The following is a 1153433-nucleotide window of genomic DNA, read 5'->3' on the forward strand; positions in this document are numbered from 1 at the left end:
GCGTAGCCCTCTGAGGCAGTGTATTCCCTATATCTATGGTCACATGTACTAACGTTAAGCAAGTTATTTACAAAATTTAATCAAGTGTTGGAAATATAGTTGGCCTAGTCTTATTCCAAAAGTGATTAGAAGGACCGGATTACTAAACTTTTAAAGAATAAAAGGTAATAGTTTATCGGAAGCCTGATTAGCCGAGATCTTGTATAAATGTGGAAGCTCTAAACGAATACAGGTTTGTTTGTATTGTATTCGGTGCGTCTTGGTACAGTCGGGTTCGAATACACGTGCACTGGAGTGTGACACCTGACCTAACCCAACTTGCACTTGTGAAGCGACGCCGCTACTGTTAGGGATGGGAATTATTGTTTACGACTATGCTATCGATAACATCGTGACCATTTGTTTTACTGGGTCATTAAATTATTTTTATTTCTTGTTTATAGGCTATTAAATAATGCAATAGGTACTTATACTATTGCAAAATAATAAAGTGTTCATATTTATAAGATTATTATATTAGATATGAAGTAGTTTAAGGTATTCTTACTATAAAGCTGGCAATTTAGTTGATCGCAGAGTAAAGACAGACGAACTTAAAGTTGTTATGCTGTGAGGCTGTTTTATTAAAATTTCATCACATATCGAAATCAGGGAGAAAACTGGTGGGTTCACGTCACCGATGGATGACCTGGGTTTTCGATACTAATATTTCAATTGATTTATAATGTATTTATTGATTAATATGTAGAAAAATAAATGTCAAAATATGTAGGTTTATTGTAGAAACACTTTTTCTTTAATTATTCAATTGCTTCGAGTTTCCACTTCTTTCGGAAGTCCTAATGAGTCTCAAAGTGTTTTTTTCATTTCAATTGGTATTAAATCGGTAATCAACATGAATGATAGAACTCCTCAACTTCTTCTCAGATCATTCATTAAACGTAAATTTCTGCATATGATTTCTGTTACAAAACAAATGGTATTCAGTTTACTTTGAACCTTGAAAGTGATCTTAACACACGGTATACATCACTAAATTGTTTTCTTTTCTAAGTGAGTGGGGTTGACGCGACCGGCCGAAACTCTTACAAAAAATGTGCCTTACAATGCTGACAACGGAAAAATTCCATGGCCCTTACGAACAGATTTTATGTTATTGAATTTCTCGCCCTTTTGAGAACCTCCTAATGGTCCACAACTCACAAGCATGCTTGCGTAGGCTCTACTATAAATAACTAATTGACAGTTAAAATTACTGGTGCCACTAAGTTTTTATGGCATGCAAAAAGTGGCATGCTGCAGCCATTATTGCTTTGGGGTACACAAATAAATTTCCTTAATTATTTTTGAAATTAATGAGAATTTTATGGGGTCTTTTACAGTAATATTCCAAAATACTTTACAAAATATTAAGGTTACTGACTTTAAAAAAGAGGTTCTCTAGAAAACCTACCCATCCCAACCCACCCATCTACACGTATTTTAATATCTAACTACCTATATTTATAACTATTTTACTGCAAACATATCTTGAATGTGATAGGTATACCTATCTTGAGGGCTACACCATTTAAATTCTGTAAAGACCTCCCAAGTATCTTCGTATACAGACAATATTACAGCTCAGATGATAACAGTAAATCATTATAAAAATGATAATTTCAGCCTGAGGATGTCCTAAAATGATAATGATGATGATGCCTGCTGGATATAGGGCCTTTCCCAAGAAGCGCCAACACACCCGGTCCTCAGCATTCCTCAACCATACACTCCCTGTCGCTCTCTTTATGTCTTCGGTCCATTGTGCTGGAGGGCGCCCCACACTACGCTTATTTGTTCGTGGCCCGCAGTCTAGAACTTTCCTTATCCAACGGCTATCGCACCTACGACAAGCATGGCTTGCCCATTGTCATTTCAACTTGCTAATAGTTTGGGTATGTCAGTGACTTCTTCTGTCTGGTTCTGTTGCGGATCTCTAATTCTATCCTTCAGGGCTACTCCCAACATAGCCCTATCCATAGCTCGTTGAGTAAATAGTAAATAATCGCGTGATTATGTTTTATGAGTCAAGTCGTGTACGAGTCTGCCGACATGTCGCCAAGTGATTAAGCGTTCCGGTACGATGCCGCATAAAACCCGATTTCAAAATTCAAAATCAAAATTCAAAATTCATTTATTTCAAGTAGGCGTAATATAAGCACTTTTGAAACGTCAAGTCTGTCTGTTTGTATTAACTCTACCACTGGTTCAGAACGCAGATTCTACCGTGAAGAAGCCGGCAGTAAACTCAGCCGTTTCTCATTCCTAACATCAACAATTTACATTTTAACATTCATTTTTCTATCTTGTGAGAGCTGAAAGCGGAGCCGGATGCTTCCAAGCAACCTTTTCATTAAAAAATTCATCAATTGTATAGTAACCTCGCTGTAATAAATGTGTTTTAACAAATTCTTTAAACTTGTGCATTGGCAGGTCCAAAATCACTTTAGGAATCATATTATAAAAGCGTATACTCAATCCCACAAATGATCCCTGTACCTTACGCAGACGATTTAATATGTGAGGTGATGGAGTGTTCACCTCTGTTGGGAGTCTGTCTGTTGGGAGTGTGGTACCGGGATTTATATATACTCTTCTATAATACTCTTCGAACCTTTTGACCACAGTTTATTCAACAAGCGCGTGTTCGCTCGACTTCCGGATGGTAGGGAATGGCTACCCAGTACGCGGCCTAACGTAGCTACCGCGTAATGCTTAATCAGCCCCTACAAATATAACTGGCATTAAAGGTATATCACATGTTTACTCGCCATAGAAATGATCAACATTCTCAGTCATGAGGGACCGACCAAAGAGAGAGAGAGAGATAACTGCCATAACCCTAACAGGTTCGTCCGCTACCATCTTTGACTGTATCATCATTACCTAGTTATACCAGGTGAGAATGCAGTCTACGGTTAACTTATAGTTGAATAAAAAAAGTGGACAACAATTAAATAATTTTGAAATTAAAGCCACTCGGGCTTCTCTGGACTCTGTAAGTACATAATAGGTCGTGCATAAGTCGTGGGTTCGATTCCCACAACTGGAAAATGTTTGTGTGATGAGCATTAAGTGTTTTTCAGTGTCTGGGTGTTTATATGTATTTTCTAAGTATTTATGTATATATAATTCATAAAAATATTCATCAGTCATCTTAGTACCCATAACACAAGCTACGCTTACTTTGGGGCTAGATGGCGATGTGTGTATTGTCGTAGTATATTTATTTATTTATTTATAATAAACCCAAGTGTTGGGAGTGTGTAGGTACCAACATAAGAAGCGAACGATGAATAAAATCTTTATTTTGTGAAATGCGATCACGTATTGCAAGCGGATCTCTTTGATTATAGCCGTACGTGGCTTGGCTCGGGCTTTTTAAGCGAAAAGCGAGCGAAATGAATTGTAAGCGAACATAAACCGGGGCTTTGGTGAAAAACGCGACGCGGCGTCGAATATCCAAGTACCTAAGCTTTAATGCAATAAAAGCTGTTACTTTACTGTTCAAGGGTACCTTGTAGTTACATAATATGACTGGATATGCAATCTCGATAAGGAATACATTGGTGAAAATCGAAACGATAACCTCATCGACTTTATATTGAAGACGATCGGTATGGTGCAACAAAGCAGATTTATTGTATTTATGTAAAGTTTTTGATCCTATTTATATTATGTCTGTTATTCGACTCTCAGGCCTTAATACCAGCGGGTACCTTACTTACTATTTCAAGTACGTAGCTACGCTGTATTTGTTGTCTTAACCCTGTTACAAATAATCATACAATATATATTATGGCACAATGATAATTAAAAACGGAATGACCCATGTTCTAAGCTGGTTTATCTTTTCTTCTTTTCTATTTATATGTATTTACCTAACCTATATAATATATGATAGTAGTATCGTCGTATGGCAGTTTAATGAGCACGTTGTAAATGCCGTCTGTATTTTATTGTGTAGGTATTTGGCGACGACAAATGAAACATGTGCCCCGACTGTGTAATAAATGTACGAATTTAATTTTACGGCAATTTAAAACTAGGTCATTTTTGCACCTTTAAATAAACGATGTTATCTACAGCGTTAATGAACCTTTTGCGTAAGGCCAAAACTGTACTGAGCGGAATTACTGCGCGGGTACATTAAGACAGCTGAACGAATAGCGTATGGCATATAGTTAAAAATTCATTATTACCATGATAATTATCACCCATTACTGGCCCACTACAGAGCGAGAAGGTCAGTGTGAAGGAAAGTCTCAGAATTAGAAGGATTTAGGCCGCAGCGCGGATTGGTAGAGTTCACACGCCTTTTAGAACATTATTGAGCACATTAAGCTGATTCCGGTTTTCCCACGATGTTTTATTCCAACGACAGAGCTTTTTGCCTTTTTATATAAATAATAGCTTAAATAAAGTGCACGTAACTCCAAAAGATAAAAATGCAATTCGGGGAGTTCATCGTACATTTAGTGTTACTGAAACTCTCTCTCTGTCTCTCTCTCACTCTCCGTCTTGCTGGAGATTTAATGAGACATGCCAATTGTACGACGATACGTTAAAAATAAATTGATACTCCTCCTTCAGGAGCTTTACAGTTAGAATGTCCCGCTTAATGTGTTTCAAACTTTATTTACTATCTGGTAGACGCAACATTGTATATGCTTTGTTATAGTTCGTAGAAGCGTCAGAGGTCGAGACTGAAATTTAAAATGGGTGGTGCCCATCGATATATATATCCAGGTACGACCTTATAACGGATGAGTTTGACACAAATACCATCGACAAAATGTCTTTAGTAGGTTGTGACGTTAGGTTGTGCTAGGCTTTTCAGCATAGTACGTGTAACCTGCGACCACATCTTAAAGAAGACCATAAAGGAATATCCGAAAATGTAGAAGAAAAACACTTCAATTCATAGTCAAGATAAAAGCTCCTCTAGGAGTTGATGCAGTCATTCACACAATAAAACCTATATTCAGTCAGACAATTCAACCTTTATTCATTTAAAAAACAAAGGAAACCCCAATTTGGCACTTAGGGAACGAATGCTGTCTTACGAAATTTCGATCACCAAGTTATCAAACGATTTCTTAGGCCTGAAATATGAATATGTCAGAGAACGGTTGAGAATAAAGTGACACGAAAAGATAATTTTCTGTATGTATGAAACAATTCAGTTAAGGGATTCTTTAGCGATGGTCCATGAAACACAGGCTAGTTCAACATTCGACCTCTACAAATAATATATTGTATATATATGTTGTAAATGTTGAATGTTAGATTTTGGGAGACTGTTCACCTCTCATCTATGATTTCTAGTGTAACTTCATTTGAACACAGCTTAAATAGGTACTTTGGTGACATATATAATAAGACACCTTCATTTGTTTCCGGCCGATCCTTCTTAATAAATATCAATGGCGCGGTAAGTTTTTTTAAAGACAAACCAACGTGCTGCACGGAAACAAATGTTCGCCATTCATTGTCTCCAATTCTTTGTAAGCTTATTACATTCTCGGCGTGTATTCTACGCTATTATTTGTTTTAAATGTTTATTTTTGTCAACTTAGCTCGCATAGCACGGTATGTATCTGTGTAGCATGTGGACCGTGTAATGGGTACCCTAAAGTGAAGGACACACCAAGGCGTCTAACTTTCTTCCGTGGACGCTCTGCCATCTTTTAACTTTTACTAGCAGTGGAGCTTTGTGCTGTGATAGAGCTCGTCCACGGTTGTAATACCACGATGCTTAAATCTGCTTCTTAGCAGTATTATTGCAATACTGTGTTCCGGTATGAAAAGCGGAGCTGTCGGTGTAAATACAGGTACATGATCAGTGGCGTGCACAGAGGGTAAGCACAGGGAAAATCTCCAGTATGAGTTATAAATACTTAATGGTAGGCTTTTTATAACTCTTACAATGCCTATCCTTGAGTTTTTTGTATCATCTGCATACCCTGTGCATACCCTCTATGCACGCCACTGCATATGATGCTTAACATATAGGTGTTAGGCCTCAGGTTAATGGATACAGGTCGGCACGTTGCAGGACATGTTCCTTGCATGCCCTGCAAAGAAGAATTTTCCACTTAGATTTAGGTGGGCCACCTGCTTAGCCCGTTAATTATTACAAACAGCAACGCAGAACATCTCTAGTGGCAATCTAGCCTTAAGCTTAACACATCTAGAGCAACAGCCTCGTACAGCTCTAGTGGAAATGCGCCCTAAGAGCTGTGTGCACAAACACATCTGCATTAATACACATTAAGAAGCGGTGCACGTTTTATTATTTAAACGTTGAGCGGTATAATGGGTTTCATGTAATATGAATGCTCTATGGTGATTGTCATATTGTGCACGGGGCGTTTTTTTAAAATAAGTTACACATGAATACGCGGTGATAGCTAGGTTAGGACTTAGGCTAGACGTTTGGTCTTAACTTTTCGAAGTTATTTGCGTTTTAAGCAATTAAATGCGTTATAAGCACTTACTTTAAAGGCGAAGGAGAGCATGGTCTACAAATCCGCACTTGGCCGGTACGTAGACTAGGCTACGCCTAAACTCTTCTCATTCTGAGAGGAGACCTGGGCCGATAATTGGGGATGATAATGATGATGATGAGTGTGTTTTGCATTTTGTTTTAAATAACTAAAAAATTGCCAAGGAGGTTTAACATCAGACAGACGGCTAGTCGGTCTAAAACAACAAGTCTCAATTTAACTTTTAAGCAACCACGTTTTTCTGAATTCACATTAGTTGTGCTAAAAGTGCTAGAAGAAGAAGATATCAAAGCTTTAGGACGTCAATAGGATGTCGATGACCAACTAATAAAGTCGCATCGTACGAAATGTCCAAGGTGCAAGTCAACCGATAGCGTTTATTTTACGTGACACCATCAATACCGAGATTTACTATGTTAATGCGTAGCATGACGTAGGTACGTTTTCCAAGAGGTTTAAGTACAATGCACTTTTATAGTAGGTAGAACCTTCGTAGTTCAACAAATGCGGCAGACTAACCGCAAAAGTGAAGTAATTACGTAGTATTATATTTCAATACGTACCCTCAGAGGAGGAGTTTAAAAAAAAAATATTTTTTCGGAAGCGGGGAAAAAAGTTAAGTTACTCACAGGGTTTTATCGTAAAAACGCAACATTTTTTGCAAGAGGCGTTATATTATATGCTACAAACATATATAAGGCCTCGTAAAGAGCATAGACCCACCATGCTCTCGTCACATGTTACAACCAGATCCGATGTGCTCTGGGAGGCAGTACTTAATTTATTTTCCCATTAATTCTTCAACGTAGACTGTACGTTAATATATACAAGGCTAAAGCCATTTAAATATCTATATCTATAATAAAACTGTAACAGGAAGATTTCTGTTCATTTAATATATTTTGAAAAATTTGACTGGGGGATGCTTTCTAATCGATACTGTATCCAAAACAGACTTTTAATTAATTTTTGTCTGTCTGTCTGTCTGTATGTCTGTCTGTCTGTATGTCTGTCTGTCTGTCTGTCTGTATGTATGTATGTCTGTCTGTCTGTCTGTCTGTCTGTCCGGGCATCACGTAAAAACTACTCAACGGATTTAAATAAAATTTGGTATAGTGGTAGCTGATATTCCGGGTCAACATATAGGATACTTTTTATCCCGAAAAACAAAATGTTTCCTCCGGGATATGGGATGAAATTTTTTATCAATTTTACTTCATATCTCCGTTAAATTTCCACCGATTTTAATCATTCTTTTTTTATTTGATAGTGTGTAATACCAAGCATTTATTGTCTAATTTTAATGAAGATCTGATGAATATTGTCGGAGATCAAGGACATAATTCTTCACAGATAACTGCAAGTCGCATAGCTCGTAGTCTTCTTTTTATCCCGGAAATTATAATTGACATAATATAATATAATTGACGTGGTTTACAACTTATTCGCGGACGAAGTAGCGCGGGTCCGCTAGTTTGATGATAAAACTTAAAAATAAGAAAGTAGGTACGGTACATATTTGAAATATGTATTATGTAGTTCATTCTAAATTTACCGACTACAACGTTTTCCTGGGCATTTAGCTTGTCTGGAAAGTTTGAAACTTGGGCAAAAGTTCGAAAGTAATATATTTTCGTCTCTTTAAAAAAATTACAGACATTTTAAAGCTGTAAGTTAATATAACAGAAAAACTCCAACTTAACCTTAACTTATTACTGGACACCTCATGTTCTTGTGGAATGGTGTCAAAACTGATGACTGATTTTTTCTCCACTGCACGCAAACTGCAATGCCTGCAGATAAAGATGGTAACGAGATGGTAACGATGGAACGCTAAATCGCTTAGCGGCACGGCTTTGGCTGTAGGGTGTATGTTTGTTATTATTAGTAGGACAATTTGGGAATTTATAATTTCCGAATTTTCCCTGTCCTGTAGTTTGATTTGGTGGGAGGCTACGGCTGGGACGAGTCACCACCCTACCGTACAATTTGCTTATCAGAAGTTGTAGGTACGTGGATAAAGTCGCGAAGAATTGCTATCGTTATTTATATGAGTTGGGAGACAGAGCTTTGTAAAGTGTGACCGCAACTTGTAATGCCGGTCACGCACTTTCCTAAATGCGTCTCGAAGCATTGTCTCGAAGTCTTTAGTCCCGAGGGACTGCTTTTTTAGTTCTTTTATTTTATGTTCATTTTGAGTTTATTTACATGACGACCTCTTGAGCGCAGTGGCTTGCTCTTCATAATATATGCGTACAAGCTAGCCAAAAAAACAGTTTGCCTTCTTGGTCGAGTTACTTGTACTATAAGCGGCCAAATCAAGGTATTCTTTTATCCTGAGTTCATTTTCATGTGTCTCATGCGCCAGTAGAGCTTTCCATTGAAAATTGATTTTCACAAATAAAAATATTATTTCAAAAAATTTCATTCCATAACTTCAAAATTTATATCACAAACCATTAAGATACATTTCGTCGGCCAGTAACTTTATAATAAAAACACTGACATGCGAACTATTTGCTAGGGTCGTCAACAAGATTTTTTTTAGAACTGAAGAAGATTAAGCCAAAAACAAGGAGAAGTCATTAAGTTCATCATACATTAAGTGCGATGAATCAATGAGGGGGAAATTGAACCTACCTATAATACATTAACGATCCACTGCAGGGAAAGTGTCTACTCTCAGAATGAGGAACATTTACGCCGTAGTCCACCACGCTGGCCAAGTGATAGACTTCACACGCCTTTAAGAATATTATGGAAAACTTTAAAAACTCTAAAGTATGCAGATTTCCTCACGATAGTTTCCTACATCATTAAGCAAGTTATATTTTAATCACTTTACCTAAATTAGATACGCATATAACTCCGAAAAGTAAGAGAAAGAAAGAAAGAAAAAAAAAGAAAGAAAAATCGTCTCTATTTTCACACATTTGTGTAAAATGTTACATTTGTGTCATAAATTGTTAATGAATAAAAATAAAAGAAATGTGTGACAAAGGAGCTGGCTCAGTATACCCGCATACTAAAACGCGCAGCACTGGTTTTCAGCCAGCATCTTCGTCGTCACTGAATCCTCGCGACTAAACAATAACAAAATAATCATAAAAAAGGACAATAACACAGAATATAACATATAAACAAACAAAAGATATTTTTACATTAACACAAGCTTATTTACCCCTGAAGGACATCGTGAAATACAAAATCATCAAAGACGTAAATAATAAACAAAATCAAAAATTATGAAGTGCGTGCCCGGGGCTCTACCTCGGTCCTCCTCAAAGAAAAGCTGAAAACATACCCACTAGGCTATCATCACTATAGGTAGTTAGAGATAAATAATTTATACCTATTATGAAAAGCAAAACAAGCTAGTAAATGAAGATTAACGTTGTATAACTATGTTTTTCCCTTAAGATAAATAGCTTTTAAGTTACGAGTATAAATTAACACCCACCAGGATGTGTTGAGAATAAATAAATAAACATTTGTTTTGTTAGAGATGTTGTACATTAATTTTTTATTTATTATTAATATTAACATACACTACGTTATTACTGTTGCAAGTAAAATAACTGTCTTATATGAATACATGTTTACTTAACATCAACATCTAGAGAGAGAGAGATAAATTTAAAGATTTTAAAATAATGACAGTGACATGTACGTTCATAAAAACATTTCTAAATTTAAGAAAAAATGTGACTGCAATAATTTAATCATTAGAAGTAAGAATAAACTTACAGTGCAATATACTAGGTTACATAAAATTCATAATTCCCTTCTCATTAGGCCTTAGTCTACAAGCTAACCATGATTGCGGATTGACTAGTAGACTTCACACACCGTTGAGAACATTTCGGAGAATCCCCAGGCATGCAGGTTTCCTCACGAAGTTTCTAAGATTTTAAAAAACTAACTGCTTATGCTTACTGCTTTCTGAGTCTTCGGCCGTGGGTTCGAGTCCCACAACTGGAAAATGTCTGTGTGATGAACATGATTGTTTTTCAGTGTCTGGGTGTTTATCTGTATATTATAAATATTTATGTGTATCAGATTCATAGAAATATTCATCAGCATCTTGGTACCCATAACACAAGCTACGCTTACTTTGGGGCTTGATGGCGATGTGTGTATTTTCGCAGTATATTTATTTATATAAGTAAATTTATTTATTATTTGAAGGCCCACCTACTAAATGAACAAAAATAACGATGTCTCCTATTTACAAACTGAGGCACATCACATCTCACTCTACGTCTATGTAATATCCACTTCATGACGTAGACATGCCTAGCGATATTGGGATTTTATTACAATGGTACCATACTACCCTCATATTTTTGTATACTTTTAACGGATAGCTGCATATAAATTAATTATTTTGGCATATTGAATTAAGTCTTTTCTTTTGTGTAGCACGCTCTGACTTGCAATGTCAGCAAACCTTATCATGTAATAGCTTTAAGTTTTCATGTAAGTGAATACTGAAACCTTTTTTTAAAGCTGGTTTAACAAATTTAATGAAATGTTAGTGGGTCTATCTCCAGAGCTTTCTTTATGTTTTAAGAAAATTATGGTAACGTATCGTACATACTATATTCGTACGGTACGGTACGTTACGCTTGCTTAAGATTGAAAACTAGCGGTTAATCAACCCAGTCGACATTCAAACAGAAAACCGCTCATTAACCAGTTCATAGATTTCATTACTTGAATAAATAATGTTTACGGTAATATTAACTTAAATAAAAAATATATACTTAAAATAAATATCCGGTGATATTATTTATTTTACATTTTTCTCAAAATTACGGCAGGAGCACGAAAATTGAACAGCACTACGGACGCAGTTCGAATATCTATCATCGTTAAATCTGGAGCTTTGTTCAAACTTTAAACCAAATTCGCATTCCAAACAAAGAACACTAAATCGGGAGCTTATTAATAATGTGTGTCAGTATTTTACCTTCCTCGTTTTAGGACGAGGTCACAGTTCTTCCGGATTACGTCATTTAAAAGTGAGATGATTACATTAAGTGTTGGGTATATTTAGTTGTATTTGAAGCGAGCTGTTTAAAATGATTGATCTTCTGCGCGAACGTAAAATTAAGACATTAATAATTATATGTTATTATCCCGAGTTATAGAATGACCACGTGAGCACAAGCTTTAATACATAGATAATATATACAGCAGAATAAATGAATTACTAACTAACTGTTGCCCGCGACTTCGTCCCCGTAACATTATTGCAATTTTCTTAAGGATCTCAATTTTTTTTGAAAATATCTTACCTAACCTGTCCCTTTGACAATATATCACAAAGTAATACTTTGTGATATATTGCGGAGCCTAGTCGGTACAAACAAAAAAAACAAAAAAAATCCTCTTTAATATATTAGTTAGTTATAGAAGTATAGAAATCACGACGCGCGGCTTACCTATTACGTTTTTGCTAAAACATTGAAATCGTGTTAATCGTACTGTTTTTTGGGTGCGTTTACAGAACATTAAATTTTTGCAGCTGAAATAAATTAACTTCATAATTTTTATTGTCATACATATTAATATTCTCATGTAAAAAATTGTTTGCACAACAACACTCTATTCGAAATTTAGAATAGTTTAGTTTGTAAATGTTATAAAATATAAATAACAATAATTAGCAACGAGTATGTAGGTACTACTTTATATATCGACCTTATTTCCACTTTAGGTTTTTAAAAGGTACTTTTTAGGCTTGACGTTTCGCTTAAATAATATTGGCACGATTGTTGTTCTTGTGATACGAATTGAGGTGAGTGCAGTCTTTTGGCATTATTATTTGTATTATTTGAATTTTGATGTCGTCTAATTTCTATTGACTCAGTTCAAATTATTTGTATGCTTCTAAAAAATAATGTGCAGTATAGTTTCTTACTTGCGTACATACACAAACGACTGCATACATACATTGCCTATACACGAGTTTTTGTTTTTTTTACCAAAAGAGGGTAAGAAGACCTCAGCGATGCGAATGCCGAGACCTATGAGGAATAAAATTTAGGGTTTAACAACTTATTGTATAGACGCTAAACTTTGTTTGTACAATCAATATTTTTATATAAAAAGTGTTATTACTTCTCTTCTCTAAAGATAAAAAAACCGGAAGAATAATGGGATTGTAGGGAGAGAGATAACAAGATATATTCAGATTTTTCCTAATTATACGTTGGCACGTTAGAATATTTAAGTTTTAACAAGGATTTTTTATTGTATGACAGTATACATGGTTAATGTATTTACAGAGTATATTTGCAAGACGGATACACGCCGAAAACGACCATGACATTAACGTTTTGTATACATACACACAATATTATATTATACTATGTCAAATATATCGGAGGATTTCTTATATTTAACCAAAAAAAAAAATATAAAACTTTATAATTGTTTTGTTTGCAATTCATGTATTTATATAAATGTGTCATTTATATATTATACAAAGATAGGTAATTTATTCGATGGGTAGACCAAAAAGGTCTTGGTCTGTAGTATGTAAGTATCTTACGTGCCAGTATAATTTAATGTTTTGTGACAAGTTCATTTGAAGTTTTATCCATCTGCCGAACAGGCCTTAGTACAAGTTATTTTCCAGACAGTTACAGCTCTTCTAGATTTAAGGGGTATTTTAACCACTGTGACAACGTGGCGCAACGGTATGCGCTGTGGATTTGAGTGGGAGTTCCCTCGTTCGAGCCGCCAGTAAGGGCCATTCTGGAAATCGTTGACTAGAAACCGATTAGGGGTATGAGTGTAATATAACTGCTTTTACGGTCAAGGCCTAGAATAAAAAATCTGGAAGAGCTATACTGCATCATTACTTACCAATTCAGATGAGGCAGATCGTATCATCGAACAAAAACTACCTCCTGGATGCTCACGACACACTATAAAATAAAAATAAATATATACTACCACAATACACACATCGCCATCTAGTCCCATAGTAAGCGTAGCTTGTGTTATGCGTACTAAGACGACTGATGAATATTTTTATGAATAATATGTAACATAAATTCTTATAATATACAGATAAACCCCCAGACACTGATAAACGTTCGTGTTAATCACACAAACATTTTCCAGTTGTGGGAATCGAACCCACGGCCTTAGACTCAGAAAACAGGCTCGCTGCCAACTTCGCCAATCGGCCGTCAAACTATACTACTTTTCACTATGCTTAGCGAATAATAATAATTTCAGTTAAAATAAAGGAGCAGAAGACAAAAAGTAAACGGTTAGCCATTCAAGACATCCTTATTTCAAGGACAGCCACCAACGAATCGGCAGCCAAATGCTAATTCATGCGCTAAGGTGAATACCTTATGCGAACTTTAAAAAAAAATCTACCGCATTGTATAACTACTTATAGATAGTGAGCATAATAATTTTCAAGTAGTATCTTGTAATAATTATTACCGTACTTGAAAATATGACAAATACGCTTAAGTACGTTGACCGGGCTATTAACATACCTACTTGATATTATGTGTCCTTTGCGACTTGTTATTCCGACTTTTTTTTTATTGATGACAGGTTTGTGCTAGAGTACGATCATATCTGATGGTAACTGTATTTATTTTTGGATTCTGCAAATCTATTATGCAGAATAGTTGCCGCAGCGACAGCATATAGTGGGGCTATTGCTCTGCTAGATGGTGGATCGTAGAGTTCGAAGAAATATGGTATCTTAATCAGCACCTTTAAGTTATGCCTTTATCAATTAGGCCTCCACTCAAGGTTAAACTTAGACTAATCGAGACTCTACGGAGCTCAGTAATGGTAACCAGGAAATGAGAGAAAAATAAGAAAGAAGAAGAGAAGATAATGCTTAAATTGCTATACTCCGCTAAAAGAAGGAGAATCAGAAAAGGTAAGGCGACGTTTGGCGAATTTTTTACTTATCAACTATTCATTGTAAAGTCAAATATTTCCTGAAGAGGCCCCGGTGTTAGAGCAAAACGTACGTAGGGAGTACATTGCTGCAGGTCTGTTTGTGTCGAGTATAAAGACTAAAAAAAATACTTTTTATAAATTACACAGGACTTCTTTCATAACAGGTATATCCGGAATTGGGCGAAGTAACGCCAGCAGCTATTCAATAGATAATGCATTAACAAAGAATCTTTTAGTGTATAGCCTTGTTCTATTTGGCATGCAGGTTTGTCATCAGTTTATTCGTTAGTTGATAGGGCGTATTTGGGTGTCTTTTAAGGGTTTGGTCTTCTATGTTGGGTGTGTCAGAGCACAGCCTCAACTGTTCGAGGATAAGTAGGTCTGACAGCTTTCTTTCGAAAGCTGTTTGAAATATTGGGCCCATCTATGTATCTTTCCTATATGAACTCCTTAGAATAATGGTGACAGGTCTGGGGGTAGTTACTGCGTTTGATGCACGCAGTAATCTCACTCTTAATCTAGGCCTGACTGTCCCACAAATGCTCAAATAATAACTCACTGTGCAGCCAAACTCAAACTGTAGTGACTTGACACGCCCAGCAATTGTACCCGCAAAGCTGATCATGGCTCACATTAATAATCTGTTGGAATTGAAAATAGTATCATGGTAAAACCAAAACCAAGGATCGCACCAATATCATTTCAGCGGTCAGGGTGGCGAAAATTGGAACTAACGGAATATTTTTAGGATCTATGGCAGACTAAAGGTACCTACTCAAATCTTATATACGTAGCTCAGAGATCGTATCGAAGCTTGTAAAAATGATTAGTATCGATATGTCGTATCGTATCGTATCGTATGTATATATAAAAGTCTGTGAATGAAATTGTGTTTACTACATGTCCATTAATTCCACCTGACTTCACTCAAACAAAGAAAGCAAATTAAAATTGGTTTTGTTGGCAGCCGACGTACGCGCATCCGCCAAAATCTGAGTCCTTGACCTTCTTCACCCGAGTTTATCTATAAGTAGGTACATACTGTTATAAAATTTTAACCGTTTGTCTGTTCGTAGATAACAAAAAATTCACTAACTGCAATTTTGTCGAAACAGCAAGCGTTATTCCGGTGAAATTCACGACATGGGCACAAGGTAAAGTTCAAACTAAAATTACTCTCAAAAAAAGGTCTAAATAGCGTTCAATCTAAAAAATGCAAAAAAGTTTCTAGCCTGAAGCCTAAAAGCATTATTTTTAAATGTCTGATAACTCTGAGAAAAGAGCGTTCAAACATTTCAACTTTATTATAGAGGAGGATATAAAATACATTATCTATTAGATTATCTATATATTAAAACATAGAGCAAATACTTTGTACCTACACCTTTTCACGAAAATTGCGCGGACGGAAGAGTATGAAATTTCTATTTCTTTCAGTTTTTAATAATATTTGTTTAATTTTTTCTTGAATTGGAAAACTAACAGTTGAAAATACAAAATAGTTTATAAATTGTTTAACTTAAAGCTAATAACAGGCTTACTCCTACGTCATACACACGTTCACATAGAAAATATAAGAGATTATTTACTCAGACCCTTAATGAATTTTAAGATCATTTTGCCATTTATAAAAATATTGCGGGGACATACAAAATTTTGAATCTGCTTGATGTTCCACAGATATCCTTATTTAGAATATACGTCTACTAAGCATACTCATCGAAATTTGACAGTCAACTACCATTACCTCTCCATTTCCTCGATATTGTCAGGAAAAAACAAGATCGCTACTTATTGTTATCTTTGACTTATTCTAGAATAACATAGCCTATTGTAGAGTCAAGTACCTAACAACTCTACAATAGACAATCAGATGTGATTATTGCAGTGGGGGTTTTAAATCGAGAGTTTCATAAACATGACGTCATAGAGTAGGATGGCGGTAAGTGTACTAAAAATTAAAATACTTCATATAAATTTTTTTCAGCGAGATAGCTTCAATGTATTTCTGTATAATGTTATTCTTGATATAAAATTATATCTGACTGATATAAACTTGATTAAAATTGCTAAGTAGTTGGAGCAGCTGCTTTAATCAGGAGTCCGCGCATCGTACGTAAACAAGGTCAACAAAAATGCTTATTTTAACTTTCGAAAGTTTTATATAAATACATTTATATATATGAAAATACCTATATTATATTAAATGGCTTAAGTTACTGGATTCGAACCCGCACTTCTTTGAGAGCCTAATAGAATGAGCGCCATTTAGTGACAATAAATTGTGGTTGAAGTGCCTTGAACAATTCGATAGCTAACTTTTTATCCGTTTCCCAAGTCGGTAAACACGCGGGCAAAAGCTAGTCTCGCACAAAAATAAGAGTAGCCGTGAACTCTGTGAAACGAGAGTGCGAGTACGTAGCTTGCACGGTAGTCGAGACAGTGCAAGTAACGTTGTCGCAAGCAGTCGGCCTTCATTGCTCACAAGGCCTCTTTGTCTTCCGCACATCACAGTATGTTTTTTAGGGCAACCATCTATCAAAGTCACTGTTAATGGGATAATCTATACTTAATTTTTTCTACTTTCCATTCCTTTTTAGTGTAAAGTATGTTTTAAAGAAAAAGAAATATGTTAATATAAAACAAATAAAATAAAAAGTCTTTATGAATTTATACTTTTATTATTTTTTTATATTTACAAAATTATTTTTACAGTAAAAAGTAACGGAAAGATTATTTAAATAATAAGTGTAGTTTACACTTTACACGGCATTTTTACATACCTTTTCAACGCCATTTCTTCCTTTAAATTAATATAACTAAATCTAGTGGTAAGCTTCTTCGCCTATATTTCACAAGGTCGTGAGTTCGATTCCTGGACTAGAAATTCTAAAAATCTAAATACTAGCTCGAAGTTCCAAAATTGGCGTTGTTCACCATTCATGTCTCAGAGATCATGTAAAGCTTGTCGGCCTCGGTTAATACCTATACCTATAAAATGATAATAAACGTCATAGTTTCTTTAATGCTGCGGCGAGAGTCTCTCTCTCTCTCTCTCTCGGATTATGAAAAATAAATCGTGCCACTGTCAAAAATATTGAGAGGAAAATGTAAATCGCTGTCTCGTATTAAAGATGAGACCTTTGCCTGTTGTGTCCCCTTTGTTTGATTATAAAATTATGCACAATTGTCATTAGGCAGAGTCGAAATTTTCACACAATATGTATTCCTGCAGTCACAAAAAAAAAAATCATTTAAATTTTTGGAGAATTCTCATACGAGTTTATTTGATGATTCTTGCTTGATCTGCAATATTAATAATGTATGTATTAAGCAGCGCACCTTGGTCCATATATATCTTATTGTGCATATCAATCACTCACTACTGAATACCAAATATTCTTAATTTCCAGCGGGTTGCTAGTTCCCATAATACGGAAGCACATGTTAAAACATTTTCAAAAAAAACAATTGTTAAGTATCCTGAAAACAGCAAAGACATGGCAACCTTAGGTACTTTAACACAAAGATGTCTATGGTTTTCAATTTAGGAAGAGTGGAGAGGTACATTTGGAGATATGTTAAACAGTTGTCTGGTTCATAAACGTGATTACTGCTTGCGGCTCGTGTATAAAGCAAACAACTGTTATGTTATAAATGCTCCATAAACGTAGGTAGGTATCCACTTTTACAGATAAAGCGCACTGGAGCATTGCTTGAGAATTCTCTCTTATAAGCTCTCCTATCAGATATAAGGCTAAGGATGATGCAAACGATTATAGAAAATGTATGTTGGTTTCTATCGTGACTATTTCCCAGTATTCAGATTTACGCCATCGTCATTTTGACCGAAGGACGTCCACTGTAGAACCACTTTCTAGCTCTCTTGTAATACGTCCATGTAACGATTGTATCATCTTTTAATAAAGTGAGCCTAGTGCTTAACGATACATCACTTTTACATTTCCATATGACGGCCGATTGGCGCAGTTTGCAGCGAACCTCCTTTCTGTGGGTTCGATTCCCACTACTGGAAAATGTTAGTGTGATGAATATGAATGTTTTTCAGTGCCTGGGTGTTCATCATCATATATTATTCTCAGTATTTATGTATATTCTTAACACTTATTTTGGGGCTAGATTGCGATGGGTAGGTATTGTCCACTTATTATATTCCAGCACGTTGGGACGTAGTTCATTGCTATTTTAAAAGCTTACTTGCTGAGTCGATTGGGATCGAATGACTGTAACAATGATCGATCTTATTTCTGATTGGCCAAAATTCAATAGAATTTGAATTTTAAGATAATTTCGCCATTTATAAAAATATTGCGGAGACTTATACAAAATTTGGAATCTGCTTGATGTTCCACGTATATCCTTATTTAGAATATACGTCTGTATATAATACAATGTTTTAGAGTTCCAAAGAAGAAAAGGTTAGTAGTCCATTATTTAGCTGTTCGTTTGTTCGTTTGTTTGTCTGTCAGCGGACTGTAGGTATCTCATGAAGCGTTAAAGATAGCGATTTCAAATTGTCTCACAGTGTTTTTCTATTGCTGTTGTACCAAGGAACAATGATAAATCGGTTAAGGCACAACAAATCTTGTACGATGGTACGGGCTATGAAACCCTTGAAGTCTAGTCTGACTAGCATTTACCGGTTTTTTGTTAACATTTTTAACGGTGCTTGAGGATCAACAGCTGTGGAGTATGAAGCGACGGGAAAAATAACTCTCATTGAGTTATTAATAATGTTACTTACTATTTAGTGTGTGAAAAAGGACCACATTTTCCAAATGTTGTATTATTAATGCCTTAATTACGGAGAAGAAACTGATTTCCAAAAAAAATAATTAAATAATACTAATAAATGCAAACGGGAGTTTGTTTGTTTGTCCTTTCCTCATGCCCTAGCTTAGCAGCCAACTGACTTGATTTTTTCCATAGAGACTAGATAACATAGGCTATTTTTTATTCCAGTAAAATAAACGGTACCCGCTGGATATGTAAAAAAACCGTAAAACCCGGACGAAGAACGCGGGTAACAGCTAATAAGAATATAAATTTTAAGCCTTAGTATTCTTATTTGAGAATGTACTCAACGTAATACTAACATATTACATCACAAAAATTAATGGTCATTAACGCAAAACTGTGTAAATATTCAAAGTAGGACGAGGCAAATGTTAGTTAAACGTTATACATTCATCCATATTTATATTGTGCACACTCGAGCCAATTAACGATGAAAAAGTCCTCTGTGTCTACTTATAAGACTTTAGTGACTTCTTGGAATCTCGAGGCACCAATTAATTTCGGCGGCGGGACGTTGGAACAGCGAGTCTTTGTTCCCGGCGAAAATTTGGCACGTCTTGGCTATTTTCGTTCATCAGATAATAAACAATCTCGTATTCCACATATAAGGTATTTTTAAGTTTAGTTAGGTATACACTATACACACATTATTTAACAAACCACAATGGTTACATGACATCTTTTAAATTAAGTTTATTTACTCAATTACCTAGTCTCTCAGGTTTTTAGGTATGTTATTACTGAGATCTAAGTTTTAGGGCCTGTTTCACAATCGCCAAATAAAATTTAGCTGGTGAATAAATTCGACATCTTGACAGATTTAAAATACTAAAACCATTGATTTAATATGTTACTATCATACTATCAAAACGTCAATTTATCAGTCAGTTAAAGCTTATCGGGATATTGTGAAATAGGCTCTATGTGTATACAATTGAATGAATGAATGAATAAACTTTTATTGTACACCAAAGAAAAAAAGTAGTTACAGAGATATAAATACATATCAAGAGAGTAAAATTATTAACCAGCTACTTCAAAATATGTCAATACCAAAGAACGCGATCAAAATCGTCGGCCAAAAGCAAGGTGCTAAGCCAAGCAGCTATATTAAACCTATTCCCCTAATCGTTTTCCATGCGGCATCCTAATGGAACACTTAATTGCTTGGCGTTTGGGTGGTAACTAGCCACGCGAAGCATCCCAAATTCCCGCCGAGGATTAAACCTGGATCTCTCACTAACAAACTCAGCTCATACCACTGCGCTACGGAGGTCGTCAAAATGTCCCTTCTGGATGGCAAGGCTTATACTTTGGGCTAAGTAAGCGCCAACTCTCGGGTCACCACACGATGTTGTGACACAATTTGTAAAAAATATCTCGTGTCTGATGACCATGGTTGTAATATGTTGAAGCGTTTTACACAATAAATATAGGTCGCTGTTTTAAAATGGTTTACACAATACTCGGATATGTATACCTACCATACCACTATAAAAGGGAGCTGCGAAAGTGTGCGTGGTTGCTTATTTGTTTGTTTGTAACCTTTGTTCGTATGAAACGCTGCGCTGATCTTGATAAAAATTGGCACAGAGATAGCTGGAGCACTGGGGAACACGAATAAACTTATGATTCTATTATTTGCGAGTTGGAGTTCGATACCGAAGCCCGCCAACCTTCTTGGAGTCTTCTTGGAGTGTGGTGGTAAATATATCTAAAGAGGAAGGACAATTGTGCCCAATCCATGATCCAAATTATTACATTCGCATTGTTTCTAAAACGCAGGCACGACGTACCGTGAAGAATTTCAAAGAAGTGTCAAATTGGAAACATTTTTAGCCCTGCGTAAGTTATAGCAATTTTCGCATTTTAAACCTCCACGCAACGACGTATCAAAGAGTGCCGCGAGGGGGAACCAGTTTACGGCCTGCTTTCATTTAAAAATAATAGCCTAGGGAAGGCTGTTGTGGATATAATATTCTCTTACAATTCTCCAGAACACAAATCGGTTTAATTATATGCAAAACAGTTTGCGCATCTAAATACGCAGCGTCGCAAAATCACTTTTGCATAATCGCTTGAAACTTATTAAATCTTACGTTAACGAATCTCAAATGTGTGTAGATTTTTTAATTTTGAGTTTAATTAGACGCAACCGGGGCACGGTCGTTTAAAATTGTTTGTTTTATTAAAATAAACCTTGAAACGCTGATACTAATGTTAATACTGAAGATTCACGATAATGGGTGCTATTCTCAGATTTATTTGTAACCTTTGATTAGTATCATATTCTGATGACGAGAGTATTGGTTATTTCTTTATTTACGACTTGTCAATTTCCTAAACTTAACTTCTACGACTACAATTAGTTATGCTTAATCTATTATTATAACTATTATTACTTCGCGGATAATTATTATGTATCAGGAACCCTCTCCGGTGAAGGCCTCCTAAAGGCTTGACATCTCATCATCATCATCTATTCTGAGCTATTTATTTGGATCCATTGTGGTTCCAAGTTACATGCGTTTTTAAGTAATTAAATTATGACCTGCTTCAACGATGAAGGAAACATTGTGAGAAAACCTGCATGCCTGAGAGTACTACATTACGTTCTCATAGCTGTGTGGAGTCCACCAATCCGCCCTGAGTCAGCGTGGTGGATTACGGCCTTAACCCCTTCTCATGTGCCCTTTAGTGGGCCGGTAATGGCGATTGAGAACCCGCGATTTTCTTAATATCATCTTCCCATCGAGTGCACGGTCTGCCTCTGTAGCGCTTGTCTTGGTGGGCCTCTGCATGTGGTTACTGTTTTTTCCACCAGTGATCTGTGAGGCGCATCATTTTTGTTTACATTAGTAGTAGAGTATTGGTTATTAGACTGTTATTATTTTAACTTCTTCAAATTTAAATCTACCTAATATATACTTTTTTAAGTAAATCTGAAGTATTCAACAGGTTCAATGCAACATTATTAAGTAGTTACAGTTTAACAAGAGAGTACCTAGTTTACATCTTCAAAAGCTATTCTCGTCAGTTGATTTTCAACTTAAAAATATGATAATTTAGAAGCAGTCCTACCGTGCCTCGGAGAGCACGCTTAGCCATTGGTTAGCCACCGTTATTATCATAACATTATATAAATTATAATCGTTTAGATTCGCCAACCCGCATTGGAGCAGCAAGTCGGGTACTAAACTACTCTCTGCTATGTGACAGGATGCCTGTGCGAAGCATTTCTTCTCCGCACAGGCATCCAGACATTACTTACGGAGACGGATAGATGTGGTGACTCTCTGATAAAACTTAATATTGATTGGACGAATTTGCATATACCTACCCTACCCTACAGGTTTAACGACCCCATTAAATGTCGTCTCGAACTCGTCTCCCCGAAGTCCACGGTCGCCAGAAATATTATAAATATTTGTGCCTACACATCACTAAACTCATAAATGATTCGTCGAACAAAATGACGCGGTACATTCTATGATAAAATTTTAGGTGATGCCGGTTTTTATGAGCCAGAACATCTACTGTGTCATCTGGCAAAACATAACAAATTATAATAGTGTTGCCATCATAAAACTATACTGGGTGCATTTAGTAAAGGAGTTCATAGAATTAAAAACATACAGAACCCTTATCAGCCATTATTGCATGTAGTGTATATTTATAAAAAGAAATATGAAAATAAATAAATCAACTTTATTTGAAAAAAAAAAACCTCTATCTATTTGGGAAAAAAAACAAATATAAAAAGTTAAAGTATCCTATATTTTTGTTATTGAAAAGGACAAAGGTTAGTCAAGACAGTAAACCTTTATATTTTATGTTATTTAGTCTAAGCTTTCCTCGTACTGCACCAAATAAACGGAACACCCTGCATTTAGAGGACATAGGCAACGGCGTGTTCTACTATGATCATTGTAATTCTATTCCAATTATTTTATCCATAGACATTTGAAACTTTTTTTTTATTGTTTATTTGGACTAAGCACAAGTCTCCTTCCAGTGACACCCTTGTCACTGGAAGGAGACTTGTGCTCTGTTGTAGGTCGGTAATGGGTTGATATGACGATGATATTATGAAGTTCGGGATAAAGCCCAGAACCTGGTGGTTAAAGCCTGATTCTTCACACCACTTAGGTCATCACAGTGTTAACTATTTAAATATCTAACATAATTCACAACTAGGTATTAATGTTACGTTGACATGCTGACATATTATATTAAATTTTCTCACATAAAACAATTTATTTTTTTATCCTATTTTTTTTTTAAATCATAATATTATTTTTAATACAGTGTTAATGATCGCTAAAAATTTTGCTCCACACATATTTTCTTATAAATAGTTAATACATAAGCACAGAATTAAGAACATACAGAAACCGTGTACACGACTAATAATGAAGCATCAGAAACCACTGGACTTTAGTAGTGTTTCTCGAACGGACGGTTAGTCACTTCATTCTATTCTTCTTTTCATTGTAGTTGACATTAAATATTTGAATATGGGTAAAAGTTTTTTAGCTAGCAACATTCCGCGGCTGTGAAGTCAGACGTGCGCGGGGCGTTTTCACTGTTTTTGGACCCAATCACATCATGCAATGATGGCTTAGGATTTTATATTTAGGAATTTATATTTCATCGTCTACCTTAACCTGCATCACTTATTTCCACCAGCTCTTGGACAAGGTCGTGGTTTGACGCGTATCAGTTATTTATTAATTACAAAGTTTAATAACTAGCAGCATATAAATTGCGATAATATTCTTTACTTATCGAAGTATCTCTACGCACTAAGACGTAAGCAACTTTTAAATGAACGTAACATGACATATTAAAGACGTCATTCAATACGTTTAATGTAACCTTTAAGTATTAGTTACGCAAGTTAATTGGTTACGGTAATGCATATAATTTTGTGGCACAGTTACACTAGTATATCTTAGAATGCTTTTCTTATGTAACTCGTAGCGTGGCGTGACTGTCGCCATTTTGTATGCCACAAATATTTGACCACAATTTTATAGATTGCGTCATTGTGTTACAAGATATCAAAAGCCAAAAGTTTGTTAAGTGAGCCTACGTTATTTAATTTGTTTGTTAAAGAGCGCTTGAGTACCTACTTAAAGAGACAGATAAACTTTTCGCGACATATCAAAGAGGTTAGCTTACTACTTACCTGATAATTATGTGTGATTTTTTTTAATTTACTTAATTTATAAACAAGCTGACATAATAACATCGAAAGGAAAGAAATTATTCTCTGCTAAAAAAAAATAATTAATGCATTTATTAATTGTTCATTGTTATGTTTCGAGCGCGCGCGCGCGCGCTTGTGTGTGTGTGTGTGTGTGTGTGTGTGTGTGTGTGTGTATGTGTATGTATGGGTATGTGTGTATGTGTATGTGTATGTATGTGATTGAGTGTGTATGTGCGTGATTGTGTGTGTGTGTGTGTATATACACACAGTAAACGTATAAGAGAAAAAATGTTGGAAGTCACTGACAACATTATGAGTGACTAAACATTATTTAAACTTTCTAAGGCATAGTGACAAAATAACTTGGTAGCACTATCGATAAATGAGATGACGAAGTTATGCTTCGCCGCATCTGAGGATAAATTATACAAAATATAAAGTAATTATTTAGTTAATGTATGATGCAGTCATTAGCGAAATTGAGACATATTTTGAAATATTACTAAGTAAGGCCGTTCAAGGCTATCAATAAATTTTTATCAACACCTTAAAAAACGTGTGTCTTTTTCATTGTGTGCATGTAGGTATGCGATATAATCTGTAACACAAGTATTCTAGATTTGAAAAACTGTTTCATAATTACATCCACAGTATAAACTTTAATAACGTTACAGTTTCAAGTCAATCAAATGCGTACAATGTCGTACGGAAGCTGAGATTATGTTAAATTGATAATAATAAATTATACTTACTTTATAATAAATTAATTAATAATTAATCGCAATAAAGATAACTTTTTTAAAAACATCATACGTCATGTCCGGTACTGAGCGAAAGTTGTATCTGGTCTGGTATATTGAATAGGTCTATTGATAGGTGTTTTATTATTTATTTAATGATTTCATTAGATATACCAACAATACACTGTATTATTGAATTTAGTCCGTTTATAAATAACTAAATTAATTTAAAAGCAAAAGTAGTAAGAATAATGAAAGAAAAATTTATATTAAACAAAAAATAAATATTGATAAAAATTAAAAAAATATACAACCATACATACATGCTAATAATATGAAAATAAACTAAACAGATATGCTATAAACAACTTTTCTAAGTTATGTGCGTTTTAAGTAATTAAATATCACTTGCTCCATCGTGAGGAAACCTGCATGCCTGTGAGTTATTCATAATATTCTCAAAGGTGTGTGACTTCCACCAATCCGCATTTGGCCAGCGTGGTGTACTACGACCTAAAACCTTGTGACTGAGGAAGGAGAGATGATGACATTATGTAGTTCGTTATAAAACCCAGGACCTGGTGGTTAAAGACGGATTCATGACACCACTGAGGTCATCACAGTGTTTATTAATCTTTAATGTGTTCTCTCTCTGACATACGAGTAAAAACATTCAAGTAGCGATTTCATCTAGGTACGTTAATACTTATTGAACCGCCTCGTTGGTCTAGTAGCTACCCTTCAATACTTACTAGTTCAATCTTAGGTGAGGTCAGAAAAAATATATAGGTACTTGGAATAATTTCATTTAGAAAAGGGGACACTTAAATAATTACAAACACGACATCATCATCACCTCAGCAGATTAACGTCCACCGCTGGACATAGGTCTTTAGTAGAGTTCAAAGCTCCACAGTCAAGGGCCACTTGTTTTCAGGACAAAAGACGCACGATTCAGTTAAGCAGGTCCAATTTCGAGAAATAGAAGAACCGCCAAATCCAGCTTAGATGTGCAGGGCTCGGGAAACGTTATGATATATCTTCGTCCTTTATTCCTCTTTGTCTAAAGTCTATAAACAGTGCGTGATGGCAGTGATGAGTTATGGCTCTGATCTCTGAAACGTTGACTCTTACTATGGCCCTCATAAGAAGACATAACTAGAGATAAAACAAGACAAATATAAGGCAAAATGTACGTAAAAGGGGATTTATTCATTTATTCTTCCAGTTATTTGGAATTAAAATTTATGAAACGCGTTACTTCAATTTTAGTGCGTTCAAAGGTTGCCGCTACGGTAATAATAGTCAGTAGGTCTTCGTAGTTCTAAGTTTTTATGTTACGTATGTACTTTCTTTGGTGCACTTTGGTGCCTACCAAAGCGATAACAGTAGGGAAAGGATAGCACTGCTAAAAATTTGCCCTTTGATGAGATTTCGGATTAGAGTGATTATGATAATGTGCGTTAAAGGGATGCCCCTGCTCACGGCTTCTCGCTGTTCATTGACAAAATGGCGACGGAGTAACTATATAGTAAAGTTTCAGAACTCACCGAAATCGTGACTCACTCAATCGTTCGTTATTTCCGCTATATAGCTGCATTGCTTCCATCGGGCGGTCGGGACACAATTGCCATGGGTCCTGCATACTTCGCACAATTCGATGATCTGCGTGAATCGCTGCACTGTACAGAATGCACATTATTCCGTTGCCATTATGCACATTATCCATAATTTCATGCATATAGATGAACACATGCTTTTCATGTCATCATTCTTCATTCATTCTTTTCTAAATAATATTGGGTAGAATTGGAGGCATCGATATTATTAAGTCGTATTTTAAAAGGAAAAAGTGTTTTTAATATTTATCACGACTCGCAACTTGCTCTCCGAGACACAGAGGTGATAATAACGCAGGATCTCGTAATCCGTACGTATGCCACTATCCTATGAGGCTTAAAACTACAGGAATTTTCCTTCAATAATAATACGCCATACATAAAGTAAAAGATATAGGTGCTTGATCATTCATGAAAGTGAAAAAATAAGTCAATAAGAAAATAAGATAATCAACAAAAAGAGACAATCAACTATACCACACACATAATATGACATATGTTCTCCGGATTCCGGAACAGCAATACGTCCTCGTGTGGAACCTTCCAGGAAGCTAGCTGCTTCCGAGCGGAAGACGCTGACGGAACCGCGTCACTTCCGGTTCGCTACTCGCCCGCCATTGCTGTGCCTTATCACTAGTCGTGTGCGGTCAACTTTGGCTTATTTCAACGATTCAATTTTGTATTTCGTTAATACTCGGCAAGTTCCTAAATATAAGTTTTAAACATGAGCTTATTATGACGGCATTTATAGATATTTATAATTTAAAAAAGTACATCGACTCTTGTGCGTAATCTACGGAAATCAATAAATTAATTCTTAAAGAATAAAAGAATATGATATATTAAGGGTTACAATTATAGTCTACTACATAAAGCCAATTTTTTTTATCAATATTATTTAATAGGAATGGTATTAAATCTGTTGGCAAAACTAAACTAAATTGACAAGAATAGCACTATTTTTACACGCTTACACGTCGTTACCCCTGGAAAAGGATAGCTCTAATATAAGCCTTGTTAATTTAGTTTAGATAAGTGTTGTTCTATTCTTTGAAAAGGACTGCACTATTTTTCGACATGTCAATTTAATTTTCTTTAGACATTTGAATTGGTATCATTATCTGTATAAGAATATAAATACTTCGCCCTGAATCTTGTATCCTGCCCGCCATCCAGCTCTATATTCTTATGAGATGCTGGAGGCCTGTGCTCAATATTGGGATATTAATTGGGCTAATGATAAATGCATTAACAAACTACGACAATACACACATAGTCTTCTAGTCCTAAGTAAGCATAGATTGTGTTATGGGTATACTAAGACGACTGATAGAACCCACGGCCTCGGATTTAGAAAGCAAAGTCGCTGCCCACTGTGCCAATTAGCCGTCATTAAGATGCTTCTATTGCTAATCCTACCAATGCATAAACTTAAACAATATTTAAAAACACATATTACAGCGAGGTTACTACACAGTTGATGAATTTCTTAATAGCAAGGTTGCTTGAAAGCATCCGGCTTCGCTTTCATCTCTCACATGATAGAAAAATGAATGTTAAAATGTAAATTGTTGATGTTAGGAATGAGAAACGGCTGAGTTTCCTGCCGGCTTCTTCACGGTAGAATCTGCGTTCTGAACCAGTGGTAGAGTTAATACAAACAGACAGACTTGGCGTTTCAAATGTGATTGTTGTAATTTAATTCATAAGATAAAATGAGGTTGGTGATTATAACTCTTACAGCGAACCCGCAATTAAAACATCATCAAACATTTCACAATTCGTATCCGCAAATTAACACAAGTCAGTCCGCCAGACTAGCTGTATCTGTTTCGGAATACATAATTACATATAATAATAACCAATGGGAAGTTATGGAGACGGAAGGCCGAGTCACTTCCTATCGCTCTCGATTTCGATTATTTGTGCCCTCGGAAGAGAAGGCGATGTAAGAAAACTAATAATTGATTTAAAGCCAATGATAGGGACTGTATTGCAGTCATGTACCGGAATAGAATTTTTTATCATCGATTTATTTCATTGTAAAACATAATATAACTCTATGCCTAATATAAATTTATTTTGCGTTTAATTATAACATTTGACGCTATCTGTGTTGAACCCTTGCATTGTTTTAGTTGTGTTTATACTAATCACTTGAATTGATTAATTGTAAATTCTTAAGACAGCCCAGGAATCGAACCCAGGCCCTCGTTATCCATAATCAAATAATCTACCGCCTTAACGAAGCGGGTCTTTCTTGGTTATTAATCACAATGTTCTCACACAGAATGTCAAGTTATTGTTGAACTTAGCGATGTTAAGTGCCGCAAGTGAGTTTGGCTACTAACTTGCGGTTATTAGGCTTCCACTCAAAGTTGCGCTTTAAATAAGCATAATTAATTAAGCGCGATCTTCCTACTAAGTTTATTTAAATGTTCAACATACATTGCTGTTATAAATAAATATATATGTTTTACGCATAACGCGACGGGTAACGTACGACGATATTTGCGGTAGTGATACTTTTATGACTTAGTTGTGAATATCTTGGAAAACAAGGATTAGCAATCATATAGTTAGGAAAAGACTTTTATTTGCAGGTCACCGACCGTGCCATGATTGAAATTTTAGTATTCCTCAATAGCCTAGCCTTTAGTAGTATAATAGTCAATGGCTGGACTAAAGGCCTGTCCCATCGGGAGGGTTTGCCCATAATGATTTATAATCATTTTATATAATGACAGTAGGCAGCAGTAGATGGCAATAGGTAGTAGTAGCACAGGGAACGTTGCTGTCCTTTCTCCGTTTTATAGTATTTCTTATAAGAATTAAAGACGCTGGAGTTTCCTGTCTATTTTATATTTAATAAACTGAGCGAGTTAAATAATTGTGAAAGGTTTCGACCTCAGCGAATATCCACCGGAAAAACCAATTGGCGTTATGTAGGTAGGTTTTTTTTTAGCATTAAGTTACTTATGTGTGTTGAAAAAATCAACCATTTCCTTGGCTACCAACAAACCAGACTGGCCTGCTTTAATGTAAAAGCAAAGGTTGCTTTATGTAAAATCTTATTAGCTAGAACTCACGTAGTCGTCCAACTGTATGGTTGTACAATTGTGGTAGAAGGTGGTTGCGTGGGTTGTATACGAGTTGCAGAACGAGTGGGACCGGTCCCCAGGTGCCGGATCGTCCAGGTCCGCAATTGTAACGTTTACATTTTATTTTAATTACAATATGTAAAATTTTAAACCAATTCAATACTTTACAACACTTGATGACGCAGCTGGAGTGCAAATATCCTCATTGAACGGGATGGGCTAAAGTAATCGAATGAAGCGACTCGTTTCCATTTTGTGATTGTATCTAGGTACTTTATTAAAAATGTTACCCATCGTAATATGTACAATGCCACTCCACCCATACCCACTCATACCCATCGTAATAAGTAATTCATTTAAAGGAAATTGTAGGTATACAAATTTACAATAAACTAGATGATATCTTGAAGATGTCTCTGAAAAAGTACTTAGTTTGGGTTAAACTTAAGCTTATAGAAAAGTCCTATTATAGTGGTGGCCAGTATAACATTACGGATTGTGCGGATTAGACACGACGGCATAGCGTCTTGTCGTTTCCCGTGACGGCATACAAGTGGGTTTTGCTTCCAAAGTGCGCCATTAGATGTTTGTTTCATAAAAAACTTTAAATGCCTTTATAAAGTAATATTATTAATTTTGCTTTGTACAAGTAGGCACTTTGAAGTCAAGCCAAGGGGCACGTGTTTATGTATGATTATACGATACTAACGATTAACGAAAATGGGAACCGAGCAGAAAAAGCTAGTTTTTTACGCATAGCCTGATTGATAAACAAAAAAGTGACGTGATTTAATTGGGTACAAGTATGTCGAGACCTGAATTTATCTTATCAGAACTTACTTAATCAATTGCTTTTATATGATACAGAGGTGATTGACACAGTTCTTATTCTTAATGTAATTAGTTTTCTTTGTTGCTAATATCGTAATAAGAAGTAACATTATGTGTATGAAACTATTGCATGGCAACATTTTTTAACAAACGCACAGTGTAATCAAAATTAAATTACTCGAAGTCATAATTTTTTAAATTATGTGGGCATTTGTAAATCTATCAAAAGACTCTTCCCTTTAAACTTAGGCTATTTAAATCCTTTGGTATCAAGGCGTATTTTTTATTATGTTAGTACACAGATTTCGCCCTGGTTTCTCAGCTGGTATGGGGATTTTATTTTTATTTTGAAGTTCTTGAATAGAATAGAATAGAAAAACATTATTGCAACACAACACAATAGGAAAAATACAAGGAAAAATAACAGTAATAGTACTTAGTGCTAGGGTGCAAAGGCGGCCTTATCATTAAATGTGATCTATTAAAGGCAATCGATTACGAAGCCGATAAAAAAGTCTTATCTTTCATAGTTATATAAGTGATACGAGTATTTGCTCCAAGTGTAACTAAAACATTTTAAAATATAAAATTACCTACCTAGTCTTGGGAAGCTGAAATTTGTATGTAGCAACTAAAGCGTTTAAATTATATCACGGTTTTGTTTCTGCATATTTGCTTAGAAAGCAATATAATTGATTTTCATCCAGTGGCGTGCATAGAGGGTATGGACAGGGTATGCAGATGATATAAAATGAAGAAAGTCTCCCGTACGAGTTATGAATACTTAAGGGTAGGCTTTTTATAACTCTTACAATGCCTATCCTTAAGTTTTTTATAACTCCTACCGGAGATTTTCTTCATTTTATATCATCTGCATACCCTGTGCATACCCTCTATGCACGCCACTGTTTTCATCATCATCATCATACATGTATCTTGATGGTCTGTTATTCAATTCTGTTCCTTTTATAATATTAAGGATTATTTAAACGATAAAAAAGCTTTGGTGTGAATTGCTCTAGCTTCATAGCTTAATATAAATTTACTGGAAGATGGTGATAACAAAAAAATAAATTTACCCGGCTAAGTTTGTTGTGGGCTCTTCTTAGACCAGGGCGCGTTTGGAACCCTCGTAGCTTTAGATTTAAGTTGGCGAACGAAGTTATCACCATCCCGTTACAATTATGTAAACAAATATGTATGAACGCTTCATAAGTGCCTGTGATAGGCCTACATGAATAAAGAAATTTTGAAATCAATTCAGTCTGTTTGCACTTTTCAATGATTATGTTGCTAACAAATCTATATATATTTTATAGTTATATGTCATAATAGTTATTAATACTATGAATAATATTTACAAACTATATTACTGTCTATATAACTAGTGAAGGATCATTATTTGTCTCTATCAGCCGAACATCGCTGAAGCGGATAATTTTAAGTGTGTAATTTTAATTATCTATGTATTTCATATAAATTGAGGATGTTATTTGATATCTATTTATATAGGTATTTATTTTATTTGTATTTATATGTAATATATTTATATATATATTATATATATATATATATTTTATTTATATATTTGTATAATTTTAAATATTATTTATTGCACCACCTACCTCTTTTCTATGTTTTTTCCTTTTACGCCATTGGTTGCCTGGAAGAAATCGCTATGTAGCGATAAGGCCACCAAATTGTACTCTCTTGATATGTATTTATATCTTTGTAACTACTTTTTTTTCTTTGGTGTACAATAAAAGTGTATTCATTCATTCATTCATTCATACTGTCTACTAGCTGTTGCCCGACTTCTTCGCCCGCGTTTTTACGTTTTTTAACAAATACCATGGGTACAGTTTGTTTGACTGGTATCAAAGTGGCCTATGTTACCATCCGTCACTTTGTGTAAAAAATCGATGGGTTTTTTAGTTAGGGCATGAAGGAAAGCTGAAAGGACAAACACACAAACAAACTTTAATATTCACAACATTAGTAAGAAGTCAGTAACGGTTGGATTCCCAATCTTTCCCAATGCTTCATATCCGATGACCGTGAGGCATGATGAACAGTCTCTAAACTTAACTAAAATATCTTTTCCTAATGAAACATTGTGAAGTTGAATATTTATAAAGTAGAAAAACGAATTTTTATTCGACTTATAATTTGCCCAATCTCTAGGAAACGACTGACCAGTGTCAACCAATCTCTAAACTGAACTAAAATTACTTTTCCTCATGAAACATTGTTAAGATGGTTATCTGTATAGTAGAAATACGTACTCAAGTCTCACCTGGTTGGGAGTTATGATGCAGTCAGGTGGAAAGGCAGTAAACTAAGCTAAACCCATAAAGTCCACTAAGTAATCGGTTTCTATACAACACCGAACCAAAACGCTGAATCGCTTGACGGTATGTCTTTGTCGGTAGGTTGGTAACTAGCCACGGACCCACTAGACTACCCCAGGGAAAATTGATGAAATAAGAAATTAGCAAAATTACCACGCCTGAAATCGAAACCGGGTCCTCCACTTAAAGGACCGCAGCCCACACCGCATCCAGAAGGTCCAATTTAGTCTAGAGATGTGTGTACGACAAAATTACAAATATTTATTTATTAAAGATAACTAAGCAGATAGGTACATAGGTAAGTACATTTAAGAACGAAAACTGAGAGTTGACGTTATCAGTTTAACTATTTCAATATGAGTATTGTAGTTGATGTTAGTTCACATTAAATCGTAATATGCCGTAAGTCATAGAGTATTAAAGTTTATCATAGTGTTATCGGACAATGCATTGCACCAAATAATTATCATTTCTGAGTAAAACGTGATATGACAGAGAATCGAAACGTGTAAACGTTTATTTAAAACAAGAGTTGCTAACCGGAGATTTTTTGTCCTATTATAAGTATGTAATTAATTAGTTTTAATATGACTGTAATTTTTTGTATCATTCCTAAAATGATATTATATATTATACATAGTATTTTTTGCTTTGTAGTTGACATATCCTAGTCTCACAGAAGCATTATATTTTAATAAATGTAGGTACACGTAGATATATATACATACCCAGTTTTTTGTTTTGACTTATCACAGCTTAAATAAATATAATATTTGTTCTACCATAAAGAGACTGTTGTATAAATTTAGTGTCTTTGAATCTATTTTAGTGTCGTTTGAACACTTAAAACCACACCCGCGACATTGAAATAACAAAGCGTATGACTGTTTGGTGTTTAGATATAAATTACTAACCAAACGTAGGCGTTGTAAGCACAGATAGGTTTTATGTCTACGTTGTTTGCATATACTAGGAAACGTAATCTTCATATAAGGAGTTTGAGATTTTGAAGACCTCTGACTTTCTTCATTGTCTCAATGGAGTAGCAGCCGTTGTATAAATAGGTGATCTTTGGTGGAATTCCAGGCTGGGTTCAATTTCGGAAATAAATTTTTTTTTTACCTCTTTTGCCTTCATCTGGTCAGGTGGCCATAGCTAGTTCCCATTTCAAATTCAAATTCAAATTCAAAATTTCTTTATTCATGTAGGCCTATCACAGGCACTTATGAAGCGTTCATACATATAATATGTTTACATAATTGTAAGGTGATGGTGATAACTTTGTAACGCCAATATAAACCTAAAGCTACGAGGGTTTCAAACGCGCCCTGGTCTAAGAAGAGCCCACAACAAACCTAGCCGTGCATTTTGTTATCACCATCTCACAGTAAATATATTCACACCCAAGCTTTTTTGTCGTTAAAGGAATCCTTAACGTTGTAATAGGATTTTTCTGTTAGCTTACGTTTTATATAAACTTTGAACTTATTGAGAGATTTATTACATTTTACATTTATTACATTATTCTGGCAAAGGCGTTAAAAAACGTGCATATAAAACTGATAACTCATGGTGTTCATCTAATACTTATCTATTGCTTACCTACATACCTACATATTCAGATGCCAGTAGTGCCGCGGAAATTAAGTACCTAAGGCTTTTGCTTCAGCAAAACAACTCTCTATAATTCGATTCAGCATCAATTAAAATCACACAACTTGAGATTTTCAGACCATGATTAAAATCAGCAAGTCACCTAAATGCGATTCTGAATTGGAGAAGTTTGTCAATGGAAATTTTAAAACAGCAATCGAAAAAAGCCATGCTAAATGCAGGCGTAAATCGCTAATCGCAGAACGCTGATGTTAACAGTATAGAGTGTTTTAGTTCTAAGAGCTAGCCAACCCAGGGTAGATTCCAGAACGTTTTTTCCCTGCAAAATAATGAAAACACAATGTAGCTCTCGAAAATTATGAACGGATTTTATACGCTACACTTAGCTAGGCTACCCTAACGAATAAATAGAGTTTTTTATATTGCAGATTTTAAAACGCAACGCAATTCATTGCATCGCAGTGTGCGTCGCGGCGTTGTAATGGCATAATACAATTTATTCGCCAAGCACGTACGTCCACTTGTCAAACGCACGTTAGTTTCGTATGTCGTTGGAACGTGTCTCGGCGTTGCGTAGCTGACGTAACTCTCATATAAGGAAATGGGGACAAAGTCAAGGTCTGTGAAATTTCACTTGCCATTGGTGGACAAGAATGTGGGAAAACCTTTGTTACGTTTTTATAAAAGCTATCGATTTGGTGCTCAATGAGCTTTTCTAAGTTATCATGCTCAGTCTTTCATTATCTCTCATAAGAGCGAAATTTAGACCTTAAACCCACATCTCCGCTCAATATTCCGTTATATTATTTGTGTGATTGTAGTGTTTATTTTAATTTAATTTGACATTTAATTAAGGTTTTTTTTTTGAACAATGCAAAATTAAAAAAAAACTCTCTCAATTTGAAATTAATAGAATGTGATTAAATTAGTAGAATGTGATGCACTCTAAACCTCTGAAGTAAGGTTTTTATGTACTATCAATTTACCAAGCAGATAGCGCACGTAAGTGGAAACTAATCGACTTTAAACAATGCAGCACTTCGCAGCAAGGAATACGTTCTGTACCCTACTGCCCTGAGTCCAACAATGAGTCCAGAGGCGTATTAGCTATTAACTCACTTGCGGCTGTAATTACACAGGCAACCATGCCCTTCAGACCGGCACAGCATTGCAACAATGCTGTCAAAAAAAGCTCTCCTGCTACTAAATAATTCTGTTTTCATCAAGATATTGTTTTACTTGGCTACTGTATTATACTGGTTGTTACACCCGAACTATTTCATGCCACCGGACAGTACATTTATAGAATGATAGCTCACTTACAACAATACACCCATCGAGATTGTCGAAGCTAAGAAAATGGGCTATAAACATCAGTAACATGGCATAACGATGTTGCCATCGCGTTAATAAAATACTACCGGCCACTAAATCATGAGTAAAACAAAAAGTTATAGTTGATGTTACGTAAAAAGGCCGCTGATATCTGTTGTCCAACTTGTGCTTATTTTGACTAACCAAGTAGTGGAAAGGCTGAGGCATCTTATATTGTGTGGCGCGATTAATATACCGCCGTACACAATTAAAACAAATACGCGTATCGGAGTTTATTCAGCGGCAGCATATGATATTTGAGTGTTACTGCCACTCCCTATACGTATTGCGCAATACTGATTATAATATTAGTTAGTTTATACTGCATGTTATAAAAATCAAACTTAGGCACTTAGATAAGGATGGGCATAAATCCTATTATTTCAATTGTGACCATGAAGGTCCATTTTTATAGTAGTAATATGATGGCCTTAATTTTGGCAACCTTACAAAATATTCAATACACAACTGACTAGGTAAGTATTTATTTAATACTCTACCACGGACTTTAAAAATAAAGGTTCCTTATTCACATTCCTGTACTATAATGAAGAAAATAAAGATAAACATCGGCAAAAAAGCAAGCTATGGCTAACAAACACGAACTTAGGTAAAATTGAAAATTGTTTACGAGCTTTAAAATTTGGTATGCATGCCGCTTAAGCAATGGAAAATGACATGTACTTACCTATCTCTCAAATAGTTCCCGTGGTAGGATTAACAATTGTTAACGAGCGAAGCTTTAGACCCAATTCTGAAGTCCACGTAGGCGAATTCGCGGGCAGAAGCTAGTAGATATATAAACATATACCATTAGAAAGGAGAATTGTTCGACGTTTTTGTAGGAAAATGAATCAACACAAATAAAATCGCCAGCAAATGCCAGTATTAGATATAAACAATGATTGCTATTGCTAAAACACACGAATTTACATTCACGGTTACTGCAACTAACAGTCCGCCGAGCCATCTGTAGCAGTGGGAGTTCTGGTATAATCTCTCTCTCCGTATCAAGCATAGAAATTATAATAGCAGAAATTTATGTTAGTGATGGTGACTCATTCAGACGGTATGATTAAAGTTAACAAATGCGTAATGAGAGCGTCAGCGTACTTTTTACGAGATACGTTTTATATGGCGATACATGACCGGTAACGTCTAAATAAGGCAAAGAATGTACATGAAAAAAAAAGACCGCGACAAGATTTTTTCTCTACATATCCCTTGGTTCGGTATAAATTCAATTATCTGAATTGCAATGTTGCGCTGAGCTTTGAAAATAGTCTTAAATTACGGCGACATGTCTTCATTCTAGACTTATGAAATTCAATTCGCTACTGACCAAGGAAGAAAGATAACGTATTAGACCTAATAATAAACTTGGCTAAAACTCATATAAATAAGTAGGTTAACAACTTACTTTAGCAGGTAAGTAGGTAAAGGATTGTACAAGTAGGTATGTATAATCATCGTCATTATCGTTAACCTAAAACACGCCCAATACAGGACATGGATCTCTCTGGATCCTGTCAGGAAGGACTCTACAAACAAAACAGCAAATTTAACATACTTTTGAGAACGTTTTGGATTCCGCTGGCATGCAGGTTTCCTCACGATGATGTTTTAAAATCTTCACTGTTAATTGAAGTGATATTTTATTTGTATAAATTTAAAATGCATAAAACTCAGAAAACAAGAGGTGCCCGGTAGTATATCACCGTTTGACAGGTATGTAAAGTATATAGGCTTTAAAGCATTACGGACATCCACCCCTAAGGACATCTCCTTAGGGGTGGATGTCCGTAAGTCATAAATGTGAGGCTTGGCAGAATGTATTAAAGTGCTATGTTTTCTGAATAGTTTTGAAGTTATGAAGTAGGTACTCGAAGGTTCATGAAGCGCTTAAAACTTTAAATTTAGGAGATAAAATCATAATTTCTGTGAGAAGATTTCCATTAACGATTTTAAAGAGAGGAAATCAATTCAACTCCTGACAACTAAAACATAACTACATTGTTTTTTACATTTTTTGTCCGAACTTCATTTAATTATTCATCGTATGCAATCGCGTTATCTGATTTTATTAGTTAATTCAGTGTTTACCTATTTTTCTGGGTAATTTAAATTTAATTCATGGTAATTAAATTATGTATTTGTAAAATAAAACTTCTGTTTAGGTGCATAAATCGTATTAATTTCAAGGTCACCTGGCTTATATTTCTATAAGTATTCTAAACTTGACATATCTTTACAAAGTGACACAATAACTAAAAATATATTTAGAATTAAGGAAAATAATTTTTAGTTTTTAATCAATGATATTTTACATCGGAATTTAAGTCTTTTTTACTATTTTTAATAATTAAATGTTATATATTTTGACGACCTCCTCGGACACAGTTGTGAGTGCTGCGGGATGTCCCAGGTTCTGATATACCATTGAATAAGCCGTTACAATAGATTGATATTTTAAATTGCTTTTGTTTTTAAAGACTTAGTTATTTCAGCAATAACAAATGTTATCATCATCAACCCACTGTCATCACCATCATTTACTACCCATTACCGGCTCACGACAAGACACGGGTCTTTTCTCGGAATGAAAAGAGTTTAAGCCGTAGTACACCGCACTGGCCAAGTTCCCAAGATTGCAGGTTTCCTCACGATGTTCTCCTACGCCTTTAAACCAAGAAATATTTATATTATAACGCTAATATAAATATTAGTACAATTTTAGTATCGTTTGCGAAATATACGACGTTTTTCCCTAATAGAAGAGACCTCTAAAAGCCACACCTCTATATTTATACCGGTTTACACGTAGACGATGTATTGCTCTGAGAATGGACGTTATTAGTACTAACAATAAATTTTAATTATCACTCTTGAGTTCTCTGTTCTTAATACAGTACTTTACTTTGAGTTATTACCGGTTCAGTAAGGGTCTAATTACTGGGACACTTACCTCATGTAGCAGCATGTTTAATATTAACATGTTAAACCACATTACTTTGAATTATCCACCGATTCGCATTGAGCCAGCGTAGCGGCCTACAGCCTAAACACTTCTCATTGTGGGAGAAGACCCGTGCCCTGTAGTAGACAGAGTCCGCCCGCGTGTGTTCAAGAGTACGTTAAGCTTTCGTATCGGTCCCAGTTTTTATCAATACCTAAAGACTCTCTAAGTTGTATGGGTACGTAAAATATTCCCATGTTAGCCCACTTCTTAAATTGGATCGTCATATTGCATCAGGTAAGATCGCAATATTGTCAAATTAAGGAATTGATTTTGTCACGTAACTCCTATAAACCTTTACTACAGTACCATTCGATCATAACATAATCGCAGTCCCTTTTTTCCAAAACAGCATATGTAATATATAAGTTAGGCCTAGGGCTAGAATACAATGTATCTGGAACTTAATCAGCAACCTATGTTGCTGACAGTAAAAACAATATCGCAGCACAACTACTGCATTTGTTGCAAATGCAACTTAGCCTGTAATTGTTAAAGGTGTGTGTTGTTAAAGGTGTATACATAGTGTGGGTATCTACTTTAGTTACTAGAGACCAGTTTGCATAAACGAGATCGCTAGATCGCCCTTGCCGCAATAAATCATTCCTGCTTTGCATAGTATAATTTTAGGTCTTGATAATATTGTTTATGTAAGTCGACAAGTTAATAAATGTAGCGAAGCAAACGTGTTTGTAATTTTTTTTTAAACCATTCCGATAGTAGTCGAGAAGTATAGTTAAAGAAGGTCAATCGATCTAAAAATACTATTAACGAAAACGTAAAAAAATAGATGATTGTCGTACAAGTGCAAAAAGTAGAGTTTCACACACGCACGGGTTTCACTTCAATTGCAAGGGAACAAAACAGTGATTAACCAAACGATTTTTTTTATACTTAAAAAAATCGTTTGGTTAATCATATGAAGTGCGTTTTTATGGAAAATAATACTGACATCCATTTTGCTCATAAACTTTTATGCACAAGAACATAAAAAGCTCTTTTGTTCAGCTTAGACCTAGCATAAACAAGAATACTTAATGATATGATTTCCCTGAGCCTTCTGCACCCAACTCATTATGCAACAGCCTAGTAAAACGTCTTTGATTTGGTTCGACGCTTTTCATTGGGGCCGTAGGCCGAAAGACAACTGGTAGAACAATTTCAAGTCAACAAGCCACGTGGCGGTTATATTCTAAAGTACTATTTTATTATTTAAACTCTTTATTTGCACACAACTGTACAGTTAGGAAAACAAAGGACGAATAGAGAGAAACACAAAGACTAGAGTAGAATACCAAAGGCGGCCTTATCGCTTAGAAGCGATCTCTACCAGGCAACCTTAGGATTAGGACGACAAGAGCGAGAACAAATAGGTGGTGTTATATTATTATAAACCTACATTCAAATAACTACATACGAATACATAAACAAAAAACATAAATATAAAAATAATCTTAAGTAGGTATTAACAGTAGTAGGTTATAATAGTCTTAAGTAAGTATTAAAATGGCATTACTGATCTATTAAAACCCCACAGCTTGGCTATTACTCGTATTAAGATATCAGATCTTCATGATGTACCAATGTCGATTGACGAGCTTTTACAACTACTATATAAGTGATTATAGCCCGTATCGTAACAGCGTGGTAGGTCTTTCTAAAACCATATCTCCTCTGATAGAGGAGGCCTGAACACAGCAGTGGGGCGTTAATATGCTCATGATGATGATTACGATGATAATAACTAGGACCGACGCGACGGCTTAACTTGCTCTTCGTATGGTGGAAAACGCCAATTCAGACAGGTAGTTACAATTTAAACTGCTGAAATACCCAACGGCTCGAGAATCGAACTGTTGATTCACAGTTGAGCCTGCTAACCACTAAACCAACAGGACATTTTATTCACTACGTACCAAGAAAGAAATGGCAATAAACTATTTTATTTTTAATTTTTCAAAGGAGTGCCGCGTTATTGAAATGAGTATACGATCCAACGAAGCTCTGCAAGTTTTCAAGTCCATAAATTTAAAACTTTATGCTCCTAGGTATAGGAGATAAGTGCGTACAAATGTTTCTTAATATTATTCTTATAAATGAAGAAACTTCGGCGATGAAGCAAATAATAAAACGTAGATATGGTACATGTTTGAACTCACGCTGGTTTTTATTGCAGCTTTGCTGGAGCATATTAATAAAAATCAGAACTACGTTATAAATAAAGTTAACAGTATTAACTTTTGCTATAATTATGCACATTATGCACATTTAATACTTTTTCTTTAAACAAAGAACACATAATATGTTTAAACAATGTTTTAAAAACAGATTTTGATTAATTTCCAAATGACAAGATTGCTTGGAATCACCCTAATAACCCTTTTTGAACATTCTTTGAAAAGCACCAAGTTGCTAGTTTCTCAACTCTCTATTCCAAAAAGCCAAAAATGTAACTACTAGCATCGATTTTATTATTTGCGCCTGTTAACCTGCTCGCTACTGGTAACCGCCTTTTAAGCACTTACCAATAATCTTTGAACTTCACAGCTGACTCAGAAACACCGACTTTTCTGTTAATTTAAAAATGCAAATCATGTACAAACCTATTTATATTCTCCAATACGATTTAATTAAAGCAATTTGTACTGTGTACGTCATAATATTACAACAGCATAATTTATTTTACATAGGTATAGGTAGGTATCTTTATTATCCACTTTGAAATTAATCCTCAATATATTTTTTTTACGGTATTGACATTTTCTCTTGTACTCAGTCATCATTAATGATTCAATATTCTTTGGTTCCGTAGTTTAAATAATGCAGCTAACCCAGCATGCAGTGGCATGCATGCATGGTATGCACAGGGTATGCAGATAATACACAGTGAAGAAAATCTATAGTACTAGTTAAAAATACTTAAGGGTAGGCTTTTTCTAACTCTTACAAAGCCTATCCTTAAGTTTTTTATCACTCGTACTGGAAATTTTCTTCATTTTATATCATCTGCATACTCTGTGCATACCCTCTATGCACGCCACTGAGCTAACCCTACTCGCTTTACCATAAAAGTAGAAGTACATTGAAAAACACGGAGATGATAATAATGATAATTATACCCGGTTTAGTTGGTTGTGTACTTCTTAGACTAAGGTGCATTTGGATTTTTATTTGGTGGGAGACTATGGTACTGGCTAGTGTGGCCAGGGGTCGAGTCCAGGAATTACCATATATGAGACCACGGCACTTATCATTGCGCCAGGGAGGTCGGCCAGTCAGTCAAAGTTTCGCTGTCGTTCGTACGCATTGTCCATACAGAAGACAATTTAAGGGTAGACGTGTCCCATTTCCCCAGATGTCGTAGAACTCTGGGACTCAACACTTGGGGATCTTTTTCCCCCGCCCCCAAGCCCCATGATAAATGGCTACAGTCTATCCAAACCTAATATCATCATCATACTGCTCAATTACAGTAGGTATTCATAGTAAGGTCATTTGTCTTGATTTACTTTCATTGCAGAACCCCGGTAATATAGAGTGGGTTCGCACGTAATCGATTTACTTTTTTGTCGAGGTTTTACTTTTTTACAACACAACACGGCGAAGCAGACTTGCGGGCGTTACGGGCAAGAAAACCAGTTTTAAAGAGAATCGCAAAGTTTTGCCGCCCCGAGCATAGATACACATACAAGATAATATTTATCTACCTACGTTTTTATATATTAAGCAATGAATTTGCGTGCTTAGAATGTTAAAAACGTGAGCAATTCAACTCATCGCCAATTATGTGTGACCCAAAAGTAGAATTAACAGAAAATCGAAATAGGAATTCTTAAATTCGTTCTTTTTAAATTTGGGGCAGCTACAGAGTAGATATAAAAGTTGGTTACATTACTTGTTGGTTACATTTAAGATGTGGCTTGCAGAAATTTTCTATTATTTAGTAAATACTGATTTTTTTACCGAAACCGAAAAAAGCTGTTGCCAACAATATCTTTATATATCGCGAATAAATAGGCAGGAATGCCTATTTATTCGCGATGTATTAAGATTTTGTACGTGATTGTGTAAAGATTTTGTATAAACCTACCTTTTACTTTTGCTTGCTACGTTTAGTTTGTTAGTACAATAAAAAAGCTTGTTACTAAGATTACTTTACTTACCCATTTAAGATTTTCCTAGATACAGCAACTTCTAAGAAACTTATTATGTAGGTTTTTTCAAGACTAATTCATGGATGAGAAAACGTGACTAGTATGTTATTATGTAACGAATATAGTATGTAATTGTATATGCAGTGTTGGACTGTGTGTTAGTAGGAGAACCATATTTTTGGTATCAAAAAAATGTTTTGAATGTTTACTAACCAAAATTAGTTATTTGTTAATAAGAGAGAAGATTTGCTTCTTTGTATGTTTGTGTTTAACGGATAAACTTAACCGAATTAAAAAAATATTTTACTTATAGAAGTGACAGTGTTCAGAAAGTAACAAGGATTTAAGTGTGTGACGAGAGTTTACGTCTATGAGTACCTAAGACGCCCGCCAGACAATATATATTATATGCTTTTATATAACATTTGGTTAAAATCCATAGCTGACGCGGATTAGAACACGTGGAACAGTTACTGATCTTTAGTAGGTACGAGTACAGTAATTTTTCTAAAAGCGTAAACAGCGTGCTGTATCTCTGTGCCTAAGACTTTTTTCTCAGTGCCAAAAAAATTTAAACTTTTTGAAAATGAGCATTCAAGAAAAAAACACTAGGTATAGTGTAGTTCTACAAGTTTTTCAACTTCGAGTTTTGTCCTGTTTTGTACATATAAAGCATCGCTACCCACTACATATATGTTGTACATATTAGTTATGCATTGCGATGTTGCATGACCGATTTATAGCTTAGTTCATAGGTGATTGATGCACTTGCATATTGCACAAGTCAATGGCTATGTCTATGAATACTTATGTAACATAGGTATACCTGACTGCCACATAATATATACGAATGCATAATTTATATATTTATAAATAAAGGTATATTCAATGATGATTAACGACAATAATAATAAATAAATATATGTGTCAGTAACACATCGCCATCTAGCCCAAAGTAAGCGTAGCTTGTGTTATGGGGACTAAGATTGTTGATGAATATTTTTATGAATAACATTCATAAATATTTATGATATAAAGAGAAACACCCAGACACTGAAAAATATTCATGTTCAACACACAAACATTCTCCAGTTGTGCGAATAGAACCATAGCCTTAGACTCACAAAGCAGGGCCGCTGCCCACTGCGCCAATCGGCCTTCGTACCTATACATATCAGATTTGAAAAATCTGTTTTGCATTTGATAGCCCTGTTTTTAAAGCAAGGCTTTATTCCTAAGCGGGTAAAACTTAGCTTATTATAAATACTTGGATCCTAGAAAATACTATGTCTCTTCACAATTAAGCCTGGCAAGGATGTAACTCTTCAGGATTTAAACTACGTACAGGTACGTTTTTAATAGGTACATCATCCGCAGCCTATGGAAGTCCCACTGCTTGACACAGGCCTAGTCTCCAATAGGAAAGACGATTTGACTAGAACCCACCACGCTGCCCTAATGCGGGTTGGAGGGCTTTAACGACTACTACCACAACTCAGTGATTATAACCAGAGCCGACCGCTTTACGTGCTCTCTGAGGCAAGGGGGCTGGCGGGGACACCACCAACTTCCTGGCTCCGAGCTGTTACCGAAAATTCTTTTAAAAGAAAATACACAATTATAATTTGGCCCGAGCCAGGATTCGAACCCAGGACCGCGTGATCCGTAGTTGAATATTCTAACCACTAGACCAACGAAGCAGTTACATACTTAAGATACTTTACATGTTCAAGCTAAAAAATGAGGAAGCGACGTTATCTGCCATTTGTGGCGTCAAGGATTTTACTTGTCATTTGACCACTAACTTTCCGGTCACGGATTTATTCCACTAGTAATTTGGAACTAGATATGTATTTTTATAGCCTTCTTTTAAATTTTAAAAACTATATTGGAATGTAGCGCCCTGCTACAGGCGCTACAATGGTTAGCTTTGAACTTAAATAAAGTCTCAGAGACATTAAATAATGTTACTCTAAAGCCTCTAAAGTATTATTTCGGTTTTTATATACACATTGTATATGTTATATAGAATTAAACATAATATATCTTGTAACAATGGCAACTCGATTCATATGACGCATAAAATGCACTCAACTACACCTATTTATAAAATGCGAGAAATAAGTAAATGATGTCTCGAACAGCCAATGATTTGTGGTGACATTATCCTTTATATACGAGGAAAAGTTGCATGAAGCGCAAAAACAAGACGCAATAAATTTAGTACACATTTTTAAAATCATTTATATTAACAGAAATTAAAAATAATTTTCAATGGTTCTAGTTTTGATAAAAAGTTTTAATTCCGTTAGTTATGTAATTAAGATATTATATAATATTTCTCACACATTAATTATTTTATATTGAAACACGATAATAATAATATAAACGTGGCAGAAGCGGTGACAGCCCAGTGTGTAGGACTTCGACTTAACTATTGAAGGGGCGAGTTCGAATCCCGGCACACACTTCTAACTTTTCTAAGTTATGTGCGTTTTTAGAAATTAAAATATCACTTGCTTCAACGATGCATGTGAGGGAGGAAACCTGCATGCCTGAGAAGTGAGATTTCTCCATAATGTTCTCAAAGGTGTGTGAAGTCCACCAATCCGCACTGGGCCAGCGTGGTGGACTACGGCCTTAACCCCTTCTCATCGTGGGAGAAGATCCGTGCCCTGTAGTGGCCGGTTGATATGACGATGATGATGATGAAACGTGACAGAAAGTAACTTCTTATGACACTAATTTAAGTCGAATTTGATTAGTGTAGGATAGTGACATCAGACGGCGCCACTAGCTTATTATCATTTGTCGTTTGCTATAAGTATAACTAAGTCCTTGAGTATGAGAATATTTGATGGTAAGTACGAAACGAGTATTTCCGCGGAAGTTTCAAAGTCGTCCCTGTGTCAAAGAAAATAAATCAAAGAAACTAACCGAGAGCCTCCGATGGTAAGGTCACGAGCGAAGAGACGAGGAATTTATTGTGAAGAAAGCATTGCAACTTCCCTTGCTTCATTGTTCTATTGACTCTATAATGGAGAATGTTCTGAAGAGTTGTTTGCGTTGATACCTCCTTCCCTGTTCTCTGACCGCACCTCACGCCGTAGAAATAAATTCCACCCTCATCATCTGGATGCCTGGTATTCTTCTACTGTTCGAAATACCAGATCATTTCTACCGGGAACTTGCAAATTATGGAACAATCTCCCATCTGATGTGTTTCCACAAAAATACAATCTAGGGTTATTCAAGGGGCGGATAAACAAATTCCTTAAAACCGGCAACGCATCGGTGGTTCCTCTGGTGCTGTAGATGTTTATGGGTGGCGGTGATCACTTATCATAAAGTGACCCACTTGCACGTTTGCCCGCTATTAATATAAAAAAAAAATTAAAAAAAAAACTTTTATTACAGGAGGAACTGCCCTTGGCAACTTAGGAGTCTCACTCACCGCAGCAATATTTTAATTAGCACACTTACATTAAAAAGTCTCATCGAAGACCAAATTCAACTTTATCCTCATCTGCACTCAAGTTTTGTTGCAGTCGTAAAAATTCACTCTTATCTGATTGTCATAATGCGAAAAAAAAAGTATAATGTCAAAGTCAAAGTCAAATATTTCTTTATTCAAATAGGCACATAGATGGCACTTTTGATGCGTTCATTAAAGACGAATGTGTAATTTTAATTAAACATTGAATTAAGTACGATACAAAAACCGAAATAAATTCTGCCAATAAAAATACGATGTCCGTCAGCACTCAGCAATATATATGGTAATTGACTATTATTTTATTTGAATGCGTATATATTCTTATTGCGTATATTCCTACTTTGTTTACTAACACTGAATGCCAATGAAACCTTTTATGTATTTTTTGTTTCAATCCAGTCGGCCATTGATGGAATAAACAACTCTACCGGTTGTGTGTCACCTGTTTCACTTTTAAGATAACCAGTTCCATAACGCATTCTTCACAAATATACCACAAAAGTAATGTTTATTCATACCTACGCACACACATTCACGCACACGTAATGCTTACAATGTAGCTCTTGGAAAAAAAATATATTCAACTGTTGCTGTTTTTAGGTGTTATCCTTTTTAGGTTCTATATTCAACAACGAGCTTCGGCATGTTCTTCTGTCTGTCTGTCCGTCCCCGGCTTATCATATAGGTTATCCGTCATAAAGGTAGGTACTAGATAGTTGTAATTTGGCGTCAGTAGGTGTGTGTACACCTTAATCATGCTGGCAGGTATATAGACGTACAATAAAATCGGTATTTTTTTGTGTCTATCCCATGGTAGGTAAAGGATGTGGTTTAGGGTTAGGTTTTTTTTTTTAAGTTTGTATTTTTTTTAATAATTATATATATATAAATAACTAACTAACTACTACTTTACAAGTTAACGAGTAATAGTCGATCAAGTTGATCGACTATTAATCGTTAACTTACTATGTCGTTGGAGTAGGGTCTTTAAATAGAAATCTTTAAATAATATAATTAATACAAAAGATTAGATACCTAGAGATAATAAGATAAGATACCTAGTTGCAGTGGGAATATGTTCAGAATTCTTTCAGTGAAACATGTTTAGTGAATACATGATGACTGAATATAATATAATGTTTATGGAAAAAACTAAAAAATATTGAGCAGAAAATCTATAGGTACCAGCTACTCGAAATGTAAAGTAAACATCTCAATTTAAATCCAACAAAACCACTGAAACGTAAGGAATGATCTTAAAAACTTGCGCTTGCGCAATTGTTAGATAAAAGAAGCTATTATTGTATAACGAAAAAATATCGGTCAATTCAAGTCGAGCTCACGGATTCGTTCCGAGGTTCCGTTGCCAAAGATTTCAATTAAAATGGTTCGTGCATACAACAATATTTGAACATTCATTCATTTTCAGTTTTGTTTACGTATCCTATTCTACTTCCTGTTTTTTAACTCTATCGCGCTGTAATAGCTGAAAATATAAATATGATTAACGAATCAAATTGGGTGGAATGAACGTCTTTACTGTTGGAATAGAGAAATTGCTTAGTTTCTTCTTGGCTTTTGTTGTTTGCATATTCTTTATTGCGTATTTCTACAACACATCAATACCGAGTAGCTGGCAATGGAATGTTATGCTTGGAAAATCTCTTCGTAATCAAATCAAAAATGAGGAGATCCAGAGGTAACAGGGTCAAGTATTGGCATGCATCAATGAGGGTTAGCCGGCTAATGACAATGATGATAGCTTAAGTCTAGTTACAAAAACCGAGACCGATAACTATAAGTGCTCTCTGATGTACGGGGGACAGAAAATGCAAACCTGGACCACGTTGTTCTTTGTCAAACATTCTTACCATTAGACCAATGAAAACACTTAAATGTTAATATATCTACCACGTTTGAACCCACAGCACGGTAACGAATCATCCGGAACCGTATAACCTGTTTTTTTTTTGTTCTTAATCATGCTTACACACTTTTCGAGTCATCAAAGAGCAGTAGTTTGATAGTTATTCGCGAACAACTTTACTTCCTGCTTCATATCAGGAACTACTTTGTGACGTCACAGACCACAATCTTAAAGAATTACCTACACCGAGGCGGTGACGGCCGCGGCCATTTTTAGCACTAAGAAGATTATTATGGAGAACTTTACACGTGCTGGCCAGACGCGATATATCTTTAAATTCCTCTCACTTTTGACTTCTGTCTTCTTCTTCATTGAAGCATTTTTCTACTCAAGGTCTTTTCCGGAGGTCTTTATTTAATCTTGGGATAATCACATATCATCTTTATTATCATTTAACCGATTACCGGGCTACTACATGGCCTGGGTCTTCTCTTAGAATGAGATGGGTTTGGGACGCAGTCCACTACTGCGGATTGGTAGACTTCACACGCCTTTGAAAACATTATGGCGAACTCTCAGGTATGCAGGTTTCGTCACATTTTTTTTCACCGTTCAAGCAAGTGATATTTTAATTGCTTAAGTAAAAAAAAGTTCGAAAAGTTTGAGGTGTGTGTCGGGGATCGAACTCCGGTCCCCCAGAAAGAGAAGCCGAAGCCTAAACCACTGAGCTATTATCACTTAAAAATACCAAGCCAGTAAATCAAAGGACAATTGTTTAGACTATTAATTGATAAAAAAGGATTTTTTTAATCATACCACGCAAGCTATTAACGCAACGTGCAACCGAATCGCGATGGCGAAAATCGTACGATAATTGTTGTCCAATAGGTAAATCGTATCAGCGATCATAAAACCATAGCAAACAAGTGACAGTTTACCCTTCTGCGACTTGGAGCTATCTCCTTTGTACCCGCGCGGACTTCAACGTCCACTGCCGCTACTGTCTGATGAACGCTTTATTTCAATTAAGTCGTTCACATTCTTTATAACGTGGTGAAGGTTTAAGATAATCCATCTTAAATACGAATTTGTGCACACATGGTATGTATGGCAGACTGAACTGATACCTTTTTCTTTCCTGCTTAGGAAAATTGGGAAAACAATTATTTATTTAATTGCACGTACAGATGGCAGTAGATCCAATCTTCTCATACCGGTAGTACGATTCATGGCTCTTTTATAAAATGGTTTTTAAATTTGACGTCACAAAATGTATTCGGGTTACGATTAATGTTATAGTTTTATGAAGAATCAGCCTCCTCTCAATAAGGACGTAACCAAGAAGAAAAGCGAAAACTCCCGGAAATTGTTGTGCAATTGCGAAGAAACAGCTTCGTAACAAACGGAAAAAATGATATTCCAATTCCAATTTGTAAATTCAAAAACAGAATTCACAAATTGGATCCGAAAACCGAAGCTACCTACTTGTGTTTCGGGCTTGTTATTCATAACATCTGACACCCTACACCTTGTTTTAAGAAATACAATGTATTAAATGCGTTGAATCCTTTGTTCCGAGTGCCATTTGAAAGTTAATTAAGCTTTTATAACTCAGCCTTTCTTTGTTACAGTTATTTATAAGCACCAAGAAGGGACATGCTTACTCATTATGATAAGCTTGAACTGTGTAATATCGGATGGACACCTGAGACAAAGAATAAACTTGATAATTTTAAAAGAATTATATGGATGCTAATATTGTTGGACATAAAGCTCGAAACTGTTGTGTGATGAACATGAATTATTTTCAGTGGCTGGGTCTTTATATGTACATTATAAGTATTTATGTATATTATTCTACCAATCCGCACTGAGCCAGCGTGGCCTTAACCCGTTCGCATTGTGGGAGGAGATCCATGCCCTACAGTGGGCCGGAAATGATGATGTATATTATTCATAAAAATATTCATCAATCGTCTTATTACCCATCACACGAGCTAACGCTTACTTTGGGGCTAGATGGCGATGTGTGTATTGTCCTAGTATATTGATTTATTTCAAAGAATTAATAAAATATAGAGGGCTAGCTGTTGTCGCGTTCTCCATCTACGTTTATTTTGGCTTTGTACAAATCCCGTGGGAAACGTTTGTTTTTCGAGGCTGAAAAGTAAGTGTTAATCTCCGTACTTTCAGCTGATGCCAAAAATCAAATTGATTGGTAGTTTTTTTAGGGCGTGAAGGAAAGACAAACAAACAAACACACTTTTTAAATTATTTTAGCAAGGAATTAGTACGGATTTATCTTGCTCCATTTGGTCTACAGTGTGCGGTAGCCTGTACGACGATCTACTCCTAGTTTGTTGACTATAGATTACTCGGCTCAGTCCCAACCTTGAAAGTTAAATTGCAACGTAGCTGATAAACGGGCCGACTCGAGTTCCAGTGCTGAGTTTATGTTAATTTATTTCATTATTCGATTAACATATCTATGGCAAAGAACTAATTGGCAATTGAGGCACGGTTTACACAAAGGTGGTGAGTGCTTGTATGAGGCGTGGGTACAAGTTCTTTTTAAAATTTCAATGTGCTATGGAATTACCACTGTGTCGCCATTTTTTCTATTATCACAATTATAATATACACAATTATGAAAAAAATCTATACTTATATTATATATCTATCATAAAACTGTAATTGGAAGATTTCTGTATGCTTATGGGTATGCTTTATAATCGATACTGAGTCCAAAACAAATTTTTATTTAATTTTACTAGCTCCGTTAAATTTGAACCGATTTTGTCTAATTTTAATGAAGATCTGATAAATATTGTCGGAGATAAAGGTCATAACTCTTTACAAATAACAGCAAGTCGCAAGGCATATGGCAAAACGATGAATGCATGCATACCGTCCTACTAATAATATAAATGTGAAAGTTTGTGAGGATGGATATATGTATGTATGTATGAACTAATATAATGACAACTTACTGACTCAGTATACCGCGTAATATAATGATAGGCAAATAGCTGGCCACGATGATTGTCATGTTAGCATCAGATCTATTCTAGCTTCTTGATTGACTTATACGCGGACAAAGTCGCGAGGGTCCGCTCGTAAATGTATAAACCTCTTTGGAGCGAATGTTGTCTTTATCACTAGGTACTAGGTACGGTCTTTACCGCTATATTGGTATTTACAAACGTGGTCAGAAGAATCAAATCTCTAGAAACTCTTCTAGAAACTGCTCTGCCCAGCTTCCAGATAAATATAAAAATAAATTATTTATTCATTCAAACTCAATAAATAAATATAAATATTTTTTATTTTATTTATTGTTATAACTATGTACCTACTTCACGTATCTCTGTTGTGTTTGAATTATGAAATTGAGTACTACTTATCCTGTAATAAATCTGCCTGACAAAAGTTCCCGGTAAATTAAAAAATACACACACAAATCCATTATTTCCTTCACAGAAGCTTAACGGCTAGAACGGTTACAGAAGTAAACTGATTTTGGCGAAATTTTGCATTAAGATAGCTTGCATCCTAGAAGATACATAGGATACATCTTATTACGGGATCATATGGTTCCCGCGGGATTTGTATGTGTTCGTACGAAAAAAAAAAAAATTATATAATTAGATTTTTTGGGATATTTTCAATAAGAGTTAAAGTTGGATGCGACGAACCAGTGAGACTAGCATGCGCACCACGAGATATTTATCTCTACCCATAACTCGTATTTTTTCTAAAGAGACGGACGAGATAATGGGTAGGCATAACTCTCTCGTAACGCGCATCCTAACCCTACAGGAAGCGATTTTTCTGCCAAGAAATGCTTAAACCGTTAATAAACGTCGTGGCTCAGCTTCGACGCAGTCCGTCCTTCCTCCATAGGAACGTAATCTGATGATTATTCTATTATATATTGCTCTAGATCCTAAACTAAGTTATAGATGGATTAATCTCTTTATTACCTACATCTAAATGTAAACAAAATAATTATAAGATGTTTGTATTACATTTATGAGTCGAATTGATAACCTCATATGAAGTTAAAATATTAGTAAATAGTACCTATATACATGTTTTCGTATTTTCATGTACGTAAAAACTGCCTCGTTGATCTAGTGGTTTCACGAGGTATTGGGTTCGAATCCTGGGTAAGGTTAAGTGAGGTATTGGGTTTTTTGTTACAGATTTTTCAGTACCAGCCACCAGAAAAAAAATGGCGTCGTCAAACCGTTAAGCCGTCGGTTTCTGTGATAATTGTCTTTAAAGATTACGAGCCCGCATTGGAGCAAATTGAAATACAAAATTCAAAATTCATTTATTTCAAGTAGGCCTACTTTATAAGCACTTTTGAAACGTAAAGTATGTTTCTTTGTAGTGACTCTACAACCGGTTCGGAAAGCAGATTCTATCGAGAAGAGCCGGCAAGAAACTCAGTAATCAGTCTAAGGGAAATGTTCGCAATAATGGTAAGTGATTATATTTTTCTTACCTTTAAGTAGGTAGGTATGCTTGCAAAGAATTTGCCATTCGCATTATATACCTTTTGTGTTAACACGTGCTTGCTTTATTTATTCTTTACGCAATGAGGAAACTGTTATTTTAAAAATTATTTATTTACTTATATCGAAGTTCTTACTAATATAGCAATTGAACGTTAATTATATATCGTATTGAATATTTAAAGATCCATTTAATTCTATAAAAAACACTTCAATATGCATGACAAAGGTAAGATATAAGTCATCGTCATCATCAATGCAACCGATTGACTTCCACTGGTGGACATAGGTCTTTTGTAGGGAGTTTCACAATTCACTGTCCTGGGCCTGGTTTCTTGTGGCTCCCAGCGACTTGCTTGATGCTGGTTAACGACAAGGCTGCTTGGAAGAAGGCTCCGCTCTCATGTCTCACAAGATGGAAAAATTACTAAATATATATTTTTCCATTGTAAACTGTAAAATTCGCTGATTAAAATAGCAATCTGCTGATTTTATTGCCGGCTCTTCTCGGTGGAATCTGCCTTCCGAACCGGTGGTAGAGTCACTACAAACAAACATACTTGACGTTTCAAAAGTGCTTATACAGTAGGCCTATTTGAAATAAATAAATTTTGAATTTGAATTTGGCTTTTAACGTCCCGTAGCTTCGCGACTCGCTGAGCAATGTCGGTAACTGCTCTCCTACTGAACTCCTCGTTTCTGATTAGATGACGTACGCTGAATGACTCAAAGACTCACTTCTTATGAGGCCCATAGTAAACTCTGTTAATATAATCAAATTAAAATATAAAAAGATATATATATTTTAGTAATTTAAAAAACACTTATATTGCGCGGACGGCACCTAGATAAGATTGATTTTTGTCTATCGAATTAAGTTCTAGGCTAAATATTTATGCATTGAGAAGCCTGAATAGATTTTTATAAAATTCCGACCGTTGGTAGAGTCACTTCAAACTGACCGACTTGTCATTTGAAAGTGCTTATAAAGTAGTGTCTATTGAATATAAGTAAATTAAGATTTCGTTTTTTTATAATATAATCTGATCGCTGAAAAACAACATATGACAGTTTTCGGGATGCGAGATATTTTTTATGTAAAATTTAATTCCGATCGGTTGCGCAGACTTGCAATGCTTGTGAAGTAGTGTCTATTGAAAATAAATTAATTATGATTTTGTTTTATTCTTATCTAATCTGAACGCAGAATTCAATCTCTCTGATGTATATATGTAGGTATGTAATGTCGCAAGCGCCTAATTCAGGTGAGAGGCGCTTGCTCAAGTCGCTTGCCAACAAGGAAGTGATGGTATAAGGCAAGCAGCGAGTGACCTTGGTTAGACTTGCGTACCGCTACCTCACTTGGTGACGCTCCGAATAGTTGCTTGCTCATCTGGCCTGCTTAGTAACATAGCGTGATAAGTTTTTTCTTAAGCTTTTATTTAATGTGTATCAAGTATGACTACCTTTTTCTCGTTGAAGCATGTCTAATTTCTCAAAGTTAGGTGCGTTTTTAATTTCGGCAATTTAAATATCACTTGCTTTAACGGTGAAGGAAAACATCGTGACAAAACCCACCTTTAAATGCAGGCGCAAACGCGTGTGATGTCTACCAATTCATGGTTGGACAACGTTCTAACCTTTCTCATTCTTCATCCTGCATATTAAATAATAAAATTATCGACTTCCAAGCTACATCAAAGGAAATAACCAACAACGCAACTAAAACTAAGCAAGCATATATAAATACAACACCCAAGACCAAAATTATTTGTATCATTATGTAGTAATATCGCTTTGTGAGTAAAAAGGCATTAACATTCAACAATCCAAAAGACAAATGCCAAGTAAATACCATAATAGTCATTCAAGATATCTAAGTACCGTATAATTACTAAACTTTAGTGATACTGATAGGGAGTGGGTGATCAAGGCTGGGGATACCTATTTCTTTTGTCATCACTTTTCATATATTTGGTCATATAATTACCAGTAGTAATAAGTTTTTTGTGACAGAGCTTATTCTACCGTCAAGCTTATTTCTGCCGCTAACAACATTGTTGCAATGTTGTGCACCGATCTGAAGGGCATGGATGTCTGTGGAACTGAAGGTGATTAGTGGAGCTTATTAAAATCCAGCCCTCTAAGGCTCCGCATAGGAGCAGCACGAGGGTGAATAAAAATAAGTCTGTACAATGTATTTACTTTATTCATGAAACCAGCTCAAAATAACAAAATATTGTGCATAAAAATCATTAAGTATATGAATAAATTTACGGAATCGTAGAATAAAGTAACATAATAAAGATGATCTCAAAATCTATGTAAATCATAGTAAACAGTGGAAGATATTTCGCATTTTTTGCAATGCCTCGTACTATAAAATTAATGTAAAACGGCCATTACACATTTGAAATTTAAAACTCGCAGTTGCGACGCCCTGCTGAATAATATCAACTGTCATTTGTAAATGTCACTTTTCATTTTCAATGTTCGATCTTATCATAAAAATTCTGAGGGACTTATATTAGAGCACAGTGTAAAACATAAAAACGTACGTTATTATTTTATCAACTATACAAATTATGAGTTATAGTTTTAAGTAAATAGATTGTAATCTTAATTCTAGTATCTCCTTTATAATAACTGATTGTTTAAAGTGCTATTATTTTATATCATAATATTTGTAACACTTTTAAACGCAGCGTTGGTAGACCTCCAAATCGAGATACATCAAGCGAGTCACAAGGAGCCGCTGGACGCAAGCGGCTTTATACCGTGGAAACTTCCTATAAAAGAGTTATGGAGAAGGCTCAGAGTCACTCAGCGTGCGATGGAAAGAACTATTTTAGGAATACGTGATCAAATCAGAAATGAGGAGATCCGTAGAAGAACTAGAGTCGCTAAGCTGAGGTGACAACGGGCGGGGCACATAGCTTGGAGAACCAATGGACGTTGGGGTCCCAAGGTATTGGAATGACGACCCCGCACCGGTAATCCCAGCGTTGGTCGACCCCCAACGAGGTGGAAAGACGACATCAAACGATTTAAGGTAGCAGCTTTAAAATAGCGGCCCAGGATCGTGAAATTTGAAACGTCCTACAAAAGACTTATGTCCAGCAGTGAACGTCAATCGATTTAAGTGATGATGATCTATCTTCTTTTTTTTTTTTTTACGAGATACCCGAATTGTAAATAATTGGGTTATGTGGGATTTCTACCCACTAAAACCCCCTCGGTTGCCGGCCTCAGCACATGAAGGGAGGCTCCGGGATTTCCTAAGAACGCACCGGTGCCTCCCGTGTACGACGCCTTTTGGGCACGTCCCGGGAAGAACACTTCCACACTTTCCCAAATTTTTTTTTTTTTTTTTTCCTCTGCAAGAGTGGACGGTCAATTCCCCCACTCAGACCGCTTCTGACCACAAATTCCCTTCGCCTGGGACAATTAAGTGCGCGGATCTAGCTAGTTGCTATCGTGACCTCGGCGCTTTCTTTTCCGGGCAGGATTAGCTCTCTCTAGATCCCGCTCTGCAGCCTCCTTTTAAGATGATGATCTACCTATTAATGTCCCACTGCTGGGCTAAAGCTTCCTCTTTCTTACTCACTTAATTTCTTTGCAGTTTAAATAGGTTTTATATCAAAATATTTAATAACGTGCGTACTCGGCTCTAGTTGTTCTAAACTGAATGCAAGTAAATGTAAACAAGCTGATAAGTCAGATGAGTAGATAGCCATTTATAACTTAGCCCATGTGAAGAAAAACACGATTCCCTTGATTCGAAAATTGCATACAATTTAGTCTAAACGAGGCACAATAGTGGCGACTGGCGAGTGTCGCTTTAGGCTATCTTTGTAATACTTGAAATGATCGCAGCCTACTTTGTTGCATGTAGTTTAGTGAAATTAAAACTTTTTAAATATAAGTATAAATGCGAAAGTGTTTATTTGTTTGTTGCCTATGTTTAAATTTGAAAAAAAAGCTTGTTGTTACTATTGCACCGATCGTGATGAAATTTGGCTCAAAGATAGGTCGCATCCTGTAAAGATATATAGCATATATATACATATAACATTGCGACTCGGTAAAAGCTAGGAACAACCTTCTTGTCGACGGCCGATTGGCGCAGTTTGCAGCGATCCTGCTTTCTGAGTCCAAGGCCGTGGGTTCGATTCCCACAACTGGAAAATGTTCGTATGATGAGCATGAATGTTTTTCAGTGTCTGGGGGTATTATTCATAAAAATATTCATCAGTCACCTTAGTATCCATAACACAAGCTATGCTTACTTTGGGGCTCGGTGGCGATGTGTGTATTGTGGTAGTATATTTATTTATTTATTGAAAAATAAATTAAAACAAATGAATACGGTTAAGATACGAAAATAAAGACACCGATAATATAGCAAAAATCAAATTAAAGTGACAATTAAATCGAAAATAAAGAACTACTCTTTATCGTTTTGCTTGCGAGACCGGAGTTCGTCGTAGGCACGGTACATACGTATACTAAGTACAGTGTAATAACGGAGACCGCTAGTTTAGGCTATCTCCTTAATGTCTGAAATGATCAAAGCCCGTCCTGTTGTACTTGTAAGGAATGCGTATCGATGGACCTCATCTAGTTTATTTAATGGCATCGGATAAAAGAAAAAGCCACAGAAGCACCGCTGGTGTTTCATTTCACTTAAGGTTTATTCTTATGCCGATTTTTGCTAATGACAAACAAGGCAATGCTTAAGAAAGTAACGCCTAATCATAAAAGATTCCTAAGAATAAATTTACTTGTCACCAATCAGTTTTCACTAGGCGATTCATATAACCTAACTTGTATATGGTCCTTGCCACAAGATGTGGTATTTTGTGTTTGTATTATCATATTTATCATTTTTAGTATTGATTTAAGGTTATTAAAAAAAAATAAGAATATACCTATAAGTCAGTTTAAAATAAAAATAAAAAAAAATATTTATTTTTATTTATTTTATCTTATTACCCATAACATAAAATACGCATACTTTGGGGCTCGATAGCGCTGTGTGTATTGTTGTAGTATATTTATTTATTTATTAAAAAAAAAAAAAGATGGCGCTTATCATTGTTAGTCATCATCTAAGAGTTCGTGAAACTTATTTCTACAAATCACCTAAATCACGAGGCATCCGATTAAGGCGATTCTAGGTTTAGTGAAAATGGGCATAAATGTTTCTCGATATTCCAGATCTGTTCGGTCTTTGTTCACAGATCTATTGACAAAGTCATAATTCAAAATTCAAAATTCAAAATTCATTTATTTCAAGTAGGCCTAATACAAGCACTTTTGAAACGTCAAGTCTGTCCGTGTGTAGTGACTCTACCACCGGTTCGGAAGGCAGATTCTACCGAGAAGAAGCCGGCAAGAAACTCAGCAGTTGCTCTTTTCCAACATCAAAAATTTACATTTTATATTTTAACATTCATTTTTCTATCTTGTGAGAGATGAAAGCGGAGCCGGATGCTTGCAAGCAACCTTGTCATTAAGAAACTCATCAATTGTATAATAACCTCGCTGTAATAAATGTGTTTTAACACATTCTTTAAACTTATGGATTGGTAGGTCCAAAATTACCTTAGGAATCATATTATAAGATTATCTTAACAATCCTTTACCAGCTTGAAAATCCCACAGCGAGAAGTGTTTAGTCCGTGTTGCACCACGCTGGCCCAGTACGGATTGGTGGGCTTCACACGCCTTTGAGCCTCACGATGTTTTCCTTCACCGTTAAAGCAAGTGATATTTTAATTGATCAAAACGCACTGAACTTTGAAAGGTAGACGTGCGTGCTGGGATTCAAACTATGCCCGAAAGTGAAGCTGAAGTCTTAACACCTAGGCTATCTATCAACGCTGTCGCTCGATTAGAAGTACTGCTTTAATTTAACTGCCTTACCCCAAACGAGATAGCCCGCTACCATATTAACTGCATAATCGCTTACCGCCAAGTGAGATTGCAGTAAATTATTAGTGTAGGGAACTTGTAGAGACATACAAAGAAAAAAAGAAATATTTGACTAATTCGCAATACTTTCGTTGGGAACTTAAATAATATCCTTATCCGTATACTCACTCATATCATACGTGCACCGACTGCCCAATGATTTCACTTATTTCTTTATAGCAATGATAAGTATTAAGTAAAATGCCCTTTACTTCAGAAAATATTTAACTCATTTCGTACACCGCCAGCCATTTCCGTCTTATATTTGCATTTCCTATCTGAGTTGATTCCTTAAATAAATTTCAAAGCGAGCCTTATCAAGTTATCGCCGTCAAGTCGACACATTAAGCACTATTTACCTTGTGAATTGATAATGCATGCGGGCTCTGGTAATCGATATTGCACTTAGCCAGAGAGCCCACAGAAAAAGATCCACAAGTGCTTGTCAAACGTGCGTACGCAGTAATCGACTTGGAGACAAACTTTTTGAGTGGTCTACTAGTAAACAAATTATCTAATCGTAACCATATTAATATTTTGAAAATATACTAGATTGCGCCTTCGACCGCGCTTGTTTTTTTTATTCCACTAAATCTTTTAGTTAGTTTACTTCTATTTTTACTTATTGGTTAAATGATATTACAAACACATTTATTATGTCAGCTGTCCCTAAGAAACTTTACGTTAGTTTTCTTGTGATATAAAGTCCGTCTCTAGGAACAAATTTATAAAGAGTGCAGCGGCAAAAATCTGATAAACCAAGAAATAATTAAACAGATACACAGCCATAAAGGTTAGATAGATAGATTAGATTTAGATAGATTTTTAAATTTAAAATATTTAATTTTTAATTTTATATTTAGATAGATTTTAAAATAAAAACTAATAACAAAATAAGGTACTTAGGTAAAGTAATTCAATATTAAACTTATGTCAATTTCCTAACCTTATTGTACTTGTGTTGGTATGATAATATTATCATTAATATAAATATAAGTCAAAACAATTACGTTAATATCTACTAATCATAATATTAATAGCACAACATTGAATAAATGTATGTCGTTATCATGATAAAACTAAGCTTAGGTATATACATAAATAATTACACGGACTCTTAGGCTACGAACAACCGTGTTTATTCTCTTGTGTATATAACGCCGAATTTGATAAACTACAAAGTTTTATTATTTGATTTTATTTCATTCATACCACGTACGGCCATAACTCAAAAAATCATCCATATTCATAGTGGAAAAATCCTATAAGTTCAGTACGGAGCATCATAATAATATTCTTGTCATAACCTATTCATTCAGAGGCCTATTTATTAACACACGTGGTTGAACTTACAGGCACGGGTTTTGTATATCATAACAGTCGCACGGAGCCTACACTGACGCTAATCCTTGCAACAGACCTAATTAGCATATTATGTCTTTAGCAGTTGATGCCTGCATATATAGGAAAGACGCATATTTTTTAGATGTGTAAAAATGCTGACATACTTGAGATATCGCGACCATACAAATTCTCATAGATTTCTGTATAGAAATGTAGTAGTAGAGTCTATTATCGACTTAGCAAAAGGGTCTCGCCTTCACCAGGCATGATTGAGATGTAGGGGTTCTTTGGGATTTAGATGCGATTTCGATCAACGTAAAAGCTTTCGTATCATTCAGGTTCAGACATGATCGGTTTATTGATTTTAGGTACTTCATATGAGCAGACAAATAAACAGAGGTAAATTTCTACTATTTCATTTTTATTGTATTAACTAGCAGATACTTAAAGATAACAAACAAAAAAAGGTGAAACTATTTAAAACAAATCTAAATTCATAGGGCCTTCTTATATAAGCATTTTCGAAACATCAACTCTGTTCGTTTGTAGTGATACTACCACCAGTTCAAACACAGCAGTTCCAACATAATTTAAATGTTGCCATAATAAAGGAGCCTGTATGTCGCGGCTCTGTATTTTGGCGACTTAACTATGGTGGCCATGGAGTCCCTGATATGTAATTTTAACGGTTACTGATTTTGTGACGCTGACATGTTTTCTTACTTGTACTGTTGTAAAGTCGTCGTCAAAGCTGATGACGCTTAAAACTTTGGCTTCAATAGCGCTTTATCTCATCATGCAAGTTGGGTACTACATACATAATCATGCATCATTCAGTCATGTTTTGTGACTACTTAATGCAATAAAATCATTGTCAGTGATCCAAGCATGACAACCGATGAAGAAATATCATTCAACAATCATAAGAACAACAATATATATTTTCAATACTTTAACGACGAATACTTTAATGGGTACCTTCACTTCCAACCAAGGTGAACTCTTGGACGACCTAACAAAAACGACGTACATTATGAATTTACGTTACTTGTGAATCAAAATTAAATTGCTATTCAAGTCGATTGCAATGACATTTCGGCCTCCTATCGCTGACCCAAGATGACTAAGCGTTAACAAGAAAACTCGTTTAAATCTTGCAGGCGAGAAAAAGACGATGATACATGTGATTAAACGGGAGTAAAAGAGACAGAATATTGTAGCACATCCCTCCTTTTTTAAGTGGGAAGTGAGGGCGAAGCGATCGTGTTGAAAGTAAAAGTGAACGCTTTTCTGTCTTGTAATATCGTTAGACGTTATTCTGTACCCTACAAACCTTGATTTCCTTAATCGGATTAGAGTATATTGTCGTAATAATTTATGGAAACCGGATTCTTGATTTGAAATATTTTGTAAGATAATAATTTATGTAAGCTATTTAATATAGAGTTTAAATTTAGGTAGATACCTGTATACGGTTATAGTCACCTCGCGAATTATCCGGTTAGCCGACATTTTCATACCATTTATTCCAAATTCTATATTTTTATATATTCAGATTATAATTAAAGTTATCAATAATTTTAACAAGTTTCCTTTGTACACGCATGACTAAATATAATGTTGAGGCCCAATAACATTTCGAAGTTTTATAATTAGACGATACCAAAATTAATTATTATCTAACAAATGTAATAATAGGTAGGTAGTTATGAGTAATTTTATTAATGGTATTATTAAGATAACACTGTCTAATTGAACGATTGAGATACTAATAAATTATTATTTACTTATCATTAATGAAATTAATTAGTTTGGGCACAGATTTTAAAGGAGCCTTCATATCCTACTTCTTGAAACTGAATCTCTTAAAATATATCTCGAATCGAATCGAAATTGAATCTCTTCGAGTAAACCTCATACATCTTGGTAAAAGGATCCTATCTATAAAGAGAAAGGGGTTGTTGAGCATATATCCATCAGTGGGAGGATAACATTAATTCCATGACGCCATGTGAATTTTGACAGTCGAATAACGAAACAATTTTAATAATAGCTCTACTTGAGAATTGAACCCAGGACTTCGTTATCCGTAATCGCTAACCAGTAGACCATTGATGCAGTGAGGTAAGGTTAGGTTCCCCAAGTTCTATTCCGCTGGTAGTCAAACCCCCTATCTCACGTTAACCTAACGTGAGGGTTCCGTACTAGAATGGAACGGCTCATGTTTTTGTACAAAAGTTGTTTTCAAGGTTCTTAGAAGCACCCGGGTGTGCCCAAGCAAACAACGTTAACTCATATCAACAATCGTGAGTTTGTCATTTGGGCTTTCAACTCGTCGGTTGACTTCTTATCTCTAGATACCCTCGACCTCTTCCCCTCGGCATAGCGTTTAGTTGCATTTTGAATCTTGACACAAGGAAATAAGGAATGCGCAAGCGGGTAGTTCGACGATATACCCGTGTGCAATGTATGCTATCCTATGAATGATACAAGGAAGCTTATAACTTGGATATGATAAAATGTGAAAAAATATCGTTGTGTCTAATAAAGTTAAAAAACTATTGACGTCTCGATCATTTTCAAGACTACAAAATACCGAGTAAGTTTTCAAACTTTTGGAACAACTTTGACATATATTACGTAGCTCATCGGAAGCTCTGAAAAGGAGAATGAAGAATGTTTCAAAATCCCAGATGTTAAAACATTCTTCATCAGTGTTATGCTCCTATTCGACGACTAAGATGATATACAGCCTATAGTCTTCTTGGATAAATGGGTTATCCAATAGTTTTTCAAATCGGACCATTAGTTCCTGAGATCATCGCGTTCGAGTAACATATATATTAGTACAAGATAATATTACATTTTAAAAAACGTGATAGCCTAGTGGTTAGGGCTTCGGCCTTGTTTTCGGGGGACAAAGTTTAATTCATGGCACCTCAAATTTACCGTAGTTACGTTTGTTCTTTGCAATTACATACACTTACTTTAACGGTAAAAGAAAACCTCGTGACGAAACCTTAATGCCTGATACACTTACAGGCACACGACAAAGGTAACCTCTACCAAAGGGGAGATAGTTTTCGAGCCCACCACGCTGCTACAATGCGGGTCAGAGGGTTTAATCGATAATTTATAATCACATGTTAGTGATAATCAGAATTCAAACAGAAAATTTTCCTTTTTTTTCCTAGCAAAACATAGCCCGATTCAGCAATAGAGCCCGACCTCGTGATTTATAGTTAAACATACTAACTACTAGCTGTAAGCTACCAACAAAGCTGTAAGAAAAATAATATTAAAATAACACTTTAATTTCCAGAATGATTATCGGAAATAACAAGTTGTTGTTATCGAGTATTTATAAGAGTTTATTATGAGTTCCACACTCACTTCTATCTTATTAATTTTTATGAGCAAAAATTTACAGTTAATTTGCATAAAATATTAATTAGTATGCAATAATTTCCGCGTAGTATGATACTAAGAAATGGGAGTGCGTGCTTTATTTCCACTCCGCATCACTTAGTGTTGATTCTTTGCCTGAGCATGCTTCCGTATACCTACTTATGTGAATTTTTAAATAAAGCAATTTCATCATTTTACTATCCTCGGTCTCTTTATGTATCACTAGTATGTTCAAGGACTACTGTAGGAATATCGTACGGAAGGCAACATTTGTTTTGTTGACTACTAAAAATTTTTGTATTCTGAAGACACATTAGTGAAGAAATGGTTCTAGCTGAAGATTCCACGAATTACGAAATAGTAGTAAGAAAGATAAGCTGTAATATGAGCTAACTAATAAAATACTTCGGCGAATTAGTTTTGGAGTTTTTATTGCATAATAAAATCTTTATCTTATTCAATCTTAAGAACCCATAAACGATCTTCAAATCTTAACGCTATGTGAGCACGTACTAATAATTAAATTATTTAATGTAATTGCGCAATTCATTGTAAATTAAAGTAAGGAAATCTTATCAAAATCTAGCCATTTATCCTTGATTGCGTATTGTAAATGGTGCTTAGGCATTCAGTGGGTGTGGCAACCAGAAGTGGCAATTTATAGCGACAACCGTCTCACTGCGCCTTCATATTTTATAATGGCTTGTGTACAACCCCAATACTGGTTTATTTACATTTTATATCAGGAAATCTAGCAACAAAGTGACCACCTATATAATATTATAGTTACTGGCGTAGTTTAAAACGGGTTGTGGTAATTGGTTTTTAAGGAGCTTGTTATATCACAACTGAACTTAAAAGTTTATTTCATGTAGCGTACAAGTTCTTACTTAGTTAAGCGGTACAAGTTCTTACTTAGTTAAGCGGTACAAGTTCTTACTTAGTTAAGCGGTACAAGTTCTTACTTAGTTAAGCGGTACAAGTTCTTACTTAGTTAAGCGGTACAAGTTCTTACTTAGTTAAGCGGTACAAGTTCTTACTTAGTTAAGCGGTACAAGTTCTTACTTAGTTAAGCGGTACAAGTTCTTACTTAGTTAAGCGGTGATTATTGATATATTCGTTGGATAGCCTATTTATCGAGGAAGGATATATATCATAACGCTAAGACCAATAGTAGCAATGAGGATATTTCAAAAATCGAGGTTTTTTGTTTCCTTTAGAGTGCGCTCCGTAAACGGTTAAAGTTTAATAATATAAAATCATGTATGACAAAGTTGATCCCCATTAAAAGTTAAAAAAAAAGTCCTCAACAGCATATGCCTATCTTTAAGGGTTGACGCGAGTGAAGTCGCGAGGGACCGCTACTCAGTGGCGTGCACTTCATACATGCGCAAAAGCATACCCTAATTTTTTTGTATAACTCATAAAGGGGAAGGATTTTTCAATTTTATGCCATCTTCCTTCTTTATGCATACCCTGGTCAGAAACCCTGTGCACGCAACTGCCGCTAGTATAGTAGTATATAAAATAATAGCGTTCTTAAGAGCTTGATAATAAAGATGTCTACTTCTTACTGACTTCAACTCTTCAACGGAATTCATAACTTCTATATTGGCACATTACGCAGTGTAATATTTTAATAACTTTGGAACTTTTGTTTTAAACTGATGATTAATTTTAGATATACTCATATAAAACTGTTATTTGAAATAATGATAGTACAAACACAACGCGCACATTTTTTATGCGATTTTTGACTGTTATTTTATGAGGGGAAAATACAGCGTCACAAAATGTATATCGCTATTTTATTGGTTTTGAATTAAATTTTGTAAGGTATTAGCAAAAAGGGTTGTAGCATTTTACCATACGAGTTCTGTCACAAAAACCTCTACTAATAATTTACTTATACCTAGAAAACTATACATAATACTAATTCCAATTCTACATTAACTGAAACAACTAAAAAATATACTGCCTTTATCGCTAGCGCAGCAGAATTATTTACCACATCCGCGGTTTCGTAATCTATATCATAAATCGTCGAAGCTGCACGACGGAGTTATCGCGTGTCTACTCAAACGAAGGCCTTCAAAATCCTTTGTTGATAGATACCTACTTTATAATGTAGGAGTTCATGCTGTACGATATGAATAGACGAGAATAGAAGGGGATAGCCAAAGTAGCAAAACTTTTCCGTTTGGCGAAAGACTGAAAATTATGTAACGAGATGACGGTCAACATTGGGGAGGCAGCAGAAAAACCTGCCTGAATAGTGCCTGCCTCTAGTCTCCTTGATGACCCATAGATATAACCAAACAGATGGCACACCTGATGGTAAGTGGATAACCATCGTAGTACAAAGTGCCGCCCTGTGACCATCAACCTTAGGCGTTAATCTGCATGTACTGGAATTACATCGGCAACTTTCAGACTGGAAAGCAGCAATGCTATTTAGCGGCATAAATAAGCATGGCGATAGTACTTCCCTGGTTGAGCCTTAAAAAGCTATTACTAGTTTCTAGTTCTCAAAGCTGTGTGGAGTCCACCAATCCGCACTCGGCTAGCGTGGTGGGCCGATAATGGGTTGATATGTTGACTTTGACCTCCCTGGCGCTGCGGTAAGCGATAAGTTTGAAGTCCCAGCTTCGATTCCTGGGTGTAGGGAGATTTGGGAATTCATTATTTCAGAATTTTCTCTAGTGTGGTCTAGTTACCACCCTTCCCACAAAGATGTCGCATAGGAACCGATTAGGGATATTATTTAAGATACCTTCTGTACTCCCTAACAGTTTAGCCCGCTACCGTGTTTTAATATATTATTTAAACTTAGGTAAAGGTAGATCTAATATTACTAACATGATACCGAAGGTAATATTAGACTCCCTTTACCTAAGTTTAAACAATATATTAAAACACATTTAATAAATCGTGGTTACTACACGATTGATAAATACCTAAACGACAAGGCTGCTTGAAAGCAGGCCACTCCGCTCTCATCTCTCACAAAACAGAAAAATTCTAAAGATTGTTAAACTTTAAAATGATGTTGGAAAAGAGCAATCTGCTGAGTTTCTTGCCAGCTCTTCTCAGTGGAATCTGCCTTCCGAACCGGTGATAGAGTCACTACAAACAGACTTAACGTTTCATAAGTGCTTATTAATTAGGCCTACTTGAAATAAATGAATTTTGAATTTTGAATTTTACCAGGTCATCACTAACGAGGTGCGATTGCAGTCGAGGGCTAACTTGTAGAAGAAAAAAATTCCTACAAAATTTATATCAAAAAGCTAATAACAGAGTGTGAATCGAATCGAATCGAAATACTTGAACGTCAGAATAAAATGGATCTTATGACGATATAGTTAAAGCTTAAATTTGCTTAGAGTTCTTTAGACAGTTCGTAAAACTACTACTAAAAATCAGACGTCCTGTACGTCTTGCGAATCTAGAGCGAGTAACATTAGTTCCATTTTACTTTGAGGATTAGAGTTTGATATGCGAAAACAAGTCCTCGATTGCGAGCGAGCACATCTTGTACTAAGGTTACTGTTTACGCTAGAGAATCAGCTCGCGAATGCTGCAGAGCGAGATTATTTTCGCTCAGGGGGACGAGCTAAATGTAGTTCAAGTGTTCTCGGAAAGCTGTCGGTGGCCCCGGGCCTTTTGTTTTTGAACGTGACTTGCGGCTTAGATGCACACAAATTAACTAAATTTGGCCGAGCTCGAGCTAAGTATACATTTACTTCGCAGTGGTGACACATTATCGATGATAGTCTTGTACTGCGTAGCAAATAGTATATTTAGTAGTAGTAGAGCTTTTCCGGTCCGGGATATTAGGGGCTACCAGTGGCATGCATAGAGGGTATGCACAGGGTATGCAGATGATATAAAATGAAGAAAATCTCCAGCAGTGGTTATAAATACCTAAGGGTAGGGTTTTTTATAACTCTTGCAACGCCTATCCTTAAGTTTTTTATAACTCGTACTGGAGATTTTCTGCATATTGTATTATCTGCATACCCTGCGCATACCCTCTATGCACGCCACTGGATACTACCGCCATATTAAAACTGCAAAGCAACATTCTTGCAATTCTGTGTTCTGGTCTGAATGTCGTGTTGGTCGTCGGTGTAATTACAGGCACACCTACGCCTAAAATTGATGGACAAAGTGCGTGTTCTTGGCATGCTCTGCTTATGTCCGTTTTCACTAACGAAAAACAAGGATATGCCTAAATAAGTTACGCCTAATCTAAGGAGATTCCTAGGCATACATCAATCGTTCGCTAATAGTTATCACCTGACGAAAAAAACCTACAAAAGTTATAAGAACTGTTTATTCTAGTTCCCCTCTCACCTTTTTACGAATCGTGAGGATGTGACGCGTACGAAGCGCCTTGCATCTTCATTTCTGATTCGCACCGCAAGGATCTAGAATGCTCTTCCAGGTACCTTCAAATGAAATGTGATTAGGAATCTTCTAGGCAAGCGCGCTCAACCTCAGACAGCATCATCACTTACCATTAGGTGTGATTGCAGTCAAGCGCTCGTCTACAAACAAAAAAAATTGGTTGTTACAGACAACCAATTTTATCTTAGTCGGCTTACTGACGATAGTTGAACGTGACAACGTCGTAAGAAAATACTGATGGAATGGTTGCATTTTGCAGATGTCGAAAATGTGTCTCTTTGTCGCTCGTTTCGCGCTCTAGCTTGCACTTCAAGCCTTGAATGGAACGCCTCAGAGCGAGGTAACGCCGCATACGTCATGTTTTTTCGTGCGTGCAGCCGGTTCCATCGAATTATAAGACGTTGTCACGTCAAAAATAACGGCAATCCCTAAATAATTAGGTATTCGATTTAGGCGATACCGAGGTTAAGTGAAAACGGGCTTTAGTGTTGCCCTGTTCGTAGGTTCTGGTTTTCTATTTACCATTCTGCGGACTATCTGATTGGTTTGTCACTTATTACTATTTAAAAATAAAGTTTATGAATAATTAAGTGCACTTATTCATCATCATTATCAACCAGTGACCAGCCAACTAGAGGTCTACTCTCAAATGAGAAGGGTTAAACTGTAGTCAGCTGACCAAGTGCGCATTGTTAGAAGAAGAAGAAGAAGAAAAAGTCTTTATTGCACATACAATTATAAAACCAGGTTAAAAAAAAAACGATAATATACATATGCACAAAGGCGGCCTTATTGCTTGAAGCGATCTCCTCCAGACAACCTTTGGTTGATAACCTTTGATAGACTTCACATGCCCCTGAGAAGTGCAGTTGTAATAAACCTCGAAACTTGGTCGCTTATTTATAGGCTTCATAAGAAAGGCCAGTGTTAATCAGCGGCTGATGAAGATAGCTACGATTAGAGTACCCCTACGTGCTCTAAACACAAATGAGAAAATCCCTTGAAGAACCAGAATTACCGGTCCGGATTGGTGACTATAATATACTAGTATGTTATACCGTGCTAAAACATAGCGTACCTACAGTGGTGCAGTACTACTGACAACATCTACAGACCTCAAGGGCCGTCATGGTGTTGTGTTTTTAAAAAAAAACAATGTCATGCTTAACGGATACTCACTTAACGAACTATCCTTCCGAGAGCATTTCTGGGTAATGCTGGAACTGCTAAGCGAGTTACAAATCGTATAGTGGCAGAGGTTTGGCACATAGCTCGGTGAACGTTGGAGTCCTAAGGTGCTGAAGTAGTGTCCCTGCACCAGAAGGCGAAGTGTTGTTAGGCCCCGGATAAGGCGAACAGATGATATACGAGTAGCAGGGAGTCGATGGATATAAGATGCACAGAAAGTGTGGGAATCTCTATGTCACGCAAGGACACCCATGAGTTGAGATGATGATTCAACAGCGTGGAAATTTTCATGCAAAAAAGAAGCCAAAAAGCCCAATGACTTGTCCTAATCCAAAGGTTGCCTGGCAGAGATCGCTACTAAGCGATAAGGCCGCCTTTTGTATTCTACTTCTGTCTTTGTATTTCTATTGTTTTTCTTTTCCTAACTTAATTGTGGTTTACAAATAAAGAGTTAAATAAATAATAAATAAATGAAACAAAACATGAATTTAATAAACCACGGAACCACTTCCTACAACAAATTTACTTTAAAATATTATTTCGAAAAGATCTGGCTCTTTATCAGTAATTAGGTACTTAATTTATAAGGTTAGTTACGCGGCATACCGCGTACATGCAAAAGTAAAATCGCAACAACATTAAGAGCTTGGTTTACTTTTTGTACACGCACATATTTTGTTGCATACTTATAAGTTTGGATAACAGGTTGGACCCTAAACAGTTGACAAAATCCTGGAAGACCCCTACAGGGTAAATGAGGTGACAAACACAAAGACATTTATCAAAGTGTAGATGGGTAGACGGCGTCATGAAGTGGCGATTTGAACCAGAACCTAAAACCAGGTAATTGCCGGATAGGCACTTCGCGCACTGGTTATGTCGAAAGTATACATATTTCTGTACAAGGTATAACATTAGCATTGTTTTAAGGAAACTATGCCTCTTTGCTTAAAAATGGCGTTAAACGTGGCCCTACAAAGGGATGTACTATAGACAAAAGTGTTTCCCCGCAAACATCTTTTCTTCTCTATTTTTTATGCCGTACTTCACTTCTTTCGCTATTAGATAAAAATATTGTGAATACTTGTACTTTATATTTTACTTTATTTCATTCGGATTTTGTCACTTGAACGTGCACAAGCTAGATTTTCGCGTCCCGAGAACATTAAAATCGATGTATTGCGTGCTGTCGCCATTTAAATGTTTAAAAGTATAGAGAGTCCTGCCCTGCCCATCTGGGAATCAACATGGGTAAATAAATTCTCATCATCAGTTAATATGGGGCTAGATGGCGATGTGTGTATTGTCCTAGAAAAAAAATTAGAGCCACGCCAAAGATAAATAAAGTTTAATAAAAGGTCTACATCTCCTATCTCTATGAAAAATATCGACCGTCTGATGCTCCGTTGAGAAATTAGTAAGTATAATGCAGTTGCCAAGCTATGGAATATAACAGAATAAGAAAATACATTTGACTTAGTTAGTATACATCAAAATACCCACTAGACAAGAAATCGATTTTTACAACTTAAGAAATAATCTAACAAGCAAATTACAGGGTATTCGAGTTAAAGTAACAAAAAAAAACAGACAGTTTGCGCTAGAAAATCAGCCCGTAGAGGTTGTAGAGCAGAATTATTTCGCTCAGAGGGACGAGCTAAATGTAGTTCAAGTGTTCTCGGAAAGCTGTCGGTGGCCGCGGGCTTTTGGTTTTGAACGTGACTGGCGTTGTAGATGCACGCAAATTAACTTAATTTGGCCGAGCTCGGGCGAGGTGCGGTTTGTCTACACAGCGGTCAGCGGTGCCATTTGTTTTGGATTCTCGTGTTTTAGTAATAATGTTTCGTGTAGTTTGAGGCTTTGGGCCAGACATTTTATTTATACAACACAATGTAGTGAAGCTGTCATCGATAAAAGTGTTTAACGAACTTTACTCGACATTCATCGCATGATCACTAACGTGTTCCAAATATAAATTCTTTTAAATTCGAAACTATTGTTTCGATTTTCAAAATTCTTGCTGTGCTCTGTTGCTTGATAATCCTTAAATCTTTACGTTTTACCTAAATAACGCGCATACCATGCCGCTTGTTCTGAATCGATGTTCTTATTTAATCCATACTAACATTGTGAGGAGGAAATATTATTCAGTTTCTTACCCAATAGGCTCCGAGATTACTGGACCATTTTTTTATAATAGAACGCTTAATTATAACAAACTATCATAGGCTAAATTTTTTTTTTTATTTGGGAATCTTAAGAAAACTGTGATAATGACTATTGGTTGTACATGGAAGTTATGCACTTTATACTTAACAAATTAGAAGAATTGTTCGGGAAAACTTACGGTTCCAGCAGAATTTGTAAAAAACGGTAATTAACGCGGACGAAGCTACTATTCAATATCCACGCTTCACAAACCGTTATAATTATCGTATAATAATCACATTGTTGCCTCGTTGATCCGTTTTAAAAGCCCCTTTCGTGTTAAATAAGGCCGGTGAGGGGGGAAAACTAGATTGGCACACCGCCATACGTCCCGTCCCATGCGGGTAGTTCACATCGCCCGCGCTTCCCCACGTTTGTGTATGTCAAGCGAACGGTTGGCGGTCTTGATTAGCATATTGATTTAGCTTTGATAAGTCGTTTTTCTGGCTCGTTAGTCTAGTGGTTAGCAATCGACTACGGATCATGAGTAGCGATGCTCGAGTCGGATTGAGCACTTCTAGTCATTGGGCTTACCGTATAAGAACTTCACGGACACCTGTTAAGGTGCGGACGTGTTAGTGATGATGAGTAGGCCCAACCTGACGTTTGAGGGACGGGGGGTCAACGGCAATTTAACAGGATTTTAAACTAAGATTTTAAAACTACCTCAACGGGTGCATACCACGATAATATTCTTGGATTTGTCGATATTTATTTTATCGCATTATTATTTTTTAGTATAGGCATCTAAATGAATTAATGAATATACCTTTATTGCACATCAAAAAAATTACATAAAAAAAGAAAAGTATAACATAACAACTTATAGGTACCCATAGCGATTTCTTCCAGGCAACCAATGGCGAAGAGAAAAAATACAGATTTTTTTTTTTTAACTTAAAAACAATACAAAAATTTAATATGAAACACAATAAATCTTAGTTAACAAGACACTAGAAATGGCCTTTAGTATTTTAAGTATAGAAAATACTTGACGCCGAACGAAGGCTCCAAGCGGCCGAACGACGAAAAGTTCAGAGTGGAAATACTAGTATACTAAGCGCTGGGACTTGTGCAAGTTGTTACCGTGATGAGCGTCACTAGGGGCTTATGCCCGTTTTCATTAACCACGATCAAGGCAATGCCTAAGTAAGGAACGCCTAATCAAATAATATTCCTGGGCATACATTTACCTTCCACCAAATGATTTTCAGTAGGCAACTCTGGTATTTTGTGTTTGTATTATCATATTTTTCAACTTAGAGTTACCTGCTAACCCCGGATTTTGCGATCTTTTATTGAACATGATTACTATTAGAGAACAAACGAGTGTCCGCTGAACATCTTAACAATTATTCATTGTAAAGTCAACATCTCCTGAGGATGGTCCGGTTTCGGAGCGAAACGTGCGTAGAGGGTACATTGCCGAATATCTGTTTGGTGTGGAGTTTAAGGATTGAAGAAATTATTAATTACACCATACAAATTCTCCTGCTTTTCGCGGTGTATAGAAACTTAAGCTTAATTTTCATAACTAGCTAGTGTCCAATTACAAATTCCAAGAGCAGCGATGAAAAAATAAATAGTTCTCTATTTCATAGATGGAAAATGGAAATTTTAAGACCAACGACGTAAAAGAAAATAATTGTATTTTTGTCACCATCATGGCCCTTGAAACGTCCCACTGTTAGACACTAGCTTCCTCTCCCATAGGAGGTAAGGTTTGGAGGATATATTCACCACGATAATCAATTGGGTTCGGTAGACTATAACGAGTACTATTATCACTTATTATAGATAATAACTGGGACTAACGGCTTAACGTGCTCTCCAAAGCAAAATTTCCTTACTTTCCCAGGAACTCATGATCCGTAATTTAACTTACTGACTGCTACCTTTGACAGAGGACAAAAATTTGTGCATACACGTCTTTGTAATAATAACTAGGATTGAGAATGGGTAATTAAAGGATGGTGTGACAAAATTCATCATCAGACATAGCGTGTAGAGGGCGCAAAAAGCAATAAAAGATCGTTAACCGAATTTATCATATGTTAGTGCTCTTGAACTATAATATAGTGTAGGGGCTGCCCACCCCTTAATAACGCAATCTGTGTGAAGGGCAAAACATGCGGGTCCTCGTGAGCTTTAACAAATTTTTATTCATATTCACATAACGCAACGCTTTATAAACCTTATGTTTTATGACATAGGGTCGAAATTAAATGCATATGGGTAGCCCGAAATTTTTGCAATCAGTTATTAACGTGGAAATCAAAACAGGGAAGATTGATGCCATGGGAACATGACGTGGGATCCTGATAGCTTTATAATTATTATTAGTTATTTATTATCGCTATCAGAAAAACGCACATTCTACGGTACGGCTTGATTGCGGTAGAGGTCTTTCTTTTGTAGAAATTGCGGACGAACCAGCTAACAGATCTTCCAAGATCATATCAACACCTATTTGGTACTACATTGTTGCGACATCACCTTTTTACTAACCGATTTAAGCCTGAAATCATAAACACTATCATATTGACGGCCGATTGGCGCAGTTTGCAGCGACCCTGCTTTCTGAGTCCAAGGTCGTGGGTTCGATTCCCACTACTGGAAAATGTTAGTGTTATGAGCATGAATGTTTTTCAGTGTCTGGGTGTTTATATGTATATTCTAAGTATTTATGTATATTATTCATTAAAATATTCATCAGTCATCTTAATACCCATAACACAAGCTACGCTTACTTTGGGGCTAGCTGGCGATGTGTATTTTGTCGTAGTATATTTATGCATAGTATATTTATTTATTTATATTATAGTGGTAGTGCAGCGGTGATAGTGCATTGGGTAGGAACTCGACTTTTAATTTCGGGGGGCCGAGTTCGAATCCCAGCACGCACCCCTAATTTTTCTTAGTTATGTGCGTTTTAAGTAATTAAAATATCACTTGCTTCAACGATGAAGGAACACATCGTGAGGAAACCCGCATGCCTGAGAGTTCTTCATAATGTTCTCAAAGGTATGTGGAGTCCGCCGTCAGTGACAGAGCTCGTGAGCAGAGGTAGTCCCACCCTGCTTATATCTATCGCCTAGATATTAGCATGGTGGTACTGTCATCTTCAGACCGGAACACAGCCTTGCTATGGTCTGGTCTGAAGAGCGTGGTTGCCGGTGTAATTTCAGGCACATAAGGCTTGTTACAGTGTCTCAACTTAATGCATACATGTCCGCAATATATATGACGTGTTTCTTGCATGCCTTGCGAAGCGTTGCTCTGTTTATAAGCAATTTTAGCTAGTTTTCGACTTCATACATATATATTTACATAATTGTAAGGGGATGGTTGGTTTGCTAACTTAAACCTAAAGCTACGAGGGTTCCGAACGCGCCCTGGTCTAAGAAGTGCCCACAACAAACTTAGCCGGGTAAATTTTTTGTTATCACCATCTCACAGTAAATTGATATTAAGCTATGAAGCTAGAGCAATTCACACCCAAGCTTTTTTGTCGTTTAAGTAATTAAATATTATAATAGGATTTTTCTGTAAGCATACGTTTTATATAAACTTTCAACTTATTGAGTTATCAGTTGGGCCATCTGCTTGGTAATACTGTAAAAAAACTAGTGTTTATATAAATTTCAGGTTGATGCATATCGAATTCTCGATCCCTTATGCAGTTTTATAAGTTAGGACAAGTTTAACAATAAACTAAAGTTTAAAAACCGCCAACCCGCATCGAAAGCCCGCAAACCTGCATTGGGGCAGCGTTTTAGGGTTATACTCTACTAACCTTCTATCCTATTCGAGAGCAGGCCAAGGTATTGATGATGATGATGATGATGATGATCATGATGATGATGAGGCCATTAACTGTCGCTATAAGAAAAAATTGCATTCACCAGGAGGGCATGATTGGGCTAGAGGTCTTTCTTTTATAAAAATTTCGGAAGCATCACAACACATATTCCGAGATCGCATCAACAATCAAGCGAGTTACCTAATTTCGAAAGCAGCTCTTAGTTTTTATCCAATTTATGCCTGAAACGTATCCACAGACTTAGATTAAAATCAACAACAGAATGATGCAAATCGATAGACCGACCTCCTTTGCATATATTTTCATAATTTTTGAAACGCTTTACAACGTAGGTAGGTACTTAGATACATTTATATTATAAACTATGAGTATACTGTATATTATATTTATAAGTACCTCAATCTCGTCGTCTTAATAGTGTCTTATTAAAAAACTGTATTATAACATATATGATTATATGTAAATATGTGTGTTACCTATAAAGAAATTATAAGGTAAACAAAGAATTGCACAATTCTTATTCAATTCTAATTCCGTAGTGGATACAGTGCAAGTATGAAAATAAAGTAAATATGTAAGTAGGTAAACGTATACGGAAGGGAAACCGCTTAACGTTAATACATTCATGTCAAACTGTCATGGTCTTCCGCCATAAGTGATTTATTGTATTTTACTAAGATCAAGCGTGGCTTCGTTAATTTACTCCGATCCTCAAAGAACACGAGCTCCGATAAAAAGAAAAACAGCCACACACACATATAAGTGAGAGTTTTAGAGTTTAGAATGTTTGCGATGTTCCTATGCGGGTTGGTGGGCTTCAACGATTATTATCACATAAATAAATAAATAAATAAATAAATATACTACGACAATACACACATTGCTATCTAGCCCCAAAGTAAGCGTAGCTTGTGTTATGGGTACTAAGGTGACTAATGAATATTTTTTTTGTATAATATACATAAATACTTATAATATACATACAAACACCCAGACACTGAAAAACATTCATGCTCATCACACAAACATTTTCCAGTAGTGGGAATCGAATCACGGCCTTGGACTCAGAAAGCAGGGTCGCTGCCCGCTGCGCCAATCGGCCGTCATCACATGTTAATTAAAATAACATTTTTGTAGTAGTAGACATTTTGCTCGTCCGGGGAACTAATATCGTTATGCTTATGTCTGATGCGAAGCAGCACTGCTGTGTTCTGGTCTGGAGGACGTTGTTGCCGGTATAATTACAAGCTAATGAGGCTTAACACCTACGCTTCGGGTTGGTGGACACAGCGTAGCACTTTGCACCACGTGTACCTTGCCCCTGCGAAGTTTTGCTCTGTTTAAAATAAAAACCCGGTCTCAGAGTTTTATTTGAATAGGTTACGAGTGTTTTTATCAAACCATTAGCGTAAGTTTTTTAGCCAAGATGTTCTTCTTCACCCAACGCTTCGTATTCCTTGGATCTTGCCCTGTGTGATGAGTTTTTACGAGTAGGTCATATTTTCGGTTTCTCATTATTACCGTTACCTGAATGTAGACGTGCCCAGCCGAATACTATAGTCCACGTTTACTCCACAAATGTCAGTTAAAATGAAACAAATAAAATATGAATATTATAACACCCTAAGCCATATATTTATAAACACGTAACTCAATTAGTCGTGTATTGAAGAGGGGTGAGATTCATTACATTCACTAACGGACGAGCTCTCACCCTCACTGGGGTAAAGGTTAACGTATTCACTTATCAACTGTTAACATAGGGTTGATTACAGAAAACGGTTACCAGTCAATAAAAAAACTTTTTACCTACTAGGATAAAGCCTAAAAATTACGAGATCTTAACGTTTGACGCTTGATTTTAACGTTAAAACATAACGCGATCTAACGAGCTAACCTCAGTGCCAACTGTTAAAAAAAGGTCTGTAACACAACAGGTTACCAGTCAATAAAAAACCAACTTCCTTATTTTTATATTATATTCTTAAACTTAAAACTTACGTGACTTACCCCTGATTTTACTCTTAAAACCAAACGCAATCAAACATGTTTTATTTTTTTTTTTTATAAAAAAAAAAAAAAAAAAGTTAAATGTTAAAGTTGGTCTCCAAAGTTAAATGTAAAAATCTACCCTTAATATCCTCGCTTTTTACAGAGTGAAGCTTTGCAGTATACTAGATTTTCTGACAATTGTAAAGAAGTCTCAGTGAAACATTTACAAAGAAGTTCGGTTTCGTTATTTTGCAATAGCCTTTTGCATTTGCATACTTAACGTCCGTTAATGGAAATATTGTCAATTTTATTGTTTGCGAGCTGTGTTTGGTTAAACCACTACATCGATCTTGATTTTTGGCACACAAATATATCTTGCATTATTACTACAAAATACCTACATGCGGTATTTGTTTAAAATTTTGCTAACGATATCTAACGAATTTATTATGCTTATTAATTGTCGTTAAATAGACGTAACGATGAGCGTAAAGCATCCTTTAATTGCATTTATTTTCAAAGCCAGTACATAGCTAAAACTATTTTGTTTGTAGAAGTATTTTATAGTCCCCTCCATATTTAGCTTACTTTAAAATACGTTGTGATAATATAATATCTAATTCTAACCAAGAATCATTAGTGTTAAACTTGTGTTTAATCTAAATTAAATAATTCGGTCTACTTTTTTTTATAATCAGTATTATTTTTTATAAGCAGTCATGAATTCATAATGAAAGATGATGTTACTAATAGGATCCGGTTCGAAATATCAACCGGTGTGTAGGTACGTATTCTTTGTAAACCTCTCAATATGTAAATCTGATAATATTGCCGGGACCTTGATCTTTCACACCTTCCCTCAGTGTTTGCTGTTCACCCCTTTTGAATTGTACTGTATAAAGCATATTGACGTTCAAAATAGCTCATCGCGACGTGTTTTGAGTGCTGTTGAAACTTTTTATTTAAATTTGCGTAGTATAGGGGACACGCGCGTGCACGCGACCCGCATGTGGTACCATAGCTGGGTTGATTTTTTTAAAGAACAATAATTGGCGAACGACGGGTATTGGATACACTTTATGGTGCTGGAAGGGACAACGGCTATAAAAGCTTTATATGGCTGCGGTTTCGAAGTCGGAGAGCGCGGTTAGGCTTCACAAAACGACAGCGAATAACACTTTTCTCACCAGCGGGAATACTTCTAGTTTTTTCGAAGCATTCTTTACCTAATAAAATTTATAATAGAGCCTTCGAGTTCTCTCATAATTTCAAAATGCTTTGTATTTTTAAACGACTACTTTTTGTACTCTATTTTATTTTAAACAACGATGCATCAGGAAGTATCTAAATTTCTACGTCGCCTCAGTTATACCATTATTGTAAAGTTAATATTATGAATGAATTTTATATGACATGAAAATTTTATATAGAAAGGGTTGTCAAAAACCTAATAATACTAACTAAATGATTGTTAAATTTGTTGGTTGTTTTGTATTTTTGCATGTATAGGTACATATTGTCTTTAACTAACTGCATTCATAATTTATGAATTACGTGTAATGTGTAGTGAGATGAGTATACGTAAACTGCCTTTTGTGCTCAAGAGTGAGTCACCGAGTTGGTTTCGAGATAAAACCTAAACTAGCAAATAGTTTGTCATTAGACACATTGTCTTATTTTTTATTAACAAATATGACCGTATAACACGAACATGATAAACGTATGTATTTTATCGTTCGTCGACCCTGCAGTCGAGGCCGACTATTAAACTGACGATCGATTTCGTAAAGCACATATAAACTAGGGTTGTGACTATATACTTACACAGCTATATCATCTATGAAAAGTATTAATTTATCTTCAAATACCAATTAATTTACACCAAAACTGGTAGTATTTCTGTATGTTCCATTAAAATTTCAAAGTTACCATTTGTATCATTAATCCGAAATAGTATCAATGCTTACTTTTTATTGGTAAATTATAAAGTCAGAGTCAGAGTAAAATCAATTAAATGCATCTAGTCGTAAAGGTCGAGTTATTTTATACATATTTAGCTTTAGTTAGTTTATCTGTACGTACCGTCGTACTGACAGTATAACAGATAGACCAAACTTAAATAAATGATGCGGTGTTTATAAAATCTGTCAAATTCATTTCTGGTATAGACTATATAACAATTTAATATCAGCTCGTACTTATTTTACCCGTCAACAACTATCATATCTATTACTCCTATAAAATCCAAATTAAAAAGCAATATTTTACTCGCATCCACACACGCGATCGCACCCGCATCGCTGTTAGAGTTACAACCCTACCAAAAAGACGAGACTTTAGCCGAATATGTATGTATGAGATGAAGTGGGTAGGTATGTAAATTTTGCTTTATATTCATAAGCTCTTTAACACACCGATACCTTGATTCGCTGTTATTGTTGTATCCGAGAACTGATAAATATTAATCCGTCTCATAAACACGCCGTCCTTTACTGATACGGGGGAGGACTTCTTAACAGGCGAGTGGAATATTTGAAAACTATAAACGCAGATTTAATGCAAGAGCTAAGCACCTCAAAATAAGAACAGCTTAGGAAGAACACTGCAAGAGAAGCTAGGACCTTTTTTCCACTGAAAATAATAACATAACATCACCATGTTTTTTGTACTGTCAGTCCGAACCAGACTAAGAGTCCAATCCAGTTGCAGCGCAAAGTGTGACCGAGATATGTAATCTCACGAAGCTCATTTCTATTGCTTATGCATTAGAAGAGGTTCGGATTGGAACGGGCGTGGCTTCAACATCAACGGCGATTATCATTCAAATTCGGTTTTGATGATGTAGTGGCATGGCAGAGACTCTGTCAGACCTTTAGACTTTATGCTTTGACAGAGTTTTTTACCAGATGTACAGATGTTATGTAAATGGATACAGCAAGACGGAGATTATGTCTATACTCATCAGTGGCGTGCATAGAGGGTATGCACAGAGTATGTAGATGATATAAAATGAAGAAAATCTCCAGTACGAATTATAAAAAACTTAAGGATAGGCATTGTAAGAGTATTTATAACTTCTACTGGAGATTTCCTTAATTTTATATCACCTGCATACCCTATGCATACCCTCTATGAACGCCACTGATACTCACATACTGCTGCATTCAAAATTGACGATTAGCAACTATATCAGTATACTTAGTAAATACGAACTAGTTAGTTCAATTACGGGTTATAGGTGAACTACTTAATCTATCTGGGTTGAGAAGCGTTCGGAAAACATCGTGGCATCTTTTAATCCAAAATCCCTGAGTGCCATCATTGGCAAGACGCACTTTTGCTTTTGAGACTCGATTTCCAGCTGAAAATCAGTGTTATGTATTTATATGTTTTTCTAACAAGGTATATATTTAGCTGTACTCCCGTTCGGAGTGGCATAACAAACAAACATGCTTCTCTATTAGATGCCGATGTACTGTTTGTAACATGTAATACGACAAAAAGCACTCACTATATATGATAATAATAGTAAAACATCGCAAACCTTTCAACTTAAACCCTCTCATTAAAATTTTATAGGATACATAAATCGCTGAGCCAAGATCTTTAACCTGATGTTTCCCTAATATTCTCGAAGAGGGTATTTTTTAGCAGCAATTGTTATGCTCTCATACTTAATCGCATAACTGTATACAAGTGAAATCGCATCCCGATTCCAAATTTCACATTTTCCAATTCAAAATGGGCACGTGCTAAATATATCAGTTTACTTTCTCTCACCTACCAATTTGCAAAATTTACATTCACTGCCAATTATTACTTCCTTTGGTGTAGGCGTGGAATGGACGTAACAAAATTTGTCCATTTGTGGATGCATTTTTGAAATTCGAATGTTGTTATCGGTCTTAAATCTACTCGGATATAATAAATAAAATTTGGTAAAAGTACGTTTTTCTGTACATTTATTAAATATTATGATCGCCGATTTATGGCTGGCCCGCTGTAATCATATTATAAATAAATGAATATAAATATACAACAGCAAACACATAGCCATTTAACCCCAAAGTTAGCGTAGCTTGTGTTAGGGGTACTAAGATGACTGATGAATATTTTTATTAATACTTATAATATACAGATAAACCACACACAAACATTTTTCTAGTTGTGTGAATCGAACCCACAGCCTTGGACAGGGTCGCTGCCTACTGCGCCAATCGGCCGTCAATATTATATGTCATCAATAGCTATGTTTTTTACATTAACCAACTTAAAATACTACTTTAGTTCGTTTCTCTACAATTAACAATAATAACAAAAGGTACTAGGCGTCCATAAGATTTAGGGAACTCCGATTGAAAAGGAATAAGTTACTGTTAATTCTGCCATTATATTTATAAACACGTCTAGGTATAGTCCTTCCTTTGAAGTTAAAAATAATAAGCTGAGCTGGCAATAATTCAATCTCGCGTAGTTGCGTTTTCATCAAAGCCATTATAATCTTCTATCTATTTATACATATAATAAAATCGTATACTCGCTGTGTCTGTACATAAAATATTTCTTGTTAAAAATAACTGGTGACGTTAAAAATAAGTAGGTACTAGAATGCTTTACAAATTCTATATATTCTAAATGCAATTTTGAAATTATGGTCTGTTTGTCTGTGTAATTGTTTGTCTGCATGGCAGCTGGTTTGTGCGCGTTTCACGGAAAAACTACAGAAAGGAATTTGCAGTGCAATTTGGTAAATGTATAGCTGACATTCTGGATTAAAATAAAATATAGGTAAGTTTAATCCCGAAAAACTGCAATATCACTAACACGTTAGCCCGTTATCATTTTAGATTGCATCATCTAGATATCATGTTAGATTACAGTCAAGGGGTAACTTCTGGTGGAATAAAAAACAAGAAACTTTTCATAAATCTCTTACTATATACGTACGTGCTTATCAGTCTAGACGTTACTTTGATATCTTGTCATAATGCTGTGGATACTCTTCCAAAATTAAATAATAATTAATCAATAATTAGGTATAAGACATTTAGGTAAACGTCAATTTTATAATCCTTAACATTGTATTGTATTGTATCTTAAGAGCAATGATAAGACAAAAATTCTAAAAATTGGTCCAGTCACGGGAATGATTTATTGTTTACAAACAAAAACCACATCTAAATCATAATTGACACCTATAATTACATACCTATTTTTCCATACCTACCAGCTACGTTACGAATTGTTCACAATACAGACGTAATTTTTTCGCCAGCAAAGATCAAGGTTGCAGATAAAACTTTTTGCCGCCGTTCGTGACCAGTCTTCGGGATCACAAAAAAAAGTGCGTGCAAAATTTTAAATAGGCACCAGAATGATATCGCCACAGAACAGCCAATATTTTGTATATCGGAATTGACCGCCGGAAATAATTTTTAATGTCCTAAATCCAGTTTTATTAATTAACATTCATAGACTAAGATCAGCGAGCAAACTAATTCGGAGAAAAACCTGTTCCAGATGGTATGTACAAATTCGTGCGCTTTCGTTTTCAACTCGCGTCTTAATATACCAAACTTGCTGCAAGCCTACCAGTGTTAAGTTTGTACCTACCTATTTACTTACATCATTTTCTCTAGGTGAAACTGAACTCTATCTTAGCTATCATCTTTGACAGATCTTCTTTTCCGTGCAACAGATGTCAGCCATTTTTGATTTTATTTCGCTCTCGGCTCGACATAGCTTTAAAAATGCATAACGTGGTGACGTCCGAAAAGTATATTCCGATTTCGAATTAAGAGCTTTAAGAGCCTTCTTAACTTACGGTAAAATATATCGTTAAATGTAGGTTTTAAAACCTTAATGAACACATAGCAACAATAAGAATAAGAAAATGTTTTCGAAAATCCGTCTTCTACTAAACGGATTATTAAATTCTAGTTGTCGATACCATAGTACAAAATTGATAGAACTAAATTTGATAAGTTAAAGATATTCATGGGTATAAGACTTCCTAGCTTATACTTGCACCTCATCATACACAACCTCTAAAAGTTTCAAGATTCTTAAGCTTATTATTGTTTCTGAAGCATAAATATTCTGTTTCGATGCATAAGATACGAAAAGAATTATTGAACGTACAAAGCCAAGGTTACTAGAGGCGGATATGCCGAACTTAAATATTCATTTGTTGCCAACGCACGAATAAAAGCTAACATCGTTCGACTATGTAATATGTTGTCTAGTCTTATTGCAATCGAGGGACGGCTTTGCTCATCGTATAAAAAACTTGACAGCTCGTTTAAGTGAAACTAATTTTAGCATATTGGTACGCCTTTGCGGAGAACAATTTCAGATAGATATTTGAAATTCTAAATTCACAACTCTATATGTCGAATTTGGGTGGTTTGCATACCGATGATTAAAGGAGAAATACTGATAAGTAGGTATATCCTAATTCCGCCCTACTGCTTGCAAACAATAAATGTCATTTATAATCGTTTAGAATTAATATAGTACTAAAAATAATTCATAAAATTTCTTGCTTCTAATAGAACTTATCTATGAGATAATCATTTACAGAAAAGTAAGACTTCATCAATCAAAATTTGTTGAACTTTATTTTAAATATAAAAAATATTCTATAAATTAATTAAAATTTCCCTTTTTCTAATTAATTTAAGTCTCTATAAATTAATTAAGGTATATGGTTATATTATATTACTGGTTCGTTCACAAAAAACTTTTTGAAAAAGGAACAGTTCTACTTCCAGGGTTATGTTCATTTCGTTAGTTGTTCTATCAGTGCCTTCAACTACAGTTGCAAGACGGTTAAAAAAAAATAGTACTAATAATAAGTTTGTCATTTTTTTATAACAAATTGAAAGAGTGTGTATTGGTCATGATTGTGATCAGAAAATGAACAGTCAAACTATATTATCCCAATTTTGCTAGATAATAGAGTTTTGTTAATGTTAAGGTCTTAGTTTGTTTTTTATTGTACACTTTATGTTCGTACATAATATAGTTAATACCTATAGGTATTACGTATTTTTGTAATAATCGCGGGCATTATATATGAAACCGTGATGAATGGGGACATGGAATCAATCACGTAGACCGTGCTTAGGGAGAGCATTATCTACTCTAAGTTTATTGTGGAATGGTTGTAATAGACGGACCTTATCCTTCAGTAAATCAGTAAGTTGTACTGAAAAGTAATTATCACTACACTATCGCGAGGAATGGTCACTAACCGTTTTAATTAGGCTATTTAATAAGGTGCTGTTAGCTGGGTTTAAGGCTTATGGGATAAGATAGCAGACGCCCGCCATTAAAATATCGCATACGGACATACCTAGCATAATAATGATGTGTAATATTTAACCAACCGTTACATAATTAAAAAGCAAACCTATTCTCGTACCTATTCGTACGTTGAATGTTTTTATCCTATTGAATAATGCAGTTCTGTTGCAATTTGAGTAATAAATAACTATTGCGTTGATGATGCGGGCACGCCAGTTTGTACAGTCGAATTGCCTATTATATACATACCATTTTTGAAAAAAATGTGTTGTTAGTATATTATATCAAAGTAACATTTTAGGAATTTCTGTTAGCTTCAGGTTTACTCTTATTATAATTATCTGAAGGCCTATTTTGTGTCTCCGAGAAGTAGTTACTTTTGCTACATTTTGCGTTTTGACGACACATTGGCGCAGTGGGCAGCGACCCTGCTTGCTGAGTCCAAGGCCGTGGATTCGATTCCTACAACTGGAAAAATTGATTTTCAGTGTCTGGATGTGTATCTGTATATAATAAGTATTTATATATATCATTCATAAAAATATTTAGCAGTCATCTTAGTACCCATAACAAAAGCTACGCTTACTTTGGGGCTAGATGGTGATGTGTGTATTGTCGTAGTATATTTATTTATTTGTTTATTTTTGGTTATAATATTAGGTTACTGAATGCAAAATAAATATTTGAAAGTTGTTTAATGGAACATTTTCTTTAGTTTGCAATTTATATTACGCACCCCAAAACAGACCTGCTGACTACAGTCACGACTAACCATAGTAAAGATGACCACCAAGTAAGGATTTAGGAATTTAGGATAGTATTGTACAGAAGGTCAAACGAAGACTGCTTATCCAAAATCTGCAAATAGCAGATAGAAGAAGAATAGAAGAATAGAAGTGATTTCGTTTCCTTCTGTCTTTAGAATGAATGATTAAATGCATATGAATTTATAAACGTGCTTATATATATTACATAGAAAACTAACTACAACTATTGCATAGAAAACTATTTAAATAAGTGTTTATTAGTCTGTCTATTTGTTTTGGCTAATCTCCGAAACGGCTAGATCGTTTTGACATTCACAGACAGGTAGAGAGATCTACAGCGGACAACATAGACTAGTATTTGGTTTCGGAAATTTACCCCTCATTGGATCGAGAAGTAGGAAGATTGTACGAAGGTATAAAAATACCTCTTAAAGATATTTTTTTAAACATCAAGGGTGTAGAGAAGAGTTGTAAAGTTTACTTAGAGTAAATTTTAAGATAGGTAACCATACTAAAATTTATACGGTTGTTAATAAAATTATTTATTGTAGATGAGCTCACATATATAGATACCTGACTAGTTTCGAACCCATTTTCCTTAGAAACTTATTGAAATTTTTATTCAAATAAAGGGCCAAACGCTTATAAGTATATAAACGTGGATAAGTATTTTTTGTTACTTTGTTACGTTATTTTTGGTTAGAAAATTCGAGAAACTTTTATAAGTAAGTGCCTGCTTACCTAAATCTACATAAAACTCGTAACGCATCGTCGGGCACAGTTATGGTAGCGTTTTTAAAATATTTCCTTAGCTTAAATCAAGTCGACAGGGGAGATGACTATCTATTCTGTGGTCACTCGAATGTAAGCACGTCTTACACAAAAACTTGAATAAAAATCGTAATTTAATACCATTTCTATGGGGAGCAGTGCTTTGTTGGAAACTTTGAACTCTATCAGTTCAAATCATTATCAGCCTAATTAACTTCCAAGTGCTGGGCACCGGCAAGGCATGTATACAGAGCACGGATATATAGCTTAGACCCACCACGCTGCTCCAATGTGGGGCTTAGTTCAACTCATAGTAATTAAAGATTATAATAAAGGGTTTAGTTGTAACTTAAAATAAACCGAACTGATAGCGACCAAAGCCATTTGAGACTTTAAAATAGCAAACCACTAGGCCACATGTGCACATAATCCCGATTCCTACTAATATTATAAATGTGAATGTAAGTTTGTTTGAAACGCTTTCACGGAAAAACTACTAAACCAATCATCACGAAACTTTGTACACATATTTAACAAGGTATTAGAAGTAATATTAGGACACTTTTTATCCCGAAATTAAGCTCAGTTCTCTCGGGAGAGGAGACGAAATTGTTTGACGATTTTACACCAGGCTTAGATATCCTAAACCACATTTATGAGGCACATGGCTTTCGAAAAACAAAAACAAAAGCGGACGAAGTCGCGGGCAACAGCTAGTATTTTATAATTTTATACAGGTTCCTACTGAACTTAAACTATATACTTTATAGTAATTAAAAATTTCACGTTATTGAAAATTTATGGATCATTATATACTTTGTATCTGTTATATTTTTAAGTAGGTATTTATAAGGGTCAAAAGTTCAAAACACTAAATTACCGCGAAAAAAGTATTTTTATTAGAGTACAGAACCTTCTCCACTTGAGTTCGAATCAAATTTAACCGGTTTTGTACTATTAGTGATTCAATACTTCCATTAAGAAACACAAATCGGATAACATAATAAAACTATAAAAACGTGCATGTTGAATTTTTAAACATGGGAATTCCCGCAAATTAAACTACTTTGTTATGTCAATGTGCTTGAACATAATATATAGCGTATTCGTGTAGTGTTATATGTTCCCATTAGTTGTGAGCTGCAATTTCCCGAGCCTTCATTAGGTATGTCATATTTTATCAATTTGTGAAATAACCTTGACATATTGACATGCTAATTATGTTGTGAAAACACTGAAACTCTTTGGACAACTGACTGTTTTTCGTCGTAAATTGATAAAAGTCTGGTTAGGATCACCTCAAAGGTCTGTACTATATAGCTGTTCTTTTTTTAATTCCGATGATTAACTACTTCATCCAAACTAAAACTTTACCTCTTTTTGCTATTAGTGTAAAGTGTTGATAAAGGAGCTTAAACGCAGGAGATCATTACGACTTCCAATAGTATAAAATATAGTTCAACCGCTCAAATAGTTTGCAGTACATTATTATAAACGCATTATCAGCCCCACCACAGGGTTCCTCTCATAATGAGGGTCTAGATCGTTTTTCACCGAGCTGGCCCAGTGCCCAAGACTTCACGCCTTTGAGAAAATTCTAGAAAACTCACGATGTTTCCTCACGAAGTTTTACTTCTCCAAACAATATAAATACAGCAATATTTAACGTTTGAGAAACTAATTTATTTCAATTCTTTGACAATGAAACAACGTAAAATCTAAATACTAAGTTATTGTCATCTGATTAATCCAAAACCCTTTGTGTGTTCATTATATGAGTTTCGCTGTCAGATTTCTGTAGTAATAATTGATAAACCAAGCAGATAACCCACCTGATGGTAAGTTGGAGCCATCGCCTTTAAACAGAGCTAAACTTCGCAGGGCACGCAAAGACAACGTGTCGCCCTATGGCCATTAACTTGAGGCATACTTAGGTGACAAGTCTCGTATGCCTGTAATTACAGCGGCAACTACGACCATCAATCCGGAATCCAGCAATACTGTTTAGTGGCGGAAATAAGCAAGGCTTTTACTTCCCAGGGCAAGATTTGTCACAAAAAGCTCTACTACTATTAATAAGTTCAATGTTGGGCACTAATACTATATACCTACTAGGAGTTCGTCGAAGTAGCCGACACTGTCTTTCGGCTTAACAAAGCGAGCAAACTATTCGAGCGGACGAACTTTAAGTGTGTAAGTAAGGCAATGGCGTGCACCGTGGTACGGCTGCCATTATCTAACAGTGAAAGTGTATGTGTGTGTGTGCGGGTGATGTAATGGCGGCCAAGCGGCGCGCGCGCCGGGTCTTACCACTCTCACTGATGCTGATTTTCAAGCGAACTAGGAAGTTTACGAAGTAATAGTTATAGTCGAAGATACCGAATAACAAGCTTTCCTCATCAGTTTCTATTATAATATACATAAAATAAATAAACAAATAAATACACTACCACAATATAGACATCGCATCTAGACCCAAAGTAAGCGTAGCTTGTTTCATGGGTACTAATAAGACTGATAAATATTTTTATTATGAATAATATACATAAATACTTATAATACTTTGCGGAATTCCATGATATACCTTTTGTGAAAATTAAGCTTAATTTGCTATACTCTGCGAACATCAGGAGTAATTTATAATTTCTTCAATCTTTATGCTCCACACCAAACAGATCTTCGGCAATGTTTCTCTCTACGCACGTTTCGCTCCAACACCGAAGCATCCTCATAAGATGTTGACTTTACAATGAATAAATGTTAAGAATAATTAATTGTGAAGTTTTCCAGATTCTCCGGCTTTTCACGGAATAGGTATAGCAAATTAAGCTTAATTGTCGTAACACTTATAATATACAGATAAATATTTTGACATGACAATGGTGATAGGTGGTAATTAGCCACAGCCAAAGCCTTCCATCAAACCAGGCCAGAGTTAATCAGAAATTAAAAATAACTAAATTGACCCTACCGGGGACAGAACCCAGGACCTCCCAGTTAAAACCACAGCGCTCACCGCTGCGCTAGGGAGGTCGTCAAATTTTGGCTATGTGTACGAATGTCAGCTCTAAATGTACTCTATTTTTTTTTTATCGTTTAGGCAGTTTCTCGTTTGTCTAGCTCTTTGTGAGGCTTACCGTACACGCGTTGAACTCTTTGTGCTCGGTCTAATTTTCCGATTTTCTTGTTACCCATTCCAATGTCATGGGTTTATACAACATGTCTTCTAACATCAAGCCATGCATGATGAGTTATTCATATCACAGTTTTTTTTGAACAGTAACAATTTTTTTAAAACGACTTAATGGTACTCCGCATTTTTACAGAAGATTGATTTTTTATAGTAATAATTGACAGACTAAGCAGGCCTATAAACTGAGGAACACCTTAAAGGATATGCGAGGGTTTTTTTTTTATAAATAATTAAAAAAAAGGCAGGTACTCTTAAATTTACGTTAAAGATACCTTTCTCATTTTTTTTCTATCGAGGAGTTTTAAAGCGTACCTTATCGGAATCGCTTCGTCGGAAATATGATCAATATGACATATAGTCTTCTTAAACTGTGAAAAACTACATAGATTAATTATTTATTAACACTTTAAGTTCTGGCAACTTCTTTTAGTAGCTTTCAGCAGCTTAACGTGCTTCACGGAGTACGATGATGGACAATGCCAAGTTCATTTAACAATTATTAGACTTACCCGAGAATTGAACCTAGGACCTGGTGATAAGTATCTACTCGTTATACCACACTCGTAACTTCCATGTTTCCAGTTCCGTGTAATAAAAAAACTGGTACATATAAAGCAATAAATAAAAGCAGAATGTGTATTGTATTTACAACAACATTAAATAACTATCGATCTACTCCAGCTTCGCATGGGAAAATTTAAAAAAAAAAACTTGCCACGAAAAAGTCTCTTCATTCTTCTGGTTAATAATGAATGGCGTAAGACACTCACAAATAATGTAGTTTGCTTTTGTTGAAAGAATTTCCAAATCGATGCAGAAAATACAGAGATTAACCCTCTACAGCCTTAGAAACTTTACCTCTTTATAACATTAAGTATAGATAAATAATAAATAAACAGAGTATTACTGAATAATTGGTACCTATCTACTTGTTTCGCAAGCAGTTATTGGAGCTAATGAACGCCGCTGTAATCGTTCTAATTTACATTAATATATTACGAGCGTGAATAATTATTATTGAGAGTAATGGTTTGTGATTTAAATAAAACTAGTTTTTTAGTAATTGCCCGCGTCTTTGTAAGCGAAGAAGTCATGATGCCTATGTAATTCTTATCATAATCTATATAAAAGAAAGTTGTGTTAGTTTCACCCTTTATAGCTGAAGAACGGCTAGACCAATTTTTATGATATTTGATTTTTTAGATTCCTCTTAGACCGGAATAACATTTAAAAAAAATGATCCGCGGTACGAAGTTCGCCGGGATAGCTAGTATATTATAAAAAGATATATCAATATCTTGTTCTGTGAATACTAAAACAAATCTATCACACGGGTACCGTACATTTTTGCGAGGGAAAAAGTAGCATCTTATGTGCTATTCCTGACTAATAATCGCTAAATTTCATGCAGTAGCCTCAGAACAAGATTTGGTCGCTCGCAATCGAGGAGTCGTTTACGAGTATGGAAATACTTGTAAATCGAAGTAAAGTGGATCTTATTTGCATCCTTATTATTATTTGAAGAATTATAAGCAAATTTGAGCTTCAGTGCAATCAATAAAGCTCATATTTGTTTACAATTCTTCAGGTCCGACGTTTGGCAGAACGTTTGCAAAACAAGATGGGCCGGTAATGAGTTGATACTAATGATGATGATTCGCAAATACAAGAACACTCATTTAATAAGAGCACGAAATGAATTTAGATTATGTTGTCAAAATATTAATTACTTGCTATAAGAATGTCTTTTCAATCGTACTTGATTGAAATGACAGACAATACTTACTTATAGTATAATTATAAATAAGGTCGACTGTCAGGCTCCGATATTTGATTGTTGTACTATAGGTCAATTGCCTCGTGTATGTCTAGTGGTAAGGAAATAGCATATTCAATTACGTATCACGAGATCCTGGTTCGAACTGTCACTTCTCGTGTATGATCATAAATTTTTTGGGGTTTTCTATTCAGAAATTCACAGTAATATATCAATTTGGAAAATTATCCCAGTCCCAAGGTTCTAAATTTCTATATATTTTTTGCTCCATCATTTTGCTGATCCAGTTTCTAACAAGAAGAAAATCAGAAAACCCAAGCTAATTTTGTATAAAATAGGTGATACGAAGTTCACCTGATAATTATTTAGTCAAGAATAAAACGACCTAAAAAATTATAAAAACAAACCGGTGCAAAGTGCAAGTCGGATTCTCGCATATAGGGTTCCGTAGCATCCCTACTAAATTTATTACTGCGAAAGTGTGTTTGCTTGTTTGTTTGTTTGTCCTTGTTTTACGCACTAACTAAGAAATCAATCGACTTGGTTTTTGGCGTAGAGTAACATTGCATTTATATCCCAGGAAAACAAACAGTTCTGACGGAATTTGTAAAAAAAACTTTATAAACGCGGACGAAGAATGTAGTCAACGTCTAGTTTTCTATAAAAAAAGGAAATATATCACGGGAACCCTCAAGAATTTTCTTGCTGATTTTTAAATATGTATTTACTTTGTTTTTTTTTAGTATTTGTGCAGACGCAACAGAAATTTAATAAATGTGAAAATTTCAACTGTCTAACTATCACGGTTCATGAGATAGAGCCTGGTGTCAGACGAATAGACGGACTGACAGACGGACAGCGGAGTCTTAGTAACAGGGTCCCGGGAACCCTAATAAATAGTTTGTTTGTACCTGAACCGAAGCCAACCCGGTTTGGTTGGTGCGATCCCAAATAATTTCGTCTGCGTGACATTACATCTTGATTTATCTGAGATGGGTTAGGGATGCAGTGACTCGGCGAACTGCTGTGCAGCGATTCGAACCGTCATGCCTCACCGAATAAAGCTATTTTGACTTTTTGCTCAAAGGCCCAGTACATGATTGCTATAAATACCTCGCTGTTTTAGAAGTGAGCATCGGAAGCAATAAAAGCTTATAGTGGTAAGGAAGCCGAGCTAGATTATAGAGCCCACCTTCTCTAACTCACCTCTAGCTTTTCGGAGTTATGTGCGTTTCAAGCAATTACACTTGTTTCACAAAGAAACTGACAGGGGATACTTTTCAGCCAGGGAGAACAAAGATAGAGAGATTTCCGAGAGATTAAAAAAAATACAGCAAATAAATTACAAAGACAACTGCTCTACACTTAGTTTAAGTATTTAGTATTAAATACTTGGTTGAAGAGTTTGTTTGTTTGTTTCATTGAACGCCCTTATCTCAGGAACTACTGGGACGAATAGAAAAAAATCTTCTTGTGTTAGTTAGTCCATATATCGAAGAAGGCCATCACTCGACGACCAATAGGAGCGTAGCATTAATTAAAAATGTTGAAAAAATGGCACAAAATATTCCTTCCGAGTGCTCATACATACGATGCTTAAACGGCTAGAGTGACGCCAAAATACTATATGACAAAATTACCCTTATAAACAAAAAGTCTACAACAACACGACAACGTAACTTGTATGTCTTTTAAGGTTGGCTTATAAGCTGACGAAGTCGCAAGCACTGCTAGTAGTAGAATAAAAATTTTGTTAAAATAAATACATGGAAATGTTCAACTGGAAAATTTCGCAGTTTTGTAACTGGCCTTATTAAATCGAAAACATTGCTTTTCGTCCGGGCAACGAATGGAATTTATTTAGATTATAATTTTCAACGCTTCAAATACCTGAACAACGCGTCACATTTTCAATACTGGAAAGTAGAGTACGCACACATAAACCACATGTGCAAACTGTGATCATAGAGAGTGCAAAGTGTACTGTATACATTTCCAATCAAATAAGCACAATTGAAACTATTGTGGTGCTGGTGCTAGCTATTCATAATTAAGAAATAATTTGGCTTTATTTGTTCGTGGTTCAGTTAGGTCTAGTTTCGTATCCATTCAGGGTCCTCAACTATAAGTATGTTCGCGTGGAGCAGCGCTGATCAGTTCTGAAAAAGGCTAAACTGAACAGGCTAACCTTATTTTTTTATTATTTTTTTATTAGTGTTTTTACCTACACTTAGAGGAATTATCAATTTTTATAAATTTAAAATGCATAAAAATTTTCGGAACCGGCAGGATCTGAACCTGCGACTCTCGGGCAATCGCGGCCTGAGCGCTTTCACCAATTAAGCTACGACTCTCCTACCGTCGCTGCCGAAAATACTAAATATGCATTTTAAATTTATAAAGACTAACCTTAGTCAATTGTACTCTGCTGTACGCATGAAAATCTTCAAAATTGTCACCTCCAATCGGAACTTAGCATTCATCAGGGGCCAAGGGTTGCCCGTAAGTACCAAGTTACCGACTTATATTTCTCTTAGCTATATTTTCACTTCTAGTATTGTATTTCTTCTTATCTATTATATATCTAAATTTTCACATCCGCAGAGCTATTATATTTTTTTGATATAAAGGAGGTTTGTTAGGATAACTCCTTCGACCCCTGGGACGATGACCACTGGTTGTGACACATGTTGCTGCCTGCCACATGAGGTTGAGGGACCGTTTCTCCCGGAATAAGCCTTTTGGCCGTTGCACAAGGGAGGCACCGGTTTGTTCCTAGAACATCCCGGGGCTCACAATTTGTGCCGAGGGTAACCACCGAGGGGATTTCAGTGGATAAGAATCCCACATAACCCAAGCTTTTCCCCCAGAAAACTGGATATCTTACCAGAAGATTCCCCCCCGTAACAAAAAAAAAGGTTTTTTTTTTTGAATATATAGACAAGTGCTTGTAAATCACATAGTATGGGAGCCCTCTATACTTATTTTATTCTGTTTCTTTAGTATTTGTTGATGAAGCGGCAGTAATCATCATCTGTGAAAATTTCAAAGGTCTAAATAAAATGGTTCATGAGATAATGATAATAATGATAAATCTTTATTTGGAACAGTTACAATGGCACTTAAAACACTAGCAAGGGTGGCACTGCAATAGTAAAAACTGTGCTGCGTGTACCACCGCCCACCTCCGAGTTATAGTACAGTAATTATACAAATGTTCCACACACACACACACACACACTAGATTTAGTGTGAGTGTGTGTGTGAGTGTGTGTGTGTGTGTGTGTGTGTGTTTATATTATAGATACAGGATGGCTGAGGATGTCATATATTTGATAGAATGAACTCTTCCGTTTCATCATAGTTCATTTGCAGTAGCCATGTTGTAATTTTCGTTTTAGCTAGGTATTTACTCAAAGGATAGATATTTAACTTTTAGATACAGCCTGGTGACTGAAAAGACAGTAAGACAGACGGACGGACAGTGGAGTCTTAGTGATAGGGTTCGGAAACCTAAAAAGGCTTACTGCTAGTTTATCACTCATTCCAAATTACACAACAAAGGATGGTAATTATTCGACAAACGATTATATGCATTAGCTAATCTATTTTTAATGGAAAGATTGATGTCGTCTTACATCACAATAGGCAACCCCGGGACCGGTTATTATATTTTAGCACACTCATCCGATCCAACCTTTCGGTGCATTGTTATTCAATTCGGCAAACTTTCGCTTTACAATAACACTATAAGTACGAATTTACATCCACGTCTTTACAAGAGTAACCCAAATACATGTTCGCGTTAAGAATATAAAAGGAACAAAATTTGGAACATCGATACGGTTAAGTATAAATTCAAATTCCTTTATTCCAAGCAGGCCTAATAAAAGCACTTTTGGAGTATGTGTGTTTATAGTAACTCTACCACGAGTTCTCAGCAATTACTCTTGTCAACATAATTTTACAATTTAACAATATTTTTTATTGTTTTCGTTTAAATATTACAACAATCACGCAGTGCTGAACGCTATGGTTTTTCTAGGTAGGTCCCTGGCTCGATCTCCGGCAGGGACAGTTAAGGAATTTACAATTTCTGAATTTCTCTGGTCTCGCCTGATGGGATGCTTTGGCCATGGCTGGTACCTGGTGGCCTACCGTAAAGACGTGCCACCAAGCGATTCAATGTTCCAGTACGAAGTCGCGTAGAATCTAAGGGAGAATGGGTTTAATAAAATTACCATACCTCTAACAGGTTAGTCCGCTACCATCTCTTACCATCACGTGAGAGTTCAGTCAAGGGTTAACTTGTAGTGAAATAAAAGAAACAATTATTATTGTTTTAATATTAACTAGGACCAAAACCTTTTTTCTGTTGTCATATTAATCCGTGACCCTACATAAACTTAAATGTTAACACGTGTGAAGGTTGTGACTGCGTATTTTTTTAAGAAAACTTTGTCGACTTATTTTCTAAATATTTTTGGCATCAGAAAAAAGTTATGTAACAAAAAAATTATATTTTTATGATTACTGTGATACGTCTTAGTACCTATCCCTTTTCGAACTATAGCCTCTTTTATTATTTTCAACCGTACTACTTACTAGTTCGTAGGTTCTTATTACATCGCAGATTCGATCAACTTAAGTACCAGCTTTCTGATTACACTGCTGAAAGTCTTTAGGTAAACAATTGAAGCGTGTCAATGAATAAATCAATAAAGCGGGAAACATGAAATTCATCTTCATCAAATTGCGTATCTCAGTGGCGAACCGTAATTTCGCGCCTCGTAATAAGTTATACAATGTAACAGCAGGAAGTAAACAAATGTTTTATTTGGTTGTAGCAAAAAATCGCCCACTGCGTAAAACCATTGTTATATATTCCTCGAGCATAACCGACCATTCACTTTGCGTAGACACCGATATGAGAATTAAAATTTACCGAATACTATATTCCATTTTCTAAAATACTTATGCCCTAAAAGGTACCTTTATAATAATTTTCGCACGTACATGTATTTAATTATACTCTTTATTTGTACACAACTCAGAAAAACGAGAAAAAAAGAACAAACACATGAAGAATGAAGCAGGATACAAAAGGCCGCCTTAGTAGCGATCTCTGCCATGCAAACTTAGAATTAGGAAAACTAAAAAGAAAAACGAATAGGTGGGGTACAATATTTAGTACATACATAAAATCTACATACTAATACATAAACCAGACTGCACAAATACAACAATATATTGACAAACATAAAAAATTAATACATTTTAAATTGTATAAAAATTAAATACTTAATTATATTAATTTTTAAAGTATTACTTTCTTACTTACGTAGAAGTAAGATCATAATTGATTGGGGTGGGGACTTATAAAGAGGTGAAAGAGAGGGCTATGAATACAGAAGGTTGAAAACACCGACAAGAGCCTAGCTCTTAAGTTAAAGGAAGAAGTAAGACCGTATATGTTAATTTATTTAAAGTTCTATACACGTCATTTACTCGTATATCTAAACGATGAGACATAGCCTTGATGGTTCGAAGTGGTGATTCCTGAGTCGGACCAAGAATTGGGTGGTACGAGGATTTACTTTTCCGTCAAGAAATTGTCAGTACCATCATCAAGTAAAGCAACGTCTAAGTCACACCGTCCATTCAATCTCGACCTGTAGCAGTAGTAGTCGAAGCAACGATTTAAAGGCAAACTATAGTGACATCTTTCGCTTATATCCCCTGGCCCCAAAGCGATATTTAAGACCAAACCGCAAACCAGCCTTGCCCATCCTTGGGACCTCACAACATACGAAGATAACTTACTCCCGACGGGTGATAAATTCCCTGTTGGTACCAATCCATAGCCAGGAAGACATGGGCCCCCAGAGCTTCTGAAATCGAATATAATCTGCCTCGTCGCATCTCAACCACTCGCTACTCATAATACAGAATCATATTATGTTGCATTTACTATAAAATATGAAAAAAGCTATATGTGTTTGTTTATTATCTTCCCTCACCTCTGTCTTTTGCCTCATTAATTGCTTTACTCTCATTAAAAAAAGTTTTTTTTTGGCAATGTTTTATGTGCAACAGCGAATCAATTCGCTGTACGCTTTGAATTGAAATTCTGCAATATTTGAAAATGGAACATGTCCTACATCAATCTTTATTTTGTATCTGGAGTTCCGAATCATTTTTTTTCTACTGATTACAGAGTTTATCACACAGGCAGTAACACAGTTTTTTGAAGTTAGAGGTCATCCGATAACCGGGTCATATTTTTATCGCTAGATTGGAAAAATAATCAATTTATATTCAACCTAATAACATAATATTACAAAGAGTTTAAGCTACAATGTAATAATGTACGTATACTCAGCAGTTTCTCTTTTTCAGCATTTCATAACAAGCAAGTTTGTATCATACCTGTAAACCGTCATCTTCCTCACACTGCACACCACACGCCTTATGTCTAGTAAGCGAATGGAATTGTAGCTGTAAAGTCGAAATGTAGCTTGACGGCCTTTAACGTTTATTACTACTTATTATAACTGAAAATAGTTCTAATGGTAAGCATGTTCAACTGCAGAGAAAGATTAATTTATAATGTGTCAATGACTATATAAACACTAAATCGGAGTCAGGGAATGAACTACTTTCCATGTCATCTGTACTAGAGATGCATCGATGCATTCTACAGTCTTGATGCCTTTTTCCCTTCTTTAGTTTGTGCGTAGGGCCACGTATAACAATTTTCAGTACCAGGCTAATTTAGGAAATACGCAGTTTGACGTTCGGCGGACGAGGTCGAAGCCGTCGAAGCCCCCGTGCCCTGGTCTCGATTGGGTTAGGCACACAGTCAATTCTGTAATTGAGGGCTGTTACTGAGATGTTCTTATTAAGTTTCATGGCCCGCCCCGGATATCGAATCCAGGTCCTCATAATCTGTTGCACATGCTAACCAACGGGATACATATAATACACGTGGCCTGATACAGTATCGCACAACGTGGAAGCGCCGATATAGCGCCATGGAAATGTCCAAAATAAAGTTATGCAATAAGTATGTCATATTAAATCGTTGACGTAATTCTTGTTTTGGTGGGTCGTGGTAAGTGTGTCGACCATTACGGTCAACCGATGGCCCACTAGCGGTGACATAACTTCTCTTCCGCCGTTCGCTGAGTGAAAGGCGCTAAAGGTAATACGCGGACGTTTCCACGTGAGACTTCACCTGGGGGCTTCACATACTCGTATTACAGATCGAGATGTCAATATCAATGTCGTACTTTGTTGTATTTGGGCGAGTATATCACGTAACGCGAAATAAGGTTAACTGCTACTGGTTTTTACGAAAAATGACACAATCTTAATGTTAATGCGCTTTTTCGTTGTGATTCTGGCGACTACTTTTTTTTTTGTTCGCGGAATACTTTACAAAGTGACGATACGTACCAAAGGAAGTGAGCTAATCTGTAGGGCTTACTTGCGACGAGATAATTATGTCTATCATTTTTTCGTCCTCATTTGTCTTTTAGTAGTGTGGCATCTTCTGATACTAAACGATTTAATTTATATTAATTATGTCTATTTGCTAACCATTGTCTGTTTTGAAATATGTGCACTTATTTATTCCGCCGGTTCATCGGTTATGTGGTACCACCCAGATTAACTAGTTAGTATTTTTATTATATTACCTAAAGTATGCAAAGAATTATTAGGAAGATACCTAACTCGTTTCAAATATTCCACTGCCTCTAACTATTAAGTTTAATTACAATAATTAAACAAGAGATTTGTTACTCTAGGATAAGTATATATGATGTTTTTTACGAATTATGGAAGAATAATATAATTAGTTTTATTTCATATTATTTTATTTTATTTGATATGTTTTCACGCGGCAACGTACTGGAACGCTATAAGTTTTTGCAGCTACTATTGTTGTTTTATAGAAATCAAAATTAAAATCGAACATAAAAAATATAAAATCGAATATAAATTATTTATCATTAATGAATATTCAGAAGTCAGGCTCTGCACTTTGGAAACGCATAGTTATTCAGTCAAAAATAAAATAGTTCAATTGCCTTCAACAAATAAAACTTTATTATATGCCTTTGGCAACTAGTTTTAGAAGAATTGCTGATTTAAAAAAATCGTGTAAGTAGATTAGTAGGTATACTTGAAAGGTCTCATAAATAAACTTCGATTCAAGAATGTGTACCTAAATTTAGAATTGTTTCTTTTGACTCGAACGGTGGGGTTCGTTTTTTAATTTGTGTGGAAAATAGGTAGTAGAAATTTTGTGCGTTTTAGATCAATGCTATTGTTACAAAAAATTTAAAAATGTACTTATGTCTGTTCCATATTTTTACTCTACAAAAGTCGGCAGTCGGACTGACTAAATCGCTTTAACAATTTGGGAGGGAATCATAAAATTATTAGTTTCCATATTCTATTTTACGAAAGCTCTGCCGAATGATTCTACAATTAACATGTTTTTGGATTGGGGTCGTTTTTTATACGAACCAGGTCACTATTCATATCTGGTGAATCTGTCTGACCTTTAGCAAATCTCTGAAAGGTTATTCTTTGTGGAATAATAATTGAATCTGTTTCGTTACCCTTGGTGTTGAAGTGGGTACAAGAACTGACAAAGTAAATACCTGTCTACAAGGTCACATAGAAACACCTTTAAAAAGTATGATGAATACAGTTTTCATTCAAAAGTAACCAAAAAAAAAACGCCTTGTTAAATGACTAGACATCCCATAGGTAATGCTTTTTATATGTTTATGTGTTTTTTTGCATTCTCATCTGGCGGTAAGGGAAAATGCAGTCTAAGATGTTAGCGAGCTAGCCTGTTAGCCGGTAGTTATTAATCAGTTTTAACGCACTATTGTACCGGAACGCTTCGCAATACGTCTTTGTTGATAGCGTGATAACTGTCCACGATCGAAGCACAACAGCGCAAAAAAACATAAATTATAAATTTGCTAATTTTGTCCTACCCGGGTACGGGTTGAGACCTGCCGCATATAGACCAAAGCGCTAAAAGCTGCGAAGAGACTACCCTCAAACACGACGTACGAACTCTAGCTCCCCAGGTATGCCGAAGTGTTAACCACCAGGCCATCGCAGCCTCGCATCGCCGAATCCTAAAACACTCATTGTTATCTGCGTTGGAAACATTTAATATAGAATAATTATTTAACAACGATAAGCATATTTATTACTATAAATTAATGATATCTATTAGACTGATACTAAATTTATTGTGTGGCGTGGCAAATTATTAAAATAAACTGGACTATAACTAAAGGCTAGATTTCAAAATATATCAAGTAACAATAATTTAAACAATGATATTTTCTTGTGTTTGCTAAGAACTTAAGTATCAACGATGGACAGCTTTTCAATCATTCCAATCGTGTTTTGTTTATTTAGGTAGGAAATTTCTACGAGTGTCGAAACAAGTTTTAATATAATTGCTATGCTTATAACTTAAGCAAAATGATTACTCAATCAAACTTTATTTCGTCACTCCTAAAAAACATAAGCGAAAAGCTATCCATCTTTAGTAATTATATATATATAGGAAATACAATTTTCGAGACAATATCATAACACAAAACAAAAAGTACGTTATTTATTATTAATACTTCCCAACATCCATATCATCGTCACGCCGAACGCAAAACGATTTAGGATGATAGACCTTGTTACCTCATTTATTACCTACACAAACAACAACTCAGACTTACAACGTTAGATTTGCCATAATAATGGATCATAGAGTAATGTTTAAATGGAAATAAAAGTTCGAAATGTGCTAAACGGCAGTTTTATTTGGCCAAACACCCCTCTTAATAATGTAGCATATACATAGTCCATTGAGTACCCGTATGCGTAGGTAATATACTAATAAGCTCTACCGTGTGGTGACGGCAGATCAAAATACGTTCGTCACCACCACCATCGTCACCCGAGGGATAAGGAGGGACTTTATCCCTCTGGTGACTAAGGAAAAATGGTGAGAACAGGCGGCCGCGGCTGCGGCCTCTGTAGATGGTATATATTAATCTACCATCTACTGGTATCAAAAACTCAGCGCCCAGTGCTGTGTTTATGAGAAAACCCCTCTTTGGAGAGAGGCCTGTAGTCCACCAGTGAACTATTAAAGTTTATTGATAAACTATGCCGTTTAGTACAAGCTGAACTGGGCTGGATATGCTGTAAATAAATTAAGCCACTCATTGTTTTGCTGGCGTTACTACAACAACGAGTCTGCGACCACTTTTACTAACTAGTATCTAATAGTACGTGGCTTGTTACGGTGAATTACGTATACCGTGGCCTGCTTTAAAACGCACTGATATTCTGAGACGAATGATTTATAAAGAGGCAGGCCTGGCTGGTAAAACTTCCTTCCTTGATAGCTAGTCTTTACGGTTTTCAATCTTCTAGATCAAATGTAGTTATACAGAGTATTTTGTGGATGCTCATCCAGTGAAGTACTGCCGCCATTTTGATTTCTTTCATAGCATTGCTGTGTTCTGGTTTTAATTTTGTTATAACTAAAAATAAGTTTACCTAACATGCTACAGTTTATCTAATACGTTACGAACACTATTCATATTACCATAAAATATAAAGTTATAATTTTTATTAGTGTTTTTACCTACACTTGGAAGTAAAAACACTATAATAAGACTGATGTAAAAGGCATATACTAATTTTGGCATCGATGGTAGGAGTGCTAGTAGCTTAAATGGAAAAATCGCTCAGGCCACGATTGCCAAAGAGTCGCAGGTTCAAATCCTGTAATTTTTATATGCATTTTAAATTTATAAAATTTATTAATTGCCAGCGTAATTAATCAGGCACATAAAGCTTCAACCTACGCCTCAGATTGATGGATACAGGGCGTTAACTTAAAGTGTTCCTTTCATGCCTAGCGAAATGTTAATCTGTTTATTGGTAGTTCTCCAATGGTCATCAGCTTTATCTCTTAGTTATTTCTATAAAACAAGCAGCACCCTCGTTCTGTTGCCCTTTTCCCACGTTTTGAAGAGTCGGAACAACACAGCAGCTTCAGACTTGAAATCAAACTTCTTGTTCTGATTTCAAATATTTTATTCATCGACCTCCAGCGTTTTAAGTATTAACTTAGGTCGATGAATTTAGACCGTCTAAAATGTGCGAAATTCGCGTGCGCGCCGCTCTCTCGCGTGCGGGTGTCGTGCAGTCCAGTGAGGAGCACACGCTTATGTGAAAATTTAGTTAAAACATTTAGAAACTCGGAAAATTTTCGGAAAAAGTCCAAAAATTTTCCAATGAAATTAATTATTTTTCTTTTTGCAGGGTGGCGCAGAAGGCCAGAAATAACACCCCGACAGTGGACTCGTAGAAAGTCTCGACCAGGAGCGGCGGTAAGTGTGTTTAGCAGTCAAATTGTTGAATGAAATCACTCAAAGTATGGCAGTTTTGTAGGGCCTATGAAGCCTCGGTTCAAGATTTATGTCTTTTTAGACCGTCTAAAATGTGCGAAATTCGCGTGCGCGCCGCTCTCGCGCGTGCGGGTGTCGTGCAGTCCAGTGAGGAGCACACGCTTATGTGAAAATTTAGTTAAAAAATTTAGAAACTCGGAAAAATTTCGGAAAAAGTCCAAAAATTTTCCAATGAAATTAATTATTTTTCTTTTTATTCATCTATTTATTCATCGACCTCCAGCGTTTTAAGTTACTACTTAAAACGCTGGAGGTCGATGAATAAAATAGCTTTCTGTGTAATTTCTCGTCCGGGAAAATACTACCGCCATGCTTATTTCTGCTACTAAGCAGCATTTCTGTGTTGCGGTCTGAAGGGCGTAATTACCGGTGTAATAACAGACACATGACGCTTAACGCCTACGCCTCAGGTTGAGGGACACAGGGCGGAAGTTTGAAGGATACATTTCTTAAATGCAGTTTATGCGTGTCATGTGCCTGAAAAGATCCTTACGGTGCCTCGATGATCTAGGGTAAAAAGGTGAGTGGAGAACTAGATCACACAGTTCCTAAGAATACTCTCCGTAATAAATCTTATAGAATTCCGAAAGGCAGGCAACTTTGCAACGATGCTTTAAACTCTGAAGTTTTCTATCTATGGCATGCGTAAAATCCAATATGAAAATACGCGTGCAGAATATGATCCTCAAGTGCCATAGTTTTTGTCAATCAATTATCAACATTTAATCTTTACGAAGAGCATTTTGCATTCGCTAATAAAAATGTTAATAAACGATATGTACCTAGTTGAACTCGGTATTTCTAGGTAATCTGTTTATCTTTCCTAGGTCGCCAGATTAGTAGCCAGGGATCAACAAGAAGTAAGCTCATTACGATAAAGAATTAGTATCCTAAACACAAACAACAATACACTAACATAAATAACTATAAATCTTTAATAGTCTTTTGATAATGCCTCCACTGATGGAAATGTGGATCCATTTTGTACTAATATTTATAAAAAGGTTTTATTTCGTTGCTAAAGTTTCGTTTGCACAAGACTAAAACACGAATTCGAGATATAAAGATGTGAATTAGATAAACTATATCAATATCGACAAGTAAAGAAATAATTTGACAGGGCTATATCGCGTGATTTATACTAGGTAGGATTTCAACCTTAGTCCAAATATTAGTATCAATTTATCTACATAGTTTTGAAATCGAGTGTTGCGTTTAATTTAATTACTAGAGTTATAGAGCTATTTAAATAAATTCCATTTCAGTTTTCAGTCTAATTATTATTTGATACATACGCTGTGAACGTTTATTTTTGTTCTTGTTATTTACGATTGTAATAAGACTTAAAGTTAGTCTTTATATCTTAAAATTGCAAATAATAGGTTAATTATATAAATATAATTTAGTTTCATAAGGTTCCGGTTTTAACAGACATCCACCTCAGGCTGGTGGACATCATACTTCTACATTTATTTTGTCTATTAATTAATACTTTAAAAAACCTTTTTTTTTAATTATCATTTATCAAGGTACAGTTGTAGTTTCAAGGTCACAGATATGTCAGCCCCATCATTTCCAAAGTTACATTATTATAGCAATATTATAACAATAATAATTATATTTGCAAGTAACAGTATAACTCGATGCTACTGCTTATGCAGTACTATCTCATCAACAGACTGAGCCTACTGCTATTGGTTGACAAGAGAAACGCAAAAGCAACTAGTGATCTTAGTTTGTGGCAGTCCGAATCTCGCAGGATACTCAGGTATAAAAATTAACTTAGAGAAAGGAACTGAAGGACTGATATATGCAGGATTTAACCCACTTAAACCTTTGGATATCTCCATCGCATGTCAGTTTTTACTTCGAGATATACAAGAATTAGGCAAGAAAAAATGTTAAATGACTTATTTTTAAAACAGGAAAGGTACTCAGTTTATAGCCTCAAGCACCTGGTTAATAAGGGGTACATAATTCTCTTTCTAGGGTCCATTTGCTTAGAAGGTAGCAACAACCTAATGAGTTATATTTATAGTAAGACGTTGGTCAGAACAATTTTGCACTTCCGTATTCGTAACGAATAGACTCTGAGTTGTAATTTGCCTCGTTATTTTTTTTTTTTATAATGAACTCACAGCAACGTTACTCAACATTTTGGAACGTAATGCGGTCATTGTATTTTTTTTCTTTGCCTCTTTTAGCGCACGTATCAAGCAATATGCCAGGGCTATTACTTACTGCACGTTTACTTATTTACTAACTGTGACCCGTGTCTTCACCCATATAACGTGGAATAAAGTAGAGAACTCTTTTATAAATTCTTATATTGTTCTTCTTGAAAAGGAAAGTTTCGTCGAAATAGATTTATGTTACTCTTCGCAAACTTTTATACACCGGCATGTGAAGTTGAATTCAAGATCGGTTAGTTATTCCAAAGATTATCACAAAAAAACAGACTAAAATTTCAGGAACATGTGTTTGCTTACGACCATGCACGATGGCGTTGAAATAGTCATATTATAAATAATATCATATTAAAAGTAAGTTTTCTTTTTATAAAAACATTGTGTGCTTGCAAATTTTTTGTGTAAGGTGCTTTATAACAATTACATGCGATTGTATTAATGAACTGTCAACGGTCTATTTACATGATACTATTCATACCTGAGGCAAAGTATCATATGTAGATTTTGAGTGATTATCAAACCCCTTTTCTAATCATATGTCTATTTGAATCCGGAGCTTTCTCGTGATATCAGTTTTTTTTTTTTAACTGATATCACGAGATTTTTTAACTGATTTCTTTTATTTAACCCGTCATAGAAGAAGAATATTAAAATAAACAAAACGATGTAGGTAGAGCGATAGCGAAAATATTGTAAACGGTATATTTGAACTCTCAAGCCGAAACTCCTAGCCATGTTATTTCAACCCAAACTCTTTTGGTAGGTATAAAAAAAACAATAATCTTGCGATTATAGTATATATACTATAATCGCAAGATTATTGTTTTTTTATGTACATAAGCAATTTATGCTCGTGACAATAAAGGAGCTGATGATTAAGTGCCGGAAGAACTCCTCATACATTAACTAAGGGAAAAGCAATCTATATATAAGTATAAAAGAAAGTTGTGTTAGTTTCACCATTTATAACTCAAGAACGGATGGACCAATTTTTATATTTGATTTTTTAGATTATTCTTAGTCCGGAATAGGATAAAAAGTATTAAAATATTGTATTCGTAAAAAAAATTGTTTTGCGGTACGAAGTTCGCCGGGACGGCTAGTTTTTTATAAAAGGTCAGTTGACATTTGACTATTATAACTTTGATATAATTGCAAACCTTCCCATTAAAAAACGTAGAAAAATTTGACTTGGCAACCACTTAAATATGTTATACAAAATATTGATTTGTTGCTTTTTGGTTGTTTTACAAAGTCGGTTATTTTTCTTAAATCTTTTCTTATTACTGCAAGTTATCGCAATGTTTCGTGCTGGAAAGTGATAATGCAGTCAAAGGTGGTAGTGGGCTAACCTGTTAGGAGTAAATCAGTTAAATTAAACCCATACCCCTAATCCGTTTCTAAGCCACATCGTACCGGAACGTGAAATCGCTTAGCTAATTAGTCACGACCAGATAAAAGACTTGTTTTCAATCGGTTGGTGTTTATCTTCAAAGCCGAAGATAGACGTCTTTAATAAAAATTAAGAGTAATTAAGAATCCCATTATTACTATTTCCTAACAGCATAGCGGATTTACGTCAATGGCAATAAAGATGTTATGAGAGCATACAATGTTCGACGAACGACAGATCTAAAGTGTGTTGTTCCCGAAATAAAGGATCAATCATTCTCAATTGCCATTTGTTAAAATAGGCTATTCATAATATTGATTGAGCACAAGACGAAGACATCTTGGTACATTGTTCCCAAATTGGTTGCATCAATCGTTACGAATAAACTATTCGTATGTAGGTTATTGAATTTATTTAACTGTAGATATTGAAACTTTCCATCTTTATAAAAAGGATTTTTAGAGATAGGAAGATTTACTCTTAGTAATTCTGGTTCTTACAAATCAATTTCATTGTTCATAGGGTTACTCAGTGTTTTGATACCCTCTGACATTTGAAAGGTAGTCTCAGTGAATAACTAATCCAATGTTATTCCACGTTTATTTGTGAGGCCCTTGAGTTTTTCAAATACGTAGCTGCAATAAAGGAAATAATAAGTATCTACAAAAAAAATTAAAAACTTGACTTCCGATCTCTATACAAATTTTGACATTATATAATGGCGTCATGTTGTATTATTTTTTTTAGTTACAACCAGTGTCACTCGGCATGATTTAAGGATTCTAACGATTCAGAACTGTTCATCAACATCTAGAGATTATAGTGGAAACAGAAAGAAGTTTTGTTTTGTGTGAATAAACATTTTTTTTCATTTTCACGAACATACGTACTTATCATACCACCCCATTTTTGGCCCACTAAAGCCTACAGGGCACCACTTTGGCTAAGTACAGTTTAGTGGACTTCACACGCCTTATGGAGAAAACCACCAATTCTCAGGCATTCCAGGTTTCCTTACGATGTGTTTCCTTCACCGTTGAATCAAGTGATTTTTTAATTACTTACAACGAGTTCTTGGTTCTTGCTGGGATTCGAACTCGGTCCCCCGATATCGGAAGCCTGGGCTGTTAAAATAAAATCGGGCTAAGTCGATGAAATGTTCGATAGTATTCTCGTCTGGTCTTTAAATTCTTAGCAACAAAAGATTAGATATGTAAGTTTGCTTTCTTTCTAGTCGTAGCTCGTCAATGTTCCTTTGAGATGTACCTATCAATGCAATTTGTTCTATTGTAACACTGGATCACTTTTAATGCCGTTAAGAAATTGGAAAGTGATTCTATCTGGTGATTGTATCTACATCAGATACAATCTACTAGATTGTAGTCTCCTTGGAGCTAGTTATGAGTTATTCCACTAGGTGACACCACTCTACCAGTCCACTTTACAGCATATTTTTGCCCACTTTTCCTAGGATTAGACATTCATGTCTGCATAATTTAGGCTCTTATTCTTTTGGCTCTTTATTCTGGGTTCACGATGTTTATTCTATGACGTCCGCTAATTAAATCGAAATAGAAAGAGCGTCTAACCGGAAGTTATGATTGTCTAGTGGGAGGCTTCGGCCGTGGCTAGTTACCACACTACCGACAAAGACGTGCCGTTAAGCGATTTAGCGTTCCGGTACGATGTGGCGTAGAAACCGATGATATTTTTTATTATTGACTCACACGCACTCCCTATTTATTCATCATTAACCATCATTTGGGATTGCAGTCAAAGTCAAAGACTAACTTTTAGTGGAATTACAAAATTTTGTTGGTTATATCTTTATTAGATCCTAGAATCTACTGAATTGTAGATGAAACGACCGTCCTTCGACTAAGCGTTATGAGTTATCGGGTGGTTCTGCTTTATGGCACATACCTTCTTTGCCCAGTCTTTAGTATCGCATTTTTTGAGTATTTTGGCTCTTAAATCTGTGTTCACAATGTCTAGCGCATTCCGCGAGTTAAAACGAAACGGAACAAGCGTCTAGAACCAATTTATTCGGCATTCATGAAACAACACATAAACAGATCAAGAGCAGTAGAATCTTCCCAATCACGATTCATAAAAGTGACCACAGATACTCAAGGGCACGACGATGGCAACGTAATAACGTGGCACTGGCGGATGGCGCCAAGCTGAGCCAGGGGTCAATTGACGGCTAATTGTGAACTCTCGTAAGCGGCTCACTACTGTGTCACAGACCTATAGTATTTTTAGTTGCCTATTTATAACTGCTTTGTGCTTAATCGTGAGTTGTAACCAAGTTGATATAAACCACGAAACATTGACAAACTATTATCTCGCCAATCTTAACATCATACCTAGTGAGATAGATTGGAATAAACGTTTACAAACTTATAAAAGTGTAAAATACTTTTTTATAGTGATTTAATTCAACATTTGGATTTTTCATTGATGGCCGATTGGCACAGTGGGCAGCGACCCTGCTTTCTGAGTCCAAGGTACGGGTTCAATTTCCACACCTATAAAATTAGGTTTTCAGTGTCTGGGTGTTTATATGTATGTTATAAGTATTTATGTATATTGTTCATCAGTACAAACACAAGCTAACGCTTACTTTGGGGTTAGATTTCGATGTGTGTATTGTCGAAGTATATTTATATATTATTATTTATTTCCTGTAAGAGACTAGATTTATCGTATTATGGCCTGCAGTTCTACAGCAACTTCCGTAATTTGCTATCGTCTATCAATGTCAATACTATATTAATGTGTGTAGATATATGGAGCTAACTTCAAATGAGACTAAACACTCCTTGACAATATTTCACCGGTCCTCCGACAAACGCGACCAGCTAATGCAAATTTAGCGTGCTAGCCCCTGATTTCCTAAGAGCTACTCGTACTTCGATTACTTTGGTTCTTTGGTGAATTACCTCATTCTGAACTTTGTTCCCCAAAGAAAGTTCGAGCATATCTTTCCTTGTTGCCTATTTTGGTTACTCTGTTGTAATTACGGAATTGCTTATTTCTGTTCTTTTCCTTATTAATTACTCCTGCTGACAAACACTGAGTGACTCTGAACTGTTAGCTGAGATAATGCTTAATTATCGAATGTATCGAAGTCTTTATTTATGAAGTACTAGTTTTTGCACAGGTTCTTCGTCCACGTCCAAGTCCCGTGAAAACTATTTGTTTTCCCGGAATAAAAAGTACCCTACGTTACTCTCCGTCAACTAACATAATATAACATATATATTTAATATAATATATATATTAAAAATTATGTAGGTGCCAGGGTGTGAATCAAGAACAAACTAAACACTTTCGCATTTATAATATTAGTTAGGATTGTGCTACAAGTAAGTAGGTACATAAATAATAATACTGGTCGTATTAGCGCACGTGCTTAACGTTTTAATTAACTTTTAACCCTAATCGTGATCTCACAAGCGCGATTGCGTTAATGCTATAATTAATTAAGTCTTACTCTTGACCACTGCTTCGCCTGGTTGGATATACAGAAAGGTATTTTATGCCAATTCTAATGGCAATAGATGTGTTAGGAAAAGGCCTACAAGGTTTATGGAAAGGGGATACGAAGCCGGTGGGGAGTGAACTATTTTAGAGCTACATATTAGCTAAATATGCGGCTAAATTCGTAATTCCAACTACATCTAGACGGTATAGAGACGGTATTGTTTTATTTGAGATAATTTTCACATTACGGCTGTTGTAGGCCCCAATTTACTTTCTTCAAACTATTTCAACAATATTTATCCTTAAGTATTGTAAAATTTTTCACAAATAAGTTTTTTACGTGGTGACAACCATTTATACACTAATTGTATTATATATAAATAATTGTACACTTTACAGGATAGTTACTCTATTATAAATTATTCAGATTATAGTAAGGAGCATAACAAGTATCTAGTAAGTATCAAACATTTTATGTCTAACGTAGTTACTAGTTAGGAACTTGCAGTTTTATTACTTCTTGTCGTGTCATTATGAAACTATGTGCTGAAAGGTAACAATGCATTAATATAGAACAGTTTAATTTAATTTAACAAGTTAGATTGACAATAACGGGTCAAGGCACTCCGGCCAGTAGGTGAATGCTGCAATTAAACCGGCGAAGTGTAACTCACATCCATGGGTTCCTAAGAGGGCATGTTCAATACTCCACCCACCTTATTAAAAGTATTTTAATATTTCCCAATATAGTAATTTTTGTGATATGTCTAAAAAAAGTTTTACAAACGAATATTGCACCTTGACTTATAAAAATAAACTTTGTTATTATTTTTGAAGACAAAACACCTTTCTACAAAATGCTATCAATGTAGTCTCAATAGTTCCCATATAGATTAACTTGACTAAACGATAACGTGATCCATTTTTAGCATTTAGCTACGGAACCCAAAATCTTTATTAAATGACCTGGAGGCAGCTTAAATAATCAGAAAGTATCACTGTTTGATTGGAATGTTAATTTGGAATAAGAAAAACAAGATCGTTTTTAAGAGATAATAAAACGTAAACTTGTTTCAATTAGACATTAAATTACTCTACCTCTCAATATGAGCTGCTATTTTTGTCGCTGAAGCAAATATAAATATTTAAAATACTACTTTAAAATGTTATTATTACCAAAGACTATTAAAAACGTTACTAAATACTTGTGATTCAGCATAAGCTCACAAGACTATAAAAAATACCAACATAGGTACGTATATTATGTAACTTAGATTTTTATGTAAGTATGAAACAAAATTGAATTTTCTCTAATTTGGATATAAAATAATAATAATAATTGGTCTGATTTTATTAATTGTGGTTCATACAAAATACCAGCTTTTTCAATTTTGTTTTATCAAGCTATAACTTTTTGTATTCAAAATGTTACGTAAAGCATGCATCTAACTTTTCTATAACTATTTAGTAGATAAAGTTGACGTAAGAATGCAACAAATAAAAAAAAAATACCAAAAAAATCGACTTTATTCAACAACTAAAAAGCAAGAAATGAATATTTTCTACTACATTTTAAGTCGGTGCCAAGCAAAATGTAAAAAAAGTACGTATTTTCAAAAAAAAAAAATTCCCGCGCTTTTTAATGGGAAGTTTTGCAATTATCTAAGATACATTGTCTAATGGCTTTTTCCGAGACCGGGTTGTTAATGGTTGAGGAGCTCTCCCAGCACTTCACCATCAGCTTTTTTTTATTGTGTACGAGCACAATTTGCTTAGCATCTATATACCATAATCGAAACGCAACTCTTGTAATACTAATTATTGTATTGATCCAGTGGCCATGCATGGCCTTTATGATCAGTTCCACTTGACTATATGGTGCTTTTCGAACGATATGCACGAGTTCCTTCCCTCGATTCCTCCAGAATCCCTTCAGTAAATCTTCAAGAAATGAAAATGGGATCTCTCAAGTATAACGCCTCACCTTTGAAGTATAACAGACAGACAGAGAGACAAAAAAAGAATCATCAAAATCGATTTATAGTAACGAATACTATACAAAAATTAAAAAAAAAATCATACAGTCGAATTGCGTACCTACACCTTTTTTAAGTCGGTTAAAAATGAAATGAAATTCAAGTCTACAAAATGAATAGTGCATAATATCATTTATATAAATTTAAAATTAAACTGTAAAAAAAATGCTTCACTACGACATTATCTTTTAACCCAAATGTTGTTTGCAAAACAAAATAATATAAAACTATAATAAAAATATTCTAATCGGCCAGGCTGCCAGTTATTAAAGCCCATGAGGCCGCCTTATCGCTGGACACAGTGGGGTCAAGTGATAAGACGCTATCGACGGGACCTCGCTTCATTTTAGTTTGCAATAATATCCTCTTTGGAATATTATAAAGTTAAGCGTATACCACGAAAAGTCTTCTTTGAAATAAGCCACATTCTCATTATAAGAACTCACTCTATTGTCAACATAAGAAAATAGTAAACAAGATAAAAAATTAACAAAAATTGGGCAGGTACAATAGGCGCCTCATCGCTAATAAGCGATCTCTACCAGACAACCTAACATAGGGCAAAAGACGGTTTGAGTTTGCCGTTTGAAAATTATCTTGGTTTTAAAGCTGAATAAAGTCATATTTTAAATGCACATCTGAATAAGGAGTATATGTCAAAGAGTCAGTTAAACATTACAAAATGAGCACGGAAACAGCTGGCTGATGAAGCTTTTACATAGCAACAGAAGCGGACCTGTCCCATATCATACACGGCCTTTACCACAGCCGATTCCAGTGAATCAAAACTTCACGTCTTTATTAGAGCCCACGAACCAAGAGAGTACCTTTGGGACTTGAAATTACAAATAGGTACTCAAATAGTTTTTTTCATTCTTATACCTAATTAATCTAAAACAGGAATAAGAATATAAAAAAATAATAATCAATCCAGCCTAAAATTAGACCAATAAGAACATTACAAGGTTTAACATTAATTCATTTGAAAGAAGGCTACAAAACCAATTAATAGCTTCCAATATTTGTGTTGAATGGTAAAACTATTATGCTCTAGTACCTACTCGTATATTATAACAGCTCAGTGTACGACCTGGTTGAATGTGCGCTAACCTTAAGTGGTATAACATTGCATTTCACTCTCACTTTCAAATAGATTATTTTAGTTCACCGTTTCGTAACTTCATACTTTGGAAACCGCTCTCGATCTTTCATTATTATGTAGCTGTGCATAGCTGTATGCTTGTAGCTAACAAAATATGCCTTAACCCTCCTTTGAGTTTCCATCTTTAACGCGGGTTAGTGCATAGAGCAGAGTCTTTTTTTCATATAGATCCAACCGGAGCTGTAGAGTTAGGATAGACATAGAGATTAGAGATAGAGATCCAGGTCGTTTACATATAATTTAAACTCAAGAGACCATTTTCTTTGTCTTTGGTCTTCCATGCTTTCGTATTTTTCCTCTGGGCTGCTATTGAAACGTTTTTCTGGGATAGCGGATGTTCTGCGTAAAGCTCGGACTCCATGCGCCGTATTTGGTCAAGAATAGAGAAATCTTTAGCAAGCATCTAGAGATCTGAGTTGAAATTGTCGAACCCAAAATATACTACAGTCATTACCCAAGCAAGCACTTGTAAATAAAGACTTGCAGTTTATGGTCTAGTTGTTTCCTAGTTTCGCAACCATATAAATGGGACGCTTAGAATGACGGTCTGTTTTTAATTTTAGCAATTTAACTATCAATAGCTTTAACGGTGAAGGAAAACAACGAGAGAAAACCTGCAAGCATTAGTCCATGTTGTTCTCAACGGCGTGTAAAGTGTACCAATCCGCACTTGACCGCACTGAACTCTTCTCATTCTGAGAGAAGATCAGAAGATCCGTGCCTTGTAGTGGGCCGGTAATAGGATGATGATTACTGAATTGTTCATTTGTTTTAATAACGGGTGAAAACTCCGGCAAAAGTAACATCCGTATTGAGGGTTATATGAAATTTTAACTAGTTAAACTAAGGACATATTTGGAGTCTCTGAGATCTTCTAAGTGTACGTCTTGTTACGCAGATAATAGATATTGCAAAGAAAGGTGATCTAACAGTCTCTGAAACACAATCAGAATCTAGCGGCACCTGGAGCGTAAATTTTGGTAAAAGCAAAAATCTCATGTTCTCCCTAACTAAAGTTAAGCTTAAGTCGCTTATCGGTTCTTTAACTTAATATTCAATTTCATCAATAATTCAAGCAAGAGATCACGTCGAGCCGACGGAATACTCCATTGTTTTGCAACAGAAGGTCGAACCATGTTTTGCCATATCTCTTTGGCTCCTACTACACTAGTACATATAAGAATATCGTTTAACAGACACATCTAATATTACTCCTGTATGGAGCTTTGTTTCGAATTGTTTATAAAAACACAGAAAATATCAATCAATATACATCCGCGTTAAGCTGTCAGTTATTATAATAAGTAATGAAAACGCTATCAACAGCAACCTACTTTTGGGTGATAAGCGTAATTAATGAATGGTGTCGCCGATAAGCTCTCTATTTATCCCTCATAATACTCCTTTATCTCTTCCAAAGCAAAAACAGAGATAACTAAAAGAGTCAATAACATATTTTCTTAGGAATAAAGGTATTCCTTATGGATGTATTTATGTAAATGTAGAAAAGTTGAAAAAAAATTGAGTTTATCAATGCTTTCAATTGAATTTAATTCAAAAAGTTTTTCGGTTTTTATTTTTATTAATCTCACTAGATTTAATTTAAGTGTATGGTTCTCGCTCCAGAGACGGGCGATAATAACTGCGACTCAGTCTTGCACTATAGCAGTATTATCGAATTTGGGTTTCATGATACACATTACCTTATGTTTGCCTTATTTTGTTAATTGAAATAAACTTATTAAACTTATTAAACTTATTCCGTGTAAGTTATCAGCTGCTCGGGTTGTACTGTAAACAAAAGAAAGTGGATTAAATATTTCATTTACTTGCTAATTTTAAACTTAACAAAAGTTAAGGTTATAAACCTACAGCAGAACTACAACACTATTACAAAAAGACAGTTCCGTTTATGTAATATACTTATATTAAAACTTAGCCTTTAAGGCGGCAGATCAGAATAGGTACACATGACACCTTTCCTCTAGTGTCGTACAAGACAATTAACTTCTATTACAAAATATTTTTTACGTTGTAATAATTATATATACTACGACAATACACTCACCGCCACCAAAATAAGCGTAGCTTGTGCTATGGGTACTAAGATGACTGATAAATATTTTTATGAATGACTTACATAAATATACAAATACTGAAAAATATTCATGTCCATCACACAAACATGTTCCAGTTTTGGGAATCGAACCCACGGCCATGGAATCAGATAGCCGGGACGCTGCCCACTGTGCCAGTGGGCCGTCTGGAAATAAGTAGGATTAACAAAAAACGATTATTAAAATAAATACATCAATGTTAAAGTACCTTCCTTGTACAACTGTAACTGACATAGGTACCTATTTGGAACAAAAAAATAAAATACAGCTAAGATTATAATTTAGCATCGACTAATAATTCCTTAGATAATTGCTAAAGTTCCATCGACGATCCAGAGGTTGAATAGAATGCTCGGGCCTCCTACCGATTATGCAATCGCCCGCTGGCTGACTATTTCGCCGAAAAAAAAAACATAAATACATTTTGGCCGGTCTTATTGTTTCCAGCGTGCGATTTATGTGACTGTCTGAATAGTCTTATGGTACAAGAGCTGGTTAATGCCAAACAAATATCTAGAAATATATCTAAATAACCATAACATGCAAAAGTTCTATATAGGATTATTTTAGTATCCTAATTTATGATGTACGACGGAATGTTACTAAACAAGTGCAATACCTCTAAGCAACCAAGGTATTTATAGGTGGTAATTTAAACACAAAAGAGTTAGTTAGAGTTAGTAGTAGTAGTAGTTTAAGTAGGCACGTCACGTAGGTTTGAAACGTCAAGTATGTATGTTTGTAGTGACTCTACCACCGGTTCGGAAAGCAGATTCTGCCGAGAAGAGCCGGCAAGAAACTCAGTAGTTACTCTTTTCTCTACAACCAGCTTGCTTGCTTCCAATCTACCTTGACATTAAGGAATTCATGAAATGTATAGTAACCTCGCTGTATTAGATGTGTTTTTACACATTTTTTAAATGTATGTATTGGTAGGTCAAGAATTACCTTAGGAATCATGTTGTGAAAGCGTATACTCATCCCCACAAAGGAGTTCTGCACTTTTCGCAGACGATATGCAGATATTACTAATTTATGTCCGTTTCTGGTAAGTCGATTGTTAATATCAGCTTTTTGTTTATAATGAGTAATATTTTGTCTCACAAAGACTATATTATTATATAAAAAAAAATGTACCTACTTACACAAGATACCAGATCTAATTTGGATGACTACAAATGGTGCTTCGCTTGCTCGATCGAAATTTAAAAAAAATATTAACTTGTCTCAAAAGCATTCAACCGTCAGTTACCTGCTCTTGGTACAGAAACTTAACTCTACAAACATAACTTGGAAGACGTTTTATTTCGGACCCCATTCTGCGGGCACACTTTTTTGAGGGACCCTTTTGTTTCTAAATTATGTAACTTCGAATTTCGTGCGAGTTGACAAAAAATAAATTTTGGTGATGATTGATAGTTTGTTTTGTTTTACGAGGACTGTTTGTTTAAAGTTTAAATGTCTTTTGGGGGCTGGAACTAAGTTAGTTACAATGTTACTAAAACTTCCGCTGATATTTTTTTTGTTTTATAGAGGTCGCAAAGCTTTGAGAATCTTTTCGCGAAACAAGGATTTTAACGATAAGTTCGTGAAAAAAAGATTGATACTAAAATCTTCGAAAAATGCGTAATGCCAGTAATGGGTGCGAAACATGTTTGTTAAGCTAAGCCAAGAAAGCTCAGAGACATTCAGCGAACAATGGCAAAAGCTTAGTGTTTTTGTTGTTCAAAGAATGTCTACATAATCCAATAAGAAATAAGGCATACTGCAACAGCTCTAAAAGGTGAGCTCAAAAATGAGTGGGGCATATAACTCGGATGACCGATGGACATTGGGTAGCCTGGTATTGGGACCACACCGGAAAACGAAACCTTGTTAAAAATCCCTCTTGTTTTGCTTTATCTACAAAAATTTTAACAATATTTATTTATAAATGAAAATTACAAGGCACACGAGTAGAATGGTAGTTTTAATTATAAAGATTCGTTTTCATTGTCGAAATGTTCTCGCGGGTCCATTAACTTTGCATAAGGTTTTATGGTCCGTTTACGAGCCAGACCCCCTGGCTGGGGGTAGCAAATAGTTCGTGACCTGCACTCTGTGGTGTGTTCATAATTATAGGTGTGTCATATAACGAGAAAAGTTTTCTTTAACGTAATTTTATTATTGTACAAACAATATCCTGATTTATTTTTTGGGTTCGTTACCAAAAGGGTACAAATGGATTGCACAAATGGTTAGAAAATAACCGTATGGTGCGAATTAATTCCTCTGTCACGACTTTATATTTGAGTAACCACTATTGACTATCCTCATCCAATTTGGAAACAATACATATAATGCTTTTCAAACTTCAATGCAAATGAAAAAAAGTAGGAACTACCTAGGTATATTTTTATAACTTTGCAAAAAAAAAACTTCAGAATAAGTAGATTTCATAGCGGTTTATTTAGGAAAGGGGATTTTTATAACCTCAATAAGTAGGGTTTCTTTTTTATTTCTGCATGGTATTGTAAAAAATAACTAGTAACTACTAAATAAAAAGTGACAATAGGTAATATGGGAAATATTCCAAATTGTTAAAAAGCCGGCATCGCATCGGTGGCTCCTCTGGTGCTGCAGATGTTTATGGGCGGTGGTGATCACTTACCATCAGGTGACCCACTTGCTCGTTTGCCCGCTATTAATATAAAAAAAAAAAAAAAAAAATTGTGGCGATAATAACCTGTTTTTTTTAGTAATCATATAATATGACTATCGATATCCCTGTCCTTATGACGTCAGGAAAGCGTCTGAAATGTACGTCAATGCTATTTTATACATTAACTTTGAAGCAGATGATAGCAAACCGAAAAGTTGAACAAGAGGAAATCAGAGTGAAATTGGCATAATATAAATATATTAATAACTCATACTTAGTTGATGTAACTTGTCCTCCCAGAAGATGTTTAATCAAAACTCCTTATTCCAGATGGAGAATATATTGTGAAATACTATTAACCTCGAAGTCCAAAAATCGATTCCTGATTCAGATTCATTTCATCGTTTTAGCAGCGTGCAGGGCTTCTCGCCTTTGAAAGAGAACGCATGTGCCCAATAGTGGGTCATTAAAAGGCTGAGGAAGATTATCGATTTTGCATTTGCTTAATTCCACAATGAGACTGAAAAATAAAACGGGTTATGCCGCTTTCGTACCATCGTCCGTTTGTGCATAGGTACCAACCGGTTGTAAAGGCACTTCGTTCATTATTCAAATTAGTGCGTGCTGTTATAATTCGATGCCTTGCCCCGCTATTAGACCTTCGGCGTACCTTCGATACTGTATAGTCGCCCGGCGGGTCATGCTGTAGGCAGTTTGTATAATTCTGCCTATGTTATTGCATTCCAGTAATGTTATTAGCCAAAATAGATATATTTAAAAGTTAAAAAAACACGGAAAGAGTGTCGTTGCCAGTTTAACAGCTATAAATCTGTGGACTCGTAACAGAAGGATCGGTTTGAATGTGGATTTCAAGGATTGTTCATCATTTAAATTAGTTTTTGATGTAAGAATTCGATGCCCTGCCTTGTTAGACCTTTAGCGTACTTCGATATTGTACAGTAAATCGCCTGAGTCATTCTCTAGGCAGTTTTATAATCCTGTCAATGTAACTGCATTCTAGCGATTTTATATGCAGGTAATACCATAAGTTATTTAAATATTGGATAGGAGAAGGTGTTACATTGCGGAATTCCATGATAAAGTATGGATATTAATCTTGTTGTTTGTTCCATGATTTAGTATGAAAACTTGTTATATTCCGCTTTTCGAGGAATTTTTTTATTACATTTCATTAAATAATTTTATTTATTAACAAATTAATTAACTTAAAAAAAAAATATATATTATTTACCGTATTCTGAACGGTGTAATTTAAAATTTTGTCAATGTTTATATTCCACAACAAACAGACCAGATTTTGACTATATACAGTGTCAATTAAAGTCAACGCAAAATATTGTATTTTGTTAAAAGTTCGGCATTCGGCTTTGTCATTTGTCTTGGCAATTGTAGTGAAGGCTTGTTTATTCGCAATAGCTTTTGAAGATTATAAGTTCTACATTCTTTTAGTAGGTGGTGTAATTATTTCACTCTTAAATTTGTTATACAAATTAATTATACTATTACGAAATTTCAAGTCGATTAGACTTGAAATTTCGTTTACAACTCAAAATCCTATGAAACTTCAATAATGGTGACCATGACCAAAACCATGACCTAATTCTGCGAGAACAGACTGGGGGCATTTTGACGGCCGAGTGAGTGAGTCCAGACCGTGGCGTGGGTTCGATTCCCACAGCTGTAAAATGTTTGTGTGATGAACATAAATGTTTTTCAGTATCTGGTTGTTAATCTGTATATTACAAGTATTTATGTATATTATTCATAAAAATATTCAGCTGTCATCTTAGTACCCATAAAACATGCTACGCTTACCTTGGGACTAGATGGCAATGTGTGTATTGTTGTAGTATATCTATATCTATATCTATCTAACCTAATTCCTTGACAACTTCCAGCAGATGTCTTGTATCTGGACTCAACGATCTGGTCTGATATATATGTAAACAGTGTTATTCGCTACGGCGTATGGAAGTATGCGCGGCTTTAGTGTTACCTTAAAATATTATGCCATAAGTCAAGCGAGCAATTAATGTATATTTTTTAATTTTAATGAAATTTATCGGGCTATGGTTTGGGAACGTGGCGTGGAAACGGTTTGATTTCTTGGAGTAAAATATGTTACTCTCAATCTTTTTAACTAAATGTACGCCAAAAATTAGGTTGATTGGTTGCCTAGTTAGTGCGTAAAGGAAGGGCTAACAAACACACTTGTTGCATTTATAATCTTAGTGAGGATAATGTTTTACCTGCCAAATCTTCTACATAAAAAAAAACCAAAGTTGTAAAAAAGAAAAAAGAAGCCGAGCGAATGTTTGTCTTCTGTTTTTAAGTGTGCAATTCATACAATTTGACATTAACACTTCGTCGTAAATGTTTTCTCTTTTGTCATATTAAGTACAAGCTGCAATCTGAAAATTTTGGATTATAAATTTAAAATTTTAGTTCTCTAAAAGCAGTAATATTTAGACGTTAGGGTCTTAAGGTGCTGGAATGGCGACCCCGCCCCGCACGTAAACGCAGCGTAGGTCGCTCCCCAACGAGTTGGACAGATGACATCAGGCGAGTAGCTGCCAAATCTTCTACATAAAAAAAAACTAAAAGTTGTAAAAAAGAAAAAAGACGCCGAGCGAATGTTTGTCTTCTGTTTTTAAGTGTGCAATTCATACAATTTGACATTAACACTTTGTCGTAAATGTTTCCTCTTTTGTCATATTAAGTACATCACTGTTGTAATTTAATACCCAATAAATTGAATTTGAGGATCATGCTAGTTGCATCGCACAACACTTGAATAGTGTTTCAGAGTAGGTGTATAAACTTGAGTTAATGTCATGAAAAAAGTTGACTGTGGTTTATGTACTCTTAGACTAATTATGATTAGGAACTATAGTTTTGTTCAATGTGTTTTAGCAAATTAAATTTTGTAGTGCTATCCTTATCCTACTCTTCCCTGGACAGCATTACAAAATTAAAGCTGCAATCTGAAAATTATGGATTATAAATTTAAAATTTTAGATCTCTAAAAGCAGTAATATTTAGACGTTGGGGTCTTAAGGTGCTGGAATGGCGACCCCGCCCCGCACGTAAACGCAGCGAAGGTCGCTCCCCAACGAGTTGGACAGATGACATCAGGCGAGTAGCTGGGAGCCGCTGGAGGCAAGCGGCCCAGGACCGTTTGTTGTGGAACTCCCTACAAAAGACCTATGTGGACCTACCAGTGGACTTCAATTGTTTGGGTGATGATGATAAAAAGTAGTAATATATGAAATCAATATTTACTGAGTAAAATTTTGATTGAGAATATCAATAAATTTTATCATAAAATCAGTAGGAAGCCCCATTTATTAGGTCAACCCGTCACCGGCCCACTACAGTGCATGGTATCCTCCCATAATAAGAAGGCCGTGGTCCATCACGCTGGCCCAGTTCAGATTGGTGGACTTCACACGCCTTTGAGAACATCATGGAGAATTCTCAAGTGATATGTAAATCACTTAAAACGCACATAACTTAGAAAAGTAAGAGGTGCATACTGGGATGTATTAGGTACTTCCTTTTTTTTAAAAAAAGGAATTACTTTTACCGTTTAAAAAAAAGTTTAAAAACGTGCCTTTTTAAATCTGTTCTATAACGTGCAAATCTGTTCTAAAAAACATTGATTGTTTCACGTGGGTTCAAAACTTAATCTGTAAATTATCGCGGAAACCAAATTTAAAATGAAGTTACCTCTATCAAACGCACGTCTATTGCGAAACTAAATAAATAGCTTCTCCTCCACATGGCGCCTGATAAAAATCTACTTCCCGATCAAATAGTTGTGACGAAGTACGAGTAAATTACGTCACAACTATATTGTAGGGCGTAGAAGGTGGTATTATAATAAATGGCATGTGTAGGTACATTTGGCGTCGCGACGTCGTTTGTGATGAAACCGGTCCGTGGTTTCCTCGTACAATTAAGCCTCTACAGATGTGCCAACAAGTTGCCGACACGTAATTAGACCCGAAACCCTTTAAGTAAGTAATAATGGACACTATACGTAAAAGCCACCGTGCGTTTGATACATTTTATAACATAAATAAGTTTACATACGTCAGTGCCTTGTATTGTTTAAAGCAAATTTTTAATGCCTTTGATTTATGCCCTTTGGCTAACAGACCTTTAACTTTAAGATTAAGTTAAATAAATAGATAATCGTAGGTGGTATTTATAATAAATGGAATGGAAGGGGAACGTTAAGCGAGGTGTGGTCGTTTGTAAAGAAACCGGTCTCTAGTTTCCTGGTACAATCATGTCTCTACAGATGAGCCGACTACAGTTCCGTCCCAACCTGGTTAAGTTAGTAAAATAAAATGTAGTAAAATAATCTAATAGGGATCATTCAAAAACTCTACTTTTACTAATGATATAATCACAAAGTTACAAAATCGACCCAAGGATTGGATAACGATTATTGCTAAAGGATGGCAGTATTAGAAGCGCGTTTATAAGTAGAATTCGGCTAACCAACCACCAACCGTGCGATAAAGTTGGCTAATTTCGCTAATTTGGAATAAGAAGTTTGCATATATGTAGGTAGATGATAATACACGTTATTGGAACTATTAGCCGATAGACTGCCTCTCCGCCTCACCGTCTCAACGAACTAATGGACGTGGGATATGCATATTATGAGTATAGACAGCTGCTTCAAGTGGAAAATTCTGTATAATTAGTACCCGGTAAAGTAAAATGTATGCAGTTTATCTCTTACGGTAACAAGATTTTTATTCTAAAAGGTAGGTGGGTATATTTTTTTATAGAACGAGTAATTAAGCCTTAACGGGTCACATATTTTCCTTTTTGCTGCTTGATATTTGTGGGGCTGGTTTTTATTATAAATAAATGACCCAAGTCAAGTCCCAATTATTCACGTAGCCAATAAAAACAATTAAGAGTCCCAAGAACATATCGGATTGTTTAGTGGGATAAATGCTTATGCATTTTTTTTTGGTTAAAAAATTCAAGTAGTGCTAACAAAGTGAAACAGGAAAATTTAACAGACAAAAAAAAGAAAACAAATGAAAAACAATAAAATATCACTTGCTTTAACAGTGAAGGGAAATCATCGTGAAGAAACCTTAAATAACATTATTAATCTGAAAGTAGTTTCTCCTTCGATCACTCAGTAACAATGGATTGTCATGATTTTTTGCAAAGTGACGTTTTATTTGCCGGAGAGTATATATTTGTATTGAATAATGGCAGAAAGAAACTTAAAAGAAAAGCAGCAAGTGTGTTCCTCAGCTCGAAGCGTAAAAATAGCTATTTGGTTAAAATCAATTATTCGAGCCATTCGAAAACACCAAACCGTAAAGCTAAGTTCGATTAGAGGTTTTAATTTTACCAACGCCATTAATTTTAGATTCTATTTTTTTTCATTTTTCGCTATGATCTTTAAAAAATGTTTTGGAATATGGTAAAGAAGTATTTTTAAATTGTATTCTATGACCCCATTTTAAAATTCGGTTCTCCCGTTTTTTTTTTTAACACCCGACGCAAAAACCAAGATGGCCACCGCCACAAAATGGTGGATTGTATATTTTTTCACAACTCTAACATTTTGACTATCCAATGAAAGGGCTAGAACAGTAGAATACTATACAACATTGTGAAAAATTTCAAATGCAACATGGTTTTCACCACATGGTAAATTACATTTTTTTTCGCAGCTCCCTAAATATAGGTAACAAATTAAAGGGTATTAAGTGGCATGGGTTTTTAATTTTGTATGATCTTTTTTTTTAACAAGAACAAACTCTATCCGGAACCATCCCAATTTAAAATCTACACTGAAGTTCTCTTCTCGTAGTCGCACTCATATAGTTCATTCGTTTTTATCATTTTGGTACAGGAACCCTGAAAATAAAGAAAACTAAGCTAAGCTTCGCTCGCCCAATTATTGCACAAAATTAATTTTAGTGAAAAATAATTATTACTTATTGAAATAACGTTTATCATGAGAACTACAGTCTTACTACAAATTACCATGTGATTATGCGCGATCAAGTTTCGAGTTTACGTGAATGTGGACATATCTAAGTGAGTGTTGGTAACAACGCAAAAAAAAATAGATACATACGAATATAACTCCCTGCCTTGTCGATCTAGTTGTTAATAGGTATGTTAGATTATGGAACAGGGCCTCTGTGAGATTCCCGGATCGGGAACGTCAATATATCCTAGGGGCTTAGCTGGTAAGTGTTGTTGTACTGGAGTCCCTAGGGGCTTTTATGAATGGATAAGGAACATCGCGCATGGCGTATCTGAATAAAATCTTTTCATTCTTTTATTGTTATCTCGCTCTCATATATAATGGCGTCCCTGTCTTTTTTTTTTTTTTTTATATTTATAGACGAGCGCTTGACTGCAATCACACCTGATGGTAAGCGATGATGCAGCCTAAGGTGGAGCGCGCTTGCCTAGAAGATGCCTATTCACTCTTTGTCTTTCACCAGACTCTGTGAAGCGCGGACGAAAGATTATAGATTGTAAAAACAATCCCTTCAAAACTTGATTTGATTGCCTCGCGAGGTGTGAAAAGTATAGCATTCCACTCGGGGATAAAACTGCATTCGTTTCGGGCGCCCATAAAACCCTTGCTACACTCAGGATTCTAGATGCAATACACAAGCTACGCTCGGAAGCCTAACTACTCTAAAATCCCTCGCTTTCGCATTACCATCTTGTTGAACAATCTACTATTACAGTAAAAACGCAATATCCGTCTTCGACTCGGGAGTTGAACCCAGGACTCTGTGATCCATAGCCGAAAATCCTACAACTAGGCTAATGAGGTAATAATTATAATTAACTAATTATTTAAGGTCCTCATTATTAAGGTGAAATGGTGAAATTGGTGCTCACCAACTATCATTTACCAAGGAATAATATTTTTTTTTCCGTTGCTACTCTTGAACGGATGCTAATTCAATAAAGAACGTTATCGGAGTTACAATTAATACACTTCCGTCCCAGGATATGTTTCCAGAAATTTATATACGTTATTATTTTATTTAATAGCCGATAGTACAAAATAGGTTAATGAGTAGGAACATTGAGTAGGGTTGACAACTTCATGTTAATTATAAACCTTAAAATGCGTTTTATTAAAAAATATTCGTAATTATCTTTTTATCTCCTTGCAATTACACATTTTTTTTTAAATTCTTTTTAGCTTTTATATTTTTCAAAATGTTTTCCAGAAAGACTTCCCTAATTAATGTACACCACACGTATGTAAAAATTACGATATTAGTAAATTTTGTATCCGAATCAGCATGGAGGATATAAGCTCTTAAAACCTCTTTCCTACGAAGGAAGAGGTCAATGCCCTAGGATATGGAGGAGGTCTGATAATTATTAGGATGACTACTGACGATATGAACAGTTACGTTATTTTTTTCCAACAAAGTTGGCAACCCTAATTATTATGAGTTGAACTCTTAATCAGTTGTTTACAAAGGAAAACCACGAAGCTTGAACAAAAAAACTACTATAACAAAGTCGTAAGTACCTAATATTAGTTTTATTTTGTTGAATAAATTGCGTTTTAGAGCTAACATATCAAATGTTTGGGTGCGCAATTACCTGCAATTTAAAACGATCTGGAAAATACTAAAAAAATCGCTTTGCCTGCTCAAAATAAAAGTAAAAACTATTTATTACAATTCTCTAAGACAATCTTCAATAGTAATTATAACAAGCTTCTTAAACGGAAGTAATGCGTTAAATAGGTATTTGTATAACAAAGTCACTTCCTTGAGGTTTCTGATAATTTTGACAGTGATGAATGGTTATTTAATTTAAGCGCTATCAAACACTACATTTGACGTTGAAAGCTTACATACCTATTCTATATCATATAAGTATAAAAAGTATATGGTGTTTTAACGTATGTTTAGGTATGTTTATGTAATAGCTGCGCGAAATCATGTTGCAATACTTATACGATAGAATTCGTTAAATTTAAGAAGGGAATGGAGGATTTTATTTTTTATTCTTTTTGTTGCTCAACCAATGGGTCCCCAACAGGCGGGCTAAACGCTTAAGCATTTTCTACCAGCCAACCTTCGGACATGCGAAAAAAAACTTTTGTGGGGTGACTCCAAAAATTAATATTATATAACGAATGCTTATAAATATAGATAAATTATAAATTTTCATTTAAATTGCCGAGCACCTTATAACAGGAGTGCAACAACAATAAATAAATACATAAAACAGTGGACTGGGGAAATATGTGAATAGTCCTTATGTCGCTAGGATTATTATTATTTTTTTAATATATAATAATAATTTTGGGATACATGTTTTGTTTTTTAAACGACGTCTAGAATTAGCTCTCCTGATTGGCTCCGTTATCAAGCAAAACTGCTTCTCAATTTTATCTACATGTCAATCTATGGACGTCCTTTGCTGGACATATGTCTATTCGTAGGGAGTTCCAAATACCACGGTCTTGTGCTTCTTGGATTAAGCGACTCCCTGCGACTCATTCCATCTATCCACCGCGTTGAGGATGTAGGGACCAACGCTAAGTTTATCGGTGCGAGAACGCCATTGTCGCCATAGCACGCTAAGATTCCAACTCATCGGCCGCACACATGGTAGATAAGAATAAAATTTCGTTAATACACGGGAGGCATATGAGAAAATTTTACTACCCATGCATGAGAAAAGAACTGTTTGACATCAATCACAATTGAACTTATAATCCAAGAACCTCTCGATTATAATATTAGAAATCTAATAGAGATCCATTTCAATATCGATTAGATACCATATTGATCTATTATATCCATTGATAAGACGGAAGCAATATTGTGTGAGAAATTTTACAATATAATTGCCGGTAGTCTTAAAAAGTTAAAAAAAGGCGCTTGCTATTGGTCTTAGAATTTAATTTTTTCCTGTGAAAAGTTGAAAATGTCATAAATATGCAGATAGACCGACCGAGGACAGGATATCAACAAATTCTTAGATATCACATTGATAATAATAATTACATAAAATAAAATGTATTATTATGGATGTAGTCATTTACTGACTAACCGAACTACCGTAGGTCCTAACAAAAAAACAAAGTCCACTTGCAATCAATAATGACTTTGTGCAATATTTCTTAAAGGACGTGAGGTCATTTTAAAGATAAAGATAACGTAGGCACGACCACCCGGTTGGCAAAAAAATACCAAAAAAAGGCTATCGGCATATAGCGTGTCACAAATAAACTGTTTTAAGACGCAATTCAATTATTACTATACATTACGAGTGTTGATTTAGTTAAACTATGACGAAACGATTACGACTGTGTCGATGCGTGTTTGTTAATTGTGATCGCACACGTAATCTTGTGTGGTTTTTAATTTACTCCAACTCACGCTTTTGGATTCATTATCTGTAATCCAAGGTAATATGCGAATACAGCAAATGCATTAATAGCTCAACGGAAAGACTGTGGCTACAATAGACCGCGGTTTTAGACTGGGAGCCCGCTCTCCGCTCGGAATGTATTATGTATAACGTGGTGTGAGTCGTTGGTGATAGGCGAAAATCGAGCAATTAGACATTGCAACGCAACTACATTACATAATATTGTGTATTAATGCCATTAAATTGGTAACAGTTTGTAGGTACCGCCGTGTAGTGACGGCAGATCAGATTACAGGTGTCACCACCCCACCTCTTTCCGCAGGTATCGTACGAGGCAACTATAGGAATATAAGGAAGAACGGGCTGCAACGTTCTTTTCTACTACTACCGCTGTACTGCGATTATCAAACCTTCCAGTTGGGAGAGGCCATAGTCCAGTATTGGACTATTATAGGCCAAATGTTGGCCATCCCTAAGTAAAAGAATTTTAGTAAAAGATATTTTCTTTCAGTGTCAATGCAAATAGTCGATATTCAAGGAAATTATTGTTTTTGCAGGGTTTCTATGGTAGCTGATAGGTACGAGACACTAGGTAGAGTGTGGCATTACCAAATCGATTTCAATATGATACATTTTTTAACCTGTCTTGGAGGAAATTTCGGTATAAATTATTAATAACAATAATAATATGTACGAATGTTAATTATTCATAAAGTAATTTATTAATAACAATAGTAATTAAAAACCATTATAATTAGTATACCAAAATAATTAGTAATGTGTACAAAAATGTAATCCCAAAGTTTTATTAAACAACTAAGACTAATAACCGTGCCCACTTAAAATTTTCGTTAGAGGTAGGTAATTCTGACAATTTTTTTATCTGGATAATTTTACTGAATAGCGTAAAGCGGATATACATTTGTAATCATATACATTTTCGCTTTGAAGAACACCATAGATTAAATATTAATTATTAACAAGTATCAACGTTAAGTTTTTTGCACTTCCTTGTGGAGTTGGCACTGGCGGAAGTTTTTGTTGAAAAAAAAAACTGTACATAACCATATAAAAATAAGCTCTCATGAAATAACTTTAAATAATAATTGAATTAACTACTTGAAAGTAATTTTACTAGTTCTTTTTTTAAATATTCTTCCTTATTTGTTTTTCAACCATTCCTCAGAAAAATATTATTAATTGGTATTTCAAGAAGGCAAATAAATGTGTAATACAGCAAAAACAGCAGTAGTTACTAACCGCAATATTTATAAACAAACCTCAAGGTAAAGATATGCTACGTAAGGAAAATAAATCACCCTTCAGACGGCAATTGCTTCTGCAATAAAATTTGTTTTAAAAACTCTCTTACTTACACTCGTACTAGGTACATGATATGTTTAAAGCATTTCCGTTGTTTGATCGGTTCGGTCGATCTTGCCGGCTCTTCTCGGTGAATCTGCTTTCCGAACCGGTGGTAGAGTCACACAAACATACATACTTGACGTTTCAAAAGTGCTTATAAAGTAGGCCTACTTGAAATAAATGAATTTGAATTTGAATTTGAATTTGATTAAAAATTATAAATAAAAAAAAAAATATACTACGACACATCGCAATATAGCCCCAATTTAAGCGTAGCTTGTTATGGGTACTAAGATGACTGATGAATATTTTTTTATAAATAATATACATAAATACATAGAATATACATATAAACACCCAGACACTGAAAATCATTCATGCTCATCACACAATTTACAGTTGTGGGAATCGAACCCATGGCCTTGGACTCAGAAAGCAGGGTCGACGCAAATTGCGCCAATCGGCCGTCAAATTCATTATGATGAAGTTAAGAAGCATCAGACTCGTCAACATAGCTCAAAGAGTCGTGATTCTACTAATTGGCGTTGTACATAGCTCGAAGAACCGATTGACTTTCGGGTCTCATGGCGATTTTGCACCGGTAAACGCAGCGTTGGTAGACCTCGTCGAAATGGACGGATGTCATAAAGCGAGACGCACTGAACCGCTGGGCCCAAACTGCACAAGACTGTGGTATTTGGAACTCCCTACAAAAGACCTATGTCCAGCTGTGGAAGTCTATCGTTTGACATAATGGTGATGATACGATTAATAAAGAAAAGCTCAAGCTTTAGATATAAATACAAGGCTACTTTGAGGCTGGCGAACATCATCCTTTTTTATAAATCACAAATATTTGATTTAGATAAATAATTAAGTAAGATAAGGCAATATAACTTAAATTTCATTCTTCATACTTAAATAAAAAGACAACCGGAACTCACTGTAATGACTAGAAATAACATTTAGACGTGTATATTTGTGCATGTGAGTAATTCTTTTAATATTATCGATGACCATAATCCGCGACCATATTTGACCACAAACTGATTTTGTGGTTTCCACTGGGTATTTTTTTTAAGCACTTTAAAAGTCTCATGAAAATATTTGGAACAAAAGAGTTGAGTATGTATACCTACTGTAATAACCTAACGATTTCTTACACCGTTTCCCACTAATTTTTAAATGTTTGAATTAAATGGTCATTGTAATATAAATAAAAATAAATCACTTAATAAATATACTACGACAACAATACACGCATCGCCATCTAGCCCCAAAGTAAGCGTAGCTTGTGCTTTGGTGTACTAAGATGACTGATAAATATTTTTATAAATAATATGACATAGATACTTATACAGACAAACACCCAAACGTTTAGCTGATCATTTTGTATTTACTTTTACTGAATAATTAAAGTCAGCTAGTGAAAATAATTATTCAATTTAATTTAATTTTCATAATTTAATTATTCGCCTACATAATTGAACAAATTTTAACTATGATTTTTATGAGGGCGAACTGACTAATGACGTCATAACTTTACGCCAAATAGGAGTAAAGTTTTAATATTATGGTCTACCATAAAATCTATTATTACATATGCGAAAGTGTATCTGTTTGTTTGTCCTTACTTGGCGCCCTTATTTAGCAACCGATCGACTTGATTTTGGCATAGAGTAAGTTAAAAGGACGTAGATTAACATAGCCTTAACTATTAGATCGGAAACAATCGGATCTTACGGGATTCGTGAAACACCGTGATAAAAACGGATGAAAATCCCGGGCAACAGCTAGTTGGTAATCTTTGTAAATTTACGCTAAAGATAAACATACTCACTTAAAATCCTTTATAATTAAACCATTACAAAAGTTCTAGATCCAAAAAGCGCAAAAGGTTATCCTACTCGGCTTGCTCTGCTTTGCTCTGCCCTCAAATAAATATCAGCTTTTTAGTGTTATCGATAAACAATAAGTGAACAGCGATACACGTTCGTTACAGATCTTTGTGAAAAGTTGTTTTGTCTCGTGGCCTTTCTGTTCTGTTACGATACATTCACGTGCCTCGCTAGAACCCGGCAGTCATTTCGAGGTGATCGGTGTGCCCTTTTTAAATGTGAATACACCATAAAGGGAAGGACCGATGCGGAATTAAAAATGCTTCTGAGCGTCTGCCCTTTAACAAGTTATTTATGGTACTTGTACAATTTTCCTGGGCACTTGAAACCAGTGGTGCGTGTAGCGAAACTGGTAAGGTATTCATTATCAAAACGATTACTGAGCAACTTAATTGTGACTTATTATAATTTATAAACCACGCTTTTTTAATGGCCGTTACCATTTGCGACGCGAAAAAGAAGATTCCATGGGCATTTCGTAGACTGCAATATGATGATGATATCTTAAGTATGGTTTGTGATGGTACATCTGTTTACGCTTAGGAAAGACGCAGTTCAGATACTAGATTATAGAACTTATAGTCTATCACTAGAATATATTTTTTGCAATTTACTATGTCACCTCTGGCTGTGACTTTGCGTAGAGTATCTGTTTATTGATGGTCGTCAGACCTAAAAATATGGCTATACTTCTCACAGTGTGTAGTAGAATAGAAAAGCCCTACTATTAGGCCGGTTAGTTTAGAGATTAGTCTATAATATTTTTACCTGCGCTAATCGGCCGTCAAAATAATGATTAATCCGTTATCTTTGGGAGTCCGCCATAATTGATTTAGAATGCTGACACTTAACTAACTGATCTTGTCATCCATCCACAGCGTGTATACAAAATTAGAGCTCAATTGGCTAGGGATGATGGTAGAAGCTGAGCAAAAATACATAAAGTCAGACAGATTGCTAAGCAGAACGAAGATAGATATTATAGCAAGCAAGAGATGCGACGCGGGAGGTGGGGAGCCAAATAAATAATGTGATTCTATTTAAATTAAAAAGAGAGTAAAATCGCGGGGCACAAGAAAAAAATGCATAAAGCGAGAGGTGAATTAATTATTCCGTTCCTACAATTTTGCTTCCTGAGGTTGGTTTGTTTCTAGGTATTTCCTCGTATTAGAAATAATGCCAGCATCTCAGCTGATCTAAGTACTAGTTTGAAGAAACAAGTTAGTCTAAGTTGTTATTGCACACGTTTTAGTCCACCGTATCCGGGCTATAAGGAAAACGGACAGGTATGGTAAGATAAATGAATAGAATTTTAAAATTACATTTACCTTTAGAGACGTATTGAAACGCGTATTAAACGTGTATCGTATTTTTTATTCCATCGTATGATTTACCGTACGACGGAAAATAGTTATTAGTCTACGCAACAAACATAAATACTCAGTTATCCATAAAGGTAAGGATTGTTGAACACTTTTAAATTCATAATAAAAATAGGCTATATATATGTATATGCATATATATATATATAAATGCTGCTAATAAAAGTATTTTTTTGCTTAAAATAAGTTTTAACTAGATTCTGTGATGGCTCCGTTATCAGACTCTTATCAAGTTATCATCCTATATCAGGCAACTCAGTTACAAGTCCATAGGTACTAATCGAAAGTAATCAAATAAGCCAAACTGTTGACTAGGTTAGATTGACTGTTATCTTATATATATTAGATTCACAAGTTAGCCCGACAGATGGCGCTGGATATATAAATATATATATATTTAATGAAGGGACGCCTATCATTGCCAGACGGGTGATCTGTCCTCTGTAAGGACCATTCCACCTTATTTTCCATGTTTCGGACACAGGTTTACTGGTGTGGCAGCACTCCCCCCTGGCCCACCTTTTGGTAAGTGGACAGACGTTTGTTCTCAACAGAGAAAACATACATGTCTGTAAATATACAGGCGTTGGTTTTCAACGCCTGTATGTTTACAGACAAACAGTGGCGTGCACAGGGTTTTTGACCAGGGTATGCAAAAAGAAGGAAGATGCCATAAAATAAAACAATCCTTCGCATTTATGAGTTATACAAAAATTTTAGGGAAGGCAGAGCTTTTGTGCATGTATGAAGTGCACGCCACTGCAGACAACATCATGTGCCTATAAATACACTGGTAACCACGTCCTTCAGACCGGAACACAGCAATGCTGCTTGGCGGCGGAAATAAGCATTGCTATAGTAGGTACTTCCACGTACTTTACCACATTTTTTTTCACAATACCAGTATATGCATCAGCCTTGTTGGTTGTTTACATATCGTACCAATAAGTATTGGATATAGAGTATGACTGTCAACAAATTTTCAATAGCAGCTCGCAGGAAAATGATGTAATCCACCCCAGTGGCACGGAGTAAAAAACCCTTTTCAGCGCAATCCTACTGTGGTCTGTGACATCACCTTAAGACGATGCATTAGTCCCGGTTATTATCGCAACCATGTGATAACAAGCGGTAAAGCCCGTCAAGCTGCATTAGAGCAGCGTGGTGGGTGAAAATCAAATTTCCTCTCTCTTTTCGAGAGAGAAACGTGTCCAACAGTATGATCGTGATAGGTTCGTGATCGTGATGATAGGATACCGAGTAGACTTTCGAATGGTAAAATAAGTTTCATACGCAATTATTACCATGTTTTATAACAGCTGATAAGTATACGGCTTCACGACACTGTAAATGCAAGCTTCAAATTCATTGCATAAGTATTTGGAGCAGCAAAAATCGTTTATCGCTAACGAATAAAGGTGTTACTACACTGTGTAGTAATTTTGGTAAACACCTTTTAATTGTAGATTATGAATCTAGTTTTGTAACATTGCAAATTAACAAGTAATGTACCAAAGGCGTTTCATACGACGATTTTCATCACACTTGCGAGTAAAGTAAGATGGCTTTTCATACAGGATAAACTTTTAAATGCGCTCTCAGAAAATAACTGACCATTTTTTGCTGTTTTTCCACTGTATTAAAGTCTCCTAGGCCGCTTTCTAGATTATCGTCGAAACTTATTATTCCCAGCGTTTCATTTATTCAATCAGTTCAAAGAACTAAAATTTAATTTTTATTATTAAAAAAATTGTTGTTGCGTTATATCAAACGAATAAAATAAAATAACTTAAAGAAATTGACAACCCTAACTAATTGTAATGACTCGAAATCGGATTTAAACGCGATGTGTGTGCGTTATAACGCGTGTGTTTTTTTTAGTATTAATATGTGGGTACATATCCTTCATAGTTTTTGCTAGTGCCATAGTAATCTTTTACCCTTTTTGATCTTAAAAGTAACCACATCTGATAATAAGGTTGTCATTTTGCTTTTATTATAACAACTGCGTGAAAATCTAAAATAAATAAATATTCTACGACAATACACACATCACCATCTAGCCCCACAGTAAGCGCAGCTTGTGTTATGGGTACTAACTAAGATGACTGATGAATAGTTTTAAGAATAATATACATAAATATTTATAATATACGAATAAACACCTAGACACTGAAAAACATTGATGTTCATCCCTCAAACATTTGCCAGCTGTGGGAATCGAACCACGGCCTTGGACTCAGAAAGCAGGGTCGCAGCCCACTGCGCCAGTCGGCCGTCAAAAGTAATAAAACCGGCAAAGTGCGAGTCGGACTCGCGCAGGAAGGGTTTCGTACCATGTCTGCTCTATGGGTACCCCCTCAAATATTTATTTTATCCTGTTTTTTAGTATTTGTTGTTATAGCCGCAACAGCAATACATCGTCTGTGAAAATTTCAACTGTCTAACTATCACGGTTCATGAGATACAGCCCGGTGACAAATGGACAGCTATATAGCCTATTATGTTTACCTACTGTTATAAGCCATCGGCTTACAACTAGCCCTGTATAAATAAATATGATGTAGAAACGTGTACGTATGGCAACATTATCATAGTACAAAGCGTTCGCGATAAGAAACGTCCGCGCCCGCATTTACACCGAACATGGCTGGCTAATAACTTTAATAGCTGTAGATGTTGCCAAATACGCTGAGTACCTAATAGCTGTTTTGTTTATACGGAATGTAGAAACTAATGTGGCCCGGTTAACTGTCTTTAGTATCGGTAGTTTTGAAATGTATTGAAATTTATAAGGAGTTGTCAGCCGGTTGCCGTAATTAGCTGTTTATAATATTTTTGAACTGAAAACTTCTTTTAGCGCTGGACGCATTATTTAGATTTTATCTCTGGGCTCGCGACACCGGTACGAGACGCAGCTATTTGAATTTTTGAATAGAGAATTTGATTTTACCCTTCCAATCAACGCAATATTAGTACAACGAGATATAAAAGTACAATTGATGAGGTATTTAAATAACAAGATATTTAAATAACTTTGAATCAAAATTGTTTATTTGCTTTTTTAGTTGCCATGAACCTAGAGTTTCTATTAGACTGTTACCATTTTAATGATAATAATGATGATACAAGTTGTCGAAATTTTGACGATGATACATAAAAGAATATTTAGTATATTTTAAAGTTTCTAATAACTAATAAAATACAATTCGTAAATAAATTGCTATTCTTAACCCAATAACCCATATAAAAAATGTCTAATAGGTATGCCAAAATAAGTTTTCACTGCTGTCGGCACTCCCGGAGTACAACCCGTATTTTTTTAATTTCTCAAGAGACCCTGCGTTGTTAGACCTTTCCATTAGGTGGAGGATGAAGTCAAACAAGCCGCAGGTAGCCGTCAAAAGCCTAGCCCTGTAACAGTCCACTGGCGCGGGCGGACTAAATTCCTCTCCCAATTGGAGGACTTCCTCATAATCACCCCGCTGGGCAGGGGGGTTGATGATCGAGTAGATGTTAAGTAGTAGACGCAGAGAGAAGGCTGCTTACCGATCTCCATTAAATTCCACACAAAGCAAAGCCATAACGTGTGTCTATCTATATGTCGATATTCGTCATTAGTGGCTTGCACTTCATACAAGTAAAAAACACTGCTATTTTGATAATATGTTCTTAAATATAACCCACCATCATGCATTGGAACCGCGTGTTGTGGGACGTTAATAAGCTGAGGGTGAAAGTAAATATTATGAATATATGTTTGGGGACAAGAAACGTGCATCACATGAATTTACAAATGACTCTCAGTGTTGAATCAGCCGATACGAGTTTTCAACGAGTAAAGTGAATGTACCGATGAAATTTTTACACATCCTTAATGAACTGAAAGATTTAACGGTCTGAAAGAATGTCACATTATGTTCGGGGCATTAACCTCGGCTAACTGTCTTTTAAGAAGCCGTTACTGAGGTTTAGGTGCGATGCTTTTTGGTAAATCTAAACAAATAAAAATCATTTTTAAACTCTCTTACCTTTCTTTTTTTAAACTCTCTTACCTTTCTTCTTTTTAATGACTCTTTCTTCTCAACTTTGAAGTTCAAACACTGATTTCATTTAATTTCAGAGAGAACAACTCTTCAAATGAGAAATTGCGTATTTACCGTGTTCCGCAGTCGTGTTTTTCATTTATTTTCAATAACGTAGGTAGGTGAGTACCGACTTGTTTTGCAGTTGGTTTTTAGATGCGACTACAAAGTAAAGAGTTGCATAACATAATGTAGGCATGTTATCTCTTAAATTGGATATAAAATTTTACTGCACATTAACGTAGGTCGTATACATGAATAAACGTGAATTGCAATGTCACCTTTGTTGTCCTTCCTTACATTTTATATCTAGTGTGACTTCACACTCCCTGACCATAACAATATATTAATACAGGGCTAATTTGAAAACTTCTAGGATACTTTACTAACCGTTAAATTAAAAAAAAATCTGGCGCTTTGGCTGTGTACTAAATGTTTCTATACAATATCCGAGTATCTGACTTCGAATTAAAAATAATATTATTTTGACATTATTCTTATAATATTGATATAATTCTCTGTATACTTTAATTATTAACTTTTCAATGCTTGCTCAACAGGATTTTGCAGACATGTGTATTGATTGTTCTTGTTGTTCACTTTACATTTAATAGAAGAATATGGAGGAATGTTATATTATAATAAGATCCTATGTAAGCTCATATTCAGCAAATAAAATTTCATTTAATTTCATTTTATTTAAACTGATGCCTACAATCACGACAGATGAAAATCGATGGATTGCCATGGAAATGTGAAGGAAGACCCCTATTCAAGAAGGCATTGTTCAATTCAAACTATAAACTTTGAAAGCCCTATGGATTTCAAATTGAAATAATGATACAAAAAACACAGCAGCACTTATTCCTTATGTATTTCTTTTCCACATAATTGTACAACGTACAAACTCTTTCGCAGTGTTACAAACATAGAAATCTAGCCCCAAAGTAAGCGTAGCTTGTGTTATGGATACTATGATAAATGGCTGATTAATATTTTTTTATGAATTTAATACAAATAAATACATATAATATACAGATAAACACCCAGACATTGAAAAACATTCATGTACAAACATTTCCCAGTTGTGAGAATCGAACCTACGGCCTTGTACTCAGAAAGCAGGATCGCTGCCCACTGTGCCAACCGGCTGTCAACTAAACTATGGAACTTTTTAAAACAGAGCTCGTGCCGACAAGTATACCGCCATGCTTATTTCTGCCATAGCATTGTTTTGTTCCGGTCCACAGAGCATGGTTGCCGGTGCAATTACAGACAGACTAACACCTACGCCACAGGATTTTTTTTTTACTTTAATAGACTAGAGCTTGACCACAATCTCACCGGATGGAAAGTGTAGATGTGGCCTAAGATGAGACGCGCTTGCCTAGAAGATGCCTATTCACTCTTGTTTTAAAGACACCCAAGCATGTAAGAATTAGGAAACACAGAACTCGGAAGGGCGTTCCAAACCCCAGCCATAAGAAAAGAAGATGCAAATCGCTGCGTGCGAGTTTTTGGGATATTAACAACATAGGGGTGAAAACCCGCCCAGTGTTAATGAAAAAAGGGTGGTACTTTGTAGGACGGGCTCCTGGCATTCCCAACGCTGTGTTGCTCTGTAAGGGTGTATAGGCGATAGTTTTTCACTTTCAGACAGTTCACCTACTATGTCCTTTGATTGTTACTATTTGAAAATAGCTCGCTGTTTCCCGCGGTCTTCGTCCGCGTTTTTTACGGTGGCTTACAAATCCCGTCGGAATCGTTTCTTTTCCTGGGATAAAAAGTATGTTAACTCTCCGTCCTTTCAACTAAATCTATGCAGAAATCAAATTGATTACTTAGTTAGGGTATACAGGAAGGACACACAAACAAAAATACATCTTATATATATAAATATATTTTTATTGTTTTGTTATTTCTTGTTTTCGCTTTTAATTTGTGCAATAAAGACTTTATCTGTCTATCTATCAAAAGACCATTTTTAGTAATATTTGGGTAAATTATAAAATTACTTAAACTATATTATATTCATCCTTGTATATTTTATCCTGGGGAAAGGGCCTGGTGGCTTGAGACACAGGTTTCGCCTAGTACAAGCATAAGTCCCCACATAATAACTGTGTAACAAAATAGCCCGGAAGCAACATTATATTGTACTTATACTTATAAGTAATGTGGAGAAATAAATAAATCATTCATTCATTCAAATCATTTAAACATTCATTCATTCAATTGTCACGTTAATTTATCGACCCAGATAATTATGATGTATATCTAACATTAAAGCCGCATGGAATTAAGACTACAATTCTTAAACTCTCTCTCTCTCATACGAGAGAGAAGAGCTGAGCTTAACGAGACATTAATAAACTGTGATGATGACGCTGATGGTTATTGCCATGGCAATAGTGTGTCGGGTTGCACTCTCTGGCTCCATTTTATACGGACGTGATATTATCACGTAGCCTTGCATTGTTAATACTTAAAACAGTCAAGATTGTGGTAGGACGCAGGATCGTAAAACGTATAGACCGTTTCATCACAGCATACAGATATAAAGTATTTTATGGACTCTCGAGTTATTTAGCGAAATAGAAATATGGCAACCTAGAATGGTTTCATGCTCTGTGAATCTAGAGTTATTTAATACGCAAAAAGATTTCGTGTCGGATACGAGCTTTGAGTTTTGTTACCCTTGAAGTTACCTATAACCTATAGAAAAAAAAACAATATGTTGTATCGAGTATCACCTTTTTCTAGCTTTTTTTTTGAAATGGAATGATTAGGGACTGCAATTTTTACTCTTCTAAAAATTGTATACCTACGTAGATTATTGTTATATACTTTGGTGCATTACGTACTTTTTTGTATGATATTAAAACAAAGAAACCTTTCTAAATAGAGAAAGGGAGAGAATAATAAGGATCGCCTCTTTATTCTTTTACCAAAACAGTTTTACAATACAAAGGTACCTATGAAATATAAATTATCTTTGTCTTTCTAGCGCTTGTACGTGATAGGTATAATAAAAGGCTTTGTAGAAAAAATCTATCTTTTTTATTATCCACGAACCAATAGGTACAAACTATCAATAAATCCTCCAATTATGACTTCTCTTCGTCTTTTTTTTATGTTTACAGTTTACTGTGAAATAAAATATTGTAAAGAAACTACCTCAGTTACTACTATCTCGTAAGTTATAAGTAATTAAATATCACTTGCTTCAACGCTGAGGAAAAACATCGTGAGGGAACCTGTATGACTAAGAGTTTTCCTTAATGTTCTCAAAGGCGTGTGGAGTCCACCAATCTGCACTGGGCAAGCTTGTTGGACCACGGCTTTAACCCCCTTCTCATTGTGGCAGGAGACCCGTGCCTTGAAGTGGGCCGGTAATGATTGATTAGATGATGATGATGATGATGATGATCTCTTAAGTACATAACTTAGTCATCATCATCATCATCACTTCAACCGATTGAAGTCCACAGCTGGACCTATGTCCAAAAGACCTATGTCTTTTGTAGAGAGTTCCAAAATCCACGCACATGGGCCGCTTGTTTCCAGCGGCTCACAGCGACTCGTTTGCTGTCGTCTGTCCACCTCGTTGGAGGCCGACCAACACTGCGTTTACCTGTGCGGGGTTGCCATTCCAACACTTTGGAACCATACTGCCATCGGTTCCCCGAGCTATGTGCCCCGACGATTTCCACTTAAGCTTTGCAACTCGCTGAGCTATGTCGGTAACTCTGGTTCTTCTACGTATCTCCTCATTTCTGATTTGATCACGTAGAGATACTTCCAACATTGCTCTTTCCACCGCCCGCTGAGCGCTTCTGAGCCTTCTTATGAGGCTCATAGTAAGCGAACCACCACGTTTCGGATCCGTAAGTCATCACTGTTCGACGGCAACACGCACTGTTCGAAGACTTTGGTCTTCAGGCACTGAGGTGGGTTATGAAGACTTTGGTCTTCATAACTAAGTAAGTTTTGCCGAAATATTTCACTGTGTCTGAATCATCAACCTGTATGCAATAGGCTTTACTAAAAATCCATACGATAATAATTAGCTTTCCTCATACAGCATCTTCCCGCAAATTTCATAAGTTTATCGGTGTATAGGGTTAGGAGTACCTACTATCCTTGTGTCCACTTCAGAAGTTGTTTCCGATAGCAGCCATTAGCTCTGCGATAGATACGGACGTACTCGTGTATTGATCTTTTTTTTCAGAAAATTTACGTGAACTTTAATTACGTAATTAGAATTACTTAATGTGGTAAGAAATTTAAAAACGTTGTGTTTAAAGGTTGCCGGCAGATAGGTACTTAATTAAAAATTGTGTAACCGAACTTTCTAGTTTTGCAATATTAAAATCGGTACTTACTTACTATTACGTTGGTCTATTGGTAGTTTTATTGGACTACGAACGACGAGGTATGAATAACAACTTTTCCAGAAATCGTTACCAAGGGTTGAGCTTTCCTGTCAAGTTCACACTGAGAACTTCTCAAGACTCGGTGTAAAGAAGTTGGCGACTGGCTTGGTCCACCCCTGTATCTTGTAGTCCACCAAGCAGCATGTTGCATGCATGCATGCTGTGGTCTGGTCTAAAGGGCGTGGATGCTCGTGTATTTAAAGGTACTTGAGGCTTAGCACCTACGCCTCGGGTTGATGGACAGGGCGGCACTTTTAAGATTACAGACACAGGTTTTAGGACGTGTTTATTGGCGATGGTAAAAGACCTGACAGTCGTTGTTTTATAGAAAATTCAATCCAACATTGAATCGAGGTCTGGGTGCATAAACAACCCTATACAAAGGCACACACCGATTTTTCAGTTTTCCAATATCTGGACTCCCCTTCTTACCAATTTTTCCCTACGAACACTAAAACTAAATTTGTCTAAATCGGTCTAGCAACTATCTAGTGACATGTAATTTCTATTTATATAGATTGTAGCATGTGTTTTGTACTCCATTCATATTAGGTATTATATATAGATTAGATGGGTTTTACTTGCTTCTTATAAATCTAGAAATAAAGGGTTTTTAGGATTACGGAACAAAAACTTTGTGGTTTGAAGTCATTGATTTTGATTGTTCATTTTATTAAAACTCGATAGTTTATATTCGACTTTTTCTTTGCATTCTTTACTTTATATCTCTGGACTTTTCAATGAAACCGAAGCTTCTTTACATTTGAATGGTAGGTACCTACTTTCGGCTATCTTCTGCTAATAATAAAGCGTCCATACCTACCTACCTACATTTTTTTGCGTCACTGTGAGACGCACATCTCAAACACTTCGTGCTTATCGTTTGGGTAAAGGTCGAGGATTCATAAAGAACACATATCTAATTAAATATTACTTATGCATAGAATAAAAATATATTTTTACACTTGAGTAAGTACCTACCAATTGATTCCGCCAATAAACCGTGCAATTTTTTGTATTAATTATATAATTTCCTGATTGTATTCGGAAGTTAAAGTCATAATATATGTATCTATGTACTCCGTCAGGAATAGGTATAAAATATGTCGCTACACAAATTGAAAGGCATATTAATTGACTCGCAGTAACCGAAGTCAATGTTTTGGCTTTCGACTCAAATAGCTTGAATTATTCAAGGTCTTGTACTGTCTCGATACACAGTTAATCAGAATATAGACAAGACCTAAATTACGGTTAGATTTATTCAAATTAACAACGTTATATAGATTTCCTATTGCTATATTGCCACTTGGCAATGGTATGGAACTTATCTTGGAAGGTTATTCGTTTAACATGCAATTTTGTAAACTTAAAAACTTACACACATTCATTCGACATCGGTTCAAGATGAAATTATGTAACTGGTGGAAGGCCGCATGGTCAAAACGATAGGGTTGTGGTTTTCTTTATAATGAAATCGCCAATCAACATCATGATAACACGATGGGGCGAAGACATTTGACGAGGTACTTTTCTTAAGTTCACTTTTGATCATTTAGTTTACTTTTGGGTCCACGTGCAAGTTAAAACTATACCAATCGTTACCAACCCTTTACCAGACCACTACAGAGCACGAGTCTGCTGAAAGCCAACTATTCAACTGCACATTGGTACACTTCTTACGCCTTTGAAAACATCACGGAGAGCTCTTAGACATGGAGGCTTGCTTCACGAGGTTTTCCTTCACCGTTCAAGCATCGTTTAAATTATTTTTATCCTCATCATATCAACCCATTACCGGGAACCGGCATCCCACAATGAGAAGGGGTTAAGGCCGTAGTCCACCACGCTGGCCCAGTGCGGATTGGTGGAATCCACACACCTTTGAGAACATTATGGAGAACTCTCAGGCATGGTTTCCTTACGATGTTTTCCTTCACCTTTGAAGCAAGTGATATTTTAATTCCTTAAAACGCGCATAACTTTGAAAAGTTAGAGGATTTGACTCTGGGATTCAAACTCGCCCCCCCTGAAAGTGAAGTTGAGCTCCTACCCACTAGGCTATCAGCGCTTCAATTTTTTTTATAATTTATACTGGGTCCCCCTTAAAGGAGAGGCTATCACTAGCACCGCCCCTATCTACCAAGAGAAATGCGTCGTACCAGTCGCAGCTAAGACTGTCCACCGGGAGCCATGCCCCCATTGGACTGTCCTCGCTCCGACGATACATAATTACGACTAGTAGTTTTTCGAACAGTCGCGAGCATATTTTTTTGAGAAGGTGATCCCTCAATCCCTATCTAGTTATTCGATTACACTGGTAGAAATCTAAATGTCCCCATCTTGATGAGCCGTTCTGCCTATAACCCGGAAAAACGTCAGCATCTTGACTAAATTGTTATGAGACCAACCAACCGCAAGTCAGTGATAGACTTAATTTTTTTTTCGAATGTTTTAAACCAACTTGTTAAAAAGTGCCAACGGCTTAAATATGAAATTGTAAAACTATCAATCAACTACGAAGTATTAAGGTAAAAGTAAGGCCGTGGGTTCGATTCCCACAACTGGAGAGTGTTTGTGTGATGAACATGAATGTTTTTCAGTGTCTGGGTGTTTATCTGTATATTATAAGTATTTATGTGTATTATATTCATAAAAAAAAATATTCATCAGCTGTCTCAGTACCCATAACACAAGCTACGCTTACTTTGGGGCTAGATGGCGATGTGTGTATTGTCGTAGTATATTTATTTATTTATTTATTATTATTGTCCAGATTGAATGTAAAATACGACCTGTAGAAAGGTATCTATCTCTTTTAAATCGTTAAAAATTTTGACCGTGCCTTGCATATACATAATAACATGCAAACTTGTAAGAAAACATCCCGATTTTTTTTAAAAACTCAAAGACTTGCCCTGGCAGGATACATTGCGGCGCATGCGCAAACACAACTTGGTCCTACCGCCATCTAAGTTAGAAACCCACAGCACCGGCCCCATGTGACAAAAATTTACAACAAAATCCCGGAACATATAAAAGAAAAAGAAAGTATAAACTTATTTACAAAATCCTTGAAACAATACTTGCTGGAGAAAGCATATTATATAATAAACGACTTCCTAAATGAGAATATATAATATTGACAATTATAAGTCCGCCTCTCAATCTGGTTACATCGCCCTCACAGGGTTCCATTTCAACTGTAAACATTACATTGACATTCTTTTTTTGAAAATTAATAATTATGTAATCAATATGACATTGTAATTGAATAAATAAATAAATAAATCTATGTACCTAATCCCTTTTCCGATTCCCTAAAAAAACGAGTAAAATACGTTGAGCTCCTTTTGCAGATGTAGGACGGGTGTGAAACTCAGTTATGGCAAAATGAAACTCACCATTTTCGTTGTACAGCAGGGACTCGCAGAGAAGATTAGGTAGGTACCTAATAACAAACCCGCAACATAGGAAATCTAATTTTGAAAGTCTTCAATCAAAGATTTCACTTGCTCAGTAACTTACATATTATATATTACCTAAATACACGTAGTTAGTTATAAATAAATAAATAAATAAATCAAAGCCCCAGCCCCAAAGTAAGCGTAGCTTGTGTTATGGGTACTAAGTTGACTGATGAATATTTTTATGAATAATATACATAAATACTACTCTTCACACATTTATTTGATTATCTCTAAAATATAATTTTTATTAATACATTCTTGGGAGGTCACTTCTGTGGGATGCAACTTGTGTTGATACCCTAGCTGCATCACACATCCAGGCCACTTCGTCAATGGTAGGTGCGGCTGCTTCCAGTGCCGAGCAGGCCAAGAGGCGTAAATATGAAAACCTGGATAGCAGCTTCATTTTTGTGCCTTTTGGAGTAGAGACTATGGGACCGTGGGGTCCGGAGGCAAGAGCCCTTTTCAAAGAATTATCGAAAAGGGTTATCGAGTCTACCGGTGATCCTAGAGCGGGCAGTTACCTTGGCCAACGAATTAGTTTGGCCATCCAGAGGGGCAATGCTGCCAGCATCTTAGGAACTGTGCCTCGCTGCGGTGGTTTCGAGGACGTTTTAGATTTTATTTAGTTTTTAAATAGTTTATTTTAGGTTATAGTTATGTATTAATAAAAATTATATTTTAGAGATAATCACATAAATACTTAGAATATACATATAAACACCCAGGCACTGAAAAACATTCATGCTCATCACACACACATTTTTTTTGTTGTGGGAATCGAACCCACGGCCTTGGACTCAGAAAGCAATAGTTAGTAGTACAGTTATAGTTAGTAAGTACAGCTAGGTTTCCTTTTTTTATCAGTAATTAGTATTTCGCATACAATGCGTTGTAATATTACCAAGCGCCATAAGTTTAGGAGTAAGCACTACGTGATCGACATTTGACACTAAATACACAGACGAGACCGATGCGTAAACTTGGTATTGAACAAATGGTTCCGTAGAATAAAAACGATGCTGTTCGAAAAAGAATCACTACTAGGCAAGACGAAGCTTTTAGAATACGGAAGGTATTCTATTTGAGAAAAAGAAACACAAAAAAAATCAATACTATTGAAGAAATCTTTGTAAATACTCCAAATACATCACCAAATACTGAGCTACGCTAACTGAAATCTTCGTATTCCTCACTAATTTTCGTATGTTATTGCTACGAGTAGATGGGTTAAACAAAAGTTAGAAAAGTTTTTTTTACTTCACTTGAAGTTAGCACTAGATCGCAAGCTCAACTGATGGTCAGTTATAAATTATAGTGCAGTCTAAGATGGCGCCGGGCTAATCCTATGCGGCTAAATAAAAGTAAAAAGATGAGGAGGATGATCTTCCGTCAAGCTATAAATGCCAACACCGATTTATCATGCTCTGACCTGGTCTTTGAAATTAAGTTTGTGCTTTTATATTTCAACAGGGATCTCTAAACGTGCTGCAGTGTATATTTCGACTCACATTTCGAAATATTTCCCATGAGAGGACATTGGAGACGCCGCAAAATTAGCTTAATTATGAGAAATACTATATTTTTCATTACGTAAATCTACTTTGACAAAGGAATCGAACTATTTTCTCGGAAAGAAGTATCGACGTCAGCTGCTAAGAAGGAAGTAATAAGACACGTCGGTAAGGCTAAAATCGAATACCTAGTCAGCCAATCCGCACTTGTCCAGCGTGGTAGACTACGGCGTAAACCCTTCTCGATCTGAGAAGAGCCTGTAGTGGGCCGACAAGGGGTTGATGATGATTCTCGACCTTTTGATTTTCAGAGTTATCCTGCATGTGCATCCGTATATTGCTGCGTTATTTTCGAAGTAACATAGGCAGAAGAAGAAGATACATAGAAGTATGTCAGCGCAATCAGACGCAAGCAAACTAACCGTTTCCCGCGAACTCTTGCGCGTTTGTTTCGGTTTTTTTCAACAAGCAGTAACCGTCTATTTTCCCGGACTAAAAAATATCCTATGACCCTGTCCAGGAAGCAATCCATCACTTACAACTCAAATGCTATCGAAATCTGTCCTCTGTTCGAATTCAAATGTAAGTAGGTATAGATTTGCAGTGCTTGGGATTTCTATTGGGATTATAAGATTGAAAGTATATATATATATCAAAAATGCGAAGTATTGATGGATGTTTATTAATCTAGATATTTAATTTGTCTGAAATAATTAGCATAGAGATAGATTATAGTCTGGAAAAATTATAAGCACCTCTACCTACCTTATATAATATCTAACTCGTTTTGTTTCTATTTAAGGTACGAAGATACGTAGAAAACAAGCAAGATGGTCTACTTACGAGATAGAGTTCCTTTTGCAGATGCAGGACATTTCTGAAGCTCAGTTTTAGCAAAGGTTTAAAATGTCACCATTTTCACTAGCACGATATAATTAATATACTTGCTAATTTAAAAGCTCACAAAAATCACTAATGTACATTAAAGATGACTTGTAAATTATTACAATTTAACAGTTTTTACTGTTGTGTATATATTTATGATATATGTTAATGTTAAAGTATATGTAAGTTTATTATTTTTTTTAATATTTATTACTATATGTAAGTTCTTCATTATTATATGTAAGTTTATTATTTTTTAAATATTTATTACATTATCTATTATTTTATATGTGTAATCTAGTTGAAGCGGTGATAGCCCAGTGGGTACGAATTCGACTTCGAAAAAGGGCGAAGCCACGGTCAGTTACGTACTTACAAACTTATAACATCCCCTCTTTTACATCGGCGAGTTAAGTAGCGAAGCTGAGGCGGGAGACAAGACTCCAGTTCCCGTAAGCTTGGTGCAACATAGGGCATAACACTAAAACCGTCAAACGGGTTTGCAACGAATGAATGCCATAATAAAAAGTTGCTCGAGGGACGCTGCGAGCACTCTTTGCGACCATAGTGATAGCAGGAGCGTATACCGGTTAAAAAAAACGCTGTTTATCTGTGGTTTTCATAAGTTACAAAACAGTCGGCTTTACTCCCGCAGGATTTAGTAGGTGTACTCCAAAATACGACCAGAGTCCTTTCTCCGGTAACTTTTTGGATTTTTCAAGTTTCTGTTTTGGGCCTTTGTTTTGTACGTTAGTTGGTTCGAAATGGCTATGCCGAAGTTCTATCTATGGCTCAAATCTAAGAGATGATCAGACCGATGGATGGCCGGAAAAATTAAGTTTTATTTCAACAAGGTCTTGACCAGATATCCAGAAAATAGAGGATATAAAATCTTAAGAATAGGCCTTATACTTTTGTTTAGGTAAAGACACGACGCTATATATCCGCATATCATAAAGCTTAGTACCTAAATACAAGTAATAGAACCAGTAATTTTGCGGAATAATCATTGAAAATATAGATTGAGGTAATGTAGTCTTAGTCTAGAGTCATACACTAACACTGCTGCCTATAGTTTTCCTTTTATAACTAGAATTGAAGAAGATTTTTTTTCATTTTGTGTCAACTGCGTGCCACGTGCACGCCTATAAACGCTTTGATTATGATTACGACTTACCTTAGAGCGAGCGCGGGCGTTGGATACCTCGATTGGTCGAACCAGCTCTAAAATTACAAGTTTTTGCGTTTGTTCACCGTTCAGGCCGTGTATTTTTTAGCACTTCCTCACCAAAATGTATAAAATACTCCGATATAGGTAGGATAATTAGCCGGTATAACTTGTATACTAAATTATTATAGTTTAATTGTACTTATCTAAGTACTTAATTCAATATGTAATTAGGTAGGGACCTATTAAAAAATATTATCCATACTAATATTATAAACGTGGAAATGTGTTTGTATGTTGGTTGGTTACCTATGCACCGATCAGCTTATGGATAGAACGCATTCTAAAGGCGGACATAGAATACTTTTTATCCTGAAAAAATTAAGATTTTCTACTTTAGCTCATAATGAGCTTTTTTTTGTAGTATAGGTGTGTTACACACGTTTGGCTCAAGCGCTGAATCAATTTTAACGTAATTTAGTTCAGAGATAGATTGGATCCTGGGGACAAATAAAAACATAATATGTTTATATTCAAGAGAATTAATATTTATTGTATTCGTAAACGCAGCCAGGGGACAACTACCTAGTTATTAGTGGGAACAAAAGATGATCCTATATTTATTTATTTATTTATTTATTTATTTATTTATTTATAAACTTTATTTGTAAAAAAAAAAAACAATAGACACAACAAAAATAAACTTAAAAAGTAGGATACAAAGGGCGGCCTTATCGCTTAGTAGCGATCTCTTCCAGGCAACCTCCAAAATATTTATGCTAGTTAGGTACCTATTTAGTTAGTGGTCCTACCTTTTTCTCGCCCTCTTTGCATGAGATAAGACGAGAAGAGTAAACATAATATTTATATTATGTAATTTGTATAGCCCTACTAAACTTTACTAAATCTTCAAGGCAGACTGTTGTAGGTACTCTAAGGTTGTTAGCTAGATATTACCAAAACGTCTAAATGGCGCCATGCAAACGTACTACCACTACTATAATTTATATATTAAATCTACCTAGCAGCTAGGCACATTTCATTTACCTATTCTGATAAAATTTAAAAAAAGTAGAAAAAAAAATGGGAATCGTTATGTGAAAAATATAACCTACTTATAAAAATCTCCTTTTAGTAGAATGAATGCACAATTTTATAAAAGTAAAATAAGTATTAACAGTCAAGAGGAAACCGTGATGAAGGGTTTTTATCATTTTTATTGTGGCGGGCAGTCAACAACAAAACGGACCGCCGAATATCGCCGACATCACCCGAGCGAACCCGATCGGAAAACGAATCTCGCTTCAAACGTGATCGTGCTGTTTGATTTGAAAACAAAATCCACCCGCCCGCTGCCGGTTCACGAGTCTGGCGAACCGAATTGCAGGCTCACGCTCAGTGCGCGAGCAAGCGTGATACGGAATGAACGTGTGGTGCGTTTTGCGCGGACGTTGACACTTCGATATTTTTTTTTAACTTGCGACTTATGCAGCCAGAATTGTAAACGTTTTGGAGTATAAAGTTGGACAAATAAAATAGTTTTTATTGTCTAAAGTTTACTTCGATGCAGTTCGCGCAGAGTTTTGACCAGTATTTGTGAATTTCCGTATAGACGCGAAAAAAGTGAAGAAGACATTTCGAAACAAAGGACTGTTTTGTACATTTTCGCAACGCTTGCGAAATTGTGTTCAAAAATATAAAACTGGCTCAATCGTGGAGGGAATAATAAAAAAACATTGCCCTAGCCAACTAGTTCGGACTCAATCTGTGGTCACCGACTATAAAAACAAAAACGCATCAATTCACTAACATTTTTCACAAAGTATTTGTACAAAGGTTTCCTAAAAATTCTCGTTGAAAATACCGTGAACTACTCTCCACTTGCTAAATTACAGTGAGTTTAACCTCAAAATTCGTGCCTAAAGTGGATCTGTTTAATTGCACTTTTCAAAACTTAAAACAAGCACTGCAAAACCTGGATCGTAATAATTAGTGTCGAGTTGGTTTTACATAATGTCTACTGCCATAATGCATCAGTCTGCGCTGTATGACTTTGGTGATCTGTTCTTGAAGGTAAGCAAAGTTTATTTAACTAACTAACTTTATAACCTACTAGGTATCAGGGACGTAAAAAAGTTAAGATTCTGGGAGTCTCTAGTTGCCGAAGTTTTAAAAAATAGCATAACATTCTGCTCTTTTACATTCTCATTTCTGATTTCAAGAATAACAAAAATAAATTTTAAAAAATGCATTTAGATTTAAAAACTAAAAATTTTTACGCTTTTATTCGTTTCTAACCTAAATGAAATTAACAACACCATCGATACTGGCTATGAAAACCTAATTGAAGTCGTAAACATTTTGTTATCATTTATTATGTGTAGACTGAAGATACTAACATCGAATGAAATTATCTTACCTAGGTAGGTAGGTACATATATTATATCTATTTTGTTTTTTAAGGTTTTAACGTAGAACTAATATGTGAATCTACAGGCACATCTACCTAGGTACTTATAAAATAGTTTGATAAGCAAACGCACTGTAAATTTTCGCGATTTGGCCGCAAACATAATAATCAGAAAATTATATTTAGGTCTTGGTAGATAATTACCTACTTCAATTTTATAAAGAATTACTTACCCAAAAGAACCAGACTAGTAAATAAATTAATAGTTCAAAAAAACTGAAAAACCACGCTTGGTGTAAAAAGCAAACTAATTTATATCTGTTAGTTTAGTTTATTTACAAAAGAATTTAAAATTTACAACATTCCTGCCTTATTGACTTTAGATGAATATTATATACCTACCTATACATATTAACAAAAATCTTATTTTGCAAATGAAAATTGGAATAATCTTATAAAATTAGTGTTTTGTCATCGGTCCTCTAAATACGTTTGAAGAGGGTAAAAATAAAGTACCTACCTATAACGGAGTTTGTTACAAACATTCAGGTAAAGCGAAAATAAAGCGTGTAAAATTCTACTAAATTGAAAATGAGGCAGGCTGGTAGGTAGGTAGACAGGTTTTCGATAACTTCCTAAAACGCTTTATGATTAGGTATATTACACAGAATAAAGTGTAAGAAGGGAGCTCTTAACGCACAAAACAAGTAAATTTGGTATTTGCCTACCAGTTTACTTCGATCCATGTTATTTTAATTAAAAAAATATTATAAATTGAAGGTAAGTAGGTAGGTACTTACTTACCTACAAAACATTCATCAGCTTTTATGCTCGTTAAATAGCTACACAACAAGCCGGTTTCACTTTTCAAGTTGGTAGGTAGGAAGGAAACCAATAACATTGTTATCTAGTATACAAATAACATAACCTAAAAAGTAACACCACGTGTCGGTCACATTTTGTCCTTATACTATCATTACCAACTTTGTACCTAACAAGGTTGGTAAGAAGGAACAACGCTTTCAGCCCAACAAAGAAAGTACATATTGTAAAACTACCTGCCTGCTATAATACCTAGTACCTAACATATTTTACCTCGTAGTCTTAGACCATGCCATTGAAATGCATAAAAGGTACCTTCCTACCCATGCATAAGATCGAAGTTTTACGTATTCAACGAGTCCTAGATTAAAATAAGAGAAAAAACTCAAACGTGCTTCAACCAAATAGCCATAGTGTAGAGCCAATTTGTTTAAAAAACAAGATTGGCAGAAATTAAAGTACTCTACTGACTTTATGTGGGTTTGTATCACTTAAAAGCAGTGGGTATTTTTTAAATGTTTTTGACGCTATGTTTCAGAATTATATTCCTTATTTAAGGGAATGTATAGGTAGGTATGTGACATATGAAGCTGTCGTATACGAGAGGGTAGTAAGCCCACAAAGCAACTATAATTCCTTATTTGTAAAATACGGAAAATCTATTTCAGGCTGTTTTGCTACATGACTGGTTAAGAAGCGCGGTAGTTAGATAAAGAATCCGATCCGACCGAACTCGTTACAAGCCAATTTCCTAGGTATTAAAAGTAAAAGTCGAACGTTGACACATTTAGGAAATAGTGAGGGAGACAGCCGTGTCTTGTATAACTACACCGGTAGGTAGGTGCCTACCTACCTACTGATGAAGGTAGGTACTACCTTACTGTAATGTTTTCGGTCTTTCACCATTTTTAGTTTTAAGAAGGCTGGAATTTTAATCATACCTAAATATGTCTTAACCTAATTGAGTTGATTATTAATTACCTAATTAGTAATAAACTACGAATTAAGAGTGTGCTGTTAAGCTGATCATTTGGAATTTTACTAGGATTGTTAGGCATTTTTATTTAAGATAATTTATTTGAAGAACAATTTATTTGAAAAGTTGTGCCTAGGTAGGTACCTAGTTAAATTAAAATAACAATAAATAATGTTTTGTTTTTAATTTTGTAAGCCTGGCTTAAAAAAAACTATAAAGATCTATTTTAAGATAGGTACTTACCACGTTAAACTACAACGAGATTAAGGTTTAAGTAAATTTAAGGGTGAATTTAGATAATGTTTACCATAGTAAACATAACATTTTATAAATCCGTAGATACCTACCTGACTAGGCACCTCTATTAATTTTGTCCTTAACCTATATTAATCTTCCAATTTTTTTTTGTAACCTATATAACTCGCGTTCTTATTGCTTGACAAATCCTTTTCAAATCTCAGCAGGGGTACCTAAGAGCAGACGCGGTTAAGTGGTGTGACTGGTGTGGCTCCCATTATAACTCACGTTTTACCTAGAAATGACCCCTCACTCTTTGTAATTAAGATGATTATCGCTTGACAAGCACGTTTTGGACCCTATTTGTAATGGCGAAGCAAAACCGGTTCTATTAGCTAATTCACATGGTTATAAATCGTTTGCTCTTTCATACGCTACCTGCTCACGGTTTTTGTGGTTTCTTTATATTGCATATAAGCCACTTGTTGCTCAGGGCTGTCCTGTTTTGTATTTTGTGAAGCACATAACGCAAGGGGTAGAGAGGCTTATGTATAAAATATAAGCTCACGTTTTGAATATTCATAAACAAGTTTTTTAACACCGGGTTCTTTGACTGCTAGTTAGTACCTACCTACCTATGCTAATTTCGTTGTACACGTAGGATAAGTTGATGGTTCAAGATTAACTAAGTATTACATAGTTAATAATTTACTGTTGTTGATTATTGATTCGTTAAGCATATTAAGGCCGAGACATTTAGCCGATACCTACCTACCGAGGCATTAGGGAAAACTTAAAAGATCATTCTACCTTGGTCCTCGTTTATTCCGTGAAAATGCAACATTTGCAGCATTTTCATCATAATTTCCGTTAAAAAATGATTAAAATTCTGCAAATAGAAACCTAGCGACTTGTGCATTATTATTTTAACAACAAAGTACCTAGGTATGTCACAACGGATATTTTGAATAGTAAAAATACGTTGCTTTATTTTTCACGTCATTGTTTTAATTTTTGCCAAGTCATTTACTGCGTTCTTACGACGATTTACTTGAGAGTTACAGCGGCCTTCAAATCTCAGTGGGAATTTCGAAAGGTGCATCGTATTTCTTTTATTTTTGTTTTGAATAGCACAAAAAATATCCTTTAAACCGTTGGGCTCCATAAATACACCTACAACCTTCTACCTGCTGCCTATTTACAAATACAACCGCTCACTATAACCATTTTTTTTCGTTTTGGCACATGATAAAAAAAGCTTTTGTTCCACAATTCCCCTTTGTTCGATCAACCATTGTTGGCAACTTCCAAAATTTTGAGGGGAACGATTGGAAAGTCGTTGGCAAGTGGGATGTTTTCAGTTTTTATGGAGATTTCCTCTTTGTTTGATTTATTTCTTTACTCTAACAAAGAGTGCCCTTCAAAAGATAAGGTTAAGTAAATCTGGCATGTAAATAGAATATGTTATTAGGTTTGACAGGAAATGATAATATTTGCGTACGTTCTAATAGTTGTAAGTTACGTATTAAATAGCTATTAAACTAAGGACATTCAGCCAATCATTTCTACCTAAAATATAATAAGAAATGCGGAAAATAAAAAATTGCAACAATAGGCGGTCTTTAAAAATATAGCTACTAGTGCCAATTTCGGAAAATTTCCTACCAAACTATTACAACTAGAGAATGTAAGGATAGTAAGGCCTCACGTTTTCTCTTTATGAAAAGTGTGCTGACCCAATAATGTTACTTTATATCACCAAAATAAAACAAAATGGAAACAAATGGCAGAATCGCCATCGCAGTTCTTAAATTCAATTGTTTAGAATTAAAACCTATTTATGTATCAACGAGTCTAAAAACAATGTCAGTTTCGTATAATAGAATTAGTCTTATTTCTTTTGTTGTTAGTTGGTCAGTAAGGCATGTAATCATGAGGGGCGTCGAAGCGTACGATTGCGCTATGCTAGCACGCGAAACGCGTTGTAGGTACTCAGTCCTCAGTAGACTGTGTTTCATACTTTATTATCTTAGTTAAAGAATCATTCTAATGAGTCTGGCAATGATTTTTAACCCCCGACGCGAAAAGGACAGGGTGTTATAAGTTTGACGAGTGCGTTTGTGTTTGTCTGTCTGTCGAAACAGATTTTAATTATGTTTTTTTGTATGAAAGGTGAATTGATTGGAAGTGTTCTTAGCTTCGATGGAAATCGGTCCAAGATGACCGCTGCGCGACTACAAAATGGCTGATAACATATTCCTATAATAATATAAATTCCTTTAATAGATGAGGGTAGAATACACTATGGCAAATTTCAGATTCAAGATGACCGCCTCTCGGCTTTTTACAACTCTCTGAATATGGGTTACTTCACTATTCAAGCAATAGTAAAATAGTTTATTTTAGGGTTTATTATAAATATACACGATATTATTGGTCGGGGATTTTTAAATTATAATTTTGTAATATTGTTTCACTTTCCAATGCATACCTTACATAAATTCTTGTCTGGATGTTTTCAGTGGCACTAATAATATTTAATTTCCTTGTGCAAAATTGAGCAAGCAGCGATTTCCGAAAGAATCTATCGGTTATCGATTACGAGTAAGTAATACAAATCGATATAGGTTTGTTTATCAGTGTAAAATGAACCAACTTTCTTAAGGAGCAGATGTGAATACCACACCCAAAGTACTGCAATATTTTTTTTTGAACGTTTTGTCTGTCATTAAATTCAAAAGTAATATAATATGAGGAAGACAGGCTTTATCAACATGCCGTGAGACATATTAATATTTTAAAAATAATATTACTTACGTGTGGTTTAATGGAGCAGGTGTTGGTCCAAGTCTCGTAATTTTCTTGTATTTTTTTACATGCCCTTCGCATTAATACAAAACGACAAAAGTAAAACAAATCCATGATCACACAAGCAATGAAAGGAAGTCAAAGGCTTATCAATGTTGCCGAGATAAATACATATTTTTGCGTTGTTTAATTGTTGATAAGAACTTTAGTGTTGCATTCAGTTAGTCATTTACTGCTGCGTTCCGAGTGCTTATTAATAATGTCATTCTTTGAAATAATAAGGAAATGGAAGTAGGTAGGTTTGGTACCTATAGTATAAATGTTTGTGGGCATAAATATAAACCAACAATTTTATTGGCGAGTTAATTGCATAGGCGGTGTTGGTTGTGGTGGTCACGCGACGCGATTAGCTCTCCACGTGTCCTGATAAGGTTTTGGATTGCAACCGCTTCTGTGTTATAGCGAAAAATTTGCAACAAATACCACAGTTAAATACAAATGTTACACATTGCTTATGAACCATTTTTGTCATCTGTGGGTAGAATTAACTAACTGAATGCAAAAAAAAAATGGCTATATTCATGCACTGAGCAAGATGCATTGGCAAGTTTTGTGGGAAATGCTTGAAGTGGGAAGAGCTTTAGAACGTAACTAGTCATTTCGATTTGAATTGTCAATATCACCAATTCTATTAAATGGGTTGTTGAGGTAACTAACGTACGCATTCGAGTGTGCTTATGCGTTACTTGACAACATTTGTGTTAATGCAAATGCAAGCTTTCCACACTTTTCGCAATCACATCTTGAAAGGTTTCTCAAATGGCCGGTTCTGGCCTCAGTCTGCGTTTCCCAACATCTAGGCGTTGCAGAAACCTTCGAGTGCAGCGCAAACAATGTGCCGATCGTGGGAGCTGAGGTGGCAGCTAGCGTTGGTTATATACAATAACTACTCGTTTATTTCCTCGTATGCTGTGTTAGCGAAATGAGACTCTGCGTGGGACTAAGGCGCCATTTTGCCAAGCATTTTGTATCTTACTACAATTACAGCAGTCAGCAGAGCTTTGTTTTTATTAGAAATGTATTGTGATTGACCCTTTTTATTCCGACTCTAGGTAAAGTTACGGCTATTCACTTGGAACCTTTTAATGTGTGCGATAACTTATGTTTCTTTTAAAACAAACATAAGTGAACACATCTCATTTTATCTATTTAAGTACACTTACCATTTCGAATTGTAAAAATCAGATCTTTTAAGACCATTCGAAACATATAATCTCTATAGCCACTAAAGAGTTCCAGATGTATTTCCAATTACACCGGAAGGAAAAAGCCTCATGAAAACACTTCTACACCACAAATCTTAATTGAAGGTTTTTATATTACTATATCGTTAGTTGCTTAGGTTATCATTATCACACAATATTGAGACTACTTAACTAACCTCTTTCAAGTTACGAAATCAAGTTGCTGCCCAGTATAGTGGAAATACGTTAACTGATTGGAAACGGTCGACGTTGTTTTATTACTTCATCAATGCAGAGTTACATGAAATATATTTTAAAATATTAGTGATCAGTTTATGTACATTCGTTGTGAATTTGTATGTAAGGCAACATATTCACTCCAAGGAGTTAGCGTAGAATTGAACCAATGATTCGCAGCATCTGTTATCCAAACGGGCAACACTTAGAAAACTCCCATGAAACCTTTTCAAAGCCGAAGCCAAATAGAAATGGCTGTAGCCCTACATGCAATCAAGGAATTGCGGAACCTTAGGATATTTAAGCTTCTAGATTAGTTTCAAATTGTCCTGATTCCGAACACTTGGAGATGTCAACCCTACTCTAAGTTGACTCATTGGTAGCGCTTGTGAGCAAGAACTTACAACGGCAATATTCTATTTTTAAGTGCAGTCCCTTTCTCCAGCGAGCGAGCGCGGATGTGAGTCAACCCTTTATTCCCTCCGAACCTAATGGCCTCGCTGTGAGGACATGATCCGACCTATACCTACTGTATGGCCAACACGAGTCAAGGCGTCTGGCTTTCCTAACGCTTCGAATATTGTTTAGTTTTAAATATCTGGCTCGCCTTGACTGCGTTACCCAATGCGAGGATGGCATTATTATTCGACTCATAGTTCACTTAATTAGTGACCTAAGTTCCAAATTTAGGCATTGTTAACTCCCACAACAAATGTGAGGTAGCTTTGTGCTGCCTAATATTATAAGCTGGTGGTTATTTATTATATTAAATGTGTTTTTCAACTTAATTGTGTACTATAGTAGTTCTAAGATCCTCCCAGGATTTAGAATCACACAGGACAATCCCGAACTTTTTTAAGCATATTGAAATAATGGCATGTAAGGATAGTTAATACTTTATGAACGTTTCAAACACACCCTGTCTACTTCCAGCTTATTATCATGAGAAATGACTGCGTGGGTAGTCCACAACCGCTTCGCAGACAATACAAGCCAGACGAAAAGTTTATTCCTACACTGTAGTTAGTTATGCCAATGTAAGCCTATTCTATAAGATAAGTAGGCTGTTATTATATACCTTTTTCGGTGTACAAAATTAGCTAAGGGCAGTGAACAATGCTTTTCCGGCATACAGTTCTCAATACCAATATCCTTTAATTAACATTTTGAACTCTCGCTGAATTCAATGTAATTTGTACGTAAATACTGTTGACCTTAAATTGTTTCTGCAGGTTATAGGCCTTGATTCTTAGCTTGAACTCATTCGCTTTAGGCACGCATATTTATTTACCTTATTTGAAATCGTATTTAACAACTTGAATTTAACTAAGCTTATAGTTGCAATATACATTGTCTTTTAAGTTTGAACTATTAAACTTGGGTAGGTACCTACGTAAATATTAGTAAAAAGTCTTTTAAATATCTGACAATCGCTGCAACGTTCAAATATTAACGTACTTACCTTCCTAGCTATTATTTACTTTGATATAAAAAATAATATTCGTATCTTGATAAATTTTAAAGTTTAATCGCACAATTGGCAGTTGTTTGTTTACCTTTTATTATTTAACCTTCTAATCGAACAAACCTTATCAGTTTCATAAAATACAAAACATTGCTATTTCGTAACAGCCTTTACTCTTACAATAAGTTGGCAATCTAAATGGAAATTTTAACTTGGCTAAGAGTACATTTAATGTTGATATACTACTATACCACTATGTACCACTTTTTGTAGTTTTCCTAGTAAACTTGCGAAATCTTATTTAATTGTAGCTATGCATTCTTAAGTAGGCACGTTATAAACCTAATTATTTACTTGTCATTCGTCAAACACATGATAACAAAACACATAATGCCTTGGTGGTCAGTGGTTTGTGTGTATATAGATCGCGAGGTCTTGGATTCGATTCCCGAGTCGGCCGAAATATAAAGATACATAATATTGTTTTTGGCCGAATATTGGCCGTTATAGATAGGTATATTAGAATTTTCTGTTTACGCCTCAATACTAGGCCGGCACAGATAACTGTGGCGTGCACTTCATACAAGCACAAAAGCACTGCATACCCTAAAGTTTTTGTATAACTCATAAAGGGGCAGGATTTTATGCCATTTTCCTTTATGCATACCCTGGTCAAAAACCCTGTGCACGCGAATGACAGATTAGGAACTTGCTAATAACTGTGCGAAAGCGCGTTAACCCGTCATCCCCTGGTATTATCCCTAACATGTGATAAGAATCGTTTAAACCCGCCTTCCCACTCCCGTTGAGCAGCACGGTGGGTATTCCCCTTAAAAGTTCTCTTCTCCGAGAGATAAGCTGTGCCCAGATGTGGTACTGCGGTTGGCTGTTTTGGTGACGATGGTATTAGGTATATCAAAACCACTATCTGTATTATTCATTAGATGTTCAGTATTATGGCTTGTTGATTCGCGACGCGTCGCTAATTGTTTCAACAGAACAAATGCTAGGGTTCATTGCCGAGTAAAACGGTCGTAGGTAGGTAGGTAGACATGTTGCGTACAATCACCAGCGACTTCATAAATCTTCCCAAGTCTGAGAAACTTAAAAACCTATTTCAATATATCAAAATTATTAACTTTTTCAATAGTTTTGACATTTCAAGCTTGATTTCTCCATTCTTACAATTGAAGACTATCATGGACAAACATTTTTAACGTTTATTTGAGATAGGTTCTTATCTATGTTATCATTTCAATGACCATTATGAGCTTAAGAAGAGGTAGGTATATCGAAATTACAGATAAACAATTCAGTTTTATTTATATATATATAGTTTTATTTATATATATAGGTAATTAGATTATTTACTGTTGAGTAATAGCACACATCATACAAAACTATATTGAAACGAGATCGACTTTAGCAAGTAACCGCGATCTAGATTCTTCTTCTAAAAGTTTTATTTTTTGTAAAAATATTTATTTATGTTACGCTATTAACTAATAAATATAAGAATATTCATTTAATATATTTATGTTAATACAATTCATAAATAGTACGTAAATTAACTAACGACAACATTTATTTGTTTTACGCGGTCTCATTATGGGCATCGTTTGAGTAACGAAACACTAAAAGTATGTAACCAACTAGTCAGTACCTAAGTACCTATAGATAATGCATATCGGAGGTCCTACATAATGTAGACTGTGGAGTGTACTGCATAAACAAAGAGTACTATTGTATCTAATCGGCTCCCGTTACGTCGGGTAGCATTATCAGTGTACCTAACAATACACTACCTGTTTTCTATAAATAGGTCTGTCCCTAATTAAAAACTTGTAAAGTATTCATAGGAAAAGTTTAAGTAGATTAACGATCTCACAAGTTTGAGTTTTCTTAACCACTAACGTACTCTTTGATAGTTATTTCTGAGAAACTCTCAATTTAAGGTGCAAGTCATTTGTTACGAAAACCATCGCTTTAAAATAATGCATAAGTTTTAGATACAGTTCAGAATGTTTATGTTACAGTAACAATCACTCGTATATAAAGAATATAATACTGTAATGTCCTGAGAAAACTATTAAAGGCTTTAATTTCAGCACCGATGTCAGAAATTTGAAGGTCTTCCAATATCTGGAAAATCATTCTGTAAGAATGCAATTCGGAACTATTTCATTGTTGATAATTAATTGATTACCTCTACTAGACACACATTACCTGGTTGGCTGGTATTAAGGCGTTGATTTCATCAAAAATTTATCGCTCTACGGTACAAAAGTTACGAGATCTACAGTGAATGATCCAAAAAGTTGAGGTGTGTGCCGGGGAACGAAGTCGGTCACCCCAAAAGGGTAGCCGAAGTCCACTAAGCTATTCCCGATTCAAAAGTATCGATATTAGGATTGAAAACCGAAACATTTGGTATTAGTATTACATAAACTGTGGGTAAACTCGGACGTAACACTTAACCTGCGCGCAGCATCGATGTCGGAGGTTTTGACTGCAATTTTGGCACACATTCGCTGCTCGGTTGCGTCACAGTGAATTGAGCTCAGTCCGAGACCGAGTCGTGTAACACTTTTACCATAACCGCGAGCGCTGTGGCCGCCTCTCTACCTGTTGCCGCTAAGCTACCGACACACCTACCGAGATCTAGAAAACTACGACATTACACAACTCAACAGAAGCGCGGCGATGCGTAGAGTTAAACACTTATGTTAAATTAAAAATGCTCACTTTAATTTAGCTCCTTTTTCCCCTACAACTGATTATTATTTTTAAAGATTTCCCCTAGATATCGTAGATGGATGAATACGTGCACATCGTGAAGCCTAAAAACATTGCCTAAATATTTTGTATTGAAAAAGAGTTATATACCATTTTTTGTCATTTGCCTTTCTAATGCTTGTCTCGAAATCCTGTGCACGCCACTTTAATTTTGATGTTACAGTTAGCATTTCATGTTTTACGGCACAGACTAAATGTTTGAAATTACTTAGGGGTTATAGTTATCCAAATATACATAATTTGGGCTCGTGTTAATCTTTTTCTTGTAATGTCTCCGGTGATCTCCGGTATTTGCAATAACGAGTAATTTTATATTTAATTGGTTGTGTGTATTAACCTAACAACAATTTTGGGCCCTAAATGTTTCTAAATCGCAGATACGTGAGTGATTTATAAAAATATGTCTACCCCGCAATTACTAAACTACTCATTAGGAAATACATTTTCCGCGAGCAATTCAAATACGCAATAGATATAGCGCAGGTGTGTACCAAGCTTTCGTTTTACATAATTGCCCGTAAAGAACATTTCGGCCCACAGTTCTTATGCAATACCAAAACATCATTTGATATTCAAGTTGGCTGCCAAAGAGGGTCACTATTTCGTGACTGGTCTAGTTAATATGTTTATTAACTAGTGTATGTTATTGCGATAAAATCTCGCCCTTTATCGGTTATGACGATCGCTCGTCTTGACGCAACTTCGTTAAAGAATATTCTCTTTTATATTAATGATATAAAATTAATAAGGTCGTCTTGTTTTTTTTTGTTATATATATCTATATTGTTTCTATTGTATCAACCAATTAAAAATCTAGTTTGGTAGTAACTCAGTATATTAAAAATTAAATCAAATGTCTCCTACGTTTTTAAAAAATATAACTTGGAGTCAGAAAATAACTCTGTCGTAAAAGCTCTATGAACATGCCGGCTTTTCGCCGAATATTACCATTTGAAGACCCATACCGGACAGCTATTATGGTCCGGACCTACAGTCTTGTTGGATAGTGATGAGCGATGATCGATTTACTTACGGGTTGGAACGTGTCTGTAGCAGACTTATTGGCACGTCTGTAGAAATCTTAAGCATGCAAAAGTGCAAGTAAATTAAAGCAAGTTACGACACACACCGAGAGGTTGGTTAGTAGGACGGGGGCGGGATGTATTACAATTGCAGCGCGTTGCACGGCGACGCGTTCGCAAGCTGTCGACTAGAGCGACATTCTCTCAGCTCAAACGGTCTTAACTTTCTTTTCTTGTTTCGTAATGACACGGCCGAACGGAGCTGGAGCATCGGGTCCAGCGCCGGCGCCATTTCATAATCGCTTATTGATTTTTCATAGCGTTCCATATCTGTAATTTTTAGACTGAAACGTAGACAGGAAAATAACTTTAAAAACATTGTATAGGTTCCACTGAGTGGAATTGGGAGGATTGGGATTCTCAAAACGAAACGTTTAGGGCGCTTACGCAAAGCGCCGAAGCCAAAGCCTGTACCTAACTATACTTACGAGTACCTTATGCCTATAAAACAACAACAGCGATCCACTTTCCTGTTTTGCTAGCCTGGCTTTGTTTTAAACATGCATGTACACTAAGGTGTCAAGATTAACGGACACAGCAACAGGCTAGTAGAAGAAAGCTTTTGCCCATCAGCCAGGGCAGGATACATTTCTCTCCCCAGGGAAAGGACATAATTTTATCTTCTCACACTCTGAGAGTTGATAAAATCAACTCCCCGAGCATTGACGCACAGGTGAAAGTAATATACTTGAATAATATATGTGTAATAATAAACGGGGCTTAACCCTATTGCCGGGCTGTGTCCAGGTGGATATAATAATTTTATCCCTTGTCAGGGGATATAATCGGGGGATATAATTTTTGTCTCTTGCCTAAGCTAGCCGTGCTGTGGTGTAATAATGGCTCTTACTCTTCTATGCATGATTTGTTTGACGCAAGATAAAAGCGGCGCGATGTCACATATTGCGCGATTCGCGCGATTGCAGCCTACATGAGTGTTGCAACTTGAAGCCATTACATCGATTATAATCCGCGCGTGCTGTGATATCTTATGCGCTCGTGCTGCAGGAAGCGAACTTTCGAACTCCTCCGTTTGTTACTTCGTACTTTGTTACCATACAACGCAGTCTTCCGGAGTGAACTCGCTGCCCTGTTACGTCACAGTTCCGCAAATCTTGCGAGAGAGTTTTATTCGTGTGGTGGTATAATACTCTACGACTATATTCTGGTCAGTTTCTAACCGCAAAACAGTTTTTTTTTAATATGAACACTTTGCTTACTATTTACAACATAACTTTGGACCCTTTTTTTGTTAGCAGGTGGGTCAGTTATTATTATCTATGAACATTTGTAGCGTCGGAGTAGCCATTTTGAAGAACCGTCCTAAGCCACGAATCCCGTAATAGCGAGATTTAGGTACTTAGTTTTTGTTACCACTCACCAAAGCCCGATCCCTTTCTAAAATAATGTGCTGTAGTTATTAATTTCTGAAAAGCTTAATATCTTCCCGTAGTTTTATAATGATCATCAAGTATTTTCCCCTCGCAGCAAAAAAAAAAATTATACGCTCTCTACAAAAGTTTAATAGTACCATGCAACTAATTGCACTTTTATAATTTATCTAGTCTCTATCTCTACCTGCTTCGAGCAGGAAAAAATACTATTGTGTGCATATCAGCAATTCCATTGTTAGAACAAATTCTACTAACTACCTGTCTCTTTCAATAGGTGAACAGAGCCTTTAATAATAATCTTAACACTTGCATTACCAACGGGGATTTGTTTTATTACATGCTAGCGTTGGACCTAGTGGTTAGTCACGAGGCATTCTTTGGACGAGCTATATTTACCTCGAAAGAGGTTTAGTAACTAAGCTCTGTTAATAACTCACTACTGGTTGGTTGTCCCTATAAAAATTACATCCTAAATTTTCCCTCATTTGAAGCACCACATGAGTGAGCACCAAATATCGCTAATGTTTCTACGTTGCATATTACCGGTATGCACTTACTGGTAATATGTGAAGTCTCGTAGCAAAGCGCAATACACAAGAAATGCAGACTTTTTTTAGGTAGATTCTTTGGTCTACTCTCATGTACAATCGCAACACGTGGCATCCATAGTGTCTGCTGTAAAATCCCTTCCAATGAAGAGTGTACAGACAAACAAACTTACTAGCTGGTGATATTACAGGCAAGTGCCAATCTATTGATTTAACATAAAAATTACTTCCAATTTACACTTTATGAATTCCAAAATTGGCCCGAGTAGGTTATCAAATCTAAGACCTCCGACATAAAGCAACAACGCGTTGCGCCAGGATGGCGGCAAACTTGTTACCTACTGCGATACGTTCTACATGTGTCGAGGTATTTATGTGAATAACAATTTAATACGAACAAGTTACTCATTAAGTTACCCCCTTGTATAATGTGTGTTTATGTTAATGGGGAGTTACCCCAATTTCGAGGTACACTGCGCAATTGGGCACCTGTAACTTGTAAGAACGACCTCGCCATCGTTGTCGGATGTGTCATGCGACCCGGCACATTGTATTATAACTAGAGTATATAATTATTATTTATTTATGGATCCGGGTTCCACTGGCTTTATTCATTTGTCGTCGTCGCTTAGTCTCAACTGATAGACGCAAACTGTCGGACATAGTCGCAGTAAATGTTTTAAAGCAGTATAGAAACTAAGAACGTTCAAAACAGCACAGTGACACAAGTGCACGCACTGACGAGACCCCAAAGCTTGTAGCCCTGAATAAAAATCAGTTAAATTACATCAGTACCTTTTATAGGTAGTTCTTCTACCAAACAACTCATTTCTGTTTTGAATAAGAAGATCTAGAAGTAGTTCTCGCCCAAGTGACTGAGTCATAGTTAGAGAGCATAAACTATGATAGTTAGTTATACTAATTGAATAAATACACTGAACAGCTCAATGAGAAATAACTACATAAATATAAAACAATAGAGAAATTTAATTTAATTGTGGCCATAACACTACAAAGCGATCAATTCCAAGTAGTACCTTAGCAAGGCGAAAAAATATCATACTATAAATGCTATAAATGCTTTTAAGTTAGTGGATTCATATTCATATCTATATCCATAATCTATACATATTATGTATAATAATACGATTGAATACGTACCATACGAATATATATTATTTCTAAGTATTATTTATTTATTAGATTAAGTCTTAACCAATACTATGACAAAATTATTATGTAAAAAGACTGATCATTTTCCCCAAGCATCAAAAGGGATTAGTTGCTTTCGCCGCTTATCAGGTCGCCATGTTTATTGTTTAATATGTTTATTTATCTTAATGGCTTTGTAATTATACATTATATTTATTTTTAAGCAATTATAAGTACAACAAAAGGTATAGAAAGCACATTGGCGTCGTAGCAACATTCTATGTATTAACCAAATTGACAAAAAATAGAAGTTTTGTTTACTTAGTGAGACTGATTTCTTCATACTTCATCATTACCAACATTATAAACCGATTAACGACTACAGGGTCTCCTCTCAAAGTGAGAAGAGTTTAGCCCATAGTCCACCACACATTAGGGAGAACTCTCAGTTATACAAGCTACCTCACTTATGTTTTCCTTCACCATTCAAGCAAGCTTCATTAATTCGAAAAGTTGAACTGGATGCAGGGGATCTAACTCAGTGCCTGCATTGGGAGGCAGGTTTCTTACACATTAGGCTCTAACCGCTTTTTTCTAATGCAGATAACAGTGCAAAAAAAAAACTACTTGTTGTGCAGCGTACAAGATATTTTACTGTCGGGCACGCATAATAATGGATACGTATACGATACGAGCAATAAACAGGGCAGTTAAAATAGTAGGCGAGTTTGTCATTGTTTAGTTAACTGAAGATTAATTGGGCGCAGTTGCATTTACGTGTATCACGTTGTTTATTACAATGGCCACTTAAAAGTACACGACACTTATCGGTCGCAACAATCCTCATTGTCAATCTACGTCACGTGCTATAAACTAATTGCCATGTAATATTTTGCAACCGATTATCAAACCTTCAGCGCCTTTGCTAGTATTGTCAGATCCGTTTCTTAATAAACGACTTGATTATACGAAAAGTGAAACAATGCTTTAATCTCTTAATTGCATTAAGACACATGAGGAAAACTGAAATGCGTCATATTCTAAATAAAAAAAAAAAATTGGTTGCCTGTAAAGTCGGTATACGGGCGAAAGTTTTACGTGACAACGACTTTGAGTGGTAAAATAATTTTAATGTGAATATTCATTCGTATAGTAGGAAGAAGGATGAAATAATAGTAACAATTTAAAACATTTATTTATACAAAGAATTATATTTAAAACATTAATTTATACAAAGAATCTCGCACTGAATTTCATATTAACAAAATTTTATTTTTACCTTTACACATACATACGTATTTATATACAAATATACATACAATAACTTGCAATACATTTGCGTACAATGAAACAGCGTTTACTATAAAGGGACGCGTGCCTTTCACTTTTTATGTCTGTCTCTCTCGCTCTTAGGCGGGCTAACCATGCCCGAGTGGAAGGGACGCGTGCCTCTCACTCGCTCTCATTGTGAGCGCATAACGTGAGCGGAGCGTAACGCAGTTTCTTGAAGTGTCACCCGGCAAACCAATTTATAAGACGTTGTCACGTCAAAAAAAAAAAAATTTAATGTTAGTTTACATGTTTGTAAATGTGAATGTTGATAAGTTTTCATGAAGTAAAATGACTGACGAAAATTCAAAACCATTCCAGGTTTTTGGTGTAATTTGTAAATTGTGACCGGAGATAACAACGATAATGGTAATAATAATAATAGGAACACCTCTAATTGATTATTCTAATGGCACTAGACAAGATTTGTAATTCTAACCCAAATTTTTTTTTTATGAATGTAGTTACAATTAATTGTCTGGTGTGTCTTAAATATAAATATGAATAAATAAATACCTTTTTCTTCGATGACCGGTCTTTTTAAATGTACGCACCAATACTTCGATGGAATAGTAGGCTGGTACCGACTAAAATGTTGGTACGATTTAGCGAGGGCTGAAAAAGGTAATTCCAACAAAAGACGAATGTTGTGCACATGGTAGCTTTTGCAGCGATTTCTATTTCTTATTTTCGTATATGTATTTTTAGTACGTATGGTTATAATTGAATACGCATAAGCATGAAAAGTAGGTACCTATAATAAAACAATCATAATATTAAGGTTTGTACTTTTCTAGGTCTTTTATGAATCACCTGCTTTACGTTTTACCTACCGACTTACATCAATCAATGCTCTAAAACAAAGATCAATGAAAACTGTTTTTCAGTAGTTTTTTTTTTCACCACAGCCAAAACTTTAAACGTCTTGAAATGGTGAGTTAGGTAGATAATGTTACATAGTGCAACATATAATTTGTAATCGAGCGTTTTGCAATTTTCGTGGTGATTAAAAAGTGGTTTTAACGCGAACAAACAATCAAGCCATGGTGAAATGAGTTAAAAGAATTGAATGTTAATAGAATAATAAACGAGGCTCCAAAAAGGGTGTAATGAGTATCTATAAGATGTATGAATAACTAAGATTTTATGTTTAACGAATAGACATTGAATATTTTTATCTGTTGTTTTGATCGTAGATCACGTAGCTTATCTGAGTGATAGTCTCTCCGTTTATAGATAGTGTGTCAATAATGAAAGGAAAGTGGCACGACGGCGCCGGCCGGTAGGTCAGTGTCGAGTTGCATAACTGCCGTCACACAACACAACGTGCCAATTTCGGCACACGCTTTATCTGCACGTCCACTTCCTATTTAGTAGTACACACTTGATTATCAACAGCACCTAGTTCATACTTACCATGTACTTCAGCTGCGGTAACCACACTTTAGTGAACTTCAATCGGGCCAAACGTTTAATTTTATGATTAGACTCTTATTTAACTCGTTTGACAGACTGCCCTGAAATATGCTGTAACCCACAGACAATTTTTGTAAAGGCTTTTTTCTCTCAATCAAATGGTCTTGATTCCTTTCGTAAAATTATATCTGTGTTTCAAATATATACTTGCGGAATAGACGTTTTCGGGACAATCCTAATGAAATCGTAGTCATAGCTCGAGCTATTGCTTCGTATGAATCAAGACTCGAGTGCTTGTGGAAATATCCACTATTATATGACGAACGTCACGGAACGTATATTCTGATGACTTTAGAATTTTTCTTAAGAATAATAAAGTCTATGGAAGTTGTTCAGCAGGTGTATTTTGTACCTCTGTAGATATCAAATGACATTGCAAGCTATGGTAATTCTCTATCAAGCAACTGTCAAATCCTTCCTATGCATTATTTAACCTCAGTTGCCAAACGAGACGACGCCACAAAACAACGGCCACTGAGGTAACTTTCTGGGCCCCTGGCATTGTTAAACTTTTTTTTTTACCTCAAATTTGTTTTGATGGATCAACGCGCAAAACAGATAGCCGCAGTAAAGTTTTGCAATGCAATTGCGTAGCGCTGATTTGGGTATCCGTGTGCTCAAACCTTATTGTCTTGATATACGATGTTTTAGTAACGCCATTGTTATTGCTCAAACTCTGAGGTCGGTTCTCTCTCAACAATAGAAGTAAAGAGAATCTGTGTAGGAAGACGGCTCGCTGCGTGGGTCTGTAGTCAAAGCCGTTGAACTTCGCAAGGTCTGATACATACTTCCTGAAACGTAGCGAGTTTACCTTCCTAGATACATAATTAGGGTTTAACCAAACAAATCAATGCAATTCGGCTTTCCGGTGACTTCTGACATAAATTAGAGAAATAAGGATCATGTCTTTTAATTTTTGGCTCAGACTGCTCCGTGGCTTCAAAACTGCCATCTTGTAGGCTCCGAGTGGGTATCATGATTGACTACGGATCTCGTGAACTCGTGATCCTAGTCTCGATTCCGGATTGAGGCTAAAAGCTATTCGCTATCCGGGTCTCGAAAATTCTCAGTACCAACCTGAAACTAGAAATTTGGTGTTCTGAGAGTACGTTAAGTGGCCGCGCCTGGCTATTTTCTATTTAATTAACTTGTGATTAAACGTTTATAGGCTGAGGATATATGCAACCATTTTTTCCTCCTTCCCTGTTAAGTACGTCTAGGTTAGAAGGCCATTAAAAGTTTTATTATCCTAGTTTGCACATTTTGCTTCCTAGGTTACTAAAGTGTTTTATTACTCGCAGTTACTATATTTCCTAACCAAATACGGATTCTCTCTGTCATCAGAGGCGTTGAACTTAGCAAGGTCTTATGCGCACTTCCTTCTCAGCAAAACCGCGGCATCGCTTCCCTATGCTTTGTTGCGTAGATACGAGTCGAGTAACTAAGACTTTTTTTTATCTAAATGACTTTGGTTGTATCTTATAGTTTTTAAATGGCTTAATTCAAATAGATTAAAAACCTAATGGCTGCTTACCTCGGTGGAGTGTATTTGCAATTTCGTTGTGAAATCTTGCGAATTGTTCCTTGTAACGGATTAAATATCTGTTTAGAAATTACACGTGATAAGTGCACAATGCTCAGCAATGTTAGAGTTCAGATATATCATCTTTTCTCACAAAGGATTTCTAGATTAGAACCTCCGTGCTGCATGTTCTCATAATATTATTATTAAATAATTAATTAAATGCAAAAGAGTGTTTGTTACCTCACACGCAGCAATGAAACAAATGATCGATGATACGTTTCGCTTAAAGTGAGAGAGTGGCGTTGCATTGGCTATTTTTTTTTGCAAAACTATGTTATTGTTTGTTCTTTTGTTTTTGCTTCACGCGTCAACGTAACAAGGCAGCGTGATTTTTCTTGCGTTCGTATTTATTTCGTAGACGATACCATAGTAACGCATACAGTTGTATCCATTGCTAGTTAACTCTTCATTTTCGCTGATAGGATGGAGTGATGTAATGTAGCCGATGCCTTAGTAACGCATGTTTCCTATCGCTAACTACAAAGCCGAACAGAGCAACTATGTCTTGTGGTTCGCATGTTTGATTACGGATGATGGGGCCCACCGTTCGAATGAATTACTAGGTAGGTTTTTAACTTATCGCCAGCCAGGAAATTATTATTATTATTACCTCCTTGTTTCGGAAAGCACGTTAAGTTTTCGGTCTCGGTTATTATCGGATAGGGCTTGATATGCTAAGGATGACGATGAGTGTAACATCATTAGTTGCAAAAAAATACCACAAAATTTGTTGCGACCCTATGTTGCATTGGTCACAGAGCATCCGAACGCGTACAGTGTCGGTTCCACCAATCAGATTATTGAAAGATGACGTGATCACGTCACATTTGTGTACGTAGATGCAGTACTTGATGGACGTAATGCAGACATAATGTTACATTAATTATTTTGTTGAATGGCCGAGTAACTATCAATCAATGTTGTACTAATCATGATTGGTGTTCCATTCTAATCTCTGGATTTTTAATGTTTGAATGCTTTATTTTTATTTTACAATATCACATATTATTATGATAGAATAGTTAGTTTTTTTTACGCAATATCACCTACTATATATTAGAACAGAATCAGCATTAAACGTGAATTGAAAGATAAATGTGTCTGTGTGTGTATTATTTAAAAATACTTACTGGCTAATATTAGAAGGTGGGAAGGATAATATAGTTTATAATTTTTTTTTAATTATCAGTTTTAATAAAAAATAACTTTAAAAAGGGAGTTTCTTAAGTAGGGTAAAGAGAAAATTTAAATCTACCTTCATTTCAAAATAATAAAATATTCTTTTTGGTAAAGAAATAGAAGCAGTTATGAAACTTTTAACGACGGTTTTACATTTAATTTCCACAAAACAAGTTACGTAAAAAACATAGTAAATTAATTCTGAAATCGCGGTCCAGTGCATCGTGCATCGATGCGCACGAGTGGTCCCGACCTACGCATTCAAGGACCCGTAAAATGCATGGAACATGCGTGAATTATTGGAATCTATGCCTTGCCATAATAATTAATTATTGCGGGTAATTAAAAATCTACTTAAAAGCCCATGATCGTTAAATTGTCATGCTTTCTTAAGACGGCAGCGGCAGCAATAGTTATATATATATATATATATATTATCAAGAAATAAATACATTTATCGACATCTTTTTTTATATGAATATAATGACATACGATGCTTTTTAGAGACCAGAAAGTATCAAACCATTTATCATACTGAACTTGTATAACAGCTAGCAACCCCTATTTGGAAAGGCCTTTTATTTATTAAGCAAATTACTAGCAACCCATCAAGAACCTTGATTTAGTATTGAAGTATTTATTTTCCTTCCAGACGTTGTGAAAATTCTATATATGCTCGGCGATTGGTGCTGCTTTATGATTCTTTTTGGAAATTCTTATGCATATTTTTATTATTATCTCACACGGTACGGTTACGTGCTTATATTTTTATTTACGTTCAAGCAATCGAAATGAACACAAGTGTCATGACGAAGCAGTTTATATATTGTAAGTAAACGCTGAGGCAATCGAGGCATTTCGTAATAACGTTATACGAGTTACGTATAGGTAATGTGTACCCTTCGCAATGAGGTGAGGAGCCATCACCGTGACAAGTGGGGTGGTCTATGGCTTGTGAAAAGCCATGCTTGGTTGCCTAACCACGGTGGCCGTGGAAAAATTTAACGGACTTGATGATAATAATTCGTTGAAGAAAGGGAAAAGTTATGGTAATTAATATAACTATATCGAGACAATTAATTTATTTAACGTCCGCCTTAATTCAAATTTACATTACATTTTTATAATTCATTAATTAATTGAACATATTCGAAGAAAGAAATAGTTGTGTGCAAACTAAATAAAAGTGTCATCTTTAAAATCTCACAGTAGTATAGGAAAAGTTAATAATACCTATACAAAATCAAATAGAACAATTAGCTGTTCAGACTTAAGCTAGTGAAAGTGTTTGTTTATTCGTCTTATACATCGTCTTGGACGAGAAGCGCCAAGTTAGTTAGTTAAGCGATTATTAAAATACTAAAATTGTTGCCGAAAAATTAATCAAAGGGAAAGAATCGCCCGATTTTGTTTACATTTGTAGACGTCAAAATATATTTCAAGACCTCCAATCATCAATAAAATATAAATCAATTGCTCTACGTAAGAGAAATAATCCGGGTTAAGAAAAATAAATTTTATCAGTCACTAATTAGTTGCCTAAATAAAATATTTCAGCTATAATGAAGGCCGTGTTTTAAACATAAAAAATAATTGTCTCCTGACGCACGTTGATAACTTATCCAAAACTAGTACAGTCAGTTCAGAAGTTATCGCGGGACCTAACCGACCCCGCTTGATAGTTTCCTCGCCAACGTTATGTAGCAGTTTGTTCAACCTATGTTTCGTCATGCCCTTATTTACAACTGGCAGATGCCCTCGACTCTGTCAATGTAATAGGAGATTGTAAAACACTCCTAACACTTCGCGGTTCAATGGATAGGTACCATAAGTGGTACAATAAATACTCGTGGTCGTTATTAACTAATAAACTAACTTTGAATACGTAATTTGAGCCGACAAAGTTCATCCTAAGTTACGCTCGTGTCTGTTGTTGTGCTTCGAACCCAGTAAGCAACATTTTTCACGATATTATCCTTAACCCACAGTAAGTAAGACCAGTCGAACTGTAAAACACCTGCATTGAAATCTTAGGGCTACTGATGTCTTGCGCACAACACCATGAAATTTTGTTTAAAATACAAACAGTTTTTTGTATGGGATAGACAAATTTGTAGAATTGCACTTTAGTGTTGACTATGTATTATTTAATTTTGATGTAAATCTGACAATACTTTTTATGGGTACGTAGTAGTAAAAAATAAAGAAACGCATGAGACAGAGAGACATTAACTCTAGTTTTTTTTTCAATTCGCGATTAGACGAACAGATAACTTATTTTCATAATTAACACACGCCTTGTCTTAGCTTTTTATTTTGACGACGAATGTTAAAAATAAGCGCTCAAAACGCATCCGTCCTCCATTTTTCTACGAACTGCGTCGATGCGTTTACGCAGGACGTTAAGGTACGTATTGAACAATACCTATGTGTACGTGTTCAACAATACCTATGTTTTATTTTACTGCTAATTTAAAAGTATTTTTGTATATTCTAAATTATTCCGTGCCGTATTTAAACTGAACATAATATAACGAATTCATTACTCGCACGCAAAGCCTTCAACAATATATAGCCCATTGTATCGCCGAAATCGGCTATTGTTATTTTGCGCACACTTCATAAAATATGTAACGATTGTTTGTTTGTCTGTAAAAATAAATTCTTCAAAAAACTTGTCTGTGATTTTAAAATAACTGTATAATATCAAGCTAAGGTGATTGTTAGAATAACAAACACCAATCACGTTACATTTCTATCTGTATTTTTTTAAAACGGCTGAACCTGTTTTTAAGAAGGTTTAGCACAAACTCATATATATAAGCTATTGAGTTATCAAAAGTTATTCAAGATTTGGAAGATAAATAAAAGTCCTGTGTTTGTTCCTTATTTTGAGATATAAAAAGCTGTAGTTTCAACAGTTTTACATAAGTCCTTAATCTCTTTTAAATTTTGATGAGAGTTTACTTCTACCTGTTTGCCGGCGGAGTCGCAGGCAACAGCTAGTTTACTTTATTTGTACACATAACAATAGCGATGCATCAGTAGCACTGCAGTTGTACTCTTTGACCCATTTATTATGCTCTGTTGCATAGTAGTCACCCGAGAAAAGTGAAACTGTTTTAACCACAGACGCAAAAAAGGGGGTCTTGTTGCACGCTTTGTATGCATGTTATCGTAGCGCTTAATTAATTAATTAAAAAATATATAAATTCCCAAATTGAGTCAATAGAACTCGAGTACTACCATAAGAAGGCAACGTCTTCATCGCTCCGTCAGAGAGGGAGGACGTCAAACTGGTCGTAATCTTTCAGCGCGCCTTTTATCTTTCTTGCCGGCTTTTGTATCTCTATTTTCAGGGAGATACTGCTGGCACATGTAAATATGTTTGCAGATATCTCGTCTATATCTTATGAAGTTAAAATACCTTTTGTTTTATAACGCATCAATGAGTAAAAAAGTTTCTATTGTATCCTCGTTCTATCATTTGTTCTAAACCCAGTTATCCGCAAATCACCATTTCATTTAATTAAAAAGAAAACCTTACTGGTAGTTACTGAAACCGCTATAATATAAATAGTTGAAGTCAAATAAGTCTATTAAATCTACACTTTGAATAAAAATACAAAAACATTTATTTCGAGCCTCGCAATATTCACAACTCCACTAATCTAGCAAAAACCGGATAACGTTAAAGTACTGTGGTGATTGCAATTCGTGTTGTTGCAATCGTATTATCTACAGTAAATTTTTTCTTACTTGTCGTATTATGTGAACATCCTTTTTTAATTTTTTTGTGTAAAATATTAAAATAATATTTGAAAAGGACGTTCCCAAATAAAATCTCTTCTGGTTTTCTTTTTAAAACATACTTTACACTAGGTACGTTTACTTAGAAGACATGTAATAAAATGAAGATAAGGTACTTATATAGGTGTGTTGCTAAATTAAATTATCAAATTTGTAAACATATTCCGCCCGTAATCGTTATCGTTCATAATATTGCTTAGATTAACCTTATTCTATTAATTTATTAGTTATTTACTTACATTAAAGATCAATGCTATTCGTTTAAAATGGGCGTGCATAAAACATAATTACGTGCATAATGCATGTTTTGTAATTTATGCGACAACGACGCCGTTTTGATGAAACAGCCATGAATAATTTGATTTAAGCTCAAAGTTTATACCTCGCACCTATTTAGCAACCTCATGCCGTATGATTTAGTATCTACAACTTACGGAGAGCACAACAAACTATTCATTTCTTATTTTAAATATTTTTACAGTACACCGTGGTGTCCTATGTAAAAATCCTTGAGTTTTATTGACAGAAATGAACTATTGTACCAACTGCTAACTATTAAGTTTTTGTCACTAAGCTAAAAAAAATATTTTGTGAGTATTTTCCCATCTTAATTTGTTTATATACGTTTCAGGCTCTTATTAAGCTTAATATATTTTCTTAAATATATTTATTAATTGTTGCCTTGTAAAATTGTTTGTAGGGTATTCGATCCTTTTTACATTTTACTAAGTGTATTAAAATGTAGTGTATTTAAAGAGACCCGTCAACGCCAACTCGAAGCTTTTCAATTTGTGGTGAAAAAAAAAACGAGATAAAGTAGTAGCGGATGTTACACATCTGTTCCTTTGGAGACATAATAACGAGCAATTAGCGAAGGAAGATGGCGGAGTGTATACCAGCGGGAAGGCGGGTTCGCACAATGTGTTTCTCACTTGTGTATCTGCACATTCTATGGTCACTTCCGCAGATATTTTTACACTTTTAGGTAACTTTCAGCTTCATAATGTTGAAACATTCAAAATTAATAAAACCATCTCATTTATGATATTATCCGTTATTCCGTTATTCAATCGCTTTAGAATACAAATATTATGTACATTTAATTATAATATAAATATATACGTATATTTCTTTAACTCCTGTTACTGTTTATTAATCATTTACGTTATGATAGTCAAAAATATCGATCTCGATTAAGTACCTCTATGGCATTGGTGCTAAATCGTTAACATATCAATTAAAAATATTTTAATGTCAAGGTGAACGAAATATTAAAACAATAAAAGACTAATTGTAATCTATAGTACACACTAGTCGATTGAAATAAACAGTTATCAATGACGATCAACTCTAATATTAGTTAGTGATATGATTAAGGACGAGACCATTAAAAACAAATTGTACACGGATTAAAAAGCTGATAACAATGACCGTCTTAGGAAAATAAGACAACCTAAACTAGTGCATAAAAATTAGGTAAATTCCTTACCCTCCCGAGACATACTCAGACCGATTAGCACACCGGACTGTTTCCAAAATCAATGGTCTGTCGTTCATGTCAAGGTGCTCCCTGTGACTTGACTCATGAGTCATGACGCTTGGGAGTACGTTTTTACGAGTAAAACGTTTAGAGGCAAAGCCCTGCGTGCAGCCAATAACAAGACGCGCCCCTGTGAGCAAGTGTTATGATTGGTAGCAAGACTTGCTTGACGCAAACTCGATCGTCGCTTTGTACGCAATTGGACGCCTTTACTTTATCTGTGCTCGTCCATGCACATTTTGCTTATTACTTTGGACTGGTTTCTACGGTTTCAACCCATTTCTGACAAGATCATGTCATGCCATCGCGAGCTGAGGTACAGAGTTTATTTGTAACAAGTACCGATCGACGAAAAACAGCAATGATTTATTGCACTTTAGTTCATTTTAATCGCATACATAGTTATATAGCATAAGACTAAGTTACATCGTGGCTCAATATATGTACTCCTCAGCGTAATGCTGTTGCGAAAAACACAGGAGCTGATTACTTTGATCGTATGTAACAGAACTATTAGGCGTGAGGTAATGACAAAAATAATGATAATTAAAGCTGTTCATAAAATGCGTGGAGTATTTGCTGATGGGACCATTCGCCTCCTGAAGGTCACCCGTTCGCTCGCTCGCCTACGCGACTAGCTTGACGACCGCACAAAGACAACTACGTCATTATTAACATTTTCCATTGCTGATTCTTCAACTTGACGCACAAAAAGTTTATAACATTTATAAATAACCACTCAACTATAAAATGTATTTCAAGCTGTAATGGCTGTCCTTATTAACTAACTATTTTTGTTAGTAACTATTGCTAAACTGTGAAGCATATAATATATTATGTGGTCACATTAAAACGTTGCAACAGGAACTCTAGTTTATTTGATTTACATAACTTCACGAATAGGTCAAGCTTTGCAAGGCGTTTCGTGATACTATCCAAAAGTCATCCGTTCGACTTGACACTTGACCCTGCAGATGATATTGAAATTTATTAAATTATGACAGAATTCATTCGTTATTCGTGTATCCTTAATCAAGTTTGTAAATCTTGTCTTTCGAAATGATGATACATGATGAATATCGTTAAAGATCTCGTGATCTCGCATCGTTCAAATCAGGGTCATCCCAATCCCTGCAGGCTCCCGGTATACACCACAGTTTAAGATTTATTTTGTAGATACTTACTTACAATGTTAGTAGATATGGATTATTTATTACATACAGAATAATAGTCCTTATTATCAGAAAAACTCCTACAAATCCTTGCTTAACTGTTCTTTTATTAGTTTGTGATTTTTTATCGCGCTTCATACACCTCCCTCCGTTTTATATACGGAACATGAGAAATAAAAAGAAAATAAACGTCATGAATCATAATGGAATAATTATACTTAACTATAAATATGTTTCCTAGATCCCGGTTTACTGTCGCGTATTGAATAAAGGCTACAATATCTAGAAGTAGTTGCATGGATACCTAAGCATTAAAATTCACGCCTATTACCAGGTAGGTACAAACAATCAGCAGTTTAATACCCTGATGTTTTTTACTTGCTCATTAACTACCTTTATCTGCTCACGAAGTCTGGGCTTCCTTGTTATGTGACTTAAATAATGTATTCTGTGTATATTACACATCCTGGTGCTTACTACCATTGACAGTTTTATTTCATCGGTTTCCTTCGTCTGCTGTATCAAGATTTATACCACTTTCTTTGTCGTCGAGATAACTATGACTTTTACTTTTGTTAGGGGTCAGGTGCTTCGAACGTAACACGTTTTACGATCTAAATGTTTCGTTGCTACAAATATTATCGGTATCTTTTTATATTTCTCTACAATGGGGTCTGCAATAATAGTTCATATTTATTACGTTTATGAACACTAATTTCTCTACATTACGAATATTTGCTTGCAACTAAAATATATTTCCGAGTTGACATTATATTCAAAATATCCGGTTGAACCTAAATTTGTTCCGAATTCGATTTGCATTCGTAACGTTGATGCGTTTATAAGGACAATCTAAATAAATCATCAATTGTGTTTCTTCCTTCGTCAAGAGGGACTATTCTTGGTTTATAGTGCTATATGGTGCCTATAAATGAATATTAATATTTCCATTTATAACTTGTTCTCAGTTTGCTTTATTTGTGCATGACAACTATTTAGGTTAGGTTTATACAATATTTTCCTGTTAATATCCACAAACGTGTGGGCGTGTCAGCTGCGTGGTCAATGTTGATAATCCAGTATTTCAGCAGTTGCGAAACCGTTGCACAACGCAACTCCGCGTGTTTGTTGATGCAACTGCTGCAACTCAACTCCCCGCTACGAGACAACCTTCGATTTCTCTCGTTATGACATTCTAGCATTTGCTCGTCAAAACCAATTTCAAATACGAACCAATGTTTAAATACGCATTTTACTCGCGTTTGTCACTTCGATGTAAACTTGCCAAGGATGTGTTAAACTCGAGTAACATTCAATTTCGCAAGAATCCAATTTTTACGTGGCAATCGTTATATTATCGCCACACTGTGCAAGTTTTGATTTTATCAGTTTTAAAAGGTACAAAATAAAGAAAATTAAGAGGATAGAAACCCCTGTTGGTTTCGCACAAAGCAAAAAAAAGACATGAAATTAAAATAAACATATACGAGCTAAAAAAAAACGGGTAGACAAGTGCTTTTGAGCATGTGCGAAGGGCACGCCACTACTGCCCATGGAATCAGGGTTGCAAGCGGGACAACAAACTTTTCTATTAACTATCAGTAATTCGTCGATAGCAGTTAGATCGCTATTCTAATTGCATTTGAATCAACGTCGATCGAAACGAGTGGCAATTTGTCGTAATACAGAATACAGTATTTATAATACAACCTACGCTAAGACGTCTGCATAATATCAGAGTTATTAAGCGTTGTAAATGAGAGTGTTCACTATATTTAGTCTCAATAGATTTTTTCTTAATTTATAGATTTTTCTTATCACGCAGGCAAAGATTATGATGCATTTTGACACCGTCTTACGAAACGAAACAACAATGAGCAGTTATAAAGTGTATGAATGTTCCGTGATCACAGTCCGAAACCAAGGCTCTTATGTAAACAATGCGCCAGTGCGGGGACACTGGACAGTCCTGTTGTAGCGAATGTAAATTACCCTCGTTCGTGAGTAGAAACGCCTTCATTTCGGTGATTATGTGAACTGTTCCATAGAGTGCGTCGGCGGTATCACAATAACTTGTGGAACTAAGCATTGTTTCGAGGAGTAACTACCTACCTACTACGTAACTCATGTGGGCTCAAACTGCAGCGGAGAAAGTGGCACAGCCGCAGGCAAGGCCGTCTTGTCGCTCTTCGACCTTCGCCGTCCATTTCCGGGATCCATTCATCTCAAACATCTCAAAATAACCGTGATTATAAATAAATCTCGCCGCAATTAAGGTGAGTTCGATTCTGCCCGAGCGTCTTAAGTAGGTCGTCGGCAATCGACAAGCCTTTTCCTATTAATCAAGTTGTGTAAACTGTTTAACTACTAAATTAGTATCGGCTAGATAATTTGGTCGATGTTTCCGATTTTTCGGTATCTTTTGCCAATCTCTAATTGGTTTCTTTTGAAATTTTGGTACTCTACCCAATTGTATTACGACTTTGATTATTTATTATTTACTTTAAGGTCTCTACTTTGACGCTTCGGCCTAAAACCGACTAGTTCATTAATAATTATTTCCGATATCTTTAATACAAAAGGTTTACAAAGGTTTTTACGTTTTGAGGTTGCATATTTAAAAACTGCCTACCAGAAGGGAAATAAAACCGCACAGCTTTCAAAACTTGAAAGTGTGCGGTTTGCTTTTTTTAAATTTTTACCTATAGTTAATTCATAAAATAATGCAAATTAAATGCTGAGTTACAAGCAGCGGGAAACGAAATTTGTTGTTGTATTTTAACGTTTTCGTATCACGAATGCTAATGAAAAATTTTCTTCAATTTGCTTGAATTAGAGGATGATCAGAATACTATATACTGTGAACTGCTGTTTGAGATATTTTTTTCGCCTTTATCTAATGTTATAATTTTAAAGATTTATATTAGTTTGTTAATGTTAACAGGAGTAATAAACGCAGTTACGATTTCGTAGGTGAGTTCCGTAACCTAGGGTTTTCTAATTCGCTCGGCGGGGCGAGTCGCGTGACTTACCCAGTACCTAGCTATGGTGTATTGCGACATCATGCGCAGGAGTCGTCGCGTGTATCACGCCGCGGCAATCGTACCGCAGATCCGCAGTAATGTCTCTATAACATACCAATTATGTACTACTTTACCTATCCGACCTCGTTTTCTTGTTGCTAAATGTCTGCTACTCACTAATATAGCCACGGTAAACGGTACAGTATACTCATAGAATCTACTTTTACACTAATGATTTTTTAATAGCTTAAGCGGACCGTCGATCCTAAACAGCTCGCCTAATAATAGTAAACAGAAAAAACTAACTAACAGTAAACTCTGCCGAGTAGCGATACATTTTAAACTTAGAGTAAAATGCATTTAATTTATATGGTTTAAAAGTTTAAACCAAAATAAATAAAGTTTAAGCTCAATATACTACTAGGTTAAGGGAACGCAACCCAGCCAAAGGCAGAACTGGGATCACAAAAGTCCCTACTCACCGTTAAAGTCACACCGGGAACAAGGAATGCTCCTTCCGAGTTCCGACACTCTGAACTGAACATGTGTAAAGTAAAATTCAATATATAGAATGTAAGAATTAACAGGAAAAACTTTCCGATGTACCTTTGTTTTGATACTGAAAATGTTTCTACGATCATGAGCTTATAAATCTTATGTTAAGGGTACAGTATACGAACGTCGAGACTTACCTACCTTGGTCCATACTAAAAGCGCAGTACCTACCTACAGAAGCCTCAAGAGAGGCGAAACGGATCGCTGTAATTTATCTAATCGGAAGTTAAAATATAACTAATTTAAAATTGACGCCCATATATATATTATGATTATATGACAACAAATGCTATGTAAAGAATCAGAAGGCAAAGCGGCCAAACCGGTTATTAATAAAATCGATGTATTTGAATGACCCTCTCTACATAATAATATAACGTCAAGGCCATAAAACAGATCTGTTTGGAAATGTTAATTTGGAAGTTTTCCTACATGCCACTTACGTATTCATTTTGCATATTTCTTTAATTACTGAGGTAGGTATATTCTTACAATTTTATTTCAAATCAAGAAAGAATTCTAAATTAATATTTAATTAAACAATTAAATAAACGTTAGCGAGAATTTGTAAGGATTATTCATAGAAGTAAAATCATTTTATTTTAATAAACCGCTCATGTTTACGCGGGAAACTTGAAATTAATTAGATTCATATTTTATTCAAATGGTATTGCAACTAGGGCTGACAACCGATCCGTGATTCCGGGATTCACCAGGTTATCTGCTATACCTTTTTATTTACAAAAGACCCACCCTAACTTTGAATAAAAAAATAATTCCGGTAAGTAGGTGGTTATAATTTTTACTAAATTTATAAAACTGGTTTTCCATATTTAGCCATATTTGATTAATCGGTCTTATAGTAGATGATAGACAGCCCTTATCGGAATAAACTCCTTAATCGTCGTTTTTTAATTCTACTGATAGTATCCAGAATTGGATAGGTAGCAGACCACAGCAGGTTTGTTGACATGCTTGACTGTTAAGAGCCACCAGAGGTGCTGCAGTAATGTCTGATTTAATTTTTACTTGGTTACTAGTAAAGTGTACGGAATTTTACTTGACAATTGCCCAACCTTTCCAGGTGATTTTATGCATAAACTACTCTTTTAACTCGTATGTAGTGCAGAATATGATAAAATTAATATCATAAAGACTGGTTTAGGTGAATAGATTTTCTATGTTGCTTGAGGATAACTGAGATAACGCAGCACTGTTAGAGCATTCAAGCAATAATGGCCACTGGAATAACTTCATTGAGTTGCTCCATTATTTTCAATTTACAATGTCATATTGATTACTGTTTACTGATGTTTAACTAGTATGGTTATTAATACGACGACATGGTCGAAATGTTTAATGAATCGTTATATGGACGACCTCCGGCGCAACGATATTTTAAGAAGGCGTCCCGAGTTCGATGACCGGTTGCATCATTATAAGAAACGTTGTTTTATAAATTGCAAAATCTTTCGGAGTTTCTTGATATTATTAGTAGAAGAACTACGCAAGTATCTCTAAATTTGCATAATTAGGTAGGTACTTTATTAATATTCTTAGGCAGAAAAAATATACTTGTTTATCATTACACTTTGAACTCATGTTTATTTATAAAAAAACTCTTGTATAAACCGACAAACTAAAATTAAAAGTAAAAAGTAAAAATGTTTCATTTTATTTAGAAGAAAAAAACCAGTAAAACATTTAAGCGAAAAAAAGAAGTTATGTTGCATTCCTTTATCGTATTTATCTTCCGTATAAATCAAATTTGTTAATTTTGCATTTGCTTTAAGTTATCCAAAAGATTACAATAAAAAAAGATTTCGCCGTCATTAAACCAGAACTTGTTATAATATGACAGTGTATTTTGCATTCATTAGAATATAAACTACTATAAAAATACCATTGTTGACATCTCGCAGATTACAACCAGTTGTTAATTAACAAAGTAATTTTTTTTTCTTGCAGTTTCTAGAGCCAATATAACAACGCATAGATTTCTAATACACAAAGGTATTTAGTATGAACATCTTTGCATCAGATATCGCCTGAGATTCTCTTGGTTTGGTCTGTATGCGGCAACAGCTACTCTTGCAACAAATTAATCTGACAAGACCCACCCTTAATAAAACGCATTTTTAATATTACTTCTTTATTATATTAGGTTTAAGGACATTTATATTTAAGAAACAGTTGCACTTAATGTGAAATTAAAACCAACATAAAGAAGTGTTAATATGTTATCTAGTTAGTGTGATACAAAACTAGCAGCTTGAATTAATAACAGGTTTTAGTAGTGAAATAAAATAAATGGGGCACGTTTATAAAAAATTTAAACAATGCTTTTCTAGCTAATTTTAAAATGATTTAAAAATGCAATAAAGGATTTTAAAACGATGCACCTTGCTTATGAATGTATAGGTACAGAAAAAATAATGTTTTGACTTAGCAAGGTTTTTTTTTTTTTTTATTAATTTAGTTTTCTTACATTATCTTATTTTATATGCTTATAATTAACAGTTTCGTAAGATACAATTTTTGAAAAAGAAAAGTACAGCCCTGCTTCTGCGATTTGATACATCGGCCAGGCTGTTCTTCCTATACACATAGATAAACTAAAACTATAAAATTTACACACATAATAATTATTACTAAAAATTTTTAATCTACTAAGTATTGTTGAATTTCTTGAGGTCACTCAGGATGGAGTTTACCATGTCGGTGTACGATTGCAAGGCAGATCTTTTTCGCATCAGAGAGCGCAGCTCATAGGGGGACACCCCAAGGTGCCCGCAAAGGAACTCATGATCCAGGCGGAGTTTTCCGAAGCGGGGACATTCCCGAAATAGATGGTCAAGGGTTTGGCTGGTGGAGTTGTCACAAGGGCACTTATCGTCAGTGGTGATGTGGAAGCAGCAAGGTTTACTAGCCGCGTTATAATAATATCGGAGGTATTCAGAAATTTTATCGATAAAACCTAACTTTTGTATATGAATGATGCAGGATTTGTATATAAATCAAATGAACAAATGCAAAACTACAAAGTCTCGCCACGATAACTCGCCACGATTAAGCTTCCTAATGCGGCTGCAACAACATTATGTAACCGTATAAACAACCTCCGCCTCCGGCTCAGTTGTTAAATTTATATAGATAGTTGTCAATACAAAATCCGAGCCATATCATTCTTTTCTGCGAGTTATTTAAGAATACAACGTTGTATAGTGGCAGTGTAAACAGTGGCGAGAGGCGATATGGCTGAATTAACGTCCCCAATACAATTGAAGTGTTTCATTAGCACAAGTGGCCCCGATTGCTTCGTTGATCGTTCACGACAATCGCGAAACTCCGTTGACAATCACTAATATACTGTAGACATGCTGTATATACCGCATACGTATACGTGTGTCTTTCACATTATTGATATTGAATAAGACAAGCTCCTATATACCTGTTATTAATACAACAAATGTCAATACGTCGTTACATAGAGCGCCACTACTCTTTGTATCCATAATTTACCATTTTTGGCTAAAAGAATTTTAATCTGTTTCAATCTTATAGTGTTCTATTATTAATATGGTCTATAGAGTAAAACTCTTAAAACTCTTAAAAATTTTCTAACACGAGCGCATGCAAAAATAAAATTCATAAGATTCGTTAACATCAGGTTATTTGGTTGATATTAATGTCAAAGAATTGATTGATAACGTTCAGGAAGTGGTGGTTATACATATATGCAGTTAGTCAACATGAAGCCAACAATTACAAACTATACCCTTATGCTACTAAGCCTGTTTATCTTTTACCACTACTTTGTTGTGTAGGAAGGAAAGCAAGGAAAAAAAAACCTTATTTTGTTCGTGCTATACATGGAACAAACACTTATAAATTATTTATATTAAACCAGTTTTTAATGGCGTTGTGCTCTGTATTTATCTCGATCATGCAATGCCTTTAATTGCTAGCTATTTTCTTACTCGTATTTGTTATTGTGATAATATGAAGAATGTATTCAGTAGGTAGATACCTATCTACCTATGGTAGCTGTATAAATGACTTTTGAATAGCTTTACAGGCGATTCGGTCTGGTCAAGTACCGGGAAATAAATTGTGCGTTTAGTCAATAAAAATAAATAAAGTTTTAAATAAATTGTATAAAAGTAATATAATGTATGTAGGAACTTCATCGTCATCCACTTCAGCCCATTGTTGTCCTTCCTGGGCATATGCCTCCTCCCCTATAGGATAGAGAGATCCAGAGCTTAAACTCTCCACGTTGTTGCTTAGATGGGGTTTGATGGGCTTAAAAGTTGGAATTACTGTTCACTTTGTTTTGTAAATATTAAATTATTTAATTTATGTACGACATCATAAGACCTGCACTCCTTAATTCGGTAGCGCTTAAATTATCCGGTTATTTTTAGTAATATAAATTTAATATATCAATATCTTCCATCATAAATACTGCACTGAATCATTAGTAAAAATTTAATAACTTTTCAGTTACTAAGTATAAAATTACTTAATACCTATTTCATTCCTGTATGACGTCATAAGTTCTAAGCAACTCAGTAACCGGTAGCGATCGAATTACAAAGATTACATAACCAGAGTATTGCTTAACCTGCACTAGTTGATAAATGGCCACTACACGATAATCGTTCCGACTAGAAATGTCGCAAATTGCTAGGTTCACGATAATAACCGAATTGTGTCGCAATGAATCAGTTTGAAGCGTTCCTTGGTTCGGAGGAGTATAAAATTTAACAATTAAACACTTACGTTGTTAACTTAAGTTGGGTAACTTTGCGTTTCAATGTAATTTTTAATCAGTCAACGGTAAAATCAGTTTAAAAAGCGAAGATGGTTCTAAAAATTGTTTTATTGAAGTAATTTCTTTAGCCCTTTAATGGTCTTCTCCGAAGCACACTGTCATAGAATAGTGGAATTTTAACAATTACCATTACAGTACGGGTGGAAGGAGCCAACTTCCTAATTCCGTACTTGGTACTAGCAATTGCATGCAACACCTCCTAATATTTTGGTTCTAACTCGAGTATTTAACTTATGAACGATCTCGGTATTCGGAGTCGAACATGCTAGCTATGCTAGCTAGATAGTCAAAAGTTTGTCACGGCGAAATAACATTTGTTTGTTTGTTCGTTTGTTTTAATATTTTATTGCACAGTTAAAAAGTAATATGTACATAGGCGAAACTTTATGCCTTGAGGCATTTTCTACCAGTCTAACTTTTAATAATGTGGACAGGGTTTCAATAATTGTGCGTTGATAACCCTTGATTTCGACGTGGCAAATAAATTATGGTCATCTCTGAGTTTTCCAGCTAGCTGAGTAGGGTTTTACTTTCTTGTAGGAAGTGCTGTCGCTTTCGATGCAGACCGGTCGGCCGGCCATCGGGAGCCTACGCTATGCCGGTTATTAATTTTATTGAGGCAGCTAGAAACAAATAGTAACGTGCACGCAGCTCTGTCGTAGATTCTGGTATCAGTTACTAGAATAAGATTGATCGCTTGCTTAGCAAGAAATGGATAATATTGTATTTTTGTTTTTTAAATATATTAATTTAATGGTTTTAGTTAGTATACGGTATGTTCGTAAATGTACACATTTTTTACCCACGTCATACTTTTTCTACGTTCCCATAACCGACCTACAACACACGAATCTCCTCTCAGAATGAGAAGTTTTTTTGCTGTAATCCACCACGCTGGCCAAGTGCGGATTGGTGGCCTTGAGTATGTTATGGAAAAGTCTCAGCCATGCAGGTTCCAACACAATGTTTTCCTTCGTCGCCAAATTATATATATATGATATTTTTATTGCTTAAATTATAAACATCTGTTATTGGTACAGGATTGTTCGCTCGTTGAACTAAAATTTTATCATAAATGTTGTAAAAATTTTTCTCTTCTGTTTTTAAATGTTAATCAATTGGGTATTATATCTATACTGACTCAAGGAACATAAATAATTTATGTTATTTTGCAACTTGCGGTGTTGGTTAAAAACAATAGTTTTGTAGTGAAACATATATATACCTATGTATGATATCCCTACTTATATTTTATTTACTTAATTTTTATTTCTTTGTTCCAGGTAAGCAACGATTTTATGGATTCAGGAGTAATGATCAAAAAACAGTTATCATGTTGGCGAAAATATGATGGTTGCCACACTAAGTAATGATCAAAAAACAGTTATCATGTTGGCGAAAATATGATGGTTGCCACACTAATTTTATTGAGAACAGCACATAAAAAATATTTTTGTATTTACAGTCCATTTACATATAAACAGTTTATTCGACATTAAAGATATAAATAACAACAAAAGGTAGAACCAAACAGCTATCTTCTATTTATTTGCATCAGTGCTACACTAAGGAAAGTAGGTATGACGCGTCGTTAGGTTCTTTACTTTATAAATGTAAATAAAACAAGACAAAGAAAGAGAAGCAAATACGTTAAGTAGGAACATGCGCCATTTATAACATACACTTCTTTTAATTCTATATCTAATCTTTAGTTGTGTAAAAACACACGCAAAAACAATAACATTAAAGAAGAGTAATAAAAATGTATAAAATTATGAAGAAAAATTATTTTAGCTACGCGACGCTGCAAACGGGCAAGGTTATATGTAGAATATGTTAATAAAAATTTTAAATTATAAAGAAATAGCAATTAAAAGCAATAACATAACCAGGTGCAAAATATTTAATCAAGGTTACCGAAGAATGTTCAATTTAGCTTAATCAAATATTATTGGATTTTGCTACGTAGGTACGAAGCCTGTGTGATATTAATGGGAACTAAAGGTTAATGTTCGCATTATTAAAAAAAGAGGAACACAAAAAAAATTGACAAATAAAGTGGAGGAAAATAAAATAAGTGTCTTGCGTGTAAATCTAATCGTATTTTTTGTTAAATCACTCCAAAACAAGTTTTGAAAGTAATAGACAATAAGCTGGGTTGTTACTCAGAATTGGTAGTTACGTTAAATGTGGTGTAGGTAAAGGTTATGTTAATCATTATTTTAAAACTTTTGACAACTTTCTAAGTCACGATTACGATATCACATTAACTGACCCAGAATACAATAAAGCTAAGCGTGTATTAGTCATAAGACGGTTTTCTTTGTATATTATATCTGAGTGAGTCACCAGACAATTTGCGGGGAAAGTGTAGCTCAGTAGTGACGCAACAATGAAAATTGTATGGACAAAGGAATTGCAACAAGATACCATACTGACATGAGTCCAGTTCGGGTCACTAATGACATGAGCGTCGGTAATGACGAGCAATCATAATTTAAGCAAAGAACTTGAGGTTTAAAATATTAAACCTAATGATTTCTTTGTCGTCTTAATTCTCCTAGTAAGATTGGAGAGGCAAAAGGAAAAGAATTAGGAAATATGATTTAAAAAAAACCAACAACAATAAACTTTTTTGAAAGTGATTATATTATCAACATGAATACAGTGGCGATAGGCGGGGTGCATGCCTAAGAGGAATTATTTTAGTTGGGGTTTAGGACCCTAGGTACTTACTGGTAACGAAGTATTAGCAGCAAGGTGTTCGCAGGAAGACGCTAGTTACAAGTGGTAGAAAAATATTTTTTTACAAGAATCTGCATCCTGAACTCGTGACAGAGTAACTATAAACATACAGTACGAAGTTTTAAAGTAAAGTAGGTCTAATACTTGAAATAAACGAAATTTGAATTTAAAATAAATTTTGCAGCATTATTGGTAGAACTTATTCTTACTTCTCTGCCGACCGTTACACAGATCGTGAGTAACATTGTTTACTTGTTTGGTTCTGCAAATCAACATCGGACGGCGTGGTGTTGTTGCATCTATAAATAAGGAGGTGCTAAAAGCGGCCCGGCCGGGGGACGTGCTTCCTCCGCTTTGAGCGGCCGAGGGGTAAACACGCTCGACTTGTACGTGGTCCTTTGTTGACAATCGGTTTACGGCCGCTCTACCTCGTAGCGGGCTTTATGGCATGCGCAATAAACTGCCTGACGCCTGCCTCTGCGTCTGCGCTTGCGCTTATCCGCTCGTATTCTGTCAACGCGAACGATCATAACAATTTGCTTATAGTTTTTTTATAGTAGAAGATAATCAAATCAATCATCGTCAAATAAGGACTGAAAATTATCCAAATCCTTTTGACTTTTAAAGTTAGAGATTTAGTTAAAGGTGTTCAAAATGTTCCTAAACACCAAGTTCGGTGTGAGCTATAGGAGAGACAGGCGGTATGTATCCCAGTATTGGGATGCTTATAAGTTCTTAGCTGTATTAATGGCAATATACATTATGTGTAGGACTTAAAATATCTGGCCTACGAATCTTACTAATTGTTTCATTACTCAGGCGATGTTTACGCTTGGATGAAGAACTACAAAACCCATTATACGTACACAGGCTGTCATAGCAATAACAATATATCATGCATGCTGCTATCAGTGTAAATGTCAACGAACCTTATATGTGCATTAGAATGGAGGGTAGTCATTAATGCAATTATATTAATACACAAAGTCGTTAAATGACAACCATTTAACAATTCTCGAAACATCGTTCTACGTGATTTCCTGTACGCTCAGCATTTTGCCTGGGACTTTTAAATACAATATGTTTCCATTGTTTAGTGTAATAACGAGAAACAATCGGCTGATAGATATTCAAATAGAGGTGAGCGATGGAATTTTTACCATAGGTGGTTGGTCTCGCATGGCAATCGCGGAGTTAGCCCATCTGCATGCGCCACGCTTGTCGCGCGTCCGGTCTTACTCATCTAACAGACGTTCAGTGCGCACAGTCCGCTGTATGATTCCTTTGTGCCCGATGGCTGCGGACTGCGATACGTTGTTGATAGGGCTTCCAAGTGTTGCGAAATGATACGAAGCTCATGAATTATATCTGGAATCATTATATTCTTCTCCTGGATATTTAGTTATTGAACGCTTTTATTTATATCATCGTTATAAGGCTCGTCGTATTTCTGGACACAGATCTCCTCTCTTAAGGCTTTAGTATACTTACACATACTAACATGTGGTTTAGAGTGATTATGGCAGCCTTTTGCCTAAAGAGATTTCTCTTTAAATATTTTCCTTAAACGAAACCATTCTGGGGTAAATCGTAACAAAGAATACCAAAATAAAAATGGTTTAATTGAACACGCATACGTCGTATTACTTGTCACTGTCGGGTAAAGTATTGAGAATTTTAGTAAAACGTTACTACCTTGTAAGGCTCGTGGTAAGCCCGAAATCCTGGATTTGATTCCCGGTTGCTCTGAATCCTTCTACTACTAGTAGTTCGCCATATAAGAAGGTAATAAAAAAAATCAGCAGTGAATAGATCGAGAGAGAATGATATATAATCATCAGATTATAGCTCAAAGTATATAAAAAGCTTTTAAGAATATTACAGCATGTATGTGCCACTTTCAGCCCTATTAACGGTTGAGTCTAATTCCGATGACTCCCCACCCGAAGCAATTAACAAATGTTCGTTCCAATTATGAATCTATCGGATTTCTAGTCTCTGCGGGAGTGTAATGTTCCGTACAATGGTCATGTACGGGTATATATTTATATAAGCATATGCCCGCGACTTCGCCTATCAAATCCTTGTTTCTTACTTACATATATTGTAAAGGTGTAAATAGTTTTTATCACCCCAAGAGAATGTGCTTTCATTGAATGACTACTGAAGGAAAGCTATGATAAAGTCTTAAGGTTTAGTTTTATAGACCGTACTATAACTTTGCTCAGCCTAAGTTTGTGTTAAAAGGAGAAAGATTTATGTCAGACACATGACTTTGTCCTGGTTTTACTGTTTCTTAAATCAAATTACACTATATAGATCTGAGCATAACAATAAACGTCTAATTTACGGTTTATGATTTATTCATACACATCTCATCAACCTTGATATGATTAGTGTTATTTTACTGCATTCATTGTTTTATTGACTTTTTGCCCACAAGATTAGGTAGGTAAATTATAAAATAAATTGTACTACGCGAAAAATAGAGATGAAAATGAATTTGTTCGTTAATGAAAAAATCAATCCTCGGATGTTCATAAGACTCGAACTGTCATTAATATTCTAGACTAAAAAAAGCATATTATGATGGCTACAGTTTTCTAGAGATATTTTTCAAATTGAAATTAAATCGATTAGTTGGCGGCACTTGATATTTAAACTATCGGTCTCCCTGCGACTGCGACTGCCTTTAAATAATAAGATATTAATTTTCCATTTCAAACTTTCATCCGCTTTTTTACGCTCGCCCACTCGTGCTAGGGTAGTTTTGCAACGCGTTCTATCTAATTTTATTTTGTTGCTATTTAGTTGTCTTGCAAGTGCGATGTCAAATAATGAATTTGAATATTAAATGCCGTTTATTTTTATTAATGAGACTGACTTTTCTAGAGATTAGCATTTAAGCAAACAGATAACAAACTCCTCAGGTTTATTATTATCTAGATAACGGAGTACACAAAGATCTTTGTGTTTCATGTGTGATCCATTCAGGTAGATATTTTTGGGCTATTCACTTGACAGTAAAAAAAAACCGACGTAAATCAGTATAGTTTTATGTTGTTTATGTGGGCAGGTCTGCTTAAATACCGTACTTCTAATGCTGAGTTAGTTTATTTCAATCCGAACGCGGTGACTATAAGTGCACGAAGTAAAAAGTCAGGAGGCATCCTTGTGTTTTACTCGCCGAATTACTTTTTTTTAACGTGTCTACAAGTTGACTAATCTTTATTCAATATGCCATTATTTGAATATAGATACCAGTACGTAGTTGCAGTGTAATAGCTTCGTAACCGTTGGTTACAATAGGAATACAATGCGCATGAGTTGGCCGTGTCGGTCGCAGCTCGCGACAACCTCCCTTTTATGCAAATCAAAATAAACATTGTCTGAGACAAAGGGGCGACAGTTTGAAAGGTTAATGATGATATGGCCAACATAGGCAGAGAGCTGGTCCCTAATTTCCTACAGCTGAGAACTTTTATAAGTAATGAGAAAAAGCATTGCCGTATCCGGCCTTCTTGCATTTAAAGTGTATCTATAATGTATCTATCCTTTGTACCTACGCTTGCATTCTTGTTTTAAAGCATAGACCAAGGTATATCTTCAAATTTTATAAGAAATGGTACTACTTATAACTTTGCGTTATTATTCAGAGCCTTAACAACTATTCGTATCCATCTTATTAGATATAACTGTTAAAGTGACAGAAGTATCTTAATTGGTGTTTAATACCTCATAACGTTTTTACTGATTAACGGTTCAGCTTGACATTACAGTCAATTAACAATCATTGCCACCAGCTCCCGGACTATCATTGGTAGGACGGTTGAGATGTCGCGAGGGGGCCAGTGCATCTCGGTTAGTTATATTCGCGCAATCATCCAATAAACGTGATGGAAGCAATCGACAAGACCCTCTCCTTCGGTCCTTAGAGAAATGGACCAATTTTGATAGCCATCAGTGCCTGTCAGATTCGTGAACTATATATAGCAATATCATTAATTTCCTGTACTTTTACGGTACTGGAGTTGCAAACCCAGCATTGTTAGACCCACTCCGTGTACTGAAGACATCAAGCGAATCGCAGGGAGTCGCTTGTTGAGACGAGTGGAGAAGTCTTAAAAAGGCAAAGATCTGTGTGCAACAAAAATGTGACAGGGTTAAGATAGCCTAGTGGGTTAGGGCTCGGCTTTCCTTTCGTGGAAACAGTTCGCGCCCCGGCACGCACACCTTACTTTTCGGAGTTACATGCGTTTTAAATTTAAATTTTTAATATCATGTGTGTATAATGTATAAATAATATATATAGTAGATAGTAATTGTATAATATAAAATTCATAATTCATTTCTTTTAAATAGACTCCTGAAACGTCTAGTATGTCTGTGTGTAGTGTCTACCACCGAAACGATGAGCAGATTCTACCGGGAAGAAACTCAGCAGTTGCTCTTTTTCATCGTCGACAATTTACATTTTGCATTTTAACATTAATTTTTCTATCTCGTGAGAGATGAAAGCAGAGCCGGATGCTTCCATGCAACCTTGACATTAAGAAATTTAACAATTGTATATAGTAACCTCGTTGTAAGAAATGTTTTGTAACAAAAAATCTTTGAACTTATGCATTGGTAAGTCCAAAATTACAAAAGGGTACCTGATAAAAATGCAATCGTACCAGATCATGGATTTTATTTACATGCGTTCTTTGATAAATACTATTAACGAATATTTTTACTTATGTTTTCTTAGCCAACAATATAGATAACTGAGTTTTTGGCGCCGTCACGGTCGAAACCAGTTTTTGAATAGTTATTAGTTGCATCATCAAAGAAGATAGCGATGTACGATGTATGTAATAGTCTAACCACAAATCACATTTGACCGTTAATCTAAATATTATCTTATGTATCTTAATGAAAATATCTCCATTTGATGCCGCGACGATGACCAAGTGTTTTATGTCGTTAAAAGTTCATTTAAATATAGAACGCATTTGATTAGAGCCAATTAACGTTCAATTAAGCTACGACTCTCTTGTTTGACTCTGTCGTTGGATCAATTGTCGCGAGAGTCTTCGTAATGGCCCCGGTCCAATGCTCCCCGTATTATGTTACAGGAAATAATGAATAAAAGACGTTAGACATAATAAAATACACTTTAAAGTCGACTTAGGAGAAATTTCTCTGCAAGCCTAAAGTAGGCGCCGATCTTTCTTTTTTCTTTTCTAGGATAACAACGTAGTCGGAAAAGGGGTGCCAGGGTGCCAAGTTGCTGGAACGGCATTTATAACAAATTCGGAACTCCTTACAAAAGACGTTGGCATGTGGATGATGATGAGTCTCTCGTAGATTGTTTTATCAATGTTGATAGTTCTAACAGATTATTGCGTTTGAGCGTTATTGAGGTTAAATTATTTTGGACCGGTAGGCACGCAGATGCTATTTGTCAGTCTTTGTTAAGGCATCCTTATTTGAATTGTTAATGTTTGAGAACTGAACACCAGAAACCTCATTTCGCATTCTTTATTCAGCGGAGGCGTTGCCCCCTTAGGTTATCTGAAGGAAATATATTTAGCAGAAACCTCGTACGTATTCCATCTGACAACATCGTGGAGGTGTAAATTTTAGTGATTGCGAGCGTAAATATACTCGCTGTCATGGGAGTGTTTTCAGAGTTCGATAACCCGTCGAAAATAGTTTTCAATTTTTCTAACCTTGGAAATTATAACGACTTCATAGACGCAAATGATTGTTTAGAAGACTTTCTTCCTTTTTGTTGTTATTTATTTTAGTGAGTATTTTTAGGTTAAGAAATATTCCTATGTCCTTCTGTACAGTATATTTTGAAATTTTGTTTACTTCATTGAAACATTACGCATAAAACATTCTTGTAAACAACACAAGAACCAAATAAGTTAACATATGAGATTACGTCGTGCTTAGCTGAGTCGTGTGACGCATATTAACAATATAAACTTTATGCAAGTTTCGATTGCACCAGTCTGCCGCGCCGTTGCAACATTGTGATCTAATCTCCCATCCAGTACAAAAGCTTATATAACTCAGGCGCTAAAAGAATACTTTAAAACCAGTAACGAAAACCAGCTCTTAGTAAATATCCGGCCACAGCTTGAGTCGTTGGCCTCCGCTCCTCTCGCTTATTACAAATCTTTGAATGAGCCACTAGTATGTGCTTTTAATATTATGTCCATAATACATTTTATGCAGGAAGTAGATACTTACATGCAATTGACACCTAGTAAATCAAGTAACTCGGATGGCAATTTTTTTCTTAGATAACCAAGTTGCTGGTTTTTATCTCGTAAGAGACGACGCGCTCATTAATCTACTTTCGGTGGCCTTACTGAAGTTTAGCTATTACAATAAAAGGTCACTAATGCGAGTAAATATATAGATGTCAGAAAAAAACCTAAGTTTTAGATTATACCTATAACGCGTTTGGATCAAGTCCCCAGATGATTTACAAAAGAAAGGCGTCATTTTAGAAACGTTATACTCGAGCTCAAGGCGTTTAAAGTACCTAGTGTTTTGAGTTTCCGTTCAAGTGCTGAAGATTGAAATAGAATTTTGTGTTATAACATTATTTAGAATATAAAATATTCTTAGGAGGAATATTCAGACGATTACGGCGAACACATATTAACTATATTGTAAAGAAAAGAACAGTTCGAATCAGATGTTAAAATAATGCAACGCGTGATAAAACTTTTGTCTTCGATCTTTGTGCAACGTTTCGTTTAAACTAAACGAACTAAACAAACACGTTGGCCGTTCAGCGCGTTGACAGTTGACACAATCGCGCGCTAATAAACCGAGCACACACCGAAACAGACGATCTGTGCTTCTCCGAAAGCACCATACAGTATGTGCAAGAGACTGTTGAAATATTTACCCAAACGTGAATATTGCTTTGTGATTTTCACGACACATGTGAATCATTCCTGCCGAAACCACGTTGTGTATCTTTATCTGTAATTAACCTTTCGCTATTTAAAAGTTGTCATTTTTTAAAATGCGTGCCAAAGCTTCTTGCCTATAAAAAAATGTTATATTATCTTTGCCATTGTATGAATAGGTTTTGCCGGTTATGCGATGCCAAAAGTTCTCATCTAAATATAACTGTATTGATATATGTATTATATAGCTGATATGTAACTTACACAATGTTGTGCAAAAGCGTTTGCCGGAATATTTAAAGAATAACTTCTAAAATTCTGTTCCGCAGGCCGAGGCAAGTGAGAACCCGGCCTTGTCTGTATTGTGTAGTTGTAATAATTTTCGTCCAAAATAAATAAATAAATATGCAACGATAATACACACAAAGCCATCTAGCCCTAAACTAAACGTAGCTTATTTAATAGGCACAAAGATAACTGAAGAAAAAAAACTTTAGTAACACCATTTGCAACTACAGATTTATATTTTGGATCCTAAGATTCGTCACTGCGTACGTTATTATCAATTACGACAAGTACGACAAATCGCCACCAGTAAACAACTTCTTGAAAAGTTACACAATACGGTTACTAAAGATACTCAATAAATCTTAGGCTTCTTACGCCTTCATTAGCGGTTTTATATTGCTGCAGTTTTTGTAGTGTGCTTGAGTTTATGCGTGCGACGTGCTATAGGTTCGTCATGACTAGTGTAAACCGACGTTCCAGTTAATTTGTGCATGTTATTATATCAAAGTGCAGTGTAATTACGTGGCCGCGTAAGTCTGATTGCCCTTAGTTTCGAACGCAATGACCGCGGCCGCTCGAAATCGACAGTGATTACAAATTTCCCTGGAGTTCGGTTGCGGCGCAATGTCGGATGGAAAGCGCTTAACCAATGTTTCGCTCTGATAACTCTCTAATTACAACGTAGCAGCTATTTTCCATCGTCACTTAGTAGCCGCAGATTTAACCCCTGATCTTTTTCACTGCTTTATTTCATCCGTGACTAAATAGCTTAGGTTGGCTAGTCTCATAATCTTGCTATACTTTCGCCTTTGAATATCCCCAACATTTAAACTGGGAATTAACATTACGCTCGCCAAATCAAATAAAATTTAGAATCGCAATACCTCATGCGTAATTTTTTTTTATTTATTTAATTCAACACGCATCTAGTCGCTTGAGATCTGTTACATTTACAGTATATACCTATGCCTTAAGAATAATAATTAACTTAGCTACAGAAACGTTAGACTGGGTACGTAAATCAGAATGCACGTTTAACCAAAATTCTAGTCCCCTTTTTATATTGCGCAAAACTGGAAAAGTCAAAGAAAAACATAAGCCACACGGTCTCGTATCCTACCTACAGAACAATAGCCATTTACACTCGGCTAAAAGCATTTGCGGGTAATTGTTTGCCTACCTTTGCTTGGCTTCTAACCGCAGAACTTAACTCTTGCGTTTGTTCATATTAAAGAGAGGTACGAAAAATAGAAGTACTTGGAAGTCTTACTTCCAAGTCTGACCATAGTTTGATATGATACCTGTCGGGCTGATATAAACCGTTGCGTACTGTTAGCACTTTTTTTAATTTTACTACAAGTTAGCCCCAGATTAAGGGCGCGCAATTTTGAGCAAGAGTTCTGTGATTGATCGCAAGTAGACCGTAGGTTGGATTCCGCGGCGTGATGGAATCAAGAGTAGGCATTTTCTAGGCAAGAGAGTTTCCTCCGCATCATGCCGTATCAATAGGTTTGATTTAGTCAATGAAGAAAGGATTAGGATAAAAGAAAATAGTGGTCTAGTTGATGATTGTGGTACTACACCATGAGGGGAATAAGCCTAACAAATATTAATCAGTAGATATATTCTAAACCTAAAACACAAATGTTACGTGTTTACGATCTTCGGTCGAGGTATAAGGCGTATAGAATATACAATGATATGTCATTCACATCGATTGAGGTCGCCGCATACGAGATGTGATCTATCATACATAATGTATAGTGACCATGTTCCGCGTCGCGTTCTATGCCGACCTTCGCGTTATTCTATACTCATCAACGATCATGTACATGTTTCGTAGCAAAAATATTTCACGCTGATCGTGGCGACCTGAGGGCCACGCGAAGCTCGATAACAGGAGTAATACATAGTGACATGTGAAAATTTCGCCAGAGAATAACAGAAAAACTTGCAAGTACGCAAATATAAATACTTAATCCGTTTCCCGTAGAAGTTTTATACGGCACGTGATGCAATTGTCATAAACAAAAGTTTATTTATTCATTTTCTAATTCACTCTGAAAGTCAGAATTAGTATGTTGAATTATTAACGTTGTTATACTTGAATAAGGCACGCGATTGATCTGGAAGGGTTTCGTATTTCTATGATAAAAAAACGGACTCTAAAACCAACCAAGACGCGTTTAACTGCGATTTTGTTAAAATTTTGAATGGCCTTTACGCTGTATATTTTAAAACTTCTATGTATTTGCGTAACAATACATAATATAGCCACGTACAATACGTTGTCAAGTAACTAATAGATCATGAATCGATCACTACAAGAGTACTGTTACTTAACACGACAGGTCGACCATTGCCCCTCCAGCCACAAAGCTGGCTCGGCGACAAATACTTTTCACTAGCTGTAGCCCGCAACATCGTCTTAGTTTGTTTCGGATTTACAAAAATCTCTCAACCGTTTGTTCTCCTGGGCCAAAATCGTATACCATGTCTGTCTCCTCGGTATAGCAAACGCGCATTAGTAACAAAGCCTATTTTTATAATGTCGAATCCCTTTACTGGAATAAAAGGCCGATATATATACACCCGGATAAAAGGTAGAATTATTTGGGTGCAAATTTTATCAAGATTAGTGGTATAGTTATTATTTAGTACTATAAGCTCCTGCTCGCATCTTCGTGGAATTGTTTAATTACTCCTGTGGGAATTGTTAATGATTCGGTATGTAATGGCTGTCTCCATTCCAAAAATCGGTTCAGACTTAAGTTGCTGTGGCGTGAAGGACTAACGAACATCCAAACTTTCACATTATTATTAGTAAGAGCCTAGTGCGCTGAATTGCCGCGGCGCGGAAAGCCTGCGGTGAACAATAGTGTACAATCACCGCGATTGTGCAGGCCGAGCGCGGTGTCAACTACCTCTTGCGTGAACACCACTATTGTTATGGTGATGTCTTGCATTCGGCGCGGACGCCTCGAGAAACAAAAGATCCCCAAAGCATTAGAATTTTTAAACGCCGCGCCGCGAGAATTTGAAAACCTTCTACTGACGCAAAAGCGGTGATAGGCCTATAGTTCTCAGCAGCGTAGTGGACTACGTTCCTAGCCGGGCGCTAAAGTGGGCCGGTAATGGGTTGCTAATGATGATACTTACCCATACGGTACAAACGGTCAATAAATAGTACACGAAAGCCGGTCGTGCGATCTGGTTGTAACCATTAAAATTCGATCCACCCCGGGGCGCTAACAGTGCCAGTTTAGGTTCATTTAATTGGAAATATTAACGTTAAACGTAGAAACCATTATTACCAAGGGTTGCCCAAGCAGGTAGACGAGAAACCGAATCAATGTGTAGGGACCTTTTTTTGCTTCTATAGCAGGTAACCGATCGTTCAAGGGAGTTTTTTTTTTATTACCATAGTGGGGTGGGTATTATCTTATAATAAAATAAATGGTCAAGTGCGTAACGAGGTAAAAAGGAACGAGGAAGAGTGCCCTTTGAATGCCGAAACTATTTCTTTGGCCAGCTTTAGGATCCGGTATACTCCATAACTTTTTTTGATACTAAATATTCAATTGAAATCTAATTTCCCCTCCTTTCTATTTCAGAACCAAACTCGCCCAGTGCAGACGATGAACGCCACGCTGAGCAGCGCGCTCGGTCCTGTCGGCGCAACAAACGTTTCTGCTAGCGTGGGGTGGGACCAGCATCCCGTCCTCGCGCGAGCAGCGTCCGTGCCATCACAACGAGCCCTCGCCGGCCTTCTAACGAGCCTGGGCCATCGACGCCTCGAACGCACCACCAGTGACCCCGCACCTCCACCGCCTGCCACGAGCCGGTACAAGACCGAACTCTGCCGACCATTCGAAGAAGCCGGTGTTTGCAAGTACGGCGATAAATGTCAGTTCGCTCACGGCGTGCGCGAGCTCCGAAACCTCCAGCGTCACCCTAAATACAAGACAGAGCTCTGCCGCACGTTCCACTCTGTGGGATTCTGCCCGTACGGTCCACGCTGCCACTTCGTTCACAACGCCGAAGAAGCGAGACGCCGCGAGCCACCATCGCCGGGTGGATCTCTTGCATCTCTATCCTCGGGTGGCTCTCTCACATCCTACATGAGCGACGGCTCCCGCTCCCCGAGATCACCGCACTCGCCGCTGACCCCGCAATCCCCCATGGCGCCGCACTCTCCGCCAGCGATGTCACCGCCCGCACACGCCACTTCCTTCGCGTTCCGCCGTACGCACTCGCCCGAACTAGAGGAGGAGCGGCTGCCCGTCTTCAACCGCCTCTCTTCCGCGTTCGGCGACCTCGTGATCGCCTAAGCGCGAGTGGTTGCCTAGTCCTAAGCCAACAACCCGAGCGTAGCGTTTAAGAATCGTCCGTCACCTTAGTGCCTACTCGACGTCTTCCAGACTGCGCCAGAGCGACGTCCCGCTCGACGCGCCTCGCGCCCTCACCCGCTCAACGAATGATCTCCAGTTTACCGATGCTCTTACGCCCTGTAATATTGTAAAGTTTAACAAGTACACTGGCGTCTCGAAAGTTTGCGGTGTGAATATAATAGATATATACATCATTTTAGTTATCGGCACGCACTTGTAAATGGCACCTTATATTATTAGATATTTATTGTGTAGCTCGCGGAAGTCTTCCCGATGCGATCCTCCGCCGAGCGGTGGTCTCTGTAAAGTTAGCATATAGTAACATTTTATTTATTTCGTACTGCCTATCCGCGCTCGGTACCGTACCGCGAGAAGGCGCTCGTGATCTATTTTTAAGGATATAAGATAATAATTTATTATTTATTTCGAGTCTCTTTAACTTTAATAATTATTTTGTAGCTAGCAGTTGCGATGCCACACCGCATACGGACGAGGCACGCGTCGACGGGACGTGGCTCGTTTACATAGACCTCAAGCTCGACTGATCCTCTCATGACGATACCTCGTAGCAAAAGCGTAGGCGTTCTACTAAACGGTGGAGTCAGCCGGCGCCGATGGAGCTTAGGGGGCAGACGGGCTTATAACCACGATTTTATAATTTTAATATCCAATTGCAAGTATTTGTATTACAAAAATCTTTGTTCTACCTTCATCGTTGCGCTATCCCGACAATCTGGAGCCGACATCACCTAGTAGCTAGTATCAACAATCCGAAGCTCATTTGAGAAGCATCGGAAAGATCCTGCGGCGCGCCGCCCCCAGCGGCACGTCTGCAAGGATTTTTCCTTTTTGCGTCGAGCGAGCGCGGCGAGCGTAAACCTGTTTTGAAGTTTTGGTGATTGTTTTTTTCGTCCTCGCGACCGCACTCGGGTCTCTCTCGCTCCAGCGCTTGACGAGATCGCGCTCGAACGCACGCAAAAAATGACAGGTATCCGAGAATAAGCCCGTCGATCTCCCGAGACTCCGTACACCGATATACCTGTATTGTATAAAGATATAGTGACGACAATAGTATATGAAGCATGTCGACAGGGGCTCGTTGCGGAGCGGCCCTTTCCCCTCGCGCTTCCACGCCGCACCCGCGCGAGCCCCTCCAAATAAGTGCCTTTTACATTATAACAAAATAAATCGATTATAATAATATTTAATTTTTAGTTGATCAAGATAGATTGATTTTTATTTATTGTCTATACTTGAATATAATATTCAAATGGGCACAGTTTAAAACTACTGTATGTAATTTGACAGAACATCGATATATTGATTTTTTTTTATTTATTGTCTCTTTTTGAATATCCTATTCAAATCGGCACAGTTATTACTTTTTGTACTTTGACAGAGCTAAGTGATTTGTTTCGACGTAGAATAGTTTTTGAATTTAAAGTGTGATATTTTATAATATTTATATAACAAAGTTTAATGTTTTAATTAAGGGACCAATTAAGTGATTAGGAGAAATTCTGATAGAACCAGCCAGATACGCTTTGAGTCTTACCGGGAAGTAACCCTCCTGATCCTCGCGCCTCGAGTGAAGTATTTTTTTACATGTCAGATCGAAGACTTTGTACAATTAATAAAAACATATTTTAAACCATTAAGGGTTTTTCTTTGTTATCTTATAAGCAGACAGAACCAAGATGGTGGTATTATTTTGTTTTCTTGAAGTATTTTCTATTTAGTTTCAGTTTTTCTCCATCTCAAAGAAAGTTGCATGGTGACCGCAGAATGATAATAATTTTGTACCTAATGTTAAGATTTAGTTTTAAGCGTTTTTTTCATAAAGCTCGCGAATATTATTTATTATCAGTTCATTACGAATTATAAACCATTAAAACGGATTTATTTAATTTCTTTTGTATTTAAAACAAACATTTAAGTACTACGATTACTTGTAACTTAATGTTAGTAATATATCATGAGTCATTTAATATAACAAGCATTAGTTTAGATACTCTAGTACCTACGTCAGTTGTAATTAAGTATTTAATTTTTTTTTTTATTTAATTCCATTTGTAAGTTAATCTTCCAAAAAATTGACTTTACTATATTCCCTTACGGACAAAAAATTAAGGCTAAAGCTTGTTTATGACATTTTCTTGTAAGTTTTCCTTATTTCCATCTGCATTTTTATTGAATTATAGCCAAAATATGTTAAAATTTTCTTTTTATTTTTGTTTTTCTACCCGTTATCCGCATTCCTTCAAATTGCATCCGTACCTATCCTTGAACCTTTTATTTTTAAATTAAGTTGCTTTAATTTTTTTTTTAAACTAGGGTAGATACCTAATACCTTTCTCACTGGAGAGTGGAACATGTTAGCGGGCTTAGACATATAACTCGTACATAAAAAAGTGCTAATCTATCATTAAGCAACAAAACTGACTTACAGGGTATACAAAACAAGTCTGAATTTATATGTGGGTCACCTGATGTTAAGTGATCACCGCCACCCTTAAACATCTGCAGCACAAGAGGATCCACAGATGCGTTGCCGGCTTTTAAGGAATTTGTTTATCTGCCCCTTGAATAACCTTAGATTGTATTTTTGAGGAAACATCAGATGGGAGATTTTCCCACAATTTTCAATTATGTGCGCTTTTAAGCGTGACGCCTGTATCTCGTTGCAACTTTTTCTTAAATTATAGTTCCCTAAGAGTAACACCCAAGGGCCGATTTGACGACCGATTGGCGCAGTTTGCAGCGACCCTGCTTTCTGAGCCCAAGCCCGTGGGTTCGATTCCCACTACTGGAAAATGTTTGTGTGATGAGTATTAATGTTTTTCAGTGTCTGGGTGTTTATATGTATTTTCTTAGTATTTATGTATATAATTCATTAAAAATATTCATTAGGCATCTTAGTATCCATGACACAAGCTACGCTTACTTTGGGGCTAGATGGCGATGTGTGTATTGTCGTAGTATATTTATTTATTAAGGGACATTATGACTCGATAGGAAAAAAAAAAAATTGGGAACTCATCCACAAAAGACGTATGAAGTCAACAAGATCACACTGGGCCAGCATGGTGGACTACATCCTAAACCCATCTCATTCTGAGAAGAGACCCGTGTGACATGTAATAGGCCGGTTATAAGAATTATGTAGGTAGGTACAAGTAACTCACCCGTAGATTTTTAACTCGTCACTTACGCAAGAAACGAGCGGCTACGTTGGCGGCTAGGATGCAGCATTTTAAGTATTGGGATGGTTACTTTGTTAATCTTCTGTACCTAATGCGGCCACTAAAGGGATACTAAGCCAATGAGATATAATAGCCACGATAGAGATTTTGCCAAAGATAGCCATTCAGACTGGTTTGGAATGACGCAGACTGGTTGTTCAAGTGATTAGCTTTATTCTTAATTTTTTTATAGTGATATTTGAAGATTTTAAGCAATTAAAAAATATCACTTGCTTCAACGGGGAAGGAAAGCATGGAGAGGGAACCTGCATGCCTGAGAGTTGTCCGAGGTGTGTGAAGTCCGCCAAGCTGGGCCAGCGTGGTGGACTACGGCCAGTGACCAGTTGCGTGCATTGAGGGTATGCACAGGGTGTGCACTAAGCGAGCCAGTAAATTAAAAAATAAATAAATATACTACGACAATACACACGTCGCCACCTAGCCCCAAAGTAAGCATAGCTTGTGTTATGGGTACTAAGATGACTGTTGAATATTTTTATGAATAATATACATATAAACACCCAGACACTGAAAAACATTCATGCTTATCACACAAACATTTTCCAGTTGTGGGAATCGAACCCACGGCCTTGGACTCAGAAAGCAGGTTCGCTGCAAACTGCGCCAATCGGCTGTCGAAAAGTAGGTACTAGTTATAAAAAAAAACTTAAGGATCGGCATTGTAAAAATTATAAAATGCCTACCATACCATTAGCTTAATAAGTCGTACTAACGATTTTCTTCATTTTATATTATCTGCATACCCTGTGCATAGCTTCTATGCACGCCACAGGCCTTAACCACTTCTCATTGTGGGAGGAGACCCGTGCCCTGTAGTTGGCCGGTAATGGCAGTATGTATTGACGGAGCAGATGGCCTACCTATGGAAATTTATTTGAAAATCTTCACTTCGCTGAGCATGCAAGGAATACGTTATACATGTGCCGCAATGTATCCATCAATCTAAGGCGAAGGTGCTAAGCCCCACGTGCTGTAATCTCATTAGCAAACACGCCTTTCAGACTAGAGCACAGCATTGTTGCTTGGGGGCCGAAGAAAGAGCATTGTGGCGGTGTAACTCTCCTTGACGAGCTGTCACAAAAAGAGATACACAGAAATAACATACATGACCCTCATTCAGCAATTTTTACATGCAGTGCGAAAAACAGCGAAATTCACGTCTCACTTCACACCCGCAGAATACTAAACATACCTAATACCTAAGAGTTGAGCAGTGGAGTACACAAAAGCACTGCCTACCGTATTTTTAAGTGAAGGATTTACCATTTTATCCCACTTTCTTTTTAACGTACGCTAGTCTTAAACCTTGTGCACGCCTCTAAACTTAAAGTAATTGTTGTAGTGACTTGATTTTGTCTAAGAATACAGAATCTCATATTTTCTAACCGGAATCTGTTTACCACCGGTGGTAGAAGTTAGAAACAAACAGACAGAATTTAGTTTTCAGAAGCTTGCAATAGCCTACTTGGAATACCTACATGAAATTTGAATTAAACTAGGCTATTGAGTTTGTACAACAGTCTAGATACATAATGATCATACATATACCGACTTTCCTAAATGAAAAACATTAATATCATATTGCGCAAGCCCGATACAAAACGTTTGTAACAAACCGCTTACTAATACATTTTATTAGGCATCAAATTTCAATTCCTGGAGTTGTGTCGGCCACTCTAGTAACCCGACACTGAGATAAGGCGGCCTTGACAGAACCTAAACATTTTAAAAGAAAACCACTCAAAGATTTCTTGCGCGAATTACAGCTTTATCTCTATATAAATAAAGTTTTAATTACTATGTTACAATTTCAACTATATCAGGGCAATTTAATGCAAAGCTAGGGTTGCGCTCTAATTTAGTATTAGGTACCTACTAATAATTTGAAGGAGCGGTGATAGCACAGTGGGTAGGAGGACGACTTCACTTTCAGCACGCACCTTTTCTAAGTTATGTGCGTTTTAAGTAATTAAAATAACACTTGCTTCAACGGTGAAGGAAAACCTTGTGAGGAAACCTGTCGCGCCTTACAGTTCTCCATAATTTACTAAAAGCTGTGTGGCGTCCACCAATCCGCACTTGGCCAGCGTGGTGGACTACAGCCTTAACCCGTTCTGATTGTGCGAGGAGACCCGTGCCCTGTACTGGGCCGGCAATGGGTTGATATGGCGACTAATAATTTATTTTTTTAAGTCGGTAATACCCTAGTCGGCTAGACCAGCGGTAGATTGGCTTAACTTTCGGGGTCCGAGTTCGAAACCCAGCACGTTTGTTATGTGCGTTTTAAGTAATTAAAATATCACTTGCAAAATATTGTAAGGAAACCCGCATGCCTGAGTGTTCTCCAGAACTTCTCAAAGGCGTGTCGAGTCCACCAATCCGAATTGGGTCACCGTGGTGTAGTACGGCTTAAACTATTTACATTGTTGGAGGAGACCCGCGGCCTGTAGTGGACCGGTAATGGGTGGATGTGATGATGGTGAATTTATTTGAAATTAAGAATAATTGAGAGACGGGGCCATACATAAAAAGCTATGATGCTAGAGTGGCGACTCTGCTTTAGAAACCGGTAGACATACGATAGCGTCTGATCCCTGCAAAAGACATATGACAGGTGACGTCTCTTGGTTGAGATGATGATGATGACGATGTATATTTTTGGCACCGTGGCACATCGCTACAGTGTATGACAACCCTAAATGTATAGCGGATGTTATAATCTCGAATCTGGAACTCATATTAATGAACAGTTTTAATTAAATGTTAAAAACTATATGGTATGGTACCAGATCTACTTTAGCTAGATTCAACTGAGTATAACTTTATTATCTTTATTGTTTTTTGGTATTATATATCATTAAATAGTAGGTAGTTTATTTTTATGTTTATAGACAATCTTAATAGTTTGTTCGTTTTCGGTACCCGAAAAAAAGAAGTAGGTAAGCTACGTAGATAGAGACTTCTGCTGATGCAGAACCATTCTGTTTTAGCAAAATGTTGCTTTTTTTCATTAGCGCGGCAGAGTTACCACACCTGCTACTCCCTTTTCTGAGATTTCAACTTATTCGATTGCGTGTAATTAAATTACAATGTGTATGGAATCGATAAAGCGCCATCTATTTACAATACTGGGAAACAGTATTGTCACTAGATGGTGATATTCGTAAATCTAATATAAAATAACTAATTTATACGCGATCGATTAGGTAGACGTAGGCAGACAATTTCACATTAGGTACTCAGGACTAGCTCTATTGCATCTATGCATTTACGGAGTGTAGGTACTCCAATGGGCCAAATATTACTAAACTAATTTTAGCGTCTCCTTACCAAGGTTGGCAATTATTAAAGCTATTTCGTCTTTGGAGAAATGCTTTAAAAATCCGTAAGTATAAATTACTTACTTATTTTATCCACATATTTTCTCATGTGATTTTCTTGTGCGGCCTTTCTCCTGTCACTAATCTAATGGTGAAGAAAAAATCTCTAATATCGCATTAACTACACCCATTCTGTGTGCGTAAATCCTCACTCATATCTGTCACATATCAAGCACAAGAAAGCAAATACGAGGCGCAGTGTTAGTTCAGTGATAATAATAATTGCTGCTGGGTCTGATAACAGCTAACAGTCATTATCTAATATTTGTAAAGCTAACAAAGATTAGATAACTCGCATAAGATCCATCGTGGAGTTACTGAACTAGTATGTGAATTTGATAGATAGGGAACTGGGCACCTACTTAGAGTGCTTTTAACGGCCTCGTTGGTCTATTGGTGAACATGTTCGTCTGCAGATGACGAGCTTCTGGATTCGATCCACGAGTCGGTCCAATGAACCTATTGTAGTACCTATTGGGTTTTTCCTACACAGAAATTTTCCTTAGTACCAGCACGTAGTTTGGTAATTGGGCTATGAGAGTAAGGGAATAGTCTGTGCACCTGTGTTTGCGCAAACAAATGTGCAAATATCTGCCATGTATTTGAAAAATTTCTCTGGAGAATGACCGAAATCGTTCTAGGAAACTTTTGAACAATTACTGCAGCTTTTCACTAATAGGAGAAGGGCAAACAGAGCTTATCGTGACGATTCAACAATATTGTCTCATGTGATCTAGGCGATTGGTTGTATCGAAAAATTTTGACTCGACCTAGGAATCGAAGCCAGGTGAGCATGATCCATAGTCCAACACAAGCAATTATCATTCTCAATCATTGAATCCATTAAATCAAGCGGAATTAAGACAAGGAGGAATATTAGCAAAAATGTAAAAAAGTCGCCTTTTTCATTAACACGGCAGAGTTACTGACTAGAGGCCTAATGAGAGATTTTCTACATATTAGATCTCGTAAGTTAACTACGATTTGTTGGGAATTAAAAGAGCGCCATCTGTTTACAATACTGGGAAAAAATGTTGTCACTAGTTTGCTATGATAGGCACACGTAGGTAGAAAATCATAAGTTTATTCTTTAAATTAAGAGGAATGAAGACAAGGTGCTTCAAGCTTCTAAGGAATATTAGAAGTCTGTAACTAACTCGTGCGATGCCCCTAGAATAAATAAAATAAATAAATAAATATACTACGACAATACACACATCACTATCTAACCCCAAAGTAAGCGTAGCTTGTGTTATGAGTACTAAGATGGCTGACGAATATTTTATGAATGGAATACATAAATACTTAAAATATACATATAAACACCAGACACTGAAAGACATTCATGTTCATCACACAAACATTTTCCAGTTGTGGGAATCGAACCCACGGACTCAGAAAGCAGGGTCGCTGCCCACTGCGCCAATCGGCCATCAATAAACTGAATATCGAGCGAAAGAATATTTTTCGAGAGACCTAACTGTTGTACATCTCCAACCTACAAGCTTGATCAGGTTCTTGGAAGTGAACAAATGAAGCAATCTAGGGGGAAGACTAAAAGAAGGGTCGAATACAAAAGGTCCAAAGGGGATGTATTGCATCCGCTTATGCGGGCCTTATACATGATTTGCCATCAATGGATATGTTCTAGATTTTCGGTAACACCTGATAGATATAACAGATATTATTAACTGTTTGTTGGTGTTGTGAAATAAGGGCTTGCCGGGAATGAATCCCGGGACCTACAACACAAAATACCGCACCTTGTGGCAATAACCATTGACAAGTTAGGTTATATGAGTTGCCTAGTGAAATCGATTGGTGAAAGATAAATGTATGGCTAGGGATCTTCTATGTTTAGGAAAATTGACATATAAGACTGAGGATTATATATTATTATTGTTTGTTTATATATGAAGTATAGTGATATTATCAAATCAACCCATAGCCGGCCCACATTACAGGGCACGGATCTCCTCCCACAATGAGGAGGGGTTAAAGCCGTAGTCCACCGTTGAGAACATTATCGAGAACTCTCAGGCATGCAGGTTTTCTCACGATCTTTACCTTCACCGTTGAAGCAAATGAATTTTAATAACTTAAAACGCACATAACCTTAAAAAGTTATAGGTGCGTGCTGAGATTCGAACGCGGTCCCCCGAAAGTGAAGTCGAGCTCCTACCCACTGGGCTATCACGGCTTCCATAGTGATATACAAAGGCGACATTAAGTAGGTACCTTCCTCAAGCATATAATAGTTGACATAGTATAAAATTCATAAGCAGAAGTATATGTATTGAGCGTATCGCTTCGGCGAGTGACCCGCTACCGGGTGACGGCGATATAATTTTTACTGCCAACGCGTGTACTGTTGTGAACGAAAATCATAGGTAGCATTAAAAAAACAAACATCTGAAAGAATTACAAGAGATTTTTTACTAACCTTAGCAGTTTATTAACAAAAGTCTCATGAACTTTAAATTGATTCGATTAAAAGTTCAAAATTATTATGGTTAAAAAAATAAAATTTCATTTGCTTTTACGGTGAAGGAAAACATTTTGCGGAAACCCGCATGCATGAGTTTTCCCTAATGTGGGCCAACGTGGATTACGGCCTTAATCCTTCTCATAGGACGTCCTGTAGTGTAGTAGAGGTCCGTCGGTAAGGGATTGATAATGATAAATGATGATGTTAGGAGAAAATGGTAGAGATAATTATCTCATAAAATAAGACGAGAAAATGGGTAAAATTGAACCAAGGGACAATTGTTCGTCAGGCTCAGTCAAGGCTTTCATGTTATTGAGCCGGTCAGTTTCAATTATCAAGTACTTAGTTGTTGTTTTATAGGTGAGTGTACTCGACCAATACGCTTGGCAGCAATCGAGACAAAGGCTCGTAAAGATACGCAGCGAATCGTAGGCTTTACGTAACAAAAACACTTACTGGAAACGCACACGATCGTAATTTGCCAAACATCGCGTAGTTTTGTGTTTACAGCAAGAGTGAATTCTTGCTTCAATTGTTATATTTTTATAATGTTGTTTCTTTAACACAGTTCCGTAGTCAATTTAAGACTTGCATGTACTTTAACATTACAAACTATAATGTTCGGGAACTATTATTAATCCACTAGCACAGGTTTTTCAGTCAAGATGTTCTTCTCCTTTTGACACCCTTTTTGAATTATATCTTGCTCTAAACGATCTGTTATTAGTGATCACCAAGAATAAAACCACCAGTACAGAAAATATTTAAAGAATATTTTATAAGATATTATTTCAAAAAATACCAATAGTCGGTCTGAATATTATTGAGTTTATCCATTGCTAAAATTTTCATCCGTAAAAGTGTATTGTAGCTGGATGAAGAAGTACAAAAGCGTGCGCCTACAGACTAATAATGCACATTAGCAAAGATCACAAATTGAGGCTTTTATTTCGCGACGCTATTATTAATTTATATAGAATCAGTGGAAGGTTGTTGCCTGTGAAGGAAGCCCAAGGATTAATTTCAATACTATGCAGATTTTTATAATAAATATCCAATTTTACGCGTAGCATATGTCACCCGCTGTATAATCCTCTACTTGTCTGAAAGCTCGCAAAAACGGCTCCCAAGGAATGATGAAATTTTCTCCTTTGTTATTTCATCGTGACAAAATTTTGCATCGAGGTATCTTGTGTATTTTTGTTAGTAGGAAAAAATTAACTCGGAGCTAGATGCTTCCAAGCAACCTTTTCATTAAGAAATTCATCAGTTGTATACTAACCTAGCTATAATAAATGTGTTTAAACATATTGTTTAAAGCGGCTCGTTGTAATATACAACTGTATGTCATGCTAGTGTCACCTCAATCGCAATGTATCGAGGGAAGCCCTATTACGGAAACTTTACTCTATTCTAACTCTTTAATAACTTACATTAGTTATCCACCTACCTTTTGAATACGCAATACTTAGTTTTTTAATTTTTTAAATAAGTTAGTAGTAAGTAGTAGTAGAGTAGAGTAAGTAAAGTAATATTAGAAATCTTAAGAAAAAGTAATTTACGCAAACTTCTCGTTCCAGCCTTACTTCGGTGTAGCCTCAAAGTCCCTCGCCCAAATTACCTCTTGCGATGTAGGTTAGCGTTGATTTTTAGGGGGTCTACCCCTCTAGTGTCCAAGCTCGTGGCTTTCCGTCAAGCGTAAGTTCATATATATAACAACCGGCAAACGCGAGTTAGGCTTTAACACTAAAGGTTCCGTACCAAGGTACGGAAGGAAACATAATATGAATAGTAGTGATTTGGTTAATTAATTATTTGAACAATTGAATCTTTTGTTTGTGATTTCTTAAAAGACTGTGTTTTAAGCTTAAGATATTTCCTTCCAATATGGAGTGTTTCAAAGTATTAGGATTACAAACTTCACAGATACGAGGTAAATGGAGGTGGTTTTTTTTTGCAGGAGGACGATATGTGAAATGCCTTCTGGTGACGGCAGATCAGTGTCACCACCCCTTTTTTTTCCGCGGGTGTCGTACGAGACGACTAAGTCTACTGCGTTCACCAACCCGCCTGCCCAGCTTAGTGATTATGGGCAAATCCTCCAGTTGGGAGAGGACTTTAGTCCAGCTGTGGACTGTAATAGGTTGTTTATAATGATATGTGGTTTAAAAAATGAGACAAGTTCTAGAATGTGTAAATGGACTCCATACGAGGGTGTAGGTCCATTTGTTAATTTTTTTATTTTTATTTAGAATACTTTATTGTACACCAAAACGTAAAACAGAGTGTAAAAAGACTGACATAACAAATATTAGACACGTACAATAGGTGGTTACGTCCATTAATTAGGTAATAATTTCTACAATGAACCCGAGTTACCGACATAGCTCAACGAGTCGCTTAGCTCAAGTGGCAATAGGCGGCAGGCACATATTTCGGAGGAGGGATGGACGTTCCCAAGGTGCTGGAATGGCAGCCCCGCACTGTTAAACGCAGCGTTGGTCGACCCCCAACTAGGTGGACGGACGACATTAGGCGCCTCGCAATAGCCGCTGAATTCAAGCGGCACTAAACCTTGGAATTTCTGGACCTATGTCCAGCAGTAGACGTTTATCGGTTGATATGGTGATGATGATGAATATCTATAACCTTTACTTTACTTATTTACTTGCATAAAAACTTGTAACACACGAGGAAAGTCAGCCCGTGGGTTATGTTTTACCATTTTAGTAACGGAACCCTAAAAAGAGCATTTATATTGGTACGTATCAGCCGTAACGCTTGTTACCAACGCTGACACTAACAACATAAGCGAGAAGTGGAACTGATTTTATTTACGTAAAGCCCGTATATAACGGTTGCATAAAATAATTGAATAATGATTTCCTGAAGTAAGCAGGAAACTATATTGTGCACAGTCTAGATCGAAATGTTAAAAGATGTTAATCTTTCCTAGCTTTACATTCTGTAATTTAGATAAGATGTACCTATTACTTAGGCTTATTTAAATAAAGTAGCCTGCCACCCCGCTTTGCAGTACCGTAGTGGGTGGAAGCTCTATATCGGTAAGAGATTTAGCGGTCCGTTACGATGTCCCTAAGAAAGCGATTAAGGGTAGGTACGTGTTTAATATAATATCTGCAATACCTCTATCAGGCTATTCCACTACATTATCAACCTAGTCTTAAAAACTGCATCGTCGATTACCACTAGAAGGGCACGAAAGAGTTACCAAACCATTATCTCGTGAATCCCTATGGGAAAACCAAGAGTAACGGGTAGAAATATTTATCTCGTGGTTCGCATGCTAGCCTAGGTTAGATTGCAGTCAAAGGTTAACTTGAAGCATCGTAAAATAAAATATTTCTCTTATAAGAAAAGTAACATAAATTCCATTTCGGAAGGCTAAGTAGTCTTAAAGACTACTGACTACTGCTATACGGAAGTATGGACGGACAGACGAATAAATGTAGGTAATTTTTCTTGACAAAACTCCTAAGAACGAGCCAAGTGCTTTAAAGACAAAGCAACGCTACTTTGTTGGATAGTTCGTGTATGGTGGAACTGTGAAATTTTCCGGCATATACTGGTAGTCTATCTCCAGAAAAATCAGTTCATTCAGTTATAAAAATCAATACATAAAATTTTCACAACCATACCGACTTTTCTGAGATTTTACCCATCATCATAACTAGGTAATGCTGTTTACAAACCTATTATGTCTCTTTTCTAATAGTAAAGAAAGAGTTTTAGAGTATATACCTACCCACCACCCTGCTTTAATGCGAAGTATGCCTGTGAAAAACTAAATATGTCATTTGTTCGTCCTACTGTTAGCCACTGAGTTTATCTATCTCCAAAGATAATCACGAGGTCATAACATTTGCATTTCATAGCTCAACTCTTGTGGAAGATATATCACGCGACGACCATAAGAGTCAGGCAACGGGCAATGAGCGGCAAAGAAGTGGGCCGTGGAAGGTAATTTTGTATAGAACTTATCAAAAGTTCTACGTGGAAGAAGTCCCGGAGGACCGTTAGGTGCGTACTAAACTCTAATTTTAATATTATATTACCTGCCTACTTATTTTAATCAGGCCTACTATTATTAGAGTACCTAGTTAGGAACGTAAACAAGTTTATCCTTGTTTATGTATATACTTAAATCGCTAGTAGTTTATTTAGAACGCATGTTATACCTAATCTCAGTGTTTGAGTTTACACAATATCTACCCACTCATTTATGATATGGAAATTAATAATATCGTAAAGAACTGTAATTTGTAGTGGCTGATATTTTTCATGGATATAATCTGGAAAGGGTATAATTGATAAAATAAGATGTAGGATGAAACGAATCAAACACATGATGTTGGAATGCGCCACGCAAGGAATAGATGGGATCCATCATCAAAAGCCATATTTTTTTAATCCCTCGGCTACCTCTAGGTTACTGGAACGTGCTTGGATGACTTAGGTAGCAAGCCCAGTGGGAAAAGTATGAAGAACAAAAAAACGAAATACAATATCGAGCAGCCTAGTGAAGAAGAATAAGCCCTAAGATGTATACGTATACAGTACCTAAAGTATATCATCGTCATATAAATAACATGTATATCATAACAATTGGCGTCCATTTTTTAGAGAGTTCTACATTCCTGCACGGTCACGCCTATTTCCAGCGGCTTGCGCGACTCGTTTCATGTCGTCTGTCCACCTCGTTGGGAGCCAACCAACGCTGCATCAGGACCGGTACTCCAGCCCCTTGTGATTCTAACGTCCATTAGTTCTCCGAGCTATGAACCCCGACCACTGCCACTGAACCAACTACAGCGTAAAGTCCCTGAGATGTATTTGAACTTTGCCTTGGCTAGGTCGTAAGGAAGATGTGTACTGCCTAGTTATATGCCTAGATATTTTTCATTATGAAGCTCGTTAGATTTGCATAAGATAGAATTCAAAAAATCTCTAAAATGCAAGCGATATTATATATTTTATATATTGACTGAGCCATAGCTAATAAAGGTGATTCTTATAAATACCTTGGCAGCATATAGGGGATAAAAACCTCCTACGTATGATCGTGGATACTTTAACCGATGTTGCCAATATTAGAAGTAGAAAAATAAATCCATCGATATAATATATTTTTAAAAGGTAAAGTGAGGTTTCGTTATGAATACCTGGCTAAGTTTGTCGTGGGCTCTTCTTAGACCAGGGCGCGTTTGGAACCCTCCTAGCTGTAGTTTTAAGTTAACGAATGCAGTTACCACCATCACCTAACATTAGTGTTAATATGTTAAATGTATGAACGCTTCATAAGTGCCTTTGTGTGATAAGGTCTACATGAATAAAAAATTTATGAATTTGAATAAGGGCTAAAGGAATTCGGTTCTAACGAGATATTAAAGTCACAGGCATTAGCTTGGTTTAAACGTTATAACTTTTATTGAATACAGGTCCCAAATCAATTTCGATTGCAGACCACGCGTGCCATAAAATCGTATAGTTTCCAAGATCAACGATGGTATATCGAGTTATCTGGAATAAAAAATACAAAACCAAATAAAAGTTAATGGATCCAGTTCAGTTCTTGTCCGATGAACACCGGCAAGTAGGTATTCAGTGTTGCCAATTTAGCGAGCATGTCATTAAAATAAGTAAATTTTAACTGCAGCATTTTATATTAATGTAGGTTATGTAGGTACTTATACAATTACTAAATCTATGTTTTGACAAAAGCTTTTATAGTTTTTAGAGCTTTTAGTGGCTCAAAAGAAAATCAGCCAAATATATTCTTATGTTAGCTTATCGAACGATTGAAAAATCGGACCTTAGTGGTAATATATTGCGGACATCGAATTTTTATCAAGTCCGGGTACTCGTTATATCCTAAATCGTGCACTTACTTACGTAAACAGCCATTTTCTTAAGAGTAGATGATCATTAGGTAGTAAATATTTAATTTCAACTATATTTTTATTCTAGTCTTATTCTACCTACTTATGATTATGTTTTTAAATTTTTCTATTTTGTTACTTTGCGTGGTGTGTATTGATATGTTGGTATTTAGTTCACATACCTACATATTATTTTCATAAAAGACGAGCAAATCAGCTAATTACGATAATTGGAAATTATATATGGGCCGATGGGAGTCCAGGTCTCGATTGTAAGTATGAACTTTGATCAATTTGAACTTTTCAGTCTTCTGTCCGTCTGTCAGAGCCTAAAACTTTTCAGGGACCTACTTAACTTAATATTTACCAGGCAGAAAAAATAAATAATAAACATTATTGCTATTCTCAAAAGTTACCTACCTTAATACCGATGTCAATAATATGTCCGAACAATCATATTATTAACATAATTTTCGTTTAAATTAGTTTAATATCACAGAAAAGTGTTTGGGGCCAATCTCTTGTGTTGTGTAGATGTGAAACTTTCGCACCCTAAGATCCCGTTGACCCATCTAATGGCGTACGTCCCAACTCACGGCGGTCTATTAAATATTTTATGAGTCTGTTTTTTTTCTTAACTGGTAGTACTAATAAAAATTATAAATAAATAAATTTACAAAATGTTTGTGAAGTACATTGCGGCAGTTGATATGTCGAAAATAATTCCTTACACCAATTTCTTGTTGGCCTGTAGGGTGTTCAGTTTTATCCTAGTGGCAACATTTGCGACTTTAGAGGGCTTAATCACGTACTGACTCAACTTCTTGGATAGGTATTGCTCTTTCTTATGCACAAGAAATACTTGAAAGTTGACTGACCTTATATTTTTATTTTTATAGTCATCGAAATGTAAAACGAATATACTCAGTTTAATAAAAAATTAACGGAATTTAATTGTTTCACTAACCTTGGAGGATCGAAGCTATGTAGCGAAAGTTTACTTTGGTTTGAAAATTTCAAAAAAAAAATGAATGGTTCACAATTATTGCGATCAGTGTGGATCACAACTTCTGAAAAACAACTTTTTAATTCAAAATATATAAGGCAATTATTCATAAGACGATGCGTGATTTTTCAGCGTAATTCGAAAATGAATCACTTCGAATTACTATTCGAAAAAGCAAAGGTTATTTGAGGTTAATCGCGAAATACCTATTATTGCTTTTAAACGACCTTCACTTGTTTCAAGAACAGTCATGATTCTAAAACTGAGTTTACTCAACGTATGATATGAATAAATTCTTATGGTAGGCGCCTACTGTAGTACCTACTCACTCCAGTATGATCACTGTATCGGTGATTTAGCATCTTTTGCTCAACAAGGTATTCATACTTGAATTGCAAAGATAACTACAATTTTCATCGCAGTTTTTAAACTCCTTATCATTTTCAAATTTATAATAATATTAGCTGTTTACCGCGGTTTCACCTGCGGCAACTGTAATCTAACGGAAACCGTCGTAACACCAGTTATATTCGTAAATCGTTGTAAATCCCAAACTGACTTAAACGCACCATTCTACTCTATTCTCACTGACGCTTGGTAGGCTAAGAATACCGTTTAAAATTGTTGTTAATTTTAGCTACTAATCGAGCAATCTACTTGTTCAGGTTTACGGCCTAATCTAACTACATTGGTAAGTATTTCTTGAAAATACATTAAGAAGATTTAGTGTTTATTTGCACTAAATAAAAATAATTCGTGGCCGAAGATTGCTAATGTAACCCTATTACTAAGCCCCGAATTCGAGGTCCGAATATTTGGAAGTCTTTGGAAGTTGTATATATAGTAAAGCGCGATGCAGGATTTTTGTGGCTCCATCTAGTTCGGTAATGTTCAGGATTCTTCACGTTTTTTTTCATGTAAAGGAAGTTATATATAGTTGCCTATATTAAAAACGCATATAACTCCGAAATGTCAGTAGTTGTAAATGCTGGGAAAACGAACACGATCCCCCCCCGTAAGGCAAGCTGAGGAATAAACTACTCTTTAAGCTTTTATTGCAGTTTAATATCTACCTATTCTTTTTTGCGATTTGTTATAACTTATAACTGATCGGTAATTAGGTAATTAAGTACATGCAATATCAATGTAATATGTAGGTACTAAGATAGGTACCTAGAACGATTTTAAAATTGGCTCAACCTTGTCAGCGCTAAGCTTTAAAGTACCTACTTGTAACATTATAGTTTCGACGTGCGTAAATGAATTCACTTTATTAGCGAGTCTGGTCGGTTATCAAGTTTAACCCATATAAAACGATATCGGATTGCGCTGCAGTCTGCTGAAAATGAAATGTAAACTTGCTCGTAATAAAATGTTTGTTTTATATGTAGAAATGTATTTCATTTAAGGTATTTATTGTTTAATTGACTATGCGGTGGGACCACAGAATTAAGAACAGATACAGAAACCGTTTACACAACTAATACTGAAGCATTAAAAATCACTCCACTTTAATACTCGAACATGCGGTTATAGTCACTACATTCCATTTAGCAGTTGACAGTAATTATTTTACCTTTAATGTCCTACTATTGAGTTTCACTTATTTATAATACAATTTTTATAAGCAGCTAGGTAGGTACGATCACTACGAAAACGCAATGCTTGGTACATTTTACAGTAAGTACCTTATCATCATCATCCTTAATCATTCGCAGACCATACATATATCTGCATATCGTCTGCGAAAGGTGCTAAAGTCCTTTGCAGGGTCAAGCATACGCTTTGTGAGATTGTTTTAGGGCACGTTGCGGGTTGGTGGGCTTTAACGATTGTGAGTAGGTAACATTCAGTACCTATGTAAAGATAAACAAATAGAATATCTTGAAGTGGGTAAATACTTATGTATTGAATTTATGTCGCTATCTTAATATCGCACTTAAAACTACTAAAACATCGTCTTTTTGGGTTATCAATCCGCGTGTCTTTGAACCTTCCTATAAATTATTTGATAACAAACTTCTATAACACATACATATTTTGATTTTTACAGATACTTATACCGACTTCATTTTCAGGTCAGAGATGGTGGATACGACGCTACCGCAAGGCGGTTCGGCGAGATTGGTTAACACACTGCAATGTAATATAATGAACTGAAATGAAATGAAATTATCTTTATTTGCAAAATGTGGAACAAATAGTAGTTCATTCGTTTCTATTAATATTCTCACATTAAGCCATATGGATATAATAGAATTCAAATATTTTGTAGTAATAATTATTATTTGTTTAACTACATACGACAGAATACAGAACTCTACCAAGTTCTGTATTCTGTCGTATTTCATGCAGATGAAGAAAACTCTTAACCCTAAACTAAAATCAGAAATTAGTGTTTGTACGGTTAACTTTTCTGTCTCTTTATAGTTCGTAACAAGCAAACGCCGTAGTAACTGCGCCTTATCTTGGTCGGTTATGGGTTATGAGTTTTTGGCCCCTCGATATTAGTGATTATTTTGGTTAGGTATAATTTGGTAAGCGGTGATAGCCTAGTGGTTAGGGGATCGGATTCCTTTCCGTGGGGACTTTTATAGCCGCATATCAAACTCTGCAAAGTTATGTGCGTTTTTAATTTGTTAGTTTGTAGTTTTTGAAGCCTGATATTTATTTATGTTTTCGCTTTTGAATATTTATTCTTATTTAATTGGAATTATTTTAAGTATTATCTGCTTTTTTTTTTTATTTAAGGGTAATTTTAATTTGATTTAAGTCTCGCATAATTTATTGTCATATGGATATTTGGCCCGAAATAAAAGCATTTATTATCATTAATATTATTCATTCAAAGAATTAAAATATCACTTACTTTAACAATAAAGTAAAACAGCGTAAGTTAACCTACACGCCGGAGGGTTCTTCACAATTTTCTCAAAGGCCTGTGAAGCGTTCAGCACTTGAGAAGGGCTCCGCTCAGAATGAGAAGGGTTTCGGCTCTAGTCTACCGCGCTGACCCGTAACCTTGATTGGGCCGGTAATGGGTTAATATATATATGGGGCCGGTATAATTTGGAACTTAGTTACCTACAATTTGGAAGCACAAAATTATTTTTCTGATTTTTTATTTAAGAACCTACCTAAGTCGTACTTCATATTTTGGCTGCAAATTAACACATTAGCAAATGGACGGATGTACAAATAATGAGCGTGTCATACGAATTGACAAACACACAGACAGATACATCAACCTGACGAATTTGGAATGGTTCCTTGCTGACGTCAACGACGCGATCGTTGTCTGATTCCAGTTTAGCTCATTCGCCCAGTTTTAACGGATCTTAATAATCTACCACGTTGGCTAATGACCTGACGAAGTGGGGGTCTCCACGCGTCCCTCCGATGTCCAGTGTAGGCGCAGTGTATTAATCTGGGTGGATGACCTATCCCTGTTTGGGAGTAGCGGGCGGGGGTGAACGGCGAACGTTTGCTGCATTCGTTTTCGGCGATGGTAAGTCGGGAGCGAGAGAGTGTTTCTGCCCAGCTTTCTTGTTTCTGGTGCCCTCGGAGGACTTTGGATTATGGACGAGGCGGATTCTTACCCCACAGTATGTACTTGGTGTCCCGGATTGTGCTGGTGTGCTGTTGTACCGGCTATCTTCTAGCTGTCAAAACTGGGTTTGCCCCGAAATGGGTTTCCTCAGCGGACATGTGCTGGTGGAGCCATGATTGTATCCAAAAGCGTTCCTGTGGCTTTGTCGGCAGTAGATGAGTAGGGCAGTCAGTAACCTCTGCGCCTTGCCCGTGGATTGCAGGAAAAACTAGCGACATCTATTCGAAATACTCTAAACTACATTACGTTTGATCGAACAAAACACCGAAATATGTCCAAAGTCTTACTTGAAATATTTTCTATAAATACATAGGATATTACATAGGATACATATTAAATAGGATATAAGCCCCAGCCGCATATATTTAATATGGTTTTATACGCGTGTTCATTTGTTTTGTCTACTATGAACATTTTAGGAAGTTGGAAGGTACCTACTGTTAAGAATTCTGGTTATGGCGTAAGGAATTCCGCAACATATAAACTCCTGGGCATTTGCATATTTTGCAGTCTTTTAAACTAACTTTGTGTTTCTTATTCATCATCATAATTATAAGCCTTTAAACGTCGCACTGTTGGGCGTAGGCTTCCTCTTTTTAAGGCTTAAGAGTAAGTATAGACTTACCACGTGGCTTCAATGAGGCTTTTAATTATAACATACTAGGTATACCTACCAGAACAGACAGATTAACGTGCTCTTCGAGGCACGTGTTGAACTCTGCCACGTTTCTAGCTATAAGTTCGAATTCATGACCTCGTGATCCGTAGTTGAGCTGAACTACTAAACCAACGAGACAGTTTGTAATTTTTTTATTGATTGGATGTTGTTCTGTGCTACTTAATAATCCATAAAATAGGAAATGCTTTTTATATAAAACACAACAAATAAAAATATTCGGTCGGTTTCGGTCACGGCAATAACGTAGCCAGGCACCAGCCATGCCCCTATATTTAGGACTATAAATTTGCAAATATATAGTCGGTAATGACATGCACAAATTACTTCCTTGTGCACTTTGACCCGAAACTCCCAAAGCGTGAGGCAAACGTAATAGCTATTGTCTAGACTCTAGCCGAGGGTGCAAAGGTTTAACACATTATTATTTAATAAGGACCTAAATATATCAAAATAATGTTGGTTCGTATATTCTATTTTGGACTCTCTACGTAAGTATTTTTTACCTATAGCGTTCTCTCTAGAACAATGAGTTTTAGATCCGTAAGTTGCTAAAGACAATGTTTGATATACCAACATAATATTTCGAACGTTATTTTTATTTACTCCTAGCTAAACCTATCCTTATATCTTCTCATGATATTACAAGCATAAAAAGGATTGATAGGATATATTAAACAAAAGCTATATAAATATAGTTATATACCTTTATTTCATATAAATACAGTTATATAGCTTCTTTTTAATATATTACATTTGTATCCTAAAAATGTAATATATTCCATAATATCTTTTGGTGGTGTTAAAATTTCTAACCTAACTAATAAGGAATATACATACTCCGCAAAAACATACTAGTACTGTCGGCTAGAAAAGCATTTGAGAATCTTTTATTCACCTATCACAGGCATTTTTGAAGCAATCATTCATATATTAACCATTACTGTGAGTTGATGGTGACTACATTCGTTAACTTACGAGTAAAATTAAAGCATGGAGCGTTCCAGACGCGCAATGGTCTAAGAAGAGCCCACTTTATTTGGTTCTCACTATCTCACAGTCAAGTAATATTTAGCTTTGAAGTTATAGCAATTAATACCCAAGCTTATTATAAAAATACTTTTGTATAAGCTTTATTTTTAGATAAAGGCTTATTTAGAGATATCTCAAAGATTTCATACGGTAATTTGTTATAAAAGTATTGATTATACACCGTTATTATTTTAACTTCTTTGAATTTATCTGTTAAAAAGTTGGTAACTATAACAGATAATTTTCGCATGATAGTTACTCGTATGATATTTATCAGGGTTGGTAATCACTTACGAATTTTCTGGTCCTATCAGTCAATACCTTTTCATATCATATAATGAACTTCATTTGAAAGTGACGTCACTAACGTACCATCAGGTGAGATAGTTTAATCGCATTATCAATAAAAAACAATTGACTAGCATAATAGCTTATCTCTGTATTATGGAAATGTATGGAAAAAATAATGTGCCTAGTACGTTTATTATGGATGTTGTTTAGTTGAGTCCTCATACTCAAAGCCCATCATCCGCAGCATATTAACTTCCGAGTACTGAGTCTACTGCTCACAAGCCTACTCTCTCATAGGAGAGACGGTTTTAGAGCATAGACCCACCGTTGCGCGACGGCTTAACATACTCTCCAAGGCACGAGGGTTAACACCGCCAATTTCCTAATCTGTAATCCAATGATCTTCTTCTTCTTCTTCTGGTAGGTCTTCTCCTTCCACTATTGGCGGTTGGCCATCACCTCAATGTATAATTATTGGTCTTTCGCTAAACGGAAAATTTGTTCTACGTTGGCTATCCCATTCCATTCACGGATGTTTCTAAGCCACCGCTTTCTTCTTCTACCGACGACGCTTCTCTTTCCTCTTTCTTAGGTGAAGGTACCGGTCATGTCTGAGAACATGCATCAGATAACTGACTTTTCTGCATTTGATGGTCAAAATACATTCTCTTGTTTTTGGACCCAACTTATTCGCAGCACTCTTCGGTAACACCACATTTCAAAGCCATTTCAAGTTTTTTTGCGAGTCTTGTTTTTTATTGCCCAAGTCTCACCAGAAATATCGGCCAGATTTAATAATGGAGCATTCTTACGCAGCTGTGTGTAACCCAATGATGATAAAATATTAATTATCTATGCTATCTATCTATATAATAATTAGTTAATAAATGTCCATTAAGTCGAAAAAAATCGGTAGAAGTAAATGGCACAGGACTGGTGGAGTGCGGAAATCCCTTCAAAGTAGTAATGTCCAACAGTGTATATCATGAATGCATTTAATCGTTCATGATTAATATCATGAACAATTACATGCATTTAATTGTATTAATAAACATATGTCTGTACTAAGTTCTACGTACAACAAGTTTTTAAAAATGTTTAGTTTATATGCTGTAAAGTTTTAAAAAGGTGTTGTAACCTGCTAAACTGTACGTAATATATTATTTATTTGTTTAACCTAGGCTACATCACGGGCACTCTAACATTATAAAGTAAATCACTTTTTTTTAGAGGGATCAAACGTCTGTCTACGACACGAGACCTTGTTAAGACAGACAGGCAGGTTGGGTAATAAGCCAAAGTTTAATGTACCACTTTTGGATCGCAAATAACTCATCTTCCGCTTTTTACTGGCCATTTAATATACCACGACACAATTTATATTTAAATGAGAATCTTCAATTCTTAAACCGTGAACCGACATATACACATGCGATAAACATGAAACATACTATAACATATAGATATATATGTCAAGATACCACATAACGCTCTGCATGTTTGTATGATGCGTTCACAATAGTAGAAATGCGTCTATCTATTCGAATCACTAGTCAGCGTTGTGGTCAGGTTAGACTTTTTGACATTGCACCTAAAATTAGACCTTAGCCGTTTTTGCCTTTGCAAATAACATAATTACGATCATCCGCAATGAAAGACCCGGTATAACAAGATCATCAAAGTTTTGAACATAATTAAACAAAGGACATACTTATGAGGCGTGCGCCGGCGTTTTAACTTGCTATCCGGCTGGTCCTTTATATATTGTCTTAGTTTATGAATCTATATATACATATGTGGTAATATGGTATGATACATAAATTAAATGTACTAAGTAGGTATTTAACTATAAAAATTTATATATTGATCATTGCAGCTGCGATCTGACAATGAGTAATAACTAACTAGTAAATTCTAATCAAACATCCAATTGCAATTATAATAAACCCGACTACTGCGAACAGTTTATGTATGTACAAAACAGTTTAGGCAACTGCATTGAGTTTGGTATCAACTCATCATATCGACCTACTACAGGACACGGCTCACTTCCAACAATGAGAAAGGTTTACGGCGTAGGCTACCGTGCTGGCCCAGTGCGGATTGGTGGACTTCACACGCATTTGAGAAAATTATGGAGAACTCTCAGGCATGAAGGTTACCTCACGATATTTTCCTTCCCCGTTGAAGCACAGTAAATGTATGAAAACTGCAAACAAACGTTCGAAACGGCACACTCACACAGATGCACACACCGACGAAGCCCCAAATCTAGTTCCCCGACTTAAATCTTGCAATAATGTGTGGTTGAAGGAAGTTATAATTTAATGACTTAAAACGCGCATAACTTATAAAGTAATTAATTTTTTTTTAGTTTTTCTTTTCTTTGTTGTTCTTTTTAAACCCCACGCCAAAACGCCGGGGTCTTATTAGTTTGACGTGTCTTTGTGTGTCTATCTGTGGCACCGTATTTCCCGAACGGATGGACCAATTTTGAATTTGTTTTATTTCGTTTTAATTAGTCAGCAGTGTTCTTAGCTATGTTTATAAAAATCGGCCCAAGATGGCTGTCGCTACAAAATGGTGGCTTATAAATTTTTTCACAACTCAATATTTGTATCAAACGAAAGGGCTTGACTAGTAGAGTAACTTTAAATTTATATATTATGTAATTTTGAAGCTACTTGAAGTGTAAATAGTCATTTGGCAACATATGTAGGTATCATTTATGGAAGAAATACCGTCTATCACGAGAAATTAGAAGTTGCAGCAGTCATATTTGCATGTATACTTGGTATTACATTGAACATCCGCTATAAATCATTGTAGATAACATAAATTTTATTTATGTAATGTTTCTAGAAATAAAGATATTCTGATCCTATTAATTCGGTTTTTAGTTTATCGACTTTAAAATTATATTTGCTTTTGCCATTGCTATTATTTGTTAGGTTTATGAGTAATAATGAGGTTAATGACATTTTTGGTTATACCTACTTAATTTGTCTGGTTCAACATCGCTTTTGATTCCTCCGATTTAACTTAAATGAGAGAGTACGTATGTGCCCAGCGGTGGGCAAGCATTAATCTATTTAAAAGTGAAAAGTACACTTAATACAAAAGCTCGAAAACTATCTGACGTGAAACGCTTAAGAGTACCTATTTTATTTAATTAGGTTATTTTTATAGGTTAGAAATGTCAGTTAAAAAAGGGTTACATTTCTTACTTTCTTTCATACAGGAGTTAAATTTTTGCTATTGTGTTGCGGAACCCAAATGCTAGTTCTGACTTGGCGAACTTGATCAGATTTTACGGTATATTAGTGCATTATCTATGATTTACTTCCACAATTCAGGTATGGTGATATTTTGTTCGTTTACAACGTTTGCATACTCATTACCTTTTCTGGTTGTACCTACCACATTTCAATTCATTTAAAATTCCATTATGTCGATCCCGACTTCCCGTCTACTTATCAAGATACCTTATACCATTTGTGTAATCAAAAAAGGATAGTAAGTAGGTAGTGTTTAAACAAGTGTTAGTTTATTTGGTTTACCGCCGAATAATAATAAAACACTTTGAAAATTTTCACTCTTATGCTCTACGTACATTGTATGTAGTTTATTATTTATATTATAAAGTTTGTATGTTTAATTATTGCATACAAAAATCGCATGCGAAAAATTTGTACACCTGTACGGGAGCTATCGTGATACGCTCTACCGTAGCAATAGGAAGATCTTCCTCCGAGTGCGTGTTGGTGCTCGGGCACTCGGGCACCTAGGTCCAATCATTCATCTCGGGAAGTTCTATATATCGTAATTACTTCTAAAATAACGCAAGCGCGATGCAAGATCTTTATGGCGCCATCTAGTTAGATAATTTACAGACCGTTACACTCGTAATTATAACTTCCACATCCTTAACAGTTTAGCTGACTACCATCTTAGATCGCATCATCACTCATTTTAGAAGACAAGGGCTGTCTTTTAGAAGCATAAAAAACTTAAAATAAATCTAAAGTCTAAGCTTCACGTTTGCCATAAGCCACGCTTTCCTCCTCCCATCTGTCAAGATAAACGAATGAATGAACAAAAATATGAATACACATACACACATAAAAAACACAGGATTTTTTTTAAATAACGAGTACACACAATTTGGCGGCTCTGCCCCTACATCGCGATCTCTTCCAGGCAACCAATGGCGTAAAACACAGCTCAAGAAGAGAGCTATCTGGTGCATATACCTAAATATTTATAAATGAATATTTGGTACACAAAGCTCTTTCACAAGCAACAGGCAAGGATTATAAATAAGTTGTACGCTGTGTAAATCAACATCGCAATTTAGTCCCCATGTCACAGTACTCGGAAATATTTGTAGCCGTTCCTGATTTACGTATAAAGCACTAATTGGCTTGCTCGAAATACTCTCTGCGTCTTATTTGCATCTCTACGGTTGTTTTGATGTACTGCTACATTCTAAAAGTGTTTTATCTTTGAATAAGTATAGTATTTTTAGAATTTGTTATTTAATCTAGCATGGGCCCAAAGAAAATGTACTTTAGGTCGTTTTACATTTTACGTATCTATCATCATATCATGATGTCAACCAATGGATGTCCACTCTTGGCCATAGGTCTTATGTAGGGAGCTCCAAATACTAGGCTTATGCCGCTTTGGTCCAGCGTTTTCCTGCGATTCGCTTGATGACATACGTCTACCTCGCCAGGGGTCTACGAACATTGCGTTTTCCAATGCGGGGTCGCCATTGCAGCACCAACGTCCATCGGCTCTTTGAGCTATGTGCCCCGCCCATAGCGACTTTAGCTTAATACCCCTTACCCCGCCGGCTCACTTCTCCTTCCCATTAAAGTTTTACCCAATAATGACCACGCTGGGCGGGTTGGTCATTGCAGAGCTAGACTGTTCGAACAGGATGAATCAATGATTAATGCTTCAAATTGCATTAATGTAAGTCTTAACTCATCTTAGTTATTATCGTCTAAGTAGGCAATTAATTTTATTAAGCGTTAGTGCATTTTAGGCATCATAATTTTTATGAATTCCTCATACAGATAAGATCACAAGAATCTATAATGAAGAATTTCATGAATTTTTTTAACGCTAAGTAAACTTACCTTATCTCCATGCCGCATTGTTCCCAAGTTATTTCATTTCCTAAGCAATAATGTACGCAAGCTCTTGCACGGAAAAACGCGTCGCGTTCACTATAGGTGGCTTTTATTGTCGTTATTCTATTGTATTGTTGTGTGTGCGTTCGATAAACTTTGTTTAGAGCTAAATGAGCGATACCGTGGTCGTTGACCCAGCCTGAAATAGCGTTGCGTTGAGATTGTGCGTTGATAGCCCCGCAAATTGAGATTGCCTTGGATAAATGTGCATTATTAGTGATAATTACCCCGGGAATTGGTATATATTAATTACATTGTAGGTACATACCTTGGTAAGTACTAGACAGGTACGGACGTGTAGGAATATGGTACTTTGAAATCACTGATCTCTGTTGGTTTGTTTAAAAATGCTCCGGCGCTGGTGGAAATCAACCTTCTGACAAAAAACGAACGAAAGCGATTTAGCGCTCTAGTAGGATGCCGTGTAGAAAACGATTAGGGGTTTGGTTAAATATCAAGAACATCCATAATAAACCATCTTAGACTGCATCAGCACTTACCGCCTGATGAGATTCTATGTAAAGGCTATCGTGTCATGGAAAAAATCTAAAGTTTCTCTTAAAGTTTTAGGTAAGTTTGCTATACAGCGGTTCTTGAGATAGGAATGAGTTTGAGAGGCAGAAAAGAGATATCTGCGTTAACTATTTCAAACACGTATGCCCAGCGGTCATAAGTCCGGCGACAGGATTGGCCTTCCCACTGCCATTTCAGCTTGGAAAATCTTCCGGCTAAATCTGTAACTTTGGTTTTCTACAGATTTTCTCATCTTATTTTGTCCGTAAGAGAGCCAACCCAACATAGCCCGTTCCATAGTACGCTTTGTGCGAATAAGAGCAACTGTTGGTTTCTACGATCCCGCTTCATACGTCATAAGATGGAGGACACTGTCGAAGAAGTCTTTAGTCTAGAGGGTTTGAAGACCTGACCCAGTTTTGAGAATGCAGCACCACCTAGCTGAATTTATCTGTCAAACTACGCGCTCCTTATCTAGAAGTTCCTACTTAGTTAAATAATCCGTCTAAGGTTTTTAACTTTAAATTGTATTCTTAAACATATTCGATACTGAAATTTTCCAAAGTGATGGGCATTCATGTGATCATTGAACATTATTTTACGAGGCAAACCTGTAAGAAAATAAGTAGCCTTTGATAAACATATCTTGCTTCAGAATAATGCTGTCTGAAATAAGTTAAATCAAAAACTGAGTACGAGCCTAACAGAGGTTAATTTCATTGAATGCCCGGTTCATTTGATAACCGTGCATCCGTGCAAACGTGATCTTTGCAGATCCCAAGTATGTGTCGGGTACACTATCACAGTAGTATAAGAATATTGTGGGTCTTCTTGGTAATAATAATAATAATCTAACCTCGATTAACTTACTTAGTGGCTATTCTTTAAGTCATGTAAGGTTTTGTCATTTTGTGGTTAGAAGTTAATTACAACAAAACTCAGTGGGTTGAGATAACATTAACAATTTACGTAATAGGCAATCATAATTACAACTAGTATTAATATAATACTGTGCAGTGCCGATAAGTAGAGTCATCTTAAGTTGTAATTAGTTAATCTAATATAAAGTATACCTATTTATTTAAATGTCATGATGATAGGAAACTGCTTTCACTAATGATACAATAACAAATGATTACGATAGTAAAATATGGAAATATATATATATAAATATATATATATACAATATAAAAGTAGATAACTCTTTTCTATGTTTGAGTAATAGTTATGATGAGACTAATCGAAGACTATTGATTTACCCGATACCTAAAGATCCAGTCATTGATCATCTTCCTTGGTTTAGCAGTCAACATGAGTGGTCCGTTACTACGAATTATTATATATATTATAGACTTTTATACTGATTCTGTCTACACATAGAAATCATCATAAGAACGTAAGGGGTCAACCAACCCAGTCAACGCTCAGTACTCAACCCCTTATTAATCGATTGATTAATTTTATTTCTTAAGATACTGTTCTTAGACATTAACCGATTAGAGCAAACTTTTTAACGAATGAAACCGCTAATAATGAAATTTAATTCGGAATTTTATTGGATCATTAAATAATTATTATAATTACTAATTATTTAATTTACCTATGGATAATTTTATGAAAATGTATTACTTCACATTTGTCATTGCTTTAATCGCTTAATCTTGATTATGAATACGAGTACTTTTTATCATTACTCGTCAAATAATTACATCCTCCGTGATAAGAAAATAAGATGTTAGTGAGAAATTCAAGGAAACATGAAATTAAAATTTTAAAGTCTAGCCTCTCGGTAACAATGAGTATAACCACCACACTTTTTATAAAGTAGCAACGTTGTCTCTTGCTGCATGTCATGTCTTTTTTTTCCATACATTTACGTGTCTTGACTACCTTCTTTGCGTACTCCAGAAACATGTTAAAGAATTTATTGTTAGTCAGCGACTTTAGATTTTGTTTCATACCTACCTACCAACCTAATCTATTTGAAACATTTTCATCAAATTTCAATACAACAGTCGATACTTCACTTTATCTGCAGTTGCAGAGATAGTCTCGAATACGGAATACCTATCTAGAATGAATAGGCACACCATTGAAAACAATGGCCGATTAACTTTGAGTTTAAAGCTATTGACACATCATTATCAAACACTGTCTTAGTTTTATCAGTAGTAATGAGATCCTTACTGCTCATTACAGTTGAAAGATATCTGAGTTATCATTTATTTAAAATCGTGATAAGATATTTTTATCGTGTGACTGTTCAGTTCCTGTGTTCCTCCCGTTTAAAAACAACCAGTAATTGAGTAGTAATTCTAAAATAGAAATTTGAGCTATTTAATTTAATATGAAGCGGTGATAGCCGAGAGGATTGGATTATTAAAATTAAGGTTAATTTGCTATACTTAGTCCGCGAAAAGCAGGAGAATCTGTTAATCTGAATCTATAATTTCTTCAATCCTTATACTCCACACCAAACAGATCTTCCGCAATGTACCCTCTACGCACGTTTCGCTCCGAAACCTGAGCATCCTCAGGAGATGTTGACTTTACAATGAATTATTGTTAAGAGTAACAATTATTCATTGTAAAGTCAAGGAAAGTAAAAGATGTCGACTATAGCAAATTAAGCTTAATTTTCATAATATATCATACATTTCCGCAAAGTAACGCCTGCTTCTATTCAAAATTTGAGTGGGTAGGAGCTCGACTTTCTGTGGGCCGAGTTCGAATTCCAGCTCTGCTTTTGCCAGCAGCTTCGCAGCTTCATGTAGATTTTGTCGTAATTTCGGGATTTCCCTTTCTAAAAGATATTTATCCATCGTTCGGAAACGTTATATTTTTTCCTAATAAAAGGTAGCTACATACCGAAATACTGATGTCCTTTTCTGCACACCTAAAAACGTGGCTGATTGCAGGATATCATGATGATCGTCCTGTTCTTTTTCATGTTAATTTAATATTATTTCGTACTAAATAAATAAATAAATGTTCGTTCCCAAGTAACTATTATTAGTAAGCAATATTCAGTCATTAAATTGAAGGAGAGTAGTGACAAAAAATCAGAGCATTCATTTCTGTATTTATAAATTTGGAAGCAGCTGATATGATTGTTTTCTGCTGCATGAAACGACAGCAAGTGATTGAATTGATACCACCGCCGCACAGCGCTGCTGACACTGGATACAGGGTGCCTCTTATGTACCAAACTCTAACTTTTTTAATTATGTGCGTTTTAAGTAATTAAAATATCACTTGCTTCATCGGTGACGAAAAACTTCATGAGGAAATCTGCATGCCTGAGAGTTCTCGATAATATTCTTGTGTATGGAGTCCACCAATCCGCAACGCCCCAGTGTGGTGGACTACGGCCTTAACCCTATCTAATGGTATAAGGAGACCCTGGCCCTGTAGTGGGCCGGTATGGGTTGATATGATGATGAATAAGGGTTAAAGTAGTTTTATTAAATTACTTTTGTCCTCTATTAAATGGTTTTATCATACATTTCATTTCGTATATATTTGTTTTGAATAAGAACTGACTAAGGTTTTTGCAAAAACAAAAAAACTCGTATCTTTTAACATTAGCATTGATATACTTAGACAAAATTTGTATATTTTTGTTAATTCACCAATTTATAAATCAATGACAAGCTATGCTAACAACGCAATTTTGTTCAAAATACTAATCGCCTGTTATGTTAAGCCAGTTATAAAATAGCCTTGTCTCATAATTTCCTGGGGTTTTATAACTCATATATATATATATTTAAAAGCATACTCTTTACAATGATGTAAGCGAATCGTGTATAGCCGTAGGCCAACCTTAGGTATGAACTATTAAGTACGATTAAGTACTGGTAGATTTTTATGGTGGAAACCGATCGCTTATAAGCAGAACAACACTTTGTAGGTATTTTCCGCCCCAAGTTCATCAATCTGAGGTGTAGATGATACAATCGCTTGATGCGCAACGCTACCGGGTGGCCCTGGTTCGTACGCAACGTCGATCTCCATAGAGATCTCAAACTCCCCACTATTGCTCAATATTTAAAAAAACTCTCGAAAATTTACTTTGAGAATTCTATCCGACATCCCAACGCTCTCATAGTTGCGGCTTCTTTTTACTCACCCAGCCTTAGCGCCATTCTCAACAAGAGGAGGCCTAAACATATCCTTCACGACCTTGACGATCAGATTACTTCTGACAATGCTCCCTATCAGAACACACAATCAACCTCTGCACAGCGTCATCGCCGGCGAAGACGAGGTCCCCGACTTCTAACGTCATCCGGACGTGGGGACGCACCACGTTCTCGGAAGCGTGCGGTCTAATCACCGTCCGTAACCCTTTCACTCCAATCGTCGCCTGAGCCGAGGTTCGGCCTCACATGCGGCGCCCTCAGGCCGACGATCCCTTCGCTTCTTCGAGCCGTAGTGTTCAAACTCTTCCTGGCAGAGCCCCATTCCGAGGCACACCAACAAGCCCCGTTACGCTGTTAAAATGATTGGGGGAATGATGGGTTAATCAGCTACACACAATCCGAAAAAAAAACAGTAGATGTTAAACCTCATGTGTCTGTAATGACATTGGCAACCACCCTCTTCAGAAAGGGTCACAGCAACGCTACTTACGACAGCAATGATGTTTTAGCATTAGAAATAAGCATGGAGGAAATAATTCCCCGGACGAGCCCCGTCACGAAAAGCTCGACTGGTACCAATGTATGTATATAGAAGATAGATATGTATGTAAAAATACCTGTTTGTTGTAAATATTATTGTTTGTATCTATTAAAATTAGTAAAGTAGACGAGATTTGATATCGCATTTTTATCGTAAGACTATTACAGTTTATTTCACTTTTACTGTTATCGTCGGAAGGCCTCACAAATTGCTTGATACGCTCTCTGATATAAAACACAATGACAAAACGAAAGTATCCACTTGCATAATATTTAAGTGGGTATATATCTACGTATAACAAAATCGTAAAGATGTTGTCTACACGTTACTTATTTTTAGATAGGTAGTAGTTACAAGTTAAACTCCTTCCTCATTACAGAACAAAACCGAATGTTCAATCAATTTTAATCAATTTTTAAATCCCCGACAGTGGCAATTTCAAATTTATTTGAATTTCCTCTGGTTTTACTGCACCAGAAATTCAAATTCAAACAGCGTAAAGATCAGCAGAAAGAAACCGATAAAATGTGCCGCTAAGCGATTAAGCGTACTGGTACGATGCCGGGTAGAAAGCGATCAACGGTATGGATTTAATATACCTGCCTATAAGCCATCATCATTCATCAATTACCACCAAGTTAGATTCCAGTCAAGGGATAATTGTAGTTGAATAAAAATATAGTTTCATATACGTAGTGCCAAGACAAAACCGCAGCAACCACTTTCCATAAGCCAGTCGTGATTTTTACTAAAACCATTTTACTTCCAACTTACATATCTTATATCATATGCATTACATTGTATAATAATTATGAATTGAACAATGCACATGTAACAAAGTGCATAAACAAATGCACATTCATTTATTGATTGTGATATTGTTGTAACATCGCGTTATTTTTTCATTGAATATATTATTTCATGATTGTGTATTGTGTAATCGTTTTAACGTAATGCACAGGTAACGTGCGGTTAAGTAATGGAAGACTGTCAAGAGACTGTTAGCAGTTGTGTTTAATACTCATACAACTACCTAATAGGCATTTGGTACTTATTGCCTGCATCATCATCTCCGTTAATGCTAGCAACTCGCTTCTCTCTCAAAACTGAGAGTCAAAGGCTGATCCACTCTGACGTAGTAACGTTACAGTAAGTTGTTACATTAAGTAACAAATATCCAACTTTCGCATTTATAATATTAGTAAAGATCGTAAAGAAAATACCTACCTATGTTTTGCGGTCTGCCGCTTTAATTAAATGCAATCACGACATCGGAAAACCACTCCGGCCATTCTTCGGAGAATGTCGCTAAAATTTAAATTCACCATACGGTGCAAGTTTGTGTTTGTTCGTCATTCGCCGCTCCGTGCTGTGCATGACCGATAGCTAGGGCAGTGACCTCCTTATCACAGACCTATACATAGAACATAGGTGTAAGGACCTACGTAATCTGTATTTTTCAGTGGGTTTAATTACCCTACGATTCCTACGTGACCGCGCAAAATTAGACCTATATACCCAGGACCTACGTGCCGGTAAAATCAACTCTTTGTTTACTTTTTTCACGCCTACTAAAAGTATGCGTCATTAATCGCGAAAAAGACGTAGTTTTTTAACCTCGTTGGAACATGGTAACAGAGGCTACCGTGATTCACTTATAAGTAGGTACCTACCTACTAATCTGTAAATAGCTAAAATATTTAGTAGACGACCGACTGGCGCAGTAAGCAGTGATCCTGCTTTCTGAATCAAAGGCCGTGGGTTCGATTCCCACAACTGGAAAATGTTTGTGTGCTAAACATCAATATTTTTCAGTGTATGGGTGTTATCCACCACGCCAAAAAAAAAAGTGTCTGGGTGTTCATGTAATGTAGTTTATCATTCATAATAATTTATCAGTTATCTTCGTACCTTATAACACAAGCTACACTTGCTTTGGGACCAGATGGCGATGTGTGTTGTAGTATTTATTTATTTATTTGAATAGGTAGGTACCTACTACAACCAATTATTGGAATATTGGAATTTTCAAGTAGTGTAATATAGTATAGGCAAATTAGTACCGAAGCGGTGATAGCCCAGTGGTTAAGACTGGCTTTTTTACTTTAGTTATATAATTAAGATTTCACTTATCACCTATTCAATATCAACCGCGAACGAAAAAGTCAGGAGAAAACCTGCGTGCTCGGTGCTTGAGAGTTTTCCAAAGGCGTGTAAAGTCAAAAAATCCGTACAAGGCCAGCGTACGGCCTTAAACTTTCTCACTGTTTAAGGACACCCGAATCCAGTAATGTGATGAAACTAGTACCGATTCAAACTGTGTGATTAAGGCACCAATAAATTGATGATCTGGTTGCCTAGTTAAATTTCTACCTAAGTTTACTTAATCACTCGCGTTAATGACGGCCGACGGGCGCAGTGGCAAGCGGGTGCATAATAAATTGTTAAGTCACAACTTTATATTAAACAATTAAAAATTACACTGTACAGATTCTCTTTTCGCCATCATCTCACCACCGTGTAATTCTCACGTAATGTACGAATCAAAAGTGCATGCAAAAGTATAGGACTACTTGAATAAAGATATTTTTGACTTTGACTTTGACTTTTGTGCCTCCAAAATGGCGCCCTGTGTCCATCAATTTGGGGTGTAGGATTTAAGCCCCATGTGCTTGTAATTACACCGGCTATCATGTCTTGCAGACCGGAACAGAGCACTGCAAAAATGTTGTATAGCATTAGTCTTAAGAATGGCGATAGTACTTCCCCGGAGGAGCTTTCATATGACACAGTAGGCTCTAAGTACTACTACTACCTACCTACTTTACTACTATTACACATATTTTCTATCATTTATTAATTTTCTTTTTTTTTTTTTTAATTATTAACATAGCTTAAAAATTTTATTATTACATTATTATTATTACAACTAGTTTTAATTCAAATGTCTGTAATCTACCGTCTACGTTTTACTTCAAACTGTTTGATCAAGTGTGAGCTTTATCAATAGAGTTCGCTGTTTGGATTATAAATGGCCCTTTGTCGATCAACCCTGGCAACCCTACCGGATGTGGGCGGCTTAAAATATCATCGCTATGTCACTGAACACTTACATTAAGGGCGTCATTTCCATGGTAAAATAAAAAGGTAGGTACCTACTTAGCTCAAAATTATGATGAGACAGGTAAGTACTTACCAATAAATATAAGGTATACCTACATTTTTTATTTTGTCTCGATTTTCTTTTAAATTTTTTTTTTAATAAAATACCTAAATCAGCATGACCTGAATTATTAATATTTTCAGGATTAATAATAGTTAAGACTAGAAGGTATTTTTGTAGATTAGGTACCAGATAGAGTTATTATTACCCTCATACTCTTAGTTCATACTAGTCAACTAACTAGTCGAGATCTTTAAGCATATCAAGAATACCGTTTAAATAAGATTATTAGAGACATCTATCGGCGAGGCTAGGATTTACAAGTGAATATTAATGTGGAATTGTCATAATAATATGTTGCGAAGCATTAAATAATATAAATAAGTAAATTAAATATTTAATTTGCTGATCTTATCAAGAAAATAGAGGTATTAGAAAAGAATTTGAGTTGTTGTTCAAGGTTAAGTGAAAAATTGACATTGACAAAAGACAAAGCCCGCTCAGAAGCAGCTGATTTTGCGTTACGTTACACGACAAGTATTTTGTTATGGCGCTTAATATGTTTTATAATTCTTGTTCTGATATTTAGAATCCTAATATTTTCAATTTAATGATATAATAATTGAACAAAATAATAGTTCAGCAAAGAGTCTTCTTCTTTTTTTGTGCGCTCAGCGCATTGTTTTGATACCAATGACGTTCCGTACCCTGTAATCAGTACCTATGTCAGTGTGACATAAGATAATAAACATTATAAGTCAAAAATACTCTGCAGTTGACGACATGTAGCGGATTTGAATAATTTAATTTTATCAATTGAAGGTCACAATTCTACATTTGTATTTTAATCAGTTGGCTTGCCCCTTGTCGGCCCTCACTCCACCTATAATCGCCAGTGCTCTTGTACTGAGCTATTTAAAAAAAATCGACGATGGCGTCGGCGATGCTTAAACTTTTCAAAACAGAAGTAAGTTGTTTTTCTTATTGAATAAATATTAATTTATTTTTAAACTTATAGTCTGTTACTAAAAGCTCTTATTAAAAAAACCGCATGGACGTGTAGCTCAGTATTATTTCTCACTCCTCCAAATTCATTTAAAATTAATTCAGTCATCATTTATGTATTTTTACATAATAAAGAATTACGACTGAATTAGGACTTATCTACATTGGGGCCGACAGCATGTGAAATAAAACTATTAACCTCTTCTACTACAAATTTAGATTTTCTGGCAGTAGTTTAGTTGAATAGTCACTTTTCAAAATAGCTAGGTACAGTTATACCGAACTTTGTTCTAGTTCATAATATTTTATGTCTAAACGACGAGGCGATTCGTTAAAATATTTTTATGTCCATATCCATAATATCTATGTACCATTTAAATTTAATAAGGATCTCATTAATTGTTGGATATTGCACAAAATCAGCATATATACACTATGGTAGTGTATCAGGCTCTGCTTGACTATGGCTCAGTCTAATATGAATTCCTGTTCCTGTGGGGACTTTAGGTTAATAAGCACAGAGTGCTTAAAGAAGGTTTACTACAATTGTTAATAATAACAATCCAAAATCACTTTTGATATTACTTTTTACATAAAATATGTTTTTGTGGCTTATAAATATGAGATTGGTTCATGAGGGCTTTTTGGACCAATATTTTTGTAGTATGAAGTATTTTTGTTTGACAAACATTTCAGTTGGGAAATCTATTTGGTAGAGCTTCGGTTTGCTTTCTATCTATCTTGTAATGCGGCCCGCTTCAGCGGATGCACTTCAACCCTCCGGGATCTTTTGTGCTCTTCGGTTTGCTTTACAAATACCACTATTTCTGATATAAACCCTTTGTTATAATAAAATAGCTTTCTCATGTTGAAAAAATAAATCGGTTTGGTTGGTTCAGTGGTTTCTAGTATATTTTTTATCGCAAAATGTGTTTGAAGTCATTGATTAGTTTCATATATACCAAGTACTTACTGATCATTAATAATAAGTTTTAAACCTCACTGAGCTCAAAATTATTGACAATAACATTAAAAACTACTTGTTTTTTCCTAAACACTGTACTACTGAGAATGTAAGACAAACATATACATCACTCAGGTAATTTGGTATTTAAACCGACTACATTATTCATAACAAAGTAGAATATTTTCAGTGTATTGTGCGCAGTAGAATATATGAGGCAGTGGTTTCATCATGACTATCAATAATTCAGAAGAGGATTTTGCGCAACACTCTTTGTTTAAATGGGACAGCAGCAAATAAATTATTTTAAGTTCTCTATAGAATTTCACTTTTAAGAATAATGATCAAGTTTTATGATTGTTAATGCAATAACTTTTATGTTGATCATTGGTGCTGTGAATTAGAAATCTTTATTTCTCTGTGCTGAAATTCTTCTTTTATTTGGGGTAGCATGTGTGCAAGGCTTGAGGTCCCTATCCCAGTGTCTTAGACTGTAGCTGATCTATTGTGACTGTAAAAATATATAATTTTGAACACAATAGTAGGTAGATGAAGAAGGTTTCTCGCCGTTGTAGTATTCTTAGAGTTGTAGCAATCACTACAGAGTCCATGAGGATTTTACTCTAAATAAAATAAAATAAAAATAGCCTTTATTCACTGACTAAATAAATTTTTGCTCATACACTACAGATTTACTAAATCAATTTAATTATGTGATACTTATTTCTAAAAAATTCATAAAACTTTGCGCAACAACAACTGCTAACACCAGCGCGCTTAGTCAGGCTTAGTCCTTGGACATAGGCCTCCTCTAGAGTTCTACAGTGTTCTTTGTCTCTGGCTATTCTGCGCCATCCCTTTGGCAGCTCATCTTCCTATCTTTTTTGTGGCTGTTCTTTTTTCCTCTTCCTCCTTCGTCTCTAGGGTACCGAGATATAATATCTTTAGTCCTTTCAAAGATCTAACCACATGGCCAGTCCAACTCCATTTTAGCCTATTAATCTTCTGCTTATTTCCATTCTATGTTGGCATACTTTGAGCTTCTGTTGGAGAGCTTTAGTCAATCCCCAGGTTTGACACCCATAAGCAAGGATTGGAAGAATGCACATGTTATATACCTTTTATTTGGTTGGCATTGGAATATCTTTGTTTTTTAGTATTTCTTTAAGTGACCAGTAACAAGCCCAGCTGTTGTTCACTCGCCTTTGCAAATCCATGTCCATCTGCATATTTGGTGAGATTATTTGTCCTAAATAGAACTATTTGTCGTCTATTTGTCATAACCTTCGTTTTGAAAGTGTTGATGGTGTGATCTGCTAACTAGCTTTCTGATGCTAGTTAGTTTAGCATTTCTTGGAGAGTGAGGATTTTACCCTACTACTGGAGAAATAAATTTTAGAAGAGACATTGCTTTAGTACCCCTTGAAATTTCCTAATAATTAAATAAATAGCAAGTAATTTTTATTGACTTCACAGAGTAAAACTTTAGTAGGACTATTATTTCAATATTATAATAGGTACAACATTGGAAATTACTTCTGATATTGATAATTAATGCTATATTATTTAAAATTTAACTGAAATAATATATAAATCTATATACTCCACGCTTAACAGTTCTTCCGCTATGTGCTCTCTATGAATGTTTGATTATATAATGATTAAAGAAATGTTAAAATTACGAATTACAGGTTATGTGTATAGCAAATGAAGCTAATTTTATATCATTTAATTTATTTAAAACCTCGTAAATAGTTAACCGGTACATATTTAATCAATGTATATCATATCATTTTTCAGTCTCATTTAGTACTCCATAGACGTTACAGCAGTGCAGCACCAACAACAAAACTATTTATTGATGGACAATTTCTTGAATCAAAAACAAATAACTGGATTGATCTAACTAATCCTGCTACAAATGAAGTTATTGGAAGGTAATATTCTTTTTTTAATGTTACTTAAATGTACCTATGCAGGTATTTTACTGACTAATTATCTAGTGGTTGGCATATGTATTTGAAAGTGACTAGAGTATGCAGTATGTAGCAGTTATATTATAAATTTGTGTTTTCCTAGTATCTAACTATCTACATTTGTTCTTACCTCATCTTATCTCTTATTTGATAGTAAACTATTTATACAATCCTGTTACTTGCCTCCTAATCATCTTATAAAACATGTGAATGTTTTATGTTAATAGTTGTTTCTTAGTTAATTCAATTCTATTTTTTTACAGTCTTAAATATTCTTTGCACAATCTGTGTACCTTGTGGGAGCGTAAAGTCAATTGTTAGCCTGCACTTGTACTAAGCATACCTTACCTTACTTAAAATCAATAAATTGTTTATAGTTCCATAATATGTTAAGTTTCAGTAATGAAATGCTACAAGTACCTATCACTTTCTGTGTTGAATAATTTGTTACAATGCAATTCAAATAAAAGTTGCAACCATTGATAAGGTCGAGTAAATTTAAATCACTAAATTGAATTGTTTCAATTTTAAAATTCAAATGATGTGTGTCAAGCTTGATAAAGATTGTTTTGTCATTGGTTGCGTTTTATTAAATTTGTTACTAAAACAAAAATTGTTATAGTATTTTAGGTGAAAGATACAAAGTAACAAATGATATAACATTAGTCTTGATAAAGATAGGATTATTTTGTTTCTTTATGAGTGGTTTCTAATCTTTGATGTTTAAACAATAACAAACCGAAGGTGATAAAACCACATTTGCTTGTTGTGTAATATTCTTATACTATGCGTTTTCCTTTCTTTCATAATTTAAATAAGTTCATTAATAAGAATAAAGCGTCAATAAAAAATAGATTTGCAGAAGATAGACGGCCGATGTAGTGTTAACTCTTTTGTACAACATAGGGCGAAAATTATACGAATATAACCCGCGTCAATAAAAAAAGATTTACAGAAGATAGACGGCCGATGTAGTGTTAACTTTTTCGTACAATATAGGGCGAAAATTGTACGAATGAGATATCATGATACTGTGATGACATTAAAATATTTTTGCAGAGTACCAGAAACAACTCAAGCCGAATTAAATACAGCACTAGAAGCAGCGAAAAAGGCGTATAAATCATGGAGCCAGAGCACTATTATGACCCGCCAACAGCTAATGTTCAAGTAAAGTCGATTTTAATTTGAAATTTTTGTCTTGTATTTTTTAAAAACAGCCATTTCTTTTATTATTTAATGAAAATTACTTAGTTATATATCTTGTCAACTAGGTGTTGCTTGCGATATCGCATTTGTTTTTTTTTGGTTTTAAAATCCCGCATGTACCGTTTATTTGCTCGCACTGAAAAGTATTGAAGACTGAATATCATCTGCCAGTGTACTGCATGAGTTAAGGATCAATCTTCTTTAATCTGGATTAATTTATATTGTTTCTCATTTAAGATTTGCTCGCCTGTTGCGCGAAAATCAAAGCAAGTTAGCTGCAAAAATAACAGAAGAACAGGGAAAAACAATAGCTGATGCTGAAGGCGATGTACTCAGAGGCATTCGTAAGTTTTACTTTATTATAATATTATTACATTTAATCACGCCGCATGCGCTACATCGGTTTAAAAGTTATAGTTACGATTAAGAATAATACCAGGTCCTTTGGAAGGATCTCTTATGAAACATGACAGTTTTTTTAAAGGCAAAGCTCAGATCTCTTTTCTCATAGAAGAGCATAGAGCATAACCAACCAGTCTTGTTGGCTCGTCGGCAAGTCAGGGTTTAGTTTAGGATTTATGTAATATTGTTTTAGCACTGGTGTCTTTAGTTCATTCACTTTATGATTTAATTGTAAGTCTTCAATTTATCAAGATAAAAGGACTTTATTTTTACTTTGCGATTATTAACTTAATTTTTGTCCTCAGTTGATTTTTATCAGTAATTGGTTTTTATCCCTAGTGGACATAATCCGTTTAGTAAATAATATTTACACCACTTATAATGTGAACACATTACACAGTCATACGCTACAGGTTCTTTGTCACAGGTCCAGGTCCTTTGAAGTCATCTCTTATAATACATGAGAGATTTTTTTTAAGGGTGCAGGAGGTTAACGTAATTTTTATCAGTAGTTGGTTTTTATCCCTAGTTGCCATCATCCTTTTAGTAAATAGTATTTACTCCACTTATAATGTGAACACAGTCACATTCTGAATTCGAAATTATGAAGCCAGTTTTTATCCTTAGTTGATTTTTCCTTAGATGGATTGTATCCTTAGTAAACATAATCTTTTTAAAAAATAAAATTTACTATTTTTTTTTTAGAATCGGTGGAACATTGTTGTAGTATAACCTCTCTACAGCTAGGAGACTGCATCCAGAATATCGCAAGAGATATGGACACGCACAGCTATAAAGTCCCACTTGGAGTGGTCGGAGGTACGTCTCGACTTTATTAACATTAACTGTAACTAGAAAATTCCTGTCCATTTAATACTTTTTTAAAATTTTATTTGGCAAACTTAAATATTAATAGAAACTGATTTCATTTCAGTTTTACTCATTTGTCTGTCTGTCTGTTCGAGCATAACGCGGAAACTTCAGAACGAAGAAAAATAATAGGGTCTCTTTAGGATTGGGGATGATATATTTGTTGATTTTATCACCTTGTGATATATTAACCGATTTTAATACATATTTTTTCATTAGAACAATTATACCAGCAGTTTTACTCCATAAAAGTAAAGATCTGACGAATGCCATTTGAGATAGAGGGCAGAACTCCTCAGCAAAGAGCAGAAACCCACCCACTTAAGTGTTAATATTTCCTAACTGAAAACGAATTTAGAATTTCGAATAGCACAATGTTACCATTTTAGGGGTAGCAGCATTCAACTTCCCAGTAATGATTCCTCTCTGGATGTTCCCCCCGGCTCTTGTGACTGGCAACACCTGCCTCATCAAACCCTCGGAGCAGGACCCCGGTGCTACCGTCATGATGATGGAACTGTTGCAAGAAGCTGGCGCACCCCCCGGAGTTGTCAATGTGAGTATTCTTTTTGGTCTATATATATATTTGCCGTGTGGTGACGGCTGATCAGGATACACTACAGGATACAGTTGTCACTACCCCTTCTCTTCCAACGGGTGTCGTAAAAAAATAGCATGTAACCGCTACTGTAGAAGTCGCCAAAACATAGAATTGCCTTGAAATGTTTGTATATTAGGGCATGACACCACCAACAGTAGCATGCCGCATAATTTTAATTCGATATGTGTTTTATTTTAACTTTTCAAGGTTGTCCACGGAACACACGATACGGTCAACTTCTTCTGCGACAGCCCTGACATCAAAGCAGTTTCTTTTGTCGGTGGTGACGCGGCCGGAAAACATATCTATACAAGGGCTTCGGCTGCAGGTAAACTTTTGCCTTTTACAAGATTTCAGAAGATGGCTTTTCGTTCAATTTTTCTAAAATTTTAAATGCAAAGATTAATTCTAATTTCTTCATAACAATTTTACATTGTTATGAAGAAATTAGAAGAAATATGCTTTAAAGTGACCTGCTAATCGTTTCTGCGTGGACAGATTTTTTTATTCCACTACAAGTTACGGTTAGCGGTTAGCTTGGGCAGAAGATAATTATCTCCACGGGGAAAGGACAAAAATTTACCTTGTCCCACAGCTTTATTTCTCAGAGCACTGGCGCACAAGTGGAAATAATATCCATATAATATACGTGTATTAATAAACGGGGGTAAACCTCTCCTATTCCATGTTCCAGTGATTTAGCAGGTGGGTACGTTGTCAGGGGATTTAATCGGGGATATAATTTTAGCTCCCGGCCGTGCTAGCCCTGCTGTTGGTAAGGTGTGATGCAGTCTAAGATAGTAGCGGGCTAACCTGTAAGGGAGTATGGTAGTCATACCCCTAATAGGTTTCTACGCGACATCGCACCGGAACACTAAATCGCTTAGCGGCACGTCTTTGTGGCTAGAGTGGTAACTAGCTACGGCCAAAGCCAGACCAGAGAAAATTCAGAAATGATAAATTTGCCCCTTCAAATTGCCCCTGCCGTCAACCGAACCCGGGATCTCCTACTTACATTCATAGCACTCACCGTTGCGCCAGGGAGGTCGTATTATTCTAGTTTGAATCATTAATTGGTTGGTGCTAAAGCTGTCGTGATAAAAATATGTATGAAAAGTACCTAATTTGACTAATAATAATTCATTAATTTTATTTACTGATTTATCTAGGGTTAATATATTAGTTTGAATAAATAATTTATGTACTACGACAACGCACACATCGTTATCTAGCCCCAAAGTAAGCGTAGCTTGTGTTATGGGTACTGAGATGACTGATGAATATTTTTATGAATGATATGCATAAATACTCATAATGGTGTTTATGTGTATATATAAACACCAAGACACTGAAAAACATTAATGCTCATCACACAAACATTTTCCAGTTGTGGGAATCGAACCCACGGCCTCGGACTCAGAAAGCAGGGTCGCTGCAAACTGCGCCATACGGCCGTCCAAAAGTTTCTTGACTGACTCTAACTAGTATACTTCAATTATTAATGTTCCCATAGGCAAACGAGTACAGAGCAACATGGGCGCTAAAAACCACGGCGTAATCATGCCCGATGCAAACAAAGAACACACTCTCAACCAGTTGGCCGGTGCAGCGTTCGGAGCTGCCGGACAAAGGTGTATGGCTCTTAGTACAGCTGTTTTTGTTGGTAAGCATTCTATGTATTGTGTACAACGGATTATTATTACAAGTTTAAAATGCATATATAAATTATCGGAACCGACAGGATTTGAACCTGCGACTCTTGGGCAATCGCGGCCTGAGCGCTTTCACCAATTAAGCTACGGCTCTCCTACCATCGATGCCGAAATTAGTACATGCCTTTCACATCAGTCTTATAGCGACTGTAAATTTATATAATTGATAATTCCTCCAAGTTTAGGTAAAAACACTAATAAAAATTATAAAAATATTATTACAAGTGAAATGAGTGCAAAGAATTATAAGTGTAGGGTTTGAGTGTGAGTTACTTGACTTCTTAAACCGCGGCGTAATAATGCCCAATACTAACAAAGAACACACTCTTACCAGACCAGTGAGTCGGTGCAACATTCGAAGAGGTCGGACAAAGGTGCAAAAGGTGTATGTAGCAAGTACTGCTGTTTTTTTTGAATATTCAAAATATTCTTTGCAACGCTTTCTTCAGGCGAGTGGAATGAGTGCAAGGTATTATAAGTGCAGGGTTTATGAGTGTGAGGAACTTGACTACCTCAACCGCGGCGTAATAATGCCCAATACTAACAAGCCGGTGCAACATTCGAAGCAGTCGGACAAAGGTGCAAAAGGTGCACTAGGTGGTGTAGCAAGTACTGCTGTATTTGTTGATGAATATTCAATATATTGTTTCTTCAGACAAGTGGAATGAGTGCAAGGAATTACAAGTGCACTGTTTATGAGGGTAATCACGTCAACCCATCACGGACCCATTTCAGAGAACGGGTATCCTCCCACAATGAGAAGGGGTTAAGTGCGAATTGGTCGACTCCACACACCTTTGAGAACATTATGTAGAACTCTAAGGCATGCAGGTTTCCTCGCGATGTTTTACTTCACCGTTGAAGCAAGTGATATTTTAATTAATTAAAACGCACACAACTTATAAAAGTTAAAGGTGCTTGCTGGGATTCGAACTCGGCCGCCCGAGAGCGAAGTCGAGCTTGTTCCCATCCCCGCTTCAAAATGCCTGAATAAAGTGGCTCTTCTAACGAAGGTCGGCGATCATTCTGGCAACCTGAAGTTCGGACACAGCCGCTCTGAAAGTGACCAGGTGTAGCTTTCCTGTATTATCAGTTGTAGAAGATAATATGTTGTACCACGAAGGATATGACCTAGATATCCTGTGAGATAGGCCCTTATTAGCATTACTGTATTTTTGGGCGAGTATTCGATATATGTGCGAGGGAATGTCTGAGCAAGAAATATGTATGGAAGGAACTCGGGTGAACAAAACAGCTAATAATGCCAGATGTGAACAAACCCCCACTCGTAATCATTACCGGTACCAGAATTTGGAGCGGCTGGGCAAAAATGCATGAATGACCCGTAGTACTGTTATATTATAAGTAACGAATGCGTGGTAAAATGAGTGCACAGGATTATAGTCAAAAGATTGATGGGAAACCAGCAACTATATGAGTGAAGGAAACATATTTACGTTTCCTTCAGTTATATAGTATAGTATAGTTAAGTTGTTACGAAGGAATAATAAATTGGAGCATTGTGGGTATTATATTAACACATTTATATGAGTGTGAGACATTATAAGTGAATGACAGGTTTAGTTAATATGTACGAGTATCTTTATGATACCTTAAGGCTAATTCGGAGAAATAAGTATAGCCTTAAAGTAATATATATAAAATTAGCCTTAAGGTATCATAAAGATATATGTTGACTTAACCTAAAAAGGAGGTGTTTTTTAATTTGTTTTTTTAGGCGAAGCAAAAGAATGGATACCGGACTTAGTAGACCGTGCGCAAGCGCTCAAAGTAAACGCCGGCCACGTACCCGGAACTGATGTTGGACCAGTCATATCTGTTAAGGCTAAGGAGAGGATTCTGAGGCTAGTTGAATCAGGTTAGTTCTCTTACATTTCCTTCATCACTATTTTAATATCATGTCTTTTATAATGTTTAATGTTATCTTTCATTCGTGTTATAGTTGTAAATAATATATTATTATTAATATACAATTATAATAATGTAATAATTTATTATTATAATAATTTTATATATTTGGAATAGTATACATTGAGTACATAAAATAAACCGTGATAACTGCATTAGTAAAAACTGTGTTGCTATTATCAGGCCGTTTTGTTAGTTACAATATTTAATTATGGCAATAAGTTCCAGCAGTTAGTTTCTGAATACAAGCTTAAAAACTTTTCTTGCGAATATGTGTGTATGTGTGAGTGAGTTTGTGTGTAGTAAAAGTTATTTCGTATCTTAAAATTACAGTTCCTCTGTTCCACAGTAAATTAGGTTTCGGAGCCAGTTACTTATTATCGTTTTGCACTATCATATCCATAAATGATGTAGTTCCATATATTTAGTGTACGGGGTTCCTTAATCAAAGGGAAAAACGAAACCCTATTACTAAGACTCCGCTGTCCGTCCGTCTGTCGGTCACCAGACTGTATCTCATTAACCGTGGTAGTTACAGTTGAAACTTTCACAGATGGTGTACAATAGATGGTTTCCGTTGCCGCTACAACAATTAGTACTAAAAAATAGCACAATTAATAAATAAGGCTCCCAGATAACAGACAAACAAAAGATATATTTATCTGCCTTATAATGAAGAGAAGAAAAAATATCTTTTTTCTTCTCTTCATTTTTCTCCTTTCTTCCTTCTCGTATGTGATATAATCAAATACTTCCTTCATCTTATGTTTCCAACGTCTTCGACTACATTTTCGATCTTTTCTGTTCGCGTCATGAAAGTGGGACATTGGTGATGCTTATGAACATTCGGTTAATATACTGCGTCACATAGGACATAGTCTATGTTCTTTTTCACAGCCTCGAGTATATTTAATTGTGAATTAAATTTTCATGTCAGCGTAAATAGTCTTTCTCCAATAGCGACGTTGATACAATTTGCAGCGACGCTGCAAATTGTATCAACGTCGCTCCAAGACCGTGGGTTCGATTCCCACAGCTGGAAAATGTTTATGTGGTGAGCATGAATGTTTTTCAGCAACTGGGTGTTTATCTTTATATTCTAAGTATTTATGTATATTATACATAACAACATTCATAATTTGGGGTTAGATGGCGATGTGTGTATTGTCGTAGTATATCTATTTATTATAGCTATGCTCAAAATGCGATTACGCAATCATTATCCTTACGTTTAATTTTTAATGATTACCAGCCAACTTATATCCTTAATTTTATTAACAGGTATCAAAGAAGGCGCCAAAATCGTTCTAGACGGACGAAATGTTAAGGTACAAGGTTTCGAAAAGGGTAACTTCGTCGGACCTACTATCCTGACAGATGTCAAACCAAATATGGAGTGCTACAAGGAAGAAATCTTCGGCCCGGTCCTAGTTTGCCTATTCGTTGACACATTAGATGAAGCCATACAATTAATTAACTCGAACCCTTACGGTAACGGCACGGCTGTGTTTACAACAAATGGCGCTACCGCAAGGAAATTCGCTTCAGAAATCGATGTGGGTCAAGTTGGAGTTAATGTTCCTATCCCTGTCCCGTTATCTATGTTCTCCTTCACGGGCACCCGAGGCAGCTTTTTGGGCACAAATCATTTCTGTGGTAAACAGGGAATAGATTTCTATACAGAATTGAAGACTGTTGTATCTTTTTGGCGACAGAGCGACGTATCTCATACCAAAGCTGCTGTATCTATGCCCACGCAACAGTAAATAAATAACAATCTGATTAATCTCTGATAAAATCCATAATATAATTTTATGTGACTATTTATTGTTTCCAGTGCCATTTATTAAATGTAAGAAAAAGTGTAAAAGAGCATTTATATTTTTATAGAAATGTTTAGTACTCATAATTTATAATAATTGTCTTCCCAATATTGTGATTGTAAAAAACTTGTATTTATTTTGTTATCAAATCTGTTATACAATAAATAACTATTTAACTATTACAAAAAATGTGTGTTTGTATATATTCTGCATTCAAATCCTCACAATTTATCAAACGAATAACAAAAATTAAAATCAGTCTCAACTGAATTTATCCATTTTGAGTTTCCAAGTTGCGCCTGCGCATGTGAGTAGTTTCTGAACGAGGTGCAGACGTCAAATCATGACGCATTGTTGTGACATTGACAGATATGAGAACAGAAGCATGGATTTATTTACAAACAATAATGTGTAATATTCATAACAATAATACAATTTCGGGCATCCATATAGTTGAATTTGAGATTTAAATACACATAGGAAAGAAATGGCAATTTTGTGAAAACATTTATAAATGTTTTGGATGTCCAAATGTTTGAATGAAATGCATGATATCATAAACAAAAGCAATACGTGTTTCCTGTGAAGCTTTGTACTTGGTCGGCTGTAAGAATGGAGCACGCACGTTTTTTTATGTGCAGTGCCACAAAGTATGTGGTTTTCGTGTTATTTTTGTCTTATTGTTTCTGTTTGACACCGCAGTGCAGGAATGAAAAGGGCGAAGCTGTTGACTGGTAAGTCTCTTGTACCTGTAATTTCTTTCTGAGAAACAATGACATCTTAGTGCTTAGTTACAAACTAAATAATAATACCTCATACCTTATTTCTTTAAATATACACAGATCAAAAGTTTATTTGCAAAAATTCAGTTTTCATTATAATAAACTCTTAGAATTGATTATATTGAAAACTTTATAAGATGTTGAATTACTAAGAAATTGCTTGGGTCTATTTAATACACAAAATATTTCATAACATGTTTATTAGTTATTGAGTCATTAATGATTCATTAATATGAACAAAGGAAACCTATAATAAATTTGAGTAATAAGAACTGTTGTGGTTTTCCTTTATTATATTATACAGTGTTATCTGTTTATTAATTTATCATCAACATACATTTTAAAAACTCCTTTATTATTTTACTCGGTTTTATTATTTATTCCACTACAAGTTATCTATTGACTGCAATCTTACTTGGTGATAAGTGACAAGGCAGTCGGAGCTGGTATACCCCTGGAGGGGAATACCCCCTGTATACCCCTAATTGGTTTCTATCAGAACTCTAAATGCAGTGTGGCAAACCTTTGTTAGTAGGGTAATGGTCTAGAGGAGGGATGGGTGGGTCTCAGCTCCATATTTTTATCTCCTCCTTAAGAGAAGCCTTCTGCTCAACATTGGTAAATTAATAAGGTGGGGCTAATACTGTTGTACACAAATCTATAAAATAAATAAATATTTTTTTAATTATTAAAAATTTATTTCTCACAAATAAAAAATAACACTATTTTTAGAACTGTCACATTGGTTAATTTTGGGCTATTTGTAAAACTATTTTGTACTGCCACCCAACTATTATTTATTTACCTACCTATGAAGTGCCCAAATATATTTTTTCCAATTGTGAAGTTCAAAATAAACTTTGCTGGGTACTTATGATAATCTACAAAGCTTTGCCTACCTATTGCAATATCCTTCCTTCAATGAGAGATGGAGGCCTAATTGTACGCTAGGTACTCATGATGGAAATGCATTTGTCACAACAAATATTGAATTAAATTTATTTCTATGCTTTTTAAAATATGTAGTTAAGAACAGCCTTAAGCTCTAAAAGGCGAAGTATGGTAATGATAATTAAGTAACTTAAATTTTTATAAATGTATTTTATTTTTAGCAATTGTACAGTTTTGACTATTGATAAATTGTATAAGCAATAAAATAAATAAATATAGAAAATTGGAATATCTGAAATTTTTTTTTAGGTTTTATGTATATAAACTACCACGAGAGAGAAACCATTTAAATCCTCTAGTAAGAAAAGGAGTAGCATATATGCATCTCACTCCATCCAAGCTGAGAGGGGGTTGGATTATGTCTGATCTGGCTATAAGTGATCCACAGTCAATGGTTGGAAGAACATTAGCACCCTTATATCAGGTTTGTTTAATAAGCTTGTGATTATCGTTACTTTTAATATGTTAAAAACTCAAACCTCTTGTGTAATTCCCTTCGTCATTTCAACCAATTGACGTCTACTGCTGGACATAGGTTTGTTGGGAGTTCCACAATCCACAGTCCTGGGCCGCTAGTCCCCAGCGGCTCCCAGCGACTCGCCTGATGTCATCTGTCCACCTCGTTGCGGTCCGACGTACGCTGCGTTTACCGATGCGGGGTCGCATTCCAGTAGTGTTGCCCAAATGCAAGAACAAGACGAGACTTAGCCAGTCTTGGTCTTGGTCTTGCGGTAATACACCTGGTCTTGGTCTTGGTTTTGGTCTTGCGCTCCCAGTCTTGGTCTTGGTCTTGGTCTTGCAGCAAGAGTCTTGCAAGTCTTGCAATTACCTATTAGTCTATTACTATTTATTAAAGTTTACTTTAAATCTTAGAAAAACGTATTAGAATTGGAACATTGTGAGCTTGAATTAACATAGCCATAGTAAAGATCAAGCAGATTAATAAATAACTGAAGATTTGATAAGAAATTCGAAAAATCAACTGACCTATATGTCGTTTTCCATGGAAGTAACTGTTTCTTAATAAACATTTATGATTTATAAGCTTACATTTGCTAAAACATGTAAAAAAACATGTATACGTTTTTAGAAAACAACGAGAATTAGTAAAAACAATTATTAAGTTAGAATCGAAGCACAGCTCAATTGGAAATGACTGGAATTAAAATAATTCCTTCATTTATAGTACGTTTCCTTGCTTTTTACCGCGCCGCCTCGCCACGTGCCGGCTCTATGAAAAGGATGCCGCCGCAAATCGAACGATGCCGCGTGCGGCGTACAAACACACACTAAATATTACCTACTTGTACAGACGCGACCCGTGAATAAAATATATGTAAAGAATTAGTGCCAATCACTATTCTTTACATATAAGTGAATGTTTTGGCGTGCATCTATACTAATATTATAAAGCTGAAGAGTTCGTTTGTATGTTTGATGACAGTAGTTTTAAAATAAATAAATAAATCCTGAACGTCACTATACCTCCAAAGTTACTATTCCTCGTGGACGAAGTCGCGGGCACAGCTAGTAAATACTTACTCTCATCATCTCTCTCAGAGATATTCGAACACTTTTTTGCTATTTTTTCTTGTAAAAACTTAAGAAATATAATGACTAAATGTACAATAATAGTACCTAAGTAATTAGTTTAAAACCATATAAGTAATCAATATTATAATTACTTACTAGACTGGGTGTTCATATGTACGAATATATTCTAAGTATTCATGTATATAATTCATAAAAAATATTCATCAGGCATCTCAGTACCCATAACACAAGCTACGCTTACTTTGGGGATAGATGGCGATGTGTGTATTGCTGTAGTTTATTTATATATTCATAATAACATTCATCAGTCATCTTAGTACCCATAACACAAGCTACCTACGCTTACTTTGGGGCTAGATGGCGATGTGTGTATTGTCGTAGTATATTTATTTATTAATTTAGTATTTACGCTTAAAATTGGTCAAAGGATCCAAACTTAATAGGCAGGTCGATCATACCAACTTTTTGCAATTGAGACGTACATTTTTCACGTCAAATATGGCACGGAAAATAATTATTCTAAAATAAATAAATAAATATACAACGACAATACACACATCGCCATCTAGCCCCAAAGTAAGCGTAGCTTGTGTTATAGATACTAAGATGACTGATGAATATTTTTATGAATCTATATATATAAAGGAGAAAGTGTGTTGTGTTGTGTGTGTGTATTATGAAATCTACTACCTATCCTCACCATTTTATCCTAATCATAATACTACTTGCGTGATCAGTATAATGTATTCATTTTCATTCTTAGCACTCTGAAACTTATTTATTCTTTGGAACACCTGTAGGTACTCTTAAAATTCGAAATTATTTTGCATGAATAGTGTCAAATGTTATGATTTCGGCGCGGCGGCAACGATTGTTTTAGATTTCAAAAGAAGCCGCCGGCGCGTGTATCATAACCATGTACTTCCGAAAAGCGGCAAATTTCTTTGAGAAGTAAGTACAAAACCTTTGATGCCGCATTATCAAAGTGCCGATGGTTAAAACATAACTATGCATGCACTCAGTTTGATTTTAATAAATATTTTTTTATTCGCTATGTTTATGGTATTAGTCGTAATGCGCATAGGTCCAGTTTTTCATATTCTTTGATATAGTTTTTTGCGTCTCATAGAATTCCTAAGCGTACCTACCTACCTATACACCGAACTGTTACACCTAACTACTCCGTGAAATAGCGCTAAGTCCTAGCTGCAAGACGCAAGAGTCTTGCAGGCTATGTCTTGTTCTTGCTCAAGTCTTGCACGGTCAGTCTTGGTCTTGGTCTTGCTAAAAATACGCGGTCTTGTTCTTGGTCTTGGTCTTGCAAAAACGCAAGAACAAGACCAAGACTGCAAGACCAAGACTGAATTTGGGCAACACTACATTCCAGCATCATAAGACCCCAACGTCCATCGGTTCTCCGAGAGAAGCTGAGTTATGTACTCGTCGTTGATGTTGAAGCCAAGCCCGTTCCAATCCAGAAGATTAAAAATGTCTTCCAACGCTGCGGTAAACAGCTTCAGGGAGATAACATCTCTCTGTCGCACTCCTCGATGCAGTTGGATCGGTCTCGTAGTCTGTACGGACTGACATAGTGGCGTTTCTGTACAAACACTTTAAAACTTTAATGTACCGGAAGTCAATTCGGCATCTCCGCAGTGACCTTAACACAGCCCAGGTTTCCACCTAATCAAAGGCTTTCTCATAGTCCATAGACGCTAAGCAAAGTGGGCGGTTTTACTCTTCGGTCTTATGTTTAACCTGCCGCAGCGTATCTATGTGGTCAATGGTACTAAAGCCCTTTCGGAAACCGGCTTGTTCGGGAGGCAGCAAGTTGTCGTACGTAATTCCCTTAGGGGATTGATTTTCCAAAACCTTTCCTAGTGTTCACCATAAAGAAGGAAATTTTGTGCAAATATTCTCTATTAATGGTCTATCAGTGGAACAGTGAACTGTCCTAGTATCTTCAATAAAGTCACTCATTATGCTGTATTTTTTATACTCTTACATTTGGAAGGTTCCTTCAGTTGGAGTGTGACATAACACTTATCCGACGTTATGTTATATTTATTACTAGAGCCCAAGACGTTTTATTTATCTTTTAATACATACATTCGTTTGTACGTAAGTTTTTGTTTTGTTTTCAGGATAAAAATACGATTTCTCTTGTATACAACGACCAGCCTCCAGCAACTGAACATCAGCCAGATCTGTTGCATTCTGTGGCTGCAATGTACTCAAAAAGTAAAAAAGGTAGTTATCGTTGCAGTCAACATTGTTATTTACCTATATCAAAAGCTTATAAGTATATTATTGCCGATACAAACGCAGAAACTATCATTAATAGTTCAAACAGCCTTTGCAGTCCATTGCTGGACTATAAAGGCCTCTCTCCAGTGGCGTGCACTTAATAATGCGCACACGCACAGCCTACCCTAAAATTGATATTTTAAGCAATTTTCCTGCTGTATGCTCCTTGGGGCAGGAGTAGGGGGATGGTGGCGATTGTTTTCTGATCAGTCATACATTTCATCATAAAGTTGCTCTACTAAATAATGTTTATAACTTAATTTCAGGTCAAAAGAGGACATGGGAGAAGAAGTACAAAAAGTTCAAGCTTGGCGATAGTTACTACGACGACTATGATCTAGCAGAGATGTGCAAAATGCACTCCAAGTTCATGAAGACTAAAGTTGAAAGCGGACACACAAAGGGCGTTATATTGGGGGACAAGTTTACTTCTTTGTGGCTTGTGCATTCCGTGCCTAGGTTTCCTCCAGTGCCTAATAGTAAGTTTGGTTAATAAAAATATACCTTAACTAGTAACGTTTTTCTCAAACCGTTGTCTAACAGTTTTTAAAGATGGTTTCAAATTAAACTAGGTATATTTATTTAAGTTAAACCGGTTTCGCCATGTCGATTTGGAATGCTCGAAGCGGTTTGGTATGAGAAAGAAAGCTACTGGCTAGCTTTCTTTCTCATACCAAACTAACAACTAGCACTAACCCCGACCGCTCCCCACTAAGCTGCTAACTGATAGAATTGAACACGTCCGGACAATCAACCCAGTCATCACTCACAAGGGTACTGCGTATTAACGGTGATTTCGTTCCCTGATACCGTTTTAAAATTTTAACTGACATCTATTTTGTTTATTTATACAACAATAAGAAAACAGTCAGAGAGGAAATTAGGACATACAGTATTAAGTATAAAGGGCGAGTAGCGGCACATGTCGACGACCTGGCAGATCAAACGGGAGAAGACGGCAGTCTTCTTTTCTCTAGACTGAAAATAAAAAGCATTCCACTTAAACTCGGACTTCAATTTTAACACAACAAATTTTAGTTAAGAGTTGTTTGCGATTAGAACGAAAAGAAAAAAATAGTAATTTTCCTATTATTTTCAGTACACGGCTTAAACGTAAGCTCATACAGCTATCCAACAACTGGCATGAAATACGGCCAAACATTCCTGTGCGTATCAGTTCAAACGTCTACATTGAATCAGATTGCAACTCAGTTGAAATACAACCAGCCTTTAATCGCTTACTATAATATACCCCAGGAGTTCGACAGTGAATTACCGAATTTAGTGGATGTTGTGAAGAATAAAACAATAGATGTATCACCTTGGTTAGTATTACTGCTTTCCTTAATAGGACATTTCCACCATATTTTCCAAATTCTTATAACCTGGGTATCTTTAAAAAAAAGAGTGAATAGGCATCTTCTAGGCAATCGCGTCCCATCTTAGGCCACATCTTCACTTTCCATCAGGTGAGATTGTGGTCATTACTTCCGAACATCATAGTACAGTTTTTCAAGGTCATTATGCTTATTATTTCGGTGCAGTTATTAGTGGTAGAAACTATAACGATATAAAAAGCAAAAGAAAAAGCAACATTAGTAAGTCAAAAGGAGATTAATAATTTAATAATAAATTCGGTTTTATTTTGTTACACTCGAAATAACAATCGAAATATTTATTCATTGTATTGGTTCAACATGGTGATCCCAATATCCTGAGAGAATATAAAAAAAATTCTAAGCCTTTTGAGGTTGCAGTAGAAGTTTATTTCGTGGCTTAACTTGCGTGAAGCATTTTAATCAATCAATCAATCATTTATTAATCGCTTAATTAACTGTCTTCGATTTTTTATATTTATATATTTTAGTATATATTTTATATATATTTTGTATATTTCAGGTACCACATTGAAAGTTTTGAAACCTTGGTCGGTCGGAAATTTCTCTCATTTGCCAAGAGCGCTATGTTCAACGATGATTTGTACAGTGGATTGGTAGCTGAGGTTTTACAATCAGATTTACTCGTTGAATCCTGGACCAATGGGCCCGGAACTTTGGATTCGGAATGTACCAGAAACTTTAAGTAAGTGTATTTTTTTTTTCAATTCAAAGATACATTAATTGTTTAGGCACCAAATGCCATTTCTTTTGTTTGCCTATTTCTATCAGTAAGATGTAAAACAGGTCACAGGTTAGAGTGAAATTACGAGGTAGATTTTCCATCAAAGACCAACATTTATATCACAATATAATTATTCTTTTGTAGCAACTTCTCTACCCAAGATTAGCCTATTCAACAAACTTTGATTATGTATGTGATTAGATGTTAATATAATTTTTGCTTGGCATTGTTCTTAAAGTTGATGTTTGTTAAAATTTCAAGTGACGCAAGTTATACCTATGCTTAATCGCTACAAACACAACACGTCACACATGGCTAAAATCATAGTAGGTAACATTGATAGGCTCAAATTCCCGACGGCCAAGACTCTGTTTTCAATGCAGTTGCGTTATACAGATTTCTTTGTTATAGTTCGTAACATACATCGGTGGGAAGGCTAAAATTCCCGATGCCCAAGTAATCGTTTATGTCATCCTTGTTGATTGAACAACTGCAACTACTGACACTAGTAAATAGGACAAACCATTTGTGAAAATGCACTAAAACTAAATGCAATACGGGTTTGTACCCATGAACAGCTACAAACACAGTATCTATTTTTATTTCAAATTCCCTATGGCCAAGATTTAGTTTAAATGCCAGTTTCGTGACGTAAGTTGTGCGCTAAATGCTTATTGCTTTTTCAGAGTACGTAACATAGATAGGCTCAAATTCCCGATGGCCAAGATGTCGTTTACTTCGCATCACGACCACTCCAAGTGGACGGTCGCCGTAGCACACAAGATGCATAACAGTCAAGACACGAAGGTCGCTAACTACTGGGTCTGTGTCGGAGATATTAATAGAGCGGTGAGTTATACACTAAATACCCTAGACGCAAAGTGAAAACGCTGCTCGTGGAATTTTTGGTGGTAGTTGACTTTTTTAGTTTTTTATTTTAACGAATTACGTAAAAAACAGTAATTTTATAAAACGAAATATTTGTTTTTTTTTTTTAATAAATAAATATAAATAAATATACGACAATACACACATCGCCATCTAGCCCCAAAGTAAGCTTAGCTTGTGTTATGGGTACTAAGATAACTATGAATATTTTTTAAAATATTTTTATAATATAGATATAAACACCCAGACACTGAAAAACCTTCATTTTCATCACACAAACATTTTCCAGTTGTGGGAATCGAACCCACGGCTTTAGACCCAGAAAGCAGGGCCGCTGCCCACTGCACCAATCGGAAGTCAAATTTGTAGTCTGAAACTACTGAAGCAATTTTAATGAATCTTTCAACATTAGGCAGCTGTTTTGTCCAGAAGTGATATATTTTACTAATACGTAATAATATTTCCGCCTGAATTATACAATTTGTAAAAGAAAACGCGCTAACCTGTGGCTTTATCTGCGTGCGCTAATAAAATGATTTGCCATACGTAAATAATTTATACTCCAAAATATTGGTCTGCGTTACCTAATCCATAAGATATTGGTATCTTATGATTAAGTCACAATAACGCAATTACGGTCGAAATTAAAAAAAAACTTGAAATGTGATTTTTAATTGTTGTTTTAGGCATAGAAAAGTTATTCCTAAAAAAAATTAACATCAAGTACATGTTAAGTATGTCCCTTTAATTTGTTTTATTTGATCGCATAATGTCGGAGATAATTCAAAATGTATGTTACGGTACAGTACAGGACGTCTCTGAATGAGAAATTAGCTTGACTAATATAACATTACTTTCTATCCCTTAGCTAGCAGGTAGTTTAAAATAAAATAATGACAGCCCAACAGTAAATAAAATATATACTTTTTTCCAGTTACCTCAAGAATCCCGCGGTGGAGGGACAGTATGTACGTCGGGTCCGATACTGTGGGGCAATTTTGCGCACCTCATAGAATCTGTTCAGCCATGTCACTAATATTGTACTTAGAGACAAATTATAACGAACAACTGTGATATTTAAACATATTATTATGAAAAAATAAGTATCAATATCTTCATTAACAAACTGTGCCACCTACAATACCGTAAGCGCATTGCACAACATTCGAATTCAGAACGTTTGAAACTAAAACGCGACCTAAAATGCTTAGTGTCTTTTTATCTAAATATTACTTCGTTTATAGTTAGATTTCCTGACGCTACAAAAGATTTTTGCAACGAAATAATTGTTGTAACGGGTATGATAACTATAGTAAACTCGAACTTACTTCCTAAAAGCGGCATCTAAACGGAACGCTAAATCGCTTGGCTGCACGTCTTTGCTGGTACTCATCAAATGCTCAAATATTTTTATTATAAAGATGCGCCAAGATAACGTTTGGCATGTGTAGAACAACCTAGGTAATCCAGCTCAGCATTCTGCTATAAATCCTATCCAACATGATATGATGAATTTATAAAAGTTTTTTTTCTTTTAATATTGTGCGTCACCGTACCTTTAAGTATCGCCAAAAATATCATATATTGATTGTAAATAAATAATGTATACAGTAAAAGCCACTTAGTAAGATGTAATGTAAATAGTTAAGTCAAAAAACAACTTCAATGAATTTAATATTGTAATCGATTTTTAGTGTGTAAATGTTGAAGTTATTTAAAAAGTAAAAATATTAAGTAGATAGTGTTGTTATTACTATCCTGTTTGCTTAGCGAATATCTTAAGAAAATGCAAACAACCAATAACAGAGTGACAAAGCATCCAAGTATAAAAAAGGGGGTGTGTGTATTATGACATCTTTTTAATTTCATTATTACAATTAATTGATATTACATTCGTAATCCCTATGCCTACTAATATACAATTAATGTCAATGTAAGTTTGTTTGTTACGCTTTCACGCAAAAACTACTTAACCGATCCTCATGAAACTTTGTACTCGTATTCTTGGAAGTGTCAGAAGTAATATAGGATACTTTTTATCTCGACATTAAGCTCGGTTCCTTTGGGAGAGGGGATGAGTGTTTGACGATTTTGCACCATAACTCCGACAAATTATAACCGATTTAACTAATTATTTTGTACTATAAAGGTTATAATATGTGTTTAATTATTTTGCCCAAACTGTGGTTGGAGATAGAGGACAGAACTCTTCAGCGGACAGCCGCAAACCCCTCATTTAAGGCTTAGCTATACTGAATATTTTTTTTTTAGGTTTACAACTAAATATAATGCCACATCAAAAAATAAATTCAAACGCAGACGAAGTCGCGGGCAACAGCTAGTAATTAATAATTGCTAGATTTAATAAAATAATTTACATTATCAACACCATCACATCAACCCATTACCGACCCACTACAGAGCACGGGTCTCCACCAAGCTAGCCCAATTTCGCGAAAAATGTCTGCTTAAAATTATTAACATTCACTGATAACTTCACTTTAGTGTATATATGAAGTGCACGCCACTGATTCCAAGTAGGCTTTTTCTAGCCAAGTGCCAATCAGTCCATAATACAAATAATAATATTAGGTATCAAGGTATATTTTAAACTACGTCTTACGTCACAAGTACCTAATAAAACTTCATAACACATAAATTTTACCCAACATAAGTTTTTGTATTATACTTATCGCGCTCTAGTCGAGTTGAATTTTATTCCTATTTGTTGCTAAAAACATAAAGATTTTACTCATGATAAGTGTTAAAAGGAATATTTTGTTTCTGTATTTAAATAAATTTCTTCTAAGTTTGTCTATGAATATTCAAGGATGGGGTTATATCAATTTACACTGTAGAAACAATGATAATTCGCCCGTAGATTGGTGATTGTAATCAGTGACATACCTATCTTATAATTTCTCTTTAAAGTTTTCATTTGTAATTTTTATTTACGAGCCATAGAAATTAACTAAATTCATAGATCCAAAAGAAGTGTTGCCCTTTTTACACTGTTTACCCGAGAAAAGGATATCACTCATTTTGTACGTGTAAATTTACCTTAGGTTAGAGGTTTGTGGGCAACAGAATTGTCCAATGCTTAATTTACTTTTGGTTTAGTTCATTTCTGGACTCTGAATCGGGATAGAACGTAATTCATTGCACACGAAAGTTCGTCACGTAAATTTTAGCACCTCTCAAGGTAAAGACTATGGCTATGGTTTCGAGTGTCATAACATTAATTAATATCCATACAGAGAGTACCTACCGATGGACGTTGGGCTCCCAAAGTGCAAGGATTGACTCCTTGGGTAAACACCTTTGTCGTCTGGTGATCTGAAAGTCATGTATCCAGCAGTGGACGTTCATCGATTGATATAGGTAATCATAATGTAGGGCACCGGAGATAAACTATATTTTAAAAAAAGAAGCTTCACTGGCCCTTCGTATTAGCAGGCTAAAATTTAGCGGAGCCGTAGGCAAGGCTTTTATTTATGTTTTATTGTTGAGTAATAAACACGTGTATTAATAAAGAATTAATTTTAGGTGGTATATTTACAAACCACCAAGTGACGTGATACCGTTCTTCGAACTGGGGCATAATTTTTCTTTCATAACTCCTGACTCTCTTGGAAGATGGGAGGTATCCGAGAAATATATCACTTCCAACTCGATGCTGCAGCACACACTTGCACCTATATTCAGGGTAAGAGTTTGACTTCTGGCAAAATATGTACCTACAAAATTATTGTATTTGACGGCCGAGTGGCGCAGTGGGCAGCGACCCTGCTTTCTGAGTCCAAGGCCGTGGGTTCGATTCCCACAACTGGAGAGTGTTTGTGTGATGAACATGAATGTTTTTCAGTGTCTGGGTGTTTATCTGTATATTATAAGTATTTATGTGTATTATATTCATAAAAAAATATTCATCAGCTGTCTCAGTACCCATAACACAAGCTACGCTTACTTTGGGGCTAGATGGCGATGTGTGTATCGTCGTAGTATATTTATTTATTTATTTCTTTCTTTATTTATTGTACTCGTAACTATTTCTATCTGTCAGAAAAAAGTTGTCTGCTAGGGATATAAGCTAGGAAAGTTCTGCAAAAGTAAGGACTTTAGACATCACAGAAAACTTGCCTTATGTTTAGGTTTCATTGATTTTCAGACAACATGAAAAAAAAATATATTAAATAAATAAAATAAAGAAAATCTAAATAATAAACATGCATTAAAGTTAGTTGGGTACCCATGCGCGGGTAAAGAACTCCTCCATCTTGCTAAGCTAAACACTAACGGTCAAATATGGAGTAGACTTTCATGAAGTGTAGAAACAAAGTTATGCATAAATATTTGAAGTTACAAAGATCGGTCCATTTTCAATTACAGCCAACTTATGCAGATTATTTAGCAGTAGCAATATATGACAAGCGAAAAGGTGATCGAAATTTCGCGGGTTCAGTAACTCGTGGTGTTCTAATGGCCGACGAATTGGGCGGGGTTTGGATTTATCACACTGTACCTGGTTTAGTCAATCTGAAGAGTAAGTAACTTGATACTTAATATTTTAAGGTATGTTTTAGTAGGTAGGTAGTAGAGCTTTTACGACAGTTTATCCTGGGAAGTAGGCATTTACCTACCATCGCCATGCTTATTTCTGCCTCAAAGCAGCATTTTTGCAAAACTGTGTTTCAGTAGACAGGACTTCAACTTCACTAAGTTATGTGCGTTTTAGCCAATTAAAATATCACTAGCTTCAACGGTGAAGGAAAACATCGCGAGAGAACCAGGATGCCTTGGAGTTCTCCATAAAGTTCTCAAAAGGAGTGTGGAGTCCACCAATGGGCCAGCGTGGTGGACTATGGGCTGAACCCCTTCTCATTGTGGGAGGACATAGGTGCGTGCTGTAGTGGGCCTGTAATGACTAATGGGTTGATATGATGATGATGAGCCCAAACCTACGCCCCAGGTTCGATGTAACTATTAGATTGTAGATTTTAGTTTTTCATGTTTATTAGTTTCATAATTTTTGATTTTGTTTATGATTTTGTATTTCATGATGTCCTTCAGGGTTTAATAAGCTTGTGTTAATGTAAAAAATATCATTTGTTTATATATTCTATGTTATTATCCTTTTTTATGATTATTTTGTTATTGTTTAATCGCGAGGATTCAGTGACGACGAAGCTGGAAACCAGAATGAGGCTGGCTGAAAACCAGTGCTGCGCTTTTAGTATGCAGCTATCTATACTGAGCCAGCTCCTTTGTCACACACTTTTTTTTTCTTTAACAAATTTATGACACAAATGTAACATTTTACAACATAAAGACTATTTTTCTTTCTTTCTTTCATATTAAATAAAAAAAAAATGTATTGCAAAATGTACTAAGTACCTGTTTCTAGATTTGCTTGCTCGAACTGTATTGATGCAATCCAGTCTAGTTGTTTGTATAACAAAATAAGAGTTCACAAGGGACAAGGTATAAAGCGCAACGTCTAAGAGGAACTTACTCGGAATTCCTTTAAATGAATAAAATAATTAGCTGAGATGATATTGATAAATTATAGCTACTGATGAACGGAAATTAAAAAATGAGATTGTGCGGAATGATTACAATAATTTTAATTGATGAACGATAAAAATCTTAACGGTTGAGATGTCTTATTTGCTTCATAAATGTAATAAAAGTATTTCATTTAGGTAGTTAAGCTAAATATTAATCTAGTTTATCCTGTCATAATAATAGAAGATCGTCCTTCTTTTCCCGAAAAAGAAGCTTCCAACGGGCACATTCTTATGTGCTTATCTTTGGATATAGACGCTGTAAATGCAGTTTTACATAGCCTAAGGAATATCTACCCCAAGCCGACTTATCTAAGAATTCCTGAAAAGGTACAGCCTTTGTTGCCTGAATGGAATTTATTCAAAATGCCTATTATTGGGTGAGTCATTATTTTATACGTCAAATTATTACCACTTTTATTGATACGCAACTATTTAAGACGGATTTATTTGTCCTGGCACGGTAGTTGAACATTAAAACCACTGTTCTAGTGGTTTTAATGTTCAACTACCGTGCGTATTGAAAAAATTCTTTATCATTTAGAGCAAAACCGAAAACCAAAAATTTCGTGACACGGGGCAGTTCCTTGCACGTAGAGTTCCTTGCGCGGCGCCCGGGCGACAAGGAATCCCTCTACCAAAAGTTCGCCATCTCTAAGAACATCGTTCTAGATGTGTACGGTCAGAGTAAAAGTAAATACCTTACGTCTATATGCGGAAAGAAATACAGGTACTTATTAATTTTCTCTTTACTTATATTATTAATGCGAAAGTGTGTTTGTTTGTTTGTCCTTAAAGTCCTAATAAAGCAACCAATTAACTTGACTTAGGGCATAAGGTTAGTAGAAAGGACAGAGAGTAAAAAACGCAACTTTTTATCCCAGGAAAACAAACAATTTTCATGGGATTTCTAAAACAGTGTCAGGTATATAGTATTATTTGGATACGGATTTATTCTAGGTATATCTAAAACTACCCTTATAAATCAAAAAAAAAAATCCCGTTGTAAACCCATTCTTTGGGTTTTTTAAGTGTTTTCCATTGTAAGTATTTTATATAAAAATAGGTACTGCTTTTTCAGGAATACCCTGTAAAATCAACATAAAATCAATCTGAATCATCAATCAGAATAATTATGATTAAGAGCAATTTATAAGTTACTTTTATTGTTCGGATGTAGTAATAAACCTGACCATTACTAATAAACATGTAAGGGTAGTTAATTTCTAGTCATTACCCACATTTCTATTTCTACTTTCTAGCGTCCGCAATATCGATAACATATCCCTCAAACTTCCTGAAAAAGTTATTTACCTAATGAACAGGACAGACCGAATGTGGTTTGCAGTGAGCACTGCTGCACACTGGCAAAATCTGGGTTCTGGACCAAAGCAGTATTGGGCATGTATTAGCAACTTGGATAAAGAGGATAACAGCGGTGCGGGTGGCGATTTAGTGTGCGTTGAAAACTATAGGATTTGGCATACATTTGATAATTTTAAAGTTGAGGAACCAAATTGTATACAATAAAGAAAATATTTCTATGATATGTATTTTCGTTGCAAGAGGAAACACTAATGATTAACGATAGTGATAGCCCACTAGGTAAGACTTCAGTCTCCGTTTCGGGTGGACTGAGTTCGATAGCCGGAAGGCATATCTATTTTTTTAATAGTGTTTTTTGTAATAAAATATTACTAGATTTAATGGTATAAGAAAACATCGGGAGGAAACTTTCATTTCAGGGATTTCTCCACAATGTTAAAAAAGGCGTGGGATGTCTACCAACCCGCAGTATATAAGCATGGTGGTAACCTAACTCCTTCTCACTCTGATAGGAGATCCCGTGTTGGTATTGGTTGATAATGATGATATGATCGTAGGCGATAGACGTTGAGCTGAGGACACAAGGTTCTGGGATGGCGACCCAGCATCGGAAAACGTGATTATGGTTGACCCACGGCTTTGTGGACAGATCAAACGAGTCGCAAGGAGCTGTACTGTACAGTATACACAGATGGTCAAGCAGTGGACGTTCATGACGATGATATTTATAGACCATTTCTTCATTTGTAGGCAATTTAAAAGAGAGATACTCATGGTAGGTAACATGAAATAAAAGAATCGAGTAATATAAGAAATGTTTTATGAACACAAACATTATTTACACAAGTGTTTATAAGGTTGATCATTAACTGTTAATATTAATGCCACCAACCGTTAAAAACGCACAAATTTATCTACGATAAGGTAATGAAAACTTTTTACATGGCTGCTATACGTCACTGGACTTGCATGCGAAGACTAAGATGCGATGAAAACATGAGACAACAGCGAATAATGTAGATAACTTGTCCCTAATTAATAATATGGAATAGTTACTGTATCTACTGATAAAAATAACCTATTTCTATTTTTGGCATATCAATATTACTATAGGCTTATTCTTGACAGACCACTCTTAACCGGTTACTTATATGAATAATCAGTATAATCAGACAGTAGTTTTCACTTTATAGTACACACGATTAACCGTTTATATAAATAATCAGTATAAACAGACAGTAGTTTTCACTTTATACTTAGTACACACGATAAGAATATTTTCGATTTAGGTACACTTGCCTTTCTCCAAGAAGAAAAAGTGTTAGACCTAGGTTTCCAATAGGTGGTAATAACCTACTTGCAGCCATATTTTATGGATCTTTCATCCTTTTTTTGTTACCAATATTAATCCTAACTCTTTGCGATGTCTCATGTCTTCATCTTTAGAAACATTTAGTTACCTCTTAATAAACCAACGTAGATAATTGAAACTGTGTGATTCGAGAACAATAAATCGATAGCTAAGCAAGAGTTGCTGGAATGAAATCGTTATATGATCATCCCGTCACAATCGCAAAGTCGAACCGTACTGACTCTAAAATACTTAATTGTGATGTAAACAAATCAGTACACATAATTTGGCACATACATCTACTATCCCGTGCCTTCGATAAGGGATCAGCAGGTCGCGATACCTTAGTTTACTTTAATAATACATAAACATTTATAATATAGCAATAAAAAAATGAAAATTGTGCATAAATTAGTTATTCGTAAGTATCTTCTTTCTTTGGATAAACATGCATAAATTACCAGTGTGGCAGTTACAATTGCTAATAAAGCATTATGTCCACTATTGGATAAAAAATTCGGTTATAAAAAAACGTGAAATGTTAATACTTTAATAATTAAGTTTCTGTAACGTATGAGAGGGTCAAACAAATCTTTATTGACTTAAAGTTATCGTATTTACATCTTAATATACTTTTAAATATCCAATAATTGACTTGTGTTGCGTAAGTTGAAAAGTGATTCAAATGTTTCCACGTTTTAGGGTGATTAAGATTAATTTTCCAACCTTAACAGAATCTAGCAATAGAAAGAGTAATCGTAAATCAATGGGCCCTCAAAGATGGCATCCTCGTAAACCAAGAGTCTTGCTTAATCTTCAAGTAGTAGGAGTCTCTCGGTGAAGGTGATGTAAGGGCTTCCTCCAAGACCTTCAAAGCGCTTGTTGGTAACACTTTTGCACTGTACTCCGCTGCTTCTCCGGGCATTGTTACTGCGCAAGTGGCTGTCGACGATGAGCTTACGTCCGAACTTGGGGTTTCTGGTCGACTGTAATAAGAATACGAGGTTATAATACGAGATCAAGTATAAGAAATAACGTATATGTCACTCTTGCAGCTTGCGTTTAAAATTTACACCTAAAATCTAGGCAACCATGATTGGATCAAGTTTTTAATAAGGAAAGCTAATGCAGTAAGATATAGAGTAACATGCTTTCTTTTGATATAACATAATATGGTCGATTCCACTACGAGGTTCGAATAAAAAAAAGGAATGATTGGTTTGAAAATTACGAATCTTGCTTATGAAAAAGCGAATTTAATTTTTTTTTTGCTAAAACAGAATTTCAGGCTTGTCCTGCTCTGCATACCGTCTCGTCTCGTCTCGTTACTGTACTCTACTTTTTTAGCAAAATATCAAAAAGTAGATTTTTTTACTAGAAACTTTTACCGAATAAGCAATAAGCGAATAGGATCCACCCATACTAATATTGTGAATGCGAAATTGTGTCTTGTTTGTTTATTTGCTGCCTACATTCAGATCAACTACAGCATCGATTTGGCACATATATTATGGCTTGTAGGTGTAGGATTATTTTATCGGGAAAAACTTTAGTACATCGTTTCCGGGGGATTTAAAAAATAACCTATGTTACCTATGCACAGGTCTAAACTTTAACCGATCTCTTGAATGAAATCTCACATACATGGTTATATAAACATGTAAAAGATGATGCTGTCTGAGATGGTAACGGGCTAACTTGTTAGTAGGATAGCAGTTACCTATCCTAATCTGTTTCGCTTGGTGTCTTTGGCGGTGTATAAAATTTGCTAAACGGATGACTTTAGTGCATACCAATCACTCATTTCTGTAATTTTTTTTGGGATGAGTCGTTTCTGCGAAGCTACGTCCATATTTAACTAGGTACAGGAATGTAAGATACCTGGACGGCTGGCTAGGCGGTGTCAGCTGCACGGGTGGGGCGTATATCTCTGCTGCAGACAGGTCTGGCGCATGTAGGAGAATCACGTTCAGTCGTTTTGCACGCAAAGACGCCCGTAGAGCCCGCGCCGCTCCCCACGTACCCCACCTGACCGCAGCCGCGCCTGCATTGCCCTCGCTCTCCGCATCTGGCCTGGTCAGGCTGTCGCATGCGGTATCTGACGTGAGTCCTGGAAACGAAAGTAGATTTTTAAGTAGATAACTTAGTTGTAGCAGAGCTTTATGCAACCGAACTCTTCCATTACGGCTAGCATGGAGGCATAGGAGATATTTTTCTCCCTGGGGAGACAGAGAGAGAGAGAGAACCTCTTACATATCACCAGGAAAGACTAGCAGTTGTTTTTGTAGTGGAATATGAAAAAAAAACTTTTGTACTTAGTAGTTACTTAGGTCTGGATGGTTTTGGTAGAGGTCGTCATTTGACGTAGTTAGACGAAAACAATCTTATCCACAATGTGGCATAACGTTGGAATAGATAGGTGTGCAGTGTTTTGTCACACTGCAACTGATAGCACTCCTAGGAAAATAAACAGTTTGCTTTTTGTAAATGAATTAAAAAGGTTTGGTTTTTGATTTTAGCAGGCCTGTATGGAGGTCTTAATTGGACGTAGTTAAACGAAAATAATCCAGCCCACAAAGTGGCACAGCTTCGGATTAGTAATGCAGAGTTTTGTAACACTGACAGCACCTTTCAAATGTTAGAGCATGAAAAATACTGCATGCCGTATATTAAATTACCAGTAAACCTGTAACTGTCTCAAAATTGCCCCAATTAGGTACCTTTTTGGATTATTTTTGTTTAACTACGACGAAATGATGGCTTGGACAATAGTATCAATGTTACCAATGTAAAAAAGTCGTCCAGCGTAGGGATGATCGGAGGCTGCTGCGGCGAGCATCGGTGAGAAAGATCGAGCGACTCGCAGAGCTCCAAGCACGTTGCTTCTCAAAGCACTTTCCCAACAGGCAGCACCGCCGCGTCCGCTGCTTCCCGCGGTGTTGATGACTGCCCATACACCTGCGTCATCATTATCATCATCATCCGCCACAGTCGCTGGCCACAGGCCTTCTATCTCATAGGAGGGAAGATTTTAAAGCAGAGACATCAAGCATAAAAAGAATAATACTTAACAAATCTATTGTTTATTAATTTAGATAAATATACATACCTAATGATATATATATATTTTCTTTTCTATCATTTATAGCTTATCGTAATTTATATTATTATTTTATGTTTATGCATATTTGAATGTAGGCTTATAATAATTTTACACCACCTATTTGTTCTCGCTCTTGTTGTTCTAATCCTTAGGTTTCCTGGCAGAGATCGCTTCTAAGCGATAAGGCCGCCTTGTGTATTCTACTCGTCATCTGTTTTTCTCTCTATTTGTCCTTTATATTTCTAACTGTATAGTGGTGTACAAATAAGGAGTTTAAATAAATTAAATAAATCAAGGCCCAATTCGGAATCGAATTCAGAAGTTCACGATATCCGTAGTTTATTTCGCTAACCTACACCAAGGCAGAGTAGGGTAGGGTAGATAGGTACACCAACGTATTATTTGCAAATTAATAAAAAAAAGGTAAATATGACAAGAAGATTATTATAAAATATAATATAGGTATATCGATAAACAAATATATTGTCAAAGAAAACTGTGTTTTCTAACTTAAAAAAAAAACTTCTAAGTATTATATGAAAAGTGCCATCTATGAACGAGGGTCAGAATTCACTCGTAGACATAAGTTACCATAGCTGTTCTAAGTTCCTTTGTGTCTGTAACTCATGTAGGGCTCAATAGATGGCACTAGGTACTACAAAGTACAGGTTACATGACTATTCGGGGCGAACCATATTTATTACTTGCTCATATTTTCATAAATTTTACCACAGTTCGCTTCCGTTGCTATAATTTACATCTTGAAATACAAATTGAATTATTTATAGCATAATTTTAACTATAGTACATTAATTTTAAAAGTTGATTACGAGCACTGCTGGTGTAGTGGTATCATGCAAGATTCCCATTCTTGCGACCCGGGTTCGATTCCCGGGCAGTGCACTCCCTTTTTGCTCTCAAATTATTATTTATTTTTTATGATTTTTGTTAAGTGTACCAGATTAACCTCTCTATATAGAGATAGTTGCTTTTAGATTTGAGAGATTTGATATATATATATATGGCAAATTGAAACAGGTATTTTGTCTGCCTTTTGCGGCAATTACATCTTTTTTTTTAATTTAATAAAAGAAACTAAGCCGATATTTTCGTTACCGAGTTCAGAAACACCGGAGTTTGGCTTGGGGATACCTGATACCAAAATATTAACAATAAAAATATAAAAAAAAAATGAGTTATGACAACGGGTATGCATGGATGTATTTAGTTTTCTAAACATAATGTAGAAGGAGTATTTGAGGGTACTCAAGTCCTCCATTATTATAACAGATCATTAAAGTACATCTACATGAAATAAAATACAATATCCTATTTATGAGTACGGAAGGCTACCCTAGTACCGGCACATGCGGGCAATGTTATATGTTGGAATTAAAGAAAGGTCAGCGGTATATCACCGATGAGATGGCCAGACCAAGTCAAGGCCGCAATCGAGGCTCCGAATAATGCGCAAGAAAGGCAGCCGAAGAGTGGCGATGGATTGTTCAGATAGCCACAACACCCAGATGACTAGTACGACCAGTCAGGCAGTGTCAACGACAAAGAAGAAGAAGCTTAAATACGCTATAAAAATATATAACCACGCATCGCGTCGTACAAAAAAAATCCATCTGGAAGCCTGGTATTCTTTTGCTACGATAGGAGATATAATTTCTACAGCGCAAATTGTAGGACAATCTCCCATCTATCCCCATCCCATTTTCCCCTCAAAACTACGATTGGAGGTTAATCTAGGGATTCCTCTTGGATAAAAGACTTCCTTTAATTCGGCAACACATTGGTTGCTCCTCGGTGCTCCAGATTTGCATAGGCCGTTTGCTCACTATTTGTGTATTTATAAAAAGATTTATGTACGAGTATATTACCATGTTCTCCAGCCGGTAAATGCTGGGTTGTCGCCCGCGCCGCTTCTTCTAACAAATCTTCTCTTGCAACATCCAGTTCTAAGGTTGCCAGCCTTGGAGAAGGCTGGTCTTCAGGAGTGGCCGCAACGTGAGCTTGCAGCCAGGATTCTGCCAAACGAGCGCCCAACCCTCCTGAACGGCAACCGGCTATGACACGCCATCCTTTGCCGCTAAGATAAGTAGCTATCTGAGAATGAAAATAATAAGAGCATTTAAATGGTATCTAATATACAACATTGATATTGATATACATAGTTCAAATATAAATTACTAGTTGCTTTCTGCGGCTTCGTTCGCGTGGAAATTTTTAAGTGAATGACTAATTTGTTCTCTCAGTATGCAAAAAAAAATCATATATAGATGGACAACTAACTTTTTTATTGGTTAAACAAAAGTCTTTTTAAAATCAAGAAATGAAGTAATGCCCCAGAGTTTATTGTATATTTTGGTACGTACGCACCAACCTACATTGCGAAATAATGAAGTGAAATTGTTTCAAATGAAATGGCACGTCTAATAACGTACGTAAATTAAATACGAACTATTACTTAGTATATCCTTAATGACATGCAAAAATTAAAATGACATGCAATTTGTGACGGTTTTCTTAGTAACATTGGTTACTGCCAATTGACTAGCATGTTGCCAGTTATGACTTGCAGCTCTGAAACATAGTCGCTTAATATGGACCTGATAAAGGGGCTCAGAGTCAGCGGACGATGAAGAAAGGAGTATGTCACGTAATTCAAAAAGGGTTACCGACATAGTTCGACTGGTTATGGGTGGGGCACATAGTTCAGACAATTGATGGGGCTGAGACTACAATAGGTCTCAAGTTGCCTGGAATGCCGACCCAGTAGGATTTTGGAACTCTTTACGAACGAGTTTTGTCAACCAGGAGACGTTAATCAGTTGATTTGATTTTATGATGATGATGATAATGATTGGCTACGGGCAAGTGTTTGATAATACTAAGCAATAGAAAGAGCTCCAAATGGTTTCAAAACTCGTAGGGCTCCGAAGAAAATTGATGTGAGTACAATCCTTAATTAATACAATAATAAAGATTGAGTCAAAGACGCACTTACCTGCAAACCGAGTGCGGAGTCCACTGAAGTAACGAGTACAGTCTTTGCACTATCAACAGGCGACACTTCAGCCACTCGCACCTTCCGAAGCAAGTATAACAATAGTGCGCCAACGATGGAGCACAACGCTGCCAACTGCAGCCCCAGGGATAACCACGTGAGAGGATCCATTGTCTTAAAGCGAGCGCATTATTTGACCTGTTATCTGAAACAATAAAAAAAAAGATAAGTATTAACGTATTAACCTACGTTTGCTGCATAGCTTAATCTACCTTGTTTTGTGACAACGATATCACGTGTTACAGTGATTTTATAAAGTGGGTAAATAACTTTTGATAACTATAAATTCTTATTGGCCAGATATTTTAATCAAATTGATTAGGATTTTTACAAATACCCTAATAATTATTATTAAAATTATATTTGATTCACTACCGATGTTCATGACATTGGGTATTTTGATTTTGATATAAATACGACTCAATTATCGATACACTTCCGTCCTGTATGGACTCGAACGACGGAAAAATACCTCCTGTTGTCTTTCTTAGTCGTTATCACTTGACTTAGAATCTGTGACGTTTTCTATAATATCGTGTGACTCCGTTTATAATTTTGGATTTCAATATATATATTTATATAAAAAGAGTATCATATATACAAGTATTAATGTCTTCTTTGATTTCCTATATTTGTCGGTCTTAATTTTAAATAACGATGTTTATACAAGCTCTTTTTTTCCTTATTAATAATGTTAATAAATCTTTGCGGGCGATGCGTAAATCTACCTTAATATGATTTAGCATTTCATTATATCCAGTAAGTATCGTCGAGCAATTACGTCGCTTTCAACGATCAAATAACGAATGAATGAACCGTGTCGTGAGTTGTATTGATAATGCTTTGCCGCCTACTTCATGCCATTTTGTTAGAACGGATTTGAATTCTATAACTATTGTTAAGTTTGTTTGTCAATAGGTCTGTCCGTCGTCGGAGTCGCTTAGTAAACATGGCGCACAATGGCCGGCATAATAATTCATAACCCTCGAGAATTGTTGTAGACAATGTCGTTCTCATGCTCCATGCAAATGTATTCGCACTTAGCCTCTGAGTCGCTTTTGTTTAGAGTAATTTAGGAGCTCTTATCATATCATTTACATTTTTATAAAACTTTAGACTCGTTATTTTGTTAGCTTGTTACGTTTTAGAGTATTTTGTTTAATATTATGTAGTGGCACAACTACTTATTAGGATGTTTTTGTAATGTGCTTCTTCACTTTCAATTTATATTTGCTGAGAAGGTGTGAAAAACTGTATAGGCGCAGAAAATTTTGCATGGTTTTATCACCACGGTCTACCTGCCTTCAGAATACCTTACAAAAGCATCTACACGTTCCTAAATGTTGAATCTACCACGGACAGGCCGACATTTTTCATTAATCCTTCTTAGAAAGATTCAGCTATAGATTGGATTTTCACATTCGAAAGTGAATACATCAGTCCAATTAAATCTCAAAAAGAATCCGATTTTTGATTCTTCACTGGTTATTAAGAATTCAGCCCTTATGAATACTCCATCTTTTTCTGCTGGTAATATTGTGAAAGAAATGGACGGATTATGGACCTGTCTTAGCTTTGGTCTAATATTTTTTTGTAAATGTTTATTTATATACCTATTACCAAATAAAGCAAAAATAGTCTCAATTATAACCTTGCTGATTTTAAAATATTGTTATTATTGCGTTTTTAAGAAAACGATGTATATTTCGAAAGTAAAACGCTTTTCGATAATTATCTTTTTTTGTAACAAACGAAGATGAAAGCAACTGCCTCATGCCAGCTTCCAATTTACCGCTTACGGTTGTTTTCTACTATAATTGCGGTTGTTTGTCTATGAAAGTCCTTTTCAATGTGAAAGAAATCGAGAGTTTACTCCGGCTGTTAGTTTGGTTACGCTCCGTTACCTACTTTATTGCCGACAGCGTATCTAAATCAAAGGTTGCTTTCAATACAGTTAAATCACGAATGCCGATAAAATCGAAGTTAAAGAATTTATGCTCACTTTTATGACCTCCAATGTCGATGCTTGTAAGATTTGTAGTACGTTTTTAATTGGCTAGTATACACACAGGGGTCTCAATAACTTTCAAGGTCTACTGAGGTTTATATATTATTCCTTCTTGGATCTGTAACTTTATATGATCCCAAAACATAGTATTCCTGAAAATATATGTGAAAGAACAGCGTACATAAATCTTCGCGGAAATCTGTCCTGTGTAAGAACTGGAAATAAGGCTCAACGAAAATACCCTAATTACCTTCTATTAATTTTTACTTACATCACAAACCTGCAAGAAACTACATATTTCTATAATAGGGCCGTGATTAAGATGTAAGTATAGCATAAATGAGAGTAGAAGAAACAAGAAAAACTTGCAATTTTAATGAATGGCTAGCGGCGAGTTAAGTAAGAGTGTTAGTAACATTTCAAAAGCCTAGCCCTTTTGCTTTCATGACTTGTTAATGAGCGTGAGCTGAGAAATGTAGTTTTTATTTCAACAGCGAGAATGCGTAATTATGACTGATGCCCATTTTTGGCGAGTTGCTTTAGCAGAAAATGATAATTAATATTCGCTGATACTTTGCGGTTTGGTTTTGAATATAACTGGTATTTTATAATCTATGTCGCCGTCTAGTTCAGACAGATGTCGGTTTTAGCTTCTCGAGAAATGTACTGCTTCTTGGAACTCATTCGTAATGTTTCTTAAAGATTGGTTAATCCGCGCCTCCTGGAGTGCATTCGTGGCTTTGAGTTATTTTTCCACTCTAAACTGTCTTCTCCTTTCTTCTATGCAATTTCTATGTTGTTTCTGTAGCTTTAAGGAAAGTTTGTTTATCACATATTTGAGACAATGTTTTTAGTTTGAGGTGCACGATTTAACTATGTCATAAAATTAGTCTTTCTTAAGTTACAATATATTTAATAGAGTTAGTTTTAAACGACAGGATTGATTTAAACGTAATTCTGCACATATATAAACTACTTTCTGGATCACACATGAGACTTTGTTTCGTGAAAATATTGAGGACACATTACGGATTAATCTTCTTTATTTACATCTGGCATAACTTCCAGAATACCGAATGCCCCTGTGACTGTGGCAACCAATCTAGTTAGCAGCTTTGCATAATCTGAAAAAGGCTCCCTGCTAATTTTATATAATGTTATGTTTCTCTTTGCGAAGATTAACTCGCATTAGAGCGTAACTGCAAAATAAGATCTAGTGAATTTAAATATCGCCGTCCATTAAGATGAAGGAAATAAAAACATAACGATGTGCTTTCTCTGCAACACTGAATAAAAACAAAACGTAATATCGTTAGCTAGCGTGCAAGCTGTTAAGAATATTTTTTTTCATACATTATATCCTAATCCGACGGATATAAGAGATTTCATACAGTGAAGACACTAGAGTACGCTTTAAGAGGTTTACAATATTTCTTGTGACAAAGTTTTACAATATACTCAGGTACATATAAGAGATCGCTGTGTAGCGATAAGGCCAAGTTACCAAGTTGTACCTTTTTGCTCTAACGTGTTTATATGTATTTACTTAACTACTTTTTTTGTGTATAAATAAAAGTGTTCATTCATTCATACATTCTCTCTTTGATGAACAATACAGATTGATCCTTGAATAAAAGAGCAATTTACTTTATTATTTTTAAATTTATTTATTTATTTGTTTGTTTAAAATGAGCAATTTGCCGTTAACAGTTTGTACCCGAAATTATAGAAAGCTGTAGCCCGCAGTAAATTTTAAACGATCAACGCAATTTATGAGGGCGTGAAGCAAATATTGAAAATGTAATAGATTAATTAATAAATTGCAGCAATTTCTAAATAATAATTGTTTGTCTAAACAGGAGCATTTAATTAAAGGGTTAAATCAAATCCTCAAATCTAAGGAAACTTTTTGGAAATTCTATTTTTAGAAATAAAACTATTTTCTAATTGATTTCACGATGTTTTATGTCTGAAATTCACGAAACGCATATTTTAAAGGTAATCTGAACATTAAGTATTTAATAATACTTAATTAACAAATAATAAATTTAGACATTTATTACACTGCACCATCAATAACACCGGCCGGCGTGGCAAAAGCAAAGGAAGACAAGAAACTAATGATCATGATCGTTTCGAAGATCGTCCGATAAAAACGTGAGAACGGTTTTATTGTTTATTGTTTGCTTGTCATCGTGACGAGGAAGTTCATGGTCAAAGTTTTCCGAATCTTATACGATGTTATTATTAAGATTTATATTAAAATATTTTCTAGGAACCTTTTTACTGTTGACGTTTTGTTTTTCGGCGACAGACTTGCTTTTTCGTAAAGAATATAAATCGGGGGCCAGTTATCCTGGAAAAAGTACAATCACGGGAACTTAAACAGCCATACCAATGAATGAATGAATGAATAAACTTTTATTGTACACCAAAGAAAAAAAGCATTTATAGAGATATAAATACATATCAAGAGAGTACAATTTGGTGGCCTTATCGCTACATAGCGATTTCTTCCAGGCAACCGATGGCGTAAAAGGAAAAAACATAGAAAAGAGGTAGCAATAAATAAGATTTAAAATTATACAAATATATAAATAATATATATATATATATATATATATAAATGTATATATACATAAATATATAATGTATATATATATAAATATATTACATATAAATACAAATAAAATATATAACATAAATACCAACCTAATCAGTAATCAGTTTCGACGAGGCGATACACTTGAAGAAGGTTGTCCTCGCGTGCACAGGGTTTTTGACCAGGGAATGCATATAGAAGAAAGAAATGGACAAATTCTTCTCCTTCTTTTTCTTTATGAGACATACGAAAATTTTAGGGTAGGCTTGCTTTTGTGCTTGTATGAAGTGCACGCCACTGGATATTCTGGTATGATGGTTAAGGAGGCTGCCGAGCGCGATCGAGAGAGAGCCGATCCTTCTCAGAGACGACCGAGCCCATAGCTAGGCAAATGAGCTCGGGGGAATATTTTCTCCCGCGACGAGCTCTCCATGCGCTGTACGAGGGAGATCCCGGAGCCTCCCAATTATGTGCCGAAGATGGCCACCGAAGGGGTTTTAGTGGGTAAAAATCCCACATAACCCGAGGTCGGGTATCTTTGAAGATTCCACCCCCGAACACAAAAAAAAAGGATGGGTAAAGGTGAATCTTAAAGTACAACTAAATTTACCAAATAACAACTCAAATATCTAGTAAATGTTTAGATGCTCGTGGGCAGTTTTTAGTAGTTAGTTATAGACTAAATCCTAGCGTAAGTAGGTACATATATTAAAAAATAGCGATGCATATACTGCACTGGCCTTGATACAACGGAAGAAAACAGTTAGAACTGATGCAATTAATGTCCATCCATCCGATATTATGATAGGTAAAGTGCGATACTAATAATGCACGTGATTTACGGTGCTTTGTGAAACTATAGTTAATCGTCCTATATTCACTGATAATATAACACACATACATATATATATATATGTATATACAGAAGTATAAGTATATGTGTGTACTCTCCGAAAGGTCAATGATCTATTTGAATACCGATAAATTATTATTAGTTATAGAATATTTACACATACTCATACGAAAGTCAAAGTAAGTACTGAGGTTAGGACGATAAATAATAGATTTACTATCACTGGTTTGGATGTCGTTGGAATTAAAAAAAAAAAAACAACTACAAGTCAGGCCTTGACTGCAATCTTACCTGCTGGTAAGGTAACGATAAAGCAATCTAAGATGGCAACGGGCTAACCTCTGCCATTATAACCCTAATCGGTTTCTACGCGAAATCGGATTCGCTTAGTGGCATGTCTTTGTCAGTAAAGTGGTAACTAGAGCAGACAAGAGGAATTTCAGAAGTTATAAATTCCCAAATTGCGTCTGCCAGGGTTCGAAATCGAGACCTACCATTTAATACAATAGCGCCAGGGTAGTCAAAGGATGGTTATGTTATAACATTTCATGCCTCAGAACTAGTTAACTTGAGTTATTTGAGTAGGTAAGTACATATACTACTTGTCCACGTTATGTGCATATATCTATACATTCCATAATATTACGAAGATGCCGAAAAAATATATTTGACAAAAGAACCATGCATTCCTTGCTATATCGTGTAAGAGCTAGAACTAAGAAAATCATTTATTGATTAGCTTAGGAATTACCGTTTGAACTTCACCTAAATACGAATACTTACAGTGCAGCTAATTGTTTTTTTCTAAAGACTAGCAAAATGGCGTAAAAGGCATGTTGCCTTCTACGGCTTACTTACAAAAGAGGTTAAAGCCTTGTTGGTACCAGTGTTACCGCTGTACTAATGATCGGTAAATTGTTCATGCAAAAAGCTACCAACACAGGGAGTAGACTAAGAGCTGGTAAGTGAGTTAAGCTTAGTGTTTTTTAGTATGACTCTATCGTCCTAGCAGATGGTACACTCAATATTAAGTGTGATCATTACCTAAAACACGGTAACATTTCACAGGGCTCACAAGGAAAACATCCCACACTGTGCTGACCTGTGTACATCAACCTGAGGCTTAACCTGTGCTACTGCTACCAACTTGTCTACCCAGCGTTGTGATTATGGCCAACACACAGTGGTTCAAGGCTTTATAATAAAGAATTGCCAGGAAAAAGGTTTTTTAATTCTCTTATTTAATGTGTCAAACAGTCAGTTAGATTTTACACTAAGATTTTCGTGTTTAATCAAAATTTCTTAAGTATTGTTGAACCACGATAATATTTTGGATTTGTCGAAGTTGTCAGTGTAGTGTGTCGAACAGTTCGTGAAATACCGACGAAAAGAACACGAATGCGGGTAGTCAGATTCTGCCCGTGAAATCCAACATTACATCTCGTACCTACGCAGTCCCGTCGTTACCACGATCCGTGCCACTGGGACAAATCCAAAATATTATCGTGGTATGTACCCGTTGAACGAGTATCGTTCAACAGGTGAAGAAATGTAGTCAGTTAGATATTTCGCAGGTATGAGACCTGTGTAATTACACCGACAATCACACCCTCATGACTTGAGCACAGTTGCTGGCGGCACAAAAAGCTCTAGCTCTACTAAGTATTAGTGTATAAAAGTGCCTGCATATTTATAACGACCACATCCGTTGAAACAAATTTAAATCAATTTTAAATAAATATTATGTTTTAGCATGTTGGGTATTCCGAGGATAAGTTACATTTTTCATCGTTTGCTTCCGAATTCTTTAGTTAGCCATCCCACAGCAAAAAGTATTAAATCATAACAAACAAATCGCTTCGAAAGCCGCTTGATGAACATAAAGATAATAGGATATTTATTTCTATAATAAGCGAATCGTTATTTTCGTAAAAAAAAAAATTAAAAAGAAGATTCGAATTTCCACACGGACTTTTTATTCAACATTCACAATTTGGAAAAAAACGAAGTAGAATACATATATACTTAAGTTAAAAAAAATAACTTTATTTATTTTTGTTCTGATAGCGTTAATCTTGTGAACGCCAGCTCTCCTTCTATATGCCTCGAAATGCATGCAATAAGATATTCTCATACTCATATCCAGTCACGATTCACGTATCAATTTAGCTGAATGGTATAGGGCCATATTTCACAATTCTAATAACTCGAGTATGTAGTTAACCTAGCTGTTTAAACTCTTTGGTATCTTGATTACAAGGATTTAATTTAAACCGGTTTGCTGACACTCACTGTAACGTCAACTCAATTTTTAATCCGAGAATCACGAACTCGTGTGTGACAATGCGTTTGAATAAATTTATGGGAATTGTATGAACTTTTTTTGTTTATTAGCGCCTTATAAAGTACAAGCGATTCCGCGCGACTTCATCCATAAGGTGTGGCGTATTTCTTTTAGAACTTTTAAAGACAAGCAATTCCTCATAAACAATGCACGCAACGGAAGCTCTCAAGGATTTTGTAATTTTTTTTATGACTATTAGTAGCGTGATGTAATAACCTATAGTATTCGGTCTTCCTCGATAAACGGAATATCCTATTAAAAATACTATTTAAATTCGAGTCAGTAGTTACTTACATTAGCGTAACCAAACAAACTTTCAGCTTTATAATATTAGTGAGTATAGAAATTTCCTGTAACAAAGATGTGAAAAAACAAAAGACCCTCAGGGTTCGCACCCTATTTTTGCAATTTTGTTATAGTTACGCTGTGACTTCGATATACAAACTCACATCTGCAACTGCATTAGACTTAAAACTAGACTTAAAACTCGCAATAACAACTATTCTTATGATTTTTATAAATCCAGGAACTAAAAATCGTGAACTCTATATAAAACTTAGGATATAACTATATATAACTTAGGATTTTTTTAAAAAGTCTACTACATTTCTATTATTAGAATGAAATAACAGTACTTACGTCCATCTGGACGTCTGTCCACCACCCAGTAAAATGTAGCACTAAGCTGCATCGAATCGCTAGGCAAACCGAGCTTTCCGAAGATGCTGTTAAAATTAGCAGGACTTGACGCATCTAGTGTTTGCTCTTATATTGTTCCTATTTCAAACATAATTCTTGTTTTGTTTTATGTTTCCCTGGCAAATTCAGTGAGTGAGAATAATTGTTTGTTAATCTTAACAATTATTCATTGTAAAGTCAAAATCTCCTGAGGATGCTCCGGTTACGCGAAAAGCAGTAGAATCTGTATGGTGTAATTTATAATTTCTTCAAGCTTTATACTTCACTTCAAATAGATCTTCGGCAAGTACGGGGGTACTACTGACGAGGGTAAAGATTCTACTACTTTTCGCGAATTTATCAAATCAAGCTTAATTGATAGAATTCCGCATAGTAACGCCTGTTTCTGTCAAATATTTGATAATGATAAAGTAATTCTGCAGAAAACTGAGAAAATGTATGGGATATTATTTCACGTAGTTACCAACTGTCATAAAACGTTATTTTCATCAAGTCTCTCGTAGGGTCCACGAATGGTCTTTGTACTACGTATGCCCAACGGATCCCTGTCTAGCATGAATGGCGTTTAACTACTGCAATAGTCCTAACTCTTGCCCTTTGCCACTTTGGCTTTGTAATTTCCTCAGTTATATGAATTATAGCATTAAGACCTCCTTTTTAGCGATAAAGCTGCCAAATTGCAAATGCTGTGTTATGATTCGCTTTTCTGTAAATTTGTTATGTTCTATAAAATTGTATTCATTCATTAATTACTCTGGTTTTCATCAGATTTCCTCCTTATATTATATTATTCTCCGAACATAATTCAACATTGGCTGCTGTCTCCCAAATGTGAATTTAAGGCTTAGTTCCTATGATCATAAAACCTTCATTAGAAGGTAAATATGAATGGAGTGTTGAACAATGCCTACAATTATTACTATTGAATAAACAACACCAATAACAATTGGTGTTGTTTCTTGTTCATTGTGCTACTGTGTGATGTATTGTTTGGTAAATATCTAAGTGCGTACGTCATTATTATTTATTACAATAGTTTATTTACAGCTAACTGCATCTTAGCGTTTGCAATTTTCCATTAAAATTAGAATATCGAAGTTTTGTTAGTAAATGGCAAGTTTTTCTATTTATCTATCTTTCATACGGTCATTGTATAATTATAGGCATATTATATTATGTAAATGTATGTAATGATGTGAAATTACTCATACGTGAATTGATCTCTGTCCAAAGTCGTAACCGGTCTCCTCTTACATAATTGTTTATCACTACGATTTTCAAATGTACGACTGATTGGCCCGCGACTCCGCTTTCTGAATCCAAGGATTTGGGTTCGATTCCCACGTCCTGAAAATGTTGTGTGATGAACATGAATATTTTTTTAGTGTCTGTCTGTGTAGGTGTTTATCTGTATATCAGTCACCTTAGTACACATAACACAAGCTACGCTTTCTTTGGGGCTAGATGGCGTATGTATTATCGTAGTAATTTATTTATTTATACTGCATATAATAAGTATCTGTATGAATTTAATTAATTCCGAAGGCAGTTCAACAAGAGATAGATATGGCAAGGAGAAATCACGTGTTAGATCGAACTTGATATTACAAGCCGTGGTGGTGCGTTGCGAACCATTTCGCCGAACCGTTGCTTAACTCAGTGTCCGTATACCGATATTGGATGTATGGTCTAAAATAATTTTAGTTATATTATATTATAATTTTAAATAATGACGAGCAGCTTTTTGCACATATGTACGCAGGAGGAATTAATATTACGAAGTCGAAGTCAAATCGAAGCAGTAGTCGAAATAAAATTTGAAACAATATTTTTTTTAATTTTTCGGATCTAACGTGCTGTAACGGAAACCAGCGTTAGGAAACCTGCATGCTTGAGAGTCTTCTGCAATGTTCCCAAAGGCGTCTGAAGGTCTAGTAATCCGAACTTGGCCTATAAAGGTGGGCCTTCTTTTGGTTACTAAGGCTGTTTACTACTATGGCTGGCTATTTTGGTTTTAAAAAATCCCCTGGGAACCTATTGTTATCCAGGATGCAAACGTTTTCTATTCAAAATTGAACAAGATAAGCAGTCAATTGGGTTTATCCATACATTGGTATTCATAGTTTAGCGCTCGGAATTATGATAAGTATTTTTAAAGCTAGATACATATAAAATATTAAAGATGATTGAGGGTAGTTCTAAAAAATTATGATTGCGTTGATACATCGTTTTGAGTACAATTTACACAGGACAGGAATTGTTAAAAACACGCCCAATATTTAGCTCTACCTAGACATCGAAGCCAGGACCTCCTGATCCCTAGTCGATCATGCCGCTATTCTCTATTAAATTAAGCCCCAACCAGAAATCGCTACTTCATACTTGACAGATATAGATATGCGTGAAGCGTGTTTCAGTGCCTATGCGTTGAACTGATGCGTACGGGTGCGTATTAAAATGTCTAACATTCAACTTCTGCAACATCTATCGCTTACTTGATGTATTTAATAGCCACTTAATTATTTTTAATCACAGTTTTCATATTTTCACATTTCCGGTTATGTAATAAATAAAAGTTAGACTAGCATACTAAGAGTTCTGTATGTTAGAAGGAAACCTATAAAATAATGCAAAAACCAAAATTTTTTGGAATATTTTTTCCTAATTTCTTAAAAAATCAGCGCATTTTTTTAGAAATAGGAATATCTGGCATGTAAGAGACATCTTTGTAATTTTCCTTTTATATCTAAGAAGAAACACTTTTTCAGAATTTTCTCTCTGCATTCTTTCAATAGTACGGTTTTAGTCGTAATTTTTATACATAAGTACAATAAGTAAATATACTACGACAACACACACATCGCCATCTAGCCCCAATGTAAGCGTAGCTTGTGTTATGGGAACTTCAATGGCTGATGAATATTTTCATGAATAATATACACATATTATTATACATAATACTTATAATATACAGATAAACACCCAGACACTGAAAAACATTCATGTTCATCACACAAACTTTTTTCAGTTGTGGGAATCAATCCCACGGCCTTGGACTCAGAAAGCAGAAAGAAACTGTTCTCTTTAGACAAAAAAGAAGAAGACAAAAAACAAAAATAAAGATAACTGCATTATTGCTTCATAAGCAAAATGTGGATACTTACTCGTATATAAATAATAAAATGTAACCTTTATTTTGTAGCCGAGATTTTGTAATTAATGAAACGAATGTGTGCGAATAGAAGAGACTTAGTGTTTATAAGCCGTTACATTTATTCAATTGGTTTATATTTATGTAACTAATAATTATGTTATAATTAGAAAGGAAAACCAGAATTTTATTATATTATTAATTAAGATTTATCAATGTTTATTTTTAAAACTCAAGCCTAGGCCAATATTTCTATGTTTTTAAGGGAGTAAAGAACCAGATAAGAAGAACTGCAGATGTGGTGGTAAAGTCTAATTAGTATGTTTAAATTAAATGGTTACATTTTATTTGGAGTACTTCTCAAGGTTTGTAAGGGTAGGTGGGCGCTATGGTCTAATGCACTTATGAAAGGTAGGATCAATTTGGGAATTTATAATTTGTAAATTTCCTCTGGTCTAGTCCTGGGTGAGGTTAGCCTTCTCACATCGAATGCCTTATCAAGGAGAGATTGCAGGCTGGGAATTTAAGAAAAAAAATCAGCAGTCGTGATTTTTTTTTTAAATTCGTACTTGTTTGACATTATGTATTTATTCACAGTCAATAATCTTACCCATGGCGATGTATTGCGCGGAGGGTATTTATCACAATCTTCATTGTCTGTACGTTTGCACGTCCGCGTCGCGACTATAACGAGTGAAAGGCGCGAAAGTTGTATCGGCGGAACGGAATGGACATTAGAAATATACAAGTACATTCGATTGTCTATTGTCATTGACATACCTACTTATTGAATTTTTATTTTACAAATTTCCTTTTGCCATGTTACTGTAGTATTTTTTAACTATAGTTTTATAAAAATCGATTATTATCGGTATAACTTGTTACATTTTTTTAAAAATTAAAGCATCCTTTTACGCAATAAAGTTATAAAAAAAAAGTAAAAATAGATAATATTATAAACTCCAACATTTTGATTTATGTGTATATAGTAAACGCTAAATACATTATTTTACTTGTTATGTATATTATTAATAATTTATTATATAACTACATCGATTGTTATTTGCGACACATTGGCTATTTCAATAGTTGAGCCATTGTGTGTAAGAAGTGTTATCAATATAATTATCTGCCAGTTATTAGACTTCAGTTTTTAAGTAATCATTCGTTTTGATAACTTTTGATGCCGAGTACCTGTTTCAAAAGAGGTTTCAACTTAATCTGCTTTTATTTATTCTGTATCGTTCCTTTTTTCCCAGCATTAAGACATGATTAAGTATTCCACGGAGCATTTAATTATTCTGAGGATGAGCGTATTAATTAAATGGTTACTTGGCAATATAGACATGTCCATTTGGTACTAAAGAAATCCTTTTTGTCGTTATAAGTGGGACGTCTCGGGTTCGACCCCTGCCAGTGGCAATTTGGGAATTAATCATTTTTGAATTTTTCAAAAAATAAAGAAGTGCTGTTTCGGAACCGACGAGGGATGGGAGTTTAATAAATTTGCTTTACCTCTAACAGATTAGTTACGTCCGCTCACATCTAAGACAAGGTGATATTGCTATTAAGGGCTAATTTTAAGTATAACAAAAAATTGCTGTTTTACAGATTTGCAACAGATTATAAGTACCAAAGAGTTATAACCGTTGGGAGCGGAACGCCGCGCCGTGTCGAATATGTAGTAGTTAAGCGAAGAGCAGATCAACGACCTTGGAAGGTAATTGTCCTCCGTATGGGCGTAGTTTAAAGAATGGGAGGAAATGAGGTCGGCTATTGAATAGCGGCCACGCGTCTTGCTACACTCTTGTGTACCAAAGAAACGTGATCTTCTCTACCCACATTTTTTTCTTTGATTTATCATATTTGAGAAAGGATTAAAAGGTGTGTAAAATGCATGACAGTGCTTTCAAATAAGGGTTCTATCATCATCATTGTAAACCCATTACCAGTCTACTACAGGGCCCGGCCTCCACTCAGAATGAAAAGGGTTTAGGCCGTAGTCCACTAAGCTAGTAGACTTGCCTTAAAGAGCATTATGAAGAACTCTCAGGAGTTTAGGTTTCCTCACGATGTTTTCTTCTCCTTAGCGGTGGAGAAAACGTGATATTGAATTGCATATATTAAAAAGTATCCCGAGACAAAAGCCTAACCACTTGGCTATCATTGCATACCTAATCTATATAAGTACCTACTAAAATTATAAACTCAGTTAATAGTTAGCGTGCACCATTGTTTAAATTGCCGCACGAACCTCAGTATTCTAGACCCATCTCCAGCTATAGTTGTGTCAAATTTCAGCAAGATCGCATGGATTGTTGACCCAACAGAAGTTGGTTGCTTAGTTGTTACCAACAAAGGTGACAAACAAACAAATAGACACACTTGTGCTTTTATAATATTGGTTTTTATGTTTATTTATTCGTTCATTTGTTACCTCAGGCTCAAGCGCTTCATCGATCTTGACTCTATTAATCACATGAATAGTTAACTTTTATTCTGGAGTGCAGGATTCGTACGGGTTTTATAAATTATAGTCATGTAGAGTAAGATTTTGTTTTATGTTCCTATATCCAAAAGTAACGGCTATTCTGTCCCCTTAAAACTCAGCCGAGTAGGAGCCTTTGGCTAACTTATTTTGGAATTTACAAAGGAAAAAAATATAGGATTTCCCATTGCAGTAACAATAGTTTTCATAGAAGAGTTGAGTGTATCCTTCAAAGACGATTTCACGCATTGCCGGTAACCTTTTCGGCATCATAATGATTGGCAATTTATTATAATTGTATTTCTCTCTATTCCTAATTCGCTGCAAGCTACTTAAAACAATACTTGCCTTAGATCAGTATGTTGATTTGGTTCTGAAATTTCGATCGTAATAACAGTTTCCCTGACGGATTTCGAACTTGGTGGAACAGATTTGTTTTTTTTCTCCAGAGAGATTTGACCGCTACGCGGGAGATATTATAGTGTTCAAATGTGTGCGCAAACACGGGTCCACTCTCTATTCTCTTACTCTCAAAGTTCGACGGGACTGCTGCTCCGACACGACTGGAAAGAGGTCAGGCGCAGGACCGAATAGCTTAATGTACTCTCCGAGAGAAGGGGGTGAATCGACATCAATTTCCAAACTTAGGACTGGTAAAATTAATGTCTTCATAGAAAATCCCTGTAATATCACTGGCCCGACCAGGGTTTCGTTTTTTCGTTCTTTATAAAGATTTATTTATTTTTTCTTTATTGGTTACCTACGCGGTTATTTTAGTGCATATTATACAACTCTAGTAATATAGTAATCTAACGACCATCTCGGCGTACTGGTGAGCGCTGTGGTCTTATAACTGAGGACCCGGGTTCGATTCTCTGGATGCGAAATAATTTTTAATTTCTTTCAATTTTCCCTGGACTCTCTTTTCTTGGACTACATTATAACTTGCCAGGTGAGATAGCAGTCAAGGGCTAAGATTGTGGCATTAAAAAAAAAAGAGTGTTTATGAAGTAGAAATCGTCTACACATAATGGGCAATCATAGGCACGCTTTCTGAGCTTAGTGGCTCCTCGATGGGCACGGAGTCAAATACCATGTAATCGCCCATCGAACCGGCGCTATGACCGTAACGACATAGGCGACGGGTTAGGGTCACCATAAAACATGCATGTGGTTTTGTTTAATTAAAATGCTTTTCATTTTTAAATTAAACTAAACATAGTATACAAAGCGGAAATAGTCTAGTGGTTAGCTCAGTACTTCACTAGGGGGAGGTGGTGGGGACCGGGATATTTCGGAGTAATCCGCGTTTTAAGAAAAAACATCGTAAGAAAACCAGCATGGCTGAGATTTCTCCAAAAGGTTACCCAAAGTCGTGTGAATTCCACCGGTCAGCTCTTGGCGAGCGTGATGGAATACAATCTTTTCATTCTGTGAGGAGACATGGTATAGTGAGTTTATAAAGAAGTCCTTCTTATTCACATTCTCTATTTATCCCTACTATTATCATAAATGCGACAGTTTGTTTGTCCTTCTTTTACGGCCTAACTAAGTAACCAATCTACTTGACTTTTGGTATAGACTTAGTTGAAAGGATTGAGAGTAATATAGGCTACTTTTATCTGAGTAAAATAAGCGGGTTACCAAAAATGTATAAAAAAGGCCTCATAAACGCGGACGAAAGCAACAGCTAGTACTCAGATAAAGTTATGATGTTAGAAAAACAAGAGATTGATCTTTGGGCATGCCTATGCTGGATATTATTATTTCTATCATTTATTATTTTTCTTTTTTTTTTTTAATTATTAACAATGCTTAAGAATAAATTAAAAAAACACTATTAAAAATTTATAAAAAAAAAACTTCCACCCTCCGCTTGCGGGGCTTTTGAATGCCCAAGCAACTTTATTATTACTATTAAGGTAGTCAGATATAATATAACGTTTAAATTAAATGTGTAAAGAAAATAAAAAATTATGTGATTCCGGCCAGGATCGAACTGGCGGCCTTCTGCGTGTAAAGCAGATGTGATAACCACTACACCACGGAACCCGTTGTCCAACTTGTGAAAATTTTGAAATGACCATTGGAATCATAATAAATGTGATAGCCATTTTAAACACGTAAATAAACGGAGAGTGACAGGGGGTAGATGCATTAGGAAGGCTAAAGACTTGGAGCGGTAGCGCTGTATGGACATATAATTATGTTTAGTTTTAGTACCTAAACTCAACACTTCGTTTATATTACTGGAAAGATTTTTTCTAATATAAATAAAATCAGGCGAATACCTATATTTACTTGAACAGTAGAGCCCCAAAATTACTTTTGTAAGCTAAAATATTAGTCTTTATCAAACAATTAATAATTATAGAAATACTCCATTCGCCTGATTTTTACTAGAAAGCGGTAAAACTTGTGACTTATCGGCAGACTCTGGTATCGAATCATAAATATAGTCACCAAAAATAGACAGCACGTCTGTCTATTTTTGGTGATTACGTGACACGTTGCCTATTTGAAATTTCCATTTGTTTTCAATAACTTATTGAAAACTTGAAAGTTATATGTAGCGTAAAAATAGTAACGCTATAAATAGGTAAGATTTTTCCCAGAATGAATTATGGAAAAGTTAATCTACCAGCAAATTAAACGGATCGATTTAAAGTGTGAAACATATTGTACTGAAAATGAAAGGAGAAAATAGACGGGCTTAATTGGCCGTGCAAGTATGAATAGGTAATTCTAATTAAAAATAATAACCATTGAGTTTCTTGTCCGCCTGATCAGTTGAATCTGCAGTCCGAATCAGTAGTCACAAAAAACAAATATTTAATATAATAATATTAACTTAATATTTTTTTTTTTTATAGACGAGCGCTTGGCTGCAATTACACCTGATGGTTAGCGATGATGCAGCCTAAGATGGAGCGCGCTTGCCTAGAAGATGCCTATTCACTCATGATTTGAAGGTACTCATATTGGAGACACTGGGGAAAATGGAAGCTGGAAGGGCATTCCAGATCCTAGCGGTGCTGATCAGAAAAGTCGATGCGAATCGCTTATAATGATTTTTCAAAAAGATTGTAAAGTAGGTCTAATTGAAATAAATAAGCATACTTGCAAATAGTTATCATATAGTTATCATATATCATATAGTTACCTAGTTATCATATTGAAATAAAGTTACTCTTATTGAAAATCTATTTTAATGTAAAAAATTTAACGAAGGAAAGTGGTAGGTATCATGTTTTACCTACATCCAAATAATTTTCCACAGACCAACCTCTCTGGTCCAGGATAGGTCACAAGTTCGACTCCCGACTGTAGTAATTTGGTAATTCAAATTTTTTAAATTTGCTTTGGTCTGCTCTTGTTTTCTCATTAGCTTGCGTTACGATGCCGCGTGAAAACATAATTTATAATATAATATAAAGCATAACTCAATGCAGCTAAAAAGAAAACATACGTACAAGCGGGTAGTTCCACAAATATTACCCATGATATGACAATATTCACGATTAAACTTATAACTTAAGAAAAAATTTGTAGCAGAACTTTTTTCTGGGATCGAAAATCCTTGATAATTGAAACCATAATTCGAAAAAGTAAACGTTCACAGGCTTCTTCTCTTTTATAAATTTGGATAGAAGCAGGCGTTACTTTGCGGAAATCCATGATATATTATGAAAACTAAGCTTAATTTGCTATACTCCGCGAAAAGAAGGAGTAATTTATAATTTCTTCAATCCTTATAATCCACACCAAACAAAACTTCTGCAATGTACCCTCTACGCGCGTTTCGCACCGAAACTGGAGCATCCTAAATAATTTTTGAGAATATGAATAATTGTTAAGTCAAAGTCTACAAGTTAGGTCTCAATTGGTTTTTCGGTAAATTCTATATGAAAATTGAAAGTGCATGAGATTTCATGAAATCGATTGTAATACATTATGAAAAAGCCTTTCTAAGCTTGTATTAAGTATGCTTAACAACGTTTACACAGCTATAATGTCTTACGAAAGCAGCTTTTATAACACATTTTAACTTTTAAAACGATCGTCTTTTACGTCCCCAAAATATATTCCGTCCGAAACAAAGTCCTGCAAGAAACATTAAGGAAACATTCCAGCTTTATTATAAGTTATTTGTGGTACGCCTTGTGACATTTCGGAGTTCCTTTTTCCTTAGAAGCATTTTGTCTAATAATTTTACGATGACAAATCTTATTGCCGCATGAAAAGTAAACGTTTTTTCAATGTTTTAAACTTATAACGAAACTGATTAATTCATTGTTATCGAAAAAAATTACGGGTTTATGCAGAGTACTTTTTTGTTTCCTAAGAATATACTTCAAGGATAATGGTTAAATGACGTCAAGCAAAGATCGTAAAATTTTATGATTAAAACCACCATGGGACGTTTTAAAAACGTTAGGTATTATCAAAGTGTTAGGTATCCTAATCCTAAGTATTAAATATTATACGCGAAAGTGTGTTTGTTTGTTTTTCCTTCCTTTACGCCCTAAGTATGCAACCAATCAACATGATTTAACATAGAGTTGGTTGAAAGGACGGAGAGTAACATAGGCTAGTAAATCCAAAAACGAACGGTTATTTTGGAATTTAAAAAAACAACCCTAGTAAAGACCATAGTTGATGACTAAGGTTAAAACTCTTCGTGTGATCTCCTATATCCTCTCTACAAATATTCTAAGAATATTAGTAATAGGTCAAGGTTAAAAGTATCTCATTCGATCTGTTTATCAATATTTATGAAAAAAAGATACAAATAAACGTGGCGTAAATTTTTTCAGTGTTTTGCCACACTTTAATTGAGAGCACATATCAAGTTATAATATTAGCTTTTAAAAATAAAGATATAATTAATATAACTGTAATTTTTTTGAGAAAAGACTTCTTGCTTCAGAATTCATTGCAGCATATTCTAAACAACGAGATAATTTCACAGCGTCTATTTTCTTTTTCTCACTTTCCCGGGAGATCCTCGTTTCCATACCGTTAACAATTAACTATAGGCGTTTTTAGTTCCTTTGTTATAGATACTAAGTTACTCTATATTCCCTGCAGCTTAGCAGATCTAAATACTGCAGTCAAGGGTTGCTATATTTCGTTTTACTTTCGGAGCGGAAATCTTAGGGACGAACACCATTTCAATTCATATTTTCCTCATATTGGATAAGCTACTAGATTTTTAAAACGAGCGATTGGCATCTGACCTCGTCATCAATAACGTCGTGTACAAGCTTAGAATAATTTACTTACAGACAATATTAAGATTGCGCTATTCGTGCATTTCACCGTACAGACGTAATAGGCTGATCGCTCTGTTTATTTTTATCCTAAACTGTTGTCGTATTTTTAAAAAATCTGAAAGGTTTTAGTAAAGAAGCTTTAAAAACCTCATAATCAGACAACTTCAGTTTTATACTCTTTGCAAGTGTTGTTCGAAAGTGACAGATTAGGTCATACAGGCTACGAATAACCAATTCATCAATATTAACAACACTGAATCAACTTCCAAGTAAAATTAGGTTTTTCTTTTGAATCATCACCTACTCATCATAACTGCCTACTGCATAATATTTTTAATATCCTCCCTGAAATATCTCTATTTAGGTCAAGGTTATCGAAAACCTAAGCCCTTACTTACTAACTTATGTATTATATTCCAATTGTTATACACCGTATTACAATTTAATTATGAATGTTTAAAAATGCCAAAATTTACGTTATTCATTTCAATATTTTTTTTGCCAGAATCAGGGCTATGAAACGTAAGCAAAGTACTTAGATTATTGCGAAACTAAACAATTTCACTATTCAGATTCCTTTTTATTAAGACTTAAAGTTTTGCAGTCCGCAAGTCAAGAGCCGCGTTCAAGTATTTGGTGCCCTTAAATGCGATATTTTTAAACCTGTTTCTCGCACCCCGCTCTAAGACCACCTGAATCTTAAAAGATGTTAACAATTTATAGAATAATGTGTAAGTTTTAATAACCAGGATGAAAATTAAATTAATAAAACAAAGTCAGATTGGAGATTTACTTTCTATTGCCAGGAAATGTGAATTATGCAAATGCGAATAGACAAGACCCAACATTCGATATAACCAAAAATGTGAATGATAGCCCTTTATAATAGCCCAATATTTTTGGGTAGGTAGGTATAAGTTTTAAATAAAGCAGCTGTGTTTTCTTACTATTGATTTTATCATTCCAAAAAGATAATAATAGCTCATGATACTAAATGGAATTCGTGATCATTTAGTAAAGAGCCGCTCCTAAACATTCCAGCGGCTCTGGCATACATTACACTGAATGAATGTGTTCGCGCGTAAGAAACCGTTTGTTGCTATATTTGGCTAAACATTTTCCGTCGAATACAGGGAATGTAAATTATACTAGTTACCTTTTATTAGAATACGTACTTATGAATTATTGTTATTATTATAGTAAGGTTTAAAATATACTTATATTTTGTATTTCTTAATGATGTTAAATTGTTTCAGGTGCGATAAGGCTGTTTTCTGTTCTGTTCCTTTAATAAATGAAAATAAGTGTAGCTTGCGAGTTTGTACGCTTTAAATATTTGATGCTATCTTTAATAAAAGTATTTAAAAAAAATCTATGTGGTTGACTGTTGCTTCGAACGATTACAAATAATAATTAAATATAAGGTGATTAAAATATCCCAGAAGAGGAGATATTTGTTGGTTAGTACCAACCAGTAGTAGTTATAATATTTTACTAAGGTCAAAAGCCAACAAATAATTAAATAATAATAATAATAATTAAATAATAATTATTTGTATTTAAATGTAATAATCATTAATTTTTGCCACACCCACTCGTTTTCCTCGCATGTGTCAAGGTTGGCTGGTAGAAAATGCTGTAGCCTTTTGTAAACCATTTTTTTTGGGGTGCCATAAAGAGTGTGAATAAATAAATAGCTGTTATTTCGAAATCACAGACAGACAGTTTATTTTAGCGGTTTTATTAATAGATAAGAAAATGAAAGTTTAAGCAATCATAATAATTGAACTAAATTATAGTTTAAGAAATCAAAATAGCGACATGTCATCGCAAAAAATTATACGTCAGTGCGCTGAACTAAAAAATTGCTTTTGAAGTAAGTAGAGTACTTACCTACTTATATGTAAATTAAATACGATGGAAACAGTAAATGCTTCTTGCGGTTCAAGTTTCTCAAAATATTGCCGCAACACACGTAATCAATTATTACGAAACTGTTTAAATAATGCTATGTTGAAATACTAAAAGAATATGATTTGCATACTTGAATCAAGTTCATGATTGGAAATTGACACAGCTTAAAGATTAGCCGTTTGTAATTTATTATTATTACAATGTTTATATAATTTGTACCTACCAAACCTACCTGTGTGTTTTCAAATTCCAAATGGCTAATGATAATAACAATTTTATCTATTTAGCACATCTTCTAAACCTTGGAATAGGAATTAAGATGTTTTACTCGCTGATGATATTTTTAAATAAAGTAGTTATGTAACTGGATGATTAAACTGGCCTGGTGCCTGTTTGTCTGTATTCATATCTGGCAAGTATAACTTGACCTGCGGTTCCCGGTTACGACATGTAGAGCAGACGACAATGCAATATTATTATAACACGTAGCTGATCTGATTACAAAGATCTGAAATGCTTGATTTTATAGATATGTATTTATTTAAATGTAACTGTTATATTCTTTCAGTTTATTTTTGTGACTGTACAAAAGTTGTATTAATAGCGTGGTGGGTTTACACTCCAAAACCCTCTCGAGAGTGGTGGCCAGCTGCGGGACGTTAATAGGCTGGTGATAAATAAATAAAATATATAAAAAATATCGATGTTAACTGTACTTATCAAGCTGCATTCCAAAGGCTTGCTAGGTGTTTTGTAAACAGCCTCCGTTACGTGTTCGTGTGACGCTTAGTAATGGTTAGAAAGTTTTATTTTTGTCACTGTGAAAGCGCCTGCCGTGACGTTGCCGTAACGTCTGAGATTGATGAAGGAAAGGATTTACTGCTATATAGGCATGTTACTATTGATTACTACTTTCTATACACTATTACTATTGATTCCTTACTACTTGTTTAAAGTTTCTAACGGATCACAGTTCAAGGCCTAAATTGCTTAAATTCTGGTTCACAGGTTAATGCCAAAAGGGCTTAAATTTTTGTAATCTTAGGTCTAGGAATAGTACCCAGAACATTTATTATCAAACCCAAAAGGGTTTGATAAAGTAAGTAAGTAAATACTTATATTTGACTAATAAGAACACGCGAATGAGGTTGCGGGCTATGTAAGATGCACGCATACATCTATGGGTGTCCCGCTAGAAACACTGTAAAGTTTGGAGAAAACTAAGTTAAATAAAATAAAATATGTTTCTCTTATAAAATATGGCTACATCCTACAAAATAATATTTTTGGACTTATTAGACGAAACAAAGCACTTTGAAAAAGCTCATCAGAGATTAAAGGAGGGAAATCTTATGACATCTCACCAAAACGTAATTTTTAGATGATTTAAAATTTATATATTTATATGTTTTAAACCATATAAATATATATATATTATAATTGACGGATAAAGTGTATGGCCTACCTGATGTTAAGTGAAAAACCATCGTCTATAAATAGAGAAAAACATTGCAGGGCATGGAAGGGAAGCGTCCTGCAACGCGTCGCCTTGAGGCAAAATTGCTAAGTCTCATGTGCCTGTAATTATACCGGCTCCCTTAAGACCGGAACACAGCATTGCAACAATTCTGCTTAGTGGCAGAAATAAGCATGGTAGTTGTACTTACCCGGACAAGCTCTGACACGAAAAACTCTACTCTACTATATGGTTACCCAACAGATATACCTCTTCCTTTTGCAAGTCGGTAAAAAACACAACCGCTCATTAGTTGATAAATAAAAGTTATTTTCTAAGCGCGTGAAATAGTGTGTGTCGTAAACGTGTAACATCTCTTGCCATTAACTTCTTTTATACAAATCATCAGAGATCGCGGACTATGTAGGTTAGATAAACGATTCTGGACGTTGATTTAGTGGATATGAATGGCGAAATATATTTAGTTCTTGTGTAAAAACGTTTAGTCAAGGCACAATTCTGCGATTTGTGTAACGTCAGAACAATTTTAGACGCTTCAGAGGGATTTCATAAAAAGCACAAGTTTACTTCTAATTCTAAATTGCATAATAAATTATTCGTCTACTAGATGCTTACTACTACCTGTACCCTTTTTTTCACTACAAGTTAGACCTCAACTGCAGTTGTATTTATGTGTTAGGGGTGTGGCAGTGATAGGAAACATTACCCTAATCGGTTTCTTTGAGGCATCGAACTGGCACGCTAAAACGCTTGGTGGAGCATCTTTGAAGTGTGGTGACTTAATTCTCACAATTTATCGAAATAATTACCGGATAGACGCGTGACGGTACAATGTGCCTTCCGAGGCACGGATTGACCGCCTCATTTCCTATCTCTGGGTTAAATAATAGCAATAATTTTACAGAAAAATCCAAATTCTCAAATGCACCTACAAGCAAATATACCAACTGCAATAACAGTATGGGAGTTGGATATATCCTAGTTGTTTAGCAGCTTAACTAGATATAGCTAGTATAGTCTATAATCTCCTTTACATATCTAAAAAGTCTTCGTATAAATTCTTAAACAAATTAAGACTTCTTTTAATTACCACTACAGGTGATAAGTTGATTCCATTTTTGCTTTAAGCAATTCAGCGCGGAAATGCAACTTGCATTCTTGATTCCAATTTGCATTCTACATGGACTTGATTAGTATAATGAATTCTTACTTATTTGCAAATTGCCTTAGCTGAACAGACATTTATCTTTTGATTAAAATATAAACAATGAGATTCTATATTTTTTTAACAAATGGATAACAAAGGACTGTTTATTACTATTTGAATCTAAAAAGGTAAGGAATAAATCGGTTAATATACTTATAAGTTGCAAAACAAGAGAAGCCAATAAATTATGAATTTTTACTATACATAAAGGCTCTAGTCTGTATGCAGTGTCTATATGTTTAAAAGTGCCAACCGCATACCACGCTCAATTTATTATAACAAAGTTTTCCGTAGTAACAACCGTTTTAAAAATAACCGATATAAAAAATTTAGGCTTAGTCAGTCGTTTAGGTTCAATTCGAACATAAAAATTTAGGAACGCTACATAAAACCACTCTTTATTAAGTTACTATCATGAGTACAGGAACTTAAAAAAAGGAAGTCCGCACGTTCTTTTCCTCCCATTGCACTGCGAGTTAAAGCAGAAGCAGTGAATCAACCCAGTCCGCGGTCAACTGACGGTCAATGAACCCAGTCAACTGATTTAGTTTTAATACTATTGCCAAAATTATAAGCGATTTTTTTATTAAGAAAACCCCTATTATGTATTGTCATCCCTAATTTACTTTAGCATGGAAACGTTATTCGTTTTGAAGCCTTCATACTAACACTCGGATACCATACCAACACTTTCGTATATTAGAGATCCGAGACGTGTCAAATGTAAAAATGGTTAAGGTATCAAATAAAAGCAGTGATGTATTCTATCCGGAAGCTAAAATATTCCCGGATTCAGATCACAATTGACCATCCCAGTACTACCTAATGCGGTTATTAACGCCACATTTTCTCGACTTGAAGTCGGACTCAGTGCAAATGTACCTACTCTAAGGAAGAAAGCTTAGCCATAACCAACCAATAATAGCATATAAGTTGTTTTGGTAATCGCATGTAGGTCCCAGCTGCAATTATCTAAGCGAGCGTGCGTGGGTCGGCGGCAACATAAAAGTAATAACGGTTCTGTATTATTAAGCAAACCCACCGTTACCTTTTACGAGGCCTATTGACCAAATAGAAAACAAAGCGTAAACGAGAATAACATTAGTTAATAAACCGTTGATAAATAAATGCCAAACCAAAAATAAAATTCAACTTAATCATCTAACAACACACATAATGAGTTATAACATAAAGACGAAATATACCGGCTTGGTTATAAGCCACCTCCTTTAAGCAGAAACTGTTCTCAAGATAATCTTTTAGGAATAGCTCATAATGGTCCCCTGCTTGGCACAAGATCTTTCTCATCAGAAAGTTTTATCAATAATACCACGCTGGGCAGAAGTGTTGTCATCGCAGAAGATGGTAGTAGTAACATAGAGGACGCTTTTGCCCCATCTTCAATGTAATCCCTTAATCGCTTCGTACGACACCCGCGGGAACAGGAGGGGTTGTTTTCTGATCTGCCATCATCACACGCATATCAGGCATATCATCCATGCCTGATGCCGTGTGATGATGGCAGATCAGAAAGAGAGAGAGAGTATCTCTGAGATCGTTTAGTATCTCGTATCTCTAAGTTGAGGAGAATAAACTGTAATCTTCACAAAATGTAACCTAAAAAAGTTTATTTTCTCTCTCACTTTATCACTTTATTTTGCTCTTTAAATAACTTTGTTTAGACTGTTTTATCAAAGTTGTTATCTATCAATATACGTCGGTCGTTCTATCTCTTGACCAAGTTTTCCTTCAAGAAGTTTATTCGTTCCAAAACCATCAAGCACAAACATGTCGCTCTCTTAAAAAAGTTATTTTGGCTGTATTTATCAACTATCAATCTATCTCTATTGACTACTTTAAATATATATTTATATACATTTATATTGCATAACTCGGGTTAAATCAATGGTCGCAATTATTTAGAAAGACTACTACTTACACTAGCAGTAGCAGAATACTCAGGTTTAGTAAGACTGAATTGCAATTTTGCGATTTGCAATGATTGAAAGTAATCAAAAATAACGCAATAGAACTCGGTTAAGAGCTATGTTAGCGACTATTTAAATGTGAAGAGCGTGTCTGTATTTTAGAAAATTCGAGAAGAAAATAAGAACTGATGATCCTGACCTTATGAATAAAATCGAACAATGCTAAGACGAAAGTTATTGGATTGAGAATTTAATAGGTCTCTTCTCTACTTAAAATTAAGGCTGCATTAATAATAACGTTTTATGGAATCTTTTCAAACTTTTAAGTTCTTTGGAAATTAATTATATCAATTCAATATTTAGCATGTTTGTCTTCGGGACTCTCGTTCTGCTTAAGGTTCGTAATGTTTACAATTTGTTTAACGAGCTACATGTAGCATTAAACCATATATACTAAGAATAAAAGCTCAGGTAGTTTTGTTTGTTTGTTTGTTTAAAACAATTTTATATCTGGCACTTCCAGATGGATTTGATTTATTTTTACCCTCTAATTAGTGAGAAATAGTTAACTATGTTGGATTAGTAGACTGCATGCAGGTTTCCTCATGATGTTTCTTTCACCGTTAAAGCAAGTGATATTTAATTCCCCGAAAGAAAAGCCGAGGTATGAATGACTTGGCTATAAGTTGATATAAAAATAACTTATAAAAAGTTGTACGCGGAGTCACAGGGAATCACTAATGTTTAAATGAAGAAGGCGAATGTAAATGACAGTCATTATCGTGTATCTGATTTCGATTTGCAAATATTTCGTGAGTCTAATCACCGAGGAGTTATTACTGTACAAAACAATGGTAGCATAATAACAACGGCATGAAATAGGCCCGTGGGACGATCTACGTGCAATTATAATTATGCGGAGTCAAGGTTACGACGACGTGAGCATTTAATGATTTATGATTAGTTTGCTAAGTACAAACTCATGGCATCGTAAATGTCCACATACTAACTTATGTTTATTATTTCTTTTTCCTTTACTCTTTTAAAACTTATGATTTGTCTGTTTTTCGTATTACAGTGCGCAGCATGAATAAATACTGAACCGGGTAAAACAAAATCTTCAAAGCAATAGGCCAGATTTAAATAGATGTGTGTAAAAAAAGATAGAGATTCTAGGAGTCATCTCAGAATCTCTGTCTTTTTATCGTGTACAACCCAACACAAGAATATGAACTAATTTGGGAAATAGAGAGTAGAGATAATTTCGATCGGTAGTACTATTGTAGTTGAGTATCCATAATAAATTTAGGAGTCTACCTATCAGAGTTAATTATCCTAATATTTACATTTATGGTAGCATCATCGATTACAAAACCGGTAAGGGTAACCTTAGATAGTCAATTAAACTGGTTCAAACTAAATTAATTATTGAGGTCGGATATCAATCGTTCGATGTCGAAACAGCAGCAGTAGACCTGATGATTCAGGATTAGTTTAATTGACAAATTGGATAACCGTCACATCTAATTATAGTGTGTATATACTGGGCGCAGTGCTAAGATGGTCGACGTACATTAAACTAAATTAAAACTTTATTTACACCTACAACTTAATACTGTGGAACGAGTATGACTATTGACTAACAAATTAAATAAGATTAACTAAGTAGTTAGTAGAGTTACCAACATAGTTCCGCGAGTCGCAAAGCTGCTCAGAAAACTGATGGACGTTGGGGTTTTAGGGTGCTGGAATGGCGACCCAAAAGAGATGGACAGACGACATCAAGCGAGACGCTGGGAGCCTCTGGAGGCAAGCGGCCCAGGACCGTGGATTGTGACTCGCTACAAAAGATCTATGTCCAGCAGTGGACCTTAATTGGTTGAATTGATGACGATGATGATGAACTTACAATAACTTATTCGCTGTTGCCCGCGACTTGGTCCGAGCTTAAATAAGGTTTTTAAAAATCAAGCAGGAACCCTTCATTTTCTCAAGATAAAATATATCCTAAGGATATATCGTCTTTAGTATGCTAACTATTTATTTGCGGAATTTCACCAAGATAAGCGATCATGCCCTGTTAAAGTAGCGAATAACTTATACCACCTTCAACGGTTGAGATAAACATAAGTAACAAACAAACAAACATACACACTTTTTCTTTAGTAATATTAGTATGGATTACAAAACAGTAATCCTGAACATTCCACGAAATTGCGAAAAAAATCGCGCTGTAGAGTAGCAATATTTTTTGTTTTTGCATTATGCATACATTTGTTAGAATTAACTGACATAGGTACATACATACAATAATAAATAAATATACTACGAGAATATACTCATCGCCATCTAGACCCAAAGTAAGCGTAGCTTGAGTTACGGATACTAAGATAACTGATGAATATTTTTACGAATACTATAAATGAATACTTAGAGTATACACATAAACAGCCAGATACTGAAAAACATTCAAGCTCATCACACAAACATTTTCCAGTTGTGGGAATCGAACCCACGGCCTTGGACTCAGAAAGCAGGGTCGGTGCAAACTGCGCCAATCGGCTGTCATAATAAGTCAGCCCGGGAGTGTAAAAAAATACGCAATCCACTTAGGCATTCATAAGCCAGACCACCCATGATTAAAACGTTAGCGCTATTTATTGCCTCTTTGTATTGCAAGGCTCGCCCTTTGATTAAATAAGGGGCAGCTCTTAGATCATCATTATTAGGTCTGATACATACAAAGATAAGTTTATTTTTAATATAGTAGTTTCAAAATTACAGTACAACAAGGTACAGTTGCACCACACTATAAAGCGCATCAGTATATCAAATCAATTATGTTAAAAACTTTTTGTAAAGTTACTGTTCGTCTAATCGATGATGAAGATAAGAAGGTTAGAAACCAGTGTTGCTCCTTTATATGTGCAACTATATTGAGTCAGTTTCACGTAGTGGCGTGCATAGGGTATGCAAATGATATAAAATGAAGAAAATCTCCATTAAGGGTTATAAAAAACTTAAGGATAGGTATTGTAAGAGTTAAAGAAAGCCTACCCTTGGGTATTTGTAACTCGTACTGGCGATTTTCTTAATTTTATATCATCTGCATACCCTCTATGCAAGCCACTGGTTTCAGAACAACACTTTTTTTTTAAATTTAATACTTACTACTACTAATAAACAAATCTTTTATTTTACAAAAATGTGCTAAAATAAAGATGATTTTCCTTCCAAAATAATTCACTGTAGTCAATAGTGTAAATGGACACCTATTTTAAGTCTATTTTTCCTTACTTGGCTGAAAATATTTTATATTCATGGGTGTCACTCGTTAAAACGCGTGTTCAATATTAAAGTGTTTTCCAAAACGCTTATGGTTTAACATACTGCAAAAAAAGACTACAAAATTTAATGTTCATAAAAAGAAATACATACTGTTAAATGTTTTTTTTTTGGAAATTATGTTTCTTTTGACTCTACATTTGTCTCTCGCAAAATTGCTTTTCCAACAAAAATAGTTGCGATGTTTCCCATTTGTTAAATAATCCGCAGATCTGTAAATACGTAGGTAGTTAAAACCGTTACAATGTAAGTTAGCAAATAAGTACGTCTAACACACTTTCTCGTGACTTGGCACGCGAGATATCTTTCATTCTGCGGGTAGGAAATTATAGTGTACTGCGTGGGTGAAGTATGGCTTGGTCTTCCTGTGTCGTGCCATTCACCTAACGTTAATATCTTATGAAAATTAAGCTTCATTTGCTATACTCTGCAAACAGCAGGAGAATCTGTATCAGTTTGGTGTAATTTATAATTTCTTCAATCCGTATACTCCACACCAAACAGATCCTCGGCAATGTTCCCTTTGCGCACGTTTCGCTTCGAAACCGGAGCATCCTCAGGAGATCTTGAGTTTGTAATAAATAACTGTTAATTGAGGACTTGGTTATTTTTAATGAAGTTCGCAAGAATATTGTTTATCGTCCTTGGCGCAGTGGTGAGCCCTGTGGCGTGCAAGTGGGCGGGTTCGGGTTCCGGGTTCGAGGAGCATTTTAGGCGTTCATGCTTTAAGCTTTCCGAATTTTCTTAGGACTAGTCTGCTTATGTCGTGGATGCGTACCCTCTCGGCAATGTTCTCTACGAATCCGTGAGTGAAAGAGTTCGTCTAAAACCCTCTTCGTTTTCATTCTGAAAGGAAACCCGTGCCTTCTAGTGCGCCGGTTATGCTATTCACTGGTATCTCATGGTATACGGACAAGTATGTATAAATAACATATAATCACACATATTTTATAAAAAAAACAAAACGATTTAATTTTATTTATATTCGCGTGCTGTTCTAACATAATGTAGTTTGTAACACGTATATGAAGTAAAATGCACTCGAATAATATTTTGTTTTTTAGACTACGAGTTTATGAAACATACAAAACAGGTTTGTATCAAAGTTATTGCCTTGCCAGGTTTGCAAGAAACATTAAAATTTAAGTAAGTACCTGCCTAACATTAAAATTTTACCTAACAAGTCATATAAGTTATCTTGGGTACTCAAAGAGTCGGTGCAAGTTAACATTTAATAAAAAAAATAATAATAAAATAGTTTTAATCGAAGGCATTTAAAACCCATTCACAGCTTGTTATTTAAGGACACAAATATAAAAATATTGAATTTAAATTATTAAATTAACATAATATAATCGTTTTTCTACTTATATTGGAGGTCTGATATTAGTAGCAAAGTACAAAGTAATTTTAGTTATAAATATAGTTAGGCGCAGGCGGATAAATAAATAAATAAATATACTACGACAATACACACATCGCCATCTAGCCCCAAAGTAAGCGTAGCTTGTGTTATGGGTACTAAGATGACTGATGAATATTTTTATGAATTATATATACATAAATACTTAGAAAATACATATAAACACCCAGACACTGAAAAACACTTAATGCTCATCACACAAACATTTTCCAGTTGTGGGAATCGAACCCACGGCCTTGGACTCAGAAAGCAGGGTCGCTGCCAACTGCGCCAGTCGATGTTACATTTTTGTCATATTTAGATACTAAATGTCGTCCTTTTAAATTTTCAAAACACTGTAAATAATGACTTACGAAAATAATTCTAAGAATAATGTATAACGTGCATGGCGTCACTAGCTCTTGTACTATAACTACTTAGTTGTGATAAATGGGCATGACAGTATATCAAATACATGTCAACTTAGCAGCAGGTAATCGAGTTATAGTATATAAACTGACAATATAAGCGATAATTTTCAAAATCTCATGTATCCGCTAGGTTATAAGGCTTACAATCGCTTGTATGATTCGTATGAGGAGTTGCAAGGTAATTGAAGTGTAGTCAGTCAGTAAGTGGGTCAGCGTCAATCGGCGGACGTACAATGTTTACTAACAAATTGTTTTTCTTGTTCCATTGTACCAATTGTAGGAAACGTTTTTTTCGCGTTGTGAAATTTTTAAGTCCTCTGTGTTTTTTTTTAGTCAAGGTGGGGAAGTTTGACCACTTTATTTGTCTGCGTGTTAGTATGTTTCTATTATCTCTATAAGCGCTCGAATGGATGGCAGAAAACCAGTCAAAATTAAAAACGTCTGAAACTATTTTAAAAGTTTTAAAGGCTTGGTTGTTCTATAGGTTTTATATAATTAACAATCACGCATTTATTTGACATTTCATGTATTTTACAGATATAGACGTAACATATCTACGTAAAAATCAAACTACCTTGCCGAGTTAACTAAGAACACATAGAATACATTTTGTCTTCTTCTTCTTCTTTAGGGTAATGGCTTTTTGATACCTTTTGTCATAAGAAAACTGAAATATTTTTAAAAATGAATTAAGGGAATTTGTGCCTAGATATTGTTTATGGTCCGGAGACTTACATAAGCTACTTTTTATACCGGAACAAAGAATGCTATAGAATATATCTAAAAAGTAATTATTTTATTATATTAAATAGTTCATACCAAAATGGCTCATCGGTTTTTGATGAAAGGCGGTTCCTGATACAAATTTCAATGTTTACTGCGAAAATTTCTAATAACTTCGTAGTTTATTACATGGAACTAGGGCCAGACAAAGCCGTGGGTTATACAAGGCGACTAAGGGAATATAACGGAGAACAGACAGCAGTCTTCTGTGCTACTAATACATTCTACTGTCTTAACAACTATTCATTTTTTAAAGTCATGCATAAGTATGCATGACTTTAAAATGAATTAAATTATTTATTTAAACTTTTAAATAATGTGTTAAAACACATTTATTACAGCGTGGTTATTATACAATTGATGAATTTCTTAATAACAAGGTTGCTTGGAAGCATCCAGCTCCGCTTTCATCTGTCACAAGATAGAAAAAATATTTTTAAAATGTAAAATGTAAATTGTTGATATTGGAAAAGAGCAACTGCTGAGTTTCTTGCCGGCTACTTCTCGGTAGAATCTGCCTTCCGAACCGGTGGTAGAGTCACTACACACAGACAGACTTGACTTTTCAAAAGTGCTTATATTATGCCTACTTGAAATAAATGAATTTTTAATTTTTGAATTGAAGTCAACATCTCCAGAGGATGCTTCGGATTCGGAGCGAGAAGTGCGTAAAGGGTACATTGCCGAAGATCTGTTTGGTGTGGAGTATAGCCAATTAAGCTTAATTTTCATAATATATTATGGATTTCCGCAAAGTAGACTTCCCAGCCGTGGACTGATATAGCCGCGGGTACCTATATCTTACACAATATAAATAAATTAAAACAAACAATTTTACTTAATCGTGGGTATTTATTATTGTTTTGACGTACCGTAACGTGGGTGCAATGTAAACATGTTTATGTATGATTTACTATTCACAAGGAGGCCGATTGCATACCACTGAATCAAGAAGGTCACTATTTATCAATTCACGAGACGGGAAATTGCCGGCGATTTGTCTGCGATACAAAACTCAATTACGTATAACAATGCGAATGAAAATAAACTATATCCCGTTAAAATAAAGTCCAGTTTGGAACGTCTCATATCAACAAAAGAGCTATAAGCAGTTATTTTAGACGAGTCAGAGTTAAAGTTCTCTGAAGAGTTTAGCAGTTACTTTGAATATTATATTTAGGGGACGAAAAAAAGGTACCTGTTTCTATTGGTTTATTTAAGTATTTGGTCTAACGCCCTTATGTTAAAATTATTAACCGTTATTATCGTCATAATTCTCAGCCTATTGAAGTCGCACTGCTGGGTATAGGCCTCCTCTTTCTTAAGAGGTAGAGTTTAAGAACGTAGACCCACAACGCTGCTCTTATGCAGATTGATGGATCATATTAATCAATAATCCCTATCCCTACTAATATTATAGATGTCAATGTAAGTTTGTTTCTTACGCTTTCACGCAAAAACTTCTTAACCGATCCTCATGAAACTTTGTACACATATTCTTGGAAGTGTTAGAATTAATATAGGATACTTTTTATCCCGACATTAAGCTCGGTTCCTTTGGGAGAGGGGATCAGTGTTTGACGATTTTACACCATAATTCCGACAAATTATAACCGTAACTGATATATAATTTTTTTTTGTACTATAGATGAATAATATGTGTTTAATTTTACTCAAACTGTGGATGGAGATAGAGGACAGAACTCCTCAGCGGACAGCAGCAAACCCCTCATTTAAGGCTTAGCGATACTGAATATTTTTTTTTTTTTAAATCTACAACTAAATTTAATGCCACATCAAAAAAACAAAATCAAACGCCGATGAAGTCGCGGGCAACAGCTAGTATAATATAAATTGTTGGTAACTATTATGTATAAATAATACGATATTGCATAGTAACACGTTTATTGAGCTAGGTAGCAAAACTTGACAGTCTATACATGTGTTAATTAAACTACCCACTTGGTTTTACTTTTGTTAAGAAAAGGTAAACAAATGATGTAGATACTTATATATGACAGTAACATATATATTGCTCATATAAATTGGTGGATCATTTATTGCGATAAGCCCGTAACATTTTATAATTATATTTGAGGTATTATAAGATACTTATACAAAACTCTTATAATTCAAGTCGTTTCTGTACAGGTTTAATAACTGGTTAAGCTTTCGAGCCGATTAATGGTTCGTACTTCTGAGAAAGAAAATCTCTCTATACAGGTCTTAAATTAAAATAACTCATACATACCAAACGCACTAGTACCGAGGTACTTAAAACATTATTAGGCAGAAACGTGAGCAGTAGGTATAACACCTATGAAAAGTATTTTCTTTTACACTTTGTACCTTCCTACTTAGTGTAAATAATCCTTAAGATACATTCTGTAGTGGAATAGATGTATTAAAAAAAGGAAAGAAAAACATTAAATTATATGTAATCATCATCATCATCATTAATTACTGTTAAAACACACACAAACAGCGAGTTTATTATACAATTGATGAATTTATTAATGACAAGGTTGCTTGGAAGCATCCAGCTCGTAGCATGGTGGACTACGGCCTTAAACACTTCTCATTGTGGGAGGAGACCCATGCCCTATAGTGGACCGGTGAGGGGTTAATAACAATTAAAAAAAAAAAAAAAAAAAATCATTTATTTCAGGTACACCTAATATGAGCACTTTTGAAAGGTCAAGTCTGTCTGTGTGTAGTGACTCTACCACCGGTTCGGAAGGCAGATTCTACCGAGAAGAAGCCGGCAAGAGACTCAGCAGTTGCTCTTTTCCAATATCAACAATTTACATTTAACATTTTAAAATTCATTTTTCTATCTTGTGAGAGATGAGAGCGAGGCTGGCTGCTTCCATTAAGGATAAATAGTTTTTGTTTGCATTTAGGTATAATTTTTATACTTTTAGAACATATTTTCGATATTAGTAAGTAATGAATAGACTGTTGTTTTACACAAAAAAAAAAATTACTACTTTACTCGCGACGCGACGCGACGTGGTGCTATAAAGTCAAAAAGTCAAATATTTCTTTATTCAAATAGGGACATAGATGGCACTTTTGATGCGTCATTATATACAAAATGTGGACATAGCAGTGAGTAGTGATGGCGATAACTACAATCGTAAACTTAAAACTAAAGCTACGAGGGTTCCAATCGCGCCCTGGTCTAAGAAGAAGCCCACAACAAACTTAGCAGGGTGTTCTTTTTGTTATCACCATCTCACATGAAAGTTATATGTAAAGGGTTCTATAGCTGCGCTATTTCTCGACCTCTTGTTACATGCATACATTTAAAATATATTCAAAATAATTCATCTTTAGAAATTCTCCTAAGATGTACGCACTTTACAGATTACAAAAATTTTACAGTTTGATGTTGGAACAAAGCGATTATGCTCCTAAATTAACATATCTGTTCACCCGATCTATACATATACCTACTGTGATCGGCGTATGTGATCTAATATTACGTGTTGGTTAATTATGTTAATTGTAACACATTGCGCAGTTTACACTTCTTCGTTTCGTAATGGCTTCGTAATAGCTTCACTTGTGATTTATGGACCGTGGCCGTAATCCGCCCAATTTTGCGAGCGTGAAATTCGTTCAAATTGAATCGAAGTATCAATAAACTAACGTTGTTGACTGAAAGAGACTTGATCTTTTCACTGGGGTTAGTGTTATAGAATGAAACTCGATCTTTACACTAGGGTAAGTTATAGGATGAAACTTGATCTTTACACTGGGGTAAGTTATAAGGTGATCAAAGTGTAACTGAAATAAGCGTAACAAAGTTTAAATGCGCCGACTTCAGAGATTCAAATTTGGTATTTGTACTACTTTATGTTTTAAAAACACGCTAGGCCTTTAGTCACGGTTATAATCAGTAATACATGATAATAATCGTCACGTAAGAACCTACCCGCATTTGAACGTTCATCAAACGTGGGTAGATATAACCTCCTTCACAGGTACCTGTATAGATGAATGCATGTATCGATGCCCAGGTGAGTATGTAATAAGATGAATGCATGTACCGTATACCTACTCGATTAGCCTATGCCCAGGTGAGTATATAGTAAGATGATGTTGGAAGTCGACGTCCGAACTGAAATAGAGATTTACACCTTAGCGGTAGGTATGAGAAACGTTACGTGTGAGTTTATTGAACTTCAACCAGTTTTAGATGCCAGCGCTTGAGGCGTTTGCTCTTCTTTTGTATAATAGTGAATGAGGAACAAAGTTATGAAGTGTGATAATCAAAAGCCTAGTAAAAGACAAAAGACTTGTAAAAGTGAACAGGCAACATTTCGCCGATGCTGTTCAACAGTTCCTATTAGGTGCCATGTGGTTAGGGCAGACCATAATACATTTCCCCCGTAGGTGTCGTACAAGCGTCCTCATTGCAACTACCATAAGCCCGTCTACTGCTCATAAATCAGTCTACACAGTGTGGTGATTATCGGCAAATTCTCCCTTTGTAAGAAGCCTTCAGTTAAATAGTGGACTGTTTATAGGCTATGGATGTGGGAATGAACGGGGGTGTATCCTTTACACAGATAAAATCTAGCTATTAACAATATTATATTTTATATGGATGAAACTTGTTAGGGATACGTTCTCGATGATTCTTTTCGTGTGGTGATAATTTTAGTCCAAGGCTTCGGTATAGTACTTGGCAAAGCCAACCCAAAAGTGATTGCAGTACTTACTCCTCGTTATTTGACGCCCTCAAGGCAAGGTGTGTCCAACAATTGGCGTTCAACCTGCGTCTGCGTGTGGCAAATCGCAAGAATCTTGGTCTAACGTACCTTCTTGTGATTGCTGGTACGCTGGACGCCACTAAAGACGCATGAAGCTTCGCACCATACAGTGTAAGAAGCCTTTTTATAAATAAGATAGAAATAACATAAGAAAACCTTGCTTGTGTTTTAGAAGCTAACACTTTAGACTAAATGTTCTAACCGATATTGGGACGTATGGATGAGATGTTTTTCAATCAAAAGTATTTTAACAAGAATGTAATGCAATTATAGTATCCGTGTTACGTAACTTTCAATTTAACAAATTGTCACTGCATCCGCTGTTTCCCTTTTTCAATAATTATTATTATTTTTTATACAATTTAATTTTTATATAAACTAGAGATAAGTAATATTATTTGATGTCGTATCCTAATTTAAGGTTTTTGTCGCTATATTCTCTCCGTGCCTTGTTTCCACAAGGATTATTATTGGACTACAGAAGCCGTATACTATATACGGCTTTATCAATTTATTTCTATCATTATTTCGTTTAATTTTTCGCTAAAAGCATGTACTCACTAAGTTTTGTTGGTTGAGTTTTTTAAGGCTTTGTCATAACGTTCTATGTGGTATATAGGCTTTATGGCGTCCTCATAATCAAACGTGGCGGATATAACAGATATAATCAAGATATAAGAAATGAGACTTATGTTTCGATTTTCAAACTCAAGTAAAGCTATGTAGGTGATGAAAATATATTTTGATTTGCACAATTGTGAACATTTCGTATTTATAGACTGACGTAGGTTTTTTGTCACGAACATTTTCTAGAAATATTTAAAGATATAAGCTGAAGTCATAAATTCCAATCTTCGGCTCCGTTTCACGTCCACAACCAATTAAGATATCACGGTCAGCACTCAGCTATCAACTATGACCTAACTTTAAATTAACTTTTTATATGTTCCGAAGAAAAGGAAGTCCGAATAAAAAAAAGAAGAGCAATGAGGAAAATCTAGCTACATAATAGATAGTAGGAATTAGCATAGAGTTTTTTTAACACTACAATTACTATCGGTTGTAATCGATTACCTCTCTATTATTCAATACCTATAGGTACTTGCTTTTAGCGGTTTCGCAATCGATAACTGAATTGGGAAAGCATCGCGTACCTTTTAGCATGCGCTTACGATTATTATGTTGTAACATTAGCATACGCATACGAATACTCATACTTATCTATAACATATAAATTTATAATTAAAAAACCCCTGACTTTCAAAATACCTTTATTATTTTACTAGTCCATCCTTCCATTTGATACCAATATTAAAAAATTGTGAAAAATAATATGAAATTCGCCATTTTGAGGTAGCGGCCATTTTGGATTTGAAATTTGTTGCAGTATATAGTATTCTACTAGACAAGTTCTTTTTTTCGATACCCATATATATAACTCCCTCGAGTTGTGAAATAAATAAGTACTCCACCATATTGTGGCAGTGACCATCTAGGACCGTTTTTCATAAAACGTAGCTATAAACACTCCCTACTAATTCAGATTTGTAACAAAAAACAAAATAAATATCCATTCGGGAAATACGATGCCACAGACAGACACACACATCATACTAACCACACACAGAAACGTGAACTTAAGACACCAGTCGTTCTTGCGTTGGGGTTAAAAAAAATTAGCTGTTTGTACCCGCCAAAAACTTGTCAACGGATTGACTTCAACTTTTTTGATAGATTTTCGTTTCAACTGTTTATTAAGTCAGAGCCAAGTCAAAGGAGCCTTAAAGTCGTCACGGCTTTACGTGCTTTAATACATATAGACGTAACAAACATCCATGTTCTCAGTTAGGTGTGAGAGTATATATAAATATAATATCTTCCGACCTTTTTCTGGCGTATTTTAAACTTTACACTTTTATCGCATTATAAATTATGCGATATACAACTTTCACAGTTATTTTATGCGTTTGTATAGAGACATCTTGTTGAAATAGTTGCTAAAACGGGCAGCACGTGGCTTAAAAAGCGTATGTACACTTACGTCAGGGTGTAAATCAAGAATCCACAGTAAAACAATGAATGTCATTTTTTGTGAACCTGACATCACCTTTATGTCATTGTACATTCATTTAATTCAATTCAATTTAAACAGTGAATAAATATGGAAGGAAGGTTATTAGTCGATTTAATGTTAAAACTTGAAATAACTTTAAAAGAACGTAAAATCGCTGATCTCTGAATAAACATTTTTAGATTAAAGAGTCTTCCAATATAGTCTATTATTTTACAACGAATACTGTCGGGCCCTGACCGTCATGTCTGCATAGATACAGCTTTAACGAGATCGTAATATTTGAATTCGGAATAACTCAATATAGAAACTAAGTTCTTTGTGATATCATAATAATACAGTCGCACATAGATAAAAACACTATAGGTATGATATTAAATCTCAAGGCATTCTTATTATTCTAACGCATGTTTTTTTCACAAGTTTGAACACCTATACTACGCTCTTTTTAAAAAATATTTTGTAATATGTATGCTTATCTTGGTATCTACCTACGTAAGCCAGAGGTAAAATACAACTGGTCAAGTGCGAGTCGACCTCGCGCCCTGAGCGTTTTGTGCTTTGGAAGAAAACTTAAGTTTCTAAAGGATTCTTAAGCAGGAAAATATTAAGGGTTTTTTAATTTGCAAAAATAGAGTGTTAATATTTTTGAACCTTTTTATTATGAAATTAAAAACTACGCAGTTAAAATACGATAAATGTATTTAAAAAAAAAGTGCGACCTAAGCTTTGTCTTTTGCAATAAAACTATTTACAAATGTTTTTTTTTACCATATTTACAATAAAGTTTGATAAGCATTAAATCAGATCAAGTAATAAAGTACCTAGTTATTGAAAAAAAGAGTTGTAAAATTAGGACACACAAACGGGTTAAGTCACACCCTAACCTGCTGGCCACGAGACAGTCCAATGGTTGGAATAAATGGGTGAAAATATACCAATAATACCACGGGTAGCGACGATGGGTGGAGTGGCGCGTTAACAGGCTACAATTAGGAACATTCATTCCCAGAGCGCGGACTTTTGAAAGACGGGATTTGTCATGCGGCCAGAACTTAACGGTTCCTTTTTAAATTTTGGTACGGAGCTCTAAAAACATACCAATACTCATGATTATCGAAGCGCAAAGGACGGTCAAGGTGAAGGCCGAGATGACGCCAGCTCCAGGAGTGTCTCATGGCTTAGCTAATTCTAATTATACAAAGCATCCTTACTTATATTCTAAATGATGATGTGAGTTTTTGTTTGTACAGTTTACTCTTACTGTCAACTAAAAATAATCACAAGATTGTTTAAAGAAAGGTACGAAAATATGACTTTAAATAATATAACTTTTTCATTAACCTTTTCAAAGCTAGCAGTTAAGTTTGGATATACAGAACAATCTTCGATTACATTGACTGTTGGAAAAAGTTAAAATTCGCTAAGAGCAGCTAAATGAAGTTTAAATAACTTGAAACTATTAATAATCTATGTAGTTCTTCACAGCGAAACCAAGATAAGGATTTCTGACTAATTGTATGCCCACTTTATCAGATAAAAAAAACGATAGAAATGTTAAAGTTACCTCTAACGAAAATTTGAAGTAACTACGTCCTTGTTTATGTAATTTATTTCTCTAAGTGTAAGTAAAAAACTTTTAGTAAATTAAAAAAAAAATTCTGATCCAATCAACGACTTTAAGAATATATAAAAATTTGGAAATAAACCCATTTGTAAATTGCAACGTTACATTCAGAAATCGAAATTCTGTCTGGTTCCATTGCGTGGAGTGTACGATTAACTTAGGAATTATAAATTCAAGTAAGAGCACTACATACTAGCACAAGTAATTAAACGTTTATGCTTTATTAATTTAATTTTTGTATGTAACCTTATCAATTTCCTTTAGTTAATTAAAATAAAGGTTACTAGAAGGTTTATTATTATTAATATTAAAATGTAGGAGTCTGCAGTTTCTTATCTATTTAGTTAATATAAACCGTGATTTTCTTATCGTTGAACATCGACTCTTCTTTGATCTATCTACAACGGACGAATAAAAGTAACTGTGAGCAATATTCAAGTATTTAAAATAATTTAACTCCAGCCATAAAAACATTTTATCGTCATTTCCACGAAACATGGAGTCTTAGTATGGAAACCATAGACTAATCTGTACAATATTGTGCTTATTTTTCCAGGTTTTTCTTTGAATAAATAAGGAACAATAAATAAATATTTGTTATAAATATTGTGTAATTGATGATGATAATGATGATCAAATTAAGTACCTTTACGATTTTTCTGCTTTGTGAGGCAACCGCAATTGATGGTACGGTATCAATTAAAACCGACGCCGCCTCGCGCTGCTGACTCTGCGATGTAGGGTGCTTCTTATTAACCCTTATTTATATTTTTTAATATATAGTCAGTGGACAGATAAAGAAGAACGGGCAGCGGCGTCTTCTTTGCTACTATACAAACATCTTTTGCAATCACCCAAACGTCTACGTCTTGGGAAAGGTCTTTATATATATTATAGTTATTTATTTTATTTATATATTTGTAATTTTTTTAAATCTTATTGAGTGCACCACCTACCTCTTTTCCATGTTTTTTTCTTTTTACGCCTTTGGTTGCCTGGAAGAAATCGCTATGTAGCGATAAGGCCACCAAATTGTACCTACTCTCTTGCTCTGTATTTATATCTCTGTAACTCCTTTTTTCGTGGTGTATTCATTCATTCATACGTTTTGTCATGTCATGGCTATTGTTTTATTGGACAGATTTGGTCACTGTTTTAAGGCGGACAAAAAGTTCTTTGGATTCATTGTTACGTAATATATTGTATCATGAAAAAATAATAAAGTATGTATAGAGAACACGACTTATCCGTAAGTACTCATAAGCACGTTCCACACGTACCTATTCACAACTTGTGCTTTCTAAGGCCCATGAACCTCAGCCTTGTTTGGTTATGATTTTCTCTAACCACAAGGTCAGCGTTGAACTATATTACATACGAACTGTTGACGGCATTTTTATTTTTTTACTTTTTTTCTACAAATCCCGTGGAAACCATTTGTTTCCCTGGGATAAAAAGTAGCCAATGTTACTCTCCGTCCTTTTAACTAAATCCATGTCAAAAATTATGTTGATAGGTTGCTTAGTTAGGACGTAGAGAAAGGACAAACAAACATTTTCGCATTTATAATATTAAGTAAGGTTATAAGCTAATCTCATAACTGTAATGTTAGGCAAAAAGCTGGGCACTGATGTATTCTCAGATACGAGAGAGGGTTTTAGAGCATAAATCAACCACACCTCTCAAATGTAGGTTGGTGGGCTTCAACTAATATTATCATAAGTTAGTGATAGTATCTGGGACCGATGCCGGTTGCTTAACGTGCTCTCCGAGGTACGGGGGTTGCCCCCGCAAATGTCCTAACTCCGGACGTTTTTAAGAGAAACTGGTGCCTTTTTAATGTGCCAATAATGGGTTGATGATGATGAAGATGAATGATTGGATACAATTTTACTGTACACCACATAAACATATAGAAAAATTGTAAATAAAAATTAGAAAAAAGGATCCAATTTGGTGGCCTTATCGCTACATAGCGATCTCTTTCAGGCAACCAAAGGCGTTAAACACAACACAAGCTGAGGGGTAGGTGGTGCATATAATTAAGCATACATATTTGCATATACCTATACATATATAAATACTATAAATATATATAATAAACTTACAATATCATATATACATACTAGGGTGGCGCAAAAAAAACGACTATTTTTTTTTTTGAGTCTCGGATGAAAAAATGTTAGTTTTTGATGTTTTAAGAGCCCTCTCCAAAGGACAGCTCAAAAAAAAATTCTTAAGAGGTCACTCCAAATTTTTTTAAATTTTGAAAATCGTCGAAAATCGATTTTTTTTTTTTTTTTAATTTTTTTTCTCGTTTCGGTATAATTTTATAGACCAAAAAAAAATAAGTTTCTGAAAGTTTCAGTTAAAAATTTTAATTTTGAAAGGTCGCTCATAATACTGACTGATAATTAATATATATGATAATTAATATATATGCTTATACAATTAATATCAATAATACATAAATATATACAATATTGTCAAACCCCAATCGAAACAGAAGGGAATAGGCATGTTAATGTTCCGAAGATTCAGACAAAAAATGATCTTTGACAAGTTTTTTAAAAATGGAAATTGACTGTGCCTCTCGGATTTCAAGAGGCAAGGCATTCCAAAGCTTAACAGTCTGAATAGTGAAAGATCGCTAGAAGAACAATAAACTCTGTGAACGCGACCTGAGCTACCAACAAATTCAAATTTTGAATGAGGATGATATTCAATCTGAGAGTTATTTCAATCATGGATTGTGAATATGTTTATTATACAGTCGTAGGAATTGACAAACAAAATGATAGTTCACATTAAGTAACTATTATTTCAATAGACGCCAGCTCAAAATTTTGCAACCGAGAATATGTAGGTATTTACCTAACAAAATTTAATTTTACATGTACATCAACCTTGTAACAACAGTGATTCGTAGTCCCATAACAAGTGGCTTACAAAAACTTGCTATCTACTTACCTATATGTTTTAATCTGAAACAATAAAAATAATTATGTTATTTATTTGTACACGGGTTCGTTTTATCAAGAAAAAAATAAATACTAGGTGAAATATATTTATAAACAAAAATAATCTATGTACCAAAATAAAACTAAATAAAATTAGTTAGCCACTACCAAGATGCTGGCAGCATTGCCCCTTTGAAGGGTACAACAATTTTTTTGACCTCGTTAACCCTTATGGATAATTCTTTAAAAAGAGCTCAAGGCCCATACGGTCCCAAAGTATGTACTCAACTTCGCATTTGAATCGAAACAACAAAAACTGAAAGTATTTTTACAATAAATAAAAAATATACCAGTTCCGCGCGTATTCTTGTTGTAAAAGGATAAAAAATATACACATTAACAATTGAGAATTTTTTAATTATTGGATATTTTTTGTTATGAAAACGTTCCGGTATGCATTACGATTATAATTAAAATCTTAAATGGAATTTCCACATTGTGTTGCAGTCTCAATTAATTTATTTACATATTCTTTAAATAAGACATTTTGTCTTTAATTATTATGGTGAGCCATAGCCACATTCAATCGTTTATTCTTATATCTACAGTAATGCAAAGAGATTGCTCTTTGCATTACTGTAGGTTTTCCTACTGTACTTTATACTGAGCGTATCGTTTTAGTGCTGTAATCTAAGTTGTAACTTAGACATTAGAATGCACATATATTGCACATATGTGATCGTATTTAAAGTTAGAACATACGCAGTTTTAGTTCTATCATCATCATCATCATTTCAACCTATTGACGTTTTTAGGGCGTTCCAATAGCGACGTTGATGTCGTCTGTCCACCTCAAAAAATATAAACCACTCTCGACTCGTCTTAAAAATAGCACCATACCGCCTTAACGAAATTAAAATTTATACCAAGTGGTATTTATTACACATATTAAATATAGCATCGCGATAATGTAAGGATTCTTATACTATACATCCAAATCTCTTCAGGCTCAGTGGATTATGAAACTCACATTTACAAACATGAAGCCTTCAAATATTACAGTTTTCCGTCCTGCAACAGAGTTGGCACCTCTCAAGAGCAGCTTAAACCCAGCTAAAGCCACTATTTTTTTATTTATTTTTTTCATAGAAATTAATAAATAAAACCTACTATACCTATCTAACTAAAACCGAGAACAGAACGTGATTGAAAAAAAATATATAAGTAGAGGCTTTATCAATAGAATAAATTGGTTGAGTGTTTCTTACAAAAAGTAGAAACGTTGCAATTCTCATTTCAATAATATCACGTTCGCATGCGGTTTGCTACCGTTCAATAGATTGCTCTGGCTTTACAACTTTCAGCTCTAATTCTAGTCTGCCAATAGTTTTATTATTCACGCAACAACTAACTATGGAGAATGGTGCTTCAACACTGCTGAGTATCTGAGTATTACAAAATGTGTTCCAAACAACATACTAGACTATAATTAAATCTATGATGTTCTTCACAGCACATAAAAGTTATTTTTGACTCTGTTCAGAATAACATGGTTACATTTTTATATTTATGATGATAAATTTTAACCCCGAACACAAATTTGCAGTTAAGTTTTCTGGTGATAGTTACTTATTAAGAATAAATAAATAAATTTTTTGACGAATAGAACCGACTTTTTTAAGCAACTAAAAAAAATGAAATAAATGTTTTTAACAACATTTTTTAGTCGGTTACTAAGTACAGATATACTTTGTATACGGTGTCTTTTTTTATAGTATCTAACAACCTAGTAATTTTCAACGTTTTAATTGGCACCTACATAAAAATGCCGTAGAAAATATGAATTTTTTGCTTTTTAGTTGTTTAACAAAGTTGGTGTTTTTGTCAAATTGTTTATCACCAAATTAAAATGGGACCACCTCTGAGGTATAACATACGAAACGAAAAATGAATCATCAAAATCAGTTTAGAATTGGTGGTGTAATCGTAAACAAATATACAAAACAACCATTGTCATTAATCCCAACATAGGATTGCTGATCATTTTCGTTATGTAAACCAACAATGTAGGGGTCCCATTGTCGTCGGCAGCCAGGTTGCTGCCGAGCCCTCAAAAAAAGGCGCGTGTGTATTACGGCACTCCATTACCTCAGGCCAGCAATTTGTTGAGTTACGACCTACACTTTAAGTTCGCCGCCTTTTAGCCTAGATAGATGGCTTAAATAACACTATAATAATATGAAGAAGTGTTATTCCCCGCAGTATTCATCCCGGTAATGAGACTTATCCTTAAGACCGGTACTCCCCCTTGGCCGAGTCTATCCGGCGAAGACCCCCTTCTGCTAAATAATTGAAGTAAATTGAAAAGGGAGCGAGTAGGTATCTAAGCTATGAATAAATTCTTTACACATGCAGTTCCGCTGGGCAGGGATCGCTGGATTAGCATTTGAACCACACATTTCAGTCACGTACTACCGGTTGCCATCACGGTGTTCTTGTATAGATAATGTAAATTACATTTATTCGTTTTAGTAGCTATAAACATAATTTATCCTTGATATGGTTTTGATGTTATGTTTCGTTTCAATAGACCAAATTATTTGTGCTATTTAACATTATCTTTTGGTGACGAGCGGTGATAGATACAAGTACTCTGTGACCGAAACCTAAGCATTGCTCTTCGAACACGCATAGCGCGGTGCTATGTTCTCTCTGTACTCCTATATGGCGTAGAAGCTTGGACTCTAACAGAGATCCTGTCCAGGAAACTCGAAGCGATCGAGATGTGGGTGTACAGACGTATGTTAAGAATATCTTGGACAGATCGTGTACGGAATAGCACTGTATTGCAGAGAATGGGTAAGGTTCCAGAGGTACACTTTACAATTAAAAGAAGAAAGTTACAATATTTTGGTCATGTGATGCGGAACACCATCAAATATGAACTTCTTCGTAAAGTAGCAGGCAGAAGAAGGCTTGGCCGGGGAAGAATATCATAGCTCAAAAACCTACGACAATGGTTTGGAAAGAACACCAAATCAGTATCATATATATATTTCATCAGTCATCTTAGTACCCATAACACAAGCTATGCTTACTTTGGGGCTAGATGGCGATGTGTGTATTGTCGTAGTATATTTATTTATATTTTTTATTTTATTTATTTAGAGCAGCGGTGTCCAACGCAGAGGTAGCCCTAATGCAAACCTTCCTAAGAAGACGGTACCCTAAGAAGAAGAAGAAGAAATATCGCTCTGAAACATCGTGAGGAAACCTGAATGCCTTAGAGTACTTCACAGTGTTCTAAACTACTGCAATTGGACCCTTATATAAGACCAATCCGTTTTTGTCTCTGTTGTAAAAATTATAAGTAAATTTTATTTCAGGTTTATAATTTTGGTAAAATATAACTGGATTTTATAATAATACTAGCGGACCCCAGCGCCATCTGTCGACCCAAACGCATACCAAGAATTCATTCAAATCGGTTCAGCCGTTTAGGATGAGTTCAGTGACATACACACGCACAAAAGAAATATATATATAAAGATTGTTAGTATTGAGAATATCTGGTTGTTATGAATTTATATACGTATTTTCAATTATTATTGGTGTAAGCAAGCTTCTTTATTACACGAACCTGTGTCAAGTAATGTTGGCCTTATTCCCCATTAAATAAAATATTACAAATAGATAACTGCGTTTTTAATATTGATATTATAAGTTTGGTTTAAATTTAAATTGATGATATAAACTAAATATACACTTTACGATTAGATATATTATATATTATTTTACGCAATATAGGTCACAATATAAATGCAAATACTGAACAGATTTTCTCGACTCACGAATGATGTTTCGGGTAATAAATAATCAATTTTCAAGCCACGTTTTCCAAGTAGATTTCCTTGCGTATTTCCGGCGTGTAGCAATAAAGATAAGAATAAAGAAGTCGAAAATGCATAACGAAACTCATATTTTATACTGTTATTAGTAAGTGTCGAATGGGCAAAATGGTAAATTGAATAATACCTGCATGAATAAGTTTCTTAAGATTCCGAGATATATGATTAAAATCTATAATTGTAAAAGGCTCTGCCCTGACTGATTGTGACCAAACACTGAACGTAGAAATATGAAACTTTGAAAGTTTGTTTAGAAGTTAGTCATGACTCAAGTAAAATTTCCATAGAACTTAGTATGTGGTTTTTTGGTTAAAGAATAAGAAACTTCTGCGGAAAACATTACAAGTCTTGAACATAGTATGTAGGGGTAGTATTTTCAAAAACCTGTTAAACACGCGTGATATTGGGAAGAAAATTTGATATGAAAGCCGTTCTTTTTTAAAGATATTTTTTCATATTTATTATATCCACGAAAACTGTTATTTTGTCATTTATTTGCTGACCACAGCAATATTTTTTAAACACACTGTTAATGAGAAATTCTACGGAGATGAAATTGCTGGCATATTGCATAAAAATATGTAGCAACTTCTATGACGATGCTAAACGTATCTTCGTATTTACAATTATAGGTTAAAATAATTACTTCTAAATCGCTGTTCTTTGTTTAGTAATAAGATATTTACTAGTCTCATACCATAAAGTTGCTATTTTAATATTAAAGGATATCCTGCCATTGTTTGTGTTAACAGTTTATTTTTACATTTTGATGCAATGGCTTTTGCTATAAAAGAAGTGCTTATGGCAAGTCACCAACTAATCTTTACCTACATCTTTACGCTTAACGTTCTCATCTTTCATGTTGTCCAAGTCTTAGGCGAAAACCCGTTTACCTAACTCTTTTATAGCATCAAGTGACCTAACCTACAAGCTAGTGTATTTATCATTATTTATCTCTACGGATATCGGCTTGGTCTGTCAATTATTAGTACTATAAATGGTCTAAGACCCTGTCTCGCATGAGAGACGAGGCCTCTGTCCAGCAGTGGGATGTTAATAGGCTAATAATAATACTATGTCTTTGCCATGAAGCGTACTCTGAAAAAAAAACTTAATTTCATCATCATATCAACCCATTCCTCCGACAATGAGCAGAGTGTAGGCCATTGACCACCACGCTGGCTCAGTGCGGATTGGTGGTCTCTACACGCTTTTGAGAATATTATGGAGAGCTACCAGGTATGCAGTTTTACTAAAGATGTTTTCACTTTTGAAGCAAGTTATATTTTAATTGATTAAAACGCACATAACTTTGAAAGTTATGCCTAGGTGTTTGCTGGGATTCGAACTCGGCCCCCTGAAAATGAAGCTTCCTAACCACTAGGCTATCAACCGCTCCAATGACTGTTTTCTAAAGCTAAATTATTTAGAGGTGCCTAAAGGGAACAAGGTAAGAGAAAATCGAAATAAATGATTGCATTCAAATGCATGGCTATGTTAAAGAGACCAACTATCATTAAACATAGTTCATAATATGTGAAATTGGCGACTGCATCATCCGCGAGAAACTACTCGTATGAAGATGATCATACGCGATAATGAGATATCAAGGTCAGTTAATCTCTAAACCGTAGCTACTAGTTTACGAGCGGTTAATTACAAGAGTGGTTGGGTGTTTGAGAAAGTCTGTTTGTTTGTTTGTTCTTCCTTTACGCCCTTACTAAGCAATCAATCAAGTTTAGTTTTTGGCATGGAATTAGTTGAAGGGACAGAGGGTAACACTTTTTATCCCAGGCAAAAAAATAGTTCTCACGGGACTGGTAGAAATCCATAATAAACGCAGACTGCTAGTTTTCTCGGTTTATAAAAAAATATCGTAATACTTTTTTACTTCAGCATAATATTTTTTTTTTAATATATTAGGCTGTGTAAAAGTAACTAAGTTATTTTTGATAACCCTGCGTGGTTTCCTAGTCCTTCTGCGGGATAAAAAGTATGCACGTATATCTACAAGGATTTTAGGTTTGTCAAATTTTGGAAAGATTGGTTCAATCTTTGAGCCAAACATTAAATAAGTATCCAAGTCATACTGTCCATGTACATGTACATGTCAATATTGTACAGTGTGAGACTGGGTCTGTTTGTTTATTTAGTTGGCTCAACGACTACACAGATCCGGAAAAATTTCATAGAGGTAGCTTGCATTACTGGATATTAGATACTTATACCACGGGAAAACATATGGATCAAGTAATTTTAACAGAAAAATGTTGCATATTTACGCGGTAGTAAACAAATAAACTTATTAGTATGGATATATTTATTGTTACATTATACGTGAAAAACTTTCGACGGCGACTATTTTCAAGAAATATGCCTGAAAATATTCAGCCTCATAGCATATTATCACCATTAATATAAACTGGATGCGAATACAATAAGCACATAAAGTATTATAAACAGATCTCCGCGGATAATCCACATCGACGTTATTGGCGGATAAAAATGAGCGGTAAATCATTTTTGCACGGTCCCAGCGAGAGCGATCGTGTAGAAAGAAAATAAAACAAGCAACATTCAATTCGACGCCGATAACCGTCCGTACGTTCACCCTTAGGTATTACGTGATTCGTATAGACGTGGGTATAGCTAGCGGCGTTTTGGAAGCCAGCGCCGGCCCGAGCCCTTTATCAGGGTACAGTGAGATTGTTTTTGAAACCCTTTTGTAATTGCTTTCACAGCACCTATTAAATTGAAAATCAGTTTATGTTTCTTCTTTATTGATAATGTTACAATAAAACTTATAACTACACTAATTACTGTAAAGGTCATCTACAAGTGGAATCATGTTAAGAGAGCTGGTTGCATTTTCACAGCCAACAGGCAGGCTGATTCTGTACGCAAAAAAATTGTCAGTCCTTCTGTCACCAGAAGAATTTTTTTGCACTTATGTTTAAGTTGGCAACGTTGCCCACGTTCTTCATCTTCGTTTATCACGGTTTTTTCTGGGACAAAGATAGCTTATGTTACGTCAAAAATGTAGTTTATTGGTTGCTTACATAGGGCGAACAAAAAAGACAAACTAATACACTTTCGCATTTAATAATATTAGCACAGATTAAAAAAAACCTACGGAAACCGTGTACACGACTAATATTGAAGCATGAAAAACCACTCCAGTTTAGAGTTTTTGTCGAACAGCAGCAGCAGCTGACATTGACATTTAGCAGTTGGCATCAATTATTTTACCTCGAATGTTCTAAACTTCTACATAAAATGGGGAAAATAAAAAAGTATTTGTAAGCTAGTAATATTTCGGCGGATTTGAAGTCAGACGCACGAGTGTGTTTTCACTGTTTTTGAGCAATAGACTTTATGCAATACTGGCTGAATGAGGATTCTGTATGTATTCTTCTATTCAATATATTTTATTTTATTCAACTCACAAAGGTTGCTTTGTGGTGCATTTGCTACTCTGGTAAAGTTTAGTGTGTAGGTAGGCATCAGTATCTACGCTAGTGCATAAAGAAATTCCTGTAAACTAGTCGTAAGTTGGAAATAAATAAATAAATAAATAAATAAAATAAATTCTATAAAAGTTATTCTATTCTAGCTGGCGCTTATTTAGCCCAACGGCTAAGTCTAGCAATTCAAAGGGGTAATAGCGCCAGCATTTTGGGTACCCTGCCCATAAGTGAACAGTTTGACAGCTTATATTTATTGTAAACATTAACTTTAGTTTGTAAATATTATTTCCCTAGAAAAATATTTTTTTCGTTGGTTTATTAAAAAAAAAATAGCCATTTTAAATGGTAAACCAGTTAGCTATTCAAAGTGGCAACAGGGAAATTTGTTGCCCATAAGTGAACAGTAAGACTGCTTATTTTTATTGCAATAACTGCTTATTTTTGTTATTAGTGCCTACATAGTAGGTTACTTTTATTTGTACTTATTTTTATGTAATTATTATTGTACTATATATATATATATTTTTTTTTATATTAATAGCGGGCAAACGAGCAAATGGTTAAGGGATCACCGCAAACCCATAAAATTCAAAAAATTCCAAATTCGAAATTCATATATTTCAGTAGGCCTAGTATAAGCACTTTTGAAACGTCAAGTCAGTCTGTTTGTAGTGACTACCACCGGTTCGGAAGATTCCACTGAGAAGAGCCGACAAGAAACTCAGCAGATTCCTCTTTTCCAACATCATTTTAAAGTTTAACAATCTTTAAAATTTTTCTGTTTTGTGAGAGTTGAGAGCGGAGCAGCCTGATTCCAAGCAGCCTTGTCGTTAAAACAAAAAGAAACATCTAAAGATCTGCAACACCAGAGGAGCCACCGATGCGTTGCCTGCTTTTAAGGAAAAGTAATATCTATATATATAAAAATGTTATGTTGGTTTGTGTACGCTTCAAAAACTCAAAAAATTCTGCACCGATCGAGCTGAAATTTTAGCATGATATATAATACGCATCAAGGATTTTTTTTATCTATTTTTCAATCATTCAATCACAATGTGCCACAGCGAAGCGTGGCAGGGTACAGCTAGTAATATATAATTTTTCAACTTGTATACGCGCATCTAAAGAGTAGCTTGATACCCTTAGCGATACCCTATCCTCTAGTGAACTGTTTTAATTTTTTCAGATAGAATAGTTCGTACCTTAGAATATGTTATACGAAACACACAAAAGGTATGTAGAGTAGGCAGAGTGGCGTGCATAGAGGGTATGCACAGGGTATGCAGATGATTTAAAATGAAGAAAATCTCCAGTACCTACGAGTTATAAATACTTAAGGGTACGCTTTTTATAACACATACAATGCCTATCCTTAAGTTTTTTATAACTCGTACTGGAGATTTTCTTCATTTAATATCATCTGCATGCCCCGTGCATACCCTCTCTGCACGCAACGGAGTAGGCACTAGGCACAATAAAAATCAACGATTTATTTATGTATAGAAATGCGATTTTTCCAATTCGGGATTTCAAGTAGTAGCATTATTATTTCATTGCTATTTATGACCCCCCCCCCCCTCCAATTTTGCTTATGGGCTAATCCGAAACTGTTTAAGGTTCACCTTAATTTTTTTTCTCAGAATTGGCATTATGATGCCGGTTGGTTTTTTTTTTCGGGTTGTGTGTAGCTGATAATGATGCCTCTTGGTACCTGTCGCCTTGGGCGACCGCTCCTCTCGCTCTACACCACGTGTTAACATAACAAAGTTTATTACAATATCTTAGATATAAAAAATATGCTTTTACATTATAATAGCTTTTGTTTGATGACCCCGATCGTGACCATTAATAAGATATTAATTCAGTACATACAGAACCATTATAATAAATATTCACGCTTGACCAAACTCTCTGTTGTATTAATAATTATATAAGTTGCAAAAGCTATTATAAAAATTGGCTAACAAAATAGGGAAACGGAAAGATGATCATTGCGCAATCAACAAGTAATATACTCAACATATAAGTTCTTACGAAATTTTGCGCTTCTTTTATAAACATTCACTTTTGCGGTCTAAATGCAGATGCATATAGATTTACATTAAGATGGTGGTAAGTCTGAATATTCTAAAATATATTTTCACTTCTGATGCTTTTAAATTTTTTTTTTTTCTTTGTTCCTTACTTTTTTCCTTCGACATTAGGATCGAAGACTGTTCTAGGTCGGTACTCAAATATGCTACGTGGATAGCATTCTGTTTTTTTTTTTTAATTTTTTGTTTATACGAGCTCGGATTAAGAACACTTACATCCGTTTTCATATTCAATCTATCTGTAATCTGTTGATAGGTTGCTAAGCAAAGTTATTATTTGTTAAAAATGGTATGGAATTTTTTTGACAACAACAACTTTGCTAAGATATAAATCTATAGATTACGGATAGAATAAATATATAAAATGGCCATTAAACTAAATTTAATGCTCTTATGTATAAATTATTCTAGGTAAACTAGACTTGATTTAGAGTAACAATAAAATTGTTATTTCAGAGGATTTCTTTAGTATCAGTTATATTTTCATTGTAAAATGCAAGTGAAGCTAATAGTACACGATAGGTTAAATATTTTTTACATTATTTAAGCAAACCATTATCATTATCTAATGTTACATGGAACGACGAGGTTAAGTTAATGCCGGGTTACAATGAATATGTCTTGCTGGTAACATATTTATCTACTTATAAAATACACCATGAATGAATGAATATGAATATACACCAAAGATCAACATAGCGATTTCTTCCAGGCAATGGCTTAAAAGGAAAAAACATAGAAAAGAGGTAGGTGGTGCAATAAATAATATTTAAAATTATACAAATATATAAATAAAATATATATATTATATTTATATATATCTATATAATTATAACTATAATATATATATATATATTATATATATATATACATACATATATGAAATACATAAATAATTAAAATTACACACTTAAAATGATCCGCTTCAGCGATGTTCGGCTGATAGAGACAAGTAATGATCCTTCACTAGTTTTAGCCATGCTTGGTTTGATAGTTTATACAGACAATACTGTTTATTTTGATCAGGTATCACATACATTCACCGTTTACCATATCATCATGATGACTAAAGAATATTTATTTTCCTGATCTTACGTAGTGATAAACTAAATAAACCAAATTTGTAATGTGTGGGCTTTTCCTTATTCAATTATAAATCTAGACAAGGCCCTGAACATTCTTAGATTTACGTATAACGAAACAAAGTTCAAAACTAATAAAAAATCTCTAATCCGGAATTTCTCAGACAATATTATCTTCCTTATAAATAATTGTGAAAGTTGTGTTAGTTTTAAATATTGTTTTCTTAAAAAAATATTTGGTATATTTTAAGTAGACCTTTGCTCTTCTGAAACGTCAGGTATGTTTGTAGTGACTCTACCACAAACTTTCGGATATCACCGAAAAGAACCGAATTCTACCGAAAAGAAGCGTACTACAATATACTTTTTGTTTCTATGTACCTACACTATCTTTTTGTTCTTGACGACCTCCTCCTGGCGTAGCGCTGAGCGCTGTATATTTATGTCAGAGGTACGAGGTTCGATCCCGGACAGGGAAATAATTTCCAAATTTTCACTCGTCTGGTGGGAGACTTCTGCCGAGGTTAGTTACCACCGACAAAGACGTACCGCTAAGCGATTTAGCGTTCCGTTACTATGTCGCGTTGAAACCACAAATGGGTTTGGGTTTAATATAACGGACATAGCCCTAACAGGTTAGATCGTTACCATCTTAGACTTCATCGTCACTTCAACAGTATCCGGTGAAATTGCAGTCAAGGGCAGTTTTTAGTACATCAGGCACCAATAACAAATCCGCACTATATTTAACCGTCGCCCCAGAAGCCGGTAATCTCAGTTCACTTGGCTGTACAAGGATGACATCATGGCGGTCTAGTTAGCTCATCTCAGCTAATGAACTCTAACGGTATTGATACCGACATACTTCGTCGTACTTATATACATTGAACATTCTCCTTTGCAATAACTTACATCCTGAGTAAGTATAATAACTTTTGAATTACACACAGGTCCTACAACCTTTGTTTTTTGCCATTAATAATAATATCTTACGCAGTTTCCCTGACCGATTTCGACTGTAGCGAACTTCTACTACGCAGGCGATAGTATAATGAATAAGTGTGTGCGCAAACGGTTCTCGCTCTCACATAATCCTATAGGACGCCAGCTCCAACACGATCGGATTATATAGCTCACCGAGGCATGGGTGACAATTCGAGCATCTCGGGACCCAAAAGTCCATAAGTCCTCGGAGCCCTGGAAATCCAAACGCTTAACTATTCGTTGTGGTATGTTGGTGACTCTGGTTCTTATTCAGACCTCTTAATTTCTTACTTGATAAGAAAGAGAAGTAAATAATTCTTATTTAAGAAACCGGAGTTAAGAAATTGGCATTTGTCACGATCTTAAGACGTTGGTCCCAAATTTTCTCTAACATCAAGCCTGCCAATCCGCATTTGAATAGCGTGGTGGGTTGTAAACCCTATCCTGAAAGAGGAATGCTGTTCCCAACAGTGAAATAGTGACAGGCTGAGGCAAATGATGGTGATTACACGAATGGTTATCAAGCTCTTTTATTACAAGTACTGTATCCAAAGATTCTGGAAATTTTCATTCCGAATAGAAATTATTATCAAGATATGTGATACTCCTTTCGTGATAGCTTACGACTTACGCTCGATCGCGGCAGTCGTTCCGCATAACTTAATTGGAAACCGTTCTCCACGCGTCTAGAAAACTAAACAAAGTTGTTTTACTACATTCGAATTGCTGTATGTTTTAAATACTAGGACTCCTTTAATAATCTAACTTGTATACCCAAGTTACTACAAATAAATAGTAAAAACGTATCCTACTTGATATAATTATTACTGTCCTCGGTTTTGGAATAGCTGCATTATTTGACCAACAGCATTTAACAAAAACACATGTCTGAGTTTGCATAAAATACCAGGAATCTCCGACATTTAAAGAATTATAAATCGAAAGAGGGCATTTAAAATGAGATTGCAAATTATTTCAGTGCACATATGATTCAATCCATGTTAACGTCTCTTTGATAGTGTTATATATTTGTCTTGTTTTGGTCCTGAGGAGTTAAGGCAAAATATTCCACTGACCATTGCCTAATCGGCTAGCTCATGTTTCTATAAAGCATACCTGGCTATACAACGCGTTTAAGTAGCCAGAATTTCTCGAACCATACATAATATGTCATAACTTATATTGTTGTAAGTTTAGGGTATATTTTGTTAAGTTTTATTGTAAGGTGACAAAATAAGGAGACATTTAGAGTTCTGATCAGTGTAAAAAACAAAGCACGTGGCAAAGGCAATCAAAATTCTGTCTTTTTTATTTATACTGTGGTAATATTTTTAGTAAAATAACATAATAGGAGATTCGTATACAATGTAGATTAATAAAATGATTACGAGATTATTTCAACAAAAACTGTAATACATATAAAGCCACGCATACTATGTATAACTGAAACTATCACGCAAGCCGCTGTAATACTTCGACTACTTGTATTAATTCTCATACATAATCTGTTACATTTACAAAAAAGTATTCACTTTTTATTACGATAAATTGATTAAAAATAAATTGTGTAATATCGCTCGAAATAATATATTTTTAATCAAAATTTTCAGATGGTAGATTGAATTTCCGTATCCTTTAGTTTATATTTTAGCTATTCTTTCTATATCACTAGTTAATTTAGAGATTTCTTGCAGCAATGTGTTATTACTAATTTATTGACTGAATAACTTTAAATTTGTGTGTAATGAAGTATTTGTTCTTCATCTTCTTCGTCAATGGAACATCCAATGTTTTGGTTTAGATTGATTATTCATTTCGGGCGTTAACCGGTCTATGATAAAGTTTGCATTGAGATAGCTTGCATCCTGGAATCCTAGAAGCTATAGCTATAACAGATATATCTGTTAGTTAATCGTTAGTTTATTAAGTTAAATCCGAAAAGAGGTCATACAACGGAACCACAGGCACAGCTAAAAACATCTATACTAATGTTTCAAAGAGAGATGTTTAGATTTTTGCATATGAAAAAGATACATTTGCAACGATAAATTAGCTATACCATTTTTATTTCAATCTGAAATATTGTAATTTCTAAAGCAAGCGAACCAAAATTTACAAGAAAATAAGAAAGTTAAGATTTTTAATCGTCGTTTCAAATAATCCTTCAAGACGACCTTATGTATCTATTACATGTTATTTGGTTAAGCATAAGCACATAGTCAAGCATATATGAATTTAAAATAAAGTATGGCACGTTGTTAAGGGATTGATGTTTACGTCTATGAGTAAGGCGGCTCATATGCTCCAATATAAAATTTTGTTATATTAAGGCATACGATTCATGCATGCATGCATACTTATTAACATGCTGTCACTAGTTGATTAGTGATCTATAGTTACCTGGCGTTATTTTAAAGATATTATTATAGCATTATAGCATTGCGGAAGTAAAGTTATGCAAAGAGTGTTATTTTAACACGTGTGTTTTTAGTGCGACAGTTCAATGGTCCAACTGTTCTCGATTTCACATCGTAGTTTGAAAATATAACAACAGATTCTAATTCTAATTCTACTTCAAGTTAGCGCTTGACTACAATCTCATCACATCGAACCGAAACACTAAATCGCTTAACGGCACTACTTTGTCGGCAGGCTGGTTCTACAAGCCATATTAAATATATAACAATACATACCAGTATATTTTCATTTTATTTTTTTTATTTTTACGAAAAAATATATTTATTAATAAATATATATTTTTACATATAAAAAATAATGTATATTTATTTATTATACCCTACTTGTATCTTCGTACCTATAATATATAAACATTTAAACCATAAAAGGAAGTCTTCTAGTTCTTTATTAAACAAAATAAGAAGTCATTCATGCTCTTCACGATACAGGCTACATAATGTGGCGACCACTAGCAATTGTTTGTTGTAATCTTTTTGAAAATAAAGTAATTTTATTTTATTTATTTTTATTTCATAATTAAATATCAGTTTAGATCCCTAAATAACAAATAGAAATATTTCATTTGGCTACAACTTCATCAGCCAAATTGTATCACTTCTGTGCCCCCAGCGAAGAAATATTAAATACTTCCATAAATTCAAATTCAAATTCATTTATTTCAAGTAGGCCTACTTTATAAGCACTTTTGAAACGTCGAGTATGTATGTTTATAGTGACTCTACCACCGGATCGGAAAGCAGATTCTACCGAGTTAGGCATAGTAAGTGGGATAGATAAAGAACTTGCCCGATATCTTATAAGATCCACCACTTTGCTTCGACGCTATTCTGTGGCCTTGGTAGACCGATGCCCTTAACGGCTTTCCGTCATACGTTGGAAAGGTATAATTAGTTCTTGGGTCACCATTGCTAAACCAGCCTAATCGACAGAATCGTCGACGTCGATTTCCTAAACCTCACCTTTTATGTTTCGGCATAATGTATTTGTACAGATAAAACATATCTAGGATTACAAGCAACCTTATCATTTTCATTGCGTAACCTAGTTAGTTGGTTACCATTAGAACTACATTGCATTGCATTGTTGTTTGTTACTTTGTTATACTCTATTTGTCGCCGGCTCGTAACGTAACATCCATCCATTTTGATAATACATAATATTTGCGAAGTCCATTGTGAGATGTTCCTTATCAATTTATTGGGCAATTGGGCAATCCTATTCCTTCCCATAACTATATGTACCTATACTATTTTTATTTTAAATTATTAGTAAATAAGTTTTAACGACCAATTTCAGTTTTCATATATATTTTATAAACCAAGGTAATCAAAAAACAATAATCTATTAGCTGGATGATACAATTCACCAGTTAAGTACTTCATTATCACATATATATCGGCAGTCCCCAAACACGCCATGCTTTTATTCATTCGCACTTTAAGAATAAGAAGTTAAACTTTTCAAATAATCTAATTCTCAAAATTATAATCATTCCCTTGTTATAAGCCTCATTCAAGGCTCAAAAGAAAGGATGTCATTAAATAAATGATCATAAGTTGCAGTTACATTTATTTAGATTTAACTCATTTTTTAACAAGAAATTCTTCGTACTCTCCCTGTGTTAGAAATTTGATTTTCCACCTTATGCCACAGGACAGGTTATGCCGTAGGTCAAGCATTCGAAAACAGAGTTATAATATTCGTTCAAATCCACCAACGCGCATTGACCTTTAATCCTTTTCTTATTAGAGAAGATCCATGTTCCCTGTCATTCATCATCATGACTGGCCCACTACAGGGTACTATTAGGTCGTAGTCCACAACTGTGGCCAAGTGAGATTCGAACTCAGTCACCCCAAAACGGAGACCAAGGATCACTTGGCTATCAACCTTTCTCTAACCCAGCTGTAACGCATTGTAAATTATGATTATTGTGCCATACAGCTGGGCTAAGAAATATGAATTACATAGGGTTCGCAGATATATGTGTGATTACCATATTTCTACTAATCCTAAGATGGCATGTGACCTACTATTTTACTTAGTATATATGACGCTTCATCTAAATGAATCGATGTTTATATCTATTACATTTAGTAGAACAACTGCCTGTCTTAAAATTTTATTACACTCAATAGCAATACCAGTTTAAACGAAAACCGCTGATATAATTTGCAATTAGCGTTATTTTATTAAATTGACAATAAAAACGAATCGAAAGCCGTTTGTAGTAATCACTATCGATATATAATTGTATCTACTAATTACTGTTGCCGTTGGTTATAAATGGTAAAAAAATGCTTAAAAATAGAACGTCTTTTGAGAGAGAGAGGAACCTATGTCTAGCTGTGGCACACTAATGCTAATGTTGATCCTCGATCAATAACATACTAGATATCAGTCGTTAAAATAAGGCTATTTTCGTTGCTTTGCTACCTTATCCTATAAGTCGTGCTTAACGTTTGAAAACACAAGAAAAGTAACAGAATATCCTGATTTAGATAACAAACATTTTATTTATTTGTGAAAATTATTAAAATAAAAACAAAATAAGCAGAGTGATTTCATCTAAATAAATATTTGTATTAAACCGGTTCCAAGTTGTATTTACGGGAGTTGTCTGTACAGCTGTTTTGGAAGATTCCTAGCTAATAATGCTAAAGCTATAAGAACTTCTAAAATACACCTACCTAAATATGTGTAATGTGCCAATCATATTGTATTTCATAACTGATATTACATAAAAAAAGCAAAAGTCATTTGCGATCGCAACTAATAGTTTACTATCCTATTAAAAAACATTATTCAGAGTATGTGCTCCGGTTATGTCTTTGTACTTTTTGCGTAATATTTCAATTTCTTTGGAGATGCTATACATAGCTTCAATAAATATTAATTTATATCTCGTTTGCATGTTCAAAGCACATCTAGGCCGATCGTGGCGCGAAATCTCTACTGTAAACAGATTTAATACCCATGCAAATCCGAGAACGGAATGTGAGTGAAATTGCGCCTACATTTTGTTTGCGAAGAGAAATGAGGAATGTTTGCATTAGTTTAATCTTAAAATAGTCGGACTATTTCATAAAATTCGTTTTTTTATCATTGGATTTGATTATCACATGCCACTAGTAGTAACTGAGTGAGGTTTTTGGGACAGAGTACGTCCGGGGGAGTCTTACTACCGTCATATTTACGTTTTTAAGGATTTAAAGGATTTTAAAGGATTTACTGGCACATAAGGACGTTACAGGACGTGTCTCTTGCAAGGCCTCTGTACCGATCTTTAGGGCGTAGTTGCCGATGTATTTAAAGGATTTACGGGCACATGAGGACATTTCAGGACGTTGCATGCCCTACGAAGTGTTGCTCTGTTTAAAGGCAATGGTTTGCCACTTACCATCAGGTTCATCTTTTCGTTAATTATTACTATAAAAAAGCGTTTTAGGGCTTTAGCATTTCATATAAAAATACAGTTTGAGGACGAGCATTATTTCTTACTTAGGGTACTGATTAATAAATACACCGAACTCGGACTGAACTTAATGCCGATTAGCCAATATTATATCCTTCGTATGATTTATAATTATAAGTATAGAAAATTGCTTGTTCACTTGTGCCGAAAAATAGTGGAAAATCAATTCGTTTGCTTCAGTCCTCATTTATTTCAACATACAGATCCAAACGTCGATAGAATCTGAGACTTTCTTCGATCATCATAGTAAGATAGCAGAAACCTTTCTAACAAGAAAGGTTATTGAAATGGCAACAGATTATAAAATGGAACACGCTATCCTCCCTATTACATAACTTTTGATGCAATCATTTCGATAGCAATTGTTGTTAATAGCTAACTTTAAAGTATTGTTATAAAAATTGCTGTAGACAATAACGTGATAGTATCATCTAATAGAAACCGTTGTGATTATTTTTACAAGATTGCATCAAAGGCCCGTGGTTTTGACTGCGATAACATTTTTTTTTCAATGAAGTAATATTATTAGTAGCTTGTAAGACCCCGAAGAAAATTATTTCAGCAATAGATATTAAATAAATATATAAATATACTACGACAAAACACACATCGCCATCTAGCCCTAAAGTAAGCGTAGCTGTTATGGGTACTAAAAAGACTGATGAATATTTTTATGAAAAATATACATACATACTTCCAATATACAGATAAACACCCAGGCAATTCATGTTCATCACACAAACATTTCCAGTTGTGGGAATCGAACCCACGGCCATGGACTCAGAAAACAGGGTTTCTGCCCACTGCGCCAGTTGGCCAGTCAATCCTAAGTCCAACTCCAGGTTGCTACATGTGTGCCGAATTTCATCGAGATCGATTCAATGGCTGAGCCGAGCATAGGAGACAAACAAACAGACTTTAGCATTTTTCATATCTATTGTGGATATTATAACAATAAAATAGAACGATAAATCTGAATAGTTAAAACAAACTTTAATGTAACACGGTTATTTTAAGCCACAAATGTTTTCAGAAACTATCGCATTTTAAAAGACCGTTAATACCTAGCAAAACTGCGGATCGGCTTTCAGTTGTGAAAATATACGTTGAATGGAGTGAAAATAAAACGAAAAGTGGTCCAGTATTGCGAATTTGCGGATAGTTTGTCAAAGTCTAGTGACGGCAACTGGGAAAAAAGTGGGCTGCATTTATTAACGTTGCAATGAAATATCAGTGATTCTATTATAAAATTGCTATTAGTTATTTAATAAATTTCATGGTTTCGCTACCAACGTTGCGTTTACCGGTGTGAGGTCGCCATTCTAGCACCCCCCAGGTAACCCAAAATCCATCGGTTCTCCAAACTTTGTGCCCAGCCATTTTATTATTACACGTTTATTATATGGATGTTATTTCCACTTGTGCGGCAATTCCCGGAGAGATTGATAAAACTGTGGGAGAAGAAACATTTTTATCACCGGGGAGAAAAATGTTTCCAGCCCATGCTAGCCGTGTAGTTAGAAGAGCAGTGAGTAAGGTAAAACTATAAAATGATAAAAAAGCTTACCTTAAAAATTGCTCTTACTAGATAGTTACTTATTTTAAAAATGACATTGTAATGCGATTATACAAAAATTACACCCAGCTAAGTGTTGGCTTCTCAGACCAGGGAGCCGTTTACAAACCTCAAATGTGTATAATATGTAAATTACCAATTTTACAAATTTAAAAATAAAAATATTAAATTTATAAAATTGATAATTCCTCCAAGTGTAGGTAAAAATACTAATAACAATTATAAAAATTATGACCCTACAAATAATGAAAACATTAATGTTCCATATCTGTAAACTTAATATGCACCCATGATAGGATTATTTGAATAAAGATATTGATTTTGCCACTATAGCAATTACGTTATTTCAATACATGTTGCATGTATATAAATTATTTTATTTTTGAGGAATGAAATAAAATATATTTTTTGTAATTTTGCATGACTTCTTAGTTATTAATATGAGCGCTGTGATAATATAAAGGAGGTCCCGGGATCGATCCACGGCAGGGGAATTTAGGAAATTTCTAATTTCTAATTTTTCTTTGTCAAGTCTGGTCGGGAGGCTTCGGCCTTTGTTAGTTACCACCCTACTGCCGCGCCGAACATCTTAACTGCGTAATCATTTACCACCAGCAGTGCTAGCACAGACAGGAGACAAAAAATATATCCCCCAATTATATCCCCCGAGGGGATATAAATAAAGTGTCTACCTGCTAAAGCACGGAAACATGGAACAGGAGAAATTTATCCCCGTTTATAATTACACACATATTATTTGGATATTATTTCCACTTGTGCGCCCTGCTTATGCCCTTATGCTCTGAGATTTGATAAAGCTATGGGAATAGATACATTTTTATCCTATCCCAGGGGAGATAATTGTCTCCTACCCATGCTAGCTATGGTGATATTGCATTTAAGGGCACTTGTAGCGTATTAATAAGTTTATTAAATCGTGAACATTTAAAAGCATTGCCAATTAACCAGGTTAAAATTTACATAAAGATGCATATGAATTTTCGTAAAAGGTTGAAGCCAGATGTGGAAATGCATCTGCCTCCGAGTGATTGACTAACACTGTAAATTATTCATATGCTAATTAGCACCTGTTGTAAGACGTGATAATATTTTTTGGTTAAGAAAGAACAGAGGAATGCGTAGTTTGCTATATGAGTTGTAGTTTAACATATGCAGTATATGTGACAATATTATATGTTTAGCTGCAACGGTAAAGGAAAACATCACGAAGAAACCGGCGTGCCGGCAGTGGCGTGCATAGAGGGTATGCACAGGGTATGCAGATTGTAAAAAATGATAAAAATCTCGAGTACGAGTAATAAATAACTTAAGGATAGGCATTGTAAGAATTATAAGTAGCCTACCCTTAAGTTTTTAAAACTCGTACTGGATTAATATTACTCATTTTATATCATCTGCATACCCTGTGCATACCCTGTATGCACGCCACTGCATGCCTGAGAGTTCTCTATAATGTTCTCAAAGGCGTGTTAAGTCTCAACATTCCGCGCTTGGCCAGCGTGCTGGACTACAGTCTTTTCGATTTCAGAGACCCGTGTCCTGTATTGGGCCGGTAATATGATGAAATTAAAAAAGCAAAGACATTTTCTGTAATTATGATGTTATGCGCTTGTGCATGAAAACTTCTGCTTCTAAGAAACATACCAATTTTGCTGTTTTGTATAAAATTTAAGTAGCGGTCACGATAGGGTTATTTCCTAAACCATTCTGGTAATATATAACTACCAAAGTGAACACTTTTCACTTCCGTCTAGCAACTTAGTGTTTTTGCACCTTTATAAACCTTTATATATTTTTGCGCCGCTATGCAACGGCATCCTGTCTGATCAGGCAGAGCTTGGACTCACCACTACACGCTACTCCAATTCTGATTAGTAAACTTTGGTCATTTAGCTGTTTAACACTCCAAGTTAAAATTCGAACATCGAAGTTGTCCAATCACCCATCCAGTAACTGACTTGGCTCAACGTTGATTAGCCAACGCAATGGAATTAATTGCGTAATCGCATCTTAGCCTTTATGTGCCTTTTACAATAGTTTCTTTATTGGTTCATTTGAAACATATTTTTAGGTAGGATATAAAAATTCGTATTCCTGAACTATGAAGTATCAAGAACTCCGAGAAGTTAAACCTAAGTATCATCTAATAATTGATATCCATTATAAACCATAAATCTTGGAACAATATTATATCAAATTACTTTAATTTGGTATAATGGTAGGTAATTCATAACCAATTACTTTATAATAATATGGAAACCAGTATGTTTCTAATATCTAATGATCCATTAATAATCAGTTTAAAATTAGTGCTTACTTAATCAATAATCCCGGTGTCCAAATTCGTATCCAATTCAACGATTCACTGAAATGTTATAACACTGGCCACTTTTTGATAAAGCAATGCAGTTTAAAATTATTATTTTTCAACTGTCCGAAGTTGGCACTACCGCGAGATATAAACGCGCCACGAAGGCGTCCTAACAACGAAAAGTCTGCTTTCGAACTGCCGGTGACGGCAACTTCTTAAGTCGACGGAGCAATGTACATCGACTACCTTGCCAGGAATGCCGCGTTACAACCTCAGCAGTATTTTTCTACATGGAAACAGGTTTCGATTACAGGGCAGAAAAAAACAAAATCACCGCCTATCAATTTTGCCATCTCGATGCTTCGGGATTTTTAGCGCCTTGATTTTCGTGAACAGACCTCTAGGCTTTTTTTTGACCATTCAAATGTAGCATTTTCGATACAATAAATTCTACAAAAGAATAATTTTAGCGAGACTCTTAATTTTTTTAAACACCACAACCTTTTGTTGGAAATATTTTTAGTTAGCCATGTTAATTAATATGATAAATTTTTGCTTGCGCCAGGGGTAAGCCAGATTATTAATACAATTTGTTATTCAACGTTCGGGATATGACTCTATGACCTTTTGGATTTTAGCTTATCTATTGAGCAACTGAGTTACTTGTGCAATTTAGTGGGGCAACATGACCTAGCATCATTGTTAAACTTATTAACTCCATAAAAAGTAATTTTTTAATGAGACGGCTTGCGCTATTAATTCATGATTTCGATAGAATTATACTGTATTCATAAAAGAATAAACTGCAAGAGCCAAGGTAAAAGTTTTAAATAAAGCGTATTTACTGATTGTATTAGCAGAATATACTGTGTTTTTATTTAAGTACTAACTGTTGCCCGCCACTTCGTCTGCGTTTAATTTTGTTTTTTTGATGTGGCATTCAATTTAGTTGTAGTTCTAAAAAAAAAAAAGTATTCAGTATCGCTAAGCCTTAAATGAGGTGTTGGTGCTGCTATCCGCTGAGGAGTTCTGTTCTCTATCTCCAACCACATTCATCAGATCTACACAAAGTTTGGGCAAAATTAAACCCTATAATACAAAAAAAAATATTTAAATCGGTTATACACTTTAATCCCCTCTCCCAAAGGAACCGAGCTTAATGTAGGGATAAAAAGTATTCTATTTTACTTCTAGCACTTCCAAGAATATGTGTACAAAGTTTCATGCGGATCGGTTAAGCAGTTTTTGCGTGAAACAAACAAACAAACTTACATTGACATTTATAATATTAGTAGGGAAGTTTATCAATTTACACTTCAGTGAATTCAGTAGGATAGAGTTAAAAAAAGCAAGTTAATATTTATTTTATTTTAATTAATGTACAGCTTTTAGCTTTATAAATCCCTACTAATATTAAAGCACACCTATACTTATTTGTTCCGTTATTTTGACACGCAACATCTGAGCTAAAGAATAACATGTGTCGTTCGTTTTTGGTACCAAGAAAACAGAGGATTCCAATGGGATTTAAACTTAAATCAGATGAATGTCTGTCATTTCTTGCGCGAAATGAGAGCCTTGGCCAATAAGAGGGACGTGCCGTGGTGGTTTTTAGTTTGGGTATACCCCTTTAGAGGGTGGAGTCCCACATAACTTCCGTCCTGGCCAAGGGTCGGAGGTAGCAATAAAGCTTTTCCACCACGCCAAAAAAAAAGGTACATTTTCTCTAAGCTTTTAAAACTGCATACAACATGAAAACATCACAAGAAATAAATGAGATTACTCAAGTAGAAATTCTCAAAGAGTATCTAATGAAAGAATGTAACATAAATTCCAATTCTTCTTTCTTTTACAAACAGGAAAAGAGTGTTTTCTTGTTAGTCTTGGAGACACGATTGGCAAGTTCACAGTATCGCTAACGGCGACTCGCAGGTAAGGTCTACTTAGATGGTAAAAAGCAAAACCTGTACGTACGTGTCATTCATGTGTATGATCATCGATAATTAATGTTGTCATCAATACGATAAATATTATGTTACCATTTAAAGTTATAAGGTCAATATAAAATATATAAAGCAATCAAACAATAAAATAAAATAATATATATTATTTAACACACACTAATAATGATCATTGAGGGAATATGAAATTATTCCACAAAACAATATTACAGCTTTACTTTGGACAAAAAACGGTAGGTATCACTTATCGCTGTCTTATAAGCAGCTAAATACTTACTGATATTATAAATGCGAAAGTACTTTGTACGTTTGTCCTTACTTTATGCCCTAACTAAGCAACGAAAATATTCGACGATTCGTAAAAAAACTCGCGAAACACGCGGGCATCAACTAGTCTTCAATAATGTGTAAGTAACATATCTGAAATAGCGTCATAATACATTTAAAAGGGCAATATAGAGTGCCTAACTAGTTCAATGTATTATCGTGTACATGGTTTTTTTAGGCTACACATTCTGTGAAACATTTTCAGCTACGTTTCGAAAAATTTTGAATGCTGCTTTTTGTCTAAAGACAAGTATATCTTGGCTTCTTTGATCTGTTTAACCTTAATTTAGTTTATGAGTTATTCAAACTATCTTATTTCCGTCTCTACGTTTAAGTACAAGCTTAATTAGTTGTGTCCAAAAATAGTACAACGGACGATCTATTTTCTCACAAAACAGTCAAGAAAAAAAGTAAACAAACAAAAAGTAAGAAGTGTTTGAAAAGTATACAAACTTGTCGCAGAAAGGCTGGTCGCACATCAGCTCTCACTATCACTCATTGCTTGAGCAATAGTCGTTACATACATAGAAAACATTTTAAGTACATTTACACTAAGTTTATGAAGGCGACGGCTTTTTGAAGCAATCACCTTCAGACAACCTTAGAAACTGCTGCCACAGAAACGACATAATAAATTGATTACACGCACGTCTGTATAGTTGCGAGGAATAACCAACCCACATAGGAGCAGCGTGGTTAAGATCAATATTTCTCTCTAATAACAATAGGAGCTAATAATATGTTTCTGGCAGTAGGACTCTAGATTGCTAAGTAGTCGTGTATGAGAGCAATTATAATTGGATTTTCGTAGCCCGGGGAGTCAAATTCGGCATCTGTAATGGCAATATGGATAAATTTCATATATTAAATTAATAGCTTTATTAATATCCAAAGAGCATTTACATTGGAAAGAGGTATTTTGCGGGTTCCCCGGTTTGTCTTCCTTATATAAATATATATGAACAGGGTGTAAAGCCGATACGAAAGCTTGTAGGTACAGTATATAGTTAAGACTTGTTCAGTCTACAGTTACCAATGTGCGGCCGGTCAATGTTGATGTAGTATGTCGTGAGGAAGTGAAACATTGGTGTCAATGACCTTTGTGCATGACTATGGGTGGATGACCACAATATCCACTCAACATGTTGAGACCTTAAGTAGCATGAAATAGTTAAAGCTAATCGCATATTATGAGACAAGCGACGCATTTTCAGCTCTGATAAAGAATGCAAAGCAAGAGAGCTAGTATCCCGCCAAGACGAGCTTACTGGAGGAGCACTCTGGCGCACTTGTTGACCTTGGTGTCTTTCACTGTTGCTGTGGTTTTAAATGGGAGGTCCGGGGTTCGATCCCGTTTCGAAGCGTCGTTTTTGCATACTAAACTCTTTTTAAAGTCCCAAATCCCATACTTCTGATTTTTGTTTTACAAACGATCTGTCAAAAGCCCGATCTAAAGAATTGTAGGCAAATCTTTGCTTTAACAAAATGCAAAAAAGATCCATTTTATTCCGATGTTAAAGTATGAAAATTGGGAGCGAGCAATTCTAGCCTCCCACAAGACCAGTAGTCTCAGTACAAGACTACTGGTCTGGTGGGAGGCTTCGGCTGTGGCTAGTTACCATCCTACCAACAAAGGTGTGAAGTTACGTGGAAACCGATCAGGGGTGTGGTTCTAATATAACTGTCATACCCCTAACAAGTTAGCCCTTTACCATCTTAGACTGCATCATCACTGACCTAGCAGGTGAGATTACAGTCAAGGTCTAACTAATAGTGTAATAAGAACAAAACTGCCTTCCATTTCTGCTGAAGCGTTTCGTAGTATTATAGAACCATCAAAGCTTTGACCATAATGATGATGCAGACGCTGATATTATTACGATATTATGATATGATGTCCTTGGCAAACTTATCAAACACACTAAGTATCAATAATTTTCTCCTATTATAGTATTAAGGACTACGTTAACGATAAAAATGCTTGGGTGTAAATTATTGCTCTAACCAGGATGCTTCTTTAATAGTTTTTAAATGACATTGTGAGATAGTAATAACGAAAAAAAAATAACAACCGGCTAAATTTGTTGTGGGCTTCTTCTTAGACCAGCGCGTTTGGAACCCTCGTAGCTTTAGTTTAAAGTTGACGAATTTATTTATCGCCATCAACTCACTCCTATTTCATATTTTACATGTAATGTACGCATCAAAAGTGCCATCTATGTGCCTATTTGAATAACGAAATATTTGACTTTTACTTTGACTTTGACTATGTATTTTCATAGTTACAGATTTATTGTAGGTTTCATGACCTATTGTTCGTAGACCTTCTTCTTGGCAGTTCAAATATCCACGGTCTTGTGCCGCTTGCATCCAGCGGCTCTCTGCGACCGTTTGATGTCATCTATCGACGGGGTATACAAACTTTGTGTTCACCGGTCCAACGTTACCATTCCAGTACTTGGAGCCCCAAGTTCCATTAGTTTAAGGGATTATTTTAGATCGTCAATAACCTATAACAGTCCACTGCTTGACTAAAGGCCGCTCCCTAGGGGAGGGTTTGTCCACTTGTCCACAATCACCACACTGTGCAGAAAGGTCGGTGATCGCAGAAGATGGTAGTACTAGTACAGAGGACGCTGATGCTCGCTCTTAGTCATATACCCTAAGTCACCTCGTACGACACCCGCTGGAAGAGGAGAGTTTATGACAACTTTTTCCGATCTGCTGTCACCACACGTCACATGTAGTAAACCACTAATGTTCCTAAAGAGATTATGCACATATTTGGAACATAAAAAGTAAAAGTGGTAATATTGCAGAATTTCTAATGACTTATTTAATATGATTGATGGATTTTTCATAATATTTTAGCGCTCAGCTATAATCACGTGTGATGGATGATATGAACGGCCGTTGCGTTCGGCGTTTGACAGTTTAATAGCCCCAGACATTCCATATGTTGCACGTATTAGCGTGCTTACAGACTGAAGTCAACTTGCCGACGATATCCATCGTGCGTGAATGGTAGCCGTCGTGATACCATCATGACTTCTGCCTTACAGTGAATTAATAGGTAGCTATTTCAGTATTATATTGACGGCCGACTCGCGCAGTGGTCAGCGATCCTGCTTTCTGAGTCGAAGGCCGTGGGTTCGATTCCCACAGATGGAAAACGTTTCTGTGATGAACATGAATGTTTTTCAGTGTCTGGGTGTTTATTTGTATTTTTTAAGTATTTATGTATAAAAATATTCATCTTAGTACCCATAACACAAGCTGAGCTTAGTTTAGGACTAGAAGGCGATGTGTGTATTTTCATAGTATTTTATATTTATTTATTAATCGACTGTGCTTCGGTTATAGCAAAAAAAAACCGGATAAGTTTGCTGGGCGCTTGTTGCTTGCTATTTTAAGATAGCTAATGTAGCTATCACCGTAACCTCGCAATAATGGAAACGTATATACAACGACCCCAAGGAATCGCAACTACTAAAAATAGGCAAATTGATAGTGTAGCCTTGACGAAATTTGTGATTAAAGATGTCTATTATTAATATTCAAACTTATAATTTAAATTATTTATGGCAAAAATGCGTATCTAAGCAACGTGCTTTGCCATTTTCATAGCTTGACGATCTTGCGGCAAATAAAAGCTAAAGTTTACAGTAATCTATGCATATTCAAGAGATGAAAAAAGTTTAATATGACCAACTCATTCATCAAAACCATAGATTGTAAAACCATAAATAATAACCCATCCTCCACCATCCACGAAACACATTTTGTAATACAAATTTTGACAAGATTTTTGTACAAGCAGCCTCAAAATGTCACAAATGGTGCGTGTCACGGATTGGTCGGCTTTAACGACTATTGTCGAGACTTAGTGATAAAATCCGAGATCGACGGTTTAAAACTTGCTCTTAAATTAACTCCGGGCTGGGCTGGTACTGAGGATTCTTTTACTGAAAAAAACACAATAACTAACAATTTTTGCCCCGATTCGGGACGAACCCAGCACCTCGTGATCCGTAGTTTAACATGCTAATCACCAGAGCAAAGAGGCAGTCATTAAGGTAAGGCTGGCAATAAAGGTAAATAAAGAAAAAAAGAATCACTGTGTAAATAATGATATGAAACAATATCGAAGCACTGAGTCACTTTTCAATTATTATTGAGTATTTCCCAAATATTCTTAGTTTCACAACAGTCTGGTGAGCACAATTAGCAAAGTTAGTTAAAATAACAATCAAAAAAGTAATTACAAAATGAAAACTGTTAAATCTTCAGGACGACATTGAGGTTGACTTTAGAACACGCAGAATAAAGTTGATCGCTATTTTTTATTTAGTTTCTCACTGGCTAGTAATAACCAAGTACTGTTTGTCTATATATATAATACATGCAGGGTCAATTGTAATCACTGTCAGAATTGGTTTAATGATTGGTTGGCTACTGTGAGAATACGGAAATATAAACAGGTATTTGAATGTCTAAATCATAATAATATAGGTACAACTATACTTAACAGAGTGTGAGGTTCCGAGTTCGATCCCGGCAGGGGCAGTGTGGGAATTTATAATTTCCTTTGGTCTTGTATGATGGATTGATTCGGCCGTGGCTAGTTACCACTCTACCCACAAAGACTTGCCGCTATGCGAATTATCGTTCCGGTATGATGTCGCTTAGAAACCGTTTAAGGATTTTATATACGAAACCGTATAAATACCATACCCCTAACAGGTTAACCCTTTACCATCTAAGACTGCATCATCTCTTATCAGCAGATTAAATTAATAAATATATTACAGTCACTTGAAGTGGAAAAAAGAAACGCTAAATACAATGATCGATTTAAATATGTCTTTTTCCAATTTGAAAACAAATATTTTCATATAAAAACAATCTATTAGCGACTGAAAACCCAGATAATCGTTACATCTAAACAAGCTGATGTCTGTGGCATCTTCCTTCGTTCCGGTAGAAAGCAGACCAATCTATGAAACTAAGACAATTTCATGACCTACATTAGCATAAATCCCGGCTTACTACAATAGCAGTATTATTATAATACTAGCGGACCCCCGCGACTTCGTATGCTTATGAGTCAATCGAGAAGCTAGAATATATCTGATGCTAACATCATAATCATCTTGGCTAGCTATTATTTTTCGTGGCATTTTATTTGATACATACATACATACATCCATCCTCACAAACTTTCGCATTTATAATATTAGTAGGATGGTACGATGCATTCGATCGTTGTCCCACATGCCTTGCGAATAACATCTTTATCTCCGAAAATATTTATCAGATCCTTATCTAAAAATAAGACCATACATGCTTCATAGAATACACTTTTAAGTAAACAAAGAATTATTAAAATCGATTTAAATTTAACGGAGCTATGAAGTAAAATTTATAAAAAATTTCATTCCATTTCCCGGAGGAAACTTATTGTTTATCAGGATAAAAAGTATCCTATGTGTTGACCTGGAATATCAACTAACACGTCACCAAATTTTATTTAAATCCGTTAAGTAGTTTTCACGTGATGCCCGGACAGACAGACAGACAAAGACAAAAATAATTTTTAAGTTATAAGTAGGTAGGTACTGCTGTTAATTCCGTTTATTAAATATTAAAAAACTCACTGACTATTTAATTCAAAGGAGCTGCCCTAACAAATAACTTTAGTGAGCCAATCTAAGTGGATCAAGCTAAATTCTATTTTAAATCCATATGGATATCCTTTATGTAATGAACAGATAAATAAATAAACTTATACTGCTCAAAATTAATGAAAGCAAAATACAGAAACATAAAGTAAATATTTATTCAAATAAATACAAACTTAACTATTCTGGAGGTCTAAAATTATAAACATATTTGATATTGGATATATTATCACGAAATTACTTCTCCAAATACGTGGAAATCCTGTTTGTAACTAACAAGACCCGTGCGTTGGCCCGAAAGCCTTGGCATAGTAAACATTACCTACACAAGGGTAAATAACAAAATATTATTATAATATAGTTAATTATCATTTCCTTATTCATTACAATTTTCTTATTTTTTAAGTATATTATTTAACTCAGCTTACCCGTTTCAATACATATGTATTACCAGTGGCGTGCATAGAGGGTATAAACAGGGTATGCAGAACGAGTTATAAATACTCAAAGGTAGGTTTTTTATAACTCTTACAATGCCTATCCTAAGTTTTTTATTAATCGTACTGGAGATTTTCTTTATTTTAAATCGTCTGCATACCCTGTGCGTGCAAGTATTATGTTCCTAGGCTTATGTACCCTATAGGTAATACAAAAGTATTCAAACAATTTGTATATTTTGTACTTAATGCTTTCCGAATGGAAAAAGTATCCAATAACCATCTCCACGACGGAAGCTTTAAATGTTCCAAATTTCATAAGTGCCAGTAGGTACATATGTACAATGTACATACAAGTATCCAAAACAAACATTCACACTTTTTCAGGTTTCTATTTAGCTTAGGGACCAAGACGCTATTCCGCTACCATCTTAGACTGCATTAATACTTACCACCAGGTCAGATTGAAGTCAAGGTAATTTTGGAAAGATTTTTTTTTAATTCAAATTACCCCTTGACTAAAATCTGACCTAGTGGTAAGTGATGATGCAGTCTAAAATGGTAGCGCACTAACCTGTTAGGAATAAGGCAGTTATATTAAACCTCTACACGGTTTTTAAGCGACATCGTACCGGCTTAGTTTGACTTTGACATGAATTAAAAGCATAAACATATTAGAACCGCTTAAGGTTCTTACAAAAGTCGAGCTTTATTTAAGCGTATATATTGTACCATGAATTCCATTACGTGTACCTAAAAATTTCATTTAGGTAAAGCGTAGAATTGTGGTGAGGTTGGAAACTTTGATAGCTTTGCCGGCGGAATATTAAGACAAAACGTCCTATAAATATCATTGATATGTAACCCATATTGGAGTAGCGTTATTCCAATACAGCTACCGTTATATCGAACGCAAATAGTTTGGGTAGCAGCTGCGTGATAATGCGGCAAACGAAGCTCAACCACGACAATACGCCCATGTTATGAGTTGAAGCGAGTTAAGTAATGTTTTTTTAAAGTCCTGAAGTGGCGACCTTGCTGCGGTAAGCGCAGCTTTGTTAGATCCCCGGACAGACTTCAAGCGGGTCGCAGGTAGTTGATGGATACAGGCGGCATAAAATCGTAGGGTGGGGAAAGACCTATGTCTAGCAGTTCTTACCATACAGCTGAAATTAAAAATGCTAAAAAAAATATTCGTCGTCCAGGATAATTATAGGCGACAATTCGTTAACACAGTCGAAACTACATAGTCTCCAGCACCAACGCAATGTCGCCTGTTTATCGGTTTTTTAACCTGATATACTTCGGTGAGTGTGCTCAGGAACTTCACAATCTTGTTCCTCCTTCCCCGTTCTACCACAGAAAAGGGAGACACCGTGAGCGGTGGCATCCTTATGTGGTTGATATTCCATCAACACGCACGAAACGTTTTTTATCCACGTTTCTGATACGTGCCGCTAAGATGTGGAACGCCCTCCCGGCAACTGTGTTTCCTGCCACGTATAATTTGAGTACCTTCAAGGCTACAGTGAATAGGCTTTTTCTAGGCAAGCGTGCGCCAACCTAGACCTCATCATTGCTTTCTAACGGGCATGATTGTCGTCAAACGCTGGCCTATCGTTAATAAAAAAAAAAAAATTAAAAATGCGTTTTTAACAAAGAAAAAGTATTTTTTTTTTAACGATTCGACCTATAATCTCTAATCTTTGGACCACCGAAATACCAACAATCTTTCTGGGACAAAACAAAGGGTTTCTATATAAAATTGCTGTCCAACTAGGTAGTTGGCATAACATACCTACATGACTGGGTAACAATTCAGAATTATGTAATTGATAAATTTTATTCAATGGATAACTTCTGGTTATTTATTTAGACTACGAATTGAAGTCGTAACTAAGTAGTAATTAAGTGTGAAATTTCGGACAGTGACTGTCAAGGTTGACTGCCAAAACTTGCAAATCCACGAGACGCTCAAGTTCTCAGCTAGTTTCTGATTTGCAGTGTTTACGTGAATAACAGCTCCACAAGGTGTATTAATCGTCTCAGTCGAATGCTAAAACAATTATTATCTGAGGCAAAAAATGCAAAAAGCCTCGTGGTTCAGATAGAGAATTATTTTTTTATAGTAATAACTGATGGATAATGCAAGCCGGTCGGCGTACACAGAGAAAAACAACGCAGGGAACCCAAGGAAAACGTCCTACAAAGTGCCGCCTTATGTCCATCAACCTGAGCCGTAGGTGTTAAGCCTCAAGTGTATAATTACATCGGCACCCACGATCCTCAGACCGAAACACAGCATTGACTGTCACAAAAAGCTCTACTTCCACGGAGAATAGCTCTACTACCTCTACCTACTAGAGTTTCCTCTTTGAATGACAAGGCGCAAGGATAAATAATAAATAAATACATAAATAAATAAATATACTACGACATTGCACACATCGCCATCTAGCCCCAAAGTAAGCAAATTCAAATTCAAATTCAAATTCATTTATTTCAAGTAGGCCTACTTTATAAGCACTTTTGAAACGTCAAGCATACCTTGTGTTATGGGTACTAAGATGACTGTTGAATATTTTTACGAATAATATACATAAATACTTATAATATACAGATAAACACCCAGACACTGAAAAACATTCATGTTCATCACACAAACATTTTTCAGTTGTGGGAATCGAACCCACGGCCTTGGACTCAGAAAGCAGGGTCGCTGCCCACTGCGCCACTCGGCCATCAAAAGAAAAGAAGGATGAATTGAAGAATTGGTTTGATTTACTTGTTCACTCCAAAATAGGATCTCGCGCTGTAACGTAAATAACTTTTACTTTTAAGCGTAAAATCATTAATTGATATACGAGTAAGTTTATGAATTTCATACGAATTCTGATTGGTTTAACCAATCAGAACACGTAGCCGCAAATCTTGCTCAAAATGCATTTCAGTGTACATGTAATGTTTAAGTGCGGTTGTTAATGAAGCTAGTGTATCTAATTTGGAAGCCTCATACGAAGGCGAGGTTGAGCAACTGCACTAAACAGTTTTATTGCCCTATCATACTAGCGTACGCAGAACGCGAGCGGTTATTAATTTTTAATTTAAACACTCGAACGAATGTAAACATGAAAACTATGCAGCCGTATTTGCTAGTTGAATATTTAATGGTGAAATACCTTTCATGTTATCAGAACCTCTGCTATTTAATAAATGAATTCTCCAAAAGAGTTTGATAGAAAAAAGTTGTAGTTTTTATTCCCGTTAATTTGATTATTATATATAGTAGTATTTTTGTATGAGTTCTTGTTCGATCCATGTATTATTCAGTATTAGGAATATGACATTTTAAATAATTCTGCATAGCTGGATCGAACTTACATACATATATCTCTAATTGGATGTTGGCTATAAATTATCTGGGCTTCAACATCAGCAACAAAGGTGGTTGCAATATAGAAGTCCGTCGTCGTATAGAAATAGGAAAGAGTGCTTTTTCTCGGCTCTTTAAATTATGGAAAGATTGAAACATCTCACGACGTACTTAGTACACCTAGTACGCACACTCATCTTCTCCATCTTTCTTTATGGAGCAAGGTCACTGACCTAAAGAAGATCAATGTTTTTGAGATGTGGTGCTTGAGACGAAAGCTGAACATCTGGATAAAGTACAGGAGCAACGTCTCAATGTTAAAAGCTGGGCTAGCAAACTCGTGTACTTTATACTAAGGAAAGACTCGAGCAGTATGAAAAAACTGATGCTCACAGGGAAGATCGTAGAAAAGAAATCTCGTGGACGTAACACGAGACGTTGGACGGACCAGGCGAGGTAGCGCTCAACTATCTCATCTGCATGCGGTGAAAATTAGGAAGATATGGAGACACATTGTGAAGCGGACAAAATCAGTAAGGAGCCACGATCCTCAATTATGGGGAAGCAACTCAGGAAGAAGTGAGTTATAATGATTAGGCTTAATGTGCTCTAGAGGAAAAAGTAAATCCTAAATTTAAACTTCCATAGCTGTACACCCATCAAGTTACATATTTGAATTATCGTCATCATCATCATATCAACCAGTCCACTACGGGGCACTCCCACAATGACAACCACGCTGACCTAGTGCGAATTGGACTCCACACGCCTTTAAGAACATTATGGACAACTCACAGGCATGCAAGTTTCCTCACGATGTTTCCCATCACTGTTGAAGCAAGTTACATTTTAATTGCTTAAAACGCATAAAACTTCGAAAAGTTGTAGGTGTGCGTGCAGGAATTTAACTCGGCCTCCTGAAAGTGATGTGAGTGAGTCCTTACCATAAGGCTATCACCGATTCCCTTCCCATGTTTGGATAAACGTTGCGTATCCTTGTCCTGAATAAAATACGATAGATTTATGTGTAGCAGTTGTCAAAAGTTTCGTATAAGCTCGTTTCTGTGATAGAAAAGAGACGAACATGCATTCGTAATGTTACAAAGCACCTAATCACTATAATGTGTGGGTAACGTTTACAAAGATCTGATTAAAGTCTTTCAAAAGTAATCATTCCAAATCTTCGAACTCTAGTTCGTTATTCACAGTCAGCTACTAAGGAAACATAGGAATGCAGTAACCCCTAAAGGCACTGATTGCCTTGTTACAGAAACGGTGAGCACGCCCACTCCTATTAGTGTCATTGTAAAGGTCGAAATAACATTCGAAAGTTGGTTCCTCTAGTGTATGTAGAAACGAACAATCCACTCGTTTACCAATAAAGGAATTAATCTGTCTGTCCATATTTAAAAGTTTATTTTTATCGCTGCAAATATCTTATTAAGCTCCTATGAGTATTTGAACAAGAGCAAAACCGAAACCCTCGTCTGCCTTCATTGTTATAGCCTTGAAAAACTGATGTTTTTGATATAATGAACATTAAATTATATGAAAGTGATAGATAGATACATGGAAAGCGAACTTTTTTTAATCTAGTAAATATCAGCTTTTCTGTTGAATATAGAATTTCTTGATGAATGGATATTTAAAAATCGCACGCGGTTAAAATAGGTTGCCAACTTTTTTCTTCTTCGTTTTTCTTCAAATACCTTCACTTCAGGCTGAAATCTTATTTATTACTTTAATATATAAATACTTTATGTTACTTCTGGATAAAATGGCTTTCAAATGTTAAAAGACTTATTTAAGTCGGTATATAGTAGTCTTATTTAAGTCGGTAGTAGTCTTTCTCATAGTTTATCGCAATATAAATCAATACACCCTTCCCTCTTTAAAATATTTATACGTAAAAGCTACGCGTATTAAGTGGTAGGCAAACACTATAAATTCCATAAATGTGTATGTATATCTAAGCAAGAATTCGATTTTGACACGGAGAGTAACATAGGCCACTTTAGATTCTGGAAAAAAAATAAAATCCCACGGGTGGTTTACAGAAACATTCGTGTTTTGAAACAAAATATCCGTCCTTCTTTCACGCCCTAACAAAGCAACCAAACAACCTATTCGCTACGGGTAACACGGCGGGGTGCAGCTAGTAATCTATTACCGTAGGCGCTTTCGAGCGCAAGTGTATTAAGATCATTAATGCCTCAAAAGCAATAAGTTCATATTCGTGCGTAACTAATACCAGGTTTGGAATGTAGGGCAAAGATTTTTATCTACAAATTTAAAATCAATTCATTGTAATAATAACACAAAGTAATTAGATTAGGTAGCGTTGGTTCTGAGGGTAGTTTATCCTATGTGATAACAAAAATGTCGATAATCGTCTCATTTGCGTCAAGCTAGTCAAGCAACATTGAGATTACCGAATTAGCGGTATAAGCGGTATGCAATTATAATGTTGGAATCATCATTTATCATGGTTGCAGTCAAAAAAAATAAGAGAACTTTCCTTCGTAGTTTAAAGAACATGTTAATCCGCCAATCCCGCTCATTATGCCTAAATATCGTTGCCCAAGAGTTGGTATGGTGTCAGCTTCATTATGGTAGTCATCATGATCATATTCGTCATCACTTCTTCTTATTTTTGCCTGACGGAGCTCGTCCGGTGAAGTACCGCTTATTGCTGCCGCAAAGCAGCATTATAATGGTTAATGTTATCGTATTATATGTATAACCAAATTGTGGAAACTTCATTGGTTTATGTGATACAAAAATACGGCATTACTTTTATGTGTAATAATACTGTTTGTTTCCTTTGAAAAGCTAATAAATAAATAAATTATTTCAAAGCTATGTTCTGATCTGAATAGCATGGTGGCCGGTGTTATTACATACACATATGGCTTAACACATACGCAACTAGTTATTGGACACAGGGCAGCGCGTTTTGGCACTGCACGTCCTTTCACAAAAAAGTGTGTACATTTCTACGTCAGCTTGTACTTCTATCATTGGCCTAATTAATATCCCATTATAGGCAAGGCTGTATCATCTAAGTATAACTAGAACACAGAAAGATGTGCAGCTACGAATATGACTCGCAATTTTTACAATCCAATGTAGACTAAAATATAATTATTAGTATCTTTAGGATACACATAATTACCTGTGTATGTCACTGAACCGATTGTGATTAAATCTTTTGCATGTTTTTGCTTAACTATCCTGGGATAGGTCGCGCTGCGATCAGAATCCGGGATTTATTTTTTCAGAGTAGGACAGAATCTTAAGGGCCCGCTATTATAATATCCATACTTATTTATTTATTTTATTATTTACTCCTACAGCGAGCAAGGCAATCGTTCATCCTTATCAGGTTGCGAAAGTCAGACGACAGTTGCGGGAAATCTCTTGGCTTGACAAATAAATTTGAAATAATTAACTCCTGGCAACAAATTCTAAAAATCTAGCAAGTCGATGAAATTTAATATTACAACTGAAAATTCATTATTAGCTTTTGAAACAAATTATATTTTTTCTAATTAACGATAAGTATGAGCGAAAAATTTGGTAGGCATTAATTATAAAATATAAGTACACTATAAAGATTGCTCAGAAATTTCTAGGTATGCGGAAATACAAGGTACTTAAATTACAAATTATCTTACTATGCTTAGCATTATCCGCAAAATTGTCGTCGCGGTTTTCAATGCAAATTGCAAGAATTTTAAAATGAATAATAAATGTTTAATAGCACACTACTGTAATACATTTTCTTTTATGTTTAGTTTTTTTTATGTCGTAATATGTATATGTATTTAAATTAGATTTGAAGTTATGTCTTATTATAAAATTGATGAATTACTTAATGACGAGGTTGTTTGGAAGAATCCGGCTCCGCTTTCATCTCTCACAATACAGAAAATTCATTATTTTAAAATGTATAATGTAAATTGTTGATATTGGAAAAGAGCAACACTTGAATTTCTTGCCGGCTTCTTCACGGTAGAATCTGGTCATCAGGTAGGTCATCTGCTTGGTCCGTAAATTATATACTTAAAAAAAAAAAGATATATATTTGATAGAGAACGAAGTCGCGGGGAACCGCTGGTGCATCTAAAATTCGAACTCTACCCGTAAAAAAACCATTGTTCTGTAAGTTTATTCACTTCGGGTTAGCTGCGAAGAAAAGCCTGCTGTACATAATACTCACTTACGGTATAGAAAGAATAATAGCCTGTATTAATATAATAGAGTTCCATTTTTCTTCTCCTTTGTAATTTATTTGAAATCTGCTCAAGCATCATGATCAAATAAGGCGCGCTAGTCGATTAATCCAACGGTATTGTGAACTGTGGATTTAGTACAAGATTTGCTCGCTAGCAATCGAGGAATCGTTTTCGAGTATAAAACCCTGTATCATCGATGTAAATTGGATCTAATGTATTTCGTTTTAGAGTCGCAAATTCTGTAATTCTGTTTTTTGCTTTAATAACGTTCTGTCGAAAGCTCGGTCTAAATAATTATAGGCAAATTTAAGCTTTAACACGATGCAAATAAGATAAATTTTATCGCAATGTTCTCGTATTTCCATACTCGTAAAGGACTCCTCGATCTTGCGATCGAGGAGGATGCGAGGAAATCTTGTACTAAGACTGGTGGAGTGTGTTTGGATAAGGCACAAGTCTATAATAGATAGTGGTCCGCCATTCAAGGCACGAGGAAGTTCTGACCCAGTCTGTTGAAGATCTTGGAAATGCACTTTGCTTATTGCGCTTTTATACTTCTTTAAGTTTTATTTTAATGATCGATTCTATTATTTCATATTATATTTACAAAAGGCATGTAAAGTAGTAAGTATAGTTTTTACTAACGTAAGCAGTTATCTTTTAGGAGATGATATATTATAAAATCTATGGAGTCAACATTTATATTGAAGCTTATAGTTAACCAAAAATTTAACAAACAAATACTGACATCCAGTATAGTTTGGTACAAAATTAGTAACAGTAAATAAAAGAGCATAAAGTAAGCTACCGGGAACCCTAAGTAAGACTAGAACATAAGTTTAGTTTAGGAATTATGTGTTCAATTCGATAAGTCAATGAGTGGATTCATAAATAGTCTTGGATGAAGAGATGCTTGCAACGGAGATTTTTGTAGTGGTATAGCTAGTCAAAAATATTTATATATGCTTATTTATGTGTTCTCTTTTGTTTTTTCTCTAATCTCGATGCACCCAAAGACACGGGATATCCTAGTTTTGGGGGTCCAGGGTGTTTTTAGAATAAACATTGTACTTTATATCAAATAAAGTATTTTTTTTTATAGGCATGGTTATTTAATACAGGCACTAATACGTACCGATTATAACACTAAATTTACAAGTCTTTTACTGTTTTCCTTTTCATAACACACACCGATAGGGATGTCTACTTTCAGATATGCAAATTTAGTTTTGTGTACAACAGAAATGATACCACTGTAAGCTTCAATATCAATTGACAGCTCTAAAAGTACCTACTGCCTTTTTCTCAAACACATTACGGTTATGGTCATAGTTTTAGACCTGTCATCTACTTTATTGTATTATGTATATCAGAGAAGCACATTAGGTCAGTACGAAGTTTGGCCTTCCTTGCGGGAGACCGAGCTCGATCCCTGCACCTCAACTTTTCTGAGTAATGAGTGTGTATAAAAAACAATGTAATGTGTGATTTAAGCAATTAAATATAACCTCTTTTGCTAGCGGTGAAGATTTATTTTTCTCAATTGACTTCTGTAGATCGCTACAGCATTCAAATTCGAATTCAAAAAATTCTTTATTCAAATAGGCCTACAACAGGCATTATAAATCTTTCATGCAAACATGTTTACATTCTTCCAAAGGTCTAGGAGCCCAAGACGTGCTTAGCCGGATAAAATTAATCATTCAGAGATGCCATGTTATAGTTGGACGGTAATGGGTTCTAAAATTCGTTTAACAAATTATGTGTACAGTCTAGCAATTATGAATTCAAGTAAAACCGGGGTTTATTAGTAGAGTTAGTTCACAAATGATCTGATTAAACAAAATGAATACAGCAAAGATCAGAAGTTTAAATTAAAGTACTCCAAAGTACCTATTGCAAAGCTTCAGTAGTAAACACTGAAGAAAGGATGGTAAAAGTTTAACACATGTCAATTAAGTTAAATATTTGTACAACTAACATGTACATGTACATGTACATGTACGTGTACATTTTGAAAGATGACAACCCATTCAAATTATAGAAGACTCTCCTGAGGTAGATTTACATCGTCACAAATCAAAAGCCTTAGGTACCTACGTCCATAACTAGAGGCGTAATCATAAACAGAAAACGTTGGACAAAAGATGGGCGTAGCGTTAAAGACGTTCATTTGAGTATAATATTTGTGTATAAACTAAATTACACCACGGCTTAAAATTTGGTTGAGCTAGGCGAAAAATTCTTTTAGATCAACTACATTCTGATTTCTGCTCTAAAAGTAGAGCATATAGTATTTTTGATATACTATATGTTCTACTTTCTACTACCTACTTATTTTCAATCTCTTTCTAGGATGCACAAAAGGTATCCTGTGGAGAAAATTCTGATTTAAGTATCATTTAAATATAGGTATAGTTAGGAGGTATCTAGAAAATTATATTATATGTACGGTACATTGTTTGTTCGCCCGGAAGAACCTCCTAGAAGGCATTATTAGAGCGCACTGCTTCTATGTTGTTGCGAGAAAAATAATGATTTCGTAAGAAAAATGCAATAGTGATTAGGTATCTATATATAACCTTAATAATGTTTATAATTATTATTGACCTACTCATCAGACCTTATTAATTTTGCACAGATTAAAATAATCGTTTCTTAAGATGGAATATACTTACAAAGATTTATATAGAAAGCAAAGGTTTTTGATTAGATTGCTCTAACTTAAATAAACTTATGTTCACCGTCGTTGTATTACAACAGCGCGCTCTATCGAAAACGGCCGGCATTACATCGTGCATCGCAAGTTGCAATACATCCATGCTCTAAGAAACTTTTATAAATGTGCATAACTGATGATTTCTTGATAAAAGTAATCTTATTCTATTCATTTATAATAAATATAATCGTTTGATGTATGAAACAGTTTTATTTTGTAGTAAGCTGTAAGTTCTTGAAGTGTTTATGTATTAGTATGGGTATATTGATTCTCGCGTTCGCCGCTAGATGGACTGCGGCGCACCCGTGAAGTGAGATTCAATATGGCGGCACCATTCGCCTCTGGAACAGGGCGGGGAGCACAGTCGCCGAATTGCCACTACGACATCTACGCGTATTTTTGTCGAAACATTCGTCTGCGTGAATAGAACGCGGGTGATATTGCGAAATAATCGTGTGTTTCTGTGTTCGTTTATGCTGTTTGTGTTATAATATGTGTGGAATGGTGATTTAGTGGTGTGTAACGTGCAAGGACTTTAGGGTAACAATGTCTAGCAGTTGACATGTTTATCTGTGTCGTGTGTGAAGATTTTCCCTTCGCGTGAGGAGGTGCGGTGCGTTAGTGTGCGCGGTAGTGGCTAGTGTGAGTGCCGCGGCCGTGGTTACGCGAGGATCCAATGATGGATTGCATTTCCTGGGATGTATAGGTAAAAATCACTAGCTGTAGTTCCAACGAGAGTTATCATAACTGTCCACAAAGCCATGCACGCAATAAGAATGGTTTCGGTATCGGTCCACTGGTGCTTTGTTAAAAATGTAGCTAGACTTTTATAATGTAGCGCATGAATTTTTGTGTAAATGTTTGATGCATCCTTGAATCGATTGAGATAATGGAACTTAGATTGCGAAATACTCGCTCTTTAACTTTTTTAGTTTCCTCTTAGAGTTAAGCAGGTCGTTGAGACCTTGAAGCTTGTCTGTTCGCTTTACTATTTGTTTTCCTCCACAAAGATCTCTTCAGTGTTTATCATATTTTGTAAGTCCATCTTTTCAGGTTCGTTTATTGTTTATTAAATGTTTCAGATTCCTATTGGAATTACCAATTATAACGATAATTACTTGTCAATTAGCTAAATAATTGAAAATAAACCAAAAAACGCAGTGAGCTTTTTATTAAAAGTGATTCAAACGCTTGCACAAAGTCTTGTACAAATGAATCTTAATTCATTACATTCATGCAGAGTCGCGCCAGAATATGGTTCCCCTCGCTCTGTTCACTGCCTCTGGTTATCAGCTTACAAAATGACTAAAGCTGTCCTACTCCGACAAACAGCTAATCTGTATCTATCCGTCTCTTTTCGGCGCATATTGCGCGTTTTTCTTCTTTTACCGCGTCATATGCCAGTGTTAAACCATGAGCACAGTTTCGAGTGTTTGAAAAGTAAAGTCGATTCAATACCCTTTCATCGTCGCATGTAGAGACATAACCCCGATGCAGCAATTTGATCTTAATTGATTGGAAGTTCTTTGTTTAAGGGTTCGGTAGGTAATACTAATAAGGGGTATGTTAAGGGCACTGCGCATCTATACAGCGCAGTTAGACATTCAGTACCCGCCCGCGTCGCACGTGGATTCCTTGTGGACAACCCACCGTGACTCTATTGTGTTGACAAGTGCGACAAATGACTGTATTATATTATTATTAGAAGTGATAATAAACGGAGATCGTAAGATCCCACTTGCTCCATTTAATTATCAAATCAGCATTAGCATCGCTGGACAATAACAACTAGTGAACTTTTGGAGAAAAATCTTATACCTAGGTAGGTACAGCTCCAGCTTAAAATTGCTCCTTCGGATAGTTGTTATAAAGGTAAAGCTACTGAAATGAATGAAATGGCGATGATTTGGAAAATGTATTCGTGGTTTAGATTTAACAGGACTTTAAAATAGGTTTATTGTACAAAGCACATGCTGAATAAATCTATTTTTAAGTTTCATAAATTTAAAATGCATCTAGAATTATAAAATAAGGTACCTTCATCGTTTATGTTCTATTCATTGCCAGCAAACAAAAAAAATTAAAATAATGCGTCTCTTAACTGTATCATTATTTAATAAAGCTTCAAATTTTATTTATATCCTTCGCTAGACACTTGACTAGAAACGATTTGAACGTCTTCTGAATGATTTAATATCTAACTATAAAATCATGACAACGATTCTGAACATTCCAAGATAACACAATCATCAATCATTTCATTCTTAACTCAATTTGGAGTAACCAAGTAACTAGGTCAGTGTTTAATGTGTGTAAATATTAAGAACTTCGTTAATTAAGATTAACTTACGTTTTTTTATTGACATATAATCACACCTTGACTGTATCCTTCGTATTCATTATTTCAAAGGGAAAAACTACAAGAACTATCTGTGATGTTCATTTAGTACATTCTTTGGTTTGTGGTCTAAGGCAAGATAAGTATGCTTAGTTATATTTGTTAATTACACTTGATAATACAATCCATAATAATATTGTAAATGCGAAAGTATTTTAATTTGTTTATTTGTTATCTGTGTCCAGCTGAACCATTGCAATGATTTGGATGAAATTTGGCATTTTATCCTGGAAATTGACATTAGAGAGTTTCTATCCCAGAAAAGCTACGTAGTAACGTTCCCGAATAATTTAAAATAAAGCATTTGGTATATGAATGGCTTTACAGCTATACAAATTTGTTCCCATTTCTAAATACATATGTTTCAAAAGCGAAAGATTAGAGTTGGTAGAGCAAATGTTTGTTATTGCAGTGTATTCATTTTGTCCGGCTGTAATATCTTAAATGATTATAGCGACGTTTTGTTCCTTTTTTTATCCATAATTAACTATGATTCCGACAATTATGTTAACTTTAACAATGCACTCTGCTAGTATAATAGAAATAAATTAAATTAGGAATTCGTTAATGTAAGCTGCTAAGTTCACCGCACAAATGTCGGATAAGTTTATCTCAGTTTGCAGCCGAGCTTTGGAATCCTAAAGCAATTCACACAGAGGCAAACAACGAACAGGAGATGAGTGTTTGATTTCCAAACAAATACTTGACCCTTCTCGGACGCCACAAACCAAGGATTGGCTTGCGAACTCACAAAATTGACATCCTCTATCGTGCACCGGACGTATAGAAACAAATATAGGGTCATAAAAGAAAAGCATTTCGGTACAAAAGTAGAGATTTTTTTTGTCTGCCAGCCAAGAACTGTTAACTGAAATTGTTTCCAGTAAAGTTTGGTATCTAATTTATCATTCAGTTCGTTTTTCGTTCGTCGTTTAAAATATATAAGGGTGTCGTTTCAATATTTCCAAAGGCTATTTTTATTGTTTGAACTATAAACTGATTGACTGCTTTGTTTATAAATATGTCAATTTAGGGTCAAACATTGCTTTGAGAACTAATGCAAAGATGCTATGTAAAAACTTTGAAGATCATGGTCTTTAAATGTATTATAAACAGATAATATTTTATTTTTTAACTTTGTAAAGATGAAGCAGAAAATACGAATCTTCTCCTCATTTTTAGTCTGCTAGCGTCCTTAAAGACCAATTGAATTAAAGCAGTATGTATCTATTATATTCCCTTACCATTTTAAAGTTTATCTATTTAATTTGCTACCTGTGTCTTCATAATAGGATTTGCTAAGTAAACGATTTTATCGACAATCTTCGATTGCTTTCGACGTTCCGTTCGAAGTTACAAATAAGATTATAATCTCGTGCCCGATATCATTTTTAATACCGTTCTCTAGCCCGAATTCAATCGGGTAAGCTACTAACTTGTTATTGATAGAAAAATATTTTTTTTTTAAGTGTTAGTGTCTATTTAAACATAAACCAATTATTCTGGTACACTAATTTGGAAACTTGTCTGAAATTTATTTACTATAAAACAAAGGCTCCCAGTAATATTAATATGTTATTAGTGTTTATTAATGAATCACAATGCAAAATAATAAACGCACGTTAAATTAATAAAAATACACGATGTATTCAAAGGGACTAAAGATAAGATCTATGAACCACATTAGTAAAGTATTATGAAATTCGCTTTACTTATAAACCTAAATAATATTAACTATCACAAAATAGATAAGATATTTCAAGAGGATGTTTCGGCATACTTATAATTAGGTATGACTACTAAAACTATATTAATTACTTATGAGAATAAACTGTACAGTTGAACTGTTGCGTTTAAGTTAATGAAGTTTGCTCAGTTGTAACTACAAGTTGGTAAATAGTAAATTAATACAGTTGTAGCTGTAGTAAGTTTTGTTCCTAGACCAAGAGAAGTGAGACTTCATCATGGAACTCTGACATGCAATGCTTAACTAGTAGGAGTAAATTATTTAGACATCTCAAGATGTAAACGTTAAAATAATAGTGCTCAATTAAATTAGTTTGTTTTGTCGACTGTGGCAATCTAAAACTTAAAACCTGCACTTAAGATCTTTCAAACAATAAACTTGTTTTCTTTGTCGGGTGTCATATTATACAAGCTTGAATATTATAGAAAAACTAAGGAATTTGAACAATTAACGATTTGTTCAATTGTTGTTATGTATTGTTATAAGTAAAGATTTTTCGATTATACCTAGGTGTTTCATTTACGAATATCGCAAAGTATCTTTTTTCCAATTATTTTAAAGCAAAAAAGAAAACAATATTGCGACATAACTTACTGACTGAATTAATAGATCCCTCTGACATATTCTGACATATTTTTCTCCGGTTCTGCAGTATGTCTAAAATTTAATCTATTATTGGTCCATTGCTTTCAACAATCAAACTTTTTTACTACGTTGAACTGACCTTCTCAATATTGTTATCAAGTTGCCGGCTGTGCTAATTATTACCTATGTATTTTAAATATGACTAGTTTCTGCTTGCAACTGCTTTCTTTTTATTTTTTGCTTCGCTAGTTTTTTTTAATTTGCAACTGATTGACCTGTTTCAAATGATTTATTTGTTAAAATTAAAGTGTTTGTGCTATTGTCTTATTCTATTTAGTTTTCATTTGTGATATTTCTCTTGATCACAAAAAATTAAAACGAGACCATTAATATACCATTAACAACAAAAGTTATTTTTTATGATGTTGATAAAAAAATATAAATCAAAAACTTCAATCAAGCGACCAGGTTAACCACCCAGTTGTTTAACTATTTATTTTATAAATTAGTTGTATTTATGAAGTAAATAGTTAAACAACTGTTACTATGATGTATGTTATCACTTTCTTACGAATAAATGAGCAATTTTTATACAGTCTATAAGTTTATTGGGTCCGATCTATCAGTCTTAAGTAGGATTTCCAAGAAAATTTATGACCTGCCTGTAGCAAAGACGCTAGTCACTTGCCTTAAAGTTAATATGTGTTGTTCTTCATTTAGGAAACAACCCATAAGAATTTACTCACTTAGCTTTATTTTGATGTTGATTTTTTTATTATGATTTATTAATTAAATCGTAAAACAAATTAAATATTATGAAAGTCTTACTATTTAAGTCTTAAGTATTTAGTCTTTTAGATTATAATTATGTGAGATAAGAATTATAATAAAATTAAGAAGAATAGTGCTACAAAAAATTAATATAATAAGTGGGAGTGTACAAGTGACAGAAATACAAGTGACTTTCATTGAATCCCGATACAAAGTAAAGGACTAGTTAATGTTAGAAATAACATTACCTTTCGATTTAGATCGAAATATAAATAAAAGTATTAAAATGGAAGAAAAGTATTCGTACTGAAACAAAATTAGCCAACATGAAAATCGGTAAGGATTAAGATAAAATATATCACACTAAGTTACAACTGATTCACATACATATCCATGGGTATATTAAATAGGAAGAAGAAATTTTTTCTTATAGGGTTTTTCATAAAAGCTTAAATGCAGACTTACCTATCAGTGCTGATCATCAAGGCACAATCCTTAACTCACCGGCATTTACTTGACCGAGCTCATCTTAGTAAGCATTAACGTAATTTCATCTCCATGGTACCATATTTTACTAAAATAAAATAGGTTCTTTGAGTTTTATTTCAACCGGATGCAATTACGAAATATGATTTCAACGTCAGAAATGTTGGGATGTGTGAATTACAAGATTAGTCTTTTGCTCTGTGTCACGGATATTTTTAATAAGCGTTTCAAGTAAATATGTAAATGTACAACAAAACTGGTAATAGCAAATTATACTGACAAAGCTGAATTTGAATAGCCATATCTTTAATTTTCTAAATTAACTAATACAACTACATACCGTGGCTCTTGATGTACATTATTAAAGTAAATCAGAGTATAGGGGCGCTCTCATTTAGACTTATTCCGAATGAAAGGTCGAATTACTCGTATGTCTCAATAACGTTCCGGTACACGTTATTTCGTAAATCCGTTCGAAAAGTGTTTTTGTTTACTCGAACGATAACAACTGCGTGTTTGGTCTATCTTGGCGCGACCTAACTTGTTAATGTTTTGTTATAAAGTTTAATGCCGTTTCCCCGAGCGTACTTGGAAATAAATGCGCAACGAAAAAGGAAGGCAAAGACGAGCTGTTATAGACCACGCTGGTTCGTGCTTCACAAATCGTTGCGATTGAAGATAAGTAAATTTCCTCGTCGTAAATGGGTTCTGTGTCAAATTGAATTACTCTATGACGCTAATTTTCTTTCAAATATGAATGAACAAAAACGAGTGAAAGCCATGTTATAATCTTAAACGTTTGGTAGTTTATATATGACACAAGCTGTGGCCCGCGACTTCGTCTGCGTTTGGTTTTGTTTTTACATATTTTTACTCGCAATAATTTAAACATAAAACATCCGATTGGAATGTATTATAATGTATTTCACTGCTGTATTTAAAATAAAGACCCTTGGTGATAAAACCATTCATTTGAATAAGAATGAATACTGCGATACTTATGTAACCCACTTTTGTTAATACCGGCGATCTAATAAAATTTCGAAAGCTGCTAATAGTTAGATATAATATTAACTCGCAGATTTTAAGTAGGGAATAATGAGTACTTTAATCATGTAGTAAATAATTTTTATGTATTATCAAATGTTGTCTCAGCCTACGCCAAGAAACAAGTTCTTTTTTAATCTTTCCTCTTAATAATATTAGTATAGATTTAATATTGATAAAAATGCATTGGTTGTTGAAAAAAACAATTTGAGTCGTAGTAAATACAATTCTTTAATGAAACCTTAATGATTTAAGGTACATACATGATAATTAACCTACTGATAATTAACGATGTGTATATTATTTCAATCACATAAAAAGTGAAAGTTTGGGAAGCTTTTAAATGTTAATTGTTTAGATAACGCATTAAACGGACTTCCGCTTCGTGATGTAGATATATTTGAAAAGTACGTATTCAGATTAGTAGTATAGTAAAATCAGTCAATTCCAATTTTCTAAATATGTATGTGTAAGGTGCAGAAACCGCAAAAAATTGCTAATATTATAACTGCTTTTGTGCTTTGATCACGCAGCAAAATATCAACTGATTCATGTGTTTTTTTGCATAGAGCCAGTTTGCTTAGGATATTTTAGGTCTTAGACCAAAACACAGCATCATTTATACCGGAAAAACAACTAATATTTACTTGTCACGTTCATGAGCTGCGGGCAGAAATTTGCTCATTGTAAAAATATTCTGTAAAGTAAAAATTTTTCTTATTGGTACTATTTTTCAAGCGGCTAGTTCAGTTTGTTTTAAAATTTGGCAAAGCGAAATTTAATGCTATTGCCCCAAGCATACCTACTCGGAAATAAATGCGCAACGAAAATGGAATGTAAGACAAAGTGCTGGAACAAACTGTTCTACAAATTGTTGCGATTTCGAATAAAAGTTTAGTTTAGTTGTAAACAGGTTTTGTCAGTTTCAAAGTGAAATTTTATGAAGACTTGTGGAGATGCTACTTCAATGATAAAAGAACTGTAGCAACGTTACATAGAAATACAAGAAGACATCTGAGCCAATCCACACTCGCTTTTGAAATTTCAATTTTCAGTCTCATACTATAAATGTAACTGTTTCTTTGATTTGTTTTGCATATATGCATGTTCAATGTCTGAAGCTACTTATTTGAAACTTATCAACATTGATGTTGGAGATATGGTTATTTTTCGCGTAGTTTTATCCCACAAACATCCGGGAAGTGCTTAGTTTAAAATTTCTTTGTTATCTATGAACAGCTTGACTTTCTTGATCTCGATTGAATTGCAAACTTTTCTTCATTTTTTTTATTCCACTACAAATTAGCCCTTGACTTCTATCTCACCTGCTAATAAGTGAGGATGTAGTTTAAGAGGGTAACAGGCTAACCTGTTAGTAGTACGGCAGATATATTAAACTCATACCTAAACGGTTTCCACGTGCCATCGTACTAGATCGCTAATTCTTAGCCGTATTTATCGGTAGGTTGGTATCTAGCCACGGCCGACGCCTCTCAACAGACAGAAATTTGCAGTCAACAGCCTTGTTATTTTTAATATTACTGAAGAGGTTATATTATGTGTTCAAACCATAGCTTGTTTTACTTGAGTATGTGACACACTGACGTAATGGATCAGCGGGCGACGATGCCGCCGTGTTGTTGACGTTGTATTGTGATGTCGCTATTATACTTTACGTATATATTCGTTTGACTATTAAAGTAATCTTAGAAAATATATAAAAGCTCTTAAAAATATAATGATAAAATAAATTAAATTATCTAATTATGTTTAAATTTTATGTATTTCAAACGAACCTAAAAGATAGCTACATATAACTATGTAGATACACTTCTTAATGAGATTTTTAATGTCACACACGCGTAGTAAAATTAAGGCTATTTTGTTGCTAAATGAGAACATAACTACTTTAGTAGGTTTTTACAGCTTTGCCTTCGCCTATTAAAGCAAAAGGTAGTACCTACATCAGTGTATGAACTACAGTGATAAAACAGTAAAAACATATTTTCATTTTATTTTGTTGATTGTTTAGGTACTTCTCCACGTCTCCTATCTTTATTTTTATTAATTTCTCATGACAAATAAAAATTCAATTGACCTAGTATGGGGGGGTTGCTAGTTCAAGGTGGCTATATAGATTTACAACCCTCATTTCGGCTTCCTGGCATCCGGAAGGATACTCCCATCATCTCAACCGGTGGACGTCCATTGTTGGATATTGGTATTTTGTAAGAACTTCCACTCTTAAAAGATGCATCGACTGCCTGCCTGTGACTCGATGGCGTCGGGCCATCTTGTGGGTGGTTCCACACGAGCTCACTGAAAGAAACCTAATAAACCGGGTACTCATTTGTGGTTCTTTATTACGACGTAATGAAATCGACCCATTTTTGAAGAACCACCAACGTTGCGTTTTGCAGAGCGATGTGGCCATTCCAGTAGATGTCTAAGGATCAGATTAAAATATACCAACGATTTTGAGATTACCCTCTTTAGAAGCTCCTCTATCAATACATTAAATGTTTATAACAGTCCAGTGCTGGACTGGACTGTTATAGACTTTTGCCTCGACCAATGGGAAGGTTTATAATCACCATGTATGTAGTAACTGTAAACTTCCAAAGTCGCCTTTACTTTTACGACACCCTGTGTTCTGATCAAAAGGCACCGAATCTACAGATAGTAATATAGGTACTTGATACTTAGGTATAAACGCCTCCAGGGGGATCTAGATAGAAATAAATTCCAAAAGAAAAAGGAATGCAAAGACAAAGCTAGGTTATAGATTGCATTGCATCCAGTGGCGTGCACAGGGCTTTTGACCAGGGTATGCATAAAGACGGAAGGTTCCATAAAATGGTAAAATCCTTTGCATACAAACATTTTAGGGTATGCAGTGCTTTTGTGCATGTATGAAGTGCACGCCACTGATTGCATCGTACTTTACAAATTGTGGTGATTGTAGATAAATCATTCGTATTCGTAAATGGGTTTCCCTGTTATGAATTGAATTACTTTTATTCATCTTATATAAGAAATCTTGTATTCTGAGTAAGTTTACTTAGAAGTTTACCTTTTATATAAAAAAACAACTGTAAATACAACATTTCATAAATAATGATAATAATATACTAACATACTTATTCCAGATTTACATGTAACAAAAAATATGTACTCCCAAATTAATTAATCATTCACAATACTTAATTATATTTATACAAAATATTTAGGTAGTTTAGGTGAACTCCCTCCATTGTCTTCTGACACTTTAAGTTTAGATTGTCAAAGAGACAAAGAATACCAAACAGTGATCCATGAGAACACACCCTTACAAAAATAGAGGCGTGCTTTACGTAAGGTAGGAATGAAATGTTGCCTTATTTTCTCTTGTTATTTAAAGCCAAAGCCTCAGCCTGAGTTAAATGACAAGAACATGAGGTCGATTTCCAATTCCCCCATTTTTGGCCATACACTTCCACCACCCTGCAGTGGTGGAAGTGTATGGCCGCATCTAGTTACCACCTTACCATTACCACTTGACAAGTATACGTTTCTATACGATGATACTTTTCCCTCATCGGCATCAATATGTTACCCAGACATACTAAGGTACGAAGAACTGCAGTTCCTTTCAGTAGATACGTATTATTATTATAAGATTATAAACTTCAAAAGATTTTACCATCATGACAGCTACTTCCCAACGGAATATTTATTATATATATGAGAAGTTAGAATTTAAGACTTTGAAGTTAGCCAAATAAGGCGCATTTTACTTCCTGATTGTCTTTCGAAATTCGAGAACACAACAAAGATCGCGATCGGCCGGCAATTTGTGTACTTTAAAAAAGCCACTAACATACACGAGATGAGATTAATTAAAAAAAAAGATTAACGGAGAGTCGATATAAATGGAGAATTACATAGTTTTTCTACTTTGATACTGATGCCCTACGGGATCTTGCTACGGGGCAATATAATATAATATTTATGTTTCAAAAACGAGCTGTCCGATCTGAAAAATTTAAAGAAATAGGTATACTTATTTATTACAATTTAATATTTGTAAAACAAAACATTAATTGTTGTAAAAAATTGGATATATACAATCATATTAGAAACGGAAATAAATTAGTTATATTGATATAAGCATATCGTCTCAGAAAAGTGCAAAAATCCTTTGTGGGGGTATATGCTTATATAACTGACTTAGTATATACGTTTTGTCTATCTGTAAGGATATAAATAAATAAATTAATTAAATACGGTATTATAAGATTTACCTTTACATAATTTTAAAGAATGTGTATAAGAACACATTTAATTCCTCGATGTTACTATACTATTGATTATTTTCTTATTTGTTATTGCCAAGCACCGCTCCGCTTTTATCTCAAACAAGAGAAACAAATGATTGTTAAATTGTTATATGGTGTTGGAAAAGCCAGCTTCTCCTCGATAGAATCTGCCTTCCGAACCGGTGGTAGAGACACTACAAACATACTCACTTGACGTTTTAAAAGTTCTGATATTAAGCATATTGAAATAAATAAATTTTTTATTTAGAATTTTGATTAAGTGTTTTCTATAATAGTTTGCTATTTTTATTCCAATATCAAAACTAGCCGGAGTAAATGCGCCAGTCTTTGGTTGTGTGGCATAGAACCGCAAATGGAACTTTATTCACGGGCGAATTTCCCTATAGGCCGAGCAGGCCCGAGCCAAAGGCGCTTAAATTTCGGGAGCGGCAGAACTTAATGAGAATTTATAGGTCAACATTTAAAAGCCCAAAAACGTGTCAATAGCACCTCGCAATAAAACCTTCCGGGATAACTATTGTTAAAACTTAGGATCATCGAAATGGATTAAAGTTCGAGCAGATCATTTTCATTTTTCTTTACAACTACTGACTGATTATATTACATTAGTCGTATTCGTTTTGGTACGCGATAGAGAAGAAGAATAACAGTTCCTGGGATCAGTCATATTACCACTGCCTCGCGCCCGCAGGACTTCTAACAGCGCATTTGATTTGTTAATCATAAATCATCGTAAATATATTTAATTTTTCGCCCTTCACAGAAAGTATGTGGGTCTTATATAGGCCCAGCACCGATGCTGGCTTTGTTTTTTTGGATTTATATTCTTTACTACAGTAAATTAGAAAAATATGCCTACGACAAAGGCGAAACTAAATGTCCATTTTCTTTTATCGTAAATAAAGTGAATAGAGTTATAATAGTGCACAGATAGAAATGACGTCCTAATATTTGTAAAATGTCTAAGATCTATTTAAATGAAATACAAATTTTGAAATATTTTAGGTACATAAAACAAAAGTAATAAACTATAAATATTAACACATAAATACATAACCGTACGCGCAAATATTAATAAGCTGGTGGAGGCTTTAAGCCAATGGCATGATTGGGCTTGCAATGAGAAAGCTACAATAAAAATAGAAAAATAAGAAAGTTTTCATCTCTACTTTAAGAACAATATATCAGTTCCATCTAAAACGCCAGTTTAAATAACTGCAAATAGGTTTGTTCCAATAGGACGTGTTTCAATAGGAGCGCAAACAATAAATTGTCGACGAGTCGCAATTGCCTGGGGTGAGCGAGCTCATTGAAACATCCAATGATAGTTGAGGTAAGTTATTTGAATATTAATGCATTTCATCGTATTTTATTTGATCGACTAGCTAACTACGGTCTATTAGGGCATCATAATTTTATGAAAAAACAAGCACTTTATTATTTTGATACGACTACATTGTCTAAGTTACATACGATTTTCTCGTTCGCAATCGAGGTCTCGTTTTCAAGCAATAAACTCTGTATCGGCAAAGTAAAATTTACCTATTTCACTTGTTTTAGAATCGCAAATCCTGTACTTCCGATTTTTGTTTACAAACGTATGTCAAACGACAAACTAAAGAACAAAAGAACACGAGCTAAAGAATTGTAGGCAAATTTGAGCTCTAAGATAATATTAATAAGCCAATAAAGAATATACTATAATAGGTATAGTAATAACCATTTTACTTCGATGTTCAATTGCTTGTGTGTTTTTTAATCAACTGCTTGTTTTTAAAGTCACCTTAATTTAAAAAATATAAAAGCATGTAGGGGATAGTTCTATTACCTACTCTCTTTTATATTTTTTAATACAAGTATAGTAGCAACAATAGTCAATACTTTAAAGACATAAATTAAAACTATTATACGTCACACAGCTATTGCTCTCGCGTAATTGTCATGGCATTTGTGCTATTTCATACTGGTTAAAGTAACTAAACTCAGTATAGTAACTAGCTAAAGTCGGACTGACACGCGGTTAGCAGATGTTAAGCATTCAAATAACTTGGAAAAAAGGAATAATAAGTATAATTTTAACATTGTTGGCTTTCATCTTTTACAATTATAATCCTTGAATACTCTAGGGACATTAAAGTTTATCTTATAAAACTGAAATTTGAAATATTGCTTTAGGAATGATAAATCTAATGTGATAAGATATAGCTGATTCTATTTATATATTCTGATTATGCTTTGTAGTATAACCTACTACTAATGTTTTTTTTTTACTCCGGAAATGATGGCGATATAGGAGCCACCTGACGTTCAAAAAAAAACTCTACAAATGCAATAGGGCTAAATTTATACTTGGTTTTTATAGATATGTAAATTTACAAAAGAGAGTTTAAGTATATTAAAAACACAAAAATTTGTATTTATATGTACTTTTTATATTTTTATTGTTCATAAATACCAGTTAGGAAAATAAAAGAAGATTAGAAGCACAAAAAAGTAGGCGTAACACAAAGTAGTAGAAATACAAAAGGCGGCCTTATCGGTTAGGAGTGATCTTAGCTGCCAGGCAACCATAGGATTAGGACAACAGGGTTCTCAGTAGTAACCAAAGTAGGAAAAAAGGTTCATAATAGTTAAAAAATATCGTTGAAGTCTTTTCTTCCGATATGTGGTAGTAGGCCTAAAAATATCAGAAAATCATTAAAAGGAGTTGTCGTGTTTTACCCGAAACATTCGCATAATAACTAACTTAAAATGTTTTAGGGGAGCCGACTGCAAGTTGAATTTAGCTTCACTTAAAGTTACGAATTTCTGCTTGGACAAATTCCAACTTTTAATACTACAGTCGCTGAATTTAAACTTTGCCAGACGTAGTTCGAAGGTGTAATTTTTGTTCCTACGACTGCTAATCGACAAATACCTACTATTTCGAAGAGTATCCTTCGATTTAACGAACTTCCAAATTTATTTTTATTAACTTTTCATTACTAAGACATTGTTATCAATATTGTATTTGTTGGTTTGATTCTTGACATGGAAGTGTTTTTTTGCGTAGTTATTATTATAATGTATAAGTAGGACTAAGTATTGCTCTTGGTTTCACTCGCGTTAACTAAGGGTAATGTAATGTAACTAGTATTTATTTACTGTAACTCATTTTAAATAAAGTATTTATGGTATTGCTAAAGTATATATTAGTATATTTATTTTTTATCTTTATCAATAGTATTGTTGTATTTGTGTAGTCTGGTTTATTTATTAAACAGTTTACCCACCTTTTCGTTTTTATTTTTAGTTTGCATAATCCTAAGTTTGCCTGGCAGAGATCGCTACTTAGCGATAAGGCTGCCTTTTCTATCCTACTACACACTTAAAGTGATTAATCATTTTTTTTCTAAACTTGATGTGGTGTAAAAAAGGAGTATAAATAAATAAAAATTAAATTGCGTTACTATAATATGTGCCAGATATTTTATTAAATCGATTATTGTGTAGTGCGATCAAATACGATAACGTCTGTGTGATCATCTAAGTGAGCCTTGATATAATAGCCGCACCCTATTTGCCTACTAGAATATGTCTGTTTGCTGTCTAAAAGAGTATTGAGTTTCCTGCCGATTCTTCTCAGTAGAATCAGGATGGTCGAATGTTACAGTAATTTCGGACAGTTGGTATATATAAACTCATATATTTAAATGATAAGCATTTTAACGAATGTGCTAATAGTTCTAATTTACTTAATGTATAGTTTAAGTACTTAAAAATTATATTTCACTCACAGCCAATGTGTGTCGACATTGTGTCGGTGGGTATCTATACTAATATATAAATCTATAGAGTTTTTTACGGTTGTTCCGTTAAAACTATTAAACTATACATCCGATTGAATTGAAATTTTGCATCCATGTAGAGGATACATTGACTTAATGGATAGGCTAACTTTTTTATAAGTGTTAAATCTCCGAAGTGTATAGCGGGGGCGTTAATGATGAGAAAAAATCATAAAAAACTAAATTTTGAATTTTAACTCTTTTAGACATGAAATTTGGACAGAATTTTTTGGGCTATGTACGAGCAAACAAGAATGTATTGAATGAAGTTTAAATCACAAAATCGGTTACGGAGGTGCTAATAAAAAAAAAAATATACTGTAATTCCCACAGACTTAAAATTTAATAAAAGTTTCATGTTTGTTAAATTATGGTCACTTACTATCAGATTTCGAAAAATTTTAGCCCTAAAGGAGATAGATTGTGGGGGCGTTAAAATTATTTATATAATTTTAATTGTTGATAACATCCTAAAGGTTTTTTTATAGTAATAAATGATGGACCAAGTTGTGGTAACCTAATGGTTAGTGAAAAACCATAATTTGTTACATAAACAGAGGAACACTTTGAATGCCATGCAAGGAACACATCCTATGAAATAACACCCTTCGGACTGGAACGCAGCTTAGCAGCTTAAATAGGCATGGGGGTAGTAGGGACTTCCCTGGACAAGCTAGGCCACAAAATGCTGGTTGCCTCTGGAAGTAGGAGGGACATCTTTAGTGCTAAAACACATATCTATATATATAAAAATGTTATGTTGGTTTGTGTATGCTTCAAAAACTCTTGATATTTTAGCTTTTAAAAAAATTCAAAATTCAAAATTCAAAATTCATTTATTTTAAGTAGGCCTAATATAAGCACTTTTGAAACGTCAAGTATGCATGTTTGTGTGACTCTACCACCGGTTCGGAAAGCAGATTCTACCGAGAAGAGCCGGCAAGAAACTCAGTAGTTGCTCTTTTCCAACATCAACATTTACAATCATTTTGCTATCTTGCGGGAGATGAGAGCGAGGCTGGCTGCTTCCATTCTACCTTGTCATTGAGGAATTCATCAAATGTATAGTAACCTCGCTGTACTAGATGCGTTTTTACACATTTTTTAAATGTATGCATTGGTAGGTCAAGAATTTCCTTAGGAATCATGTTGTAAAAGCGTATACTCAACCCCACAAAGGAGTTCTGCACCTTTCGCAGACGATATGCAGATATCACTAATTTATGACCGTTTCTGGTAAGTCGATTGTTAATTTCAGCTTTTGATTTATAAAGAGTAATATTTTGCCTCACAAAGACTATATTATTATAAATGTATTGCGAAGCTACTGTAAGAATACCTATTTCTTTAAATTTTTCACGAAGCGATTCGCGTGATCCAAGTTTATATATTGATCGTACGGCTCTTTTCTGTAGTATAAATATACTTTCAATATCTGCAGCTTTTCCCCACAGCAAGATCCCATAGGACATAATACTGTGAAAGTATGCGAAATAAACAAGCCTAGCTGTTTCAACATCGGTAAGCTGTCTAATTTTCCTGATTGCATATGCAGCTGAGCTGAGTTTACTCGCTAGGCTTTCTATATGGGTACCCCACTGTAGTTTACAATCTAAGGTCACTCCTAGAAAAACAGTGGAGTTTTCTATTTTTAAAACTGAAATTTTAGCATGATATATAATACGCATCAAGGAATGTTTTTATCTGTTTTTCTCAACCATTCAATCACAATGTGCCACAGCGAAGCGTGGCAGGGTAAACTAGTTTTGATATAAAAACGTGCATTTCCGATGCCACATATTTATCTTTCTACATATTTATGTATGCTGGTCCATTTAGTCAGCGCTATACGGCTAAATAAACTCGTGAACCTTTTTTTATTCTGGCTTCATTCACAAATATGATTATTTCAGGCTGAAATAACAACATCAACATCATTTCGACTCATTACCGGCCCACTACAGGGCACGGGCCGTAGACCACCACACTGGCACAGTGCTGACTGGTGGACTCCAGTCTCCACATACCTTTGAGAACATTATGTAGAACTCTCTCAGGCATACAGGTTTCCTCACGATGTTTTCCTTCACCGTCAAAGCAAGTGATATTTTTAATTACTTAAAGCACACACACACATATATTAGAAGTTGTAATCACATATTTTTAATTAAATTATATATACCTACATAGCCTTTGTTTAAAATATAATCCTAACGGCGAGAGCATGAAATCGGTTCATTAGTTTCCAAGATTATTGTTTACAAACAAATAAGGGAATCTTTCCTCTTTGTAACATTATTCGTACAGATATTGAAAATAAATACAGGATATCTAGTTACTAATCCAATCAGTTTATATAATGCTAGTAGCAAAAATCATATTTAAGAACTTTCATACTTGTTTTAACTTTGCCTATAATTCGCAGTTTCTGAATAATTTGCAAGAAATGAACACTACGACGATAGCAAATAATATAACGAACTCCCAGTGAAAAATACAATGCAAATATGCACTGCGGATGTGGAATATAAACTCTCTAATAATTTATAACTCTCTAATAGATATAACTATTATTTGTTTGAGCCTCTAGTTATGTGTTTAGTTTAGTGATTTGAAGCGTTATGTTCAAATACGTGGTGTGCTGTAAATCTACACAATGCACTTGTGCATAATTGGATTTCGTTTTTCAATTAGTATTTCGCAAAATTAAGACTTTGGTTTTGTTCAATGTGATGTAAATTTACATTTATATTTACCATTACCTATTGGCTATTATATTGTTATTATATATTTTGTTATAAGCTTGAAGAACCGATGGATGTTGGGGTTTGCTAGGTGCTGCAGTGGAGTACACAGGAAAACGCATTGCTTGTAGACCCACCACGATGTAGAAAAACGACATAAAACGGGTTGCAAGGAGCCTCTGGAGGCTATTGCTTTAAACAAATTTTTATTTGTAAAAGTCTAGGCACACATTATTTTATAATACCTTTAGGTACAAATATTAGAAAAGTTTATGTATAATAAATGAAACACGAATGTATTCACGGACAACCGCTAGTCTTAAATATAGCAGATGTATACGAGTTAGTAGCCGAATTGTCATGTAGTGGCTATAAGTTTTGTGAACTAAAACATTTTTAACAAATACAATACAGAGCAATGCGTTCGCTAAACGCAACGGAACGTTTGCAGTTATTTTTGGCCGGAACAAGTTCCGCGCATATTACACTACATATATAATATATTTTTTAATTATTGAACATGTTGTGTTTTGGTTCTCTTTGTTTTATGTTTTTGTCCGTAATTTTTAGCGCTAAAATAATCTTAGGCGATTATTAATTAAACGTAAATGACGTTCACGGTTTCTGCTAATATTGCGACTCCCGCCTCCACACCTCTTGTACAAAGAGGTGTAGTTTAGCTTTTACCCGCGACTTCGTCCGTGTCTGTTAAGGATTTTAAAGAATCTCGGAGCAGTTAAATAAATGGGGCTTAAATCGTTGTTACAAAAAAATAACTTTTTTTAACCATCCAGATACTATACGTACTCTGTGCATTTTGGGATACAAAGTATCCTGCTTACAAAGTATTCTACCCGCCGCTTTGTAGTAAGTTTCCGTTTAGTTTGTCTTTTCAACTGCCTGTCTGAACGGGCTAACCGTGGGAACGGCTGATGGAAATTTTACAGGTAGCTGGAGATATTACATAAGAAGTTACATAGGGTCTTTTATTTCAGAATTCACCCCTTAAAATGGGGGTTGGCAAATGTTACGAGAGTGCATTAAGTTTTGATGGTTGGTTAGGATAGTTAGGGATATAGAAAATAAATTATGCCAACAAGGGGCCACGAAAGACTTTCACTAATAACCTTTACTGGAGTGACATATGGACTCAAATATTGTATAAAGTCTTACCTATGTTTTTTTAAGTAACCACGTTATCATATAAGCATTTTTTGACACATATAAAATATGGAATAAAAATATGTTTATACCAGCTTTTACCCACGGCTTCGTTCTCGAGGTAATTTGAAAAACTGCCAAGGGAATAGGACAATGAATACAGAACAGTGCATTATTTCAGGACGCTTGTAAGCGCGAGCGCTAACGCAAGCGTGAGCGTAAGCGTCTTCCCTTATCTTCCCATAGGAACTTTGCTTTTTTTTCGGGATAAAAATGCCTATGTCACCCTCCAGTCCGAATTCACATCCATCCGTTGATCCGTTGCTACGTTATTGATGGACAAACAAACACACTTTCGCATTTATAATATCAGTAAGTATAGATGATATTGATGTTCAGTAGTTTTTAAACCGATGTTGCTTGGGTCGTGTCTAATCGGTTTCTACGCGGCATCGTAGTAAAGCCCTAATATGCAGTATGCACCAAGGTGACTTCGGTTTTTTGCGTCCGCTTTGCTTCAGAAGTTTCGTTGTTTACGCAGATTCGGTTCAATGAGCATCGATTTAACAACAGTATAATTTCAATAGTAGGTCTTGCGTATAACTTTTCGCTATAAACCAGAAAACTACTTACAGTTTTTTTCTTCTTACCACTGCACTAAGAGAATTATGAATCCTTACTAATATTATTAATTCAAATAATAATAATAATTGTAATAATATTTATTTATTTACCGAATTGTGGGTACGTAACAAGTAAACATTTCATTAAACAGACCCTCCACAATCGACTGTCACAGACAGTGTGAAAATGATTTACAAATAAAAAATAAAATATGAATCAGAAATAAGTAATAATGTAATTTAAATTAACTAGGCAAATAATGCAGTTACAAAAGTTAACAAAGTAGCTATATTACTGTCACTAAGGTATTCTTTTACACTATAATAGTTTTTTTTGGTGAGAGTTTACAAAATTGCCCGCTTGAGTTTTACTAGTGGTAGATTTTTGTGACAGTACGGAAGTGTATTATACAAATTAATAGCCATACAATATTAATTGTTTGAGAAGACAGCCAATCGTTTTGCAAAACTGTGTCCGTATGTTTGTTGGTTACCTATGTTCTTCTCAAACGTTGAAGTGACGGGCAACAGCTAGCTTATAGTATAATAACGTTAAGTACCGCTGCACTGTCCAAGTGCGGTGGGCAAGCCAATTATAGAGAACTCTCAAGCAGGTTTCCTCACAATTTCTTACTTTACTGTTTAAGCAAGTGAAATAACTTACAAAAGATACAGGTGCGTGTCGGCATTCGAACTCGGACCCCCGAAAGTGAAGCCGAAGTCCTAACCACTAAGCTATCACCGCTAAGGTAAAAGTTATTTGAAACTCGCAAATTAAGTTTCAAAAGAACATGTAAAATTCAGTGCTACCCGCGGCAATTAATAAAAAGTTAATTTGAAAACTTGATAGTACACTCTCGACACGTTTTGTTCATCGAGACGCGTTTCAAGGTAAAATATGCTAGATTGCTTTAATTTATGAGGTATCGTTAAGAAAGTTAAGTCCTCCGTCAAACTTGCAGTTTGGTGACTCAAGTCAGTGGGAAGGTAGAGTAGGTACTAGCGCAACCTTTAACGATGTATGTTTGTATGTCTGTTACTACTAAAAACCGCAAAGACTGAACCTATTTGGTTAAAATATGGTTACATATTTTATCCGGGTTCCCGCAAAATAACGTATACAGTTTATTACTCTTTTATCATTATTTATTTATTACTCTCCCATTTAAAGTTTTAACAATTTGTTAGAAAAACATCAATTTAATGCTTCAGTTTTAATTTATTTATATATAAAAGAGCTTTGTTTAACAATGAAAACAGATTTTACAAGTTGCAAAAAAAAAATATCACAATATTTGCTTTGCAAATAAAATAGATCGTATACAATACCTTACACCAACATTGCTTCGTTAAGTAGATATAAAAGCCCACAATGCATCCGATCGAACTTATATGTTCCGCCATTTAAGTTATTAAAGATGGGAATATAATATCAATTTGATTCAGTATTTGGCTAATAAATCGATAATTATCGTTATAGTAATATAAAATAAGAGCGCAATGCAATGAACGCTATAATTTTACCAACAAAGAGGAAGTCTGCGTTGAACAAATGAATATAAATAACTCCGTTATATTAAGATCTAATTGGAGATAACAGACTAATAGACGAATATTTTCAGCTTCTGACAATCTCCAGTAAATAGGGTCGCCATTACTAAAACAATGAATCTTACATTCAATGTTTTAGTTATGCGGTAACTAAACAAAATTGGGTTTTTACCAAGATTAATTATTTTAATTTTGAACTATTTCATCCGACTATTATAGTAAAGCATCATGACACAAAAAAACCAATGAAATAAATAGAGAGATATTAGATAATATATTTATATATTATATGTATATCTCTAAGCATAAATTATTATTTAATTCTCTATCATTTATTAATTTTCTTTTTTTTTTTTTTTAATTATTAACAATGCTTAAGAATAAATTAAAAAACACTATTTAATAATTATTATTTGTGGCAAGAATCATGACATGTAAGGTTATATGAGTTGCCTAAGTCAGCTCAAGGTAAGACTTCCGACTTCACTGTCGGAGTGGGGTCGGAGTTCGAATCCCAACACGTATGTCTAACTTTTCTAAGCTACGAGTGCGATGTGCGTTTTTATTACTAATATATCACTTGATTCAACGGAGAAGGAAAACATCGTAAGGAAACTTTTCTAAGCAACGAGTGTGTGCGTTTTTATTACTAATATACAGGGTGTCCCAAAACTTGACGATAAAATGGTACCAGCCGAGAGGGCAACTCATACCGGTTCTGGGAAAAATAAGGAAAAAAATCCATGTCACATAGTTAAGTAGTAATAGACATTTATCAAAAAAATTAAAAAGCGACAACCTTGATCGCATTTTTAAGTACCGTGGTTACAAATTTCACAATAAGGCAGTGATTTTTTTAGTGACGGCATCTAGAATAACCGTGCTATAAATCGAAACTACAAATAAAAGTAAAAACACTGTTTATTGAGTAGTAGAATAAAAATGAACTACTCGTGCAGGTCTTGAAATATTTGTAGCAGTCTATGGAAGGTTTAAACGGTGAGCAAAATACTAAAAATGACAGTAATACACATAATTATTTTGTACGTGTGAAACCTAATTTCTGCTAAACGGCTGGACCGATTTTGATGGAGTTTTGTGTGTATATTTCAATGGGAATTCCGTAGGTGCATAGCGAGCAATGGCGTGCACTGGGTTTCTTACCAAGGTACGCATACAGCAGTAAAATTGCATAAAATGGCAGAAATCGTCCTCCTATACGTGCATCTATGAAGTGCACGCCACTGATGGCGAGAAATCTGCGTGGTCCCGTAGTATAAATATATGATTATTGATTATATTGATCTTGCCTTTCGGGTTTAGTTAAAGAAAAATATAATTTAAAAGCAAGTGTATACACCTAATATAACATAAATATGCCTTAAAAGAGGTTTCCGCGAAATATTTTCGTCAATTTACCTTAAATTGCTCGCCGTTGTGGTAATAGCAAAACCATGTTTCATTCCCTTGAGTTTACTCATGACAGTTGATTTAATCATTCTCAAATAACGTGAAAAGGTTCAATCCCACTTAAGGCCAAAAACGAGTTGCGTTCCTTTTTACTGAAATCTATGGAGTTACCTTATTGCAGTTTCAAGACACAGAGCAGGAATTGCGCTGGAGAAAAGCGTCCCTAAAGCGCGCTATTAAATTTTATGGAAGGAGTTCAAACTCGTACGTTAACGTTGGTATTTTAACAAAATTTTGAAGTGAACTAACCTCAGTTTGATAGCAATTGTCTTTCGCAGTACTTTCCTTTTCGGTATTTTACAAATTCGCAGTTATTTTACATATAAAATGGATCTACCATTGGAAAAAGATCAAGTCTTATGCCCGAAATCAATATTCATTGTAATCCTATTCATTATTTTATAGTGATAGAACTAGGTACTAAACTAAATCTGCCATCAGATTATAGATTGTTTATCAACTTCAGGCGTTTATATAAGCTTCAGATTCAGATAATATTCAGATTATTTATTGACGTTATACTTTTAACTTTAAACTTTCATAACGGAGTGAGTGATTGGGAGCTGCACGCTTTTGAGGTTTTAACCATTTCTATCCTATATCCCGTATATATAACTTTATGTATACTCTCTCAGTTTTTTCTGTAAGGACTTAGACAATTCTTAAGTTAGCGCAACCGAATTCGCGGGCAGAAAGATCTTTAATGCTGGTCCAAATTATATCGGTTTACTAATGAAAGGTGGTCTTATTGTGACAAGTTATTATATAGCTAGTGAATGTAACAGCGGTGGTAGCTCAGTGGTGAGTACCACGGCATTGATTTCGGGGGGCCGAGTTCGAATGCAATGCCCAGCATGAAATTAAATTATCACTTGCTTCAACGGTGAAGGAAAATATAGTGAAGAAACCTACGTGCCTGAGAGTTCATATCCATAATATTTTCAAAGGCGTGTAGAATCACCAATCCGCATCGGACCAGCGTGGTGGACTACGCCCTGAACCATTGTTCTGGGCCGGTAATGGGTTGCTATGATGATGAAGATATAGGAAGTCTGATATAGTAACTAAGTTTTCTGATCGTAAAGGTTTTAGAGAACACGGAATAGTTTGCAAAGCAAATCGCCAAATTGTTGCACGGCAAAATTGGAAAACCAACAAACCCTCATACTTTTTTGCAAAAGTTACACTTGAACTCGAGTATACAGTAGAATAGATACGGTTGTTTGCGTCGAACTGTAAACTGCATAGTCGAAATTACAAACTTCCTAAAAACTTGAGTCAGCATTTTTCGTAGCCTCGTAAAAGTAAAATAGATTTTCCTACGGTTCCCGCTACCGTTTAGGTACTTTCTATTTTATTTTTCTCTATTAGAGCTCCATCAGTGCAATCTACCTCGTGTACAAAACAACAAGATTACTAGTTAGGGCATTTTTGCCGACTTTTAAAGTCTACGCTCTCATCCTAGCACTAACAGCTGAGTTATAAATAAGTTTGAGATCGTCCACACTTGGCAAACTCCCTGGCGTAGAAGTAAGCGCTGTGATTTTATTAGTGGGAGGTCCTTCGCTAGACCCTAGGAGGGGAAATTTGGAAATCTCTCATTGGAAAGAGGATTTGGAGCATGAACTAAGTACGCTAGTCCAATGCAGTTTTACTGATTAACTCATGCTAGCGATTATAACCGAGACCGACGCGACGGCTAAACGTGCTCGGCACGGGCAAGGCACGGGGTAAACACCGCAAATTTACTAACTAACGCCTAGTACTGAGATTTTTTGCTCAGAAAAAGCAAATAAAATTATTTAGACGCAACTCGTTAATCGCATCAAAAACTTGGCTAGCCGCAGTCGAACATGCTAATATTAGTAAAAGTACAGAAAATAACGTTTTATACAAAGTGGCTATAAAGTAAAGTGTGTCCACGAGTTAGTCCGACAACGGACTCGAAGCGACAAATGTGTTAGCGATTTGTTCAATTCATCAACTGTAGGTTACGATTCATTCCGTGACGGGGTGTGAAACTTCGAGAGAGTGTTAGACACATTCAAAGGTAGTTCTAATGCATTATCCACGTATGCCAATTTAGAACAGCAATTCTTTATTCAAATTTATGAAACTCTTGTTCATCCGTTTTGGCTGTAGGCGAGTCAGTGTCAAGTCAGTCAGGACAGGCTTTTTATAGATTAGTAAATTATTTATTTGGACAACTGAGACTCAGAGTAAACGTAGTAAAAAAAATCATATCGGAAAACAAATGTTAATATTAATTTAGGCGATGGCAATAAACCCTAGGTATAGCTAGTAATAGATAATATCAGCTGATAAAACAGAATAGTTGGTATTATAAAGTGCTTTCAGATTGACTCGACGCACGTATAAGGTACCTACATCTAAAGTGGCGATAAATTTCCACAGTTAATGTTAGCAGAGAGTTGGACCGACGAATGGTCCCGATGTGACAAAAGAGCTCTCGAGAGATTTTGTTGGTGGTTAAACTACCTTAGTTTAGTAGAGTTTGGAGACAATTACGCTGTGGTTTGTTCCAATGTGACAAACTGTTCATTTTATGATTGTGAACGTGTGGGTTACTGTTTTTATCATTTTGTGTATAACTATGTGTTTTTCAGTGTTTGAAAATAGTTCAAGTTTACGACAGCAGTAAAAAAATGAAAACATTAATTTCTGCATTTAGATAATTAGAAAGCAGCTGATCAAATTATATACCTATTCGATTTCTCTTTCGACTGCATGATACGGAATTTAAACCGCCGCCGCCACCGCGTCATTAAATCTCGATAAAGGATGCTTTTTAACAATGTAGGGTGTTAGAAATGTGTTTATAATATGTCCAATGTACATTGAGTCACTGTTGTAAGACGAAACACTGTCTCCTTGCGTCTCGTATTTTTTATTTTGAAAAGTTCATCATAAAAAAATGCGAGAAAATATTACCAACCTATTTTGTCTAAATAAGGAATCCTATTCTATAACTTGAATGTTTATATAACAATTACACTACTAAAATTTTAAGCCGCTATGCATAAAATATTTTGAGACTACTCCAACTCTATAGAGGCCAAGGCGTGCGTATACACGTCTAATAGTGATTTCAACAGAAGAAACCGCGCCCCTTAAATGTCCTTAATAACCCCGTTGAACAGCCAATAACCGATAGCGCTCCTTATCAAGAAGGACTATGGTTACATCACGCAGATACATAACAGGTATAGCGTCAACTTCGGATCACTGACAAAAACAGAGCCACCAATCTCTAACGCCCACGTCTCCTGTACGTGAGTCTCATCCACGACTTTGGGACTTACTGCTTTTATCCAACCAACCGAATTCCTCAGATGATGTCGATAAGTTACGGCTTAAAAACAAATATAAAATAATACTGCTTTAAGCGTTGATATTAAGAAAACCAAGTTCTGAGAATTTCTTAATATACCTACACCCAATTCAAAATATGTAATAGCAATAGCTCGATGCGGAAATCAAATGCACGACCTCCTGATCCGTAGTCTATGAATATTAGCGAAAAACTGCTCAGTTTACTTACCGATAGAAAGTTGTCTTTAATGCTAAAGTTGATAACATTTCCTCATACACGGTCTCATGTTCACGATTTATGCTATAAACCATTCAGTGTTATTCAAAAGAGAAAGTGAAACCGGTAAAAGAAGTGAAGTGACAAACGAGCTGTGAGGCGCGTCAATTATACGACTAGACGTTATTGACTACGCACTTTAATATTAGTTATGTCTAAGACGAATTAGAAACATATAGACAGACAGAAAAATATATAGATAGACAGATATTCATAGAATACTGTATTGCAATGAAACACAGAGAACAATTCAAGAACACAAAAATAATAAATAGCGTTTGGGTACAAAAGCGACCGTGATCAAATACAGAGACTTTATTCTCAAGAGTCTGTATACTAAAGAGAAAATCGGTAATAGGGCCGTAATTTATCTATGTTAGATACCCGTACTTTGGTCGTAAAGAAGTTCTGATTGTCCTTTTTCTACGGGTTTCCTTCTTATAGAGCACTTAATGCAAAATGCAGGATTTTACCTGCCTGTTGAAGTTATATCATGATCGGTTTAGCTGTATATGTGGTACCGTGCGCGGGTTGAACCAAGCAGATATGTTTTAATTAACAAAAAAGTGGCGAGTTGTAGGGACGTGGAGCGGGAACATATCCCTTCGATGGGACAGTCTCGACGGTATGTGTTAACGTGATATGTGGTGCATAGTGTCGGAGATTTACGGCTTGGAGTACGTACTATAGCGATTAAATTGTTATAGTATAGTTTTAACTGTTGTAATAAATCTTAATCTACTCGGACTAAGATGACGGGCATTAGGTAGTATTAATTTAGACGTCCTCTATAAGCGTAGGTAAGCACTCATAAAAATTTAGAAATAACAAATTTGTCGTTAAAAAAAAATACGGGGCAGTCTTGGAAACTGCCGATAGAAATGAACACTAACTAACATGTGAAGAATGATCAAGGATTAAATTCTAAATGGGTCATTAACAATTCTTTATAAACTAAAAGGAATGCAAATAAAAAAAGAAAACTAGAGGACATTGAATACGACTCTTTTTTTTCACCCAAAAAGTGTTTGAACGCGCCTAAAGAAGTATTTACTCCAATAAAACAAACTTGTTAATCGACCTCTTCAAGTGCCTAAACCTAAACAGAATCAAGTGGCACGTGTATAAAGTGGAGCTCAAATTACCCGTTTAATGGTGGGCAAGAGTAAGGCAAACGTTTCCGAAGTGACAAACGATCTATAGTGAGAGGTTTCCTCGCTAACTTGAACGTCTTGAATAGTAAAAGTTGAGACTTTGTAATCTGTTAAAGCTCGTTGTCGATCGCCAAATTCACGATTGGATCAATTTATCCAATTAGCGTCGAGATAAATTAAATAGAATTACCAATTGCTACGAAACGGGAATTATGATCAATTAACCATCGAAAGTCAGAAATCAAAACTTTCTTAAGGATTATGGAAGACTCTTTTGAGACGAAAAAAGTTATTGTATCGTGATACTCTATGTTTCGATTTACAATGTTTAATAGTTTGTAAATATAAGTAAGCGGCAAGGTGAGAATAAAATTAAAAATATATGTTTGAAGGAAGCAGTTGAAGGGAGTCCATAAACACTAAATTAAACCCTTTATGTTGAAGCGGTGATAGCTTCTGCATAAGGGGTTTATTTAAGTGTTCAATCGAATCCCAGCGCGGACCTCTAACTTTTATAAGTTATGTGCTTTTAAGTATTTCAAATATCACTTGTTTCAACGGTGAGGGAAAATATCGTGAGAAAAAATGCATGCCTGAGAGTTCTACATAATGTTCTCAAAGGTGTAATGGGTCCACCAATCTGCACTGGGCCAGCGTGGTGGATAACGGCCTTAATCACTCCTCAGTGTGGGAGGTGACCCGTGCCCTGTAGTGGGCCGGTAATGGGTTGATATGATGATACTAATTATATAGCTTTAACAAGTGAATACATTATGATCTCATATTTCTATATCGTTAAATAATGCGCTTGCTGTGGCGCAAAGGTTTATTTTATGCGTTCATTGATTTATGGCAATATAAATTCTATTAACGACGATTATATTTAAAAGGAATTTCGCACTGATTCGTTAATAATATTCGATTTTATTAGTTTTATTAATCAAATATAAAGAAATAGTAGTATTTGTACTCGGTCGAATTATAGGAATAAGGTATGAGAATCCAGGAAAAAGAATTCATAGAACCTCAGTCAAAAATTAGCCTGAGTAAGTTGCGAAGATAAAGTTGAAGATGGCAATGCGGGGCCCATGTCTAGGGAGGATGTTTAACGTCGGGGTTCCAAGGTTCACAAGTGACGCTCTTGCCGGCCGATTCTGTATCTCAGTTGACACCAAAATTAGTTAGCCACTGTGGAAATTTTCCACTATGTAACATGTCAAATCCTAATTTTGCATTCTGAAACTAAAACTTCCAACTGATTTCTTACGTAATGTGTAATATTGGATTGGACGTTATTCAATACAAATTTTCAGTAGGTAGCTAGAGCTAGCTAAATTTGGATCAACTTTGATACAGAATATCCCTGTTGCATAGGAAAATGCAAGGATGGTAAACCGAGAAGAACCGTCGCTAGAGAGATACATAACATCAAGCTAGTAACAGGCACTCTGTAAACATTGCATTCGCAAGCTAATGATGACGAAGACCGCAGTCACTTTCCAAAAAGTTAATGTAGACCTACCACAGGCACTTATGAAGCGTTCATACTTATAATATGTTTACATAATTGTACAGGGATGGTGATAACTTCGTTCGCCAACTTAAACCTAAAGCTGCGAGGGTTCCAAACGCGCCCTGGTCTAAGAAGAGCCCACAACAAACTTAGTCGGGTAATATTATTGTTATCACCATCTCACAGTAAATGTATATTAAGCTTTGAAGTTAGAGCAATTCATACCCAAGCTTTTTTATCGTTTGAGTAATCCTTAACGTTATAAAATGTTTGCGCGGATATAAATATATCTACTGTTTAAAACTCCAATACTGCAGAGACAGGTTGACAACGGCCGACTGTTTACATCTAGATATTTAATATTTGGATTGACTAAATCATGCAACTAATCCAAACCAGAAGCGGTGATAGCGCATTAGGTAGAAGCTCGACTTCACTTTCGGGGGTCCGGGTTCGAATCCCAACACTCACGTCGTTTACGTTATAAGTAATTAAAATATCACTTGCTTCAACGGTGAATGAAAAAATCGTGAAGAAACCTGTAACCATAATAACTTTCCAATGAGGCCTTTATTATTCTTCAACGGTAGCATCATCCTACCAACAATGACATGCCGCCAATCGATTTAGCGTTCCGGTACGATGCCGCTTAGAAACCGATTAGGGATATGGCTTATAAACTGCACACTGCAGATGAGCTCGATACAATCTTAGGCTTTATCATCACTTACCATCCGGTGAAATTGCAGTCAAGGACTAAATTGTAGGGAATAAAAAAAAATTTGGTATATTAAATGTCTTAAATGTCTTAGTTATTCAAATTGAGTACCTGAATCTGTAATGTATAACTGTAACTGCTAATCTCTTAACTTGCTACGTTATGACAATTAAGTTTTAACACAGTCGCAAATAGACTTGCTTTCTAACAAGTTAATTGCAAAGTATCAGGTGCAAGTTATAGCATAATATCTAGCATCACAGGCTACCTATTACTTAGTAACTGTCAGCTCGGATAGTGGTTACATATTATGTAAATTATTGTGATACAATATTCAAAGCATACAAATTAAGTCATTATATACCTGAGTACCATACATAAGAAAATAAAAGCATCTTCACACAAAAGGAGGATACCAAATTTATACTAGATCCTACAATTAGTAAGCAGTAGGGTAAAGTTTTTTTTTGGCGTGGTGGAAAATCTATGAAATGGGTAACTCCGTCCACGTGGCCAGGACGGAGATTTGGTTGCACTTTCAATGTACTTATAACATTTAAAAGCTAAGCTACTAGGTATGCCTTAAAAAGTTTTATTGTTAAGAATGCATTAAAACCCTTTTTGAAAGCAATAATTGACGGGCCAAGCACATTGCAGATCGTAAGTAAAACTCCAACGCCCATATACAGAACAACACTTCGCAGGGCATGAAAGGAACATAAGGTATTGATAAGGTAAATGTACCTGTAATTACATCGGCAACCAGGCCCTTTAGACCCGAGCATAGCAAAGCTGGTTGGCGGCACAATAAGCATGGTTTTTCCCCGGAGAAGCTCTACTGCTGCTGTAAGCCAACATTAGTCACTTATTCTCTTTTTCACTAACGACGAACAAGGCAATGCCTAAATAAGTAACTCTTAATCTGAGGAGATTTCTAGGCCAACCGTTAACCAATAGTTATCACCTAAGAATTGACGAAACGTTTTTTTGTCTGCAGACATATCTTAAATCATTCGATTTAGGCGAGGCCTAGGTTTAGTGAAAACGGGCATAATACCTAATGATATTATAAGTACTAGAAAAATAAAATCTCACTTTCCATAGGTGTATTTGCAGCCAAATTTCAAACATTAAAAGGCAAAGTTACCTAATTTGTGAAGGCTATCTTGTTTTATTAATAAAACGTGTTTTGAAGTGCAGATAATGTAGTTTCAAAGTAATATTTCAAGTGCCAGCTCATTGGTATGCCTAAACTTACCCCTGGCGCGGTATTAGTGCTCTGCCATCTGACGTCTATGATCCGCTTACGAACTAATAACTCTTTGGGTTATAATGTTCTTTTCATCTTAATTAACGATAAATTATTGTACTGCCTGATTTATTATTAACTACTACTACTGTATTTATAAACTACCAGCCGATGTCCGCGAATTATTCTCTGTTTGTTTTTGTTTTTAAATCATCCCGTAGGTAAAGTTCTACTTTTCTACGTTCTAGTATAACTAACTGCATGGCGTTTATCCCACACCTATCACAAGGCGGTAGTAATTCTTCCCCGGACGAACTCTGTCACAAAAAGTTGTACTACTGCTACAAACTCACAACAGTCTTTGGGCTGAACACAAATTATTAACTGCTTTTTTTGGGCATTCTGTTCTCTGCTTTGACCTAGGCTTTGCTAGTTATCACCCTATTGACAAAGGCGTTTAGCTTTCCGGTACGACGACGCCGCGTGGCGTTCGATTATGGTATGGATTTAATATAATTGCCATACTTAATATATCTTAGAATGCATCGTCACTTAAAATCCCAAGATTCTGCTTAAAGCTAGAACCTGCTTCAGTCCAGAAAGCGAAACTTATTTATGACTTGTAAATAATGGAATAGTTATTCGCGAAAGATAATAAAACCGCGAAACGGGCAGCAGTATCCTTTGTGCTACTACTATAATACTGCGATCACGAAACCCTGTTGCCCATCGTGATGATTATGGGCAAACCCTTCCGTAGTGAGAGGCCTTTAGTCCAGCATTGGACTGTTATAGGCTATTCAGAACCAACTTGAGCCTATAAAGTGAAACCCTAGTAATCGAGTGGTTATAGTTGTTTCATTGTTTCTATTACCTCATTCGAAAATACCTACGTTCGAAGTTGAGGAAGTCTAAAGAAGAGATGGACAAATTTTGGTGATATAGGGGAAGGGAGGGCAAGATGGAAGTAGTGCTCCATAAAAAAACACGTGAAGAGTGGCGGACGCCAACCCAGACTTGAGGTTGAGGGCAAAATGGAATTTGTCAAGGTTTTACTTTTAGAGTCGTAACACAGTTTTCACCATTAATTAAGCGTTGTTATTTACAAGTTCGTTTCATTCAATAAACTATCTCTCAAGACTGATTAAAACAATTAATTGCGCTACGTACTTTTTTTTTCTATTACCAACCAAAGTTCGATCTTCCATATTGCCCGCCCTTCCCCTACTTGTAAAAGGAGTAGATAATGATAATGAGTTGACAGGTGATAGAATTTAATGGCAGTAAAATATATTTTGAGCTGACACCACATAGTGTGGGATAGGGACAAAAATAGAAGAAAATATACCTACTTACGTTCTTGTATGTACAAGTTATAAGCGCGTCATTCAACGGTCGTCTCACAAAAGCGGGAACGTAACTCAAGGCGCTGCATTAAAACATACCTCCTGAGTTTTGGTAAACATACTTTTAACCTTAACGTCTTATGAATGTACTCGCTTGCATTGCGACAAGGTCGCGTGTGGAGGATTACATCATCTCTGAAAAGCTGTCGGAATTCTTCATAAGCCCCTGTCAACGTAACACTTTAAAAGGAGTGTGAGAACGTTGTGATATACTCGCATTTATAACAGCTTTACGTTACGTAATGCTTGCGTAAAAGTTCTTTTGTTCTTACAATCAAGATAAAATAGATAATTATGCACAGATGGATGTCCTAATTATGTTTTTAATATGAAATTATCAACAGCTCTGTACATAAAAATATATCAGTGAATGGGAATCAACTTAGGGATTAATTTCGAAAGTAAAAGAGATATCAAAAAATATACTTGCAAATACTAGTAGAAGAAAGAAAAATGATTCTAAGTGCAGATTACAAAAAAAATTATTCAATAATCAAATTAACGTTTGATGTGTTTTTCGAATGTAAGTTGCGTTCTATTTTATTTTCAACAAATAGCACAGAAAATATACATATTCATTTCCTATTTATTTGCGTATTTAAGTAATGTTTTACTTTAATACGCATTACAAACAAGAAAAGTTCGTACTGATTAATCAGAACTAACTTTGGATATTATTTAAACACACAGGAGACCACTAAATTCGTATAAAACTAATGAAATAAAAACGTTAAACTTTATAACTAGGTCACAACGAAAGTTTGGATCAGAATCTTTTCAAGACAAATAGCGCCCCTAACTGTCGAGATTAAGAGTTACTGCGTCATCGATTTAGTCGAAGCTAGCAGAAATTTGTTGGAGAACATAACTTTGATACCGCCCAAGATTACAAAGTATAAGGATGGGATGTTATCAAATTCAATTTCACGATAAGGCAGCGATGTTCGAGTAGTGTTAGAAAACATTTGAATTATGTTCAGAAACCTATAGAACCTGTAGAAATACATACGTGAAAAATTATCAATTAAAAAATGTATGGCAAAAAATAACCGACGATACAACTAAAAAGCAGGTAATAAATGATATTCTACAATTTTTTTTGTCGGTGCGAAGTAAAATATAGATCTTTATTATTCGCATTCCTTTTTATTAAGCAGCAAGGAAATTACTAGTAATTTTCTACATTTTACATGGCACCGACTTAAAAATATTCTCAAGTGTCTAAAAAAGTAGTTTATTTTTTGTCAAAAAATTTTTTTGTGTAGTTCCGGTCCATACCCGACAAAATTCTGGGCTACCACACATAAATAAAAACTAAAAAAAAAACAGAATTTAGAACCTACTTTCTTACCCTCTTTTTAAGTCGTTTAAAAATAGAGCACAAGGTAGACGTAGATAAGATACGTCTAACTTACTAGAACACATGATGTACCAAACAATACACGAATTCTCAGGGTGATTGATTGATTGAACAAATTGGGGGTTAACAATTCAAGGCACACGACAGTGTGTCAGCCAAGGTTCAGCCAAGAATAAGGAACTGGTGACGCAGCTACTGCGTGTTATATTACATGAACCATTTAGAGGAACCCTTGCCTTCTTTATATAACTCAAAATATTTTTATTTTTTTATTTTTATTGGATCATTAAACTGGCAACAATCAATGACGTTCATGAGAATAACATAAATAAAAGAGAAAGACAGGAGATTGAAACCTTTTAGAAATGACCACAGCATGCTTAATTAAGATAAATCTTATCTATGTCATAGTCTAGTTTATAAACCAAAAGCTAATCAAATAACAAAGCATAATTTAAAACTTAATACCTGCAAAACTTTACAAAGAATAGTGATGATATAAAATTGAAAACGGAAAATATTTAACATAAACACATGAAATTTCGTTTTTTATTTGTATTACATCGTACATTTGTAAAACGGACCTACCAACTTGACAAAAGACCTACCAACTTATAAACCGATTCGTCGGTAATTTAATTGGATTGTTCTGTCAATGCATCAGTGCTACCGTTTCTGGATAGAATACTTTTGTATAGAACCTAAAGATTTTTTATATACCTAATAATTGATTTTAAGTTATACGGGTACAAAATTGTAACAAACAGTTTTCGATCAATGTTTTAAATACAAAATGTTGGCTCTGAAATAATCACTAGATATACTTTCACAATACTATACTGATTACTAGTATCGATGGGCTTATTTCAATAATACGTTTAACCAGTCAACAAAGTATTTATTTATTTATTTATTTATTTATTTATTTATTTAAGGGACAATCAACAGGTTACAACAACAACTCTTAAAAACTAAACAAAAAATGAAATAACATATAAATGTAATATTGTAGACCCACTTAAAGACTGCCACAACTTGCAAATAAAAACTATATTGTTAGTTAGAAGGAGAAAAAACGATTAAGAGAGACATAAGCTAGCTAAACTAACACAAAAAAGAGTAAAGGAAAAAAATAATAATAATAATAACTAAGTTTAAACAGTACCACCGTATTGCGATAGGAAGTGATCCTTTAGTTTTTTTTTAAATATAGGAAGACTATCCCCTATTATGTCTATGTCAAGCACTTTATTAATGCTGTTATACAAAGTTAACAACCTATTAATAGGCGCTGAGACCCCCAGATTTGTTTTCGAGACGGCAGCTTTAAAAGGCATATAATTTTTTACACGACTGAACGGCCTTGGGATTCTGACAGAAACTTTGTAAAGTAGATCAGACGCATCTAGGGCATTATTAAAAAGTCTATATAAAAAACAAAGGTCCAATAGTTTTCTACGATCAGATAGAGTTAATAACTTATAGTGCCGCAGTCTGGAAAAGTAGCTAGAATTAATATTACATAACTTATCACCAAAACTTACATAATGCAGGAAGCGCTTTTGGATTCGTTCAATTCTCATAGAGTGAACATTATAATGAGGATTCCAAGCAACTGAACCATACTCAAGGAGACTCCTTGAAAGAGCGTTAAATAACAATATTTTGGTGTTCGAATTCCGAAAGTCTTTGGAGCTACGCTTAATGAACCCAGTGATTTTTGATGCTCTTTTACATATATTATCAATATGAGGAATGAAACTGAGTTTATGGTCGATGGTGATCCCTAAATCTCTAACACAATTTACATTTTGAACATCATGGCCATTTATACTGTACACGAATTGAAAAGGATGAACTTTTCTATGAAACGAAACACTATAGCATTTTTTATGATTTAGATCCATTTTGTTAGCGATGCACCACTGAGTTAAACAATTTAGATCATCCTGCAATAAGTAGGAGTCATTAAAAGAGTTGATCACTCTAAACGCTTTCAAGTCATCAGCGTAAAGCAAAACTTCAGAGTTAAAACAATGTATTATGTCATTGATGAATATATTAAAAAGCACCGAACCCAGGATGGATCCCTGGGGCACTCCTGAGCGAGCTATATAAGAAACAGAGGATTCAAAGCCTCCCAAAACTACTGTCGTATGTCTATCTCTTAGGTAAGAATCAAACCAGTTAAGAATATTTCCGATAAAACCATAATATTTAAGCTTGTTAATAAGAAGTTCGTGGTCGACTAGGTCGAACGCTTTTGAGAAGTCTGTATATAGTCCATCTACTTGTATATTTCTATCAACATGACATGATATATTATCAATATAAGTAACAAGATTCGATGATGTAGATCTATGTTTATAGAAGCCATGCTGTCTTGTAGTTAAAATAGACTTCATGTGCCAGTTAATGTGAGGGCAAACAAGTGACTCAAAAATTTTAGAAAATATAGGCAGCTTAGAAATTGGCCGATACTTTGTGATATCCCTTCTATCTCCACCTTTAAAGACAGGTACTATAAGACCGACTTTCCATATCTTAGGAAAAATCCCCTCAAATAGCGATCTGTTAAATATGATAGTAAGGGGAATCGCAAGAATCTTAGCACAGTTTTTGATAAAAATAGGAGGAACTTGATCAGCTCCGGCCCCTTTATTTATATCAATATTTAAGAGCATTTTTTTGACATCTTCTACTGAGAAAATTAAGTTATCCAAGACACCAACAGAATTCTGTATATTATCAGATATCTTATTAGAAAAGGCCGAAACATTTGAGTTACCTGAAGCAGACGTGTTGTAAACACTGGAGAAATGATTAACAAATTGGTTACATATACTGACGCCATCAGTAAAAGTATGATTATTATAAACCATAGATGCAGGGAAATCACACTTATTATTGCGTCGCTGCTTCAGATAACTCCAAAAATACTTTGTATTGGACTTTAAACTAGCTTCCACCCTATCAATATATTTTTTATAACAAGAACTTATAAGTATCTCACACCTAGATCTCAGCAACTTGAACTCGATTTCATCAAGCGGATTATCAAATTTTCTAAATCGAATTCTATATTTATCCTTTTCCTCGACTCGTTTGATGAGGTTTCTAGTATACCAAAGTAATCGAAGATCGAACAATTCATACCTTGAAATTGGTCAATCGAGGGTTACGAACATTAATCATTTAAAAGTCACCTCTATTTATAGATATACTAAAATAACTTTCTACTGAAAACATATTATATTTCACCGTGTTAAGCGAGGTATCCTTATTTAGTTCTACCCTCACCTTTCTACTATCGAACCGCGATGCTAAAAGGGTTTGTACTGTTACGTTTGACGACCTCTCTGGGGACTAAAGCGCTGTTATTTTCAGTGGGAGGTCCCGGAAGTGATTTAGTATTCCAGTAGGATTTCGCGTAGAAACCGATCAGGAGTATGGTTTATACGCGACATTTAACTAACTACCATATGCTATAACTGCCATACCCCTAACAAGTAACCGGTTAGCCCGTTCAAGACTGCATCATCGCTTACCATCTGGTGAGATTGAGGTCAAGGGCTATCTTGTAGTGGAATAAATAAAAAACTCTGTAAAAATCTTAAAAGCTCTTAAAAAAGTGTACCTTAAACATACGAAGCGCCTTTGCTTTCTAATTTCTAATAAGCACTGCAAAGACCTGACACGATGAATCCAGCTTTTGTCTTACCAGCTGCAGTGAGTGCATGTTCAAGGTAAACGCGCTCACTTTTAGGCCGCTATCGATCTACCATCAGGTTTGATTGTAGTCCCACATATTACGTTGATACGAAGAAATATAAATAGTTTTTCATTCCTTATCGAACTCAGAACACTAAATTCCACTACAATCTCACCATGCACTAACCTTGACGAGGTATGGAAATCGTGTAGATTCATACTTTTAATTATTTTTTACACGGCATAGTTGCTTTTACAACAGATAATAGTAAAGTAAGATTAAAATGTACACGGCTACATATTTACTTCTAACGTGGATGTGTACATTTTAATGATATAGCCAGACGTATGGAAAATATCGTACACGTATTTCTATTAAATTTACTAAGTATGCATAATGTAAAGTATAAAAAATTTTACTCGGTAAAACCTATTGTATCTTTTCTGTCTGCGATCTTCTGATAGCTAAATAACTTTAGGTTGAAATTGTCCCATCCATCCATCATATTATTTTACCGTCATAACTACCTATAAATTTATTAGCATAATATTAGGTATGGTGACATCGAACAGTTTCTTATTAATAAATGGTTAAGTAAAGCACCTATCGCAGTTATTCAGGCCCGTTTTTACTTACGATGAACAAGGCAATGCCTCGATAAGTAACGCCTAATCAAAGAAGCCTAGGCTAAATTTGAGTACCTTTCACCAATCATTTTCACTCATATAACATAACTTGTCTATGATTCTTGCCACTAGATGTGGTGTTTTGTGTTTGTATTATCATATTTTTCATCGTTCATATCGATTTAAGGATATTAAAAAAACTAAATTATATTTTTTTCATCTCTCAGATGTCACTTTACGAGTTCCCGCACATCACGCACGGAAAAATCGGTGTCGTAACTTTAGATGGCCCCTAACGCCGTAAATCATCGTTTTTTTCTCTACGAATCATCTTAGGCACCTGATTTAAGCGTTTACTAGATTTAGAGAAACCGGGCATTGGTCTCTCACCTTTAAAATCTACAAAATTATTGCGGAGTTATCAATATTGACACTTAGACTAACTTAGAGTAACTTGAATCTTTCTTGAAAACTAATTTTAAAATTGTTAGACAAAGACATATTACCAAACGATTAAGCATTCCCATACGATGTTGCACATAAATCCGTTAGGGCATTTTAACTGGCACTATTGAGATCTTGGTCAAAGTGAGTACGCTATAGGTAGGTTACGTGTACCTTTATGATACCTTGACCGACCTATATATACCCTACCTACCTATCTACCTTTCCACTACCTAATATCTGTAACTCATAGTGTTTCCGTCACCGGAAAGTTGGTTGAACGGGTTAAATTTTGTTTGTATACAAGTTAGCTTTGATAGCGCTAAAGATTTTCTACACCTATCGTATTAAAACTCAAATGCTTTGGCGGTTAGGTTTAATATGATTATGTTCTTAATGTGATATCGCGAACTATATGTTACTCATTTAATTTAAGTAGGCAAATACCCACCCGAAACAATTTATTTTAATGAAAAAAAAACTTTCTTATTATTACAATAAACAGAGAATAAACTTATTATCAACGTTCTCCGAATACCGAACGATAGTTCGTTGTCTATCACTCTTAAATGACGAAGTTGCAGGCAACAGCTAGTTAAAAAAAAATATACTTCCTTTCACCCTTTAATAAAAAAGTAACCTATAGTTTTTTTTAAAACATTCAAACTTATTCAATATATATAAATTTACAATTTCACTTAGCATAACTTAATATGCCATAGAAGATAAATTACAACTTTGCAATGATCTTATCAATGCTTTACCGCCACGAGTATCAATATAGATGTAATAACAACATTTCTTGCATTCTCTTTATCTGTCATCTACCATTAAGTATCCATACTGTGTGTCTGTTTATTTATTTGTAGAATGCCGCGGTAACTGTTTATTTTCCCGGAATAATAAATATCACAAATGCGAGATATCGCAAAATTACGTAAGATTTGTTTAGCCGCTTGGCCGTGATTAGAATAGAATAAAATAGTCAAAATTTATTGAAACAAGACATAAAGAAACAATATTAGTAAACGAGAAATAGTACTTAATGCTAGGGTGCTAAAGTTGCCTTATCACTAATGCTGCAAAAAGTAAAAATAACATTGAGAGTATATTATTGATAAAGTTAAAATATATTTTTACAACAACGCAGAAACAGTTCCCTGGTGCGTTTCCGAGTAAAAAGGCATATTATGTTCTTCTCCAGGTTACACATATATATATAAAAAACATACATATATAAACAGATTAACGTTTATAAAATTAGTATCGACGCGACTAAACCTTTCACAGAAAAATCCATTGTTGAAAATGGAATAAAATATCCATCCAGTAGTTTCTGACATAAGCGCTAACAGACGTAGGCAGTCTGTAAAAAATCAACAAAAATCTGTGAGCTTTACCAGCGAAAGCCGCCTAAACCGTTAGATTTATTTCAAAACAATACACTGTGGGCAGTTTAGAAAGCAAGTTGATAAGTAGATAACTACCGTAATTTTAATGCTGCAAAAATATTTATTTATTTATACCCTTTATTTGCACACTACAAGTTAAAAAAACAGAAGAAGAATAAAAAAAACACATGACAGAAGCAGTATACAAAAGGTGGCTTATCTCTTAGGATAAGGAAAGCATGAGGATAATATGTTGGCATAAGCAGGTTGTGTATAATTACGTCAAATAAAGAAAGAAAAGTTTTTTTTTTCGATCTAATACGTGTAAAACAAATAAAAGCCAACCATTCAGAATATTCAGTTGTCACACTCTCTCACCTTCCGCCAGGTGTCGTACGAGGCGACTTAGGGAATATAACGCCGTATACCCAGCGTCATCTGCGTATTATTTAGGTAGCATCTACTGCGATCACCAACCCGTTTTCCCAGCGTGGTGATTATTAATAAACGCTCCCTATGTGAGAGGTCTTGAGACCAGCAGTGGACTTTTATTCTATTAATGATATTGATTATGTACTGTTCAGCTTATTTCAAGATGAACAGATAATATCCATAACTGAGAGTCACCGCATCATCGGTAAAGTTAGGCGAGTTAAACTTGGTTCGGTAGCATGTAAACTTTGATAGCGCTCAAGATAACGAAGTAGGTACAACTATTGCTATTATAACAGAATTAGCAAATAGCTTGGCGGTCAGATTCGATAGTTGCCGAAACGTTATAATTTCAGTTACGTAATACCGTTCAGTACCTACACTGATTTGTAACCTTAAAACAAGTAGTTCACACTAAAGTTTACAAGTAGAGAAATTTATGTTATTTTCAACATACATTATGATTGACATCATATTTCCAGTACTAATATAACTATCTATTATGGTGGCATTAACATGCCACCGTTAAATTATTGAAATAAATAATATCTAGAGATGATAAAAAGTAAATACATTTACAATTGTAAAGAAGTAACTAGGTGCTTAAATGATTATTATAATTTAAAAAAAAAACTTCAAAACCTTTCAAAAATTGTTAATCAAAAATATTTTAAATAACTAGTAAATTTAACTTAACTTAAAAGTGTAACAGTCACAACTCAGAGGACATGCCTGATGCGACATAGAATAAAAACCTGTTGTAGGTTGTAGTTTTACTTAGCGATAAGGCCGCCTTTTGTATCTGTTTGTTCTTTTTTTTGTCTCGTTTTTCTGAGTGGTGTACGAATAAAGAGTATAAAGTTTTACTTTATGTTAACTACTTAAGGATATATATCATGAAAATCTTGGATTATAATGTGCTCCGAATATCATTATATAAAGGATCTGCATCCACACTTTGAAAATTCCGTTAACATTTCGAAAATTGTAACATTTTCAATATTTACTGACTATGCACCGTCGTTATTTTAACTTATTTTGAAAGATTAGTCTCGTTGTGCAGAGATGTGCTTTTTGTTAACACCATAAAAGGTAACATCGTAACCTAATTTCATCTACATCGACGCATGTGCTTAACAATTTAGTTGACATCCCATTCTCACAACGTCGAAATATGTACCATCCATGCAATTTCAATATTAAATTTTCAGCCAAACATTTGTGGCCTTTACAATATGGTCTAAGCGAACTAAACACATACAAAACCGCCAACGAGTCGCTACAATACAACCGCAAGCTGCGGCTACCTAACAATTTAAATATTTGTATCATCTTACACACATACTATTATAATGATATCATATATGAATATTAGATGGGTTTTGGCCACTGTTGAATATATTTTCTGTTAGGGAATATTAATATTATAAATGCGAAAGAATATTTTATTTGCTTTAGGCGTAACTTAGTAACCAATCGATTTGATTTTCGGCATAGAGTTAGTTGAAAAGATGTAGAGTAACATAAGCTACTTTTTAGAGTTATTTCATTTATAGAGTTCATTTCGGAAGATCTGTTTCGTGTGGAATGTAGATTGAAGAAATTATAAATTATACTTACTGTACAGATTTTCCTGGCGGTTTATAACGAATTAAGCTTAATTTTCATTGCTTAAAATGGAATTCTGTTTGTATCCAATATCCTGGATGCATTCTAAGCTATCGCAAATAACTTAGCTAACAATTTAGATTGGAGATGTTTGTGTCATCGGGCACAGTGAACCAATATTGTTCGATGGCAGCCAAGCAATTAGCTTCACAGCATGAACATCCCCTCTTACATACACCGACAATACTATTTCTACAAGCACTTAATACGTGGACATGGCTGCTTGTAATCTTAATATAGTCACCATTTCTATACTCTTAGTAAACATTTATATATACTCTTAGTTATTAAAATGACAAGTGTCCATGAAGTTTTTTTTTAATATTCTACGTCTTGATGCAGTCTAAGTAATGGTTACGGGCTACGGGTATGGCAGTTATATAAAACCCATACCTCTAATCGGTTACTACGCGACATCGTAGCGAAACGCTAAATCGCTTATCGGCACGTTTTCGTCGCCTTGTAACTAGCCACGGTTGAAGCCTTTCACTAGACCGGATCAGAAAAAAATCTGATAATAAATTCCCACTGCCGCTGCCAGTGATCGAACCTGGGCCTTTCCACTTCAAACCACAACACTCACCGCTGCGCTTAGGGGGACGATAATAGTTGAATAAAAAAATGTATGAATTTGTTTTACTTGTTGTTGAACTTTTGTTGTATATCGCAAAAAGTACATAAAGCAATCAACAAAACAGTTACGTACGTATTTGGCGTAACAGCAATTTGGCGGCTTTATCGCTAACGGTTAAGTTGATTAATCTGCCTATCAACTTAAGATTATAAACTTCTTGATCTGAATTAGATTATATTTGATTAATTGAGTTGATATATATGCATATATATCAACTCATAATTTGTTGCTAATTCTCAGACGCCAAGTTATAAGACCTGAAAATTTAATATTGCTATTAGAAGCGGTTTCACAAAAGTCAAGGGCGCTAAAATTATCATTTGATTCTTACGTGTCTAGAACTACCTCCAACGTTCAATTTAATAAGTGGGTTTCAGTTTGAATATGGAATTGAAGGGATATAAAGCATCTAAAATTAAGCAGATTAATTTAAATTTTAACAAGGAAATCGGGCTTCTAACTTTTAGAAATTGTAATTACCGAATCAGATTATTTTTTTATCAATAAATGCAGTTATTTCATAAAATTTCTGTAGCTTGAGTTGTAATCAATAAAATCTTGCTTAAATTAGGGGTGGATATTCAATGTTAGTCTTATAAGTGAAATTACTTTATTTATTTAATTGTCTCTACTTTTGCTAAGTACCTAACTACTAAAGCACGTTGCTCATTAAATAAACTAATTGCGGATCGGTTAGACTAGTTCATATTTATAATATCGAGCGTCAAAAAGTTAACAGCACCATGTACTGCTTGATCTTATTCAATTTTCTCTAAAAGAACCGAAATTCTATTGTTGAGTAATTGTATTGCACAGACAAGTCATCTCCATGCTAATGGCGGCCAATTCTCGGGTAGCCGCGGTTAATTAGCCTCCTTTTTGCCGAGGCCTTGGGAGGCGTTAAATGTTACGTTATTGAAAACAATTTGCGTTGAAAAAATGTTCCGTACAATAGCAGGCGTAACAAAATGCCGGCGTTGCGTAGGTTTAAACAATCGGCCAATGCTCTGAGCTTTATTGAATACATTTTCAGTGCCGTTAAAAAATCAACTCGCAAAATACATTGCCTTTATTAAAATATTAGATGTGCACTGCGGTTTCGTCCGCGTAAATGCTACGGGGCGCAGTGTACTGCTACATAGTCTGCAACTATCTTAATAAATAGCTACCAACCTACTAAACCTAAAGTTTTTTCAATCGTACTGGTAGTGCCAAATATAACCTATGATATTAATTACAGTTTGTATTTCAACATATTGTGTGTGTATTTGTTCTTGCTCTTGGAGCTATAATCACCCACTTTTTAGACCAATAATCACGTTAACAATTAAGTCGAAAATACAATCGAAAATGACCGTGCCTGGGACCAACACCCGTACTGCTTTATTTAAAATAATTTTAAGTTCCTAAAACTAATAACTAGTAATACTCTACATATTACTTGGTAACAACACTTTTTAGTGGGTAGGGTTGCATTTATATCTAAGTAATAATGGACTAGTAATCGCATAACAAATTTACAATAAAAATACATACAGGCCAATTGAGAACCTCCTGCTTTTTTAGGTCGGTTAAAAAGTTACAAAAAGATTATTTCCATTATAATCCGAAAAAGGGAAAATAGAAATAAAGAATACCATAAAGTAAGAAAAAAAAACTAAGAAAAGCTGATTTGTGAAGGAAAAAAGATACGATTTACAAAATAAGGTCCGGGATAAATTAAAAATGTTTGTATCTTAAAATTGCTTTGATTTTTCATTATGGTTATCTGTTGCTCCTTAATTCGCTGTGGAATAAAGCATGGGAAACTTCAACGAATGTCAAAGTCAAAGTCAAAAATATCTTTATTCAAGTAGGTTTATAAATAGCACTTATGATGCGTGCATTACATGAACAATGTGTACATGGTAGTGAGATGATGACGATAATTATATTCATAAACTTAAAACTAAAGCAACTAAGGGTTCCAAATGCGCCCTGGTTTAAGAAGAAGCCCACAACAAACTAAGCTAGGGATGATCGGATAGCGGAAACTGTAGGATTTCAAATTTGGAAAAATATTATCCTCCGGTATTATTTTTTATCAAAATGTCATGAATGGCCTTTACAAATTTGTTTAGGTTGACGATTTAGGTTCGTTTTCTTGTGTATTCTTGTATGACTAATTTTATCTCTCATACTTACAGCGGCAGACCCCAAATATTAGCAGGTATCTAACAGTTTTCTCATCTACGATTAACTTCCAAAACATATTAATAATTTTAATGTCTTATTATATTAAAATTATTGATGTTTTCATAAAGCCTTTCATGAACTATATTAAGTCACATAATATGTTTATCGGAGCGTTCGTTCGTAACTGCTGTATTGTACCTACTCGTGTATTGTGATATCGCCGATAATTCAATGGACGCAGATAATATCACAGGATATGCAACAATGGCGCTGCATCTTGATATATTACCAGCCTGTGCATACTGTAGATGTGGTTCAGAGACGAATGCCAGTTACAAAAATAGATTGTAGGTCATGTACTGTCACCTTGTTGACTGGTATTATGTTAATGGAAGGAACTAAGCTTCTCTGCTCGTAGTTTTTAAAAATACATTTGTAAGTTACCTTTAATAAACGTATTTATTAATCTACTTTCTAGAAAAGAGCAAGTTCTAGATTCAATTGGGATAAGGCCTTAAAATTGAGAATTTTTCAAAAAGTTTTACTGAAATCAATTCTTAAGACTACGAACATATTTGTAATACTAACAACTAAGTCTTTCAACACGACCACCTAACACGTGAGAGTTATAGGAAAATGCAACCACGCTTCATAAATTCATATATTGCGTTAAAAGTATGCCGTGATCATTTAATTTTATTTCGTTTTTCAGTACAAAATGCTTATGTGTGCTATATATAATGTGATACGGAGATCTTTTAACGCTAACCGAATGTTAAATCTGACTTACAAATATTATACCAAACTTATACAATCTCGACTTCATACAAGTAAACTGTCGAACGATAATGTACGAGCAGAGTAATAACTTGCGAACTCCAGAAACTACATTAAAAACTTTAACAAGCTAAAAATAACAATGCCGGAACCGGAAATCCAGAGGCGGTAATTTATTAAGTAGTAGATAAAACTATTTCTATTCGCCTATATTTAAAAAGGCGACTGTAAACTTTTACTATCAAATGAAAGCTGAGGCTAACTAATTGAATTAACAGTATACTTAACATAACGTGAAGTTTATCATTTCATTCGATGACAAGTTAGCTTTTGATTGCGATCTTACCTTTAACTTTAGGTTTAAATTCCCACGTTTGAAATGGGAGATTCAAAACATTATAAAGTCAAAGTCTATTTATTATATAGATACATAGTTTCTTGAATTATCGATAACTTTGTAAAACACTTATGCCAATAATTTCCTTTATAAGCGAACCTACTTACGTTAACCTATACCTAAGTAAACAGACAACTGTAGGCACGTTCCTGACGGAGCTCGAAAAGCCTTGACCCTAATACGTTTGAATATAACCTGATAAGGTTTATAAAGGTGTGCTTATAAAAAAAAACTCTTCTTAGTTATAGTACAGATGCACTGAAGAACAAAAACATCGCTACAAACATAATGTTTTTAGTTGTCACTAAAAACATTATGTTGGTTAACTCCCTTGGTTTATCAAGAACAATGAGATCCATGAGCATCTGAGGATCAAGAACAAGAAAAGAAGAATTGCAAAAGTGTAACAGTAAATACCAAATACTACTTAGGCACCATCCCAACCGGCTGTTTTGGATTGTTTCAGCCGGCTTAAAAGAAAAAATATTCTAGACCTAAATAAATGCTAAACCAGTCTTTCCTCAATATGACAATTTCCTATGGGAAATTATCATAAATAATTAAAAGATCTATGAACACATCTGCTCATAGTCAAGGACTGATCGCAGGATAACGACAGAAAAAAAAATGTTGATTAACGTCATGGTGACATAAAGCTATATTGGTTGCTATCAATAGAGCTAACTTTATCAAAAATTATTCATTATTCATCTAAGGTAAGGTAAGGTAAGGTAGTACTTTGAATCATGACATTATAGGTAGTTATAGACACAAGGATTGTGGCAGAATTGATCAAGGCATTTTTTAGATTTATTAACAAATTTGTTGCTGAGAAATTGTAAAGAAAATCGGAACTAATGTGTTTTCTATTCCATGGTGCCAAAACTAGTTAAGACTAAAAATATATATCAATTTTAGCATCGACTGGCCGCGTCAGCTAAAGCGATGCGGGTACAAATCTCGCCATACGTGTGTAATTCTGATATCTGTATTTAAAATGACATTGAAACTATTAGACTAATTAAAGTAAACTGACACTAATGTAATAGATCGCTGTTAAAACTTTAAAACAAACCTTCGTTTTAGCAGCTGCCCAGAAACCCGAATTGGCAAAATTTTCCAAATTCCAGCGGCTAATTCCTTAAGTTGCAGATAAAACAATTTAATCTTCTTTCAGAAAACTCGAATTCAAATTTCCGCCTAAGTGAATAGGTACCCAAACATATCTTGATAATGACTTAAGTTTATGTAATTAATATCTCCTTATTATTTCATTACAGTTATAAACAATATATTTCTCACTTATTTAAATCTAAATGTCTGGAATACTGCTAATGATTGTTAAAGTTCGCCAACCTGCATTGAAATAGTGGGATGGGTCTAACCTACAAAACCCTGTCTAAAAAGATATGCGGAAAACAGTGGGACGTTAATAAGCTAATAGTGAATTATGGTTTAATACCCATTTTGCTAAACGGTTTGTTAAACAGCCTGTACTTCGATAAGCCTCCAGTCCCGTTTGTTGTACCTAATACTAATGTGATTCAAATCGTTAATGCGACATTGAACTTGTATGCAGGGTCTAAGCTCTTTATCTCTCTTTCATATAAGAGAGAAAGAGAGTAGTGGAGCATTAAGGGTGTTATACAACGTGTTACCAAATTGCGAAATAATGTTGAAGGAGGCATAAGTATATTTCATATGGAATCACCATATAAAAATATTAAATCAAAAGAAGCATGTTTATTTTTCCATACAAACGAATCCAAAACATTCTAAGTGTTTACTTATGACAACCCTATTGAAGATAAAAGACCGACACGCGTATAGTACCTACGCTACGCGACGCGTACCTAATAAATTGGCAGGAGTCACATGATTTAATGTTGTATATTAGGGCTGTATTTGGTTTCTTTCAGTAAAAACTATTTTAATGGTTACTAGTTAACTCAAAAACTATTAGTTTTTCGATTTTACAGAGAAGTCTCAGAGAAAAAGACCTTTGAAGCCTGTGAAGTATTATTTCAGTTTTCATTTACACCTTGTATAATGCCCCTAAAAAAGATATATATGGTAAACATGGCATAACTAAAATAATGCTAACAGTTGCCCTCGTTCTTCGTCCGAGTTTATGTTTATGTTATTTTTTATTTAAACTTTATTCGCGGTCGCGGAGTCCCGGGAAACAGCTACTTTTCAATATTATCTGTGTTAGATAATTGAAAGTTGTCTTTTGATATAAAACAATTATTACGTCATTAATTTTTTTTGTGAAGTGCTGTCAAATTACGTGCATTGATTTAGCGTGTTTAAAATTTATTTTATGCATTTTATGTTGTGTGCCAGTGCAATAAAAGTGTCCACAACAACCACGGCTAATTTTGTAGGCTCTTCTTAGACCAGGGCGCGTTTGAAACCCTCCTTTCTCTCTCCCCAGCTTCAGGTTAACGAATGTAGTTATAACCATCACCTAACATTGATGGTAACCCGCGAGTATTATATCTATGAGCACGTCATAAGTGCTTGTGATAGTTAGTTCTACATGAATAAAACATATTTGAATTTGAGTGTTTTTATTCATTTTTTAAGACGTACCTAAAGCCATAATATGAAATGTTAAAAGTTTCCTTGGTCTTAAAAATAGGTACCCACTATAGTTTCGTTGGTAGCATATTAATAGAGAGGAACATCTCAGCAAAGTTCCAAGATTAATGCTGAGAAAATATTTGTTTAGGATTGCTTTAGCTTCGGATTTCCTGTGTGATCGGATCTACACAATTACATTATAAAGCTCTCTATTGTTACCTTAGCAACCTTCTATTCAATAAGTTTCTACGTGCATCGGAGCATTACCTACCTAGTTCGCAACGACATCAATTCTATATTTATTTTACCAACCGACTTTAAAAAAGAAGGAGATTCTCACTCCGACAATATGGTTTTTGTTTGTACATTTGTTACGCGATTACTCCAATTATACATCGATTTTGATTATTCTTGTTTTGTTTGGTATAACATACCTCAAAGGTGGATCCTATTGTGATTCGGTGAAGATTTATTTAAAATTTTGAAAATGTACTAGACACTTTCCTTGCTACTATATAAAAGGAATTACATTTCAATTGGCACGGACTTAAAAATGTTGTAGAAAATATTTATATCTTGATTTTTAGTTTTTTTACAAAGTAGGTTATTTTTGTTATTTTTTTCCAAGTAATTCATATTGGATATTGGATATAACCTACCGTGTTACTTTGCGGAAATCCATGATATATTATGAAAATTTAGCTTAATTTGCTATACTCAAAGTGAAGTCAACATCTCCTGAGGATGCTCCGGTTTCGGAGCGAAACGTGCGTAGAGGGTGCATTGCCGAACATCTGTTTGGTGTGGAGTATAAGGGTTGAAGATATTGTAAATTACACCATAAAGATTCTCCTGCTTTTCGCGGAGAGATAAGCTTAATTTTCATAATTTGTCATTTAATTCGATCAATAGCCTATAATAGTCCATTGCTGGACAAAACGCTTCCAACGGCAATAATCAACGCACTGTGTAGACGGGTTAGTGAACGCAATATATGGTAGTAGCAGTACCGAGGGCGCTACTGCCCGTACTCCGTATATTCCCTTAGTGGCATCGTACGACACCCGTGGAAAGAGATGGGGCAGGTGACAACGGTTCTCTTATCACTCGGTACATTCTATTTTATACAACTTATAAAGAGAGTTTCGGACCAAGTGAAGGCCACAATCAAGGCTCCTCTACATGAATGCGCAAGAAAGGGAACCGTTAGAGAAGAGTGGCGAAGGATTGTAAAGCGAGCCACAACGCCCAGATGACGACCATGACCAATCTGTTAAGACTGTAACGACTAAGGAGAAGAAGAATAAAGAGAGTCAAATTCAACACACATTCACACACAGAATTGACACAGACACTTAGAATTGCAAAATATTCACATATATATTGCGTTATACATAATGATGTTTTTTTGTATGTACCTAAACGTATTAAATTTACATAAGTAGTACCTACTTTTCAAGATATGACATGAAGTGTGATGTGTGGTGAATTTTTTTGTGTTTGTCTACGCTGAGTTTGTTTTTGATTCAGAGATTAATGTACAACAGAATTGGTTTAATAACCACATTCGAATATAGTTAGGTACACGAACAAGTCGTTAGTTGTTAGTTCTTCTCGCGGTTTGGCCGCGTTTTATTCAACTGCAAGTAATATGTTATCTGAAATGTAGACAGTGGCAGATGTATCAAACTCCCAATCGTACCGCGTCTCTAAAACGTTTTTTCGAAAAGAGTTAAAAGTCAAAGTCGAAACTTGATTTAAATTCAAGTTGCAAATCCACAAAATGTTTTCATATACCATTTACTAAATCCCATCTCGGAAAACAAGCGCCTATTATACGTATTTGCGCGCCTATTATACAACGAGTTATCTAAAACGATACCTGGCATCTATATCTTCCATGACTCGCCCACAGCTATTAGGAAAGAACTCACCGAACACTTATCGGTGAGTTAAATTTTGTGATAATTTTTTTGTCAAATTAAGTTTACAAATACGCTTTGTCAATGCTACGTGCACATGTCATTGACGTGTATATCAGTCCATGTTTATGTGTGTGTGCTATGTTTAAAAACGTGTAATATGCATGTTGTTAGTGCTCTTAATAAATAAAAAAATAAGTAAAAATTCCGAAATTCTTACTGGTCTAATCTGGTTGCTAGAACTTATCACTGCATCGAGATCGATGAAAATGACATGCCTTTTTAATTTTTAAATATGAAAGTCCGACAGTCGCGCTTTACAATATGGCGGCTAATTTGAATGCGATGATATGGATCATCGTTATTAGGTTTGACTTTTACGTGACCCTATTCGTTTTCAGTCAAACGATTGATCTCATTTACGAAGGGACCGAAGTCAAACGGCGGAAATCGGAAATTCCCTCTGAAATTCTCTTTGTTCCCTAAAGTTAAGAAGCTTTGACAAATCAAACAAGTAGTTAAGCGATTTACTCCTTAATAAATTAACAATTTTAAGTTTAATGTTTGCCAGCGCATTTTTTTGTCTTTTCGATGTTAATTTTACCAACTTCTATTATTTATGTTTCCTACTAATAAATAATCAAACCTAAGCACGCTCTCTTAGGGCCAGATGTATAGCTTAGTTAATTTCTCGTGGTATAATAAATAGCGTATGAATTAAAATTAAATTTACAATGTGAGCGCCCATTTAATATTTGAATGCAAGCGTTTAAATAAAGTGTACAAGCGTATAAACTTCAAACTGAACCAACGTTATGTGAATCGAAACGATTCCAATTTTAATTGCGTACCATTAGTAGGTAGGTACGTAGATGCGGTAGATATTGCGCACTTCAAATAACTCAGTGTCTTCATACCGATTTAAACCGCCGAATAAAGAAGGTTTGATATTGGTTTATCCGTTACTAAATTATCTAACGAGCGATTAATTTAAAGTAAGGAGGCATTGAAAGTTTTAACCGTTTACTAGTCACCAAATAATTGATATTATTTATATATATTTTTTTAATTAAATATACGATGACAATACACAAATCGCCATCTAGCCACAAAGTAAGCGTAGCTTGTGTTATGGTTACCAAGATAACTGACGAATATGTTTATGAATAATATACATAAATTACTTATAATATACAGATAAACACCCAGACACTGAACAACATTATATTTCATCACACAAACATTTTCCAGTTGTGGGAATCGAACCCACGGGCCTGGACTCAGAGAGCAGGGTCGCTGCCCACTGTGCCAATCGGCCGCCATTTTAACTCAGTTGTACCTATTTCAACAGCGATTTGTGATCGGAATTAATTGTTCTGATTAATTAGTTAAAATGGAAGATAATGAGTCGAATTCGAATTTGTTGCGTTGCTTTGCGGTAAAAACGTAATTAAAATGTTGTTGTATTGTTTTGATGTTTACCTACGTACTTTTGTTGTATTCCACTGTGAGCCCTTGACTGCAATCTCACCGGGTGGTAAGTGATGATGCAGTCTGAGATGGTAGCGGCCTAACCTGTTAGCGAGTCATACGCCTTAGTGATGAATTATATAACGAGATCAGACAGTGAGTCAGTCAGTCAGCCAGTCAGTGAGTCAGTCAGTCAGCCAGTCAGTGAGTCAGTCAGTCAGCCAGTCAGTCTGTCAGTCAGTCAGTCAGTCAGTCAGTCATTCAGTCAATCAGTCAGTCGGTCGGTAATTCAGTCAGTCAGTCAGTTAGTCAGTCAGTCAGTCAGTCAGTCAATCAGTCAGTCAGTCAATCAGTCAGTCAGTCAGTCAGTCAGTCAGTCAGCCAGTCAGCCAGTCAGTCAATCAGTCAGCCAAAACTTAAAGCTTTGGCGTTTATCTTCGAATTAGGACAAGTTTTTAATGAAGACTATTTTTTGTTTTTGTGAAATAATTAAAACTTTGGAAGCTTATCTATTTATTTTATCAGATCTCTTGTTTAAATGAAAAAGGTAAAAGTAAAGGATAATTCTGTTACGACCAATTAAGTTGCTTAGTAACGAAGCACCTTGGAGCCCGCTAATTAGGTACAGTTAATTTTGGCGACAGAAGTCCTTACTTTAGTTATAATGCAAAACTATTACGATTATGGTGCGTTCTTTTTTCACGTTAGAACAAAGGTTACTTTTCGTAAAGTAATAAGTTATGAATCACAGAGATGTAAAGCCTAACCTCTTTTTTTTCTAGAAATACATAGAAAAAAATGGCATGTAGTCCTTTTTCCGCTGTTTTATACCTTTATTTTGTTTACGGAGGGGATATCTCATGAAAGCAACATACCCGACTTCTTAAGGTTTTTCCCTCAGGGTAGGTGGGATTACTACTATTTTAGATGCTCTGCGATCTCCTAAGAACACATCGGTGTCTCCCATACACGGCGCCCTGTGGCTCATCTAGGGGAACAGGGTTCCCCAATTGCTATTTTGTCTTAATGTTAGGCACGGCAGTCTAAGCCGCATTAAACCATCATCTTCCCGAGACCACATTTTATAGTGCAGAACCCCCAAAAAGCCACCCATCCGTGGCCCCAAGGTCCCTTTATCCAGGACGTCTGCATGTGCGGCGATTTTCGCCGCCGCGACGTTTTCGTCTCCGGGCAGGATCCGCTATCACTCGATCTCGCTCAGAAGCCTCCTTTTTGAGCATTACGATTACGGTATCACCCCTGTTTACCTAAGGGTCGTAAGGTCAAGCAGAATATTGGTTAAGCTGTTACCTTATTTACAGAAGTAAACTCGCGCTCCGGTACGTACCTATTACTTTTATTATCTTTATAGGTATCAATTTCTCCTAAAGCGACTAAATTACATGCTTACACCGAAATGTTTATCTACATAATATTTTCTTGATAATAAATGAATCTGCTTTGTAAGAATCAATATTCTATGCGTAATAATCACGATTGAAAATCTCCTTTTACATAATATTTGTTATTGTGGCTTATTTATATAATATAATTTCGATGAAATCGGTATTAATATAAAGAGAGGAAACAACAGATCTTGGAAACACGTTGGTCTAATTGGCGTTTTCCATCAAAGTACACCGTTCTAATTAGTTCCAATTAAATTCAATACGTAACAAGGTAACGTGGGATGGCTATAACACGTGTTGATATCAGCGTCTAATCTTAACAGTTTGTTTGATGCAATCGATTAAAATCAGTGAGCTTTCAAATAGTAACATAAATCAATGACTAAAATAAGTTGAACGATCAGTCAAACAATGTCGAACAAACCAATAGCATCGGGACTCGATGACAAGCCGGGTCCGGATATGACGTCATTCCCGTCGCCATCACGATACGTGCACCGATAAAGTACGTCAACGGGAATTAGGGTTACCACGTTTTTCTACTATACCTATTATTACCTATTATGTTTTTTTCTGTTTATTCGCATCAATTCTGGGGTGGTTTAGGACTTAAATAAAAAAAAACAAAAGACAAACAATTTCAGGGGAATTGGACGCTTCAATTTACTTTCAGTTTTTGAGTGAAAGAAATGTTCGATTTATATACTGTTTAGTAGTAAAATTGCTTGAGGTCATGCTCGAGGGCAGAGGATTATTTTACATCAGCTATCGACCTGTCGACGTGCTTTAATTTGGAGGGATTTGCAATGTTAAAAGACCTATTTTATAAAACTTTACATAAACAATATCCTAAACTCTAAAACAAACCTCTGTTATGGTTATACAATTTTATTGCACGCTTGAGTAGAAACCCTACCGAACTTCGGCAAAGCATATACCTACGTGTGTGTGCATAAAAAGCGTGCACTTCGCTAAACTTATGTGTGGTATTATTAAAGTGGGCTGAATTTTCACGCTATTATGTCCTTTATGATTTAAAGGTTAAGACATGTTTTAGCGTTCTCAAGTAAAGACGAGTACTTACATTCAGATTTTGAGTCTATTGTGCGTACTCGAGCCGTCCAACGCTTTCTATTGAAGCTATTGTTTTTTTTACAATCGGCACCGCGCCGCCACCGTTAGAGTTTTTTAATATATTACTCGACGACTTTATTTGTGTAACTATATAATATATACTTACCTACATTGCAGTGTTAGGTTGGTTGGTACATTATGGATTAATGACATAACAATACTCCATTTTACGTTTTATTTATATAGGTTAATTAATGAAAAGAACGACGAACACCTCCGCAATGGTGGTCGGGGACCTGGTGTATTATTTTTACAATTATAATATAGATACCTAGACACTAAAAATATCCAAAATGGCTATCATGGACATACCTTCTCTTATTTTATACTTAATACTTTTCTTTTGTAAAACACATTATTATTTTAAGAATAAGAATTGTAGAATAAATGGCATAAAAATTAAATATAGTTCTTATGCTATAAATGAAATTTAATAATCAAAGCCAACAAAATTATAAATTACCTACACCATACAGATTCCCCTGCTGTTCGCGGAGTATAACAAATTAAGCTTAATTTTCATAAAACTCACAATGAACGAGGACGAATTCGTAGGCAACAAATAGATAAGTTATTCCCATGAAAAGTGTCACAATGTTAGAAGTGAATCCAATATAATAATTTAGAAGAGAATCCAATATTTTAAATAAGTAGGTACCTACCGCATTACAGAGTTCCTCAAACCTCGTTTGGCACTTAATGTAGTGTGCATTGAAATCACCCTAATGATCACTGTACACGACCTTCGCCCTTAGAAACCAAATAATAAAATTCAGTGTCCTATAAAACCGAGCCAGCACTCTGTAACTCCCCTTTCATATATAGGGACACAAATTGTGAAGAGACGACAATCAAAGTTAGAATGAATGGCTGACGAAATTACTTGCGCCTGCGACTTGTTATACTTGCACTTGATTTCTTTATTCAGACTCCATAAATCTCTCCGCACCCGCTGTGCTTGATTAAAACACGCGTTGAAAGATCGCCCGCAATAATCTCGAGTAATTTGGTAATTTTATCAATGAACTGAACCACTTAACTGAAGTATAGCTGTAATTATCTTCGTTGTATCTAGAGCTACAATCAACTTCATTGTATTTAGTGCCTCGTTGGTCTGGTGGTAAGTTGCTTTCGATAACAGCTGTTCTGGGTTTGAAACTACGGATACGTAAAGTACCACAAAGTCTGCAACCTTTCTCAATAAATCAGCTACGTAAAGATTGTTTCAATCGTAGGTACCTAGTTACTAGCAGTTCCAAATATACGAACATACTATTTAGTTTTAGTATATTAATAACAGATGGCAAAATTATATAGGTATGTATATAATAGTGTTACTATTGCTAGCACTGAATTCAGAATCACACAAAAAAATCTATTAAAATTTACAAAAGTCTGTTATAAATACTTAATTTTAATTATTGGTTGATATATCGACTTCCCTCAGTGCTTGAAGACGCAAGTCTTCGAACAGTGGGTGTTGCCAGTGATGACCTATGGTTCTGAAACATGGTCGTTAACTATGGGCCTCATAAGAAGGCTCAGAGTCACTCGGCGGGCGATGGAGAGAGCTATGCTCGGAGTATCTCTACGCGATCGAATCAGAAATGTGGAGATTCGTAGAAGAACCAGAATTACCGACATAGCTCAACGAGTCGCGAAGCTAAAGTGGCAATGGGCCGGGCACATAGTTCGGAGAAAGGATGGACGTTGGGGTCCCAAGGTGCTGGAATGGCAGCGCAGAACTGGTAAGCGCAGCGTTGGTCGACCCCCAACGAGGTGGACAGACGACATTAAGCGCGTCGCAGGTAGCCGCAGGATCCAAGCGGCACAGAACCGTGGAATTTCGAACTCCCTACAAAAGACCTATATCCAGCAGTGGACGTCTATCGGTTGATATGATGTTATCGTCTTGCCGTATAAAATAAAACACAACATATTTTATTTTGTTACGAGTTACTAGATAAATATTTTTTACAAGCTGTCGCACGCGGCTGAGTCCACATTTTCTTGAGTTTTTCATAAATCCCGCGGGAACTTTAAATTTTAAAAAGTAGCCTATGTGTTTGTTAATCTAGGGTAAAGTCTAACTCCATTCTAAATTTCAGTCAAATCCGTTCTGTAGTTTTTGCGTGCAAGAGAAACAAACATCTATACATACTCTCGCATTTATAATATTTTAGAACATTGGGATGAGCCAAAAAGCCTTCTTACTCAAATTTACCAGCATTTCAATAGGCGTTTCAGACTCTCGACGTAAATCATAATAAACTTGTCTTCGAACAGCTGACCGTATTTCGAAATCATTAATATGCTTGTCTTGTACGCCACTCATCATAATAAGTTGGATACATTGTGCTTTAAGATTACACGTGTTCGAGAAATGAGTGGGTACTTATCCTCACATCTTTGTCGTAGTCAAGCGCGAGTTAAAGGAAGATTTTTATCATTCGATGTAGTTCAGTTCTCATGCGGTTGTCTCAGTTGGGTTGGGCCTTAGTAGCTTTATCTCTGGTGTGGTCTAAATCTTCTAAGTTCATTGAGAGCTTTGCTTACGGGGCGCGCTTTGAACGCTCTTATTTTACGCATTGAAAGTACTCAGTTATCACCGTTAGGCGTCTACTTATAATATATATGAAAGCCTCGTAAGTGACTCTGATAGACCTACATGGATAAAGAATTATTTAATTCGAATTTGAATTCGCTTCGTCTGTATGGTACCACTTTACCGACCAAGACGCGTATGAATTCCAGTACGGAGCCGCGTAGAAACCGATTTGGGATATGAACTTACTATGACTGCCATACCTTAACCGGTTAGCCCGCTACCGTCTTAGACTGCATCATCACAAACCACCAAGTGAAAATGCGGTTAAGGGCTAACTTTTAGTGGAAGAAATATATATGTAATGGTTTGCGCTGTCGCAAATAGGCCACGCCATCCCCGCTTGGCATTAATCCAAATGCATTCCAATCAAGCGATCCACTCCTTCCAGGGCTTGATTTCCGCTGGAATAGCGGATACTAGAAACAGCGGTTTGACGCCAGTAAAGACAGCTATTCCATCGAACTGGATTTCTAAAAAAATAAACTGAGCAGTCAGTTTTTATTCAAATCCATCACTGGAATTATAAATAATAATATAAAATGCTCCATAGTTAGGTATTGTAGGTATAACCTACTTGAATTGCTAATTAATACTAAGGTATTTTATTTTAATTATCTTATTTATGAGGCTAACTTTACTTATCAGCATTTAAAAAGGCATTTTATTAAGATAATATGACTGCCCACAGAACTTCTTATACACTCAATTTCGCGTTTAATAAAAGATCACACTTATATACTTATAATAAAACTGTAACTGGAAGATTTCTGTACATTTAATATATTTTGAAAGTTTTGACCGGGGGATGCTTTATAATCGATACTGAGTCCAAAACAGATTTTAATTTAATTTTTGTCTGTCTGTCTGTCCGGGCATCACGTGAAATCTACTGAACGGATTTAAATAAAATTTGGTATTGTGGTAGCTGATATTCCGGGTCAACATATAGGCTACTTTTTATCCCGATAAACAATAAGATTCTCCCGGGAAATGAGATAAAAAAAATTTACAAATTTTACTTCATAGCTCGGTTAAATTTGAACCGATTTAAATAATTCTTTTTTGTGTTGTGTAATTTTAATAAAGATCTGATAAATATTGTCGGAGATAAAGGACATAAATGTTCACAGATAACAGCGAGTCGCAAGGAATATGGGACAACGATCGAAAGCATGCGTACCATCTTACTTATATTATAAATGCGAAAATTTGTGAGTATGTATGTATGAATCGATGGAGATGTTTAAAGTAATCATTATTACTTTAAAAAAAAAGTCCGGGAGGCTAAATGTCTAACTGTTAAGGCACAATAACCGCTTTTTGTTATAATTTGTCAATCAAAACACTGGTACAATCTTAAGATGGTGACGTTCCTATCAGATCTTTATCCAAATAAATAGTTTTATAGTAAAAATTGGTTATGTACCTGCAAATTCCTCTTGAAATTATTCAAATTGGACCTATCGTTTAAACGTTACGACGGGTATAGAAATGCTTAAAAATAATTTAATTATATTTGATGCACGCGAAGTTGCGCGGGTCAGCTAGTTTTTAAATAAAACTATGCGTAGTAATGATGAAATAGAAGAGTTTATTTTTGTTATTTTAATGCGGTAATCTCATGAAACTTTTTAAATTTTCATAAGGGATGAAACTTAGTATAAAGTCCAAAAGTAAATGGATGAAAATTAATATTAAAGTTAACAATTAAAAGAGTAGCATTATATTTAACATATACTCTTAGTTATGATTTAGGAAAATTCCTTCCCCGAAGTCGCTTAATACGACAAGAAAGTTTAGTTGATAGGGCCGCTAAAATAAGATATGTACTCATCAGACCAAGTGAAATAACCTCTTTTGGAGAAAGGTTATAAGGGGAATCGAATAAAACGTTAGTACCCTAAGGAGCTAAGCAAACGTAGTAATAGCACAGATGGGCGAGTCGTCGCGGTAGCTCAGGGTATATTGTGTAGGATTGCGAAAGAAAGTTTTTATGGGCAACTTATCAAAAGTTGAAAACTGACGCAGACACGGAGGACCGCTAATCATTAATACTTGAATGAATAATGAAATAACCTTTGTAATAAATTAAACGACAGTCAACTTAACGTATTATAAATTTTACGCTAAATTCAGGAGATATATTAGCTTGTGTAATCGGTTTGATGTCTAATTACTGTTATTATTTCTAATTGATAGCCCTTTAATGAAGCCAATAAGGTAATCAAGCTTCAATGTACACCTTTCGGTATAATTATAATATGATAAGGGAGGTATTGTGAAATGATGGGTTATTTAGCCTGAAACACCCAATAATTATACATACATACTGCTCACAAATACATATATTAAGCATGCTTTTAAAAATAAGAACTCTAAATCTCTACTCATATTAAAAATGCGAAATCAGCTCTGTCTATCTGTCTGTTACGCTTTCACGCCTACACCACTGAACTAATTTTGATTAAACTTGGTACACCAATAGATTAGACCTAGAAAGTAAATCAAAAGTAAACAAACAACAAAAGTAACTTAGCTTTACCTATAGCTTATATAATCTTATTGACCGGGTTGAAGTCTTGAACTTGACAACAAGAGTTAATAAGTTCAAAGATGCCGAAGACAAGGAGCCATTGTTCTGAAGTAGAGCGATATCAGGTTGGAGCGCAGCGGAGACCAATAATAGATAATCAAACACCGATAAAATAAATCGTCACTGTAAAATTAACCGAAGTAAGTGCTTCTGCTTAGCCGTAAATGTCGAATATTTATTTTGCAAAGTTTTCGTAAGAATCGCTTACCGTAATCTGTCGGGCGTCTTCGTTAAGTCTTCGAGTTTTCAGGCATATCCCAAATGCCCAGTAAACCTTTTAGGTTTAGAATCAAACCTCGTAGCCTGTGGCGTGTAAGTTGGTAGAAGTATGACATAACTACGGGAAGCTAAGAGAGCTTCCCCGTTTTGAGGGATCCATGAAGATTTCACCAGGATAAAAAATAATCACCGTATTGCTTTTGTCACATAAGACAGCACGTTGGAACGTCGTAGGGTTTAATTTGTTAGAAGTCTTACATAACGTCTTAGCCTCCTTTTAGCAGGAGGTTTACTTGAGAATTATTAACCCCTAAGAACATACTTAGGTGTCACAGAAATCTTATTGAATCTTTCTTTTTTCATAAAGGTATCCAAGTCAAATATGCCACTCGAATCCCATTATCTTATTAAGAGATTACTTAATAGATTAAGCAGTATTTCCAGAGAAAATCTTTTATCTGTTTTAGTTATTATCTTCCGGTTGTTTTGTTTTGTCATTACGACTTTCCCTACTTTCATTATTACATGTACAATATGATACTGAAAAAAAAAACTAACATAGAGAAATTGCAGGTAATATCACTTCTTTTATTATTTCGCAGGAATGAAGGAATCGGAAAAACACGGCGTGTTTTTCCTGAATCCAATATTGGCAAACAAAGGCCAGCTTGGGCAAATGAATTCGACGCAATTAAATAACCGCCGGTTCGTACAACCGGTTACAAAAGGACTAGATTAAGAGTTAGCGACGAAATGTACGTAGTCCAAACAATTAATACCCGACTTTCCCCGACTTCGCACCGGCATCAAGTGTGATAATTCCACAATTATATAGGCATTTATATAATCTTGTTTGCGATATGCACTGAAAAATAATTAACTGAGACGAACTGACTTTATTTTATTAAACTCTATTATCGTCTATATCTTTTTTTTACGATACATCGTGCTATTTTTACCAGCTCCGTTCCAAACAACTGCAAAAACTTTTTTGATTTTGTGATAATCTATACTTATAATAAAACTGTAACTGGAAGATTTCTGTACATTTAATATATTTTGAAAATTTTACCTGGGGATGCTTTATAATCGATACTGAGTCCAAAACAGATTTTTATTGAATTTTTGTCTGTCGGTCTATCTACTGAAAGGATTTAAATAAAATTTGGTATAGTGAATCCTCCGGGAAACGGGATGAAATTTTTTATAAATTTTACTTAATAGCTCCGTTAAATTTAAACCGATTTTAATAATTCTTTTTTTATTTTATTTGAAACATGTATTGTCTAATTTTAATGAAGATCTGAAAAATATTTTCGGAGGTAAAGGAAATAACCCTTCACAAATAACAGCAAGTCGCAAGGCATCACAAGACAACAATCGAATGCATGCGTACCACCCTTCTAATATCATAAATGCGAAAGATTGTGAAGATGGATGTATGTATGTATTTTTCAACTAAAATAATGTCAACTTACTTACTCAGTATACCACGTAAAGTAATAGTAGGTACATGATGATTAGAATTTTTGCATCAGATCTATTCTATCTGCTCTTATTGACTCATACGCAGACGAAGACGCGAGGGTCCGCTAGTACTTTCTATAATCTCCCACCCTCGTTTTACCATCTTCGGATAGACTTTATAGAAACTCTATTTTAGCGGAACTACCTAACACCCTAAACGAACCTACCATTCCAAATTTAATATCGCTAGCTTTAAAACATAAGGCTCTCATAAAGTTTTTTGATCCCCATTTCAACCCTTTAGATGAAATTACCGAAATAAAAAGTACCGAACGTTACCCCTGTGTACCTGTCTGTGAAGGTCCAGCGAATATACCTGCAGTCATTTTTGAGATAAACCAGTACAAACGGACTGATAGAAACACTTAAGTTTTATTTAAATAAAATGTCATAAGTAAGTAAACTTATTATTAATACAATTAATAAAATTGTATATAATTACAATTAATAAAATATTATTATATTATTGTTATATTGATATTACAAACAGACATTTCCGTTTTATTTATTTGTATAGATACAGCGAACGCTAGCTCTTAGCTCACATTAACCGGATCCGTGGATCGCCCACAGCGGCGCAATTATTGCACTTTCTGGGTAATATTATTTATTTCACACAATCATCGATAAATAATGATGGTATCGGGTGAAAATACGAGTTTAACTCTCCATTCAATTGTGCAGCGCTGACATAACGTTATATGGATACCTATATTGACTCTGTGATGCGTAGGTAGCTTAAATAAAGGCTGTCGCGATGATTTCGTTTTTCCCGATTGTTCTCTCGTTAAAAGCTTTGACATTTCCATTTTGTTTCGTTTTAAAAATATTGACTGAAGCAGGCTAATTAGTTTAATGATAGTGGAAAAGACAGTCCTATTTTGTTTTAACAAGATTAGTGATTTATTTTCTGTTATATATACCTTCGCAGGCGCGGCCTGTAGGTATTTTTTCCGAGGCACGGGGAAGAATCACGGCCAGTTTCAACTCCGAATGAGAATTTCGTAATAGAATAGCCCTATACTATTTATTTTCCCGACCCGGGGATCGAACTCAGGGCCTCGAGATATGTAGTCGAACACGTTGACAACAAGACCAACGTAGCAATCCCCGCGTAATATCTCAAATGTAGTTGGAGAATCTCTTGGGATGGGCCACCGTGGCCAAAATCGGTTAGGGAAACTGTGGGTTTAATTTAACGGTTACTGTACAATTTGTTACTAAGTCAAGAATCTGAATGAATGAATTCACTTTTATTGTACACCAAATAAACATATAGAAAAATTTTAAATAAAAAATTAGCGATATATTCCAGGCAACCAATGGCGTAAAACATAGCTCAAGAAGAGAGGTTCATATAAATAAATATATATATTTGCATATATATATATATATATATATATATATATAATGTGAGTTAGTATTAACAAGCCTGTTAAGAGAAGCACATGTATAATTTTTTAGGCAATAGAATCGCACTTTTATAATGTAGTATTAGTAGAGCTTTTTGTGACAGAGCTCGTCCGGGGATTCACCTACTACCTTTATGGGTACTTATATCTGTCGCCAGGTAGCATTATTGTTTTCCGATCTGAACGGCGTAGTTGCCGTTGTAATTGCAGGCATATGTGGACATGCCTTGCTGGTTTTTAGTTCGGGTATACGAGTCCCACATAACTTCCGTTCCGCCCAAAAGGACGGAGGTAGCCATAAAGCAGTGGCGTGCATTTCATACATGCACAAAAGCACTGCATACCCTAAACATTTTATATTACTCAAAAAGGGGAAGGATTTTTCAATTTTAATCCATTTTCCTTCTTTATGCATACCCTGGTCAAAAACCCTGTGCACGCCACTGCCATAAAGCTTATCCACCACGCCAAAAAATGATGTATGACGATTAACACCTACGCCTCAGATGGGCGGACACATAGCGGGATGTTGCGGGACGTGTTTCTTGCATGCCCTGCGAAGTGTTGCTCTGTTTCTGAAGGCGACGGTTTCTACTTACCATCAAATGGGCCATCTGCTTGTTCCGATAATTTTTATTATATAAAAAAACATACTCACAGAATAGAGCAAAGATTCATTCATAAATTACGTTTATGAGTACGAGTACGAGCTTAACTTTGAATGATGGCTCTGAATATAGGATTATGTACTTTGCAATGTTCGCCCGTGCGTTGTCGTGTGTAATTACACGTGAGAACAGTAATCGACGAAGTTATGTGGCCTTAGTACCTACCAGTATTTTATTACTATAGCTACCAAAAATTAATAGTTTTAAATTCATGTTCGCAATATAATAATACGTATATATACAATGTATTCTATTCTATAAGAACGCCATCTAGGAACAATACTTTCGTTTCCCAGTATTGTGACTAGATGCTGTTATTTCGATATCATATAAACCTTAGTTAACTTTCCCTCGATCGAATAGGTAACCTAGACAATCATAGGTAAATAGTAGTATACTAAACTCTAGGAACAAAAAGGGATGCTAACTGTTATCGTCCCTTTGTGTTCGTGGGGATAAATCATTCTCAAGAATACCTCCTGCAACAGGGAGGCTAAGACGTTATGACGTTGTAGCAAATGAAACCCTACGACGTTCCAACGTGCTGGCGGATGTGACAAAAGCAACACAGTGATTCTTTCTTATCGTTAGGAAATCTTCATGGATCCCTCACCACGGTGAAGCGAAGAGGTTATGTCATACTCATAAAGAGTCTTCTCTCTCTTTGGATTAATTTATTAGTTTTTGTTGCAGAAGATACTAACAAAGTTTATTTTAAGAAATTCAAAAAAAAATCTTAAATGTTCTTTTTCGCCACTTTGAGCATAATATGTAACTTACCCTAAACACGTAACTTATAAATCTGCCTAAAAATTCTGATTTGTACTCGTCCCAGGAGAATACGAACAATACAGCGAATCTAAAAGTCAAACTTAAAATAGAGCCTCTTAAGCAAGAAAAGATCTCTTGTTGAGCAGAGAGCGAAGTATTGATCGCCAAGAAGCCGAGCCACAGCGTCACTTTTACGCCATTTGCCTCACAATTACGAATTTACTGAAAGAATCTTATTGTTGTCTATTTTTAGTAGTTAGCAGTTCGAAAAACCTTTAACATTTTAAACTAGACTAGATTAAATAATGTTGAAGATTTTTTTCAACTGCATCAGATGTTTAATGTTTTCGGTACTACATGAACCGTTATGAAGCGTTGGTACATATTTTTATCTTTCATTATTATGAGGTTATGGTGATAAAGAAGGCCACAACAAATGAAGCTTTTACATTTTTTTTTGTTATCACAACCTCATAGTGCTACCTTTCAATACCCAAGCTCTAATAATTATATTATTTATTATTATGTTTTTATTTATTATGTTTGTGTGATGAGCATGAATGTTTTTCAGTGTCTGGGTGTTTATATGTATATTATAAGTATTTATGTATTATATTCATAAAAATATTCAACAGCTATCTTAGTACCCATAACACAAGCTACGCTTACTTTGGGGCTAGGTGGCGATGTGTGTATTGTCGTAGTATATTTATTTATTTATTATGCTATGTAATTATCGGAACAGGTTATCAAGAATATATTTTTAAACTAAAAACCTTACTCTTATTTTCTCGATCGTTCAACATTGCACAAAAAAGGATACCTAGCCACTAAAATTACTGTACCTAAATTGTCTCCAATGTTTTGGCTGACCCAGAAAAATAGAGGCTCGAATTGAAGTCGTATCCGAACAATTTGTGCAACATTGCCCTAGGTAACAAAAGAGTAGAAAGGAAATCTATACTCAAAGGTACTGGCTCTCTAAAACAATGGTAAATACGTGCTATTCGCAAAAAAAAGCAACAACAAAGCTTAGTCCACTCCGATTTAGGTCAACATAGATTTCGCCGGTCCAAAATTGAATGTGAAATTGAAGTGGTCTGTTCCACAGAGAGCGACCTGTCACCCCGACTATCATCGTAAACGTCAAATGACGAATGTTAACAGTTAGCACACCTACGGGGAGCTATGGATGAATGCGTATGCGTATCTGTTGACTATTGTATCAACACTATTTTAACGTCCTACACTCTGTTCTAGTCATTTAATACCAGTAGAATTTCAATCTAGATTATAGCAAACCTGATCCATATGTTTTACTAATATTATAAAAGTAAAGAAATTATAAATTATACCGCATACTTTTTGTCCGTTATTATAGCAAATAGAAAAAATTACTTACCCAGCGTTTGGACTAATATGTTGGGGCTGGCACGCGTAATACTAGGCTACAAATCTCTCGATTATTTGCAGTCATTGTACTATTATAAATACCTTATTACCTTAGCTTAGTTTCACCCGTGTAAGCTACGTGTTGCAGATTTTTTCAATTTTACCTACTGGTAGTTCCGAATATACTTACGTATAAAAACTTCTACTTTTGTTGAATATGTTCATGTATTGAAATACAGATGGTAAATATAGATAGGCAACTTCTTTGAATATATTTCAACAAGTTATAGGGTATGCTCGAATATATATTATATTCTTGCTGGATCTTCAATAACATACTTTTTATTACTATATGCACCATTCACTTTCCAGCTTTTTATCGGCTTCGCACGCTCAGGTTGCCTTTAAACGATCCTTTAAACGGTGATAAGGCCACCTTTGCGGCTTATAACTAAGTACTATTTATTTTTTCCTTGTATTGTTTCTATGTGTTTATTGCATTAAAGATTTTCTATTTCTATTATCTACTATTTGAAACCTTCAGCCCCGTAAAAATTTCAATCGCAAATTATCGTCACGGGGATCTACTCCAGTTTCACCTTATCTGCTATACTTTAAATTCCCGGGGATCTTACTCATTCCACTCGAAACGGAAGCCGAGGCCTAACCCACTAAGCTGTCACACGTGCGGACATAGTTGCCGTCAAAAGCTAGTTTAGAAATGCATGTAAGCTATAGTTGTCTCGCACTTATTATTTGCATCTGTCATAAATCGGGCTCGGCGCTTGTCGCCTCATTCAAAGGCTGAATATCCTACGAGTCTTTCCGCTAGCTTGTTCAAACACAATATTACATTCTATTCATAAGTGTTGATCCTTCAGTACTTTGTGGAGTTTAGAAATGATCTTCTAAAAATAAACTGCCTAGGTATGTGTAAAATTTTCAACTCTTTTGCATTTTGAGGCGGCGTTATATTATGTTCTATATAATCCCCATACGCCATCTTATTTAAAGGAGCGTTTTTTCTTTCTTGGGTCTAATATTGAACAGCAAAATCTAAGATCGTGTTCTGACAATCGTTTACATATCCCAGCTAGTCACACACGATACTATAGTAATTCATTTACCTGTAAGTCCGCCAAATTGTGGAATAGCCTTCCCTCTGAAATTCGCAATTCCAAATCCCTACCCATCTTCAAAACCAGATTGTTTAAGTATTACCTAGCAGATTGTGTTTATGAGTAGGTAGTATTAGTACGAAAGATTGTATTACTATGAGGTACATACATTTGTTTATTATATGTTATTATATGTTTATTTTATTATATATTTATTTTATTAATTCTTATATGTGTATGTTATATAGTATGTAGTATATATATATTTTTAATTTTTTTTTTCTCTTGCCTGTGTATTTTTCATTGTTTGCACTGTCCCTCTTGTTTTCTATTATTACTTTCACCAAGGGTTGTCTGTAAAAGATTGCTTTTGCAATAAGGACGCCTTTGCACACAACTGTATTTAACTTTTTTTTATTATTATTATTATTTTTTAATTGTATTTAATTTTACTTATTTTTTTTTTGTTTTCTTGTGTGTTTCTTGTATTGCTTCTAAGTTTGTGCAATAAAGTATTCTAAAAAAAAAAAAAAATTGCACGTAACAACTCTGACAAGCCACGTGTTAAAAGGCTCCGGGTTTGATACCTGGCAGGAGCAATTTGAGAAACTATTAATGATCTAGTGGGAGGCTTCTGCCCTGGCAAGTTAGCACCCTGTCGATAAAGACGTACCGCCAAGCGATTAGCGTTCAGGTACGATGTCGCGTAGAAAATTAGGGTAATCCCGGTACACATTGGATAAAAGCTAGCGGTACTTTGCGGAAATCCATGATATATTATGAAAACTAGCTGTTGCCCGCGACTTCGTCCGCGTTTGATTTAGTTTTTTGATGTGGCATTCAATTTAGATGTAGTTCTAAAAAAAATTTAAGTATTCAGTATCGCTAAGCCTTAAATTAGGGGTTTGCTGCTGTCCGCTGAGGAGTTCTGTCCTCTATCTCCAACCACATTCATCAGATCTACACAAAGTTTGGGCCAAATTAAACATATATTATAACCTCTATAGAACAAAAATAATTATTTCAATCGGTTATAATTTGTCAGAGTTATGGTGTAAAATCGTCAAACACTTTCATCCCCTCTCCCAAAGGAACCGAGCTTAATGTCGGGATAAAAAGTATCCTATATTACTTCTAACACTTCCAAGAATATGAGTACAAAGTTTCATGAAGATCGGTTACGTACTTTTTGCTTAAAAACTTACTTTGACATTTATAATATTAGTAGGATAGGATAGGATTAAGCATAATTTACTATAGTCCGCGAAAAGGTCTAATTTATATAAGTTGATAAGTTTTTACTTATCAACTTATATAAATTAGACCTCTATTGAATATATTCAGAGGCACTAATGAGGTGGGAGGGGCTTAGATAGATAGGTAGGGTAGGGGGGTAGGGGTAAGAAAGGTATAAAAGGCGACACATTTGGCTAATATTTCACTTAACAATTTAAAGTCATTGTAAAAACATTGTAAAGTCAACATCTCCTGAGGATGCTCCGGTTTCGGAGCGAAACGTGTGTAGAGGGTACATTGCGGAAGTTGCCGAAGATCTGTTTGGTGTGGAGTATACGGATTGAAGAAATTATAAATTACACCATACAGATTCTCCTGCTGTTCGCGGAGTATAGCAAGTGAAGCTTAATTTTCATAATAAGTAATCCCGTTGCCACCTTCGACTGCATGATCACTTACTAGCAGGTGAGATTGCAATCAAGGGCTAAATTTTAAAGGAATAAAACAAAAAAATAATTTGTGAATATAATAAACAGATAATAAACAAACATCCGAATAAGATATCATAAACGTTTATGTGTTTATTTAAGTAGGTAAACAATACCTAGGTGCGGTACGTATGGTACGGTTGGTAGGTAGGTAGGTATTCTATATTATATATATATAGTTGGTAGGAATATTCTGGACACTTTGGGTTTAGACACTTAGCTTTAGTTTGATGTTAACGAATGTAGTCAGTAGTTATAACCTTATTCGGACTGCAATAGATCAAAAGTAAGTCGTGGGGAACAACTATAAAAACGGATTAATTACGTTTTAACTTTTGGCGCAAGGCATTTATAATTGTTGCCAACAGGAAAGCTTATAACTCATCTTCAAATCAAATTAACCAACACTTGTCTAGATATCACATTTATCAGATTTGCGCGCCAGGAGCCGAGCTCATCGCTTAATTACATCACGACTGTGCAAACCATCCTCCTTTGTCTGACCGCTCTGGTTTAGCTGATACCTTTAGAGCAATTTAATTTTCCGATTGTACCATTGCATAAAAAGAGAAAAAATAACTGTGTATAAATAAAAAGTGCTTTTATTTTTGTATTTAAGTTTTTAGTTTTTTTTTTATTCCACTACAAGTTACCACTGTGGTACACTACATCTCACCTTGTGGTAAGTGATGATGCAGTCTAAGATGGTAGAGAGCTAATCTGTTAGGGAGTATGGTAGTTATACCCCTAATCGGGTTCCACGCTAAATAGCTTAGCGGCACGTCTTTGTCGGTGGTAACTAGCCACGAACAAAGCCTCCCACCAGACCAGCTCAAAGAAAATTTAGAAATTATAAATTCCCAAATTGACTCTGCCGGGAATCGAACCCGGGACCTTCTACTTAAATTCACAGCGCAATTAAACATAATGCACACAAAAAATTAAGAAAAGTCGTACTTTGATAAGTTATGCATAATCGTTTATATGGGCATGTATGAAAGTATTTGTTAAACTTACGTATAATAATAAAAATGACAACATTTAAACATATTTTGAAGACAAGACATTTATTATGGCTGCCAACAGGAAAGCTTATAACTCATCTGCAAATCAAATTAACCGACACTTGTGTGGATATCACATTTATTAGATTTGCGCGCCAGGAGCCGAGTTCATCGTTTAATTACAACTGTGGACAAACTATACTTCTTAACTCTCACCGCTCTGGTTTTCACCATTGTTTTGTTTTCCATTAAAATGTTAGATATTCTCTATTTTATATGTTTTTTAAATATATTAGAAACTACAAATAAATATATATAAGATAGATAAATGAATTTACAGACTTTGCTTTGAAACAACTAAAGATCAGTATTTTTCAGAACATAGTATATCTATGGCAGGCTATTAAGACAGCACGATTTTGAGTTAAATTATCTTAAACTGCAATTTGAAAATCCAAAAGCCACACGTGTGGTGTAAGTATGTTTTATACAACGAAATTAAAAATACTTCTTAAACACGATTATTAACGATTTGGTGTGTAGAACATACAAAACGAACCGAAACCATTCTTGACCTCCGCTTCAATTATATCAACTAAATTTCAATTCAAACAATTGTGTCTATTATTTTCTAATAAATCTGCAATATATGAATTATAATTAAAGTATTCATTCTTTGTTTCAGGATGTAAACACCAACGTCGGTCAATGAACAACAACTCTCATATGACCACAACAGACAATGCGGTCACAAGCTGCAAAACCCTTACCGAAGAAGGGAGCTTTAGGAAAGACGTCGTTCAAAGCGACTAAACAAGTAAAAAAACGTGCATTGGCCCAAAAAAAAGTCAAAGCATCTCCGAAATCTGTGGTGAAGAATTCTAAAAAGCTTTCTGGGGACAATGAAGCCACCAGTAAAATTGATGGAGATGCTTCTGCCAAAGAAAAAAATAACCCTTCACCTGAAACAGCTAAAGTTGAATCTTGTAAGCCAAACACATCCAGGGAAACAAAAGAAAAGGCTAAGGCTTCACCAAAAAAAGTTGTTTCTAAAAGACCTGTTCAATTAATTAAGAAAAGCAAACCTTCACCCAAGTTAAAAGTTAATGAAAAAGACAATGATGAAGTTAAGTACAAAATAAACTTAGAAGCAATTAAAAAACCATCGCCGAAAACACCGAAAAATAAATCTAACAATAAAAAAGGAAATGCAAGCCTAAAGAAAAAAACAGCTTCAGGCAAAGAAGGCGATCAAGTGAAAGGAATACCAGAAAATGAAAACACTAGTAATGCTGAAAAAATAAATAGTAAAGATAATTCATACAACTCTAATAAAGTAATTGAGGAAAACCCTTGTTCGGTTCTTGAAACTAAAAATGAAAAGAAGGATGAGAAAACCTCAATTGAAAAAACTGAACCTAAAATTGCTGAAACACCAATCCAAAATGTTACAGCAATCAACGTCAAATCTAATAGTCAATCAGATACACCAAAAGTCGAAACTGAGCGACCACCTAAGTTTTTCACTTCCAGTAGATCGCCTCGAACAGTGGATATAGATGTGAAATGCTGCAAAAACTCAAAAGGCAATTTAAGTGTATCTGAGAGGTTTCTTTCCATGAAATGTGAAAGTAAAACTGACGATAACAGCAAAGAAAAACCTTCAAATAACCTTATATCCCAAGGCCCCGATATTGACGTTTATACTTTCTCAGAGAAAGTTGATTCACCAAAAAGTATTCTATCTGATTTTAGGACTCCTGTAAATAAAAACATTGGTAGGGTGCGACCCATTGCAAGGGTTAAAGGAACGGTAATTGATAAAAAAGCAGATTCGGAAAGAAAAAAGTTTTCTCCTCATAGACCTATTGAAGAAGTTGTCAAACAGCTGAAAGCTAATAAACGTTCTGAAGATGTAATCAGCCATACAAATACAAATTATGAATCTTCAAGTTTAGATTTCGGAGTGTTTGATAATGAAAAAAAGGCCGAAGAAAAACCACCGATAGTAAGTAAATCTTACAAAATGGTTGCAAGAAAGTCTAGTATAACAGGTCAGCCATTTAGTCCAATACAATTTCCTGATCAAGAAGAGTCTCCAAAAAAAGAAAGTAACAATCAAGTCAAAGCCAGTAATGTAAAGAAGAATGTAAGTAAAACTAAGAAGCAACAAAAGAAACGTTCTTTATCGGATGATGACATAAATACCTCTACCTTCTCTCTTAATACTAAGTCTTTTCATTATACTTCCTCTGACGAAAGTGTGAGTGAATCAAATGATGACAATGACAATAATGAGTCTTCAGAGTCAGATAACAATAAAAATAAAAGGACAAAGAATAAAAAATACAAAAGAATAACAGATAGTGCAAAAAAGTCAACTTCAAAGGAACTAAAAGAGCTTTCAAAAGATTCCTTAATTGATTTAAAAGATACGTCAGCATTACTAGGAAATGAAAAGCCTAGCAAAAGGCGCCTAAAGTTATTATCAATGTGGTCAGGTCCTAAGAAACATAGGATGGCATCATTAAATGCCCTAGCGAAGGTACATTGTTTATATGAAAACGAAAGTAGAACCCATATGGAATTGGGTCTTATGAAAACAGTTGATAGACAAGTTATTCCAAGTACATCGAAGGCTAATTTTTCCCTTAAAAAGAAAGACAATAAATCAAAAGACTCTGAGAAACAAGAAAGTACATCAGAATCAGAGTACGAAAATAAAAGGGAAAAAGAAAAAGATAGTTCTGATAGTTCTGATGATAGTATACCTCAGAGAACGTTACGTGGTGTTCCTGGAATAAGGAGTGCTGGCATGTATTGGGACCCAAAATCTTCAACTTCTTCTAGTGAAGACAGTGAATTAGAGTCCAGAACTAAAAAAAGTTCAACGGATAAAAAGAAGATTACACCAAAATCATCTACTTCAAATAAATCTGATTCCGATAAACCCCCACCAAAGATGAAGAAAACGGCTGGAGTTCCCGTTAAGAAAAAACGTAACAGAAATGAAGTAGTTATGGATCTGAAAGACATGGTCGTTCAAAAGAGAATGGCTAGCTTGAATGCTACCGCTATCTTAGCGGCCAGCTACGAAAAACGTTCTCCAAAGTCAAGCAAAGATGAGACAACCTCAGATTCATGTAGTGACGAATCTTATCTGTCGCAAAAGCCAAAAAACTTGCTTAGTTCCGGCGTGAAGTCGGAATCAAAAAACGAAGAGACCGAAAAAGAAAGTGACGATACTCAGGTTGCCGATAAAAAGCAGAAAGTTGAGGTAATCGTGAATCAAGACACTGATGTTACAATTACCGGGGTGTACGCTACACATCATCACGAAGGGTTCTGTACCGTATCAGGAATGCAGTATCGTATTTCATCAACTAGCCATACTCAAACAACAGCGACGGCTAACTGCGAAAAGGTAAGGTTACCTAGATTGTTAAACTTTTGAACTTATTTATTGTCATTAACACTTTCATCTATTGAATTTCAAAATGGCCAAAGCAATAAATCGTTTATTGTGGTTTCGTTTAATGAAGATGACACCGCAGGCGTTTCGAGCCTCATTAATACCCGGTAATGAAGTAAGTTCTACTTAAACACGCCTCGGGACCATATTCGCACATTATCCTTTCACGCTAAGCCAAACCTTCTCAAAATGGGCAGACTAAATTAGACCTTATAATGTTTAGTACAAGATTATATTTACGAAATTCCCAAAAAGTCTATTTATGTATGACAAGATTAACAAAGATGATGTCGTCAGTACAAGATATTGATTATGTCGTAAATGTCTAGAAAACTTGTTCAAACGGCTTTGCGGAGGTAGCAGCCTTTTTGAACTATTTAAATTTTCGAATACATACCGATTAGTGTAATTATTGGATGAATAGTAAACTCGTGTTTTACAGTTTCAAATACTTTAACAAACTATCAATAATGTTAAGAAGCTGATATTCTATGGTTACTAAAGATAATATATATTTTATTGAGTATGATAGTTAACTTGATTATCATACCCTAGAACCAGAGTCCTTGTGTGGTTCGTGCAGACGTTTTATCAAATTGTTTCCATGGCCACCTTCCGGCTTCATCAGCAGACTAGCTTTAAATTCAACTCAATCTGAAATCGGGAAGTGGGTCAAATTAACTTTGCAAGATATGTTTACACACATCAGAGCAAAATCGAAGCGACAGTTAAGAATCGATAATAATTTATGTATGATCTTAGTGGCCGCTTTCGTTCGCACTCTTGTTTTACTTTTAAGTACATTATAGCGTATCCAAAACACAATCAAATAAGATTTTGACCACATTGTACAAGTAATCTAAATAGGAGGATCTAGAAATCAATTACTAAATACTTAATCATCGTCGTATCAACCCATTACCGGCTGACTACAGCGCACGGGTCTCCTTGTTCAATGAGAAAGATTTAGGCCAAGTCCGGATTGGTGGGCTTCATACGCCATCGAGAGCATTATGGAGAACTATTAGGCATGCAGGTTTCCTTTCGATGTTTTACTTTACCGTTAAAGCCAGTGGTATTTAATTGCTTCAAACACACATAACATTAGAGGTGCGTGCCGGGGTTCGAACTCGGCCTCCGAAGTGAAGCCGAAGTCCTAACCACTAGGCTATCATCGCTCATTACAGCTTACTTAATACTAAATTAATCATTATATGCGGTAGAGTTTTGTTTTTCATCTATCTTAAATCAGTTCATCTATTTTAATGAGATTAGAAAAATCATATTATAATGTTAAATATTACTTCAAACGACAAAAAAGCTTGGGTATGAATTGCTTTAACTTAATATCTTAATATTAATTTTTCTGTGAGATAGATTCTGATAACAAAAAATTCCCGGCTAAGATTTTTGTGGGCGATTTTTAGACAAGGGCGTGTTTGGAACTGTCGTAGCTTTACGTTGGCGAACGAAGTTATCACGATCCCCTTACACTTATGTAAACATATATATATGAATGCTTCATATGTGACAGGCCTACAAGAATAAAGATTTTTGAATTTGATATTTTAAATATGCATGCGTTTAGTTTAAATGTAATGATAAAACGTTTTTTCCCAGGATGGATGCCCACGAGATGAAGGATCTCGCTACACACCCCTATCTGCACTATCATCGATGCAGCCTCCTGCGGAACATGCACAAACACATCCTACGCCAGGTAACTATAAATATTTGCTTTTAAAATTAACTATATGGATATATATAATGTGTACGTAAACTACTCTAAGACCACCATCTCAAGCTTAATTAACATCCCACAGCTGGGCAGCAGACATCTTATTCATCAGAGTTAAAAAAAATCGAACTTTACTTGGCCGGATTCGATTACAGTATATGACGTTGCAATTTGCATTTATTTATAGCTATTTTTCGATGATATCTAGGAGTCATCGTGTTCAGTACAGTTGTAATTTTATATTTTTACTGAAATGTATTTACCCACCCTCGGAAGAAATATCAGTATAAATTAATCATAAAAAAATAAAATACTCAATAATGTCTAAATTATAGTATTCTTTTTATTTTATTCTACTATGAAAATTAAAAGCTAAGAAAGACTTACTTAAAAGTTTCGTTATTTAACTTTGGACTTATTATCAACGACAACTTATCCTTTTCTTGATGTAAGTACTATTAATAAATTAAGCTTAAACTATTAATAATTTATGTATATCTTATATGAATTGTTAATACTTTAAGTTCTCATTTAGCAGAACCAGGACCTTTTGATTTAGGCCATTAATGAGACGAAACGAAAAATACTTAGTTTTATTAACAATCACGATGATGTTCACAATGTATACAGTTATGTATTTTAAATATTTAGGTGAGCCGAATTGCTGGTGCTGCTAATTGAAAAAGTAAATTATATAACGTTTTTGCGGTTAAAATTTTTAGCCATGCGGTAAACCGATACGACTGTTGGCATTACGCCAGGCGTACAGATGTCAATGCAGAATCTTTGGTCCCGAGAGACACTTCCCGCGAACATCACAACACCTATCAGCATTATTCTCTCATGTTTTCCTCTAATTCACAGCTAAATGTCCTGACACTTGCCTGCGAAGACGCGTTAATGGGTACTTACTTTTATTGCCCTTCATTTCATGCCTTTTTATATCGCGCTAACATCTGCAACCAAAGCGGCGATTTTTTGTAGGCTATACTAAAAATAGGGGTATTTTTAGAAGCTCTTGTTTGGTTGTTTTCGTAAGTATACCTACTTTTCCAGTCACCATTATCAATCGATCGATTAACGTTTACGACTGGACATAGTTATTTTGCGTTTCAAAATCCACGATCCTCGGCTGCGATGGGCCCCGCCCATTGCCACTTCAGCTTCGCGACTATCTGAGCTATATTAATCGGTAACACTAGTTCTTGTATCTCCTCATTTCTGATTTGATCACGTAGAATCCTAGCATAGCTCTCTCCATCGCACGCTGAGTGACTCTGAGTCATCTTATAAGGCCCACAGTGAGCGACCACGTTTCAGATCCGTATCCCATCACTGGCAACACGCACTGTTCAAAGACTTTGATCTTCAGGCACTAAAAGATATCGGATTAAAAGATGTCACAAAGCTTCTCGAAGGCTGCCCATTCAAGTTTGATTCTGCGGTTAACCTTCTCAAATTGGACCTACCTTACTGCATAGTGTGTCTTAGATATATGTATTCATATCAAATTTGGGTGCAGAGCTCCCAACTGGGTGGAGTGGAACAGAATATGAGCGTTGGACTTAATTTTCGTCTTGCTCATGTTCATATACCTATAGGCCCGCCTGTTTAGAAACTCTGCTGTTTTATTGAGCATCGTATTAAGATCTCCCAGAGTTTCTGCCCTTATGAATACATCGAAGGCAAATCGAAATTGAGTGATGTCGTAGTTGATGTTGATGCCAAGCCCATTCTAATTCAGATGCTAGTTACCACATAGGAATTACTAGCACGCTCCGCAGTTTTACCCGTGTTAACTAAGGCTCATAACGTAATTGTATTAAGCACAATATACGCCGCGCAGGTACTTTTCTCGTAAACACCCCTCCTTCACGTATTTTAATTTAAATTTGTCCTTACCTCCTAAATTATACATCGATTAACATCTTCTTCTCTTATCTCTTCGATCTTCGTAAGTTTGATAATAAAATAGCTGAGTTTTGTAATGGTTTTATATTTTATACCGAATGAATATCGTATTGTAGATTATTTTAAGATCCAGTATTTTTGACGTAAATACTTATTAAAAAAATAAAGTATCTATTAGCATTAAAAACATCGCGCAAAATCAAACCACAAACATATGTTTCCTTTTTTCTTTTTCGTTGTTGTAGCTACAATGGAAAGACTCACTCTGTAAAAAATTCCACTCACTTCCTATGAAATACAGTCGGCTGTCAGACGGACATTCGGACGAACAATGCAAGCTTAGTAAAAAAATTAGGGTTCTCAATGATACTAGGGTATGGTACTACATTCTTACAAATCTGGAATATACCGCAACTAACTTATTAGTTGCACGTATTAGAGCGGCCGGCAGTGGCAAAGTGCCAAGTTGCCTATACTCGTGATATTAAAGAGCCACTTATCTCCCGTAGCCGCCGTCAACCTAAACTTCAAATCAGCACTATTGAAGCTGATACAAAGCTTTTCTTTTCTATTGATAAGAGTATAAAAGAGCAAGATATACAATCGCACGCGTAAATGATTAAAAAAAAAAACATGTAAGTAGTTACTTACATCTAACGATTACTAACCTAACCCAAGACCTATGTACAAAATATATATAAACTTTTATCATTTAAATATGACGACATATTCTATCGTCTCATGTTGTCATTATCAATCCGTTATCGGCTTACTAAAGGGCATGAAACCCTTTTCAGATTGAGAAAGGTTTAGGCAGTATAATAGCTCATCACGCTAGCCAAGTGTTGATTGGTAGACGCCACATTGGCACACGCCTTTATATATATATTTTAATACATCAAAAAACGCATCGCCTTCTAGCCCCAAAGTAAGCGTAACTTGTGTTATGGGTACTAAGATAACTGATGAATATTTTTATAAATAATATAAATATAAACACACACTGAAAAACATTAATGTTCATCACACAAACATTTTCTAACTATATATAAATAAATTTAATGTACATATAAACACACACCGAAAATGATTCATGTTTATCACACAAACATTTTCTAGTGGTTGGAAATCAAACCCACAGCCTTGGACTCAGAAAGCAGGGTCGCTGACCACTGCGCCAATCAGCCGCCATAGGCCGCTTTGAGAACATTATGGAGAACTCTCTGGCATGCAGGTTTACTCACGATGTTGTCCTTAACCGTTAAAGAAAGTACATAATATATGTTTAAACACGCGTAGCTGAAAAGTCAGAGCTGCGTGCCTGAAATTGAAGTTGGTCCCCTCGAATAGGGAAGGGAGGAAATGAAAATGAGGAGATGAAATCTTAACCACTAGGCTACCACCGCATATGTCTAACTAAATAAAAGGAAGAAAATGTAATAAATAAATAAATATACAACGACAATACACACATCTACACAATAACGACAACTTAAATTTCTTTTTAGCAATCGAATTATAAATACAGGATATAACAGAAAAATTTGAGCTAGTTTCCCCGCAAATCGTTAAATATTGTCTGATTTTAAAAATATTTCAAAAAATACATATTACAAAAAGAGTTTTCCACAAACGTTTTCCATTTACTTATGAAGGATTAAAACAAGCACTATTTGCTTGTAAACTCTCGAAGAACTTTGAACAAACTACTCGTAGTATTCACGTAGATGTAACGAGGATGCAAGAATATTATGTTATCAAATTTCATACAAGATAACGAGATGCAAAATATGTCATTAACTGCGAAATCTGTTTCCCTTTGTCTGACGTCTATATCCGCCTTTACAATCTAAGCAACGTGGCCTATTAGTTATCTCGCCGAGAAAAACCATTCCAACGTTTTCCAGCTCAAACAGGCACAAAGCAACAAAATACTGGGAAAATGAAAACGCGAAGAGTGAAGTTGCTGAGTTAATCATGAAAGCCGAACGCTAAGCGAGTCTGCTTGGGTTTTTGTTTTGTTTCCGCCTTAGGGATAAATGTATGACAGCTGGAGTAAGTATGTAAATGTATTGCATACTTATTTACATTTGTTTAGCTTAGCTTTGGTATCTTTATCACGTCCTTATTTGCATTCGAACGTTTAAATCCGTATGTTTGATCAAAATGATTTACAGGGATATTATTTTCATTTCCAAATTGATTCGCACGCCTTGGATGCTCGTGTGGAATAAGGTACCGACTTTAATTAATTTTGAATGCTCGTAAATAAATGTTTATATTATTTAAAGTTGTAAATTCATTTATTTCAAGTTACAAATAAAATTTATTAACACTTTTGAAATAGAATTTAATGACGTACTTAACCGTACATTACGCTATGTAAAACATTGTCAAGAGAGGTGTGAAAATACCTTTTCCTATAAGAGAAGATCAGCCAACCACGGGACATTGGTGTTGTTATCTGCCATCCGATGCAAATCTCAAAAACTCGCCCTCATGCATTCAACAAACATTATTTGTAATTACTGTAATTAATGATGAACGCACCAATCATAGAACGCGTCATGGAGTTGGATTAGACTTCGACGCAAGGTGTTAACGATTACCACCAGATGTTCGTTATAATTATTATGAGTGGGCCGAGGGCTAACCCTCCATATGGAGCGCAAGGGGTGAAAATGTCGGTATTTGCTTTTTGTTAACGTCCGTCCTGTTTTCTTAATTAAGAGAGTTTTGTTTTTAATTGAAGCGTGCTATGATAGTGCCCGTAATGAGGGTACACGGTAGAACAAGAACATAAAACAATAAATATAAATATCCGGAGAGTATTACGGAGCGTGGATTTTGGTGAAATATCAGATGTTTTGTTGATGGTAAATCTAAAATAGTTTTTTGGCTAGTTGCGACTTCACTATCGTAATTATAAAAGAGTAAAGCTGACCGAATTCCTTTGTTTTAACACTTATATTAATTAGTTGACCGTTTTGTCGCTAGTTTTTCCAGTGCATGGTTTGTTTTTAAAACAAAATTTAGCCGGACAAAATGTTCAACTTTAAAATAGAACACATGGTATTTTATTTACTTTGTGCTTTGTGTGTGTGTGTTGTGTTGAAAACAAGCGAACAATAATCGCACAAATTTCTAACCGAAATTTTTAAGCTCAATATCAAAATATCCTTAGACATATAAAAAAATACTTTTGGTATTTACGTAATTTGTTTCCATTGTTTGTTCCAACTCAAAACTACTACTACTACGAGGGTTCCAAAGTTTACTTATAAGGTTCTTTAACTCAGATTATAGCTCAGCTTTATGCAGATCGTTTGTAAAACAAAAATCAGAATTACAGGATCTGCCACTTAAAAACGAGTGCCATTAGGTTCATTTTACTTTAACGATACAGAGTTTGATATTCGAAAACGACTCTCCGATTGCGAGCATGCAAATCTTGTACTCAAAAAGTAACTTACTAAGGGTGTAATATGATATTGATGTCGTAATAGCATGCGAACAATAATTTGTGATGTCCAGTTTGACACTTCTTCAATAAAATTATAGTTTTATTTTTATTTATTTATTTATTAGAATACCTATATATACATACCTACCTATAATTAAGTAAAAGTTTTATAAGAAGCAATTTTCAAATGGAATGACAGAACTCACTAATCCGTACCAACTGTAAGCTCGTAATAACCCTTCTCGTTCGATCTAGCACGTTTTCAGTATTAACTAAAATATAATTTAACCAAATCCTCGCTTGCTACAAATAAATAAAACGGAATTGTTCGTGTAATATCAAAATAATAGCTTTTTATGCATATAAAAAAAACTATTCGGTATTTATATTTATTTATTTTATTTTTATTTATACACTTTATTTGTACACCACAAATAGTAAAAAAAAAACAATGGACACAACAAAAATAAACTTAAAAAGTAGGATACAAAGGGCGGCCTTATCGCTTAGTAGCGATCTCTTCCAGGCAACCTTAGGATTAGGAAAACCAAGGGAAACCGATTGGTGGGGTGTATTATTATTATATACATACTTACGAACAATTACACACTAACACTATCAAGATTACACACATAAAATACTAATAATAATCACGAGATTACCGCCATGTGGAGTGTTGAGTCGACCGTTGTTGTTCCGATCGTCGTTTCAGTCAATGGTCTTCTCGCGAAAAGCTTCGACCAACATCTCAAGAAGCTTTCGCTTGGTTGTTGGATCAAGGGTCGGATACAGAAGGCAGTAGTCCTTGAAACGGCGCGTATTGTGAGGAGGTTCCTCACTCTGGAGCCCTGACCACCGGTTGCTTGGGCATTCAAAAGCCCCGCAAGCGGAGGGTGGAAGTTTTTTTTTTTTATAAATTTTTAATAGTGTTTTTTAATTTATTCTTAAGCATTGTTAATAATTTAAAAAAAAAAATAATAAATGATAGAATATAAAAAAATAATAAACTAATATATACTAAAACATACTTAAATATGAGTAAGAGTTAATCACTGTCGTCTTTATTGTTCAAGATAATGGGCTTTAACAGCATTTTTAAATATGTCTAGTGACCTTGACTGTCGTATGCTTATTGGGAGTGCATTCCACAGTTAAGTAGCTTGAACAATGAATGAATACTTATAAAACTTAGTTTTATGAAACGGCATGCTCAAAGTCAGCGTACGACAAGAACGTATATCTGACTGCACTCCAAGAAAATTAAATTTCTCCTTTAGGTAAGAGGGAGTTTTAGGGTTAAATAACACACAGTACAGAAGCGACAGAACATGCAGATCCCGGCGACGACGAATAGGGAGCCACTTAAGCTTTAGTCTAAATTCAGATACATGATCATATTTGCGTAAGCCAAATATGAACCGAATACGAGATTTTGAAGACGCTCAAGTTTGTTCAGTTGGTCCTCGGTCAGGTTAAGATAGCTTGCGTCCGCATAACCAAGAATAGAGATAATAAGAGAATGTGCCAACATAACTTTGGTGTGAATTGGAAGAACAGAACGCAGGCGACGCAATGACCTAATAGTCGCAAACATCCTCCTACTCAATACGTTGACATGCACAGACCATGATAGTTGTTTATCAAGATGTAAGCCTAGATCTTTAACAGTGTCACAGTAGGGAATAGTGACACCGTTGTATACAACAGGAGGGAGATTCTGCCAATCAACTCTAACACCCAATCCCGGGCTGCCAATAATGATAGCCTGAGATTTTACAGGGTTAACCTTAAGTCCATACTGCCTGCTCCACTCAGAAATGTTAGATAAATCACTATTAACTGCAGAAACAGTAGGACCAAGATTTCCAAGGGTAGAGTGACGATATATTTGAATATCATCTGCATACATGTGATAGAGAGAAGAAATACGATGAGTAATTGAGTTAATGAAAATAGCAAAGAGTAGGGGAGACAACACGCCACCCTGAGGTACCCCGGCCGCAACATCACACCAGGACGATGAGGACTCTTCAATCCGAATGCGCTGTTGACGACCATTGAGGTAACTCCGAAACCATTCTAACACCGATGGAGATATCGAGTGCAGGAGACTCAACAGGATGTCATAATCTACTGTATTAAAAGCATTACTAAAGTCAAGTAAAGTCAGTACTGTGAGTTCCTTGTTATCCATCGCCCTTCGAATATCATCGGTAACTTTTACTAGGGCTGTAACCGTACTATGACCAGGGCGAAAGCCAGACTGCAAAGGACTAAGAATACAGTTTTTATTAAGGAAAAGACTAAGTTGCTGGTATACTAGTTTCTCAAGGACTTTTGAAATAAACGGCAAAATTGAAATCGGACGAAAATCGGAGAAAGATGCAGGGTTGGCCTTTTTAGGAAGAGGGATAATTTGAGCCTTTTTCCAGGCTTCGGGAAATTTGCTAGTCATGATAGAATGATTTAGAATATGGGTTAAGACAAGGGGAAACAACATCAAGAATAGGAATGACATCAAGAATAGGAATGACTATAACAGGACTATAACAAAACAACTTTTTTATTGGCTGCCTGTCTGTTTGTTTCGTCTAAGAACCATAAAGATTCGGCCGATTTTGACGGCATTTTTGATTACTTTCGCAGGAAGTACTACGCTACTACTACAAAGCTACTTTATATTTAGAAAATCTACCAATAAAGGGGTGAAAAAGATTTTTTGCATTCGATTTTGGCTACCACTAATTTATAATTTCCTTTATTACAAGTTTTATGCCGGTTACTAATACTATCACTTGATAACACCGTGTCACTCTTTTTTACGACACGACATAGCATCACGACACGACACAGGAAGGTGCCACTTTGCCACGTATCGCGTGTTTGTCTTTTGGCCCTAAGAGATTTAGTATATTGCCTAAACCCGCCCGCAAGATTATATGCTATAATAACATCACGCTTCAACTCGCGAAACCGCAGGTAACATCTATTAACTAATAATTCCTACAGCTCTCTAAATCCCTCATCATTTGTAATAAACAGTTTATTTGAAAATGGATAGCTAAAGCACACAGTTGTGAACATTTCAGAGCTCGGCATTTCACTGGAAAGTTTATTGCCGTTTAATAAATTGCTACGTAGAATTTGTAACAAAACGTAATTCTCCGATCCTCGCTCTCACCTGCATAACATTCACAAAGTTCACAGAAATATTATTCCGCCTATTAATATTTGCCTCACTGATTTTTAATGATGGCAATATTACAGTTGTAATACAACTGTAATATTAAACGGAAAACAATACAGAGATGTTTTGTAAACTACCCTGTGACACTCATCCCTTCATAATATCATAAGGTTACTAATAGGGTAGTAACTTACCTAAAGCAATGTTTGTGATTTCTTTTATAAGATAATAAAATGTTGGACTTTTCGGCGTGGAAACTACGGAGATAAAGGTGGGCGAAAGGTGGTTTTTTGTCCTTTTTTTTTAGGAATGTATGTATTAAACTCTTTCATATTGAAGGTCCAGGAAGCTCTCGGTCTATAGTTGTTTACAAAAAAACTTTTGTTCTACTACTTTGTTTTAACTCGATAGTTTATGAAATATTAAAGGTTCAATATTTTACTTGTTACTACTCTGTAATGTAACATCGGCAACATAGCGCGAACCCCGACTCTGCGTGACACTGACCCGACTAATGACCAGGACTACAAGGCTGAGAACTTTCTGGTATGTTTTATTTAACCCTGTATTTCTCACTCAATTGCAATCAAGTCGTGGCGAAAGACGTTTACACGCATTCACCGCTAAATACCTTCAAAACTTCCTCTATATAATGGTCCCCGCCCGTAAGTCGTACCGTAAGAGTTTGTTTCTAACCATTTAGAAAACGGAACGATAAATAATAAAATGAGAACCATTTGCGACTTGTAGGATAAAGGTTTATCACTGCTCGAACCGAACCCTTTCCTGTTGAGTATGGATAAATAGACCTCATCGTAGTGAATTGGGTATAATAGACCCTACTTAGCTACCAAAACAAAACCCAACTGTACATTGGTACATGGACAGTGTTACAAGCAAAAAACAGAAAGGAAGAACAGGTGATTTTCTGGCCTCTTTCTGCTTTCTTTACCGGCGCTATAGTCTCAGACAAATTGTTTACATAATAGATAGGCCCACTTGAAATAAATAAATGTATCGAAATATAATAATTTAATGTTATCAAAATACCTTTACAAACTAATGTATTTTAAATTTTATTAACTATAAAAGGAAATTTTCAAAGCATGTATTCCACTGAAAAGTTCCACAGTACATGTCATAAATTATTACGTAGGATATTTAGTTCAACGAATCAGCTTTTCATTTGCATAACAGTTTACTGAGCTTGTTACTCCGGATATTAATATTATGTTCTATATTTCTTTAACTTTATACAAATTAATATTTCGTTACGGAGTGCCTTATGAATATTATTCAGTAAGTATACATGGATCGTTTATTTCGTTAAATAAGAAAGAAAAACATCCAACGTGTTTCTTAAAAGTTCAAGTTTAAATTAAGTTACGTTATACGTGTATTTTTTTTTATTTGTTCTGAAATTTCAACAATACCTATTACGATTCATGAGATAAAGACAGACAGACGGGTGAACGGACAGCAAAGGCATAGTAACGAGGTCCCTTTGGCACCCTTAGGGTAAGAAACCCTTCAAATATGGTATGATATTGATCAACAAATTGTCATTTGAGCTGACATTTTTAAAGATTTTTTTTATCAGCTTCCCATAATTTACACCAAAATTAGGAAGTTTAACGTACTCAGGGCGAACATTACAAACTCCGGGTTCGTACTGCGAATATCATGATATAAAACCTGATAAGTATATATATTTTCTTATTTTGCCTTAGAAGACTGACTGCAATCTCACCACGTAGTAAACGATAAAGAAATCTAAAGATGATAACGGACTAACCTCTTAGGGGTATTCAAATCCATACCCCTCATCGTTTTCTAAGCATTATCGTACCGCTTGGCGGCACATCTTTGTCAATAATAGTGAACTAACTGCGGCCGAAATCTAAAAACTTTAACAAAATATAATAAAGTTAATAATATTCACAAAATATATTAAGTTCTGATGTTTATGAAATTTTAAACATTATTCAGAAAATTGAAAAAGAAAGTTAATCACTGCAAAGCAAAGAGTAGTTTTCAAAGCGCAGCATGTATTTCTCTGAGCGCTTTATTACTAAGTTATTACGTAATTCCCACTACATGATGCAGTTCTCGCAAACTTACATTTAGTAAGGAGCTTAGAGATTTATATACCGAAGTACTGGTAAAATTTAGTGAAATTACATTTAATTTGGTAGCTATTTTTTTGTGATTAGGTAACTGTCCATTGAGTTATTATATTGCTGTACCTTGTAATTTGTTTTTTTTTCTGTACTCGGAAGTATAGTTACAAAGCTGTTTTGTGGCAGTTAAAGCAATTTAACGGCCGATTGGCGCAGTGGACAGCGACCCTGCTTTCTGAGTCCAGGCCGTGGGTTCGATCAGTGGCGTGCACTTGGTTTCTTACCAGTTTATACATACCCTAAAAATTGCGTAAATTGCATAAAACGGCAAAAATTCTCCTCCTATACGAGTTATATATAAATTTTAGGGTATGCAGTGCTTTCGTGCATGTTTGAAGTGCACGCCACTTGGTTCGATTCCCACAGCTGTAAAATGTTTGTGTGATGAACATGAATGTTTTTCAGTTTCTAGGTGTTTATCTGTATATTAAAATTATTTAAATAAATTCTTTAAAAGTGTCTATTTGAAGTGAGAAATATTTGACTTTGTTATTACTTCATTTTTGTTATATTTTTATTTACAACAATTACATAAAAAATTATAATAATTAATATCGTCAATCTTAATATTAACTCATTTTGCTCCAGCTAGAAAAAAGGTAACAAAGATTGTGAACTGTTATGCAAATAAAAAGAGTATCCTCGAACTACACCATGTAACAGACTCTGCAAAAATAATTTAATAAGCTTTCCAGCGAATTGCGCACTAGGAAATTGTCTCTTAGCGATGAACAATTTTCTCTTTAAAAGAATGAAACAGTTTATTGACTGCCTCGTTTGTATCGTTGTTAGTATGTTAAAATATGGACAGGTATAAGACCGCCATGGCACAGCGGTGAGCGCTATGGTTTTAAATTGGAACCACCGGGTTCGATTTCGGTTAGGGAATGAAACCTATAATATATAACCCATACCCCTGGGTTAAATATAACTGCCATACACCCTAACAGGAATGTAGTAAAATAAAAAAAAAATACTTTTAATGTAATATACATTCAAAATCTCTAAGAGCGTCTTCAATTACTACATAGTATAAAACAAAGTCGCAGACCGCTGTCTGTCTGTCCCAATATATGCGTGGATCTTAAAAAATACGCAACGGATTTTAATACGGTTTTTTTTATAGATATAATTTTTCAAGAGGAAGGTTGATATGGCTTTTACTTAACTTCTAATATTCTTATCTTGTCCTATTTGTGTGGTTTACAGAAAGTTTTAAAGCGAATATTTTAATCCGCTTTATTCCTATCCCATAGCAATTTCGATAACTTTTTGCAGTGGAAAGCGACCATGCTTTCTGAATCCAAGGCCGTGGGTTCGATTCCCACAACTGGAAAATGTTTGTGTGATGAACATGAATATTTTTCAGTTTCTGGGTGCTTAATTGTATGTTATAAGTTTTATGTGTGTATATTATTCATAAAAATATTTATCAGTCATCGTAGTACCCATAACACAAGCTAAGCTTACTTTGGGGCAACATGGCGATGTGTGTAGTGTCGTAGTATATTTATTTATTAAAACAAAGCTGCTGCGATGGTAGTACATAAGCGCCCAGAACCAACACGTTAGAAAATGCACCCCAGCAGGGCCAGCACGGTCAGGAGACAAAAATGATATCCCCCGATTATATCCTAGATATAATTAACGTGGCCACCTGCTAGAGTACGGGATTATGGAATAGGAGAAGTTTAAATAATATAATAATAATAATAATAATAATAAATAAAAAAGTTTTTTATTAGAGGCATATAAACCCATATACCTATCAGCGTTTATATACAAAGAAATCGATGACTTACATATATACTTATTTCAGATGTCATAGGATTTTATTTTATTTTTTGTTCCAGTCTCGATGAACAAACAGCCAATAGTCTAAAATAGGACTCGGCATACCCTCACAGACGACCCTAAGTATTCTATTGTTAGAGTTCGTAATCCTTTCCCAAAAGGATGTTTACTCCCGTTAATTATTACACATATATTATTTGGATATTATTTCCTCTCTTGTGTGGCAATGCTCTGAAACAAATAAAACTGTGGAAGAAGATACATTTATACCCTTTCCCCGGGGGATATAATTGTCTCCTGCCCATGCTAGCTGTGCTGGGAATCGAAAAAGATCGGTCCCGTCGGTAAGCTAATAATCGTTAAGCTCGCCATTTAGGCAGTGTAGAGCAGAGAAAGAGGAGAGAAAAATGAATATTAAGTTAATATTAAGTTATTTTTATTTAGTTATAAAGAATCCTCTATTATTCTCCGGGTAGAGTTGGCTTGCTCTAGAACTCTCTAAGCCTTCTTGAACACTTCCTATCACCCTACAAAATCCATGGTGATTACTATTATACTCCACATACCTTTGAGTATATTATGTAGAACTCTCAGGCGAGCAGGTTTCCTCACGATGTTTTTCTTCACCGAGTTGAAGCAAGTTATATTTTAATTACTTAAAACGCACATAACTTAGAAAAGTTAGAGTTGCGTGCTGGGATTCGAATTCGGCTCCCCGAAGGTGAAGTCGAGCTCCTACCCATAGAGCTACGACCGCTTACAATTTTGTTTTAAATTTATTTATATTTAAACCATACAAAAGTACGAGTACAAGTGATAATGTTTATCATTATATTATAATATCTTATGTATCTTTACTTTACTTTTATTATTTTATACGATTTTATAATGACCATTGCCCAAAAATTCAAAGTATTTTAGTCACAAAGCTTATATACATACAAATCTCTAGTAACAAATAAATGAATACAAAATACATAAATATGATCGTTGAAATATTGATAAGATAACGTCATATTTAAATATATCGAAACCATAGTTTCATCATTAATAGCGTACCTTTAACAAGTGTAGTACCCATAACACAAGCTACGCTTATTTTGGGGCTAGATGGCGATGTGTGTAATGTGTATTGTCCGTAATATATTTATTTGATGCCCGTTTTCCTTTAATTTCCCTTATGCAACATAGTTTAAACACTAAGTATATACTATCTGCGTCCACTTATCGGTATTACGTACTGAGATATTAATTTAAATCAAATTTATATAAATCGAGAAAGGAAAATTGTTTGCTGTCCACATTACGTTGAAAATTTTAATACAGTTTATTACTAGGAACCCTTCCCGTAATGTATTCCAGGAATCGCCTACAATATAAATTGTTGAAGTTTACATGGCTTTATATTCTTAGATAATATTTTTTTTAACTGTGATATCTTAGGTAAATCGATATTAAACAATTTAAGGTCAGATCATTGTGGCCAACAAATTACTGTTGTTGGTACAAATAGAAATAAACATATTGTTAAGTACAGGCCGATAAAACTCAGAGTAAACTGACGCGATTTGAAGGTGAAATATCAGCCAACATTCCTGCTCTCTTTTTTGAAAACTGTCATCCCGACAATCTTTATCGTACGCTTTTCAATGAAATAGAAAGTGCATTTAATAAAGTATTTACTTTTAAATACATAGATTCTAATTAAAAAATGAGGTTTAGTGATTGGGTGACAATAGGCATTTACAAAAGCAGGGATAAGTTGTATGAGCTATATGATGAAAAACAATACAATCAGACTCCAACCTTCCTTGAATATGTAAAAAGTTACTCCAAAACATTTAAAAATGTTTGTAGACAAGCTAAGTCGCTATACATTAAAGATCGGATAGTAAAATCTGAAAACAAAATACAAACAACCTGGAAAATTGTTAATAATGAATCTGGGAAAACTAAATCTCGAGACGGAAATTTTGAATTAATTATTAATAATAATATGGTAACTACTGATACAGAAGTTGCTAGTACTTTTGAAAACTTTTTTCAGAATGTTCCTATTTTGTTAACAGATTCACTAAATTCCTCACCTACTGCAGCTCAGAATTTATTAAGAGGCAACATTAATGAGTGCAAAGTTTTATTTCATTTCAAACATATAGATGCATCGGATATCAGTAAAAACTTCAAGTTGTTAAAATTAAAGAAAACAGGTGATATATGGGGAATGTCGGTAAAGGTAATATCTCAAATTATTCACGTCATTGCTCCTCTTTTAGCCATAATGTTCAATGAATGTGTTGATTTAGGTACTTTCCCGAACCTAATGAAACATAGTAAACTCATTCCTCTATTTAAATCTGGTAATAAAAATGATATAAACAATTACAGACCTATCTCAATCTTACCAGCTCTTAGTAAGATATTTGAAAAAATTATATTAAATCAACTCTTATATCATTTTAATGTAAATAACTTACTACACCCTGAGCAGTATGGCTTCACTAAAGGTCGTAGCACAACGGACGCAGGCGCTAAACTTATAAAACATGTTTATGATGCCTGGGAATGTTCACAGAACGCCATGGGTGTTTTTTGTGATCTATCTAAAGCTTTCGATTGTGTTGATCATAAAACCTTGCTTCTTAAGCTAAGCCACTATGGTATCCAAAACGTTGCACTAAATTTGGTTGCCTCTTATCTCAGCAATAGAACCCAAAGAGTTTGCATAAATGATGCAAAGTCTCAGGGTTCAAATACCTCAATGGGTGTCCCACAAGGCTCGATTTTGGGTCCTTTTCTATTTTTAGTGTATATAAATGATCTACCGTACCATGTCAGTGGAACATGCGACATTGTATTGTTTGCAGATGATACATCTCTAATTTTTAAGACTGATAGGAGTAAAGATAACTCTGACGAAGTAAACCGTGTTATGTCGCATGTGTCGCACTGGTTTACAGTTAACAACTTACTTTTAAATGCAAAAAAAACAAAGTGTGTCGAATTTATCTTACCAAATGTAAAGAAAATTGATAAAAATATAATGATAAATGGTGAATCACTAAAAATAGAGACTTCCACAGTTTTTCTGGGCGTGACCTTGGATAATAAGCTACAGTGGGGTGCCCATATAGATTCACTAGCGGGTAAACTAAGCTCGGCTGCCTACGCAGTCAGAAAAATTAGACAGATTACTGACGTTGAAAAAGCTAGGCTAGTTTATTTTGCGTACTTTCATAGTGTTATGTCCTATGGAATCTTGTTATGGGGTAAAGCAGCTGATATCGAAACTATATTTATATTGCAGAAAAGAGCTGTACGGTCAATATATAAACTTAAATCACGCGAATCCCTCCGTGAGAAGTTTAAAGAAATAGGCATACTTACTGTAGCTTCACAATATATTTATAACAATATAGTATTTGTAAGACAACATATTAGTCTTTATACACAAAAAGTGGACATAAACAGACGACTTACAAGAAATGGTCATAAATTAGTGTCATCTGCATATCGTCTGCGTAAGGTACAGGGATCATTTGTGGGATTGAGTATACGCTTTTATAATATGATTCCTAAGGTGATTTTGGACCTGCCAATGCACAAGTTTAAAGAATTTGTTAAAACACATTTATTAGAGCGAGGTTACTATACAATTGATGAATTTTTTAATGACAAGGTTGCTTGGAAGCATCCGGCTCCGCTTTCAGCTCTCACAAGATAGAAAAATGAATGTTAAAATACAAAATGTAAATTGTTGATGTTGGAAAAGAGCAACTGCTGAGTTTCTTGCCGGCTTCTTCTCGGTAGAATCTGCCTTCCGAACCGGTGGTAGAATCACTACAAACAGACAGACTTGACGTTTCAAAAGTGCTTATATTAGGCCTACTTGAAATAAATGAATTTTGAATTTTGAATTTTGAAAACTATTAAATAATAATGTATTTTCCGACTATACATGTATCCAGTATAATATATTATTATTCGACTATTCATGTATCCAGTACTAGCTGACCCGCGCAACTTCGGCTGCACCTGAAAAAAACCTAGAAACTAATTGCAGGGCTACCTACCAGGTGGACCTGTTTAATTTCCGAACTGTGTTATTCGCGACCGTACGTGTTATTCTATACCCGTCGCAACTTCTAAGCGATAGGTTCAATTTGAATATTTTAAAACTGAATTTGGAGTTATATAATCAAACTTAATATTTATATTACTTTATTTATTTCGCATTTATAATATTAGTATTTAGTAGGATGATACGCATGCATTCGATCGTTGTCCCATATGCCTCGCGACTTGCTGTTATCTGTGAAGAGTTATGTCCTTTATCTCCCACGATAAAAATCAAATAAACAAAGTAGATTTTGTTCCTGTATTAGGAAAGTGTCTTAAGAGGGTTCAATCTCTTAATTCCCTCTTCTGTAAGATATCAGAGCAGCAGGGCTAGAACCGGCAGGAGACAAAAATTATATCCCCCGATTGTATAATCGAGGGATAAATGAGTATAATCTCCAATTGTGCGCCAGTGCTCCGAAAGTTGATAATGCTGTGGGAGAAGATAAATTTTTATCCTTTCCCCCGGGAGATAATTGTCTCCTGCCCTTGCTAGCTGGGCTGTACCCAGCAAAGCCACATTCATAGACAGTTAATGATGATGATCGTTTTCGCAGTGCCCGAACTGGGAGGATTGGGTCGCCGAGCCGGTTGCTCCAGTGCATTCTCCGCTCCGTCTCCAGCAGCTCATCATGACCCAGGTAAGGTTTTTATTTTAGACAATTATATTTTAGTTTTACCCTTATGGCAGAGGCATTTAACCCGAAGCTATACCACTTTGTATTCGCAAACAGTTTAATACCACTGTATTAATTAACGTTTATTGAAAGCGCAATATACTCGTATTGTCTACCGTGCCGTGATTTTGTGTATGCAGAAGCGACAATATACTAACAAAAGCTTAATTATGAGGTTCGCTTTTGGTTCAGTTACAATGAAATTAAATGTCGACCAATTTCATTAACAGTATGACACACTATTCGCTCGTTATTACAATCTATTATTATATGCTGAGTTTTGACATTGAGCCCTGGATTGAATAATAAATGTTACTAGGTTATTTTATTCATATATAAATAAATAAAGTAATCAATATAATCTCTATTGCTAAATATGGTAAGAAAGGCATAAATAACCAGGCATAAATAATTTTGTAATAATTTTATGAATTCGACCAACTTCGTTAATAATTGGAAATGAAAAGTTGTTGATTCTAAATATAAAATGCGTATTAAAATTTCTGAACCGGAAGGATTTGAACCTGTGACAATGGCGGCCTGACCGCTTTACCAACTAAGCTACGGTGCTCATACCATTGACGTCCTAATGATTATGTGCCTTTTTATCAATATTATAGCGACTATAGCATCGTCTAGTAGGAAACATTACAGTTTCGATCTAGTTTTCATCGATCGATGGTATGACAAACGTAGGTAGCTTAGTTGGTAAAGCGCTTAGGACGCGTTTGCCAGAGATTCAAATCAAATCCTTTAAAAATCGTAAGTTCAAAGCCTGTCGGTTCTTAAACTTTTAGATACATTTTAAATTTAATAATTTGAACTTTTGTCTAAGTGTACGTAAATACACTTAAATAAGAATATTGAAATTGTTTAATTTTTTTTTAAAGCTATTTCCATAACACAGGCCAGCTTTGAAAGGTTCATAAACCTATTCTAGGATTGCTTTAAAGAAAAGCCGATTAATAGGATCGCATTAACTTGACTCATTCTTTTTCATTCGATTCGGTGTCTACATTACTATTATTATATATTTACAGGCTACAGGCTTGTAGCCTGTAAATATACTTAGAAGTTCTTTAATGTGTATTATTAATTATACCGAGAGTAGTAGCGAGTGAATATAAGAGTCGGTTTTTTTGTCACTTATTTCTTTCGTCATTCCTAGTAATCATCACGAACCTTCATCACCAGCCTTATACAAGGCACGGGTTCCTTTCAGAATGAGATGTATTGAGGCCGTAGTCCAACAAGCTGGCCGAGTGCGGAATGGCAGACTTCAGAAGCCTCAGGTGCAGGTTCCCCAATGATATTTTCCATCACCGTTAAAGCAAGTGATATAAGTAACATTATTCACAAATTAAAACGCACATAACTCGAAAAGTTAACCACTAAGCTATCACCGTTTACACTCCACACTAATAATCCACACTCATACTTATTTTAAATGAATAAATAGGTACGTTTGTGTGATTGATCGTCTCAAACTCAATAGGTGGGGATACTTTTATCCAAGAATATCACTAAGAAGGCGGACTTATTGCTTGCCGCAATAAGGCCGCCTTTGCATGTCTACATTGTGTACTGTATATTCCTTACTGTTTCTTTTCCTGTATGTTATACGTGCTATAAAGTGTTTCTTCTTCTTCTTCTAAGAAACCGAACCCATACCGTTTTTAGATAGCCTTTATTATCTTTACACGGCTCGCCAGCTAAACCGATGGTTTAAGCAGGTGGTTTTTAAATACCCAAATAAACGTGTACTATTGCTACGGGTAAACAAATGCTACCCTTGACATAATCTGCGTTGCTTTTATATCTTAGGAAAGTTCGCGCCATAATTATATTTCCTAGTTTCATGTTACAGGGAGGTTCGCAGTCTCCACGATATCTCTTTAGCTACACCACTAGTAGCCGGTAGCTTTCACAATTTCCACTCGGTTAAGTAATTAATTCTTTTGCCGATCTCTTTGAATAAATCACTTCGCAGTCAAGTCAACTTGGACATTATAAAAGTTGTCTTTTAAATTTTAAATATCGTTTTCAATGCTGCGCGGCTTCTTTTTTGTTTCCACTTTCGTATTCTGTTTGGTGTTGGAAGGGACTTGCAGTTGTTTGCTTTAATTATAACATATTTTTTGCCTTGTTATTCATATTTCGTTTGTGTTAAGAATCTTGTAGCTTATCAAATCGTTTTAGGGATTGCCACACGTATGGGAAGTATTATGTGATGGGTGGTTACTTCCTTATTAGTCTAGTAGTTGGTATGATTGGTAATATTTTACGCGCTTACGAGGTCCTGGGTCCAGTTTTATGAGTACGGCGATTTCACGCGATGTTTGTCTTAAATCTCTACTCATTTAATAAGAGTGTTGATCTAACAAGTGTTTCATAATGGTAAATAACTGGCGATCATTATTATATGTTAGTCATATTCTTTTACCATTATAGTAGCACAATATCTGAAGTCAGGTGAATTAATCTTTACATCTTATTTAATAATAGGTGCTGCCCGCGTACTTTGTTCGCGTTTTCGGTTTCGTACAAATCCCGTGGGAATCGTAAGTTTTCCTGGAAATAAATTTTGCCTGTGTTACTCTCCTTCCTTTCACCTTACTCAATGCTAAAAATCAAGTTGATTGGATACTTAGTTAGGGCGTTAAGGAAGGACAAATAAACAAAACAAAAGCTGGAGAAACGGCCGAGGATTTTTGCAACAAAACCAAATAAGACCTTACTCGTATGTCTCGTATCTGTTGAATTTATGATGATGATATGTCTGTTTCAAAGTTTAACTTCATATACCTAATATGTAGGAATATAAATATGTATAGCACAATATAGTATTGTACTACATTGTACAATCCAAATATAGGCCACACAAAATAGTATTTTAGAAAATAAATGCCCAATATGTGCGAGCAAAATTCATGATACAAAGTAGATTTTCAACTGCCAATATAAGCGGTCGGTGCTATTCGAATGTTTTTTCGGCGAAAATATTATTTGTCGGGGTATAACACGGTTTATGCTGTTTTCACACCGAAGCGGGGCGGGAAGCATTCGTAAATAAATACCTACTCTGGTATCAAGTAAAACTAACTGCATTCACCGCAATTTAACTTTATTACTGTGCGGATGGTGCTTTGATAACTTTCTTTTTGTCTGTACCATTTCCAAAATTTGTTAGGTCAGCATAGAGATAGATAGTGGCTTATGCTGTCAAGTTTATAGAGCTTTACTTTTTGACTGAAAGTTGTGAAACACACCTTTTAAACTCTACGAAATATACTACCCTGCTACTTTTTAAGCCTAACCTTGCCCGATACAATCAAAGAATGGATAGAAATAAATTACAGATGAATATAGTTAGCTTCGTGCAGTAGCGTGCATAGAAGGTATGTACAGGGTGTGCAGATGATATTAAATTTAAAAAAATCTCCAGTACGAGTTATAATAAGCTTAAGGATAGGCATTGTACGAGTTGTAAAAAGCCTTCCCTTAAGTATTTATAACTCGTCCTGGATATTTTCTTCATTTTATATAATCTGCATACCCTGTGGATACCCCCTCTATGCATGCCACTGGCTTCGTGTAGTGAGGGTCATCATACCATATATAGTTGCCATCGCACCTCATATTAACTCCTCCTTTACAACATCCTTCATAATTCTTCTTCTCCCGGTTATTTGTATGAACGAGCTATCTCTTCCGCCTACGAGACCCTTGCGGTCTGGCGTGTCAAAAACTCCTCTTGATGTCCCTTCATATAACACTATTTTCTACCAGAAATCTTTCTCCGTCCACGTTTCCCACCTATGAAACTCACTGTACATTAGACTGCCGGTCGGTGTTAGTCTGTTAAAAACAGTGTGAAACAGCATTATCTATCGTTTTTGTTGTATATTTATCACTTGTTACTTATTATAGTCATATTTATTATATTATTTTTATGTATTTTTTATATAATTTAATATCTTAAAATTGCTATTTTGCATATTTTTAGTAGTTATGATTTAGTATGTTGTACCTTTATTTGACCTATACCTCAACAGAATCATCTTACTCACATCCTGGAGTAACTGGAAGAGATCTCTTATAGTGATAAGCTTTCCTTTGTACACTTCTTGTATCATATGTTCTCAATCACATTTTTGGTGCATACATAATGTATAAATAAATAAATAACTACTGAGGGAATATAACGAAGAACGGGCAGCAGCGTCCTGTATGGCACTACTACCACCTACTGAAATCACCATCCCGTCTGTCACAAGCAAGGTGATTTTCGACCAATCCTCACGATGGGAATGGCCTTTATTCCAGCAGTGGACGGTTCTAGGTTATTGATGATGATGATGATGAAAAAAGACGGTATAGGAAAGAACCTTGGTAAAAGATATCTTGAAGTCATTAAGATATTAAGATACCATCTCGACACGACCCTGTAAAATTTGTAATTTTGGTGAAAATACAAATATGAAAGCAGCTTAAGCATAAGGATGGTATGTTTTACATAATAATTACGTTGTATACATAATAACGTTTTCCGTAAAAAAATATCCTGTGTTTTTGCTATAATCTTAGGTACCTTAACATCAAAACCATCAAAATTTAAGCATGGAGGCACAATATTAATGAGGAAAAAGGTGTGATAACTCGCGCGTGTAGGTACTTACCAAACATTTTTTAGTTTTTTGTGCATTAATATTAAGTTTCTGTGCGATAAAACAGTAAAACTTTTCATTGAACGAATTGAGCTTTAAATTTATTCCATCTTTAGACAGAGTGTCTAGCACTCTCCAGCCTATTTATAATAATGCGAAGCGGTGATACCCCAGTGGTTAGGACTTCACTTTCGAGGTACTTACCGAGTTCAAATCCCAGCACGCACCTCTAACTTTTTTTAAGTTATGTTCGTTTTAGCCAATTAAAATACCACTTTCTTCAACGGCAAAAAAAAAACATCGTGATGATACCATGCCTGAGAGCTCCCCATAATGGTAACAAAAGCGGATGGAGTCCTGTTAAATGGAATGTCACCAGTCCAAAATGTAAGCAGCGTGGTGGACATCACTTGCTACAACGGTAAAAGAAGGTATCTTAAGAAAACCATGCCTTAGAGGTATAATGGTATCAAAAGCGTGTGGAGTCCACCCAAGTCACCAGTCCAGAATGTAAGCAGCGTAGTGGACGTACGGCTTAAACCTTACTCATTGTGGACCCTGTAGTGGGCTTAGTAATGGGTTGATATGATCATGATGATGATGCAAATAATACCGTCATTCCATTCCGTCCGTCCGTTCCGTCATTATTATTATTTTATATCTTTATAATTAATCCGTCGCTGCGTGAAAGAATGATAAACCAATAAACACACGCGTTTTTGGCACCTTTTAATGTAACTTTTTCTTAGTCGTGCACTCTTGGCAGAGTGGTCGTGGCTGCTGAGATGAATTTCATGGCGCTAGCCATCATCGGATTTCACGGCTTCCCGCTCCAGTCTTCTCCACTTTTGGCGGTTGGTAGCGTTTCGAAAGCATCCTACCCCGGTTGTCTGGGTCAACGATTTCACCGTATCTGTCCAACGAGTAGGCTGTCCTTGCACTACCAATCGACCCCTCATTCCTTGAGACGTGAACCAATTTGACTGAATTTTGGAATGGAAATAGAGGATACCCAGGAATAACACATAGGCTTGCTTTTTATCACGGGAAAATGTACGGTTCCCGCAAGATTCATGAAAAACCGAAAACCGCTGGTTGGTATATCTATATTATATATTGACAGGGATTAAATAAATAATAAATAAATAAATATACTACGACAAGACACACATCGCTATCTAGCCCCAAAGTAAGCATAGCTTGTGTTATGAGTACTAAGATAGCTGATGAATATTTTTATGAATATAATACACATGAATACTTATAATATACATATAAACACCCAGACACTACAAAAACATTAATGTTCGTCACACTAACATTTTCCCAGTTGTGGGAATCGAACTCACGGCCTTGGACGCGGAAAGCAGCGTCACTGCCCACTGCGCCACTCGGCTGTCAAATGGATTGGTTTTAAGTAACAGTTAGATCCAATTAGATCAAATACCTCAGTAGATTTCCGATTAGGTAAATTTAATCTGAGAAATATTGTTTCCAAGCAATCCTTCTGATGTTTATCAATTTGCAAAATTGTTTATGCCAGCCATTTCCCTTTTCGCGGTCGTGAAACCTTATAAAGCTAACCTCGTCAATTTAGAAGGACAAATTGTGTTCACAAGTATATAAGTATACTGACATACACAAGCCCTTATGCTAACTTAGAGTACGCTTTTCATACTTCCCATACTGGATGTATGTGTAGTCCACCAATCCCCACTGGTCCAGCGTGGTGGACTACGGCCTAAACCTTTCTCATTGTGGGAGTAGATCTGTTCCCTGTAGTGGGCCGGCAATAGGTTGATTTGATGATGCTGATGCTAATGTATTAATGCTACTTATATTAAAAATGCAATAGTTAATATGGATGGGTGGATGGATGAATGTTTGTTACTCGTTGACGCAAAAACTGCTGCACCAATTTGACTGAATTTTGGAAATAGAGTATACCCTGGATTAACACATAGGCTAGCTTTTTATCACGGGAAAATGTACGGTTCCCGCAGGATTCATGAAAATCCAAACACCGCTCGCAACAGCTGGTTAGTTTATCAATAGTAACTACTTATAAAATATAAGTATCTCTATGAGATTTTGAAATAAATGCATCTCTTTTATAAATTTAAAATGCATATAAAAAATTTCGGAACCGACAGGATTTGAACCTGCGACTCTCGGGCAATCGCGGCCTGAGCGCTTTCACCAATTAAGCTACGGCTCTCCTACCGTCGGTGCCGAAATTAGTATATGCATTTCACATCAGTCTTATAGCGACTGTAGCGTCATCTAGTAGGAAACTTTGCAGTTTCAATCTACTTTTTTCAAAGGTCCATATTACAATAAGACACGTTTGAAACAAGAGATGACACATTGCTTTTTTATAATATTTGCATTTTAAATTTATAAAATTGATAATTTCTTCAAGTGTAGGTAAAAATACTAATAAAAATTATACAAAAATGCATCATTAAGCTCTTTTTACTGCAAGTGAAGATTCTTATTTCTGCTATGTATAAAACTGCTTAATTGTACCTTGTATCTTACTTCATCATCATCATATTAACCAATGGACGTAAACACCTGGACATAGGCACTTTTAAAGGAGTCACAAAATTCACGCTATTGGGCCGCTTGCGTCCAGGTCCTCTGTTCTACTCGTTTGATGTCGTCTGTCCTAGAGGAAGTGAAACACTGCGTGTAGCGGCGTTTGCCATTGCTACCTCGAGACTCCAACTTCTATCTCCGAGGCGTGTTCTGCCTCGCCCATTGTCGCTGGTTCGCGACTAATTGAGCTATGTTATTCCATTAATTTCAGTCTTAACACAGAAATACTCCGCGTACAGCTTTCTCCGTCGCACGTAGATACTCAGAGTATTTTTAGGAGGCATGCAAGGGGTCACATTTCGTTACTTTTTGTTAATTTTTATTCCACTTCTTGCTAGCCCTTGACTGAAATCTCTCCTGGCGGTAAGTGATGATGCAGGCTAAGATGGTAGTGAGCTAACCTGTTTGGCTAATTCCCTATTTCGCTTCTTCCACGACCTCCCAGAAAATTAGACTAGAAAACATTCAGATATTGTAGATTTCCAAATAGGCAGCCCCTGCCGGGTATCGAACCCGGTACCTCCACTTATGAAACTACAACGCTCACCGTTGCGCCAGGAATGTCGTCAAAGTCAAAAGTCAAAACCAAAATTTTTTTTTTCTGCTGTGTACCTACAGTAAAAGTGTATTCATTATTTCAGCACGTTGCTTCTTGAAAAGATATTCAGTTACACGAATGGAACAACTGCTGTAAATTTGCATCGCGTATTGCTGTTTGATGGCGATTTGTTATTCGTAGCTTTATAAAATGCTTGCGCGAACTTTCCTAGTGAACACACGACGGCAATATGAATTTAAAGTAGACATCGACCTAACTCACTACGTTACATTTTAATATTAGTGATTTTTACTTGTGGCTCATTTCGAGTAAAGTCTGTTTCAGCATACCGTTGCATTTATTCTGCTAGAATATTCAAAAAAAAAAAATTAAAGTATCGTGTTTAACGAATGAGTATTAATAATACCATGTTTTGATTTCATCTCGTATTCCCACAGGAATTATTTTCGAATATCTATAGCAAGATAGATAGCAAATTACGCTTAATTTTTCTAACATATCATAAAATTCCGCAAAGTAACGCCTGCTTCTATCCAATATTCGAATAATGAATTTTCTGAACTTTTGTCGAATTATGATAACCACAATTTTAATACTCATATAATTACATACATTATTATCATAACATCAACTCAATACCGTCCCACTACAGAGCACGGGTCTCCTCCCACAATGAGAAGGTGTTAAGGCCGTAGTCCACCATGCTGGCCCAGTGCGGATAGGTGGACTCAACACACCTTTGAGAACATAATGTAAAACTCTCCGGCATGCAGGTTTCCTCACGATGTTTTCCTGTACCGCTGAAGCAAATATTTAATTTTATTTTTTTAAATTACATAAATCGCACATAGCTTTAAGTTAAGTGCGTTTTTATGGATAAGTAATTACATAGCTTAAACGCACATAGCTTAAAACCACATAACCATATAGCTATGTGGTTATGTGGTTTTAAGCGGCCCCGCGAAAGTAAAGTCGAGGTCCTACCCAATGCGCTTTCATCGTCTTACTCATATAATTAGTTTATTAGAATTGCATAGACGAATTTGGATCATCTGTAATTCAATATTACTTTGATCTAACGACACACCTGACAATCAATCCGTAAAATGGAACTGTTCTTATTGGTTTACATAAAATTCTAACATTAGCTGTAAAAGTTTGTAAGAGTCTGGTAAATCCACCCCTCTTAACACACGCTTACATCGGTGAATTGGGAGACGTTACACGAAACCATTTACATAAGTACGGTGTTCAACTACGTAATTCTTGACGCTGTAAAGCCTGAACAAGAATTTTCCCTGTACGCATACATTGTAACGCTTTGCTGGATTTATTAAAATGCAAATATTTAGCAGGCCTTGAGTCCCATCCGAGTTGGATGACGCAACAAATTGTGAAGCTAAAGTGGCGATGGGCGGGCGCATAGCTCGAAGGACTGATGGTCGTTGAGGTCCCTAGTTGCTCGAGTTGACAAATAGCCTCAAGGGAATTTCAGGGAGTGGCTGGGCACGACACAATCTGGCAAATCTATTCCCAGCACGCGCCTCTAACTTTACATGTGATACAGCTTTTCAGAATACCCTTTTGAGCACTGTTGTGGGCCTGAAATGGGTCGATAATGTTGATGATGAAGTTTCAATAATCCATACTCGAATAAACATTACGTGGTGGCGTGTGCTATATAGTTTTGACAGCATAAATCGGAATCTGGATAATACGAATGACCGATTTTGAAGGTACGAAGGTATTTTCCCCTGACACTGAGAGCACGTTGAGCTGTCGGTCCTGGTACTCTATCACTAGCACTGTTTTATAGTAATCTATATATATGCTGACCCTGACTGAATCTATATATGGTGTACAAAGCCTCTAGTAACTGAAACAAATGTATGGAACTAAACGGAGTATGCAAAGGGTAACGGCGATTTCGAAAATTCATTGCGAGAATCCCATGGCCAGCACGCTACTGGTAAGTTCTTGGTTGTCCAGTTTTTGAAATCGCCACTTTTGTATTTTATTATAAGCTGTTAATTAGCGACTGCCAATTTCATTTTGTAAATATTTCCGATTTAAGGCAAGACGCATTAAGCACATGCGAATGAGTACGTCTTACCTATTGTTTTTATCATTGAGCAATAACATGATGGACATTGTTTTTTTTTTTAATTTAAAACATCAACTAAACGCATTGAAATATTGACATGCCCATATTTTTTAAACTTTTGCAAAAAATAAATTAACAATCATAATCCAATAAAACTTTGAATAAAGTCCAGTGGATAGCATCAATGGATTCAAAAATATAAAGTTACTAGCGGTCCCTAGCGACTTCATTCGCGTATAGGTAACCTTAAATGATAGACATATGCTTTTTCTAGAACTTTTAAATGGGAACAACTTTGTCATACATGATATTATCGAAACTTTAACCGTTTACAAAAGGGAAAACCCCGATTTTGAAACATTCTTCATTAGTGCTTTGCTCCTATTGGTCTTAGAAACACAATCAAACTCTCCAGCTTAGTGATAAGATTTCAGACTCAGATTTCTTCAGCTAGAGATAAGATTTCAGACGGACAAATTCGTACAATTTGGGAACGTTTTTAGCATTATGCTAAGAAACCTTAAACTCGCTGGATAAATGTGTATTGAGCTGTAGCCCACAAATAAGCGTTTTTCCTTATTTGTTAATAATACCCTGCTAATAATCCCCAATAGACCCCGTATATAAGCTGCTTTTTCTGTAATGTTAAATTGAGCGTATCAATTAATTCGTCTTTATTTAAAGCTTAATATCCATGTTGGCTTAATAACCTCAGCCGTGGAACTTTGTTAACGCTTCGTTAAGCGCGCTTCTTGACTGTTTATTTGTAAACATGCTAAAAGGATTAGAAAGAGATGTAAATGTAGTATTTTTTTATATTTCAAAAACTCTATTTCTTTTACTTCGGTTTGCTTCTTGACCATTGATGAATTTCTTAATGACAAGTTAGCTTGAAGGCAGTCAGCTTCGCTTTAATCTTACACAAGATTCAATAAAAAATTGGTTGTCTGTAAAGTCGGCTTACTGACGATAGTTGAACGTGACAACGTCCTTAAGAAAAGACTGATGGTTGCATTTTTCAAAAGAAAATTTTAATTGTATTTGTTTGATAGATATTATCGTTGCTATAAACAATTGACACCACATTCACTTTTCACTGCACTTCATTCTTGCCGTAAACATGTAAATGTATTATTGTATAGAAGCTGTCCACGCGGACGCATCGCTCACTCAAGTAGGAGAGAGACAGATGTCGAACGCGGAGGTCGACTGTGCCTCTTTGTCGCTCGTTCCGCGCTCTCGCTTGCACTTCAAGCCTTGAATGGAACGCCTCAGAGCGAGGTAACGCCGCATACGTCATGTTTTTTCGTGCGTGCAGCCGGCTCCATCGAATTATAAGACGTTGTCACGTCAATAAATGCCAAATTGTAAGTTGTTTGTCATGAGCAACTGATGAGATTTTCGTTCATTAATTAATTAATTTTGAATAATTAGGACCACTTGAGTTTTTCTTAAACTTCACAACCTAGCGCAGTTGTTCACATTATACATAAATCAGCCTTTAAAAACTGATAACAGTCCGAACGTCTCAAGGCATGCGAGTTTCGTGAATATAATTATTGTCTTTTGCAAACACTCCATGCAAACCGCCTTTTCTCGGTTAATTGGACTTCATTATTTTCCTTCCTTCCTTGTTTTCATCGCTTCACTTTGAATGTGGAAATGAAAAGCTTTTCGGGAGTCTCATTATCCTGTGAAGGCGCTGTCCAGTTGTTTGTGTTTACGAAATATCATTACGGGATAAAGAACTCATTTAAAATAATAGTGTTTTTATTAGCAGTTATTTTTTAACCTCCCGACGCAAACATGACGTGGTGTTATATGTTCAACGTAAGATCGTGTGTGTTTTTAAGAACATGTGTGTGCGTGCGTGCGTGTTTGCATGTGTGCGTACGTGCGTGCGTCCGTGTGCTCGTGCGTGCGTGGGTGTGTAGAAAAAACAAAAGTTCCCAATTTATCCAAAATGTGACTCAGATGGTACGAGTATTTTATAGCCAAAATAATACCTGATTTAATTTTTAGTGGTGCCGATTTATTATACCAGGGCATGTTTATAAACCGCACACATACCATTAGCAATTAAATTGACGCATAGAATCATCGCTATCACCTTTCTACAAGGTAAATAAGCATATATGTAAAATTCAAAATAGTATGTATGAATTTGCATTTGAATGCCTAATAACTTTGGTTTTGCTTTTTAAATTATCAAGTTTTCAAAGCTATCTTTAAATTGGCATAAATGGCGGCCAAATGGTATCTTCCGACCTCAGTGATCCGAAGACGGTATTAACTTTGGAAACTACAGCTTAATTCACAGTGATGTCATCTAAGAAATGCTACAAATCTACCCACTACGGGGCGCTACCAATTACGAGATCCCTTTGCAGACATAAATAAATTTATAAATACTTTCCAATTCAAATGTATCAAAATAATAAAGGCACCTTCGTAAATGAAGTGTAGGATTCCGATAAGGCCTTGATGATAAGGAACTGAAATAGGGAGTTGTTTTTCAACTTCCCACGCGGGTTTACTCACCTTCGAACCAGATTATTGCTAAAAATACCAGTATATAAGGAATATACTGGTACTTCAAGTTGATTTAATTAGTCACTAAAATAATTATTTAATGATTCCTACTTTATAAAATTTCTTTCAGGTATCTAATGCCTTCTTGAACAGTTACCTACGCAAACATTAAATCTATTATCAAACCTTTATAACGATGGGTAGGTACTGGCACTTCTCTGTCTAACCTAACATTATTGTAATAAATGCGAAGGTTTTTTCTATTTTATGGCATCTTCCCTCTTTATGCTTACCCTGGCCTAAAACTCTGTAAACGCCACTGTGATTAGATATAATTTAAATTTAGCAAACATTTTTTAAAATATCGCTATAGAAATGCTAGAAAAACAATTTATATAAAATAATATATAATAGGATACATTTCGAAACAGAAGAATTATGTATGTCCGCTGAAAATGTTATTTATACGTCTCACGAACAGATTAACAGGCACTTTGGGATTTTTAAATTGATACTCTTTTAATTTAACGCAAAATTACACTTTCATCATTCGTAATAACGCATATTTACAACCGTAATAAAATTGGAGCGCAGCGAAATGCGATAACAACGGCCTGTTCAAAAGCAAACCTCATTTCTGATATCTCATTTAAAATATTTTCAAATGGTAATTATACTGAATATCATCTAATGTTACGTGAGGCTTCTTACTTTTATAAAGGACTAGCTTTTGCATGCGGCTTCGCTCACGTGAAGTTAAATTTGGATTTGGTAAATTTTAACTACAAAGGTTTAAAAAGAGTCTTGCTGCTAACAGAAAAATATGAACGTAAATTACTTATAAAATCAGAAACTTTCATCCCCATTTGATGCCTTAAGATTTTTCACCAACATTAACTTATTCGATCGTGTGTAAGTTAACTACGATTTATATGGTATCAAAAGCGCGACCTCTAGTTACAATCTAGTTACAAATCAGAGTTGTCACTAAATCTAGCTTTTTCGCTACCATAAAGATCGTACCATATAAACGTTGGTAAAATATCTCACACTTGACACCCAGTTCACCTAGTTAGGGGTCTACCATGTTTAGATTAGTAAATGTTTTCACTCTTCCATTAATTATACTTTACAGTGTAGTAACGAACAGGACCCTTTTCCTGTACTGTTAGTATCTGTAAAATAAGACCTATACAAACGAGTATCAAACGCGATATTCGCTTGGGTTCTGCATCACGATTCTTGCAAGTTTTATGTGAGATTTTTTTAACCTTGGCAGTTCAGATCATAAGTCAAATGCGCTTAAAAAAGACGTAGTTTCAATAGGTTAAGAATAAAGCCGAATTATTAACGTGAGTAAGTTATGAACACTCGCGCCAACTTTCTAGGCAACAGTTTCAGTTTTCAAACCGCACTTAATATTTCAAGAGTTTATTAATGATTTTGTAATTGGGCTGTCGTTTGCATTCACATTCATCCGCTCGGTTACTTCATAAATGTAGAATTATAATGTTTTCAAAAATAGTGTAAACGGCTCAACAATATGATTTCAATTGAAAATATTTCAAATATTAAAGTGAGACCAAGCCGAAAACAATATCTATTTTTAGTTTAGGTGTTATGAAGATCTAAATTTAGGAACATAAATATTGCTCGACTCCACCAGACATAATAATAAATACATAATAATAAATAATAAAGTCTAATAATAAATAGTACAAAGGTTTAATAATAATCAACCCTAGTTTCTAAAAAGCTCAGTAAAACAAATGTCACATTTGACAAGTGTTCGATTTTTAAAGGGCAAAAACAGTGATCTTGTGATAAGAATAGTTGACAAACCCAAATGTGTGATATGAATTCAATGAACTAATCTTATTTTTTACAATCTTATTACTGTTGTATCTTTTGACAACCTTTTTGAATTTTTTAACTAATAGCGGATTAGCTTTTAGGAATAACCTTTATTTTTGATGGACAAGAAAGCATGAAAGTACAACCTGAAATCTGAGTTAGGCATCTACAAACCGTCGATCTCTTCTTTCGTCTTCCTCTACTCCTTGTCCTTTCCAAAACATTAACATTCTTCTGGTAACATTTTCTTCCCTCTGTATTACATTAACATACTATGCCCTATACATAAAGTCCCATAATTTCTGTTACTAGTGCAACTTTTAGCGTCTACATAAACTCATTCCTTATCTGAACAGTCGCATTTCGGTTACATGTACTTTTCATTCATCCGTCCCTTTAACGCCCAACATTTCGATCTATAACGACTATTGTCCATAATCATATTGTCTCTATGATCTTATGGTAAGAGTTTTCCACTGCGTATCCCGAGATTTTCAAACACAACATTACTGCCTATTCCCATTCCATAGTGGGGTGTTTTCTATACACGAATGTAAGATATATTGAGGAAGTTCACGTGCCCGTAAAGCCGTAGGTGTCTGTCTTTACCAGCACCGTATATTTGAAATAAGATGATTACTAATCGTTTAAACTCTAAAATTAATTTCTATGATGTTGAAGATGATTCTATCAGTAAGTAGATAGTCGACCATAAACACGTTGAGCGATCACACTCCAAATAACTATTTCTACAAACTTGCTTCGCTATTTCAACCGTTAAAACTCGGGAATAGTTTGTAAACCGAGATCACTCCGCTCCTCCTGAATTAGCTGCATTAAATGTCGTAAGTAATAAATCCTCGAAAACGTTTTTAGCCGCGCTAGAAAACGACGTTAGGGGTGTTTTGTTAAAGGATTAAACAACATTAACACTTTAATTAACGGTTTTGTAACTAAAATACCAAAAGGATATTTTTGTTACGAAAGTCGTTGGATGTAGAACTGGTTTACATTTCAGATTATAACTGGAGTTCTAGTTCGCCGCTTTGTTCTAGTAAAATCTTAAAATTTTAACGCGGCTATTAGATACCTACAGTAACCGTCTTTTGAGTTGCTTATTAGCAATAGTAATTTTTTTTTAAGAGCTTGCCGTAGTTCTCGATAAATAGAGACGTGCAAAGCTATATTCGTTTTAAACAAATTAATATGAAAGTTTATTTGATTGTGTATGTGTGTAGAAGGATTATTTTTGGGTATATTTTTGTAACGAGCTATTTTATTTGGTATATTTATAGTAACTTAGAATAGATTAGTTAGGCTTTATGCCGATAATATGAACGGTACTAGGTATATGCTCGTATAAAATCCAAGTGAAATAAATTTATTACTACAGTGTGCTTGGTTTTAGAATTTAATACCGGATGTTTTTAATCCTGGACAACCTGGATATTTTATAAATGAGTTTGTTCTCTTGTTCAATACTTTAAAGAGGCGATGAGGATGTGGGTAATATTTGATTACTTATACAGTTTTGATGCACTTGAGTTGGTCGCATAACACCTCCTAAACCGATCGATTTAATGCAATTTTTCGAGTATGTTGAAGTCGGTCCCTGAGTGGTTTAAGAATTTGACTCGTTAGATTGCGTTGCGCTTAGTTTCCAGGTTTTTGTATGTCCATGTCAGGAAAACGACCACCGATACCGCTAGTTAATTTTTTTTTTTTATTTCACTAGCCCTTGACTGCAATCTCATCTGATGATGCACCCTAAGATGCTAGCGGCCTAACTTGTTAGGGGTATGGCAGTTGTCAGCCATACCCTAAACCGTTTTGTACGCGGCTAAATTGGTGCCACGTCTTTGTTAGGTAACTATCCATCCACCCGTAGAGACCAGAGATAAATCAGAAATTATAGATTCCCTAAATACCCTTTCCGGGAAACAAACCCTTATAAGACCTTAAAACTCACCACTGCGCCAAGGAGGTCGTCAGTTAAATACGAGTATATAGTACGAAGTTAAACTGTTACATTTTAGCAATAACACCGCGTGTTGTAATGATGCTATGATCCACGTGTTTGCCCTATTTAGATGTGACGTAGTAACAATGCGCTGTGATTGTTACTTTAAGTTTATATGTTTACGTTTACGGTTCCATTCATGTGCAGTGTCATGCTAATTTAATACATAGATGTGTGCGTCTGTGCGTCTGTAGTATCCCGAACGAATGAAATGTATATGATTTTGTTCTTTTCATTTGAAAGATGAATTAATGAACTTAGCCATGATATCACAAATCCAAAATAGCCGCCACCACAAAATGGCTAATTAGTTATTAGCCATTTTGTAGTATATCATAGCTAAGTACTTTTCTCGCAATTCTCTTAATAAAGGTATAGAGCGCATCGTCATAGCTCCTGTACAATTATAAGCCGCCAAAAGTATAGAAAATATTAAATCAAATACAACACAAAACTATTACAATAAATAAACCTGATGCATTCTAAGATGGTAGTGGGTTAACCTATTAGGTAGTGTCGCAGTTATATTCACCCCTCGATCCATTTGTACGCGACATCGTAACGGAACGCTAAATCGCTTAGCGGCACGTCTTTGTCTTAATTCCTTAAAATAATTATCTTCGAAAACACCGCTTAGTAAAATTGCATATTTTGGCTGTAGTATTACCACAACTGTATTAAACAATACAATAAATGACTGTATGCAGTATAAAAATTATAATGGTTTTATTGTTTTTTAGTTTATGGCTTAGGATCATAAAATTCAAGGCAATATCTACTATAAGTTACTTAAGAAACAAAGCGATGTCTAGCTTAATTCAGGATTTTTAATAATTAACAGTTCAAACATTTGCAAATTATAATAGAGATGCAGGCAACTGAAGAAGCTTTTTATTTTTTTAAATATCTTTATCAATAAAATGTAACATAAATTAATAATATAACAATCATCATACCGAGAATATATAAAAAAAACTCCGAGGTATTTACCAACACTTACTTTAACAGTCAGTTAATTATTGACAATTATAAAATACCCCTGTTATTACTCAAGTTTATTACCACAATAATATTGTGGAGCATAAGAATTAAAAATGCCAAAATAATTGGCGACTATAAAAACATTCGTGCATAATGTTTCACTAGATTGCCCGCGACGTTGCCTAGTGGCTAAGCATGTTAAACTACGTATCACGAGGTCCTGGATTCGATTTCTGCGTCAGGCTATAAATTTGTATTGAGTTTTTCGGACGAAATAATTTCAATATCAGCCCGGAGTGTTTTAAATTGGCATTGTCCACGCCCGTGGCTCGGAGAGCAAATCAAGCTATCGGTATTAAGCATGTGATAATAATCAAAAAATAACCCGCCAACCTGCATATGAGCAGCTTCGTAGTTTTATGCTCTAAAACTCTCGACTCCTATAAATGAGACGATAATAAGCTAATCCATGTTGGAGACATCGTTCTCTGCAAATTGTATACATGCGAAAGTTGCTGAGTGAAAGAAGACAAACTGACAAGCTCACTTTCAGATTTATAATAGTACCTAGGTGTTTCGGAATACAAAGTATTATTCCATCCATATTTTTATACCAAAATATTTTAACATTGCTACCAATATCATCAAAATTATTTCAGCTATTCAAGCGTTTAGAAGTCAACACATTTTGGCTCTATACAGACCTCACGGGAGCCGTACAGTTTTTCGGTTTAAAAAGAAGCCTATAAAACTCCGGCCCATAAACTAACTTACTTCAAATACGTAGGAACAACCAATAAACTTACTATAGCATGAATAATATTAATATAAATAGATATTGGAATTCTCTTTTAATTTAAAAACACCTGATAACATAACAACAACATCTACTCGTACCAACGATTTTACATTAAAAAAAAGTGCTAAGCGAGTGCATCAGACAGATGGTCGAAGATCTACATAAATATTAGCTTAGAATACCGAGATACCCCAGTATAATAAGAAGCTAAGGATACGAAGAAGTCGCTCGGCACACGTCTGCATTGATTAGTGGGTACAGCGGTTAGTGCCTACCATAAATAACAAGTAATTACTTTGATCAGCCGAAGTGCGGCTTTTTAAAAATATAATTGTCTCTTTCACTCTATCTTAACTGCGTTCACTCGTTTTAATTGGCGTTTTTGAAGTGAATTACCTTAATTTACCGGTTAAACTGGATAAGGAGAGTGCCCTGTCAATGTTACTATGGCCCCGGACACTATGTTCGTGAATTCGTTCAAATTTGAATACATAGATGGCGTCATCGCTCATAACTGTGCAATAGTCTATGAGATTGATAATAATAATAATAATAATAATTTATTTATTTCATATATGAAAATGGATACAGCAGGAATCTCCTAATGGACACAGTGATATTCTATTGATTTGTGCACAAAGGAGTGCTTAAACACTCGCACTAAGGTAACTTGTGTTACGAGTGTCGCCACCTTCCTTCGGACCCATTACAACAACGTGAAATTAGGCGAATACAATCATCGCAATGCATAATAGATAAAAAACAAAAATATATACATTAAATTAATTACACTGATATGATTCATTTTTTTTTTAATTACATTGTGGTGTGTGTGTATTGCTTGTATGTCAAAGTTTTTAACCACGACGTATTTGCTTGCATTGAATTGCTTGCATTGAAATTTTGTTAATTTTATTACATATTCGAGCACCTAGGTACCGTAATGATAGAGAAGTAGCTAAATACATTTATTTATCATCAGTCAGTCAGACAGATTCTTAAATGAGTTACCTTACGTAATAGGTGAGAAATTTTGTTGTGGTTGGTTTCTATATTGAATTGAAAAAACGTGTCTAACTTTGTCTAACTTTGAAGAAAAATAACTTTCTAAGGCAGACTTGGCGTTTCAGAAGTGCTAATAGAGTCAAACTACTTGGAGTAAATAATTATTAAAAATTTTAATAATTCAATCCTATTAGGAATCGATTTCGTAATGAACAGCCTTTACTATAATCCGCTACTAGTCAAAATCAGTTCAGACTTTCAGACTACTTTTTGAATTATGCTCTAATCTAGTCGTTCAAAAATAAATTTTTTGAAGATTGTTTTTTTTCTTATGAACAATAGATCTAGGCAGGAGGCCGTTATTTCCAAAGCACAGACCGAGAGGTATTATGTGAATTGTGTGTTAAATTGTAACAAAAGTACAGCTGTTATTAAAACATTATAACGTCCACACGAAACCGTATTCATCAAAAATTATACCGCATTAACAGGTGCTTTTGGTTTTTAAAAAGGATAATCAAGTTATTTTATGCAAGAATTAATTTATTTCATGTTTTCGGGCTAAAGTATATTTACAGTCGTAATAAAATCAGAGCGCAGCGAAATGCTGTGGCACCGGCCTGTACTGGGACAAATCCCATTTCTGACATCTCATTTAAAATGTTTAAGCGTGCGATTTTAATTGAATCGGTATTCAATGTTGCTGAAACGAATGTATGATGATGATATTGTGAAATCGCATTACTTTATACTCAAACCAGGCATGCCTAACTTCGACTGTAATACGTAATTTCTGGCGCAATGGTTAACGTTGTGGTATGCTAAGTGGTTCTAGAGCTTTTTGCGATGTAGCTCGTCCAGGGAAGTAATACCTCTATGCTTATTTTTGCCACCATCTAAAGCGCATTGCTGCCAGTGTAGTTGCAGGCACACGGGGTGTAGATGGTAAACATCGGACGGTAGTTTTCGACTTAGTGGGTCAAGACAGGTCCCGGGAACAATCCCCACCAGGGGCAATTTAGGAATTCATGTTTTCTGAATTTTGAATCTGGTCTTGTCTGATGGGAAGACTTCCCTTGGTTAATGACCCCCCCTACAGACAAAACCGGCTGCCATGCGATATAGAGTTCCGGTATCATCTTCACCAGCTTCTTCACCAGTCCTCAAAATGTTCTCCACTCCGCTTAAGCCCGGTATCCTGAACTTGTTTCCTTATTGCTTCCTTTATTGTAACTGGTTATATCCGGATTCTTGATTTTAGTGGCAAGGTTGACTATGTGCGATGTTATTCCATGTCTCCGTATGAAGAAAACTAGTTACTGTTTCAACAATATTAAATCCATGGCAATGATTACCAAAAACAATATTGGTTTTTCTGATGCTGTTACGGAAACATAAATCGATGTTTTTTGTCTTTTATAACAACATTTTCCATGTCACGATTGTGATGTCACGTTGCAATACCCATTAAAGCTACCAAGGTATCTGCACGTGGACCATTTACCGTTATGAATAAATCGTAGGCTCAACCGCCGATTCGGCTGCCGACGCGACCTTTCCGGATTTATTATTTCCCCACTTCATATTTCGGGTGTTTATTAATGATTTTGTAATTGGGCTGTCGCTTGCATTCGCATTCATCCGCTCGATTACTTCGCATGCCAAAAATGCTGAATTAAAATGTGATTAAAAATACCGAAGCCACATCGGCACACACTCTTTTCTGTTCTTTATTCCATTTATTTTATTTTATAGGTTAAAGTTTTGATAAAAAATATTTAGTACGTGGACTACGTATTAAATATTTTTTTTTTATCCTCGAACTTACAAACGTACTTCTTCGAACTACGTAAGTACTATAAACCAATTTTTTCCACTTCACTGACCGACTATGCATCGATAAGTTGTCGAGAAGTTGATTGGTTCTTTAGTTAGGGTGTGAAAGAAGAACAAACAAACAAACAGACATTTGCATTTATAATATTATAGTAAGAATAGTTAGGATTTCAAAGTATAAAACAGTACATCAGCCGTAAAAACTTTACTTCACATATCGGTTATAATTTTCGAATTGCCCTATCCAGACTATAGATAAGATGTGAGTTGGAATTATTGCAATTATTGAAATGAAGCGCATACACGAACTGAAAGTCCCATTGAAACGAAATCAAATCATTTCAAAGAGCTTGTGAAAGCTGGAATCGTACCGCAGCATGAATGAGTGATCATTATTGCTTCATTACGCTCGTAAGTCTTCTACAAGTAGGCACTTCGTCGTACATTCTCGCGTATTCATAATAATTTATAATACAATCGCAAATAAGAAAAATCTTTAAAACAATCGCGGCATTTGGTAAAATAAATTCATGAGAGCAATTTTGCGGGCATCTTGCTCCGTTCCGAAAGGGTTGCTTGACTTATATTTGACTCCCAGTAAGTTTCAGGTACTAAATTTGCTCTCTGACTGCCTGTTCTTCTTGGTTTTCATTGTTGGGTATACTGAGTGAAGATTAGTGTTCATAACTTTATGAATCACGTTAGTCAAGGACAACATTTTCTTGTCGTGCATCATAACTTTCTATGCTGCACGACTGAGTAGAGTTTAGTGCTAGACTTGAGATAATGTTATTGCGACAGTGTTTATCAGAGCAACAGTGAAACTAATTGAAGCCAAATTGGCTGATCTGACAAGTGCGACATTATACCATTATCTTATCATGGGGCGCGTCAAACGGACATACTCCGGGCCTCTTGGGTCTTTTTATGCGCCCTTCCCCTCACTCTGCTATAAAATTGGCCCAATGACCCACTTAAGCATTTTAATAATGGCGTTTATTTTTCGGGGTACGTTATAATCTGATTGCTGTGAAAATCATGCCAAAAATCTAGCAACATTCACAATAATTATTATATTATCTTGTTTCTCTTAGCATCTTCATGCTATTTCTATATTAATACTTAAGCGTTTTTACTCACATTTGGAGGAAATATCAAATATTTAAAAGAATGCATAATAATTGGTGATATGAGAACCCTGGTTTAAATGGCAAAGCACTCAGGCCGTGATTGCCGCAGAGATACGGATTCGAATACTGTCGGTTCTGAAATTTTTATAAAAAATTTTAGTTGTTTGCAAATGTATGGGATCATATTTATCGGAACTAAGAGGGATTCAAATTACCCAAGTTGACAGGCAAAGTTAATATACTGACGCCTATTATTTCATCACGCTGCAATGTCAACACGATATATCGTCAGCTATAGAAATCTGTGGAAGAATATTATTTAATGAATTTAATGAATATTGAAACGAGAGACCGATAGTAGCAACACAGAATTTGTATGTTATATAGAGAATATTAAAAAACCTAGCAAGTTTATGTTGAACCCACTAACGCATTAGCTAACGGAAGAACATGTTTTAAAATTGAGTGCATTGGACTTGTTCGTTTTAACACACTCAACGAGTTCTAACACTAATTTCATGAATAGTTCTAGTCACTGTCGCTTGCGATTGGGTCCACATCGACGTAGTTAGTACGAAACGAAAAAAAAGGGAATGAAAATGAAATAAAATTGACTTATTGTTCCACCCACACTAGGCAAGACTTTGTTGTCCGTAAAAAACTAGTTGGTATATTTCTCTTAAAGAATTAGTAAGGAAAAAGCACTGAGTACAATATTTCATCATCATATCGAGCTATTAGCAGCCCACTACAGAGCACGGGTCTCTTCCCACAATGAGAAGGGGTTAAGGTCGTAGTCTACCACTACCTTTTGGTATTGGTATGATTGGTAGACTCCATATACCTTTGAGAACATTATTTAGAACTCTCAGGCATGCAGGTTTCACGATGTTTTATTTCACCGTCGAAGCAAGTGATATTTTCAATTACATAAAACGCACATAACTAAAAAAAGTTAGATTAGCGTGCGGGCATTCGAATTCGGCCCCCCGAAAGTGAAGTCGAGCTCATTACCACTGCGCTATCACCGCTTCTATTATTCTGCAATAGCATATTCAAATTAAACTTCAAACATTCTTTATTCATGTTGGCCTTTTAGAGGCGCTTATGAAGCGTTCATACATATAAATATATCTTTAAACTATTTTCCAAACATGAAACACTAGGCAAAATTTTGTTGCCCATAAAAAAATTGACGGGTATTCCTCGGTAACAGAAGTTTTTAACAACGAATTAATAAGGAAAAAAGCATTGAGTAACAATATTTCTGGGATAGCATATTCAAATTAAACTTCAAAATTTATTCATGTTGGCCTTTCAGAGGCGCTTATGAAGCGTTCATACATATAACGTTATCATTATTGTAAGGTGATGCTAATAACTACATTCGTCAACTTAAAACTAAAGTTAGGAGTGTTCCCAACGCGCCCTGAGCTATGTGTTAGTATGAACTTTGAAAGCACGACAATGGCCTACTTAAAGGTATCAAATCAAGTGAAATTAAAGCTATTAAATACGTACACGTTGCGCAATTAATTCTCCCCCACGCGCCATCACGTAACCAACAACGTCATTCACTTTATCGTCATCGGAATCTCTGACGTCAAATGTAACTTTGTCTATAGCTTTAAGGCAATCCTTTATAAGAAGTTATTTTAAGACAACGCTCGTTTATTGACGTACCTATCTACAATAGCCAAGAAATAAAGAAGGATTGAATGATAGATAATTTTCTAGAACCTGCTTATAAGCGTAGCCTAGCCTTCATTAAGTCGCTTTCTTAAAATGCATTCGTAACCGTTCTATCTAATAAGTTTGCTAACTTTTCCATCTACTATTTTGAACACATAAGATACTATCCAGTATCTTAACTCTCTTTACTACGTAAACCTTTTGTCCTTCAGATGCTAGCTTAACTATCACGTGCAACTCTCGCAATGTAAGTAGGTACATTATATTTGCTTAACTTTTCGCATTTCACTTCGGTGGTAAAGTTTATATACCAACTCAACAGCTTAGCTTCGCTGCCTCGGAGAACTTATAGTTGAATAGTGACCTTATAAATAAGATGCGTGTTATTTTATTCTTTAACTCTATGAAGCTTTAAGCCATACAAGAACAAGTTATAGTATTCTAAAGGTTTATTGTATGTTAAGGTACTAGGTAATATGACGTGAAATGACGGCCGATTGGCGCAGTGGGCAGCGAACCTGCTTTCTGAGTCCAAGGCCGGGGGTTCGATTCCCACAACTGGAAATTGTTTGTGTGATGAACATTAATGTTTTTCAGTGTCTGGGTTTTTATATTTATATTATAAGTATTTTATGTATATTACCTTTTCATAGAAAATATTCATCAGTCATCTTAGTACCCAAACACAAGCTACGCTTACTTTGGGGCTAGGTGGCGATGTGTGTATAGACGTAGTATATTTATTTATATATTATTTATAATATATATTAGTTTATATTTTAGTTTATTTTATATTTATTAATCATATTATGTACCTATGATGTATTTGTGTAAATTACTTATGAATTAGTATGTAGTTATTAGGTCGCTATTTAGCTTAGTTATTTTACTTCTTTCATGCATGTTATGCATATTATATATTTATATATTAAGTAAATTTATTTAAATTATCTATGTATCTGTATCTATACATTTTGGTATTTATTTATATATATCAACACTTTTGGCACTATCCCGTTCTCTTCCTGTAATTCCTGTCTACAAAGGTTGCCTGTAAGAGATTGCTTGCAATAAGGCCGCCTTTGCATGTCTACATTGTTTACTGTATCTTTTCCTGTATGTTATATGTGCAATAAAGTGTTTCTTCTTCGTCTTCTCCTTCTTCTTTCTTTCTTCATGAGGTGTATTAATCAAGTGTTGTAATAATAAAAGTTATTGAATAAATGTACGAGTACCTGCTATCTGTTTCCTGTTTGAAGACAATATGACACATGCCTAGTAACATTTAACTGGAATTGGAACCGAAACTTTTTAGCACCTACTTCTGTAGTATGAAAGAAAATGCAAGAAAATTCTCACTACAATTGAAATACATAAATTTGTCTTTGTAAATGACGACCAATTTTTACAAACGTGTATGTAGCTAGTGATGATTAAAAGTCTTCAAAATGGTTGCTATGAGCAAGGATTGAGAACACTCACTTATGGGCTATGCTCGGAATATCTCTACGTGTTCAAATCAAACTTGTGGTAATCAGACGAAGAATTTTAGTTACGGCCACAGCGCAGCGTGTTACAATGCTGAACAGCTAAAGTGTCAGCAATGTACGTCCATCGTATATGAGGATTGTAATATGGCTGAATTCAGTCAGGAATGCTGTCCTGACTGAATTCAGCCATCAATCTCCAGAGAGCTTTTTTAAGTACACGGAAGATTTTATAGTGCATATTGGTTCGCAAACACAGGTCTATTCCCTCAAAGTCCGAGGGGACGACACAACCGAAAAGATATCAAGCACAGGACCGACAGCTTAACGTGCTCTCCAAGGCTGGGGGCGGATTAAACTCCGAATCAGACTCCGGAATTTCTTGATCCCACCAACAGCTACCGCTAACCCCAATAATATTCATTTGACAAGGGGGTCCAACCCTTCGGGATCTTCATTCGAAAATGCTTACCTCGGCCAACAAGGCAGAATATATTATGATGATCATCAAACACACCACAAACAAAGCATGCTACATGTGCCAGTTTGGATCCAGGCTTACATTAATACGAGTACTTTGCGGTTCGACCACTGACTCTGTTATATCGGTTACACAGCGATAAAACTGGAATGTTCGCGATATTGTCTATACATTGTTATAAGTCGTATTTTCCCATAATGGTACCCAAGTCTTTTAGTACTGCTTACCTTTTATTACATAGAGCCCTAATTTGGCATCTATTTTGCTATACTAGCGCCTAAAGACAAAAGTCTTGGAATAGTATTAGTTGTCCGAGATGACTTATGGCTCACGGGTGGCCACGGATTTTAAATATTCAAAGAAACGAAGTTGTAAATGTAGCTGTCTCCTATAGAATGGAGATTAGATAAAAAGGTATTTTTGAGCACCTACCTAGAGTACGTAAAAGGGAAGCTATTGTGCTCTCCTGTATATTTTTCAGTTTTAGCGCATTACTATGAAACTGACGTTGTCTTATGCCTTGAAGAGCTCGCCAAGTCGTCAGATCTTAGTTCAAAGTTTAGAATACAAAATTATTTTTATGTTGATGATCCTCAAAACTTAAATCTCGCAACAGCATGGAGGCTCTATGCTCTTAATACCTCTACACCCAATGATGCCTTTGCCTGAATATTAATATGATGGGATATAACATGATAATGAAGATGCAAAATATAAGACCGCAACGATCACCGCTGTACTGGTGAGATCGTCAAAATGATGACGACATAGGAACTCGTTGTTATAATGGGTCAATGAAATGAATTATTAACATTTCACACCCATCAACAGCGAATTAACCTCGGTTTCAAAATAAACACGAGTTAGCGAACAGCAACCTAGAGCAAGACAAAACCACATTAGCGTAATGCCGGCTAGGTTATTTGCTTTCTGCTCTATTCGCCTTGTCTGTATCGAGGTTTACAGTCTCTTTGAATAATGTTTTACGTGTTTTATGTTCCACAAAAGTACCGTATCGGAGCGATAATAAAACCGTATTTTTGGATATCAACCTTGAAATTATGTATGTCTATTTATACATAAGATAAGCCGGTACATATTTCACGCCTAAGTATACGTTTTACTTACTCCTTATTCTTTTATCAATTAAAGCCCATATACCATTTTCGATCTCACTACTTCATAATATAAGACCAACTCAAAAGCCCTTAAACATCCATATGCTAGTGTGTTTCACACACACTATAGTTTTATTATTATCTTACTGCTTTAGTCATAGTAATATATTTGACCATTTGACCTTAAATGCAGCTTATATTATGGTTGTCACTCCGTATTTTTACGATATAAAAGAAGGAATACGAAGTATATGATCTATACATAGTAACTTACTACATTTTACATAGCACCGACTTCAAAATATTGTAGAAATTATTTATTTCCTGCTTTTTAGTTGTATAACAAAGTCGGTTCGTATTTGTCATCATTTTTTATTAACAGTGATATGTACTTTAAGATGAAATAATAAATATAGCTTTTTCCGAAGCAAGGGCGTTAATGCTTGAGAAGTTCTCCCGGCACTTCACCATCAGCTCCTTTATTGTGATGAGCATAAATTGCTTAGCTAATATATACCATACTAGCTGTCCCGGCGAACTTCGTACCGCGGATAATTTTTTTTTGATGAATGTTATATTTTAATAATTATTATCCTATTCCAGTCTAAGAGGAACCCAAAAAATTAAATATCATAAAAATTGGTCCAGCCGTTTTTAAGTTATAAATGGTGTAACTAACACAACTTACTTTTATATATATAGATTCGAAGCTCAACCAGTGTAATACTTATTAATATGTAGTTCCGGTGCCCATCCGTGGTCTTCATCATCAGTTTTACTTGACCAAATGGTGATTTTCGTTAGAAAGTGCCCAAACTACTTTAAAATATGTATACTCAAATCGCTATAGGTGTAATATTTGAAGAGTTCTCTCAATTTCTCCAGGACCCCTTCAACATATTGACCTGATGAAAATGGGACCATGAGGAGTACCGAGCTAGCAAACATCTCTTTTCTTTGATGTCGGTTAAAATGCTCTTAACGACAATTTTTACTCGGAGAGCAGAGGTCATTGATAATACAAACACTGAAGCTATAGATATGCGTGGCAAAAAAAATAATTAGTCAAAAAATCTCCGTTTTTTATATTGATGTCAATATCGATGTTTTCCAAATAACACCCATTCCAAAAGATAAACAAAAGCTTGTGAAACATTCCAATTGTTTGATAAAACGTAGAACATAACACCAAAATAAAATCACCGTGTCGTTATTTCGGTGATTCAATTTGCCATTCCTCGTATACGTTCGACTTCGTAGTGCTGAGGTTAACAGTCTGTTTGAATAATGTTTTGCTAGTTTTATATTCTACGTGAGGGCCGTTGTATCCAAGTGATACTAAATCCGTATTTTAGGACTATAACCTTTGACCCACATCTGAGTTATTGCGAGGAATACTGAATTGTTTTACCCTGGAATTCTGAATGCGGGCTTTATTTTAATAAGGTTTGTTCTTTTTTTTCTGTGATAGCTTATGTATGCTTAACTGTTTGGGAGGTAAGCTCTTACATCTCATTTCTTTAAAACTTGCAATACAATACAAATAAGTACCGATACTTACAATTCGAAGTCAATTTTAACATTAGACTTCTGGCACTTAAATACTGTGTAATATAATAATTGGATAGAAGCAAGCATTTGACTTACACTTATCACTATGTTGAAGCACAATTTTATTTTCGCTTTCAGAATAGCTCATTAGTGTGTACGCAGTGCTCGCTCGCTTGTTCCACTTTTTGTGTGTTTGTATTCTAATGGTGTTTTGCCTTTAACACCCGAACTTAAGTAAAAACTTTGCTTCTTCATCGATAAACTCTGAAACTACTAACAATTTGAATAGTTCTTTCACTACTCCAAAGATATATTATATAGTAAAAAAGTCTATATTCCAAATTGGATAGAAGCTTTAATAATTATTCATTGTAAAGTCAACATCTCCTGAGGATGCTACGGTTTCGGAGCGAAACGTGCGTAGAGGGTACATTGCCGAAGATCTGTTTTGTGTGGAGTATAAGGATTGAAGAAATTATAAATTACAACACACAGATTCTCCTGCTTTTCGCGGAGTATAGCAAATTAAGCTTTATTTTCATACTATATTCCATTTCAATAGCTAATACTAATAAGATTTCAGCCCGAAATCATACTATTACAGAAATCTAGCAGGAAGAAAAACCGCTGCCGAGCTGTTTAATCCACATACATTGATTTGTTCAGCGTTTCCCTTTAATAAATATTTAAAAAAAAAATAGTTTATTTCGGTAAGAAACAAAGTGGTATCAATAAATCGCTGAAGCCTTCTTTTGAGTATTACTACCCCTGTGTCAGAAGACTCCGCTCTTCCATTACAATTAAAATAAACTTAACAAAATACATTAAAATGAAGGTAGGTAAACAAACAAAACAAGAGATATAATGATATAAAAAAGGACAGACATGTTATAAAGAAATTTAGATGATAATAAAAATTACAACCTATTATATACAAAATAAGTAATTTTATTTGTTGTTATTTAAAACTATATCTTACATATCAGCAACGATATCGCATTATATGTCGTAAATAATGTGAAACACAAAATTAGAAAAAACAATAAAACAACAACGACACTTTGTTGATTATATATGCTTTGTCCCTAAGTTTATTTAGTAGTAGTAGATCTTTTTGTGACAAAGCTCTGTAGTACCTAGTACTATCACCATGCATTTTTCTCCTCCGCTAAGCAGCATTGTTACAATGCTGTGTTGCTGCCCGAAGGGCGTAGTTTCCAGTGTGATTTGAAAGAGAAAGTAGTTCGTAAAGAGAAAAACGATTTATTCCTAAATAGTAATTTCCATATTCCACTTCTTTAAATACTCAAATTTTCAGTAGTACGTATTTTATCTCTCAAACGTTTGCCTCCACAATGCCTTTACACATCATTCGCACTACCTTCATATGGACACAATACTAGCACACCGGCTTCGGAGTGCTGAGCGACCGATCGTATCGCTCCCTTATAGTAGTCGCAGGGCGAGGCGGCCCTAATGCATATATGAAAAACTAAACTGTATTTATTTTATAATGACATGTTTTAGTACGACTCTAAACTTAATTATTGAGCCAGGTTTGATCGGATTTGGTTACGAAATAAAATTATGAGGTTTTCTTTCGATATTACGTTCTTTAAAAATATAGTTTATTTAGCGAGTAGGGTAGATTCGTAACAAATTACAGGCAAATGAGGCTTAACACCTACGCCGCAAATACATGGATGCAGGGTGACTTGCTCCTTGCATACCCTATGAAGTGTTGCGCTGTTAATAGCCGATGGTTTTCTACTGACTATCAGGTGGGCACTCTACTTTGTACGTCAATTATTTTACAAATATATAAAAGAAAAGTTCGCACGAAACCAGAAATTAATACGAAGTTTGACAGGTCTATAATATTGATATAGAGGTATAACCCACATTGTGATTGCTTACAGAAGTTTTAAAGTAAGCTGACGATTCGATCGGGATTTAAGTGTGGTTATCGGTCTTTGAATCTCATAATATAGCCCCGTTACACATGGTCGCATATTCGACACTAATCTTGATTGCCTATTTTCCGGCCAGTCCGAATTCCTACGCTTTCTGGGGCAACCTCATTTGTGATATAAAATTCAGGACGACAGTAACGCGTAAATACTTTTACGCTGGCGGGACAATGACCCTTGAAGCTTGTAGATTCCATAAATGCCTCTCCAGAAGCACAGATTTTTTTTCTCGTTCGATTAATATTAGAATAGTACACTAACACGACTTATTCGTTTTTATTCTTGCGTAATGGAAAGTATTTCTCTAGGTAAGCAGGCGAGGCGTTGATATTGACATAATAAATTATATATTATGTCAATATCATTTCTATTCTTTTGTCTAGTAAAATAATTCCAAAACCTACAACACACAGTTGTTCAGTTCATATGTTTCTTACCCACTCGGTTAAACGAACTTATATAAAACTTTTGTCGTCTTACAGAGTAGTTTTATCCAAATAATGTCCAATATATTGCACTACAAACAGATGTTATAAAAGCCATATTATGTACTACTAATATTTGAATTGAAAACACATTTTCCAATCAACCATTATGATTTCGCCTGTTTTGCTATTCGATCCGGCTATTGGAAACCAAATATTTCCGAGCCGGCTCCACGACTCGATCCGGCCCGGCTGAATACCATCTGCTTTTTATTGTGCTACGGTTTATTTTATCAAAAATATACTGCTTTTAGTTCGTTAGCTGCGTAAAGATTTATGAATATAAATATCAAATATGTTTATTCATTTTTATTATGTTTTTCATTGCCTCCTTGGTCTAGTGGTTAATCTATTTAACTACAGTTCTCAGTTCACTTTCCAGGTTGTGCCCATAAATAATTTTATTTCAGGTATACGTTTTAAGTAAAATTAATGTAATTATTGGCGTTTTAACAACTTTGCCTCGGAGCCTCATCACCGTTGGTACCGATTATTATCACAAAAATCAACTAGACCGTATTCGCAGATCAAGCTCTAAATCCTTTTCTCCTTTGAGCGATGAGGTCTGTGCCCAGCAGTGCACTGAGGATCATGATGATGTTTTATTTATGTTTTTTTTTTCAGGTAAGTCATGAAGTCACTTCCGCTAAACATGTGAAGACAAATTGGTAAGTGGAAGCTAAAATAAATACGTTATAACAATGGATACGTAAGAGGTATATAAATTCTGATATCAACTCTTAGTTAAATGTAAGATATAAATTATTGTAAACATGTGAAGCTCTAAGAAACTGTTAACTTTGTTTGAAAAAAAATTAACGATAATTGAAATTGCAGACGGAAATGATTGCCAAATGATTAATTTTGATCAAATAGGAAAAATGCCAATGATCCTGATATATCATAGCAAATTAGTAAGCAAAAGAATATATTCCGCGATATACCTAAATGATCTCTCTGGTTTTCAATTAAATAATTAAGACGTTGTCATTAAATTGCCCTTAGCATATTCAACAGATTGTACTACATAAAATATTTTTACCTTCAGTTCCTGTAAAGCTTTCTACATCAACGGATAACGAAAACAGTTTTCAATATTTTACAGGAACGAGGAGGTTTGTTTTAAGTAGGTAGGTAATTTAAATACATATTTTTTTTCCCAATCTATAGGTAATACTTTCGTATACTAACAAAAAATTTCATCCAACTCGCTTATTTATTAATTGATCAGCATTTTAAAAACTAGTGGCAACCTTAAATCTAATCATAAAATTGTGGTGCTTTTATTCATCGAGGATATATTTTTTATTTAAATGACTGAAACTTTTTGCTGATAAATACATAATTGTGATCACAAAACTCGACCCTCGTTATTTAATTGAAATACCATTCGCTGTCAAATAGGTGCTCGGTACTACCTAAATGAAACCAGAACAAGTGATAACATCAGTTGAAGTTCACATTGCGGTCAACAACTGTCAAAATGACAGAAGGACGTAACCCTGTGTCAACAGGAGCGTGTTACGTGCAACAAAACAAAAGCCCTCGGGCTATTTTGCTAAAAAACCTTTATGTTTATTATATTAGGGCCCATTATTAAACGTATCCTTTTTAAATGTGATTCTCATAATCGCCCACTTGTATTGTCGCTTATACAGCGCAAAATGGTTCAACGGGGCATCACCGACCCCTTAATAAGGTCCCACAGATTTTATCACACATTGAAGCAAATTATCTTTGTGGATGTCGTTGGATCGCTCGTAAAGGACCCAAAACGGTTGCATTAGGATAATATCAAAGATCTCGGTCATGCGGAACGACTTTTCAGAAACGAGACGTCATCTCGAGGGGCTGCTGTAAAAGGCAGCCCTAATTATCTTAACACAGGAATTGTATTGTAGCTTGTTGATTTATAGGTCTTGCTGCTAAGTAAATAGGCTTGATTGCGCGATAATTTATTAAAGCCTTTCGTATACTGATGTGGGTAACTTGTAAGTATTATATTTGTTACCCGCTGTTGCCCGCGGCTTCATACGCGGTGTTTTGGTTCTTCATGAATCCTGCGAGAACCTGTATTCGAAACGGACGACACTTTTCTGAAACAATACACTTTTATTTTAGAGTTTTTAAAGTAGATACAAAGGTGGCGGGAAATTTACATAATGCGTTATAATTCTGATCTGCCGTCATCACGCGCATAGGTATTTTGTATGAAGTTCGAAATCCCACGGTCTTGTACCGCTTGCTACCAAATGCTGCTAGAAGGCACTGTGTTTTTTAACCAAAATTATCTTTTAAAGCTATTACAGTGCAAGCAAGTCGGCATAATTTTTTATTTTATTATTTGAAAGATGAAAATACTTTTTCAGGTATACTTCTTGATTCGTACTCAATAATAAAACATTCGTCAAACTTTCGATAATTGTTAATAATAATAAATATTAAACAATATTTTTATAAGGTCAATGTCTACATTGTGTAAATGTATTATTTTCCTTACTTAAAGTACCTACCTCTAAAGCAATCAAGATCTCATCAAGTTAGCCACGTAATAAATCGATACAATACCAAGTTTAATTACTAAACCAACACCTATAAAAACAGTACTCTATTTTCCTCGGCAGGATACCGTCGGGCGTCGTATCCTTGACCCCATGCCCTAGTTTTGTATTCGCAAAGCCTTCTAAGACTATTATCGTACTTCAGTCCTATTTACGGGCTTTCGTAGGTAAGCTATTATTATTTGAGAGTTGTCTCCACTCGTAGGGATTTTACTTGAAAGAAGAAAAACTTGCATTAACGATGAAGGAAATTTTGTGAAAAAACCCGCATGGCTCCATATCCATAGAGGAGGATGGACCTCCTCTATGGATATGGAGGATGAAAATTAATAAATAAATATACAACGACAATGAAGCGGTGATAGCCAAGTGGGCAGGACTTCGACTTCACTTTCCGCAAACTAAGCAATAATAATATAATACCATTAGCTTCAATGGTGAAAATAAAAATCGTGAGGCAACCTGCATGCCTGAGAGTTCTCCATAATGTTCTCAAAAGGTGTGTGGAGTCCACCAATCCGCACTGGGCCAGCGTGGTGGACTATGGGCTTAACCCCTTCTCACTGTGGAAGGAGACCCGTGCCCTATAGTAGGCCGGTAATGGGTCGATATGATGATGGTGATGATGACTACGACAATACACATATCGCCATCTAGCCCCAAAGTAAGCGTAGCTTCTGTTATTGCTACTAAGATGAGTGATGAACAATTTTATGAATAATATATGCAAAAATTAATAACAAACAGATGAAAACCCAGACACGAAAAACATTCATGTTAATCACATATTATCCCGCTGTGGGAATCAAAACCACACCTTTGGACTCAGAAACTACTGTCAATTCTCAAGGGCGTATGAAGTCTACCAATGTACACTTGACTAGCGTGGCCGGAGACTTGTGCCCTGTATCGGAGTCGCAATGAGTACGTAATGTCGAAATGAGAACAGAATATTTTGTTTCGAACCCTGAACACTGTTCAGAACCCTGTATTTCGCGGACTATTATTTATATTATTTATTTATGTATATATTAAAACAAGGTTTACTATGACCCATATATATTTGAATACTTTTAGGTAAAAGTCCTAATTTGACCATGTTAGGATATCATATATTCTACCGCGGACTAGTTGCATGAACAGGTTTTATTTTAAAAATACTATAGCAAACTCAGCATAAGATCATTGGCTATTTGTTAAGTTATACTAAGGGCACATAGCCCTTTAGGTATTTCCACGCCACAGGTATCCCTGACCGCGTGCCCCACTTCGCTGTTTACAAAACCTCCTTGCTGACTATAACGAAGGAAAATCAATTATGGGATTTACTAAACACAATTTTTAGATATTTTTCTCTCAAGGATTTTTTTTTAACTCACTTCTTGTTAGCCCTTTGTGGTTAGTTATTATGAAGTCCAAGATGATATCGAGCGAACCTGTGAGGTATATAACATCTATATTAAAACCATGTCCTTGATAGGTTCCTACGCGGCATCGTACCGGAACGCTTATTCGCTTGGCGGCAAAAAAATGGCTACTTTAAAATCTAAAGCGTTTATGCTTTAATAACTTAAATCGACTCTACGCTTTTTGATTAAACGTTTAAACCTAATAAAACTGGCCGGAATTTTTATTAATTGATATCTAAAAAGGAGGAAATTCTCAATTCAACTAAAGTTCTAAAGTTAGTATGTATGTTTCGGATACTATCACTATTCACTCCATAAACGTAACAACATTTACTACGTACACGCATACCATTTTGTTAAAACCGTACGAATCGGATTCTGTTTTGTCATGTTACGTAAGCTGTAAAATATTCAAACTTTAAAAATTAAAGTCAAAGTTAGCAAATTAAAGACAGACTTTTTGAGTTAGTTTTCAGCAAGCAAATACCTATAGGGTTGTAAAGCAAACATTGCTTTTATATCTATTCTGAAATATTAAAACATATTATTGGTATCTATACAATGTTGATACAACTACTTATTTGCTTAAACAGCTCAAAAGACTGAGGTGTTTGGAACTCTTTACAAAAGATACGATAACATACGTCCAGCAGTGAACGTCCATTTTTTTGACATGATTTGCTTAACATCATCTTCATTTCGTGAACAAAAGATAAATATAATTACATTTATACACAATTGCGCATTTTATAACATACCGATAAAGTTGTAACGCCAAGCGATGGACCGTTCCGGTACGATAATGCGTATAAATTAATTACAGTGTATGTATATTTTGTTTTTGTATTAATTCCCTATAACTGAGGAATAAGTATAGTAACCTTATATAAGTGATTTACTGTTTACCTTACAAAGGTCTGCGTGGTCCGTTAGATCGTGGGCGTAAGCGATGCGAGTACATAGCGGTCGAGTAAATATTAGACTTTAATCCCATTACTTTACGTACCAATATTGAATAAAAGGGTTTTACATTTTATTATAATATTATACGCGTATCGTATTACGGTGGGAATAGATACATTACCTAAATAATTGTTATGTTATCTACAATGCATCTGAATTAGATATTCACACTACCCACCCGAATTCGTAACCACCTACTTATATCGAATCCAATTGTGTTTAACAGGCATAAATAATCTATCAAATTCTTATAATAAATAAAGGGGCAGTGACGGGACATGAGATTTATTTATTTATTAGCTTTTCAAGGGAAACAAACAGTATAATTATACATAAAAGAAATTCCGTATTTTTGTATCACATAGACCAATGAAGTTTCCAAAACTTGGTTATACATATAACACGATAACATTAACCACAATTGCTTAGGAGTAAGTACCTAGCAAGCAATTATTATACAAAAAAAAGAAAAAAATTAATAATAATGTAAGTAAAACAAAAATGAAAAACAAAAACTTTAAAGCTATAGTACTTATTTTGTATAAAATTCCCATCTCGATTTAGTATGTAGTAAATATGTTTTAAATTACAAAACACCAATATCAAAATACAGTAGGTACGAAAAAAAATATATATATTTGTTTTGAAAATAACTTTTTATTTTTACTGTTGGTTTTTATTCTGATAAAATGCAATATTTTCTATGGAAAAGGAGGAAAGAGCAATCTAAGATTACCTCCTGATGCTAAAATCAAAGATTACCTCCTGATGCTAAAATACCGCAACAGGTATTAAATTATTATGAGATCGGTTTCTTATCTTAGTTCTTAAACCCTTTCAGCCATGTTACTTTTTTATCTTGAAAAAACTTCTCGTTTTATAGATACCAAAGTAAGTTTGTAGGTTTGTGCTTCTTACACGCAGCAACTTCCGAATTTTTACGTACAATCCGTCTATCTATTTGGCAGGCAGATTTTTTCGAGGAGAAGCCGACAAGAAACTCAGCAGCCACGCACTTTACAACATCATCATTTCTGTAAAGCGACAGACAAAATCGGATCAGTCTGCTTCCAAGCATCCGTATCATTATTAATACATAGGTAGAGTTCCTTTTGCAGATGCACAAAATGTCTAAAGTCAGTTGTAGCAAAATTACCAAAATTATTTTTTTATTAGCACGGCAAAAGTCGCTATAAAGCGATAAGGCCGCCTTTTGTATTCTACTTCTTTCTATATGTTTCTGTTTTTATTATATTTTGTATATGTTAATATTGTGGTATACAAATAAAGAGTTTAATAAAAATAATAATAGTCCTTTTTAGAATATAAGTATAGGTATGGTACATGTGATGTTTACCGCTTTGCACTATAACAATTTGAAAACATCTTTAACCTTAACAGAATGTCGATAAAATAAACCATTGTACTTCGTAGAATGCGATAACAAAGGATCTTAAAATATTTTATCGTCAAACCGTTCGCGCTTCAGCGCTGCAGCGCTTCGTACGCTTTGACAGCTTCTAGAAAATGCTTCCCGCGTTTTGTCCGCGCATGCGTAGACAGCGCCATCCCTTCCGTGTGAATTGCGCGGCAGTATCCATTGCGCACTGAACTGCGTAGCCACGCGAGTATCGCGGTCGCCATCAAAACACGATGATTGCCGATTTGCCACCTTCACAAGCTCTGGAACTGCAAGTTTATACACCGCGTGGCTTCAGCAGCCACGCGCCACCACCGGCGAACGGTACTACTGTTGTTTTGTTGTATGCAAGCTGTATGACGTAGTAAGTTCAGACATGGATGCGTAATATAACCTATAACTCCATAATACGTTGTTTACTTGTGGGATTACCGTGAACTCTACGAATAGATCTCATCACTGAAACGCTATGAGCGATACCAAAATATTTTCAAACTATGTATGTGTTAATATTAATTCTATTGCACAATCTTTATCAAAGACGGTTGTAATATATTCTTCTTCAGCCTATATAATTCATAGTAACTTGAATTAACTTATAAAAAACCTTACTATAGTTACTACAGTTTAATGTATTTAAGACATAAGTAGTAACTATACTCACATGAAAATTGAACCGTATTGAAATATCCAAATTTTCCTCATTTGTATAAAGCTAAGGCGTCATTATGCGGCTTCAATGTCTACTACACTTAACTACGTCATACGTTCATTCAATCTGTAAGGTATTATCATTATTTTGTCATAGAATAAGTATTTTCAGATGGCACAGATCGTAAAAGGCCAGAAAAGGTCGTGAGGGAGTACAGTCTACAACTCAATGCGCCTTATCGACTTGTTGCGTGCTACTTAAGCCGTATTCTTTATAATGTGTGTTCCGTATTCCAACTAGGGTTGTTAGATTCGGAAATTCTGACACTGATTCCGTTATAAACAAATCCTAAGCTAATCTAGAACGTCACCAACAACGCTTGTGACATCCTTTTTAGCGGCGCAAACTGTGAAAAGATGGCACTATTTTCTGAACTTCGTTTCAGCGCTGTTATAATCATAAATATGACACAAATAACTGATTTAAATAAGACTTTCCTTATGCAGACTTAACCTCTACTTAATCACATCAAACATTGTAAGTTGTACTAGTTTAGGTGCGTTAGGGAAAAATGATGAGAGTAAATTTTGACGATGCACGCAAACACTGTCACAAAAATCCAAAACCCTGAAGTTAGTTTTTAAGGTTTGACAGTGTACGCTTTCAATTGTCAAAATCTGCGGGCACATTCCGGTGATACAATTGATTCAATTGTACATAAAGCTCAAATATTAATGTTGGTTATCCGATAATGTGTCAAATAGAATTCCAAATTTAATTATGATAATTATGTCCATTTCTTTAATTATATAGATTTTTTTGTGTATTTTAAATAAACTTTATTTAACGAACTAAATAACGAACTGATATTGCGTTATAATTAACCTTTTTCTACAAACGTAGAACAAGGCGAAAGATAACATTTTTGAAACGATTTTAATTTTTTATCTCGTTACGCCAAAGGAGTATAACTTCTAACGCGTATACATAAGTACACACATGTTTTGTTTATATTATTTTTATCAAAGAATACCGTATTGACAGATAGTACAGACCGTAAAAGGCCGGAAGAGGTTGTGAGGGCCTACAACTCAATACGCCCTAGCGACTTGTTGCGTTCTACTCAAACCGAACTAAACAATAGTTTAGTATATTATGTGTTCCGTATTTTAATTCAATTCAATTCAAAATTCATTTATTTTAAGTAGGCTTAGGCCTACTTGAGGCTTATATATTTTAGTATAAGCCCTTTTTTAACGTCAAGTTTAACTTCTGTTAGATATTTGATATTTCCAATACCTCGGTTTTACACAAATCCTAAACTAAACTAGACTGTCATCAAAACTGAGAAAAGGATTTAACTTCTTGTTGGACTGCTCGTGTATCTATAAATGCGATTACTAACATCACTTGCTTCGTCAGTAACTAATAAAAAAATAATTTATTTGTGCGGCTTTAATGCCTAATATACTTTTCCTACATGTACTACGTAATTCTACGTCTTTATAAGGATTGCACTACTTCTTAAACTGTTCGTGTATATCAGGAAGCTAACTTCCGCACTTACATACTCGTAACACACACAAAATTTAATTTCAAACCTCAGGTAAAAAAAAAGATCTAATTTGTGCGGCTTTACTGTGTAACTAATTCATTTATTCACTCTGCTCTGCATATTATTATCGTTATTTTGTCATAGAATAAAGTGTTAACAGATGGAAGAGATCGTAAAAGGCCGGAAGAGGTCGTGAGGGACTAAAGTCGACAACTCAATGCGCCCTAGCGACTTGTTGCGTACCACCAAAGCCGTATTGTTTACAATGTGTGTTCCGTATTCCAACTGGAGTTGTTAGATATTTGGAATTTCCGACACCAATTCGGTACACGGTTTTCGCAATTTGGTGTACACAAATCCTTAGTTAAACTAAACTGTCATCTACACCAGTAAGTGAACATTGTGCCTATCCTCTACAATTGAGAACATCTTAGTGGCACTACTTTCACTGAAGTCATCATTGAAGCAGTGGTAGCCCACAACCACCTGAAATCTTCCAAGCATCACAGCTTGGCGTGGCCACGGCCACGGCTACGGCCTAAGCCCTTCCTGTTCTGAGGGGAAACCCTTGCCCTTTAAAGAGCCAATGGATCGATAATGATGACAGACCTATTTAGTTTAGTTTCAGACCTATTTAGTTTAATTAATGGTATAAATTGAGTTCTCACATCTACAGATATGGTTAATATCCTGAATTGCATTAAGCTGTTTTGAAGATTGAGCACTATTCGGGAGTTTTAGACATGCTGAAACTCCAGACATTCGAGATACAAAAACGACAGATTTCTCAACTCTCATCACCATCTACATTTTATAATTTAGTTTCTCATAGTGCTCACAAATAGTAACATACTTACTGTTGTCCGAGATCTTCGTCCGTGTTTCTTACGACTATAAACAAATCCCGTGGGATTCGTTTGTTTTCCTGGAATAAAATCAAGTTCATTTGTTGTTTAGTTAGGGCGAGACGGAAGGTCAAAGAACAAGCACACTTTCGCATTTATAATATGAGTGACAATGAAATCAAGAAAAGTTTACCCCGGAAATGATTGTGAGATGAATAGAAACTGTTCATTCATATGAACCTAAATTTATAATATTTACAAAACGATCTGTCCTATTTCCAGTCACCAGTGGCGTGCACAGGGTTTTTGACCAGGGTATGCATAAAGAAGGCAAATAGCATAAAATGGAAAAATCCATCCCCTTTATAAGTAATACAAATTTTTTAGGGTATGCAATGCTTTTGTGCATGTATGAAGTGCACGCCACTGCCAGTCACCAATAGTTGTCTGGGAGAGATGGATAAGCCCGACTTCGTACGCAAAATTATTAGTTAAAGTTTTTTTTCTGCAGTATTAAAAGTCTGCGCAATAAAGTTGGTAAACAAACCGTTTAGACCTTTTGTATGCCAACAGAAACGTGACAATAGTGGCTCGGGTCGTTCTCAAAGTCGCAGGTTCAATGACAGGGTATTCAAACAATTAGGATACGTGCGATTGTCTAATTTGAGAACGCTTTGTTTCACTTTGTCACCGGTTCGAGCTTGAACATAAAGACATTTTTAAAAAATCATTAGATACTTTTATACTTAAATATGATTCGATATATAAGTAGCATGTTTAAAAAAGTTCAAAGACATACTAGGGAGAGTTACCTAAAAAATATTGTTACAAAAAAAGCTGTGATAGCGAAGAGATAGTGAGAGATAAGGATTTCTGCTTCATTTTCGGGGGGTAATCCCAGCACGCACTTTTTTAAGTTATATGCCATTTAATCAATTAAAATATCACTTGCTGTAACGGTGAAGGAAAAACATCGTGAGGTAACCTGCATGCCTTCAAGTTCTCCGTAATGTGCTTATTGGCGTGTGACGTCCACCTATCCACACAAGGAAAGCGTGGTGGACTACGGTCTAAATCAATATTTTTGGGGGAGCAGAGCCGTGCCCTGTAATGGGTTGATATGATAGACGTACCGCTAAGCGATTCAGCGTTCCGATACGATGTCGCGTAGAAACCGATTAGGGGTAGGGTTTAATATAACTACCATAAGACTATAGATTAGCCCGTGACCATCTTAAACTGCATCACTAACCATCTGGTTAGATTGCAGTCGAGAGCTGGCTTTTAGTGGTATAAAACGCCTGCTTCTATCCAATATTTGGCTTTATTATTCTAAATTGCTGAATTTAAAATTAATTTCTTAGTTAATTATAAGTACCAAAACTACATTATTATCAAATTCAATATAACTTCCTGTTAAAATATTTAGATTCTGAATAATATAGTAAGAAGGAAGACATAAAAATAAAATTAACATTGAAATGCTTTTAACAATGCAAATTAAAGTCTTGTAGTATAAGATGACTATCTGAAACTCCGAGTATATTATAATTTGTTAACAAGTAATTCAAATCAAACATGAGAACTAAATACACCATCATGTTAAACCTCTTCCATTTTAAGCGTCTTATAATCCACATAAAGCTCTCAAACCTAATTAGATGCACAACGTCATATAATATATTGCATACGTACATAGTTAGGAATATAGAATACACCTATATTTTATTACCTTTCCTTTGAAATAATACTGTAATTCGTTGTATATAATAGATGTCTTTCATTATTCGACTAAAACATACGAAAATTATTAAAAAGGGAGCAAAAATCGGCATTAGAAACATTAAAGTAACTATTCCGAATCATTTATGAAAAGGTTTTAATTGTAAATTTTAAAATTATTTATTTTTTATAATTAATTATTAATTTATTTATTTTCACTGCATTATATTTTTAGATAGCAAAAATAACCCTTTACAGACAAAAATTAGTTGCTTTTAATTATTTCTAGTAGGTCCTATATACGCACCCTTAAAATCTGTTTCTCTTTGCTGAATTTGCCTGTTTGTGACTCTACTCAGGACTATCCTCGTAGCACATTCTGAATAATTTAAATAACAAAAGGGTTTTAGGGGGCTCTAATTCTGTTTTTTGTTCTGAATGTTTATGAAGACAAAACCAAACTTCACACTTATTTTGACTCACAGATGCCGAGGTTTTTAATAGTATTTACAGTTTATAAACTCATAATAGGGTCATTTCGCCTGTTTGCGTCCACTTAGTGGAGTTGTTAGGTTTGAACGTGAAAAAAAAAATGTCCGTGCGGTAATTTTTAATCAAATATGGTTGCAATGTAGTCCCTATATAGTCTTGTCAAGTTTAATGCACAGTTTTGGACAACGCATCTGATGTTTTTTTCTACACAGGTACAAATAGCTGAAACAGGCGATTTTCCCATTTTGCGTCCACAAAGTCCAGATTGCGTCCGCCTGTGGACCAATTGACGTCCACCTGTTTAGAAATAATTAGGAAGGGAAATAGGCAATAACAAGGGAAGCTTGTGATTTTAATCAAAACATTTATTTAATACCTAATTGCTGATATCATAAAAGTTAACATAAATTGCACTTCAGGATATTTTTTTTCTCCTCCAACTAACTCATGTCGATGGCTTTATACGATTCTATTTTACCATTTCGGTACAAAGCCTTTAAAATTGGCCAAATGCGAATCGGACTCAGACTACTTTTTAATATTTATTGTTATAGCGGCAATAGAAATACATCATCCATGAAAATTTCAACTGTCTTACTATCACGATTAATGAGCTACAGCCTGGTGACAGACGAACAGCGAAGTCTTAGTACTGGGTTCCTGTTTTTACCCTTTGGGTAAGGAACCCTAAAAATGGAACAAAATTCAAATATTGGCAAATATATAAAATAATTTTCGTATAATAATTGTATATTTTTAGGTTATAAAGAGTATATTTAAATAAAATTATATAAATTATACTCTATTATTTTCGTGTGATAAAAAGATGGACGCAAAATGTTATAGGGTTTCTTATGTAGGAAAACTGTGCGTCCAAGTCTGATTTTTGACATTCATTATCTTTTTTTATATTTCTAATAATATGGACGCAAATCGGCCATCATATTATGCATGTTAATGTTGTTAAAATTGATAGGAAGTTCATATTGTTTTTCCCATGTTATCGTATTTAATTAAACATCTTACTGAGAAATAGTTAGAGTAATCTGCGTCCACAGCGGACGCAAAGTGGTTTTTTTATAAATTTTATGTACCAGTTCGCGTCCACCTTATATAAAACTGTCAGTAGAGAAATATAAGCACAAACATCGTTATTCCTATAGTGTGGTTCACAATTAAAATCTAGGGATAACAAAGTATTCTAAATTTCACATAAACACCTTAAATACTTACCGTGAAAAGTACAGCTGCTCACTATTTTTTTTACAACACATTCGCGCGTCAGCACTTGTTGGTTGCACACGCAAGATTAGTTTATTTTTCATTAAATTTGGGTTGCACGCACAGATCTTTTGTTTGTGTGTGAGTACCTGTCATAGGTCCGAACATCAATAGAAGCGCTCTTGTTTAGATTGGTGTGTCGGTATTGTTATTTTTCACTGTTGTATAACAGTGTTCCGTCGTTTGGACGCGAATTGGGCGTCGGACGCGAAAAGGCGGAAAGACCCTATAGTTATTTTACTAAAACGTATTCTCTCTGGAGCATGGACAGCTTGTTGCTCGAGTATGACTCTTCGCAGTTTTTTTTTACTAAGTACAAAATGTATTTGTGAGTAGGTACTAAGATAGCAGAAAGCTGGAAGAGTGGATCAATCCCACGTAAGCGGGTGAGTAACATTCATTTCGTAAAGGTCAGCTAGGACGTGACGACCTACGCGTCCGTTGCAACGTCACAGTCTGCTTGCTACGTTACTACGCACTTGCCCTTTTGTTAATTAAGTCTTAGAACTTTACTTTCGTCTTAGAAACCATAAATTAACGCCAATGAAATTTATTTCTACAAATAGTACAGTCACGCTAGGGATCCATTTAGTTTTTTTTCTTTTATTAGTAGCCTACTAAGTTAGCCCTTGACTGCAATATAACCTGCTGGTAGGTGATGATGGGGTCTAAGACGGTAACCGGTTAACCCGTTAGGGCTATGGCAGTTACACCCATACCATTCTTAACGGTTTCCACGTGACATTGTGCCGGAACGCTAAATCGCTTAGCGGCATCTTTGTCGGGAGGTAACTGGCCATGTTCAAAGCCTACCAGACCATAACATACCAAATTCCTAAATTGCCCCGGAAAGGCATTGTCAAAAAGTTTGCCAAAACGTTTACAATATTGTATTTGATAAATTTCTCTGTTTGCTAATTCGCTCGCGTTTGTTTCAGTTTTACGCTTTTGAGTGGGCTGGTTTGTAATTATCTCAGTTATAAATGCCGATTGTGACGGCTGCCCTGCTTTCTGAGTCAAATATTCATTAGTCATCTTACCCATAACACAAGCATTGCTTACTTTGGGGCTAGATGGCGATGTGTGCGTTGTCGTAATAAATTTATTATTATTATTTATTAGAATGTAAATTGCTCATAATCTTTTACAAAATATAGCTTTTCAAGGAAGGACGTTAATTGTTGAAGAGTTCTCCTGGCGCTTAACCTCCAGCTTATTTCTTATGGTGCACTTATTGCTTATCAACAATATTGAATTAATGCAATCGTATATCGAAAATAACTTATTATAATATAGTTCCGGTTGCCTAACATAGTCTTTCGTCATCAGTTTTACCAGTTATTATTAGAAACCCTCCTGTTTACTCTTATTTTTAGATTCCGTTTTTCATCTCCGAAGATATTCACCAGTTCTCACTAAATTGCAAAGGAACCACCATCACCGTTTTTTTGTTAGGTATAAAACATACCTTAAAAAAAATTACCAAATTCAATTTATAATTGGCGAAGTGATTGCGTTACAAATAATCGCGTTACAAAAAAATCTACAGTCGAATTGATAATGATATTGGCCCACGAGTCTCGTAGGTGTCGACCCACACGGTTTTATCGCTATTATGAAGTCTCTGAAACACCCACGTTGATTCTGGAAATAGCCAATTACAAAGCAGACACTAAAGTATAGCAAAATATAATTAGCGATACAAACTCTTAATAGATTTTTAAACGTTGGCGTAGCTTCGGTATATATATACTCAATTCGATATATTATGTTCAAATGATTTGGTTGTTTTCATGTCTGAGGCATTATCGAAGTGAAATGGCGAAAGAAGATTTTCATTTTTCATGTAATTTTAGAAAAAAAATTAAGTTAGCATTGTTTAAAAGAGCAGTGTGACGGATCCGAAAGTAAAACCTATAGGGCGTCCTTACTCCTTCGAACGTTTCCTAATGATTTTACCTAACTGTGAGACTTCAATAGATTTAGCCTTAGTTACGTAAATATGTAAGTTTCCATTATAAGATGTGCTTCACTTTCAGATAGAATGTTGGTGTGAATAATAAACTAATAAACACTTTACTCGGCGTTTGGAGCATTAATAACCAAACTTTTGTTCTCAACGAACAGAATCCGCATTATAATAATTTTGGGAAGCGAACTCGAGTTGTAGTCTAATTTATCTTAATTAAGGTTCACCGATTTTAAGATAAGCCTATAACGGTATGCTAATTCCGTTTCGCCTTAAATGTCTTTTATTATTTCGCTTTTGTTTCTGAATTATTCGCATCCTTTCGTATGATATTTCGGCTATTGGTTTCAAGCATGTAACGAATTTCAATATAATTAATAATGGATTTGAATAACAATACATGGGTATTGTTTTAATTCCGCAACCGACGCGGGAAAATAGCATTACATTTAAAATGCATAATAGTGGAATGAAATAACAAAATTCATGATTTTATCTCGATGATAGATTTTAAAACGCGAAATTCATTCTCCCAAAGGAAGCAATAATTCATTTTATGGAACCGGCTAACAGAAATATCTTCATTTAAATAGGCAAATTTTTATTTTCTGTTTTGAAGCGTTAATAAATACTGCTTTCACTGATGTTTGTAAACTTACACTACATTCGGCTTGTGGTTGTCATCATCACACAACTAAAAGAAAAAAATCTTTAGAACATTTCTAATACAATTAGAAAAGTAAATTCACTCATTATTCGTCATAACCGTGGTTAAACTTTTTATAGCCGAAGAAAACCCAGATATGTGATATTTCTGTAACTATAGTAAAATATTGAAATCAGAAACGTATATATATTTATGTTATATTCTTATTTGATTGCGTTTTATTGTGATCTCATCATTTAAAAGGACTATATATCGCTTGGTAGTGGTACGTGTTTGCCTTCCAAAGACTTCCATCAGACTACACGTGATTGTAAAAGTGAAACCAAATTTAAAGTTGACTGTTGTAAGTGTACAATCTACAAGTCAAGCCTTTTCATTTGATACCCATATTGAAAGAGTTGTGATAAAATACATAATCCGCCGATTTTCTAGCTCCTGACTAATTCTACTTTTAAAATAAAAACAAAATCGTAATCGGTCCATCCGTTCGGGAAATACGACACCACAGACACACACAAACAGACACGTCTAAGTTATTACAACCCGTTGGTTTTGCGTCGGGTGTTAAAAAAGAAAATGCGTCCGAAATTAATTGTTTTAAAACGCGTCAAAATCGACCCGGCGCCACGGAAACGCTAACATGTTACAAGTACAGAATAATTGTTACAGTAACAGAAAACAAAAGAAATGTGCGGAAAAAACCCGCTGTTTTGGAAAATTTAGGCCACCAAGAGTGCTTTACGACACTCGTTGAATTACTCCGTCGGATTGTTAGTCCATTTTGCGGCCATAAAAGTTTTCAACGGAGCGTTTTTGAATGTTTTCTCGCCTTCTTAACCCCAAGGGTAAACTGTATTGGAAACAAGGAATCTGTATAACTTTGCTCTTTAAAAGTCTTTGATGATATTTAAATTGTTTACTGCTTATTTCGTTCTCAAAAGCTATTATTTTCACTTTAGACATTTAAATGACTTTTTAATTTTTGTCCTAAGTATGCTCAATTCGAATTCAGAAGGGCTTAATCAAAGTTGGAGCAGTATGTTTGTAATAGCATCATATTTAGCTTATTTGATTATAGCGTTATTAATGTGTTGAGCAAGAAACTTATCTCTATTAGAGAGAGAGAGACTCTGTTATGCGAGTTTCGAGGTGCCTTGTTATGAGTGTTAGTGATATACCTTGTAATAATAATAGTTAAAACCCGATTGAAGCAGATCGGTGGGCCTATTTTTTAAGTCGTATGTTAATGTAGGGACGTTAATAGATCGGTGATGATGATCGGTTTTGCTATACAAACTAAAAACGTCAATGGCTTACCACATTCTGCTAGGCATTGGAGTGGGCAACAAAAAGTACCGATAAATAAACTCTTATTGTCTGGTACTGACAATTTCTTTCGGAAACCCCCAATGCATAAAAGTTGCAGGCCTGACACTATTCAAGCAAACCGAAATCAGGACCTTGTAAACCGTAGTCGACTATGTTTACTATAATATCAGTAGGTATTAAAAACGAAGTCCTTTGATCTCGAGGCAAATGCCGACATCACCTGGATAGCTTAGCTTTGCGACAGTGTATTAAAGCTAGCTTAGCTTTGCGACAGTGTATTAAAGCTATTTACATCATTCCTGTCACACTTACCGCACATCTGCTCTATCTCGGTGGCTTGTATGACTTCTGTATGACCACTCAGTATGGATACAGAGGGCCAACGCAGCCATCTCGACAGAGCAATCGTGCGGTTTGTGCGGTTTGGTGCGGGACTACGAAGGACTCTTACTGTTCGCAGTAAGAAAGGACGATATCAGCATTTACCACGTGATCAAAGGCGTCGAGCCACTGTCTATTCTCTGTAATAATATTTCTCTTATTTATGCATCGACCTTATACAACCGAATGACTTCCATGAGCCACGAATGAGGCACCGAATCATAGGCCTTCTTGTAGTCAATCCAAGCAGCCGTGTGGTTTCTTTTGTTTCACCGAACCTGCTGGCAAATAGCAGTATCAATGATGAGGAGTTCCTTTGTACCACGGGTCTTAAATGCATTCTGAGTATTATATTTGCATTGATATGCATTGTTATTTATCTCTTCTTTATAATGTATAACCCGGATTGTTGGCGTTGTCTTAACTCCTTGCCATGGAGAGCATGTCAGTCTACCGTTCCCGCTTATAATTACTACTGCCTTACTCCTTTTTTTTGTTAACACATTAATTAGGTTATGTGGGTTTCCTACGAAGTTTTAAAAGTAACAACAACAATAAATCTAGTAAAAGCACTCTTCTATATAAAGTGAAAGTGACACAATTGTCGATTGGGTTTTCAAACACTCGTCCGCGCAAATTACTCGTATGTGAAACGAAACGTCTAAATCGCTACTTTCTCTACGAAATGTTTGTTTTACAAACGGTTTATTGACAAAATAGCTTCTGCCCCAAGCCACGTCCGCTTAAAAGATTTAATATTGAAGAATGAGGCTTTGACGCTAGTAGAATCTAAAGCTGAAGGAGCTCGCTGAAATCCAGCGCTATATTAGTTCCCTATCGTGGTTGTAAGAAACTATTTATTCTTTTAAATACATGAAATGGACTGTAGTAATGTACCTACATTTTTTTGCAGCTGTCATAAGCTTCAAAATTAAAAAATTTGGTTCCTTTTTTGGTCTTATATTTTTTTTACATTACCACACTATATAGGGAAATGCGCATAAAAAAATATATAAATATATAAACCAGACCATATATGGTTCTGTAAACAAATTAAGCTTCCTAAATAGCTGAAGTCTAGAATCAATTATATAAAAACGGGAAAAAATGCATCAACAATCGCGACACAAACTTTTATCCTTAGAAAAAAAACCTTAAAGCAAGTGATTTCTAAACCCCGAAAAGTTAGAGGTGCGTGCTGGAGCTTCTAACTAAGTAGCTATTACCAATACCTATCGATCGATAATGATCGTTTTCTAATATATTGCACTACTTTTGAGGGACGATCCTTTAAGGATTTTCGACCTCTTTATATAAGATTGTTGTCTTTTTCTTGCCCTATGTGGGTTCGACACATGTCTTCTTCCACTCACTTCTAACTCACCATATATTCCTTTTTTGACGCATATCTTCTTTCACACAATCAATCTAACTTCAAAACTCTTTCGTCTTCTACTTATTTATCCTTCATAATTATCATCATAGTATTCTTCTGATTATGTTATTCAAGCTTCCAAATTAAATGAGCATACCATGTAGGTTATTAGGTACTCATTGCACTCTGAAGACAGGCGGATATAGATATCATTTAGGATACTTTTTATCCCAGAAATTTATAAAGCTCTCTTGGGATCTTTTAATAACCTAAACGATTAATATCTTACGAAGTACAACCGTTTAAATGGAAAGTTTTACTTCAAATATTTCCTTCGATTCCGTATATGTATATATAATAAGGTTTTAATTTGTTAACATCTGTAGAAACATTACGTAAAAGGAAAAAAAAACTTTTAAAACAATATTAATTCAATCGCTCTACTTACATAATTGCAACAATAATCTTTGATCTCATCGACACTAAAGCTTAATAAAAACACGTACAAACGGACGCCGAACGCGCAGTGGGCGGTTAACGTCATTCGGCCCCCTTTCCGCTCTCCGCTGCGCCCCGCCTCCGCCCACTAAAGCCTCTTACACACCTTTGATGAACTCTCGCGACTTCTGAGCCCTTGGTTCTTATTACCGATTCAACTCTTTTAATATAACTTTTTGTTTATTTTTTTATCAAAGGGAACAAAACTTCTTCGAACTTGTTGTATCTTACTTTTTATCCTAGAAAAGCAAGCGAAAACTGCTTATGCTTGATTTTAAACAATATAATAACTTTATTTCATATGCACTCTTAAACAGCTTAACCAGTCATAACTAATTAATGATCCAATAATATGAAGCTTCTTATAAAAATGTGCTTATAATATTTAAGTACCAGTTAGTGTTTATATGCGTACACATTGTATCAAAATGTAGCTGCTTTAACCTATTATGAACACTTTGGGTATTAATAACTATAAATATTACTAAACTATGACGGCCTAGTGGCGCAGTGCGCAGCGACCCTGCTTTCTGAGTCCAAGGTCGTGGGTTCGATTCCCACAACTGGAAAATGTTTGTGTGATGAACATGAATGTTTTTCAGTGTCTGGGTGTTTATCTGTATATTATAAGTATTTATGTGTATTTCATTCATAAAAAAAAAAAATATTCATCAGCTATCTTAGTACCCATAACACAAGCTACGCTTACTTTGGGGCTAGATGGCGTTGTGTGTATTGTCGTAGTATATTTATTTATTTATTTATTATGCTTATGGAAGCTACTTCGTCGCGAAGATTATTGTACCCCGGGCACAAAACACAAAAGTTTACTATTGTACATCTTGATAAGAGGTACGAAAGAATAAAATAATTTTTAATTTTAACATAAAAATCATTATTTTAGTGTGTGACGTTTATTTGTGGAATGAGCAAAAAAAAAACATAGTAAGAAGCACGCCTAGTACAAACTTTGTAATATTGTAGCTTCATTCCATCGCGGAAAATGCTGCAATAGCTTTCATATGATTCATTTATAGAATATTGAGTTCAAATACGCTGTAAATATGATTTAAATCTTTCCTAATACACTTTTGTTTGTTTTGTCATTTATATTATTATACCTTCCTATAAAGAAACGTAGATGACATAATACGCTTGGGTAAGCTATTAAGTAATTATACCCGCTTGTTACTATTTTCCACAAATTTGCTGCTTGAAATTTGTTTGTGAGTTTTGAATTCGTTTATAGTCTTCCAATTCATACTAGTATTATGAAAATTAAGCCCCGAGAAAAGCAGGAGAACCTGTATGGTGTCATTTATAATTTCATCAATCTTTATCAACACCAAACAGATCTTCGGCAATGTACCCTCTACCCACGTTTCGCTCCGAAACCGGAGCATCCTCAGGAGATGTTGACTTTACAATAAATAATTGTTAAGAATTATTCATTGCGAAGGCAACATCGTTTTCGTACACAAATCAAGCTTAATTTTCATGACATATCATGGAATTCCGCAAAGTGACGCCTGCTTCAATCCACACTAGTATAATAGTATAAATGCGAAAGTTTTTTTGCGAAGGTTTTTCGACATAGAGTTAGTCGAAAGGACAGATAGTAACATAGCCTATTTTTTGTCCCCGGAAAACAAATGGCCAGACGAAGAACTCGGGCAACAGCTGGTTTACTATAAATATGATTTAAAACTTTCCTAACACGCGTTTGTTTGTTTTATAATTTTCATTATTATCCCTATAAATAAAAAGGCATAGCGTAAAATCGAAGAGGACCTTCGATTTCTATGCTATGCTGTTAGGGATTAAGACAAATATAGTTTGTTGGAAAACTTAATAATTTGAAGAGCAAACTTTGAAGCCGGTTAACCGGTTATATAAAGCTAGAGCAGCGGAATGAACACCGGATTTTCCCATAACGCGTAAACTCGGCCAATAAACTTAGATGTTTAGAGAGTGGATTAAGGATGTGATTTTGTTCGTACGGCAGCGAAACCGCAGATGGGTTTTGATATTGGTAGCTTTTCTATGTTTGTCTGCGTTTATTTCGACTTTTTAAAACTGAATTGTTTATCTTCCCTGACTAAGGAATCTCATATATCCGTCTCTCTATCAATCATTTCTTCAAGATATGTCAGCGGATGAGTCAAACAAAGGTAACCAATAAACAGACACATTTTTGCATTCATAAAGTTAGGTATAGCTTTATAAAAGTATACTAGTGGATGCCGGCATCATTGTCTGCGTGGAAATTCTGATATTCTGTAATATTTAGAAACTCTCCAGAAAGCAAGCGAAAAGAAAGCCAAATTTATGGTACACGCAATGCCTTTTCTGTTATCTCACCTAAAGGTACAATTGCAGTCTACGATGGTAGCGGACTAGCCTGTTAGGGGTATTGCATTAATATATAACTGCACGTCTTTGTTCGTAGGCTAGTTACGAAAACAGAGATAATTCTGAATATATAAAATCCCAACATTGCACCTGCTGTGGGTAGAACCTGGGACCTCCTTATTGCAAAACCACTGCACCAGGGATGTTGTTAACATTTCCAACTAACCTTGTTCACCACTCCTGGCGAAGTAAAACAAAGAAATACGACTTAGTATTAGTAATATATATGGGCGCAAATCGCCACCTGTCGGCAATAATTGGCGACTATTGATATTTATGTTTTAGTTTATCGTTAAAGTGAATATTTTATTATAAAAATATCTGAAATATATCAGATTTAAATTCAAATAGTTATTTGTAAACATAAAACCGCTACTTATTAGGGCCTGATATTTAATAGACACTGTTTTGACTGTTTGAATGTTTTCAAGATATTTGATGTTCCATTTATTGTTAAACTACTTTATTTACTGTGAAAATGTTCAAATTAATATCTTATAGAATTATTATCATTATTCTGTATCAAACTTTATTATTTTATGCAATAAGTCTTTCTTTAATTCATTTTAAATCTGGCCTGCAGCGCCATCTTTAGACTGACTAATGTTTGTTGCAATTAAATGAACAAATCTCTGTATTATATAAATGATTAATCATTTTAAGTAATTTAAATTGATTATACATTTATTATAAATATTAAGGAATATTTTAAGAATTATTTTGCAGTACTTAATTTTATTAGTTTGTTTCAAAAGAAGTTGTATTTGCTATATCCGTTATACTATACTATAAAAGCGTTTAATTTGTGTAAATCGGCTCTGTTCTATACTAGCAATTGTGCTAAAATAAACTACGTGATATTTTGTGAGTTATTGACGTGACAACGTCTTATAAATTGGTTTGCCGGGTGACACTTCAAGAAACTGCGTTACGCTCCGCTCACGTTATGCGCTCACAATGAGAGCGAGTGAGAGGCACGCGTCCCTTCCACTCGGGCATGGTTAGCCCGCCTAAGAGCGAGAGAGACAGACATAAAAAGTGAAAGGCACGCGTCCCTTTGTAGTAAACGCTGTTTCATTGTACGCAAATGTATTGCAAGTTATTGTATGTATATTTGTATATAAATACGTATGTATGTGTAAAGGTAAAAATAAAATTTTGTTAATATGAAATTCAGTGCGAGATTCTTTGTATAAATTAATGTTTTAAATATAATTCTTTGTATAAGTAAATGTTTTAAATTGTTACTATTATTTCATCCTTCTTCCTACTATACAAATGAATATTCACATTAAAATTATTTTACCACTCAAAGTCGTTGTCACGTAAAACTTTCGCCCGTATACCGACTTTACAGGCAACCAATTTTTTATTGGAGCTAACGAAGTCGCCATTTTGGACGTTTGTGTAACCTTATCATAATATTAATTTTCAACGTGTTGTTTTTTTTTTATTATAATGGACACCGAGCGTGAAAACCCTGGAGTATCGCCGACATATACAATCGCCATTCTAAATCGATGAAAGCCCATAGCCCGCAATACATTTCATATTATGAACTCTACTTGTAACCCCTTACCCAGATTCATTGTCGAGATGCTCTATCAATATCGATTATGTCAATAGTTCAACGGTAAAAAGGCGGACATAGATCTGAAAGGCTACTTTCCCGTAGGAATTTCAGTCTGTGGAATATTCGCACGAGCTCGTGTTTAATAGAAAATATATTGTATCTTGTTCTAGTATTTAAAGTTATTATGTTTCTTTTATATGTCTGTTTTTTTTAATCAATACGTTTAAATTATTTTTTATTAAAGTCTTTTTTTAATAAAGATTAAAATGCCGGATCCAAGAGGTTTGAATATTAAAGAAACACGTGATATTTGAAAATGAATTTTAAGCATAAAAAGTAGAACATATATTGCGAAAGAGTAATCAAACAAAGAATATATTTAATTAATTTTAAACAAAGAATCAGTAACCTCAAGATTAGAATTTTTTTTTTTTTATTGCACAGTTCAAATAGAGCTTTATAATAGTTCATTGTCCTAACAACTACAGATTAAGATTCACTTCGTCAACACTGTACATGAGAAAGAAAGACAGTAATAAAAATAATACTTAAACTAACACTAATCTGTATGGCAAAATTACAAACACCGTGATTCGCAAGTTAGTTAGGTAGTGCTGTTTATTGTACTTATTTAATATTCACAAGTGAAGTCTAACATTGCTCAACTATTAAATATGAAGATATATTTATTTATGCATTATCAAAAGAAGTGATAAGTTAAATTTTAAAATAATATCCATACCTTGCTAAGATAGTGGTTCACAATAGAGAAATGTAAAGTGGATTACAAAAATATTCAGTCTTCATGATAAGTAAATGTTTAGTGAGCTTTTTCTATGATTAATATAATCGTCTAGAGAATCTCAAACCACTTAGTTGTGCAGAGCTGTTGCATACTTGACAAACAGTGTATTTCAATTATGAAAACCCGCCATGAAAACTCATAGTGCTTAACAAAGAAACACTAGATTTTAAACCACGCCTCGAAGAACAATGGACAAAAAAACAGTAAAAGTAAGCCTGAATCTCGTACATCTCGAGAATCTAAACCGAAATGTCAAGTGCACGACAAAGAACGTCGTCAAGTTGCCAAAAAGCTGAGCTCGCTAGCGATACCTATAGCCTATATGAATCGCTGTAAGAGCTGGTGGCAGAAATTTAAAAATCATTTTGTACGAATTGCAGGCAATTTTTTTTCTTATACAATGTTCTAATAGGATACTCAATAACATGACGATCTAGCTTATGATTGGCTTATTAGCTCTTCAAATTTAACGGTAACTTCTTAAATATTGTTATAACCCAGAATTAGTATTTTTATGATAATTAGTGTCACTTTGTTGGTCTGTTCATGCAGCAGTTACTCTACACATTCACTATTCACTATTCCAGCATCCACAAACTGTAGCAGCTGTATTGCCTCGAGGTTGACGTGATGGATGGTTGAGGATTTCAGCAAATTTGGTAACTGCTTTGTCAACGTATTTAATCAAGTATTGCAGGAACTAATTGATGCCAATTCTATCGTACACATATTTGTAAACTAATTGGGCATAATCTTAAATCCTCTTTACTATTTTCTATGTTGATAGCACTATTTTTGGATCTCTCAGTTTATTTAATGTCGGGTACGTTAAATAGTTTTTAGTACATGATCGTTATTAATTTAAAAAATTATCCTATCTTCTCATCGCATTTTTCCCCTTATCCTTCTCCCATTGTGAACTTCAATTAAAATGACCGCGTAATAAATAAAAAGTAATGCTTGCCTTTTTGGTAAACAAACATCACAATTGTTTGTTGTTTGGCATTCAGTCATTATGTACTCAAATTATCATGATAATAACCCATGCTAGGCATGATCTTCATCAATTATGAATGTGTGACATCATTTATTATTTCCAATTTCATAGTACAGAATAGTGAGTAGTGAATAGTGGTAACTAATCTTTTTATTCCCTGTAACAAAAACATAGTATTGTGTTTGCTCCGTTTCTTTGTTACTTATCATTCCCAGAGATCATCTCATTGCCTCTGATTTTATTTTAGCATTGACTTTTGTACCGTTTAAGCATATACATAACCAGTAGCATTCAAAATCTTAGAATAGTAGCTGGGTATTGTTTATAACCGGCAAACGATATTTATAACTACATTTAACTTACAATTATCCTGGTTGCTTGTAAAAATAACATAGTATTGAGCGAGATCCAATTCTTAGTTACTTATCGTTCCCAAAGATCAAATCATTGTCACTGATTTTATCGAATGGCAAGGACTTTCAAGCGACATAATAAAGGGGAGGTTCTCAATTCGACTGTATGTTTATTTTGTTTATTTGTTACCCAATTACTCCGCCAATTATGAACCGATTTCGATGTTTTTTTTTGTTTGGTACGTACAATCTCTGAATAGTCCCATTTTTATTTGGTGATGATTAAGAAATCGGTTAAGAAATCCTAGAGAAATCGAGGGAACTCTTCAAATATTATGGGCAGAACTATAGCAATTTGAGTATTTTTTAAATAAACTGGTGCATCCTCATTGTAAAAGCATCATATGGTCAAGTGGAACTGATGACTGATAATGAAGACCATGGATGGCCACTGGAAAAATACAATAATTAGTACTACACGGGTTGCGCTTCGATTGTGGTAATCAATTTATGCTCGTCACAATAAAATAGCTGACGGTGGAGTGCTGGGAGATCTCCTCGAAGAATAACATCCCGACCTCGCGATTAAATAAAAAAGATTAAAACTTAGAAAGAAGAAAACTTGTTTTTACACCTTTTGTACATTCCCATACAAAATCCTACAATAGCAGCTGGGTCTTGTGCAGTACAAATTATCAATAGTTATCCGTTGTGTTTAAAAATCTCTATGTTTTTACTTGAAAGAAGATTTTCCGTCATTATTTTTTTTTTTTCGGATGTAAACAAGCATCACTAAAATTATATATGACCTTAGATTTTTCTCCCAAATATATTATATCAGTTCAGTTTCATCAGACTTTATCGATTACAAAAAAAAACAAATATTTCCTGTTTATTATATTACTATAGTATAGAAGTAAACATATGTAGATAAAGATTAGTCTACGTTATCACAGTTCTGGTATAAAAATAAAAGAAAGTATTTGCCACAAGCTCTCTAGCTATAACGATACCTAGACTTTATGTAAATTCGAGACTATGGCGCAAATTTTGTACGGTTTTAATTTTATTACAATGTTAATTATAACCTCACCGACTCGTTTGCTTTGAATTTTGACTGCATTTGAATTTTAAACACCACTATAATATATTTGTTGTATATGACGGTCTATTTTAAAAGTTTACGTGCATTAACCTATTTTAACGACCTTTCTAGCTCAGCGATAAGCGAGAGATCTCGGACTCAGTTCACTGCGGTACTAATATCTGGGAATTTAATTGTATCTCTAATTTTGTCTGTTGGTCTTTAGCCGTAGCTTGTTCCACCTTCCTTACTACTGCTACGTATAGTGGCAATGTAAGAAGATACTGAATAAATCAGGGGTATGGATTTAAATGTCTCTTACCCCTATCAAATAGCTCGAATAATTTATAATAACGCTATTAGAGTTATAACATGATTGTGTTTAAAGCTTGTGATGCGGTGTAAATTACGCACTTTATAATATAGCCTTTAGAGGCTATAATATAAAGTGCGTAATTTATGCTCTAGATGATAGAATATGTAATCACTACAAATAGACTGAATTGACGTTCCAAAAGTTCTTATAAACTAGGCGTACATGAAATAAATAAATTTTGAATTTGCATTTGAATCCTTATTTTTCACTAGTCATGCAAGTGATATAAACGGTTGAGTTAAATTTCTCTTAATTTCGATTTTATTATAAACGATACCTGCAGACTCAACAAAAAAGTCTTAATATTCACACATGTCACAAGTGAGATTTCTGAAAAGTAGCCTATGAAAGATTGAAATGGATACAGAGTATTAGGAGTAGATATTAGAATAAATGTAGAGTTAATTATTTTCTACCACACTAAAAAAATATTTAATATTTTTATGTAAAACATTATATTCCACATATTTCATACTATTCAGAGTAATGTACCTACTCTGTATTATTCTCTCGCCAAATACATTTATGTGTTTGTTTCTTTATCGTGATGCATTTTTGTTTTATCGAGTTTCAAATAACAACGATTCTACAGACTGGAAATACTTTCTGAAAAATAAAAGCACCGCCATATTCATTATTTACGTTTTTATTTCGTTAGTAGCGATTCCAATTCATAATAGTATTTTTATATATTCAATTGGAACGTTGTTTAGTCGTACACATCTGGCGGTAAACGGCTGCATAACCGTTTGAAACTTCAATACGTTTACGTAAAGTAGTACGTAATGTGCGCAGAAAAAGCTAAAGTACCTAATAGTTGTTGGTCTTTTATGGTGATAATTATCACCATCGCACGTTACAATTATCATTTACTAGCGGACGCCACCAACTACGTCTGCCTAGAAATTCTGATATCGCGTGAGATTAAACTAAAAGACAAAGTAAGTGACTGTCAAAATACCAATAGTATTGATAGAAATTAGATACGAACTTCTATCCCCTATTTAACTCTTCGAGGATGAAATTTTGAAAAATTGTGTAACTCTAAAAGTCAGGATACAAGTTTTTGTGGGTAAGTATAACTTGAAAAATATCAGGATAATCATAACAGGCCGATTACTATCGTAGACTGCAACATAACTTACCAGCAGGTGAAATTGCAGTTAAGGGCTAATTTGTATTGGAATTCAAAAAAAAAAGCACAGCTTGTTTATTACTATTACTATACCTACAAAAAACGGAAACTCGCGTTTGTCACTTGTAGGATTTCATGATCTCTAGTAGAACATGCAAACCACTAGACCAACGAGGCAGTTGAGTAGATTTATTTAAGTGTATACCGAGAAATTCCTAGTAACTCTTGGTACAGCCCTACACATAAAGTGTTGTTTATTTACATTCTGTGCAGATTTATTTCACTTTACGCACCGTGTGTCTGCACTGACAGCGATTATGACTTATACAGCGCTATCACGTCATACCCAAGAGCGTCGGATTGTCAGCGGGAATTTTACGGTTAGTGTATACACAGCTTTAGTTCTCCGACTGAATGTACGCTATGCATTATTCACACCTTTCATTCGTTCACTAAACTCTCGAGTTACGAAGCAATCGACAGATTTATACACCTTTATGAGGGATAATGTTGATGCTCACGGATGATATTGGTGCTTGATGGAGCAACGGTAGGCGCCAATCGAATAAAATGATAAATTATGCAAACCCAGCGCCTTTCTTAGACCTTCGTTAGATTCTGGTTACTATCCGGAAAAGATATGTCGCAGAGATTTAAGATTCTAGACTTTGAATTTGATTTTACAGAACTGAAACGTCGTATTTTTAGCGGTTTTTTTTTAGAAATACCTATATTCAATCTCGAGCCGTGCAATCTTCGTGATTAGAACTTCGGCTTTACTTTCAGGGGGCCGGGTTCGAATTCCAGCTGTAACTTTTCTAAGTTATGTGCTTTTCAAGCGATTGAAATATCACTTACCTACTTCAACGGTAAAGGGAAATATCGTTAGGAAACCTGTATGCCTGAGAGTTCACCATAATGTTCTCAAAGGGCGTGTGGACACCACTAATCCGCACTGGTTCTGCGTGGTGAATTACGGCCCAAACAATTCTCATTGTGGGAGAAGGCCCGTGCCCCGTTGTGGGCCTGTAATGGGTTGATATGATGATGATGATTCAATCTTCTGGTGAGATGAATGTGCTGGAACCGTTTGCTTTAATAAATCTCGAAATTCATAAATTGAGTAGTACCTACCTAAAAATCGCGCGCGTGTGTGTGTGTGTGTGTGTGTGTGTGTGTGTGTGTGTGTGTGTATGTGTGTATGTGTGTGTGTTTTGTGTGTAGGGGATGACCACTATCATGTCAAATGAAAGGGCTTGACTATTAGTACACGATATTTAAAGACGTTGTTTTTAAATGTGAAATTTTTATATATCATACTATAACCTATACACTATGATAATATGCGATGAGCAATAAGAATAAGGCGACATAAATTATATTACCAAACAGTCAAAGGGAAGCGGAATCAGATAAAAGGTCTTAATTGAATACAAACTTAATTAAAAGTGACATTGTAATAAATACAAGTGATTGAGCTTTTAATTACTAACCCTCCCGCGTCTGTACCTTTTAATTCTGTTGATGTACTTATCGCAGAATAAATCGACGGCCTCGAATGCTTTTGGACTTGAGGTTACAGGTTAAGCTAATTTTTAAATGATTATCGTGGGTAGGTAAACACTTGTTTAGTTTTTTAGGAACATCAATCATCAACATCACCCTCATTTTATTAATGTCCTAATGCTGGACAAAAGCCTCAATAGGGTCATAAATGACGTTCTACACAAGTCCTCTTTAGAAGTCATCATCAACATATTCACCCATTACAGAAAATTGCATGGATTACGTAGATTATTACGTAGATCTTCTCCTACGAAGGGCCCATCATCCGTCTCGCTGGCCCAGTGGATACCAATAGGCGAAGCCGACGGATTAGGTCTTTAGAAATGACTAACAATACTTATCTATCAGGTGTCAAAGATTTTTATGACGCAGAAAACATTATTCAAGAAGGTACTTAAATAGTGCTATGCCGAGAACAAGAAAAGCAACCCTGGTAAGCACTACGAGGTTTACCATGATTAAGATTTTTTTTAAATGCCCTAAATTAAACTTTCTGTTAAAGTCAATTCCTGCGATATATCATTAAACTAACTATTTAATGCAATTAAATAATCTAATTAACTTCTACAAATTCTTGAGATAAGCGCTTATTTATAAACAAGCCATCTTTTTAGCTTTATGATATTGTTAAAGAATAAGGTTTATTAGGCACTGTTGATAAGTAAAATAGAAAAATGTATACTGCATTGTACACCAAGAAACATATATACTACGACAAACGATACAAAAAACTCACATGTTACAGCTTAACAGTTGTACACTTGGCGCTTAAAAGCGATAAATATAAACAAATAAATAATAAATACATAATAAAAAAAAAGTATCATTAAAAAGAAGAAAGAAAATATACTATGGCGATGTATACGTAGGTAACAAGTATGACTCGTTAACGACACTATAAATTACCTAAAAAAGGTATAAATTATTTGTATAGGTATCATTCAGAAGAATTTATTATTTATTTAAGTCGAGCAAAACTAAACTTACTGCTAAAAACGATCTTAACAAACGAATCGTGTTAATGTAGCTGTGATTGAACTGTGATCATTGTTCCATTGCTAACGCAACTGGGTCAATCTGGGTAATCATTTATTCGGGGCGAGCTCACAAACGTGATGAAATAAAAAAACAAAAGAACAACCTCATGGAAAGCGATTTTAATAACACATGACTAACACTTAACAGAAGTGTTTGTGATGGCAATTTTATAGCTTTTCGAAAAAATTAAAACATGAAAAAAATATTAAACAATTTATTTTGGTTTGCCATTGGGATTTTTTTTTGGTCGTCTATCTTTGACGAACTGTGTGTAATTATGTGATATTTGCCAGCTCACAATCATAGAGCCCATCAATACGCATTGCAGCAGCATGTTGGGTATTTGCCCTTAAACCTTCTTGGTATTAACTAAGCTCGGTTTATTTTATTTTACGTATTAAAACTGTAATGTTTACGCTGATGACTGAGATAGGCAAGTTCATTTAAAAGTTGCGTTTAAAATACAACTTCTAAGCTGAAAACCAGCATGCAGTCTAACCGGTTTTATTTATTTACGTTTATTTGACCTTGTTAGGCCGTAACGGAGACTTTACACTCGCAATAGAGACGGCGCGGCGCAGTGAGACTGGCAGTGAGAGGCAATATTTACTCAAGATTGTATTAATAAATATAGAATTTGGAATATCATTACCACACATCTTATTGATAAAACTGAATTTACGTAAATATAACAGAAAATATAAAACTATGTCATAACTAACACAGTTATTTTAGAAATCAGCGATAATTATTTACAAACAAGCTTAGTCATCATGCGGTGCGAAACAAAGATGTTATGTTTATTTTAACATTTTCGGCTTAAGGTGAGGTGCAATAATGTATTCAAAAGTAGTTTACGTGTTGTATTTATGGATAGGGAACACTAGTGCGAAATTATTTTTCTATTAAACACCAAGCATATAAAAGTATTAACAACTACAACTGAGAGAGTACTTAATTCAGGAAATTATATTTTAAACACGTACGTAATCAAAATAAGTTATGAATATTTACCTACATTGTTCTTCTTCTCCTTGCCCTTATCACTCGCTACATAAAAAAAATATATCTTCGCAAAATATATCTTCTGCTTTCATTAATCTGTATATACTCTTTCACACAACCAATCTGTCTTTTTGGTCTACGTCTTTATCCTTACACATAAATACACTACTACTGGTACCTTCTGACAATTATTTCTTTTAATTAACATGACTTTACTTACTATACTCATTGGCGCTACTTTTTAACTGCACTTTATATGAGCATCTTTTCGTTCATTACCTTCCTACCTTTTACATCTAGCTTTAATAATACAACTCATCTTTTGAACTTTAATAACAAGGTGAGCGTGAAACATAAAAAAAAGATAGTTAAGCCACATAAATATTGGATATCTATAGATATAGAATACGAAGTCAGTCGGTTAAGGTTATACGCTTTTATTGGCAAGTGAGAAATCTTCATAAAAATCATGCGAAGTTTATAAATCTGAATTTCAATTTAAGGTTTACGACTTTATTTTATACGAATGACCTTCGAATGGATAAGAGGCCGTTTTTGTTAGAAATAGGATTTTTATTAGGGTATAAAATTAATATGAATTTAATACTCCGAAACTTTTAATATTTGGCGATGATATAATGACATAAAAATGTAAGAGTTTTAATGTAAAATTTCCGAAACTTCTGCTATCCATTTATTTCTAAGTAGCTATTGCACGCGGCTTGTTCGCGGTGTTTTGGTTTTTAATGAATCCTGCGGGAACCGCACATTGTCCCGGGATAAAAAGTAGATTATGTGTTAATCTGAGGTATAATTAATCTATCTCCACTCCAAAAAATTCTGTCAAAGTGGTTCAGCAGTTTTTGCGTGAAAACTATCCATCCATAAAAACTTTCGCATTTATATTATTAGTAGGATTGATATATAATGTTTTGAACATTTATATGTATTGTGATTTTGCAAAGAGGGCAACATTAGAACGGTTCCCGCTGGATTAAGCTAAATGAATGAGGACGAAGCCGCGCGCAATAGCTAGTTAGTTATGATATAACTAATCGAACCCCTGTCGCGGTGATGAGTGTAGTGGTCTTATAAGTGTAGGTCCCGCGTTTAATTCCCGACACTTTGGGAATACATATATATAATTTACAAATTTTCTCTGGCCGGTGGAAGGCATTAGCCACTAGGCTAGCACCCTACCGCTAAGCGAAAATGTTTATGTTTTCATTTGATTTGTTTTTGAAATGCATTCTTCAAATTAAAAAGTTGTGTTACCTAAATAATATAATAAGTAAAAAAAAAGAAAGATATTCATCCAATTAAAAGGTTTATTTATTATGATCGCCGGTCTAAATGTTTTGCAACGCAACTGAAATCTATGAAATTAAATACTAAGATAGGTTTATTTAATATTGTCCATCTGTTTGTTTCGGAACTCCGTGCGCAACTAAATTAGACTCACTTAGTGGGAAATGAGCGGTCCACTAAAATAACACCGAGCGCATTAAGTATACACCACAACAATGCACGGGCTTTTATGACCTATATTACATAGGCAATAGGAGTTGTTATAGTCTGGAAATAATTTTCCTCGTCGCCCGTCACTCGGTTTACGGGCCTCTCTGTATTGTGTCTTGCAATAACTCTTATATATCTGAAGGAGATATCACAATAAAACATTATGAGGACTTATATCGTCTGGTAATAACCTCTAATTATAAACACGTCTCAATTGGACTCAAATAACTTATTAAATTACTTAGACGAATGTACAGTTTTCTATTGCAATTGAGTCAATGGCTTCTTCTGACGCTTAAGACATTTGGGTTTTTTCTTACCGCTTCTCTGGCTTTAACAAAGAAAAGCTAGCCTAGCTTTCATCTTGTGGGAGTAAAGCCTTCATTGGTTAGTAGTTAAGACCCTACCGGCAAAAACGTGCCAGCTAAGCGATTCCGCGTTCCCGTGCAATTTCGCGTTTAAACAGGTTCTGGTTTTAATATCTTATTATCTGCCATGCCCCTTACAGCAATACAATATTGGATAATTTTTGGAACTCGAATAACGATCTTACAAACTGTCGCATTAGTAAAATAAACATGAAGAGGGCTTGATGGACTGTAATTTATATGATTGTCTTGATAATTTGAAGGCGATAAACATTAGTTTTGTTATATAAATCGTTGTGGAATCTACATAACTATTTATTAGTTGCAAAGAGGATTTTTTTTATATATTTATTAATATAATTATTGATGGAACCAGTAGATGGCCTACCAAAACAGAGCAACACTTCGCAGGGAATGCAAGGTCATGCAAAGTGCCGCGCTGCTGTATCCATCAACCAGTAACCACCGTAACACGCTCTTCAGACCGGCACAGGGCAATGCTGCTTAACGGCAGAAATAACTATGGCGGTAGGAGGCACTTCCCCTTACGAGGTCCGCCACAAAAAGCAAACTACTACTAAAAAGATGTAAAAATACAAATGCATAATTGTTATAGCATCTATCCACCGGCCTTACAGTGTTCATGACAAGTAATCTAGCTGTGGCTTCCATAGAATTTAATATTTAATTACGTACTATTACTAAATATTTCATACTAGCGTACCCAGCCCGCTTCGCCGGGCTAGATTTTGCTTTATTTTATTAAAACAATAAACTTACATCATTGAATTTTTAATTTAAGTCTCATAATATATTAAATCATTTATTTCTCTCGTATCCCGTATTCATTATCTTCTATTCTCTTCTCGAGCGGGTTGAGATAATTATCTACACCCATGTACACCCAACAATAGAATATCATCATAGTAAATAAAAGCTGTATTTGACAGTTTGACAGTTCAAAAATAGGAGTGATCCGATCGTCACCAAATTTTACAGGATTACTCGCCAAGTCCATCCGGAGATTCCCTGAAAGTTTCATTGAAATCGGTCCAGCCGTTTCGGAGCCTATACGGAACTCACCCACACACTATCTCTTTTATATATATAAAAGATAGATAGATGGTTGGAGATACTATGATTGTACGTACTTAGTAAAATAATCTTGGTATTTGTTTGATATATAATTAACTAAATAATATAATTATATAAATAATTAAAATGAACGCTCTGTTTTCTTTAGATATACGTTATTTGTTGTTGTTATTAACAAAATAAATGTAAGAGAAGTTTCCTTTTTGGATAATGAACTTTCGATACGCGACTTGGACTCGCCCGTTTATTTAACAGCAAAGATTGGAAAGTCTACCGGTTTTCAAATACACAAATAATATTGCATTAGCTGTATACCAAAATTTCACAAAACATAGCTAGAACAAACATATTCAATTCAACACACAGCATCTTGTGATGTACAAACAGAGCGTGAGAACAACATAACAGTTGTTTCTCTACGATACTATCTAGTCTAACCCTCGTGCCTCAAACTGCAAACTGTGCCTTACTCCCCACTAATACGGTTCAAATGCTCACAATAATCTATTATGCAGTCGAACGGCGTCGTCTCATCACATCTCAATTAATACCGAATGACATGGTACGATATGACGTTGATTATTCTCCTTTGGTTAAGCATAACAGTCACCGACCACGTCCAGTATATCGTGGACGCTCGGCATAATCATGTGCCTACTTTCAATAAAGGCAATTCGAAGCCGTATGTATACAAGTCTAGTTTCAAAAGAGTATTACGGTATTCAGGATAATAAAAACCTTTGGCTTCAATACTATTTGTTTATAGTAATAATTGAGGGGCCAAGCAGATGGCCCACCTGATGTTAAGTTGAAACTCATTGCCTAAACAAAAAAACAGTTCGCAAGGTTTGCGAGGGTCACGTCCTGTAAAGTGCCGCCCTGTTTCCGTCTATTTGGTGATCTGATGTTAAGCTTAATGTGCCTCTAATTTCTCAGGCATTCACCCCCTTCAGGCTGGAAAATAACAATTATTCTTGGCGGCAGGAGATAGACACTGGGAGGCACTTTGAAGGGCGTGTTGCTGGCATACCCTGCGAAGTGTTTCTCTGTTCTCCACTTTTACACATTATGTCAAAGAAAGACGTGTTCTCGCCGCAAAAACAACGGGGTGTTGTAAGTTTTACGTGTCTGTACGTATTTGTGTGTCTGTGACATCGTATTTCCCGAACGGATGAACCGATTTTGACTTTGTTTTTTTTTTGGCTTTATTTGGAAATGTTAAGTTTGATGAAAATTGGTCAAATATGGCCGCCGCCACAAAATGGCAAATTACATTTTTTTCACAACTCCCTTATTATCGATATCAAATGAAAGGGTTTGACTAGTAGAATAATGTACAGTATAATGAACGTCAGGGATATTTTAAATTTACCTATATGTTATATGTCCCGGCTTTTTAAATTTATTGGTACCACGTTTAACAGTAAGGCTAGGGACAAATTTTGCGGTATTTGTAAATACGGAGTTCCAACCACCTCCACAAATCTGAGCGGAAAATTCCCTCTAATCTACCGCGTTGATAAAGGGGTGCAAATAATGCTAAGTAAAATGTAATATATCAGAATATATCTGTGGAGTGGAAACGAAAATACTTTGCCTCGCGCATCACCTCTACTAATATATTTAGCCTAAGTAGGTATGTGTGTGGTATCCATATTGAAGAAGCCAAAGTGTGTTTTCTTGTTTGTTGGTTTGTTGCCTGCCTATGCTCAGCTCAACCTTTGAACTGATCTTAAAAATATTTTGCCCCCATGTAGTATCCCCCTATACCCATAATATTTATCTTGGAAAAGAAAAGTAAAAAGTGAGCTGACGACGTATTCCCTTCTCACTCGGTTTCGCGACAACCATTATCCTGTTAAAATTGTGTAACCATGTGCGCGCGCATTTCGTTACATCGTGTAATTTCAACCCCATGTTTTTTTCCTAACCCCTATAAAGAAGCTTAACTTCAAAAGTTACCCACAGGATAAAAAAATAGCATTAGTGATTTTACATTGACACTGTTTGTGTCCAGGAGGATAGGATACACTCTATCACGGAAATGGGGTTTATCGGGATTAAAAAAACGCGGATGATTTTGCGGGCAACAACTTGTCACTTAAACAAGGAAATAATAAAGGTACCATAACGCATATATTTTTCTGGTTGTCACGGATTATATCAATCAAAAACTATTGAATCACAAATCAATGCAGATGTTAAAAATCCCTTGAGGATACAGAGCTAAAGAGATATTGAGAGCTACACTCTCACATCAAATTTGTTAGGAAAGACTTCATAAAATGTGTGTGTTTCCTTAATTATGCAATAAAGTTGTTTAAATAAAATAAAAAAATACCATGAAACCAAACTGTTTTAGAACATCACTTATAACGTCGTCGTCGATACACTAAGAGTAGACAATCTTAAAACTACCTAATTCAGCAAACGGTTCCCAGGTTTGTTTTCCAGGGATAAAAGTTATACCTATGTTATTTCCATCCTTTAAAGTAATTCTAAGCCAAAAATCATTCGATTGGTTGCTTAGTTAGAACGGGAAGGAAGGATAAACAAACTCAGTTTCGCATTTATATTCTCTCAGTATATTTTACACAGACATAAATGGCAAGTAATTTCGCGGCAACAGGAATCTGTCATGACGCGAGATCGATGTGATAGGCTGCCTTAATAATGCAGATGCGTCTCTATTGATATCGTGTTTCTCTCTGGATTGTTAGTTTATGCCCGTTGTATTCCCAATCACCACGCAAACCTAGTCTCACATATTTTTTGTTAGAATACAGATTTCCCCCTTTGGATGCTTCTAGCGCGGCATTGTAAAACCGTTTATTTTTCCTGATTTTAAATAACCTCGATACTTAGTTCAATCAACAATCAAACCAATCAATTCAAATAAATAAGAAATATACCTAAAGATATTAAAATCAATAAAGACTAAACTTTGAAAATATCCACATACCTACTTATTCGTCTAAAAATATTGCTGGACCCTCTAATACATATTGCCTGAAGAATCCTCAAAGAGTTCACAGTAAGTTTGCCAAATCAGTTTGATAAGTCTACATACCCAAGTTGGCGAATCTTGGCTAACTTTCTTGGAGATTTGCCGAAATTTTAAGCCAACATAACTTTTTCCATCCTCATTGGCTTTAATATCTTAGCATAACACAGAATAGATTTACATTATTTGGGCCTAATCTATCTAAATCAAATCAGTAATAGGATAAATAAATAAATATTGTATTAATTTATTATATGTATTTATTTATACTATTACGAACGACTGCTAACCATAGCAGAGGGAGCTATAGAGCCTAGACCCATCACGCTGCTTGGCATGGGCACCCGCACACACAGATGAATTTTACAAGTCACGTTTCACTCTACACTTTAGATCCGACCGTCCCTTTTCATCATCATCATCAAATCAATCGATCGACGTCCACTGCTGGGCATAGGTATTTTGTAGGGCGTTCCAAACTTAACGATTCTGGGCCGCTTGTATCCAGCGGCTCCCCGCGACTCGTTTGATGTCGTCTTTCCACCTGGTGGGGGTCGACCAACGCTGCGCTAACCGGTGCGGGGTTGCCACTCTAACACCTTGGAACTTCAACGTCCATCGGTTCTCCAAGCTATGTGCCCCACCCATTGACACTTCAGCTTCGCGACTAGTTGAGCTATGTCGGTAACTCTATCATTGAATGAATCCTCATTTGATCATGTAGAGATACTCTTCTTCTTATGAGGCCCATAGTTAGCGACCACGTCTCAGATCCGTAAGTGGTCACTGGCAACACTCACTGTTTCAAGACTTTGGTCTTCAGGCACTGAGGGATTTTGGACGAAAAGATGTGACGAAGTTTCCCGAGCACTGCCCATCCCAGTTTAATTCGGACGTACCTATGCCTACTTAAATTTTAATTTGTATCTGTTCTCTTATCTGTTTTGTGGTGTGTTATTATTAAATACTTACAAACGTCCTCGTGATACTAACATCCGCTTGATACTAACAAATCAATTAAAACTCAAAGATTAAACATATATTTCTAGTCAACATTTTTGTTAACCATTTATCACGATCACGATTGTTTATATATTGTAAGCAACATAGGAATCCTCAACGTGCATAGATAACAGTGCAATGGGACAGCTATGTAGAGATAAGCTTTATCTTATCTGTGATTCTTGTAATAACACAAAGGATCCGGACGGACCTTTTCAAGGATCATATCACGTATGCCATACATAACATAACGTAACATCATCATATACATACTTGTTTTGTTGATAAGAATGTTTTGTTGGATCATAATCTTGTACATTGTTATCGTTTGAATAAGAGCCATAGTAAGTAGTGCACAAAGCATATAACTTGTTATTTCGGTAACTATTTTTATCTGTATCTGTACTTATAAAGCTAAGGAGTTTTTCTATGCGCTTATTTCTAGAATTACCTCTGGGTCTGTGGATTTGAAATATCTTTTTCTCATTAGTTACCTCCCAAGTTCTGATAAAGCCCGTATTTCTTTAAGTTGTATAGCTGAAGATTGCTGTTTAGTTTGACAAATAAAATAATTTCAATCTCTGTAAAGGGGCTCATTTATGTTAAAAGATGTAGTCCTTATTGATACAAAAGGAGAGAGGGAGACATGGGAAAAGCTGGCATATGCAAGTTGGGCGAGTTTAAACAGCCGTTAATTCTAACTAACATTAATTATTTACTTCATGTTAAATACAAACTTAAGAAACATGAAATACAAAGTAAAATACACATAAAGTGAGCAATGAAATTCCGGAATTCCTGATAGAAAGTGTAGATGGGCCTAAGATGGAACGCGCTAGGATAGAAGTTTGTAAGAATTAGGAAACACAGAACTCGGAAGGGTGTCCAAACCCGGGCCATTCGTATAAGAAAAGAAGATGCAAATGGCTTCGTGCGAGTTTTTGGGATATTGACAACATAGGGGTCAAAAAGCTGTTACAAATCACCGGCATTATCCGATTTCCAATAACCAATCACGTCCAAATAAACGTCGATATTATATAAAAGAGAGGATGTAAAGGATAAACTTGGGAATGTAATTTGGTGGTCATAATTGTAAAACAACCGTGTTACTGCCAAATTCTTATTAAGATAAAAAGATAAGTTATTCACCACATGTAACTATTTATAAACGTAAATAACACCTGATACAAAGGAAAAATACTTAAAATGAAGTGGGTAATATAATCCCGGGCAACTGTTACAAATCACCGGCATTATCCGATTTCCAATAACAAATCACGTCAAAATAAACGTCTTCGTTTTCAATTGTCTGTAAAGGACCTCGGATGTGGGAGGGAGGCGGGGGACAAAAAGCTGCAAACAAAACGTTAGGTGAAATGAGCGCGAGGGGATGAAGCAAGCTTTTATTATGGCGATTGCTCTGCGTGGATGCTTTTTAATTTACCTTTCTCCGTATAATTAAAACTTGTGGCCACGTTTTTTTTGATAACAACAATGGATTTTGCTTTAGATATGCGAGTATCAAACCGGCCAATTACTGTCATTGTATAGGTTTTCATCACGTTTTGCTAAGGAGTTTCGATTGTGTGTTGTGGTACTCCTTCCATTTTATTTATATTGTCTTGATTTTTACCTTCCATTATTACAGGTTATCGCGTTTCCATCATAGATCAAGTAACTCTTTCTCTGTTGGGAATAGCTTACCAAATTGTACCTACATTACCAGATTTCTGCGTTTATTGACCTTATTTTGTATATTGAATATACAGTCGTATTTAAAAACAGGTGCGAAGTTTTGTTTAATAATAATAATAATAATAATGAAGCCCTATATTACTGAAAAAACTTAATAGAAAAAACATAAATACTGGAAATTAAGAAATAAGGATATTTTGTTAAAAAGAAAAATCTTTCAAACAAAATTTCCCTATAACTATTTTACTTAACCTAACATTCAATATAACAATTTCGCACTTTCATTACGCTCCTTGGACGAAGGCTTCCTCCATTCGTTTCCATGCACCTCAAAAACAGTCTGTGCCATGGCAGGAGCAACTCCCATTGCTCTACCTAATTCGTTGCCGACCTTTAGACCACTTCCCTTCTCTCGGAATCCATTCTGTAACTATTGCCCTCTTGTTTACCCAGGGCTAAATTTATGTATTTATAAGCGGTGATAGCCCATTGGGTAGCACTTCGACTTCACTTTCGGGGTGCCGAGTTCGAATCCTAGCATACACCTCTGACGTTTCTTAGTTATGTGTACTTTAGTAGTAAAATATCACTTAAGAATGAAGGAAAACATTGTTTGGAAACCTGTATACCTGTGAGTTCTTTAAAAGTTCTCAAAGGCGTATGCAGCCCATCAATCCGCACTGGGCCAGCATGGTGGACTACGGCCTCAATCCCTTCTTACTGTAGGAGGAGATCTGTGCCCTGTAATGGGCCGATGATGGGTTGATATCAGGCTCAAGCTAATCACTTTGCAATATCATATCAAACTTGCTTTAGCTTCAAAGCTCCACATAAGAAGCAATTTTTTTTTTAAATCTTACAGAAACGGTACCTGATGAAAAATATTCTTAATCCGTCTCAAGGACGCAAGTTATATATTATATGTTAATTTCATCAATATTGTTGGTGCATTTGAGCTGATATGTAACAAACTAACAAACACATAAAACCTTCTTTTAAAATATTATTTTTATAATGGGTAGGTTTTCTAGTTACGTAAATTTCCAAAGGTTTCAATAATTTACAATGACACTGAACAATACAATGGCGAAGCATGGAAGTCCCGCCTTTCAATCACAGTTTTCCATTTTTTGAAACTATGAATAATGGACGATGGCAATTAGGTCATTGCACGTCGAAAAATTCGTGGAAATTGCAGTTGTTCTTTTGTGTTTCTTTACAATATGATAAATTAGATATAATACCTACTAAACAGCCGTATTACGTACCCCGTATTTTAAAAGGTTAACTATATGCAACTAAATTCTAAAACAAAATTTCTCGACTTTTCTCTATGGAAAATTCGTTTAGGGCATTTTTAATTACATTTTTAAATAGATCAAGATTTTTATTGCATATTTTGATAACTTATAAGTTTATAAGTGTTTATAAGACGTATAATTATTTTCCTTTTAATTTATACTTAATATTATCAATGCGAGATTGTGTCAGTTTTTATGTTGCTATGTTCATGTGTTTGTTTGTAATGTATGTTCTGTAACAACCTTGATAAAATTTGAGACACGCGTAGCTTGCATCCTGAAGATTGGAATAGGATATAACTCGCAAGAACTGCTGGTAAAAGTGACCTGCGGAATTACAAAAATAGCAACTTGCATAGATTGATCTTAGTGAAATTTTTCATATAAATAGTTGCATTATGGAGACGGCTTTGGATAACTTTGATACGGGAAAATAAAGGGTTAATGCGGGTTTTTTCAAACCCCGAAAATAAAAGCGCTGAAGTAGCGGATAACAGCTACTTTTAAATAAGTTAGACACGCTATTTATAACCTCAAAAAGTATTTATTCGTTTGTGAAAGGCCAACGAACTAGTTAAAAATGGATTTTTTACGGATTACTCACATTAAATTAAAGGGTTAGAAGGGTTAATCGGATGTAACACAATCTAAACCTCTATTCACCAGATAAACGCGAAGTGTACTCAATGCTTTAACACACTTGAGCATGATCTCATCACTTTCGCCGTCAAAGGGCGTATCCTGTATATTGTTGTAGACGACCGGACAACTATTGTTCGTCACAATGGCGGAATAACGAAACGTCGTGTTTGTCGAGCGTCGACTTTCTCTTTTATGTGTAATTGAGACTATAAAATGAGGATTAAATCACTGACAACTGGTTTCGACTTGTCACGGTGAATTTTGGGTGACCGAAGTGTTACATGGAACAAAACTCTTTTATGGAAGCTATTTAAGCTATTTAAAAACTTTAGGTTGAGTTTTCGGTTTGATTTTGTCTATATGGTCTCTCAAATCAGCAACTAAGATTAATTGCGACGTTTTGGTATGGTTAATAGCACTATCTTCCAACTCATGAAAATATGACTAGACCGTACACATGTCTTTTCCATATTCTTATATGAATCCGAAACTCGGGCCCTAGAGTCTACCCAACAAAAAGAACTGGTGCATTTGAGCTTGCTGCTAGAAGCAGATGCAGAGCATATGAAGAATTTCATATTGCATTGATATTTTAAGTTAAGGACCGCCGCTTGTCAGCTGGCGGTGGGATTGCATTATATGATGCGGTATCTCGACCTGCTGGCGGCGTATCAGTTCACCTACCCGCTTACATTTTAAAATTTTGTATAACATTAGAGGGTTATGCAATGTCCATACAAACTCAATGTAGTTTTAGGACATCAAGTCACCTATGTATACCTATCTACTTATGATTGTAAGAAAATAAATAAATAAAAATAAATAAATAAACCAACATCTGTCTACGGTGGATAAATAAATAAATATACTACGACGATACACACATCGCAATATTGCCCAAAAGTAAGGTACTAAGATGACTGATGAATATTTTTACGAATAATATGCGTAAATGCTTATTATATACAGATTAACACCCTGACAATTTGACTAAATTTTTTTTATCACACAAACATTATCCATTATCCACACAAACGTTATGGGAATCTCAGACTCGGTAAGCAGGGTCGCTGTCCACTGGGCCAATCGGTCGTCAAATAACGATGCTCGACTACTGCAAGTTGCTAAAAAAAAGCTACCATGGAAGTGCCTATCACTGGTAAGATTAAAGGAAAGATACCCCGATTCCCGAGATATTTGTGTGATCAAAAAAGAGAGGCAGTCGACGCATCCCATTGTAGTTTTATTCATACGGCCACAAATAAGCAAAAATCGCGAGAAATCATAAACTGAATCCGTCAAATTTGAGGGAATAGTCGGTAACTAAAGTGGATAAAGGTAGCTCTTCCTTGCGCTATTCTATAGGTAAAATATACCCCAACTCACCGCGTCATATCACCCGCCCGCAATATTACTTTATTTGCTTAGCTCGGAAGGGTCATAACATAAAATATTTCTTAATAATTCGGCTGTCAAATGCATTTATGAATCCAACTGACAGCTCCAGCAAACTCTTATATTATTAGTATAGATTTGTAAGCATAACTCTACACCGCTTTCATACCAAATACAAACCAATGAATCCGTTGTTAATTTAGAAACATAAATAAAAGGATTCAACCGGTGGAATACAAACAGCAAAAATATTTGAGGTTAACTATCTAATAAACGTCAAGACACTCTTTATTTTAAGCACGTCCTAAATAACCTTAATTTTGCTTTTAGCTATTTTCCCGTTCCCGCTTCCCCGGCAATGAATTGCCTTGGTCAAGCTAGTAAAAGACTGAACTGTTTGAAGACTTGTACAGACAACAAATAATTATAATTTCCAAATTGTCTCTGGTCTCTCTATCTCTATAGCGTTAGCTATTTTAGCTTTCCGGTACGATGCCGCGTAGAAACTGATGTGAGTCTTGAGAGAGTATGGGTTTAACATAACTGACTGCATCATCACTTGGCTGGTTTTACATCCTTCTTGCCTCGTCATGTCAAAGCCTGTAAGCCGCCGCAAGATTTTATTGTTAACTTCGTTAATAATATTTTAAATGGATGTTTGTTAATTTTTTTTTATTTGACTTAAATTTATAACATATATAGATTATAACCTAGATTAACATATAGGCTACTTTTTACCCTACTTTTATTTACGTTTGATTTGTGATTTATTTAAACCAGAATTTCACGTCGTCGCTCATCGATAACTATAGCTGTAGTTTGCTACAGCAAATTAAATGTATGCCAGCTGCGCCTTTAGACTTAATTGTCAAAATAAAGAACCACAAGTTGTTGCACAATTTCCGTTTTATAATTTTTTGAAGTATTTTTTTGCTATCGGTTAAACGGAAAGCCTACATAATTATCGGTCGGTATCTAGCTATTCAAAGAGAAAGCGACCGCGTTAACGTCCCGATCGGTTTCAATAAATAGTTCGCTTAAATATCGCTCCCGAGTTACTTTAGTTCGGCGTCGTCGGCTTTGTCCTGTCTGTGCGGTCACGCGATTCGCAACGCCTTTAATACAGTCAGAGTTCAGTTTACAAAGTAAAAAACAAAATCAAATTGTAAGAGTCCCGTTGTCATAATAAACCACTTTTGGATGGGTTTTTATGTACACGTAAGTAAACTTAAAACGCAATAAAAAGAGATTTTCGTCAAAGCGTTTTATTATTTTCTTAACAATTTCAAAATGAACTATCGACTAGAAAGTAACAAAAAGATTGTTTAGATTATAATACAAATTACTCACATCAGTTGAAACTCTGATATTGAATTTTTTTGGCAAAAATAACCGATTTTGTTATGTACTAAAGAGCGACTAATAAATATTTAATTAATTCATTTTCTACAATTTATTAGGCACAATATCAATTGCATAACATAACCTTTTACAAAATATTTCTTTTCCCGAATCGGGGGCGTTAAAGGTTATGGACCAGCATAATTTTTTTACAAACCATATACCATAATCAAATCGCAAGCAGTTCAAAACTTATTATTGTGTAGTTCCGGGGGCCATCCGTGGTCTTCATCATCAGTTTCACTTGACCAAATGGTTTTCGAAAGCAAATGCTCAAGTTTTTACAAAAATACTCAAATCGTTATTGATGTCCCTATAGTATTTGAAGAGGTAACGATTTCTCCAAGATCTCTTCAACAGTAGTTATAGTAAACTCTAAAATATTTGTATGAACTGCTTAATCTGGGGTTGGTTAATAATATAAAATACTTACTTGCTGTTTTTGTACGTGCATGCAGTATCCAAATGTAATTTCAAGATCTAAAACATAGAAGATCATTCCTTTAACAAAGATCTAGCAATAGCAGTACAGACTTCAGACCGCCCATTAATGTTTGATCATTTAAATATGTTTACGAGAACATTAGACGGTCTGTACAATAAAGTTGGTGCATTAAAAGCAAGCGTTTATCAGTGTAGCGCATTCACACTCCGTAAATAGGATTAAAAACAAAACTAAACAAACTTGTTACAAAATAGCATCGTAAAATGTAACAACGTGAACCGTTCGCAAACAGCTTTTGATTTAAGTACTTTGAAATTTTTATCGGAGTACCTATGGCGGAATTAAATTCGTTTAAAACTCTCTGTGTATGACACAACCGTTAGTTTTTAGAGTAAAAGGTTTGTTTTTGTAAATTTTTTGTATCCTTTTGGAAACATTGCCTGATCGTTTAAAAGGATTTATAGATGTATCATACTGATTTTATAGGTAGGTGTTTTAATTGCAAATTTAAATACTTTAAGTTTTAACTTAGTTCATCATCATCACTAGCGTCCCACTGCTGGGCAGTGGCCACCTCCTCATTGAAAAAAGTGTTTTAGAGCGTAGACCCACCACGCAGTTCCAATACGGGTTGCTGAATTTTACCACGGCTATCATATTTCAGTGATATAACCGATACCAATAGCGTAACGTGCTCTCCGAGTCACAGTTGTGGACACCGTCTACTTTCTTATTTTTGTTGGCACTGAGACATTTGGCTTTGTAACAGAAAAACCCAATACGAATTCTAGGTCAACCCAGGGAATCGAATCCAAGTCCTTGTGATCCCTCGTTGAACATACTAACCACTAACTAACATACTACATACTAAACAGGTCAAACTATATAAAACCGTTTAAAAAACCTAAGGACTGAAACAACCATCCTCGAAAAAACTATTTTTTTAACTCAAAAATAACTTTCACGTCATTATCATAAGCCAAATCATGTCCCAATGCTGGGCACAGGTGTCCTCTGTCAGGAAAAAACTAAATCGAGCTTTGACCCGCCACAATACCCAAGTACGGATTGACGAATAGCGGCATTTCACAGAAACTTTCACGTATCAAAAAAGCGATACATTTTTATCAAGAATCCATTGATGTGACGCAAGTTATTCACACGGAAGTGTTTAAACCTATTGCTGTTTCTTTCAATTACGTGGGATCGCAATGAAACGTTACCTCGAATAAAATAAATCAAGACGCATTGTAGTAAATAAAAAATGTTTAATATTAATACGAAAATAGTAACTACCTACTAAGGTTAAACCAAGGCGTTCAACCCGAGCTCGCGGTGGCGTGCAAAACAACCAATCACAAGACGTGCTGATTTAAGCAAGAGTTTTGATTGGCCGCAAGGACTACGCAGATTTCTACGCTATTGCGGACGCTTGCTTGATGCCTTAGTTTGGCCTTGTCTTTATTTGTTTTTTTATTTTAATACACTTTATTGTAAACCAAAACTTAATGCAAAGTAATTTAACTAGAATAACCTAACAAATATTAGGCACGTTCAATAGGCGGCCTTATCGCTAACAAACGATCAATACCAGGCAACGTATAACGAAACAAGAGAAAAGTTACAGTATATAGTTAGGGTCTTAGTGTTTAAGAAGGCGTTGCATTTTTATCCTTCAATTGTCGGATAAGAGCAATTTATGGCAAGTGGCTATTTTGTTTCATGAAAATAGATGATCGCTTAACAAACAATGTAAGGGCTATTATCTGAAATTGATAATTATTACTTAATATGTCTTAATCATACATCATAAGTATTACTTATTAAAGTAACTACTAGTACATATATTCCAGTATAATATTATTTATCAACTAACATTTGCCCGCAACCTTGTCGCGAAACTTATTATTAAGTGAGTGTGACATCCTGTGACAGCTTAAAGCAATTAATATAAATAAAATAACCATCGTCTGCCTTTATTACAGTTGTTTACTTATCCCGTGGAAACCGGGATAAAAAGTAGCCTAAGTTACTCTCCGTCCTTTGAACTAAGTCAATGCCAAAAATTAAGTTCATTGATTGCTTAGTTAGGACGTCAAGGAAGGAAAAATATATGCATAATACGCATTTAATTTAATATTACTTAGTACGTATAATATTGGTATGTATCTATTGTTGAGTAATTTTATAAAGTGGTTAAGTGTAGTGGGTAAGTAATGAAGCTTTTGATAACTCTAACTTTATGGGTCCCAGATATTTTATTAAACTGCAATGTGACCAATGTGCTGATAATTCTTATTTAATTAATAATAATAAACTTTATTCAGCTTTCAAACGTAAGTAAACTAAAGTAAAACTAATTACTATTATTTTAAAACGAATTATTACAAACTAAATGGCTTATAGAAAGGTGGTTCAGCTGAAAAGGCTGCTACCTCAGCATGATGCTACGGTATTTGGCTACTGCAGCGCGAAATGAACTTCACAAGGAGAATGTGATCGAGAGGTGTACGGCAAAGTGAAGTAAAATTAAAGGATACAAAACAAGCCCCACTACATAAAAAAGAAAACTTAAACAAGGTTAAACACACCAATAAGTAATTAGTATGCAAGATCTGGAATGTCTTTTTATTTAATTAATAAATAGTTTTCAAGAAATAATTAGAATTATATTTTATTCACAGCCAATCTTCATGACATTGTGCCACTTCAGTGAATGAATGAATACTCTTTTATTGTACACCACATAAACATATAGAAAAATAGTAAATAAAAATTTAACAGAAATTGCACAATTTGGTGGCCTTATCGCTACATACAACAAAAGGTGTAAAACAGGAAGAGAGGTAGAAGGAGCATATAAATAAACATATATATTTGCATATATACCTATTCCATACCATATAGTCCTAGGGACTCGAACAATTCAAAGACACCTCACGGTGCCTTAGTGTCCGTTCACACAGACCGGCTCGGACCGGAGAGCAGATTATCATAGCGATTAAAATAGAGTGTTGGTTAGTTGAAATAAGGTTTATTTTTACATATCACCTCTTTTGTTATTGAGAATGCCGGAGAGCAAACCTTACGCGGTTAGTGTGAAAAAATAAAAGGAGCCGACCGGCTACGTATGATTACTGATGACGCGCTCTTCCGCTCTCGCGCAGTCGAGCAGTTCCGTTTGCGTACTCTCTTGCGCTTGTGTAGCCGACCAGCCGGTCTATGTGAAACAAAGCTTGGTCGCTCCGGCCAGCTCCAACCGTACGCGCCCCGGAGGTCTGTGTGAAAAGAAGAACACCGTCAGATTCTTTCCGAGCCGGTCTGTGTGAACGGAAACTTAGTCGTTATCAGTTCTATTTAAAATGTTGTTGTAGGAAGGGAGCTACAGCTGAGTTTCTTACCGGCTTCTCAGTAGACGTTGGACCGGCGCAGTCAATGAGTCACTAATAATAATTGAACTTGCTTGAAATAAAAGTATTTCGAATTTTAAAAGTGTTCTACTTTCATATGTACATAAGTGAACAGATTAAAACTATGTAGACGCCACAGTAATATTATGTTGCAGACTAGGGTGTGGAGTGCCATTGAGTTGAGAGATAAAATTCTACGAGTATACTTACGTGTATAGAACGGAAGTATTTTTATGATTTCGTTTTAGTCGTCCGATTTCCGGAGATGAAAGAACCTTTTTTTCATAATTGGTTTCAGTGATGTTCCTTTTAGGCATTACTGGTTCCCCTATCCCTAAGCCGTTCAACAGAATTGAGCGTTTGTGTTAGTTTTATGCGGGCGATAATACTTTCTGAAGAATATACTTACTAATGCAAAACACTCAGATTCAAGCAAACACTGTAATGAATCGGCAGATGTTCCGCGTTTTGGTCCGACGTCGGGTGTTTATGGAGCCGCACCGAAGCAACTCAAAATCGCAGTAACTGCGCTCATACAACAAATTTATCGAATTTATTCATTAGATTCACTTATCTTCATTCACAGTACGAAAAACAAATAAAAATCACACATTCTCCTAATTTGAATTTGGAATTATCTTCTTTAAAATTTAAACTTTTAATTATTCCAAAAACAGCCCAAATAGTATATATAGCCAAAAAGATTTTATTACAAGTTCATACATACTATAATTCGAAAAGACTTTTTCCCCAACCTATTATATACTAGGTATATCAGTGGCTTGTAAATTTAGTCATCATCATCATCATCATCATCATCATTATAAACCTATTACCGTCCCATTACACCGCAATGGTGCTAGGAGCTCCTATCAGAATGAAAAGAGTTCAGGTCGTAATCTACCACGCTGGCCAAGTGCGGATTTGGTAGACTTCACACGCCGTTGAGAACATTATGGAGAACTCTCGGACAAATAGGTTTTTTCACGACGTTTTCACCGTAAAAGCACATATCTCCGAAAAGTCTGTTCTCATAAGGTCAATATTTTGTCTAGCTGGAGGCTTCGGCCGTGGCTAGTTACCTAACCACCGCTAAGGTATTTAGATAACGATGGCGCGTAGAGACCGATTAATACCGACAACAGTATGGGTTTAATTAGTTCAAATTCAAGTATTCTTTATTCATGCTGGCCTGTCGCAGGCACTTATGAAGCGTGCATACATACGAGTATATGATGACATAATTGTGTAATGATAATAACTTTGTTCGAAAACTTAAACCTAAAGCTAGTCTAAGAAGAACCCACAACAAACCGGGTATTTTTTTTGTTATCATTATATAACTTCTTCTTAGACTGCATCATCACTCAATAGGGGAGATTGCAGTCAAAGGTTAACTTGTAATAGAATAAAAAGATGCCATGGCGCTTAAAACGCTGGTGATGTGCGCTTTTTGAATGCTAGGCTTAGTGTTTGGGCTTAGTAAGTTTCAACTCTTGGCTTACCAGATGCTCTAGGTAACACAGTTCTACACAGCTCTAGGTGCACTGTTTCGATTTATTCGGTTATGAACAGATATCAATTTTGTACAAATCGCGAAAAACTGCATGGTGCAAATTTGTAATCGTTTATGTGCTAAAAATTTTCTTAGACTATTTCAGAGCAAAATTTAAAATAAAATAATTATTTTTTATAGAGCATAATTAAACAATTAATCATGTTTTTTAAGATTTGAAGGCTCCTTTACTGATGAAATCTTTTATTTACAATTTTTTTAGAAGAAACTGTAAGTAACATTAAATTTGTTTTAGTTTTGATATGAACTCATAAATAGCATTACGTTTTGTAATCGCTAATGGTCGTAATTTCATGAAAGCTTATTGCGTTATGCGGTTATGTTATTTATTAAATTGGTTTTCTTTGTCCTTAGCACACTTGTTAAATTGAATATATACCTTTGCTACATGCATGTCTCTCTCTACGTCGTGTTCCTCATTGCTGAGGGTCGTGACCCCTGCCACTTACATCCTTTTGGACGATTTTGTGCCATTTGACTCGGCTTTGAGCAACGTTTAAAGCAGTATGCACTTTGGTGTCGAGAGCAGTGCGGATTTGATCCGACCAACGAATCGGGCTACGTGCTCGAGGTCTCTTTCCTTCCACTTTACCAGTGACCACTATCTTTTCAAGATTGTCTCAATCTCTTCTGGCAATGTGACCGAAGTACTCGAGAATCCTCTTAAGACAGGTGGTTGATAGCCTTCTTGTAATTTTAAGCTGTCTCAAAATCGATGCGTTCGTCCTGCCGTCCACGGGATTCGCAGCATTCTCCTCCAGCACCACATCTCAAAAGCGTCAATACGTTGTCTATCAGATGCTTTAATGGTCCATGTCACAGCTGCATGCATGTACCAAGTTATATATGCCTACCCTACCTACTAAATTATAAAAAATTGGAAGTTGCTTTAAGAAGGTCATCGCTGCAATACCACTGCAATGCAGTCTAGATAACACGAAGGCATCCGTGATTTTTTTTTTATCGAAAGCCAAATCAAACCGGCGAATATGCAAAAATCTCCGAGAATCTCCCAGTTATTGCCAAACCCGGAAATCAAACGTTGTAATAACACTATCCGCATTGAAAGTATTTCGGCGTAAAATACTCAATTCATTTTTTGCCACCAATTCGTCGGGAATCGGTCTTTATGAAAACCGATGTCATTTTTTGTTCACTATATTAAGCCACGTAGGTATTCAACAAAGTAAAAAGAGATATAGTAGTCCGACGCCTTTGATCTCCTGTTAAATGCTGACATTACCTAGACAGCGTAGTGACAGTTTTTAATGTGTAAATAACGACAGAACTTCAACGTGAATTTTAGTGTAAAAGTGTGCTATCTTTTTTTTATAGAATCTAATAATGAACCGACTAAGCAGATGGCTCACGTTATGGTAAGTGGAAAATCATCGCCTAGAATGAAAGTAATAGAAAAGAAACCTTGCAGGGCATGCAAGGTACACGTTTTACGATGTGCCGCTTTACGTACATCAAACTGTGCCTCAATGGTCCGAAAGACCGGAACAGTCCAGGGGACCGTTGTTCTGGTCTTTTTCAGGGATCAAAAGTATCATGTGCCTTTGATAGATCAGTGTTTGAGCCGAATATACAAATAAATAAACAGACACACCTTTTTACGCCGATGTATTTGCTCCCATGTCCGCTTCTGATCATTTATATAATATTGGAAAACGCGTCATTAAAATTGTATGAGGACATGATAAAGATCTTGAACTGTACTCGTCAATGGACAAAAGCAAATCATTCGCATCACAGCAAGATTAGGAGTTACGTTACGTTTAAAGTTATACTCTCTCTCTGGTCGTTTCTTCATCACTGAAGATCGTGGTCCTGATGAGACGGCACGACTTTGATTTTTTCAGCTGGTCTGCCCATTTTGTTGGTGACCGGCCTCTACGTCTTTTACCTTCGGTGTTGCCCGTAACTATAATTTTTTCCAGGCCTAAAGTTACACACACTGGGGAAATATAAAGGAGAACAGGCAGCAGCTACTTTTGTTACTTTCTTTATACCTTCTTCTTCTTATTTTTTACCTTCTTCTTCTTCTTATTATTTCCCTGGGCTTGTCGCCGTGCTTGGTCGGCCGGAACCTTCCGTTGTACGAAGTGCCACTGGTACGGCTCCCCGCTGGGTCACTCCAGCTAGCCGAGCGCACTCCAAAAGCTTAGCAAGCCGCCCAGGTCGGGGAGTGATGCTGGGGAGCCAAGATATGCTGCGCGTTGCTCTGCTACATCGGAGCAATACGTCAGTGTTTCATCTGCCTACATGCATGCTCTACACAGTGCACAGAGGACTGCCGTTTATTGCTAAAATTAAAAGGTGTTTGTTTAGTTGGCAATGCCCTGTTATGCTGATGCGCTACTGCGTTAGCTAACCCGGTGAATAGGTGCAATCCCTCCCTCTCCTCCTAAGGAGAGGCTTATCGTGTAGCAGTTGACAATTGTAGGCTATTAAGAGTAAACACTATATGCTTTTAACCATTAGTTGCTTTAATGGTAATGGGACAAAAAAAAAACAGTTTTCCTTTATCTATTACTAGCCGTTTCCAGCCCGCTTCGCTGGGCGAATTTGAAAAAGGAAATAAATTACATTTTATGTTTCATTTTTATTTATTTTTTTCATATTTTTATTATTCTCCTTTTTTTTTATTTTTGTATGAACATAAATAGGCCGGCCGCGGATAGAACTGTAAGCATCGATATTGTTTAGACTTACTCAAATTCCAAATTCCATCGATTTAGCCTGTATCTTTCATCCAGGTGATTTTTCTCACTAATATTCATTGTATCTTTCAATGTGCAATCATTATAACATTTCCGTGCCTTTCTTCCAAAAATTAATAATAATTGACATGAAGAAAAAAATTTGAAATGAGCATTGAAAGTTTAAGTTAAAGTCATTGCAAGTCTCATATGTGAAGTTGAAATCTGTCTAGGTTCAAGTGCGACGAATTTTCTGTTAACTAAAATTTTCTCCGTGACATCAATTTTTTATAGAAAATTAATTGTGCATGTTTTTTATGAATTCTATTGGAATAAGTAACTAAATTTCTTTTCCACATCTCATGTGCTTGGAAAATGCATTCATTTTAATCTGTTACATTTCCGCGATCCCGCAATAAAAGAATTCGTCGGTTATGTAATCTGCAAAAGTAAAATGAATGTAAAATTCTTAGTCCGTTGATTGGATAGCTACATGTAAAGTTAAGTTTTTGAAACCTCTCAATGACTTTTTCTCCGCTGCCAAAAAGACGATTGTTGTAAGGAAATACGAATATCCCTACATACACGAAGATCCCCACCAAATTTGGAGTCTGTAGAAGTTACAGGTTAGAAATAAAAATTTTAGATTTTAACACCCACCCCCGCAATTCCTGTCGGAAGTAGATTTTATTGAAATCCATTTTGAGATGTTCTTTATGTGAATAATAAAAGATTCCTACTATATTTAGAATTTTTAGAAGCTATATTTCGAAATTGAAATTTTTTATTGTTAACACCCACCCCCGCGAACCTTATTGGAGGTGATTCATTGTAAAATCCGCTCGAAGATCATTTTTATATTACATATAGAACACTCTCACTAAATTTGGAGTCTATAGGAGCTATCGCTGGAAAATTAAAAATATTAATTGTTAATACCCACCCCCGCAACCCCCTGTGGGGTGAGCTATCGTAAAATTCGTTCATAGCCTATTTCTACACCTCTTACAGAAGATTCCTACCAAATTTGAAGTCTATAGGAGCTATAGTTTAAAAACGGGAATTGTTCATTGTTAACGCCCCCGCAATCCCCTTTAGGGAATGAATTTCTTAAAATCTATTCATAGCTGACCTCAACATAGCAAAAGTAATATTCCTACCAAGTTTCACGTTTCCTACCAAGTCTTATGGTTCCCGAGATTTCGTGGTGAGTGACTATATAGATGGGAATTCTTCGATTATCCTCGAAATTTTTAACTTTTTATCGGGCTTTATTAAAATTTTCTTACATACAAAACTTTCTCCTGACAATTCTGAAGATAAAAAAAGCCCAATTGGTCCAGCCGTTCTCCACTACCGTGAGTAGATTCTTAGCTGAATGTAAAAAACCATAATCCGTTTAATACACTCTGTTGAAATCCATGAAAACAAAAGAATCAAGAGAAAATGTTTGTTTTTATTAGCGGGATAAATGTTCATAAAAGTAAAACAGCAATAAAAAAATGAAGGAATGTTGGAATTCAAAAAATAGATAGCCATAGACCATCTAGGAAAAATTTCGCATCGAATGGTGGTAGTTTCATGTCGATACGATCAGTGGTTTAAGCGTGATTGAGCCTCAAACGAAGACCATTTTCATTACATATATATAGAAGAAGATAAGATTGTTTTTATTAGCGGGATAAATGTTCATAAAAGTAAAACAGCAATAAAAAAATGAAGGAATGTTGGAATTCAAAAAATAGATAGCCATAAACCATCTAGGAAAAATTTCGCATCGAATGGTGGTAGTTTCATGTCGATACGATCAGTGGTTTAGGCGTGATTGAGCCTCAAACGAAGACCATTTTCATTACATATATATAGAAGAAGATAAGATTGTTTTTATTAGCGGGATAAATGTTCATAAAAGTAAAACAGCAATAAAAAAAATGAAGGAATGTTGGAATTCAAAAAATAGATAGCCATAAACCATCTAGGAAAAATTTCGCATCGAATGGTGGTAGTTTCATGTCGATACGATTAGTGGTTTAGGCGTGATTGAGCCTCAAACGAAGACCATTTTCATTATATATATATATAGAAGAAGATAAGATTGTTTTTATTAGCGGGATAAATGTTCATAAAAGTAAAACAGCAATAAAAAAATGAAGGAATGTTGGAATTCAAAAAATAGATAGCCATAAACCATCTAGGAAAAATTTCGCATCGAATGGTGGTAGTTTCATGTCGATACGATCAGTGGTTTAGGCGTGATTGAGCCTCAAACGAAGACCATTTTCATTATATATATATAGAAGAAGATAAGATTGTTTTTATTAGCGGGATAAATGTTCATAAAAGTAAAACAGCAATAAAAAAATGAAGGAATGTTGGAATTCAAAAAATAGATAGCCATAAACCATCTAGGAAAAATTTCGTATCGAATGGTGGTAGTTTCATGTCGATACGATCAGTGGTTTAGGCGTGATTGAGCCTCAAACGAAGACCATTTTCATTATATATATATATATAGATTACATATTTTTTAAAAATATGCGGAAACTGATAGAGTTCAAACTATCGTTAATGTTTTTTTTTTTTATGTCAATGAAATATTGCGAATGCAACTTAGTAATTTTATTGGATCTATTACTAGTCGTATCTATAATTAATTGAATGAGTAAATACACTTATACAACGCCTACTATAGCGAGCTTATCGCTAATCGCGATCTCTACATTTCAAGGAGTACCTATTTTTTTGCTAATCATGGACCATTCACTATAACTGTTTGTTTTTACTTGAATATCCATTTTTGGGCATTCACATCGTTTCTTAGCAATAAGAAGTCGTAATCAAACTACTTAAAATTATAGCAATAAAACGTTGCTTACGCGTTTTTGTTTACCACAACTGTCAAACTTTTTATAACAAAAAAAGATAACCTTAAAGTATCCGTTAACTTCAACTTAGTCATCATCTATAGCAGTTTATGGTCACATAGTAAAGGGTAGGTGTTCGCACGATTTTCAGTTTAAAGATTCAATAATTAAAACCGTTCCATAGGCTACGTGTTACAAATGCTCATGTAAGGTCGAGAATATCAAAAAAATTACTTTTGTGCACCGAATAACACTTGTCTACAGCTAAAAATAAAGAACAAGTGGGATGTTATGGTCAAAATTCGCAGTCAATGTTATTTTTATATTCTCATTAAAATCCAGTACATTTTTTATCAACTTGCTATTCAGCTTAGATTTCAAGGTATGAAGGAGTTCATTATTCCACCACGCATATCTTTACTGCCTAGTGCTTGTGTACTTATTGGCGCTGTCATAGAAAATAAATTGCCTCCAAAAAAACTAAAACCTACGGTCGGGAGCTGGTAATGTTAAATATACTAAAAAATATAATTATGAATTGTTTGCTTAACAGTAGTATATATATTTACACATTAGAGATATATGTGATTAAAATATTAATTATTCACTCATTTTGAATTCAAAATCACGATTTGAATAAACATGAGTGTAGATAAAATTTAATTAATTATAACTTCAATAATGATATTTGCCGTATCAAAGAACTTAGCCGCCATTACGTTAGTTAAAAGTTTTTGATCCCAAAGCGACAGCCGCCAGCCTCCAAGCACTCATTGAGAATCCGAACGAGTCTGAACGACCAGCTGACTGCAGTCGAGACTCGAGAGCAACTAGTATCCGTCTCTGTCAAGTAGAGGCGCTGTTTGCTTCTAGTTTCATTTACTTCTGAATGGGATTCCGCTACATCTGTGAAGTGCAGATATTTACATCAATCAATTCTATGAAGCAAAATGCATGGTCACTTTGCACCTTGCGTAAGGTATTTATTAATTTATTACTATAGATTAAAATTAACACGAAAAAGGACAGAATGTGCACAAGGACAACTTATCTCAAAAGAGATTTCTTCCAAAAGCTCTCAAAAAATTTAACTGATCAATGCTGAGTAGGTACATAAAGAAATAACTTAATAATTATTGGCGATACTATACAGATATACAATACATAGATATAGTATAAATACCATATTCTAACTTTAACATAACCATTGATGAGCAGTTGTAAAAAAAAGAAGATATTTACTTTAACTCTTATATCTTCAAAGCAAAATTTATAGCCTGCACGGCTGTTCACAGGAAAGAAAAAAATCTCTGACGAGTTTAACAAGTTTATTTAAAAATTAAAATGCACTGCATTGTCAATTATTCTTTGATAATTGTTAGCCGCTAAGATTTTTTGTCTTTAATATTTTATAACTATAAGCTATATCATAATTTGCTGCATTATTAACCAAGTTATAGTTTGCCACAACTTGCGAAAAGACATTTGGTTAAAGCATAACGTAATAATTTTTACTTTACCTGGAAGATAACAAGTCTTCAGACTTAAATACTGTTTTGTAGTATCTATAGTTATTCAATGCCTTCTGATTTCATATATCAATCTGTATTTCGTTTTATTGTATAGGACACTGGACAAGTCGCTCTTACCTACACAATATGCAACTGATGAGGCACTAAAATATATAATATAGATATTATAAGTAAACCGGTAAAATAAATAGTTAATTGCAATTGAGTAAGTTGTTCTTAAAACAATTGATTAGCCATAGAAAGTTTGTATGGTAAATTTATCAGAAATTGTAAACAGACGAAATCGCGGGAGGCCATCTTTATATTTTATAGCCACTTTGAAATTTACATATAATTAAAAATGTTTTGAGTCTATACCTGTGAAAATAAATAGTTCATCGCAATTAAGTTAGTTTATATAAAAGGGACAGTCGAGCTCACGAGCACTCGTTGAAACTCCAAGCGAGTTTGAACGACCAACTGGCTACAGTCAAGAGCGACCACCGTCTATGTCAAGCAGAAGCGTACTTTGCTTTTAATTTTTATACTCTTTCATCTATATAAACCTGCATTAACTATAAATCGTAACGAAGTGTTAAATTGAAGCATGCCATGCTAGTGGGTGCCTTACTCATAAACGTAAACTCCCATCCCCAACGTATTGCAATTTTAATTTTACTCTCCGAAACTATACGTTCAAATTACATAATGTAACTCCTGCCGAATGTATTTTAATTTTAATTTCACATTATTTCCTAATCTATATATTTAAACACTGTTCATAACTTCGGTTTTTGTAAACTTGGCAGGTACCAGATTTTGTGGGTTGAATGGTTAGCATGTTAGTCAATGTGATAGTAATCGTAAAGCAAGCCACCCAAGCTAAGCTATAAGTATCCATCTCTGCTATGTGAGCGGAAGCGAGCGAAATCATCATCATCATCTTCATCTCAACCAAAGTACGTCCTCTGTTGGAGGACATATGTTCCAATACAGCGGCTTCTTGCGACTCGTATGATGCCATCCGTCCGCCTCTACAAACGCTACGTTTGCCGGAGCGAGGGCGCCATTCCAGCACATTGGAAGCATAAATAAATATAGTGTACTGGGGTAAACCTCTACCTTGTCATGCTTTGGCAGGTGGGCAAGTAAATATCTCTTGTCAGTGATTCAATCGGAGTATAAGTGGAGTATAACAATTTCGAATAGAAGTCATAATTTTCACAAAAATAAATACTAATAATTGTTAACAATGAATGAACGTATCGTGCAGACGTCATTTAAAGCCTTTGACCTCAGCGATAAGATATAAACGCACTAAACAATCGCCGCAAAAATGGAAATAATGTTAGTATGGCAAATTAACCCTTATCGCCTCTTAATAAACACACTACACAGAATCACTTGCGCTACGTTTACCTACTTCATGTTTATTTAATAAACATCATTCGAATTGTGGCCTTCGCAATGAGGATAATGAGTGAAAAATTTAATGAATATGTATATTTTAATGATATTATATTGTATTTGTGTTAAATTTTGTAGGTTTTGTACGATCATCTTGTATGATTGTATGATAATTGTGTAAGGCAACGATGTGAGTTAATGTTATTCAGGTTTTAAACAATGAGAATGTTGCAACATTAGGAAATAATTATTTATTTTTACGCTGATGAAGTCAGATATTTATATTGGTAATGGATCGGTACCTAATTCTTTTAATCAAAATTGTTTACCTAATCCGCTAACCTGCGCTCGAGCAACGTTGCGATTCTAAGCTATTATTTATTCTTAACTAGCGGTTCCCCACGACTTAGTATCTGTTAAGAAAGTTTATCACATTAGAACCAATAATCCCCCTTTGCTATGTGCGTTAAAATATACAATAAATTAAATGCAGGTCTAAAAAATTAACCTACGCGTTTTTTTAAGAAAAATCTGGCGCATTGGCTGTGTACAAAATGTTTCTATACAATATCCGAGTATCTGACTTCGAATTAAAAATGATATTATTTGGACATTATTATGATAACATTGATTTTACCTGTATAATTTAATAAATAACTTTTCAATGCTTGCTCAACAAGATTATACAGACATGTGTAATGATTGTTCATGTTGTGCACTATACATTTCGCATGCTTAATAGTAGAATATGGAGGAATGTTATATTATAATAAGACCCTATGTAAGCTCATATTCAGCGAATAAAATTTAATTTCATTTCAATAACACAACGTTGGCTCCCTATTTAATTAAATAAATGATAAATCTTTGCACATGAACGATGTTACACATAGTATATTGCCGCCGACGCACCAAATATGGAAATCTATGCATCGACCTTGAGTTGATGACGAGTTTCTGGTGTTGACGCAAAAGAAGTTTTATGCACGCTAGATTAAACATCCACGTGGCTTCGGTTTGCACATTTTTATGATAATAATATCAGCTATGTACATTTGGCCTCTTAACTACCACTCAAGTGCAAACCTACAAAGTAACCATACATTGAATCTGTAAATTAATGCTCACTAACATTTTTGAAAAACTTATTTCTAACGCAGCATCACTATCGTGGCACTGGCCTTATCCCTCATGTCTCCACTAGCTCCCATAAGAGAGTGCTATTTACAGCTTTCATCCACCATGCTGTTTCTAACGCATTTTAATTTTTATTGCCGTTGGGTATCTATTCGTGCATTGCTATTTAATTCCTTGTATTTTATACCGACTTGCATATTTATTGTTTGGTCTGGTTGCGATAGCGCGAAACAATTGTTTGCGCTGGTTATAAAACATTAATCCAAATGTGTAATGGATTGGCGATCGGAAAATAAACGATTTATTAAGTTTAAAGAACGTATACTTTTATATTGCTATCAGTGGCAGATGAGCTTCAGACGATGATTGTGGTGCATATGGCATGTATAGGCTGTATAGGTATTAACTTTTGCCTTTCCTATCCCTTGCCGTTCGATACAGATAACTTATTGAAATGGCACCTTTAATACTGCTGTCAAATTCATAATTGGAATATTTTGATATCGAAGTAGATAAATAACTTCTCCGGTACTTGACTCTACTAAATCGGAAGCTGCAACCGCAGCCAGTAGGTAAGCTCCTTTCCAACAAAGCGGTTCGGCCAAATGCTCAATCAAATGAAACGATCGCCAGCTCATGATTACAAGTCGCATTAATGGATGTCCTACGTGTTAGACGGCACGTCGCCTCTTGGTACGCAATTACCTACTACCATTTACATATTTAATCAGTTATACTCTATTTGCCTGTAACGATTATGTCATCCAACGGTATGTAAAGCCATAATATTTTATATTTTTTGTTAAATTTTGTTTTACCCTAACTTGGAGGAAATGTCAAATATGTATATAAATTCAAAATGCCAACATAAATTTCGGAACCGTCATGATTTGAACCCGCATCCCATCGGATATCACAACCTTATAGTAAACCTTATTAGTTAGTTTTACCTTATTAGTAACACAAAACTTTGCCCATAAGGTAAAAACAGAATGATAAATGGTAAACATGTAGATATTTAAATTGCATATAAAGACTTCCGAACCGCCAGTATTTATGGTATAAGTATAGGTATTATTGCTTATTCAATTATACATAAAAATTTAAGTTTAACTGAATTGATAGATCTTAAAGAGGTGCTAGCCTTTTCACAATGTACGCCGTGGAAACGGACAACAAATTTGCTGCCGTTAAAGGGATGAAATTTTGTCATGTTGGCAAAAAAAAATTAAAATACACATGAAGGAAAAAAAATGCATAAATAACATGGATCTCCTTTTGCAGATGACGGACAGGTCTAAAACTTATTTTTAGCAAAACTTTAAAATTCGCCTGTATCATTAGTACGACTGAATTTCCAATTTAGTTTAAATTATTATTACCAGTAGGTAGTTCCTGGGTTCATCGCGTTAAAGTAAATAAAAAAACTAATTTTAGTGTTTGATAGCCCATTTATCAAGAAAGGCTATAGGCTATATAAAATCACGCTTAAACCAAAAGGAGCGTAACAACAATGAAGAATGTTCCTAAAATCGGGTTTTTTTTCCTATTGAGAGCTTGCGCTGCGTAAACGGTGTAAGTTTCGATAATGTGTCTATCTCTTAAGGTTATACGCGGACGAAGTCGCGAGGGACCACTAGTAATAAATTTTCTTTATACAACACATACATGACCATCTAGCCCCAATGTAAGCATAGCCTGTGTTATTCTTACTAAGATAGCTGTTGAATATTTGTAATAATATAATACACATAAATACTTATAATATACAGATAAACACCCAGACTCTGAAAAACAATCATGTTTATCACAAAAACATTTTCCAGTTGTGGGAATGGAACCCACAGCCTGGGACTCAGAAAACAGGGACGCTGCCCACTGCGCCAGTCGGCAGTCAATAAAAGCCTAAGCTTGTCTAAGCTTTAAATACCTCTCTGATAAGTGATAAAGTGAAAGATCTGTGTTAAGAATTAGTTAGACGGTCGATTTGAGCAGTGGGCAGCGACACTGCTTTCTGTGCCCAAGGCCGTGGGTTCGATTCCCACAACAAGATAATGTTTGTGTGATCGACATGAATGTTTTTCAATGTTTAGGTTTTTCTGTATATTATAAGTTTTCTGTATATTATTCATAAAAATATATATCAGTCATCTTAGTACCCGTAACACAAGCTACGATTACTTTGGGGCTATTTATTTGTATATAATCCACCAAATGCAAACATATCACTACACAACGTAGGTCCGACGTAAAACAAATGACAAAAACAATAACAAAAATATTAATCAAGTTTGTATTTGAACAGATCACAAAGTTACAAAGTGATATGTTTATTTTGGGATAAGATCAAGTATGTTATTTTACTGCCTTCCTTCTTGTCAGAGAGCTGACGGTATTTAATTAATATTCGATTTGGTTCTTAGTATTTGACTACCGGTTTTTTATTGCGCTGTTTCGGCTTTAATGCGTACCTACGTAAAGCTATTGGAGGATAATATCAATTCGCGGCATCGTAAATGAACAGTTAGGTACTTATTTTATTTATTTCACACAAAACTGATCTGCCCAGATTCAGACACTGCAACCAACGCCAGCTGCAGACTAGAGATTAAAGTCAAATATTATTCCTTACAAAAAAAGTTTTTTTATTATATTTCACGTCGTTCCTGGCGCAGCTCAGAGAGCTGAGAAGTTAACAAGAGGTCTCGGATTCAATACCTTGCAAGGGCAAATGGGGAATTTATATTTTTTTCTGGTCTGATTCTGGTAGGAGGCCTTTGCCGTGGCTAGTTACCACCCATTCGACATTGACTTGCCTATAAGCGATTTAGCGGTCTAGTACGATTTTGCGTAGAAACCGATTAGGAAAATGGGTTTAGTGTAGCATAATCATATCAACCTATACTGGCTCACTACACCTACCACAATGAGAAGGGGTTAAGGCCGTTGTCCACCACGCTGGCCCAATGCAGATCGCTGGACTAGCATAGCATAGAATAGTATAGCATATGGACTAGTAGAGCATAGACTAATAATAAATAAATAAATAATATACTACGACAATGCACACATCGCCATCTACCCCAAAGTAAGCGTAGCTTGTGTTATGAGTACTAAGATAGCTGATGAATATTTTTATGAATATAATACACATAAATACTTATAATATACAGATAAAACCCCCAGACACTGACAAACATTCACGTTCATCACACAAACATTTTCCAGTTTTTGGGATCGACCCACGGCCTTGGACTCGGAAAGCAGGGTCGCTGCCCACTGCGCCAGCTGGCCGTCGTAAGCGGCCCGACTAAGATAAATATAATAATATAAAGATATAGAGCTAAGCATAGACTCCAGCAAACGCAACCTCTCATGGAGTAGTGCTCACATCTTTGGGCTGGGGCACCTCTTTAACACCTCCTTCCATTTGATTGGATACAAAACTGGGCTGTTCGACTTGTTGGCAATCTCAAATTGCCTCGAGCTTGAATCCTCGAGCTTGAATTCAAGCTCAATTTGGGATTCCGGGCACCGAAGAGATGCTAGCTCGCTTCATTTATTCATATACACTTTAAATTGAAGAGTGTTCTGAAGAGTTGTATACATTAATACCTCCTTCCTTGTTCTCAGATCGCACCTCACGCCGTATAGAAAAAGTTACGACTCTTAGTAAATGCGGGTATAACCGCGGATATAGTTTTTCGAATAGGTTCTGAAACTACTGAACTGGTTTTAGGCATATTTTACCAATCAAATGCATGCAATATTTTACTTTAGAAAAAAAAGAGATCCTTAAGAAAAAACTAACACAAAGTAGCAAAATGTCGCCTATAAAATTCATTTATTGGCAATACGTGCACCCAGAAAAATATTGATGATACATATAAAATATGTAGGAGTTACATAAATATAGATTACATTATAACATACAGAAAACCTGCGATGAAATACATCTAGCTCTCACAGTTAAATCGAAATAGCGATAAAATTTGTTAACTACATAACTTTCTTCCTTACGTTGCCCATTGAATTGAAAGTTGGGTAAAACCATAGGGCACAGCTAGTAGTTATAAAAGCTGAAAATTATAGGCGATACCGTGGGTATTTCGTTGCTTTAGTAAAATTAGAAACGTGATACTAAATTCCGGATAAATGTCGTAAAGTCAATCTGATCTATGAATACAACGCTTACGAAATCTATCTTGCACATCTCGAAGCCACCCGAATTGCCGAAAGAAAATACCGGATAATTCTTAGAATGCGAGAACAGATTTATTTCTAAAACCAAAGCGTATCGGTTGCACTAACAACATTATAAATGGATGCAACAATTTGTGAGCTCGACAAAATGCGACATGACTTTTACAAAAGACCCTGTTTCCTGCTACGCTATCAGCAAATCTGATGTCCAATCTCTTTCGGTCGGGTTTCCGTGACAGGTAGCTGCGAGCATGCCGACAGGATTCCCAGGGAGTCCCGTGGATCGCCTGGAAATTCCAACAACAAATGAACGCTACGCCCGCCATCCTTTGTATGTTTTAATGTGACAGATTTTTTCTCCTTTGTTCGGTAAACATGACTAATGATAATATTGTTTAAAATTCCTTTAATGGGAGTTTTATTGCGCTACAATGGCAATGCTATTTACGGCGTATTATGGCTGGCAAAGTTTCAATTTAGTTTCTTGTGCATGTCATGTCAAAACTTTAAATAGAACTGACCATATCATTCTGCCTTATTCCTTTCAAAAAACTTGTAAAAGTTTCAGAGCCCTTTTTTATTGGATAAAAAAGAAAGAAAGATATCTTTATTAAAAAATTATGCCACACTTTACAATTTGCGACACCTTACTTGCTCATTAGGTATATTGGATTAGCTGCTACCCTATGATTCCATTACATAAACTTCTACTAGTTTGGATGAATAAAAGTAGCGGAAAACTTTGAGAAGTCTCAAAAGTTTGCTTCATGTCATTACATCGGAACTGCTAGCGTTTTGTGCAGGGGCTCCAAACCTGGGCGACGTAGATAGTACAGAGGTGCGCCGCGCCGCGAGGTTCTTCTTCCGTACTTAAAGAAAATTTGTTTTTTGATAGTTTTTGTGCAGAGGCTTATCCTACACCTTGAATCCTATTTTTCTTAATTTTTTATAAATATAATATATTGGATTCATAACTAGGATGTTTCATTTTTTGCGCCTATCTTCCTAACTAAGAAGTTCCTAAGTATTTTAACCATAGGACCTAGACCTAGGTCAGGGCGAGGGCGCTTTTCGTAAGACGCTAGCTTAATAGGGTTTGGCACCCCTGGTCTAGTGTATAAACAAATGCATGGAAATATAGCCAATCATGCCACGGATAGCAGCGACCATACATATATTAGAATCACGCGAAAATTTACGCGACGTGAAAATTTTCCCTGCGTCATAAAGAACTTTAGAGTTAGAGGAATGGAGTTTTCAACAGCCAATCACTCAAAATCAGTGTAATTATTTAGGAACAGGGAACTTTACCATTGTAATGGTATTCACACTGCTCGAACTCGAATTTGCCAAACTCAAGTTGAAAGTATGCTACGCGTGTGCGACGAGTGGTCGTCTCCTTTTTAATCCGTAATACCAAACTAAAGGAAGATTTTTGTTGCAGGTACTGACAATTATTTATACCAAGAGGACATCACCAACGTTTCTATACAACGTTTCAATTCAACGTTACAAAGTGAGTTTATTAGTCATAATATGTCAACTGGCAACCCTAGCAATGAATAGCATCAGAGATCCAACCACGGCTGCAAACAACTATTATTACGACATTATATCACATGAAAATTTTATCATCGTCACTGCCGCTTTGAAAGCGTTCGGGAATCCGTTCGAGCTTCATAATGCTGGAAACGTGACGTTCGTTCCGAAACCCATCCCATAGAATAGTCCTAGGGCTGGCATCAAGGCCGATTATATTATACGGAAGCGAGACCCCTTTATTGGTCTCAACAAGTACTTATGCTCCCCTCTGAACGCTTAGCGAACCCTCCGAAATAAAAAGAAGTTTTTTTTTCATAACAAGATTTTAAAAAGCGTGTCGTAAAATTAAAAGTGTTTATCAATTTGGCAATTATAAATATTTCTATGACGCATATTGAAACGTTTTACGCATTGTCTAAACACATGATAAACGGTATTGTTATGATTCGCTCATACCTACTTTTGTTATATTATTCGCCGTTTAGCAAAAGATTTTAGTTTTCCGATTTACTAAATACTTTACTATTTATTGATAAAGATATTTTATGAAATATATACAACTAACTGGCGTTCAATTCAGTTGGCTGTTGTGTATGCATATTGCACATGCAAATTGTTTTAGGATGCGTATGCTTGTGATTTATTATTCTTGTGTCAGATAAACGCAACTTACGTGCACAGGAATAGTGTAAACGAGTTTTGTGAGATGTATTCATCTCACGAATCTGCAGTTATTAAGTAAAAATAATTGTAGGAGTTTCACTTATTTGTCCTTAATTATAAACCTTTTAAGAAATACCACGAACAAATGGTGATTTTATATATAAACAACATACCTACATACGGCATACCTATTATAAAATCTGTGATAACACGAAATTATTGTTCATTATTCAAGCGGCAATAGGTATGGATTATGCTCGTAAATTATTCTGCGTATGCGCAGTACAATTGTAATAAAATCGTACAATTGTTCCAAAATGAATTCTATTAATGTTTTTTTTTTCTCTGGCTAATTAGGTCGATTTTTAATTAAAGTAGCTAAACATTTTCTGTTAATATGCTTCGTTTACTTATAAAATAACGCTGCCACATATTTTCTTTTTTAATATAGTATCTATATATATTTAACTGACGTGTGACAATAACATTGATTTAATATGTTGCTACTGTAGTACTGGATAATAATTGGCAAAGCCTTTAAAACCGCATTGAATCGGGGATAACCGCTCTACAACTCACACACCTATGAAAGACCTGTGCAGCAGTGGAACATTCATAGACTGAGAACTGACGATGATGCTTTTATTTGAACGCACTAATCTCCGGAACTGCCATTCAAATAAAAAATCATTTTTTATTTTATTTGAAGTCCGATAGGCTATTAACGTTACCCTTCGACGATTAGGAGTTGGGCAAAGGCGGCCGATGCAACGCGGTGGATCCTAGAATGAAAGTTTGTATGGGACTAATTTACTTATCTCTAGTAGCGACTTTCGCGGGGGACCGCTAGTTACTAATACAGTTGTTGCCTACAAACTACCTACCTTCCAGTTTATAATGTGTTGATTGTAATAAATTCCCAGAAGTAAGCTGTCACGCGGAATTTCCAATAGGCACGCCTACAACCCTATTCTAGCGAGTGAATGCTCGATTGTTGGACCACTTTGTGGGGTACAATGAGGAATAAAAACACATTCCGCTTTGTTCACTGGACCCGTTGCTGTGACTCACCAGACGTATCAATCTCCGGCGGTCCTACTGTTTACATTAGATATGACCGCCTAAATAGACTTTGTAATTTAGAGCTATGGCACTACCTCACTTGTTATTATTAAATCTTTAGTAATCCTAATATAATAAATGCGAATGTGAGTTTGTCTGTAAAGCTTTACCGTCACAACTAATCATATAGAAATTTGCATAGATACACGTTAGATCAGGTACAGAAAAGCGCATAGAGTACCTACTTTTCATGCTGAAGGATATCGTTCACGAGGGTTGGTAAAATAACTTTTAGGACCGGACAATCCGAGTTATAAAAATATAAAAAAAAAAATTGTAGTTGAGTGTGTGTTCACCTATATTGATGAAATTAGGCTTAAATATTCATAATGGATGCTGAATGCTCAAGGAAAACGGTCCTACGCGAAAAAAATATGTAATAATTGTAAATCTTTAAAACTAAACCGATGTTGACGAAACTTTACGCCCTAGTAAGGATACTTGTAAAGCCAGAAACGGGATTTAAAAAAAAAACAAATCAAACGCGGACAAAGTTGCGGAAAAACATCTAGGTATTAGATAAACCAAGTGCAAACTTATTAATAACATATCTCTGAAAAAAAAACAATATACAAGTATATATACTTTATAATATATTGCTAGTAAATAAAATAAAAATAACTCCAGTTGAAAGAATCAAAAAGAGTAATGGCTGAGCGATTTCACAGTAACGGTCCGCGCTCACCGTTAAACAGGTTTCTGCTATATCACACCAATGTTACCCGAGATACCTACACTGAGTACCCCGTGGCCAAGGATTTGTCCGGCTTCCGCATTTACAAATTGAGTTTTGAATGAACTTAATATCAGCATATGCAATCGTGTTTAGAAGCTTTTTAAGAGCTTTTGAACTTTAAAGATGTTAAAGACACTAAAGCTCGTCAATAGCCCGTAACAGTCCACTTTTAGACTAAAGGCCTTTGTTTCCTCGGGGGAAAATCCCCATGGATACCACCACACATGGGTTATGTCGAACTCTTACTGACTAAAATCCCACGGTGTTCCAAATCGTCATCTGGCGACTGGGTCAGAACGCTTTCGTACAAAACTGCAACCCAGCTAGCTTGGACTAAAGACCTATCCTAACGGGATGGTTTGCCCATAATCACCACGCTATGTGGGGTTGGAGATCGCAGTAGATGGTAGTAGTATTTGCTACTACTGGACGCTGCTGCCCGTTCTCTATTATATTCCCTTAATAGCCTCGTACGATACCAGTAGCAATAGGAGCCGTTGTTACAACTGTGCTCTAATCCGTTACCACATGACTTCCTTGGGACCCCAGCCTCCATCGGTCTTCATGGCTATGCCCACTGTTCGGAAGTTACAGTGATACGGTCAACCGTAACAATAGGAAGATCCTCCTCCGAGCGGGTGATCGTGCTTGGTGAACGAGGTCCGAAGTTTTATCTTTGGAATAGTCATAGTCAATTCTTGTGAACACTTCGCTAGCGCAATGCAAGATTTTTGTGGTGCCATCTAGTTCGGTAATTTGGAGACCGCTACACCAACGAATTGCGACTTTAGCTTCGCATCTCATTGAGCTTTATCTGTTACCATGCTTCTTGCCTAGTTAGAGTAATCTGATTGATTTGTACATTCAACTGAAATGGTTATCCGTATAGTTAATTGAATTAAGATATAATAAATAAATAAATATACTTCGACAATACACACATTGCAATCTAGCACCAATGTAAGCTTAGCTTGTGGTATGGGTATTCAGATGACTGATGCATAATTTTATGAATAATATACATAAATACTTATAGATAAACAATCAGACACAAAAAATTAATCTATGATTATCAAAAAAAAATATTTTACACAGCCTTGGACTCAGAAAGCAGGGTCGTTTCCCACTGCGCTAATCGGCCGCTCGGCCGCGCATATATGTATCGAAATTAAACTAGGTATAAAGAAAAAAAGAAGGCATTAGTAGTAAAGAAAAAAAAAACTGAGTGTAAGTAAGCACGCTTAGCTTCTGCACATACCTGCCTACCTTAGAATCTGTGTTTTTTTTTAAATCTACAAAAACATTGAGAGAAGTTTAGCCAGATGTTCCAGAATACGATCTTAAATTATCTTCTTCATTAGATAATGTCAACATATAATTTAAGTAATATACTTTTCTAAGCTTATACTTACGCCTCACGGCACCCTTTAAGCCACAAATTTTATAGTAGAGAGGTATGGAGGGTAGAGGTAAGGAGAGTCATCTTATATGGGAGAAAAGTTGAAAAAGTGTCCAGTTGTATGCGCTAAATAACAGTTCAAAAATCCCCCACAATGGCGCTGGTGGATGCACAGGGTATGGTATGAATGTAGCAATCGTAGATGAATTGAAGTATGCCGAGTTAAAAAATTTAATGTTCATTATCATTATCGACTAAAGTAGTTAATTATTGAGAATTTCAACAACTTACGTTGTACAAAATATTGTGGTAAATATAACCTTACTTCCTTGTTTATTTTCAAGCCTACTCTAACAATATTTGGCGCTTCTTTTAAGAGTTACCTTGATGCAAATGTGGCGCCATACTAATTTAATACATTTTGACGGACACTTTTTCATATACACAGATGATCCTCCTTACCTCTACCCTCCATATATGGAGGGTAGAGGTAAGGAGAGTCATCTTATATGGGAGAAAAGTTGAAAAAGTGTCCAGTTGTATGCGCTAAATAACAGTTCAAAAATCCTCCACAATGGCGCTGGTGGATGCACAGGGTATGGTATGAATGTAGCAATCGTAGATGAATTGAAGTATGCCGAGTTAAAAAATTTAATGTCATTATCGACTAAAGTAGTTAATTATTGAGAATTTCAACAACTTACGTTGTACAAAATATTGTGGTAAATATAACCTTACTTCATTGTTTATTTTTCAAGCCTACTCTAACAATATTTATATTTGGCGCTTCTTTTAAGAGTTACCTTGATGCAAATGTGGCGCCATCCTAATTTAATACATTTTGACGACACTTTTTCATATACACAGATGATCCTCCTTACCTCTACCCTCCATAGTAGAGAGGGAATTAGAGCTAAGACTACACAGTGGCACAGGGGGACGCTATAGGTACCATGAAGGAATAAAAATTCCTATATATTTGAGAGTTAATGCTTATCAAGCTTAAAAGTATTTTCAATCTGTTATGAAGAGCAGAGAGAAAAATAAGACTAACAAACTAATACTCCAGTATTAGTTTGTTAGTCTTATTTTTCTCTCTGTATTTACATAACTTCTTTAATATTAAAGCTATTTTAATCTGTAGCTTAGATTTACCTGAGACCGTTGAGATTTATACGGCTTACGAGTTAACAAATTGAAACTTCAACGTTCTTACTGATATCCGCTTCGCGTAAAATCCTGTCTGATCTTTGGCTTGAGCATTTTGAACTCAAGGAATATAGTACAAACAATTATGATCAGGATCAGAATAAACTGGAATCGCGATTTATTGTGATTTATTCACCAGTATTTACCCTTAGTATTATAAAACATGCTCGCAATCGTAGAGTTGTTTTCGCGTATCCAAAGAGTATAGTGGTGTCGCAATTAAAAGAATATCGGTATCGGTATCATTTTCCTATTTTTGTAGTCGATATATTTTGGAATAGTTTACTTTTAATTTATAATTATTCCGCTAGGAGCGCTAGCGCAAGCTGTATTAATGCAGACGAACTCAAGGTATACAATTTATATGAATTGGTAACCTAGTAACATTGTTTCTCCAAAAAGCGTGCAAATGTTAAAGCCCAAGAATTCATTTAAAACTATTGACATAATAATAATAATTGTTTATTGTTCAATAAAACATAGGTACACGTTACATTACATCTGCACATTAGATATAACTTACATTATTCTTATAATTTACTTGTATAGTTATATAGCATAGTTTAACGTGATTCCAGCTTTAAGCAACGGATGCTTTACAAGTATCATTTAAAAGATACATTTTGTCAAACTTCTTCGTCTTCGGTTGTAATATTGGTAGAGGAATACTTGTTAAGTATTGGGTTTTTCAAACCCGAAGTTAAGCCGTCGTTCCGGAGTATTACGACCGACATGTGATAATCTTAAACCCCGCATCAACATGCATTTGAGCTGCGTAATGCATCTCTGCTATGTAACCATTTCTTATATCAGAGAGGAGGCCAGTAGAACGTTAAAAGGCTGAAGGTGATGATAATGTCGATTTAATAATAAACGTAGAAAAAAACCACGTAATTAGCCCTAATTATAATAAAAAGAATAAATAAATATACAATATATTTACGCTCATCATATAAATGGATCACAATAATAAATATGAAAATTTATTTAAAAACTATTTTCTTCCTTCTTAGTTTATGATTAATACTTCAAATGCGCTGCACAATATATTTACCTAATTAATTATCATAATATTTGAATTATCATTAAGCGAGCTATCTACGCCTCAGATATACAACACCGGATGTTTAAAATATAATTCATATACTAAATATGCGAATATTTGGAATATTCCAGTAGATATCATAAACCTTGATGTTTAGCGAGGCTTCCTTGTCTCTTTTAGTACCTTGTCACATACCAGGTTTAATTGTCTTCGGATTTATGTGATATTAATTATGAATACCTCCATATTTGTAACATATTAATACCCTATATGTAAGGAATGGAAAACAATAAACATTGTTAGCATGCATTCTATTCTGCTGCTTTATGGAAAGGATGTAATTTTCTTTTATATTGGAATAGGTCAGGTTGAAGCGTTGATTCAGGCGATGACAAGTATTAGTTAAAATGGGAATAGGTCTTCTAAATCCTTTTCCCTAATTGATGATTTGTATTTTTATTCTACTACAAGTTAGCCTTTAACTGCAATCTCGCCTGGTAGAAAGTGATGAAACAGTCGAATATAGAAGCGGGTTAACTTATTAGAGGTGTGAAAGTTATATTACAAGTGAACCCATACCCTAATCAGTCTTCTACGCGACATCGTTCCGCAACGCTAAATCGCTTAGCGGCATGTCTCTGCCGGATAGGGTGGTAAATAGACAAGGCTGAAGCCTCTATACAACGGGTTCCCCGGACGATTAATAAACATACCAACCAGAGGGACATGACGTGGTAGTTTTTAGTTCGGGTAAACGAGTCTCACATAAAACGTGGAAAAGCTTTATGGCTACCTCTGTCCTTTTGGGCAGGACAGAGGTAGCCATAAAGCTTTTCCACCACGACGAAAAAAATAAGCTGAAGATCCCACCAGATCACACCGGTGATAATAAAAAAAATAATAAATTTCCAAATTGTTTGATTTTCCAAAGTACATCCGGGGCTCGAACCCGGGAACTCCGGTTATATGTTTGTGATCTTATAACTTTGGCTGTCCACTGCGCCAGGGTGGTCGTCAAACTTACCATAGGGCTACTCAAAATAGGTCAAAGTTTAAGAAGCATTGATTAGAAAACAACGCTGTGATTTTAACAGTTTCTCGACTCTACTTAAATTATAAAAAGGATAGATTTGTTTTTTTTAACACTATTTTATCCCGAAATATCATAGGCTTAATTTAGATTCATAAATAATAAGACCTTAGTCTGAAATAATGGTATAGACAGTCATTCAGAAACGATATTTCTCCAAAAGTACTGGTATTTAATAAATTTAAAGTCCACGAAACCATAATATACATATCTCCTATAAATAAGTCACAATAAGACTATTGAAAAAAACCAAAATTTTCTTTGGAATCTCAATTTTTGGGCAAAAATAATTAATCCTTACAAAATAGGGTAAGACAATCATATTTAGATAAATCTTGCCCTTTACAGCGTGTTATTTGGTCGCGTCGGTTAGGAAATAATAAGAAAAAATAATACGCACGACGGTCTTCAAGTATGCTAAGCAATAAAACATCACGTTACGATCTTAGGTATTAGTTCAGTTAGTTAAAGCGAGTGAAACCGCGGGGAAAAGCTAGTTTGAAACAAAAAGAGCCATTAAAAAGACTTATTATCACTTCCAAAAGCTCGACGTGTATACTTTGTCGTAATAGATAAGAAGATAGCGCCTGACCTTAACCACTCTTAAGTATTTTATCAGTAAACAGTAAACACGTCCGATAGCACGGCGCGCTAAGTGAAATCGGCTTTCACTATCAGAAGTGAAGTGACAATGTATGATTACACTGACAAGAAGAGATACTAATGAAGTAATTGGTGATCAATGTCAAGGAATATTAAACACACGTGTCTGTTAATTTGTTACAAAGTGCTATCAGACGACTATCAATTAACGTCTTTACATACAAAGAGTGGATAGAAAAAGACTCGACTGTTTCTGTTATGAGCTTTAATTTTAAAATTAGCGTGTGTAATTTCTCTACTATTAATATTTCGATGAACTCCTTGCCCATCAATCCGCTTTAAAACAGCACGGTGGCATCTTAAGGTACTCTACATATTTATGTCGTAAAGGTTCTATATAAGTAATTGGTGATAAATGCCAAGGTATATTGATTTTAAAGTGCTATTAGACGTCTTGCAATTAACGACTTAAAAGATAACAAAGTGAATACAATACGTAGGTACTCTACCGTGTCTGTGATGGGCTTTTTTATACGAATATAAGTTATGTCTATTATATTTTTTTCTAATAATCTTCTAGCCGACCAATCCGCATGAAAGAAACTTGAAATGAAATTTTTTTTTGTTTGTATTGGTGGCATCGTTAAATATCTACTCTAATTGCTTTACTCTTAATAGATTGTACTGAAGTAATTAGTTATCAATTTTAGACGGCCGATTGACCCAGTGGGCAGCGACCCTGCTTTCTGAGTCCATGGCTATAGGTTGGCTTCCCACAACTGGAAAATGTTTGTGCACTGAACATGAATGTTTTCAGTGGATTTTAACTATTTATGTACAATATTTATAAAAATATTCACCGGTCATTTTAGTACCCATAAAACAAGCTACTTTTACTTTGGGGATAGATCGCGATGTTTGTACCTATTGACATTGTCGTCATTACTAACTTTCATAAACGACATAGTAGATAGAATGAGACTCATACTATGCCGTTTATGTAATGATCTTACTAATAGCGCTATATATACATACAAATAATATTTGTTTTTGATAGAAGGCTATTTGTTAAAAGATTCGTGGAGATTTTACCCCTGAGGAGTTTAAATAAGGGATGAAAGTTTCAGTGAAAAGTTTTGAAGTTACAACGATGTAATTTGTTATTTAGATTGACAATTATAATAATATAAATAAATGTTTCAGTATTTATCAAAAATTCACCTCTATAGGGTTTGTATAGAGAATGAAAGTTTGTTTACTATCGCTTATCTCCGGAACTGTATTAATAACTTAATTATTGAAGAAGTTTATATACGCTAATTTAAATCACTTAACTCTTCTTAGAATTCGGGCAACGGGTGGACGATGTAAGGCGGGAGGTCGCACAAAGTTGAGGTCTGTAGGTACTCATCAGAAGCTCCTACATACGCGGACGAAGTCTCACGGAACTTCTAGATTCACATAAAACACTGTGTTGGAGATTAGAAAAAATAGAAAATATGTAACATAGTATAATGTCATACTAGTATCATCTGAAACAAGTAGGTAGTAGGAGAGGATTAATGGAAATATTTCAGCATCTTTTGTGATTTCCTTGCGACATAATATTTACAATAACGGAAAGCTAATGAAAATTTACAGACGTTTTACATAATCATTTAAGTTATACATTAGTAATTTATTTAAATACACGCTAAATTGTAACGATGAAAAGGTTAAACGGCAATTTAAAATATTTATTATGTGGCCATTAAAAATTAAGCTTCGCTTTGCTGAGATTGGGTTAATTATCATAAATTCATCTTGTTAAAAACTAAATTGAATTAAGAACCTGTGCGGGGCGTTTTTTTATCGCAATCGTACATATTTCAAAAGACAGCGTAACTATTTTGCAATTAGCATTCATTTTAAATTATGAAATAACCCAGTCGGGGGTCCCGACGATGAACAATTATGTCACAACAATCATAATTTATTGACATTCGACCATTAAGCGCCGCCGCCTTGTCCGGACCCTTTTACACCCGAATGAAAATCAGCAGGCTTCCCAACAACAAAACATAACCAAAGAATACGGCGCTTTGCGGAAGATTGCCGTTATTATCTTTAATGAAGCAGCGACTCCGCTGCCGTCCCGTTTCCTCTACCCCAACGACAACCACGACAGCAAAGGACATACATATGTCGCAATGATAAAAGCAAAAGGTGAAGTGACGTAGACAGGATGCGCGAGCGCAGCTGGCTGGAACTTTTGTATTTTTTCATTCTTGTCTTTAAAAAAAAATTGGTTTCGCGCGGCTTAGCTCAGAACGAGCCGTGCTTGTTTCCGTGAACGGGAAATGTTAATGAGCGTTCGACAATACGTGTTGAATTATGTGCTCGCAATGACTACGGGCTGTAATTTAAAAGAATTATGGTCTCGAATACCGACAATTAATTGTATTAAACGTCTGTTATAACAATATATAGATACATTAATTATTTAACTTAATTTGGGGAGACAATTACCTGTTTGCGTTGTTAATTAGGTATTTGGTGAATTGTGAGTAGTATGCTTAGTAGAAAGCACCAACTAATTAGCTGGTGGGAAACTTGTTAACAAATAGTTAGTCTGCCAGTAAACCTTTACCAAATCAAAAGAAGTGTGATTCTTTTTCTATTAACGCAAGACAAAATCGGATAAAAGTATCTCATACAGGTTTCCAGTATGAACCAAAGAGGGTATGCAAAGGGTATGCAGATGATATAAAATGGAGAAAATCTCCAGTCCGAGGTATAAAAACTTAGGGATGGCATTGTAAGAGTTAGAGAATAAGGCTACCCTAAAAGTATTTATAACTCGTCCTGGATATCTTCTTCATTTTATATACATACATACCATGTGCATTACCCTTATGCATGCCACTGCAGGTTCCATTTCATCATCAGCATCACATCAACCCATTGCCGGCCCACTACAGAGCACGGGTCTCCCACAATAAGAAGGGGTTGGGGCTGTAGTCCACCTCGCTGGCCTGGTGCGATTTGGTGGACTCCACAAACCTTTGAGAACATTATGACGAACTCTCAGGCAAGCAGGTTTCCTCACGGTTTTTTCCTTCACCGTTGAAGCAAGTGATATTTTAAATACCTAAAACGAACATAACTTGGAAAAGTTAGAGGTGCGTGCTAGGATTCAAACTCCGCCCCTCGAAAGTGACGTGGAGCTCCTACCCAATGCGCTAATGTCTATTACGTTCATATAAATTTGCCTCATTACAATATGAATGAATACAATACATCTCAAAAAAATACAGAAAATAGATAAACAAGCATACTTAACATAACGCATACAATATTATGTAAAGTCCATTTACCTAACATCAAATAATTCACAGATTAGTTCATATTATGTATAATTTAAAGAAACTGAATTAATAATTAAGTATATTTTATCAGTGAACTATTTCACCGGAAGTCATACTTTACATTTTATATTTCCTAACGATAAATATGCCACAAAATTTTATGGAATGATGCTTATTCTGCCCACTAAACTATACTCAAACGGATTTAAAATGATAAATTTATTTAATATAAATGAAATAAATTCATAATTATAATGTAAAGCTTAATAAATAAAAATAGGTATTGAATAACGTCCCTTATAATTTAACCAATAAGGATTACCAGCCGCCAGATTTATCTACTACTAAAAAGATAAAATTTGACATTATGCCAAAGGTAGCTTTTTTAAGCCCTGTCAGTTTAGATACTCGCGTACAATCCTTTTTCAAATATTTTATACACTAATGGATACAAAATATTTTAAAATAAATTAATGAATGAGACAAAACATTCTTATTAATTTAGAAAGACAGTCTACAACTAGCGCTTATCATATAAAAAAAAACAGTTGATGTTTTATGCATTAACTTCCTTAAAATAAGCATTATAATAATTATTCTGATACAAAATATCAATATAGTAGTACTGCTTTAAGTTACTCAACAAACAGTAACTTCCCTATTCACAATGATTCTTGCGCAAAGAGATTGCACATTGATTTAGATTTGTAATTTTAGTTTAAATTCGTCCAATACTGCATGCCAATATTCCAAAAGGGAACAGTTATGTTAGGTATGAAGAACTGGTATGAGTAATATTGGACGGATGTTAAGTGAAAAACATCGCCTATGAACAAAGTAACGCTTCCAAGGGCATGCAAGGAACTCGTCTTATAATGTGTAATTACAGTGGCAACAATGCGCTTCAGATCGGAACACACTCAATGCTGCTTGGCGGCAGTCGAAGAGCTCTGTCAAAAAAAGCTCTACATATACTAAGTAAAGGCCATTTTTAATTTTTCCATCATGTTTACTGAATACTCATTGTCTGCTCACAAAAAAGCTTTAGGTACTTCTTCTTAAAAATAGATACAGAAAAACGATTTCAATAAAATAGATTCCGCGTCTCTCGCTCCCGACGCATGCCCATCTCGTATGCGATGCAACTTGTATATGTAATAGAAACATTACCGGCCTATCAGGTCGTTTTTCTGATAGCTTACGGTATTGATTTCCTTTTAAAGACTTATAGAGGAAAATTATGCGATCATTGAGACCGCTCGTGAGTATCCACTTTAGTACAAACACCTCATTAATATTTAAATTCAGCATATAAAGTGAGAAAATAGTAGCTATATAATATGAATATAATGTTCAACAGGGCTAGTTTGAGCATAAAGTAAATCTTTAACCACCGTACCATATCAGACGCCATCAATGACTAACACATTTTCGTAATGCTATCCATATATGTTTAGTTGATATGTTATATCAATACGAGGTTAATATTTCAATGATATAAAGGGGTAATTAAATCTTGGTAATTTTTGTAGGAGTATAGGCTATGGCTAGTTACCAGCCTACCGAATACTCATATAGTCGTGCCGTCAAGCGATTTAGCGATCCGGTACGATGCCGCGTGGAAACCGATACCTCTGTCAGGTTAGCCCACTTCTATCTGAGACTGGACCGTCACTCGCCACTAGGTGAGATTGCGGCCAAGGACTATCATTTAGTGGAATAATAAAAAAAAACTAAATTTGAATTTTGAATTTGAATTTTGAATTTAAATTTTGAATTTGGTATAAGCTTGTTTGTACGTAAAAATGCCAATCGAAAATTGCACTAAGCGGGGCGGCCACATTGCAATAATGGGACGCGTTTTAGTTTGAAAGTTTTCAAATCGAATTTAGTCATGTCACGCTCTTAAAGAGAAATGAAGCGACAAATAGCAGCCAATAATCGCAGAAAACTTTTCCATTGACTCAAGTCTAACGGGACTCATTTAAAAATCAATGTAAGCCAATCAAGCATTCCATCGCTATCCGTGACCCGTGCAGCGCCACTGTGAAGTAATAAAACCATTAACGGTCTAATAAACGATATTCTTTCACTGCCGTTGGCTTCAAGATCCTGTTAAGGGTTATTAATCGATCGACATTTTATGTACAAATAAATTAATTGGCTTATGAGATGCATACTAAGTTTTTTAATGCGAAAGTCTGTTCGTTTGGTTTTCTGGTAGAAGATCTAAGTCTAGTCATGTCAACCTATTTAAATATTATTGAAGACACCGACCCGTGCTGGTAGAAATGTTTAGGCCGTAGTCCACCACGCTGGCCCAGTGCGTATTGGTGGTGATTTCATTCATGTATGCTTAATTTTAAAACCCACCACCCCTCCTCTTTCCGCGGGTGTCGAATGAGGCGACAAAGGGAATGTAACGCAGAACGGGCAGCAGCATCCTCTGTGCTACTACTACTGTGCTACGATCACCAACCCGTTTGCTCAGCGTTGTTAATTACATCGTATACCTCCCATTGGAAGAGGCATTTAGTCCAGCAGTGGACTGTTACAGGCTGTTGATGATGATGATGACATGCTTTCTCCACTATAAATATAAATCTACCAATTACAGCAGTGAACTGCTATAGGCTATACGCAGTGGCGTGCAGAGAGGGTTAGCACACGGTATATGGATACTATAAAATGGAGAAAATCTCTCCAGTACGAGTTATAAAAAACTTAAGGATAGGCGTTGTAAGAGTAATAAAAGCCTACCCTTAAGTATATATAAAAAGTACTGGAGATTTTCTTCATTTTATATCATCTGCATACCCTGTGCATACCCTCTATGCACGCCAATGTCTATACGTAATTATGCTTAACTTTAACACCATAGTAAAAAACTTTTTCTAGTAAGAGACTTCGGTCGTGTCTAGTTACCACCTTATCGACAAAAGATTGATCAAGGACTATGAGTGTAATACAAAAAAAATGTGTTTGTTTGTGTATTTCTTTTAACTACTAGCTGTTGACCGCGTTCTTTGCACGGTTTCCTTACAAATTCCCAGGGAACCGTTTGCATTTCTAAGATAAAAAGTTATATTATAAGTATAAGTATATATATATTATATATATACCTAGTTATAAGCCTACGTCCCCATTCTTTCAACTAACTCCAAAAATCAACTTGATTGGTTGCATAGTTAAACCCCTATTCCGTTCGGGCTAATAAATTTTTTAAGTAGTAAAACGTACTTACACCTAGGACATACGAGTATATAGACTCATTCAATGTAGGCGTACAAAAAAACTGTCCTCAGTCGGTAAGCTGCACGGCAATAAATTTAATAGAGCTAGTTTAAAAGGCAATTATCTTCCATCACCCGTCATCCCCATGTAACCGCACAAAGTAACTATTAAATAATGAAAAACAGTAGTAGCTGACTGACATGTCGTTCTTCTCATAGCCTGGCGACATTGAATTTTTTATCCAGCAAAACATTTTTTTTTATTCATAAGAAGCTAGTGGTTATTGAATAATTCTTTTACAACAGATGTCTTTTTTTTTCACTTTTCGCGGTATCAAGTAGTCAAGATGACTTCTTGCAGAGTCCATATTGAAAAAGATTCGTCCAAATCTTTCCCGCGGTAACAAAGTAGCCTTCCAAAGTCACGCACGTTTTATACCTACCTTTAACACATTCAGTTGATTGTACTGCATTACTACAGCTTTTGTATGTATTATTGTGTTTTGTCCAAGATCTAAGTCTGGGTCGTGTCAAACCTTTTAAATATATTTCATCATAGATTCTCATGTAAATTAACAACCAGCCAGAAAAACTAGGGAAATTTATCAATAATTTGATGCCGCTTAGGAACTGATAATAGAAAACTGTTGATGCCGATAAGGTTTAGACCGTTTCCATTTTGATTGCACTCAAGGGCTAAGTTAAAAATGGTATGCAAAAAATATATATTTTGCTCTCATCAGATCAACTATTTGAAATGCAGAAATGTTTTTACCTATTCAACTAAAATAGCTTAATATATACGATAACGTGCAATGTACTAGATATAACATAGCAGCCCTTCGTCACGATGTCGCCCTTGCACAGACATTAATGCGGCTAGTTTAAAAAACCAATTGAATTCAATTAAGCGACATCCCCATCTCGCCGCACGGTGCCGCTCCTTGCTAATGAAAACATTAATGGACCAGCATGTCGTATTCTGTTAACAGACGAACCAATTTGGCTAGTATCGACACCAACCTTGGTCGGATGGTTTACTGACGGACTAAAAGGAGAAAGATGAGCTGTTAATGAAGCGTCAATGTACTGAACTAATATTAGTTATTTTATCACAAGTAGCGTAAATATGACTACTTCTACTAGGAATTACATGTATTTCGGGTGTTGAGTTGTCTCAGTTGGGTAATTAACTACAAATAATAACTCTTAGAGATAATCACTGCATGCAATTGTTCTGTACGATAACTATTTGAAATGGAAAGCCAAAAGTCACAAATGTAATAAAATCACGAGCACTCATCCTGCCTCCAAAACGCTTTAAAAATTTAAACTTAAAATTGACTTCGTCAGTAACATTCATTAGCATTTCCAGCACTCATCAAATCCACCATTGACGGATATCGCCCGACCGTATCAGTAGCAACCAAATTGGTTCATCTGTTAATACCTGGTCATATATTCCTGGTCAAGAAGTAAGAATATACACCATCGATTTAACTTTCGATCAATGCAGAACGGTTTATTCATAGCTCTATGTTACAAGGAATTATTTATAATGCATGTCACAAAATCTTATATAAAGCTCAAACAAATACGAAATGAATCTGGAAATTCTACAGCACTCTAGTGCGATATCATTTATTTGTACATTTATAACCGGTATATAGCCCTATGTAACTGGGAATTTTCTGTATAGGGCAATGGGTTAAAAAATTCGTATTTTTTGAAGAATTAATTTAAGTATCGATTTATCTTTATCTTTCCATTTATCCGAAAGTATCATAATAATTATTTGCGATACCTTCTCTTCGTACGTTTTCATCATGATATTCACCCTATTACTGGCAACTACTGCCTACCACTCAGAATGAGAAGGATAGAGTAGTGAAATACCTAAACAAGTGTGGATTGGTGGATTCACACACTTTTGAGAACATTACGGAAAACTCTCAGGCGTGCAGGTTTCCTCATGATCATTTCACATTAAAGCAAATAATTATTAAATTAAAATAATATATTTAATTGCACAAATTAAAAACGCCCATAACTCCGAAAAGTTTAAGGCCGGGGATCGCACTCGGCACCCCCGGAAGGAGACCGATGTGGTAACCTTTAGGCTATCACCGCTACATATATACGTATGCTTTGTATGACCGAAATATTGAGACCTGTCTGGTCTTATCGCCAGAGTTAATTAACGTACTTTGACATCAAAGTTTTAATTGTTCCATAATATCGCACTACAGCAATATTGTTATTACGAAATTCTCTTATCCACAAAACCGTCCTATTAAAAAATAGAGCAAATTTCCTATAAGACATATATTTTATGGTAGAGGAGTTAAAGTACCGTGATTTTTCTTTTGATGTCAAGCATATTGGTCTAGTTTACCTTGCAAGTAAATTCGTTTCGTGTACCTTCGGAAGACAAAAATCTTTTTCCTCGAAGCTTTTAAAGAATTTAGGGCTAAGTTTATATTCTGCTGGTTGCTTGTTTTCCGTTTATTATAGACAAATTTAATTTTAGAAAAACAAATTGACTTCACTAGTGACTTGTTTTAATTTTAGAATAAAAATGCTATCCGTATATTCATATGTGAAAGGAAAAATTTGTTCCCCTTTACAACCATATTTCGCGCGGAAATAGAGTGAAATTTGGCATACTTTTTTTTTTACTTAAAAAGCGGTTATAGCCTAGGGGTTCGATCTCCGGCACGCTCCTCTAATTTTGCGGAGTTATGTGCGTTCTAATTTTAGGAAATTATAAATATTATTTTCTTTAACGGTGAAGGCAAACATCGTGCTAAAGCTTGCGTGCATGAGAGTTCTCCATAATGTTCTCAAAGGCGTGTGAATTCTACCAATAGAAGCAGTGCAGGAAACTATTTTAGTTTCATAGAATAGGTCAAATTTCCACAACTTAGTGATCACTAGTTTACATATTGGATAGAGGCAGGCGTTACTTTGCGCAATTCCATATTATTAAGCTTAATTTTCATAGCATACAACTAGTTTTATACCAATTGCACTACGGTAGTGCAATTGGTATAAAACTGGTAGTTAATATTAACGTAACTAAAATAACCTTTAACGGAAAGCCAAAACGTAGATCAAAGCCGGCAATAGTTAACATCAGATCGCTCATTATTGAATACTCTTATCAATATAACTCCGTCACTTTTTTAGTTACGATAATAAACTGGTCGAATGTGCTCCCGTGCACTGTTTTTATCTCGACGGCGCGACGCAGGCATTCTTTCTCATTAACTTCACTTAATTAAATTTTATTTGAACATCGCAAAAGAAAAGTATGTTTGTTTTCGCAATCTTTAGATTTTAAATCAATTCCATGTATCGACGGTATTGTTGAGTAGATAAAGGATATTGAAAAATCCATTAGTCTTTAACGGTTTGGAGCTTAAACAAAGGTAAGCATCCCAAATAAAAAAAGGACCATTTATCGAATTATATTGTAATTATTGTGGATGCCCCTGTCCGCTTTGATTGACTTCGAGGCATTCTCCGCATTCTTACATACTTTTATATGGGATAAATTGCTGCTATGTTAGGATCGGCATCTGAATCGCCATTGACTTCAATAAACTAATTGAAATTATGCTAACCACCTATTGACCATAAAAATAAATAGTCCATAGAATACCTTCGCTATTCGCTAAAGAAAACCATTAAGGTTTTGTAAATATGGCAACATACGTACATTGTATATCTTAACTCAACTCCATTATTATGATATTCAGTATCATAAGGCTTAACAGTTTTTAGTAAGGCTATATAATTTTATCATTTAATAGGCATGTGAACAAAAACACTTGTTGCTCATTTAGCTAACAAATGGTTAATAAGTGTAATAAAGGAAAAATTCCAAAAAAAGGCTGCGCTGGCTGTTTCAAATATCCAGGTACTTGTTATATACGGTGACTTTTTTCGTCTCTTTTCCGTGGTCCAGTTAATATGTCGAACTATTCATTGGTAAAAAATATAAATAAGAAGAAAATGAAGTAATTAGTTTTGTGTATAAGAAGCATGCTACAGCGAGTGTCAGAGGTGCCGAACGACGTTGAATAATAATGTGTTCTTATAAAAAAATAGTCTTATAAATTACAATGTCTGTATTAAATAATGCTTACCCTGTCAAATTTATAACATGCAGGATGTTTTTATATGATACACATATATAAAATACACCTGACTAGTTGCAAACTGCTTAAGGAAAAAAGATACCTGATTAAACCTTTAACGAACGTGCACGTTTAATATATTACGACATTATGAAATTTTTAGCGGACTCTCGCGACTTCTTTCGCGAATTCTTTCGCATCAACTTTAAAAAAATAGTCGTATGATATAAATAGTTGTATGTGTGATTGTTTTATAGAACTTTAAAGAAACCGACTATTCCGATATACTAACTAAATATCTGTCGTTTCGCATACGTTTACCGTTCACGCATCGGAATCTCTCAAAAAGGATATTTTTTGTGCAGTTTTTGCAACAATTCACAATAATCATAGTAGCCATTGGTCGTAACGTTATGTTATTGCCTTTATCGATATCACCAATCCAAAAAAAATCTAAATCGAAAGAGCATTTTCTGAGATAAGCGCGTTCAACCAAACGAACTCAAAAACTTTATAATATTACAACTATACCTATCCAAAAAAACCACGTCAATGTAAAACCCGCGGATTTTAGAAGATAAATTCGGAAAAAAATCGATGCTATCCTGTAGGAGCTGTTTGCTTTTCCGGGATGAAAATAAGAGAGCTATTCCAGACTATATCTATATAGTCTCTGCCAAATTTCGGCCAAATCGGTTCATTCGTTGTGGCTGGTTAAAGCATCCATCCATCCATCCATGCACCTGATGAAACGCTCTTTAAAGCAAATCATATGTACCGATGGGTTTAACTTAATTGTCAAATATGTCAAGAAATACATATATCCATCTATCCATACTTCCATCCTCACAAACTATTTAATATTTATTTTTTCCTATTTATAATATTAGTAGGTATGCATTCGATCGTTTCCAATATGCTTTGCGACTTGCTGTTATCTGTGAAGAGTTATTTCCTTTATCTCCGACAATATTTATTAGATCTTCATTAAAATTAGGCAATACATGCTTAATTTAATAGTATACACTTTCAAATAAATAAAAAAAAAAACGGTTCGAATTTAACGGTTTAAAATTGATAAAAAAAATTATCCCATTATTGATAAGAAACTTATTGTTAATCGGGATAAAAATTATGTTTGCCCGGAATATCAGTTACAACTATAGAAAAAGTTATTTAAATCCGTTTAATAGTTTTCACGTGATGCCCGGACAGATAGACAAACTAAATAAAAAATCCGTTTTGGACTCGATTATAAAGCATCCCGTTACTGGTACACGACGTTTTCTTTTAATAAATATAAACAAAAGATGCCACTATAAGAAGATAGTTATGATGTTTTTTATTCGTTATATTAATAGATCCATGTAAATAGGTGTTAAGTAAACCTAAATCATATATATATAAAAACTGTGGAACAATCTCCTATCTGATGTGTTTCCTCAAAAATTCAATCTAGGGTTATTCAAGGGGCGGGTAAACAAATTCCTTAAAAGCCGGCAACGCATCGGTGGCTCCTCTGGTGCTGCAGATGTTTATGGGCGGCGGTGATCACTTACCACCAGGTGACCCACTTGCTCATTTGCCCGCTGTTAATATAAAAAAAAAACATAAAAAAAAAATTTACGTAGGTTGTACTAACATTTTTTTTTTTAATGTCAAACATCGATTCAAGTCAAACTCGGTTCGAGGGAATCTATTAGCAATGTAGAATTGTCTGTAAAACGCATAATTGCACACCAAATTTTTCCAACTGCTCGTGAATGTTAAGCGTCATCATCATCATCATCATCATCTACTTCATCATCAGTACATCATCAGTACTTGTTTAGTATATCCTTTATGAAGTCCATACTTTTCACCTCTAAGGAACCTAAAAAATAGTCTTCTACTCTTTAAAATACTTATCTTACGTGACTTAACAAATGAAGATATAGTTTAAGACTTTAAGTGATAAATCTTTGTGCTAAGGTTTAGCCTAACATTTAAAAAATATCTTTATATGTTATGTTCAAGTGGTCCCCATAGATGGCACTTAATATAATGCGTACATTACATAAAAAATGTATACAAGGTAGTGTGATTATAGCGATAACCGTATTCGTACACTACAACGACGAGGATTCCAAACGCGCTGTGATCTAAGAAGAAGACACAACGTCATACTTGTGGGAGTGTTCTATTTTGTTTTCACCATAACAAAAGTACTAAAACTAGGCATATAAAATTTTAAATTCAGATTTAACTTTCAGAAGTGCTTTCGAGTATCTTGTTATGGACACAATTAACTTTTGCGTATATAAATCAGATACGTACCTACAGCATACATATTATAATATATGCTGTAGGCATATATCCGTACAGCACATATTATAAACCGTGTCTAAAAAAAATAACTATAGGCATACATGATAAACAATACTTCGTTATTACATTAGATATTTACGTGCAGAGTCTATATATCGCAACTTGACATTTACGAACGTACGAGGACATTACCTACTTATGCAACAAATAGTCAACAGCTATACCTACATATCAGCGCAAGCGCGGAGGAAAGCTTTTGCGTCGCAAATCCTCACAACACGCGCAAGTGTAAATTGCCTGTATGCATGTTTTCGTATTGCTCACATTAAAATGCACAGAAACGAGCTTACGGTCACACGGTTAGGCGCGCCTAATGAGAAAGTTTATCAAGCGATTATTGCGTAGTTCAGCGGGAAGCTTCGTCCGCCTCGTCCGCTAGAGGCGCTCCCGCCGCAGGTGTGCCCTCCTCCCCCCACCACAGCGCTACGACGCAGCTTTCTTTAGTACACGCCACTTCACGCCAGTCGACTGTCAACCACGGAGGCGGGCGGTCGCACGCACGCCGCAGAAAAGCGCCGCGCCAACCGTAAACACGACGCACTATCTGCGCTCCGCTTCCGTTCGTGAAATAACCTCAATCCAGCGCTCTTTCGCTAGTGTCGTGTTGTGCCAAAGTGGATTTATGGAACCAGTGCAATTGAAAACTTCGTTACATGTAAATAAATGTCACGTATAGCTGTGTAGTGTCCGGCGCGCTGATCGGATCGTGCAAAGAAATTGTGGATTGCCGTATTGTGCGAACTGCGAAACGAGTTCCGGCCGGTTCTATTGAAGCTACCGAATCTACATGTTGTCTACTGACCAGATCAGTGTCTAACTAACAATTGTGCCCCTTGCCTTTAATGCGCAGTTGGTTTACATCGCGTCCATGATGACCTGCCGCCAGATTTGTCAAAAATCTTTTTGACACCACGTACCCTAATTATTATTCAATTAGACATTATGTCGTCAACCTTATCCAATATCCAACGTCAAAGAAAAATAATGCTATTTTTAATAATTTTTTTCTGGGTTTTCTCGTAATATTAAAATGGGTATTGATTCCTATTAAAACTAATATTTGCTTAAATTAAAAATAATCTTTATCGTATTAAGTATTTCTAAACTGAAAATGGTTAGAACTGAACCGTAAAGACAACTTATTAAAAAAAAACAATATTTTATCGTACATTAAAAGCTTTATAATATCCACGGTGAGCTCGCTGTTGTCAACGCTATCAATTAGTGCCATCGAGGTGGCCCACTTACACAAAAGTCATGCTGTTACGAAGAGGAAAACTTATAATAAGCTCATAGATCAACTTTATTTATAGCGCTGTTTATTCCCAGCACATACACAGAACAGAGGGCTAATAGACGCATATAGCAAAGATACAAATAGAATAACAATTAGAAAAAATATTTAAATAGTAAGGAATACTTGACAAATTTATATTCAAACGAAATTAAAATCTTCCTCCCTCAAATAAACGGTCATATCTTCTGCAAAACATATTTTTTTTAAATGTTTATGCAACATTTATTCTAAAATAAGATTATGATAGAGCTATAGTAAAAAAAAATCAAAACTCAACATCTCGATGTAATAAAGTTTTTTAATAATAACAAGAAAAAGTAAGCTTAAGAAAATATTTTAAAACACCGAACTTTTGTACAATAGGTACTTTTGGATTTGATTTAGGTTGACAAAATGATTAACAAGGAACTTTACGAAACTATTATGGATAAACGATGGTAGATAAGCAAAGTAACTAAACTTATTACGTATTTAAATCTAGAAACGTATAAGTTTAGCTTTAAATAAATATCCCTCAAAGTCGACAATCGCCAAATTAACCTTCATTAAGACAATGAAAATGGTTTGGGGCAATTAATTTAATTTGATACACGCCATGATAAATTAGAGCTTAATTACTAAGTGACACTTGACTCGTAGATAAAACCAACAGAATGCCTTTCCGTTTATTCGAAACAATGATACCCGTAGGAATACTGATTAATGATTGTCTTAAAATTTTACAAAATTTTAAAGCCCTGACTACTTAAATTGATAGATTTTAAAGGTATCCAATATATTATTGTTGAGCGTGATCTCAACAGAATAAAATAAAAATAATAATATAATAGTACAAATGCCTAGAAATTTAAACCTAATATTGTATTTATTTTCAGACAATGTTGCATTGAAACTTTAACCTTTATAGTTCTTAAACTTTGCTAACTATAACAAAACCGCTTTTACCCTCTGGTTAATCTTTTGTTTACCTTAATTTAACATAACCTCAGGTTGAGAAAGTTTGTGTTTGAGAGTCTTTATCACAACAAGTTCAACATTCTTGCTAACGTTATTACTAAAATTGATAAAACTAGTTAGGAGTCATTTTGATTCCCTTGATCACTTTTTAATATTTCACCGACTAAACGTTTCGCTCTTAGTCATAAATATTTTACCAAGAAAATTTAATATGAAATGGGCATCTGAAAGTTCTGATATCATATAGATAAATGAGTTCCGATATATAAAACGAAAGTATACATTATGTTGTTTCTTATTTCTTTACAGTTCAACTGCTGAAAATCTGTTTTGTGCGTAAACCGACATTGCTGAATTTTATTGATCTCATCTTCTGATAGCTCATTGCCAAAACCCAGAGACAACATTTTTAATCTGGCAAATACTGATGATTTGAAAATACTTAAATTCCGCATCAAAAAAGTTATCACATTTTAATAACTGTTATACTTATTTCGCTGAAAATAACAAAGAAGTAATGACAAAATATATTTTCAATTCCGGCAGGGGAGTTAATTTGTTTGTTACCTTTTCACAGCTTAACCGCCTGTAATGATCTTAAATTTGACATGGTAAAAGCTTTAATTATTTAGAGGGATTGCTCCGTTTTATCTAGAGCTTAATAGCTCTGGCCGCAGCTTCACGTACGAATTCAGATACGCAAATTGCTGACAAAAAGAAATAAAGTAAAATCAAAAAACGCATGTATACAAAGGATCAATTTTCTGAATAAATATTGTCCATTTGCAAGAATAAGTATCTGAAGGGTCTTGGTACCAATTTTCGTCGAAAAAATTCAGGCTAACCATTTTGGTATGTAGAGTTAAAACAAGATTTCGCTTGAAATCCATCCCGTATTAACCCTGCAATATAACCCTGATAAAAGAAGAAAGCACTATCCAGCTCATTAAATATATCTGTACAAAAAATTTCTACCACTTTTTGCGTGAAAGAAGAATTAACCGAAGAACACAATTTCACATTTATGGCCCACACTTGACCGTATACTTTAAAAACGGAACAATTAAACCTTGCTGCAACAAGTATTTTATGCGATCCAAATAGATTTAGCGATTTCCTGCATATGATTGTTTAAATTAGCGGTATATAGCGTGTGGTAGACAGACCGAGAGAAAGGCACTTTCTCTAACCCTCCGGCCCTCCGCGATAACTCTATCGCAGAAATTTACACCGCTCCAACAATATCACTTACACCGATTATTAAGTGTTTAACTGTTTGTTGGCAAGAAATAACAATCAAACAACTAACTGTAATTCTGTCAAATCATGATTTATTATTATTTAGGTCGCTTTGATTGATATTCCGAGCTACAGGTGGCCGGCAATTATTATCATTAATATTTGCTTACTACGTCGCTTTATATCGAGTTTCAGTTACGGGATGTTAACATAATTACATTTAACAGTTGAATGAGTAACCAAAATTGAGGCAGCTTATTTATTTTATCCATAAACAGGTAATAAACAAATTAACGAATTGAATATCTATACCATTCTACAAAATATTATGTTCTACTCCGCTCTTTCATGCTAATATTTAATTATTTATTTTACCGACAGGAATATTTTAATTACAATTTGGACTACTTAGATATTTCGTTCAAGTCATGTTCAGATGTCTGATCTATTGTTATAAACGCTTAAACAATGATATAATTAAACTTTAATTTTTAATATACTTATTCTGTTTATTTAGAGCGGTTATATGAGTGCCATAGATAATTATCCTCTTTGCTTTGATCCGTACCTAAGTATATTCTCCACTGTGTAGGTAGTAAACAATCTCTTTACGTGTTCCTAAAAAGTTTCTTTTAAATATACAAGTATGATGTGTGATGTTTTTTGTATCTTACTTGAAGTGTCTGTTATATTTTTTGTTTCTCTGAACTTGATGTGGTTTACAAATAAACAGTATAAATTAATAAATCAATTCAGTATTTTAAATGTTTTCCTTATTCTAAGGTTGGCAGCGATAAGGCCGCCTTTTTTGTCTTAATTCGTTCTTTATGTGTCTGTTTATATACGTATCCTTAACTTGATATGATGTACAAATGAAGAGTTATAATAATATTTATATTTTTAAAATAATGTATATCTGAGTAAAACGAAAAACAAGTATCAAAAATAGTAGATCAGCATAAATAATTTGTTAGAATTAGCCTAGTTGTTGGTCCGTTACATGTTCAAGATCGTGTCTTTTTTTCACCACTCCTTTCTACCTCTCGCTCGACGTATGTAGGTCGACACAAATCGCATTGTTCGTCTTTGATTTATGTGTTTCTTAATACCTTACGTTATTTAACTATTCGTCCTATTCTCACAAGCTTTCTAATACCTTTTACTTCCACAACGTCAGTTTTAATAACATTTTGAGCCGAATTAATTTTAAACGTTCGATCTGCTACTTAATTGTATGTAATAACTGATATATTTCGCACGATTAAGCGTACGTGAACTAGCCAAGCTTAGAGCAAACGAGCAGCTAAGTGGAGTTTACGCAAGCTTTGCTTATGTAAGCAATTTGTGATTCTTGTGCAACCACCTCAAGCTTTCGTTAACTGAACTTATAGCTCACACATCATCAATGGATAATGTTATAGGTATATGAATTTTAGACTTATAATTTCAATTATAAGGTTTGGTGTATTAGTTACAAATTTATTATTTTCTGGTTAATCTTATGAGGTTGCTTTGAAGAAATAAGGAGTCACATTTTATATTTGTCTTTGAATACAAACATTTCGTAAATAAGAGCTTTTGCCACCAATATGTTTGCCAGTAACAATAAAACATAGTTTTGTGATTCAGAAAATGTTAAATCTAATAAATATCAGAAAGAAAGGGTATGTTATATCAGGCAATTGCGATATGGTAATCGATAAGATAAATTTGCGATAGGCAGTTCTCATACAATAGTTTCTGCCGCAAATTCTACAATCTGTTGAGTGGAAAAGTAACAAATAAGCAGTGGCTAGTTAGATACAGTGATCTTTCTGAGAGAGCTGCCTATCAATGTATTGATTAAAAACGTTTATTTTATGACTAGTTTCCGTCCATATTATTTTATGGATTTTAAAATTTCCCGGGACAAACATTTTTTTTTCGGGTTAATATTTGTATTTTATGAGCTCTACTGGTTATGCCTAATTGAGTTATCTTTTAATCCAACGATTTTAACATCTTACTGAATTTTCACATATACAGGTTAATAGTGTTATACTTGAAAAACTACACAGGTAAAACAGTTATCGTTATCAACATCACCATCATTATCTCAACCATGGGCATAGGTTTTTAGCGCAAATTAACCCCGCAAGGAATTTGATGAAAAACGCAGCGTTGGTTACTACAGCAGGAAACTACTCGAAACAACGGGCATAAGAACCAAATATCAATGTCTAACAAATGTATCTGACAGTTAGCAAACTATCCATCCTAATGCCATTATTATTCACTATCGGCTGTTATTCCGATCCAGTCTAGTCTTGGAGGAATCCGTTAAATTGGGTTACAGCCAACTTCCACAGCCAACTCTATTGAAGGGAGCCACTGCCCTTATAAACGATTGATAACATCTGCTTTACCATGTTTGAATAGGACTAATCGAATGTCATTATGTAACTCATTGACTCCGTATACAAGGAAGGAAACAATAACATAATATTATACAATTATGATATAATTAAATGTAAATAAAAGCGGCTGGGTGCACGCCAACATTGTTTGGCAAAAGATATTGTAGTTATTTATTTTAGAAGACCGTAACCGGACAGCACTATAACTCAGGAACATTTAAAATTAATTACAAGTAGTTGCCGAAACTTTTTCCTATTTGAGAAAACCTATTGCTTATTTACTGGTACACTATATTTTCTACTCGTTCTATTACTGGGTGTCTGCCAAAAATCGTTGCCAAATAATTGCATTCATCTAAACATTAGCTAACATAGGTACCCGGGCAGCATGTTAAAAGTTTATCAGGTACTGATAAATATTATTTAACCGCCGTAATACAATGGGTACGCCTATTAATACGAGGGTATAAATATTAAATTTTAAAACAAGTGCATAAAACAAGCCAATATATGCGAAAAGTTAATTCACAAGAGCGAAATGCTATGGTTGATACAAAATCTATTTTATACGGATTTTGTGTCAAATTTCAACCTGTTTCTCAGTTTGATTGCCTGGAAATTAAAGACTGTTGAAGTATTTGAAAACTTATTTCACAATATCTCTATGTGTATCATTAGGCTTGGTTCGTAGACCTTACTGGCACTATGGGAATACCATATTAATTTTATGTTCTGGCTACCCATTAAAATAATGCACAAGAGCATAAAAAGGAGTTTTAGTCGGCTTACACCTAGTAAAGAAGTTAAAAAGAACTAATAAATGTCGATACAACAAATCGCAAGCAACTCGCGATTTGATGCCTGACCTGCCCAATGATCGCGACTGCGAATGAATATGTATTAGACTCATTCTGCACGGTCCGTAGCAATTTATCTTGATTTATCGTATTGTTCTTTCTATATTAGGCATAATTAAGGATCTGATTAATTACGAAACCTTTTATTTACGTTCCGCTCATTGAATACTGATGCGTGTTTTATAATGTTGAATTAGTCTCGGTAGAGTCAAGTTGGACTCGTGGGGCAGGTAGCCGGCTCCACCCCGACTTGCCGAGGAGGGGACGGGGTCTTCCGTCGACTTCAACAGCTGTCATCGCAGCTGCCTGCCTTTGATCGCACGTGCGGCTACACCTATTATTAATGTTTTTTTTTTTTTATTTGGGAAGTGTTACGGAAGGTTTAGTGTAAAAGGAATTGTGGAACACCTTTATGGCCAACGGATTTCTGCTGGTTTTATCTACAAAGTTCTCAAGATTTTTTGTGCGTTCAAAAATTGGTCCGTTAAGTTTATTATCTGCGATATTAACTTTAAAATAGCAAATTGGGTACCGTTTTTTCCTCGAATACTCCTTTTTGAAAGGTTTCGTTTGTTGTTTCGTGGATAGAACGTCGATTAAAAACGCACGTTGCTCCAAATGTTGGAGCAACGTGCGTTTTCAATTAGCACGAGAAATACTTGCAATTTGTCTATTGATTTATTCAAGTTAAGGAAAAATAATCAAAAAATGTTTTAATATATTATTTTAAGTTTACTCGCAAACGCCAATTCCGTAACTCCGGCTACTGAGATTCTATTAAAAAAAACTATACAACGTAAGAATTTGGCCCGTCCCCGGAATCGAACTCAGAACCTCGAGATCAGTAGTCGATTATACAAATCCGTAGAGGTATCTTCTACTATTACGTATTTATTAACTTCAATTTCACTTCCTCGAAAACATGCTTTGACTATAGTTATGAAATATTATTGTCAGTACAGCGATCCGACATGTTTCCTGCGGTACCTACACTACACGTGACGCTTGTTTATGTGTCATTTCAAGGTTATTGCATATTGCGACGTTCGGCGCACATAAACGGTGGTTAGTGGTGAATATGATTTTTCGAACACATGCGTCAAAACAACTTGCGCCTCTTTACACGTCACATTCTTTTGATTATAACATCTTGGACAACACGTGCGTACATCATGGCACGGTAATATTATTTATATGTGTATGAATATTACCGTGATCACGGACAAAATAAAAGATACAAAATTTACTTATGTAATAATACCTTTTATTCGGTATACTACCTGGAGATCGGGACACATACTTTTTAACCGGGAGTAAGTTACTGAAAACTGTTTCCGCGAGATTTATGAAAATAATATTTGACCTTAAGACTTAATTATCAATCTTTTAATTTCTCTTTTGACAAATTGTTCCCACGGGATTCGCCGAAAGAATCGGCCACAATATAGCAGTCAGCAGTTAGTTTATGTAAATATAAAATTCGAAAACACGTAGGTAGAAAAATCAATAGGGACAAAAAAATCTTACACCTTATTTTTAATAACACACCTGTCTCATTATATATTTTTTTTAATTTTTACTAATTTACATAACTTTATCTACCTATCACTTATAAACAAGACTAGCTATAAGGTTAAGGGGTTAAGACTTCGGCCTCCCTTGAGCACGACAGAGTTCAATCCCGAGTCATTTCAACTGTTCGGACTTATAAGTTACAAAAAAAATTACTTCCTTTGGTAAAGCATTTGTATTTGTATTTCTACTGATTTTAAAATAAATTGCGGCGGTAGGTATACCTCTTTAATCATTCCTCAATAAACATTCTAAACTCATGAGTATGATGTATATATGTTGTAATGCATGCTTTTATTTACTTACGTATGTATGCATCTATAATGTCTTTTATTCATACATATTTATTATATTCTTCTCATTTGTTCTTACATTTTTTTTTGCCGTCGTCATATCTATTTACGACTTGCATAACTTTATCATAACTATTATTGCTCTTTCCACATCGGCAAATATAACCGCATGAGAATACCTTTATATTTAAGTTCTTATAGGCATGTATATTTAGAACCCGCGCAATAAATTTTACATAAACAAACTACCTTAAAAGGAAAATTAACTACGATCACATTATATTTCGACGCGATTATAATTATCAATGATTCATGTTCGTTTTTATCTCCATTTGATCGACTTTATGAAATTGAATAATAGCATTATTTTGCTCCATATAAAAATCTAAAAATGCAGAGTTCAACTTTTACAGTGGATATTAATCAACATCGAACCAATTCTTTATTGCGACAAATTACATGATAGCTAGTCATTGCGGCGAGCTGTCAAAACATGACAAGAAGCTAGAACTTATACAGCATTACGTATTACTTAATTAACTGCTTCAGGCTTGAAGCTTGGGTTCAAAATCACTCTGATCATCAAACTACAACTCAAATAAATACCTTTTACAATCAGAGTTCCTGTTTTTCCCCAGTTTAAACAAATTAACTCTTTAACTAAATAATATAGTTAGCATAGAATTTTAAAAGATGAGTTTTTGTGTATTGTTAGAATTTCGCTCTTATGGGTCATTTCGTGGTGTTATAAAGCTTATAAACTTTTTGGATAAACAAGCAATATAGTGAGAATAATTGTATAACTCAGCGAGTAAATAGATCTACTAGTTTCTATGATAAGCGCATTTAAACATACAAACAAAACAGCTCCTCAAAATAATAATATTTCGGACCGACTTTAACAGATGATTTACTTTGACAGTTGTCGATCGAAAAGCCATTTTTATTTCCCATTGCTGTTATCTAATACCACGTTGTATTAAATTAAAATACGTTTAGTGGATTAAATACGAACTTTATTTTTATTCACAGCCCAACATATTTTGATAGTAACAAAGGCAACAATAGAGCATCGGTTACTCGAAACTCAAATCGCACAACGTCATTGCACCTTTTAACTCGCTATAAGCTGCAATGCAGATCGCTGACACTACACCTATACTATTTGGCTTACGGCCCCATATTATGTTATCGCTTACCTAATAAGCATATACAATAATATCTCTGTTAAAATTTCGTGCAATTGTGCAATTTTTAATCTTAATATAATATTTGCCGACGCATGCATGATGCAATCTATTACAAGAACGAATTATTATGGATTCAGTCCGCGTCGTGCCATGCCATTTACGTGTTAAAGGTCAATCTGTAACAAATACTAAAGCTTCTAACGTTATATTATTTTTTTAAATTCAATCTTAACAAATGTCACAGTTGTGCGAGATGTTGGAATTAAACTTATGCGACCCCAATAACTTCAAATGTAAATCTAATTAACCTTCACCCTTGATATTTCAGCTAATTGGATGTGTGTGTTTTAAGTGAGGCAGTTTGCATTCGGTAAACACAAATAACTACAGTGCCTTTGGATTGAAGTGTGACCTTGAAGTGATTGACGTGAGACGGGATCGCAACGGACCGCAAACGCCGAACACTGCTGTGATATTATCTTCTGTGATGTGCCAGTGAGCATACGGATATTTTTATATGTGATTTTACCAGTGCCCAGTACAAACCGAGTACAAAAAAAAACGGATTTAGCATATTTATATTTACATTGGAACGATGAAAGAGGAGTGCAAGCTGTGTAGCGTGAACGGGTGGTGCGCTTCCCAGGGGACTACAGATTTTTCAATAAACTCTCTGATGAGGCCGGCCGCTCAGCAATCCGAGCAAATGGAGCCAAGACACGACGCGGTGCTCCTCTCCGCCTATTTGTTCAAACTAGGTGATTATCCCTTGTATACGCTTCACGATTACTACTCCGACATCGGTGAGTATCGTGCACGTAGAAATAGACATCGCACCCCCCGACTAACATTCAACTAACTATTGGGTAAAAGCAAGTATTACTTTGGAGGTAATCTATGCATATGCTAACAAAACATTTTAAAATCTATACTTATAACAATAGATAAATCTTTCGTGTTACTTTTTTACTTTGCAAGTATTGGGAAAGTCAACATGTCTTGAGGATGCTCGGTATAGGTGCAAAACGTGCGTTGAAAACCTATTTTGGGAAATATATGTAGTTTTACTTATAAAGGAGAATGCTCATAATCCATACAGAAAAGAACCTGATATTTATTTATTTATTTATTTTTTATTTAAACTCTTTATTTGTATACCACAACATTTAAAATATAACAAAAACAGAAACATCGAAAGAAGTAGTAATACAAAAGGCGGCCTTATCGCTTAATAGCGATCTCTGCCAGGCAACCTTAGAATTAGGAAAAAAAAAGAGGAGAATAGACTGCTGGTGGTACAAATATTAAAATACATACATGCAAATAACTACATGCTAATACATAAACTAGTGTGCACAAATAGATAAAAAGTAAATAATATAATAAATAAATAAATATAAAAATAAACTAATATATATAATAACAACACTTACATAATTAAATACTTTTAACATACAATAAATGAGTAAGTACATATATACATACTATTAAAAGTCGTTAACAATATAATGGGCCTTAACTGCTCTTTTAAATATCGCCAGTGATTTGGATCGTCGTATGCTCAATGGAAGCGCATTCCACAATTCCACAGCTCGTACGCTAAACGAACGCTTATAAAATTTTGTCCAATGATAAGGCATACACAGCGTCAGCGCACGGCACGATCTTACACCAGATTGCTCACCAAGAAAAGTGAACTTCTCTTTTAAATACGATACTTCTCTTTTCTCTTTTACACAGTTGTAGTAGAAAATAAATTCAATATCGGTAGCTAACATATATATAAGTACATTTCCATGTGTTATTGTTTGGACGAAGTATTTAATACCTATTTTTAACCACTTTCACAAGTATACCCATCCATTTTGGGAGTATTACTTCCTAGTCGTTCCAGTTAGTGACCAGGTTAATTTTCTTTTATTAAAAAAAAAATAGATTACGATGGTGGTACTGGGAAGGATAGTGGAAGTCTTATCTGACTAATATATCCGCCGAATAAAAGCCTATGAGAATCAGTAGCAGTTAATAAATAAAGATTTTTAACACTTTATAATACTAATTTTTAATAATTACTTTTAAAAATACAAGTTAGCCACTGATATCGAATATAAAAAAAAGAATTGTTTTCCTTACTCATGTCATATCCTTGATCCTTGATTTGTCTGATTATGGTGGATTATGGATAATTAAGTTTAATGTATATGGTTCAACTAACTTTTAATTTATCTAACCTTTCTGTGCTTCTGCTGCTAATTTGAACTCAATGCTTGTTGGTGTAGTTCATACTAGTTCCCTTTTCGTACACACGTGGGCGGTAAAGCTAAATTGGTTTTAAAAGTGAGGGTGTTCCAATCCGACCGAGAAAACTCGGAAGAAAAATTAAGATTACCAATGGTTTATTGCATGTAATGTGGTTTTCTTTTATCTTCTATACGTCATTAACTGTGTTTAGTTAAAGCATACAAAACATAAAGCTCAAATAATTATAAATAAAGCTAAGTCTGGGATAGCTATGGTAAATGACCTAACATAATCCAAAATCCCGATCTATGTGTGAACCTATACAATATGAGAAACCCAATGGAAATCAGTTTAGCCGTTTTTAACATAAACGTAATGATAGCAATCAATATTATAAATGCGAAATTGTGTGTTTGTGTATTTTCCATAGAGATCCTGGATATCCCGGGCTTTCGCGGAAATTAAAAAAATGTGACTAACGCGGATGAAGATGCGTGCAAAAGCTAGTATATTAAATAAATGTACTCCAAACCTTTCTGTTTCCGCCAGAACAGAAATTGTTTTGTTCCTACTACCTACACGAAATAGTATTTTTGGCAAAATCGTTATAAGTATTTTCCTCATTTTGTGAATCATTTACGTTAATCATAAACAAGGATAAAAGAACTTTTAAACCTTCCTAATTAATTTAACGTAAAGAAAAATTAAACTAATGAACCTGTCACAAAATTAATTTTTATTAATTTATTTATTTATTTATTTATTTAAGAGCACTAACAACATGCATATTACACGTTTTTTAAACATAGGACACACACGAACACATGGACTGATATGCACGTCATAGTGACAAGTGCACATACCATTGACAAAGCGTCATATAAACTTAATTTGCAAAAAATAAAAAAAATTTAACACAAAATTTAACTCACCGATAAATGTTCGGTGAGTTTTTTTCTAAAAGCTGTGGGTGAGTCATGGAAGATATCGATGCTAGGTATCTTTTTAGATAAATCGTTGTATTTCGCACAAATACGTATAATAGGCGCTTGTTTTCCGAGATGGGATTTAGTAAATGGTATATGAAAAAAATTTGTGGATTTGCAACTTCTGGTGTACCGGCGCGGGACAGTCAGAGATATATGATTGAGAAGGTTGTTACATTTAATTTTGTTTTGTAATAATTAATCTCATTCGCTATTCCTTAATTCTCTACTTTAATCTTATCTTATCATTTAATACTTACAGACATGTAGCTTGGAGGCGAGATTCTTGTAATGATTAAAATAATAAACAGCTAACTGGTCAAGTTAATAAACCAGTCATCACTCTACAATACAAAGGTAGAATTACCTATTTTTGTTTGTTTTAACTGTTATATTTTCATTGTATTTGGTTAAATGTGCCTTGACAAAGCATATAGAGGCGCTTGGCATTAGGCGTTGCTGTAAAACTCAATAAATAGGAAATGTATCTTTGTTTTGTAGAGAATAGGTAGTCCGCAATTATCAACACTGTCCTATCAGTGTTAACTTTGCCCATTCTACGTACGACGTTGCCCGGGTAAAGTTCGTAAATACACTGTTAAAATCTACATATTTGAATGCATGACTCGCTCTTTTCTTTTATCTCCTCGTATAAGTTTACCGCTCTTGGTTAATAAATGATTCTAATTTTTTTTATAACGGTGCAACCAAACAGGATTTCTTAGACAAATAGCAGTCGACCTCGTGTAGATCCGCGAACAAATCCGGAGTTAATACAACATCGTTCTTACCTAATCCAAAGCCGAGTAAATTATCAAGTATTAATTTGCCAAGTAAATTTCCGAGTGTCCAAAAACAATAACTCTATGTTTAATATCTATCTACTAACTTTATTAAACTTAAACATGTAAATAAAAAGAATGTCGATCCGCTGGAAAAAATAACACTTACTAATCTGTTACGTTTAGATACTTTTTAGTGTTTTATTGCCATTATGGTTTAGTTTTCTATGAATGTACTACTAAGCTAACTTTGACGTTAGCTTGGAATTACTTACCTTAAGTACCAAATTTATTATAGACTTGAGAAAGTAGGTATATTTTAAGATTAAAAACCAAATATAGAACTCCGATTGCAAAGTAAAAAATAAATCTTTATGTGGGTTACTTACACGTATATTAGGTTAAGTCGGGTATTTTGAAGTATTGTAAGAAAAATCGGACCTACAATTACGATTTTACGTATTACGACACTTGTACGTATTTCCCATTTTTTTTAGAGAATACGGATTTTTAGTTTGCTGGTTTTTTAACGTCTGTAATGCGCGATCATCGTTTTGCAAAGCGTTCGTTAAGTGTAGATTACCAAACCAATGCCAACGTAAAAAAATCCTCAATGTAATTTCAACTTGATGATAATCATAGGTTTCCCTTGGATGCTAATCGACTCCCATAATGGGTACTTAGTGTTAATAAGCTTAGTTATATACAGGAAGACTACGACAAATAAAATAAGATATACCGAAGTTCCGCAATCTGAAACTCACACTTCATGCCTGTTAAGAGTACGCTGGCTTTTAACTCGTTGTCATGCGTGAGCGTTGCTTGGAACATGCTATTTACATATCGTCATTGTTAATCACATAATGAATAACATTAATAAGTATAACTGTGATGTTTTATGATCCAAAACCTTTTGGAATACTAACACGGAAGTGACGTCAACAAACTCACCGGAATGTAGATATTTTTTCATTTTATTGCACAAGAAAATAACAATGCTTTGTACATTGTGTTTTTCGTATTCTCTCCCATACAGTAAAGATTACTTTAATATGTTATATTAGTAAAAGAATTTTAAATTGATTCCTTAAAAACCAACAATTTGATCATAAATTCTTTTATGTCTAATTAATTTACTGTGGAAATCATATACGCTCCCAAGTTAAAACGGAATATTTCAAGATCCATAACTTTAAACCAATTTAATTTCACTATGTAATTTGGTCAGGATTACAGATAATAATGACATTAATTTAACCAAATTTATGTAACTATTAACTAATCTAAAATTATAAATCATAGACCGTTCGTCCGGTTTTAAAAGATAAATTTTGGGGTAGCGTAACCTTAAAGGCTGCCTAACTGCATTATTAATGCAATAGTCTAACATTAGATATGACAGTAATTTCGGTAGGGACCTAATTCAGTTTAATGTTGGGTACTGTTTGGACGCTTGAGAAATTCCATGATAGCATATTTGATTTATTTGTTCATGGGTGTCATAGAAGTTAAGGTTTCGTAACTTTGTCGTTCTTGTATTTGTTTAATATATATAACTAGCTGTTGCCCGCATTCTTCGTCCGATTTAATTACGGTTTTTATACAGATCTCGTGATGGCCGTTTGTTCAATCAATCAACTAAGTAACCAATCGACTTTATTACAAAAATAAAGTCGATTGGTTACTTAGTTAGGGCATAAAATGGGGACAAACAAACAAACACACTTTTGCATTTTTTTGAACCTACACTCACAAACACACACGACGTACTACATCCTCGACATAGGTTGAATAATACACCAATGAGAAAATTACCAAAAACCAATAGTTTAATGACGAAAGCACGTTGCAACGACTATTGTAAAATACTTGATCTCGAATCACGGAACAACGAATGCACTTTATACTTTAACGAAAAACTTCACTCCAGCTTTTCTCCAGCCACATACCCCAGCCTGATTATTTCGTTATAACTATCAAACAAAATGTTTTATTATTCTCAGGTTATGCAGTTCGGTAGTTCGTTCTTAGTTGTTATTAAGTGCATTCGTTACCCGGTGATTCGTAATCAAATGTTATGATATTCGTTGCTTCGTGATTCATGATTATATTATTTGTCATTTCGAATATATAATAAGTGAGATTTCCTACAGAGAATAAGAAACTAACTGTGGTTTTTACTTGCACCCAAGGTTAACTTTACGACTTTTGACGCTAGAATAACATAAATGGGCATACGTATTAAAGGCCACAAAATGTTATACAAAAGATAATTTATACATGTCATAATGGGTACGAAGGATGCGTTATTACTTTCATGAGATTTTTTGTTAGATTAGATTGCGACTCTTGGATGATGACTCGATATAGACCAAATTCAAGAACTTCTTATCCATAAATATTACTATGAGTTCGCAGTGTGTATTATGTGATTAAAGTAACCTACGCTGTGCGTATATATGAATCAAATAGTAACTTTTTCAATATGCAATATCAGTGGAACCAAAACAACATCTATGGAAATGAAAATGTATGTATAAATAGCGGATAAGGTGGAGACCTTATTATTACATGTCTGATAGGAAGAGGAACTTCTCCGGGAAGGTCCACATAGATATAATTCTCAGGGAGACTGTCCCTTAGGTACCTTACCCCTTTGAACCAATATGTGGCGTTTGTTTCACCAACTAATAATATTCCTAAGGACTGTTGACATCTGGCCGGCGTATTATACCAAATCCAAAACAACAATTCTGCCAAGTTTGAAGAAGAAATTCTGTACCGACCCATTATAACCTTGCTATTCTGAAGAGTTACTGTTCTCTAAACAGTAACTCTTCTAAATAATAATGATGGATACTTACTGGTACCTAAAGGGCTTAGCTTTTGTAGATAAGACGTGTTGCAATACATCAGACTAATTATACCATTTGCCGTCTTAAGCGTAAATCTTAAGATCCACTCTTAACTTATTTTTACCTTAAGATGTAATCTTACATGGCAATTAGGAGTTGAAACTTAAAACTTACTACACTTAAACAAGTCTATGGATTAAATAATAGTGAAAGTACAGTTTTAATAGAGTTCACTTTATTAAATTCACACAAGGAAACTGTCGTAAATTTTTAACTGCTTTTAAATTCTCCGTAATGTCCTTATGATAAACCCAATCCCGTTTTCCTGTTCCGATAACAAGATCCAATGAGTCACCAGGGCAGTCCTGTGACGCACTCGCAAGTCGCAACTACGTGGTGTAATATTGGTTCACTACCTACATACTCATAGTATATCTACTTTGTATTTTACAACTTTTGACGGCCAACGGCGCAGTGGGCAGCGACCTTGCTTTCTGAGTCGCAGGCCGTTGGTTTGATTCCCACAACTGGAAAATGTTTATTTGATGACCATGAATGTTTTTCAGTGTTTGGGTGTTTATCAGTATATTATAAGTATTCATCTTAGTACACATAACACAAGCTTCGCTTAGTTTGGGTCTAGATGGCGATGTGTGTATTGTTGTAATGTTTATTTATTTATTAAATAGGGAAGGGGTACCAACTGTTTGCATGATCAGCACACAACTGTTAGGGGGTATGGCCGTTATATTAAACCCATATCCCTAAAAACTAAATTTAAAATAATAAATATATGAATTTTTCCAGTACGCTACAGATACATAACTTACTTGATACATTTTCAAGATTCACTTGCGAGCTCCATTACGCTACACTATGCTACTAACACAAAGATAATCAAAATTTATGATAACTAGCCGAAACTGAACCTGTCTACCAGAAGACCTGACAGAAGTGCACAAAAGAAAATAGATGTTCAAAAAGGCATTTTTTTTTATTTTATAAATTCGACGTTTTATAAATGTATCTACGGGTGCCAATTTAAAAATAAATGCATCAAATTTCTCTTGAATTAAACTGCAAATTAACACAAAGTAAGATTTATTTACGGAAATATAACTAGATTAATGGACTATTTTATTCAAGTCTTAAGTCACGGTTCGGTGAATTTAGCTGCCTCCGAAGATGTTTTATATAGCAGGCCAAGCATATAGTAAGGGTAATGGATAGACCTTTCACATCAGGTTAAATATTATGAGCCCGTGCCACGAGAACAATCTATTACACGTACTTGCCGATATATTTTCACCCCCAAACAAAAGAGGTTTATTCTACGCCCTTTCTTGCCATTAATCTTGCACGGGTGGTGTAGGTGAGTTTTCTATCTATAGTCTACGTATAAATAGTAATGCAAAGCTGCAAAAATATGTAGGCTGTTTTCATTACGCAGGTACAAGTTTGCCTTTTTAAGGATAGAATTAGTTCTTTAAAAACCGGTTCGAGTTGGAAATGCACACAAAGGGTTCAGTGCATTAAGAAACTCTACAAATTACCATTTTTTTTGGTTCATCAAAGTGCATTAAGAAACTCTACAAATTACCATATTTTTTGGTTTCAGGAAAACATGTTTTTTAACGTCCATCATGTGGGTAATCTACTCGGTACGCCATTTCGGTATTTAAAAAAATATGAAAGACGTCAACTTTACCTATGATTCATATTCAGAGATGGACTGTATATCATGTACAGCGGACAGGCTGAAAGACAGATGGACGGACGGACGAACTGGCAGAAAGCGAAGGCTATATAACAGGGTCCCGTTGGAACCCATCGCAAACGGAACCCCTAAACAAAACTGTTATTAAATAATGTCGTTAAATTTCAACGCAAATCCTCAACGCTCTTTTTAACATATTTTCTTGCTAAAATACACATTTATTTAAAGAAATTGGTGTGTTAAATTATGATTAGGTATTATAACGTGAAAATATGCTGATAAGAGGAAATTTCGTTTACGATAACGCCATATCTCGTATCATAGTAGATAAGGGATGTTATTGTTATTCGGAAAAGAACACTAAGCTGCCGATTTGCAAATAGATGATAACATGATTGTATCTTTCGAATTTCAATATAACATTTTCTCTCAATATTCTGTTACGCTTGACTATAATATCAGTTTATAAAGTGAGTCTTACAAGACGGAACACTTTATTGCACGTGAAACAATATAATATCCTATACTAATGAACGAGTTAAACGGTTGCAAAGTTAAGTCATGTTTTGCATTCCTTTTTTCGAATGACAATTTACTTACTTTATGGTGGCCTTATGCCCGATTTCACTAAACCTAGGAATACCCTTTATCTATTGATGTCGGTAAAATGAATGCCTAGTGATGTCGGTAATACGTGGAGAAAAAACACGTTTCACGAACACTTATGTGAAAACTAACGATTAAGCGCCATCTAAAGTAACGACACCGATTCGTCGTATCGTATAGTTTAAGGGACTCGTAAACTGGCACTTGGCAAATCAAAACTATTTTATTTAACAACCATATAACCATAAGGAAAATAAAAAATATCAAAAATGAACCTTGTGGCAAGAACCTTAGACAAGTAAAGTTCGATATATGAGTTGCCTAGTGTATGACAAGTTAGGTTATATGAGTTGTAATGTATGCCTCGGATTCTTCTTTGGCGTTACTTACTTCCTTATCCCTTGTCGAAAACAGGCATTATTGTCGCAAGCACATTCTTAGATGGTACCTTTGTCAAAATAACATGCGGTAAAAAAGTGGATCAATGCCACGAATATTCTAGATGGGAACGCACTTATTCTGGACCCCAAGACTGCTATTACAACTGCATACCACGGGTCGATCAATGGCGTCAGCCTTCTAATAAAAAAATGAATATAGGAAACGATAATAAACTTTTACAATGAATACAATTTCCGATGGTACCCACACCAGGCAATCCTGTTTCGTGAATGCCTATTCAGGTTGCGTTTACTATTCATTCGGTTACCGTATCTTTTTTCGCAATGAATTATTAAAAAAAAAAAAAAGCGTGCACTGCTGATAGCAAGCAAACTCCTATTACTGTTTGTGGCGCAACACATTTTAATGGCAACAAAAGTTTGTTCATTTTATTTTTTTACTTTAGTATATTATTAATGTGGAAGGACAGATAAGTGGAGGAATACCGAAGAAATTATGGACGTATTGTGTGAAAGAAGATATGCGTGTTAAAGGAATGGAAATTAAGATATCGGCTTATAGGATTCGGTGGTAAAGTTACAACAAAGTGATAGATTTGACTTTCCAAGACAGTTCATCATCATCATCACATCAACCCATTACCGGCCCACTACAGGGTACGGGTCTCCTCCCACAATGAGAAGGGGTTAAGGCCCACCACTCTGGCCCAGTGCGGTGCAACATTATGCAGAACTCTCAGGCATGCCGGTTTCCTGACGATGTCAATCCTTTTACTCCACACCTATTTGGTGTGGAGTATAAGGATTGAAGATCTTGAAGATGTCGATCTTTGGCAACGTACCCTCTACGCACGTTTCGCTCCGAAACCGGAGCATCCTCAGGAGATGTTGACTTAACAATTATTCATTGTAAAACTCCACACCAAACAGATATTTGACAATGTACCCTCTACGCACGTTTCGCTCCGAAACCGGAGCATCCTCAAGAGATGTTTACTTAACAATTATTCATTGTAAAACTCCACGCCAAACAGATCTTTGGCAATGTACCCTCTACGCACGTTTCGCTCCGAAACCGCAGCATCGTCAGGAGATACCACCTATTTATCACCATATTGTATCAGTGAGGGTCCTATGGAATGAAATTAGTAACATAAGAGAAACTGCAAACCTTCACTGCGAATTGCAAACCTCCTGATGAAAAAGCTATAAGCACTCTAAGTATTAATAATAAAAGAAGGGTTTTGAAATACAATAAAAACGGAAATAAAACAATAACACTTAATCCATACTGCATTTATTATTAAAGTACTTTTGCCCTCGGTTTTTCAAGGTCAAATATATTGGATTTCATTAAACTGATTTTGGCTCATGTTAAAACAATACTTTGCTTTTCAAGGCCAAAGATATATTGAATTTCATCACACTGCTTTTTACTAAATTTAAGACACTACTAAGCTCTGCCTTGTATTTTGTTTTGACAATCAAAAAATCAGATAAAAGTATAGATAAGCTGTTAACAAGACTTAAATCGATTTTGTCACCATATGTGTTGAGAATTGTTATACTCAGGTGTGTTTTACAAGTAACAAGAATCCTTTACATTTAAAACAAAAACCATAATAAATATTTTACCCGTAAGTACTACTTTGTCCAGCCATAAAGCTTTTCTCGCCAACATTAATTGTCTATTATTGTCTCTTTACATTACACTAACCTTGTTATTTAAATGTAGACACTATGAATATACTGTTAAGGTTTGTTTTAACGTGTCCGTCTGGTACGGTACTTGTACGGTATCCATGGAATGTTCTATCCCCATCGACTCAAACTTGCTTCCAGACATTTCCCGGTATTCGACGCGTTTCTTTTCGATGTTCTCGAAATTTCTGCTAATTGATATGTTTACTACCGGAATAATGCATGTTTAATTACAAGCTAAGTATTTACTTGGAAATTTGATGACACACAAATAGCACTTCTATTTATTTCGACGTAAATACCAAAGCCAAAATCGTATTTAAAATGAGATAACCTTACTTTAGCACTGATAAGATATATAAATTGTAATAGCCAAATAAATTATTCTTAATAATGCTTTAAAGGTTTTGGTTGTAAAATTATAGTTTTTGGTCCAAATTAATAGTCTGCGTATAGTTTCTGATATCCCGGCGAGAACTTAATGCCCGTCAAAAGAAGACACTATGGTGTAGCATGCACTGTTGGGACCCATGCCCCGTAACGGTTTCCATGGGGCATCGTGCCGGAAAGCTTTGCTTGGAAGGCACCTTTATGTCTGTAGGGTGGTTAGCTAGGTAACTAGCCACAGTCTCTAGAACAAACAGAATTCAGAAATCATAAATTAGGAATTACTTTTGCCGGAAATCGAACCCTGGAACTCCTATTATAAGAACACAGCGCTCCTAACTATGCCAGGGAGGTCGACAAGTTCCGCGTTTCAAAAATATCTCTTATCTGATTCTCTCGAATAGCTGTTTGCGGCGTATTCTGTTTGCTTATAAAAACTTGCACACACACGAAGTTTAAAGGCAAACAACACGGCTACCATAATACCGGCAGTATTACGTAAGGGTTCACGTAGACAGGAGACAAAGCAATTTTTAATCGTAGTTGTTTAATTTTCAAGAAATCCAATAAAAAGAGGTGGTTTAAATTCTACGCGTAGAATCGGATCGGAGAGTAGTTCAAATTGAATAGTATCTAATTTTATTGTTATTTGTTTACTAGGTATAGCGAAATGAGCAGGCAACTTCTTGGGAAACACTTTCCCTACACAATATTCCTTTCTCTTTCTATTGTGAAAAACAAATGTTTATAGATACACTGTATGTTAAATAATAATAAAATGATGTTGTAGTTCTTAAAGCTGCAATTAACATCTAAAAATTCGACAAGAGATGCTCCGAAAATATGGAGCATTGGCGAATTTAAAATGAATATACATAATGCAACAAATTTTCAAAAAAGGTAGAGGATAAGGTTCTAACCTCATACCTTAATTTTTCACTGTTAACATACCTAAGACTATTGTGTGATTTTTAATCTGCATCACATCACAAGTAGTATAAGAGAGACTTCTTTGATTTTTTATGTGCTTTGTGTTTTATTTACTTATTGTTGTATTTAATAAATAAGTATTCTAAGACAATACACACATCCCCATCTAGCCCCAAAGTGATCGTAGCTTGCGCTATGGGACCACACAGAACATCCAGACACTGATAAACATACATGTTCATCACACAAACATTTTCCAATTGAGGGAATCTAATCCACAGCCTTGGACTTGGAAAGCAGAGTCGCTGCCCACTGCGCCAATCGGCCGTCGAACGTACGTACGTAAATCGTACTTAGAAACTAAGAAACTAGTTAAAATTAAGTCTATTTAGTTTTTGATAAAATCTATGATTTGTTTTATTTATAGTGTACAAGAACCATGCTGAGGTAGAACTTCTAAATTACCGGATTGATAAATATAATGCAGTTTGGTAAAGTCGTTACTTTAACATGACATAAAATAACACTCCCGTACAAGACAGTCGCGTGCCTGCGCTACATTGAGCCTTAATGCATAATGCGCAATTGTTTATCACATTGCCAAGTTTATTATGCAAATAGATTCTCAAATTTAAGTTTCAAATTTATTCATCGTTTGACGTATCTACTTTGTTAATATTTAGTTTGACAAGCTATTTTTTGTTACAGGTAAGCCGGCAACGTGCAGCTTATGTGATCCTATGATTCCCACGCCGACTTACGGTAAGTCATTGGCCTGGTCATCACAAATAAATTTAACTAGCTTCTGAAGCATGAAACTCGTCTGTTACTTGTTGGTCGATCCTTGACTAGTACAGATATCATTAAACCAGTCGCAGATAGTTGCTGGAAACAAGCGGCATAAGATCGTGGAATTTGGAAGTCCCTCTAAAAGACTTATCTCCAACAGTGGACGTCAGTTGGTTGTCATGATGATGTTGATGAAGAACGTCTTAACAAAGTGTTTTGTTTAACCTGCTAGTTGCAACCATGTGTGAAAAATATATTTCTAGTTATTACAACACTGTTTATCGCGTTTCATATCTAGTTGTACTTACTTGTTATCAGTGGAATTTGTTCCTATGGGCTAAACTATGTAAAAGCAACGATTCTATTTAAGGTGTTAATACCATCCGCTATAATGTTTTCTATATAAAAGATAGCTTTTAGGCCACCAAAAGATAATCTTAAAAAAAATAGCATTCTCGCTGAGAACATTGTCGAGTGGGGACGAATATAATCATATTAACCGTGTTTTCAGTCTTTGTCCAATTGAATCCAGTTCAGTAATCAAGTGGATAGGAGTGGGTCACGAGGTCGTTCTGTCCCGCCGCCCGCGCTCTCCTCCCCCCCCACCCCCATAGTACATTATTCACGAATATACCCAGCGCAGTGCACACAAAAACAACTAATAAACATTTCACCCTTATAATGAACAGGCGGGTTTAAAGTGTGGGAACTTTTTTCTGGTTATTTGTTTTTCAATACTTATGCGGGTGGTGGGGTGCTAACAGGAAAGGCATTTTGTTTATGTTACTGTTTTTGAACGTCTTTTAATGTCGGTTACGTTGTTAATAATCTTCATATCAGATACAATTGACAGTCTAAAAAAAACTCGAAACGACTTTGTTATACAACTAAAAAACAAGAAGTATATGATATATACATATTAACTGTATACTTATTATGTATATATCATATACTTAGTATTTCTTTTTATAAAGTAGCAAGGAAAATACCAGTAATTTTCTAAATTCTACTCGGCACCGACTTTAAAATATTTATTTCTTGTTTTTTAGTTGTATAAAAAAGTCGGTTATTTTTGTCAAAAAAAAAATTCACGCTTTGACGGTGGCCATCGCCTATAAACAAAGCGACAGCGACTTCGCGAGGCATTAACACCTGTGTCCATCAACCTGGACACAGGTGTTAAGCCTCTTGTGCCCGTAATTACACCAGCAAACACGCTCGACCGATTTCGATAAAATTTTAGTGGATCCTGGAAAGTGTTCCCTTTAAAACAAAAAAAGTATTTTTCAAATCGGTTCAGGCGTCTTTGAATAATCGGGTAATATACATTAAAAAAAACCGACGAATTGAAAACCTCCTCCTTTTTGAAGTCGATTCAAAAGCGTAGTAAAGCTTTTTGTGTCAGCAGAGCTCGACCGGGGAAATAGTACCGCTATGTTCATATCTGCCGCCAAGCAGCATTGTTGCAATGCTGCGTGTTTGCTGGCTCTAAAGGGCGTGGTTGCCGTTGTAATTACAAGCACATAAGGTTAACACCTACGACTCAGGTTTATCGACACGGGGCGGCACTTTGCAGGACGTCTTTCTTGATGATGTTTCTCAACTTACCTAGTAGTGGGTCATCTGCTTGGTCAGTCAATTAATACTATTAAAAACACTTTCACACATTTATTCTAGCCGCGACGTAACTAATATTGTTCAATAGGTGTTGAAAGTGATGCGGAACCGTTTGAAGATTATAATTATAAACACCTTCCTACCGCGAAGTTATTTTCGACAGGAAATAACTAAATACCGAATTTTTGACATCTTGGAGATGTCTCCTAAAAATTTCAAAGTTTGTATAAAGCGTAAGCATATAGATAAGTCCTATTATACTATAAAGGACTACGTAATCGATAATAGAGCGTGAGTGTGAAATACAGCTCTAACCACTTTGCTCTTCTAATAATTTTAAATGTAAATGTGAGATGGTGATAACGAAAAAGAACAGTTAGCTAAGTTTGTTGTGAGCTTCTTAGACCAGGGCGCGTTTGTAATCCTCGGACCTTTACTTCTAAGTTTAAAAACATAGTTCTCACATCTTCATCATCTGTCATGTACATATTTCTCATGTAATATGTAACGGCATAAGTGCCATCTACTTGAACAAAGATATTTTTGACTTCGAATGAAACAATTAAAAATGTAGGTATGTAGTTTTTCAGAGCAATAAAAGGATATGTTATTCTTAACCATATTATTGGTTGTCCGCTTTACACGATTATCTTTATTTATCTGGAACAGTAATAACTTCTCCATGAAAAAAGTTTACAAAGTTACCTGTAACGAAAATTTAAAGTACGTTTTTTTAGTTATTTGTAAAGAAATTGGCCTAAAATAAAAAGTGCAGTTTATATATAGGCATATCTGAGTAATTTGGTTGTAGTGAGCATATAGTGTTAGAACTCTATACCCATCTTTTTTCGTAGCTACCTTGCTTTTTGCTTGTGAACGGAACGATCATGACTGAGTTCAGCCAACCTCCAAATGGCATATCAAATCCCATGTCTTAATCAGCCAGTTCCCAGCTTTGTATTAATAATGCTATTAAAGTCGACCAAATAATCCCGCTTACTAATTGCTCGACTTCGGATCTTGACGGCAATTAAATTTAGTCACTCCACTCGACTCTCGACTAGGGTTACCAGATAAATTTTAAATCGGGACAAACTTTTCAACTCTGTCACGAAATTGATTTTGTACTGACTGATGTCCAACTAAGACGCCCGGGGCACTTTGCCAACAGACTTTTATCCTTAAATTTCGATGTCGCAGTTTAACAATCCAATGTCGGCTGTAATAAAAACTTTTGGACTTTCAGTTTTGCTCAAACGCTGACTTTAGTTTTATTTAAAATGTAGAGACAATATTATTTTTTTCTTTTATTATCTTAATATATATAAATCTCCTGTCACGATGTTTGTCCGCGATGGACTCCTTAACTACTTAACCGATTTTAAATTAAATTGGCATACCGTCAGCAGTCTGGTCCAACTTAAGAGATAGGATAGCTTATATCTTTAATTATAGTCGCAATTTTATTTTATTGCAAATTATTTGTCTTTAATTAATTGACAGTCACATGTTATATGTATATATATATATATATATATCTTTATACTACTATACTCATTTAAGGCTTAGCGATACTGAATACTTTAAAAAAAAAAACGCAGACGAAGTCGCGGGCAACAGCTAGTTATTATATATAAGTTTAGTAGTTGAATGATTACAATTAATATGTATATTAAAATGATAACTTTATATCTCGTTTGTTTTTTCATAACAAGAATGTATAATAAATAGTAAACTCGATGCGAGTCCTTAACTATAACTACCTAAATTAGTTCTTAAAATACATGTTGACTTTTTCCGCAATATTTTGTCGTTAGTTGTTTTTTTTTCTTATAAACGATGGACTATGCGCATTCAATTGACATTTAATATTTTGATTAAATGCATGTTAACATGTTAACAGAACTTATGTACTCTGCAAGACCTTCCGAATCATTCCTCAGTATTTGGAGACCGTACTTTCGCCCCGATTGTAGAGTCCTTTATCGAACCCGAAGCGCCGTTAGCTTTCCCACTATTCAATAAGGTCAAAGCTTTCCAATAACAAAAAAAAAAACTTGTACGGTACCGTTGTTTTGTGGTTACCTAACTTGTTAGTTGTTTTAATATGCTAATAATAGTCACATAAAAGTATTCTTATTTAAATATCTGTGTAACGTATATTCTATTTGATTTTTTTGTTATTATAATTAAATTATCTTTTGAATGAATGAATGAATACACTTTTATTGTATACCACAGAAAATATATGTAACAAATATGTACAAGTTAGATATAGGAGACAATTTAAAATTTGATTTTGGAACTTATCCTGGCAAACAAAGGCGAAGTGCGAAATGACAATATTTAACATCATAAAATACATATTATATATCATTTCTTCGTTGATGTTGCAATTTTATGTTTCAAACCTAATACAAACGCAGCTCAAGCCCGAAACGACAAGTTAGTGTAAGAGAAGGTTCTGATAACTACACAGCATGATGTCTTTTATGTTTATCCGATTAATTATTTGTATAATTAACTATCAAGGTTAATTAGTTACGGAACCATTCGGGGAGGAATTTGGTTTGAAAATAAATGAAGGTACCTTCATGTATCTTCATTTATTTTCACATCTGCTACTTAAGGCTTTCAAGGTTTTCTGTCAAATCCGTACTAATATTATTAATGCAAAAGTGTGTTTGTTTGTTTGTATTTACTTTACGCCCTAACTAAGCAACCAATCGTCTTAATTTTTACCATAGAGTTAACTCATAGGACGGAGAGTAACATAGGCCATCATTTGTCCCTGGAAATTAAACGGTTCCCACGAGATTTTTAAAAAACCGTTATAAATGCGAAAGTGTTAACCTAAAGATCAACCACTGCACTGATTGATGAAAGAGATCATTTATGAATTTTTTTATTAAAAATATTTTGTATGTTTACTATAGCAGCCAGTCTCGCTCTCATCTCCCGCAAGATAGCAAAATGATTGTAAATGTTGATGTTGGAAAAGAGCAACTACTGAGTTTCTTGCCGGCTCTTCTCGGTAGAATCTGCTTTCCGAACCGGTGGTAGAGTCACACAAACATACATACTTGACGTTTCAAAAGTGCTTATAAAGTAGGCCTACTTGGAATAAATGAATTTGAATTTGAATTTGAATTTGAATTTATAAAGCTTATTGTCTATAAGTATATTCTCAGGCTTCTCACTCTTAAGAGTTAAAGTTTATGTGTTTATAATATAGAGATAAATCCTAAGTTTGGAGGGCGTCAACCGATGATTCTTTATTCCGCCTGCCTAATTGCCGCCCACGCTTTTTTATTTTTAACCCGAGTGAGTAATACGCATGAACGTGTGTCCATCCATTTTATCTAAGACATGTTTAAAAATTCTGTTTACTGGGAGCGGACGTCATAGAAACACCCATTCTAAACTTCTGTAGTCTCAACGCAGGTCACAAAACTGACGTCACAGCACAAGAGCGGCAGCCCTAAAGTTACTATATAACTTACTAGCTGTTGCCCGCGACTTCGTCTGCGTTTGTTTTTGTTTATGACACTAGCGCCTAGTGCTATTAATAGGTGCTAGTAATATAATTTATTTTCTGGGTTTGAATCAGGTAATCTCATCAACATCAACCATTATCGACCCATTACGGGCCCACTACAGGGCACGGGTCTCATCTCAAAGTGAGAAGGGACATAATCCACCACGCTAGCCAAATGCGAATAAGCCGACTTCACACGCTTTTGAAAACGTTATGTTGAACCCTCAGGCATGCAGGATTCCTCGCGATTTTCCCTTCACCTTCATAGCAATTATCAGAATAAGTACCCACTCTTGTTAAGAACAATGGCGATATCTTATCGTAAGTATAGATTTATTGTAGGTACATACAAAAATTGGCCTCGTTTAAATTTGGGTCGTACCTACCTATGTGAACTAATTTGTTATTTAACAGGCTTTTAGGTCAAAGTAACTAGAACAAATTTACAGTATTATATATATAACGATTGTATTTCTTTTGGCGATGTTACTCCTTATATGTTCAATTTGACCTGATTTCAATGATTTTATTCGCAGTAGTATGCGGTGTGTAGAGTAGCTCGCGAGCGAATCATGAAAAGTTTTATATCTGTAGCCTACTGGAATCTACGTATACGGGGAATGCGTTTAACATAACTGCCATACCCTTTAGCGTTAGCCCGGTATATACTGCATCGATAACCACAAGTTAAAATAGCAGTCGACTGGAAGCGGTAATAAAAAAAATTGTCATTTAAAAAAAAGTTGTGTTTTTTCGGTTTTTTGAAAATCGCGTGGAGACCGTTAGTTTACTTAAGATAAAATTTATTTTCAATTAATTTGTATTCTATGTTCATCTCCAAAATGCAAAATTTCGCCAACTTTTTATTCCGGAAAGCAAACGGGAAACCTTTCCGCGGGATTTTAATTCTTTGACCGACCTGTGAATGAAACGCTGAACCATTTAGCGCGATCTTACTTGGCCGGATTGAAGACGACTCCCCAAGACGCTTGCGCATATCTGCGCAACGACTCGTGACTTAAGTACGTTCCGGCCACAGGACAAATCGCGTGGCGCGAACTATGCGCAACCGCCACCCCGTGGCATGCTTGGTATATTTCCATACATTTATTTCACTAGACGCTTAGCCGGTCGCGTCGTCCGTCCCGTGGCCAGACCTTTATTTCATTACGGCATACTTAGATCGCGCGACTAATTCACTAGAACAACGAGGTAGTTATCGAAGTCTATTTATATAGATTAGTTTAACTGACCATCACAATAGTCTGTTTACAGCTCGTAAATAGTTGGTTCAACAATACGAAACGTAAACAAGCTTCCGCGATTCGGTTTCTTGGTTCTCTTCCTCATTATACGTTGTCAGTGATCTCACGGACCGTTTTATCTTTGCGCGCATTATTTATCAATATCCATGGTCGATGTGTTACTGGAAAATGATTTATTGGGCATTATTAATAATGCCCGGATGATATGATAATGGTCATTAGGGGGGTGTCAAAATTAGCGAAGAAGCGGTGACCTCATTGTAAGTGGAATACTAATAATTGATTGTAAAACCTTATAAAAAATATTCATCCCTAAAGTTTAAAATTGACATTTGTGTCTGTTGTCGCTTAGCCGTGGCTAGTACAACTCTACCGTCAAGGCCGTGCCGCGTAAAAACCGTCTAGAGGGGTTTAATATGACTGTCATGCCACTAACAAGTTAGCCAGCTACCGTATTAGACTGCATCACTACCAGAAGAGTAAAAAAAATGTTAATGAAATGTTAATAATGATGTAAAATATAAGGTTTATTTTTAATTATAACCAAAAACAATGACTCACCTTTGATTAAATATAATTAGAGTAAACTTAGGTTTTTATTACGATCAAAAGCTTATAAGGGTATTATCTAGTTGGGTTCGGGTATCTTAGGAACCAGTTTATGTACAAAATTCCATGAAGTATTGCTTTTTAGTTCGTTTGGATTAGTACATTAATCATACTGCATAGCGTCGAAGCGGCCTAGCACTTACAACTAACGAAGTTTCAATTTGTATTAATCAAGTGGCTGGATTCGACTTGTTTATAATCATATTTCCCGGGAATTATTCATAATGCACACATAAATCACTTTTAACATAACAGATATAGAATAAATATTGTGTAGGTATAGTTTATGTAAATCGTGCTAATTTTTGCGAAGGTTGCCTAGACCTCGCGAAAAGCTGCGCCGTACTGACCTCGTGTTTATCATTGGTTTGATATCGTGATATGCGCAATATTTTTTGTGATGATAGTCATTTGTCACTGTTACTTTGCCGTCTCCTTGCACACGCGTTCATACGTTGCGTCGTTTTTTACACGGTATCCAGAAGGAGTTTATAGTGTTTATAATTTAAATACGTCATAGAAAACCACTTATATATTGTTGTGCCCTGACTTTACTTGTTGTTTAAATTAATTGGTTTAGTAATTAATTGTTCCTTTAGACTGACCCACATTGTAGTTAGATTAGCCTAAATTTTATAAAGAATATCAGAATTGAAAACAATTTTGTTTTATTATTTTTTCACCGAAAAGAATCATAATGTAGGATCGACATATATTCATTTTGTTCTTCAATTTATTAATAAAAAATTTAATTTTTGGGCGTATCTTATACATCGATATAATATTGTGTGCACGCAGGCTGTGAATTGTGATATTGTGTTTGTTTCGTTCTCATGTCTTGGAAAAAACTATATGCCAGTAAGTTTCTATTATTTATTTTATTGAGTAAATTTCATGAACACCTAGAGAATATAAGTATTAAAAATGCGGCCAATTTATCCGCGGACCAAATTTAAACAAACAAATGACTGTTCCCTAAAATTGTATTCAATTTATACAGAAAACTAATATAAAAAAATATTTTTCATTTTTATAGAAGACTCAAATGTTTACGTACATAAATGTACTATAGAACTATCAAATACATTGTCAAATATTATTCTTAATTTCAACGTGTATCAAGATGTCCATTGTTGGTATTGTCCGTGGAACACAAAAAAGTCTTTTGTAAAAAAAGCATTGGTAACTATTAGGTGGGACCAACTTTTGGTTCAGAGTTTGAAACAAAAGGTTCAAACAAAAAGTTATCCAAACACCGTACGTCATAGCAGCCAAAATAACAAAGGTAACAAATACCAAAATAGAGTTGAATAAAAAGGTACTACCGTCAACATATACAAATTAATGGATACGCTTAAAATAATCTTCAATGTAATCATGGACTTTCGCAAAGTAACACCTGCTTATATCCAATATCCTAACATTACTTTACGTTTACCTTTTTTCCTGGGATAAAACGTAGCATACGTTGTATGTGCTATCATCTCTATGCGTAAAATCAAGTTATTTGGTTGCTTCATTAAAGGAGAGTGAGAGAGAGAGAGTCTTAAAGGAGAGACAAACAAACACACTTTCGCATTTATTATAATAGTAAAAAGGTTAGCAAAACTAAAAATAAAGAAGTTACTAGCTTAGAATCCGTTACTAATAGTTTAAAAGAATCGAAGACGACGGTTATGTTAGTACAAATTAATAGCGGTTGTAAACGCTAACCGTTTAGAGGACGTTTTATTTTTGGCGCCGGTGCTAATAATAGAATGCTACAAATAATACGAGCCCAGTGATACTCGTAGCCGATTTATTTCGGAGTGTTTCAGTTTTTTTATTAACACTATCTACAGTTTTAAACGAAAAATAACTTGATAGCTTCATCATCAGCTCCTTACATCCCACTGTAGGGCACAGTTGTCCTCGCAGAATGAAAGTTTCAGCCGTAATCCGCCCACGTAGTAGATGTCGTTTCATAGACTTCACACCCCCTTGAGAACATTGTGAAGGACTCTCAGGCATGTTCCCCCCTATGTTTTCCTTCACCGTAAAACAAATGATATTTATTTACTTAAGTTTAAAGAAAATAAGTTACAAAATACGACTAGGTTTTCGATGTGCAATAAAGTTTTAGCCTAGATTAAAAGCCTGTTAGCATTGTCCCTTAATTAAAAAAAAAATATAACTTACATTAGCTGTGAACCTGCATGCCTAAGAGTTCTTCGTAATGTTCTCAAAGATGTGTGAAGTCCACCAATCCGCACGTGGCCAGCGTGGTAGACTGCGGCTTAAACACTTCTCATTGTGGGAGGAGATTTGTGCCTTGCGGGCCTGTAGTGTGCCGGTAATGCGTTGATATGAGGATTATTATGCCCAAGGGAGTAGTGGGGGAGTTGATTGTGATTAGCGCCTTTAAAATAACATGATTTTTTATTATAGAAAGAATAATGGTCTTTATTATCACACATATGTGTCATAAATTTGTTAAAGTAAAAATGTGTGACAAAGGCTCTGGTATAGTATAGTATAGCTGCATACTAAAAAGCGCAGCACTGGTTTTCAGCCAGCCCCATTATCTTCGTCGTCACTGACTCCTCGCAACTAAACAATAACAAAACAATCATAAAGAGGGACAATAAAATAAAATAGAATATAATATATAAATAAACGAAAGATATTTTTTACTTTAACACAAAGCTTAATTACCTATAAAAGACATAATAAAAAACAAAATGTAACAAATCAAAGTAAGAGGTAAATATGAATTATGGTTAACCGTTATATATTAAATAGTACTTTGTCTCACAAGAAGCGCCCCTGTTAAAAAAACCATCATATAATATATCCTTAATACACGAGATAGACATTACAGTATAAAAAAACAATAACTTATGTATGCCATAAAGAAAATAAGTTAATAAGCTAAATTAAAGATAACTTGTACATGTGTGAAAACTAGCCAAGTCATATCATGAGCTTAATTTTTCAAAATAAATCAAAGGGCGCGTTTACAACGTGTTAACTTACTGCCGAGTTGTAAACAGTCCGTTTTATGGTACCGGTGGGGGCCATCTACAATTAGTTATACTAAAATATTTGCTTCTGCATTCATAACTCCTATCCTTTAATGTTTTAGCAGAACGGTGAGAAATTGATCAGAGAGATGACCTGAAGCATTGTAACTTATCTTTTTGGTCTGGTTTTTACGTAGTTCGACTAGCAAGGTCCTATACTCGATTTCTCACTAAGAGAAATTCTTAGGTATTAGGATGCTCTTTAATTAAATTCTCATTACCAGCCCAGAGTTAGTAAATTGGCGATATTCACCGTCATGTCTCGGAGAGCATGTTAAGCAAGTCTCGACTAGCATCATTAACATGTGGTAATATGTCTGGTGGGAGGCTTGGGCCGTGGCTAGTAACCACCCTACCGACAAAGACGAGCCGTCAATTATTTAGTGTTCCGTTGCGATGCCGCGACAACAGGTTAGCCCGCTGTAATTTTAGACTGCAACGTCTCTTAGCTCTAGAGGAGTTTGCAGTCAAGGGCTAACTTGATTTTGAGGGGCTTAAGGTTTAACACCTATGCCTCAGGTTGACCACAGGGCGGCATGTTGCGGGATGTATCCTTGCATGCCCTCCTTGATCAGTTTATAGGCGATGGCTTTTCATAAAGTTGGCCATCAGCTTTTTCCGTCAATAAATATTACTATACAAAAAAGATAAGATAAGAAAGCAGCCTGTATTCAAAGGATCCGGTGTTCATTCTTTGTTCTTTCCATTAATACACAGTCGTCAGTCTTTCACAGTAATCGGTTAACTTTCCGCAGCCAATGTATAGAGTTTCAAGTACTTATTGGCTTTGCTAAAGTCCCCTTTTGTGACGGACGTTAAAGCGACGCGTCATTCCTGCGGCCAGTTTATCTGCGACATTGGAATCGTTAATATACAAACGCATAATCTAACCTTAACTTTGACACTTCCTCGTACAAAACTGTCAAGTTTAATGTCACAAATTGCGCTCACAAGTGTGCGTCGATTTAAATGGCATTACAAGAATCTTGTATCGATTTAGTTTAATTGTACTGACACTCATTCATATAGTTTTAGTTCAGACAAAATGTCATTGGACCTACCAAATACTAAGTGTATTTAACATTCCAATTTTGGACTAAAAGCCTCTCTCAAGGCCAGGCTGTCAGTTTTCCGTCATATTCCCTTAGTCACGAGAAGAGAGATTGATTGTGTGTTGTAACAACTGTATTCTAATCTCTGGTCACACGGAAACCCATTGGTAGTGACCAACATCATAACTTACCAACAGGTTATATTGCAGTCACGGGCTAACTTTTAGTGGAAATAATATCTTATCTTAAATCTTTAAACGAGCAATTCTTGTATTGGAAAGAATAAAGAATACTTGGAATCTCGGAATCGGCTCCAACGATTTTCATGAAATTTAGTATACAGGGGGTTTCGGGGAAGATAAATCGATCTAGCTAGGATTCATTTTTAGAAAATGTCATTTTATTTGTGTTTTCCGGTAATAAAGATTTGGTGCAACGCAGGTGTAGAGATAATCACCCTGCCGATTTTCATCAAACGTAGCTAAGAACACACCTGAATAACTAACCTTCTAACCTAATAAAAAACGAAATAAAAATCGGTTCATCCGGAAATACGGTGCCACAGACACACACACACACACACACACACACATCCACATACACATACTCATTCACACATAAAACACACGCGCACACAAACGGAAAACTTAAACACCCCGTCGTTTTTGCGTCGGGGGTTAATAAAAAAAACTAATCAGGTAACTTAACTTAATATTTCGTTCTTCCGTATGCGACGTAACAGTCTGCATTCTAAAATTGCGAGTGTCCTTGTCCAATACCGCGACTTATTTTAACATAACTTCAGATACAAAGCCCGGTGACACCTATCAATAACGCGGCATTGTTTAAAATTCCTCGCTCGTCAGGGATTTGGCACTTCAACGCGGAGTCGGAATTCATAATACTTTTTATAGCCGTCTTTGGGTGAATTTGACGTATGCCGCTCGCTGTTATGCCAGCGAGATTGCGGTATCGGAAGAACAAGTCAAGCGAAGTGAACCGTGTTTTTAATGCCGATCGGATATTGGAATTTAGTTGGAAAACTTTTGTCATTTTCTAAATTCCTTGTACTATACTAAACGTTCTGATGCACATTAAATACAATTCAGGATTTTTGTCACGCATAATCGTCTTACTTACGTTTGCATCGTGCTCAGCGAAGCACGTAAGTATACAATACCAATTTCCTAAATCGTGGCTGGTACTGAGATTTGCAGGGCAGAAAAAAACACAATAACTGGCAAAGTCTTAGCCCGACTTGTAAATCGAACAAAGGATCTCATGATCTCTTGTCCAACAACTAACCACATGATAAAAGAGGCAGGAAAAAAATATGGTCACAATATCTCGCCAGAGTAGCTCACATACTTCTTCTAAAATATACTCCTAGATTATAATATATTGCACGCCTCATAAGCGAAGCGTTGAGGTGGGTATTACAGCTCCTAGTCAGTTTACGCACACCGAGTGATTCTCCAACTTAAAGTGTCACTTTTTTTATTATTCTTTATTGCTTTGTAAATAGACAAATGTTGAGAAAAAACACTATTGTTAACACATTATATTTTTAAATCTCTTTTTATTATTTAAACTAATTAAAAAATTGTTTAAAATAGTACTGTCTTGGACGTCCGTGTGTCTTTATGTGCGGATCCCGTATCTTGTGATCACGTTAACGAGCGAAATACTTCACTTATCGAGTTGTTTTTTTTATAGGCTTCAGTATTTTTAGGAAAAGAAGCCTATTACTTTTCACGGTATAATTAGATGTAGTTGAAATATTATTTACAAATAATATCAATTTCATTGTAATGAATGAGATGAGAGGCGTGCACTTTTGGATTTTCCAATTTATTTTGGAGTTCGAATTAATACTTACACCTGGCAGCTCTACTAACTCAATAATCTACATAAATTAAGGACATATTAGATGTAAAAATCTTGTACTCGTATATAATAGGATACCACTCTATGTACACTATATAATAACTAAATATAATTCAGTAAATCTAGTTCAAGGTGTCACGGCTTGAGGTCAGTGAATTAGCTACAAACATTTAAGTACCTATTAGGTTCTTACATGTTCGTTTTATCATATTATAAATAAAATATACATTTATCCATTGAGAGCCTGAGGTTGAGGATTTTATATAAAACTATAATTTTTAAATAGTACGGGAAATGAATACGGAAAAGTTTCAGTATCTATGTGTGGCGTCTATATTTGACACACTTGTTAATGAAGCATGTCACTTAATCATAAAGCATTAAATCTAATAACATATCTACTTTTGAAGAAAAAAAACTGTTTGAAATCAACCGTTAATGCATCAAAATCCTTTCGTATTGAATTATCTTTCATATGCGATGATGGATTAATTAATTACATATGATTATCTTTTACATATCTTTCAATTAACATGATACATGATTTTCGTAAAAAGAACGAAATTAAAACAAAGATTATCGAACATTTATCTGGTATCTAACGAAAAATATTTTTTCTTGTCGTACCCACGGATAAACACTTATAATTAGTAAATTAGTTTTTTATATTTATGTATACATAAACACATAAGATACGAGTACATATATATATAAATATTCATACCGGTAGATCACAGTTATTTTGAAATATATATAAGATAACTGTTAATCAATCAAATAACCATTACAATATAGGTACTTAATGAGATATGATAGAAGTTATTACGAGTGAGCTGAGCTTTTCACAAAACACTTTTTTATTAAATATTGTATGTATGCGAAAAGGCTGTCTTCTTGCAAGCCTTTAAGCTCTAAAATTGCTTTTCTTTGACATTTAATATTGTAATATCCCAGAGAACTTAGATATAATTTTGACAGAGTTCGGCAAGCCCCGTTCCGTTAACACAGATAAACCCACCCATAACTGGGGCACACCGGCCTCCGCAACTGATGCCTAGTACCGCAGTAACTATGTGGTGTTTATTAAGCTTGTTTTGAAGTTGTTTATGGATCGAATGAATTTCTTCGTTGTTTTTTTAACGGTACACCAATCCGATCCATAACCCCTTCTCATTGTGGGAGGAGACCCGTGCCCTGTAGTGGGCCGGTAATGAGTCGATATGATGATAGATATGATGATGGAGTAATCCTACGTCCAAGCAGTTTTCTTTTTCTCCGAACAAGTTACAATTATTATTATTATTATTATAGCCTCTTTATTTCCATAATACATTTTTGTCAATTATTAATACATTATAATATGTGCATGCATAAAAATGATATCTATATATATATATATTAAATTCTTAGTTATAAATAATAAAATCAATTTTCACTATGGACCCCTATACGGGTGAAGGCCTCCTCCATTTTTCCCCACGACTGTCTGTCCTTGGAACTGGGAATGGAAATGGGCGGGTCATATTGCACGTATGGACAAGGATAAATGGACAAATAGAGTAACCACCTGGCAAGGTCCAACAAGCAAAAGGAAAAAAGGTAGACCGAAAGAAAGATGGGTTGACGAAATAATAAGAAAAGCCGGTGAATATTGGTTAACTAAAGTTACAATTACCAAGGTTAATTTAACGCGGCTTTAATTAATTAAAAAGAGGTGAAAAGTACGTGACGCTTAATCATAGAAATTACAGCGTTACAGCCAATTAATACCCCATAAAATAGCCCTATTTCGAAGTATGTAGTTTTTATTACGAAAGGCATTTCGTGGCATGTTTTAATTGTAATTGTGTGTAACTGAAGTTTATTCAACGGATTACTACAGCATTCCTTTACAAACCATTAGAACCCAATTAAAACTATAAAGCTTTAATTGGTGTTACAAATTGATATTTAACAGGAATTATTAAAAGCGACTCCAATTTCAATATCAGAATATCAATCATTCATTCGCGATTGATATTATTCTATTAACAAATACCCACAGTCGTGCCTGTAAATATAATGTTAGTTTTTGTGAAATTACGACATTATGACAATCCAATATGGTGGTTAACAAACACATTTAGTGCATAATGTACTAAAACATAATATAAATTATTTATTCTGTTTGTTTTAATATTCTTTTGTTACTAAATTATACATATATTTCATCTAGTTTGAAAATATCGTTTGCATCAAAAATAGGTTTTTTTTTTTAATATTTTCATAATTTACGCACATCATTTTGCTAAGAACGCATCATAGCTTTACGAAAGAATAAATGTACGAGTATGTAGAGGTTCATCGTCTCTAAAAGGAAGAAAGTTTAAGAGCATAGACCCACCACGCTGCTATAATGCGGCTTGGTGGGCTAGAGGCTATAGACGCGAATTCTATTAACACGATTTATATTCATGCGCGTTTTGTATTCATAATTAATCAGTGGGCATCAAGCACTCTACCAACTGCGCGTAATGAAGTGCAAACAGCACAATAGTTTATATGACGCTAGTGAATATTAGCCTACTTTCACACTACACCGTGACGTGTGAGAGCTGCAAGAAATAATGTCATCGCTAACTAAAAAGCATACTATTTAGTTAGCGATGACATGGTGGTTTATGTGTGTTACGAGTTTGTGTCGCGTTTGATACAACTATAATGATTTAGAAACTGTATCAGAATTACTTGAAAATAACCCGTAAATAAATAATAGAAAAGGTAAGCTATGGTGATCACAAAAAATGAATTGACATAATTGTTAAAACAACAAACTACACCCATTAAAAATGGAAAAAAAACACTTAATTATCACTTAATTATCAATTAAGTGTTTTTTTTTGTGATTACCATAGCTTACCTTTTTTATGATTTATTTACGGGTTTTTTTTCAAATAAATTCTGATACAGTTTTGAAATCATTATAGTTGTATCAAACGCGAAACAAACTCGGAACACACATAAACCATCCATAAAAACTCAACCGCGCGTAGCCAATGGTCCTTGCATGCAAATGAGGGGTCACAAAGACGTGAATGATGCGTAGGTATTATTCAGTAGCTGATCAAACGTCTGGTACGTAATATAGGACGCGTCGGCGCCCCAGAGCGTTTAGAGACGCGACTGTCGGGTGCCCGGCGAGCCTCTTGTGTTATTTGTGCCTGTGAAGTTTTGTAGCGTTTGTATTGAATTAAGGCGTCACCTTTCTTGCGAGTTAGTCACTAGGATTCCTCCTTTATTCCGTCGCGTAAACTTTGTAGTGCGTAGGTTGGCTGCATCATCACTTACTACCAGGTGAGATTGCAGTCAAAAACTAACTTGTAGTGGAAAAAAAAAAGAGTGTAAGTTTTATAGTATTCCTTGACCATTTTTGGCCACGGTGGTCAATAGTCAGATAGAACTTCAGATCCGACAGGACCGGAAAGAGATCAGGCGCAGGACCGGTTAATACCGCCAATTTCAAAACTCCAGCCTGTTTAAAAATTTCTTGATAGAAAACCCCAAAATTGTTCATTGGACCGACCCGGAGAGCGCACCCAGGTCCTCGTGATTTTAAGTGCGGACCACTAGACCAACAAGCCAGTCAAGTATTATTTATTACTACCAGCTTCTTCGTTCATATTTATTAAGGTTGTTTACAAATCCCGTAGGAAACATTTATATACCTGTGATAATAAGTAACCTATGTTATTCTCGACCTGTCAACTAACTCTATACGCTAAAAGTCAAGTTTATTGGTTGCTTAGTTAGGCCGTAAAGTGAAGACAAACAAACACTTGAGGATTTATATTAATAAAAAGGTTTATATATGTACAACCACATCGGCGTTCCTACGCGTAGATCTTTTATGTGGACAACTAAGCGTGTTGAATTGACAACTCGATACAATATTACAGATTGAAGACCACACCTGCGCAGTGGTGATCGTATTGGTCTCGTAGGTGTGTCCGGGTTCAAGCTCTGGCAGGGCCAATTTGAGAATTTTTAAACAAACGAAGGATTCCTTGATATTTAAACTTAAACAGATCTCAAACTTTAAATGTCAATCTATATAAAATTGGCTTAAATCCCAAGAGTTCTTGTTGTGAGAAGAGAGCGAATATAAAATGCAGGTAATAAAAGTACTCGTATATACTTCACCAATTCTTTATAAATCCATTTACCGTATCGTGCAGGTCGTAAAGAAGCGTCAATAATACTTTTCAGAAAGACTTTTGAAGCGATCTAAATCCAGTTCTAAATCCACACCTACATAACTCAGTTATTCATAGCTCAATCGTATAACTGCGAAAATGCTTCCGTATTGCCGATATTTTTCCTTTTCCGCGCTCTTCACAGAAAACGGTGGAAAATTCGAACAATTCGCAACACATTACCATTATCGCATTTAATATACAAAACTATACTGGATCACAGAATCACTAATATTGAAGTTATCTAGCCTATATAACGGAGCTCAGGGCTTAGATACTAGTTACTACTCAAAACAGTATAATTTTAATATTGTTGTTGCACTTGCTTCTGAATCTGAATTTTTGACGACCGCCTTGGCGCAGTGGCGAACGCTTTGAAGTGGAAGGTTCCGGGTTCGAACCCGGCAGGCGTAATTTGGGAATTTATAATTTCTGAATTTTCTCTGGTCTTAAATAAAGACTTGCCGCTAAGAGATTTAGCGTTCCGGTACGATGTCGCGTAGAAACCGATAAGGGGTATAGGTTTAATATAACTTCCATACCTCTAACAGGTTAGCCCGTTACCATGTTAGACTACATCATCATTTACCAGCAGGTGAGATTGCAGTCAAGGGCTAACTTGTAGTGGGATAAAAAATTTTAATTATTATTTTATGGACGTAAAAGTGCATACGAGTATCTATCTATATATATATATATAAAAGAGAAACTGTTTGAGTATGTTCCGTATAGGCTTCGAAACGGCTGGACCGATTTCAATGAAACTTGACCTGGCGAGTAATCCCGTAAAGTTTGGTGACGATCGGAGCTCTCCTATTTTTGAACTGTCTAACTGTCAAATACAGCTTTTATTTACTATGATGATATTCTATTGTTGGGTGTACATGGGTGTAGATCTACACCCGCTCGAGAAGAGAATAGATGAGAATGAATACGGAGATAAATAAAAGATATAATATATTATGAGACTTAAATTAAAAAATTTATGATGTAAGTTTATTGTTTAAATAAAATAAAGCAAATTCTAGCCCGGCGAAGTGGGCTGGGTACGCTATATAAACGCGGAGTAAGCCTTGTTAAAAACTATATTTTATTTGTTACCGATTAAATATAAACTAACTATATTGAATACGTAACTGTTGTCCGCATTTTTCGTCAGTTTTTATTATGGTTTTTAACAAATCTTTAGTAACATTTGTTTTCCTGGGATAAAAACTTACTTATAGTTATAACTCCTTACAACTACCTCTATGCCAAAAATCAAGGAAATTGGTTGCTTAGTGAGTGCGTTAAGGATGAACAAACAAACAATCACACTTTCGCGTTTATCATAGTTGTAACGAAATGTCAAGATATTGTTTTTATGATTTAACGAGCTACTTTTAAGTACTAATTTTCGAACTAAAAAAAAATATGTGTACATTAGATAATTTAACGCTTACTGAAGAAGGTTAAATGCTATTACCGTGCCATGCCATCATACTAAGACCAACTTCTAAGGCGAGTGTAACCAAGGAACACAGCTATAAATACAATTCGTATGTAAAAATCCACAGATCCTAATAACTAAAAGCATGGTCTTTCAGTTTTTCAGTTAAATATTATAGATTCAAGGTCTTGTGTAATCATAACAAATAGCAAAGATGGTCTAAACTTTGAAGGTGAACGGTGTTTTATGCTCGTTTTATGCCACTTGAAAAAATTAGGCCATGAATCTTGGCACATGATGTGTCGATTGAGCGATAATCGATTCGTGATTGTTTTTATGAATCACGTCTCAAAACGCTACTTGACTTTAAATGGGCGGTAGGTACTATGACTACTTCTATACAAAGCTTGTAATATTGCTGTTAAGGGACCATTTTATTGTGCTGAGAGCAAAAAGCCTAACATTTACAGTATAATTATTACTACAATTCTAGCTTAGCTCTTAGGCTTGTGAATATCAACATCATCAGCAAGTCCATCATATTAGACCACAGATAAGGCAAATTTTTATTTTTTCAAATTATACCCAAAATTTATTATAAAAAAAGAAAAATTACTTTTCACTTTTTTTTATATTATGAACAATCATTTTGATACAATACTTTATCGTAAAAAACAAATTCTACAGTTTAAATATCGGTAATTTCGTTAAAGTCAAAGTAAAGGTCAAATATTTTTTTATTCAAATAGGTCATAATATAACCAATGTGCTATTTATTTGATAGCCATTTGGTGCGTACATTACATTAAAAATATGTACATAGTAGTGAGATGATGGCGATGTATACATTCGTAAACAAAAGCAACGAGTGTGCCAAACGCGCCCGAGGAGCCCACAACAAAGTAAGCCGGGTGTTTTTGTTTTTATCACAATCTGACATTGTTATTTAAAACGACTATTTTGAAATTGCATTTCTGCAAATAAAGCAAACTTGTAAAAGACACAATTCACAGAATGACGCAGCAGTTAACTCGATTCCCACAAACCGTTTTATTGCCATAGATTAGTTTTTCGATTGGAACATTTCACGCCACTTATCTTCTCGTCACTGGTTTAACTGAATACGCAGTTTACTGCGTCACAACACTAAATATATACTATCTTTATATAGAAGGGACGAAAGAAAGCTAGACATGTAACTTGGTCGGCGCGTGCCTCAATAAGGTTACGAAAGAAAGAGATAGTAATTGTCCAATAAAACGTAAACGTATACAGACATCTGAGTCAGACACTCTCGGACGACCTTTGACATAATAGGGATGCCCTTTTCAACAAAACAACAACAAACAAACAACAATATTTCAGTAACGCTTAATCTACAGATAAAAATCTACTCGTATACAACTCCTCACACAACTATGAGAATTTAAAGTTAAATTGGACTACTACTACCTATTTTATAAGTAGTAGTAGACAACTGTCACGAAAAAGGTGACGACCTACTATATACCAGGTAGGATTTCTTTCAGAAAGTAAGAGGGATAAATATAGCCCCACCGATAGGTCTAATGTGAGCTTCCGGGCCTTACATAACAAATATTTGCAGATGTATAAACGAATTCACAACTCAACAGTCCACCCATCCTGTTAAGCAGCGAATCAGTTGATTGACATTGGCTACACCACCTTCTCATACTAGGTACAATTAAATCAATTGATCCATGAATTACAGTTCGTAGACAACCGTCTTGGAAGTAATTTATGTATTTCGCCTCTCGCTCTACAGTTGTGTTTTTGAATTGACAGGTGGCGTGGTAAGTGCTATATTTTATCCAAGGGGCCAACCCTCCACGTTCAAGGTCATAGGGGTGCGGTACAATCGGATCTGCTTTATTTATGTACGCCATTTTAAATTGCATCCATGTTCGTTGTACACTTACCGTGTGAAATTAGGCATCCATCCGTTGACTTCATTGTTTCTGACTACATATATGTAACATTGTTAGTGATTTATACTGATAACTGGTTTTAGAATTGCATTTACAGCTTTATATAAAAGTTTAACTTACAGTTGTTATGGATAAGGTTATCATAAAAAATGGTGTCTATAGATCACATAGTTGATATTACCTGACCTTATACCGACGCATAAGATATGTTTAACGTTTCATTAATAAAATTGATTAAGTTACATTAACTTACGCTATTTGTTTAACTGTCTCATTAGGATTTAAGTTTGCATCATCGACTACGGGTTCTGGGATGGATTCCCGGATCATCATAATATCAACCCATTACCGGCCCGCTACGAGGATCGGGTCTCGTCCCTCAATGAGAAGGGTTTAGGTCGTAATCAACCATGCTGGCCCAACACAATGATTCCCGCATATGAGCTAACATTTCTATGTATTAAACAAGTTACAGCCCTCGAGTAAGAAAATTCGCATTGAACTATTAATTTATTTATTTATTTATACTCTTTATTTGCACACAAATAAAAATACAGAAGAAGAATAAAAGAAAACACATACAGAAGAAGTATACAAAAGGCGGCCTTATCGCTTTGTAGTGATCTCTTCCAGGCAACCTTAGGATAAGGAAAACAAAAGGATAACATACTGCAGGTTGTGCATATTAAAAAAAAATACATACTAATAACTACAACTATGTGCCTCGAAAACCTATGACGCCGCATAGGAGCAGCGTTGATGGTCTAAGCTCCCTGTCTCTACTAAGCATTCTAGTAACCAAATGTTATGTGATATCTGCTCTTTTAAATCGTTCATAAATATATTATTAAATGTAAGAAAGTGGTAATAGTTTTACAGCCAATTTAAAAACAATAAGGAAGGATTCCAAATACGCCGGAAAAAATCCTTCTGTATTAGTTTTCCTTATTTAGGTAACTGCTTATGAAAATATAACTTTTCTGGAACTTTTAATTATAGCTTGTGTCCGGGTCTCAATGGACTAAGTGTGTTTTCAAGTATCTTTCCCGGTAGATATTTAAAGTAACCTATGTACTTTAAGCCTCTTTTACAATCTCTATGTGAAAACTCTTCGATCCCATGCTGCATTGCTGAATTTAAAGTCTTTTAAGAAATCCAACTAAGAAAGCTTGAGAAAATAAAAGCTAAGATAACACAAATGCGTTTTCAATTACATTTACTGTTAGGTGATAATATTTTAAATCCAATTTCATTGCAGCGAGATTGGAAAATTAAAATTTTAGTTAGGGCGGAGGGAGTTGCGCTCTCTTTGACTTAATAATTGACTAATATAGTCCTTATTGCTTACGATTATCCTTTCTGTTGTTCTGCCTGTGATCCATTCAACAATTTCTGATAATTTCATATATCCAAAATATTTTATTTATTTATTTATTTATTAGTAATCCAACAGCGTTACAAATTATTTTGGTTAAGGGTTTATCTTACTACTAAAATAAGACCAAATCTAGATTACAAATATAAACTGTGACAATTAAGCAATAGGTGCAAGTACAACATATACAAAACAATCAGTTACGATATTCACAACAGCATGAATGAGTGTGAGTGGGTGTGAGTGTGCGTAAGTGTGCGCGTGTGTGTATAAGTGTGCAAATGTATGTGTTGGGTGCGTGTGTGAGTAATGTCTTGTGTTTTGTTTATCTTATTTTGTCTCAAATATGCCTCAAATTGCATTTTGTACTGTTATCCGTTCAACCGTTACCGGCCCAATACAGAATGAAAAGGGTTCAGGCCGTAGTTCACAAGCTAGCCAAGTGAGGGTAGACTTTGAGGGTTGACATGCTTTATAGAGCATTAAAGAGAACTCTAATGCATGCTGGTTTCCTCACGATGTTTTTTTTTTCAGCGTTAAAGCTAGTAAAAATTTAACGGACGGCCGACTGACGCTGGTTGGTGTTGGCAGCGACCCTGCTTTCTGAGTCCAAGGCCGTGTGTTCGATTCCCACAACTGGTAAATGTTTGTGTGTTGAGCATGAATTTATTTCAGTGTCTGGGTGTTTATATGAATATTATAAGTATTTATGTATATTCATGTCATCTAAGTACCCATAACATAAGCTACGCTAACTTTGGGGCTAGATGGCGATGTGTCTATTGTCGTAGTATTAAAAAAAAAACGATTATAAGTCCTAACCTAAGGCTATCACCGCTTGATATCGGTAAGTATTTGTTGTAAAATCAACAGAAAACATCTCATATGTAATGCGTGTATAACGATTTCGTACAATCTGTTTTACTTATAAAAGTAAGAAATAAATTTCACCGTAAAGACATGTCCGGTTTTTGATATCAGAATGCAATTGTCACCACCCCACCTAATCCCGGTGTCGTACGAGCCGACTAATGGAATAACAGAAAACTGGCAGCAGCGTCTTCTATGCTACTACAATCGCCACCAATCCGTCTGCCCAGCGTGGTGATTATAAAGTCAAAGTCAAAGTCAAAAATATCTTTATTCAAGTAGGCCAACAGATGGCACTTATGATGACATAGACAAACCCTCCCGTTAGGAGAGGCCCGTAGTCCACCAGTGGACTGTTATAGGCTATAGATGATAGCAATGCCCCAATGATAAAATTTGTACGCGCACAATTGAACGTTACACAACATCATTATTAATTTAATCTAAAGCAATCTGCCTTGACACTTAATAAATTAGCGCTCTTGAGATGCGATTAAAAATAATGATTAATGGTGACTTTCAAAATAGATGAGAGTAGCTTTGAGATGTTGATATATCTATATGGGGCACAGGCGTAGAGAATGTTTTAATGTACTCCACTTTCTAGAACGTGCTTAACGTGTCGTTATAATTTTTGTTGTACTCGTGTCTACTGAAAGTCTTATACACTTAAGAGCGTGGCATGACCGGATTAGACGTTGACGGATATGCGATACTTAATACAAATTATTTTTTTGCAATGTTTAGGTTGGAATATAAATTAAATTTTATTTGTTTTCCTTTCCTTTTTTAACTTTTTTTTTCTGTCGAAAATTTTTTACTGAATTTTGTAAAGCGGATAACCATTTATTCGAAAATATGATCAATAATAATATTTAGTTTGCTCGCTATGCAGATCTGCATATATTTTATGAACAGTGTGAGTTCTTTTACCTCATTTAAAAACTAAGCCCGTAAAACGAAGCGCATACGTGGTAAAGAAGAAGGTTGTTTTGCTAGCACACCGGAATGTATCCCCCTGGAAAACTTTTCATCTAAAACCATTTTCTCTATATCATTATCATATTTCAGACACGGTATGCCTGCATTTGTAAGAAATTAGGTCCCGGCCACTTATTCAATGGAAAACTATTAAAAAAGCTTCAATTTTTATGTTTACAATTAAATTGAATCATGGAAGAAAAACTTGGCCGTATTTAATCTTATTTATGTAGATATTTTCTCAAGCCAATGCTATAATTACAGTTTCGTCGTACTATAAATGGTATAGAAAATAAGCTCTGTTGCTCGCGTCGACAACATTATTTCCATCTCTTTCTTGACCCACGATCCAATTTTGGACTTCTAAATCAGCATCTTAATTAGGAGAATTATGCATCTTATTTGCAGCAAGCAGAACTTGTTTTTATCCCTAGCCAGGTATACAAAAAAATAATATTATACAACTTTGTCTGATGTATACCGTCTCCATCTTTCTATCATGAGGGTAACGCACGCGAAAGCGGAAAAAAAGACCGCGAAAAAAACTCGTGTCTAACTAATCTGGGGACGTCGACCTCGCGAATACGATCTTTGACTCTAGCATTCTAGAATGCAAAAAATAAACATGGATTCCCATTGAAAATGGCGCCAAATTGCGTCATTCATCGCAGTGATAAAAGTATAGGCGACATGCCTATCCTTTTTATACATTTTGGAATAGATGCTCGTTATCTTTTAAGTAGATAATAGTAAAAATGTGATGACAAAAGTAATTTATATGACCATGTATATTGTATATGCAAATGTAATAATTACACGGCTGTTTTACTCGAATTAAATTGATATATATTTTACTAACGAGTCTATCTGTAAAGCAAACTTTAAAATTAGACTTGGTAAGAGAAAACTTTTAAAGTGGTAGTTTGATTGTACAACAGATGGTTTTTTTTTATTTTAAGTTTGTATTTTTCCTTTGATGTCTTCTATGTTGCTTGGTTTACTAATTTTACTTTCTTTCTGTATTTTATAATAGATATAACTATTTTCTGTATTTGTTTTCTTTGCAATTGCTTTGCCTGGAGGAAATCGCTATGAAGCGATAAGGCCGCCAAATTGTATACGTTGTTTTGTTATACTTTTCTTTTTTTATGTACTTTTTGTGGTGTGCAATAAAAGTATATTCATTCATTCGTTTCCATACATGTGTGTCACATCATAACTGAAAAATGGCTGGACCAATCTGAATTGTTTTATTTATTTGCCTAAATACAGGGAAGATTTCAAAAATTTTATTAGAAAAATCCCAAAGGAATAGCTGAAAAATCTAAAAAAACTAGATGGCGATCGATTAGGATTAATAATATCGTATATGAATACTCACAATCAAAACAATTTTAGGATTTACGAAGTTCAGCGAGTAATAGTTTATATAATATATGTAGTGTGAATTACATATAATTATGATTAGCGCAGCACAAACATTACATGGTATAAGGTTATAAATAAAAGTAATGAAATAAAATTTATATCATAACATCAGCGTACAATAACTCTTGCTTGATAATACCTATTAAGGGGTTTCCATGAATAACATTAGCACAGCTCATTCAGCGCTATGTAAGCGAATCATTATTCCGATTACGTCATCTCAGGCCGTTGACTCCCAAAACCCGCTCCACTATGTTTCCTACTTATTTGTTTCGACGACGTTTTGTTTTCTTTCTGATTTTTATATTTACTTACTTTCAAATAAAGAATAAATTCTTTGTGTCTATTTTCAATGTGACTATTCAAATTACAGAAATACTTTTAAATCTGCTAGTCCATGTTTGTTATTATACGCTCTACAAAAGGTTGAGAAAGCTATTATTGTTTGTTTTTTTATTTATTTTTAAATGGAACAGTAGTGCCGATGCATTTGTACATAAATCTCGTTAACTGAACTTAAGTTGACCGTGCCACTATTTTTTTTAAAAAGAAACTTTGCATTTTTTTTTTTTAATATTAATGTGGCAAACGAGCAAGTGGGTCACCTGATGGTAAGTGATCACCACCGCCAATAAACATCTGCAACACCAGAGGAGCCACCGATGCGTTGCCGGCTTTTAAGGAATTTGTTTATCCGCCGTATATATATTTGAGGAATCACAACAGATGTGTAATTGACTGAAGCTGTATTTTTTTCACTTTCCAATTTAGTTAAGTTAACACATTTTTGTACAAAAGAATAGGTTCTAGCATTTATTATTATCCTTCTACCCGCCGATAATCAAAAATGTTATCAAAAAAGGCTGTTAAGCTAAAAGCGTGATTCTGTTGATAACTATTTTGAATTTTGTTAACGGATAAAGTTCATTATTTCGGTAGCCATAGATTTATCTTAATTCACCTTTATAATCGTTATAATATTTATTCACAGAATTAATTGAAATATAATATGTATAGAGAAAGAAAACATTTTAGCTTGGTTTTAATTGCTGAAAACCAAGAATTCATAATCATTATCATCATATAAACCCATTACCGGTCCACTGCAGGGCACGGGTCTCCTCCCACAATGAGAATGGGCTAAGGCCGTAGTCCACCAGACTGGCCCAGTGCGGATTGGTGGACACTCCAAACTCCACAAACCTTTATCACGATATATCATAAACAAAAGAACAAACTATTTATCAATGTAAAATAAAGCGACAAATGAAAGTTTTCGATTTGTAAATTAAAATAATTCGTAAATAATAATCCATTTTCTATTTCCCGTGTATCAAATAAGCAACTAGTCCGGTTTTAGGTTTTGAGCGTAATTATTTTAATAAATTTATAGCATAGTAGGTCTTTGTTTATTGTATATAAAGTCTTTAGACCTATAATAGGTACTCAAATTTTTCGTAATTTAAGATATAAAAGCGTAACCAACTCCCGGATACAAACCATTGAGTCTCCGTGCTGCTACAGTGCGGCATGGCGGGCTTCGGTATCGCTCAGTTAAACATTAGTCGATTGTCATTAGTTTAGTGACGATTACCGGAACCAGAATCATAAAATTTAAACTTCTGAAGAATAACTAACCAACTTACTAACTTAAATTAATATTGATCCACCAACGTAATCGACTGACTTACTATGTCACCACTAGGCCATACCACCTTTCACAATCCAACTAGGTATGTTAAATGGTTTTGTTTTCGATCTCTTTAAATACACCTTGCTGGTCTAAAACTTTTTATTTAAAACGTTAAACATTGTTTTCACAGAAATTAATTTCCTTTTTTGTTAATTGCGTTGTACATCCAGACAACCGACAGACGCATAATGTGCGCTATAACTTCTTTATTACACAGGTAAAATAGGTAAGAGGAATGTACAAGGTAGGCATTAAAACTGTACCGCGTTTTATTTGCACAGTACGTTCTTTTCTCATACAGGACTCCAGTCATTAAAAAGTGTGGAATGCTCCGTTGGCTATTCGAGCATTTAATGAGTAAACACCTTGTATGGAATATATTAAGCAGCAATCATTACAATACCTACCATAGCGTGAGGCAGCCGTTGAAGCGTTTAACATAAATCCATGGTTTATAATCTAAGGATCAATACACAACGAATTAAATTTAATAACTTAACAATAAAATATGTTCAGTGAGGAAAACAACGGATGTTATTGATTTACTTTGCAAACAGCACTGCTTACTTACTAATATTATAAAAGTAAAACTGTGTTTGTTTGTTTGTCCTTCTATCTCTCTAATAAAGCAACCAATTGACTTGATTTTTGGCATGGACGGAGAGAAACATAGGCTACTTTTACATTTTGTTACGACTTATCGTTAAGGTGGATAAAGCATGACATAAAACATAACATCAAATAAAAAACCATCGCTTAACTAATAATATTATTAACATCCGTTGTTTTTCCCACAGTAAATATTTCTTTTTAAATAATTAAATTTAATTAGTTTATAAGTGAAGCCATGTTTTTTTATCCTAGGAAACAGAACACAGACACGACAAAAATTTTAAAATAACAATTAATCGGTACTCCAATAACCTGGCATAAAACAGCTGCAGTCAATTTAGAAAAGAGAGTGATTTTAAAATCGCTCCATTATTAATCGATCTACCTTACATTTTATACATTTAATCTCACGTGCTATACAGCTGAAAAACCTAAAAAAACTATAAAAAAAGCTAATTGACATGCCCGTCTATTTATTAAAATAAAAAGGTATATATAGGTATTATATATTCGAATGTCAAAAGTGGATACCTGGTATAAACTCAGTTGATATAAGAGCGAAGCAGCATTAACCGCCAGTGAATCATTTTTCATCCAATTTCACTGTGAACACGGCATCAAAAATATTCCCCAATTGTTATCGTTGTATCACTTGAAAGTTTTTAATAACAAAACGTTATATATACCTTTACGTATTAGTCCACCAACCCACACTGGGCTAGAATGGTGGACTACGGCCTTAACCCCTTCTCATTATGGAACGAGACCCGTGCCCTGTAGTAGGCCGGTAATGGGCCGATATGAAATACCTCCCCGCCTCCTTCATATAAAACGCTAATAAAATACAGATAAAAATGTAACAACTCTAGTGTATAACCAACTTAAGTTCAATGTAACCGCTTGACTACACTTGAAAGAAATCAATCGCAATGATTATACTCCGACGTTGAAACTAGTTATGGAAATTACAATTACCTATAGATAAATAAATGTATAATATTGCTATAAAATCACCATAAACTTTGCTCGAGCTTATAGGCATGACAAATCTCTGAATCAAATGATTTGAGTACCTACTTACACTCTACGATACACTAGCATAAGATGATTCGTTATAACTTATATTTATGATAAAAATAAAAGTAACCGGCTAATAGATATCGTACAGCCTAAACCTAAAGATTTAAAGAAGGGCTTCAAAAAGCAAATAATAGTTTTTTTTCTATAATCAGATATGGATCTAGAGTTAATATAGTTTTGTGTAAACATTACGGGAAATATTAAACCATTTCTCTAAAAACTAAATTTTTTAAGAAACCAGTTTTCGACTATGCGGTCCAAAAGTATAGTTATTTAATAAGCCAATATAAATTACTATTCAAAAGATTCCTTCGTCTAAAATAAAACTGTAGTGTTAATGAATACAATAAAATAAATAGTGAATTGTATTTCAATTTATTTGATTATCTCTAAAATATAATTTTTATTAATACATAACTATAACCTAAAATAAACTATTTAAAAACTAAATAAAATCTAAAACGTCCTCGAAACCACCGCAGCGAGGCACAGTTCCTAAGATGCTGGCAGCATTTCCCCTCTGGATGGCCAAACTAATTCGTTGGCCAAGGTAACTGCCCGCTCTAGGATCACCGGTAGACTCGATAACCCTTTTCGATAATTCTTTGAAAAGGGCTCTTGCCTCCGGACCCCACGGTCCCAAAGTCTACACCAAAAGGCACAAAAATGAAGCTGCTATCCAGGTTTTCATATTTACGCCTCTTGGCCTGCTCGGCACTGGAAGCAGCCGCACCTACCATTGACGAAGTGGCCTGGATGTGTGATGCAGCTAGGGTATCAACACAAGTTGCATCCCACAGAAGTGACCTTCCAAGCCTCCAAGGTATGAGCGTCATACCATCAGGTCTCTTGCCATCGCTCCGCGCCAAACCAATAGGTTCTAATACAGCTGGTACGTGAGCGGTAGCTAGAGAACGTCGGATGATGTCGTTGATGGTGCTATGGCGAGAGAAGCGACCAGCGCTTCTTGAACAGGAGAGTCCATGGTGACCGTAGGTGTCAACGCTGTCACCGCAGTGGCATCGATGAGGCTGAATTATAGAGGCGCCAAGCCTAAGACCAATCACCACCGATAGAGTGGTGTGGTCTAACATAGTGCCCAGGTTAGCTGAAGGGAGAGCATGTAGCCAGTAGCCGGACTCCTTAGCAGATAGAGCGAGAAGACGAGCACGGTCTCTTTTAGATGGCATTTGGTCTAAAAGTGTGTCAAAAGTTTTTTTGCAAATAATGTCGTCCCACTGTCTCTGTGAAGAAAAAGAAACCGGCAAAATACTGGGACTAAGAGCAGACCAACTATTTCTTGCCTCTGCCAAGTATGACACTTCTATGGAACCCAAAGAATTGGATATAATTTTTTGAAAAAGAGTGTGTGAATGAATAAAGAAGAATATCTGCTCATGTCAAAATACAGTTCAAGCGGTGGCTAAAAGGGTACGGAGTAACAAGTGGTTATGCCACTTTAGTCGTTTCACGCTAGCCGTGTTAACACGAGCTATAAATTAGGCGTTATATAAATGAACTATTATAACCTTCCCTCTCTTTATTTAACACGAGATTTTCCCAAGTACGTTAAGTTGTTGATACCGTCCGTTATGATTTATTATTTTTTATTGATACACTTAAATTAAAAACTAAACTAGGTACTGTAAAAATCATGCCTGCTTGGAGCGAGTTTTCCTACGCCGTTAAAGCAAGTTCAAGGCATCGAAATTAGTACCCCCGGAAGGCAAACTGAAGTCTTGCCCACAAGGCTATCAGTATCAACTTTTTAGTAGTTTTAGTACATAAGGCTTATAATGTTCGAGACTGATAAAAAAATTATTTCTGATTTGGGCAAGGATGTGCATACATTATTACATATTACACATACTGAACACTTCAATCAATTGTATCCTATTAAGAGTCTATCTATTGAATACTGCGTCGTCCATTTATCTGTTGATACGTCACTCAATATGACGGAATAGTAATATTATTTTAAGTCCTCATTTAATAAAAGAAGCAATACATATCAACTTGAACAAGTCGTAGTAATTACGATTACGGAAGCAATCTGTAAATCTTACGTAAGTAATATTTTCTCTGTCTATCTTTGTAAGCTTTCAGAAACAAATTACGTAACTGATACCTACCTATTAACGCCGGATGTTAATAATCCATAATCTTCAGATAAAAGATTGAATTTGGTAGTGGTTTCCTTATCTACAGGAAATAATAGAAAAACCCACCAATACTAAATTCAACGTTCCCTCTGAAGTTTTTGCCAACATCGGACATTAGTAGGTAGCAATGACATAATTTGTTTCTGAAAACTTACAAATATAGAAAGAGACAATATTATTTACGTAAGATTTACAGATTGATTTTATTAACACTAACAATACCTACATTCCTACTCCCTAGTTTTCATGTAGCAATTCCGTAGTTTCAGTAGAACACAATTTTATTCGAGAAACTCGACTGTTTCTCTATATGTTAGTTTCTTGGCTCTAAAGTTTTCTATTAAAAGCTGTAGATAGTGTTTTATAATTCGTTTTCATGATTGCCTGTAAATTATTTGCGATTTTTCCTTTTTCTTGCTTTCATTTTTATATTTGTTTGTAAAAATGTCATTTTTAAAACATACGAGTAAATAAATAACAATAAGTTTACTGCAAAAATTTGAATTGCGCATTGTTTTTGTTATATACAAATAACATAAGAGTTTTGCGTGCGTGACATAATATGTTTTTTTATTATAATAATTTCACTGTTGTTATTATAAAACAAAATAAAAAAAAATCTAGACCTGTTTTCTTAATATAAATCAAAAATATATAGATAGACAATTAATAAGATACTTAAGTTAACTTTGTTAGGTAATAAGAGAAAGTACTTGTACAATGGATTTTTACGATTGGTCACAGTATTACCTATCTACCGCGATGGTCTGTACATTAAGTTACCACACGAACTACCGTTACTAATTTGCGTTTCGAAAAAGACTGGACTCCGGTTATTTTCACGAAAACATCGGTTGCGCCGCTACCGTTTCATAGGTTGTTTTTGTATTAAATTGCAGCTAGATACGAGTCAGCCATTTATCATCATAATCAGCCTAGCGAAATCCCACTTCTGAGCACATCTATACCATCGGAAAGAGGAAATTACCACTACGACAGGGCACGGGCCAGCTGTAATGTAAAGGGACTTACTTGGCCCTTGCTTTAACGGTAAAGAAGAATATCGTGGTAAACCTGCACGCCTTTGAATCCTCTATAATGTTCCCAAACTAAAAAGCATGTAAAGTCTACCAAACCGTAATTTGCCAGTGTGCTAGACTACGGCCTAAAGCCTTCTCGTTCTGAGAGGAGATCCATGCGTGATGAGATATCTAAGACTATATCTAGACTCATATTGAGCTCAACTTAAAAAGGATAGCGTACTAACCTATCCCAAATAATCTTTTTCATTTGTTTGTTTAAGATTAACTTCAAAACGGCTAAATTGATTATTTAGATAAACTTCCACAAACAGTTTTGCTTACGCGACAAAGGCTATACCTTTAAACCATTGAAATGCTTCAGTTAGGAAGTGGACTGTCCAAACAAATTCCAAGCCTTTTTTATAACACTTGAAATATAAATTCCATGCGTACAAAGTGGAGTACAGCTAGAAAGCAAAGTGGGAGAGCAGATAAAGTTTGTTTGAAGGTAGCTCACGGATTAATCCAGATATTGAAATAGTGCCGTACCTACTTAAAATTTAACAATCCTAATCAAGCTAAGTGAAACTTGCAGACCATAGAATGCGACAGTTCTGAACTTATTCTCTCAAGTTAAACTAATATTCCAGAGTCTGTGTTTGAAGCTACCTATTTATTATATCCGAACCCGACCGCCTGCTGCAGATCGAGTTTTTGGAACTTTCTAAACAATGAAATAACATTATTAACTGTAGTTTACGTTAATAAACCCTCCTCATACGTACCTACGTTCTTAGTGTATGTTTTCAAGTAAAGAACTATAATAAGATACTATTGCGTTTTTGTCAATCTGTAATTATACATGCCTAAGTACTTACCAAATTATACCGTTTGCTACAAGGGTCTCGGATATACCAATATAATAAAGTTGATATTTATTTCTCTGGGCATTTCTCCTCAAATGGCTCATATATTACCGTTGTGTCTGACAACTTAATATGAAATATTACGATAAACTGTATAAAAATACCACCGTAAAATATTGCCTATAAAACTGTGCGGTAATTATTTTCTACCGTACGAGATAAGTAAGTATACCCAAATAATTGACATTAAAGGGATAGGTTTGCTCTTTCATAGGAGAAATGGTTTAACATAAACCCACCATGCTGCTTCATTGCTGGTTGGCGGGCTACTTGTTTGCTTTGTATATTATTAACAAGGCAAGTCAATGTTATATAACCAACGCAAACGTTTAATTTAGTTTAAATCCTACTATATTATCAATAACATAACTCTCATTCACGTGAATGTTTATTTAAATAAGTTGTAGTTGATAATTATCTGGCGATAGATTTCCGTGCAGTTAGCGGCGGCCCTAATTGCATACTTCGTGTTAATTGACCGGTTAGCTACAACCGGTCTCCGTGCGGTTAGTTAACCGGTTACCGCTTTACATTAACTTTAACGCCGCACAAAATATTCGTTTTATAAAACCTACTTCAATACTACAAAGTGTATAAAAAAAATCGGTTTTAAGTATCAACATTATTTCACTTATGAATTCAATTGTTTGAAGTCAATTTGATCAAGGTAGCCGCAGTAACTATTCCTTTTATAATAAGAGGATTGACTCAAAAATCTTCATCATCATCACATCAACCGATAGACGTCCACTGCTGGACATAGGTCTTTTGTAGGGAGTTCCAAGTTCCACGATTCTGAGCCGCTTGGATCCAACGGCTACCTGCGACGCGCTTAATGTCGTCTGTCCACCTCGTTGGGGGTCGACCAACGCTGCGCTTACCAGTACGGGGCTGCCATTCCAGCACCTTGGGACCCCAACGTCCATCCTTTCTCCGAACTATGTGCCCGGCCCATTGCCACTTAAGCTTCGCGACTCGTTCGAAGACAAAAATCTTACTTAACTAAATTTTAATTTTAAAGAGACGTAAGCATAAAGCCACACACCAAATAAAAAAATAAAGCAAACCATAAAAAACGGCATAGAAAACAGCACAGATATGAAATTGTGCCCGTACAAGTATTCAATTTCTGTTTTACTGATTCTGTATTAAATTATTTTAGTCATACATTCTTATGTCTTAACCACATGTGTGGAGTAAAAATTGTAATAAGATGTAAAAATTTTAAGGCCACAGATAAATAATCAGGACCCAAAAGAAAAGCATACCAACAGATATATGAGGAAACCACTACACTACATGTCAAACAACAGAACAGAATTTACTGGTCATACAATATAACTATTTTATTTTACTCAATACGTGTAGCTTGACGTAATAAAGGTGCTGGTATTTATTTGATGGACAAATATTTCAAGATCAGTTTAACTCATAATATTAGCGAAACAAAGGACGGCCTCTGCCTTTGTACTAACAGTTTAATAATGCATAATGAAAATAATAAATTGAAGAAACAAACTTTATAAAAAGGGGCTAATAAACTAAACAAGCTACTAAATTAATTGCCTACGGTTGGCATTAAAAGAATAATTAAGTAAAGTTGATCGCTCATTGCCAAGAGTTGCATAGAAAGCTTTTCAGTACCTACCGAAAAATACTAGATGTATCTAGATACTACTAGATGACATAACGTGATGTAACGTTATTACCATTATGAAGAATAACAGAGGACGCAACTCAAGCTGAAGACGCCATTTTCATTTTCTACGGGCTACTTAAGGAAAAAAACGGATTGTAGCTCTGGTAACACGGACTGTATTTATTCAGCAATTTTTTGAAAGCTCACGGTACGTGGTCAAACACCAGACACAGATGTGTCTGTGTCGAATAAATTATATTTAAAACACTCCATATGGATTTATGGTGTGTTTTATATATGCTTATTATTATATTCTATATCGCAAAACCACATATTATCATATTATACTCAGGGTATCGGTTTTCTATACCAAATTACCAATTGAGTTCTTTAGATTTAAAGAAAGCTGTGACAGCCGGGCAGCGAGTGATCCTAGAAGATCCGTTATTCAGTACGAAACACGGAAAATAAAAATTGCGTTGCCTACTTCTCTTGCAACCTTGCCACAATGTGCGATCTACTTTAGTAGATATAATTCAGCGCAAGAATGCACCCGCCACCCAGTGTTAAGACATCCGGATGTAATTTGTATAGCTTAGGATTTTGCTTGTAATTAAATTGTGTCAGGTTACTTTCTATTAGGTAAAGCTTTTATAAGAAATTAACTCTAAAAAGCTTGCCAAAAGAAATTTTTCGATATTTGAATATTAATTTTGTTTTGAATGTATTGACTATAGAGTATAGACTGAACCTCCCTTTTGGGGGACCGAGCTAAATACCCGACAAGCACCTGTGTTACTTGAGCTGTGTTTTTCGGAGATGTGTGCTAATAATCAATTAAATATCCCTAACTTTAACGTTGAAGTACAGCATCGTGAGACAACATGCATACAACCTGTTCCCATAGGCGTGTGAAATGTTGCAATCCGCATTTTACGTGATTGGGTGGGTGGCTTATCCCTTCAGCAGACCCGTTCTAGTAGTGGGTCGGCAATGGGTTGACAGTAAATATATTACTGCCCAATTGATAGTAAATAGCATTTTTTTCATGATCATGACGAAGCATTTTAAGGTGTCGAATTTTCTGTCAAGGAATTCACAGTAGCAGCTCGGACTGATGAAGTTAGCGTTGTCCACTCCCATGCTTCGGAAATCATGATTAGCTGTAGGTGTCGGTTATTTTTAAAGCTTGTCGGATGCATTAGAGCACCGTTTCAGCAAAACAAGGTGTTTATAGTACAAGTCATGATACCCCGAATGAGACAAATGAATAGTTTGAATTAATTCGACCCCAGTCTCAGTTAAATCGTGCTTAGTTTAAATTCCATCTTAATTCATTTGTAAAGTCCAGTCCAGTCAGTTATTATAGTCAATTTTGTGGTTGTTTCAGTATTTAAAAAAAAATAAAAATAAAAAATAAAAATAGTTTATTTGGGTAAATAAAATTACTTTAAACACTAATGGCTGGAGCCTTCTTTTAAGGGTAGTATTACTACCCCTGTGTCAGAAGACACCGCTCTTCCATAACAAGAAATAAACATAAAAACGAGGGTAGGTATACAAACAAAAATATTTGAGTTGATATTAAAAATAATAGACATCTTAACAGAAGAAATTAAGTTAACTAAAAAATGAACATTAAAGAAAAATGACATTACAATATATTTAAAGTGTAAAGTAATTCGCGTGCGTGTTTGTGAGTATGCGTGAGGGTGTGAGTATGCGTGTGGGTGTGTGTGCGTGTGCGTGTGCGTGTGCGTGTGCGTGTGCGTGCGTGTGTGTGTGTGTTTTAACCTCTATAATTGTTTTAATATTAAATTATGCGTTTTAATAGCGATTCCACTTCATTATAATTTAATGTTAATAGAAATTTATTTAATATTTCTTTGCATGCATGCAATTTTTGCGGATATATTTTAAGTTTTCTGTTAATCGTGTTATATAAGTAACTTGATTGCGAGAAATATTGATTTCGCGCAAAAACAGTTCTGGTGCGAAGAGGTTTTGCCACAACAAATCGATTACGTTTATTTAAAGCTATAAACGGTAAAGATTTGTGCCTTCTAAGAACTATGTTCAAAACATATAGCTGCCTGACTGAAAGTATCCCAGAGGTGGAGTAGAGTTGTGAAGTAGGGAACAGATAAGATTTAAAGAACATTACTTTTAAAAGAGATCGTTGGGCTCTCTCTAGCTCAATAAATTTCGTTTTGGCTGCACCACCCCAGACTGTTATACAGTAGCATATAATTGATTGAACAAGAGTTATGTACACCGTATTCAAAATTTTTTTAGAAGCTATATGTCTCAGGCTTTTGAATATCCATATTAGTTTCCTGATCCTGTTAGAGACTAAATCTATATGAAAATACCAAGTCATTCGTTGATCTAGCACTACACCGAGGTACTTAATAGTCGAAACTTTCTGTATAACCGGGCAGTCACAGATCGCGTCATTGCGTAACTGTCCGCATGTATGAATCTTAAGTTTAAGATGTTGACCTGGTTGTGTACATTCACGGATAGTAAAACACATATATTTAGTTTTTTCTGTATTAAGCGTCAAAAGATTCCATACCAGCCACTTAGAAATGTCCCTGAGCCCTCTCTCAGCATGACTGTGAACTTCTTCCCAAGAGTTGCCAGTGAACACAATGGCAGTGTCATCTGCGTATGAGAAGATTTGTCCATGTTGTAGCTTTAGATTACACAGTTCATTGATATAGATTAAAAATAAGGTTGGACCCAAAACACTACCCTGGGGGACGCCATAATTAATATCTATCTCCCTACTAATATATCCATCAATCTTGATTACTTGGGTACGCTCACTCAGATAGCTCTTAAACAAAGACAATATCGTATCCCTTACACCAATAGATTCGAGTTTTTTGATAAGAATGGGCACCGAAACAGTATCAAAAGCTTTTCTAAGATCAAGGAAGACTGTGAGACATTTTTTATTGCTATCTAACTGTTTTACGATGAGAGTACTAAGTGCTGATACAGCATCTTCTGTAGACTTACCTCGTCTGAATCCGTATTGGCATTCAGATAATATATTGCGTTGTTCTAAATAATTAAGCAGTCGTATGTTGATTATTTTTTCAAGAACTTTGGAGATAGCAGGTAATACTGAGATCGGTCTAAAGTTACTAACATCATTAGTGGTTCCCCCCTTATGGACTGGTGTAACAATCGATTTTTTTAAGATAGCAGGAAAATTTCCTGTACTGAAGCAACGATTAACAAAGTGCGCAATGATGGGAGCAATCAAATTGTTAGCTAGTTTAAGAAATTCTGTTGGGACATTGTCCCACCCTGATGCACTACCCGTTTTTAGATTCACAAGTATGTCACTAACTTCCTTAAAATCAGTTTCAAGGAGGCCAAATGATGAATAATGGGAGTAGTTAGAGGTGATGAGCCTAGGTGGCTTTTGTTGCGGATTATTTAGAAGGATATTCTCGGCCAGTTTTTTTCCAACACCAGCAAAATATGTATTAACAAGATTAACAGATTCAGAAGGGGAAGGCTTAATACTTAGGAGATCCGTATTTTTATTTTTTGAGATATTCAGATTAGTAAAACTTTTAATGTTCTTCCAAAGTGCTTTATAATTTTTTGTAGATTTATTCAACTGGTCTTTTTCAAATTTACGTTTTAGTTTTTTAATTAAGTTATTACAATGGTTGCGATATCTTTTGTAAACAATTTTTAAGTTACCATCAAAAGAATTAGCACGAAAACTTTTCTGTAACTTATTTCTGTGCCTTATACAACGCAGGACTCCTGGAGTTATCCACGGTTTAATAATACGTTTACATTTAGGAATTATTAAAGTTCTTGTATTTTCGTCTAGAGAATCTTTAATTTTATTTGTTAATTCTTCAATTAATATATTAGGGTTATCGCAATGTAGTAGTATAGAGATGTTTTTATTAGCAAGACTCTTGAGTGCTTCATTAAAGTCAGTAATTGTCTTGATCTTTGAACATCTATATTTGCTACCAACTATATTTGATAAGTGAAGAAGTTGCATGGCATGGTCAGTAACAGTAGTATTGAGTACAGCTATAAAAGCACTACGTTTGGTTTTCTCTAATTTAAGCATACAGTGATCCAAGCAATTATCTTCCCTAGTTGGTAGTAAATGACCTGGAAGTAAACCATGAAGAGTGAGCATATTAAGGTAATTTGTTCTATTATTGCGTTCGTACGTGTCTTCAGTAAGTTTTGAAATAATATTTATATTTATGTCACCAGTTATTGTGATATTCTTGTAGGATTTAATATTTTCTAAATGCGAGTTAAGAGATTCAATAAAACTATCAGCACTGTTATGAGATGGCGAGCGATAGATGCCTAATATGACATTGTTGTTATTTGTTACTAATTGTAAGCATGATGCATGCACTAGCTGAACTTCTTTAACATTAACATTGATTGTATTTTTAGTATAGGCAACTACACCATCATTTTGGTTTAAATGCATAGTAGAATTATGAGAGATGTAATTTCTCAGTTGAGGAATAGGCTTATTTTGGCTCAGCCAGCATTCAGTAAGAATCAAAACATCAGGTTCGTGATTTAACTGGGACAAGGTCACACAAAAGTCATCAAAGTTACGATAAATACTTCTAATGTTTTGAGAAAGGACAGTAAGACCTTTGTTATTAATACTAATATGCTTTGGAAGATCTGATATTTCACATATCACAGTATTTAAAAATATAATTCAATATAATAAACTATTACTTGCCCGCAATTTTTTGTGTGTTTATTTTTTCTTTTATTCTCTATCCCCTGAAATAATATGAAAAAAATATGTTGAAATCTTGCTCTGCGAAAACAAAAACAATCTTATAGTCATTTATGAAATAATTGTTGTGAATTTAAAGAAAAACAATTAAATGACATTGTGGCATCAATATTTTAATTATAAATGCAAATGTGTGTTTGTCTGTTTGTTTGTTTGTCCTTCCGTAACGGCATATCTAAGCAGCCAATCAGCTTGATTTTTTGCATGGAGATATTTGGAAGGACTAAGATTAACCTAAGCTACTTTTTGCCTAGGAAATCTGTCCGAGGGAAATGGTTAAAAATCCTTTATTAATGCAGACAAACAATGCGGGCGAACAGCTAGAGTATTTAATATGATAAAAAAACTAAGCTTCAAATTTTACATTACTATCACAAAAAAGATGTGTAATGAATAGTGTCTTACTGACTTCGTTGTAAAAAGCTCATGGCAACATTGAGATGCCTATTATTTTGTAGCCGTTATACTGTCTAGACTGAAAGGCGACTAACTTGACTAACTAAACGCCTAAACATTTACGCAATTATTTCAAGTGCCTCTTTGCGCTTGCTGATTTTATCTATTGAACTAGAACTACATTTTAGATCATGAAGTCCTTGAATGCTGAATTGATACATAAACACATCAAAATTTTACGACCTTCCATAAGGGTCATTTGCAGAGGTCAATCTATACGTTTCTATCAAGGTGAAGCTTGCAGTGACGTCATTATCACCATCAAGAAATGCCCACTGTCGCAAAAATCTTCTTTAAAGCAGCGCTTGTTTTCCGTGCCACTCTTTTGTTTTCATCCCTGGTGGAACACTGACAAGGCCTCTGATAGGTTTATCTGCATTGACCTTTCACTACTCGTCGTTTGCTGAGGTCAGTCTATACGTTTCTATCAAGGTGAACCTTGCAGTGACGTCATTATCATCATCAAGAAATGACCACTATCGAAAAAAAATCCTCTTTAAAGCAGCGCTGGTTTTCCGTGCCAGTCTTTTGTTTCCATCCCTGATGGAACACTGACAAGGCCTCGTGATAGGTTTATCTGCATTGACCTTATATAAGACCCTGTGTTTTTTTATATAGACCATAATTGATGGACAAAGCAGACTGCCCACTTGGTAGTAAGTGGAAACTGAGTAACACTTTGTAGGCCATTTAAGGAATGTTCTGTTCATCATCGTCAGAAGTAGGATAATTGTCATGTGCCTGGAATTATACCACCAACCACGCCCTTCAGACCGTAACACAGCATTTCAACAATGTTGCTTGGCGACAAAATGGCAGTAGTATATCGCCGGACAAGCTCTGTCATTAAAAACTCTACCAATACTAGACTTCTATCTCCTTCTTCTCTTCTATAACCTTAACATATCGTGCAAATAAAAAGTATGAATAAATTCATGTATAAATTCAAATAATTTGTGTACATCCAACATAAATGTTAAACTTCAGAATGACAGACTGACTATGTTGCCTCAACAATAGAGCCTTAAGGCACCGCTATATAATACCAGTAAGATAACTTACAAGCTTTCAGGTACGATATACTTTGCCAAGAAATAGTCTTATTTTATTTAGCGTCTCTATTTTCCCTTCCTTTCCGACTTCCTGTATGGAGTAGGTTCGATAATCGAAGCGTACATTTTAGAATGTATTTATTGTATCTACTCCGATCTCACAGATTTTTCTTCGCTGATTTGAGTGTTTTTAAATGTATTATGTTGTTTAAGTTCTCAAATAGCTAGTTCTAAATATATTTTTTTGAATAAATATATAAATCTACTAAGACAATATACACCATCACCACCTAGCCCCAAAGTAAGCGTAGCTTGTGTTATGGGCACATAACTTAGAAAAGTTAGAGGTGCGTGCTGGGATACGAACTCGCCCCCTCGAAAGTAACGTCGAAGTCCTTCCCACTCCGCCATCACCGCTACTTAATAATAAATAATAATAGTTATATGTAGGTACTCAATGTGGCCAATGAATTATAAAAATAGTTTAAAGAAACAAGAACGAACGTGTAGTTTATACTTATTATAGCTTTTTGCTTTCTTGTTTGTGTGCCGTGACGTACGTGTTGACGGTAGAACAGTTATGTAACACAGTCGTCACCAACCATGCTCTTCCCGCGGGTGGGGTACGAGACTAAGGGAATATAGAACGGAGAACGTGCAGTAACGTCCTTTGTGCTGGATACTACTACTACCTCAACACTACTGCTTTCACCAACCAGTCTACCCAACGTTGTCTTTATGGACAAACCCGTTGGGAGAGGCCCCTTTGACCCAGCAACTGACTGTTATAAGCTATTGATTAATAGCTCTGTACTATTATTATCTCTATCTCTATATATTACAATTGTCTCTATTTATAACTTCATTATAAATAAACTACACGTGTAAGTCTAAAGTGAATTCATAATATAATCTTAACCACAAAGTTTACCACCTACAAAGTAAATAACATAGGGTTCGCGTGCGTTCAAAGAATAAACGTTACTTTACTTTTTACGACTTGACTCAAGTGGCATTTTTAACTCGATTCCGCTATTAAAATATTAAAAGAAGAAAACAAGGCGCTAAGTTAATTAATTAATGATTTCATTCAATAAAATTTGAATGAGCAAATTAATTTCAATTACAAAGACTTTAATGATATTAAAGCCCGCTTTCTTACCGTTTGTTCTTGCTCAACATTACTTACCAAGATAAGTTTGGTAAGACATTTTTCACTATAAAACCTTACCTAATCAGTGAAGCATAATTAGATATTTGCCGGGGCTTGTTCTTGAGGCTATAAGTAAAGAGACTAAAATTCAATAGGACTGTAATCCATGTAGTCCATTATCTATGTAGTCTGTTTTAAGCAAATTCGTGACTGCGTAGCGGAGAAGATATTTATTATACCATTCAAGAATATTCCGTTAAAAATGTCAGAATTATAGTTCTTGTTAGCCTGTCCCTTTTCTCGGTGCAACGAAAAATGGATAGGTTTGCTTTCTTTTATCGTGTTAATAGATACGACTCCTGTTTCAGAACTCAACTTTATCGTGTTAAAAGATACGACTCCTGAACTCAATTGTTACCCTTTTAGTCGTAGGTATTATTATAATAAGAACAGCATTCATTCACAATAAGTAAAAATAAATTAAGAGACATATACCTAAAAAAGTTCAAGAACTATCGGAAATAGAATAATGATAAAAGAATAGCTTTTATATGACTTTAAGTTATAAGTAATAATAATTACAAACTAAAACTAATATTTACAATAAATATAAGCCGTCTAACTGTTCAATATAAATTTAGTAAATTTATTGCTACTTCAGACAAATAGCGACACAAGTCAAAAAAGGTTTTTAAACAGTAGCGCTGTTAATGAATTCACAACAGTCATGTAACTGTGGATTTTTTTTTTATTTCAAGATGGAATTCATCCATACAAATTTCGAAGTAAAACTTCTTTAGGCGCGACTAAGGAGGAACTCAGATGTTTTCTCTGACGGAAGTAACGCTTACGTCAGACGTGTCTATAGTTTCCGCTATTTATAAATAATAATATGGATTGGTCGTAAGCAAATGTCATATATCTTGGCTAAGAAGTCAGCTAGTGGCAAATATCATAATCGATTAGGATTATTTATTTGATTCAGTTGTGTCCTTAACTAGAAAATTGTACATTTTCCGTGTAGCATGCGAATTAATATTAATACAAAGCAACTTTATATTGTACCTCTACGTGTGACCCACTAGTCCCCACTCGCCACTGGGACACAATAAAACTTCGAGAGCGATCCTGTAACGATACAGTAAACCGGTAGATAAATAAATGAGCGCAAAAAGCGGTTTCAAAACCCCCCCCTTAAGGCATCACAGCAGCTGCGGTGCACTCTCAAGGCAAACCGCCCGCTTCTTTTAGGCCATGTTTTGCAACTCAAATGTAGTTCTTTTTGCGCTTTTTCTTCCCTTACTAGACACCAGCAGCAATTCACAAGTGAAAATGTAGTCCGTTTTTATCTGCTCTTATATTTATGAGCTGGAAAAAGCTAAGTTATTGCCAATGACCGTCAAGTGAACGAGTATATAACTTTGCGGATGCCCATTAATTTGTACCATTGATGTAATTAAGTGTGTAGTGAATCTTAATGATGCAGATATAGGTTGTGACAGTGTTCCTTGATGATTAATTTGTCGAATTGTTTTTTTATGATTCCAAGTCATTTGATGACTTTAGTCAATAAAAAATACTTCAGACTAATAGAAAAGTAACTTAATCAATAACTTGAGGAAAACTATAATGCTTAATTTGTGGATACAATGGTGATGGTATATGTTGTGATCAGTGATGATTAATTTGTTGTTTTTTTTTATATGATTCTAAGTCATTTCACGAGTTTAGTCAATAAACACAGTTTAGACTTTTAGAAAGGTGCGATATTCAATACTTGATACTCAGCCGAATTACCATTCCAGTTTTAGGCGCAGGCTTACTGTCCTTCAGAAGGGGGGGAAATGAAGCTTTGACCCGCTGGGCTGCTCAAATTCGAGTTATTAGGTTTAAGTTATAGATATGTAACAACCCTTAATCGGCAATCTTATCAGGTATAAGACATGATTAGCCGTTAGGTGCCGTATGCTGACGGCAGATAAGAATACAGTTTTTACCAACTCTTCCCGCGGATGTCGTACGAGGCGACTAAGGGAATATAATGAAGGACGGGCAGCAGCGTCCTCTGTGCACCTACTACCATCTACTGCCACCAAACCGTCCGTCCAGCGTTGCGATTATAGGTAGACCCTCCCGTTGGCAGAGTCCTTTGGTCCAGCAGTGACGCCTATAGGCTATTGATGTTTTTAGACATGTTTAAATTCAAACCTCTGATAGTCGTACATTCGATTTTTGACGACCTCCCAACGCAACGGTGAGCACTGTGAATTTAAGCAGGTCGCGGGTTCGATTCCCAATTCGAAAGGCAGGGTCAATTTTCTCTGGTCTAGTCTGATGGGAGGCTTTGGCCGTGGCTAGTTACCACCCTGCCGAAATAGACGTGCCGCTAAGCGATTTAGTGTTCCGGTGCTATGTCGCATATAAACCGATTAGCGGTATGACTAACAAAATAAGTGGTTAGCCCGCTACCGTCTTAGACTGCATCATAACTTACCACCAGGTGAAATTGCAATCAAGGGCTAACTTGTAGTGAAAAAACCGGTTCTGTTACCGACTTGTATAAATTTTACTTATCCAACGCTAAAGTAGCTAATAGACACCACAAAATAAAGTACAAGCGGGGTTCTTTATTCAATTTTCACTTTGTAATAGTATATTAAACCCTTGTTTGGTTAAATTCGATATTTTAAATGAGACAAGCAGGATTCTATCCCATCAACCCTCATTGAACCAGCGGGGTAAATCTAAGATTATTTCTGTCATCTAAATGATACCTACTCGTTAAATTCAAAGTTTTACTAACGTATAAATGTCACTGACCTAAACTACACTGTTTAAATAATTATTAAAATAGGCCAGCCACATTACTTGAAATTTGTCAACTTACAAATGAATACATGTAAAGAACATTTGGAGCATGTAATAGAGAAAGCTTACGAACAATAAACATAAATTACCTTAAGCACGTAATGGGACGGATTCTTACAGTCGCAGAGAAAAAAAATATTTAATGATTTGGGTTTAAAAGGCAACAGTACTGAAGATTAGGTATTTACGCAGTGGTAAACTATAAAAATGGATAGGTTTTTTTTTATTTTCTAGGTAGAAGTCACCCCTTGTCTGCAACCTTATCGTGATAAGTAATGATGAATTCAAAATGGTAGTGAGGTTACCTCTTAGAAGTATATCAGCTATTATAAAACCGTACCCCTAATAGGTTTCTATGCGGCATCGTAGCGGAACGCAAAATCGCTCTGCGGCACCTCTTTGTCGGTAAGGTGGTAACTGGCCACGGCCAAAGCAACTACACCAGACCAGAGAGAATTCAGAAATTATAAATTCCCAAATTTCCGCTGTCGGAAATCAAACTTGAGACCTCTAACTTAAAAGCATAATGCTCACCGCTGCACCAAGGCGGTCGTCAAGACGTACACATAAACAATAACAATCAACGTTAAACACTCCGCCCATTGCCCTTTAAATATTATTTTATCCGTTCGGTCGCGAGAATCAACACGCAACAATTAGCCGTCCCTTACACCGGAGAACTTGAGCAGTTATCTTAATTAAATTGTACAATCCCTTGTTGAATAATGAAGACTAATTTAGCCATACCCAAACTACAAAATGTGAAACATGCCTTCTAACACTAGACTGTATAGACTGTACTGTATAGACTGTAGTCTTTAATTAGTTTTGATAACTAACACTAACAGTTCCCGCGGTTTTTTCAAATTTCCCCTGGGCAATTTAGGAATTTATAATTTCTGAATTTTCACTGGTCTGGTCTGGTGGGTGGCTCTTAGGCTGGTGGCTACCACCATGCAGCCAAGAATTAGCATTTCGATACAATGTCGCGTATAAACTAATTAGGGCTAGGTTTAGCTTATACCTGCCGAACGCAGGTTAGCCCGTTACCATTTTCGATTGCATAATCATTTACCATTGGGTCAAACTGCAGTCAAGGTTTAACTTATAATACAATAAAATGAACAATTTGCTTAAGATCTAATGCATAGCAATCACGCATATTTTCTGAATAAGTTATAAAAAATATAAAAAAAAACTCGACAACGTGAAAAAAGTCAAAGTTTTCAGGCATTTTAAATTTCGTCCGATATGATTTATATTGCTAAGTATTACTCATTTCATTTTCCACTCTTTTATCGGCTTCGTAGATCGCCTTTAAAAGATCACTTTTAGTGATAAGGCCGCCTTTGCAACCCAGCTCTAGTACTTAGTGTACTTACTGTTTTCCTTGTGTTTTTCCTATTGTGTTGTGTTGCAATAAAGTTTTTCTATTCTATTCTATTCTACATTTCATTATTAGAACATTAGTAAGACAAGACATAAATTGTATGCAAGCTATGTTTTTCTACATCTCAGATCCTGTCTGGATATACCTTAAAGCTGGTCCGTTATATAACTCGAGTAGCATAATGCAGATAGGATGGAGGTAGCTAATATTTTCATGTACTAAACATAGCTTGCTGCTATTGCAGTAGTTCAAACTAAAGCGGCTCGTTTGTTCACGGGCGCGTGTTTTACTACGCTAGCGCCACTACAAGTAAATGAGTACTATATTGTAGTCACATTCTACGATCCAAACGTAAAACTTTGATATTTTGGTGCTTTTTATTTTGGTACGTTGGGAATATTTATATCGGAAACTATACTTTTATATTGTTAACTTACATATCATGATCGTCATCATCATCATGTCAATCCAATACAGGGCACGGGTCTCCTTCCACAATAAAATATATAAATAAATAATATACTTATAACAAAACACACATCGCCAATCGCCATCGATAGCTTATGTTATGGGTACTAAAACAACAGATGAATATTTTTATGAATAATATACATAATATACAGATAAACACACATACACTGAAAAACAATTGCGTTGATCACACAAAAAATTCCCAGTTGTGGGAATCGAACCCGCGGCCACAGGGCAATCGGCCGTCAAACAATAATGAAAGGCATTAAGGCCGCTGTCCACCACGCTGGCGAAGAGCGGATTGGTGGACTTCACACGCCTTTGAGAACATTATGGAGAGCTCTTTGGCATTCAGATTTCTTGACGATGTTTTCCTTCATCGTTTAAGCAAGTGAAAATAAGTTTTTACCTTAGGCATTAATTTATTTCAATTTATACACATATGTTATACATATAGAATAGAATAGAAAAAACTTTATTGCAACACAACAAAAAAAGGAAAATACAAGGAAAACAGTAATATTACTTAGTGCTAGGGTGCAAAGGCGGCCTTATCACTAAAAGTGATCTTTTAAAGGCAACCTGAGCGTACGAAGCCGATAAAAGAGTGGAAAATGGATGGTGCATAAAGACAACATATATGTATAACGTATATGTTATACATATACGTTATACATATATGTTGTAGGATTATATGGAAACATCCATTATATGCAAAAAACCTATTACGATTACAAAGGTGCGGATAATTGAAAACTATTATTGATACCAACATATTTACTTTCTAATATAACCTAACTTGAGGTTTTTGTAAGACTTAAGAAAGGAATGCGAAATCTTACTTAGTTCCAAAGCAAACACTCAACTTGTCCCAATATCCTGTGACGCGTATAAAATAAATTCAGAAGAATATTATTTTTTAATATAATATATTTAAAATTAGAAACATTTATAAAACAATTGACGCAATCGGAAGTTTTGTCGACCGCAAAATGTACAAGTAGGTACTCGTATCTACCGCAAGCGGTGAACGAACCATTATTAGAATGAAACATTCGCTCGTCGGGAATGAGTTTTCAGTCTTTCTTTCAATAAAATAAAACTGTTAATCTATTTACGCGCGACGAACACTGTACACAAAAAATCTACTAAAACAGTACAGTGTTATGTGACAGTGCTCGTCCGGGAAAGTACACCGCCATGTTTATTTCTGCCATCAAGAACCATTGCTGTGTTCCGGTCCGAAGGGCGTGGTTGCCGGTGTATTTGGTGCACTTGAGGTTTAACATCTACGCCATAGGTTGATGGATTGATGAATGAATGAATGAATGAATGAATACACTTTTATTGTACACCACATAAACATATAGTAAAATTATAAATAAAAATTTAACAAAAAGTATACAATTTGGCGGCCTTATCGCTACATAGCGTTCTCTTCCAGGCAACCAAAGGCGTTAAACACAGCTCAAGAAGAGAGGTAGGTGGTGCACTTAAATAAACATGCATATATACATTATACCTACATATACAAATATGCTCAATTATTCCAAAAAAAAACTATGTATTTATTCATACTTTTCATTTGTATACTATAGTGGTGGGAAAATAAAAAATTACAAATTCCCAAATCGCCCCTGCCAAGAAATGAACTTAAATATACAAATATATATACTAATATATATACTACGACAATACATACATCGCCATCTAGCCCCAAAGTAAGCGTAGCTTGTCTTATGGGAACTTAGATGACGGATGAATATTTTTATGAATAATATACATAAATACTTCTAATATATAGAATAACCATTAAAAAACATTGTTCATCACACCAATATTTTTCCACTTATGGGAATCGAACCCAAGACCTTTGACACAGAAAGCAGGGTCGCTGCACACTGCGCCAGTTGACCGCCGTTGAACTTGACCTTTAAAAACCACCAGGCATCTAGGAAGGTTACTAAGACGTTAGTAAATTCTAAAATAGTAATAAGTACATTGATCGTTGTGGTTGTTTATCGTTATGTTAGTTAATTAATTCAATTAGGAGTAGGTTCCTACTTCACGTTACCACTTACATCCGTAAAAAATTACAGATAAACTAACATACTGCTTGATGGATTTATCAATGAACAACTTTTTGCAGATCGCATATCAGCCCATGCTGCTAGTAAAGCGCATTTTTCGCGTTCTTCGCGTTCACGGACGAGTACGTCCTCCGCATTTCTTTGTCACATTCAACGCGTGCTATTAATTCGAATTTACAGACATCCTTATCATTTTCAGCCTATTAAATATATTTTTTGCCCATTTCCCTGTTGACATACTATACATACGTGCTATACCTAGTATACTTATGTACTTACGTACGTAGTGAGAAAACTATTTTAGACTATATTAGACTTCATGAACCGAAGTTTATAATGTTCCAAACCTATGTCACCAGTTTAGGGGTGAATTTTAGAAAACACATGCCGGATAACAACACCTTTAAAGAAACCTACCTTCTGACTATGTCACCCGGTGTAAAAACCTCAAACTTCGCCTGAATGTGCCTTCATTATACGTTCAGACGTGCTAAACAGTAGCCCGTTTAAACAGACGGACAAAAAATGTTGTAATATTTATTAAATCCAAATATCAGGGTGTTGTGCTGCTTGTGTCTAACGGATCCCTGCGTCTCCCTGCGTCAGTCGTCCACCTCGTACGGGGTCCACCAACACTACGATCTCCGGTGCTAGGTCGTCATTCTAGCACCTTGGGACCCAACATTCATTGGTCTTCCGAGCTATGTGCCTTACCCATGGCCACTTAAACTTCGCGCCTCGTTAAGCTATGTCGGTAACTTTAGTTCTTCTACAGATCTCTCCAATCCTGATTTAATCACGTAAAGATACTCCAAGCATAGCTCTCTCCACTGCCCGCTGAGTTACCCTGAGCCTTCTTAAAAGACCCATAAATAGCGACCATTAATCAAGTAGTCATCTAAACTAACTAAAATATACTATGACAATACACACATCGCCATCTAGCCCCAAAGTAAGCGTAGCTTGTGTTATGGTTACTAAGTTGACTGATGCATATTTTTTGATGAATAATACAGGTACAGAAATGCTTATAATATATATATAAACACCCAGACACTTAAAAATATTTATGTTCATCGCACAAACATTTTACAGTTGTGGGAATAGAACCTACGGCCTTGGACTCAGAAAGCGGGGTCGTTGCCCACTGCGCCAATCGGCCGTCAAAATATTTATTTATTTATTCATAAAACACACCAACAATTAATTGTAACTACGTTCATAAAAAAAATAATTATGTGTTAGAATTACAAATTCTGTCTAGTGCCATTACAATAATCAATTATAGGTGTATTCAGCATTATCGTTGTTATCTCCGGTCACAATTATATACACAGACAGACAATGAAATTGTATCTATTTGTAAATAGTATATACTATAAGAACATCTTAATATTAATAGCGAGGTAGATATCTACTTAATATTACCAAAAACATTTTCCTACGTTCACGAACTGAAAAGCCACTTAAAATTCTTCATCAAGGACATTCAAAGACGTCTTTTGACGTAAACCGGAAAGTAGAGCAACTTTACGGGTCACGCTTTAAACTCTTTCAACGAAAGCTCTGCGCCGTAGGACATTAATAAACGATCACCAACTTACAAGGAAGCCTAAGAATGACTCCCACATTCATTCGTTCATTATAGTCGACTCGAACTTTTGGTCGCTCTCATGAACATTAAATATGTACGTAGTTTGCAGCCTCTTTGATTATAGTTCCTCGCGAATCTGAACGAGCTTTTAACACAGTATAACTACGTATCAACACTAAGTGGTCTACTCCCACAATGATAAGGGTTTAGGACAAAGTCCACCATGCTGGCATAGGGCGGATTTGTGGACGTGTAAGGTAAAAAATTGTTTAAGTTTGTACGCTTACTTTCCGCTTTTCATAACCTAAAGAAATTTGAAAAAAATTATGGTTCTAGGGTTATTATTATTAATCTAGGGTTATTCAAGGGGCGGATAAACAAACTCCTTAAAAACTGGAAACGCATCGGTGGATCACTTAACATCAGGTGACCCACTTGCTCGTTTGCCCGCTATTAAACAAAAAAAAATTGAAAAGGAGGTGATTCATGTGCTCACTGGTCTATCAATTATAACTACAAAGAATACAAAAACAAGGCATTTTTATAAAACAGGAAAGCATGAAACTTTATAAAGTGTGAGGATATTTTAAATAAAATTGACGTATATTCGTTAATACTGTTGGTAAACTATTCAAGTGAATGGAAATTCCTCATCCGGTCTATTTACTTAATCGCTGGAGGATTATTACATTTTATTCCGAATATTTTTTTGGCAAATTCAACTGTTATTTACCACCGGTAGTGATGGCTGCGATTCGTTTTAATGCTGGCTGCACATCTGTATATAATAATAAATAAAGCTGTGTATGTTTTTGGTACTTTCGTTTGAACGCGCGTTTCTCTGGAATTAAAGGCAAAATTTATGTTTTAATTCTATAATCCCTACTAATATTATAAATGTCAATGTAAGTTTGTTTGTTACGCTTTCACGCAAAAATTACTTAACCGATCCTCATTAAACCTTTTACTCATGTTCTTGGAAGTATTAGAAGTAATATAGGATACTTTTTATCCTGACATAGTGTGTTTATGGTCGTTAAACCCACCAAACCGCATTAAATCAGCGTGTCTTAGCTCTTAATCACTGTCTTGTCTTACACCCAGCAGTGGGGCATTAAATAAGGCTGATGCGATGATATAGCGGATTTTTAACGTCATAAAAAAGTTGACATCATAAATCAAGGCCCTGTTGGATGTGGGTATGTACCTACTTACGGTGTGTATTTATATCTAGAACACGTGTTCACCAATTCACACCCATCCATGCGGAGCGGAGAAAATTGTTTCTCGAGACTTGTATTCTAGATCTTTCCAAACATAAAAACGTTTAATTATGTTACTTATGATTGTTTTTATTACACTACAAGTAATAAATACAAACAATCACTGACAACAAATACAGATATATCATTTGTTACTATTTTATCTTTCAAATCTTAAACCGTCTACTAAATTAAGTAATACATTTGAAAAGGTATAAGTACAGTCTTGTTGGTCTCATTAACATTCGATAAAAAATATCATGAATATGTGTTAATAACACGAAGTTTCTTTAGTGCAACAGAAAATCGAACTCAAGTATTAAGTATACTTTATGAAATAGTATACTTTTATTCTAACTGAAGACTGAAGTCTGTTTGGTTATTTTCGATTCCATAATTACAATGAAAATTTAAAGTATGACTTTATTTAACACGGGTAAGGTAGCACGATAAAATAAAACGAATACGAATTTAAGTACCGTCTGTGAAAATCCACTGTATGTATTTAATTCTATCTCAATCACGTGTTTACAAATACACACCCATCCATGTGAGAAGCTTTACAAAAGTGTGTTACAACACAATGTTATACAGTATACACTATGATACAATGTCCATCGCAACTGTTTATTCTAAAGCTTTCGAAACTCAACAAAACTAAATGTGGTTTTACGGTGCGAGGTATTACTTTGTTTATTTTTATTGAAAAAAAATATAATGAAGGTTTCGCGCTATGAATAATTTATTTCAATTGAGAGCACGTATTTCCAAATACATATGCCTTGAGTGAAACTTAACAAAAGAATGTTTTATATAGACCCTCTTAGTTCTAGAGCTTTCTAAACATAAGCAAAACTGAATTTTTACTTGATAGTCCAAATGTTGTTATTAGTTCTATTATTGATAAAGATATTTATTGGTCAAAATACACACATTTTAATAATGAGCTATCCTCTAAGAAACAATTTATAATATTAATGCTACCGCTACGTGTTGGCTATAGGTATCCAGTGTCTGTTTTTAACCGAAGCACGTGTTTACAAATACACACCCATCTTTGGGCGGGGCTTCAGAAAACACTTAAATATTTATTAAGACTGTCTTTGAGCTTTCTAAACAAAATCTTTTATTTTATAAAAAACATAAACGTCAAACTTTTTTAACTCTATAACGAACACCAAAATGACTTTAAGTGTAGTTTTTGACTGTGATTCTAAGTTTATTTTTATCCGAAGCAAGTGTTTATAAATACACAACTAGGCGGGCTTTTGTAAATTGTTTTACACTCCAATATCAATCAAAACTATCTTATTTAAGAGCTTATTAAACTTAAACAAAACTAATTGTGTTTCGACGATGCAGGATTCCTTTCAGTATTTCATACTAAAACGTAAATACACGTACGTACGTGTACGTATTTAAAAACACGCGAATCAGCTTCGATTTTTCATTGAAAGAATCATTTGACCTGCTTTTATATTTGAATTTACTAAGACTGCGACTGCCTCAAATAAATAAGAAATATTTGGAATGTAAACTGACATAATACATGTTAAAACATAATGTACATGAAGGTTTGTAAATTTACGTTTGAGTTCGCAATCGTGTCTCATAGTTTCTCATGTCCTCTTTAAAACAAGTCTCTTTCTAACTGCTGTACTACCAAGCTTATTCTCACTTAGCTTAGTTGTAGCTTTTCTAAACATTAACAAACTTATCATATTCTTAATGTATTCTTACCTTGTTTCCTTTCTTAGCCTTTGCTGTAATAGTAAAAAAGTCGCGTGTTCTTTGTTGGCAGACAATAATACCACCTATTTTTTTTTTTTGGTACACTGTGGTCCGATCTTATAACACAGATTGCCAATTTGATTTATTTATTTTTAAAAATTATTCATTGTTAAGTCAACATCTACTGAGGATGCTCCGGTTTCGGAGCGAAACGTGTGTAGTACATTGCCGAAGATCTGTTTGGTGCGGATCATAAGGATTGAAGAAATTATAAATTACACCATACAGATTCTCCTGCTTTTCGCATAGTATAGCTAATTAGGCTTAATTTTCATGATATATCATGGATTTCCGCAAATCCAATACAAATTGCCGTAATAAAATAGACGAATTTAAAATTTTTACAACGATTATATAAGGTTTACGCGCAAAATGTATCATGAGAAAATATTCAAATTCTAAGTAGGGAATTAAGTTTAGGTAGGCCTGTCGTACAAGTTTTGTTATCGCTTAACATCCTTGTAATATGAATGCTTTATCAGTAGAGATAAAAATGATGTTAAACGCTATTCAATTTAAAATCCGCGTGAAATTTTATAAACGTATGCATATTTCAACTTATTACTAATTAATAAAAAAAAAGTAAAATAAAAATACATATCGTATTCAAGAATCCTAAAATTTTTGGAAGAATTTTGAAAATAGGGATTAGCTATGGATATTAATGAAAATCTGCGTGAGATGTACTTAATCGGATATGTATTGGAAACTGATTGTAATTTAAGTAACATAAAAGATTATGGAGCTGGCATATCCACGACGGACGACTGAAGACGCAAAAAATTAGACATACAAAAAAAAAACTGTGCGATTTGTTTGTTAATTCCGAACTTTAGGTACGTACAGAACAACTACAATATAGTTTGCTTCAACTAGTGTAAAGGAAATTGGTCGAGGAAGGTTATGTCAACATTATCAACGCAAACGCTACAAAACTGTTGCTATTGTTTGAGGTGAAACATGTGGCATTGTTGTGTTTGCGAGGCGCACGTCGTGGCTCGTATCTACTCGACTCGTAGCGGACGTGGGCCACCGCATCCGCTGTGCGAAGGAGGGGGGAGGATCTTTCAAATGAATTTCTTTCACGATTTTATGAACATTACTTTTTGAAATTTGAATATCTTCAAAACTAGAGTTATTCGCGTTTAAACAATGATATATCACATTCCACCTGTAAGGCATGTGACAATGAAGACGGTGAAGGAGTCATCGTGGGGAAAACTGCATGTCTAATGCCTAAGAGCTCCATCTTAGTTACATCGTCATTATTGTGATTTTAAACCAACACTGGTATATTTTCATTGAAAAAAACCTCTTTAAGGTTTATTCCAAATGTTTTTTTTTCCATTAATGATAAGAATCAAATATGAATGATATTGGAATTAAAAATAACCATTCTAAGTACACCTCTGCGGTGCTCACTTACAAATATTCTACGTTCAGCCGTTTGTACTGTAGTTTATCTGTCTTTACAAATTAATTAAAATGTAACATTATTTTAAGGGCACACAGTAAAAATTTTCTGTATAGATTAGGTCAATTACGATATAGGATACAAATTGGAACAAGCGGAAGAATCACGAACATAAAGGCGATAATAAATAGTATAAAAGATTTTCCTTGTTTTTGTGCAATGAATCATTAGAACTATCAATGCAGCTTTATTTGAATAGTATTCAGTCCGACAAGGAAAACTTAAGATAGTTTAGCTAACCACAAATTAAAGGAATTGTTTAACGACTTAAAACATAATAAGGATAATAAATAATATTTTACGGAGTAAGACTTGTATGGTTTTTTGCAATTACAACCTCTTACTTATTATTGATAATAATCCATTCACACCGTAGTAGGTACCTTTTCGTAAAACTTAATACTAAATACCTATTTTAATCGACCAAATTAAATAATACGCAGAACCTCTTGTATTTATACGACTAAGTAAAAGAAAGAAAACCTCATGTATTTTTACTAATAAGTTAATATAAAGGTCTACTTTCTAAACACATGTGGATTGACGAGGAAAACACAAATGGTCATCAAACTTTAAGGACCTTATTAGCAAACAACATAACCTCGGAATGGTATATATAAATTATTGTTATATAATGAAAATTTATTTATTCCAGGCGTTCCTTTATCGATTAAGTATAAGCTATTTTGAAACGGAATTAAATCAAAAAGGCGGCAAAGCTCACACTATTTAAACAAACATTCCACGTAGCGAAAACGCAAAATATTAGATCTAAAACATGCAAATATTTGCATGCTGTTGTTCTTTATCTCATTCATCTGAATTAGCATTTAATCCTCGCATGCTCTTGCATATGTAGGTATTTATCGTCTTATAACGATAATGGCTGGACGTTATATTTCATACAACGAGTGACTGTCAGCATATGCCGGGTCAATTAGCATGAATTAACGCTAGATAGGCCGGGCCGGGCTATAAATTGCCCTATTGAATAGATAAAGATAAAGATAACGGATTGAAATTGAATAGTGGACTCAACCTAATTGATTGATGTTTGCGAAAAACAAATAGTGTTTACATATCTAGATATCTTTCATCATTATATTTTTGTCTGTGTTTATTTATAAGAAGATTCTTCGTTTACAAAATGAAAGCCTGTTCTATTTTTAGAAATGAAACGAACTAACGACAAATAACGTTATACCAGAATCTACAAGGGCTTCTATGTTTACAACTAAATAAAAGTCGACCTTGTTAAAACCCAAAAAAAGGTACAGACATTCCGATACAACGAGATCACAGACATCAACAGATGTCTGTCGTTTCGTTCTTATTCTTAATAATATTCAGTGATCTTAGTACCCATAACACAATCTAGGTTTATTTTAGGGCTAGATGGCGATGTATGAATTGTCGCTGTAAATTTATTTATTTATATACATCTTGAGTAATAATCGCCTTCGTATACCAACTTTTTTACCTATGATCATGGAATCGTTAAAAAACCAAAATAACGTGTACTAGCACAACGTACGTTTTTAAAATTTTATCTGTTTACTTGTTTTTATCAATATTGTCTACGCATATTTGAAATGGAATGGGATGTCTCCCTTAAATGTCAGTTGTTAAATACGACCTTAGGTATTTTCTTACCTTGTTTATGACCGCGTGTTCTTTATTTGCAGGATACTATCAGCCCGCGGGTCCGCTGATAAAGGAGAGCAGCGCAGATGCAGAACGAGCGCTTGCCAGATATCACCCGCCGCATTACCACCCTCCGCATCCACCTGTGAGTATCATTCCACATCTTCCGGGGTCACTAAATATTACCATGATATTATGATGCGAATACTCTGAGCTATCTCATCAGGCCGATTTTCAAGGCTCAAATTTATAGAAAACGGTCGCTTTTGTGCTATCTCAATCCAAAGAGATAGCAAGACATCGGCACGGCATCATTCTATAATTGTGCAGGTTTATACTTGTCTACAGACCACACTTCAGTAGGAAGCGGTGATAGTTAAGTAATGTGGTTATGTTAGGTTAGGCTCATACACACAAATAAGTTTTGGAAGTTATCTGCGTTTTTAATTTTAGCACTAAAAATATCAATTGTTTTATGAAAATTAAGTTTAAGCTATTTTGCTGCTAATTGCTTAAGCTAATTTTTAAAAGCAGGAGAATCCACACAAAACAGATCTTCGGAAATGTAATACGCACGTTTCGATCGGAAACCGAAGCATCTTCAGGAGAATTAATTTCTTTACAATTAATAATTGTTAACAATTAATTCATATTCGTAATTGTTAACACTTATCATAATTGTTAAATGTTGTTGTTAATCAATAAATTGTCAAAAAATATATCACGGAATTCAGCAAAGTAACGCCTGCGTCTATCCAAATATCAATTGCTTAAACGAAATACTCCTAATAAGGAAACCTGTATGCTTGAAAGTTCTCCATGGTGTTCTTATGACGATTCTTCTGTGTGGTTTAATTCAATTAAACAATAAATTTTCTTGTTCCAGGTACTACAGCAGTATGGACCATATTACCCAGCAGAGCTATGTTACGGGCGGTACTATCGACCGCCTGGACCCTACCACATCCCGCCACCGCAACCTGATGCACAGGTAACTCAAAAGCTTGTACCAAACCCGCGGTCAGATCTTTCTCTTACAATGCTCTATTGAGAGATATCATCGTCGTCATCCTCAATCTAATAATGTCTCTCTGCTGGACCAATGGCTCATCTCTCATAGGGGAATGGGACACAGAGCTCAGATCTTGCACGCTGCTCAAACGTTAGCTTAGCTATCAGGTATAAAATTATAACTAGCGGAACCGCGCGACTTCGTCCGCGAATGAGTCGACTTAAAAAATAGTCGTATGTCTATATCTCTATCTAATATATAAATGATTCCGAGATTCCAATATAAATGAATCCTAGCTAGATCGATTTATCGCTCCCGAAACACCCTGTATACTAAATTTCATGAAAATCGTAGGAGCCGATTCCGAGATTCCAATTACATATATATACAAGAATTGCTCGTTTAAGGATATAAGATATGTAGCGGTTTAAATTTCTCAACTACATATGTAAGACGAGCAGCGAGCTCGAGACTTAAAAGCTACGCCTAAGGTCTGGTCATAGAAAGGAACTTATTTATTTATTTATTTATTTATTTAAGAGCACTAACAACATGCATATTACACGTTTTTTAAACATAGGACACACACGAACACATGGACTGATATGCACGTCAATGACAAGTGCACATAGCATTGACAAAGCGTCATATAAACTTAATTTGCAAAAAATAAAAAAAATTTAACACAAAATTTAACTCACCGATAAATGTTCGGTGAGTTTTTTTCTAAAAGCTGTGGGTGAGTCATGGAAGATATCGATGCTAGGTATCTTTTTAGATAAATCGTTGTATTTCGCACAAATACGTATAATATTATATATATAACTTCGTAGGACGTGTTTCTAACATGCTCTATTTATAAGCGATGGTATTCCATTTCCCATAAGGTGGGCCATCGCTTGATCCGAACTCTAAATAGCAGAACATACGTATGCACCTTTTACAACTATATAAATAAATTAGTTGTCAAATTATGAAACCTTTGAAATACTTATACTTAACGAAGTTTTGTCGACCAAAACGATATCTATTGGTTTTAAAAGTCCGGTCACCTTGTCTCGTTCAAATGGCAAATTTAATTAAGGTCTGAAATAAGTAGACACATTGGTATAGTACGCGTGACTTCAGGTATTATGGATATTGATTTATTTATCGTGTCTGTCAACCATAGCATGTAGTTAAATGTTTAGCAAATCCCATGACACTGGTTGAGGTCGTCTTGATTTTATCGCATCAAATCGATAGCATAAATAACTATAACTTGGTATAAGTTATACCAAAGTTACAAGAAGTCGAAAATGTTCGTAAGCGCAGAAAGGGGTAGGTCATCTAATTACAATTTAAAAAACAGTGAAATATAGACACATAGGCTTTAAGGTTAGTTTTGAAAAACAACAACAATAAGAGAGTCACGCCTTCATTTCTGCCCTCAAATATGAGCTATTATTGGCTATTTCTTAGCGCCTTTCTTAGAATAACATCCGTGTAGATATCTGTGTACAGTGACTATACCAGCTGTATAAATACCCATGACGCCAAAAAAAGGCTTCGCATTCTGATTGTATGGCAACAGAAGCCGCTATCACCATACACCAACCTATTTATAAACTAGTTGAACAAAGTTTTATCTTAATGTAAATGTTTTTCCAGATGGTAGGTGTAGGAAGCGAGCCGTACCCACCTCAGTATTACGGCACGCCACCATGTTATCAACATTCACCACAAAGGATACCATATGTAGGTTAGTAAACATAAAAAAAAACAAAATATACCTTATTTTTTATTTTATGTGGAAATTGAATACACTTTTAATGTTAAGATATGAAGTATAAAATGGCGTTTGGATATCAGGAAAGTTAAAATTGCTAAGATTCACCAAATATCATCATCATTTCGACTGATGGATTTTCGCAGTTTCCGCAGTTCTAGTGTTGTGCCACCAACGACTTATGAGGCCACAAACGACTGGCGAATCTACAAACGCAGTGTTTTAAGTGCGAACAACCATATCCCAAGGTGTGGGACCTTGGTACCCCAAAGTCCATCTGTCCTCCAAGCATCGCGGCCCCCCCCTTTGACACTTTACTTTACCAGAATTAACTCATTATCATTATCACTGCTGAGCACAGGCCAGCTCTCGTTTCTCACCACATATTTTCTCCATGCTGCTCATATGTGGGTGAGCTACCAGATATAAATTTTGACTCAAATTTGACTTTTACATACACAGAGTACCGAGGATGCCCGTGCCCATTAAACGCGTGTCCAAAAAACGTCCTTATTGGGCCCGCTACTGGTAAAGCCCCGACCGGTGGGGGCCCAGCGGACGTTCCTTCAGCTCTAGCTCCGCCCGGGGGCGCCTTCCGATTGAAGGTGCGGGCGGGCGCGCTTGAATCTGCTGCCGACAACCATGGCAGCGGAAAGGTAAGGAAATAACTTAACTTACATATTCGGCCGATTGGCGCAGTGGGCAGCGACCCTGCTTTCTGAGGCCGTGGGTTCGATTCCCACAACTGGAAAATGTTTGTGTGATGAACAGGATTGTTTTTCAGTGTCTGCATGTTTATATGTATTTTAAAAGTATTTATATTTATATTATTCATTAAAAAATATTTACATCAGTCATCTTGGCACCCAAAGCACAAGCTACGCTTGCTTTGGGGCTACATGGCGATGTGTGTATTGTCGTAGTATATTTATTTATTTATTTATTCGATCGTCACCAAATCTTTTTTAAGTAGGTCTGTGATTTGTACAAGTATAAATACCTGTTTAAGGATTTTAAGATAATGATAATATATAGCCATTACATATTTGAAAAAAATTGAATGTGTGTTCCCCAAAATATATCAAAATGTAAGAGAAAATGTGACTGCAATATTAGATGCAAAAAGTTTAGACATTACAATCAAAAATAAACTTGAAGGGCATTAACTAGACTACGAAAATAAGTGGTTCATTCAAAGGAAATTTTAGAAATATAATAATACAATTTTATAATAAACTAGTTTATCGTAAAATTTATATCTCGGAGATGTCTTTTAAAAATTCAAAAATTTGTATTAAACGTAAGCTTACCTATAGAAAAGTCCTGGTATAGTATAAAAAACTACGTTAACGATACTAAAGGTCCGGTGTGAATTATTGTTCTAACCAGGTTGTTACTTGAATAGTTATAAATCTGAGATGGGGATAACAAAAAAAACGGGTAAGTTTATTGAGGGCTTCTTCTTAGACCAAAGCGCGTTTGGAACACTCGTAGCCTTAGTTTTATGTTAACGAATGCAGCTATCGCCATCAACTTACTTTTATGTACCTACATATTTTAAATTTAATGACGCATCATAAGTGCCATCTATGTGCCTATATGAATAAAGATATATTTGACTTTGACTTTGATTATGACACATAATTCAGCCTTCTTTCTAAAGCGACCTAACAACTATTAAATACTGATATATGTATGGTGTGATTTTGATTCGTGGTAACGATAGCAATCGCGCCTGGCACAATAAAATATATAGCCTTCTTATTGACATAGCTTAGTGTACCTAAATATAGAAAGTTAGCGTTCCATACATATTAAAACACCTTTATACTCCGAAAGAAAACTCGTCAAAAAATATTTGGTTAGAAGAATATATATATGCTTTATGCAAATCATACGAAACACAAGGATGCTATGCAAGGTTATTTGATTAGATTTGTTCTTTTTCTCTGTTATAGGATCCTCCGTTAGAGCCGGAGCCACCAGAACCACCGATGGCAGCGGATGCGCCACATCCCTGCCCTCTGCCAGCTATTGGCGGAGCATCACCCAAGCGCGAAATGTACGATGTGCGAGAAAACCTCCGCCTGACCGCTGATGTCCCCGGACCGACCGAAGCTTTGGGACCGCCCTCACCGGCACGAGGGGCCTGCGCACCACAACCACCGCCATCGGCTCCACGACGAGCCCGTCTTGGTAAAGCAATGGCAAGGCGCTCGTTGGCAGGCGAAGACACCGGCCTACTCATTTCAAACCCACAGTCAACTACAATCAATCAAGACGTGGATGACGACGTTCTTGCTATCTCACCACCCATCTGCGCTCCAATTGATCTGTCCTCGTCTGACGAACGTTCGACACCTTTAGTGGATGTTAAAAAAGAAAACGAGGGCCCTACATATGCAACGTCAAGAAAAACAGATACACAAGCCCTCAGAGAGCACAACTCCACTACAGCCTTGATTGATGCCTTGGATTCAACTGATGCTGCTAAAGCTGTCAAACGAAGATATTCTAAACCAAAATTGGAAATAGAAATGAAAGACGTACAACTCGAGGACGCTTGTAAAACTAACGGAATCGGAGAACATGTTAAACTTCAAAAGCGGCGTAAAGTTTCCGGTGATCAAACAAACGTCCCACGAATTGAGACGATAACGAAGGAGCCCAAGAAAAAGTCGACACAAAATAAAAGGATGCAAAAAACTTCACCTGGAGATAAAAAGGCTCACAAAAGAAAATCGGATACAATACACACTGAGCCAAAGAATAAAAAATTAATAATTGACAAAGGAGTTAATGAAGATCTGCGCTTTGCAAATATAGCAGCAGTGCCCGATGATGATCTTTGTATGAAACCCAAAACAAAAAGTGCTTTATTACTCGACAATCTTATTAAGAAAAACAGTATTGATAGGCTCGATGCCAAGGCATCAGATACAAAGCTAAATCCAGCTGAACTTTTCTTACCTCCAACCGACAATGTTTCCCAAAATTGTACAAAGAAAACTTTAAATATAAATAATAATATAGTAGAAAATAGCGTTCCTGTTAATGGTGTACAACCGAAGACTATTGCAGCTGTCAGTCAACTAATAGTAAAGAAACTAGCTAATAAGACTGCATGTAAAATAGAAAAGGTTGATTCCAAGATCATGCATAACCTCAAGTCAGTATTATCAGCTCCCACCGAAGCTATAAATTTCAAGGAGGTCAATAACACTTCTTTCATGAACGGAGAAACAAATATCGAGAAAAGTAGTTTAAATATATGTATTGAAGATGAAAAACCTAAAATTGTAGATATTAAAGAAAAGTGTGAACAGAAAGACATTAGTGTAAGTGTTAATGAGAGTAATAGCGCTGTTGATGCTATCAAACTAGCAAAATCAATCAAACCTGTAAAGACTAAGCCGTTACCAAATTCTTTGGAACCGATCTCTAAATCGCTGACTACCGGTAATGTTGATGAATCTCAAACGGCTATGCCTAGCGAATGTAAAGTCAAAAATTCAGCAAACATCGGTGATAAATTTGAAGATATAGATAAATCATTGCCAAAACGAAGCAAAGTATACACGGACAAAACAAACGGGGAATTCAAGAGCAAGAATGTTGAAAATTTAGTTAAGTTGCTAACTTCGAAGAAATTGGCGTCAAAGGCTACAGAATTACTGGCTCCAGTTGAACAAAAAGACGAAGAAATTACAAAAGAAAAAGATGTTGCTACGCCGAAACGCTGCAAGTTAGTGGGAGAAAAGACAACCGGGGAATCTAAAAGTAAAAATGTTGAAAAGGTTGTCAAGTTACTCGTCTCAAAAAAGACAGTTATAAAGACAGACGAAGCGTCGTTGGTTGTGGAAGACGCATGTTCGTCGCCTGTTCCTAATATGAAGAAAACTCGCCGAAGACGCAGCGGAGGTCGACGTGTGCGACGAGTGGCAGCTCCATTAATAGCTCCTGACTTGCAGCCACGAACGCAGCCCAAATGGAGCAATGGATGGAATTGGGACGGCGAGGACTACATATCTAAGGTGTACCAAAATGTGAGTTTTAACGCTTTAACATTGATATCAGTGCTTCTGTCTTACGTTGTTAAAGATCACTAGTACCCCCCACGAGTACCCCTTTGAAATAACTGATCAAATTAATATTTTTGCTGTTGAGTAAAAGTCAGAAACTGGGATAGATACCACTAGTGCACTGTGGTGCACGTATATTATATATTTTGTCTACTTTCTGGCAATTCATAAATTAGCCAATGACAGGTTTTTGATAAGTGGTGATAGCCTAGTGGTAGGGCTTCACATACTGACAAAACACTGAAAGACTTCGCATTTAAAATTATGGATGGATTAATTTGCAATGAGTTCTTCAATTTCAGAACGATTCGCGACTAGATCGCACGGCACGATGCTGGCCGCGTATGACGCACTTGAGTGGCGACCGAGTGTCCCGCGGAGACTGTGTCCTACTACGAGCGTCACTGAAACCGACTAACGAAGCTCAGCCCTACGTCGCTAGGATAGCTAGCCTATGGGAGGACCCTGAAAACGGTAATTATCATCCCTTATATTATCGTAATTATCGTGTAGCCTATTAATGTGGCACTACTTTAATTGACGGAAGTTTTTCATGAAATTCTGTATCGGGTATCTTGAAATGCAAGTGCCCTTTTGTACTTTAACTATGAAAACACTTTTCGCGGAACTACGGCTCCCAGCCACCATACCACTTAAAGTTCAGAGTGGAAATATTACGCGCTAGGAGTCATACGTTTCTGCGTACACAAGGGCGTATAGTAGTTTTTTTGCGTATTGGCAATGTATTTTAAAATTTACAATAGAGTCGCTAACTGCTACAAATGTTTCTTAAGTATCATATAACAATTGGTGTGCTCTAAGACACGTTCGCGGCAACGAATTGACGCGTACACATCATGTACTATTATAAAACTTTCTATGCCTGTAAACGATGAAATTGTTTTCAAAATTTTACACAGTTTTTAAACAGTATGCTAGTAGCTAAAATGTATGACGCTAAAATGCATTGTAATTTTTTGTGTTTTGCCAAACAGTGAAAATTTTGATTGATTTTAGAAATCACTGTACGACGTATTTAATTGGAAGACAGTTATAAAAATTAAGAAATTTTTTATATGCAATTCCTTTGTTTTAACGTATCATATTTATACTTACTACTAGTATAGCTATATGATCGCCAAATCGTACCTTCTCCTTATCGCTCACGGGATATCCATTCGTTCATTCGTTCATTGATTTATTAATTATTAACTAATTTTAAGTAGGAATTCAGTACACGCAAAAAGATATACTCACACTACACACGGTCTATTTTAATGATGTCGACTGTTACTTTACAGGGGAAATGATGGTGTCCCTGGTGTGGTACTACCGTCCTGAGCACACGGAGCGGGGCCGACAGGCTACCGACGCACCCGACGAGGTGTTCGCCTCGCGACACCGCGACGCTAACTCCGTAGCCTGCATCGAGGATAAGTGCTACGTGCTCACTTTTAACGAGTACTGCCGGTGAGTCAACTATTACCCATAACCCTGTAGTCATAGTACAAGATTTGCTAACTCGCAATCGAAGTGTCGTTTTCGAGAATAAAACTCTGTTTCGTCAAAGTAAAATAGACCTAATGTCACCAGATTTAGATGGCGATTTAGATTTAGAGTCGCAAATCATGTAGTTCTGATTTTGGTTTTACAAACATTCTGTCCAAATTTCAGCCTAAAGAATCATAGGCGAATTTGACGTTTAATTTAATGTAATTAAGATCCATTTCACTCCGATGTTCAATATTTCGATAATCGAAATCGACTGCGCGCAAACAAATCTTGTACTAAGGCTACTGATCTTTTTCTGCGTGACATCGTACCGGAACGAAATTAATCACTAGGCGTCACGTCTTTGCCGGCAGGGTGGTAAACAGCCAAAAAGCCTCCCACCCGACCAAACTAGAGACAAATCAGATTTTTTTAATTATTTATATAACCACAATTAATTAATATAAATACCCCATACAAGAGTACAAGACCACAGTGCTCACTACTGCGCCTGTACAACTAATATTTTTTTTTACAATACAATAGGTACAAGAAGCGGCTAAAGGCTGCTGAAGAAGGCATCGTAATGGGACCATCGATAGTACCGCCGTTGCCTGCCAGCGAAGTCACCCCATTACTAGCGCCAAATGACACCAAGCTGCCACCAACGGTGTCCCCCGAACTGGTACTCTTCTGTCGGAAGATCTACGACTTCAGGTCGAAGAAAATTCACGTGCCCAACAAATGAACTAACTACCGGAACGTTTGGATGTCGATTTTACACGATAATGTCGGGCGCGATGGACCTCAAGATTTTTGTAACTATTTTTGTCTACTTAGGAGTCAACACCAAAGCTTCGAGATAAGTCTATCGTCGGCAGTACTTCCCGGAGGATAAGGATCCTTCGCAACTTGTCGGATATGATAAATGTATACTTTACATAGTAGTGTCTCGTCAAACCCTATATTAGTACAAAGCCCGATTCCCAGTAGTTGAGTGTGGCCATTTTCTTTTTTGGATAATCGCCGATCTGTCTTTCTGTTGCTTGTATGTATCGTATCGTAGTGATGTTTCTTGTAATTATATTGAGTTGCGGATTATGTGACGATTGATGGTGGTGATGAACTTTGAAAATGGATGCCTTTTTATAAAACATAAGTAGTTGTAAGTGAATCATGAATGCATAATTGTGAATAGCGATGTTTATTTTTGCTTCGGGATTGAAGAATTTATGTATTCTCAATTCTGTATGTAGAGGCATTGAGTTAGTGTGGTAGATGCTGACTTAACTCGTGTGTGACGTCTGACTGGATGACTCGGTCTAACATTAAGTTTTGTTCGGCGAAACGGAAAAGGCATTTATACGATTTAAATTAATTTTAATTTACTGTTACATTGTTATCTTCGTAGAGTCTATAATAAATTATTAATTTAATACAACAATGCAAGTGCGCCATGTTTTATTATGAAGCGAATCGATTTAGTAATTCGCTTACTTATTTTAGGTACAATCTTGTGACGAATTCTGTTAAAGAGTAATAGAAATATACAATACAAGTCATTCGAAGGGTACCAACCCTTTAGTACCTTCAAAATTATTATACAAATTGGACAATTTTATGACTTAAAATCTTTAAGACCATGTTTATACGTAAAATATACTATTTCTTCTTGATTTGGAAAGCATAGGTAGTATTCTACATTTGCTTAGACTTTTTTGTAACATTTAATGATCTACCTTCATCACATTATCGTAAAAAATACTTCTTTTTTTTTAACTGAACTTTTCCATAAGTGCATTATTTTATTAATTCCAATTTGAAATACACATTTTATGTTCTCTGCATTTGAGGAATTGATTTTTACCAAATGTCTTTTACAACTGACCGACAGTTTAAAAAAAAAAGTGTTTTCCTTTAATATTTTGTCTTTAAAGACTGATTTGCAAGAGCAGAGCACACATTTTTTTACAAAAAAGGAAGTATAACTGTATTAGTATATAACTTTGAAAAATGCAACTTGCGAAGTGTTTTTTTTTATTTATACTTTGTATCAGCCAATATTTTACACTTAAAAATAACAAGTGGGATCATTGTAACATATTTTTAAATATAATATTAGTGCATAGATGTAAACGAAAAAAAGTGTTGGACTAAAAGAGATATATTGTATGACTATTAATAGTGAAAATCTCTTTATCATTAGAATTTATGTCTCAACACAACGCGTGAGCCATCTGATATGGGGACGTGAGACGTACCAAATATTGGTAATCCAAATCATGAGACTTCATCAAACATTTATTAGTTTATTTTACATCATGTGAACATAAATCTTAATACGTTTGCGTTAATTCTGTGTATTAGGCCCATATTTTTATGTAGAACAGAAATTTAGATTATATTTAGGAATATGTAAATTTCCTGTGTGGGAAATTTTAAAGGGCATTTAAACTTATGGGCTGATAGTTCGTCCGCTCAAATAATTCGCAGTATACACGCTACTCTGGTAAATATGTGAAAAAGATAAAAAAGGTACAATATTTTATCATTTAGTACCTCATTAATTTAAACATTTTACATTGAATACCATCAAAATCAAAAACTAAGTAGTAATCATTTTAATTAGGTATGCTATTCGCGACGCACCAATTTACACTGCTGGTGTACGGTACGTCGAGTCTTTGAAGGAGCCGACGCTCGCCTTTCGCCAAAGAGCCCAAACTATTTGAGCCAGCGAACTATAGATATGAAATCAAGAAAGACTTCTTCTTATCACTCATGTTTCTAAACGGTGTACCAAGAAAAAAATATACTTAACCAGAGGCCCAGGGCTTTAGCCGCGTGTATGTCTGCATTCGTAGTACCTATCTAATGTTTAATGCGAAAGGATCTATATGGACAACGCAAATATGCGGCGTTGACACATACTTTAATGACAAGACATGTGATTTCTATTATATACGCAATAACATTTGGGTGATTCCGAGGAATTTAAAGTGTGTTTTGTTTATAATAGAATTCATATTTGTTAGTTACGTATGATATATGAACAATGCGATCAGCGGCTGCCATTAAGAAGCCGAACGAATGCCAGATGAGCGCCGCGTTCAGCAACCTAACCTAATGTCAAATGTGCATTCTATTATTTACGCACAACATTAAAATTCCTTGCGCCGATTGCATAATCGTGCGGTGGAATTTAAAGTGTGTTGTATTGTTAATAGAATTCATATTTTTTTATTACGTTTTCCATATGAACAAAGCGGCCAACTGGTGCCACAAAGAAGGTGCACGAAACTTTTCACGTCATTTAAACGCAGCGTTAAGAACCATGCATTTTTCTGGAATAAGTAAAAGTATATGTCATCAACTCCTGCAAATGCTCATGTCGATTCTTTGCTCTGTTGTTGTACGATCGAAAGACAGAAAATCAACAAACTTTCACATTGAAATTATTACTAGGGATTATGACATACACCTTCAAGGCCGATGTCATTAATGTTTTTTATGGTGCATCTTTCGAAATGGAATGAACGGACACAGTACGTCCGTGTGGACATAGTGCTACGTTCAAACGTGGATTCGTACAGCCCATTAGCCCGCGCTCACTTTGAATGCGTTTACGTACGAAAATCGATCGTGAGCTAATGTCCTTCTGAGATGAAAATCTTTACAAATACGGGCGTCAAGCTCCGATGTCCGTAGTCAATCCCGTCTTGTTGGGATATTGCATTTTGAACGAAATGGACGCCGAACTATCAATTAATTTTGTTCTGAAATTTATCCAGGGTGCGCCCGGGCACTCAAATCGTACGAGTATTCTGCTGCCCTTCTCACGATAAGTGCAATAACTAGGATCAATTTCTCATAATAATTAACCGAAACTCCAAAAATGTACGGTATGTTGACTTTTTTAGGAAAGCAAAACATCAAATAATCGATAGACAAGTAAAATCTGTCTAAGAAGACAATGTATTCATAAATTCATTCTGTATGACGGACATGCATAAAAGTCTGTGGTGTCCGTTTGCGACCGAGAAGATGGTATCTCTCCTCGACTCCAAAAGTCGATACACCTGTTGGGCAGGTGGTTCCGCTTCTGCACGGCTAGCATGCGCAGGAGAATCTCCCCGGGGAAAGGATTCAATTTATGTTCTCCTACAGCTTTATCAACTCAGAGCACTGGCGCAAAAGTGGAAATAACATCTAAATAATATACGTGTAATAAAAAACTGGGGTAAACATCTCCTATTCCATGTTCCTGTGCTTTGGCAGTTGGAGACGTTAATTATATCCCTTGTCAGGGGCTATAATCGTGAGATATAGTTTTTGTCTCCTGCCTATGCTAGCCTTGTTGGAGGATCTAGGTGAACCCCAGAGCGCTGCGGTGCTCTTCACGGGCAAACCGAAAAGTCTCTCTTCACGATAAACACCGCAGAGGTCACCCCCTGATAGCGGGTTATCCCCTCAGGTGGTTATCGGCAAGTGTCCTTCAGAAAAAAAGGAAGCCCGAGTTATTGCACTTTTCGCAACGACAGCACTTTAAAGTGCGATATAAATTCGTTTCTTGTAAATTGTGGCAAACATGTCTATTTCTTACAATGTATCTCTTGAACTGTTTCTGTTATTTCTCTTTTGATTCTTTATATTATTACGTTGTATGTAATTGTACAAATATGTGTCTCTATTTTAAGTTGTAACTTCAAACTTACTATCCCAGTGAGATTTTATTTAGATTTGTTTATATAATCAAGTGAAAAAACTATTATATATTTTTTTATTTCTTTCGCGTGTCTTACTCATTTCGATTTATGATAAAGCTTAATTTGGATCTTGATGGTCTGTAATGATTTTTGACATTTCTTTTTTTGTTATCTCACTGGTGTCTATTCCAAAGCTTTAGTTTTTCAATGTTTCTAATCTTATTCTTTGCTTGATGCCAAAAAAATTAGCTGCAAAATGTTCTATTATTCAATAATAATGTAATACCATTCTCTTTTCTATTTAAGTTATCCAAGTGTTCGTGGAGACTGCGCGGTTAAGACTTACTTTGATGCCTACGTACGACTAGATTATAAATAACATTTACCTACCAACTTTATTGTATATCTAATTTATTTTAAGTAGGCATATAAAGGTACCTAAATCTACATTTTTTTAAACCACCAGACTCCTATATTAAACCGGATAAGTTTATAGCACACGAATATACAGCATTGGGACTCAGACCTACCGCGTCGCGTCGCCCGGCATTGCTGTTACTTGGTTTCAACTTAACTTTTTTCTTTTTGCTCGTCACCTGAGGATTTTAGCGTAATTTGACCTTTTAGAATGTGCAAAAAATTGTAAATATGCAGTGGCACGGAGTGGACATAACGGTATAAGAGAGATGCCTTTATGTCATACGACTGTCAGTTGCTGATAAGGCGCGCCAATATATATTTTATATAAAAAAAATGTTCACCTTTATTTTATTATAAATAGGTTTGAGTACCTACCTACCTACAATAGTAATAGTAAGTACTTCCCGCACAAACTCCACGAACTTCGTTACTCATTACTAATTACTTAATTAGAATTAATGAGTAAATTCCATAATAATAGTAATATTACTATAAGTAAGCCCTCCCTTGCTTGTAGATGGAATGTTTTAAGATGTTACCTGGACCGCAATCGCAAACTTCTTTTAGTCAATGATAATTTTTAGAATTAGGTTTTACTAATAAGAAAAAAAATACCTTGTTTTTATTATTTATTTGTTTCAATGGAAATTATATAGGTATATTTTTATTATTGTAACCTACATAGTTACGTTGGCTGTAATTTAATATTGATGTAAAAGTAATATATGTATTTTTATTTCAAATCCTCGTTTTATTTTCCCTACCTAAAGCTACCCAAAGATTTCAAGTGTCGAATTTGTCATCTAGGCAAACAATAAAATGTTCGTTTGGTATTTTAATGGAACTGAGTACCTACAGTTGCTAAAGGGAAACGCCTAACAGTACTTCGGCTTATTTCACAACTGAAGGGCTAGCAGGAGCAGAGCAGGGGCAGGAGACAAAAACTATATCCCCCGATTCCTCACAAGAGATATAATTAAAGTGTCAACCTGCTAAAGCACGGGAACATGGCAAAAATGGAGAATATCGGGATACCCCGTCTATTATTACACATTTATTATTTTAGATATCATTTACACTTATTTTCAATTGCTCTGACAGTTAATAAAGCTGTGGGAGAACATACATTTTTATCCTTTCCCCGGGGAGATAATTATCTCCTGTCCATGCTAGCCGTGAAGACCACATCTGTTGACTAGTGCTAAACTCACGAAGCTTGGTGAAAGTACCTACATACGTCATTCTGCAGAGTAGAATGAAGAGCAGAGCAGAAGCAGGCCACGCCGCCATCATGTTTCACAAAACAGAGAAAATTGTAAATATCGTTAAACTAAAATTATAAATAAATATTGTACAAATATTGTTAGAAAAGAGCAATCTATTGAGTTTCTTGCCGGCTCTTCTTAGTGAAATCTGCTTTCCGAACCAGTGGTAGTCACTACAAACAGACTGACTTGACGTTTCAAAAGTGCTTATAAAGTAGGCCTACTTGAAATAAATTAATTTTGAATTCTACTTTATCTTGTCTACTAGCTATTGTTTCTCTATTTAAAATTCTTCAATATTAGCCATATAACCCTATATTATTAAATCATAATAGAATATAAAAAAATAAACGAACTTTCGGTATTTTTACGAATCGTTTCGCTAGTTTACTTTTTTTGTATTGAATAAAGCGTAAATTCAATCAAAGGTTTATGTAAAAAATATTGTGTACTTCAAGGAATCCATTTCTGTTGTTTAAATGATAATCCCCTAATCGAATATAATCAAAAAATAATAGTTAACATCACTCGAAATTAAAATTATATTCATAGCGCAATATTTGATAATAGTTTCAAATAGGTAAATGAGTATTTATTTAAATAAAAAAAAAGTTGGGAGGAGGTGAGGTTACACGACATCGGTCAGTAAAAATGCGCTGTCGATGAAGGTGAGGGGTTTTAAGGGTGGAAAAAATTTCATTATTTTGAGTTAGGATGTACCGTTTCCAAGATGTCCTATATCCTACATTTTAATTTCTTCTCTCGATGTTTTTAACCCCAGATCCCGGCGACGAGGTGTTGTAAGTTTAACGTGTCTGTGTGTTCGTATGTGTGTGTGGCTGTGGCATGATACTTCCGGAACAGATGAAGCGATTTAGATTTTGTAAAAAATCTTTTTGTTTGAAACGTGAGGTAAATTACATTTCTTTTCAAAAGTCCCTCAACGGTATCAAGTGAAAGAGTACTAATAACTAGTGAAATACTACTATACACAATAACAATTTTCAAGCTGCACTCGGGATTAGCTCCCGATGAAAAAGACCTCCTTAACGACTGACGTAGTTTGTAGTCACGAAATTTTGTATACGCACAATTAACTATTTATTTTTGTTCCCCTATAAATTTCTACAAATAAAAATTTGCCATCTTTGATTTTGATAACATACTGTTTTAAAGTCTGTTAATAATCTCCTTTTGTAAGTCTACTAACAAGATTTTAAGATGTTTCCTTTTGACCATCGATGGTCAAAATCTTAAAAAATTCTGAACTTCACTAAGCTAAAGTAACCTTTAAGATAATAAAAAGAATATTACAATCCGATAAATAGTTAAGGTGAAATGCGTTGACAAAGGTACACACCAGCAATGATATCCTACAGCTCTAAAATTTTGTATATTTTTTTGAAAGCTTGATATCATATGTGATTATTTTGCCAATCCAATACCCATGCCCTGGCCCACAGTAATGGGTTGATATGATCATGATCTTGATGCATTTTGTGAATGGCTTAAACCTATAGCTCGAGTCAATAAGTGGTGCTAAAAATTTGGTACGAACTATACATTTTTTTAATTAAGAACTTTTATATCATTCTTAGGTTGAGGGTGGATAAATTAAAACTTATTTTTTTGGATTTGAAAATGCACGTACGTACTAATATCTTATTCTGAGATACCCCCTTTATTTGGTTGCCCCATTATAAAATACCTATTCTGCTGTTTTGCCACGTTCGTAACGAAAATAAAAACATTTGCAGCCTTAATTTAGCAACAATTTCATTTTTGTGTAACCATTTAAAATTTCAGATCGATAGTAGGAGGTACACCTCATATGTATAAGGTTGTGACAGACGGATAAAGGTTGATTCTATATATATTTGGTAACGGGATCTAAAACACAAGAAATAACTGTAATATACTTACAAACATTTATTCAACATGACGACACAATAAGTTTACAGTCTCTTTACAATTTATAGTTTAAACATAATAATCCAGTATTTATTTATTTTTAACTATTATGCCAACTAGCAACACTAATACGAATACGTAGCCTTGTTGTATTTCCATTTTTTATTCCATGGTAACAATTGACCGGACGAAGCAGATGGCCCACCTAACGGCAGAGCATAGAAGGTACACGTACTTCAACATGCCGCCCTGTGTCCATCAATTTAAGGCTTCGGTGTTAAGCCTCATGTGCCCGAAATTACACCGGCAACGCTACTTAGCAGCGGAAATAAGCATGACTCTTTCACAAAAAGCTAATACTAAAACCATTACCCATGTGGTTTTGTGCATCCTTCCGTGATGTGTTAATTAAACATAAGGCACAATACAATTTATACATTACTAGAGTTTACATTGTCCGCCGTCGTCAACGAGTCGCGAAGCTGAAGTGGCAATGTGCGGGGAACATAGCTTCGAGAACCGATGGACGCTGGTGTCCCAAGGTTCAAGGGGAATGAAGACCCCGCACCGATAGATGCAGCGTTGGACGACCTCCAACGAGGTGGACAGACTACATCAAACTAGTCGCTGAGCACAAGCGGACCACGACCACGGAATCTGGAACTCTGTAGAAAAGACCTATGTCCAACACTATGCGTCAATCTGATCAAGTGATGATGATGATGATGATGAGACTACAGATATACCAGATGGATGAAGAACTTTAAACTGTTCATCAATGAACAAATCCGTTTGAACATAACTTCGTATACTTAGATCTTGTACACAGTGCAGGTAACTGGAAAACAAATGATATTGGACGCGCTATGTCATAAAGAGGTAACTGACAACTTTCTTATTTTAAGATAGTATAAATCGCTTTCCTATTTATTGCGATGAATTTAAATTGGCCAATGTCGAGAACTGATACTATCTTCCTTTCCTAGTTAATACAGTTATTTGTCACGATATCAGTAATTGTAATATCAACATACTGTACTAGCCCACTTATTTAAAACCACGATACGACATAATTTAAGCCCGTACCAGTGTTCAAACATGCGCTTCAAAAAGTCGCACTAAATCTAATGATGACAGAAGATAGAATCACACTGCACCTATCATAGTAATAGGTAAATATGTATGCCAACACAACTTAAAACTTGTTTTATCACTTTACATTCGCACAAGGTGAATTGGCAACGATTTATAAAACCGCTCTTTAACCGATTGCGTGCTCGTATACAATGAGTTAATTAAACTAAGAGCCTACGTTTATAAGTGCCCGGAGGCGGGCACGGGCATGGAGGACACAAACCCGTTGTAAAATGTCACAACTGTCTTTCCTACTCATTTTGTTGTAGGTAGGTAAGTTGATCGATGTCGGGAACAATAACCGTTTTTTTACTACTTGATACGGTCTCTATGTCGAGGTTTGTAACCAGACTGTGCGGTTTGGGTGCCAGAACAGAACTTCAAACTTCGAATACGCAGTTTCTAAGTCTGATAAGAGAACTGTAGATAAGTAAATAGTGAAATGGAATTTGCGTTTTAAAAGATACACTACTACACAATCACGTAAGCAAAAGTAACCACTATCTATATATTTTAAATATCTATAAATGTTTGTTTGTTACAAAACATATTTAAACTATACCTACTATTTGTGATGTTTATTATACACTAAAGGTAGAGTAATTTATTATCACCCAAAATTATCCATCCGTAATTTGGTAAAACAAATTGAAACTTTATCCATAGATTAGAAATATCTATGAATTATTTATTTTGGGTGTGTAATATATTTTTTCCAATAAGTGCATCCAATGTAAATGAAGAAAATTTTACAATCAATACTAATGAGACTTCAAGTTTATATTATAAAGTATATACTAAAAGTAACATACAAATTAATACTAAAGTAAAGCCAGCATGAATTTTGTCTATATCTTATCTTGTCTTTATATCTTGTATATTATGTGTGTAATGCAAACAAACTTTGATGTTGCTTGTGTGAGCAAGAAAGGATGTTTAATGTATGTCCTTTTTTCTCTTGCATACAATACTGTCAAAGTGTGTTTATATTCTTTTTTTTTGTTTCCCTGACTTTGCTTTATGTATTATTATTCTATTTTTTTTAAATTACACTATTTAGTATATTCATGTCAAAACTTATAGATGTCAGAATATACTGGAACATAGCAACTCTTATCTTGCTGCACAAACATTATATACTACTCTTGGCACAGCAAAAATTATTTAGAATGGAGAATGTTATGGTACAATAATTATTGCTTCATCATATAAGCCAGTTGTGTGCTGTAGTTTTGCACTAATGAATAAAAAAATAAGCAGCAATTATCAGGCTAAATTTAAGACATACATAATATTAAGTGAATATAAAGGCCACAAAACATAGTGTTGAGATTAATGCACTCAGGATACATACTCTTGATCATAAATCACTCAGCCTGTCCCACTGCTATGGATAGGCCTCCTTTTTATAGCAAAGGGATTGAGATATTTAATCCACCACAGTGCTCCAACACACATAATATTTTAACATAATTAAAATTACATTATTCTCTAATCAAGTATTGTAAATCATAATAATCTTTCCCATAATACATTTCTGTGGGGTTATTGCTATATTTTAACATTTAATATTGTTCTAAAGAGCAAAAGCATGACACACACTAGATAACATATAATGTCAATATCCAAATTTGATAACATACTTTGTCTTGCTCACTGTAACCTTTATATACAGCTGTATAAATTCTACCACACAAATGCCTCAGAAATTACAACAACTGTTAGTTTTGCGGGCAGTTTTATAAAATGCCTTACTGTGTGTTGAGAGACTATCAGTCTTGGCAACTAAGTCATCTAATTGCTCGCCCCTATCTAATACAGCTTTAATTGTATTGTGTAATATAATCTTTGTCTCGTCTAAATCATCTTGTATTTTTGTCAAGGCATCTGCTTCACGAGGATTTTGAAATTTAGCTAAATATTCTGGTAAAATAGGAAATTCTACACTAGTCTCATCAGATGTTGCCCAACTAGTTGCGGGAACTTTTGCAGAGAACTCATCCAAAACTTTGGTGATTAAAGTGTGTGCAACTCTGTTAGGATATTCATGATCTGAAATGAGTACTCCTGCCAAGTTGTCCGCTCTAACATATACCTGAAGCATGTACTCTCCCTCTTTAACAGATTGCCTGGAAGCTGGCTGCGTCCGTTCAACGATAGTTTTGCTGACGAATGTCATAAATTCCTGCACAGATCCTTTCTGGAAGAAACTGAAGCTTTGCAAGTTATATGCTGCTTTTAAAACTGTAGCACTGTTGACTCCTTTATAAAGCACTGCCAAGGCATATACTCTTACCATCGTGATATAATTGAATGCACACCTAAAACATAAAAATATTATAAACATTTTTGTTGTAATGGTTCAGCAACCGAAGTAAGGCTATGTTAAACAATTGAGCAACCTTAATAATTCGTCAATGTAGTTCAAGTATTAATTTTTGTTTACACTTTCTTTAATTCACAAAATAGAGAAAGTAATCAGAAATTATTTTGCTAAACTTCGTTCTGGAATCTGGTAAGCGTATGACGTGACGTACAGACGTATAAATGGGTCTACCGTCTGACATTGATAGTCATTTCTCCTAGTGATCCACAGACATTGACTAGACACAGACTTTTATACTATAGTGGGTACATGATATTGACATCAATGTCATTCTCTTATATAGTCTTGTCATATGTATAATTTTAGTGAATTTTGCGGCATTTCCTGTTTTATTTCACCACAGATCAATACTGGGGAGTAGAGTGAAGGCCCTTAACTATACAATAATTATGTGATTTTGAGAAAGAGGTGAACCGCCGAATTCAACTCGGATGGGCAGCGTTCGGAAAACTTCGAGACATCTTTTCGTCCAAAATCCCTCAGTGCCTGAAGACCAAAGTCTTCGAACAGTGCGTGTTGCCAGTGATGACTTACGGATCCGAAACGTGGTCGCTTACTATGGGCCTCATAAGAAAGCTCAGAATCACTCAGCGGGTGATGGAAATGGATAGAGCAATGTTGGGAGTATCTCTACGTGATCAAATCAGAAATAAGGAGATCCGTAGAAGAACCAGAGTTACTGACATAGCTCAGCGAGTTGCTAAGCTGAAGTGGAAATGGGCGGGGCACATAGCTCGGAGAACCGATGGACCTTGGGGTTCCAAGGTGTTGGAATGGTGACCCCGCACAGGTAAACGCAGTGTTGGTCGGCCCCTAACAAGGTGGACAGACGACATCAAACGAGTCGCTGGGAGCCGCTGGAAGCAAGCGGCCCAGGACCGTGGATTTTGGAACTCTACAAAAGACATATGTCCAGCTGTGGACTTCAATCGGTTGAAGTGATGATGATGATGATGAATTGATAGTTTGCATTAAGTTGTGATGCTTTGATGTTCAAGCTTAAAATTCAATGATTTAATTTTTAATATGTGTTACCTACAATAGGTCTACGTAGAAGACGCTTAAAAAGCCTAGAAGCCTGACAAATGAGCGATACACTTAGGTATGACATCTATGTTTGACATTTGACTGTCTGTCACCAGCAGAGTGACAGATCAAGGAAAAATAAAAACATAAAAAGCTCCTCTAAGCCCCGAATGTTTTTCTATTTGAGAAAATCAAAAGTCTGATATTATCTAACAATGTCCGAAAACACAGAGAAACTAGAAAGCTCTTGTGATGCGCGACGAAGAATTTTAAATATAGCCGTATCTACAGTTCTGCTAGAAACTGGCTTTGACTCTGCTGATAAAATGGCTTTGGAAACATTAACAGAAATTATTCAGTGTTGTAAGTATTCGTTCAAATAAGTTTTTAAAACTTTAAACGTCCCTTGTCTAGCACTTGTAAAATACCTGTGTTGCTGTGCATTGGGCGATTTATTATTTATTTGCGAATGCATATGTTTGCAAGGAATTTCGCGCATTTACGTTCAATATTATAGTAACAAACATATTTCGCTGCTATCTAAGCTAATTCACGATGCAACCTTTTTATTCTTCCCAAAACATCAATCAATGTATATAAAATATTTGTTTATTTTATCCTTAATATATTCTTATCACTAACTGTCACTCAATTACTCATTACTGATGACCTCTTCCTAACTCCATTTTCTGACTCTAACCAGGAACATAGCACCAAATTATTTACAAGCTGTTGCAACATATAGAACATTTATTGACTTTTAGAGATTTTCTGGGAACACTACTCATTTTCAGCAGGGCTATGGTATGTAAGAATATTAATATGTAAGGTCTACAAATTATTGCTCGCTGAGGTGCCAGCAAGTGCATGAGAAATCAATTATAAATTTTATACCAGAAAGCAAACATTGTTGTGTTTGCTTTGCATCACACAAACAAGAAGTCAAATCAGTTAATTGTAGGAGTAGATATTTCCCAGAAGGAATTTCTTATTAGATCCTAATAAAAGGGCTCTGGATTTGGTAACCAGAAATTATATGCTGTTTAATGTATATGCATGTTGCAGGCAGTATGATAAATCATTGGTTTTTTTTTTCTATATTATATATGTTATTAAAATCATTAAATCTATCCCAGCCAATCCTCCTGGAAGCTGGGTGGTGGGATTGAGTCTTAAATCCCTCAATTAAGAGAGGCCTGAACAATACTAGAAATAAAACCTCTATAATACTACTACCAGTTTCCTAAACCTGTATCTGGACACAAATTCTGATAAGGACTTTTTTCACATACAAACTCTCATTTAATATTCATTGTACACCCTGCCTGCCTCATTACTTTATTTCTGTTTAGCTTCCACTGACAGTCTTTCATTCCTATAGTTATAAAATTCTAAGGTGCTCTTAAATTCTTACTAATTAACCCAACCTAACCTAATCAAACAACAAATCAACTTTATTTTTAGCATAGAATTATTTTAAAGGGCGGAGAGTTACATAGGCTACTTTTATATGCATATAGCATGTTCAAATGAAACAACTAACTCTTCTGCTTTTATAAATAGATATTAAGCTAGCTGTATTTTATTTTTAGTTTTCACAGAAGTTGGCAATTCAGCGAAGAACTATTGTGAGCTCACAGGAAGAACAGAGCCAGTGCTTGGTGATGTAACAATGGCTCTTATTAATATGGGTATGCATCAATTATTTTAGTCAGTACAGTGCTTAAGTACTCTGTCTGTATATGAATTAGGAAGTGCAAAATAACAATATAGACGTTTATTTAGCCTACTGGTTAGGACTTTGGCTGTTTTAGGGGTCCCAGTTTGATTCCCAGCACTACAAACTCTAACTTTTAGAAGTAGTTTCTTTAAAGCATTTAAATATCACTTATTTTAACTGTGAAGGAAAACATAGGGAAACATGAACCTGGAGTTCTTCATAATGTTCTCAAAGTCTATCTGCAATTGGCCAGTGTGATAGACTACAGCTTAAACCCTTGTCATTATGAGAGGAGACCTGTACCCAGTGGAGAGGCAGGGGGGTTGATAATTATGATGATGATTAATTGTTGAAGCAATATTTTTTGGTGTCTCCTTGCATTAATACATTTTTTTTAAACACAAAATTATGAATAGCTACTAAGAAAGTGTCTGTGGTGCTCCACAGAAAACAATTTTCGTAAAATATCTTCTGTTTATATATTACTAGCTGTAGCCCGCGACTTCATCTGCGTCTGATTTTGTTTTTGATGTGGCATTAAATTTAGTTGTAGTTCTAAATAAATTGAAGTATTCGGTATCGTTAAGCCTTAAATTTAGTGTGTGCTGCTGTCCGCTGAGGAGTTCTGTCCTCTCCACAGTTTCGGACACACTGTATAACCTCTATAGTACAAAAATAACTATTTAAATCGGTTATAATTTATCGGAGTTATGGTGTAAAATCGTCAAACACTTTCATCCCCTCTCCCAAAGGAACCGAGCTTAATGTCGGGATAAGAAGTATGTTATATTATTTCTAACACTTCCAAGAATATGTGTACAAAGTTTCATGAGGATCGGTTAGGTAGTTTTTGCGTTAAAGCGTAACAAACAAACTTACATTGCCATTTATAATATTAGTAGGTTCACATATAAGGTATTTACTTATTATGTGTCAATAATATTACATTCTGAAACTGGGTTCTAGGTATAAGTGTACAAGGTATTGAGCAATATGCAGCCCGCCCAAACAGGCATGTGATACAAGCCCCACAACAGGCTTCTGTGCCCCGCACACCAGCAATGTTATCTGCTGGATCAAAAGCTAAACCACCTCCGCATATACCATTTCATTTGCCACCACTGCCAGACCCACATGCTTATATTCGGACACCTGTAAGTCTTTGTTATAGCATAATACATTTTGTGAACATTCATTTATACACTTATCTCAAATTAAAAGTAGAAATAATAATAGTTATTAAAATTCAAATAAAATCCATAAGGGATACTAAAAATTGAGCAAACAAAAAAAATTATATGGCGAGTGCAAATGAGATACTGTAATTTTAAAGATGCAGCAATTGCGAATTGAATTTGTGGGCGATTAGAAATACTGAGAGGGCGAAGTTTTATACCAAGTGAGCGACTATAAAATCTGAAGCGAAAAATTAAGTACTTCATAAGTGTTTCTCACTGTAATCATGCTACATCTTTTATCTAATATGTCTAGTTTATTCTTGACTGAAATTCAAATTGCATTTACGCCAGCAAATCAATTTTTATTAAAATCATTTAAGATAATTGACTCATATAAATCACATTTACTTCTATCCATCCAACTAAACACACATTTTGCATTTCCAGCAATTAAATTTGATGAACTATATGATCACACGACTGGTGATATATTTCTATTCTACTGTAAGCTAATTTATGTTCTTATTTTGTAGACACACAAACAACCAGTGACAGAATATGAAGCCATAAGGGAAAAGGCTGCCAGCCAAAAGAAAGACATTGAAAGGGCATTAACAAAGTTCCTCGCTAAGACTAGTGAAACTCATAATCTTTTTAACACAGATGACAATCAAGTTTATCCATGTAAGCTACGTTTTACGAGTAACTAGTCAACCCAGTAGGTTTTTACTGTTTAAAAGCCGATTTACATAAAACGAGTGAATGCTCAATCTATCACCACTCTATTAAATTCTTTTAGTATAAATAGACGTAGATTTCTGTCGTTATTCTATCCGCGTTTGCAAGATTCTATGTAATATTTTAAGAATGCTCGTTTGCTTCATGTAAACGGCATTAGACTGTACAAACAGTTGTGTAGAGCATTCTTGCTTGTTCTTGTGTACACAAGCAAAAAATCAAATCTTTATTCAGTTTAGGCTATAGTTACAGCACTTATGAACGTCATACATTATTTGTTTTATAAATATAATAATAACACTTATATTAATGAAAAAAAAAACAATGATCAATAATTAATAATTAAAATAAAGTAATACTCGCTCCCCGGAGGTGTTTATTCAAACCGTTCTTATGTCCTAGTAATGAGCATTTGTTCGGTTGATCTTTACATTTGTCCAAGAGCTCTAGTTCTTCTTTCTTATTCTTGAACGTTATTATTTTGGTTTAAACACTGGAGGTAAGCTTTTGTTTCATGGAAGAATGTTCTTTTCGGTGGAGTTGGCACCACCAGAGAACGGGCTGCGTTATCTACTGTGCTACTACTACCATCTACTGAGATCACAAACCATTTCATTATTCTTTTCAATTTTAAACACGTCTCACCATCTCCTTTTTTTTTTTAATAAAGAAATATACAATACACACATCGCCATCTAGCCCCAAAGTAAGCGTAGCTTTAGTTATGGGTATACTGAGATAGCTGATGAATATTTTTTTATGAATATAATACACATAAATACTTATAATATACAGATAAACACCCAGTCACTGAAAAACATTCCGCCTAACTATCCGCTCAAAGTCTTTGAGCGGATAGTTCATAGACAAATGACCCTGTTTCTTACTCGATGTAACCTTTTAAATCCATTAAAATCTGGTTTTCGTTCCGGTCATAGTACGACTACTGCTTTAGTTAAAATTACTGAAGATATCCGTTTCGGGATGGATAATCAATCTGTAACTGTATTAGCATTATTAGATTTCAGTAATGCTTTTAATAATGTTGATCATGATCTACTTTTAACTATTTTATGTTCTCCTTAACATATCTCCTAGTGTCATTGACTGGTTTCATAGTTACTTGCACGGCCGCCGGCAGCGGATACGGATTGAAAATTCATATTCAGAATGGTGTCCAATAAATGCCGGTGTGCCCCAAGGTGGCGTGTTGTCTCCTCTCCTGTTTTCAATTTTCATTAGTTCAATTACTCAGAATTTATCCTATCTCTACCACCTGTATGCAGACGATCTACAGATATATACCCAATCTAAGTTGCAAGATCTACCCCTAGCGATTGAACAAGTAAATAAGGACTTAGAAGCTGTTGTACAATGGAGTAGATCTTATGGACTCAGGGTAAATCCGTCTAAAACAAAAATAATTATAATAGGCAGTCAGAATTTAATTTCACGGATAGATTGGACTACCCTACCTTCTGTTGTTTTTGATGGAGTCCAATTACAATTTAGTGACACAGTCAAGAATCTTGGGGTTGTTTTTGACAGATTTCTTTCTTGGGTTCCCCAGATTAGTGAGGTGAGCAGGAAGATGTTTGCAGCTGTAGGTTCTCTTCGGCGATTAAGTAATTTCCTTCCCATACCAACTAAAATTGCGCTAGCTCAATCTCTCCTCTTTCCAATTCTTGATTACGCTGATACTTGCTATCTTGATTTAACTATGGAGCAATTTAATAAACTCGAGCGCATTCAAAATCTTTGCATACGGTTCATATTTGGCCTTCGTAAATATGACCACATTTCAGAATTTCGCGACAAACTCGAGTGGCTTCAAATTCGCCTTCGCAGGAATATTCATATTCTTTCTCTCTTATACTGTGTTCTGTTCAATCCAGCTACTCCTCCATATCTTAAAGAACGGTTTGAGTTTCTCAGTGATTCTCACTGTCGCTCTCTCCGTTCTGAAGACAATCTTATGCTCAAAATTCCTTCCCATAGTACTTCTTTCTATTCTAAATCCTTTTCAGTTGAAGCTGTTCGGCTATGGAACTCTCTCCCCTTTCAAATTAGGCGCGCGCAGTCACTACCGATTTTTAAGACTCCTTAAAAAACATTTTATGCCACCCTAATTCGTCATTTTTTTTTTTTTTTTGCTTCGGAGTCACTTTTCTTTGTGTTGCTGGCTTGTACTTTGTATGATATAGTAATTGATATATATATTTATTTTTAATTTGTTAACTGCTCTTCTCTTGTGTACAACCTAACCCTTAAGTCTGTGTTTTTTTGTGTTTTCCTTTCCTTGATTGGGTTGCCTGGCAGAGATCGCTTTTTAGCGATAAGGCCGCCCATTGTACCTGTGTTTTATTGTGTTGTTTTTGTTTATAATTTAATTTCTGTTAGGTGTACAATAAAGTGTATTTTCATTTCATTTTCATTTTCATTTCAACATTGATGTTCATCACACAAACATTTTCCAGTTGTGAGAATCGAACCCACGGCGTTGGACTCAGAAAGCAGGGTCGCTTCCCACTGCGCCACTCGGCCGTCAAAGTTTATCTTCTTTTAGTGTTATTATTAGTACCTACAGTCATTTAATTTTTTTTTCAGTAATAGCATGCAAGCCCACTTTTCCACCTTACTTGGCATGTCTTCTACCCACCGACCAAGTTTTTGATTTTGATGAGCTTGAGTATCACTTTCAAGTGGCTAACAGAACTGAAGATTTACCAGCTGATAAGAAAGGTATATTTTTGCGCATTGTGATAACACAATTACTACACAATATCTAATAGTAGTAAAGCTTTCTGTGACAGAGCTTGTCAAAGGGATTGGTTGCTGGTGTGATAAAAGTTATGTTATATATAGTTATGTTATATAATTATATGTTATAAACACCTACCTCGGCACGTTGCAGGACGTGTTCCTACTATGCCGTACAAAGTGTTGCTCTGTTTATAGGCGGTGGTTTTCTAGTTACCTAGTTACCTATTAAAAACTCAAGACCTCGTGATCTGTAGTTAAACATGCCTTAATTTAGGCTCATGCGTTGAGAAGTTCATGCATATATGAATGAACTAAATATACGTGAGGCAAAATCGCTTGAAACATTCAAAAACGCGGTGAAAGCATATCTTGCACAATAATTACCACATTTATTATACCTTGATTATGTTTATTTTTAATATCTATATGTTCATAAGTATTTATGTATGATTGAGTATATATTAGTTTATTATTTTATATTTATTTATTATATTTTTCTTATTTGTGCAGTTTTTTTTATGTATTTGTATTTAGCTATTTGAATGTACGTTTATAATAATTTTACAGCATCTGTCCGCTCTCGCTCATCTTGTCCTAATCCAAAGGTTGCCTGGCAGAGATCGCTACTAAGCAATAAGGCCGCCTTTTGTGTTCTACTTCTGTCTTTGTATTTCTATTGTTTTTTTATTTTCCTAACTTCATTGTGGTGTACAAATAAAGAGTTAAATAATAATAATAAATGCCAGTTCATAAAATAAGTACATTATAATATATAATAGACGACGGATCTGAAGGCAGATTCTAGTTTATCCGAGAAGAAGCTAGCAAGAAATTCAGCAGTTGCTCTCGATTAAGCCGAAATGTGTTATACTCGTTAAAGACGGCTCGGCTCTGAAACCCTCCCTCCTATGCCCAGTACTCAAATATTCATTGAAATTTGAAATTAACAGACAATTTCATAAATTTCAGATCAATCAGATAATGAAGGTGACAATGGAGGTGACAATGAAAATAGCTCCCAACCTGAAATTATGGACATTCCTGGTGCGTCAAGCCCTGAAAGGATGAAAAGTGGAGGATGAACTTAGTTTCTAAGCCAATATTATGATTTTAATAAATATTTATGTTTTTAAAATAAATAAAGTGTTGAAGTTATTTCCACTATGTTAGGACCCCAAAACAAGAAATGAAAACACTCAGTAGCCCTGTTTTTATTCCATGACAAGTGAACCGTTACCGAAATTCCTCACAGATTGACTTCGTCCTGTGTGATGCTTTCATGCGTAAAGATTTCAGAGATTGCAAGGTTATAACGCGGAAACCTTACCTTTGACCAAAAGAAAACCGGTTTTAAGAAATGGCAAAATACAAAATCAGAACTTGATAAAACCGAGATTGCAAAACGATCAGCAAAACAAACGGTTGCCATTGCTAAAGCGTCAGCAAATAAGTAGCTGATATCTAGACTGCAGAGTGCTGAAACTAAAGAGAAAATTTTTAAAATAGCGAAACACTATAATAAGAAAACTCAAGTTTTTAAGCATAATAAATGAATTAATGATATTTCAGGAAAGTTATTAACTACAGACAAAGAAAGCAATAATAGATGGCAGGAATACTAGAAACTTTTGAATGAAGAGTTTTCTCATCAACAAACGATACTCCTCTCATTTATATCTGGTCCTTTGGAGGTAATTTCACCTTCTAAAGTCAAATCCGCTATTAAAGCAATGAAAAATAGCAAAGCCGCAGGCCTAGACGAGATACCAGCAGAGCTTTGGAAAAAACAGGAGATCGGTGCGAAATGGCTAACAGACTTGTTCAGACTTGATCTTTATTGATAATAGTTTAAGGAAATATGTCAGATATGTGGAGACTGAGCAACATGATACTATTTTATAAGAATAAAGGAAGTATAGCTGAGGGTGGGAATTATATAGCGATCAAATTAACGTCATATACCCTTAAAATCTGGAAGTAAGTCATGATCAAGAGACTTAATTTGCTCACAAAAATTGAACCTAACTAGTGTGGCTTTTCTGCAGGGGTTGGTACTACGAATTCAAAATACACAAGGATACTGATTGACAATTATTAAACCCTTAAAAATAATCTACATATGGTCTTTATTGATCTCGAAAAGGCCTTGGACGAAATAGCGCGTCGACTCATATGGCAAGGTCTCAGGGCCCAACTAGCAACGGAAAAGTACATCAGTATCGTACAGGACATGTACAGCAATGTGACCAGCCAGTATTAAATGGCGGACAAGTATCAGGAGAGCCGACCCCAAATAGAGAAAGCGCCAGGAGAATGACAATGACAGGTTAACCGTAGACTGCAATGTCACCTGGTAAGTGATGCAGTCATAGATTGCAACAGGCTAACCTGTTAGGGGAGTTGGAGCTATATTAAACTTATACTCCTCAACGGTTTCTACACGACATATCTCATAGTCCTAAAAGGGTAAAGCTTTAGCTTCGGGGTGACCAGCACGCGCCTCGTAACTTTTCAGAGCTATGTGCGTTTTAAGCTATTAAATATTATTACTTGCGTTAGGAAAACCATCATGACGATTCCTACATATCTAAGAAATTTCCACAATATTCTCAAACGCGTGTGAAGTCTACCAATCCATACTTGGCCAGCGTGGTGGCCTTAACCCTTCTTGTTCTGAGAGGAAACCTGTGTCCTGTAGTAAGGTAATAATGGGTTAATGATGAAGATATTTTACTCTTATCTTTAATTCTCACGATAATAAAGCAAGTGTTCAAATTCTTAATAAGAGTGGATTATGATTATAACCTAACAGAATTAGGAATTTGGAATAAAATAAAAAAGAGTTTAATAATGTTACTTTATTATATTATACTTAGAAAAAATCACTTCAAAGCAGCAGAATTGATAACGGGCAGTGCTTTGATCCCATCTCGGTTCACAACGGTCACTTGGAAGTTCGGCAGGCTCACAAACAGACGCCTGTGCACCTCTTGTACACACTTTTTGAGAATCTCATACGCTTCCTCTTCAGTAGCATCTGTAAGCACAAAAAATACTATTATTGATGTGAAAAATGCACACCTTGGATGTAAAAGCCTCTGTACTTATTTTTATTCAGTATAGTATTATTCTAAATTCTACCTAGTATGAACTTTCAATTATGAAAATCAAGCTTAATTTACCATACGCAGCAAAAAGCAGTAGTATCTGTATGGTATAATTTATAATTTCTTGAAATTTTACACTCCACACCAAACAGATCTTCGGCAATGCACTACACCCCACATGCCTCCACACATGTTGCACTCCAAAACCAGAGCATCCTTAGATATTGACTTTACAATGTATAATTGTTTGCCTTAACAATTATTCATTGCAGTTTTTTTTGTAAACCTTCTAATATTTTGAAATGTATATTTGATATATTTGAGGATGCCAAGTGTAAATACCCCTTCATCTGTGTAGTAACTTCATCAGTCAATGTCATTTATTAATAGTTAATAATTAAGATATTCTTACAGGAACTATAAATAAGGGAAATTCTGAAATAAATTTCTAGTGTAAAGTATGTATGGTGTAACTACTTAATCTTGGTTAAACTTTGCATAGAAGTAGTTTACATCCTTGAGATAGCCATAGGAAACACCTCCTGGGAAAATAAAGGCTTTCCGGAGGATTTCTAAAACCCTATATAAATGCTGCCAAAGTTTCAGGCAACACTCATAAATGGAAACTGACAAGTCTTAGTAACTATGATACGATTTGTTTAATTACTAAGATACCTTTCTTATAATAGCGATCCATGATGCTCATGCTGAGGATACCACCAAAACCGTGGACTGCGAAGGGCACCTTTACACTTGATGCTAAGTAATCCATGAAGTACAGCTCTGGGCCATTTTCTTTATCATAACCAGCCATCATCAGGTTCACAAAGTAAGGAGTCTGAAAAAAACCATTTGCTTTTTATGGATCAGACCAATATTATGGCCTTCATGCATAATATTGTTTCAAAGTAGTCTCCTCCTTGGATTGAAATATTATAGTACTGTTCCTTCTCCTACACATGCAGACGTTAATTTTTTGAAGTGATGATAATAATGGAGATATTTTTATTTTACTACCAACTTTTTCTTTTTTTTTCCCCTATTATTATCCTACAAATTGTTACTATCAATAGAAACATAAACTTACATTACTTCTGAGGTATTCAGCAAGATTCCTCCTTGTAAAATTTGCAGCAGCGGTAGGTCCAAGTTCGTAGCCATTACGCATTTTATATAGTTGGATATTCTTTGCTATATACTCTGCAAATTGTGTAGTGTCACCAGAGTCTCCGATAACACCCATTACCAACTTATCTGATATTTTATAGATCTTTTCCTCATCTGTAATACATTTTAGAAATCAATATACTTCCTCACCTGGTTCTTTGACATAGAATATTAATTAGTATATGCAGGGCTTGAAGGCTAATGTCTTATTGACTGTTGCTCACACTGGTTGGCAACAGGAACCGCAGAGCTTGGCTGGGAGTAACAGGTTATAAACTTAAGTGAAGAACTACAGTTTATAAACTGTTACTGTCATGCTACATGTTTTAAGCCAAATACACTGACATCAGCAAGCCAAGAGACAAATTCAGCCACCACCAGGCCATAACTATTTCAGATACAGTTTGGGTACATTAATAAGTGGAACCCCTTCTCATTGTGCGAAGAGGCCCATGCCCTGTAGTAGACCAGTAATGGGTTTATATGATGATGATATTGATGAACCAGCGGAAACGATAAAAATGCGCTGTCGTCCGTAAACTACACCACTCGCGGTATTGATATACACCAACCCGTACATAATAAAAAAGAAATTATCCAAAAATATTAAAATAGTTACCGTCTTTCATCACCATAATACTATGGCTATTGGTTTGATCCGCCGCTATCATAACAAAGTCGTTGCACTGTATTCCCAGCAGACATTGCAAATTAATATTCGCCATATTATTATAAGTTAAATCAAGGGTATTCTGCTTTTTACAAAACTTAGCGTCTAGCGATATTAATTTGCCGCAAACAATGACAATACAAACCACAATAACCTAAAAACTTGTCAAATCATTTAATTTGACAAGACTCAGAGTATAAGTTTTTTCAATGAAGCCTGTATGGCACAGAAGTTAGTACAGTTGTACTGGGGTCTGTTAAGTGGGATCGCACAGACAGATGACTCTTTAGCGTATTTGAGTGAGATTACGAATCATGTAATCGAAGGGGAATGTGTGGAAAACTTTGATTGTTTGTTCTTTTGGTATCACATAATGTCAGAAATCTTTTAGCAGCGTAGTGTTTATATCCTCATTACACATAATTACAGGGGCAAGGCTTCTTGGCTCAGCCTGGGGACAAGTGTGATCATTGAGCAACACAACATGACTAAAGTAGTAAAGTCATTTATACATTATAATTATATAATAATGGCTTTCATACTGAAGACATGGCTATATGCCTTACTATGAAATTTAAAATGAATATTTAGGATTAAAGACACGTCTTTACGCCTTACTATGAGATCGAGAATATTGAACACTATAAGCCATGACTATGACATCAAATAAGACATGACTATTATACACTGAATAAAAGGCTGTATGGTCCCTATGGTAATTGGTAATATACCTATGACTTTTCCCTTTGAGAAAGTATGGAGGGTAGAGGTAAGGAGAGTCATCTTATATGGGAGAAAAGTTGAAAAAGTGTCCAGTTGTATGCGCTAAATAACAGTTCAAAAATCCTCCACAATGGCGCTGGTGGATGCACAGAGTATGGTATGAATGTAGCAATCGTAGATGAATTGAAGTATGCCGAGTTAAAAAATTTAATGTCAGTATCGACTAAAGTAGTTAATTATTGAGAATTTCAACAACTTACGTTGTACAAAATATTGTGGTAAATATAACCTTACTTCCTTGTTTATTTTTCAAGCCTACTCTAACAATATTTATATTTGGCGCTTCTTTTAAGAGTTACCTTGATGCAAATGTGGCGCCATTCTAATTTAATATATTTTGACGACACTTTTCATATACACAGATGATCCTCCTTACCTCTACCCTCCATATGAGAAAGAAAAAAAATAGCTGTCAGTGTTATCTTACAGCTGTTTACTTTCTGTACATATTTATAAATCAAAAGAAGTAGAAGTACCTATTTTTTCCAAGTTCTAAAATGTAACGTGATTCCTTAGATATAATGGCAATGAGTTCTAATCACTAAATCATTAGCCTAAAACGTGTTAACCAATTTATGAGTGATCAATACTTATTGATACTTCACCACGATGTTCAAGAAAATAGCTGTAGGTATTTCAGGTGGTGTTGATAGTGCTGTTGCTGCGTTGTTATTAAAAAAAGCAAGTAAGTTATATTAATCAAAAAATTGCACACTAAGCACATCCTATAGTTATATAAAAAAATCAGCTTTCGCAAGTTGTGTGCAAGTTGTCGCAAAACTAGAAACTTTAACAATTAGGTTATAAGGTTGGCATTAAATTTTTGGATAATGTTGCATATTAAAGTGTGTGCCTGGTAGTCATTATCATGCTAAAGTTGTTCAACTTAAATTTTAAATAATAAACTAGAATCATCAATTATTTTCTGCAGTTTCTTTATAAACATACACAAAATATACGCCATTCATGAGGATTTTCCCCCTCAAGAAAAAAGACATCTTATTGAAAAAGTCCTGAATTGGGTAGCAGGTTTCTTATCAATTGTTAAGTTTAAGTTTTCTGTGTGTACTTATCTGAGTTTGTATGCTAATCATAATATTTTTCTTTTAGATTACCAAGTACAAGGAGTATTTATGAGAAACTGGGATAGTAACTATGAAGCTGGATTTTGTACAGATGAAAAAGATTTTGAAGATGCAACTGTTGTTTGCCGTAAGCTTGATATTCCATTACATAGAGTTCACTTCATAAAGGAATATTGGAATGAGGTCTTTTCTGTGGTACTGAGGGAGTATGAAAAAGGGCTGACACCCAACCCTGACATTCTGTGCAATAGATACATAAAATTTGATAGCTTTTTTGAACATTGCAGGAACAATTTAGCAGTTGATGCTATAGCAACTGGTCACTATGCAAACACATCTTTTGGCCCATTTTTAGAGAATTATAATGATAATGAAGGTATTTTTTGAAAAAAATATTTGTGAAATCTGTAGAAATGAATGTTATTATTGCAAGGAACTTTGACAATCTTGACAGCATTAATGTAGTTTTATTCCATTTCAGATGTAAGGCTTCTACAACCTGCGGACAAACACAAAGATCAAACCTTTTTTTTGTCTCAGGTACAACAATTTTCCCTCAGAAAATGTATGTTCCCTATTGCTAATTTATTGAAAAGTGAAGTGAGAACAATTGCTCGAAAAGAAGGTCTTTTGCAAGTTGCCAGTAAAAGAGACAGTACTGGAATTTGTTTTATCGGAAAAAGAAGATTTCAAGATTTTATTGGTGATGTAAGTTATGTTGCAAGACAGTACCCATTAAAAAATAGGAATGATGATTTAGTCATAATACTACAGGGATATTTAGTATTCTTTTATTATTATATTCCATACAAACTATTAGGTGTTGATGTGCGTCCATTGTCAACTATCAATATCATGAGATTGACTACTAGATCACATCATACATATATTGGTTTCACAAATAATAGTATTAATATTAATTTATAATATACTTTTTGTTCTTACAGTTTATTCAAACTAGGGAAGGATTTTTCATTGATATAGATTCAGGACATAAAGTTGGAGAGCACAGTGGTATTCACAAATGGACAGTGGGCCAAAGATGCTGTCTGAGTAATTTTACACAAGCATATTTTATTTTTAAGAAAGACTTGAGTACTAACAATATTTATGTGGTGAGTTCCTAAAATGATGCTTCTTATAAATTTCAAATATGTTATAATAATAAATCATTACAAGTACTTTCCACTTTTAATTATCACATGTGTCATTTATTTTAGGTTCCAGGAACTAAACATCCAGCATTATGGAATGATCTTTGCATAACTGAAACACCCCATTGGATTTGTAAAGAACCTTCTGACTTAACTAACAATGGTGTATTGAATTGTTCATTTAGATTTCAACATACAAAGCCATTGGTACCTTGTAGAGTTTTAAAGAATTACGAGGGTTTAACAATACTACTTGAAACAAATCTAAGGGCACTTACAGAAGGTCAATTTGGTGTACTTTACAATGATAGTGAATGTCTTGGTAGTGCAAAAATAAAGCATGTGTGTCACAATTTAGTGTATTAAATAAGTTATATTTATTTATAATATGTTGTTTAATTTAATTACAGTTTTCTTCATGAATTCTAAAGTGAAGACAAAGGGGATGCTCTAGAAATTTATACCAAGCTCTCATACATTCAATAAATTCAAATACCGCATTATTTACAGTCTGTAACATCACAAGGTAAACAGAAAGTCAACCAATCAATGGCGTTTATTTTATGATATAATTATTATACATAGTTTTGTAAAGTGAAAATATAATAATGAAAAAAATAATTACATATAAAACAAAGTCTCCTTTCGCGTCTGTTTGTCTGGGCGCGAAAAACTTATATGTACCGAATGGATTTTCTCACGGTTTTTACTAATGGACAATGATTCATGAAGAAGGATAATGTATAATTTATTGTTTTTCTGTAAATTGGCCAAAATATAACGATGAAAATTATACCGACATGAAGCTTTACTAAAATTATTGTAATGATACATACAAATTAAGCAATAACCATCATTGCCGACAAAAAGTCCGCGATGCAATATAAATATCCATTATAGTTAAGTCAAAATAACCGCCTTTTTATCAAATTTTTCAGTATCATGAAATTATAGAAATAATTACTTTTATTAATAGACTTTAAATTATTCAAATTGGACTTATACTTCAAAAGTTCCGGGTATAAAAAGCTAAAAGTAGGAAAAATTTGCAGTGTGAGCCGATCAGACCTATGGCAATGAATATCTATGGATCGAAAATCGAAATTTATATCGGTGGTGTTTAATTCTGCTTTTTACGAATACTCTACGTAATACTTACTGCTTCAAATAAAATATTTTGTAATATTCAGCTCATCACATCTTTAAATCCTATTCTACAGTTTTATTCTTCTTCTTCTTTTTGGTTTATTGGTTCTGCGCGCTGAGCGATTGAACCATAGTCAATTGCTTATTCTGTGGTCAAGTGTTGTTCTTATTTATAAATTTTTTTTAAACGAGGAAACTTCTTACATTGAAAAAAAAACTAAGTTTTTTATAAAAAGGAAACGGAATTTCGAAAAGAATTAATAGGATCAGGAAAGGATTAAATAGTATATGGATTTAATAATAATATAATTTAATAATATGGAATACTTAAACTAGCTACTTATTTACAACTTAATATCATACAATAGGATAAATGAGGAAAAAAGTTTATATATACATGGTTCATTAATGGACAAGAGGATGTCAACGGAAGTAGGAAGTGGGATGTTTAACTTAATAAGACCCTGGTAAAATGAATCCCGGTTATATTTTTAGCATGATAAGAATATGTGGTTCAGGTCCCCCACCTCACCACATTCGCACAAATCACTATCCACAATTCCAAATTTCGCCAGTTGCACAGGAGAACAAACGTGGCCCAAACGCATACGCGTCAAGATACATGTCACTCTCCTGCTCAACTTTAAACCCGAGAACCATGGCTTTGACGGAATAGAGTTTTGAATCCTAGCGAAAGATTTACCCTTTGACTGGCTAGAAATCGACCAAGCCATTTTCCAAGATTCCTGAAGGGAATGTTTTGGCAGTGCACATAAATCATAGGCATAGTTACAATAGTCGGCAATATCTCCGCATGATATAGCCTCATTGGCAAGCTGGTCAGCACGTTCATTTCCAGAAATTCCAGTGTGACCTGGTACCCAGGAAAACACCACTGTATAGCCTTTTTCATTACAAGTAAGCAGGAGGTTTCTAATTTTTAAAATAACATGGCTTATCTGGGCAGACTTAAATGGAAATCTAGATAAAGCTTGCAGAGCACTCATAGAGTCGGTAAATATGATAGATTCCTTAAGTTTGGCAAGAAGAATATATTCTACAGATTTTAACAAACCAAAGCATTCTCCAGTAAATACTGATGATTCCGGTGGAAGTTTTATTTTCTGGACAATATTATATTGAACATGAAAAACTCCAACTCCAACCGGGCCATCCGGTGAATGCTTAGAAGCATCACTATACATATAATGAAAATCAGAAAATTTATTTTCTTTTAATATGTTTACATATTGAGGAGCTTCCAACTGGTTTCTTGGAATACCTGGATTAATTCTAACATTCGGAGAGATTATTAATGCATTATATTTAGAATAAAAAGTAGGATAGCAATATGTACTATAGATCGGCGCTTGTATGGAGCAAAACATTCGATAGCTTTTGATAAGACACGGGGCAGATTTATGGGACCAGTACGAACAAGTATCTATAAATTCTAAGAGGAGTTGAAGTTTATCACGTAAAGGATGCTGTGAAAATTGCATAGCTTTAAATAGATACCTATCAGCTAGAAATTGTCGTCTTAAACATAGAGGGGGTTCAACGCACTCTATTTGCATAGCATTGATAGGAGTAGATTTCATAGCACCAAGGATGATCCTTAGCGCTTTTGCCTGCACGCTATCTAATTTCCTAAGAGCAACGGCACTACAGGGCTCTAGAATGAAAGTGGCGTAATCTAATAAGCTACGAATAAGGGCATTATAAATAAGACGCAAGGAAAAAGAATGAGCACCCACCAGACACCGGTTAGACACCTGATCATATTTAAGTTTTTTTCACACTTAGCTACAATATAGTTACAGTGAGGGACTCCAGTAAGTCTGGAGTCTAAAATAACGCCCAAGAATTTCGCTTCAGACTTTACAGGGATAGGATTATCCCTATAAAGGACGTTGAAATCGGGATAGATTCTCCGTCTAGAAAATAGAACAACAGTGCTTTTATTAACAGACAATTCCAGTCCGTGGACATCTAACCAGTAATTTAGCTTTTTAAGAGTTGTAGTTAAACAGTTACTAGAATTTTCAATACACTTATCCGACTTGTATAAGAGTAGATCATCAGCATATTGCAAAATATTTACATCAGAGTTTAATGATTTTTCTAAATCATATGTATAAATATTATACAGTAATGGACTGAGGACGGACCCCTGGGGTAAACCTCTCCATGCCAGCCTTGAAAGTTGAGTACCGTTATATAGGTCTAATTTAATACACCTCTCAGAAAGCATATTGATAATAAATGTAATTAATAATTGTGGTACATGGAGGTCATGAAGTTTTCTATGCATAACTGAGATCAGCACATTATCATACGCTGAGCTGATATCAAGAAAGGCCGCAAGAACCGACTCATTACTCGAGAAAGCTAGCCGAATATCCGAAACCAAAATACTAATATTGTCTGTGGTACTACGGCCTTTTCTGAATCCCAGCTGATTAGCTGTCAAAATATTATTATTTTCAATGAAAAATTCTAACCTGTTTTTAACAAGATGCTCAGCTATTTTAGCAAGAACAGAGGATAGGGCTATTGGGCGAAAAGAAGAAACATTAGAGGCTGGTTTGTTTGGTTTTAATATGGGAATTATAGCTTGGGTTTTCCAAGAAGAAGGAATATTACCAGACAACACAATGGCATTAATAATACTCAAATAGTAGTTCAAGGAAGCGACACTGCTGTTTATTAAGAAAGAGTAAGTAATGCCGTCTTCGCCTGGGGATGAATCTTTTACATAAGATAAAACCCCTTCTAGTTCAGACAAAGAAAAGGGAGCATTGAGGTCTGTATAACTACAAGCTTTAGAGGAAAAAGTACAACACTGGGCATTATTAAAGTCAGGAACTGATGGAGGAGCCAACTTATCCATAAATTGGTCGGCTAGCTCAATAGGTAATGCACCAGATGGAGATTCATAGAAAGCTGATTTAAACCTTCTAATATTTCTCCAAACTACCGATGGACAAATATCAGGACTTATGGACTCGCAAAATCGTTTCCAACCCTCAAATTTCTTCTTTTTGAGGAGCTTACGAGTTGTAGAAACTGTTTGAGAATAATTTTCAAAATTATCCGTAGTCATCATGGAACAATATTTTTTCTCAGCCTCTTTCCGTTGCTTAATGGCAATTGTGCATTCATGATCCCACCAAGGGGGAAATGGAATTTTACCTTGTCTATTACCTTGTTGTGGGAATAAAGTGTTAGCAGCATCAATAAGAATTTTACTAAATGCATCTGCACATATTGTTTCATTACCACCTTTAACCGTAGGAAGGCTAGATATTTTTGAATCAACATAATGTTTAAATGTAGTCCAGTCATCTGGCAGCTTATGTTTTAATTTAGAACTGTATTGTAGGTTAGAAGGAGGGCAAGAGATAGGTAAAGTAAGAACAAGTGGTAAGTGATCACTGCCATAAGAATGATCAAGTACACTCCAGGATATCAGAGAGGCCATACTTGGAGAGCAAAGAGATAGGTCAGGAGCACTAAGGCATTCACCAGGACCAGTACGTCGAGTTGGAGTGCCATTGTTCAAAATACATATATTTTGAAAGTCTAAAATATCTGCCATCAATTCACCATAATAATTAGAACTAGTACTACCCCATGACTGATTTTGACAATTGAAATCCCCAAGTACTAAAAATGGACTAGGTAAAGTAGTAAGTAAATGACTAAACTCATTATATAAGGAATAAGAAGGGTGAGGAATATAAACAGAAATAATACAAATTTTATTTACAATCACAGCAATGGCATTAATGCCATCACTGAGGGGAGGGAGTGAAAAAATTTTATAGGAGAAAGCTTTGGCAATGAGTATGGCCACTCCACCATATCCATCAAGCCTATCATTTCTCACAGTAACAAAACCAGAGATCCTGAAAGAGAACTCTGGTTTTAACCATGTCTCAGAGAGACACATAGCCATAGGCTTATATTTATTTAGCAAGTAAAGAATATCAGTTTTTTTGCTTATGGCACTCCTACAGTTCCACTGAAGGATTTTGTGGTCCATAATTAAAGATTTGGTTTAGAGCTGTCAATAAAGAATTTGCGACGTTGGACGGTGAAGAGATAGTATTAGAAGTGTTATTTAAACTAGAATTAGAGAGTAATTTTATAAGTTCCAAAATTAATTCTGCAATGAATTGTTGTGGGATTGTATTTGATGATCTCTGTTTTAAGACATAACCATCAGGCATCTGAGAATTAGCATTATTGTAATCACTGTCAATCGATTGATGCATGGAACGGTCATATCCTCCAGTTTGTTTTGGAGGTACACGACGTTGAACAAACACAGTTTTTTTATGAGAACTGTTTGGTGCTGATGGTACATATGAATTGAAGTTTGATGAAGGATGATTTTCATTTTCAGATTGTGGAGGAGAGGTAGCAGCTACATCAGCATAAGACTTTGATGTAGAAGGGGGATGGACTTTAGCCGCCTCTGCATATGATATGCAGCTCTAGGCCATTGAAATTTTGATTTTCTGCTGTCTAGAAAATTCTGGACACAACTTACTAGTCGTAAAGTGGCGACCTGTGCAATGAAGACAACAAGCATTATCAGAGACAACGGCACAAGTGTCTGAGGGGTGTTCATCCCCACATTTAAAGCAACGGGGCTTGGATCTGCATTGAATTTTAGTGTGGCCAAATTTGCAACAATTGTAGCACTGGATGGTTGGGAAAATATATAATTCAACAGGGAGTGCTGTATAACACATGTAAACCCTTTTTGGTAAAATTTGACCATCAAACGTCAATACAACCATGTTTGTATTTGAAAATAAAGCTGTACCATCAGTAACATTTTTTCTTTTAATATGTCTTACCTTTATGATTTTACCACATCCTATAGGAACATTGATATTTTCCTGGATATCTTCTTCCGTCCAGTCTTGGGGCACACCTTTCACTATACCCACTTGTGTAACAGTAAAGCTAGGAATGAAAACTTTGTAAGAGAGGCCCACTATCAATGAGCTCTCTGTAAACAAGTTGGCATCCTCATAATTGGAAAAAGCCATGGACAATCTATTTCTGCCTATGCGTTTTAAACTGCCATTAACAATATTATTTATTTTATATTTTTTCAAATCTTTGCCAAACTGTATTGGATGCAAAGTTATTGGATCATTTGGGGATGAGGTGATTCTTTGTATGTGGACAGTGAAAGGGCCGGAATCTGTGCTAACATACTTTCTTAAGTGGTTGTGAGAGACCCGAGGTAGTGGGTTGAGTCATGTTGGCACCAGTATTGACCGGTGGGGCATGGCTTTTAGGAGGTAACATATTTTTGTTCTCATCTTTAATATCATCTAAAACAATTGGAATAATTTTTCCGTCAGAGTCTTCGCACTGACATGCTTGGGCATACAATTTTCCATCCTTACACTTTCGTTTTTTACAGTTGCAATGACGACACCTTTTTCGCGGTTTCGTGCGTTTAAGTTGTGAAGCAGGAACAAAGCCATCTTCAGTGTCCATTGACGAATCATCAATGACTATGTTATATCCTACAGGAGGACCAGGGCCAGGCCCCGGACCTCCGGGGTCGTCCGGGGGATCGACCCCCATATAAAGAAAAAAAACTTACCAACTCTCAATAATTAATACATACACTAATAATAACACAAAATAATAAAATAAATATCTAGAAACAATTTACTAAATACTCTTAAACACTAAATTCCTTATCTGATCCACTTTTTTCAATAATTAAAAATTAAAATCTAAAAACCACGTCCGCCAAATTCGTAGTTTCCCGCGCTTTTCTACAGTTTTATTCAGATAGAAGGAAAGTATTCGTTAAGGGTATGGAGGGTAGAGGTAAGGAGAGTCATCTGTGTATATGAAAAAGTGTCGTCAAAATGTATTAAATTAGGATGGCGCCACATTTGCATCAAGTAACTTAACTCTTAAAAGAAGCGCCAAATATAAATATTGTTAGAGTAGGCTTGAAAAATAAACAAGGAAGTAAGGTTATATTTACCACAATATTTTGTACAACGTAAGTTGTTGAAATTCTCAATAATTAACTACTGTAGTCGATAATGACATTAAATTTTTTAACTCGGCATACTTCAATTGAGTAGTCCACTTGCAAACCACGTTATGTTAAAAAAAAAACATTTTTTATCCAATGGCGCCAATCGGTTAAGGATTTAAAATATTAACGTCAGCATTTAATATACTGTGTTAAAACTCGCTATGATAAGAATAAAATGGGATTGAAATCTCAATACTTTTGCAAAAGTCGTTATGTTGATCGGCAGTCCACTTTCAAAAATCGCTAAGTTTGTATTAACTTGCAAACGACGCTAAGTTGCGTGGTGACTTTTGCAAAAGCCGCCATCTTGAGTGCCAGTACGCATAATACTGTCGAAGTGCATGCACGCGTTGCTTTCTTCAGATACTGCAGGCTTTTAAAAACGAGGTATTTTCTATTAAAATTATCATGGAGTATCAAGAACAAGAAGTTGTTTTGGCACCAAACAGAAGAGGACGTAAAAAGATAGCTGATAAATCTACATGGAAGAGAGAACTTGAGAAGTCGAAACGGTAAGATTATTATTTTATGGTTACCTTTTGTAAATAGGATAGATACCTGGTTATTTGCTGGGGATTTTTTTGCTCTATTGTTATTTATTAATGTGCCTATCTGTTTTGTTTTAGACATATGCCTAAGGGACTGCCAGTTATACCACAATGTGTACATGGAAATTCAAAACAGGGATACAAGTGTAACGACTTAACGGTTCAAGACTACAGTAAATTTCATCGGAATTTTTATTCAACTTCAGTTAAAGTCACCCAAGATACTTTTTTATTAAAATACTGTACAGCGCAAACTCCTAAAAAAGAAGGAAAGAGAAAATCCCAGACTATATGCTATTTTATACCAAAGCACGAAAATTTGGCTGGAAGACGCCGCGTCAAATTAATTAAGGTGTGTCAAAAAGCAATGACCACAATTCTGGGAATCTCTAGGGACAGAATTCAAAGAATTTGTAAACAGCATTTAATCACGATGGCAATGCCGAAAGAAAGAAGAGGAGGTAATAGAAAGTCCAATCTGTATTCTGATCGCACAGAATCCGTAAAATCGTTTATAAAGGGACTTGAAGCTTTGGAATCACATTATGTTAGAGGAAGATCTACTGTGCAATATCTGAGCAGCGATCTAAGTATAAAAAAATTGCATAAACTTTACAACGATGACGCTCAGAATGTGTCAGTGAGATATGAATTTTTCCGACGTATCTTTAACAAGTACTTTAATTTGAGTTTTAAGTCTCCCGCTACAGATGCATGTTCTAAATGCATTCAATTAAAAGAAGTTATTAAAAGAGAACGCGACACAGCAAAAAAACAGCTGCAAATAGCTCAGCTTCGTATTCACAAGCTAAAGGCCAAATGCTTTTACACTAGCCTCAAAACACAAGGCGACAACGAAATAATTTTCTCTTTTGACTGTCAAAAGAATTTGGTTTTACCAAAAGTACCAGACCAGAGTGCCTACTTTAGCCGACAATTGTATACGTATAACTTAACAGTATGTCAAGGGCCATCTCGTGGGGCTCAAAACTGTTTAAACACATTTATTTACACGTGGTTGGAAACTGAGGCAAAGAAAGGATCTAATCAGATTGCTTCGGCGGTATTTCATCGGCTAATGAATACCAATTTTGAAGACACTGTTAGTCATATTAAATTATTTTGCGACGGTTGTGGGGGGCAAAATAAAAACTCAATCGTTTTGGGAATGTTGGCATATTGGCTAAAAACAAAAGCTCCACGTCACATCAAGAAACTTACGCTGATATTCCCTGTAGTGGGGCATTCATTTTTGCCCCCCGACCGTGTATTTGGAAATATCGAAAGAGAAATACGTCCTTTAGAAGTCATTGTGGAACCCCAGACATATTTTGATATTTTTAAAAAGTATGGTACGGTTCTCAGACTAGGCAGCGACTTCCATTTTTATGATTGGAAATCAAGCGTTAAAAACGTACTTAAGTTACCTGGATCTTGGCACTTTCAATTTAATGCCTCTAAAAGATTCTTTTTAAGAAAGGATAAAAATAATAGAATTGCCATTAAAGGGGAACCTAATTATGTATCTGAGGTAATAAATTATGGCAACGTTTGCAAAAGAGGCAAATCATTCGAAAATATTGTGCCCGTTATGATGAATGTTGGAGTTCCAGTAAAACCAGTAAAGTTAAATGATGTGCGAAATCTTTTGAAAAAACATTTCGGTGAAGATTGGGCTTCTTACGATTATTTACAATATTACAATTTTCTTCAAGAAGAACCAAATGAGACTGTTATAGAAGAGACTGATAATGAAGAAACCATAATACACGAAGAAATAGACTTAAGAGTGTAATAATAGATAAAAATTGTAATTTCTTAAGAGTAGAGGAAAATAGAAGCTTATATTTGATTATTTCAAAACTGCCTATGTTGATTGCATACAACTGCAAAACTATCTATGTTAAAAAATCTTTTGCAAAACTAGCTATGTTTAATTTTAAAATGCAAATTAAATGATTATTATGAAAGAGTGATTTTATTTGCTAACATAATTTAATTCGATGTGCTACTAAGTTCATGTAATACACAAAAAAATGCATCTTAATATCGTAATTTTAAGTCTAAACATTTTAATTAGTTTTCTCAATTAATTGCTGCATAAACTTAACGGGGTTTGAAAGTGGACTACTCAATTCATCTACGATTGCTACATTCATACCATACCCTGTGCATCCACCAGCGCCATTGTGGAGGATTTTTGAACTGTTATTTAGCGCAGTGTCAGGACACTTTTTCAACTTTTCTCCCATATAAGATGACTCTCCTTACCTCTACCCTCCATAGTTGAGGGATAGCTCAAGCTGGTCAGTAATATTTGTTTTGATTTTTTTTTTAACACAGATGACGTCAAACGCGTATAACCGCTTTTCGACTTTCGTTGGGAGTTAACCACAGATTAAAAATACAAATATTTTTTAAATCTGGTTCAATCAATTTTGTTTGTTGATTTAAAATTATAAATAATTATTATTTATTATACCCAAAAAAACACACCAAAACTGACGGTTCAGGAGGTATTTGCAAAATACCCGAAATTAACGTTGACAAAGTCGCGCGCAAAAGCTAGTTAAAAATATTTTATTGGTATAAACTGTTACTGCAACTTTAACATTGCAATCAATAAGATCGATAACGTGTGTGTGGGGAACTTAAAACAACTGACTTAAAGTTTTTTTATAGTAGAATCTCATAACATCAGGCAATCCATTATATTGACTGACGCCTTAAGCTATGTTCAAGCGCTTCAGGCAAAATCTTTTCGAAGCAAAGCTCTTATCTCCATCATCTTTCAGATTAGGGAAGTCCTATGCTCTTGCCAGCAAAAAGACCTGTCTGTCTTTGGCGTGGATACCAGGTCACATGGGTATAAAAGGTAATGAAACTGTTGTTGATGTGTGTACGAAACTTGCCATTGGGATGGGTATAGTCCATTTTAAAAACTTCCCCCAGGATCTACGTTTTCTCGCAAATACTCACCTTCGGGATTCGAATGCGGATTGAATCGAAGACTAAAAGGCAAATTCTATTTCTCAGTTTAACCAGATATACGAGTACCACGCAAAGCGTGGTTCTTTATGTTCCGTTATATCAATCATTGGGTGTCGTCCACAATATGCCTGCACTCCAGTACATCTCAGTAAATTGAGAACAAGGGATCACTCCATGTGTGAACGCGGTCTTGGCGAAGGATCGGTCGCTCATATGTTGTTTTCCTGCCCGAAACTCCTTCATAAGCTTTACGACGTCCTTCATCCTACTATTGTAATCTATTAAATGTCCAAAGTTGTCTATTGCTGGTTTTTAGTCGCTATGCAAAATTTGTTTGTAAATATATTCAATCCAACAAAATCGAAAATTAAGCTCTAAATATCTTATTATGATTAATAATAAAAAAAATCTTTGAGTTATAACACTATTCAAAGATCAAGTGTGGTCTTACTAACTGCTAACTACTGGATTTATAAAAAAACATTGTGCTATATTTATATAATGTTTATTTTTTGACAATCTCTCTTGTGTTGAGTTTCTTGCCGGCTTCTTCTCGGTAGAATCTGCCTTCCGAACCGGTGGTAGAGTCACTACACACGGACAGACTTGACGTTTCAAAAGTGCTTGTATTAGGCCTACTTGAAATAAATGAATTTTGAATTTTTGAATTTTTTTTGAATTTTGTGGTTTTTCCAAGTATACGTGACATTGGCGAAATACAACGTGCTGATTTGTTATACCTAAAAGCCAAAAAAAAGAAGAAGAAGAAGATACTAGCGGAACCCAGCGCCATCTGTCGGGCTAATTTGTGAATCTAAACCATCCAGGGCGACACTCCAACGTATACTAAAAAAATCATTAAAATCGGTCCAGCCGTCTAGGAAGAGTTCAGTGACATACACACGCACACAAGAAATATATATATAAGACTAGCTGTTGCCCGCGACTTCGTCTGCGTTTGTTTTTTGATGTGGCATTAAATTGCTGCTGTCCGCTGAAGAGTTCTGTCGTCTATCTCCAACTACAGTTTGGGCACACAATTAAACACATATACCTGTATAGTACAAAAATAATTATTTAAATCGGTTCTAATTTGTCGGAGTTATGATGTTAAATCGTCAAACACTCATCCCCTCTCCCAAAGGAACCGAGCTTAATGACGGGATAAAAAGTATCCTATATTACTTCTAACACTTCCAAGAATCTATATATATCATATTTACATTCTCCGTGGAAAAATACATGGTCATACCAGTTTTTATGACAATCGGTTGAACGGGGCGGAAGTCGATACTTGACAGCGCCGCCTGGTGGGGAGTTACATCAATGGGCATAGCATATAAACCTTCTCCGTGAAAAAATACATAAGCATACCAATTTTCATAATGATCGGTCAAATAGTTTCTGAGTTTATCGATGACATATATACAAACATCCTCTTTTATATATATAGATATATATTATACTGAAAATGAACTAACATCTGCGCGACCAAGGAGAATTGCTCGACGCAGCGTAGTTCAACCGTGTATCCTAGTCCCGGTCTATGGCTACCCTCCATATCCCGGTCTTAAAAAAAGTATTGTGATCTGTGGTATAGTCACAACTTTCAACTGACAGTTTTGCGAAAATCGTGCTTCTGTCAATAATTTTAATAAAATAATCACATCAATCTTGTGAATTTCAGATGAAGTAAAAACAAAAGATCGCTCAGTAACTAGAACATTCGCTTCACTCTACTTCAACTAGTTTTTATGTGTCAAGTAAGCAAGGGTTGAAGAGTATACAAACTGTTGTGGAAACGCAGTGAATATATGTTGTGCATTACTAACTACTGTTTTCCACCTATAGGGTGAAGATCCGAAAGATGTCAGTACCGCCCTTGGATTTCAGTGTCCCGCCGCCTCATTTCGGAGTCGCTCCGCCGAGCCATACTGGTATTCCGGTCTTGAACTCTACGCCTGCACATATGTATATCCATCCACCGCCATTTTTGCCGCCAGTCCATCCTGTGGACGTACCGCCGCCAACCTACGTGAATATATCCGCGCCAGTTAATATTCCTCCGCCCACGCCGGCCTTCCCACCTCCTGTTTTATATCCTCCCCCAAGTATACCAACAAATTATACCTATCGACAAACTAATCAATATACATTAAGAACGTCTTCAACGTCGTCAGTATCTGGCAGCAGCTATGCAATGCCAAAAACTGTCCCTAGTGCACCAGATTTTAATTATTATAACAAAGACATCAAAAGTGTCAGGGATTATGCATTTAATCAATATGGTAAAAGTTGTATTAGAAGTTCAAGGGAGTCTTCATCATCAAGCTCTAGGTACTCTGTGAGTCGTGAAAGGGATAGGGCTCAATATGAGAGGGACAGCAGATATGATAGAGATAGGATGCAACCACCCAGATCAAGTCGAAGCCCAAGTAGTAGTAGCATTAGATACAGCCGGAGCCCATCTAGATACCACAGAGATAAAGAGGAGCAATACCGCAGAGAGAAATATGCTGAAAAGAGATATGAGTATGAGTGCAGAAAACGGGACTATGAAAGACTTAGGAGTCCATCAAGTAATAGAGATCATAGGAGTAAAAGTCGCAGCTATGACAGTCACGATGATAGGGCAAGATTCAAATCACCAGACAGACATAGATATCACTCACGTCATAGGGAAGTGTCATCATCTCATTCACAAAGTCGTTCAAGGGAGCTATCACCAAGAGCTTCCAGAGATTCAATGCCACCAAAAAGTGTCAGTGATCGGGAAAAAATATTAAGTGATTTTAGGTAAGAATTTACACCCGATTTTATTAATAACCCACAGCATTAATATTATAATTAACAATTTTAATTGAAATAATTTCTGTTACTCTTCATCAATAAAATTGTACACACCAATATTCTTGAAATTGGATTGGTAGTTTTGAGTTCAGCATATTCAAACATAATATAAGCTCTTCAAATGATTGGTAAAGATAAATGTTATGTTATTGATTCAAATTCAAATACAAATCTTTATTTGTGTGATTGCAGGTTAACAAATTTGATCTTAAATAAAACATAACATGTTCCGTGCTACAATCTGCCATTCTATGGCATGCCAATTATAATAACACCTTTATTATAAAATGAAAAATAAGTATCAAAACTGTGAAATTAAATAACAATGTCAAATTAAAATTAAAATTAATTTGAACCAAAATATAAACCTAGAAACACAATAATCTATACCTTAAATTTTAGATATTTTGTCTACTGAATAATATTATTATATGATTTTAATTTGTAATTAAAGTCCATACTTTTTGAGGGGGGTATTACTATCAGTTTACGCACACTGAGTGATTCTCCATCTTAAAATGTCACTTTTTTTATTCTTTATTGCTTTTATAAGTGAATATAAATAGACAAATGTTGAGAAAAAACACTATTTTTTACACATGATATTTATAAATCTCTTTTTATTATTTAAACTAATTAAAAAATAGTTTACAAAAGTTCTGTCTTGGACGTCCGTGTGTCAGTATGTGCGGATCCCGTATCTAGTAGTCACAATAACGAGTGAAATACTTCACGTATCAAGTTGGTTTTTTTTATAGGCTTTAGTATTTTGAGGAATAGAAGCCTATTACTTTTCACGGTATAATTAGATGTAGTTTAATTATTATTTACATATAATCTCAATTTTATTGTAATGAATGAGATTTTGAGGAGTGCACTTTTATAACTATTTTAAAAATAGACAATTAAATCCATAATCAATCCTTAATATACATGCAGGGTAAGGGTAAAATATGAAGTCTTAAAGATTGGTTGCCATTATCCAAAAAATGTGCCCTGACACATTTCTTTTAAGCTCAAAAAAATTTACATGGGATACTACTAAAAATGGGATTTTCCACTTTGTAGGAAGAACTACTGCAGAACTTCAGAGGACTTTATAAAAAAGATAGAGCAATGGTCAAAGGAGCACAATTCTGATGAAGAGGAAGTAAGATGCATTCATTTATAAAATTTAAACATTTTTCTGTTTAGATTTCTTTTATGCTTCCACGATAATTAAATGATTGTGTGATTAAAAAGTTGAATGAAGTGAGTCAAGTTAGTTATGCTTACTTGTTCATAAAAATATTCATCAGTCATCTTAGTACCCATAATACAAGCTACACTTACTTTGGGGATAAATGGCAATGTGTGTAATGAATATTTTTATGAAAAATATACATATACAGATAAACACCCATACACTGAAAACATTCATGCTCATCACACAAACATTTTCCAACACTGCACCAATCAGCCGTCAAATGGGGTGTTGATATCTTAAGTTGTTGGAAAATACTGTGGTTGTGCAAAAATCATTTTACAATTCAGTTATTTGTTTGTGAAATATTAAACTTTTTTGTTTTTATAATTTTGTGACAGTCATGTGTCTGTGCGTCCTGCCAGCTAAATTGTTGGCACTCAGTAACCTATCGAACAATGGGTAATCAGTAGTAAGCTGTGATCTTAATAGACATGAGTGTTAAATGATGTGCTTTATATAAAGACAACTGGTTAGCAATTTGTTGGAAAAGTAAGTAAATCAGTCTGCAGGTATGAGTGCAGTCATGATGACATAGTTGTTGAATAAGAAAAAGATACTTTAGGAGTTATTTTTAAAAGAAAAAGTCAAAAAGATAACATTAATATTTTAGAACACCAAAATGTGGTACAGAAGTTCACCAGCTGAGCTTTATTATAATACTTTGGAAGAAGGTGCAGGTGTGGAACAGACAAAAAAGTTAGAGAAAATTTGTGAGAAATTCTTGAAAACCCTCATTGAACGAGGAAGAAATGCTAGACCTGTTGAAGATGAACTACCCCCTTTAAAGCCGCCAAAAGCAAAAATGTGTAGACACAGATGTGAGTTTGCTTAAATATTTCTATATTTCTCTTTTGAGTTTTGTGCATTTTTAACATAAGCAATTAACAATAGCTTGCTTTAACGGTAAAGGAAAATATCTCAATGCCTAACCAATCATGCTGAAAATTGGCACATATATATCTTGGAATCTGGATGGATTATTTTACCCTACATATGTTTTAGCACAAGAGATGAGTCAATCAGTAAAAAAAACTAAAATCAAAAGAAAATATAACTCAAGGCTCTGCGATTGTACAATCTGAACCTTCAATGTTTTGTTTATAACTTATGTTTATTTTCGTAGTGGAGGAAAATGCCTCGTCGTCTTCATCAGACAGTGAAGAGAGCATTGATGAAGACGGGTTGCACGGCTACACTGATAGAATAATGCTGGAGTTGCAGAGAAAACAGAGCCATCCTCGGCGGTTGCATCCAGAATTATGGTGAGCACTGTTTTTTTTGTAGTATATATTAACAGACCAAGCAGATGGCCCACCTGATAGTAGGTGGAAAACCATCACCTATTAACAGAGCAAAACAGGGCATAGGAGAAATATATTCTGCAAGGGTCAGCTCAGGGCTCGGAAACAGGAAAAAAATGCAAACCGGTTTCGGCCATTAAACGTCGTTTTTTTAATCGGTTAAACAGAGAAACCGGTTTCATTTCATCGAATAAAATTATTATCCTGCTGATAAGTTCCAAATCCGGCCAAAATGTTATCTATTTTATCCCTTTTGTGTCATCAACTCTAGGTTCAACAACTCCGGCGAGATGAACGGAGGACCGCTTTGTCGCTGCAGTGCGCGAGCTCGTCGCAACGGTATACGACATGGAGTGTACACGGGGGAACAACAATTCCCCAAGTGTATCCCAACGCAAAGCAATATTGAGAAACTGTATCATTATCGGTAAGTTTCATAGCATTTTATTGTACCCGTTCTTTTATTCTTCATCATATCAAGTTAATAAGTTCCAAATACCAAGGTCTTATGCCGCTTGGGTTCAGCGGCTACCTGCGACTCGTTTGATGTCATCTGTCCAACACGTCGGCTGTCTACCAAAGCTGCGTTTGCTGTTGTGAGGTCGCTTTTCTAGCACTTTGGGCCCCCAACGTCCATCGGTTTGATGGTGCAGCTTCGCGACCGGCCAAATTGACCAAAGTCAAAGTCAAATATTTCTATATTCAAATAGGCACATAGATGGCACTTTTGATGCGTACATTACATGTAATATGTGACATAGAAATGAGTTGATGGCGATAACCTAAACTCGTCAACTTAAAACTAAAGCTACGAGGGTTCCAAACGCGCCCTGGTTTGAGAAGAAGCCCACAACAAACTTAGACGTTTTTTTTTTGTTATCACCATCTCACATCGTCATATAAAACTATTAAAGAAGCCACCTGGTTAGAGAAATAATTTACACCCAAGAATTTTTATTGTAGACGTTGGTCTTAATACTATTATAGGACATTTCTATAAGCTTACATTTAATACAATCTTTAAACCTATGTTGCTCATTCTCGTTCTACGGATCTCCTCAATCCTGATTTGTTTACGTAAAGTGCTTAAACGCGCCTTTCAGAATTTCGGCAGATTCTAATGTTAAAAAGCTCGAAAGGTCCGATCAACATTTTGGTCTCAAAGTTCTATGCTGTGAATACCATCATCGGTTGAAATAATAGTGATATATTTTAAAATAGCAAACCTTCAAAATTTTTGTCTTTTCTTGAAAGCAAAATTAACAGCAGATGTTATCCAATTACACTTTTAATTTCTGTTACATGCTTGAATCAGAAATATATCATGAAAAGTAATAAGGGCATAAATATATTTCAGAATTACAGTGTCACCACCAACAAACTTTCTAATTAAAGCGCCCACAATAATAGGTCACGACGAGCACGAATTCCTATTCTCTGGGTTTTCAATGTTTTCACATTACAAACTCAAAAAGCTACCAAAATGCAAAGTGATACGGTTCAATATCGAATACACGATATTGTATGTTGAAGAACCGCCGCCTCAGAACTTCACCGTGCAAGAATTAGATTTGTTCGGTGAGTAGATATTTTTTTATTAGAATTCTGAATCTTAAGATTTCTTTACAATTCTGTAAGCCCTCATTTATAACCATATTCTATATCTATGCTATAAAATATATTTTTGAGCTAATTCCGTTGTATATACAATTTAAAACAAACTCAGTACAACACAGCATTGCAAATTTTATGTTCTTTTTTTTGCTAAGAAATATTTAGCCGATTATAGAATATTTTGAATAAAGACCATATGAAGGTAAAATTTTAAATCCAACGACAACAGATTCACTCTATACAGCAGATGCTACCATGATCATACCATACCTTCAGTTTTAATTTTGTCAAGTAAAGCTTTGATAGTTTTGTACCTCGACAGTCTGAAGCTTTAATTGTTTGTATCAGCAATCGATTAATAGGTTTATGCTTGTCTGCCATCTTAAAAATAAATAAATAAACCCGGTAAACCAGGTAATATTCAAAGCACTTAAAAAGCTTATAGTATCAAACGTGTGTACACTCAATTTAATATTAAATATTTTAAACATTTCAGAGGAGTTTCTATTCAAAGAGTTATTGGAGTTGGTGGACTTAGATTTGGGCAAGGCTACAGAAGATTCTTGTTCGCAATTCCACTTTATGCCGCGATTTGTACGATATCTTCCCGAAGGTGGATGTGAGGTATGTATTATGTACTTTATTTTAGTGACTTAGGTGATTTGATACCAATTTTATTAAGTTATGGCTTCGATTCTCTTTTCATTTAAAATTATTAAATTTAAAGGAAAGCATTTTAAAGTGTAAAGGACCTCTATTGAGTCAAGAGCTTTTTGCGTCCGGAAAAGTATTATCGCCTTGCTTATTTCTGCTAGCAAAAAGCATTGTAGTGTTTCGGTCTGAAGTGCTTGGTTGCCTGTGTGAACAAAAATAATAAAGATTTGTTTGAGTTGAAAATAATAAAATAAACGAACACGGAGAACGCGGGCCAAACAGCTACTATAAATAAAAAAAGAGCGGTATAGCTATGCACACAAGGTTTTTTTTTGTATAATACTTTTGTGTAGAAACTAAACAAAATAACAGTGATTCTTTAAAATATATAGTGCTATCCTTATCTACAGGGAGCATTGTAAAAAAGACATACCATTTAGTTTGGTTTGAGACTTGTGTACCTACAATAGAATGGCACAGAGGTTGTAGTGTTTGTTCCTTAATTCATTTATGTTGTTTATGCTGTTATCTCATAAATATATAATACTATAAAATAACAACAAACATTGTGCCTAGTGTGAGATTATGTACCTACGTTTAATTATTCGATCGCGTTCTTGTTAATACTATTTATATGGTATAGAAGTAGCGCGATCTATTTACAATACAGGGAAACGGCGTTGTCACTAGATGGCGCTCTTCAAATACCATTTAAATAGGAGTTAACTTTAACGAGTTCGAATTCATTAACGTATAGGTAGAAAAGTTAGAAAATAGTCACACTAGGCACCAAGAACATATAATTAAAAAAAAAATCTTGAAGTAATGAAACTTTTCTACGGTTTTCGTAGGTTTTATCAATGTGCGAAGTACTCAAATATCTCATAAACGAGAGCGGTTTTCTAATTCCACCGGACATGCTGGAGGATTTTCACAATATGGATCATTTTAGCTGGCAGAAGTTTGTTGACGGAATAAAAGGTATTATATGAGTATTTATTTATAACTATATTTATTACAGTACGTTAAGGTTAGGTACGTTAAAATAATGTTAATAACGATTATAAAGCGTTTGAAAGTTATTCGTATTATAATAAATATTATATATTGCCGAAGATCTGTTTGGTGTGAACTGTATAGATCGAAGAAATTATAAATTAAACCGCACAGATTTTTCGCGGAGCATTAATAAAATTAACTAAGCTTAATTTTTTATTGTATATTTCTGGGATTCGAACTCGGCACTCCGAAATTGAAGTTGAGCTCCTACCCAATTCGCTATCACCTAAATAATAATTTAGAAAGAAGTAATGCTAATAATATGCTGAGAATAATATGCAACTATTACAAATATTTCCAGGCATGATAGTAACTTATCCAGGCAAAAAGCCGTGCTCAGTCCGCGTTGACCAATTGGACCGCAGTCCACCCGTCACCTCTGAAGATGTCAAGAATCCCAAAGAACTGAAGAGATACTTTCCCGAAATCGTGCATTTCGGTATCAGACCACCTCAGCTGAGTTACGCCGGAAATCCTGAGTGAGTTAACTTTCAATATGTTGTTTCATTAATGTCACGGAAGGTAAGGATATCGGAGAACTAAGTGTAGTATCAAATTTAATAGTAAGAAACCTAAGGTAGGAGGGTTCAACCCCTTAAACGTGTGGTCGCAGGGCTCTTCTTACTACACCTAACGGTACAGATATCTAATTATCATATAACATTTGTTTTTGATTACTTAAACATCCAAGTGATATCTAAAATCCTTCTAAGATTACATGTGTATCATTGAGTGATGTGACAAAACAGCTCAGTTATAATAATTTCACTGGACTGTTCTAAAGACTAGGTTATGACAAGGTTGCTTGGAAGCATCCGGCTCCGCTTTCATCTCTCACAAGATAGAAAAATGAATGTTAAAATGTAAAATGTAAATTGTTGATGTTCGAAAAGAGCAACTGCTGAGTTTCTTGTCGGCTTCTTCTCGGTAGAATCTGCCTTCCGAACCGGTGGTAGAGTCACTACAAACAGACAGACTTGACGTTTCAAAAGTGCTTATATTAGGCCTACTTGAAATAAATGAATTTTGAATTTTGACTTAAACATATTTTATAGAGCAAATTGTGACGTGCAAAGTAAATAATGAGTGAGATAGTGCTCTGTAAATAATTCTAAAGATTATGATTTAAGGTTACGTACCTACATAACACAAATTTGCTAGTGCAGGTAGGTACCTGACAGACCAGTGATCGATTACATAATTCTAGCAAATAATTACAAAAAGTTTTTATTGCACACAATTATAACAACAAAAAAGAAATTCAAAATAACAAAAATAAAATACACAATGATCTTATCGATTTAAGCGATCTCCGTACAAACCGTAATGTAAGAATCAAAATAAAGAAAACGGGATCGTGCAATAGCTTAATTAGTAATAACATATACAGCATAAAATTGACACACAAATAATACACTTTAGATATCAAAAAGCATGGCGCTTCTACGTAAAATACCGTCATCTGATAGTCAACATGGCGAAGCCGTCGTACAAAGAGCGACATAAGTTGGCCGCCAAGGAAGCCAAATTACAAGAGATGAGGACACAAAGCAAAATGAAGAGGGACGTCACAGTTGCGATTTCTTCACAAGGTTTTCACACAACTGGCCTAATGTGTGACGTGGTGCAGGTAACTAAATGAATAAAACCATTATTGACATTTATTTAACTTTAAATATTATTTACTTCAATTAAATAACAGTTCATTTTGTAGTGTATGTAATTAACCTATCGATATTGCTGTTTATTATTGCTTCCACAGTCATATATTGGCGAAAATGCAAAATCTTTTATGAATCATCTGCATAAATTAAAACACAACACTCAGTGGTGTGCACATGGTCTTTGACCAGGGTACGCATAAAGCAGGTGCATGGCATAAAATGCAAAAAAATCCCCTTCAGCTTAGCTTAAAATAATTTGGGTAGGCAGTGCTTTTGTGTATATATGAAGTGCACGCTACTGACAATCCTAATGAATTACCCTGGACATCTAATAATACACGATGAATTTAATTGACATTATTTAAGTTATAAATAATGATAATACCTTGTATTACAGTGTTTTTTATTAAAGGAATTTGACACTCTTACTAACTTTATAAGTACAGACGCAAATATTAGACTTATTTTATAAATGTATCGTTTTTATTTCGAACGCTATCGGGAATTAAATACAAACCCGCCAAAATGTTATGTTCCCCTGTCTTTTGTGTTTCATGCTATTTTACTATTAATTAATTTCACTCTTCGCATTTCAGCTTTCAATAACCTCAATCTCTTCTAAAAACCTCTACAATTACTCAATCTCTTCTTTGTTCTTTTGACAACTTTTTTGTCCTTTCTCATTAATTTGTTTGTTTTCCCTATTCAAAATATTGAGTAGGGAAAGCAAATTAATGAGAAAGAGACATATTGTCCATAAAGCATGGTGTGTATCAGGTCACGTCTATTGATCGTTATCTTTTCTCACCTATCAGGGCTAGGACAGTCAGGAGACAAAAATTATATTCCCTGACAAGGGATATAATTAACGTCCACCTGCTACGCACGTGCGTAAAGCACGGGAACACGGAATAGGAGAAGTTTATCTCCGTTTATTACACGTATATTATTTGGATATTATTTCCACTAGTGCGCCAGTGCTCTGAGAGTTGATAAAGCTGTGGGAGAGACAGACACATTTTCATCCTTTCCCCAGAGATATAATTGTCCCCTGCCCATGCTGGCCGTGCTAACTTTACTTTCAAACTTCGATTATATTGTTTTTCTTTACAATAAAATAAACAAAGAATTTGCTATATACCAAAAAACGTTTTTTGAATGTGACAAAACATTGACAGCCTCGCTGAAGACACTAATCTATGAAGAAACTGAGGCGCTGCTTCTTCAGTTTATTTCTATTTAAAATGTAATGGATATAGCAGCACTTAACACACGCGCGCACAATCACAAACATAAACACACCAAGACACACTACTCAATCGTTTTATTTTTATTTTATCTTGTTTTTGCTATGGAAGAGTAAGGCCTCCTGACACCGGTATTTTGATGTTTACTAGGAGGTCTTCACAATATGTATCATTTACAATGTAAGAAACGAAATAAAGGTTTTTTTTTTTAATTTATTTATTGATCGCGTAAGATCTAAAACCATTAATACGAATTGATTTTTTTTCAGCACGCGATGTTAATACCAGTCCTAGTGCGTCATTTACGATTCCACAAATCATTGGACAGTTTGGAGAAAACTATAGAATACACGTTCAAGCGAAGATCTCTGTTGCAAACTGCCCTCACACATCCGTCATACAGGGAGAACTTTGGTACGAACCCTGATCATGCTCGGAACAGTTTGACCAACTGTGGCATAAGGCAGCCGGAGTATGGCGATCGAAGAATACATTATACAAGGAAGAAGGGTAAGTTATTTCATCAATAGCAAAAATAGGGAATTTAACTGTATACAGATGTTGGTTATTTATTTTCATCCTAGAAAAAAACTTCATCACTATTAAACAACTCACTAGCGGACTCCTTCCGGAATAAGAAGGGTTTAGGCGCCCATGAATAAGAAGAAGAAGAAACACTTTATTGCACGTAAACATACAGGAAAAGAATCAGTAAGGAGTACACAGTACACAATGTGGACATGCAAAGGCGGCCTTATTTCTGCAAGCAATCTCTTACTTAAGTCTAAAGTCCTATCTACAAAGGTTGCCTACCTTTTTAGATAGGACTTACAGCGAGAGAACAGTAATGAAAATGATATAGTACAGTCAAATAAAGTAAAAAGTAAACGACTAACGATTTCAGGCCATCTAAAGTTACGACACCAATTCGAAGGATCGTAAAGTTTAGGGGACGCGTAAACTGACACTTGACAGATTAATAAAATATTGACTCGGTTTTTCTTTTTGGAAAAATTTGATAATACAAACACAAAATACGACACCCAATAGCAAGAACCATAGACAAATTAGGTTATATGAGTGGTCGAGTGAAAAACGATTGGTGAAATGTATGCCCAGCAATATTCCTCTATTCCTATAGTTAGTGAAAACGCTTGGTTAATTTACAGAGGCCTAGATAGACGCATATATTTTATTGTAAGTTTGTTATATGTACATATTATATTTGTATATATAGGTTTATGCATGTTTATTTGCAACACAGTACAGTTAAATGCACCACCTACCTCTCCTCTTGAGCTGTTTTCAACGCCTTTGGTTGCCTGGAAGAGATCGCTATGTAGCGATAAGGCCGCCAAATTGTATACCTTTTGTTAAATTTTTACTTTTAATGTTATGTTTATGTGGTGTATTCATTCATTCATTCATAGACGCTGTACGTGAGTCGAGTTAGTCCTTAACTATACATATTGGTGTATTCTTATGTACACTCTTATTGTGGGAGGAGACCCGTGCCCTGTAGTGGGCCGGGAATGGGTTGATATGATGATGACACTATTTTTATGTGATTGATTTCATTTAAAGTTACTATATCTCTAAAAAACACCCTATGCTATTGTTATCTACAACCGATTTTATTTTGTCCCGGAACATTATGATGATGAGGTACTTACTATGACTAATAACCAATTAATTTCATTTCAGGCATTGTAACACTAATAAAAATTATGTCCCGTTTCGGAAAGCATAACGAAACTGAGTCCGAGCTCAAACACAACGAGCGTCTTGAATTCCTCGGCGATGCGGTGGTAGAGTTTATATCCTCCATACATCTATTCCGCATGTTCCCCGGCCTAGCTGAGGGGGGGCTGGCGACCTTCAGAGCCTCGATTGTACAGAACCAACATCTGGCGCAATTGGCCAAGGTGAGAATACTACATATTATTAAACTAATTTAACACTAATACATTTTAGTATTTATAGAGCTTTTTATGACAAAGAGCTCGTCCGGGTACTGTAAACTTACTTATTTCTGTCGCAAAGCAGTTGTTCAATGTTGTGTACCAGTCTCAGGTTTATGCACACAGGTCAGGACGTTTGTGGACCATGGTTTTCCACTTACCATTAGGTGGTACATATGCTGGGTCCATGAATAATTACTAATAAAAAAAATTCTCTTTAACTGGCTTGCTGCTTGAGGTTTGATTACGGGTCGGGCCAAGAATTATTAGGCCAAAGATATTTCTGTTAAAAAATCCCAATACACGCCCGCAATTTTGACATTGCCGGTCTCTACCGTGTCCACGTTTAGCCGTCAGCCCCGGTTTTAACACTAATAAGTAATCGTTAAAGCCCACTAATCAGCACTTGAGCAGCGTTGTGGGTCTGTGTTCTAAAACCTATGAGAGAAATGGCCCGTGTTCAGCAGACGTTTATAGGTTAGGCTATGTTTTTATAGATAAAACAGAAAGAGGAGGCAATAAATGGGACGACATTTCGATACTGCTGATAACAGGATCTTTTTTTAAATTTCTATTGTGCCAGTAACATTTTCGTTTAAATAAACCAACCCACCCACCAACCCGCACTTGGCCAGCGCGGTGGACTGCTGCCTTAACTCCTTCTCACTGTGGGAGGAGACCCGTGCCCTATAGAGGGAGTGTAATGGGTTGATAACTACTACAATCATTATTTTTAATTTGTGTTTATTTTGTTCCAGAACATAGGTCTAGAACAATACATGCTATGTGCACACGGATCGGATTTGTGCCGCGAAGTGGTGATGCGACATGCGATGGCCAACTGCTTTGAAGCGCTAATGGGCGCACTATTCCTCGATGCTGGAGTTGGGGTACGTTTTAGAAGCCCAAATAGTTATACTGACAGACTGCAATTCAAAATTCATTGATTTCAAGTAGGCCTAATATAAACACGTTAGAAACGTCAAGTATTTAGGTTTGTAGTGACTCTACTACCGGTTCGGACATCAGATTCTAGGGAGAAAAATGGCAGACGAGGAACTCAGTATTACTCAATTATTGTTCTATCTTGTGTGAGATTAAAGCGGAGCAGCTTGCTTCCAAGCAACTTTGTCATTATTCGTGAGTTAACCTAAAATGTAAAAGACATTCAAATTTTCATGTTGGCCTATCACAGGCACTTATGAAACGTTCATACATATATGTTTACATAATTGTGAGGTAATAGTGATAACTTCGTTCGCCAACTTATACCTAAAGCTACGAGGGTTTCAATAGTGCTCCGGTCTAAGAATAAACCCACAACAAATTTAGTGGGCTGTTTTATTTGTTATCACCGTCTCAAATTGTCATTTAAAACTATAAAAGAAGCGTCCGACCAATAGTTCACATCCAAACTTTTTTTATCGTTAACGTAGGTCTTAATACTTAATATTATAATAGGACTTTTTGAGGGACAAATATTTCATGTGGTAATTTGTTATAAAATAATATACAATTTCCCTTGAATGATTTTTATGTAGCCCAGTAATGTATTTTTATTTCTTACATTAATATTGTTAGAGTCCATTTTCATTTTAAATTGTGTTTTATTTTTACGTACATACATAAAATTGAAGTATGTACTAACCATGCACAGTCATTATTTAAACTTGTTTAAACATATCCTGTAATGACTCCCTTGGGCCCAATTTATATATTGCACAAACAGCCCGCTTCTGCAGTATGAAAATATAATAGATAAAACTGTGGGTTATCCTTTGTAGAAAAATATATATCATCGCGGAATTTTTTATTGATCTCTTTAAGATATACCATTCAATAGTAAATTGAATTTAGCCAGCGTTTCTATTGCAATCGCACAAAAATAGGATTGTTACGATATGACATTGAAAGTCTTAAAATTTCATGGCTTCTCTCTTCTATAATACGCTTGTATACCTAACACATAACTTTCCTCTTGAATCACTTTGTCTATTGCTGAAAATCAATAATCCGTTGCGTAGTTTAAAAGATCTAATCCGACCAAGGGCGGTAGTGACTTCGTTTAATACTATTTAAAGAAGTCGCCAGTCTAATTTCATTAAGTCGTGCGATTATGACAAAGAGGAAAGTGGTGTGGCTTTTAATAAATTTTTAAAATGTGCAGGTTACTGATAAAGTGTTTGGCCTAGCTCTGTGGTACAACGAACCTGAACTTCTAGATGTTTGGAATAAAGATCGACCCCACCCGTTGCAAGATCAAGAGCCGCTCGGTGACAGAAAATATATAAAAGATTTTGAATTTCTGAAGCGATTGACAGAATTTGAGGAATCTATTGGTATTATTTTTTCTAAAATCTCATAACTTTAATAATATTTAAAGCATTCATTTCAATTTTGATGCATTAAAACTGAAAAGTATTTTAAATGTGAGGAAACCTCGATAATTTTTTATCGGCATTTAAGGTAATAACGTAAATAAATGGTTGTATATTTAAAATTACCTTGATTTTTAATTGACTGAGTATGAATTATTGTTGTAACATTGTCTTATGATCTTTGTATTTTATATGTTGCCAGTATTATTGATCGCCACTTGACCTTGAATATAAACACAGCTGTTGGTTGTCACCGCGTAATTTTTATAAAAGATTTTATACTACCCGTTTTCCTACCAGCTATGTATAAAATGTTTAATTTGCAGGTGTTCAATTCAAACACATTCGTTTGCTGGCACGTGCGTTCACTGATCGTTCAGTAGGATTCACGAATTTAACTCTCGGTTCCAATCAACGTTTGGAATTCCTAGGCGATACTGTGCTACAGCTAGTGGTCTCTGATCGACTGTATAGACACTTCCCGGACCATCACGAAGGGCATTTATCGGTAAGATTTAATTTTCTAAGATGCTGCAGAAAATATCGTACCTATTTTGTAGACAATTCAGTGTTTCTGGTATATATTAAATCCTAGTTGTTAGTTACAAGTACTGTTATAAAGTGACTATAGTGGCATAAAGTACAGAGGTTTAGATTAATTTTATATACTAACAATATTGGGATTGTGTATTAATTCCATCACGAATGTTTTGATACAAAATCATGTAAATATAATAATTAAATATGCAATACGTGTTAACAAATATTTCCTTTCAAGCTAATCACTTTTACCATACATACATTTTAGCTCTGGCTTGTTTATCAAAAATATTTTGGGTATTTTCCGTCTAATATACTTTGAAATTAATTTAAAGCTTTCATATTTCATGACTAATTTTCATTGCTCTTTACAGTTACTTCGCTCGTCACTCGTTAACAACCGCACGCAGTCAATGGTGTGTGACGACCTCAACATGTCCGAATACGCGATATACAACAATCCTAAAGCGAAGCCTACCACCAAGAAGCACAAGGCCGATTTGCTTGAAGCATTCTTGGGCGCTTTGTATATTGACAAGGTTAGTTGTATGACGGCCTATAGGTGCAGCGGACAGCCACCCTGTTTTCTGAGTCCAAGGCTGTGTGTTCTATTCCCATAACTGGAAAATGTTTGCGTGATGAACATGCATGTTTTTCGTTGTCTGGGTGTTTATCTGTATATAATAAGTATGTATGTATAAAAATATAAAATATTCATAAAAATATTCATCAGTATATCATAGGTATATTTTCGTAGTATTTTTATTTATTTATGAGTTCATAGCCTGCTGGACATAAGTATTTTGTAGACTTGAAATGCAGGCTGATATAGGTATTTTGAAGGAAGTTCCACGGTCCAGTCGGTAAACCACTAGAAACCCATAGTGACTCAAAGCAATTCTTTTAATGGCATTTGTCCACCTCGTTGGGGGTCGACTAACAAAATTTCCGCTTAAACGATGTCGCAGGCATCGAACTTGTATGTTATAAGCAGTGGCGACGCTCGCTGCTGGAGTTTCTGGCAGATATGCAATGCTATATACGCCCCATATGACTTCGTGGTCTTCCGTAATTTCGCACACGCCTCTTCTTTAATTAATAATCATAAGGGGTCATTACTAACTTACAGGAAGTGATTTAAGCGATTTTTTGATCTCACTTCTGATATGTGAAATTTTCAGGAAAAAAAATCATAATTCAAAATTCATTTATTTGAAGTAGGCCTACTTCATAAGCACTTTTGAAACGTCAAGTAGTGACTCGACCTAGATTATATCGAGAAGAGCCGGCAAGAAACTCAGTAGTTGCTCTTTCCATTGACCCAATCTCAACTAGTAAAAAAAATCGTATATTTAGAATATTGCATATACATCGTTATAAAACTGCCTTACTGCTTAAGTGATTGATTCCCAGACTTTTGGGGTTTTTTTCTTAAAATATGTCAGTACCAGTCCTTTGTTAGAAAATTGGCAATGTGTCTAAACTGTATACCCGTGCCTCGTAGAGCAAGTTAAGTCGTTGCTACCAGTAATTATCACTAGCACGTGGTAAAAGTCATTAAAGCCAACCAACCCGCATCATACCAGTGTTGTACGTCGGAAATTTTGCTTGGTCATAGAGATCATCGCAAAGATCGATAAGTACAAAATCGTCTATGTATGTTTTAGAGTCTAGAATACTGCCAAACGTTTTGCAACGCCTGCCTGTTCCCGCGCCTGCAGGAGTTCATAATGAGCCAGGGCTGGAACGATCCCAAGTCGAAGTTGCAACAGTGCTGCCTCACTCTACGCTCCATGGAGGGGGGAGAGCCGGACATACCTGTGTACAAGTCAGTATCAAAATATAACTTTCCTATTAGCATCCCAAAGATCTGGAATAATAATAATAATCTTTATTGAAAGGTGTAAAATATAAAAAGATAAATAAAATAACAAAATAATAATAATAAGTAACAATAAATATATTGTTAACGCACGTCCGTGATAATAATTTTATAGCTCGTCATAGTTTATGGGTTATCTTATACCTAACCTTTACAAAATCACTACAATGCCCTTCCAGCTGCCATTTTCCCCGTACCTTCAAATCATGAGTGAATAGGCATTTTCTGGGCAAGCGCTCTGTACCTTAGGCTGCATCATCACTTAACGTCAGGTGTGCTCAGTGGCGTGCACAGGGTTTTCGACCAGGGTATGCATAAAGCAGGTAGATGGCATACAATGGCGAAATTCCCCTCCAATACGAGTTATATAAAATAATTTGGGTATGCAGTGCTTTTGTGCATGTATGAAGTGCACGCCACTGGGTATGCTTGCAGTCAAGCGCTCGTTTGTATACTTAGTAATAATCAGTAGAGCTTTTTGTGACAGATCTCGTCCGTGGAAGTACTATTTGCCGCCAAGCAGCGTTGTTGCAAATGCGGTCGGAAAAATACAGGCACACGAGATTTAACACCTACGCTTTGGGTTGATTGACATAGAGTGATAATTTTAGTTATATGTTTATATACGTGTATGTGTTTCTGGTATGCCATGGGAAGTACCACTTACCAACAAGCACGGCTAGCATGAATAGAAGGCACTTATTTTCACGGGACAAGACAAATTTATTATCTACTCCCACAGTTTTATCCACTACCGTACCCGTACGCCATTGCTTGCAATGGCGTACGGGTGGAAATAATATCCAAGTAATAATAAAAAATAATACATCTAATATTAAACAGGGATAAACATCTCACTTTGGAGTGTGGTTTGGAGTTAATTTCACCCCATGTCAGTGGATATAACACGGGATAAAAAAATTATCTTAACTATCCCAAACGTACTGGTGCCCATTTGCTTGTTCCGTAAATTATTCATCATCATCATCCCTCCAGTTGGGAGAGGTGATAGTCCAGGAGCAGACTGTTATAATAGTATATTGATGATGGTAACTTAGGTTGTATCCGCTCATAAGTGTAACCTTTTCGCTATATTGTATACTCTATTTTTATAAGTTGTCTTATCTTGTAAACCATCTTTTCATTACATTTGAATGTAAAGTTAAAAGTTAGTTAAAAATTAAAAGACATATTCTTCTTATGGATTTTTTAAATTATTTTTCAATATTTTGAAAACGATCTTCACTCTAGAAAGTAACTGAAATATTGTCTACATAATTAGACACGTAACAAAAAATGGGGTGTTGCTAACATATCGTTATGTTTCCTGCTCGTAAGGGTGATCGAGTGCCTGGGGCCCACGAACACGCGTGTGTACACGGTGGGCGTGTACTTTCGCGGCACGCGTCTCGCCGCCTCCCGTGGCCACTCCATACAAGAGGCTGAGATGAACGCCGCCGAAGAGGCACTCAGCTGCGCGCACGGTACGTACGTAAGAAAAAAAGAGCGTGAAATAATTGGATGAATTATCAGAGTGCGAGATGATATCAGTGAGTGAGTGAGCGATTTTGCAAATAATTTAACTACGATTTATATGTAATCGGAAGAGCGCCATCTTTTTACAATACTGAGAAACAGTGCCACTAGGTGGCGCTCTAATGATTTCATACATCGCAACATAAAATTATATGTCTCCGTGCACTTTTCCATTGCCATTTTTTTTTTTTTTTTTAATTTTTACATTTTTATGAAATTATAACCAACATGATAATGAATCCTCAGAAGTATTTTGTATTTTATTACATTAGCATTAGCGTCGTCGAGTTAAGTTGCTAGTATTTATTTTTTTATTTCTTATACTTTGCTATTATATTATTTTATTTACCTGTCAGATCGTTGCAAACCTAATTATTTAATTTCTTTATTCATGGTTACACTAAAAGAATACAATATTATAATAATAAATAATTACATGTTAAAGAAAAAAGAATTATTAAATGAAATAAAAATGTCAGTCAATATCGCCCATTTCTTTTTTCCACTAAATAATTATTACGTCATCTTTCAGAACTATTCCCACAACTGGACCACCAGAAACGAGTGATAGCGAAAAGCGTGCGCAAAAAGAAAAATCCTCAACGTTCCTTGCGCGACGCTCCGAACAGTCGGATACAGTCGCTCAACGAGACCTTTGTCACAGAAAAAGCCATAGATGAGAGTGTACCAAAGGCTTATAGGCCTGGAGCAAAAGAGGAAAGCTCGGATGAAAGTGTTCACGAAGCTTCCGATAATGAACTGGTGGAAAATCGGGAGGAAAGGAACTCTAACGACGATTCTGGCTTGGACAGTGACTCGGATTCTGGATCGCAAAAACTCGAGAATGTCAAAGTGAGCAGTCTACTCAGCGATATGGAGAAACTGAAGGAACAGTTAATAGAACGCAATGAGTATGAGAAGTTGAAAGAGAAGTGCCGAAAGTCCGACTCGGACGACGATTGAAACATTTAATTCTTATAAAATGAATTAATAATATTGATATCCGTTCTTAATATTATAAAGTGTACTAGTTTTCTTATTATTTATAAAATGTAGAGAACTATCGCTGAACTAATATTGATATATTTCGGCAAAGAGATATCTTGCATCCTAGAGGAGTCGTACAGGATTTATAAGTTTGCAACATTGAAGTGGATATGGAATACTTATTGTTTTGGGAAATCTAGATTATTCAGATGGGTTTTAAATTTTGCACCCTGAAAGTGGATAAAAGGATACTTTTTATTTTTAAAAACAAAGTATTCCTATTAGATTTGAAATTTAAGGTACATTATTTTTAAATAGAGTTTGTATAAAAGGAATTCTTCGAAACTCCGATTACATAGTTCAATAGTTATACTTACGTATAGTTCTCATAAAATAAAAAGTGTGTGTGTGCAAGTGTGGCTGTCTGTCTAGAAGTGTCAAATGCCATTGAGTAATATCTTGAAGCAATTCGGTTGCGAGCAGTGGCTTGCATAGAGGGTATGCACAGGATATGTAGATGATATAAAATGAAGAAAATCTCCAGTACGAGTTATAGAAAACTTAGGGATAGGCTTTGAAAGAGTTATAAAAAGCCTACCCTAAGTATTTATAACTCGTACTGGAGATTTTCTTCAATTTATATCATCTGCGTACCATGTGCATACCCTCTATGCATGCCACTGGTTGCGAGTAAGCTCGCTTCCTTTAAACTGTCATAGCGCAGAGACACAATATTGCGACGATTTTGATCTCGTGCGAATGCCGACATTCTCTAGATCACCATTCCGAAAATTTTTTTGTCGTAGACCATTTTTAAAATTTACTAGTTCCGTTACTAAACTACTCATATGATCATATTTCTAACAATAATCAAGAACTAAAGATTCAAGATATCCGCCGGTTACTAATGGGTTTGCTTCACAAATTTCAATATTCCAAGAATAGCCGAAATTAAACTCTTTATTTATAATAATAAAATTTTGAAAAAACCCGTCATAGGATAATGTTATTATTATTTTTTGTACAAATTATAATACACGTTGACAAAAGTTTTTGCCAAAAACTTTGACCATTTGAATCAAAAAGCTCAAAACTTTTTGCCTCAGTACGACCATTTCCCACTGAAATACAAAATAATCGAAAATTTTATTTCCGTTCTTCTTTAATCGTATCTTAGCATCGAGATTGATAGGTAATGCCAAGCCAACATTTTTGCACTTTACTCTCGATACCAGGTACGCTGAAGTAGATCCCCGTGAAGTTTCTAATACCCGGAGTCCACCTGGACAACTCTGGGAAAATCTGGACTTCAGATCGACATCGTGACAGTGTAAAGAGAAGATAAGAGACAATGTTCTAAGTAAGATTGGGTACTTTGGCGCTCAACACAACCCGGCACTTATCGCACGATTTCTCTATCTAGTCAACTTCGTTTTTTCTCTGTATGATCCTTTACTCTGTGATCATTGCTACCGCTACCGTAAGTTTTTAAGTCAGAAAATGCTATTGGATTCCTACTTGTTTACGGTGTTTATAGGTTTAGCTGATATAAAACTAAAGTGGTTACATTTCATTGCTATGTAGGCCCGGTTGTTTTAAACGATTGGTTATCGTATCATACATTGCGTCACTAAGAAGAGAGCATATTAAATTAATAATAATAGGAATTTCATATTTCTACTAACTTATTAAAAAATAAAGGCACATTGCGGATATCGCATTATCCGATACATTTATTAGTGATAAAATAATGTATAAGTGAAAAAAATCCTAGAAAATTAAAATATTTATTTGGTTGATGAAACATACTATGCCAGATATAGGGTCAACCGATTAGTAGTATCTATCTTTGAAGAATATTATCTTCCTAACGTAGCTTCATATATATGAAAAGCAATTTAGTGTAGTTCTTACGATATATTTTTTTTAATTACTGTTACTGCGACTACAGAAAATAATATCATTCCAGAGTTCTAAGCATAAGGATAGGTGGTTCTGACGCATCTGTCAAGTTTGACAAGATATATAAAAGTGTCAAATGACAACCCGTTTTAAGCGATTTCATGTTGATTTCGCGCTTTTTTAAAGTACCTCTTCAATAAGCAAGAGTGTAGCTCAAGTAATACCGTACTAAAGACATACGTTTAAGACCTAGAAAAATAGAGTCAATTCTAGTAGACATATTTTTTTTCAGAGATGCTTTAGCGGATTGTTTAAAAGTAACGTGTCCTTAAAATGTGTTAATGCAACTGGGCCATTGTAATCTATGAACTGATTATTTATTATACATTTATCGACATTATGTTTAAATGTGATCAGACGTAGATTTAAATTTGATTGAGATTGCGTGAAATTTGAAAAACTAAAATTTAAATAGTATTTCCTTTAATCATATTATGCCAAAAATAAGTGTAACTTTGTGACGAAATAAAAATGTAATCAAATCGAGATTGTTTTTAATTAATGCCTTGCAATAAATACTTATGCCATACCGAATACTGATACCGAAGCAACCGTTAGTCTAGTAGATGGCAGGTTGGACTAGGTTTACTAGATCTTGGCTTCTGAGTCTCGTTCTAAAGCGAACATCATTGAACACACACATTTCACATTCACATAGAAAACGCCTAGCGGGGTTGTTATGTACCTACTGAAATGCATTTCACCTCTTGGGTATACATGCAATTTCCAAAATGAAAAATCTTTACGTATTTACTTTCATAATCATCGTCAAGCTACTAAAGTCACATGGGTAAGGGCCTCCCTTTCATAGAATGTTTTAATAATACCAATAATATAAAACTTTATTTCAGGCATCAAGGTTCATATTTCTTTTGTTATTAAGAAGACTTTATTTCTGTATTACTTTCTAAAAGATAATAAAAAGTAATAACAAAATAAATGCATAATATTCGTGAGCACAGCAGTGATTCACATACCAGGGCCCCAAGTCTGCTATTACAATTGTATGTCAGTGATCGATCAGTGACTTCATAATTGTCAATTTTGGCATATTTGGTAGTCTGCTAACACAATGGTGTCATTATGGTGTCATTATGATTTTCCGATGGAAGACCACTGACACGCCAATGAACATTTGCTAGTCTGCTGCACAATGACAATTCAATGATCGCACGAATTGGTAGTCTGCTAATATCTATAGTCTAATATCTATATATATATATAGTCTGCTAGTCTGCAGTCCAGTTTTAGGACATACACCCTGATAAACGACTAAGAAACCGGGAGGTATCTTTGCATCGTTCGAGTCCATGCAGGACTGCGGTGCATCAATAATGCAGTTGTATTTATACCAAAATACCCAACAACTCTAATGTGATGAACATAAATATCTGGCAAATTATAGTTATCAAAAGTTTAATTATTTTTCACTTTAAAAAAGAAGTTTATTTATTTATGCGGCGTGTTAAATAAAACACATAATTCAAATATATATTTATTGAGTTAACATATTAATATAAAACTAAGCAACATAGGGTAAAGGCGACTGGCCCCTTGAACTTGCCCGCACGTAACGTCAGCCACTGCTTCTGGTTCGGCACGTACATCTCAGCCGGCATTAGCTGCTCCGGAGTGTCGCTTTCTAGAAGAGAGCGATACAAAATGAGTGAAAATGAGTATCACTACCAACTGGGTTTGCAGAATAATATCAATTTATGAATATTTTTTATTTAATATAGGTAAATATTAATGAAAACCGAAGTAATACTTTAGAGGTATATTACTTAAGTGTCTTTGAGAATTATCTGTCTCAAGTATAAGTTTTAGTTTTTGAGTTTTTAACGTTGGTAATATGCACGTGTCGGTCTTTTATCTTCAATAGGGTTGTCATAAGTAAACACTTAGAATGTTATGAATTAGTTTATACGGAAAAATTAAATATGCTTCTTTTGATTTAATATTTTTACAGGGTGATTCCTTATGAAATATACTTAAGCGACGGTGAGCGCTATGAATTTAAGTAGGAGGTCCCGGATTCCCGACAGGGGGCAATTTGGGAATTAATAATTTCAGATTTTTTTCTGGTCTGTTTTGGTGGGAGGCTTTGGCCGTGGCTAGTTACCACCCCACCGACAAAGACGTGCCGCTAAGCGATTTAATGTTCCGGTGCGATGTCGCGTAGATACCTATTAGGGGTATGACTACCATACCCATTAACAAGGTCTCACAAGGTCCGGTGTAAGCCAGGGCAGCAACTTAGGACCATTGCAGTTCATTTTAATGATTAATGATCTGCCAAACATAGTCAAACACGCTAAATGTTTGTTATTTGCAGATGATCTTAAGCTGTCTCTAAGAATTAACGACATCAGTGACTGTGCGAGGCTACAGGAGGACATAGATAGAGTGGTAAAATGGAGTGAATACAATAGGTTACAATTTAATACTCGCAAATTAATGTGCAGTGATGACATTTTCTCGGGCATGTGCCCCTGTTTTCGGTAACTATATAATCGACGGGGTACCAATGACGAGAGTAGTAGAAGTTAAGGACTTGGGGGTAAGTTTTAATACTGAGCTAACGTTTCGTAGTCACATAATATAATGTTGTAAGAAATCCTACAGGAATATAGGCTTTTTGCTACGCACGGTTCGTAGTTTCACGAATATAAGTGCTGTAATCGCCTTGTATCAGCATTGGTTAGGAGCCACCTAGAAGGTAACGCAGTCATTTGGGCTCCACATGAAGCTAAATATAGTCTCATGCTGGAGCGGGTCCAAAACAAATTTGTAAGGTACTTGTACATGAAGCTTTATGGAGTGTACCCCTACTACCCATTGATGTACCCAACATTATTTGTTCTGGGCTTGGTTAGGGTAAGGAGAGAGCTTACACTCGTAACGTATGTTGTTAGAGTACTGAGGGGACAAATATGTAATGCTGATGTGTTACGCCTGGTAAGCCTGCGTGCGCCGGACCGGTATGTTTGGCGGAGGCACCGGCCATCGCTGCTGGCGGTGCCGAACGGGCGCACCAAGCTACTGAAGGAGGCGCCACTGACGCGCGCACTCCGTACCCTCAATGTGATAGCCGAGAAGACGTATTTATTTTGTTGCAATCTGAGTGAACTCACAAATATAGCGATTTGGATTTTATCATATACACTATAGACTATAGTTATATATATTATTAAAATTTACATAACATGCTGCATTGTCGTATTAGGATAACTTTTTCCTGTAATGACAAAAATGTAAGATGGGAATAAATAAATAAATAAATAATGTTAGCCCGCTACCATTAGACTTAGACTACATCATCACTTACCACCAAGTGAGATTGCAGTCAAGGGCTTACTTTTAGTGTTAAAATTTAATGGCCCAACCCTTAGGTGCCGAACAGACGAAGTTATAGCGCAGTGGGTAATTACCTATATATTATGTAGAATAGCGGATGAAAGTTTGTATGGGGAATGAGTAATTATTAGAAGATGTACGAGTACACGTCCTAAGTCGCTAAGTTACATTTAACAATTATGTAATTAAGAGGCATTAGAACAATTATGTTTGTGTAATTTTAGTAAAAGTATTTTCATGGCGTATTTGCAGTATATAATGTGTTTATAAGTAAATGTAATAAAAGACATACCATCTTTTCGAATCTTAGCGGACTGCATCGTTGACTCTTGCATTGATATGAGATCGCCTGGCGCGTGAAGTAACAATCTTCCAACGCCTTCGCATCTCCTGTGAAAGTTTATTTATTTATTTCTTTGTTTCGATGTGAGTATGAGTTAGTAGTCTTTGATTTTATTCTTAGCTCTTAACCAAATTCCGTTCAGTATGCAAACCTAGGTAGGTAGATAGAGCTAACATAAAAGTTAGACTTGAATTAATATTATTAATTAAAAGCATGTCAAGTTATGTCAAACTTTATCTAGGATATAATCATTAATTGCTTAGTAACTTTGATAAGAATTACTTGAATTTTCATTTAAAAGAACGAAATTCGCGTTTCCCAATTATACCTACGTTTAGGCAAGTGATTATATAAAAGTGGACTGGTGCAGAAAAAGCTTGCGATGTTTATGCATACGTCTTCTACTGCAGTTCATTGAAAAATGGCGTCTAAAATGGTATGCATAAAACCTAGCGCAAAAATGCTGACGTGCGCTTGAGATAAAGGCCACAAATAAGGGAATCAATTATTTATAAATAAGCTGAGTTTAGAACAATGCGTAGAAAAAAGCAGTTCATCGCTCTATGGTTTCGACCTAAAAACAAATTGTCCAAACGAAGTAAACACATCCAATTTCAATAAATCTTAATTCATTATTTTTATGTAGGCCTACTTTATAAGCACTAATGAAACGTCAAGTATGTCTATTTCTAGTCACTCTACCAATGGTTCGGCAAGCAGATTCTGCAGAGAAGAAGCCGGCAGTAACTCAGCAGTGGCTCTTTTCAAACATAATAAGCGTAATAAAAAAAAATTCGGACCGCAGTTAACTCATCGTAATAAGAGATACGATAAAAGAAAAAGATTATTTTTTGCCAGTCAATTTAAACCTACTGTCAAGCAATAAAAAAAAAAAAATTTGCCCGCTTAAACTAAACATGGTGTTGGGTGGTAAGCAAAGCAAACTTTAAATACTTTTAGAAAGGTTTTACCTCAACACTTCGTTTTGCAAGATGTGTTTCTTAGATGAGGCTGCAAGAGGTTTGCAGTTGTTTAACCAAACGCGGACTTCATTGAAATCTGCTAATAACTGTACCGCAGCATCTTTTCTGTACAAAAAGAATATTAAGTGATTTATTTTTTGAAGGTATGAAAATATTTTTATTATAAGTACAATAAATGTAAACGAAACCCGAAATATTACTTCAGTTGCTTATAGAGGTACTTAACCTGTTATTAGTATTAACTACTAACTATATTATATATTATAAACTATTTTGTAATTACAGCTGTTGGTTTTCCAATAATAAAAATAAAATAATAATAACCTAAAAATAACATCAATAAAATCAAAAACGTCTTTGAAGCCACCACAGCAAGGAACAAGATGGGCACATAGTGCCCAAGATGCTGGCAACATTGCTTTTATAGATCAACGCATTTGCCAGTTATGTTGATGTATATTTATTTACACAAAATATTTAGATTTCTTATAACTTCCTGGTACCTTTGTAACTTAAGCTCTATCAAAATCGACAATTTTCACTATATATATAACCATTTTCTGAAATTGCAATGAGAGGTCTTCGTTAGGGTTCGCTTGTCTATAAAATCCCTGTTCAATCTTACCTTGAAGGTATTCAAATTATGCATATCTACGTAATATATTATGATTATAACAACGAGAATTACTGTAACCCACATTTTGAAAACCCATTCAAGTTGCCTTGATTTGGCTTTTACAGTACCGATTAGGTACCTACTTACGTAAATTTTACTTTCGCCACATAAATATGATGTAGCCACGACTCGCACATTATCCTTAGCACCATGTTTAAAGTCGTAATATCTTTAGTTGCTTTTATAACTGGCAATAACATTTTATCTGAAATAGATGCATAAATATGAAATGAAAAAAAAATATAGAGTGATGACAAAGAGTCAAAGCGGGAGTGGAATACAGTGCTTATCTGTAAAATATTGCTTCTAGCAATAAGGCAGTCTTTACTGCCTACAATTTTTCATGCTAATATTTTTCTGTATAATTTTATGTTTGTATGAAATAAAGTATTTATTCCTCTAATAAATATTGTAGAAATTTACAAAATTATTAGTTACCTAGGAACTCGTGTACATATAAGGAAAAGGTAGGATCTGGCGGTTGAACTACCCTCCGCCACTCGGCGTTGCTCGGGAATATCATCGTGAGATGCGCTAGGCTTATTGTGGCGCATACGGACGACAGAACCGTCGTTATTTCATCTGCCGCCTCCTACGGTAAAAACAAACATCGTGTAAAAATTGGTAGTATTGTATTAACATAGGCATCAAGAAAATGTCACTTCGCCAAGTGTCTGTATCCTCATTGACATCAACCAGTCTACTCTGCTCTTTGTTTTTCAATAGATTATTCTGATCGTTTCTAGCTAAGGTATCTTTTTATTTTGATATGCTCTAAGTAATTAATTAATGTGTTCAATCATTGCATTGTGTTGTGGTTATTTATTAAACCGCAGATTAATAAAGGAAAAAAAAGAAAATATTTACATTCCCAGTATGACCAATGCCTAATATAATAATTTCTTGATAATATGATAATTTCTCAGTTAAAAATAAAACAACTTTGGAATTTATCAATAAATTTCTCACTTATGATGTACCTGCCCCACATATGCTAGAAACCCAAATAGTATTCAAATAAAATTTAGATATGCTAGTCAAATAAAACGAAAAAGTAAAAATAGATTGCCTTTAGTTTCTGAATGTTGACTTTCACTTCTGACACTAACTTTTCTCTCATTTTAGCGCAAACATTTTCGTGTACACCAACTTTACCTGTAAAATAAAGGCATTTGAGTAATTAAGTAATAAGCTAAGAATATACCAGACCGATTTAAATGTTGTTTTTTTGTATTCGCCCATATTCCTGGGGACCCTGTTATGTATGTTTATAATGTACATATTGTAAGCTTATAAGATGGTACTTTTCTAAGTAGCCGTAGTGGCGTAACGAAAAGTCGTGTTTCTTTGACCTCTCAGTATTTCTTAGTGGCGGCGAGGATGGGATCAAACGTAGTAACAGATCAGGCGGTCGAGACGACGCGGTGGGTCGGGGTATACCTATTGTGTAGAATAGCGAAACTCATCAGAAGAGATACGTACCAGATTCAAGGGTATCGTTGTGATCAGCGAAACGCAAGTTTACAAGTTGCTCTAAGCAAACTTGCATATCGTTTTGAGCTACTCGGAAGAAGTTATCCATATCCCAGAGGTTCGCCAAACGACGTGTTTCCGCAAGGCACCACAGTCGATACGTATGGATTGAATGATCTACGGAAAGATTTGAAATTTAAAATCAAAGACCTTTTAATAAAGTAGACCCATCACAGGAAACTATGAGCGTTCGTAGATAATGTGTTAACATTATTGTGAATGTATGGCGATAACTAAATCCGTTTACTTAAAACTAAAGCTAATAGGGTTCGAATCGCGCCCTGTTCTAACAAGACGTAGCCGGTTTTTTTTGTTATCACCATCTCACAGTCAAATAATATATAGATGTGGAGTAGAGAGTTTTTCGTCGTTCATGTGATCCTTAATATTTAAAACTTTATGTTCATCAATTATTATGAATTATTATTTAAAAAAAAAATTAAACAAGTCGCGCGGGAAACATGGATTTTCCGGGGTAAAATTATCCTATCTGTTAATCTAGGGTATAATCACAGAACTAAGAACGTACAGAACCCTCATTACCATTATTGTATGCAGTGTATTGTGTCCAAAAGCAGTGTAAACGCCCTGCGCACGTCTCACATAACACCCGTGGAAAGTTGCTAGCTCACAAACGTTACCCATTTTCGCCATTTTATTGTAAACGTTTAGAACATTAGAGGTAAAATAATTACTTTCAACTGCTAAACGGAAAAAAATGGCTAACGGCCTGTTCGAGAAACATTACTAAAGTGGAGTTGTTTTAGATGAGATAAAGAAATGAAATGAAATAAAATTTTCGCGTTTATAAGAAGTAGAATTATTACCGCATAAGTAGGAAGTAGAATTATTATCATTACCTAATCGATGTAAAATAGGTATTTGTTCCACTATAGGCAAGTCCTCTAACGGCGCCCCTAAAATATAGTCCCAGGTTACTTCGCAATGGTTGTTTAGAGTCACGAGCTCTTGAAGCATCACTGCGAAGTTAGCTCCAGATTCTGTAGCCTAGAACATTCGGGGCATTATTAACGCGCCGTGATTTAGAAATCGTTTAGAGGTATTTTCATGCTTACAAGTTCTCCCCAACATGTACCATTTACTACCAAGAAATGAAAGTCAAAAAAAAAGTCAAAAATTTTGAATTTAATGCAATTGCAATTACAAAGGCATGCAATCGTTTACATTTAATTTTATTACATGACATGCACAAAAATTAATTATGATTTGCCAAATGCATTAATTTAAACACTTTTTTAACAAAAGCTTTATTTAAAGTTGCTAAAAAGAATACAAATAGCTTTTTTCTATAACACTTTTAATATCAACTTAAAAGGTCACACAATTTCACACATAAAATCATGACAAAAATACAATGTCAGGTACCTCCTCCTCGGTTGCATTAGCTAAAGGGTATTTCTTAAGCACCTAATTAAAATATTTTAATATACTTACTCATTTTTTTTTTAAATAATGTTATCTTTTGCTAGTAAGTAGGTATTAAACATTGTTCGAAAGACAGAAAAATCGTCATTAGTATATTATGACAAAGCACTTACTTCGTTGATGGCGACAGAGAGGTTCGAGTAATCCTTTAAAGCGGTCGGCTTTAAATTTGTTGTTAATGTTGCCCTGTGAATGTAATAATTAAAAAAAATATATATAACCAGCTATTCCCGCGTTCTTCGTCCGCGCTTATTACTGTTTTTACGAATCCTGTGGGAACCGTTTATTTTCCTGGGACAAAAGTCCATGTTATTATTAGAAGTCTATGTACTCTCCGGCCTTTAAACTAACTCTATGCCAAAAATCCAGTTGATTGGATCCTTAATTGGCGCGTAAAGGAAGGACAAACAAACACACATTTGCATTTTATAAAGGACAAGTTAAAGTCAGACGGTAAAGTAGGAACGCATAGAATTAAGAACACACAGAACCCACATTCAGCCCTTATGCATTGTGTCCAAAAAAAATTTAAACGCCTCGCGCACGTCTAACTTCACATCCGCGGAATGTTGCTAGCTCACAAACTTTTACCACTTTATGGTAGAACATTAGAGTAACATAATAACTGTCAACTGCTAAATAGTATGAAGTTCGAGGAACAACACTTGGTGGGCAGCGACCTTGCTTTCTGAGTCCGAGGTCGTGGGTTCGATTCCCCCAACTACTAAATATTTGTGTGACGAACATGAATGTTTTTCAGTGTCTGAGTGTTTATTTGTATATTATAAGTATTTATGTATATTCATAAAAATATTCAACAGCTATCTTAGTACCCATAGCACAAGCTACGCTTACTTTGGGGCTAGATGGCGATGTGTGTATTGTCGTAGTATATTTATTTATTTATTTTGTATTTATTTTCAGTGTCTGAATGTTTATATTTAAATTATAAGTATTTATGTATATTATTCATTAAAATATTCATCAGTTACCTTAGTACCCATAACACAAGCTTCGCTTAATTTGGGGCTAGATGACGATGTATGTTTTGTCGTAGCATATTTATTTATTTAGGTAATGTAACGTGGCTTACCCAAAATGCTTGTCCCAAGAAGTTGATGTGACATGGCATCCTAAGGCGTCAGCTAATATTCTCAATGATGATAGTACTAAATCTGGAGTATCTGTGAATGGAAGCATTCAATAACGTTAAGTTGCGTTAAAGCACTGCCTACCCCTAAGAATTCCTGAAATCAAAAATCTTTATTGAAGTTGAACTATCACTATTTAAATAAATAAATAAATAAATAAATATCACAGATGTTTGTGAAGCGTAATAAATTTTTTACCAACATGCGTGCCATGAAAGAACTATCTTTACCCGTTACGCGTATTTTTTCTATAGCGATGGATGAGATAATAGGTAGAAATAATTTTCTCGTTGTACGCATGCTAGCCCTACTGTACACGTTCGGAACCCTTGTTGTATTTTTACCCGAAGATTCAAAAACCGATTCTATTACATTAGACACATCGTTCTTTTTTTTTACCAATCTAGTACCAAGTTTTTTAGCACTAAACTTTTAAAAGTTTGAAGTCATTTAATTAAAAAAAGAAGTATGGATACTACTTTCGGTTCAGGGCCATTGGCGCTAAGCGTGTTAAAACAACATTAGTTTGGCCCATTTGCCATATCCGATTTATCAAAAGTAGGGCACGCACGTGGCCATATCCGGTATCAACACTCAATTTTCGTGAGGATACGAGATATCTGTAATAAACACGCACATGGTCATTTATTTTATTTTATTTTATTGTACAGGAAAACTTACAGCTTATAACAGAAAATAAAGAAATCAAATGAAGTTTAGTACAAAGTTAAAAGAATTATGAATGGTGTAAGTCTAAAAATAGGAATGCCCACAGCCCTTAAAATAAGAAGTTATAGCTACAAACAATATTGTGAAATTACTTAAAATGATTGATAAATCCTGAACAGCAGATTTACTAACTCAAGTTAAAAGAGCTAAAAAATCCATTAGCCATAATTTTACGCGCAGAAGATGCATAAAATAGTTTAAAAAAGATCCATTTTCTTATTTTTATTACTTAGTTTTTGAATGATACGCAAGATCTAAGCATATAAGAATTACTCCGGAATTTCGTGTTTACCGGAAGATTTTAGTTTCGTTTGAATAATATACAACTTAATAAGAAATCGCTATGTAGCAATAAGGCCACCAAATTGTACTCTCTTGCTATGGTTTTATATCTCGTTTTATATTCATTCATTCATTCATTCATAACTTTGGGTTGTCTATGGGCGATTTTTTTAATACAGTAAATTCAAAAAATCCTAAATTTAATTAAACTGTGGGTTTAGTAACATTTAAGTTTATGACACAAGGTTGTTTGGAACTCTTGAAAGCAAGGCTGGAAAAATGAGTTTCTTGCCACCGCCTTCGCGGTAGAATGTGTCTTCGAAACCTGTTCAAATAAAAAATAAACGTGAGACAAAGACGTGCTTATTTTAAGCCTACTTGAATGAATATTGTTCTTTTTAACGATGGCAACATGTTTTTTTAAGACATGAATACACGAGCCTATTATATTTTTGCAATCAAAATACTCTTAACTTAAACGACTTGAATACTCACTATTATCGTTGAAAGTAGAAAACAACCATTGACGAAGATTTTGACTCGTATTGGGCGATCTAAAATATAACAAAATAGAATGAATTTCTATACTCGTGGTACACTTGGACGAGGCTCGCCACTTATAGTGTGCAGTGGGACAAGATGAAGGAGGCCTTTACCCGCAGATGGATACTCAACTAACTTTAATGCATGTTTATTATTTAGATTTTCTTTATTTTATTTATTACTTTATTTTTTTATAATTCGATGTTTAATATGTTACTTGGAATGAAATGGCTTATTTATTTATTTATTTTATTTATACTCGTGGTACCAATTTTATTATTCAATCACAAATTCAGGAAATTCAGGAAATTTGTGATTGTGGACATCAAAGAAAAATTTTCATCGCGCTATCTATAGAGTAACACTTGTGGAATTTATTGATATAATTTTAACACGTTTAAAATTCTCACCTTGTAGCTAATGGAAATGAAGACCACCAAAGCACGATATGTTCTAGGCAACTACCGACATCACCCCAAAGCAAATTTTGATAGTACTGTGTTACTTTTTGGGCTGATTTTTTGCTAGCTTGTATCCTACCTGCAAGCATTATTTGAAAATTGTATTATCTTTAGTAAGCACAGATATAAAATCCGAAATACATTTGGGATTCTTCTTGGAAGCTAGAAGAAGCCTCTTTCAATAAGAATACCTTTATATACCTATCTATAAAAATTTTTGAAGATATCAGCTTCAAAACTTATTTGTTAGATTCCACCCGAACATATAAATATACCTATATACATTGCAACCTTAATAAATGCTTGTGAAATTCTATCCTTTATATTACCTTTACTATTAAAGACGTATAATACACATTCGTTGGTCAAAAGTAAGGCACTCCGGAATCCGAAATTTGCAGGTTCAGTACTTCCGTCACCTTTTTATGACCGTTTTTAGGTTCGATAAGACTCTGCGCTCGTTTCATTTTGGCTTTTTTATTATCTATGAATGCTTGCCGACGTTTGTTCATGTTCAGACGTCGAGATGCGGAAGAACTCTTTTAATAAGAATGCCTTTATATGCATATAATAATTTGGATAGAATTGCAATGTCTATAAATACCTGATTTTAGATTTTTGACACCCTTTGGTCCCAATAACAAAGGAGAAACATTTGCTACAGTGTCTAGTAGTATCTCTATGTATATTTCTTCACTCTGCAAAATTGTATTGACGTTTTCTGCAAAAGACCATTACCACATATATATTTTATTAATATGCTTTCTTACTCGACATTTTTTTTAAGTTAAGTTAGTTACAGAAGGATAAAAAGCACGAGGATCTACCCTGTTACCAGTGTCCCTTACCTATAATAATCGGTTTTCTGAAAATGTCTTTACCGGAAGAGAGCCAATTTAAAGCTGCCCATTCATTCTTGATTCAATGGAACCCTTACCATGGCATTTGAGTTATGACTGCATCGTAAGTCAACCGGGCCACCATGGGTATGAAGCGTTTGGAGTCCCTTCTCTGCCCGCAAAGTCTGTAGTAAGCTAGCTCGGCTTTGCTTGCGCACTGGTATTCTTAATGAGTATACAAAGAAGCTTACACACTAAATACATGTTAGAAAACGTCAGTGGTATATTCGTTTCCGTTGGGGGTAACTATATCACGTTGCAGACCCCTTCGATGATGTAAAGCTGTCTATAAATAAATGAAAGGTATAGAACCTTTTTATAAAGCAAGATGTTATTTAAACATAGAACTTAACTTTTTTGACGTGACAACGTCTTATAAATTGGTTTGCCGGGTGACACTTCAAGAAACTGCGTTACGCTCCGCTCACGTTATGCGCTCACAATGAGAGCGAGTGAGAGGCACGCATCCCTTCCACTCGGGCATGGTTAGCCCGCCTAAGAGCGAGAGAGACAGACATAAAAAGTGAAAGGCACGCGTCCCTTTGTAGTAAACGCTGTTTCATTGTACGCAAATGTATTGCAAGTTATTGTATGTATATTTGTATATAAATACGTATGTATGTGTAAAGGTAAAAATAAAATTTTGTTAATATGAAATTCAGTGCGAGATTCTTTGTACAAATTAATGTTTTAAATATAATTCTTTGTATAAATAAATGTTTTAAATTGTTACTATTATTTCATCCTTCTTCCTACTATACGAATGAATATTCACATTAAAATTATTTTACCACTCAAAGTCGTTGTCACGTAAAACTTTCGCCCGTATACCGAGTTTACAGGCAACCAATTTTTTTACTTTCTTAAAGTATCAACTTATAACATCATCACTCAATTTATGATAGATTATTGCGAAATTTCAGTGCGCACCTACTCGTATTTACTTCGTTTGGAATTTCAGTAGTTAAAATCAACACATTCACATCAACTAATTTACTTTACTTGTTTATTTACGCGAGTCAATCTTAAAATCAAGTCACTTAAACTGAACGTGAATGCATATTTCAGCTCAATCGTTTGAAGATTTCTGCTTCAACACTTATTTGCTAGATTCCACCCGAACATATAAATGTACCTATATACATTGCAACCTTAATAAAAGCTTGTAAAATTCAATCCTTTTTATTACCTTCACTATTAAAGGCGTCTAATACACATTCGTTGGTTAAAAGTGAAGAGTAAGGCACTTCGGAATCCGAAATTTGTGGGTTCAGTACTTCAGTCAGCTTTTTATGTCCGTTTTTAGGTTCGATAAGACTCTGCGCTTGTTTCATTTTGGCTTTTTTATTATCTATGAAAGCTTGTCGACGTTTGTTCATGTTCAGACGTCGAGATGCGGAAGACGTTGGTGGTGTTATGTGTTTAGTTAAAGTGCTGAAATAAATAATCATTAGTTAATCAACAGAAGATACACATTATCCCATTTCAATAATAGGCTGTCTTTTTTGAACATTTCAGTTTGTTTTCTGAAAAACCAAGCCAAGTCATCATAAAAAAAAAAAAAGTTACCTACGAGAATCCACGTGAGCTCAGCCGTTATTTAATAAAGATAAAATGAACGAACGAAGGAAATTATTCACGACAGTTTAAATTATATCGAATGGAAGATTCCATATATAAACCTACCTATACAAATACCTCGATACGCACGTATATCTTGACGACATCGTGCAGTACGGAAATTTCATATTAGATATAAATCACTTACTGATATATTTCCAAACTGTCAGCTGTACTGGAACTGGAGTCGCTATCAGCATGGTCTTCGGGTTTATACATCATGACTAAACAATTGATTAGACGATGACAATTTGTTTCCGTGCGGCTTTTGGCCAGAACCTATGGCAACGAAATTAAAACAATTTGATACCTATCTACGTTACAGATTTTTTTTTTTTTCATAAAAGTCGATGGTTATTACCGAAAGGGCAAAAAATGTCCTACCATCTCCCCGCAAATTTATTCTTTTTTCAAAAATGTGAAGCCGTCAGTACAATTTATTGGGTTTATATCTCAAAAACGTTTTAGAACATTTTGTATCACACAATAGTTACCATGTATCTATATTATATCCTTTACTTATAAATAGTAAAAATTACTAGATAATAATATATAAGTTATGTCAGGTACCTATTGAAAAAAAAAAAGAATCGGACAGTACCTACCCAAGTCTCCTTATTCCTTGCTCAATCCGACTTTAGACTCCTTATACAAAGCTATTTAAATATAGTTGCTTTCTATCTTTCTAATGGATTTCCATAGAGTTTAGAATCAGCAACTAGCAACTAGAATATAGCAACTACGCTAGCCAAGAAGTAAATATAGAAATAAAACCGTTTATTAGTTCTTGAAACCCTTCAAGAAATATTTATAAAAGTTCGAAACAATCCAAATATTAAAAAAAAAATAGGTACCTATTTTTCTTTGAAAAATTTGTTCCTAAAAATATAATTAAATAGGAAGTTAAGTTTCTGTTGTTAAAGCCTCTAGGCTTTTATGCTCAGCATTCTGCAGCTGGACACATATCCATTCTTTCATAGGAGAAGGCGGTTTTAAACCATAAAGCCGTCTATGCATCGTTGAAAAACCGTCCTTTGTGGATTTAGTAGACTACGAACTTTTGGCACAATGATAATTGGAATGCAATGGAATGGTGTCACAATGACAAATCTTGTAAAATAGCAGACTTGGGGCCCAGGTGACTTAAAATTTTAGGAAATTACGGGCAAAGTCAAATTTCTAAATATAAACCCTGTTACTGTACCTACATACCTACATATACTTAGTCTACTTAATGCTATATGGTTACAAATGATAATACTGAATTAAAAACAACGTACCTGTACTAATTTAGTAAGAGTAAGAGTTTTCGTTTCACTTATAGTGTTTGGATATGTGTTACTGCAGATATTGAATTTAGCTGTAAACCTCTTGTAGCTCAAACCGATCAAGTTGTTATAAATACCCACTAAGCTGAAACAAATTTGTAACAAAGAAATTTAATACTGTTTTTTATGTGAATAATGAATACCTAATATTTAAAACAATAAAACCATTTTAATAAAGGTAAAATGGGCATCTTTGATTAAAATTTCCAAAAAAAAAAAGTAAATCAAATTTAGATTCCTCTCAGTACTAGGGGCAAGTATTCCTCTAAGATTAAACGGTAAGTTAAGCTTTATTTAACACGATTAAGAAATTTCGTCTATTCAACAAACGCCACTTAACTTTTCGGGATCTTATGAAGCATTTCGTTGCAAATATCTTTGATTTTCTGATATCATTAGATATTCAATAATAGCCAGGCTAAGGCTTGCAAATTGATGTGATGCTTGCGACCAATCAGACGCCAACGCAGTCGCGGGTTCTAAATACGACGTAGGTACCGCATTCCAGCAAATAAAAAAATATTTACCTTAAACAAGACTCGATCATTTTCCTCGAATCTTCTCTATGTAGACATGCTGACAGTATCGTAATTATAAGATTGTACAGAGATTGCAGCATTATAAACCTTCTGCTACACAACATGTCGAAAGTATGATCATGTTTGCTAACTAATAAATCATTTTCTTTTTTCAGTCTAGCTAATTTAGGATTTAATTTGTAAAATGACTTAACTACTTTCGATAAATATTGTATTATTTGATCTAAAACCTGCAAACATGTCAGATAAAATAAATACACGATAGTATAGTTTTTTAAATACACTAGGTAGGTACCTATGATTTATTTTTTATGAACAATGGCATTTCTAAATTCAAATCAATTCAGTACCTACGCAAAAGCGATCTGCCTGACCACAGTTTTTTTAAAAAGAGGAATAGATAGTAAAGTGTTACTTAGTTATGCCAAAATAGTTATAGTAAGGTTTAATAAATAATTAGTATGAAATATTTTAAGTCAATTATTTCTTAGTATTATTTATGTAAAAATAATCCCAAGTTTTACACATATCTACTGAATAATTGTTATAATTTTTAGTTTATAAAATTAGCTTTAAATTAATGTATTTTCACTAAACGATAAAAGTACATATAGGATTAGGGGAACTCAAAATAACAATCCCATTTCTAATATTAAATAACAACTGTTTATTATAAATATGAAACACATTTACGTTATAAGTTTTACATCTTCCGTTAGTAGCTATGATTTCGACATTTAGTTCTAATCAACAGTCAACAGTTTGAACTTTTCTAAGCATAGACAATAATGTCGCTAGTAACATAAAAGTTTAAAACTATTGAAAAAATATTAACTATAACTAATCTTCATCATTCTCATCATATCAACCCATTACCCTGTAGTGGTACAGGGCACGGGTTTCCTACAGCTGGCCCAGTGCGGATTGATGGACTCCACACCCATTGCAGAACATTATAAAGAACTCTCAGGCATACAGATTTCCTCAAGATGTCTTTCTTCACCGTTGAAGCAAGTGATATTTCAATTGATTAAAACGCTCAGGACATTTAGTGGTGCCGGCTGGGATTCGAATCGAACACGGCCCCCGGAAAGTAAAGCTGAACATCTAACCACTAGGCTCTATAACTAATATTATTTACAAAATTATCAAAGAAAAGTTACAAAATACTTACTAAGTATTAGTTAGAATTATTTATTAGGTATTCAAATTGTTCATATGTAAAATTATTAGCTTCATCAATTTGTGAAAACACGGAAACTTAGACATGTTGGTATTATACCTAATGTTAGTATAAATGTATGTAACTATGCATAACTTGCACAAATTAAGAAAAAAACTTAGGTGTTTTTCAGTGAGAACGGACACACACAAGCAATAAGAAAAAAATGTACCTGTATGCTGACCAGTTCCATTATATAGCTGCGATTTGATAATGAATGGCTATTATTTTTGCCAACACAATCTTTCCATTTGTTATTGGCCTCTAACAAAACTTTCGTTACTGCATAACAAACAATATCCATTTCCCTGCAATGCCTAAAAAGTTCCTCCTCGTCCAATGTTTCTTCGCTTATCCATTTTTTACTTGTAACTTTTGCCGCAGTCATGATGCAAATAAAAATAAACTAGGCTATACCTACTACGTAAAACCTAGTGGTAGTAATGAAAAAAAAAACTTTTGTTTATTGTTTTTTGTAAACTAAATTGACGCTAGCTGTGCGGCGTCATCGTGAAGACTGAGGTTTGGTCGTATTTCACCAGAGATCGATGACCAGCGACGTCGGTGCCAGGTTAGCAAAAGTTCGCGTCTTAGTTCTTGTAGGACAAGTTACAATTGCTATCGTAAGTTTTTATTGATGTACACAACCCCGACCTTGAGTTTTGGATAATGAACGACTAACACAACTGGTACAATACAATATTGCTTTAGAAAGCTAGTAAAAAGAGCTTCAAAATAATTTGATTAATGACTGATATCCATTTAAAGGAAATGGTGATAGTGGTAAAAACTTTAGCTTGCCGTGCGGGGAGCCCCAGTTCGATTCCCGACACGCACCTCTGACTTTCCAAAGTTATAATGTTATCAACAAATAAATATCACTTGCATATTACTGGCCTAGTGCGATTTAGTAGACTTCATACGATTTTAAGACATTTTCGAGAACTTTCAGACATGCAGGTTTCTTCGCGATCTTTTCCTGCACCGTTAAAGCAAGTCATGTTTGAATTCCTCTAATTAAAAACGCACATAACTCCGAAAAGTTAGTGCAGGGGGTCGATCTCGGCACCCCGAAAAAGAAGCCGAATTTTTAAACACTAGGCTATCCGATCACTTACCGCCGCTTAATCATTATTCTTTTTTATTTTTTTTATAATTTTTATTAGTGTTTTTACCTACACTTGGAGGAATTATTAATTTTATAAATTTAAAATGCATATACAAATTTAAGGAACCTTTCCTTTTCGAAATCTATTTTAATTTAATCACGCGCTAAGTAGACACGCGGCACCGTTATGGAAAAGGGACAAGGTGAAATAGAGCTTCCTCCAAAGTTATAGATAATTGGTAGGTAGTAGATTCAAGGTAAACCCAAGGCGAATAGCGCAAAATTACGTAACCAAATTTCCCAAGTGAGTAAGGGCCAACTTTTCATTTAAATAACCTAAAGCAAGGCTTCCCAACCTGGGCGCCGTAGAAAGTACGAAGGTGCACCGCGAGACGCTCCTTCTGCGCTTAAAAACATCTAGAAAAAAATGTCTCTGTGCAGCGTTGTTGTCTCACACTTTGAAAAATTGTGTGGAGATCACAAAGCTTAGCTATCCCATTGTTGTGGTATCATCATCATCATCATATAAACCGATAGACGTCCACTGTTGCACATCGGTTTGTAGGGAGTTCCAAATACCACGGTTCTGTACCGCTTGGATCCAGCGGCTACCTGCGACGCGCTTAATGTGGTTTGTCCACCTCATTGGGGACGACCAACGCTGCACTTACCAGTTCGGGTCTGCCATTCCAGCACCTTGGGAGATGGGACCCCAACGTCCATACTTTCTCCGAACTATGTGCCTGGCCCATTGCTACTTCAGTGACTCGTTGAGCTATGTCGGAAACTCTGGTTCTTCTACGAATCTCCACATTTCTGATAAGATGGCGTAGAGATATTACGAGCATAGCTCTTCATCTGAGTGACTCTGAGCCTTCTTATGAGGTCCCATAGTTTTGAAATTTATTATTTATTATTGTTTTATTAGTTTCTTCATAATCAGGATGTTTTATTGTTTGCGTCTACCTGCCTAACTAACAAAAACCTATCTAATTCAGCTAGGTCAGGGCGCGGGCGCCGCAACATTTCTTTACTTAACTTGTAACTAGTGCGCCATGTGCAATAAGTTAGGAACCTCTGACCTAAAGTATAAATGTCGTCGCCTAGATTCGCCTATAAATGAGTAAACGATTTACTTATACCATAATTCTAAGATTATCTTATGACCTTGATTCCAAATATGTGGTGAAGGCAGATCAGTTGTCACCACCCCTCTTCTTCCCTCGGGTGTCGAACGAGGCAACACAACAGAGAGCGGACAGCAGCGTCCTCTGTGCTACTACTACCATTTACTGCGATCACCAAACCGCCTGCCCAGCGTGGTGATTATTGGCAAAACCTACATTTGGGAGAGGCCTTTAGTCCAGCAGTGGACTGTTCAGTTTTCTGAGTGTTTTTTTTCGATTTTCTACAATTGGTTTTTAACAGCGGACTCGAACAAGGTTGACATGTTGCTTGGAATGACAAGGTTGCTTGGAAGCATCCGGCTCCGCTTTCATCTCTCACAAGATAGAACAATGAATGTTAAAATGTAAATTGTTTATGTTGGAAAAGAGCAACTGCTGAGTTTCTTGCCGGCTTCTTCTCGGTAGAAGCTGCCTTCCGAACCGGTGGTAGTCTCTACAAACAGACAGACTTGACGTTTTAAAAGTGCTTATATTAGGCCTACTTGAAATAAATGAGTTGTATAACGAAAGGGACGATTACCGAACCCCTCGATTAACCTGGCTTTGATTTACATTGTAAGCGCTGAACACGATAATCTTGGCATCATTGAACATCTAAAACCATTCAGAAATCTTTGCCAATAACGCTTCTAAATTTACTCGACTTTGAGATTATTCAAATCAGTAACCTCAGGTTCAGCATAAATAAAAGTGTCCGCAGTTTTGACCTTCTTAACAGGTTGTATAGCAATGCCCTTTGATAGATTTACAACTGTCAATGCGTGCTACTATTACAAAGTAAGCCACGAAGTCGGAGTAGTTATGACTTATTTTTCACACACAAGTGACCGAGTAAGGTAACATGAATACTAAATTGTGACAAAACATCTTAAATCTAATATGTATAATTTGTCACCGAGTTAAAGATAAATATTTAGCGATTAAAATAAACCATCAGCAAATTTAAAATCTATAGGTACTTATAATAAAATTGGAAGATTTCAGTACATTTAATATATTTTAAAAATTTTGACCGGGGGTTGCGTTCTAATTTAATTTTGGTCTGTCTGTCTGTCCGGGCATCACGTAAAAACTACTGAACGAATTAAAATAAAATTTGGTATAGTGGTAACTGATATTCCGGGTCAACATAAAGGATACCTTTTATCCCGATAAACAATAAGTTTCCTCCGGGAAATGGGATAATTTTTTTTTTATCAAATTTACTCCACAGCTTCATTAAATTTGAACCGATTTAAATAATTCTTTTTCATGATAAACATGTATTGTCTAAATTTAATGAAGATCTTATAAATATTGTCGGAGATAAAGGACATAACTCTTCACAAATAACAGTAAGTCGCAAGACAAAGTACGTACCATCCTACTTATATTATAAATGCTAGAGTTTGTGAGGATGGATGTATGTATGTATGTATCAACTAAAATAATGACAACTAACTTACTCAGTATACCACGTAAAGTAATAGTAGGTACATAGCTAGCCTAGATAATTATGATGTTAGTATCAGATCTATTCTAGCTTCTCGATTGACTCATACGCGGTCAAAGTCGCGAGGGTCCGCTAGTATGAAATAAATGAATTAATAGAGGCAAAACTATTGTTCGGAATAATAAAAAATTTACTTGAGACTTCGTATATTCCTATATGTAAATATCCTCCTTAAAAATTAAAGGTAAAAAAAAAACTTCATTGCTTTGTACAAGTTGTTTTATATTCTGGGACAATAAATAAATGATACTTTTTAACAAAAATAATTTGCTAATTGTTCGTACGGTATCGCAAAGCAGCATCAGGAAGAATATATCACAGTTAACAATGTATATGTATAAAACATCTATTGATTTACCTGTACATTTTGTTCACATCTATTTTTTTATAACAATATCTAACCGCTACTTAATTTATTTATTAACAAATAAGCTCCCGAAGTACAGTCAATGTCTACTTAAAAACTAGTACCTATTACTTTATTTTGTTTCTGAAATAATAGTGGTCAAACTTTAGTTGTTGTTAATTGTTAATTAATTTAGTTAAGTATTTGCTTTTGACTGTACTTATGTATAGCATCAACGGTGTTTAGGCAATCTAAGACGTAAAACTAAGTATTGACAGAGTACCCTATTTTATAATTTAGCTTTTAAAGTAAAACTGGTTAAATTATATGTATATAGTTTTAGTAATACATATATAAAAGAATTAAGATGATATGTGCCATAAAAATTATTGAAGAGTCACCGAATCTCTTATCCGTCTCTCTCTCTTAAACAAGAACCTATGTGCTACAGATACGATGCCAGTCATACAAGGCTAAACAAAGTCCACCTTTGCCGGTTTGAGTAAGGACTTCTTTATACCTACGGTATTAGTTGGGTTCTCATTACTATAGTTCATTAATATTTTAATATTTTTTGTCCCCCGCCATTTGAGAATTTTATTTTGAAAAAAAAAAAACCTAAAAGGTTACCCTACACATATTTTAACCCGTATATAGAAATATTAATTGGAATAAAGACCCAAATTTTTAATAGGAATGGCAAGTAGCCATGTTATCTATAAAATAACCCCAAAAATATTGATCTTAGTTGTATAATTGAGTTATTGAAACGCTTATTAATTATGTAATAAACTAATATTGAAACAAAAGTTTCTTGGTATAATAAACCATTTTTGAACCAGTGGTATAATTATAGCCAAGGGATTTTAAAGTTTCTGTGAAAACAAACCAATAAATGCAAGAGGTTTTAACTGCAGAGATAATCTGCGAATGTAAGAATATAAGAAGGGATTTTTTTCGGTTGGACGAGAGCCATCGAGAAAACATATTATATAGCATGACGCTGTATCAAAGCATTCGTGTTCATTTGGAGTTTTATTTGTCTACCTGCATGAAATATTAGCTTTCGGTTATGGATGACAGTTTGTCACGACATGATAAATAGGTTTTGGGTTACCTATCGTAATACCGATTTGGGTGTGTCGTGCAGGTACTGTTCCTCGAGGTTTTGAGGGTCGGGATCGATCGTTGTTGACTGTGACTATGTCGTATCTAAATACGTCTCGTTTGGCTTTCTTCCTGTTTGCTAGAACACCCTTACTACTATTTTGGAATCGAAACGCGAGGCATCGGAAGGGTTCTATGTAGTCGATGTCTCTGCAATCTGACATCAGAGTTTGATCTAGTTACCTAAACCTATTACCCCACCTCTTTTGTGTCAAAGTGCCAAGTGTGAAAGAGCGTCATTTAATAACAGTACAGTTTCCCAGTATTGTAACTAGATGGCGTTTTTGCGATCTCATATAAATCGTAGTTAAGTTTCACGTGTTCGTATAAGTAAACGTAGGTAGAAAATCTCACACTTGGCACTCTGGACCTGCGGGGTTATTACGTATCTAGACAGGCTTGCGACAGGCGTAGCTGTTGCATTTATTGTATGGAAAAGTGACGTGAGACAGCAGCGATCAAACGTCACTTTTCCATACAATAAATTAACACTGATTTCATTGATTATTTTATGCAACCAATAATAGAATTTACAGTTATTACGGCCAGACATAATGGAAAAATCGCTCAGAAGTAAAACATTGTTTTAACAAAATTTTTCATAAAAAAAAAATACTAAACAAATATCATTATTGTTATATATTAGGCCCGTTAATTTCTAAATAACTAAGATGCAAAAAAAAATTACAATTAAACATGGTAAAAGCGTCCAATAAAAATAGTTCATCTACGAAATCGTTAAATAAAATACTACAGTAGTAGAAGTAGTAGTTTGTAGAAGTAGAAATGTTTGAATGTTATATAAATACTATTTAGCAAATACTCGTTTCAGATTAATTCAAATCTGCAAATACCTTAGGCTTTTTTACATCCTTAACAATGGTATCCAAAGTGGTCTACCGCCCCTTTCAGTCGATAACGGATCCCGGTTAAGCAGGTCGCGACTTGTAAATGTAAAAAAACTGTTTTTTTTTAAGTTATCTATCGTACATTTGAAGTCGATGAGTTTGAAAAAAATCGAAAAACAAGGCAAGTGGGATGCTGAGACGAAAAAAGTTGGGGACCTCTCCTCAATAGACGCGGCGTATATTTTTACAGCGGTTTTATTTATTCTCTTTAAATTCATAGGTGTTTAATTATCAGATATTTATAGACTGCAGTCTATAGTTTTTGCGTTGAAGCATGGTCACATAGGACATGTCACAATGAAAAAAATGGTAACGTAAGTCAGTCAAATATTCAAACACATTTTGAATATTACCTACAGACAGTTTGGTGTGATAGCCGCGGGTGTCTTACGAGGCGACTAAGGGTATAACGGAGAGCGGGCAGCAGCGTCTTCTGTGCTACTACTACCGTTGGAAGAGGCATTTAATCAACCGGTGGACTTGGGCTATGATGATAACATTCAAATATTTTTTGGGAAAGGAGTTTAAACTTGCACCTTAAGTTAAAATTCCTTCCTTGAATAGAAACAGATCTTCTAAACTCAGATAGGCGTTTCGATTTGGTACGCCCCGAACAATGACTTAGGCTGTGTCCACAATAGGCAAACTGTTAGCGGCCAACTGAGTTTGCCTCGTATCGGTTTAGTACGCCCTTCCATATATTTGAAATGGAGTGTCCATAGTTAGCTAGTTTTGCGCTCCCTTTACGCATTTTGTGGCGTTACGTGCGCCGACTGTCTCAGTTAGTGGCCGACTTACAGCAAAACCGGTTGCAGTCGGCGGCGGCGATATGATTGTTCGCCGGGCGTCTAGTCCGATTGCAAACTTTTCATGCGGACAGTTGGAACGAAGCTGTCGACCTATCCTCTTTCATCCTCATTATCTTCTTTCAGTGCCTTTAAGATACCAATTACTTCAAAAATATCCATCGTGACCAAACACAACCACGTACAGCAATAGTAAAGTGAAAATTCATTCGGTCGACCTAAATAAGCGGCTAACTCATAACAGTTTGCCGCGACACATGAAAATTTATCAAAGTTTGCAGCTAACTCGATTTATTTCAGTTCGCCACTTTGCGGCTCACTCAGTCGGCCGCTAACAGTTTGCCTACTGGGTACACAGCCTTAGAAATGAACTAAGCATAACTTTTTTTTTCACACAACTCGAGGCTTTAGAAGCTGCCTAATTGCAGCAGGCGTGCAATTCCAGTGCGGCGAAACTGCAAGTCAACTGCATCTCAGACATAACCGTGCGTAGTGGTGTGGCAGTTGGTAACACTGCAAGCGGACTGCGCAGTTATGGCTTGCAGTTTCTAAACAGATATGCCAAACACACTAGACGTCGTGTAGTCTAAAACAGACTGTCTGTCTTGACGCTAAGATGATTCCTAATATCCTGTAATATCACCTATACGCAAAAATAGCTTAGTGCTAAACAAACTAGTGATGTAACGAATATCGATAGTCATTATACGAATATTCGCCAGTAGCTTTTGTGTCGAGTTAGTTAAATTAAAGGCTTAAGATTGCATTAATCAATTTTTTAAAGGGATTTACTCCTACTAGCCTAATTATTCTGCCGTTGCGTCATCCGCAATTATTTTGAATTAAACAATTAAATCAATAAAAATGGCAAGGACTTGATAATTTGTGTGAGTTCGATTCTCTTTTTCTTCTTCTCTTTTACCATATTAATTGTTGAATTTTAGATACATAATATACCTACTTACATTAAATTTTCCTAACACTATTAAAGTTGTTTATTCTCTAATCGAACAACATTCTAATCTAAGCAATAAGATTTCCTTTAATAAAGACCGCATGATGAGTTATGTTACAACAACTTTGAATATATTATCCTATTTTTTATTTTAATTGACGATATTACAATGAACTTGTGCGCTAAATATCTAGCGTAACCTTATCAAGAGTTTACGTTGAATAGCGGGTGAATTGTTACAAACAGATTTCTCTTTCTGCCATCAGTAAATCGACACTAGCAAAAAGAAGACAAAACATTGTGTCTGTACAAAGTTTTAAGGAGGCTAGTATTTACGTTACTAAAGCCATCGTATGCATCTACAACTATTGAGAATTTGAATGTTTAGAACTATAATATAAAGAATATGAATTTATTAAACTTGGGAATAAGTTTTAAGTTGTTCTAAGATGGTAACAAATTTAATAGCTTTTTGTATTTTTGGTTAATGAATGCAGTTGTCATCATCACCTTACAACGATTACATGTGAATGATTATAACAAGTCTTGGATTATTTTTAAGAAATTTTGATTCCATTCTATTTGAATATTCGAATAACTACAATAGATTCGTTACATCACTAAAACAAACTTAACAAATAGTATTGCTCATAGAAGCTCGATATTCACAAAGGACTAAATTCTAACAAGTGAACACACATTTCAGCATTTTAAACCCATTTCACGTGACAGGATCATCAATCGGGCATATCTATACTGGTCACAGGCACAACTGGCTTCAACGCTTCGTTCTTCTTTTGGTTCTTCTGTTTTTTCTCCTTGACCTTATTATTAGCGTCGTCCCTGTAGGGCTCTTGGCTGGCCGGTGGGTCGGTGGGCACGCGGTTCGAACCTTGGTTTACGTTGTTATTGTACGCTATGTTCGCGTATTCTTGCAGAAGTGGGAATACAGATAGAAGGAACTGGCAGAAGTCTTTCCGTATTCCGAACCACCCTAAAATACGGGATCTATTTAATATTCAGTCCGTATGGTATTTTATAGTTTGTTAGTAGTCTATGCATGCACATATACTATGCACATAATACAATAATCGAAATACGTTTCCGTTGGAACACTTCAAATCTCTGAAGGTTCAGCGATTTAGAGTAACAAATTCTGTACCACAGATTTTCATTTGACAAATGTTCTGCAAAATTGCCAAAACCAGAAATTGAGGATATGTTCATGTTACTTTGAAGTTTCAGCGTTTCTATAATCGAAAATGAGTTAACGATTGCGAGTGTCGTTATCTCGCAGCAGCATTTATTATACTGATGAGTATACTATAGCCTTCTCTAAACTTATTTTTTTCTACTACAAGTTAACCTGTGACTGTAATCACTTGGTAAGTGTCACCTGTTAGGAGGTATGACAGTTATATTAAAACGCGACATCGCAATAGCAACTCACATTTGTTTCCACCTTTTGAGCTAAACGACATGATAATAAGCGTAGCATACGTCACGAATAGCGGGCTGACAACCACGATGTAGGTGAGCGAATGCAGCTCATCGTCCAACTTATTCGTCAATAGGACCTGGTGGACAAAAGGAATATTTGTTCAAACCAAAAATCCACTATATGGATCAACTTATACATACTTACAAAGGAATATATTTTGGTTAAACCATCGATCGACTAATACAACATAATTTACAAAATGCCCCGAAATACATCCTTATTTGAAATGCAAAATATTGACAACCGTTTCACAAAAACCAACTATATGTTTCGGGACAGTTTTCTAAATCTCACTAATTGAATTGTTAACTCTCGCTAAATTGGACTTCAAAAGCGCAATTTTCTTTTGCCGTTCTGGCGTATCGATGTTGCATCTAGTAATATACTTTTTTTCTTTTTTTTTTTTTAATAATGCGATCCGCAAGTTTATTATTTAGTCTGATTGCAATTGCGCTCTAAAATAATGTTTACTAATTTATTGCTAATCTATACTTTATTAAATTTCATCATCATCACATCAACCGATAGACGTCCACTGCTGGACATAGGTCTTTTGTAGGGAGTTCCAAGTTCCACGATTCTGAGCCGCTTGGATCCAACGGCTACCTGCGACGCGCTTAATGTCGTCTGTCCACCTCGTTGGGGGTCGACCAACGCTGCGCTTACCAGTACGGGGCTGCCATTCCAGCACCTTGGGACCCCAACGTCCATCCTTTCTCCGAACTATGTGCCCGGCCCATTGCCACTTAAGCTTCGCGACTCGTTGAGCTATGTCGGTAACTTTGGTTCTTCTACGAATCTCCACATTTCTGATTCGATCGCGTAGAGATACTCCGAGCATAGCTCTCTCCATCGCCCGCTGAGTGACTCTAAGCTTTCTTATGAGGCCCATAGTTAACGACCATGTTTCAGAGCCATAGGTCATCACTGGCAACACGCACTGTTCGAAGACTTTCGTCTTCAGGCACTGAGGGATTTCCGACGAAAAGATGGCACGGAGTTTCCCGAACGCTGCCCATCCGAGTTGGATTCGGCGGTTCACCTCCTTCTCGAAATTGGACCTACCTAACTGGATCGTGTGTCCTAGGTATACGTATTCGTCAACAATTTCGAGTGCAGTGTTCTCAACGATTACTGGTTGAAGCGGAACATGAGCATTAGACATAATCTTCGTCTTGCTCATGTTCATTCGTAGGCCAACCTGTTGAGAAGCTCTGCTGAGGCCATCGAGCATCGTATTTAGGTCTCCCAGAGTCTCTGCCATTATGACTACATCGTCGGCAAACCGAAGTTGAGTGATGTACTCGCCGTTAATGTTGATGCCAAGTCCGTTCCATTCCAGAAGCTTAAAGACGTCCTCCAACGCAGCGGTAAATAGTTTCGGGGAGATAACATCTCCCTGTCGCACGCCTCGCTGCAATTGGATTGGTCTCGTAGTCTGATCCTGTATACGAACTGACATAGTGGCGTTTTTGTACAAACACTGCAACACTTGGATATACCGGTAGTCAATTCGGCATCTCTGCAGTGACCTAAACACAGCCCAAGTTTCCACCGAATCAAAGGCTTTTTCATAGTCCACAAACGCTAAGCAAAGTGGCCGGTTATACTCTTCAGTCTTCTGTATAACCTGCCGCAGCGTATGAATGTGGTCTATGGTACTAAAGCCCTTACGGAAACCGGCTTGTTCGGGAGGCTGGAAGTCATCAAACCTACGAGCGAGACGATTCGTAATGACTCTCGAAAACAGCTTGTAGATATGACTCAGCAGCGAGATGGGTCTGTAATTCTTCAACAAGGTATTATCACCTTTTTTGAAGAACAGAACCACCACACTCCTGTGCCATGCCTCTGGCGTTGTGCCTTGGTGAATAACGGAATCAAACAATCGCTGAAGGACTCTCAGTATCGGTTTTCCACCTGCCTTCAGGAGTTCTGCCGTTATTCCGTCATCACCCGGCGCCTTGCCATTTTTAAGCTGCTTGAGAGCCACACTAATCTCGTATAGGCTGACGTCTGGGATATCTTCGGTATAGTGTCGAGTTAATTTGGCTCTAGGATCCTTAGCCAAATCTTCAACAGGCGTCTGTACTGTGGTGTACAACTGTCCATAAAAGTTCTCAAACTCACCCAAGATCTCAGGTTTGGAAGAGACAAGACTACCATTATTGGTCTTCAGTCGCATCAACTGGCTCTGACCGATAGACAGATCTCTAGCGAACACTTTAGAGCCTCTGTTTTGCTCGATGGCATTTTTAATACGCTCTGTATTGAAGTGCCGCATATCACGAGTCTGTGATTTAGAGATCTGCCTATTAATCCGCCGGTAAGCGGACGCGTCTGCTATAGACTGTAGTCTCATCTCTTGCCTCTCCGTCATAAGCTTGAGTGTATTGGTTGAGAACCTATTGGCCTTGTTTCTACGGTGGGCCTTGTAGAATTTGGACCCGACTGTTTGGACAGTTTCCACCAGCCTGTTGTTCAAATCGTCCACAGTGTCGCAATCTGCTAGGCAACCGAACCGGTTCTGTAGTTCTAGTTGAAAGCTCTCGGGGTTTTGAATATGGGCACGAGTAGGCCGGAGTGTAGACTTCACCAGTCTGACTCTTTCAAGTTGAACGTTTATACTCAATGTGCCTCTTACCATACGGTGATCACTTCCGGTTTTAACCCTGTTGATCACAGAGACATCATTGAATACATGCCGTTTGGTCGACATGATGAAGTCGATCTCGTTTCTCGTGGAACCATCGGGGCTTATCCAGGTCCATTTCCTGTGTGGCCGCTTCTTGAAGAAGGAGTTCATCATATAAAGGCCCTCCTTCTCCATGAAGTCAGCCAACATTTGACCCCTGTGGTTCCGTTGCCCATACCCAAATTGCCCCACCCTCAACTCTGAACCAGTTCGCTCGCCAAGCTTCGCGTTGAAATCCCCCATCACAATATTGTAGTAGGTGTTCGAGGCATGTATGGCTTTTGAAATGTCCTCATACAAAACCTCTACATCCTCGTCTGGGTGTGCCGAAGTCGGCGCGTATACCTGTATGACCTTCAACGAATACCGTTTGGTAATTCTGAGTATAAGGTATGCTACCCTGCTCGACACACTTTCGACTTTTACAACATTGTTGACGAGAGACTTGTGGACGATAAACCCGACACCACCCTGTGACTGTTGGTCACCCTCCCGGTAGTAAAACAAGTTGCCGGATTCCAAGATTATCGAGTCCTCCCCCTCTCGCCGGACTTCAGACAATCCTATAATATCCCAGCGCAACTTGCTCACCACTTCTTCCAGCTCAATCACCTTTCCATCGGTCCTCAACGTGCGTGCGTTGTATGTTGCCAGGTCAAGTCGTCGGGGTTGGCAGCGGAATCTCTGCCGGAGATTCTTAACACCCCTTGCCCCGCCGTTACCATAACCGCTGCCAGAGCCAGGAATAGCGGGGCCGCCGGGAACTAGGGGCTGTGGTTTTTTTCTCCTTCCCATTAAAGATATGCCCGATAATGACCACGCTGGGCAGGCGGGTTGGTCATCGCAGGGCTAGACTGATCGCCCCGGCGTCGCTGCTGCCCGACACCGGTCTGTGCCATTTGTTCAGCCTAGCCAATTCGAAGTGGTTATACCGCCACTTGTCGGTTATTAAATTTACATAATAATATTATAAATACGAAAGATTTTATTTGTTTGTACCGAACCGGAACCGAATTGATACGGTACTTTGAATCTTTTTTTTTTACCAATATAAAGCAATTTTATCCAGAATATTTCAGCTAGAAATAATTTTAGATAGGTATTTGGCTAAAGCCAGAAGCAAAAATACTACCAAGATACTTAATCCACGTGGACTGATTAAAAGAATTGTACTGCTTAAACACCATGATGGGCTTTAGTAGATCTAAAATAGGTTAACGTAGCCATAAACTAATATATTAGGTATGAATAAGCCAAAATTACGCAATGTACGTGGCAAAAAAAAAAAAAAACATTTTGAACCTTTACAAGAAAGAGTAAATTTTTAATCCCTACAAAAAAGTTTTTATAATATTTAAAAGTAGTGTCGTAAATGAATACATTATGAATGTTAACGCGTAGGTTTGACCTCGCCTAGAACGTTCAATATTGCACCTTACAAGACTAAAATAGACATTACCAATAGACATTAATAAAAATAATAATAGACATTATTATTGTTATTTATACATATTTTACTATAATATGTTTATGTTGTGTACAATAAAAGTTTATTCATTAATTCATTACTTAAACATTTTCAGTAGGTACATACCTGGAAAACTAATATAGGTATAACAGTGAAAGTGTAAGCTAGGGCCGAATTGAAACTTGTTCGCCTTTGCTGTATATTGACGTCAGGCGTTCGCAGCAAGATACCAGCAAATATTATACTGTACAGCACCCCTAAAATCATTCATACACATTTGTAGAAAAACAATGTTTTGGACAGAAAACGAAATGACAGAAAAAAAAGAGGTAGATCAGTTTTAGCAAAATGTCAAAAATAGCCTTTTACATTGGGACAACAGCATGGCTATTAAGGTATATAATTTCTAAATAGCAATATTAAACACTTTGCATATTGTTTCACCCACAAAATATATTTTATAGAATATTATTTATAGGATAGGATATAATTTTTATAGGATATAGGATATTTTGTGGGCGGTTTCAGTTGTGGCTAGTTACAATTTACACACATGCAAGAGTTAGCATTCAAGAACTATACAGTGCAGTAATGGTAGAGTCACACAAACATGCATACTTGACGTTTCAAAAGTGCTTATATTAGGCCTACTTGAAATAAATGAATTTTGAATTTTAATGGATGTAATATAACTGTCATACTTTTAACAATGTTAACTTACTAATATTTTAGACTGCATAATCCTTAAGAGATTGCAGTAGAGAACTCGTTGTAAAATTAAAAAAAAATAATAGAGTTGAATATTTTAGTTTGGAGCGTTACTAACTGTCCCCAAATTTTTGCTTCCCAAATAGCAGAAATGCATAAAACCCATATTGTTCAAGCAAAGACACAACTTTAATACAAATTATTATTTGTGATTGCAGTGAAAGCCCTTTACGCCGGATTACAGCGAAGATGCTTCGCAGCAGAAATAAGAATGGAGATAGTACTTCCTTGGACAAGCTCTGTCACAAACCGCTCTTCTACTACTTAAACATGAAACTCTTCCAGTACCATTTTAAAAAAGCACTTTCAAACAGAGAGATACAGTAGCTACGGTTTACTTAATACTATTTATAATGTAGTGTTCATATTGTATAGGTAAAAAGAATACATACACTCACCTACAAGGCTGAGACACATGAGTATCCACAGGGGCACAAATACAACCTCCCATGACCAGTTTATAAATTTATCCAATTTCAACGCCAGAAATATGAATTGTAGGATATTTACAGCACAAAAAAACTCCAACTGAAAATGTTGTATATGTTTTAATAAAATTTAAGATGTTGTGTTAAAAAGCATTTGTAAAAGAACCAATAATTATCTTTTGTAATTGAGCACCATAATACGGGCAATTACATAACAGAATCTGTAACTCATAATTTCATACCATTCAAGTGCATATTTGTAGTGATAGCCTAGTGGTTAGCACTTTAGCCTGTGTAAAGAAGACATTGAGAGGAGAACTACATGCCTGAGAACATTCCATATTCTCACAAGCATATGAAGTCCACTGATCTTCACTTGGCCGGTATAGCGGACTACAGCCTAAACCCCCCTCATTTGCGGAGGAGACTCGTAAATTCATCTCCACACACATTCACTTCTTTAGTTAAACTAAATGTTATAATTTCACGATCACTTCGGGTCGAAAATTCAAATACCTACTTTTCGTTATATCACAAAAGTGTCATTAATGTCAACCAGATGTCAACCTACGTTTCACTTCTCATTTGCGGAGAAGACTCGTATCCTGTAGTGAGCAGTTGATGGGTTTTAAATTGTGATGACAATAATGAATTATCATACAAAGGAATTTTTTTTTCACAATTCCTTTTAGTTTTTCCTATCTGTCTTATAAAACTAAAAAAATATGTCAAAACAAATATGTCTTCTATTTTTGAGTATTTGTGAGACATAAAACAATTATATAAAAAATTATATAAAACTATTTTTTTTGCGCGTAATTAATTAATACAGAATTTTGAAAGTCATACAAAAAAAGTTGTTAGTTTCCATGTTAACTACAAGGCTAAGAGCTTTCTGGTATTTTTTACTTAACCCTTAATTTATAAGATTTAACTTTTTATATATATATAGAAAGATCATCATATAATAATACAAACCTCATAGCTTCTATCATGTTTCACACACCATATACAGATTGCAATGGAGACTATGCTTATAAATATAAGCGGTATGAAGACTAGTATCCAAACATGGCGGGTAGTTGTCAGTTGGTCGCACACTAGTAGCTCAAACATGAGCAATATTAAATGTATGGCAAGACTTATTAACATTGCTTTGTAGTGAATATAGGCTTCACCTTCCAACCTGCAAGAGTAAAAACTATTTAGACCAATAAATCAACCTCAAGCGTCAAAATTTTATATAAGTTACTATCACACAGTTACTTCTGTCTGTTTTTTATAACTTTAGCTTTGAAACTTAAATGGCTGGACTTCCTCTTTCCCCATTTCGCAGAATTATACAATAAATATTGGAATGGGGGGGGGGGGGGGGGTTAATATTAAATTCAAATTCAGAATATGGCTCACTGGGTACATTTACATCACAAACTTTCATAAAGAGCATTTGATCTCTCAAGCACTTTCATATGCAAAACAAATGAAGAGGTCTTTCACTGCCTGCACAATTTTGCAGAGTGTACTGGGAATACTGGGATACATCTGCTATAAAAAAACTTAGCAAAGACTGTTTAGACTAAGCTATACAAAACGAACATAAAAATGAACTAAGGTCATGTGCAAAACTGAAATAAAATCACCAATCAAGCCATAAAAGATTGTGACAATCTATATAAGTGATGTGACCTAGATGATGACCTAGACTTGTTTAACGTTTTGGTGTGATCTAAATAAAATAACTTAAAATGATAAGAACTTCGTTTAGTAAAAAAGATACTGACCTGAAATGAGGATACTGCCACCATACATAAGTACCAACTGTAGCACCAAGAACTACAAGGAATTTCCAAATCCATATCGGCGTAAATACTGCCCAATACGACCATGTTATGGTGTTATCCAACTTAAGAGCCAATAAAGCCGTAAAAACCAGCAAACAGGTGTGAACGACGAATTTGCTATCAAAATAAAAAAATATTGTAAGTTCAAAATAAGAAACAGAACGAGGCACTTTATGGAAAAAATAAATCTTACCTAGGATTGAAATCCTGGAATAGTGTCTGTAAATTCATCTCCACACACATTCACTTCTTTAGTTAAACTAAATGTTATCATTTCACGATCACTTCGGGTCGAAAATTCTAATACCTACTTTTCGTCAAATCACAAATGTGTCATCAGTCATGTATGTCAGATGTCAACCTACGTTTGACTTTGACCCACAGATATAGGACCTCAGATCTATATCTGTGCTTAGACCAGACTCAGAATTTAGACCGAAGTAGATTACGTCTTTATTCTATGGGTTTAGTACCAACAATTATAGTATGATTAAACTTAACAAGAGTTGGTGAAAAAAGAAATATTATCTATTTAAAACTCTAGAAATCAGAAGAGAGAAAGTCTTTAGCCGTCTTTTAGCAGTAAGTCAAGTAGATATTTGATAGAAACAGGAGTTAATTTGCTTAATTCTATGATATTAGGGTTAGTAACAATGATCCGATGTCATAACGTAGTATAATTATCCAATTTAGTATGATTTATTTTAATAACAGAACCCAAAGGGTTTGCATAAAAGACATTAAGTCGCAGGGGTCGGCTACGTCAATGTGTGTCCCACAGGGTTCAATCTTGGGTCCCTTTCTATTTTTGGTGTATATAAATGATCTACCACACCATGTCAGTGAAACCTGTGACATTGTACTGTTTGCAGATGATACATCTCTAATTTTTAAAACTGATAGAGGTAGAGAAAACTCTGACGATGTAAACCGTGCTATGTCGCATGTGTCGCACTGGATTACTGTCAATAATTTACTTATAAATGCAAAAAAAACTAAGTGTGTGGAATTTATTTTACCAAATGTAAAGAAAGTTAATAAAAATACAATAATAAATGGAGAATCACTAAAAATTGAAGATTCCACAGTTTTTCTGGGCATGACCTTGGATTGTAAGCTTCAGTGGGGTACCCATATAGATACACTAGCAGGTAAACTAAGCTGGGCTGCCTACGCCGTCAGGAAAATTAGACAGGTTACTGACGTAGAAACAGCAAGACTTGTTTACTTCGCGTACTTTCATAGTGTGATGTCTGACAGGATCTTATTATGGGGCAAAGCTGCTGATATTGAAACTATATTCATATTGCAGAAAAGAGCTGTACGGTCAATATATAAACTTAAATCACGTGAATCCCTCCGTGAAAAATTTAAAGAAATAGGTATACTTACGGTAGCCTCACAATATATTTATAACAATATAGTATTTGTAAGACAACATATTAGTCTTTATAAACAAAAAGTGGATATAAACAGTCGACTTACAAGAAATTGTCATAAATTAGTGACATCTGCATATCGTCTGGCTTTTATAATATGATTCCTAAGGTAATTTTGGACCTACCAATGCATAATGTTAAAACACATTTATTACAGCGAGGTTATTATACAATTGATGAGTTTCTTAATGACAAGGTTGCTTGGAAGCATCCAGCTCCGCTTTCATCTCTCACAAGATAGAAAAATGAATGTTAACATGTAAAATGTAAATTTTTGATGTTGGAAAAGAGCAACTGCTGAGTTTCTTGCCGGCTTCTTCTCGGTAGAATCTGCAAGTGACACTTGCTGTTCAATTAAAGGTATCGATTAAAAAAAATATCGATATAGTGGTGAAAAATTCTAAAATTCTTTTGAAATTGTATGGTTTCATGTATTGGAAATATAATGTATGTGATACGATATCGAAAACCGATATTTTATATCGATATAACTAAAAAATAATCATCACCTAATAATATTGATCGAATCATAATTATATTTACTACTCTGTGGCGAAAAGTAAACCTGCGAAGGCTGGAAGCACAGCTGTGAAGTAAACTGAAAACATTGCAGAGAAAATAATCCTAGCAAATATTATTAAGAATAAAAACTAGTAAGATTAAAAGTTATTCGATTCCGCCATCGTATTATCAGTATGGCTTCTCCATCACCTAAGTCACCAGAGCAAAGTGAAAAGAACAAACAATACGACCGGCAACTGCGGTTATGGGGTGATCATGGGCAAGCTGCCCTGGAAAATGGTCATATATGTTTAATAAATGCAACTGCCCTTGGTACAGAAATATTAAAATCTATCGTACTCCCTGGCGTAGGAGCTATTACAATCGTCGATCACAACATAGTCGCCGAAGAAGACATAGGAAGCAATTTTTTTTTGGATTGTTCCAGTAAAGGACTAAATAGGGGTACGGAAACTCTTCGACTTCTACTAGAGCTAAACCCTGCTGTTCAGGGTCATGCTGTGCAAGAGCCAACTGAACAAATTTTGCAAGAAAATCCTGACTTTTTTAAATCTTTTAGCATTGTTGTGGCCACATCCCTTGGAGAAAAAATTATACAAGATTTGGCCCAACACTTATGGGACATTAATGTCCCGTTTATATTGTGTAGATCTGTTGGATTTTTGGGATCTTTTAGAATACAAATAAAGGAGCATGCAATAATTGAAACTCACCCAGAAAATGAGCAAATTGGCTTGAGGTTAGACGTGCCATTCCCTGCTCTTGCTCAATATTTAGATACCTTCGATATTGATACTCTTGATTTAAAAGATCATGGTCAAATACCGTGGATTGTCATTTTATATAAAGCAGTTCAGAAGTGGCAACTCAGTAATCAAAATAGATGGCCTATGAGTAGGAAAGAAAAAAATGAAATTAAAGAGATTATCCAAGAGTTTATTAGAAAGGATGAAAATGGGATACCTATTGAAGAGGAAAACTTTGAAGAAGCACTCAGAGCTGTAAATACTGCTTTAGTTCCTACCTTCTTACCTGTGAAAATTCAAGAACTCTTATATTGTAGTTCTGCTACAAATTTAACCAAGGACAGTTTACCATTTTGGATAATGTGTTCAGCGTTAAGAAATTTTATTGAAGCTGAAGGAAAAAGCAAGTTGCCTCTGAGAGGTGTGTTACCAGACATGACCTCTTCAACAGAGCATTATGTGAAACTTCAAAGTATGTATCGCACACAAGCTGTGATGGAAGCAGAGATTGTATATAGAAAGGTGCAGGAAATAGTTGCACAACTACACTGTGAAAGTATTAGTGAAACTGAAGTAAAATTATTTTGTAGACATTCACATGACTTACATCTTATAAAAGGTTCTAATATAGCTATGGAGTATCAATTGGGCAGTAATAGTGTGGCTTCTTATATCGCCAGGTACTTAGAAGAGCCGGATGTTATGATGGTGCATTATATACTTTTGAGAGCAGCTGAAATATTTCGCTCGGAGCATTGTCGGGCACCAGGAGAATGGGAACCTGAAGCTGACATAGCTAAACTAAAAACATGTGTCTCTAGACTTCTTACTGATATATCCTGTTCACCATTCCCCAAAGATGATCATATACATGAAATGTGCAGATATGGTGGGGCAGAAATTCACAGTGTCTCAGCATTTCTAGGTGGATGTATTGCCCAGGAGGCTATCAAAATAGTTACCAAGCAGTATAATCCTGTCAATAACACATTTATATATGATGGAGCTTCAACTAATACTGCCACATTTACATTTTAGATGATTAAAAATAAAAAAAAGTTAACAAAAGCACTTTGTTTTTATTTCAACCAGATTCTAATTAGAAAATTAAAATACAAATAAATTAACATAACCACATTCTGCTTGGCAATAAAATCTTTTGGCTTTAGGAAAGTTAAATAAAGGAACAATTTAATTCATCAAAGTTGTGTATTTTAGTTAAGATATTATTATATCATTTACTTATTGAGATATAAAAGTAATTGCAGAAAACATTTAATTAACAATTTTTAACACATAAATTAGAAAAAATAAAACATCACATGTCCAAAAAAGAAATTTCAAACAATCTATACATTTGGCTAAAATTCACATGGCAGGTTTCTTAGGTTATACCATAATAACAACAGGGTTTATATAAAAACCTGTGACAGAAGTCATCAGCGACATAAACACAACATTGAGAATTTTCGATTTGTTACCTAAATATTTCATCTTAGCCATAATTTCAACCGTAATGCATCTACTCCATTAAGATAGTATCGAAATAAGCGTTTGTCTCTTACAAATCCCAAATTTTCGTATAGTTTTAGTGCAGGTTTATTTGTGATTTCTGTTTCTAATACAACTTCATCTGCATTATCATCTATCATTGCCTGGAAAAAAAAAAATTAATTTTAAATTGTATGCAAAGTCAATTACATTTCATTAAATTCTTAAACCATTACATTTTCTGCCAAAATAGTATATCTATGACTAAATTAACAATATTCTTTACATTAAAGTTATTTTTAATATTTGATTCTTTCTTACTAAAATATTAAAAATTTTTAAGACAATTAAGAACCAGTTTGTTGCATTATAGCAATAACAATATAAAATTGATTCAAGGTGGTCAGGTGATTGATTGCATATTTGTCCTAAACTTAAGCACCCCTAAGTTTGCAGTTTGGGCAGTGTGATTTGGCCTTGCCTTAATAAGCTGATTAAGGATTAAGGAGGGTTTTTTATGATGAAGATACATTAAGGTTTTTTGAGTGTTGCTGCTTTTAGCATTTGAAATAAATAAGCAAATATACTATAATATAATCTTCTTTCGGAATTGTTCTAAAGGCGATTGCTTTTTATTCATTCATCATTATCATCACAATATAACAGGCCCACTACATAGCAGTCTCTTCTCATAGTGAGATGGGTTAAGGCCAAAGTCCACCATTTGTGGATTTTTGAGATCTTTATAGAGAACTCTGAGGAGCCTGCATGAGGTTTCCTCACAATGTATACCTTGACCAATAATGTTGTTACCTTTTATATTGCTATGCTTAGTAAAAAAACCATCAAAAAAATTACTATGTAGCAAATATGTAGCAAATATGTATATGTAGCAATAGGGCAACCAAATTGTACTTTTTAGCTCTATGTTTATATCTCTGTAATTACTTTTTTCTTTGGTGTACAATAAAGTGTGAAATGAATACTCATTCAAAACCGTTTCAATGTCAACTTACCTGTATTGCTTTCTGTACTAAATTAGACCCGATCTTCCTTTTCCTATATTTCTCGTCAACAGCCAACATTGCAATGTATCCTCTTTTGACAACATTTCGATGCATATCTAACTTACATACAATGGCACCAATACATTTGCCTTCATGACTTGCCAAAAAACATAGTTTAGGCCAGTTATGAATAAAATATCTATATGTATAGATAGAGTAAGGTTCTGATAGATCTTTTTGTATGAGTCTCATAATTTCTGGCATTTGTAATTCAGATTCGTATGACATAATTTCAATGTCCCCTTTAAGAGCATGGGCAAGGGATGAGATCTCACATGTTTCTGTTTCTATGCCTTCACTGTATTTGACCTTGTTTCTTTCTGAGGAGATACTATTACTCTCCCTGGTGGGCGCGACATCACTACACTGTACACTATTTACAACCATCGCGACTTCACTCGGAGCTGCCACTAGTGATATTGGCTCTGCATTTGAATCATTCACACTATCGTTAGAATGATCACTTGTACCATTAGTAAGGTTACTATTAAGTTTAATATGAAGTGTATTCACTAACGCTTCGCTTATTTTGTCTTCATTCAGTTTATTTATTTCGTTTGTTGTTTCCGGAGGATCTTTGGCTTTTTTACTTTTGTTTTTCGTGCTTGCACTTTTCTGACTGCACTTAATATTTTGCACATTCTCCTCTACGAGTCGATTCATATCAGTGTTATTCTATCTATCTTATGTACACTTTCACACGATCATAAGCTCATCAAGATTTTTTACAAAAGCATCGTAGGATTATACAAACATTTTCTTGTCAAAATCGTATGCGAGTATCACGGACATCTTGGTACAAAAGTATTACCTTTGATTTAAAACGTAATCTGACAGTACTAATCTATTTTTGTTAGCTTATTTTTTATAGAAAATTTTGTAATCTAAAACGAAACATACGAAAATATTTCAATGAATTTTATTATTTTACGAAAAGTCCAATTTTAATCCCTCCACAATCACATTGCAAAATTGATAAATTGCATAGTGTTACCATTATAATATTTGTAAAATTATAACAAACTCTGGAAGTCATGAAGTCTATGGATTAAAAAAATTAGATTGGCAACATTGTAATACAGTACAGACCATTGAGTTATATAAAATTTAACAGTTCAGAAATAGAAGCAATAAAGAAACAATCATAATGTATAAAATGCTTATTAAATAAATCGTAGTGATTAAACAATCATAAAATTTGGTATTTTGATGCAGCGCGCGTTAAAATATCAAATATTATAGTTATAGTTATGTAGTATCGGTTTTATTTTGTATTATTAAACACTGATTACAAAAATAAGAATGTTGACTTTATATTAATCATATTGTTTTTATTTATTATTATTGCCGTCATATTATTGAAAGTAGGCACGTGGACTTTACTTGAAAGGCAAAAAGCAAGAAATCGAAGCAGACATCCGAAAAAAAGTAACCAACTGCTTTTTTCCCGCACTTTTTAAATGATGAATGTTGGTGTTTTAATTTTGTGAGGCATACACTTAAAACGTAATTAAATAAGTTTTACTTTTACTAACAAACCAATTATTTGCTGTTTAAAATGATAAAATACATTATTAGTGTTTAGAGAGCATGTAACATGTCAGTGACCTATAAGTCAAACTTTAATATTCATTGTTCTTAGGTTTTGACAAGAAATCTCTAAACGCAGCTAATGAAATTTTCACTTCAAAAACTGTATTACCGGTGTCGCTACCTTATTTTTCTCGCATGGTGGCATTATCAAGTTAGAACACTCCTTAGAACACTCCTTACGAAGTCCTCTTACTACCAAAGAAGACTTAAAGTATTTTTTAATTCTATTATTCTATAATAAGAATTTATAATTTCTGAATTTTATCTGGTCTGATCTGGTGGCCACCGTATTACCAGTAAAGACGTACCACTAAGCGATTTAACGTTTCAGTACGATGTATCGTAGATATCGATTAGGTTTAATATAAATGGTATAGATACCAGTAACATGTTAGCTCACTACAAGATTAGCCAACCTGATACCCCTGGTCTTTTTTTTATTTAGTTTTCTCACACTCTTGTTTACGTTGTTTTGTTAAACTTTTCTTTTTTTATGTACTTTTTATGGTGTGCAATAAAAATATTTTTATTCATTCATTCACTCTTATTATAAATTCATTCATTAATTTTATAAGTTAAAATTTTTGAGAATGAACATCCCTGTTTCTTCTATTTGATACCTCGACTTTAAATACATTTTTACTTTCTTCCTATATACATTAATAAATTAAAACTGTACAATTGACACATTTATTAAAATTCAAATTAATATACGAAACCAGGAACAATAAATATTAAATCGCTTAAGTTTTCAACATGGTTCTGTTTCGCACCCCAAGGCGCTCGCGGAAGAACTTATGGTCCAATCGGAGCCTTCGAAGCGGGGACAATCCCGGAATAGATGGTCACGGGTCTTGCTGGTGGAGTCGACACAGACCTGCACGGCACTAGCATAGGCAGGAGACAAATATATCGATAGGAGAAGATTACCCTCGTTTATTATTACACGCACAGAACTAAGAACATACAGAAACTGTGTTCCAGTTGATAGTAATTATTTTACCTATAATGTTCTAAACGATTGCCATAAAATGGGAAAAGCTTGTGAGCTAGCAACATTCCACGGGTGTGAAGTGAGTTAGTTGTGCACGGCGCGTTTTACGGTTTTTGGACACAATGCACTGCATGCAATAATGGCCTAATGAGGGTTCTGTATGTTTATTTCCATCTCAACAAATCGCTACAACAAATGCGCCAATGCTCGGAGAGTTGATGAAACTGAAGAAAATAAAATTTTGTCGTATCCCCGGTCCCGGGGAGAAAAATATCTCCTGCCCATGTTAGCCGTACAGGGGGTGTGCATTGCTGCAGTCCTGGGTGGCTTGTAAAGCGGTGAAGAAGTCTTTAGATGAAGATTGGAGCTCACGAGCAAGCAGCGCCGTCCGAATAAAGCAACTGTGCATGTGCATTCGGTTAGATAAGAGAGAACCATGTTTTGGGTGTTTTCGAAATGACAGAAATACAAATGTGCCGTTATTTATAAATCATGGGCATGCATAATATAGGTACTCATTAATCCTATAGAATTAAGATTTGCATCCTATGACTTGGTTAGGTACCTCAAGTAGAGTGTGGGATAGGTACAGTTCGACCCCGCACTTACCGGGAGAAGCTGAGGGCAAGAGTAGTGATTATAATAAAGTAACGATTTGATACGAGGCGACGCGACGCTCTATATTGTTTTACTTTGTATTCGATTTTGATCTGATTTTGATTTTGATTCGAAACTGATCGGTATTTGGTATATTTTAATTTATGATACTGTATCCTGGAATCTTGTATAAGCCTAAATGTTACGGGTATGTACAGTATCGTGCGTATTTCGATGACCATTACACGCTGCTGACGTCACACAAAAGCAATATGGCCGCTAAAAGCGCGCGCGTGTCGCGTCGAAGGTATTGGGCTATTCTATACGAGTACTCGACTCGAGTCTCCCTCACTCGACTCGAGAGACGAGTAGTCGACTAGAAGCCCGAGTTCAGTATCCGGTTGACAGCCGGTGAGGCGGCGGCGTCATGTTTCTGTAGCTTACGCTACGCGCGCCGCCTCTGCGCGATTTTCTATCAATTGTAAATATATTTTGTACACAAATATCTTACGTGCAGTAAAGCCTTAACAACCATTGTGCAAGTGACTGTAATCCGTATATTATGAACGTTTTAATTAACCTCGTACATACATATACCGTAAATAATTAAGTACATCGAATTGTTGCAATACCTTTGATACAATTTTGATTGAGCACTAAATGACTATACAATATAACGTCGGTTTTATTAGACAAATATTGTAGTGTAGTAAATTTTGTTATATTATTATGTTTACGGTTAGTAAATTTTTTGTGTTAACGGCATGTAAAGTTAAAGTGTTACGACTGACTAGTTTTGAATGAATTATAAATAGTATCACGTACCTATAACTAGGAAATAAAGTTGGTGAGGTGAAATTGATCGTCAAGTTTAATGATATCCAAATCAACAATGGCGGATCGTGATCGTCCTGCGAAAACCCCCATCAGGGTGGGCTTTTATGACATTGAAAGGACCATAGGCAAAGGGAATTTTGCCGTCGTAAAATTAGCGCGACATCGAATAACGAAGACTGAGGTAAGTAATTCTATTTCACAGTATGTAGGTGTACGTCATAGATAGGAATTTTCATAAGTGTATTATTCTTAATACTTAACATGATTCTTATAAGAATCCGGCTCGAAGGACTAATTCGTAACTGTCTATAAATTCATCATGATATTCATGTATCACTTCATGGTCTTTGATTATTTTCTTTTTCCATAGCCTTTAATGGAGGCAAACAAGAACACTGCAATTTTTATTAAAAAAAAACTGATAAATCTATAGCGAGCTATAGAAAAAGTTTTCGAACTTAATTCAATATGTATTTTACTTTACTTATTAAATTATAAGTAGGTACTTAGGTATGGCATAAAAATAAAATTGTCAGTGGATGAGGATTCAGAGACGGGACAGGCATGATATGTCATATTCTCAGGTTGGTAGGAATTTTATACAAATTTAGTTCTTATGCAAACAAGTCTGCATCTAATTATTGTAAACGTATTAGCTAGGTGTAAATACGAGTAGGAAGAGAATTTGCTAACAAAACAAAATTATATATAGAGTTTTGACCAATCACTGTTTAGTTACTAAATAGTTTTTAATAGTCAGTTGAAATACATATAGGTTAACAATATATATATATATATATCGATCGATTCGATTTATTTAACCATTATAGGTAAATAAATCGATCGTAAAAACAGCCAATAAGAATACTTACTTACCTAAATTTAAATGTAAGCAATGATTAACGTACATAATATACCTAAGATAGCTACATAGGTTTGGTATTTACCTAAGCCTATGTTTGAGCGTAAGAAGCTAGGTATGTTCTTACACCCAAACATAATATGCTTACCTACGCAACTAAAGTAACTCTATATTAACACCTAGAAATTAAAAAAAATAATTTTAGCTCTTATAGGTAGGTAGGTCTAATATGTAGCGATTAATTTAGTTAGGAAACCTTTGTATATTGAAACCTAATGGTAAAACAACCCTAGTCCCTACGACTAGGGTTGTTTTACGTTTCGATTTCGGTCCCTATTTCAATCGGTAGACCTGGTATTTTTTAAACATGTACCTAAATAAAAAAACTTGTGTTGTGCATAAAAATCCGTAAAGTACTCGTACCTAGTTAATTAAGTTAGGCAACGTTATTTCGTAACCACTGTAGGTTTATTTCGCAGGTGTAATGTTAAAAATGCTTAATTATTTTTACACTCTTTATTTACCCAATTATAACCGATGCAACGTAGGTAGATATCTATTAATGACGGGCTTACGTAATTATATATAGACGTAATTGCACACAGGAACTAAGTAATTTAAGTTACGTTCAATGATATTTTGTTTCTAAACGAAACCTTGTTTATGTAAGCTGTTGGGTTATCGTTTCCTGTAGATATCGTTGGTATAATTAATTAATCACATTAGCTTACATATTAAGGATCTTCTACCTTTGACCCAATGAATGGTTAACAATATTGTAGAGTGATAACTCATTAGTTTGCATTTTGCCAACTACTTTTAGAAAAGTGATTTTCTATCATTGGAAAAAGTATTTTATTAAAGAAAGAATAATTAACGAAATCATTACTTATCTATATATTATAATAATATAAGAAGTAAATTCTAAAATGGCGTGTCCTGAAAAATAGCACATTATAACGGAGTTTCATTTTGTTTTCTGTATGACACAATTTACTTATTAGCATATAGACTATTTAGCAATAAACAAGACATATTTAAAGTAGATATTAAAATATCCCACGATTCCGGCGCAATTATTTTGTGTGAGTGCAATTTAGGATGTCCAATCTGTTAGTAATTCGTGCCACATTGTTTCTTACCTAGGTATTTGCAATAAAACAAAAAGTTAAAATCTTGGCGCAACTCTGTTGTTATTATTATTGCAAACTCTGTTAAGCCCAACGATAAAGTACCTACTCTGCGTGGAAAAAGCATTTCACTAGTAGATCTCTTAGCCAATTTATGAAACCAAAATTTTCTATTTTTGAAATCTTACGCGATATAAAATAGATAAATAAAAGATGAGGGCTGATGTAAGAATTTTTAAAATATTACTGAGAAATAAAAGCACCTGTGTGTATTATTCGCATGATCCTACTTTATCCTTTTCCATTTTTTTTTGTTATAAATGTGAAGCGTGAAGAGTCAAGAGGCTATATATAAGCAGAATGGCATCTTTTGAAATTGTAAAGCTATGCTAGTAAATTAGTTGAAAATATTAGGTATATTTGCGAATACCTAATAAATAGGTATTATATCAATTTTAACTAAGTGAAATACGTGCTATCTTTGTAGATTATAATATTATTATTGGTAATCGACCAATAATTATCATATATTCTATTATTCATCTCGACATAATCATAATAAGTAATTAATATTTATATATTAATATAATATATTATATTCAGAATTCTCACGGTCTGCTGTAATGTTTTGTTTTTTCAGTCTGTTTCGCTTAGTGGCTGTACAAAATATTTCGTAAAACCAAAAGACTATCGTTTAGAAATAGTAAGATGTGTTGGCCATGTAGTAAAGTCAGAATAGTAGAGCAGAAAATAAACGAAAGCTTTTAGAAATAGCAAAAGCAATAGGACTTAGGTTAAATCCTCTAAGATGATATCGACAAAGGATTCGTTGTTAAGCTAAATTTGTTTCTTCTTTGACGGAGAGATAAATTTAGATTAGATAATATTATTCTCGTAACATTTTGCTATTAATATAAAATTATATTTTTCTGTGATGTGATACGTGAACGCAAGATTATTGATTTGATGGAATATATTATTGAAAGTCTTTCTCATTTTATCATTTGGATAACGGAGTGTGTTAGAAATTTAAAGTGATAATAGATCTTACATTTATTTTTGAATTAAATTTTACCGGGGACGTATTTGTTAACAAACTGACAAGACGGTCAATGTATTCTAGCATTCCTAATTTAAAGGTTTATAAGCACGATATATATATAATTTGGATTTTACTGTACGGAAGTGTAGAAGGCAAAAGAGTACAGGGCAGATCTCCAACCTTATCGAAACGATAATGACATCTTATACGATGCAGTGATAGGGATAAAATGAATAATGATTATACGTATCCTGATAACGTTAGAATATTCGTCATGTCAAAGGACGAAACGTGAAGGACAAACAGATGAAAAGTAACTGAAGGACCAACTTACTGGGTTAACATTGTCTACAATGTTGATATTAAGCTTAGCTAAAATTTCCTACAATCCGCGAAAACGAGGAAAATCTGTGCGGTGCAATTTTTAATTTCTTGAATCTACTATTTTCTACACCAAACAGAACTTCCTAAATGTACTGTCTACGCACATTCCGCTTTCTATTGCACTGTACAGATTTTTATTGGTTTCGCGCATAAAGCAAATTAAGCCTATGTTCATTGTATATAATGAAAATCCGCAAAGTAACGCCTGCTTCTATCCAATATACAAAGTAATTGATAATTGGACTGTCTGTAATACCTTGTTACAGCGGTTTCCATAATCCTTAGTTACTTGAATAATTCAGATGAAATCTAGTCTGAATAAAGGCCTTATTCACCATTCTGTATTAAACTTATTTTGCCTACAAGTAGATAAATATTATGTTTATTCACCTTATTTTCTGATAATCTCCTGCGATTTACAACGGCTGAAAATAGGAACACGGATTAGACAATATATTTCTTTTTCCAGAGTTATAATGAGAAAATAGAGCTAAACAAGAGTTAAAATTATCTTAGCTAATTAAGTGACATGAAAATGCAAATAGATTTTCTTAATCGTTTGTCAGTACACCGAGTCACGAGTGCATTGTGTTTTTGTTTTAAAAGAATCGTGCTACATTTGAGTCAATAGATTCAGGCATAAAATTATAATACTATTGTTAGCGATTACGTACCCGCCACTTCGTCGTTATATTTACTGACTTACAGAAGGAAAAAAAAAAAAAACTTTAGGAAACTAGATATTATGAATGCATACTTTTACAGTGGTAATGCCTGTAAAAAATGTATCTAAAACCTGGTCTGTGGTGAAAGATATGTTATGCAAACCGCACCAGTAAAACTTATAACATAAAACACTCGCGGCGTCCCTTTTGACTTCTTGCATTCTCTTTGCATTATGAGATTAAGAACCCATGCCCAAAAGTGATTCGTAGGTTATCATGCAACCCGTACCTTTACGCTTTACGCTGCCATAGAAGGTCGTTCATGTATCATCACACACATACACAGACAGACAGATAAATCGGTCAAAAAGAGACTCTAGCATTACACACATTTGACATTACTGTTATCAGTTTAAACCATATCACTGAGAATCATGGTATATACTGTATTTATACAGAGAAACGCAACTGATAACGTAGTTTTAAAACTTTTTTCTGCCTTCAGAAGCCTAAAGTGTAAAGTGTTTCCTTGCCGACGTTCCTCATATTAAAAGACTTAAAATCAGTAAATTGCTTCTGAATGCCACACATCAATTGTCAAATTTTTCCTCCTAGTCAAATTTTAATTAAGTCAACATACTCGTATCAGTATTTGGTTTTGGAACCATTAATTCGTTATAGTAGACGAAGTTTGGCCATCATATTAACAGTGTTAATTGTCGCATTTATATGACTGATTAGTTTCTAATGGGTACGTAATTAATCCGTCACGTGCACATTCCATAAAATGGGGGCACACGCGCCTTACGTGATCGTAACTGAGACAGTATTGAGTTTGAGTATTCACATCGGAAAGTTATACTGAGCATAAAGTTAAAAATACGTTATCTGTTTATTACATTATGCACGAGCTGCAGATAACCTTTATTGGATTTTTTATTTATTGAACTGCTACATATAAATACGACAGATGTAACGCAGTCAACAAGTCGTGATGGATGACCTCATTCTTGGGTAAACTATGACTACTCTCACAACAAATGCGTATTTGAAACGAGGAAGAAAAGCGCTGTGTTGTCGATGAGATCAACTACTAAAGTGTTATGTTACGTTTCGATGGTTAAAAGGTGTGAACCAGGTGAAAAATATCTCTGAGCGGACTTTCAAAATATATCATGTGAAATATCGATTACCTTTCATCACCGATTAGTTGTCTATCTTCTTACCAGTACTTAGTTTACCAGAACAGATTAAGTATCTTGTTTTCTAAATATATTTTTTGAGTCACAATAAATATTGTAATGTAAGTGATTTATTTAATGTATGTCAGGCATGCATTTGATAGCAGACAGTAGACACTAGACATGAGTTTACATTATTGCAAGAGTGGCTTGTCGAAGTAGGTCGTTGGCCGAATACCGTCGACAACGATGACTCACTGTGTTTGAAACGAACAGACGTCAACTTTCATTTACAATTTTGATTTAATTTCAATTAAGTAAATCAGTATGATAATGTAATGGATGACGAATAGATGAAAGGCATTGCACGAGGACATGGCGGTGAATGAATACATCAAAATAACGTTCCTAAACGTCCTCGGCCTTCGTTGAGCTGTCTGTTGTTTAATGTGTTTGTGAATAGATAAAACGTAAAAGTCTACTAGTATATCACACAAGCCACACAATATCGTGATACAAAAGTAGATTTATAAGTTGTATCTTTTTATTATGATGTAGTTGAGTAACATAATTACTTAGGCTGACGTATATTCTTTTATTCCCAATAGTTTTTCCAATAATGATTGTTTGGTTCTGGTGATTTATCTATAGTCAGTATAGTAATAATATTTTTGTTTGAAACTCTATCTTTATCGTGAATTACTACTATATTAGCGGACCCTCGTGACTTCGTTCGCGTATGAGTCAATTGAGAAGCTATAATATATCTGATGCTAAAATCATAATCATCGTGGCTATATACCTACTATTATTTTACGTGGTACACTGGGTTAGTAAGTTGTCATTATTTTAGTTGATACAGACATACATACATACACCCTCACAAACTTTCGCATTTATAATATTAAGAAGAATGGTACGCATGTATCCGATCGTTGGCCTTGCTAATTGCTGTTATTTGTGAAGAGTTATGTCTTTTATCTCCGACATTTTTTATCAGATCTTCATTAAAATTAGGCACTGCATGTTTTATAGTATACAATTTAAAATAAAAAAAAAAAAAATCTAAAATCGCTTCAATTTTTAACGGAGCTATGAAGTAAAATTGATATAATTTTTCATCCGGTCTCCCGTAGGAAACTTATTGTTAATCGGGGTAAAAGGTATCCTATATGTTGACCCAAAATATCAGCTACAACTATACCGAGTTTTATTTAAATCCGTTCGGTAGTTTCCCCGTGATGCCCGGACAGACAGACAGACAGACAGACAAAAATTAAATAAAAATCTGTTTTGGACTGTCTTATCGATTATAAATCATCCCCGGTAAAAAAAATCAAAATATATTAAATGTACAGAAATCTTCCAGTTACAGTTTTATTATAAGTGTAGATTTCCTCTTATCCTAAGTGTATTGGGTACAACAAGGGCATTGTATAAATAATGTTATAGGTCTTCAAACACAAATGTTTCTTATGACTCTAAATTATTATTCTAACTAGAAAAGAATAATTGGCGCAGTGGTGAGCATATGGGGATGATGTCAAAAGCTGCAAAGAACTGCCACATATAAGACCACGATCTTATTGATTCTCGGTGTGATTGCCCCTGCCCGGGTTAGTACCTACCAGGGTGATCCCAGGTGGGGATGCTGCCATACCCTGGGAAGATTTCTCAATTTTCTTCTGAATGTTAGTTATCACTCTATAGAAAATACGTCCCACTCAGCGATTTAGCGTTCCAGCACAATGCTGCGTAGAATGTTGATGATATTTTTTGCGTGGGACGACTACTGCCCCAATGTCTCAAACGTGAGCGCAGCAAATTCATAGAACTTACAAATATTGTATTGGCCGCTAACTATGGGCCTCATAAAAAGGCTCAGAGTCACTCAGCGGGCGATGGAGAGAGCCATGCTAGGAGTATATCTACGTGATCAAATCAAAAATTAGGAGATCCGTAGAAGAACTAGAAGAAGAAGAGATGGAGACAATCTTGAAAAGATAGTGGTCACTGGCAAAGTGGAAGGAAAGAGACCTCGAGGACGTAGTCCGATTCGTTGGTCGGATCAAATCCGCACTGCTCTCGACACTTGAGTGCATACGGCTTTAAACGTTGCTCAAAGCCGAGTCAAATGGCACAAAATCGTCCAAAAAGATGTAAGTGGAAGGGGTCACGACCCTCAGCACTGAGGAACACGACGTAGAGAGAGAGAAGAACTAGAGTTACCGACATAGCTCAGCGAGTCGCGAAGCTGAAGTGGCAATAGCTCCGAAAACCGATGGACGTTAGGGTCTTAAGGTGCTGGAATGGCGACCCCGCACCCGTAAACGCAGCGTAGGTCGGCCCCCAACGAGGTGGACAGATGACATCAGGCGAGTCGCTGGGAGCCGCTGGAGGCGAGCGGCCCGGGACCGTGTATTGTGGAACTCCCTACAAAAGACCTATGTCCAGCAGTGGACGTCGATTGGTTGACTTCATGATGATGATGATGACAAATATTGTTATGGACATTGTATTTAAAAACTTATTACGGAAAATACTCTTATACCATAACAGTTTAATGAGAGCATCTGCGAAATATTTCAAGGAACGTAACCATCAATCAGCGGTTCAGCATAGTCGGGTGAGGTCGAATTGTTGCCGCGTCCAGAAATACCACGGCATCGACCTTGCCTTCGGATGCACGCACCGCGTTGTTTTTATTATTTAACATTTTTTCCGCGTGAACCATTAGCGCCAAGGTGATGGCCAGAAGCTGTTGCGGGATCAGGTAATACCGGAATCAAGAGATATTCCTTTTAAGTAATGCAAAGATGGGGTTTCTCAGAATGTCTTCTTGTATTTCATCAACTATTTAATGAATATTTTAATTTGTCAAGTTAAGATTAATTGTTATAAATCCGTGGAACATTTCTGTGTAATTCAAATTATATTTCTATAAACTGTTTGTTGCAAGGAGAATCACTTTGGCATTTGATGAAGAACTGCCATTACTTTCTTTCTCATTGTAAATGATTGCATTGTTTTGTGAAACGTTTTAAACGAGATAAGTGGTTTAATCCGCTCTCTTTACAATGTTTTTAAGAAAGAATGCTATCTCGGGTAAAACGCTGTCTGTCATTGTGTTAACAAAAAATGTTTTTTGTAAGATTAACATTACTGAGTGAATTCACACGCATCTAACAGTGATCGATGCTACTTTATCACGATCTGATAAAACGCTGGGAATAATAATGTGAAGTGATTTGTTACACCGATCCATATCTCACGCCATCCTCCGAGTTTAAACTTACCAATTGGTATTAAGAACGTTAAGAAAGTGAACATGAAGATAATGCGTGACGGGAACGTATAATTCAAGCGAATATTTTGCCAGGAAATCGTTCCGTATGGCACGCGCTCGGTTTACACTGGGGCGCTTGAAAAATGTTCGCTTGACGCAAATGCGTTATCTATTTTGGAGTTCTGCGTCAGACGCTCGTTCTTATCTGTACTCAGCAGTCTGGCGGTCACACTGTGTGATATCGCGATCTGTTATTAGACTGATACTTTCACCTACATTTGATATCCCAAAAACAAATACTCCATAATAACAAAGTAGAATACATATTTTTATGATATGAGAGCGGTTTATAGTGGAGAGCGGTGATAGCCTAGTGGTTACGGCTTCGACCTCTCCCTCAGGATGACCGAGTTAGATCCTCGCCACGCACCTCTTACTTTCGGAGTTATGTGCGTTTTTAATTTAAGAAAATTTGAATATCACTTGCTTTAAAGTCAAAGGAAAACATCGTGAGGTAACATGCATGCCCTTGAGTTCTACATAATGTTCTGATAATATTAAACAATATAATGGTGTGTAAGGCAATCCGTATTTGGACTGAGTGGTGGACTACGGCCTACACTCTTTTCATCCTAGGGGGAGACTATTAAATTCCTCGGGAGATAATTATATTCCTCGGGAGATAATTATATTCCTCGGGAAATCCTTCTCCCACATCTTTATAAACTCTCAGAGTACTGGCGCACAAGTGGAAATACAAAGATATGTATAATAATAAAAGCGGGTAAACTTCTCCTATTCCATGTTCCCGTGCTTTAGGTGGAGACGTTAATTATATCCCTTGTCAGGGGATCTAATTTTAGTCTCCTGCCTATACTAGCCCCGCTGTAGTGGGACGGTAATGGGTTGATTCGTATATCCTAATGTTTAAACTTTCGAAAGAAAAGTTACAAAAACGATGGGTCATTCAGCATGCCGGATTACGTTTTTCACGAGATGCGATTCAGTTACTTTTTCTTTCATTGGATATACAATAGCTTTAACAACCCGTTCAGAAGTTTTTTCTACAGCCGGAAGCGTGTGTTTGATGCGTTTTTAACAATATCCTATTTAGTTAACTTTGTGCTTACAGCTAAAGTTAACTTATCATGGTTTGTTAATTTGATGCGAACTTTGATCTGTATGTACAGAGAAATAGTGCGACTTATAAATGTCGTAATATCAGTCTTCATAGGGCTGGTCTTAAATTAGGATGTCTTGGGTTCGATACCCGGCGGAGACAGTTTGGGAATTTATGATTTCTGAGGTTTGTTAGGCCTCGATTGTGGCTAGTTCCCACACTACCGACAAAGACATGCCGCCAAGCGATTTAACGTTCTGATACGATGCCGCGTAGAAATTGCCACGGGGTATGGTTCAATATAACTGACATACCTACCCCTAACAGGTCCAATTTGGGAATTTATGATTTCTCAATTTTCTCTGGTCTGTTCTGGTGGGACTAGCCACGGCCGGAGCCATCAAAGATGCCGCGTAAAAACCGACTAGTTGTGCTATATAAGCTTTCATACCCGAACAGGTTAGCCATCTAAAACTGCATCGGAACTTACCAACGGATGAAATTGCAGTCAAGGGCTAAATTGATGATGAAAAAAAAATATTTTTTACTTCGTGTCGAAAATGTATGTAAGCGTATTATTATTTAGCTATTGCCCACATTCTTCGTCTGCATTTACGGTTTTTTACAAATCCCGTGGGAACAGTTGGTTATCCCGTGACAAGCCTAGGTCACCCTCCGTCATTTTAACTAACTGTAGGCCAGAAATCAAATTGATTTTGCATATTTATGGCGTAATTTCAAGACAACCGAAGAAACAAACACACTTTCTACTTTGGCAAGGATAATATTAAACAATATATATAAAGGAGCGTTGCACTGGCTCAAATTGAATCCAAGGGGGTGGCCAGATATTCTTGAAAAAGGTTTTCCGTGCCTACAACAAAGGGAGGGAGGTACTAGAATGGAGGGCACTACGCTTTTCCACCGTGGTCTACGTTCGACGTAGCTGAGTAAAGCACTTTAGGCGCCATAACGTACATTTCCCGTGTTTTTACAAAAAAACGTTCCACGCTGAAACAAAAGTTGGTTAAAAGCCTCAAGTAAAATAAGTTTGTTACAAGTTTAAGTATATCGTGTTGAAATTTTTAACTTCGCACTAACTCGTGTTCCATTATATGTACCTATGGTATTTTAACCGACTTAAAAAAAAGAGGTTATCAATTAATTTCAATCATATTTATGTTATACTAGCTGTTACCCGCGTTCTTCCTCCGCAATTTTTACGGTTTATTACCCGTGAGAACCAATTTTGCCTGTGATAAAAAGCCTATGTCACTCTCCGTCCTTTCAACTAACTATATGCCAAAAATCAAGCTGATTGGTTGCTTAGTTAGGGCGAGAAGGAATGACGAACAAACACACTTTCGCATTTATAATATATGTAAGAATTATTCTCACAAAATAAAATAAAATATAATAAAAAATTAAATAATGATCCTAGAGCGGGCAGTTACCTTGGCCAACGAATTAGTTTGGCCATCCAAAGGGGCAATGCGTCTTAGGAACTGTGCCTCGCTGCGGTGGTTTTGAAGACGTTTTAGATTTTATTAGTTTTACATAGTTTATTTTAGGTTATATTTATAAAACAAATGCGAAAGAAATAAATAATTATACTATATAAAATATAATAAAATAAATATTAAAATTATTTTTATTTTTATATTATTTTATATAATTATTAGCATATGATAGGCTTCATAAACAAATATATAAAACTTTGTAGGCGTTTGTATGTATGTTTGAATGATTTTTGTCCACGCATTTCTCTTTTGCTCAAATAGTGGGCGCTGTCTCATGCCAAAATCGTCGGCTACTTAGAAGATTCGGCACGTTCTGTACACATCGTTCCGTAAAAACGTCTGTGTATATTCGTGCGTTGCGTAATGGAGATTGAGATTTAGATGAATAAATTTAATTTCTGCTAAAAAATAATTATGGACAAAATTTTTAAAAAACTACTCCTGCGCCTATATGTTGGATAAAACTGTGGGAAGGGATTTTGTCCTTTTCCCTTAGAGTAAATGTCTACTTCTCATGCTAGACGCGTGCTTAAATCTGTAAGCTATATAATAAATAGACAATTTTATAGGTGGCAATATACTATTCAATACAAAATGTAACCTTACCCACCAAGGCGTATGCAAAATTCATGCAACGATAATAATTATAAATTCACGCCGCTCATCTGCGAAATTTCAGCCTCTAACTCGGCTACGTAATTTATACCAGACATGAAGTTAAAATATAAAAACCTACTCACGTGTTATTAATTTTATAGGTAGGCTTTACTGGGCTCTACAGTCTACTTAACTTCTTTTGTTATTCCAAAACAGGTTAGACCTTGAATACTATATTACCTTTCGGTAATTGATGATGCAGTCTAAACTGTTAGAAGTGACATGTTAAACCACACCCCTTGTTTCTAGGTGGCATCGTACCAGAACGCTATATTGCTTCGCGGAACGACTTAGTTAACTAGCTACGGCCAAAACCACCTGCCATATCAGAAAATACACAAATTATAGAATACTAAATGGTCCCTACCGGGGATCAAATCCGATACCTCCGATTTATGGAATCACAGCGTGTACCGCTGCGCCAGGTTAATTAAAATGGTTTTCGGTTTGGACTATAAAACGGACATTAACTCAGATACATATTTGGATTGTAATTTTTCTACAGCTTCCGTGATTTGATTTCACCATTATCATATCTACCCATTACTGTACCGTACACGTAGATTGGTGGACTCCACTCGCTTTTGGTATTCGCCTTTGGTACTCACCACTCGCATTATGGTAAACTCTCAGACGTGATGGTTTCTTCACGAATTTTTCCTTCACCGTTGATGCAAGTGATATTTTATAACGCTACGTGCGTTTTAAGCTTTTAATCTTAGAGAAGTTAAAGGTGTGTGCTGGGATTCCAACTCGTCCTCCGAATGTGGAGCCGAAGTCTTAACCACTGAGCTATCACCCTTACCGCACCGCTACGATTTGATTTTCTGGTCAAATAATAATAGACAAAAACTTAGAGGTTTTACACCTCCATGCTGCTATAATGCAGGTTGGCGGGCAACACACACCAAAAACACATTTTATAAAAAAAAAATTTTTTCATAGTTTTCATATAACAGCTTATTATTATTATTATTATATAAATTTTATAGTATGCCTTTGTACATACTATGACGAAAAATACCAACATCTTATGGCATGATGTTTAAATATAAAACTGTCGTACCGTCGGACCGGAATATTTCATGAGCTCGAATCAGCGTCCGTTCGCATTTCAGACACTTCTCGACAGAGCGTTGCAACTTGGAATTCACTTTATGTAACCCTACATACAGAGTAACTTATGTAAGAAACAGTATATATGCCAGAGAGTTAGGTGAAAGGACGGAGAGCAACAAAGGCTTCTTTTTATTTCACGGGATTTGTAAAAAAACCGTAACCGTTGCGTTTTTAATTAATATACTTTTAGTTTGATTTTAAGTTAGTGTGTACAACATTTTAAACATGTTATGTAAATTTGCATAAAAAATAACACGAGAAATTGTTAATTCATGCAGAAAAGCTTTCTGGAATATCAAACAATAGTTTATACTTTATTTGTGTTTATAATCTCGCGGATGAAACAAATGGCGTGCGTTTTTCTTTTGGCTTTGTTTACAAATCAGTAGATACTTACTTCAGTATTAAAACTTATTACTGAAATTAAATAATGCTTATGTTACTTCTGGATTTAAAATAACTTTCTAATAGTTCAAGATTAAGTATTCAAGATTAGTAATCGGTTAAGTAATTGCAAAGTTTATCGATTTAATAAACAGACAAACTATATTTAGATATATAAGTTGATAATATAGATGGAAATGAATATGACTTTTACCAAAACATACATTATATCTTTTAGTTAGTTCTAGTAGACACTTTTTGTGTCAGAACTGTGTGGTTCCACCCATGCTTATTTTTGCCGTAAAGTGGAATTGCTGTATTCGGTGTGAAGGGCGTGGTTGCTGATCTGTTACAGGCACATGAGTCTTAACACCTTCGCCTCGGGCGGCATTTTATAGGACATCTTCCTTGCATGCCCTACGAAGTGTTTCTCTGCTCTGAGCGATGGTTTTCCACTTCCCACCAGCGAGGCCATCTGCTTCGCCATTCTATTATTATTATAGTTTTTCGACACCTTTAAAGCATGGGATATATAATTGATTAAAACGGACCTTACTCTGAAAAGTTAAATGTGTGTGCTGGAGGTGGAACTCTCTCCCGGAAAAGGAGGCCGAATTTCAATCACTAGACTAGATTTATGTCTGTACTTATTAGATCATTTTTTTAAAAGGAAAAAATTACAATGTATAAGTTAGTATGATATATTATGATTATTGCTGATTATTATAAACTAATCTTCAACAATTTTATAAATATTTTTTTTAAATAAGTTAGTATACTAAGACAATACCAAAATCTCCATCTAGCCCCAAAGTAAGCGTAGCTTCTTTTGTGTGCTAAGATGACTGATAAAGATTTTTTGAATAATTTACATAATTACTTTTAATATAAACATAAACAACCAGACACTGAAAAACATTAATGTTCATCACACAAACATATTTCAGTAACTTAAGATATATGCATGAAAGTATCTGTCACACTCACAAACGAATGCCGTAGCGCTACTACGTCGAGTAATCTTTCATTATTCCTATTACAGTGATGAAAAATACTATACGTGCAGCGTAATCTCAAGTAAAGCAATGGGGGAGGTAAAGGCTGTCTTTATCACTCGCAGGCTTTCCCGCTCACTCTGTTCTATTGATCGCCGTCTGGACTTGTTGATCACACTGAATTTGGACTATAAAAATTCAGTTCCGCAACGACAGTTGTGATTTCTCGTTAATTATGCAATTTTTACTCTTCGTTAGTGAATTTGTGTGATTAAATGTTAATACGTATAGTAAAAAGCATTAGGAGTATTAGGAATATTATTACGGAGTTATTTTTTTATAGTACAAGCTAATCCTCAGGTTATTATTAATATAAATGCCATTGTTAAAGCCCACCAGCCTGTTCCCGAGCAATTTGGTAGGTATATGAACTAAGTAATTATATTGGTATGAGAGATCAATGGTTAGCATGTCCAACGAAAGATCACAAGGTCCTTGGTTCGATTCCCGGGTCTGGTAAAGAATAATTAAATAATAAATTATTCGGCAAGAAATGAGCGTTCGCCACCCTTAAGCCTCAGCCGTTACACCAAGAAATTATCACCGATAATCAAGTCCAACAACTAGAATTGTAGCAGTGGTGGTAGGTAGGTAGTATATGTTCTAATGAAACCATCTATATGAAATTTGTCATAAATATAATAGTCTAATACTTGCCTATACTAGTATTATGAATGTTAAAGGGTATATCTTTGTTCTGTACCCCAGTTCGCCTTAAACCAGCACACCGATCTTGATGAAATTTGTTTTCTTATATAAACATACCTATAGCTTCGATTCTAGAAACGGACGTAGGATCCTCATCTCAATTCTTATACCGGCAAAAGAAACGGTTCTCGAGGATTTTTTTTAAAAGTGTAAAAAAAAACGCAGACAAAGTTTTGGCAGCAGTACATAGATTATACAAATGACGTACCATTTACCTACTATCCGCATTATCTCTATATTGTCTTATCTGTTTATAAATAAACACGTTTCCAAGATCCAATTTTTCGATTTATAACTTATGAAATACTAGTTGTTATCCGCGTTAAATACGGCTTTTTAAAAAAAATCCGTAGGAAATGTTTGTTTTCCTAACATTTCCTGGGATATAAACTAGCCTTTGTTATTCTATGTCCTTTTAACTAACTCTATACTAAAAATCAAGTAGTTTAGTTGCTTAGTTAAAGTGCAAAGAAAGGACAAACAAACAAGCGGACTATTTATAATATTAGTAAGGATGTCACTAGTTTGGGGATCTTATTCACATAGCTTTGGAAATAAATATTCTTATTTAATTTAACACAGATAACGAGAGGTCGTCGAATGTTTCGATGACGTGCAACCGTTTAATAAACATCAATATCTTTCATTGACAAAGGCGCTGACGTCAAAGGCGATTTATGTCTTATAAAAAAAGTGCTCATCTGTTAAATGAACCGCAGGTAAGTACGTCAATACTTTGTCTAAGAGCTTATCGCCATTATAAGATAAGAACTGACGCAAATGCCTGTCACTTCACAATGGATACCGTTTAGACTTAATCGTTCAAAAGCGGGAGATTTCATAAACCAACTTCGAAACATGAACCCTGTCAAGTACACGTTTTCAAATCGATTCATTACCGCGGACTGAGCGTAACCGATAAAAAAATAAATCTACGTTTTTTACCATGGTATCATCATCATCATATCAACTGATTGCCGGCCAATTACAGGGCACATGTCTCCTCCAACAATGAGAATGGGTTAAGGCCGTAGTCCACCACGCTGTCCCAGTGCGGATTGGTGCAACAATGGTATGCATAAGTTTAAAGAATGTGTTAAAACTTAAAACTCTTCTATTGCAGCGAAGTTACGATTACCATTTTCTTAATCATCAAGGATTTCTTAATGACATGGTTGGTTAGAAGCACACGTCTCTGCTTTCATCTCTCATAAGATAAAAAATAAAATGGAAAAGAGCAAATGCAGTGTTTCTTGGCTTCTTCTTCTTGATGGAATCTACCATTCGAACCAGTAGTAAAGCCACAAATAGACAGAATTGACGTTGCAAAAGTGCTTTAAATAGAGTAGGTAAACCTACCTTTAATGAAGAAGAAACAGTTATTGCATGCAAAACATACAATAATACAGATAACACAAAATAACAAAAATAAGAACTTAATTAAAAAACGTAGGCATGTTAAGGCGGCCTTATTGCTGTAAGCAATCTCTTACAGGCAACCTTTGAATGTGATTAGAGACACAACCTGTGGCAAGAGAGCAGGACCGTCCTATAATTGTATTAATAAATAATACAAATAAAAAACATACTTCCGAGTTTAAATAACATCATTTAACGTCAGATAGTAGAAATTAATGGAATTGTAATTTTGTTTTTTTCTAACATTTATCTAAATGATTATAATTCCAGTTCACTTTAACCAATTGTATTGACTTGAAATCTTGATTATATATCAATTTAATAGTTCTGTGTCGAGTAGACTGCTACAAAGTCGGACAAACTTCTAGCAATGTAAACATAAAAACCGCGTTTGCGAGTCGGACTTGCAAACGAGTGGTTCCGTTGGTACCAAAGTGCAAATACGTTTGACGACCTCCTTGGCGCAACGGTGAGCGCTTTCAATTTAAGAAGGAGTTCCCGGGTTCGATTCCCCGTAGGGGCAATTTGGGAATTTATAATTTCTGAATTTTCTCGGGTCTGGTGGGAGGCTTTCGCCGTTGCTAGTTATCACCCTACCGACATATGTTAGCGAGGTATGTTACCGGTTTGATGTCCCGTAGAAACGTGTATGAACGCTTCATAAGACCCTGTGATAGGCTTACATGAATACAGAAATTTTTAATTTGAATTTGAAACTGATTAGTGGTATGTATGACTACCTTACTCCCTAACAGGTTAGCCCGCTACCATCTTAGACTGCATTAACGCTTATCACCAGATGAGATTGCACTCAAGGGCTAACTAGTAGTAAAAACGTTATAGGATAAACATTGTTAAAATCGAGCAAAAACTATAAAGAATATGTTACTTTTTTTTTATTTATAGGTTAAGAACATTGAAAGGAAAAACAGAAACCTAAAGAATTTTTCTTGTTATAGCGTCTATATAATTCTAGGAAAATTTTAACTTTACCCATTGCAGTTTATAAGATAGAGCCCACTGACAGATCGGACGGACGGACAAGCAGACAGCGGAGGCTTAGTTTCAGGGTCCCTTTCATTACGGAACTCTATAAAGCGACTTCTGAGCATTGTAATTTCTGTTTTTTTTTTTAAACCGATTCGCAATGGTCGACAAGTGTAAAAAGACCCCACGTATTTTTTGCACTTCAATATAAACAATAATGTACTTAAGCGACTTAAACTATCGGTTTCATATCTTTCTATTGACTGAACTGAAACATATAGCTCTATATTTTATTAAGTATTCCAAATAAAACAAACATTAGCGATAATTAAGTTGGCTTAACAAACATGTTGTTTTCAAACCACAATAATTATTAAGTATATAGCATGTGGTGACGGCAGATCATAATACAGTTTTTACCACCCCTCCTCTCCCGCGGGTATTGTACGAGGCGACTTAGGGAATATAACGGAGAAGAGGCAGCAACGTCCAACGTCAACGTCAACCTCTCTGATACCCCCGTACCAACCAGTCTGCCCAGCGTGGTGATTATGGACAAAAATTTCCGTTGGACGAGGCCTTTAGTCCAGCAGTGGATCCAGTAGTGTTAGGTTCGTTTGCTACGTTAAAGAAAGACGTGCCAAAAATTCACTTTTGCAATACAAACTATAATAATAATTTTAATGATCCATATTTTAACTAAGTCGTTAAAAAAACTTAGCGTTCTGAAGAGATTGGATGCTATGAACCAAAAGATATCATCCTGAATTTTCAAGTGATCCATCTTAGTCCAAGTAGATATCATAACAATACATCAAGTTACTTTCAAGGTACGTAGTTCGAAGATAAATAACAAGGACTTCGGAGCTTAACGATAATCTCCTGTCAATGTGTAAACTGTATACTACGCTCGTATATATATGTGGATACCTACGTCAATTTTTATCAGATAATGGCCTAGCATTAATGGGTCGTGATAACAAATTATTAATACAGGTAGGGGCATTTTGTTAAATATAGTAACTCTATTTAAACATTATTATGTGAACATTATAATGAAGGGTTATGTGATTTCAGCGCCATAAGCTATCTGCCTTAATTACATAAATACCCTTTTGGTTAATTGGCTAACTGTTCATGATAAGAGTGAATTACAAACAGGGCTGTTAACGTTATTTAAATATCGGTTTCGATTTTGGCGAACAATACGTTAAAATTTTAGTTCGGAACGCTCCATCAAACCGCCGGTCAGAACGCTCGATTGAAAATACACTCCCTTTTTTTCACACACAATTAACTTCAAAGTAAGTTAAGTTTAGTTGATTCTTAACTCGTCTCGTTTGTCGAACTTAAGCAAATATAATTTCCAAATCTCATTTCGTTTCCCAGAGTTAATTAAATATTAAATAATTAGTAAGTTATTTGTTAATAATGCAACTGGCGCGCTGGCTGTGCGTGACAGTGAATATAGCACTTCAGTTAATAGCTAGCAAGCTGTATAAATCATAATGTCAAAGCGAGTGCGGAGAGTTATGATATAATCGCGATGCATTTTGCCGTACATTGCACCACTATTAGATCACCTCAAAGAACGTAATCTAGCACAAGCTCCAAGCTTAATTAGAGAGCAAATTGGAATATTAGTCAAACTCGTTAATTACTGAATTTTCTTATAAGAACCTAGCTGTTGTCCACAACTTGATCTGCCTTTCATTGGGGATTTTTAAATATCTCGCAGGAACGCTTATCATAGCATTTTTTTAAATCCTGCAGGTAATGCTAAGCAGCAGAATTTTCCTCTATATCACCCGCGTGCAAGTTGCATGTGTGCCAAATTCCATCAAGATTGGTTCAATGGTTGAACCGAACATAGGTTACAAAGAAACACACTTTTGTGTAAATAAAAACCGAAATAATACTTTAGAAGCTTTAGATGTACATTATTTACTGTCTCTGAGACTTATCTGTGAAACCGAAATGCTAATAGTTTTTGAGTAAACCTTTGCCATAGTTTTTACTAAATGAAATCAGATACAGCCCTAACATCGCATGCAAAATTAAAATCATGGGACTTTATTAAGAACCCGTTGCGTAGCGTAGCTACTATGCATGTGTCGGTCTTTTATCTTCAATAGGACTGTCATAAGTATAGAATACTGTAACAATATTTCGTTATTCCGTTACACTTTGTATAATACAATAATAACTTACATTGAATACATGCGACAATTGATTTTCGTAGCTTATCTAAAGTTTATACGTTTGCCTAATCTATGAAAACTTAGCGAAGATAAATAATCCATTAGTAGGTTTGACGACCCTACTGGTATGTTTAACAAACATTCCTCGCTAACATACTTCAATGCAGACAGTAAAAAAGTGCTTCGTGCTTCGTTGAACCCTTTTCACCCAGAGCTAACCTAAAATGTGAAACGTAGCAATCTTATTTGTGTTCTAAATCTGGCCTCTGATTCTTTACGGTATTGAAATTTTAATCGCGCACGAAATAAGTTTTGTTTCGTAAATGGTTACATGTCTTCATAATTTTTTATTTCTTCTACAATTTAGCCTCTGGTGGTAAATGATAATATAGTCTAAGATGCCAGATATATTAAGCCAAATCCCCTAATTCTACGCTTAATCGTACTGGAACGTTAAATCACGTTTTACGAAGGTTAAATCTAACTAAACCTACCAGAGAAAATTAATAAATCCATTCTTCCGATCAGTGTGTTTGTTTTTTTTGTCCTTCCTTCACGTCCTAACTATGCATTCAATTAAATTGATTATTGGAATGGAGTTAGTTGAATGGACGGATAGTAGCATAGGCTACTTTTTATACCAGGAAAACAAAACGGTTGCTATGGGATTTGTAATAAACCGTAATTAACGCGGACTTAAAATGCGGGCAACATTTAGTTATATAAATTCTAGGGACTTTGGGACATCTCAGTTACCACGAGCTTACCACTGCGCCAGGAGAAAAAACTTGATAGGTTTCACGTCACAAAGCGTAAAAGTGTGCTATGATTAGAATCCAATAGAGAATCAGGGCCCCGATTGTGTGTCATTGACAGTGACTGTTTATCGTTTATGTTGTACGTTGGTCGGTCGAGGTTACACCTAACGGCAACGACCTCCACGACTTCGAAGACTCACAAATCCGGATACGTTATTTGAGATTAAGTATAGTTCCAGCATTTCCTGGTACAAATATCTTGCATATTGTAGTCTAAGTGTAATTACTTTAAATTCCTTGACCTTGTAACAAATAGTCTAAACGTTATAATTTATGGACCGACAATTATAGACACTTTAACACTTCCGTGCCTCAAAATATTAACTGGTGTTCTGTGTGAGAATAATATCAATCTCTGCTTTATATTTTACGAAGTAATAAAAAAATATAATAAAATATGAAAACCGTGACGAATTTTAGTTATCTATATATTTTACCTACAAATTCTTTATTTCATAAAAATGCGTTATATAATAACTCTGTTCTAAAGTGTAGTCTAAGTAAAAAAACCTTCGAAATACAGCATCATTGTCGACATCAGTTCAGTAGAGATTCTATATAGCAATCTAGGAAGACGTACCTACATAAAAAATATAAAAATTGTACTTATAAAAATTATTTAAAGAAAAAACTATTACGTTATTTCCCAAGCTTTGAAAATATTTACCCCGGTAAGTAACTAACCAAAGTCTGTATCCAGGGTGAAAGTTATTTTTGTGCCAAATGTTGTCTAGATGGAACAAGCTAATCGCAAAGGTACAACAAAAAATAAACAGACAACATTTTGCATGCACTTAATTAAGTTACGTTTTCGAAACATATCTAATTGGCTAATCGTATAGTTTACTTATTTATTCTTATTGTTGAAATTCATTAACTTTTATTAATACAATGTTATCTTAAGACAGTCAATTATTGATGAAAACGAAAGTCACCCCAATTACTTTTTTCTGCCGAGGTCTTATAAGCTTATCTTTAAGCTTAACGGAAGAGCAGATTGCTTTTGAAATACTATATAGTTATACTACCAACCTACACATCTGCCCGCTATGGGCAAGGATAAGTCAAAGTCACATTGCGACTGTTTATCTGAGGTTTATTAGTAGTAGTGCTGTTGAAAATATTTAATATGTATCTCAGATAAATGGATGGTCTGATTTTTATTTCGGTGGAATTCTGGCAGTTCTCAATTTATGACATTTCAGTTATCACCAACATTTTTTGCGTGCTTTTTTAAATTTGATACACCGTTTTATCGAAGGTCTAAAGTTACTGTATGAAATAAATTGATTTAGTGTACCTATTACTTGAAATAAATAACCTATTGTCATTTGCCAAGCCAGACTTTTAGGTGTCCTACCAACCTACTGTACAAGAATCAGTATATTAGTTTGCAAGAACGTATAAAATAAAATATACTCTATCGTACATCAAAAAATACAAAGAATAATAACGACACATTGAAATAATAGTAGTACAATTGGCGGTCTCATCGCTTAGAAGAGATCTCTGCCAGGAAACTAAACTGCAGAGGACATGATGAATGACAACTGACAAGAGGGTTATGGGTGTACAGTCAGTACAATAATATCTAATAACGTATACTCCATTACAGCACACATACTTACACATACAATAAATTCTAAAGTACATATACCTATATAAATAAATAGTATAATTTTGTACTGAATAACTAAGATGAGGATGAAGATGGTTAACAAAGTTTAGATCAGACAGAATCGAAGTAATTGAATACAAGATAGACAAATTAAATTCAAAGGAGGAAGGAAAGAGGAAATAAGTTAGTATAAATTTAATCAAAGGCTATTTAAAACTTGAAACGAAGAAACACTGTTATTTAACTCTTATATTATAGAGACATAGCATTATTATTCTTATTGGTCTCCTTGGCTGAACTCCAGTTTTGAATTCGAACAAATTACTATAACTTATATATAATATATATACTTACTAGATGTGCCCTGCGGCTTCGCCCGCGTAATTTTGGGAGGTAGTCTACACCTATAGTCATATATGAGATTTTGAGATTTTTTCACAAACATTTTTTTTATCTTACGTAATTTTTTTTTTAATGAGAAGTATACCATATAATTTCTAATACCGGTATAAAAAGTTTCATGAAGATCGGTTCAGTAGTTTTCGCGTGAAAGCGTAACAAACAAACTTACATTCACATTTATAATATTAGTAGGGATAGGGATAATTGGTTGCCAAGCCGATGGTCCAGCCGATAGTAAGTGAAAAACCATCGCATATAAACAGAGCAACAATATTCCGATCTCCTTTTTTTCTCCTTTTTTGAGTTGATCACGTACGAGATACTCCTTGCAAAGCTCTCCCCATCGTCCGCTGAGTGGCTCTGAACCGTCGATTGAATGTAGTGATGATAATGATTTATTATAACTAGTGGTCGCCGTGCTGGTCGATAATCGGCCATAAATAATTGAAATTTAAACTTTTTTTTTTTAAAGTTTGAACATTATTAAGGTTCTATTGTCAAAGACTATACTTCTTTAATCACAGATTACACCAAGGCTACTGTGTATATACCTGTTTTTTTTTTTTTCATAAATCCCAAAAAATGGTTAAAGAAGAGTAGTGTGAGTGTACGAGTATGTGCCAAATACATGGTAGTCATTAAATCAATAAAAACACATTACACATTACACACGTAATGTGTTTTTATTGATTTAATGACTACCATTTAATGAGGATTTAATGAATTTTTTATGCATTGATTTATTATGCAACTATCGGTTTTATGCAAAAAAATATGAGCACTCTGAACTTCTTCTCTATATGAACTATAAGTGTGGGTATTGTCATACTACTCCGTCAGCACAATTTTCGTAAAAAGGGGTACTAAGTTTTTGCTTCACGTATTAATATATAGTTATTACATACAAGCAAACTAAATCCATACATAAGGTTAGGTTACATAAAAAAGTTCTATGTATGTAACTAAGTAAAATCAGTAGAAAGGAATTCAATTAAACGCGGAGCTTTGACCAATTCGAAGCTTTAATAGGTTTCTTTCGTTCATTTAATTTTTTTCACAAAAAATCCTTTCAGAAGGCTACCCTACGTTTTAGTATAAGAAAAAGGGACGCTTATAGCTAACAGTCATATAAGAACGATTCTTTTCAATAAATAACGTAAATTTTTTATTATAGGTATCTAGGTACTCACCACGTATATTTATTTTGGTTGCTTAACAATTTAGTATGTTGTAAATGCAAACGAAAAGTTTAAGGAAAGTTCTGTTCTTACGTGTAAATAATACATGTTGTTGAGACCCATGTAGTCCTAGTAAGCATCAATATTCTTAAACTCAGGAGGCTTCACTCTTCCATGGCAAAAAAGATAGTATAAAAAACGATTGAGTAGTGTGTCTTGATGTGTATAGTGTATTTGTGTGTGTGTGTATGAGTGTGCGCGCGCGTGGTGTTTGTGCGTGTGCGCGTGTGTGTGCACGTCCGTTATATTTGAAATATAAATAAATTGATGAAAGCCTCGGTTTCTTCATAGGTTCGTGTGTTTAGCAAAGCTGTCAAAGTGTTTATTACATGGAAAATACGTTATTACTTTATTATAAAGAGTGCTGACTGACATAATGAATTGTCAACGAGAAAAAGCAGTCCTTGTTCTATATATATATTATATATTAGTTTGTTATCTGTGTGTGTATAAATAATACTACTTCCTACTTATATTATTATAAATATGAAAGTTTGTGAAGTTACATGGAAGTATGCATGCTTGGATGTTTTTTACTCTCTTACGTGTGTAACTTCAGAATGAACTTGATAAAACTGTACAGCTTTAAGTATAGCTTATACAAAGACGCATGTTATAAAAATACAGTAAAACATTTAATGGGTATACCCACACACTATTCAGTAGACAGGTGATTTTTTGCAACCGAATTAGCACCTTTGTCGACTTAAAGAGCCCTCAATGGTGCTAAATCGGTGTAACGGAGCTTTATCATTACCAATGAGCATATAAAAAACACGCAGGGCAGTCTTGGGGACTGTCGATATAAGTGAAAACTAAATCCATAGATAGATAGATAAACACTGCACATATACATGAGAAACTAAATAATAAATATATGAAAACATTGGTATGCAAAGGCGGTCTTATTGCTAAAGGAGTCACTATCAACGTTCATATATATGCAGTATAAATACAGCTCAAGGGAACGGTGTGGTGATGAGTTTCACGCTTTTTGTTCCCCCAAATAGTACGACAAGGCTGCTTGGAAGTAGGCCGCTAAGCTATCATCTCTCACAAGATAATAAAATTATGAAGAATGTAAACTGTGAAATGATGTTGAAATAGAGCAATCTGCAGAGTTTCTTGTCGCTCTTCGCGGTAGAATCTGCCTTCCGAAAGGGAAGAGTCAATACAAACAGACTGACTTGACGTCGCCGCTTGAAATAAATGAATTTTGAATTAGTACACATAAGTAATCATATATTGATATATATGTACACATAAGTACACATATATACACGGTCTGCATATAGCTCATTGAAAGCGTTCGGTGATTTTTGTTTACCCAACGCGCCTATAGAAGTATTCACTTCAAAAGTAAAACTTATAATTTAAATGGGGTCTCAAACGGGTTCAACGACACGGATGACTTTCACAAACAATGTCAATAAGTACTCATGTGACTTTTCCCACACACCACGCACGAAAAATTTTAAAATACATTTGTTAGTAGGTGCAATCCTAAAAACGGGTCCGACTGTATTTGAGTGACCAGCCGAGGCCCGAAGGATTGATGTGTATACGTTTCACATTCTAATATTATGTAGTAATAATGTACATATACGTGTTTGGGAAATGCATTTCTGTGGAAAAAAGGTCAAAATTTAAAATTTATTTATTTCCAGTAGCCTTCCGCACGGCGCAGCCGTGAGATTTGTGATTTTAAGTCAGAGGTCCCGGGTACGATTCCCGACAGGGTCAAAAGGTAATTTATAATTTTTGAATTTTCTCTGGGCTGGTATGTTGGAAGGCTTCAGCCGTGGCTAGTTACAACCCTAACGACAAAGACGTGCCGCTAAGCGATTAAGCGTTCCAGAACACGTGGAAACAGATTTGGAGTATGGGTTTATTATTATTTTTATTTATAGAGGGGACGCCTGCCAGTGCCAGACGGGTGATCAGTCCTCTGTAAGGACTATTCCACCCTTGGAGTATGGGTTACTTATAACTGCAATAGGTACTCCCAAACAGGATAGCCCGCTACCATCTTAACATCATCTCTTACCACCAGGTGAAAATTAAGATTGCAGACAAACGTGTAGTAAAATAAAAAAAACCGTCATAAACTTCTAGTCTCTCTGTTTGTAGTGACTCTATCACTACTCTGAGAAGAATCCGACAAAAAACTCAGCAGTTGCTCTTTTCCAATACATTTGGCAATTTAACATTCATTTTCCTATCTTGTGATAGATGAAAGCTGTGCCCGAGCGGAGCTTCCAAGCAACCTTGTCATTAAGAAATTCATCAATTGTAAAGTTACCTCGCTGTTAATATATGTTGCATATTTTATGCATTTAATACAGTCATCCTAAAAGAAATACAATTTAAAATAAGGGTTTAGGATCTATAATATCACGACTCCTTACTTATAAATATCTACTAGTAATAAAGTTAAGTAAACGGGTCAAAGTTGTTAAACGCCTCATGATTATTTGCGGTTATTAATTATGAGAGGCAATCAAAAGTACGTAAGGGTATTAAACTTTATCGAGACAAAAAATTATAATCGGTTCCCGTGTCGGTCATGCGAGGTTTCAATTAGTGAGTGATTGAAGCTCCAATTCAAGATGTATTATTTCCGGAAACATTTATGAATGTCTCTCATACAAGTTAAACAAAAAATTAGGGGTAGGCTTATTATAACTATAACAATGCCTACCTTTTTCTATTTTATAACATCTGCCCGCTAAGGGCGCTAAGTGCACGCCACTGATGAAATCAGGTGAAAAATTCGCATAAAGTTGAAGAGTTTGTTTATACGTAAGTGTTATAATTCGTAACGTTTTGTATAAAACCAATAGACCGACGAAGCAGTTAGTCTATTTATATATGTTCTGTAGTCTCTTATATATGCATGTTCAACTACGGATCACGAGGTAGGTCCTGGATTTGAATCCCGGGTCGGGCAAAATTACATAGTGTTGTGTATTTTCTATTAAAGAATTTTCAGCACCATCCTGGGAGTTAGGAAGTTGGTGGTGTCAGCCCCCATGCCTCGGAGGGCATGTAAAGCCGTCGGTCCCGGTTCTTATCACTTAATTCTGCTAATAGTTTTTAAAGCCCACTAACCTGCATTGGGGCGTGGTGGGTCCATTCTCTAAAACCGTCTCTACTGTGAGAAACGAGGCCTGATCCCAGCAATGGGAAGTGGATGATGATGGAAGTATATTCTTACGTCCTAATCTCTGAATGTACAAGTTCAATTTAATATTTTTTTATATAATATTATTGAGGAAGTTTGTGGGCTTAACGTAACATCACTAGGTAACGCGGGTGCAACCACAGGGCACAGCTTGATAAAACAGCAAATCCTTTATGGTAATCATTACCTCATGTAGGAATAACAAATTATTATGTAGGTACATAATGTTACCATGTTGATTGAAACAATCAGATTATCTCAATAAGAATATTATGTATTGCTATTACTGCGTCATCATATGACGCGGTTACTGGTTGCCAAGTTCTGTATTTTATATGATTGTAAATAAGCATTAAAGATAATAGTAATAATGTGTTGTTAATAACCTATCTAAGTTTATAAAAAACATCAAATTGAGACCTATTTCGTAAGTTTGTTAATAATTTACATACTAAAAGCACAAAACTTATAAGTATTACTAGAGCTTTAAGTGTCAGAGCTCATCAGGGAAGTTCTACCGCCAAGTATTGCTTCAATATAGTATTCCGACAGAGTCTGAAGGGCGTGGTCGCCGTGTTAATTACGTGAGGCTTAACACACCTATAAATAAATATAAATAAATAAATACCTATACTACGACAATATACACATCGCCATCCAGCCCCAAAGTAAGCGTAGATTGTGTTATGGGTACTAAGATATCTGATGAATATTTTTTATTAATATAATGCACATAACTACTTATATACAGATAAACACCCAGACACTGAAAAACATTCATGTTCATAACACAAACATTTTCCAGTTGTTGGAATCGAACCCACGACCTTGGACTCAGAAAGCAGGGTCGCTGCCCACTGCGCAACTCGGACGTCAAACCTATGCCTATTCTACGTCTCAGGTTTGGTTGTTAGGTTGATGAACACAAAGCGGCATGTTCATGCGGCATGGACGTGTTACTTGCATACCTACCCTACGAAGTGTTGCCCTGTCTATAGGCGATGGTTTTTCATTAACCCTCAGGTGGTTAAGTTATAGGTCCGTCAATTATTACTTTAAAAGAAAAAAAAACGCACTCCAAATTGTAGCGTGATACCTAAAACGCTGGCGATATCCGGGTATTCCAAGAATCAGATTTTACGAAACGGTATTTGTGCATAACGTTAGAGGTGTAGGTACATCTATGTGAGTATTTGTGGTTTTCACTGGTACTATTTCCCCAAGAGACTATTTGGATGCGATTTACTATCGCGATTATATCATATATATTATATAGGTACTAGTAGACTAACGGAAGTCCGTTTTCGTCGTGGGTATGCAATTGTTTTACTTTTTTTACAAGAATAGAGTGGTGTACTGATTTATTTAATATGTAACTAGTGTGTACTTAATAATGCAACACGAGTTGGCCGAAAGTAAAACTAACATTAAAAATGTACATATTATATACCATCCTTAAAGCCAGCCCTTATGTTTAGACTTAAAATCAGGGCAGGCGAACCTTTTAACATTAATCCCACAGTGAATTATTAATAAGAATTTGTGATAAAGATTACAGTCTTAGTTTGATAAGCATTTTTCTGATTCTAATTTTAACGTTTGATGTAGATGCCTTAGTAAATAAAATAATAAATAAAAAAGTATGTGTATCAGCTCCGACGCATGACTGGAGTATACTACTTAATAACGATTGTCTAAACATACGCAAAAGAGTTTATTTAACTGAAAAAAGATTAATACCATATGAAAGGGTAAATTAACAAATTAATGAAAATAACTAACAAAATATGGTTATAAAAAGATAATTATGTCACATAATCTGAAATTAAATAGTACATAAAAAATATTTAAGTATGCTAAATAATAACTTTTCCAAAGAAAATTTTATAAAAACATTATTATAATCAAGAAATATTGTTGATTTTTCAAATAATATTATCGAATTATTGACTTGAATTATTAATATTTAAAAATTATTCATAAAATAAATCATGATAACCTGGAGGAATTCATAGACATCGAAAACAAAAATTGAATAGAGATTGGTGGCGTAAAGATGGCATGACGGCGTATAGACCGTCATGCACTTTACCGTCACGGCATCAGGGTCGATTTTACTGCCAAGGCTCGCCAGTAGATGTTATCAGCTTGACGTAAGACCATCGTGACCATTTATCTAATCTTAACTTTACAAATATTAGATAGTTATAATTAAACTACAGCTTAGAAGAAGTAAATGATTACTTCTTCTAAGCTGTAGTTTAATTATAGAGCGATAGAGGTGCATACCACGAGTTGACAGGTAGTAAATATTTGTATGTAAAAAATTAGGTTATCAAGCCATCTCATTAGCTGTAGCTGTTTTAAGCACACAAACTAAACGTCACAGTAAAATCACTGTTTTAAGAGTGGCAAACTATATAGTACTGATTTTATTTTACAAACGTCTAAAAGCACTTGTAGAAATAGGGACTTGGAGCTTTTAAACGTTAGGATTTTAAAGCACAGATATAATGTTTCTTACAAGCTTGATATATTTAAATTCTAGAAGCTGCCAGCGCGAGGCTATTTGTTTGGGCCGGGCAATTATATAAGTTTGGTCTGAGCTTTCCTATACATCCCGCTAAGCCGTAGAACTTCCAAGAAATCGAGAACCCAATAAAGTGTTCTCAATCTTGAGTAAAATACGAGTTCTTACTCAGATGCTACTTATAGCGAATATCGAGATTAGAACGTGATTAAAACAATATATGACGAACTTGCATACTTGCCTTTTACTTTACTTGCCTTCATCTGCTCAGTGTTTTTCCCGGAATAAAAAGTAGACATCATTTTTCGGCTCTTTAACTGTCTTTATACCAAATAACGTCGATGATATATAAATAAATAAATAAATATACTACGACAATACACACACCGCCATCTAGCCCCAAAGTAAGCGTAGCTTGTGTTATGGGTACTAAAATAGCTGCTGAAAATTTTTTTTTTATGAATATAATAATTTTTATTAATACATAACTATAACCTAAAATAAACTATTTAAAAACTAAATGAAATCTAAAACGTCCTCGAAACCACCGAGGCACAGTTCCTAAGATATATATATATATATTATATATTAATATATATATAATATATATATATTATATATTAATATATATATATTATATATTAATATATATATAATATATTCCTATAATATACATATATTCTTATAATATACAGATAAACACCCGAACACTGAAAAGCATTCATGTTCATCACACAAACATTTTCCAGTTGTGGGAATCGAACCCACGACCGATAGACGAGAAAGCAGGGTCGCTGCTCACTGCGCCACTCGGCCGTCAAATGAAAGAAGAAATAGCAAAGGCAAACCTGATATTAAAAAAAAATTGCGGACCTGAAGTTTTATGCTATGCCGCAAATACAATAAAGAAAGGCGAAAAAATACTCTGTCTGTAGACGTAAAAACGTTGTCCTTAGTTTTATCACCAACCTTATACCCTACTTGTAGTCTCCCTTCTTTCTCTAGTAGAGTGGGATTTAGAACTAACATCCACGCTGCCCCAATGCGGGTTGGTGGGCTTTTTATTATATAAATGTATTAATTGCCAGGTCAAATGATTAAACTTGCTTTCTTAGGCTCGCGGGTGGACAACGTTATTTAGTTCCCAACTTACAAATGTCCTTTCTGAGTACACCAATGCTAATTTTATTGACGTTGTTTAGTAGGTACTCGTAATTCCCTAATTGCTTCGTTTGATCTTTTTTTTATATACCCGAGTCACACTCATCGTGCCAACTTTATTTTATCGCGTGTGTTCGTACACGCGTGCCATTGGTTCACCATCCCTGCACTAGGCGGTTCAATAACATTAGGTTATTGACCTACTGACAGGTGACGTGCATGTAAAAAAAAACTGAAGAAGTTGAACGTATACGGTACTAACTAAACGCGAAATGAAGGTAGGTAAACACAATCAAGTATGTTATCAGTTAGGTAGATAGGAAGCGGTGATAGCCCAGTGGGTAGGACTTCGACTTCACATTCGGGGGGGCCAAGTTCGAATCCCAGCACGCGCCTCTAACTTTCTAAGTTATGTGAGTTTTAAGTAATTAACTTGCTTCAACGGTGAAGGAAAACATTGTGAGGAAACCTGCATGCCTGAGAGTTCTCCATAATGTTCTCAAAGGTGTCTCGAGTCCACCAATCTGCACTGGGCCTGCGTGGTGGACTACGGCCTTAACTTCTTCACATTGGGGAAGGAGACCCGTGCCCTGCAGCCGGGACCTGGGCCGGTAATGGGTTGATTTGATGATGATGAACATAGGTTGTATATATATCTTCTACAACCATTGAAAATATATTTGAGGATATCACTGCTTTGAATTTTCCGTTACACTTAGGTATAATTTACATGATCTGTACATCTAAATATATTACTATATTTTTATTATCTTCGTAAAGAAAGAAATAATATTTAAGTTTCTGTCTAGGATTTCGAAATTACTGTTACACAACAACAAAACTAGTCTATAAAAAAACGTTTTGAAGTTATTGTCTGTAACATACAGACAATAACTTCAACAGTACATTTTATACTGGGCTAATCTTAAGAACGCTTCATCTTATTTCGAAGAGATTGTACTTAAAAAAGGTGAATAAGTAATTAGTTGGCTTGCATATTGCTTTTTATTTTGTTTGAATAAGATAAAATCTGAGAGAATGAGGTTTCCGCAATATCCGAAGAAACTTAGATAATATTAATTATTAGTATGGTCTCGGTTTCGCGCGTCAGAAAATAAGAAAAATTTTCATAGGGGCTATGCAGACAATGTATTTTCCATGCGCAGATGGCGCGCGTTTAAGGCGGTGATGTAAAGCTCAAAAAAGCAGGTTCTTGCAGTTACATTGGTACTTATAAGAGTGTGGGAAACGTCAAAATACAGATGTGCCTGAGAAGCGCCGCTGAACTAGGTAGTTACCGCGTTAATAGTTAATACAAGTACTTGACTACAACGCGCAGCGTCTGTATTGACGCTACTGTATATTTGTATTGATACAAACGCACATCTAGGTTTGAGAACGTTTACACAAGAACAATTCAAGCAAGCAATTCACAACATGAATTACCACGCATGTAATTAGCGTCAAAGTTTGTTTATCTTGCCTTGCTAACTAAAAACTAACTTGCCTTTAAGTAACGTACTTTAGCTTTTTAGTTCGGATTCTGGCCTCTCTTTTGGGGGACCTAGTCCGATGCTCGGCAACACCTCTTACTTTTTGGAATTGTTAACGTTTCTAATGTATGGAATTAGGTATCACTTTCTGCAACTGCTTGACGGCAACCGTGATTGTAACATCGTGAAGTTTCCTGCATGCCTCAGAGTTTTACATAGTATTCTCAAAGGCGTTTGAAGACTATCAATCCGAACTTGGCCATCAGTTTGGTGGACTACGGCTTACGTCTTTCACATTCAGATAAGAGGCTCCTACTTTGCTCTAAGCTGGTAATGGTTTGATAATCACGATGAGGATATTTTATTTTTAAAGCGCGCCTGCGCGAATAAAATACGTCATCTGCATAAGCCCTTAGATTCGTTTCTTTATTAGCCTTCCACAAAGGTGACCACAGTTTTATTGTCCCGAGTGAACACAGTTATAATTCGGAAACTTTTATAGCCGACATAATTTTCATTTTGGTAACTTTATGAAAGAAATCCGTCATAAAAAGTGATTGAGGAAGGTTTAGATTGTTTTAGTGCTTTTATATAAACCTTGAAATGTTACATTTATTTTTACTATAGAACCAACTTTGAAAAGTTTTTTATTATTTATTTAAACTAGCTTAAATGTTCGTGTTAATGTGTTCGCCACATTAAATGCATGGGTAGTTTTTATTGCTTACTATTTGGCGCTACTTATCGCGTGGTGCCAAAGTCTCGTGGCCAGCACGTGATTTTGATTTGCTTAGAAATCTCAAATCCGTTTGCCCCTTAGGGAGTTTAGACAGTCACTCAGTCAGTCAGTCAGTCAGTCACATTTCCCTTTTAATAGATATAGTAATAATAAACTAATCTTAGATCTGCCTAATTAGCTAATGTTATCGTAGGGTATTAAACTTCAGAGAATAAACTAAACCCTGTTATTACTGGCGGTTTATTATTATATTTAGGTTATTTTCCTGGCAATATTTTTATATGTTTGATCACTGAAAGCCAAACCTTATTGCTATTTTTCTCAAACATAAAAACTATGCATTGTAAATGCAATTTATTATTTAAAATAATATTAATCAGTTTTTTAGCACTACTAAATCTAAATATTGCCGGTAATGCGTTGATAATCTGATTTAGATCCAATGCTAATCTCTCATCGCTATTATTAAACCTTACCATTGTGTGTTATAAAAAGTGATAAGAGAACGTTAAAAAAGTACAGTGTTTAAGATAGAATGGCCTCAAAATATCAGAGTCCCTTATATGCCCACAATCGGGTATATAGAACTAGGCTTGAACTTTAAACCACAGCGATTTTGTGACTCCATATTCTTGTACCTTTTCTGGGATGTAGCTTTTTCCAGGTAGGTATTATGCTTATTATTCTGACCCAGATTTAACGAGCTGTTTTTATTGTGATTACAATCTGATGTCGCCAACCAATAAAAGATGGATCAATGAATATAAGTAAAATAGTCCCCGGTTTAATGACTATCGCTCGATGCTAGTGAAAATAGAACAAACGTTAGCCTCGGTATTGGTATTGAATATTCAGTAACTTTACCGTCAGGTTGTCAAATGCGTCTATTCCCAGTTGAATGGTTGTCCAGTTCTGTTGACAAAACTATCATTTTGCTACAAAAAAAAAAAAAAAACTTGAATAGCGACACCTTGTCAACCTCCCTGGCGCATTGGTAAGCGCTGTGGTCTTATAAGTGGAAGGTCCCGGGTTCCATCCCCAGAAATTTGGGCTTTTCTCACATTCAGAGAACCACCCTTATGACAAAGACATGCCGCCATGCGATTTAGCGATCCGGTACTATGACAAATGGAAACCGAAATGGGTTATGAGTTTAGCATATCCCCTAACAGGTTAGCCCGCTAGATTTAGATTGCACCATCACTTAGCATAAGCTAAGATTGTAGTCAAGGGCTAAATTGTAAAGGAATGAAACAAATTTACTACGCTCAGTCGACGTACTCGGTTCAGTATTTCACGTTTTGTAAGTTACTAATTCATAACAGTAGCCTTACTTACTAATGGACTGTATACAATCCCATTAATCGGGTAGAAGTTTAATTTGATTAATGGTATGTCAGCATCGTACATTTTGTACAAATTATGATACTGAGTTGTCATAGTTTTAGACTTATTGGTTAAAGCGTTATTTGTTTGCAGCGCAGTGGAGAACAATTAATTATTTATTTATTGTTATTAATATGGCATTCATAATTGTTATTGATCTAGGAGTTATTTATAAATACTTCGCACAGACCCCTGTTTCTCAATTACATACAAAAATGTATGCCGCCATGCCGCTCTCGTGCTGCAAATCGTATGAAAGAAGGTTGCCTGTAAGTTTGCTAGCAACGATAAGGCAGCCTGTGCAGAATGCAAAATTCAAAATATTTCGTACCTGTATATTGCCTGTATTAATTTTAGTATTTATTCTTCATAGAGAAGTTTTGACACCTCTACAAATTTCAAAATGGGTGTTTATATGTATATTATTATTATTAATATTAATCTTAGTACCAATAACACAAGCTATGCTTACTTTAAGGCTTGATGGCAATATGTGTACTGTAGTAGTATATTTATTTATTATATTTATATAAATATGCTTCCAGTCCTTTTCCACGTTACAGTGGCAAAGTAAATTGCATACAGATGGTACAGCAACATGCCATAAAATCAAATGAATTGAAAGACGCTTTGGAAACGTTAAATCTGTTGGTTAAATCTGTTTGTACGTGTAACTCTACTACACTTCCGACCGAGAAGAAGTGGCCAATATTTATTTTACAATTATTATTTTATCTTGTGTGAATCAATGAATGAACTCACTTTTATTGTACACAACAAATATTAATAATAAATGCAAATACAAAAGAAGGATAAAATAGAATTTTCAATTTGGCGTTGTGGTAGGAAATCCGAGCCGACTGCTACCACGTAACCTTGTCATTAAGAAAATCATCAATTGAATAGTGACCTTGATGTATTAAATGTGTTTTATACATTGTTTACCTTATGCATTCAATATAATATAAAGATTTTTACATAACAAATTGTGGTGCGATTTAAAGATGCACCTTCCCGAATCTATTTTTGTGTCCACTAGCCCACGTCATTTTCAGTCTCCACTAAGTCATTTGCGAATGCGAGGGTTTTTAAATAAACATTGCCGATTTGAAAATAGACATGGTATTGGAAAACAGAGATGTTCAGGAACGGAGAGCCGGTCAGCCGCTTGACATTGACCTGATTGCTGATACTGCTACTACGCACGTATCTTTACGTCACTCAGGCCTTTGCGGCTATCACATTGAGTTAAGGCGATATACCTATAGGTACATACAGTCATTGGTCGGCCTCGATGTATCCCTATCTTAGCAGTATTTTAACGCTTTCATTGACGCATTTGAAAACTGGCTTGCTGTTAAATTTTAAAGGGTTGCAGTCTATTCAGTTTATTTAGTAGATTAGGTATACGCACTATAAACAGCAGTGACATAACTATACCTTTAGATATGCCGTTGTAACAAGAATTAGGCTTGAAAAACAAATAGTAAGGAGATTCACATTGTAAATTTTACATAGTTCGGAACATCGTACGTGTAACTTTAATAAGTCACTAAACTTTGATATTGCTTCTTCAAATTTTTCCTTCAAAGCCTGACTTCACAAAAAACCCAGGGCGCGTATGAGAAGTTACGTAACACTCAATGTACCCTCAAGGAATATAAAAAATTGGTTTTGGAATAGAGTATGTACATTATTCAACGAGTAAGAAAGCCCTTTTATTTGTAACCTTTATTGAGCGAGTTGTGGAAAAATAATAACTGTTATTTCTAGCGGCGGCCATCTTGGATCGATTTTCATAAGAACACTCCCGACTGGATCACCTTTCAAACAAAAAACATAATCAAATTTAGTACATCAACAAGTCTAACTTATAAAATCCCATCGTTTTTGCCTCGGGGGTTAAAAATTTAATGGAGTAAAATTTCAGAGTCGCTTTAATAGGTTCGACTGTTTTAACTCTGTGTGGGTGGATTTAATTTAATTAGAAAGTATTCAAATAAGTTATTAAATCATTTTGGATCTTAGGATAGCAACTTGGTCATACCCACTTATCGTTGAATTAGCATGGTGATGCTACTCGTAAACCAAGTCCACGCGGGCAAACGAAATGTCGAAGATACTAATTGCGAGCAATTAAAAGACTTTTTCAATAGCAGTGCTTCTTGTGACAGATTATAGGTGTATAGGTTGGGCGCATACGCAAGTTACGTTATTTTATGTCAGTTCGTAGGTACTTACTGATTAAGAGTACCTTAGCGATGATCTTTTGAGTAGTTATTTGTATTGGAATAACCAGTTGCGTTTGCAACTTGGAAACATGAATGGAAATTTATAAAAACCCACTCACTTCAACAATAGAGGTTACGTACTGTAGTAGCCTAAGTACCAGATACGCTCACTCGCAATCGAGGAGTCGAGTTTCGAGCATTAAACTAAGTATGTGTCGTCAAAGAAAAATGGACATAATTTGACTCGTTTTAGAGTCGCAAGTTCTGTATTTCTGATTTTTTATTTGGCAAACGGTCTGCCAGAGCTACAGAATTGTAGACCAATTTGAGCTTTAATACAATGCTAAATTAATCAATTTTACTCCGATGCGCAAGTATTCCATCTCGATTTGCTCGATTGCAAGCGAGCAAATCTTATACTACGGGTACTGGTGCTAATGCTGTTTCATCTAGAGAGATCTGAGATAAGGATAACGCTATTTTTAGCTCCGATTTAGTTTAGTCTAAAATTTCAGCTTAATACTATTGAAAACATCGAGAACATAGAGAATAGGATGGCACTAATTTAGGATCTTTCAGTTTATTTATGGAAATAGAATTGCGTTCAATAGAAACGACAAGTAAGTATTTCATCAAAAGAAGTAAACTCCAAAAATATCAGTATCCTGTTCTATTCTAATTTATTAAAAAAACATGAGCCTTTATTTAGAAGTATATCAGCTCATGTTTATTTTAAACCAATTGTTTAATTTAAACATACCGTGGCCTTCCGTGGCGTGGCTTTGGTAGTTACAGTGCAGAAAAATAAATGTCGTTGTTAAAGCTTTGTTTTTTGTACATAATAAAAAATGTACCTATAAATGGTGTCGTACACTTGACTATGGGGGTTTGTATTTGGTCTTTATTATTCTTTACCAAGTATCGTAAGTAACCTACCCGTTCACCCACATCAAAAGAGTTTAAAAGTTATAGTCAAAGTCTGATTGATTTAATGTGTAACCATATGTCAATTTCGAACTGCATGCATCAACAGTCCCTTCTATAGGCATATTGAAGTCACTGATGATTCGTGTTTACAATTTTTTACGTGATAGTAATTTGTATAATTAAGCGTGTTTGTTTTTAACGTAAAATATAACCCGTATTGACAAAAAATATCATTAAGTCTCTAATTAAATCTGACCTCACAGTAAAGGTTTCTTCATAATGCAAAGGGATTTCTTTGCGGAATTTCATGGTATACAGTGAACATTAAGATTCATTTGCGATAATCCGCGAATACCAGGCCAATTTGCACGGTACCATTTATATTAAACAACATAGCATACTGCATGGCTCGGAAGTCCATTCTTCTCATTCTGAGGTATGCGGGTTTATAATGACAATGATAAAATAAATAAGCTACCTGAGTTATATGAATAGAGTTCGAAGTTGTAATATACTAAGTACCGACGTATGTGCTATTCAAATAAATAATCCCCTTTACTATTGAATTTAGCTTTCTTTTCTACATAGCCTTTTATTGAATCGAGGAGAGGTCGGCCCAATCACGTCAATTGGCTCAATCCGAGCAAATGACGCCCGACTGACGTCAGCGCCTCTGTGTCTGTATGGAAACAGCGATTCACACAATAATTGCTTTGTTCCGTTAAAATAATGTCCAAATCAGCGATGCGGATCGTTATAAACCGACTAAGTGCGAGTTTGATTTGCACGCGAAGGGTTCCATACGAACATGCAAAATAAAACAGTCCGTCAACTTTTGTATGAAAACGTCGATTTAAAGAAAGATTCCGCACCAAGTTGCAATATATAACACTAATTAATAAATAGATTTAACATTATTAAAGTCGAACAAAAACACGTTGCTTGTATTCCCTTTAATTTATTATTACAGCGGCAATATATATATATACACGTATGAAGGGGTTAAGGCCGTAGTCCAACACGCTGGCCCAGTGCGGATTGGTGGACTTATAGACGTCTTGTAACTGCCAACACTCTTCACTCACTCTTCTGTATGTGTTCGGAAAAAATCCAAATATATATATATCTGTCCAACCAAGTATATAAATATATATACACATTCTGGGTAAGTTTATGGAAACATAAAGATGTCCTGATATCAAAGTCCTATTGTCACGGTTTTTAAGTTATCAGTCGGTATTAGAACTGCCTCGTTAGTGTAGTGGTATTAGGTACTAATGGGTGTCTTATTTGAGATTTTCATAAATATGTTAAACCGCACTTAAATCGTTTAGAAACATTTTTTTATATATATATATATATATATATAAATAAATATACTACGACAATACACACATCGCCACCTAGCCCCAAAGTAAGCGTAGCTTGTGTTATGGGTACTAAGATGACTGATGAATATCTTTATGAATAATATACATAAATAATTAGAATATACATATAAACACCCAGACGCTGAAAATCATTCATGTTCATCACACAAACATTTTCCAGTTGTGGGAATCGAACCCACGGCCTTGGTCTCAGTAAGCAGGGTCCGTAAAAAAGCATCGGCCGTAAATTACTAGTAAGTTATTTAGTATGGAAGTTTCGCTTAACTGCAACGCTTGTTTCGAACATCTTATCGGATATTTCCTTAAGAATTGGATCGACATACTCGTAGTGATCTAAGCATTTCTTGTAAAAGCTCTTGAATTATTCCAAAGTGGTCGCGAGGTCGTGACACGAATTTTCAGAGTTTTCTCGGGAAGGAAAGTATTTAAATAACGTTTAGGCACTTACGTTCTTAAGCCTAATTAGGTAATCTCACTGCTTTTGGGTGTCAGCCAATCTTTTTTAACATTTACTATCTATACTGCTCTCTTTTATTTAAACTTAGATTTTAACCATTTTGGTTTTTTATGTTGTTACCCATTATGCCTGCCTCGTACGTCTAGTGGCTAGGAAGTTCAACTGAAGATCACGAAAGGTACAGAGTTGGATACACCTGAAAACTTTTCGAGGTTATGCGTGTTTTTTTGATTCTAGCAATTAAATATCACTATCTTTAACGGAGTCGGAGAACATCGTGAGAAAACAAGAATGCCTGAGAGTTCTCTATAATGTTCTCAAGGGCGTGTGAAGCCCACCAATTTGCATTCGCCAATCGTGGTGGCCTTAATACTTCTCATTCAGAGAATTCTTGTTCCTTGTTTAGCTGGTAATGGTTACATGATGATAAATTTTTGTATTGCAAATTTTGAATTTTCTCCCATACAATAGGATTTATTATTATTAAAGTAAAACTGCTTAAGGCGCGACTACGTAGTAACTCAGTTTTTTTTAACGGAAGTAACGCTAACGTCAGACGTCTGTGTTTCCGCTATTTAAAAATAAAAATTTGGATTGGTCGTAAGTATATGTCATATACTCCACGCTTCCTAACTTATACGCCAGCTAGTGGCAAATATCATAATCAATAAGGATTATTTATTTCTAATATTTTCACACGGATCAATTGTGAATAGCAAAGTGAATAAAAATTAAACAGTTTAAAAAAATATATTTTAAGTTGCAGTTTTCTGAAAATCTCTAATTATAGTTGTTTATTTACTTCTTCTGAAATTACTTCTGTAATAAATAAATTATTAATATTTTTTCTGACGATTGCGACATTCTATAATATTCAATGACAAGTTTATATTGACATGTGCTGATCTAACCTTAAATTTTCTCTCTCTATTCTATTTAACAAATGAAAATAATTATAAAATGTGAAAGTTATATTAATGAAATTTAAACAGAATATAAAATGAAATTGTGAATATAAATTGAAATGGCGGAGTCCCAGGAACATTTTACTCTTTCATCAATAAATAGTAATAAAAGTTTTACTTCAATCGCGCGTAAAGGTTACACGACCACACTTTTTTTTTTCATTTTTGTAGTCTAGTATTGCTAACCGATTTTTTTTATTTGTTACAGGTAGCAATTAAGATAATAGATAAATCACAATTAGACGCCAGCAATCTTCAAAAAGTCTACAGAGAAGTGGATATCATGAAGAGGCTGGATCATCCTCATATTATTAAGCTTTATCAGGTGAGAATGGCTTTTATTTTACCATATTTGATTCTGTGTTAGGACGTAACGGATGTTTGGTGTAAAAATACGAATATTCCTGTAAGCCATCCTTGGAAATTTGTCGTTTTTCCAGGATAAAAAGTTGCTTATGTAACTCTCTGTCCTTTTAACTAACTCCATGTCTAAAAAGTCTATTGTTTGCTTAGTTAGGGCGTGAAGTGAGGACAAACAATCAAAAACACTATAACATTTATATGTAGTAATAATTAGCTTCTGCCCACGACTTCGCCTCCGTGGACTTCAGAATTGGGTCTAAAGCTTCACTCGTTAACAATTTTCCCTCGGGAGCTACTAAAGGAATCGGGATAAAACGCCTATATTATTATAATAGCCTTAATTCTTTTTTTATGTCAAAGGCTACATGCATGCCAAATTTCATCCCAATCCGTTTAGTCGTTTTCGAGTGGTTGAGTAACAAACATCCACACTTTCACGTTTATAATATTAAGGAGGAGTATATAGTATGGAGGAGGAGTGTTAAGTATGTGCTATCACAAGGATCATAACGGCAGGAAACCGTCATTTGTGCTTATTCGCATAGATTCGTGCCGCCAAACTAGTCAAAGATCTAGCGGTCAAAGATTTCCCCGCCCGCATTCGGAAACAAACACACCTAAGGAAACTCTTACAGTCTTAAATGTATTTTAATTTTTTTATGTTATTGCCGTTTGTCTAATTAAATTTATATCGCTGGGCACAGTCTTAAAATGTAGTTGGCAAGAGGGATGTAGAAGTAGAGTCTTTTGTGACAGAGCTCATCCGGGAAAGTACTATCGCCATGTTTATTTCTGTCGCTAAGCAGCATTGTTGCAATACTGTGTATCGGTCTGAAGGGCGTGGTTTCCGGTGTAATTACGGGCACATGAGGCTTAACACCTACGCCTCAAACTGATGGACTCAGTGCGGCATGTTGCAGGACGTGTTCCTTGCATGCCCTGTGAAAGTTTGATCTGTTTATAGTCGATGGTTTCCCACTTACCATGTGTGTGTGTGTGTGTGTGTGTGTGTGTGTAAGTATTTGAATCGCTTATAACTTTTAAAGACTTACCCGATCGGAACCAACCAAACGGCGTTTTAAAGTGTTCCCTCAAACTTAGATTTCCTGAGAATTTTAACCGATTCAGACCGATAGATTTTGAGAAATTTAGAAAAAGCTCAATAAAATAAGAAAAAAATATTTTTTTCGAGAGATAGCGTGAGATAGCGTGACTGTCCCCGCGAGGTTGTCACTGCACTTACATGCCTGCCACGAGATAATTATCTTTACCCGTTACTTGTGTTAAAACCCGTTGTGTGTGAGATAAAAACGACATAATCGGTAGACATAAGTTTCTCGTGGAGCGCATGCTTGCCATACAGGGTGGGCATTAGTAAGGGGCTAAGGGCCCTTCTCACACTTCTGTTTAGGCCAAGAGTACGAACAGATATAATTTTATATAATAGCTGTCCCCTGCGGTTTCACCCGCCTTAGTAACGTACTACTTGACTGCGTTAAACGTAATTCGTTCCTTAACGTCTCGTTATATTATGTTTTCTTATATCATTAACTATGTTAAGGTATCTATATAACATAGTCTTATGCCTAGACTGAAAAGAAAATGACGCATTATTATTATTATTTTTGTAAGGAATAATATGATATGCCTAATAATGATTGAAAAGCACCTTTTTAGTTTCTAATTTATTTTGGACATAAAATGCGGCATATTATTTATGGCTTATCTATTAGGTATATATGAGCCGCAATGCAAAAATAGCTCCATGATTTTTTTTAAGTCCAGTAGGATATCTTTTTAGTTGTCACTAGTATTTATATATTACGTACCAATTACCGCGCACGCGAATAAAGCAGCTCGTTAGTATTTTTCTTCAGGCTTTCTTAACAAATACTATTATATCAGGCTGAAATCTTATAATTACTGAAATAAAATAGGCTATATTTTACTCGCTGAGAATGTAGCTTTCTATTAGCGAAATATATTTTCCTAATTTATATACTCTACCTTAAAGCGGCGATAGCGTAGTGGGTGGCATACCCATCGACTTTCCTTTCTTGGAGACCGTGTTCGAGCAGTTATGTGCTTTTTCAATTTAACCTATTTAAATATCACTGGCTTTAAACGCCGACGGAAACATCGTGAGGAAACCTGCATGCCTGAGAGTTCTCCATAAAGTTCTCAACGACGCGTGAAGTCTACTAATTCGTAATTGAATTGAATGAAATCTTTGAGATGTCTCTCAATAAGTTCAAAGTTTATATTAAACTTAAGCTTACAGAAAAAACCTATTATAACGTTAAGGATTACTTTAAGGATAAAAAAAGCTTGGGTGTGAATTGCTCTGTTCATAGCGTTATATAAATTTACTGTAACATGGTGATTACAAAAAAAAAATGTACCCTTCTAAGTTTGTTGTGGGCTCTTCTTAGACCAGGGCGCGTTTGGAACCCTTGTAGCTTTAGGTTTAAGTTGGCACCAAGTTATCACCATCCCCTTATATTTTGAATAATTGGCCTAAACCCTAATTGCGAGATGTGTTTGTTTGGTTGGTTGACCTTCCTTCACGCCCTAACCAAGCCACCAATCAACTTTATTTTTGGCATAGAGTTAGTTGAATAGAAGGAGAGTAACATATGATGTTTTTTTATCCCAAGAAAACAAACGGTATCCACGGTATTGGGAAAAACCATAATAAACGTGGACTAAGAACGCGGGCAATATGTATTTATAACTCGTATTCGAGATTTTCTTAATTTTAAATCATCTGCATACCCTGTGCATACCCTCTACTCTATGCACGCCACTGAACTAGATAGCGCTCCTTTGGTTCCATAAAAATCGCTGTTGTCTTTCGTACGATCGATTTAGTAAACGTAGGTAGAAAACCTAACACTAGGCACCCAGTTCTAGATCTAACTCGAAAGTATGCAAATGTGTATAATGGAACAGTTGTGTTCACCGTTACTTCACTTAGGCACTTGCCGGGCGTTCAAACAACCGTGTTGTTATACAGTTTAAAGTAAATGTCACCTAACATCGCTCACGTTACTTTAACCCCGTTGATAGGCCGTACAATTTCTCTGCCATTTAGAGCATTAAGTTGATATGTTATTAAATTGTTCGATCAAGAATGCACAAGATATCATACAAAATGTAGCAAAAAAAAACGTTTTTTTATCTTGGGATATAAAAACTTAATTCGAACAATAGCCTATAAGGAGGTCGACCATATAGGAGGTGAGAAGACGACATTAAACAGACCGCGGGACCAAACAGGCGCAGAATAGCGCACGACAGGAAGCAGTGGAGGGAGCTAGAGAAGGCCTTTGCCAACAGGCAATCCGAAATGCGTGACATAATAAATTAATAATTTAAGTACATAATTTAAATTCAATATTATTATAAAACCATACCTAACCTAACCAATCAATATATTAATGTTTATTAAATTTAAAAGTATTAAAATGTTAGTTAGTATGTATGAAATGACGTTGTAGAATTAAAGGCTATTTTATTTTATTAAATAAATATCCTATAACAGTCCAATGCTGGACTAAAGGCCTCTCGCAACGGGAGGTTTTGCCTATAATGGCGCTTACGCTTTCGTTGGTAGTAGTAGCACAGAGGAAGCTTATTCTCCGTCATCTTCCCTTAGTCGCTTCATACGGCACCCGCTGGAGGATAAGGGGTGGTGACAACTGCATCTTTAATGCCGTCACCACACGGCAAATGTTCAATCGATACAAATGTAGGAAAGAGTGTCTGTTTTGTTTTTTTTTTTCACCGATTTTGGGCTCAACCTCACTTACAAACCTTTTTACTTTGTTACTTTGTTTTCGTTTAGCATCCTTGCTTTTTTTTTCTGCTCATAAATGGTTTGACCCAACTTGATGTTAGCCTATATTACCTTGCTCAAGAATTGAGCTTTCGGGATAAGATATATACACTCTTCAGCATTTTTATAGACTAGTAAGTATTAGATAGGATATTATGAGTTTTATGAAGGCTTAAATTAGTAAATTTATCAAGCTTCTATCATAACTACGATTATCAAAGCGTTAGAAAACAATGGCGCATTATTCAAAGTGATGATAAAATGTAAAGCGGAACACGTTTCTGTAGGAAATACTTAGTAACACTTATGACTTACCTTGATGGTAACTAAAATGGTAATTAACATCGGTTAGTAAGGTTCCTAGACAATAGCTTTCCACTTCTTGGCCATGTTACATTACTGTTTTACTAAAAAGGAAAATGAATAAATGTAACAAACAAAAGTGATTCACAATATACTTGCTTTTACCCGCGACTTCATCCGCATTTCTTATTGTTTGTAATGTATATTATTAAGTTGTGTATCCTTGGATAAAAAAATACTTTTCAATAAAGGTTTTTTTAGGTGTAGTCCTTATATTATTAAAATCGCAATAACTTCGACATGAAATGTCCGATTGGAATAAATTTAAAAGTATTTTATTGATGATGCGATGTCATGTTGCCGGTTATTGTAGTTTGTAATAATTCAGATGAGTTAATTGAAAAGTTTAATCACCAATAGCATCATCATCAAGATAATCATCATCATCATCATCATCATCAAAACCACAGGACGCCCACTGCTGGACATAGGTCTTTTGTAAGGATTTCAGCTTGCTGCGGTGTAAAGGTTAAGTCACTATCCGAGATGCAGCTTTACTTGAATCTAAATGTGTTTAAAATGGTAAACCTATGTATACTATGTATTCTAGTGATCCTAGTACAGCTTTTGTTTTTAACATTGTTACAAAAAAAAAATTCTAAATTCAAAATTCATTTATTTCAAGTAGGCCTAATATAAGCACTTTTGAAACGTCCTGTCTGTCTGTTTGTAGTGATTCTACCACCGGTTCGGAAGGCAGATTCTACCGAGAAGAAGCCGTCAAGAAACTCAGCAGTTGCTCTTTTCCAACATCAACAATTTACATTTTACATTTTAACATTCATTTTTCTATCTTATGAGAGCTGAAAGCGGAGCCGGATGCTTACAAGCAACCTTGTCATTAAAAAATTCATCAATTGTATAGTAACCTTGCAGTAATAAATGTGTTTTAACAAATTCTTTAAACTTGTGCATTGGCAGGTCCAAAATCACCAAAATCACCTTACGCGACGGAGTGTAGTTAATAATTTCAGGATTCTTAGGTATGTTAGTTTCATCATGTCGCCCTAACTCCTAAATGCCTCAAATGATTTGGAAGTATGATGTATCGTTAGAAATCTTACCTACGCATAAGTGGCTCCCACGCATTATTCAATGGGCCTTATAAAAGCTTAAATGTTGTTATAAATAGCTTTATAAAAGTTGCTCTATTTTTAAATACACGCAATTTTATTAAGAGCGCTCGGTAAATTTAAAATCAGGTACTTATAGGTGCTAATTATATAAAACTTTACTATATTATAATTTAATGATGACGAGATAATTAAAGTTTATGTAGGCATTTGGTTTAGTTTATAATTACATCCTACCTAATAATGTACTAACTAAGCTCTAGAGACGACTTGGACGTCGCAAGCATTTGTTTTACCTAATCTTTATGGTCCACTGGGCTTTTGGACAAAAATATGACTGCGAGCGTAAAATACGCAGTCATATTTTTGTCCAAACTAAAAACTGTACGAATAACTACAGATTTCTTCTTCTTCTTCTTCAACAACTTCTTCGCAAACATCACACTCGGTGCTATGGTCTAAAACAAAAGAGTGCAAACACACGAAGGAGGCCGTACCAGTTCTCAACCCACGACTAACAACAAAATTACTGCAACTGAATCGACCTAAACTAAGGACAGTTGTAGGTATGATAACAGGGCACTGCCCACTAAACAAACACCTTTCCATTTTAGGTATAACTGACAGCCCTCTCTGCAGAGCATGCATGGAGACGGAGGAAACACCGATACACGTAATGCTCCAATGCAACGGAGTAGCAGAACAACGCGCAGCACACCTTGGCTCCTCAGCAACACTCCATGAAGCACTCGGCGACCTGGGCGGCCTGCTAAGCTTTTGGAGCGAGCTCGGTTGGCTGGAGTGATCCAGCGGGGAGCCGCATCAGTGGCCATACGTACAACGGACGGTCCCAGACCAACCAAGTGCGGAAAAGGCCCAGGAACAGAAGATGAAGAACTACAGATTTATATTATTCTTTAAATCTAGAGGTCATCATAATGCGACAAAGGATCTGACAAACTTTTCATACCATCGTAGAGAGCATACAAAAGAAAGAATACGGTAAAGATCAAGAAGAAGAAATAGTGGAGAAGTAGTGTCCGTTAAAATTGGTACAACTGTAAACCCTCTAGACTTGACTACAGTTGTACCCGTAAACTGTATGAACCCTTGTAGTTGTCGCAGAGTTTCTAGCGAGTTAGTTCGTGTAACAAACTCTTCAACTGAGTCGTCAATGAGTTAGACCTTCCTCTACTTAACATTTCTTGTATTATTCTATGTTAATATTGTTACTAAGGGGACAAGACTGCTCTAGTATTTATTCCATTATGACTTAATGACACCCGACTAATCATTTTACCATAAATAAACTAACGGAATATTGTTGCTATAACATTTCTAAACTTCCTAAATATTTGTCGTCAACTCATTTTGGATTTATTTTCTTTTAAAACAGGAAAACTTCGACGGAGTATTTATTCCGATGTTCTCTTTTTAATAAATCGCCTTTTAAGCGGATGATGGAGTCGTAATAAAATAACAGAATTGACATTTCAAAACTGCTAACCGAATAAACCAAAATTCAAGTAAATGAACGTTTATGTTCCTTTAAATACGCGGGTGTACAGCGTAATGAATAGGTATCAGCATGTATGCCGAGTCTTACCTTAGTAAAGTACCCGACGCGCGCAACTCTTTTTAGCTAAAGAACTATACGTCATATTTAGACGGATAGATAGAAAGTCTTTATTGCACCAAATTACAAAATTATCGTGAAAACAAGTAATATAGATAAATTGTACTGTGAAAAAGTAAAAAAATCGCGTAGGTTCTACTGCGTAGACCGTAGTAGGTCAATTAATGTATGTCACCGTAAAATGGCCATTGTATTTGGATTATGGAACGCATAATATAAGCTTAACATACCACGTTACAGCCAAAAATAGGTCACATGCTGTTACGCTAGCGATTCCTGCAATTGGAACAATGGCATGCATAATAAGGTTTTGTAACTAACGTGAATGAATTGAACGTTATTAGCGATCTTGAATGGAGACTTGTTTACAAACGTTTTCATTATTGATACTGATTGCCTCTTAATAACTTGTAAAATATGTACGAACAAAGAATTATAATCTATCTTCTATCTACAGCTTAAAAATACTTAAGCTACATTTATCCTGACTGACTTATAGACAATCTACAAACAAACATCCGAACGTGGATATTTGAAATTATCAGAGATTTTTTATATAAAAGTTATTATTGTGTTAGCTTATTGTTTTAAAATACTTGAATAACTCGGGGAACTGATTTCGAACTCCGGCAAGCACTTTTGTAGGTTACGTGCGTTTTAAGTTATTCAATGTCACTCGCTTTAATAGAATGAATATATAGGTAGTTTACTGTGCTTTAACGGTGAAGGAAGAATATTTTGAGGGAACCTGTAGGCCTGAGTGCTCTGAATAATGTTCTTAAAGGCGTGTCTTGTTTACCAATCTGCACTTGGCCAGCATGGTGGCAGTGGCCTGCACTCCATACATGCACAAAAACACTGCATACCCTAACATTGATACATTACTCGTAGAGGAGGAGAATTTGTGACGTTTTATGCAATTTTCCTGGTGTATGCATACCCTGGTAAGAAACCCAGTGCACGCCACGGCATGGTGGAATACTCATTTTTCACGTACCCTGTTACGATTTGTTGATCTAAGTTAATCAAAGTTAAAAAAAGACTTTTTTTCATCAAAGAAAAGCAGTGAATGATCGCTGAAAATGAAGTTACTGCCTACCAACGTTGCGTGTTGGCAATGTTACATATTCATAGCATTATATTTATAAAATCCTAATATTTTCACCACAAACTGGGCCTTTTGTTATCAGAGCGTTTAATAATATTTTCTAGTGAGTGACGGCACAGTTATATAACAATACCTATCTGATAGTAACAAAAGGCGATTGTGTAAAAGTAAAAATAGTACAGTATTATTATATAGTAATTTATCATTATTAATTATTTTGGACTTTAGTCTGTCAATTTGCATTGGAGCGTTAGTAGCCAAGCCATTATATATACCTTTATTTTGTTTAAGAGGGAAATAAACAGGTTATTTTACTGTAAGACATAGAATTATTATTCTAAATAAAATGTATTCTTCACAAACGCATACACAAGCATATATTTATATATAGTAACATTCTTTTGGTAGTGTCTATGACATTGAACTCGTCCTAAACGGCTAGATCGATTTAAATGAAACTCTTGGTTGTGTTTGACTGAGTCCACAGAAGTTTAAAAATACAGAATTGTATCTGCGATTAGATTTCAAGTTTTTTTAATTTCATCGTAGCACGTCTGCTAAGGCCGCTAGTTGATTGTTATATGTATGTTTATCAAATCTATATAATATCCTAGGTATTGTTTTTAGTTTTAAGTCGTATGTTTATGACGGTAGTTAGGTAGTTAATTGATGATAAATATAGATCAGCAAGAAACATTACAGTCGACGTAATTAGCATCAAAGTTTCCAAAAACGTGTAGTCGTATTTAATACTTTGTTTTTTTTTTTAAATCTATAATTATAAACATAAATAACCTAAAATAATTAATGTACCAAATTAAAACTAAATAAAATATAAAAGGTCTTCGAAACCTACGCTGCGAGACTCTAAGATGCTGTCAACATTGCCCATTTGAATGGCAAAACTAATAAAATTATTTTTACTTTAATCCTATTTTTTATTATTTCAACTGTTTTTACACAAGAAATAGAACGGTTTCGTTTATTCATTAATAATAGCTCCATCTTACAATACAAGCCAATGAAAAAGCTAGCCAAGATTGCCGATTTGTGAATACAGTAGCTAGTGTTGGTGTGCGTTTACATAGATATCGACAAACTCATGGAAAGACAGATACAGTGAGTCACCAGATATTTTTAGATGTTTTTGGTTTTACGCGGCCGCTGTAGTTCACGGACACGGCCTAGAGCATTTAGTAAGAATTAGCCTAATAGCTCGTAATCTTCATCATACTGAATACTTAAATTCATATTATTTCGCGGCATGAGGCCTATGCACGGTGTGGCTCTTGAAACATATCACTTATAAACTAAAAATACATGAAAAAATGTTTAAATTACCAAAGTATAAATATTTAATATTATTTATAAGTATTTAATATTTAAAAACTTAGTGATTAAAGTATATTTTGTATTACAAGTGAAGCAACTCGCAAGTGGATCAAGTGTTATACCTAGTGACTGCTACTATCTCTGGACAACGATTAACATGCGATTAGAAGTATATTGTGGAACCTCCTGTTTTGATAGTAGGCATTTTCAAACATTTTGCTCCTTTTCTAAGCAGCCATATAATTACCTACTGGTCTACATTATACTGGTCATATAATTATATAAAGAAATATTCTGGGACTTTCTCTGAATAACTAGCCTTATCTATTACGACTACTTAAGCATTGGATATTTTCATGCGCATATCAATTGCCGTTTACTAAACCGCGCGGCTGCCACCGCCTAGATAAACATTCTGGACCGATTGCTCATTTCCTTTGATCGTAATTCAGTTTATTTATACCCAACTACGGCGAAGTAAGGGACGAGTATTGTATAAAAATATATTTGTAATAAAATGGGTCGAATTCTGTACAGTGCATATTTAAAACAATATTTTTGGTATTTTTTTTTTTGGTCGTCGCGAATTACGCTGAAACTACTCAATGGATTCAAATGAAACTTTGCATGATTTTAGTTCATAGCATGACATAGTACATAAAATATCTTTTTATCCCTAAATTCAGCAAAGTTCCTTTGGGAGAGGGGTTAAAGATGTTTGGCGATTTAATGCCATAACTCGGCCAAATGTAAACTGATTTAAATAATTATTATTGTGCTGGATATGATCTGGTTCGTGTAGATCTGATGAATATGTTTAACATGTGACTAATTTCGACACGCGAGTGACCCGAGGTTTGTTAAGTCAAATCAACTGAACACAAACAAAAAAGGCTGTTTTTTGCCGTAACGGGTTTGCATGAAAATTAGGAAAGTATCCAATCGCGGCTAAAAATATCTGAACTCCCAACGGAAATTCCGTTAATACCTCCAGAATATTCTTTGTAAAAGCTTTCTAGTTTAGGTATAGTGGTTTTAAATAATATATTACTCAGTAGGTTTTTTCATTCCCGGTTTCGATAGCATCTGGGTCAAAGCGCACTTCGCTGTCACTTTCAAATTACTTTATAATTGGATCAAAATCTGCCTACAGGCTTACCCTTTGAGATAACTTCAAGTGGTTCCACGCTTATCTTGTTTGAAATTATCTGGCTCAATCTGAATAAGAATAGATATGGCAGTGTTCACTTAATTATTTAATTTGTTTATTAATTATTTGTAGTCCACATAAAGTTAAGAAAATCTCGTCGACAGGTTTGTGATATTGACTTTTTTATTTAAAATTTTAAGGAATGAAATTGATACTCCAAAACTACTTATTAGAATTGATTTTGTTTGTCCAAAAAATATAAAAAATTAATAGCGTAAATTCCCTCCATTTTATTTGCCCTTAGTCAGATCAAAATACGCTCTTAATAGCTATATTTATAGAGCTACTCAAAGCTATAATAATAATTTCATGGATTTAGATTTATTTAATTTTACTCTTGCTCAGTTAAAAAAACATCTTTATTCTAAATTCTACCTTCTGATTGTTCATTTACAACATCAAAAAATTTATACAGTTAAAGCAATAAAAAAAATCTGTTCCATTCTGTTCTGTTCTGTTCTCTATGTTCTGGTCTGGTCTGGTCTGGTCTCTTATGTTCTGTTCTGTTCTGTTCTGTTCTCCTAATAAACCGCGGATTCTTAACCGATTTCCGTGTTATTTCGACTGTATTCTACCTCCAACTATTAGCGTTCAGTAGATATTTTTAATTTAATATCTATGTTTTTTTCAGGTCATGGAGACGAAAAACATGATTTACATTGTATCAGAATACGCTAGTAAAGGAGAGATTTTTGGTAAGTAACTTGATTTACTTTGTATTTATATACGACAGTTTCAGAAACGAACTGTAAACCTTCATATCCTAACATTTAATCCCTTGGTACTAAAAAAATCGTTCATTCAATTTAGCGTGAAGATATTGATAGCTACCCTAAAGGAAATGCTAAATTCTCTAGCTAAAACTAGCTTATGTTAAGCCCGCAGCAGCAGTAACTCTACACGTACTCTCACACGTACAGCCTTTTTATGAGAAATAAGGACAAACTTAAATACACTCCCGCATCAATATAATAATAGTTAGGATCGTTATGATTGGTTCAGTTATAAAATGTGAGTTACCATTATCATTGAGAGCATTGAAAATATGTAAATCTAACAAGATGTTAGTAAATGTTTAACAATGTGATAACGACTAAGTCACCATTTGGTATCTTTGCGCCGTCTAAGTCTCTCAATAAGACTGAAGTGTATCTATCTTTTTCGGATGGACACTTGCCGATAACCACCTGCTACGTTGCTACGGCGTCACCAGGGCAGTGGGGCGAGTGAGCCATGAGAAGAGCACCAGGGCTCGACGACATCGGGTGGAATGAAGTGTATCGTTAATTCGCCCGTATTTATATCAAAATACCCACCAACAAAACGTGATGAACATTCGCTGGGAATCAAATTTAATTTAATTTATTTCTTGAGAACTATAACATAAATTAAATACGTATTAACACATTTATGAAAATGTTAATTAATGTTATAAAAGCACATATCAAGTGTCGTTTTAATAGTCTAATTATATACCCACTTCACACAATAACAGTAAAAATATGTTTTTACTGTTACTGTGAAACTGCCGTCTAGCAGTACGTACCATTAAGTAACGAATTTACTTGTGGTTACCACTGTTTGACCTATGAACGAAAAGATAGATTAGTGTATTTTAATGAAACGTGTGCGGTTAATTTCGGACCGGGGCGAGTTAAATGAATAAAAAGCGATTAATAATTGCCTGTCACGAGATCCGACCTTCTTTACAAGCATTTTTCTTATGTGACAATAATATATCTCCACCGCTTTTACGAACTTCCTGACGCAGTGGCGAGCGCTGTGGTCTAATAGCGGAAAGTTCCGGGTTTGATAGCAATTGGGATTTTTTTTAATTCCTGAAATTTCTCTGGATTAGTCTAGTGGGAGACATCGGCCGTGTATAGTTAGACCGTGGGTAGCAACCGACCGAAAAAGCCGTGCCTCGAGGCGAATAAGCGTTACAGTAAGACGCGCAGCCTTTTAAGGACCCACATGCCAAATTTAAATTTTAAATTTAAACAGCGCAAGGAGGTCATCAAAAAGGGTTATATTCTGATAAAGGATATAGTAGAGCCTAAATGACTATAACAACATCTATTAGCCAGTCCCAGAATGTCCTGCTAAAGTCGTTTAAGCCGTGACAGAGATTGGCTGGAACAAACAGAGAGTCAGACAAAAATTAAAAAAAATGTTTTAATATTAATATTATCTGCTGTTATATAGACATTACAATAATAGGGCTTTATCTATTAATTCAAATATATGAATCTATATCTTAAAAGCTATAAAGAAGGATTCTTAGAAGAATATATTGACTCAAGAGCTTTCACCTATGGTGTTTGAAGAGCACCAAATCATTTTTTTTAGAAGCGAACCTAGAACTTTCTCTCGTATCAAAGTCAAAGTCAGAAATATCTTTATTCAAGTAGGCCCATAGATGGCACGTTTGATGCGTACGTTACATGAAAAATGTTACCTAGATGGTGGTGAGATGATGGCGGTAACCATATTGGTAAACTTAAAGCTAAAGCTATTAGGATTCCAAACAAACGTTCACACAAACTTAGCCAGGTTTTCTTTTTTGTTATTATCACCTCACATTATCATTTAAAATTACTAGAGGAGCAGCCTGATTAGTGCAATAATTCACACCCAAGCTTTGTTATCGGTTACGTGATCTTTCTATTAGCTTACCTTTAATACAAACTTGGAACTTTTTAAGAGACATCTCTAAGATGTCAACCGTTAGTTTATTGATAGCCAGTTTTCGTAAGGAGACGGCACGCTGAGGAAAAGAAGAATAATGTTTTGAGTCTTCTTGTCAGATGGAATGTGCTTGTTATAAATTAATGGCGCCGTTATTAATGTAACGCAAAGATTTTATTCCGCCATAGTAATATATCTTAGATGGTCGTGGCGACAGGCGGATAGGTTTAATGAGTTATTGTCGTATTTTATATAAAATACGAATGGAAAACGCAATATATTATACTTACAAGATATTTGTCGAAAGTGAATTTTTAAAACCCCGACGTAAAAACGAAGGGTTGTTATAAGTTTGACGTGAGTGTTTGTGTCTGTCTGTGGCATCGTAGCTCGCGAACGGTTAGATCGATTTCGGTTTTGTTTTATTTGTTTGAAAGGTCAATGAGTTCAACAGTTTGCTGAAAATCGGTCCAAAATTTTTAGGTTTGTTTGATTAAAATCGGTCCAAAATGGCCACCGCCCAAAATGGCAAATAATTATTATATTTTTTCGTTATCAACTCTTTAAGAATAACATTTAGATGTTTTTTATTTCTTAGGTTTTCCGTTACAAATTATGTTCTTAATTTTGTTACTAAATACGGTAGATGTGGGTTCAAATCCTGTTGGATATGTATTAAAAACAAATACTAAAATTCATGACACGAGGTATTAATTTTGTTAATTCCAGCTTTCTAAGACTATATTTCTCCTCTGTAAAACTAAATAAATTCAAAAATGATGCGAAATTCTTCACGTTGTACCTAAGCAGCAAACGAATTTTGTTTTTCGCTCTATGTTTGTAACTTTTATTTAACATACAGGGAAAAACCTTTTTTGTATGCATTTCGCTATAGATGGTGGTTCAAGCTCGGCCTTGTTTCCACCTTTTTTTGGACGAGAGTTAGTATTTTTCATCGGGGTGTCGAAATCATTAAAAACCCAACCACATTTTGAATGATAAAATCTTTTTTGGAACTTTAATGAAGCTTTGGTTTTAAAAGTTTTTATTATACTAACATATTTCATTTTATTGAAGCGTTGATAGCCTAGGGGTTAGGAATTTCGGGGAGGTCCGAGTTCGCATCGTTTTTGAAGATTTTAAACTAAGATTCTCGTGGTTAATCTACATTTCTTAAATATAATTCAACGGGTATATACCACGATAATATTTTGGATTTGTCAATATTTCGACCCAGTTGCATGGAGCGTTGCCAGTGGCGTGCACTTCATACATGCACAAAAGCAATATAATATTTTTGCCATTTGATGCAATCTTCCTGCTGTATGCATACCCTAGTAAATAAATCAGTGCACGCCACTGAGCGTTGCCTGTCGGTGTGTGTCCCGTGGACCACGATCCATGGACCACGATCCAAAATATTATCGTGGTATGTAACCGTTAAACTATATTTAAGAAATGGTAATGGGTTGATTAAAAAAATAATATATATATTTTTTTTTCTTATTCTTCTACAAACAAAACCCACCTGGTGGTAAGTGAAGTCTAATATGGTAGCGGGCTAACCTGTTTGGGAGTATGGTAGTCATACCCCTAATCGGTTTCCACTGGACATCGCACGGGAACACTAAATCGCTTAGCCGCACGTCTTTTTCGGTAGGGTGGTAACTAGCCACGGCCTCCCACCAGACCAGAGAAAATTCATAAATTATAAATTCCAAAATTGTTCCTGCCGGGGATCGAACCCGGGACCTCCTGCTTAAATTCACAGCGCTCACCGTTGCTCCAGGAAGGTCGCCAAACCATAAAACATAATACATAAACATCTTATAAACTTAAGTAGGGTGTAATAGCAGCCATAAAGTAGAAGGAGAACAAAAGATACAATAGGAATAGTAGTTTTTTTTTTTTTTACGACAATACACACACCGCCATCTAGTCCCAAAGTAAGCGTAGCTTGTGTTATGGGAACTAAGATAACTGTTGAATATTTTTATGAATAATATACAGAAATACTTATAATATAACATATTCCACCCAGACACTGAACAACATTCATGTTCTTCACACAAACATTTTTCCAGTTGTGGGAATCGAACCCACGGCCTTGGACTCAGAAAGCAGGGTCGCTGCCCACTGCGCCAATCGGCCGTCAAAATTCCGCCGTTTGCGTACAAAGTAAAAGAAACATAGCACATACAATAAACTTTCATAAAATTAAGTATACTATAAGATACACACAAATTTCCAAAAATATACATATTGTTTATATGTATGTATACGATGATTTAATTTTGTTACGTGTAGGTAAAACATGATATATACTTTTGTTTGTTTCAACAGTCAGCCTACGCATGTATTATTAGTAAGGGTTCTCGTAGGAGTCTCTTAGGCGTAACAATAAACATAATATGACACACGTTAAGCATTTTCAAATATGCTGCGTATGTTCATATAAAGAATTGCCCGTGGGTTCTGCGTGATTTGCTGACTGATTCATCAACTAAAGCAGGGTCTGCCAATCTTATTAAGCCACAACCTAACTTAGCTTATTATTCCACTTTAATTAATTATTTTAATAATAATTTATTATTTAATTATAAAGTAGCACTGTTTTATTTATTTATTTATTTATTATTTAAGATACATGAAGTGTACAAAGGAAAGCTTATCTCTGTAAGAGATCTCTTCCAGCTACCCCAGGATGTGAGTAAGATGTTTTAATTGTGGTATAGGTCAAATAAAGGTACAATATACTTCATAACTACTAAGTATATTTAATTTTTCTAAATAATAACAAAATTCATAATAAATAATAACAAAATTTTAGATAAATTAGCAAATATAACGTTCTAATATAAAAAAATGTATAAAAAATAATTCGATGACAAGGACTAAGAATCAACCACAACATCCGATCAAAAAAAATTAAGGATATTACAAAAAAAACCTAACCTAGCTAGTTAAAATAGATAGGTACTCGTTAGTTAGACATATAGACGCAAAAAATAAACATCCGCATTATTGAATTAATAAAACCGAAATAAAAAACCAATTCAAACAAATGAATTAAGAAAAATAAAACTACTGCAATAAGGTACACATTATTTCAAAGTGTCGCACATGCCGTGACATCGCTGCACAAAAACAAAGTATCAAAAAATTTCGGGTTGCACTCCGGGTCTGCCGACAGTGTTGAGAACTTATTTTGGCGCGTTAGACATTTTTAGATCCTACAATAAGTTATTGGGTTATGAATTGTATTTTATTAAATATGAGAAACTTTAAAATACATTTATTATTCTATAATGAATTATCGTTAACAATTTCGACAACTCTGGTATCATCATCATTATCATTAAAATTATCATTGGTACTCAAGCGTGAAAGAAGCACAAACCAACAAAATCATTTAAGCATATATAATATTTTGGTTCGGACATTCTCGGCGTTGTTACTCCAGTCTTGTTCGATAAAAGGAACGTCCCGGAAAATTTTCATGTATATGGCGACCTTCTCCACCCCCGCCGCTGCAACCCCGTCGAACTGTGACGTCATTCCATGCCTGCTTACGTCATAGACAAAGCGGCAAAGAACTTACGTCGTTTGGCGTCCTTATTCGGTGCCGAGGTTACTCGCTGTCGGTAACATATTGCATTTTGTATTAGACTTCCAATCTCGCTCTGCACTAAGAAGTTTCGCCTTTAATAGAAAATGATATTAAACTGGATCTACTATATAGCACAATCATTCCCATAAATAAATACTTTATGAAACGGAAATATCTACCTCAAAATAAACGACTGCATGTTGTATTGTCAATGACTCTATCTTGTCATGGTTAAGAGTCCTATGGCAGTGGGACATATTGGCTAAGGGTAACCACCCCATGTCCCACTGATGGGCATAGGGCTCCTCTCTGATAGTAGGTAAATAAACGTCGATATGCACATTAAATGATTGGATGGATTTGATAAGTCCATGAAGGATTAAAACAAGTTGATGCTAATCTCACCCTTTTAAGTAATGTCACACTTCTGGTCAGCCCTTCGCTCAAAGAAAAGAAGAATTTACTGCTTATCTATATAATGGCGCTTTTAATTTTTACTATTACTCTCTAACTTCACATGAGAATAACCTCAAAATCAAATTTTGCCCGAATTCGGGAATTAATCCCAGGCGCCCCTAATCCGTAGTCAAACATGCTTACCACTAGACAAATTATACAATAAAATAGGAAGCTAAATAAAATAATAAAAACCATTATATCCAAAAAATAAATAGCTTTAACTCAACTACAAAAATATGACAAAACTAAAACGATATTCCTGGTTTTTTGTTATTAAATTAAACAAAGAAAAAATAAAATAAATAAATACTACGACAACACACATCGCGCTCTAGCGCCATTGTTAGCGTAGCTTGTGTTATGGAATATTTTTATGAATAATATACATAAATGCCTATATTATACATATAAACACCCAGCCACAGGAAAAGATTCATGTTCATAACACAACCATTTTTCCAGCTGAGGGAATCTAACCCACGCCTTGGACTCAGAAAGCAGGGTCGCTGCACGCTGCGCCAGTCGGTTGTCAAGGAATATAGTTACTAATTAAGTTCTCATACAGTCTTATGTTAATAGATACAGATATTTATGGTAATATTTAGCGAGAGGCACGGAAGAAAATCATGTTAAAATGTAAAAAGGACAATGAATCAAAGGGGACCAAAGATGAGATGGGTGGATTGCGTGAAAACGGATATGCGTGGCAAACAAGTGGATAGTGTCATAATGACTAACTTAAGTGATTGGAGGCCGAAGATATGTTACAAATCCACTTAATCGTCACCTACACCTACTAGGCTTCGGCCGTGGCTAGTTACCTCCCTACCAACATAAACGTCTCGCCAAGCGTTCCGGTACGATGTCGCTTGGAAATATATTACGGCCACACCGACTTTTTTTGTTTAAATGTCCTGATTACGAGATACCCGAATTCTTGGAGGGGTGAATTGGGTTATGTGGGATTTCTAATCACTAAAACCCTATCGGTGGCCGGCCTCACCACTTGTTGGGAGGCTCCGGGATTGCCTAAGAACGCACCGGTGCCTCCCTTGTACGTCGCCCTTTTGACACGTCCCGGGGAAATACGCTTCCCCAGATTGATTGGACTGGCTGTGAGCCACGGCAGCTTGTGCCACATAAAACTGCCGTCTTCGCGGAGCCAAAGGCCACACCGCTAACAGCCTAGCCCGTTATCACGAGATGAGACCTTGGTGAGATTTCCGACAAGGGCAAATTTTTCCGTTGTGGAATAAAAGAAAGGGTAAACAGAAGATAATATCCATTAGAACTGCTAATTCCTGGAAAATCCCTTAATCTACAGACACGTAGAAATACTAACGTGGAAGTAATTTCTTGAGGTTATGATAAGCTAAAACGCCCCATTTCGTACACTCGTTCCATGCGAGAATTCCATTTAAATTAATAATCAAATATTATGAAGCCGTGACATGCAAATTATTACAGCTGTCGTAATTTGCCTACAACTTGAGATAATATATTCATTTGACGATTTATGAGACGACCTTAGATTGTGTAGTATTTATAGTAGGTAATTTACTTATCACGACTTAACACACTTGTACAACGCCGTGTTATTAAATTGGTTCGAATACTTTGATTTCAGACAGCCCACTTTTGGGGCACGGGACTCCTTCCAGAATAAGAAGGGTTCAGACCGTATGTGGACTATTGCATATTGGTAGAATCCACACATTTTTGAGATCATTGGGAAGTCTTTCAAGCATGTATTCTCGTTGTTTTCCACACCGTTAAATCAAGTGATATTTTAATAGCTTAAATTTAAAAACGCACATAACTCCGAAAAGTTACAAGTGCGTGCCAGGGATCGAACTCGGTTTCCCGAACAGGAAGCTGAAGCCCTAACCAATAGGGTATCACTGCCCATTTACCTCCACCAGTATTATTAATATTGATTAGTATTTTTATCCATTTAAACTTAAGTAAACAAGTAATAAATATCACATTGAACTACGGATCACGCGGTTCTGGGTTCGAAGTTTTGGCCGTATGCCAAAATATAGGGCCCAAACCTATTAAATATACAACTCTGAAAATCAAAGTTCATGCTGGGTATCGAGCTCGGTTCCCTGAAAGGAAAGCGGAAGCTCTAACCCCTGGTATATCACAGCTTTTATTCATCGTATTAATCAAATAGGTTACATTATTTATTTTGTCACTGATTATTGCAGGCTTCTTTATTTAAAATTTCTGTTTTTATATTTTTGAATATTGCAGTACTATTTTTTTTTTTTCAAATAAATTTATTTATTAGGACAATCTACTATTTTTGAATATTGCAGTACTATTTTTTATTTCAAATACATTATTAGGACAAACTACATTATATTACCAGATGAAAACGATAATCCTGCATAAGTATAAACTGTGTAGCAGTAAACCTACAAAAAATAAAACCAGAGTTTAAGAGTCCAAGCAAAACAGAATTACTATACTAGAGGCATAATATAGAGGAATTACTATGTTACAAACAAAAAACAAAACTTAACTAACCTAGTTGATAAAAGAAACAAAACAATGACTAAGGAAGACTAATATTATGCTATTTTTATATACATCGAATTATTCGAATCATCATTATCACGTCAGCCCTTTACCGGCCCACTACAGGGCACGGGTCTCCTCCCACAATGAGAAGGGCTGTAGTCTATCACGCTGGCCCATTGCGGATTCTCAAATGCGTGTGAAGTCCATCACACATTTGGGAACATCATGGAGAATTCCTAGCCTTGCGGCATTCCTTACGATGTTTACCTTCACCGTGGTAGCAAGTAATATTTTATTTACCTAAATCGCACATAACTTACAAAAGTTAGAGTGTTTGCTGGGATTCGAACTCGGCCCACCGAAAGTGAAGCCGACGACCTAACCACTGAGCTATCACCCATTAATCAAATAGGTCGCATTATTTGTATATAAGCCAGCTATAAAACAGTTATTTCGGCAATGTGGTATACTGTAGTGAGTAGGTTATCCAGGCTCCATATTAAAAAATTCAAACCGTTTTATGCACGGGTCCGGTGACCCAGAGCAAACAATAGATAATAGTACCTACTGACCAAGCCTTTTTTTTGATGATGAATATAAGCTACTTGTATGAGGACATACGTACGAAAAGATGCATAAATGTTGCTTACCTTAACCTTTAAACTCTCTTATCTCTTTCGGTTATTTGTTATGAGCTGTTCTGTATTTCTTTTTTTTTTTTTTACAGATGAAAAGTTGTTGTTGTATAGTGTTTGTGATCGTAATATAGTCAAAGTTAAATATTTCTTTATTCAAATAGGCACATAGATGGCACTTTTAATGCGTTGATTATATACAAAATGTGTACATAGCAGTGAGTAGTGGTATATATTGGTATCATCTTCCTATTAACGTGCCATTGCTGGGCACAGGGCTGGTCTTATAAAAGGAAGGAATGTCGAGAATACACTCACCATGCTGCTTCAATGCGGGTTTGTGGGCTTTAACGATTTTTACCTCATGTTAGTTGCAATAACCGGGAACGGCGGATAAACGACCGATGAAATTCACTATTGATGAATTTCTTAATGACAAGGTTGTCTGGAAGCAAGCCGCTCCCGCTTTCATCTCACACAAGATTGAACAATGATTGTTAAATTGTAAAATTATGTTGGCAAAGAGTAACTGTTCTTGCCGGTTTCTGCAAAGTTTCTTGCCGGCTTCATCTGCCTTCCAAACCGGTGGTAGAGTCACTACAAACACACATACTTGAAGTTCCAAAAGTGCTTATAATAGGCCTACTTGAAATAAATTAATTTTGAATTAGAACGTGCTCTTCGAGGCACGTGGGTGGACATTGCAAAGTTCCTTACTCCGGCCTTGCACTGAAAGTTTTAACAGTAAAAACCCAATGCCTAACAAGGTTTGGCCCAACGTGTAGGGCTAGGATCCGCGAGAGGGTTATGTCTACCCATTATCTCGTCAATCTCTACAGAAAAAAATAAGATAATTACGGTAGGAGCCCACTGGAAATAGAACCCAGGACCTAGCAATCCACGGTTGAACATGCCAACGGCTAACCTAACGGCAGTTATGTATAATTCATATTACTTATTAGACCATATTAAATTCTTCTGTATTTCATATTTTTTTTACCAATTAATAAGCGCAAGTCGCTGTATATATTGTTTGTGATGATGAGCTATGGCTTAATATTATAAGCTTATTATAATATTATTGTGAAAATTAAAACCCGCTTGCGTTGCCTTTTTCGTTAATTAAGCAAACTTTGGTAATATCCGTTGCAACTCGTAAATATGGACATAGTAGGTACTTATGATGTGGTTGGTTAAGATGTTCTCTACTAATATTATAAATGGTTAAGTGTGTTTGTTGCAGTAAAAGATTATTTTCCTACAGATAAATAGCGATGATAGCGCAGTGGGTAGGACATCGACTTCATTTTCGGGGGGGGGCGAGTTCGAATCCCAGCACGCTCATCTCTGACTTTTCTAAGTTATGTGCGTTTTAAGAAATTAAAACATCACTTGCTTCAACGGTGAAGGAAAACATTGTGAGGATACCTGCATACCTGAGAGTTCTCCATAATGTTCTCAAAGGGTGTAAGTCCATTAATCCGCACATGGCCAGCGTGGTGGACTACGGCCTACACCCCTTCTCATTGCGCGAGGAGACACGTGCCTTGCAGTGGGCCGGTAAAGGGTTGATATGACGATGATAATGATGAACTAGCTGTTTCCTACGTTCTTAGTCCGCGTTTCCAATGGGATTTGTAAATACCCTCTATCTATACTTATAATAAAACATTAACTAGAAGATTTCTGTACATTTAATATATTTTGAAAATTTTGACCAGAGGATGCCTTATAATCGATACTGAATCCAAAACAGATTTTTATTTAATTTTTGTCTGTCTGTCTGTCTGTCCGGGCATCATGTGAAAACTAATGAACGGATTCAAATAAAATTTGGTATAGTGGTAGCTGATATTCCGGGTTAACATATAGGCTACTTTTTATCCCGATAAACAACAAGCTTCTCCCGGGAACTGAGATGAAATTTTTTATCAATTTTACTTCATAGCTCCGTTAAATTTGAACCGATTTTAATAATTCTTTTTTTATTTGAAAGTGTATACTATCAAGCATGTGTTGTGTAACCATCGCTTATAAATAATCAAACCAACACTTCGCAAGGCATGCAAGGGACACGTAGGACGTGTTCCTACTGCCGTACTAACTGCCACCCAATTTCCATGATCCTGAGGCGTAGGTGTTACGGCTCAGTTGTTGTGTAACAGCACCGTAAACGGCAGGAATAAACTTGGCGTACTGCCCCAGACGAGCTCAGTTACAAAAAGCTCTACTAAGTACTTCTAAAAAAAATTTAATTCCAAGGTTTATTGATTACTAGTCCTTTTTTACGTAACAACAGGTGTTAGGTGGGACAGAATTGCATATAGTTAAATGGCCAGAGGGCAATATAAGTATGCTGTTTTTTTATGTTTCACTGCTCCATAGGGACAAAGAAATTGAAAAAAAAAACCATTCAAAATTTATTTATTTCAAATAGGTTCACTTTATAGGCCTTTTTGCAAATGCAAGTCTATCTGTTCGTAGTGACTTCTTTGACGGCCGACTGGCGCAGTGGGCAGCGAACCTGCTTTCTGAGTCGTGGCCGTGGGTTCGATTCCCACAACTGGAAAATGTTTGTGTGATGCATATGAATGTTTTTCAGTGTCTGGGTGTTTATCTGTATATTATAAGTATTTATGTGTATTATTCATATAATTATTCATCAGTCATCTTAGTACTCATAACACAAGCTATGCTTACTTTGGGGCTAGGTGGCGATGTGTGTAATGTTGTAGTATATTTATTATTTATTTATTATTTATTATTTATTTTCCACTACAAGGCTCAGAAGGCCACGGCTGCAATTTCTTGAAGAGTGCCTGGCAGATATATTCTTATCGATTTCTACGCGGCATCGTCAAAAAACGCTACAATCGCTTTGCGTCTACGGCACGTTACGTCACGTCTTCGTCGGATGTTAGGACTCGGAGATTAAACTCCAAACTGTACTCTTTTAAATAACGGCACGTAGTAACTCAACATTTCTAATACATTATTATGAATATCTCCCATTTTTAATAGTGCCAATTGAGATAGTGTTTTACATCAGGGAAGTACATTGTGCACTCGGCTGAAGACGCGGTCAAAGCAAGTGTTCTAATTAAAAAAAAAAAATGTACCTATCTAGCTATTAAATCATTTACCTGCTCATAAATATAACTAACGCACGGCAAACATTACGCAATGTTGCGTTCTAATGGTTGCACAAATTGCACAAAAATTACATTAACAGTACGCTGGCGTCTAATAAAAACGTACTTAATGATAATTAAGTATAAAACTAAATGGCTCGTTGGTCTAGTGGTTAGCAAGTTTGGCTGGGATCATAAGGGCCTGGGTTCGATTGAAAAAAAGGATTCATCATCATCATCATCAATTCGACCCCAACATTCATCGGTTCTCCGAGCTATGTGCTATGCCCGTTGGCCACTTCAGCTTCGCGACTCGCTGAGCTATGTCGGTAACTGTAGTTATACTACTGATCTCCTCATTTCTGATTTGATCACCTAGATTTGATCTCCTAGCATTGCTCTGTCCAGCGCTCGCTGAGTGACTTCTTATAAGGCCCATAGTAAGCGACCAAATTTTCATAAAAAAAAAGGATGAGGGAAATGAAAGAAAAAAAAACATTTCTTTTTCGACACATGCTTGTGTTTGAATAAGGAATTTGCACATCTATTAACTATCAATCTATTACGGGTCCACTACAGGGCACGAGTCCCCTCTCAGAACGTGAAAGGTTTAGGCCGTAATCCACCTCGCCAAGTGCGGACGGATTAGTAGACTTCACAAGCCTTTGAGAATGTTAATTGATTACATTAAAAACGCAGTCGCACATCAGTAGGTATTCAATTTTTAAAAATGTGTGACATAGCATTTTCTTTATTACTTATGTCTATACTCAGAGGTGTATGCCTTATGTTCATCATCCAAAAACAGAAATACATTTATGAAATAGAAAGTGTAAAATTCCTTTTTATTGTAATTTTATAAACAACTAGCTGTTACCCGGCATTCAATTTAGTTTTAGTTCTAAAAAAAATTAAAGTATTCAGTATTGCTTTTAATGAGGGGTTTTCTGCTTTCCGCTGAGGAGTTCTGTCCTCTATCTCCAACCACATTCATATTATAACATCTATAGTACAAAAATAATTATTTAAATCATGAGGATCGGTTGAGTAGTTATTGCGTGAAAGCGTAACAAACTTTGCGCCAAGTTGTCAAGTCAAGGTGGTCGTCAAGTGATGTTGTTTCAATAGACAAAGATTTTATTAACAACGAACTCAGAATAAATAAATAAATAAATAAATAAATATACTACGACAATATACACACCGCCATCTAGTCCCAAAATAAGCGTAACTTGTGTTATGGGTACTAAGGTAACTGATGAATATTTTTATGAATAATATACATATAAACACCCAGACACTGAAAGACATTCATGTTATTCACACAAACATTTTCCAGTTGTGGGAATCGAACCCACGGCCTTGGACTCAGAAAGCAGGGTCGCTGCCCACTGCGCGAATCGGCCGTCACAACGTTTTTCGTCACGTCAGAAGTTTTTAAACAGTGCTAATGTAGCTAGGGGTACAATTGTTACCAACTGTAAGAGCAGTAACTGAATAGGGTGGCTGTACAACATAATAGTGCAGCCATACAGCCTTAGTTCATTATATCAACCCATTACCGGCCCACTAAAGGTCACGGGTCTCTTCCCACAAACAGAAGGGTTGAGGCCTTTGATTCAAGATTCTAGTCCCGTGCGGATTGTTGGACTCCACACACCTTTAAGAACATTATATTGGTAAACCAGGCATGCAGGTTTCCTCGCGATGTTTTCACCGCTGAAGCAAGTGTTATTTGATTGGCTTAAAACGCATGTACTGGTAACTTAGAAAAGTTAAGAGGTGTATGCTGAGATTCCATCTCCCCCCCCCCCCCCCCCCCCCTGAAGATCTACTCACGTTGCTAGTCTAAGGCAGTCTTAGACGCGCACTATCTTAAAAGAGGAGAATAGTAGTATATTGAACCCTTTAACCCTAATCTGTTTTTACTCGGCTTCCTACCGGATTGCCATGCCATTCTGTTTAGAACTAACACTTATAAGTGGCCAATTTTGTATAGCTTTCATTAAAAATACCTAGCCAGGTATATTTTTACGCTGTATTTGGCACAGTTAAAAAATTAGAAAATATATTTTATATAATTTTGATTTTCAAAGTTAAATTTTTTTAAAAAAATTGTTTCCCTGACAAATTATTAATATATAATAAATAAATAACATTGGCAAGAATTCCAATTTATTTTTCAATCGTCTAAAATAGGTAGGTTTCTAAATTGGAGTGGTTTTTTTGTGTATAGGTTTTGCATGCACTTATTTTACGATATTCTTATAATCGTGGCAAAATAGGTATAAAAAAAATCGAAGATAAGTGCTGAGAATATAAATACCAAAACAATTTGTTGTATTTACATTCTAAGCACTCATTGTTGGACATGGTTTATATATTTTAGTCGGACAATAGTTAATTTCGTCGTTTCAGATGACAAAAATATATTGTATGATTATTACCTCTCTTTTAATCGGCTCTTGATGTCGGCTTTTTGATAAGAATTTTTATTAAATATTTAAATTCCGTCCCAGTGAATATCGGCCCGAGAACTTTTTGCATTTACGTAAGTATTTAAATTTTCTTTGTTTCACGCCAGATGGAACCTGAAAATGCAAAATATACCCCTTTTGAATGTTATTCATCAGCGCCTGGGCTATGCAAATTTAATGACACTCCTAAAATTTATGTACCTATGTTTGCATAGAATATGATATTGTGAAAAACATCAGCGCAGGTTGAACAAAATTACGAAATTTTTGTTTTTATACCCACTGACTCTCTACTTATTTCTCTTTTCCTGTGCGAGAGAATCCAATTAAGAACAACTGTCATACCCCTTTACAGATTAGCCCGTTACCATCTTAGACTGCATCATCATTTACCGACAGGCGAGATTGCGGAATGAAAAAGAAAAAAGTTCTCTTCAATGTATTCTAAATCTACCAATGGACTACAGGATAAGCCCCTGTCATTTTGAGACTTGCCCTATAGTAAACCAGTAGTGAGTTGATAATGAATTGAGCAATAAGTATCGTCTGGAATTTTATTTTATAATATGCTAGCGTGTATAAACACAAGGTGAGAGAGTGAAGGAAGCGAATGAATAATTTAGGAGCCGCGCCACCACCTGCGCCAGATGATGTCATTCGGAAATGAAACGGGGAACGGAATATATAGATGACACAAAACCTGCAGCTGTGAGTCGAAATATACCAAAACTCACTTTGCATTTATAAGAACGTTTTATATTTCTCTACTTATTATTAATTCTTTCACCATCATTATCATAATGATAATCTTACCTACTATTAACTAAAACGCTCAGAATTTCTGGAGTGAAGTTTGGGATGAAAATTAAAACTAACACTTTTAAGAAGAAATGCATCGTTGTATTGACTTTTATCCCTTTTTTTGCGAAACATTTTTGCTGAATTTTTGTATTTAAAAAATGTATGTGTTTTGAAATCCCGCGAGAATCGTTAGTTACACCGGGACAAAAAGTGTTTTGTAAATATCGCGGTTATTTTTTACTAAATTTTGTCAAGATCGCGGTTTAGGTTATTTCAATTTAAGGCCACAAAGATTACATAAACAAAAGATTCGAAACACGGTCTCGGATTTAAAATAAAAAGAATTAGTTAAATATCTAAAAGAATTTATATAATATATATTTATAACTATAGAAAAACAACTAAAGAATACAAGTAGTACAATCGATTAAAAACAATCACACAAAAATTTATTCATATATAAAAAGTGTGCATGTTACTTGTGAGTTGCACTCTTTTTAGTGCGTTGCTTCATAAAGCTATTAGATACTTATTATATATAATCTATCTATAGATAACAAAGGCAATATATGAGCCATATTTCATCATAATCAGTGTAGTGGTTAAGCTGAATTTAGGTAACAAGCGGATAACAAACAGACAGTTGCGTGCACTGGGTTTCTTACCAGGGTATGTATACAGTAGGAAAATTGCATAAAATGGAAAAATCCTCCTCCTATCCGAGCTATATTTCAATTTTAGGGTATGCAGTGTTTTTGTGCATGTATGAAGTGCACGCCACTGCAAACAGACACACTTTAGAATTATATTAAAATAAAAAGTAAACCAAAACATATCAATCAGAAACTGCGTGAAGATGCGTGTCGTCTGGCTCCTTTAGAACGTTGACCGATAGGACTATCGGTACAATAACCGTGAAATTAAAACGGATATTGCGAATAACTAAGTATAGCTATAGCTACTTAAAAAAAAAAATGATATTTCAGCCCGCGTCAACATTATTAGTATCAAGAAAAAGCATGGGTTACCGTTAGTTTCACGTCACATACAAAGACAGCTCAAGAATTATACTAGCTTTCTTGGAAAAGAGTGGCATGACGAATAATTTTTATTTTCCATACTTTTTCTTAGTTAGTATTACGAGGGCTTTAAAAACCTAGGAAAATATCATTTTGAACCAGTTAATAATAACTGGTTCTAAGTTCACAGTTAATATAAAGGGGAAAGAACAAGGGCAATTTTATTCATGAGCGGTTTACTGGGTTGATTGACCGCTAGCGTTCGATCTCATATTTAGCAGCGAGCCCAAGCGGGTGAGGCTTGCGGGTGTTGGTCCTTCCTAAGTTCTTCGGCAATAAACATGCAATAAAACATGTTAAAGATATAGCATTGCTCGAAGGAAATTATAATGTTGAAACCAGTTTAACCTTTATAAATGTTGGTTTTAATTAAATATTTTGAAATACTGAGACTCATTAAAACTAATTGAAAGAAAAAAATGATTCATAGAATGTACACCTATTACTATTTACTTAGGTATGCCAATATATTTTAATGATGAAATAAATGAAAATGTTGGACTAGATTTCGTACCTCCTCATTCGTCATTATCATTGTCATCATTATTGCCAACCCTTTACCGGAACTATATAGGACGTGGATCTCTTCTCAGAATGAGAAGGGATTGGACCGTAACCCACCGAGCTGGCCCACTGCGGATTGGCTACCTTATGATGTTTTCCTGCACCGTTAAAGCAATATATATTTTAATTGATTAAAAACGGACGTTAGTTCTCCGAAAAGTGTGGTACCAGGATCGAACGAAATCGTTACAAGTCACTGAACGACATTTCCTTTTGTTTCAGATTATATCGCTAGGTACGGCCGGATGGCAGAGCAGGCGGCTCGGCGAAAGTTCTGGCAAATCCTATCCGCTGTTGAATATTGCCATGAAAGGCGGATTGTACACAGAGATCTTAAGGTTGGTAGTTTGTTGTATCTGTAATATAAATATACAATTTTAGAAACAAAGAGAAGATAAATTAGTTTAGGTGATGAAGTAGGTATTTATTACAGTATTCATTATAATAAGAAAGGTTTGTTTTACAATTTTCTCCTGAAACAAATTCTTTCAGAGTTAAATAACAAAGTTGTCATAAAAAATTACGCAATGACAACCATGACATCAGATGTGTTGGCATTAACTAGGTACCGCGATGGCAATAGCAAAAAGCTTTTGGGCCTGGCTCTCCTGATAATATTGAAACAATAATTTGCACAGGTTTGTGCGCACACACATACACGTGGATTGCAAGTTATTACAATTAGTTGGATAAAGATGGTATGAATTTGTAAAAATAAATTTTATTTATCAGAATTTATAAATTTATAAAATAGAGAGCAACTAATTGGATATCACTTAATTATCTTGCTAGCTTCTCGGTGATTAAAAAGCTGCTTTAAAATAAAAACCTAGGTAGATAACTCCCTAGGTAACAAATAGCCATGTCACCCTTTTTAATTTGTCTCTACAAGGACGATTTTAGATGGGCCGTAATAACAAGTATAGGTCAAAAATTTATGTGACGAGGGAAGCCAATAGCTGTCCTGATTTCGTCAGGATACGGTATAACGATAAAATCATATACTGTACGGTACTGAGTTTGTTTATAACTATTAAAAGATAAGTGGTGCAGACAAAAAAAATATTTTTAGATATCATTTCATCAACATCGTCACATCAACACTTTACCGGTCAACTACAGGGCACTGATCTCCTCCCACATGGAGAAGGGTTTTTTATAGAATTAGAAATAGAAGAGGTACCTAATATTAAATGAACCTTTTTAAAATACTGTTAATAAAACTGTCGTATACATTTTTGGTACTGACTTATTTATAAATTATAAATAATTTATTACAAACCACTTGATGCCATTTGTTTCATCCTAGTGCCTTTATTGTTAAAGTAGAAAAGTTATACGCTTAGATTTATCAGATATGCTGAATAGTAGTATCGTAGTCGGAATCATTAAGGCTATAATTTCGAATCTGAGCACGTGTGCAGGAATCTTGCGGAGTGTTAAACTGGCGAACTTTTCCCATTCAGGCGGAGAACTTGTTACTGGACGCGAATATGAATATCAAGATCGCGGATTTCGGCTTCAGCAACTACTACGCGACCGGGGAGTTGCTCGCGACATGGTGTGGGTCGCCACCCTACGCCGCTCCCGAGGTCTTCGAAGGGAAGCGGTACACCGGCCCTGAAATTGACATATGGGTACGTTATTGCTTTTCTTTTGTCATAGGTTTAGACTCGCGCCTCGACCCTGCACAATACCCTATTCACTACTGTACGAGTATATCAGCTCATAGTATACGCATCGTGTGAGTGTGTGCGAGGTTGTTGTATGTTAGGTGACGTAAAGCTTCTTGTTTTTACAAAAAAGGCGATGTCTTTTTCTTTATTTACACACTTTTTAATGTTAGTTCTGCCGGAACAAAGGCGCGTTACTTCATCATTGTATCATACGATGGAAGATCACAGAAGGATACAGGTCTTTAGGCTTTCCTAATTCCAGGGGGTCACTGCTACTTTTGATGTTGCTGTCAACCTGGGGTCTACTAATGCTGTGGAGTTGCCATTTTAGCACGTTAGAACCTTACACAGCTTTTTTGGGTTCTGTACCCAACCGATAAAACGGGACCCTATTACTAAGACTTCGCTGTCTGCCTGTTTAGTTAGACAGTTGAAAGTTCCACAGATGATGTATTTCTGTTGCCGCTATAACGACAAATACTAAATAACAGTATAAAATAAATATACAGGGGGCTCCCAAACAGACATGATTTTCTTGCGATTTTATAAAAAAATAAAAATCCTTGCGTGCCCGATGCGCACTTGGCCGTTTTTTTTATTTTTAACTACAACTTCTTGAATGCAATCTGGTGGTAAGTCATGATGCAGTTTAAGACGGTAGCAGGCTAATCACGTCGTTGTCAGTAGGGTGATAACTAACTACGACCAAAACCTCCTTCTACGGATTCCTAAATTGTCAAGGAATTCCCAAAATCTCCCCGCCGGGAACGAACTCGGGTCCTACCACTCATAAGACCGAAGCGCTTACCATACGCGCATACGCGCTACGGAGTTCGTCAGCGTTCGGTTACGTTGATTTTATACTAAATTCAAAATCATAATGTTGAGTGGTGAAATGTCTACTTCTTGACCTTAAGTCACGTTTAGTGGAGTCAGCACAAAATGTCTTCTCGAAACTCGAAGATAGTCTGAAACGAACTCGGGCAAATAGAAATTATTCTTCCAGCATATTCAATTACTGAAGACTTTCTTGAGATTTTTTTTATGCAAATTCTCGCTGGTTGCTCGTAAAATAATTTATGCTCTTTAAACATTGCGGGGGAGGTAAGAGAGAAATTCTTATATAATAAGATAAGATATAAATTAAAGAAATTAACGAAGCTTGCCAACCTAAATACAGTAATTAATTAGACACATGTAATTTTTTCAACTCCCGGCGCAAAAACAATGGTGTCAAAAGATAGCTTCGTTTGTCTGATTGTGTGTCTTCTTCATCGTAGTGTTCAAACGGATGTGCTGATTTCACTTTTGCACAGGTTTTATAATACGGCTTCGCTCACGTTAAGTTAAATTTTTGATTTGGTAAACTTTAACTACAAAGGTTTAAAAAAATTCTTGCTGCAATAGAAAAATATAAACGTTAACAGAAAATTAAAAACTCTTATATAAATTTTCATCCCCTATTTGATGCTTTTGGAGTTTTTGAATTTTGAAATTTGTCAAAACACGTATTTCTTTATTTTTAATCGAAAACCTAAAATCAAAAAATTTAAATTAATAAATTAAGGATTTTATAAAAACTTTCATCCCCCACTGAATTTTCAAAAAACCTTTCCTAGCGGATGCCTACGTTGTAATAACTATCTGTGTGCAAAACTTCAGCCCGATCCGTCAAGTGGTTAGAGCTGTGCGTTGATAGATCAGTCAGTCACTTTGAATTATATATATATAGAAGATTTTGGGGCTTAGTTAACAACACTGCGCACGTGAAATTACCGAAATTTTTTAGGACACGAAAACCACTCTTTTACCATCAACATCATCATGTCAACCAATGGACATTCACTGCGGACATAGGTCGTTTGTAGGGAGTTCCACATATCACGTCGTCGTGACCTTCAAAAGGAAAGTCAAAGGACCGTCAAAGGACCGCTTGAGTCCAGTGGCTCCCTGCGATCCCTGCTTGATGAGAAAAAAAAATCAAAATTTCTTTATTCATGTAGGCCTATCACAGGCACTTATGAAGCGTTCATACATATATGTTTACATAATTGTTAGGGGATGGTGATAACTTCGAGGCTTCCTAACGCGCCCTGGTCTAAGAAGAGCCCACAACAAACTTAGCCGATGTCATCAGTCCACTTGGTCGGGGGTCTAATAACGCTGCTTATACCGGTGCGAGATCGCATTCCATCTTAGGACCTTTGTCATTTTAGCTTCGCGACTGATCGAGCTCTGACCATATTGTGCAAAAATAAAAAACCCCTTATATTTATTATTATAAAAATTTTAATTTAGGATGTATAATAAGTAGATACCTAAAAATTTTGCCGATTTGACTTGCTTGGTATTTTTAGCTAAGCGTCGATTCACACCTACGCTTGAATTTCCCCCCTACACAAATATATAACTCTAATTTTGAATAGGGTGCGACACCACTAAACAAAGTCACAATCTATATAAAATCAAACTAATATTTATTTGGAGTATATTTAGAAAGATACAGAATTCTGTACTCCACCGATTGACCATTCATACAAAATTCGTACCTGGAGATCACACATTTTACACACATTTTTCACAAATTCTATGGCTTTTTGAATAAACCTACCTTTTTATTATGGTTTCAAAACTGTAAACAGGAGATATGCGATGGTCCTTTTATGTTGCACATAGGTACTTGTTCGTAGTATATGCAGCCTTTTTCTCTGTTATGTCTGACGAGTCGAGATACCTTTGTGGAATCTTGCAACATTCAAAACTGTAGTAATAAAAAATCTTCGGGAAAGGCCCGTAGTAGCACCCTTTGGGACTTCTGGTTAAAGCTAATTCTAGAGAAACTTTTCTAATATCGAATACTAACTAATCACCAATGGGGAGAGGAGGCCGGGTAACAATGCCCGTGTCTCCTCTCAGAATGAGTCGGCATGGGCCTCAGTCCACCACGCTGGCCAAGTGCACGCGGATTGGTAGACTTTACACTTCTTTGTTATGAAAACTCTTAGGCATGCGGTTTACTCACGATATTTTCCTTCACCGTTAAAGCCAGTGATACTTTTATTACTTCAATTAAAACGCACATAATTTCAGGTGCTAGCCGGGGATCGAACTCAGTTTCCTCGAAAAAAGCCGCAGCTTTACCCACTAGGCTATCACCGCTTATAAAATTAATGTTGCGTATTTTTCGGTCTGCTATACCCGTAATATTGAATGCAATACGATATTATATTTCAAATTACACGCGGAATGGTCTGGCGAAGGTTGCTTCCATTGCATTATTTTCAAACTCGAAATTTATTGTGGTATGAGTATATCAGTTTCTAATGGAAATCATGCTTTACATTTTTATACTATAGCATAAATTTCCTCGTTTCCTCGTAGTAAAGAAAACATAGAAGGAAGCTAAAGATCTTGATAGTGTAGTTTTATCTAAAATTCTTTTCACATCACTGAAGGTTTTCACAACATGTTTTCTAAGCTGCCTGCGGGTGGGTTGTATCCACCTACTTGCTTGTCCATGCCATGTGCGAGTATATTGTATAAGTGGTGTGCGCCTGTCAGACTCCGGAATATCCTTGTCTTGAAGACTTGTATACCTGCATATACCGCTGAATTGTTATTTTACCTACTTGAGTTAACACAGTATCACACAGTCAAAGCACTAGGTTTTCCTAAGTACATATGTATCGTGTAATATAACACACGGAGGCTGCGTCGCCGGTCCTCACTCTTGGCTGGAATATTGTTTGACGTGTGTCACGTGTCCCGCGTGTCTTGGTAACCTCGAATTCATCGAGTCATTTGTTTTTTTTTACTCCTACAGGGCTTAATAGAAAATATTCCCTGTTAGACTTATCAAGTACGAACCGGCCCTGCCAATAAGATCTTCGTGCTAGCATCATGTAAAGTTCTATATCCATTACATCGTAGTTGGAGATAACGTCTGCTAGCTTGGAGGATGTGTTGTAACTTGTACTTGACAATTTGGGGTACCCTAGCTTTCCTTTTGACGGGTACTGTAACAATATTGTCGTAGTCGCCTAGCCACTTCCCTCCATTTCCCAATTGGGTAAAAACCCTAAATCGAAGAGCAGAGAATCATTACTAATATTATAAATGCGAAAGTGTGTTTGTTTGTTTCTTTTTAACCTCAGGCAACCTCAGGCTTTTTAACCATAGGCATATATCTCCGTCTATATACTCATAGGCATATTTTTTAACCCAGGTAAACAAACGGTCCCAAGGGATTATGTAAAAAAATAACATTAACGTGGTCGAGGAACGCGGTAAGCTATAAGCTAGTCTTAATAAAAAACATTTTCTGCATAGCAACCTTTCAGGGTTTATAGTGTGGTGTGAAATTCTGTATCTATCCTTTCACAAGTTGGAAATTCTAATTAGATTTTATTGCTGCGTCTGGGGTTGTTATACGTTTGTAAGGTCCGAGCCTTTTGTTTGACGGATGCTGTTGCAATGTTGTCTTTATAATTACTAGCTCAAGCCCACCCACTTCCCGAAACATCCAAACTGTCTGTAATTACTTAGTCGGAGAGAATCTGTGCGTAGTTTTTACTAAACCGATACAATTTTTTCTTCATTTGTAGTATTGTATAAAAGCTGGCGTTACTTACTTTTAATTTCAAGATATACTATGACAATTATTTTAATACTTTTTGAATTTATACTTCTTTTGGCGCGTTATGGAAAATGATGAGAGTAAATTTGTGCGATGCGCGCACACCGTCACAAAAAACAGACACCCTGAAGTTAGCTATAAGGATTTACAGTGTACACTTTGAATTGTCAAGCTCTGCAGGCTCATTCCGGTCATTTAATTGATTCAATAGTACAGATATCTCAAATTTTAATGTTGAGTGAAACTTGGTTGTCCGATAACGAGTCCATTAGTGTTCCGAATTTAATTTTGTTTATTATGTCCACTTATTTAATTATGTATAAATATATTTTTTTGTGATATTTAAATAAACTTTATTTAACCTTTTTTCTATTGTTAGTGTCGTTTTTTCTACAAACGTAGAATAAGGCAAAGGTAAAATTTTTGAAAAGATTTTTATCTTGTTACACCAAAGTATTACTTCTTACGCGTGTACATAAGTACACACACGTTTTTTTAGTCTACCGTGCTGTGCCTTTTTTTTTTCGTCTAATACTCTTGCAATTATATTGTTGCCAGTAACACAACACCGACAACTTTGTAAAAAAAAACTGAGTGTTAGTAACTTGGAGATCAAATGAATTGAGTTAACTATTACTCTTACTTGAAAATATTCGATGCACATACTACTATTCTCATTTGCTACGTCCTTTAGGTCCTTACAATGTTGTATAAGTCAAAGTCTGTATCCTTTCACAACATTGAAAGTTTTCACGGAGATTTCTTTGCAGAGCCTGGGGGTTGTCTTGTACGTGCTAGTTTGCGGTGCCTTACCTTTCGACGGCTCCACCCTGCAGTCGCTGAGGGACAGAGTACTGTCGGGCAGGTTTCGGATACCCTATTTTATGAGTGAAGGTGAGTTTATTGTTATTTTAAAAGTTTTAACAGGTTATAACTTAAGAGAGTACGTGTCCAATGAAGATAGACTGGAATAATATTTTTTTTTTATTTTCAAGTTGCAACATTGCATGTACTTTTTGGTACATAAATAAGTATATTTTTGTACGTAGGTTATTGGTATTACAAACCATATATATATATCTAGGTTTCTCCGTTCTGTAGCTGTCTTTTTATGATATTAATTGATACGGTAGAGATCGCTATATATAAGACCGCCAAATTGTATCTATGAGCGGAGGTGTTGCGTTTATCTGTTTGTTATTTACCTTTCATAAAAGATCTCAATTTTAAAAAACCTTCCTGATTTTTAATTAAGTTAATAAAGTAATGAAGTAAAATACATGTATTATTAAATTAAAAGTAACAGTAGAGTATTTATAATGTTCTATAACTTACATGAATTTAATACACATTACGAATTTGTAGCTACCAACGAAGTAGGTTTATGTTACACAAACGACGGTAAAGTAAGTTCGGTAGTTAAAAGTTCGAAACGTATAATAATTCGTGGCATGTATTTCTAAACTTTTTCTTCCACATGTGTGCGCTATATTTTTTCTAAAGTAAATATTGTTCTTCAATGTTTTTTAAACATAGACTTACCGCATCAATTGCGTTAATTTTTACGGATTCCGTGGAAACCGTTAGTGTTCCAGTGATACAAAGTAGCCTTTGTTGTTAGTTAGGGCGATAACCAAGGACAAACAAACAAACACACATTCATTAAGGAGCAATGTTGGGTGTATCTCTAGGTGATCAAATGAGGTAATCCGTTTAAGAACCAGAGTTACCGGCATAGCTCAGCGAGTCGTAAAGCTGAAGCTGAATGGGCGGGTCACATAGTTTGGAGAACCGATGGACGTTGGGGTTTCAAGGTGCTGGAATGGCGACCCCGCACAGATAAGCGTATCGTTGGTCGGCCCCCAACGAGGTGGACAGACGACAACAAACGAGTAGCTAGGAGCCGCTGGGATCAAGCGGCCAAGGACCGAGGTTTTTTTGGTTACAAAAGACCAGCAGTGGACTTCAACCGGTTGAAATGATGATAATGATGAAGGATAAATAACCTTATAGAGTAGAGATAAAGAACAACAAACGGGAAACTGTTAATGAATTTAGAGTTAAGACTAATACGCACGACGATACGACTATAATAATGGGTAAACTTATTTCGGCGTGTATTTCCTACTTCCTTTGAGAGATTTAATGTAGATTGACTTGACGAGCAGATTACTGAATCGCATAAGACACTGTTCCCAACTTACCGAGCTTAGCTACGGTACGGTAGATGTACTTATCACCGTACCGTAGCTTAAGGAAATTGATGAGCTTTAATTTCATTTCAATTTTTTTTTATTTCACTATTAAATACTAGCAGAGTATTTATGTTGTATATTAGGTGCAGTTTAATATAACAATGTAAAGGTAGGTAGGTCATCCTAAACAACACATTGAAGGACACGGGTTCCTCTCAGAATGAGATAGGTTTATGTCGTAGTCCACCTAGCGGGCATGTGCGTATTAGTAGGAGAACTCTCAGGTCTGTGGATTTCCTCACGATGTTTTCCTTCACCGTTAATGCAAGTGATATTTTATTGCATACATGAAAAATACATAATAAGTTGTTTATTTATTTGAACGCGGTAGTCATACCGGTGTGCTGATAATATATGCATGCGTGGCATAGTTTAACACATACAGTTACATCACCTTCCTTTATACTACCGGTAATACTAGGATAAAAAGAAAGTAGCAAGCACCTACTGAATTAATAAAGTGTAATAAAGAAACCTTGCTGTTATAACACGGTCAGCTGTTCAGGTGTATTGTTTTGTTAATTATATTGCGATTTATATCGATGTGGATCAATGAACTTTCACAACCATCAATAGTGGGTCACTTAAACTTAACTTTCTAGATTAAATAATAATAGTAAACTTCTGATAAACTAAAATTTGCTCGTACGTATTTTCGTCCGCTGTTCTACATAATATACCCTGATCCACTGCGTAGAATCGCCCGCTCATGTTATTAATTCGATTTTTATCTCAATTTCACTGGAAAACGGCTTCTGGAAAAGAACTTAAGATTTCTAGTCCAGCCAATTTAGTTTACCTAAGAGATTTGTACAAAAGGATCAGCACCAATGTCATCTGTCAATTTGTCACCTAAAGTAAGACAGCGGGGGCATTCTAATTGGGTATATTTATCACTAAGCCGTCGTTGTCTGTTTGTCCGTCTTAAGGGTCTGCCGCTTTTAGTCTATAAATCTATTAGAAATTTTCAAAGCTACAAGAATAGGTGCGTATCAAACTTTGTATTAATAGCACCTAAAAAATCTGTTGGTTTCATTTCAACGTAACGTAATAAGGATGTTTGGAATTTGGTCGATGCGCTTTTATCTCTAATAAGACAATATTATTATTGTTTTATTCCTTGCAGGCTTCTTTCTTTTACCCAATTTTAAAAATGGGCAGGTCTAAAATACCAGTTATTCTGCTTAAAGAGAGTCCAAGAGGTCGTCCAGCGTACTTAGCAAAAAACACTGCCTACCAAAAACCATTAGCAATATATTATAATCTGTATTGGACTAGGAATTTGCAATTATTTTTCATCTGATTTTTATAGTACCTTGCCTAGTACCTTATTTTTATTTTTATTATCTTAAAAACTAAAAATACAGCACTTATAAGCTTTTTTAAAACGCCAAGTAGGTCTGTTCTGCAAAGTAACGACGCCTGCTTCTTCCAATCTTTAAGTGTTAAAAAATCATGTATATATAAGTATACAGCTTCGCCCATTTGCAGATACTAACTTAACTATATTTAAACTCAAATGTTATGGAAAGAAACATCGTACCTGACTGCTCTGAAATTAGCATATTTCATTACCACCGCATCAGTAACAACATAGTGTTAATTCGTGACAAGGTGCTCATAGACAAAAAGGTGAAATAAATCTTAAAAACCGGTTAAGTGCGTGTCGGGTCTCGCGGACTGTCGGGTTCCATCGTTTCCCGTAACAATATAAAAGAAGAGACACACTCACAATAACAGACTCACATTTTAAGTTGCTCAACTATTAATTGTTAACTTGTAAAGCTTACTTAGCTGTGTTTTTCTTTTCACTTCGTTATATATACTACTATATTCGAAAACAACCATTTCTTCGCCGACCCCTGAAACGTAAAACGATATTTACACACAGTATTCAACTGCTGACAGCCTTGCCGGATAGACAATTCCTTGTTGACTACGGAACCCTAAAATGTCTGCGTTAAAGTATTTCATAATAATTTCGCAACCAACAGCAGACAAAATATCTAAAATAGTTTTTTTTTTGTCATACTTAATAACAAAAAAAACTATTTTAGATGTGTTGTGACGCTATAAACTTCCACATATTAAGATAAACGCTGTTATTATGATATTTCAAATAGGCACTTCAATTTTATTTATTTATACATTTTGAAGTTGTGCACCTAGTATAAATAGGAATAGGATAACAATAGTATTACAAGTACTAACGTTAGTAACTGGTATTCCATTTGCTAAGTAATCCTAAGTACCTATTCGGTAAAATGAAATCGTTAACTGTCAAATTACTTCCGGAATAGACAGTGGAATACTATCGAAGCTGCATCGAAATAAAACACACACGTATTATATCGCAGTTGGATCTTATCACTTAGGCATCAGGATAAACTCCAGCCAATATAATATATTGAAGTCGAATCCTTTATCAAGATTGGAGCATTATAAATAAATGTAGCGTCATAAATGTTAAACCTGCACCTACCATTAGTGCTATCGTCCTTTTATCTACAACTGTAAAATCTCAAAATCGTGATCTAGAATTTTAGGATTAGAATTTAATGAAACCATTGAGGTATTGTCATTGAGTATAGCATTGTTGCGAAGCTAGAGTGCCAATGGGCGGGCATGGCACTTAGCAACGATGGAAGTTAGGGTACCAAGGTGCAGGAGTGCTGTACTAGAAATTCCAGTCTTGGTACGTCATATATTCAACTAGGACACAGGCCGATAAACCTTTGTATTTTTGTTTCCAAATCGATTCTAGTCTAATATTATGCAATCGCTTTCTTGCTGCAGCTCATAAAAAATGTATGAACTGACAGAAATAACGATCGGTTTGGTGGATAATTTAATGAACTACAACAATAGAGTCAATTCCATTTACAATAATTAGTTTAGGCTAGATGATGTCTGTGACTTTGTCTGCGATTGTTTCGGTTAATAAATAAATAATGATCGTTTGATTTCCTTGGGTAAAAAAGTCTAGTATTTAATTATGTCCCGATTTTAAGAGGCAAACTATCTCCGAGAAAATTTTCTTCAACTTTCAACGTAGTTTTGCTTAAACATGTCCGTGTAGCCAGTGGCGTGCGTATAGCTTTTGAACAGAGTGTGCATAAAGCAGAAAGACGGCATAATATGGAGAAATCCTAATACTATTCGAGTTTTATCTAAAAATAAGGGTAGGCAACGCTTTTGCGCATGTATGAAGTGAACGCCAATGCGTGTAGCCTGGTAGTAGTAAAATTCACAGTAGGGCCGCCGATGGGTAGTTCCCGGTGATCAAAGTATCCTTCGTCTATATATAGGATGCAGGCTATAATATATGTACCAAATATCATGGAAATCAATGCAGTGTTTGTTTGTTTGTTGGGCCAAGCATAAAACAAACAAACAGCCACATTTTTGCATATATAATATTAGTATGGATTATATCTGATAATTATATCGATAAGTAGATACCTATTATTATTAATGAAGGACTTGCGTCATTCTGTACGTCACTATAATCGACAACTTGAAGAAAAAAGTCTGTCCCGACGAGTAAGTTAATGTGGCAGAATAATATTATTGAGAAAGGCAATCCAGCTGCCAGGGTTCGAATCCAGTCGTTTTCGAAAATTTTGTGCATGTGAAAATTTCTTCTGTTTTTTGCCCAGCCTTTAGATAAAATTCTATAATGTATTGTATAAAAGGTAGTGACGAATAGTGCAATAATAAAGAAATCTTAAATAAATATTAAAATGCAAGCCAGTACTGAAAATAAGCAGTATGGTAAAAAAAATAGTCCAAAACAAAAAAAAAAGGGTGAATGTGATTTAATCAAACTGTCGCAGAAAAATAAACTTAAACTCAAAATTTGTTTATTGAAGCAACATCATCATCACATCAACGTATTACCGGCCCACTACAGTCACTATACTCCCACAATGAGAAGGGGTTAAGGCCGTAGTCCACTCTGCTGGGCTGGTGGACTCCACACACCTTTGAGAACATTTTGGAGAACTTCCAGCCATGCACGTTTTCTCATGATGTTTTTATTCACCGTGTATGTGATATTTGAAATGATTAAAATAAAAACGCACATAGCTCCGAAAATGGTGCGTGCAGGGCAGGCCTAAAAAGGAAAGCCAAATCTTAACCCATTAGGCTATCAACGCTTATTTATATAATTAAGTATAAAAAAAAATATTAAGAAAATGCCAGTCGGTGTTGTTTTAGGACAGAGTCGATTTTCATTTGAAATATGTACATACCTAACTACCTATCTGTTCCAACCAAAGTAATTTAGATGAATTAGCTATCGTTCATTCAATAAACACCTGACTTGATGCTGACGCCCGTGCCAGAAATAGTGTTATTGACGCCTTCTACGTCAGTTCTTAACGTCGAACATAGGTTTGACGCAGGAATGGTTCTCTTAAACGTCTAAACGTTGTAGGTAAAGAGCCAATCGCCAAAATCGATATACACAATGTGCATGCGAATATATTTTATTAAAATATAGCGGGTAGGGAATAGCGGGAAAATAAAAAAAAATAGTTCTTACATACGAATCTAGGATAGATATTTGCAAATTCTTTGCACCTTCAAAGTAGCTCCGATAGAAGACATACTCTTAGAGAAACGGTTGTGTTATGTTCATGGCATGAGACGACCCAAAAGTCATATGACCAAAACTGTTGTAAATATAAGGACATGGCCTAGACACCGTGTAAGACCCAAACAAACCTGTATGTCAGTAATTTAAATGCCAATAACCGCTCAAATTTGCATTTCGACGACCCAAAACAGAATACCTAACTTGGTGACATATGGTTACCCATATTAATTGGGATCGACCTCAATTAATATTGCATAAGGCTAAAAAAAATATATATTCCAAGTAATCCTACTTTATAACACTTTTGAAATGTCAAGTACGTCTGATTGTAGCTTGGAGATGATTTTGATAGTTTTTGCATTGCGATGCTTTTGCCATTGTACAAAGAAAAAACGTATAGCGCTATTTTTAGACCTGTTGATGTAGATTAGTTTAGAAAAGATAGATCCTTTAGACGAGCACTGGAAGGATTAGGATATCTAATATTGAACAGTTTTAGTCACAGCCTCTCAGACTATCAATTTGGTTTGACGCAAGAAATGTAAACGATAAAGTATAAACACTTAAATCTTAGAACAATGTAACTTCTGTTATCTTCTAAAACAAAACAGAACACATTGTTTGCAATATTTACATGACGCAAAGTTGGTGGTTAGACATAAAAGTACTTCACTTACCAAAATATTATGTTGCTTGTTTCACACTGTTAGTTTATAGTATCAAAGATGACTTTGTTGAATGCTTCATTAATATTTAGATAAGCAAGCACTGCTCGGTTTTTTTTGGAAAATAAAACAAAAATACCGAGTAAAAAGAAAAAAAAAATATCTTGACTCGAAAAGGGGTTTTAAAAAATTATAACCTTTTAGATGGTGGCAAAATTTACCTTCTAATTCTAATAATATTTTAAAACAACCTAGCTAGATCAATCTATCGCCCCAAAATCAGCTGCTTCTGAGGTCCGATTAATACATACATAAAGACAAGGAGTTATGTAAAAATATAATAAAAGGCATTTTCATAGGCTTCCGTTTTTTAAACTTTTTGAACTTTAGATACATTTCTAAGATGTTATTTAGACACAAAATAAGTCGATTTCTTTTAAATTCCAATTGGCATAGTCCCTATAAATTGCCGAGAGAGATGGGGATTCTAATCCTTCTGGTTCTGAAGGTTAAATGTATTTTAAAAATAAATATTTACTCTTGGTAGGTTACACATTTACTTACACATGAAAAAAGATTGTTCTCTTCATTGATTCAGGTCAGGCTGTATAAATGGTAACCAAACAATTATTTCGCTTCTGGCAAAGCTTACTTAAACATTGGTATCAATCCTTTTAATATTAAAAGGGTAGTAGGCATTTAGTTGAATAGTAGGCACTAGTAGGGAAATAATTTCATTATTTATTTGATAGCCCAAAGGCAAAGGGTCCAAGTTCCTCGAGATATATTGTTATTCTCCGCATTTTTGGAATAACATTTGCTATCTCAAAACTGGGAACAAGTATACATATGTAGTGTTCCTACCATAGTAACTGCTCAGATATCTACTATATTATTTAAGAGGTTACATCATGTACATTCCTCCAGAGACTTAACCTTGAACGAATGATATTGCTAGTATTTACTGAATCTAAAAGGACCTTATGGAATACGTGACTTGAATCGGTACCTCGATATTTAAAAAGGTTATTTTGCACAAAAATACATCGTTCTTTTTTACTGTTATTGGAAACATTGTAAAAGAGCAGATATTTACGAACAAATATTATACTAACAATGGATATACATATAATATTTTATTATGCTTTCAAATATAATAAAAGTTAGTCTACAATAATTTGTGTTTGAAATCAATTCCAATTTGGAAACTGCAATACATATGTAATATACAGCCCCGTAGAGTTTTGATCATTACATAGTATAATAAAATATAGTCGTTGGCTATGTTTTATTAAAATAGTTTTAGAAACATGCTAAAGATATTTTTATATATTATTTATTTGCAGGCGGAGATTTTAAAAGCATTACTGATATTAAGGAGAGACCTTAATATCAGTAATCAATATGTATTTTAGGAATTGTAAAATATATTTCGGTAAAATTACGATTCAAACTAAACTTTATAAAATAAAATAAAATTGTCTCAGTTTCTTTTATCTCCTCGGCCGTTGCGACTGTAATTCTGCAGCAGGTTTACTTTTTATACAAAACCCTGAAAAGTTCTCTTTCAATTTGGTCTTTTTCATTCGTAGCTAACGAAGGGATTACTCATTCCAAGTAGTCAAGTACTGGAATTCTTAACTTCCTTTTTTTTGAGTAGGCATTGCAAATTCTTTTAATAGGCATGATTACAGCAACAAAGAATCGCTAAAATATTGTATTTATCTAATGGTACGTGTATTATGAAAAACGTATTTTTATTTTTGTTCTAAGTGAGATTGGTATTTATTTTAAATAAATAAAATTTCAAAATAAAGCGATCCGCACTGACAGATGAAACGCTGAATTCAAAATAATGACGTCACGTCTATATAACCATAATTTTGTACCGCTTGTACTTCGAAAATCCCTGCGAATATCAAGTATTTTGTGAATGCAAACTATCAGTTGCTAAGTTATTTGTTATGAATACCAAAATCAATAGTCTTTAGCTACGGAACAAGGACTAACTAAAGCTCTAATTTGCCTATGGCGAACGTGAAATATATTTTTTCAAATAAAATTGGCAATTTATTTCAACATAACAAGATATTATTACCATTTGAACATCAAAGGGCAGTTTTAAACCCTTAATGAGAGGAAAAAAAATCGGAATACAAGGGTTTACTAAATTTAAAACGTGCAAAACCATTGTCTGATCTGCTGTCAGGAATTCTACCTTCCGAAGATTCATTGAGGTTAGGCCGATTAGTGTCGTGTTTATGACGGCATTTAGGACACTGCGTTATGGTGACTTGTTAGTGCTTTGTGTTACAGCTTCTTGCATTGATTGCATTTTTTTTTAGTTAGTACTTTCAACTTTGTTATACTTATGTCAAATAAGTAAGGTATTCTGTGGCATAGATAATTAGATAATTTTCGTAAGGTTGTTCACGTCTAAAAGTTTTACCGAGTCTCCAAAAGTTGGAAGTCTCTAATTTACAAGAACCTTCAGCAGAATAAGTCGAAATCCAAGGAGTTCTGTTAACTTCGTTTCTCATTTAACAAAATTTTGTCTCTGAGCAAATGCCTAACCGCTGTCTTTGTTGTTTAGCGAGTAAAAAAAAGATTGACAACTTAATTGCTTTTGTTTTTATAATAATTATCATAAAAAGAAAATATATTTTAACATTGGAATGAGAAAACTAGTGTAATGTGTATGTTACGCCAGTAGAGCAATTAACACGCGATGTTCTTGATAACTACTCGAGTACAAAAGTGCCTAATGACTTGGTCTTGTTCCAATTGAGCGTAATATTATACCGATTTGGTTTTTACGTGTAAGAGAAACACTTAAAATGGAACCGCTTATTCATAGTAAAACTAATACTATGAATAAGCGGTCTTTATATTTGAATTCAAATGAAAATTCAAAATTCATTTATTGCAAATAGGCCCACTTTATTAGCTCTTTTGAATTATGTTTGTGATAACTCTACCACCGGTTCGGAACACAGAATCCACCAAAAATAAGCCGGTCAGAAACTCAGCAGTTGCTCTGTTCAAACATCAACATCTTAAAACTATTTTTCCATTAGCGGAGCTGACTATTTCCAAGCAGCCTTGTTGTTAAAAATTCATCAATTGTATAATATTCAACAATTGAATAGTACCTACCTACCTTGCTGTAATTAATGTGTTTTAACACATTGTTACACTACACAAAAACATTTTTAGGTCAAAAATTACCTTCGGAATCACGTTATATTACCCTCTATGATTGAGATTATAAGGAAGATTTAAAAAAAAATTAAAAACTGAGGAAGTTGTTTAAATGTCTAAAATATTTGCAGCTTGGCGAACATGTCACATAACGTAAAACAGAGAGGACGGTAAAGAACAGAAACGCAAACAAGCTATTTTTTAAAGGAAAATTCTGCAAGATTTACGCACGAATTGTCGATAAAATTAGGTCGTTGGGGAAAATTTATTTTTTTATTACAAGTTGGGGTTGCGCCTTGCTTTTAACCATATGCAACTTAGCGTTGGATTTAAGTATTGGTGATTTATAGACGTTATAAATTAAGTACTAAGGGTATGGTAGGATAAGTAGTAGAGATCTCATAGGACAGCGAGATCGCTGTTCCAGAGCAAGTTACCTTCTTAGTAAATAAAATAAAAAAAAAAAAAAAAAAAAAAAAAGGTGTGGACCTTCTTAGTATTTAAGAAATAATAATGAATATTACTTAAATAATTTCAAAGCAAATGATTTATAAGCGGGGATAGCCTAGTTGTAGGACTTCGGCTTCACATTCGAGTTCTTTCCGATCTCGAATCCCAGCACGCTCCTTTAACTTTTCTAAGTTACGAGTATGTGCAGTTAATCAGTTAATCTATTACTGGTTTTTATGGCAAAGGAAACCTGCATGCCTGTGAGTTCTCCATGATGTTCTAAAAGGCCTGTGAAGCACAGCTATCGGCGCTAGGTCAGCGTGGTGGACTACGGCTACGTAGAGGACGTCAAGGATCGCTCCAAAGTCATAATATTTATATTAAAACAATGTCCCTAATCGGTGCGCGGCATCGTACTGTAACGCAAAATTACTATGCAGCACGTGCGTACTATGCGGCACGTGCGTACTAGTGGAACTAGTAGTTTCTAGAGAAAATTCATACATAAATTGCCGAATTTCCGAAATCCGGGAACTCCACTTATAAGATCACAGCGCTCACATCTGCACCAAGGAGGTTGTCAACAGAAATGAGAAAAAGAGAGGGGACTCTTGACTTCCCAGTAAGTAGGTAGGTACTGTTATGAGTGATAACAGTAGCCCCCCATGGGCCATTTTTTAGCATTTAGCTTAATGTTACTTTCATCCATTTTATATGGGTGTAAAACAAATTTGTTTATACGCCATGTGCGTCACAAATGACGTGTTTACATGTATTTTATGGCTAACGATTAGTTGCTGGCAAGCATCAACGGCCGCCGGTGACGGAAGGTCGCGCGGCGCGGCCGCTGCGGTTCAGACTCGTAAAACTGCACCAAGTTCATGGAACAACATGGCTGCCGGCGCCCACTGAGTTTCCACAGTTTTATTAAATAACACCCGCACATTTTTCAAACGATTGCGTCAATGGTCAGGCAGAGCACGCGATATTTGCGTCCGAGCGTTTTATTAATAGAAACGCCTGGCGAAAACTTGACTAGTCATCTGTTTTATTTTAGAAGTACCTACCCACTAAGCAAGTAAATAAAATAGTACGAATATACTCCTGGCTGACGCTTAGCGTGTTTTGTTTGCTCAGAGTGCAGGATTTGGACGCCCAGTCTATTTCGGAATGCGCTAAAACAAAACGTTGATTTATATTTATAATCGGATTCGTCACGCGCGTCGTAGCCATGTTTTGTTTGAGCTAAGTAAAGAGATCATCGCGAATGAAATATTTACATAAGATTATTTTCGGCGAGCATGGGATTTATTTAAGCCCCGACGGGCGTCATTCCCTTTCGGCATGTGAAAGCAATTTACCCATATTTTAGTTGGAATGACGCATTTGAATATTTTCTAAATGACACTTACGTAGATCATTTCTGCAATGTATTTATAATAATTCTATTTGAAACAAAAAAAATGGGCCAACAATAAACAACTGGCTGGTTCAGTAGTGAGGCATAATTAAGTCATCTAATAAGGTATTAATGCAGATAGATGCTTTCTATACATTCGCATAAAACAAAAAAATAAATTCTCCTAGCCATCTTGGCCTCAGATTTACATTAAGTTGAAGCATTCAACTGAAATATATTCACTGCCTACAAATTTAATACGAACGGTCTGACAATGCTGTTCGTTGGATAGTTTATAGATAAGTAAGTATAACGCTGGTTTCCATTTTGTAGTATTTTATGTAATTCTAGTGAACTGCGTTGTTAGCCTTTTCAAATATCGATTACGTGGTCTTGGGTTCATCAACCTGAGGCGTAGGTGTTAAGCCTCATGTGCCTGTATTACACCGATATCTGGGCCATTCAGACCGAAACAAAGCAATGCTTATGGCGGCTAAATAAGCTTGGCGGCAGTACTTACACAGACGAGCTCAGTCACAAAAAACTCTACTACTACCAAAATTTCATTTTAAAAGGTCTTTTTGTTTGCCTCTACTTGTAGGAACTTAAAGACCTATAAAAACTTCAAGTCTCTTAGGCTTCAAGCCGTAATTGTCCTAGAAGGCGGATCAACAGATAACAAAGTCATCCCATAACGGTTACGTTTTCTGTTAAAGTTCCAAAAAGGCTAAGTGCAAAATGGACTTGCACACTCTAACGGTTCCGTACCAAAGTGCAATATGAAACACTAAATAGTATTAATCAAGCAAAGAACACACAGTAGTCAATTTTCGTGTCATTTAGTTACGTTTCATAGAAAATTGTTTCGTTTGCCGCTAGAAAATAAGTTTCTGTAAAATGCCTACTCTCTACGGTTGCTATATTACGAGTTATATACTCGCTGACATACAGACGGACGGTTACGGACGGACTCGGTACTACGTACTAGTACCGAGTCCGTTAGGTACCCTAAAGTTACCGTAATGTCAGACCGCGTGGATGAAGTTCCGATCTATTATTTAGTCTGCCCCCAAATCGGTGATTTATTAATTTATTGTCGATGTATGTCTGACATAAGCTGACCTCTGAGGCGTTTAACAAATACGTGATTAATATTGACTACTTGATAAATACTAATCGTTACTGTCAACACTCCATGTCGGTACTCGTTTTGTTTATTTTCCATCGTATTACAAATATTTGCAGTAGAGTATTTACTGAGTAATATACTTACGACTAAATCATTACGAAATTGTTATAGCAATAATATATAAAATAGCAATTTGAATTACTTACTTATAATCTTTTTTGAATTCTATATCTCTCTCTCTCTATTATAGAGAAGACCCATGTTCAAAAAAGTACAGTCACATATTTCTTCATACAAAAAGACCCATAGATGAAAGATGGTATGTTTTATAACAAAATGTTTTCATAGTATTGAGATGATACCGTTACTTAAATTCGTCAACTTAAAATTAAAGCTACGAGGGTTTCAAGTTCGGCCGGTAGCCTGAGTACGTACTAGATTTGCTCGCTCGCAATGGAGTCGTTTTCGAGCATGGGAATACATGAACATCGGAGTAAAATGGATCTTACACTATAGCCTTAAAGCTTAAATTTGCCTACAAATCTTCAGCTCAGCCTTTTGACTAAACGTCGAACGTCAACGTTTAAAACAAAAGTCAGAAGTACAGGAATTGCGACTTTAAAACGAGTGACATTAAGTCCATGTTACTTTGACGATACAGAGTGAAATAGTCTAAAACGATTTCTTGATTGCGAGTGAGCGAATCTTGTACTAAGACTACAGGTCTAAGAAGAAGCCAACAACAAACTTAGCCAAGTCTTCATTTCATGAACATTGTCATTAGGTCGGTGATATTGTGTTGTCCGTTTATATACCTAAATTGAATTAAGTTTTTTTGACTTCTCGTTTATTAGGATAACAATATTGATCGTAACTTTTCCCCGCGGTTTGTGCTATTATTATGGTTTGTATCGTCTACGCCATTCGGTTTAATGGTTCATTAAACACTTAATAGTTCCGTATTAGAAACGACTCAAGGACCTTTTTGGTTTTACTACGTCATATAATTATGTAGGTACACCTAAAGGGCTTCCCGTTGACGTAAGTAAATCTATTTCATAGTTGCCTCACAGTTGGGTATTTATAACCGGTCCCTAAAGCTTTTGGCTAACGTATGCCCTTTTTCACTAAACTTAGGCATCATCTAAATCGAATACCTAATGTAGGCGAAGTCTATAGAAAAAAAAAACACCAACTCTTAGGTGATAACTATTGGTTTAGGCATTGACTTGCTTGTCGGGTATTTATAACCGGTCCCTAAAGCTTTTGGCTAACGTATGCCCTTTTTCACTAAACTTAGGCATTATCTAAATCGAATACCTAATGTAGGCGATGTCCATAGAAAAAAAAAATCACCAACTCTTAGGTGATAACTATTGGTTACTTATTTAGGCATTGACTTGCTTGTCGTTAGTGAAAACAGGCATTAGTCTTGTATTACAAGACGTGTATCTAATACTTCTGCCTCGTTACTCTAGTTCACTAGTGTCCCGTGGTTACATACTATGACGTATGTTCGACTATATATTATAATATCCTGGATTATATTCCCGGTTAGGGATAAAAAAATATTAGGTTAGATTAGGTATGGTTGGCTGAGTGGAGTCGGCTGCAACATAGCCGGTCGCTTCCCTGGCTGCTGGAATGGAGTACGCTAGATAACAAGATACGGAAACATAATGAAAAATTCTTATTTCGTAGCTGGTTGTAGAAGAGTTACGGACCCGGATTAATTATTCTTGATTAATTACCCGTTACGTAAACAAATGGTATGGATAATGGATAAATGTTATTTCGTAGCGGGTTATAAAACAAACCTCTACTATTAACCAGTTTCAAAAAAATTTAAGCATAAATCTTACTTCGTAGCTGGTTATAAAATCTCATTCTCATCAAACCCGGATTAAGTGTTCTTTAATATTAACCAGTAGTTAGTTAAGTACAAAAAAAATTAACAGAAATCTTATTTCGTAGCTGGTTACGAAAAACTGTTAACAACTTCGATTACAAGTGGCTTTGGAGTCGCAAACTCTGGGCTATTGATTTTTATTTTACAAACGCTTCGAAGAGCGCTAGGTGTGGAAGAATTTGGTGAATATAGGCGCCGCCGCCAGGATTATTTCCAGAGGGGTGCATCCGGAACCCCAAAACGAAATCATAACGAGGTGCCATGTGTGAGATTTTCTATGTACGTTTACTTATTAATACTGCTATTATTACTGCTCTTTTGATTCCATATAAATAATAAAAACCCACACCAGGCACTCCGAAATCGCCAAGTATTATATGTTCAAGCTAGTTAAAGTGAATTTCATTGAATATCATGCAATATTTTTAATACAAACTAATTGAACAATTCTAAAAAGTGTGCTTTTCGTTATTGTGTTGTTTCTACAAAAGCACTATTAAGTTTAGTCTCGAGGTTAGTGTACAACCGAATCGGCACTGTTATCAGTTTTCCGGAGAATTATGGAGGTTGAGAAAAACCTCTTCTTTTCACTTATGGGGGGGGGGGGGGGGGGGTCTCTACATACGCATCGTTGCCGAGCCGATATAATATATAGGTACCCCGCAACAAGCTTCACTAGTCACTCTGATTATTTTTATTGTCTGGTTTCATTAAGAAGAACGTCTAGATACTTACTCTGAGCTCTGTTCATCGCCTTCTCAGCGACTCTAAGCATTCATCAAGCATTCATCATTTAGCAGGAGCATCCGGTTATCATTTTGTATATTTTTGCAGCCATAAAGGTAGTAATCCCTCTGTGAAGACCCGACGTTTTTAGACACTGACGCATTCTAGACGAAAAGATGTCACGAAGTTCCCTGACCTCAATCTTACATTTGAAATTTTTATCGCAAACGCCCAATTTTCACGATTCGATAGCTGTACCAAAGCGTCATTTCCGTCAAACGACGTCCTCTGACCTTTCCAATAGGGTTAAAACGCTATACCTATATAATAGCTTGTATGACGTCAAATTGAGTTAAATTTCGTCGGTAGCTCGTTCGAACGTGATATTAGACTCTAAATATTGGATTAGCGTATAACGAACTGCGTGGGATGTAAGGACTTCTTCGTAGGCATTAGGTATATTATATATTCAATGCTAATAACTCAGGCTCTTTTATGGGTGTATTGTGAAAGTTATATGTAAACTTAAGTATAAGCAATTTTGGGTGCTATTAGAAAGTTTTGTGCCTAAACTTAGGCGGCAGTAAGACTTGTGTCATGTTTAAGTTTTCACCACACTCTTAAATGTACTATTAATGCGAAATATAGATACTAGTTGTGCACCCCGGGTATAATGGTGGCACGTGGTTTTTATGTTTTATACAATTAGACAGACCTAGTAGTTACTGAAATAAGGATTATGTTTGGTGGCAGGCCTTGACAGTGGCCAGTCACCACCGTACCAATGAATACGTAACGCCAAGCGATTAAAAGTATCAGCACGATGCCGCGTAGAAAGCGATTAGGGGTATGGGTGTAACATAACTGCCGTACCCCTAATCAGGTTAGACTGCTGCCATCTTAGACTGCATCATTACTTACCACCACCATTACAGATTGAAATCAAGGGCTAAGCCAAGGGACTAAAAAGTACCTTTGAATGAATGAATAAATGGATATACTTTTATTGCAAACCACAAAAAGTACATAAAAGAAACGTTTAATAAAACATCATACCGATACAATTTGGATAATTACTTCCGTTTTACGATACCAGTAGATGATTCAACTCCATTTTACACTTTTATAATATAAATTTAAAGAATAGATTGAAATTTTGTACGGCTTAAGAAAGAAAGGAAGAAAATATCTTTATTAATAAAATATGCACTAAGCACCTAAGATGCCACCCAGCGCCTACGCTAATTGAACACAACTCAATGCTAAAATAGCAGAAACGCCAGGACAATGTTTGCCATGTGTGGCACAACCAGTAGTAAAAGGTTCAAACTGCATTACTTGATGAGAATGCAGCGCTGATTTTCAGCTGAAACCTCATGCCAGGTTATGCAATAGAAATAATTATACAAACAACACAACACGCACCAAACGCACACGCACATAAGACGGAACCTACGGACTACCACTGCCGAGGCATGTGAGTGACAATAATATCATAAGATAATGTATGTTTTCTTGTGTTTGAAACTTGTCTTGTCTCAGCAATCTAGACTTATTGATAAATACACCTGTCACTAGAAGCCCAGTAAACCATAAAGCGTAGCGCAAATACTTTCCTTGTGATGCTCTAGTAGGTAGTAAATTATTACGTACTCCCAAGATTATTTACCCATCATATGAAAAATATCTTACAAGTGACTTCGCATAGTATTATAGGGTATTCTCAACCTATTCATGTCCCAATTCTGGGTACAGGCTTTCTCATAGGAGAGATGGCTTTAGAGCATAGAAAAACCACCCTGCAATGCAGGTGGGCAGACTGCAAGGATTTAATTGAGCAGGTTCCTGATGATAATCTGGAAAGTCAGCTTAAGGTGGTCTACGAGCAATCTATAGGTACCATAATAATTAACTAATCAAAATCATCAATGGCTATTAGGTTCACTGCTGGACTAAAGTCCTCTCTCAACTACAGTGTTTGCCCATACTCACCAACCCCCAATCTTTAAAATATGAGGTATATTTTATTTATATTCCCTTAGTCGCCCTTTACCACTTTACGCGGGAATAACAAGAACGGTGACACCTTTGATCTGATCAACTTTTTTTACGCTTTTACCTTTATACGCTAGAATACATTTATTCTGAAAACTTTCTGATCAATATTTGACTTGTTCTATCGTATTATTAACCTAACAGCAGTGATAGCCTAGTGGGTAAAGCGTCTGCTTCCATTTCGGGGGAACTAAGTTCTATCCCCGGCAATCACATTTAACTTTTCGGAGTTTCGGGCTTCTTTAATTTGAGCAATTAATTATAGGAGGTGTGTGGAGGAAAACATCGCGAGGAAACACGAGCATTTTTATTATTCAGCTACAAGTCAGCCCTTGACTGCAATCTAACCTGATGGAAGGTGATGATCCAGTCTAAGATGGTAACGGGCTAACCTGTTATATGTACGGGTTTAATCGATTTCTACGCGACATAGCACCTGCATGCTTGGGAGTTTCCACAATGTTCTTAAAGGCGTGTGAAGTCTACTAATGCACCCTGCACAAGTGTGGAGGACTACGGTCTAAATCCTACTCATTTCGAGAGGATACCCGTACTCTGTAGAGGATCGGTAAGCAGTTTAAAATGATAATGTACCTAATTAGTTGTCTACCATCTTTTCAGACTGCGAGTCTCTAATCCGCAAGATGCTAGTCCTTGAACCAATGAAGCGGTACACTATCGACCAAATCAAGAAGCATCGGTGGATGTCCGTGGAGCCCTACACAGTGCCGGCAATTCCCGCCGACCCTATGAGGAGTCCTGCCCATGTCACACATCACACCCAGGAGCCTAATGAGCAGGTGCTTCGGTTAATGCAGAGCTTGGGAATCGATCCAGTCAAGACCAAAGAAGTGAGTTATAAAACAAGATAAATATCAAAAAGTTTACACTACACTACTCTTTGGAAATCATCACCACGTAACAGTGGTTTCATATTTTCATACTTACAAAGCTACCTCATAATATTATCAGATGAATTTTTCATTTCATACCAAAATCGATACGCGTGACTCAAGGTGAAAATATTTATTTCCAATAATTAGTATTTTGCAATGTAAAAAATTCTTTCTCAAAATCTACTCTAGCCAACGCCTAATGATACGGTAAAAATACAATAGTAGCTGAGCTTACAAACGTACCTACAAAGATACAAATAAACAAAAACTACATGTTTTGATACCTTAATTTTCTGACATTTGTATAAAATGGAAAAATAATTTTATAATTAAGGTGTTATTATAATTTGCATACCATAGAATGGCAGATTGTAGCACTGAACCTGTTATGTTTTATTAAAAGATCAAATTTGTTAACCTGCAATCACGCAAATGAAGATTTGAATTTGAATTTATCATGTTACTAACAAAATATCTGCTCCCAGATATTTATGGAGAAAGCTTAGTCATTTAAACCTATCATTAAAAATGCTTTCATATATTTACTAAATATAGTTAGATACAACACGATTGTCACTAACAGATAAGATACCCATTAATTAATTGTCATTACAAAACAGACGAATATCTATTAAAAGTCTACTCAACTACGTTCAAATAACGTAAATTATTTCATGCAAAGTTTTCCAAACGACTGTTAGATATTATAAGTAACAACGAGAACTTTACCGTATCTCAAATATATTGTTTGAAAGAGCATTAAAAATTATACACCTAAGTTAAATACTTACCTAAAAAGATCTGAACTATTTTATTACACAATTATAGCATCGTTTTCTAAACCTCATGACGACATGTCGATTTTCCATTAGAAACACTGACACTAAGCCCAACACAAAATATGTGACAGCCATCTACCTACCTAAGTACTAGAGACTTTTAAACTATTGCATTACAAACATGGCTTCGATTTTCAAACCTCTTTACTAATACTATCAATACTCCCATTGGCACACGACTCCAGAACTCCTGGGGTATCACAGCACAATTTATTTTCACCACCAGAGTCTTCGCTCGAACAGTTACGACCATCACGCGGCGATCTACCTCCTGCTGCTGGAGCGGCTAAGGGCCCGCGCGGCTGGGAGCGATTGCCGTAGGCCCACCCGCCGGCCCTCGTCTGTCGCAGACCAGGCGCTGGCGAGAGAGGTGCACGATGCTAGGCGAGAACAACATCACAATAGGCAAGTTTCTAATCACATTTGCTATTAACGCATTGGCTGTCAATTTAATGATCTAATATATCATTAGATTGACCGAGTCAAACTTGCATCCTTAGCAGAGTTCAAATTTGCGTCACGCGTGCGACCAATTGGAAGATCGTTGTTAGAAAGCTCGCTTCTTATGATTAATCGCACGCGTGACGCAAACTTGAACTCTGCTAACGATGCAAGTTTGACTCGGCGGTATGAACCTGTCTTTATCGTGAGCAACTGGACACAAGCTGACCAAGACCATGGAGTGTACAATAGCGTTAAAGTTAAGCCAACTTTCAACCGGTGGATATGCAATTCTGAACAGGTCTCTTGGAGATATCGTTATACAACGGGCTTGTGCAGCCTTGTAAGTGAACACCACAAAATATACCTCACGCAAGCCACCAATCAGAAGACTGTTATTAGAACGCGCGCTTCTAGTGATTCGTCGTCGCTGGACGCTAACTTGAACTCCGCTAAGGATGCAAGTCTGACTCGGCTATATGGCCTTTGCTTTATATTGAGTCATACAATAGACCTGTATATCAGGTTAGACACCCCGTTTTGGCCCTGCCTTAAGCCTTAAAAAAACACTTTTAAATGTAGGCAGTCTGTGATGAAGTATCCACTCTAATAAATAATGCTTCTTATTTCAGATTATTGCAGACGGGCGACCAATCGAGAGATTACAACAGAGCGACAGCGATATCAGCTGCTCCGGCCGATTCCTCATCAGCGGAGACGCAGCGCTTGCTGTCACTTGCGGGTGTGAACATGACCGAACAAAGGCTTCTCCAGCGAAGTTCTGACCCTTCGGACACGCACCGGAGTTTTCTAGTCGCGAACCTTGACGCAACCAGAAACCATGAAATGGAGTCAACGAGGCTACTTTCCATGCGGAATATCGACGTCTCTCAGTCCAATCAAAGGCTAGGTAGCAAACTGAGTGAAAACACAGTTCCGACTCACAGACTGCTCACTTCTACGTATGAACAACAACAGAACATCTTAAAACAATCCAGTGAAGACTGCCGACGATTATTACAACAATCCACAACGGTAGGGCCAGAAATTAATAAACCCAATACTGACGGCACGAGATTGTTAACCTCATCTAGTTTTGATTCAAAATGTGCTATCGATGGAGGCAGGGCAGGATCTGCGGCGGACCATGTTGCGATAGCAAACTTTTTACAAAACTCTGCTTCGGCAACTAACTTTAATGTTGAGACAATTAAGCTACCGAGTTCTACAACATTTACAATGTGTTCTGAAGCAGCCAAACTCATGAATACGTTGCAACAATCGCCGCTACCTTTGAAAGGTGCGGTGAATCTTAGCACTAGCCCAATACCTTCTCAATTTACAGATACAAAACTGAGTAGTGTTTTAGAACAACCCAAGCCGCTCGAATCTACTAGATTAGTCTCGCAGGCTCAGCAACAAGATCTTAGTCGATTGCAAACAGGCACGCCTCCTTTCAAAGATTATATCAATCACCTTCCAAGTTATTCGTATCTACAAAATACTGCCCTGCCGCCCGCTACTTCCGAAGCCAATTATTCCACAACGGCGACCTCTAATGATTTATTTCCGAATACGCTTTACAGACCCGATAGTAAATTTTCATTAAATAGGTATACTACTAGTCAAACGTACGCTCCAGTGCTTCCTAATAATACGAATGAACCGACCAAATTTCAACAACAGTATTCGTCATCGACAGACGAAGGTTGTGAAACCGATATGGAGGACGTTGTAAACATGCCTAGCGGAGTACAAAACAGGTTAAGTTCGTACGCTAGTTCCAGTTCAAGTAGTGGAGTAGTCACTTTTTTTAACAACAAAAGCCTCAGTCAGAACCTTAGTTGCGATTCATCACAGAGCAATTTTTCGACCTTCGAAAGTATTGATTACCAGTTGTCAGATTGCTCGAGCGAACTGGCTAGCAGTCTACCAAGTTGTACGACCAATGAAGATAAGTTAGCTTATGAAACAACTTCTCTTGTTAACACCAGTCCGATGCATCCTTGTGTTTATATCTCCTCGTATAATAATAAAACGACTGGCACTGGATTTATCGCACGACACAATCCTATTAATTACCAGTCTGCCAATAAAAACTGCCAGCGTTCGATAACTCGTAGTCCAGTGGACTTTAGAGAAGGACGCCGTGCTAGCGACGGTCTCGTCGCACAACAAGCAGCACAAACAAGCGACACTCAGAAAAATACTCTAGCTTTTAATAGTCAAAGATTAAACGAAAACTGTAAAGCGAAGGGAGTCTTAGAACTTCACCTTGTCCAAAAAGAAGCGCAACAGTTAAAAACCCAATACCAGGCTTCACTACCAGCGGAAGAAATGACGCAGAGACAAATACAGCACAATCAATTTGCAGCTACATTTACTCCACACTTTCTAGATACAAAAAATCCTACACCTAAGCGAATAAGTCTACCGGAAAATTTCAATTACTCAAGCACTTCTCCTCCGATGCCGGCGAGTCCCAAGATGGTCGCTGCGCTACAGGATACTTCTGATCTAGCGCACGGAGCATCTCTATCCCAAGTTAGCAAACCTCCCTTGCAGCAACAGCTGATGCAACACAGACTGTTTCAGCAAAAACGACAACTGCTTCAGAAACAAATGACTCCGCCAAACATACCCGCGCATGATATGGGAGCTCTGCATAGTCTTCAAGTGAGCCTAAGCAGGCGACAGATGCTTAGACAGCAGAGTTATAAAATAGCACAACAACAACAAATTCTGCCGCCATTACCTCTAACGGAGTCTGAGAATAGAGATTTACTAGCTTTCCAGGCGATAGTCGAAGATCCGAATCGGTTGAAAGGCAAAAACGATGAGAGTCAAGAGGATGCGAAATTTGCGTATCAAGGTTCAATGGACATTAGTATACACAAGGATAGGTTAGGGAACGAGAATTGGTCCAACTTGCCGTCCAGCCTGCAAAGCGCCTGCCAAATCTCCGAGTTGAATCGGCGGGAAGGGAGGGAGGTGCGGGAGGGTGAGGCAGAGGGCGCGCACGCGGTGGAGGCACCATTGTGGCCAGGCCAGTGGAACACCTCGCTTTTCCAGCCACAGGCCTGCTTCCAGGTATTCCAACAGATCAACTAGTAGATCTCCACGTAGGAGTAGTCGTAGATATGGTAGTGGCAATTGTTGCACGCGATATGTAGCCCGCTCCACGACACGTAGACTTTATTCCTTAGCCTTATACGATGTGAGAATAACTTCAGATGCAGCAGACTTTTCACAAAAACTTAAACGAAGATCGGCCGTAATTGCAAAGTGCACTTTTAGACACATCTTATCCCGGTTTTAGATTCAAGGTCACACCTTTATATAAGGCTTAACCAAGTACATTGTTGCGTGGAACGGACTAAAGAGGTTGAGTGACATTATTTATCGAAGTTTGAGCCGCTATTAAATGGAACATTGGTCTCATTGTACTCGTATTCCTTAATTGTAACTCAAAAGATGCTTCATGTTATAAAACTGAAGGGCATGAAATAAAATGTAGAATGCATGACAATAACTAGTGCTTTAAAATGAAATAGCTCGTGGTAAATCATCGTTATTATATGAAGTTATTGGCGTTTAAAATTAATACAACATTTTTGACGATTATTAAAATATTTTGATCAATATTTTGAATTGTATCTGATAATATTCAATTTGTACTCAATTTTAGCAATTTATCTACAACGTTCATTCCGGTTTGTAAATATTAACGTACCTATATAGAACGCTCTTATTTTATTGATTCCAATATTAAAATTAACTTGCCAAATAGGTACTGTATTATAATCAAATAATTTGCTAATTCGCGCCCAAATCCTGGAGCTAAGTTATTAATCTTAAAGTAAAAATTAACACATTTTTTTTAAATATTGGCACTACTTTAAGGACGTAATAATTTTTTTACGTAACTACAAATGGCTTGTATACTAATAAAAATACGATAAATTTATAAAAAAAAAACAGTACTTATTTGATCGTTCGTCAAAAGTCATGTCTAAGTATTTTTTTCTCATTTCTTTCAATACAAAACACAACTTGTTCTCAGAAACTTTTTGCGCATGACCAATAAAATTGGTAAATTTTTTCTGTCGTAGTTTACCACAAAAAATGTAACAATTTTTGTTGGCAAACTTAGAAATTTACTTCAAAGAATGAAAAGTAGACTGTTATTTCTTAATTTGTGAATTTATAATATTATAGCTGTATTTCGTAGCTCTTCCCAATTTTTAAGTATATGATTTTTATACGCAAAAAGATTTTTTTTCTGATATTTTAATAAATCAATTTTGAAAAGCTATTAGAGATTTCTCCATGACTGAGTAGTTCCGTGTATTATTTATGGTCCTGCATAAGTAAACAACGCCCATTTACGGAAAAATATTCTTATGTCCTTAAGACCAGTCACTTAAATTTAGGATTTGTACCAGTCCGAATTAGCACCTATGTATATCTAAATTGCAATTTTAAAATGTACTGCAATACTGCATAATGTTCCTACGTATTTAATCATAAAACCCAACGGTTTCTAGAAAAATAATAATTTCGATTTAAATATGCTTTTAAGTGACTATTTATGATTACTATTGTAAGTAGGTACCACAAATCTTTCGGTAATTAGTTTTCTCTGTATACAGGTTTTATTATTATTTGCTAAGTAGGTATGATGTAATGTTCTGTGTAAGATGTGATAGCTTTACTTAGAAGCAAGTTTAATTTAAAATATAAGAAAACGTAAACTTTATAATATTTTATTGTTTTATTTTATCACCTTTTAGTTCGGCTTATAGTGTAGATGACACTGAAGCATGCATTTCAGAGCTCGCCGCCTGGGAAAGTACTACCGCCATGGCCCATGCGTACTTCTGCCGCCAAGCAGCAATGCTGTGTTCCGCTTTGAAGGGCGTGGTCGTCTGTATAATTACAGTCACATGAGACTTATTAACTACGCCTCAGGTTAATGGACAGAGAACGGCATTTTGAAGAACGTTTTGGTTGCGTGCCTGCGAAATGTTGATCTGTATAGGCAACGGTTGTCCATCAGGCGGTTTATCTTGACCGTATTTTATTACTTTACTAAAAATGCTTTTCCGATGCCTTTCTATTATTGGCTGAAATGACGGTACTCTCGCTGAAATTGCGCATTTAAGCCAATAGTGGAATTGTGTCGCCCAATCAGAACGCATTTTGATTGTCACATAGCTTAGGTGCTGTAATTCTAAGAAAGCGATCGCCTGGGCCCGTATACCTACCTACCTATGCCGTTATTTCGCATCACATCTACTCATCGTGCTGCCAATTCTCTAAACAAATCTCTGAACTTGACATCAAGGAATTCAAGGATATATAATACTAGCAAAATAAACAAATAATTCGCAATAAAACAATATTGCTTGCAATTATAAATTTAGATATAAACTATACTAGAGGTAGTACTAGAGGTATTTAAGTACGGACCGAAAACACAAAAAAAAAGGTAAAAGTTAAAAGGTAAAAGTAGTGGTACTACTTAACTATCTAAACATAGTACTAACTTTTTCATGATGTTCCTTGAAAAAGCGGAACTGGTTTATACCTATCATTTAAGTGGAATCTAAAGATGTTTGTATGATATGGGAGGACTAAACGTCTTGATTCAGCATGACGCGGATTCAGCTCGGACTACGGATCACGAAGTGGAGGGTTTGATTCCCGGGCGAGGAAAATGTGTGTTGGGTTAGGTTAGGATGATGAATTTTGAAGAAATAATGATTTTATTTAAATCCCACTTTCGTTAGGATAGATAACGGGAATGGCGGAATGATTCCGTTCCTGTTCCCAAGCAAATCGCGGCAAAGGTTGTCCAAACATCGCCCAAAGCTATGAAATTTACTCGGTGTATACACTCGCACATTTTGAAAAATGTGTAGGTACTTCTACTTCCACTATTAATAATAATCACAAACGATTTATATATTTGTACGACAAATACGCCCTGGGTAAGTTACGTTCAACACAGAAACAACAACAACAACAACAACATTGTATTGTTTCGGTGTTGGCTTCAGATCTTAAGAACGTTTACTTTTAATTAACCATAACTTACCAAACGTACTCACTTACTACTATTAATACCTACTTACAATCAACTATAACGAATTAAAATATATTCACTACTGTAAGGGAATAGCGGCTCGGTTTGTACATATTGGTCCTTAAAGCCGGATAAAACCGGCACTACTGGCTATACAAAGGTATTGTGATTTGTGGTCTACTATTACAGCATGTTAAGCCGTCGATCCTGGTTATCATTACTACCATGTGGTAATAAACCTGTCAACCTGCACTGAAACAACGTTGTGGGCTGGGCTTTGAAACCCTTCATATGGGTAACGAGGCCAGCCGAACACTAGACTAATAGTGCTGGGCGGGCCTCGAAAGACCGATAGACGTTATGTCGTTTTTGCGTTCGCTAACTAGAGTACCAGTGCTGCTAATGGGTTGCCAAGCGGTCGCTCTTTATTGTAGTGTATCGCAGAACCCGTAGTTTGTATTCTCATTGGATAGAGATTAAAGGTAATTTTTAAGATTTTATTAGTGTATGTGCACTTTGAGGAAATATCGGATAAATTAATTTCTAGGAGAGCCGTAGCTTAGTGGTCATAGCGCTCAGGCCGCGATTGTCAAAATGTCGCAGGTTCAAATCCTTTCGGCTCAGTTATTTTTACTTGCAATTCCTCATCAGTTTGTAACTAAAAGAATAGTTGCAGAATCAGGTTCGCTACTTAGAAACGTGAATGACTGTCTTGTATACTCGTAATGATCAATATCACATCAACAAGATATCATGGTCATGCCTCAAATGGTATTCGCGCCTAATAACGTGTATATCTTACACTCGAGAGATCAGAGAAGATTCTAGAGAATGCAAGAGCCCAGCACTAGCAACGGAACATAATAAGCTTTTGGTAATGTCCACAATTTTTCTAGAGGCCTTAATTGTTAGTGCCTGAAAAGTGAATGTTTTTTTAATTATTAATCATGTTCATAGAAAATAAAACGTAGAAGTAGGTAGATAATATTCTACCTTTTCTGTAAAGAAGTTTTACGTACCAGCCCGGAGATGCCATTGGCGTTATGTACCTGCTGTGCCTCGGAGAGCACGTGCCCAGTCGGCCCAGGTTAATAAAACTAACCTGTAATAATAATGGTTCCAAAGCCCGCCAACTAGCAACGGATAAGCACGGTGGGTATATTAAATATATACCTCTTATGATAGAGTCGGCATATGCCCAGCAGTAGGATATTAATAGGCTGAGGAAAAATATTTTTGTTTCTTATTTCTTTCGGGACTTTTGTCCTAGAGTACAAGCTAGCAGCACATCGTATACCTACTACATAAATATAATCTTAAGAAAAAAAACAAAATGTTATAACTAATACTAAAATATCATAATAGCATTTATTGATTCTGTACAGTCATCGGTGTATAATAATATCACTAGATACTAAACCTTTTTTGTTTTACCCATTTCAGTCTAGCTGGCAAGGACACAGTCTTCCACCGTCCACCAACATGCTGCCTTTGAGCGAGAGCCCTATCCTGGAGTTGACAGAACAAATGGAGTCCATATAAGCCACAGGTCGAATGATAGCACGGCTTTCAACTGTTCAAATAAAGATATATACAGACATATCAGGGTCAGACCCCGTCAGTGTACGGTCAGGGACTAATTATAATGACTGCAAATCCAACTGACACGTGTAAATGTGTATGTGAATTATGGTTTCAATAAAATCCAGGATCTTTTTTTTAATACACGCTGTGACAATCGTGACATCAGCTGTCATATTAAAGATTTAATCTGATCCTATTTAAAATTTCGAATATTTATCTCAGGAAAGGGACGCAAATGTTTCACTATCATAAATACTACAATAGCCTATAAGCGAAGGAATATCGGTTCTTTCCAATTCGCCTCATATACGTCATATGCCTTAACAGGCAACTCTTTTTTTTTTTCTTCCTGTAGGGGGGAAAAATACTCGTGGATGTCTTGCCGATTGCATTGGGTAGAAAATAGCGTCATAGGCCTACAATAAATCCTCTTCAACTCAACTCAATCTTCCAGGGACCGCTATTGCATTACTTCTGAAATAGAGCTGTTCCTTTAGGTCAAAGACTTTTGTCTTAGCCATTCGTCTTTTACCGTTCTTTTTCACAATAACTAATAACATCTTGCATCCCATTGTTGTTCGCTTGTACACGGGAATGAGGTTAGTTAATGTGACTGGCTTGTCATATCCTTGGGCTGTCTTTCGTTGGTCGTTGAATAATGCGGTTTTAAAAATTGTAAGCTCTGGTGCATCTACTTCCACGTATTACGGGCTAAAAACGATTGCCGCTTTGACTATAGCGTGTAAGTATTAAATGCGCCATGACATGACCACTCAAAACTTGGTTTATATTTGTCAATTTCTCCTTGTTTCCAGTCTACAACTTTACGTCCGTGATAACTTTCATGGTTCAGCTTCCTATTCCTCCCAATTCTTGTTCAGTCTATCATTCTTCCATTGTACCTACCGTTTTGCTCTTACTCTGGTTCTTTAGCCAGCTCCTTAACAAACATGTACTGCACCAAAACATGAGTAATTGCAGCTTAGAGTCATATAGCCGACAGTTAGCCCCGAAATAGCCTAATGAGTACGAGCCCAAGCAGTACGAGTATCTTGTACTAATAAACTCATGGTAGAGTCATAATGGCTCGTATGCAAGGACCCCGGAAGTATTGGAAAGTAGTCAGGCCTACGTACACAAACAAAAAAATTCGACGCCCGAAATAATTCTTATTTATGAATACTTCCCGTTAGTTTATGTTATAAATTTGATATGTCTAGATTTAATAAACAGAAAACTACTTTTACGCTGCCTTTAATAATAAGGTGCTTTCGAGAAAACAAAAGTCACATCGGCGTATCTAGCTCGCACTGCAAAAGACGTCTGCACGTCCGTGTGAGTTTTATTCCACTTATTCGAACATTATGTTCTAAATTTAAATTTCTTCGTGATTTATTCCTATTTTTGTGGAGAAAATTTGTATCAGATAAATTTAAAATCACAAGTGCTTGTCTGGACCTAATTGTAAAGTATTACAGAATTGGGAATAAAAAACCCGTCTCATTGTGGGAGGAGAGTGCCAAGTAGTGGGCCGGTAATGGGTTGATATGATGACAGAATTGGGAAAGAAATTGTGCCTTTTTTGCAGAGCGGTGTAGCTCTTACCCAATCTGTTTTTAGGATGTTTAAACGTCAACGTTTGACAGAAAAGGAACTTGCTTTTTTACCTTGTAGTCTTCACGTAATCAAATTGTGAAGTGATAAATTAAATAGTTCAAACAAACTAAAAAACACGCTTGGTATAAAAAACTAATTTGTATCTTTTAGTTTAGTTTATTTATAAAAGCTATTTTTTTTAGTTTTTCTTGATCTATTATTTTTATTAGAGCAAAATTAATCGATAACCCATTCACCATCAAAGAGATAATTAGAGATCAAAGAGAGAAGTTAAATATATAGCTGATAATTATATAAATTAACAAAACTACTTACTAACTTCTCAAAGTAGTGTACTGTCATCGGTCCTCGATATGTCTACGAAGTTTGAACGAAATCTGACCGTTTAAAGTGGCTCAAATTAGCGTCCAAAGAAGTCGGTTACAAACATAAAAACATACAAGTGAAGATAATATAAAGCGTGTAAAAATTTACATTCCTTGTACGATGCTGTGAAAATTTACGTAGCGAAAATAGATCCAGCTTGATTAACAATAGGTACTTAGGTTCTTAATTCATATAAAAAGCGTAAAAAATAACACCACACAGAACGTGGAATATTGCCCAATAAGGTTAATTTATGTTTATCGTATTCCACACATTGCACATTCCATTTATAGGTTAGGATATTCATCATATCATAGCGCCGCACCAAAGCAGTACCTCCACTGCGTTCTCGGAAGCGTGCGGACTAATTACCGTCCGTAACCCTTTCACTCAAATCGTCGCCTGAGCCGAGATTTGGTCTCACATGAGGCGCCCTCAGGCCGACGATCCCTTCGCTTCTTCGAGCCCTAGGGTTCAAACTCTTCCTGGTAGAGCCCCATTCCAAGGCACGCCGACAAGCCCGCGTTACGCTTTTAAAATCTTTAGGGTTAGTCAGCTACACACAATCCGGGAAAAAAGCAGTACAATAGGCATACCGGCATAAGGTAATTAATATTTTTTAAAGTAGGTCGCCAAGGTCAAACAGGTCAAAATTACAATAGCCTATTTATATTCCGTGCAGAGGGGCTTCTTTGTCCAAGTAAGTTCGGAAAAGAGTACCTAATTAACGTAATCTATCCAAAGTAGTATTCTGGTATGTTTAGCGTATTAGTTAAATTTTAAAACACAATCTGTAACCAACAATGAAGGCTTGTTTAAGCCGAAGCCCGCGTCCACAAATGTAAACCTTCGTCCTACATAATATTCAGGTAGGTATAGTTCGAACCAAACTTATTACTTACTTATCGAACTTCGTGCGTTTCGATGGGCAAAATTCAATATTCGTACTAGCCAATCAGCTACAATACAGGTGACTACACTCGCAGCTAACTTCCGCGACGACGTAAAGTTTGAATCTTATTTTACTAGACTTTTGCTCAAACCGGCGTCTTATATTTGGATTGCAATTACCTTTTTTTTTTGTTGACGGGGGGAGGGGAATGCTTCTTAAAAAAAAACCGAATTCTCTGCGGGAGAATTTGGGTTATGTGGGATTTCTACCCACTAAAACCCCCTCGGAAGCCAGCCTCAGTACTTATTGGGAGGCTCCGGGATCTCCTAGGAACGCACCGGTGCCTCCCTTGCACAACACTTGAAGCTCGTCGGGAATTGGGTTTGGGAAATGGATTGCAATTACCTGCTAGATTTTTTAATTGTTATAAAAGTAAACAATTGAACAATATTTTAGCTTACTCATTACTTTAGGTCTTACTTATTATAAGTATAAATATCGCATTTACTAAAGCAATTGGGTACTGCATACATCGTTATAATCAGGCCAAAATCAGGGGCGTAGCCAGGGAAGGAATAATCAACATTTATCCATAAGAATAATATGATTTTGAACTCTCTTATCTCAGGAACTGCCTGTCCCATTTCAAAGTGCGTTGTTCGAACATTAATTGAAGACTTTTTTTTATCACACTACACCTCATAGATTATGCTCATGAATCACGGTTCAAGACTACGTCAATGATAAAATTCATTAACTACAGTTATACTAAGTAACTAAATAATTTACTTTACTCAAGTTATACCAACTATATATAAATACTCAAATGTATAAGTTAGTAGATATATCCTGCTGCGGTCTTTTATTTATGATAGACATTCCAAGCACTTTTGATATAAAATAACATACATAATATGTACATGTTATTATGAAATTCGCCAATAGATTTAAAGATTCCTAAAGAAATGTTAAATTGATGTCTAATAGTGATAAGCAATGTGACAATATGAAATAGGTTAAAATGTTACACATAATCGAAATATTATTCAATAAATATTCTATGAAATTGCGATAGTGACTAGGCATCATAACTACCTGTTATGTAAAAGGCCATCGACGATTATTATAACACCGAATATTTTCTTAATTTATATTTGTATTTAGTTAAATTTTTTATTAGCTATTAAAAGTCAATACGGTTTAAACATTCCATTTTTAATCAGATAAATATAATACCAGATAAGTAAACAAAGAGTCTGTTTTGCATTTTATCTTTAATAATAATCTTTGTTATCACAACAAATACAATAATTGCAGATTGTGTGTTATCTTTGATGAAATAAATTATTAGGATCACGATGACATTTATATGATATAGCATAAATGCAATTTTTTATACTAGGTTTGCGTACAAGTAGCTAAAAAATGTAAGTCACTATTGCACATAGATTATCCCTGTATATAAACCTACCTCGTAATAAATGTATTTTTTGTAAAACAAGACTGAATTCAGTGTCAATTCAGATCAGTGGCAACGGGTAATTACTTTTGTATTTTGTCAGGAAAACGAAAATAAAATATAAGGTATAAACTCCTTCGTCATCTTCTCGGAATATCAAAAGTAATTAAAAATTTTTGTTTCCATAAAAATGATGTTGTCTAATATCTAAATAAGACGAATTTGGCGCAAATTCTTCCGGTGAAGCCCTACACATAAAATTACCTTTTTTAAAGCTCGGTGTACAAACCAACTATTCTCGGTAGAACGGACGTGCCGCGTGAGCGTGAGATATCGCGCGATATTCACCCTCGCCTGATCACTAGACAATCGAGATTAATTTCTAGTTTACCTAAAGAGTTGCCATTTAAATGCATAGTTGCCATGCCATACAAGTTGATTACAAGAACATATCAAATTTGTTTAAGTGTTATTATGTTAGGAATTATGTTAAAATACCCAATACTAAATGGGGAATATTATGGTAAACATGTTGCGTATGTTTCACATAAAGTATCGTAAGTAGGCAGTTAGTTCTATATCTAAGTTATTTTTGGCAGCGAATACTTTTCGTACCTATAATGTACCAGTATTGCAACATTATGCTTATTGCTATCATAGGAAACAATAAATAGATATATTAAAAAAAAATCAAACAAATCGCATAACAGATTAGATTGTTAAGTTGTTAATGAGTTTTAAAACTCCTCCAGGGACTATACTTTCAATAGGTCTCTCTGTCCCAATATTCCAATTCCACAAGTAGACTCGGTTACTTCCAATTTACAGTTTTTGCGGTAGTTTTCTTTGTTAACTCAATTTAAACTTTAAAATCATTTTAATTTACACAGCAAAAAGTTCTTGTCAGTAGCTATAATTCATGACCGTTAATGGTGTACGAAGCTTTATCGAACAAAAACAATAACTTACATACGTAAGAGGAATGTAACAATTTAGTAGGTTTTTAAAATTATTATTACTTATATAGGCAAACGTAGTATAGGTGTTTGGAAGCTTTTACACAAATAGAGATATTGCCACTGTATAATATTCCGTCATTATTAAATAAACTTCATGTTAATCGCGTTTATTTATCTACCTAGATACGTAGATATGTAGCTGTTTATATATTTCAGAATTAGGGCCTCATCAAACTCCGCTTCTAAAACATCTAAGTACAGTAACAACAAGTATTTAATGAAAGTAATCTTACATTTTACATTACTTGTAACTAAACAATAGATCACGGAGCTGAGTGTGTTTATATTTAGTTCAGTAAATTATTATGCCACAACGTATTCAAGAGAATTAAAAGTATGATTTGTATAAGTGGGTTTGGTGCAGACGGCAGACCTTTTTGAATTTAGTACCTACTTTTTTTAAACTGTAAAACGACAACCAGAAATCTAAAGTAAGCTATGTAACTATTTAAAATGTGCGTTTCATTTACAACAATTTAATATTTCTCTAAAATAAATATACCTACATATATATAAATGCACCAAAACCTACTTTTTAATTAGATACCGCTATAAGTGCCGTTTAGGTTGTGATACTGCCATGAACGACTAAAAATGTTTGTAACAATTTAACTATAGAAATTTCAATAATACAATACTTCACTAATGTTGTCTTTTATTTTATTAACTCTACCTATCTATAGTATTTTTTATAGTTCAACAGTTTATTAATTGAATGCTCAATAGACCGAAAATTATTTACGGAACAACCCAAAAATACCTGTTAGCCGTCACGGGACGCCTGGCAGATGTGAAACATCGAAATTGTTTTCTGTAAGTTATTGTAGATATAGCATAATGAAAAGATAAAGCATTACAAATTAGTTCAACAAATAAAAAAAAATACAACCAAATGGATAACCACTCCTTTTTGTTAATCGGTTAATCGGTTAAATAACAAGTCGGTTAATAATGACTGTTTTATTACAAAAATAATATTCATTTTTATTGTTTCATACGAAATAAAAAAATTCAATCATATAGCGTAGCGATGCGTCGCCACGGCTTGTGTCGCCATGCCAAAAATCAGGTTTACCCTCCGCCTATAGATGTTTCACATCAAAAACTACTGGTTACGGCCCCAACTGTAATAGGTAGGTAGTAGGTACATATCATAGCGTACGTACCTACTTACCGTTTGGATTGTAGGTTGCCTGCCTGTCAAAGAATTAAGAACAAACGGAAACCTTCAGCCATTATTGCATGCAGTACATTGTGTCCAAAACAGTGAAAACGCCCCGCGCACGTCTCACTTCACACCCGTGGAATGATGCTAGCTCACGAACTTTTTCCTATTTTCCTATTTCATGGTAAACGTTTTGAGCATTAGCACGTAAACTAATAACTGTCAACTGCTAAATTGAATGAAGTGAATAACCGGCTGTTGCGCCGCCTGAGAAACAATACTAAAGTAAAATATTTACACTCTTGGCACTTGCTGTAAGTTAAAGAAAGAAAAAAGTAAAGATTGCCTGTAAGAGATTGCAGCAATAAGGCCGCCTTTGCATGTCTACATTATACCTTTGTTGTGAACTTGTTTCATTGTTGTGAACTGTATATTCCTTACTGTTTCCTTTCCTGTGTGTTATACGTGCATTAAAGTGTTTTTTCTTCCTTTTGCTAAAATGGAGTGGTTTGTGACGCTTCAATATTAGTCGTGTACATAGTTTCTGTACGTTCTTAATTCTGTGCTGTGTGTCAGTCAGGACAAAGCCTTTTATAGATAAAGAAGATAATTAGTTATGTTTAGTTTAGTACAATATTACATTCTTATCGCCTGTAATACAAACAGTTGGCTCGCCGATCCGTTCAAATGTCAATATCAAACAGTTTTGAAACTTATAAACAATTATAAGTAGTTAATAAGAGTTTTCCTAAAAACGAATATTAAAGTGATTGATTTAAAATGGCGGGTAGAATCACTGAAATAATTAAGAATAAAGGCAGCTTCTCGTATTCGTTCGAAGTAACGCCAGTTATAAAAGAAAACGAATTGGAAAAGTTGGATTTGGAACCACTATTCTTTTCCGTAACATGGCACGCACAAGATCACAAGTGTAAAGATTTTGAAATTGCACCTTTGAAATTAGCAAAATATTTAAGAGAAAAAAACAAAAATGTTTTATTGCATATTTCTTGCTGTAACATGAAAAAAGACTATTTAGATTATTTGCTAGTCCTGCTTAAAGATATAGGAGTTTATAATCTTTTCATAATTTTAGGAGGTAAGTGTTGCGATCAGTTCGTACAAGATATTTATTTTCTTCGAAATACTGTGACGATTTTGTTGAAAGTCGAATGTTTTTTTTAGAAAATTTTGATTCCCGTCATTCAGAGTTCAGACGCAGCCAAGATATGATCACTTACATAAGACAAGAAACAGGAAACTTTTTTTGCATCGGTGTTGCTGGTTTCCCTGACCGCGAAGGAAGTATTTTGCAACTAAAAGAAAAAATTAACTGTGGAGTTGACTTTATATTGACTCAGGCATTCTTTGATTGTAATGTATTAAAACGTTTTTCTATTCATTGTGATGAAGCTGGTATACATGTGCCTATAATTCCAGGTATATTTCCATTTGAAACGGACAAAGAATTAGAAGATTTTGTAAAATTGTGCAAAGTTCATATGACAGGAAATATAACACAGAAATTGGCCCGTCAATCTGGAATCGAAGTAGTCACAAAATTAATAAACGAAATCATTCAGCAACAAAAAATTAATCACATACATTTCTTTACTTTGAATAAAATTGAAAGAACTACAAATTTGATACGAAACATATTATCTACTAAATAAATAGGCCTAAATACCTTGTATTTTTTGTATTCGTTACACTAGAATAGTGACACGCATCCAAATGACCTGTAGTAACGGCAGCTTAGCATTAAATAAACAGAAAAGAAGCACAATTTTTTCAGGTAGTTACCTACTATATTCCCTTTATATATTTCCTTTCCTTCATCGGTTATCTTGAATTTTATAGAGGCCATTTCAAAACAAGTATAACTATAAAAACTGCAAATCACTAATTCGTTATACAAAATGTATGTCAATGACCAATGTAATAACAAAGTACGTAGATACCTGTTTTATTAGGTATTTGGGATACGGAAATAATACAAAAACACAAATATTTAAATGTATCAGACATTTAGCTGTTGTCCGCAACTTTATTTAAAATACCCATAGGTTTTTTTTATTGATTAACATCAAATTAAAATCAACATAACTCTATAAATCAATTAACGACAACTAAAAAAAACTCACCTCGTCTTAAACCACATGAGGGTTTATGTGACGAGAAGGATTTAATTTATTTATTTCTTATTAAGCATAATAGGAAGATACATTCTCACACACAAACATTATCATACATTATCTAGAATTTATTTGTGCAGTTTAAAAAGGATTTTTTTGGGCGATGTAACATGTATCTTCCTCTGCTTGATCCATTATTTACGGGACATCCTGATTCCTGTCTATAAAATAATCAAATATTGGGCTAAGCACAATGAGGATACAAAATCGAAAGAGAATAAATTATACACAGAAAAAACATAACACAAGATTATTTGTCTGCAACAGTTCCTTTTTTGACAATGACAGTTAATCGTTGTTCGTCCTTCAGAAAAACTTCTTAGAGGTTATAATTTGTTCGTATTCAAAAAGATATAAATTAGAATAATTGAATCAAAGTTTTGTTCAGGATTAGATTTTTGATTAAAAGTAAGTGCAGATTTATTATTTCAATTATTAAAAAATATAGGTAACACGACGTACGAGTGTTTTGGGTTCTATGCTATTCACTTAATTGTTTCAATTTCCCTGATTAAATTAACAGTAATTATTATATACAATTAAAAAAATACATACTTCACATTACATATTTCGTACTTTCCGTTTTAGGTACATAGCTAAAGATGTCTTTTCCTGATAAACAACAACGAAAGATTTGTTGGGATTCTAGAGACCGTTACTGGGAATGTTTAGACGATACAACAAAAGACAATTCTTTAAAGCCTAAATTATGCGCTGAGCTTAGGAGAATATTCGAAAAGTCATGCCCACCTAAATGGGTAACACATTTCGATAGGAAGCGAGACTATGATTTATTTAAACAAAAAATGCAAAAAGAGGGTTTTGAACCCATAAAAGACAGTGATTAATTACTCTTAAATAATTTATTTAAATGTGATTGTAAATATAGTTTATTTAATTTAGTGAAGTAAATCGTTTTTGGTTTAAATTGGCTTTTATTTATAAATATATAAAAAATACCTTTGATTATGTGGAATGTTGGTATACAAGGCAATTTTTACTGTCCCAGGAGGGATGGATCAGAAGATATTGAGCATCAAACAAGTAGACCTAACTTCTTATTACAAAGACAGATAAGCAAATAAAGTTTTTAATTAAGCAGTATCTGGATGATTGTGCATTGCTGAGCATCTTTAAAAGTGATGATGTAACAGTTCAGCTATCATCAAAATATGAAATGGGTCCATATTAATATATTTATATATATATATATATATATTTTAATTGTTATAATAGCTTAAGCCTACTTAGGCATTGGAGCAATATGGTGATCACCAAGATATGAGCCCTGTGCTAACATAGGCTGATGATGACAATGATGATATATTTTTATTAAAATAAGTGGCAGTAGGCTGGTTTGATGGATAGATGCATATTGGAGTTGCAGACTTCTCAAATGAAGAGTGTACAGTGGCTAGTTTGAGCCACAGCTTCTAGGAAATGGCTTGTCATCAACTTAGGTGCAAAAGTTGGAAACAGGAAAGTTGGTGTGGCGCATAAGAGGCTTATGTCCAAGAGTGGATGCATAATTGATGTTGATGGTGATCATGATGATTTATATAAAAATGAAGTATCTCAGGGATGTTAGATATCTAATTAAACTTGAAAAGATAACATTACATAATTTAATAAAATAGAGCTGCTCGTCCTGTTTTACACAATTGCATAACTAAATTGGCTAGCCTTGAAATAGTACTTTTTATTTCACCATGTATGGAACATGGTTGGAAAGGGTAGCACTACATAGAGAATAAACACCTTATCTTTAAATGAGTTTTATAATATGATCCCTTTAAAAAAGAGAGAGAGTTCATAATTTATAGACAAGACATTAACAATATTAAAAAAAATAATACTGCTATATGTAATGGTACTAAGCTCCCAGTATACCAGGGGGCTACAAATGCAGACTTGCACCCTAATGATTTAACATAACTGATAGCACATACACAAGTATGTGAAATCCGTTATTTTAAATCATTGTGTTGTAATTCTTGCATCAATTATAATATCTGATTGTAAAAAGTTGTAAGTTTACATTTAATGCAAAAGACTCTGTAGCATTTTACATTTATTTCTTCAATTATGATTATTTACAGCCATCAGTAAAAATGGAGCTATTGGAAAATTTAATTTTAAAACTCAATGTGCATACTAAAGAGATAAGATCACAAGACTTACAGGTAAACCAATCCAAATTAACATTTCTCTGAATCAAAATATCTTAATTTTTTATATATTATTTATTGATGTGAGGCGTGTAATGGCCATGGTTATTATTTAAAAAAAAAAATACTGCTATATGTAATGGTACTAAGCTCCCAGTATACCAGGGGGCTACAAATGCAGACTTGCACCCTAATGATTTAACATAACTGATAGCACATACACAAGTATGTGAAATCCGTTATTTTAAATCATTGTGTTGTAATTCTTGCATCAATTATAATATCTGATTGTAAAAAGTTGTAAGTTTACATTTAATGCAAAAGACTCTGTAGCATTTTACATTTATTTCTTCAATTATGATTATTTACAGCCATCAGTAAAAATGGAGCTATTGGAAAATTTAATTTTAAAACTCAATGTGCATACTAAAGAGATAAGATCACAAGACTTACAGGTAAACCAATCCAAATTAACATTTCTCTGAATCAAAATATCTTAATTTTTTATATATTATTTATTGATGTGAGGCGTGTAATGGCCATGGTTATTATTTTTGTCAACTAATCAATTACAAAATATTTTGTAGTAGTGTCCAGACCCAAGTTGATACCTTGGGTCTATAGACCTATCTAAAGGGATAAAATTTTTATCACATTAAATATTTGAATATTTTGTTGTATCCTAAGAGGTGATGAAGATATTAAAACCTAAAGTTTTATAATTTCTATAGCTGATTAATGTTACCTTTGATCTTAAAGTCTTTTGGTACACCCTTAAACCTTCAGATTTCGCTGTCCAAAATATATATTGCAAAAAGTATGTAGAAATGAACATAGTGGATCTACAAAGACTAGAAGCACAGACTAGAAGTTTTAAAAACCATGTACCTGAAGAATCTTAAAATATTGTAATTAGCAAAATTGTTAAGCCAATTAACAAGTGTTGTATTCTCAAATTCCAGGAAGTAATGCTGATTGTAAAGAAAACAGACAATATGACACAGCAATTTTATGACAGCTATACTGATATATTAGCAAAACTATGGTGTCACCTGACCACTGAACTACCAGAATTTGATGATCAATTGCTTTGTTGTACTTGTTTTTATTCAGTACTGAGTAATTCTGAAATGGAAAATTTTTATTTGAACCAAGCTTTACAAATAATAAATCATGAAAAATTGAAAGAAGTAAAATTTGGTGAAAAAAAAAATACTTCTGTAGCAGTGTCATTATGCTATGGCTTGTTTCAGTCTTCATATCTTATGCAACAAAAAGATAAGCCGCATGAAGAATTAGTAGATCTTTTAAATGCAACCTTTGAGCTAATGATGCAAATGGCATATGAATATTCTCAGCACACATTCATAGTTTTTAAAATTATGACATCATTTAAAAAAGTTATCGAAACACCATACCAACAAATTGTATTCAACAGAGAAAGGAAAATAAAACTGCTGAATTTAATTAATCACAACTGGGAAAATCCTATTACAGGAGTGCGAAATTTAAATAGAATCATTTTTAAAATGTTGTTACATGAACTTGATAATGATATGCATGAACAAGTACTCCATGAAATTAATGGTTTTTATTGGAACAAGGCAAAATTTCTTATGCTAACTGAGATTATTGAACACAATAACAGTAATGTTGAAGGATTCGTTTTGAAAAACCAATGGATTCTTGGTTTAATAGAGAGTTTGAATAATCCTGGACTGGTTTCAGCTGGGGCTGATATGTATTATGCAATTTTGAAAAAACTAATTTCAGAAAATAACTGGAAAAATTTATTTCTAACTCATATTATTAAAATATTAATTGGAACATCATTTAAAGCAATTGAAAACTTTAGTAATTATTGGTGCTTGACAACATTTAAAAAATTTCCAAATTTAGCACAAGTTATTATTACTGAGCTTAAGAATGTTGTAGAGACTGAGCAAAAACTTTTTAGCTTTATGACTGTTTTGAAACAGGCTAATAGGCTTGGATTGGTTGAAAAGAAATGGTCAGAATTGCAGTATACTAGTGAAGAAACTATGGTGCTTAGCAGTCTCGAACACTGTAATGCATCTATAAGGATGCTAGCATTCGAAATTATTTGTGTATCTAATAAAAAAGATTTGCCATCAGACATTGAATTTAAAAAAGTTTTGGATTTCTTACAAAATAATGTTAACACAGACTGCACTGTATTAAGAATAAGTACACTGAACAACTTGGCAAATTTCTTTATGAATTTACACACTTCATATATCAATTATCATAAAAACCGGGAAGACCTTTACGATTTACGTCACTTTTGTAAAAAATTGCAATTGTTTATTATTGATTCATTAAATCTTGATGGAAATTACCAACGAAAATTAACGACTGTGAAAATGGCTTATTTAACTTTGCTACATTTTAACAAGGTTCCAAGAAAAAAGCAAAAACAAACTAGAGGCATAAGCAAATCTTTAATTGGTTATTTGAAAGAAAATGGGTATTGGGTATTAAATTCAAGAGATTTTATAATGAAACTTATAAGTTTATTGAAAGATCCTGCCACTGATATACATGATTGTATTCTCCAAATATTATTAGATTTTTATTTACCAGATATAAGTGACACAATGACGATGAATTATTTAATAGAAGAAAGTTTCAAATGCATTAAAAGTAAATTTTTCTTTGAAATTAGCTGTGGATTAAATATATTTAAACTTATTATTAACATAATAATAAGGAAGGAGAGAGTTGCAGCAAATTTTAAAAACATTGAAGATATTTTCAATTTTACTTATAATGAAATAATTGCAGAAACAAATGCCAAAATAAATGTTGTGGAATCTATTGCAAGAGGAAAACAATTGCATTCATTTTTGAGTCTTATATATATTATTTTTGATCTTATTATTAAGAACTCTTATAAAATGGAACTACCAGTTGAAACCATGGATTCATTACTTAATATTTTAAAAGATATTTCTAATAATTTTGCTTGGGAAGAAGACACAAATACTAGCTCAGACTTTTCTAAAATGAATGATATGGTGCTATCTCTCATTGACAGTTCTAGCTTTGAAGAAAACACAAGAGATGAAACCAAAATTTCAGGTTTATACCAAATTGTTTTAAATTGCCTCTGGCTGAACGTAAAGGTATATATTTTTTCAACTTGTTGCTTTTATTTAATTTTGATTAAGTTATGATGTTACTTATTACGAACGATATAATAAATTTTTAGGCATCTTGTGAACTCGCCGGAATTCTAATTCAATACAACAAACAAAATGTCGAACTTTGTGAAGAAAGTTTAAATATTATTGTAAATGTTCTTGAAACATCGAGACACAAAGGTGCAATAGAGGCAGCTGGGGCTTCACTTGGTAAAACAATTTATATTATCTTTTTTATTTGCACTTTCTTCCTAACTACTAAGCCTAGCCTATAGGCTAGTACGTAGAGCCGCTTAAAACTAAATCATTTGCTTTTACAGTTAAGGTTTCTGATCATTAAGTCAAGTTTATTTTCTATTTATCAGGTCAAGGTATCCGGTACTTAACATCATCAGGAGTTGAATCTAATGTTTCAAAATTGCCCTTGTCATTATTGAAAAGAAAATTAAATGAACTTCTACTTGAAACAACTAAGATGTCATCTGTTACCAGGCGAGGAGCTGGTCTCTCTATAATGATCCACAGAATAGTGAGCAACGACGCCACAAAAGGCAAAGTATGTCTTTTTAAACATTTTTGTGATCATAGCTATATGTTGTTAAGGGCCCATTACATTGTCTACTGGCTTTCTCTAGCTTATCCAACATATTACTCAAGTAAATCAATGAAAATAATGGATAATATGGAACTTTAGTTTAATTTTTCCATTTGTTTTATTTTTATTCATTTCTGTACTATTAGTTATTGAAGAATTTATGAAATAGATGACCCTTTTTTCTGTTATAGTGTCTAAAAAACTAAAGGCCGGTTATTGCTATATAAGTCTGAATGAGTTGTTCTTTTACAGCCCTTGTTCCATTATTTTATGAAAATTATACTAAATACTTGCAACAGTTTACAAGGCACTTGCGATCAGGAAGATAATGCGGAGAAAGATTTGCCAAAAGCGATATTTATACATTTCCTGACAAGAATTGTTATTGACAGCAGTCTAGCATCAGACATGATGTACTACTCTGCAGAATTAGCTGAACTCGCATTCGGAAATCTTACAAATCCACACTGGCAAATAAGGTAACTAATCTACTTTAGTTTTATTTATTATAACTCGCTATAATAATTATTTTCTAGACGGCAAATATTTTCATATAAGCGGTGACAGCGTAGTGGTAAGACCTTCGGCCTCTCATTCGTGGACACCGAGTTCGATCCCCGGCACCTTACCTCTAACTTTTCGGATTTATGTTAGTTTCTTAGTTTAAAGCAATTAAAACACTACTAACTTTAACAATGAAGGAAAACATCGTGAGGAAACCTGCATGCCAGAGAGTTCTCCATGACGTTCTTAAAAGCGTATCAAGTTGACCAGTTCTGGGAGTAGACCCGTGACCTGTATTGGCCGTTAATGGGTGTGTAATACTGACGCGAAATACTGATGTGTGTAACTAAACTGCCGTAGAGCTAGTCTAGGAGAAGCTTCATGCAAAAATTTGTAGCCTGACGTTACGTATTTAGAATAAAATCGATGTTTCCAGCTTTTATCTGAGAACCTGCTAGCAAGATGAAGTACTATGTTAATATAATATCTGTATTCCAGAAATGCAGCACTGCAGTTATATGGAGCTCTGATTCCAAAACTAATTGGCCAAAAAAAGCCTACAGGATCAAATGATGAAATAATATCGTCAATAGCTTGTGATGAGTTCAGAACGCATTCCATAAAATTGTGGGATTCTATGATCAAGCAAATAAAAAATGATAATTATCAAGATATAATACAAGCACACTCCAATTTAGTACCAATATTGAACACAATGGCCAATATTGCACGGCGGTACAATTTTTCATATGATTTAGATAATCAAAGAGATTCAGATCTAAATTTACTACCCAACATTTTTGCCTTATTGGGTAGTCCAATTTTTACTGTTAGAAGACTGACATCAAAGTTAATTTTAAATATTTACTCATTTGACGTACTAATGAACACTATTAAAAAAGTGGTGATCCCTTCAGAGAATCATCTCCATGGAACACTCATGGTAATTGAAAATTGTTATAAAGTTCATACACATGTGGAATTATATAAAAGACAACTTGATAGTATTAGAAATGAATTCTGTAAAATTGTTACCAAAAGGAATTCTTATTTATGTCAATGGAGTTTAGAAAAGTTATATACTGAAGAAATTCCAGAAGTAACCATTGATATAATCAAAAATATTTTAATCCAAGGCAAAACCAAACAATATGAACCCGGCTCTTTTTTATGGATAAATCAAATACTTCAAAGATATTTAAATAACATGCCATGGAGCATACTGCCAGAGGTCATTTCATTACTACTAAGTACTTATGATTTTGAAATATATTTTGAAACTATTGTCCAACGGATCAATAATTGTAAAATGGTAACCGAAAAGGTTTTAATAGAAGTGAGTAAAATTTTGATATCTTTCAATTCAAAGACAAAAAGCTCTGTGTTATGGAAAACACTTTATTACATATCTCATAGAATACATTTCAACATGCAAATAGCTTGTTACTTACAAGAACATTTGAACTGTGATGTTTCTTATAGCACAAGATATATTATTCCATATGCTGCAAAGCTCTTTGCAGTACAGGCAGACTATGTAAATTTATTAGTACTCTCAAACAAAATATTTTTGTTGTGTGATCCTGAAAGTAATGATATCAATATGAGATATATAGCAGCAACAGCTAACAATGAACTTGCTTTTGCATTTACAAATTGTACTGATGACATTAAAATCAATGCAATCAAATCTGCTGTTATACTCCTGCAAGATGAAGACGAAGATATTAGAGAGTCATGTGTAACTTTTTACAAAATACTATCACATCAAAATGTAGCCAAGCACCCATTTATTTGTATAAATGAAATATTGAAAAAAGATTTTTTGAGTGCACAACTTAATAATCCTGTATCAAGTATTCAAATTATTTGTAAGGATTTGTTACTTTTTATTGATTCCTTTGTTAAAAGTGCATGTGATGATTTGAATCCATTTGCTAGTGATTCAAAAAATATTTATTTGGAAGTTAACATGCTAAGACAATTATTGATGAACTTGAATAAAACAGTTGTATAAATTTTTTGTTGAAATCTCTATTTTTCCTGACAAAATGTATATTTACAGAGGTACATAAATGATTCAGATTCAAGTCAAGGCCACACAGTAGTCTCCAACCTGCATCCTTATTGTTTTCAAGTTTGCCTTCTATGTGTGACCAATTATAAGAAGCAATTGGTTTGTACAAATGTCTTGTGAGTGGTCATGCAGGACTTATTGTTAGGATTGTCTAAGATTATATCATTCATCATAATAATACTTTGGCGGTGGTGTTGTGTCATCTAATTGTATGGACACTATGTGACGTCCAGGCACCATGACAAGGCCTAAAACTCTTGGCTCCTCGGTTTCACCATCATTACTTTTTAGATACTCTGAGCAGGCACCTGAAAAAGAATAAGATATGTTTCCATTTAGTATTTCGGTGTAGTATATTTTAGTTATGTGAATTGCAGCTTGGTTACAGTATTTTAACTTATAATCACTAACCCCCAAGAACAATGATTTAGTTATTAACTTATCATCTTAATTTCATTGTTTTTAGTGATATTTGATGAAAATCTGAGAGAATATCGAATAACTGAGAGAATAGTCTCTGGAACTTAGCTTTACTTAACATGAATTGATGAGTTTAAGCTGGCTGGATGGTTCTAAACAAGTAGGTAATTCATAGATAGTGATCAAAGTATATTACTACAACTGAAAAAAAATAAAAAAATTAAACTTTAATAGACATTCAAAGATTTTTGAATTAAAAGACTTTATATAATAAGATTGCCAAAAACCTTTTAAAGTAAAAAGTAAAAAATACCTAATATTACATTGGCATCACGATCTGTACACAGAAATATCCCTATGAGAACTCTGCCATCAGTCATTTCTATTCTAAAATTCATATTTAGCCATTTACGCAACTTCGCTTTTCCATCTAGTTCTTCAATTACCTGAAAATTGAAAATACAGTCAAAACCTGAAAATAGAAAAGATAATATGTATGTATATTAATGTAGGAAATTAAACCGCATTTTGTTTACTTCAATACAAACTTATAATATAAAAGAACAATATCATTTTTCCATCATTTTTGTATGCATAAAATCTGTAATTTTAGTTTGTTTGGAACACTTCTGTCGTGCATACACATTTTGTAATTCACGTTGGATTTTAATCAGCGTATCGTCACAATTTACCTGCATGTGTAGCTCTTCATTAAAAAGAACAATCTTTCTTAATACACTAACAGCATTGAGACCGTCAATCAAAGTTGGCGCTGTAAATTGTTCCTCCGAGTCTTCCTGTTCTTTTTCATTTTCCTCTTGAACTTCATGTACAATATCATCCTCCTTAGCTGGTGCACAAATTGCAATAGACTGATCAACATCAACGAACACGTCTGCTTCAGTAGTAGATAAAGCAGGTCGTAAATTTTGGGCAAATTGAGCCAAAGAAATATTGTCGTCTTCATTATCGTCAATCACATCATCTGAGGTTCTTGTTATAAGAGTTGTAAGTTCTTTAAAACCTGCATGCCCAAAGCAGTTAGCTATAGTTTTTTGTGAAACCATTTCCCATGCTTCTGATATCATCAAGATGGCATCAAGAAACGTAAAGTTGTTCTGATTATTACTGTCAATGCTTTGTATTAACTTTAACACTTGCAGTCTTCTATAATGAGATTTTAAACATCTTATTACACCCTGGTCCATAGGTTGCAGTACAGATGTAACATTTGGTCGTAAGAATACGAGTTTAATACACTTCAGATTAGTAACAGCAGGATGAGCAGGAATCAATGAATGAATCAATCAATCAAATCAATGAATCAACTAAAAGAAGAATTTTCTTATTGTTTGCTTTTAATTCAGCATCCCAGTTTCGTAACCATCTTTCAAAAATTTCTGATCTTGTCCATGACTTCACATTGTTTTCATACATTACCGGCAGTGAGCGTTTGTTTTTAAAGCATCTCGGTTTCTTAGATTTCCCAATAACTAAAAGCTTCCTTTTACAGGATCAGTTAGTCTCTTCTTGGACATTTTTCCTCCCGAACAATTTTCTCCTTTGAATTTTAAAATCCTGTCTGGTGTCATATTGAAAAAAAGTCCGGTTTCGTCTGCATTATAAATGTCTTCTGGACTGTAGCCTTCGCATAATGAAGGCCACTTTTGTGTACACCAAAACCACTCACCACTCATTTTCCCGCCGACAATGCCATGTCGAGCCCGGAAACGTTGAATCCAACTAGACGAGCAAACAAAATCTTCCCCAAAACGTTGAGCAAAATCGTTTGCTTTTTGTTGAAGAATTGGTCCATTTATTGGCACATTATTTGTCCTTTGATATTTAAACCACTTTAACAAAGCTTCGTCAATCTTCGTAAGCCGCGTTGTTCTGGCTCCTTTGATTTTCAAAAAATTCTTGTTGTAAAGGATTTGAATTTTCTCCCTTTCTTTCCAAATGGTTGAAATTGTCGAGTGTGATACACCATATTCTTTTGCCAGGTCTTTGTTTGGAATTCCTTTCTCTAGCTTTGAAATAATACGCGATTTTTCTTAGATATTGAATTGTTTTCTTTTTTTGCGACATGTTACAATTTTCACAGTTAACTCAACAATATGTTTTGGGGCGTCTTGTGTAACGATAAGTAACAAACTGACATAACAGATATGACGAAGCGGGCCTCGAGGCTACGGCATGGATGTGCTTTGTTTCTAAGAATTAGTTTACTTTAACGATAATAGCCATTGACCATTATACTGTGCCAGATGTGGATACTGTTACCTATTCAAATTGTTTACAATACAGCTGTACCGGTCGTTCTACAGATATAATTCTCCGAAAACATTAACCAAATGTGGTCGCTTAATGCGGTATGTCGTAGTAAACAATGTCGTAAAAACCAATGTTTTCCGATAAGGTGGTCATATAGGATTCAGCCAGGAACTTTGATTTTGGTCAATTTAACCGGTATGTTGTTCTAAACGATGTCGCCATAAACGGTTTTGATTGTATAATTTAAGTTATTAATTTCGAGCAAACTAGTTTTTTATCTAGTCAATTAAATCAAAGTCAATGAATTTGACATTCCCTTTGTGCCTCGTAGAATAGGTATGTTAAGCTGACTGAACCTGGTCATAATCAATGAAACCTATTCTTTCAATCTATTTAATATTAAGTTCTAATTTCATCGTCTACAGAATAATGCCCCACCTTTAGGGCAAAGGCCTCCTCTACAATAGAAGATAAGTTTTTACCCAAGAAACACTTATCTCGCTGAAACCCGCTTATGAGATATTTTGTAGTAGACGTTGGGGAGAAGCCTCTATTGGATTATTATTTATTAGCGAAAATTTGGATCGTTTAACGACACTAATGGGTAACTTACTTTAATGTCTTCCAATGGTTTTACACTGGATTCACTCATTGTAATTCTTTAAACTCTCTAGTAGCTTCTATAAATTTTAGCATATATCTTTGGCCTGTTGAAATGTGCTTGTATTTTTAAATTTAATATAAATCCTCTGACGAAGATCGCTAATTCAGCCAAATAAATAAAAACTATGTTGACAGATAGTTGACAGCAATGTTTTTTTTTCTGTTGTTGTTTTTTTAATTTTCCCTCTTCAAGACAGGCCAAGATCATTGACCATACAGCCTGTTCTATCGTATAATTAATGTCTGAGTAATATTCATGGCAAAGCCTATTTTATTATTATTATTATTCAGTCTAATTTTCATTTTTTCATCAAGTTTTTCTTTATCCTTTCACCGTACAGCCCTATCTGCATTTTTTACACAGAGAGTGTTTAAAATAAACTTATATCTTCTCCAAAGCGTATTAATTCAATATGTAGTAATGTCCTTTGTTTTCTTACCTCTGACCCAAAGTGGTTAAGGCGTTTCGTAGCGACAAGAGCAATGATACGTCTCAGACAACTAACAAGAAATATCTCTACTCTCTACTCCCTTCATGATTCATCTGTGCACTACTTTGCGCTACTCTGTACTCTTTCCTGCCATCTAATTCTATAGAAATTCTAAATGTAAACAATTCATTAGGTTGTTGTAGAAACTAAAAAATAGAAATGCTAGAAAGTAAAGGGCTAAATTCTCCTCCGATTCAAGATCAAATTTTCATGAGAGTATTTAAATATTATAAATCGAACAAGCCTCAACCTTCTCTTGAACAAGTATTGAATTGTGAATATAACACTGCACTCGAAGTGCCCATGGTCCAAAAACAAATTATTAGCAAAGAAGATTTAAGGGCAAGTACTTTGGGGTTACAAGAGTGTAAAAATTGGAAGATATTTGAATTTGAAAGGCATCCTGGATTAATATTAATAAAAAATCCATTCACAAGCTACGGTCAAAAGTTTTGGATCAGGAAATGTTTGGAAGAATATCCTAAAAAACCTAATAAAACGAATATTGATTTAGAGAGGCATATTGAGTATTGGTGGCAGGAATGTTTTGAAGGTAATGAATGTGATAAGAAGCTGCAGTTAAAGTTGCGTTGGACAACGTTGGGCTATCACCACAATTGGGATACAAAAGTAAAATTTTTATTTGGCAATGTTTTGTAGAATAATGACAGCAACTAATAGAGTAAGAGCCTGTGCAGCCCAGTTATTATTTTTAAAAAGCTGTAAGTTTCTTAGAAATTGCTCCAAATACAGTCATAAATAATGAGGACTGAATTACCATGGCTTTGACACAATGTGTACCAACTCAGATTGATCAAGTTCAATATTATTAAAAATGATGCCATTCATTGCTAGACACTAAACATTGTAGCCTACTTAGACACCCTCAAATTTATTAAATTGTGATTCTATATTATTTTATAGTATATAAGCTGATTCTTAAATATAATAATCACACCCACCTTTATGTATATTGTGTCACAATTGCACTTACACTTAACCCATATGCTGGCAAGAGGTTGAAACTCAAAATTGTCTGGCTGATAAGGAAACACATATTACCCAAGTAGTGTCTGGCAATGAGGTTTTAGTAATGGTCTGAAAAATATCATTTTTTATTTCATGAACTTGGTTTTGTATTTTACACCCCTTTAGAAATGTTTCCATGCCAAAGCTATGATAATCCAAACTTCATGAGTGTCCATTGTTTTTACCTGTATTCACACGAGCGCTGAGAAAATTTAGGCTTGTTGTTTCCATTTTTAAATTCAAATTATGGGTGTGCCACCAAGAACTATATAAAAATGGCAATTGTTAAAAACCAATATTGCTATTTAGTTATAAGTTTTAAATGAATTTAATGTATTTCCAATAGAAATATATATAGATTCTACTTACAGGTTTACGATGAAGAAAATAAAAATTCATTTCCTGAAGAATTATCAGAACTATGTGACATTGTTTCGCAGCAACTTGGGTTTGTAGGTTTCAGAGCCGAAGCTGCCATTGTTAACTACTATCATATGGGCTCAACACTGTCAGCACACACAGACCACTCAGAGTTAAACTTGCAAGCACCACTATTTTCCTTCAGGTGTGTATTTTACTCACGAATATATATGTTTTATGCCAGGATTACAAATTTCGAAACTTTGGGTTGGATTGCCAAGTTGCATTCTATATTAACCTGTTATAAAACTACTCTTATATAAAATATCAAAGTGTTTGTATCCCATTTTCAAAGGGGTTTGAGTACTTCCGTAAATGTAAATAAATTAGTGTACCTACTTTGATCCATACTAATCAACACTAACATCAGTAATGCAAAAGTGTTTTTGTGTCCTTACTTTACATCCTAACTAAGCAACTTCAAATCAACTTGATTTATGGCATAGAATAAGTTGAAAGGACAGAGAGTAAGAACAGTAACAAGAGAGAATACAAACTATTCCCCAGGATTTGTACAGAACCATTATAAACATGTAATGACAAATGTCTTAGGTTATTTATTTAAACTCCTACAGGTCTTGTATAAAACAAACAATTCTGTCATTCCAGCTTTGGCCAATCAGCAATATTCCTAATAGGAGGTCACAACAAGTCCTTAGAACCATCAGCTATTTTGCTCAACAGCGGAGATATAGTGGTTATGTCCAAAGAAGCCAGACTATGCTACCATGCAGTCCCGAAAATACTTCCCGCATCCACACAGCCATGGAATAAACCAGAGGGCTATATCAGTATTAAAAAGAAAGGTGTAAATTATAAATACATAGATCAAGCAAAACTTATATCAGAAATGGGATTAAATAATGATAATCAAGAATGGAGCAAGTTTAATAGTTACGTTGAGGAATCTAGAATAAATATTAATATTAGACAGGTGTTAAAACAAAATCAGAAAAGTTTGCTTGATTGTAATTCCAATAATACATGAAATTTTTTCACAATTCTTGGTTTCATTTTATAGTTATGATTACTTCATTAATTGCAGCAGGGGTTACAAACTCGTGTCGCAATGGCTGATGTGTTATCACTGAAAATTAAAAAAATATAATTACGTAACTTTTTATACTTATTATATACTAAAGTTGCTGTTCTCTGCAACCTTATTTTATAAAACTTTGTTCTCAATTTTCATATAAACTTTCTGTGAATTTTGTATGTGAAGGGAAAAGTAGCAATTAAGGTCGTAAGATCACGGGTGTTGACTGGTGTATATGTATGTATCTAACTAGCCGTCACGACAAATACTATCCATCTATTTATTTATATATATATATATATATATATATATATATATAGGTATTGTCTCAGATGAAGGAGCTACTGTATTTGCGAGCTACTATAGTTGCTCATCTGAGCTATACATAAAACAAACGAACCATCCTCTTTCTATCGTTAGGTTTTTTCGTATGCCAGTTCTAACAAGGATAAATAAGCCTAAAATTCCTTTGCTTTATTATGTTACTATTAAAATTATATCTTACTGACAAAAATACAACGTAGTTCATATGTGGTCCGTGGTAGTCCACGAGTATTCTGAGAGATGGCGCTGGTTTATTGGTTGCTCGAATGATGTAGTGAGAAATTTTCATTTACAGTACCTGATATGGATATATTTTATTCATTAAATGGACTTTACTAACCCTTTTTTTCTGATTTAGAAACGAATTCATGTGAGCTTGTCTGATGATCACACAAGCCCCAAAAGCATTTTACGTAGCCATCAGAATAACATTCATAGTCATCCTTCTGATTAAAGTTTGCTAGACGGCGGACTGTTGGTTTGAAACAATCATCACATTTAAATTGAATTTTTTGAACGTACATTTTTCTTTGTATTATGATCACAGGAATTTGGTTTTAAGTATAATAATTTTAAATTAAAGTCGATTGTCACTTGAAACTAAATGAATTTGTCACACAGAAATTTTATTTATCAGTTAAAATATTTTTAATTAATTACGTTTATAAAGTAAAAACTCGTTACAGTGCCAAGCCAAGACGAGCCAAGCAAAGTAGAATTTTCAGTAACCAAGGAATGTTATTCTAGTCTAAAGGTTAATTTACGGTACTACCTATTTTGTTACGAGAAATAATGTTTTTTCCTACCATTTAATAGTTCGGTTCAATGTTTGAATCCTTCCATGATGTCCTATTATAGAATATATAATATATTATATATATTATTATATATTACTAGCTTTTGCCCGCGGCTTCGCTCACGTTAAGTTTTATTTTTGATTTGTTAAATTTACTACAAAGGGTTAAAAAAAGGTCTTGCTGCTTATAGAAAAATATGAACGGAAATTACTTAGAAAATCAGAAACTTTCATATAAATTTTGATCCCCTATGAAATACGTATTTCTTTATTATAAATCGAAAACCTAAAATCAAAGTTTAATTGATGTAGCTTGAAAAATAAATTGATAAATGAAGAATTTTTTACAAACGTTCATCCCATATTTAACCCTGATGGAATTTAAAAAAATCCTTTCCTAGCGGACGCCTACGTTGTAATAACTATCTGTGTGCAAAATTTCAGCCCAATCCGTAAAGTGGTTCGAGCTGTGTGTTGATAGATCAGTCAATCAGTCAGTCAGTCAGTGACCTTTTATATATTTTGATAATATACAAGTTATCAGCTGCTCAATAAATATTTTACGCAAAAAGGGTAGGTTAGGTATACTTTCGAAAATTTGTGCAGTTATGCTGATAATGCGTTTGGTGAAAATAATTGGTCATATACAATTACCAATCAAGTAATCGGTGAGTACTAAAGCAAAAATGATAACTTTTAGTTTTTTAATCGATGAAGTGCGTTTGAAATAAAAAAAAATATTTTCTAAGATTACGTTGACGAAACAGAGACAACTATTGCAATATCCTGTACAACCAATAGCTTGGACATGGTAATTATTAATGATATTATCACTCGCGTTTAGATGTAATTAATGTTTTAAAAGATAAATTTAATTAAAACAAAAAAATTAGGGATTTTTCATAAAATAAACTTCTTTCTAAAAATATAAGATAAAATTAAATTTATATTTAAAAAAAATGAATTAAAATAAAACGATAATTGTAAATAAGAAATGTGAATAAAACGATAAATGTAAATGATTAAATGTAGATTAAAATTGTAGCTATATTTAATTAAAAATCGATTAAAATAATTTCTCAGCTTGAAATGACAGCTTAATTTATGTTATTTTTATTTATAAATAATAAAGACAAAAACAGGTTATATTGATAAAAAAAAATCTATTTCAGTTTCATACTCTATATTTAATAGAAGTGTGAAGTTGTTTACTCAAAACCTATTATGTCATTATCTATATATATATAATGAAAATGGTCTTCGTTTGAGGCTCAATCACGCCTAAACCACTGATCGTATCGACATGAAACTACCACCATTCGATGCGAAATTTTTCCTAGATGGTTTATGGCTATCTATTTTTTGAATTCCAACATTCCTTCATTTTTTTATTGCTGTTTTTCTTTTATGAACATTTATCCCGCTAATAAAAACAAAAGATAAGCATTTTCTCTTGATTCTTTTGTTTTCATGGATTTCAACAGAGTGTATTAAACGGATTATGGTTTTTTACATTCAGCTAAGAATCTACTCACGGTAGTGGAGAACGGCTGGACCAATTGGGCTTTTTTTTTATCTTCAGAATTGTCAGGAGAAAGTTTTGTATGTAAGAAAATTTTAAAAAAGCCCGATAAAAAGTTAAAAATTTCGATGATAATCGAAGAATTCCCATCTATATAGTCACTCACCACGAAATCTCGGGAACCATAAGACTTAGAAACGTGAAACTTGGTAGGAATATTACTTTTGCTATGTAGAGGTCAGCTATGAATAGATTTTAAGAAATTTATTCCCCAAAGGGGATTGCGGGGGCGTTAACAATGAACAATTCCCGTTTTTAAACTATAGCTCCTATAGACTTCAAATTTGGTAGGAATCTTCTGTAAGAGGTGTAGAAATAGGCTATGAACGAATTTTACGATAGCTCACCACACGGGGTCGCCACAGGGGGTTGCGGGGGTGGGTATTAACAATTAATATTTTTAATTTTCCAGCTAAAGCTCCTACAAGCTCCAAATTTTGTAGGAATTTTCTATAAGTGATGTAAAAATGATTTATGAACAAATTTTACGATATTTCACCCCAAAGAAGATTGCGGGGGCGTTAACAATGAAAATTTTTAATTTCCAAGCGATAGCTCCTATAGACTCCAAATTTAGTGAGAGTGTTCTATATGTAATATAAAAATGATCTTCGAGCGGATTTTACAATGAATCACCTCCAATAAGGTTCGCGGGGGTGGGTGTTAACAATAAAAAATTCAATTTCGAAATATAGCTTCTAAAAATTCTAAATATGGTAGGAATCTTTTATTATTCACATAAAGAACATCTCAAAATGAATTTCAATAAAGTCTACTTCCGACAGGAATTGCGGGGGTGGGTGTTAAAATCTAAAATTTTTATTTCTAACCTGTAACTTCTACAGACTCCAAATTTGGTGGGGATCTTCGTGTATGTAGGGATATTCGTGTATTTCCTTACAACAATAGTCTTTTTGGCAGCGGAGAAAAAGTCATTGAGAGGTTTCAAAAACTTAACTTTACATGTAGCTATCCAATCAACGGACTAAGAATTTTACATTCATTTTACTTTTGCAGACTACATAACCGACGAATTCTTTTATTGCGGGACCGCGGAAATGTAACAGATTAAAATGAATGCATTTTCCAAGCACATGAGATGTGGAAAAGAAATTTACTTATTCTAATAGAATTCATAAAAAACATGCACAATTAATTTTCTATAAAAAATTGATGTCACGGAGAAAATTTTAGTTAACAGAAAATTCGTCGCACTTGAACCTAGACAGATTTCAACTTCACATGGACTTGCAATGACTTTAACTTAAACTTTCAATGCTCATTTCAAATTTTTTTCTTCATGTCAATTATTATTAATTTTTGGAAGAAAGGCACGGAAATGTTATAATGATTGCACATTGAAAGTTACAATGAATATTAGTGAGAAAAATCACCTGGATGAAAGATACAGGCTAAATCGATGGAATTTGGAATTTGAGTAAGTCTAAACAATATCGATGCTTACAGTTCTATCCGCGGGGCCTATTTATGTTCATACAAAAATAAAAAAAAGGAGAATAATAAAAATATGAAAAAATAAAATAAAAATGAAACATAAAATGTAATTTATTTCCTTTTTCAATTCGCCCAGCGAAGCGGGCTGGAAACGGCTAGTTACTTTATCAAACTATTTACACTGTAACTTATAATTAATCTTACTTAAATTTGTATTGTTTATCGAAATTATTACTTACGAATATGATGGTGATATTTAATAACATGGACATCATATTTACATTCTCCGTGGAAAAATACATGGTCATACCAATTTTTATGACAATCGGTTGAACGGGGCGGAAGTCGATACTTGACAGCGCCGCCTGGTGGGGAGTTACATCAATGGACATAGCATGTTCGTTTTCTCCGTGGAAAAATACATGGTCATACCAATTTTTATGACAATCGGTTGAACGGGGCGGAAGTCGATACTTGACAGCGCCGCCTGGTGGGGAGTTACATCAATGGACATAGCATGTTCGTTTTCTCCGTGGAAAAATACATGGTCATACCAATTTTTATGACAATCGGTTGAACGGGGCGGAAGTCGATACTTGACAGCGCCGCCTGGTGGGGAGTTACATCAATGGGCATAGCATATAAACCTTCTCCGTGAAAAAATACATAAGCATACCAATTTTCATAATGATCGGTCAAATAGTTTCTGAGTTTATCGATGACATATATACAAACATCCTCTTTTATATATATAGATTATATATAATATATTCGACCGTGTTCATGCTTTCAAAAGGTTTCCATTAGGTATACTTATTAACTTTACATGCAACTTTTATTTTAATACCTATTAGCGACTTCGTACTACAACTTCCGATAAGTAAATATTTCCCAAACAAACTAGTGTTATCCGTATAAATCTATCAAGGAGACTACGATACACCGAGTCACATCGACCGCCCGTCCATTTGGTTCGCTAGACCGTTCTGGTAGAGAATATTTCTATTTCTATTCGATGGCCGATTGGTGCAGTGGGCAGCGATCCTGCTTTCTGAGTCTATAGCTGTGGGTTCGATTGTTGTGGGTTGATGTGGAAACAACATGTTGGAAAAAGTTTGTGACATGAACATGAATGGTTTTCGGTGTCTGGGTGTTTATCATAATATTATAAGTATTTATGTATATTATTCATAAAAATATTCATCAGTAATTCTAGACGGCGATGTGTGTATTGTCGTAGTATATTTATTTATTTATTTATTTTCTATTGCTCGGATTCTAAGGAATGTTGAATAGCCTTTAACGTCCTCTAGGACTAGTAAATACAAATAGATACTCCGACAATACACACATCGCCATCTAGCCCCAACGTAAGCGTAGCTTGTGTTAGGGGTACTAAGATAGCTAACAAATAATACCTATGTTTTAAATCCCATTGGAAGTTCCAGAGATTAGCGCTGAACAAACGAACACAAAATAAACTATTCAGCTGTAGGTATTATTAGTTACTAGTGGTCCCCGTGACTTCATCCGCATATAAGTCAACCTTAAAAGATACGTACATATATACTGTCGCGGACTTTTTTGTTATAACTTCTCATAACAGAACAACTCTGTTATACATGATTGTATAAAAACTTTAACCGATTACGCAGCGCACGCAGCGGAAGCTCCCAAAAGGAATAAAAACCCCGATTCTGAAACATTCTTCATTGGTGCTATGCTCTTACTGGTCTCAGCGTGATGATTTATTGCCTATAGCCTTCCTCGATAAATGGGCTATACTACACTAAAGGGTTACCAGGTTGCTCTTGGGTGATAAAAAAAAAGACCTGGCTAAGTTTGTTGTGGGCTTCTTCTTAGACCAGGACGCGTTTCGAACCCCCGTAGCTTTAGTTTTAAGTTAACGAATATGGTTATTGCCATCATCTCACTACCGTGTAATACTCATGTAATGTACGCATCAAAAGTGCCAACCATGGGCCTACTTGAATAAAGATATTTTTGACTTTGACTTTAAAATGATTTTCCAATCGGACTAGTAGTTCCTGAGATCATCGCGTTCAAGTACTACAAACAAACACTTCAGCTTCATATATTAGTATAGAAATTAAGATAAGATTGAAAATATAAATAACCTTTTTACTATTTATTAACTTTCAAAATACGCTTTCTATCACCTTCTCTCGTCAGTTGTGTAGCTACCTATGGAAAAGTGATAATTACAAATTGTAATTTACAATATATCAAATGTCCTGTTATGATACTTTCAAAGGTCAACTTCCATCATTAGACTCTCGTCATCAGTATATATACTTTCACTATTTATGAAGATTAGTTCCAGTGAAAATCCTCACCGCATGCTATATGGGATTGATATTATAAACGAATAGAAACACTTCCAAACTATCTTGCAAATTATGTTCAGTATAAATAGCAAATAGGTACTTAATACTTACCTATATACCTAGTAGCGGTGGTAGCTCAGTGGTTAGGACTGTTGCTTTACTTTCGAGGGGCTGAGTTCGAATCCCAGCACGCACCTCTAACTTATCTAGGTACAAGTTTTAAACCAATGCTTCTACCAGTGGTTTCAAACGCAAATCTTGCTGCCAAGGGTGTTTAAAGTTTAAAGGTCAAACGAAATTTGGCATAAAACAACTATCTACACTGTTCAAAGTCAAAGTCAAGTCAAAGTCAAATATTTCTTTATTCAAATAGGCACATAGATGGCACTTTTGATGCGTTATTATATACAAAATGTGTACATAGCAGTGAGTAGTGATGGCGATAACTACAATCGTAAACTTAAAACTAAAGCTACGAGGGTTCCAATCGCGCCCTGGTCTAAGAAGAAGCCCACAACAAACTTAGCCGGGTGTTCTTTTTGTTATCACCATCTCACATTGTCATTAGAAAATATTTAAGAAGCAACCTGGTTAGAGCAATTGTTTACACCCAAGCTTTTTTATCGTTTACGTAATCCTTCCAAACCGCCGTTTAAAACCGTGCAGCACTTGCTTTATGTGCGTTTTTTAAGCAATTAAAATAAAACTTGCTTTAACGGTGAAGGCAAATATCGTGAGGAAACATTCATGTCCGAGAATTCTCCATAACGTTCTCAAAAGGTGTTTGAACTCTATCAATCCGCACTTTGCTAGCGTGGTGGACGGTCTTAATTCTTCTCATTCTGAGAGGAGACTCGTGCTCTGTAGTGATGATGATTATGACCTTAAAACTTGATCTAGTACCTATCACCAGTTTTTTAGTTTCTTATACAGAAATCGAATTATATTCCGCAGACATGAACACTTTTACTAAGTAGGTAGGTACCTATTCCCATTCTGCCAAGTTCTTATCCGACATAGACAAGGTAAGTACCTACTCGTATAACGTATTATGCATTCATTGCAGTTAGCTGCTCCATGCGATATCGAATCCAGCTCTTTCAATCTGCAGCGTATAGACGACAAAGCGGCACGATGTTCCCATTTGCTCAATAGAAATGCCATTTAGCGTTTCAGTTCAAAAACGATCATACCCTTTTATTCTGAACATTTCATATCGTTTCCCTCCGTTGATATAAAGCTCGTGTACACAGTTCGTTTACTTTTTAACCGATTACTAAAAATTGCGCAGATTCTCAATTTCGTGTAAAACGTTATATTATCTAAGCTAATTTTGTGATTCAGCTCATCTGGGGAAGTCCTTTCGTGATGCCTTTTTCTGCCTCCAGGTTAGCATAGCTGTGTTTTGGTCTGAATTACATAACTAGTCTTGGTTTGGGCTTTGGTGGTTGCCGGTGTTATTACATATTAGGCTTAACACCCACGCTTCAGGTTAATGGGCACAGGGCGCGCTTCTTAGGACTTGCTTATTGCATGCTCTGCGAAGAGTTGATCTGTTTATTACGCAATGGTTTTCCATTTATTATCAAGTGATATTGATATTACCATCTGATTGGTCCTTAAACTATTTTTATATAAAAAAGGGTTTTTTTTTGGAGGGGATGTACATTCCCTGTCTAATATAGTCCCTGTTTACAAGTGACGTTACTGAAGATTTACTTTAGGAGGAGGTTAGGAGTTAGGTGAATCGAATCATGACATTAGGTCTTATCCTTTTATTAAACTTAGCGCCTCGCAGTTCAGATGACTGCGTACGCTAAACTAATCTCTTATCGAACTCTGGTCTCTGAGGCATTGCTATATGATTTCCCGCGCTACTGTCGCTCGTCGCCGCCTATCTCCTCTTCTCTCGGTTGTGTAAAATCAATTGATATTCAGCTCGTTGTTGGTTTGTTAAATCGGGTCTTAGTTTTCTCTGATCGCCATAATCTTTAACTTATAAAGGATAAATATCATCATCATTTTTAAACCAGTACCTACCTGCCTACAGTGCACGGTTTTCTTCTCAAGAGTGAAGACCGTAGTTCACCTTGGTCTTGTATGGATTGGTAGACTTTGCATGCAGGGATGCAGGTTTCCTCACTATGTTTTTTCTTCACTGTTAAAACAAGTCAAATTTGATTCTTAAAAAGTGCGTGCCGAGGATCGAACTCGGATAATACGTAAGGGAAGTCGAAGGCCTCACTAAAGGCTATCATCTCTCTGGATATCTGCACATTACTATAAATAAGAACTTTTTTTGTCTACTAAACTTATTGTTAGCCTTTAACGAGACGAGCATATACTCGTAGGTATACCTAGAACACACTATTAGTTAGTGCAGCAGTGGCGTGCATAGAGGGTATGCACAGGGTATGCAGATGATATAAAATGGAGAAAATCTCCAGTACGAGTTATAAAAAACTTAAGGATAGGCAATTTAAGAGTTATAAAAGCCTATCCTTAAGTATTTATAACTCGTATTGGAGATTTTCTTCATTTTGTATCATCTGCATACCCTGTGCATAACCTCTATGCACGCCATTGTGCATTAGTTAGGTAGGTCCAATTTCGAGAAAAAGGTGAACCGCCGAATCCACCGCGGATCGGCAGCGTTCCGGAAACTTCGTGACACTCGGGACCTCCAATTCCAAATCATTGCGCTCACCGCTACACCAGGGGTCGTCAAAACATTGTAGGTCGGTACCCTATTGTATTGGTAAAGACACCAAATAGATTTCTTTGACTAAGAATAGTTCGCAGTCAGTCGCGGTATTATATTGCAATGGATATCCTTTCAAAGGCTTTCGCTAAGTATTTATCCTCTCATAATACGATCATTGACACATTACCTTTGTATGTAAAATGAGCCGTGAGACATTTGGCCGGGCCGCGTGCGCGCAAAAAGCGATGGCGTTCTTCCTTTTATTGACATTAAATAGCCGATATAAATTCCCTTGGCGGATTACGAAATTTATTGGCCTCAAAATTAAAGGAGACCGATTTCAATGGCGACTGTTGACAGGCTTCGCTTATGGGTAAACTGGGAGGAGAAAAAAGCATTGCTAAAACTTCGGGCGAAAACTTTTATCTTTTTAACGAAGCTGCGAAGGCTTGAGCCCTCTAACTTGATTACGAAAGACAAGGCATCTTTATCTTTTTGAAGAAGCAGCTATGCTTGAAGTGAAAGCACTTAGATTGCTAAATTAAAATGAAAAAAAATTCAAAATTCAACATTTATTTATTTCAAGCAGACCTAATATAAGCACATTTGAAACGTCATTTAGTTATGATTATCAAGAATTTCAATTTAATATTGTGTGTTTCTACGAAGAAATTTTCAGTACCGGCTAGGAAGCATTAGTAATAATAATAATAATAATAAAAATCCTTTATTGCCATACACTATTGCTAATACAAGATTAATAACTAAAAGAATCATCCATTAATATTAACAATATGGCAAATGGCCGCAAACTCAGCCTTATTCTGTGCATTAGCAACAATGCTCAGCGCTGATTTTCAGTCTGCACCAGTATCCGACTGAGCAAACAACCGCGACGCCCGAGTAAATTTAAGAAAGAAATTTAAATAAAAGAAAAAAAAAATCCAAATAAACTGTAAAAGAGAGCCAATAAAACTAAAACTAACGCAAACTTAAATTAAACAAGTAGGTAAATAAAAGTAATAAAAAAATAAAAAAAATAAAATGAAAATAAAATGAAATGAAATTGTAGAAAAAACAAAAAATAAATACATAACATATACATAATTCCAAACAGTACTCATTTTGCATAGACAAATCTCGCTGCTTCAATTTGTAAGTTAAGGTATAAATTTTTTAGCTTGTGTTTAAATACTATTTCGCCGAGAATATTATCACATGTACGGAACGGAGGAGGAAGATCATTCCAGATCTAGGCCGCAGCGAATCGAAAGCAGCCCCTGAACCCTGCCTTTTTGTGTTTAGGAAGTTGCGTTTGTCCACCCGTAGAGCATGTTAAACTTCTGGTTCCGACACTGCTATTTTCATGAACGTTATCGACATTTCAGCAACTTGGAACCCCAACGTTCTTCTGTTTCGCGACTTGTGGAGATATGTCGATAACTTTAGTTCTTCGACGGATCTCTTAATTTCTGATTAAATCACGTGAAGGTACTCCCAGCATCGCTTTCACCAAAGCTTTCTGAGTGACTAAGCTTTCTCTCTTTCTCTAATTTAAGCCCGTGAAAGTACCTACAAGAAGAAGAAGAGAAGTATCTACATTCTATTCTAACTAGGTATTTATTTAAATTTAAACTGTTGACTGCAATAGCTTCATACGTCATTTTAATGTAGCAAAAATGGTTTAAACAGTACTTATTTTCGGCTCTTAAATGCATCTGGCGTTTGCTGAGAAGGTAAGTGCCTACTTTACTGGAATTTCTTTGCCATAAATTATGCTAAGAAATGTGCAAATTTCTATGAACTCGTTTTATAAAGCCAGCTTTTGTATAAGTAGTTATTTATACCTTCATCGCCATCTTTAGCTTATTAATATCATCTCATGTTATAGGAGAGATATTTAAATAGACTCTCAAAGGTGCCAAAACGCGGGTTGGCGGGTTGTAGCCCAAAATTTGTGCTGCTAAGCAGCATTTCTGTTTTGTGGTCTAAAGAGCTTGGTTGCCGTTGAAATTACAGGTACATTAGATTTAACACCTACGTATCAGATTGATGTACACAGGGCCGCACTTTACAGGACGCGTCCCTGGCAGACCCTACGCTTTATAGGTAACTCTTATGCAGTATGGCCATACTCCGGACAGGACGGAGGTGGGACCCCCCTACTATAGAGGGGTATACCCGAACCAAAACCTCAACTGCGTGCCCCTCTTGATGGCTTAACTTGGCGCCCGGGAAACTTGTAACGTTAACGGTAACGTTGTATACTTACTTCTCGGAAGACGAATTTTTGGGCGTAACTCATTATCGAACAATTAATCGTATGACCCGAGTATCGTATTCCTGATCTCGTGCGCAGTCGAATAACGCTACAACAAAGCCGATAAGTTACCTATTATAGTATTCTTAATAATAAAAACACTTTGAGATAAATACTTTTAGTGCATTAACTGTACATTTTTTCATAACAGACATATACATGTGCAACGGGGTGACGTATTACTTATGGCAGCACTAAAAAAGTTATAAGATTTAAACTTGTTATGTGTGCGAAGTCATCAAAATTAGATACAGATGTAAATTTTTTAGGTTATTTTTATATGTTAACTGAAATATACCTAGATATGTTTTTTCAAATTATAAAAACTGCTCTAAATGGAGTATTTGTGATTAATTTTATGAGAGGAATTTTAAGTAAGTATCAGTGGCGTGAACTTCATATATGCACAAAAAACTGCCTACCCATATTATTTTATATAACTCCTATTAGAGGGGAATTTATCAATTTTATGGCATGTACCCACTTTATGCATATCCTGTGCACGCCCCTGGTACCCCTTTTAAGCAAGACTTTTATATTAAGTTCTTGCTCATCTCGTTGTTTGTTGCACCGCTACTGCATTAATCTCAAATATCAACGGTTTTCTAGTTATTTCGACTTAATATAGTGATCACCTAACATCAATTTGTGCAGACTAACAGTATTAGCATTAATTTCATGTCATTAGAAGCGAATCGCACCAAAGGTGCTAATCTGCAATGACGCTTAGAGGGTAATTTGGATGCGTAATTATGTTTACGGGCCGACCATAAAGTATCATAACCTATCATTAATGGGATTATGTGTATGATACTGCGGCCCGCTAAGTGGGGGATGTTAACGAAGGCTATGCTGTTAACGCGTGAATGTAACGACATCCATAGGGGTCATACAAATATTATGCGGATCAGCACTATCTGTTTAACATTACTGTTGAATAACACGCCTTCCAAAAAAAAAACCTACGTAAGTTTGATTTTTAACCAGATTCTGATGATCGGCAAAACTCTCGAGCCTCTCAACTCGTAGCGCAATCGAGAAGTTGTTTTAGTGTGCCGAAACACTGTAACTTCGAGTACGTACAATTTTGGCTTGCCACCATGGACGATTTACACGTTGGTTTGGCCTTTCTTGAGAAGATTTTCACGCTTACAGTTGTGAGATATACCTTAACATAAAATGGACCTATATACTCGTAGGTACGTTATTTTCGGTCCATTTTGCACTTACGGTTGGCGTTTCGTTACACGAAACGACTTCTCGTTTGTGAGAAGACAACAAATCACATTCTTTGGAAAGAGAGTTTTGCTGATCAGCAGGAGGTTAATGAATGACAACCTTATCTAGTGAGTGCTTCAGGTTGTTATTCAAAAATTAATTTAATTAAAATGTGCTGATCCGTGAAATAGGTTTTTTGTACTAGGGCGCACTGTAATTTTTGTCACAATTTTGACTAAAAAAAAAAGAGTACTACAGCCACAGAATTAAGAACACAACCCTCATTATGCATGTACATTGTGACCAAAATCCGTGAAAACGCCCCGCGCAAATCTCACTTCATGTCTGCGGAATGTGGCTAGGTCACAATCTTTTCCCATTTTCCCCATTTTATGGTAAACGCATAGATAACTGCTAAATGGATTTAAGCACCAACTGTTCGGGAAGCACTTCTAAAGTGGAGTCGTTTTTGCGGCTTCAATATTAGTCTTATAGTTACGTGGCACCCATATACTACCGGCTTTCTATAGTTGAATATATATATATATATATATTCAACTATAGAAATATATATATATATATATATATATGCATATTGTAAACAAACTATATTATATTAACTACTATTATATTACTATTATTGTAAATAACTATATTATTATATTGTCTATATATATATATATATATATATATATATATGCATATTGTAAACAAACCGTGGTCTACAAACTCTTCAACAATTATATTCAAGAAAATAACCAAACATCTTTACCTAAAAATGTCCCGCTCATTCCGGAAGCTCGTTGTAATTTGTACCTGCCTGCTTGATTTTCCCCTAATTCCAAATTTAAACTCTTTTTTTAAACAAATGGCGCTGGGTCAGCGATTAGGTCGGCCATTTAAAACCCCCCGAGGAGTTTTATACAGACGTCCTTGTCCAATTAGATGGCTGCTCCATCAATCACGGTATTGACGAGGGCTGTTTTAAAAGTTAACTGGGGATTTAGGAGGACTCTAATTTATTAGACTTGCGAATAAACTTACAACAAAAAAAATCGACAAGACAGACCGACCTAAAAATGTACCGACTTAAATATGATGTACAAAATATTTATTTCTTGCTATTTAGGTGTTTAAAAAGTCGGTTCTCTTATGACAAAAAACTAACTAATTTTTATGACCCTTTTAAAAACCTAAAAAAAAAAATCTACAACATTTTGAAGTCATCATCATCATCATCTCAACCAATTGACGTCCACTGCTGGACATAGGTCTTTTGTAGGGAGTTCCACAATGCACGGTCCTGGGCCGCTTGCCTCCAACGGCTCCCAGCTACTCGCCTGATGTCATCTGTCCACCTCGTTTGGGGCCGATTTTGAAGTCGGTACCAAGTAAAATGTAAAATTACCAAGTATATTGGACACGGTTTCCTTTTTTATAGTACTTACCTAACAAGGTAAGTGCCCAGTAATTTTCTACATTTTACTTGGCATCGACTTAAAAATGTTGTAGATAATATTTATTTTGACCAATAACCAAAAAAAACCTGTATCATTTTACAAAGCAGACTCAATCTATACTAATATTTTAAATTGCGAAAGTGTGTTTGTTTGTTTATTTGTTTGCCCTTACGTTATGCCCTAACCATCGACTTGATTTTTGGCATAGAGTTATTTGAAAGGACGGCAAGTAAAGTTTTTATCCCAGGAAAACAAACGCTTCGTACGGGATTTGTAAAAAAACCGTTATAAACCATAACACGTTGCACCTGTTTTGTTACTCCTTTTAGCCAATTAAACGTAAGTGGCGCACTATTTCGGCTAAAACACGGGGCTGTATAAATTCGGAGGTTCAATTCATTTAGTCTGGGCTTAGCAATTATAATGTAGGTTCACCGCAACCTTCTGCACGCTGCCACCGCACTTCACAGCGGAAAATTTTAATTGGGACCAATTTTTCTAGATCTGTTTTTAAAATAGGCTTAGTGAATAATAAACGAACGTACGTATCTAGAGGGAGATTTTATATGTACCCTTAGTAAGAAATTTCTTTTCGAAACGAAACTCACGTGTATGTAAATATACGGCGTGCCGTGTAGCCCACGCCTCTCTGTAGGATTCGGTAGCGATCAGATTTACCTACTGTCCACAATTTTTTTTATCAATATACGTCTTTTTTATTTTTAGGTACGTGCTGCATATATATATACATCTCCGGTCTCCGTCCGGTAAGACGAGTTTTGGTGGACAACTTTGTTCTGATCTGCCGCCACCAAAAGGCAACCACAAGAGGAGGTATGTTAAGTTTCTGAGATCGAGATCCTTGGCCTTCTACGCGGCCGTTATTGCAAGTGTAAGTATGAATCTCATACTAAGATATTAAATTGCTGTAACTAAGTTAATTTTAACGTTTTACCTTCATATTGCGGGAGCTGTTGCAAAGTATTATTTTAAATGAAACTAGGAATCTTTTTATGTAATTACGTAGTGCATGAAGTTAAAGTTCGTTGGACTTACAAACAACTATTCCACTTAATCCGATACGATTAATCGTAGGTTCCTTTGATGATTCAAAAATAGAATTAACTTAACAAAATTCATACATTTATTTAGCAAAATATAGTTACATGATAAGTTTTAGCAAATATGTAAAAATAGATCTACATAATAAAATTGTTAGTTATTTTTTTGCAGTGTAGTAAAACTTTTTGAAGTGATAAATTCTTGTGGGTGGGTAAACCGCTTCGTGACGTAACGCGTTACAGCGCCAGTCTGTCTGCCTTTTCTTTCTTAAATTCTCCTCCTCTCTTACCCACAGTAGCCGTATTGTGCACTCAAGAATTTTAACTAAGACGAAAATATATTTTACAATTAATAAAAGATTTTAAAAATAAATAACCTTTCCTTACATTATCATATTAATTTACAAAAAAATAGTTATAACCTAAGCTTTTCTTAAGTTAACCTATTTCAATATTAAATAGTTCAACTTAGAGATGGACACTTTTTTTTCAACGGTTGCCTATGAAAGACAAAAGGGTTCGCCAACATTGAATGAATTAATTGAATGTTTGATTTTGGAGGACTGTTCGTCTCTGGACTATGAATTCCAGTGTAAGGTAGACAACATTAGGCTTATTTATTTAATAATTACAATATACATATTTATCATATCCAGTAATAAACTTGTACAATATACACATTTACTTCTATGTACATCGATAACAAGTGACCAGTACATTCACAAATAAAAATAAAAAATAATAATGACGAGGTTTAACAACATTTTAACAATGGAATTTTAATCGGCGATATCGGATCGTATTATGTAAAGCTGTAAGATTAAAATCGGTGCCATCGAGCGTGTAATGGACTTTTCAAGTATTTGTAACGTGAAAACTTGAATATTACTCGTAGATACTTGTATGTATGTTGTATGTTTTAACAAAATTCTGTTAATAGAGCCTTTTCGGCTGTAGCACTCTGCGGGTGATATATGAATGCTAATTCTCTCATTCTCTCTCTCATCAGATATTTATTTATAATAATAATTGATAGACAAAGCAGATGGCCTGCCTGATAGGACAGACTTCGCAGGGTAACCAAGGATCAAGTCCTACTAAATGACGCCATGTCTCCATCCATCTTAAGTGTAGATGGCGCCTCATGTGCCTGTAATTACCCCAGAAACCATGCCCTTTAGACCGGAACACAGAAGTACTGCTTGACGGCATAAGCTAAGTAACTAGTAGAGCTTTTTGTGACCAAGCTCGTCCGTGGAACTACTACAAAACCGCAACAAACATACACACTTTTTAATATTTGTACAACATAGAATGGTTAATGTAGCCTGAATGAAGAACTCACATCATAAAGCGTATGGATATTTTATGAAATAAGTCAGGCGATGTGCCACCGTTCACCAAGTTGATATTGGTGAATGCGTTCCACAGATGTGTCCTCTTACGTAAGTCACTATATTTAGCTTACAAAGCTGTTTACATTAGTAAATTGATCGTAAGGTGGAACCGGTGGTAGAGTCACTACAAACAGATTGACTTGACATTTCAAAATTGCTTATAAACTGGGCCTACTTGAAATAAATAAATTTTCAATTTTTTTAAAGGGATTTTCGTAACTTAATTAAGTAAAACTTATAAGTACCTATAATCGGAGCCTTAGGTCTAATAACTGTGTCCAGAAAAAAAAGAAGATGAGTCATTTATGTACACAAAATGTTTTTCTTTTTTTGTCCATTAAACCAACATTAAACCAGTCGTCTTTTCACTCAAAATGTTTAAATGTTAAGTTTTTTATTGTATTTTTTCTTTCTCTGTATGAAGAATTATTTTTTTCTTTCTCTGTATTGTATGTGTGCGCAACAAAGTTTACAAACAAACAAATCTAAGCATAAAAACATTCACGTTTTGCTTTAAAACGTTGAAACGTGCCAAATTTTAGGTTACCCTTACCTAGTTAACGGAAATAAGGTTAAGAGTACAGTCAAAGCTATTTACAGAGTAAATTCAAAATTTTAAAGTTAACTCGCAGCTTGAGAATTCATCATTTTTTTTCGTGTTAAATCGTTTTCCATCATAAACGCACGGATGTCAAGTAAAAAAGTTACGAAAACGGAGTCATTTCCTTCTCATATCCGGACGATTATCGTTTTTTTCTTAGGGTGAATTAACATAATCAAAGCTAAATGAATTTACCCGCGATTCTTTTTGTCAAAACTTGATCGTTTCGGACAAATTTCGAAGCTTGTAAATTATAATTTACAAAATTAAAAAAAATGTGGAATAGTAGGTACATGCAAATAAATGTCTTTATAAGGTATTTTATTTATCTATTTAAGGATATTTTAATTACTAATATTAGGTACTACTAAACAAGAAAGAATTTAAATATTTAACATCACAGATTTATAATTAAACATCTTATCAAAATAAATAAATATAATTGTAGTTCGGTATTTCTGCACGTCGTGTCCTTTTTCATGTTAGTTTTAATTTTTGGTACTAAAAAAATAAATATAAGTATTTTTTTATTCTACTATAAATAAGCCCTTGACTGCAATCTCATCTGGAGGTAAATGATAAAGCAGTATAGAATGATAGCGGGCTAACGTGTTAGAAAGTATGGCAGCCACACCCCTAATAGGTTTCTACGCGACCATCGTAAAGGAACGCTAAATTTCTTAGCGGCGCGTCTTTGTCGTTAGGTTGGTAATTACTGGCCCCTGCCGAAACCTCCCACCTGACAAAGTATTCGGAAATACTATTTAAGTTTATGATTGTAATACTACAAGATGTTTTTTATGTAGAGTGTAGGGATTTTAATATCGCAAAAATTACTATTTTTGTCACGTATTAAAAGTGCTTACGGTCCTGTCATCACAATTACCCGGTCAAGGAATGTCCGGGCACGTCGCCGGGAGTAAATCGCGCTGATTGCACAAAGATCCCCCGATCCCTCTCATTTCGTTATCGCTGCAATTGTGTTCTTTGAGCGCTTCTTAATAGTAGAGCAATGAATTATGATAGCTCCGCAAAAAGACATGCTTCGTCATTTCTCGGTTTAATTATACATTTTTTCTTTAACAAGATGCAATCGTTAGGACTGAAAAAGTATTTTGAATTATGGATTTCCTATAATTTCTTTCTTTCAGCGTTCGGGTTCATTTTGCTTAATAATTTTGCGACAATAAGCTTGCGACAGGCGTAAAATTCAAGATGTTTGCTGTCAACTGTCATTTTTGTAATTTTGGCTTTTGCCGGCAAATATCGCGAAATTTACGCCTGTCGCAAGCTTATTGTGAGATATGTTATTGTACTTACGTAATGCCGGTAAAGTAAGATAAAAATCAAATTATCCAGAAGCCCAATATAGTTCCCTGCCAATCGTTTGCATACAAAACAAAAAAAAGACAGCGACAATCTTAAACTTATTGCAAATGCACGGTGAAGACCGTCAGTGGCCATTGTCGGAAAAGTTACTCAATATTGGGTCTGGTTTGCGGAATTTCTCCACTCGCAACTAAGTAATGCAAATAATTAATTTAACCTGCAATAGCGAATGAATGAAGTAGTTAAAAACATCGTTAAGCACATTGTCGGTGACGTTCAACTCGGCTGAAGTGAAACTTTTCAAGTTGCGAATACTTGAAAAGTCCATTACACGCTTGATGGCGCCGACGTCGACCTTATGACGCCAAGTTGTTTGTAATTACACAGACATAGCCCAGATTTCATTTAAACTTCGTGACAGCCGCCGCTGTTGCGCCGCTGACAGCTCCCAGCGACTCCCGGCTTCTCGGGAAAAAATATTACGCGAGGCCGCTGCAAAAAACGATAAATCCAGAGCGAAATACTTTAAATAACAAGCACCAAAGAAACTGGAGGAAGGTTTCTAAAGTCATGCCAAAGTTTATTTTGTTATTCTTTTAACAACATTATTTTAATATTAAAATTATATTAACTTTTTTTTACTATAAAGGACCTATAAACCTCCCTTTGATTTATTTGGAGATGTAACTTTGTATTATCCTCGTCAAATATGAACCAATTCCCGTATATTTATGGAGATCTATAGATAGCAATTAGAAGGTATTTTTTTTTACAAAAACTACAAGAAATGTAGTAAATTGGTTCCCTTTTGTGTGTTATTAGTCGTCAGCCTCTTAGATATATTGATCATTGACAACATGGACTTTTTTAGGAAATTCCAAAGTCCACGATCTTAGTTTCTTTTCCAACGGCTTCCAGCGAATAGTTTTATGTCGTCTCTTCACCTCGTTCGGGATGGATCAACGCCGCTTTGCCGCTGAGGGTCGCCACTTAAGCTTCTTGGGACCCCGGGAAATGAGACTCTAATGTCCATCGGTTATCCAACTAAGCTATATGCTCCACTCATATATGCCCCCGCATAACCGATTTGATCACGTAGATATACTCCGAGCATAGCTCTCTACATCACCCATAGCTTATTTGCAAGCCTAAAAAAATTTTATGCATGTTATCAGGTAAGTAGGTTTTTTTTTCTGACCAAGATGATGGCCTTCCTGATAGTAAGTGGCCATAATAGAATCGGATATGTCAGATCAACACTACGCAGGGTATGCAAGGGCCCATCAATCTGAGGCGTAGGAGTTAATTCTCATGTGCCAACCACCGGCAACCACGCCCTTTAAACCTGCACGCAGTAAATTGTCGTGCGACAGAAATGCTGTGGGCGGCTGATACTGAAAATAGTATCTATCCACACTCTTAAAGCCGAATTGTCTATTAAAATACCACTCTATGAATAATAATTTGAAAACTAACATTAATTATTAAAAAAATATATATAAGACGTCTAACTGTTCACATGGAACCCAAAATTCTGGCGCTATTGAACCTTTAAGTTTCTCGACTTAGCCGTTGAAATGGGTGATGGGTCGTGCGCTGGTGTGGGATGCGACCTGCATTGATACGTTGGCAGTTTCTCACTTACCGAGTACGTCAAAAAAAGCGGGTGCAGCTGCCGAATCTGCTCAAATGCTTAAGCGCCCTGCATACTCCGCTATTTGTAATGAGCAGTCATTGAGACTCGGTCATGGTTTTTAGAGTTTTTTGGACATGATATTAATTAAATTTTTCGTCATGACCACTTGACGTCTGCTGACCCAAGAGTTGGCCTAAAAAATTGGTTGTATGTAAAGTCGGCTTACTGACGATAGTTGAACGTGACAATGTCGTAAGAAAAAACTGATGGAATAGTTGCATTTTTCAAAAGAAAATTTTAATTTTATTTGCTTGATAGATATTATCGTTGCTATAAACAATTGACACCACATTCACTTTTCACTGCACTTCATCCTTGCCGAAAACATGTAAATGTATTATTGTTATATGTGAGCGATGCTGATAGAAGCTGTCCACGCGGACAGCTTCTATCAGCATCGCTCACTCAAGTAGGAGAGAGACAGATGTCGAACGCGAAGGCCGACTGTGCCTCTTTGTCGCTCGTTCCGCGCTCTCCCTTGCACTTCAAGCCTTGAATGGAACGTCTCAGAGCGAGGTAACGCCGCATACGTCATGTTTTTTCGTGCGTGCAGCCGGCTCCATCGAATTATAAGACGTTGTCACGTCAAAACCGGACATATCATTTCTGTGATATTTACATGTACCTACCTATATAAAAAATCAAAGAAAAACTTTTTTCAATACCCGCTATGTGCTGCGAGCCATTCATTCGGAGGCTTTCATCGCAATCGACAAAGCGCACATTGTTCGGTGCACAGAATGTTTCACTGTCAACAGGCAAATGGTAAAGTAAACTGAGCGCGGCTGGCAGCGCAGTAAGTGAGTTCCCATGGCGCCATAGTTGTGTAGTGAATTAGTAAGTTAGCAGTTCATGCATATTAACATAGAGCGACAACCGCGATTCTCCATATTCATGTAAGGCGTTCCCAAACCCGCCTTATAGCGCTTGTGCACTTCGGCCGACCCGAATCCGTCAAGACCATCATCTTATTATCATCCATAAAACATATAACGTACATCCCACTGGCGGTAGGCTTACATAGAAGGGGAATAAGAACTGAAATATTCCATCCAGCCCCAATTATTGTTTGTGGGTTTTTACTATTATCAGAATATTCTGTTTGTGATGCGCGATCGATGGCTTAGGGCCAGCACACCGGGGACAGAACATTAATCTTTATCACAGTAGGTATACTAATATTATAAAGAGGTTTTTTTTTGTTTTGTTTTGTATCCAAAAGGCTCCGAAAGTACTGCACCGATTTTAACCATTTCTTCGCCAAAAGAAAGTTAAACTATCACGAAGAAATATTGGCTACAATTTATTTCCAAAAAAAGTGGAGATAATAATCTAAAGTTGCAAAATGTTGCCTATAAAATTAATTGCGCTGAGAAACCTATTGATGATACATAATTATTATGTACTATATGGTTAAAGTTCTAATTTTTAACTACAAGGATTAATCCAACTATCATAGTTAAGGAGGCAAGGTTTTTAGAAAGTGTCATATCTCACGGGGCTGATTTCCTAACTTTGCTATGATTTGGGAATATCTTACCATTCCAAACAAAACCTAACGGTAATACTTTATATCGCACCCAGCATCTGTATAAGGTGAAATGCATACGATGCTTATCCGATACGTCCCATGTAAAAAAACTTGTATTCTAGAATTCGGATCAGTCTCAGTGCATTAGCTACCTTTTTCTGAGATTCCGATCTGAGATAGTGCACAACCGCATTAACCGTGTTACACCAGGCTTGTAATTATATACAATGAAAATATACATTTGAGGAGCAGACTGAACATAATTTAGTAGAGCTATTAAATATGTACTTACTTTGCCCTCAGTAACATAAAATAGTCTGGGATTTCTCGTTGTTAAGGGAATATAACTACACGAAATTATAATAAGTTGATATTATAAAAAAAAAAATCTTCTCGTCCAAAATCCCTTAGTGCCTGAAGACTAAAGTCTTCAAACAGTGCGTGTTGCTAGTAATGACTTACGGAACTGAGATATGGTCGTTAACTATAGGCCTCATAAGAAGGCTCAGAGGTACCGACATAGCTCAGCGAGTCGCGAAGCTGAAGTGGCAATGGGCAGGGCACATAGCTCGGAGAACCGAATGGCGACACCGGTAAGTGCAGCGTAGGTCGGCCCCCAACAGATGACATCAGGCGAGTCGCAGGGAGCCGCTGGAGGCAAGCGGCCCAGGACCGAGTATTGTAGAACTCCCTACAAAAGACCTATGTCCAGCAGTGGACTTCGATTGGTTGACATGATGATGATGATGATGATCATAAAAAAGGAATAGTAAGAAAAATCTGTGTAAGAACAAAGCAGGTAAAAAGTTCTTAGGCGTTTATCATTTTTTTTGTGCAGTCACATGAATTTAAACGGAATTAAACAATCGATGTTGTTGTAGCAATAATTGACAGATCATCAGATCGTCTTCCTTATGGTTAGTTGAGAACCATCGCCTCTCACTCTGTTTATACAGAGTAACATTTTGCAGGGCATGCAATGAACATGTTCTTCAAAGTGTCGCCCTGTGTCCATCAATCTGAAGCTTAGGTGTTAGGACTCGGGTGCCTGTAATTACACTGCAGCCTCGTCCTTCAGACTGGAACACAGCAATGCTACTTGGCGGTAGAAATAGGTACGGTGATACCCACACGAGCTCTGTCGCAATTTTTTCAATATTACTTAAAACTAAGAATAAGAAATTTAAAAATAGCATCTTAGATAAATCTTATATCTTTAAACGGGCAATTCTTGTATATATATAATTTGAATTTCGGAATCGGCTCCAACGATTTTCATGAAATTTAGTATACAGGGGGTTTCGATCGATCTACCTAAGATTCATTTTTAGAAAATGTAATTTTACTCGTGTTTTCCGGTAATAATCGATTTGGTGCAACGAAGTTGCACGGGTCAGCTAGTAACAGTTTAATTGAATAACAACAACAAAAACATAATCGTCTTAACATTTCACTTCTGTGTTACGTCTTCGAGCGCAACTTCTCTTTAATTTGGAAAAAACACTATAGATTTACATAACGCCTACGTATAACTTCAATAAACTGTACGTATAAATTTAATAACTGAAGCTTTTTCTGGTGTTTTATAATAAAAGGCATGTATTAGTGTGATGTGTGATGAGATGGACGGACCAAGTTAAGGCCACAATCAAGGCTCCTCTACATGAATGCGCAAGAATGGCAATCGTTAGAGAAGAGTGGCGAAGGATTGTAAAGCGAGCCACAACACCCAAATGACGACCAGAACCAGTCTGTCAAGACTGTAACGACTAAGAAGAAGAAGAATTTATGTGTAATACTTTACGTTTGGTATACGTTAAATGACTTGTGACGGAAACTCGCATTAGAGAAGCGTATCACTCTGGGACATAAATAGCCTGAGGGTTATGACGAAGCCTCAAGACTAAAGGCTTCTCCCAACGGGGGGCATTGCCCATTATTACCACGAAAGGCAGACAGGTTTGTGATCGCAGTAAATGGTAGTAGTAGTATAGAGGATGCTGCTCGTTCTCCGTTATATTCCCTTAGACACCTCTTATATCTCTTACCTAAAATAACTTATTGGGGCCCAAAATATTCAATTTCCAGAACTTCAACAATCATTGTTACATTTCAGCTAATTTCATAAATCCCGAATGAATCCCACCGTTCAATGATGAAAACAGAATGGAAATAATTTTAGTAGTATTACGTGCTTTTAAAAATAACGTTAGTTGACCGTAGAAGAATCATAGTGATGAGTCTAAGGATTCATTAGCCACTAGCGGGAAGAGGTGGGGTGTGACAATTGTCTTCTTATTTACAGTCACTTCACGCCATAAAGAATCATCGAACATCGAAGAAAAATTATAAAAAGTATAAATATGATCAGTGGAAGAGGGCATGACGCTTAATCCTTAATTCGCTAGTAGGATCAATAAATTAAAGTTCTCCCAAATCCCCGGTTAACTTTTTAAACAGCCCCCGTCAATATCGTGATTGATGGAGCGGCCATTTAATTGGAATAGGGCATTTGTATAAAAACTCTTTCGTGAATATAAATGAGGGACCTATTCGCTGAACCATTGGAAATTCAAGGATTTGGCTTTAAAAATAGATTGGTTTATTTGGGTCGAGTTACGTTAAGAGCATTGATATAGTCCTACTATTCCATAACAGTGAGAATCATTCATCATCATTTTCCACCCATTACCAGCCCACTGAAGGGCACGGGTTTCCTCTCGGAATGAGATATGTTCAGACCGTAGTCCACCATGTTGGCCAAGTGCTTGTTGGATTTCTCATGCCTTTGAGAATCTTATAGAGAACTTTAAGCCATGCAGCCACAATATCACGATGGGCTCACGATTTTTTCCTTCACCAATTGGTTAATTGCTTAATTTAAAAACGCATATAACTCCGAAAATCTCTACTAACACTAGGCTATCTTCACTGTTTCATTCCATTTATTTGGTCAAATTCAAATTCAAAATTTCTTTATTTATGGAGGCCTATCACAGGCACTTATGAAGCGTCCGTACATACATGTTTACATAATTGTAAGGGGATGGTGATAACTTGGTTCGCCAACTTAAGCCTAAAGCTAGGAGGGTTCCAAACGCGCCCTGGTCTAAGAAGAGCCCACAAAAAACTTAGCCGAGTAAATTTTTTTTTTGTTATCACCATCTCACAGTAAATTTATTTACCTATGTAGCTAGAGCAATTCCCACCCAAGCTTTTTCATCGTGTAAGAAATCCTTAATATTATAATAGGATTTTTCTGTAAGCTAACGTTTTATATAAACTTTGAAGTTATTGAGAGACATCTCAAATATTTCATTTGGTAATTTGTTATAAAATAATATACAATTGCCCTTGAATGAATTTGCAAATTTGTGTAGCCTAGTAAACTGCACAACGAGTTTATTTTTGCTTCTAATATTTATATTGTTACAGTCCATTTTCTTTTTAAATTATGTTATATTTTTATAGACATAATAAATTAAATATTCATATATGTACTGACTATTCACCGTCATTATTTTAACTTCTTTGAATTTATCAAAATTTCGTCGTCAAAATTCGATCGTCGTTAAGTAACCTGTCCTAAATAATTCAATTAACGAATCTTAAAAAAAGATTACTCATATCTCAAAATCAACAAACGGCAGCCCACAAATTTGTTAGCATACAATTTTCGCATGTGAGTACAAATTTTCCCTCGGTAACATAATATACCAGTGTTCAGAACGTCATAAAATCTCAAAAATCCTCAAAAAATATTATAATATTAGCTGACCAGCGCAACTTAGTCTAAACCAAAACGTTTTAATATCTTAAAAAAACCTAGAAACTAATTGCAGCGCTACCTACCCGTTTTTATTTACAAACTGTTATTCGCGGCCCGTCGTCGCCGTACGTGTTATTCTATCTATAATCAAACTTAATATTTATATTATTTTATTTCGCATGCAATCGATCGTTGTCCCATATGCCTTGCGACTAGCTGTTATTTGTGAAGGAGCTATGTCTTTTATCTCGGACAATATTTATCAGATCTCCATTAATATTAGACAATATATGCTTGACAGTTTACACTTGAAAATAAAAAAGAATTATTAAAATCGGTTTAAATTTAACTGAGAAGTAAAATTAATAAAAAAATTCATTCCGTTTCCCGGAGGAAACTTATTGTTTAACGGGATAAAAAGTATCCTATATATTGACCCGGAATACCAGCTACCACTAAGGTAGTTTTCACGTGATGCCCGGACAGACAGACAGACAGACAAAAATTAAAAAAAAAATGTTTTGGACTCAGTATCGATTATAAAGCATCCCCAAGTTAAAATTTTCAAAATATATTAAATGTACAGAGATCTTCCAGTTACAGTTTTATTATAAAAATAGATAATGGTATCAGTGATTTTAATTATTATACCTACCTATCTTACGTTAAGATGTAGCAGTAACATAAGAAATTCTTATTTATTCGCTTAGCCGTGATAATTTTACTATGACTCGCAGCGACTTTCTTTAAATTTAATTTTGCAACCTCCTTTAATAAATAAGCCTACGAATTATTTTCAAAACAAACTGGTCCCGTGAATAGCGTTTTTAAACATTTTACAAATAAACTATTCATCTTCATAATATGAGTGTAAATATCTCTACGTTTATAGTTAGGTACGGCCAATAAAAAAGCTAGTGACAAACTTCAAAACTTTGCATTTACGCTTCTTCTCAAGTCCATCCAGTAGCCATAAAACAGCATCTGCAGCAATATTTTTATTTAAGTAATATAAACCGTGCCCGTGAGTGAATTATGCCCCGGTTGGCGCACCGGTACCGACCAGCCACGTCGGTAATCGCTTCGAAATGGACGAGACGTTGATTTAATACCTCAAGCTTTTCTTTAATATATAAATTACGTAGGTACGGACCTCTAAATTGTGTTACAAAGAACCTTATTACTATATAGACACGTATAGTTCACGTGTTGGTATTACCGAGTAGGTATGTACCTATTCCTACGAAATAACAAAGCTTTTTTCCATTTTTTTGACTTTACGACCAGGTAAATAGTAATCCGCTTGACAAATATTTATACAACGTGTAAATGAAAAACGGAATGATTCAAAGGATTTACATTACGTACTGTCGCTAAGATTTTATTGTGAAACCGAAAACCTAATAGTTTCTGAGTAAATCACTGCCATAGCTTTTTCTGAAAGAAATCATATAAAGCCTTAACATCACATGCAAAATTAAAATCATGTGATTCCTGTCATTTTATTAGGTATGCGCGTGCTATGGCTGTCTTTTATCTTCAATAGGGTTTTCATAAGTAAACACTCAGAATGTTTTGAATTTGTTTGTATGCCAAAATAAATATGCTTAGTAATTAGTAATTCTTTATGAAATTTACTTACTCGTATGTGTCTGGCAACATTATTTCGTAATTCGGTTACACGTTGTATAGCTGAGTAAAGTTTACTTGACAGAAAAAAACATGACAAAGTTACGTTCATTAAAAATTTATTAAAGAATGAAAAAATAACAGAAATGAGCATTAATTTGAAAAGTGCACTAGGTCGCGTTTTAGTTTGCAATGTTCTGAAAGTGAACCCGTTCATGTGACGTACTTAACAATGACCTGCCTGTTTCCAAATCAAAGCTGGCAATTAATTGTATTCGCTAATCACTTAATAGGCCGTGGCCATTCAATTATCGGGGTGCAGGTGATTGATCTGCTTCCATATACCTAACCTATGGCCATAGTCACATTAATTTCGTCAATCCAATAGGGTTGTCTCCAAATATCCTTTGTACTTTGTGGTCGGCTTGCAAACAAACCCTATAACGTTATTGCACGACTATGTGTCTAGAAATTTCAAGATTAATATGTACACAGGGCGACAAGTCCGCTTTGCTCGTTTCGTTATAGAACGTAAGAATATACTAATAAGATATAAAATGGCGTGTCTGAATAGGTAGTGTAATTTGTAGGTGCGCTTTTGTGTACCAGAGAAACTGTTCCATGCTGTAAACTTGATTAATACATATGAGGATGTTCACAAATCCTTTACATAACAGTGGTTGTACTGAAAAAAACTGAGCGTGTTTTAAAAGACCTTCGTATGCTAGTAATAAAAAAATAAATAGTTTGTTGACATTAAATATTAGGTAACATGTAAAAAAATTAGTCATACGAAATGCTATACATATATATATATATATATATATATATATTTATAAAACACAGTGGAAGATTCACCGAGTAACCGGGTACCGAGTTTTACTTGGTTTAATTTTCGCCGAACTGAGTACTCGGCCGAGTTACATAGTTCAAGTTGAAAAACATGTGTGTCAAGAAACGGCAGCCCAGACTACAAGCGGTGCTACCGCTTCAAGTGTCTTTTATCCAAATTAAGTACGTCTCGGGTTGCAATTGAATTTTATGTAAGTTCAGTACGTCTGGTATAAAGGACGCAAGGGTCTTTTATGCCAGTTTAGTACGTTTTATATACATGCCGCAAATGTGTTTTACGCAAGGTTAGTACCTGTCTCGTGTACAGGTTGTAAGTACCTTTTTTACATCTCGTTTTTAGGTGGCAAACGTCTTTTACGCAAGTTTAGTTTGTCTCGTATACAGATAGCAAGTGTATTTTACGCTAGTTAAGTACGTAGAGTATACAGGTCACAAGTGTCTTTTATGCAAGTTTAGTACGTCTCGTTTTCAGATCACAGGTGTCTTTTATGCTAGTTTAGGACGTCTCGTGTACAGGTCGCTAGTGTCTTTTAAGAAAGTTTAGTTTGTCTAGTATACAGATCGCAAGTGTCTTTTATGCAAGTTTAATACGTCTCGTACACAGATCGCAAGTGTCTTTTATGCTAGTTAAGTACGTAGAGTATACAGGTCACAAGTATATTTTACGCTAGTTTATTACGTCTAGTATACAGGTCGCAAGTGGTTCTTAGGCAAGTTTAGTTTGTCTCATATACAGATCGCAAGTGTCTTTTATGCTAGTTAAGTACGTAGAGTATACAGGTCACAAGTGTCTTTTATGCAAGTTTAGTACGTCTCGTTTTCAGTTCGCAGGTGTCTTTTATGCAAGTTTAGGACGTCTTTTATCCAGGTCGCTACTTCGCAAGTGTCTTTTATGCACGTTTAGTACGTCGTGTATACAGGTCGCAAGTGTCTTTTATGCAAGTTTAGGACGTCTCGTATACATTTCGCAAGTGTCTTTTATGAAGGTTTAGTACGTCTCGTTTATAGGTTGAAAGCGTCTTTTATGCAAGTTTTGTACGTCTCGTATACAGATCGCAAGTGTCTCTTAAGCTATTTTAGTACGTCGAGTATACAGGTCGCAAGTGACTTTTAGGCAAGTTTAGTATGTCTCGTATACAGATCGCAAGTGTCTTTGAGGCTAGTTTAGTACGTCGTGTATACAGGTCGCAAGTGTCTTTTATGCCAGTCTTTTATGCCAGTCGTATGCAGGTTTCTTATACAAGTTGGCTAAAAGGTACAGTGCAATAACCAAACCTTAATATCGATAACAACGAATGCAAGTTCTATCCGGTACCATTCTATCTGACTCTTGCTTATCCGAATTACTCGGATAATTAATTAAAAAACAGCAAAGTACGTACTAAGTACTCGGCGTTCGGTACATTACTAATAAGTGCCTATCTATCACTTTACTTACCTGTTTAGACCGGATCCATTATAGCAAAATTTAACTGGGTTTTGGTTTTAACCTTTAAAAAACAATCTTCAGTAGTTAAGTTACGAGGTTCATTCAGTGTTATTAATCGTAAGGTCGCAAAACTATTCTACATTATTTTTTTTTAAATCAGTTTATAAGCATCCAAGTTATTCAGGTAATCTTAGATTGAAATAAGAAAGCAAAGTTCAAGAGTCAGTTGATTTAGATTAAACGCGCTTAAAGCATTTCCCGCAGGCGCTACCTAAAGCGCGCTGATCCAATAAACAAACCTCATTATCGATAACAACGCTCAATTATAGAACAATGACACTTGGTTAACCTATAAATTAACGTAGAGCTGTGAACGTGACATCGATATCGGTAAATATATTAGACGTTCGTAGGTGCATAGGATTGGTAATAAGTGTACAGGTTTCGATAACATTTCAGCTATCTTGGTGGGACGATAATAAAAAGTCTTTCAAAGTGAAATAAGAAAGGAAAGTTCGAGTAAGTTCATTAATACTAAACGCGTTAAAGGCATTTTCCGCAGGCACTACCTAAAGCTCGCTGATCCAATAACCAAAACTCATTATCGGTGAAAACTCTGAATTATAAAACAATGACACTTGGTTAACCTATAAATTAACGTTGATGTGTGATCGTAACATCGATATCGAGAAATTAAAGAGCTGTAGGTGGGTACATATTATACAAAATAGTTGTGGTTCATTTATCGATATAATTGTACAGGTTACACTAGCATTACCGGTATAAACAGTGGGACAATTATAAAAAAGTCAGATTAGCAAATCAATTCATTAGCTCCTAAGTTATGTTAAAGTCAAATAAGAAAGGAAGGTTTAAAAGTGAGTTCATTAAGATTTATGCGCTTAAAGCATTCCCAGCAGACGCTACCTAAAGCTCGCTAAACCAAGAACCAAACGTCATAATCGATAACAACGCTCAATTATAGAACAATGACACTTGGTTAACCTATAAATTAACGTAGAGTTGTGAATATTATATCGATATCGGGGAATAAAATGTAGTAGGTACATGTAATAACAAGTATGCTTTGCAATGTGCTTTATGACAATAGTTTTAATATAAGTTGCGTGAAGTAATACTGACCTTCAGGCATGTTGAGTCGTTAGGAAGCTTTGACGCAAATTAAGTTCGTGTTCGTTTGGAGGAGACTTAGGACAATTCATTATTATTATGAACTAGTATATGCTCGCGACTTCGCCCGCGTTTGTTTAGGTTTGTGAAAAATCGTTTACAAACAGTTTATTTATCCTGGCTTCAATTCATTCAATGTTTAAACGTTTTAAGCAATTTAAATATCAGTTGCTACAACGGTGAAGGAAAACATCGTAAGGAAACATGCATACCTGAGTTCTCCATAACATTCTCAAAGGTGTGTCAAGTCTACCATGCCGTACTGGGCCAGCGGTGTACGGCCTCAACCTTTTTGTGTAAATTAAGAAAATGAATTGGTTGTAATAAAAAATTTGCATGTCATAGATTTTGGCTAAACCTACAATGTTTTATGCAAATAAAAGAATTGAATTGAATTGTGGGAGAAGACCCGTGACCTGCAATGGGCCGGTAATGGGTTGATATGATGATGATGATTGTTACCATGGTAAGTATACTTAGTGGGTAACTTACGCTCTCACAACAATCGGCGTAAATTGAAACTTTCCAGTCTGAAAATTACTCCACACTTTACAATATAAACATACCCACGCCGGGAAAAACTTATGTGTGTGGAATGAAAATATTGGGGTGTTGAGCACACGTCATCAGTGGACTAACGAAGTGGGGTCCGGTACGTGACGATAATTCGGCCCCTCGGGGGGCCTTTGTGCAATCAGTGCGGTTTCTTGCGGCAATATCGAATGCCGATTTTTAAGGTTCCCGCGTGTAATAACTGAAACTTTCTTTAAAATGCTTCGAAACATTGGAGAAAAATACTCATGCGAGGAGTTTCTTACGCTGTCATATAATATGTAATATATAATTAAACAACATCGTGTCCTTAAAATTGGTCTTGTCGTCTGGTGACCCAAAAGCTGGCGCTTATTTAGTCCAACGGCTAAGTCTAGCAATTCAAAGGGGCTATAGCGCCAGCATTTTGGGTACCATGCCCATAAGTGAACAGTTAGACGGCTTATATTTGCTGTAAATATTAATATCAGTTTGTTATATTATTTCTTATAACTTAAAGTAAAAAAAAAAATTAAACTGACAGCAACTTTCAAATGGCAAAGTGTTATAACATGTATATTTTTAAAGCCTAACTAGTTTAAGCTCTAGAAAATATTTATAGTTATCAGCTCAAATTCTTTATTGATTTTATTAATTCATGAAAACGTAATCAGTGTAATTAAAATAATTTTCGTCTGTAGACCCAGCTCGGTGATTGTTTAATATGTGAATGATGGCAATAATTGATAAAATATGAATTTTAAATTGCAATCTATGATAATTTGCGAAGTCTAATTCTAGCAAATCTTCAAGTAATCCTACACGCCTCTTAGAACCGAACCGGTAACAGAGAATAGTAATTATACAGAACAAATAAATACCTACTAAAATTATAAATGTGAATGTAAGTTTGTTTGTTACGCTTTCATGCAAAAACTACTGAACCGATCATCATGAAACTTTGGAAACCTATTCTTGGAGGTAATGGAAATAATATAGGATACTTTTTATCCCGAAATTAAGCTCAGTTCCTTTGGGAGAGGTGATGAAAAAGTTTGATTTTACACAAGGACTAAATAAAAATGTTCTTCGATAACCTTTAGCATATAAATTAACTAACAATGCGATTTCGATTCGTCCTACAACGATTACTATTTTTTGTAAGTCATAGGAGGAGCTGAGACTGGTCAGACAGTTGTTTTCAGATATTGTTTTTGCGAATAGATTTTTTTTTAAATGAGAATTTCAGTACAACTACTCCTAAATTTAATGTCCACGTGTCTCAAAAAACAAAAGCAGACGAAGTCGCGGGCAACAGCTAGTTATTAATAAATATACAAAGACAATACACACATCGCCATCTAGCCCCAAAGTTAGCGTAGCTTGTGTTATGAGTACTAAGATGATTGATGAATATTTTATTGATGAATAATATACATAAATATTTATAATAACATCCAGACACTTAAAACATTCATAGTCATACAAACATTTTCCGGTCGTGGGAATCGAACCCACGGCCTTGGACTTAGAAATCAGGGTTGCTTTCCATTGCGCCAATCAGTCGTCGAAGAAAGCTTATTTGAATTAAATGAATTTTGACGGTTGTGTAGGAAAGGTTAGAATTTAAAGTTTAGCGTTTGTGCATATCTTTGTAACCATGACAGTTTTTTTGCAAAGCTGATTAAAGAACGAAGACTATTTGTCTTTGAGGACTAACACAGTTGCGGTTAAATTAAATTATACGGAACCGCTTTGCCGTGAACCTTATCGTGTATCGTTGTCAATTTTTCCTGATAGTTACAGGAAGGAATATCTGTGACTTTGCGGGTTTTTATAGACTATTCCCAGAAGTCGACGGCTAGGATTTATGTAGCTTCCAGATTCTTTAACTTCGTTTATTCCTAATGAGGAATACGAGTAGGAAGAGTTCTTGACTAAAACCCGCAGGGAATGATAAAGCATGGCAGTCCTTAACCAATTTGGTGCCATACCGTTGTTGTAAGAAATTTATTTATTAATAAGACGACTTAGATTTTGCAGACATCCTAGCTAATAAAATAAATCAATAGGTGTAAATAAGAAAATAAAATGAAAGTTGTTTATTTGTTTGTTTGTCCTACCTTCATACCCTAACTAAGCTACCAATAAGCTTGATGACATCTACATCAAGGGGCGCAATCTGCGGACAAAAGCTTGTATTAATATAATTTTAATGATGAATTTCTTAATGACAAGTTTGCTTGGAAGCATGCGGCTCCGCTTTCATCTCTCACAAGATAAATAAATAAATATAAATATACTACAATACACACATCGCCATCTAGCCCCAAAGTAAGCGTAGCTTGTGTTATGGGTACTAAGATAGCTGATGAATATTTTTTTATTAATAATGTACATAAATACTTATAATTTACATATAAACACCCAGACACCGAAAAACATTCATGTATATCACACAAACATTCTCCAGTTGTGGGAATCGAACCCACGGCCTAAGACCCAGAAAGCAGGGCCTCTGCCCACTACGCCAATCGGCCGTCAATTAAGAATAGAAAAATAGATAGAAAAATGAATGTTAAAATGTAAATTGTTGATATTGGAAAAGAGCAATTGCTGATTTTCTTGCCGGCTTCTTCTCGGTAGAATCTGCCTTCCGAACCGGTGGTAGAGTCACTACAAACAGGCAGCCTTGACGTTTCAAAAGTGCTATTAGGCCTACTTGAAATAAATGAATTTTGAATTTGAATTAATTTGGATGTTTTGATACAAGATACTATGTACAAAGCAATCTGGTATCTATACAAATAAAACAAAAACAAACAAATAACGAACTAGATCATTTGTGATTACGTATCCCATCGGTAATACCGACGTTTCAGAGGCCATACATCTCGGCTTTAATGATGGCAGTCGCCATTTAATCATCGCAAAGGGCCCATAAATCCTAATTACAAGGCTTATTATTTCGAGCATCGTACCAGTCTTGAGATGTGACTTTAACTGTGAGTGCGCTTCGGACTTCGGCACACAATAGTACCGCTAACATATTGGTTCGACGCCCAAACGACTGAACCGGGTTATTATAGGCTTACCACACATTTGCTACGATCGTAACAACTGCCTTTCGGTAATTCAAGCGCGAAATGTGTAAGAAACTCTCATCTTTGTTCTCTCATTTTTACAACCAATTTTAAGCTTTTTTTTGAGCCTTTTTTTATAGTATTTATAGCATATTTATAGCATATTGTGAGGTGGCCCACATGGTAAGTGGAAAACTATCGCATATGCACAGAGCAACTCTTCACAGAGGAGCAGTCCAGCAACATGCCGCCCTGTCTATATTTATTTGAGGTGTAGGCGTTAAATCTCACGTTAATACCACCAGCATTATTAGCTTCGTAACGACAAAAATAAGAATAGCGATAGTACTTCCCAGGACGAACTCTGTCACAAGAAGCTCAACTATAACTAATTAATTGTAATAAGGATTAATAAGTAATCGGTCTGGTGCAAAATTCTATTCTAAAATACATGCGATTTAATATGTCAGATACCGAGCCATTGTAAGGAGACGATGGCTGTATACCCCATTATAAAGAAGTGATACAGTAGTTTGACGCCTTGGATCTCTTGTTAAACGCCGATATCGTCTAGACAACATCACGAAAATGTATGGCTAACAGGCATTCAGTAAGGGCCATTTTATCGATTCACACTTACTGACTAGTTGCTTTGACTAGGTAACTTCGTCGAGATTCTGTATGTTTATCCTTACTGTGATGCAATGCATTGTAAAACTGACTATATACAAAATACACCAATTCATCTGGATATCGCACACAAAATAAAGTACAAACGCTAAATGCTTATTGTAAATAACATCATGGACCCAAGGTGTCGAAGTGGCGACCTCGCACTCGGAAGCGCAGTCTTGGCAGACCCAAACTAGGTGAACAAGTCGAATACAGCAGTCTATGGACACATGCAGTACAAGACCGTGGAGTGTGGAATTCCTTACAAAAGATCTACGTCCAGTAGTGTACGTCAAATGATTTAATGATGATGTTGGAATGCATTGTCATGCATTAAAATGGAAGTCGGAATTCGTTAGCGAAATAACGCCTGATTCTATCCATTATTTTTACACGCTACTTTTCTGTCGTTTTGGCTTTGAGACTGAAAAAAGAAACTGCTGCTCAAGCAACTATGTTGGTTGCATACAAGTCTGGTTGAACATGCGACAGTAGTCAACGTGTAGCAGGCCTAAGTAACGTTGGACAGGAAATAAATAAACTTACTACTACTTGGTAAGGTGTTAGGACCATTAGTAGGCATGCTTATTATTATTACGGATATTGTGGTCTATTCCTTGGGATAAGTTAACTTTTTAGTACATTTTGATATGGGGTTTGTGTGCGTAGCAATCAAAATTTTAAATCATTGGGCTAGTGCAGGGCTTTCCAACCTGGGCGCCGTTTAATTACACCGCGTTTAAAGTGCACCGCGAGGCAGTCTTTCTATTTCAAAAGAATCAAGAAAAATAACTTTTTGATAGTCTCTGTGCAGAGGTGTCACGGCTTGTCCCACAATTTGTAAAATTGTGTGGAGATCACAAAGCTCAGTCATCCCATTGTTTTATTAGTGTACGGTTAGTTTTATTAATTCTTTGTTAAAGTTTATTATTTATTATGGTTTTATTAGTTTCATAATGAGGATGTTTTAATTTTTTCACCTATCTACCTAACTAACAAGTACCTATCTACATATTTTAAGAGTATATTTTAAACTGTTCAAATTCACTTCAGAGAATTAAAGAACATAATATTTCCACTAGACGACAATATACACAAAAGCGGGGAAGTTTCTAACTAACTGAAGCCAGAGTTACTTATAGACTTTTTCCGAAGTTAGTGAATCAGGATAGGTAGGATAGCCGGAGTTCCTGCCGTCAATTAGACACGCGGGAGATTTATTCGACGATCTGTCTTCGAGCTCGACGCTCCCCGTAGATGCGAACGGTTTAAAGAATAAATTCTCAGCACCAAGCTAATCATAAAAGGCAAAATGGTTTGCCTCAAATAAGTGCATTCAGATTATTCTATGTAATATGACTGTCAAATCGTAAGCTATTTTTACATACCGACTTACAAAAAAGGATTCTCAATTCTGTTGTAGAATTTTTTTATTTTTTATGTTTGTTACCTCAGACCTCTGTCTTTTGTAAACAGATTTTTGTTTGAGACGGTATACTTCCCATGTAGTCCCATTTTCATCAGGTCAAGATCTGTTGAAGGAATCCTGGCCACATCGAGGGAACTCTTCAAATACACTTTTTTGGGTAGTCGTGTGGTTACCTAAACTTAACGTTTAAAATAAGCCATGCTGGTACGAGAAAATACTGGCCTATCTGATTTTCTTCGTAGTCTTATATGCAAAGCTATCGACAGAAATTAGCAAAATTCAAGGCGCCAAGTCCGGCTCGAACTCTTAACTAGCCTTACCTTTTTATTAGGGCCGATAAAGTCGGTTCATTAGGAGTTTTATTTTCGACGTAGTAAAACGAGCTTTCCGCACGTACTTCATACTTCATTCAAGTCGTAAAAAGTATGTTGGAATTGGTAGAATTTATTCACGAGAGCTGCTGCCGCTTTACGAAAAACCTTTAGGGCTAAATGTTACTACTATGCTGTTGGATTACGTTCGTACTTTTTTGTTTTAGTGCGCTTTTTAATTATACCTGTAACTTTGTGGAACGTAGACTTTTTATACGTATAATATTTTTTTACCAATTAATGAAAGAAGTAAATAGGCAGAAACTTTAGTTAGGCGAGGTCGGGTTATTTTTCGTAGGGGTAAATTTTGAGATCATATTAAAAATAGCGATGTCGTTCATTTAAACTTTTGTAATATTTGAGATTGAATTGACGCAACAAGCGGTCACTGGGTTAACTGACCGCTCGTGTTCGATTGCAATGCACGGGGAGCGAGCGGGTAAGCTAAGGTAAGTAGGCCTGCATCTTTTCCAAGTTTTTTACATACACAGGTGCAAGAAAACGGTTAAAAAATAGTTTGAAATATATGGTCATTAGACCATGGTCAAAAGGAACCGAAATCCACCGTATAGTCAAAAGAAACCGAAATAATAAACAGTTTAACTTATTAAATATCGGTTAATCTGAGACCGAAGGTCAGATGGTCGTGCGAGGTTGTTCGATTTACACGTCGCGCGTCGCCGGTAACAAGATTTGAACATCCCTTCTGCAACTAGAAGGGTTTCAGCTTTAATGCACCACGCTGGCAAAGTACGGATTGGTGGACTTCACACGCCTTTGCGAACATTATGGAGAACTCTCAGACATGTAGGTTTCCACACGACGTTTTCCTTCACCGTTAAATCAAGTAATATTGTGCGAGCTGGGATTTGAACTTGACCTCCCTAAAGTAAAGCTGAGATCCTAACCATTAGGCCATCACCGCTGCGACTATCACCGATCGCTCTTTAATCCAACTGAAAACAATGGAGTGCATTTATCTAGCTCGTATTTATTTACTGTATACAATTTTTTATGAAAATTGTACTGTAGAGGCTACGGTAAATATAGGTCAAGTCAACAATAACTTTACACAATGCTAGGCTGTTGGAATGTGGTAATTCAGTGGCTAGGGCAGTATGGTGTTCAGAATAATGATCAATACATTTACCTAAAGATCTGTACAAAAGTTTCATAAAAAATATGCAATGACAACTTTAACATCAGTTGTATTTAGATCAAGGGTCTGAGTCACGGATTACTATGCAAGTATAAATACGGTTTTAGGTGATAGTGGTAACTACATTCGTTAAAGCTCAAGCAGGTTCCAAACACGTATCACGTAGATAGATGTCTATAGGTAAGATCTACAGAAATCTTAGTGTTGCTTTTATTTTCACCAGCTAAAAGTTTCACTTAAGCTAAGCTCTATATAACTAGAGCAATTAACACTCAAGCTTTTTATTATTCCTTTTTATTGTTCGAAAGAACATCTATATGGATGTTATATCGATAATTTTAAATGATATACGAGGCGTATACTAAACACATGACGCCCTTGCATGTTTTAGACTGCGCGGCGTCTGTTTGTACGGAGTAGGTGTCGCTGAATTATAAAGGAAGACGACATTTCGGCGTACAAGGATCCGCGAAGCACTTCGAGCATTCATACATATTAATTTAGGTTATTCCAGTTCTATGGAAACGTACGGAAGCAATTGTAGGGCTAATTTGCTTTCGTAGATGATCCAACAAAGTTAACTTATAATTGCTATCATGAACTTTGCTTGATAACTCAAACAAACAACTCAAAAACAAGTCTCGGATATTAGGTGTATCAATTGCGTAGTTCATCTAGCTAAAATTTCATTGGTAGGGGATAAGTATCACGAGAACCTGATGCTTCAGATTCAGATACAGTTTAAAATGTCTCGGAAATGTCACTGAAGTAACTTTACACTAAATTTCAAATCAATTGGACCTGTGAATCTGTAAGACGTTGATCTTTCAACCCCGAATGGATCAACTTAATCACGTGATTTTTCAAACAGAAAAAAAAAACCAACTCACGCAGATACAAATTGATATATAGGTACCTAAGTCAAATAATACCTCTCTTTTTGGTGGGGGGATAAAATAAAAAGATGCATCATCATCATCATCAGTCACCCCGCCGCATCAGCTCCCGCCACTCTCTTTATGTCGCCGGTCCAGAGTCCCCCCAATCTGCCGCCGGTACACGGTGGCTTGGACTGATAGACGAGAGTAAGTTTAGTTTAGTTACTATAGGGGGATAAAAAACAATTGATTTGGTAGCACAGGCGTATCATAAAACAAAAGACTAAATTAAACTAATCTAATCTTTAAAACTGGTCTCGGCTTGAGTAAAAAAATAATGATTTGTTATCATAAGTTTCTAAAGTACATTATAAATAAGTTTGGAGTATGCGAAATAAATTAGTGTGGTATAATTTATTTCGATGCCGCTTTCCATTTGTTCAAGTGGACATTGTGGGAAAACAAATCCGAAGATAACGGTCCGCTGGCAGCTTTCCTCCACAAAGTCTCAACATGGAATGGCACACAAAGAGATTCTTCACAGATTGTGAGCCCGCTCGGTGTAAAATTGCACGGATATCCGCATTTTTGTCCACTGCTTTCACATTTTAGCTCTAAACCTATCTTACACTGGAAAATACATTTTGAAGAAAATAATACTTCAGAGGCAGGGTTAAAGGATTGGATCTTAATCATTGTTTCTTGATTCAGTACCTATATTTTAACTAAGAAGACTAACTAAAACTATCTCTATCATTTCATTGTTTGTTTTTTTGTACCCAACTCTGGAAGTGCTGGACCAATTTTAAACATATGTTCACCAAAAGAAAGCTAAACTATATGACGGCCGATTGGCGCAGTGGGCAGCGACCCTGCTATCTGAGTCTAAGGCCGTGGGTTCGATTTCCACAACTAGAAAACTTTTGTGTGATGAAAAACATTCATTTTTCGTTGTCTGGGTGTTTATCTTTATTTTATAAGTTTTTATGTATATTATTCATAAAAATATTCATCAGTTGTCTGAGTACTTATAACACAAGCTGAGCTTACTTTGGGGCTAGATGGCTATGTGTGTATTGTCGTATTATATTTATTTATTATTTATTATATGACACAGGGTATAATGTAATAATCATTATAAATAATCGAGATCCTTAAAATAACCCAAAGTGCAAAACCTTTCCTATAAATTTAATTATTAGACGAGCGTTAAGAAACCTATTGATGATAAAAAAAAATTATATACCATATGACTAAATTACTAATTATCACCTACAAGGAAGTCCGCCAGGGAATATATTATATCTTACTATTATGGTTAAGTCGCATTAGCAGCTTTTGTGTTCTTAAATTTGATTAGATCGCCGGTAGAAACAAAAGTCGGTTACATTAGTATTGCAGAATTAATTCTTATTCCAATGATTAATCAAGGGTGGGATATATAATGTAGAAGTTATCGCAAGGATAAAAAATTTAACACCTTCAACTTAATTAATTAAAAAAGTTCTTTTTAAAAACTACACCCGGTTTTTTTTTACAGGAATACACAACTTTGAAATATGCTTTAAAAACAAAACCGAACCGACGAGGTCGCGGGCAACAGGTAGTGAAATATTAATAAAACATTTATTTATTGTTTCTAACAAGATGACACTAACAGTCACTGCACGGGTGATGAAAAGGAATTTTATAATTTTAGAAGTACACGCCAAAAATACGAAGATGAAATACATTTTTAGTTCAAACTCCGGGAGTTACAAAACTAGCGTAGTCTTACCCCCGAGCTTAAGAGCACATTACGCTATCCGTCCCGGATATGAACACTACAATGTGGTAATAATCGTAAGACCTCACCAATCCGTATTGAAAAAGGGTGGTGGGTCGAAACTCTGCATCTATCTCTTCTTTGACTCAAGTGACCTGCAGTGAAAATCTAACCGCTATCTGGATATCGGTAAATGTTAATAGGTACATTTTTACACAACAATAATCATAAAACCTGTTACAACAAAACAATTTTTAAATTGTAGGGTAAAAATATCAAATTTGCCAGTAGGTAGCCATTTCATTCTAAGTACTAAAGCTACTGTGTTAGGATTGGATTCTAAGAATCATGGCCATAGTTACGAAATAACTGCCTAAGTTTATTATCCACTGTTATCCCATGTTGCCGAGGTAACATATAAAACCAACACGAAAATGTGGCCCAAAGGTGTCGTTTGCAGGCACAAAATCGAAATAACATCGCGACGACAAAATGTTAGATTTTCACGAACAGTTTTCCTATAATACTTTTGTATGAAGAAAAAATGTATAAGAATATTTGATACTGTAACCTAAGGTTTACTGTCATTAACTAAGGTTCGTCACTTAATTCTTTCGTAAATTATACTTTAAGAACGCCGTAGGTACTCATAAATTGATATGACTATACCACAAAGCCTGGAGCCTCAGTGTAACTGATTAAATGTTTCATTATCTAATAAACTTTGCATCCATATAATAATCTGTAAAGATTTAAAATGCGTATAAAAATTTTCGGATCCGACAGGATTTCAACCTGCGACTCTCGGGCAATAGCGGCCCTGAACGCTTTCACCAATTAAGCTACGACTCTCCTGCCGTCGATGCCGAAATTGGTATATGCCTTTTACATCAGTTTTATAGCGACTGTAAAAATTGATAATTCCTCCAAGTGTAGGTAAAAACACTAATAAAAATTATAAAAATTTAAATCTATAAAGAGCCAGAATGATCAGCAATGTTATAGATTGTCTTGCTATCAAAATGACTGTTTTTAATATAAATAAATAAATAAATATTGTGAGATATGCACACATCGCCATCAAGCTCCAAAGTAAGTGTAGCTTGTGTTGCGAGTACTAAGATAGCTGATGAATATTTTTTATAAATATAACACATAATACATAAATACGAATAATATACAGATAAACACCCAGACACTGAAAAACGTTCACGTTCATCACACAAACATTTTCCAGTTTTGGGAATCGAACCCGCGGCCTTGGACTCAGAAAGCAGGGTTGCTGCCCACTGCGCCAGCCGGCCTTGTGAGTAAAATATTCTATGCCTAATTATGATGACGAATGAAAGGCTTTTTTTAATTGTGACACATGCGATTCGGTTTTGTGGCCTATTTTTGATTTTAAGGTGGCAGCATTGAGAGGACATGTTAGTGTTACTAACAATGCAGTCGGAAATTCTGTTGGTAGCTCTGTTTTTAAAATGGCACAATAATACATGAGATCATATTCTTCCTGATCAAAAATTAGACACCATTCAAGATAATGCTTCACGCAATAATCGTCTTGATATAAGAAAGTTAGAGTTATTTTATTTGATATACCTAGTTGTTATATTATTCAATTTGTTTTAAATTTGCTTCTACGAACACGAAATTTCCTGCGCAATTCTAAAAGGACCTCTTTCAGAGAAGGCAGTTTTATAAAACATTACCCCAAAGTTGTTTGGAGAGTTTTCCTTTAAATACGTAGCAAAATTTGGGAGTACAAATGATATAACCATAATTCTCAGTAAGCACCTAATTTTGGGGACAATCATTCCGCCGACGGGGACCTCCTTAGAGATTTTTCTCATAACTCAAAATGAGATCATAACGTCGCAATCCTCGGAGGTCTGAAAGAATAACAAAGAAAACCTCAAAATTACGTTGGTCGAGTAATTTTCGGGGCGAGCAATGTAGAATGGTTCCAGAGGGATTCGGGCGGGGACCCTTCGCGATTATGTAGCGGTTTTATAGGCTTATTATGTTTTATTACGAAGTGGTGCTAGCCCAGTAGGTAGGAAATAGACTTCACTTTCGGCGCGCCGATTCGAATCCGAGCACGCACCTCTAATTTTTATAAGTTATGTATGTAACGCACAAGCAATCATTATAATATTACTTGCTTCAACACTGAAGTAAAACGTCATGAGGGTATCTGCATGTCTGAGAGTTCTCCATAATGTTCTCAAAGGTGTGTGGAGTCCACCAATCCGCAATGGGCCAGCGTGGTGGACTACGGCCTTAACTTATTGTGGGAGGAGACCCATGCCCTGTAGGGGCCGGTAATGGATTGATATGATGATGTTTTCTTAATTACAACATTAATTACTCTTTTATTAATTACATAGTGGCAATAGCGAAATAACGTTGGTATTCCATTAGAATATTCTGTTGTCCATCAACAGACGGTCCACGGAGTAGCGGATTGACGTGGATTTTTGCATATAGATAGTTTATGTGCTGGGTAGTTTATGTGTACGGCCCAAAAACTGGGAGAACCTTTTGTTTTCCTAGACTAAAAATCGTACTATATTAATCAATAGGATGCAAAATAACTCTATGAAAAATTTATTGAAAACAGCTGTGATTAGGTAACAAAGGATAGATTTTAATAGCCCCCAGAAATGTTTATCTGGAGCTAAAGGAAGTTTCTTATGTCCAGCTCTACAATGCCGAATTTCATCAAGATAGGTCAACGGTAATTGTCGTCCGATTGGCGCAGTTTGCAGCGACCCTGCTTTCTGAGTCCAAGGCGATGGGTTCGAATCACACTACAGGAAAATACGTTAAGCAAGCTACGCTTACTTTGGGATTAGATGGCGATGTTTGTAATATCGTATATATATAAAAACGGATTGCCAAACATTTGCAACACACAAACAAACATATAAACAAAAAAACAGAGACTAAATCTAAAATAATATTGGTAAGGATGTATGTAAAGATTTTTGCCCAGGGAGAGAATAAAACGATTTCGTTCATTGTAGGTAAGTCTTTTGTATAAAAACTACAAGGCACTGGAATATAGAAGGCAATCGGGTAAAGAGCTTTTTTTGAATTAAATACTGTGGCGGTCTTGAGGTTTCTTTAAACGTGAAGAGCAAGCACTAACATTTTATTTATGTAAGAGCTTTCGCATTATCCACTGTAATTTCTTAGAGTTACCCCTCTAAGAAATTAGCCGTTTAACCTCGCTGATATATTACTATTTAAAAAGCTTAGTAGGAGATTAAAAAAAAAATATGTGTGTTAAATTGACCTCGATGGCTTTTTTAACCATTGCAAGGATTTTGATTATTTTAGGAATCCAACCGGGACCTTCAAATCAAGAGTGAATAGGCATCTTCTAGACAAGCGCGCTCCACCTTAGACTGCATCATCACTTACCATCATGTGTGATTGCAGTCAAGGGCTCGTCTATAAACATATAAAAAAAAGGGATTCCTAAAATAATCAAAATACCAAGTAGAAGTACTACTACTGCCATGCTTATTTCTGCCGTCAAGCAACGTTTGCCGGTCTATAGAAATGCAGGCACACGAGCCTTACCACTTACGCATTTTACATTGTGAGATGGTGATAACAAAAAAAAACACCCGGCTAAGTTTGTTGTGGGCTTCTTCTTATAACCAAGACGCGTTTGGAACCCTTGTAGCTTAAGTTTTATGTTTACGAATGTGGTTATCGCCATCATCTCACTGCCGTGTAATTCTTACGTACGCATCAAAAGTGCCACCTTTGGGCCTACTTGAATAAAGATATTTTGACTTTGACTTTGACTTTGACTTTGCAGGTTGATGGACACAGGGTGGCACTTCCTTTGCATACCCTACGAAGTTTTGCTTTGATTAAGGGCTATGTTATATAGATAATGACGGCTGACTGGCGTAGTGGGCAGCACCCTGCTTTCTAAGTCCATGGCCGTGGGTTCGATTCCCACATCTGGAACATGTTTGTGTGATGAGCACGAATGTTTTTCAGTGTCCGGGTGTTTATTTGTATATTATAATTATTTAGGTATATTATTCATAAAAATATTCTTCAGTCATCTTAGTGCCAATAACACAAGCTACGCTTACTTTGGGGCTAGATGGCTAGATGTGTGAATTGTCCTAGTATATTTATTTATTTATAGATAGAGAGATAGATAGATAGATAGATTTTTATTTGCATAATACACATGTTTACATAGGTGCCATTTAAATTTCAATTACGAAGTTATGGTTAGTTTCACTTTCTATTACAAGGATCATCTGCCTAGTCCGTCAATTATTAATAAAAAAAAAAAAACAATTTTCAATGTTTAACGATACGATACGTTTATTGAAAGGGGGATAGAGTATTTTCCGATGAACTATAATTAATTTTCGGTCACAAGGTTTGCCTTTCAGCAGAATGAATGGGATGATTTTGTAAATAAATATAACAAGAAATAAGTAGTTACTAGGTTAAAGGGAAAATTCTCACGTTGCAGATTCTGATATATTTTTTATTTCTAGTAAGCTCCTTTTAAGTAACTGAACTACAGGTCACGGATCTCCTTCCGCAATGAAGGGCTTAGGCCGTAGTCCACCACGCTGGCCGTGGTATGGAAAACTATCGGGCATGCAAGTTTCTTCACGATGTTTTCCTTTACTGTTAAATTAAGTGATATAAATTAATTTCTTATAACATCAGAACTTAGAAAGTTAGAGGTGCGTGCCGGGGTTCCCCGAAAGTGAAGCCAAAGTCCTAACTATTAGGCTATTGCAGCTTCATTCTATGAAGTTTAATTGTGTTAAAACACGTTTGACAGTGCGAAACACTCGCTGACAACATTTGTCTATTGTTTTTATTAACACCTAAAAATCGTTCTCACCCTGAGCCCGTTATATCCTAACGGCGCGTATAGCGTTCCGTATCACAATGCAATCATATATTACCCGAAAGTTATGGCCAAAACGACATCGAAATAGTGTTCACGCGTTCGGATACCCCAGCGTGCGCTTAGTGCATTTGTTTAGCAAGTTTATGGTCCAGGCCGAATACGAGTTAATAGGCTTATACCCTATCCGGAACGCAGCTACAACTGCATATGGTAAAGTTAAAGTTATGAACATTTTACCTGACACCCCATTTATCCATAAACGGTTCGCGGCACGCGTTAAAACTGGAGTTTAAATCAAAACACAAGTTTTCAAATGGAACAAGTGTGAATTGCTGTTGTTGACTAACTGCGCTTTCATTTCCAACTAATATCTTCTGCAGTAAGTCCTATCCAAAAAGGTTACCTGTAAGAGTTTTCTTGCAGCAAAATGGCCACCTTTACATGGCTAAAATGTGTTTTTTTACACGCTTCACCTGTATGTATGTATGTAACCGACCCCTTTGAGCTCGAGCCCTTTTGTCCCACTTTGAACGGTCAGATGTCTTTCAAACTTTGTAGACATATCGAGGACCGATGACAATACACTAATCTGAGAAGATTATTCCAATTTTCAATAAAAAAAAAAGATATTTTAGTTTTTTCGAACTATTACACTTACAATTACTACAGCGCCATCTAGACCCTAGAGACAAATAAAATACTATAAATATAGTTGCCAAAATGAGGCGAAAAAAATTTTTACACGCTTTTTTACAATAAATTTTTTATTTTTTTATTCACACTATTATTAATTTATAATTATTGAAATTTTTAACACTATTCTTAATTTAAATTTATTAATATTTTTTTCTATTTTTTAGTTCGGTTTTCTATAAAAAGCGTGTTTTTTAGTTTTTTTAAACTATTATTCTAATATTGTTATAATTACCAGACCAAGCAGATGGCCCACCTGATGATATGTGGAAAGCTATAGCCCATGAACAGAGCAACACAGGGCATGCAAGGAGCATGTTCTCTGCATCATGCCTCCCCGTGTGCATCAATTTGAGGCGTAAGTATTAAATTGTTCCTGTAATTACTTCAGACCGGAACACAGCATTGCAATAATGGTGCTTAGCGACAGAAATATGCCGTACGGGCTCTGTCACAAAAACCTCTACTACTACTTACTTTATATTATGGCTGCAAAAACGTATTTCTTCTTTTCCTAATCATAATACTGAAATTGCTGCACCAACCCGTTCCTTCATTTTTTTTCCTAACGTCAAAGGTTGTCTGGAAGTGCTATAACGTTACTGGAAAGTACTCGCGTATAATGAGGATTAGGTGACTTATCCTCAAATACCATACCACTGAAAAATTTATTATATTTTTCTAAAAGGAATTTGTATCTAGTTGATCAAAACACATATAAGAAAAAATTTCGTGCTGTATAAAACGACTGCAATTGATTACATTGATATCGACGTCGCACCGTGCGGGTGATAGTTGATATAGGATGCTTCTTATACACTAAACCAGTAATTTAATCTTGGGATTTTTATTTGCGTTTTAAGCAACGACTAGTAGATATTGGACAGATAAACTGGGTTGTTCAACGAATAAAAATTATCCGTGTATACGTTTCGTTAAATTATAATCATTTATCTATATTGATTATTAGTGATACTTTGAATAGGTACCGTTCCAATATATATCCTTGGGTAACCCCTTGCTACCAAAGGATATATAGCCTTGAATATTAGCCAACGAGTGGTAATAGCAAATCTTACTTAATTATTCGCTTAAGGCTTTGACTCTCTGACCTCGTGGCTTGGCTTACAAAGTCAACTTCAAACGGGAACGATATGACGTGTACTTACGCTGTATGTAGACGGTTAGGAACACCAACAAGATGTTACTGTAAACGCTTCATTGCATAAACTGGAGTTAGCTGGCACCCTGCGAGACTTGCATGTGCTGTAACGAGCATAGAATGCGAGTCAGCGCCAAGTTTCAACAAAACACTTTAAAGGCACTTTGGCTTTGGTTAGGGTACGTTTATAGTTTGCAATGCAATACATTACGGGCTGGCAACAAAGTTTTTTCGCTTTTGCTGCCGTGACTGGCATGGCAGATCGAACAGAATAAAGATCCCAGACAGTGTCCTATTTGATCATAGTATTTATTTTTGAATTTGTTTTCGGACAATTTTTTTTATTATTGGGTATTAATAAAGCACTTAATCAAAATCAAATAAAAATTGCGAAACAATTAAAATAATATAGATCTGTATTAAAGTATTGTTTGTTATACCATATGGGCTATTATTATAAGGAGTATACTAAATTTCATGAAAATCGTTGGAGCCGATTCCGAGATTCCAATTATATATACAAGAATTGCTCGTTTAAAGATATAAGATATATTATGTATATATTGGGCAAAAGCGCAATGAACGTTATAAATGCAAAACGATGGATAAGTGAATCGTCAGAAACCTCAGATTCAGTTATAGTCAGAAATACAAATTCAGTTAAACGACAGTATCTTAGAATATTCGATTCGCGTTTAATTTATGACCTTTTTTCATCGTTATATTTTGCCTCGTTCTGTGAACTATTATTTTCATTGATATTATTTTATTGCACTATATGAGATCACATATTACATAATATTATTTCATCTTTACGATACATAATTGGTTTAAAAATGTTTCTTTTTTTAAACCCGTGGGAATTGATCGTTTTAATAACACATAACATAAATTATGCTCTTGAGTAGGTTATATACCTATAGATTATTTTAACAAAAGCATTGTGGCTAAAGCGGCTTTATGCAAAATCTACAAAGGATATAAATCTTTCAAGAGTTGAATTTTAGGTAGGTTATAATATGCATCGCGTTTCCAGGTTACTTAAATGGGTCAAGGATCGGTATTCAGAGCGGTCTAGCACGGAGCTTTGACGTCGGCAATCTGATGATCGCAATGGTCTAAATATTTCAATCCCTACTCAAAGATCTTAAAAAGAATCAAGCAGAATTTAAAACACCCTTTTTTGATGCACGACGATCTATATTATTTTTAGTAATATTTAGGTAGTTTTATTTTATTTCTTATTGCTTAGCCATTTCACTTCGTGCAGATTGTTAATAAAGGCTTTGTTTAGCTCATATGAAACCTAAACAGACATTTTCAGGGTGTTTGTCTTTCAGTCTGTTTATCCGGGCTTTTGTTTTAAACAACTAATGATAATTGTAAAGAAATTCCTAGACCTCTTACAGTTCTTTGACCCAAAGTTCCTTACCTGCTTGTGAAATAGTTTTGTATCGGTTAAATTTTAAAAAGCATATTTATATCTTGCACTGCCCTTGATCGCGAAATCAACGGTTTTCATTGATATATTATCAAAATTAAGCTTAATTTGCTATACTCCGCGAAAAGAAGGAGAATATGTGTGGTGTAATTTATATTTCTTCAATCCTTATACTCCACACCAAACAGATCTTCGGCTCTTGACTTGAATAATTGTTAAGATATATTAACAATTATTCATTGTAAAGTCAACATCTCCTGAGGATGCTCCGGTTTCGGAGCGAAACGTGCGTAGAGGGTATATTGCCGAAGATCTGTTTGGTGTGGAGTATAAGGATTGAAAAAATTATAAATTACACCACACAGATTCTCCTGCTTTTCGCGGAGTATAGCAAATTAAGCTCAATTTTGATAATATATCATGGATTTCCGCAAAGTAACGCCAATATTTTCATTGACCTCTTCCAGCTACTCTATAATCATTATTAGCAACTCATTATCCACCATTCAACACGAAACTTCTTTTGGGACATAGTGCAATACGCTGGCTAAGATGGACTTCATACGCCTTTAAGAACAATATGAAGAACTCTCAGGGATGCAGGTTTTCTCACGATGTTTTCCTTCATCGTGTTCATAATTGCTTCAATAGCACATAATTATTCTTTATTAAATTCAATGAAGAACTGAAAAGATAGAAACAATATCTCAATTTGAATATTTTATTTTGGTTTTGAATAGGTGAAAGTATCCACAAACGCAGTCGGAGGAATCTGCTCACTCCAAGATTTCGTTGAACCACCATCAACAACCAAAATATGAGAAGTGATCGTGTCGCGAGTATGTCTGAGATACGTAATCACACTGCGGGTTTTATAATTAATTCTATACGTGTTTGTTTCTCTGTCGATATCTCAGTACTATTATAATTTCTTTATAACTAAAATCACTCACACAACGTTGAATCAGTCTTATAGTTGAGTAAACAGTGAAGTTATAACCAATAGTTGTACTTGTACTTGTACGTTAAAACGAGTTTAGTTTTTTTAAATCCTATTATTTCATCCGACGCCTAGCAGTTTTCGTATGAACAGCCTTTCATTACTGTAGCGAGCGGTGTTCTAAAATTCGCAGCGCTTTAAGCAAACCTGTGTCAGTGTTTGTGACATTCATTTAAATGGCGTATTCAGTAGGGGTTGTAGTCAGAATTCACGAGTAACGAAACGGGTCAAGAGTCGGTTCACAGTCGGCGCTGCTTAATTTATACAGTATGTGATTTTGGCAGACGACGCGACGTTACTTCACTTTGTAAACGCAATGTATGATTCGGGGGAAGATAAACAAATGTACACGTGCGGGAATTTACGATGACGCGAGAATTTCAAATAAAGCATGTTTTTTTTTTTAAATAATGATGATCATGATCATCCTGAGTCTATTATATAAGTATCTATACATAGAAGTTCCTATGTGATTTTGACACTTATCTAGTTCAATTTATAAATGGAATGTATGTTTCGGCGAAAAATATAAAAACATGCGCAGGGATTTGCAGTTGAAACCTTCCACTCAGCTCCAATTCGAGTTAGCGGGTTTTGACGATTATAATGGCATTGGATTGAAAAATGTCAACTACCTAAACCCCGGGCTTGGACTGACATTTTTTGGTAAAAATATCTTACAAGTTACGGCCCTCGAGGCCAGGATCTCGTGATACGCTTTTAAGCGATAAGGCCGCCTATTGTACCTTTTCTCCTTTATTTTAATTGGGTATTTTTTTTAATGGTTGTTTTTTAATTTGGTGTACAATAAAGGGTATTTCATTCATTCATACCTGGTAGTCGACTTCATCAAGTTATACTTTTTATTATTATTGTACACATTCCTTTACCCTTAGCTCCAAATGCCAAAGATCACTGGTACAGATCTCTTAGAGAGATAAGCGTTAACTTGTCCACATCTTATCTTGTTTACTCTTACATACTTCTTGGGGTAGTTCGTAATAAAATACGGTAATTTTTAATAGTATTTATGAATATAGGATACATGACTTATAGCGAAGAAAAGAGAATTAATTAAAATACCATTAATATACTTCTGCATTAAGAGCTGGTCATATTTGATTTTAATGCGATACCCATAGTAAAAAAATAGAAAACAACGAATATATATATTATGTGTTTTGAGTTTTGTCAAAAGCAAATAAGTAAAAGCCAATGCCAAAAACACATACAAAGTTGATTTAAATGACCCAATTTTCACCGATAAACTTCATTGGAATTATTTGCATAGAAATCATGTGATACGTTTCATGTTGTGATGGTTCATGCTAACGCCTTGACGCCAGGGGCTCAGCGGTATTAGGACAAATGAGATTAGGTCTCTAATTCCTTGATTGATGTGAAAGCACCCTTCCTACGCAGCGACAGTATGCACAGTAGACACATTTGCTAACATAGACATTAGTAGTGGAATACGCTGGAAGTGATACCTGGTCCTGCTATTTCTTGTTAACTTCGTACGATTTTGATTGTCATTACTTTAAACTTAAAAAAATCTTCTAAGCGTTTAAATAACGTGTAGACTAACTAATTCTGCTTGATACGTCTAAGCTAAATTAATTAATCCATCTTTTTAGATCTATCTATATAAAAGAAAGTTGTGTTAGTTACACCAGCTATAACTCAAGAACGGCTGGACCAATTTTAATGATGATTGATTTTTTGGATTCCTCTTAGACCGGAATAGGATAATAAGTATTAAAATATAACAAATAAAAAAAAATGATCCGCGGTACGAAGTTCGCCGGGACAGCTAGTAGATGATAAATAGCCAGTGAACAGTGGTAAATTTTAAGTTTTGGAGGTGAACGTGATCACTGTTACACGTTCATCGTTTCATTCAGCGGTTAAGTTATGTTATATAAATAAATATAAGTAATTAATATCAATAATAGGTGAATAAATAGGTCAACATAATTAAAACTAAAATACCTATCTATAAGATGATAGAACCCTTACTTATATTATAATTAGTGGGAACTTATATTTGTTTATTTGTCCGCTTATTCGGAAGCAACAGAGCAACTGTTGTACACTCAATAGGGGACGTTGGACTCCCAAGTTGCTAGGGTGGTGACCTAGTTATCACAGAAATCGCGGAGAGTCGCTAATCTTAAGCAGCACAAGACACTATAAATTAAACGTAAACAAAGGATTTTTTTTGTTAGCAAGTGCTTCCAGTGGCATTTTATTGTTACTTCGCCTAGCCTGGATGTAGCTGGGGCTGGGCGTCAAAACCGGCGTGCGGTTAATATTTCACAGTGCCGACGTTAAGTCGACGGAGATTTATGAAGCGGCAATAGCCTCTGTTCCACAATTAACAAGCTACGAGACGCACCCGATCCACGGACGGACTCCACCGTTGCGGAGAAATTATGCGCAATTTGACTCCAATTTAGTAGTCGCAATAACTGTATAGTACAATAATCTTAAAGTTTCTGCCCAAAGTAGTTATTTGAGTCTACTTTAATACCACTCAAGGCCCTTTAAATACCTAGACAAATCGGGGTACGAGCTTCGAGTTTGAACATGAACTCCTGGGTAAGGTAGATTTTGCCTATTGGACCTTTTGCATACCTTCTACGGTATGTCTGATCTAAGTTGTTTGGATTGAAATGGGTCACGAGTGGTTTCACAGATATACCTAGCCTTTAGAATTGGTGGGGTTGGTGATAGTGTACATGGTCATATGCGACTTATTGTGAAACCGAAAATCTAATACTTTTTGTGTAAACCACTGCCATAGCTTTTACTGAAAAAAAATCAGAAACAGTCGTAACATCACATGCAAAATTAAAATTATGTGACTCCAATTTTGTAAACTCCACGTTTAGCCAACGGTCCGTTTGAATGTTACTATATATATCTGATCTGATCAATAATTGTTGAAATAGCAACCCATCAACCATATTGGAGCAGCATAGAGCTACAACCTAAGCTCTTAATTTCTAATCTTAGAGAGTGGGAGGGCTTATATATAAAATTTTACAATTCTCATTTTAATACAATGCAAAAAAAACAACAGCTAAAATTTTATACGACAAAATTTAGATGGTATTTTAATATTATTATACTACACAAAAGTTTTACAATGAAAGCGAATTACAGGTAGCAAATGTATTCAATGCAGAACAATATCTCGCCCCGGTGCAGTTAAATAGTTTAACCACAAAATACTACAGTTTTATGTAACTTGGGAGTAGATTCAGCATTATTATTTTAAAGTTGGTGCTTTTGCCTGCGTTTTCCACCACTACGATTAGGTTTCGACGGATAGTACTTAGCTTCGCTTCTCTTCAAATAAAAAATAATCACGTCTATAAGTTGCTTCGTCGTTCCGTACAAGACCAAAAATTCCTGAATAACAAATAATTTTATCAAAATTCATACTCATGTATTTTGATATGAGAAAATAAAAGAATTGTTCATATATTTTATGACCATGAAGTTTCTAGGATACCTAAGAAGTAAAAAGGACATATCAACAAATGCTAACATGTGCATTTATAATCTAAGTAAGAAATTAAATCAAATCCTTAGCCGCTTCACACTTCAGCTGGGATATAAAAAGCTAAAATGTGCTAAGCTACGAAAAACCAGCAGTAATAAAACAGTAAAACCATGTTAAGCCAAGTTGCCGCGTCAGAAGCACTTCGCCAACTTTTTATGTGCAACCCGAACTGGCGTCGACAATCAATAAGCCAAACTTTCACGCCTAAATCGAACTGAAAATGCAAACTCGTTTATTACTTTCCATGGTTGATCGAACAACTTCTTAACCCCAGTTGACGCTGGGGTTATTTCGTTGACAGTGGTTAGGGCGGGAAATCTACGTGTCATAGAGCAATGACGCCGCAGAATCTGAGATTAAACTTTTTGCTTCTTTATTATTATACGTAAGTCATCAAAATAGTACTTAAATGAAATACTTCACTGCTACACACTTTTACTAATACCCACATATATTAGGCGTATACCCACATAAAGTTCGCTAAACATCTATTTATTCTATCTAGAGATTCTTGTCCGCTCCTAGTAAAAAACTACACTTCGAGACACTAAATATAAATGATATTCGAAAAAGTAATAGACCTAAGTCTGATTTTAATATTTTATGAATGTGTTTTAATTTGAAAACCAAGATTTTGAAGAAATAAGATCTATCTTAACTTGAAAATCTATTGTTTATATGGTAATAAAAAAATATTAGTTTTTTCACTACTCTGTGCACTCCCCTATCGTTTATTGACCTCTCCCCTATGGAATGCATTTTCACTACTGTATAATGCAATATCTTATTTATGCGATTGAAATTCCAATATATATCGAAAAATACCATACATTTCCCTAGGGGAGGTTCCAGATGTAACCAAAACTCCAGTTTTATGTTTTATTATTACACTTGAAAAATCTAATAAAATAAGTCTTTATCTTCATAATTAAACGCTATCTCAAGCAAAAAGGACAAATTGTATAGGGAGTTCCTGGGATTACGGCAATCAAATTTGTATACAAACTCCTCTATCTGCATTCCGCAGTTTGACTCGCATTATTTATTATTTATAAGTCATTGTGTAATAATCATGGTTTTAAATATTAAATATTATTAAATATGGAAATATAAATAAAGAATTTTTTTTTTTTTTGCCATTATCTTATATCAAAACATATAATTTATTTGTATTTTGATTTATAAATCAGTAGGAACCATGTTCAGTTAAACACAAACTATTATTATTAAAAAATACACCGCAATGATGTGGGGGAAATTTCCTAATTGTGCTTTTATCAACCGAACGTTTTTTATACAGGTTAAATTAACCGGCCCATTTTACCAGCCAATCGTGTCCAGCAGTGAACTAAAATACTGGACTAAAATAATAAAAATAATAGAGGGTATAAAGCAAAACATCGTATTGAGTTGTAATCACGTACCTATATATTCACGTAAATATAAAAAATCAAAGTAACTTTGAATCTACTCTTGACCCGTTTCCTTTACTGAATTCAAACTGCAACTTCAGTACTGAATATGACATTTGAACGAATGTTTCATTCATATTTGTACGAAATGAGGTCATTTTATAAATCTATAAAATTCTATCTGTAAGCGTTAATTATTTTCGAGTGACTAAAAGAAATAGCGTATCGTATTAAATGAATTATTAATTATAAATTAAAAAATTGTCGGCGCATCTAGAGGACCGTTTCAAAAACTATTTTTCGCTCTAAAGATTGGATTTGTGATTTGAAGACAAAAATACAAGGTCAGGCCATCAATACCATGGCTTAAAACAGAGTTATTTTAATATTCTTGTCCGATGATTTAATACGTAGTATGATTTAGTCCACCAATCCACATTGGACCAGCATGGTGGTCTACGGCCACCGTACGTCTCACTGTGGGAGGAGACCCGTGCCCTGCAGTGGGCCGGTAATGGCTTGATAAGATGATGATGATGATGATGATGATTTAATCTATTGGTAGTAGAGCTTTTTGTGACAGAATTCGTTGGCGGAAGTACTACCCCCACGTTTATTTCTGCTGTCGGTCTGAAAAGCATGGTTGCCGGTGTAGTTACAGGCACATGAGACTTAATACCTACACCTCAGTGGCGTGCATAAAGGGTATGCACAGGGTATGCAGATGATATAGAATTAAGAAAATCTCTAGTACGAGTTCTAAATAACTTTTAATAACTCTTACAATGCCCATCCTTAAGTTTTTTATAACTTGTACTGGAGATTTTCTTCATTTTATATCATCCGCATACCCTGTGCATACCCTGTATGCAAGCCACTGCTACACCTCCGGTTGATTGACTGAGTAGCACTTATTTGGACATGATTTCTTGAATGCCCTGTAAAGTGTTGTTCCGTTTGAAATGGTTTTCTAATTTGAATGAAACGGAGTTGATTTAGCGGCCGTGCTGTTTTTCCGGCCTCTCTGACCTCGCACATCCACTGGCTCAGTCCCGGCTCAGACGGTCCTTAGGAACTCCTTCTTTACAATTGCGCTTTACCGTCACATTTCGGTATCCATTTGGACTCCGTAGGTACGTAAAAAAAACTTTAACCAACGAACATTTAATAAGCGAATACCACTCTATTTGGCAACATTGGCTAATTTACAACTTAGTTAATTAAACATAGAATGTGTGTGTAATGTGGTTATTTGGTTTTGGCAATCACTTGACATGAACCTCTGTAAATTTACGATTCGCGTTTAGGTTGCAAGTTTAAAAAAATCTTATCAATTATTACACATAGCTAGTTTTAGACAAATCTTTATACATTAAAGGCCTTCGCTCATTTATCGTTTGAACAACGGTTTATCGGTTCAACTTAAACTTTAGCGTCCACGAGTCGTCCACTAGGCTGTCAATCTGACTTCAACTAGTGTACCACGAAATGTTGGTGATGGAGAGGACAATTCCTTGGCATCACGTCGTCTGCGAGTAGTAAAATAGGGTGCCTGTAAGAAATTGTTTGCCACCGATGCATACCGACAATGCTTTACCTATTTAAGTATTGTCTTTATTCTTTCATGTTTTGCGTGCAATAGGATAAGTTTTCTTCTCCTTCTCTTTCTTTTCTTATTTGAGTGGATTCGGTGTCTAGCCGTAATCGAGTAGTTATGGTAGGCGAAGGCTACCTTGGTTGGTTGGAGACGTAAACTAAGTTGGTACGTTGAGTAGATACCATAGAATAAAGAACATACAGAACCTCATTCACGCATAATTGTTTGTAGTGCAGTGTGTCCAAAAACAGTGAAAACGCCCCGCGCACGTCTCACTTCACATCCGAGGAATGTTTCTAGGTAGCTCACAAACAGTGCTCATTTTCCCGATTTTATTGTACACGTTTGAAACTTTAGAGGTAAAATAATTACTGTTTAAAATAGTGGATTGGTGTTTGATGCTTCAATATTAGTCGTGTACGCGGTATCTACTTATATGTTCTTAATTCCGTAGTAGATACCTAGTTAGTTGAAATATAGGTAAACGTACCCTCGAAAATTTAAATACGCGGATAATAAATACACGGCAGTTGTACAGTAGCTTTCAGTAACTCTTGTATTGAAGCTGCAGCTAACGATCTGTTACGGAATTACGCTTCGGAACGCCCGCTTTTAGTCCTTTGTCTGCGAGCGTGACATTTTTGAAGCTTTATACAATACATAACTACCTATTTGGAATGAAAGTACTAAGCATCAGGGGTATTATAGATACGATTTCATGAAGCATTTCAAACTTGGTCCCCAGAAGAAAATTCTGAAGTCCTACACACTCTGCTATCACCGCTTAGTAAAGATTAGTATTATCAAATGTAAACAATAATAACCCGGACCGAGCTGGCAGTGAACTTCTAGACACGCAGGAAATGTAAAGGCAAAATTCTTGTCTTGCGTAATCATATGATTAACACTAATTACCACAAGAATCAAATCAAAACAAATTTATTCAGGCCTTAGAGGATTACAGATAAAAAGCTCTACTGAACAACCCTGAAGAATTCTGTGAGCCTCATATAATTATTTTAGACATCTTGAACTTTTGCCCTCAATAAACATATTATTTAGGCACTCCAGTAATATATAATGGAAATTCCCATCTTGCTGTGTATGAAAACCGAAATTTTAGCTGTCACGAAGTCATCCCCATTTCGTGGCTCTTAACGATTCCTCTGTGACACTTTCGTGTGGATTTTATACGCTACTTTGGTTGCTTGGGACACATCAGAATAATAAACTTGGGCAGTAAATCCGCTATTTCTAAACTATGTACTTGTTTTCCTAACAAAGTCTTAACGATAGAGGCGTTTTATTACAGCAAACTTGTACTATCCGGGCTCTCTTATTAACTCTGCTTGGGTGAGTATATCTCTGAAGAAGTTGCACAAAATACTAACAAAGTTAACACCTGGTGTGATAATTTTAGTAAGCTGTGTTGTATTTCCTACTTTACGTAATCTGGTGTAGTAAAAAGAGTTAAAAGAGTGTAACAACTAAGACGCTGAGTGCTGATAATTAAAGTTGAAAGAACTTAACCTTTTAATAAAAAAAATGTAGTTATTCACCGCTTTACACGATTTGAGTAAAACTTTCTTGATAGAAAAAAAAATATAAAGTTAACAGCAACGAAAAATTTAAGTACGGTTTTCATAGTTATTTTTTAAAAATTTCAGATAAAATAAAAAAAAATAAACTATGCAACGAAAGATTGCATAAAGATACTTTATAAGGAATGACAGATTCTGGCTTATAATTTTCTCTTCCTTCCTTGTTTAAGAAGAGAGTTTCCGAGTACAGCTAAGCTGTGCAAATAATATGCATGTATTGATAAACTATAAAAAGCGGGAAAAAGGAGTAAAATTAAATGGTACTGCTCCCAACAAGGATTTATCATTCTGTGTCCTATCTTTATATATATATTTCTTGTGTGCGTGTGTATGTCACCGAACTCCTCCTAAACGGTTGGACCGATTTGAATGAATTTTTTGGTATACGTCTGGGTAGCACCCTGGATGGTTTAGATTCATAAATCAGCCCGACAGATGTCGCTGGGGTCCGCTAGTAACATATAAAAATAGGTATTTAAATATACTGTTATCATCTAAAACATGCATTTAAATAATATGGCAAGGTTTATTTTCTTAGCAAAGTAAGGTTGATAATAAATTGTCTTTTTTCAGTAAGGATTAATGTTCTTTGCTTATAAGTGACGAATCACCTTTTATTTTTAAATAATTTTTGACATAAAATGCGTTGTAGATTATTTAAAATAAGAGTCTGTCTCTTTTCTAGATCAAGTTAATAGTTTCGTATGTTCAGTTTTACTATTTTTGGGACTAGCTTTACAAATACCATTGTTTCCGTCTGAAACCATAAAGCTCCTGAAAAACAATAGCTTATGTTAGTTCTGGATAAAGTATATTTCCATCGGTAAAAGAATTATTTAAATCGGTTTAGTACTTACAGAGTTTATAGATTAAAAAAGGACGAATCCTTCGTGTTTATAATATTAGTGTAAACAACGTCAAAAAACTACTTTACGCGTTTTGATCTAAACACAATGCAAAGCAAGTTTTCATGTTGCACATGTGACCTAAAACGCTGTGTGTAAAATTTTCACTTGTAAAATCTGGACCTGTTAGAATATTAAACAGAGCTTAAACACTGGGATTGTTCTATGCAGAAGCCTAGAAATGAAAATTGCTTGCACCGCGGGGCTTAGTCTGATGTTCCCGTTCTCACACGCATACTATTATTGCATATTGCGTTCAAACAAGCACCGCGTAAAGCCATCGCTATGCATCCCCGGCGAGAATGAAAGCGGCAATCTGTTGTAACATTGGCTTAACAGTTTGCGATTGATGCTTGCCTTGGTTCACAAGCTTAAGCGGTTGTATAATGAATGTTTGATACACAATCGTTAAAGATGGCCACAGTCTGAAAAACAATATCATTATCATATTCAGCCCACTAGAGGGTAAGGGTTTGTCCAGCACGCTGGCCCAGTGTGGATTTAAACATGTGGAATTATTTAACTACTCCATTACCTATCTGCTTCTGCTCGTTTTCGGACTTAATCGAATATGAGTCATCATTATTATTACAATTACTGGCCCTCTACAGGTCACGGGTCTCCTCCTACAGTGAATAGAGTGTTGGCCGTTGTTCACCCCGCCTTTGAGAACATTATGGAGAACTTTCAGACAGGTTTCCTCACGATGTTCTGCTTCGAAGGAAGTGATATTTTGTAGTAAGCAGGTGCGTCCTGGGAATCGAACTCGACCCCCGGATAGTGAAGCCAAAGCTATCTTCTGGGATATCACTACTTCAAAAATCGCAATGTAGTAAGGTAGTAACCGAATTATAAAATGTAGGTAGCAGGAAAAATAGACTGAGTGTAGGGTAAGTCAATAGGCAGTTCTATTTATTTAAACTCGCTGTTATCTTTTAGCTTGGGCAGTCTAAAAGCACTCTGCAGCAATATCTGACCCGATTTCGCCTACTAAAATTACGTGCCACTTGAACAACAAAACTTTTTCTGACAACTTTGGAACAACTACTAACAAACATCGCTCAATTTAGTATACATTTTCGGTATTTAACAAGTATTTACGTAAATTTGGCTATTGAACTTCTCTCTATGAAATCTGAATTTATAAATTGAAAAAAGAACCAGAATACCTATTTGTTAAATCGTGTTTTTTTAGGGAAGATGCATAGTTCAATGCATCTATATTTATAGTTCATGTTATAAATGAACTAGAAATGTTGATGTCTACTGCTTAAGCTGACATCAATCCAACGTTAATCGCATACGGATCATTTCAGGCCACAAAATTTTAATTGAATACATAATATAGCAACAATAATAGTATGTCAAGTACCAGTACACTACATCGACATTTCACTCGCTAACAACAACACTTTGCAGGGCAAGCTAGGACACGTCCGTCACGTCGACAGAAAGTGCTGCCCGTTGCCCATCATCAGACGCTTCACACCTGAGTCGTAGGTGTGAAGAGTCATGTCAGTGTTATTACATCGGCAAACACAAACTTTCACAAATACACACTTATATTTCGCAGCAGAAATAAGCATGGCGTTAGACAGTAGTAGGTACTAGGTCAAACGATTTCTGTCACAAGCTTTACTACAAATAAGGACTACTAACTTCTAATTTATAATTAGTGTGTGTCAAGTTTGTTAAACTAAATTTATTTCAGACAACGAAAACACACAAACACACAAACAAAAAACGCGTACTTGGAACGCGGACAATAGGGATACCTATTGTCCGCGTACCAAGTACGCGTTTTTTACAACTTTCCTGGGACCCTTTTGTTTTTCTGACATAACAACTAACTAACACAAATAAAATAAATAAATATACTACGACAAGACACCCATCGCTTTCGAGACTGTAGCTTGTGTTATGGGTTCTTAGATTACAAAATAATGTTGAAGGATGCATGTGTACTTTTCATAAGGGGTGATCCCTTATGAAAAGAATACATAAAATTACCCTGTAAAGATATGAAATCCAAAGAAGCATATTCATTTTTCCATACAAACGAATTCAAAATATTTTTAGTGTTTACTTATGACAACCCTGTTGAAGATGAAAGACCGACACGCGCATAGTGCCTACGCTACGCGACTTGTAACTAATAAAGTGACATAATCACATGATTTGAATTTTGCATGGCAGTGGTTTACTCAAATAACTATTAGATTTTGGTTTCACAGATAAGTCTCAAAGATTGTACATAATGTACCTCTAAAGCCTGCGAATTATTATTTCGGTAAAAAAATCTAAACAGGAAAAAAATTATAAATAGATAAAAAGAAGCCTATGTTACTCTCTGTCCTGTCAAATAACTCAAATAACTATGACACACATCAAGTTGATTGGTTATTTACTTAGGGTGTGAAGGAAGGACAAACAAACAGCACACACTTTCGTATTTATTATAGTAGTGAGGATAAAGACGTATCCCGTAATATTTACTACACATATAAGTAAATGTGTTTCCTAGTAAGCTTCAGATATTGCAAGTTCAGAAGTCAAATGTAATAGAAACGGACAAAAATGTGGTATCCATGCAATTTTACACCCAGTGAGCGCACAATCTGTGAGGAATCTCTTTCTAGACTATTCCACGCTGAGATCCCGCCGCGACGCGCTACAGAAAAGCTGCTTGCTATATTTGCATTTGTGAATGAATAAAACACAATACTCGTTCGAAATAAACAAGAACTAAATGAATCCCATTGTAAACGTCCTATTTGATTATTGAGTTCCGACAAAGCTGGATTTAATTATTTTTTTTATACATATAGTATAAAAATTCCCAAAACTAATTAGTATAGCATGCTCGGATAAAGGATTACGAGGCGCTGGGTTACGCCAAAAAGTTGTTAGGTAGAATTATCGTCAATAATTTTGACGTTTATCCAGTCTATCCTTATACTGATTCAGTGATACTCCAGACATTACATCTTCAGGCAAAGCATTCCACATTTGTATAACTCTATTGCTAGATTTTTTTTTTCTTTTTAATGTTTTTGTCTACTACGAGTAGCCTTTGATTGCGTCTGGGTTATGGCAATCATATTTCTCAGTTACCCCTACGATTTTACCGCGGCATTGTATCGGAGTGTTAAATTACTTGGCGGCGTCTTTAGGACTGAGTGGTAACTACAAGTTAGTCTTTGTCTATAATCTGGCCTGGTGGTATTAAATGATGCAGCCTAAGCGGTAGTGGGCTAACATGTTACGGGTAAGGCAGTTATATTGAACCTTTACTTTTAATAAGTTTCAATGCGGCATCGTACCGGAACGCTCTATCGGTAAATGGTCACGGCCGCTAAAATACAAAAATTTTTCACTAGTCAAAATCTTAAAATAGTTATGATGTCTCCACAATCTTTGCGATCCACAGTCAAATCTACTAAAGGTTTGAGGCAGTTATAAATAGTTATAGTTGCGTCTATTTAGAAATAATAACATGTTAAGCGAAATCATTCAGACGACTCGTTCATTTCCGGCGCTCATGAAACTGGGATAAACCAAGTTAATATGTATGAACGCTACAGGGGGTTCCGCGAGTCCTTGTTCGCGAAAATGTCGCCTTTCTTTATAATTCAATGACACCTCGGGCGCGCAAACAGCCGTTGTCTAAAACATTCAAGGGCACACAATGTGTTTTGGGCTGTTTTAGGTTCTTTTTTACAGATTTAATGATACAGCGGAGGGTTTGTGTCTGTAGTCTTTAATATACAGCAGAATTTAAGCTTTTACAATGTCTTAAAAATACTGTTAAAGCGAAAGGATGTACACCCTTGAGAGTCGTTTTAAAAATACACTATGGTGCTTAAAACTATGAAATTTTAAAGCTTAACTTTAAAAATATAGTTCTTTGTAAAATTTACCAATCCCTGTTAACCTTTTTAAGAGGCCATTTTAGGAAACTGTTTCTTTAAAAATGTTAGTATCGTGATCTTAAAAAAAAAACAATGGGACCCGGATTCCCGGATAAGTCCCAAGTTTTGGAAATTATACCGGGAATAATATGGAACTCCGTTTGTAGTTCTCTACCTGTCTGTGAAAGTCCAATTAAAATTGCATTGGGATAATGGTACATTACATTTGTTAATATTACTTAATTATACTATTATTATTGTTATAATAATAATTATGTATTTTTTATTAATTTATTTAATTTTATTTATTTGTTTAGCCACGCGTGATCCATAATTAAATACTTACCAAGGGCGATATTGCAGAGCACAGCTAGGTATTAAATTATTCTCAATTGTTTGACGGTTTCCAGTTTATGTCCTGGATAGTTTTATACCGGGTATAAATTGCTAAGTTTATTCATCGTCTCTGTTCGAGCATGAACTATAAACCTTTTTTCTCCGCCGTAAATATCGCATTACTATAAGTGAGGACAATAAAAATTTTGCATTAGTCTATAATGTGGCCATTTAGCACGGGAACGTTTCTTAAGGTCATTTTATGATTCTTGTATACTATAGCCTCAATAAAATGTAATGTAATTTAAGTAGGTAATTCAAAAGGTTTAGTACACCTTTTTTATTGAGCTGCGAGATATCATAAGGATCTGCTCCGTTATGTGGTTGATGTTCCAAGCCCTTTGCTTTCTTCTTCTTCTTTCTCTCTTTTTAATCTATATTGTCAGTACTCTCAAATCAAGAGCCAGTAGGCATCTTCTTGGCAACGCAAAGTAATTTACCGTTCCGGTGCGATTTCTCGTAGAAGCCGATTATATAGCCGGGGTATGATTTTAATATAACAGCCAAATCCCTTAACAGGTTAACCTGTTACATTGTAGTTCTCAATTACCACTAGGTGAGATGGAAGTCAACGGCTAACTTGTAGTGGAAGCCCATATACTATGTAAAAACAAAAAAATACTAGTAGGTACAGTGGTTCCAATGAATACAAATTACAAACCCCTAATAAACTTTATCCTAAATTCTAGGCATAAAAAACATTAATTTATGTATAAAAAAGATTTTTAGTATTGATTTTGTTACGTGATCTTAAGATTAAATTGAAATTTTCTAATTAAAAATCTTTACGCAAAGTCCAGCCACTCGAGTGTAAAAATTGTTTAGGTGCTTTGTAGACACAGATGTCAGTTCATTATTTATAATGTGTATAACCACGTAGATTGTAATATGGAAGTGACATACAATAACGCATAATAAAAGGTGGTTATTTCAATATTACAGAAACTCATACCTACTGCTACTTAGATGTAGATATCTACATCTTTCTCACTTAATAAATATATTGCAAAAACAATAAGTTTCACGTATCTGTGTGTCTATGTGTCTTTCTGTAGAATCATATTTCTTGAAACTTCTGTTTGAAAAAAAATAAAGTATTCAGTATCGCTAAGCCTTAAATGAGAGGCTTGCTGAGTTCACCACATATCTCTATATACCTCTATAGTACAAAAAAAAATTAAATCTGTTATAATTTGTCGGAGTTATGGTGTAAAATCGTGAAACACTTTCATCAGGATAAAAAGTACATCCTACATTACTTCTAACACTTCCAAGAATATGTGTACAAAGTTTCATGAGGATTGGTTAAGCAGTTTTTGCGTGAAAGCGTAACAAACAAACTTACATTGACATTCATAATATTAGTAGGAATAGAAATAGGGAAGGGATAGGGATTTATGCTGTCAGTATTACACAGAACAAAGGAACTCTGCAATCAACATGATTTTTGTCATGCACTTGTAAATTTATTAGAAATTTGAAGCAGAATGCCGTCGACGTATATATGTCCGAGTTTCTATGTAGGAACTTCCATCCTTGTACCATGCCTTATTACTTGATACAACTACACTCAAACCTATCAAAGCACTATAATGGACGGGAGTATAAGTACACTGGAGTCTTGCATAGAACAATAAGAGGAAACTCCGAAACTTCATTAAGAAACCACGAGTTTGCACTGGACCAAGTTGGGTCTTTCGACATACTTGAATAGGTACCTACTTTAAAGTGTATAGACTGTAGTTTAACAATCCTTCTAAATTCAATTTCAACATCTAATCGCAAGGGTCGTTAGTCTAAGACTATCTCTAGAGCTGGACTAGCAATTTGGACTAAGGGTTCACGTGTTTCATTAAAGTAATTTCTCAACACTACCCTGGTGTTAGGTAATTGATGTGCGTACAGAACTTCGTGCCTCAAAAATTACCACGTTAATAATAAGTCAAATCAAAGTTAAAGTCAAAGTCAAAGTCAAAGTCATGGGTGGCACTTTTGATGCGAATGCGACATTACATGAGAATAACACGGTAGTGAGATGATGGCGATAACCATATTGCTAAACTTAAAACTAAAGCTACGAGGGTTCCAAACGCGTCCTGGTCTAAGAAGAAGCCCACAACAAACTTAGCCAACGCCTTACGGGCCTACAGATTTCAACATAACCCAACAGCCATTCGACAACTCATCGCATATTCTGTATAGGGATGAAAGGTTACACATTATGTAAACTCTAATCAGGCAAACTCGATCCCACCATATGATTTACACAGTTTAGGAATATTTCTATCGTTCAGGTAACTTGATAAATGACCACAAACTCGATCCTATAACCAATAAATATTAACCTTTGTAGAAAGATTCAGTGCCCACATCTGCCACCACCACCTTTCATCGGCTGAGTGTTTCATAATAATCTTTTCTATACCAAACCAACATTTTTAAATTTTCGTTTGATAGAAAACTTGGTCGGTAGTTCCGAAGTTTGATATATCGAATAAGATAACTACGTACCCTTATACAGTAAAGTAGAAGTATTGAATTAATCCTTTCGGCTTATCGAGCTCAATCCGATTTATTAAAGTTGTATATTTTTAGCTTCCTAGAAACTTATATGAGGTACTAACTTTAGTGCAAATATTTTTAATCTCTTTAAGTACAGACATACCGATTAGTAAATTACCTAATCATAACTCCTTGTTACCTTTGTTTTAAAAGGTATTCCAGTAATATATGTTTCAAATTAACGGAAAATCTTTGCTTTATTTTTTTCCGATTTGATTTGTTTAGTAAAATACAATTTGATTTTGTAAAAAATGGTAAAGAATTTCATAAAAATCTGACAAAATTTTTGGATTACGAGATTATCCCGTAAATATATTCGCCATGCTAAATCTAACAAACGGGGATATAATGACCAACAATTAAAATTGAAAACCATCCCACAAACGAGGTTTGAACAATGGCTAAAATTGGAGATCGATCCCGTGCCGTTTTAATGAATTCCCATTGGTAGATTCTTTTCGCATAGTTCTAATAAAGAAGAGCGACGAAACTTCAAATTAAGATTCTTCGAGTTCCGCGAGAGGGAATAAGATTAATGAACTACGGCACCTGGGGGGCGCCTGTCGCCCTACTAACGATGGGGGAAAATAACTTTTAGAAATAATAAGCGGGATTTTATTCCTGCAATTATAATAAGAGTTCGGACTAAATATTGTCGCCATTTGCGGTGTAAGGTTATGTTATTATTGCAATCATGCAGGTTTAGGATGGACGTTAGGTTCCGAAGGTGCTGGAATGGCAGCCCCGCACTGGTAAGCGCAGCGTTGGTCGATCCCCAACGAGGTGGACAGACTACATTCAGCGCGTCGTAGTTAGCCGCTGGATCCAAGAGGCACAAAACCGTGGAATTTGGAACTCTCTACAAAAGACCTATGTCCAGCAGTGGACGTCTATTGGTTGATGTGATGATGATTGCGATGAAGGTTTAGAGATTAGACCCACATCGCTGCTTCAATTCGGGTTTGCGGACTCTACTGATTATAATCACATGTACTTATAGTCAACTGTCCCGTCAGTTAACCGACCAACTCTTGTTTGTTACGCATTTTGAATGGAAAATACGACAATTAAGAAGGCTCGCTTATTAAGAAAATTTAAGAGTTACTAAGTGGGCGATGGTCAGAACCATTCTCTCAGTTTTCCTGCGTGATCAATTCAGTTTTATATCGAGCTAGAATAAGCAAAAAATTTAGAGTCATAATGGACCAGATGGCCCAATTGATAGTAAGTGGGAAACCATCGCCTATAGTCAGAGCAAAACTTCGCAGGGTACGCAACACGTTCTATAAAGTGACGCCCTGTGTCTATCAAACCCAGGCGTAGGTGCTAAGCCTCATATGTCAATGACGGCAACCACACCTTTCAGACCGAAAAACTAATACTGCTTGGCAGCAGATATAAGCATTTCGTTAGTAGGTACTTCCCCAGACTAGTTCTTTTTGTGACGAACTCGTAGTACTAACAAAAGCATCATAGGGGCTCCGATGAACAAATATAACGGTTGATTCGTTTGTGCGTGTACAAAAGCTCCAAAATACGCTCGGAAGTTATAATTTGGAAAAAGTTTTTGGCAGTCGTTGTTATGGTGAATGCAGTTTTGGCAGCCGATGAAAACGTGGCAGCAATAATGAAAGTAAGACACGCTTCACTGTGTTGGTGGAGATAATATTTTTAATGTACCTATTTTGTGTATATTCGACGCAACGTAGTTACAGTATGTTATTTGTTTGTTAATAACAATTGCCTCGTTGGTCTAGTGATGAGCATATTTGACTTCAGATCACAAGGGTTCGATCGATGTGTTTACGCCCACTTTTTTTGCAATTTAATATGTCTCGCGTAGTTGGAAAATCTCAAAGGAGATTGACCACCGTGGACAGAATCGGTCATGGAAGCTGTTATGTTTTGTAAATCAATTGTTGTTGCTCTTTTCTAAAGTTTTTAAGCCTGGCTCCACCCAGATGTGAAATCATTGTTGATTTGGTGAGACTAATTTCGTAAGGTAAATCCAGCTTAGGGTTAAGAAAACGTGTAATCATAAATCTTTAGATTGCAGATTGAATTAAGTAGTGCTATCCTTATATATGTGTTCAAGCGTGTCGCAGGAAGCCGCTAGACACAAGCGGCTTAATAACGTGAAATTTGGAACTCCTTACAACAGACCTATGCCCTTATTGTCCAGCAGTGGACGTCTATCAGTTCATAAAATATGATGATGGTGATGATGATCCCTATCTATAGGGAAGATTAGGAAAAGTATAGCTGTCATTTATTCAGACATTCGAAAATTATGAATTAGATTGGTTATTAATTTTGAGCGGACGCCAAATATCCATTCCAGTTAGAAAAACGGCCTTCTCTATCTTCTAAATCTTTAAATTATACGAGTAACATGTTTCAAAAATGCTTTGTCGTTATAATGTAGAACAAAGTTATTAAAAAAGAGTCAACTGAAACAGCTCTATTAGTATATACAAAGGCTTTGAACTACACACAATTTCAAAGTGCGACTATGACGTGTCCTCTATTGTGCTATTCTGATGCATTAGGGCGTTAATAAGACTAAATGTAAGTGTCACACAATGGGAATAATAAAGGCGCATAATAGTGAATGAAAATAGCTCGTCGCCTGTCACCCTGTATATAACAATACGGTGGGGCAACAATGGCGTAGGACCTACATTCCATATAGACTAAATGAAACAAAACCCTTTTGGAAAATGAGACAAAAATGTTTGTAAATTGAAAGAGAACGGGGAGGCTTTAATAACGCTGGAGTGTGAGTTATGTTCCTTCCTGGCCTGGTGCTGCCTGTAATTTAGGCTGCGTGTATCGTGCAATATAGAATGGAGCAACGTAAGGCATAAATTGAAGCGCTTTTGGTAGCATGTTTGCGAGCTATAAATATTTTAAAGAATTTCAATTTAGGTGGCGCAATATGGGCTTTATGATATTGCTATATCTATGGTTCAGGGAAAATTATTTGGCTCGTGTTAACAAATCGATATCCAACTAAGAACAGTTCATCCTCATTCTAGCTTTCTTTTTTCTTGAAATTATAAAAGAAAAATAAAACGAGGATCGGAACAATAATGGTCTCGTGAGCAAGGAATTAGGTACAAAGTATTTAGGTACTTTTTTTATTATTATTATTATTACTTAATGTGTATGTAATAAGTATGTAATAATAATACACCTCGCCAATCGGTTTCTCTTAGTTTTCCGGATCCTAAGGTTGCCTGGAAGATATCTCTATCAAGCGATAAGGCCGCCTTTTGTACCTACTTTTTAAATTTCCTCTTGTCGTGTCGATTTTTTTCCTTTTGGTGGTGTGTTTAAATAAAAAATAAATGAACAGGTTTTCAAATCCGCTGGTGCTCCGAGGCACCTGGATGGACAAGCTTTTTGGCAATCACACTTAAACACTACCTGGTACCTAAACTTTATTTGCCTTTAATCAATATAATATAAAACTTGATATGCAGCTCCAAACAAAATCTAACAGAATGTTGTGTCTGGCTTTATTGGTTCTATGAATATTTAGGTACCTATTAGTATTACTATATTTGTTTTTATTTGAATAACATATTCCATAATTTTTATTGCTTTTTTGTCGATTTTGTCATTGATTTTAGAAAAATTAATGAAATAGGCTACCGATTCTTGAATTATTATTTTTCACGGAGACTTAATGACGACTTCTAATTGAACGAAGTTCTTAGCGGGAACAATCTTAATTTTTATTTTGGGTTACAACCCGGGATCCGTCTTACGAATCGTGATCCGTTTGCAAATGGTAACCACTAGGTCACCAAGGCAGTTGTGAGTTGATCATCGTTATTTTTATATCCGTCAAAGCAAGTGATATTATATTGCTTAAAACACGTGCCAGAAATCAAACTTCAGGTCCTAAATACTTGGCAATCATCGCTTGTAAGCTGTTTTTTCACACCCACCTTTGTTTTTCCACGCATACAATTTAGGTTCAAACGTTCAAAGCGCATATCTAATCTACTAACACGCAGTAGAGACGTGTCACAGTTTAGACGAATAATTTTTACTAGCAATAGTCCGCCATGATAGTAAAAAAAATATAAGGCCTAAGAATATTCCTCAATGCCTCGAAATCTGCGCGACCCTGCTGTTTTTTTTTCAATTATAAAATTTAAATACTAACAAACTACTGTAAATACAAAATTAAATTCCTCCACGGAGAATACGTTTTTCCGTGCGCCAGCTTTTGCGTTTGAATTATATATACATTTTTTAATTACAGTAATTTTACGTAGTTTTTCATCCTCTTGTTTTATTTATACAATGTAATCCTGACAGGCAGTAATGTAGCTTTTGTGCAGTGTGGGGTACGATGGTGCTAAAGCCGCAACGCGTTTTTTATTACTTTTTGCATGTCAACCGTGAACTTTATAGTTGCAATTATTGTTGAAACACTACGGGCGATTTATGACTCCAATCGGGGAGTTGGGGTAGAGTTGCACCGTTCAGGTTGATCAGGCGTGCTTGAATTATGACTAATATAGCAGCCTCTCTCTGGTAAAGACAATCTAGTGGTAGCCTTTATTACAAAGTATGTGAATATAAATTTGTTTAATAACAATGTTGCTTTTGTTAGTATTCAAAGTAGTTCGAAGAAGCTCACACTTTGTTAGAATTGCGCTTTTGCGAAATAGATGTGGTTAGTAATTTGATAGTTTTTTTGTTGCCTAGTTAAGATCTATTGCTTTTCATAATGATTATTTAGAGTTTGTAAGCTATAGATCTATAATTTACACAAACTTGTTATCTGTTACAAACATTTCTTTAATGTTATTACAGTAGATTTAATTTATATAAAGAAAATTACATATAAAGGATTTAAAAAAAAAATACATTTGACGGCCGAATGGCGCAGTGGGCAGCGACCCTGCTTTCTGAGTCCAAGGCCGTGGGTTCGCTTCCCACGACTGGAAAATGTTTGTGTGATGAACATGAATGTTTTTCAGTGTCTGGGTGTTTATATGTATATTATAAGTATTTACGTATATTATTTATTAAAATAATCATCAGTCATCTCAGTACCCATAACACAATCTACGCTTACTTTGGGGCTAGATGGCGATGTGTGTATTGTTGTAGTATATTTATTTATTTTGTGACTAAGACCAAAACTGACAACATAATAATTAGTCAAATTATTATGGCAGCAGGAAGGGAAATTCACGTTGTTTTTACCCTTCTCCATTTACAAAGGTAAATGTTAGTTTCTCTTTGTACGAAATTTAAATAAATTTAAAATATATTTTATAAATAAGTTTTTAACATTCAGTAACGCTATTTTTCATTGGTTTCTATAATTATGGGTATAATAGACAGATGCATTAAAAAATAAGAAGTCTTTGAGAGTCCGCCATATTGGATCTAGAATTATGTCACTTAAATTTTTATCGAAACAAATAGTGTACCCGCACAAAACTTCTGACTGGTCTGTTTTAAAATTCTATTGCACTTACACCTAAACATACTATCTTACAAACTGTAAATAAAAACATGTAAAAATATATTTATCAAATCAAATATATATCATATATATATATATATATATATATAGGTATATATAAAATTTTAATTCGTTGGTCGCTCTGGTGAAGTTCTCCGTACTGCAAGGAAGCTGATCTTAAGGGTGCCTTCACATAATTCTTCTTTCTTCCACCGATCTTTCACTGTTCAGGCTGTTAAGCTTTGGAATGCCTTGCCTCTTGAAATACGAGAGGCACAGTCTATTACCATATTTAAAAAACTTGTCAAAGATCATTTTTTGTCTGAATCTGCGGATCTTTAACATGCCTATTCCCTTCTGTTTTATTTGTGGTTTGACAATATTGTATATATTTATTTATTATTGATATTAATTATATAAGTATATATTAATTATTATCACTATCTATATATTTTATTGTAAGTTTGTTATATGTATATATTATATTTGTAAATACAAATAGGTTTATGCATGTTTATTTAAATGCACCACCTACCTCTCTTCTTGAGCTGTTTTTAACGACTTTGGTTGCCTGGAATAGATCGCTATGTAGCGATAAGGCCGCCAAATTGTATACTTTTTGTTAAATTTTTACTTATAATTTGTTATGTTTATGTGGTGTACAATAAAAATGTATTCATTCATTCATATCTCCTCTTATTTTTTTTTTTGTTTGAAACAAAGTAAGTCTTTAATAGCTTATAGAGCTCCTTTCATTCCTAAACGCTCCTAAGTGCAAAGAAAGTAAGTGCGAGTAAGTTTGCAATTTTATATGGGATCTTTTAAAGAGGTACTAAACTGTAGCCTCTAACAATACCTACATGTTCAAAGACGCTCCTCTTAACATCTCACTTCGTGAAATACAAGACAATGCTTTTAAAGCGATTCGTCTGCAGTGGGAGGGTCCAGACTGCAGAGCTCATATCGTACGTTACATGTGGGGATTTTTCCAAAGTTTCGTTTCGGCGAAATTTCATAAATATGCACCCCTTTAAATGAGAGAGATTTTGCAATATTTTGCGCGGTTATGCGATCTGTCGGGTACTTATTGAACCCTTTGTTATCTTTCGCTGTATCAACTTCTGTCTGCATTTCTGATTTGAATCAAAGAAAGGAGCTTTTGTACGCATAAAGGTAAAATAAATAGAATAAAAAAGCCATTTATTCTACTACCATTAAAATTATAATTTACGTATTAGAATCAATTGCTACATTACATAATTAAAATTCTACTAATATTATAAATGTGAAAGTGTGGATGTTTGTTACTCAATCACGCAAAAGGGGCAGAATGGATTTGGATAAAATTTTGCATGCATTTAGCCTTAGACATGGAGAAGAACATAGGCTACCTTTTATTCCGATTCCTTAAGCAGTCCCCGAGGGAAAATTGAAAATTGTTTACGAGCTAAGCCACGGGCACACAGCTTTGAAATTTGGTATGCATATCATCTATGCTATGGAAAAGGACATGTTCTTTCTTTAACGATCTCTCAAATAGTTCTCATGGTAAGATTCAACATTGGTAACAAGCTAAGCATTAGACCTCGTTTTGAAGTCCACGCAGTCCACGCAGCAGTCGTGGACAGGAGCTAGTTATAAATATTTTAACAAATTACATATTTATATTTCATTACATTTATTAAAAAGCTTTTGTTATGTCTCTTTGTTGTTACTTGCGGTAGAAATCGGCTCTCTGGCGTAGGCCTCACTCAGCTCTCTTCATTTTCTTCTTTCCTTAGTGTTTTTATCCACAAAGGATGGATAATGGGAAATCAACGCATAAACATACAGCAGAAATAATGGTCAAATAATAAATCATTTATTTTGTAACTAGCATTTCCCTGCTAATAAGATATTTTACGTCAAATATTTCTGATTTGAAATTATTCTTCGTCCGTCCGGCTTTAGTATTGGAATCAGTGCAGACATATAGGTAAACCTCTATACACACAACCCCGATATCTTACCGATGCTGGCATATATCACGATATCAAAGGCTTTGAACAACTGTAACTCTTTTTATACTGCGCTTGTTCGTTATGTACGCTCTAGATCTAGACTATATTCAATGAAAATTTAATGAAAAAGATTGATGATAATAAAACAATAATTAATATTTGAACGAAAAAAGCAATCTGTTGAATTTCATGTCAGCTTCTTCTCTGTAGAATCTGTGTTCCGAACTGATGGCAGAGTCACTACGAACAGACTGACTTGACGTTTCAAAAGTTCTTATAAACTAGGTCTACTTTAAATAAATGAATTCTGATTTTTCTTTCATTTGAACCAAAAAAATACGTTATGACTAAAATTAAAAACTGACGAGAATTCAATGTTTTTAATCACTTAGGGTTACCCAATGTATTTTTTATTCATAGTCTTAAGTAATGATCAAAATCCTAACGAATTTAAGAATCCACAATTCAATGTAGCTATTTAAAAATTTTTAAACTGTAAACTAAACAACAGTATCCGTAGACAGATAAAAAAAATGGTTTCATCTTTCTCTCTACGAATAACATTGGAACCGAAAATTAAAATAATGTGTAGTTTTGCTCCCATTGCAATTGCATGATGCAAAAATTAATCTACAAGTTCATCGACGTACCTTCCTCGCTATGTAAATTCACACGTCTCCTCCCGATGATTTGTATCGTAATAAACGTCATGAATCACTAGGCGTCGTGACCGTTCGTAATTGCTTTGCCAATCGAATTAATTTCTTCGCTTAGTACTTTATGGTGCAGTTTTCGAAATTGATTCTTTCGTGATATCAATAATTTTAAATCGCTTTTATGTGCGCTTTGTTTTAAATAGTTTATTATTGGACTATTGGAGTCTCTGCTTTATTATATAGTCTGTAACTTTTTTTCTTTCTATTTAACCAATAACTGCGCGACATCGTTTCGGAACGCTTAATCGCTTAGCGGCACGTCTTTGTCGGTAGGGCGGTAACTAGCCACGACCGAAGCTTCCCAAGAGGCCAGACAAGAGAAAATTAGAAAATTAAATATTGCCAAAATGTCCCTGATGGGGATCGATCCCGGGACCTCCCACTTAAAACAACTCCAGAGTCAAAACATAATTTTTCCATTCACCAAAGCTAATTTAATAATGTTTCTGTACCATCATCATAACCTTAATAATTTTACAACTACCCAAAAATTGTTGTAAATATTGGACGTCCAATTGACGCAGTAGCGACTCTGCTTTCTGTGTTCCAGTTGTGAGAATCGAACGCTGTGTGTTCGGAAAGTAGGCAGCGACTCTGCTTTCTGTGTCCAAGGCTGTGTGTTCGATTCTCACAACTGGAAAATGTTTGTTTGATGAACATGAATGTTCTTTAGTATCAGGGCGATTATCTGTATATTATGAGTATTTATGTGTATTATTCCTAAAAATATTTATCAGTCATCTTAGCCCATTACAACATGTATGTATTTTCGTAGTATATTGGACGTCCGATTGGCGCAGTGGGCAGCGACCCTACTTTCTGTGTCCAAGGCTGTGTGTTCGATTCTTACAACTGGAAAATGTTTGTGTGATGAACATGAATGTTCTTTAGTATCGGGGCGATTATCTGTATATTATGAGTATTTATGTGTATTATTCCTAAAAATATTTATCAGTCATCTTAGCCCATTACAACATGTATGTATTTTCGTAGTATATTGGACGTCCGATTGGCGCAGTGGGCAGCGACCCTACTTTCTGTGTCCAGGCTGTGTGTTCGATTCTTACAACTGGAAAATGTTTGTGTGATGAACATGAACGTTCTTTAGTATCGAGGCGATTATCTGTAAATTACGAGTATTTATGTGTATTATTCCTAAAAATATTTATCAGTCATCTTAGCCCATAGCAACATCATCATCATCAACATCAGCCTATCTCAGTCCACTGCTGGACTAAGGCCTCTTCATTCGCACGCCATCTCGGTCTATTGCTGGTTAGCTGCATCCAGTTCTTCCCTACTGCCTTTACAATATCATCTCTCCATCGAGCTGGTGGTCGGCCAATGCTTCTGTGTCCAGTGCGCGGTTGCCAATCCAGAATCACTCGGCTCCATCGCCCGTCCTCCCTTCGACATATGTGACCCGCCCAGTTCCATTTCAGGGCCGCTGCTCTTTGAACGATGTCAGTGATTCCAGTTCGGTTTCTGATCTCTACGTTGGGAATCTTATCTAATAGAGACAAACCTAACATCGCTCTTTCCATTGCCCGCTGAGCCACTTTGAGCCGGTGCACCACCTTCTTTGTAAGGGTCCATGTCTCTGCTCCATATGTCATAGTGGGTAGGACACATTGGTCGAACACTTTGCGCTTTAAACATAAAGGAATGTCTCCCTCCTTGCTTAAGGTTATTGTTTGTCCGAGGTAGACATATTCGGAAACACACTTTACCTGGCAGCCGTGGACAGTAATATGGGCAATGTTATCCCGACACATTACTTTCATTTTGTTGATGTTCATTTTAAGTCCTACGGCTGTGCACACTGTATGTAGCTCTTCCATCATCGCCTGTAGGTGTTTTAAGCTTTCCGCTATAAGGACAATGTCAAATGTATTTTGCCATTGACGTTTATGCCTTTAGAAGACCAGTCTAAAAGGCGAAAGATATTTTCCAGCGCTGCAGAGAATAGCTTTGGTGAAATTGTGTCGCCTTGGCGAACCCCCTAAGAATCTTTATTTGGTTTGTCAGTTCGTGTAATTTAACCTGTAGGGTAGCACCGCTGTGAATTTCTCTAATTATTTGGACATATCTGTCGTCCACTAAGCAACGTTGTAAGGCATGAAATATTGCTCACAATAAGCCCAGTGCTCTACGGAATCAAATGCCTTCTCGAAGTCTATAAAAGCGAGGTAGAGAGGACGGTTGTATTCCCCAAATTTTTCTATAAGCCGGATCGTAAAGATATGACCTATGTTTGAGAAATTTGATCGGAAGCCCGCCTGTTCGACTGGTTGTTCAAAGTCCAGGCGCTGTGTGAGTCTTATTGTTAGCACTTTCGTAAATAATTTATATATGTGGTAGACCACAGGATTGAAATAGGTCGGTAATTCGCTAGGTTGGATTTGTCCCCCTTTTTGTGGATTAGCGTTACAACAGCGTTTTTCCACGATTTGGGCGTTATACCTTCGTGTATTATTTTACTAAACATAAATTGTAGACGCTTACGAACAGGTTTACCACCACATTTTACCAGTTCAATCGGGATTTGGTCTTGCCCGGATGACTTTTCGTTTTTCATGTGCTTCAGTGTGTTACTTATTTCGTACAGGCTTATATCCGGGAGGTCTTCAGTCCTACGTCTTACTAGTTTTGCCCTGGGATCTCTTCCTCTGTAGGTCGTCGGTTCTGGTGTTATAGTACTGTAGAGATCTGTATAAAAGTTCTTTACCGTTCTCAGGATTTCATCCCTATCTTCTGTTTTAGATCAATCGGGTCTCAGCAAACTGTATTTCGGCTATATCTCCGTAGATCGAGTCTTATACATTTCCTCACCCTCTTGTTGAGCTGCCCGACATTTTGGTTCTCTTTATTCATGTTTAATCTTCTTTCATTGATAAGTGCTAGTGTGACATCGGATAAGACTCTGTGTCTAGTGTTACTGCTGGTCAAAAACTATTCCGCTGTTCTTTTTAAAGTTTTGCATGTATGCTCATTGAGCTCATCTACAGACCAAGCAGAGGTATCCACATCAAAGGCTTTTTCTAGGTCCTGTTGATATATCTCCCTCTTTGCTTCTAACGATCTGAGATTACCTCCTGCAATTCTATTCGAACGTTTTCGAGTGTTTTCCTATACCTTACCTTATCCATATAAATGATATGAATTTTAGCACTTACAATAGCAACATGTGTGTATTTTCGTAGTATATTTATTTATTAAAAAAATATAGATCTCATAGTTCTCTCCTCTCATAGGTAACGATTATTGGTGTCAGTGGTAACAACTGGAAACGACAGTGTCTGTCGTTCGAGCTCTCTGGAAGTATGGAGTTTAGACCAAATTCGGTTGCCCAACCAGTTATAAGTTAGGTCAACGCTGAAGTCCGACCCAAATGGATCATCTAATTATTGTGCATGAAACCGGGCCTATATCAGATTTGGGTGTACGTATGCGATAATGGACGACCACTAATAACCTGGCTTAGAACAATTATAAACGACATAATCGTGAGAAACTCAAAAGAAGAGACAACCCACAACCGTACGGTGTGGAGGAGGGCTAATCCCAAATGAATCGGGATAATAGCCAGAAGAAGAAGTGTACGTATGCGATAAACTGATTTTTCCTGTTAGTAGATATCTTTTCGTACGATTTAAGTTTTTTACTGCTGTACAGTTAAGGAGAACGTTTGGTAACAAACAATACTTAGACGAAAAAAAACCAAGCCAAGTTAAATGAAGAAAAGTACTGAAATCGCTAAACGTTTTCCTATGAAATCGGAACAGTTCCCTTCTCTAGGATACCTTCAATGGATCTAGGCCTGATGAAAATGGGACCACATTGGAAGGATACCGTTTCCAATAAAAAAAAAATTGAAATCGGTTTATAAATAACATCAACTGATTTGATAAAAAAAACAACCGATTTGACAACCTCCCCCTTCCTTTATAAGTTGCTTGTAAAAAGCAAAACCTTGTAACTTCCTCGTAATAAAGAGCAATGAAAACGGGCCGGAAGTTTACGTAAGAGGAGTAATCTCGTGGGTATTGTATTATGATGTTATGAGAGCTTACTTCGTCCCTCCATCACTAAAACAAGACTGGTGAGTGGTGTAAGACTATTATATAGGTACTGTTTTTGTATGGTCTTCAATGGTTGCGTTACTTCAGTTATTATATATTGAGATTGGATGAGATTTCTTCATTGTATTGAGCATCTTGATTTTTTTCTGGTCTGGAGAGGTCGCCTCCCTGGTGCAACGGTGAGGAAGCGAAACGGTGAGAAGGTCCCTGGAGTGTGAATTTAAGTAGGAGGTTCCAGGTTCGATTCCCGGCAGGTGAAATTTGGGAATTTATAATTTTTGAATTTTCTCTTGTCTGCTCCGGTGGGAGGCTTCGGCTGAGGCTAGTAAACCACCCTACCGACAAAGTCGTGCCGCTAAGCGATTTAGTGTTCCGGTGCGATGTTGCGTAGAAACCGATTGGGGGTATGACTACCATACCCCAAACAGTTTAGCCCGCTACCGTCTTGCATCATCAATTACCACCAGGTGAGATTGCAGTTAAGGATATTGCAGTTAAAATTCAAATAATCTTTCAAAAATTCAACTAGCTTCAAAGATTTTTCTGATGCAGATCGGTTTTTTATCATTATTGCAACCGAGTAAAGAGGCACGAAGAGGTAGGAGGAAGAAAAAAATTAATAATATCGTCCAACTTCTGATTTGGAGATATATAAAGTGCAATAATCAAAATATTCATCCTATTTTCCATTTAGCATTGAGCCATACATAAGTCAGGAGAAAGAACAGAAAAATCTATCGATGAAGTTACAATGTTAACAACATCATTAGTATTATGATATATGCTTACGTCTTCAGCCGTTTAAATTTTGCAATGCATTTGAAGTTCGAATAAACTCGAATAAACCGTGGTTGGGACAAGAAAAAGACGGCGCGTAACGAAAAAATTTGACGCGTAACTGAAAAATGTTACACTAAATTTTTTTCCAACCCCGATAAAGAAGTTTCACTTCAAAAAGCATGTAGTGAAAGGACTGCATGTACTGTTTGGCACATTCGGGGTAAGTGAAAATATACATTTTAGTGCACAAAAACTCAATAAAAATAACACAAACACATCTATATATTTTCACGAAAAGTTGTTTGCAAAGACGGTCTTAACGCTAAAGCAATCTGTGCCAGGCAATCCTTGTGGCAAATAATTCAAAATTGTAAAGCGTAGTGTTTCGGTACGAAATTGCCTAGAAACTGATTCTGGGAATAAGTTTCATATAACTGCGATACTCCCTAACAGGTTACCCGGCTACCATCTTAGACTGCTTTATCACTTACCATCAGGTGAAATTGCAGTCAAGGGCTAACTTGTTGTGGAATACAAAACCTACCCGATGCTCGAAACCTGTTTTTTATTAGGTGTCGTTGAGGTCTTTGGATTGATATGCAGCATTTTTTCTGCTTTTTTTGCTTACTATGCCGGCTATGATTCACTCTCAACTTTTCACTCGGTTTTAGGTAAGCAATGTTTGTAACTTTTTATTCTTTCTACCAGACACGACTTTCAATATAGTGCACAATATTCTAGCCCTTTCATTTGCTATCCCATATAAAGAGAGTTATGAAAAGGAATGTAATCAACTATTTAGTAGCAGCGGCCATCTTGGACCAATTTTCACCAAACATGGCTAAGAACACATCCGACTCATTCATCTTTCCAAAAAAAATTATTAAAATCTGTTCATCTGTTGAGGCACTACGATGCAACGCGCGTACACACAGATATCAAACTTATAACTTATAACACCTCGTCGTTTTTGTGTTGGGGTTTAAAAAACATAAGCAGTAATATTTTTTTAACTTTACCCTTCTAATGTCAGCTCAATCATTAAATCAAATCATTATACAAGTACTTACTATAACTATTGTATAGTTAGTGATTTAACTGTAAATGTTTAAAGTATCAGTTTCTTGATGTAATTCTGCTATTGATAGCAGACCTTGGTAGCTGGGTTTGAGCACGGAATGCTTATTTTATCATCTGTTTAGGAAACATCCTAACGTGATATTTTATTGTTGGTTCGTTGATACAAGCACCCATGCTTCAAAATTAAACTAAAGAAGAAGATAAAGTCATTAATGAACACACATTAATGACTTTATCTTTTTTAATCAAATTTATTTCATGTAAATTTAGTTAGCAAATCCGTGGCTATAAGCAAATACGAATAAATATTATAGCATTACGTATACCTACTCATGAATAATAATAATACATTAATATTTATTTCTTTCAGGTTTCCTGTCTAATGCAATTATGATAGAAGGCGGAATATCCGGATTGTTTGTTTACACGTTTTTCGGCCAACCGACGTCTTTGCAAAAGGGACATTTTGGGGTCGGCGTATTTGTTCATATAACTTTGGGCATCTTAGCATCTGTTATATCATCAATATGTTTTGTGATTGGAATTAGGAAGTCCACTTTTCTTAACTGGATTCCCGAAGCTGACATGTATAGCTTTGTCGTTGGGGGTTGTTGTTTCTACACGACCGTAATGCTGTATAAGCCGACAGTAATGCTTTTCACATGTACAAGGGAAGGTTTTCTTGAGTAGGTAAGTTGTGGTAAACTTGTTTTATACTTGCATTATTGTTGCTTTTTACGTGACTGAATTTTAATCAATACATTCTTTATATGGGTGACTGTTTGTAGTCGTTAACATAATATTTCATGAAAATTTAAGCCAAATTGGCTATACTCCGCGAAAAGCAGGAACTCCAACGATTTTCATGTAATTTAGTATACAGGAGGTTTCGGGAGCGATAAATCGATCTAGCTAGGATTCATTTTTAGAAAATATCTTATTTTATTCGTGTTTTATCGATAAATTGTATATATATTTATGTAATTGGAATCTCGGAATCGACTCCAACGATTTTCATGCAGTTAAGTATACAGGGGGTTTCGGGGGCGATAAATCGATCTAGCTAGGATACATTTATATCGTATATATTATTTATATTTGAGAGATTCTGATGCGTGCGATACGTGAACGGTAAACGTTACGCCAAACGTGTTAGTATATCGGCCTTGTTGTTTCTTTAAAGTTCTATAAAACAGTCCGCGACAACATACGAATATTTATTTAAAGTCGGCTCCTTCGCGGACGAAGTCGCGCGGGTCCGCTAGTGTTACCATAGCTAAGCTGTATCGATAGGTAACCAGGTTTTTCTGTAAAATCTATTTAACACATTTAATAAGTATATGCTAATGGCCACATATTAGAGCATTTATTAATGTTGGATTATTATCACCGAGTAAACTGTGACACCTAGGTAGTGCGCTACAGTCGGCCGTCAAGTTATTCCTATTGCTGAACTATCATGCTAAATTAAATTCCTAGTAACCTTCCTTCCTATTCCTAGTAACTAAAAAGATCTTAAACCAACCATTTGAAGACACACTAACGTTATAATATTTTGCGTAGGTTCAAGCTTTCGTACCCTTAGAAAAATCAAGTGATAAAAAATAGAATCTCTATGGTCATGATGACGGCAGACACTTCAATATAATTGTCTGTCAAGGCTTGTCACAGTTAAACGTTAAATCTCTACTTCATGATGTTACTCTTTTGTAAATAGAATAAATAACATTTAGAAATGAAAGTTTTAAAGGAGGAAATTATATTCCGGTTTTAGTAGCACTAAACATGGTAAACGATGACAGTGATGATAAAACTGCCACTCGTACGAAACCAAGATCTCGTGGTTCTGACTTCCGTTCTTTGCGTATACTGGTCATCGAACCACGAGGCCGGTATTGTAAATCGGTATGGTGTGCCATCGGTATTGGGCTAGCTCATGTCTTTATAGGGGCGACAGTTATGACTGCTTTGTTGTTTCATTTAAATGTAGGTGACCTTCACGCTGTCCTGTGTACTGTTGCAGTAAGTATAATTTCATATCTATGGGAGGTCGGTGGGCTAAGAAATTGGTCCTTGGTCTACTTAGTCTATCTATCCTGTTGCAAGTTCTAAGCAACTGAGTATCTTATTTGCAGGTTTTTTGTACTGAACGTTCTCCTAAAGAAGCGTATTTCACATTGACTAAGTCGTTACTTTACAATTAACATCAAAACAAGCCACTCTGCTTTCATCTCTCATAACGTAAACAAATTGTTAAGATTGTTAAACTGTAAAATGACGTTGGAAAAGAGCAATCTGCTGAGTGTCTTGTCGGTTTCTTCTCGGTAGATTCTGCTTTCCAAACCGGTAGTAGAGTCATTACAAAACTGAATCGACGTATTTATAGTGCACACAAACCTAGGCCTACGTGATATTAAAGAGATTTGTTTTTTTTTCTTTTTAAACTAAAGCATCAATATGTAAATATGGTTCAAGAAAATTAGTTAAATGTTTAATGCAAAAAAAAAGATTTTATTCTATAACACCTATCTAGTGATCATCATTGTCATCTTCGAGTATGAAAATTTAAATAATTTTCAACCAAGATGCATTATTTGGTTTTGTTAAATAAGAAATAGGAAAAAGGTTAATTGGATTAGTCTGCAACGTTTTCGTACATATACTCAATAGGTGTACCTCACAGGGCATCTTATAGGTAAATGGCTGGATCTTAATAAACCTTCTAACCTACACGCTGCTTCAACTTGGACTGGTGGGGATAAATGCATATTATTAAACCTTATGAAAACTAATACCTTCGAACAGTGCGTGTTGTCAGTGATGACCTATGCTAACTATGAGCCGCATAAGAAGGCTCAGGCTCATTCAGCGAGCTAGAACTATGCTTGGAGCATCTACATGATCAAATTAGAAATGAGGAGATCCGTAGAAGAACCAGATTTACCGACATAGGCCAAAGAGTCGGGAAGGAGCAGGGCTATGTGCTCCTGCTCGGGGAACTGGCGGACGTTGGGGTCCCAAGGTGTTGGAATCACGACCTTGCACCGGTAAATACAGCATTGTTAGACCCTCGACGCGGTGGACTGATGACCGTGGTATTTGGCACTCCCTAGAAAAGACCATAGGTCCCGCAGTGGAGGTCCATTTGTTGACATGATAATGATTATGATGAATAATAAAACCGCGACCGAAGGCTAATCGCGCAAAGCAAATTAGAAAGTCTCGTTCTGGATAGTAGATATTAGTGGTTTTTTAAGCTTTATTTGTTTCAGTATCATTTCTTTACCGCAGAAGCTATATTGAGCTTGAACTACGCCAATGGTTGGTCGGCTCCATTGCATTTACGGCACAGGCGATATGCACACATTTTCCTGCAATTCTGCGGTATTGTCTGTGGCATAACGGGAACGCTTTTAGTATGCAAGTCCAAAGGTTTATCAGGAACTGTACATGGTGTAACCGGTAAGTTTAATGGAAATTCAGATAGTTGATATTTTTTTAACAGCAATTACTTGACAACACAAGATTTATAAATATATCATAAATATATTTGAAAGCCCATTGGCGCAGTGGCCAGCAACCCTGCTTTCTGAGTCGAAGGCATTGGGTTCGATTCCCACAGTTGGAAAATGTTTGTGTGATGAACATGAATGTTTTTCATTTCCAAGGCAAGTGTTTATCTGTATATTATAAGTATTTATATTCATAAAAATGCCGGGCTGGATTACCAGCTAAGGCCAATAGTTGTAAGGTGTTGAGATTTTCTGGCCTCAGTAACCGCCCGGAGAGATAAAACCAAATACTGTATTTATCGCTTCATCACCCATGATCTGCAAATTCTAGTGCTCAGGACTAGCAGCCTAGTGTTCTTTAACGTCAATATAGCCCCGTGTGGTGCAGATAGTTTCTTGGTAGAAAAAACCCACTACAAAACAACAATTTTCACCTTAGCCTTGAAATCTAAAACGCAATTCTGGCCCAACAGTGTACCGTCTCCGCTTAGAATGAGAAAGATTAAGGCTGTAGTTTATTACGTATTTGAGAACATTATGAAGAATTCTCATAAAGCAAGTGATATTTGAGGCTGGCCTCCCGAAAGGAAGGCCAGCCTCTAACCAATAGGCTATCACTACTTAACCACTCTAAAAATTAAAGAACATCACGGAACAGAAGTTAGGTCTCTGTATGGATTTACCTAATCACTTGCATGCAATATACACGCAAGAAACATCCGGCTAATAGATCGAGGCAGGAATTCTATTATCTTGTGTATGTGACTTGCTATGTGGAAATTGGAGGTCGAGATCAAATGCCACCGATATCGTGCCGATATTAAAACTGATAACAGATTCGCCAGTCGTTAGTGATTAGTTTATGTGATGGCTATATTGATAATACTTGTAGCAACATTGCATACCTATCATTACTTTAATGTATACGGTTTTAACCTGGTGGTTAGGACTTCCTTGCGGAAAGACCGAGTTCGATACCCAGCAGACTCTACTAACTTGATTTCCTTGAATTAACCTTGACCTAAAGTATTAAAGTAAAGTATTACTAGTTGAACTAGTACGTAAGTAACAGTCACAGTAAGTAACTTTAAATTAGCTAATCGAATTTAGTACGTATTTGAATTTAATATTTATTTTGCAAAATTTAAAAAACGAAACAAAGAGTAAAACGGCTTACGCATTGCCACCCTTGTTGTCGCTATAGGGTGCATCTTCACGCACTGAATTACGAATTATTTTCTTTGGTATTGATAATGTATTAAAAAAAATACTATCCAATGCAGGGTATACATTGGACACATTATCAGGGATGACTGTTTGTAAGCAGAAATACTCACCGTGTATTACTATTAATAAATAGCTAGCCCTTTATCTAAGAGGCCTAGGGTAACCCCCTATGGAAGTGTTGACATCAGTTCTGTACATATGGCAAAATCCAGCATAGAACATCACTGTTTGTCTGTTAGTTTGCAGACGTGTAATAATAAGCTAGCTGGTTCATTTAAATCTGTCGACATTATCAAATTCTTAAGTGCGGGTTAAAATATCAAACCTTTAACAAATCTTCGACAAACCTTCTTACGTCTTATGAGTTGTTCATAAGATGTAAGAACGTTTGACAATTTCAATATTGAAATTTAAAGCAATCATATTAATGGATTTGAGAAAAATACATCGTGTCATCTTGCATTATCTTTGAATAGTGGTTTTATAGATCTTTGCATTTATTTAATGGGATTGTTAGGTTTATATTTAAATCTTTGTTTTAATATTTGTTTCAGGTATGGCAACAGCTACATTGGCGGTCATATCGCTTCTAACTGGGCCTTGTGGTTTATTACGCGGTCGTTATTTTAAATTTGTTCATACGTGTTTTGGCATTCCAACATTTCTGTTATCATCGATAAGTCTTTGCAGTGGTTTATCTACGTCTGATTTCGAAAAGTGGGCAAACACAACTGTGATATTTATTTTGATAGGTTTCATTGTTTTCTATACGGTATTTATTTTGGTGACGTGTTTTATAAAGTGTATGATGAGGATTTATTAAAAACAAATGACAATTTAAATTTTGCTTTTTTTTTTTTAATTCCTTAGTTTTATCACTAGAAAAATCAGGCTTCTTATATTTGAGTACTTCAATTTGATTATTATAGTATGTACTTCATACATTTATTACAGCCACTTTATCGAACACTTTATTATTATCGGTTATCAGGAATACGTGAGAAATATTATCAGTGATATAAGATGCGTGACCAATATAGTTCATTCATTGTTTACTTAAAATAAATTAATGCTCATAGTAACCACTTATTTAAAGTTTAGTAATTATAGAATCTCCAATAATTCAGTTAGTTTTTTAAGCTTTATTACGGGTTTTATGTTAATATAGGCAGTGGCAAACTTATTCGATGGTAAGCGATGATGCAGTCTAAGATGATAACTGGCTTACCTGTTAGGGTGATAGCAGTTATATTAAAAACATATCCATAATCGGTTTCTACGCGACAATGTACTGGAACGCTAAATCGAGGGCCTATTATGAACCCACGATAGGGCAAAAGTAACCTCTCAGAATATAAAGGGATTAGGCCTTAGACAAACCTCGCTGGTCAACTGCTGGTTGCTGATTACGACATTGACACAAAAAATTATGAGGAACTTAACCTTTATATGATAGTATTTTATTTTAAAAAAGGCGTAAAACTCCCGAGAATTTAAGGAGCAGCGAGTCGATATCGAAAGCCACCAAAAGGTATTTAGTAATAACCACAGTTGATCACCACTCTTTGGACCGTATAACCAATTTGAACTACATTATGTTAAATTGATCTGGTAACACCAATGCAGTACAATCGCTGGATGTAGACAAAACACGTAATGTGCGACCTGCTGGTGACAGTTCTAGTGAAGCCAATTATACTTAGTCGGTGTTTAGAGGATGCATGAATACATTGGCTCACTCCTTAATCGCCATAAGTGTTTTTGTGCCGCTGTACTTCGGTTCAAGTCAATTTCACTAAGTGCCTTTCAACTGCATATCAGCGTTAGGCTCTGCGTCGCTAGGGTGAATAGAGAGTAGGTATACATTACCAGATATTGAGATATCTGGTACTTGATGATATCAACGATGTAATTGAAATTTTCGAGACTGTCTTATCTGGACACTTGATGCTTACATAAATTATTTACAATATTAGCGTTACCAACAGAATTTCGGGGTCTGTTATATTTCCTGCATACACCGGGGCTATCTCTTATCGCTCAAAGCAGTACTGTTGTAAAATTATAGTTTAAGATGACATAGCTCAACAACACTAAAATAAGGTTTATAGCTCTAAAACTAAAACGTCAACAATTTAAAATAATACTGCTTTGAGCGGTTGAAACAAGGATTTTATTTTATTTTTATTCTAGGAGTCTCATTAGATATAAGTTGTAGTGTCTCCATATTAAAAAAACTAGATGGCGCCACAAAGATCCTGCATCGCGCTAACGAAATGTGTTCACAAAAATGGACTGAATGAATTGAGACCTATTGTTACGGTCGACCGCATCACATTAGCTCCCGTACAAGGCGCCCCTTACCTATCATAACATTCTTGACGATTTTAGGCATTCAATACTTTGAATGGTAACAAGTAAGATGATTCAATAGATACCCGTATATGAGCGAATACAGTTTGTATAAACATAATATGTATTGCGATTAGATTACAAAAACATTGTTAGAACTACAGGGAAAACCCGATTTGTAACAGGTAATGGATACTGCCTGATATTGTTAGTACAATCAAAGATTGCTCATCATCCTCGGACTAGAAATATTTCTTATAGGGCGGGATGATACAGAACTCATACCTCTGATGATGATCACTTGGCGACCTGGGCGGCCTGCTAAGCTTCTGGAGTAAGCTCGGCTGGCTGGAGTAACCCAGCAGGGAGCCGTACCAGTGGCACTACGTACAACGGAAGGTTACGGCCGATCTAGTACGGAAAAGAAGAAGAAGAAAAAGAAGACCTCTGATGATTTAGCTTCCATCGATAATATTATATGTGCCGTGTGGTGACGGCCACTATTTATAGTCGAGATCGTTTCATACAGCAGAAAACAATATTTGAATGTAATTTGATCTGCTTCCAAATTTCTTAATTCAGAAATTAATGCTTTAATTTTTATCTAATTTATGATTTTAATAATTTTTAACTAAATTTAAGATATTTTAAATATTGCTTTTTGTAACTGTAGATCATGAAAAAACGGTTTGTCTGATGTTTGACGGCAAAAAATCATTGTGTTTTATACACAGTAATTTTTTTACTCGAACAATCTGTGCGCACTTGTATAAAATGTTTTATGTGTCTGATAATAATGTCGAATCTAAATACGATACTAGATATCTTTTATATCGCAATTATTGATTGATTTAGTAAAATGCAATTAAGGATTAACATATATACTTACTGATTTGCAAAATTATATATTTTTTATTTAATTCTTAACTATGCTTAAAAAAATAAAAAACACTATTAAAAATTTATAAAAAAAACATCCACCTTCCGCTTGCGGGGCTTTTGAATGCCCAAGCAACCGGCGCTCAGGGCTCCAGAGTGAGGAACCTCCTTACAATACGCGCCGTTTCAAGGACTACTGTGTTCTGTATCCGACCCTTGATCCAATAACCAAGTAAAAGCTTCTTAAGATGTTGGTCGAAGCTTTTCGCGAGAAGATCATTGACTGAAACGACAATCGGAACAACAACGGTCGACTCAACATTCCACATGGCGGTAATCACGTGAGCAAAATCCAAGTATTTAGATACTTTTCCTTTTCAGCTTTCACCAGATTATCGTCATGTATACCTTTCTTGCTAGCAATGTTCACTTAAATCTGCGAGCTAATAATGACAGCTTGTTACACGTTCCTGCTAGTCGTTCATTGGCGTATGGCAATTCTTTTACGGTAAAGGTGGTTAATTTATGGAATGAGCTGCCAAGGGATATAAGACAGTCCAAATCATTAAACATCTTTAAATCGCGGTTAAAAGACCCTGTCTAGTATGTAGCAAAATATCTATGTATTTTATGTGTATGTTTAAATAGTAATATGTATTTAAGTTTATATATTGATATATAAATGTATATTGATATTTATATACATATATATAAATATATATGTTTTTACTATATATATGTAGTATTAGTATGTAATGTTTATAATTAGCACAATTTAAGTATTGCACTATCCCGTTTTCTCTAATATGTTTCTTCAACCAAAGGTTGTCTGGAGGAGATCGCTTCAAGCGATAAGACCGCCTTTGTGCATATGTATATTATCGTTTTTTTGTTAACCTGGTTTTATATTTGTATGTGCAATAAAGACTTTTTCTTCTTCTTCTTCTTCTTCTACATTACTATTATGATTAGCTAAATTATTTCCATTCCAGGAAAGAGAGACAGAAAGGTAACCTATTGAAAAATAATGATAATCATCAATATTAAATATTGCTGCATAATAGTATTGTCCACTAAGCATTGGCTTCATCTTCATAATATTCTCAAAGTCGTGTAGAGACTTTTTTTATATAAAAACTTGATTATGTAAGGGACTTACATAATCAAATTACATAACCTAATTTTTGGATTACACTAATTATAGCTATTTCTTTAAGATTATAAAATTTATATAACTTAAGAGTATCGATGATATTACTTGAAGTGAGATTTTGTCACTTTACAGCTTCAATTTGTTTTCCAACGAAAGTTAGATTTACCAGGTTACGGGTAACAATGGGCAATAAAAACTTAGCTTAATTTGCTTAGAGCAAATGTACTATCCGTGTGTTTGGTGTGAAGTTATAGATTGAAAAAAATATAAATTACACCGTACAGAAGAACCCCTTGCTTTTTCGTAATTCCGCAAACCTAACGCCTGCTTCTTTCCAAGGCTGACAGTATACCTAACATTTTATTGATTAACCGACTTAAGACCTACTCCTACCTACCTACCTACAGATCTATAGATCCCCACATCAAATCCTATCAATATTAGAAAAGCTCCACATATCTACTCTCTCTGATTACTTCTGGCTTTCGCCTCAGTCGCATTTATCACAGGGTACATTAGCAAAGGCAACAATACTCTATTTCAGAATGTGCGTATCGGGGCTATTACTCTTCTCTGCAGTTTCCTTTAGCTTCAGATGCCATAAAGATAAGGTGTTTTAGTGATCGCTTCGTCGTTTCCGAACGAGTTTGCTCGATATGCGAATGTAGGTTCTTTTGAATATTGACGACATTTTTGGCGTAGTGGTAAGTTTTGTGACATTATGAGTGGAAGGTTCCAATATTCCATTTTTCTTACTATTCGATTACAAGTTAGCCCTTGACTGAAATCTGACCAGGTGGTAACGGTGATAACCGTTTAGGGGTACAACAAATTTCTATGATTGAACCCAAGCCACTAATATGTTTTTACGTGACTTCGGGCGAAACCTTCCACACGAGCAGACAAAGTTTTTGGCCAGTTTCGGCCTCGACTACTATATATGCCACCCTACTGACAAATCCTTATCGTAAAGCTCGTCGGTGGCTACTTTTCACTGTGCTGATATAGTATCCTTTCGGCTAGTGGGTGGTTTCGGCCTAGGCAAGTGCGTTGGTAGACTTAAAAGCAGTTACGAATGCGAAAACACAATGCAATAAATAATATTAATTTATTGTTACTTAATAATAATACTTTATATATAGTTAACAATGAATGAACCTTTTTAACTTAAATACTAGAGTATACTACATTATATATTACTGAAGTTAATTTACGTAATTCAGATTACAGGGATACGCTGTATATAACATGGTTGATAATATGATAACTATTATATTTAAAGCGATTTTGAACACAAAAGCTGCAATAAGTATTTGTATGAACTTTGAGATTCGACATTTTAAGAGCTATCAATTTATCATTTGCACATTCGAACAGTTTTATTTAATGCGGTAATCATTGGGTTGACGATTATAATGAAGGTGAATGCCGCGGACATCGCCATTATAGCATAAGCAAACCCAAAAGGTGGGCCTGCGTTCGCAGTCCAGTTTTTGAAAAATCCATAGTCGAATCCGTAGCAGAGTGCGATCAAAGATGCAACAAATGCAACTACGCCGAAGACGATGTGGGGAATTTTGGAGAAGTTCCCCGGCACGCATTTACGTAATTCATATGCGTAAAGTGACGTTAGTCCGTTAACTAGACTCACTGTAGTGAAGACCATTGCTACCAGAGCTGGAAATAAACGAAAGAAATTTAAAAACTGTTCCAAAATCAAAATTTAGAAATCATTTGTTTTAGAAAGACCTAGTTTCAGCACTCAATATTGTTTTCAGTGATGGTAGCAAGCGCCCAGGGAGCTAAATATGAAGTTGTGACAGACAGACAAAGTCGCGCATGGGGTTTAGTTTTTATAATTTTGGTAACGATACCTTTAAAATATAAGTATTATTGAATTATAAAATATATAAACTGTTAGACTACTCGGATTTTTAATTACCTAATGTAAAAAATGCAACTGGTTTTCTTTATTAGAAAATATCATTATATTAATTAATATTTAGAAGGCCGTAGTTATGAACAGCCTTTTATATTTACTATATTATTTATTACTAGCGGACCCGGCAGATGACATGCTGCCACATAAAGCAGCGCTACCTAACTGATCCAATTGTATTTTTAAACCATACCGGAATCACACAAAATTTGATGAAAATCAGTCCAGCTGTTTAGGAGAAGTTTGGTGACAAACACACGTACCAAAGAATTATGTTGGTATTTATATCGGTTTTGTATTTTTCTCACAGTTTAATCGTTCCAAGACTTCTACAAATATTGAAAGTCCAAAATTAGCCAAATGGGTCAGACGTTCTCGAGTTTTAGTGAGACTAACGAACATCAATTCATTTTTACAAATATATATTATCACACAGTAGACATAATGTGCACAAAATGTTTTAATAAATCACTATAAACGACCTGCGCAAGTTATGAATAGGTGGTAGGTATCAACTAAAACTTTTAAAAATCTCCAATTATTACTTCAAAGTTAATTAAATATTGAAGATTCGTGTAACTCACCAAATTTACCATGTAGAGTATTCCAGTTAGTACTCTTGTCCAGACTTTTGAGAATGCTACCAACAATAGCTAGCACTGAACCCAGGATCTGTAGAATTGTGTGTGTTCTTCTCTTGTCAACCAATCTCAATCCAGCAGTCCAACTGTTGTAAGGGCAGAGTGCAAGAATTCCTTCGGCCATCAATAATTGGTACTGAAAATAAATGAAGGTACGGAATATTAATTTTCATATTGAATAATAATTTCTTTCATACATTCATCATCATCATATCAACCCATTACCGGCCCACTACAGGGCACGGGTCTCCTCCCAAAATGAGAAGGGGTTAAGACCGTAGTCCACCAAGCTAGCCCAGTGTGGATTGATGGACTTCACACACCTTTGAGAACATTTAAAGAACTCTTAGGTATGCTGGTTTCCTCACTTCACCGTTGAAGCAAGTTATATTTGAATGCTTGAAATGCACATAACTAAGAAAAGTTAGAGGTGCGCGCTGAAATTCGAACTCGCCCCCGAAAATAAAGTCGAAGTCCTACCCACTGGGCTATCACCGCTTCGTACTTTATAAAAAGTACGTTTGCAGTTACACTTACTTAACTTGTATAGCTAAAATAGTATTGCGTCGTTAATTTTAAAGTTCCGTTACCAAAAGAGTGGAAAAGAACCCTTTTGTTCCAACTGTCATTATTATTATTATCATCATAATCTACCATCTTCATTCTGAATAAGAAGAGTTAATTATCATCTCATGAGTAAAATTAAGTATTTAATGAAATACATTTTCAGATCTATAATTGGTGGTTACTATAATTTTAAACTTAAGGTACTTTTTAAAATACGTAATTTAAAATAAAAAAATCTAATTTAAAACCTTTAATTCAATCCTTGACTGTAATTTAAATTCCAAATATACTCACTCCAATAACACACAAAACGATATGCAGATTCGTCATATTATTCGTCGGTAATCCATTCCTGAACGCAAATAGTATGGAAATTCCTACTACAATACCAATGAGTATATGAGCTAACAAGTTCAATGTAGATTGAAAAATTTTCAAGGAATAATTTTCCGTTCCCACATCTTCCAGTTTCGAACTATTCACTGCCTCGGGATCAGCCGCAACCATTTTGAAATTCGTTGCGTCCTTATGTTGCTAACACACGACGAGAAATGTCAGGAGTTTGTAAATGAAGTAATTTATAGTATACCTATAAGTAAAAGCAGATAAACATTGGTGGCTATTTTATCGATAGCGAATGAGATTGCAGATACGTCACCGATATATTTTAGCGATTTCAGTCTGTACCTACCAATCATATGAGGTCGAAATTTGGTTTCGTACAACTTCGAGCACTAGAGTAAGCTTTCGTGCATATGTGCGATAAGATAATTTTGGTACATTTCATCCACTCATAGCGAAACACAAAGGCGGTGTGACACAATAAAAATGACTTTCTAATCTCCTTAAATTAATAATATTATATTATTTGCCACTTTAACTGGCCTCTGTCCCATAAATTCGAAAAAAAAATACGAGTGCCGACGTATATAATTTAATATGGAACGTAATAATATATGAAATTATTTATATTCTTATTTTATTTTATTTCAATGTTAAAATTAGCCCATAAAGACGGGAGCGTTTGATTAAATATTTAGAGGTGTAATTGACATTTGGGTGACCCCGCAATGAAAAATACAGCGTTGGTAGACCCCCTACTAGTTGGATAGACAGCATCAAGAGCTGAGCTGGGAGCTGGACTCAGGCGTAACAAGAACGTAAGGTGTACAGTCTACAAGAGATCCAGCTTTGTGTAGAGACGACCAAGGTTTTTGTTTCTTTCCATTTTTATTTCGATTTACGTAGGTGCCTTAGATATAAAAATATCACTGTTCAAATACTAATAACTAAATAAGATACGTACCAAAATGAAACTAAATAAAATCGATCGTATTACGATGCCACAGCAGTGATGTTAAAATATCTAAGAGGTTAATATCATCTGGCCGTTGAATGGCCAAACTAATTCTTCGGGCAAAGTAAATGCTAGCTCGAAGAGTTACTCGTATCTAACATTTTGATATAACTTTGAATGGAGCTCGAGACCAGTCTCCAACCCAATAGGTACAAAAATAAACCTATCGACGTTTCATATTTCCGCCCCTTAGGCAACTCGGCATTGTTAGCGTATTTTTGCATAATTATTGTGATCTTTCATTTTTTTTTAATTTATTTATTATAACAAAACAATAAATAATAAAAAAAGTAGGTAAAATAGTTCTACCATGTCACAATGTTGTGGTATGTTATATAATTGCTGTTGTATCTAACATAATAGTTCTAAAAACCTTAAGTCATTTATCTTTTCACGTCTTTATTATCTAGTTTTCTGTCTTGTATCGTAATAATAATATTATTATCGTATTCTTATCTAGACTTGGAATTTACGATTAAAATAAGAAAATATACTAAATAAATACGACGATGGAAACAGAACTTTATATGGAATAAATAAATTAAAAAATTATTGAATCCTAAATTGCCTCTGCAGAGAATTGAACCCGGAAACCCTGCTATCCATCTATTATGGTTATTTATTTATTGTATAACCATCATTGATAAAATAAAAAAGTTCAAATAATATATAATATTAATAAATAATAAGCATAAAGCAATATAAATCTATGTATATAAAAGAGAAAGTGTGTGGGTATGTTCCGTATAGGCTCCGAAACGGCTGGACCGATTTCAATGAAACTTTCAGGGAATCTCCGGATTGACCTGGCGAGTAATCTTGTAATGTTTGGTGACGATCGGAGCACTCTTATTTTTGAACTGTCAAATACAGCTTTTATTAAAATTTTTATGATGTAATTTTTTGTTGAAATAAAATAAAGCAAAATCTAGCCCGGCGAAGTGGGCTGGGTACGCTAGTATATAATAAGCATGGTTGAACGGTAGAGTATATTTAAAGTGGCCAACAATAATCTCAGTGAGATATCATGAAAAAATTATCAATAGTAACCTCGACGTAAATAAAATTTTTTAATCAGTACATCAGAGCAATATTAGAAGGTAAAGGAGGTGATAATCTAGCTAGATCATCGTCATCATCATCGCCCGATCATAATCAAACTATTTTTAATATAATACTACATACAATACACACATCGCCATCCAACCCCAAAGCAAGCGTAGCCTGTGTTATGACTACTAAGATGACTGACAAATATTATATGACGACTGACAAATATGCTTCTAATAATTTAAAATGACATTGTGAGATGGTGATAACAAAAAAAAACACCCGGCTAAGTTCGTTGTGGGCTTCTTCTTAGACCAGGACGCGTTTGGAACCCACGTAGCTTTAGTTTTAAGTTTACGAATGTGGTTATCGCCATCATCTCACTACCGTGTAATTCTTATGTACGCATCAAAAGTGCCACCTATACTTAAAGCTATTTTTGACTTTGACTTTGATTTTGAATATTTTTATGAATAATATACATATATACTTATAAGATACTTATAACCACCCAGACACTGAAATACATTCATGTTTATCATGCAAAAAAATTCCATTTGTGGGAATCGAACCGACGGCCTTAGACTAGAAAGCCTTAGACTAAGAAAGCCCGTTACATTTTTGCACGCAAATTAGTATATATTTTATATTATAAATAAGAATAAGAAAAACTCTAAAATACTGAACACACATGTTGGGATGATTTAAAAACCCTATAAAAATATTCAAGAATAAGAGAAGAACATTTGTTAGATTACCGTGACGGCACTTGAAACTTGAAAATTTACACTACGGGCTTTGGTATGGAGGTCACAAGTTTATCAGAAATTCTTCATTGAATATTATAACGATTAATGATCTTTCGCAGAATGGCGTGCGGGAAATAACGTTATACATCATTTTATTAATAATAACTAGGATACCGTACGTGATAAATGATTACTAAGATAGAGTACAACTGGTCTCGGAGATTATGGAGGTTAGAGGTCTATCGGTTTCTAATTCATTGATTAAGTTATGAGAAAACTGTTTTCGGATTAAATAATATTAGTTATAAGTTAGTAGGTTAGTAATGACTAGAATTATAATGTAACTCTTTTTTAAATGGCGATTTTTTTAAATAGTTTTTTATAATGGGCTATTTTCTAAAATAAAGACGTAATCCAATGTATCATTAAATCCACCTTTTGATTCCACAATCATTATCATCATCTCAACCAAAGGAACTGCTGGACACAGGTTTGTTTTAGGGGTACATTTCCGTTGAGGTTCCAAGTAGAGTTTTAGCTACGGAAAGCGTTCTATACAAACACCACATGGACCTACAATAAAAATAAAGAAATATAGATAGTTGTTAGCGAGGATGTTTAATATACTACGAAGTAAGCGTAGCTTGTGTAATGGGTACACGTAAATACTTATTATATATCTACAGATAAACACCCAGACATTGAAAATATTCATGTTCATCGCAAAATCATTTTCTAGTTGTGGGAGTCGAACCGACAGCCTCCCACTAAGAATCCACCCAGAATGCAGGATCGCTGCCCATTGGGCCATATAAGTATTGACGTTATTTCAAAGAGAAAAGAAAATTTAGTCAGATAAGTAAAAGAGCAGTTTGATGTCACTTGAACTTTATTTTTACTGGTATTTCATATCATATAAGTGTCAGTCCCCTTATTGCTTATCCTTTTTGACAGTTATTAACCTGTAGCTACCTTATCTTTGTACCTGCCATGACTATAAATGTTCATCATATGTTTTGGATGGGAATAACGTTTAAAAACTAGTCAGAAAAGATACGCAATACTTTAGCTATAAAGCTAATATTTCACAAATACCTAATTCCAAATCTAGTTTACCTAGATTACATACTAATATGTATATATTCAGTAATCATAACCTACTTTAGTTATCAATTGATTGCGCTAAATCGAAATATTTGAGTTACACCAGTTTTATCTCTTAAAATTATATAAATTTATATCGTACCAAATAATCTAAGCAGGTGCAAGCCGTAACAGGACGCCATTTGTGTGGCGTCAGTAAACTTCACCTCGTAACCCTAAAATCTAATTGGATTTAATTCCATTAGCAGCGGCCGAAATGGGGCCCTTTAATTGTGCTGACCAACACCGGTTCATTATAAGGGTCCCAAAACTCCAATGTTTGCGCTGTATATGATAGTGCAAAATATTCGCAACTGACATTAAAATGGTTCCTAATGTAAGCAATACCCTCGTAACTTTAGGCAACGTCTGCCGAAAATACACCTGGCTGTTTGCTGATTACATATGGAGCAGTAATTTTAGAAGGTCGTCCAAATTGCCACGTGACGATAAATTATGTTTGTTTTGTTTATTTTCGCCAGCCGTAGAGTTGCCAGCTTATCTGTAGGTTTTGCAATACAGATGATAGCTGTTAGTTTTTAGAGCTATTTATACCAATCTAGGATTATAGAGTGGGTTTGGGGCCTATGCACACCACGTTTTCAAACGCACCGTTGACGCACTTTTGACAAACATGCTTCGACGACGGCACCCTTTTGTTTGCCGTTTGTATCAATGTACACGCTTGCTGGTTTAGCGTTTGTATCGATTCAAATACGCGTCACTAGCTATCGCTGGACGCCATCTAGCTGCTGTTGACGAAGTTCTGCTTCAAAACGCGATATTCCAGCGCGTTTGTATAAATACAAACGCGCGTTTGCATCGTGTCTGATGACCTGTTTTTAAATGAAAAACTTATAGTTTCTCTAGAGCTTTGTCTGGTAAATCATACAGATATAATTGAATTTATATTTTTAGGCAATCTTTTCCATTTACGATGCACATCCTAAACGGTCAGATAGTATAAAGGGCAGATAATCAACATAAGTTTGTAAAAATTGTGCCATCTGTTGCTTTCAAACTGTGTAATAAGCAGTATGCTCTTATTAGATTCATTATTACTCTGTTTGTTATTAGATTCATTATTATTCTACTGTTTGGCACAGGCATCTCATAAGAGAGAATCTTTTAGAGCATAGATTTATATGGATCATTAGCATTACAAACGTGCGCCTGTTTCAAACGCGTGTTAGAATTTATACCGTGTGCATAGGTCTACCAGCTGCGTCTGACTCGCGTGCGTATCGCGACTGTGTATCGCTACAAACGGGCGTCAACGGTGCGTTTAAAAAACCTGGTGTGCACAGGCCCTTAAGACGTTGTTCAACCCTGTGCGTAGGGTTGAGCTAGTCCCGGTTGTTAAGAGAAGTAATAAGTGATACTAATAAAGCTCAACAATCCGCATTGGAGTAGCGTGGTAGGTCTGTGCTCTTAAACTGTTTCTCCATTTAGAAAGGCGGTCTGTGTCCAGCGGAGGCATATTAATAGGATGATGGCGATATTAAAGAAAAGCATTTAAAGTACCTACTCTGTAAGAAATTATATTTATTTTAATTCTCTTTAAGTCTCTTTCTTGTGACTATCACCGATGGCGATAGGTTTTTTCCGAATCAAGTGTTAAATTGTGGAAGAAATAATATAATTTACTTTGATACCGTGACATTCTGTCATCAGCAACTCACAGTGTAAATTTTCAGGTAAACTAACTACATCCAGTATAGCTTAAATCTGCCATTTTGTACGTGTTAGTCTGTGTTTGTGGACATTGGAAAACACATACAGATTCACTTTACTCCTAACACAGACAGATTTACTCCTTAGTTAAGTTTGTTTACTTGCTATCTTGTGATTTTTCTAGAGACGGCAGCACCGAAACATTGAAGATAATAACAAAAATCGAGCTGTCATGTTACCAAAGCTGTAGTTTCTAATTCATGTTGGTAGTGAAGTGATGTAACTTTACATCCCATTGCCCCATTTTGAAAATAGAGTTACCAACTTGAATTACAAACTACAACTTAGGTAACATGACGTATCGATGCTCGCTAGTATCTTGAATGTTTCAGCGCTACCCGCTCTGGAAAATAAATGAATGAATAATAATGAATGTTGGTAAACGTTTAATCCCTTATCGAAGTTCTGCATTAAATTAAAATCTAGTTGAATATAGATATTTAGATCTATTCAGACCTTGAATTTGTATGTTTTACGTAATTTCTGTTTCCTTATTTTATCATAAGTTCATTTACAAGCGCTCATTTTTTTTTTTATCCAATAGCCATTTTACAACTCTATATCTTCTTTTATTATATTTTATTGGGTATAAGGTATAGGTATAGGAGAGAGATTACAATTTCTCTTTTCTGCAAAAATATTTTCGATGGAAAGAAGGGAAATAATGTTCTTATTTTAAAAATATAAAAAAAATAATTGTGCTTTTATTGTCATTTCAATTTTAAAAATCAAGAAAAATGATTGCACTGTGATTTTATATCTATTCTTTTATTAATTATATAACAATTTAATTTCCCCCCTTGATAAATCTATTCCTGAACTGTGAAAGGAATATATTAACAATTCAAGCTTGCCATGACACAAACTACTTTATTCCGTATGTGAACAGTTTCACAAACGTAAGGTAGTCTCTGGATAGTAGATATCTTGCTTTTGTAACTTTTTTTAGTGCGCAAATAGAGTATATAAAATCAATCAGACTCCATCCCACGAGAATCTCAATCCAAACATACGAAGTATTCTGAACTTGTTTGCCTTAGAGTGCAGCATATTCGATAAATTCATGAAACTTCCTTTCGTGAAAATTTTCTCAAGTAACAGCGTTTCTTGATACGTGTGGTTTCAAAGTTTTCCCGCTGGATGAGTGAAGCGGCGGAGTTTCCGAAGATGTATGCGTGTTAAAAATTGTTATCTGCTGCCGACATGAGTTTGATCCTTTATGATAAGCGAAGAAAATGCTCCGTGATAGCTACATCTTTTCGCACTTGTTTTATTCGAGTTTATTCATCAACTTCGGTGCCTTTACACCCGTTTGCGAACATTATGGAGAACTCTCAGGCATGCAGGTTTCCTCACGATAATTTCCTTCACCGTAGGAGCAAATGATGTTTTAACTGCTTAAAGAACATGTAACATACACATAACTCGGAAAAGTTAGTTAGTTTATAATAATACTCGTAATTAGTAATTTGAGTAATTTACTACGACAACTACGACAATAAACACATCGCCATCGAGCCCCAAAGTAAGCGTAGCTTGTTTTATGGGTACTAAGGTGACTGATTAATATTTTCATGAATAGTATACTTAGAATATTCATATAAACACCCAGACACTGAAAAACATTCTTGCTCATCACACAAACATTTTCCAGTAGTGGGAATCGAACCTACGGGTTTGGACTCAGAAAGCAGGGTCGCTGCCCACTGCGCCAGTCGGCCGTCAAATCTATAATTAGTAATTACCTATTGAAGATGGATCAATTTGGACAGAGTTCAGTTTAAAGTAGGTTAAAAACGATTGCTCTAGTTTTTACTTGCTATATCTTTACGTAATTACTCTTTTTGTTTCTTATGATAAAAAATAGGTAAGTTTCGTACAGAAATCCAGTTCATTTTCATAACAAAACAAATTAATTTTCCAAGAAATCAAAAGTTGCTTGAATAAACCTCAAAAGTATTTCTATTATAAGTACAATATTTTCAATTAACCTTGAATTTGTATAAAATCGCTGAACAATTTACAAAGACAATCTACGAGCTATTTACTTTAAGCAAACCTTAGGGTTATAAAAGCTTCATTAAGAATGAAATTTTTTACAAATTTCTTGAAACAACCAATGAAAAATTCAATAACAGAGACGTTTGTCGAGGCAACGGGGCCGGCTTTCATTTGCTGTCTCCCCTAGGCACTTAAGTTTACATTAAACTTGTCCAAGCGCGAAATTGATCTTTTAGAGAGGGGCTCTCAGCGAAAATATAAATTGCCACGTGACACAATTGATATTTCGTTGTACGTGAGCGTCCAGCCACTGTCACGTCCTGAGCTGTTTATTGCTGTCTATTTCTATGACACATAATTTTATTCGATATTTAAACTTTCGATATTTGAGATCTATGACACTCACTCAATATGCTCTTGATCTTTTGTTCGATCGACAAAGATGTGCCGCAAGCGATTTAGTGTTCCGGCAAGATGTCTCATAGAAACCGATTAGGGGATATGGGTCTAACATAACTGTCATAACCCCTCAAAGATTAGCCCGTTAACATCTAAGACTGCATCATAACTCACCACTAGGTTTGATTGTGGTTAAGGACTAAGTTTAAAAAGAGAATTACCAAGTTAATGCTAAATTGCTAAGTGACTAATATTGAGTGATGGTGTCTTAGATGATTGGCATGTCAATTAAAAAGACAAGGTTTCTAGTGCACCTAAACGTTGGCTGGCACTACTTGCGACCTATAATAAGACTCTTAAAGCAGTGCTTTTTGTGATTAGGCCTAAAGCAAAAGGTGTATGGCCATAGATTTGTACGCTGTACCGCACAGGTATGCACTGAATCGCTTGGCAGTAAGGCTTTGCCAGTAGATTCAGATAACTGACCAGACTATAAAAATTGTAAGTAGTGAAAACATTGTATTCTATATATTGATTTAAGTATTGATATATTTATTTTATGGGTATATATATATGTGCACCACCAAACTATTTTCTGTATTTGTTTTCTTCGCCATTGGTTGACTGGAAGAAATCGCTATGAAGCGATAAGGCCGCCAAATTGTATACATTGTTTGGTTATACTTTTTATTTTTTTATGTACTTTTTGTGGTGTGCAATAAAAGTAGATTCATTAATTCATTCGTTGATATTTAAAAAATTGAACTTCTTTTTATTAATGCCCTTATCGTTGACCTTACACTGGACCAGAAAAATCACCCTGTCAAGGATATTTATAGGATTCTTCTGAGACGCGCGTAAGTAGAGCGCGTTAAGAATCCTTATAGGTATATTTAGTTTTAGCTTTAGGTTAACAAAGGTAGACACTACCACCTATATATTTTTAACAAACGATTTCATTCCTTTAGATGTCTTTGATACGCCCTTTTTGATTCATACACGGTGATCATGTAACTTTCCTGAAGATCTTCCGGCAAATAGTATACGGAACCAGTCAACAGAATCCCATAGATTATTCTTAAAAAGTGCAATATATTGGTAAACAAGAATATTTTTGCCATCGAAATATTTTCATGAAATATTTGCAAAATTATTCAAAGCCAAGTTATCTTGTTAGGGTAATTATTTTAAACTGTTATTCAGTTTCTTTTGAAGAACGTTAACTTCCGCAAAGGAATTTGTTTATCCAAAGGCTAAAACTCGTTGCCAACGGGGCGATCTTGATAAAGGGTGAAATATTTCATACACGGTGATATTTAGGTTTTATAGAGTTCATGGAAGTGACAGTTAATATATTATTTTGTATGATTTTCCACTAAACGCGTAGTTTTATAATTTAGTTGGCGTGTGGACATGCAATTTTTGATGCATTAATGCAAATAGTATGGAAAATTGAAAAAAAAACTTCAATGAATAATTGTGTGACAATTCGAAACGTTTCGTTATCCTACTAATATTATAAAGGGTGGATGTTTGTTACTCAATCACGCAAAAATGGCGAAACGGATTTGGATGAAATTTGGCATAGATGTAGCCTTTGATATGAAAAACAACATAGGGTACCTTTTATATTTAGGGAAATAAGAGAATTCCCGCGGGAATAAAGAATATTAGAAGAAACGGGTATATAGTATTCGACTAACCCACAAAAAACGTGGTCATGTTTAGATAGCAAGACTAGGGCAATTAAATCGACTAAGACACTAGGAGGCATCTTTGCGCCGTCTGATTCACAATACAAGACGAGTTAATCGCTAATGCACCCGTATTGTTATCAAAATACCCACCAGGCACCACTACTACTAACTACTACTTACACAACTAGATATAATGATAAAAGTTTAATTATTTACCTACTTTACAATTTTTTTGAAGTGAAACTTCTTTAGGGAGTAACTCAGATTCTTTCCTGACGGAAGTAACGCTTACGTCAGACGTGGTAGTTTCCTTTATTTAAAAATAATAATTTGTATTGGTCGTAAGTATATTATGTCATATGCCCCACGCTTCTTGACTTGTACGCCAGCTGGTGGCAAATATCATAATCTATTAGGATTATTTATTTCCAATATTTTCAATCGGATCAATTGTGAATAGCAAAGTGAATAAATTTCAACAGTTTAAAAAAAAATTTTTTGAATTGCAAAGTTTTTTGAAAATCTGTAAATATACTTGATTATTTATTACTTTTGTGATTAATAAATTATACCGACCTTCTATAATATTCAATGACAAGGTTATATTGACATGAGCCTACATTTCTACTCTCAATAATTCTTTTTAACAAATGAAAATATTTATAAAATGTGTAAGTGATATTAATGAATTTTAAATAGAATATAAAATGAAATAGTGCATATTAAATGAAATGGCGGTGTCCCAGGAACATTTTACTCTTTCATCAATAAATAATAATATTTAAAAAAAAAAAAAAAACGCACACATTTTTTTAAATAATACTAAACCTCAGAAAACTTGGCCGGGTGCAGGTAGTAAGACCTATAAAAGTAATTTATAGGTGACATTTCCATTGCATCATTCCCTCTGTTTATTCTCAAATCTCAGTGAGAGCGGGACGTAATCAAGGATTAATTTTCTACTTGGATTATTTTCAATCCACCTTAGTGTGTGAGCTCAGGATGTGCCTTCAATTTGGAGAGACCCCTTACCGCCTTATAATTCCGACTCGAAACATGTTAAGGTGCGTATGTATTATTCAACGCCGAATGAATCTTGCTTTTAGCCGGATTAGTGTGAATATTTCTGTTATAATTATTTCGTGTGATGTTAGCTCAATTTGTTTATGAAATTAAGTTGTTAATTTTTAAACTAACGCTCCATTATCTTATGTTAACGAAAGTTAGATACGTATTTGTTTTTCAGAATCTAGATCGATCGATCTTTTTATTTTGCCAGTTTAAGCTCCTTCTAGTTTGTTCTAGAAGGTTTTCATGGTTTATGCTACAGTCATTGGTAAATATAAAGTAAACCATTTCCCGTTTTTGATATCCCTTATATCACTTCGGTTTAGTAATAATTATATCGTAATTTTTGAAATGTTATAATGTCTAAAAATGGTGCAGGAGGCTTTTTTATTTTGGTTATCGAAACCAGTATGATGCATGGTTGTACATACATAATATGTTCAAAACTAGATTGCAAATTGTAAAAAAACTTAATAAAAAAATGGCAAATACGGGGTATCCAAATTTGAAATGGGGTTACTAATATATATGAACTATTCTATGAAGCGACGTACATAAGCCATTTGTACGTTATATATTTTAAATACCGTTATTTTGTCGTCGCCAATCCAGGGAAACTACTACACCTAAGACAAATATAGCGGTATCTGAGTTATTAGAACGTTCCTGCACGGTTAAGCTGCAGTCTAAATATAAAATGCACACAGACATACACCCAATCAAAATTGTCTAACTTCTGCTGAAGTCGGGTACACGGCTAAAAGTAAATAAGTAATAAGTTCCTTTTCGCCCTTACGTTGTAGTATATCGTAAAACGCTCGTAAACCACAGTAACATTTAGTTACGCCTAACATATTTACGCCATGGTTTCAACAAAGAAAATTGTTTTATTTTCAGTGGAAATATTGCTATATTTTTAAAAAGAAGGCATTGATTATTTTGGCAATGCAATTTTGACATGGTTACCTGGTGGTTAGAGTCCAGGGGAATGTTTGCTTTTTGTGCTTCTGCGTTTACACCTTTCTTCTAACAAAAGAATCGAATAAATTGACCAAGTAACCTAGAAGAAATCGGTATGCATATACAGGAATTTTTTATCAGTGTGTAATATATTTTTTTATTATTTTATTATCATCCGAATAGAATGTTCCGTATTTCTTTAGCATATGTTAGAATATTATTATTACACTTGGTTTTATGAAATTTACGCTTAGTTGCTGCGCCGCTACGAGAGCGTTGACCGAGGAAAGCAGCTGATAGCTTCCGTATAGTAATTATCGTCACTGAATCTAAATTTTCTTTAAAAAAAGTTTTTAATTTTCATAATCGTTTATGTCTGTATTAATATTTGAAACTAAACAATTTTTGCATTGTAAATACTAAATACGAATAATTGTAATGATATCATTAATTGGATGTACCAAATTTCAGATCAATCTATCAACATTCTAATAATTCTAATCTATTTACACTTACTACATTTGACCCACACAGATCACAAATGAGGCAAGCTAAATAAAATCGATTACCCTCCTTACTGCTGCTGCATCATCAGACTGAGGCTGGCTACCGAGGGGTTTTAGTGGGTAGAAATCCCTCCCACATAACCCAAATTCTCCCACAGAGAACTGGGTATCTTTTAAGAAGATTTCCCCCCGTCAACAAAAAAAAAAAACAAGATCCTGTTCCATGTCTGAGTAACCACATTTTGAAGTAAAATTTTTTTAGTCACGACTAGGGAGTAGCTCAGATTTTTTCTGACGGAAGTAGCGCTTACGTCCAGGTGAGATTTCAGTCAAGTGGTACCTTGTAGCGGAATGAAAAAAAACACTACATAGATACATAGACTATTATAACTATTAACACTTTTTATGCAAACTCTACCACGGTAAATATAAAAAAATTAAGCTTATATAATATTTACCGTGACGCTACTTTCCAAGAGCTTTTGATGCAGAATAGAATTATAGGCTTTACAAACTACATTACTATCTGCTAGTTCAATTTTTATCACGTGCCGATAACGTACAGCAATGTAGCGATGTTAGAGTATTTTCTATTTTAAGCTTTTTGTTCGAAATATAACACCGTATCATTTTACAATTTTTATAGATACGGGCGCGCGTATATCAAGGTGTAATAGATGCGTATGCCCCGATATTGTTGAAAATGTGAAATTTATGTGCCATATTTATCTTCGCACACCTACTCTTGAATGAAGGCTTCTTTCATTTTATGGCGCGCGAGTGAAGATTTACGATGGTGTTAAAATAAAATACAATTTCATACCTCGCTCTCGAACAGTGAATTAGAAAAATCTACATGTTACATTGATATTAATATAAAATATAATATTAAAGGAACATTGCAAGTTTACTTTATCTTTTATGTATTTATTTTATTCCTAATAAGTTTGTAAATGTATGTACTATTTGATGAGGTTGTTTTTAAAATACAACAACGGATTGTAGTATTGATATGAACAATATAAATGTTTACAGCCCGAAGAAATTAAATTCCGCCCGAAATTACTAATAAATCGATTTCAACTTATTTTTTTTTTACTCTTCTGGAGATAGTAGAGAAATTATTCTTTATATCTACAGAAGAGAAAAAATAAGATAGCCCTACTTAATTCAATATGACTGTGCCACGAAGATCCGATTGAAATCCAAATACGTCTCCGCAAATGGAAGTGGGTTGGTCACACCCTGTGGAAGAACCAGGATCACGTTCTCATAGAGGCGCCTGGCAGGAACCGACAGGGAAAGCGTAAAAGGGGAAGACCAAAACAAACCTGGCGGCGAACTACTGGCGGAGGCGAAGATGATTGACCTTATCAGGAATTAGGTTAAGCGCATTACCACAGACAGGTCGCAATGCAGAAGTGTTGTATCTGTCCTTTGCCCCAAAGGTGGTACGTAGTACGCAAAGGGATACTTAATTTAATGTCATTTTAAGATTTCGGGTAGATTGGTACTTTGGGAGTTAGGCCACTTTTTATATAATAACCGGTGCCTATGCAATAGATGAAACGCGAAATTCTGTATCTTCCTCTGTGTACTGAAGAGGCTGAGCGGTTCCAATCGAAATACTGATGAAATTTGGATTTCGGATTTATAAGTTAAAAAAAAGTTTTACTTAGTTATTAGGTATAGCGACATAAAAGTAGTTAGTTATTGCGGATTTCCAAGCTTCGTTCACACAAAACTAGGCACCCTAGGCACGGCACCCTAGGCGAGACGACCTTTACGAAAATTCCTGACGAAATAAAACGATGTCAACACAACTAAATTTTTCCAACATAGGAGGTGAAGGGACCCTGTTATTTTTAGGTTTATCCCTAAAAAGTATCTTAAATAATAATAGGGAGCACCTATAAATTTAAATGCATTGAGAAGTTTTCGCGTGATGCTACAGCTAGAAAAAGCAGCGGGCAGGCGATGCTACGCGGAGGGTCAATTGTGTAGAACAGCAGTTGAAAATCTTACGCAGTTGAAGTGACGGGCAACTGTTAGTATTTTTATATATTACAGATAAACCTTATCCGGAGACAGCAGATTAAAGAGATTGATAGTCGGCGTTTATAAAAATATATGTTTTAATTACATTATGTCATAATACTTAATAACTCTAGATTATATCGTAGGTTTACGACATAACTTAATTTAAAATACCCAGATAAAAACTTTTATGAATTAAAATATTAATAAGTGTAGAACGTGCGTATAGTATGTATTTTTTCGCGAGGACGAAGCATTTCGCCTCCTCGTTTCCAATAGACATGACAAAGATCTGTAAGGCCTTACTAGCTTTCGTGTTCCGCGCTAAATCTAATATGGGTTCTTTTATATCACGAGAGATTTAAGTGCCGAACGGCGCAGTGGTCAGCGACCCTGCTTTCTGAGTCTAAGGCCATCAGTTCGATTCCCACAACAGGAAAATGTTTGTGTGATGAAAAAAATGGTTTTTCAGTGTCTGGGTATTTATATATATATATTTATGTATATTATTCATAAAAATATTCATCAGTAATCTTAGTACCCATAACACAGGCTACGCTGACTTTGGGGCTAGATGGCGCTCTGTGTACTATAATTTATTTATTATTTACCATCAAGAATGATTGCAGTCAAGCTCTGGAGATTTATTTTAAAAAATTTCCAGCTCAGAAAAATCGGTAAGCGGAGCTTACCTTCGCTGGGGAAGTGTCCTCTTTCTTCTATTAGGGAAAAAAATCTTAAGAGCGAGCCTACCAGCTCTATGCTGCTTTAATGCTACTAGGCGAATGTTAATAACCAAGCCACAATTTAAGTTGTTATCGGAGGAATGGAGGTGAACAACGCCAATTTCCTAAGCCTTTCCTAACTTGTACGGAGAAAACCGCTGTAAAGACTACATCACACTCTGTGGGCAGACGCTTGATAAACGAGAAGATAAAGTAACAATGTCATTAGGTCGCTGCGAGGTACGATGAATATATTATAATGACGTGACACTTATTAGGTTAGGACCCGTGATGCATATCGTCAGAACCACATTATGAACTTCGGCTGAAATACGGTAGGCATAAATTTGGAGCGGGTATTTTAATATCCTACGATGAAAACGAAACGATATATTATGATGAGGTACTACCTAACTTCAAAAATAAGCTATAAAAATGGTTACCTAGTATTAATTTGTTTGTTTTGTACATTCTTATTGTTCTCTCTTTCTTTTTAAAATAATTAATATAGAATTAGTTTGTTTTTTCCCCTTTTTTATATTTAGTTTCTCTTTCCTTTTTTTATTCTTTTTTAGTTTCCACCTTAATTTTGCGTCGACTTGAATAGTTATTTAGCATGTTGTAGCCACCCTATAAGTTAGTAAGTACTCATATGTATATCTAGTAGTAATCATATGTAACTTAAGGTATATAAGTCAATGTATTACATTTAACTTATCAAAACACAACAAGATACACCAAAAAATGTATAACCGCCGTATAGTCTTACTGCATGAATTCGAATAATTTACCATCTACGTTCGTAAAGTATGAGAAGCCGAAATTGTTTAATTAACTTTCAAGTCGGTGGCTGCACGTAATCGAATCTCGTCATAATTTTCCTCGTACAAGAGATTTTAATAGTGCGTCTGGTGTTTTTCATCTGTGCATTAATGATTAGGCAGTTAATTCTGTACGAAAAATCGTGGGGAAACGTTTACATTTTATCGCAAAGGAATGAATTAAAATTTAAGGGATTATTAATTTCTGTGATCGCAATCGCTGAACTTTAATTCTAACTCTGTTAGCCTTAAGCCGTTCTGTAAAATGTTCCCAGGGGTTTCTGAGTAAACAAACACATGAAGAGATATGAGTGCCTTATTCCGCAACTCTTTGTAGCATACATTAGGAACTAAGTATGGGTACTAAAACCAATTATTTATTAGATATTTGGCATTATTAAAAACTGATATTCCAAATTTTTTACCCTAGAAACTTTCATGCACGATTCCGTGATGGATTTTCTGCAATGTTGGTGAATTTGATGTCTACGAAAATCATAATTGGATTAAGAGGTAGTCAAAGTACGATCAGTAATTATTTTTGCTTAGCTAAAATATAATTAATACCTTCTTCGTGCTGTCATGGGTAATAAAATCGCCCGATACTTTGTAAACGAGTCACAGGGCGGGCGCAGACCCTTAAGCGAACTTTGAGTGTGGGTGGGTGAAGTTAATGTATTAGCAGTGGAAATAAAACGGGTGTTTCCTACTTTGTTGCTTTTTGGCTTTCGAGGCATTTATTTCACTTATAGGTACATGCCCAAGTCTGCAGACTGGGCACTTAGGAAGTTTCAAACATTTCCTTTGTCCTGGGGTTATGTATTTAAATGCTAAGAATGAATCAAAAAAAAGGTATTACACATGAAGTCATACCTCCATTACTTATCTCTAAACTGTTTGTAGCCTAAATCAGGGTCATCCTTTTCACTTTTTGTACCAATGCAATGATTTAACGTAAACAGGTTTATATATTTATATATACTTAGTAAGGGGAAGCCTGCCATTGCCAGACGGGTGATCAGTCCTATTTAAGGACTATTCCACCCTGTTCCCCAAATAGGGTGGAATAGTCCCGTAATTTAACGTAAACAGGCTTAAACATCCATATAAATGTTAAGTATTTTATGTACCTACCTGATATGAAAAGTTTTTTATGTATTGCATTAATTGATGGACCTAGTAGATGGCCCACCTGAAGGTAAGTTGAAAGCCATCGCAACAGAGCAGCACTTTTATGGCATGCCAGGAACACGTCCTACAACATGCTGACCTGTGTTCATCAACCTAAGGCGTAGGTGTCAAAGTCAAAGTCATAGTCAAAGTCAAAGTCAAAAATATCTTTATTCAAGTAGGCCCATAGGTGGCACTTTTGATGCGTACATGCATGGTGTTAAGCCCCGTGTGTCTGTAATAACATCGCAACCACGCTCTTCAGACCGGAACACAGCATCGCAACAATTGTTACCAGAGTGCACTGGCCCGAATATTGTGTATCTTCTGTTTGGTCGAATTAAAAAAAATACCATTTAGGCACATCTGTAAGTTACCCGACCTGGAGCTCCGCGTTTGGGGCATAAAAGTTGAATAAACTGATAATTTGTTTGCTTATTTATTTATTTAAGTCATCATCAGATGAAGATGACTTAAATAAATAAATAAGCCATTTAATCCCAAGTAACATATTAAACATCTACATTCTACTTAAAAAAAAAAAAAGAAATAAACAAAATAAAGAAAATCTAAATAATATACATGCATTAAAGTTAGTTGGATACCCATCTGCGGGTAAAGGCCTCCTCCATTTTGCCCCACTCCAAGTGGGCCCTGCGACCGCTTCAATGTCGTCTCTCGTCTTCCGCGCGGCCTGCTTTGGTCACGGGGCCACCAGTCGCTCGCTCGCTCCTCCGGACATCTTTAGAGCGCGCCACATGACCCGCCCATCGCCATTTCAATTTGCAAGCCAGTTCCGCATGGTCAACTAACTGTGTTTTCTTTCTTATTGCTGCGTTTCTTTGGCGGTCACTTAATCTTAACCCAAGCATACTTCGCTTAGCCGCTCTTTGAAAAATCTGAATTTTATTTATTACTTTTTTTTATTAAAGATGAGAGAGAGAGAGATGAAGATGACTTAATACAAATTAAATGGCTTAAATTGAAAACGCACATAACTCTAAAAAGTTAGTGGTGGGTGCCGGGGCTCGAACTCAGTCTCAACTAAACGAATGCCGAAGCCTTACCCACTAGGCTATCATATTATCTGGGTATTAAGTAATACTAATTAAAATACAACATAATTTAATTTTTAAACAAGTTCACTAGAATTTGGTGATTTAACATACCATGCTACATAAAATAACAAAGTTGTTTTAAAAATCTTAGGCGGATTTAAGTTACTATTAAATTAATCTCTTTATCTAGTTAAAGTTAATAAGCTAGGTTTCATAATATAAAAGTAAAACGTGGTAGCTTATAGATGTTACCATATTTACCTACTTTTTAAGCATTCAAATTACTATCATTAAAATTTTTGTGACGCAAAACCAATAGATATTTGTAATATTTTCAATATCAGAGATAATTTTGTGTTGATAACACAATTCGCAATTGATTAGGTTTTAAAACATGTCTAGGACTAAAGATAAGATGATAAAAATAATAAGTACAAAAATATCCACAATCAACAAGACAATAATTAAACGATTCGAACATGTTCTATTGGCTAAATAAGAATTTTGTTTAAAATCTTTCGCCAGGACTAAGTATTATTGAAAAAAATCGTTGTTAAAGTTTGTAGGTTTATTTTACATGCTCCTTTTAAACGTGTAAGCTTAGAGATATTGTAACACTAGCTCTAAAAACCAATTGTCCCAAAAAATACCGAGGAATCGCTGTGAAAAAATTTTTAGCTATGTCAAATCAGGCCTAAGAAAAATTTAAATGCTTTTATTAAAAGTATGGCTATAAAAGCATTTACTCAAGTACCCCATTTAAGGACTTTTGTCCGAAAATATCCAGATAACTCGTTGGAAAATATCATAAAGTTATGCCTTTTTGTTAACTTACTTTAAATTACTACCTACAGTAGAAACAAAAAGAACTAAATAATGTTACGTGATGTCAATAAAATAGTAGGAGCGCGCGATGCGCAGTACCGCCGGATGTCCGAAGAGTATTTCCGGTCCGCTGCAGAGTCAGATATGTGCCAATGTTTATTTATAAAATACGCTTGATAGATTTTCTGTAGATTAAATCCGATAAAAAGATAGCATAAATCCGTTCGCGTTTCATAAAATAATTAGATCGAAGAGCCTGCTGCCACCTGATTGCCAGATCCACTGTTGGGCTAAAGGCCACTACCAACGGGAGATCCTTAAAGGCTGTTGATGATAATGATGATTTGTTTGTGCCACACAAATACACACGTAAATCTTGTTCCACATCAAGTTATGCGTCGGGAATAAAAAAAAAAGATGTATATGCAGCCATGAAGCCGAACTTGGAAGCGAGTCACCCGTCTAGCTTAGCTTTGGCTACGTTGCGCTGACGGGAACTTCAAAATTAATTTCGAAGTTTGATCGAAAAATGTTTCTGTCGTCGAACTGAGTTAGTGCAATGTCCCGTGGGATAGGGATATTTGTATTCGGTCTGCTCTGTTATTTTGACTGGCGATTCATTTAACTTTTATATACTTTTTTTTTAAACTAGAATGGGTAGTTTGTATTTACTAATAGCGGTTGTCCTCGATATTATCTGCGTACAATTTATAATAATTTAATGAGGTTAGCAATGCGACAGTCTGTTTTTTTTTGTATATTTGTTATGTCATGTCGTAGATTTTGTTCATTGTTGGATTGGCACACACACGACGCCTCTTAGTGAAGAACTCTCAGATATGCATATTTTTTCACAGCTTCGTTCCATCTCTATGAGAATTATTAAAGCAGATTTTAATGTCTCTAAATATGAAAGCCATAAGAAGCTTCTACAATCTTACAGCTTCAGTTAAATATTACTTATGTATGATAAAAGATGCCCATCAATCTGAAATCAGGCATTGTGTAAATTATAATTTCCCAAATTGCTACTGCCGGGGATTGAACCTGGGACATCCCGCTTACTAAAATACAGTGCTAACCACTGCGCCAGAGTGGTTGACATTATTCAACAAAATGTCAGTGAAATCAAACAATAGTCACTTAACGGTTGAATTTAAACGTATCATTGATAAATCTAATGGTTTCTCTAATCGGCTGATGCCGATACGTCAACGACCTATCGTAACGGATAGTTAAATGAATTACAATGTATTGCAGACATTTGGGTATTCATAATTTCAGTATTTTTAATTACTATTATGATACGATAAACGAATTTACGAGGAATGTTAATTTAGAAATGCTGTTACTTAAGAAATATTTAACAATCTTTAAAGTGAGCATAACCGTATTTTAGTAGCGTGAAGGTCTTCAAGCTCTATTTCAACCATTGGTTACTAGTTCACCTGTTGTTTAACTCCTATTATAGTAGTACGAAATACTAGCGCATATGTCCAATTATTCGACAAAAGCAAAGGCATAACTTTGTAAATAACTTTCGTCATTGCTCATGTTTTAAGTTACGGCAGTTGTATTCATTGTATAATAACTACGCTGTGAACGCGGCAAAATTGTTTTAAAAATTGTTAGTTATAACTGACGAACCAAAATAGAAGACCCACCTGATGGTAGAAACTTAGAAAGAAAACCATTGCCTATAAACAGAGCAACAATTGGCCGCCTTGTGTCCATCAACAGACATTGTGTCCATCAACCTGTACATGTTATTCCTCATGTAAGTAAATTACACCTGCATGGGCCTGGCCACCACGCCTTTAGAATGGCGGCTACTAATAAAGGACTAGTCACTGATCGAGTCGTGTAGGAGGTTTTGGCTGTGGCTAGTTACCACCAAAAAAAACAACCCAGTGTTCACATACGATGCCGCGTAAAAAATTGCAGTCAATCACTAATTTGTAGTAAATAAAAAAAAACAATATCTTATCATTAAATAGAACCAGGCGTTACCTTGCAGAATTCCATAATATACTATGAAAATTAGGCTTAATTTGCTATACTTTGCAAAAAGCAGGATAATCTGTATGGTGGAATTTATAATTTCTTCAATCTTTATACTGGGAATCGACATCAAACAGATTTTTATCAATGTACTCTCTATTCACGTTTTACTCCGATATCGGAGCATCCTGTTGACTCAACAATGAATGTTAAGATCAATCAATCATTTGAGTATTAAGTTGAAACTACGAAGCAAAAGATGAATGTTTGTGTACTAGCAAACCGAATGTCGTGTGGGGACGGCAGAGCAGAATATAATAATTGTCACCTATTCTCCTCTTGCCGCGCGGGTCGTACGGCATGACTAAGAGAAAGAACGGGCAGCAGCATCCTCTGTGCTACTACTAGCATCCACAGCAATCAACGACCTGTCTTACCAGCGTGGTGATTATGGACAGTGCCTCCACTTGAGAGAGGCCTTTCACTCACCAGTGGACTGACTGGCTACTGATGATGCACATGCAGCACACAAACAATTAACGTAAAAACTTTAACTCATTTAAATCAGGTAATACTTGAATATAAATCGATATCGTATCGTTACCGTGAAATTAAACAAAAAATCTTTACCGTTTATTTTTTTATCATTTGAACTAACGAGGTTCATATCATTAATCTTAGACTACCGGTAACTAAACACACTGTGATAACGACGTGATCATATCGAGAAACTAATCGATTCAGTGGGAACGAGATGACTTCCACTAACTACCTTCTTCACGGGTCATAGATGGAAGTCGTGATAGTTGTTGGTCGTTAGTTGGTTGGTTAGTTGGTAGTCACTGTGTTCTGGTTTTTGTGCCTTTTGTTACTGACATTTTAATATTTCTGTGGTACGACGTCTTTGGGATTAAGGTACATGCGAATCCCACAATTATTTTTTGGATTGGGAGGAGGATACGATGTACGTCTCCAGGATGTTGCTTCAGGAAGCTTTCTCGGTAATAAGGATCAGTGCAGTGATCAAAAGTATCAAGCAAATAAATAAAGAAACAGACAAACACAACTAAAATAATAATAGTATACATTATTATATCTTTAGTTTAGATACTGTTAGGTTTCGTGGTTCAACATTTGACTGTAGATCTGAGGTCGAATATTTAATATGTTGAAGAATGTTTAACAATCTTTAAAGTGTACCAAACCGTAGTAGCGTAAAGGTTTTCAAGCTCCATTTTAACCATTGATTACAAGTTCGCCTGTTGTTTAACTCCTATTAAAATAGTACAAAATACTAGCGCATATTTCCAATTATTCGACAAAAACAAAGGCATAAGTTTGTAAATAACTGTCATCATAGCTCAAGTTTAAAGTTACGGCAGTTGTTTTAATCGTGTAATAATAACTTTTTTTATATTTATCACGCTGCCCCAGATTAAAAGTTTGTATTTTATCTGTAACTACGCTTTGTACGCGGCAAAATAATTTTAAACTAAATTATGCCAAAAAGTTCAAATAAGTAATTAAAGGCTCATTTTTAGATAGAAAAACTTGTGAAGACATTTTGCCAATTTCCTGAGATATTAATGTCTTAATGAAAATATAGCCTTAATACTATATAGAGCATATGGATTAACATCGTTAATTGATATTGTTCAATGTCAGCAAGAGTAATTTAATAACTTAGTAATTTTACACTTTACCGACTTAAAATGTTGTAGAAAAGATTTTATTTCTTGTTTTTTAGTTTTTTTACAAATTCGGTCTTTTCTAACAACATATCACTGTTAAACTTAACTTTTTTCCTACATAGTTTAAGTAATACCCCAATCATAATCTGTACTTAACCACAATAAAAAATTATGGCCCAAATGTATGCATACTATCTGTATCTTTATATCTAATTAGTATGTAAAGTTTTTTTTTTAAAGCGTTGCTTTTATGTCCAGCACTCGGTGCTAATTTACAGAAAGAATAGATAAAAACTCTTTTGAATAAGGGCAATATCGCATAAACAATTTAAATCAATCCCTTGCCTAATTTTTGAGATTAGGTAATACGTAAATGGAGTGTAATATAACATTTAATTTCGGGAACAAATATAAGAAAGGATCTTTTTTAGTTTCCAACGAATCGGTCCTTTGCAAATGTTCTAAGGGGTTCGCAAAGACTAATTTTGTCCAATCATGTTACTACAAAATTAGACCAATTCATAAAGCATTGCTATCGTTTAAGTCGTATCCTTAATATATAGGTACATAGGTACACAAAAAATCTGGGAACTATATTTGGATAGGGTGTAATCGTTCACTGCATGAATATTTATTGTTAATTTGTGAACTCGATCAGCCGATACTCCCAAGGCGTGCGGAAAACGATATTTCATATATTCGTTGTTGTATATAACGGTTAATACCCGAGAGGCTACGCGTGTTTGTTTCATATGAAATCTTTTAACACACACATTTATTTTACTCAATTTATGTATAATGTAATTTTTTTAAATAGTGCTTCTGAAATTGCTATTTTTCCAGGGGACCAAAACTATTTTTCGGGGATAGAAAAAAATTGGCATATTGTTTTGTTTCATTTTTATTAATTTTCCTAAATTAACACGTTACCAATTTTATGCTAAACAACTCTGTAAAAAGAGCGAATTTGGTAAGCCTAAAAATAGTACCGAGGTTATTTGGGCCTAGTAATAGAGTCGACGGGCACGCGGAAGGTCACCCATGAGATGGGCCGACCAGATAAAGGCTAGCTGGACAGGAGTGTACAAGAAAGGTAGCTGCCAGACAAGAGTGGTGACGGACAGTAAAATGTGCCACAACATTTACCGCGGCCGCGACAAGAGCGAGCCACCTAAGAAGAAAAAAAGTGCTCTCCTTTCCACAAAAAACACAGTGAAAAGGAAAGTTAAATTTAGATATTGAGGTATAACTGAAATACCGGTGTTTATCTATAAACCCCTGCTAGTTCATAGTTGCACAAAGGTGATGGTATTAATGTTTCAGAAACAGAGACAAATTAATAATCTCATGCCATTGGTTGCGAAATATTGAGGACAGGTTGATATCGACTCAACTACACTCTTGTGGCTATTTGTTGAAATTAAAGATATGCCGGTTTAAATAGAGTTGAAACATGGAGGAGGTTTTATATAAATCGAACATTGGTCGACTTTATGCATTTTTTTATTTATGTTCGCTGATTGCTCCGTAAATCATTTCACCGATTTTATTATGCTTTCTTTGAACATAACATTTTTTTCCATGAAAATCAAGGATAACCCTTGAGTTTTATAGAAACTTATATTGACTTTGTTGCAATACTTGATAAAGCGCATATACTGCTCATCATCATCATCATCATCATCATCATCATCAACCCATTCAGGGCCCACTAGAGGGTACGGGTCTCCTCTCAGAGAAGGCCGTAGTTAATAATAGGTGTGTCAAGTTTTGTTCAACCAGATACTGATGTATTCACCTGCAACTTAAAATACTTCTAATGGTATAAAATAATACTGTCCGTCGGTAGTTGAAATAATAGGTATTTATATACCTAATACTACATTCATACCGACACATTGATACTCGTGATCATGTCTTACCAGTTCTTTTATGAGACATATGTTTATTTTAGTAACGTCTCTTTAAACATCAGAGTATTTTAGTTTCTTAAGCGTTTTAAAAAAATATTTTAGCATTACTGGTAGTTATAATCTTTGGGATGGGACCCTCTTTGTTAGATCTTGGTTATGGTGGCAATTCAAAAATGCTCTTGTTATTACTAATGTATATTTTTAGTTTAGGTACTTTTAAAACATTAAAATAAATTTTAGTTATTTCTACCAAAGAAAACGCAGAAACAGCAACTAATCCTGAGAATCAAACAAACTAAGCAAAAACAATGCTACCAATCACTCACTCGTCAAGTAAAGTTGAACGGACTCAAGATATGTTATAAAGATTGTCGCCCGTGCCCCTACCTAGATAAATTCAGCCGGCTGCGCAGTGAGCACTTGGCCAAGACGCTGATTAAGTGCGGATTGCTTCACATGCCGTTGTATGCTGGGCAAGCTTCAAAATCTCTCTCTCATATGCGAGAGAATACTCAGCTCTGGGCGTTTAGTCTCTGTGGATGATCATCATGAAAAATAAAAAAAAAACTCTATGGTAATACAATAAATTTACCATATCGATAAATTAATATCGTGGGCGTTTCTAAATCGCTCATAGAACGTGATCATAATAATAGAATAAGGCACTGGGCGCGTAGGCCGCATCGTTTTCAAATCGATTTGATGAGTCGATGCTTGAACATAGATACCAATTGATTAAGGCCCAGATCAAAGATGGGCTTCCGCATGACGGCAGGCAATCGTACCCCACTGATAGATTAACGAGATGCTACCTACACGAATAGAGTACAGAGAACCGAATTAAAATGCTACGATTTATTGAATGTAAGCGATATTATACTTTATGACTTCCGAATAAATACCAAGTTTCTATTTTCTATTATTTTTATAGATATACCTACTAGTGCTGTGGCATTGTGAGTTTTTGTGAATTAGACAAGTAAATAAAACACACACACAATAAAAGGATTATTTCCAATAAGCTTGGCCTAAGGGTGATTTTCATCACATTACAAACCACTATTCACAAATTATTAAACAAGCGCACTTATTTTTAGGTGACTTAAAATGTTTACTACAAATTTAAACTTTATTTACTACTATACTAGATTTGTCTGCGGCTTAGACCGCTTGACCTGGATATATTTATCGCAAACAAGAAACACACTCTCATACATAAAAAATAAACCATCGGCATATTCCAATAAGTATACTACGTCCAAGACTGGCGACAACAAATTTCAGAAAACTGGTCAGCTGTTTTAGTATCATAACATATAATACAAATAATAAGTATTTTGACGACATTATTTGATGACCTCCCTGGCGCTGAGCGAGGTGAGGTATTGTATGCGAGGTCCCGTGTTCGATCCCAATTCGGGAATTTATAGTTTTTTTCTTGCCTGGTCTTGTAGGAGGCTTCAAGCGTGACTAGTTACCACCCTACCTTGATGGTAGGGTGTCTAGTCACGCTAAACGATTTACCGTTCCGGTATGATGCTGCGTAGAAATCGAGTAGTGGTTGGGTTTGATATTGCTACTATCTCAGATTTTCTCATCAAGTGAGATTGCAGTCATGGGTTAACTTGTAGTGTAACAACTTTCTATATCCTATTTATTTTAACCCTGAAGTATTCAAATTTTTAGATCATGAACTTCTACATTTTGAAACGCTCTCTGTAATCCTTTATCCTAACCAGTTAATAGCTGATGTCCACACTGACTGCCTATGCGCGGCGTAACTAGTTTTAAGTATTTTTTTTTGATTGTATCTTGTTTTTGTGTGTACCATAAAGAATTCAAACAAACCAACAATTGTTAATTCCAGAGGCACACGTAAATCTCAATATATTGCGCTTCAAATTGGGACAAAATTTGAGGCGGTCTTTTGAATTGACAGCCAGTGCAGTGTGTTATTATATAAAGGATTGTGGCACAATTAGCTAAATTTCGACTACGTACCTCTAATTTTCGACTGGTAATCTCGTAAATTACAGGACAGGGATACAGAACGATTCATTTGACCGCTGATACATCGCTGTATGGCCGTTATGTTGACTTTGTAATCCGGGGTCATTAGCTAGGCTGATTTAGTGCGTGGATTATGTTTTGTTTTTGGTAATTCACCTACCTATAGGCTTTATGCCAATCATTCAGCGAATATTTAATTTGTTTTAATGCGACAAAGAAACTCAACTTATCTACTTAAAGCGTCGTTTATGTTTCTTCCATTGTATATATATAACTATAAAAGTTAGTTAGTTTGGACTGAAAGCTGAAATATGAAATTTTGAGAGAATATTCGTTGAGCACCCTAGTTTTATTTAAAGTTATATCCCTAAAGGGGTATTTTTTTTGTATTAAAGTTAAAACAAAATCGTATGTTATATCCATGAAACACTTTAATTTGGGTGTAAAAATAAGTAACACTTGCTTCTTCATTATTACGGGTAAAATAGAGGCCGAAAGTTCCAATATCCTTCGATTGTCTAAATCACTTTATTACATACAAGGCTATTAAATTAATATCACTTCCTTTAAATGTAAATGAAAATGTTGTGCGGAAACCCGCATGCCTGAGATCTCTCCATAATATCTCAAAGGCGTCGGAAGTTTAATAATCCGCAGAAGGCTAGCGTGGTGGTCAACTGCGCCTTAAACTCTTATCATTCTAAGAAAATCCGTGCCCTCTAATGAGTTGATGATGAGGACCCATAAAACACCCATTAACTGCATCATGAACACCTAGTACCACGATTATTATTGCTACAGCGATCCATGACCCCATTTGACCTTAAATATAAAGATATATTAAATGATAATATCTGCTAAAATAATAAATAAATAAAAATAAAAAAACTTTGTACAGTTATGTCTCTAAAATAATTGTCAGGAATAGTTGTGTAGCAAAAGTTTTTATTCCCGTATCTTATAAACCATAGGTTAAGTATTTTGTTTCTAGCCAGACTTAAATAGTATTATTTTTATTAACCGTAGAAAGTAATAGATTTAAAATCAGTAATGTAAAGCTTAATAATTATGGAGTAAAATACTAAGTTGCAACATAATTTGGCTTGCGTGTCGTTTTATCCGTACCATCGTTTGCATAAGCGCTCATGTACATTGCGCTCTTTATTTATGAAGTAAGTATTTTAATCATCGTCATCATCTTCATCATTTCAACCAATAGACGTCCACTGCTGGACATATGTCTTGACTCGCCTTATGTCATCTGTCCATCGCGTTGGGGGTTACCTACGCTGCGTTTACAGCTGCGGGGTCGCCATTCCAGCACCTTAAGACCCCAACGTCCATCGGTTCGCCGAGCTATGTGCCCATTGCCACTTCAGCTTCGCGACTCGCTGAGCTATGTCAATAACTCTAGTTCTCCTAAGGATCTCCTCATTTCTGATTTGATCACGTTTGATACTCGTAATTATTTTAAGAAATTTACTATTTCTTAAAAATAAAAAAAATATATATATGAGCCTAAATCTTTAAACATCTCCTTATCTTTTTGTTGCCCTTATCTGGGCGTTGCAGAGTCAGCCAAAAACATATAACTTGAAGACAAACTTTGTATTTATATAAAACCGCCTGTCAGATGTCAAAGATCCTTGAGAATGTGTTTGTTGGTGGAATAATCTCCACCTTTCAGTTCAATGGGGTAAGGTTGTAATGGCCTTTTAACCGCAAAGCATTCATAATTCGAGATGAAAGAAATAAATTACATTTTTAAACTTTCATTTTTATAAAATTATTAGAATGTATATAAAAAAACGGGTTTAAATTACAAAATAACCATCGTGTCATCACTTTTTCCAAAAGTTTCTCATTGTAATATAGACCTTTGAAAGAGTAGATCGAAACTAGAATGGTACCTACAAGATGGCGCTATAATACATATAAAAAGGCATATTATATAATATTTTCGGTAGTGCGTCAAAGCTTAGTGGTAAAGGTGCTCAGGCCGCGATTTCTAGAGAGACGAAGGTTCAAATTCAAAAAAAAGTATGTTTTACATGCAGTTAAAAAAAAATTACATTTCCTCATTCTTTAATAAAAAAATATATCCTCTTCCTGTTTTAAATAAAATACAAGTTGTTACTTAAGCACTCTCAACATTTAGTTCTAGGATAATTCTATGGATAAGCCTTTACATTAGAAGTACCTCTATTCCTACGCTACGGTGCGATATCAGGGACAAGCCATCTCAACCTTGCTACAATGTAGCAATTTATCTTATATTTCATAAAATTACATTATTTATTTATTAGAAAACACTACACTATATTAATAAAAATAACTGATCGAGTAACTGTTTCGTTGGTCTACTCTAGTGGTTAATATAAAGTCAAACTTATAGTAGAACATGTTTTTTTTAAGTACCATAGATGGCACGTTTGGTATGTACATTACATAAAAAATATGAACATGAGATGATGATGATAATTCGTCAACTTAAGGAACCTCAAACGTGCCCTGGCCTAAGAAAAAGCCCAACACAAACTTAGCTGGGTTTTATTTTTGTTGTAATCATCTCACATTGTCATTGTCACAAAATTATATAAACAGCAACCCGGTTAGAGCATTAATTCGCATCGAAGCTTTGGTAACGTGGTAAAATAGGTATTTTCTCTATGCTTTTCTTTATACCTACACATACATACTTTTAAATAATAAATAAATAAATAAATATACTACGACAATACACACATCGCCACCTAGCCCCAAAGTAAGCGTAGCTTGTGTTATGGGTACTAAGATGACTGATGAATATTTTTATGAATTATATATACATAAATACTTAGAAAATACATATAAACACCCAGACACTGAAAAACACTTAATGCTCATCACACAAACATTTTTCAGTTGTGGGAATCGAACCCACGGCCTTGGACTCAGAAAGCAGGGTCGCTGCCCACTGCGCCAGTCGGCCGTCATAAAAATATACGTGACACCTTAAAATGATGCTCTAGAGCTTAGAGAGACGTGTAAAAAGTATGTTTACGATTTTATTATATTATGTATCGATAGTGTAGGTTATTAAATATCATAAAGCTTTTAATACCGGATATCAATATGCCATAAATTCATCAATCACGAAATTATCGTTTCAATATTTTGGGTTATAAAACCATTATAGGCCTACTAGAATAATATTGAAATAAAATTTTGATAACGTGGGAATCAATTTGCATAAAGTACGTTTCATAGGGAGAATTGTATTAAATATTCAAGTGATTTTACTCGGGCAAAATCACGAAATGGATTGATAGATCAACTATCATTTTATGTTATTACTAAGTAAATAACTACTCTTTTAACCTAACTAAATAAGGCCAATCGCATTAGTTTCTTTGGTAAGGTCACTTCTTGCAGAGTCCTATTAAAATTAGTTAAGCACATTTTGATTTAGCAGTTCCATAAATCAGCTCTCACATAAAGAAACCGACACACAAATATCACAAACGTGTTCTTGTGCTTCATATCGTCCTAATAATTATGTGAGATATTCTAATGTTTACATTTACAATGGAACCCTGTGAGGGAGTTTGGAGCAAATTAAACGCCAGGTGGACTTATCATTGTTAATATTTTCAATGGGAAAGTCAGTAATTTTATAGTTAGTATGAACGTATTAACGAGTCTGTGTGTTCCGGGATTTTAATGTCATTTTTTGTGCACATTGGGCTCGCGCCGGGCAAAAGACCATCTTGTTGATATTTACTCCGGTTACGCTACGCTCCATGATCTTATCCCACTACAATTAAGTCCTTAAACGCAATCGCACCTGGTAAGTGGTGGTGCAGTCTAAGATGGCAACGGGCTAATCCGTTAGAGGGTAGTTATACAATTTCCATACTAGCCTAGTCGGTCTCTACGTGACAACAAACCGGAACGCTAAATCACTAGACTAGACACGTCTTTGTACAACTTGCCACCGCCGAAAACTTCCAAACTTCATACACAAAAAGTACATTTTCTGCACCATTATTATAGGTAAAATAGTTTAACCTAAAACCTCTTTTTAATTATCTGTTAGTATAATATAGTAGTAGGTACTTATATATAAATACTTATACATAAATTGAATCCTTAGTAGGTATAGATTGGTATAGGGTTGAACGAATCATCCCTTAATACTCTGACCCTTGATATATGTAGGCAATTGACTGACAGATACCGTGTCGGCGACTTTTGCTTTGAAAGGGATCAATGCTGGGCCAAGATTGATGATAGGCTAATCGCCTCTTGAGAGAGTTGACTCCCTCACTTAATGGTAAGATTTTAAGCCGTAGTAAAATGAATTTTGGCTTCACTTGCCAAGAAACCGACTTTATATAACACTAGCTAGCTATATTGACGGCCGACTGACAGCGACCCTGCTTTCTGAGTCCAAGACCGTAGATTCGATTCCCGCAACTGGACAATGTTTGTGTGATATACATGAACGTTTTATTATAAGTATTTACATAAATCATTATAATACACAGGGGGTATATGAATATTTTTATGAATAATACATATGTTATTACATTGTGTATTCTTCAGTCATCTTAGTACCCATAACCCAAGTTACGCTTACTTTAGGGCTAGAACCAACCCCAAAAAGCATGACAACTACTAATTCTATGCCACAAATGGTCAATTTAAAAAATACATTATATAAATTTAACCAATCTTGGTTACGCGATTGATGAATTCCTTAACGACAAGGCTGCTTTGAAGCAGGCCACTCTGCTCTCATCTCTCATAAAACAAAAAAATTCTAAAGATTATTAAACTATAAAATTATGTTGGAAAAGAGCAATCTGCTCAGTTTCTTGCCGGCTCTTCTCAGTGGAATCTGCCTTCCGAACGGGTGGTAGAATCACTACAAATAGACTGACTTGACGTTTCAAAAGTGCTCATAAACTAGGCCTATTTGAAATAAATAAATTTGTAATTTCGTAGGTGTGAAGAAAGACAAACGAACACACAAGCAAGAAGACTTTCACATTTAAAATATTAGGATAAGGATTATCTTTGAAATTACAAATCACAGTAATCTGTGATCCCATTTGACCTTCAATATAACTGTTATCTACGTCACTGGGATTTTTTAATGAAAACTTTATCATCATCATCGTCAACTCACTACCAGCTCACAACAGGGCACGGGTGTTCTCTCAGAATGAGAAGGATGTAGCCCTGTAGTCATTCACGCTGGCCCAGTGTGGATTGGTAGACTTCACACGATCTTGTGAACATTATGAAGAACTGTCAAGCATGCAGGTTTATTTATTACTAGCTGTTGCCCGCGACTTCGTCTGCGTTTGATTTGTTTTTTCAAATGGCATTACTTTTTGTTGCAGTTCTTTAAAACTTGATGACTTTAATTATTTATAATTAAAGTATTCAGTATCACTAAGCCTTAAATGAGGGGTTTGTTGCTGTCCGCTGAGGAGTTCTGTTCTCTATCTCCAACCACAGTTTGGGCAAAATTAAACACATATTATAAATTCCATAGTACAAAAATAAATATTTAAAACGGTTATAATTTGTCGGAGTTATGGTGTAAAATCGTCAATCACTTTCATCCCCTCTCCCAAAGAAACCAAGCTTAAAGTCGGGATACTATATTACTTTTAACACTTCCAAGAATATGTGTACAAAGTTTCATGAGGATTGGTTAAGCAGTTTTTGGGTGAAAGCGTAACAAACAAACTTACATTGACATTTATAATATTAGTAGAGATAGAGATAGAGATGTATTAAGAGCACTTACAACATGCATATTACACGTTTTTAAATATAGCACAAAAACAAAAACCTGGGCTGATATGCTTAGGTAGGTTATTTAGGTTTAGCTTTAGCTGTTGAAGCAAGTGATGTAACTTTAAACCCATAACTCCGAGAAGTTAGAGGCCGGGGATTAACCACTAGGCTATCACCGCTTCTTACAGTCAAAGTATCTCTTGAAATGTTGAAGATTAAAAGTTTTTAATCATTAAAAACTGATTACGGTGGGACTAACTATCTAAATCGATCATCCGAAAAAGAAAGTTGCTACTACGCTCAGTGACTACGCTATCAGAATTTGTATTTTCAGTTCTAAAATGACTTTTATTGTAAGATTGATTAGAAAATAATCGACTTGTCACTTCCGGCTTTGGTAGAAAAGTTTCTTTCATGTTAAAGTTTTCTGGCCAATGTATATGTACATTCTTTTTCCTGACATTCTCGTTACCGCAACTATATCAGCATACGACTATTTCATTTCCATGAAAAATTAAATATCTTGACAAACTCAATTAAAAAGCATTTTAAGCTATATATTTTACTGAAAATAATATTATTTCTCGGGAACCCGGCCACACAGTTTCGCAGTTTGTGCGTTTTAAGGAATTAAATGTCACTTGCTTGAACAGGGAAGGAGATCATCGTGAGGCAACCTTCATACTTATAGTTCCCCATAATGTTCTATTCGGATGTATAGATTTCCTAATACGAAGATACTTTAAAAAATTTAAACATTTAATCAAAATGGGTCTTATATCTATACTTATAATAAAACTGTAACTGGAAGATTTCTGTACATTAAATATTTTTTGTAAATTTTGACCGGGGGTTGCTTTACAATCGATACTGAGTCCAAAACAGATGTTTATTTAATTGTTGTCTGTCTGTCTGTCCATCTGTCTATCATTCCGCCTGTCTGTCTGTCTGTCCGTCTGTCTGTCTGTCTGTCTGTCTGTCTGTCTAGACATCACGTGAAAACTACTGAACGGATTTATATAAAATTTGGTATAGTGGTGATATTCCGGGTCAACATATAGGATAATTTTAATCCCGATAAACTACAAGTTTTCTCCGGGAAATGGGATAAAAGTTTTTATCAATTTTGCTTCATAGCTCCGATAAATTTGAACTGATTTTAATAATTCTTTTTTTATTTGTCTAATTTTAATGAAGATCTGATAACTATTGTCGGAGATAAAGGACATAACTCTTCACAAATAACAATCACATACGCAAGTCGCAAAGCATATGGGGCAATCAAATGCATCATCCTACTAATAATATAAATGCGAAAGTTTGTGAGGATGGATGTATGGATGAATAGAGTTTGGGAATAAAACTAGACCTGGTAGATGGCGCTGCAATTAGTTTCTAGGTTTTTTTAAGATATTAAAACCTGTAATTAATATCATTTGGTGCAGACGAAGTTGCGTCGTGGGCGTAACTAATCATTATTAAGTAAACGTTACTTAGTCTTGTAATAACGACACGACAGACGAGTAAAGGAAGTTAGAACTTCGATATCCGTAGTGGAACAAGTTGACCATAAGATCAACAGCGTAGTTAAACGTTAAATAAAACATGAAACATTCCACTTTCAAGCTTTTACGCTGTGCGATGTCTGCAAATAATTTAGTAACGAAATGGTTTTATTGATATATTCCTAAAGTCTACATTCGCATGGCTAATGTATATTCCCAGATGTGGGTGGGCCTGTAATCGCTGTTATTACAGCTCCCTACACCTGGAGGGGCTCGTGTGTTTGATTGTTTGACCCCCAAGCGGGCAATTGAGGATATGTAAGGCGATTATCACATGCATGCGCTAGATTTAGCTACTCTGAAGTGCAATTAAATGAACGGGTGTATTCATTTAATCGGTGAATCGGTGTTTAGGACTTCGTCTTTCGAATCCCAGCAAGCACTTCTAGCACTATAATTAAAATATCACTTGCTTCAATGGTAAAGGAAAACATCGTGAGGAAACCTGCATGCCTGAGAGTTCTCCATAACATTCTCAAAGGCGTGTGGAGTACATCAATCCGCACAGAGGCGGCATGACGGCATAATAGAGCGTCATGCCGTTTGCTGTGACGTTACACAAGTTGTGTTTATGAGCGTGGCAGTATAAAATTTAATATCCTGGCAAAATGTTTGTTTGTATAGATTAAAATCGCTTTTACACACCAAGTGTTAAGTTTGTATTTGGTTATTGCATTGATGTTAATTTGACAACTGATACAAACAGATTTTGAACTTTTTTTTTTACTACGATCTGACTGGCCCAGCCGTGGTGAGCCGATGGTTTTAAGATGGACGTATCGGGTTCGATTTCCATTTGTAGGGGCAATTTGGTAATTTCTAAGTTGCGAATTTTCTATAGCATCGTCTGGGGGGGAGGCTTCGGCCGATATCATTGTCGGTAGGGTGGTAACCAGCCGGTTACCACCCTACCGACAATGATGTTTCGTTAAAAAAACCATTAGGGGTATAGGTTAAACCATTAACAGTCTGTAACAGTCCACTGCTGGACTAAAGGCCTTATTAAATGGGAGGGTTAAATATAACTACCATACTCCCTAACAGGTTACCCGCTACCATCTTAGACTGCATCATCACTTACCACTAGGTGAGATTGCAGTCGAGGGGTAACTTAAAAACACTAAAATTAATTTTTAGCTTACAAGTTTTACTGCCAATTACTAACAAGTGAAGTGGGGCAATAACCTCTTTTTGAGATGTAAATTTGCAAAATTAACAAAATTTTTAATGAGCTCACTACAGCCAGCGCCGAAAACACTCGAAATGAATGAGCCCTCGGTATCACAAGCAAGAGTTAATTAGGAAATAGCGGCCATTGGGAAGTTTGAAATTGTCACCACCTGGCCATCGTACTACGAAACAAAGCTTGTAAACAAGAGCCTCGGAAATTATCTGAGTTGGAAATTATTCCATGTTTCGCAAATTACGCGTTCATCGAATATTAATTTGTATCGTTGAAACGTTGCTTCGTATAGTGGAGCTACAATTTGTGTACCTGTTTACGTAAAAACATTGAGCATTAAATAAGAATTGCGATCTAGGATAGTTTTATTAAATTCCGTTCACCCATTTTAGCATTCAACATTTAGCATAAATTGATTATTAATATTATATTTTGATATTATATAACTTATTCATGGAACTGTTGTGAAATAATTATCTATTACACAAAAATAAATAATAATTACAAACTAACATCAATATTAACAAAAAATATATTGTTCACTTAATAGCATGGTACCCAAAAATCAGGCACTATTGTCCCTTTGAATTACAAAACATAGCCGTTGGGGTCACCAGAGGTCAAGAGCAATTTTTGGAACACGACATTAATAAAATTTTTCGTGTCCGAAGACATTATTTATGACGTTTAAGCATTTGAACAGATTCGGCAGTGACACCCTCTTTGGTACGTACTCGGTTAGTGAGAAGCTACCTCATAATGAGAAGCTATATCATATTCGATACGTTGATACCTGATCAACGCATCGAATATGATATCGATAGTTTTTCTTTAGATCTTTATAACGTGTACTTTTTCCAAGTAAAATAGTCATCTGTCACTCTTCGTCTGCGAAATGTGTGGAAAAAATTACTTTGTTTGTCTGATCCTGCTTGAAAGAAGAAAAAACCGACTAACCCTTTTTCCCTATTTATGAGTATGGAAAGCTTTTTGTAACCATGCCTCGTAAATAATAACATGACCTAAACTGCAGTTATATCCCTAATGTGTGCCTGTTTGCTACCTCCGTAGTAAGCATAATAATCAATAGTTAGAAATTATCACGGATTATAAAGAATAGGTCATTGTAGTTAAAAATATTTGGTTTATACGTAGTACTCTAATTATTATAACACGTAAAGTGTTTACAAATTGACTGTAGGTGTGCAAATAACTTTCATAATTATATTAAGCTAAATAATCCGAATTATATTAAAATTAGGATTTTACTCAACATTCTAATGAACTGGGTAACTAAAAATCCGGGCACCCATCCGATTTTTCATTTCCAATATTAACAGAGTATTGTTGATTTTCTTTGAAGTGTTGAGATGCTGCTTCGAGAAGCATTATCACTTTGACAATAATAATAAGGTAAAAGGTAATAAAAAAAGTGTGTAATATCACTAACTAGGTGTTCTTCACCAACCTTTTAAATGGTCTCACTACACCTACCACCTAATTATAGACTGGAAAAAGTATTTAAATGAACTTTTTTGCAGTACAAAGAGTAAACTACACGTAAGCGTTATTTTTAATACATTACAGACATTATAAATATAAAAATATAATGTTATAAAAAATCTGGACACCCTTATCACCTAGCGGTATGAAAAATACTTTACGGCCCGTTCTTTTAAGTATAAAAAAAAATATATAAATCTTTTCGGAGCAGTGCGAATGTAAGTGAGTAACCCCGTGATAAGGTCCTTTTATGTAGCTTTGAATCCATAATATACTATATATATATTATAGATTCAAAGCAAAATTCATTGCAAAATATATTATAAGGTAGTGTTTAATACTATAATGAATAGTCCTCGGGGATCGAATTTTTTGCAAATAATGGTATTCAGACCAAAGGCATTATTTGTGCCAGCCGGGAGTTTACATTTGCAAACACAAATTATACAGGCTTTGTAGTTAATATCTATGAGACCAAAAGGGAACAATAAGGGTTTTTGTCGGTCACCGGTCTACGCCTTTGATGTGAGTGAGAGGGTCGTATCAAATACTTGAGGGATTGCCCCTATTTTGATTCTCAAGGGCCCCGGGTTCGTTGGCCGTGACGAGAATATGCGGAGGTCAAGTGGAATGTAATTTGGCACAATAGGGAGCAATTAGCTTGTTAAAATATTTGAGAAATCGGTCTGTTGATTCGAAAATTGCAACGGTTCAAAGGAGTTATAGTAAAGACCAGCAGTTATCCGCAGCTTCGACCGCATAGAATTTCTGTTTTGTTTTACTTTCCACGGAATAACGTGGGCTTGTATTTTTTCGTTTGAAATCCCATTGCCAGGGGAGGCATATTTGTGTTGTCGAACGCCTACTGAGTAAAATATCACAGAACGCTTTTGCATACATCCTCGACTGCGGCACATAATGCCCTCCTAGATCTATATCGTACACTAAATACCCATTTTTTTTGACCTGACAACGTCTTATAATTCGATGGAGCCGGCTGCACGCACGAAAAAACATGACGTATGCGTCGTTACCTCGCTCTGAGGCGTTCCATTCAAGGCTTGAATTGAGCGCGGAACGAGCGACAAAGAGGCTCTCCTACTTGAGTGAGCGATGCGTCCGCGTGTACAACTTCTATACAATAATACATTTACATGTTTTCGGCAAGGATGAAGTGCAGTGAAAAGTGAATGTGGTGTCAATTGTTTATAGCAACGATAATATCCATCAAACAAATAAAATTAAAATTTTCTTTTGAAAAATGCAACCATTCCATCAGTATTTTCTTACGACGTTGTCACGTTCAACTATCGTCAGTATGATGCACTTTAAGGTGGTAGCGGGCTAACCTCTTAGTGCAGTGATAATAAAACCGTGAAAACCGATTAGGGATATCCGTATTGGATTTTCACGTTACTTCGTACCGGAACCCTAGATCACTAGTAGCTGGACAGCAATACCACCAGACCAGACCAAAGATAATTTAAAAAATCTCCAATCACCTCTGCCAGGGATCGTACCGAGAACCTACCACTTATAAGAAGACAGCGGTTTCCACTGCGCCCGAAAGGTCTGTTAGACTGTTAGAGGTGTGACATGAACAGCAGCAACCCAAGCGAATTGAAAAACTTTCTGTGGGTATTCGATTACCCCCAATTCCAAAAAAGCGGGCTGTTATTTATAATGTGACAGAATCATCATCATCATCATATGCAGCCTAGTAACGTCCCACAGCTGGGCATACCCCCCCACCACGCCACTCCAATGTAGTTCGGTGGGCCTTTACTTTACTATTGCCACAAGTTTGTGATAATAACCAGGAACTTTGACTAAACGGACTCTCCGAGGCAAAAAAATTAACAAAGTAACTTTCAAATTGTTTTTTTTTAACAGGATAAACATAATACCGAACAGTTTTTGGCTCGACCCAGCGTTCGAATCCATGACCGTGTGATGCATAGTTAAACAAGCTAACCACTTGACCAACAAAATCAAACTTAATACTTAGAAACAATTAACTATCTGAGAATTGATCCGACGACGTTGCTATCCATAGTCTAGTACAAGTTGAGTTACTGCGGTCATGAATAAATCGTCTGGTGATAATTATTCCAGTGTCTAGAACCAGTGGCCAGCATAGTGGTCTCAAATGGACTCAGCAAGTGTGATGGCACTAAATTAGGCCATTACTGCCTTCCGTGCCATGGGGACTCGGTCCCGATTATTATCATTAGCACCTGGTCGTTAGCACACGATTACTATAACTGCGTTGATAATGGGCTACCGAGGTTAAAGTGTTAATAGCTGCCTGTAAAAAATTGTAGACTGGCAAATCTGCATTATGCTTTTTTTTTGTACGATGGTACGATGACAAGTTAAGGCTTGACCAATTTGCTCTAAGTTCGCATAAATGCGAGACGAACCACAAACGAGTAAAGCTCAGTACTAAGATTTTTTTTGTACGAAGACAAGTTTATGCTCGATCAAGTGGCCCTCATGAGATGAACTATAAGGTGATAAAGCTCATAATTTAGCTTTTTACCTGTACGAGTTAATAAATAATAAATAAATAAATATACTACGACAATACACACATCGCCACATAGCCCCGTAGTAAGCGTAGCTTGTGTTATGGGTAATACGATAACTGATGAATATTTAGTTTTATTAAATAATGACAGTGTATAGTCAGTACATATTTGAAAATTTAATGTACGTTCATAAAAACATTTCTAAATTTAAGAAAAAATGTGACTGCAATAATTTAAACATTAGAAGTAAGAATAAACTTACAGTGCAATATACTAGGTTACATAAAATTCATAATTTGTTTAAAGGAAATTGCATACAATTCTCCAATAAACTACCAATTTTCATCTTGGAAATTCATCTTAAAAAGTTCAAAGTTTGTATTAAACGTAAGCTTATAGAAAAGTCCTAATATACTATAAAGGACTACGTAAACGATAAAAAAGCTTAGGTGTAAATTATTGCTCTAACCAGGTTGCTCTTCTAATGATTTAAAATGACATTGTGAGATGGTGATAACAAAAAAAAACACCCGGCTAAGTTTGTTGTGGGCTTCTTCTTAGACCAGGACGTTCGGAACCCTCGTAGCTTTAGTTTTAAGTTTACGAATGTGGTTATCGCCATCATCTCACTACCGTGTGGGGCTACTTGAATAAAGATATTTTTGACTTTTACTTTATTTTTATGAATAACATACATAAATAAATAGCAATATATATATATCACAGACACTGAAAAACATTCATGCTCATCACACAAACATTTTTCTAGCAGTGGGAATCGAACCCACAGCCTAGCAGCGTCGCTTCAAACTGCGTAAATCGGCCGTCTAATTTAATAATGCTTTACCAAGCTGAATTAAGCTTTTTTTGTACGATAAGTTAATGCTTGATGAAGTTGCTCTAAGTTTGCACACATCCATGACTAACCACTGGTGAGCAACGGTCTGAATGAAGTCTTTTTCTGGTACCATGACAAGTTAATGCTCGACCAAGTTGCTCTAAACGCTAAAGCTTTGAATTAAGTTTTTTTGTCAATGGTAAGTTTGCAAACGTTCCAGGTGAACTACCATGTCAAGGAAACTATCTCCGTTATAGGTTATCCTTTAATAACTTATATCGTCTTTTAACCAAATGTAAATTTTTAAATGCTTCCCTAAAAATTCTAGTATTAGAGTTAAAGTAATGTCTTGTTGCATATATTTTTTGCAAAAAATGTTCAAGCGATTTGCATAACATAATTAAATCGTATATACAGAGTGTATAAATTTGGCCGAAAAGACGCGCCGGCATTCGGAATATGTGCCATTACCATACGGACAGCGATCAGATAAGGAACTTTTGTGAAAATTTAGTGTATAGTGTATAATTACAGGGCCCGATTAGTTCGGGAGATGACTGCTATTTTATTTTGATGGAAAATACAAAGAATTGCCATCTATTATCTTCCTGTGATCAGAAAATAACTATGATAGATCACTTAATCATGATAGTAATATTTTTAATAAATACATGAAATAACATGATTATGGAAAACTAGTATAGTAACTATGGAAATAGTAGTAACGTAACGAATTATAACGTTGTTTTCATTTGAGTGAGAGCGATTTACAAAAATGTAGGCTTTGAATTAATCAAAGCCAACGTTCGTTTTAACCGCTGAAAAAAACAGAGGACTTTGTTGTCTGCACAGATATATCTTGTATTTTGCAGATGGATATCTTTGTACTCAGGATTTATAAGGATTCTTAAGGGACTTATAACAATATTTGGTAAGAATATTATTGTTCAATTTTTGAGACACAGGCAAGGATTGGTAAATAATATACTCACGATGAGTAGTATTTTGCTTACAATATATTTATAAAGCTTGATTAAACAAGGCTTAAACGAAGGCCTAGTGAGTTAGTAATAAAACAGCATATTATTGTGTAAATTACCAGTACGTATTCTGACTTTTAATAAAGTGTGTATGAAAATCGAACAAGTCTTGTTTCGGTTGCGTATACACTCAGCAGGACATCTTACAGTGGGCTCTCACGTTACGTGATAATATCGAGGCCACGCCTCCAGGCTAATGCATCGTGTTCGAATCTTTTATAACACGCTGTATAATGCACTAACCGATTGGGTGTTTTCGGTAATTTTTGATTTTGATTTGAGTATCGATTAGCCTAAATTATGAGAGATCGTTAGTCCCTCGCTTTTATAATCTTCGCTAATTTAGTAACTGTGTTTTGAAAAAAATAAATGTTATCTTGATGAGCAGCAATGTACAAATTACTTTTGTTTTATAAATGGTTTTTATTCTTTGATGTATCTATTAGTTTATTTTGACTACGCATCACGACTCACGAGAACCCAGCAGGATAAAATAATTTGGGTAATTAATGAGTTGTCTGTAAAGAAATTCGTAGTAACAACGCAGGACGAGAATTGTGGTCAAACCCTGTGCCTCGGACTGGAGAGCTTAAGTCGTCGGTCCTTTTTATAATAACTGATATAATGTGATTATATCCAACCCTCAATTGAGCAAAGTTCTTTGCTTCCTCTGAGAGATGGTGATGGGCCATTAATATACTAAGGAAGAGGATGATAAAACGATATGATTTTTAGTGTAAAATTAGTTGTTAAAAACGTCCCACTCTTGGACACAAACATCCTCTCATAGGAGGGAAGGGCTTGGAATAGAGATCCACCCAGCTAATTAAATCACTGAAATATTTTTCACCGACCAACTCAAGTGCGAGTTGGTGGGTGAAAAATATTTCAGTGATTTAAGTAACCGACCTAGCTCTTAGGGCTAGCATGCTGAATTGGCAGGTCACGTTTGTCAGAGAACCGATAAAGCCGTAAGGTACGGCGTTGAAGCCGTAAGGTACGGCGTTGAAGCCGTAAGGTCCTTTAATGGAGACCAAATGACCAAGCGGAGTTGACGCTACTTAAAAGAGACTTATATCCAGTAGTGGATGCATTTGGATGGTGATGTCGATATCGACTGTGCCGTACTGAAACGCTATCTGGCAATGATCATCTGCTTATATTTTTTACCGTCAAAAATATCTAACAATTTAAATCTTCAATTAAAGGTGATGCTAGTTTTAAATGGAAATTAATTATACCGTTGCATTCGAAATAAAAATACTAGTAAACTCGATAATTTTTCAAAAGTCCAAATAGGAAATAATAAAACATGCACATTATTTCGAAACAACTTCATTTCAAACAGTTTATGTTCCACAAACGAATAGTGGCAATATTTCAGCAAAGAACATTTATCTGTACCGTACGAACATCGTAAGTAGTTTTCGTGCCACGAATTCTTTCACGGCCCGACGGGCGACGTTTTAATTAAACATCAGTTAATTTCGGCTATTAAAAGGATCTCTTTTTGTTTGTCCCGAGGAATCAACGTCTCGGCCACTTGTTGCCACTTCCCACGCGACCGATCTGCATACATTTCCAAGCTCTTTCATTTTCGCACTTAGCATAAAACAAGCCCGACACCAAGTCATTATGCAGGCTCGGATTTCGAGGTAGTGCCGCATAAATTTACGCCATTATCAAAATATCATGAATGAGGCAAACCGAGCATGAAACGGATTTAACCTGTTTAGGTCATTAACGCACGCAACGCGTAGGTATCCGTCGTCGTTTTATTATAAGACTAGGTGCGTTTGGACGCAAGTTACTGCCGCGTATAAACTAAGTAACTTAGCTAGTCTGGTCTTAAAATATGGACCTGCTACGAAATACCAACATATTCCATGACAATTTTGAGCCACATTGTAAGCATAACATAAAAATGAAATCCCACGACAAATTTAAGCCATATTATCCAATCATTATACTGTCACATGACACAATATAACTTATATATGTTTGGTAAATAAATTAGTTGAGGAGATAAATTAGTTTATTTGGGTTCAATGTGTAAGATGATGTTTATAGTCGAAGAGATAATATTATAACCTCTACATTTGCTTCATCATCATCATCATATCAACCCATTATCGGCCAACTACAGGGTACGAGTCTCTTCCAGCAATGAGAAGGGTTAGGCAGTGAAAGGTTTATTCTGGAAAATGTAATAATTTTTACTTATCATTACACAAACTTATGTATAAAACAAACCGTCCAAAAAAGACGTGTATTGTAGGAAGCAGTAGGAAGGAATCGAATAGATATTCATGCGCATTCCACCAATCCACGCATGGGCAGCGTTAATTCTGAGAGGAGACCCGTGCCAGATAGTGGGTCGGCAAAAAAAAAGTAAGATATATAAAGTTTGTTAAAAACAAAGCATCATTGGTGATTTCTATAATAATCAAGTTTAATCCGCTACAAACCTACTGCCACTTTGATACCTGGGGATACCCGTACCTATAATAATATTATTATTATAGGTACGGGTATCCTTAGGTATCAAAGTGTTCGTATATAATAATAATATTATTATACCTGGGGATACCCGTACCTATAATAATATTATTATTATAGGTACGGGTATTCCGTGGTTAAATTTTCAAAGCATATAACGTTTAAAGATAAATATAAAGTGTAAGACCCAAATTTAAAGATTTATTGGAACCCATTCAAATTCCAACTTACGGGAATAGGGGAATACGAAATTTTGAAAAATTATGTCCTTGCGAACCTATTGTGCTCGGGGAATTTCTTACTTTAAAACGTGAAATGTCTTAACTCTTCGCGGACGATAGCTGGCATTTCGTCGGAGTGATTCATGAAGGTGGACGACGACGTCCAGTAGATTTATAGTGGTGCCCCGTCACATGTGACGTTATTGCGCCAAATAGCTCTGATGTGTGGGACAAACAACATTTTTGTAGGTACATTTCTATCTTTGAAATTCTAACATGATGATAGCAAGGTGGAATTTTGTATAAAGGTTGGGAATTTACGTTTCAACTCTATCATGACATGCGCAATATGAACTGCGCCATTAAAGAAATCTTTCGCACAATATACGGGCGTACGAATATTGTGCGAATGAGTTAGCACGACAGCAACTGCCTTTTATAAATCCATTTTTTAACGGCGCGAGTTAAACAGACCAAACCCAGAATAGATTTTTGTAGAACATAGTATTTCTGTATTACTGGATACATATTTAAACAGGGGATGCAACTACATCACTACTGGGGATAAAACACATCGCAAAACTTTACTTCTGGCTTGGTTTACAAATACCATCTTAGGCTGAAATATTTATAATTGAATTTTTTGGCGACCAGTGATGAGCGTTGTGGGATATAATTCCTTGTTCCCGGTGGGGGAGTTTATAAACAATTAGGGAGTTTATAAACTGCCAGAAGTCGTAGGACAAAGTCGTGCAGTCAATTAGACGTGTTGGTAGGATGCCGCGTAGAAACTTTCTAGGGGTAAAAGTTCAGTATACTCGTAACTGCCATGCCCCTAACAGGTGATCCCTCTACCATGTAACACTTTTGTATTCAAATTAAACCTGTAAACTTGTGTAAACTTGTACTAAACAAAAACCTTAAATTTTTTACTATAGGAAAATCCTCATGGATTTCACGTAGAGACGTAGGTGTTATGAGGGACTCTCACTGACTGACTCCAAGTCGTTTTTACTCACCACGTGACGACGGAGCTGCGTGGATGTTTTCACACACCATCGCGACACCACCAGCGAATGACCCGAACCCACCTTGAACACTAAATTCCCAGTTTCACCAGTCAAAGGCATGCTAGAACCGCCCTAGAATTGTCAGTCCGCCCACCACATCAAGGCACGCACTGTGAGCCTAACCAAACTTGCTGATGAACCTCAGAAACTTGGAAAGATAACAAAACCGGGCCTACAATATACCTTCCTATTTGTCGGACTATCTGAAAAGTCGTAGACACTGAAACTAATCTAAATACTCCATTGAAATATCCATGCTGTTTTATTGCTTCGATATGCCCGAAAACCGATACCGATAATAACAAAGCAATAGTAATGCCAAAATAGATAATTTCCTATCAAATTTTACAGCTCAATATAATATAGCACAAATCCACCATTACTTTAGTTATCAGAGCTAAGCGCACACAGTAATATTTGAACTTACTTTCAAAAAGAAGTTTTTAGAGGCAGATTTTTGTAGTGAAAAATTTAAACAAATAGGTATTCTTACAGTAGCTTCGCAATATATTTATAATAATATAGTCTTTGTGAGACAAAATATTACTCTTTATAAACAAAAAGCTGAAATTAACAATCGACTTACCAGAAACGGACATAAATTAGTTAGTTAGTATATCGTCTGCAGAACTTCCTTGTGGGGTTGAGTATACGCTTTTACAACATGATTCCTAAGGAAATTCTTGACCTACCAATGCATACATTTAAAAAATGTGTAAAACCGCATCTAGTACAGCAAGGTTACTATACATTTGATGAATTCCTCAATGACAAGGTAGATTGGAAGCAGCCAGCCTCGCTCTCATCTCCCGCAAGATAGCAAAATGATTGTAAATGTTGATGTTGGAAAAGAGCAACTACTGAGTTTCTTGCCGGCTCTTCTCGGTAGAATCTGCTTTCCGATGGTAGAGTCACTATATGTATACAAACTTGACGTTTCAAATGTGCTTATAAAGTAGGCCTACTTGAAATAAATGATTAAGTATATTGTAGGTTCTGGGCTTCTTCTTAGACCAGGAGGACTAGCATGCGTGCAACGAGATAATTATCTGTACCCGTTACTCCTATTTTTAACGAGATAATGGGTAGACATAATTTTCTCGTGGATGTGGTAGCCCAACACGACGCGTTTGTAACCGCCCTAGCTTTAGCTGTAATTTGACGAATGTAGTTTTCATCGCATTATAAGTGGCCTACATGACTGAAGAATAAGAAAATTTTAATTTTAATTATTGAATTTTAAAATGAATATTGACGACGTTGAATGACGTTGATGTAAATGCTAAACACTTCGAAGAAACGTGGCGCAAAGGTACAGTGCGTGTTGTTAAACGTGTGGAGACTTCGGAAACTTTTAAGAATTTGACTTCAAAATTATTATAGTACCAACATTAATGAGGTGCAAAAGCATTAAAATGACGCTTTAACGTTCCCAGTAGTTAGTTAGTTACGTTACATCCATTGCCGGGTAAGGCGCCGAGGGCAATGCAGTTATGACGACATTAGCACGTTATATGACGTCATAATTCCAAGCTATCTCCCGCATGTCGGCAATTACGGGGATGGATGGAAATACACGTGCCCCGTATATACGTTATTTAATTTCGCCACTTTAAATTTCTCTTATGTTTACCTTCCATTAAGTTTAGTTAACTAAACTATCTGAAGAGTAATATAAATTATTTCTACCTGTTCCCCCTGCTCTGCTTCCTCAGGGGGACAAATAGGTAAACGTGCGGTCTCGTCGGGAGCAGGGGACAGACTGCACGAGCCAATTTTTTTCCGGTCTGTCCCCCCGCTGTTTTCTGAAGGGGACAAATCGGAATAAGATGTACGATTTGTCCCCTCAATGGGAGTAGGGGGAGAGATCGAACCAATCATTTCCGGTCTGTCCCTCTTTTGTCGCAAAAAAACTAATCAAAAGAATCAGACAGATCGAGACAATTATTTTCATTATCTGCCAGCCAAAATGAAGAAAAAATACACGGTCTATTTTAATTTTATAATAATATATTTGTTTCATACACTAAACTTAACACCAATAATAAACAAAAATAATAAATGAAAGATCATCATTATTAACGCATTACCGGACCAGTACAGAGCCCGGTCTCCTCTCAAAATAAGATGGGTACGTTTAGGCCATAGTCTACAAAGCTGGAAAATAGCGTATTGGTAGACTTAACACGCCTTTAAGATCAAACATCAAACTCTCAGGCATGCAAGTTTCCTCACGATATTTCAATGCTTAGAACGCAAATAATTTCGAAGAGTTAACATTTTCTTACCGGGGTTTGAACTGGGTTCTCACGATCGTGAAGCCGAAGTCTTAACCGCTAGGCTAATCACCACAAATAAAGATATATTAGAGATTAGATAAGAATATTAACCTTTGAGTTCGGTTTTCGGTACTTATTTGAGAAGGTGGTAAAGAGAACAAAAGGACATGCTTAAAATGTGACCTAAACCCGTTGTTAGTGAACTGCATTGCATCCATTGATGAAGAGGACACTGAGGGCAATACATTGACGTCATTAAAGCATAATGTGACGTCATAACTCGCTATCTGCCGCTTGTCGGCAATTACGGGAATGGATGGCAGTGCACGTGCATAGAATGTGCTGCATTGTTTTATATAACGTATATTGCTAAAGTAAGTTATCTTTTAGGGTTCTGTGTCTTATAAATGAATTAATTTAAATCTTGAAACTTAACTATGTCGGTATTTTCAAATACTTATATATATATTTATATTGGTATTTATGTTATATATTTTCATATTTATATATGTTGTATATGATTTTTAGTAGTTTACATTAATTATGGGTAATTCCATGTATGTTTATATTTTATTTGAATATTTGTATAATTTCAAATTTTATATATTGCACAACCTACCTCTTTTCTATGTTTTTCTCTTTAAGCCATTGGTTGCCTGGAAGAAATCGCTATGAAGCAATAAGGCCACCAAATTGTACTCTCTTGATATGTATTTATATCTCTGTAACTGCTTTTTTTCTTTGGTGTACAATAAAAGTGTATTCATTCATTCATTCATTCATATATTTATATCTCTATGTACGTATGAGAAAGCTTATTTAATAACAATAATTAACAAAGATGTGTAGACAGATTTGGTGTAGGGCTTTCATACTAAAAAGTATAAATGTCTGTCTGTCAAGTCTCTCATAGGACAGCAGATTTAGTCAAGTTTTTCCGTCTTCCCAGCGTGGTGATTATGGGCAAATCCTCCCGTTTGGAGAGCCTTCAGTCTAGCAGTGGTCTGATACTACGATACTTTTGATGCGTACTTACAATTTTTTATTTGGTAGCGAGATGATGGTGATACCTTATATTGCGTTTCCTTAAAACTGAACTTAAAACTAAATCCACGGTCCCTAGCCAGAAAAAGCTGATAACCAAATTAGATAGGTGTACGTGTTCAGAGTATTTAACTTCTTTTTTTTTAAACCACTACAAGTACCTAACTGATAATGCAGTCCAACATGACAGCGGGCTGTTAGGCGTATGACAGTTATATTAAACCCACACCCATAATCGGTTTCTATGTAATATCGTAGCGGAACGCTAAATCGCTTAACGGCACGTTTTGTCGGTATGGTAAACTTCATTGAAAAGTTTCACCAATTGACTAACGACGGTAGGCGCCATCTAAACTTACGATACCGATTTGGTGGTGCGTTATGTTTAGGGATTCGTTAATTGACACTTGGTGGATGAAAAATATAAATTCATTTTCAATAACCTTAAAAAAAAACGGACAATGATAATAGAAACACAATTTGTAGCAATAATCACAGATAAGTATGATATGAATTGCTTGGTGAAAATAAATTTGTGAAAGGTTTTTGAAAAAACCTCCTTAGATTACTGTTAATTCGGTAGGCAATGCCTTGTTCGTCGTTAGAAAAAACGGCAACTAGCCAAATAGACGTTGGGTTTCCAGGGTTCTGGAATAGTGACCCCGCACTGGTCAACGCAACGCTGCATGATGTATGATGTGTCGGAGACATAGTTAGACTAGGTTGACTGACACATCAAGTTGCAGAAACCCGGTAGAGACAAGCGGCACAATGCTGTAAAACTCTTATTGTACCTAATGGAGGAGTAGTGTCTTCTGACACAGGGGTAGTCATGTTATTCTTAAACGAGCTTTCAGCGACATGTTGTTACAACCATGATTCTATAATATAGAACTCTCTTCAAAATACCTTTATTCAGTAGTTTTCTAGCCGACTTCTATCGGCTGATATGGTGATTATTTTAACACTCGCAAAATTAGAACCTATAGAAAACACGAGACAACGAAATTGAACCTACATGATTAGAATCGTGGATCATGCGAAACTGAAGCAGTTGACTGAACGAAGACAATGGATCATAAATCGCACGATCGTATTGCAAAAATGCTAAAATTTTATGACCTCGTGTTATGACGAAGCGACCTTTCGTCTGGCGTAGTGTGGATTGCTTATCAGAAATGTTTCATTACTTAGCGTATATGTGATACAAATGAATTACGTGTATTTATATAAACTAGCTGCGCTATGTGTTTTTATCCATATCAAATATGTGTCTGACTGACGTACTAATTACGTTATGTGTCTGCTCCATAAATTTCTCTCCTTGCCACTTCAGCATCGCAACTCGTTGAGCTATATGAGAAGAACAGAGTTACTGAACTGTGTTCTTCTACGGATCTCTTCATTTCTGATTTGATCACGTAATATTCCAAATATATGCATATAGCTCTCTCCGTTGCCCGCTGAATAGCATACATATGTTCAATATAATTATCATCATTATAAACATATTACTCGCTAACAGTCACCTCTCAGCCTAAGAAGGATTTTGGGCGTAGTCCACCATTCTGACCAAGTGGGTATTGGTAGACTTCACATAACTTTGAGAACGTAATGTAGAACTCTCAGGCATGCAGGTTACCTCACGATGTTTTCCTTTACCGTAAAGCAAGTAATATTTAATTTGCTTCAATTAAAAATGCACGTATGCTTGGGAACATATGCTTGGGAATCGGTCGAGATCGAATTCGGTCTAAGAATTCGAACACGAAGCCCTACCCATTAGGCTATCACCGCTTTATATATTTTAAGCGGTCAATTTACTGATATTACGTATTAAAGTTATGTACGAGACCAAGTATCGACGGAACGATACGGCATTAGGAAGCAGATTATCCTATATATACACGATAGCGATCGAGCCGGGAGTTGGGACGAACATCCTGTTATCCGGCGCTATTTGACTTTCTACAAGCCTTTTAATACGGAGAAGCTATGTCGGAAACGAGCATAATACGAATTTAATCAAAAATTAATCCCGTACCCTTAGTACGACATTACATCCATAAACGATGAGGTTTTTTGTTTGCTTCGTTGGGCTAGTTGTTAGCATGTTTGACAATTTTTTCTCAATTTTTTTCTTATGTGTAGTGTTAGGAATCAATACTGTCCAAACTAGCAATATAGGTTGCAATTTTCCTATAAAAGGCGATTGCCACATTTGTTTGAGGTAATTTTGTCGTCTACCGTCGAATAGTGGTGTTACACCGCCATCTTGTGATTATTTGAGACTTTGTCGAATCATCTTTTATTCAATCATTTTCTCTCCTGATTGCTAAAAGTATTATAATGTAAACTATCTTTCAATTTATTTTTAGTGTAAAGATCGTTTTGAAAGTATGAAAAAATAATAAAAACATGTATTCATAAAGGTGTGATTTTGTTTTAATTTATTTCATCATATTTGGTTTGTGTTTTTTTAACTTACCTACTCAACAATACAAAGCAATAAAAAGATTTTTTACACTGTTTTTCCGTTAGAAAGTTAGAAAAAATTAAGTTTATTATATACGATACATATCTAGATGTCTTGTGATAGATTACCGGGCGAAAAATTGTTAAATTTTGAACTTCTGATATTTTTAGTATTTTCTAACCCAAAAATATAGTTCAGTGCTTGAAGACCAGTAACTTATGGCTTCGTAATATGATCGTTAATAATTGGCCTCATAAGAAGGTTGACAGTATAATTTAGTTGAAAGTTAATTCAGCAGGTGGTGGAAAAATCTATACATGATCAAAATTTAGTGATGAGATTATCCTAAGGATAAAATCGTTTTCAAGCACCAATATTGGGTAAACTAGAGGAAAATGAACCTGAAAAGTGAAATCATCTTGCAAAATCTTTTGCACAGTCATCTCACCACACATTATCACCATTATCATATCAACTCATTTCTGGTCTACAACAGAGCACTAATGTTTGTTTTACAAAATTCAAAAGAAATGTTGTAAAACAAACATTACCAAAGGTAGTAAGTAGGTAGGTATTTAGGTACGGACCACATTTTCTGCCTGACATTTTGTTCTTGAAACGTATTGATGGTTGCGAGGAGTGCAATTTCGTACTAGTGGTATTGTCCTTACACAACTACGTACAAAGCCATGTAGTATAGCATCGTAAATATGTAATCGACAGCCGGGTTTCGCACACACTCGACTTTTTGAGACCTCTGAAAAAACGGGACCCTTATAGAATCACTCTGTCCATTTGTCCGTGTGTCACCATCTATATATACATTTACTCTTTGGTCACCAACATGTGTTTTTTACTCAGATACGGCTTAATATAACGAGTTGAAATTACAAAGTAAATTGTCTCTTATTATTGTGAATATTTCAAGCCTCCAGTTTAAAATAATAAAAATATACAAGACTACCTGACCAAAGTCTAAAAAGCCGAATTGTCTATACACGACCGTGGAACTATAGTTTGTCTTCATTCAAAAATAATACCCACAATTGGTATTTATTCAAAAATAATACACCCAAATAAAAATAATTGAATTCGATACAATGGTACGTTTTCTAGCAAAAGGGATGAGAAAAATCCAAGCACGAATGATTTCTCTGATTGTGAATTATTGTAACCAAGAATGGGGTCAAAATTTTCAAGTATGGTTCAAAAAGGGCGTCTGCAGAACAGAGTAATTTATTTCCTATGGTAAATTCGTTTTACTATAGGAAATTAATTTAAGTAAGTTTTAGTGAGCCTTTAAATTCTTGCCACTTATTTGAACGCGCAATACACCTCACAAAAGGATTGCGTGCGTGCCTAGCGTAGATCTTCTAGACCAGCGTAATGAGTTGCGCCAGAGCGACGATCGCTTGCTGTGAGATCGTGATTGATTTTTGATAAATGGCCACATTTGATTTTAGTATAGGTACATGTACACCGATGTTTATATTGTACCAGTATGTAAGACTTCCTGTATTGGTATCGTTATCTATTCAAAGTTGTAAGGAACATAATATATTATGAGTATGGGCAATGATATACATAAGTATAGAATAGAATAGAAAATCTTTATTGCAACAAAGCACAAACTAAAAGGAAATAGTGATAGTGCTACGGTGCTTAGGCGGCCTTATCACTAAATGTGATCTTTTAAAGGCAACCTGAGCGTGCGAAGCCTATAAAAAAGTGAAAAGTGGATGGTGCACAAAGTAAAAAAAAATCTTAATTAAACAGAATATTATATTCTATTTCAACATTTCGCATTTATAATATTAGTAGGATGGTACGCATGCATTAGATCGTTGTTCCATATGCCTTGCGACTCGCTGTTATCTGTGAATAGTTATGTGCTTTATCTCCGACAATATTTATCAGATCTTCATTAAAACTACACCATACATGCTTGATAGTATACACTTTCAAATAAAAAAGAATTATTAAAATCGGTTTAAATTTAACGGAGCTATGTAAGTAGTAAGTAAGTAAAATTGATAAAAATTTTCATCTCATTTCCCGGGAGAAGCTTATTGTTTATCGTGATAAAAAGTAGCCTATATGTTGACCCGAAATATCAGCTACCAGTATACCAAATTTTATTTCAATCTGTTCAGTATTTTTTACGTGATTCCCGGACAGACAGACAGACAGACAAAAATGAAATAAAAATATGTTTTGGACTCAGTATCGATTATTAAGCACTCCCCGGTCAAAATATATTAAATGTAAAGAAATCTTCCAGTTACAGTTTTATTATAAGTATAGATGTACGTAATGACTACACAAATATCAGCAATGGTCTGTAACAGGTCTGTAGCAGCTCTGAAATGACGCGCCAGCAAAACGATAATAGGGCCAAAAATTCACTATTCGGCCTATTGGTACGTTATCTAATTTTTCTAATAATATATTGGAGTCAATAGCATTCCCAGGTACTGAAATTTAAAGTTGTGGTAGAAAGATAAACTAATTTGATTGTTAAGACTCTGATTGTACCATTTCAGAACGAACAAATAATATAAATATCATGAGTGGGCAAAATGTTCTAAGTTCGAATAGCGACAACTGAAAATATGTTAACTCTACTCAAGTGAGCACTTTCGGAAAATATTTTCAGTGTACTACAACAACGCCTGAATAACTTGATATAATGAAAGGGATGGTATCCCTAAGGATTCAAATAAACTGCTTAAGTATTCTCTTTCGCAAACTTTGAACACGAAACAGAGTTTGCAGAATAAACATTAAACAATAACGTTTGGGAATTTGTCAGTTTATGTTATTTTCAGAACATAATTGCCCACAAGAATGGTTGGCGTCCTCTTTAATACGATGGGAGAGTTACATCTTTTATTTTATTTAACTGCAAGCCTTATATCCCTTGAATCAAATCTTATGTGATGGAGAGTTATGATTCAGTCTAAGATGGCAGCCCAACTCATGGGAGATCGTCCGCGTGCACTGATGCCCTCGGCTCTTCCGTGTTAATATAGACAGTATTTTTTAAATTTATTTATAGACCAACGTTTGATTGCCATCACACCAGCTGCATGTACATTTCCAATAGAAAAAGATAAATTAGGCTCATTTGCCTAGAAACTCCGTTTTCACTCTTACATTTAAGCTTGATTAATGGATCGGCATTTTATATAGTATATCTACATCATCATCCTCAGGCTATTAATATTCTACTGGGCACAGGCTAAACCCACCAAACCGCTCAAATCTAATGGTTGAAGGGCTAACCTTAATTAATATAATGATAAAAACAGAACTGATATGAAATAAGGATTATGTGATAATTTATTTTAAAAAAAAAACGCTTTGAAGGTTTTAAATGAAGCATTCTTTTAGCAATGTAAATATAACGTACGCAGGTCAGTTAAGTCCAGGTAAATTATAATTGCTTATCAATGTCGAACGAATAACCTTATTACTAAATTTAAAAATTAATTTCAAATACCGATACATATTTGACTTAAATGGAAGCAGCTAAAAATAACCAAGATTTTTAAAAGATGAAATTTCTGTAATGGTTGTGACATGTTCAAGATTTCTAATTTCACAAATGCATAGCTCAAAGCTCTATGACTCTAATGCAATACATTAGATAAGGAAAAGTCCAAAAATATATCTTCAAAGAAGAGACTGCGAGTAAAATTGGGACATGTACCTTCTGCGACCTATTTAACCTACTCGTAGAAAACATTCTGTGTTTAAAACAGTTTATAATCACTATGGCCGGATCTTCTTTTTTGTTTAGATAAAGCGGTACAAGTTCATGAACTTATGTTGATCGAAAGAGAACGTCTACTGTCGGATCGACACAAATTTCAAATAAAAAAAAAATAGACAAGTCTAAAATAAGCGCTATCGTTTTCTACATATAAGAAATTGAAAAAGCACTCTTCTTAGAACTGAATTGCCAATTTAGTTTTGTTAAAATGTAAGTAAATATAGTATAGCAGAATTCGTTGGTACCAGTGATTAGGTAGGTACTAGGTATTTCTTAGTATCTAGTGTGTGTGTGCGTTTGTGTGACAATTTGGTATGTATAGACTCCTTTGATAGGATATTCAGACTACTATGATAAAATACTCTAGATATTGAAATAAAAAATTGAAAAAGTAACGAGGCCAGAAACCTGGAGGTCTGTAATTTCGGCTTTGCATTTCTAATTTTCAATTTTAACTGGGTTTCCATATAAACTAACAGTGTAGTAAAAATAAAAATAGTCAAAAAACTATATAGTACATCAGCTTTAAGAAATTTTTAATTAAAACCAGCGCTGCCTCTAGATTTCAATCTGTGATCAAAATGATCAAAGCTTTGATACCCAATATTTAGTAACTGACAAGTTTTTATGAAGAACTTTCCAACGTTAGTTTCAAATTTGTGTAGAATAAGGAAAACTAATTTAATTAATAAAATCAACTATTTCAAATCATTAGTCTTTTATGAGAAGCAATATAAATCCCTTTCTTTGCTAACAGATCAGATCAGATGTCAGAAGTAAAGTCGGATCGGTCAAACATTTTTTTGTATAATATAAATTTTGAAGTATCCTATGATATATACTAATTATAATCATTGATATTGCTGAACAGCAAATATAAATTACACAACGAGTTTTGGCTCAGCTGTTCATATGTAGGGTACATCTAAAGTACCTACCTTCTAAACTTCTTACTTTTCCTTATTAGTTTTGTGTAAAGTGTATACGTCAGTCTCTTTAGTCCCGTGGCATCAGAGTTGTACTTGTGCATCTTATAAAAGCTCTATTTATTATTTTCTTTACATTCTTCTGTTGCTTTCTCTTTCTGATGTAACGAAATATCCCTAAACGTTACGTCACTCAATTCTGTTCCAAGTATGGAATTGCCGCTTATGAAGCTTTTCTTATAAATGATGGCGTATGAGATGGTTATGATGCTAGTAATGTCGTGCTTTGAGTTCAAAGTAAAAGCTCCAAAATCTCGGCATGACGAGACGACATCTGTCCTCTGCATAAATAAGGCTTCAAAAAACACACAAATTTATTTAAAAGTGAATGTTCTAAAAAAAACTTATACTTATATATAAAAATACGAGGTCTCTAGTTCGATGTTAATGACATTGTTTCGGAAAAGGTTTGAAAAAATTTTGATCACAATCTTACACCTTTGTTTTAGTAAGTTTCCTTGCGGAACTTTTTTGATGAGATTTTAAGATGTTTTTCTGCCGGGCAATGGTCTCCTTTCTCATAATGGATTTTAGAGCACAGATCTAGCATACTGATCCAAAGAGGGGATAACTTGTGGACAGCGGGACGATTAGAATTTTTGAATTGTTTTGTTTGCCTCAATAAACGAAACCTACAGGACGGTCAAAACATCGAAAGAATATTTTTATGGAATTCCCACTTTCGATTACTTTCCATACTTCCAAGACTTATTTAGAAACAACGAACTTTAACGGTTATTATCAAGCTAGCAATAAAATACATTTGAGTTGGCATATATTAGGTACGCTAATGATAATGATAGTTAATTCAGTCTGTCGCGTCTTATTCGAAACATCTCATCTCTCATCATCATCATCATTAGCCTATTGGCGAACCACTGCTGGGCACAGCTCTCTTCTCTGATAGAAGGATGGGCAAAGTTTTAAAGAACGCTTCGGCTTAGCTATGCGTGGCTGAAACTTACTACTCTATACCTTTATTTTTTTTATTTCATCGAAAAAAACAAAAAAAAGTATTACATTTTAAAAGTGTAAAACATAAACTCTTAAGAGTTTTACCGTTACACCCTGCGCCGTCGACAATCATTGGTCGTGAATACAACAAGCTAAATTCTACAATTACATTTATGCTAAACTAATAGAATAGAATAGAATAGAAAAACTTTATTGCAACACAACAAAAAAAAAGGAAAATACAAGGAAAACAGTAATAGTACTTAGTGCTAGGGTGCAAAGGCGGCCTTATCACTAAAAGTGATCTTTTAAAGGCAACCTGAGCGTACGAAGCCGATAAAAGAGTGGAAAATGGATGGTGCATAAAGTAAGTTACAAAAAAAAAAAAACCAAAAAAAAAAAATGTAATATAAAGTTACATGAACATACATACTACATTTACATATTAACTACACAAATAAACTAAACTAAACTAACTAATGATCATTAACTTATGACAAATGGCGATAAATAATAATTACTTAACAAAAATTTACAGCTAAATGTGGGCAGTATAAAAATAATTACTTAGGTAAAAAAAAAAAGTATGAGGAGAGTACAAACAATTTGTATACGCATCATTCACCACCTCCTACCACAAAACTTATTTCGACATAACGCGAAAAAGTTAATCACTTTGAATGAAATAGTGCAGCTTGCCCTACCAATATACCACGATGTGGGCGACTATTTTTTATACAGTCTCTCTGTTGATGATTTCATTAAACTCTCTAACTTTAATATCCCGCTAAGTTTGTTATGGATTTCTTCTTAGACCTTAGCGTTGGGATCGTCATAGCTCTAGTTTAAGAGTGTAGATATGACCTTGAACTCGCGAGTGTTGAAAGAATATATTGAATGAACGATGCATATTCACTTTTGATATGCCCATTTGATTAACGTTTCCAGTTTGAGTTTAATTCTCCGCGATTGGCATCTCTTTGGGAACGTAAAACGTCTTAGAAGTATGTTTCCGGCCTTATCTAGACGCCTATGAGGTTCTCAAGTTAAAAGGAATTTCGCAAGAACACGGGGTATGCAGATGTTAATGAAATTATTTCTGGGAAAGTAAGATCTGAGACGGGTGCAACGTCCTGGGAGCGAGCAATTTGCATTTTGAATACTAATGACTGCACTCCCAGGCGACAACGGCATAAGCACTATAGAATAATAATAAAACAGCGTAAAGTGTAATTACTGATACGAAAAGCTGTTAGTATTTAAGACGTTATAGATTTGCAAAAGCGGTAGTAGAGTTGTTTGCATATCTCGAGTTGTGAACGATCACTTCATGTCGGCCATTAGATACTTAGATCTTTTTGACTGCATGGCTGTTGATTGCCTGATAAAATTTAGACTATCCAAAAAAGCAGCTTAATGTTTTCAGGGTTTATGTATGTAAATATAGGAGATGGTTAGTAATAGAGCAATGAAAAAAGTAACTGCATCTACTCGAGTTTAATAAGCTACTTATATTTCAGCTGATTTTGAAAATGGAGCATGTGTTATCTGCATGAAGTTATGTTTTTTTAGAGTTCACGACAACTTTTATTCCTAAAGGTTTTTACAAAACTTCGTAACCAATATGAAATCGAAATGAGACCATTTGCTACCTAAAATAAATGTCAAATACACTGATCACCGCCGACCGTTTCGAAATTTATTGATAAATTAGGGTTCTACTAGGACTATTTCAAAATCCAATCCAGAAAGTGCTGAATAGATTTATCAGACATTTTCTCAAAGTGTAACGAAAATAAGGTTTTTTTTTGGAAAATCATTTAACCGTATTATCATCATCATCATCATATCAGCCTATAACCGGCCCAGTTTGAGTCTACCACAATGAGAAATGATTAGGCGGTAGTCTACCACGCTGGTTCAGTGCGGATTGGTGTACACATGCCTTTAAGAGCATTTTAGAGAACTTTCATACAACGATGTTTTCCTTCACCGTTGAAGCAATTTATATTATTAATTGTTAGTTAAATACATACATAGGTATACATATAATGCTAAAATAATCATGTTTGCTGTGGGTGGGATTACCAAAGCGCAGCCCGGAAAGAACGAGTTCCTTAATCAACCTACATCATTCATTATAATTTTGCCATAAAGATGTACTAAAAAAATTGGACAGAATAGCTTTGATCTCAAGGTTACTGATTTTATTGATATTACCCTGGATGAGTGATGCCGTGCGGACTTAATTTTGGATTCCCCTACGCAGAATGAAAAAACACAGCGTGTTCGTTTCTCATATCTTTAGCATTAGCATAAAAATTTCATTTTATTTATTCGACCTCCCCATACATATTCCACCTCCACACGACATATTGACAGCAACAAAATATTCTAAAACATGCCATGAGAGTTCTTTTTTGTAAAAAATTCTATAAAATAAGAATTTAAAAACCTCCATCTTTTAATACTCACTCACACACAAATACGTACACACACACACACACACACACACACATACACACATACACACACACAACACGCACGCGTATTCTAAATTTAAAGATCCCGTCGTTTTATGTAGTATGTTTTGTTATTAAATTGTATGTTATAAATGTGTTTCCAGCCCAATGTTTTTCAAAATTCATTTGTTTCAATTTTTCCACAGTAATTGACTCAGCTGGAGTGACAGGGCGATAAACAGTGCTTTTATTAAATCTCGCATCGCCTGACTAATGCCGCCCAGCTGACGCGCATCCAACAGAATAACTTTCTCTTTTAGGCTAGGGATAAATCAAACGAAATTTTTGTACATGGAATTCTGTTTCAACCTTCTCTTGACAAATCGGAATGTTTCAGCCGTCCACATACGCAAGTTATTTTGTATATCTCAGTTTACCAGTATACCTCAGTGCCTGAAGACCAAAGTCTTTGAATTGTGCGTGTTGCCAGTGAAGACTTATGGCTCTGAAACGTGGTCGCTAAGTATGGGTCTCATAAGAAGGCTCAGGGGCGATGGAGAGAGCTATGCTCGTAGTATGTCTACGCGATCAAATCAGGAATAAGGAGATGCGTAAAAGAATCTGAGCTACCGACATAGCTCAAATAGTCGCGAAGCTAAGTGGCAATGGGCGGGGCCAAGCTCGGAGAACCGATGGATGTTGGGGTCCCAAGGTGCTGGCATGGCGAACTCTCACCGGAAAATCCAGCGTAGATAGACCCTTGACGAGGTGGACAGAAATCAAACGTCGCAGGGAGCCTCTGGACCCAAGCGGCACAAAACTGTTGTATTAGGAAATCCCTACAGTGGACTTGCATTGGTTGGCAAAATGATGATTATGATAGAGCTACGTATGGCCTATGGATAGTTTGTAGACTTGAAAACTTTGACGAAGGCAAAAATTTCACTCCAGTTCCACAACATCATTTTAAATCAAATCGGCTGACTAATACCCCCAGGTGACGCGTATCCATCAGAATAACTTACTTTTCTAGGCTGCGGAATTCTGTTCCAACCATCACCTGACAATTTTGTGTGTGCCGTCAGTGTGAGTCGCTGATAAAATATTACCGATTAACGATACGTTTAATAGTACTAAAATTTATATGCAAGTGCAAATTTTGCTTTAATTCTATAAGCTCTGGCAAAGATCTCATGACAGTAGCCTAGTTGAAGCTTATAAAACAGAATGACTCTCTCTTAAGCTAGGGACAGCTGAAGACAAGTTTCTGTACGCGGAATTTCGTCCTAACTTTAACTTGACAATTATATATATTAAATCTGTAAGTGTTTGCCAAATAAGGAAAAAAAAAATTGTTGTGACTATATATTATTTACTATATATGCATCTAGAAAAACAAAAATTATATGGTTACAAACAAATATGCGCCATATATTAATGATATACCTACATAGTTTTTTATAAAAAAAAAATGCGAAAAAAAATTTGATAAAATAAACCGACTTCTTTGAACAAGTAAAAAGGAAAAAGTAGTTCATTCAACGCCAACGAGCATAACTATCTTTAATATAAATGTATAAATTTAACAATTGTGTTACAATGTTTTACTCTGTAACTCAGCATGTATAATCATAACATAGAAGAACACAATATACCATTGTTAAATACAACCTTATTAGTCTGAATACTTGCAAAATTTAGTGATTTGACCAAAATGGCGAACAATTTTGAGCATCAGCAATAACAAAACGTTTGTTCTTGTTCACATTAATTAAGAATGTTATTCGCGAGCACTACAGTCGATTGGAGCGCTCCGGAGCGTCGATTCCACGAAATTCATTAATTAATTTTAACATTCATGCTTAATTATCGGACTCTTCAATTAAAATCGCTTTAAATTTGTAGTTTTATTTGCCTTCTCGTTAAATTTCAGTATCGCTCTTTCGGTTGAAATCTATGTTCATCGATCTGTAGCCTCGTTAATGAGCACTTAACAAGATATTAATAAGCTAATTATGTTGACACAGAAACTGCGCTGGGATGCAATGATAATGTAAATGTTTATTATTTTAAAATTATTTAATATTCTGATAATAATTTCATTGGTTATTACATTTACTTTTAATTTTGGAAAGATACTATAATTTAACTTCTAAATCTTTTTAAACCGACTAAAAACGAAAATTTCTTATTTAATCAGTATTTTTTTTCGACTGCCTAGTGCCTTAAGTGGAAGGTCCTGGGGGCCATTTGAGAATTTACAATAGCTTAATTTACCCTGGTCTGGCTTGGTGGCTGCGGCGACAGCTAGTTACCGACAAAGACGTACCGTCAAGCGATTTAGCATTCCGGTGCTATGCCGTGGTTCAACATTTTAAGGTGAATTTTATATTACTGCCATACCCCTAACAGGCTACCTCACTACTATTATACGTATACTGTATCTTCATTTACCACGAATTGAGACTGCAGTCAAGGGCTAAACTTGTAGTGGAGTAAAAAAAAGATATATGTGTTTACCGATATACCTGAGTTAGCTGTACAAATTTCGGTGATTATTTGCTTATTCTATATCAAATAGACACATTGCAATAATAAGATTCCATTTAGAAGTTTTGTTTCCAACTTCAATAATGAACTTTTATATAATAGGTCTGCAGCAGTCTACATGAAATAATGTAAGGAATATGAGTTTCAGCCCAAGAAGCAAATTTTTTTATCGTGAAAATGAACATCAAATGCTACAGTTGAATGCCAAAAAATAAAATGTATGTTACTCGGGCCATCTTATAGCCATCGAGTTGTATTATTAAGTATTTGTTCCTTAATATAAGGTTTAAAACAATTCAACCAAATTTAACATTACAATCTTACGACGAAAATTGAGAATAATTAACGAAACCTTTCTCTCTATGTACTCGGTATAATTGTCTCTCTGTCAAACAAATTAATCAACAAATTAAGTGAATCGACTTAAATGGCGAGCAATTTTGAGCATCCACAATAGCAAAACGTTTGTTCTTGTTCACATTAATTAAGAATGTTATTCGCGAGCACTACAGTCGATTGGAGCGCTCGGGAGCGTCGATTCCACGAAATTCCATTAATTAATTTAAACATTCATGCTTAATTATCGGACTCTTCAATTAAAATCGTCGTTTTATATGTTCTCTCGTTAAATTTCATATAAACAGTAGTCCCTCGGATCAGTTTATGGTCCACGATGAAATATCTTGAACAGTAAATCAAGTAATTTTATAAAAGCCTGTCAAGATATATTTAGTGCTCTACTTTTGGGCAAACGTGTCTCCTAGATAACAAAAAAGGTTTATAGAGCTAATATCCACAAAACTGTTTTTGAGTTCCGATTACTCTCAGGGGTTTAATTCAGAACATAATAAAGGCAAAGGTCTACAAGCCATGATAAGAATGGTCATGACTTCATTTATTTCAATTTATTTGCTGCCTATCAGTTTGGGTTGAAATGCGTGAAATTACCTACTAGAAATCACACTACAGGAATAGTGTGTTTTGTAGTGGGTAATTTAAACAATCGATTATGTCGAGTATAACTCTATTGTGCAATATTTGTAGGGAAACGGTAAAAAAAATACATTTTATAAACTATATCGGTAGGTATCAGAGATATAATGATTTTGCAAACTCCTGCAATAGACGTAACGATTATAAAATGACACTTTCGTTTGGAGATTGTCGCTTCATTGGCTCAGAAACTTTTAATGGCTCAACTTGTACTCCGATAATATCTACGTTTATAGACAGCACTTTTACACCGTTTTGAAAGATATAATTTTTATTTTTTTGCTTCTTAATGTCGGTAGGTTGGTAGGTAAGATATACCTACCTACCTGCATATATCAAGAAGTAGCACACAATATTTTATTCTAAAAGTAGAGCTATCGCAACAACAGTTTATTTTATAAAAAGTCGCCTCAGAATCTATTCTATAATAAAAGATGGTAAAAACTTAAGTACTTAAAATTGCATAATATGGCTAAGGACCTTCGGACCTTAAATAAAACATTTGTTAACCAAACCAATTCTTTTAACAAGAACAAAACAAGAAAACTGAAAAAAGACAAAAAATCATTATAAAAAGAAAAACAAAAAGCGGACATATTTTTAAATTATATACAGTGAAATACTGCAATCGCATTGTAATTCATAAAATAATGAAAAAATAACCATGGAATTGAGTTATACTGAAGATTTTTAAAATACAAAAAAGAACATAAAATTCTCGGACTCTAACCTACTAGGAATACATGAATTATGAGTATTCTTCGGTGCCTCATGCCCGCCTCATGATCAGCTAACCTACCTAACCTATTACCCTTAAAAACTAGATAGATCCATAACTGAAAAAAAAGTCCTTCCGGAAATTATAAAAAATTAATAAATCGGAAGGAAAACACACACACACACACACACACACACACACACACACACATGATAATGAACAAACGGTGCATTTTAAATAAAAGCTTGTAAAAAGGAAGTCAACAAGTAAATTAGCACATGACAAGATGCCTGCGGCCGATATATCAGATGGCTGTCCAATGCATATGTGTTCCGCACGATACGTGCAGTTCGGTTTTAAGATAAATCAGGGCAATTTATCAGAAACAACCGTAGCCATTGTGTGGTATAGCACACGATACGGCCGGCAATTCCGAAGATCGGGTGGATTTGTAACCAGTGTTTGCTGCCCGCTGAATATTAAAGTAGCTTTGATGGGCAGTGGTCTCATACTCTAAATAAAAAACAGGAAAATTTTTCCTACCAATATTACGATAATTAATTTAGTTACATTATTTTTATATATTTGAGATAGGCACTGTTTTTTCCACCGTTATAAACCATGCTTCATACGAAAAATAAAGCATTGCCTACTCGTTATAGAGCGATGAGGCTGCCAATTTTCTACGCTGTTTTGTCATACTTTTCTTTATTATGTACTTTTTGTGGTGTGCAATAGTATATTCAATCATTAATTCATACTTTAGCCGTAAAACGTCGATTATTCAACGCCTGCTGACTGATGTTTCTTATTAGGCAATTGTATTTGTAATTTTAAATTTAATTTTATATATTTTTAATTAAAGACACCCGTCATTATTGGTTTCTAAGCGTCATGGTAACGCTGGCTTGGTGGCATTTTGTCTGAGAACTATCCACGCCCGAAACCTTCTATCAGACATAACTTTCGCTTAAAAATGCGTCGGTGTTACAGGAGGACGTTTCGAGAGGTCGTAGAATACTCGTTATCGCTTGTATTTTCTACGTCGACACCTTAAATATTGTTTAGCAACATCTTAAAGATTTAATATTTTATTTTAACTTACTCGTGTGAAAAATACTGTAAGTACTTAACAGACTAACATACATACATACATATTGTGTTTGGGACCAGCCCATACGAATAAGTAATTTAACGGATATCGCTAAACCCTGCCCCTTTTTAGTGGCATGCCCAATATTTTTTTCTCGGAAGGAGTCAACTTAATATTGCTGGCTGCGTCTAAAGACACCTTGATTGTAACCTGCCAAATATTAAAAAAAAAAACAAAAACGTGTTATGTACCTATTTGGTACTTATAAATAATAATAAACTGATTAATAAATAGCTATGCCCCTTCCAGGTCGATACGCTTCCATTTTGAAATGCATAGCCACATTCGATCATCAGGTAGGATCAATTTGTACTTATTTTTCATTGAATAAAAATAAGAACTCTGCTAATCAACGGCGTAGGTTAGGTATGTCCCTAGGGGAGTGTAAAAAACTAATGGAATCATGTCACCTAAAACCTTCAGAGCATTTTGGTATCGGCTTTGAAAGCACACGGGAAATACTACTAGTGAATTATAAAAATCCATATGAAATTGACTGTTTCTGAAATTCTTAATAAGTATTTTAAATGTCACGTGAATAAAGCCCCAATACAATATAACCTCAAGTGGTCATCCAAATCGATTTGAATATTTTTAATGATCAAAAAAAGAACTCTGCTGATCAACACCGTAGGTAAGGCCCTAGGGGCGTGCATAAAACGTATGCAATCATGTCACCGAAACTTTAAATCATTTTGGCATCGGCTTGGAAAGCACGAGGGAAATACCACTTATGGATCTGGAAAATGTATATGAAACGTCACTTTCATAAATTTGAGATAAGTGTCGTAAATAATGCGAAACCCAATACAGTCAAAATTCTATTTGAACATCAATTTCCATTACAACCACAAAAATATATACAATCTATAAAGTAAGCAAAAAAAGACTCTAAGGACATTCCGTGGTATATGGAGACACTGCTTACCTGCGTAAAAATTTGGAAGGTCGTATAGGCTGAATTTTATTCCTTTATTCTAGTCTAGCCTCTTTTTCGGGGTAACCTAGTTTGTTTCCTGGCTTTCGGAGTAAATATCACAACGGTGAAGGAAAATATCAAGAGGAATTCTTCATAACTGAGTGTTCTCAAGGGCGTATGATGTCTACCAATCTGCACTTGGCCAGTGCAGTGCTCTAAGTACGGCCTACACCATTCTCATTCCGAGACAAGTCAGGTCAGGACAGGCCCTGTTCTAAGCAAGAAATGGATTTATTAATAAAAATGAATTTCATTTTCAAGTGCGTTTGTACAAAATAATTAAAGTTAACTCTACGATGCACAAAGTAGTCTCGGGCTAGTAAAAAAAAGGATAAAGCTTGGTGTGAGATCCGTAACAGTAGTTAGAATCACGTAAAAAAAATATTGAAGAGTGAATTCGGGTAGGTACCAACTTTTACTCTTATTTTCTCCGAAAATTTTGTCTCTGTCCAAAATTCTCCCCGTAGTTTTTCCTTGCATGCTGAAATAGTTCCACGGAATACTTTTTGTTCAACAAAGCAGCTGGCACTTAGTGGTCAGGTCAGATGATGCATAAGCATGATAGAAACAACTCCGAACTCAGTGCACTATTCAGTAACTTTTTCCCCTCGTCAAATAAACAGACTTTGTTTTAAACTCCCGCGATTTAAACATGCAACTCATTGTTTGCAACCACAACTCGCGAAGCTATAATGAAAAACTAGGTAGGTACGCTGGTTTATTGTTTTTGTAACAGCATGCGATAAAAAAAAAGTTTAAATCTGTATCAGTACAAAAAATTTAAATTGAAGTTTCTGTTTGCGATTTCGTAATCATTATCTCAAACAAATAAAATTATAATTAAAAACGCGCATACTATCATTGTGCATCGACTTCGGGATTTATTACAGTAGGTAGGATTAAAGCCCCAGGCCTATTTGCATCCATACTTAAAGTTTAAAAATAAGTAAAATTTGACAGCCGATTGGCGCAGTGGGCAGCGACCCTGCTTTCTGCGTCTAAGGCCGTGGGTTCGATTCCCACTACTGGAAAATGTTTGTGTGATGAGCATGAATGTTTTTCAGTGTCTGGATGTTTAAACGTATATTCTAAGTATTTATGTATATTTTTCATAAAAAGATATTCATCAGTCATCTTAGTACCCATAACACAAGCAACGCTTACTTTGGGACTAGGTGGCGATGTGTGTATTGTCATAGTATATTTATTTATTTATTTAAAATAATCTTACAGTTTATATAATTTTCTTGCATATTCAAATTCTGTTTACGTTTCGTCACCGTAAACTTTTTTACAATTAATTATAATATAGTAAAAATCATGAAATGTACCTACTAACTTTCTGCATTTATCTGTAATGGAGATAGCGTTTTATATAAGCTAGTTACAAAATATCCTTAACTAATGACCACGGGAATGTTTGTTTGTTAAACAAAACTCTTGACTCTAACTATGTTGCGAGGCTCTCAGCGGTAAGCAGAGGACAAAAATAAAATATGGACAACAAAGCGTTCTTGCGGCCGCTTTGTATCGCTTTCTATCTGCGTTATGAGAGCTTGTACCCTCACAAAGCAATATCGCTGAAAGCTTAATAAGTTTTAAGTAGGCTGGCCGATGTTTACATTATTTTGTAGAGGTTTTTGACATAATCTGATGGTTAGGTAGTTTTTAGGTTAGGTTAGTAAGTCTGCTAGATTTTAAATAAATTATGTAATACAATGATCTTCATGTTGAGTTTAATAATTCCTTATCTACCCTTGACCCTCCACGCTGCTTCAGAGAGAGTTTACGGCTTTATCGATTTTTATAAGATGTTAGTGATGTCTACCGGGACGTGTTATCTAAGGCAAAAGTGTGAAAAACGCCAATTTAATCAAACTTAATGCAAGCTTTCCTGCGAAATGCTTCGGTATTTTTAAATTAAACGGGAACCGACTGTCTGCCAATGTTGAATGTATCGTATTTCCATAACAAAATAAATTATGTCCCTTCCCAACATAGAAATATTTTATGTACTTTAGTTGTGAAGAGATAAAAAACAATCAGAGTAACGTTCGAAGTCAAAATCAGATTTGTGAATTTGTGATAATCAGCCTTACTTAGTTTTCAAAGTCTCATCTATTTTAGGCTCGATAGAAAGAAATAATGAAAATATATTTACTCATGTGAAGTGTTACATTACATACAGTACATCTTATAATAATATAAATAAATAAATAAATATACTACGACAATACACACATCGCCATCTAGCCCCAAAGTAAGCGTAGCTTGTGTTATGGGTACTAAGATGACTGATGAATATTTTTATGAATAATATACATATAATACTTATTATATACATATAACCACCCAGATACTGAAAAACATTCATGCTCATCACACAAACATTTTCCAGTTGTGGGAATCGAACCCACGGCCTTGGACTCAGAAAGCAGTAAACTCAACATAGTAACAACATAGTTACAATGTCCAGACAAGAAGATTGTACAGCTCAGCATTTGCCATGCATTTTATGTAAATGCATGCCGCTGATTTTCAGCTGATACCCGAGTGACGATACGGCAAATTAAATAAATTTATTTATTTATTTAATTGTTTTTTATAAAAACAATTAAATAAATAAATAAAGTGAAGTACAGGTTATTCCCATTTAAGTAATTAAAGTGATAAAAGCAGCAAAATTATGATTATATTAAAAAATAATAAAAAATCTTTTAATTGCATTTTAAATAAATAAAGTGTTGCAATTATATAATAAGTGTTAAAATACGATTTGTATATAAAGATACGATACGATATACCATAGGAGAAATGGCTATCGAGCAAAAGATACTCCAAAGCTGGCTGACGGACTTAGCCTTTTTTATTAGCAATCACAGTACTTGAATTGCCTGGTTTGTTTTTAATCAACAACTGGCCACGAAATGCGTCAGGTGAGTCTATCTTGGCATCCCATAGCGGTTCAATAGAACTGTTCAATGCATGCACACACCTAATAAACTTACAATTTCTTAACCTATTATTAAGACCTGTTCCTAGAATGAACTTCGGTATGCAAATGTCTAGATGTTCGTATTGTCTTCGGAGACAACTCAATTACCATTGGAACTAAGAAACACCAATTAACATCCCGAGTCTTCTTTATGGAATGAGTTTATGTAGGAGTAGGACTGTAGGATGTTCATTGCTTTACGTATAAAGTTTCGGACTGGAGCGCTTACAAGTTCCTGTAGTTAGGTAATCTTACACAAAAACCAACTACCACTTTAGTTACCTATTTTTTCACTGCCTGCCTGGCTGAGTAAAAAAGTGCTGAAGAATATTCACTTCGCACGCCGTTAGGTTGTAAATTGTTTGTCATTAATTTCATTGATAGATTCAAAATTTAACATTACTTATCATTAATTCGATATGAATGTCATACTAATTTCCCTTTTCTAATAAGAATAATGAACTTATATGAGAAAATAAGGGGATCTGTAAAACACGGGTCAGGTTTTCCCAAGGGAAGTTTTACCAAGAATAGGTACAAATTAACACGTAGTTTAAAACACGAGAGCGGAATACCTATAAAAAATACAGAATTAAACGCTCAACAAATTACAAAAGCCTGTAAATTCACCCGTATTATTTTAAAGTCTCCACGATCCACGCGCGTAAAAACATAAAAACACAGTAACATCAAAAATTTGGTCCAAATGACAGGCTTTTCCTGCCCACTTTTATCACAGTTGTAAAATAAATTAGTAACAAGGTCTCACCCAAGGACAAATGCAAACCGCCATGAAATTAACAAAGCTACACAGCTCTCGTTTCACCGGACACCATTTAACGGTTGATGACAGCCCACGGGCGATGGCTCCAAACAAAGGACTTCTGTAAACTGGACCGCAAGAGAGGGTGGATGGTCCAAACATTTATATGCGGGGCGGTTGAGGCGAGCGACCGGTGATGTTTGCCCAGACAGCGGTTTTAATTTATGTTACTTAGTTAATGTTTAGGGGGACATTACCTTTATGCGGGTATGGATAATACTGTGGAAGAAATACATAAATTATAATATCTTTATCCCTACATTATTATTGTTATATGTTTTTCTTTGCAGTAACGAACAAAAACTTTTTTTATTAGAAATGCAAATATCTTTTGATCTGCTGTTTAAACCTCACGAAATTCATTATTATAGTTGTTTTGCTTGATTTTATTCCACTACAAGCTAGCCTTTGACTGCAATCATACCTAGGGGTTATGATGCAGTCTCAATTTTGAATTGGCTATCATGGGTATGGCAGTTATACCCCTAATCGGTTGCCATGCGCCATCGGACCGGAACGCTTGGCAGCACGTCTTTGTAGTTTTCAAAAAAGTCATTATAACTTTGAAATGAGGCCAGTTGTAACTAGGGACAGAAATAATTAAACTCTTAATTAATGTATCAGTTTGTTGATCACAGTGGAGGTTTGATTATTAAAACAATTTCAGACTTTCCTGGCCTGTCACCTATTAATATAAATCATTACTATTACACCTATGTAAATTATAATTACATTATTGATATAAATTATTATATCATCTTATAACCTATCTATAAATAATACAATACAAGCCACGAAAATAGCACTGCCGCAAACGTTTCATAAAAGAATTCATCATGTCAGGAAGAATGTAGGATGAATTGGATAGGTATAAAGGATTCGCTTAAGCTTGTGATTTGGGTAATCAAAGACCACAACAACGAAGCCACACCTGTCGGAGTTTTACAGCGGTCACAGAAAATTTTAAGGGTAAAGCGTGTATTTGTTGGGGAAATTAATGCTTTATTTCAACATATTTATCTCACAATGTCTTTTTAGTAGAACCAATTTATATACGGACTGTTTTAAAGGATATCTCCGGAGACAACATAATTTGTTTCGTAGGTAGTAATTGAGCAGCTGTGCATGTTTATCTGATGATGAAGGTGTTCTGCATGATGATATAGATACAGCCCATGCAAATATATTACCAAAAACAAAAATAGCGCTTGGATGCCTACTACAGGGCACAGGTCACAAGGGCTTTGGTCATAGTCGTGTTGCTAGACTCCTCCATAGATGTACTTTCCAAACATATGTAATTTAGGCAATTCTGAATTACGATAGCATTACGATCACGATTGAAGTTTTGTTTCTGTCAATAAAAATAAACAAAATTTAAAAAGAAAATGGACTGTAACAATATGAACTTTAGAAGAAAAAATAAACTCATTGTGCAGTTAACTAGGCTACATAAAATTGCTAATTCATTCATTCAGATTGAAATGTTTGAGTGGTCTCTCGATAAGTATTTATTAAACGTAAGTTAGAAAAAAATCCTATTATAATGTTAAGGTTCACTTAAATTATAAAAAATCTTCGATATGAATTATATTAATTGTATGAGATGGTGATAACAAAAAAATTACCCGGCTAAGTTTGTTCTTCTCAGGGCGCGTTCGGAACCCGCGTAGGTCTAGGTTTAAGTTGGCGAACGTAGTTATCACCACTCCCTTTCAATTATGTAAACATATATGTATGAACGCTTCATAAGTGCATGTGATAGGCCTTCATGAATAATTTTTTTTTAAATTTGAATCTATCAGTATCATGACTTTCCGCCAATTTCGCTATTGATACCAAGTTACAGTTACATCGGTACCATCTCAAAATTAATAAAATTTAAAAATTTATAAGCTTAAACTTGGACATTGATGTAATTTTTTTTTTTTTAATTTAATTTTAAATTTAATTCTTAGCTTAATATGATTTTTAATTTTAATTCTTTTTATTTTTTTAACATTATTAATTATTAAAATATTTTTAGACATTTATTTTGTAATGCAATTATATATAAAATGTAATTAATTTTGAAATTATTTGTAAACGTTGTGAAAACCTGTAATAAGCTGAACATTCACTTAGCTCGCAACGTAAAAACTTGGACATGAAAAAATGTATTAGCGGTTGGTTTTCCTAAATAAATAAAAATAAAAAAAATCTCTGGAAAAATCACATCACATACCGGTGTTAAAACATCATTCGGGCAAAAGCAGAAAGGGATTCCATTATCTGAGTAGCGCGAAGGGTTTTCTCAGTGTCCCTGCTCCGAAGTTAATATAATCCATTATCTTCAAATGATAGGTTTAATTATGTACTTCTATCCTAGTCTTTTTATATTTATAACTGATGGCCTAAACAGAGCAACACTTCGAAGAAACACGTTATGCAAAGTGCCGGCCTGTGTCCATCAATTTGAGCCGTAGGTGTTAAGCCCCTTATATACCGGCGTGTACAGACCGGAACACAACAACAAGCTTTCCAGCAGTACCAAGCTTGGTGGCAGTACTTCCTCCTTCGAGCTGTGCCACAAAGAGCTTTGCTACTATTATATCTATAAGCAGTGGCGTGCACTTGGTTTCTTACCAGGGTATGCATACAGCAGGAAAATTGCATAAAACGGCAAAAATCCTCCTGCCATACGAGATATATATAAATTTCAGGGTATGCAGTGCTTGTGTGCATCTATGAAGTGCACGCCACTGTCTATAAAAATGGTTAAAAAAAGGACAACTAAATTTAATCTGCTGTCTGAAAGTTATGGATTGACTGTATTAATTTAGGCGTTACAATATCATATACGTCATATCTGTGATATTTTCATTTACAATACCAATTTAAATCTTCATTACACGCAAACAACAATTTCAACGGTAATTTACGTTTAATATAGGTCAACTGAAACAGTCATTAATTACAGTGTCATAATGGCGATTAAATTACATGGATGAGAAGCGGCACGTCGAGGTGCCTCGTAAATACATCAGTGGCACACCGCAACTCACAAACTTATGCACAATACACTATAAATTGCGTTATTACAATATATTACGTAAGGCAACATAATAATATGAAGGCGTGTTATTCAAAGGCAGATTCGGTATTTTTTGTGCGTTATCAAATTCCTGCGAGCAACGTCTTAAGACGGCGAAATATCTTATTAAAACACCCAATGAAGATCAATTTATTTTCACTCAAAGGTTTTTTTCATATATTACAAAAAATTAGCGGCAGTCGGGCCATATTCTTCTTCTTCTTTCTCTGGGCTTGTCTCCGTACTTGGTCGGCCGGAACCTACCGTTGTACGTAGTGCCACTGGTACGGCTCCTCGCTAAGTCACTCCAGCCAGCCGAGCTCACTCCAGAAGCTTAACAGGTCGCCAAGTGGAGTCGGGCACATAGAAAATGCACTAATGTCATACAGATTATAATAGTTCGAGAGAAACTGTCTTGTTAATTTAGTGGTCCGGAACACGCACTTCTTGGACCACAGTTACCTGATAAAGTATATTGTTAGGTCCTAATATTGTAGGACGAAGAAGTTCTCAGTAGCAGCTCCATCTTAAGAAATGGATATATTCCCCCTAGTATATCAGAGCACGTAAAATCTAGTCCAATCTTAATATATATTATTAATGCGTCGAACTTAGTTTGTTACAATTTATTTGTTAGGTATCTAACCAAGTATATTGTAGGACCAAAAATTTCTCAGTAGCAGCCTTGTTAAGAAATGGGATATATTGACCCCAGTATGTCTGAGAGCACGTTGAATCTAGTCCGATCTTAATAAATATTATAAATGCGTCGTAATAAATATTATAAACTTAGTTTGTTACGCTTTTACGCTTTTATTGCTTATGTTATGAAAGGACATCTCCCAAATCTATGCAATCTCCTTTGGATACCCGTTGTCAGAACTATAGAAAAGTACCAAGATGGATAAATTTTCAATATATGGTAAAACAGTCCGAAACGATTGTCTAAATCGACTTTAAAAGAAATTAAAAGCTAATTGTCAATAATTTGGAACATTGGGGTGGGTTGGTGCTCCAAATCAGTCGTATGATAACAGGCCTAGAGCTATTGTACATGATGAAAACGATACATTTTATTTATCCAATCACTATAAAATTACGGTCATATTGAAGCATCAAATTCGGGATCATCCAAATCCTTCCAATTCGCTTATATTTCTTGCTTTCATTCCTAAAGATACAATAACCGTTTTATCATATGGCTACCGTTTATAGCCTATTGAATTCTTATGTGTTATCCCTCGCCGCATTTACATATATTATGTCGGTGCAATATGGAATTGGCAAGGGAAGGCAAACATTCAACGGGATTGCCAAATAGAGCATATTATCTGGATTTCCACGTTAAAACGGTGGAAAAACAGTGGGGCTCACGAGGAAACGACTCATTTGGAGATTGCCATCCGTAGGGTTGCTAAATATTTTGGCGTGTGCTTTTGTTTATTAGCGAACTGTCTGGATTTTTATGCACTACGGATCGAAATTATTTTTTCAGTTGCCCGAGGCTACGCTTTCATGATTTCCCTTGACTAGCCTATTTTACGCGGAGCAAGAAAATCTTAGTTCACGAACCGGGGCAGAAAAACGACAGTTTCGTTTGCGCATACCAGCTATACCTATGTATAACTTCGGTTTCCTGTTGCTATTTTTCGGAAATCGTTCACGACGTCTTATTTATTTTTACTAAATTAGCTTGACACCGGTTTTTCGGTTATATACAAAACCCACCAATCCTGATATGTTGTTAACATATATTTTATTAGGTGACCGAGATACATACATGGAGTTACGTCCTACTTGACTTTACGAATATAAGTAGCTATTGGTATGGCCCAGAAGAGCCTCAAACGTATTAAAGCATGGTAAAAATCATCCCGAAGATTGACCACCGTAGACGAAATCTAAACTGAACTGAACTTTTAATACATATTTTTTATAACTTTAGTTGATGGAAGGCTTAGTCTGACAATTAAAACATCCGGAGGCAACCTGAGGTTTAGTGGAAAGCCAGCGCTTATAAACAGGACATGCAAGGAGCACGTCCTGCGACATGCCGCCCTGTGCCCATCAAGTCGAGGCGTAGGTGTTAAGCCACATAAATGTTTTTCAGTGTCTGGGTGTTTATCTGTATATTATAAGTTATTACGTGTATTATATTCATAAAAATATTCATCAGTCATCTTAGTACCCATAACACAAGCTACGCTTACTTTGGGGCTAGATAGCGATGTGTGTGTTGTCTTGGTATATTTATTTATTTATTATTACTTATTTATTTGTCATGTGCTTGTAATAACATCAGCAACCACGCCCTCCAGACTGGAACACAGAATTTCAACAATACTGCTAAGCGGCAGAAATAAGCATGGTGATAGTAGGTACTTCCCCCGACAAGCTATATCACAAATAGCTCTTATACTACTAAAATATATTAATAATAAAAGGTTGGTGCACGACAGTAACCGTCGTAAGTATTTTAATGCAAGCTTCTCACGTAATTAGATCATTAAAGTAGCTTTTTTCACAGCGTGCATATATTTTTTTTCAATTCACAGTAACGCCTATCAATATCGTTCCATTGCCTTGCATAGGCACCACGAAATAACATAGCCTATGATTATTTTTTTTCCGATGTAGCAAAATGTTATCTCTAAAAATCATTGCTTGGAGTGTGCTGAGAACAATATTAATTATGTACTACATGATTAGAGTGACTACTTTTACCTACCTATAAAAAATTCGGCGTGAGAAATAGGGTATGAGTGCACTAACCCAACACGCTGCTACTATGCGGGTTGGTGGGCTTCAACGATTATTATCTTACGTTACTGAAAATATGCCACCCCCTAAATGAACGAGTCAGTTATATGATGATTTTTTTATTCCACATTAAGTTAGCCCTATACTACAATTTCACCTGCTGTTAAGTGATAATGCTGCAGTCCATGATGGTAGCTGAAAAGTAAGGGATATAGCAGCTAAATGAAATCCATTGGTTTCTAAGCGTCATCGTACCGTAACGCGCGAAATCGCTTAGTGGTACTTCTTTATCGGTAGGGTGGTAACTAGTAATCGCTGAAGCCTCTAACCAGATAAACACGGTTAACTATTGAATGTCGATGATGACCCTTCACCTACCTACCTAGTTTTCTATTTGTATGTGCAATAAAGACTTTCTTTTCTATTCTATTCTACAGTTAAATAAAATAGGGTGATCGTATTTCAGATCTTGCTTCATTTACCCAGGAGTATGCTGATACGTTAGAAAGCAAACAAGTAATTAATTAGTTTAAGTAATTGGCCGGGGGAGGTACAAACCGTAATATTTTCTCTTAGAAATAAAATCCTTTTAGCACCGTGAATAATGTATGAAACCTTTTAATCTTGTATAAGTTGGCGAATTTATGTGCCTTCTATGGTGAATTTTTAACTTTTGAATTTTCTTAACTCATGTTCCGTCGAAAATTTAATATTATTAAAAAGTAAGATTACATTTCATGTAAAATCATAAATGTTTAGTCTAAAATTTTTGAGTTTATACTATATGAAAGTAATTATTTTGCAACTAACTAATTACGTAATTTAAGTAAAATTAAGTATTAAATAAGATGCTATTAGAAATCTATAGGTATGTCAGCAGTGGACGACTAGCCGTTGATATGATGATGATGATAATGAGTGCTTCGACGTCTACAGACCTTTTTTTTTTCACGTGGGGAAACCTCATGGATACCACCGCGCCACGGGGCGCCACGGTGATTATATCGGATTCGCACCGATTAAAACCCCACGGTGTTCCTACCAGTCACATGGTGGCTGGGCCACGGGAACGCTTTCGCACACAACCGCAACCCAGCTAGCGGCGCCCGCCATTGCAGGTCCTCCTCTGGGACATAATCCGAAGGCGCACCGGGAACACATGGTGCGCCTTCCAAGGTCGCCATCGTCGAAGCAGGTCTACAGACCTAATGTAACTTATTATGTTTTCTGCAGTATTGTTGCCTAGAAACTGGCCGCTTTTTAGCAATAACTGTAATTTGATATCGTTGTGCCCTGTGGTATATGTTACTTTGTGTACAATAAAGTATACTTTAATCTTTCTTCTTACTTTTTTATAATGCAAACAAACAATGTAAGTTTTTAAACATAATATATTCGTGAAAAAACCAACTAAAGACACATATAGTCTTACAGTAGCTTCACTTCAATTTCTTACTAAAATCTAAGGGTGGAAATGTACTTAAGTGTAGCATTCATTTTTGGGCCATTCCGTTTTCAGCGAGTTTACGAAACAAATTAGTACTTGTGTTTTTCTGTTTGTGCAAATTGCACCCTATTAAAGCTGTACTGAAATTTGTGCGAGCACTCTTTTGAGTTTGTATAAAAGTAGAATAGAGTAAAGTGTGCGCGAAAAATTAATTGCCACATTAAAACGTTTATCATTGGCATTTAAAGTTAACAGATCAACACAAAGAGGCAAAGGAATTGAATACCATTGTTTGGCACACAAAAACGTTTGATCCAAGTACGACAGCGTCGCTCGAAGTTCTATTGACGAGGGTCCGATTCTGTGATCTTAAGCACTTTAATTCCTGACAAAGAGCTCGATCATTGTTTTGTTGCTTGAGTGATTAATATCTTAGGAGTTTATACCTACCATTTAAAGCAATAACTTATCTTCTCATCCGTACTTTTAAACTTTATTAAACTTTATTTATATAATTTTTTTATTGTGATAGATTCATAGACTAACTGAAGGCTTACCGTCAGATGGTCTGTGGAACTATGGAAAACCAACGTCATTAAACGAGACAATACAAACATGCAAAGAACTCGTCCTGCAATATGTCGCCCTGTGTCCATCAACCTAAGGCGTAGGTGTCACGCCTAATGTGCCTGTAGTTACACTGGCAACCCTTTAAACCGAAACACTAACTGTTCCCCGCATTCTTCATACTCGTTTATACGGTTTTTTTTCGGGGTGTAAATTGTGTTACTCTGCCACTTTTTGACTAATGCAAAATTTAAATTCAAATTCAAATTCATTTATTTGCATACCAATATTGCACAAAACAAAATATTGCACATGTTAAGTCGCAGTCTACACATGCAAATCTGAAAGTATCTAAGTAGGTATATTAATTTATTATATACCTACATCACCACTCAATTGCAAATATATTAAAAATAATAAAAATTGGATTTATAAGAATGTCATATGTTGGTACACTATGATAAAATTAATAAATCAAGTCGAATGGTTGCTAAGTTAGGGCGTAAAGTAAGGACAAACAAACAAAGCAACATACTTTCACATTTATAATATTGGTATGGTTTTCTGATTTATAGACTCCTGTTAAGATTTATCATAATCGGTTTAGAAGTTTTTGCGTGATAGTATCGATCGATCCAACTTTTCATCCAAACTTCCGCATTCAATATATTATAGGAAGTAGTACCTAATTCATTCATATTACAAAACAAGTTATTATATAGTAGCTTGAAAATTAAAAAAGCTTCGCTGGCGTATAAACAGTAAATATTAATTCTATTAGTTTTCCATTGAGGAAAAGTCATTATTTCTAGATCAAAAAGGCTAATAGCGAAGGATAAAGGAAAGTTGAAATAAAAAATAAAGCGAAGCCAGGTTGATCCGACTTAAACTAGATTAAAGTTAAACCACTCAAAGTTAACTAGGCTAAGCTCAGGCTGGGGATGAATGCAATACTCTTTTACTATTTTTTCATGGCGGGTTTTAAAAAGCCTATTAAATATTTTTGCCGTCTGCAGCTAGAAAACTGTTCGATTGAATAAACTTTTTGCAGAGCGATTGGAGAAAGTGTTTTGTGTTAGTTTCGGATTTAATCGATAATCTAATAATAAAGTTCACTTTACTGAACATTTCAATATTTTTAGCCAGTCCAAAGAATAACATTAATTCTAAAAGTAAACGAGACAGAAGTTACTATCAGCATTTAAGATTTACTACAATATGTTCCTCTCTTATAGCAGAGGGGGTTTTAAGATCCACCACGCTGCTACAAGGCGGGTTCTCGGTCATTATTACAAGTAATTGATCGAACGTTAAGTCGTCGGTAATGAGCTCGCAGAGTGGCAATATGCTATTTTCCTAACTCGAAGTTTGTAAGTACTGGGAGATTCTTGAGAAAAAGCCTCAACACCTAACCTACAATTTATGGACTGCTATAATAAGCCAGGTCAAATCTGTAGCCAGGCAATCGAACATATAAACTTGTAACCCTTTGACAAACGAAGCCACTCACCGCAGACTATTAATATCCCACTCCTTAGAATGCCATAGTGTTTATAGATTATCCGGAAAAAGAACTAGAATCTAGTACAATATTATGCGTCGTCGATGATGAACTGCGTTACTTACACCGTCAACTACCGCGAGAGTAGTAGCGCTTGCTAATTTTAGAGGAATTTTTAGTAAAGTTTTAAATGAAATTTATGATAAAAACGACTACAAAAAATGAATTAAATTCGATTACAAAATTGAATCCGGTCATACCACGATGGTCGACGGTTGGTCTCTTTACGATTTTAATTATGAGCTATCGTCGATGGAATGTAATGGAGCCATAATATGTTTCTTACATCCTACATACACGATCCACGTTCCTATTCACTCACAAATCTGCAAAATTCGTCGTGTTTTGGCATGCGCGGACCTCGTTAGCGTTCCACTCGGGCCCCAATTATGAACTAACTTCGACTTGCAGATGGACTTGAGAAGCATCAATTAAATTTGCATGTGATTTCGCTGTATGGATCATATGCATACATTGGTAGGTACATGGATAAAATTGCCATACACGCTTACTGCTTTCTGTGAACTTTATGACATTTTAATTTATTACTATTTGTTTCGTGTTTATTAAACTTAAATCTTTTCATATTATCAATGATAATATGAAACGATTTATGAAACTTTTCTTTTAATAACTGGCTTTACGGTTAGTTTCCAGCTTTTCTACAAATAAAACTCGATTACTTTAGTTTGCAATTATTGCCAGAGCTTATGAAGTAGAAGGACATAACTGAATACCGATGTACATTAATTTAAATAATATTTAAGTATTTTTTTTTGTTTACGTTCAACTTATTGTCTGATTACGCTTACTGGTATATTCATATTTTGAATCATAGTTTAATTAACGCTTCAAATATAAATATACTTATTAAGATACAAAGTACGATCATCATCATCATATCAACCCACTGCAGGGCATGGGTATCAAAAACATGAGAAGGGTTTACGCCGTAGTCCACCACGCTGGCCCAGTGCGGATTGGTGGACTTCCCACGCCTTTGCGAACATTATAGTGAACTCTCAGGCATGCTGGTTTCCTCACGAGGTTTTCCTGCACCGTTGAATCAAGGGATATTTTAATTGCATATATAACGCTCATAACTTGAAATAGTGAAAATTTAATTCTTAGTGGTGCGTGCTGGGATTCGAACTCGACCCGCCGAAAGAGAAGCCGGAGTGCTAACCACTAGGCTATCACCGCTCCTTATACATAGGATAATTAAACTAAAATAAAGTTATACAGAAGAAAGTCGGTCTCGCTATTTGTACGCTTTGATCTTTTAAACTACGCAACGGATTTTAATCTAGGTTAGATAGAGTGATTCAAGAGGAAGGTTTATGTGTAATATACAAGTATAACACAGGGGAGAAAAACCAAAAAAAATCAATGATTTTTAATGTGGCGTAAAAACATATTTTAGAGCGCTTACGGGTTCCTGAGATCACGAATTTTAGAATCTCGATATAATTTGTCTGCAGTGCAAATCTTTGGAAAAGTCACGAGACAAAATAAGTTGGTGGAACTCATATTACTCATTTAGGTAATAAATTTGACTGAGTGAAAACCGATTTAATTTGACAAGCCTACTGGAGTTCTAAAATGGCTTTGACGGCGCTACGTCGACCGAGGCGGTCTCCGGGCGATTATTTGCCGATCCCGAGGACAATCAACAATTCAACACAATTTGCATATGAGCCGCATTGAATTGAGACAAGCAGACGTCCGAGAGAATCGTGATGGGATAAAACTGGCTATAAATCTGTCTAGATGTGACTATTAAAATGGGTGACTTTATTTGATAATTGGCTTTCTAGCCTATCAGAGCCTAGTACTGGATAATTTTAACTTGAAATATGCTAATTTTTAAATAGAATAGTTTTTAGTAGACCACAATATGGGTGAACTAGAGATAAACTAGGCTTATTATAAAGACTCAATCGCGTAGTCGCTTCATATTGTCTGTTTCGTTTATTTAAAAGTTTAATGTCCGTTCTTAACAGTAACACTTTTGTTTTTGGTTTAGTACTTTTTATGTATGTTGGGACCCATGGGAAATATAAGGATTCTACTTTTGAGTATAAGGCTTAGATGTTCCTCCGAAATGAATAACAAATCTAGTCATCGTTTTTTAATGACAGATTGAATTTAGTAGAGGCATCCTGTTCTGTCCCTAATGAACACTATTTGAATAGATTGCAAACGTGGTTTAGAAATGCGGAATAGGTACTGTAGGAGTTTTGTGTGTAATGTAAAAATACGTAGTGGTAAAGAGAAAATTTGGTACATAAATAAATTGGCATATCCAGCTATTTTAATACTTCGCGTGATGAATCGCAATTCCGTAATTTACCCTCAAAAGGGGGAAAGCGGCTGTTACCTACTTTAATTCTGCCTACGATTGGTCTGCTACTAACCACTACTAGCTACATTTTAATGGCAAAACATTTAACTGCATTATTATGACACAATTTTATGGCACTTTTATGGCACCATTTCTATAAAATGTCACTAATACTGTCTCACCCACTGGGCTAGCAATGGTAGCCCAGTGGGTGAGACTTCGACTTCACTTTCGGGGGGTTGAGTTCAAATCCAAGCACGCACCTCTAACTTTTGTAAGTTATGAGCGTTTTAAGCAATTAAACATCACTTGCTTCAACGGTGAAGGAAAAATTCGTGAGGACTGCATACCTGAGAGTTCTCCATAATGTTCTCAAAAGTGTATGGAGTCCACCAATTCGCACTGGGTAAGCGTGGTGGACTACGGCCTAACCCTCATTGCCTTGAGCATTTCATAAATTACACCAATAATTTATGAAAGGCTGAATTTATATTAGAATTTACTAAACGCATCGCTAGTTCGATTCAGTCAGATTGATTACAAAGCAACGTTGCTACTGTCAAAAATATATTGCTAAGCAACTTATCAACAGTTTATAAATAGGTTGAATATAGAAAACGGACGTTAGTCATTATTGTGCTTCTTTTCAATGAATACAAAAAATCTTTTCATTATTTTGGTTTTTCCTTTGGTTTTAAGCTCTACGTGCACTAACAATAAAGCAATCGTAGTATTGTAAGATTTATTGCAGATACGCAAAACAATAACGACATCGTGAATCGACTATCGCCCCATAATTTACATATCATGTTTGAAACAATACGAGGCGATAAATTCTAATGTTATGACTACTCTTTTCTATGGTAATAAGGTTGTAAATTTTTACGATCTTCTTTAATTCCGTTTTTGTATGTATGTCTAAACTATGAAGGTACGTTAGGTAGCACATCTTACGTCCCTTATTAGTTTAAGAGAGTCATCATCATCATCATCAAAACAACCAATTGACGACCACTGCTGGACATAGGTCTCTTGTAAAGCGTTCCAAACTCCACTATTCTGGGCCGCTTGTATCCAGCGGCTCCGCGCGACTCGCTTGATGCTGTGCGGTGTCGCCACTCCAACACCTTGGAACCCCAACGTCCAGGATTTAAAAAAAATAATTATACTCGAGGACATACGGTTCTGTATTTTTAAAGTAAACTCATGAACGAAATATGCTGTATCCTTAACATCTCGTACCATTCAATTTGCAATTCTCCTCCATAAGGTTGAAAAGGTTTCGACACGCGTTTTTGTACATTGGAAGAGTACTTATCAGATTTATCAGGCCAATTATTTATTTAACATAAGTAATTCTGAAACTTCCTTATACTTCTTTAAGACAACTACTAATTAAAAGATTTGTTTATACGTTTCAAAATTTCATCTATTTACTTAGTAACAATCACAGTGTATCAAATCTTCGAATTCTTTAAAGTGTAATGAAGATTTTTGTTATTGTTAAATCTGTGACACCGAGACTAAATAAAGTTTGATTCTTGCTTTAACGTTAGCCTGATACGTGGTTGAGTATGATAACCAATTTTTATTTTATTTAACAACGTTAACAAAAAATGTCAACTTATTGAAATAGTTATAATTAAACATGTAGGACTGAATTTATGTCAGATGCCATATAAATGAGTTAACTAAGTCATTTTTATAAACGAACGAATAATAAAATAGCAGAAAAATAATGTCAACCTTGGGACTAAAGTACACGATACTCTACGAAAACAAATTCCTTAATTAATTTTAAGTTAATTCTTTCTACCTTTTTTTGTTAAAGAAAATAACGAGTACATACTACTTAATTATGAGAAAATTGTGGAACATAAAAAAAAGGTTAAGGTCGCCACTTTCTTGTGCCTTTTGCTTGGATTACTAATCTACTAGATTGTGAAGTTACGAACAAAATCTAAAAGAGATAACGTCCCGACTTTTTAAATGTTGGTCCAAAAAACAATCTTAATAAATATGTATATCAAAAAAATTCAATAAAAATATTTAGTTTTTGTTTTTTTTTAGTTGCAATGTCTTGGGTTAATTTGAAACACCATTCGTATTTCAAATTGATATCTTGATGACGACTGGCTCAAATGAGGAGCGGTCGAGAAGTTTTCATAGGTCTTTTAAATAAACCCAGTAAAATGGATATCTACTAGGACATTGTCACTTTTAGCCCTTTTTTCGCATTCTAAGCATACTATGGGGTTTATGGAGACTATTCGATTTGATGCAGGGGTAGTTGGATCAAAAAGTTGGTTAGAAAAGCTCTACTGCCCACGAACGTACTGTGTTTATATGCAAATCATTCCATTTCTAAAATATGTGCTCCGTTTTTATTTTTTGCACAGAACTATAGTAGTTGCCAATACAATTTCTTAGTAATACAATTCCAACTCCATCATAAATTCAGCCTTTTATGGGTGGATTTTAGTAAGTCCCTTTAGTAAAAGATGCTTTACCCTTAAAGATATAGCCTCAGGAAGAGGGAATTAAAGTGTACGATCATACCAGATATTAGTGATAACAACCCTAGTTCGAGCTTAAAGAAATATACACAAATATCATACTAAAGATGGCAAATGCAAGTAGTTTTACTAAGTGCAAATAGTAATAATACAATTTAACGATCAAGCGACTCGTGCCCAGTGTCATCAGAAATCGCCCCCAAAATACAATCTCCCCGATAAGGTCAGAATATCAGTCGTTCGCTCTAAATGCAAATATTACAGCACCCAAGAGAGGTGTTATAGCTACGGTTTTGAGGTAAAAAAGGATGAAACTGCGCCAAATGGGGAAAGAGGCTCTTTTTGTGCTGACGAAATTGGGCAGTTAAAGAATGTTTAGACTTTCTTAGATAGGTTTTTAGTATAAGTTGATAGTTAATATATCAGTGATCAACAGTGGCGTGCACTGGTTTTCTTACCAGGGTATGCATACAACAGGAAACTTGCATAAAATGGAATAATCCTCCTCTTATACGGGCTATATCTCAATTTTAGGGTATGCAGTGCTTTTGTGCATGTATGAAGTGCACGCCACTGGTAATCAAGTAGCTGTTGCCCGCGACTGGTCCACGTATACTTTAGTATTTTTAAAATCACGCGGAAAACAGTTATTTTCCTATGTCTATCTTAAGGATGCAAGTGAAATCTCATCAAACTTGGTTTAAAAAGGTTAAGTTCTTGACTGACCACGGAAGTTTTTTTTGTAAACGCCACTAGAAGTTTTCGGACTAAAAAGTATCCTGACATTGTCTGAAAAATGCAATCGATATATGTGCAAGATTTTGAAAAATCAATTTTAGTTTGATTATTGCATGAAATCTTCGCTTGCCTAACTATAAAGGTAAAAGTATCTTCTATCTATTATCTAGGTAGATAATAGATAGAACCTAATAGTTTTTGAGTAAACCACTGCAATAGTTTTTACTGTAACATATAACATACAGCCCTAAAAAAAAAAATTAAACCATATGACTTCTGTCACTTTATTAGGTGCGTGTCGCGTAGTGTAGATACTATGCGCGTGTCGGTCTTTTATCTTCAATAGAGTTGTATAAGTAAACACTTAGATTGTTCGATTGTATGAAAGAATAAAAATACTTCTTTCGATTTAATATTATTTCGTAATTCTATAACCCGTTGTATAAGCGTCGAAACTGTTGAGAACTTAAACTAAAATGCTAATATATTTTAGATAAATATTGAGGCTTAAATCCCAGGCAATATCAAATGAATGCAGTGATTAACCTAAGTTAACCGAAGGCGGTGGTAGCATGTGCGATCGGCTGAGATAAGGCAATATTCACACATGCATGTCGTATTTCAGATGCTGAATCTATGCAAGGTTGAAATATAGCTATTGTTAGAAATAATTTGAAAACTTGGCTTAAAATTTATACGATATATCATTAACATTTTTTTTAATACATTAAAAAAATGTGAAATAAATGGTTATAGAGTTAAGTTTGCAAATTACTCTAATTTGTAACATAGGGAAAATTATGTATTATATTTCCTTATATTCATAATTAAGACCGTTGGTCAACTCTCATCATTTATCCAAATCACTTGTTTTTACTATTCATTGTTTTGAAATATTTCTATGCATAAAAAATATCATATTATTTAAATATTAGCATATTTTTTATTTCCTCCAAGTGTTATAAAATCGGAAAGTCCTATGTATATATGTATTACAAATTGTAGTACATATATACATAGGACTTTCCGCTAGTTTAAAATATCACTTATTTTTCCAAATGCTGCCCAGTCGAACTGTATAATTATACAAAGTCTGTCGGCTTCTTTTATTATTCTGTGGTCTTAAATCATAATTAATTCGTTGGCGTTGACATTAAAACTTTTAGTAAGATCAAAATTTTAATCTGATGCATAATTAGAGAATCTCATTTCAAATTTGTAATTAAACCTCGACCATATTGACGTCATTTAAATTTTTAGTCTGCGAAACTTTTTATTAAGATTGTTGTCTTAGTTTACCGGCGAGCCATATTGGTTTATTCGATTTTTAAATTCACAGTAACATATTGGTCATCATTGATGTCATCAGTTTACCAACTCGGGGTCTACCAACGCTGACCTACCGAACGTAAGACCGACCGAAAAAGTAAATAAAGAGAAAGTAAATAATGTATGTAAGTAAATAATGTACGTCAGTACATAATGTAAGTAAATAAATAATTTATGTATGTAAATAATGTACGTAAGTAAATAAAACAAAAATTAAATAATGTACATAAGTAAATAAATAAACTTTACGCAAGTAAATCATATAAGTAAATAATGTATGTAACAAAATGATGTACGTAAGTAAAAAATGTATTTAAGTCAATAATGTAAGTAAATTATATAAAAAAATAATTTATCTTAAGTAAATGAATGTATGTAAGTTTATGTACGTAAGTAAATAAATAAGTATATAATACAAGTACAAATAAGTATGTAATATATGTAAATAATGTAAGTAAATTATATACATAAATATGGCTTAAGTAAATAAATTGTTAGCCGTAATTAGTGTATTAATGTACTTTTTGTGGTTGTATTCATATTATCCCAAAAATGATATCTAAAATAAAGACAGGTAGCTAACCATAACCACACACGTCCCAGCGGATCGAAAGCACATCAAAATCAATAGATTGCTCAATATTACGAGATCAGGGAATGAATCGGCACTCCATTTCCCCGAGCTCCTCGTTTCCTACCGCGGAAGCGCTTACCTCTGACGTCATTTATAATCACAAATGAAAATTGCAGACGTAATTGAAATAAAATATTTTTTATCCATAAGGGGAATAAAAAATACTTTGGAGATATTTTTATACGTCAATAAAGTTTTCCACAAATTATTTGAACGAGCATGGAGTACTGTAATCACTTGTGGGGTGGCTCGGCCAAGTACCACACTCTAAAAAAAAATTGGTTATTCCTAACAAGATAGTGATTGTTGTGATCAAGCATCTTGATTCCATACGAGCCTAACAAGAACATAGATACATCAAATAAGATGATAATGATTGTTTATCATAATTCAATGGACTGGGCAACTGTATTGCTCCTATTATTGCTACTTAACTAAGGCATATTCTTAACTGATTCAATTTACGTACTTGTTTAAGCTAAATAATTAAAAATGATCTAATCATACAAAGAAGTAAATAATAATAGAAACAACGTATTTATTTGTCAGAATCAATGAACATACCTACATTGTTAGCTCAATCTATAATGAACTTGCTGCTATAACTAATCAGCTTTTGCTGTTATCTTTATTATCATAATTGTTATAATTTATATAACGTCAACTAAGAGAAAATCTCTCTTAGTTGGCTTTCTTTTTTTAGAGTGCACACTTCCAGCTTCCATTTTTCCCATTTCCTACAATATGAGTACCTGCAAATCAAGAGTGAATAGGCATCTTCTAGGCAAGCGCGCTCAACCTTGGGCTGCATCATCGCTTACCATCAGGTGTGATTGTAGTCAAGCGTTCGTCTATAAACATAAAAAAAAAAACAGCTAGAAGCTTCATGTTCGGTGGATCGTTGCGCCAGGAGAATTATTGGCACCGACACAATGTTGCCTGTTTATCGGTTTCTTACCGGATATTCTTCGGTGAGTTTGCTCATGAACTTCACGATCTGATTTTTCCTTCCCAGGCTTCCCCGTTCTACCACACAACAGCGAGACACCGTGAGCGGTGTCATCCTGATCATATTCCATCAACACACACGAAACGTTTTTTATCCACGTTTCTGATACGTACCGCTAAGATGTGGAACGCCCTCCCGGCAACTGTGTTTTCTGCCACGTATAATTTGAGTACCTTCAAGGCAAGAGTGAACAGGCTCTTATAGGCAAACGTCCTCTAACCTAGAACTCATCATTGCTTTCTGAGGGGCATGATTGTCGTCAAGCGCTGGCCTGTCGTTAATAAAAAAAAAAACACTGGGTGTTGTCCTCATTTATTACGGATTTATTAAAATCCCGTGGAAACCGTTTCTTTCTCTCTTAATCTCCCTCCTTTAAAGTAACTCTGTGCCGAAATTATAGTTTCTTAGCTAGGGCGTGAAGAAAGGGCAAGCAAACAAACACACTTTCGCATTTATAATAGGATTTTTTTTATACTAGTTAGCAACTAAACTGCAATTTCAACTGGTGGTAAGTGCATGTGATGAGGCAGTCCAAGATGTTAGCGGACTAATTTGTTTGGGATATGGTACCACTGATTGGCACCGTAGCGGAAAGCTTAATCGCTTGGCGGTACGCTTCTGTCGATAGGGTGGTATATAGCCAAGGCCGGGTTTTTCAATCTCTTAAAGTTTTAACCTAACTATATCTAGCTTCCTTAGTTTTTGATCAGTTACTATAGAAACCTATTTAATAGTCAAACGTTATTATTACTTGCTACGTAAGCTACTTTCGTGTAGCTTTAATATTAGACTGATAGTGTTAGCTAATGAGTAGCGAAGATAAAGTGGCTCGGGGAACTGATGGACGTTGGGGTCCGAATGTGCTAGAATAGCGCTATTCTTAGCTAGATTCGATGAAAATAGGTGCAAGATGGCTGCAGCCACAAATTTCCCTCAATATGGATACCAAATAAAAGGGACTTGACGTAGTAGAATAATGTACACTATATTGAATATCGGGGTATATAATATTTTTTTTCGAATTGTATTATTAATTATCATAGAAGCTAGCGAAATATCGCGAAGTATTCTTAGCTGGGGAAGAGTAATAATAACAGTCAAAAGGGGTCCAGGAAACAATACTTTGTTTACCATAATATCAATGCTATTGTTTTCCAAGTAATCATTCCGATACGCTTTTGTTTCTTGGTAAGAGTCAGAGTATTGAAACAAAAGGAGACAGATTTTAATCGGTCTGTGTTAGGCCGCGTCCTCACGAACGTACTGGCTTGCGTCTCGGCGAGCTTACTCATAGTGAAGTCACGTATTCATCCGCTACCATTACACTATCATACTTATTTAAATCTGGGGATATCCGCCATTAGAAAAAAAGCATATTACCCGCTGTAAAATCAAAATTGGTTCAGCCGTTCAGAAGATTAGCCTATTCAAACAAACAGAGAGATAGAGGGCTGATAAACTGACAGAGAATTGATTTTAAATGTTTGTATGAGTTATGCCAATGTTTAAGTTATCATCTGAGCTTAATACAAGGCATTTAAGCATTTCGAAATCACATATAACGTTATTTGTCTAGTCTTATATCAGTACTACTATAGTACATCTATGGTCTAGTGATTGGCACGTTTAACTTCGGGTTCTGAAGGTCCCGCAATTGAATCCCAGCTGGGCGAAAACTTCTTTGGTTAGTGTTTATTTGTTAAACAGTTAAAGAATGCTGAGTAACAGTCAGTCAGTTATGAAATTGGTGACATCAACCTCCGTGCCTCAGAGAGCATTTTAAGCCTTAAGTCCAGGTTTTTAACAATAACTTGTAATAATAGTTGCTATAGCAACTAGAACGGCCGATTGGCGCAGTTTGCAGCGACCCAGCTTTCTGAGTCCAAGCCGTGGGTTCGATTCCCACAACTGGAAAATGTTTGTGTGATGAGCATGAATGTTTTTAGTGTCTGCGTGTTTATCTCTATTATTCTAAGTATTTATGTATATAATTCATAAAAATATTCATCAGGCATCTTGGTACAAACACAAGCTACGCTTACTTTGGGGCTAGATGGCGATGTGTGCGTTGTCGTAGTATATAATATGTTTATTTTATTTATTATAGCCCACTAACCCGTATTGGTGCAGTATGGTGGGTCTATGCTTTAAAAACCCTCCCTCGTATGAGAGATGAGCCTGAGACATTAATAGGCGGTGGGTAAATTACAGAGAACAAAATAATTATTTTATGATAATTTTGTTTTTTAATAAAACAATAATAATCCACTCTTCCTTCCTTGAAAATGGTCGACAAAGGAGCCCATTTAATATTATTCTCTCGCTGTTCCGCGATAAAAATAAACAAATATCTATCGCCCTCCCTTCTTATCACGTCCCATCGGATATTAATATTATATATGGGACTATTAACAAAACTCACGACTCAAGACTACATGCCGGGCGAGAAAATAGCAGTAACAATTATTATAATATACTTGTTTCTTATTGCAAACTTTGTGAAGTAAGGGATTGTTTATATTTGCAGGATGTTTGACGGCCGAGTGGCGCAGTGGGCAGCGACACTGCTTTCTGAGTCCAAGGTCGTCTGTTCGATTCCCACAAGTGGAAAATGTTTGTGTGATGAACCCTAATGTTTTTCAGTGTCTGGGTGTTTATCTGTATATTAAAAGTATTTATGTGTATTATATTCATTAAAAAAAAATATTCATCAGCTAACTTAGTACCCATAACACAAACTACGCTTACTTTGGTGCTAGATGGCGATGTGTGTATTGTCGTAGTAAAAAAATAAATAAAAAATAAAGCATGACGTCTTATCTTATTATGTTTCCATTGGTAAAGCCCATATTAATGCGGTGTGGTGACGCATTTGGTACGAACTCGACTTCACTTTCGGGGGCCGAGTTCGAATCCCAACTTTTCTAAGTTATGTGCGTATTAAGTAATTAAAATATCTCTTTCTTCAACGGTGAAATCATCGTGAGGAAACTTGCATGCCGGAGAGTTCTACATAATGTTCTCAAGGGTGTGTGAAGTCCACCAATCCGCACTGTGGTGGACTACGGCCTTAACCCTTCTTATTGTAGGAGGGTACCCGTGCTCTGTAGTGGGCCGGTGGTAGGTTGATGTGATGATGGGATGAAAGCCCATATGTACTACAATGATTGTAGAGCGGTAATAGCTTGGTGGTTAACAAACTCTCCAGCCTTTTTTTAAGGAGGCCCGAATTAACTTTTCATCTTTGTGTCTTTTAACTCAAGCAATTAAATATCACTTTCTTTAATATGGATTGGCGGGAATCCTCGTAGCATTAGTTTACGTTTATTATAAACTAAAAGTCTGTACGACTCATTCAGGTATGATATAATTAGATCATAGATATTTAATTAATCTTACTCGAAAAAGAGAATATTCCAGGTACGCGTATAAAATATATATTTTTGGGATCATCTAAACGAAAATAATATTTCTATTTAAAAACGAAGTTTACTACAACTTTTGACTCACAGCTCTTTAGAATGAGTGCAGTCAATTCAACTAAGCGTTGTATTCTTGAGAAACTTTGAAACTGCAAGACTGGCTCTATTCAAATATTGAAATGACAAACTGCCATTTAAGTCTACATTTTGTAGATCTTAAGCGGTCAGATTTCCCTCATTTTATAATAATGTTAGTCCTACGAAGTAAAGTTGCAATTAATTGAATCCTTTGTTAGAAACTTAATTAATTCAAGCGTATGTACTAACACGTAACTGTGATTCACTATCGCAGCGTAGAGAGTATATCTACGGACCTTTAGGTAAATATAAGATGGGGATATACGTAATAGCTAAGTTTAAAAAAAAAATTGGTTGTCTGTAAAGTCGGCTTACTGACGATAGTTGAACGTGACAACGTCGTAAGAAAATACTGATGGAATGGTTGCATTTTTCAAAAGAAAATTTTAATTTTATTTGTTTGATAGATATTATCGTTGCTATAAACAATTGACATCACATTCACTTTTCACTGCACTTCATCCTTGCCGAAAACATGTAAATGTATTATTGTATAGAAGCTGTCCACGCGGACGCATCGCTCACTCAAGTAGGAGAGAGACAGATGTCGAACGCGGAGGCCGACTGTGCCTCTTTGTCGCTCGTTCCGCTCTCTCGCTTGCACTTCAAGCCTTGAATGGAACGCCACAGAGCGAGGTAACGCCGCATGCATCATGTGTTTTCGTGCGTGCAGCCGGCTCCATCGAATTATAAGACGTTGTCACGTCAAAAACTTAATTAAAAAGTGTCGACGTCTCAATTAAAGATTATTTGGCCATTACGATAGATCGATACGATCTAGTGTAGGAAAAGATATCCACATATTCATCAGCATCCCAATACGACCTACTACAGGGTCTTGGTTTCCTCTCAGAGAGAGATTCGTTTCCGCCGGCCAAGTGCGGATCACGCCGCAGTGAGATAGTTATGGAGAACTCTGGGGCAGGTTTCCTCATGATGTTTTCTATCACCATTGAAGCAAAGGATATAATGAGTTAAAGTAGGTAATTGGCGTACAGACAAATAATAAGTAAAAAGTGACGAGGTTTAAAACGCACATAACTACGAAAAATAAAAAGTACGTGCCTCGAAAGGGAAGCCGAAGCCTTACCCACTAAGCTCCCACAGCTTTTAAATACATAACCATTATGAAATCATGAAAATAATATATATTAACAGCTTCATTCGTTTCTATTTCATCAGCATTTGACTGTTTAAACATACGGCTTCAGAGAAAAAAAAAGCTTTATCTGTGACGCAAATCATTAAATCTTGGCGACTTTTCATTTCGCTACCTATTCTTTATCACCTACATCCGATCAGCAAAAATAGCACATCCATTCAGGAAAGGGTTATTACGAGAAATTAATTCATCTGGTGTTCATATGAATTCAATGTAACGACATCTTTATGACCAGTGACTCAATGTAGGACGAATGCGAAGAATAAATCTGTCATGAAGGATCGCGCCCGGTCACAAATTGTTATTTACAGTCATGTTATTTGGTGTTGCAAGGTTTCGAAACTTAACATTTGAAAGTTAATTGGCATTTAAAATCTATTCGATTTTTTAGTATCCCATGTTCTTTTTTCTTACCTTAGCTATAATTTGTTTATCCACTTTTCGCTTTCCTATTTAAACTATTACAAAACTATTTTTCTTGGCGTATTCTGGCTATACCGATCATTTTCTCGTATTTTGATTATCGTATACGTTACTGCATTATGTATTTATATATATGTAACAATATAAGTATATTTTTACGTATGTGTGTATGTGTAATGTGTTTTTATTGGTGTATATTTTGTAGCTTTTTACTTATTATTTGTCTGTACCTTTTTTCACTCATTGTATCCTTTGCATTTTATTTGTTTAACAGAGACCCCTAGTCAGCTATAAGGCCGCAAATGATACAGCTATTTTAATATTGTGTGTGTAATAACTTCTATCCTTATTTATATTATATTATATTTTGATGAGCTCCCCTAAGTTCCTGGCAGAGGTCATTTGGGAATTCATAATTTCTGAATATTCTCTGGTTTGGTCTGGCGGGAGGCTTCGGCCGTGGTTAGTTACCACCCTACCGACAAAGACGTGCCGCTAAGCGATTTAGTGTTCCGGTGCGATGTCGCGTAATAACCGACAAGAGGTATGACTACTTAGAATTCATCATCACTTACAATGAGAGAGTCAAGGGCTAAATTGTAGTAGAATAAAAAAATAAAAACATTTGGATTTGAGATTTTCCTGTATTTTAATGTATTAACTTTGGTTTTTTATCTTTCTTCCAGTAAAGGAATTATGACATGGATTGGCGTGACTAGCTTAAAGTAGTGTTACTAAGAAATTATGGTTTTATATAACAAACCTAAAATAAGGATATAATTAATAATATTCTAAAATAACAGCGTCAACAATATTATAACAATACTGTTTTAGGCGATGGTAGTAGGACCTATGTTCACTAATGTAATTAGCTGAATGAATAATCACAGAACTGAATAAATAACTCGTTCCTTTTAGTATCTGTTTGCGACCAATTCAAATCTCATCTGATCAATAATTCATCTCATGTGTCATCAATAATTTATGTGACTGTTTATTATATTACCATTGTCCTGTTAAAGACTGAAATATGGCGACAATATATTTCTGTCTTGTGAATGTTTCAATTAACCTCTTCGTCATAATGTAATTTAATTGTAACTTAACAAGATTATAACTTTCTTCAAGTATATTATAAATGCGAAAGACCGTTTGTCCTTTGTTGAGTTTGTTTAGCATAGCCGATTAACCAATATTGTCAAAATGTATCGAAATATATCATCATCTTCTTTCCATCATCTTAATAAGCTTCTTTCTTTCTTGAAGTATAATTATATTATAAATGCGAAAAACCGTCTGTCCAAGTGTGACCTTTGTTTAGCTTAGCAGATTAATCGATACTGTCATTATGTCAAGAATCCGTAGCTTGCATCCTGGGGACGAGAGTAGGATACTTTTCAGTGCAGAAAAATAAACTTTCTAGCCCTGCTATTCGCAAGCTTAGTGTATGAAATAATAAAAAGTGGTAAGTTTACATTTGAATTCTACGTTTTAAAACTATCATAGTATCAGATTACCTACGTTACGACATTCAATTAACACGGGTGAAACCGTGGGTAACAGCTATTACTATAAAATTACAAAAAACGTGAAAAAGGTCATTTAAAGTGGACTTATAGATAAGTTTTTCAATTCAATGATAAATTAACGTTCGTCTGTCATGTCACTCGATAGTAAGTGACGGCGGATCTCTTGCCTAATTATTGCGAAACCATGGATCGGTTCTGCGTTCTCATGTGATTACTAATGGGAACTCCTGGGATTAATAAAAACGCGTAAGGTTTCGTTCAGTCTTAATTTTCCATATATATGCGCTATTGGATAGAAGCAGGCGTTATGGAATTCCATGATATCTGCCGAAGATCTTGTGTAAGGATTGAAGAAATTATAAATTACACCATAGAGATTCTCCTGCTTTTTGCGGAGTATAGCAAGTTAACCTTAATTTTCGAAATATGCGCTGTCTATTTATTAAAAGTACTGTTATATCTAGGTTTGAAAAAGGTCTTCAGGGATTATGAAATGAAGAATATACCTGGCGCTACCTATCTATGTAAATAAAACAATCCATTAAATTAAATAATATTTAAATTAAAACCGATAATATGCTCCGCTATCCGAATCTGTCCCATTTGAATAGAAGATCCAACTGCCATTAACTGTCTCCCAAAACCAGTCTGTGACTACTTATCATACACACGATCGGTTTATCTGTGTTGATCAATAATTGAAACCGATTCTGCTCCAATTAAAGCTACGCGAGTAGCTAGCTTTAGTTGCAGCAAGATTTGTCCTATTGGAATGGAAAATTGAACTACGGCCACCTGAACGGCTACGGCTTAAAGATATCAGTGCGAAAAACAGTCCTTTGTAGATTTTTGTGGCGACCAATTTGATAAAATAATCTCATCCGAGTGGCGAACTATATTTGTAACAGAATCTGCCCCATTTGAATTGAGAATCCAGATGCCACCTATCTGTGAAAATGGAATAATCCGTAACGATTTAGACATTAGTGCGTTGCGTTGCGTTGTTGAATTATCGACGCCAAATAGAAACCTTATATCATTGCAAGGCTATGCGTTGATCCACTGCGACGACACAACGCAACACAATAATTTAACATCGTCCTTAGTGTGTTGCGGTGCATAGTCTGTATGCACAACACTGCTTGACTGCAAAATAGTCTTTTTCTTAGCGGAAGTGTACGAGAGTAGATCAGATGAAGAAGAAATTTTAGATTTTTCTAGAATGAGTGTGGTGTGCTCTGATGATTTGGTGTAAGCCTCAGAACCATATTTTAAGATGCAGTATATCAAGATCAGGTAACCCATGTAACCATTTGAAGCAATCGGTGTTTCATAACCGCCACGTGAGAAGTTAGCTTTACTGACGACAGAAATTTCCCCATTCATTTCAAAATCAATGCGCTGTTGGGGGTCCGCGGTCCCGCGTGTCCTCTAATGAGCTCTCAAGGGAACTGACGCCAACGGTTGCAATTTTCCAAAGACATTCATATTTATATCGAGTTTTGTATCGATTTTCACTATTGTTACACTGTGTATTACAGTAACATTTCTCAAGGCGCGTTGAGAACTTTTTGGGTGAACAAAAATCATGGAAAACGCTTTATTGTCACTGAACGCTTTCCATGAGCTATATGAATACTGTGTATATATGTAAATAGATTTAGTTTTCACTTCTTCAGTCCCCAAAGTCTGTCCCACATTGTTTGAATAACTAGCTACTGTCCTCGCCTATTATTTAATTTTTTTTTTTTCAATATACCGTAGCAAATGCAAATTGCCCGCCTCCTTTCTCTTCGCTAAAAGTAATTGATATTCGTTTTGTTGCATAGGTTATATTTTTCTTAAATCCCTATTATATAATATTCTTTATCAGTTTTCAGTGTAATAAGATAGGGGCAGTGCAGTGGCTCAAGCTGAATATATATATATATATATATATATATAAACAAATAAACAAATAAATAAGCAGATAGCAACAACAACTTTCGCATTAATACTAATAGTATGGATATGGAAATCAGAAGATTATTTCCCTGTTATGCCTGGATACACCATGAAGATAATTCACAAAGAGATTAAACGGTTGCGTGAGTCCGCAAGACTGCTCACGGCACCTGACGCTCAGAGCGACCCTTTCGAGCCCCTCGGGTGGTACTAAATGTATGTAAGAAGTAGAGATAAAGGATCTCAGCAACCTATAAACAGTGTGTATATTTTTCCACATAAGTAATGAATTTCATGTTAGTATTACAAAACATAGTAATTTCACCATAAAAAAACGTATCAAAGTATCGCCATAAAATCTAACAGCCTTGTATCTTACGAGAGATTTCACGGTATGGGGGAAAAACAAACAACAACCGACAAGTTTTGCCACAACTTGTTAAAAATTATCCAAATAGATTTTCCACACCATTCTGGTTTAAACATATTATATTTTATACATTAATATGTATAAAATATAATATGTTATGTTATAATATTTTCTTTTAAGAATATAACTTTATAGTTATTATTATTATTTTTAATCTCTTTATTTCAGGCAAAGCCCATATTATATTATTTAAAACAACAATTAGTATTAGTTAATATACAATATCGAATTAAAAATTAAAATTACAGTATAAATTGATTAAAATGGCATGTCGTAAATATAAAATTAAAAAGTCAAAATAAAAAATAAAAAATATAAAAATTAAATAAAAAATTACAATGAATAATAATATGAGGTTATGAGTGTTGCCATAATGAGATTATGAGTGTGGGTATCTAAATTGGTATATCCTGAGATTTTTTAATAGATAGCAAGTAGCACGATAGTATTATGAAGTCATATATGACCCAACCCTGTTTTTTCATAACTGATTAGTGACTTTTTGAGATTGGAATGAATTTGGTTTTGTCTATACAGTATATATGAAATCAATATCAAATTAAAAGTTCATTTATATCAAGTGGGCCTAATAGCGCTTTAGAAACGCCTCGGTTCGGAAGGCAGATACTACTCAGAAAAAGCCGGCAAGAAACCCAGCGGTTGCTCTGTTTCAACATTATTTGACATTATTTGCGAGAAATGGAAGCGGAGTGGTGTGCTTCCAAGCAACCTTGACATTGTCTATGTATATCATGAAATTCTGCCAAAAATAAGAATAACCTAAGTAATTATTCCGTCGTTAGGTGACGTATTTATGACCTCACCATGTGTATATAGGTACAACGTGTAAATTAAAACCGAAATAATTCTCACAGGCTTTAGAGGTACATTATGCACTGTTTCTGAGACTAATCTGTGAAACCGAAAACCTAATAGTTTTTGGCTAAACCAATGCAATAGTTTTTACTAAAAAAATCTTATATAGCCAACACATGCAAAATTAAAATCATGTGACTCCTAGCACTTTATTAGGTACGCGTCGCGTAGCGTAGGTACTATGCACGTGTCTGTCTTTTATCTTCTAAAGGGTTGTCAAAAGCAAACACTTAAAAAGTTTGAAAATTGGTTGGTATGGAAAAATAAATATGCTTCTTTTGATTTAATATTTATACAGGGGATTCCTTATTTAATATCCTTTTACCTTCAGTATTCTTTCATTATTCTGTTACATGTTGTACATCATGAAATTCGGTCCAAAAAATAAGCATAACACAAAACCTAAGGAATATTTGTTAGGTTTTGTGTATCTAACCAAAAACCGTTGCTTTATATATTTAGGAATATATTTACATAAAATTCACGTAACATTGCTCTTGATCAAAAATCGCAAAATTTGATTTAGCAAGTAGGTACGCCCCATAACAAAGGGGAAAACATGACAAAAATCCGAAAGCGAATTTCCAGCAACAAAAACACGCATTTAAATTAACCACGGAACAGGATGCTCGTTACGAGGGGAACAAAAAATGAAATTTCATATAAGGTAAGGGAATTGCGTTGCCAAATATAGTAAACAATTTTTAGATTTTATATATTATTAATAAGTCTGCCTCGTGATTCCTCGTCGTCGAGAGATAATTCATCTCACATCAGTTGAGCAGCCGTGCTTGGAATATTTTTGTCTACTCATTTTGTCGTCTTATCTAATAGAAATAGGACAAAAAATTGGTAGACATAATTAACTCATGACGCGCATGTTTGTCTTACTAGAATATTTTTATACCGCCAAAATATTTCACTCCAGGAAAAACAGTAATTCTACACAAAAAGACAAAAAACAGAAAAACAGTAAATACAAACTTATTTACGGGTGGAAAGTAGTATTGATAGATTGTTTACTTATATAAATAAGCTAAAGAGTTTTTTTCTGTACCACGCCGCTCATACTTGATTTATAGTGTTGCCATTATTTTCTTTAATATTATATCTACCAACACTACGTAAATATATTATTCTTTAGTTCGAATAAAATATTCTAGCCACCATGCAAAACAGAGCTCATTTCTAATAGTTGTAAAAATAACATGATTATGATTTACAACAAATTGCCTACACATATTAAAGATTTACCATTTTTGAAATTCAATGGAAAATTACGTGAATGGTTGTTTGATATATTTTATTACTTGGTAAAAGAGTTCTCAGATAAAAAAATATAATTTGTTAAGGTACCTACTAATTTCATAGTTATGTTCGATTGACTTTCCATGAATTTTAATATTCCATACAGTGAAATTAATGATTTTTTTATTATATTCATTTATTTGATTTGTTAGTAATTATGTAATTGACTATTGTGTAAATCAACACATATCTTAGATTTAGAGCAAATAAAAGAATTGAATGAATCTTTTCATACCTGACAGGATTTTTAAATAGTCAAGTTCTTTTGCAGGTTCAGAAAGCTCATTCTATGATCTCTTTTCTTTCATATTTTAATAGACAGTATACATTTCTTAAGTATATACATAAGACCACTGTCTATAAGGTTAATAAGTAGTTGCAGTTTTTGACCTACTTTTATTCTGCTTTAAAAATCATAATCATCTCTTTCACGTATTGGGTAAATATTATATCAAGTTATTCCCGGGATTTTCAGCTTATAAAATTTTGCAGCACCTGGATACACGCCAGTGCAAACTCAGCGCAACTTTAATAATATGATTTTAGTTTACTGAAACGAATCTGGGGATGCTGCCCAACTATTAAATTGTTTTGCACCGGAACTAGATTCGCGAGCGGAGAAAATGAGGATTTATTTGGAGATTTAAATCGCTCCTAGTCAAAAAGTGTCCACGCGCCGTTTGTGTAAATTATGTACAATATAGAGATATCTTTCTCATCACCATAATCAAACTGTTAATGTAAAACTGTTGAGCGCTGGAATGCGCCTTGTACAATCCACTTCCGTAAAATAATAGCAAATATTAATGTTTACTTTACGCTACAAGGCGTTTACTCTCCTAAAAACACCATACGAACTTATTTACGGTTAGAATATATTACGAATATTGTTATCATCTTCTTCATCATCATCATCAATCCTTGACCGTTCCACTACGGGGCATGGAACCCATGGAGTTCTTTAGGCATACAAATTTTCTTTTTTTCCGTCAAAGAAAGGGATCATTAATTGCTTTAAATAAAAACGCACATAGCTCCGAAAAGTTAGAGGTTGAAGCCGGGGGTTAAACTCGTTCCTCCCACAAGAGCAGCCGAAGCTCTACCAGTGGGTATCACCGCATCGGTATTTTATATACTAATATAATAAAGCTAAAACAATTACTGCTTGGCATCGGAATAAAGGCCTTAACACACCACGCCGCTCCGGTACCTGTTGGTATCCTTTATCGATCATTATCATATTATACGGTATTTACAGATTCTAGCTTCGTCTGATTCGTAATTAGGCTCAACAGATTCAGGATTAGACCTAACAATTTATCCTCTACGGAACCCTTAAACGTAATTTAAAGTTTACCTACGTCTGAGTATTTAACTATTTACCTTATAAAACCTCGTGGCACACCTGAATATACGCCAGTGTAAACTCAGCACAACTTTAATACGATTTGCGTTTACTAAAACTATACTCGGATGCAGCCCAACTATGTACCCATTACATTGTTTTGCACTGAAATTTCGTTTAGAAGTACAGATTAGAAAATAAGTTACGAGTGATATTGGTTTCACTATATTTATTTTGAAACTGCTCAAGAGAAAACAGCCTTGTTATAATCCAGTAGTTAGTAAACTATGACTAAAATTCTGAATACAGATCAAACATTGACTGTACATGTCAATACATATTCGTTACCAGCCCGGTGTTAAACCACTTCCGTAACTTAAAAGAATGAAAAACATTAGTCATAAAATAATGAAAATACAAAGCAACACTTCACAGGGCATGGAATGAACACGTCTTAAAAAGTGCTGTCCGGACTCCAGACTCTATCACCTGTGTCCTGCTCCCGTAGTTCCAGCAACCACGCCCTTCAGACTGGAACAAAGCAATGCTGTTTTGCAGGAGAAATAAGCATGGCCGTAGTACCTACTTGCTTCCGTTACAAACAGCTATACTCCTACTAATGTTTGAGAAACGCCGATCTGTAACTTTAGCTTACATTGGATAAAAATCTCAGTTAATTCGAATACCTAGCCCAAATATATTTTGTATTGGCATTTCCAAGTATCGTAAACGTGCTCACGTCCATACGAAATCTGTAAGTGCTAATAGTGCATTACGTATTCTATGTTCACGCCTTCTAAATGTATTTCCACGGAAAATGTAACTTAGGGCGAATGCAAGCGACGCGATTTTTTGTCGGAAGTTTCTTATTTTTTTTTACTTGAAAATGCTATGGCTTGGCTATGGTTTTAGGCTATGGTTGTTTGTTTGTGGCCATAATTTTCGGTTCTAGAATGTTTTTCCCTATCTACTTATAGGATTTTAATGAAGCTTTTTGCAACCCCTATAGCATTATCTCACCAAAAACATAAATGTGAAAATGAGTGCCAAGTACGATATTAATACTATGCGTAAATCTATGCGAAAAAGGCAAGCTGTTTCTTAAGAAAACTAAATTCCTAAATGAGCTGTTTAATAGAGAAGGACCTCTTTCTAGTGAAATGTGGCGATTATAATATTCTCTTTGCTCTCTGCCGTCGTATGCTCTCGCGTCAAAATTGTTTCACAAGGCATCACTTTGCAAAATGTATTTTTTCTTAAAAGAAAACTCATTTCTGTATACATTTTTTGATTAGTTCAGAGGCCAAATTTTTGACCTGGAACCTTACACTTTTAGCAATGTGTGACTTCGAATTACAAGAAATGTACATAAAGAGGTTTCAAACGTTGCCCTACAAAATGTATTGAAATGTTCGACAAAATAAGAGCCCTTTTTACACTTGTAAGTTTTAACTAACAATTTAGATTTCTATAGCTTCTACTATGTATATATGTAATAATTAAACGAACCGTACAAATTATATATATATGGATTGTATCGTTTATCATGGACTTTTGAAAGTAACGTTTACCAACTTTACAGCATCTTTTTTACAGCATCAACAAAAGATTCCCACTGCGGCCAAAGTAGTTTCACTTCAATAAAGCAATAAATAAATAGCATTCACTTTTATTCCTTTTATTTTCTCAACTTTTACAGTTTGATACCGATAGACTCGTCAGATAGAGGCGAGCGACCGGCGACTGTTTGCCTGAAGCGGAATAATAACGAGATGAATACCTACCTACTCACACGAGAATGGGTATACAAAAGAATGCCAGAATTAAATATTGGTTTCCAGTAACTGAGAAGTCGGACTTTGTTAAATACAATTCCGGGTAGATCGTCTGAAAAGGACGGAACTTAACGCATGCAATCCAATAAATAGTTTACATGTTTCACATACATAAGACAGCCGATTGGCGCAGTTTGCAGCGACCCTGCTTTCTGAGCCCAAGGCCGTGGGTTCGATTCCCACTACTGAAAAATGTTTGTGTGATGAGCATGAAAGTTTTTCAGTGTCCGGGTGTTTATATGTATTATTCTTAGTATTTATGTATACAATTCATAAAAATATTCATCAGGCATCTTGGTACCGCTAACTTTGGGGCTAGATGGCGATGTGTGTATTGTCGTAGTATATTGATTTATTATTTATTTATATTGAATCAGCAAGGAGTCTTCTAAGGCCACTTTTGACGTTGGAAATAGAATAAAAAAATTACTACCCTACATATAGTCTTATTGGGAAATCATTAGTCCCAGTACTGTTTTTAGGTATATTTACAGTAACTTTCAATTGGATAATAAATTCCATAAATGTCATTAAATAAGTTATTCCACTCTCGTAACAGTAAAATAGAAAAATGCCATAGTTTAGAGCAGTAACATTTTTAAATGAGTTTGTATGGCAAACCTTTACGTACTATAAATAGGGATTTTAATTCTGAAACAAAACGTGTATAATTATACTACTATAAACAACCTATTGATTTTAAAATATAAACCTATATTCAAAACTAACTGTCACCTTCATCAATTTCTCATTTTTTGGCCGAGCAATCAATTTTGGCAATCTATTAACTGGGCCCCACGATACAGGTCGCCTAGTGTGGGGGTCGGTCTACAGGTTATCAATAATAATAGGCAAATATCAATATAATGTGCATTCAGCTTTACAAATATGTTTATCAATTTATGTGAAATTGTTTTACTTTTTGTGTTTTATTTCTTTTTCTTTTTACTGATGTATTGATATTCTATGTCAATAAATTATTATTATTATATAAAGACGCACCTAAGGCAATGCGACGCTTCAAGCCATCGTTTGAATAATTAATTCTTTAAGCGTAAACTAACGTAACACTAATAAGCAACGCTTTGTGTGTCTCGCTTAAGCATTTATAAAGGAAAGCTCTGTTATCTAACCGGATTTCCCTTCTAATCAAAATAGCGTGTGTATTACGAAGTGTATTATGCACAACAACTTAAGTCCCTACACGCTTGTTCACGACACGTATCTCTTATGAAAAGGATCAAAACTGGCTGAGGTTCCAAGTAACAAACACATGGCTTTAAACTTCGTACGTGCATATATAGTTTAGCGTAGTGTTGACAAGCTCTCTGGCACTGCGGTGTGTGATAAAACTGGTAACGATCAGGAATCTTGCTTACATTTTTATACTCAAAACGTTACAATAGAAGACAACCATTTTCATCAGCTCATTACCGGTCCACGTCAGGGCATAGGTCTCCTCACGGAATGGCTTAATCCTAAGTCCACAAAGATGTTTTCCCTTTACTATTAAAGCTCGTGATAATTCATTGTTTAAAAATCACACATAGATAATCCGAAAAGTTAGGTTCGTGCCGCGGTTTGATTTCGGTCCTATTTTCTACTATATGATGAATCAATAAGACAAGATAGATTTTATTTAGAGAACCATGAAAAAATAGCCTCCATACTCCACTGGTAAGACAGCCCTTTAGGCCTATTAACTACCTCATAAACATTACAAAATGATCCACGCTCGTAGCTCGATATGGTATTCAACTTTAGATCTAAATACACAAGGATCCCGTTGAACAAAATGATCGATACCTATAAGTTTGTATCAAAAATAACTGATAGAAGTGACCGAAGCATTACACAATTTAATACTGAGACTAGGTTAGCTGACTTTATTGCTGCCATTGCAACTAGGTCACACCTTGCACAATATCGCAATAAAAAGCGTTATTCTCATAACTTAACCCCCCTTACGTAGGTTATTCAGCTTAAAACGGGCTTAACCATCCTTCATTGTTGTTTATCTCATTACTCTTAATAGAATTCTAAAGCGTATCTTCAGGAGAATTATTAATTTAAAACGTAAGGAAATTAATTGTTATCCTGAGTGCAGACTGGTAGAGACTATCAAAAAACAAGTTGAATAAAACAGATCAATGATGATTTTTAAATAATACAGAGGGGTTTATCACCCTTACGAATTGTGGGTCCGAATGTTCTCTTTACACATACAAATTTATTATGCTGATGATGATGTTGATATTTTTTTTTTATGTTTATAGACGAGCGCTTGACTGCAATCACCTGATGGTAAGCGATGACGCAGCCTAAGGTGGAGCGCGCTTGCCTAGAAGATGCCTATTCACTCTTGATTTGAAAGTACTCGTATTGTAGGTACTGGGGAAAATGGAAGCTGGAAGGGCATTCCAGATCCTAGCGGTGCGGATCAGAAACGAAGATGCGAAGCGCTTTGTACGCGTCTGCGGTATACCGACTACGTAGGGAGGCAGATCCTTACGGTGTCTTGTGGTTCGATGGTAAAAAGGTGAGGGGAGATCCGGGGATCTAGCCCTGCATAAAAGTTGCTGGGTCCCGTAATGCGTACTCATGACCTAGTTGATCGTGCTAACAAATAGACCACTGTCTTTACGCAAGATTAAAATGAGCGGATTAAAAGGGGGCCGAAACTTAATACATATATAATTGTCTTAAAATACTTTTATTTGCTGTACTATTTCAGTCGGAGAATTTATTTCACGTAAATTGCAAACATTTCAGCTCAATTTTCGTATGACGGTTACATAATGTAGAAGATATTTGCGTCGAATAGGTATTATATTTATTTATATTTGGTTGGCGATTGAGAAATTGGCATTAAGAATATATAAAATGTTATATTATTACTGAGCTGGAAAAGAATATCGTTTTTATAAATGTAACATACTTAAAGCTCAACGGACTCCACTCGAGTCCATCTGCCAGTCGAACATAGTTCATAATAATAAGAGACCAAGTGGAATGCTAATGAGGTCCGTGCATGCCAAAACACGACGAATTCTGTAAATTTAGTGAATGCAAACATGGATCGTGATGTAAGGAATTATTTGAGGATCTTACTCGCCGCGTCGTTCCGACATTATTTCTTTACGAATATGAAATTCATAAGGGTATTAAACAATATCGTAATTTAAATATTTCATTTAAGATATTATAAAATACCTAGCGGACCAGGCAAACCAATAAAGCAGCGCCACCTACCGGGATAAATCGTGTTTTCGAACAATCCAGGAACCCGCTGAAATATAGTTACGTGAATTACCAGCATTTCGGTCCATATTTTGCGTTTAATATATACATTGTATTTTTAATATGTACATGTGTATTGTTGTAGTATATTTATTTATTTATTTACATTGAGATATGATGCGAATACATAAAAAAACCAACTTCCTCGTAAGCAAAGCAATCAAATGAACTACTTATACATATAAACAGGAGTCTATGATTTCGGAATAACTGTGTGCTATTTAACTCATTCAACCATGAATATATTCGAACCGAAACCCTGTTTGAAATTACATCCTCCAACAAAGACAGGTATTTTTCTTTTGTTTGCTTTTGTTGCTGTATAAATAATTGTGGCCATAGAAAAAAATCAATCAAATATGGGAATTGTAACTTAAATTTACAAAGAATAGATGACGTAGTAAAAAGACCGAAGTTTACTGGTCGAGTCAAAAATATTACAAATCTTTAGAGTTTGTTCCATTAAACGATGACACGATAAGGTTAGTTAGTACTGCAGGCACAGTAACATGCACATAGTTGACGTCCGCGGGAAAATTCCTTTATCCAATGTGGAAACAAATAACTTTGTGATAAGCAGTGGTTTTCCCTACGTAAGACATGCACAAAGTGATAACTTTGTGATATAGTGTATCAGCAACAAAATGTATTTGTTTATTGTTTAAGCGCCCATATCACCATATAAAATATTGTCTGCTTTTATTTTATAGCCCTTACAGTATTTGTATCCTCATTGGCGCTGGGTGAAGTCGTAGATAAAATAATATTAGCATACCATTTAACATTAAAACCGTTTTCAATGGAAACATTGAATATGTTATTTGTATCGCACGTCATAAAATATTTAAGTAGACTCTGTAAAGCTCTTAACCATAACACTGCACATTTACCGCATCTATATTTTGCCCCAGTCATTTTAGGGGATTAACTTGTTTTAACGTTAATATAAACGTTATTAAATCATTACATAGTTGGTGAGAGCAATAGCTCTTACCGACTATGTAATGATCATAGAAATAGCTGAAATCCAGTTTTAACTCTTTTTTTAGAATAGAATAGAATACATTTTATTGCTTTAACTGTGTACATTTTAACTTTTGGCTTTCTAAACTCCAAACAGTTTTGAGGAAGATCTTGGATGTGCTAGGGAAGACCTGAGCCAGTTATTTTTTTTAAATTGTAGTCTTTAAATCCCTGATATTAATTTTAAATAATATACTAAAACATTATATGTTTAGTAGGTACTTACACACATTTACAAATTAAAAATTAAACGACATTATGGCAAAATTAGTTAGTTTTACGAAATGTCTTCATGATTATAAGTATAAGGATAGATGAATTTGTAGTTTGTCTTATTATCGCTTAAAAGTGTTCAAATAATTATGTTTTGGGAGGTTAAAAGTTTATACGAAACATTAATGTATCTCAAACTTCAACGACTTGTACTATAGGTTTTCCTTTCAAATTCTCTACTACTAGTTACTATTAGCATTTTAGTCTAAAAGAATTACTTTTATCCAGCGTGCTTGAGGCGATACTTACGAAGCGGCGGAACTTTAATAATTTTCATTACTTGCACCTCTGCTCTTTTTTTTTCTCTTTATTGCACCGCCAGAAATAAGCTTACAAAAGGCGGACTTAAAGCTGAAGCATTTTCTACTAACCAAACTTCGAACGTGCTTGAAAAACGAGTGAGGGTGTGACCAAAAGAAATATATAATTTTTATATATAGCTTATAAATGAATACATATATAACTTTAATTATATTAACCACTTATACTATTTATCTTATATTATAGTCCCTTCAACATTTTCTTTCAAATTGTCTTTATTATGCCCTTTTAAAATCTTAAATCGAATCATGGACGGAAAACTCTCGTAAAAAAACTATGCCTTACCATCCACAAAGTCAAATAACAAATCGTTCTTAAATTTAAACATGTAACAATTCCGCATTTTTATGTTGTCAAAATTACTGTAGTAATTACTGGAAATTAAGGCAAAAAAGCAAGTTCTGTAAAGTACTTTCATTAAGACGTTAAGCGAAGTTGAAGCTCGGGTCAGGAAATTGAGCAATTTCGGCATTTTGTAGCGTGCGCCTTCTGATAGCATTTGCCAACAAAACAATGGATTTTAATCAAATTTTATCACAGAATGAACAAAAGAACAGTAAAGACTACCTTGATTATTATATTTATGTTTTTCATGTCGGAGTTCTAATAACTTTATTTTTTTATTTTAACGTGTTATGTCTCAGTAAATATACTTTACTACAGGTTTTTTGAAAGTCAAATCTGTCTAGTTGTTGTGAAAGAGTACACAGAACTGTTACGAATACACGAACTCTACAATTTATAAATACTGATCCAGATTAAATGCGGAATATAAAGATGTGAATGTAGGTGTCTGGGGATTGGGGAAAAAAAGCAACAACGACTAAATGTAATTTTTTTAAACCAAAAATTGTGAGAAAAGCTATAGAATTTTCACAACGTCTTGCACATGATATGAGCGGTGATAGCCTAGTGTTTAGAGCATCGACTTCCCTTACGGAGGAGCCGAGGTCTGTCTCTGGTGACGCACCTTGAGCATTTGTGATATGTACGTTTTAAGTAACTTCAACTAAATATTTACGATATAACCTTTTTGTGCCTCTAATAACACTACAGGATCCAGCGTTGTGCCCTTGTAGTTTTGTGGTCTTTAATTATCAAATATTATTACAGACTTATTGTATATTTGATGTTTTTAATAATAACGTTAGTTTTAAAACTAAATATTATACAATTTTTACAAGAATTTCATTATTGGATAGGAGCCGGAGTTACTTTGCGGAATTTTATGGTATACAATGAATATAAGCTTAATTATCTAGCCACAAAAACCAGCTAAACCTGTAGGGTTTGGCTGGTTTTAGATAGACGGTCTAATATATTTAAATATATGAATATATTTATCGTGATTCAGCTTACACAGTCAGTCTTCGATACATTTTATTCTCATAAATAATGAGGATAAAATGTATCGATGTTTTACTAAAATTTATACATCTCACCAAAACTAAACTTCATTTTTAGTTTTATTCTGAGAAATCTTGTAAGAATTTAGAGACTTCCCAAACCTTAGTAAACGGGATCTGAAAGGCACGATGATGGATATCCTCAGAACGTACCGTAGTAAATATGTGTGGCTTATAAAAAAGTATATATCATACAATTGACAGATTTACTGTGGTATATTATCTAAACTTATTGTTCGTTTATTGTATATGAATTTTGTTGTTCTGCAACAAAGAATATAGTCAAAAAAGACATAAAGACAACCAAATTTAGTGAACGTAAATTTGAGCTAAAATATTCACATGAAAATTACCAATTGAAAATCAACTGTTCCATAATATTATTATAAGTCTGCATCTCATATCTAAAACAAACTCTGCTTTAGGCTCTATCAGCTGTGCGTTACTAATAACAGAACTCGTAATTGCCCCAATAAAGGCAGAAATTAATTAGAATATTCCCATGAAAACATAAATAAGGGGACATAGAGCAGAGCTGTTGAACAAAATTTCAATTATATCAGAGCAAGGCACCGCTACGCGAGCGAGCCTAGAGTTTCTGTTTACATTTTGTTAACGGAATGAGAATTTAAAACGAAATTTCTCAGCTGCAAATGTAATGTAAATTGTCGTGACATCTGTTTTAGGTAATGTTCTTTAGTAACGAATTGTAATCACGCAAAGGTGTTATTACGAAACTGAGGTGGATGGAATTGAAAATTAATGGATTTTAAAAGCTCGTCCAAATGTCATTCCCTATTTATCAATACGGCATCACTCTAAAACAATAATTGCAACTCTAATTTTCGGTACACCGTCAATGAGTCGTCAACTGGATGGTCAACCCGTCGTCGACTAGTCAGTTGACGATGAGTTTAACGAGTCGTTAACGAGTGGATAACGCTTTGTCAACGAGTTGCCAACACGTCGTTGACATTTTGGCAACGCGTTATCGACGATTGGTAAGCTGTTTGTACGTGGCTAGAATACCACGAGTGGATAACTCGTGGTCCACGCGTCGTCAACTGTTTCCACAGTTTTGAAAACAACTTACTTTATAGAGCAGGACATAAAGCTTATTTTTTTATGCTCTCGTTTCGGTGTTAAGTCAATGGCCGTAAAGATGGCCATAAAGATGCACAATTTATTCAAATTGAAGTAAGTGTACCCAGAATGTATAGAAACTTATAGATTAAGTTAAGGTAAAAATTTATAAATTTGATGAATTCTAGGAAAATTTTTATTTATAAAATTTAAGATATGAACAAATCGCAGAAGCACGTTCCATAAATATAGAAAGTAATTCAATATAGAATCGAATCTAAAAAGTTCACTAACTAGGTCTCATTTATTTTTGTATTACTAAGATAAAATGAGACATCGTCAATTAAAAGAACCGACGAAAGTGACAAGGGGAGTAGGTATTCCAAAGGGCCGACGAAGGTCGTTAAAAGTTTTGCCGAAAGCTGTTACACTTTTTGTTTCTAACTAAATCGAGAAGTTGTCACGTCTAGTTGTATACGAATTTATTATAAACGTAAATCCCTTTTCGTGTTCAACTTTATCTTGCCTTTGAGCTTTTGGACATTCGTTAACTTATTATTATAACTTAGACTCAACTTAGCCGGAGCGATTGTTTTCTGATTTTATTATACTCCTCTTTTACTTGTCGTGGTGTATAATTCACAAAATATTTTATGACCACAAAATATAAAGAGGCGGGAGATAAACTTTAACTGATAGACTTTTGATATCGGTGCAGTACTTAGCCCAACAAAGATAACTAACCAACAGATTCACTTTCGTCTTGTTATAGTTATAATTAACTACCTGGTGGTTAGTGGAAAACCATCGCCTATAAACAGAGCAACACATCGCAGGGCATTTATGTACTCGTAACACGTCCTGTGTCAGTCAACCTGACGCGGAGGTGTTAGTAGTTGTAGCTCTATGGGCCTGTGATGACACCTGCAACCACGCCCTTCAGACTACAAACCAGAAATACAGCGTTGGAACAATGGAGCTTAGCGGCAGATATATACATGGTGGCAGTACTTCCCCGGACGAGCTCTGTGACAAAAAGCTCTACTTTTTTAACTAAACTGTTGACATATATTTGTAAAATAAGTTATTAATTAAGAGTTCATGTAAGCTAAAATGAGCACCTACCTACCCTTTATATTAATCGCCAAAATTTTCAGATCTGTGTAATTATGAATCTATTTATTTGTTCACAATATCATGACACGTATGCCATCATCTTATGATTTTACGTACCCGTGTTTCTAACATAAAAAGCGATTCTTGTGAATGAAATGTTAAAGTTAGATATAGTTATTTTATACAGCCACACGCTTTTTTTCTTTAATAACTAGCTTACCATTCTAAAGCACATTGGGTAATAATGAGACGGTACTATTATATTTTTATGGATCAGATCAATAATTGCCCAATAATTAGTGTGATTTTCTGTCATCTTCATATTTCAGCTTATTTCCGAAATCCTTATTCAAACCTTAATCACCTGTTTGTGAAATTCCTATAAGAATGAGTTTTATTGCTACGCGCTGTGGAAACTAGTTTACTCCACCCGCAATTGCTGAGTTCTAACAAAAGAAGATTTATTAAAATTGTAATTATAGGAATCAAAAGAGGAAAAATGATTGGTCACCTACTAAGATATGACGAATTTATCTCGAAAAAAAAAGAAGAGAAGAGGGCAACCGATAATGGATTTTGTGGGGCAAATAAAACAGTAGGTAGGAGGGACATATAAATAGGTGAAAGATAGGGCCAGGGAAGGATTATAGGAGAGAGCTAAAACGATAAGAGATTAGCTGTTAAGGTAAAAAAGAAGAAGAATTAAATGCAAAAAGTATGCAATCTTTACGAACGCCAATCGCCGAATGAATAGCTTGGGGTCTCTCACTGTATTAATGTGAAGATTCAGATAACACTTGGCAATCCAGCTGAATGCTTATCTGGCCTTGCAAATTGTATGTAGTCAACATAAAAACCGTTTATTTAAAGTAGGCCTTTCATACATTAAAACAGTTTTTACGTGCAAGTTACTTGTTAACAGATAAAGTTAACATCTTTATTATTTTACTTTTTGTACAGATAAGAGCCAATTGCCTCCATAAGGCTTAGCTGTTTTATAGTTAAATAATAAATAATAAATAAATATACTACGACAATACACACACCGCCATCTAGTCCCAAAGTAAGCGTAGCTTGTGTTATGGGAACTAAGATAACTGTTGAATATTTTTATGAATAATATACATAAATACTTATAATATAACATATTCCACCCAGACACTGAACAACATGCATGTTCTTCACACAAACATTTTCCAGTTGTGGGAATCGAACCCACGGCCTTGGACTCAGAAAGCAGGGTCGCTGCCCACTGCGCCAATCGGCCGTCACTATCGCTATGCTTATTTCTGCTGCCAAGCAACATTGCTATTTTCCGTGGTAGCCGATGGATGAGTACAGAGCGACACTGTAGGAAATGTTCCTTGCATGCCCTGCAAAGTGTTGCTGGTTTTAAACAACAGTTTTCCCGTTTTCATCAAATGAACAATCAGCTTTGTCCGGCATTTTTTAATATAAAAAATTGAACAAAACATGAGTTGGTCGGCCCAACAACAAATGGAACATTGTATTGGGGCTATGTTTTTAAACTATCTCATCTAATAGGCCTATACCTGATAGTGGGACATTAATAGGCTAAGAAAAATCATGGTAACAAAATATAACAAGCTTTATCTAAATTCATGGCTAAAATTACCATGTTATGAAAATATTGAATAACTGGTGCCGCAGTATAAGTTAACAAATACTGCAGTAAGCACATACTGCAGTAAGCTATTTAAAAGTTGAGGTGTATACTTGAAGTTAACCAAAAACGCAGCGGTAACCTAGCTAACATATTCGGCCTATAAACGAACTTTCTTTCCCTGAATTTTGACACAGCTGTGAAATATATTGGTAACAAGGTGTACCAAGAACAAATGCAAACCGCCACGAAATTAACAAAGCTACACGGCTCTCGTTTCACCGGACACCATTTAACGGTTGATGACAGCCCACGGGCGATGGCTCCAAACAAAGGACTTCTGTAAACTGGACCACAAGAGAGGGTGGATGGTCCAAACATTAATACGCGGAGCAGTTAAGGCGAGAAACGGGTGATATTTGCGCAGACAATGCGTAGGTATAATGTATGTAACTTAACCATAAGTTTCGATTATTACCTTGAGGTTGTTACCTACTGATGTCCTTTCCAAATTCGAAGCGAAGAAGTAAATTTTATTGAACATACCTCTAACTTTGTAGTTTGTGTATTCTTTCTGATATCCTGTTACATTAAGTTCTAGGTGACTATGTCCATTGCCCGTCCTCAGACGAAATTACCAAATTGTATGGAAGTATGGTATGTGTCAGTATTTGGCATGTAGCCCCCCTCTAGGAGATGACGAAATGATCACCATAGCAATATGACACAAAGGGAGACGCAGTAAAAGTTGAAATTGCGGAAGAAGGAATCACCCGTGACAACGTAACGTGTTAGTATTTAACGAGTAACTATGTACATATTAATACCTATTATACAAAATAACACAGATAATTGGAATAGTCATATTTCGAATTGTTTTTGTTTAAAGATTTCCGAGTAAAGAAGTTTATAGGCCTCAGATGTAGTCAGAAGTAGAAACCTTTTTTGGAAAAGAAGATTAAAGTCTTACAAGAGTCATACGTTGTTCTTATTTCAAATCTTCGAATACTAGTACGTAACAATACCATCAAATAAATATTTTCTGTAATAGCATCTATGTAGATGACAAAAGATAATCTTATGTTCAACTATACAGATCTGTCGCTTATATTTACGCTTACGTTCGTACCTTAAGCAGATCTATGAGACCACAACAGTGGGGCCACACCTGTCGGAATTCTGCCGCGGTTACGGAAACTTTTTGGGGTAAAGGCTGAAATGTTATTAGGGAAACAAGATATAATTTAATTTAAATAATTTCCCTTGAAATATTTAGATACTTATTATGGTTTGAAAATTGTTTCGTTTAGGCCACCGAGTAATTTTTAATAAGCCACAGGGTAGGGTTCGCACAAGCAATCTGCCTACAATAGTTTAATATTTTAAATAAAGTTTGAAAAATTACCCAGTTACAACATGTCCATAACAAACATGTACATAATAAATAATATACCACCGTAAAAAGTTCATACGCCCTCATAAATATATTGAAACTTTATTAATAAAGGAACGGAGTTTGACTCGAGGACAATTCAAATAGTGAAAAGTATTATACAATGTCCGTTGCCTACACAAAGGAGGTGGATTCCATGAAAGTACACTTGCGTATATAAATTGTTATCTCATAATCATCATCAGCTTATGAACGCATAAGTTTTGCAGTTGGCTTTAACATGGTGTATAAATACAACCCTCTTTTCCTTGCAGCCTACTAATTACCTATACAATAAAGCATAAGGTCAGTTACGAGTACGTAATTTTTTATGTTTTAAAATCGTGAGCAAAAGTTGAGCTGAAGTGGCAATGGGAGAGGCAAATACCTTAAAGAACCGATATCCGTTGGGGTCCCAAGGTTCTTCTGGTCCCGCAATGGTAAGCGACTTCTTGGTAGATCGTCCCCAACGAAGATGATCATATAATATCGATATAATATTTAATGTTTTATTATTATTCGACGCTTTTATATATTTGGCTTACTATCCTAATGGGTTACAAAACTAAATTAATTAGCACAAAACATAAGCTACAAGAGTGCAAAACTTGTAGTCGTTAATGTACTGTGGTTAAAACCTCCTTCAAAGTATATTACTTTTAAAAGTATATTGTGAGATTTATGGAATGCATATTATATTTGTTAGTGAGTAAATTAATGTCTACTCTGTTTTCTCTGTTTAAAAATGCTTTAAATGAAACCTTTATTTATTAATATATGTACCATAAAATGTAAATGTGGACAGACAACATGATGAAACTCTCTACAAGATATTTAAGTCCAATAGTGGAAGTCAATCGTTTTTTTTTAACTAATTATTGACGGACCAAGCAGATGGACCACTCGATGATAACTGGAAACACATCGCCAGAGCAACGCTTCGCAGGGTAGGTGTGGGATAGGTACCTACGTCTTCCAAAGTGCCGCGCTGTGTCTATCAATCTGGAACGCTGATGCTCCAGACTGGAACAAAGTTGTGAAGCTTTGCGGAAGAAATAAGCGGAGGAAATAACTTACCCGGAAGAGCTATATCATGAAAAGCTTTACTAATAAAGCATGATGATAATGATGAGAAAAAATTGTGAGGTCCGAAATTTCAATTACCTTTTGGGAGCTGTGCAGTCAAGTATACTTAAATGCACAGTATTAAAGGAAAAGCAGGTGCCAACTTACTCCCATTCAATACAGCCCCATTGTGCCGTTATTGGTAATCGAGATACATTTCATACGGAGAGATGGCGAATTTATTGCCAGTTTCATGAACTCGCGGTTATCGCCTTAAAGGGTAGGGACGATTGTAATTTATATTGATAATATAAAACAGTACAGCATCATACTTTATGATATGGTTCAAGATAGAGGCCTTAATAACTCAGAGGTTTCGATTTTCAAAATAGATTTTTATACAAATCACATTTAGCATTCGATCAGCAGGGTGACAATTTGACACCCAGAATCTCACCAGATTAAGCATAGTGGGAAGGTCGTAAGAAAAATTAAGGTCCCAACTATCCTAGTTGAAGGTTACTTCGTTTTACTACAGTTCTACAAAATATTCAGACAAAATCACATACACAATATGTTACCCAAATATGTTTGAGCATCATAACGACTGCGCTAGGCGCCTTCAAATAAAATTTTACGACACCTTTCCATTTTGCTATTTAACTTGGCTTTTACCTGTCTACATATTTGAATCTTTAGAACCCCTCAGGGGATATACTTTATACATAATATAAGTAAGTAGGTAGAAACATTTGGAGCCCACCTATGCTTTTATGTAGCCCAAAATACACCTAGAACGAATATACCTATCGAAAGGGAGTAATCTTATATTTTACTCTAGCTAAAAGTTTCCCGCATTTTCATACTTGTAGATGGCACGTCCATCCATACAAGTCTTGTATATTGAATAGAAATAAAATGTATGTTAATAATCTGAAGGAATGTCTTTTTTGTTTGCTGTAGTCCGAAAAAACTTTGTAACTTTATGACTTAAAGCATTCGATCAGCAGGGTGACAATTTGACACCCAGAATCTCATCAGATTAAGCATAGTGGGAAGGTCGTAAGAAAAATTAAGGTCCCAACTATCCTAGTTGAAGGTTACTTCGTTTTACTACAGTTCTACAAAATATTCAGACAAAATCACATACACAATATGTTACCCAAATATGTTTGAGCATCATAACGACTGCGCTAGGCGCCTTCAAATAAAATTTTACAACACCTTTCCATTTTGCTATTTAACTTGGCTTTTACCTGTCTACATATTTGAATCTTTAGAACCCCTCAGGGGATATACTTTATACATAATATAAGTAAGTAGGTAGAAACATTTGGAGCCCACCTATGCTTTTATGTAGCCCAAAATACACCTAGAACGAATATACCTATCGAAAGGGAGTAATCTTATATTTTACTCTAGCTAAAAGTTTCCCGCATTTTCATACTTGTAGATGGCACGTCCATCCATACAAGTCTTGTATATTGAATAGAAATAAAATGTATGTTAATAATCTGAAGGAATGTCTTTTTTGTTTGCTGTAGTCCGAAAAAACTTTGTAACTTTATGACTTCTCGAACTTCATGCGATTTGATGCCAGAATTCAATATCCGATACCAATCAGCCAATCAGCCAATCAGCGGTACGGTACAGTTGACTACCTACTACCTGCGCGAAGTTACACTTGCAGCTAACTTCCGCGACGATACAAAATTTGAAGCGGACTATACACACGTTCGGCGCAAACACTGCATTCTTCTTAAAGAAATATGACAGAGGTTTTTTGCATCCTGAAGTAGGAGAAGTTATAAGAAAAAGAACCTACATACTAGCTACCTATGTGAAGGTAAGGAAACTTTAGAAGTCAAATGTGCACAAATTAATAATGAAAGATCGCTGAGAATTTGTAATAAAATTTTAGAAAGTATTTCATGCAAAATTTTCGTGGCCTTAAATACTTTTAAAAGAATTCCTACTAAATACTTTCATTACTGAGAAAATAAATTGTATATTAAAATACTTTAGGTTAGACGAAATTTGTTCTGATTTTGATTAAAGTGATTAAATAATTTTTATACGGCCTTGCATAATGATTATCATTGCTTAAACTAATATTATACCTATAGGCAACGACCAAGGATGTTAAATATGGTATATTAAATAAGAACGCATTTATACTTTGATGTTTTAACTTCTAAAACATAAGATTTTAATGTATATTTTAGTAGTAAGGGCATTCAAGTTTAATATTAAAATGAAAAAGTTTGTGCGTATAACCTTTACTCGCGATTGAAGTAAAACTTTAATTATTATTTATTGATGAAAGATTAAAATGTTCCTGGGACTCGCCATTTCATTTAAAATTCATTATCTCATTTTATATTCTATTTAAAATTCATTAATATCACTTTAATTTATATATAAATATATTGTTAAATAGAATAATTGAGTGTAGAAAATTGAAGGTAAGGTCGGCACATGTCAATATAACCTTGTCATTGAATATTATAGAATATCGCAATTGTCAGAAAATTTATAAGAAAATATGAAATAAACAAGTAAATTTAGAGATTCTCAAAAAACTTTTCAATTTAAAATATTTTTTAAAACTGTGAATTTTTATTCACTCTGCTATTCACAATTGATCCGTTTGAAAATATTGCAAATAAATAATCCTAATTGATTATGATATTTGCCACTAGCCGGAGTATAAGTCAAGAAGCGTGGAGTATATGACATTTACATACGACCAATCCAAATTATGATTTTTAAACTACGCCGACGTCTGACGTAAGCGTTACTTCCGTTAGATAAAAATCTGAGTTACTCCCTAGTCGCGCCTAAAGAACTTTTACTTCAAAAAAAAGGGGGAGTAAATAGAGGAATAGAGCGTGTTTTAGAACAACTCTCAAGGATCTTTAATAAGGAATAAAGGATGCATAGCCAAATTATACTAGTCTCAAATTGTACGGGGACGTTGTCACCAGCAACCACAAATATAATATCCTTTTTTTGGTAGATAGCTTGTACAATATTATGTAAAACATAGGTCAGTCTACTTAAGACTTATTAAGCTTTCAGCGATATTGCTTTGTGAGGGCTAGCTATGCTTTCATAACCCAGATTGGAAGCGATATACAAAGCCGCCGCAAGAACGCTTTGCGGTCTTAGTTTATTTCTGTCCTCTGCTTTTAGCATTAACCTGTACAAGAACCTGGCGACTTACTTTTAAATTTATATCTATACTAACATTACAACGGGAAAGGTAAGATTTTTTCTATTTTTGTATGTAATGAATAAGCCCTAAAACGACTGTACTCCTTACTTAGCGTGTTCTCCAGAGCACTAAAAACTACTTCTACCATTAAAAATATAATTATTATTATCATTTGGTTTTTTATTGTAATTTAGTTTTTTTTTATTAAATAAATAAAATTAAATCTTTTACTGCATATATAGGTAGATACTATACAAAAACCGCAAACACTTCTCAGGATATACACAATATGTCCCAAAATGAAGTGCGAGGAAATATGGCACAAACGCATGCGTCAAAGTGACTCAAAGGCAGGAATTGAACAGGAAACTCATTCCGCTCGGATTCACACTCAAAGTCACCATTAGTATTTAGTTAGAAAATAAAATACGTACAACAGTCACAGAAGACAAAAATAAATTTAACTTATATATTTTCTACGTTCAGCTCTCAACAGCTGCTCAATCGGTTGAAATTTCTTTTATACCGTTTCTGTGTTTTGGATGGAAAATAGAAACCCATCGCCTATATCCCTTCGTTTAGCTGTCAACATCAACGGAAAAGGAAAATGTATGCAAGTTTACAAGAAATTACCAGTTGATATCTTGGGTATGTCTGTAAAAAAGTTCAAGGCTTGTATTAAACGAAATCTTATAGAAAGTCCTATTATAATAGTAAGTATATGACATTTACATACGACCAATCCAAATATAATACCAGGACGCGTTTAGAACCCTCGTAGCTTTAGTTTTAAGTTTACGAATGTAGTTCTCGCCATCACTACTCACCATTATGTACAAATTTTGTATGTTATTAACGCATCAAAAGTGCCATCTATTTGCCTATTTGAATTAAGAAATATTTGACTTTGACTTTGACGAACGGATCACTATATACTGTATTCACTTACTTTTCCAACAGTTGCTAAGCAGTGGCCACTTTTTACTAGTTTATTATGCGTAACAATTTTTGTCCGACCCGGGATTTGAACCCAAGACCGTGATCCGTAGGTGACACATGTTGCCACTAGATCGGTGGTTACATAATGTTTCTTGAAACCCGCCAGTCGGCAGTGAAGCAGCATAGTGAGTTAAAGCTGTTCTATAAGAGACATGCCCATTGCCCAGCCGTGGGAAGCTAATGGGCTAAAGATGGTACGGCAGTCAGTTGATCATACTGGGATGTGTTCAAAGGGGAACAAATTGGAATACGAATACAATAAAAATATTTATTGCATATTTAAGTACGGCTAACATGAAAGGATCCAAATGGTTTTCATATAAGAATATTCCGGTATCAAAAACAATTTCTTCTAAATAAAAAAAAACACTGAAATTTAAATTAAATAAAACGGGCCAATGTTGTTCAGACGCACTGTTCCGTACATTGAAACGGATTTTTTTTATTTAATCAATAAACTTACATCATTAAATTTTTAATTTAAGTCTCATAATATGTTAAATCATTTATTTCCCCCGTATTTATTCTCTTCTATTCTCTTCTCGAGCGGGTGAAGATCATCACGAAGTCGCGGGCAACAGCTAGTTATTACTATAAAAATTAAAGATATTAAATAAAAAAATAAATAAAAATAAAATCATTTTATTTCAGGTCGGGGACCCATATACAAAACTCTGCTGAATTCTAAAATAAAATGGTGAATCTACGATTTTCCTTGATTTTCCTGCCTACCTACTTTTCCTGATTTCTCGATTTGCAAACTTACTGAAAAATGGGAGGATGGTTTGTTGTTATAATTTTTTACAACGACTCAAACACTGTATTAGATTGTCCTTTCACACTATATTTAAAATATCTATTCTCCGCTTTAGACTTTTGTAATAAATTTTTATTCATTTCCCATAATTTATATGTATTCTTCTTCTTTCTATATGTTTCTGTTTTTATTATATTTTGTATATGTTAATGTTGTGGTATACAAATAAAGAGTTTAATAATAATAATAATTTGAATACGTTGTGCGGTGACGGCAGATCAGAATACAATAGTCACCACCCCTTTTCTTCCTGCGGGTGTCGTACAAAGCGACTATAAGGAAATATAACAACTGAGTTAATATATAACTGAAAAGAGCAACTACTGAGTTTCTTGCCGGCTGGTGGTAGAGTCACTACAAACATACATACTTGACGTTTCAAAAGTGCTTAAAAAGTAGGCCTACTTGCATTAAAAGAATTTGAATTTAACAAAGAACGAGCAGCAGCGTTCTCAGTGTTACTACTACCATCTCGTCTGACCAGTATGGTGATTATAGGCAAATCCTCCAGTTGGAAGAGGCCTTTAGTCCATCAGTGGACTGTAATAAGCAGTTGATGACGATGATGATGATCATTTGAAAAAGTATTGCAACATCCATTATTCCACATCTACATTTCAAGTCGAAAGAGTAAATACTGAACTTTTGAAATGATGAGATGCCGTGTTGTGACAGCAGATCAGAATATATTTATCACAACTCCTCTCCCGTGGGTGTAGTAAGTTTTTTTTTGTCTCGTTTTTCTGAGTGGTGTACAAATAAAGAGTATAAATAAATAAATAAATAAATAAGAGTTATCTAAGGGTTTAAAATGTACAGCATCTTCTGTGCTACTAATACAATTTACTGCGATAACCCTTTCTACCAGTGACATTGGGCAGTGGCGTGCACTTCATACATGCACAAAAGCAATGCCTGCCCTGAAATTTATATATAACTCGTATAGGAGGTGGAATTTTGCCTTTGTCTGCAATTTTCCTACGGTATGTATACCCTGGTAAGAAATCTAGTGTGCCACTGATTATGAGAGAGGCTTTTATTTTAAATATGATATCATAAGGTTGCAGCAGACGGACAAAGCACCATAACAGTGCGTTTTAACCAGCTTGATAACGAAACCCTAAAAAATTGCGAACATTTAATGATATTTTAGTCAGTGCCGAGTTAAAACTTTTAAGACGCGTTTTCTCGTTATGAATTTCCGAGGCTGGGGTGAGGGACATCAAAGTGAATTAGCGAATGTTGTCTGGGGGCGTCCGTTTGTAAGCCGCTTTGAAGTGGGACTACCTATCTGCGGGGAACTTCCGAAAAATGTGCTAAAGCATAACGCGTTTTAATGTTTTTATTTTTATACCTATCGATATACAAGGTAAGTACTACGTCGATGGGATGTAACAGCATTTATGATAATGAAAAGCGATTGTTTTATCACTTTTCATGCGGTCAATGCTTTTATATACCTAACAAGATATTCCGTAGCTACTAATATTAGAAATATTCTAGTCTTTCTCTCACACAGCAACTTATACGTATTTACAGGCTAATACGCGTAACTAGTAATTAATAATGAAGGAGATATAATAGGCTGCCTCGTTGTTGAGATTTTCAGCTATCGCTTCGATCGCAAGGTGCTGGGTTTGAGTCCAGTTCGGACAAAAAAATGTAGGTTATTGGTCTTTATTTCTGTAAATAAAATTAGTTTTTAAACCCAGAGTTGGAAAATTGGCGGTGAACACTCCCTTACTATTGAGAGCACATTAAGATCCGGTCAGCTGCTCTAAAACCCTCTTTTTTAAGAAATGAGGCGTATGCCCAGCAGTGGGAGTTAAAAGGCTGATGATAATGAGGTAAAGAGCTTCATTAATTTCATTTCCTGCAACATAAGCCATCATCATACATATCGGGGGCCACGGCAGTACCCCCGCCAAGTCAAGCGCGAAGCAAACACTGTCGTACCACCCTTTACTGGAACCATTTCGCCGCATTTTAAGGCTTCTATTTGAAAACTGCTTGGAGCTGCTTCTTTATCTCTAAAAGGTAATTTAATCTAGACAAAGTCGTGTCTAGTCTAAGGCTTCTTACTGCGAACCCCTTGGCTGCTCTCTTAGCAAACCCCTTGGCTGCTATTCTGGGTAGCGCTAGGCTAATTACTTTTTAGAGATGAACAAGCAATGCAAGAATGTTTTTAGTGAGATTATATTTTACTGATTTCCAGGCGGTTCGCGTGGCAAACTACAACCTATTTCAATTCATTATTAAGGTAAACGTCAACTGACTCGCACCGAACGCAACGCACGCACGCCATACAACGGATTATATCTTACTTTGCATAAATTAATATAGAGTTTTACTATCGTTAACGCATATATGAACAAGTAATGCGGTGCGCAAGTAAAGTCATACGAACAAAAAACATGCGTTGCAGTCTTTGGGGACTGTCGATAGAAATGAAAACTAAATATATTTACATACACAGTAGGTACCTATACGTACCTATCTACATATAGCTCATAGGAAGATTTTAGTGACGATGTCGTGAGTTCCGTGATTTTTGTTTACACAGTAATTGCTTAATGCGCCTAAAGTCTGCCATGGAAGATGATCAAAATATGTATTTTCATCTATTTCTATGGCAGAAAAAGATTTCAAGTAGCATGCAGATGCGGATGATACAATTGCCACCGACAATAACAGAAATGCGCTGCATAGATGACGTTTCAATATATTTTCTCTGATCTCGATAATAGCAACAGTCAACTCTCAAAAAAAGTGAAATAAATATAGTAAACACATGCCAACCGCAATGACAGGAGACGTCAACTCCCAAAATAAACGATTTGGGTAACATAAACACAGCCACGCATGCATGGACAATACTGTTGCGTGCCGTGCGTGATGTTGAGACTGATGCACGCCAGTCGACACACACCTTTCGTTCATGACCTACCTCAAAATACATCCGAAAAATTGTGTCGTAACATTTGAAGTAAGTAGAGCTTGGCATCTTTCAATTCGAGCACAAAATAAATAATGAAGTATTTCTGACGATAGTTGCGGTTCCACATTTTCGACTCATGGATGTAGGTGACCTGTTTTACTCGGGTTTCTTTTGAGAGTACCTAATTAGTTATTACTAATGTTCAGTTTTATGAGCAGTGTAAGAAACAAGAAATATAGAACTAAAATACTCATTAGCTTTTACCTTTACGAAAGTGTTTGACTTTCGAATAGGAAAAAGCTAAGCACGGTCATGTACGAGCATACAACGCTAAGGCACACGTATGCTTGTTTCTTTATTAATTGTCTTTCTTTCAACCCAAGTAACCAACCAATCAACTTGAGTTTTGACACAGAGTTATTAGAAAGAACGGAGAGTAACGTAGTTCATAGTTATCGCTAGGTGAGATCGGTTATTTTGCCATTCAATACTAACGGAATGTATTATTTTCGATTTTCACCTACCTACATGAAATATACGAAACAAAAAGCTAATTTGCTCGCAAAGCTAATTTGGAGAAATGTAGAACAAAAGACTGCAATGTATGAGTCAAGCGGAATTCTAATAATGCAATTCGCTGCGGTAACGCGCCAAGATACGTGGTCTTATATTATGTAGTTCGAGGGCAAGAAAACATTAAACTATTTATTGTTTAAATATTTTTTTATATTTATTTTCAGTGTTTCTTATTATTATTAAAGACAGACAAGCGCGTGGCAAAAATCATCCCCCTTTAATAAATATACAACGACAATTCACACTTGTCCCAAAGTAAGCGTAGCTTGTGTTATGGGTACTAAGATGACTGATGATGGTATTTTTGAATATTGTACATAAATGCTTATAATATACAGATAAACACCCTCACCCACTGAAAAACATTCATATTCATGACACAAACATTTTCCAGTTGAGGGAATCGAACCCACAGTCTTGGACTCAGAAATAAGGGTCGCTGCCCACTGCGCCAGTCGGCCATCAAATGTTAGAAAGCAATAATGAGGTATAAGTTGGAGCACACTTGCCTAGAAAATTCCTATTCACTTTTGCCTTGCGTTTCCTGGTACTTAAGTTATACGTGACGGCCGGGAACATGGCTCTTTTTATCGAATATTATCGGCTGTTACATTACAGCCGATAATATTGAGGCTTATTTTCAAAAGTTTAATTCTTAGCTATAAAATCAGCATATTGAAATTTGAATGTTAATGATTGAAATTTGAAAATCCAGAAAGGCAGAAAGACGATTTAGAAAAGCGGGATTAATTGCTAAAAACTACTATGCCGATCTAATGTTAATTGGCAATTGGCTTATGTAGGCTCTATTATGCCACACATGCTTAGTGGTTAGTATTATTTTATCTATTATGTATCGCGATGATTGTATTTTCCAAATTACACGTTGTTGTAATGGGTCCGAAGGAAGGTGGCGACACTCGTAACACAAATTACCTTAGTGCGAGTGTTTAAGCACTCCTTTGTGCACAAATCAAAAGAGTATCACTGTGTTCATAAGGAGATTCCTGCTATATACATTTTTCTATATGAAATAAATAAATTATTATATAATTATTATTATTATTATCAGTAGTCTAACAGGTTCTACATTCTCCTGAGTAAGGACAAATTTGTAGTGACTTGCATTCAATGTTTGTATTGTCTACTAACATATCTTGGTAAGCAAGTTAAGCCAACGTTCCCAGTTATTATTACTATTAATGCTAAAGTAAACGTTAAAAGTAGTAAAAGAAACGTTACATGCATGGAGCTATATTTTACATGCTTGGACAGAGAAGGAATGTACCACAGCTGGATCCTGTATCCAGTAGTGGGATATAAGAAATTAACGTCCATTTTCAATATTCGTTCTATCCGAAAACTGTAGATTTATTACATAGAAACTTTGTTTTGGTAAAATTCCTTACAATTTTTAACAGGTAACAAACTTTGTTTAGCAACGTATCAACAGATTATAGACACATGACAATAGAAAACGTACGTAAGAGAGTAATGACTTAGCAACACCGTCCTCTTTTACTATATCACACCATTTATTTTAATAAAGCCATCCAATACGATAACAGGTCAAACACTAACGACATCAAATCACGTGGGAATAAATCACAATTTGTGACCGGGCGCGAGCATCGTGACAGATTTATTCTTCGCATTCGTCCTAGATTGAGTCGCAGCTAATAAAGATGTCGTTACACAGAATGGATATGAGATTTGGTTGAACTGTTTTATTATTAAAATCTTTATTTTAGATGACAGCTGTATGTTTTTAGTAGGATATAGTGTGATAACATTTTTAGTGCGATGGCGAAACCAAATTTAACTGTATTGAACAGACATGTTTACAATTAGTTTTCTTATTATATACAGTTATTTCAAGGCTGATTTTATTCAACGCCCTTGAATAGTTAAGTTACTTGGCCATTATAATTATAGTGGCCAAGTGACACTTTGATAACCTCAAACAAATTTGACCAAGTTTGTGTGAATAAGCATAACATTAAAGGTGGAAAATGTTTACTTAAATTCCAATTTTAGATTTTAAATGACTTAGACCTTTATGTTCGGTTCATCTCGCTTTTTTCTTTCCTTCCTTCTATATTTGCATTTCGACCCTTCGTGTACGAAATTTCTGCTGTATGGTTCTGTGATATTTGTACAGCCACTGAGCTTATGCTCATAAGTTTTACATATAAATTTCATAACTTTAAGTTCGAATCTAATTTCATCACCACGTCATATTTCCGGTTTGAAAATCGACTTACTTGGGGCTCGTTTCGGCACACCTAGATATAATTTACTATCAATCTGATAACAAAGCTTTTACCAAAAAGCTTTATTCTAAATAAAAATTAATATATAAAATACAATAAAACTAATCACGATTCCTAATATCAGTACACTTAAGGACTAAAATCGTCCACATTGTTTTGCCTAATGTGCCCGGCTTACCTGAAAATCCATGAAGCGTGGAATTGCTCGTTTATATGCTAAATGCAAGATCCACTGCATTTACTGAACATTATGCTGATGTAATGTGGTATTATACATATCCTGTACAAATATACCAGGTTATTTAAATTGTAGAGAATGAAATTCAACATTAGGTTTCATGAAACAACTAAATCTTCTTATAAAATATTCTTGTTTTATGCCTACCGTGGTCAAAACCCCGCGAACGCAACCGTCTCTAAAACAGGTCGATTAAAACCAAATTCGGAATCGCCAAATACATTTGTTCACATAATATATTCGACAACAGTAAGGTTGTTTTAATTTTATTTTAAGACCACGAGGTGAAATTGTAAATTTTATAAAATGAAGGTATGAGTATATAGGTATATACGAGTATATCTACGAATTATTCTGACGATAATTTGGAACTGAATTGAACTAATACGTGATAATAATATAATAATGTATTTAAAATAACAACATTATTATTACTTATACCGTTTTCTCGTCATATTTCCTAGAGATAAGTCGGGACAATGTATTGACAAATAATTACCTCGTAGCATGCTCACTACAGCGCATGACTTATCACGAATAGTTTCTGACTCTGGATGCGTTTGCATGGCTATCCTCAGAATCATCTTAAGCATCGGTGCAACATAAATTCCTCCACGTATTGAGCACTATTGTGATCTGAACAAGCCATTTTTTACTTCCAAAGAGTTGTTCCTTTAGTTGTTGGTCAGTCCAAGAGGATATATCCCAAAAGTAAATTAGGGGTGGATCAGTAGCATTTCTGTGATTAAAGCCCGTTTAGCATCCAAAGGAGGTTTCGAGCTTGGAAGGAAATTAACTGTGGAATGAGAATTAGATTTTTCACCCGACCGACCTAATTAACTTCATAATTAAACTTGGCAATCTCGCGCTTTATAATACTGAATTTACCGAGCTTGATTAAATTGAATGTGGTATAATTTACCTGGCAGGTAGGTATATAAGTCTGTGGCAGGTAACGTAAATAATACCCCCAAGTATCTATGACTATCGGATAGAAGCACGCGTTACTTTGCGGCATTCCGTGATATATTATGAAAATTAAGGTTGTTTTGCTATAATCCGCGAAAAGCAATTTAATAAATAGTTGCTGAGATCTTAACAATTATTCCTTGTTATCTCAACATCTCCTGAGGATGCTCCGAAAAACGTGCGTAGATACATTGCCGGAGATCTGTTAGATGTAGGTGAGTATAAGAATTGAAGAAATTATAAATAACACCCTACAGATTCTCCTGCTTTTCGCGGAGTAAAGCAAGTGAAGCTTAATTTTCATAATATCCTTTCGTCTATTTGCAAATAAATCAAACAGTAGGCTTCTGAGTGTATAATGAAAGGAAAATAACAACAATCAGGTGAAGCTGAGTCGTTTTTAATATGTTCACCTATTTGTTTTTTTTTTTTTTGCCAAAAGTAAATGTAAGGTTAGAAAAAAAAGTCTATGTCAAAATCAAATAATTGTTTTTTGTAATATGACCCATAGATGGCAATTTTCATGTTATCATCTCACTTAGTACATTAATCATAGACTTAATCTAGAGTTGCGAGTAGTTATTTTTCCTATTGTCACGGCATGAGCTATAAGTTAAAATGATAAGGTTAGTACACACTTTCAAAAAGAATTTCAGGCATAAATTAAAGATATGGTTCGCATGAATGAATGAATAAATACACTTTTATTGTACACCAAAGAAAAAAGTCGTTACAGAGATATAAACAAGAGCAAGAGAATACAATTTGGTGAGCTTATCGCTACAAAGTGATTACTTCCAATAAAATGAACCTACGTCTTCTGCTTCTTGGTTTTTTTTAACCAATATGACAAAAAACTATTTTAGCCTTTCTTGACTGCGTAATTTAATTTCAACTAAAATCTCTATAAGCGCGTGGAATCCGATGCAAACAATTATTTGATTTTCAATTCTACATATATGTCATTATAATGTCTATTTTAAAAACATGCCGATGTAAATACTGACTGTAAAAGATAGAATAACCGAAATTAAGTTTTGAAACCACATTGTTAAAGTCCAATTTATTGTGGCCCTAAATTCGATACTATGTTGCAAACCAGCAAGTACCTAAATCTTTTATATATTTTCATGGGACTGTTTAAAACAGTGCAATATTTCGGTGGTTCTTGTATAGGTGTTTAAATGCGAGTTTCTTTGTTCCATCCCAACATGAATTTTCATGAATTTGTATACAATATTATATTTGTATGTCTGAAGTTTTACATACTCGAAAGTGACGCTGGCTAGAGATTTAATAAAAACTATGGCAAAGGTGTGGGTTGGATTTTAAGATTGGAAATCATACTAATAATTATACATACTTGAATACTACACAAAGAAGGGTAGATATAAGTTTAATTTATTTAAATATCATATTCACAACTCCTCTCTTTCTATATAACAAGATATGTGTGTGTCTGTCTGTGGCATAGTATTATATTGGTGAATTAGTCGGGAGCGACTTTAGTTAAATCTGATGATCTATAATAAATAGCCATCGCCACAAAATGACGCATTACATATTTTTTCAATACTCCCTCAATATGAGTTTCAAATCAAGGGACCTGACTAGTAGAATAATGTACCTACACCATACAGGTATTAAAATTTCTAATTTACATCTTTATTTCTTTTAAATATCGTGTGTTTTAGATTTTTCGTCCATTTTACTCGGAATATCACGATTTACAATATCGATTTACAGTAGCGCTTTATTAAATTAAATGGGATACAATCTATCTGGTGTCCGCATAGCGGCAACTAACATTAATAACCTCCTAAAGTAACTAGGAATATTCTGGCGAGGAGAAACGCTTATTAATTTTATAAAATGTATCCTCACAAAAATACGCTAATCGCTAAAATCTTCAATGAAAGCAAAGTTCATTATTTTTATTAAAAAATTCTAAAACATTTTCTTATTACAAAGGCTTTGTTCAAGATGAACAAAATCCGAAAAGGAAAAGACCCTACAAAACAAGCATTGTTAATTCTTTTTGAAGTTACGAACTTTTTGACTTTACGTACATTTTAAGAGTAAGTATAAAACTTAAATGAAGTGGAAAAGTTGACCGCTCTGTGATCATCGCTCATGTAACTTATTCAAAATTATAATGATCTGAACTCTCACAATTCTTAAATGTAGAGTTTAAGTAAAGGTTTTTGGTTGAATTTTCTGGTATTATTTTAGTCCAATAAAAGTTCGCCCTTGACTGCAATCTCACCCTATCGTGATGCAGTCTAAGATGGTATCGGGATAACCTTATAGGGGTTTGTAAAATAAATTCAATATTCATTTATATCAAGTAAGCCTAATAAAAGCACTTTTGAAACGTCCAGTATGTCTGTTTGTAGTGACTCTACCACCGGTTCCGAAGGCAGATTTTACCGAGAAGAAGCCGGCAAGAAACTCAGTTGTTGCTCTTTTCCAACATCATTTAACAATCACTATTCTATCTTGTGTGAGAGGAAAGCGGAGTTCTTTGCTGGAAGAAACCTTGTCATTAAGAAATTCTTCAATAGTACTGTAACCTTGGTGTATTAAATGTGTTCTTTTCCATACATATATTAAACGCATATCCCTAAGTTTCAGTTTCTACTCAGCAGCGTACTGGAACGCTTATTCACTTGCCGGCACGTGTTTTTCGGAAGGTTAGTAACAAGTCATGGCTAAAGTCACCCCCCCCCCCCAGTCCAGGCGAGAGAATTCTGAAATCATAAACTCCTAGATTGTTCCCTGCTGGGGATCAAACCCGAGACCTTCCACTTAAAACCACAGCGCTCACCACTGCGCGAGGGAGGTAGACAAATATTAAATGCAGTCCCATAATCATTTTCTACGCGACGCGACATCGTAACGGAACGCTAAATCGCTTGCGGTCTTTGTTTATAGGGTGATAACTAGGCAACCCCATCAGACCAGACTAGAAAAAAACCGGAAGTAAACAAATTGGCCCTGCTTTGATCATATGTTTTATAAATATTCTACGTGAAAATAAATAGTTTCAACATTATTAATTTGATAAAAAAACTAAACCCTTCGTAGTACGAAAATGCATTCATATTCGCGAAGTTGTAATATGCGAATAAACGACGATATGCGAAGTCAACCGATCCAAAGCTTGCAATGAGAGATGAGGCTTCTGCCTAGCAGGTAGTATTTAAGTATTAGTGGATCTTTTTGTGAAAAAGTACGTCCAGGGAAGTACTACAGCCATGAGTTATAGTAGAAATTCTGTAGTTATACACTCCGATATTACAAAACATGTGTAGATATATTTTCCACGTGAACATCATAAACATAACTTATAATCAGGTAAGCGGCTGGTATTTCGAGGTGGTCTATAAAAATATTAGGAGGATACGCACCAAAATATTCCTAAAACATACGTAATATATTCAGTTATATATTCTCATGAGTAGCTGTTTCAATTTGTGTTCGCTGCAGACGTGTAAGACTCCACCCTCTAGTTTCATACAAATTGATGTTTACGGTAATAGCAGGAGTTTTTCAAGGAGAACACAAAGTTCAGGATAACAGGCTCACTTGGATACGGTTCGGAATTTAAATGGGCAAAAACGTAAAGAAGTGAAAAAACGTTAATTTTCTGCAAACGAAAATATACAGAATCAGTTAAATATTTGTTCCAATTTTGTTGTTCACAAATTTTATACTAAACTTGATTTAAACTATATAACTTAAAACTAAATTCTTTTCGGCATAAAAACAGCACTAAGTTTAATCCTGCCAATTTAATCTTGATAGATAAAGCTGCACATAAAACTTAAAACAAATTTTTTTGGCTGACAGTAAGTGCTGCTACTTCGCATTATTTTCGGCATAAAAAGATAGCACTATTTTAAACCTGCCAATTTAGTTCATTTCAGAAGTTTTAACACTTCGGCGTCCATTTCGACCGACCGAGTTCTATTCCCGGTAAGCTCAACTTTTTGGAGTTATGTGCGTTTTTTTAAGCAATTCAGTATCACCTACTTTAATGGTGAAGAAAACATCGCGAGGAACCTGAATGCTTGAGCTTTCTCCATAGTGAACACTAAAAGTGAGTGAGATGTCTGGTAATCCGCACTCGGCCAGCGTGGTGAACTACGGCCGATGATGGCGATGGACATAGTCGCAAACAACAGCTAGTATCAAAATAAAACAGGCAGTTCCCTTAATTGCGTTTTTAATTATAGAAGCGTTAGAACAAAAACTTAACAAAGCATTCAAAAGCACAATATTTCTGTTAGTTACACGGCCTAATTAGTTATTTTCTAAATGTTAGACGTCGCAACCTATTGCGTGAATGCCACTCACGTATTTTTATAACCGGGTGAAGCACAATCAACTACATATCGTAGTTCATAATCATAATATAATATTTCCAGGGGTTGCAAAGTTTTAGCATTAACAAGTGCTTTTGTATATTTATTCTGCAAATGATTATTCTACTACAGTAAAGCTTAGAACATACATTTGCTAACATAGTAAGTATGAAACATCATTACTAATAGTATCAGTTCGAAAATCTCAAATTGTAACCTTTGTTCGGCTCTGCACTTCAATTCGGTACATAGATAGCTGGTATCATAGGATACTTTTTATCTCAATAGATCACTTGGGAAACATTCCTTTGGGATGTAAGAATCACTGAGCGCAGCGGTAAGCGGTTTTAAGCTAATCCGGGTTCAATCCCGGCCGGGGAAAATGGGGAATTTATATTATGTGAATTTTCACGGCTACTACACTAGTTACCACCCTACCGACAATGTCGTGTCGCTAAGCAATTTAGCGTTCCGGTACGATGTCTTGTAGAAACCGATAAGAAGTATGGTTTAAATATATAATGTTTTAATATAAATGACATACAGGGAGTATGCCATTTATATTAAAACAGGCTAGCCCGCTATCATCTTAGACTGCATTATCACTTACTGTAAGGTGAGACTGCAAGGGTTAACTTTACCGATCTGGACGATATAAGGCATAGTAATAGATTGCATTTTTCTATGAACAAGGGATATTTTTAACTTATTGGATAGCAAAAGTTTCCCGCGGGAAGTTTTAAAAACCGCCACAAATACGGATGAGGACTAAGAAGCCTAAACCGTCCAGTTGGTTAGCTTTAGGCTGATAGTTTAGTCAGTGTTACGTCGGGCAACACTAGTAATACGCATGGTTGGTATAATGACCCTGTTTTCAAAGTCAAAGTCAAATATTTATTTATTTAAATAGGCACTTTTGGATTGAACTGAGTTAGCTAGCGATGAAGCACCACCGCACACATGCATAACGTGTACATACATACTCGTACATAACAGTAAGTCCTTCCATTTATGAAGACGAATTGTATATTGATTGTAGATGCGTAGTAGCATGTGTCTTTTAAGCATCGATTTGTTTTAATGGTTTGTCTTAGCATAGCTATGATAAAGAAATTCTTCAACAAAGCTATCTTATTATGCACTCGTTAAAACGAGCCGTAAAACCTCAGGATGCAAGAGAGGGCTGTATTTCAACCCTATTAAAGTATTTTTATCTATCGGTTATTTAATTTTTATTTTAATGCTTAACAATGCTTGAAAATGTGCCATGCTTACGGACTTACTTAAAGTATTGTTAGGCTTGGAGAAAACAAAACATAACGTTTTACAGTTAACATTCGTTGTTTCGTACCACAAACGTTCTTATAAGCTCGATGGCAAAGCGGCTTTTACTGAGATATTGAATGAAAGTTCAAGTCTGCAGTGGCAATTGAAGGTAACGTCCCTTTTTTAGAGCACGCTTGCCTAGACGACGCATATTTGCTCTTAATTCGTATGGACCTTTAGATAGCTTGAATGACGGAAGACGGAAGGGCATTAAAAATGATAAAGCGAAGTACTTCGTAGCCCATGGGATATTGATAACGTATAAATGGTAAATACTTTTTCGATACCACGCCATTAATAAATAGAAAAATTAGGATTACCAAATAAAATAGTTCTGAGCAAACCTTTGAAATGCTGAGGATAGACAACCATGAGACGATGTTTCAAAATTTGTCATCTTCATGCTACTGCATTTTTTAAGTTAAGCTTGTACTTGGGCCTGTTATTTCTAATCTTAGGCCCTTAAGAATAAACTAAGATCGAGCTGAGATGATGTTTACAAGTTTATGTCAAGACTGCACTGAAAGTCTGCTCTCAGCTCAACGTCGGTTTAACCTAGTCACTTTGATGTGAACTACGCTTAAGCCACGGTAAATGTGGTTAGCACGCAAGTCACGCGACAAAGTTCATCCTATGTTATAGTACTATGATTGATTGTTCTTGGCACTTACTTCATTACGTGTGAAATGGTGCAATAAATAGCGGTTTAATAACGCGTTAACTTGTCACTTGTATGGGTATGTAGGTAATAAATTTTGCGAGCTCCGCCCCTTTAGAACCGATTGAACATAGCCTATTGTATCGAAGTAGGTCAGCAAAGCTCCTATAATTTTGATGCACGAAACTATTACTATTTGTTAAGGTAATTATTTTTAGTCAGTAATTTTCTGACATACGCTCGTAAATTGACACCGAATTTGTTGAAAGGTCTGGTTGCAAGATTTGGCTGCGTTATGTTATCACCCTGCCGGCACAAGCGGCAAAAACATGCCGCTTTTAATGTCCTGGCACGATGTCACTTAGAAACCGATGAGTGGTATACGTTTAATACAATTTTCATAAACCTAACAGGTTAGCCTGCTGCCATCATAGTCTGCATTATCACGTACCACCGTTGATATTGCCCTTGTGTGCCCACTATAGGGCACTGTCTTCTGGCACGGTGAGATGGGTTTATGCCGTTGGCACCACGCTGGCTCAGTGAAGATTGGTGGACTCCACTCGCCATTACGAATATTATGGAGAACTCTCAGCATGAAGGTTTCCTCACGATGTTTTCGTTCATGATTCAAGCAAGTGATCTTTTAATAGTCTAAAACGAACATAACTTTGAAAAGTCAGAGCCGCGTGCTTCGAACTCAGCCTCCCGAAAGTGCAGCCGGAGTCGTAATCACTAGGCTATCATAGCTTGTGAGAAAGGTCCGTACTGGTTGACCTTTAAAGTACACTACTTTAACTTGGCATGACCTTTAACCAAGAAAACAAACAAAATCATTACGTGACTGTCTAACAACAAAACAGCCTATTATTCTAAATTGTGCTGTAAAAGTATATGACTATAAGCTGTAATCTTCCCACTCCCGTTTTGTTTTACCCTAATTTAACTTTAGCTACATTGGAGGCGCATTTTGAGTTAACGAAGTTATAGTCAAGATACGCCGTTGTATGAAGGGTAACGTCACAATATTCTTTGAATATTGCGATGAAAATCCTATTTTTATATTATGCATGAGTAATAAAAAGGTCATCATCTTCCTCAGCATATTAATGTCACACGGCTGAGTACAGACCTTTACTTTCATAGGAGTAAGATCAGAACCTCCACTCAAGTTTGATAACCTTTTTTGTCTGGTGGCCGTGGCTTTGGCCGTGGCTAGTTATCACACTACCAACAAAGATGTGCCGCTAAGCCATTTAGTGTTCGGGTGTGATGTCGCGTAGAAACCGATTAGGGGTATGACTACCATACCCTAACAGGTTAGCCCGCTACCATCTTAGACTGCATCATCACCAGGTGAGATTGCTGGCAAGGGCTAACTTCTAGAGGAACAAAAAAAAAACATTCATTGCGCAGTGGTGTTAAATAGGATTTTTATTGATTTTTTTGGTGTGGTCTTTTAAGTGCTCAATCTTCGACGGGGAACATTCTGGAATTCATAATTTCTGTATTTCCTATGTTCTGTTCAAGTGTTAAGCTTTGGTCGTGGCTACCAACCACCCTAAAAAAAAAAAAAAAAACTAGCACAGACGTGCGTCGAGCGATCAGTTGTACGCTTATGCGTGGAAACCGATATAGCTGTTATAGTATGGGATTAATATAACTGCAATTCATAGCTGATATCCGGCGCATAAAATATCTCTATACAAAATCACATTAATACGTAACTCCGTTTTTTATTAGCGGAACGAGCGAACCGGCCGAATAGAAATACTAAGTTTTGACCTAAGCTAAAAACCCAAAGTATATTACATTATTATTGGCACTTTAAATTAATACTTTGATTGAAGCGTGTATAAAAGCAGATAAAACAATAATAGTTATTTATGCAATTGTTGTATATTTGAAATTCATTCGGATACCATTATTCGACTGGTATGAATGGATGTTGAGATATTTTGCGCACAAGGGAAAAACAAAAAACAAAGGAGTGATATTATGAAGTCAGTATGACATTGGATGATACGTTTGAATGATATTATGGTTATAAAGACAATGGGTGTTTTAATGTTAGCAATAAACTGACCGCTTGGGAATCTTTTTTACATGTATGGGAGTAGATACAATTAATTACAAGGGCAATATTACAAGTTTTACATTAATAAAATTAATTGGGATGGGCATTAAAATATATTTTTTAAAACCAATCGATAGCTAGCCGTTCAACTGTTGATAACAGTAACTACTAAAGTTTTGTTGAAATGTATCTATATTACACTCAGTTATAATAGATGTGGGTCGGTCGGTACTTATGTTTTAGGTGACTAATATAATGCTTTTTGCTTTATCTCCTTGGCACTTAAATTTATATCTCGATCGTCAACTCTTGAATTATACTGCCAGCCAACTATTTAAGTATTATATAGTCCAGAAATGCCTCGTTGGTCTGTAATGGCTAGAAAATTTGGCTTTCTCTTTTTTTCTCTTGATCCGTATCAAGAGAAAAACAGAGAAACCCGGACCAAGATTGATTCCCGGATTGGGTCAAATATTAATATTAGCTTTTTTACTAACCCCGGGGTCAGTGCTCCGATAGCTCGTAGACCATCAGTCCTAGTTTCTGTCGGTAAGATTTGATGATAATGGTTAAAGCCCTCCAATCCCTATTCGAGTGGTGCGTCTGATCTCTAAGATCGTTGGTCTGTAATGGCTAGTATATTTGGCTACAGATCAAGAGAAACCCGGACCAAGATTGATTCCCGGATTGGGTCAAATATTAATATTAAGTTTTTTACTAATCCCCCCTGGATTGCTATCATTGCTCCGATAGCTCGTAGACCATCAGTCCTAGTTTCTATCAGTAAGATTTGATAATAATGGTTAAAGCCCACCAATCCCTATTTGAGTGGTGGGTCTGGTCTCTAAGAACCCTTTTCTCCTATCACAGAAATAGCCTCGCATTGGAACGTTAAAAAGCCGATGATGATGGTGGTAAAATAAGCCCAACGTATTCCAAATAACAAGATGGGTTGAATTTTTTTTTAATAATAAATTACCATGGTTTTCAGTTACCCTGATATTAATAATTGCATTGGTAAAAACTTTACTTATTTCAATACCCATTCATGTTTGAAGTACCTAAGTAATTAAATTTATATTTATTTAATGCACCTTTTAATTACAAAGTAATTTATACGCGGAGTTTTAAGTTCACAGTTATTTGTAAGGAAATAATTTCCCTGATTAAGTATACGTTTTTGTGATATAGTATAAAGATAAGGTTTAAGCTTGTATAAGTCGTCAAACGCAATATCGTCAAGTTGTATTAAAATTCACGACAAAAGAACAATAAGAAATCCCCGAAACGAAATCTACTTACAGAACAGAGTTTAATTTGTGCACTTATCTAAAATTTATCGAAAAGGCCCGATAAAGAAAAAAAGCGCTGAGAAAAAAGGAATTCAGACTGAGAAATGAAATGAATACGGCTTCAGGCGTTTCGCCGTCGATGAATAATTTATTTTAGAACCGCGTTTTCACAAAATTACTTGCCATCTTATTCGAAAGAGTGTGCCGTCGCTCAACCGAAACGTCGCTGGGATGTTATTCCATCGCAGATGGGTGGCGAGGGAGTAAAATTATCTGTATTATTTTCTTGATTGTGTTATTGTTCAAGAATGAACACCCGTACTTTGCTTCATTGGTCTGAATTTTGCTATTGGAAAGATTTTCATACTTAAAGCCTCTTTGCACAGGCTATAAAAAGATGCGTCAATATTCCACGCAAATGAATTTTAAGCACTCTGCGAGGCAATTTGGCACCGACCGACAAGCATAAATCTATTCTATACAATTAATTAAAAAACATTAGGCTTTATTTTGCTCTGAGTATATCTATGTGACTAAATCATTCCTGAGATAGTCACATAGAGGTGCTCAGGAGATCCTTAAAAGAACCAGAGCTACCGATATAGTTCAACGAGTTGCAAAGCTGAAGCAATGAGCAGGGTACACAGCTCATACAGAGAATCAATGGACGTTGTGGTCCCAAGGTGCTGCTGCAATGGCGGCAAATGCAGCGTTGGTAGACCCTCGAAGTGGGGGAGGGATGACATCAAACGGATCGCACGGAACCGTTGGCCCCAAGTGAAACAATACCATGGTATTTGAAAGTTAGAACTCCCTATAAAAGACGCCAGCAGTCCAAGTCCATTAATTGACGTTGACGTGCTGATGATGACGATGAAGGTTTTTTTATTTCAATCCATTACAACCGTTATATTTACGATTACTTTATCATAAATATTCAATTGTCACCGGTATAGCCAACATCTCCGAGAATCGGAGATGTATCTAGAGCGATACCCGTTTACCGAATATTTTCACGTAAATATGTGTTTTTATATAAAAACGCCTGTTCCAATATGGGCTTACTGAAGTGTGTCATATTAGATGAAAAATTAATCATTGAAATATTTCATACATTTTATTATGAAATCGCCGCATTAAAGGTTTCCAGTATTATTAGCTATTGAATGTAATAATCATTTGTGATTGACAGCTTCCATTTATAATACAATATTATTATTTAAAAGAAAATGCTAAATGAAATTGAAATTGCGACGAAATAACAGTTCTGATTGACATTTTTTCAATAGTATAATTGTAGTGTTATTTAATTCCAAATTACATACACGCTATTCCCTGGGATTTCAGGTTTTTCCGTTTTTCATATCCAGCGGGAACCGCTGTTTTTACCGGGATTTATTATATATGCGAAAGTATGTCTGCTTGTTTATTTATCATTTTCGCGTCAATCATTACAACGATTTTAATATCTACATTTTTTTCATGTTTATACGTGTAATATGTGTACGTGTGGATAGTGTATCCTATCCTCTTTAACATTATACATCCAGGTTTTTTTTGGTCTTCCATCAGCGTTCTTCTGGTAAGTTGTTGAAGTTGTTATGTGGTTTTAAAATAAGCTTATACTTAAAATGAATAGACTAGTTTTAACTACTTTCTTTGCTACTTTAACAGTAAAATGACTTCAATCCTCGTTTTTCAGCTTTGAATTAGGGAATTTACAGAATCCACAGACTTTACAATGAATAATTGTAAAGTCAACATCTCCTGAGGATGCTCCGGTTTCGGAGCAAAACGTGCGTAGAGTAGTACATTGCCGGAGATCTGTTTGGTGTGGAGTATAAGGATTAAAGAAATTATAAATTACACTATACTAAGACAGCTTTTCGCGGATTATAGCAAATTAAGCTTAATTTTCATAATATATCATGGATTTCTGCAAAATAACGCGTTCACTTATCCAATAGAAACCACCCCTTAGGCACGTCAAGCTGCCGGTCCCAGTATTTATCACTAACGTGTGATAATCATCAATCATCACAACCAGCATTTGAACAGCGCGTTGTGTCTATACTCAAAATTCTAAATTAATTTATTTCAAGTAGGTTTAATATAAGCACTTTTGAAACGTCAAGTCTATCTGTTTGTAGTGACTCTACCACCGGTTCGAAAAGCAGATTCTACCGAAAAGAAGCCGGTAAGACACTCAGCGGTTGTTCTTTTCCAACATCAACAATATACATTTTACATTTTAACATTCATTTTTATATCTTGTGAGAGATGATAGCGGAGCCGGATGCTTCCAAGCAACCTTGTCATTAAGAAATTCATCAATTGTATAGTAACCTGTAAGCTGTAATAAATGTGTTTTAACATAGCCTTTAAACTTATGCATTGGTAGATCCAAAATTAATTTAGGAATCATATTATAAAAGCGTATACTCAATCCCACAAATAACTTCTGTACCTTTTGCAGACGAAATGCTCCAATGAGATAGGAGAACTGTGCCCTACAGTGATAGGCTAATGATTTTATTCTATAATAATAATAATTGACCGACCAAGCAGAATGCCCATCTGCGACATGCGTCCTGCAGCGTGCCGCCCTGACATGACAATGATAATTATAATCAAGGCCTCATATCATTTAGATATTGATATGATTACACTATAGGAATAGGGATAAAAGCCATTCGAGCGGGACCATACTGAGTTAACTATTATAAAATCTAATAGTGCGTAGGTTATTAAGCCCGACCACGTTACGATCCCACATACTGTGGAAGTTGAGCAGCTGAAATCTGAATACCACTGGTCGACCAACAATCCTATTGACTGTGGTTTTGTCATTATGCCAGCGTTAATATTTGCATGCCGGCGCTCAAATCGATTGTTATGTTACGCGCAATAACGTTTCATTGCTATTCCGCTTCTATTCCGTGATTATGAGCTGTATACGCCATTCCGGGAGATGAAATTTTGTTTATCCCATTAGTTAAGTCTAAACTGCCGATTGGTGTCATAAATTTACCGTGTAGGTAATATCTACAGTTATTGACGTAGCACAAATCGAAAACTTTAACGCATTATAAAAAAAAGCACAAACATAGTGAACATATCAATATTGAAAATCTTTTATGTTAAAAAAAAGTGTGTGTTGATAACATCCTAAAGGTTTTTTATAGTAATAATTGATGGACCAAATTTAAATAGGCATGGGGGTAGTAGGGACTTCCCTGGACAAGCTTGGCCACAAAATGCTTTAATAGGTACTACTACTAAAACTTTAAGTGCGGAAGAGTCTATGTAAGATTTGCAGTCAATGATTGCAACTATCTATAATTTCCAAAATAATACTGGTTGCCTCTGGAAGTAGGAGGGACATCTTTAGTGCTAAAACACATATCTATATGTATAAAAATGTTATGTTGGTTTGTGTACGCTTCAAAAACTCAAAAAGTTCTGCAAAAGGGCTGAAATTTTAGCATGATATATAATACGAATCAAGGATTGTTTTTATCTATTTTTCTCAACCATTCAATCACAATGTGCCACAGCGAAGCGTGGCAGGGTACAACTAGTTCATTAATATTACTTTCAAATTTTATACATATTTTCATTTGTTAAATAGAATAATTGAGAGTAGAAAATTGAAGGTTATCTTCAATTTTCTTATCATTGAATATTATAGAATCTCGCAATCGTCAGAAAATTTATTTATAAGTTATTTATTACAAAAGTAATAAACGATTTAAAATATTTTATTCACCTTGAATTTACAGTTTGAAAATATTAGAAACAAATAATCCTAATTGATTATGATATCGGCCACTAGCTGGCGTATAAGTCAAGAAGCGTGGAATATATGACATATACTTACGACCAGTGGCGTGCATAGAGGGTAAGCACAGGGTATGCTGATGATGTAAAATCATGAAAATCTCCAGTACGAGCTATAAATACTTAAGGGTAGGTTTTATAACTCTTACAAAGCCTATCCTTAATTTTATAACCCGTACTGGTGGAGATTTTCTTCATCTGCGTACCCTGTGCACACCCTCTTTGCACGGCACTGCTTACGACCAATCCAAATTATTCTTTTTAAATAGCGGAAACTAAACAAACGTCAGAGGTAAGCGTTACTTCCGTCAGAAAAAAATCGGAGTTACTCACTAGTTGTCGCGCCTAAAGAAGTTTTACTTCAAAAAAGATTCACTTGGCCATCGCGCAATGTTAAAAGGTTGATAGAAACACTTACACAGGATACTTTGCAGAATTCCATGATATGTTATGAAAATTAAGCTTAATTTGCTATACTCCGCGAAAAGCAGGAGAATCTGTATGAGAAACCTCCGGAGGTTTCGGAGCGAAACGTGCGTAGAGGGTACATTGCCAGAGATCTGTATGGTGTGGAGTTGGGAGGGGTGGGAGATTGAAGAAAATGTACTTGCGGAGTATAGCATATTAAGCTTAAGTTTCATAAAATTCAATGTAATGTAATCAAGTTATAAAATATATTTTTAGTTAAGTGCGATTGCCAGATCAGATTATATTTAAAGCATAAAAGATTTTTAATATTGATATGGTTAATTCAAAATGTTTTTAGCTAATTACCTAATAATTTAAGACAGAGGTTAAATTGGGACTTAATAAAGTAATCGACTTGACTTAATTATATAAAAGGACTTAATTATATAAAGGTAGATACTCTACGTACAACCGAAGGTTCCGGCCGACCAAGTACGGAGCCAAGCCCAGAGAAAGAAGAAGATATAGATACTCGTAAGTTCCTAGATATAATAATGTTCAAAGGTAACTTGTAAAATGGTAAATGTCCATGTAACATGGATCGCTCTACTTTTTGACGGTAGAAGAGTTTCGAGACTTGGTTTTTTTTAACAAGTTTTGTTTTTGATAGCATCTCATTTCTTTTTGTATATAGTCCTTTTTTATCCCATTGACCATTTTACAAGTTAACTTTGAACTATACTTATCTACACCTATTGTCCAATTATATTATTACATAATTATACATATACATTTATATGTGATTACAAAGCTATTTATGCAATTCGTGTAAAACTGATTTATATAGTAAACAGTAACTGTTTTCAAACTATCAGCTTCTATGTCTACCTTAGAGTTTTTATAACCGGACCGGTTGACTTATTTTTTATTATTAGTATATTCTTCTAATAATAAAAAATAAGGTATTTCTTAAAATAATGGTTCAAATTTATTGTCCGTGTTTATACAATGCCTGCTTAGTTACTGAAAATGGCTGACGTTATAGGGGGTTGAAAATGGCCTGAACTGCTTCGAGAACGCTAATTAACGCTATATTATAGTTGTGGTTATGGTTTAATCAACAAGGATAACATTTTCAAATTAAGTCCAAACAGTAAGGCTTTCCTTTGACCAATCAAGTGAAACGGGGGTTCATTCGGCGTACAATAATACAACCGAAATTTGAAATAATACCATGAATTTCTCTGCCTTAGTTATCTATAATATTATTACACTAGCTTTTGCATCTAGATCTATTAACAGATGGAGAATCTAATTTGAATACATATAATCAAAAATACCTTAAATAAAATAAAAAAAACTTTAAATAAACTCGCACGAGAGATAAAGACGTTTGCTGTAATTAACTTCATATCAGTCAGTTAAATTAATGTATTAATCTGTGTATAGTTATTATATTATCACTGCGAATACGTATGTTATAAATGCGGAAGGTTGTTTGGTACACATGCCAGAACGGCTGAACGGATCTGGATGAAATTTAGCACAGATATTGATTATAGTCTGGAAAACAATTAAATATTTGTAACGTAACGTTTCGATGCGAGATATGTTTTTCACAGAGCTAGAGATCAACATGTTTTCTTACATATTACTGCGACTGTGAAGGCGATAACGGCTTGGATGCCTGACCTGCCATAGATATCCAGCCATGTTAACATACTCGTATGTACCGGAACATTGGTATCTTCATCACACTGTCAGTGAACGTGGACTAGCGCCCTAAAGGACGCGGGACGACTTGTCACTCGTAAGAACGATCAATCGTAAGAAAGTCGTACGATTGCTTCAAAACTGTCGTCTACAGATAAACGATTGGTTGTTACAATCGATCATATAATTATTAGCTAAATATATTAAATACGTAATAAGAATGAGGCAAATATATAATTCTAGATTGCAAGTTGATTTATCGTTACGAATTTGTATTTTCTCGTATGACGATTATATTGAATGAATGAATGAATGAATGAATGTACTTTTATTGTACACCCTATTAAAATACAGGATAATTTTAAATAACATGCTTACAATTTGGCGGCCCTATTGAGCTAGCTCTTCCAGGAAAGCAATGGCATAAAACACTGTTTATATTGCTATAAACGCACAGCTCTAGAAAATTAAAAAATATATAATTCAAATATATATATATGCCTCTTATATTTGAATTATATTAATTGCGGTACAGGTATCGCGAGGTTTACGGTGCAAGTCAGCAAGTTTATACATGTAACATACACCCGTACTCAATAGTCGTCATATAAAAAACAAAAATAGCCGCAAAAAACTTCGTATCCAAAACGTGCATTGTGCTGTGCGGTGTCTATGTGTTAACGGTCCATAGAAATATTTTTAACCTCGCATTTTTTCATGCCAAGAGCGATGATAGCCGAGTGGATAGGACTTCGGATTCAATTTCGGGGGGCCGAGTACGAATCCCAGCTCGCAAATCTATCTTTCCTTAGTAATGTGCGTTTTATGCAATGAAAATATCCCTTGCTTTAACGGCGAAGGAAAAACATTGGGACTAAAACTCTGCCTGAGAGTTCTCAACGGCGTGTGAAGTCCACCAATCCGCACTAGGCCAGCGTGGTGGACCATGGCCTGAATCCTTCTCATTGTGGGAGGAGACCTGTGTCCTGAAGTGGGCCGAGAATGGGTTGATATGAAGATTCTGACTTTGGTAGTGGGGTGTCTCAAAAACGCCCTTATGAGAAATTTTATATCATATAATGGAAGATGACGCAACAAAGTAAAAAACAACAATAAAAATGTTCACGTTGTTTCATTCTTCAAAGTGGTACAACATTCTTTTATCTACTTTCTCAAAAGGGTATACGAGTACAACGATCTTAACACCCTCACAATTTTGTTCATTCGTCACACGTTACGTCTCAGTACCATTCTCACGTAGATGGCCTTAGAAACTTTTATTACCTACTCTACTTTCTGTTATTAGTACTTTCTTATAAAACTAATAAGGTTTTTGTCGAACAAGCGAAAATTATTTTATAAAAATAAACACGCTTATTCCGCACCCGTGGAATAAATTCGGTCTTTGCTGCATACGAACGTTATCTTTATTATGCGGCGAAAGCCACACTCCCAATACCTCGTCTTGTGATTTGTCGCTTCAAACGCTAACTTACCGGGGACGCAGGTTTGATACCTCGACTTAAGTACAGAAAAACACATTACTATTGTGTACCATGTCCTTTAATAGACTAGCGCTTGACCAATTTTGAAAATGCCAATACACAAATTTTTGAGAAATACCTTAAAAACTAAGAACTTTTTAGTTACTAAAATGAGACAACATTACATTTATATTCTCAAGCACGTTAGTTGGTGTATCTTGGAACATTTTAAAGGCTATCTAGTTGGCTTCGGTGCAAATTAGGTTGTTTTCAAACCTTGTTTTCATCTATAGCCGGTGTACCTACGGCTTCTGAATATGAATGCTGAAAATAGCTATATACAGCTAGTATCTTGTATTTCTTAGAACATGGCTTATAATATTTTGAACAATGTTTTAATTAACAGGTAGAGCAATTTTTAATGTTAAAATAGTGAGTTACCTAAAAGTAATTCTATAATTATGTAATTAGATCCTGTTTTTCTAGCGCAATAAAAAAAAATGTATTTTTCTGGGTATCTTTCACGTATGCATATAAATGTCGTCATAATTTTCACTAACGTTTGAATTCGGAACATTATGAATAATTTTATCAATTTAAAACGTCATCCTCAAGTTTCATAAACCATGCGTTGTAAAATAAAAGCTTCAAATTTACGTCTGTATGTTAACTTTTTGTTACCCGTGAAGTGCCAGCTTTCAGGTCACCAAGGTAAGATTTTTATGAAATGAATTTCTCACAAAAAGTTCAGTTCTTTCTTCTAAGTTTATCTAATTATTTTTGGATTAGTTATTTTTTGCCAAATATATCTATTTTACCTACGTATTTTATCATAACTATCGTCTTAAATCTGTTCTCATTTATTTATAATTCGCCCGCTGCGCACTTACATAGCCTCTTAATACAAAAACTATATACGTAAGCTTATAGAAAAGTCCTATTATAGTATGAAGGACTACGTAGTCGATAAAAAAGCTTGGGTGTGAATGATTGCTCTAACCAGGTTGCTCTTCTAAGAATTTTAAACGACAATGTGAGATGGCGATAACAAAAAAAACACCCGACTAAGTTTGTTGTGGGCTTCTTCTTAGACCAGGACGTATCTGGAAGCCTCGTAGCTTTAGTTTTAAGATTACGAATATGGTTATCGCCACAATCTCACTACCTTGTAATTATCATGTGACGTGCCACCTATGGGTCTGCTTGAATAAATATATTTTTGACTTTGAGTTCGACTTTGTCTCAGGCTTGATTTAATTTTTGATCAAGCAAGCTTGAAAGCTAAACAGAGTTTACTCAGGGAAATCAAACATTCTAACATATTCATCAAAGTAGGTGGAAACAAAAGTGATTTTATTAAACTTAATTCCACAGGAAAATAAGCCACAGGGAAATAAGCCCGTAGAGAGGCTCTGGCTTCCCTCAAGCACATATTATCGGTGATATATACCCAGAATACTATATATTGTCTTTCCTTGGGATTACCGCAAATAAATATCCCCGATCGGGACTAATTGGCTCCCCTCGGATTCGACAGGCGCCCGGACGGGACCGTGCGGTCCGCCACATAATTTATTTGACTTACCCGCTGACTTATTTACAGCCTTTATTAATTACATCCTTCATTGTGTCGAAACACTGTTTTGTTTACTAGCAGATTAACTGTCCTTCTGTAGAGGTATTTTGTATCGCCGTTAATTTTAAACTAATATAATTGATAATATCACTAACGCATATTGTAGTAATATGCGTAACTGATGGGGTATGTCTCTTCTATGAATAAACCTATACATACTATTTGGATATTAATACAGAAGGTGATGATGATTTAGCGGTTAGTGGTCCGAGCTCGAATTCCAGTATGCACCTCTTACTTTTCGGAATTATGCAAATCATTTTAAGCACTCAAATATCACTTGATTTAATGGCGAAGGAAAAGGTCGTGAGGAAACCTATATGCCAGAGAGTTCTCAATAAGATTTTGTGAAGTTTTACGATCCAAATTTGACAAAGACCCTGTTCATTCTAATAGGCCACCCTTGTCCTGAAGTGCGCCGGTAATGAATTGATAATGATCAATGATGAAGATATTCTGTCCACTTGGAAAAAGTTTGAGTTGCGGAACTTTATAAAATAACGTCATAAGGATGCCGTCGTAGCGACGTCACACCTACGTAGATTTAGTATTAAGTGTAGCAATATAGTTATCGCCATCATGTAGGTCCACATTTTTCATGTTATGTCCGCATCATAAGTGCCATAATTTTTGACTTTGACTATACACATACATTTTGCAATATTTATAAATTAGTTTGCCTTAAAGTTCTGAGTTGGTACTGTTTATAAAGGTAGTCACAGCTTTAAAATTGTTTATTTCAACTCAGTTGTACATTGTAAATTTAATTTCCATCGACGCTTTTATTCGACAATAAATTCCAGAGCGGAAGTTTTAAGTCTCACAACATTAAATTGGTCTTAAATAATTTCTACAAAACGAATTTTAGTTCGGTTTTCCCCCCTTCAGCAACGTTTTTGCCCATTTGAATTCCGGACCGTATCCAAGTGAGCCTGTTATCCTGAACTTTGCGCTCCCGCTGAAAAACTCCGGCTATTACCGTAAATATCAATTTGTAACTAGAGGGTGGGGGTTTTGCGCTCGTCTGCAGTGAAAATTTATTTTAAAAAGTTCTTAAAATACAAATATATAGGTATAATACTTGTCGCAGGATAATAATAAGACAGATAAGGACTAATCGATTCTTTGTGAAAGCTCTACGACAGCCGGTTGGCGCAGTAGGCAGCGAGCTTGCTTTCTGCGAGCAAGGCCGAGGGTTTGAATTCCACAACTAGAAAAATGTTTGTGTGCTGAACATGAATGTTTTTCAGTGTCTGTGTGTTTGGATGTTTATCTGTATATAATAAGTATTTATGTGTGTAGTATGTTCATAGAAATATTCATCAGCTATCTTAGTACCATACTTTGGGGCTAGATGGTGCCGTGTGGTTTATTATAATATATTTATTTATTTATTATTTATTTATTAGAGTGATTATTAGTAGTGAATAACTCGATTTTTGAATATTTTTCCTTAAATTTAGTACTAAAAGCTAAAGTTAGGTTAGGGTATTATTGTGTCTGAATATTTATTATGTAATTAATACCTATTAAGAAGCCGTGATAGCCTAGTAGGAGGGGTGTAATCGTTGTGGTTAGAACTTTGGCTTCACTTTTCGGGGGCCGAGTTCGAATCCCGTTTGAGTCGCACCTCTAACTCTTAAGTAAGAGGTGCAATTCGAATGGGCATAGCTTACTTTTGAAATATTACTTGCTTCATCAGTAAAGGGAAACCTGAGAGTTCTCAAATTTTTTTTCAATCCGCCCTAGACCGGCGTGGTGTACTACTGCCTAAACCCTACTCACTGTAGAAGGAAACTCGTGGCCGGAAATGGGCTAATATGCTGATGATAAATTAAAAAAAAATCAAAACTCATTTATTTCAAGTAACGAAGCCTAATTTATAAGCACTTTTGCTTAGTTCAGGAGATTTCTCTTTATCATTATTTTATAGTTAAACAATGTTAGGATTTTTTCTATCTTGTGGGAGAGAATTTAACCTCGCTCACATGTTTGCGCATCCAAAAAACTATCTTAGTTTTCTATTATCGGTTTTCTTTTAATTTATCTAAGGTGTTTCGGAAAATATGTTGTTTCCCTATTATCCTGCGACATGGCCGATGTTATGGCGATTTCTATGTTAATATTTTTTTACCTTTAAAGTGTACTACATTATGACTCGTAATAATTTAAAATTGGGCACATAATAATTTAAACCTAAAATTAAAAATACCTTATAACATAAGAATGGTTAGAATCTACAAGGTTAAACTCATCATTAAAATATGCACAGATGTTATTATGGATTAGACTGCAACATTTAATCATGAAGCTACTAGCCCAGTGAAAAAGAAACATTACCGAAGAAGCATTAAAGCACAGGAGACGTGATTGAAAAAGTCTAGATGAGCTTTTGCAGGGCATCCTTTAATCTTAAAAATATAAGTTGTGACATTAATCGTTATCCTTTAAGATTAAAGGCATTATACAAAAACTGTGTCAAAATCGGACTTAAACTTTAAAAGAAAAAATTATGTTTTGAAATTGATAAAAATACGATTTTGCAATGCAGATTAAATTATTATGCTCATTAAAGCGGTTTTGTTGCGTAAAGGGCAAAGCTAGTTGGATTAGAATGTAGCTATATATTTTATTGTTTAATTCTATTTTGTTATCTCGAGCTGAATATCGCAAAAATTTTAATATTCTACATTTAATGTATGTATTAATTGTTACGTGCTTGCATTCGATGATTTGAAATAAGAACACTTAATGACTCTTGTAAGATTTATCGGCGGCCTAAAACCTTCTTTAAAAAGGAACAATCCAGAAACGTTTCGAATTATGCCTAGTCTCGGAATTACATTGTATAGTCTAGTCGACAAGTTGAAAATGGTACAAAATAGAGATACTGCTCTTAAAATTACGTGCGATAGCTCATTGGATCCGGAATGACGTCTAGAAAAATGTGCTAAAAGCGTGTATTAGCACATAAAAAATTGCAAAAGTTATAAACAATTAAAGATGAAAAAAAAATGGCATTTCGTTTTTTGCCAATAGTTCGAGAAAATTTCGTTAGTTAACAATTGTTTAACTTGTTGAAAAATTAACTTTAAGTAAAATTTCCAACGGGAATGAATTATTTATAGTGTTCAGAACACACCATAATTTTTTCAAATTAAAAAAAAAAGATTCAATACCTTAAATAAATTAATTAATGTGCCGTACTCGCTTTTGACGCCGCGCGCGCAACCTAAAAATGTCGCGCGCGGACCTATCTTCAGCGTTAAATTAAAATTATAAATAATGGAGATAGAGTTCCGAGAGTTAGGAAATTTCCTCCTCTTTCAGAATCTTTTTTTGAAATTTCTTAAATATTAATAGTTTATGAAATATTGGCAAAAAACGAAATGCCATTTTTTTTTCATCTTTAATTGTTTATAACTTTTGCAATTTTTTATGTGCTAATACACGCTTTTAGCACATTTTTCTAGACGTCATTCCGGATCCAATGAGCTATCGCACGTAATTTTAAGAGCAGTATCTCTATTTTGTACCATTTTCAACTTGTCGACTAGACTAGTAGTTTCGTAGGAACTTATTGGATACAAATACGTTAAGGGCATTGTTTATGAACGTGGTTATGAACTTTATACTTCTAGTATTTATTAAGGTTATTTGTAACAGCATTTCAGTACTTTTACGTATTTTTGATTTCTCTTTAATATTCATGAAGTTTCCATTGTTAATTTCTAGTAAGAACGACTTGAACGCTATTAAAGAAGGCGCTGCTTACGCGTATAAAATAATTATTTTATTCCCAAAAATATTAAAACTTAGCTCATAAAGATTAAGGAGCCAGTGCGATAGAGCATTATACAATAATAAAACCTTCAAGTGCGCTCATATTCCAAAGTAAAATAACATTTTCTTATAACACATTCAACATTACTGAATGAATTTTAGTAGTAGACGAGATCTTTGTGGAGGAGCTCGTCCGGGAGCGTACTTACCACGTTTATCTCTGCCGCTTAGCAGCATATTGCAATGCAGTGTTCCGGTCTGAAGGTCGAGGGTGTCGGTGTAATAACGGGCATATGAGGCTTAACACCTTCGCCTCAGGTTGACACAGGGTGGCATGTTGCGGAATCCGTTGCGTTGGAGATAAATCCTCGGGCTGGAAGGTGCACCCTGAGTTCCCCGTGCACCTTCAGCGATTTGTACAGTCATAGGGTCGCAGAGGAGGGTCTGCTACAGCGGGCGCCGCTAGCTGGGTCGCGGTTGTGTGCGATCCCTTGGCCCTGCCACCAGGCGACTTGTTGGAACACCGTCGGGTTTTAGCCGGTACGAGTCCCACATGACTGGACAAACGAAGTCGTGTTTACATACATATATTTTAAAATTCGAATTCAAAAATTATGTAAACCTATCGCAGGCACGTATGTAGCATTCATACATATAACTACTAAAGCTAAAGCTGGAAGTAGGGTTCCAAACGTGTCCTGGTCTAAGAAGAGCCCACAACAAACTTAGCCTTTCAATACATATATACCATGTAATGGGAGTAAGTTCTCTAAAGAAAGGCTCTCTTAATGCCATTCGATAACATATATTTTTTCAAATTCAAGTCCTTGTAAACCTGAACATTTATTTTCCGATGAATCACCCCCTATTCTACGTCTAAGAACCACCACCACTGTGCCTACCCGTCGTGCTCTGGTAACCATGAGGAAAAAAAGGGCGGCATGTTGCAGGAAGTGTTTATTGCCTGCCCTGCGAAGTGTTGCTCTGTTTATAGACAACGGTTTTCCACTTACATCAATTAAAACTATTACTTTATCTCTATACGAACTAAGAAAAACCGAAATGCACGAGAAACCATTTTGTTATTATAAACGCATTCGTACCGACCATATGTGGCCAAATTACCATTTAATCGTATTAATTAAACATGCCAATCTGAAATTAATTGTCATGTACGAGTATTATAGCAGTTACATGACGTGGTTATTTGCAAATTAATTGGATTGTAAGCTGAAATACTTTTTATTTTTACATTAACTTCATAACTTTAAATTTTAATTAACGATTTTAAACCGATAAATTATAAGCATACAATTTTAAGTAGACGCTTTATAATAATAGGCACTAAGAAAGTATTTTTCTAAAACCCCATCCCTAAGAGGTTGAACAGGGGTTGAAAGATTTTTGATGATTAAAATACAGGAGGAACTTTGTACGTACCGCACGCACCGGTAAGCGCAGCGTTGGTCTACCCCCAACCAGGTGTACAGACGACATCAAACGAGTCGACGTGACCCGCTGGAAGCAAGCGGCTTAGAAACTTGGAGTTTGGAATGCCCTAGAAAAGACCTATGTCCAGCCGTGGACGTCAATCCGTTGAAGTGTTGATGATAAACTTTATACGTACATTAAAGAAAACGTAAAAACGGTAGAATAAAAACACTACATTCTAAAATTAGGCTGTAATGACAGATTTTGTAGTAAATTTTCTTATTTAGGCAAGTTATTAGATTTATTACTGAAAACATATTACAACTTAACCCATAAACTATTAAGAGCAAGTACGATGAAGTATGGCACAACAATAAAACGTTCAAGTGAACTCATTTTCCAAAGCGATATAACATATATTCTTTTAATCCACTCAAAAGAACATCCACCGATCTTTATATCCTATAACTAAGTTTTCATTCCACGTTACGTCTCCTCACGTTCATCCACTTAGAAACTTGTATTACGTTTAGTAACTTTACCTACCTTCTTGTATTTGTCTATTAAAAACTTATCCCTACTAACATTATAAACGCAAAAGTGTTTTTGTTACATCTTCATTCTTCTACTTCGGTCTGTGTTGTGTAGATACTTCATTAAGGAAACTCATAATCTTATACAATTCTACATCAGATGTGACTGCAGCCAAGCTCGTCTATATAGATTTAAACCTATATCACGGACAGTAGATTTTAAATTGCACCATTACATAAATTTATTTCATACTCACCAATATAAGATGTGAAGTACATACGCATTTGGTTGTAAAAATAATTATATTATTAAAAAATAAATTAATTAAAAATTAAAAGTTAAATTTTAATTTTTAATTCGATAGTGTATATAAAGTAATACTAATATTGTTATTTTAAATGAATTAATATGGGCTTTGCCTGAAATAAAAAAAAAATATTTACTTATACATGTGTGATGTGCCTACCTATCATAAATAAATAAATAAAAAAAAAAATTAAAAAAGAATAACAAGCTAAATTTACTATGATCCGAAAAACAGAACAACTGTTCGGTATGAATTATAATTTCTTACACAAACAACAAACAAGAACACAAAATACACAGATTTAAGGACATACAGAACCCTTATTCAGCTATTTTGCAGCGTATTGTGCCCAAATACAGTGAAAGCACGCACGTTACTATCAACTGATAAACGAAAAAAAGTGACTATCCGCCTGTTCGAGAAAAACAACTAAAGTGGAGTGGTTTATGGTTTTTAAATACTAGTCGCGTACACGATTTCTGTATGTATTTGGACGGCCGATTGGCGCAGTGGGCAGCGACCCAGCTTTCTGAGCCAAGGCCGTGGGTTCGCTTCCCGCAACTGGACAATGTTTGTGTGATGAACATGAATGTTTTCCAGTGTCTGGGTGTTTATCTATATATTATAAGTATTTACGTATATTATTCATATAATTATTCATCAGTCATCTTAGAATCCAAAACTCAAGCTACGCTTACTTTGGGGCTAGATGGTGATGTGTGTATTGTCGTAGTATGTTTATTATTTAATTAAATGTATGTTCTTAATTCTATGACAAAATGGTAATTACCTATAGTTTTATACAAAAAACAATATGAAGGAATACTACTAGAATTAAATTTAATACAAACCCCGGATATAATATGACAAAGTATTACCTATTTGGATTAGGAGTTCCAGCAATCCTTTCAACTCGGTAAACTTTAATCGTAAGTGTTATCAGTGGTACGTAATGGCGATCGGTTCTCGAACTAAAGTTGCTCATACCGTCATGAAATATGAAGGTTTGAACGACGGATAAGATAACGCTATGAGAAATGTAAATCGTTGTTTTGAATTGCTTTTATATGCCGTTGGGTATAAACGTATATCGTTCATCCAGGAGTCAATTGCAGGAGAGTATTGGTTCTGCTTTATCAATATTACCAGAGACCGGATTTGCACGGTAATAATTTATATAGAACTACTAAAGTATGTACCCTTAGTAATGATCATTTAATATTTGGCTGATCTAATAAATAGTAGTTTTTTTTTTTTTAAGTATATAGACAAGTGCTTGACTGCAATCACACCTGATGGTAAATGATGATGTAGCCTAAGATGAAGCGCGCTTGCCTAGAAGATGCCTATTCACTCTTGATTTGAAGGTACCCAGATTATAGGTATTAGGGAAGACGGAAGATGGGAGGGCATTCCAGGCCTTTGCGGTGCGGATCAGAAAGGAAGAAGCAAAACGCTTCGTACGTGTTGATGGTATTTCAACCACGTATAAGCATGTTTGTTTTTATTATATGTTGACAACCTTGCTATACCTGTCCCGGGTTCGAGCCCTGGCAGATAATTTGCTAAATTATAACTTCTGAATTAGCTTAGGTCTTGTCTGGAGGTATCAGCAGTCACTGGTTACCACCCTACCGACAAAGACGTGCCGTTTAGCGTTCGGTACGAAACCGATGAGGTGCGAGTATAGGTTTGATATAAATATACAACGACAACACACACATCGCCATCTAGACCCAAAGTAAGCGCAGCCTGTGTTATGGGTACTAAGATGACTGATGAACTTCTTATGAATAATATACATAAATACTTTGAACATATAAACACCCAGAGACTGAAAAACATTCGTGCTCATCACACAAACATTTTCCAGTAATGGAAATCGAACCCACGGTCTTGGGCTCAAAAAGCAGGGTCGATGTATACTACGCCAACCTGCCGTCATAATATAACTTCTTTACCCCGTAAAGGTTAGCTCGTTAACATGGTAGACAACATCATTACTTATTAGCAGGTGAGATTGCTGTCAAGGGCTTCCTTGTAGTGAAATAAAAAATAAAAAAAACTGGCTTTGAAGGAACGATTGGTATATTGTGAGGTAAGTTTTTAGGCTATATCTATACTTATAATAAAACTGTAACTTGAAGGTTTCTGTACATTTAATATATTGAGACAGTGTGTACTACTAAGCCAAGTTTACTGTCTAATTTTAATGAAGATCTGATGAATATTGTCGGAGATCAAGGACATAATTCTTCACAGATAACAGCAAGTCACGAGGCATATGGGACAACGATCGAATGCATGCGTACCATCCTACTAATATTATAAATGCGAAAGTTTGTGAAAATAGATGTATGGATGGATGGATGTATGTATGGATGGATGTTTGTTACGTTTTAACGCCATAACGAATTAACCGATTTGGCTGAAATTTGCCAAAGATACCTACAATATAGTCTGGCATAGCTCATAGGCTTCTTTTTATCCCGGAAAAGCAAACAGCTCTACAGGATAACATCGCTATTTTTCCCCATCTGTGTTTAAAAATCCGCGCAACGGAGTTTTAGATTGACGTGGTTTTTTGGATAGGCATAATTGACGTGTTTTTTTTAAGTCGACTTATTCGCGGACGAACTCCGGGGTCCGCTAGTCTGACATAAAAATTTCAGTAGCATTCCAGGAAAAGAAATTTGGCTCTATAAAAGTGGAGTCGTTGGCTTTTTGTTAAACACACAATTTAACAAACACCGCATAGCTATTTCAAGATTTATAGTTTTTTGTTTTTTTTTAATTCTATATAAAATATATTTATCGACAATTGACGGCTTTGTAGGAAAACGCGATCTCCGCCAAGAAACCAAAATAAGTTACCAAGCGAAGACCAGTGAGAATGAGTTGTAGGTATCATAGGTATACAACGAAATATTTCAAACCGTTCATAGTCAGCGCACACCATATTATACAATTATTAAAAATATATATTTAATGAAATAGAGAAATAAAGCAATCACGGATAAAATTCTATTTCAGCAGATGTGATATACAGAGTAGGATAACTAGTATTAGAGATTACCCAAAACACCTAAACTCAAAATCTTTAGGTATTTTGAAAATTAAAATTCAAAATTTCTTTATTCATGTAGACCTATCACAGGCACTTCTGAAGCGTTCATACATATTTGTTTACATAATTGTAAGGGGATGGTGATAAGTTCGTTCGCCAACTTAAATCTAAAGCTACGAGGGTTCCAAACGCGCCCTGGTCTAAGAAGAGCCCACAACAAACTGAGCCAAGTATTTTTTTTGTTATCACCATCTCACAGTTTATTTATATTAAGCTATGAAGCTAGAGCAATTCACACCCAAGCTTTTTTATCGTTTAAGTAATCCTTAATATTATAATAGGATTTTTCTGTAAACTTTGAACAAAGTCTACCCTGGGTAAAAAACCCTGTGCACGCACTAAAATAATCCCTGTCACTATTGGGCCGTTATAAAATAATCCCTGTCACTAGTTGCATCTAATTTCCGAAATTGCGAATCCTACGCCAAATTCCACAGCCCAGTAACGTTATTACTCGTAACATAATCGATTTGAGCGTCGGCACGCAAATATTAACATTGTCATAATGACAAAGCCGCACTAAAGTACTGTTGACTATTCGTTATACTCTTAGTAAGCAGGTAACTACGTCTCTCTAAATAAGTTCAAAGTTTATATAAAACGTAAGCCTACATAAAATCCTATTATTATTACTTAAACGATAAAAAAGCTTTGGTGTGAATTGCTCTAGCTTCATAGCTTAATATAAATAAACTGTGAGATGGTGATAACAAAAAAAAAATTACCCGGCTAAGTTTGTAGTGGCCTCGTCTTAGACCAGGGCGCGTTTGGAACCCTCGTAGCTCTAGGTTTAAGTTGGCGAACGAATTTATCACCATACCCTTAGAATTATGTAAACATATATGTATGAACTTTTCATAAGTGCCTGTGATAGGCCTACATGAATAAATAAATTTTGAATCCCTTATTTATTAAAACTTTTTCCAAAAGCTATAAAACAAAATCGCAAAAGTTTAAGTAATAAAACTAAGTATTTTATATCATTAAGTATGTATTAAACAATTTTTATTATTTTATTTTTTTCTTTTATTATAACTACTGTGTATTTTGATAATATATGTGAAAAGTCTGACTTCGTTTTCTCAAAGCACTAACCAAAAAATATCTCAATACTTTGTCTGATCATTTGACGACCTCTCTGGATCAGCGTTGAGCACTGAAAATTTCTGGTCTGGTCTAACATGCCAACCGATAATTTAATCTATATCTAACAAGTACAACAGAAGATTGCATTTTCACTGAAAAATATTTTCGCGTCCTTAAACACAAAGCGTCTTAGCAAGATATTTTTTATCCTTAAAACCTCTGTACATTGGATTTACTTCTCAATAGATAATCTTATCAGATTGACAAATAAGAAAAAAAAATTGTTGCGTTAGTACTAGCCGGCGAGGGTTGGCGACAAACCAATTTGTTATTTTGAGGCGTTCATTTGGAAAAACAATTATTCGCAGAGATTGTGAATAGAAGGGACCGAATTACAGGTTTGTTATGTCACGCTGATTTAGCGTTTAAAAATAGGGAAAACTTTTTCAGTGTGACGACCTCCCTGGGGCAATGAGGGCTGTGGTCTTATACGTGGGAGGTCCCGGTTTCGACCCCCAGCGGGGGTAGTTTTGACAACATTTCTCTGGTCAGGTCTTGTGGGAGGTTTCGGCGGTGGCTAATTACCTGATAATAATAAGAATACTGAATACTGATAAGAATTGCTGCCAAGTGATTGAACTTTCCAGTAATTTACCGTGTAGGGTATAAATTTAATTTAATTTAATTTGATTGGTTTTATTTATTTGATTTGGTGTGTGCAATGACAAGAATTTCCTAACCTAAGCATTAGCTGCCGGGCAGTGGCGTACACAGGGGTTTTTACCAGGATAATAATGGCATAAAGCAGGAAACTGGAGCTGTGGTTGTGGAAAATCATCTTCCGATATTAATTACACAAAAGGGTAGGCAGTGCTTTTAAGTGCATTCCAATACATCCGACACCTCTGAATTGCAAGAATATTTTATAATTCAAAAATAATAGATATGATAAACTAATTTTAGAATTTCCACTTTTTTTCTCTATTTTCTTTCTTACGACCGTTTTAGTGTCATATCCGCCTTATTGGATTTTTCACGATATCGTCTCTTGTGATCTACCTAACCTAACCCAATCAAAAATCTGCTCAGCTTTACTACGCTGTAGTAGGTAAAAAAGTATGACATGTGACGAGAAATAAAACCAACTCCGAATCAACAGCGAATCCATATAACTACGAGTATGTCAAACATATCTACGTAGAGTTTCCGAGAATAATCTCGTTATACAGTATTTCCTTGATAAAATACCGAGCACATACCGCGAGTTGGTGGCATTTAAATGAATATTTCCAAAAGAAAAATTGTTTCAATCCGTATAATAAAGTAATCGCCGCCGAGTGCTCTCTTGTGAGGTGCCAGTTAACGCCTCCAGGAGGGTTAAGTGGGGATAATTTTCCTTTGCGTGCCCACTCCTAATGACGAGGGGAGAGGGGGAAAATACAAAATTGAGGGAGAGGACATAAGCGGGTAAGAAACGCTGTATTTTTTTTGATTATTCCCTCCTGTGTAGTGTCTTAACACTACGAATTATTTAAAATACTATAAAATATGCGCTGTAGGGTTCTTTACGTTATAAAATTACTATTATAATATTATTATTATGATAGGTTTGCATTTTTGACGGCCTAGTGGCGCAGTGCGCAGCGACCCTGCTTTCTGAGTCCAAGGTCGTGGGTTCGATTCCCACAACTGGAAAATGTTTGTGTGATGAACATGAATGTTTTTCAGTGTCTGGGTGTTTATCTGTATATTATAAGTATTTATGTGTATTTCATTCATAAAAAAAAATATTCATCAGCTATCTTAGTACCCATAACACAAGCTACGCTTACTTTGGGGCTAGATGGCGTTGTGTGTATTGTCGTAGTATATTTATTTATTTATTTATTTTATTTATTTTCCAATCCTTATTATTACTAGTAGAATGAATTGAAAAAATTGATTAAATTAAAGAGCAACTGTTGAGATACTTGTCTGGTTTTTTTCATGAGATGAGCATTCCAAAACGGTTAATGGTAGGATCACGGCAAACAGGACCAAGATAAAAAAAAAACAGTCCGTTTATGGATTAGTAAAAAAAAATCAGTAATCTTCGATATCCTGTAATTATAAAATCATAATAAGTTGCTTCTTAGTTATTACATAGTAACTTTACTCAAATTTGCATGATTCCGGTGATTCCCATCACCCCTAACTAAATATTATTAGGGAACGTCCACACAGCACCCCCATGTGAGATATTTACCTTCATTAAAACGCGCACGGCCCAAATTAATTGTATAATATATATTAATTGTATTTGAGACTAACAATTTATAAAGCTTACCTCTGCATAAATTATTAAGACAATTTTTGTTTCAGACACGCACAATTTTATTCAAGTAAGTTTATTTTTAATGTGTTATTGACGGCTGAACAGACGGTAATTTTTGTTTGAGATTGCCGAAAAAGTTTAGGTAGGACACACATGTGTGTCGTGCCGCGTCGCGCGGAGTATCTCACCTAATAGGGTTCAAATATAGTCAGGCAATCTCAGAGGAAAATGAAGTATGTAAATCTCTCACTTCATTTTTCCTCTGAGATTGCCGTCAATTAATAGACACATATTAAAAATAACTTACTCACGATAGTTTAAATTCTAAAGGTATTATAAATATATATAACCAAAAATTTTTGAAAATCTTCCACCATTTCTGCAATGTTTAAATGACTAACAGCATATGTATTAAAAAAAACCACCACTTTTGGATAAAGAATGTCTAAATGTAGACATTTAGAGTAAGTACCTACTGTGCCATTTTTTATATTTTCATACTTAGCTTTACTTTCTTAAAATATTCCACTGTAACATTCGTTTTAGAAGATATAAATGTATGCATAATATGGATGGATGGATATGGATGAATAAGTATATTTCATTAGGAATCACCCTGTAAAAATATTAAATAAAAAGAAGCATTTTTATTTTTTCATACAAACGAATTCAAAACATTCAACAAAAGGGTTTTACTTATGACAACACTATTGAAGATAAAAGACCGACACGCGCATAGTACCTACCTATGCTAAGCAACACGTATCTTATAAAGGTACAGGAGTCACATGATTTTAAGTTTGCATGTGATGTTAGGGCTGTATCTGATATCTTTCTGTAAAAACTATGGCAGTGGTTTACTCAAAAACTATTGGGTTTTCGGTTTCACAGATAAGTCTTAGAGACAGTACACCATGGTATATTATTTCCTGTGTCATTTTCTACCTGTTTTTGAAAGTCTTGTCCAAATCGGTCTAGAAAGTGGAAAGACACGCTGATGTTTAAATAAATCATAAAACGGTAATTCCGAAAAAACAATAAAAAATATTACCATGGACACTTAGGTCAGTGACCTGATTTTCTATTAGATTCTAATTATAACGTTAAATCGTAGGTGGTTTGGTACCTACGGTTTTACTTGAAGAACTGTCAAAATTTACGTCCCAAAATAAGTTAGAAGTATCAAAATTTAAGTCGCATACTGCATTTAATGGCCCTTTTATATCAAAGCGATGGAGAACGAGGGCTCAATAATTTTTCAGCACATTTTAATATGTTCGGACGTTTCGTTATAATAAATTCGTGACCGCAGTTAGATTAACTTTGTCCAATAACTAATTGGTACATGATTTTCATTATTTCCGACTAAATGTTACTATGGAATATCCAAATTCCAGACCTCGAATTTGGTATGGAAAAAGTTTTCTACGTACTTCAGATTCCGTGAGACTATTATTATTTTTCCACTGAATTTGTTCATAATCTCATATAAAATTCCATCAAAATGTTATCTGATTTTCTCTATTACAAATTTTAGGTTAGAATTTTTACGGTTAGTTGTAACGTGTTTGACGGTTTAAGTGATAGGTGCCTATTTCGAACCCCAGCAGGGGCAATTTAGGAAACAATAATATCTGGTTGTTTCTGGTTTATCAGTTTAGTAATTATAGAGCTTTTTGTGACAAAGCTTGTCCGGCGAAGTGCTACCACGTTTATACTATTTTTTTTAATATGAAAGATAATTTAGGTTAAGAATTTAAATTAATTAACTTGTTTTTTCAAAACATGCTTCACATAACATATATTATTTTAATATGTTATTATCGTTATGATACGTCTATCAAGAACATGTATAGAGTTCGGAAATAAAAATACCAATAATTTAGTTTGTCTTCCAAACTAAACATGTATACAATATTTGCAATATTTCAGCAAAATTGTTTAGGTAAGGTACGGATAAATTCCTGACCAAGTTTAGACCCACACATTCACATGGCAAAGTCAATTAATAACTAGTTAAAACGAAGCGAGTTAAATATGAGTTTCACACGCTTGTTAAAATGGCAGTCAACGTTAATAAAAGCCGTGTTAGTGCAGTCAGTTTCATAATACTACAACAAGACGTAATACGGTTTTCATGATCCCCAACTAAACACTATTAGGGAATGTCCACAGAGTAATCCCGTGCGAGATATTTGCCTTAATTAAAACTTGCTCAGTCCGGTACAGAAATTGATTTCCACTGGAATAGCTTTATGAATTACAGCGATTTATTTCCACAGCGAAGTGAATATTGAATCTCAGAAGCAGCATGATCAGTTAGCTAAATTAAGAAGATATAAAATTGTAATATTGTAAATCACTGTGCAGTACAAAACTCTAATTTATTTACAAGATATATAATATAGAGATTTATGGAAGTAGCAATTACAAGTTAATATTGCTACTTCCATAAATCTTAAATTGAATTATTATTTAGCATGTTTCCAAACTTAATAGTTGGGTAGATTAGAATAACTTTTGCATAAATTATTATAACTGAAATGCATGAACGCTTTAAAACAGCATTCAAGTCCGTTTATCGCCCTAATATACAACGTTTGCATTCTTGATAGTATTTTTTGTTTTGAAAATCACGCTATTTAAATTATTCAAATTATTTCTAAATTTTTATATCAATAATTCTAGAAATTTGATTCTATTTTTGAACCCCAATTCTGCTATTACAATTGCGATAGATACATATTACATAGAGATGTAATATTATAGCAAAGTAAGGTTCCAGTCCTAGATATAACTCGTTTGAATAAAAAAAGCCACATCCAGCAACTATATGCGCCGACTGGGTTGGTGTCCGGTAGTGGAACATTTGTCTTACAACGGCACTCATTAATTTACGAGCAATATCCTATCGGCACGCCAGATAACGTTAATTGGAGCATTGTTATGTAATAGTTCATTGATTTTAATACTGCTTTTAATGTTCGTTCGGCTCCGGATATGGAATTTGCAGGTTGGTTTTTGGTAGATTGTGTAATTGGTTGGTGAACGCGACCAAAATTGTTGCCCGCTATAATTTTATTCAGTTTAAGGCAATTGCCCAACTCAATTTGAGCTTGTACTTTTGCCATTGTGTTGTTAAAAAGCATAAAGCCTCGCGTATATTGGGCATGATGAATTTTTGACGTGACAACGTCTTATAATTCGATGGAGCCGGCTGCACGCACGAAAAAACATGACGAATGCGGCGTTACCTCGCTCTGAGGCGTTCCATTCAAGGCTTGAAGTGCAAGCGAGAGCGCGGAACGAGCGTCAAAGAGGCACAGTCGGCCTCCGCGTTCGACATCTGTCTCTCTCCTACTTGAGTGAGCGATGCGTCCGCGTGGACAGCTTCTATACAATAATACATTTACATATTTTCGGCAAGGATGAAGTGAAAAAAAGTGAATGTGGTGTCAATTGTTTATAGCAACGATTATATCTATCAAACAAATAAAATTAAAATTTTCTTTTGAAAAATGCAACCATTCCATCAGTATTTTCTTACGACGTTGTCTCGTTCAACTATCGTCAGTAAGCCGACTTTACAGACAACCAATTATTTTTTGTACAACTTGGCCACCGCGTGCATTATGGTCTGTCATTATAAAGGGTAACTGTCCATATAATTGACATATTTTTTTTATATCAATTGCAATTGTGTACACATCTAAAATAGACTCTTAGTTTTGTATTTATATTAACGTCAGTCCTAAGCCAACCAGCACGAAGAGTTTAAAATAAGACGTTTGATGCAACAAGAGTTGTATAAAATCCACAATCTGTACAGTAGCCATTTATATATACATAATAATAGCCATTAAACTAGACGTGGGAAATCATAACTGCAGGTAGGCAATGTTTTTTTGCTTATAATATGGCATTCACGCTAGCTGTAAAAATCAAAAACGTAAATTTCCATCCGGCAGCCCGTCTGTTCATCTGTTCGTTCATGCTTTAAAAAACGAAAGCATTCGTACAGCGAATGGTTTAATTCATGCAAATAGGTATATGTATACCTAAAGGTTTTTCATATTCCACCAGCCCGGCCAGGGGCAAAGAGATTTAAACGGTAGAGCAACTCTGGACATCAAAATAAAAATATCGTTAATAGTTAATAATTTTTGTTTGAAACTATCTTTAATAAATTAAATAAATATTTTCAAACAAATATTTTGATTTTATGCTTTAGTGAATAAAGATTTTCGGTTGTTTACATAATTAGCGTGCCAATGATGAAACCGACTTACATTAAGTATCCACTGATATTAAGATATTACCACCGCCCATGAATGCCTGCAGCACTCAAGCAGCCCCTAATGCATTGCTGGCTTTTAAGAAGAATTGTTAAACCGCATCCGCAATAACTGACAGATTTAATGGAACACAGTAGATTAGAGCTTGCAACATAGTTCACTGTAGAAATTATATGGCTTTGGGGTGGTCGAAGAATACTCAGATAGTAGGGATGAGATTTGTTTCTACGGCGTCAGTTAGGAATGAATACAAACAAAAGTTCAGACTACACTCCCTGTTACAGAGTCAACAGAAGACAAATTACCTTTAGTTCTACTAAATTAATACTACTTTTTATATTGGAGTCAGTGCGTGGCGCCAGCATTTCAGTAGCACTTGTATATCATGTTATGAAGTTACAAAAACATGACTATAGAGCACATTGTGGTTTATTTGAATGCACCTTCAGGCTGGGATCACAATTAAACACCGGAAACACGCATACATTGTGTACCATTACTGGCTGATGAGAATTTTCCATCCGATGTTAGCTAACTTTGGTTGCTTTGTCTTATCTGACACTAATATAAAGCTTAAATGTCTCTGGATCTCAGTGAATGTGTGAGTGACGCCACGTGGGCAAGACCACTCGGCTCGGCAACACGAATTAATAGCCGTCATTGCATTTCGCTAACGAATCTGAAATTATGGGCTTATTGTAAATGCATTCATTGTTAATTCATGATTTATTCATTTTGCCTGAACAGCAAGTTATAATCAGATGAAAATATAGTAAAACAGTGGGCTTGTTAATTGAGTGTGGTTTTAAATATTGGATAGACAAGGCGTCACTTTTCGGAATTTCATGATATATTATGAAAATCAAGCTTAATTTGCTATATTCCGCAAAAGCAGGAGAATCTTTATGGTGTAATTTTTAATTTCTCCAACCTCTATACTCCACACGAAGCAGATATACGGCAATTTCCTCACTACGCACGTTTCGCTCCGACACCGGAGCATCCTCAGGAAATTTTGACTTAACAATTATTAATTGTAAAGCATTTTTATTATTTTTATACTACTGGAGAATAGCAAATAAAGCTTAATTCATGATTGATTGTGGTTTTTATGAGATCGATAGCCTATAACAATCCACTACCTAATGCCTCTCCCAATAGAGGGGTATACCCGTAATCACCACCCTGGGCAGGCGGTTCGGTGATCGCAGTAGATGGTAGTAGTACCACAATGGACGCTGCTGCCCGTAGGCCGTAGTCCAACACGCTAGCCTAGTGCGGATTTTTGGACATCACACGCCTTGAGAACATTATGGAGAACTCTTAAGCATACAGGTTTCAACAAGATGTTTTCCTTCACCGTGGAAGCCAGTGCTATTTTAATTACTTTTATCACACATAACTTAGAAAATAAAGAGGTGCGTGCTGGGATTCGAAGTCGGCCCCCCGAAAGTAAAGCCGAAGCCGTGACCACAAGGCTAACACCGAATGCAGCTATTACATAACTATCTCAATAGTCACTACCATTTAAAAAATTGTATGTATTAAAAGTACCTGCAGTTTGAATAAATTAAAAGTAAAATAGTTTATTTTGACTTTGACTTCAATATGAGTATGGATATTGTAAACGAGGATAAAAATGCGGTCCTGCCCGCAGTTTTATGCTCGTTTACAACGTGCTTAGCTTATGCTAAGGAGATTCTATGGGTATTTTAATGATATCGACTCCCCTCGTCGTAGATAGGTAGGAGGTGTTGCAACGTTGCTGTAATATTCCTAAGCAATCGCCGAGTGTTAACAAATCATGTTGGCGGAAAACGGCATTAAATGTGCAAAATATTAATTTTAATTTATTCAGACTGTAAGCCCGCGACCATGGCAGTAAATTAAGTAAGCGGAAGAAAGCTCATTTATTTTTGGCCGGATGCGGCGAAATTCACATCCGCGTTAAATACACAACCCGACGAGAACGGTAGGTACTCGTTTCGACTGCTTTCAGTTAAAATTTAATTTGCCCCACAAATTACTGTCTTTTTGTTATTCGCTTTTTGGATTTTAGACGACAGAATTTCGTGTCGTGGTAATTATTTCACACCTGACGTAAACGAGAGCTTTAGTAGCTACCTTATTTATCTTTTTAACGACAAGAAACCATAATCACTGAAAGTAAATAATTGAATAAACTACGACAATACACACCTCGTCATATAAACCCAAAGTAAGCGTAGCTTGTGTTATGGGTACTGAGATGACTGATGAATAATTTTAACAATAATATACAATTATACTTATAATATACAGATAAATATCCAGACACTGAAAAACATTCATGTCCATCACAGATTTGCAGTTGTGGGAATCGAACCAACGGCCTAGGACTCAGTAAGCAGGGTCGCTGCCCACTGCGCCAATAGGCCGTCAAAAGTAATGTTATGGATTGTATACGCGATGCAATAGTTAAATTTATTGTCTTAATAAAAAAATATCCAAAAAATTTGGTTTCTTGACTTGTCCCTGAGACTGAGACTTGCTGAAAAGTTTCTTTTTTTTGCTTACGAACATTTAACATTGAATATTATATAATTTTATGGTATATTTTGTAGCCATTTTATATTTTATTCCGTTAAGCCGATATTATGAAAATAGATTCACTCGATACCATCATAAACACAGCTATTGCATGCACATTATCTGCAGCTACGTAATATAACTAGCATGCTAGAGTACTAGAAGTGTGTAATTACTAAACAAAAGAGCATTTGAACAACAATAACATGTGTCCACATAGAGTCTATTCATTAACCCTCCGACGCCGTATCACAGATCTAAAAGTCCCATCATACTTGCCAAAGTCATTTTTGAGCGTTTCGGGCGCGTGAAAAGTCACACATGACAGAACACTATAGAACTATCTCTTTTCTCAGTTAGGCATGGCTGCTTGACAATCGATGTTTTCTTCTTCCTCACAGAATTTAAGGTGTATATCCCACTGTATAATAAATATTATCACATTTTTCAATAATAAACAATCAGAAATGAATCTTTTGACCAAATAAACATACCTATTTTACTACATCGTCATTGAAATGCTCCAAATGAAAATTTGATAGCAGTATCAAGATGAATAGATAGATAAAAGATAGTTCATAGATAAAATCTTGTTTGCAGTTGTACGAAACGGGCGTTTTAAATCTAGATTTCTTTTTTTTACAGGAGCCTTGCCAATTATAATAGCATGCCAGTAGAGTCAGTGTCATAACGTAGCAGTTGCATTTCACTATTTTAGTGCACATCTTGCACCCGTTATTTTACGCTTGCTTTGCTAGAGTTGCACATATTTGTTGCAATTAATTTTTCCTAAAATTGAGGGCACTATATTATAATTGTAATATAGTGCCCTAATTGTAATACCTACACGTTATACATGCATTAAATTGGAAAATACGCGCTTTTTAGAAAGTCGGTAGATAAATTGCAAAAGTAATTCGTCCCTGGTTATTGAACCTTTGTAGCAAATTAAAAAAAAATTGAAAACTAAAAAATCTTATCTTAAACCTTCCAGTGTGGCTGCCCTCTTATATACAACAGCAGGCCAATTAAAGTTGACCCCACACTCCGTTCCGCTACTGCACTCTTAATCAGAGACCAGATACAGGGTTAATTAATGTGATTCGCTTATATTTAAGCTAACAAAATCGGCCGTATTTACGTAATTCTTGGGCGTAGGCTTAGCTTTCAGTGCCTTTATTTATAATAAACCTTATTGTTTGTAGGTCAAATAAGTTCTTTAATAACATAAAGATTCGATGTAATTAATCAAAAGTTTTGTTACAAATACGAGGTACAAGCTCGTCCTACCAGACTACAGATATAGCTTCTTGAGACTCGCTTGATGCCATATTACCAAATAGGGGGCGTAATAATTTTTACTGACCCCGGTAACTCCTATGATCCTCCTATGGTTAAATATAACTGCCGTACTCAATAGGTTGACCCTCTACTATCTTAGACTTGATCATCACTCACCACGAGGTAGGATTATAGTCAAGGGCAAACTTGTAGTGTAATAAAAATAGTAAAAATTGTTGCATTGATCTATTTTAGGGATTTTTTCGTCTCTATATCTTTCGTTTATATTTTTTTTTATTTAATATACTACGACAATACACACATTGCCATCTAGCCCCAAAGTAAGCTTAGCTTGTGTTATGGGTACTAAGGTGACTTAGGAATATAATTTTTTCAAGACAACATCTAAGTTGTAAGAAAAACACTATCAAACTTAGTTAGAACATGAAGCCCACAATTAGGACCAAGTTGAAGTAATCTGGGGCAGGCTGCTTTAATTAAAGAATAATTATGCCTTAGAGATCCAGTCCCGTGTTTTCTTTAATTTACCACTTTTTGCTTTAACTTGTTTGTCTACAGTGTAATTTAAAAGACTTTCTGTTTGAAAAACACTTCTTGAAATAAGTGATTTTATTTTCATCATTATCATCATTACCTCAACCAATTCACGTCCACTGTTGGACATAGGTCTTTTGTAGGGAGTTCCACAATACACGGTCCTGGGCCGCTTGCCTCCAGCGGCTCCCAGCTAATCGCCTGATGTCATCTGTCCACCTCGTTGGGGGCCGACCTACGCTGCGTTTACCGGTGCGGGGTGGCCATTCTAGTACCTTAAGACCCCAACGTCCATCGGTTCCCCGAGCTATGTGCCCTGCCCATTGCCACTTCAGCTTCGCGACTCGCTGAGCTATGTCGGTAACTCTAGTTCTTCTACGGATCTGATTACATTTCTGATTTGATCACGTAGAGATACTCCTAACATAGCTCTCTCCATCGCCCGCTGAGTGACTTCGAGCCTTCTTATGAGGCCCAGAGTTAGCAACCAAGTCTCTGATCCGTAAGTCATCACTGACAGATTTTATTTTACGCAAATAAAAATATTCACAAATGCTGTCGGGTTTTGGTTTATTCAAAAACAAAATCATCAAATTAAAATTAAAATATTGTTTCTATTTTCTCAATTCTTCAATAAATTTAATGAAGATGGCAGTAGTGATGCAGTCGGATTTTTATTATATGTAAACAAATAACTTAAACCTTAACCTAGAGTACTTAGTCCTTAATTGCATTCTTACCTGGTAAGTCATGATGCAGTCTGTGATTGTAACGGGCTAACCTGTGTGTAACCCACACAGCAACAGTGGCAGTTATAATATACGCATAATCGCATAAATATACTAAACCCTTAATCGGTGCCTACGCGACATCATACCAGAACGCTTATTAAATTTTGGATTTTTTAAATTTAAATAGCGACATTTTAGAATAGAAAATTTTGAAATAATTTTCACTAATTATATTTCCACATCACAATTTTCATTTCTTTACTATCATTCCAGAAAATTTCGTATTTTATCTGTTAATTTAAACCAGGTTTTATGTTCGACGAAAACGGCTAAATTGTTTGTAATTAAAGGCAGAATGGTTTGCGCTTGTCTACTAATTACACCTTAATAGCATGGGTCGGACAGTCACTTAATATTGCAATACATTTGTACCAATTCGGATGTACATACATTTTTAAACTAAACATAATTGATAGCTCCACTACAATATTAACTTCTGTTTCCAGATGCTTCATTGTGGATAGCACTTTTTAATAAATTATAATTTAGTTTAGAGATTTGCATGCATTGAAATCCGCACACATGCTGGCAGTAACATTAAGAGGTCCCAAAAGTAACGTCAATAACGAATAATAGTGTTATATATTGTTTTATGAATTTTATACTGTCTGACTAGTTATCTTAGTGTCAGCTGATCCTGTAAATTTCGTAACAGTAGCTAATGGTCAGAACGACTTAATTAGCAATTCTACCACTAAAAGTTAAAGTTGTAATAAGCCTGTGTACCAGCTATAGTAAAGTCTTAAGTGACGGTTTTTATTTAAAAACTATTGCGTAATGAAGTAATAATATGTCCTATAGAACAGATACTTATTTTTTGTTATCAAATTTGATGCTACACCCACATGTATGTATTGAGTACCGTGTCCTCTATAAAAACTAGTTTAAGATAAATCAAAAACAACTCTTGTTTTTAAATAGGTATCTGAAATAAAATTCGGCACTCCATAACAAAATTTCGTCAAAATTGGTAAAGCAGTTTGAAAGTTTGTGAAAATTTGACAAATTTTGAAAGTCAAAATCGACGTTATATATTTACCTAACGTCAAATCTGTTTGTAGTAATATTTTACCGGTTCAAAAGGCAGATTTTACCGAGAAGTAGTTATTTTCATTTTATAAAATCATAACATTGGTTTTTCAAAGTATCCCAATCTATTTCACAAAGTGCTAACCAGTATTATATTTTTCGTTAAATGGAAGCAATACACTATGTATTGATGTGAAGTGTTCTAGAAAATGCAATATTCAGAACCAGCCAGTTATGCTGTCATTCAAACGAAAAAAGTATTTGCTATTTGTTGAAAATGGCATATGATTTTTGCGAATAAAGGCTAGGTAAAACGAAATTCGGTGAACTGTAAGTTCAATTCGTTTTCTGTATAAAAAAAATATGTTCAAAACTTTCTGATGTATGGGGTTTCTAGCATTTATATGAAAAAAATATCATAAAATTTTTCTGATTTCATCTGTACAGACATTACGTAGCGAACCGCAAGAGTAGCCAACCGCTATGAATCTGACTGTATTAAAAAAATAAATAAAGTCAGTTGCCTTAATCATACCACTGTCGAACGCAGACTAAATTAAAAAGTAAGACATAGTAGGTCTCAGATATATTAATAATATTCTTTTTTGCGTACTATTTACGAAACAAATAAATGTTTGGCTCACAAAAGAAACACTAATGTTTTCCAAAATAAAATTCGTAATATTTAAGTAACAGAAAATTCAAACCAATCTAAAATCCAATATCGCATCATTACGCCAAGTTATGATGCGATATTGTTTCTAGTCATAGTAAATCTGGTAATATTTTAGCATTGACTTTTTATAAATAGACGGATGTGTTACGCGTTAAGAATATTGAACTGGAATTTAATTTTCATTTCGTTTTGCTGATTTCATTTCATGCCACATAATATAACAACGTACACATGATGTCCTTTCATGATTTTTAAGTATGCCAATTTTTCAATAAATATTAACATCCGCTAGACTGTATATAATAAACATTAAAATACCGATTTTTATTAGTGTAGTGTATGTGTGTAGTAGTAGTTCGCGAGCCACTAGTGCCGCTTCGAGCATTCTATGACTAAACCCAATATCTAAGAACATATAGATCTGTCTTATGTCCTATAATTCCCCAAGACAATGAGAACAGCGAAACACGACGTCATGTAAACCTAGAGAGCTCTTAATTAACATCCGTAAATAATTCCATTGTGGGTCGTACAAATGGAGGCCTGACAATTGATTTTTGTCTAAGAAAATTACTACTTTTGCACTAAATGTAATAAAATACTGATAAAGATTTCACGATTAAAGGAACGTTGGGTAATTACCCGGTTTTAGTTTTATAAGTGAAGAGCGCCGGCAACGCGTCTGTATTAATAAAAACCTCTTAGAGTTTTGCCATAAAATTACCTTTATTTTAAGCACAATAAAATCTATATCTAATATTTACCATCGCTCCCCGTTCGTATGTGTACAATGCAATAAATTTCGACGGCTCCACGTAACTTGAAATATGACCTGTATTTTACGCGTCATAGAGTCGAGATTTATTCGCTCTGTATAGAGGGGTGCTCGTAACATTATTATAGGTCTTGCAGTGTAGGGTCTGTCACTCAATTGCTTCGTTATTGCAACGTGACTGCAATCAACGATGAACGTTCGTGTTTGGGTTCACCATCGAATAACGTCTGTTTTTTCAGTTATTGATTTGGCCTTAACGATAGTAGCTCGCTTGTCTATGGGGACGAGTAAATGCGTGGGCATTCATCTGTGCGATTTAATACGGTAACTACAGCGAAAAGCGGTTTGAATGTACTGAATACGAGATTGCGATTTATTATTATCTAACTAATGCCCGCGTTTTACGTCCGCGTTTGTTATGGTTTTTACAAATACCGTGGGATTCGTTTGTTTTCCCGGTTAAAAAAGTAGCCTATGTTAATATCATACTTTCTTCAATCGACTTAACAATAAACATTGTAAAGTCGACATCTCCTGAGGATGCTCCGGTTTCAGCGAAACGTTCGTAGGGTATAAAGATTGAAGTAATTATAAATTACACCATACAGATTCTCCTGCTTTTCGCGGAGTAGAGAAAATAAAGCTTAATCTTCATAATTTCCGTAGATTTATCCCCAGTAGGTAGTTGATAGCAGCTATGAAATTGGAACTGTCTAGCCCAGGGCCTCGGCTAGCAAGTTAAGATGTCGGTCCCGGTGAGAGATCGGACTCTATATAATTCTCTAATGCGAGGCATTGGGTACTGCAGTAGGACATAAATAGGCAAAGAATAATTTTCGACTTCCCCGGCGCAACGATGGGGGTAAACTCCTAACATAGGCAATTTAAGAATTTATAATAGCTGAATTTTCTCACTTTCCGTATATTTGCCTTCCCAAAGCTTAGAAGTGTTCGATTCTTAGTACCCATCACATGCTACACTTACTAGATGGGGGCTAGATGGCGATGTGTATTTGCGTAGTATATTTTTTTAAAGATATTTAGACTTTGTTGCATTTTGAACTCTAAGTAAAATCAAGTTTCGCCAAGTGTCTGTCTAAGTTCAAAGGAACGGGAATTAATGTCAGTGAGGCGTTCTTAGGTACAGCTTGCAGGAAATATTTCTTATTATGCATCTTTTAAATTGATCTTAATTCGCTAGCGGAAGTAAGTTGGAAAGAACTTTAATATTCTGAAATGTAAATATTGTTGCACTTTCGAAACAATCATCGATAACAAAGTTCAAAGTGTTTAAACAACAACAGCTCCAAGAAATTATTAATTTCCCTTCTTTTGATTCGTTGAGTAATTTTCTGCCATAAACAATATTTTTTTTCCTATTCTCTAAAGTGGTGAGGGAAAAGATTATACATCTAAAATTGTAGTGAGAACAAAGCTACGTTTTAAGAAGATTAAATTATCCAAAAGTTATGAGACCCTTATCGTTTATTTAGCATTTGGTATGGTCTAGTGTGAGTTGTCCTCAAGTATGGTATTTAATTCTACATCAGTTGTAGGAGATAAGTCTTAGACCATAGCATACCTATTATAAACTAGCTGACTCGATTGAAATTTCACCCTTTCTTAATGATAAAATATTTTAATCTAAAGACATTTGCTTTTGAAACAATATTTTTTTATAATAATGAGTTTGAATTTAATAAAATAGTAATGTTTTTATTAAGAGTATTACACAAAAAGAGTGATTTTAATTATATGGAATTGTAGCAACAATATCTACTGCAAATCTTTCGAAATGTAAAGCTACATTTTCAACTTGAGTTATATATAGGTATATTCAAGGCATTTCCTACAACAGACACAGACTGTCGGTGTAACGCCGTCTCAATATAACTTTGCCTTTATTTCATCATAGCGTGGCACAGTTTCTGTATTGTTTCTACTAGAAAACTCCCAGGTGCACTGCACTGTTTGAATTTGTAATACAAAACACAGGACGTGTGTGAAGAATTAGCTTTGCAAATTTGATCAAAGCAACCTTTTTAGATTGAAATTGGTTTAGTTTTGCATTATTTTCTGTGTTCATAAAATAAACATTGGCTTTTTAACAAAATTAAGTGACTATATTTAGATACTGGTTTGCTTATGGTTAGTATCCTTTCTACCAATGACCTGCAAGGATGCGTAACGAAGGTAAAAATTCAACTATTTGAGCTACGGTGGAATAGATTCCAGTACGAATGTGATTGCATTTTCCAGATTTCATACCGAAGCATTTTCATTTATACAAATTCATCGTGTTTACCTACTGATATAAGACTAACGGGTTCTTCAGACCTGGAGATTAACCATTCATTATTTTAGCTAAGTTGGTTCTTCAGAGTATAAATTTTGAATAATAAATAAATAATAATAAATAAATATATATAAATACTACTAGGCTGAACATGGGCCCTTTGTAGGGAGTTCCAAATTCCACAGTTTTGTGCCGCTTGGATCCAGTGGCTGCGACGCTTAATATCGTCTGTCCACCTCGTTAGGGGTCGACCAACTCTGCGCTTATCAATGCGGGGCTGCTATTCCAGCACCTTGGGACCCCAACGTCCATCCTTTCTCCGAACTATGTGCCCCGCCCATTGCCACTTCGGCTTCGCGACTCGTTGAGTTACGTCGGTAACTCTGGTTCTTCTACGAATCTCCACATTTCTGATATGATCACATAGAGATACTCCGAGCATAGCTCTCTCCATCTCCCGCTGAGTGACTCTTAGCCTTCTTATGAGGCCCATAGTTAGCGAGCAGGTTTCTGAACCATAGGTCATCACTACATTCTTCATATTAATAGATACTATATATTTTGCCGTGTGGTGACGGCAGATCGGATTACAGTTGTCACCACCCCTCTTCTTTCCGCGGGTGTTGTACGAGGCGACTAAGGGAATATAATGGAGAGCGTGCAGCAGCGTCCTTTGTGCTACTTCTACCATCTACTGCGATCAACAACCCGCCTAACCAAAGTGGTGATTATGGGACAAATCATCCATTTGGGAGAGACATTAAGTCCAGCAATGGACAACAACAGCCCATTACGGCTCTTTTTGATGATGTGAAGTGATATTATAAATAAATAAAATAAATAAAATAAATAAAATAAATAAAATAAATAAAATAAATAAAATAAATAAAATAAATAAAATAAATAAAATAAATAAAATAAATAAAATAAATAAAATAAATAAAATAAATAAAATAAATAAAATAAATAAAATAAATAAAATAAATAAAATAAACAAAATAAATAAAATAAATAAATAAATATTTTTATTTTTATGCGTACATATTATACACGTATCTCTTTTCTTCGTTGCCTGGAACAAATTGCCCCAGACTAATTTTATGGCCACAGAATGGTATTTGCTGTGTCGTGCTTTATCTTATTTTTCTGTACTTTTGTTTGGTATGCAATAAAATGTGTTCGTTCATTCACTCATAGTGCTTCAACCTCTGGCACCCCAATAATAACTCCTTCCATTTGAACGTACCTATTCAAAACAGGACAGTTCGGTTTGTGGACAATCCCGAGCTAGCCAGTAAATTGGAAACTTTAGAGCACTGTAGAAACGTCGGTTCGCTTTGTGTGTTCCGAATAGTTATTTTAACTAGTACTAACTTCCCAATATTATGATTGCACCATAATGTCGCAGAAAGTAGTAGTAGAGTAATTTTCTGTGACAGAGCTCGTCCGGGGGTGTACTACTTGCTTATTCCCGTCGCTGATTAGCATTGTTGCTATACTGTGTTCCAGTCAATCATATGAGGCTTATACCCTACACCTCAGGTTGATGGACACAGGCAAGGATATTCCAGGACGTGCTCCCAGCATGCCCTGCTTAGTGTCATCTTATTAATAGTCGATGGTTTACCACTTACCATCAGGTGGGCCATCGGCTTGGTTCGTGAATTATTACTCATCATCATTCTCCTGGCGCTTTCCCTATTTGGGGTCGGCATTATTACTATAAAACAAAAAAACAGGTTGCATCCCACTACCTGGATCAGCTGTATTCCTCAACTATCCTCTAAACCATTTTTAAACTTTCCTCTTGCAGTATTTTTTTTAGTAGTAGTACCTGAAACCTTTTGGGACGTGGACTTTTTGTCGTAGTGGAAAAGCTTTATGGCTACTTCTGTTATTTTGGGCAGGACAGAGGTTTTGTGGGACTCGTTTACCCAAACTAAAAACCTTCACGACATGTCTCTCTCGTTGGCTTTAGTAGACGTCCGGGGAACCCGTTGTATACTTACCAGGCTGTTTACACAATGCTGTGTTCCAGTATAAAGGGCGTGGTTGCTGGTATAATTACAGGCACCTTAGACCTGTACCACGGAAACCATTTGTTTTCCTAGGATGACAAGTAGCCTTTACTCTCCGCTTTTTCAACTAACTATATGCCAAAATTCAAGTGGATTTACTGCTTATTTGACGTGTGGAGGAAGGACAAACACTCAAACTAACAAACACACTTTCGCTATCAGTAACGATAAAGATGACGTTGACGTTACCTAACGAATGACCCACACGTTCGTTTTCTCAATGTACTTAATGTACAATGAAAAAGGTATAACTATTCAGCGCTCAAACTACGATATGTATAAATACACAGAATTAAGAACATTAATATTGAAGCATCAAAAACCATTCACTTTAGTAGACAGGCGGTTAGTTCATTTCATTAAGCAGTTGACAGTAATTATTTTAACTCTAATGTTGACCATAAAATGGGTAAAATGGGAAAAGTTTGTGAACTAGCAACATTCCGCCGGTGTGAAGTGAGACGTGCGCGTGGCGTTTTCACTGCTTTTGGACACAATGCATTGCATGCAATAATGGCTGAACGAGGGTTCTGCTTGTACTTCATTCTATGTCTAAACCACAGTAGCTTGTATTTAACTCGACAGATGATCGTGATAATACTAGAGTATTATTTCCGAAGTCAATATTCGAAGACATTGAATAATATTTGCAGGTTACGGCAAATTGCAGCTCACTGTAGAGTGACAAGTTTAATCTAGTCAATGGAAATTTGTCTTTGCGAGTTCTACTCGCGTTTCCGCAGAATTCAACAATGAAATTTACTTTTGAAACATTCTTGCTTTAGTTCCAACGTCAAGTGGGGAAACCGATGTTAACTTAGTGTTGCCACTTTGGTATGGTGTGATTTTGCTACTCTTTCGTTTTCTCAGTTTCCGCGTTTTGTATTTTTATATTTTCTGTAGTATGGTTTAGCGTTCAGTAGGTATTCGTTCAATAATTTAGTTATTCACTCGTATCGGTTATTGTCTGGCGGAAGGCTTCGGCCGTGGATAGTTACAACAGTACAGACAAAGACGTGCCGCTGAGTTATTAAACATCTGGCGTAGAAACCGACGAGGCGTATGAGTAAAAATAATTGGCATAACCCTAACAGGTTTCCCCGATAGCCATTTCAGACTGCATCATCATTTACATCAGCAGGTGAGAATGCAGTCAAGGGCTAATTTGTAAAGGGAATAGAAAAGAATAGAAAAACTTTATTGCAACACAACACAATAGGGTAAACACAAGTAAAACAGTAATAGTACTTAGTGCTAGGGTGCAAAGGCGACCTTATCACTAAAAGGGAAACGGCACGAAGCTGATAAAAAGGGGAAAGTGGATGGTGCATAAAGGATGTTACAAAAAAATAAAATAAACTTACATGAACATACATACTACATTTACATATTATCTACAAAAATAATATAATAGATATTTATGATGTATATTTATGCTATTATAAACTTAAATAATACTAAATTTAGTGGTTAAAAAAACGATTTGTAGTGCGATGTTAAGCTCTCCATCACTCAATTCCCTCTATTTTCGAAGCCGTCGTAAGCTATACAGCCTTAATTCATATCACAAGATACATGATTTAACTTAATTATCCAGTGTCTAGACAGTGCGAGCAAGCAGTCTTGCAAGGAAATTTTACCGTGTAACCTTTGGTAGTTCATTTTGGCAAACATTAGATCGCGTTTGTCTTTACTAGGTACGTTTATTTATTTAATTTAATCAATATTAATTAATCGTCCAATATATTTAATTACAATTACAAACACTAATAAAATATGAGGTGTATTGTCCACACCTTCCGAAGTGTTTGGCTCAAGAAGAAGTGATCTCGGTGAATAGACAAACGTACCTTAACATTCGCACACAGATATATATATATAAAGATATGTATAAGTATATCTTCATCATCACCGGTACCCCTATTATCGTAATTAATTAATTATCTCTCTGTCATAAGTCATTTGACATTTAAGAACAAATTATATTACATTGCATATCCACATAAGTAACCGCTTTACAAGGCCTTAAATTAGGGTTAACCTACCAAAAAATCGTTTATAATAGATATATGATAAACGGTTATTTTATCTTCCTGAAAAAAAATACAGACTTCAAGATGATAAACTTAGGACACAGTGAAACATCAAACTATTATTTAGGTTTACATTAGAAAATAAAGGGTGCGAGAAAATGGGACCACTCGGCGGCCGTCCTGTCAAGATCGGGTGCGTGGAAATTCTTTTCTCAATCGACTGACTCCTATGAATACTAATACTTTGCTCGTACAGATGAAAATAGAGTCGGGTCCGTGTGTAATGGTGTTAAACGTATAAGATAAGCTAATGTTTTATACCCTGTACATGTGTATTGAAGATAAATTTACGTCACGCTTTCCATGAGTGTAACATGCACATTCTATTGGTAAAATACTAGAGTATTCAAATAATAGGGAAGGGAATTTATATTTTCAGAATTTTATGTGTTTTGCTTTGGTGGCAGACTTCAACCGTTTCTAATTACCACTCCACTGATAAAAAGTTTTAACGTTCCGAAAAGCTGCTTAGGACCCATTGTGGTACAGTTGAATTTAGCTGCCAACGATTAACAGGTTCGCTCGCTATTACTTGAAACTGTATCATCTTTTACCATCGGAGATTTCAGTCCAAAGCCAGTCTGTGAAACTGCCTGCAAACTGTATTACAGTTTGTCAGACTGTGTTTTTAATAAATAAAAAAATTCTAAATTAAAAAAAGTTGCAGCATGTGAGCTCTAAAATACTATGAGAATATTTATGAATGTGCCCAGGAATGGGCATAAAAAGGCAGAGAGTAAATGATGATTGTCACTTTTGCCTGCTAATCTGTATGCGAGGAGCATGGTGACTAGATGTACTTTCCTATGATGAAGGAGAGAAGATTCTGTGTTTTCTCTCCTAGGAGAGAAAAAAGAGCCACACCAGCTTAAATGCGGACAAGCAGGCAAAGAAAAAGATTGTGTCGTTCAAACAAGAGCTTATCAGAAACAGAATATTATTTTACTCTTTTGTAGCACCCGTTTAAAATGATATTCTTTTAAATAAAGCGTATAATGTTGCACAGCTCGAAATGAAGCTGGTAGTTAAATAACATTACAAACATATTTTAAACACGTGTCTCTGCATTTTGCTTTCAAAGTTAATATTTATACAAACGGCAGCTCGCTTGCGCACTCGCTAAATAACGTACGTGGATGTGCAACTCTGAAACGTAGCGAAATTTAGCTCAATTTCTATACAGAAAATTCCATGAAACTGCACGATGGAAAATGTTGTTCTTATAATTGGACAGGTATGGTCAAGTTATGCGTGGAAAATTAACAATATTAACATATAAATTACTACAGTAACATTTCTGCAAACGTCAAAGAAGGAAATAAACAGTTAGGTTTAATGTTATTCTTCTTTAAAAGGGTTCCGTAACGTAACGTTGACGGTGGGTCTTCGTTGGCATGAAATAAAAATAGAGGTACACAAGAAGCTAGTGGGGCCCCGATAATTTGCCTAGTATTGGGTTTGGTTATCAATGTTGGCAAATAATAATGTTCTCAAAATGCATTGATAAATCTATCATCGCGTATTTGACAGACTTTGAAAAACATTTAATGACTATAACTCGTAAGAGTTTTGGGTTTAGGGATTATGGTAGAAATTCTGCAGTAGGGAGTCCACGGTAACCTTTTGTCGACGACAAAAACTTTTGGGAACTTCTGCTCATAAGTGGACTGAGTTTTAGACCTAAAAACTATGAATGAATGAATACACTTTTATTGTACACCACATAAACATAACAAATTAAAAGTAAAAATTTAACAAAAGGTATACAATTTGGCGGCATTATCGCTACATAGCGATCTCTTCCAGGCAACCAAAGGCGTTAAAAACAGCTCAAGAAGAGAGGTAGGTGGTGCATTTAACCGTACTGTGTTGCAAATAAACATGCATAAACCTATATATACAAATATAATATGTACATATAACAAACTTACAATAAAATATATAGATAGTGATAATAATTAATATATACCTATATAATTAATATCAATAATAAATAAATATATACAATATTGTCAAACCACAAATAAAACAGAAGGGAATAGGCAAGTTAAAGATCCGCAGATGCAGACAAAAAATGATCTTTGACAAGGTTTTTAAAAATGGTAATAGACTGTATACTATACTATAATATATTAGGCGGAGCATGTCCTAAAATAAAATAATAAATTTACACATTTGAGACGAAGACTAATTAGAATTAAAGAAATATCAAGCTTCATGCAAAGAACTCAGATCACAATCATGTCAAACAGTTACGAATTTGTTAAGATTTTACTTTACTGTAATGAAACAAAACTACGACAATGGTGGTGGTACTACAAATGGTTTGGAATGATTCTAGGATTAAAATTTTCCTAGGTCACATTATTGCGCATATTGTATGTTGTTTTTCTATTTGTGCTGTACACATAAAACCCAACT

At 35.2% G+C, this 1153433-nt stretch overlaps 21 protein-coding genes, 2 long non-coding RNA genes and 2 other non-coding genes across 33 annotated transcripts; 15 read left to right on the forward strand and 10 right to left on the reverse strand.

The window, feature by feature from the left end:
* The first annotated feature begins 148933 nt into the window (after nt 1-148933).
* On the forward strand, nt 148934-201799 carry LOC120631435 (protein TIS11). The gene is made up of 2 exons (XM_039901015.1): nt 148934-149633; nt 198802-201799. Exons 1-2 carry the CDS (start codon nt 149574-149576, stop codon nt 199516-199518), a joined length of 777 nt encoding a protein of 258 aa, XP_039756949.1. The 5' UTR covers nt 148934-149573; the 3' UTR covers nt 199519-201799.
* A 33756-nt stretch (nt 201800-235555) lies between these two features.
* On the forward strand, nt 235556-247388 carry LOC120631626 (probable methylmalonate-semialdehyde dehydrogenase [acylating], mitochondrial). Its single transcript, XM_039901280.1, has 10 exons — nt 235556-235754; nt 238557-238693; nt 239792-239902; nt 240179-240285; nt 241049-241162; nt 241603-241769; nt 242022-242142; nt 243328-243477; nt 245265-245405; nt 246737-247388. The coding sequence occupies exons 1-10, from the start codon at nt 235719-235721 to the stop codon at nt 247219-247221; spliced, it is 1569 nt and encodes a 522-aa protein (XP_039757214.1). The 5' UTR covers nt 235556-235718; the 3' UTR covers nt 247222-247388.
* A 250-nt stretch (nt 247389-247638) lies between these two features.
* Nucleotides 247639-262960, forward strand: LOC120631600 (the record flags this gene model as incomplete). Its single annotated transcript, XM_039901247.1, has 14 exons — nt 247639-248012; nt 249261-249435; nt 252710-252815; nt 253139-253351; nt 253972-254197; nt 254772-254954; nt 255680-255842; nt 256816-256904; nt 257057-257059; nt 259428-259587; nt 260271-260424; nt 261630-261825; nt 261990-262175; nt 262708-262960. Coding segments are annotated over exons 1-14 (2229 nt in total), but the record flags the coding sequence as incomplete, so codon positions are not given.
* Nucleotides 262961-263574: 614 nt separating this feature from the next.
* Nucleotides 263575-335215, reverse strand: LOC120631640. 3 transcript variants are annotated; one of them, XM_039901296.1, is made up of 7 exons: nt 335047-335215; nt 313656-313669; nt 270239-270443; nt 269112-269337; nt 266907-267080; nt 266004-266232; nt 263575-265108 (listed from the first exon to the last, which is right to left on the reverse strand). In XM_039901296.1, the coding sequence occupies exons 3-7, from the start codon at nt 270407-270409 to the stop codon at nt 264886-264888; spliced, it is 1023 nt and encodes a 340-aa protein (XP_039757230.1). In that variant the 5' UTR covers nt 270410-270443; nt 313656-313669; nt 335047-335215; the 3' UTR covers nt 263575-264885. The 3 variants fall into 3 exon arrangements, with proteins under 3 accessions (XP_039757230.1, XP_039757231.1, XP_039757232.1); XM_039901297.1 differs by lacking the exon at nt 313656-313669; XM_039901298.1 differs by lacking the exons at nt 313656-313669; nt 335047-335215 and adding an exon at nt 278745-278761.
* Trnag-ccc lies at nt 268058-268128 on the forward strand. The gene has a single exon. It is a non-coding gene; the product is annotated as a tRNA-Gly (tRNA).
* Trnav-uac lies at nt 286423-286495 on the reverse strand. The gene has a single exon. It is a non-coding gene; the product is annotated as a tRNA-Val (tRNA).
* An 18916-nt stretch (nt 335216-354131) lies between the features above and the next one.
* LOC120631620 lies at nt 354132-654513 on the forward strand. Its single transcript, XM_039901276.1, has 12 exons — nt 354132-354482; nt 424014-426752; nt 428421-428520; nt 445750-445833; nt 643117-643220; nt 643962-644066; nt 645738-645828; nt 646318-646511; nt 647814-649901; nt 650240-650411; nt 651239-651407; nt 651975-654513. The coding sequence occupies exons 2-12, from the start codon at nt 424071-424073 to the stop codon at nt 652174-652176; spliced, it is 5991 nt and encodes a 1996-aa protein (XP_039757210.1). The 5' UTR covers nt 354132-354482; nt 424014-424070; the 3' UTR covers nt 652177-654513.
* Nucleotides 654514-659724: 5211 nt separating this feature from the next.
* On the reverse strand, nt 659725-663438 carry LOC120631490 (synaptobrevin homolog YKT6). The gene is made up of 2 exons (XM_039901101.1): nt 663267-663438; nt 659725-663185 (listed from the first exon to the last, which is right to left on the reverse strand). Exon 2 carries the CDS (start codon nt 663161-663163, stop codon nt 662567-662569), a length of 597 nt encoding a protein of 198 aa, XP_039757035.1. The 5' UTR covers nt 663164-663185; nt 663267-663438; the 3' UTR covers nt 659725-662566.
* Nucleotides 663439-664392: 954 nt separating this feature from the next.
* Nucleotides 664393-671814, forward strand: LOC120631712 (transcription initiation factor TFIID subunit 8). Its single transcript, XM_039901393.1, has 6 exons — nt 664393-664639; nt 665869-665967; nt 666963-667150; nt 667708-667858; nt 670520-670654; nt 671645-671814. Exons 1-6 carry the CDS (start codon nt 664492-664494, stop codon nt 671755-671757), a joined length of 834 nt encoding a protein of 277 aa, XP_039757327.1. The 5' UTR covers nt 664393-664491; the 3' UTR covers nt 671758-671814.
* A 1701-nt stretch (nt 671815-673515) lies between these two features.
* Nucleotides 673516-675797, reverse strand: LOC120631463 (proteasome subunit beta type-2-like). The gene is made up of 4 exons (XM_039901066.1): nt 675569-675797; nt 674870-675063; nt 674458-674620; nt 673516-673712 (listed from the first exon to the last, which is right to left on the reverse strand). Exons 1-4 carry the CDS (start codon nt 675672-675674, stop codon nt 673558-673560), a joined length of 618 nt encoding a protein of 205 aa, XP_039757000.1. The 5' UTR covers nt 675675-675797; the 3' UTR covers nt 673516-673557.
* A 1031-nt stretch (nt 675798-676828) lies between these two features.
* On the forward strand, nt 676829-679028 carry LOC120631445 (mitochondrial tRNA-specific 2-thiouridylase 1). 3 transcript variants are annotated; one of them, XM_039901033.1, is made up of 5 exons: nt 676829-677087; nt 677513-677863; nt 677969-678195; nt 678435-678602; nt 678708-679028. In XM_039901033.1, the coding sequence occupies exons 1-5, from the start codon at nt 677012-677014 to the stop codon at nt 679005-679007; spliced, it is 1122 nt and encodes a 373-aa protein (XP_039756967.1). In that variant the 5' UTR covers nt 676829-677011; the 3' UTR covers nt 679008-679028. The 3 variants fall into 3 exon arrangements, with proteins under 3 accessions (XP_039756967.1, XP_039756969.1, XP_039756968.1); XM_039901035.1 differs by having other exon boundaries at nt 677513-677614; XM_039901034.1 differs by lacking the exon at nt 676829-677087 and adding an exon at nt 677176-677210.
* A 3177-nt stretch (nt 679029-682205) lies between these two features.
* On the forward strand, nt 682206-684633 carry LOC120631782. Its single transcript, XR_005659064.1, has 3 exons — nt 682206-682506; nt 683173-683479; nt 684199-684633. It is a non-coding gene; the product is annotated as an uncharacterized LOC120631782 (long non-coding RNA).
* Nucleotides 684634-691009: 6376 nt separating this feature from the next.
* On the forward strand, nt 691010-710873 carry LOC120631374 (ribonuclease 3). Of its 2 annotated transcripts, XM_039900907.1 has the most exons (20): nt 691010-691177; nt 691266-692210; nt 693333-693414; nt 694121-694328; nt 694634-694772; nt 695083-695238; nt 696169-696389; nt 696922-697049; nt 697931-698060; nt 698440-698617; nt 699561-699768; nt 701319-701559; nt 702754-702974; nt 703769-703900; nt 705178-705349; nt 705715-705896; nt 706303-706467; nt 707596-707756; nt 709149-709294; nt 709879-710309. In XM_039900907.1, the coding sequence occupies exons 2-20, from the start codon at nt 691282-691284 to the stop codon at nt 710307-710309; spliced, it is 4230 nt and encodes a 1409-aa protein (XP_039756841.1). In that variant the 5' UTR covers nt 691010-691177; nt 691266-691281. The 2 variants fall into 2 exon arrangements, with proteins under 2 accessions (XP_039756841.1, XP_039756842.1); XM_039900908.1 differs by lacking the exon at nt 691010-691177 and having other exon boundaries at nt 691282-692210; nt 709879-710873.
* A 2904-nt stretch (nt 710874-713777) lies between these two features.
* On the reverse strand, nt 713778-728465 carry LOC120631485. Of its 2 annotated transcripts, XM_039901095.1 has the most exons (17): nt 728174-728465; nt 727599-727731; nt 726467-726597; nt 725888-726132; nt 724404-724520; nt 723749-723878; nt 723291-723349; nt 721727-721817; nt 720747-720819; nt 720048-720195; nt 719137-719304; nt 718724-718809; nt 718093-718246; nt 717742-717859; nt 716967-717083; nt 715945-716042; nt 713778-713937 (listed from the first exon to the last, which is right to left on the reverse strand). In XM_039901095.1, exons 1-17 carry the CDS (start codon nt 728287-728289, stop codon nt 713807-713809), a joined length of 2115 nt encoding a protein of 704 aa, XP_039757029.1. In that variant the 5' UTR covers nt 728290-728465; the 3' UTR covers nt 713778-713806. The 2 variants fall into 2 exon arrangements, with proteins under 2 accessions (XP_039757029.1, XP_039757028.1); XM_039901094.1 differs by lacking the exon at nt 719137-719304 and having other exon boundaries at nt 728174-728363.
* Nucleotides 728466-737337: 8872 nt separating this feature from the next.
* LOC120631407 (transmembrane protein 185A) lies at nt 737338-746404 on the reverse strand. Of its 2 annotated transcripts, none has more exons than XM_039900978.1 (7): nt 746271-746404; nt 746018-746194; nt 745215-745422; nt 744207-744336; nt 743167-743297; nt 738827-738953; nt 737338-738370 (listed from the first exon to the last, which is right to left on the reverse strand). In XM_039900978.1, exons 1-7 carry the CDS (start codon nt 746318-746320, stop codon nt 738114-738116), a joined length of 1080 nt encoding a protein of 359 aa, XP_039756912.1. In that variant the 5' UTR covers nt 746321-746404; the 3' UTR covers nt 737338-738113. The 2 variants fall into 2 exon arrangements, with proteins under 2 accessions (XP_039756912.1, XP_039756911.1); XM_039900977.1 differs by having other exon boundaries at nt 744201-744336.
* A 1671-nt stretch (nt 746405-748075) lies between these two features.
* On the forward strand, nt 748076-749846 carry LOC120631660 (NEDD8-activating enzyme E1 regulatory subunit). Its single transcript, XM_039901326.1, has one exon. The coding sequence runs from the start codon at nt 748212-748214 to the stop codon at nt 749820-749822; it is 1611 nt and encodes a 536-aa protein (XP_039757260.1). The 5' UTR covers nt 748076-748211; the 3' UTR covers nt 749823-749846.
* Nucleotides 749847-749937: 91 nt separating this feature from the next.
* Nucleotides 749938-752320, reverse strand: LOC120631666 (N-alpha-acetyltransferase 30-like). The gene is made up of 2 exons (XM_039901332.1): nt 751292-752320; nt 749938-750439 (listed from the first exon to the last, which is right to left on the reverse strand). The coding sequence occupies exons 1-2, from the start codon at nt 752003-752005 to the stop codon at nt 750275-750277; spliced, it is 879 nt and encodes a 292-aa protein (XP_039757266.1). The 5' UTR covers nt 752006-752320; the 3' UTR covers nt 749938-750274.
* Nucleotides 752321-754906: 2586 nt separating this feature from the next.
* On the forward strand, nt 754907-855311 carry LOC120631408 (serine/threonine-protein kinase SIK2). The gene is made up of 9 exons (XM_039900979.1): nt 754907-755544; nt 795832-795948; nt 807178-807241; nt 824742-824857; nt 825986-826156; nt 831602-831725; nt 849845-850074; nt 851185-851363; nt 852032-855311. Exons 1-9 carry the CDS (start codon nt 755401-755403, stop codon nt 854508-854510), a joined length of 3624 nt encoding a protein of 1207 aa, XP_039756913.1. The 5' UTR covers nt 754907-755400; the 3' UTR covers nt 854511-855311.
* Nucleotides 855312-866267: 10956 nt separating this feature from the next.
* On the forward strand, nt 866268-867458 carry LOC120631576 (methylenetetrahydrofolate reductase). Its single transcript, XM_039901214.1, has 2 exons — nt 866268-866688; nt 866775-867458. Exons 1-2 carry the CDS (start codon nt 866370-866372, stop codon nt 867260-867262), a joined length of 807 nt encoding a protein of 268 aa, XP_039757148.1. The 5' UTR covers nt 866268-866369; the 3' UTR covers nt 867263-867458.
* A 594-nt stretch (nt 867459-868052) lies between these two features.
* On the forward strand, nt 868053-868712 carry LOC120631543 (cytochrome c oxidase assembly factor 6 homolog). The gene is made up of 2 exons (XM_039901172.1): nt 868053-868192; nt 868373-868712. Exon 2 carries the CDS (start codon nt 868387-868389, stop codon nt 868630-868632), a length of 246 nt encoding a protein of 81 aa, XP_039757106.1. The 5' UTR covers nt 868053-868192; nt 868373-868386; the 3' UTR covers nt 868633-868712.
* A 6966-nt stretch (nt 868713-875678) lies between these two features.
* LOC120631399 (N-alpha-acetyltransferase 38, NatC auxiliary subunit) lies at nt 875679-879763 on the reverse strand. 2 transcript variants are annotated; one of them, XM_039900957.1, is made up of 4 exons: nt 877405-879593; nt 877026-877158; nt 876474-876600; nt 875679-875798 (listed from the first exon to the last, which is right to left on the reverse strand). In XM_039900957.1, the coding sequence occupies exons 1-4, from the start codon at nt 877918-877920 to the stop codon at nt 875771-875773; spliced, it is 804 nt and encodes a 267-aa protein (XP_039756891.1). In that variant the 5' UTR covers nt 877921-879593; the 3' UTR covers nt 875679-875770. The 2 variants fall into 2 exon arrangements, with proteins under 2 accessions (XP_039756891.1, XP_039756893.1); XM_039900959.1 differs by lacking the exons at nt 875679-875798; nt 877405-879593 and adding an exon at nt 879600-879763 and having other exon boundaries at nt 876230-876600.
* Nucleotides 879764-879899: 136 nt separating this feature from the next.
* On the forward strand, nt 879900-882590 carry LOC120631398 (nucleic acid dioxygenase ALKBH1). Its single transcript, XM_039900956.1, has 3 exons — nt 879900-880770; nt 881541-881734; nt 882199-882590. Exons 1-3 carry the CDS (start codon nt 880300-880302, stop codon nt 882575-882577), a joined length of 1044 nt encoding a protein of 347 aa, XP_039756890.1. The 5' UTR covers nt 879900-880299; the 3' UTR covers nt 882578-882590.
* LOC120631400 lies at nt 882542-883352 on the reverse strand. Its single transcript, XR_005659058.1, has 2 exons — nt 883290-883352; nt 882542-882676 (listed from the first exon to the last, which is right to left on the reverse strand). It is a non-coding gene; the product is annotated as an uncharacterized LOC120631400 (long non-coding RNA).
* Nucleotides 883353-964189: 80837 nt separating this feature from the next.
* LOC120631754 lies at nt 964190-968079 on the forward strand. Its single transcript, XM_039901433.1, has 3 exons — nt 964190-964539; nt 965790-965979; nt 967811-968079. The coding sequence occupies exons 1-3, from the start codon at nt 964303-964305 to the stop codon at nt 968077-968079; spliced, it is 696 nt and encodes a 231-aa protein (XP_039757367.1). The 5' UTR covers nt 964190-964302.
* Nucleotides 968080-972785: 4706 nt separating this feature from the next.
* Nucleotides 972786-975333, reverse strand: LOC120631504. The gene is made up of 3 exons (XM_039901120.1): nt 975082-975333; nt 974164-974356; nt 972786-973317 (listed from the first exon to the last, which is right to left on the reverse strand). The coding sequence occupies exons 1-3, from the start codon at nt 975292-975294 to the stop codon at nt 972998-973000; spliced, it is 726 nt and encodes a 241-aa protein (XP_039757054.1). The 5' UTR covers nt 975295-975333; the 3' UTR covers nt 972786-972997.
* Between the last annotated feature and the right edge of the window lie 178100 nt (nt 975334-1153433).

The sequence above is a fragment of the Pararge aegeria genome, chromosome 18 (genome assembly GCF_905163445.1).
Source record: "Pararge aegeria chromosome 18, ilParAegt1.1, whole genome shotgun sequence".
NCBI classification, from domain to species: domain Eukaryota; kingdom Metazoa; phylum Arthropoda; class Insecta; order Lepidoptera; family Nymphalidae; genus Pararge; species Pararge aegeria.

Excerpts from the sequence above, each read along its gene's own strand:
- LOC120631399 (XM_039900957.1), bottom strand. The coding sequence starts at position 877,920 with ATGGACCAGGGTGTAATAAGATGTTTAAAATCTCATTATAGAAGACTG. Across the intron at positions 877,159-877,404 it reads ATGAAGAGCTACACATGCAG|GTAATTGAAGAACTAGATGG; the intron begins GTAAATTGTGAC and ends TTCAATTTTCAG. Across the intron at positions 876,601-877,025 it reads TGATGCCAATGTAATATTAG|GTGCCTGCTCAGAGTATCTA; the intron begins GTATTTTTTACT and ends ATTCTTTTTCAG.
- LOC120631490 (XM_039901101.1), bottom strand. The coding sequence starts at position 663,163 with ATGGTAAGAGTATATGCCTTGGCAGTGCTTTATAAAGGAGTCAACAGT.
- LOC120631660 (XM_039901326.1), top strand. The coding sequence starts at position 748,212 with ATGGCTTCTCCATCACCTAAGTCACCAGAGCAAAGTGAAAAGAACAAA.
- LOC120631504 (XM_039901120.1), bottom strand. The coding sequence starts at position 975,294 with ATGGTTGCGGCTGATCCCGAGGCAGTGAATAGTTCGAAACTGGAAGAT. Across the intron at positions 974,357-975,081 it reads TCGTTTTGTGTGTTATTGGA|TACCAATTATTGATGGCCGA; the intron begins GTGAGTATATTT and ends ATTTATTTTCAG. Across the intron at positions 973,318-974,163 it reads TACTCTACATGGTAAATTTG|CTCTGGTAGCAATGGTCTTC; the intron begins GTGAGTTACACG and ends GTTTATTTCCAG.
- LOC120631620 (XM_039901276.1), top strand. The coding sequence starts at position 424,071 with ATGCGGTCACAAGCTGCAAAACCCTTACCGAAGAAGGGAGCTTTAGGA. Across the intron at positions 644,067-645,737 it reads CACCGCAACCTGATGCACAG|ATGGTAGGTGTAGGAAGCGA; the intron begins GTAACTCAAAAG and ends ATGTTTTTCCAG. Across the intron at positions 646,512-647,813 it reads ACAACCATGGCAGCGGAAAG|GATCCTCCGTTAGAGCCGGA; the intron begins GTAAGGAAATAA and ends TCTCTGTTATAG.
- LOC120631407 (XM_039900977.1), bottom strand. The coding sequence starts at position 746,320 with ATGTGTGTGGAGATGAATTTACAGACACTATTCCAGGATTTCAATCCT. Across the intron at positions 745,423-746,017 it reads TGGCAGTATCCTCATTTCAG|GTTGGAAGGTGAAGCCTATA; the intron begins GTCAGTATCTTT and ends TTACTCTTGCAG. Across the intron at positions 744,337-745,214 it reads AACATGATAGAAGCTATGAG|TTGGAGTTTTTTTGTGCTGT; the intron begins GTTTGTATTATT and ends CAACATTTTCAG.
- LOC120631445 (XM_039901033.1), top strand. The coding sequence starts at position 677,012 with ATGTTCAAGAAAATAGCTGTAGGTATTTCAGGTGGTGTTGATAGTGCT. Across the intron at positions 677,088-677,512 it reads GTTGTTATTAAAAAAAGCAA|ATTACCAAGTACAAGGAGTA; the intron begins GTAAGTTATATT and ends TTTTTCTTTTAG. Across the intron at positions 678,196-678,434 it reads TTCAAGATTTTATTGGTGAT|TTTATTCAAACTAGGGAAGG; the intron begins GTAAGTTATGTT and ends TTGTTCTTACAG.
- LOC120631640 (XM_039901297.1), bottom strand. The coding sequence starts at position 270,409 with ATGGATCCTCTCACGTGGTTATCCCTGGGGCTGCAGTTGGCAGCGTTG. Across the intron at positions 269,338-270,238 it reads ACTCCGCACTCGGTTTGCAG|ATAGCTACTTATCTTAGCGG; the intron begins GTAAGTGCGTCT and ends TTTCATTCTCAG. Across the intron at positions 266,233-266,906 it reads TGGACGACTTTTTTACATTG|GACTCACGTCAGATACCGCA; the intron begins GTAACATTGATA and ends TTTCGTTTCCAG.
- LOC120631626 (XM_039901280.1), top strand. The coding sequence starts at position 235,719 with ATGGCGTCGGCGATGCTTAAACTTTTCAAAACAGAA. Across the intron at positions 241,770-242,021 it reads CACCCCCCGGAGTTGTCAAT|GTTGTCCACGGAACACACGA; the intron begins GTGAGTATTCTT and ends TAACTTTTCAAG. Across the intron at positions 242,143-243,327 it reads TACAAGGGCTTCGGCTGCAG|GCAAACGAGTACAGAGCAAC; the intron begins GTAAACTTTTGC and ends ATGTTCCCATAG.
- LOC120631374 (XM_039900907.1), top strand. The coding sequence starts at position 691,282 with ATGTCAGTACCGCCCTTGGATTTCAGTGTCCCGCCGCCTCATTTCGGA. Across the intron at positions 698,061-698,439 it reads GTTTGTTGACGGAATAAAAG|GCATGATAGTAACTTATCCA; the intron begins GTATTATATGAG and ends AAATATTTCCAG. Across the intron at positions 701,560-702,753 it reads ACATTATACAAGGAAGAAGG|GCATTGTAACACTAATAAAA; the intron begins GTAAGTTATTTC and ends ATTTCATTTCAG.
- LOC120631485 (XM_039901095.1), bottom strand. The coding sequence starts at position 728,289 with ATGTTGTGTAGCAGAAGGTTTATAATGCTGCAATCTCTGTACAATCTT. Across the intron at positions 720,196-720,746 it reads TCTCTGTCGCCATCAACGAA|GCTACAGAATCTGGAGCTAA; the intron begins GTAAGTGCTTTG and ends CGAATGTTCTAG. Across the intron at positions 717,084-717,741 it reads GTGGCGAAAGTAAAATTTAC|AAAAGATGCTGCGGTACAGT; the intron begins GTAAGTAGGTAC and ends CTTTTTGTACAG.
- LOC120631666 (XM_039901332.1), bottom strand. The coding sequence starts at position 752,005 with ATGAATCGACTCGTAGAGGAGAATGTGCAAAATATTAAGTGCAGTCAG. Across the intron at positions 750,440-751,291 it reads TAGTACAGAAAGCAATACAG|GCAATGATAGATGATAATGC; the intron begins GTAAGTTGACAT and ends TTTTTTTTCCAG.
- LOC120631408 (XM_039900979.1), top strand. The coding sequence starts at position 755,401 with ATGATATCCAAATCAACAATGGCGGATCGTGATCGTCCTGCGAAAACC. Across the intron at positions 807,242-824,741 it reads TAGTAAAGGAGAGATTTTTG|ATTATATCGCTAGGTACGGC; the intron begins GTAAGTAACTTG and ends CTTTTGTTTCAG. Across the intron at positions 850,075-851,184 it reads ATCCAGTCAAGACCAAAGAA|AGTCTTCGCTCGAACAGTTA; the intron begins GTGAGTTATAAA and ends TTTCACCACCAG.
- LOC120631754 (XM_039901433.1), top strand. The coding sequence starts at position 964,303 with ATGGTAAACGATGACAGTGATGATAAAACTGCCACTCGTACGAAACCA. Across the intron at positions 964,540-965,789 it reads CTGTCCTGTGTACTGTTGCA|TATCATTTCTTTACCGCAGA; the intron begins GTAAGTATAATT and ends TATTTGTTTCAG. Across the intron at positions 965,980-967,810 it reads AACTGTACATGGTGTAACCG|GTATGGCAACAGCTACATTG; the intron begins GTAAGTTTAATG and ends TATTTGTTTCAG.
- LOC120631435 (XM_039901015.1), top strand. The coding sequence starts at position 149,574 with ATGTCTACTGCCATAATGCATCAGTCTGCGCTGTATGACTTTGGTGAT. Across the intron at positions 149,634-198,801 it reads TTGGTGATCTGTTCTTGAAG|AACCAAACTCGCCCAGTGCA; the intron begins GTAAGCAAAGTT and ends TTTCTATTTCAG.
- LOC120631712 (XM_039901393.1), top strand. The coding sequence starts at position 664,492 with ATGTCCGAAAACACAGAGAAACTAGAAAGCTCTTGTGATGCGCGACGA. Across the intron at positions 665,968-666,962 it reads AATGGCTCTTATTAATATGG|GTATAAGTGTACAAGGTATT; the intron begins GTATGCATCAAT and ends ACTGGGTTCTAG. Across the intron at positions 667,151-667,707 it reads ATGCTTATATTCGGACACCT|ACACACAAACAACCAGTGAC; the intron begins GTAAGTCTTTGT and ends CTTATTTTGTAG.
- LOC120631463 (XM_039901066.1), bottom strand. The coding sequence starts at position 675,674 with ATGGCGAATATTAATTTGCAATGTCTGCTGGGAATACAGTGCAACGAC. Across the intron at positions 674,621-674,869 it reads CTGAATACCTCAGAAGTAAT|ACTCCTTACTTTGTGAACCT; the intron begins GTAAGTTTATGT and ends GGTTTTTTTCAG. Across the intron at positions 673,713-674,457 it reads GGATCGCTATTATAAGAAAG|ATGCTACTGAAGAGGAAGCG; the intron begins GTATCTTAGTAA and ends TTGTGCTTACAG.
- LOC120631398 (XM_039900956.1), top strand. The coding sequence starts at position 880,300 with ATGCTAGAAAGTAAAGGGCTAAATTCTCCTCCGATTCAAGATCAAATT. Across the intron at positions 880,771-881,540 it reads ACCACAATTGGGATACAAAA|GTTTACGATGAAGAAAATAA; the intron begins GTAAAATTTTTA and ends TTCTACTTACAG. Across the intron at positions 881,735-882,198 it reads GCACCACTATTTTCCTTCAG|CTTTGGCCAATCAGCAATAT; the intron begins GTGTGTATTTTA and ends CTGTCATTCCAG.
- LOC120631576 (XM_039901214.1), top strand. The coding sequence starts at position 866,370 with ATGGCGGGTAGAATCACTGAAATAATTAAGAATAAAGGCAGCTTCTCG. Across the intron at positions 866,689-866,774 it reads TCTTTTCATAATTTTAGGAG|AAAATTTTGATTCCCGTCAT; the intron begins GTAAGTGTTGCG and ends TGTTTTTTTTAG.
- LOC120631543 (XM_039901172.1), top strand. The coding sequence starts at position 868,387 with ATGTCTTTTCCTGATAAACAACAACGAAAGATTTGTTGGGATTCTAGA.